The sequence below is a fragment of the Aspergillus steynii genome (genome assembly GCF_002849105.1).
Source record: "Aspergillus steynii IBT 23096 chromosome Unknown P170scaffold_8, whole genome shotgun sequence".
Lineage (NCBI taxonomy): Eukaryota > Fungi > Ascomycota > Eurotiomycetes > Eurotiales > Aspergillaceae > Aspergillus > Aspergillus steynii.
In genome coordinates, this window is record NW_020194405.1 from 2,990 (window position 1) to 1,015,688 (window position 1,012,699).

At 49.7% G+C, this 1,012,699-nt stretch overlaps 384 protein-coding genes and 6 non-coding genes across 390 annotated transcripts in view; 193 read left to right on the forward strand and 197 right to left on the reverse strand.

The window, feature by feature from the left end:
* Positions 1–45,754: 45,754 nt before the first annotated feature.
* Positions 45,755–64,748, reverse strand: P170DRAFT_512843 (uncharacterized protein; the record flags this gene model as incomplete). The annotated part of the gene is made up of 4 exons (XM_024855032.1): positions 64,267–64,748; positions 63,852–64,198; positions 55,501–55,549; positions 45,755–45,771 (listed from the first exon to the last, which is right to left on the reverse strand). The coding sequence occupies exons 1-4, from the start codon at positions 64,376–64,378 to the stop codon at positions 45,755–45,757; spliced, it is 525 nt and encodes a 174-aa protein (XP_024699978.1). The 5' UTR covers positions 64,379–64,748.
* P170DRAFT_439928 (uncharacterized protein) lies at positions 64,701–65,266 on the forward strand. The gene is made up of 3 exons (XM_024849948.1): positions 64,701–64,963; positions 65,018–65,148; positions 65,218–65,266. Exons 1-2 carry the CDS (start codon positions 64,787–64,789, stop codon positions 65,099–65,101), a joined length of 261 nt encoding a protein of 86 aa, XP_024699979.1. The 5' UTR covers positions 64,701–64,786; the 3' UTR covers positions 65,102–65,148; positions 65,218–65,266.
* P170DRAFT_264210 (alanine--tRNA ligase) lies at positions 64,928–68,014 on the forward strand. The gene is made up of 2 exons (XM_024843104.1): positions 64,928–67,626; positions 67,711–68,014. Exons 1-2 carry the CDS (start codon positions 65,230–65,232, stop codon positions 67,882–67,884), a joined length of 2,571 nt encoding a protein of 856 aa, XP_024699980.1. The 5' UTR covers positions 64,928–65,229; the 3' UTR covers positions 67,885–68,014.
* A 6-nt stretch (positions 68,015–68,020) lies between these two features.
* On the reverse strand, positions 68,021–68,732 carry cyp3 (putative peptidyl-prolyl cis-trans isomerase; the record flags this gene model as incomplete). Its single annotated transcript, XM_024851070.1, has 4 exons — positions 68,021–68,212; positions 68,266–68,403; positions 68,471–68,616; positions 68,678–68,732. 4 exons carry the CDS (start codon positions 68,730–68,732, stop codon positions 68,021–68,023), a joined length of 531 nt encoding a protein of 176 aa, XP_024699981.1.
* Positions 68,733–69,027: 295 nt separating this feature from the next.
* P170DRAFT_449793 (uncharacterized protein) lies at positions 69,028–70,383 on the reverse strand (the record flags this gene model as incomplete). Its single annotated transcript, XM_024851071.1, has 4 exons — positions 69,028–69,667; positions 69,718–69,859; positions 69,908–70,212; positions 70,265–70,383. 4 exons carry the CDS (start codon positions 70,381–70,383, stop codon positions 69,028–69,030), a joined length of 1,206 nt encoding a protein of 401 aa, XP_024699982.1.
* Positions 70,384–70,619: 236 nt separating this feature from the next.
* P170DRAFT_390929 (DUF3844 domain-containing protein) lies at positions 70,620–72,337 on the forward strand. Its single transcript, XM_024845924.1, has 4 exons — positions 70,620–71,023; positions 71,079–71,251; positions 71,336–71,476; positions 71,530–72,337. The coding sequence occupies exons 1-4, from the start codon at positions 70,699–70,701 to the stop codon at positions 72,124–72,126; spliced, it is 1,236 nt and encodes a 411-aa protein (XP_024699983.1). The 5' UTR covers positions 70,620–70,698; the 3' UTR covers positions 72,127–72,337.
* A 176-nt stretch (positions 72,338–72,513) lies between these two features.
* Positions 72,514–73,724, forward strand: P170DRAFT_439931 (DsbA family protein). Its single transcript, XM_024849949.1, has 4 exons — positions 72,514–72,716; positions 72,777–73,178; positions 73,241–73,288; positions 73,351–73,724. The coding sequence occupies exons 1-4, from the start codon at positions 72,636–72,638 to the stop codon at positions 73,426–73,428; spliced, it is 609 nt and encodes a 202-aa protein (XP_024699984.1). The 5' UTR covers positions 72,514–72,635; the 3' UTR covers positions 73,429–73,724.
* Positions 73,681–74,222, reverse strand: P170DRAFT_366995 (cyclin-dependent protein kinase regulatory subunit CKS1; the record flags this gene model as incomplete). Its single annotated transcript, XM_024844782.1, has 4 exons — positions 73,681–73,717; positions 73,795–73,853; positions 73,926–74,070; positions 74,119–74,222. 4 exons carry the CDS (start codon positions 74,220–74,222, stop codon positions 73,681–73,683), a joined length of 345 nt encoding a protein of 114 aa, XP_024699985.1.
* Positions 74,223–75,787: 1,565 nt separating this feature from the next.
* On the forward strand, positions 75,788–78,301 carry hscA (putative Hsp70 chaperone (HscA)). Its single transcript, XM_024849950.1, has 7 exons — positions 75,788–75,867; positions 75,924–75,974; positions 76,038–76,164; positions 76,228–76,393; positions 76,454–77,161; positions 77,217–77,697; positions 77,759–78,301. The coding sequence occupies exons 1-7, from the start codon at positions 75,825–75,827 to the stop codon at positions 78,025–78,027; spliced, it is 1,845 nt and encodes a 614-aa protein (XP_024699986.1). The 5' UTR covers positions 75,788–75,824; the 3' UTR covers positions 78,028–78,301.
* A 97-nt stretch (positions 78,302–78,398) lies between these two features.
* On the forward strand, positions 78,399–79,662 carry P170DRAFT_390942 (ribosome-recycling factor). The gene is made up of 2 exons (XM_024845925.1): positions 78,399–78,943; positions 79,034–79,662. The coding sequence occupies exons 1-2, from the start codon at positions 78,482–78,484 to the stop codon at positions 79,379–79,381; spliced, it is 810 nt and encodes a 269-aa protein (XP_024699987.1). The 5' UTR covers positions 78,399–78,481; the 3' UTR covers positions 79,382–79,662.
* A 39-nt stretch (positions 79,663–79,701) lies between these two features.
* P170DRAFT_429450 (uncharacterized protein) lies at positions 79,702–80,841 on the reverse strand (the record flags this gene model as incomplete). The annotated part of the gene is made up of 2 exons (XM_024847890.1): positions 79,702–80,618; positions 80,718–80,841. 2 exons carry the CDS (start codon positions 80,839–80,841, stop codon positions 79,702–79,704), a joined length of 1,041 nt encoding a protein of 346 aa, XP_024699988.1.
* A 1,144-nt stretch (positions 80,842–81,985) lies between these two features.
* Positions 81,986–85,052, reverse strand: P170DRAFT_449800 (Zn(II)2Cys6 transcription factor; the record flags this gene model as incomplete). Its single annotated transcript, XM_024851072.1, has 8 exons — positions 81,986–82,286; positions 82,346–82,806; positions 82,865–83,421; positions 83,476–83,757; positions 83,857–84,198; positions 84,267–84,788; positions 84,850–84,894; positions 84,998–85,052. 8 exons carry the CDS (start codon positions 85,050–85,052, stop codon positions 81,986–81,988), a joined length of 2,565 nt encoding a protein of 854 aa, XP_024699989.1.
* Positions 85,053–86,877: 1,825 nt separating this feature from the next.
* Positions 86,878–87,544, forward strand: P170DRAFT_429452 (iron-sulfur cluster assembly protein CIA2; the record flags this gene model as incomplete). Its single annotated transcript, XM_024847891.1, has 2 exons — positions 86,878–87,109; positions 87,171–87,544. 2 exons carry the CDS (start codon positions 86,878–86,880, stop codon positions 87,542–87,544), a joined length of 606 nt encoding a protein of 201 aa, XP_024699990.1.
* Positions 87,545–87,630: 86 nt separating this feature from the next.
* P170DRAFT_439938 (116 kDa U5 small nuclear ribonucleoprotein component) lies at positions 87,631–91,032 on the reverse strand. Its single transcript, XM_024849951.1, has 4 exons — positions 90,911–91,032; positions 90,699–90,844; positions 88,405–90,633; positions 87,631–88,304 (listed from the first exon to the last, which is right to left on the reverse strand). Exons 1-4 carry the CDS (start codon positions 90,928–90,930, stop codon positions 87,742–87,744), a joined length of 2,958 nt encoding a protein of 985 aa, XP_024699991.1. The 5' UTR covers positions 90,931–91,032; the 3' UTR covers positions 87,631–87,741.
* Positions 91,033–91,173: 141 nt separating this feature from the next.
* erg10B (acetyl-CoA C-acetyltransferase) lies at positions 91,174–92,893 on the forward strand (the record flags this gene model as incomplete). The annotated part of the gene is made up of 5 exons (XM_024845926.1): positions 91,174–91,238; positions 91,294–91,343; positions 91,408–91,483; positions 91,545–92,034; positions 92,116–92,893. The coding sequence occupies 5 exons, from the start codon at positions 91,174–91,176 to the stop codon at positions 92,632–92,634; spliced, it is 1,200 nt and encodes a 399-aa protein (XP_024699992.1). The 3' UTR covers positions 92,635–92,893.
* Positions 92,894–93,161: 268 nt separating this feature from the next.
* P170DRAFT_467410 (putative ZIP family zinc transporter) lies at positions 93,162–94,713 on the reverse strand (the record flags this gene model as incomplete). Its single annotated transcript, XM_024852479.1, has 2 exons — positions 93,162–94,567; positions 94,668–94,713. 2 exons carry the CDS (start codon positions 94,711–94,713, stop codon positions 93,162–93,164), a joined length of 1,452 nt encoding a protein of 483 aa, XP_024699993.1.
* A 387-nt stretch (positions 94,714–95,100) lies between these two features.
* Positions 95,101–96,949, reverse strand: P170DRAFT_415333 (Atg14 domain-containing protein). The gene is made up of 2 exons (XM_024847058.1): positions 96,087–96,949; positions 95,101–96,033 (listed from the first exon to the last, which is right to left on the reverse strand). The coding sequence occupies exons 1-2, from the start codon at positions 96,721–96,723 to the stop codon at positions 95,117–95,119; spliced, it is 1,554 nt and encodes a 517-aa protein (XP_024699994.1). The 5' UTR covers positions 96,724–96,949; the 3' UTR covers positions 95,101–95,116.
* A 586-nt stretch (positions 96,950–97,535) lies between these two features.
* P170DRAFT_479246 (uncharacterized protein) lies at positions 97,536–98,127 on the forward strand (the record flags this gene model as incomplete). The annotated part of the gene is made up of 4 exons (XM_024853653.1): positions 97,536–97,769; positions 97,821–97,879; positions 97,935–97,999; positions 98,063–98,127. 4 exons carry the CDS (start codon positions 97,536–97,538, stop codon positions 98,125–98,127), a joined length of 423 nt encoding a protein of 140 aa, XP_024699995.1.
* P170DRAFT_439942 (putative LMBR1 domain protein) lies at positions 98,063–100,348 on the reverse strand. Its single transcript, XM_024849952.1, has 3 exons — positions 99,703–100,348; positions 98,601–99,608; positions 98,063–98,537 (listed from the first exon to the last, which is right to left on the reverse strand). The coding sequence occupies exons 1-3, from the start codon at positions 100,247–100,249 to the stop codon at positions 98,398–98,400; spliced, it is 1,695 nt and encodes a 564-aa protein (XP_024699996.1). The 5' UTR covers positions 100,250–100,348; the 3' UTR covers positions 98,063–98,397.
* A 161-nt stretch (positions 100,349–100,509) lies between these two features.
* On the forward strand, positions 100,510–105,505 carry P170DRAFT_415338 (cleavage/polyadenylation factor CFT1). The gene is made up of 9 exons (XM_024847059.1): positions 100,510–102,665; positions 102,716–103,035; positions 103,133–103,300; positions 103,361–103,717; positions 103,775–103,973; positions 104,023–104,098; positions 104,154–104,607; positions 104,678–104,825; positions 104,899–105,505. Exons 1-9 carry the CDS (start codon positions 100,700–100,702, stop codon positions 105,378–105,380), a joined length of 4,170 nt encoding a protein of 1,389 aa, XP_024699997.1. The 5' UTR covers positions 100,510–100,699; the 3' UTR covers positions 105,381–105,505.
* A 597-nt stretch (positions 105,506–106,102) lies between these two features.
* Positions 106,103–107,936, reverse strand: P170DRAFT_429460 (NDT80/PhoG-like DNA-binding family protein; the record flags this gene model as incomplete). Its single annotated transcript, XM_024847892.1, has 2 exons — positions 106,103–107,711; positions 107,791–107,936. The coding sequence occupies 2 exons, from the start codon at positions 107,934–107,936 to the stop codon at positions 106,103–106,105; spliced, it is 1,755 nt and encodes a 584-aa protein (XP_024699998.1).
* Positions 107,937–111,696: 3,760 nt separating this feature from the next.
* P170DRAFT_458400 (putative beta-N-acetylglucosaminidase) lies at positions 111,697–115,205 on the reverse strand (the record flags this gene model as incomplete). Its single annotated transcript, XM_024851797.1, has 4 exons — positions 114,771–115,205; positions 114,498–114,616; positions 111,872–114,384; positions 111,697–111,810 (listed from the first exon to the last, which is right to left on the reverse strand). Exons 1-4 carry the CDS (start codon positions 114,818–114,820, stop codon positions 111,697–111,699), a joined length of 2,796 nt encoding a protein of 931 aa, XP_024699999.1. The 5' UTR covers positions 114,821–115,205.
* Positions 115,206–116,216: 1,011 nt separating this feature from the next.
* Positions 116,217–116,630, forward strand: P170DRAFT_439948 (uncharacterized protein). Its single transcript, XM_024849953.1, has one exon. It carries the CDS (start codon positions 116,306–116,308, stop codon positions 116,576–116,578), a length of 273 nt encoding a protein of 90 aa, XP_024700000.1. The 5' UTR covers positions 116,217–116,305; the 3' UTR covers positions 116,579–116,630.
* Positions 116,515–117,867, forward strand: P170DRAFT_439949 (putative glucosamine-6-phosphate deaminase). The gene is made up of 2 exons (XM_024849954.1): positions 116,515–116,663; positions 116,719–117,867. Exons 1-2 carry the CDS (start codon positions 116,661–116,663, stop codon positions 117,577–117,579), a joined length of 864 nt encoding a protein of 287 aa, XP_024700001.1. The 5' UTR covers positions 116,515–116,660; the 3' UTR covers positions 117,580–117,867.
* A 279-nt stretch (positions 117,868–118,146) lies between these two features.
* P170DRAFT_415350 (aldehyde dehydrogenase) lies at positions 118,147–120,045 on the reverse strand. The gene is made up of 2 exons (XM_024847060.1): positions 119,342–120,045; positions 118,147–119,267 (listed from the first exon to the last, which is right to left on the reverse strand). Exons 1-2 carry the CDS (start codon positions 119,815–119,817, stop codon positions 118,253–118,255), a joined length of 1,491 nt encoding a protein of 496 aa, XP_024700002.1. The 5' UTR covers positions 119,818–120,045; the 3' UTR covers positions 118,147–118,252.
* An 861-nt stretch (positions 120,046–120,906) lies between these two features.
* On the forward strand, positions 120,907–122,930 carry P170DRAFT_265153 (GMC family oxidoreductase). The gene is made up of 2 exons (XM_024843107.1): positions 120,907–121,285; positions 121,423–122,930. The coding sequence occupies exons 1-2, from the start codon at positions 121,039–121,041 to the stop codon at positions 122,802–122,804; spliced, it is 1,629 nt and encodes a 542-aa protein (XP_024700003.1). The 5' UTR covers positions 120,907–121,038; the 3' UTR covers positions 122,805–122,930.
* P170DRAFT_265135 (uncharacterized protein) lies at positions 122,931–123,316 on the forward strand. Its single transcript, XM_024843106.1, has one exon. The coding sequence runs from the start codon at positions 123,057–123,059 to the stop codon at positions 123,273–123,275; it is 219 nt and encodes a 72-aa protein (XP_024700004.1). The 5' UTR covers positions 122,931–123,056; the 3' UTR covers positions 123,276–123,316.
* Positions 123,317–123,678: 362 nt separating this feature from the next.
* On the reverse strand, positions 123,679–125,032 carry P170DRAFT_366349 (N-acetylglucosamine-6-phosphate deacetylase; the record flags this gene model as incomplete). Its single annotated transcript, XM_024844754.1, has 2 exons — positions 123,679–124,599; positions 124,661–125,032. 2 exons carry the CDS (start codon positions 125,030–125,032, stop codon positions 123,679–123,681), a joined length of 1,293 nt encoding a protein of 430 aa, XP_024700005.1.
* A 487-nt stretch (positions 125,033–125,519) lies between these two features.
* On the reverse strand, positions 125,520–126,313 carry P170DRAFT_265326 (uncharacterized protein). The gene has a single exon (XM_024843109.1). The coding sequence runs from the start codon at positions 126,073–126,075 to the stop codon at positions 125,638–125,640; it is 438 nt and encodes a 145-aa protein (XP_024700006.1). The 5' UTR covers positions 126,076–126,313; the 3' UTR covers positions 125,520–125,637.
* Positions 126,314–126,470: 157 nt separating this feature from the next.
* P170DRAFT_439952 (unc-93 family MFS transporter) lies at positions 126,471–128,825 on the forward strand. The gene is made up of 4 exons (XM_024849955.1): positions 126,471–127,492; positions 127,557–128,164; positions 128,238–128,333; positions 128,399–128,825. Exons 1-4 carry the CDS (start codon positions 126,905–126,907, stop codon positions 128,628–128,630), a joined length of 1,524 nt encoding a protein of 507 aa, XP_024700007.1. The 5' UTR covers positions 126,471–126,904; the 3' UTR covers positions 128,631–128,825.
* A 203-nt stretch (positions 128,826–129,028) lies between these two features.
* On the reverse strand, positions 129,029–131,509 carry P170DRAFT_265186 (S10 family peptidase). The gene is made up of 10 exons (XM_024843108.1): positions 131,037–131,509; positions 130,866–130,970; positions 130,690–130,806; positions 130,504–130,627; positions 130,421–130,436; positions 130,255–130,371; positions 130,129–130,179; positions 129,898–130,051; positions 129,779–129,837; positions 129,029–129,712 (listed from the first exon to the last, which is right to left on the reverse strand). Exons 1-10 carry the CDS (start codon positions 131,380–131,382, stop codon positions 129,143–129,145), a joined length of 1,659 nt encoding a protein of 552 aa, XP_024700008.1. The 5' UTR covers positions 131,383–131,509; the 3' UTR covers positions 129,029–129,142.
* Positions 131,510–132,278: 769 nt separating this feature from the next.
* Positions 132,279–135,118, reverse strand: farB1 (putative C6 transcription factor (Ctf1B)). The gene is made up of 2 exons (XM_024843110.1): positions 134,584–135,118; positions 132,279–134,521 (listed from the first exon to the last, which is right to left on the reverse strand). Exons 1-2 carry the CDS (start codon positions 134,753–134,755, stop codon positions 132,378–132,380), a joined length of 2,316 nt encoding a protein of 771 aa, XP_024700009.1. The 5' UTR covers positions 134,756–135,118; the 3' UTR covers positions 132,279–132,377.
* Positions 135,119–139,063: 3,945 nt separating this feature from the next.
* On the reverse strand, positions 139,064–141,766 carry P170DRAFT_439956 (uncharacterized protein). Its single transcript, XM_024849956.1, has one exon. It carries the CDS (start codon positions 141,646–141,648, stop codon positions 139,315–139,317), a length of 2,334 nt encoding a protein of 777 aa, XP_024700010.1. The 5' UTR covers positions 141,649–141,766; the 3' UTR covers positions 139,064–139,314.
* A 469-nt stretch (positions 141,767–142,235) lies between these two features.
* P170DRAFT_365894 (MFS transporter) lies at positions 142,236–144,079 on the reverse strand (the record flags this gene model as incomplete). Its single annotated transcript, XM_024844733.1, has 4 exons — positions 142,236–143,371; positions 143,450–143,506; positions 143,581–143,946; positions 144,007–144,079. 4 exons carry the CDS (start codon positions 144,077–144,079, stop codon positions 142,236–142,238), a joined length of 1,632 nt encoding a protein of 543 aa, XP_024700011.1.
* An 89-nt stretch (positions 144,080–144,168) lies between these two features.
* P170DRAFT_265482 (uncharacterized protein) lies at positions 144,169–144,708 on the reverse strand. Its single transcript, XM_024843111.1, has one exon. The coding sequence runs from the start codon at positions 144,621–144,623 to the stop codon at positions 144,339–144,341; it is 285 nt and encodes a 94-aa protein (XP_024700012.1). The 5' UTR covers positions 144,624–144,708; the 3' UTR covers positions 144,169–144,338.
* Positions 144,709–145,312: 604 nt separating this feature from the next.
* P170DRAFT_439958 (uncharacterized protein) lies at positions 145,313–146,300 on the reverse strand. Its single transcript, XM_024849957.1, has 4 exons — positions 146,138–146,300; positions 145,777–146,046; positions 145,572–145,678; positions 145,313–145,509 (listed from the first exon to the last, which is right to left on the reverse strand). Exons 1-4 carry the CDS (start codon positions 146,214–146,216, stop codon positions 145,456–145,458), a joined length of 510 nt encoding a protein of 169 aa, XP_024700013.1. The 5' UTR covers positions 146,217–146,300; the 3' UTR covers positions 145,313–145,455.
* Positions 146,301–146,452: 152 nt separating this feature from the next.
* Positions 146,453–148,255, reverse strand: P170DRAFT_439961 (uncharacterized protein). The gene has a single exon (XM_024849958.1). It carries the CDS (start codon positions 148,090–148,092, stop codon positions 146,515–146,517), a length of 1,578 nt encoding a protein of 525 aa, XP_024700014.1. The 5' UTR covers positions 148,093–148,255; the 3' UTR covers positions 146,453–146,514.
* A 1,072-nt stretch (positions 148,256–149,327) lies between these two features.
* Positions 149,328–152,326, forward strand: sip5 (Sip5p). The gene is made up of 2 exons (XM_024843112.1): positions 149,328–149,914; positions 149,972–152,326. Exons 1-2 carry the CDS (start codon positions 149,528–149,530, stop codon positions 152,021–152,023), a joined length of 2,439 nt encoding a protein of 812 aa, XP_024700015.1. The 5' UTR covers positions 149,328–149,527; the 3' UTR covers positions 152,024–152,326.
* A 946-nt stretch (positions 152,327–153,272) lies between these two features.
* P170DRAFT_467428 (uncharacterized protein) lies at positions 153,273–154,121 on the forward strand (the record flags this gene model as incomplete). The annotated part of the gene is made up of 1 exon (XM_024852480.1): positions 153,273–154,121. The coding sequence occupies one exon, from the start codon at positions 153,273–153,275 to the stop codon at positions 154,119–154,121; it is 849 nt and encodes a 282-aa protein (XP_024700016.1).
* Positions 154,122–154,538: 417 nt separating this feature from the next.
* On the reverse strand, positions 154,539–155,776 carry P170DRAFT_415382 (putative G-patch domain protein; the record flags this gene model as incomplete). The annotated part of the gene is made up of 2 exons (XM_024847061.1): positions 154,539–155,566; positions 155,639–155,776. The coding sequence occupies 2 exons, from the start codon at positions 155,774–155,776 to the stop codon at positions 154,595–154,597; spliced, it is 1,110 nt and encodes a 369-aa protein (XP_024700017.1). The 3' UTR covers positions 154,539–154,594.
* A 258-nt stretch (positions 155,777–156,034) lies between these two features.
* On the forward strand, positions 156,035–158,382 carry P170DRAFT_467430 (putative triacylglycerol lipase). The gene is made up of 3 exons (XM_024852481.1): positions 156,035–156,732; positions 156,801–157,142; positions 157,197–158,382. Exons 1-3 carry the CDS (start codon positions 156,508–156,510, stop codon positions 158,235–158,237), a joined length of 1,608 nt encoding a protein of 535 aa, XP_024700018.1. The 5' UTR covers positions 156,035–156,507; the 3' UTR covers positions 158,238–158,382.
* A 62-nt stretch (positions 158,383–158,444) lies between these two features.
* On the reverse strand, positions 158,445–161,385 carry P170DRAFT_458415 (snoRNA-binding rRNA-processing protein NOP14). The gene is made up of 2 exons (XM_024851798.1): positions 161,063–161,385; positions 158,445–161,004 (listed from the first exon to the last, which is right to left on the reverse strand). Exons 1-2 carry the CDS (start codon positions 161,351–161,353, stop codon positions 158,563–158,565), a joined length of 2,733 nt encoding a protein of 910 aa, XP_024700019.1. The 5' UTR covers positions 161,354–161,385; the 3' UTR covers positions 158,445–158,562.
* Positions 161,386–161,546: 161 nt separating this feature from the next.
* Positions 161,547–162,922, forward strand: P170DRAFT_391019 (uncharacterized protein; the record flags this gene model as incomplete). Its single annotated transcript, XM_024845927.1, has 5 exons — positions 161,547–161,589; positions 161,634–161,756; positions 161,812–161,872; positions 161,930–162,093; positions 162,137–162,922. The coding sequence occupies 5 exons, from the start codon at positions 161,547–161,549 to the stop codon at positions 162,757–162,759; spliced, it is 1,014 nt and encodes a 337-aa protein (XP_024700020.1). The 3' UTR covers positions 162,760–162,922.
* On the reverse strand, positions 162,868–165,470 carry P170DRAFT_415394 (putative origin recognition complex subunit 3). The gene is made up of 8 exons (XM_024847062.1): positions 165,383–165,470; positions 165,107–165,316; positions 164,964–165,037; positions 164,680–164,914; positions 164,484–164,623; positions 164,161–164,434; positions 163,983–164,107; positions 162,868–163,926 (listed from the first exon to the last, which is right to left on the reverse strand). Exons 1-8 carry the CDS (start codon positions 165,434–165,436, stop codon positions 162,948–162,950), a joined length of 2,091 nt encoding a protein of 696 aa, XP_024700021.1. The 5' UTR covers positions 165,437–165,470; the 3' UTR covers positions 162,868–162,947.
* Positions 165,471–165,622: 152 nt separating this feature from the next.
* On the forward strand, positions 165,623–168,511 carry P170DRAFT_439969 (pentatricopeptide repeat protein). Its single transcript, XM_024849959.1, has one exon. The coding sequence runs from the start codon at positions 165,699–165,701 to the stop codon at positions 168,279–168,281; it is 2,583 nt and encodes an 860-aa protein (XP_024700022.1). The 5' UTR covers positions 165,623–165,698; the 3' UTR covers positions 168,282–168,511.
* Positions 168,512–168,571: 60 nt separating this feature from the next.
* On the reverse strand, positions 168,572–170,002 carry P170DRAFT_265613 (Sec63 complex subunit SEC66). The gene is made up of 3 exons (XM_024843113.1): positions 169,746–170,002; positions 169,350–169,657; positions 168,572–169,249 (listed from the first exon to the last, which is right to left on the reverse strand). The coding sequence occupies exons 1-3, from the start codon at positions 169,843–169,845 to the stop codon at positions 168,863–168,865; spliced, it is 795 nt and encodes a 264-aa protein (XP_024700023.1). The 5' UTR covers positions 169,846–170,002; the 3' UTR covers positions 168,572–168,862.
* Positions 170,003–170,448: 446 nt separating this feature from the next.
* P170DRAFT_265617 (chromatin segregase YTA7) lies at positions 170,449–175,952 on the reverse strand. Its single transcript, XM_024843114.1, has 2 exons — positions 175,856–175,952; positions 170,449–175,719 (listed from the first exon to the last, which is right to left on the reverse strand). Exon 2 carries the CDS (start codon positions 175,679–175,681, stop codon positions 170,681–170,683), a length of 5,001 nt encoding a protein of 1,666 aa, XP_024700024.1. The 5' UTR covers positions 175,682–175,719; positions 175,856–175,952; the 3' UTR covers positions 170,449–170,680.
* An 878-nt stretch (positions 175,953–176,830) lies between these two features.
* P170DRAFT_439973 (uncharacterized protein) lies at positions 176,831–177,705 on the forward strand. The gene is made up of 3 exons (XM_024849960.1): positions 176,831–177,167; positions 177,320–177,446; positions 177,513–177,705. Exons 1-3 carry the CDS (start codon positions 177,045–177,047, stop codon positions 177,566–177,568), a joined length of 306 nt encoding a protein of 101 aa, XP_024700025.1. The 5' UTR covers positions 176,831–177,044; the 3' UTR covers positions 177,569–177,705.
* P170DRAFT_439974 (putative C2H2 finger domain protein) lies at positions 177,704–180,973 on the reverse strand. The gene is made up of 5 exons (XM_024849961.1): positions 180,713–180,973; positions 179,887–180,635; positions 179,563–179,826; positions 178,803–179,489; positions 177,704–178,747 (listed from the first exon to the last, which is right to left on the reverse strand). Exons 1-5 carry the CDS (start codon positions 180,716–180,718, stop codon positions 177,895–177,897), a joined length of 2,559 nt encoding a protein of 852 aa, XP_024700026.1. The 5' UTR covers positions 180,719–180,973; the 3' UTR covers positions 177,704–177,894.
* A 1,627-nt stretch (positions 180,974–182,600) lies between these two features.
* P170DRAFT_366227 (putative C2H2 finger domain protein) lies at positions 182,601–186,134 on the reverse strand (the record flags this gene model as incomplete). The annotated part of the gene is made up of 1 exon (XM_024844750.1): positions 182,601–186,134. One exon carries the CDS (start codon positions 186,132–186,134, stop codon positions 182,601–182,603), a length of 3,534 nt encoding a protein of 1,177 aa, XP_024700027.1.
* A 1,491-nt stretch (positions 186,135–187,625) lies between these two features.
* On the reverse strand, positions 187,626–192,286 carry P170DRAFT_391040 (uncharacterized protein; the record flags this gene model as incomplete). Its single annotated transcript, XM_024845928.1, has 3 exons — positions 187,626–188,996; positions 189,396–190,900; positions 191,228–192,286. The coding sequence occupies 3 exons, from the start codon at positions 192,284–192,286 to the stop codon at positions 188,060–188,062; spliced, it is 3,501 nt and encodes a 1,166-aa protein (XP_024700028.1). The 3' UTR covers positions 187,626–188,059.
* A 521-nt stretch (positions 192,287–192,807) lies between these two features.
* On the reverse strand, positions 192,808–193,658 carry P170DRAFT_265778 (uncharacterized protein). The gene has a single exon (XM_024843116.1). It carries the CDS (start codon positions 193,439–193,441, stop codon positions 192,857–192,859), a length of 585 nt encoding a protein of 194 aa, XP_024700029.1. The 5' UTR covers positions 193,442–193,658; the 3' UTR covers positions 192,808–192,856.
* Positions 193,659–193,876: 218 nt separating this feature from the next.
* Positions 193,877–194,606, forward strand: P170DRAFT_429486 (putative NADH-ubiquinone oxidoreductase 178 kDa subunit; the record flags this gene model as incomplete). Its single annotated transcript, XM_024847893.1, has 3 exons — positions 193,877–194,002; positions 194,119–194,363; positions 194,450–194,606. 3 exons carry the CDS (start codon positions 193,877–193,879, stop codon positions 194,604–194,606), a joined length of 528 nt encoding a protein of 175 aa, XP_024700030.1.
* Positions 194,594–196,502, reverse strand: P170DRAFT_265659 (protein-histidine N-methyltransferase). The gene is made up of 4 exons (XM_024843115.1): positions 196,315–196,502; positions 196,030–196,248; positions 195,526–195,843; positions 194,594–195,471 (listed from the first exon to the last, which is right to left on the reverse strand). The coding sequence occupies exons 2-4, from the start codon at positions 196,186–196,188 to the stop codon at positions 194,812–194,814; spliced, it is 1,137 nt and encodes a 378-aa protein (XP_024700031.1). The 5' UTR covers positions 196,189–196,248; positions 196,315–196,502; the 3' UTR covers positions 194,594–194,811.
* Positions 196,503–196,731: 229 nt separating this feature from the next.
* On the reverse strand, positions 196,732–198,667 carry P170DRAFT_439981 (cystathionine gamma-lyase CYS3). The gene is made up of 4 exons (XM_024849962.1): positions 198,167–198,667; positions 198,014–198,099; positions 197,495–197,942; positions 196,732–197,433 (listed from the first exon to the last, which is right to left on the reverse strand). Exons 1-4 carry the CDS (start codon positions 198,281–198,283, stop codon positions 196,855–196,857), a joined length of 1,230 nt encoding a protein of 409 aa, XP_024700032.1. The 5' UTR covers positions 198,284–198,667; the 3' UTR covers positions 196,732–196,854.
* A 133-nt stretch (positions 198,668–198,800) lies between these two features.
* P170DRAFT_391049 (DNA-directed RNA polymerase III subunit RPC25) lies at positions 198,801–200,265 on the reverse strand. The gene is made up of 7 exons (XM_024845929.1): positions 200,114–200,265; positions 199,956–200,054; positions 199,804–199,900; positions 199,639–199,725; positions 199,523–199,586; positions 199,289–199,466; positions 198,801–199,236 (listed from the first exon to the last, which is right to left on the reverse strand). Exons 1-7 carry the CDS (start codon positions 200,123–200,125, stop codon positions 199,192–199,194), a joined length of 582 nt encoding a protein of 193 aa, XP_024700033.1. The 5' UTR covers positions 200,126–200,265; the 3' UTR covers positions 198,801–199,191.
* A 558-nt stretch (positions 200,266–200,823) lies between these two features.
* Positions 200,824–202,692, forward strand: P170DRAFT_367196 (CCCH zinc finger protein; the record flags this gene model as incomplete). The annotated part of the gene is made up of 2 exons (XM_024844798.1): positions 200,824–202,410; positions 202,477–202,692. 2 exons carry the CDS (start codon positions 200,824–200,826, stop codon positions 202,690–202,692), a joined length of 1,803 nt encoding a protein of 600 aa, XP_024700034.1.
* A 2,592-nt stretch (positions 202,693–205,284) lies between these two features.
* P170DRAFT_479281 (GPI anchored serine-threonine rich family protein) lies at positions 205,285–206,119 on the forward strand (the record flags this gene model as incomplete). Its single annotated transcript, XM_024853654.1, has 2 exons — positions 205,285–205,504; positions 205,572–206,119. 2 exons carry the CDS (start codon positions 205,285–205,287, stop codon positions 206,117–206,119), a joined length of 768 nt encoding a protein of 255 aa, XP_024700035.1.
* Positions 206,120–208,304: 2,185 nt separating this feature from the next.
* Positions 208,305–209,647, reverse strand: P170DRAFT_366344 (uncharacterized protein; the record flags this gene model as incomplete). The annotated part of the gene is made up of 3 exons (XM_024844753.1): positions 208,305–209,084; positions 209,161–209,398; positions 209,487–209,647. The coding sequence occupies 3 exons, from the start codon at positions 209,645–209,647 to the stop codon at positions 208,305–208,307; spliced, it is 1,179 nt and encodes a 392-aa protein (XP_024700036.1).
* An 840-nt stretch (positions 209,648–210,487) lies between these two features.
* P170DRAFT_439986 (uncharacterized protein) lies at positions 210,488–211,882 on the reverse strand. The gene is made up of 2 exons (XM_024849963.1): positions 211,204–211,882; positions 210,488–211,115 (listed from the first exon to the last, which is right to left on the reverse strand). Exons 1-2 carry the CDS (start codon positions 211,528–211,530, stop codon positions 210,582–210,584), a joined length of 861 nt encoding a protein of 286 aa, XP_024700037.1. The 5' UTR covers positions 211,531–211,882; the 3' UTR covers positions 210,488–210,581.
* A 152-nt stretch (positions 211,883–212,034) lies between these two features.
* nop12 (rRNA-processing protein NOP12) lies at positions 212,035–213,775 on the reverse strand (the record flags this gene model as incomplete). The annotated part of the gene is made up of 2 exons (XM_024845930.1): positions 212,035–213,590; positions 213,650–213,775. The coding sequence occupies 2 exons, from the start codon at positions 213,773–213,775 to the stop codon at positions 212,142–212,144; spliced, it is 1,575 nt and encodes a 524-aa protein (XP_024700038.1). The 3' UTR covers positions 212,035–212,141.
* Positions 213,776–215,223: 1,448 nt separating this feature from the next.
* P170DRAFT_367060 (uncharacterized protein) lies at positions 215,224–217,548 on the forward strand (the record flags this gene model as incomplete). The annotated part of the gene is made up of 4 exons (XM_024844786.1): positions 215,224–216,103; positions 216,167–216,236; positions 216,296–216,782; positions 216,850–217,548. The coding sequence occupies 4 exons, from the start codon at positions 215,224–215,226 to the stop codon at positions 217,546–217,548; spliced, it is 2,136 nt and encodes a 711-aa protein (XP_024700039.1).
* A 547-nt stretch (positions 217,549–218,095) lies between these two features.
* Positions 218,096–221,564, reverse strand: P170DRAFT_439989 (RNA-processing protein PTA1). The gene is made up of 8 exons (XM_024849964.1): positions 220,875–221,564; positions 220,571–220,736; positions 220,382–220,512; positions 220,121–220,324; positions 219,717–220,065; positions 218,852–219,660; positions 218,708–218,778; positions 218,096–218,648 (listed from the first exon to the last, which is right to left on the reverse strand). Exons 1-8 carry the CDS (start codon positions 221,210–221,212, stop codon positions 218,461–218,463), a joined length of 2,256 nt encoding a protein of 751 aa, XP_024700040.1. The 5' UTR covers positions 221,213–221,564; the 3' UTR covers positions 218,096–218,460.
* Positions 221,565–221,692: 128 nt separating this feature from the next.
* Positions 221,693–222,596, forward strand: P170DRAFT_439990 (uncharacterized protein). The gene is made up of 3 exons (XM_024849965.1): positions 221,693–221,759; positions 221,880–222,004; positions 222,112–222,596. The coding sequence occupies exons 1-3, from the start codon at positions 221,746–221,748 to the stop codon at positions 222,201–222,203; spliced, it is 231 nt and encodes a 76-aa protein (XP_024700041.1). The 5' UTR covers positions 221,693–221,745; the 3' UTR covers positions 222,204–222,596.
* A 48-nt stretch (positions 222,597–222,644) lies between these two features.
* P170DRAFT_391065 (dolichyl-diphosphooligosaccharide--protein glycosyltransferase subunit STT3) lies at positions 222,645–225,577 on the reverse strand. The gene is made up of 6 exons (XM_024845931.1): positions 225,365–225,577; positions 225,242–225,265; positions 225,041–225,121; positions 224,340–224,933; positions 223,158–224,286; positions 222,645–223,092 (listed from the first exon to the last, which is right to left on the reverse strand). Exons 1-6 carry the CDS (start codon positions 225,492–225,494, stop codon positions 222,822–222,824), a joined length of 2,229 nt encoding a protein of 742 aa, XP_024700042.1. The 5' UTR covers positions 225,495–225,577; the 3' UTR covers positions 222,645–222,821.
* A 490-nt stretch (positions 225,578–226,067) lies between these two features.
* P170DRAFT_439993 (CSN8/PSMD8/EIF3K family protein) lies at positions 226,068–226,991 on the forward strand. Its single transcript, XM_024849966.1, has 2 exons — positions 226,068–226,249; positions 226,301–226,991. The coding sequence occupies exons 1-2, from the start codon at positions 226,084–226,086 to the stop codon at positions 226,570–226,572; spliced, it is 438 nt and encodes a 145-aa protein (XP_024700043.1). The 5' UTR covers positions 226,068–226,083; the 3' UTR covers positions 226,573–226,991.
* On the reverse strand, positions 226,781–227,761 carry P170DRAFT_415445 (ATP synthase subunit e). The gene is made up of 3 exons (XM_024847063.1): positions 227,560–227,761; positions 227,287–227,476; positions 226,781–227,177 (listed from the first exon to the last, which is right to left on the reverse strand). Exons 1-3 carry the CDS (start codon positions 227,581–227,583, stop codon positions 227,107–227,109), a joined length of 285 nt encoding a protein of 94 aa, XP_024700044.1. The 5' UTR covers positions 227,584–227,761; the 3' UTR covers positions 226,781–227,106.
* Positions 227,762–227,844: 83 nt separating this feature from the next.
* P170DRAFT_415448 (putative dynein intermediate chain) lies at positions 227,845–230,222 on the forward strand. The gene is made up of 3 exons (XM_024847064.1): positions 227,845–227,990; positions 228,055–228,867; positions 228,939–230,222. The coding sequence occupies exons 1-3, from the start codon at positions 227,859–227,861 to the stop codon at positions 230,055–230,057; spliced, it is 2,064 nt and encodes a 687-aa protein (XP_024700045.1). The 5' UTR covers positions 227,845–227,858; the 3' UTR covers positions 230,058–230,222.
* A 201-nt stretch (positions 230,223–230,423) lies between these two features.
* On the reverse strand, positions 230,424–232,017 carry P170DRAFT_449848 (sterigmatocystin 8-O-methyltransferase precursor; the record flags this gene model as incomplete). Its single annotated transcript, XM_024851073.1, has 5 exons — positions 230,424–230,734; positions 230,819–231,273; positions 231,330–231,453; positions 231,625–231,757; positions 231,829–232,017. 5 exons carry the CDS (start codon positions 232,015–232,017, stop codon positions 230,424–230,426), a joined length of 1,212 nt encoding a protein of 403 aa, XP_024700046.1.
* Positions 232,018–232,529: 512 nt separating this feature from the next.
* Positions 232,530–233,868, forward strand: P170DRAFT_479293 (uncharacterized protein; the record flags this gene model as incomplete). The annotated part of the gene is made up of 6 exons (XM_024853655.1): positions 232,530–232,694; positions 232,754–232,790; positions 232,841–232,917; positions 232,969–233,348; positions 233,406–233,473; positions 233,534–233,868. 6 exons carry the CDS (start codon positions 232,530–232,532, stop codon positions 233,866–233,868), a joined length of 1,062 nt encoding a protein of 353 aa, XP_024700047.1.
* Positions 233,869–234,299: 431 nt separating this feature from the next.
* P170DRAFT_439995 (putative MFS transporter) lies at positions 234,300–236,710 on the reverse strand. Its single transcript, XM_024849967.1, has 4 exons — positions 235,251–236,710; positions 234,812–235,176; positions 234,640–234,739; positions 234,300–234,574 (listed from the first exon to the last, which is right to left on the reverse strand). The coding sequence occupies exons 1-4, from the start codon at positions 236,226–236,228 to the stop codon at positions 234,551–234,553; spliced, it is 1,467 nt and encodes a 488-aa protein (XP_024700048.1). The 5' UTR covers positions 236,229–236,710; the 3' UTR covers positions 234,300–234,550.
* Positions 236,711–237,835: 1,125 nt separating this feature from the next.
* On the forward strand, positions 237,836–239,658 carry P170DRAFT_479295 (zincin; the record flags this gene model as incomplete). The annotated part of the gene is made up of 3 exons (XM_024853656.1): positions 237,836–237,899; positions 237,967–238,996; positions 239,061–239,658. 3 exons carry the CDS (start codon positions 237,836–237,838, stop codon positions 239,656–239,658), a joined length of 1,692 nt encoding a protein of 563 aa, XP_024700049.1.
* A 428-nt stretch (positions 239,659–240,086) lies between these two features.
* P170DRAFT_479296 (uncharacterized protein) lies at positions 240,087–241,205 on the forward strand (the record flags this gene model as incomplete). Its single annotated transcript, XM_024853657.1, has 1 exon — positions 240,087–241,205. The coding sequence occupies one exon, from the start codon at positions 240,087–240,089 to the stop codon at positions 241,203–241,205; it is 1,119 nt and encodes a 372-aa protein (XP_024700050.1).
* Positions 241,206–241,557: 352 nt separating this feature from the next.
* Positions 241,558–244,651, forward strand: pmt4 (dolichyl-phosphate-mannose-protein mannosyltransferase). Its single transcript, XM_024855033.1, has 4 exons — positions 241,558–241,617; positions 241,699–241,980; positions 242,049–243,693; positions 243,757–244,651. Exons 2-4 carry the CDS (start codon positions 241,747–241,749, stop codon positions 244,209–244,211), a joined length of 2,334 nt encoding a protein of 777 aa, XP_024700051.1. The 5' UTR covers positions 241,558–241,617; positions 241,699–241,746; the 3' UTR covers positions 244,212–244,651.
* A 140-nt stretch (positions 244,652–244,791) lies between these two features.
* P170DRAFT_439998 (pirin family protein) lies at positions 244,792–246,098 on the reverse strand. Its single transcript, XM_024849968.1, has one exon. It carries the CDS (start codon positions 245,997–245,999, stop codon positions 244,875–244,877), a length of 1,125 nt encoding a protein of 374 aa, XP_024700052.1. The 5' UTR covers positions 246,000–246,098; the 3' UTR covers positions 244,792–244,874.
* A 446-nt stretch (positions 246,099–246,544) lies between these two features.
* On the forward strand, positions 246,545–248,534 carry P170DRAFT_512905 (uncharacterized protein). The gene is made up of 2 exons (XM_024855034.1): positions 246,545–246,910; positions 246,971–248,534. The coding sequence occupies exons 1-2, from the start codon at positions 246,794–246,796 to the stop codon at positions 248,420–248,422; spliced, it is 1,569 nt and encodes a 522-aa protein (XP_024700053.1). The 5' UTR covers positions 246,545–246,793; the 3' UTR covers positions 248,423–248,534.
* Positions 248,535–249,134: 600 nt separating this feature from the next.
* P170DRAFT_367142 (cytoskeletal protein-binding protein SLA1) lies at positions 249,135–252,945 on the forward strand (the record flags this gene model as incomplete). The annotated part of the gene is made up of 5 exons (XM_024844791.1): positions 249,135–249,332; positions 249,535–250,851; positions 250,946–250,976; positions 251,035–252,855; positions 252,920–252,945. 5 exons carry the CDS (start codon positions 249,135–249,137, stop codon positions 252,943–252,945), a joined length of 3,393 nt encoding a protein of 1,130 aa, XP_024700054.1.
* A 197-nt stretch (positions 252,946–253,142) lies between these two features.
* On the forward strand, positions 253,143–253,882 carry P170DRAFT_266469 (uncharacterized protein). The gene has a single exon (XM_024843118.1). It carries the CDS (start codon positions 253,340–253,342, stop codon positions 253,718–253,720), a length of 381 nt encoding a protein of 126 aa, XP_024700055.1. The 5' UTR covers positions 253,143–253,339; the 3' UTR covers positions 253,721–253,882.
* Positions 253,883–254,043: 161 nt separating this feature from the next.
* On the reverse strand, positions 254,044–257,925 carry P170DRAFT_449856 (coma-domain-containing protein; the record flags this gene model as incomplete). The annotated part of the gene is made up of 7 exons (XM_024851074.1): positions 254,044–256,301; position 256,671; positions 256,724–257,198; positions 257,262–257,344; positions 257,410–257,527; positions 257,577–257,614; positions 257,683–257,925. 7 exons carry the CDS (start codon positions 257,923–257,925, stop codon positions 254,044–254,046), a joined length of 3,216 nt encoding a protein of 1,071 aa, XP_024700056.1.
* Positions 257,926–258,742: 817 nt separating this feature from the next.
* On the forward strand, positions 258,743–259,239 carry P170DRAFT_440003 (uncharacterized protein). The gene has a single exon (XM_024849969.1). The coding sequence runs from the start codon at positions 258,891–258,893 to the stop codon at positions 259,056–259,058; it is 168 nt and encodes a 55-aa protein (XP_024700057.1). The 5' UTR covers positions 258,743–258,890; the 3' UTR covers positions 259,059–259,239.
* A 987-nt stretch (positions 259,240–260,226) lies between these two features.
* On the forward strand, positions 260,227–261,761 carry P170DRAFT_366297 (phosphatase PAP2 family protein; the record flags this gene model as incomplete). The annotated part of the gene is made up of 3 exons (XM_024844752.1): positions 260,227–260,616; positions 260,752–261,286; positions 261,349–261,761. The coding sequence occupies 3 exons, from the start codon at positions 260,227–260,229 to the stop codon at positions 261,759–261,761; spliced, it is 1,338 nt and encodes a 445-aa protein (XP_024700058.1).
* A 1,824-nt stretch (positions 261,762–263,585) lies between these two features.
* Positions 263,586–265,763, forward strand: P170DRAFT_479304 (PWWP domain protein; the record flags this gene model as incomplete). The annotated part of the gene is made up of 5 exons (XM_024853658.1): positions 263,586–263,739; positions 263,862–264,348; positions 264,407–264,776; positions 264,850–265,072; positions 265,132–265,763. 5 exons carry the CDS (start codon positions 263,586–263,588, stop codon positions 265,761–265,763), a joined length of 1,866 nt encoding a protein of 621 aa, XP_024700059.1.
* Positions 265,764–266,480: 717 nt separating this feature from the next.
* On the reverse strand, positions 266,481–268,298 carry ppmA (type 2C protein phosphatase PTC7). Its single transcript, XM_024849970.1, has one exon. It carries the CDS (start codon positions 268,204–268,206, stop codon positions 266,932–266,934), a length of 1,275 nt encoding a protein of 424 aa, XP_024700060.1. The 5' UTR covers positions 268,207–268,298; the 3' UTR covers positions 266,481–266,931.
* Positions 268,299–268,407: 109 nt separating this feature from the next.
* On the forward strand, positions 268,408–270,724 carry P170DRAFT_415484 (putative pre-mRNA splicing factor). Its single transcript, XM_024847065.1, has 3 exons — positions 268,408–268,709; positions 268,778–268,811; positions 268,879–270,724. The coding sequence occupies exons 1-3, from the start codon at positions 268,668–268,670 to the stop codon at positions 270,390–270,392; spliced, it is 1,590 nt and encodes a 529-aa protein (XP_024700061.1). The 5' UTR covers positions 268,408–268,667; the 3' UTR covers positions 270,393–270,724.
* A 115-nt stretch (positions 270,725–270,839) lies between these two features.
* Positions 270,840–271,908, forward strand: P170DRAFT_440008 (J-type chaperone JAC1). Its single transcript, XM_024849971.1, has one exon. The coding sequence runs from the start codon at positions 270,928–270,930 to the stop codon at positions 271,762–271,764; it is 837 nt and encodes a 278-aa protein (XP_024700062.1). The 5' UTR covers positions 270,840–270,927; the 3' UTR covers positions 271,765–271,908.
* Positions 271,909–272,238: 330 nt separating this feature from the next.
* On the reverse strand, positions 272,239–273,285 carry P170DRAFT_479308 (flavodoxin family protein; the record flags this gene model as incomplete). Its single annotated transcript, XM_024853659.1, has 1 exon — positions 272,239–273,285. One exon carries the CDS (start codon positions 273,283–273,285, stop codon positions 272,239–272,241), a length of 1,047 nt encoding a protein of 348 aa, XP_024700063.1.
* Positions 273,286–274,826: 1,541 nt separating this feature from the next.
* On the forward strand, positions 274,827–276,840 carry P170DRAFT_501612 (uncharacterized protein; the record flags this gene model as incomplete). The annotated part of the gene is made up of 2 exons (XM_024854164.1): positions 274,827–274,852; positions 274,994–276,840. The coding sequence occupies 2 exons, from the start codon at positions 274,827–274,829 to the stop codon at positions 276,567–276,569; spliced, it is 1,602 nt and encodes a 533-aa protein (XP_024700064.1). The 3' UTR covers positions 276,570–276,840.
* A 684-nt stretch (positions 276,841–277,524) lies between these two features.
* Positions 277,525–278,299, reverse strand: P170DRAFT_266616 (uncharacterized protein). The gene has a single exon (XM_024843119.1). It carries the CDS (start codon positions 278,184–278,186, stop codon positions 277,689–277,691), a length of 498 nt encoding a protein of 165 aa, XP_024700065.1. The 5' UTR covers positions 278,187–278,299; the 3' UTR covers positions 277,525–277,688.
* A 2,343-nt stretch (positions 278,300–280,642) lies between these two features.
* P170DRAFT_512915 (tellurite-resistance/dicarboxylate transporter family protein) lies at positions 280,643–281,821 on the forward strand (the record flags this gene model as incomplete). The annotated part of the gene is made up of 1 exon (XM_024855035.1): positions 280,643–281,821. One exon carries the CDS (start codon positions 280,643–280,645, stop codon positions 281,819–281,821), a length of 1,179 nt encoding a protein of 392 aa, XP_024700066.1.
* Positions 281,822–283,779: 1,958 nt separating this feature from the next.
* P170DRAFT_266651 (uncharacterized protein) lies at positions 283,780–284,823 on the reverse strand. Its single transcript, XM_024843120.1, has 8 exons — positions 284,750–284,823; positions 284,638–284,697; positions 284,461–284,579; positions 284,350–284,407; positions 284,159–284,296; positions 284,050–284,106; positions 283,857–283,997; positions 283,780–283,804 (listed from the first exon to the last, which is right to left on the reverse strand). The coding sequence occupies exons 2-7, from the start codon at positions 284,643–284,645 to the stop codon at positions 283,865–283,867; spliced, it is 513 nt and encodes a 170-aa protein (XP_024700067.1). The 5' UTR covers positions 284,646–284,697; positions 284,750–284,823; the 3' UTR covers positions 283,780–283,804; positions 283,857–283,864.
* Positions 284,824–285,947: 1,124 nt separating this feature from the next.
* Positions 285,948–290,965, reverse strand: P170DRAFT_449866 (CAP-Gly domain containing linker protein BIK1; the record flags this gene model as incomplete). The annotated part of the gene is made up of 4 exons (XM_024851075.1): positions 285,948–286,872; positions 287,023–287,172; positions 287,833–288,127; positions 288,940–290,965. 4 exons carry the CDS (start codon positions 290,963–290,965, stop codon positions 285,948–285,950), a joined length of 3,396 nt encoding a protein of 1,131 aa, XP_024700068.1.
* Positions 290,966–291,580: 615 nt separating this feature from the next.
* Positions 291,581–293,574, forward strand: P170DRAFT_467470 (putative serine/threonine protein kinase ENV7). Its single transcript, XM_024852482.1, has 3 exons — positions 291,581–292,083; positions 292,150–292,765; positions 292,823–293,574. The coding sequence occupies exons 1-3, from the start codon at positions 291,964–291,966 to the stop codon at positions 293,362–293,364; spliced, it is 1,278 nt and encodes a 425-aa protein (XP_024700069.1). The 5' UTR covers positions 291,581–291,963; the 3' UTR covers positions 293,365–293,574.
* Positions 293,575–294,112: 538 nt separating this feature from the next.
* Positions 294,113–296,107, forward strand: P170DRAFT_367164 (putative MFS transporter; the record flags this gene model as incomplete). The annotated part of the gene is made up of 7 exons (XM_024844795.1): positions 294,113–294,306; positions 294,373–294,609; positions 294,710–294,812; positions 294,865–295,394; positions 295,442–295,495; positions 295,548–295,877; positions 295,924–296,107. 7 exons carry the CDS (start codon positions 294,113–294,115, stop codon positions 296,105–296,107), a joined length of 1,632 nt encoding a protein of 543 aa, XP_024700070.1.
* A 35-nt stretch (positions 296,108–296,142) lies between these two features.
* On the reverse strand, positions 296,143–297,165 carry P170DRAFT_512922 (glycoside hydrolase family 43 protein; the record flags this gene model as incomplete). The annotated part of the gene is made up of 1 exon (XM_024855036.1): positions 296,143–297,165. One exon carries the CDS (start codon positions 297,163–297,165, stop codon positions 296,143–296,145), a length of 1,023 nt encoding a protein of 340 aa, XP_024700071.1.
* Positions 297,166–297,576: 411 nt separating this feature from the next.
* Positions 297,577–298,269, reverse strand: P170DRAFT_429521 (uncharacterized protein; the record flags this gene model as incomplete). The annotated part of the gene is made up of 1 exon (XM_024847894.1): positions 297,577–298,269. The coding sequence occupies one exon, from the start codon at positions 298,267–298,269 to the stop codon at positions 297,577–297,579; it is 693 nt and encodes a 230-aa protein (XP_024700072.1).
* A 568-nt stretch (positions 298,270–298,837) lies between these two features.
* On the reverse strand, positions 298,838–301,151 carry P170DRAFT_429522 (oligopeptidase family protein; the record flags this gene model as incomplete). Its single annotated transcript, XM_024847895.1, has 2 exons — positions 298,838–300,992; positions 301,120–301,151. 2 exons carry the CDS (start codon positions 301,149–301,151, stop codon positions 298,838–298,840), a joined length of 2,187 nt encoding a protein of 728 aa, XP_024700073.1.
* Positions 301,152–301,587: 436 nt separating this feature from the next.
* On the forward strand, positions 301,588–303,276 carry P170DRAFT_458457 (wax synthase family protein; the record flags this gene model as incomplete). The annotated part of the gene is made up of 3 exons (XM_024851799.1): positions 301,588–301,605; positions 301,867–302,567; positions 302,619–303,276. The coding sequence occupies 3 exons, from the start codon at positions 301,588–301,590 to the stop codon at positions 303,061–303,063; spliced, it is 1,164 nt and encodes a 387-aa protein (XP_024700074.1). The 3' UTR covers positions 303,064–303,276.
* Positions 303,277–303,598: 322 nt separating this feature from the next.
* Positions 303,599–304,550, forward strand: P170DRAFT_440019 (uncharacterized protein). Its single transcript, XM_024849972.1, has one exon. The coding sequence runs from the start codon at positions 303,787–303,789 to the stop codon at positions 304,444–304,446; it is 660 nt and encodes a 219-aa protein (XP_024700075.1). The 5' UTR covers positions 303,599–303,786; the 3' UTR covers positions 304,447–304,550.
* A 102-nt stretch (positions 304,551–304,652) lies between these two features.
* On the reverse strand, positions 304,653–311,741 carry P170DRAFT_512927 (ATP-dependent RNA helicase BRR2). The gene is made up of 3 exons (XM_024855037.1): positions 311,679–311,741; positions 305,375–311,621; positions 304,653–305,308 (listed from the first exon to the last, which is right to left on the reverse strand). The coding sequence occupies exons 2-3, from the start codon at positions 311,476–311,478 to the stop codon at positions 304,780–304,782; spliced, it is 6,633 nt and encodes a 2,210-aa protein (XP_024700076.1). The 5' UTR covers positions 311,479–311,621; positions 311,679–311,741; the 3' UTR covers positions 304,653–304,779.
* A 183-nt stretch (positions 311,742–311,924) lies between these two features.
* P170DRAFT_367259 (mismatch repair ATPase MSH1) lies at positions 311,925–314,979 on the forward strand (the record flags this gene model as incomplete). Its single annotated transcript, XM_024844800.1, has 2 exons — positions 311,925–312,284; positions 312,370–314,979. The coding sequence occupies 2 exons, from the start codon at positions 311,925–311,927 to the stop codon at positions 314,977–314,979; spliced, it is 2,970 nt and encodes a 989-aa protein (XP_024700077.1).
* P170DRAFT_440021 (ureidoglycolate hydrolase) lies at positions 314,779–316,010 on the reverse strand. Its single transcript, XM_024849973.1, has one exon. It carries the CDS (start codon positions 315,966–315,968, stop codon positions 315,153–315,155), a length of 816 nt encoding a protein of 271 aa, XP_024700078.1. The 5' UTR covers positions 315,969–316,010; the 3' UTR covers positions 314,779–315,152.
* A 143-nt stretch (positions 316,011–316,153) lies between these two features.
* On the reverse strand, positions 316,154–318,308 carry P170DRAFT_391153 (MDR family MFS transporter). The gene is made up of 4 exons (XM_024845932.1): positions 318,023–318,308; positions 317,595–317,932; positions 317,074–317,533; positions 316,154–317,019 (listed from the first exon to the last, which is right to left on the reverse strand). The coding sequence occupies exons 1-4, from the start codon at positions 318,239–318,241 to the stop codon at positions 316,267–316,269; spliced, it is 1,770 nt and encodes a 589-aa protein (XP_024700079.1). The 5' UTR covers positions 318,242–318,308; the 3' UTR covers positions 316,154–316,266.
* A 412-nt stretch (positions 318,309–318,720) lies between these two features.
* On the forward strand, positions 318,721–319,539 carry P170DRAFT_512931 (uncharacterized protein; the record flags this gene model as incomplete). The annotated part of the gene is made up of 1 exon (XM_024855038.1): positions 318,721–319,539. The coding sequence occupies exon 1, from the start codon at positions 318,820–318,822 to the stop codon at positions 319,537–319,539; it is 720 nt and encodes a 239-aa protein (XP_024700080.1). The 5' UTR covers positions 318,721–318,819.
* Positions 319,540–320,110: 571 nt separating this feature from the next.
* P170DRAFT_479327 (uncharacterized protein) lies at positions 320,111–320,681 on the forward strand (the record flags this gene model as incomplete). Its single annotated transcript, XM_024853660.1, has 3 exons — positions 320,111–320,274; positions 320,347–320,543; positions 320,596–320,681. The coding sequence occupies 3 exons, from the start codon at positions 320,111–320,113 to the stop codon at positions 320,679–320,681; spliced, it is 447 nt and encodes a 148-aa protein (XP_024700081.1).
* Positions 320,682–320,988: 307 nt separating this feature from the next.
* P170DRAFT_366910 (acetoacetyl-CoA synthase) lies at positions 320,989–323,287 on the forward strand (the record flags this gene model as incomplete). Its single annotated transcript, XM_024844780.1, has 4 exons — positions 320,989–321,102; positions 321,152–322,637; positions 322,708–323,048; positions 323,129–323,287. The coding sequence occupies 4 exons, from the start codon at positions 320,989–320,991 to the stop codon at positions 323,285–323,287; spliced, it is 2,100 nt and encodes a 699-aa protein (XP_024700082.1).
* A 29-nt stretch (positions 323,288–323,316) lies between these two features.
* Positions 323,317–324,505, reverse strand: P170DRAFT_440023 (uncharacterized protein). The gene is made up of 2 exons (XM_024849974.1): positions 323,910–324,505; positions 323,317–323,824 (listed from the first exon to the last, which is right to left on the reverse strand). Exons 1-2 carry the CDS (start codon positions 324,472–324,474, stop codon positions 323,430–323,432), a joined length of 960 nt encoding a protein of 319 aa, XP_024700083.1. The 5' UTR covers positions 324,475–324,505; the 3' UTR covers positions 323,317–323,429.
* Positions 324,506–324,918: 413 nt separating this feature from the next.
* On the reverse strand, positions 324,919–326,079 carry P170DRAFT_512933 (Tim17/Tim22/Tim23/Pmp24 family protein; the record flags this gene model as incomplete). Its single annotated transcript, XM_024855039.1, has 6 exons — positions 324,919–325,164; positions 325,215–325,438; positions 325,503–325,716; positions 325,776–325,802; positions 325,897–326,012; positions 326,065–326,079. 6 exons carry the CDS (start codon positions 326,077–326,079, stop codon positions 325,107–325,109), a joined length of 654 nt encoding a protein of 217 aa, XP_024700084.1. The 3' UTR covers positions 324,919–325,106.
* Positions 326,080–326,408: 329 nt separating this feature from the next.
* Positions 326,409–331,890, reverse strand: P170DRAFT_467482 (valine--tRNA ligase). Its single transcript, XM_024852483.1, has 6 exons — positions 331,455–331,890; positions 331,233–331,343; positions 329,120–331,129; positions 328,084–329,061; positions 327,665–327,731; positions 326,409–327,574 (listed from the first exon to the last, which is right to left on the reverse strand). The coding sequence occupies exons 1-6, from the start codon at positions 331,474–331,476 to the stop codon at positions 326,590–326,592; spliced, it is 4,173 nt and encodes a 1,390-aa protein (XP_024700085.1). The 5' UTR covers positions 331,477–331,890; the 3' UTR covers positions 326,409–326,589.
* Positions 331,891–332,788: 898 nt separating this feature from the next.
* On the reverse strand, positions 332,789–334,011 carry P170DRAFT_479333 (casein kinase II subunit alpha/alpha'; the record flags this gene model as incomplete). The annotated part of the gene is made up of 4 exons (XM_024853661.1): positions 332,789–332,878; positions 332,941–333,360; positions 333,417–333,790; positions 333,897–334,011. 4 exons carry the CDS (start codon positions 334,009–334,011, stop codon positions 332,789–332,791), a joined length of 999 nt encoding a protein of 332 aa, XP_024700086.1.
* A 470-nt stretch (positions 334,012–334,481) lies between these two features.
* On the forward strand, positions 334,482–336,031 carry P170DRAFT_440029 (PHP domain-like protein). The gene has a single exon (XM_024849975.1). The coding sequence runs from the start codon at positions 334,974–334,976 to the stop codon at positions 335,550–335,552; it is 579 nt and encodes a 192-aa protein (XP_024700087.1). The 5' UTR covers positions 334,482–334,973; the 3' UTR covers positions 335,553–336,031.
* Positions 336,032–336,945: 914 nt separating this feature from the next.
* P170DRAFT_449881 (uncharacterized protein) lies at positions 336,946–339,036 on the reverse strand (the record flags this gene model as incomplete). Its single annotated transcript, XM_024851076.1, has 2 exons — positions 336,946–337,450; positions 337,520–339,036. 2 exons carry the CDS (start codon positions 339,034–339,036, stop codon positions 336,946–336,948), a joined length of 2,022 nt encoding a protein of 673 aa, XP_024700088.1.
* Positions 339,037–339,969: 933 nt separating this feature from the next.
* P170DRAFT_501651 (cytochrome P450) lies at positions 339,970–341,842 on the reverse strand (the record flags this gene model as incomplete). The annotated part of the gene is made up of 4 exons (XM_024854165.1): positions 339,970–340,074; positions 340,137–341,113; positions 341,166–341,591; positions 341,647–341,842. 4 exons carry the CDS (start codon positions 341,840–341,842, stop codon positions 339,970–339,972), a joined length of 1,704 nt encoding a protein of 567 aa, XP_024700089.1.
* A 385-nt stretch (positions 341,843–342,227) lies between these two features.
* P170DRAFT_266959 (uncharacterized protein) lies at positions 342,228–342,590 on the forward strand. The gene is made up of 2 exons (XM_024843121.1): positions 342,228–342,300; positions 342,352–342,590. The coding sequence occupies exons 1-2, from the start codon at positions 342,277–342,279 to the stop codon at positions 342,523–342,525; spliced, it is 198 nt and encodes a 65-aa protein (XP_024700090.1). The 5' UTR covers positions 342,228–342,276; the 3' UTR covers positions 342,526–342,590.
* P170DRAFT_367061 (sulfotransferase family protein) lies at positions 342,541–343,364 on the forward strand (the record flags this gene model as incomplete). The annotated part of the gene is made up of 2 exons (XM_024844787.1): positions 342,541–342,888; positions 342,960–343,364. Coding segments are annotated over 2 exons (753 nt in total), but the record flags the coding sequence as incomplete, so codon positions are not given.
* Positions 343,365–345,478: 2,114 nt separating this feature from the next.
* P170DRAFT_366652 (uncharacterized protein) lies at positions 345,479–347,335 on the forward strand (the record flags this gene model as incomplete). Its single annotated transcript, XM_024844766.1, has 4 exons — positions 345,479–345,848; positions 345,919–346,019; positions 346,226–346,758; positions 346,819–347,335. The coding sequence occupies 4 exons, from the start codon at positions 345,479–345,481 to the stop codon at positions 347,333–347,335; spliced, it is 1,521 nt and encodes a 506-aa protein (XP_024700092.1).
* Positions 347,336–347,772: 437 nt separating this feature from the next.
* Positions 347,773–348,797, forward strand: P170DRAFT_512939 (uncharacterized protein). Its single transcript, XM_024855040.1, has 2 exons — positions 347,773–347,892; positions 347,946–348,797. The coding sequence occupies exon 2, from the start codon at positions 347,973–347,975 to the stop codon at positions 348,633–348,635; it is 663 nt and encodes a 220-aa protein (XP_024700093.1). The 5' UTR covers positions 347,773–347,892; positions 347,946–347,972; the 3' UTR covers positions 348,636–348,797.
* A 115-nt stretch (positions 348,798–348,912) lies between these two features.
* On the forward strand, positions 348,913–349,740 carry P170DRAFT_479340 (ankyrin repeat domain-containing protein; the record flags this gene model as incomplete). The annotated part of the gene is made up of 1 exon (XM_024853662.1): positions 348,913–349,740. One exon carries the CDS (start codon positions 348,913–348,915, stop codon positions 349,738–349,740), a length of 828 nt encoding a protein of 275 aa, XP_024700094.1.
* A 198-nt stretch (positions 349,741–349,938) lies between these two features.
* Positions 349,939–350,700, forward strand: P170DRAFT_479341 (alpha/beta hydrolase; the record flags this gene model as incomplete). Its single annotated transcript, XM_024853663.1, has 1 exon — positions 349,939–350,700. The coding sequence occupies one exon, from the start codon at positions 349,939–349,941 to the stop codon at positions 350,698–350,700; it is 762 nt and encodes a 253-aa protein (XP_024700095.1).
* Positions 350,701–350,777: 77 nt separating this feature from the next.
* Positions 350,778–352,786, reverse strand: P170DRAFT_449884 (MFS hexose transporter; the record flags this gene model as incomplete). Its single annotated transcript, XM_024851077.1, has 8 exons — positions 350,778–350,930; positions 351,003–351,193; positions 351,284–351,634; positions 351,709–351,929; positions 351,975–352,049; positions 352,108–352,429; positions 352,477–352,533; positions 352,582–352,786. The coding sequence occupies 8 exons, from the start codon at positions 352,784–352,786 to the stop codon at positions 350,778–350,780; spliced, it is 1,575 nt and encodes a 524-aa protein (XP_024700096.1).
* A 395-nt stretch (positions 352,787–353,181) lies between these two features.
* Positions 353,182–354,574, reverse strand: P170DRAFT_366130 (BNR repeat-containing protein; the record flags this gene model as incomplete). The annotated part of the gene is made up of 2 exons (XM_024844745.1): positions 353,182–354,028; positions 354,081–354,574. The coding sequence occupies 2 exons, from the start codon at positions 354,572–354,574 to the stop codon at positions 353,182–353,184; spliced, it is 1,341 nt and encodes a 446-aa protein (XP_024700097.1).
* Positions 354,575–355,106: 532 nt separating this feature from the next.
* On the forward strand, positions 355,107–357,293 carry P170DRAFT_501658 (glycosyl hydrolase family 79 C-terminal domain-containing protein; the record flags this gene model as incomplete). The annotated part of the gene is made up of 8 exons (XM_024854166.1): positions 355,107–355,231; positions 355,276–355,395; positions 355,442–355,581; positions 355,635–355,742; positions 355,786–356,157; positions 356,207–356,298; positions 356,349–356,382; positions 356,441–357,293. 8 exons carry the CDS (start codon positions 355,107–355,109, stop codon positions 356,878–356,880), a joined length of 1,431 nt encoding a protein of 476 aa, XP_024700098.1. The 3' UTR covers positions 356,881–357,293.
* P170DRAFT_266986 (SNG1 family protein) lies at positions 357,294–359,134 on the forward strand. Its single transcript, XM_024843122.1, has 2 exons — positions 357,294–357,654; positions 357,718–359,134. Exons 1-2 carry the CDS (start codon positions 357,513–357,515, stop codon positions 359,013–359,015), a joined length of 1,440 nt encoding a protein of 479 aa, XP_024700099.1. The 5' UTR covers positions 357,294–357,512; the 3' UTR covers positions 359,016–359,134.
* A 598-nt stretch (positions 359,135–359,732) lies between these two features.
* On the reverse strand, positions 359,733–361,578 carry P170DRAFT_367172 (phosphate permease; the record flags this gene model as incomplete). Its single annotated transcript, XM_024844796.1, has 3 exons — positions 359,733–360,442; positions 360,492–360,991; positions 361,046–361,578. The coding sequence occupies 3 exons, from the start codon at positions 361,576–361,578 to the stop codon at positions 359,733–359,735; spliced, it is 1,743 nt and encodes a 580-aa protein (XP_024700100.1).
* A 1,071-nt stretch (positions 361,579–362,649) lies between these two features.
* Positions 362,650–363,393, forward strand: P170DRAFT_366188 (uncharacterized protein; the record flags this gene model as incomplete). The annotated part of the gene is made up of 1 exon (XM_024844749.1): positions 362,650–363,393. One exon carries the CDS (start codon positions 362,650–362,652, stop codon positions 363,391–363,393), a length of 744 nt encoding a protein of 247 aa, XP_024700101.1.
* A 493-nt stretch (positions 363,394–363,886) lies between these two features.
* On the forward strand, positions 363,887–364,896 carry P170DRAFT_440036 (uncharacterized protein). The gene has a single exon (XM_024849976.1). The coding sequence runs from the start codon at positions 364,193–364,195 to the stop codon at positions 364,688–364,690; it is 498 nt and encodes a 165-aa protein (XP_024700102.1). The 5' UTR covers positions 363,887–364,192; the 3' UTR covers positions 364,691–364,896.
* On the reverse strand, positions 364,815–365,416 carry P170DRAFT_267072 (uncharacterized protein). Its single transcript, XM_024843123.1, has one exon. It carries the CDS (start codon positions 365,283–365,285, stop codon positions 364,938–364,940), a length of 348 nt encoding a protein of 115 aa, XP_024700103.1. The 5' UTR covers positions 365,286–365,416; the 3' UTR covers positions 364,815–364,937.
* A 680-nt stretch (positions 365,417–366,096) lies between these two features.
* On the forward strand, positions 366,097–367,764 carry P170DRAFT_391185 (Zn(II)2Cys6 transcription factor domain-containing protein). Its single transcript, XM_024845933.1, has 3 exons — positions 366,097–366,186; positions 366,247–367,368; positions 367,414–367,764. Exons 1-3 carry the CDS (start codon positions 366,128–366,130, stop codon positions 367,715–367,717), a joined length of 1,485 nt encoding a protein of 494 aa, XP_024700104.1. The 5' UTR covers positions 366,097–366,127; the 3' UTR covers positions 367,718–367,764.
* A 3-nt stretch (positions 367,765–367,767) lies between these two features.
* On the reverse strand, positions 367,768–370,053 carry P170DRAFT_415561 (carboxypeptidase S1). Its single transcript, XM_024847066.1, has 8 exons — positions 369,917–370,053; positions 369,360–369,865; positions 369,243–369,294; positions 368,786–369,178; positions 368,564–368,705; positions 368,392–368,514; positions 368,161–368,325; positions 367,768–368,077 (listed from the first exon to the last, which is right to left on the reverse strand). Exons 1-8 carry the CDS (start codon positions 370,046–370,048, stop codon positions 367,797–367,799), a joined length of 1,794 nt encoding a protein of 597 aa, XP_024700105.1. The 5' UTR covers positions 370,049–370,053; the 3' UTR covers positions 367,768–367,796.
* Positions 370,054–371,072: 1,019 nt separating this feature from the next.
* On the forward strand, positions 371,073–372,548 carry P170DRAFT_458475 (putative MFS transporter; the record flags this gene model as incomplete). The annotated part of the gene is made up of 5 exons (XM_024851800.1): positions 371,073–371,240; positions 371,286–371,300; positions 371,346–371,747; positions 371,788–372,141; positions 372,207–372,548. 5 exons carry the CDS (start codon positions 371,073–371,075, stop codon positions 372,546–372,548), a joined length of 1,281 nt encoding a protein of 426 aa, XP_024700106.1.
* A 393-nt stretch (positions 372,549–372,941) lies between these two features.
* On the reverse strand, positions 372,942–374,858 carry P170DRAFT_479354 (putative choline transport protein; the record flags this gene model as incomplete). The annotated part of the gene is made up of 8 exons (XM_024853664.1): positions 372,942–373,059; positions 373,141–373,493; positions 373,544–373,602; positions 373,650–373,834; positions 373,887–374,175; positions 374,227–374,449; positions 374,497–374,656; positions 374,701–374,858. The coding sequence occupies 8 exons, from the start codon at positions 374,856–374,858 to the stop codon at positions 372,942–372,944; spliced, it is 1,545 nt and encodes a 514-aa protein (XP_024700107.1).
* Positions 374,859–376,701: 1,843 nt separating this feature from the next.
* P170DRAFT_391194 (putative alpha-galactosidase D) lies at positions 376,702–378,903 on the reverse strand. The gene is made up of 5 exons (XM_024845934.1): positions 378,815–378,903; positions 378,476–378,771; positions 378,368–378,424; positions 377,518–378,316; positions 376,702–377,467 (listed from the first exon to the last, which is right to left on the reverse strand). The coding sequence occupies exons 1-5, from the start codon at positions 378,883–378,885 to the stop codon at positions 376,747–376,749; spliced, it is 1,944 nt and encodes a 647-aa protein (XP_024700108.1). The 5' UTR covers positions 378,886–378,903; the 3' UTR covers positions 376,702–376,746.
* Positions 378,904–379,440: 537 nt separating this feature from the next.
* Positions 379,441–383,314, reverse strand: P170DRAFT_479356 (cyanamide hydratase; the record flags this gene model as incomplete). Its single annotated transcript, XM_024853665.1, has 3 exons — positions 379,441–379,682; positions 379,753–380,298; positions 382,786–383,314. The coding sequence occupies 3 exons, from the start codon at positions 383,312–383,314 to the stop codon at positions 379,441–379,443; spliced, it is 1,317 nt and encodes a 438-aa protein (XP_024700109.1).
* P170DRAFT_t172 lies at positions 381,621–381,692 on the forward strand. The gene has a single exon. It is a non-coding gene; the product is annotated as a tRNA-Ala (tRNA).
* A 427-nt stretch (positions 383,315–383,741) lies between the features above and the next one.
* On the reverse strand, positions 383,742–389,847 carry P170DRAFT_267121 (uncharacterized protein). Its single transcript, XM_024843124.1, has 3 exons — positions 388,717–389,847; positions 383,847–388,655; positions 383,742–383,762 (listed from the first exon to the last, which is right to left on the reverse strand). Exons 1-2 carry the CDS (start codon positions 389,687–389,689, stop codon positions 384,178–384,180), a joined length of 5,451 nt encoding a protein of 1,816 aa, XP_024700110.1. The 5' UTR covers positions 389,690–389,847; the 3' UTR covers positions 383,742–383,762; positions 383,847–384,177.
* A 466-nt stretch (positions 389,848–390,313) lies between these two features.
* Positions 390,314–391,781, reverse strand: P170DRAFT_512954 (uncharacterized protein; the record flags this gene model as incomplete). Its single annotated transcript, XM_024855041.1, has 6 exons — positions 390,314–390,727; positions 390,787–390,851; positions 390,911–391,030; positions 391,087–391,337; positions 391,415–391,513; positions 391,581–391,781. 6 exons carry the CDS (start codon positions 391,779–391,781, stop codon positions 390,354–390,356), a joined length of 1,110 nt encoding a protein of 369 aa, XP_024700111.1. The 3' UTR covers positions 390,314–390,353.
* Positions 391,782–392,995: 1,214 nt separating this feature from the next.
* Positions 392,996–393,559, reverse strand: P170DRAFT_429550 (uncharacterized protein; the record flags this gene model as incomplete). The annotated part of the gene is made up of 2 exons (XM_024847896.1): positions 392,996–393,439; positions 393,497–393,559. 2 exons carry the CDS (start codon positions 393,557–393,559, stop codon positions 392,996–392,998), a joined length of 507 nt encoding a protein of 168 aa, XP_024700112.1.
* A 2,239-nt stretch (positions 393,560–395,798) lies between these two features.
* Positions 395,799–397,467, forward strand: P170DRAFT_449902 (putative amino acid permease family protein; the record flags this gene model as incomplete). The annotated part of the gene is made up of 2 exons (XM_024851078.1): positions 395,799–395,955; positions 396,005–397,467. 2 exons carry the CDS (start codon positions 395,799–395,801, stop codon positions 397,465–397,467), a joined length of 1,620 nt encoding a protein of 539 aa, XP_024700113.1.
* Positions 397,468–397,846: 379 nt separating this feature from the next.
* Positions 397,847–398,455, forward strand: P170DRAFT_367189 (uncharacterized protein; the record flags this gene model as incomplete). The annotated part of the gene is made up of 2 exons (XM_024844797.1): positions 397,847–397,926; positions 397,996–398,455. The coding sequence occupies 2 exons, from the start codon at positions 397,847–397,849 to the stop codon at positions 398,453–398,455; spliced, it is 540 nt and encodes a 179-aa protein (XP_024700114.1).
* Positions 398,456–398,696: 241 nt separating this feature from the next.
* On the forward strand, positions 398,697–400,043 carry P170DRAFT_501700 (uncharacterized protein; the record flags this gene model as incomplete). The annotated part of the gene is made up of 3 exons (XM_024854167.1): positions 398,697–399,371; positions 399,428–399,500; positions 399,551–400,043. The coding sequence occupies exons 1-3, from the start codon at positions 399,134–399,136 to the stop codon at positions 400,041–400,043; spliced, it is 804 nt and encodes a 267-aa protein (XP_024700115.1). The 5' UTR covers positions 398,697–399,133.
* A 426-nt stretch (positions 400,044–400,469) lies between these two features.
* Positions 400,470–400,967, forward strand: P170DRAFT_479362 (uncharacterized protein; the record flags this gene model as incomplete). The annotated part of the gene is made up of 1 exon (XM_024853666.1): positions 400,470–400,967. The coding sequence occupies one exon, from the start codon at positions 400,470–400,472 to the stop codon at positions 400,965–400,967; it is 498 nt and encodes a 165-aa protein (XP_024700116.1).
* Positions 400,968–401,122: 155 nt separating this feature from the next.
* P170DRAFT_479363 (uncharacterized protein) lies at positions 401,123–402,109 on the forward strand (the record flags this gene model as incomplete). Its single annotated transcript, XM_024853667.1, has 1 exon — positions 401,123–402,109. One exon carries the CDS (start codon positions 401,123–401,125, stop codon positions 402,107–402,109), a length of 987 nt encoding a protein of 328 aa, XP_024700117.1.
* A 177-nt stretch (positions 402,110–402,286) lies between these two features.
* Positions 402,287–403,099, reverse strand: P170DRAFT_479364 (uncharacterized protein; the record flags this gene model as incomplete). Its single annotated transcript, XM_024853668.1, has 3 exons — positions 402,287–402,508; positions 402,641–402,892; positions 402,962–403,099. The coding sequence occupies 3 exons, from the start codon at positions 403,097–403,099 to the stop codon at positions 402,287–402,289; spliced, it is 612 nt and encodes a 203-aa protein (XP_024700118.1).
* A 682-nt stretch (positions 403,100–403,781) lies between these two features.
* On the reverse strand, positions 403,782–404,763 carry P170DRAFT_512959 (uncharacterized protein; the record flags this gene model as incomplete). Its single annotated transcript, XM_024855042.1, has 2 exons — positions 404,593–404,763; positions 403,782–404,525 (listed from the first exon to the last, which is right to left on the reverse strand). The coding sequence occupies exons 1-2, from the start codon at positions 404,710–404,712 to the stop codon at positions 403,782–403,784; spliced, it is 864 nt and encodes a 287-aa protein (XP_024700119.1). The 5' UTR covers positions 404,713–404,763.
* A 1,750-nt stretch (positions 404,764–406,513) lies between these two features.
* On the reverse strand, positions 406,514–407,803 carry P170DRAFT_512960 (uncharacterized protein; the record flags this gene model as incomplete). The annotated part of the gene is made up of 1 exon (XM_024855043.1): positions 406,514–407,803. The coding sequence occupies exon 1, from the start codon at positions 407,795–407,797 to the stop codon at positions 406,514–406,516; it is 1,284 nt and encodes a 427-aa protein (XP_024700120.1). The 5' UTR covers positions 407,798–407,803.
* Positions 407,804–408,050: 247 nt separating this feature from the next.
* On the reverse strand, positions 408,051–409,497 carry P170DRAFT_440046 (NAD(P)/FAD-dependent oxidoreductase). The gene has a single exon (XM_024849977.1). It carries the CDS (start codon positions 409,418–409,420, stop codon positions 408,200–408,202), a length of 1,221 nt encoding a protein of 406 aa, XP_024700121.1. The 5' UTR covers positions 409,421–409,497; the 3' UTR covers positions 408,051–408,199.
* Positions 409,498–409,627: 130 nt separating this feature from the next.
* On the forward strand, positions 409,628–411,904 carry P170DRAFT_440047 (putative C6 transcription factor). Its single transcript, XM_024849978.1, has 3 exons — positions 409,628–410,577; positions 410,673–410,959; positions 411,013–411,904. The coding sequence occupies exons 1-3, from the start codon at positions 409,639–409,641 to the stop codon at positions 411,611–411,613; spliced, it is 1,827 nt and encodes a 608-aa protein (XP_024700122.1). The 5' UTR covers positions 409,628–409,638; the 3' UTR covers positions 411,614–411,904.
* A 97-nt stretch (positions 411,905–412,001) lies between these two features.
* On the reverse strand, positions 412,002–413,761 carry P170DRAFT_512963 (tyrosine--tRNA ligase TYS1). The gene is made up of 8 exons (XM_024855044.1): positions 413,536–413,761; positions 413,421–413,460; positions 413,262–413,350; positions 412,905–413,208; positions 412,784–412,848; positions 412,665–412,731; positions 412,372–412,613; positions 412,002–412,319 (listed from the first exon to the last, which is right to left on the reverse strand). Exons 1-8 carry the CDS (start codon positions 413,653–413,655, stop codon positions 412,083–412,085), a joined length of 1,164 nt encoding a protein of 387 aa, XP_024700123.1. The 5' UTR covers positions 413,656–413,761; the 3' UTR covers positions 412,002–412,082.
* Positions 413,762–414,719: 958 nt separating this feature from the next.
* On the reverse strand, positions 414,720–417,099 carry P170DRAFT_415585 (Zn(II)2Cys6 transcription factor). The gene is made up of 2 exons (XM_024847067.1): positions 416,652–417,099; positions 414,720–416,591 (listed from the first exon to the last, which is right to left on the reverse strand). The coding sequence occupies exons 1-2, from the start codon at positions 417,048–417,050 to the stop codon at positions 414,810–414,812; spliced, it is 2,181 nt and encodes a 726-aa protein (XP_024700124.1). The 5' UTR covers positions 417,051–417,099; the 3' UTR covers positions 414,720–414,809.
* A 283-nt stretch (positions 417,100–417,382) lies between these two features.
* P170DRAFT_415586 (2,3-butanediol dehydrogenase) lies at positions 417,383–418,587 on the forward strand (the record flags this gene model as incomplete). The annotated part of the gene is made up of 2 exons (XM_024847068.1): positions 417,383–417,465; positions 417,522–418,587. The coding sequence occupies 2 exons, from the start codon at positions 417,383–417,385 to the stop codon at positions 418,585–418,587; spliced, it is 1,149 nt and encodes a 382-aa protein (XP_024700125.1).
* Positions 418,588–419,106: 519 nt separating this feature from the next.
* Positions 419,107–420,216, forward strand: P170DRAFT_449908 (NAD(P)-dependent alcohol dehydrogenase; the record flags this gene model as incomplete). The annotated part of the gene is made up of 1 exon (XM_024851079.1): positions 419,107–420,216. One exon carries the CDS (start codon positions 419,107–419,109, stop codon positions 420,214–420,216), a length of 1,110 nt encoding a protein of 369 aa, XP_024700126.1.
* Positions 420,217–420,741: 525 nt separating this feature from the next.
* Positions 420,742–421,836, reverse strand: P170DRAFT_479373 (NAD(P)-binding protein; the record flags this gene model as incomplete). The annotated part of the gene is made up of 2 exons (XM_024853669.1): positions 420,742–421,562; positions 421,611–421,836. The coding sequence occupies 2 exons, from the start codon at positions 421,834–421,836 to the stop codon at positions 420,742–420,744; spliced, it is 1,047 nt and encodes a 348-aa protein (XP_024700127.1).
* Positions 421,837–422,817: 981 nt separating this feature from the next.
* P170DRAFT_501712 (Dabb family protein) lies at positions 422,818–423,301 on the forward strand (the record flags this gene model as incomplete). Its single annotated transcript, XM_024854168.1, has 3 exons — positions 422,818–422,883; positions 422,983–423,093; positions 423,155–423,301. The coding sequence occupies 3 exons, from the start codon at positions 422,818–422,820 to the stop codon at positions 423,299–423,301; spliced, it is 324 nt and encodes a 107-aa protein (XP_024700128.1).
* Positions 423,302–423,660: 359 nt separating this feature from the next.
* On the reverse strand, positions 423,661–425,268 carry P170DRAFT_429566 (flavin-containing monooxygenase; the record flags this gene model as incomplete). Its single annotated transcript, XM_024847897.1, has 1 exon — positions 423,661–425,268. One exon carries the CDS (start codon positions 425,266–425,268, stop codon positions 423,661–423,663), a length of 1,608 nt encoding a protein of 535 aa, XP_024700129.1.
* A 323-nt stretch (positions 425,269–425,591) lies between these two features.
* On the forward strand, positions 425,592–427,655 carry P170DRAFT_366766 (uncharacterized protein; the record flags this gene model as incomplete). Its single annotated transcript, XM_024844775.1, has 1 exon — positions 425,592–427,655. The coding sequence occupies one exon, from the start codon at positions 425,592–425,594 to the stop codon at positions 427,653–427,655; it is 2,064 nt and encodes a 687-aa protein (XP_024700130.1).
* Positions 427,656–427,965: 310 nt separating this feature from the next.
* Positions 427,966–428,757, forward strand: P170DRAFT_366555 (SDR family NAD(P)-dependent oxidoreductase; the record flags this gene model as incomplete). Its single annotated transcript, XM_024844763.1, has 1 exon — positions 427,966–428,757. The coding sequence occupies one exon, from the start codon at positions 427,966–427,968 to the stop codon at positions 428,755–428,757; it is 792 nt and encodes a 263-aa protein (XP_024700131.1).
* Positions 428,758–429,525: 768 nt separating this feature from the next.
* Positions 429,526–430,434, forward strand: P170DRAFT_315925 (uncharacterized protein; the record flags this gene model as incomplete). The annotated part of the gene is made up of 1 exon (XM_024843284.1): positions 429,526–430,434. A coding segment is annotated over one exon (909 nt), but the record flags the coding sequence as incomplete, so codon positions are not given.
* Positions 430,435–430,543: 109 nt separating this feature from the next.
* Positions 430,544–432,459, reverse strand: P170DRAFT_429569 (S53 family peptidase; the record flags this gene model as incomplete). Its single annotated transcript, XM_024847898.1, has 3 exons — positions 430,544–431,269; positions 431,324–432,291; positions 432,354–432,459. The coding sequence occupies 3 exons, from the start codon at positions 432,457–432,459 to the stop codon at positions 430,544–430,546; spliced, it is 1,800 nt and encodes a 599-aa protein (XP_024700133.1).
* A 3,874-nt stretch (positions 432,460–436,333) lies between these two features.
* P170DRAFT_440051 (acetyl-CoA acetyltransferase) lies at positions 436,334–438,078 on the forward strand. Its single transcript, XM_024849979.1, has 2 exons — positions 436,334–437,043; positions 437,112–438,078. Exons 1-2 carry the CDS (start codon positions 436,550–436,552, stop codon positions 438,004–438,006), a joined length of 1,389 nt encoding a protein of 462 aa, XP_024700134.1. The 5' UTR covers positions 436,334–436,549; the 3' UTR covers positions 438,007–438,078.
* A 2,462-nt stretch (positions 438,079–440,540) lies between these two features.
* On the reverse strand, positions 440,541–441,788 carry P170DRAFT_458488 (uncharacterized protein; the record flags this gene model as incomplete). Its single annotated transcript, XM_024851801.1, has 2 exons — positions 440,541–441,412; positions 441,452–441,788. 2 exons carry the CDS (start codon positions 441,786–441,788, stop codon positions 440,796–440,798), a joined length of 954 nt encoding a protein of 317 aa, XP_024700135.1. The 3' UTR covers positions 440,541–440,795.
* Positions 441,789–444,813: 3,025 nt separating this feature from the next.
* On the forward strand, positions 444,814–445,338 carry P170DRAFT_267552 (uncharacterized protein). The gene is made up of 3 exons (XM_024843125.1): positions 444,814–445,065; positions 445,147–445,243; positions 445,316–445,338. The coding sequence occupies exons 1-2, from the start codon at positions 444,906–444,908 to the stop codon at positions 445,185–445,187; spliced, it is 201 nt and encodes a 66-aa protein (XP_024700136.1). The 5' UTR covers positions 444,814–444,905; the 3' UTR covers positions 445,188–445,243; positions 445,316–445,338.
* P170DRAFT_512970 (NAD(P)-binding protein) lies at positions 445,140–446,576 on the reverse strand. Its single transcript, XM_024855045.1, has 2 exons — positions 446,055–446,576; positions 445,140–445,965 (listed from the first exon to the last, which is right to left on the reverse strand). The coding sequence occupies exons 1-2, from the start codon at positions 446,310–446,312 to the stop codon at positions 445,282–445,284; spliced, it is 942 nt and encodes a 313-aa protein (XP_024700137.1). The 5' UTR covers positions 446,313–446,576; the 3' UTR covers positions 445,140–445,281.
* A 681-nt stretch (positions 446,577–447,257) lies between these two features.
* On the reverse strand, positions 447,258–448,653 carry P170DRAFT_267913 (uncharacterized protein). Its single transcript, XM_024843126.1, has 2 exons — positions 447,640–448,653; positions 447,258–447,587 (listed from the first exon to the last, which is right to left on the reverse strand). The coding sequence occupies exons 1-2, from the start codon at positions 448,556–448,558 to the stop codon at positions 447,364–447,366; spliced, it is 1,143 nt and encodes a 380-aa protein (XP_024700138.1). The 5' UTR covers positions 448,559–448,653; the 3' UTR covers positions 447,258–447,363.
* Positions 448,654–450,758: 2,105 nt separating this feature from the next.
* P170DRAFT_429574 (NAD/NADP octopine/nopaline dehydrogenase family protein) lies at positions 450,759–451,625 on the reverse strand (the record flags this gene model as incomplete). Its single annotated transcript, XM_024847899.1, has 4 exons — positions 450,759–451,163; positions 451,210–451,335; positions 451,379–451,483; positions 451,527–451,625. The coding sequence occupies 4 exons, from the start codon at positions 451,623–451,625 to the stop codon at positions 450,759–450,761; spliced, it is 735 nt and encodes a 244-aa protein (XP_024700139.1).
* Positions 451,626–452,657: 1,032 nt separating this feature from the next.
* P170DRAFT_449918 (MFS general substrate transporter) lies at positions 452,658–454,209 on the forward strand (the record flags this gene model as incomplete). Its single annotated transcript, XM_024851080.1, has 2 exons — positions 452,658–452,873; positions 452,935–454,209. 2 exons carry the CDS (start codon positions 452,658–452,660, stop codon positions 454,207–454,209), a joined length of 1,491 nt encoding a protein of 496 aa, XP_024700140.1.
* A 1,158-nt stretch (positions 454,210–455,367) lies between these two features.
* P170DRAFT_415603 (dimethylallyl tryptophan synthase) lies at positions 455,368–456,737 on the reverse strand (the record flags this gene model as incomplete). Its single annotated transcript, XM_024847069.1, has 2 exons — positions 455,368–455,530; positions 455,584–456,737. The coding sequence occupies 2 exons, from the start codon at positions 456,735–456,737 to the stop codon at positions 455,368–455,370; spliced, it is 1,317 nt and encodes a 438-aa protein (XP_024700141.1).
* Positions 456,738–457,932: 1,195 nt separating this feature from the next.
* On the forward strand, positions 457,933–469,664 carry P170DRAFT_512973 (polyketide synthase A; the record flags this gene model as incomplete). The annotated part of the gene is made up of 2 exons (XM_024855046.1): positions 457,933–459,649; positions 459,701–469,664. 2 exons carry the CDS (start codon positions 457,933–457,935, stop codon positions 469,636–469,638), a joined length of 11,655 nt encoding a protein of 3,884 aa, XP_024700142.1. The 3' UTR covers positions 469,639–469,664.
* A 218-nt stretch (positions 469,665–469,882) lies between these two features.
* P170DRAFT_512974 (F-box protein) lies at positions 469,883–473,549 on the forward strand. The gene is made up of 6 exons (XM_024855047.1): positions 469,883–471,373; positions 471,425–471,880; positions 471,939–472,067; positions 472,115–472,672; positions 472,768–473,133; positions 473,202–473,549. The coding sequence occupies exons 1-6, from the start codon at positions 469,937–469,939 to the stop codon at positions 473,436–473,438; spliced, it is 3,183 nt and encodes a 1,060-aa protein (XP_024700143.1). The 5' UTR covers positions 469,883–469,936; the 3' UTR covers positions 473,439–473,549.
* A 2,487-nt stretch (positions 473,550–476,036) lies between these two features.
* P170DRAFT_479389 (uncharacterized protein) lies at positions 476,037–476,726 on the forward strand (the record flags this gene model as incomplete). The annotated part of the gene is made up of 2 exons (XM_024853670.1): positions 476,037–476,276; positions 476,331–476,726. 2 exons carry the CDS (start codon positions 476,037–476,039, stop codon positions 476,724–476,726), a joined length of 636 nt encoding a protein of 211 aa, XP_024700144.1.
* Positions 476,727–477,626: 900 nt separating this feature from the next.
* On the forward strand, positions 477,627–479,007 carry P170DRAFT_440057 (uncharacterized protein). Its single transcript, XM_024849980.1, has 4 exons — positions 477,627–478,241; positions 478,296–478,351; positions 478,417–478,476; positions 478,553–479,007. Exons 1-4 carry the CDS (start codon positions 477,943–477,945, stop codon positions 478,894–478,896), a joined length of 759 nt encoding a protein of 252 aa, XP_024700145.1. The 5' UTR covers positions 477,627–477,942; the 3' UTR covers positions 478,897–479,007.
* A 498-nt stretch (positions 479,008–479,505) lies between these two features.
* Positions 479,506–481,082, reverse strand: P170DRAFT_512977 (uncharacterized protein). The gene has a single exon (XM_024855048.1). The coding sequence runs from the start codon at positions 480,988–480,990 to the stop codon at positions 479,563–479,565; it is 1,428 nt and encodes a 475-aa protein (XP_024700146.1). The 5' UTR covers positions 480,991–481,082; the 3' UTR covers positions 479,506–479,562.
* Positions 481,083–481,470: 388 nt separating this feature from the next.
* P170DRAFT_440059 (anoctamin family protein) lies at positions 481,471–484,270 on the reverse strand. The gene is made up of 4 exons (XM_024849981.1): positions 483,953–484,270; positions 483,747–483,900; positions 483,386–483,680; positions 481,471–483,323 (listed from the first exon to the last, which is right to left on the reverse strand). The coding sequence occupies exons 1-4, from the start codon at positions 484,044–484,046 to the stop codon at positions 481,677–481,679; spliced, it is 2,190 nt and encodes a 729-aa protein (XP_024700147.1). The 5' UTR covers positions 484,047–484,270; the 3' UTR covers positions 481,471–481,676.
* Positions 484,271–485,395: 1,125 nt separating this feature from the next.
* On the forward strand, positions 485,396–486,237 carry P170DRAFT_440060 (uncharacterized protein). Its single transcript, XM_024849982.1, has 2 exons — positions 485,396–486,017; positions 486,087–486,237. The coding sequence occupies exon 1, from the start codon at positions 485,820–485,822 to the stop codon at positions 485,976–485,978; it is 159 nt and encodes a 52-aa protein (XP_024700148.1). The 5' UTR covers positions 485,396–485,819; the 3' UTR covers positions 485,979–486,017; positions 486,087–486,237.
* A 1,441-nt stretch (positions 486,238–487,678) lies between these two features.
* Positions 487,679–489,094, reverse strand: P170DRAFT_415618 (uncharacterized protein; the record flags this gene model as incomplete). Its single annotated transcript, XM_024847070.1, has 4 exons — positions 488,826–489,094; positions 488,400–488,775; positions 488,228–488,345; positions 487,679–488,171 (listed from the first exon to the last, which is right to left on the reverse strand). Exons 1-4 carry the CDS (start codon positions 489,021–489,023, stop codon positions 487,679–487,681), a joined length of 1,185 nt encoding a protein of 394 aa, XP_024700149.1. The 5' UTR covers positions 489,024–489,094.
* A 2,425-nt stretch (positions 489,095–491,519) lies between these two features.
* Positions 491,520–494,300, forward strand: P170DRAFT_415622 (threonine/serine exporter family protein; the record flags this gene model as incomplete). Its single annotated transcript, XM_024847071.1, has 3 exons — positions 491,520–491,928; positions 492,064–492,332; positions 492,453–494,300. Exons 1-3 carry the CDS (start codon positions 491,628–491,630, stop codon positions 494,298–494,300), a joined length of 2,418 nt encoding a protein of 805 aa, XP_024700150.1. The 5' UTR covers positions 491,520–491,627.
* Positions 494,301–494,988: 688 nt separating this feature from the next.
* Positions 494,989–496,811, forward strand: P170DRAFT_458497 (aquaporin). Its single transcript, XM_024851802.1, has 3 exons — positions 494,989–495,496; positions 495,593–495,893; positions 495,962–496,811. The coding sequence occupies exons 1-3, from the start codon at positions 495,161–495,163 to the stop codon at positions 496,342–496,344; spliced, it is 1,020 nt and encodes a 339-aa protein (XP_024700151.1). The 5' UTR covers positions 494,989–495,160; the 3' UTR covers positions 496,345–496,811.
* Positions 496,812–497,194: 383 nt separating this feature from the next.
* P170DRAFT_440062 (putative GABA permease (Uga4)) lies at positions 497,195–499,582 on the forward strand. Its single transcript, XM_024849983.1, has 8 exons — positions 497,195–497,567; positions 497,629–497,774; positions 497,827–497,874; positions 497,925–498,072; positions 498,129–498,661; positions 498,726–498,812; positions 498,867–499,248; positions 499,331–499,582. The coding sequence occupies exons 1-8, from the start codon at positions 497,498–497,500 to the stop codon at positions 499,495–499,497; spliced, it is 1,581 nt and encodes a 526-aa protein (XP_024700152.1). The 5' UTR covers positions 497,195–497,497; the 3' UTR covers positions 499,498–499,582.
* Positions 499,583–499,899: 317 nt separating this feature from the next.
* On the forward strand, positions 499,900–500,863 carry P170DRAFT_501745 (uncharacterized protein; the record flags this gene model as incomplete). Its single annotated transcript, XM_024854169.1, has 4 exons — positions 499,900–500,080; positions 500,179–500,218; positions 500,273–500,541; positions 500,667–500,863. The coding sequence occupies 4 exons, from the start codon at positions 499,900–499,902 to the stop codon at positions 500,861–500,863; spliced, it is 687 nt and encodes a 228-aa protein (XP_024700153.1).
* A 2,496-nt stretch (positions 500,864–503,359) lies between these two features.
* P170DRAFT_479397 (putative GPI anchored protein) lies at positions 503,360–503,992 on the reverse strand (the record flags this gene model as incomplete). Its single annotated transcript, XM_024853671.1, has 1 exon — positions 503,360–503,992. One exon carries the CDS (start codon positions 503,990–503,992, stop codon positions 503,360–503,362), a length of 633 nt encoding a protein of 210 aa, XP_024700154.1.
* Positions 503,993–505,209: 1,217 nt separating this feature from the next.
* P170DRAFT_268874 (glycoside hydrolase family 55 protein) lies at positions 505,210–507,874 on the reverse strand. Its single transcript, XM_024843127.1, has 2 exons — positions 506,959–507,874; positions 505,210–506,885 (listed from the first exon to the last, which is right to left on the reverse strand). The coding sequence occupies exons 1-2, from the start codon at positions 507,643–507,645 to the stop codon at positions 505,251–505,253; spliced, it is 2,322 nt and encodes a 773-aa protein (XP_024700155.1). The 5' UTR covers positions 507,646–507,874; the 3' UTR covers positions 505,210–505,250.
* An 839-nt stretch (positions 507,875–508,713) lies between these two features.
* P170DRAFT_467528 (serine hydrolase domain-containing protein) lies at positions 508,714–510,171 on the reverse strand (the record flags this gene model as incomplete). The annotated part of the gene is made up of 2 exons (XM_024852484.1): positions 508,714–508,942; positions 509,049–510,171. 2 exons carry the CDS (start codon positions 510,169–510,171, stop codon positions 508,914–508,916), a joined length of 1,152 nt encoding a protein of 383 aa, XP_024700156.1. The 3' UTR covers positions 508,714–508,913.
* A 577-nt stretch (positions 510,172–510,748) lies between these two features.
* Positions 510,749–511,317, forward strand: P170DRAFT_479399 (carbohydrate binding domain protein; the record flags this gene model as incomplete). Its single annotated transcript, XM_024853672.1, has 2 exons — positions 510,749–510,879; positions 510,960–511,317. 2 exons carry the CDS (start codon positions 510,749–510,751, stop codon positions 511,315–511,317), a joined length of 489 nt encoding a protein of 162 aa, XP_024700157.1.
* Positions 511,318–513,019: 1,702 nt separating this feature from the next.
* Positions 513,020–514,954, forward strand: fhpA (flavohemoprotein). The gene has a single exon (XM_024849984.1). It carries the CDS (start codon positions 513,513–513,515, stop codon positions 514,755–514,757), a length of 1,245 nt encoding a protein of 414 aa, XP_024700158.1. The 5' UTR covers positions 513,020–513,512; the 3' UTR covers positions 514,758–514,954.
* P170DRAFT_501748 (protein kinase) lies at positions 514,888–516,826 on the reverse strand (the record flags this gene model as incomplete). The annotated part of the gene is made up of 7 exons (XM_024854170.1): positions 514,888–515,369; positions 515,431–515,593; positions 515,652–515,956; positions 516,015–516,343; positions 516,396–516,453; positions 516,565–516,629; positions 516,813–516,826. The coding sequence occupies 7 exons, from the start codon at positions 516,824–516,826 to the stop codon at positions 515,191–515,193; spliced, it is 1,113 nt and encodes a 370-aa protein (XP_024700159.1). The 3' UTR covers positions 514,888–515,190.
* Positions 516,827–517,454: 628 nt separating this feature from the next.
* Positions 517,455–520,868, reverse strand: P170DRAFT_458504 (uncharacterized protein; the record flags this gene model as incomplete). The annotated part of the gene is made up of 6 exons (XM_024851803.1): positions 520,756–520,868; positions 520,606–520,707; positions 520,265–520,549; positions 518,558–520,211; positions 517,608–518,503; positions 517,455–517,554 (listed from the first exon to the last, which is right to left on the reverse strand). The coding sequence occupies exons 1-6, from the start codon at positions 520,803–520,805 to the stop codon at positions 517,455–517,457; spliced, it is 3,087 nt and encodes a 1,028-aa protein (XP_024700160.1). The 5' UTR covers positions 520,806–520,868.
* Positions 520,869–525,640: 4,772 nt separating this feature from the next.
* P170DRAFT_440070 (putative membrane bound cation transporter) lies at positions 525,641–528,919 on the forward strand. Its single transcript, XM_024849985.1, has 9 exons — positions 525,641–525,981; positions 526,176–526,662; positions 526,777–526,792; positions 526,840–526,947; positions 526,998–527,069; positions 527,116–527,193; positions 527,242–528,442; positions 528,496–528,682; positions 528,738–528,919. Exons 1-9 carry the CDS (start codon positions 525,978–525,980, stop codon positions 528,805–528,807), a joined length of 2,223 nt encoding a protein of 740 aa, XP_024700161.1. The 5' UTR covers positions 525,641–525,977; the 3' UTR covers positions 528,808–528,919.
* Positions 528,920–530,321: 1,402 nt separating this feature from the next.
* P170DRAFT_269057 (WW domain protein) lies at positions 530,322–531,833 on the forward strand. Its single transcript, XM_024843128.1, has 3 exons — positions 530,322–531,098; positions 531,126–531,289; positions 531,364–531,833. The coding sequence occupies exons 1-3, from the start codon at positions 530,599–530,601 to the stop codon at positions 531,483–531,485; spliced, it is 786 nt and encodes a 261-aa protein (XP_024700162.1). The 5' UTR covers positions 530,322–530,598; the 3' UTR covers positions 531,486–531,833.
* A 341-nt stretch (positions 531,834–532,174) lies between these two features.
* Positions 532,175–533,567, reverse strand: P170DRAFT_479404 (class I SAM-dependent methyltransferase; the record flags this gene model as incomplete). Its single annotated transcript, XM_024853673.1, has 2 exons — positions 532,175–532,381; positions 532,794–533,567. The coding sequence occupies 2 exons, from the start codon at positions 533,565–533,567 to the stop codon at positions 532,175–532,177; spliced, it is 981 nt and encodes a 326-aa protein (XP_024700163.1).
* A 304-nt stretch (positions 533,568–533,871) lies between these two features.
* P170DRAFT_501765 (alpha/beta hydrolase) lies at positions 533,872–534,897 on the reverse strand (the record flags this gene model as incomplete). Its single annotated transcript, XM_024854171.1, has 1 exon — positions 533,872–534,897. Exon 1 carries the CDS (start codon positions 534,667–534,669, stop codon positions 533,872–533,874), a length of 798 nt encoding a protein of 265 aa, XP_024700164.1. The 5' UTR covers positions 534,670–534,897.
* A 1,019-nt stretch (positions 534,898–535,916) lies between these two features.
* On the reverse strand, positions 535,917–537,980 carry P170DRAFT_391273 (uncharacterized protein). The gene is made up of 2 exons (XM_024845935.1): positions 536,864–537,980; positions 535,917–536,808 (listed from the first exon to the last, which is right to left on the reverse strand). The coding sequence occupies exons 1-2, from the start codon at positions 537,564–537,566 to the stop codon at positions 536,087–536,089; spliced, it is 1,425 nt and encodes a 474-aa protein (XP_024700165.1). The 5' UTR covers positions 537,567–537,980; the 3' UTR covers positions 535,917–536,086.
* A 425-nt stretch (positions 537,981–538,405) lies between these two features.
* P170DRAFT_429599 (uncharacterized protein) lies at positions 538,406–539,492 on the reverse strand (the record flags this gene model as incomplete). The annotated part of the gene is made up of 2 exons (XM_024847900.1): positions 538,406–538,951; positions 539,022–539,492. The coding sequence occupies 2 exons, from the start codon at positions 539,490–539,492 to the stop codon at positions 538,406–538,408; spliced, it is 1,017 nt and encodes a 338-aa protein (XP_024700166.1).
* A 572-nt stretch (positions 539,493–540,064) lies between these two features.
* On the reverse strand, positions 540,065–542,737 carry P170DRAFT_512993 (SGNH/GDSL hydrolase family protein). Its single transcript, XM_024855049.1, has 11 exons — positions 542,198–542,737; positions 542,135–542,141; positions 542,039–542,075; positions 541,931–541,983; positions 541,716–541,837; positions 541,628–541,646; positions 541,487–541,576; positions 541,325–541,418; positions 541,212–541,271; positions 540,909–541,145; positions 540,065–540,841 (listed from the first exon to the last, which is right to left on the reverse strand). The coding sequence occupies exons 1-11, from the start codon at positions 542,397–542,399 to the stop codon at positions 540,482–540,484; spliced, it is 1,281 nt and encodes a 426-aa protein (XP_024700167.1). The 5' UTR covers positions 542,400–542,737; the 3' UTR covers positions 540,065–540,481.
* Positions 542,738–543,040: 303 nt separating this feature from the next.
* On the reverse strand, positions 543,041–545,378 carry P170DRAFT_512994 (amidase family protein). Its single transcript, XM_024855050.1, has 3 exons — positions 544,717–545,378; positions 544,235–544,662; positions 543,041–544,184 (listed from the first exon to the last, which is right to left on the reverse strand). Exons 1-3 carry the CDS (start codon positions 545,016–545,018, stop codon positions 543,154–543,156), a joined length of 1,761 nt encoding a protein of 586 aa, XP_024700168.1. The 5' UTR covers positions 545,019–545,378; the 3' UTR covers positions 543,041–543,153.
* Positions 545,379–546,258: 880 nt separating this feature from the next.
* Positions 546,259–547,917, forward strand: P170DRAFT_467538 (uncharacterized protein; the record flags this gene model as incomplete). Its single annotated transcript, XM_024852485.1, has 4 exons — positions 546,259–546,477; positions 546,557–547,065; positions 547,134–547,527; positions 547,822–547,917. The coding sequence occupies 4 exons, from the start codon at positions 546,259–546,261 to the stop codon at positions 547,915–547,917; spliced, it is 1,218 nt and encodes a 405-aa protein (XP_024700169.1).
* A 288-nt stretch (positions 547,918–548,205) lies between these two features.
* P170DRAFT_429602 (cell wall mannoprotein 1 family protein) lies at positions 548,206–549,111 on the reverse strand (the record flags this gene model as incomplete). The annotated part of the gene is made up of 1 exon (XM_024847901.1): positions 548,206–549,111. One exon carries the CDS (start codon positions 549,109–549,111, stop codon positions 548,206–548,208), a length of 906 nt encoding a protein of 301 aa, XP_024700170.1.
* A 2,853-nt stretch (positions 549,112–551,964) lies between these two features.
* P170DRAFT_440081 (putative nucleoside-diphosphate-sugar epimerases) lies at positions 551,965–553,123 on the reverse strand. Its single transcript, XM_024849986.1, has 3 exons — positions 552,784–553,123; positions 552,600–552,699; positions 551,965–552,534 (listed from the first exon to the last, which is right to left on the reverse strand). The coding sequence occupies exons 1-3, from the start codon at positions 553,041–553,043 to the stop codon at positions 552,145–552,147; spliced, it is 750 nt and encodes a 249-aa protein (XP_024700171.1). The 5' UTR covers positions 553,044–553,123; the 3' UTR covers positions 551,965–552,144.
* Positions 553,124–553,561: 438 nt separating this feature from the next.
* Positions 553,562–556,007, forward strand: P170DRAFT_391292 (uncharacterized protein). Its single transcript, XM_024845936.1, has 2 exons — positions 553,562–553,969; positions 554,076–556,007. Exons 1-2 carry the CDS (start codon positions 553,613–553,615, stop codon positions 555,819–555,821), a joined length of 2,103 nt encoding a protein of 700 aa, XP_024700172.1. The 5' UTR covers positions 553,562–553,612; the 3' UTR covers positions 555,822–556,007.
* A 141-nt stretch (positions 556,008–556,148) lies between these two features.
* Positions 556,149–558,127, reverse strand: P170DRAFT_467542 (MDR family MFS transporter; the record flags this gene model as incomplete). The annotated part of the gene is made up of 3 exons (XM_024852486.1): positions 557,011–558,127; positions 556,572–556,945; positions 556,149–556,507 (listed from the first exon to the last, which is right to left on the reverse strand). Exons 1-3 carry the CDS (start codon positions 557,988–557,990, stop codon positions 556,149–556,151), a joined length of 1,713 nt encoding a protein of 570 aa, XP_024700173.1. The 5' UTR covers positions 557,991–558,127.
* A 561-nt stretch (positions 558,128–558,688) lies between these two features.
* On the reverse strand, positions 558,689–559,706 carry P170DRAFT_415670 (extracellular guanyl-specific ribonuclease RntA). The gene is made up of 2 exons (XM_024847072.1): positions 559,332–559,706; positions 558,689–559,227 (listed from the first exon to the last, which is right to left on the reverse strand). Exons 1-2 carry the CDS (start codon positions 559,344–559,346, stop codon positions 558,835–558,837), a joined length of 408 nt encoding a protein of 135 aa, XP_024700174.1. The 5' UTR covers positions 559,347–559,706; the 3' UTR covers positions 558,689–558,834.
* Positions 559,450–560,525, forward strand: P170DRAFT_269292 (uncharacterized protein). Its single transcript, XM_024843130.1, has 2 exons — positions 559,450–560,359; positions 560,508–560,525. Exon 1 carries the CDS (start codon positions 559,656–559,658, stop codon positions 560,298–560,300), a length of 645 nt encoding a protein of 214 aa, XP_024700175.1. The 5' UTR covers positions 559,450–559,655; the 3' UTR covers positions 560,301–560,359; positions 560,508–560,525.
* Positions 560,526–560,786: 261 nt separating this feature from the next.
* Positions 560,787–562,569, reverse strand: P170DRAFT_429607 (uncharacterized protein; the record flags this gene model as incomplete). Its single annotated transcript, XM_024847902.1, has 3 exons — positions 560,787–561,785; positions 561,870–562,493; positions 562,546–562,569. 3 exons carry the CDS (start codon positions 562,567–562,569, stop codon positions 560,787–560,789), a joined length of 1,647 nt encoding a protein of 548 aa, XP_024700176.1.
* A 366-nt stretch (positions 562,570–562,935) lies between these two features.
* On the reverse strand, positions 562,936–564,980 carry P170DRAFT_513001 (amino acid permease). The gene is made up of 8 exons (XM_024855051.1): positions 564,742–564,980; positions 564,580–564,691; positions 564,409–564,535; positions 564,206–564,363; positions 563,979–564,158; positions 563,835–563,929; positions 563,415–563,786; positions 562,936–563,366 (listed from the first exon to the last, which is right to left on the reverse strand). Exons 1-8 carry the CDS (start codon positions 564,899–564,901, stop codon positions 562,969–562,971), a joined length of 1,602 nt encoding a protein of 533 aa, XP_024700177.1. The 5' UTR covers positions 564,902–564,980; the 3' UTR covers positions 562,936–562,968.
* Positions 564,981–565,508: 528 nt separating this feature from the next.
* Positions 565,509–566,753, reverse strand: P170DRAFT_415676 (zinc-binding alcohol dehydrogenase family protein; the record flags this gene model as incomplete). Its single annotated transcript, XM_024847073.1, has 3 exons — positions 565,509–566,046; positions 566,113–566,386; positions 566,483–566,753. 3 exons carry the CDS (start codon positions 566,751–566,753, stop codon positions 565,509–565,511), a joined length of 1,083 nt encoding a protein of 360 aa, XP_024700178.1.
* Positions 566,754–567,150: 397 nt separating this feature from the next.
* P170DRAFT_440084 (uncharacterized protein) lies at positions 567,151–567,605 on the forward strand. Its single transcript, XM_024849987.1, has one exon. It carries the CDS (start codon positions 567,336–567,338, stop codon positions 567,531–567,533), a length of 198 nt encoding a protein of 65 aa, XP_024700179.1. The 5' UTR covers positions 567,151–567,335; the 3' UTR covers positions 567,534–567,605.
* Positions 567,606–568,074: 469 nt separating this feature from the next.
* On the reverse strand, positions 568,075–568,889 carry P170DRAFT_365925 (cutinase family protein; the record flags this gene model as incomplete). Its single annotated transcript, XM_024844734.1, has 3 exons — positions 568,075–568,342; positions 568,428–568,645; positions 568,707–568,889. 3 exons carry the CDS (start codon positions 568,887–568,889, stop codon positions 568,075–568,077), a joined length of 669 nt encoding a protein of 222 aa, XP_024700180.1.
* A 135-nt stretch (positions 568,890–569,024) lies between these two features.
* On the forward strand, positions 569,025–569,784 carry P170DRAFT_269314 (uncharacterized protein). The gene has a single exon (XM_024843131.1). The coding sequence runs from the start codon at positions 569,213–569,215 to the stop codon at positions 569,708–569,710; it is 498 nt and encodes a 165-aa protein (XP_024700181.1). The 5' UTR covers positions 569,025–569,212; the 3' UTR covers positions 569,711–569,784.
* Positions 569,785–570,582: 798 nt separating this feature from the next.
* P170DRAFT_415682 (uncharacterized protein) lies at positions 570,583–572,183 on the reverse strand (the record flags this gene model as incomplete). Its single annotated transcript, XM_024847074.1, has 4 exons — positions 571,884–572,183; positions 571,578–571,795; positions 571,251–571,491; positions 570,583–571,187 (listed from the first exon to the last, which is right to left on the reverse strand). Exons 1-4 carry the CDS (start codon positions 572,161–572,163, stop codon positions 570,583–570,585), a joined length of 1,344 nt encoding a protein of 447 aa, XP_024700182.1. The 5' UTR covers positions 572,164–572,183.
* Positions 572,184–573,014: 831 nt separating this feature from the next.
* Positions 573,015–574,839, reverse strand: P170DRAFT_415685 (trehalose-6-phosphate synthase; the record flags this gene model as incomplete). The annotated part of the gene is made up of 5 exons (XM_024847075.1): positions 573,015–573,212; positions 573,272–573,614; positions 573,703–574,076; positions 574,131–574,497; positions 574,545–574,839. The coding sequence occupies 5 exons, from the start codon at positions 574,837–574,839 to the stop codon at positions 573,155–573,157; spliced, it is 1,437 nt and encodes a 478-aa protein (XP_024700183.1). The 3' UTR covers positions 573,015–573,154.
* Positions 574,840–575,181: 342 nt separating this feature from the next.
* P170DRAFT_415688 (putative nuclear envelope protein Brr6) lies at positions 575,182–576,955 on the reverse strand. Its single transcript, XM_024847076.1, has 3 exons — positions 576,781–576,955; positions 575,762–576,699; positions 575,182–575,707 (listed from the first exon to the last, which is right to left on the reverse strand). Exons 1-3 carry the CDS (start codon positions 576,893–576,895, stop codon positions 575,480–575,482), a joined length of 1,281 nt encoding a protein of 426 aa, XP_024700184.1. The 5' UTR covers positions 576,896–576,955; the 3' UTR covers positions 575,182–575,479.
* A 391-nt stretch (positions 576,956–577,346) lies between these two features.
* P170DRAFT_440087 (uncharacterized protein) lies at positions 577,347–578,030 on the reverse strand. The gene has a single exon (XM_024849988.1). It carries the CDS (start codon positions 578,015–578,017, stop codon positions 577,649–577,651), a length of 369 nt encoding a protein of 122 aa, XP_024700185.1. The 5' UTR covers positions 578,018–578,030; the 3' UTR covers positions 577,347–577,648.
* Positions 578,031–579,565: 1,535 nt separating this feature from the next.
* On the reverse strand, positions 579,566–580,825 carry cwc26 (putative cell cycle control protein (Cwf26); the record flags this gene model as incomplete). The annotated part of the gene is made up of 1 exon (XM_024849989.1): positions 579,566–580,825. A coding segment is annotated over exon 1 (1,013 nt), but the record flags the coding sequence as incomplete, so codon positions are not given.
* A 759-nt stretch (positions 580,826–581,584) lies between these two features.
* On the forward strand, positions 581,585–582,627 carry P170DRAFT_513009 (uncharacterized protein). The gene is made up of 3 exons (XM_024855052.1): positions 581,585–582,051; positions 582,121–582,349; positions 582,412–582,627. The coding sequence occupies exons 1-3, from the start codon at positions 581,693–581,695 to the stop codon at positions 582,583–582,585; spliced, it is 762 nt and encodes a 253-aa protein (XP_024700187.1). The 5' UTR covers positions 581,585–581,692; the 3' UTR covers positions 582,586–582,627.
* A 490-nt stretch (positions 582,628–583,117) lies between these two features.
* Positions 583,118–585,100, forward strand: P170DRAFT_391326 (MFS transporter; the record flags this gene model as incomplete). Its single annotated transcript, XM_024845937.1, has 3 exons — positions 583,118–584,328; positions 584,398–584,645; positions 584,781–585,100. Coding segments are annotated over exons 1-3 (1,662 nt in total), but the record flags the coding sequence as incomplete, so codon positions are not given.
* A 503-nt stretch (positions 585,101–585,603) lies between these two features.
* On the reverse strand, positions 585,604–586,385 carry P170DRAFT_365954 (BRcat and Rcat domain-containing protein; the record flags this gene model as incomplete). Its single annotated transcript, XM_024844735.1, has 2 exons — positions 585,604–585,685; positions 585,769–586,385. 2 exons carry the CDS (start codon positions 586,383–586,385, stop codon positions 585,604–585,606), a joined length of 699 nt encoding a protein of 232 aa, XP_024700189.1.
* Positions 586,386–587,401: 1,016 nt separating this feature from the next.
* P170DRAFT_467555 (MGMT family protein) lies at positions 587,402–588,171 on the forward strand. The gene is made up of 3 exons (XM_024852487.1): positions 587,402–587,625; positions 587,734–587,857; positions 587,920–588,171. The coding sequence occupies exons 1-3, from the start codon at positions 587,511–587,513 to the stop codon at positions 588,074–588,076; spliced, it is 396 nt and encodes a 131-aa protein (XP_024700190.1). The 5' UTR covers positions 587,402–587,510; the 3' UTR covers positions 588,077–588,171.
* A 548-nt stretch (positions 588,172–588,719) lies between these two features.
* Positions 588,720–590,846, reverse strand: P170DRAFT_479429 (serine/threonine-protein kinase; the record flags this gene model as incomplete). The annotated part of the gene is made up of 5 exons (XM_024853674.1): positions 588,720–589,157; positions 589,211–589,445; positions 589,507–589,594; positions 589,645–590,435; positions 590,668–590,846. 5 exons carry the CDS (start codon positions 590,844–590,846, stop codon positions 588,720–588,722), a joined length of 1,731 nt encoding a protein of 576 aa, XP_024700191.1.
* A 2,099-nt stretch (positions 590,847–592,945) lies between these two features.
* Positions 592,946–594,753, forward strand: P170DRAFT_440093 (metallophosphatase domain-containing protein). The gene has a single exon (XM_024849990.1). It carries the CDS (start codon positions 593,309–593,311, stop codon positions 594,419–594,421), a length of 1,113 nt encoding a protein of 370 aa, XP_024700192.1. The 5' UTR covers positions 592,946–593,308; the 3' UTR covers positions 594,422–594,753.
* P170DRAFT_440094 (L-lactate dehydrogenase (cytochrome)) lies at positions 594,750–596,713 on the reverse strand. Its single transcript, XM_024849991.1, has 3 exons — positions 596,577–596,713; positions 596,191–596,504; positions 594,750–596,126 (listed from the first exon to the last, which is right to left on the reverse strand). Exons 1-3 carry the CDS (start codon positions 596,683–596,685, stop codon positions 595,047–595,049), a joined length of 1,503 nt encoding a protein of 500 aa, XP_024700193.1. The 5' UTR covers positions 596,686–596,713; the 3' UTR covers positions 594,750–595,046.
* Positions 596,714–603,136: 6,423 nt separating this feature from the next.
* Positions 603,137–604,888, forward strand: P170DRAFT_479432 (putative MFS monosaccharide transporter; the record flags this gene model as incomplete). Its single annotated transcript, XM_024853675.1, has 4 exons — positions 603,137–603,230; positions 603,292–603,399; positions 603,455–603,995; positions 604,069–604,888. The coding sequence occupies 4 exons, from the start codon at positions 603,137–603,139 to the stop codon at positions 604,886–604,888; spliced, it is 1,563 nt and encodes a 520-aa protein (XP_024700194.1).
* Positions 604,889–606,917: 2,029 nt separating this feature from the next.
* P170DRAFT_429624 (Rab family GTPase) lies at positions 606,918–607,886 on the forward strand (the record flags this gene model as incomplete). The annotated part of the gene is made up of 2 exons (XM_024847903.1): positions 606,918–606,963; positions 607,054–607,886. 2 exons carry the CDS (start codon positions 606,918–606,920, stop codon positions 607,884–607,886), a joined length of 879 nt encoding a protein of 292 aa, XP_024700195.1.
* A 2,098-nt stretch (positions 607,887–609,984) lies between these two features.
* On the forward strand, positions 609,985–611,569 carry P170DRAFT_440099 (DUF3431 domain-containing protein). Its single transcript, XM_024849992.1, has 3 exons — positions 609,985–610,491; positions 610,582–611,151; positions 611,258–611,569. The coding sequence occupies exons 1-3, from the start codon at positions 610,163–610,165 to the stop codon at positions 611,313–611,315; spliced, it is 957 nt and encodes a 318-aa protein (XP_024700196.1). The 5' UTR covers positions 609,985–610,162; the 3' UTR covers positions 611,316–611,569.
* A 3,617-nt stretch (positions 611,570–615,186) lies between these two features.
* On the forward strand, positions 615,187–621,469 carry P170DRAFT_440102 (RNA helicase SLH1). The gene has a single exon (XM_024849993.1). The coding sequence runs from the start codon at positions 615,295–615,297 to the stop codon at positions 621,310–621,312; it is 6,018 nt and encodes a 2,005-aa protein (XP_024700197.1). The 5' UTR covers positions 615,187–615,294; the 3' UTR covers positions 621,313–621,469.
* Positions 621,470–621,898: 429 nt separating this feature from the next.
* Positions 621,899–623,925, reverse strand: P170DRAFT_415726 (uncharacterized protein; the record flags this gene model as incomplete). Its single annotated transcript, XM_024847077.1, has 3 exons — positions 621,899–622,856; positions 622,915–623,116; positions 623,270–623,925. 3 exons carry the CDS (start codon positions 623,923–623,925, stop codon positions 621,960–621,962), a joined length of 1,755 nt encoding a protein of 584 aa, XP_024700198.1. The 3' UTR covers positions 621,899–621,959.
* A 2,112-nt stretch (positions 623,926–626,037) lies between these two features.
* Positions 626,038–627,262, forward strand: pfy1 (profilin). The gene is made up of 5 exons (XM_024849994.1): positions 626,038–626,131; positions 626,223–626,238; positions 626,340–626,424; positions 626,490–626,624; positions 626,726–627,262. The coding sequence occupies exons 1-5, from the start codon at positions 626,104–626,106 to the stop codon at positions 626,852–626,854; spliced, it is 393 nt and encodes a 130-aa protein (XP_024700199.1). The 5' UTR covers positions 626,038–626,103; the 3' UTR covers positions 626,855–627,262.
* A 382-nt stretch (positions 627,263–627,644) lies between these two features.
* P170DRAFT_440105 (Got1 family protein) lies at positions 627,645–628,768 on the reverse strand. The gene is made up of 5 exons (XM_024849995.1): positions 628,421–628,768; positions 628,323–628,349; positions 628,176–628,224; positions 628,080–628,095; positions 627,645–628,019 (listed from the first exon to the last, which is right to left on the reverse strand). The coding sequence occupies exons 1-5, from the start codon at positions 628,449–628,451 to the stop codon at positions 627,723–627,725; spliced, it is 420 nt and encodes a 139-aa protein (XP_024700200.1). The 5' UTR covers positions 628,452–628,768; the 3' UTR covers positions 627,645–627,722.
* Positions 628,769–629,578: 810 nt separating this feature from the next.
* On the reverse strand, positions 629,579–630,145 carry P170DRAFT_449969 (uncharacterized protein; the record flags this gene model as incomplete). The annotated part of the gene is made up of 1 exon (XM_024851081.1): positions 629,579–630,145. One exon carries the CDS (start codon positions 630,143–630,145, stop codon positions 629,579–629,581), a length of 567 nt encoding a protein of 188 aa, XP_024700201.1.
* Positions 630,146–630,355: 210 nt separating this feature from the next.
* Positions 630,356–631,064, forward strand: P170DRAFT_391362 (DASH complex subunit DAD4). The gene is made up of 5 exons (XM_024845938.1): positions 630,356–630,540; positions 630,598–630,654; positions 630,708–630,752; positions 630,811–630,895; positions 630,951–631,064. Exons 1-5 carry the CDS (start codon positions 630,448–630,450, stop codon positions 630,977–630,979), a joined length of 309 nt encoding a protein of 102 aa, XP_024700202.1. The 5' UTR covers positions 630,356–630,447; the 3' UTR covers positions 630,980–631,064.
* Positions 631,065–631,226: 162 nt separating this feature from the next.
* On the forward strand, positions 631,227–634,063 carry P170DRAFT_391367 (actin-related protein ARP5). Its single transcript, XM_024845939.1, has 4 exons — positions 631,227–631,636; positions 631,711–632,031; positions 632,091–633,031; positions 633,085–634,063. The coding sequence occupies exons 1-4, from the start codon at positions 631,441–631,443 to the stop codon at positions 633,925–633,927; spliced, it is 2,301 nt and encodes a 766-aa protein (XP_024700203.1). The 5' UTR covers positions 631,227–631,440; the 3' UTR covers positions 633,928–634,063.
* Positions 634,064–636,782: 2,719 nt separating this feature from the next.
* Positions 636,783–637,567, forward strand: P170DRAFT_367107 (uncharacterized protein; the record flags this gene model as incomplete). Its single annotated transcript, XM_024844789.1, has 4 exons — positions 636,783–636,926; positions 637,028–637,131; positions 637,219–637,341; positions 637,429–637,567. 4 exons carry the CDS (start codon positions 636,783–636,785, stop codon positions 637,565–637,567), a joined length of 510 nt encoding a protein of 169 aa, XP_024700204.1.
* Positions 637,568–638,222: 655 nt separating this feature from the next.
* On the reverse strand, positions 638,223–642,703 carry nte1 (lysophospholipase; the record flags this gene model as incomplete). Its single annotated transcript, XM_024847904.1, has 2 exons — positions 638,223–642,462; positions 642,549–642,703. The coding sequence occupies 2 exons, from the start codon at positions 642,701–642,703 to the stop codon at positions 638,223–638,225; spliced, it is 4,395 nt and encodes a 1,464-aa protein (XP_024700205.1).
* A 2,213-nt stretch (positions 642,704–644,916) lies between these two features.
* On the forward strand, positions 644,917–646,242 carry P170DRAFT_415749 (uncharacterized protein). Its single transcript, XM_024847078.1, has 5 exons — positions 644,917–644,993; positions 645,042–645,495; positions 645,553–645,639; positions 645,695–645,889; positions 645,954–646,242. The coding sequence occupies exons 1-5, from the start codon at positions 644,940–644,942 to the stop codon at positions 646,145–646,147; spliced, it is 984 nt and encodes a 327-aa protein (XP_024700206.1). The 5' UTR covers positions 644,917–644,939; the 3' UTR covers positions 646,148–646,242.
* Positions 646,243–646,471: 229 nt separating this feature from the next.
* Positions 646,472–650,513, forward strand: P170DRAFT_458543 (putative vesicle-mediated transport protein (Imh1)). The gene is made up of 4 exons (XM_024851804.1): positions 646,472–646,571; positions 646,702–647,137; positions 647,204–650,318; positions 650,379–650,513. The coding sequence occupies exons 1-4, from the start codon at positions 646,563–646,565 to the stop codon at positions 650,419–650,421; spliced, it is 3,603 nt and encodes a 1,200-aa protein (XP_024700207.1). The 5' UTR covers positions 646,472–646,562; the 3' UTR covers positions 650,422–650,513.
* Positions 650,514–650,631: 118 nt separating this feature from the next.
* P170DRAFT_415755 (GNAT family N-acetyltransferase) lies at positions 650,632–651,487 on the forward strand. The gene is made up of 2 exons (XM_024847079.1): positions 650,632–650,742; positions 650,868–651,487. Exons 1-2 carry the CDS (start codon positions 650,703–650,705, stop codon positions 651,335–651,337), a joined length of 510 nt encoding a protein of 169 aa, XP_024700208.1. The 5' UTR covers positions 650,632–650,702; the 3' UTR covers positions 651,338–651,487.
* Positions 651,488–652,180: 693 nt separating this feature from the next.
* On the forward strand, positions 652,181–654,924 carry P170DRAFT_440115 (anoctamin family protein). The gene is made up of 5 exons (XM_024849996.1): positions 652,181–652,390; positions 652,441–652,597; positions 652,669–652,957; positions 653,025–653,456; positions 653,509–654,924. Exons 1-5 carry the CDS (start codon positions 652,300–652,302, stop codon positions 654,769–654,771), a joined length of 2,232 nt encoding a protein of 743 aa, XP_024700209.1. The 5' UTR covers positions 652,181–652,299; the 3' UTR covers positions 654,772–654,924.
* A 233-nt stretch (positions 654,925–655,157) lies between these two features.
* Positions 655,158–656,175, reverse strand: P170DRAFT_479449 (uncharacterized protein; the record flags this gene model as incomplete). The annotated part of the gene is made up of 2 exons (XM_024853676.1): positions 655,158–655,710; positions 655,766–656,175. 2 exons carry the CDS (start codon positions 656,173–656,175, stop codon positions 655,158–655,160), a joined length of 963 nt encoding a protein of 320 aa, XP_024700210.1.
* A 1,704-nt stretch (positions 656,176–657,879) lies between these two features.
* Positions 657,880–659,204, forward strand: P170DRAFT_429637 (uncharacterized protein; the record flags this gene model as incomplete). The annotated part of the gene is made up of 4 exons (XM_024847905.1): positions 657,880–657,936; positions 658,201–658,216; positions 658,369–658,646; positions 658,701–659,204. 4 exons carry the CDS (start codon positions 657,880–657,882, stop codon positions 659,202–659,204), a joined length of 855 nt encoding a protein of 284 aa, XP_024700211.1.
* A 513-nt stretch (positions 659,205–659,717) lies between these two features.
* On the reverse strand, positions 659,718–662,045 carry P170DRAFT_440118 (uncharacterized protein). Its single transcript, XM_024849997.1, has one exon. It carries the CDS (start codon positions 661,695–661,697, stop codon positions 660,000–660,002), a length of 1,698 nt encoding a protein of 565 aa, XP_024700212.1. The 5' UTR covers positions 661,698–662,045; the 3' UTR covers positions 659,718–659,999.
* A 648-nt stretch (positions 662,046–662,693) lies between these two features.
* P170DRAFT_415764 (putative RNA helicase/RNAse III) lies at positions 662,694–667,725 on the forward strand. Its single transcript, XM_024847080.1, has 7 exons — positions 662,694–663,177; positions 663,241–663,269; positions 663,332–663,380; positions 663,433–663,685; positions 663,745–663,892; positions 663,954–665,018; positions 665,081–667,725. The coding sequence occupies exons 1-7, from the start codon at positions 663,073–663,075 to the stop codon at positions 667,599–667,601; spliced, it is 4,170 nt and encodes a 1,389-aa protein (XP_024700213.1). The 5' UTR covers positions 662,694–663,072; the 3' UTR covers positions 667,602–667,725.
* A 672-nt stretch (positions 667,726–668,397) lies between these two features.
* Positions 668,398–670,907, forward strand: P170DRAFT_501872 (flavin-containing monooxygenase; the record flags this gene model as incomplete). Its single annotated transcript, XM_024854172.1, has 2 exons — positions 668,398–668,452; positions 668,814–670,907. 2 exons carry the CDS (start codon positions 668,398–668,400, stop codon positions 670,772–670,774), a joined length of 2,016 nt encoding a protein of 671 aa, XP_024700214.1. The 3' UTR covers positions 670,775–670,907.
* Positions 670,908–671,040: 133 nt separating this feature from the next.
* P170DRAFT_479453 (uncharacterized protein) lies at positions 671,041–672,398 on the reverse strand (the record flags this gene model as incomplete). The annotated part of the gene is made up of 3 exons (XM_024853677.1): positions 671,041–672,013; positions 672,077–672,312; positions 672,375–672,398. The coding sequence occupies 3 exons, from the start codon at positions 672,396–672,398 to the stop codon at positions 671,041–671,043; spliced, it is 1,233 nt and encodes a 410-aa protein (XP_024700215.1).
* A 1,591-nt stretch (positions 672,399–673,989) lies between these two features.
* On the forward strand, positions 673,990–675,615 carry P170DRAFT_440121 (uncharacterized protein). Its single transcript, XM_024849998.1, has one exon. It carries the CDS (start codon positions 674,121–674,123, stop codon positions 675,285–675,287), a length of 1,167 nt encoding a protein of 388 aa, XP_024700216.1. The 5' UTR covers positions 673,990–674,120; the 3' UTR covers positions 675,288–675,615.
* A 479-nt stretch (positions 675,616–676,094) lies between these two features.
* Positions 676,095–680,718, reverse strand: fphA (putative sensor histidine kinase/response regulator). Its single transcript, XM_024855053.1, has 2 exons — positions 676,780–680,718; positions 676,095–676,720 (listed from the first exon to the last, which is right to left on the reverse strand). Exons 1-2 carry the CDS (start codon positions 680,449–680,451, stop codon positions 676,403–676,405), a joined length of 3,990 nt encoding a protein of 1,329 aa, XP_024700217.1. The 5' UTR covers positions 680,452–680,718; the 3' UTR covers positions 676,095–676,402.
* Positions 680,719–683,170: 2,452 nt separating this feature from the next.
* On the reverse strand, positions 683,171–684,148 carry P170DRAFT_479456 (uncharacterized protein; the record flags this gene model as incomplete). Its single annotated transcript, XM_024853678.1, has 1 exon — positions 683,171–684,148. One exon carries the CDS (start codon positions 684,146–684,148, stop codon positions 683,171–683,173), a length of 978 nt encoding a protein of 325 aa, XP_024700218.1.
* Positions 684,149–687,430: 3,282 nt separating this feature from the next.
* On the forward strand, positions 687,431–689,277 carry P170DRAFT_415778 (GMC family oxidoreductase; the record flags this gene model as incomplete). Its single annotated transcript, XM_024847081.1, has 3 exons — positions 687,431–687,473; positions 687,550–688,263; positions 688,319–689,277. 3 exons carry the CDS (start codon positions 687,431–687,433, stop codon positions 689,275–689,277), a joined length of 1,716 nt encoding a protein of 571 aa, XP_024700219.1.
* A 288-nt stretch (positions 689,278–689,565) lies between these two features.
* Positions 689,566–691,339, forward strand: P170DRAFT_367275 (Zn(II)2Cys6 transcription factor; the record flags this gene model as incomplete). The annotated part of the gene is made up of 2 exons (XM_024844801.1): positions 689,566–689,688; positions 689,801–691,339. 2 exons carry the CDS (start codon positions 689,566–689,568, stop codon positions 691,337–691,339), a joined length of 1,662 nt encoding a protein of 553 aa, XP_024700220.1.
* Positions 691,340–691,686: 347 nt separating this feature from the next.
* Positions 691,687–693,556, reverse strand: P170DRAFT_479459 (putative 2-ketogluconate transporter; the record flags this gene model as incomplete). The annotated part of the gene is made up of 5 exons (XM_024853679.1): positions 691,687–691,928; positions 691,983–692,194; positions 692,263–692,781; positions 692,843–693,120; positions 693,185–693,556. The coding sequence occupies 5 exons, from the start codon at positions 693,554–693,556 to the stop codon at positions 691,687–691,689; spliced, it is 1,623 nt and encodes a 540-aa protein (XP_024700221.1).
* A 527-nt stretch (positions 693,557–694,083) lies between these two features.
* Positions 694,084–695,471, forward strand: P170DRAFT_270575 (glycoside hydrolase family 88/105 protein). The gene has a single exon (XM_024843132.1). It carries the CDS (start codon positions 694,215–694,217, stop codon positions 695,313–695,315), a length of 1,101 nt encoding a protein of 366 aa, XP_024700222.1. The 5' UTR covers positions 694,084–694,214; the 3' UTR covers positions 695,316–695,471.
* Positions 695,472–695,762: 291 nt separating this feature from the next.
* P170DRAFT_440126 (SMP-30/gluconolactonase/LRE family protein) lies at positions 695,763–697,091 on the forward strand. The gene is made up of 2 exons (XM_024849999.1): positions 695,763–696,597; positions 696,666–697,091. The coding sequence occupies exons 1-2, from the start codon at positions 695,846–695,848 to the stop codon at positions 696,970–696,972; spliced, it is 1,059 nt and encodes a 352-aa protein (XP_024700223.1). The 5' UTR covers positions 695,763–695,845; the 3' UTR covers positions 696,973–697,091.
* Positions 697,042–699,311, reverse strand: P170DRAFT_415790 (Zn(II)2Cys6 transcription factor; the record flags this gene model as incomplete). Its single annotated transcript, XM_024847082.1, has 5 exons — positions 699,184–699,311; positions 698,383–699,130; positions 697,539–698,208; positions 697,276–697,464; positions 697,042–697,217 (listed from the first exon to the last, which is right to left on the reverse strand). The coding sequence occupies exons 1-5, from the start codon at positions 699,258–699,260 to the stop codon at positions 697,042–697,044; spliced, it is 1,860 nt and encodes a 619-aa protein (XP_024700224.1). The 5' UTR covers positions 699,261–699,311.
* A 489-nt stretch (positions 699,312–699,800) lies between these two features.
* P170DRAFT_270598 (NAD(P)-binding protein) lies at positions 699,801–701,057 on the reverse strand. Its single transcript, XM_024843133.1, has 4 exons — positions 700,839–701,057; positions 700,358–700,779; positions 699,980–700,280; positions 699,801–699,920 (listed from the first exon to the last, which is right to left on the reverse strand). Exons 1-4 carry the CDS (start codon positions 700,909–700,911, stop codon positions 699,913–699,915), a joined length of 804 nt encoding a protein of 267 aa, XP_024700225.1. The 5' UTR covers positions 700,912–701,057; the 3' UTR covers positions 699,801–699,912.
* Positions 701,058–701,284: 227 nt separating this feature from the next.
* On the forward strand, positions 701,285–702,162 carry P170DRAFT_449991 (SDR family NAD(P)-dependent oxidoreductase; the record flags this gene model as incomplete). Its single annotated transcript, XM_024851082.1, has 2 exons — positions 701,285–701,631; positions 701,700–702,162. The coding sequence occupies 2 exons, from the start codon at positions 701,285–701,287 to the stop codon at positions 702,160–702,162; spliced, it is 810 nt and encodes a 269-aa protein (XP_024700226.1).
* Positions 702,163–702,362: 200 nt separating this feature from the next.
* On the forward strand, positions 702,363–702,450 carry P170DRAFT_t173. Its single transcript has one exon. It is a non-coding gene; the product is annotated as a tRNA-Asp (tRNA).
* A 204-nt stretch (positions 702,451–702,654) lies between these two features.
* P170DRAFT_440127 (putative NmrA-like family protein) lies at positions 702,655–703,904 on the reverse strand. The gene is made up of 2 exons (XM_024850000.1): positions 703,336–703,904; positions 702,655–703,273 (listed from the first exon to the last, which is right to left on the reverse strand). The coding sequence occupies exons 1-2, from the start codon at positions 703,737–703,739 to the stop codon at positions 702,760–702,762; spliced, it is 918 nt and encodes a 305-aa protein (XP_024700227.1). The 5' UTR covers positions 703,740–703,904; the 3' UTR covers positions 702,655–702,759.
* Positions 703,905–704,457: 553 nt separating this feature from the next.
* P170DRAFT_415798 (aldehyde dehydrogenase family protein) lies at positions 704,458–706,233 on the reverse strand. Its single transcript, XM_024847083.1, has 3 exons — positions 706,062–706,233; positions 705,233–706,012; positions 704,458–705,175 (listed from the first exon to the last, which is right to left on the reverse strand). The coding sequence occupies exons 1-3, from the start codon at positions 706,077–706,079 to the stop codon at positions 704,549–704,551; spliced, it is 1,425 nt and encodes a 474-aa protein (XP_024700228.1). The 5' UTR covers positions 706,080–706,233; the 3' UTR covers positions 704,458–704,548.
* A 484-nt stretch (positions 706,234–706,717) lies between these two features.
* On the forward strand, positions 706,718–707,778 carry P170DRAFT_415802 (uncharacterized protein). The gene is made up of 2 exons (XM_024847084.1): positions 706,718–706,935; positions 706,989–707,778. Exons 1-2 carry the CDS (start codon positions 706,777–706,779, stop codon positions 707,667–707,669), a joined length of 840 nt encoding a protein of 279 aa, XP_024700229.1. The 5' UTR covers positions 706,718–706,776; the 3' UTR covers positions 707,670–707,778.
* Positions 707,779–708,166: 388 nt separating this feature from the next.
* Positions 708,167–709,334, reverse strand: P170DRAFT_440130 (threonine aldolase family protein). The gene has a single exon (XM_024850001.1). The coding sequence runs from the start codon at positions 709,290–709,292 to the stop codon at positions 708,213–708,215; it is 1,080 nt and encodes a 359-aa protein (XP_024700230.1). The 5' UTR covers positions 709,293–709,334; the 3' UTR covers positions 708,167–708,212.
* Positions 709,335–710,035: 701 nt separating this feature from the next.
* On the reverse strand, positions 710,036–710,932 carry P170DRAFT_501894 (uncharacterized protein; the record flags this gene model as incomplete). The annotated part of the gene is made up of 2 exons (XM_024854173.1): positions 710,185–710,932; positions 710,036–710,124 (listed from the first exon to the last, which is right to left on the reverse strand). The coding sequence occupies exons 1-2, from the start codon at positions 710,627–710,629 to the stop codon at positions 710,036–710,038; spliced, it is 534 nt and encodes a 177-aa protein (XP_024700231.1). The 5' UTR covers positions 710,630–710,932.
* On the reverse strand, positions 710,605–711,940 carry P170DRAFT_501898 (class II fructose-bisphosphate aldolase; the record flags this gene model as incomplete). The annotated part of the gene is made up of 3 exons (XM_024854174.1): positions 710,605–711,175; positions 711,246–711,755; positions 711,840–711,940. The coding sequence occupies 3 exons, from the start codon at positions 711,938–711,940 to the stop codon at positions 710,905–710,907; spliced, it is 882 nt and encodes a 293-aa protein (XP_024700232.1). The 3' UTR covers positions 710,605–710,904.
* A 448-nt stretch (positions 711,941–712,388) lies between these two features.
* On the reverse strand, positions 712,389–713,496 carry P170DRAFT_513047 (Ldh family oxidoreductase; the record flags this gene model as incomplete). Its single annotated transcript, XM_024855054.1, has 4 exons — positions 712,389–712,849; positions 712,911–713,250; positions 713,304–713,432; positions 713,485–713,496. The coding sequence occupies 4 exons, from the start codon at positions 713,494–713,496 to the stop codon at positions 712,389–712,391; spliced, it is 942 nt and encodes a 313-aa protein (XP_024700233.1).
* A 550-nt stretch (positions 713,497–714,046) lies between these two features.
* On the reverse strand, positions 714,047–714,544 carry P170DRAFT_449999 (Dabb family protein; the record flags this gene model as incomplete). Its single annotated transcript, XM_024851083.1, has 3 exons — positions 714,047–714,167; positions 714,227–714,455; positions 714,526–714,544. The coding sequence occupies 3 exons, from the start codon at positions 714,542–714,544 to the stop codon at positions 714,047–714,049; spliced, it is 369 nt and encodes a 122-aa protein (XP_024700234.1).
* Positions 714,545–715,148: 604 nt separating this feature from the next.
* On the forward strand, positions 715,149–715,926 carry P170DRAFT_479471 (MFS general substrate transporter; the record flags this gene model as incomplete). Its single annotated transcript, XM_024853680.1, has 3 exons — positions 715,149–715,352; positions 715,423–715,696; positions 715,766–715,926. The coding sequence occupies 3 exons, from the start codon at positions 715,149–715,151 to the stop codon at positions 715,924–715,926; spliced, it is 639 nt and encodes a 212-aa protein (XP_024700235.1).
* A 322-nt stretch (positions 715,927–716,248) lies between these two features.
* P170DRAFT_366681 (uncharacterized protein) lies at positions 716,249–717,319 on the reverse strand (the record flags this gene model as incomplete). Its single annotated transcript, XM_024844768.1, has 1 exon — positions 716,249–717,319. The coding sequence occupies one exon, from the start codon at positions 717,317–717,319 to the stop codon at positions 716,249–716,251; it is 1,071 nt and encodes a 356-aa protein (XP_024700236.1).
* Positions 717,320–717,781: 462 nt separating this feature from the next.
* P170DRAFT_513048 (RraA family protein) lies at positions 717,782–718,717 on the forward strand (the record flags this gene model as incomplete). The annotated part of the gene is made up of 4 exons (XM_024855055.1): positions 717,782–717,841; positions 717,924–718,094; positions 718,175–718,306; positions 718,421–718,717. The coding sequence occupies 4 exons, from the start codon at positions 717,782–717,784 to the stop codon at positions 718,703–718,705; spliced, it is 648 nt and encodes a 215-aa protein (XP_024700237.1). The 3' UTR covers positions 718,706–718,717.
* Positions 718,718–718,887: 170 nt separating this feature from the next.
* P170DRAFT_440131 (putative amino acid transporter) lies at positions 718,888–721,126 on the reverse strand. Its single transcript, XM_024850002.1, has one exon. It carries the CDS (start codon positions 721,008–721,010, stop codon positions 719,220–719,222), a length of 1,791 nt encoding a protein of 596 aa, XP_024700238.1. The 5' UTR covers positions 721,011–721,126; the 3' UTR covers positions 718,888–719,219.
* A 977-nt stretch (positions 721,127–722,103) lies between these two features.
* P170DRAFT_t174 lies at positions 722,104–722,177 on the forward strand. The gene has a single exon. It is a non-coding gene; the product is annotated as a tRNA-Ile (tRNA).
* A 412-nt stretch (positions 722,178–722,589) lies between these two features.
* Positions 722,590–723,351, reverse strand: P170DRAFT_366483 (glycoside hydrolase family 11 protein; the record flags this gene model as incomplete). Its single annotated transcript, XM_024844760.1, has 2 exons — positions 722,590–722,989; positions 723,056–723,351. 2 exons carry the CDS (start codon positions 723,349–723,351, stop codon positions 722,590–722,592), a joined length of 696 nt encoding a protein of 231 aa, XP_024700239.1.
* An 891-nt stretch (positions 723,352–724,242) lies between these two features.
* On the reverse strand, positions 724,243–725,535 carry P170DRAFT_365980 (uncharacterized protein; the record flags this gene model as incomplete). The annotated part of the gene is made up of 1 exon (XM_024844739.1): positions 724,243–725,535. One exon carries the CDS (start codon positions 725,533–725,535, stop codon positions 724,243–724,245), a length of 1,293 nt encoding a protein of 430 aa, XP_024700240.1.
* Positions 725,536–725,982: 447 nt separating this feature from the next.
* On the reverse strand, positions 725,983–726,932 carry P170DRAFT_440133 (arginase family protein). Its single transcript, XM_024850003.1, has one exon. It carries the CDS (start codon positions 726,899–726,901, stop codon positions 726,017–726,019), a length of 885 nt encoding a protein of 294 aa, XP_024700241.1. The 5' UTR covers positions 726,902–726,932; the 3' UTR covers positions 725,983–726,016.
* A 351-nt stretch (positions 726,933–727,283) lies between these two features.
* On the reverse strand, positions 727,284–727,843 carry P170DRAFT_513053 (uncharacterized protein; the record flags this gene model as incomplete). The annotated part of the gene is made up of 2 exons (XM_024855056.1): positions 727,700–727,843; positions 727,284–727,641 (listed from the first exon to the last, which is right to left on the reverse strand). The coding sequence occupies exon 2, from the start codon at positions 727,590–727,592 to the stop codon at positions 727,284–727,286; it is 309 nt and encodes a 102-aa protein (XP_024700242.1). The 5' UTR covers positions 727,593–727,641; positions 727,700–727,843.
* Positions 727,844–729,142: 1,299 nt separating this feature from the next.
* On the reverse strand, positions 729,143–729,760 carry P170DRAFT_450006 (uncharacterized protein; the record flags this gene model as incomplete). Its single annotated transcript, XM_024851084.1, has 2 exons — positions 729,143–729,461; positions 729,522–729,760. 2 exons carry the CDS (start codon positions 729,758–729,760, stop codon positions 729,143–729,145), a joined length of 558 nt encoding a protein of 185 aa, XP_024700243.1.
* A 658-nt stretch (positions 729,761–730,418) lies between these two features.
* On the reverse strand, positions 730,419–731,214 carry P170DRAFT_440134 (uncharacterized protein). Its single transcript, XM_024850004.1, has one exon. The coding sequence runs from the start codon at positions 731,141–731,143 to the stop codon at positions 730,730–730,732; it is 414 nt and encodes a 137-aa protein (XP_024700244.1). The 5' UTR covers positions 731,144–731,214; the 3' UTR covers positions 730,419–730,729.
* A 3,136-nt stretch (positions 731,215–734,350) lies between these two features.
* P170DRAFT_t175 lies at positions 734,351–734,481 on the forward strand. Its single transcript has one exon. It is a non-coding gene; the product is annotated as a tRNA-Pro (tRNA).
* Positions 734,482–736,286: 1,805 nt separating this feature from the next.
* Positions 736,287–736,417, forward strand: P170DRAFT_t176. The gene has a single exon. It is a non-coding gene; the product is annotated as a tRNA-Pro (tRNA).
* A 687-nt stretch (positions 736,418–737,104) lies between these two features.
* P170DRAFT_t183 lies at positions 737,105–737,235 on the reverse strand. Its single transcript has one exon. It is a non-coding gene; the product is annotated as a tRNA-Pro (tRNA).
* Positions 737,236–737,563: 328 nt separating this feature from the next.
* Positions 737,564–737,876, reverse strand: P170DRAFT_479480 (uncharacterized protein; the record flags this gene model as incomplete). The annotated part of the gene is made up of 2 exons (XM_024853681.1): positions 737,564–737,677; positions 737,706–737,876. 2 exons carry the CDS (start codon positions 737,874–737,876, stop codon positions 737,564–737,566), a joined length of 285 nt encoding a protein of 94 aa, XP_024700245.1.
* Positions 737,877–737,887: 11 nt separating this feature from the next.
* On the forward strand, positions 737,888–738,920 carry P170DRAFT_450007 (2,4'-dihydroxyacetophenone dioxygenase family protein; the record flags this gene model as incomplete). The annotated part of the gene is made up of 2 exons (XM_024851085.1): positions 737,888–737,912; positions 738,535–738,920. The coding sequence occupies 2 exons, from the start codon at positions 737,888–737,890 to the stop codon at positions 738,918–738,920; spliced, it is 411 nt and encodes a 136-aa protein (XP_024700246.1).
* Positions 738,921–740,713: 1,793 nt separating this feature from the next.
* On the forward strand, positions 740,714–742,101 carry P170DRAFT_415827 (LEA domain protein; the record flags this gene model as incomplete). Its single annotated transcript, XM_024847085.1, has 4 exons — positions 740,714–740,987; positions 741,049–741,477; positions 741,537–741,702; positions 741,759–742,101. 4 exons carry the CDS (start codon positions 740,714–740,716, stop codon positions 742,099–742,101), a joined length of 1,212 nt encoding a protein of 403 aa, XP_024700247.1.
* A 177-nt stretch (positions 742,102–742,278) lies between these two features.
* Positions 742,279–744,046, reverse strand: P170DRAFT_429671 (MFS transporter; the record flags this gene model as incomplete). The annotated part of the gene is made up of 5 exons (XM_024847906.1): positions 742,279–742,527; positions 742,657–743,232; positions 743,285–743,351; positions 743,428–743,817; positions 743,877–744,046. The coding sequence occupies 5 exons, from the start codon at positions 744,044–744,046 to the stop codon at positions 742,279–742,281; spliced, it is 1,452 nt and encodes a 483-aa protein (XP_024700248.1).
* A 1,245-nt stretch (positions 744,047–745,291) lies between these two features.
* Positions 745,292–746,824, forward strand: P170DRAFT_479484 (flavin monoamine oxidase family protein; the record flags this gene model as incomplete). Its single annotated transcript, XM_024853682.1, has 2 exons — positions 745,292–746,199; positions 746,254–746,824. 2 exons carry the CDS (start codon positions 745,292–745,294, stop codon positions 746,822–746,824), a joined length of 1,479 nt encoding a protein of 492 aa, XP_024700249.1.
* A 63-nt stretch (positions 746,825–746,887) lies between these two features.
* Positions 746,888–748,738, reverse strand: P170DRAFT_415828 (FAD-binding domain-containing protein). The gene is made up of 6 exons (XM_024847086.1): positions 748,279–748,738; positions 748,008–748,214; positions 747,608–747,940; positions 747,386–747,555; positions 747,117–747,335; positions 746,888–747,054 (listed from the first exon to the last, which is right to left on the reverse strand). Exons 1-6 carry the CDS (start codon positions 748,664–748,666, stop codon positions 746,959–746,961), a joined length of 1,413 nt encoding a protein of 470 aa, XP_024700250.1. The 5' UTR covers positions 748,667–748,738; the 3' UTR covers positions 746,888–746,958.
* A 459-nt stretch (positions 748,739–749,197) lies between these two features.
* P170DRAFT_450012 (fungal specific transcription factor domain-containing protein) lies at positions 749,198–754,810 on the forward strand (the record flags this gene model as incomplete). The annotated part of the gene is made up of 7 exons (XM_024851086.1): positions 749,198–749,505; positions 749,942–750,078; positions 752,853–753,173; positions 753,222–753,526; positions 753,587–754,006; positions 754,066–754,298; positions 754,372–754,810. The coding sequence occupies 7 exons, from the start codon at positions 749,198–749,200 to the stop codon at positions 754,808–754,810; spliced, it is 2,163 nt and encodes a 720-aa protein (XP_024700251.1).
* A 1,073-nt stretch (positions 754,811–755,883) lies between these two features.
* Positions 755,884–756,655, reverse strand: P170DRAFT_479489 (uncharacterized protein; the record flags this gene model as incomplete). The annotated part of the gene is made up of 2 exons (XM_024853683.1): positions 755,884–756,197; positions 756,259–756,655. The coding sequence occupies 2 exons, from the start codon at positions 756,653–756,655 to the stop codon at positions 755,884–755,886; spliced, it is 711 nt and encodes a 236-aa protein (XP_024700252.1).
* A 1,052-nt stretch (positions 756,656–757,707) lies between these two features.
* P170DRAFT_440136 (alpha/beta hydrolase) lies at positions 757,708–758,567 on the forward strand. The gene has a single exon (XM_024850005.1). It carries the CDS (start codon positions 757,741–757,743, stop codon positions 758,548–758,550), a length of 810 nt encoding a protein of 269 aa, XP_024700253.1. The 5' UTR covers positions 757,708–757,740; the 3' UTR covers positions 758,551–758,567.
* P170DRAFT_391460 (non-structural maintenance of chromosomes element 1 family protein) lies at positions 758,538–760,221 on the reverse strand. Its single transcript, XM_024845940.1, has 3 exons — positions 760,049–760,221; positions 759,357–759,976; positions 758,538–759,289 (listed from the first exon to the last, which is right to left on the reverse strand). Exons 1-3 carry the CDS (start codon positions 760,161–760,163, stop codon positions 759,026–759,028), a joined length of 999 nt encoding a protein of 332 aa, XP_024700254.1. The 5' UTR covers positions 760,164–760,221; the 3' UTR covers positions 758,538–759,025.
* A 116-nt stretch (positions 760,222–760,337) lies between these two features.
* On the reverse strand, positions 760,338–761,388 carry P170DRAFT_415836 (zinc finger CCCH domain-containing RNA-binding protein). Its single transcript, XM_024847087.1, has 2 exons — positions 760,927–761,388; positions 760,338–760,854 (listed from the first exon to the last, which is right to left on the reverse strand). The coding sequence occupies exons 1-2, from the start codon at positions 761,225–761,227 to the stop codon at positions 760,526–760,528; spliced, it is 630 nt and encodes a 209-aa protein (XP_024700255.1). The 5' UTR covers positions 761,228–761,388; the 3' UTR covers positions 760,338–760,525.
* Positions 761,389–762,457: 1,069 nt separating this feature from the next.
* P170DRAFT_479493 (zinc-binding alcohol dehydrogenase family protein) lies at positions 762,458–763,565 on the forward strand (the record flags this gene model as incomplete). Its single annotated transcript, XM_024853684.1, has 3 exons — positions 762,458–762,600; positions 762,665–762,777; positions 762,835–763,565. 3 exons carry the CDS (start codon positions 762,458–762,460, stop codon positions 763,563–763,565), a joined length of 987 nt encoding a protein of 328 aa, XP_024700256.1.
* A 380-nt stretch (positions 763,566–763,945) lies between these two features.
* Positions 763,946–765,029, reverse strand: P170DRAFT_479494 (uncharacterized protein; the record flags this gene model as incomplete). The annotated part of the gene is made up of 2 exons (XM_024853685.1): positions 763,946–764,745; positions 764,801–765,029. 2 exons carry the CDS (start codon positions 765,027–765,029, stop codon positions 763,946–763,948), a joined length of 1,029 nt encoding a protein of 342 aa, XP_024700257.1.
* A 1,267-nt stretch (positions 765,030–766,296) lies between these two features.
* On the reverse strand, positions 766,297–766,638 carry P170DRAFT_479495 (uncharacterized protein; the record flags this gene model as incomplete). The annotated part of the gene is made up of 1 exon (XM_024853686.1): positions 766,297–766,638. The coding sequence occupies one exon, from the start codon at positions 766,636–766,638 to the stop codon at positions 766,297–766,299; it is 342 nt and encodes a 113-aa protein (XP_024700258.1).
* Positions 766,639–767,635: 997 nt separating this feature from the next.
* Positions 767,636–768,631, forward strand: P170DRAFT_450016 (oxidase ustYa family protein; the record flags this gene model as incomplete). Its single annotated transcript, XM_024851087.1, has 5 exons — positions 767,636–767,891; positions 767,944–768,066; positions 768,123–768,347; positions 768,399–768,503; positions 768,564–768,631. The coding sequence occupies 5 exons, from the start codon at positions 767,636–767,638 to the stop codon at positions 768,629–768,631; spliced, it is 777 nt and encodes a 258-aa protein (XP_024700259.1).
* Positions 768,632–769,699: 1,068 nt separating this feature from the next.
* Positions 769,700–770,953, reverse strand: P170DRAFT_366743 (MFS general substrate transporter; the record flags this gene model as incomplete). The annotated part of the gene is made up of 2 exons (XM_024844772.1): positions 769,700–770,200; positions 770,255–770,953. The coding sequence occupies 2 exons, from the start codon at positions 770,951–770,953 to the stop codon at positions 769,700–769,702; spliced, it is 1,200 nt and encodes a 399-aa protein (XP_024700260.1).
* Positions 770,954–771,880: 927 nt separating this feature from the next.
* P170DRAFT_270785 (NAD(P)/FAD-dependent oxidoreductase) lies at positions 771,881–773,456 on the reverse strand. The gene is made up of 3 exons (XM_024843135.1): positions 773,404–773,456; positions 772,858–773,351; positions 771,881–772,804 (listed from the first exon to the last, which is right to left on the reverse strand). Exons 2-3 carry the CDS (start codon positions 773,310–773,312, stop codon positions 771,976–771,978), a joined length of 1,284 nt encoding a protein of 427 aa, XP_024700261.1. The 5' UTR covers positions 773,313–773,351; positions 773,404–773,456; the 3' UTR covers positions 771,881–771,975.
* Positions 773,457–774,288: 832 nt separating this feature from the next.
* P170DRAFT_440141 (SDR family oxidoreductase) lies at positions 774,289–775,677 on the forward strand. The gene is made up of 4 exons (XM_024850006.1): positions 774,289–774,430; positions 774,551–774,864; positions 774,987–775,357; positions 775,418–775,677. Exons 1-4 carry the CDS (start codon positions 774,391–774,393, stop codon positions 775,452–775,454), a joined length of 762 nt encoding a protein of 253 aa, XP_024700262.1. The 5' UTR covers positions 774,289–774,390; the 3' UTR covers positions 775,455–775,677.
* P170DRAFT_270796 (uncharacterized protein) lies at positions 775,486–775,892 on the forward strand. The gene has a single exon (XM_024843136.1). It carries the CDS (start codon positions 775,610–775,612, stop codon positions 775,847–775,849), a length of 240 nt encoding a protein of 79 aa, XP_024700263.1. The 5' UTR covers positions 775,486–775,609; the 3' UTR covers positions 775,850–775,892.
* A 335-nt stretch (positions 775,893–776,227) lies between these two features.
* On the forward strand, positions 776,228–777,337 carry nctB (negative cofactor 2 transcription regulator complex subunit NCB2). Its single transcript, XM_024850007.1, has 4 exons — positions 776,228–776,378; positions 776,443–776,469; positions 776,630–776,889; positions 776,978–777,337. The coding sequence occupies exons 1-4, from the start codon at positions 776,357–776,359 to the stop codon at positions 777,095–777,097; spliced, it is 429 nt and encodes a 142-aa protein (XP_024700264.1). The 5' UTR covers positions 776,228–776,356; the 3' UTR covers positions 777,098–777,337.
* A 354-nt stretch (positions 777,338–777,691) lies between these two features.
* On the forward strand, positions 777,692–780,235 carry P170DRAFT_391473 (putative chromatin remodeling complex subunit (Arp9)). The gene is made up of 3 exons (XM_024845941.1): positions 777,692–777,772; positions 777,871–779,299; positions 779,354–780,235. The coding sequence occupies exons 1-3, from the start codon at positions 777,743–777,745 to the stop codon at positions 779,944–779,946; spliced, it is 2,052 nt and encodes a 683-aa protein (XP_024700265.1). The 5' UTR covers positions 777,692–777,742; the 3' UTR covers positions 779,947–780,235.
* A 172-nt stretch (positions 780,236–780,407) lies between these two features.
* On the forward strand, positions 780,408–781,879 carry P170DRAFT_513067 (putative C2H2 finger domain protein (Kin17)). The gene is made up of 4 exons (XM_024855057.1): positions 780,408–780,538; positions 780,592–780,665; positions 780,751–780,931; positions 780,986–781,879. The coding sequence occupies exons 1-4, from the start codon at positions 780,485–780,487 to the stop codon at positions 781,664–781,666; spliced, it is 990 nt and encodes a 329-aa protein (XP_024700266.1). The 5' UTR covers positions 780,408–780,484; the 3' UTR covers positions 781,667–781,879.
* Positions 781,880–782,097: 218 nt separating this feature from the next.
* P170DRAFT_270844 (uncharacterized protein) lies at positions 782,098–783,455 on the forward strand. The gene has a single exon (XM_024843137.1). It carries the CDS (start codon positions 782,528–782,530, stop codon positions 783,401–783,403), a length of 876 nt encoding a protein of 291 aa, XP_024700267.1. The 5' UTR covers positions 782,098–782,527; the 3' UTR covers positions 783,404–783,455.
* Positions 783,424–784,405, reverse strand: P170DRAFT_440148 (uncharacterized protein). Its single transcript, XM_024850008.1, has 2 exons — positions 784,041–784,405; positions 783,424–783,988 (listed from the first exon to the last, which is right to left on the reverse strand). Exon 2 carries the CDS (start codon positions 783,952–783,954, stop codon positions 783,508–783,510), a length of 447 nt encoding a protein of 148 aa, XP_024700268.1. The 5' UTR covers positions 783,955–783,988; positions 784,041–784,405; the 3' UTR covers positions 783,424–783,507.
* Positions 784,406–785,692: 1,287 nt separating this feature from the next.
* Positions 785,693–786,604, forward strand: P170DRAFT_479505 (pyrroline-5-carboxylate reductase; the record flags this gene model as incomplete). Its single annotated transcript, XM_024853687.1, has 2 exons — positions 785,693–785,720; positions 785,775–786,604. 2 exons carry the CDS (start codon positions 785,693–785,695, stop codon positions 786,602–786,604), a joined length of 858 nt encoding a protein of 285 aa, XP_024700269.1.
* A 465-nt stretch (positions 786,605–787,069) lies between these two features.
* P170DRAFT_415856 (putative proline oxidase Put1) lies at positions 787,070–788,519 on the forward strand (the record flags this gene model as incomplete). The annotated part of the gene is made up of 2 exons (XM_024847088.1): positions 787,070–787,635; positions 787,685–788,519. 2 exons carry the CDS (start codon positions 787,070–787,072, stop codon positions 788,517–788,519), a joined length of 1,401 nt encoding a protein of 466 aa, XP_024700270.1.
* Positions 788,520–788,657: 138 nt separating this feature from the next.
* Positions 788,658–789,489, reverse strand: P170DRAFT_513071 (uncharacterized protein). Its single transcript, XM_024855058.1, has one exon. The coding sequence runs from the start codon at positions 789,403–789,405 to the stop codon at positions 789,010–789,012; it is 396 nt and encodes a 131-aa protein (XP_024700271.1). The 5' UTR covers positions 789,406–789,489; the 3' UTR covers positions 788,658–789,009.
* Positions 789,490–790,389: 900 nt separating this feature from the next.
* treA (alpha,alpha-trehalase treA) lies at positions 790,390–793,927 on the forward strand (the record flags this gene model as incomplete). Its single annotated transcript, XM_024855059.1, has 4 exons — positions 790,390–790,401; positions 790,471–792,213; positions 792,266–792,550; positions 792,612–793,927. 4 exons carry the CDS (start codon positions 790,390–790,392, stop codon positions 793,836–793,838), a joined length of 3,267 nt encoding a protein of 1,088 aa, XP_024700272.1. The 3' UTR covers positions 793,839–793,927.
* A 582-nt stretch (positions 793,928–794,509) lies between these two features.
* Positions 794,510–797,023, reverse strand: cat1 (catalase catB; the record flags this gene model as incomplete). Its single annotated transcript, XM_024853688.1, has 6 exons — positions 794,510–795,429; positions 795,482–795,656; positions 795,724–795,888; positions 795,953–796,368; positions 796,428–796,653; positions 796,733–797,023. The coding sequence occupies 6 exons, from the start codon at positions 797,021–797,023 to the stop codon at positions 794,510–794,512; spliced, it is 2,193 nt and encodes a 730-aa protein (XP_024700273.1).
* Positions 797,024–798,101: 1,078 nt separating this feature from the next.
* Positions 798,102–798,966, forward strand: P170DRAFT_270920 (uncharacterized protein). Its single transcript, XM_024843139.1, has one exon. The coding sequence runs from the start codon at positions 798,238–798,240 to the stop codon at positions 798,919–798,921; it is 684 nt and encodes a 227-aa protein (XP_024700274.1). The 5' UTR covers positions 798,102–798,237; the 3' UTR covers positions 798,922–798,966.
* P170DRAFT_270919 (cupin domain-containing protein) lies at positions 798,967–800,402 on the reverse strand. Its single transcript, XM_024843138.1, has 2 exons — positions 799,725–800,402; positions 798,967–799,655 (listed from the first exon to the last, which is right to left on the reverse strand). Exons 1-2 carry the CDS (start codon positions 800,165–800,167, stop codon positions 799,013–799,015), a joined length of 1,086 nt encoding a protein of 361 aa, XP_024700275.1. The 5' UTR covers positions 800,168–800,402; the 3' UTR covers positions 798,967–799,012.
* A 1,083-nt stretch (positions 800,403–801,485) lies between these two features.
* Positions 801,486–801,938, reverse strand: P170DRAFT_440155 (uncharacterized protein). The gene is made up of 2 exons (XM_024850009.1): positions 801,600–801,938; positions 801,486–801,542 (listed from the first exon to the last, which is right to left on the reverse strand). Exons 1-2 carry the CDS (start codon positions 801,858–801,860, stop codon positions 801,534–801,536), a joined length of 270 nt encoding a protein of 89 aa, XP_024700276.1. The 5' UTR covers positions 801,861–801,938; the 3' UTR covers positions 801,486–801,533.
* Positions 801,939–802,257: 319 nt separating this feature from the next.
* Positions 802,258–802,932, forward strand: P170DRAFT_270945 (uncharacterized protein). Its single transcript, XM_024843140.1, has one exon. The coding sequence runs from the start codon at positions 802,448–802,450 to the stop codon at positions 802,841–802,843; it is 396 nt and encodes a 131-aa protein (XP_024700277.1). The 5' UTR covers positions 802,258–802,447; the 3' UTR covers positions 802,844–802,932.
* Positions 802,933–803,735: 803 nt separating this feature from the next.
* Positions 803,736–804,858, forward strand: P170DRAFT_270949 (uncharacterized protein). The gene is made up of 3 exons (XM_024843141.1): positions 803,736–804,267; positions 804,319–804,573; positions 804,626–804,858. Exons 1-3 carry the CDS (start codon positions 804,024–804,026, stop codon positions 804,721–804,723), a joined length of 597 nt encoding a protein of 198 aa, XP_024700278.1. The 5' UTR covers positions 803,736–804,023; the 3' UTR covers positions 804,724–804,858.
* Positions 804,859–805,288: 430 nt separating this feature from the next.
* On the forward strand, positions 805,289–805,877 carry P170DRAFT_479511 (uncharacterized protein; the record flags this gene model as incomplete). Its single annotated transcript, XM_024853689.1, has 4 exons — positions 805,289–805,418; positions 805,491–805,591; positions 805,670–805,767; positions 805,829–805,877. The coding sequence occupies 4 exons, from the start codon at positions 805,289–805,291 to the stop codon at positions 805,875–805,877; spliced, it is 378 nt and encodes a 125-aa protein (XP_024700279.1).
* A 2,326-nt stretch (positions 805,878–808,203) lies between these two features.
* On the forward strand, positions 808,204–808,584 carry P170DRAFT_479512 (uncharacterized protein; the record flags this gene model as incomplete). Its single annotated transcript, XM_024853690.1, has 1 exon — positions 808,204–808,584. The coding sequence occupies one exon, from the start codon at positions 808,204–808,206 to the stop codon at positions 808,582–808,584; it is 381 nt and encodes a 126-aa protein (XP_024700280.1).
* A 551-nt stretch (positions 808,585–809,135) lies between these two features.
* P170DRAFT_458585 (uncharacterized protein) lies at positions 809,136–809,852 on the reverse strand (the record flags this gene model as incomplete). Its single annotated transcript, XM_024851805.1, has 1 exon — positions 809,136–809,852. The coding sequence occupies one exon, from the start codon at positions 809,850–809,852 to the stop codon at positions 809,136–809,138; it is 717 nt and encodes a 238-aa protein (XP_024700281.1).
* An 843-nt stretch (positions 809,853–810,695) lies between these two features.
* On the reverse strand, positions 810,696–812,054 carry P170DRAFT_501963 (male sterility domain-containing protein; the record flags this gene model as incomplete). Its single annotated transcript, XM_024854175.1, has 2 exons — positions 810,696–811,863; positions 811,918–812,054. The coding sequence occupies 2 exons, from the start codon at positions 812,052–812,054 to the stop codon at positions 810,696–810,698; spliced, it is 1,305 nt and encodes a 434-aa protein (XP_024700282.1).
* Positions 812,055–812,352: 298 nt separating this feature from the next.
* P170DRAFT_429697 (Gfo/Idh/MocA family protein) lies at positions 812,353–813,461 on the reverse strand (the record flags this gene model as incomplete). Its single annotated transcript, XM_024847907.1, has 2 exons — positions 812,353–813,356; positions 813,416–813,461. 2 exons carry the CDS (start codon positions 813,459–813,461, stop codon positions 812,353–812,355), a joined length of 1,050 nt encoding a protein of 349 aa, XP_024700283.1.
* A 528-nt stretch (positions 813,462–813,989) lies between these two features.
* On the reverse strand, positions 813,990–814,447 carry P170DRAFT_270994 (uncharacterized protein). The gene has a single exon (XM_024843142.1). It carries the CDS (start codon positions 814,372–814,374, stop codon positions 814,024–814,026), a length of 351 nt encoding a protein of 116 aa, XP_024700284.1. The 5' UTR covers positions 814,375–814,447; the 3' UTR covers positions 813,990–814,023.
* Positions 814,448–814,638: 191 nt separating this feature from the next.
* On the forward strand, positions 814,639–816,035 carry P170DRAFT_513078 (uncharacterized protein; the record flags this gene model as incomplete). Its single annotated transcript, XM_024855060.1, has 3 exons — positions 814,639–814,917; positions 814,970–815,786; positions 815,905–816,035. 3 exons carry the CDS (start codon positions 814,639–814,641, stop codon positions 816,033–816,035), a joined length of 1,227 nt encoding a protein of 408 aa, XP_024700285.1.
* A 948-nt stretch (positions 816,036–816,983) lies between these two features.
* On the forward strand, positions 816,984–818,867 carry cbhC (putative cellobiohydrolase; the record flags this gene model as incomplete). The annotated part of the gene is made up of 8 exons (XM_024845942.1): positions 816,984–817,065; positions 817,122–817,190; positions 817,239–817,515; positions 817,567–817,820; positions 817,871–818,008; positions 818,071–818,328; positions 818,436–818,677; positions 818,756–818,867. The coding sequence occupies 8 exons, from the start codon at positions 816,984–816,986 to the stop codon at positions 818,798–818,800; spliced, it is 1,365 nt and encodes a 454-aa protein (XP_024700286.1). The 3' UTR covers positions 818,801–818,867.
* Positions 818,868–819,109: 242 nt separating this feature from the next.
* On the reverse strand, positions 819,110–820,918 carry P170DRAFT_429700 (beta-glucosidase; the record flags this gene model as incomplete). Its single annotated transcript, XM_024847908.1, has 1 exon — positions 819,110–820,918. The coding sequence occupies one exon, from the start codon at positions 820,916–820,918 to the stop codon at positions 819,110–819,112; it is 1,809 nt and encodes a 602-aa protein (XP_024700287.1).
* A 1,155-nt stretch (positions 820,919–822,073) lies between these two features.
* On the forward strand, positions 822,074–823,480 carry P170DRAFT_450033 (putative lipase 2 precursor; the record flags this gene model as incomplete). Its single annotated transcript, XM_024851088.1, has 2 exons — positions 822,074–822,508; positions 822,566–823,480. The coding sequence occupies 2 exons, from the start codon at positions 822,074–822,076 to the stop codon at positions 823,478–823,480; spliced, it is 1,350 nt and encodes a 449-aa protein (XP_024700288.1).
* Positions 823,481–823,615: 135 nt separating this feature from the next.
* P170DRAFT_366747 (chitin binding domain protein) lies at positions 823,616–824,426 on the reverse strand (the record flags this gene model as incomplete). The annotated part of the gene is made up of 2 exons (XM_024844773.1): positions 823,616–824,272; positions 824,325–824,426. 2 exons carry the CDS (start codon positions 824,424–824,426, stop codon positions 823,616–823,618), a joined length of 759 nt encoding a protein of 252 aa, XP_024700289.1.
* A 761-nt stretch (positions 824,427–825,187) lies between these two features.
* On the reverse strand, positions 825,188–826,589 carry P170DRAFT_440159 (NAD(P)/FAD-dependent oxidoreductase). Its single transcript, XM_024850010.1, has one exon. It carries the CDS (start codon positions 826,513–826,515, stop codon positions 825,283–825,285), a length of 1,233 nt encoding a protein of 410 aa, XP_024700290.1. The 5' UTR covers positions 826,516–826,589; the 3' UTR covers positions 825,188–825,282.
* Positions 826,590–827,724: 1,135 nt separating this feature from the next.
* On the reverse strand, positions 827,725–835,135 carry P170DRAFT_479520 (uncharacterized protein; the record flags this gene model as incomplete). Its single annotated transcript, XM_024853691.1, has 14 exons — positions 827,725–829,335; positions 829,386–830,731; positions 830,782–830,943; positions 830,997–831,228; positions 831,279–831,529; positions 831,582–831,651; positions 831,706–831,882; positions 831,934–832,016; positions 832,072–832,107; positions 833,796–834,205; positions 834,267–834,409; positions 834,481–834,696; positions 834,759–834,863; positions 834,938–835,135. 14 exons carry the CDS (start codon positions 835,133–835,135, stop codon positions 827,725–827,727), a joined length of 5,040 nt encoding a protein of 1,679 aa, XP_024700291.1.
* A 1,531-nt stretch (positions 835,136–836,666) lies between these two features.
* Positions 836,667–838,492, forward strand: P170DRAFT_366015 (putative GABA permease; the record flags this gene model as incomplete). Its single annotated transcript, XM_024844740.1, has 5 exons — positions 836,667–836,837; positions 836,900–836,970; positions 837,031–837,144; positions 837,197–837,279; positions 837,333–838,492. The coding sequence occupies 5 exons, from the start codon at positions 836,667–836,669 to the stop codon at positions 838,490–838,492; spliced, it is 1,599 nt and encodes a 532-aa protein (XP_024700292.1).
* Positions 838,493–839,885: 1,393 nt separating this feature from the next.
* Positions 839,886–840,836, forward strand: P170DRAFT_429707 (uncharacterized protein; the record flags this gene model as incomplete). The annotated part of the gene is made up of 1 exon (XM_024847909.1): positions 839,886–840,836. The coding sequence occupies one exon, from the start codon at positions 839,886–839,888 to the stop codon at positions 840,834–840,836; it is 951 nt and encodes a 316-aa protein (XP_024700293.1).
* Positions 840,837–842,609: 1,773 nt separating this feature from the next.
* Positions 842,610–844,593, forward strand: P170DRAFT_440164 (mannitol dehydrogenase family protein). The gene has a single exon (XM_024850011.1). The coding sequence runs from the start codon at positions 842,882–842,884 to the stop codon at positions 844,388–844,390; it is 1,509 nt and encodes a 502-aa protein (XP_024700294.1). The 5' UTR covers positions 842,610–842,881; the 3' UTR covers positions 844,391–844,593.
* Positions 844,594–845,869: 1,276 nt separating this feature from the next.
* Positions 845,870–847,580, reverse strand: P170DRAFT_440165 (DUF500-domain-containing protein). The gene is made up of 3 exons (XM_024850012.1): positions 847,224–847,580; positions 847,069–847,172; positions 845,870–847,008 (listed from the first exon to the last, which is right to left on the reverse strand). Exons 1-3 carry the CDS (start codon positions 847,264–847,266, stop codon positions 846,031–846,033), a joined length of 1,125 nt encoding a protein of 374 aa, XP_024700295.1. The 5' UTR covers positions 847,267–847,580; the 3' UTR covers positions 845,870–846,030.
* Positions 847,581–847,820: 240 nt separating this feature from the next.
* On the reverse strand, positions 847,821–849,826 carry P170DRAFT_415889 (putative aromatic-L-amino-acid decarboxylase). Its single transcript, XM_024847089.1, has 3 exons — positions 849,565–849,826; positions 848,581–849,511; positions 847,821–848,527 (listed from the first exon to the last, which is right to left on the reverse strand). The coding sequence occupies exons 1-3, from the start codon at positions 849,611–849,613 to the stop codon at positions 847,972–847,974; spliced, it is 1,536 nt and encodes a 511-aa protein (XP_024700296.1). The 5' UTR covers positions 849,614–849,826; the 3' UTR covers positions 847,821–847,971.
* Positions 849,827–851,106: 1,280 nt separating this feature from the next.
* Positions 851,107–853,524, forward strand: P170DRAFT_458593 (uncharacterized protein; the record flags this gene model as incomplete). Its single annotated transcript, XM_024851806.1, has 4 exons — positions 851,107–851,511; positions 851,573–851,581; positions 851,633–852,612; positions 852,679–853,524. 4 exons carry the CDS (start codon positions 851,107–851,109, stop codon positions 853,493–853,495), a joined length of 2,211 nt encoding a protein of 736 aa, XP_024700297.1. The 3' UTR covers positions 853,496–853,524.
* Positions 853,525–854,062: 538 nt separating this feature from the next.
* On the forward strand, positions 854,063–854,944 carry P170DRAFT_440169 (DUF427 domain-containing protein). Its single transcript, XM_024850013.1, has 4 exons — positions 854,063–854,218; positions 854,284–854,389; positions 854,451–854,531; positions 854,585–854,944. The coding sequence occupies exons 1-4, from the start codon at positions 854,138–854,140 to the stop codon at positions 854,614–854,616; spliced, it is 300 nt and encodes a 99-aa protein (XP_024700298.1). The 5' UTR covers positions 854,063–854,137; the 3' UTR covers positions 854,617–854,944.
* P170DRAFT_365972 (Zn(II)2Cys6 transcription factor) lies at positions 854,831–857,046 on the reverse strand (the record flags this gene model as incomplete). The annotated part of the gene is made up of 2 exons (XM_024844737.1): positions 854,831–855,905; positions 855,962–857,046. The coding sequence occupies 2 exons, from the start codon at positions 857,044–857,046 to the stop codon at positions 854,831–854,833; spliced, it is 2,160 nt and encodes a 719-aa protein (XP_024700299.1).
* A 482-nt stretch (positions 857,047–857,528) lies between these two features.
* P170DRAFT_391521 (MCT family MFS transporter) lies at positions 857,529–859,437 on the forward strand. The gene is made up of 5 exons (XM_024845943.1): positions 857,529–857,683; positions 857,745–857,961; positions 858,017–858,778; positions 858,847–858,944; positions 859,017–859,437. Exons 1-5 carry the CDS (start codon positions 857,631–857,633, stop codon positions 859,168–859,170), a joined length of 1,284 nt encoding a protein of 427 aa, XP_024700300.1. The 5' UTR covers positions 857,529–857,630; the 3' UTR covers positions 859,171–859,437.
* Positions 859,438–860,228: 791 nt separating this feature from the next.
* On the forward strand, positions 860,229–862,708 carry P170DRAFT_467627 (flavin monoamine oxidase family protein). The gene is made up of 2 exons (XM_024852488.1): positions 860,229–862,344; positions 862,392–862,708. The coding sequence occupies exons 1-2, from the start codon at positions 860,571–860,573 to the stop codon at positions 862,673–862,675; spliced, it is 2,058 nt and encodes a 685-aa protein (XP_024700301.1). The 5' UTR covers positions 860,229–860,570; the 3' UTR covers positions 862,676–862,708.
* A 1,400-nt stretch (positions 862,709–864,108) lies between these two features.
* Positions 864,109–866,538, forward strand: P170DRAFT_415900 (extracellular metalloproteinase). Its single transcript, XM_024847090.1, has 5 exons — positions 864,109–864,621; positions 864,670–865,064; positions 865,113–865,663; positions 865,719–866,133; positions 866,207–866,538. The coding sequence occupies exons 1-5, from the start codon at positions 864,268–864,270 to the stop codon at positions 866,391–866,393; spliced, it is 1,902 nt and encodes a 633-aa protein (XP_024700302.1). The 5' UTR covers positions 864,109–864,267; the 3' UTR covers positions 866,394–866,538.
* A 444-nt stretch (positions 866,539–866,982) lies between these two features.
* Positions 866,983–868,302, reverse strand: P170DRAFT_450046 (carbon-nitrogen hydrolase family protein; the record flags this gene model as incomplete). The annotated part of the gene is made up of 5 exons (XM_024851089.1): positions 866,983–867,162; positions 867,212–867,256; positions 867,307–867,519; positions 867,612–868,102; positions 868,155–868,302. 5 exons carry the CDS (start codon positions 868,300–868,302, stop codon positions 866,983–866,985), a joined length of 1,077 nt encoding a protein of 358 aa, XP_024700303.1.
* A 2,344-nt stretch (positions 868,303–870,646) lies between these two features.
* Positions 870,647–871,521, forward strand: P170DRAFT_479533 (putative short-chain dehydrogenase/oxidoreductase; the record flags this gene model as incomplete). Its single annotated transcript, XM_024853692.1, has 2 exons — positions 870,647–870,850; positions 870,913–871,521. The coding sequence occupies 2 exons, from the start codon at positions 870,647–870,649 to the stop codon at positions 871,519–871,521; spliced, it is 813 nt and encodes a 270-aa protein (XP_024700304.1).
* Positions 871,522–871,577: 56 nt separating this feature from the next.
* Positions 871,578–872,615, reverse strand: P170DRAFT_479534 (Zn(II)2Cys6 transcription factor domain-containing protein; the record flags this gene model as incomplete). The annotated part of the gene is made up of 1 exon (XM_024853693.1): positions 871,578–872,615. One exon carries the CDS (start codon positions 872,613–872,615, stop codon positions 871,578–871,580), a length of 1,038 nt encoding a protein of 345 aa, XP_024700305.1.
* Positions 872,505–873,954, reverse strand: P170DRAFT_440173 (sugar phosphate isomerase/epimerase family protein). The gene has a single exon (XM_024850014.1). The coding sequence runs from the start codon at positions 873,739–873,741 to the stop codon at positions 872,743–872,745; it is 999 nt and encodes a 332-aa protein (XP_024700306.1). The 5' UTR covers positions 873,742–873,954; the 3' UTR covers positions 872,505–872,742.
* Positions 873,955–875,564, reverse strand: rrp3 (RNA-dependent ATPase RRP3). Its single transcript, XM_024850015.1, has one exon. It carries the CDS (start codon positions 875,461–875,463, stop codon positions 874,057–874,059), a length of 1,407 nt encoding a protein of 468 aa, XP_024700307.1. The 5' UTR covers positions 875,464–875,564; the 3' UTR covers positions 873,955–874,056.
* Positions 875,565–875,731: 167 nt separating this feature from the next.
* P170DRAFT_271368 (uncharacterized protein) lies at positions 875,732–876,432 on the forward strand. The gene has a single exon (XM_024843143.1). It carries the CDS (start codon positions 875,786–875,788, stop codon positions 876,191–876,193), a length of 408 nt encoding a protein of 135 aa, XP_024700308.1. The 5' UTR covers positions 875,732–875,785; the 3' UTR covers positions 876,194–876,432.
* A 198-nt stretch (positions 876,433–876,630) lies between these two features.
* Positions 876,631–878,894, forward strand: P170DRAFT_415917 (sodium:solute symporter family protein; the record flags this gene model as incomplete). The annotated part of the gene is made up of 3 exons (XM_024847091.1): positions 876,631–877,615; positions 877,666–878,720; positions 878,778–878,894. The coding sequence occupies exons 1-3, from the start codon at positions 876,715–876,717 to the stop codon at positions 878,892–878,894; spliced, it is 2,073 nt and encodes a 690-aa protein (XP_024700309.1). The 5' UTR covers positions 876,631–876,714.
* P170DRAFT_440175 (putative DEAD/DEAH box helicase) lies at positions 878,750–885,036 on the reverse strand. Its single transcript, XM_024850016.1, has 4 exons — positions 884,948–885,036; positions 884,227–884,875; positions 882,292–884,177; positions 878,750–882,212 (listed from the first exon to the last, which is right to left on the reverse strand). Coding segments are annotated over exons 1-4 (5,673 nt in total). The 5' UTR covers positions 884,950–885,036; the 3' UTR covers positions 878,750–879,076.
* Positions 885,037–885,544: 508 nt separating this feature from the next.
* Positions 885,545–887,444, reverse strand: P170DRAFT_513098 (uncharacterized protein; the record flags this gene model as incomplete). The annotated part of the gene is made up of 3 exons (XM_024855061.1): positions 886,965–887,444; positions 886,520–886,901; positions 885,545–886,464 (listed from the first exon to the last, which is right to left on the reverse strand). The coding sequence occupies exons 1-3, from the start codon at positions 887,355–887,357 to the stop codon at positions 885,545–885,547; spliced, it is 1,695 nt and encodes a 564-aa protein (XP_024700311.1). The 5' UTR covers positions 887,358–887,444.
* Positions 887,445–887,725: 281 nt separating this feature from the next.
* On the reverse strand, positions 887,726–889,200 carry P170DRAFT_271414 (uncharacterized protein). Its single transcript, XM_024843144.1, has 2 exons — positions 887,811–889,200; positions 887,726–887,741 (listed from the first exon to the last, which is right to left on the reverse strand). The coding sequence occupies exon 1, from the start codon at positions 889,168–889,170 to the stop codon at positions 887,986–887,988; it is 1,185 nt and encodes a 394-aa protein (XP_024700312.1). The 5' UTR covers positions 889,171–889,200; the 3' UTR covers positions 887,726–887,741; positions 887,811–887,985.
* A 1,423-nt stretch (positions 889,201–890,623) lies between these two features.
* Positions 890,624–892,196, forward strand: P170DRAFT_440178 (aminoadipic semialdehyde synthase). Its single transcript, XM_024850017.1, has one exon. The coding sequence runs from the start codon at positions 890,727–890,729 to the stop codon at positions 892,119–892,121; it is 1,395 nt and encodes a 464-aa protein (XP_024700313.1). The 5' UTR covers positions 890,624–890,726; the 3' UTR covers positions 892,122–892,196.
* A 393-nt stretch (positions 892,197–892,589) lies between these two features.
* P170DRAFT_415927 (uncharacterized protein) lies at positions 892,590–894,617 on the forward strand (the record flags this gene model as incomplete). The annotated part of the gene is made up of 2 exons (XM_024847092.1): positions 892,590–894,106; positions 894,158–894,617. 2 exons carry the CDS (start codon positions 892,590–892,592, stop codon positions 894,615–894,617), a joined length of 1,977 nt encoding a protein of 658 aa, XP_024700314.1.
* A 45-nt stretch (positions 894,618–894,662) lies between these two features.
* P170DRAFT_479542 (TauD/TfdA dioxygenase family protein) lies at positions 894,663–895,903 on the reverse strand (the record flags this gene model as incomplete). Its single annotated transcript, XM_024853694.1, has 4 exons — positions 894,663–894,838; positions 894,887–895,018; positions 895,092–895,658; positions 895,720–895,903. 4 exons carry the CDS (start codon positions 895,901–895,903, stop codon positions 894,663–894,665), a joined length of 1,059 nt encoding a protein of 352 aa, XP_024700315.1.
* A 555-nt stretch (positions 895,904–896,458) lies between these two features.
* On the forward strand, positions 896,459–898,161 carry P170DRAFT_366448 (MFS general substrate transporter; the record flags this gene model as incomplete). The annotated part of the gene is made up of 6 exons (XM_024844757.1): positions 896,459–896,704; positions 896,756–896,881; positions 896,934–897,146; positions 897,199–897,696; positions 897,746–897,838; positions 897,892–898,161. 6 exons carry the CDS (start codon positions 896,459–896,461, stop codon positions 898,159–898,161), a joined length of 1,446 nt encoding a protein of 481 aa, XP_024700316.1.
* A 381-nt stretch (positions 898,162–898,542) lies between these two features.
* On the forward strand, positions 898,543–900,366 carry P170DRAFT_429729 (alkyl/aryl-sulfatase; the record flags this gene model as incomplete). Its single annotated transcript, XM_024847910.1, has 1 exon — positions 898,543–900,366. One exon carries the CDS (start codon positions 898,543–898,545, stop codon positions 900,364–900,366), a length of 1,824 nt encoding a protein of 607 aa, XP_024700317.1.
* Positions 900,367–901,042: 676 nt separating this feature from the next.
* Positions 901,043–902,439, forward strand: P170DRAFT_467639 (uncharacterized protein; the record flags this gene model as incomplete). The annotated part of the gene is made up of 1 exon (XM_024852489.1): positions 901,043–902,439. Exon 1 carries the CDS (start codon positions 901,087–901,089, stop codon positions 902,437–902,439), a length of 1,353 nt encoding a protein of 450 aa, XP_024700318.1. The 5' UTR covers positions 901,043–901,086.
* A 677-nt stretch (positions 902,440–903,116) lies between these two features.
* Positions 903,117–903,744, forward strand: P170DRAFT_440179 (uncharacterized protein). Its single transcript, XM_024850018.1, has one exon. The coding sequence runs from the start codon at positions 903,188–903,190 to the stop codon at positions 903,518–903,520; it is 333 nt and encodes a 110-aa protein (XP_024700319.1). The 5' UTR covers positions 903,117–903,187; the 3' UTR covers positions 903,521–903,744.
* Positions 903,745–905,009: 1,265 nt separating this feature from the next.
* Positions 905,010–906,107, forward strand: P170DRAFT_440181 (uncharacterized protein). Its single transcript, XM_024850019.1, has one exon. It carries the CDS (start codon positions 905,377–905,379, stop codon positions 905,896–905,898), a length of 522 nt encoding a protein of 173 aa, XP_024700320.1. The 5' UTR covers positions 905,010–905,376; the 3' UTR covers positions 905,899–906,107.
* Positions 906,108–906,410: 303 nt separating this feature from the next.
* Positions 906,411–906,733, reverse strand: P170DRAFT_271446 (uncharacterized protein). Its single transcript, XM_024843145.1, has 2 exons — positions 906,540–906,733; positions 906,411–906,480 (listed from the first exon to the last, which is right to left on the reverse strand). The coding sequence occupies exons 1-2, from the start codon at positions 906,699–906,701 to the stop codon at positions 906,463–906,465; spliced, it is 180 nt and encodes a 59-aa protein (XP_024700321.1). The 5' UTR covers positions 906,702–906,733; the 3' UTR covers positions 906,411–906,462.
* Positions 906,734–906,782: 49 nt separating this feature from the next.
* On the reverse strand, positions 906,783–907,838 carry P170DRAFT_458610 (uncharacterized protein). Its single transcript, XM_024851807.1, has 2 exons — positions 907,384–907,838; positions 906,783–907,333 (listed from the first exon to the last, which is right to left on the reverse strand). Exons 1-2 carry the CDS (start codon positions 907,700–907,702, stop codon positions 906,828–906,830), a joined length of 825 nt encoding a protein of 274 aa, XP_024700322.1. The 5' UTR covers positions 907,703–907,838; the 3' UTR covers positions 906,783–906,827.
* Positions 907,839–908,333: 495 nt separating this feature from the next.
* Positions 908,334–909,896, reverse strand: P170DRAFT_458611 (putative aminotransferase; the record flags this gene model as incomplete). The annotated part of the gene is made up of 5 exons (XM_024851808.1): positions 908,334–908,650; positions 908,684–909,120; positions 909,172–909,527; positions 909,561–909,727; positions 909,872–909,896. The coding sequence occupies 5 exons, from the start codon at positions 909,894–909,896 to the stop codon at positions 908,412–908,414; spliced, it is 1,224 nt and encodes a 407-aa protein (XP_024700323.1). The 3' UTR covers positions 908,334–908,411.
* A 103-nt stretch (positions 909,897–909,999) lies between these two features.
* Positions 910,000–910,567, reverse strand: P170DRAFT_440186 (uncharacterized protein). The gene has a single exon (XM_024850020.1). It carries the CDS (start codon positions 910,518–910,520, stop codon positions 910,278–910,280), a length of 243 nt encoding a protein of 80 aa, XP_024700324.1. The 5' UTR covers positions 910,521–910,567; the 3' UTR covers positions 910,000–910,277.
* A 1,010-nt stretch (positions 910,568–911,577) lies between these two features.
* P170DRAFT_513108 (uncharacterized protein) lies at positions 911,578–913,516 on the forward strand (the record flags this gene model as incomplete). Its single annotated transcript, XM_024855062.1, has 2 exons — positions 911,578–911,927; positions 912,091–913,516. 2 exons carry the CDS (start codon positions 911,578–911,580, stop codon positions 913,433–913,435), a joined length of 1,695 nt encoding a protein of 564 aa, XP_024700325.1. The 3' UTR covers positions 913,436–913,516.
* A 270-nt stretch (positions 913,517–913,786) lies between these two features.
* Positions 913,787–914,891, reverse strand: P170DRAFT_415932 (SDR family oxidoreductase). The gene is made up of 2 exons (XM_024847093.1): positions 914,492–914,891; positions 913,787–914,438 (listed from the first exon to the last, which is right to left on the reverse strand). The coding sequence occupies exons 1-2, from the start codon at positions 914,782–914,784 to the stop codon at positions 913,868–913,870; spliced, it is 864 nt and encodes a 287-aa protein (XP_024700326.1). The 5' UTR covers positions 914,785–914,891; the 3' UTR covers positions 913,787–913,867.
* Positions 914,892–915,826: 935 nt separating this feature from the next.
* P170DRAFT_429736 (putative polyketide synthase) lies at positions 915,827–927,205 on the reverse strand (the record flags this gene model as incomplete). The annotated part of the gene is made up of 5 exons (XM_024847911.1): positions 915,827–918,029; positions 918,084–924,193; positions 924,250–924,905; positions 924,954–926,765; positions 926,827–927,205. The coding sequence occupies 5 exons, from the start codon at positions 927,203–927,205 to the stop codon at positions 915,827–915,829; spliced, it is 11,160 nt and encodes a 3,719-aa protein (XP_024700327.1).
* Positions 927,206–927,749: 544 nt separating this feature from the next.
* P170DRAFT_479554 (uncharacterized protein) lies at positions 927,750–928,546 on the reverse strand (the record flags this gene model as incomplete). The annotated part of the gene is made up of 2 exons (XM_024853695.1): positions 927,750–928,233; positions 928,326–928,546. The coding sequence occupies 2 exons, from the start codon at positions 928,544–928,546 to the stop codon at positions 927,750–927,752; spliced, it is 705 nt and encodes a 234-aa protein (XP_024700328.1).
* A 616-nt stretch (positions 928,547–929,162) lies between these two features.
* Positions 929,163–929,963, forward strand: P170DRAFT_429738 (NAD(P)-binding protein; the record flags this gene model as incomplete). The annotated part of the gene is made up of 1 exon (XM_024847912.1): positions 929,163–929,963. The coding sequence occupies one exon, from the start codon at positions 929,163–929,165 to the stop codon at positions 929,961–929,963; it is 801 nt and encodes a 266-aa protein (XP_024700329.1).
* Positions 929,964–930,601: 638 nt separating this feature from the next.
* On the forward strand, positions 930,602–932,720 carry P170DRAFT_450085 (cytochrome P450; the record flags this gene model as incomplete). Its single annotated transcript, XM_024851094.1, has 9 exons — positions 930,602–930,760; positions 931,005–931,009; positions 931,177–931,295; positions 931,351–931,451; positions 931,512–931,676; positions 931,749–931,907; positions 931,969–932,152; positions 932,211–932,412; positions 932,483–932,720. 9 exons carry the CDS (start codon positions 930,602–930,604, stop codon positions 932,718–932,720), a joined length of 1,332 nt encoding a protein of 443 aa, XP_024700330.1.
* Positions 932,721–933,447: 727 nt separating this feature from the next.
* On the forward strand, positions 933,448–935,180 carry P170DRAFT_415935 (F-box protein). The gene is made up of 3 exons (XM_024847094.1): positions 933,448–933,853; positions 933,909–934,304; positions 934,366–935,180. The coding sequence occupies exons 1-3, from the start codon at positions 933,605–933,607 to the stop codon at positions 935,038–935,040; spliced, it is 1,320 nt and encodes a 439-aa protein (XP_024700331.1). The 5' UTR covers positions 933,448–933,604; the 3' UTR covers positions 935,041–935,180.
* Positions 935,181–935,659: 479 nt separating this feature from the next.
* P170DRAFT_440191 (cytochrome P450) lies at positions 935,660–938,074 on the forward strand. The gene is made up of 8 exons (XM_024850021.1): positions 935,660–935,807; positions 935,869–936,197; positions 936,257–936,386; positions 936,454–936,645; positions 936,704–936,855; positions 936,911–937,155; positions 937,210–937,481; positions 937,556–938,074. Exons 2-8 carry the CDS (start codon positions 936,005–936,007, stop codon positions 937,944–937,946), a joined length of 1,575 nt encoding a protein of 524 aa, XP_024700332.1. The 5' UTR covers positions 935,660–935,807; positions 935,869–936,004; the 3' UTR covers positions 937,947–938,074.
* A 272-nt stretch (positions 938,075–938,346) lies between these two features.
* P170DRAFT_440192 (tryptophan synthase beta chain) lies at positions 938,347–940,660 on the forward strand. The gene is made up of 3 exons (XM_024850022.1): positions 938,347–938,573; positions 938,636–938,939; positions 939,005–940,660. Exons 1-3 carry the CDS (start codon positions 938,438–938,440, stop codon positions 940,641–940,643), a joined length of 2,079 nt encoding a protein of 692 aa, XP_024700333.1. The 5' UTR covers positions 938,347–938,437; the 3' UTR covers positions 940,644–940,660.
* A 210-nt stretch (positions 940,661–940,870) lies between these two features.
* P170DRAFT_365878 (aminotransferase-like domain-containing protein) lies at positions 940,871–942,291 on the forward strand (the record flags this gene model as incomplete). The annotated part of the gene is made up of 3 exons (XM_024844731.1): positions 940,871–941,347; positions 941,398–941,774; positions 941,829–942,291. The coding sequence occupies 3 exons, from the start codon at positions 940,871–940,873 to the stop codon at positions 942,289–942,291; spliced, it is 1,317 nt and encodes a 438-aa protein (XP_024700334.1).
* A 523-nt stretch (positions 942,292–942,814) lies between these two features.
* P170DRAFT_458619 (MFS transporter) lies at positions 942,815–944,573 on the reverse strand (the record flags this gene model as incomplete). Its single annotated transcript, XM_024851809.1, has 5 exons — positions 942,815–942,953; positions 943,041–943,205; positions 943,272–943,966; positions 944,032–944,421; positions 944,481–944,573. The coding sequence occupies 5 exons, from the start codon at positions 944,571–944,573 to the stop codon at positions 942,815–942,817; spliced, it is 1,482 nt and encodes a 493-aa protein (XP_024700335.1).
* An 889-nt stretch (positions 944,574–945,462) lies between these two features.
* P170DRAFT_429744 (cytochrome P450) lies at positions 945,463–947,121 on the forward strand (the record flags this gene model as incomplete). The annotated part of the gene is made up of 4 exons (XM_024847913.1): positions 945,463–946,021; positions 946,076–946,576; positions 946,633–946,750; positions 946,812–947,121. The coding sequence occupies 4 exons, from the start codon at positions 945,463–945,465 to the stop codon at positions 947,119–947,121; spliced, it is 1,488 nt and encodes a 495-aa protein (XP_024700336.1).
* Positions 947,122–947,299: 178 nt separating this feature from the next.
* On the reverse strand, positions 947,300–948,441 carry P170DRAFT_429745 (alpha/beta hydrolase; the record flags this gene model as incomplete). Its single annotated transcript, XM_024847914.1, has 3 exons — positions 947,300–947,470; positions 947,601–948,186; positions 948,245–948,441. 3 exons carry the CDS (start codon positions 948,439–948,441, stop codon positions 947,300–947,302), a joined length of 954 nt encoding a protein of 317 aa, XP_024700337.1.
* A 267-nt stretch (positions 948,442–948,708) lies between these two features.
* P170DRAFT_367053 (reducing polyketide synthase sphB) lies at positions 948,709–956,871 on the reverse strand (the record flags this gene model as incomplete). The annotated part of the gene is made up of 12 exons (XM_024844785.1): positions 948,709–950,459; positions 950,509–951,709; positions 951,810–951,835; positions 951,884–951,980; positions 952,034–954,168; positions 954,221–954,670; positions 954,720–954,832; positions 954,887–955,221; positions 955,276–955,388; positions 955,445–955,568; positions 955,620–956,127; positions 956,192–956,871. The coding sequence occupies 12 exons, from the start codon at positions 956,869–956,871 to the stop codon at positions 948,709–948,711; spliced, it is 7,533 nt and encodes a 2,510-aa protein (XP_024700338.1).
* A 2,513-nt stretch (positions 956,872–959,384) lies between these two features.
* P170DRAFT_450073 (cytochrome P450) lies at positions 959,385–961,284 on the forward strand (the record flags this gene model as incomplete). Its single annotated transcript, XM_024851090.1, has 7 exons — positions 959,385–959,606; positions 959,657–959,776; positions 959,833–959,923; positions 959,992–960,060; positions 960,121–960,239; positions 960,310–960,796; positions 960,866–961,284. The coding sequence occupies 7 exons, from the start codon at positions 959,385–959,387 to the stop codon at positions 961,282–961,284; spliced, it is 1,527 nt and encodes a 508-aa protein (XP_024700339.1).
* A 102-nt stretch (positions 961,285–961,386) lies between these two features.
* On the reverse strand, positions 961,387–962,604 carry P170DRAFT_513115 (uncharacterized protein). Its single transcript, XM_024855063.1, has 3 exons — positions 962,131–962,604; positions 961,841–962,069; positions 961,387–961,767 (listed from the first exon to the last, which is right to left on the reverse strand). The coding sequence occupies exons 1-3, from the start codon at positions 962,517–962,519 to the stop codon at positions 961,582–961,584; spliced, it is 804 nt and encodes a 267-aa protein (XP_024700340.1). The 5' UTR covers positions 962,520–962,604; the 3' UTR covers positions 961,387–961,581.
* A 348-nt stretch (positions 962,605–962,952) lies between these two features.
* Positions 962,953–964,520, forward strand: P170DRAFT_513116 (uncharacterized protein). The gene is made up of 2 exons (XM_024855064.1): positions 962,953–963,972; positions 964,026–964,520. The coding sequence occupies exons 1-2, from the start codon at positions 963,041–963,043 to the stop codon at positions 964,279–964,281; spliced, it is 1,188 nt and encodes a 395-aa protein (XP_024700341.1). The 5' UTR covers positions 962,953–963,040; the 3' UTR covers positions 964,282–964,520.
* Positions 964,521–964,986: 466 nt separating this feature from the next.
* Positions 964,987–969,458, reverse strand: P170DRAFT_450075 (ABC drug exporter AbcA; the record flags this gene model as incomplete). The annotated part of the gene is made up of 7 exons (XM_024851091.1): positions 964,987–966,249; positions 966,280–966,359; positions 966,408–967,981; positions 968,024–968,192; positions 968,247–968,867; positions 968,919–969,360; positions 969,396–969,458. The coding sequence occupies 7 exons, from the start codon at positions 969,456–969,458 to the stop codon at positions 964,987–964,989; spliced, it is 4,212 nt and encodes a 1,403-aa protein (XP_024700342.1).
* An 807-nt stretch (positions 969,459–970,265) lies between these two features.
* P170DRAFT_391577 (ERG4/ERG24 ergosterol biosynthesis protein) lies at positions 970,266–972,056 on the reverse strand. The gene is made up of 2 exons (XM_024845944.1): positions 970,498–972,056; positions 970,266–970,442 (listed from the first exon to the last, which is right to left on the reverse strand). Exons 1-2 carry the CDS (start codon positions 971,938–971,940, stop codon positions 970,431–970,433), a joined length of 1,455 nt encoding a protein of 484 aa, XP_024700343.1. The 5' UTR covers positions 971,941–972,056; the 3' UTR covers positions 970,266–970,430.
* Positions 972,057–977,830: 5,774 nt separating this feature from the next.
* Positions 977,831–979,111, forward strand: P170DRAFT_450077 (putative lipase 8 precursor; the record flags this gene model as incomplete). The annotated part of the gene is made up of 1 exon (XM_024851092.1): positions 977,831–979,111. One exon carries the CDS (start codon positions 977,831–977,833, stop codon positions 979,109–979,111), a length of 1,281 nt encoding a protein of 426 aa, XP_024700344.1.
* A 160-nt stretch (positions 979,112–979,271) lies between these two features.
* P170DRAFT_450078 (aromatic alcohol reductase) lies at positions 979,272–980,286 on the reverse strand (the record flags this gene model as incomplete). The annotated part of the gene is made up of 3 exons (XM_024851093.1): positions 979,272–979,724; positions 979,785–980,198; positions 980,251–980,286. 3 exons carry the CDS (start codon positions 980,284–980,286, stop codon positions 979,272–979,274), a joined length of 903 nt encoding a protein of 300 aa, XP_024700345.1.
* A 431-nt stretch (positions 980,287–980,717) lies between these two features.
* On the forward strand, positions 980,718–982,970 carry P170DRAFT_513118 (transcription factor domain-containing protein). Its single transcript, XM_024855065.1, has 4 exons — positions 980,718–981,119; positions 981,170–981,558; positions 981,606–981,696; positions 981,744–982,970. The coding sequence occupies exons 1-4, from the start codon at positions 980,727–980,729 to the stop codon at positions 982,878–982,880; spliced, it is 2,010 nt and encodes a 669-aa protein (XP_024700346.1). The 5' UTR covers positions 980,718–980,726; the 3' UTR covers positions 982,881–982,970.
* Positions 982,971–983,040: 70 nt separating this feature from the next.
* P170DRAFT_513119 (uncharacterized protein) lies at positions 983,041–984,101 on the reverse strand (the record flags this gene model as incomplete). Its single annotated transcript, XM_024855066.1, has 6 exons — positions 983,899–984,101; positions 983,655–983,845; positions 983,515–983,591; positions 983,335–983,458; positions 983,159–983,264; positions 983,041–983,111 (listed from the first exon to the last, which is right to left on the reverse strand). Exons 1-6 carry the CDS (start codon positions 983,972–983,974, stop codon positions 983,041–983,043), a joined length of 645 nt encoding a protein of 214 aa, XP_024700347.1. The 5' UTR covers positions 983,975–984,101.
* Positions 984,102–984,893: 792 nt separating this feature from the next.
* On the forward strand, positions 984,894–986,370 carry P170DRAFT_440198 (Zn(II)2Cys6 transcription factor domain-containing protein). The gene has a single exon (XM_024850023.1). The coding sequence runs from the start codon at positions 985,031–985,033 to the stop codon at positions 986,294–986,296; it is 1,266 nt and encodes a 421-aa protein (XP_024700348.1). The 5' UTR covers positions 984,894–985,030; the 3' UTR covers positions 986,297–986,370.
* A 526-nt stretch (positions 986,371–986,896) lies between these two features.
* Positions 986,897–988,246, forward strand: P170DRAFT_513121 (RTA1 domain-containing protein). Its single transcript, XM_024855067.1, has 2 exons — positions 986,897–987,326; positions 987,419–988,246. Exons 1-2 carry the CDS (start codon positions 987,140–987,142, stop codon positions 988,141–988,143), a joined length of 912 nt encoding a protein of 303 aa, XP_024700349.1. The 5' UTR covers positions 986,897–987,139; the 3' UTR covers positions 988,144–988,246.
* Positions 988,247–988,754: 508 nt separating this feature from the next.
* P170DRAFT_502091 (MARVEL domain-containing protein) lies at positions 988,755–989,541 on the reverse strand. The gene has a single exon (XM_024854176.1). It carries the CDS (start codon positions 989,468–989,470, stop codon positions 988,760–988,762), a length of 711 nt encoding a protein of 236 aa, XP_024700350.1. The 5' UTR covers positions 989,471–989,541; the 3' UTR covers positions 988,755–988,759.
* An 829-nt stretch (positions 989,542–990,370) lies between these two features.
* Positions 990,371–992,240, forward strand: P170DRAFT_458626 (putative isoamyl alcohol oxidase; the record flags this gene model as incomplete). The annotated part of the gene is made up of 3 exons (XM_024851810.1): positions 990,371–990,465; positions 990,500–990,831; positions 990,899–992,240. Exons 1-3 carry the CDS (start codon positions 990,400–990,402, stop codon positions 992,238–992,240), a joined length of 1,740 nt encoding a protein of 579 aa, XP_024700351.1. The 5' UTR covers positions 990,371–990,399.
* Positions 992,241–992,564: 324 nt separating this feature from the next.
* Positions 992,565–993,522, reverse strand: P170DRAFT_513122 (nitroreductase family protein). Its single transcript, XM_024855068.1, has 3 exons — positions 993,071–993,522; positions 992,906–993,020; positions 992,565–992,845 (listed from the first exon to the last, which is right to left on the reverse strand). Exons 1-3 carry the CDS (start codon positions 993,404–993,406, stop codon positions 992,643–992,645), a joined length of 654 nt encoding a protein of 217 aa, XP_024700352.1. The 5' UTR covers positions 993,407–993,522; the 3' UTR covers positions 992,565–992,642.
* A 1,329-nt stretch (positions 993,523–994,851) lies between these two features.
* P170DRAFT_271705 (uncharacterized protein) lies at positions 994,852–995,539 on the forward strand. The gene is made up of 2 exons (XM_024843146.1): positions 994,852–995,227; positions 995,282–995,539. The coding sequence occupies exons 1-2, from the start codon at positions 995,022–995,024 to the stop codon at positions 995,403–995,405; spliced, it is 330 nt and encodes a 109-aa protein (XP_024700353.1). The 5' UTR covers positions 994,852–995,021; the 3' UTR covers positions 995,406–995,539.
* Positions 995,523–996,795, reverse strand: P170DRAFT_513123 (DUF3632 domain-containing protein). Its single transcript, XM_024855069.1, has 3 exons — positions 996,331–996,795; positions 996,173–996,236; positions 995,523–996,100 (listed from the first exon to the last, which is right to left on the reverse strand). The coding sequence occupies exons 1-3, from the start codon at positions 996,628–996,630 to the stop codon at positions 995,673–995,675; spliced, it is 792 nt and encodes a 263-aa protein (XP_024700354.1). The 5' UTR covers positions 996,631–996,795; the 3' UTR covers positions 995,523–995,672.
* A 260-nt stretch (positions 996,796–997,055) lies between these two features.
* On the forward strand, positions 997,056–998,196 carry P170DRAFT_450090 (M20 family metallopeptidase; the record flags this gene model as incomplete). The annotated part of the gene is made up of 3 exons (XM_024851095.1): positions 997,056–997,591; positions 997,648–997,958; positions 998,003–998,196. 3 exons carry the CDS (start codon positions 997,056–997,058, stop codon positions 998,194–998,196), a joined length of 1,041 nt encoding a protein of 346 aa, XP_024700355.1.
* Positions 998,197–998,570: 374 nt separating this feature from the next.
* P170DRAFT_479583 (uncharacterized protein) lies at positions 998,571–1,000,304 on the forward strand (the record flags this gene model as incomplete). The annotated part of the gene is made up of 3 exons (XM_024853696.1): positions 998,571–998,877; positions 998,933–999,241; positions 999,325–1,000,304. The coding sequence occupies 3 exons, from the start codon at positions 998,571–998,573 to the stop codon at positions 1,000,302–1,000,304; spliced, it is 1,596 nt and encodes a 531-aa protein (XP_024700356.1).
* Positions 1,000,305–1,001,457: 1,153 nt separating this feature from the next.
* On the forward strand, positions 1,001,458–1,004,559 carry P170DRAFT_513126 (alfa-L-rhamnosidase; the record flags this gene model as incomplete). Its single annotated transcript, XM_024855070.1, has 2 exons — positions 1,001,458–1,001,585; positions 1,001,694–1,004,559. The coding sequence occupies 2 exons, from the start codon at positions 1,001,458–1,001,460 to the stop codon at positions 1,004,557–1,004,559; spliced, it is 2,994 nt and encodes a 997-aa protein (XP_024700357.1).
* Positions 1,004,560–1,005,691: 1,132 nt separating this feature from the next.
* Positions 1,005,692–1,007,395, forward strand: P170DRAFT_502101 (MFS general substrate transporter; the record flags this gene model as incomplete). Its single annotated transcript, XM_024854177.1, has 3 exons — positions 1,005,692–1,006,011; positions 1,006,058–1,006,262; positions 1,006,310–1,007,395. The coding sequence occupies 3 exons, from the start codon at positions 1,005,692–1,005,694 to the stop codon at positions 1,007,393–1,007,395; spliced, it is 1,611 nt and encodes a 536-aa protein (XP_024700358.1).
* Positions 1,007,396–1,007,968: 573 nt separating this feature from the next.
* On the forward strand, positions 1,007,969–1,009,741 carry P170DRAFT_467661 (DUF1593-domain-containing protein). The gene is made up of 3 exons (XM_024852490.1): positions 1,007,969–1,008,328; positions 1,008,369–1,009,669; positions 1,009,720–1,009,741. Exons 1-2 carry the CDS (start codon positions 1,008,011–1,008,013, stop codon positions 1,009,575–1,009,577), a joined length of 1,527 nt encoding a protein of 508 aa, XP_024700359.1. The 5' UTR covers positions 1,007,969–1,008,010; the 3' UTR covers positions 1,009,578–1,009,669; positions 1,009,720–1,009,741.
* Positions 1,009,742–1,010,153: 412 nt separating this feature from the next.
* P170DRAFT_440205 (amidohydrolase) lies at positions 1,010,154–1,011,972 on the forward strand. Its single transcript, XM_024850024.1, has 5 exons — positions 1,010,154–1,010,439; positions 1,010,509–1,010,557; positions 1,010,607–1,010,738; positions 1,010,792–1,011,094; positions 1,011,161–1,011,972. Exons 1-5 carry the CDS (start codon positions 1,010,212–1,010,214, stop codon positions 1,011,892–1,011,894), a joined length of 1,446 nt encoding a protein of 481 aa, XP_024700360.1. The 5' UTR covers positions 1,010,154–1,010,211; the 3' UTR covers positions 1,011,895–1,011,972.
* P170DRAFT_440206 (glutathione S-transferase family protein) overlaps positions 1,011,653–1,012,699 on the reverse strand; it is a 1,052-nt gene continuing 5 nt past the window's right edge. Inside the window, exons 1-2 of the mRNA XM_024850025.1 lie at positions 1,011,982–1,012,699; positions 1,011,653–1,011,828 (exon numbers count right to left, since the gene is read on the reverse strand). The exon at positions 1,011,982–1,012,699 is cut by the window's right edge and continues 5 nt beyond it. Of these exons, the coding sequence (XP_024700361.1) occupies positions 1,011,985–1,012,677 (693 nt within the window). The 5' untranslated portion in view covers positions 1,012,678–1,012,699 and the 3' untranslated portion in view covers positions 1,011,653–1,011,828; positions 1,011,982–1,011,984. The remainder of the gene's footprint in view (positions 1,011,829–1,011,981) is intronic.

Genomic DNA, 1,012,699 nt, shown 5'->3' on the forward strand with positions numbered 1-1,012,699 from the left:
AATTTTCTGATGATTTTCCTTCTAATTATTTTTTAAATATATTATTTAATATATATATAATTTAAGATAATACTTCCGGAGATAATATTTTTAATAATTTTAATAATTATAATTATAATAACTATAGTAATATTTATCTAGTAAATAATAATTATAATTAGGAATCTGTTATTATTTACTATAATTATAATAAACTATTCTTTTTTAATAATAAGCTTTATAAGCATTTAGTTAATTATATCCTGTTTAATAAAATATTTAATCTTAATATATTACTAAACTTATTTAATAATTCTAATAGTTATTTTTGTTATTAAGTATAATATAACTGTTTTAACAGACCCTATAGCTCCAGTCTGAACTTAGTGTATAATTATTATTAAAATTAGTTTAAATTAGACTACTGACCTGTCGGAAATTTATTTTAATACTAGTTATTTATATATAATTATAAATGTTTTATTTATTAAATTTATACTTAATATTATTTTTCACAAAAATCAGCCTGTAATTATAATTACTAGAATTAGTTCTTATTATAAGATAATTATTATAGCTAAATTTCTAGTCTACTTTTTTTATATTAAGAATAGTCCTGTATTCACTCAGATTAATATATATATTTATATAATTTTTAATATTTAAGCTAAAATCCTGCTTGAAACTAATATAATTATATTTAAAAATATTATTTTAGACTTTAGTAAGCAGGAAAATATTATATAAGCCTATAAGGATTTTATTTTTGTATTTATTTATTAAGTATATAAAGAAAGGGTTATTAACTGTTTTATATATATAATTATATATTAGATTATTTAGCTATAAATTACTGCCGTAGTATAAGTTATTATAAAGTCTTATTTAAAATAGATAAAAATTATAATTTTATAATAAGTAAAAATATTTTAGTTAGTTATAAGAATTATTTAGTTAATACATTATTCGCCTTTCTGGAAGTAAATAATATTATAGATTATTTAATTATTATTTCTTAATATTATTATCTTAGTATTATTTTAGATATCTTAGATTTAGGCTTTTAGATTAATTTTATTAATTAAATTAATAATGATTTTACGGGCCTCTAGAAAAAAAAACCTTGTTATATTTTATTATTAATATAGTACTTATTATATTAGGATAAATGTTTTATTTAACAAGTTAGTCCTTTAAGTAAGTTAAATTACTTATACTTATATTATTAGTATATTAAATATTTTTTTGCTAAAATAATTTTTAATATAAAAAATAATATTAATATAAATAATTTTATTAACTTTTTAAGTTTTTTAATAAAGATACTATCTAATAGTATTATAGTATTTATACATAATAAAACTAATATAGCTAAACTAAAATATTTAATTATAAATTATAATATCTGGGCTCTTCCTGATAATAATAATATTAAAATAATTAATATTTCTAAAAAAAAATAAATAATTATTTTTATATATTCTAGTTAGTAATCTTATATTTTAAAAACTAAGATATATTATTTAAACTTATATAATTAAGCTATAATTAATAATATCTTGATATTATTTTATTAAGCTAGTAAGTTAATATAAGTAATTAGATATATATTAATTAGATATTTTATTTTTATAGTTTATTATTTTATTTTAAATAATATAGAGAAGGTATTTAAGCTAAAGAGCTATATTATTATTAACTTATATAATATAAATATTAAGGTAAAAAAAGATTATTATTTTTTATTATTTTAGGATAAGATTATTATATTAATTAAGGGTTATTTATATATTTTAGTTATAGATAATATGAAGTTTTTTTATTAATAGCTTATTTATAAAAATTATTAAAATTATTTAATAATAGTTAGTTATTACAGTCAAAAGATCTTTTATATTATTATAATAGGTTTTATTAACAGTGTTTCTTTTATATAATACCAGATGGATTATCTACTTTATAGATTATTATTTACTAAAGCCTATATAGATAATATAATTATTATATTTATTTATAGTCTTTAACAAGTTATTAATAATAAATTTTAAACTAGAATTTTTAAAGATATTTATTAAATTTTTATTTATATAATTACTCGGCTAGTATATTAATATTTTTAATTTATTTATATTAGCTAAGAAGATTTAAGCTATTAAAAACTTATTTTTTCCTATAATACTTATTAATTTTAAATATTATATTAGCTTAATAAAATAATTTTATTATTATATTATAAATTATATTATAATTATTATATCCCTATAAGTATATAAAATAGTTTTATTAAAAAGAGCTCTGTAAAAGAACCTTATTTTATAAAAATAATAGATAAGTATGTTATTTACTACTAATAATAAAGAATATTAGATATTTATTATTTTATAGGCGTGATTTAGCGATCTGTTATTTTTTATATATTTTAATATCTTTATATAATTATATTATGATCTAGATATTTTATATATAGGGTTTAAAATTATTTTATATTATTTTAATAATTATAATTATATAAATTTAATAAAGCCCCTTCTGTATATAATTATAAAACTACTTTATTTTTATTAAGAACTCCAACTACAGCTGAATTAAAATATTAATTTACTGAGCTTAAGGTATTTTATTTTATATAAATATTATAAAAAGTATATTATTTATTTAAAGTAGTAAATAATTCTATTATTATTTATATTAATTACACCTCTATAATAAGTATTATTTTTTATATATTAATATCTAGCACTGTATTAGAAAGGTTAAATTTATATTTAATCTGTGTATCTATGTTTATTTAGTAGTTTTATCTTTAAATTTTTTATCAGCCAGGCAGTAAAAATATTTTAGTAAATATATTAAGTTATCTACTAGCTTATTACCTAGGAATACATAATATTAATCTTGATACTATTAAGGAATATAATACTTATATTTATACTTTTAAAGTTTTATTTATATATATTAGTAATAATTTTAAAAAGTATCTTAAAGATAAGTATAATTATAATACTCGGGCTATTTATATTATAAAAATGGTATAAAGCAGGAACTGTGTAATTTTATATAAGTTATATAATAATTTTTTATATATAAAATTAAGTTTATTATTTAATAATCTTTAGCTGTATATTCCTCGTCTAGTTATAAAGGATCTATTTTATTTTATATATAATAATAATAATTATTTAAGATTTAATTAATATATTTAAAAGTTTACTAGTTTTACTATTTATAAGAGCTATATATTATTATATAAATATATCTTATAATATTTTAGATATTTTTTTAATAAATCTTAATAATATTCTTTATATAATAATCTATATCTGATTATTCCTAAAATATTATTTTATTATATTGTAATTAATTTTATTTCTGATCTATCTATTAATAAGGATTATAATATAATAATAATTTTAATAAATAAATTTATAAAGTATGTAGGTCTTATTCCTGGATATAAAGATTATAATATAAAATATTAAAAATATAAAATAATTACTTATATATTAATCTATAACTAAAATATTCTGGCTATTATTATCTCTGATTATGATCCTAAGTTTATAAGTAGTCTTTAATATAATTTATTTAAAGTACTGAATATTAAATAGTTTTATTTATTAGTCTATTATCTCTAGACAGATGGCATGTCTGAATAAATTATTTAAGTTATTAAAATTATATTAAAATATTAGATAATAACTATAAATAAGAAAAAATAGCTTATTTTATTATTATTTATTATTATAATAATTAATTCTGCTCTAAATATTATAATATTATTAATTTCTTATAAATTAATATATAAAATATGATTTTATATTTAATAAGATATTTTAAAGGAATGGTTTAAAGATATTTAAGATTTTATATACTAGATAAATATTTAAAAAATATTATTATTTGTGGTTTTGTAGATAAAATAATTATTTAATAATAAATATATATTATTTTTTATTTATATAAAGAGTTAATCTTATTTTCTAAAGCTATACCACAGATATATTATATTATTAGTTAAGTAATTAAGTAAGTATAGGCTTTATTATACTAGTCTTTTTAAAATTCTTAATATATCTGATAATAATTTAATTTATTATCTAAAATTATTTTTAATATAAAAAATCTATCCCTGGGTATTAATTGCCTAATTTAAATTATTAAAAAAAAATATAAAATTTAATTATAAATACTCTTAACCTCTGTCTGTTCCTAATAATACTAATCCTGAATATAAAATAAAATATATTTTTAATAAATATATAGTTAAATATAATAGATTATAAACTAAGTATATTGAGTATTTTATTAAATAGAAGGGTTGTAATACTAAAAATAATTAATAGATTAAAAAAAATAATCTTTATTCTCTTAAGCTTATTAATAAGTTTAAAACTATTTTATAAATAAAATAATACTTATTTTTTTGTTAATATATTTTTTTATTTTTTTTTATATATTAAATCCTGTTATTCTAATTATATTATTTTATATTATTTTCTTGATTTATTTTATTTTATTAATTTATTTTATTTTATTTTATTAAGCGGTAATTTATATAGTAATTCTTTTTTATATAATAAATTTTTCTGTGTGGTAAATTCTCTGAAAACTTTAATAATTTTACTAGTATAATTTTTTACTTATTTTAATTTTTTTTTATTTTATTAATATCTTATTATTCTTATAACCCTGTTATTTTATTTCTTTTTTTAAAATAACTTTGTTATTTTCTTAATTTATTACTAAATATATAACTTTATTATATCTTTATTATTATTCTTATTATTATTATCCCTGCCGGCTGTTGCTAGAATAGCTAAATAACTAATTTTAGACTTTATACCGGTAAACCCTAATCTAAGTAATAGGGAATCCTATAATAAGCTTTTATATATAATAGAGAATAACAATATTAAAAATAAAGATTGAAATAATAATAATAATAATAATAATAATAAATAAGGATTCTAATAATACTGAGAATAATAAAAGCAGGGATACTAATAAAATAAAAATAAGAATAATAATACTGATAATAACTAGTCCTAGTCTTTAAAAAATAATAATACTAATAATAACTAGCCCCAGCCTTTGGAGAATAATAATACTAATAATAATTAAAAAGATATTAATTAGCTTTAGTCCTTAATAACTAAAGTATCTTTAAAATAAAATTTTGAATATTTTAAAAATAAGAAATAAAAAAAGATTATTTTATTTATAAAATTATAATATTACTAAACTCGTGAGTAAATCTTAAAAAATTATAAAGTTTATTAAGGAAATTAGATACTAGAAATAAAAATAATAATAATATATAATACTAAAACTATAAAATAAAAATATACTATATAATAGTAGAATAAAATAAATACTTAATTATTTATAAATAGTTTTTATATTAAGTTTATTATAAATAAGGTCCTTTAATTAATAATTCTCTTATAATTTATATACCTTATTAATTTATAAAATATTAAAATAATTATTTTAAAGAAGATCTCTGTTCAGGATTAAAGTAAATAATATATTATTAATTTTACTAGTAGTAGTAACCTTAAAAGAATTACTAAATAGTAACCCTATTATTTTATAAGATAGTAATAGTTATTTATATATTATAATCTAGTGATTTTATTATGCCTTAATTAAAGTAAATATAGTATAAACTTAGTAATAAATAATTAATAAAACTATAACTTATAACTCTGTGTGTAATAATTATATTTAAAATAATTTATTATTATATAACAGACTGTTACCCCCGAATTTTAATATTTCATATTTATATATCTAGAGTATATGCCTATAATTTAAAAAAAAGAGCTATTTTGTATTATCTTAGATTATTTGTATCTACTTATTATTATAATAATTTATTTGATTAAGAATAGTATTATAAAAAAAAGAAGAGTTAATCTTTAAATTAAAAAATAAATAACATATGACTTTAGATAATATTACTTTATAAAAAAGATTAAATTAATAAAGATTATTAAAGTCTCTGATAATAATAATTAAGTTAATAATAATTAAGCTAACTTAATTATTAATTTAAAATATAATAAAAATATAAAGTAATTACTTATTATTATTCTTAATTTATTACTTAATAAATATGTTTTAGTAAATATTATTACTTCTACTCTAGTAAATATTATTATTATTTTTATTTTGGCTATAACTAATATTGCTATAATTATTAGTATCTAAAGTATCTAGATAAAAATATTACTTTTAAAGGCTAAAAAAATATTAAATAATATCTAAGATTTATATCAGAAGTTCAAGGATATATTATTATTTAAAATATTTAATAAATTAAAAGTAATTATGCTCAAATTCTTCTCGTATATATAGATAATTACTATTATTAATATATTTTTATATTTATATTTTTAAATTTTTATTATACGGAACAGAAATCTACAGGAAAAGTTTAATATAATTTCTTATATATTTATGCTTGTTTTTATATTTTTTAATAATTATTTATGCCCGCGAGAGAATTAAGATATAATTATCTAATTTATTATAATTTATAATAAAGCGAATAAAGTTATATAGAATATTATCTATTATTTTATGAATATATATAATTATACTGTCACGAATACTGAAGTATTATAAAATATAATTTATAATTATTTAATTATAAATGCTGAAGTATTACAGAGTATTATTAATAATATTATAGATTATAAAAAAAATTATAATAATATAATAATTAAGATTAAAATCCTTTAATAAAATTTATCTATAATATCAGTAATTAATAAAGCATTTAAAAAGAATATCACTGCTCTGACTAAAGATAAAGATAATCTTACTAAAAAAAATATTAATTTTACTAAAAAGAATAATATTTTTTAAGAAAAATAATAATTTTTTTAAAGAAAGCAATAAGCTGAATAACACCTTTTTTATAATAAATAACTTTGTAAATACTAATAATATAAAATATATTAAATAGATTAATATGTTAACTAAGGCAAAGAATAATACTATTAAGAAGATTAAACATTTATATAAAGATAAAAATACTTTAATAAAATATATTATTACCCTATTTATAAAAGATTTAGCTGCTATTATTTAAATTAAAACTAAAGGAGAAAAATAACAATATATAAATAAATAAACTAATTTTTTTTATTATTATAAATATTATTAAATTTATTATATTTTTATTTAAATCTATTATAATTTTACCAGGATTATTGTCTGTAAGATTAAATATTATAATCCCGAATATTATAATCTTAATAAAGTGTTAAAAAAGACTATATAAAGTAAAAATAAATAAATAATAATAATTATTAAAATATTTTTTTAAGTTTTTTTTTATTTTTTTTATCTTAGTTTATTTCCTCTTGTTATCCTAGTTTATTTTTATTTTTATTTTGTCTTCACCCGGATTAATTTAATTTAATTATTCTTTTTTATCTTTTTCAGGTTAAAATACTTTAGGATTTATTTAATAAGGATATTTTCTTTATATTTTTTTTAGTATTATCTGGGAATCTTAATTTTTTTAAGCTGAATAAGAGCTAGGTTTTTTATTTTTTTATATTATTATTTTTTATCTAGGAAGATTTATCTTATTCAATAAAAATATTATATTATTTTTTATTATATATTTTGCGGCTTTAATCTTAACAGTATCTTATAATCCTATACTACAGATATTAGCGGTGTTCTGTAGCTCCCGCCTTTACAAGGCGGAGGACTTAGTTGTTTTCGAAGGAACAATCAATAAAATCATCATAAATCTGTGATCTAGTAGGAGGCTACTACATCGCCTGTATATAAAAGAAGAATTTAAGTATAATTATTTTTAATTTATTAAGTATCTTAAATAATAATATGTTTTTAAATTTCTGATATAAACCCTAGATATTATCTAATATTTTTTTAGCTTTTGAAAATAGTGCTTTTATTTAGATATTTTAAATGCTAGTAATCGCAGTGATATCAGCCGGAGTAGAAATAATAATATTTATTAAAATATACTTGTTAAGGAATAAATTAGGAATAATAATAGATAATTACTTAATATCCTTATTATATTTTAAATTAATAGCTGAGTCAGCTTAATTATTATTAATATAAACAGCTTAAGTATTATTAATTTAGATATTATTAATTTAAATATTATTATTAGAGTTTTTAATAATTTTTACTAATTTAATTCTTTTTATAGACTAAATATTATCTGAAGTTATATATTATTTATTTTTTAATTTAGAGATTAGTAGTTTTTTTAATGGTATTATCCTTAATTATATAGATTATTATAATAATAAATAAATACAGATGGTCTGGGATAATATAAATTAGTTTTTCTTTTTAAATTACAGGCGTGTACCCTAGATATATAAATAAAAAATATCGAAATTCGGGGGTAATAGTCTGTTATATAATAATAAATTATTTTAAATATAATTATTACACGCGGAGTTACGAGTTATAATTTTATTAATTATTTATTACTAAATTTATGTTATATTTATTTTAATTAAGATATAATAAAATTACTAGATTATAATATATAAATAACTATTATAGTCTCGTAGGATAATAAGATTATTATTTAGTAATTTTTTTAAGATTATTATTACTAGTAAAATCTACTATATATTATTTATTATAATTTTTAATAAAGATTTTTTTTAAACTAATTATCTTAGTATATTATAAATTAATAAGATATATAAATTATAAAGGAATTATTAATTAAAGGTCTTTTTCTGTAATAAACTTAATATAAGAATTATTTGTAAATAGTTAAGTATCTGGTTTATTTTATTATTATACAGTATACTTTTGTTTTATAATCTTAATATTATATATTATTATTATTTTTATTTCTGGTGTTTAATTTCCCTGATATATTTTATAATTTTTTAAGATTTACTTATAAGTTTAATAATATTATAATTTTATAGATAAGATAATTTTTTTTATTTTTTATTTCTAAAATATTTAAAACTTTATTTTAAAAATATTTTAGTTATTAAGGGCTGGGGCTAGTTAATATTTTTTTAGTTATTATTAGTATTATTGTTTTAGTTGTTATTAATATTATTATTTTTATTAATATCCCTACTCTTATTATTCTTAGTATTATTAGAGTTCTTATTCTTTCTGTTATTATTATTATTATTATTTTAATTAATATTCTGATTTTTATTATTAATATTCCGATTTTTATTGTTAATATTTTAATTTTTATTATTAACACTATTATTTTTTATTATATATAAAAGTTTTTTATAAGTTTTTATTATTTCTTTTGGTGTCGGCTTAGGGTTAGTTAAATTAAAATTTATTAGTATAAAGCCTAAAATTAGTTACTTAGCTATTCTGGTAATAACTGGCAGAAATAATAATAATAAAAATAATAAGAATAATAATAAAGATATAATAAAGTTATATCTTTAATAATAAGTTAAGGAAATAATAGGGTTATTATGAAAAAGAGAAAATAAATAGAAAATTATAAGTATAGGTAAAATAAAAGAAAAAAAATCAAAGTAAGTAAAAAATTTTATTAGTAAAATTATTAAAATTTTTAAATAAATTTATTATATAGAAAAGTTTACCGCACAAGAGAAAAGAATTACTATATAAATTATTATTTAATAAAAAAAATAAATTAATAAAATAAAATAAATTAATAATATAAAATAAATTAATAAAATATCATAAATAGGATAAAAGTAATTAATATAGTATAAAATATAAAAAAATATATTAATAAAAAAAATAAATATTACTTTATTTATAAAGTAACTTTAAACTTATTAATAAGTTTAAAAGAATAAAAATTATTTTTTTTAATTTATTAATTATTTTTAGTGCTGTAGCCCTTTTATTTAATAAAATATTTAATATATTTAGTTTATGATTTACTATGCTTAATTATCTATTTATTAAAAATCTACTTTATTTTATACTTAGTATTATTATTATTAGTGACAGGTAAAGATTAAAAATATTTATAATTAAATTTTATATCTTCTTTTAATAATTTAAGTTAGGTAATTAATACCTAGGGATAGCTATATCTTTTATATTAAAAATAGTTTTAAATAATAAGTTAAATTATTATTAGAAATATTAAAAATTTTAAAAGGACTAGTATAATAGGGTCTATATTTATCTAATTATTTAGCTAATAATATAATATATCTATGGTATAGCTTTAGGAAACAGGATTAACCCTTTATATAAGTAACAAATAAAGTATATTTATTATTAAATAATTGTTTTATTCACAAAGCAGCAAATAATAGTGCTTTTTAAATATTTATTTAGTATATAAAATCCTAGATACCTCTGAACTATCTCTTTAAAATATTTTATTATATATAAAATTATATTTTATATATTAATTTATAAGGAGTTAATAATATTATAATATTTAGAGTAAAATTAATTATTATAATAATAAGTAGTAATAAAATAAATTATTTTTTTATTCGCAGCTATTATTGAATATTTTAGTATAATTTTAATAATTTAAATAATCTGTTTAGATATATTATCTATTTAAGAATAATAAACTAATAAATAAAATTATTTAATATTTAATACTTTAAATAAACTATACTAAAGATTACTTATAAACTTAAGATTACGATTGGAGATAATAATAACTGGAATATTCTAGTTATAGGCTTATATATAAGCAGTTATTTTATATTTTTAATATTCTGTATTATAATTCTTATATTTAAGAATAAGATCTATATACTTTATAAATTTATTTATTAAAACTATTATTATATTATAATCTTTATTAGTAGGTAGATTAGAAATAAAATTAATTATAATATAATAAAATAATATTTTAGGAATAATCAGATATAAATTATTATAAAAAAGATATTATTAAGATTTATTAAAAAGATATCTAAGATATTATAAAATGTATTTATATAGTAATATATAATTTTTATAAATAATAAAACTGGTAAACTTTTAAATATATTAATTAAACCCTAAATAATTATTATTATTATATATAAAATAAAATAGGTCCTTTATAACTAGACAAGAAATATATAATTAAAAATTATTAAATAGTAGATCTAATTTTATATACAGGAGGTTATTATATAACTTATATAAAATTATATAATTTTTATTTTATACTATTTTTATAATATAAATAACCTGAGTATTGTAACTGTATTTATTTTAAAAATATTTTTTAAAGTTACTATTAATATATATAATTAAAACTTAAAAAATATATATATTATATTTTTTAATAATATTAAAATTAATATCGAGAATTTCTAGATAATAAGCTCGTAAATAATTTAATATATTTATTAAAATATTTTTATTATTTAGCTGATAGAAAATTCAAAGATTAAACTATTAAATAAATATAAATATATAGATTAGATATAAATTTAATTTTTCTGATATAATATTAGATATTAATATATAGGAGATAATACTTATTATAAAGATATAGTTAGTATAAATAATAATGGGATTATTTACTATTTTAAATAAATAATATGCTTTATATAATATTTATATAAAATAAAATATTTTAAGTTTAATAGGCTAGTATTTTAATTTAGTAGTAGTTAGGATTTTTAATAAGAATAAAATTAGTTTTATAATTATATACAGAGGGGGTTTTATTAAGTTTATATAATTATAATTATTAAAATAATATAGAATAACTCTAAACCCTGTATATAAAATATTTAGATTATAATATAGTTGCGCAAAGGTATTAAAATATATAAAAAATAATAAATTATTAAAATATATTTATAAAATAGTAAATACCTAATATTTTTTATTATTAGATATAAATAATACACTTATTTATTACTTCTGTGAGATAGGATTTTTTTATAGACTTTTTTTTAATAATACTATTTTATATATTTATAAGAATATAATAATTATAATATAATTTATAATATAATACTAAAATTATTTTATTAAACTAATATAATATTTAAGATTAATAAATATCACAGAAAAAAATAAGTCTCTAATTATTTGGATTTTCTCTATAAATATAAAAAAACTAAAAATATCAATATACTAACTAAATAGTTATATAAATAAAAATTTAAAAAATATTTTTAAAAGTTTTAATTTAAGATTTATTATTAAAAGCTTATTAAGAACTATGAATAAGTATTTAATATAATTACTTACTAAAATAAATATAATAATTATATTATTTATGTAAGTCTTAGTAAATAATAAACTATAAAGTAGACAATCTATCTGTTATTATATAAATAAAATATTATTAATAAAATTTATTATAATAATATAAAAGATCTTTTGACTATAATAACTAATTATCATTAAATAATTTTAATAATTTTTATAAATAGGTTATTAGTAAAAAAGTTTTATAGTATTTATAACTAAAATATATAAATAATCTTTAATTAATATAATGTTCTTATCCTAAAATAATAAAGAATAATAATTTTTTTTATTTTAATATTCGCGTCACGCAGGTTAATAATAATATAATTTTTTAGCTTAAATATCTTTTTTATATTATTTGAAATAAGATAATAGATTATAAAAATAGAGTACCTTATTAGAGTATTATTAATTATAACTTAATTATATAGGTTTAAATAGTATATCTTAGTTTTAAAAATATAGGATTACTAACTGGGATATATAAGAATAATTATTTATTTTTTTCAAGAATATTAATTACTCTAATATTACTATTATTAAAAAGGACCTAAATATTATAATTTATAATTAGATATTTTAGCTTAGTTATATTAGTTTTATTATTTATAAATATAATAATATTATTAGACAATACTTTTGTTAGGGAACTTGCAGAATTAATAAGTTTATTATTATTAGTTTTATAAATATTAAAATCTATATTAATATTAAAAATTATTTTAGTAAATAAATACTCAACATATTATTAATATAAGTATAATTAATTAGACTTATTTAAAAAGCTAGTTTATTAAATAAAATATTTATCCTGCTATAATATATATTATATTAATAATATAATATAATATAGTTTTTTTTTAAGAGCCTATAAAATTATTAATTTAAAAAATAATATTAACTTAGCAGCTTAAATTAAAGATATTTAAAATAATATTAAAATAATAATATTAAAAAATATTAACTGGCTGGTTTATAATATTATTTATTTCTAGAAAAGTAAATAATATATTAACTAAATAATTTTTATAACTAATTAAAATATTTTTATTTATTTTAAAGTTATAATCTTTATTTATTTTAAGCAAGGATTTTATAATAACTTATACTATAGTAATAATTTATAGCTGGATAATTTAATATATAGTTATATATATAAGATAATTAATAACCTGTTTTTTATATATTTAATAAGTAAATATAAAAATAAAGTTTTAATAAGTTTATATAATATTTTCCTGCTTATTAAAATCTAAAATAATATTTTTAAATATAATTATATTAGTTTTAAGTAGGATTTTAGCTTAAATATTAAAAATTATATAAGTATATATATTAATCTAAGTAAATATAGGACTATTTTTAATATAAGGAAAATAAACTAAAAATTTAGTTATAATAATTATTTTATAGTAAGAACTAATTTTAGTAATTATAATTATAAGCTAATCTTTGTAAAAAATAATATTTAATATAGATTTAATAAATAAAGTATTTATAATTATACGCGAATAACTAGTATTAAAATAAATTTCTGATTAATTAGTGGTTTGATTTAAGCTAACCTTAATAATAGTTATATATTAAATTTAGATTAAAGTTATAAGATCTATTAAGGCAGTATTATTATATTTAACAGAAAAAATAATTATATTAAATTATATTAAAATTATAAAATATAATAAATAAAATATTAAAATTAAATGTTTTACTAAGCAGGATATAATTAATTAAATACTTGTGAAGTTTATTAATAGAGGGGAAGATCTTATTATAATTATAATATATAATAATAGGTTCTTGATTATAATTATTATTTATTAAATAAGTATTGTTATAATTATTATAATTATAATTATTAAAATTATCAAAACTATTATCTCCGGGAATATTATTTTAAATTATATATATATTAAATAATATATCCACAAGGTAATCAGGAGGAAAATTATTAAAAAACTTATTAAATATAAATTTATTAAATTTATTATTTATATTTTTAATCTTATACACACGGCTATATAGCAGGCGAGGGTTCTAATTTTATAATTAATATTAATTATTATAATTAGTATCTTAATATTTATAATAATAGTTTTATTAATTATAATTTATATTAAATAGCTTATTATTAATTACTAACTATGGTTTCTGGGGTAGAGCTTAAACTTATTAAGAATTTTAATTTTAACTATATCTGGTTTAATAATTTTAGTTATTCTGTTAATTCTACTAAAGATAATTATTTAATTATTATTAATGATTTCTGTATATATTAGGACTATATAAAGCCATCTAATTATTTATAAATTATAGGTAGTGAAATTAGTATAATATTAGCTGATATTAATATTTAAAATAATTCTAATAATTAGTTTTATTTAATTATTAATTTAGCTATTAACTATAGTTCTAGGTCGTTAATAATATTTAAATTTTTTAATTATTTTAAGAATTACTAGTATAATAGTTTTACTTAGTAATAAAATTTTATTAAAGGAAATACTACTCCTGTAATTTTTAAAGGAAATCTGTATAGGATATATTAAAATATAATTAGCGAATATTATATTAAAAAAGTAAGTTTAATATATATCAGATTATAATTAGCTAATTAAAAAAGTTTAAAAAGTTAGTATTATAAATATCATAAAAAAGATTTTTAGTAAATATATAAAATATTTTATCTTTAGTAATATTAATAAATATATAATATAAAGTTTAAAGCTTGAGCTGAGCTTTTAAAAGATTTATTTTAAAATAATATTATAAAGATATAAGCTAGTTTTTATAAACTATTTAAGTATATAGTTAATTTTTTTAATTTTAAATAACTTAAAAGTAAACTAGGTAAAGGCTATATTTTATATATATAATTATATATTTATTTTAATAACTGCTTCACCCTTATAAGTCAAGATATTAATAATTTAATTATAGAAGATATTAATATTATTATAAATAATTATATTATAAGAAAATTAAAAAAGTTTGTTATCTCAGAGATTAGGTTAAAACAGGCTAATTTTATTTATTTTTTAATAATTATTCTATATATTACTATTATTCCTATAGTTTTTTTTATTATTTTAATTACTTTTATTTTTTTTATTACTTTTAGGTATAAGGTGGTTTTCTAGAAAGATTAATTTATTATATTATTTAATAAATAAGTAATAAGACTTTATAAGATTATTTTACATAATATTATATTTAGCTTATATAATTTTTCATTCCTAAAAAATTTATATAAGTATATTTTTTATTCTTATTAATTTAGTAATTAGACTAAAAATTTAAAATATAATAAGTAATATAACAGGCTCTGGTATAATATTATATATAAAATTAAATATTCATTAATTAAACTTATATTTAGTATTAAAAATTAATAATTTTTTTATAAAAAGAATAGCTATATTAAAATTAAAAGCTAATACAAATATAAAGCTCTGTAATATTAAATCTAAACTAGATAAATTAAATAAATAATATCTAGTAATATTAAAATATTTATTAATATTTTTTATTTTTATTTTACATACTAGTTTAATAATAATAGGCAAAATTATAATATTAAAATTCCTAGAAACTATAAAGATTTTTAGCTTATTATTTTTACTATAATTATTTTCTTTATTTTAATTATAATTTTTTTCTTAGTATAAGATATAATATGTGATAAATAATTAATCATGTTAATAAGATCCGAGAATAAAGTTATAGATATAATTTTTAAAATAAAAACTAATATAATAAGAGATTTTTTTAAAAATAATTAATTAATAAGATAATTATTCTACTAGTCTTAAAATATTTAATTAATAAATAAAAATATTAAAATTTTAATAAATTCCTTAATAACATGTCTTATAAAAGGATAATTAATATTTTAATTAAAAGGATATATAAATTAATATTCTGATAGAGATAAAAAGATTATAATAATAAACTAAGCATACTAAATAATATAAATATTAATATTATTAATAAAGTAAGATAACAAGATACAGTAATATATATTAATTTAATAAATAAGTTTAATAAGCTATTTTGATATTAGAAATAATAAGACTAAATAAAAAAAACTAAATAAAAAAGGCTAAAAAAAACTAAAAATAATAAATAATAATATAGTATATCTAAGCTAGTCGAAAGACAAGTTTTTAAATATTATAAACTCTGGGAATAAAACTGTCAAAAATAAAAAATAATAATATTAAGCAGATAATATTAAATAGATAATTATTATTAATACAGAATAAGAAAAAATTTAGATAAAATTAGATATACTATTATATAGTAATCTTTTACTACATCGCAAAATTATAATAATTAAATTAATTATTTATTTAAAATAACTAAGTTCTCTGCCTTATAAAGGCAGGAGCTACAGAACACTGTTAAGACTTACAGTGCAGGAATATAGGAGGCTATAGAGACTACAGCCGCAGAACATAAGAACAGTGTAATATTCCCTCGGTTATTTAATCTATAAAAAAAATAAAGTTATAGATTATATAACTGAAAAAAGATTTTAAAAACTATTTTTTATATTATTAATTTAGTAAAAATTATAAGACTTTACTAAAGAGTGTATAAGACATCCTATATTATATTTAACTATTTATTATCTGTTTAATTAAAATAAAAATAGTCGAGCCTTTATCCTCAGGGAATCTTAATATCTACCTGCTGATATATATAAACCAGAAATAATTACTCTTTAATAAAAAGAACTGGCTATTACTACTAGAAAAAAACACACGGATAGTTTAACCTCAGTATAAAGTTCTTATCTATGATATGCTGGTTAGTTAATACCCAATAAAAAAGATAAAGACACAGATTAGGGCAGAAAAAGACCTTACTAAAATAATACTAAATATTAATTGGGAATAGCTATAGCCAAAAGCGCGCATCTTATATATAAACTAGTACGGGAGACCCCCTCTATCTACAAACAAGAAAACCTTGTTACTACTAGTCGCCTTCGCCGATCTACAGGATATAAATATAGTACTAAAAAATTACCTATTTCTCCAAAGCCACCCCTTAATCACAGAGCTATATAACCCGGCCCACCATCTCGTGCAGTGCCTGCGATGCTACCAGTTTAAACACATCCAGCACTCCTGCCTCGCCCCTATCTGCTGCCCATACTGCGCCGGGGCGCACCCCCCTACGGACTAGGGGACCCCGGCGCAGGGGACGGCAGAGGGCCCGGGATCGCGGCGATCCCAGGTAGTGGTCAAGGGCGAGACCCAGGAACGCAGCTGATTTACCTTGTTATTCCTGACCATCCGATCTCTTGTTCTAGCGCCCGTCTATATACATATAGGCATTCTTGACTTCGCGGTAGTGCTGGCGGTGTGTGGGATCCTTAATAATATTATTAATACAGTCTGGCCCCCAGAAATACATATATATATGTATGTAGTAGACAACTGGCATAACAATATTCTAAGGATTCTACACACCATGCTGCTACCGCAACTCCAGCGTGGCCCTGTACTGGTGCCGAAATGGAGGATAATGGAATGAATCAATCAATCAATCAACCAATCAAGCAAGTCAAGATACCAAATAATTAAAATAGTATTTTTTAATATTTACTTTCTTAATATATATAGCAAAAAAAATTATTTACTTTAGTAAAATTAGTATTATTACTTACATTATCCCTGAACTTTAACTAAATATACTAATTAAATCTAATATTATAGTCCTGAATAGGCTAATTATTAATTTTTTATAGGTACTAGAAAAATCCGCGTATATTAAGATTTTGAGTTCTCTGTTATTATAAATGCTAAATAAGAAAGAGTATCTAAGGTCCTTATTTACGCAACTAAATAAATACTAATTTTTATTAATTTAGGAGGTAAGATTCCTGTTACGATAAAAAAAGTATTACTACCTAATAAAAACTACTTATTCGAGCCAGCCGGTGCGATAGTCCCTATTTATATATATATCTATCTTACTAATAAGGATTTATTATTTATTAAAATATATAGTAAATTATTCTAGCTAGTAGTTATATAATATTACATAAGAATAGGCACTATCTCTAATATTAATTTTATTACTGTATATAATACTAAAAATAATTATGACAATATTATTAATATTAATATTAAATTATAAATTACTTTATATAAAAGAGGCAGATATTTCTGACAATACTTAAAAAAGATTACTTAATAATTATCCTAACTGTTTATAAACTACTAATATTACTGAAAGATTAAGAAATTATTAATTTATACTTATTTTTTATTTATTAATAAGAATAACAATTCTACAGATTAGATTATTCTGCTAAATAATATAATAATTTATAGTATTACTAATTTTAAAGCTGTATAGTATATTATTAAGATTATTAATAATTTTAATATATAAGTAATTAAAGATTAAGCTCATATATAAGTAATTAAAGATTAAGCTCTTGGCGTTATTAATATCCCTAAAAAATAATAAATATAAATTCTAATAAAAAAGGATTAGTAAAAATACTTGCTAAAGATAAAGATTTATTATATAAGATTATATAATTAATAACTTATTAATAATATATTCAAATCCCTATATTAGTAAAATAAAATAATTTAAGTTATTAGCTATACTTACCAGGTATCCTGTATTTATTATTTAGAGACTTATTATAAATAATAAAATAAAATAATTTTAATTAAAAGATTACACAGTTATTAACCTCCGCGTAATTAATAAGAAAACTAAGCCTGATCTTTACCCTATTCTTAGTTAGAATAATATTATTTTACTAATCTATAAATATTTATGCATCTCCGTAATTAATATATATGTCTTTTTATTAATAACCTATTAAAAAAATATTGTAATTAATTAGCTATTATAACCTATAGAGGTCAAGAAATTTTTAATATTATAATTATAAGATTTATTAATTTAGTCCTGTATATTTAATAAATAATAAATAAAAAACTTAAAGACTTATTATTTTATTAAGCTTATATTAATAGACCTCTCCCTCCGATCCTCCGTATCGCTCGCCTCTTATAGAAAGATATATATCTATCTTTTTTACCTCTCTCTCTAATCTTCTGTATTACTCGCCTCTCGCAAAAAGATATATATCTGCCTTTTTTATTTTTTTTTTCTGATTTTTTATATTGCTTATCTTTTATAAAAAAATATATATATATTTTTTTTATTTTTTCCTCTAATCTTCTGTATCGCTCACCTTTTATAAAAAAATATATACTTACTTTTTTTACTTTTTTTTCTGATTTTCTATATCACTTACCTTTTATAAAAAAATATATATTTATTTTTTTTTATTTTTTCTTTTAATCCTCTGTATTACTTATCTCTCGCAAAAAAATATATATATTTATCTCTTTTATTTTTTCTTTTAATTCTCTATATTACTTATCTTCTATAAAAAATATATATCTGCCTCCTTTATCTCTTCCTCCGATCCTCTATATTACTCGCCTCTTATAAAGAGATATATATCTGCTTTTTTATTCTTAACATAAATAATTTGGCAGGAATTATATACTCTTTTATATAAATTTTCTCTTTTTTAAACTGATTTTTATATATCTAGGGTCTTTATTTAACCTTAAATATAAATCCTTCCTCTTCTGAACTAACACTTAAATATCTAGAAATTATTTAACCTTAAAAAACCTATAGATATCCCTAAAATTAATATAGGTAAGTAGTTAAATATATTACTTATAAGGCTAAAATAATACTATTAAAACTAGCCTTATTAGCTATAAAAGTAGCCTTACCTACTATATTATTTTAGAGCACTGATTACCGGACTAAATAAATAATTATTATATTATTTAGTATTTAGTGTTTATACTATCTCCTTTAAATAAAATTAAAATATTATATAACTGTACTTTTTTAACTTCTATAGCTAAAAATCTTATAATTATATAAGGTTTTATTACGGGCTTAACATTTTTAGATATTATATAAATAATATTAAATTATTAATTCTTTAGATATATTATAGCTTTTTTTTAATATTTTAATAATATAATATTTTTTATATAATTTATTATTAATAAAACTATCTATTTTTACTATTTTAATTTTTTAATTTTATATATACTATAAAAGATAGTATAGTACATAAAGAACTATTTACAAACTAAGCTATTTACTTAATATATTATAGGCTTTATAAATTATATAGATTATTTAGTAGATTAACTAATACTAAAAAGGGTTTATTATAGAAGTTTACTATCTTATATAATATTTATAATATTATTAGTTTAAGTATATCCAGTACTCTTATCTTATCTCTATCTACTATTTTATACTAAGTATATCTTACTAGGTATTAAAATAGTAAATAGGCCTAAGATCGCGGCGGTCCCGGGTAGTAGTTAAAGATAAGATCTAAGAATATAGCTAATTTACTAATATTATTTTAAATCACCTAATTTTTTATTCTAGTACCTATCTGTATATATAGCAGGCATTCTTGACTTCGCGGTAGTGCTAATAATATATAAGATCTTTAATAATATTACTCTGGCCTGATCCTGCAGGTATATATATATATATATATAGGCAGGCCAACTGGGTGCGATACTCTAAAGATCCTGCGTACTATGCTGTTACCGCAACTCTAGCATGGCCTCGTACTAGTGCCGAAATGGAGGATAATGGAATTAATCAATCAATCAATCAAGCTTATATTAATAATATTATTATAGTTTCTGAAATTCTAGATAAATATAAAGTTAAAATTAATTAAGATATTTCTTAGATTTCTTTTTATTATATTATTAGACTAACAAGTTAACTCTTCTGGTCTGTTTATATCTAATAAAAAGATTATAGCTATACAAAACTTATAATTTCCTGAGATATTTTGTTAACTTAAATATTATCTTAGCTTAACAGGCTACTTTTATTATTATATTATTAAATATATATTAATTATTAAATCTTTATAAGTATATAAGATAGCCTTACTTAAGGGCAGTCCTCAGTCCGGATAAAAACACAAAGTATAATTAAAATATATACTTAATAATTTTATAAAGCTTAAATTATAAGCTTTTAAAATTTTATAAAATGAATTTAATAACCTGCTATTTCTAATATATTTGCATTTTAATTATTAGTTTTATATTAATCTCGACACGTCTAAAAAAGGTTATAGTATAATTATTTATTTTACTAAGAATAATTTTAATTATATTAACTTATTAAAGCCCCCTGCGCGAAGGATAATTAAATTAATTATATTTTTAAGCTATACCTTAATAATAGCAGAAAGAAATTACTGGTTAACTAAGTTAGAGATTTCTTATTTATTTTAGACTTTTTATAAAGTTTATTATCTTATAAAGTTATGTAAAAGGATCCTTATTATTTATATAAATTATTTGTTGATTACTGGAATTACTACATAGATATTAATAAATACTATATTAACTAAATAATTAAATTTATATCTAGTATGTACATTATTTTATATTTAATAATTTAAGCTTTAAACTTTCTATTATTTAAGTAAGGAAAATATTACTATTAATATATTATTATAATTACTAAATAAAAATAATATTATTAAGGCTAATAATATTAATCTTAATTTAATTAATACCCTTAATATTAAGTATTAAGTAAAGATAACAGCCTTCGTGTTAAGTGTTAAGCTCTCTGATAAGTTTAAATAATAAACTATAAATACTTACTAGCATAATCCTTAAACAACTAAAATTATTTAAGCTATTAATAATCCTGATGAATAAAATACTTTACTAAATTTATTATTTATTATAGAAGATAATCTACTTTATATAATTAAATAGTATATTACAGAAAATAAAGTTATTAAAAAATATTAATTATATATTTTATAATTAATTACTAAAGATTTCTTTAAAATAATATATAATAATAATAATTATTAAGATATTAAGAAATATCTTAAAATACTTAAAAGTTTCTTTATTTATAAGAGATATTTACTTATATAAAAGTATTATAATTATTATTTAACTTACTTAAATAATAAGCCGCGAAATTATCCTTTATATAAATTACTTTAATTAATCCCTATTATCACTAAACTATTCTATATAATCACTATAGATTTTGTAATTAATATATTTAAGTCTGTTAAGGATCCTTATTATAATTAGTGTCTTATTATAATTAATAAATTTACTAAATATATTAGAATAATACCTGGTTAATCTAATTAGAATACTAAGTAATAAGATATCACAACTATTAATTATATATAATCTTATAACTGGGGATTCTTAAAATAATTTATTATTAATTAAAATTATTTATTTATCTTGTATTTTTAAAATAGAATATTTAAATATTTAGGCGCTAAATAAATATATTTAATAGCTTATTATCTGTAAATTAATAGGCAGACTAAATAAATTATTTAAATTATTAAAGTAATAATATAATATTATTATATAATTAATCCTAATATTAACTAGACTACTATTATCTTATTTATTATTAATATTATTAATAAAATACTAAGCGCCATTATTAATATATTATTATATTCATTATTATTTAGTATAAATCTTTATTAACTATAAAAATTATTAAGAAATATTACTATTTTTTATTAGGATTTTTTTAGTTATTATAATGTTAAGGAATTGCTTTACTTTACTAAAGTTAAAATAAAATATTAATATAATAATTATTATTAATAATTTCCTAAACTTACTGAAAGTAATAAGATATATATTTATTTTTATAAAGATTATATTCTTCTAATTATTAAATATCTCGATCCTAAATTTTATTAATAATATAATAGACTTTTTAAGATTATTAAGAAAATAGATTATCTAGTCTGTTATCTTAATCTGCTATAAATATAAAGAATTTATCTTATATTAAATATTATATAACTAAAGCTAGCCCGCGGAAATAATCTCTTTAATAAAGAATATAATTATCCTAAATTTATTAAAGATAATTATTATAAAATTAAAAAGATTATTAATTATTAAATTATTTATATTAGCAGGAATTAAACTCTGTATATATAATATTTTATTACTTGGCGAGGCTATCTGATTAAAAAAGGATAGTAGATTTAAGAAGATAATATTAATATATTAAAATTAATTATTGAATATAAAATATTATTTTAATTATTTATATAAAATCTCGCTTAGGGTTATGCCCTATTTATTTATTTATTTATTTTATTTATTTTATTTATTTTATTTATTTTATTTATTTTATTTATTTTATTTATTTTATTTATTTTATTTATTTTATTTATTTTATTTATTTTATTTATTTTATTTATTTTATTTATTTTATTTATTTTATTTATTTTATTTATTTTATTTATTTTATTTATTTTATTTATTTTATTTATTTTATTTATTTTATTTATTTTATTTATTTTATTTATTTTATTTATTTTATTTATTTTTTTTTTTATTTATTTTATTTATTTTATTTATTTTATTTATTTTATTTATTTTATTTATTTTATTTATTTTATTTATTTTATTTATTTTATTTATTTTATTTATTTTATTTATTTTATTTATTTTATTTATTTTATTTATTTTATTTATTTTATTTATTTTATTTATTTTATTTATTTTATTTATTTTATTTATTTTATTTATTTTTATTTATTTTATTTATTTTATTTATTTTATTTATTTTATTTATTTTATTTATTTTATTTATATAACACGCGTTATTTAGTTTCTTACTTTTCTTATAAAACTTATTCTGCTAGATTTACTATTACTTTATATTCCTGTTATAATACAGTTTTTTTATGTTATAGTAAAATCTTGCTTTTATTGTTATTTATTTTTATTATTTTTTTTAAGAAGTTAAGACTATTGTTTATTTATTTTATTAATTATTAAGTGTTTTAGCCGCTATTTACTAAATAATCTTATTATTTATTTATTTTTTTAAGCTTATTAATCCCTCTCTGTTATTCTATTTATTAATAAGTCTTTTATTTTATTATTAAATTTTTGTTGATTATTTCTCTAATTAATTATTTAATTATTATAGCTAATACTTTTATTTTTATAATTAATAATCTTACTAAGATTAAATATATCTATAATTATTTTAAGCTTTAAATTATATTACTTTAATATAATCTTATTTATCTTTATAAGGCTTGTTACTAAAGTCAGGAATATATATATTATTTACAAAATAATTTAAAATATAACTTTTATTTAGCAACTCACTATTATAAGATTGTGATAATCTTTAAATAGTATATTTATTATTTATACCAGGCTAATATCTGCTTTTGCTTAGTAATTAAGAATTTTATTAAAAAAAATATATTATATTAGAGAGCTGTAGTAGCCTCCTACTGGATCGCAGATTTATGATGATTTAATTGATTGTTCCTTTAAAAATGATTAAGTCCTCCGCCTTGTAGAAGCAGGAGCTATAGAACACTGTTAAAATCTATAGTGCAGGATTATAGGGTATTGTTAAGACTACAGCTGTAAAATATATAATAAAAAATAATATAATATCCTTATTAAATAAGATAAATTCTCCTGGATAAGAAATAATAATATAAAAGAATTAAAAAATTAGCTCTTATTTAACTTAAAGAAATCAAGATTCCCGGATAATACTAAAGAAAAATATAAAGAAAACATCCTTATTAAATAAAATCTAAAGTAATTTGACCCGAGAAAAATGAAAAAAGAAACAAACTAAGATAAAAAAATAAGAAAGGACTTAAAAAAAATAAACTAGAATAAAAAAAATAAGAAAAAAGTTAAAAAAAAATATAAAGAAAATATTTTAATAATTATTACTACTTATTTATTTTTATTTTATATAATCTTTTTTAGTACTTCGTCAGGGTTACAATATTCAGGATTATAATATTTAATCTTATAAATAATAATAGTTCTAGCAAAATCATAGCACCAGGTAAAGTTATAGCAGGTTTAATAATATTTATAATAATAAAAATAATCAGTTTATCTGTCTATATATTATTATCCTTATAATAATATATGTTGACATATCAGATATTGCAAGGACTACCCAGTAGCCCAGCTGAGGTTTTTGGTCTAGTGGTAATATCAGAGAACATGCTTATAATATATATCAGAAGTAATAATAATATCTTTATTTTTTTCCTCTAAAATCTTAATTTAAATAATAACAGCTAGGTTTTCCGCGGACAGGGTAGTAATATATTTTATTAAAATAATTTAATCTTTTTATAAGAGTTTAATCTTCTTAATAATATTATCTTTTACCTTGACTAACGCGTTAATCTATTTAATATATTTTATATTATTAGTATTTATAAAATTATTTATTATAAAAAAAGTATTATTTAGCTTATTTTTCTTTTTTAAAAGATTATTATTTGTCTTACTAAAATTAATATTTTTTTTAGTAAAGTTATCCTTGCCTTTAGTTAAAGTAATAATATTTTTTCAAGTATCTTATTAGTTACTAATATTATAAATAAATCTTCTTAAAGGGTTTTAATCTTAATTATTATATTATTATAATTTGTTTTATAATTTTTAATATTATTAGTAATATTCTGCAATACTTCAGCATTCACAACTAAATAATTATAAACTATATTTTATAATACTTTAGTATTCACGATAGTATAATTATATATTCTAATAAGATAATAGATAGAATTTTATATAATTTTATTTACTTTATTATAGATTATAATAAGTTAAGCAAGTATATTTTAATTCTTTCACGGGCTTAAATAATTACTAAGAGATATAAAAACAGGCATAAATATATAAAAGGCTATATTAAATTTTTTTTATAGATTTTTATTTTATATAATAAGGTTTTAAAAATATAAATATAAAGATATATTAATAATAATAGTTACTTGTGTATAGGAAGAGAATTTAAATATAATTATTTCTAATTTACTAAGTATCTTAAATAATAATATATTTTTAAACTCCTGATATAAACCCCAAATATTATTTAATACTTTTTTAGCCTCTGAAAGCAGTATTTTTATCTAGATATTTTAAATACTAGTAATTATAGTAATATTATTTATAGCCAGAATAGAAATAATAATAATATTTACCGGAGCAAAAATAGTAATATCTGTTAAAATATATTTATTAAATAATAAATTATTAAGTAATAAATCAGGAATAATAATAGGCAGTTACTCCACATTTTTGCTGTGTTCTAAATGTCAAGGTGCAGGCTGGCGGGTTGGTAGAGTTGGTGCAGCAGGGGCGGGCAGAGCAGGCGGTCTGGCTGGGTCAGGCGGGCTAGGTTTATAAGGTCTTTAATTATTACTATTGTCAGGCTATATATAGGATAATAAATAAAATATAGCTTAAAAAATTATAACAGAATCTTTAATATTTAGGCTTTTAAGCAGTTAGGGGATTAAGATTAAAGATAGAATTTTTTAGTTTAATAATTCTATTTAGTTCTAACAGGCTTAATAGTGCCCTTAAGTCTGTATTATAATAATATATTTTTTTTATAGCTAAATTTTATTAAGACTAAAAAAGGCCAGGCTTATTAAAATATTAGTAATAATAATTCTAGATAATTTATTTAGTATACTCTAGGTAACTAGTAGACTTAGTAATAAAATTTATATATTTAATCTATTTTATAATATATATTAGGCGAGGGCAGTTACAGCTGTAATAATCTTAAAATAAGTTAAAAATATTTTTAATTTTTTATTTTTTAAGTTTATTAATCTTAATATAAAATAAAAAAAAATTTTATTAATTAAATAAAATATCTGAGTTAGCAGAGATAAATAAGTTTATATTAAATATAAAATAAATTTTTATATTAGGCGAGAGTTTTAAGTAATAAATATATAGACTAATAATTTTTTAATATAATATAAATTTAAAATATTTTAATCTAACTTTTTATTAGGCTATAGGGTCTTAATATATTAAATATTTAATTAAATTAATTAGTTCTTTTTAAATAAATAGGCAGGATAGTATTAGTAGTTTATTTATTTAATATAATAGGCCTAAATAAATAATATTTTAGTTTAGGTAAATTTAGTAATAGTTAATATTTTTATAATAAATTATTTTATATCTTATATAATAAAATAGTTACGTGTATAATAGTTTTTTATTAAAATAAATTTAAATCTTATATATAAATAAAAGCTATAATTAGTAAAAAATAAGCTAGTCTTAATTAAATTAGAATATATAATATTTAGGGAGAATTTAACTAAAAAAAACTAGATATTTTAATTATTTTATAAATAATTTATATAAGCTTAAAGATACTACTCTAATATAATATTTATTTATTTAGTTTAATCATTAGTTTTAAAATAATATATAATTAATAATTTATTTATAATATTTAGGTACTAGATTAAGTATTTTTAAAATTTAATAATAAATTAAGATCCTTAGTTTAATATAACTGTTTAGAATAGGCTATATAGCTTTTATATATATTATATATATATTATAGTTATAGCGGGTATATTAATAATTAAGTTATAAAAAATTAAATACTTTATTTTGATTAAATAATTTATAATAATTAAAATAATGTTATAACTCTGGCTTTTAAATAAATATATAATAAAATCTATAGAGATATTTTATTAAATATATTTAAATATAAGTAAGGGTTTTAAGATATTTTACTTAACTTTATAAGATAAAATATTTTAGTAATAAATATAATAATTCTAGATTTATTAGGTTATATATTAGTATATATTAAGCTAAAGGTATTTATAAATAAAAAATTTACATATATAATTTCTTTTAAAATATCCTAATATAGGTTTATTATATATTAAATAGGTTAAGTTAGCTTAAAGTTTATTATTTTTAAAAATTTATAAATAATTTTTATAAAATAGGAGATTACTTTATTTTTTATAAATAATTAAAATAATTTTTAAATAATAATTTTTTTTATAATAAGGGCCTTCTAAATTTTATAGATTAGATTATTTTTTTTATATATATTTTTTTAAATTTATCTGGATTTTAAGTGATAGCTACAGGTCTTATTTATTTTTAAAAATAATATTTTAATAAGTTTAGATTATAAAAGTAAGTAAGATTAAAAATTTAAGAATTTTTACTAGATTAGGTTTAAGTTTACTAATATTAAGATTTTTATATTTTAGTATTATTTAACTCTAATATTATAAATATTTATTTTTTTTCAAAAAGATTCTTTAATTTTTTAATTAAATTATTTAGTTTAATTTTATACTTTCTGGGGTAAGATATAATTTTAAATTTAAATTAAAATAAAAATTTAAACTTATAGGCTTATTATTAATTTAAAAGCTTAATTAATATAAAATACTTTAAATTATAATAATCAGAAATAATTTATATTAAAAATAAGGCTTTTTTAAGTTTAGAATATTATTTTTTAAAGTATTAAATGATAATAAGTAATTTTTTATTATAAATTTTATAATTATACTCCGCGGGTAAGTATTTTTTTTAAAAAAAAATAATAAAATATAAAATTTTATTATTATTATATTAAGATAAGACTTTAATAAAAATATAATTAAAAATATTAATTTTTAAAATTATAATATATATTTAATTAAAAAGTTATAAGACTAGGATATTAATAAAAACTTTTTTAAAATAATTAAAAGCTTCCTAATAAAATAAAATCTATTTTTAAAATATTCTTTTATAAATTAGATTAATAAATAGAATAGTTAACTTTAAAAAATCTTAAATAAAATAATAGTAAAAATTACTAAATCCTAGGAATATTTAAATATTTATAATATAGGTTAAAATAGATTAATTAATAATTGTTTTAATCTTAAAAAAGTTTATTTAAATTTTTTTATAATTAATAATCAGATTTAAAAACTTAGTTTTAGGGATAATAAACTTATATTTTAAAAGTTTTATAAATAAGTAGGCTTTTTATAGTTTTTATAAAATCTAGTAAATATAATAAATATACTCGGGACAGGTTTAGCTATAAATTAAGATATTATTTAAGTAAATAATATAGAAAATATTTAAATAATTATATAAAATATTATTAATATAATACTAGAATATTTTAGAGGCTTTAGTTAAATTAAATAATATTATTAAAGATTTAAATAGGCCTAGGCAGATATAAAATATAATTATTTATTTTTAATTTTTTAAATATATAAATTATTAAAAGTACTTATAATATTAATTTTTATAAAATAATATATTTTTTTTAAATTATTTAGGGTCTCTTTTACCAGGAATAATAAATAATAATTTTTAATTATAATTATATTTAAGGCTTAGTAATTAATATAAAAATATAAGCATTTATTAGGCTTATTAATAAATAAAATAAGAGATATTATAAGAAATAAATTTAAATAAATAAAATCTTTTTATAAATTTTTAAATAATTATTTTTAAAAAACTTTTAACTCCTCCTAGAATATATTATATAAAAGGTTAAATAATAGTCTCTTACTAGGTTCTAGGGTAATTATATAATTATAATTTTTATATAAAGGTAACTTATTTATTTTTTTTAGTAAAAATATATTATTAAAATCTTAGAATTTTATAAGGATATTAAGACTTTAATTAAAGTTAAATATTTTTTATATTAGGGGTTTCTTAGGGGACTTTTTATAAATTATTTAATTAATTTATTTTATAATAATAATAAAGATTTTTTTTTCTATCTTATATATATAGTATAAACTCTTATAAATATTATATAAATATTATAGGTTTAGAGGGCCTTTAATGCCTTTAAGTTAATTAAATAGGCTTAAATAAAAATATTATATAAAGCCTGGATTTTTTAAGGATAGAATAGAATATTATAATATTTTTAATAATATTAATTATTAAACTAAAAGATATATTTAGCAAAATTTATTTTAGAATTATAGATTTTAAGCTAGAAGAGTCTAATTATAATAAAAAAATATATAAACTAGATAATTAGAAATAAAATATTTTTTTTAATATAATTATAGATTTTTAGAGTTATATAAATATAATAAATAATAGTACTAGTCTTACTCTTATAATTATTAAATCTTATAATTAATTTAAATTTTTTTAGGAGATATAAAGTTAGATTCTAGATTTTAATCTAATTTTTATTTATAATATAAGATATAAAACAGCTAATATTAAATATAATATAAATAATAATTTTATTTTTACTAAGATTTAATATAATAAAAATAATTAATAAATTAATTTTTTAAAAATTTTTTTTAATAAAAAGTTCTTTAATAATAGCTTTAAAGATTTAGTAAACTTATATAGGAGGATTTACCTAATTATAATTTAAACTAGACTAATTTTTTTTAATTACTTACTTAGGTCTAAAAAGTATAAATATTTTATTTAAAAAATTATTTAGGGCTAAAAAATTTAAAATAATAATAATATAAATAAGTCTTACAGGATAAAACAAGGTTAAAATATAAAAAAAAAAATATTTTTAAAAAGATAAATAGGACTTTAAAAAAAATAAAATATATAATATAATTAATTTAATATAAGTAATTATTTAGTTTAGGGAAATCTTTAATTATATATTAATTTAATTTATAGTAGAAGTATTTATTATAATTTTTATAAATATTATTTTTAAAACAGGAAGACAGATAGTAAATTAAAAAAAGATTTATAATATTAAAATTTAAGATAATAGTAGCAGACTAAAAAAGTTTATTAATTAAATTTTAGAGATAATAACTTTAGATATTTTTAATTAAAGTTTATAAATAAATATTAATTTTAATTAAAATTAAGATAAGCTTCCAGGATTAGTTATAAAAGTATTAAATATAATAATTTTTTGATTTTTATAAAAAAATAATAAAGTTAATATAATTCCTAGTGAGTAAATTTTAATATATTAATATAATTTTTATTTTTTAGTTAATAGCTTTCTTAAGAAAAATAAAAAAATTATTTTTAGTTATTTTCTTTTTTATAATTAGTTATTAGAATTTAGTAAAAAAAATAAAAATTTTTTAGTTTTTTTATTTTAAGTTATATAAAATATTTTAGATATTATAAATATAATTCAGGTTCTTATAAGTATAATTAAGTATTTTTAAAATTTTAATATAATCTTTTAGTTAATAAACTTTATCTTTAATATATAAGAGAATTTAAGTATAAAAAGTTTTTTTAAATAATTAAAAATATAAGTTATACAGGCCTAAGAGGTTAGAAAATAATTATAATTTATAATTATTTTTTTTTAATTTAAAAAGTAAAATAATAAAGATTTAATCTAATATTTTTAAATTTATTAAGGTTAAGTAATTATTTAAAAAGGTAAATAAAGGTAAAAGATCTAGGATTAATTAATATAAATATTTTTATTAAAATAATTAAAGATTTTTTAGTAATAGGTTCAGGGGTCTAGTCCGGGATATTAATTATAGATATAATAATTTAGATTATATAGTTTTATTTTTAAATTATTATACTCTTATTAACTAGAGCTTAAATAAGTTTAAAATTCAAGTTTTTTTTATAATTTATTTAAAAGATAGTAATTTATATAATAATATTTATATTTTATTAAAGGCGGGAGACTTCCTAATAAAGATATTTTTAATTAATATTAATATTTATTATAAATATATAAATTTAGTTATAATAAGTATATTATTCTTTAATTTATTTAATAATATATTAGATAAATAATTTAGGGTTCTTAAAAAGAAATAGGGGTTTTAAAATTTTAAATATATTAAATAAGTACTAGCTTTATAAATAAAAGCTATATGGTGTTAAAATACAGGCTAGCAGATTAATAAAATTAATATAATAAAAACAGGCAGGATAGGCGATCTAGCTAGGTTAAATAAATTAGGTTTATAAAATCTTTAATTATTATTATTATTAGATTATATATAAAATAATAAACAAGATATAACTTAAAAAACTATAATAAAATCTTTAATATTTAGGCTTTTAAGCGGTTAGGGGATTAGGATCAGGGATAGATTCTTCTGGCTTAGTGGTTCTGTCTGGTTCTGGCAGGCTTGGCAGTGCCCTCAGGTCTGCACCGTGACACTAAACTAATAACTAAGTTAGCTTAACTATTATCTTAACTATTATTATTAGAGATTTTAATAATTTTTACTAATTTAATTTTTTTTATAGATCGAGTGTTATCTAAAGTTATATACTATTTATTTTTTAATTTAAAGATTAGCTTTCTCTTCTTTTTTATAATATTATTCTTAATAAAATAGATTATCGTAATAATAGATAAATATAAATAATCTAAAATAATATAAACTAATTTTTTTTTAAATTACAGGTGTGCATCCCCGATATATAAATAAAAAGTATTAAAATTTAAGGATAATAATTTATTATATAATAATAAATTATTCTAAATATAATTATTACATACAGAACTATAAGTTATAATTTTATTAATTATTTTTATTAAGTTTGCGTTATATCTGCTCTAATTAAGATATAATAGAATTACTAGACTATAACATATAAATAATTATTACTACCTCGCAGGATAATAAGATTATTATTTAATAATTTTTTTTAAAGTTATTACTACTAGTAAAATTAATAGTATATTATTTATTTTAATCCTAAACAGAGATCTTTTTTAAAATAATTATTTTAATATATTATAAATTAGTAAAATATATAAATTACGGAAGAATTATTAATTAAAAGTCTTTATCTATAGTAAACTTAATATAAGAATTATTCACAAATAACTAAGTATTTAGCTTATTCTACTATTATATAATATACTTTTATTTTATAGCCTTAGTATTATATACTATTATTATCTTTATTTTTAATATTTAATTTCCCTAATAAACTTTATAATTTTTTAAGATTTACTTACGAGTTTAGCAGCACTATAATTTTATAAATAAAATAATTTTTTTTATTTCTTATTTCTAAAATGTTTAAAACTTTATTTTAAAAATACTTTAGTTATTAAAGGCTAGGGCTAGTTAATATCTTCCTAGTTAATATTTTCCTAGTTATTATTAGTATTATTATTCTTATTTTTATTTTTATTAGTATTTTTATTCTTATTATTCTTAGTATTATTAGAGTCCTTGTTCTCTCTATTATTATTATTATTATTATTATTATTCTCTTTATTATTATTATTATTATTATTTTAATTAATATTCTAATCGTTATCTTTAATACTGTTATTCTCTATTATATATAAAAATTTTTATAAGTATTTATTACTTCTTCTGGTGTCAGGTTAGGCTTAATTAAATTAGGGTTCACTAGTATAAAGCCTAAAATTAATTACTTAGCTATTTTGGTAATAGCTAGCAGGGATAATAATAATAAAAATAGTAAAAATAATAATAAAGATATAGCAGAGTTGTATATTTAATAATAAGTTAAGAAAATAATAAAATTATTATAAAAAAGAGAAATAAATAGCAGGATTATAAGGATAATAAGGTATTAATAAGGTAAAAAAAAATTAAAATAATAAAATAAAAGGAAGAGGTCAAAATAAATAAAAAAATAAGTAAAAAATTATACTAGTAAAATTATTAAAGTCCTTAAAAGAATTTATCATATAAAAAAGTTTACCGCACAAAAAAAAGAATTACCGCACAGATTACCGCTTGATAGGATAAAATAAAATAAATTAATAAAATAAAATAAAATAAATTAATAGAATAGAATAAATTAAGGAAATAATATAAAATAGTATAATTAGGATAACAGGAATTAATATATAATAAAAGAGATAAAAAAATATATAAATAAAAAAAATAAGTATTATTTTATTTATAAAATAACTTCAAACTTATTAATAAGTTTAAAAAAATAAATATTATTTTTTTTAATTTATTAATTATATTTAGCACTATAGTTTTTTTATCTAATAAAATACTTAACATACTTAATATATAATCTATTATATTTAATTATCTATTTATTAAAAATCTGCTCCACTTTATACTCAGGATTAATATTATTAATAATAAATAAAAATTAAAAATATTTATAATTAAACTCCGTATCTTTTTTTAATAGTTTAAACTGGGCGATTAATACTTAAAAATAGATTTTTTATATTAAAGATAATTTTAAATAATAAGTTAAGCTATTATCAGAAATATTAAAAATTTTAAAAAGACTAGTATAGTAAGGTTTATATTTATCTTACTATTTAACTAATAATATAATATATTTATAATATAGTTTCAGGAAACAGGATTAATCCTTTATATAAATAAAAAATAATATATACTTATTATTAAACAACTACTTTATCCGCAAAGTTATAAATAATAAAACTTTCTAAGTATTTATTTAATATATAAAATCCTGGATATCTCTAAACTATTTTTTTAAAATATTCTATTATATATAAAGTCGTATTCTATATATTAATTTATAAAAAATTAATAATATTATAATATTCAGAGTAAAATTAATTATTATAATAATAAATAATAATAAAATAAACTATTTTTTTATTTATAGTTATTATCTAATATCTTAGTATGATTTTAATAACTTAAATAATTTATTTAGACATACTATCTATCTAAAGATAATAAGCTCATAAATAAAATTATTTAATATTAAGTATTTTTAATAAATCACACTAAAAACTACTTATAAACTTAGGATTATAGTCAGAAATAATAACAGCCAGAATATCCTAGTTATAAACTTATATATAAATAATTATTTTATATTTTTAATATTCTATATTATAATCTTTATATTCAGAAATAAGACTTATATACTTTATAAATTTATTTATTAAAATTATTATTATATTATAATCCCTGTTAATAGGTAAATCAGAGATAAAATTAGTTATAATATAATAAAATAATACTTTAGGAATAATCAAATGTAGATTACTAGATAAAAAATATTATTAAAATTTATTAAGAAAATATTTAAGATATTATAAGATATATTTATATAATAATATATAATTTTTATAAATAATAAAACTAGTAAACTTTTGAATATATTAATTAAATCCCGAATAATTATTATTATTATATATAAAATAAAATAGGTCCTTTATAACCAGGTAAGGAATATATAGCCAAAGATTATTAAATAATAGACTTAATTTTATATATAAAAGATCATTATACACCTTATATAAAATTATATATTTCTTGCTTTATATTATTTTTATAACATAAATAACTTAAGTATTATAACTATATTTATCTCTAAGATGCTTTTTAAAGTTATTACTAATATATATAAATAAAACTTTAAAAATATAGATATAAATAATTAAAAATATATAAGTATTATATTCCTTAACAATATTAAAATTAATATTATATATTTTTAGGCGATAAGCCAATAAATAACTTAATATATTTATTAAAATATTTTTATTATTTAGTTAATAGAAAATTTAAAGATTAAACTATTAAATAAACATAAATATATAAATTAAGTATAAATTTAATTTTTCTGATATAATACTAGATATTAATATATAAGAGATAATACCTATTATAAAAGCATAATTAGTATAAATAACAGTAGGGTTACTTGCTACTTTAAATAAATAATATATCTTATATAATATTTATATAAAATAAAATATCTTAAATTCAGTAGGCCAGTATCTTAATTTAGTAATAATTAAGATTCTTAATAGAAACAAAATTAGCTTTATAACTATACGCGGAGGGGGCTTTATTAAGTCTATATAATTATAATTATTAAGATAATATAGAATAACTTTAAATCCTATATATAAAATATTTAGGTTATAATATAACTATACTGTAATATTAAAATACATAAAAAATAAAAAATTACTAAATTATATCTATAAAATAGTAAATACCTGACATTCCTTATTATTAATAGTAAATAATATACTTATCTATTATTTTTATGAGATAGGGTTCTTTTACAAGACTTTCTTTAATAAAATTAACTTATATATCTATAAAAATACAGTAATTATAGCATAATTTATAATATAATAATAAAACTATTTTATTAAACTAATATAATATTTAAAATTAATAAATATTATAAGAAAAAATAAGTTTTTAATAGCTTAAATCTTCTTAGCTAATATAAATAAATTAAAAATATTAATATACTAGCTAAATAACTGCACGGATAAAAATTTAATAAATATTTTTAAGAATTTTAATTTAAGATTTATTATTAATAGCTTATTTAAAGACTATAAACAGGTATTTAATATATTTATTAATTAAAATAAACATAATAATTATATTATCTATATAGGTTTTAGTAAATAGTAATTTATAAAGTAAATAATCTATCTAATATTATATAAAAGAAATACTATTAATAAAACTTATTATAATAATATAAAAGATCTCTTGACCGTAATAACTAACTATTATTAAATAATTCTAATAATTTTTACGAATAAGCTATTAGTAAAAACACTTTATAGTATCTATAACTAAAATATACAAATAACCCTTAATTAATATAATAATCTTATTCTAAAATAATAAAGGATAATAATCCTTCTCTATTTTAATATTTATATTATATAAGTTAATAATAACATAGCCCTTTAGCTTAAACATTTTTTCTATATTATTTTAAATAAGATAATAAACTACAAAAATCAGATATTCTATTAAAATATAATTAACTACTTATATCAACTTACTAGCTTAATACAATAATATTAAGATATTATTAATTATAGCTTAGTTACGCGGGTTTAAATAGTATATCTTAATCTTAAAAATACAGGATTACTAACCAGGATATATAAGAATAATTATTTATTTTTTCTTAGGAATATTAGTTATTTTAATATTATTACTATTAGGAAAAGCCTAAATATTATAATCTATAATTAGATACTCTAATTTAGTTATATTAGTTTTATTATCTATAAATATAGTAATATTATTAGGTAATACTTTTATTAGAGAACTCATAAAGTTAACAAACTTATTATTATTAATTTTATAAATATTAAATTCTATATTAATATTAAAAATTACTTTAATAAATAAATACTTAATATATTATTAATATAAATATAACTGACTAGACTTATTTAAAAAACTAATTTACTAAATAAAATATTTATTTTGCTATAATATATATTATATTAATAATATAATATAATATAATTTTCTTTTCCAGGGGCCTATAAAGTTATTAATTTAAAAAATAATATTAATTTAGTAACTTAAATTAAATATATCTAAAATAATACTAAAATAATAATATTAAAAAATAATAACGAGTCTATAATATTATTCACTTCTAGAAAAATAAATAATATATTAATTAAATAATTCTTATAATTAACTAGAGCATTTCTGCTTACTCTAAAGTTATAATTTTTATTTATTTTAAATAAAAACTTTATAATAACTTATATTACAGCAATAATCTATAGCTAGATAACTTAATATATAATTATATATATAAAATAATTAATAATCTGTTTCTTACATACTTAGCAAATAAATATAAAAATAAAGTTTTTATAGATTTATATAATACTTTTTTACTTACTAAAATCTAAAATAATACCTTTAGATATAATTATATTAGTTTTAAGTAAGATTTTAGCTTAAATATTAAAAACTATATAAGCATATATATTAATCTAAGTAAATATAGGGCTGTTCTTAACATAAAGAAAATAAACTAAGAATTTTATTATAATAATTATTTTATAACAGGAACTAATTCTAGTAATTATAATTATAAGTTAATTTTTATAAAAAATAATATTTAGTATAAATTTAATAAATAAAATATCTACAATTATATATGAATAATTAATATTAAAATAAATTTTTAATAGATTAATAATCTAATTCAAGCTAATCTTAATAGTAGTTATATATTAAATTTAAATTAGAGCTATAGAATCTGTTAAGATAGTATTATTATACTTAATAGAGAAGATAATTATATTATTAATTATATTAGAATTATAAAGCAAGTTTAATAATATATTAAAATTAGATACTTTACTAAGCAGGATATAATTAGCTAGATACTTATAAAATTTATTATTAAAAGAAAAGACCTTATTATAATTATAATATATAATAACAGGTTCCTTGGTATTTACTAAATAAACATTACTATAATTATTATAATTAAAATTATTAAAATTATTAAAACTATTATTTTTTAAAATATTATTTTAAACTATATAAGCATTAAATAATGTGTTTAGAGAATAATTAGAAAAAAAATTATTAAAAAATTTATTAAACATAGATTTATTAGGTTTATTAACCATGTCCTTAGCTTTATATATACAGCCATATAGCGGGCAAGGATTTTAATTTTATAATTAATATTAATTATTATAATTAGTATTTTAATATTTATAATAACAGTTTTATTAACTATAATTTATATTAAATAGCTTATTATTAATTATTAACTGCGGTTTCTGGGTTAGGATTTAAACTTGATAAATTTAGGCTTAATTATACCCGGCTTAATAACTTTATTAATTTTATTAAGTTTAATTATTTTATAGGTCTTGACCTTGCCAAGAGCAATTATTTAATTATTATTAATAATATTTATATATATTAAAACTATATAAAACTATCTGATTATTTGCGAACTGCAGGTAGCAAAATTAGTATAATATTAATTAATATTAATATCTGGGATAATTCTAATAATTAACCTTATTTAATTATTAATTTAGCTGCTAACTATAATTTTAGATTCTTAATAATACTTAGGTCCTTAGATTATTCTAGAAATTACTAATATAATAATCTTATTTAATAACAAAGTTTTATTAAAGAAAATACTACTCCTATAATTCTTAAAGGAAGTCTATATAAAATATATTAAAATATAATTAATAAATATTATATTAAAGAGATAAGTTTAATATATTTTAAATTATAGTAAATTAATTAAAAAGGTCTAAAAGATTAATATTATAAGTATATTAAAAAACTTTTTTAATAAATATATAAAATATTTTACTCTTAGTAACATCTATAAATATATAATATAAAGCTTAAAGCTTAAACTAAGCTTTTAAAAAATTTATTTTAAAATAATAATATAAAAATATAAGCTAGCTATTATAAATTACTTAAGTATATAATTAATCTTTTTTAATTTTAAATAGCTCAAAAATAAACTAAGTAAGAACTATATCTTATATATATAATTATATATTTACTTTAATAATTACTTCACCTTTATAAGTTAAGATATTAATAATTTAATTATAAAAAATATTAATCTTATTATAAATAATTATATTATAAAAGGGTTAAAAAAATCTATTATCTTGAAAATTAAGCTAAAATAGGCTAATTTTATTTACTTTTTAATAATTATTTTATATATTACTATTATTCCTGTGATCTTCTTTATTATTTTAATTATCTTTATTTCTCTTATTATCTTTAAATATTAGGTAGTGTCAGATGGGGTAGGTAGGTCACGTGGGTTGAATAGAAATTTCAAATGGCTAGATAGAATAAGAAAAGTCGATCAGTCAGATGAAGTAAACAGTTCACCTGGACCACCTAGATCTGATGATAGACCAGAGGTCCTATCATTCGCTATGCATGTAGATAGGTGAAATTGATTGAATGAATAAATGAAATTTAATTAAATGAATTAAGTGGGTAAATTAACTTGATGAAAAGAATAAATTAATACAGGTTATTAACTGTATATTTATAAATAATTAAATTAGAGCTAATTCAATCTGGCCTTAAGTAAATATTACAAACATAAAATCATCAGATCCTTCTAGGCCTTTACTTATAAATTATATTATTAATCTAGGCCTTTAAGATCAACCTCATAGATTATTATTAGATTAATATTTAATTATTTAAATAATCAAATAATCAAGATTTTATGATCAGAATAATCAGAATAATTAAGATTTAACACATAAATTATAATAAAATTATTTAAATAATATCAGAATAACCAGGGTAGCAATATTCACTTTATGGCTTATAAAATAAATAAACGAGATATTCTGGACCTTTTATATTAATTATCTGAATAAAGCTATTAACTGCAGTAGTTGAAATAAACTTTTAATTTCTTAAATAAGAAATTTATCAAATTATGTTTTCTAACTTCTATAGGATTCTAGTGATCAGTGATTTCCTAATTAGGAAGATAAGCTAGTCCAAAATAGGAAATTCTTCGGAAATTTTTCTTTTTTTATTTTCCGCTTATATTAAGCCTAGTTTCACCTTACTTCTCCTATATAATTTGGTGGTGGAAGTGAGAGTTTAATAAAGTAAGAATAAAGTTGTAGTAAATTTTAAATAATTTTAGTTATAGGACAAAATCAGGTGATTCTGATAAATCAGGTAATATCAGGTAACCCTAATTAACATACTCCTTCAGTTTTAAATTAATAAAAGTATTGATTAAAACTGCAAATATTAAATAATTAATTATTATTCAATAAAATATTAAATATTAACTATATTAGTTATTTAGTAAATTTCATATGTTTTTGTTTAGTCAGGTGTTTAATAAGGCCGTCTATAATTATTTAATTAGAAGGGACCCATTTTAATTCAATAGATTTTTTCTTAATTTCTTGCCTGAGCTAATGATTACTAATGTCTATATATTTTAATTTAGTTTTATAAATTGAATTAGGCTTAATAAACAGGTTAATTATTTAATAATTATTATAATAAATATATAGTTTTTCTTCAGGGTTAAACCCTATAGTAATAAATAAGTATTTTTACTATAGAAAATGCTTACTAGCCGTAGTTAGGGCTAATAATTCTGCTTTAGTAGTAAATAGGGTAATTGTTTTTTGCTTTCTAGCTAACTAATTAATAGGTCCGCTAAATAAATAATATATAAAACCTTCAGATGACTTTCTTTGTAATAAATCTATATAAACTATATTATTAGCTATTTTGAAAATTAATAGTAATTTTAATTAATCTATTAAATTAAAACTATATTAAATTAAATTAAATCAGGTTCTATAAATAAATAAAATCAGGTAATTTACTATATTCATATAATTTAAATAAAGTTTAGCTATATGTTCTGCAAGGATTTTACAACTTTTTATAATATCTAGCCTAAAAATAACTGCAGGATATAAAACTAAGCTAATTTTCTTTTAATAATCCACGTAATAAGGCTTAATAAGCAGTTACCCTATAGATTCGCTTAAATTACCAGATGGTAGGGGCATTTTAAATAAATTCTGATTAGCTAATTTAAAGCGGTAAGCAACTTTTTTAATATAATCTGCTTGATTAAGCCAAATTATTCAATTTTACCAGTTTTAAATAATCTTTATATTTAGGAATTAGTGAATTTCACCTAAATCCTTTAAATCATATATCGAAAATAATTAATTTTTTAATTCGTTGATTTTCGATTAATGATTTCAATTATATAGTAGAATAATATCATCCATATAAATCATTAAAATTATATAATTATTTATAAATAGGCAGGGATCTTCAGGCACTAATTTTAGGCCTAATTTTTACAGAGTATTCCCTATTTTGCATTACCATAGTAATGGGGATCGGCATAATCTATATAAAGCTTATTTTAGCTTAAAAACCTTATTTTGTTGACTGAATCCAGGAGGCAGTAAAACATAAATTAGTTTGTTTAATTCACTATTTAGAAATATATTTACTATATCCTATTAGGCTGTTTTAAAGTCAAAAGCAGTAATTAAGGCTATAATAATCCTAAATATTCATGTGGCTAAAGTAATAGCCCTAAAATCGAGATTATTAATTAGTTAAAGGTTTCCGCGAACATATATTCTTACTTTAAATTTTGATAATTCACCTTGATCAGTAAATTTATATTTCTATATCTATTTTAATAGTAGGATCTTTTGAATTAAATTATCTATTTTAGGAATAGCTTCCCAAATATTTATTTTAATTAATTAATTATATTTAATTTTATATCCATTTAGCTATTTATCATAAAAGGGCAAATTTATTATTTTATTCTAATTAATTAGCTCAATAGGCAAATCATTTCGATACAATTTATTATTACTAATTTAAGCCAATACAAAATTTCAAGATAATTTTAAAGGTCCTAGATCAGATAATTCTGACCTATTCCTTTTTAAAAATAATAGTTTATAAAAATTATTATAATTATTAAAATTAAATAGTAAATTATTAATAATAACTTCGGGTAATTAAAAATACAGGGTAAGAGGTTGATCTCCTAAAATCTTATTACTTTAAGTATTTAATTAAATTAGATTATTTTAATCATTTAATTCAATAATTCGATTTTTATATTCGGGCTTATAGTAAATAAAATTATATTTACTAGATAATTCTGATTCACCTTATTCGGGTTCAGAATAAATATTATTAATAATTTTATTCTCAGTAAACCCTAATTCAGTGATTTCAGGTAAATTAATTAAAATTAAAAAGATTAAATTATTAATTTCTTTAAGACTAAGCAGTTCGGGATTTTCTAATCTAATTAAGTCTAGTTCAAATATTTAAACATTTTATTTATTTTTATAGATCTTTGTTTCATCAAAAATATAATTACATACTAAAATAACCTTATTTTGACCAGGTATCTATATTCTCTATATATTTAAGACAACATACCCTATCAGGTAGCCAATCAGAGCTCTCGGTTTAAGCTTACTAAGCCTAGGAATATTTAAAATCCTTATATAAGCTCAGCAACCATATTATTTTAGGTTAGAAAGGTTTAGTAATAATATTATATATAATAGAGGCTGATCAAAATGTTTAAATAAGGTTTTATACAGGGTACTCCACTTTAATAAAGAAGTAAGGATGTGATTTAATATATATATCACTATATTTAATAATTCTGGCTATAAGTATAGCGGTAATCTTAAATTAATAAATAAAATTTATATTTTTTATATAATTAAAGCACCTGAACACTCTGCAAATAGGTTCTGCTTAGATTATCTAATTAGGCTAGTACTGCAGATTACCCCTTCACATCTCGCGTAATTATAAAAATAAGCTAGATTTCTATCTTGATCTGAATAAAATCATTTAATAGTCACGTGATATTAATGTTTAATAAATTAAATTATTTTGATAATTAAATTACTCATGTGATCTTTTAATAAAATTACCTTAGCTATATAAAATTTTAAATAAGAGCAATATATATGGCTAATATATTATTTTTAGTAGATTCCCTGATTTAAGTAAATAAAGTCCTAATAAATAGTTTTAAATACTTTAGTCCCTAATTAAATCGGAATTCAAGAAATTTAATATTTTAAAATTAATAATTAACAAATCAGGCAATAATCTTCAGTTTTAGTTAATTTATTATTAATTTTTACTCTGTTAATTACTAAATTAAGGTGTTTTAGGGCTTCAGAGCTCGGGTGCCCTAATCTTGAATACTATAATTTAACTATTTTATAAAAGATAATTAGTTTATTCAAATTTTTTACTAAATAGGCCTCTAATTTATTTACTTCAGTATTTAGTAATAAATTCTATAATAAATTCAGACAGTAAATATAATTATATTCAGAAGTTAATTCAGGTGACTATTAAATTTAATTAGTAGTATTCTATTTAATTAAATAAATGCCTGTAATCTCGAGGACTTTACAAATCAGGCGGTAATTAGGGCTTTTTAGGCACATAGCCCTAGAATTAAGGTAAATACCCGATTACCTTGCCTTTGAGGCAGATAGAATATTAATATAAAATTATAAAATATAGGCGTAATAATATAATTCGAATAATATTTTATCTTTATAGGGATTTAAAGATTTTAAATTAACTGTTCTAAAACTTTCAATTAATATTTAAGTATTCTCTATAGAGATCAATATAGGTAATTTATAATAATTACTAAATAATAATTAATTATTATAAATATAGGTATCTACAGCAGTATTAAACACCTAATTAGGACTAGCATATTTTTCTTGTCCTATTAAAATTGAAGCTATTACAATTAAATTAGTAAGAAATTTATTATTTTAATTTATTACTTGATTTATTAATTTCAAGTGATTTTTGTGGTTTTAAGCGCTGCGCAAAATTTAGGGTTTTTAAAGGCTCTATTAAATTATTGAATAGCCTTAAAATCATATAACTAATTTTCTAGTTTCTTTAATAAATCATTAATATAGAAACATTAGTTAAATTTATAGTAGCCTCTATTAAGGTCTGATTAACAGGGGCAGTTTTGTTCCTTTTTAGGAGTTCTAGGATTAAATCTAGGGCTTGGGGTATTTTCTAAGACATCTCTTTTAAAGGTTGCCTGAGCGATTCGGCTCAGTTAATTTAAATATTTAAATATTAGGAATATCTTTACGTGATCTCTGAATTACTTAGTTATATTAAAAAATAATAGTATTTTATCACGTGATTTAATTTTATTATTTAATTTTTTATTCTAATAATTTATAAATATTAAATAAGACCCATAAATAGCTTTAATAAAATTATATTAAACTTAGTATAGATTATTTACTTTGCTTATTTTAAGTGATTTCGCTTCGGTATAGACATTTTCCCATAATGAAATATATAAATTAATTAAATATTTATTCTACAGATTTTTAAGTATATAATATTACTTAATAATATTATGTTTTCTTAATTCATTAGTAAGAGCAAGTTTTGTTTAAAGGATCTATAGTATATAATATAGGGTTTCTTTGTTAGATACTAAAACCCTATTAACTAATAATATTAAATTCTTAATCAGAAGTAGAATTAAGGCTAAGCTCTTATTTATGTAGCAGTATTCTTGAAGTGCTAATTTATAATTATATAAAAAGTCTTAATAAAGCGCTCGATTATTTTAGATTAAATTAATAATTAATCTAACATTCCCATTAAAGTTACATGGTTCCGGGTGACTAGGCCATACAGGTTAATTAAGTATAATTATATAACTAGGATCAATAAATTCCCAAATATATTTGCTTTTAGTAATTATTTTAATAGTGTTAAACCAGTAAATCTAATTATATAACTGGTTTAAATAAAAATTAAGCTTTATATTTATATTAATAAGCTAAAATAATTAATAAAACAATTCAAATCACTTAACTTTTATTTCACCTTACTTTCACCTCACTTTCACTATATAAATCAATAATAAAAGTGAAAGTTCAATAAAGTGAAAATGAACTAGGTAAGTAAGGGTCAATTAAATCAGATAGATAAGTAATTCACTACAATAGTAAATAGACAAGTAATTAATTAATTCACATATATGTGAATTTAATCAATAAATCAATAAAATAATTTAAATTAATTAAACACTTCAGACGGGTAAAATAAAATACTTGAAGTAAATACACAGGTTAAATAAATTAAGTTAACATAAGTAATAAATAGTTCACTGCAGTAGTGAGTAATTAAATAATTAATTGATATATAGGTTAAATTTAATCAAACAGACAAATAATTAATTCAGGTGTAAATATAAATTCAATTAAATATATATAAATTTAATCAGACAAATAAATAATTAATTCACGTGTATACATAAATAATAGGAACAAAGGGCTAGACCGGGCTCATAACTATCAGATGGGGTAGGTAAATTATATAAATTAAATAAAAATTTTAAATGGCTAGATAGAATAAGAAAAGTTAATTAGTCAGATAAAGTAAACAGTTTACCTAGACCATCTAGATCTAATAATAGACTAGAGGTCCTACCATTCGCTATATATATAGATAGGTAAAATTAATTGAATAAATGAATGAAATTTAATTGAATAAATTAAGTAGGTAAATCAACTTAATAAAAAGAATAAATTAATACAGGTTATTAACTGCATATTTATAAATAATTAAATCAGGGCTAATTTAATCTGGCCCTAAGCAAATATTATAAATATAAAATCATTAGATCCTTCTAAACCTTTATCTATAAATTATATTATTAATCTAGGCCTTCAAGATTAACCTCATAAATTATTATTAGATCAATATTTAATTATTTAAATAATCAAATAATTAAGATTTTATAATTAGAATAATCAGAACAATCAAGATTCAACACATAAATCATAATAAAATCATTTAAATAATATTAGAATGACCAGGGTAGCAATATTTATTTTATAACTTATAAAATAAATAGGCAAGATATTCTGGACCTTTTATATTAATCATTTAAACAAAGCCATTAACTACAGTGGTTGAAATAAACTTTTAATTTCTTAAATAGGAAATTTATCAAATTATATTTTCTGACTTCCATAGGATTCTAGCGATCAGTGATTTCTTAATTAGGAAGGTAAGCTAGTCCAAAATAGGAAATTCTTCGGAAATTTTTTTTTTTATTTTCCGCTCATATTGAGCTCAGTTTCACCTCACTTCTCCCATATAATTTGGTGGTGGAAGTGAGAGTTCAATAAAGTAAGAGTAAAGTCGTAGTGAATTTTGAATAATTTCAGTTGTGGGGCGAAATCAGGTGATTCTGATGAATCAGGTGATGTCAGGTGACCCCAATTGACAGGTAGTTTTTTAAAAATATTAATTTATTATATTACTTAGCAAGTAAGTAACAAGACTCTATAACATTACTTTATATAATATTATACTTAGCTTATATAACTTTTTATCTCTAAAAGATTTATATAAATATATTTTTTATTTTTATTAATTTAGCAGCTAGGCCAGGAGTCTAAAATATAATAGATAGTATACTAAGCTCTAGTGTAGTATTATATATAAAATTAAATATTTATTAATTAAATTTATACTTAGTATCAGAGATTAATAATTTTTCTATAAAAAAAATAATTATATTAAAATTAATAGAATTAGGATCAGGAGCTAGATCTAAATTTAATAAATTAAATAAATAATATTTAGTAATATTAAAATACTTATTAATATTTTTTATTTTTATCTTATATATTAGCTTAATAGTAGCCGGCAAAATAACTATATTAAAATTCTTAAAAACTATAAAAGTCTTAGATTTATTATCTTTATTATAATTATTTTTCTTATCTTAATTATAACTTTCTTTCTCAGTATAAGAAGTAATATATAATAAATAATTAATTATATTAATAAGGTCTGATAACAAAGTTATAGATATAGCTTATAATATAAATATAATAAGAGATCTTTTTAAAAATAATTAATTATTAAAATAATAATTTTATTAGTCCTGAAATACTTAATTAATGAATAAAAATATTAAGATTTTAATAAATTCCTTAATAATATATTTTATAAAAGAATAATTAGTATCCTAATTAGAAGAATATATAAATTAATATTTTAGTAAAAATAAAAAAGTTATAGTAATAAACTAAATATACTAGATAATATATATATTAATATTATCAATAAAATAAAATAATAAAATATAATAATATATATTAATTTAATAAGTAAGCTTAGCAAGCTATTTTAATATCAGAAATAATAAGATTAAATAAAAAAAACTAAAAATAATAAATAATAATATAGTATACCTGAGCTAGTTAAAAAACAAATCTTTAAATATTATAAACTCTAGGAATAAAACTATTAAAAATAAAAAATAATAATATTAAGTAAATAATATTAAATAAATAATTATTATTAACACAGAATAAGAAAAAATTTAGATAAAACTAGATATACTACTATATAATAGCCTCTTACTAGATCGCAGATTTATAATAATTTAATTAATTATTCTTTTAAAAATAACTAAGTTCTCTACCTTATAAAAGCAGGAGCTATAGAACACTATTAAGACCTATAGTACAGGATTACAGGGCGTCGTTAAGACCACAGCCGCAGAACATGTAATAAAGAACAGTGCAACAAGAGCAGATTGCTAGAATTATTAATAACTATACTGCTGAATATTATAAATAAATAATATATTATTATTTTTATTACTCTGATTATTGCTCTTGCTCTGATCATCCCGAAGATAATAATAATAATAATATTATTATTATTATTAATTATGGTCGCTCCCGCTCTAATAATATTGCTGTCGACAGTTATAATAATCTTGCTGCGTATGATATTACTGAGAAAGAGCTTATTATTTTTATTAATAATCTGATTATTAAAGATAGTGATAATTTAACTTAATAAATATTTTTTTTAAATAGTTTTATTCTTATTTTAATATATTTTTATCTTAATATATTTACTTAGCTTGTTTTGTGGGCGTTTGCTATTATACTAGTTATATTGATAGTCTGTTTATCTTCCTCTATTGACTAACATGGCTGTTCTGCCTTGCTGTTGTTCGGTCTTTTTAGTGCTCGGCCTCATTGATTTCAAGAATTATTATCAACCTTAGCATACTAATGAATAATCATCTTGACAAGCCAAAATCGTGTGTCTTGATGCAGCAAGGCATATCTTTTTATTAAAAAAAGAAATTATCTTTTTTTTATAATTAAGGGTTTTATTTTATTAAAAATTATATTCATAAAAAGTCTTTTATTTTTTTTAGAAATAGTAGTTTTAGGAATAATATATTTTTCTTTTATAAATAAAGTAATAATTTTTTTATTTAAGTATTCTTTTTTTAGAGGCCTATTATTTAAAATAATTATTCTTTTTTAAAATATTAATATTTTAAAAATAGTATATTACTATTTTAAAAAGTAAAAAAGCTTTCTTAAAAAAAGGTTATTTTTTAAGAGAAATATCTTTTTTTAAAAAATAATCTATTATATAAATACAGTATTTAATAAGACTTTTTATTTTATTTTATTAGTTATTTATGTTATTTTACTAAAGCACCTATTTTAATAAAGTTTTTAAGCTTTTTATTAGTTAATAATTCAAGAGTTTATCTAATATCTTTTTATAAGTTTAGCTATAATATTTTAAAAAATAATTAATAAAAACTTAATTAAAATCTTTTTATATAAATTTTATAAAAAGAATATATCTATTTAATATAATCTAAACTAATTAATTTAATTAATTAAGATCTTATTTTAATTAAATAAAATTATAAGTATAAATTTATTTCTAATTTTTTTACTTTTTATTTATTTTATTAAAAAAATTTTAAAAAATTTAAATATTACTTCCTAAAAATCTGTCACGGTGCAGACCTGAGGGCACTGCTAAGCCTGCCAGAACCAGACGGAACCGCCAAGCCAGAAGAATCTATCCCTGATCCTGATCCCCTAACTACTTAAAAATCTAAATATTAGAGATTCTGTTATAATTTTTTAAACTATATTTTATTTATTATCTTATATATAATCTAACTATAATGATAATTAAAGACCTTATAAACCTAGCCTGTTTAATTTAGCTAGATTATTTACCTTGCCTGCTTTTATTATACTAATTTTATTAACCTGCCAGCCTATATTTTAATATTATATAGCTCTTATTTATAAAGCTAGTATTTATTTAATATATTTAAAATTTTAAAGCCCCTGTTTTTCCCTAAAAATTTTAAATTATTTATTTAATATATTACTAAATATATTAAAAAATAATATATCTATTATAACTAGATTTATATATTTATAATAAATATTAATATTAATTAAAAATATTTCTGCTAGAAAGTTTCCCGCCTTTAATAAAATATAAATATTATTATATAAATTATTATTTTTTAAATAAATTATAAAAAAAACTTAAATTTTAAACTTATTTAGGCCCTGGCTAATAAGAATATAATAATTTAAAAATAAAACTATATAATCTAAACTATTATATTTATAATTAATACCCCAGATTAGACCCTTAAATCTATTATTAAAGGATTTTTAATTATTTTAATAAAAATATTTATATTAATTAATCCTAGATCTTCTGCCTCTGTCTATTTTTTTAAATAATTATCTAATTTTAATAAGTTTAAAAATACTAGATTAAATTTCTGTTATTTTATCTTTTAGATTAAAAAAAAATAATAATAAATTATAACTATTTCCCGACCCCTTAAACCTATATAATCTATATTTTTAATTATTTAAAAAAACCTTTTTATACTTAAGTTTTCCTATATATTAAAAATAAAATTTATTAATTAAAAAATTATACTAAAATTCTAAAAATACTTAATTATACTTATAAAAACCTAAACTGTGTTTATAATACCTAAAATATTTTATATAATCTAAGATAAAAAAACTAAAAATTTTTTATTTTTTTTACTAAATTCTAATAACTAGTTATAAAGGGAAAAATAACTAAAAATAATTTTTTTATTTTTTTTAAGAAAGTTATTAACTAAAAAATAAAAATTATATTAATATATTAAAATTTATTTATTAAAAATTATATTAATTTTATTATTTTTTTATAAAAGTTAAAAAATTATTATATTTAATATTTTTATAATTAATTTTAAAAGCCTGCCCTAATTTTAACTAGAATTAATACTTGTCTATAAACTTTAATTAAAAATATTTAAAATTATTATCTTTAAAATCTAGTTAATAAATCTTTTTAGCCTATTATTATTTATTATCTTAAATCTTAATATTATAAATCTTTTTTTAACTTATTATTTATCTCTTTGTCCTAAAAATAATACTTATAAAAATTATAATAAATATTTTTACTATAAATTAAATTAATATATAATTAAAGACTATCTTAAACTAGATAATTACTTATATTACATTAATTATATTATATATTTTATCTCCTCTCTAAAGTTTTATTTACTTTTTTAAAAATAATTTTTTTTTATATTTTAGTCTTATTTTATCCTATAAGGCTTGCCTGTATTATTATTATTTTAGATTTTTTAATCCTAAATAATTCCCTAAATAAAATACTTATACTTCTTAGATCTAAATAAGTAGTTAAAAAAGGTTAGTCTAGCCTAAGTTATAACTAAAAAAATTTTTTTATATAAGTTTACTAAATCTATAAAGCTATTATTAAAAAACTTTTTATTAAAAAGAAACTTTAAAAAACTAACTTATTAGTTATTTTTATTATGCTAAACCCCGGTAAAAGTAAAATTATTACTTATATTATATTTAATACTAGCTATTTTATATCCTATATTATAAATAAAAATTAAACTAAAATTTAAAATCTAATCTTATATTTTTTAAAAAAATTTAAATTAATTATAAAATTTAATAATCACAAAAGTAAAACTAATATTATTATTTATTATATCTGTATAATCCTAAAGACCTATAACTATATTAAAAAAAATATTTTATTTTTAATTATTTAGTTTATATATTTTCTTATTATAATTAGACTTTTTTAGCTTAAAATTTATAATTTTAAAATAAATTTTACTAAGTATACTCTCTAGTTTAATAATTAATATTATTAAAAATATTATAATATTTTGTTTTATCCCTAGAAAATCTAGGCTTTATATAATATTTTTATTTAAGCCTGCTTAATTAACTTAAAAATATTAAAGATCCTCTAGACCTATAATATTTATATAATATTTATAAAAGCTTATGCCGTATATATAAAATAAGAAAAAAAAATTTTTATTATTATTATAAAATAAATTAACTAAACAATCTATAAAAAATTTCCTGAGAAACCTCTAGTATAAGAGATATTTAATTTTAATTAAAATTTTAATATTTTTATAAAATTTTAAGATTTTAATAATATATTTTTATTAAAAAAAGTAAATAAATTACCCCTACACAAAAACTATAATTATATAATTATTTTAGAATCTAGTAAAAGATTATTATTCGGTCTTCTATATAATATATCCTGGAAAAAACTAAAGGCTTTTTAAAAATAATTATTTAAGAACTTATAAAAAAATTTTATTTATTTAAATTTATTTTTTATAATATTTCCTATTTTGTTTATTAACAAATCTAATAAAGGCTTATATTTTTATATTAATTATTAAGCCCTAAATATAATTATAATTAAAAATTATTATTTATTATCTCTGGTAAAAGAAATCCTAAATAATTTAAAAAAAATATATTATTTTATAAAAATTAATATTATAAGTGCTTTTAATAATTTATATATCTAAAAAAATTAAAAATAAATAATTATATTTTATACCCGCCTACATTTATTTAAATTTTTAATAATATTATTTAGTTTAATTAAAGCCCCTGGGATATTCTAATATTATATTAATAATATTTTATATAATTATTTAAATATTTTTTATACTATTTATCTAGATAATATCCTAATTTATAACTAAATTTATTTTAAATATATTTATTATATCTGCTAGGTCCTATAAAAGCTGCGAGAAGCCTATTTATTTATAAAACTTTTAAAATATAAATTTATTATTCTTAAGACTAAGTTTCTAGATCTAATTATTAATTATAAGAAAATTTAAATAAATTTTTTTAAAATTAAGATAATTATTAATTAGCCTATTCTAATTTATATTATAGATATTTAAGTATTTTTAGGATTTAGTAATTTTTACTATTATTTTATTTAAAATTTTTTAAAGTTAATTATCTTATTTATTAGCTTAATTTATAAAAAAATATCCTAAAAGTAAACTTTATTTTATTAAAAAATTTTTAATTATTTTAAAAAAGTTTTTACCAATACTCTAGTTTTATAATCTTTTAACTAAATATATATTATAATTCTGGAAACTAATATTTTTAATTATATTTTTACTAGAATCTTATTTTAGTATAATAATAATAAAATTTTATATTTTATTTTTTTTTTAAAAAAATACTCACCCATGGAGTATAATTATAAGATTTATAATAAAGAATTATTTATTATTATTTAATATTTTAAAAAATAGTGTTTTAAACTCGAAAGAGCCCTATCTTTAATATAAATTATTTTTAATTATTATAATCTAGAATATTTTATATTAACTAAATTTTTAAACTAATAATAAGTCTATTAGTTTAAATTTTTATTTTAATTTAAATTTAAAATTATGTACTACTCTAAAAAATACAGAACTAAATTAGATAGCTTAATTAAAAAATTAAAGGATTTTTTTAAAAAGAAAGATAAGTATTTATAATATTAAAGCTAAATAATATTAAAGTATAAGAATTTTAATATTAATAAATTTAAATCTAATCTAGTAAAAACTCCTAAATTTTTAATCTTATTTACTCTTATAACCTGCACCTACTAAAATATTATTTTTAAAAATAAATAAAACTTATAGCTACTGCCTGAAATCCGGATAAACTTAAAAAAAATATATAAAAAAAATAATCTAATTTATAAAATTTAAAAGGTTTTTATTATAAAAAAAAATTATTATTTAAAAATTATTTATAGATTTTTAAGGATAATAAATTCTAAACTAAATTGATTTACTTAATATATAATAAGCCCGCATTAAAATACTCTGGGAAAAATTATATATATAAATTTTTTATTTATAAATATTTTTAATTTAATATATATTAATATATAATTTAATAAATCTAGAATTATTATATCTATTATTAAAATATTTTATTTTATAAAATTAAATAAGATATCCTAAAACCCCTGTTTATATCTAAATATATTTAATAAAATATTTTTATAGATTTTATTATATATCTGCTTAAGAGTTAAAATTATAATATTATTTTAATTATTATAGACCGCCTGACTAAAATAAAATACTTAATCTTTTATAATTTAATTATTAATATATTTATTATAACTATAATATATATATAATATATATAAAAGCTGTATAGCCTGCCCTGAATAGTTATATTAAATTAAAGATTTTAATTTATTATTAAATTTTAAAAATATTTAATCTAATACCTGGATATTATAAGTAAATTATTAATTATATATTATCCTGAGATTAATAGCCAGACTAAATAAATAAATATTATATCAAAATAATATTTTTAAGCTTATATAAATTATTTATAAAATAATTAAAGTATTTAGCTTTTTTTAGTTAAATTCTTTTTAAATACTATATACTCTGATTTAATTAAGACTAGTTTATTTTTTATTAATTATAGCTTTTATTTATATATAAAATTTGAACCTGTCTTAATAAAAAACTATTATATATATAATTGCTTTACTGTATAAAATATAAAATAATTTATTATAAAAATATAAATTATTACTAAATTTACCTAAGCTAAAATACTATCTACCTAGACCTATTATATTAAATAAATAGACTGCTAGTGCTGCCCTACCCGCCTATTTAAAAAAAATTAATTAATTTAATTAAATATTTAATATATTAAGACCTTGCGGCCTAGTAAAAAACTAGATTAAAATATTTTAAATTTATATTATATTAAAAAAATTATTAATTTATATATTTATTATCTAGAACTCTTGTTTAATATAAAAATTTATTTTATATTTAATATAAATCTATTTATTTTTATTAACTTAAATATTTTATTTAGCTAGTAAAACTCTCTCTTATCTTATATTAAAATTAATAAACTTAAGAAATAAAAAATTAAAAATATTTTTAACTTATTCTAAGACTGCCGCGGCTGTGGCTGCCCTTATTTAATATATATTATAAAGTAAATTAAATATACAGATTTTATTACTAAGCTTATTAGTTATTTAAAATATATTAAATAAATTATCTAGAATTATTATTACTAGTATCCTAATAAGTCTGGCCCTTTTTAACTTTAATAAAGTTTAGCTATAAAAAAAATATTATTATAATATAAACTTAAAGGTATTATTAAGCCTGCCAGAATTAAATAAAATTATTAAATTAAAAAAACTTATCCTTAATCCTAATCTCCTGATTATTTAAAAATTTAAATATTAAAGATTTTATTATAACTCTTTAAGTTATATTTTATTTATTATCCTATATATAACCTGACTGTAGTAATAATTAAAGACCTTGTGAACCTAGCCCGCCTGACCCAGCCAGACCGCCTGCCCTGCCCGCCCCTGCTGTACCAACTCTACCAACCCGCCAGCCTGCACCTTGACAAAATCCTTAAAATATATTAAATATTATAAATTTTAAAGAGGTTTTAATAAGTATATTTTTATATATAAGACTTGTATCTTTTTTTATAAAAAATATAGGGTTTATTCTTAAAATAATACTTTAAATTTTATAAAAAATTATATATTAATATAGATTATTATTTTAAAAAACTTTTCATTCTTTTAGCTTAAGATTTTTTTTCTTATCTCTTTTTAAAATTTTTATTATAAATATTAATATATTAAGAATTATTTATACTAATAAAAAAGTTATAAGCTATCTATTAGTTTTTTAATAATTAAAAAATTATTTAAGATAATAATCTTTAAGTATTTAAAAAAAAGATTATTTGTAAGGGGCAGCCACGAAGGTTCTATTCCGGGCACTTGGTTCCCTTAGATAGATGTACTGAGGAGTTCGGGACGCCTGCAATACGCCTGCAGACCGTCTGCCACGCGCTAAGAGATACAAGAAGTTAAAAAATAAATATAGAATAAATTAAATTAATCACTTGATCTTTTAGGGGTTAAACAGATAATCTTTTTAATTAAGGGGTTTTTTATTATAATATTCTCGTAGGAATCAGTTCCTGAATATCTTAGTAATCCTGCAGATCTCTAGTGGTCCGGTTATTCTGTATTCCGCGCTAAGATAAGCGCCGGTAATAAATATATCCCTTCTAATAAAGCAGCTGTCTTTGGATACTTAGTATAATATCTTGTGCTTCCGTCTTAATATTCTTATATAAAACAGAATTATTTTATTTTATTTTAAAAATTATTTTATACTTAAAATTATCTCTGTAGCTTATTTATAATTTTTATAATTTTAATATTTAATAAAAGATTAATTTACTATATAAAAATTAAGATAGCTGGGCACTTTACAGATGCCTAAGGCTATCTAATATCCCCTATAAATATAAATAATATAGATAAACTTAGTAAAATTAAACTTTCTTTCTTTCGAATTCTCGCGTTTATTCTTTATATTAAAAAAAATTAATTATAAGATTCCGTACTGCCCTGGCGACAGATCTTATATTAATTTATATAAAAATTAATTTTTTAACTGGTTTTCTTATTTTTTCTACTATCTAATATTATTATAGCCTTAAAAAGACAGAAGCGCATCTGTTTCGCCTTTTCTTCGGGAGGGGGTTTCTCCCCTGTTCCTATAAGTTTTTTTTTTAAAATCCTGGCGGGAGCCCTGTGATATATAAGCTAGACTAGTACAGGATTAATTTTAAATATATATAAGTTTTTAAAAAGCTAAAAAATACTATTAAGCTAGCCGGCTGTTATTTTTATAAAAAAAATAAAGTTACCACTGCCAAGCGGCTGACTTATAAAGGTACTACTAAAGTTAATAAAATAATTTTTCTCTTAGTTAAGGAGGTCTCTTACTTATATAGGGTCTTATATAACACGCCAGAGACACCCGCCGCGCTACTAAGGCTGCTACTACTAAAAGCTTTATTACTAATAAAGACCTGTTAGCCTGCGCCTGGGAGCTATTTTCAGATAGTAAATTATTTTTTAAGCCTAAGGGATTATTAGCTTCGGTATACTATTATTTTATATAAAAAAATAAATAGAATACTAATTTTTCTGTAGGCCGCAACTTCTACTAATATATCTAATCTTATAAAGAAAAAAATATTTAAGCAGGGAAGCAGATCTTATATATCTTTAAATTTATACCACAGTAAAAATAACTAAGATATAAAAATCTTAAAAAATATAAGACTTTTTTTTCCGGATCTTATATTATTTTTGTTCTGTCTTTCTAGGAATAGTTATTTTATTATTTTTTTTAATAAAGATTTAAAATATTTTAATATATCTCTTTTATTATTAAAAAATAATATTTTTAGCTCCGTGTAAAATATCCAGGGAGGTATTATTAAGATTTTAAATAAAAAGTTCTCTTAAACTAGTTATTATTTATTTTTTTAATTTCTCCCGGCCTTCTTTAAAAATTAGAGCTATTTTATATTACTATTTTATTCTATCCTAGAGCCCTCTGAAGCCATATCTATTTTAATCTAATATTTTTAAGATATAAAAGTACTAGGGTTAAAATCGCAGGTAATATATATTTAATTATATATTACTAAAGTATGCGAGCACTATATAATTATAAAGTATTTTTATAAGCTTGTTCCTGTTTCTTTACAGAAAAAAATAAATAAGATATAGGCTACCCGCGGAAGCAAAGGTTTATTAAAGATATGTAAGCAGTTTATTATAATTATAAAAATTTTTAAGTATTATTACTAGAGTATTAAAAATAAGATATTTTAGGTGTATTAGTCCTTAAATTATAATATATTTTACTTTATATAGTTATAGCAGGGGGCGCTAGATCTGCCCTATTTTAATCTAGTATAAGAGAAAATAATACCTGTGATTAGGGATAATAAGATACTAAATAAAGCCTAGTAAAGATAAAAAATTCTTTTTTTTTATATTTAATAAAAACAGGCTTTCGGGCTATTCCTTCTTATATTTTATTACTAATTTATAGCCTTTAATATACTATTAAAACTTTTAATCCTATAAAATAAAAAAAAAATATATTACCGCCCCGTAGGCAGACTACCGGAGGTCTGCTTTCTGCTAAAAAAATAAAAAAGTCTTATAAAAAAATATTATCTCTGTTTTTAAGAAAAGTGATAAAATCCTAAATTTTTATATATATCTAGGGCCTCCGAAATATTTACTAAATTATCTATAAATTTCTATGTATTTTTATAATTAGGAAACCTAGATTATTTAATAAAATATTAAGTTTTTCCTTACTAATTTTAATATATAATAATCTTTTTTACCTCTTACTTATCTTAATTATTAATTTTAATAGATTTTTAGACCGTAGGTATTTTACTGCTGGTCTGCTAGATCTATAATTTTAAAAAAAATATAAAAAATTAAATAAACCTATTTTTATAGTTTAGGCAGGCATAGTTAATAAACTTGTTTTCTAATAAGTTTTATAACTTTAAATAATCTAATATATTTACTATCTAACTTTTTGGATGGCCTTTATATTAATAAGTTTTTTTTACTAAGTAAAACCTTATTATTAATCTAGAATATTACTAGTTTATAATAATAATTATAGTATTTTTTCTGTATTTTAATTATTTACTAGAAATATTTCTTTAGTCTTTTTTAGAGACTATTCACATATTCCTACTATTATTTAATTAATTCGCGCTGTATTTCTGTTTTATAGTTAGATAATTAAGGTACTATAGGGGTATAGTTTATTAGCGCCTGGTTCGGGGACACGCCTAAAAAGGCATAGATTAAATTATTATAGATAAATTCCATAAATAACAGCTAAACTGCCTAATTATTTTACTAAAAATTTATATAATAATATAAATATATTTCTATGGTCTGGTTCTGCTATTCTGTTTAACTATTAGTCTAGGGATAGAATATTATACTTATTTAATATTTAATTTAGAGAATCTAACAGAATTTATTCTAATATCTATTTATAAATAGTAATTCTTTATTACTAATTAATTTTTTTGGTATTTTATATCTGCAGATAATCTTTTTTATAAAAATATTAACTAATTATTTAGTATTAATAATACTTTATACCAGGATATATCACGCTATTTTAGTAAACCTATTTATTAGGACTAGAATTATATCACAGATAAAACCCTTACCGTCTACCGGTAGTAAGCCTATAATAAAATTAACTATTACTAATTATTATAGTTTTTCCGGGACTAGTAAGAGATTTAACTGCCTATACCTATAATAATATAAGACCTTATTATACTAATAAATAGTATAATTAATAATATAATCTGCTATATTTTTTAGTATGGGATCCTACCAGAAACATTAATAAATAAAATTTAGTATTTTATTTTATCCGAAATATCCTATAAAAAAATTATTATAATAAATATATAATAGCTCCTGCCGCAGCACAATATCTAGAAATATATATAAAATATTTTTATATTATATAAAGCCCTTTTTATTAAAGCTCTAAGCCTCCGGAGAAATAATTTAACTAAATAAATATTATAGATTAATTATATATTATATAAAAATATCCCTAAACTATACTTACTATATTAAGGCTTTAAGGCCTCCAGTACTAGATTTATATTTAGTCTTTTTATAATTACTCTGCATACTAATTAAACTTATCTATAAGATATTACTATTTCCTGTTTACTTACTAGTCTAATCTATCCGCGAATCTATCTGTGTATTAAGTTAATATTTTTATAAATAATTATTATCTGTTTATTTACTAGTCTGATTTTTCTATAAACTAGTTTAGATATTAACTTAGCTTTTATATAACGCGATATAATCCAAAACATAAATATTATTAATTTTAACTTTAATATTATTTTTTAGGGACAAGAATTCCGGATTTTTTTTTATTTTTTAAAATAATTTCTTAAAATCTATTTTATTTTATAAAAATAATTCTTAGAGGTTTCTCAGCTATAGCTTTCTTTAAAATATTAATAATATTTTAATATTTTATTTTTCTTTAATACTTAGCCAGTAATTTTATTATTTTAATAATATATCTGCGGGATTTCTATGGCCAAGCTTATACTTAATTATAAAATTATAAACCGCAAGTAGCTCAGTCTATTAGACTTATCTTATATTTAAAATCTTTATTATAAAGAAATATCTAAAATTTATATAATTAATTTACACATAGACTACCTACAGTTTATCTGCAAGGTAATACTATTATACCTTAAAATACTTAATAATTATTAATAATTCTTAATTATATATTTTTTATTATTATTTAGTATTTTTAAGCTTCTTTAAATAAAAAATAATTAATTTTTAAATTTTTCACCTATAAGATTCTTATAATCTATCTGCGAGTTATAAAAAAATATTAGCTATTATATAATCTAAAATATTTATAATTATAAAATATTATTATTCAGGATTAAAATACCCTAGCACTAGTAGTTTTATAAATACTTTTTTTAATTTTTTAAAAATAATATACCCTTTAGATATTATCCGGAACTATTCTTTTATTTTTAATTTTTTTAATAGGTTAGTAAGGGGAACAATAATTACTATATATTAATAAATAAATCTTCTAAAAAATCCAGTAAATCCTAAGAATACCTAAATATTATAAACTAATTATAGCTCTGGCTACTAGGTAATTATATTTAATTAAAAAAAATCTAATTAAATCCCTTCTCAGCTAATAATAAAGCCTAAGAAATAGATTTTTTTTATATAAAATACACATTTTAATATCTTTATGAAAAAATTATAGTATTCTAAATATTTTAATATTTTACTAATATACTAGATATGTTTCTCCTTTATCTCTAAAAAAATAAAAATATTATTAAAATAAATAATATAATAATTATTAAGGATCCCTCACAGCGCCTTATTTATATAAGCCTAAAATATAAAGGAAGTATTATACAGTCTGAATAGTATTACTATATATTTATATTATTTATAATAAGTTTAAAAAACTATTTTTTATTTATCTTCTCGGCAGATATATATTTAATAATAAATATTATATAAGTCTAACTTTATAAAGATCTTAGTACCTTTTAACTAATTTATAATTTTATTAATTTATAAAAACAAATAGTAATTCTTAATTATAATTTTATTTAGCCCCCGGTAATTTACGTATAATTATAGACTACTATTAGATTTTTTAATATAAAAAATAAAGGCCGCAGCAGGTCTACTAAAAGACTAAATTTATTTTTTTTAATTATTTTATTTAAATAGTCTCGCAGCGCCTTTAACTTAGTATAAGATATATTATATAAAAGTTTATATAGAGGTTTTATACTAAGTTTTAATAAAATAATATATTCTATTAATCCTATTAATATAAACACTATCTTTTACTTAAAAAATATCTTTTTAAACTAGATATACTACTCAGGAAAACTAAAAGTTTCCTAGTTTAATATAATTATTTTAAATAATATCCCTGATTTTCTAGCGCGGTAATATTATTTAAATTAATAGTAAAATACTAAACTAACCACAGGTAAACTACTACAGTACTACCAGATTTCTATAATAATATTAAAATTAAGATCTATAAGACCTATCTAGTTTTTGCTAAGTATAATATTATAACTTATTATATTAATAATATAAAATTATATAATATAACTGTATATATTATTATTTAAATTAAAAATTTTTATATTTTTTTATAATATTCTATATTAAAATACTATCTGATTCCTGATAAAATAGACAGGGGCTAATATTTAATTAATATTAAATTAAAAGTCTCGCCTCTTTAACTAATAATATAATATAAAATTATTATCTGCTCCTATATTTAATAATATATTTATAATAATTTATTTTCTTTTTATACGCAGTTAAATATCCGCACGGAAAAGAGGGAATTATAATAAAATATTAGATTTAATTATATTAAAGATTAGAGGCGCGTCTTCTTATTAAAAAAAAGAATTACCCTTTTTCTTTATTATTAAGAATTCTGTTTTACCCGAGATTATATTTATAAATAATCTTTTATCCCCCTGGGGATAATAATTTTAGAAATAATATTTTTTTTTTATAAATAAAATAATATTTATTTTTACTTAGATACTCTTTTTCTTCTCCGGAGGCCTATTATTTAAAATAACTACCTCTTTTTTTAGAATACTTATATTTTATATGCGGTATACTGCCGCCCTGAGAATTAGAGAAATTATTTTAAAAAATAAAAAAATTACTTTAAAAAAAGTTTCCTTCTTAAGAGAAGTTTCTTCCTTAAAAGGAGTGTTTATCTCTAGAAGATAATCTATTATATAAATATAATATTTAATAAGATTCCTTATCTTATTTTACTAGTTATTTATATTATTCCGCCAGAGTATCTACTTTAATAAAGTTTTTTAATTTTTTATTAGTTAATAATTTAGGGGCTTATTTAATATTTTTCTGTAAGTCTAACTATAATATTTTAAAAAAATAATTAATAAAAAACTAGTTAATATCCTTTTATATAAGCTCCGTAAGAAAAATATATTTACTTAATATAACTTAAATAAATTAATTAGGGCCCTGCCTTAGTCAAGTAAAATTATAAGTATAAATTTATCTCTGGTTTTTTTTATTTTTTATTTATTTTATTAAAAAAATTTTAAAATCTTTAAATATTATTCCCTGGAGATCCCTAGAGCATATTAAATATTATAAATTTTAAAAAAATTTTAATAAATATATTTTTATATATAAAACTTTTATTTTTTTCTTAAAAAAAGAGCAAGGTTTATTTTTAAAATAATATTTTAAGTTTTAAATAAAAATTAAATATTAATATAAATTCTTATTTTTAAAAATCTCTAGTTTTTTAAATTTAAATTTTTTTTTTATTTTTCCCTAGGATCTTTATTAATATTACTAATATATTAAAGATTATCTGTACTGGCAGAAAGACTATAAGCTAACTACTAGCCTTCTAATAGCTGGAGAACTGTTCAAAATAATAATTTTTAAGTATTTAAATAAAAAAAAATTATTATTTAATATAAAAAATTAAATTACTTCCTCTGAGGCAGAAAGAAGATTATTTAAAAATATTTATTAAATATAATATCCTTATTTATCGCGAGATTACCCGCGCGTAAATATAATAACAGTAAGGCAGGGGGAAAACAATCAAAACTATAAGAGATAGCTACAAAGGTTTTATTCCAGATACTTAGTTTTCTTAAATAAATATACTAAAGAGTTCGGGACGCCTGCGATATACTTGCGGACTATCTACTACACGCTAAGAGATATAAGAAATTAAAAAACAGGTATAAAATAAATTAAATTAATTACTTGACCTCCTAGGGGTTAAGCAGGTAATCTTTTTAATTAAGGGGTTTCCTGTTATAACATTCTCGCGGGAATTGGTTCCCGAATGCCTCGGTAACCCTGCGGACCTCCGGCGGTCTGGTTGTTCCGTGTTCCGCGCTGAGATAAGCGCCGGTGACATTATTATTTAATCTAAAAAATTAAGTTACTTTTTTTAAAGTAAAAAAAAGATTATTTAAAAATATTTAATAAATATAATATTCTTATTTATTATAAAATTACTTATATATAAATATAATAATAATAAGGCAAGAGAAAAATAATTAAAATTATAAAAAATAATTATAAAAGTTTTAATTTAGGTATTTAAATATCTTACATAAATATATTAAAGAATTTAAAATATTTATAATATACCTATAGATTGCCTACTACATATTAAGAGATATAAAAAGTTAAAAGATAGATATAAAATAAATAAAATTAATTATTTAATCTCTTAAAAATCAAGCCGGTAGTCTCCTTCAAAGAAAAGTTTCCCGTATATAATATTATTACAGCAATCAATTCTGAATGCCTTAGCAACCCTACAGACCTTCAGTAGTCCGGTTGTTCTGTATTCCGCGCTGAGATAAGCGCCGGTGACATTACACACGCGAATTATTATTAGTTGAATATTATATATTATTCATGGTGATAGTGCCTTACAAGGCGGGGTTACTTTTGAGCGACGACTATCAAGCTTGATAATCAAAACTAGTTCACTACACTACCTAGTTGGTTATGAACTAAATACAAAGTCAATTTCCATCATATCCTCACCGTCTGTTTCATTAAGGCTGTCTGTATGGGCCGATACATCGTCCACAGACGATGATGACCTGCCATCAGACACGCCAGAACAAGGGGATACCCGTACCGCCTGACTCGCCCTAGCCCGCTCCCTGGTCTCAATCAAAGCCCTTCTAACGTTGCTATTTTTGTTCGGCTCTAGGAGAGACACGGGCTCCCGATAAGGAATCAGCTCCTTGCAACTCTCCTTGTTGCTCACCAGCAATAACCTGGGTACGCTTGCCAATTTCTCCTCGATGCCGGGTAGAAATACCACCGAATCGCCCGGCAAGTCGGCTTCTGCGAGTTCTCGATCGAGGTCTTGGACGTAGAGCGTGTGGCTTTGATCATCCAGCAGCATCATGTCAGGTGACCCTGGCGGTTCGTCACCGGTACCTGGCGCATATGTACGATGGTCGTAAATTGCTACAGGATCTGATAAAGGCGGCAATGTTAAAAAAGGATACGGCCCACTGCAGGTGGATGTAGATCTAGAGAGATACCTATGTGAAGGTCGTTGAACCTTTTCGCCAAAGGCCGATCGCCGTCAGGGTCGCTGTCTGCGGGGCGCTTTCTGCCGTGAGGAATTCTCGTGCCATCATGCTGCGCCGCCATCTACCACAATCCGTCGGACTAACCAATAGGCAGAAATCTCCAGCGGGCCTTGCACATGAATAATTAGACTTGAATCTTGGTTCCCAGTGCTAAAATACAATTGCATGCAATCGAAGGCATTGCGGAGGGGGGTTGCTCGATGCGAGCCCCTAGGATCCTGAGAAATGGGGACCTGGGTTTGACTCATCTGCTGTCTCCCTTTAGGTCAAACCCCAGAACATTCTACCATCTTCACACTCCCCCACTTGCCATCCTGCCCGCCAAAAAAAGCCCACCACCCGCCAGAATGAGCTCACAAGCCCAGGGAGAACCGGAATGGACGGCGCAGAGCGTACGTGATGCGTTCATCAAATATTTCAAGGAAAATGGCCACACTTTCGGTTTGCGACCCTCCATGCCAACTGATTGATGGTTGCCACTAATGCTGCTACGCGCCCAGTTGCCTCGTCGCCAGTTGCCCCGCTGTCGGATCCCACCCTGCTATTTACCAATGCAGGGATGAACCAATTTAAATCGATCTTTCTAGGCACCGTGGACCCTCATTCAGACTTTGCGACCTTGAAGAGTGCGGTCAATTCCCAAAAGGTTGGTTGCATGCCCTGCTCATCTCCAAGACCTCTCACTAACCACAGTCAACAGTGTATCCGGGCCGGTGGAAAGCACAACGTTAGTAGACAATACCTGCCTGGCAAGAAAACAACCCCACCCCGGGAAAGCAACTAATACCCGTACAGGACCTAGACGATGTCGGGAAGGATAGTTATCACCATGTAGGTTGACCACCCAAGGAAACAAGAGGGCAGGATAAAACGGAATAGAACAAAGCTTACATTGGACAGACCTTCTTTGAAATGCTCGGGAACTGGAGTTTCGGTGACTATTTTAAACAGGAAGCAATTCAGTATTCCTGGGAGCTTTTGACTAAAGTCTACCAGCTGGATCCTGAACGTCTTTATGTTACCTATTTCGAAGGGTGCAAGGATGGCGGACTTGAACCGGACCTGGAAGCCAAAGCCCTCTGGAGATCGGTCGGCGTCCCCGAAGATCATATCCTTCCTGGAAACATGAAGGACAACTTTTGGGAGATGGGCGACCAAGGTCCCTGCGGACCTTGTAGTGAAATCCATTTTGACAGAATCGGTGACCGTAACGCCTCTCACCTCGTTAACCAGGACGATCCCAATGTCATTGAAATCTGGAACAACGTTTTCATCCAGTACAATCGCGAAACGGACCGCTCTTTAAAGCCCCTCCCGAATAAACACGTTGATACTGGAATGGGATACGAACGACTGGTCTCGATCTTGCAAAACAAATCGTCAAACTATGATACCGATGTGTTTACGCCTTTGTTCCAGGTCATCAAGGAAATAACGGGAGCTCGGGAGTACCAAGGCCGATTTGGTACCGAAGATTCTGATGGAATCGATACCGCATATCGCGTTGTGGCAGACCATGTCCGTACTCTGACATTCGCGATATCGGACGGCGTAACTCCAAACAATGAGGGTCGTGGCTATGTCATTCGTCGAGTTCTCCGCAGGGGCGCCCGTTTCGCTCGAAAGTACTTCAAAGTTGAAATCGGTAACTTCTTTTCAAAAATTGTTCCAACCATAGTTCATCAGCTTGGTGATATGTTTCCGGAGTTAAGAACAAAGCAGCATGATGTCATGGAAATTCTTGACGAGGAGGAGGTCTCTTTTTCGAAAACTTTGGATCGTGGTGAACGACAGTTTGAAAATTATGCTCAACAAGCCGCGGCAAAGGGGGCCCACAAACTTCACGGCGCTGATGTCTGGAGGTTGTATGACACTTTTGGATTCCCCGTTGATTTGACTCGTATCATGGCAGAAGAGCGTGGATTGCAGATCGACGACACGGAATTTGAAGAGGCTCGCTCTAGAGCAAAAGAAGCCAGCAAAGGACAGAAAAAGACCGCGGCAGATGCTGTCAAACTTGATGTCCATGACCTCGGAACCCTGGAAAGAATGTCCGACGTTTCCAAGACGGACGATGCTGCCAAATTTGCCAAGGGCAATATCAATGCCCAAATAAAGGCAATTTACCATGCCAAATCGTTCCATTCGTCCACGGAAAGTGTTCCCCACGGGGAGCAACTCGGAATTATCCTTGATCGCACAAATTTCTATGCTGAACAAGGTGGTCAGGAAAACGACACCGGCAGAATTGTTATTGATGGACAGTCGGAATTGGAGGTTGGTGATGTTCAGCTTTATGGAGGATATGTTCTTCATACTGGTTTTCTGAAATACGGCTCTTTTGCTGTTGGCGACTCGGTCCTTTGTGAGTATGACGAGCTTCGCCGATGGCCAATCAGAAACAACCACACTGGGACGCACATCTTGAATTTCGCGCTAAAGGAAGTTCTCGGTGAGGGAGTAGAACAGAGGGGTTCTCTTGTTGCCGCCGAAAAGCTCCGTTTTGATTTCTCCCACAAGTCTGCAGTTACAGAAAAAGAACTGGAGAAGATCGAAGAACTTTCTACGGAGTACATAAGGCAAAATTGTGCCGTTTATTCACAGGAAGTTCCTCTTGCGACTGCTCGTCAAATCTCGGGGGTCAGAGCTGTTTTTGGCGAGACGTATCCTGACCCTGTTCGCGTTGTTTCGGTCGGGGTTGAACTGGACGAGATACTCAAGAATGCCAATGACCCTCGCTGGGAAAAGGTTAGTATCGAGTTTTGTGGTGGTACCCACGTCCAAAAAACGGGTGACATCAAGGACCTCATTATTTTGGAGGAAAGCGGCATCGCGAAAGGAATCCGCAGGATCATTGCAGTGACAGGTGAAGATGCTCACCATGTCCAGCGTGTTGCCAATGACTTTGAGCAGCGCCTGAATCACTTGCAGTCGATGGCTCTGGGCCCAGCGAAAGAGCAGGAGGCCAAGCAGATACAAGTTGACCTGAATCAGCTACTTATCTCTGCTGTGCAGAAGACCAAGTTTCGGGAGCGGTTCACAAGCATCAATAAACAGATTCTTGACGCACAGAAGGCACAGCAGAAGTTGGAGTCCAAGAAGGCCGTCGAAACGATAACCGCCTTTTTCCAAGCCCCGGAGAACCAGGACAAGTCATGGCTTGTTACCGGACTTCCCATTTCTGCAAATGCGAAGGCTGTCAGTGAATCGTTGAACCATGTCAAGTCGAAGTTGAAAGACAAGACGGTCTATGTTCTAGCCGCGGATGGGGACCAGGGCCGTGTCGCTCATGGTTGCTATGTCTCAAAGGTATGTACTTCTATTCCCAGTGTCATCTCTCGCCCCCGAAACCTCTCAAGGGCAATGGACTAATATTGACATTCTAACCCACAGTCAATGGATGATCAAGGCGCTTCTGCCAGTGAGTGGGCCAATATTGTTGCCGGCGTGATCGGTGGCAAGGCTGGAGGAAAGGGGTCTACTTCAATCGGTAATGGTGTTCACCCTGACAAGGTTGACGAGGCCATCAACCTGGCCTCCGACTACCTTCAGAAGTTTAAGCTGTAGGGTTATGGTAGCTGCCGGCACCAAAGCGGGAAAACAAGCTGAAATCTTTGTCTTTATGCAATTTCAAATAAGTCTTGCACCTCTCCCCTTTTCTTCTTTTGTAGCCGTCAACGAAAGACCTGGAACAAGCCGTTGTTCACATTTCCCCACATTGTGACACGACAACGTCCTGGTTTGGTTTGTCCCTTGTTGTGCGTGTATGTTCGATCATTCGCACAATATCCATTCCGTCAATCACTTGGCCAAAAACCACATGTTTGTTATTCAAGAAAGGGGTGGCTGTTGTTGTTATAAAAAACTGGCAGCCGTTGGTGTCGGGTCCTGAGTTCTACACAGGTTATATTAGTAGAAGCCTTGTTACTCTTCTGTTGACTGACTTACTGCCATGCTCAGCAACCCGGCGCGATCATGCTTCAGCACAAAGTTCTCATCTGGAAACCTGGGCGTGTTGTAGATCGAGCAGCAACCCGTGCCATCGCCATTGATGAAATCACCACCCTGTATCATGAAATCCTTGATCTTTTGAAAGCCGGGTCAGCTCCCCGAACAATACCTGGGGGGGAATCGAAGCTCTCTCTAAACGTACAACTCGGTGAAATTTGCTGTTTTTGTAGCCCTGCGGTCGTCCGTGAGAGTTCTTGCTTTCTCCAGTGCAGAATTGGCGGAAATTCTCCGCCGTCCGCGGGGTAGTATCTGCGAACAATTCTATCTTAATGCGACCGAGGGGTTCCCCTATTGCAATTGTTAGTTACTATCCCGAGAAGGCCGGCATTCATGTATTTCCAAAGCCTACCTCCTAGTGTGATGTCGAAAAAAACGACCGGTTTGGTGGAGGTTGGCTGATCCATTGTAGGCGTTCTGGCACAGATGTATGGCGATGGATTCTGGCTTCGACAGAGCCGTTGCAGCTTCACGGGGACTGGGGAGCTGCTGGCCCCACCCGAATGCGGCGCAAAGTTTAATGCAATCGCGGGGACAGTCACCGGCGGATTGCAAATGTTAGGCAGAGAACTTGCCAGATACCATGATGGATTCTCAGTCCATGTGAAATGTGTTTGTAACATACTAACAGCTGATGTATGTCTGTCTGTATATCGCATCTACGAATCACCGAGGACTATTGACCCCAACAACGGCAGTATACTATGACCTACCTCGGGCCTTCTGCTTAAAAAGGCCTAGGTCTTTGAACTGCATTGTAACGCTACTCCAGCTCGCCGCCACTGTATCATATTCGCCTTGTACTTCAACCCTGCAAAACCCCTTGGGCCCCCTGAGACCAACAGGCCCAGAAAAGTAAAATACGCCACGACGAGGAGTGTGCCTCTCTCGAGCCTTGCAATCCCGCAGTCGGGATTGAAAAGCCAGACTCGCGGCGAATAGATCGGAATCGGGCTCAAACTTCGGCAGCGGTAGCATCTGTAATGTGGCACGAAGGATGGACGAATACAGACTAGACTCGGTATTTTCCTGCGATGCGCCTTCCCGAGAAACATGAGACGGTGGACTCCGGGATTGAGGTATGCGATCCAGCCCATCTAAGGATTTGATATCACGCGAGAACTCTTTCTTCTGGGACGGTGAATCCGTTGTTTCTTGCAGTTGTTCCTGACCAGAACCTGCCATACGAAGTCGTGCGGTCTGCCTCTTCAAGATGACCATAAAAGCATCCTTGATGGCAAGTGTCACATGGAGTGGCCGGGCGCATCTCAGTAGTCGGTCCCCATCCTCTGCTGACATTGGTTTGGAGGTCCACGAGACACCATCGTCAGTTATGTTAAGCCTGTATAGCGTGAGCAAATGTTATTATTACAATTCCGAAGTATGACTTACCCGGAACGGCTGTACGTAGGAGGAGCCCGGGACGGAAATTGATGTACAAGCCAGGTTCTCGTGACGGTCAGAGGACCACCGAGAATGCGCGAGAGTAGATGGGAGCGGGATGCATCTGTCAATGCAATCGAGGCCAGTTCATCTGAGCGAGTAAGTTTATGCTGTAGAAAGGCCGTCTGATTAACCATACCTCTGAGAGCCTGAAGCTTTTCGCGATCTCGAGAAAGCTTGACAAATTCCTGCCATTCGGGGTCCGACGCCGCGTAAAGCTCACCTTCGCGGATCTGGGGCCAGCCCAGAGGAACAAACATTTCATCTGAATCCGAAGATTCTTGGGTATCAGCGTTGGCGTCCGTGTCTCTCCTTTCCTGGCCTCTGTTCGCGCCCTCAACAAGAAGCTCCTGTGTCTCATCGTCCTCGTCAAACTGCAAAAGTACGAATGAACTCCATAGATGAAACGCGACTCCGTAGATAAAACATCTCTTAAAGAGCGTCCTGCCGTTTAAGTTAGCGTGAGCGCAAGGCGAGATGATATTATAATACTGACCGGATCCACGGTCTTTGAAGTTTTACATGACGAACTTTAAAGAGACTGCCCTGAGGCAATGGTGGACTAGGCCGGGATACCACTCGGGAAAATGGGAAGACACGCCTTAGACGAAACATTGAGAAATGGCATTTGAAGGGACAAGTGGGTACAAAGCATATCCGGTCAGCTTGGGCAAGACATTTGGCAGTGGAATCATCCGTACCGTCTGGGCAAAAGACCAACTGATTTGCCAGGGACTTATCTACCTATCAGCCGCTTGGCCGGTGAGTACTCCGTGGCGCCGCCACACGTGACACGGTGCATGAGGCAACCAGACACCGCCTGAAATGCTACCTCTCAACATCTCGGGAGCCAAGGACAAGCAAGCCTACGACGGCTGCTTCTCGACAATCAATCGGAAAACCAACCACCGCACTTCTCCTTACTCCAAAATGCAACATCTCTTTAGCATACTAGCCCTGTCAGTGGCAGCCGTGTCTGGAACCCAGGCTCCCGAGGCTTTAGTTCTTGCATTCGGTGATGCCCATCTGCCACATAACTTCAAACCTTCGGCCATTTCAGACCATGTGATACAGCGGATATTGGGTCTACGGATGGAATCCGAGGTGTCCTTAACTTCGGGAGAACCAGATCAAGAAACGATCGAAATGTTGAACAGTCTTGGGGGAAGTCCGGCCCCTTTGTTCGGCCCTAGTTCCGAAGGCGACGATATAAGTCGAAACCTCCTTGTTCTGGAGGGGGTAGACCCCGAAATTGGTATGCCGGAGCCATTAGCTATAGCCACTGCAAAAGATATGCTTATCATGACAAGTTTCTTTTACTCAAAATGAATTTCAACAAAACTTGCTTGCGAGAGTCTCCTCCGATAGCTTACTGTCCCATTTATTTCCGTCTCCCCTGACGGAAGGGGACGGCGTATACAACACCCGAACGAGACATTGCGCGCTCCATATCGGCAACGGAGCTCCATCTGATATGCAACAGGTACATTTGCCCTGCTCTTAGATCCATGACTCCTTATGGTGCTAGCAATACTAGAGCCTGCAAGTTAACTTCTCCACGCAGCAGCCCGGAAAACAATGTATCCCAGATGGCTCCATTTTCCAAAAGTCGGATACATTGGAATCAGAATTGCTTAGCCGAACCGGCATGGTGGAGTCGTGGGTTAATGAGCGGACTTCGGCAGCGGCTCTCAAAATCTCATTGCAGGTAATTGGTACCCTTGGGTTTTCGGCCGAGTTGCTTTTTAACGTTGCTCGCAGTCTCCGAATCATTATGAGGATTCAACCTTCACGGTCGAATTACTACGTTCTGTTCTGCGTGGCTTGGATGCGCTCTCTTCGGGGGATAAGTTGACCACAGCGGTGCTTCTGCCTCAACCCAATACGCAGCGGGGAATGATGGCCTTGAAATCTAGGGCAGTGCAGAAAAAGGACACACTGCCGAAAACAACCATTTCAACAAGTGGCGCCATGTTTGAATCCAACCCGCTACATGTGGCCCCAGTCTGTTATGCATCAAACTCCTCGTGCAGTGAGATGACAAGGAACTGTTCGGGCCATGGTTATTGCTACAAAAAATCCGGGTCTTCAGACCAAAACGCTCCTAGTGATTGCTATGCTTGCAAATGTCAGGAAACTACCATTCGAAAAGACGATGGTACTATCCAGAAAATAAAATGGGGGGGCTCGGCATGCCAGAAGAGAGATATCAGCTCTCCATTCTTCCTTGTTGCGGGGATTACTATCTTGGTACTCTTAGCGACGGGCGCTGCTATTGGAATGTTGTATAATGTTGGGCAGGAACAATTACCAGGCGTCATCAGTGCTGGCGTCGGCACGGTCAGAACCCAGAAATGAGATCAAAAAGGCGATTAATCCCAGATGGTGTGGTTTTGTTGTGTTGCTCGGCACATCTCGCTTGTCTTTCTCCAATCCTTTTTCTACCCCATTCACTCAATGTACAATAGATACATGTTTGTCGGATCGTGTGCACTTCCGGACCTTCACTTTCTAGTTGAGCAAAACCCAGTAGACTAGGATACTAGATGTATAAAGCAGACCAGATTGGAATAGCTGCACCGACTAATGCATCTAGCAAGAGCCCACTAGTATTCTTCTTACTGGCTGCCCCTCGGATTGCCGGCGTTACGATGACGTAAACCGAGATGCAGTTGTCGCATTACATCATCAAGCCCCTGGTCATTTCGTGATAGGCCTCGCTATCTCCTTCTTCCCCCTCCCCCTTCAGCCGTATCTAGTCTGAAAAGCCATATAGCTTCGAAGTCAGCAATGGCCTTACCACCGAAGTTTGCAGGTCAGAGATTACTGGGTTCATCGTCCCAGCCAGCGCAGCACACTCTGGAATTATGTATGTTTCCGGGGATCCCAGCGGCATATCACACGAACTGACGTCGGGGCGAATGGAAGATCTCGACTATGTGTGCCCTGTCAGTGTGCAGTGAATTCCCTATGATGCATAGGAAGTGGCCCACTAAGGTGTTATTTAGTTTTCTGCCAAGTTATTCAATACGTTTTACAGCTCAGTTAAACCGATGATTATCGAACGCTATCAGTCTAAGTTGCAGGTTATATTTCGACAGCACATCCAGCCCTGGCACCCGTCGTCCACCCTCACCCACGAAGCTGCCGCTGCTGTTCTGAGAATCGCACCGGACAAGTTTTGGGATTTTAGCGCTGCTCTTTACAAACGCCAAGAGGAATTCTTCGACGTCAGTGTCCTGGGCGAAACTCGTAACGCAACATACAGAAAACTTTCCGGGATTGCAGGGAGTGTTGGTGTGGACGAGAACGAGGTACTTGGGTTATTGACAATTAGAGAAACGCCCGCGATCCAAGGGCAGTTGAATGCCGGGAACGGCGTTACCGACGATATCAAATTGATGATAAAAGTAAGTCTGCAAAAGCAATTAGGATTTCAGATGCATTTATACAATGTTAACACGTAATACAGTCAGATCGGGTAGTAGGGGTCCACGTCTCCCCGACCGTGTACTTCAATGTATGGCACCTGTCGCGCGAGGAAGAGACTTCTGAGATTGAAACACTGACACCATCGTCCAGGGCATTGAGGAGCCAGGTATCAGCAGCAGTTTCACCACCCCCCAATGGGAGCAATGGTTGGCCAAAAACATTATCTGAAAGTCCCATCTCACAGGATACAAACAGTGAACAAAAAGCGTAAGACCAAGGCAGCCATGACATAGGGAGCAGATAGGGTCTACTTTAACTGTCGAACCATATCTCATTGCAGAACCTCAGTTTTGATGGAGCAACCGATTGCCTAAACAATCTCATTTTCATGTCGCATCCTGCTGGGCGGTAGCACCTTCCTCCGTTGACCGGGAAAAGCGAGATTTCGGGGCGCGCGTGATCGGGTATCCGGCCTTTTATTTACTGAGAGACAGGCGGTTGGTAATTCAGAGGGCGCCTAAAGAATCGGTTGTAAGTAGGGGGCGGCGGATAAGGAAATGTCATTGAGAATCGAGTGGATCTCTCCCAACTCACTTGAAGAGAAGAATATGCGGTTCTGGCTCGTGGACCTCGTAGTGTTCCCAGCCCAAACTCTAGTCTCCAATTAGATGGTCTCTGCTTTTCAGATCTCCATAGATGCTGGAATGCTGTCCAATTCTACATACCTGTGTAATACCAAGAGCCCGCCATTCTTCCTCCCAGAGCAATTTTAATGTGCCCTTTGAGCTATCGAAGTAGTCGGCTGGGATTTTTTTGAGCATATTCTTGGGCAGCTGGACATGGCGGTATTCGAATTGATCATCTGAATATCTGCACACATTGAGCGAGCGTTTATGTGGACCGCATGAATTTATATACCTGGCGGAATAGTGAATGGAGTCAATGAATTCCTCAAGCCTTTCCCTTTCAGACTCTAGTAAAAGCCGGGGCTTTTTGTTCCTTCTGGTCGTGTCGATATCCATCGGGAAGTGATCTTTGTCGTTCGCAATGACAGGCACAGATTCCCTATACGATCGTTCACGGATGTTAGTGAGGAACAAAGGAATCCAGAGAACAGCAGACTGGAATAAGTAGGCGACTATGGCGCCTTACAGGAGGTTTTAGAAACCGGTGAGGGAGGTGACTGATAATTGGAGCAAAGGGAACGAAACTTGATTTATTAGTGCAAATGCACCATACCAGAATTTAATATTATGGAATAGACCAGGAGTTAATAGCCCTTCTCTTTCGTCTACCGCGAGTGGCTTTTATAATAACATAGGTGGGATGCGAGGTTCATGGGACAGTGAGAGGGAGGGACGAGTGCACACGGGTGGAAAGGTGCCTGTCAGGATGCGAAGGACTTCAATCTTTGTTGTTTGGAACGACGGTGGAGGGTCTATCCACTTTGATGCCTCAGGCTCCAAGAACGTTCCCGTAGGTCTTCCTCATTACCTAGTATTAGGTAGAAACAAGGATTTACGGAGTAGAAGCGCTCCGAAGGGAAGACTTTCGTTCTGGGGAACAAGGCACTTCGTCGTCTTGACTCTGTAGGTACATACGTCTCTCTCTCTCTCTCTCTCTCTCTCTCTCTCTCTCTTTTCGGTGGCATCTCTTCGTCCTTGCCCCTCCTCCCTCCACTAGGTGTCACGATGCTGGATGCTTCACATCCTTGGGTCTATTCTCTCCGGCTACGGAGTAGGTACTTTCTACGGGAGAGGGGATGTATCCACTGCTAGGTTTGAATCGGAATCGATCCAGTAGGCTGTACTGCGTACGAAGGACGTTCTCTCCCTTCAACTTTTTTTTTTTCGGGCGGGGTCTCTCCTGTCTGTAAGACGGTTCAAGCCCGCCTGCGATTATGTACGCCGATTCTGGCGCCGAAGAACGAGCGACCACCGAGTCTTTAGTCTTTACTCCGCTCCAGATACTAATACTACTCCGTTACCTGGTAGTACTCCGTACGCAGTAACCTCGAAAGAATTGGAAGACCCATACCCACCACACCGACCAGAAGCTAATATGATAGGATGAGATTGCAGCCCGAGACCATGGATTTGCATGTACTGTACGGTACTCCGTAGATACCTGTACGTACCCGTCGACTACGGAGAACCGGTATGCTGGGAGTGACTACCGAGTACCTACGTGGGTAAGTAGTAGGTAATGTATCTACGTACTGTACATACTCCGTACGTACCTAGGTTGACCTTTTACTTTCGTGATGATACCATTGTGTATTGTAATGTTGAATCTTTTGGGGTGCTGCCCCTCCAGCCGAGGAAATTTACAGTTAAATTACCGGCTTAGGGTGAGAACAAGGGCGTTCCAGAGTAAAAAAAAAAAAAAAAAGAAAAGAAAAAAAATCCAAAAAAAAATTAAAGTGGGTTAGAATTTTTTGCCTTGCCCTCACTCTAAAAAAAAAAAAAAAAAAGCCAAAAAAAAACTTTACAAATTTTTTTAAGCGCTTCCACCTAAATCACCCGGAGTGCATTTTATAAACCTCACATCTCCGTTCATTGTCTTCTTCCTACCCCTAACCCTCACATAATTTTCATCCCATTCCCACCTCTTCTTTCGTGACAATGTCGGACGAGGTTTACGAAGGCGCCATCGGCATTGACCTTGGTAATTAAATGGTCTATCCACGAGAAAAGCACCACTTTACTGACACAAATACCCAGGCACGACCTACTCTTGCGTCGCCAACTATGAGGGCACCAATGTCGAAATCAGTATGTTATGATGCGAGCCTGTCCATGAATGGTTGAATGCTAATATACCTCGGCTCTATTCAGTTGCCAACGAGCAGGGCAGTTACACGACGCCGTCTTTCGTGTCTTTCACCGACAAGGAGCGTTTGATCGGTGAGGCCGCCAAGAACCAGGCTGCTATGAACCCGCAGAACACGATCTTTGATATCAAGTAAGGCGCCCCTGTTTTCTCTCTACCCTCTCGGACTCTTCGTCAGATTCTGACCGGTCCCAGGCGTCTCATTGGTCGGCGGTACGACGATCCCATTGTCAAGAAGGATGTTGAGTCCTGGCCTTTCAAGGTCGTCGACCAGGGTGGAAACCCCGCTGTTGAGGTCGACTACCTTGGAGAGACTAAGACTTTCACTCCTCAGGAAATTTCCTCCATGGTTTTGATGAAGGTAGAGTTTGCTCTTGTGTCTTCCCGTGAAAAAGGGCTGCGTATTAATACATCTTGACAGATGAAAGAGGTTGCGGAGACCAAGCTCGGAAAGAAGGTCGAGAAGGCCGTCATCACCGTTCCCGCCTACTTCAACGACAACCAGCGTCAGGCCACGAAGGATGCCGGTGCCATTTCTGGCCTCAATGTTCTCCGTATCATCAACGAGCCTACCGCTGCCGCTATCGCCTATGGTCTCGGCTCTGGAAAGTCTGACAAGGAGCGTAATGTCCTGATCTACGATCTGGGTGGTGGTACTTTCGATGTGTCGCTCCTGAACATCCAGGGTGGTGTTTTCACCGTTAAGGCTACCGCCGGTGATACTCACCTTGGTGGACAGGATTTCGACACTAACCTGCTTGAATTTTTCAAGAAGGAGTTCCAGCGCAAGACTGGAAAGGATCTCTCGGGCGATGCCAGAGCTCTGCGCCGCTTGAGAACCGCTTGCGAGCGTGCCAAGCGTACTCTCTCTAACGCTACCCAGACTACTGTTGAGATCGATTCTCTGTTTGACGGAGAGGATTTCAACTCCTCCGTTACCCGTGCCCGTTTCGAAGATCTCAATGCCAAGTCTTTCTCCGGCACCCTCGAGCCCGTGCAGCAGGTCCTTAAGGACTCTGGTCTTGAGAAGAGCAAGGTCGACGAGATCGTCCTCGTTGGTGGTTCCACCCGTATTCCCCGTATCCAGAAATTGCTCAGTGACTTCTTCGACGGCAAGAAGCTGGAGAAGGTGCGTCCCTGTTAAGATCCGCGATGGTTGACTGAATACTAAATTGAGTATCTAGAGCATCAACCCTGATGAGGCTGTTGCCTACGGAGCTGCTGTCCAAGCTGGTATCCTCTCCGGAAAGGCCTCTTCCGCGGAGACCCAGGACCTCCTGCTGCTGGATGTGGTCCCGTTGTCCCTGGGTGTCGCCATGGAAGGAAACATCTTTGCTCCCGTCGTGGCTCGTGGCCAGACCGTCCCCACCATCAAGAAGCGTACTTTCACCACTGTGGTGGACAACCAAACCACCGTTCAGTTCCCTGTTTTCCAGGGTGAGCGTACTAACTGTGCCGATAACACCTCGCTTGGAGAGTTCACTCTGGCTCCTATCCCCCCCATGAAGGCGGGAGAGGCCGCTCTGGAGGTCGTTTTCGAGGTGGATGTCAACGGAATCTTGAAGGTTACCGCCACCGAGAAGTCCTCCGGCCGTACCGCCAACATCACCATCTCCAACGCTGTCGGCAAGCTTTCCACTACTGAGATCGAGCAGATGGTCGAGGGTAAGCCATCATCCACTCCCCCGCGGTCCACCCATGAATTGTAATACTTACCAATTGCCAGATGCTGCCAAATTCAAGTCCAGCGACGAAGCTTTCACCAAGCGGTTCGAGTCCCGCCAGCAGCTCGAGTCCTACATCTCCCGTGTGGAGGAGATTGTCTCGGACCCCACCATGTCTGTGAAGCTGAAGCGCGGCAACAAGGAGAAGATTGAGTCTGCTCTCAGTGATGCCATGGCTCAGCTTGAAATTGAGGATTCCACGCCCGAGGATCTCAAGAAGAAGGAGCTTGCTCTCAAGCGACTCATTACCAAGGCCATGGCCACCCGGTAAAAAAGGAAAACAAAATGGGGAAAACAATAAAAAGCCCAAGGAAGATTTCATACTGCACGGAGAATGGGGAAAATTAAGCACATGTCATGTCGCAGTTTCTTGTTTTTAACGAATAGAGGTCAAAATATTTTTACCTATGAGAATCACGTCAAACTTTCCCCCTCTCCTGTTGATGTCTTCGTTGCGAGCTTTATTCCAGTAGGGAGACCGGCGGGGTCGGTCTGATCATCTCACCAGTCGGTGCTCTTGGCCTAGGCTCGAGCTCTAGGTACTCCATTGTAGATTGTTACTGATCACGCTAGGGGTCCAAGCTCGTAGATGATTAATCATCACTTGATTCGCACTCCGCGGGTCTCATAACTTCTGTTGCATACCGCCGCGCTTGTTGCATTTGCTTTCTTGTCTCTCCCGTTCCTTTTGCTAGACAAAACGAAATTTCTCTTCGCTGGGGAGAATGCTGCACCTCCACGCATCTTTCGCCTTCCGCAGAATTCCAAAGCTATGCTCACCTTCTAGTCTGCTAGTGATACATCCGCGACATGGACCGATCCAACCTAATGTACCTGCGTCAAGCCCGTTTCAAAGCTTCTCGAGTACCCCGTTCCTGTTCAAGAAGAAAGACCGGGGCAAACCCAACCCCACTGCGGACTCCGAGGCCAAGTCAGCGAAGACAGCTGTGACGTCTGAAGATCCATCTGACCTTTCCCAGTTGCAGGAGGGAATTGTAGCCGCCGTGTCCCGATTGAAAGATGAACTCTCCAAGCTTCGCATGGGTGGCAGACTCGGCACGGATGCCATTGAGAACCTTCGTGTTCAGTTCAGCAAAGGAAGCAAGGAAACAGTGAAGCTGGGCGATCTGGCGCAAGTTATCCCTAAAAGTGGTCGGTTGGTAGCTATTCTGGTCTCAGAGGAAGAGGTAAGTCTACGAATCTTTGATCTTTCTTTTTTGGTGGGAAAACACGCACTTTTCGGGGGTTCTGATTCTAATGTGCCGTTGAATGAGCAGCATATCAAACCAATCACCTCCGCCATTGTTTCCTCCAACTTGTCCTTGACCCCTCAGTCCGATCCCCACAATACTCTACAGCTCAACGTGCCCATTCCACCCCCTACTAAGGAGTCTCGTGACAAAACTGTCATAGCTGCGAAGTCCGCAATGGAAAAATCTATTGTCGCAGTCCGTGAATCACGAGGCGTTGTTCACAAACGCCTGCAGGAAATGCAAAAGAAAAAGATCGCTAGGCCTGACGATGTCCGCAAAGCCCAGGATCAGATGGAAAAACTAACCGAGAAGGGACAGAGAGAGGTGAAGGATCTCTTCGAGGCAGCAAAGAAGAGCATGGAACGCACTTAGTTCGAACTGACAAGTAGTGCAATGCCCTTTTGTTTTGTACTTCATTCAGTCTGTACCTCCTGAAAGACCTTGAGTCGACTTTCTACTCTACATCATTGAACCAGAGTGACAGGATTCCTGTCGGCTTTCCCCAGACTTTTCGAAGGGGCCATACCTGTCTTTGATCAGATAGACGGAGGAAGCTGGCTAACATTACTGGCCAAAGAGAGGGAAGAAAACAAAATAGAATCTAGACTGCTATTGTACATTATTTCTTCAGGTACAAACCACCAAATTTACATTCAGACATCCTTGCTTGTGCAGGTACCCCCAGTATGTCTTCACGCACGCTTCATGGGACGACTGGACGCCATGAGAGATTCAAGCTTGGAAACAAACTGGGAGCTCTTGCCAGCTGCTTGATAGGTCTCGTTGTTGGCAAGATTCTGAATGACTCCGTCAACCACGGAAACCTTGCCGAGAGGTTCGGTTTTGGTGTATTTCCCCTGAACCAACGATTGCAACAGAACTCCCCGGTCATCAGTGTTGATCTGTTCAAACTCTACTTTTTCGGGTTCCACAAGGTCGCCTTTGCGTTGTGAGTACTCATCGGCACGCTGTTGTGAAAGTTTGCTGGCTTCCACTAGGGCTTGCGATTTCTCTTCCTCGTCCAAAAAATGAACATATTGACCATTGAAGAGCCGTCTACCAAGCTCCTGAGGTGGGACATAACCATTTGGCGTGCGATCACTTATGCGAAGCAACTTATCAATAATCGTGGAGTGATGGGCGCCCGAATTGGTAGGAAAAGAAGGCCACGTTCTTTCCAGATTGGAGAGCATGGGAGCCTTGGGATTATAGTGACTTGGGGAGATTTTCGTTCTCTCCGCGAGCTTGCGATAGCCTTCTTCGATTTCGACTTTTTGCACGTCTTCTCCTTCATCCAGATCCCGTGGCCTTGCGGTTCGTGTGCGAGGTCCTTTCTTATTCCTCAAAGCGGCAGACTTTGTAGGAGGCCGAGACCCACGTCCGTACGCCGGGGAACCACTACGGGGGTTCCGGAGTCGGGGGTTTCTAATAACGTTCGCAGGCTGACCACCGGCCTGAGGGGCTGCGAGTGATCTGGCGTCGAAGACTCGTCGAGGGCGGGGGCGCTCAGAGTTCGCAGGCTTCGAACGCGAAGTCGACGCCTGAACACCAGTCCTCTGCAAGCGAGAGTGGGAGCTCGGGAAGCGGGACTGATCTATGTTGTCATGTCCTATGCGGATTTTAACAACGTTGTCAGAAATGCAAGCAAGAAAGCAGAACGTTGGCTGGTTGGGGGACATGGAGAATGCAGGGAAGGCTAAGAACTTACGGGGCTGACGGGGACCGTCCGTCGCTTGTCCCTGGGAGGCAGAGAACTGGCGGACAAGCGGCGATGTCCCATCAAGCAGTCTCCCGAACCGGGATTGCCAAAGGGTGGCACGATGTTGGAGCATCGTTGTTGGCAATGGGGGTGCTGATGAAAACTTGGGGACAGGCGGGATGGCAGTGCAGTAAAACTGAACCGACGGAGCAACCCCAGGGTCACGTGGACCGCGCTCACATCACCCGCGTCGAGGCGACGGCCGCTTTCTCGCCGACGCACCTGCCTGCTTTCCGTTGCCTCCCTTCCTGCATAGAAAGGAAAACGACCCAAGATTCGACCTGCCTCGCCTTTGCTGCTCCGTTCGCCCGGAACATGATACGCCGAAAGCCCACGGCTATCGCTATAACATCCGAAGACCTTGCAGCCTTCGAAGAAGCCCGACTACACAAGCAAGCCGAGCAAAACGATCCACGCAACCATGCCAAATCCACTTCCGCCTCCCGTGTTAATTTCGACCCCAGTGATGAGTTGAAGCCTTTGCCAGGCGATAAGGCAAGGATTGTTCGCTCCCGTGAAGAGCGAATAGGCTTAAACCGGCGCAATTAGCTGGCGTCTTTGAAACCGCTGGGTAGCGGAACACGGGCCTTTTCAAGCACAACATCTGATTTGGACTGCCGGAGGAGCTGCATGGAATAGCTTTTGGCTTCCTTTCAATACGTCTCATGGATGGCGACAATGCGCCTATCCACCAAGTCACCCTAACCCTTCTCATTGCCTTGCATGTGGACGACTCAAGCCCTGGGTCGTTGCAAAATTTCGGCCTTGCATCACCCATCTTCACCGATGTAAAAATTGTAAGCTCTGAATGGAAGGGTCGAGCGCCAATTTAACTGCGTCTTCATCAAAACCCCAGTTTGGGCGCCCCCTCGTCTTCTATTCTTCCGATATGCATGCAGCCCGTCTCGAAAATTCCAAGGAGCGAATGTCAATTTTCTTTTTATCTGCTCAGAATACGCAAGTAATTGGTTTAGGAAAAAGGGTATACCTATTTAAGAAACAAATAAAAATCGAAGACACCGAGACCCGCCAACTGTCCTGGAGATGCAAGCAAAATAAGAATAGTGCACCAAATGAAACCGTCAATATTCAAGACGAGTGGCCCAAATGTGCTCGTTTGTAGCCGAGGGACTACAAGAAATTGGCCCGGATCAGACTTGCTCCTTTCCCAGTTCCCCTCATTTTATAGGGCTTCACCTCCGAGACAACCTCAAAAATCAACGTTGACGTTTTGAACTATGTTCTGCTCCGAGGTCAACCGAGTAGTTCCATCGCCGCTTTAACCCATTGGGATCGAATACGCTGGCAACACTTTGCTGCCAATCACGCGCTGTGAACACAACTGGCTGTCCACTGAACTGAGGCTGCGATAATGGTTGCGGCTGTGGAACTGAAGGTATCTTTGCTGGATGCCCATATTGAACAGGATACAACGCATTTTGTACGCGCTGGGAGGGCATGGGCGGCGAATTCGTATTTACCGAAGATGATCCCATAGAAAACGCCATGTCCCATTGGCTACGTTGCTCAATTGTCAGTAATCTCGAACGGGGCATAAGAAGCAGCGAGTTCCTTACTTTATGATGCGAGTAGGGTCCCAGCTATTTTCATCAACCAATGGAACGTCCATCGAATGGCCTGACATAGTCTGAGAGGGTATCATCCCTAATGATTGGAGCTGAGAGGAATCGGACTTTGAATCTTCAGTACAAGCTGAGACTGGAGGTGTTACTGGGTAGGTCGTATAACCCACTCTTTTTGGAACACCGCCAGAGACATTGTTCAACTGGGGGGTATAATGTGAATCAAGCGGCGGGCTTGGATGATATGGCTCCGATGGACTCCCATAAGGAAATGTGGATTTGAGATCGAAAGGGCGACTAATATCAGCGGAGAAAGCGAGACGTAGAGAATCGATCTGAGCCTGGATTTCCGGCATTGGCCAAGCCGAAGAGCACCGCTCAAGTATACGCATGTGTCTTGTGAAGTAATCTCGCGCGTCGGTGTGGAAGCTGGGGTCAGGTGACGTTATGGCAACCTATAAGTCATTAGCCCACGACGAAACGAGTATGACCGCCAGCCGAATGAGGACTCACCAAGTGCAGCATAGTGCATGTCAGAATGCAGTATATTGCGAAATTGATACCCCTCTGCATGAAAAGAAGACCAGACAGACCGAAACGATCCAAAATAGCTTCCTGGAGCCTACAGATATATTTCGCCGAGGAATAACATAGAGCCATGTGCATTTTTCCGCCCCCGCCGGTTGCAAAAGCCTTGTTGGATGCGAGCAATTGGGGGCGATGCAACAAGATAATTCCTAGATGACAATGTGAATGCATGTTGCCCACGAAGTGAGAAGGTATCCAAGGAGGGGACCCATCGGCGGGATAGTTCACTTGTAGATCGGGAGGTAGACTTTGTAGCCAATCAGTGAACAGGGGGTTCTTCTCGACAAATTTAGGGTTTGCACCCCAGTCTTTTTGTCTCTTGATTTTGTGGTATATGTCGGTAATGATGCGAATGTGACGGGCATTCTGAACGAAATAGGCATACTGCCTGGACCTGTCATTCTCAAATTGGTCAAGGTCTTTGCTACTCAGCTCCGGATTCATATTGACAGTATCAGGATCCACGCCATAATCAGACCGACCTACAAACGTTAAGACACGGCAAATGCCAAGCGGAAGAAATGGTTCATTCATACCTTGCGGTGCACCAATCATCACCTCGACAACTAAAAGGGCCTGCCATACTCTCGTCTGCACCAAACATTCTATTGGATTTAGATCGCACGGACGATTCTCCGCATGCGTATAGTAATGTTCATGAATATCCAGATCCTTGGACATTGAGACGATAGTCTTCACAGTTTGCCAAGAGCGATAGTAATAGCCTTTCTTCGGTAGCGACTCCCTTGCCTTTAGGAGGAGGAGTAGCGCCTGAATCGTGCTTAGGCGAGGGACATCCATAAAGCTTGATTCGTGCCCTAGACATGATCGTGTTAAATGGTCAATATATGGGATCAACGGGCCAGCGCCATGTATCGAAGAAGAATAAAAGAAAAGGGGGGAGGGGTCATCCTCACTGTTTGCTAATGCAAGCCACTGGGCACCCTGGGCAGGGTCATCTGATAACCGCCCTGAACAGGCGAGCATTGCCTCGAGAAGAAGAGGGGAGATCAGGTGACGTTCGTGTTGCCACTGGTAGTAAAGGTGGGAGCGATGGACCACGGGTACATAGGGGTGTATGTCATTAAAATAAATTTTTAAATAATTCATAATCTCGTCGTCAGCTGGCATGAGTTCTGGGGGAATTCGGATTGTAGAACCGGCCCCGGTATTAAGGGGAGGGAGCGTTCCCTCGGCTTCATCTTGTATTGGAACTTCCGGTTCAGCGCCCTCTCGCCGCTGTTGCCGGATATAAGGAGCTGGCGAATAGTCAGTAGTCTTCTTTAATTCGGCCATCGCCAATGTAGTCTGCAGCTGTCGACCTTACCAATGCCAGTCTCGTCTATTTTGAGCTCCCCAAGGACATCGCTGAGATCCTCAGCGGTCGACTCAGGCTCCCCAAAAATGCTACTATCTACCGGCGCCAAAGCCTGTGCCTGAGAGGAAGAGAACATCTGCGGTTGTTGATAAGAGTGGGTTGGTACAGAAACTTGCGGCGATTGTACCTCATACACCCCGGGATGCTGCGGGGTTGAATGAGAAAACTGCGGGAACATTCCCAGCGCATCGGAGTACGGCTGAATGGCTCCCACGGCAGGCTGGCTGTTGTCCCTTAAAGCTTGCGACACAGAAAAGGATGATAGTGACGGATCCGGTGCATCATGTCCGCCGAGAGAACCTGCCGGGCCGGCCTCAACAGTTGGTTCCATGGAGAAGTCGCTGTCCTGTCCAATAGTAGGAGGCACGCATACTAATTTAAGGCGGGTGCATGCCGAACACGGCCATGTGTTTGTTGTTGCAGCGTCACACTTGATCTTTCGTTTTCTGCAGCCGTTGCAGGCTCGCATCACTAGATTTTAGAGGTCTTAGTAATCAACTCCCAGCATGCATCTGCCAACGATATAGCATACCTTTGAGTCTTTTGTGCCTATTGTGCTCATCCACGAATACATAATCTAGACCGTAGATGTCAGTGGTTGGTTTGAACGAATGATCGGCCTGTTCAACTCAAACAGGAGATGCTTGGCAATATAAGCGAAAGTAGGCAGGCGCTCTTACTTTTATGGCCTTCTCTGGGAGGTTCCGCAGGGGTTGTGAACGAATAGCCCTGCATTTCGACGTCGAAACCGGGGCAGCCCAGATAAGTATATGGAACAAAGCACACACCAGTGGTAGATAAGTCCTGGATATATAGAACAAACGGAGGATATACCTGCAAGGCCAGCCTCGTCCAGATAAAACCAACCTTGGAGGGGGAAGAGAACAACAATTGTAACAGTGGTAGTGCGTAGCAAAGGCAGAGAGACGGAGGGGAAGGACTAGCAGAATGGGTTTAGACCAATTCAACTTCGAACTGAATGCGAATGGAGTCAGACTCTCGATGGAGCGTCCGGCTTTTCTTGACCCCAGTCGGAGCACGTTTACAATTCCCGTACGAATGGGCTGGACACCTGGAAGACCAAGCCCACCGGGGTCCTAGTCCTGTAGGGATGCGCACAAAGAGACTTTGAAACGAGCCTTGAGGACGCCGTTTATCTCGACGTACGGAACTCGGGTGTCTGGCCGAAGCTTTGTGCACCACCGAGAATATACCCCGGTCTCAAGACGTAGCAATATTTGGGCAGAGAGCTTCTGTGTAAAGCATTAGGTCGGATTAATAGAAGGTAGACCATGATGCTTGCGGTCAGAGGGACCAGCAGATTGTACCGTACCTTACAGTCAAAAGGGCGCTAGAAGCCTATCCAGCCTGCATTGTGGTTCAATACCATGGGTATCTCAAGCGGGTTTCGTTGATTTCGAAGACTGACACGCAAATGATTGGGACTACAATCACATCTGGCAATCAGTATTTGGAATAATGCGCACGGGCGACAGGTACACCGGCTTGCGGTGGGAGATTGCCGTGGGGCTCAGCACCAACACGAAGGCTATTGGGAAGTGGGTGTTTGGGGAGGGAAACAGGAGAGGGAGGAGCAAGAGAATCAAGTGTCTGGGGAATCGGAGGCCCACCAACGCAATGGATTTCGCATGTGGAAGTCGATCTCCGGAAAAAGGCCTTGACGGGACATGCGATAACCACCTCCTTGGCTGCTTCTAAGAGGCCGCGTGACGCCTCATTGCTCTGAAAAATGGAAAGGGTTAAGGCGAAACGGTTGAATGGGAACGGCGACCGGTCAATAATACAGAGGGAGGGGTGGATGGCGACTCAAGGATGACGGGGGGTAAGAGCAAGCATGTCGAGAGGCTGAAGCGGGTGTGCGTGAAAGGCAGAGAGAGCGAGAGAGGGATCGCCTCGGAAGTTGAGGGGCCGCAGGATTGCCGCCGCCTCGCGCTGCCCCCGTAGCGGCCGCCAGAGTTATGGCGTCAAGGTCGAGGTCCACGATCGACGATCCCAGGAATTCTTATTCTTCGTCTACTCCCAAGGTTGCTACTTGAAACCAGGTTTCGAGGGATTATTCCCCACCGTCCGGCGGCGGAGGGCCATCGTGACAAGGGACCGCGAGGCATTGATATGTCCAACCTCGACGACAAATTGACAACTACGGACCGACCGCAAGGATTCGACTCCGGAGAGACATACCATACCTACATACATATCGGAGTAGGTCTGGTCTACCCACGCCGTAGGGAGTTGCTTCCTGCGAAGTACTGAGGGCCGCTACGGGGTACCGTACCGGTACCTTACCGTGATACCTGCGTACCTACCAGGTATGCGCACTGTATGTACTGCGTATGTTCCATCGGGACGGCGGGCGAAAGGAGATGGTACGGAGTAACTTACCTCCCTACATCTACTACCTCCTCTGCCGACCTCCGCAGTACCTACTCGGAAAATAGTTATTACTCCAACGGATGGCTCTTTGCCCCTCAACCTTCAGCACCGTGGAGCCCGATTCTCTTACCACGCACAACGGTCTTCCCATCCAAATCTAGCTATCATGGCGTCCGAGGTGCAAAATTCGAACCCCACGATCCTGAATTCCGCCGACCTGCCCACACGGCTGCGTCCCGCAGTGTCCCACAAGCCCGGTGTCTTGAAGACCGGCGTCTTTGCTACGGCGCTTCCTGCAGATCCAATCGACCTCCTCTCGACCAGCCCTCCGTTGTCAGCGGAATCGGACAATGATGATGACTTGATGGAAGAGCCTATTGATGAGCAAGAGATATATGGTAAGCGGCCCGGTTGTGGTGAACTGCACAGATGAATGAATGTCTAACAGATCCAACCCAGATCTTGTGTCGACGATATCTGACCCAGAGCACCCGATATCCCTGGGAGCGCTTGCCGTTGTCTCGCTTCCGGATATCTCGATTGTGCCAACGCTTCCAGATGTCCCAAACTCGCCTCTTCGGACGGTGACCGTCCTTATTACCCCGACGATCACACACTGTAGTTTGGCTACCGTTATAGGGCTCGGTGTTCGTGTTCGACTCGAGCAGTCTCTTCCACCACGCTTTCGCGTCGACACAAGAATCAAGGAAGGGACCCACAGTACTGCCGACGAAGTCAACAAGCAACTAGCTGATAAAGAAAGAGTGGCTGCTGCCTTGGAGAATGGGACTCTGATGGGTGTCATTGCTAAGATGCTGGAAACGTGTCAGTAAAGTTGCAAAGTCTCTGCGCACTACATCATAGGAAGCTGGCTTCAACGCGCCCGTCATGGCATGGCTTGACGCCGCTTGGAAAGGATGACGATCCCATTGAACTTTGCCCTTTTCATTGAAAAATTCCTTAATACAACAGCACGAAACTCAAGACCTTCTAACATAAGGTGCTTCGATTCCTCTCGTCTTATTTTTGGTCACGAGTCTAGAACGCCACTTTCCTTCAGACCTTTCCAAAGATCCGGCTCCAAGAATTTGCTCACGGTGACATCTTCCGCGAGTCCCTTCCGCCTCCTCGTTTTGAGCACGAAATCTCGAGCGGTGGCCATTGCAGGTGCCATCTCGAGGGGCTTGGTCTTGACCTCTCGGTCCAATGGATCCCCTGGCACCACACTCCACTTATCGAACACGAGACTTATAGAAGCCTGGCCCTGTGTATGGATTCGAAGATCCGTCTCAAAACCAAACGAGTCTATGACGGGAATTAGCCCGCGCACCGAATAGAGCGGGGTGCCCGCAATTGGCCCGTCGGCAAGCACGTGTCCTCTTCTGCGCGAAAGGACTGTATACATCGATGCCACAGCATCTGCAGGCCCTGTCATCGCACAAGAGTAGATTGGTTCCATCAGGCGGGGAGATGCCATGAGAAACGAAGAGTAAACGGCGCGCCGAGCTGTGGGAATGATCTGGCCCCCGCCTCGGTAGATAGCTTGGTCGGCAAGTGAAACGTCTGTGAGCCTGAATTTGGTGTTCCGGATTGCTGTCATCTTCCGCGTTAGAATTTGTCGACGACGAGCTCAGAGCCTTCAATTAAAGCATTGGGCCCGTAAGGCTTGGGGAAATGAAGGATGAAAACTTACGTTCTTCACATAGTGGACCTTCCCTCGTTCCCCAATTAAACCCCTGTGTAATGGAGTCTCTGACACTGCCAATGAGCTTTTTATCCACTTGAGATGGTAGTGTGTCGTCTTGTAATATGTTAGGGCCCATTTCGTCCGGCCCAAAGGCCCAGATGCTTCTGGCTGCCAGCTTATCCCAGTCATAGTTCTCTTCGAAGAATTTCGCCACTTTCCGGATTGGATCCTTGATGCGGACTCTGCTGCTCTCAATGTCCTCTGCGATTCCATCGTCCAGCGGCTCCGCAATCATTGTGATCTTGTTTTTCTTATTCGGCGTGATTGAATAGCACATGATGGCCGACGTCTCTGCGACTGTCTCACAAAAGCGCGTCACAGGGTCCGAGACCTTGATTTCCATTTCCGAATATAATCTTCGAAGATCATGGAGGACGCAATCCATATAAAGTTCACCGGTGCCCAAGACGACGTGTTCGCCAGACTCCTCTACCTTGGTTGTAATTAGAGGGTAGCTTTTGTTGACTTTACGGAGACCATCAAGCATCTTGGGTAGTTCTGAAGGGTTAACCGGTTCAACAGCAACTTTGAAGATGGACTCGGTCATGCTCCGAATTGGCTTGAAGATGTATGCATCCTCTCCATCTTCAAGTGTTAAAGGAACAAGTGTGGCCGTTTTGACAATGGAATTGTCCACACCGCCCAGGAGGACGAAATTTCCTGCTGGCACGCCGCTAGTGGGGATGTTGTAACGCGTCTCAGCAATCCAGGTATCTGATATAGTCGCAGTGACCATGTCTTCTTCGTCTTCTGGGGTATAGCCCTCGCCCAAAACCCGAACCTGTTGGCCAGGCCGGGCGGTTCCACTCATGATCCTTCCGAAGGCATGGAAGCTTGAAGCATCGGAGTTGTTGAACAGTTTGGTGACATGGATGACAAGTGGCCCATCCGCATTGCACGCAGTCATCGCGGCGGCTATTTTAGTATTGAGAGGCCCGGTGTAGTGTCTCTCTAGCTTCTTCCGAGAACCCTCTAATGGAGAAGGCACGTTCTGAATGATCATGTCCACAAAGCCGGTCGCGGGACCGAAAAATTGTTCACAGACTAGATTCAGCAGAACCTTCGCATCCGACTTCAATTGGGAGGGCTTTAGGTTAATACCCACACTTGCAAGCGTCTCTTTCAGATCATCGGCGCTCTCACTGATAGTGTGAGAATAGAGCTTGTAGATTGGCTCCAAAACAAAATTTACAAACGTTCGTTTGGAGCCTTCATCCACACCCCTGCGCGTAAACTTCCGGCTCCGAGGGTTGAAGAAAACATCCCCCCAGAGGCGACGGGCGAGGTCCGCGGTCTCAATCTGAGGATAAGTCTCCGCATACATTTTCGCAAATGATTGCAATGTAAAACACCAACCCATTGACGCACAGGCAAAAGCAACATTTCCTTTCTCGGGGCTCAACCGCCTGCTTTCGCCTTGCCCGGGCAAAATGCTTTCAATCACTGTGTTGACTTCCTCAATCACATGCTTCAATTTGAAATAAGCGTCATTGGGCGGAATCTTCAGCTCTAGGATCAATCTGTCCATCTTATTCACAACCAAAGTCAAGGGCAGGTCCTCCAGCACGGCGTGTTTGATCATTTGTTCGGTGTTTGCCTGTACACCCTCCACAATGTCAACAACTAGCACTATACCGTCGGCCAGCCTCGAAGAAGCAGCTACTTCATCCACAAAATTCACATGTCCCGGAGTATCGATGATGTTGAACAGATGAGATTTCCCCTTTGTGCTTTGGAGAACAAGGCTCATAGGTGATGACTTTATTGAAAGCCCCCGAGCCCTTTCGAGAACATGAACATCAGTATACCGGAGTTGCTCCTCACTTTGCATGCCTGTTCGTGTTTGCAGGCGTTCAGATAGATCGTGTGTTTGCATGACGAACATATCCATGAGGGCCGTTTTCCCATGATGTAGATGTCCCACAAGAGCAATGTTTCTTACTTGATCGGGAAAATTGAGTAATTCTGTCATGAACTCCCGAGAGAAATGGACGGGTGGTAGCTCGGCCTCTTCGACGGCAAATTTCCGCTGCTGAACGGGGGCAATGATAGGCTCAGACAGAGGTTGCGTGTCCTCTTCTTGCACCAAGGTTTCGACATCTGCACCGTATACCTGCTGGGCACTAGGGTAGTATTGTTTGTCTTCATGTAGGATGACGGCATTCGAAGGGCCCTCTACGCGTGGTCAACTAGGATTCCTTGAGGCAGAGGAGCCTGAGAATTGGGGAGGGGGTGCTCACCATCAACCTCCATCAGCTGTTCCTGGTTGTCGGCATCGTCTTCCTCCTCCCCAAAGGCCTCGTCAAATGCGAAATTGGGGGGTCGGGCCTGGTCATGTTCGGCCTCCTCATCCGAGTCGGCGGCCTCGCCGATGTAATTGCCAAACCTGTGCAAGGAAAATTGTCAGCGGCTAGGGATAATAGGGTAGATTATCGGGTTCGCAGGAGCATACTCGTCGTAAAGATCATCCATGGTGGCGCGCGGACGATGGGTTGGGCTGCTGGAAAAGGTCGCCCGTGGTGTCGCTTTTTTTTCCTGGCCGCAGGGCGCAGAGCTGCTGAGGTCGGCTTCGAGAGGTCCGAAGCTTGGCATGCGCTGTTTGTCGGCCCCGCCGCTCTCGCATGCCGCTTAAAAAGAAGGGAGGGGCGCTTCCATCTCGTCTCTCCTCTCCTCCCCCTAGAGCCAGACCATCGCCCTTGTCGTTTCTCGCCCACCATGTCTTCTCTTCCTCCGGTTTACATTGTATCGACTGCCCGAACCCCTGTGGGTTCCTTCCTGGGGTGAGTGTCTGCAAACCTACGGCAAAACCTAGATTCGCTCTGATGTCTTATGCAGCTCTCTTTCGAGCCTGACTGCCCCGCAGCTTGGCTCCCACGCGATCAAATGTATGGGAAAAGCTGTCTCTAGCCGACTAACCGCTTCGATGTGCTAACTTCCGCTTGGGATTAGCTGCTCTCAGCAGAGTTGAAGGAGTCAAGCCGTCCGATGTCCAGGAAGTATTCTTCGGCAACGTTCTTTCCGCAAAGTAAGCCTTGGCTCCCGGCACATCTAACTGAATACTTGCTTACCCTATGTTTCCAATTTAGTGTCGGTCAGAACCCTGCTAGACAATGCGCTCTCGGTGCGGGCCTTGAAGAATCCACCGTGTGCACCACCGTCAACAAGGTGTGCGCATCTGGCCTGAAAGCCGTCATCCTTGGAGCCCAGAGTATCATGACCGGAAACGCCGACGTCGTCGTGGCTGGTGGTGCCGAATCCATGTCGAACGCTCCCCACTATCTTCCAAATCTCCGATCCGGTGCGAAATATGGCCACCAAAGCTTGGTGGATGGCATCATGAAGGACGGCTTGACGGATGCAGGCAAGCAGGAACTCATGGGTTTGCAAGCCGAGGAATGTGCCCAGGACCATAGTTTCACCAGGGAACAGCAGGACAACTATGCCATCCGGACATATGAGAAGGCCCAAGCCGCGCAGAAGGCCGGTTTGTTCAATGACGAAATCGCACCGGTCGACCTTCCTGGGTTCAGGGGCAAGCCCGGCGTGACTGTGGCGCAAGACGAGGAACCGAAGAACGTGAGCAACCCCCCGGTCCTTCCCTTTCACCGTCGTCCTGTCGACTCAATTCGGATTACCAGCATTAACATAACTTTTTAGCTCAACCCTGACAAGCTCCGCGGTATCAAACCGGCGTTCATTCCTGGATCCGGAACGGTCACCGCGCCCAACTCGTCTCCACTCAACGATGGTGCTGCAGCTGTGGTGCTAGTCTCGGAAGCCAAATTGAAGGAGCTCAACTTGAAGCCCGTCGCAAAAATCCTTGGGTGGGGAGACGCTGCTCAGCAGCCCAGCAAATTCACGACTGCTCCGGCACTTGCTATTCCTAAGGCTCTCAAACATGCTGGTGTCAACCAGGATGCTGTGGATGCCTTTGAGATCAATGAGGCGTTCAGTGTCGTCGCTCTTGCCAACATGAAGCTGCTCAACATCCCGGAAGAAAAGGTGAACATCCATGGCGGAGCCGTTGCCATCGGTCACCCTATTGGGGCTAGCGGTGCTCGCATTTTGACTACGCTGCTTGGTGTTCTGAAGGCGAAGAGCGGCAAGGTTGGCTGTGTCGGCATTTGTAATGGCGGAGGAGGTGCTAGTGCCATGGTGGTTGAGTCTCTCGCATGATTAGCAGGCTATTGTGTTTCTAGTTCGAGTAGTCGATGACTGAAGGTCAGACTTTGCAGCATGTGCCCCAAGGCATTCGCTGGTAATGCCTATATGAGTGGGTACTCTTGTACGAACTTCTATCTAGTCACTTACCCACCCGTAGATGAGATGCTAGTTCCAAATTCAACAGCTCTCACGAAATCAACGGCTGATCCCAGGTCCTGTAGAGAATATCGTCTACGCTACCAAAGCCAACCTGGGTTTTCCCACGATATGCAACAACAGCTCTATAGGCCGAAACCGGTCGATTTAGTACTTCAAAATTCCGGGGTCTCGAATGCAAGTAGCTGCCAGGTTGTGAGGGTCATTCGGGTTACGGCTGATATCGTAACAGCCCCAGGCTTGCAACAAGTGAATAAATCTACACATTGGGGGACGGCGGTAGAATCACAAAAGCGACGCCCAGTTTGTATTGTATATAGTCAACACCAGTTCCCCCAAATCTCCAAGTATGGAAAAAGGTCGCAAGTGAGGCCATCTAGAAATCAAGCAAATGCACCAACCAAAGCCATTAATACAGCCCCACTAGCTACTGCAACACAGGCCTCAATACGTCGCCGGCCTCTCAGCGTTGCATAGCTTGCGTCGCTTAGAAAGTCTTCCGCCAAAAGCTCTACAAGCCCAGCAAAAAGTAGAAGCCCGCTGCTGATAGCATTGGTGATACCCACCATGAGTAGGCCCGCTGTGCTCGCAGGATCGTAAAGATTGTGTAACATTAAACCGATGGCCTGCCCGATAGGGGTGGTCATCCCATACGCAAGAGACATGAGCCACGGTTTCATGGAAGACGGAGAAAAAAGGTCGGGTATCAGAGATGCGATACGCGATCCAAGAGCAAACCCTTCGAAAGTTTGGTGGAAACAAATAGCCACGAGGAGAACAAGGAATGACGTTCCGGTTGCGACGCTGAGAGCCATTCCAATAAATATACTGTGGAAAAGAATACCCGCCTCGAGAAGAAGGCACTGGAGCAACTGGCGCTGCGGATTCTGCAGGTGTCGATTTGCGTCCGCCTGTGGATGGAACCCAGATTCATGTGAAGGACGGCCCCGAGGGTGGCAGTCCCGCTGCCCACTAATCCAAGAGACATCATGGGAGTTGGAATCGTCCAAGTCCAAGTCGTCATCTTCCTTTGGCTCCATCGTGTTTTTCGAGGATGTTTGGCCCTCCTCGCTTGAAGGATGTCTTGACGTAGAGATTGGCGGCCGTGCTGTGCTAGGCATCGGCTCACTTCCCGGAATCCTGTCCAGCGGAATGTGATTGGCCACTGAATCCTGTCCCTCGAGCATCGAGTAATTGGGATCTGGGGTTTGACCGTCATGAGAGATCTCGAGACCAACATCGCTAATCAGCTGATCATACTCGCTTCCATGGACATGGCCTGCCCCTTTCATGGCGAAAAACATCTCGACGACCACAACCACAAAGACGGATATCATGGCGATAAAACCGGCCATGGCACGGTAGCTCTCGCTCCAAAACCTTGGGAGGCATGGATCTGTCAAAGAGACAAATGCCGTGGGAAGCAAGTGGACGAAAGCCGTGGCAATCAAAACCCCCGTTCCAAAATGCCGAGACAGGAACAGAAAACGACGTGGTATAGGTAGGCGCGGGAATCGGCGAGCCAGCACGGGGAACGAACACGCTTGAGGCAGATGGGTTAAACACGAGCCATGAACATAATGAGGGGACCGGTGGTTACCTAACGTGCTCAATGCCAGGATGAGAAAAAGCGCCATGACATGTATTGGTGTATTATAAACCCCCGGTTCCGACGAGCCGCACTCGGGCTTTTCATCGCGCACGCCTCGAGCCGTGCTCCGCCGAGAGAGCTCTGCCCGCAAAGCAGCATCGGATAGACTCGAGAGCGACGTAGCGGTCTGGTGGAAGCCTACAATAGCCCCATATCCCTGTCAACAAAGTGTCTATTCATGGGTTGGTTGTGTAGCCCCCGGGTCGTAGGAGCCGGTCGGGTTTCTTACGGTACTCACCAGATTCTGTCATCCTGCGCTGGTGCCATGTCGTGTATTCGGACATACCGATCCCAATCAACCGAGTGTAGCCTTTCTTGTGCGGGATTTATTGTACGTCCATGACCCAGAAGCCAAGAGTTGGGTGTAGTATCTCAGCTCAGGCTGACGAGACCGCGGGATCGAATGAGTGAATGGAGAAAACCAATCCCTGGAATCTACCAAAGAAGAGGGGGGGAGTGGAACAGGATTGCTAATTGCTCTGGGTTGGTGGCCGGGCCATAGACGAAGCTCCAACGTAGCAGGCAGAAAGCATGTTGCGGAGGAATGGCACAATTTGAGATGGTTCGAACACGCATCGGTTTACGATAATGATCTTATCAATCTGCCGGCTGCTTAGTAAGAACGATGCCGAGCCCTCTAGCCTACGAGTCTCTAAATACCTTTTAACGGAGTAAGAACCAATAGGTTTATCTATTTCTTAATTTGGTCCAGCCACTTGTTCCCTTCAACCCGTTCGATCTGAACGGTTCGCCAGCAGTCACGATGTTGCCTTCGGGATGCGCGGTGCTTGAAGGGCTGACCTGGTCATGGGACCTATCGCCCTCATTGATTGAAGGAGGGTAGACGATGTCCTGCGCCGCATCATCCCACTCCTTCTTTTCCAGTAGTTCCCATTCTGCGCTTGCCATTTCCCCTAGAAGGACCGACTTCAGCTTGTCTGCGATTTTAGTTGGCGATGGTAATCTCCAGGTTCGCGTGAATTCCGCGCCCTCGGAAGCGCACAGAAATGAATGCACAGTGCCATGCGAATAATGCCCAAGCATGGAAAATGACTTAGTTCTCTGGATGGTAGTTTTCGGTAGTTCCTTGGAGAGTTTCGTTTTGGGTTGTATTTCGCGGCTGGTAACTGCTGTCACCAGAGTTAAGGGTTGTGCAGGCGAGCCAAATAGTAGCTGCCACATGTTTCTTCCTAGGTCGCATGTTTCTTCCCAGGAATCCGACGCTATATTGAGCCCCTGGGTTCGGCACAGCCACGAGACATTCCAAGCCAGTAACGCCGCCCCCTCGAGGACAAGGGCATATGCTGCCGGGTCTTCGCTGGCCAGCTTCGGGAGTGTTTTGTCCGTGTGGAGAGGTCGAGGACGAGGACGGGACCCATGAGACCTGAAATCTCCCGGTCGTGATGCGGAACTAATTGGTGCCACAGCGAAACCTGCTTCATGTGCACTGTACGACCCAGCAGGTGACAGTATCGAAGGGGTGGGGTGGTTTCTATGAGGCAGAGTTATTTCGGCAGGGAGCCTTAGGGACAAATAATTCGAAACTAGTACAAGAAGATGGGCAATGTAAGAGAATGAGGTTGAAATCTGAGCTGGTGACGCGCCTGTTCAAATATTATTAATTGAAACATAAGGTGGTGAGGTCGAGATAACTTTCCATTTATATCTTTTAAGTTGATAATGGGCACCCCGCCGATACAATATGTCTCTTTGAGTTCGCCATCCCGCTTCTTGACCTTTTGGCGTAAGCCGTACAGGTTTGCGGCCTCCCGACAAAGGAAGATCCGGGCTTCCGCAGTCTTGCTATGTTGCGAGTGCCAGAGATGGTCCGTTCTTTTGGTGTTATTCTGAATCCCAGCCAGCATCGTAGCCTCCCGTTCGGTAAGTTGATAGTTGGCAGACTCGGCATCTGAGTCTTGTCGGGCTAGTTCTCGCCTGCGATGTGAAATGTCACGTCGTTTATCCTTGATCTCCAACTTCATCCTTTCGATCTGATTTGCAAGGCTCTTTGTTCTGGCAGACGACTTGGACCTTTCGTCAATAATGGTCTGAATGATCCATGATCTGTACTGCCTTTCTTGAAGATTGCTTGCTATTTTATCGGATTGAGCGGATGAGAGATTCCGAGTGCTGTCAAATGTGACTGCATCCTCAATTTGGCGCGAGATAGACTCCCTTTCGAGAAGAATCCTAACATTCTCATGGTGCAGGTGGTAGAGTTGACTGCGGGCGCATGTAGGGCAAAAGAGCCGTTGGCGTAGTGTTAGACCACGACTGCAGACGTGACAACTCATTTCAGAGGCAGTGTTATGTGGTCGTAGCTCGTGCTTGAGTGTTAGTGGTCTAGCTCAGTTCCAAGGCGCTTCAGTGAATGTAACTGATGATCTTATGGGTGACATATCAAAGCCAAAAGAATAGGAGTTAGGATCCTTCATGACTTGCGACACATTGACTATTGAAAGATCCAAGAAATGAGAGTGAGGTTTGGGAGAGTTTCAAATGCAAGGGAAGTTCGCCAACCGTACGGTAGCTACGGAGTAGGTACCTGGGTAGTTAGTTATCTTTATCACCTGACGGTCTGCAGGCTGAGTGACGCAGGTGTACTGTTGATGTACGGATACAATACCAAATACCACTTGGCACATTCAGTACTGCCAGGGCGGTGGGCAGACCACCTGACCACCCACCTACCCGCCGGCCACCCCAGAACACCTTCCGAGTTGCCTACCTTCACCTGCATGTTGTTGATCATCGATCATTCCAGTTAGTTATCAATTCTAGTGTTGTTTACGCCCATTTCTATCTCCATTGAAACGCCCTTCCGAATACTCATCCAGACCGATTGAGATCCACCGTTTGGGTGGTGTGTAGAGAGGTCCGGAGAGTCGCAGTACCTGGTATCTAGGTAGGTACCTTACTGGTACCATACATATGACAATACATACCTCCTTACATACATCATGTAATATTTGGTATCAGTTCACCGCCGTCAAAGGTACTGTACCTTGGTAAGTATCCAATTATAATATCCTTTCTCTGGTCTCCTCCCTTCGACTCAGTTCCTCTTCGCTATATCACTGTTGAATGTGAGCCATAGCCAGTGATCATGGATCATCCGGGAGGAATGCACGACCCAAATCCATCCGGCTCTGATCAAGACTATCCTCCAGCATCTCAGAGAAGATCACAACAATATGCTGTGCCGAAAGATCTAAGCATGTCGACCGGAGAGCTTGGAACCTTCGACTGGGAGCAACTTCACAAAAGTTATGTTCACGCCATGGAAGAGCATGGAGCCATTGAAACTGAGTTGCGAGCCCGGATTGCAAAGCTGCTTGAGGTATTTCAATAACTCTTTGTTGCCAGGTCGTTCGTTGCTGATGCTGCCCAGATTTTCACGGCCTGGTCCCAGACAACCGTCGTCCGGGACGAAACAAGAGCACTCAAGAGGTCAGGACCCGTAGTTCAAGTATTTAGTTGGCGTTGGTGTGCCTAATTCCTACAGATTCAAGACGCAAATGCAACACGTGCAAAATTCAGAAGAGAGCCTAGAGAAGAGAAGGCAGCATTGTATGTGACAAAATAGACTTCTGCTTTCGAGATGCAAAGATATGATTAACTATTTACTGGCAGATCTGGATGTCGTCAAGGCGTTTGAAAGCGCCCTTGCCTTATTGAATGATCGGATGAAGCCTTAAACCCAATTACGAGGAAACCGAAGTACTGCCCCGGCTGCAGTCCACATAAAAAAAAAAAAAAAGTGTTAGACCCAAGCAAAACCATCTGCTTTCCGATTCGGATTTTGCACAGCATTCCAAGGCTCAGTCATGATGATCGTGACTTGGCTAAAAGAGCGGGGTGAAGACCTGTCATGTCACCCACCTAATGGTATTTATTCATGTATTAGATTGAACCACTCACTTGTCCCACTGGAATGGGAGAGCAAGGGACTTGAGAACGATGATATTTCACCTGGTTGTACCAAAGTGTCGACCAGTGCTCGCCAGTAAGCTTTCTTCCTCGGCTTCTTCGGCATCCTCGTCAAGTTGTTGCTCATCCAATCTCGGAGACCGTAAAAGACAGGCGACTAGAACAACCAGGTAAATGCCTAATCAATGAGATAATGTTAGAACTTCTGAGCAAATCGAATCACATAAACCAGGTATATTACCAAGGAAGAGAAATTGGGCCCAGAACAGTATTGCGCCAAAGAAGGGGAAATTAAGTGTTACACGGTTGAGGATTGTGCTTGCAACACTCGGTGTGCAGACCTGCTTTGCGCCCTTGTTTTGTGAGAATTCAGAACATGGCTTGACCAGGTGTTTAGCATTTGTGCAGTCTGGCTGTTCATCCAATGCGTTTTGGTTGCGATCACAGAATGTTTGCGGTCCAAACGTGGCGTATTGAGGCGCAACAGTCATGGGTATGGAGTAGTTCAAGGCCAGGATGATCAACATCAGCATAACCGTTGTCAAAAGAAGGGCCTGTGGGGAAGTATGGCCCTTCCGGATTTGGAATATCCTGATCCAAAGAAACCGAATCCCAACGGCAGATATACCAACGACCGAGCTGTAAAATAGAAACAATACAAGGGTGGTGAAAAGAGCATAGTCGACGGGAAACACTTTTGCAGCTCGGACCAAAATCCAGTTGATGGGGTTGAAGATCTTGATGTTGGCGAGAATATAGCCACAATGGTGTTTGCAAAATGAGTTTTTGGCCTTATCAGTCGCCGTCAGAAGCATGGACACCCATATTACCAAGGACGTCAAGAACAACGTGATGCCACCTAGAAGCTGGAAGGGGCGAAGGCACGTCTTTATTTTCAGGCATGAGTTCACAAGCCAACTCCGGCTAGTTCCGGAAGTTTCATCCGCCAGTCGCTGCCGTCTAATCAGAGTTCTTTCCTCTCGAGAAAGGGAATCCAGCTCCCGTCTATCCTTTGAAGACAGCAGTTCCGGGTTTCCTCCACAACGGCCTTCCAACTGGCGTTGGCGTTCTCGATTGGATTCAAGCTGCGCGGCTGCGTCTGCTCTAAAATATGGGGCCGAGAAAGATGGCGTGGTTCTCATCAAACTAACCGGGAGAAAAGCAAGTCCAAACGAGGTGTAGAAAATGTACAAGAACATGCCGAGAGTTATCAGCAATCCAAGTGCGAAGGTAAGGGTCCGTTCGCCGCCTGCGGAATTTCTTTAGTCTCCTCAAACAAGGACAGCAAGGAGAAGCAAAACGGGAGCTCAGAATGGGGAAAGGAAGAGGAAGATCAAGCTTACGATTTTCCGACAGCAAGTGCTTGAAGAAGTCCAAGCCATCCGCACCTTCTTTTGCGACAGGCACAAAAAAGCCGACGAGGAATAGAACGACTGATATTGCAATGAACGACATTGTGTACTTTGAAGCCGCCCAGAATTGCTGTGCGGCTGTTTGCTCGCCCGCCTGGGCAGCCACTTCATCGTACTCTTCATACCAAAAATACGTGAAGGGAACCACAATAAGACAAAGAAGGGCGTCAATGGAATATAGCAGGTAGTATAAGATTTTCAAGGAGAAGAGAATCCTATCTATTTCGGTCTGAGTAGCCCATTCCTTCCTCCGACCAAGTGCCGAGGAGGTTGTGGAGGAGACAAGGGCGATATCGACTGGAAGCAAGAGAACAGTGGCGAGGAGGGTGGAGATGGCAGCAATACATGTCAAAGTCACTAGATTAGACCGGTCTCGAGGAGTCTGGTAAGTATATATTAGAAACGATGCCGCCAGGATCAAAATGGCAACCACAATTGCATATACAACCCAGATCAGGGAGGTTTGCAGGAGCACCATCTTGTCAAGGCTGAGGCGACATATGGAGCTCAAGTCATTCAACGAATAGGCGAGAATCTCCGTGGGGGGTCCATCCACAGTACGTTGCGATCATGGGAGTCGAAGGATGGGGAGAGGCTTGCCGCAGAGAAGCGCGACACTTGGGGAACTCCGGAGCTGGTGCGCCTTACGTCATCGAGCGCACCGCGGACGGTCACGTGGGAGCTATCGGGCGGCGATAAAGGAAATTGGAAACTGACAAAGGAGGAAGCGGCGTTGTCCAAACTTCCCGAGACTGACCTGCTCGAGTCGGATGGCTGACTTCCAATTGACCTCCAATCTTCAACTTCCGTTGCTCCCTCTGCCTTCTTTGCCGGCCGATCTTGCCCTGGCATCCAGCATTTAGGTTGATGGGGAAGGGTTGACCAAGGGCACCGAACATCCGTATCCTCAACTGCTTGCGATCCACAAATGCAGTGCTATACCGAACTACTGCCTCCCACCGGGGTCACTCATTCACTGGCAATCCCCTTCGTGCGCGCGACAGCCAACAACCTGGTGGTTGCGAGGACCTCCCTGCTCCAAATATTTTCTTTGGTCAAAGTCACACCAGGACCGGGAACCGCCCAAGACCAGGCAGCATCCAAGCTGGTACTGGAAGGAGAATACCCTCTTCCTGGGATAATAACCGACCTTTGCCGGGTCAAAGTTCTAAATACAAAGAGCGGGGGAGAAGCTGTCTTGATTGCTTTCCGAAACGCCAAACTTAGCTTGATTGAATGGGACCCAGAGCGTCATGGCATTTCGACCATTTCCATCCACTATTATGAGCGAGATGATTTGACCCGTAGTCCTTGGATACCCGATTTAAGCAGTTGTGCCAGCATTCTTAGTGTGGATCCGAGCAGCAGATGCGCAGTCTTCAACTTTGGCGTTAAGAATATCGCCATCCTTCCTTTCCACCAGGCAGGGGACGACCTGGTGATGGACGATTACAACTCCGACTTCGAGGAGAATCGATCAGATGGCACTGGCCCCGGAGTGGGGGTTTCCCACGGGACAGCACAGAATGAGGCGGCTCATCAGACCCCGTATGCGTCTTCCTTCGTCCTTCCTTTAACTGCACTAGATCCCTCGATACTACACCCGATAAGCCTTGCGTTTCTATATGAATATAGGGAGCCAACCTTTGGTATTTTGTATTCACAGGTTTCAACATCAAATGCACTTCTTTCCGAAAGAAAAGATGTTGTTTTCTACACCGTGTTTACGCTAGATTTGGAACAGCGAGCTTCCACTACACTGCTCTCGGTGTCCAAACTGCCCAGTGACTTGTTCAAAGTGATGCCCCTTCCACCCCCTGTCGGAGGTGCTTTGCTTATCGGCTCCAACGAACTCGTTCATGTCGACCAGGCAGGAAAAACCAATGCAGTGGGGGTGAACGAATTTTCAAAGCAGGCTTCAGCGTTTGCCATGACGGACCAATCGGACCTGGCACTTCGGCTTGAAGGCGGCGCCGTTGAACGCCTTGATGAAAGCAATGGTGATTTGGTTTTGGCTCTTTCTGACGGAGCTATGGCACTCATTAAATTCAAGCTTGATGGAAGGTCGGTGTCTGGTATCTCGGTCCACCTAGTACCTACACATGCCGGTGGCGATATCATGAAATCTGCTGCTTCATCAGCATCTTTTCTTGGTAATAGAAGAATCTTTTTGGGCAGTCAGGATACGGACTCGGTGCTACTTAGCTGGAACTATTCGTCTTCGGGTATTAAGAGGACGCGATCCGAGGCTAGGTATCTCGATGAAAACTCTGGAGACCTATCAGAGGAAGATCAACTTGAAGATGATGCCTACGAGGATGATCTCTATTCTACCGTCCAGGACGCGCCGACGGACGGTCGTCTCTCTTCTACTGATGCATCTATGTTTGGACACTGCAATTTTCAAATCCATGACAGGCTTTTCAATATCGGGCCGCTGCATGATGTTACCCTGGGTCAATCTCCTTTGAATAGTAAAGAGGAAAACGAACAATGTGCAGAGAAACCTCCGCCCACACTGCAGCTCGTATCATCGCAGGGGTCAGACAGGAGTGGCGGCGTGGTGGTGATGAAGCGTGAAATTGAACCATTGGTTCTCGCCTCTCAAACGATTGATTCTGCCGCCTGCGTCTGGACTGCATCTGTTATCGACAAAGGGAATTTATCCGACGGAGGTGGACAAGCGGATTGGCGACACTATGCTATCTTCTCCAAACGCACTGTGGCCGAAAAAGAGGAATCAGTCATATTTCGGGTGGAAGGACAGGAATTTAAGCCCTTTAAAGCGCCTGAGTTCAATCCCAATGGTGATTCCACCGTTCAAATCGAGACGCTAAGAAGCAAAAACCGCGTGGTTCAAGTCCTTCAAAACGAAGTCCGGAGTTACGACATTGGTGAGTCATTTGCCCGTCAATGAGGTCCATGGATTTTGCTGACCAAATAGACCTGGGGTTGGCTCAGATCTATCCCGTGTGGGATGAGGACACCAGTGAAGAGCGCATAGCTGTGAGCGCCAGCCTCGTGGGTTCTTATCTTGCGATCCTTCGAGACGACTCTACATTACTACTTCTCCAGGCAGATGATAGTGGAGATCTCGACGAGGTTTCGCTGGATGAAGGTCCGGCTGGCTTGGGTTCGAAATGGTTGTCTTGCTGTTTGTATTGTGATAAAGACGGGGTGTTTGAGGTAGCACGCCCAGCCCTAGATGGGCCACCCAAGGGCGAGATCTTTTTGTTTCTGCTCAGTTTGGATTGTCGATTATATGTGAGTGACAGGTCCCTTCTAAAACATACTCCATTCTCCCCTTTAGAAGTGTTATAGAAAGTTACCTGTGTGGACATGGGGCTTACAGAAGGGTTAGATCTACCGACTTTCCGATCAGGCGTTAGTGTCGCTTATGGAAGGCGTCGATTGCTTATCTCCAACGCTGTCGAACGAGCCACCAAAGCGGTCGACTACGCGGGAGGCTCTGGCTGAGATTGTCGTTGCAGATCTTGGAGATGAGTGGCACACTAGTCCTTACCTACTGGTCTGAACCCCGGAACTGCTTGCTCTATTATCGCCTTGGAAATACTGACACGGAATGCAGATCCGAACTGTCAATAACGACATTTCGGTTTATAAGCCTTTTTCAAGCCTGGCTGAAACAGGGGGATCTTCGACTTTGAAACTTTTGAGAGAAACAAATCATGTCTTACCAAAACCCTCATCTACCGTTGGCACGGTTGATTCCGGTGATCCACACCAGAAGATGCTGTTGCGAATGCTCCCCAATATCTCGGGATTTAGTGCTGTATTCGTGCCTGGATCCTCGGCCGGCCTTATGCTCAAGACATCGGCAAGCCGACCGCATTTCATACCTCTGGGGGGTGATTCAACACGGTCTTTAGGTATCCTCAGTAAAGCTGGAGGTGCCAGTATGGGTTTCATCACGCTGGACTCAAAGGTATCTTCTACAAATCTGTTTGTGGTGCCATAATCATACATACTGAACAATGAACAGAATATTGCGCGGCTGTGCCAGTTGCCCCGTGATACAAACTTCGATCATCCATGGACGCTGCGGAAGATATCCATAGGCGAGCAGGTTGACCACTTAACTTACTCTACCTCCTCTGGGACGTACGTTCTAGGGAGCTGCCACAAGACGAGCTTCAAACTACCTATGGATGACGAACTACATCCTGAATGGCGCAACGAAGGTCGGTGTCCATTCAGCTTTGGAAGATAGCAGTATTGATTACGTTACAGTGGTATCCTTGCCCCCCGAAGTGCATCAGAGCTCGCTACGGCTCCTATGCCCCAGGACGTGGTCCATCATTGACAGGTAGGATGTGAAACCATGACGTCGTGTCTTGCGCAACTGACATAAGTTCCCAAAGCTACACGTTAGGTCCGGCCGAGCATGTGACCGCGATGAAAAATTTGAGCCTGGAGATATCCGAAAATACGCATGAACGTAAGGATTTGGTTGTGGTTGGGACCGCATATGCACGAGGCGAGGATATAGCGTCCCGGGGCTGCATCTATGTCTTTGAGGTGATTAGAGTGGTCCCCGACCCTCAGAAGCCAGAGACCGATCGTAAGTTGAAACTCATTGGCAAGGAGTTAGTCAAAGGAGCAGTAACTGCGCTATCGGAGATTGGTGGCCAGGGATTTTTGGTCGTCGCCCAAGGACAGAAGTGTATGGTCCGAGGCCTCAAGGAGGATGGCAGCCTCCTACCCGTAGCATTCATGGATGTGCAATGCTACGTTAGTGTCGTGAAAGAACTCAAAGGTACCGGAATGTGTATAATCGGAGACGCCGTCAAAGGGCTTTGGTTCGCAGGATACTCGGTAAGTTGTCTGCTTCATGTCGTCGATACGACCGATGAGCCGCTAATGTCATAATTGTTCGACTCTTTAGGAGGAACCGTACAAGATGAGCCTCTTCGCGAAGGACCTGGACTATCGTGAAGTCATGGCAGCGGATTTTCTCCCCGATGGCAACCGATTATTTATTCTATTCACCGACAGTGATTGCAATCTCCACGTGTTGCAATATGATCCCGAAGGTAGGCCCGAGACCCCAAGGTTGAGCGATATATGATACATGCCTCGCGAGATATCGTGCTAATGGCCTATCAGATCCCAAATCATCGAATGGGGATAAACTTCTCAACCGGAGCAAATTCCATGTGGGCAGCTTCGTGTCGACATTGACTCTATTACCGCGCACTATGGTCTCCTCCGAGCGAGTCAGCCCCAGCTCGGATGAAATGGACCTCGACACTCAAGTGTCACGCCATCAGGTACTTGTGACCGCCGAAAACGGCTCGGTCGGCCTGGTGACCTGCGTTTCCGAAGAGTCATATCGTCGTTTATCCGCTCTTCAATCCCAGTTGACAAATGCTTTAGAACATCCCTGCGGGCTGAATCCTCGGGCTTTCCGGGCCGTTGAAAGCGATGGCAGCGTAGGGAGAGGCATGCTAGATGGTGCCCTCCTCAGTCGATGGCTGGATTTGAGCACAACGCGCCGAAGTGAATTAGCCAGTCGGGTTGGGGCGAATCAATGGGAAATCAAGGCAGATCTTGAGGCCATTGGCGGCGCGGGGCTTGGGTTTCTGTAATGACTAGAAATAAATTGTTGGCGGAGGATACCTTTGAATGGTTTATGATATAGCAAACCCTTTTTTTTTTTTCAAGCCTGTGCGCGACAGACATGTGTAGAAAAAATGAATTTGGGACTGTAAATGCCCCTTGTCCTTTCGGAGAGTGGACCACCCCATCCGCAGATAATAGGAAGGAAAATAATAACAATAATAAAAAGGGAGAAAAAAAAATTAATATCAACTCCCGGCGGAGCCAGAGACGAGGGTTTTCAAATGGCCAGTCGATTATCAAAGCCCCGCAGAAGACCGCGGATCTGAAACTTTTGGCCCAAGTTGAACATGACCTCATAACACAATCAAATATATGTAAACAAAACCGAATTGGAAAACGATTCACCCAGTATCCTGAACTCCATCGCGCCAGATCCACCCCTCAGTCCATAACAACACTGTTCCCATAACAATACATTCCTGGATGGTCCTATGCCCGGCACGTCCCTACCCATTGCCCCAAACCAGAAGGTAAAAAGACACATGCATGTGTGCCATAGGGGGAGGGGAAAAGAACCCCCACAATCCAAAACAAATCCATCCAGATGGAGAAGAAAGAAAAAAAAATAAAATTATTCCCCTGCCACACAAATGCGCGGCTTGAACCAGGCGCACGTCGAATGCCAGCGTAAGGATGCTTGGCTCGAGGGCTTCCTTGGCGAAATTGATGCCAGTTCAGAAGCCGAAATTCAAAATACATCCTCCGCTGCGAAATAACGTTTACTCCGGCCTCGAGCAGCAACAAACTTCATCTCCGGCATATTGGTGTGATGCACAACATGCGGCCGGTAAACTGCATCGACGGGCGCCTGCCAATCATCCAATCCAAGGGGGAAATATTCATATAGAAGGTCGGAATTCTCGTTAGGAAACGGCAGAGTGGATGCGAAGGGCTGCTGTAAGTTCGTGGCGTTTAACAATGGTAGTGATGACGAGGCTCGTGTTGGCGTTTGGGAAAGGCCATGGGACAGTTTGCGCAGTTTCGCCGGCGGTGCAGATCCTTGAGCACCCGGGTTCTTGTTCAGGACGTCATTGATATAAGAGGAAGTAGATCCAATCGAATCATTTACGTTGAGGGCGTCACCGTTATCATCCTCATCCAACAAAGACAAGTTTATAGGAGCGGCAACGGAGTTCGCTCGTCGCTGGTTCTCCGTCGGTCTTGAGAATTCAGGGCTAGACTGTGAGTATACAGATGAGTGGGGCAGGGCTGCAGAAGGAACCGCGCCACTCGCAGGCCGAGAAGCTTGGTTCCAATCCGGAGACGCCTGCTGGGGAATAATGCCAGCTTGTGACATTGTGGTATCCGGAGAGCTACTTTTCGCGGCGGCCTTGGCCTTGGCCGCTGTCTGACTGGAGCGCAAAGCGGCTTCACTCGTGGAAGCTCGGTTGGCCGATGCGGAGTGGGAGGCTTGGGCACTCTTTCTGGATGCAGCAGCGCTCCCACTCAAGGGCAAGTCTTTGCGGGACTGGAAATTGCGCGGGCTACGGCCTCGAACGATCACAGGCCCTGACTGCACTTCACATATGGGAATCTTGGCACCAGTAGACAGAGTGGCGACGACCTTGAGCCGAACGACGAAGTGCTGCTGAAGTTCCTTTCTGCGGCCGTTGTTGGCCGTTGCGACTCGAAATTGAAGCCGCTTCCATGCGATGGGGAACGTAGCGTAGTCGGTGTCGAGATCTTGGCCGGCCATTATATCCAATGGGATCGGAGGGGGCTCTTTTTCGATCTTGGGGTTACTGCTCGCCGAATTGTTTCCGTCTTCACCGAGGGGGTTTCCGTTGGCCGCCGGGGTTTTCCAGGGAACGGAGATGATTTTGACGGAATTGCCTTCCACCGACTCGGTGGCGGAAACGGTAAGCTCTTGCGCCAGAATAGGTATCCGATCGCCTTGTTCTGTCATAATGTAGCGCAAACTCCGCGGAAGGGTGACAGAGCCCGTAATCTGGAATAAATTGCGGCGGTAGCACGTTAATTCGGCACCCTGTTGGGGCGGAGCATTCTCGGCGGGGGATGTGGTCCAGGGTGACTCCGCAAGGAAGAACATGCCATGCAACTGGGCCGAAAGTGATAACGAGGTCCGTCGTAATGAATAGTCCAGGAGGGTGAAGCTGTAAACTGGAACGGAAAAGCTTAGTAGTTTATTATTGTGATCGATGGAGGAATCCGCAGACTGCTCGGGGGGTGCAGGTTCAAACGGAGTCACCATGTCCGTGAAAGGGTCCTCGTAACCCGACGGGAACCTCTTCAATGTCGCCGGCAACCCATTTGGAGGAAAAGGGATGTCATCCCCGCTGAACCAAGGCAAGCATTAGAAGTCTGATGATGGTCAAGTGAAGAAAGCACCAGAGCCAGATGTGTTTGGTAGCCTACCTGACGAATGTTTCCGAGTCGAAATTCGAACGCTGGTCCGGGATGTCCATTCCGGGCATCGAGTTAAGGTAATCTGCGCTCTGGATATTGCCAAGCGATAATGGGCTGGCCAGGTATGGCATCGCCATGGTGTCAAAGCCCTCCATGGCGAGGGCCGGGTTCAACTGGGACGGACAAGACTCGACGAACTATGAGGGCCTTTTTGGGACCCGTCAGAACCGGGGGAGGCGACGGTGCAAGAGACGCTACTGTGAGATGGGTTGTAGGGACGGCAGGTAAGAAGACCGGCGACGAAGGCGGGAAGAGGGGAGAGTGCAAAGAAGTCACAAGCGTGGGAAGGGCAGGTTAAAGAGGGGAGGACATGGAGGAAGCTGCGGTTAGGACGGAGGGTGGGGTGGGAGAAAGAATGATAGTGGCAAAGGAAAAGCAACGAGGCAGCGGAATGAGAGGGCAATTGAGGAGGGGTAACGGACGAAGGAAGAGAAAAGGAAAACGAAGGGGGGAGGGGGGGAAAGGGAATAATAGTCAGTGAGCTGTAGCAGTAGGCGTTGTAATAGCAGTCGTGAGTGGATCGGATTCCCCCGAGGTTCAGGATGGTATGGAGTACTGGTGGGTGGGGATCGTGGTAGGTTTTCAGAGCAGCAGCTAAAAGTCAAGAATAACGATCCGGAGTGAGCCTAGTCGAATTGGAGTGATGGAGATAACAAGACACCAGGAGACGGACCCGGCGACGGGGGGGCCGCTGGAGCCAGCGCGAGGGAAAAAGGGCAGGGCCGCTCTGGTTTGAGGGTTTGGGCCTGGGGACTCTCGGCCCTGGTTCGAGATTAGACCCGACCCAAAGGCGCCCGGCGAATAACGAGCGATGCTTGGGGTGGGGATGCGATCACGAAGACAGGCTGACAGCCCATTTGCGAGTGGAGAAGGATGTGAGATGAAAGGTTATTACCCATGGGAAACCGCTTTTTTTTTTTTTTTCTTTTTTTCCTTTTTTCATTTCTTTCTTCCAGGTCCTCTCTCTTCTTGTCCGTTTTACACCCCTAAACAGTACAGCGATGAGCGGAGAATATTCCCTCTTGACCCCTCCACCCTTGAGGTTCCCCCCCTCTTTATCTGGAAGGGAGAGGGAAGAGGCAAGAGGCGAAGGACGGAGAGTAAAAGAGCCCCCCGACCGCAGGCGGAATCTTCTTCATTGGCTTCGCCCCACTTTTCTTTTTCCTTTCCTTTTTTTTTTTTTTTTTTACCTTTTCCTTTTCTCATCTCAAGAAGAGATTATGGAGGGTCAAAAAAGAAAAAAGAAAAGAAAAGAACAGAAATTAAAAGAAACTATACAGGGCAGACAATAGATTACCATCTTACTCAACAGTTTGTCAACCAGCAATAAAACAAACCAACGCATAATCATTCATCATTTCCATGAGCCTTCGTTCATGGCTTCGTCGGCACCGATTTCCTGCGGTGTGGCTCATGATTCCCCTTGATCTTTGGAGGGAAAATAACATTCTAGAACAGGGGAACCAGCCAACAAGTTGGACGTGCTTTAGTGTCCGCAACATATCCGTTGTGGATTGGCTGGTCTGCGGATGCGGATGCCGTTGGTGGTACATCCCGTCGTGGGAGTCCGGACCTTACAACAGAACACTTACCTATGGTAGGTAAAGTAGGGACCCTCCTCAGGTATTTCGGACTCCGGAGTAAGTACCGTCCCAAATCATGACGGTCAGATGGACGGCGTCTGCATGCTAGACTACCCCGGTTTGGCAGTTACGGACCTGCCGCATTAGGATTTAGGACGCCCTGCTTTGGATATGCCCGCTAGTCCCGACTGGGAGGGGGCTCCACTTCGACCCGGGGGAATGATCGTTATTCATTATTCATTATTCCTCTGAATGCTGCGGCCGGGGTCGGTGGAGTGGGCTGCAATCTACCACCAGCAGGGATGCGAGTGGAGTTAGGGGTGGTAATAAGCTCTTTCAGCCACTCGCTTCGTGCATCTGGGTATCTAGGTACCTACTTGGGTGCGGGAGTGGTAGGTTGTAGAGGGACGTTCGGTTTTCAAGGGAAGCAGAATCTCTCCCCTGTACGCCGTAGGAACCGGGTAAAGTACTAGCTAGTAATAAGAACCGTGGTTAGTGCTGAGTACTAGGGATGCACCATCCACAGTAGGGCGATTCCTCCAGAGGAATGGAAGAGGCGACATCCGAACGAGGGCATTGATTGGCCCCGGGGTCAAAGCTTACCCAAAACGGTGGTCGGAGCTCCGTCCATCTCGAAGATGCAGGAGAGAGTGCCTCTTTCGCAGACGACGCCTGGCCACGGGCTGCCTCCGGTGTCCAACTCCAAAGATCGCCGCCATAAGGACGGTAGGTACGAATACGCCGTGCCTCCCTACCTCTACTTACTGCGTAGGTACCAGGTCCTTTCCTCCGGAAGATGACTGCATTCCAACTTCCTGCAGTAAATCCTGCGAACTGCACACCCTCCGGAGTTGGCTTAGTTGCCTGTCGCCCAATAGATGGGGGCGGGCTCCGGACGCGTGATTGGCCGAGGGCTGCGTTGTATGTCTCAGACCAGGCCAGGCGAGGCCGGATCAGCCGCGCCTTAATTCGGCCAGGACCGCTCGCGGCGGAGGCAGTCAATGCTCGAGACCGCTCCTATTGGCAGTAACTCTATTTCTTGGTGTCTGCCTGGCGTCTTTTTTTTTTTTTTTTCTTTCCTTTCTTTTTGGCGCTTTCTCTCGCTCTCGCTCTGGCCCACGTCTCGTATTATTAGTCCGGGTACCGAGGGAGATAAGACCATTGTTAAGGTACGGGATACACGATGGAGGCACGTCCAAAGTCAACCTCCCGCCCTGGGGCACAGTCGGGGGGATGACATGTGATCGAGATTACTGGCAGGTAAATCACCAGACAAATTGGTGAAACCCTCTTGTTTTCTTTGCATTTCGGGTGGCGGCAGTGGCTTCTTCTTCTTCTTCTTCTTCTTCTTCTTCTTCTTCTTCTTCTTCTCTTCCTCCATCGTCTGTTCTGCAGAAATCCCGGAGGTCCCCTCGAATCGAAAAAAAGACAGGAATTCGTCCCCGGAACGGTTGGTCGCGTCGACGGATTTTCAGGCCATCACGTGCTGCGGCGTCATCCGACCGGGTGGTTCGAAGGCCTACGCAGTACACCCTACAGACTCTGCATACTCTGCAGTATAGAGTACCTACAGGGTACCTTGTACTCCGGCGGGGCAGGGACAGGCGAACAGACAGGACAACAGTCTCGAAATCCCTGCGATTGTCTACCCAGTTATGCCATGGCTATTCAATCTTCACCTTTCAATCGGAGGGAGCGAGGAGGATTGGATGTGGACGACGGCCCACTTTGGCCCGGTCCCTCGCAAATCCGCAAACGTCCCTGTTCTCGGCAGTGATTGGCTCCGGCAGTCTGTTGGAACCTTTGGAGTTTGAACGGGCCCAACTTTGGCCCCGAGGTCCCGAATGCAGTGGCACTGGTTCCTAGGGACCTTAATTTCGATCTAGGGATGATGCTCCAGCAGACGTCCCGTGCCCACGATCCACGCCGGCCAGCTCTCGGTTGATTGTCTCAGCCTATCGGCCACGATCGATCTAGCTCCCACGAACACGGAACGATGACGAGAAGAAAAAGAGACGCGGAGTTGGTACCATAATTGCACTGCCAACTTTACTACAAAGAGAAGGGGGGAGAAAAGAAAAAGAAAGGAAGGAAGGAAGCCGAAGGTATCCGAATACCGTAGAATCAATACAGAATGGATATCATATGTACCAAGGCAGAGCTGCTAGTGTAAATCCATGTGCCACTTTTCAAGAAGATAAAAAAAAAGTGACGAAGGAGAGAAAGAAGACGGGATTAGGAAAAAAAAAAAAAAAAAAAAAAAAAAAAAAAACTACGAAGCCGTCATCATGGTCCATGTTGAGGCATCGCAATTTACCTCCTCAAAGCTGTGCAGCGTGCTAAAGCCCATCCCTGCCAGGCAATCAAAATTGCCGTCCCCATCAACCTGCACCATAACTGTTAACCAAAAGGCTCATATAAAGGAGAAGGTGATGCCTATTACTCACACAATCCATGATAACAGCCTCGGCTCCTTGCTTACGGATTTGTTTGATTCCCAGCAAAACTAGGCCCTGCATAACGGTAGCATATTCGCCAACCGATGGCGAGATCACCGGCGAGGAAATCCCGCCAGTTGAACCGTGTGTAGATTTGAGGGCCGGCATGTGCTCCGCCAAAGTCGCCCGACCGTTGTAAATGACAACACTGCCCAGGATTGCTCCATCCTGAGGTCGTGTAGCCCTGATGATCCCCGAATGAGGCGCTCCCCCAAGGGCCAGTTTATAGATATCTACCACCCCCTGCCTGGAATTCGTCTTGATGTGATCGAGGATCAGATCGGCGTAATCCCACCCGTGAACGAGATCAAAGGCCACATCTGCGTTATGCAGACCTTGGACCAGCCCGTCCGGAGGAGTCCATGTCGATAGATTCCGCAGGAATACACTGCAGACGGGTCGCGAAAGGGCAGTGTTCCAGCCCAGGTTCGCGAACCATTGTCGTAACCTTTTGCGCTCAACCTGGTTGGCGGACGGAATGCCAAGGTAGATCCCGGGAAGGCGAGAACCAAGCTGGAACCTCCTTACTCCCTTTCGTTGGAGGAGGGTCCGGATAGCTCGGTTGTGGAGAGAATTTCCGATGGAAAGTTTTCGTCTCGTCGGGTCAACAATCAACGAGCCGATCACGCCAGTGCCCGTGGACCTAAAAAAGTATGTTGAGCAAAATCCGTAGAGGGCCTGCGTGCTGCTGTTGCGTACAACGAAGTGCCCCTCATCAACATCCTCTCTTCGCAGGAGAAAGCTGCTAGATGTCACACCCAGGAGCTCCGAGCGCTGCCCTTGAGTACAGTCCGCTCTGACCGCATCCAAGAGAGAATCCAAAGCGTGGGCATCCCGCTCTTCATTCCAATTCTCTACGAGCCAGTGCTGGCGCGCTTGATGGAGTTTCTGACTCCGATTGATTGACCCCGGCAAGGAGCCCATTGGGGCCAATTCTCCATAAAGTACCTTGACAAGGGCTTCCAGCGCCGTCTCGGTGAAGTCGTATGTGCATAAATAAGTTCCAATGGAAGGATCCATGGCGAAGTCATAGGGGGAGCTGGCTGCAACGACTACCATAGGCTTCTCTCGAGCTTCCCCGGCTGGCGTAAACTGTGACCGGCAAATCATCGCCACGTGCTTGGTAAAGCCGTGTTGGTAGAGGTTTCTGTTAGCATCTGCGGTGACAACAATTACTGCGCTAGCTCGATCTATGAGACTCTCATGGATAGGGCGCACGCCGTTGGCCGTGTAGGATGTGTGTAATACACGGCCACTTCTCTGCCGGGAAAGAGACCTTCCCAGCTCTTTGAAAACACTTTCGCCACTTAGAACAGAGGCCGTCCGATCTCCCGCCACCGTGTCCAGAGGCAAATTAAGGTGCTCGATGACTGAGCGGGACACGGCCGAGGCCGGTAGCGGTTTCACTAGGGGAGTCAATAGTAACAGTTCCTCGCTTGGCATTAGGATATTGGACAGGGGAAGCAAGTTCTGCTTGTCCCGAACGACGGAGATCGAGCTGTTGTAGGCTTTCTTGGAAAGACTGGTATGCGAGGGCTGCATCTGCGTGAGGGAGGGAAGGCCCGGAGGGCTAAGGGCCTGCTCCCAGGAGGTGCATTTTGCCTTTAGGTTTAGGACCCGGCGTAGCGACTGTTCAATGCGCTGCCGACCGATAATACCATTCTCCACGCCGAGTTTCAGCCCGTTAATGGCCTCCTGTTGGACCGGAAATGACCTGCAGAGAAGAACAATATCGCAGCCCGCGTTTTTTGCCATTACGGTGCCCCCGCCTACCCCGATGTTATGAGTGAGGGCCTCCATTTCCAAACATTCCGAGACGACTACGCCGTTGAAATGCAGGTCTTTCCGGAGAAGGTCATCAACCACCTGCTCACTCAAACAAGCGTGCATGACGTTCACCCCGGCGGATGACATGGAAACGCCCCCTACCATCATCGAATCTAGCCCATGGACGATGGCATTCCGGAACGGAACCAGCGCAGTCAAGCTGAGCTGCTCCAGCGATTCGGTAATGATAGGCACGTCTGTCTGCGAGCCAAGAAACTCTAGATTACCATATGACGGGAAATGCTTCCCACAGGTCACCAGGCCGGCCTCCTTAAAGCCTTTCAGGAACTCCACGCCGTATTGGGATACCTCCTGGGGATCATCGCCCGTAGTACGAACCCCCAGAGGCTGACTTCGTACGTTGGTCAAGACGTCTAGAACGGGGCCAAGGATCCAATTCACTCCGACGGCTTTAAGCTCCTGGGCAGTAGCCACGGCAACATCATGGGCCAAGGACTTCGAGCCCGTCGCAGCAATGCCCATAGCACTGGGGAATTGTCGGATATAGATTTCATCGTATAGGCTATTCACGCCCCCGTTTTCTTGGTCCAGGGCAATAAGCAGTGGCACAGGATGACCAGCATCTCGGGCGATCGTTTGCAGCTCGAGGACCAATTGCGTGGCCTCTTCTGCAGCTATACCTGGGTTAGAACGCTGGATCTGAACGACGGGCAAGATTCGCGGCGCCAGAATTCCATTCCGCGCGGCGATGCTCAAGAGAAAGACGGGTCAAACGGGAATAATATACATTTCAAATTTTTGGCTGTTAGCAGAACGGAGCCCAGATGGTAATTTTCAATCAGGGAGCGAATCTGAGGACTGACGGAGGTACCGTCAAAGCCCATCATGAACAGCTGGCCCATCTGCCTGTCGAACAAACACAACGCTCAAGCCGTTAGCGCGTACGATCATTGTGTGCAACGAGACCAGGAGTGGGAACGCCGCAATAGGAAAGAGCACGTTGCGGAGGAATGCCGCCGGGGAGAGGAGGGAAGAGGTCATGCCAAGACCAAGGTCCTACCTGTCTAGATCCTCCCAGCCAGGGGGCAGCATGTCCTCCTTCGGGGCCATGAGGGCCCTAGGGTGAGGCGAACCTCTGCAAATTCCAGGAAGGCGGGCAGGGCGAATGGTGGCCCACGCAGGAGGGGGGTGGGTTCAGTCACAGGATGTTGATGTTGGTGGTGGGGAGGGGAGAGGAATGAATGAGAGACAAAGCCGCAAACGATGTCGGAGCTGACAGGTGCCAGAAACGGATAGACCGTAGCGGTTGATACAAGCTACCTCAAGGCGAGCTAGGATTCGACCGAAGACGGGGCAGGGATCAGCATTCTACCGTCAGCTCTGAGTCGCCAGGTCGGATTTTTGGTTAATTCCAATGCCGAAGTACGGGAGGGGAGGTAGGTGGATGATTAGGGTGCTGCTGCTTGCTTACCCGCAGATTGATGGGTCGGAACAGCAGGTGGTCACGGCGCGACATGATGAAATTTGTGGGGAGAGGGAGAGAGAGAGAGAGAGAGGTCAGCAGGGAGGAAGAAGGCACTAGTAGGTATTTGGTAGCCGAAGCTCGATGGTCCGCCGACGATCTGGACAATTGCAATCCTAGGAGAGACCGACGACGAAGGACATTGCCATCACGGATGGATCGTAGGGCAAGAACGGGAGATGACGAGGAGAAACCCGGTAAAGCACAGGAGGGACCTTCGAGGCCTCCGGTGTATCGCATCCGGAGTCTGTGCAGCCTGAGGCCGTGGCATCCCATGATCCCGCAGTCACGTGCGGGACTCGTCCTGTACGATACGGTCGGTACGGTATGCATGTATGTACCGTACGGTACGGTACCGGGAGGGTTGCACTTGCACCTGCCACCTGCCCTTCAACTCTTCCCCGGGTTCCCGAGCTCCACCGAATGCAACGATACCGCATGGGGCATGGGCGCAGTACCTTATCTCGCGCGCCGGGACCGGCTGCCCTATGCCACCTCCTTCTGCAACATTACGTTGTCATTCTTGATGATGAAATGGAACTCTGTCGGTTCGTGACAGATGAACAATGGCATCGGGCTTGCGTCATCCGTTGCCACTGCCCCTCCACAACTCCGGTAGATTCGAGAGCTTCCGCCCGATAATGGCCAACGAGGTAGTAGAAAGTAGCGGCATCATATTGTCACCCTCCACAGCAAATTCCGGAATTCACTGGCCGCCTGGATTGCAACGGAGTCCCGTGGATCTCCTTCCTTTTCTTCCCTCGTCCTGCTTTCCTTCTCGCCCTTTTCTTCTCTTCGTTTCCTCGCTCCGTCAAAAGCTTCGAGTCCCCCCAACCTTCCATCACTTGACCCAGACCCTCTCTCGTCTATCTACACCCACCCCATCTACTACGACTGCCGGTCTCTGCCTATCTAGACCAAGAGACTCTCCTGTTTCGTCTCCCTTTTGGTGACGGCTTGCACTTGCCCTCCTCTGACCCCCCCAACCCTCTTCCTGACCGATATCTTTCTCCCTGTTCCTCTTGACCTAACGCCCCACATTATTCGTGACGTAGCTTGGTCACAAACTCGCCATGTATGGCACACCACTTCTCTTCGCCAGCTGCCTGGTATTCCCTGCGAGCGTGGAACTAATGTGCCTTTTAGGAGAGTCATCATTCGAGAGAATGCCCCGGAGGCATCGGAGTATATTGCTGACTATATCATCAGTAAGTCATGTCTCGATTCCTCTTCAACTGGTTGCTCCCCGTCTAATCGCGGCCGATTCTTTCGAGACGACTAGGTCGAATCAAATCCTTCAAACCAACCGACAGCCAGCCCTTTGTCCTTGGCCTCCCAACCGGTAGCAGCCCCGAAATCATCTACAAGACCCTTGTCCGCCGTCACAGAGCGGGCGACGTCTCTTTCAAACATGTCGTAACCTTCAATATGGTATTGCCAGTCCTCTCCTCGCAATGTGATACGGACGCGACACTAACAAAGGCAGGATGAATATGTCGGGTTGCCTCGTGATCACCCTGAATCGTACCACAGTTTCATGTACAAGCATTTCTTCTCGCACGTCGATATTGCGCCACAAAACATCAACATTCTTGATGGGAACGCCCCAGACCTTGCGGCAGAGTGTGCCTCTTTTGAGGCGCGAATTGCACGTTACGGCGGTATTGAACTCTTCTTGGGTGGCGTCGGACCCGACGGCCATATCGCATTTAACGAACCGGGATCCTCATTGAGCAGTCGTACCCGTGTGAAAACCCTGGCCTATGACACTATCCTAGCCAACTCTCGGTTTTTCGGCAATGACATCGATAAAGTTCCTCGAATGGCGTTGACGGTGGGAATCCAGACGATTATGGAGGCACGAGAGGTCGTGATTGTCGCAACTGGGGCTCACAAGGCACTGGCAGTGGAAAAGGGTCTTGAGGGTGGCGTGAACCATATGTGGACGCTATCTGCCCTACAGCTACACCAGCACCCACTGATCGTTTGCGACCGCGATGCAACCCTGGAGCTCAAAGTTAAGACCGTCCGGTACTTCGAGTCCATTGAGAATTCTGGTACGGACGCACGAACGCAGGGTCCTCCTTTGGTCTATCGTCCGAGAACCTACGTGCCCGCCCCTATCGGGGTGGTCAAATCCCACCAGCAGCCTACCCCGTTGTGCACACCAACCAAAGTACCTAAGGATCTGAGGATCAACACGGAGCTCAGCCAGACGATTGAGGATGACGAGCTTACACCGGATAGCATGTCCTCTCGGATGGTCGATTCTGCTATCAGTGGTTTGGATTCGACCCTGAAAGATGAACTCATGTTTGATCGGATGGGCACTAGAGTTGTGTCTTGAAAAGCGTTTTGTGCAGGAGTTGAGCTATCATGACAAATGAAGCTGATCCAGATACCGAGTACGTAAGAAAATCTCACGGGTGTTTTACAGACCGATTGTGGGATTATTTTTAAGTACAAGTATATCTGACAAGTCAACGCACATTTTCGTTCCTTGATTGGCTTACTTTTTTTTTATCTCCCCCCTATCTAGCTTGTTGCTCTGTCCTTTTCTTTTTCCCTCCGAGCGTTTTTCCTCCCTACACATCACAAGGAGTTCCTATCGTTATGATTGCTATGTGAAAGTCTGCCTATCGCTTTGTCAATGTTTATAGAATCTTGATCCTTTGGTGTTGCTGTCTAAATTAGAATCCGTTGGCTTTGCTTAGTGTATATCAAATAAACAGGAAGGCTTTTTATTTTTTATTTTTTATTTTTGGTCCGATTGATCTACGTTTTCTCCAACCGTCAAAAACCGAACACATTAAAAGATATGTTTGTTGCGTGGAATTTTCGGCGCCTGCACTTTATTCTACCAAATGGTGAGTTTTGCAGAGGCTTGAGAATACTCCAGTATATATATGTGTGTGTGTATACACCTAGGGTTGGGTTTATCTCATTCATTTTATATCCTTGCTCACTAGAAACTAGTTTTGCATCTTAGGCAGGGATTGAATCTTTTGATAGTACAACGCTCATAGTTTGGCAAACACCGTGGCAACCTCACCGCTCATCTCGACGAGGGTGCTCTTGTTCTTCACCCACGCCTCGATGCCCTTGCGGCCATTCTCGACGCCAAGGCCACTCTTCTTCCAGCCGCCAACGGCCATCTCAGCCGGGCTCTCTCCCCAGGTGTTTACCCAGGTGATACCTGCCTGGAGCTGGTCGATTATACGGTGAGCGGTATTGAGGTCCTTGGTAAAGACACCGGCTGCCAGGCCGAGCTCGGTGGCATTGGCCCGTTTGACCGCTTCCTCGACGGTGTCGTAGTACAGGATGGACATCACGGGACCGAAGATCTCCTCCTTGACAATTTTCATGTCATCCTTGCAGTCGGTGAAGATGGTGGGTCGAACCCAGAATCCATCCTGCAGCTCCTTGGATACTTGCGGCTTGCCGAGTCCGCCGTAGAGAAGGGTGGCCTTGTCGGTCTCGATGCCGTGGCGAATGTAGGAGGTTACCTTCTCGAGGTGGGCGGCGGAGCTCAGCGGACCAAAGTTGGTGGCCTCGTCAAAGAGGGGACCGGCGCGAATGTACTGCATCTTCTCCAGGAGCAACTTTTCAAACGCGGATTTCATGCTCGCGGGCACGAAGACACGAGTGCCATTCGTACAGACCTGGCCCGTGCTGTAGAAATTGGCCATCATGGCCCCGTCGACGGCCTTTTCCAGCTCGGCATCCGGGCAGATGATCAACGGACTCTTGCCTCCCAGCTCCATGGTCACGTACTTCATGTTGCCTGCGGCCGAGCCGGCAACCTTCATACCCGTCGCCACCTGGCCGGTGAAGGAGACCTTGGCGATGGTGGGGTGGGTAGTCAAGTAGGCGCCAACATCGCCAGCCCCGTAGACGACATTGAAGACGCCAGCGGGAAGTCCAGCTTCCCGGTAAATCTCGGCGAGGGTCTGCGCATGCAGCGGGGTAAATTCACTAGGCTTGTATACCATGGTGTTACCCGCAGCCAGACAAGGAGCTGATTTCCACAGCGCACTGGTTCCCAAGCTTGTCAGCACCCTAGAATCCAATTTGAGTTTCCCCGAGGGGGGACACGGGGAAGCACTTACATTTGGATGGGGTAGTTCCAGGCGCCGATGCCCGCGCAGACACCCAACGGGGCCTTCTTGGTGAACACCCAAGCATCGTCCCTCAGCTGGGTGGTTTCCCCGTTCAAACCGCCGCCGCCCACCAGGTTGGCATAATATTCCAACACGTCGGCACCCGTGACGACATCAACGGTACTCGTCTCGGTGAAGGCCTTTCCGGAATCCAGAGTTTCCACACGAGCGATTTCATCGTTGCGCTCTCGCAGCAGGGCGGCGGCTTTTTGGAGGATGCGCGTGCGCGCGATAGGAGGGGTCTGGGACCAGGAGGGAAAGGCGCGGTCCGCGGCGGCAATGGCGGAATCTACATCGGCATGCGAGGCGATGTGAATTTCGGCTAGTGGAGATGCGTCGGACGGATTGACGGTGTGGAAAGTCTTGCCGGAGGAGGCCGACTGGACCTGACCGTTATAATAGAGCTGGCGCGGGGCGACGGACATGACGTAGAGAAAGAGGGGAACGGAAGCTCTAGAGAGAGGGGGGTTGGGGAGAGAGAGAGAGAGGAGGCGGGTATAAGGAAAGCGGGGGGTTTGGTTGACGGTGGAAGGATTTATTCCAATAGAGTTAGATCGGGACGATAAGAGAGGGAAGAAGATGAGAAGACGAGAAGATGAGAAGATGAAGAAGTACGAGTGGCGGGGAAATGAAGTTTGCAGGGCCCGAGGAAGGGAAAAAAAAAAAAAAAAAAAAAACACAGACCGAATCAACTCCAAATCGTCAGTCTTCAGGCTGCTCTCACCGCCATCCCATTTGGACCCGTTTCATCGTCCGCCGATCCTTGCATCCTCTCCATTCCATATCTACGGAGTATCGATCCTCTTCACCTGGACATCCGTGGATACTCCGTATGGTCCATGGCGATTGGGCCTTGTTCTCCTCCCATCCGCCAGTCCATCGTCCGCCTACTCAAACGGGCATACACCCTCCCGCGACACCAAGAAGGTAAAAGATTCCCTCTGCGGTGAATCTCCGATTAACCAGTGTTTTAGTGGCATCGTGGCGCCGGTTAGTGCGTGGATGTGACGTCGTGACTCGAGCGGGAGTAGAGACGAGGTTGAAAAGAACCGGCCACCTTTGGGAATTGGAAACCGCGAGGGCTGGATCAATCCGCAGCTCCGTTTTCACCTTTCGCTGGGACTTGCACAGTTCCTCCCGCGTAACGACTGGAGAGCGGCATCAGACCACACGCGAGGTGTACTCCGGAGTAGCATTATCTATTATCTAATACGCCGACGCGGGCCCACTGCATGGGGATGTCTATGCATCTCGGCCAGTCAGCGATCGCCCTCGGTTTGGTGCCTTTTCTCAAGGTGGGGAATATCGGATGGAGCCCGGCAGAAACGCAGGAAAGCAGGGAAGAATGAGGGAAAAAAAAGAGACAGACGGAGCCCGACATTTGGAATGAGAAACGGTAAGGAAAAAAAAAAAAAAATGGGCTGATGGTTGGCCGAACGGCCGAATCGGCGAAGTATCACCGCAACTTTTGACTTTGCGTTCTCGATTTAAAAGAACCTTTTTTTTCTCTTTTTCTTTTTCCCCTTCCCACCCTCTTTCTCTCTCTCACACCCTCCTCTTTTTGACTTTCTCTCCCACCCCACCCTTTCTCTCTCTCTCTCTCTCCTCCCTTCTCCTGCGCTTCGGACCTCAAATCTTCATTCATCATGGTCACCACAAACGAGTTCCCCGCCAGCGACGTCAACAGCTATGACTATGTCATCGTCGGAGGTGGCACGGCGGGCTGTGTCATCGCCAGTCGATTGGCCGAATACCTGCCTAACAAGCGCATCCTGGTCATCGAGGGTGGCCCCAGTGATTTCAACGACGATCGCGTTCTCAACCTGAGAGAATGGCTGAACTTGCTGGGAGGCGAGTTGGACTATGACTACGGTACCACCGAACAGCCCATGGGTACGTCGCACCGCATGGCCTCCATGCTTCTCCGGTCCCACAAATCTCGCCGATGTCATGCCTCGTCCGGATGATCGGAATCGCACGAATCTCTCCGTCCTTCCCCTCTGTCGGCTCTAACGATTCTTGTGTTACAGGTAACAGCCATATCCGCCATTCGCGTGCCAAGGTCCTGGGTGGTTGCTCTAGCCACAACACTCTCATCTCCTTCCGTCCCTTCGAATATGACTGCAAGAGATGGGAGCAGCAGGGCTGCAAGGGCTGGTCCTTCGGGACTTTCACCCGCCTGCTGGACAGCTTACGCAACACTGTCCAGCCCGTCCACAGCCGCCACCGCAACCAGCTGTGCAAGGACTGGATCGAATCTTGCTCGACTGCCATGAACATTCCCGTCATTCCCGATTTCAACCGGGAGATCCGCCTCAACGGCGAATTGACTGAAGGTGTCGGCTTCTTCAACGTCTCCTACAACCCCGACGACGGCCGTCGCAGCAGCGCCAGTGTCGCTTACATCCACCCTATCCTGCGCGGGGAGGAGAAGCGCCCTAACCTGACCATTCTCACCAATGCCTGGGTGTCGCGCGTGAATGTCAGCGGAGACACCGTCACCGGGGTTGACGTGACCCTGCAGTCTGGAGCCAAGCACACCCTGCGCCCCAAGAAGGAAACGATTCTGTGCGCCGGTGCCGTGGACACCCCCAGACTGATGCTGCTATCCGGATTGGGTCCTCAGGAGCAGCTCCGCTCGCTGGGTCTTCCCGTCGTGAAGGACATTCCCGGTGTGGGTGAGAACCTTCTGGACCACCCCGAAAGTATCATTCTTTGGGAGCTCAACCAGCCCGTTCCCCCCAACCAGACGACCATGGACTCGGACGCCGGCATCTTTTTGCGCCGAGAGCTTCCCAATGCCGCCGGTACTGACGGTCGCGCCGCCGATGTCATGATGCATTGCTACCAGATCCCCTTTTGCCTCAACACGAGCCGTCTGGGATATGACTCCCCCACCAATGCCTTCTGCATGACCCCCAACATTCCCCGCCCCCGTTCTCGTGGCCGCCTGTATTTGACCTCCGCCGATCCCCAGATCAAGCCTGCCTTGGACTTCCGTTACTTCACCGATCCCGAGGGCTACGATGCTGCCACCATCGTCGCGGGCTTCAAGGCTGCCCGTGAGATCGCCAACAAGGCGCCCTTCAAGGACTGGATCAAGCGTGAAGTCGCTCCGGGCCCCAGCGTCCAAACGGATGAGGAGCTATCCGAGTACGGTCGTCGGGTGGCCCACACCGTCTACCACCCCGCCGGTACCACCAAGATGGGTGATGTGACGCGCGACCCCATGGCTGTTGTGGACCCTCAGCTCAAGGTCCGTGGCTTGAAGGGTATCCGCGTTGCGGACGCTGGCGTCTTCCCCGATATGCCCAGCATCAACCCCATGTTGACTGTCCTGGCCATTGGAGAGCGTGCTGCCGAGTTGATCGCCGAAGAGGCCGGATGGAAGCGTGAGCAGCCCCGGCTGTAAATGCCCCTTGCAACATTGTTCGTTGCCTTGCCTATTTGATCTCTTGTCTTTCGAGGGCCTCGTCATACAGGGGATTCGAAAATTCGACAATTAAGCTAGGGGTTTGAACATGTGTGGCTTCCGGAATCCAGAAACAAAACAAAAGAAAAAAAAAATTATGATGGGGGCGGAAATACCTGCGCGTAATCCCATGTATGTTTGCATGGCGTGTACAACATCACCCCTACGACCGTACATGATTCATGACACCAAATGTACAACCAGCCCATGTGTTTGACAAGGAAGAAAGGAAGACAAAGCATTCTTTTGCCCCCTCACTTACCCCCCTCCTTTTTGTGTGGTGGCTGTCTCTCTTTTGGTTGGTTGTCAGTGATTGATTGTTGCCAGCGCATGATTTTGTACAATTCCATACATTCACAAAATGCTTTTGTTGGATGTGCAGTTGGCCTTGTTATTGTAAAAGACGTATAAATATAGACCAGATAGACTACAATGAAAGAAATTACATGAAGTATTGAGTCAGCAACAATTAAAATGAGGTCGGCGATCAATAAACAATACCCATAGAAAAAGTCACGCTTCTGTTTTAAAATCATTGGTGTCTGTGTCATTCAGATGGATGGGTTTAGTCTAATGGTATACGTCTGTCTATTTTGCAATGTGCTTCGAAAACGAAAGATCAGGCAAGCGAGCCAAGAAAAAAAAAAAAAAAAAAAAACACACTCAGAGAAAACGATAGAGCCAGTTCAGGGAGTTATATATCACCTGTGATATGATGGGAGAGAATCAACGCTCGACACAAGCAAAAAAGGTCTCGTCACGGTTCAAACCCCCCTCCCGAAGATAATAAAGCTCGCCCAATCCATTTGCACCTTCACGCTTGGCCCACGGCTGCCCCTTTCTCGGTATCGAAGATCTTGACTCCACGCTTCCACACCTGATCAACCGTCAAAGTGGGTCCCGAGTAGGGATCTGTCTCGTCGCTGAGCACGACCAAATCCGCGTCGGCACCGCTATCCAGAGAGCCCTTAATGCCTTGCAGCCCCAAGAGACGTGCCGGGGTGGCTGTGACGGAATTGAGAGCCTCTGCGGTCGAGGCTCCCGACCACCGGCGGAAATTGTTGACGCACTCGATGAGGGTGGCGGAGCTGCCGGCAATCTTGTCCGACCCTTCGAGAGTTAGACGGGCTCCAGTTTTAACGATGCGCTCGCCGTTAGTCCACTCGTAGATGCCATCCGGGAGGCCGCAGAGCTTCATAGCATCGGTGACCAGGATGAGTCCATCCGGGTGGGCATTGTACGCGATGCGGATGGAGGTAGGATGAAGATGAATACCGTCAGCAATCACGCCATAGAAGGGTCGACGGCGTTCGTTCTGACCCAGCAGACCAAAAATACCGGGGTTTCGATGATAGAAAGGTCGCATGGCATTGAATAGGTGGGTGATCATGGTCGCGCCTTGTATTGTGGCCGTCATCGCTTGCTCGTACGTGGCGTCAGAATGACCGATAGAAAAGATGACACCCCGGGAAGTCAGGGACGATATATTCGCGATCATGTTCCCGACCTCTGGAGCAGCGGTGATCATTTTCACCGTTTGGGCGTTGCCAGTCAAATTATCCTTGCCGTAGCACTCGATAAGATCTTCGAAGTCTTTGGCAGCCTGCAAGACTTCGGTTTTGTGGACACCGTTGCGACCCGGACTAATGAACGGGCCCTCTACATGTGCACCCAGCGATTCTGCTCCATCCTCCGCAGAATGTGTGTTTCCCGGTGGTCCTAGGGAAGGGAGTACCTGGGCAGTCTCGTTAGCCTTCTTCAAGGGGAGAGGAAAAGGGCCGGTGTAGATCACCTACCTTCCAGTACACTTCTGGGGTAGAGCTAACGACAGTTGGAAGATATGAAGTCACACCGGTGCGAGCAAGGCCCTTGTTGACCATACACAAACCTTCTTCGTACTCCTCTCTCGAGGCACAAGGAACGGAGAAATCAAAGCCTTGGGCACCGTTCAGTTGCACGTCGATGAGGCCGGGAGCCAAGATGCGGCCGCCCAAGTCGATGACCTCATCGGGAGAAAGATGCAGACCATAAAAGGCCTCCTGGGCCCGAAGAATCTTGCCGGAGAGAGAATCTATCCAGACATCTTGTTCTATAAGATCATTGCCTCGGATGATGCGGCAGTTGGTGAATTTGGTGATGCGAGGAGGGGAAGAGGTTTTGCCCGGCATGACTGCGAGGATAGTCGGGAAGAGGTTGGGTCAAGCCACGAGAAAGTGAGACGACGAGGGGCGGGTGTGGGCCTCATATGAGGAAGAGGGGAAGGATGAGAGATGGCCGGAGAGAGGAATGGATGGAATGGGGAATGTAAAGGAAGAACTCCGGCGGCAACCTTCAGGACGGAAAACCCCGACAGAGAACCTGGCAATTACATGGTGACATCGAAGATGGCGGAAAGAAGGCATGGCAGTCCCTAGGGCCAAAGGCGATCGACGACCGTCCAAGGGATCCACGGGGCAGATGTGACGTCGAAAAGCATGAGGCTTTTCAAGGTGACATGCGCCCGCTGACTCACCGCTGACTCAGCCGGTCCCGATCCGGGGGAGACGCCGCGTACCGTACCGTACAGGACCATACGACGGAGGTACCGGTATGGTCAGTAAGTAATCTGGGGAGTATCAGGTACCTCCCGACCGAGGGAGGTAGCTGGGTAACCTACAGGTACATACCTACCGACCCAGGTACCTGATACTAATATATGCATGAAGCACACCAAACTACCACGTTGACGGAGCTTGCCACCCTGCAAGACACGGCATGGATCTGCTTCCTTCGGTCATCCTTGACTCGGTGTTCTGTAGACCCTTGGCAGGAACTCGGCAAGTACGGGAGGCACGGGAGGTACGGCGTAGGACAGGGATCGAGAAAGAAGGAAAATAAGAATACCACCCCCGCATTCGGCGTGGTTGCAAGCGGCCGATGTCACCGTCTCTTCGGGTGGCAACGCGGCCGGCGTTGCAATTCTTTTTGTCACGAGGAGATAACAGGCGATAAGACTGCCCCAATCGGGTAAGAGCGAACCACCGGATTTCTTCGCTTGCGGAAAACCACTTCCTTTTCTCTCTTTCTCTGACTCTCGCCTTTTTTTTCTGTTCGCCCTTCTTTTTCTCCGATCCACTTTTCTCTTCCGTTCTTTTCTTTTGCCTTTTTTTTTTCGTCTCCTCCCGATCGGCAGCCTCGCAGTGTCGCAACCTTTTTTTTTTCTCCGCATCATCTTCTCCACGAGTGGAGCCCGTACAAATTACGGAGTAATCGGAAATGCGCGAGAATCGCTGGGAGGGGGCCAGAGTATCTCGAGGATCGACCAGGCACGTCGTGTCCCCGGTTGAATCCCTCGATTGTCTCCCCAGTTTGACTCGACTCCGTCATCTCCTGTTTGACGCTTGTAGCGTGGTATTTCGAAAGAATATTTATCCACCGTTATCTCCCGCTGGTAGCATCTCGTAAGACTAAGACACTCGCCGTCCCTATCTTGGGTGGTCCCATCAGCTAACTCCCGAGCTAAATAAGTGCTACTAAAAAAAAATAAAAAAAAAAATTCCTCGACATGGGGTCTGCGAGATAAAATAGTCAGTCAACTTTCGCATGCGTGAGAATTTATTTGTTTCCCTCTCTCCCTCCCTCCGGATTCATCACAAACAACATTCCTGGCAGTTTGTTTGTTGTCATCCATTCTTCTTCTCTTGTCCTTATCCCCCACCAGCATTTGGTTACTTCTGCTCGCTCTCTCTCTCTCTTCGTCCTTTTTTCTTTTCATCTTTCTTTTCCCTTGTTCTTTGCTCTCAGGACGAATCCTGATCACTCGAGGACTTCTTCTTTTCGTGTGATCTGTATATATATCTACACATATTTATACGCATACATATTGGCCTCAAACCCGTGCATTCAAGCTTCTGAAGTTGCGAGTTGTTGGCTAACGCATGGATTTCGGTTTCCCCGACAGCACTTGAAGAACCGTTGATCCATACAACCCACTACAACCTGGAATCTGACGACCTCTTACTCTTCTTCAGCTCCTTCGTTTTCGTCTACATACCGAAACAATGGCGTCCTCGACGTCCGGCGAAGAGCGTCAACCCGAGAAGGAGGTTCCTACGAGCACCATAGATGCCGAGGCCGGTGGCTCCTCTGTCAATGGCAAGCCGTGGATGTATAGACCGCTGAAGATTGGACCGTGGAAGTTGCCCTGGTTCGCCTCGCCGGAGACCCAGTTGGTGTTGGTCTCTTTTGTTTGCTTCCTCTGCCCGGGCATGTTCAATGCCGTCAGCGGCCTTGGTGGTGGTGGCCAAGTCAACCAGACCGACGTGAGCAATGCAAACACTGCCCTGTACAGCACATTTGCCGTGGTTGGGTTCTTCGCCGGCTCCATTGCCAACCGTATTGGTCTCCGTCTTACGCTGTCTCTGGGCGGATTCGGTTATTTCCTCTATGTCGCATCGCTCTTGTCGTACAATCACAATGAGAATGCCGGCTTCCTCATCTTTGCCGGTGCTCTTCTCGGTGTCTGTGGCGGCCTGCTGTGGTGCGCCCAGGGTGCAGTCATGATGAGCTACCCGAAGGAAGAAGAGAAGGGAAAGTTCATCTCCATCTTCTGGGTGATTTTCAACCTAGGCGGCGTCATCGGCAGTTTGGTAAGTCGGGAGTGCCCTTCTTTTTTTTCACTTCTATCCAATCGGAAGCCCTAACACTGCACAGATCCCCCTGGGACAGAACATGCACTCGGACGCAGGGCGGGTTAATGACGGTACTTATATCGCCTTCATGGTCCTCATGGCGGTCGGCTTCGCTCTCGCCTGGACTCTTTCCGACTCTAAATACGTCAAACGCAGTGATGGCTCGCATGTCATTGTGATGAAGAATCCTACCTGGAAGTCCGAATTCCTCGGGCTGTACGAAACACTGCGGACCGATTATTACATCGTCCTCTTCTTCCCCATGTTTCTGGCGAGCAACTGGTTTTACGGATACCACTTCAACAGCGTCAATGGCTCGTATTTCAACGTTCGCACCCGGTCGTTGAACAGTCTGCTTTATTGGCTGATGCAAATGGTTGGCGCCTTCGTCTTCGGCTTCACCCTTGACCTCAAGTGGTTATCCCGTCCCATGCGCGCCAGGCTCAATTTTTTCCTCCTCTTCGCCCTCACCATGGGCACCTGGGGCGGCGGCTATGCCTTCCAGAAACAGTACACCCGGGAAACCGTCTTGGAAGCCAAGGATTGGAGCAGCAGTGGCTACGTCGGTCCCATGTTTCTCTACATGTTCTACGGATTCTATGACGCCGCTTTTCAGACGTGCGCTTATTGGTCAGTGTTTTCTTCCTCAACTTCGGATCTATTGAAATTTTGGACTTAACTGACTCGATACGTCTACATCCAGGTTCATGGGATCACTCAGCAACAATGGTCGCAAGTTGGCCAATTTTGCGGGCTTCTACAAAGGAATTCAATCCGCGGGTGCCGCAGGCATGTGGCGGTAAGTGGAATGATCTGCAACCATCGCTCAAGGGAAACCCCGACTAATGTTCATCTGATTGATAGGATGGAGGGAGTCGAGACGCCCTTCATGACAGAATTCGCTTCCTGCTGGGGGTTGCTCGTCGGCAGCCTTCTGATCGCGTCCCCCGTGATCCTGTTCAAGATCAAGGAGAGCACGGACATGGAAGATGATCTCAAATTCTCCGACGAGACCGCTCAGGATGTAATGGGCGTCCCCTTGGAGGATCAACAACCAACCGAAAACAAGGATGAGAAGCATGTTCCCGTCGCTTGAGTTTTCCTGGTTATATTCTTACATATGTATTTTTTTTTAATCCACTTCCGCCGCTGCGGAAGGCTCATGCAACGACGGCATGACGAGATGGCTTTCTTCTTGTGGGCAGTTTATTGACTGCTTTTGATGTTATATAATATTTTTTTTTCTACGGACACTTGTGGTCGAGTTTTAGCTTGCTTGTTTCGTGGGCGCGAATCAAGGTCGGCCTGTTTATAGTGGCAGAGTACCCATTGGCAATGAATTTTATTTTTCTGCTTTTTCGGTTCGGCTTTTCCCCTCATGGAGGGAGAGGCGGTCAATATGCGTAATGACGGGGGGTTTTTTTTGGCCGGGGAGGTCCATCAGGTTGGATAAGTAGGAAAAGGGATTGAGCTGTCAAAGGATTTCCCATCTCATGCTGACGGTGAACATGCGCACAGCTGGATGGATTTTCGGTTGCTATCTCCTATGTTCATTTCTATCGCACGCACACCATCGCCAATTACACAGCACAAGCTCTCTGAGCCGAATCACAGAACCCTGGCGCTTGGGGAAGCGGTGGGTAGCGGCACATAGGACTCGGTATGTGTCGCCCTTGCCGTTCCGTTGGTGCTGTACCCGGGCCAGATCTGGGTCGCTCCCTCGGCGATATCCCATCCGAACAGGGTCCGATTGAACAGTTGAAGAGAGGCGATAGGTTGATAGTATGGGACCTCGTGGCCAGCCTGGTATACTCGAGTGAAGGAGAAATTACCGTACTCGCGCGTCTCGCCATACTCAACGCCATCCACAGTCAGGGGGATGTAGCCCGACGCCCGGAACTTGGATGTGTGCGTGTAGTTCACCGCAAGAGAGACGGCTTCGCCTCCGAACCAATTGCAGATGTAATCAGCATCCCCGTATATTAAAGATACCCTCACGGGGAGTCGCAGGATCTCCTCTAGATCCTCGATGAAGTTGGGCCACACAAAGTCACCTGTCTGTTGGAATGCGTAGTATACGTCGTCGTTGGATTGGGTGTAGTTGATGTTAACGCCAATAGCATTCAGAACTGAGTCCTTTTCGAGGTAGTTGTTGTACCAGCTGGGAGGAGTTGGGTCCTGTCCAGGAGGTCGTTTGGGTTAGAAGCCAACTCTTCAATGGATGGTGGGGGTGTATGTCCTTACATTATATGGGTGTCGAATGTCGTATACACCGCGTTCCCCAATGGCATAATAAGGTCCCTCTGTCTAGGGGATTAGTTGGTTGTCCTCGAAAGAGACTAGGACAGTTGTTTGAAACATACCAACATTATCTCTGCACATGTTGGTTGCTTCGGTGCAGATGGCGTAATCACCCAATGACGTTCTGTTGGTTTGCTTACACAGAGCAACCTGATCTTGACATCCGTTTGGCATGGTATTGGCAAATTTCATGTAGTTGTAAACCGTCTCATTAACCTATGTTCCCGGAGTGGTAAGCCATGTCTGTCTTCTCTCAGATCATGCTAGGGTTATTGGTGGGGAGGAAGACTTACGGCTTTGATACCGTAGCTGTTATTAACTGCAAACTCGGGGTAATAGCTTGCCTAAAAGAATATCATTAGCAGCCAAGACAAACGCTGGTGGGATGTTTATAGGCATCGGGTGCGCTTTTAACATACTTGGATGGCCTCATCGATGATACCATTTATTATGCCGAGAGAATTGAAATCAAGGTGAATCCCATCGACCGTCCCGTTGGCGATCCTTTCGTTTTGTTCATGGAAGTAATTGAAGAACTACTCTTGTGAGCCACCATTAGGGAGACGGTTCGGTTTGAAGACTTACAGCCGGTCCATAATGCCTATGACAAACGCAAATGCGGTCAGCATACGGAAGCATTTCAAAAACCTGCCCAAGGAAGGACTCACCCTCCATAGCTTTCCGTCCACAAACTGAAGTCCTTGGATTTGATCCTCGAATCCAGCTGCGGGAGGCCTCCAAGGAAGCCCTGGAGCACTTCCCATGTGGCATACGCAGCAAGCTCGGTAGTGTCTAAAGGGTTTCCGCACTGTCAGAACGACCTCGCCCCAACTGGGGAGCTAGGGAAGGCTTACCTGTTAGAGTAGCATCGATCTTGGGATAGCGACCCTTAACCCCATCAAAGGTCGCATTTTCGACCACACCGGTTACGGGATTTAAGGATCCATTTTCCGTGTCGCTATAAGAAAATCCTGCGTGAAGCCAATAAGCTACGACGGAATGGCATTTCAGCTCGAGAAATTGATCTTACCGACACCCAGTGGCTGCGATAAGAAAAGAAGGTTGGAAACTTCGTTCCATGAGTGAGGGTTGAGATAGGATTCGAAGCTAGAATTCACATGACAAGGGCCCAACTCTGGTTGTATCATACCTATCAGCTTTCTTCTTCACGAGTACTGGACGCCAAATGAACAGAACTAACCTTCAAAAAGGCCAATCAAGGAATCACTTCCGGGACCGCCATTCAACCAGAGAGTAATCGGGGCGTTTTCGGGATCGTGGCGGGCTTCAAAAAACCAAAAGAAGGTATGTGATGTAGGCGAAAGATCCACGTATCCTGAATATGATTTGACTCCAGGCGTGGTCTCGCAAACGCCCTCGCTTCCGGGTTCCTTGTACCTGATGGTAACGTTGTTAGGGGTCGTAATAGTCTTGACGCCAGTGGGATCATTCGGAAGTTGTCGTTTTCCCCAGACCGGTCTATTCAGTGACCCGGCCCAACCGGGTACGGCCAGCGGCAGCAGCAGCAGCGCTTTGTATACGCGCATGTTTCTAGGAACGGAAGATGGATCAAGCACGTATAAATATGCGCTGCAAGCACGGTGCTAGAAAGGTAGAATCTAATAAAAGACCATTCCGCATCCGAATGGACAGTCCCAAGGACGAGGAGAGGGAGAAAGGGGCGATCCCCCATTTTATACATCAGGAAACGCCCTGAAAAAAAATTGGGGGATGGGACGGAGCCCGGGATTGATCAATGGCCCACATAGCGTGAGGGGAAAGCAGACGAATGTTACTGGAAGTTAGCTAGGATGATTATAAACCGGCCGGCATGATAACAAGGTAGTATTCCGAGGGCCCAAAGGTTGGCATCGGGCTGACTGATGGGGGTTAGTGAGTAGCGCTACTGAACAAGAGAGGCTGGTGCAATGTTCACCTTGCATATGGCGCCATTTCGCATCCCCGCCTGTCGGCCTCCCAGGATTGATCTCAATAAAGCATCGGGTACTGCCTTGGTAGAGAAATCGGGAGTCGAGCCAACCATAGATGGAGCTAATTGGGCCAGGAGAGCGAGTAGTGGAGGGAGCAACTAAGAGGATGGACAAGGAGAGGAGAAGCGACGAAGAGAAGGAAGAGGGGAACGGGATCGAACGACCTGCCGGAAGGGGCAAGGCTCACGGGATCGTCAGAACAAGGCGAGTCGGTGGAGCTTGACTTTGCTTGGTGCTCACGGCGCAGTCATCGTCAAAAAAGGAGTCATTCATTTCTCATCTCGGCTAATTTGTCGCCTCTATGGATGTGTATGCATATATATATATATATGTATATATGGATGAATAGATAAGACAGGTAGCAAGTCATGACACAAAGAAAGGGATAAAATATACAATATAGATATTATAAAACAGGGAAAGGAGAAAAAAAAAAAGAAAAGGAAAAGAAAAACTCCCCTCATCCAGCCCAGTTCCATATACCCAAGTTTTAGTTGGTACACATTCAGTCGCCACTCCCTCAACCACCAGATATCGCCGATATCTGGTACTCAAAGATTCAGTCCCAGCTCAGCGTCAAGATCGGTGCTGAGACCGCCACGATCGCTATGGGCTTGCCCGGTCAGATCCACGCCTTTGTTCTCGGCATCATAACCTAGCACATCGGGCATACTATCCATCGAACCTAATCCGAACCCAAAGCTCTTTCCATTAGAGCTGCCGCTGGGATGGAGACTCTCCTCCGCCGAGAAGAGGTCCGCACCGGCATCGTCGAAGTTGATCAGCGCGTCGAAATCATTCTGCGTCACCTCGGCATCATTGGCCAAGTCCATAAGCTCGCTAAGACTGAGCTCAGGATTGAAGTTCGGGATGTTGAACGCGTCTCGAGCGTAGTTCGAATTGAGGTTGCTGGTGCTGCCGTTCTCACTGCCGTCCGAGGGTGGAGGGGTCGAGGCGAATGCGGCATCGTGTTCGCCGGCCAGCGCCGCAATTCCGGATGCGTCCGACTTCGGGTACGTCAGATCGGGGATTTTCTGGGCAAGAGAATCCGGAGGCGGAGTCAGGGTGTTGACGCGCGCAGCCGTGTCGAGCGTACTTCCCGAACGCGTTTGCACGTCCTGAGGGGAGACGGTAAGCTGGATGCCGGCCTTGCGGATCGCGGCTTCTAAGAATGACGTGGCAAAGTCGGCGGACGCATAAATTTCCCGCAAGCGTTGTAAGATGCGCATACACTGGTAGAACCGCTGAAGGCTAGTCATTCGGATAGTCGGGTCGCTGGACTTGATGTCGAGAAGATGAATGATCACCGCGGGCAGAAGCACCGTCACGCCAGTGGTGGGGAAATATCGGGTGAGATCCAAGCTGTGTAGATCTTGAGCAATGTTGGTGATCTCCACGGCAGCAAATCGGACCTTGTTTCTCGAAATCTCTTGTAGCTCGGCATCCGTAGACGGAAATGGAATAGCCGGAAGCACCTGGGGACGATGAAGGGCGCTTGACGTGGTCAAGTAGACCATCTTGAGCAACGCGCGATGAGAATGCAGAACTTCCTGGGCCTCGGTTAATTTGGAGGGGGCGGCGGGCGAGTATTGGATCTCAGCAGGAAGATGGGCCAGCCAATCTTCCAGTTCCTGATCGCACTGTCGCACCTCAAACGTTTCGGCGGCCGACTTTTTGGGGACCAGCATCATGGTCGTCTCCATCGTTCCTCCGAATTTATGACTCAGAACCGAATATTGGGCGGAAAGCACATGGCTGACACAGAGGCAAAGCTTGGCTTTCTCGATAAACATAAGGGCGAGCTGTTTTTGGTGATTGACACTTTGGAGGACCTCGGAGTTGCCAACCATGCTGATGATTTCAGGGGAGAAAGGATGGAATTCAAAGTCATCGAGGGTTAACATGGGCACATCACAGTCATCATCCTTGACGCGCATTGGGCGCCTCATTCCTAGAGCGATCAAGCGGTCGCGCGTGTATGTGCTCCACCAGATGCGCTTCCACATCCGCTGGCGCCGAAGACCCATGCGAGAATTCCCAGGGTCACGGTGCAGCCCGATGGTGTGTGCGAGGGAGAGACTGACACCCATCCAATGCCAGGTGTCCTTCTGATCGTCGGGGGTTTCGTACCAGTAGGTCATCAAGAGTAAGGATTGAACAAGCGAGATCCGATCTACCTCGTAATCGAAATCGTACAACAGTCTGGCCCGCTGGAAAAATGCCTTGCGCGCGGCCTTGCGAGTCGGGTAGCCTGCGGCATGTAGATGCTTGAGGTCAATGAACGCCGTTCCTGCAAACATCACAGCCTGGAAAAGCAACAGGCTCATGCGGCGAATTCCGTCGTTCTGCGCGATTGTCTGAAGAAAGTCCTCTAGGTCTAGGAGAGGCATGTACGTGTGTACGTAGTGGATGTAAGCCTTTAGCAATTCGTTTCGCAATCCCACGTCGGGTACCGTCAAAGCACCCTTCATGGCCAGATAGTCAATGTCCTCTTTCTGTAGCCGAGGCGGCAGTCCCCTGATATAGTCTGGGAGAACAATACCCCCAGAGCGATCGTTGCCAAAGGAAGGATCTAACAGCTGTTGAATCTGCGAGGTCACATGATGCAGCGGCATAGTGGCCGGCACGGCCGGGTTTGGTGCCATTCTTCTTCGATAGCGCTCGCCGGCGCCTATCCTACTGGCCTGGTTTTGATCTGCATGGGATTCAGGTCAATAAATGCCACCAGGGAAATCAAAGACAGGGGAGACGACGAACACAATAGATGCGGCATGTGCTGTCCATGGTCCAAATCAACGGAGCGTTGCGATGGCGAAGCGGGCGCAACGTCAGAGAGCCCATGACATTCACTGAGTCTCCTGAGAAGATTACTACCATCCTCCGATGCCTCGGCGGGCGATTGACCGGGTTGATGGCTGGTATTGTCCATCTCAACGCGTGATTTCCTGAGCGACGACAAAAGACGGTCAATATCAGCGGGCAGTTCGGATCTGCATGCAGGCTATTGAGGGCGACGAACTTTCTCCTTTTGCTCTCAGTCACCACGCATTCCACCTGATCCAGGCGACAATTCGTACACGGCGAGCCATTCTCCACGACATCACAGCGGACTTTGCGAGCCCGGCAGCAACAGCATGCCTTGGAGGCCCGTCGTTTTACCGGACGGGAATTAGCGGCGAGGCCGGCGGTAGAAGATTTCCGTTTCCCCTTGGATTCCGTTTCCACCGTACTATTAGGGGCTGACGCCGGGGTTGACGAGGCAGTGAGGTCGCTCATTTTGACGATTTGGGAATCAATTGATTTGGATCATTCGTCGAATCAAAAATTGGCGGGTATATAGGTACTACCTATAAAGATGTCGGATTGTATTGAGAAGGAAAGATGGAGTGGGAAAGGGAAAAAAAATGGATTCAAGAAGATGTAAGAGTGGAGAGTGTCTTTTTTTGGTCCTTTTTTTTTTTTTTTTTTTTTCTCCCTTTCAAAAAAAGAAAGGCAAGGTACTAGGAATGTGAGGGTAATAAAAGTGTGTATATGCAATGTACTTCGTTCCTTTTTTTTTCTTTCTTTCTTTTATTAACAAGATCACACCCACAGCCAAAGATTTTCGTCCCAAGGACGAAATCCAAGCGAGGTCTGGGGCCGGGGAGAAGCAATGTTTAAATAAAACCGCCCCGTGAATCCTCAGTCAGGAGGCGTGTGGGTGTTGGGGATGATGATGAGCCCCGGATCCACTCGTCAAGGTTGCCTCCCCCAGACCAGAGCCACAAGACCTCCGTCCATCCATCAAATCCAGAGCAGCAACTAATAGTAATCAACGCGAAAGAGGGGGCCCAGTCCGTGGACAAGTATTTCCCTCAAAAAGGTCTAGGAGCGGGCCAAGTTCGGCGGGGGGACGGACAGGCAATCGGAATAGGCCAGTCGCACGTCGATGCGCAATGAATCATCCCCACCGGCAAGGTACTGGCCGTTTCCACCGCGGTACCGATTGCATTCCGGGTTGAATTATTTCGTGATATCCATTGTCCTGAGGATTAATTGAGGTATTATTCCTGTGTTCTTTTCTTTTGTTTTCGTTTTTTTCTACTTCTTCTTCTTCTTCTTCTTTTTTTTTTTTTAAAAAAAAAAAATTCATTCTTCAATAATCGGACCCAGCCCTGGAAGTCAGTGACTAAGGCCGACTGAGTTTGGGTGGATCCTTTAGCGCCCTCCGACCGGCACTATTCCCGACTGAGCTGCTCAAGCCAATACTATTCCCCCCCCCCCACCCGGCACGACCTGCGTCCCTTCACTTGTCACCGCCAACCACCGCCAACCAAGTCTGCCCGATTGATTTGTTTCGGCCCGGTCACGTTACTGCGCCTGGCCACCACCGGAGGACCCCGGGAACCAATCAGGCATGCCGCCATTGGTCAGTTGGGCTAGTCTGGTTCTGCGCGGCAGGCGATGGACCTTTTTCTTGATTCGAAAATGCGTCATTATTAAAATTGCCTTGATCGGAAAAGATTCCGTTCCTCCATGTGTACTGCGTGGGAAATCCAATTGATAAAATTTACCATCAGAAACCCAAAATCAAAAGACGCGTTGGGAGAATTGTCACAACCACACAGTAAGGCAGGCTCTGGCCTTGAAATCTCCAATTCGGCAGACCGTGGCACATACTGTGGCTTGACAGAATACCGAGGCAGACACTGTAGAGTACACCTACTCTAGGTGCCGATAGTTGCGCTGTGGTTACAAGAATGAGCCGAGGCTCGCGCCGATTTCTCCCTTGAGAGAGGTACTAAGGAGCCCGATCCAGGGTTGGGATATCGATCCGAGCGTTGATCGTGCTTAAATGCCAGCGTTTATGTACACGGAGAATGCTAATACACAATTATACACCATGATCGCCAAAACCGGTTGTTCACTACTCTGACATTTGACGATTTGGTCCGTTGGAACATTGGTACATTGGTACATAGTACATACTAGCGAGTAAAAAGCGGACCAGGACCACGAACGATGATTAATCATGATAGAGTTAATGGCTCATGAAGAAGATCATTCATGTGTTTCTGTTTTTTGTCTGAAACAGCTGTTCTTGGGCCCGTGATTCCAGCTAATTTTTCTTCTAGCCAGACACCAGGCAGCCCCGACTACAGCGTACTCCGCAACGATTGTACTATGGGACAAGGGTCGCCGTCAGCTGCCAAAAAGAGAAACCCCTTGCACGTTGGGATGCATTGCACACCGTGAATAAAAAATAAGAAATTAAAATAAAACGAAAACTAAATAAAGCTCTCCAGACTCTCATACGGAGTACAAAAAAGGCCCGTGTTCAAAGGCAGAATTCTTACTTCGGAGCAAGTCAGAACAGAACTCCTGGAGTACCAATGAAAATAAATCATTCGTCCGGGGGTGCCGACCAGTACTCCTCCGTACACGGAACAGCTCTAAAGTAACACTAAAAGAACGCTACATTTTTAGACCCTGTTTGTGAATCCTTACGGAGTACGGAGCACAAGGGAACAGCCACAAAGAAAAAGCATGAGAAAGAAGGGGGAAAGGAATGAAAAGTCGGGTGGAGCTGTCAGAAGCGTCAATCAACATGGACTTTTCAAGTTTCTGTGTGGAGTGCACCACGCAGTATGGTCTGGTAAATCCCAAAATCCCAGGCATGAAATGACGAAAGCAAGGCAAAGACATTTTCGAGGAAGTATGGTCAAGCCCTTGCACAACGAGCAGGATACTACCCTCCCACGTGATGCTTCACTCTTTTGGGTCTACTGCGTATGTGAGTGCCGGTATATGGACGGATTCTGCATTTGTACACAGTAGTACTCCTAACCTAGCGCATGAAGAAGGATATGCCCAATTGGTTAACAGATGTTGTGGTATGGAATGACCCTGTTTGGGTCTACTCCGTATAGCGAAGAGAAAATAATATCCAAAATATCCATGTACAGCTGACGTACAGCGGACGCGATCGGTTTAAAGCGGGAAATCATTTACGGAGAACTCACTAACCCTTGACAGGGCTTGAAATAACACCCCGTCTACAAAATAACGCTCCGCAAAAAAAAAAAAAAAAAAAAAAAAAAAAAGGGTGGCCCGGTTTCAAGCGCCCCTAACTCGAATCATCTAGACTAAGGGGGTAGAATACTGGCGAACATCGGAGGTTTCAAGGAACCTAGTCGGCGACTCGGTTGGTCTGGAACGGGCAGAGGAAGAAACCTGCAGGGTGTCGTCATCACCAAGAATGCTTTCCAAGCTGTCAGGATCGTATGCAGTTAGTCATGAATCGCTATCGGCCAGTGTACTCCGGAGTAGAAGTTTCTCCCACTTCCACGGATGAATACATTCCCCAGAGTCCCTCACTACGGGGGGACGCTCAATGTTGAAGCGATTTCTCACGTGCCTGTACCAGCGACGTCATCAATGTGTTCCGTAGATCCTCCACTACTCCTAAAGCAAGACGAAATCTTGGAAGACATCGCTCGGAACTGATGGATTACGGAGGATGGATCCGAAGTGAAGAGAGTCCAAAAAAAGAGTCACGAGCCAAACTTCGAGAAACAAGACGAGAGATTGGAAGGCACGCGGGGGAGCGAAAGGCAAAGGAAGTCGACGATGGCTGCTGATTGGCTGTGAAACCGATCGCCAGCGACGACCCACGAGGGAATTTTCCGGAGCAGCCAATAGAACGGGGGGCTGCGGATACCGATGTGGGACTAGGCTTGTCCATTCACAAAATCGGGATTTCTTTTTCTGTCTGTCAAGAAACCATGGAACTCCAAGAACGTCCAAGAATGCCGAAAATCGCAGGAAACCCCCCGGTCGCAGATTTCCAAGTACCCCGGGTTCCCCCCACCTCGTGCCCCCTCTTTTCAATGGACTTACTCAATGTATTCCGTAAGCCGAAAGCCTGGAACTTGGCGCTCTATAGGAGCTCCCAAGCATCGCCAAGATATCTGCTGTTGATTAGAACCTGGGGTAATGGAGAATGCCCTTTAGGGGCGGAGTCCCGGGGCTCATCCAGATCAACGGCCTTTTTTTCCCTTTGCTTTTCAACTACGCCGTGCCAGCGAGACACTCCGACTTTTTTTTATTATTTTTTTTTTTTTATTTGGTTTGCCGCCGAGTCCTCGCAGAAATCGGACAGCGTGCCGGGTTCGGGCTGCCGTCGCGGGAACCCGACCTGCTGACAGGGGAAAGAATGCCGTCGAGACTATACAATTCAATCGCAAATTGCATCTTCTGCAGATCCCATTTCCATAGGTTATTAATTCTCTCAAATCAATGTACATGAAACGCCTCCGTCGGGATATCAACGAAACAACAATAAAAAAAAATAAAAACCGAGGAATCCCGGGAAATAACAAATCAACAAAACAAAAAAGGAACTCGTAGGCTTCGGAGACCGGGCGTCATCTTGTTCGTGAGGAGCAACTGATTAAATCGCCCATGAGATACACATCGCGATGCGAGATCATAGGCGAGGTCCCTGCGCTAATTGCCACCACGCCCCATGCGCTCAATGGAGCCCATGATGCCGCTGCGACCCGGAGTGAAGACAGCAATTCCCGACTTTCCGCCACTGTTGTCTCGCACATGACGGTTCCCTGCTGCGGCGATCTTGGGGATCTTCTTCTCGCCAGGCCCTGACGACCCGGTGCTGGGAGGCCGGATACCGCTGGAGCCGCTGCGACCAAGACTTCGCTGGAAGCCATCCGAGATGCTGGTTTCCGTTGACGGCAGCTCCGGCTGATCATCGTCTTGTGGTCCCGGGGATTGAGATGGGAGCTGATTCTGCTGGATTGCGAGCCACTCATCCACGGCCGCCACGAGCTCGCCTTTCTCGGCCCGTTCCATCCTGAGTTCGTTATGCAGCCGCTCGCCGTCATTCTTGAGTGTTGCCATCTCTTGTTGCAGGCCCTTGATCTGTGCCTGGAGGATTTGCTTTTCCGCCTCATGTTCCTCGTTTTCGTGGGCAAGAGTGCCGGGGCTGGGGCCGGGATTGGGACGTGACGCTTCCGACAGCGCCGCATCTCGTTCCCTCCTCAAGCCTTCATTCTCCTCGTTAACGATCTTCAACTTGTCCTCGGCTGCGCGCACTCGCTTGTCCCACCGCGCCTCGTAACTCTTCTTCAACGCGCCGACTTTCGTCTCGTGCTTCTTTTTGTATACGACGTGAAGCTCGGCTGCCATCTTCTCAACAGCGTCCTGGACTTCCTTTGCAGTCTCCTCCGCCGTCTTGGTGTGGGAAGCTCCTTGAGGGGTGTTGCTGGACATCGAGCTGCGGGCTGCACTCAGCTGAGCCTCCAATTCGGCCATCCGGCTTTCCAAGTGTTCTCTGTCCTTCTCTGCTTCCTCCATCCTCTTGATCAACTGTTCCCTTTCGCGGTCGCCCTCAACAATCTCGGCTCTCACGGACCGCAACACGTTGTCCATTTCTTGCCCCCTTCGCTGCCATTCGACCTGCTCGATCTCAAGTGCCTCCTTCCCGGCAGCCTCGTTGCGGACTTCTTCCAATGCCTCACCAACTCGTCGTTCGGCATCGGCAACGGCCTGCTTGAGGCTGGACACTTCTGCTTCCCTCCCACTCAGCGTTGCCTTGAGGGAGGAAATCTCGGAGAGGAACCTGGATTTCAACGATTCCAGCTCCCGAGGAGTGACGGTGGGAATAGATCGAGGGGTTGGGGCGGCGGGAATATCGAAGTCCAGCAGCGATACTTTGGGTGAGGATCTGATCGGCTCCCGCGCAGCTCTTAACGGTGAGCGCCGCGATGGAGAATATCGCTCGTTTTGCATGCTGTAGCGCTTCCGTGGAAAAAAGGTTTGCTGATCGGTCAAGTCGAGTAAGTTCGGGGTTCCACGGACATTGTCCTCCGCTCTGGGTTCTCTCCTCTTTGGAGTTGGCGATCCGATTGGGGAGCTCATGTCAAGGAGGGCGCCTTTCCTAGGGGATTTCTGAGCAATGGGTGGAGTGTTTGGGTCAAGTTCTCGAGTCTCGACCTCATCGACTTTGCTTGGGCTACTTGGGAGAGGCCGTGCAGATTTGAACGGGGAATCTCCACGCAGCCCTGCAAAAGATGTCATATCCGCGTTGGGCACTGCGGAGAACGTGCTGAGGCAAGTATCATCCATAAAGTCGTGAGAATCGTCAATCATCGAATTATCTGCCTGGGGCAAGTGCTCGTTTTCGTTTTCATTCAAAATGCTGTCATTGTGGTTCCCACGAAGAACAGTGCTCATTCCTTCGTCATGCTTTTCCTCCATCATACTATTGGCAGTTCCAGGCTCCACACCTTCGAGATTCAGATTTTGTTCGGCACCGAAGCTGGTGTCCTCGTCGGCGTAGACATTAATGTCTGGTACCTCCCGCCGACTGGCACTCTTCCTAAATCTTCCATCCGATGCTTCCTCTTCATCGTGGTCTTCAGGCCCGTGCTCAAAGGAACGTTTGCGCGTAGTACTCAAGCGCTTGTCCACGTCGAGGGACGGTTGTCGCTGGGGGAGCATTTGGAGGTCCGCCGTACAATCTCTACCCTGCTCCATAAATGGTGAGCTAGACGCCGGTTGCGAAAAGTCATCATCAAAATCATCCTCTCGCTGGTCTAGTCCCTGCGACTCGCGCGAAGGTGTGAAGCTCAGGTTGTCCTGGTTGCTGATGTTTGCATCGTCGACCATTTTCATAGGACTCGAAGGCGCATTCTCAAAAGCATGGGTCTGGATCATATCTTCATGGTCAACTCCTTTTTGCGCAATCAGATCGCCGGGACTTGGCGAAAAGGATCGCGAGTTTTGATGCGATGGAGTTAAGGGGGAGAGAGGTGGGGGCATGATAAGATGCGAAGTAGAAGATGGAGGTATCGGAAGGTTACAAGATAAATCAAGAGACTTGTATGTCGTAGGCGCTCACAGACCAGCCAGTCCAATTATTTGCAGGATGAGAGCAGGCCACAGTCGTGTGAGAGTCAAGATAGATGATCGAGGATGGAAGGCAAGTAATCGCCGAGTTTATTATTTTCATCCGTTGCCGGGATGGGGGAGTAAACAAAGCTAAACCTATCCCAGCCTAGCGTGGTCGCAGTCAAAGGCGGCGTCCGATGGCAGATCTTACAGCGCCTCACCGCCTTGATGGGTACTAGTTATAGTAAATAGTTACGTGGTTACGTAGGGAGGAAGATTAAACCAAATCAAATCAAATCGCTCTAAGAAATACCCCGCTGTATGAGGACATTTATCTACAGCGCCAGAAACTCCATGCAATTGTATTAACACGCTCCAAAAATGAAGGAAATCAACAAATAAGAAACAGCAAAGATCAACCCCAGCATATACCGTGCCATTGCGATAGCCTGGTCAGGTTGATTACAAAACAACTCTGAGATCGAAGACCGGCCTTGAATGTCCCCGGATCCTTCACTTCATGCGTCACGCGGGCTGGGATCGGCTTCTGCCACGATGATATGAACGTTCTCCTTCCGCGGCTGAGCCTCGTCGGGAACATAGTGACAGCTTCCAGCCGGTCGTACAGTCGCAGAGGTATGTTTTTTTGGTTGGATGAACCATAGCTGCACGGCGCCAATGAGGGCAACGAAAGTGCTCCCCCACCACGCCAGTGCAGTACATCCGACTCTAGAACCGGTGCTGTACAGGTACCCAGCCACAGGAGGGGCAATAGTGCGCGAGGCGGCGCCGGCAGATGCAGAAAGGCCATTTATCTTCCCCAGGACTGAATCCGAAGGACTAGCTTGCTTGATAAGGATCAGCAAGACGGGGTAGTCAATTATGGAAAGGACGTTGCGAAGGGCCAAGCACGTGTAGATCCCGACGAATAAGACCTTGTGGGGAAGGAATATCAGGAATGGGACAATGAAATAAGTCAAGGGATGCAAAACGGTCACCACCACGAAAAGTTTCCACACTCCCAGATAGCGAGCCAGGGCCGGGAAAATCACGCTCTGGATAAAGAGCGCGATGATGCCATCCGTAGACATGATTAGACCGACAGTTGAAGTGGATAGGCCAATTCCGCCCGGAAAGCTGAGAGATGAGGTGCCCAGTGTGGAGATTTCGGTGACATTTTTATCCTGAAGAAAGATGGGCAGCAGATGATCAAACGTCATTGAATGATAAGTGAAGATAGCCAACGCAATAATGAGCATGGTGACTCGCCATGTGAAGATAGGTTGCTTTGTGGGGGCTCCTTCCGACTTCGAGCCATCCGCATACACCATCAAATTCTCATCCTGATGAAGTCGGACTTGATTAAAAGTCCCGTAAGATTCAACTCGTAGGTCGGCACCGGCATTCGCCGTGGCACCGGCAGATACCAGAAGAGGCCGTTCGGCAGTCACGTCATTCATATCCCGTTCACAATCAGCCGATTGCATGTCGGGGTGTGTCTCTTGTAAAAAGAGCCAGCTAAACAGCATGCTGCAAAGTAGTAATATAGAACAAACGACATTTGGTAGCAAGTAAGGATAAATTCCAAACAGGCCGTCGGGAGAGAAGAACGAGGGAAAACCTTCAGCGGGTCTTGCTAGCAAGCCTCCAATGGCTGACAGAGAGTATGTCATTAACACCTTTCCTCACGCTGCTGCTGCTACCAGCTGCAGAGGGTTTCTCAAATACGTACCTGGTCCCATGATTGTCCCGATTGACCAGACAAATGGCATCACGGCGTAGGCCCGAGCTGTGCCCAGAAAGTCCTTTAATTAGCTAGGTCTCATCTACCAGTTGAGAAGAGGAGAAGAGAAGCGTACTTACGTTCGTGTTCGGGTCGCTTGACCAATTCACCGACCATAGTTTGAATGACCCCGATATTTCCGTTCAGGATACCTCCTAGGGCCCGGCCGAATAGAGCGATCCAAAAGTTGGGGGCGAGCCCCACGATGAGAAGGGAAAGTATAGTGCCAAAGCATCCAGAAAGCAGCACAGGCTTGCGGCCGATGCGATCGGATAGGCTTCCCCAGAACATACCGGTGAGTGCTTCGGCAAGCGAAAAGGCGGAGATGAGGATACCGGCGTAAAAGGAAGCATTGTCGCTGTCAGCCACGCGGAAGTCCTTGACCATCACCCAGGAGTATGGGAAGATCGAAGTCAAGGCGATTGGCTCCGCAACACGACATATTGCTAAGGAAGCCCAGGGTCAGCAGTTGTCACAGGAGAAGTGAACAGTGAGAATCGGCGCACCTAGAAGAAATAGCTGAGTGGTGGGGAATTGATCGTTCGAGGCGGTTGGTCTTTCCTGCTGTGTCAATACCATCTTCTTCAGAATCATCCAAGATTCTTACGGCAAGTCCTCCACAATACAACAGATCGCCAACGGATCCCTTTTTTTTTCTTTCTTTTTCTTGGGTTCTTTCTTCTTTCTAGGTGTCAGGTTTCTCTCTAGTCCTCCAAGATTTTTCCAGAGTCTTCTTTCCAAAGCTCTTATTTCCAAGGGCCTTTCTATCCTCTTTCAGATGAGACTCCCAGCACAAACACGCTTGTTTTTGCTTTTTGGTGACTTGGGGCTTTTATCCTTAGTATGCGATTGTACCTGGACAAGCTTCACCGGGACAGACAATGTAGACTCCGCGTGTGATGTATAGCGAGCAGTTCAAGGGCGAAGATTCCACAAAAGACAGATTTCGAGTAAAGTGAGATTCGGCCGGGGGAATGATGACAGTAAAGAAAGTAGCGGTGGGCGGAGTTGGGATCGAGAGAGTTGAGCGGGAATAGAGCAAAGGGAGGAAAAGAAGGAGAAAGCGAAGAGGAAATAGGAATGTGGAGCGGACGGCGATTCCAGCAGCTGACAGAGCTTGCATTAGTTCCACGGCCAAGGTGGCAAGGAATCCATGGAAATCTCTTCAAGAAAGAGAGCGCACTTGGCGGATTTCAGCTCCCGAGGGACTCTGAACACACCGACTAGTCATTCCCAGCGCGTGATTCGTTGGACGGGGAAAGGAGAAAAAGAAAAAAAAAAGGTGGCGAGGGATTAGGTTGCTCCCCTGCCCAGAGTCGGTACCAGGCACTGCTCCTTGGTGGTCCTGTTCGACCGGGGAGGAACAGGGTTGTAGCGGGAACAGGGATTCCCCACCAGGGCCCTCGTCCTCGACCCAAGGCAGCAGTGGATATAGGTCGAATCGACGTCTTCTGGACCTCCACGGATGGATGATGGAGACTGATGAGTACGGAGTATGCAAGAAGCCGCAACAGACGAAGAATAGGAATGGCGATCTGGTCTAAGGCCCATGAGGACTAGCGTGCAGGGTCGCGCAGTGGGCCCTGGATCTGACAGGAAAACCCGCCAATGATCACGGCCCTCAAAGCCTCGACAGTGGAGGCCATCGAACCCTTCTTGAGCTAATTTAAACAATTCGATCTTGCATTCACAGACATCATTGTCTTGCCAGGCAGCTTCAGGGCGCTGGCGTCTGGTCACGTCAGACTGACGGGCATGCGCCCGACCAGTGGCCCAGCTCCCAGCGCCCATTCGAACTCTACATGCGATGGAGAGTAGTTCATTGAATTCATTGCATGCTCAGCCCGTGTAATACCAGCAACGGCTGATACTAGATATGTGTACCTATCTATATACTCCCTGTGGGTGTCGTGAATAAGAAGTCCGTCATGTCCAGCATCCCATGAACCCCTGCGTTACTGGCTGCCGTTGCCGGAAACCGGTATGTAAGACCGCCGCTCTCTAGCTTTCTGTGATCAAGTTAGCTGGGCTGGATACACGGGGAGGATTCGCGCAAATCATAGACACATGCCTCAAGGTATTTCTCCACCCACGGCTTAAAAACAGCCCAGGCCAGAAGCCCGCTGGTGGCAATGATGAAGACGAAAACTATCGCTTCGTCTTTTCGTGAATCTCTCTCTGCGCATCAACCTATACGTTAGCCATTTCAGACCGGGAATCATTTCTAAAACCGACATGCAACAGTGCAAAGGGAACAGCGGAACGGTCGGCCGTACGGAAACATGTGGTGAAGACATCCTCCTCCTTGGCACCTTTGCAGGTGGGCAAGTTATATCCTAGACAGAACTTCCGATTGCAGTCATTGCAGCTTAGGGGCCGATAGTTGCTGGCCCGGTGGTCCAAAACGTTGCCGAGATCGTCGGAGGCGGTTCTGCGACTGCGGGAATTGAACACGCCATCGATCGACGTGGACTCCGGCTTGACCGGGTCAAGAGGAATGATGGTGCTGTTGGAGAAACAAGTGCATTTGCAGAAGGATGCGGGTGCTATTTTGTAATGCGACACACGTCAGCGAATCGATTGTACCTGAGGTGCGATATCCAGATGATGATGCCCGGTCGCGAAATGGTCACTTACAGGAGGCTAATGCGAGCGATGCGCAGGAGGAAAATGCGAACCAAAGAAGGATGAGACGCACGTACAGGCTTCGAAACATGGTTATTCAGCTAACCCAAGATGAAGGGGCCACCTTGTACCCCCTCCTGCTGGTTCTGGGATGGCGTGGGATGGCTATCGTTAGTGGTTCGATTGATAAAATGCCGACGGAGTCGAAAGCGGCGGGCTTATCCCCGGACTCTTGGCGTCAGGTGACATCGCGTTGCCTGTTTTCAAGAGCTTCGTTTGGACACGTCTTGCTACATACACCCCTTGAGCACTACGCAAAAATCAAGTAAGACCCCGAGCACACGGAGGCATGTCGTGCCGGAGACTTGCATTATAGTTATGGCTTAGAACTAAGACTTCCCTCTCATTCCTTTCTTCCTGTTCTCCCGCTGTCGCTGTTCCTTGGCGACATCCCGCCTTCGCTTCTTCCAGGCACGGTTGTTGTCTCCACGATTATCCCAGAACCATTTCGTGAAATCAGATTCTTCCTTCGACCCACTTGCGGTCTTCGGAACCGGGGTGGTGGTGGTGCTATACGATGCATCATCCGCGTCCGTGGCCTCGGCTGCATCCATGTTCCAGTTCACGGCCCGATTGAACAAAGCCGTGTCAGGCGTTGGGGCGGCGCTCCTTAGTCCTCGATTTTGCAGGTCGTTCTTTGTGAAAGGTGTTTGCGGTGCAGCCGGTTCTTCCGTCTCGTCCTCGGATTCTATATCATCTTGTCCAAAGAAACTGAATTGTGCATTCGGCTCGGGCTGAACCTTTGGTTCAGCCGAGGCTAGAGCAGGCCGTTTGAAAAGCGCTTCTAGTGGGTGGACTTCTGGCATGAGAGACTTCTCAGCCGTTTCGGCGGAAGTCTGATTGCCATCTGCTTTTGCTTCCGCGTCCGAGTGGCCGCCATGATGGGCCTCAGCAGCTGTTTCAGGCTTGGTCTGCCCATCCGACGCTTCATCACCCGAAGACGATTCTGAATCCGACGAACTAGACGACATACTCTCATCGTCAGATGATGTAGCGCCACTGGAGGATGTCCAATCTTCCGATTCGTCGGTTTCCTCCATTTTCGGGGAGGGCTTCTTGGAACTGGATTTCCCGCTAGGCAAAGTCGTCTCTGCTGATCGACCTTTCTGCTTGGCTCCATCTACTTGCCCTGGTTTATAATCGGCTTTCCTGATGCGATCGCTTGCTGGTTCCTTGACATTCCCTGTCTCGTCCACCCACCCCTTACCCTCTACGAAGATAGATGTGGGTGCTGCCTCCTCGCCGGTCGACCGAAGGAAGCTTGGGTGAGTCACTGTCTTGGCGAATTCATGAACCACCGACTCCTGGGAGGGCTTCTTCTTTTTCTTAGACTGTTTTTCTTGCTTCTCGTCGACGGGCGAGTGTCGGTTTGGAGGGATGTTTGTCCGGAAAAGACATTCGGGGTTTTCGGTGTATTTGGATTTGGCCTGAGATTTGGACGATTTCCGGTCCTTGCCTTTCTTTTTTTCATCCTTGCGCCTTTCGCCCTTGTGCTGTGTCGATTCGGTCCAGCCTCGTTTGACCTTGCGATCCGACGGGAGCTCATAGCCATCTAATACATTGTCCTCGGACTTGCGTTTTTTCTGTTTTTTGTCGGAGGATGATTTGCGATCGGACGCCGGGTTCTCGGCCCCAGTCTCGTCTCGAGGTCTCTTATGCGACCGAGCTTCTTCCACGTTGAATTTCCGCCCCTTGAGAATGGACCCGTTGAGCTTCTTTTTCACCTTATCCGCCTCCATTGCAGGCAAGGTCACGTAGCCGTAATTATTCTCCGGATAGGTTGGGATGCAGTGGAAAGAGACTTCAGTAGCCAAGGGCCGGACCGAGGCAGCTAACACGGACGGGAGGAGTTCTGGCGTGAAAGGGGTAATGTGAAGGCGTTTGGTAGTCGGGGTATCGGTCGTCATTTGGGACATTGAGAGATAGTCAAACCGAGAACTAATAAGCTCGAAAGACACTCACGAGGATTGAGTGAGAGAAGTGAGAACGAAAGAATAAAATCAATACATCCTAATCCCGAGAGCCTATCACTCTGACAAGTCTCGACTCAGTCAAGATGCATCAACCGGGTTGCAGGAGCAATCAACTTCGGCGACAGGATGGTTTTTTTTTTTTTTTTTTTTTTTTTTTTTGGGACCAAACCCAAATGGAGATGTGGCGTAGCAGGGCGGTCCAACCACTAGCCACACTTAGGTGCCTGAGGATTTACTCCGTAGGATGGTAACAGCGGAAGTGCAATGTATTTTACCAGCCCATACTGTATCATACTGCGCCTCGGTACTACCTGGACCTCCAGGGCTACCTACTGTATCTACCTAGGTACTCCGGAGTTTTATGTCTATTCTATTGCAAGGCATTGGAATGACATATACAACCGATTGGTCTACGTTATTCAAACCGAGGAGAGCGGTAATAATGTTGACAATAAAGGAGGTAGAATTATTGTTATTTTCTTTTTTTTGTTCAAGATGATCGGTACAAAAGACCAAAATCCCATCAGTGCCAGTCTAGACTCTGCGGTCCACATGCGGTGGCGCTGCACCCATGTATCCAGGCGGGCGCGCGACCTGTCATTTGCAGGCCTACTACCTAGCAGGTACTGGGATTACCGGTATCAATACGGATACCGATACTGTACCGTTCATCGGCCTTCTCCATGGAAAGCTTTCCAGTTCTCTTGCTTGCTGTCATACTTCGCTCCCTCTTCCTCTTCCCTCTCTCTCTTCCTCTCTCCCCCTTCCCTTCTTCTCCTTCTATTCCTCGCATCTCGCATTCCCTTTACTGGCCATCACTGGCTGTGGTTATTGCTTCTGAAAGCAATCCAGTCTTCTTAAATGCAATCTATGTACAAACAATAAATCCCTCCGGTCCCATTCGTCTCCTACTGTATCCCTATCTTCGGCCCATTTCCTGCCTATTCCCTCTACCCGCGGTTAACTAAAGCCCGCATTCTGATCTCATTGCCGCTCCCAACAGGCCAACCAGCTTCGTGTCGCTCACATGGCCACGTCGAATTTATTGTTACCTGTTCACCGTCCCATTCTCGCTCCACGCTCTAGCAACTGAGGGTCCCTTTTAGCTTACTCTCCACTCCGACCCTGGTCGCTTGGCTGATACTCCTTCTGATATTCTCCGCCGGATCAACCAACGGTCTTGGGTGTTTTCTTGTGCCTGCTTGTCACCTGCCTGCTATTCCTACACCTCATCCTCTTGTCCGCCCTGTTCACCTCCGGTATTCGCCCTTCTTCACGCCGTCTTCTTATCAATTGTTTTCGCTTATCTAGCTCCCGCCACCTTCCTCCTTGTAACCTTTAACCCTCCCCCCTCCCATTCTCGGTCGAGATGGGTAATTCGCAAACGAAAGAGAGCCGACCGTCTCTCGCCGCGAATCGCCGAAGCCATCAATGGAGCTCTGCAGGTGGCCATGGGAGATCGCCATACGGCGAGAGACACCACGCAGAGGGCTCAAGGTCCACACGAGGTAGCAGGCCTGATCTCTCCATCCTCGGAATAGGCGGAAGCTCGGAGCGCGACGTGGCGACGCTTGAACATCGACGAGAGACCAGACAGGAACGAGAGGCTCGCCGGTTGGAGAGAGAACGGGCCGCTAGAGTCAAGGAACGGGAACGTAGTATGAGAGAGGAGCATGTGGATGGGGGTTATTTGGTGACGCAAGGTGTCTACACGGGCCCGGAGGATTTCAACAAAGCCGTTGTCCGGCAACTCATGGTAACTTGATCTTGTCCCCAGAATGCTCGTTCGACCGACGTTGACTTTTCGGCGCAGATCGAACGACGACTTGCCCCTTTCTGGCGAGGACTCAACGACTTTTCAGATTCCTGGACCGAGCATCAGCTAATGGCGGCGGCGCGTGGTCTTCCGATCCCTCCGCCGGACGAGATTCCCCTCGAGTTGGACTATAAAAACCCTCCTAAATCCACCGATGACCCGAAGGAGTCGGCGGATTCGCAAGCTATCCAACACCTAACCGTGCCGATCACCTCGAGGTCACAATCTTATGGGTCTGATGCATCCCAGTCATCCAACCCAGCCCATTCTTTGCCCTCTTCGTCACCAATTACCTCCGGGACCTCGAGTTCACCGCTGTTTCGAACCAGGGCAAAGACTCTCGCGTCTCTTACCACGTCAAAATATGGCTCACAGGCCGATCCATCTCCCCGCGAACTTCAGCTTCCTCGAGATCCATTTGTCAACGGCCAACCTATTGAGGCGTATCTTTACAAGGATGCGACAGAATGTCCCATCTGCTTCTTATACTATCCGCCGTATCTCAATCGCACAAGGTGCTGCGACCAGCCTATTTGCTCTGAATGTTTCGTTCAAATAAAGCGCCCCGACCCTCATCCGCCAGAGCATGGGGATGCCGACGCGGGTGCCCCAGCGGAAACCCCCGAGGGCGACCGTGCTGAGAGCCAAGACTGTCAGCTCATCTCGGAGCCTGCTGCCTGTCCATTCTGTGTGCAGCCGGAATTTGGCGTGACCTATGTGCCTCCGCCCTTCCGCCGGGGGTTGGCCTATGCCTCTGACCCAACTTCGCGTCCTAACTTTGCCTCCCCTCTGTCATCTACATCTTCTCTCTCCTCCGGAGGCGCTGCTGCCGTCGTGGGCCGCCGGCGCGCTACCTCATTGTCTGCCAGTGACCCCACCGTGATCACGACCGACAAGGTTCGACCCGACTGGGCCCAGAAGCTGGCAAACGCTCGAGCACACGCCGCACGCAGGTCGGCCGCGGCTACTGCTCTCCACACTGCAGCGTACCTTGTGAATACCAATTCGAATGGAAATGAATCGCGAAACTTCAGCCTCGGGCGGCGGAGTGTTATGCGACGAGCACCAGATGCCCCCAGCGGCTCGGGTCGTACAGGCTCTCCAGCTCTGCAGGCCTTTGCTTTTCTAACCGACCGCCGCGGTACCGGGACCGGGAACGATACCGATTCTAACGAGGAGGCAGCGGGTCCCCTCGCACCGCCGCGAAACAGCTCGCGACGGAATCGCATCGATGATCTGGAGGAAATGATGATGATGGAAGCAATCCGGCTGAGCTTAGCTAGCGAAGACGAACGCCGCAAGAGAGAGGAGAAGGAGATCAGGAAGGAGAGCAAGAGACGGGAGAAAGAAGCTAAAAAGGCGGAGAAGGTGGCGCGCAAAACCGGACTCTACAGTAACAATGCGAGCGGCTCCGCTCTCGATGTGCCTACGGGGCTGGGAAGGGTGATCAGCAGCTCGTCCTCCATCGCTGGCGAAGAAGCCACAGCCGGCGGCAAGGGCAAGGAGGTGGAGCGCATGTCCAGTGAACCGACAAGTGTTGGCGCTGCCGCCGCCACCGAAAGTCCAAATCCTATTCATTCTCCGTCCGCCAATGCGGAAGGCCAGCCTTCGGCCATGCAGCCCTCGCCCCGAGAACCGGCGAGGCCGTCTCATCTACGACACGTTTCTAGCGCTTCCTCGTTTTCGTCGATCGTCGAGTCAATGTCGGAAGACCATGCTGGGGCCAGCGATGCCAATAGCTCGGCACCCGAGCCGATGTTCAATTTCCGAAGCCTGGCCGCGGTGATCGGGGATGAGGAGAAGAAGGATAAATCCGCCGAACATGTGGAAGATGCGCCTTCCAGCCCGACCGCAGAAGGATCAACATCGCGCGCCCCTGCACCGACCCCGTCGCAATCGGAGGAGGACTGCCAGGTGGCAGCACCCACCAAGAAGGCCGAACCGGAGGCGGCCATGGAGGAGAAGGACGAACATCTGATTTCCAAGGAGCTTGAGACCCGCTCGGTTGAGATTACGGGCACCGCAGGGAATACCGAGGCCACGTCGTGATGCGATTGTACGCGGGGAAGTATGATAACAACACCCCGGGAGTATGCCGGCGCAGAAAGGGGAATGCCTCGGTTTGGTTTTTGTCCGACTTTGGATTTACGTGCATCTGGATGGGAACAGCGATGATGGATGCGTTCACTCACTTTTGAGAAGTTCATTTTGTTACTGTATCTTCATTTTTTCTTTCCCTATTCGCATGGCGGGACCGGAATTCTCTTTCTTGCTTTCTTTCTTTCATTCATTCTTTCTTTCTTATATACATACATTACCATAGATCCTTCCTTTTCCTTTTTTCTCCCTGCTCGGCCCATGATTCCTCGCTGGCATTCCAAACCCGTGGGCTGCGGCGTCAGTGAGGACGAGCCAGAATGCTGCGTATCTTCTCAGGGCCGGGCAATCTGTCTGTTTGGAGACCCAAATTGGCGTTGGCAGCGAGATAACGGATAGATGTTTGGAAATACTACTTGCCACTGTCACATCACGATGATTCTGGATGCAAGTGTTTCAGATCCGGTTTCAGCCACGCCGACGATCCACCGTGAGGATCAAACGGATCTGATTTGATCTTGCGCCTTCGATCGGAAAATTTGGAAACAATCCGAGGACTACATAACGATCGTCATGCATGCTTGGGCGGAAGTACTACGGAGTATACGGCCTGCCAGCACTCGAGACTCAATCGTCGTCTGGGTCCGCCTGGGATCCTTTGCTAGACAGACCGAAATGAATGAATCTTGATTTTGTCTTGATCGACCCCGTTCCAAGTTTTCCGGTCGTGACTGTGGATCGCCTTAACCTTTTTCATTTTTATTTTTTTTTTCTTTTTCCCCTGTATCTCAGCATGCTAGTGTCCCCCCCCCCCCCCCCCCCCCCCCGATTGGTCTGGGAACTTTTCTTTTTAACTTCTCTTTCGTTTTCTCTCTCTCTCGACCAGTCCGCATTCTTCCTTTCCCACACTCATTTGCACGCTCTTTTTGATTCTCGGTTCAGATCGCTTCTTCTCGATTGGTGTGCATAGCAGCCAACCGGCCTATTTTTTTTTTTTTTTTTTTTTTCTATTCTCTTTATTTCCCTTCAGACTCCTAATCCTCCCGCACCCGTCTCTCTGATTAATCAAGTTAAACCGCTATTCGAGTACTGCGCTGGGCGTGTGTCATCCTTTCCTTTATAAATCAGAACCAGAAGACCGGATTGCAGCGGCAACACCAACAAACGCAATAGGAGAGAGGGAGAAAGAGAAGAAATAAAAATGCCTATCCTCGATAAGGAGAACCGCCCCCGCGGGCTGCGGATGCCGTCGCTTTCCGCCATCAAAGGAGGGCTCAAGAAGCAACAGACATCTGAACCCTCGCCGCAAAAGGATTTCCATCCCGTCCAGCTGCCAGCTGCTTCATTGTATCCTACCGACACTGTACCTGTGTTACCTTCCGCCAGACCGCAAGAGAAAGAGTTGCCGCCGAACCCGCTGTCGGGGCCGCCCTCCAGCTCGCCCCCCGCCGTCAACGCCAATGACTTCAACGACCGACCTCTTCCTCGGTTTCCTCGAGTCCCCGTGCCTAAACCCGAGGAACCGGCCGCTCCAGTTATCCTACAAGAAACGCCGCCTCCGACCGAAGAACCGAAGCTTCCCGCCGACCCCGGATCGGATCGCTCTCCGAATGCCCAGGTTCACCATACTTATTTCCCCTACCGCGATCCGAGTCCAAACCACGGGCAATCGGACGATACGGATGATCCGTTGGAAGACTTCATTCCGGAGCCCGAGCCCGAGCCGGACGTGGATGGGACTGACGCGCCCATCGAGCCGATGTCCAGCGAGGAGAACAATGGACCTTGGACACCGCCGGATATCGAGCCCGTTGCGGCGCCGTTGAACAAGCTTCACTTTGCGTGCTACCAGGGCCACCGGTCCATGCCGGCGGCTAACAATGCCTGGTACCCGCTGCCATGTATGACCTGCCAGAAATTCGACCGAGAGGTGCGATTTCGATGCGTGTTCTGCTGTCTGCGCATCTGCGCCGGCTGCATGCAGACCCTCCAAAAACTCCCCAATCGGTCGCTAGATCAATTGATGGAGACCATCACTTCTCCCGAGTAGTCTCGATCCTTGCTTGTCTGTCGGCTCCCGGTACGGCATGAACCTTGCATTTTGCATTTGCGCCTTCCGATCTCCATCTTAGTCGTTGATGGTTTTCTCTGCTTCTTCTTCTTCTTCTTCTTCTTCTTCTTCTTCTTCTTCTTCTTTTCTTTTCTTTTCTTTTTTCTTTTTTTTCCTGATTCAATTCCCTTTTTATGACTTATAGGTACCTTTCGAACAAACCCCTTTGTATCCCTTTTTCTTTCTTTCTTTCCTTTTCTTTTCTCTTCTCCTTTCGGTCACTTTCATTTCCTCTTTGACCTTCCAGAGAATGATGGTTTTTTTCTTTCTTTCTCCCCAAATACCTTGTACCACCGATTGTATATACAATTATACAACCCTAATCTACTCCCCCGCCTATGATTCAATGCATGATGTACAATATTTCAAGATTTCCTAGCCCGGTGCTGTAATGTACATGGTGATTCAAGTCATCAATCGTGATCTTCCTCGGTGATTCCGGGACATCCCTCCATCTCGTCAGTTTCGTAGCTGCATTTGCACCAGAAACAGTAGCGATGCTCCTGCCGTAGATACCGAACCAAACGGGCCAGCCGCTCGCCAGGATCAAGTGCGTTGAATTCATCCAACGCGGAATCCTCCTCTTCTAACTCTTGCTCCAGGATAGACGACGATTCTGGATTCACCGCCAGGGCCTGTTTGTCCTCTCTTTCAAGGGTGGGATCGTCGTAACTCGGCAATCGAGTATTCGGGAAGAATGAGGATGGAAGAGATGACTGGAGTAGGTGTCGCGCTTGTAGGGACCGTTCGCGTTCCTCTCGCTCCCGCACTAGGCCGCGATATAGGATATTGATTTGAGAGGTGGGCTTCACCTTCGTTTTGGGGCGGCCGGCGCCCGTTTTCTCTCCCATGTTCTCTGATGGACCCTCGTCCGTGATAGGATCTTGCGGATCGCGCGAGCTTTCATTGTTCGTAGTGGTGGAAGTTGCCCCATCGACCTCAGCCTCGGTATCCAGTCGCTCGGCAACTTTCTGGGCGGCGTGCACTTGGGCTTCGGTGCGTCGCGTCTCCCGTTCCAGACGTACGCGATCGCGATAGTCGCCTTCGTCCTGTTTGATCTTTTTGACGGCTTCCTCGGCTTCCTCGCGGAATTTGCGCTTCTTTTCGCTGTCCAAGCCAATGCCTCCCCGGCCTTCCTTCAGAACCAGATTGAGCGGCTCGGATCGAGACTGACTCGCGTGGGCGTCGTTAGCGTCGTCCCCAGCCTTGTTCTTATCCGTCGTGTCTTTGCCCAGTGCCTGTCCCGGTTTGAATCCTAGCTTCGCCATCATCTGGAATCCTTTGTTGGACGGATCTAGGGTGCTAGTGGTCAGGGCGGCATCGCGACGCTCAGCTTCCTGGGCGGCTCGTTCGGCTTTCGAGGGGACTCGCGCGCGGGCCTCGGCCTGCATCGCACAGAAAGACACTAGTTAGCCCGATTCCATCATACGGGGGGTGCTTGCGGCTACCGTACCTACCTCTCGCTGCTGTCGGCGTTTCTTCTGCGCAAAAGTTTCCTTCTGCTGGGGCTCCTCGATGACCATGGACATGTAGTCATCCTCCTCTTCCTCTAGATCCACCTTTTCCCCCGATGCGGGGTCTCTGGGGGGACCCATTTTCAGGTTTTCAGGGGGAGGAGCGCGGGGGGAGAGAAACAAAGAATTAAGAAGCAGAGACGGGATGAAAAAAGGCACTGATGCAAGCTAGAACCAAGCTCGATCGCGTGGAGGGCAGTGATTCGACTGGACGCAGACGATGGAAATGCGGAGATTTCGGCGGGCCGCTGGTTGGCCTGAGGCGGCCAGGCGGCTCCACCTGACGAGTCGCCCGCCTCCTTGCGTCTTCTACTTCTTCCTCCTTCCTTCTGTCCACGATTCACGATCCACTCGAATGGTTACCTCATAGCCAGCACTGGCCTCTGGAATGCCGCCCCGTGATTGGCGACGGCCTCGCCAGGTCCCCTGCCTTTCTCCTTTGACTGGGGACATCCGCAGGCCGAATGTAACGGCCGCTGGATGGCGCTGGTAAACATCCCGGTCAAAATGACTGGTACAGGCAATAATGAGGCTTTCAATAGTCGCATGTCGATCTATTTTCCTTCCCCCCACCCCCTCTCAGGTGCAGGAAGTGGCGTAAGGAATTCGGCATTATTTGGACTCTCCTACTGTCGGAATGCGTGCGAGAACGCCATTTCCGCGACGCGATTTCTCCATCCGTACGCAACCAATATGGCTATAAAAGGGGCGCAGAAGGACCGCTGGTGGCGCGGTGTGCGCATGAGCCCGAGGCCTTGCTTTTCTAGTCTCGCCTATTCTTGGTCGGTCGAAAATTCCAATTCACAGCAGAAATGGTCCGCGCGGGTCGGTTGGCACAGAGTGCCCTCCTTCTGTCTAGTGTCTTCGCCCAGAGGACCGTGGTTGACCTTGGATACACGCGGTACAAGGGACAAGCTCTTCCCAATGGCATCGTCCAATGGCTTGGGATGCGCTATGCTGCTCCTCCCGTAGGCCCGTTGCGATTTTCCGCACCCCAGGATCCGGAGGAGGTGGATGGGATTCAGGATGCATTCCAGGTACGTCTTTCAATCCCCACCGGGTTTGTCATTCGCCGCCCATGTATTGAACGGTCACCCGGTTATAGCATGGTCCGCTGTGTATCCCGACCGAAGAGTCTGTCGTCCCTGAAGGGACGTCGGAAGACTGCCTCTTTATCAATGTCCAAGCTCCCCGGAATGCAACCAAACCGCTGCCCGTGTACTTCTGGATCGAAGGTGGTGGCTTCAACGAGGATGCACAGGCGGACTACGACGCCTCGGGCTTGATCCATGCCTCCCATATGGGCATCGTTGTGGTCACCTTCAACTATCGTGTCGGTCCGTATGGTTTCTTGTCCGGAGAGGAGATTGAAAAACGAGGGAGTTCGAACAACGGTCTGAAAGACCAGATCAAAGCCCTGCAGTGGGTCCAGAAACACATCCGCAAGGTAAGCCGTCTCCTCTTGTAAACAAAGGGCCATGGCTAAGCTGCCTTGGATAAGTTCGGTGGTGATCCCAACCATGTGGTTCTCGGCGGTGTCAGTGCCGGCGCTGCGTCCATTACGCTTCTCCTCTCCGCGTATGGCGGGAGAGACGACGGTTTATTCCATGCAGCCGCCGCAGAATCCCAGAGCTTTTCCGGCATGTTGACCGTGAACGAAAGTCAGTTTGCGTACAATAACCTGGTGATCCGAACTGGCTGCGCGAGCGAAGAGGATACCCTCGCATGCTTGCGTAACCTGGATGTTGCGGCTCTCCAAGCTGTCAACACAAACACCCCTCTCCCCAGGGCACAAGAAGCGCCGCTCTTTATGTACAGCCCCGTAGTTGATGGAACGCTTGTTCCCGACTATACATATCGCTTGTTCCACAAGGGGAAATTCATTAAGGTCCCGGTCATCTTCGGCGACGTCACGAATGAGGGCACTGTCTTTGCCCCCAAGAATATCTCGACTGTTGGTGAAGCCGATACCTTCCTGCAGAGCCAATTCCCCGAGATCCAACTTCGCCACCTTGCGCGCATCAACGCCATGTACCTCCAGGAAAATGAGACGCGCCAATTTCCGGAGGCCGAGCCCTACTGGATCCCGACCAGCAACGCATACGGAGAAATGCGATATACTTGCCCCGGAATGGACATGTCATCCGTGTACGCCCAGGCCGGAGTGAAAAGCTGGAATTACCACTTCGCCGTGCAGGACCCAGACTCGGACGCCGCTGGTGAGGGAACGGCCCACACGCACGAAGTGAACGCCATCTGGGGTCCGCAGTATGTGACGGATGACAACCCCCCGGCCTCCTATTTCACCACGAACGCGCCAATCATTCCGGTCATGCAAGGCTACTGGACAAGCTTCATCAAAACCTTCGATCCCAACCTGCAACGTCGGCCGGGGACCCCGGAGTGGACACAATGGGGTGAAAATGAAGAACATCGCCGACTCTTTATCAGGACGGGCGAAACGGCGATGGAGACCGCCCCCCTCGTTCAACAGAGACGATGCGACTACCTGATCAGCATCGGGATAGATCTTGCGCAGTGAATGCACGTCGTTGTGGAACTGCGAGATGCTGCAGTTTGAATGTAAATAGTAAGTAAACATTTAGCGGGGCATACAGCATTCGCGCGTACTATAAATATAAATACTTTATTACAGGGGTTTGTTTGAATATAACAGCAAGTACATTGACACTACAAGTGATACTTCAGATAGCGTGAAAATAAAAGGCATTCTTTTTGTTTTTGTACCATCATAACCAAACAATAACCTATGACTAGAATGTGTATATGTACACCAATGAAGAATAAAATGGCATAATGTGACGTTGAAAAGGGTGAACGCAGACTCATCCCCAGCACCCAAAGTATTACCATTTGCCCTGACGCATTCTCTTCTCCTTCTCGTATGCGTTGGCCTCGCGACCCTCCTCGTTCTGCACGTCCGCGACAAGCCGCTTGTACTTGCGCTCGTACTCGGCGTCGCGCTCCCTCTTCTCGCGCAGCTGCTCGCGCGCAATGAAGTTGGCATCCTTGCGCAGCTCGCGGATGGCGCCTTTGCGCTCGCGCTTGTGCTCCGCCTTGAGACGACTGAGCTCTGCACGCTCGCGGTTGGGGTCGTAGTGCTTGTCCGGGTTGAAGGTCTCCTCGAACTTGGGAATCGCCGTTTTGATGGCCAGCGGTCGGTGGTAGTGGAGGAGGAGCGGACGGCGAGCGAGGCGGGACTCCGAGAGGTGCCGCTCGATCTTGTCCAAAGTGAGTTGCAGGTTGTCACGCGCGGTGGAAGACGCCTTAGCGAGACCAGTTCGGCTCAAATGACGGAGCACGTCTTGCACGGGCTCGAAGACCTCGGTGAAGGATGGTTTGTCGGCCCACAGATCGGAGGCGGTGTCGAGAAGCTGGACAAGAGTGGTGATCAGGGCCAGCTTGAGCTCTTCTTGAGCCTTCGAATTAGAGCCCGGTCCGGTGACATCCCAGAATTGTAGTTTGCGGGACGTGATAGGCTTAGAAGTGGCGAGTCGCAGAGACTGCTGGGGTGACCGCAAGGGGAAGGGCCGGAGATCACTCGACAGCTCTTTGGGAGCAAGATTCACGAGGGCGTTGAGGGCGTAGTTGATGAGTTCGGGCATGTACCGCTTCGATCGGGTCTGGTACTGAAGCACAAGACTGGCAGCATACGTCCCCGTAGCGAAATCACTGAGGGTGTTGACGGCCCCTTGTCCCAAATACCGAGCAAGACAAAGATGCGCCGGGGTTGTGACGGCGTGGAAATGATCCGAGGTAGGGAAAATGGTGCCAACGCCAGTCAGAACGACCAGGTCGCTGGGACGAAGGTTGAGCGGGCGATCAGTTGCGATCTCGCGGAGTCGCGCCCTGAATGCCAAAGAGACACTCTCGGAATGTGTCTTTGCCAACGAATGGACGTGCCGGAGAATGTTCTCGAGGATGGCGAAGGGAGGATGCTCTGGTTGTTCGGCCATGTACGCAACATGTTCCACTAGAATGGCCGCGAAATGCCCAAGCTTTGTCTTGTTACCACTCTGGAGACGGGAGTGATGCAGGGCTCGGATTCTCTGGATGACTGTGGGAATATCCTCTACCGGGACATCTTTGATGATCTGAAGAAACTCGGCATGGTCTCCTGGGCAAGGATAGGTGTACGCCAGTCCTTTCTGCATGGCTGCTTCTTCGGCTGGATCGGCGCCAGCTTCTTCGGGGAGAGTGACCCCATCCACGAGTTCATCATCTTCCTCTTCGGATTCGTCCGCAGAAAGACCCTCCTCGTCACTGTCACCAACTGATAGACTGACATCAGACCTTGTTTCCACAAGATCATCATCGATGATGAAATCGTCCTCATCCTCGACTCCGAGGTCCGGGCGAGAATCCTCTTCGTCTGCAGTCTGCTGCAACCCGAAGGCCCTCGCATCGTCCGGGAGAGATTCCTCTTCAAACATTTCATTCCCACCATCGCTACTTTCCCCCTCTTCCTCCTCTTCCTCGTCCTCGTCCTCATCGCTCAAATCTTCGCCACGCATTCGTCGAACACGCTCCTCCTCAAGGGCCTTCAGTCGCTGTGCTTCCTCCTCGGCCTTTTCTTCTGCGGTTTTGGTGCGGTCTGTTGGCATAGAGCGCTTGTCGAAGGTCAATTGCTTCAGGCGTTGATCATACTCTTTTTCGGTATCCTTGTCGCCGGATGTGTTCAACAGGGCGGCGCGGTCTGGATTCATTGATGCTAGGTCATCCTTGGGTGGCTCAGGTTTCGGCGGAGGCTTGATTCCCCTCAGCATGTCGAAAAGATCCGGAAGGCCCTTGTCGAGTTCTTCACGAAGGTCATCGTCGTCCTCCTTGGCTTGTTGTCGCTCGAGTTTATGGAATTTTGACTTGGCAATCACCTCCTTCATGACTTCATGCTTCGACTTCTTCCGTTCGGGCTGATCTTCTCCCTCCTGGCCATCCACGATCTCTTCCATCTCGCCGTCTTCATTGAGGAAGCGTTTCCTCTTCCGGGGGATTTCGGAATCCGACATGTCGTCCTCCTGCTCGCCCAGATCACCCTCCTGAAAGTCATCCAGGGGCGCGCCTTCCCCGAATGACAGAGACTCGCCTTTATGCGTGAGTTGGAATTCTTCGTCATCTTCTTCGAGATTGAACATCGACTCCTTGCGCAGCTTCCGTTGACTTTCCTTGGCGAATCGTTCGGCGGCCCTCTCTTCGGGGGTCATAGTCGGGTCGTTTTCACCGAATCGACGATCCAAAAGACCACCGACCTTCTTTCGCCGCTCCATGTCTCGGAGCAGGGTTTGGCGTCTCTGGAAAGATCCCACAGATAAGTCACAATGATCAGCCGAGGATTGCGATTCAGCTCACCTTTTCTTCGCCGAGCGACTTGGTCACACCGGGTCTCGCCTGTCCACCAGCAGCCTTGGAGCCGCTATCGCGGGTAGTGACATCGAATTTGGACCGGGTATTCGTCGTCTTGATTTCGAAAGGGTTGAACCGGTCCCGAACGGCCTGCAAAGCGGCATTGCGCTGCACGCGGTTCTGCGCGCCGACGCCGGATTTCGCATCCTGGCGCTTCTTCTTCTTCGACTGCTGCGGCCCAAGCACTCCGGTGTCCCGGAGGGAAGCCTTCAGCTGCTTCAACTGTGACGGCGGCATGGCTGCGTGGGGAAGTTGAGGCGAAAACGTTTGACTTCTCCGCCGAAATTTTTGGAGGACGCCATGATTTTCGACGGCGAGAAAAAAAAGTGGACACACCGCCTTCCAGGCCGCCGGTTCTGCCGCCGCTTTTCTTCTCTTTGCGACTCTCCGCTTTCCCGCCGACGTCCCACGATTCTCTCACGTCGTCGCCATGGCCTCTCATCTGAATGACCGGCTGCTCTGGCTGTGTCTTGGTATGTCGGGCTCTCTCCCGAATCGGCACATGTCGCTAACCTAGCAGGTGTCACTCTCTTCTTCGCCGTGCGCGGAATCGCCACGGACCTCCGCCGGGTCCGTGATTTGACCGAGATCAAGCATGTCGAGAAGGAGGATAGGATGATCAGCGAGGGCACAGAAGATGGTCAGCCGACTTTTTTACCGATCGATGCTTGCGTGCAAAACTGATCCAGTCTCAGCTCTTAAGTTGGAAACATTGTTGAAGCTCTCTGAGAGCACCAACTATGATCTCCGCGCGGCGTATGACGACATCAAAACTCCCCCGTCAAGCCGAAGCCCAACTAACAATCTCTCTAGTGCTTTGCGCATCATCGCCGAACGCTCGACCAAGGGCGAGACTCGGGATTTGCTTTTGGAGGATCTAGCCAGCAATAACAAGGATCGACGGAACAAAGCGCTCAGCGCCATGCACTTTCTAGTCTCGAATCGAGCACGCAAGTTTACCCAACCCGGCCATGCACGTCCCCGAAAGAAGTATTAAATCCTAACCACCCGGATCTTTAGTGGCTCGAACTTCCGTCTGTACACGACTACAGGACCTTACCACGTACACCGCCATCGTCGATTGTCTGTGCAATTTCCTGGACGAGCATGTCGAAGAGACATCGACTACCGTGTCCCCCATATTTCCGAAAACGAGACCACTTGGGGAAAAGAAGGCCCTCAGCACGCTCAATCATATTCTCCAGGTGAACATTCCGGCCGCTTTGGAGGCCGGTGTGATTAGTCGCTGGCTCCACAAGTATCCGTTCCCTTGCGCCCTCGCGGAACCATCCCGGCGGCAGGACGTCGTGATTCTGATGAAGACCTGGTGGTCCGACGATTCGATCATGAGTTCCATATTCGGCACCCTTACATCTCATCCGGAGGCTACCAAGCAGCTGCGGAAACACGGCTTGATGGGCAGCTTGATAGAGGAGAACGACCCCGACGACGAAGACAGTGATGTGTGGATGGTCGACGGCGAGGACACGGCTGGTTCGAGGCACATTCCGGGGCGGCGGCTGCGCGAACGCAGCGCCGAGGAGCAGGCTGTCAGGCGGCGCCGGAGGGAAGCCATGGTGCTGAGCGACGGTGGGCGGCCGCTTGGCAACGACGATATAATCCAATTACCCATGTCGGAATGATTAATGAGTTCTATTTTATGCGATCCTACAGAGGCGCTAGATCACCTTGACCTTTCGGCGTTTGCGGGGAAGACAACGATGAAAGTCGTGGCGTCCATGGGACGATTTGTTCATTATGCATATATGATACCCTTTTTCTAAGATACAAAATAGTTATTCTCCGTGTGTTATATGCTGCGTATGGCCAATCAAAGACCTATCCATGATGTCTTCGCGGCATGGTCGACCTTCTTGCGACTGGATTTGATCGTACCCAGCGCCTTTAGCTCCGAGAGAGCCCGGTAGAACAAGACCATGGTCAGGCGCTCGTCACAGCGGTCCCCTTGGTCGCTCTCGAATACCGCATGGAATGCATGCCAAAGGTCGTGCATGTTCACGAGAGATCCAGACTCAAGGTACAGCTGATATAAGATGGCCGTAGCAGGCTGCTTGGCCGAGACTTTCGTCTCCGTGGTCTCCGAAGTCGATACCAAGTAATCGAAGGGGCTAGATAATGCGCGCTCAATGGAAAAGCGCGGGCGCGGAGCAAATGTTTCCTTCAATGGGTTTTTCATGTCAACAAGGAAGACCTCATGTAGGAAGAGGTCTTGCGGCCGGAAGAGGTTTTCCTGGAAATATGCCTCCGAAAGGCTGAGGAAGCGGTTTATAATCTTTGTATATTCGATGTCCTGTTCGGACAACTTGGATTTACCCTTGCTGAGTTTTACCCGCTGTTGGACAACCGTTGTTGCCATGACGGAGTGGCGGCTGTCATACTCACTTCGGAGGGGCTCAGGGCTTTGATGATTCTCTAGCAAGTCCTCCAGGTCCTGCTGAGTTCTGGCGAATGTTGGATTTCGCATCAGATGATGTGAGAGAACCGTGAAAAGTGCCTTGAGTCGGGTGGAGTCGAGAGTCTTGAATGTCTGGAGGATGTCCCCCACGGACTGCGAATCCAACAACTCTCCAGAAAGGGCCAGAATTGAGAGGTCAGATATTCCTGTCCTCTTGACGAGGTTGAATTCCTTTAGACAAGAATGGATCACCTTGACGGCCTGAAACATATCACGCATTCTTTGCTGCCCAGCTCCAAGTTGGCGCAGGCTTTCTTGAAACAGATTCTGGTCATCTTCGAGCAGGCTGCGCACCTGCTTCAAGTGGCCCTGATCGGCAAGATCCTCACAATATCTACACAGATGTTAGTTAGGGACATGCTTGTCATCGAACTGAAGAAACTTTCTCACCTTCGGAAAGATGAGGTGTTCCTAATTGCCTCACATAGCCGGGGCTGTTGCAACTTGGTTTCGTCTCGATCGTCCGCAAGAAGCACGGCTAGAGGATTCGCGAAAAAGTGCGACATATAAGCATACTGTGCTGTGTTAGCATTGAGCTTCAGGGATACCAGGGGAGGCGAAAAAGTACTTTGACGGTTCGACTAAAAGCTTCCGGCGTCTGAAAGAAGTCGCTTGACTTTTCTAACAGGATGTTGGTGATATTACGCCCTATCCAAAGTTGACCGTCCTCCTCTGCCTGTATTCGCTCATAGATGCGATCAACGCAGTTACTGGCCTCGTGGATTTCGAAATATTTCCCTTTCAACAAGGCGACTGTCGATCGGGGCAGTCTTCCTTCGAAGAGCTCGATGGAGGTTGAGATACCGAACAGCAGCGTGAAAGGGATCCGGTCAAGCCAGGAGCTAAGAAATTAGTTTCTCGTCTTGCAATTGCCTGGCGCATTCGGCTCACCTTAGTAAAGACAAAAGGTCCGTTAGAATGTTCGGATCAAAGGCTTCGCTATCTCGGAAGGCCAGTACCAATTTCTTGACACCCTTTCTTTGTACATAGTCTCCAAGTAAATCGAGATCATATCCAAGTAATCGTGGTCCCTACTTCACGGTTAATCCCTTGTCGCATTTCCGTCGGTCGAGGGAGAAAGGCCTACATCTCGATCATTCAAGAAAGACTGGTAACCGTCGTTTCCCTCGGTGTTCGTGATTGCAGCTCGTATCGTATTCTTCAGTGTCGCCTTGAGGTTGGGCGCATCCCCGGACTCCAGCATCACCACTCCTCCTTCATTCGTCGAAATCAGTTGATCATTGAGTCGGGCCAAAAGGCGACCAAGAGACGAAACGTTCGATCCCACGGTCACCAGCGCGGAAGGGATGCAGCCGTCATATCTATCTGGAGTCAGATCTAGTCGCAGGCAAGTCGTTGTATATTGCTTACGTCTTAGGCGATGTCGACCTAACGAAAGATGCGACATTTTCCAGGACCTCCGAGTCGGCCTCGTCCAGAACTCTCTGTACTACCGTTAGCCCAGGCCCCCATCGAGCATTCATTCTGGCAAACAGGGATTTGCGCGTGCTGACCTGGATTTTCGCTTCCTGGGCCCCCCATAAGTGTTCATAGGCTTTATATCTCAAGTCGACCGACTCCGGGTTCTCGTCTCCGTTCAGCAGCGGAGCGAATAGGCGCGCATTCCGTTCCGGCTCTTGCTTTGGCGGCAATACCTTACGTCGCTTCGAGGGCCGGTCTCCGTGCACCTTGGACGAGTCTGTAGGGCGGTAGATATACACGCCCTGGACGGTGTTAGGGATGGGTTAACGGGAATTGCGGCGGCGCAATGCGGTTCTGGGGGTATCTACCTGGGAGTTGGTGCCATCTTTTGACGAGGCCTGAGTGTCCTCTAGCAGATCCATGGCCCAGAGGGAGGCGAGAGAGCAGAAGGCAACGGGGAGTGACTGTCGATGAAGGGCGAACAATGCCGACGAGGGATCGTCCGAAAGGGAAACCCGGAGCTCGTGTCGCGCTAAACCGGATCGGGTCGGAATGGGGAATTTGCGCCGCGGAGCTTCTCGCATCTTCATCTTCATCATTGCCTCCCTCCCGCCACTTGATCGCAACGCGCCTCCCCCTTTCCTAATATTCCATTCCGTCCGATGAACTAAACGCCCACTCTTCATGCTCCGCCAGGCTGTTCAAGGAGCTCGGTGGTATCAGCATGTGGCCCGCAGACGCCCGACGATTCCACCTTTGCGGCCGCATGCCTTCTCCGCCGCAGCGCCACGCTCTATCAATTATGGCGGCCCCGACGACAAGATTCGCTTTTACGAACAGGTGACCCGTGGAAGCAAAACGAGGAGAAGGGTCGATCCGGAGGCCGAGGACCGTGACGAGAGGAGGGACATGCAGGAGGAGTTGGCGAAACTGGATGACGAGCTAGAAATATTGAAGGAAGGCCCTTACGGTCCTAATAGTCCGTTCATACAGGGGCTACCTGAGAAGGATAGAGCGATCGCGCTCGAAGCTCTTCGAAAGTACGAAGAAGAGCATGGCAAGGGCGATCCTGAATACAGCCTGGATCAGGTCTTCGATGAGAAACTCGACGATGCGTTGCGGCAAGAGTTCGAGGGTCTAGCCAGGGAAGAAGAGAATTGGCAGACGCAGGGTAATGACGATGATGCACAAACGGCCATTGTCAGACAGCCGTATGAGGTTGTGCTGGAGGACTCCGATCAGGGAGCTTATATCGACAAATTCAACGACTCTTTAAGACGGTCTGCGAAAGGTAGACCCAATGAACTACTTGCACAGGAACTGTGGAAATGGTATCGCCGTTGCAAACAGCTCGTCCCCGGTTTTGTTCAATCGATACCCGAAGAAGGCTTTGATCTACTATGGAACTCCACAAATACTACGACCTCAGCACCTTCGCGAGCAGCTCATATTCAAACACTAGCAGAAGATATCCTTGCTGTCGGAAAGCCCCTCTCAACCCCACATACTCTTGCCTACATCGAGTCTATACAGGGAACGGGCAAGACAGACGCGGCACTAGACCAATGGGAGGCACACCAGAGCAGCCTTTCCCAGAAAAAAGAGGATCTTGAAGCCTATTGGAAACTTGGAGTACAGATTTTCTCGGCAGAAGGCGACCCTCAGCGGGCCCAGGACATTGCCCTGGCTTTTCTGGCCAATACCCAGTCGCGCGATGCTCGCATCCTAATACCGGTGATACTAGCTTGGGGCAGGCAACCTGGAAAGGAGCCCGCGATCAAGGCATGGTCCCTATATTTGCAACTCAAGGCTTTCTTGGAGCATCAACCTATGACAATGGAGGACTATGATCGCATCAGTATTGGCTTCCTGAAAACAAACCGACTCAGCCTCGCCATCGCCGTGTTCAAGGACATGATGGTCACCGGCCAAGATTCAGCAAATGACTCAACTTCTCTTTACCAGAAAGCCGTCGGTCTGGCGGGCAATCTTCAGGCATCCAGTATCTCGGAGAGGGATGTGAACAAGGTGTCACTGGCGACACTGACAGTCCTGCCTCGCCGCTTCCAAAATCGATTCTTCTATGCCAGCTGGATGAAGAAGCTGATTGGCATGGGCGAGGTCGATTCAGCGGCGATGGTGATTGAGCTGATGTACGAGCGAGGGGTCAACCCCGACCCGAAGCACCTCAACGGCTTGATCGCTGCCTGGCTTCGTGAAACGAATACCTCTTCTCGCGAGAAAGCCGAACGGCTCGGCTGGGCCATGATCCAACGGCGAATCGACACGGTTTGGGCGCGTGCGAAACCGTCTGTAAATTCTCCTCGAGTGGAGGTAAACCATGAAGTGAGCGCTGCGCGTATCCCTAAGTTCATGCAACGACCGATGCCGTCAGCGAACATCGAGACCTTCTCGATCCTTCTCCTGCACTACACCCGACGAGGCGACGAAGACATGACCCAACATTTGGTCAAGTGCCTCGACGACGCGCAGATCCGGCCCAACTCCTATTTCATGAACCACCTCCTGTACGCCGAGCTACGGAAGCAGGACATCCGATCTCTGTGGAACAAATTCAAATCCATGTCGGCTCTCATCCAGCCCGATCTCGAGACGTACGCCTGCCTCTGGGATTGCGGGAAGCTTCAATACGACCGAGGCCGCACCGCGTTTGTGTCGGGCTTCCCATCCGCTCGCCATCTCTACGCCGAGATGATGCACTGGTATTCCCAGCTCTCCGGCCGCGGGAAGGCCGTCGCGCACGACGAGTTCTCCAAAGAGCTCTACGACCAAATTGTGCGCTGTCTCTGCCTCTCCAAGGACCCCGCGGGCACCCTGGTCGCCCTCTGCTCGATGCGAGCCATCTTCGGCATCGCCCCCGACGACACTACGGCCCGCCTGATCGTCCTGCAGGTGGCTCGCATGGCCGGCGTGCCCGCGGAGACACCCAAGCGCCGTCTCCGCCGTCTCTCCTCCACCCCGCGGAGCAAAGAGAACATCGCCCACGTCAACCGGCTCGTGGAGATCCTGAGCGAGCGCAAACTCGCCGCTCTACAGGCCCGAGGCCTAACCCTCGACACCCTCGAGCCGCAGGAGCGGGAGCAGTACCAACTCGAAATCATGATCGAGCTGCTGCGCGTCGTCATGGGCCGGTCGGCCGCTGAACCGAGTCGCGTCGAAAACGACATCGCCGGGGCCGCGACGGAGATGGGCGTCGCGGCCGTCGATTTCAGCACGTCGCTGGCAGACGATGACCTGTTATTGTAAAAAAAGCCTTCGGGGAGGCAAATGGAATCGAATCTACTTGGGAAGGGTTCCCCGCACACGGCGTTTTTCTTGATCCATACGCGATTTCCACCAAAAATGGCCCCGGACGCCATAGAGCATATAGAGAACGGCGTTTATATCGAATCAGGGCGGCGCTGCTGCATTGGTGTGTACATAAATCAGGCAAAAGAGCGGACTTTCTGTGTACTATATAATGAATTGTTTTTTCCCTCCCTCCACTTATGATCTTTTGATTTCCATAGTCACATTTGAAATACGCTCGGCGAAAGAGCTGCAGTTCCAACCATGCCCACTAGAATACACGCTCGAGTTTTCCAGAACCCGAGTGTTCAAGCCTAAGTGCTACAATTGATTCAGACTCGAAAGAATCCAAATGATCAAGAAAAGAGAAGAAAGAAAGAAAAGAAAAGAAAAGCAAAGAAAATCTAACCTTCCGGGGTCATATTGAAAAAAAAGGGGGGAAACTAATAAGACATCAACAGAAAGCTCCCTTATCATGCATGAGGCGAATTGGATAAAAAGGAAAGAACGAAAAAAGAAACCATCCAGAACCCAGAGACTCATTTCTTGCCCTTCTTCTTCTTCTTGCCGCCGGGGGTTCCTGGGGTCCCGTTCTGCTCATCTGCTTCAACCAAAACCGCATCATCATCGCTGCCCGTAACGGACGATGGGGCCGCAGAGGACTCGGGCGTCTTCGTTGCGGGGGTCGAGCTGCTTGTAGTGGTCGGAGTCACCGGGGCAGGTTCGGAAGGTCGCGAGGAGCCCTCGGCATCCAGTTCCTTCATAAACCCTTCTTGGATGGTGCTCTTCTTACGATCCCACCATTGGCGTTCCTCGTCGAACTTGGACTGTTGGGCCTCAACTCGCTGGCGGTAAATAGCGTTGTTCATCATCTCGTTGGCGGATTGGAAGATCGTTTGACCCCAGCCAGCCTGGTAGGCATTGGCCTACAAGAAATCCCAAATCCAGTCAGTACTATGCTTTTTTTTTTCTCTCTTTCTCTTTTGGCGCCGCGGCGCGAAATCGACAGGGGTGCAGCGGGCCTACCTCAGAGACAACGTCCCGAACCTCGTCCTCCATCTCCTTCTCAGCTCGTTGGAATCGCTGCCACAGATCATCCCCGACACTGCCTCGCTGAAGCAACATGGCCAGCGCCTGTTTCTGACTTCGTAGAGCCAGGACCCGTTTGATATCTTCAGTCGCGCGTCTCAAGAGAGCGGCCTTGAGGACCGTTTCCGGCACTGCGGGGGCCTTCTTCTCCTTGGACGAGGCGGGCGGATCAAGGTGAAGCAGGGAGAAATAGATGTCTCGTTGAAGGTGGGGCGGGAACCATGGTTCTAGGGAGAAAGCCTTCTCTAGACGATCACGAGACGTTAGTATAAATAACCACGTCCTGCAATTCAAGCAAGATTCCGAGAAAGCACTTGGGCGCGCTTCACATACGGGCTTTGCGCTTGCGGTATAACGAAGAGAAGGTCGCCAGGGAGCCAATCAAGACGCCAAGGTAGGCGAATGGCACGGCGAGATTCAACCAGTTGACCATCTCGCTCTCAAAGAAGGTGTAATTGGGTTAGGAACTTAGATCGAGAAACGGCTAGAGTGGACGCGAGAGGTGGAAGTATTGTTTGGGCGGGGATCCTAGAGGGTCATAATATGTTTCGTTCGTTTTTGGAAAAGAGTCGAGGGTTCGCGGCGGAAGGGAGAAAGGCGCCAGGGAAAAGAGAACGAATGCCGACAGGGAAGAGATCGTAGAAAGGCGCGACAGCCTGGCAGGAGAGATGATTGACAGAAGTCGGGCAAGTCGACGCTGAACAAAGCTCCTTCGGGAAAGGCCAGCCTGGTGTCTTGGCCTCGTCACATGGGCGGTCACGGCGGGCGGAATCATGTCGGCCTGAGGGTTATTTGTACAGTACATACTTTACATGGCAGCATCAACCAGAATGAATATATGATAATAATGATAAATAGTCAGATGAATTCGAGAGAAAAACACCGCCCGCCAATCCTGAAATTCCGCACAATAACAGCCAATCGACAAAACAAAAGAAGACAAGGGGGAGACCTCGGCTGGTGGATGAAAGGACTATTCAAACAGGTATAGAGGAAGAAAGTGACAGCCATGAGGGGGTAATGATAAAAACTGTAGACAGAAAAAGAAATGAACAGAAAAGGGAGACAATGAAATAAAAGGCCTCCAGCATCGCCCGCCATCTTCCTCATGGGTCGCATTGGCCGCTTCAAACCATTGGCGCATCTCGAAATCCAAAGCCCACGCCACACTTCACAAATCAAAGAGCCAAGAAAAAAAAAAAAAAAAAAAAGGAAAGGAAAAGAAGGGAAAGAAGACATTGAGTGTAAATCTCCTCGGCATCGTAAGGCTAGAGCCCAAATTGATCGAATTGATCCTTGGTCTTTTGGCTGATGGGACCAATCTCCTGCATTGCCTGCATATCTTCCAGTACCTCGTTGAACGTTTCCTGGATGCCGGCAGCCACCCTGCTACGGTTCCATTCGCCACGCATGCTCCATAGGTAATCCATAAGGGCGGTGTTGATCTGCTCCAGCTGTTCCACAGAGCAGCCACTACTGCGCTGGGTGAGTTGACCATGCAGCTCTTGGACATAATCATGATCCAGGATCAACTTGGGGGAAAGATCTTCGTTGTTCAGGAGATTTTGAAGATTGGTGGACGCGTGAGTCGGTTGCTTTGCCGAGGCGTCGAACAGAGGCACCGGAGGTTGCGGCTTCGGCGGAGGCGAGCTTGCATTGGGCGCATGATGATCAAAGTCCGAGTGCCCTCCGAGCGGGAGAGGCGATGGCTGGCTGCTATTGTCACCTTGCTGCGTGTCGGGAAGATGCTCTTCCTGCGACACACGGTCCGGGTATTGAGTCAGATCGGGGAATTCATGCCTCATCCCATGGCCCGCCACAGGACTCTGCGTGTAATTCTGAGGAACGGACGACTGCTCAGATGACTTCTTGTCGGACGTTGTCTGGGTCGTGGATGCTTCGTTGGTGTAGTCGTGTGGCTGTGATCCGGGGGCCATCGGGGTCATTGGTCCCTTTTGTGAAAGACTCGACAGACCCGATTCCCGTCGCACCTGCTGCGAGGGTGCCGTGTGGGAGTATGGCGGCTTTGGCTGGGCAGATGGACCAAACGAGCTGGTCTGCGTCCCCCTCTCACCGGAATGATCTTCGGAATTGGTCATGTAAACGTCGCCGTCGCCGTCCGGTCGAGACTCGTGAGACCCGTTGCTCGTCAGGGCATGGGTGCTCAGGTCGTTGAGATCCGATCCTCCGCCTCCGTGATACCCGTTGGTCATGAAACTCGCGTTCGAGCGCTGGGTCGGCGTGACCGGCCTGGCTGCACCGCTCGGCGCCATGACTGGGAAGGATTCACCTAGCACCACGGGTCCACTGGAGGGACCGGACTCCGTATTACCATGCGGAACGTTGTGGTTCGCGGCCTGCCGGCCGGTAAATGCCTCTTCCTCTTCTTCAGCCTGCTTGGCCTTTTGCATGGCCACCTTTTCGCGCTCCAATTCTCGCAGATAGACATTTTCGCACTCCGTCACCAGTTGTGGCTCCGCTACTTCGATGGTGGCGACGTCGACTTCGACATTGGACAGGAGTTCATTGGCTCGGAGGAGCCTCTCCTGGTCGCCTAGTTGCCGTGCATCCTTGGTCATTCGCTTGATGTCTGCCAGGAAGTCCTTGGGTCGCTTGTAATAGCCATTGGAGAGGCGCTTTTCGATGGTCACAATATCCATATTGTAAAAGAATTTGCCCGAAACCGTCTCCCGAAGTCCCAGGACTCCATACTTATCGTGGGCCTTTTCAAACGGTCGGAACGTAGCCTTTCGTTGTTCAATGGGCAAGTCGCTTGTGACAATGTTCGGGTCGTCTTCCTCCCATAAGTATCGGATCTGGGATTCGTCGATCACGCCAGTCCTGAACCGCTTGTATTTCTTGATTTGGTCCATGATAGGCTGGATGCGGATCTTCAGAAGATTGAGTGTTTGGTGGTCCTTCTTTTTCTGGGATTTGAGCTGTTCTTTGGAGGGCGCAGCGTCAGACTGGGGCGGCGGCGGCGGCGCAACTTCCAGTGTCTCGAGCACCCTCGGCTTGCGATTTTCCGGGTCGGGGAAATGCGCCGGCGACGTCTTTATATACTCTATTACCTTCGTGAAAAATTCCAGTCGTGCGGTGTGGCCCGGCGCCTTCAGTTCAAAGAAGTTTCGCTTTGAGAACCCGAATAGGTTTCTGACCAAGCTAGCATCGATCTCTTCGCCGCTCGATTCTTGTACCCCTAATAACAAAACAGGGTCGGTAGGGGGGATCGATCGTAGCAACCCAAGAAACGTGGAAGTAACCGCCTGTCCAACGGTTTCGGACCAACTTTGAAGATTGGGGATGTAGATCACACTCGGTCTGTGTCGCTTCACCTCCGCAAAGAGCTGTATGACGGCTGCTTCGGGGGATCGAGTTGAGTCGCTGAGGAGGGTGGGGAGGTCGAACGATTGGACATGTAGTCCCTCGAAGTAATGCAAAAGAGCGCCTGCCAAGTACTGCTGTCCCATGCCCAAGGGCCCGCGGAGCAGCATTCTAGGACGGAAGACTCGCGAACGGTCGAAGTCTTGCTGCATCTGCTCGTGTCGAAAGCTCCCAGAGTCCTCGGGTTGCTCAAACTGAGCCTCCTCCAAGGCGGTCAATCTCTTTCTTTGGGGAAGTATTTCAGACACTTGGCTCCTAAGATCACGAAGAGGATCACGTAGCAAGGGCTCAACTTCCTTAGGTAGCGGCGATGCACCAGACGAAGTGGATCGTTCCGATGACGGGACCATCTTCTTGATGGCTAGCATGAAGTCTTTTGGAGTAACGTCAATGTTCTTCGGGTCAATGACAAGTTTCTTATCGGACTTGTAGATCTGGGGGTACCGCCTTTGGACTGCATTGAGGGCAGCCTCTGTGCACAACGCGCGAAGATCGGCACCACCATATCCTTTAGTGATCTCCGCCAGCTCGTCCTTGATGTCACCAGGAAGGGCAGGATCCCAGCCTTTCGTGTGGATGTCCAGGATGGAACGGCGGCCATCGGCATTGGGCAGGGGAAAGTAGAACTCTCGATCAAAGCGACCCGGGCGCCGAAGAGCAGGGTCGATAGAATCGGGTCGATTCGTTGCTCCGATGACGATCACTTGACCACGGCCATCCATGCCATCCATGAGGGCCAGAAGAGTCGAAACGATAGATGCATGGATCTGCTCCTGTTTGCTTGATCTCACGGGTGCCAGACCATCAATTTCATCAAAGAAGATAATGCTCGGCTGCGTTTTGCGTGCCTCGTCGAAGAGCAGTCGGAGTTGCCTCTCCGCCTCACCTACCCATTTACTCAGCGCATCTGCGCCCTTTCTCATATAGAAGGTGACTTTCCGGCCCTCGGAGCTAACACTGTTCGCCAGGGCTCTTGCCAGTAATGTTTTACCCGTTCCGGGCGGCCCGTGAAAGAGAACACCCCGCGGGGGCACGATGTGGAATCGCTGGAAGATCTCCGGGTACAACAACGGCAGGGAAACCATTTCCTTGAGTTGATCGATATGACCCTGTAGGCCTCCCACGCTATCGAAATTGACGGTCACGTCGACACCCAGCGGGTCCGCATCGGCCAGTGTCTGTTTGTCCTTGACCTTACCGAGGTTTGCAGGCGTTCCCGAAGGACCTTGCGCAGTGTCGGCAGCGTGGGTTTGCGTATTGATCAGGCCAGTACCATGCGGGCCAGGAGCCGAACCTGCGCCGCCGGCACTTTTAGGGTGCTGCATAACTTCGTCGTCGCTACTGTCGCTGTCGACGCCTCCCGTGGCGGCCGGAGCCCCAGGCGGAGCAAGAATAGCAGACGGGCCGCCGCCGCCGAAAGGTCCACAGGTAGGGAACAGGGTGCGTTGCCAACCGCCGCCGCCGCCGCCTCCCCGGCCACGGCGTGAAGGGGATTCGTTGACTTCATTCTCGGCCTCCTCGATGGGCAAGACGAGATCGGGGCGGATAATCCGATAGTCCACATCTTTGCGACTGCGCCGAGGTTTCTCGTAGACTATGTCCGTCTGTAGTCGCCTCCGCGGCCGGCCACCCTTGAGATCCTCCAGTTCTTCGGCGAGTTCCTCCGCGATATCAGCTCCTGCCTCGGATTGTCCACGGGATCGGGATGGTCGTTTGCGCAGACCCGGTCGTCGGCTGACAACGCTGTCCTCTTCCTCTTCCTCATCGCGAGCCTGGCTTGCCTTCCGCGGGGAAGGTTGTGATTTGCCTGACTGGGATACCTCATCTTCGTCGTTGGACTCTTCCTCTTCGGGTTCGAAATCACTTTCCTCGTCGTCTTGTCGTTTGCGTTGAGAGCTGTTCGGTTTCTTGCGGCTCGATCGACGAGGATGCTGGTTTTCAGCGTCGTCTTGCTCCGGTTGTTCAGTCTCCGCGACATGCTGGCTTCGACTGGGTCTATTTCTTCGCCTTGTCACCGGGCCTTCGTCGTCATCATCGTCATCGTCATCATCGGGTTTGGTGTCTCCATTTTCCGATTCAGGGACAAAGCCTATATCAGCGCCAGGCGCTTCCTGGTCTTGACCTGCCGCGGCGGGAACTCCTTCTTCGAAACTACCTTGGACGTCGCTCTCCATGATCTCAAGCTGGGAGCCCCTCACTTCCATCGTCGTCTCTTCAATGTACTCCTCTTGCTTCGTCTGGCTCTCGTCCTCTTCCTCCACCACGGGGGGCTGTTTGTTGGGATGGGAGCCCCGGCGAGGTCGGCGTACTGCCTCGGCTTCCGGGCTGCGGGTAGCACGTTCGACCATCTCCATGTGTCGTCCAGAGTTCGTCAGAGCGTAGATGTCTTCCGATGCGCCACGGGTGCGGCGCGTCATCCGCCGATTCCCATTGTCCACGGGCGGCTGTCTCTTCAGAGCATCGCCGACTTTCAGCCTCACCACCGTGCTCCTGCGTTTCTTGGGCGGAGAAGCGGGTTCCATGTCATCCCCATCGTCTTCATCCCCCACGCTGCTCGTTTCCTCCTCGTTGTAGACCGGTCGATTCGTGGCGGCCCTTCGCGCGACCAATCCTCTGGCGTTCCGCTGGGCATTCAGATCCTCCTCCTCCTCGTCGTCGGATTCCTGGTAGGAGAGCTCATCTGCATCGCTCAGCAGATCCTCGTCGGACACGATGTCGTCGTCTGATCCGCGACGGGCCTTTTTCTTTGCGGGCTTCGACTTCTTTTTCGATTTCGATTTGGATGCTGAGCGTCGAGATGAACGGACGGGGTGGTCGCTGTAGTCATCGTCGTCCGAATCGGACTTGTTGGCCATCTCCTCGATTGAGCGTTTGAAACGGGCCATCGTGTCACGGGGAAATGAGTTGGGCTCAAGGACTCTTCCTGGTTCCTACGAGATTAGCAGGTTGGATCTCGCCTCAAGCCAAACAGCGGGGGGGGGGGGGGGGGGGGGGGGGTGAGGATGAATTAGACCCGACGACAGGCGTGGGCATTGAGGCAGGTTGAGCAATGAGCTTACTGAGAGAAGTGTAGATGAAAGAATAGGGGATCAGTGAATCAGGATCCTGATAGTATGCTTGGTTCACGGAGACCCAAACAAATACCTCCCGTTCAACGGACCACCGAACAATGGCAGGCCGCTACCTGAATACAGGAGGGCAACAATGGAGGTCTAACGATGCGCCCAGGAAGCGCAGAAGCGCCAATTTTGGAAAACGATGCGATCGGCCCGTGACCATAAGGTAGGAGGGAATGGGTTGGGGAGGGGCGAAGCGCAATGCGCAGGGCCCCGGGGGCAGAACGACGAGCGGAAAATCTCACGTCCAGGGTAGGGGGACGCGTCGCATGCAGCGGTTGGGGAGGGATTGCAACTCGAAGGCCCAAACCAAGCACAGGGAGAGAAGACGGGCAAGTCGGGAGGACGTCAGGAAAGCTGGTAGCGACGATGCTGGTCGACAAACAAGACGGCCGTGGGACCAGAAGATCGAAGGGCGGAAAGACTCGCGCCTTCTGCCGGGTCGCGCTCAGCCACAGCAAACCGGGCGGCCTCAGGCTCGGTCGGGGCGGCACCAGCCACCGCTAGAGCCCGGACCGGCCTAGCGCAGGACGGGCGGGCGGCCAATGGCAGGGCGCACGTGCCTCCGTCCGCGTCATTTTGGCGGCGTCTCCCTTTGGGATGCGCGGGCCAGACAACTCCTCGTTGCGCGCCGTTTAACGACGTCTTTCGGCTGCCAAAAGCTGCCCCCGCGACCCCCGTCAACCCGGCCGTAAAGACATCATTTGTAGGACTCGCCGCCGAGCCCGGCTCTCGGCGCGTCGTTTGACCCCAATCCGGCCGAAATTCGCCGGGGGTTCGGCCCACGAGCAGGAGGTGTGCGTGCCGGCGAGAAGGAGGAAAGAAAGATGGACAGGAACATGGAGCTTTGCCCCGGCTTCTCGAAGCTTATCGCCTTTTGGCTCGTCCCCGCCGGTTCGAACTCCCCGTTCAGCCTCTTGATAGTCGCTTGTCATGTGCCGGCTGACTCAGCGCGCTAGGGCGGCGAACCCCGTCAATTGTAACTACTCCGTACTACTGCTACTTCTATCGTTATTGTTATCTCCTTCCTCAGCATCCTGAGTCGGCGGTGTAGATCCGATTGGATTCCCCGGCTGCTGCATGCGTTTCCCTTCCATTCGTTTTTCAATTTGAAATTATCCCCAACGCAATCATGTGGTCGCGGGCTGTCCCCTCGCGCCTCGTTCCCGCGGCATTCTCTGCCAGTCGCAGATCCTTTGCCAGTTCTCGACCGCGATTGAACGTTTCCAACAAGCCCAGCTCGTTTGCAGAAGGTGTAAGTAGGATCCTGTCTCAGCGCTGTTCGACCCCCGATGGTGCGGGCATTCTCCTATCCCGCCTTAGTCGCCTCGGGAGAACAGCGTTGGCGGTCGACAGACCTATGCATTGGAATGTTGCCTTCGAACACTCAGACTCACACCACTCTAGTTGGCACGGTACAAGCTCTTCGTGGGCCCTTTCTCCAAGGTTTTTCTAGGCGCTATCTTCACCTACCAGGTTCTCTACTGGTCGTGGCTGAAGCTGGAAATGGATGAATCCAAGCTCGAAAAGAATCGTATGCTGATCATTTATCTCCCCTTCACAACCCAATCTACCGGCAGAACGAACTGACGGATGACAGAAGAGGTTGCCGAGCTGGAAAAGAAGGCCAGGGAGCTGACCAGCTCGAAAAATTAAAAGTGGTTTCTGACACTCGGTGGAATCCTACACAAGTCCCCCTTGATTGTATTATATATACCCAGCCCCGTTGCTTGTCCGTGTGGAATTTCAATCCCCTTTTCTCTTACAACTTCTTTAATCATTTTAATTCTCGCTATTATCTTATCATTTACGGAATAACACATACGCACCTAGCCTCACAATCTCAGATTTATGCACACTATCCAACCAGGGCTACATGGTCGGCTCAATTGATGCCTATTGGGCACTCGGGTCTACCGTCAAGGGGACACAGAAAGTGAATGCAATGGACCGGGCCATCTGATCGAATTGGTGTTTCTATGTCATTCTGTCGCACCTCTCGTAGTGTCCAGATTATATGACGAGGCCTGAGTTCTGGACCTCTTCTCTATACTCAAACTTCGATCTTTGCGACCGTGAATAAAGCCGGGGGTGGCCTGGAGATTGGGCAGCTTGCGCTTTCGCAAATTTGTCGAGCCCATCGACGGATAGGCCGCAGTGGAAGATCTATCCGGAAGACAATCCTGAAAGGGCTGAAACGATAGTCCCCGCCCATGCTCCTGGCTGATCACCATAGCTTCGTCGTGCAGGCCATCGCTGTCGGAATAGTAGATGTCGCTCCCGGAACTGTCGTCGCTATTGTCGTCTACGACGGGCTCGCTGTCATCCTCCGTTGCATCCGTCACGGCCTTCCTCTTCTCCTCCTGACGCGCCCCATCTTTGGTGACATGCCCGGAGGGGAGAAGCCAATCCCCAATCCGTTCCCCCTGCTTGAAGTGCTCGATATCGATGTGGTTGAAACGCTCGTTCCAAGCCGCTAGTCCCTGACTCTCGAGGGGAACAATATCCCGGCAGAAACCACACCAGAACTGCGACGGGCCGTTGAGGTGCGACTGACCGTTTTGACCGATGCAGTTTTTATAGATTGCCGCCCGCACGTCATCCTCGCCCGCGTGATGGTGTTTCTTCAGGTGTTGCGTGTAAACCTCCTGCCGATAGAATAAGCGAGCGCATTGCAAGCCTCCTTGCGTGACATCATGCAAGGTGCAGCGCCAGCTCTGTTGATGATAATGCTGCGAATTCTCGTGACGTTTCCAGTCCGCTTTGCTGCCGAAGGTCTTGCTGCACTTGTGAAAAGTACAGCCATACGGCCGCTCATGGCGCTTCTTGTGTTTTCTTGAGGGTGGCAGGTCAGAAATCGCCTCTGCCAGCGGGGAACGAAGTTCCTTACTTCATTTCGCATCGCAAGCGCGTGCGTTTCGAGCAGAATTCACACTGAATCCATCCCTTCTTGCTCGCGTCATCGACCTGCGTCACATGGACGCTGGCCGGGTCAGAGTGACTCGACAGGTGATCCAAAGCGGTCGATAGGATCTTCTGTAATACCTCGCGCTTTCGGTCGGACAGCCCGGCGTGCGGATCACCCATCTCACTTGCATCATCCGCCTGTTGGCTTCGCCTTCGTTGATTGCTATCCATGATCTTTGTCATGGCATTGATCATGTTCACAGCTGCCTCTGTGACCATGTCCTCCATCCTATCGTGTCGAGTATTCCCTCGACTGGTAGATATTGATGGTTTTCGATTTGTCGCCGGTGGTTCCATACTGGCCGTCTTCGGAACAGCCGAGTCGGTGGACTGCGAAGCCTCCGATATCGACTGCCGTGAGATTTGGCCACGATCGGACTTGTGCGCAGCAAAAGTGTCATGGGTAGAATCCAGCATCAAATTCCCGAATGAACGGGAGACCTGCTCGCTCTGAACGATGCCGATACTGTCTAGAGCGGTTTGCCCCATCGTGCACTTCAGCATGGGACCTTGATTCGCTTCCAGGGCATATTTCACCTCCGACAGATGCTCGGCGATGGAAGAGGTTATTTCCCGAGGCTTGACACAAGTCTCATACCAATCATGCGATCTATATAGCACATGGTTAAATATACGCTGCCCCTTCCGGATTCAAACAGCGACCGAGTTAGAACGCAACGTACCTTTTCAGCAAATCGTCAATGTCCTCATCATGATGCATTCGTGTCAGATGTTGGCGAAAGTTGTCTAATCGGGGCCATTGCTTGTCCTTGCGTGGACAGTTATGCCCGAAGCACATGAACAGCATTTTGGGGCCGCGCTCCGGATCCTGTTTGTGAACGCACTTTTTGTGGCGCGAGAGATCATTGATCGTCCCGAAGCCCTCTTTTCGAGTGCAGTGTGGTTCATCGCACTTGAACAGCTTTCGATGCCTTGCTTCGTGTTTCCTGCCGAATTCGATTAGCCTGGTCACTCGGTGAGGGGGGGGGGAAGACGACGAAGCACACCTTTTGTCGGACGGACACTTGCCAGTCCACGGACACCCTGGGTAATCGCATCCGATGACATCGGGGCAGAGCAAAGACGGCGTTTCAATCTTCTCGACAGCGTCATACCCGAGTTCCCCGGACGGTTGGAAATTGAGGTCCCAATCGGGTAATTGGTCCTCCGGGTCAGGCTCGTGAGGAGCAAGGGACGGACTGTAGGCTGGCTCAAATGCTTGGGATGATGTTGTGACCGAGCGCGTGGCACAACTCCGCGTACCGTATCCCGAGTCGGATGGATGAATGCCTGTATACTGACTCTCGTTTTCGGACGGAGTGCTTTGCTGGCCAGTGGAGTACCTGCGATCAAGCCCGCCCATCTGCGGCGTCTCGCCTAGATGCCGAATGCCATAGTGAAACGGATTGACCGGCATCCCGGTCACCTGGAGCGGGCTCCAGGCATCCTGATTATTTCCCAGTCGGGCATGACGATACTGGAGATAGTCGAACCGATGAGAAGTCGGCGATGATGGCAGGTTGTGATGGAGTGGCCACGGATTCAGGACAGACGCATGGTCGTGAGGAAGAATGTCCGGATCCGAGCTGAACTGCACCCCAAGGAAAGAAGCCGGGTCCCCCAGAGGCAGTTCGGGCGACGTTGCCAACCCGTCTGACGGGGGCTCTAGGTGAGAGGACGTGGATGTAACGCGAGTGCCCATGATCCCCTGCAGGACATCACCAGAGCTGTCCCAGTAATGGTTGGAGGCCGAATCCTGGATGAAGGAGCCGGGGTGATTAGCATTCTGGATGTGGTCGGGATGAGATATCACCGAAGCCTTAGAAGACATACACTCATTGCTATAGTGGAGAGAGACGAAGACAAGAGATGAAAGTAGTATCAAGTCGAGCTAGGAAGGACGGACAGGCAAGGCAAATGATACGAGCGAGAAAAAGAAAGGAGGGAAGAGGAGTGTAGCGTGATGGAGGATGCAAGGCTGTTGATATACTCGAGTTGCACGCGGCTGAATGTCGCAGGGATTCGATGCGATGACAAGCCATTCGGCCTGTGGTCTGTTTGCTTGTGTCCCTGGCCTGTTTTCTTTTCTTTTTCTTTTTCTTTTTCTTTTTCTATTATTATTTTTATTTTCCCCTCTCTCTCCTTTCCCCTCGCGCGTTCTTTCTCCTGTTTATTTCCCAATCCCTTCGAAGTTTACCTCGTCGGTACGTCAGCAGGCGATGACGGGAAAAGCAAGATCAGATCAAGCCACCGACCGAAGAGGGGGAGAGAAAGAATTTTCATTTAAAAAAGAATACGATAGAGAAGAAACGAAAATAAATAAATAGGAAGATTTAACTCATGATCGTCACCTGCGGGGATAAGTTTCATGATAGGGGGCATAGATCGATAGATAGGATGGCCGAACGGACACGGACAACAAAAAGACGCAACCAGATAAATGACGATCGACCGGTGCTCACCTCCTTCGCCAACCCCACGCGATAACGTGTTCCGGTATGGGCGTCGAGGAGCGCTGGATAGAAAGAAAGGATCAACCGGTCTGTCCCACGTCAGAGGGGAAGCGAGAGGACGCTGGAGCGGCGTCTGGCTGGCACCCGCAGGTTGGCGACGTGCTTGGCTGCAGACTCTCTCTCACTCTCTCGCTCACTGGCTCACTGGCTCTCTGGCTCTCTCGCTTGCTGGTTTTCTCGGCCGCTCCCTTTCGGGATTCCATGCGATAGTTTAAACAAGAGAGGCGCCAAGGGAGTCATTCGTCAGCCCCAACTGTCGGAAGAATCCGACCAGATGCCAGAGAAGGGAAAAACAACGACCTCGCGCGACGTAAGGCGTCGAGGCCCGACCGTGTGATTGGCGCCCTGCAGGCCCAGAAGGCCTCATGCCCTTCCTCGAATCAACTTACGTACGACCCGTGGCTGTGCCTGTAAGGGAACGCCGGCGGTTGCATGCCAATATGATGGGCCCTCCATCATCTGGGGACCATCCCGGGCGTCGATCGCAGGAATCAGAGTCGATCCGGATTCAGTCGCTCAAGTCGCTACGGAACGTCCCGGCCAGGATCCGGAAGACGACGCTCGCACATCCGGCCGATGTGATGTCTCATTTCTGCGGCGTTTCCCCCCCCTGATGCCAACCTGACAGGTGCGTCGCCTACGACTAGTCGCCTGCATCTTCCCCGTCGGCCAATCACGTCACCGTGGAAATCTCTCTCGGTATTGCGAAATTGGGATGGAGAAGCGTACAGCAGGAATTTGCATACAAATCAAGGGATGGGACCCACTCCCAAGCACCGAAGTCCCAAAAGGTGTGCCAAAAGATTGCAAGCATGCGACATTGCGGTCCAACTCGGGAGGTATCATTCATGGGTATATGTGTGGAGGCATGCAGATCCAATACAGCATCACTTGAAATACAGAAAAGAAAAGAAAAAGAGAAGAAAGAAAGAAATGAAAAAAAAAAGGGGGAAGGACAAGACCCCCGCAAAAAGAAGGGGGAAAATAGAAAAAGAAAAGAAATCACCCAAGATACTAATAATAAAAAGGAACAAAAAGAAAAAGCAAAAAATCTGAAACAGGCCCGCCACCAGGCGTGGCTGACACATGAGAAGACTCAAACAGGCCGTTAACAAGTTGATCATAGTCCGTGCTTCGGGTATCATGTACAGGAAAGAACTCTAGATAAACCGCGCAGAGAGGGAATCCGGGGGAAAAGAGGTCCCGGCTCAGAGCTGCTGGGCTGGATATCCCCCCGAAGGTTCAAAGCCCATGTTCTGGACCAAGGGACCCTGGTTGGGATAGCCACTGGCTGCTACAGATGACATGTACGGCGGTCCCTGCGGGGGGTTATATGTTGGATGCATCTCCGTGGGAGACATGGAGACCTGGTAGGATTCGGGCAGAACGCTCAGGTTGGGGTTGGAGGCTCTCGGTCGCGGGCCCGCGTTGAACGGAGGGGGATATGTCACCGAATTCTGATGCGCGGGCACGAATCGCGACTGGTCCAAGTGCCCCCCTGGCGCCAGTCCCACCGGTGGCGCCCCGTATGTGGTCGGCACATCCTCGTACGCGTCCATCGGCTCCGGCTCAGCAGAGAGGAACCCGTTGGTCAGGCTGGGAACGAAGGTCGGGGTGAAAGGGACCGCCAGCGCCCCGTTCTCCGTCCCGGCAGGGTACGGTGCTTGCGTGAAATTCATCGAAACGTCGGCGCTGGTCCCGCCGAGATTGGGAGCAAAGTTGGTGGTGGGCAGATCGGTCTTGCCCGGTAAGATCAGACCTGGGTTGGCCGAGAGATCGCGTTCATTGACGAGCCCCAAGACAGGCATCGCAATCTGCTCCATGTGCTTGGCCAAATGCACCGTTAACTTTTTCCAGCTGCTGCAGATGTTGCCGCAGAACCGACACGGCTCCTCCTTGGGCGCCTTCGGGGTATCGTGGCGGCACCGTTCCACCAGGTCCCAGAGCTGCTCGATCTCCCGCTCGCGGTTCTGTTCCTCCTGGGCATCGGCACCCCCTTTCCCCTTGGACTTGGTCTTCTTGATCTTGGGCTCGGGCATCTTGTGCTCCCGCACCAGATGCTGCACAAAATTGTCCTTTCGATAACACGTGTGGTGGCAATCGGGGACGGTGCAAGTCCACCACTCCAGTTTTCGATGCCGCTCGCTCTCGTGTCGGACCCAGTCAGCCTTCCTCTTGAAGGATTTGGGATCCGTACAGTGGGGGAATGTGCAGGTAAACGGCTGCACATCCTCGTGGACGTGTTTCGTCCAATCCGACGGTTTCTGGAACTTCTTCACCTGGAAGCACACCGGACACTCGAATTCGGCCGGCAGGCGCTTCACCGGGGGCAATGGCACGCCCGAGGGGAATTGGGCTGCGGTGACGGCCCCTTCCCCGAGGGCCTGGGGGTCCTCGTCGGTCTCGCCATGCCCGGGAATCTGGAACTGGGTGTGCGCCGCGTCCGGGTCCTGGGGACTGGCGCGTGGCGCCAAGAGGGTGGCCTCGCCGCCCTGGGCGAAGCAGTATTTACCCGAGGCACACTTGTGCTGCTGAATGGCACGGCTATGGCTGAGTTTGCTTTCCACCAGCTTCTTGTACCGGCGAAGTTGCTCGTTGGCAAACCGCTCGATCAATGCCGGCTGGAGCCGGGGATTCAGCTGCGAGATCTGGGTTCTAAATCCATCCAGCGTGGGCACCGGCAGACGCGCCTGAACGGGGAATTCCATCACCAACGCTTTCTCATCCGCGACGTCATCGTCGTCGTCGTCATCGTCTACGGGCTCTTGCGCCGGTCTGGTCTGCGACGCACCGCGGCTGCTGGGCTGGGCCGAGTATGCAATATTGGCGACCGGGGGCCCGCCATGGCTTGTCATCAAGTCCATCAGTCCCGGGGCCGACGCTCGAGGGATCTCACTCCTGCTCCTTCCCCGGGCCTTGAGAGAGGACCAGGGGTTGTGTGACGAGCTGGGCGACGCCACCCGCATGGAGTCCTTGCCCCCGATCGCTGCCATCTGGCCCGCTATGGCAATGACGGCACCCCCGGTGCTGAGGCTGGGCGACCGAGAACGTCCAAGGCTTAGCTTCCGATGCGGGAAACTGTCCTTTCTCTGGGGACTTTTATGCTCGTCGCCTTTGCCGGCGCCATCGGGGTTGGGGAGCGCGAGGGAAAGGTCTGACAGATGCCGTTTGAGAGTGTTGGACGGCTTCCGTTGCAGAAGTTTGCGAAGGCTACTTCGTCGCTGATGTTTCTTGCCTTTCTCACCGTCGATTGACAAGTTCTCAAACGAGCCACCAGCGCCGACGATACTGTTCACCTCGGCCTCGCTCAAGGGCCGCGTGCCCCAGGTTGCCGAGCGCGAAGCCGTGTCAATATCCCGGGCCCGCCGCTGAAACTCCACGATGGCCGCAGTGGAGCTCTGGGGTTGCAAGCGAGCGTTTCGCGGGGTGGGATCGTGCGAGGCGTCCCGCCACGGAGGGGCACCCAGGAACTGGTGGGGAGATGGCTCCTCCTCCTGCGACAGTTGTTGCTCGAGGACGGACGGGCTTTCGGGGTCATCTTCAATCCACCGCGCTTCGTCCACAGGCACCGCGGGGGAGTCCGATCCGCTCCCTTCGATCATCGATTCGTATTCGCTGTATTCGTCATCGCTGATCTCATGGACGAGAATCCCTGGCCCCGGGATACATGCCGATTTCAGATTGAAGTAGTCCTGCTGGGACGAGGGATCGCCGGCGCTTTTGGCTCGACGCCTGGTGCCCGTGGGGCCTCGGCGGCCGCGATGCGAGGGAACGTCGTCTCCCGCCTCGCTATTGGCCACGCTTACGGAGGCCGACCAGGAGCGAATGTCGGCGTTCTTTTCGTCCAGCTGGCGCCTCAGATCCATCTGGTTCGGGCTCGGAACGTACGTGTCGTCGCGCGAAACAGGGTCGACGCCGGCCTGGCCGGTCGATGCGTTGGGCACCCACGACCCGTCGTATGTCCGTGAGACGGAAGGAGCAAAGCTGAAGCCGTGGGTGTCCTCCATACCTTCGTCCTCCAATTCGCTGGCTGCACCGCCAGGGGACAGATGCGTGGACTGGCTGGGCCGTCGTCTCGTGTAGAAAGTATCCCGGACGGGCGAGTCGCCTCGAGAATAGCTTTCCACCTTGACGATGGGACTCCGCGCTCGGGCCGAGTCCGGGGCATCGTGGACACTCAGACTGTCCATGGCAGAACTGGTGTTCAACCAGAGCGACCGGGGAGGGTTGGGTCCGGCGCCGAAGTGATTTGGTTTTTTCGTGGCCGACACGTCGGGAGAGGGGGTCGGGTTGTTGGTGAGATTGGGGGTCAGCAGCTGGGATGGGTTCTTGGTCGCCTGCGAGGACGTCAACTCGCTGGTGTCCGAGATGACCGTGTGCATGTCTTGCTGCCAGGCATGGGAGTCGGGCGGCAGATCCGCGTTAAAGCCGACGGGGAGATAGGCGGCGCTTGGGGAAGTGTGGGCACTCAGATCACTGGAGAAATCATCCACGGGGCTCAGGAAATCGGAATACGAGGCGGGGTGGTGGTGGTCCTCCTGGCTGTAGTCGCCAGGGGCATGGAGGTCCATGGGGGACGAGACGTGCTCATCACCGTTCGTCGGGGTGAACCTGATGGCCTTGAAGGAGGCTTCCTCCGGGTCCAAAGTGGCGGACAGATAAGGATCGGATAGGTTCGCGTCATGGAGCATCATGTTGGCGGGCGAATCATCGCGAATGAATTGGGGAGATAGGGTCGACATGGTTGCGATAACGTTCTTTTAGAATTGGCTCCTGGCAGATTCGGGGCGAAGCGTGCGACGGCAGAGGAGGAGCGATCAAACACATTCAAGAAACGGAAGAAGAGACCGTGCGCGCATGTCTAGGAGAATTGGCATGGTATGAAGACGACGGATGTGATTTCCTACAGTAGGCATCAATTCTCCGACATGACGTATGCAGGCGCCAGCGGTCTGTGGAGGGCGGAGATTAAGGGATTATTACAGATCGAAAAAAAGGGGGGGGACGTGGGGGAGAAAGGAAGAACAAGAACGGTGGAGGAAGAGAACAGGAAAAGAGCGACGGTGTTAGGATGGTTAAAAGAAGAACTCTTCGGTGGAGCAGCGAAAGGGAAAGGAATCTCCAGGGTGCCTGGTAGGGCCGAATGCCAGAAAAGTGGAAAAGGGGAGAAAGCAGATGAGGCTCCGCCCGGAGGAACAATGGGGATTCTGGTTGAGGTTCTTTTTTTAGAAGAAGCAGAAGAGGCGAATGGAAATGGAGGGGGACGAGAGGACGAGAGAAGACGAGAGACGGGAAGGGGAAAGACGGAGGGGAAGAAGAAGAAGAAGAGGAGGAGGAAGAGGAAGAAGAGGAGGGAAAGAGTCGAGGCGGGAAGAGGGGAATTGAAGGGCGAAGACGCCTTGCGGCTGAAGAGAGAGAGAGAGAGAATAGCAGAAATGACGGTGGTCAATTTCCTCTTCTCCCCTCCGTCATCTCCCTCTCCTCTCTCTCTCTCCCATCGCCATTTCTCATCTTGCCCTCACCATCCCCGAAATCGTCCTCTCGTCCGCCCGTGAGATTCATCTCCTCCGGAATGAAAGGAATCCCTTACATGAGGATGATGGCAGATGGGGGCCAGTGAGAATCCACCGTCGCACGTTGGGCGCCTTGCATTGGGCCCGTCGCCCGTTTCGTTTCGTCGCTCCTTAGTCCGTCGTTTTTCATCCGATTGATTTGGTTTCAATTCTCATCCAGGGACTCTGTCTAGTGTCTCCTCCGTCTTATCCATGGATCTAGGACGGGGAAGCATATCGTCCACCCATGGATCTAGCTTCCGGGTTCCTCATCCAGCCTAACGCCGTCAGACTGGTCTCCATTTCTCTCTCTCTCCCTCTCTCTCCCTCTCTATCTATATTTAGATCGATCTCTTGGTCCGGTCTCTCTGATCTCTGCATCCTCTCACACCCATGTATCCAAGCATGCATCATCGAACCAGGTAGCCATCTACCGACATGGAAAATCCCATCCGCCTTGTATGCACAATGCATGCTAGGACGACCATAGCCACCCTCCATCTCCAAGTCAGCCCTGTGCGAGGCTGTGCTCCCCAAGTGGAATGGGGCGGCGTCTTGCCGAGTTGATCGCCGTCGCGAAGATGTCGGAACAAGCTTTGACGAGGCCTGACATCATGAGCCGTGGCTGTGTCGACCTCGACGATCGTCCCAAGCAATGCACCACGGCTCTCATTATCGTTGCATTTTTCTCTCGGATTGGTAGTGGTCTAGGTACAGGAAATCGTATTCGCTGGTTTAAAAAAATAAAATAAAATAAAAACAGACATTCGTAACGCAGCTTCACGCTCAGAAGCTATACATGACAAAAGAGATACACATCGTGGATTATACATGTTCGTCAATTATATCGCTGAAAACGCACCGTCAGAGCATACATGGACCCGAAAAGACAGGGTTCTAGAAAATACAGGAAGAAATCGGGGAGAACAAGAAACAACAACATAGGGAAGCACCAGGTGCGAGGGAGCCAATGAATTACACACCACGACGCGAGAAACAAAGGAAACCCAAACGAGTGGATGACGGGGCCCTGAAACAGCCCCGTACTTATGAAAACAGACACACGCAAGTCCTTGATAGATCACACTTCTGACCCGTGCATCGCATCGGCTTTACTAAACCTGAACGGAGTCCCCGTCGCCAGCGGCCCCGAGGAAGGAGTCTTCCTCGGCGGCACACTTCTGGCCCTCGCGACTTCCCCGACCGCGTGCCTTCGAGCCGCGGCGAGACACCCCTTCGTCGCCGCTGGTGGAGTCCTTCTTGGCCAGTTCTTGTAGTCGGGCCATCACGACGGGAGAGTCCGAGTACAAAATACCGCCGCGGGAGTAGGTGCATGGGCTGGCACGTTCCGGATCCTCGGCGAAATCTTCGTGCGCGGCTTCTCGCGTGAGCCGAGGGAAGGTACGCAGAATGACATGGCGGCTGGGGTCGTCCTTCGTGCTGAGGCAGCCCTCCTTCGCCGTGCCGTACTCATCCCAGTCGTCGTTGGAAACGCTGTCCGCATCGGGGGCCGGAAGCGATGCCAGGATGAGCTCTCGCTCGACTCGGGCAAGTCGCCACGTCTCGGCGGCGAGCTTCACGATCTTCCGGACGTCCATGACGAGCGTGTCCAAGTGGCGCGGGTCGGCAAAATGCTTGAGGTGGTTGGTGATTTCGTCGACAATCACGGCGGCCACGACGTTGATCGATTGCTTAGCATCCGAGGTCGTATACGCAGCCTTCAACGTCTGTTGTCGCCAGAATGCCTCGCGCCTCACGGACTTGCGGCGAATATCCATCGAGAGAAGCTGGAAGAAGGTGTCGGCCTTGTCGTATCTCCGCCCCAGAGTGAACAAGAACGGGTGGAAAATGCGGTAGGTCAGGGTCTTCGAAACGACGTGCTGCACGTACGCAGCTCGCAACTCGCGCGACGCCGGCGTGTTATCCAGGAAGGATGGCAGTTCTGGTGGAATCTTAGAGAGGATGTCCTTGGGAGGATCAATTGGAAGGTACGCAAAGTGCTCCTTGGACAAGGAGACAATCAGACGAGAAAGCTGGCCGAAGCAGTCCAAACTAGATTTCGAATACGTATCAGAGCAGGTACATTTATAACGTTACCGACATATCGTCATTGACATCATGATCATCATAATTCTATTAGAAATGACAGCGCAAGGGCATGCAAGAGAACATATAGAACGAAAACGAAACGGAAACGAAACAAAACAAATAGGAAAAATAGGAAAAAAAAAAAAAAAACCCAAAATGAATGAAATGTAGCAATGAGATTTCAAGACAAAGGAAAGGGATCAATAACGAATGAGAGTTCTTAAGAGTCATAGCTCTTGTTCACATCATGGTCAAAAGAGATGAGAAGGAAAAAGAAACATCACAAGAGAGATGTAAAAGAAAAAGAAACATGCAAAGAAATTTGGGTACTAAAGCACATTCTTAATGCATTTGATCACTTACAAGAATCCATCGCCCTTCGCGCTCTTGAGGTCGGTTGCTTCCCCAAGGCTGGTTAAGGTCTTCCTCAATCGGTCGCAGTCATTGTCCAGGTTGTCAATGGTGGTGCGCATGCCTTCCACGGCAACTTGTAGCTGCTTCTCTCTGACAACACCGGCCTCCTCCAGTTTCTTGTTTTCGTGCTCACAGTTGGCAAGCTCTTCACACTTGTCGGAGAACTGCTTCTCCATGTCGGCCTTCTCATCAGCCCATTGTTGCTCCTTGTCGCTGAACTGGGCCTCCATATCGGCGACCTTCTCGTTGTGGCTGTTCGTGAGGGATTCCAGTTCGTTGGCATGAGTCGCTTGGAGGTCCTCGACTTCTCTGGCGTGTTGCTCTCGAGTGTCTTCCAGCTCCCTCTGCTTGTTCTCCAAGTCGGTCTGGGTCGACTCCAACTCGGTCACCTTGGTGTCGTATTCCGATTGCAGAGTGTCGTAGGAATCCTGCATTTGCTGCTTCTCCTGTTCATGCTCCGCCTTCATCGCGTCCTGTTGATCGAGCAACTCTTTCTCGCGTGCCGCCAAGGCCTCGGCCGCTGCTTTCTCATCCTCGGCCTTGATCTCCTCGAACAGTTCGGTCAACTCTTGTTTCTGCGTCGCCATGGCTTCGGCATGCTCTTCTTTCCGCTTCTCCAGCTCCTTTTCGTGGGTCTCTTGCGCTTCCTGCATGTTCTCGTTCAACGTCTTGACCTCTCCTTCGAGATCGACCTTCGACTGCGATAGCTCCTCGTTGGCCTTCTCGGAGTCTTCGAATCGTTCCTCGAGATCTTTCCGTTTTTCCTCGAGGTTTCCTAATTCCATCCGGAGCTCGTTGATCGTGTTCTTCAGTCGGCTAGATTCTTCCGCGCTCTCGTTCGCCGTCTTTCTCATCTGATTCTGCAGCGCCTCGATGTAGAAGTCCTTGTGCATCAATGCCTGCTCATGCTGAGTCGCCATTTGCTTGAACTCCACCTCACGGGCTTGCAGCTTGCCTTTCGTGTTCTTGTAGCTGCCGAGAAGACGGTTGATGTCTGGGATGGCATCCTGGATTCTTTGCAGCAGTTCAATCGGTTCGTCATGCTCAGGAGGTGACATCGCTCCCTTGTGGTTCACTCCGTTTCCGTTGGCAAATCCCAAATCGCGCAAGGCCTGGAAAGACGTAGCGGAGTTGGGGTCAATAGAACCGCGCGGAGTTGGTTGTGTATGCTGAGGATAGTAGGCATACTGCGGCAAATACCCAGCAGAGCTCATGACTGGGGAGTGGTAAGCGGCAGCAAAGTTAGGGGCAACCGAAGCAGGTGCACTGGGAACCGGGGGAGGAGGAGCGGGCGGTGTGCCATGAGGAGACATCATCGGAGACATGTAGGCGGCACGCGCAAGAGGACTGCTGATCTTGGGCGAAGAGATTTTCTGCACCGGGGAGCTGGTCTTCATAGTCGGGGAGATAGTCTTTTGGAAGGGTGAAGCTTGTTGCGGCATGGCTGAGACTGGCTGATAGGGGGGAGAGTACTCCTGCGGCGGAGAAGGCTCTTGTTCCATCTGGTACACAGTATCCTGCATCATTGCAGGAGGATGGTCCATGGGTAAAGCTTCAGGGGGGAGGAACGAGGTAGTCTGTTGCAGTGGTGAGATGGACCGCGAGTGAGACCGGGATACTGGACGAGATGCTGGGCGAGATGCTGTGCGCGATGCAGGTCGAGACGCAGGTCGAGATGCAGGCAATTCTGTCTGAGTCGTTGGCTCAGCCTGAGGCTCGGGGATGGCAGAGTCGGCAGGCTTCCAGGCCGGCGATGTAGTCTCCTGCGGGGGTGAAGAAACTTGAGGCTCGGGCTCAGCGGGCTCAGCGGGCTCAGCGGGCTCAGCGGGCTTTAAAACTGGCGAACCTATTTGTTGCACAGGAGAAATAGCCCGCGGTGTAGTGGCAGCTTGTGGCTCGGGGGAGGTAGCTTGTTGTTCGGCAGAGGTAGCTTTGAAGGTCGGTGAAGCGGTCTCAAGAGGAGGCGAGGCCACTTGAGGTTCGGGCTCGGGCTCGGGCTCGGGCTCAGTAGGCTGAAATATTTGAGATGTAGGCGAAGCAAACGGGGGCTCGGGTGAGGCGGGTTTAGAAGCAGGTGAAGGGGCTCGGTGTACGGGTGAGGTGGCAGGAGGTTCAAAGAAAGGATTAGACGGAGCAAAACCGTGAGAATCAGTTTCCAAGGGTTCGCCGTTTGAGTGAGGGGATACCGCGATGTTTTGAGCTTCTGTCAACGACGGCGATTTCGGCGCCGACGGGAATACCGGACTCTGCGGTGCAGTGACTGGTGTCTCGGTGGGTTCTGCAGTGCCACTTTGTCCATCCAAGTTGTCGTTGTGCTCCTGACTCGCGTCGACCTTCTCAGATGACTCGGACGGCCCTAATTCCTCCCAGTTCGAATCCGCGGCAGCTTCAGGGGAATCTTTCTGCACATCGTTTACGCTTGGCTCTTGACTGAATGGATCGGGACTGGTTGGGGGTTGGGCGAAACCATCACCATCATCAGGGTTGATTGGAGACTCGGATGGTTTCTCAGTTTCAGGAGTGGTCGAGCTCTCCTCGACCGTAGGTTGTGGTTGCTCCAGTTCTGGGTCTTGTGTGGGCACCGACTCTGATACAGGCTCTGGCTCCGGTGCAGACTCCGGAAGAGCGTCAGAGATATGTTCTGCTTCTGCTTGTGGAGGGGCAACCTCCGTGTCAACCTCTGGCTGCTGTTGCTCTTGCTGTTGCTCTTGTTGTTCCTCTTGTTCAACAGGAAGCTCGGGTTGGGACGCAGGGGTTTCAGACGTCTCTTGGTTCTTTCCCTTCTTATTCTTCTTGTTACCACTGGCCTTGCCTTTGCCCTTCTTGCCTGACGGGGCCATGATGGGGAAAAGTGATGCGTGCCCAAGGTCAATGAATGGCAGAAGACGTGTTTCCAGTGGACTAGATATTCCGTCAGCAGCAACTCGATTGGATCAAGATAAATGATTCACAGCGGTACATTTGCAAGCGCGCTCAGCGGATTCAGAAGATATATTCCGAACTGATATGGACACAGACAGCAAAGGCCCGACTATGACGGATCTAGAAGCGGGTAAGGCCTTCGATCACACGACTGGGCAGGAATGATAAAAATAAAAAGAAAAGAAAGTAAAAAGAAAAAAGAGAAGGAGGGGGTGGCGTGCCACACAGGAGAATACAAGGTCGGAAGAAAGAGTGAAGGAAACAGGAAAGTAAAATCGCCTAGAGCAGGGGGGGTCGGCGAGTGGGCGCAAATAGCAAGGATACACGAAGACACCACGCCCGTTGTCAAATACTTGTTTTCAAGCAAGCAGACAAGTTCGGAAGGATAGGATTGATATCAACTGGTAGACATTCAAGTACTTGGATTTCGAAGAATAAGATTAAATAAGAAACAGAGGGCGAAAGCGAAAAGATGCCCAGCTAGGAGCCTATGTCACATAAACGCCCAAAAAAAGAAGCCGGCGCGTCAGGAAAGCACTGCATCCAGCCCCCTCGGGGCTGGTGAGGCGGAAAGCGGTCCGATCCGTAGGAGAGAAAGAATTGATACCCATTGCGAATACACTGGGAGCTAGGCCGGAAGCAAGAATACTCACAGTTTGGCGCGTCAAGGGAAAATGGGTGTGGACCGCCGTGTTTGGATCCCCAACCAGGCAGGGTCCAATGATCTTCCGCCGTGGTAAGCATTGGGCATCAACGACTGTGTTTCGAGGTGGCAGGATAGAGATTGTGACGGGTGAATCATGACACACGCACGTCCGGGAGGGGCAAATCAGGGGGGAAGGGAGGGAAACAATTGATGGCCCTGCTATGCGTACCGCATGTTCCCTAGACTGGGTGGTGTCCGAGGCAGGACATGTGGGGTCAGTTGACGCTAAATACAGATCGCTGACATGTCGCCCTCGATATCCAGACGTTCGACAGCCTGCATGAATGGGCAGACGAAGGAGCCCAATTGGCAGCGAGCGAATGGGGGACGGTGGAAAGCGCCATCTTAAAATGAGGCAGTTGGTCATGCATCAGCACCATTTCAAGTGCGGTGTAGCAGGGCCATTATTGACGAGACAACGCAGCGACCCGCCCAGGCGATGCCGTCGGTCCATGCACGGTGGTTCATCCCAACCTCCGATCGAAAAGGAATTTTTTCCGCAATCCTTGCCCCGGGGGGGTAGGTTTCAGATAGGGAGATCCCGCCAGCAATTGGGCTGTCATGAAGGATCCGAGGGTAAAGAGGCGGAGAGAGGCGGAGAGAGAGAGAGGGAGAGAGAGGGAGAGAGCAAAAGCAAGAAAGAACAAGGAAGACGGGCGCCAAGACCACGTCGAGCGCTAGACCCGATCTGGCCATCACGTGCCCTCCGCCTCGAAGCCGCGAGCCTCCATTCAACCTCGCCAAATCCGAACGACGGGATCTCGAATCTATTCGGTGCCGTCCAATTGTCTCCCTCCACACTATGTCTTTCTCCAGGCGATCGGTGGCTTCGGCGCGGCTGATGCTGCGGAATCAGCCCCCTCGACGTTATGGCTCCCACGCCGCTCACGCTGGTCATCATGCCGAACCTGTGAATGAAAGCTTCGGCGTACGTCTTCGATCCCCTTCCCCTCTCCAATTGGCGTTCAACCCCACCATTTCCATGCCAATCTCCTGATCTCCCAACGTATCAGGCGCTAACCTTGACGTGGATGCACCCTACAGCGCAGTTTCTATGTCACCCTGGGCGCCTTCGCCTCTAGCTACGTCCTCTACCGCCTGAGCAAGTCTACCCAGGAGTCTGGCTCGCAGTCGTGGATCTCCGGCCTCATTGAGAAGTGGTCCCCTTCGGAGAGGGTCTTTGAGCAGAGAAATGCTGTGCACACTGCTGCTATGGAGAAGGCCGCCCATGACCGTCATCTGTTCCACAGTCAGGGTCCTAGAGTCGCTGTCGAATTGAAGCAGCCCGAGTACGTCGCCCATTCTCGATCGATTTCCCCCCTTCCCACCCCTGGTCAATGAATACGAACTAATTACCAATATTCGATAACAACAGGGCCAGCTTCAACTCCTCTCCCCCTTACAACGTCTCTGCTGGCTCGGTGGTGGATCTGAGCCATGTGGTTGCTCACTACGAGCGTGAAAACCGGGACAAGGAGGAGTCCCGCGTTGCCCGGATGCAGGACGGAAAGGTTGTGTCTCTATATGACTAGATAAAATCGATTCGGTTTTCTTTCTTTTTCTTTTTGTTTGCTTGAGAAGCAGTGACTTGTACATATATCAGGGCAGTCTTAAGGTTTTTTGTTCGTCGACTGTGTCACTTGTATATCCCGCCGTGGACGCGAGGCTTGAAGCAAACGAAGAGCTTCAAGCCTCCTCACTTGCCGTCGCTCAATCATGGCTGATCCATGCTTCGCGCTATTGGGGGCTTCTGGTTGCAATTTCCAAAACCACCCGGCCAACTCCCTCGGATTTAATATTCAGCTGCTCCGTCACTTCCAATTCCCCTCCACCGACCCCCTTGAACACTTCCAAAAACTCGTCCACACCACCGCCGACCCCAAAATAGACCCTCTTGGCCGCTATTAACGCTCTACTTTGCGTGTTCGCCTCGGTAGCACGCAGCAACGCCAGCAAGGTCTCCGAGAAGGCGCCTAATGACGCGGGCGAGTAGATGGTCTCGCTGGCAAGTATCAAGGTTCTACTCTTAGCCTTCTCTGGGGAAGACAGCACAAGGTCCACAAAAGTAGGAGACCATGCGCCAGAGACAAATTCAATCGTAATGCCTCGGCTGGCCAGGTCTTTCTCGAAACTTTCGATGAGCTCCGGCGTGATGTCTAGCTCCTCCTCTTCCTCCGTTTGGCCCTCTGGAGAAGTGGCTTCGGCCAACGGGGAGTTTTGGGCCGTGACGATATGATTCCACGTCAAGAGCAGGTTCGGCAGTGTGACCAGACGAAGAACCGCAGAGTTGTAATCTGCGAAGGTAAAATGTGATTTGCGTTGAGAACCCGACGGGGTGGATTCAGAAAACAATTGCGCAAACAAAGCCAAGGATGGGACGGCGGTCCCAGCGCCCAGCTAGGATTGATCAGCTTACGGAGAACCTGCAATTGTCGGACAAGAGACGCTCACCTCTATGATGTGACGGCCTTCTAATGACTCCCCAGCGCTGCCGGATAGATGATCCTCGCTGACAACCAGCTTCGCGAGATCTAGAGCACACTCCCACGTCTTGAACCCGCCTTCATAGAACTGTGGCTTGATGTCACCTTTCTCAAGGCCGGCGATTAGTTGCTCATTCTCATGGTCCGCAGTATCCTCTGCCATGAGCTGAGTGCGAATATCGAAGACCTCACGGCGAGCGAGCGAGAGGGGCTTCCCTTGGGCGCGGTTTGGCAGTCCGTTCAATTCCAACCGGTTGTATGAAATCTGAGACGGAAGAGTCGAGACCTATACATGGTCAGTTGCATGTTGGCTCTAACGGGCCGGCAGGGCAGGGCTGTAGAGTAGCAATTTCCCCTGGATTTTGACCCAATTGCGTGACCAGCTGAGCAGCATGACTCTAAAGCTGCACGACGAGCAAAACGGCCCAGTTGTGCATTTCTACACTGGTTGAAGAAACCCGGATAAACTCACCCATTCTTTCATGTCGTGCTTTCTAGCTTCCACAAGGCTAGGGAGCTCGTTCTTGTTGTCTTGAGGAAGAGACACATTTCCGTCCTCAATGCCATTGAGCTCCGAGTCATCGATATCGATGTCGTCTCCGGAAAACCCAAAACTAAACGCGGATGCCATTGTCACACCCTTTGTAATTTTTTTTTTTTTTCCTAGGCTCTCAAAGCACCACAAGTATCTCTAAACCAACGATTAGAAATGGTCCATGTATTCTAGGGCATGACGTCGCGCCAACACAGCACTTACCAGACAGACAATATATCTATCAACGTGGGGTTCCTATAGATAGGACAGATGACGAAATGGCAGAAGATCTCCAGAGCCCGACGTCTTTCAAGTCTCAAGTTTTGTCAGGTGTTCAATGTTGGTGCAGATGACTAAATCCCTGGTGCACACCGATTCCCGCTTTCTCGATGACTGTTCCAAATTCTCAGTCTGGTGGGAAGACTGTCGCAGCTTTTTTTTTCTTTGGAGATTTTCGCATCTTCGTGTGGATGACTAAGCACCCTCGGCCGTGATGCTTCATTTCAACCATCGACTGCCTGAGAAAACCAGACCAGACAGGGTTTGTTCCCCTGATGCGTGGCCGAACGGGCATGAATTCAGTGTTATTTCTGTATCCTAGGTGTTACACTTATGATATTCCAGGTAGGGGGTCGGTGCCAAACAGTAGTAACTCCATATCGTCATTAATTTAGTCTATTAGACCTATTTGGATAATTCTATTGCTCTAAAAATTCATGCAAGGTCCTGGATACCCGTTGTTTTTCCAGTTTCATCGTTCGTTTATTTGGTACCGTTCTCCTGGGCGCTGGCCGCCACGGCCTTCTCGAGGGCCTGCAGCGCGTCCGCCGTGAGATCCTCCGCATCCTCAACACCGCAGCTCATGCGGACAAGGTCGTCGAAGACACCGGCGGCCTCCCGCTGGTCCTTGGGGATACCGGCATGGGTCATGCTCGAGGGAACCTCGCAAAGACTCTCGACACCTCCCAGACTTTCCGCCAGCGTGAAAACCTTGGTGTACTTGCAGAAGAGATGGGCAGCCTTCTGTCCGCCCTTCAGACGGAAGCTCAGCATGCCGCCGCCCATGCCCTGGCGGTGCTGCTTGATAGCGATGGCACGGTGGGGGTGAGAGTCGATGCCAGGGTAGTTGACGGACAGGACGTGAGGGGACGCCTCGAGCGCCTTAGCCACGGCCGTAGCGTTAGTGGTGGCCTCCCGCGCACGGAGGTGGAGAGTCTTCAGACCACGGTGGGCCAGCCAGCAGTCGAACGCCGAGGGGACGGCACCGATGGCGTTCTGGAGGAAAGTGAGGCGCTCCTTCAAGCTTTCCAGGTTGAAGGCGGCGACACCCATCAGGACATCCTTGACCAAAGTCAGCCTAACGATTCACGGGGAGAATGAAGAAGGAGAGGGCATCACATACAGAGTGACCGTTGATATACTTGGTAACCGAATGCACCACGATATCCGCACCGTGATCCAAGGGGTTCTGGATGTAAGGGCTCATGAAGGTGTTGTCCACCACCACCAAGATGCCATGACGATGCGCAATGTCCGCGATCTTGCGGATATCAACCAGACCCAATGTCGGGTTTGACGGGGTCTCGATCCACACCAACTTGGTCTCGTTGGGCCGAATCAGCTCCTCCACGTGCAATTCAATCGTCGGCGAGAAGGTGACTTGCACGCCATGGGCGGACGCGACCTTGGTGAAATATCGGTGAGTTCCACCGTACACATCGGACACCGAAACAACGTGCGAGCCCGCAGCGAGGGATTGGAGGATATTCGCCGTGGCGGCAGAACCGGAGGAAAAGGCCAGGGCATATTTCGCATGCTCGAGGGCCGCAACAGCCTGTTCAAAGTTGTCACTGATCGGAGGTTAGCAGCCAGAACACAGCACCAACTCTCATTCTTGCTCTTCGCGATCAGCGCCACTCACCGGTTGGGGTTGGAGCTGCGCGTGTACTCGTACTCGCCGACCGGGTTGCCGACGCTCGTCTGCGCGTAGGTGGTGGAGAGAGAAATCTGGAGGTTCTAGTCAGCAATGCGACCGTCCGGAAAAGAAGGATCAATCGCAAGGAGATCGACTGACAGGGGCGATAACAGCGCCGGTGGTAGGATCGTGAGGGGCACCGGCGTGGACGGCGAGAGTACCGAAGCGGCGATCCTGCGCGGACTCGCCGTTGGAGGAATTCGTTCCGGCCGTCATTGTTGCGGGGATTGATTGGAGAGAGGGAGAAGGTGGGATTGAGGAAATTTGACGAGGCGAAAGGAAGGGAGATAAAATCCAAAGTCTAAAGGGTGACTGTTTCCGCTCTCCGTCGGACCTCCTGCTATGAAGTCACAAGGGAAATAGGTATAATTAACCAGAATCAAATAAAATAGATCGAAGGAAATTCTGGAGCAGTCGAAGTACAACGATGTATATTTATATCAATCTCACCAAGGGAGGAACTGATTTGTAAGTGGGGTTTTTTTTCCAGAAGCGACGGACGTCCGGTGAGACAGATGTCGATAAAGAATAATAAATAATGCGGAATGATTAATCTGAATCACGAACAGGAGAGGGAAAAAAATTCTTTTTCTTCTCGGCCTGGATTTCTTTTACGTTTTGCCTCAGCGCAACGAAGAACCATAGGGCCATCGTGGAGCAGTTCCAGAATAGCGTCCAGGCGGGTCTCCACCGGGTGTCATCGCCTTTCCGGCCCTAACCGACTGTGAGGATTGATCGCAAATCGCAATCTTTACAGACCAGAGGAGAAGAGCCCCTGCATTCCGGGGAAATGGCGTTGGATGTCGTCATCCGTCGGCGTTCTGACCAATCTTTCTGATTATTCAGTGTCGCCATAGCAATCTATAGTTATCATCCGTCGGGGTCTATACGGCCTGCGGAGTATACGCCCTTTCCTCCTCCATGCCGACACTATCCATGTCTAGCTAGGTAGTTACATCTGGACGCTGTCCATCGTTACCCGGACGATCACAATAGAGAGAGAGAGAGAGAGGGAAAAAAAAAAAAAAGAAAAAAAGAAAAAGAGGAGTGCATATGCCTGCCAAGGACCCCTCTCGCACTCTCGGTCCTTGCATGAAGTCTGAAAGTCCGAAAGACTCTCTGATTTACCACCATGAAATGGGCCCCAATCCGGCCATTTGCATCGAGCCCTGTGGTCGGATTAGCTTGTGTCGCTAGCGAAAACAGAACGCATGGACTCACAATAATCGAGTACGGTGGTTTTCGCTCGTTCGCGGTGCTGTCGCCGAGATCTGGCGCATTGGGAATCTGGTCATGCCATTCTTCCGTCTCGACGCGGAATCGAACAACTTCTCCCACATCAAAGTAAAAGGTCGAACCGTCTTCGTTCTCCCAAATCCAGACTTGATCCGCGTAGTCACTGTGCCAGGTTAGCGATGCAGGCTGAGGGATCTGACTCATCGGAGTCTCGCTTACAATCTTGCCCCGTCTAAGAGAAGATTCGGGGGCACAAGGATATCGTTGAAAAACTCGACACCAACTGCGCAAAGTAAGTAAGCACACGATAATGCAGTCGGTACGTAGATGCATACTTTTGATCCCAAACTCCGTAGCACTGGCGATCTTCCCCAGCATGATCTCGCCTTTAAACGGCCGGAACACAATCAGGCGAAATTTGACTGTGGAATCATTAGTATCAGAATTCGAATTACAGCCAGCGCAGGTTCCGATCAATGGGTAATATGGGTACAACATACCATTGACATTAACCAGGCCAGTACCATGGCCGATCAGTCCATCAGACGATTCTAGCAAATCATAGAAGCCAATGCAGAGGCCAATCTTTTGAATCACCTGTGCACATGGTTGTTAGCCGGCACTCCTGACAGCTAATTGGGTAATCGCATACCTTGTTGGCGTATTTCTCGTTGATGTTATCTTCGATGGCCACCGAACTATATTTCGAGAAGTCCTCGGGGGCGATCTGAATCAGATCTGAAATGGTTGTCTGCACGGGATCGGTCAGGTCAAGCTACTCGGTAGACATGGGAGGGCGCTGCAACTGACAAGAATAAACATGGTGGACTCCAGCACCACGCCGAGGTGGACGAAGGACTTCTATCGCAATACGGACACACGGCAGAAAAGAGAACGAAGAATGACTTCCATGTTCACGCTCTCGACGACCTCAAGTCCATGATCGAATCGCGATGAATTTCATGAAATGCCTGGCCAATCGCCGACCGCCGATCCGCTCGGCGTTTTATTTTTCTGCCGGACAAAACCCAGACACGTGACTTGATGGGTCCTCCGCCTTTTCGGCCGCGGGAAAACTTTCCACTTGGAGCAGCAGAGAGCATTAGTTTCGTGCTGTGGAACAAGACCGACGACGAACTTTCGAGTCTGCCGGCATGCAGTGATGATGGCGTTTATGCCCGTTTACTTTGAAGATCGACAAAGATCTTCGCGCAATGAATCCTCAGGGATTCTCTTTCCCCCCGCCGCCGCCGCCCCCCTCTCGGCAGCAAACGCAGCAGCCATCGTATAGCCAACAACATGCGCCCTATCCTTCACAGTACGGACAGAATCAGCATGGCCAGCGAGGTGGTCGCGGCGGTGGAGGAAACTATAGAGGTCGCGGGAGAGGGTATGGGAATCGAGGAGGAGGCCGGGGGGGTCATTACATGCCTCCCTCGACGAACACACCCTCTGTTGGCTACACTCCGATGAACTATGCAGGCTTCGCTCCCCAACCGATGGCGGCTACCCAGCAGCCAATGCCAACACCGCACTTTAACCCGGCACAATCCCAAAATTTCCAGAATCATCATAATGCCGCTGCTTTCGCCTCGCATCAGCCATATTCGCAACCTCCTGCGGCTCACGGCGCGCCCTATCAACGTCGTCCGAGCTACGATGCAGCCTACGCTCCCCCGACGGCTCAATCGGCGCCTATGTATTCCCCGGTGATGCCTACCCCTCAGCATACCGCAGCCTCGGCACCAGCGCCAATGATGGGCCCCCCAATGCGCTGGGGTTTCGAGAATGCAGGCTCTGCCGCCGGGGGCCACGCAGCGACTCATGGAAACCAGCGAGGACCGCGCTCGTTCAACAACTACAGCAATAATCATAATAGTAATCAGGCTTCCCTGGGCTCCGGACCATCCCATCATCCAAACAAGCGCGATCATACCTCAGCCTTCGGAAAGCCTCGTTCAACAGGCCCCCGTGTTCCTGCGCCGCCTCCCGTGCCAAGTTTTGGCAACCCTTTGCCCTCAAAGCCACCTCCGCCGGTGGATACTAGCAAAAAGCCGAAGAAGAAAAAGAGAAAGCATAATCAATTGGGCCTGACCCCGAAGACCGACGAGCATGAGTCTAGCGAGGAGGAAGATGACGTGGACGAGGAGGCGAGGTTAGCACCCGCCGGAACCGGAGTCGCGGCACCGTTGCAGTTTACCTATAAAGGGCGCACGGCCACATTGCAGACACCTGCGGAATTTGCGGCTTGGATTGCAGAGCGAAAGAAGCGGTTCCCGACTCAATCGAGGGTTGAAGAGAAGAAGAAGGCCATGGAGGAGGCAAAGAAAGCACGGGAGGAAGCCCTACGACAGAAGGATTCGCGGAAGCAGGAGGCTAAACGACCCCAGAAGGACGCTCGCAGTCCGAAGGAGCAAGCCTCAAGCTCCGCCGACCCGGTAGATGCAGCGGCAAAGGCGAAACAGAAAGCAGACAAATTGCGACGCAAGCTCATGAAAGAACAGAAACGGGTAGAAAAGGCAGAGGCCGACGCCGAGCGGGCTCGGATGCGAGTTGAGCAGTTACAGAAAGGGACGACAGGTGCTGTCACGGAAACAATATCATCCCCTCGGCAAGACCAAACCCAACTCGAAGCTCAAGGCAGTACCGCCACGGCCCCAGACTCGGCACAGGGGTTTCAAGGCAAGCCGTCTGAGCATGATGAGATCCCCGATAGAGACACGGAAACGGCCGAGGGCCCTATTACTCTCCCAGCTGGAAGCACGAAGCAAAGCCAGGCAGAGTTATCCGAACCTGCCGAGTTGTCTTCCGACGCCTCTGATAGCAGTGACTGGACGTCGTCGAGTGGATCAGAATCTTCCGACTCTGACTCCGATGACAGTGATGATGACGATGACTCGGCCCCTGAGCAAATATCTTCGCGCCGCGAAGGACCCGAGCGAGTTCCCCCGCCCGCCCGCGAAGTGAAGAAGCGGATATGTCGACACTTTGCCCGCAATGGACGCTGCCTACGTGGGGATCAGTGCAAATTCCTACACGAGGCGCCCCAACGCGCAGCCAAGGCGAAGCCTGTAGAGAAAAAGGGACGCAAAGGACTGCTTCAAGCGGTGAGTACCGAATGCTATTTTCCCTCCGCATGTTTAGGTCTTTCCACTAACGTATATAATTCAAAGCTTCTCGGTCGTCAGAAAGAGGACGACGATCGAAGGGTCATGGAGGCAATCATGTGGCTGGGAGAAAACGGTCATCTGGAAGCTCAACCGGCTCCGGGCAACCCCGTAGAGAAGACGGACGATAGGAATGATGTCGAAGCTGCGACTCGGAGCCAGGGCGTGTCGAGCGCACCTGTGCCAGGGCAGGCGTTGGAGGGTAGTACGACTTCTGCTTAAGTAGCCACGGCATATTCAGAAAACGTCAACCGGCCGAACCGGATCGATGTCTCAATTGTACATTGCTAGGTCGGTGCTCATATAGATGACGCGACGAGTTGTATTTAAACGCTTGGCCGAATGAAGACCATGTTTCGAGAATGGGTGTATATAGTTATTGCGACAACCTTCGAAGCTAAAGGTTAATGTGGGGATACTGTGTTTCAACAAACGGCTCATTATAGATGAGATCATTTACAACAATATATATTCGGCTTCGCAAATGGATCCTGTATGACATGGTACTACGGAGGATGCAACGTTTGAATGACCGTTGGACCCACCTCGGGAACATGAATATATAAATATGAGATGAGGAAATCCATCAACCCAAAACATCATACCTTGCTGGGTACCTGCACATGAGTGCACACTGTACGTTGATGCAGCAGTTATGCGACAAGTATAGTATAACCAAGTCTCAGAGTTGATCTCGAGACTTACTCGGATTACTTCTTTACTCCTATTACTCCTATAGACGAAGAGAAAGGTGCTCTAGTTCTCTGACCAAAACCCGCGAGCTGGATCGGGGTACCAAATCACTGAGCTGCTCAGAAGTTCGGAAAAGATGTTTGCCAGAAGATACAATCCCTCGGTTAAGCCAGGGAAACTCTTTGATGTAATTCCGACGCGTCTTGACCCTACCTACTAGGGAATATGGGTTGCACACGGATATTGCGAATTCCCAATCATTCACATCTGTCTAACTCTGGGCCAGGATGATGATAGTATTGATCGAGGCACTCGTTAAACGTGTCGCCGAAGCCATTAACACGCAAATAAGAGCCCTCTGCAGCATTGGCCCTATGATCTTGTTGAGGAAATCTATAGAGTTGGGAGCAGAATTGAGAACGGTCAGCATGTCGGATGATGTGAACGAGAGCACAGCTCTCCTGTCCTCGTAATTTGGGTTTTATATTTCCTAGAAATACAAAGAAAGTAAACTCGTGGCTTCATGCTTTGTTGGTCGACCGGCGAGTTGAGGACGATTCAAGCTTAGATCGAGGACCCATAGAACGAAAGAGTCCAAACAACGTTCTATGGGTCAAAAGAACGAAATCTAAGACATGATTGCAATGAGCTGTGTAGCACGGAGGAGGTACTCCATAGTCCATACTCCTACGGAGTACCGTAGGGATTTAGCAGACGATCGGGAGATCGGGGGTCAGCAGGAACCACCCACTCCGGTGGAAATCCGATCCCACGGGCAAACAGGCAAACACGCTTAACAGGGGGCGACTGTAGTCACGAGGAGGCTTAGTCGCAGGATTACTCGATTCGTCGCGTTGACCGGACTGTTCCCAGAGCAGGCAGAGGACTCCGGAGTGGTGGCAGTACCGTCGCACGCCGTCGCCCATCCCTCCCGTACGAGATACGGTACCACCTGCGGACCCAGGCCGCATGGATGCTACCCCCCTTGTCCTGTCGTCAGCCAATTACAAAACCAATGCAATCCGCAAGGGCGACAGTGAATTCCACGTCCTGTCGAATTTTCCTTTGCATGCCGTCCGTCAAAATGTCCGAGAATTGAAAAAGCAAAAAAGGAAAAAAAAAATGAAAAGAGGGAAAAAAATAAACAAATAAACCACCACACGAAAAAATGAATCTACTGAGTTTACCTCCGCCCATGGATTAACTCCGTAGTCGCCGGTGCTATCTTGGGAGTGCTACTCCGTAATCTGGAATGTTATTCTTAGAGTCGCTAAAGCGAAAAGACCGCCAGTGGCGCTGTCAAGAAGGAACTATTGCTTTGCTACCGCCAGTATTGTCCGAATCGTGCGCTCTCGTCGCCACCGTACTAATCCAGGCCCAACTTTCTGGCAAACCCGACTAGCCGAGGCGAAGGTTTTGGTCACAACTTAACACCCTCCAGATGTGCATCCGGACCGGGCTTTTACCGGGATTCCCATGAAATTGGGGGCCCGCATGCAGGGCACTAGTCCCGACTAGGGCGATTAGTTTAATTTGCCCCCGCTGCTCGGGTTTTCATTGGTGATCGCTCCACTCCCTTGGTCGTCCGGAGGTGCCCTAGTGGGTGTATGGATGTGGTACGGATGGTATTTGGGGCCCTCGTGGATTTTCCACTCCCCTTGTGCAGGGTCGGGGGTCCGTCCCTACGGAGTATCTAATTCTTGCCTTCCTGCCTTTGCCTAGTACCTGCAGTAGGCAGTAGGTAGCTCGCTGTAGACCCTCCTACCAAACCCGGTAGTATACATAGACTCGCCTTTCCCCCCCCAAAAACCCTTCCTTCTTCTTCCTTTCGCTCCTTCCCTGTCACCTCTCCTCCCACGCCCTCGTCTATCCTTCGAGTACATTGTTCCCCACCTTTACATTCCTTTTAATCATTGCTCGATCTTGTTGAATTCAACGTCCTTCCTTCACATCGTCTCTTGGATTCATCATCCCACAGTTATCCCCATTACTGTACATCATATCATACATAATTCCCGCTTGTCAATAACTTGTCCGGGCCTGCTCGATAAACACCTCCCGACCTCATCATCTAATCGCTTACTTTGTTTGGATTAAACCATACCACATTCCTCTGCAACAATGCGTTCGTCGATCTTCTACTTGACCCTCAGTGCCATTGCGACCCTTGCGGCCGCCGCTGCCGACAAGGCCAACCCTTTCAATATCCCCGCCGATGGATATTCCTTCAAGGCCGGCGAGCCCACCACTCTGAAGTGGAACCCGACCACCAGCGGAACCGTGACCTTGCGTCTGCAATGGGGTGGCGTCCTGACCCCGAACTCGGGCACCGCGATTGCTAGTGAGTCGTCCTTCTATGCTGGCCTCTGCGCCGCATGCTTGAGTTTGTATACTGACAAATTCACCAGAGAGCATCGACAACTCGGGCAGCTTCACCTGGACTCCTTCGTCCGATCTTGCCGCCCAGCCCGATTACACCGTTGAGATTATCTCGGACGACGACACCAGCGAGGTCAACTATCTTCCTCGTTTCGTTGTCGCCGGTGCCACCGGCTCGGCGACCAAGACCACCGCGGCGTCGACTACCTCTGCCACCACGACCGAGGCTTCCACCACTACCTCGTCGAGCGAGAAGACTACCAGCACCTCCGGCACCTCCAGCACCTCCAGCGCCTCCAAGACCGAGACCCCGACCACCTTGTCGACGGCGACTAGCACCGGCTCCAGCACTTCCACCAAGACCGGTTCTGGCGGCGAGGGATCGGCTAGTTCGACCGGTTCTGCGACTGGCTCCTCGAGCGCCGCCGCCTCCAGCACCAGCGCACAGGCTTCGAGCACCAACAGCGCTACTGCCAGCGCCTCCGAAACCGTGGTGCCTAACACGAATGCCGGCACGACCACCCGGGTTTCTGGTGCCATGATGGCCCTTGTTCTGGCCGGTGTTGCCGTCTTCTAAACTCCCCACTTGATGTTATCTGCTCTCTGGGTTTGATTTTCTTCTGAATCGCATGGTTATGATCCGGTTGCCTTCTATATATCGCTTCTACGTCTTCTCTTCTTATGCCCCCTCATTCTTCTTCTTCCACAGCCTTTCGCTTCATATTCCCCCGTTGTCTGAGTGAACGAGCTCCGCAGTTCCTCGGGCCTTTCGACGTTTTTATTTTTTTTTTTCTTTCATTGTTTGCCTCGGAAAGCAACGCATTCTATTCCTTCTGGAAGTCTTCTTTTTTCGGGCCCTGCATTCGATTTGGATTGCATTCCCGCCTATTGCCATTACCATTATTATTATTTCTGGAACGCCGCGGATTGAAGGACGGACGGGTTGGATCCGCCGGCTTTTGTACGGTTATGTACTACTACTATGTAGATATGTGGACTCTCTGTAATGACCGATCAGTGTCGAGCATGCAAGAACAATACAATTAATGACAACGATCTTCTACGTTGGATCAGCACGATATCGGAGATGACGACTGGATAGGGCGTAGTCGAGAGGGAATGGATCAGCCCAGCAGTGGAGGGCCGTGAGCTCGGTAATGGGAACTGGAGCGAGTGAAGATAAGTTTTTCATTTAAGTTGTTTGTTTGCGTGGATCCTCCGAGCGCCGTTAGCAGGGATCCACCCGAGGGGAAGGAGTCCGAGGCCAATCACAGGGCGGTCGAGGGGAAATTAAACGGCGGTTCTGGAGGTCTGGCCCCCGAGCGACAAATAACGCCGGTCTTGGGTAAAGTAAGGGCCAGGCGGATTGGACCATCCTGCGTAATTTCTCTCGGAGAGGGACCCAGGGCAAATAAATAAATAAATAAATAAAATAAAAGAAAGAAATATTTCCTCCGTAACGTACCTTAGGTAAGGTACCGTACCGTCCCAATGACAGGGTGTCGGTCAGCTCGATTGTTGGTTGGTGGGTGCTCCGCGATGATCCTGAGGGGAAAGGGAGGGAAAGAAAAAAAGGGGGACCACTTTTAGTCTTTCAGCCACTTAGTGTGGGATGATAACGGTAGACTTACCCGACTTCATCCTTTCCTTCTTCCTTTGTGGAGGGAAACACGAGCCAATCACCCCCAATCGATCATCGCTGCGTCCTCTGCTCTGACTTCAGTCCGTCTCGGCAGTCCGCGAGAAAGGGGGAAGAGTCGAGAGGGAGGTGCCCCGTAAGATTGTGATAAACTCCAAGAACTGGGGCAATGGGCGATGATCGGCATGAGGGATGGATGACCGTCGAACCGGAGTGGCCTTATCAGCTTGGGGTATCTCCTCTCGAGTCTTGACTAGCGTCTCTGGCCGCTGGCGTCGAGTATCGCCTCCGTAGATGATACCGGATCCCGTAGGGAGCCGGGCAGGTGCCAGGGAGTCAGGGACTACTAGATGGCTAAGGTACCTACCTACCTACCTAGTAGTATCTACTGCGTACGGCGTAATGTCCATCCGGACTAGGCCGAACTGCTCACGTCCTTACTTGACCTAGTAATGGTCTAGTACGGACCTACGGCGTAGTGCGTAGGTAGCTGCCTTGGAAGCGAACAACGCCGGGGTTCAGGGTGAAAGAGGCATGTTGTCCCGTGAGCTCGCAATCATTTCGAAAGTGGTGGTTAGATATCGAACTAGACCCTGTCCGAGTCTTGATTGATTGATTTCTGAGTAACGTAGACCGATCGAGAAGTGATGCATGCGTGCATGCAAGATGGCATCTCGACAGGTTGCACGACGGGAGCCCCGCGTAACGTCGTGAGCTGCGGTAGGTACCCGACAGAGGGCAAACGATGCCGCTTCCCTGCTTGAAAGGGTGGTCTTGATCGACGGCAGCGTGGAAATAAGTAACTGGTCCGTACGAGCGGAGAAAGGAGTGGGAGATGCATGTGAAGACAGGAGCGTCGTCCTTGCGTCGTCCCGTTTCGGTGACAGGCTACGGGATACACTATATAGGCAGTGCGGACTCGGTATGAGGGCGACCTACGGACCTCTCTTCGTATATACACCTTGACAAAGTAACGCTAGGTTGAATATGCTGAATTGAAAAATGAAGTGCCTAGGTATAGATCTGATACAAATGAGGTTCAGTGAATCGACAAGGCTCATATATACTCCTGTATGAACATAGACAATCTGGGTCTATAGATGACGAGAGAATTAGAGCCGACTCATTGGGACGCGGCCCACTGGGGACAGACGCGCTGGAGATACTTCATGAATTTCCAGAAGCCGACGGCGTGTTCGACGTTGCCATGCGGATCGACGACCCGTTCAGGAAAGGCGATGCCTGCGCCATGGAGGCCCGGAACCGGTCGTCCTTTCCCGTCATGGAAGCCGCCCGATTCCGAGTCGAACTCCAACTGCAAAGACTCGCCGTCGACAGACAACTCGGGCAACGGATCCCGGGTGAATCCGACGGCCTGGACGAAATGCGAGCACGACGGCAAGTGCTGCTTATACTGCGCCATCTCTTGGCCTCCCCCGCAGTCCACCTTCGTGATGAACCGGCCCGCTTCGGACTGGGGTAGCTGCTCGTCCTCCAATTGCTGGCGAGCAAAGTCCGCCGCTAGACCCTTGAGACCCGTGTTGTCTCGGAGGATCCAGCCATCCATGTACTCGGCATACCGGAGTGGATGGCGAGTGAACCACTTCACTCGTAGCTGGGGGTGTGTGCTGCGAGCCAATTCTACCAGGTTGAGGAGGGCAAGAATGGCACTATGAGAAGCCCCGACGACCGCGACCGTCTGGGGTATATCGCGGGGGAGGTACGTGACAAGATCACTGGGTTTCAGAACTACATCTAGGTCCAGTCTCCGGATATCGAGTCCAGAAACGGGCATCGAGACCTGCGACGGCGACGATCCTGTGCAAAAGATAAGTCGTGGTGTGGCCACCTCGAACTCGTCGAGAGAGTCTCGACGCATGATCCGCACGGTCCACATCGACGTCTGGTGCAGAGATTAGCCACCGAAATTACAGCATGTCACCAAGTTCCGGGGATTCTTTCGGAACGGTTGAACTGACATTTTCAGCCAAATTGGCGGCAGTGACAACTCCCCGATAGGCCATCACCTGATCCATTTTTACGATGCCGTCCGACAGACCCTTGAGCATATCCGCAGCATGGTGCAGATGGCAGGTTTTCTCCTGGTCAAGTTTGGCCATCGTCGAGAATGGACTGGGAATGCGGGTGTTGTTGATGACGGAACGAAATGGTTGAACCGCGGTGGCATATGCTTGAAATAGCGACACTTTGGTGTTGCTGGGTTGATTCAACGCACGTCAGCCGAGAGCGCTCCTCATCCGACGCCCTGCAATATCACAGGCGGCCGGAACGAGGACACACTCACCTAGGAACTTCTCGGTATTTGCGGTTGACTCGACCCCCTTGGAAGATCGGGTCAATCCAGGCAACTTTCCCTCCTAGTTGCTCCAGCAAATTCCCCACGACAGCCAAGCCGGCGGGGCCGGCTCCCACAACGACTGCACTGCAATTTTGAGGAGAATTCATGGTTTTCGAGGCGATCTGGCGCGTAGAATGGGCTGTATTTGGGAGAAACGGAACAGCGAGAGACGAGAAAGATGGCCACAAGAATCTAGGGCGCCGTGCTGGAGCGGTGAAAACACCGCTGACGAGGACGGACATCGCAGGGGGGTTTTAACGGGAGCCAAGGAGGTGCTTTGGGGCGCTGCAGCAAAAGCACGGCGTTATTCTCGGCGAAACAGGCTAATGGGCGTCATTGTGCTCGCCTGGACGGGAGGGGCAGAACGAGAGGAATTCAAGCAGGCGGACGGAACGGGGCGAATGACCGTCGCGCGGGCAAGTCGTGCGCGCACTCGGGCGAGAGAGTCGGCGAAGTGCGCGATAAACCACTCTCCTCTAGGTCAGGCGATAGACATCCAGAACTCGCCCGTATTCGTCCGGCGGCCTTCAGTCCATCGTTGCCAGACCGACTGTTGCGCAACCGACGCATCCTGCCCCACTCATCGAGCCTGGGAAAATCCCTGGTGCGCTTTCCGTCGGAGATCGCTCTGGCTGCGTTTGGCCGCGTGCTCGGGGAACTGGGCGAAGGTTGAACGGCGACATGACGGGGGAGAAGGAGACGAACAAAGGCCAGAACAAACGACCGTTGTGCCCCAGAGCCGTCGAGGATCACATCTTGTGCTTTTCTTCGAGCAAAAACAGAGGCAGTTGGCGTCGAGGACGACGGGCTCCTTATATTGCAGCCCCGACGAGACGATCGGGTGGTCTTGGCGAAATTGCGTGATTTCGCAGCCTGAACGCCCAGGCCTCCTCGTGCCCTTCCCGATCCGGTAACCCTGTCGCTGCCCTAATCTACAGGCACGCATTTCGTTGGTCATCCTTGTTCATGTTGGATTCTGGCTGTTACGGAGTATTCTACCCTCTGTACATTGTATATGTACTGGCTGATAGGCCCTGGCTCTTATACCGCCCAGAACACTCGCACCGACACTTGCTCCACATAGTTCGTCCATCCTCCATATCGAGCTCGTCCCCAGACGGAAATCGCATCGCCCAGCCCCAATGTGCAGACTTGGCTACCATCCAGCGTGGCCCGTCCCCGTCCCTGAGCACGTTCGATCTCCTCGGCCTCCGCGGAGTCGGCCGGGATGCGGTCGAGATAGTGCCAGGTGATCGTGTATTCCTCGGCGTCCCTCACATACGTCCGATTCGATTGCAGCTTGCAGCTACTTGGGTTTAGAAGGGGATGGCCGGCTCTTAATCGGATCCCATCATCCCCTACTTCTGGAAGCGTCGAGGCCTCTGCTGGGGTGCCCTCATGTGCAGAGTGGACCACTTCGACATCAAACCAGGTATTGGATCCCTGAAATGGACTGCGATCTGCTCGACGACCACCACCCCAGCCTTGATCATGAGAACGGACAAAGAAGATAATCTTCCGACATGGGTGGATCGTCCGATGCGGGAGTAGTTTTGGCGACGGGCTGCCCAGCGTCTAAGAGGCTGTTAGACATAAACCGAGAGGAAGATAGACACTGTCCCAGCAAGACAGACACTGCATGAAACGAAGGGAGATATTTTACCTTCTCATCATAGCATAACGGACTTGTTCTCACGAGCACTTGATCCCCGTCTTGTCGTATGATTCGTTGTCCTCGCATCTCCGATACCACCGAAGCCCAATACTCGGCCGCATCCACAATCATATCCACAATTTCCAGAGGCAACCCTCCTGGCACTACCTTCCATCGCAGGATATGCCGGGTTTTGAGAACATCGTAGAGGTCCGGAAAATACGGCTCTTCAATCTCCTGCTCGGTGGCATGTGGTTCCTCAGCACCAGGGGAAGACTCATTGGTAGAAGGTGACCTTCTTTGGATGCGAAATCGATTCATAGCCGATGAGACCATAGGGAGCATCATCTACCGCGATAGGTGACTTTTGACAGGATACCACTTCTAGAGCTGTGGACCACGGTTAAGCCACGGAGCTTTGCGAAGGCCCCCGCAGACGCGGTGTAATTATGCTTATTCAGGTGACGAGCCCGCGAGCCTGATATCTCGCCGAGTGAGCCAATGGATAAAAACCGGAGAACGCGGGTGTCTGTAGAATCGAGGGATGGGGTAAGCTGGCGAGATGAAGGCAATCTGGAGGTTTCCGCACCCCCGCGCTCCGGGCGGAACTCAAGGTGGCTGAAGATTGCGGTACTTTGATGGCTGCCTATCGACTGAAAAGCGTGGCCAGCTTGATGGTCCTCCAAATGTGACTCAGAAGGCAGGATTCATCTCTAACATAAGCTAAAAAGGAGGTAATGTGCCAATGCCACCCTTTTGATTCATTGTTTGGCCCCTCTGCCTGTTGCACCGATGACGTCATTATATGGATCGTTATTCAACAGTACAAGGAATTTGTTTACGCGCCGAATCCTCTGGATATTGTATTGATGATGTTCTAGGCGCTCAATACTTTTGACCGAAAATACATACAGAAAAAGAAAAAAAAATACTAGACCATACTGATATCACTTGTTCTCCATTTTGCCTTTACGCCCACCGGCCGCTTTGTAGGCCGCTGCCCGCTGACTGCTCCGGTTTTTCGGCTTGCCTTTAGAACCACGGCTCTTGGTCTTGACTCGGATACGAGACGAGCCATCGTCAGTCGCGCGGTGACCCTCGAATACCATGGAGTTCTGCGAGATGGATTTCGTTGCGTCTGCCTTCACCTTGGCGGCCCCGGCCTTGCCGAACAGCCTACCGGCACGGCCCTGGAGCGTCTTATCGGAGTCCCGAAGTCTGGCGGGCGGAGCATTGTTGTCATCGCGTTTCTTCAACTGCTTCTTGGCCCGGGAAACCCGCAGCTTCCGTGGTAGCATGGGCGGGAATTGCTTTCCGTCCAGGAGGAGCGCCTCCTCCACGCAGTTTTGGTCGTAAAATTGCACATAGGCGAAGCCTTTGCCAACGCGGGTGGCACGGTCACGGATCACCCGAACGGACTCGACGTTGCCTCGGCTGGCCTCCCTCTCCTTGGAACGGGTCGTGTGGGCATTGAACGTCCGCCACAGACCTTCCTCGACATCGGCCGGGGCCTTCCTCTTCTTCTTTTTCTCCTCCTCATCCGGGTTGGTCTCGTGGTCGACGAAATCGAGGTTGCCGACGAAAACGCACCGTTTGTGGTCGGTTTGCGAGGGATGCGCGACGCTGTCGACACGCAGATGTCGGTCGAGGGTCACGGTGCCGTTCAGAGCTGCGGGGGCTTTCCGCGCAGCCTGTAGGGTGCTGTAGACAACGTAGGCATTGGTGCTGGGCGTGGTTTCGTCCATTAGTTCCTTTTGGGTGAAACTGGCTCGCTTGGGGAGATGCCCGCCGCCCGAAAAGGCCGTGGAGCGGAAACGGATCGATTCCACTTTATGGGGCCCCGTAGATTCAGGAAGCCCTGAGAGAAACGATCCGAGATGTTTCAAAAGGGTCTTCTTGGCGGTCTTAGACTTGATGGCCTCGTTCGAGACGTTGCCTAAGAAGACCGTTCGATTCGACTTCTCGATCTCTGGGGAGCCAGCATCTGCAGATTGGCTCTCGTGCTTCGGGAGGGCAATTTTGCCCTCGTTCTCGTCGGAGCTCTCTGCTTCATCTTGCGATTGCTCGGAAGACGAGTCGTCCTCGTCGCTACCTTCCTCCTCCTCTTCCTCTTCAACCTTCTGTCGCTTCGCCTTCTCCGAAAGACGTTTCTTCTCTTCCTTCTCCTCCTCCTTCGCTATGCGACGCATGTATGTCTCTTCGAGATCTTCTCCATTTGTCCTCTTGCGTTTCCGGTTGGGAGCTTCGGACGCTTCCACGGGCTCGGAAGCTTCCTGCATGACCTCGTCTTCCTCGGCCGACCCTGCCTCCTCATTTTCGGCGCTTTCATCGTCGAGAGTCTCGGCCTTTGACGTCGCAACGGGTGCCGGAACCTGGGGGGCTTTCACTGGACCCGCCTAGAGATTCGCAGATATCGTCAGCTAGAGCAATGGGCAAAGAGCGAAAACAAACTCACACTTTGCTCAAACAGCGAAGCCAAACTCGGATCCACAGAGGCCTTTCCGCTCAGGAAAGGAAGAGAGGCCTCAGTTTGGCCCGTTTGCGGAGCTTTCTCCGAGTGGGATTTGGATTTCTTGCCCATTTTGTATGAGGATGTGAAAAGAAGCCTTTGCGACTGTCAGTGCCAGCTAACCGGAAAAATAAAGAACCATTCAATCAATGAATGAGAATTGGTGGAAGTGTTACCTTTTTCTTTTCGACCTGATGGTTCTTTTTTTTTTTTCTTCCCTTCTTTTTTTGGGTCTTGGCGACGGAAGCCGATGGCGGTCACGTGGAAAATGCGACGGAGGGCAGTTGGAACATCACGAGGGCCTCACGTCCTGCCTCCGCCAAAGAAAACCCGATCCGCTGGAAATCGCAGTCGCCGACATGAGGAATGACAGACGATAATTTTTTCGAATTACCGCGACGTGCCTGCGCCTCGCGAAGGGTGAGCGACCGCAGCAGGCCGAGTCTCCAGGCGGTGAGGCGGGGGGAATAAAACCGGCAGAAGCGAGACGGGCGGAATGCCGCGTGACGCTCGGGCAGTCTCGCTCTTTGGCTCTTCGTCTCCCTCTCCTTCCCCTCTGCAACTGGCTGCGCTGAAGGCCTGCATGCTTGTTCCTGTTCGTTCCCATCGCTGAATTCCTCGCTTCTCGCTTTGTTCGACGTCGCCCGTGGAATTCCTCTTCCTCCTGACGTCAACGCCTTGCCTGTCCATGCCGCCCGTCTCCCGCAGTGCAGTCGTCGTATTACCCGCTTCGTGAAGTCCACCTCCTCCACCTCCCTCATCGCTGCTCGCTCGGTCCTCCCACTATAGGGCCGGTCGGTGTCGGTATACCAGAGGAGACCCGTTGATGCTGTTATACTGTGAGGGTTGTCTGGCCTATTTATACTCGCTCGATCAATTTTGAGCGTTGTTTCTGCGACCGCGGTGGCTACAGAAATCACGCTTGATCGCTTTCATCGCTGGGGGGTTTTTTTGCGGTTGGCGCATTGCTGACTGGTACGTTTTGCTCCGGTGTTCAAAATAGCTCATGGACCCATTCGATCTCTACGCGATAATGCCCTGCCTTCTGGCCCGGGGACCAGGACGTGAGAGCGAGAGTCGGGCCGGCGCAGTTCGCAGGGCCCAAGCCGGGAGCGATAACCCGTGAACGATTGATTGACTCTGGGGTGTGATCAAATCTCCGCACCGCCTTCTGCTGCTTCTCGCTCCTCTCCACGCTCAACGCCTGTCGTCGGGTTTTCCCCTAGATTCAATTTTGATTTTTGATTTTCCTTTCTCTGAACACTCCCCTGATGTCTTCCCCTCACTCCCTCTGCCGCACCCAAATCCCTTTCGAATGTTCGGATCATGTTTGGTGCATCGTCATTAACTCGCTCTTCGATTAACTTAGGTTTTGCTCCGACCACACCTTCACCTTAGCCGTTGATTTTTTTTCTTTCTTTACAAGCCGATTATTTTCCCGCCTATTCCTCCCTCCTCGCACGTCGCCTTTATATAAAAAAATCCCCCCTCAACTTCCTGCGCACCACTCTCCATTACTCATGGAGGTGGCCGAGAGCAGAGATGCCAATTCCGTTGGTCCGCCAACTGGGGCCGACTCTGCCGCCACCAATGGCGAACAAAATCCCTATTTAGATGATTCGCTTATTGATGATGACGGACGATCGAGTAGTCTGAGTGAAATCGATGATCTCTCCGAGAACATTCCGTCCGATTACGAGTCTCCGAAGCCAGAGCAAACAGCCCCGGACGACTCCGAGGCGGAAACCGAGCGGATTGAGGATTCTCCTAACAATCTTCGCTCGAGAACAAACATTGTCGTGAGCGCAGGCAATTGCGGACCTAGCCCCAGCAAGTTGGCCCAGTCGACCACGTACGATGACGTCGAAGACGATGACGAACAAGTGGCCGATGATTCTCCCAGCAAGCCTCGCTCGAAAAGCAACCGGGTCGCCGAGCCCGCTGACGAAATTCCCAGCGTGGAAGATTCCACTCTTTCGGAAGGGTTCAATAAGAAGCGGAAACGGCTCGAGTCCGGGGACGACGTGAGCGCTGAGATTGACGAAGAAGATGAACCTCCTCTGAAGCGTCGCGGCTCCGTGAAGAGCGAACTAAGCGATCCGCCGGCGGAAGACATTGCGCTGTCTCCCGAACCCGTGGAAGAATCCACGAAACCCAACGAGGATGACACCCCTGCTGATGACGTACCTGAATCAGACCTGCCCGCACCTCCAGCCAAAGGTAAAAAGGCGAAGAAGGGCAAACGAAAAACAAGGAAGACTCGAGATGCCGACGAAGAAGTGGACGGTGCCGCTGAAACCGGAGCCGAAGGTGGCGCCGACGATAACCTGGGAGATGACGATGCAGAGCGTGGAGAAGAAGCAGACGACGGTGAAGCAGCTGCCAAGCTCGAAGAAGAATGTAAGCTATGGCGCTCGTCCCCTATACTAGCTGCCTCGCGCGGCTGCTGACATTGTTGCACAGCGGCGAAAAAGATGTCTGCCATGGAATCGCTGGCGGTTCTGGAACGTGAATTTGCAACCCTACGTGACAAGTGAGTATTCGCTTTCTGGTTTCGTCGGATGAACCTCGGATTATTAATGGAGCTTCCAGGATCTATGACGAGCGAATTTCCAAGTTGAATCGGGAACTGGAAATGCTAAGCGGCCCCAACCCAACACATCCGGAATTCTTGCGGCAGCTTGAATGTGTTCAGCGATATCGGGATGCTAAGATCAACTACGAACACACATTGTTCCAGTACCGAATAAAAACTCTCTTGAACAAGAGCTTAGCAGAGCGGGCCCAATCCCACAGCAGTTACTTCCAACGGGCACGCGATATCCGCGAAAGACACTCGAGCTCCATCAGCAAGCAGTTTTACTCCATCCAACATGATCGATTCAAGACCGACGAGGTCAGCCCGCAGCATTACATTCCGTTTCCTACCCGACGTTCGCAGCAGATCGCCCAGCAGACTGCGTACAACCAGGAAGTATCAGTCATGGCCGGTGTCGCAAAATACGTTGGCTTTCCGGCGGCGCCTTCGCTGCCTGCCGCACGTCCCACCGAGCTCGAGGATGATTTGGAGAAGATGGGCGTAAGTTTGTTCTATTCCTTGTCCCAACCACTGGAACTGGCGAGTTGAGTCTGACACTTGTGCGCAGATTTCTATTGAGACCAGATTCCCTGTCACTCAGCCTCAGACAAATGCCCCTCCACGTGGAACGATGTCGGCCATGTCCTCGAATGCCTTCCGCGCCGCTGAGGAGGCATTCTTGGAACAGACTCCTTGGGCAAATCCGCAGCATCCGATCCATCACCATCACCATCACCACCATCCACAACAACAGCATCAGCAGCAGCAAATACCCCAACGACCCCAAAGTCGAGTGTTTGAGGACTCGCGGGCCCCTGCGTACACAACTCCAGCGGCCCAGAAGCGAGTCGTGGACATCAATGCGCCTAATGGATCGGCTTCTACAATTGCAGAGAACTTGTCGGCTGCGAATTCCTCAACAAATAATACCCCATACGGCACAGAACAGGAACCACCGCATCAAAAACTCGGGCCATTTGGAAATCCCGAGTATGATCCTGACCGACGGACTGGATTTCGATCGCTAAGCTCCTCACCACTTGATGTACGAAAACCACAGCCGTCTGCATATGGTGGCACCGTCGATCATCGATCGCCTCAAGGGGCCTCGCGCAATGCTTATTCCCCAACCCCTGCACGACTTGGTCTCTTCCACTCAACGGGTCCGAACTCCTCGCCTCCCCTAGCAACAAAACCGGTCAATTCAATGCATCAATCAGCGGGGATACTAGGCGGGTCAGGCTCGAATTCCATGGCAGCCCGATAGCAAGTCCCATATAAAAAACGTCTTGACACTGCACATTTGCTCTTTTTTTTAGGGATGGGTCCTTTCTCTTTCTTTCTCCCTGTACAGGGTCCAAACAGGTGTTGTAGAAGCCTTTTCTCTTTTTTCTCTTTCTAATGTATGTACGGCTTGGCATGTATGACTGGAAACAGAGAGATGAACAAAGCTAGCCTTTTTATTATTTCTTTTTGTCTTTTGAGATATGTGAATATGGGCGAACGGATGCATTGGAGCTTTGTTTTCTTTTTTTGATTCAATAATTACCCATCACTTATGGTGTTTTCTTTTTGCTCTACTCTCGAATCATGATACATATTTATCTACCCGACACAGTGCCCGTCCTGTCCTGTCCATTGATTATCATTTTCATGTGCCATTTTCTGTGTCTTTGGCTGTCTTCCCTATTTTGTCTCTTCGGTGAGTTGAGTTTGCATAGGAAGGCTTAGAATAGAATTGAGGTCTCGCTTGTAATATGCCACAGGGGCTTTGTTTTTGTTGTATCTTGTACAGAGTATGTCATCCTTTGATAGTTTAAATTCGGGAGGTGGAATTGATACTACTATAAGAGGACGACTGGCTGGTCCTATTCCAAATACACATACATACACGTTCACGGTCACGGACCCGGACCAAGAGAAAAAAAGGAACTCCTTTCACGCCTTTGTATCCATCAAGTAACCAGTCCCCTGGAGGTAGGTAGGCAACTAAGGAAGAGCATCGCAGAAAAGAAAGAGCTGATAGATAGGTAGGTGGTATCATCAACCGAGTCTGCTTAAAGTACATGGGGTCGATTGGTTTATCACGATAGAGGCAACCGGACAGATTAGAGAAGATCATTGTATGGAAGGATGGGACCCTTCGCGTCGGTTTTCATGGCAGGGAGAAGACAGAAATTTAGGAAGCGGCGGCGTTTGATGATTGCTGCGCGGTGCTCTCTGAGGCGGGGGGTTCTGTGGTGCTGTTGCTGCTTTCCTGTGGGACTGAACGGGTCGCAAGGGTGGATTGTTGACCGGGTTGGGAGTAGCCCTTCTGTGGACGCCATTTAGCAAGGACTTTACCGGCTGCTGGTCGAGATTCCTCGTCTGGGATCAATTGGTTAGTACGAAGGGTCCCAAATAAACACGGAAGTTAGGAAACGCACAGGTCTGATAGACTTCTTCTAGAGTAGTCAGGCACATTTCTCGGGCGGGAGGCCGGAAGAGAATTAGGTATCTGATCCAGGGGTTAGCTCGTCATAGACAGGTGGATGGAAAATTATAGAAATGGGGCCAGAGAGGAGACGAACTGTAGGGAGTGGACGCAAAGATTGACTCTCTCGGGGTCCTTGGCCAGGCTAGCCACGCGCTGTGTGATGGGGATGGTCACTTCGGGGATCTCGCTCAAAAAGCGAATGAAGATCTTGGTGTCGCGCGAATCTAGATACGGCAGGATACCGTCCAGGAGCCGTAGGACCCAGCGGTCGTAGTGTATCGGGACCGACGTCTCTTCGTCGTCGTCGGTTCGCCGAGAGGCGGCGAACTTCATCTGAACACGATCGTTGTACCATTCCTCATTCAACCACATGATACCGACGTTCACCCGAGCCCTGAAATCTTCGAGGATGTACCGGTATAATGTTTCCCGGATGGAATCTGATATCGTCGGCTTCTTTTTCGAAGCATCCTCCTTCTTGGCTTGCACTTCTAGCCCCGCGGGCGATCTTGTTGCGAGTCGCGTGAGCAATGTCACCCAGGCATCTCGGTCGAAGGTGCTACCTGCTAGTCGCGCAAATCCCAATTGTTGTTGGGTCTTTCCTTTCGCCGCATTCGGTGCTGTATCGCTAGAGGCCAGCATACCAAAGACCCTCCCAACCGCGCTCCGTCCCACATCGGCTGCTTCGTCTTCACTCAATGGGGGAGGCTGAGGAAGGACAAATGGGCCCAGGGACACGAGATCGGGCTCATAGTCTGCTTCTTCCGCTAGGGCACCGGTCTCCTCAGGCGCGGGCTCAGGCACATCCATCGGCTGATATTCGGGCTCGTAGTCATCGTCTTCTTCCGCAGCAGGTTGCGATGATTGCTGTTTCTGAAGTGTCTGGTATCGTGTCCGTACGGCCTGAAAGCAGATTAGAAAGAAAGAGATGGGCATTGTTTGTTGCGGGTTGAACCTACATCGACAGCTTGGTTCAGCAAAGATTGGTCGACACGACCAAGAAGAGGGATGACGATCTTGACAAGCAGGTCGGCGGGTAGCTGCGTGACATCGAAGGATGACAGTCCGACATCTTCGGTAAGGGTGAAGAGTTGCGCGTAACTATTCGGCCCGGGAGGCATTGGAGGTATTTTCAACAGGGGTGGTGTTTCGGCATCGAGTCTCGCGCGTTTGGCATTGTCAAGGCCATCAGTGGGCTCAGATGGCGAAGTGCGCTTACGCGAGGTATCATCGACAGACTCCAAACGCGACTGCATCAAGCGATCCATGTAGTGCTGCATCTTCCCTGCAAGCGGATGACTGGGGTTTCTGGAGTGGGGGGTTAGAATCGCATTATCATCAAGAGATCGTTATGCGCCCTCACCTTTTCAATATGTTGATCATCAATGCTCTTGCGGTCCGTTCCATAGACTTCACGCCGACGCGAACGGTAGGAGTCACCGGAGAGCGGGCTTGCTTCGAGGGGAAAAAATTTAGAATGGCGTTGATGATTTTGTTTCCCACGGACTGTCGCGTTCGAACGAGAACCGAAAGACTGTTCAAGGTGGCATTCACTAGGAGGGGGTCACTGGACAAACGGTTAGCAGCGTATTCCCATTCTATCCAATGAAAGCGCCAGTGTTACCTCGACTCCTCCTGAAACACAGCCAAAAGACGGTCCAGCAAACCAGAAGCCTCAGCCTCCAGATTGGGCAGAGACAGAGTCGCATGATTCCGAGGGACGATGGCGAGGGAGGTTTCGTTTTGGTCCGGCCGCTAGGGAACGACTGTCAATAGCTTTTTCTACACCAACTCAGGGCTTCCTGGCACGTACTCTTGGGTCCGAGATTAAACCGTGGGTCTGCACCTGAACGACGCGCTGCACGAACTTGATACAGCAGAGTTTGACTGGGTAGAGGAAGCTGTCCCATCTGCGCAGGATTTCCTGCTTGATCGCGGTCATGTTCTCCCAGGCTTCTCGATCCCCCGGATGATTAATGCTGTGATAGATCATGCGTTAGCAGCTGCAGGGCCCATTCCACGGGTTCATCACCCGGAAGCCATCGCCTGCGTCTTGCAGCAGACATCTACGAAAGCTCCCCGGAGCGAACAGAAGCACAAGCGCTGGCTGGACCTACATATGCCTAAACACCAGCGGATACAAGCTGGCAGCGGTCTGCACTATATGTGTCAACGCCAATTGATCCCCTTCCGGCAGTAGCAATGTTTCCCGCATCGTTTGTAGCACATCCGCGGCCAACTGTTCCTTCTGGTCCGAAGCCAGCGCCGGACTGGCGAACGTTTCCGCTAAGAATTCGGCCCCCCATCGTCGCAACTCCAATCGCGCACGCGCACCGATAATCGGAAGAATGCCGTTCACGATTTGGGGATAGAAGGCGGCATCTCCGAGGACCAGATTGCGGGCGGCATTGAGCTGGGCGATCTGGTCGACCAGGTGGTTTTCGGGCTGGGCCATGACAAGGCCCTGTTCGACGCGGACAAGGTGAAAAGAAATTCGGAGACCGGAGGATTGAGGACGCGCAAGAGTCAACTGAAGACGAGAGAGAGGGGCAAAAGTCGACTACGGCGGAATGGACTTAAGGATCAAAGACAGGGCAAACAAGGCCGGCGTCTAAGAAGGTGCGACAAAGCACCGGTCATATACACAGATCAAGGCGGGTTGGGAAGGCGGAAGAAAGAATCACAAGAGAAAAGAAAAGAAAAGAAGGTCAATAGGTGGGGACCGGAAAGGTCCCGGAGAATAAAGGAGCAGGCAACAAAGAGAGAAAGGTTGAAAAGGCAAGACTACGGGGAGCGCGAGATGGAAGGATGGAAGGATGAATGAATGAATGAATGAACGAACGGCCGATGATGGACGACCGACCGGAGCCGCAGTTTGGCCGAGCCGGCAGTCACGGTACGCTCCCTCAATTTCGCCCGATGCGGAACTAATCGTCTTCTCGCTCTCGCTGTCTCCCCTTCGGACTGAACTTCGACCTCGACATCACAATGGCTAGCGGAATGTACGTTCGGACTGAGGATTGACCGGTTGATCCGCTCAACCAAGTCCCTCTGCCTCTCTTTCTATCCCGCATGTATGGCTTGACCGGAACTAATCAACCACGCAATTTCGCCCTCTCCAGTTTCAACTCCACCTACTACAATAAAGACGCGCGCCCTGGTGCCGCTCTCCTGCGTGCCCGTCGTCCTTATCTGTTCAAGAACGCCGCCACCGGACTTGCCCTCGTGGCGTTCACCATTGGTGTCTGTACGTTCACGATCCGACCTTCTACTCTTCATGGTCATTGGAGAGGATCCCCCGACAAGGCAATTTTTCTCCGACTCCGAATCGCTGCTAACAATCGGGTCTGAAAGATTCCTACACGATTCATGCTGTCGGCCAGGATGAGTTCTCCGACGTGAAAGTCCCCGAAACCCCCGCCTCGTCGCAATCCAAGAAGCAATAAGCATACCGCCGCCGTCTGGCTATGGACTCGAGGAAATTGCAACGGAGAGTTTGTTAAAATACTATCTCAGCTATGGTGTCACAAGGATATGGAGTATATTGGAGGACCTTGAATCGTTATCTCTTAGTTTGGGCTTCCGCACGGCATGGAGCAGGCAGAACGAGGTTTGGCTACTGGCAGTTCCCACTTCCAGACTATGGGAGTTACGAACCCCGGGGCGCATGGGGCTTTTCCGGAGCGCGACTGCTTCCAGGAAGTACGCAGTTGGAGGTCCGGCACGCTGCTTGTTCATGAGACCCTCCTCTCCGCCGAATCTGTTGGGCCTGGCATCATTTGTATATTAACCATTTTGAATAAGCGAAGATACCACCACCCTGCTCTAATCATGCGAAGCATTGGCAAGTGTCTACGTAGCTATAGTGGATCTGTCCGGTATGTTGTGTTCACATAGCATTTCTTTTGGACCAAAGTCTACACCGGATGTCTAAATCAGCGGTCAAAAATACAAGAAAATGGAATTGTTGGTTCAAAAGAATACAGCGGGCTGAATGAACTGGAGGGACTTCTTTACTTCGGTCAAGTCCCACCAGGCTAAGAGGGAATCACAGACTCCGTCCTTCATTCGGTTCGCAAGACACGGGGTCCTCTCTTTTTGGTCGCCCGCTTGCGCTTCTGGCCCCGATCGAAAGCCATGGCGCTACCGTGATCACGGCCCAGGTTGTCCAGATCCTTGACCTTGTAGATACGGATGATCCAGTTTTCACTGGTGAACGCTTCTTCAAGCGTCGAGAGTTGAGGCCCTTCGGCGGGGAGGCGGGAGCCACGAACACGGTCCACGGCCTGGCCGTACTGGAATAGGGAGTTGAAGTTGTGGTAGGACATTTTGTACCTATGGTTCATCGTGAGCACGCGCGCCGAATCATGATGGGCCGATCAGAAGTGGGGGATACTTACATCAAGCTGTTGCGCATGGTAGGGGTAGCCTCGTCGTCCACTCGGTATTCACCGCGCGCGGTGAAGAAGTCCCGTTCCTTGACCTCGTCAGGCCAGATACCCTCGGCGATACGGACCATCCACAGGAACTTGTTGATGTCGTCGCCGGAGTAGCCGAGCAGTCCACCAAAGACCACCAGCACGTAATCAACGTCGTGCTGGCGGAGAATAGGGTAGCTGACTTCCTCACGCGAGCTCATGGCCTTGCCGACAGTGGCAATGTGGGTGTTGTTCCATGTGTTGTTGTCAACGAGGGTCGGGCGGTCCGCCATGCCACCGATCTGATATCCGTAATCCCACCAGGACATGATCTTGGCGTCCTGAGGGGTGTTCTGACGAAGCCAATAGTACGCCTCACGGTAGTCATCGATGATGAACTGGCTACCATCGGGCATCCGGCTTGCTAGAACGACGGATGGCGAGGAGTAGGCATTGGAAGTGACCCAGGTACAGTGGGCGACAAAGAGAAGCAGATAGACGACGACTGAGGACGTAACGATGCCCTTGGACAGGTACGAGCTAATGCCGACGGTTGGGGTTCTTGCGGAGCGGAGACCATCCGAAGCCGCTTCCTCACTGGCCTTCGCCCGCGGGTTAGGTCCGGCGGGAGCAAAGACGTACGTATCCAGGATAGAAGAGAGCACCAGCGCAGCGGCAACACACACGATGGGAGTCAGGGTCAGCATAAGTCGAACCATGACACCGGCGAAGTAACTGGCAAGCACTGAGTAAATGATGACGAAAACGTGCTCGTCCTTGAGGTCGCGGAAACACATGTAGACTCCGGCAGGGAACAGCCAGATCAAGAAGTTGAGATCGAAAAAGAATGCGGGCCAGGCCGTAGGCTGGTGCTCCGACACCGACGCAATGATGGGAATATGAATCTTGGCGTAGCCGGTATCCCACAAAGAGTAGAACCGACCGCTCCACGGGGCGATGACACCGGACACGGTGAGCACGACCAGTCCAACAAAAGCAAGGCCGAAGACGATAATGATCATGGCAGTAAGAAGTCGCTGGAACTGCTTGCCGGGAATAAAGCCGCGCACGAAGTCGGCAAACGCCACAAGCTGAATCAAACCGAAAACACCTGGTCCGGCAGAGTCAGCATGTTTTCCAATCCCTCCTCGAGAACCGACTTACCCAAAGCCGACATGTGGTCACTGTTTCGAATGGGCAGGAATCCGACGAACGGAATCTGCATGCTAGCCAGAGTGCCCAGGGCGTACCACGTAGTATAGCTGATGTAGATGCGGGAGCTGTACCGTCCCATGCAGAGGAGGACGAAGACATGCAACGGGATCAGGTTGGTAATGAAGACATACCCACCCCAAGCCGAAACCATGTAGCCGTAAAAGAGCGCAGTCAATGCGCCCCACATGATCGAGCCATTCTTGACGGCCTTGATCCACAGGAAAAAGGTAAAGACCAGAAGGAAGATCGCAATGGCTTCGTTGTCGTAGCTGCCTGCAACCGATCGGGAGATGTAACCGGGGACAATACCCATAAAAGCCGCGGCAAGAAGACCCGCAGAAGGAGACGTGGACATCTCACAAGTGAGCAGATACATGGCGAATGCCGTGAGACCGGAGAAGGCCGGAGCAAGCAGGACACAGATATTGCGAATGTCGACAGGGATGGTCAGGAAGCGCAGGATATGGTAAATCACTCCACTCGTCACCATGAGACCGGGGTATAGAGTGCCACCAGTGACACGTCCCAGAGGGTGCCATGTTCCTACGCAGATATCATCGATCAGCAAGAATTCCTCGATAGAGCAGGCGGAATCGCGATCGCTTGTTGTCCGAGCTCGGGATTCCATCGTCAACAAAAGGGCCACGTACGGTCATCGAACCAATCCCAGAAGCTATGGAAGCCATGCTGAACGAGGTATTTGGTGGCTCGGAAGTTGAACCAAGGGTCGACTGCACAGGTTGAGAGTTAATGCGGGACATCGAGAAGCAAGAGGAGTATTCGGTGTTGATTCATGCGAGACTCCAGCACGCGGATCAGAGACGGGGACGGTTGATGGACATGGAACATACATTCGTGGATGATACTTTCAAATCCTAGGAAGCAGGAGTTAGCATTCCGATCAATTGAGAGGACGGCAAGTGACCTGAGACAAGGAACACAAGCCACTGCCATCATCAACACTCAGCACATACGGATAACACTGAACAATCGACTGGACACGGCGGCAGCGGCGATAGTCGCCAGGATGATAATCCGCAGCAGGCCGCGGGTGTTCCTGCCGGAGTTGCCCTTTAGAAGGACATCGACGGGCGCTTCGGCCATAATGGCCAGGGGTCCAAAAGAACAAAAGATCAATTGGGAGGAAAGACGGAAGAAGATGGCTCCCGTCGAGTCTTGAACCGTCGAGGAGGGGAGGTGAAACTGAGATCGATGTCGATGGAGGAGCTGCGCAAGGTGGTCTCTTCCGGCCGGCCTTGGCGCCAGGTACCGTAATTACCGCCATGACGGTATTGTCTTGGGGAAACCTCCGCCTCCCCGCACAATCCGACTTGTAGATGCCCTCGTTCAGCCTCTTCGTCTTCTTCATCGTCAACTGATTGTCGAACGCTCGGTCCTTCTCGACTGCCCATCATGGACTCCCCGTTGTCCGCGGAACGCATCACCGCCGTCTTCTCGTCGGCTCGCTCCCCGTCCGAGCTCTACGACACCCTCTCCCAATATGAAGGCGACGCCCTATTACTCTCGTCTTCCAAACAAAGCAATGATCAGAACCTTCTGAGCTTCTTCTATTCGACCTTCTTTTTTGCGCACCTTCTCACGGATCAAATGTACGTTCGGTCGGCTCCTCTTGGTCTACACACTGGTCGAATGACTGACCGTTATCCTCTGGGATAGATACGAAGCTCGCGCGATGACGCAACGAATGCCTCCAAACCTATCCCAACAAGACTCGTCCCTACAGAACTGCTTGGTACTCCTGCGCGCCGTTTGGCAGCGGGAGTATGAACAGGTATACAAGATTCTTAGAGAGCTGCCGTGGTCCGAGCCACTGAAACAAGTGGTAAACAGCTTTGAAAGTCAGTCAGCCTTGCATTCTACAAGTCAAACATCCCTAACAACACTTCTAGCTCATTTCCAGGAAAAAACGCTCAAAGAGGTCAGCGGGGCCTACGAGGCGATTCGACCGGCAGCGGCTGCCAGTTACCTCGGCCTGGACCCAGACTTGGCGGAGAAGGGAGATCCGGCCATTATACAGAAGTTCACAGCCCGTGGATGGACATGGGACGAAAATACTATGCTCCTTCGCCCGAAACCTATCCCCACGGCCCTTGAAACAGACGGCGATCTCCAAAATGGGCTGGACCAGATCATGGCGTTAATCGGCAAGCATGCAGCTTAAAGCGGAGAATAGGTTCCGACACCATGACATCCGATCAAAACCCAGGCTACCATTCTGATGGCGAATCAAGGAGGTACCGGCGCCAACAAAGATGGCTTAATGCCACTGAAGGGATAGGCCCTATTACTCGACAATGGCCCCGATGACCTTACAGATTACAGAGCTACATGTGGGGGAAGGCTGTGATGTTCCAAGGGCGCGCACGGGACAAAGAGTTCAGCAACGACACGGCAGCATACAACAGAATCACTTGCTCTTCTGGTCCAACTGTAGTGTACAGATGCACGGCAGCCCAGGGTATGTACAAGACTCGGAGAGAATCTCTAAACGAAGTAAAAAGCAAAAAAGAAAAAGAAAAAACATCATTCCTTTCGCTCGCAAGGACACGACTCGGGGAAATTAGACCAAACAATAATACATAATCGGGATGACCCCGAACCATCTTTCTTTCTTGTACCCTAGGAGGTACGATCTTCGTACCTAAAGAAAAGCCGTACCATCTTTCTTCTCATGTTGCACCTTCGATCGTATACTCTAGTTCTCTCCGGCCTTCAGTTTCAGGTATGCTTCCAGGTCGAACCGGCTGTCCTCGGGATCCGTGATGACTATAATATGAGGGAGTACCAGTTAGTGTCGGAGCGCAGACGACGCCGCCTTGTCCGGATACGCCGGCGGCATTGAATCAGATGCGATCGAAAGATCACCGTGACCTACCTCCGCCGTTCTGTGCCTTGGACTCCTGGGGTGCCGTCTTCTTCTTCCATTCCGCCTTGGCCTGTTCGATCAGGCGCTCCTGGCGAGCGTATTCCCGATCGGCGTCGGCACGCTTAGCGCTGGAGGTGATCGAGGACTGGTGGTAGAAACCATAGACGAGGCCGGCTACGAGAGCCGAATAGCGCAGGACCTACGTGGTGGGTAGGAGGAGCATGTCAGTCACCTATCAAGGGACCACTATCGAAACGGGGGGGGGTCCATGCGGACACTCACATTGACACCTTGGGTGGAGGCCATTTTGAGAAAACCCTGGACTCCGGAGCGGCAATCGAAGAAGACGAGGGAATTGGGAAGTGAAGGGGCCGGAACAGGGAATCGAGGGTCAATGGCTGGCAATCGGGATGCTCAGAAGCTTGTCGAGACGAAGTTCCTGTCGCGAGTTTTTCCGGCCGGCCCTCCTGTGCTTATGTCATCCGCCGACCCGGAATTTGGGGCGGGACGGGGAAGGCCAGCGCCGACGGGGTAAATAAAGAAGACCTTCTCTCCCTTCCCGAGCTTCCCCCCACCGCACCATGGCTTCCATGCAGCAGCGAAAGGCCGAGATCCTGGCCAAACGGGCCAAACTCGCTGAACTCAAGCGCCAGCGGGAGCTGCGCCAGAAGGAGTTCTCCCAAACGCGCGCCAACACGGGGGATGCGTCTGAGGTACGGAACCGCTCGAATGTCCTGCCCGTGCAGGCCACCGTTGCTAACCCCCGGCTCTCTGTAGATCGTGTCGCCTGTTCCCAGCCGGTCTGATAGCAGAGCAGAGCTCGATGACCTGATTTCCCGTCTCGTGGATCGGCCCGGGTCGGCCTCCGTGAGCCACGCCGACGGCCCCTCGCGAAAAGGAAGCCGACCTAATTCCGTGCTGAGTGCCAGTCAACTCAGCGGCGATAACACCGAAGCGTTCAGCCCGCCTACGCGACCCGTTTCTCAATCAATTGCGGTCCAGACGGTCGGAGCCGAGCCCTATCCGTCCGGCCCTGAAGCGCCGCCGCCCCCTGAACCTAAACCGGAGATCGTCACCTACAGCAAAGGTGTGCAGACGGATGACTTGAAGCAGTATCCGCAAGATGCTTCGGCGGCAGAGTCGGAAGAGGAGGATCTCCAGGACCCCGCGGGTTCTGGCAAACGGCTGAGCAAAAAAGAGCGCGAGCGGGACGAGGAGATTCGCAAGAAGCTTCGTAAGGAGATCGAGGATGAAATCCAGGCCACCCAGCAACAACCCCAAGAGAACGTCGCTTCTGAAGCCTCTCATTTGCGTTATCCCTTGCGCATGCTTGAGGAGGACGAACTCAAGGCTGTCACTTCTTCCGACGATTTCCTGGACTTTGTGGAGCGGTCCGCAAAGGTCATCGAGCGAGCGCTGGACGAAGAATACGACGTACTAGCAGACTACGAGCTTGGGGGGGTCGATGGCGAGCTGGAGGATGATGATGAACATGGGAAGAAAAGGAGAGGCATCAAAGAAGTTTGCCAGTTCTGGGATGAGCGATGGAGTAAGAAACGTATGATCAGCGACATCAGCTTCTCTCCAAAGGTAAGTCGCCGCTATAGCCCAACCAACGCATATATACACTCGAGTGTGCGTGTCTAATCCTCCGCGTGTAGTTTCCAGAGCTTGTTCTAGCTGCATACACCAAAAACCCTTCTGCGCCCCATGAGCCAGACGGTCTGGTCCAGGTTTGGAACCAACATCTCCACTCTCGGCCGGAGTACGTTTTTCATTCTACCTCCGATATTCTGGCCGCCAAGTTCTCCCCCTTTCACCCCAATCTCATTGTTGGTGGCTCTTACTCCGGCCAAGTCTTGCTCTGGGATACCCGATCGTCACGCGCTGGCGGAGGTGCACCAGTACAAAAGACACCGTTGACCGGGTCTGGACACACCCATCCGGTCTACAGCATCTCAATTATCGGCACACAGAATGCCCACAATATCTTGACAGCGTCCACCGACGGTGTGGTTTGCGGCTGGACAGTTGACATGCTTTCCCAGCCTCAGGAATACCTCGAGCTGTCCACACCGCCACCCTCAAAAACCGAAGACCTCGCGCCCACCACCATGTCATTCCCGCAATCTGATCCGACGTTCTTTATTGTAGGTACAGAAGAAGGAGGCATCTATCCATGCCATCGGTATGATCGAGCAGGCGCAAAGGCGGGTACAGACCACCGTCTCGCCTACCGCGGCCACGCGGCCCCCATCATGTCAACCGCTTTCCACCCGGCCCGCGGGCCCGTCGATCTCGGCGACTTGATGCTGAGCTCGAGCTTGGACTGGAGCGTTAAACTGTGGCGTGTCCGCCCACCGGCGACGACTGCGCCCGCCACTTCGGCTACTGCGCAGGTTGTCACGCCCATCCTCGATATCAACCGGGAAGATGTGGTGTACGACGCACGGTGGTCTCCTCATCGCCCGGGGGTGTTCTCTCTCGTCGATGGTGCTGGGCACCTCGAGGTCTGGGATCTCTACACGGACAGCGAGGTCCCGGTCGTGCGAACGTCACCCTCCAAGGGCCGCGGGGGAATTCTGACGCAGAGTCTCAACAAGGTTGCATGGGAGGAACGTGAAGGCAAGCGTATCGCCACTGGCGGTCTAGACGGTGTCGTCACGGTCTTCGAAGTCGGAAAGGGTCTCAGTGGTACTCCTGAGGATGTACCGGCCGAGGAGTGGGCGGGAATGAAGCGGTTGGTTGGGAAGTTGGAGCAGAATGATCGAATGAACTGAATTAGCCCGAGGTACTACCGGGACCTTCGTACTCGATTCAATTCTGCTCCAGTATGTATCAACAATTTTTTGAGTGGCGCCTTTATTTAACTTATCATATACCCCGTGGGCACCTCGTTGATGTGTGTATGCATTTATGTAGTGCAAGCAAGACCTAGCAGACAGAAAATGTTGTTCTCCCGATATACTTAGTTTACCCATATCAGCCACTTGATGTTCTCGCAGAACGCAAGCTGCGCCTGCACATGGTCAACGACGATTCTGTCAGTGGCAGAGCGATTCGATCGATGATCTACTGCAGATTCTGCCGGTGTATTACTCTGACTATGCGATGTACTCTTGACCAAAAACACTGGCGATAATGATCTATCGAATGGCCTCAATAATACCCTCACCACCTCCCGGGGCTTGGTGGAAAGCTATATCCTTCAACCCCACTGAAGTCAGGAGCTCACGCCATTGCTTCTCCGTTCGCTCGAAGGCGGCCACCTGAACCATCATCATGATGCTTATGCAGGCCGTGGGAAGATCGCAATCTCGATCGGGGATGATCTGCTCGTTAATGATAAGACGGGAATACCCTGGCTCCATGGATTCGACAATATTGCTTAGGATGATACGGGCCTGGTCATCGGGCCAGTCATGCAAAATCCAGTGCATGTAATATGCTCGTGCCCCTGTGTCATAGAATAATAGTCAGTTGCAGGGATTCGGGGCCAGTGAAATAGTAGACGCGTGAACCGGCTAGCAAATAAACATACCTTTCACCGGCTGCGGCGTGAAAAAGTCATGAGCCATCAGTTCTGTCCGTTGAGGCGGATCCGCAATGCTCGAGATGACCTGGGGCAGGTCCTGTAGAACCAGACGTCCGGGGAGATCTGCAAATTTTTGGTTCAATGCATGCAAATAGTGGCCTTCACCACCGCCAACATCCACCAGCAACACGTCATCTGCGCGTTCGCTTCGGAAGTCTTTCACAATGGTGCCTTGCAGGTCAAACCAGTCAATCCAATTCGGAGTCGCTTGCTGCTTCAGGGTCATCCACTGTTGGAAATCCTTGGCCGGCTCTGGGTTCTGGCCTAGCCAGTCGAAATAGCTGAGCTCTGTGTTCAAGCCCAATTGGAAAGGCGTGTCCTTAGCAGAGCTGGGATATTGGTTGTTGTTCTTACGGAAGAATGCCGGGGCACTGGTGGTACAGAAATGGCCCACATCGAAACTGAGAATTGGAGAGTCAACACAAACACATCTATGAGAATATCGACAGGAACTTACCAGACTCTGGTTGTGGCTTCGATAGTGGGGTCTGCCATGACCATTGTGAGGGGGGATGGCCTGTATGTTTGGACATCGTCCTCGAGCGCATACCCAGCGGCTGTGAGCAGTCGCATGATCTGATCTTCGGCTATTGTCAGTATACAAGGCGATCTACAACAGGAAGAGGTATAGACAGCGAAGATCTTGGAGGATCGACAAGATCTGAGTGGGACCATGGTTCTTCACGGGCATTGGAGTAGTACGAGTTCACCTGCATGGGGAGGTGGGCATGTGCAAAGGGGTCTAGACATACCGACGAGAATCACGCTGCCCCCAGACTTTTCCGCGATTTGCTGCGATGTTGTCCCTTGACTGGGGTTGCTGGCAATCATCTTGAATGCCTCCAATTGGACACCCATACGGAGGGCCATGGGCAATGCGCAATTCTTGTGACAGTTCGCATCATCAGCTATATTTTCTGGGGTTTCAATCGAAAGCAGGTGTCTCTCCAACGTACCAGAGCGACATCTTGGATCACCGTTTCCGGTGGAGGCACCAAAGCACTCAATAAACCTCGGGCCGCCTTGATGGCGTTGGAACGAGTGGCATTGCCGATGCTTTCCTGGTTGGATTGCACGGATTGTGTCAAAGCCGCGATCTGCAACTCAAGGGATGAAGTGCCGGTGGCACTTTGATCTTCACTCATATTTGGAGACAACCCGGGAAAGTATAGTACTGTCAAATGCCGACCAAGAGGCGAAAAGAGAAGAGAAGAAAAGGTTGTTTGGAAAGGCCAGCTGAGATCAACAGGTTATTATCTAAAGGGGAATCCAGCACAGCCAGGACAGGCACCTGTGGAGAGCTCAACCACATAATTCGCAAGCGCCGTTAGTCCGGATTCCGGACTGCCCGGTGGTGCTTTCACTTTCACAGGAATTGGGATACTGGAAAATTGAGCGCTGAAGAACATGGACTATGGTTGGTTGAAGGCCGGTCCAGCATGTGGAGAGCAGCGGAGATTATCAGGCGCATTTCGCTGCGAACCAAAGATCGCAGCCCCATCCACTTCATCGTGAGCCGTGGTCCTGAAGCTGGACTTTTAACCGTGACATTATGTAATTATCGTGGCCAGCAGCTGCGGAGGCCCAGAAAATTCATAAGGATGGGATTTCCTGCCTCCTCGGTGTCTGTGTGTCAGATCCCTGTACTCCGGGGAAGATGAGCGATCAGAATGTCGATGTTTCTTACTGCGGTGACTCGCTCATGGGCGTGGCCATTGCCATTGCGGTTGTGCAGATCTTGATCGTAGTGGCTCGATTCTACACACGATACATGCAGAGAGTGGCATGCGCTCTGGATGACTATCTGATCGTGCCCGCCTTGGTAGGGATAATCCCAGCGCTTGATGCTTTGACTGCAGCTCATTCTTTTCGTGTGTGCAGGTGGCAAGTCTTGGGCAATCGGCCTTGTATATTGTTTGTATGTGACATGCCAATTGCCACGCGAATCGAGTACTAACTGTCATTCAGTGCTCAAGGTAGCGGGTCTGGGGTACCATATGGAATATGTCATGCAGACGCCCCAAAAATTGGTCTCCTTAGAGAAGGTTGCTTCTACATGGTCCCTCGAACCAGTCGCATCGCTGACAATCGCACAGGGACTGTATGCAAACCAAATACTTGATTTTCCGTTCACCGTGACGCCGGCAAAGATTTCAATCCTCTTGTTTTACATTCGCATCTTCAACACCTTCAAGTCCCGAATGTTCGCCTACGCCGTTGGGCTGATCGTCATGGGCCACGGAATCGGTGTTTTCTTTGCCGCCATATTCCAGTGTTCGCCCGTTGCATATACCTGGGATAAGACGATCCAAGGAGGAACCTGTTTTGACCAGCAGGCGTTTTACCGATACGTCTCGCCCCCGAACATCCTGACCGACGTCGTGATACTCGTGATGCCTATGCCGTTTGTCTGGAGACTCCATACTCGGATGGGACAGAAACTAGCCTTGACAGCGGTCTTTTTACTCGGAGGATTGTGAGTGTGTCCTCGATAGAGAATCATCGTGTTTTCTCAGACTGACCAAACCACCAGGGGCACCGTGGCGAGTATTTTGCGCATGACCATCTTTTTCCAAGAGAATGCCATGACCGATCCAACCTGTATGTCACTTCGGACAATCCCGTAGGACCATGCATTGCGATAGCTAACCGTCACCACAGGGGCATCGGTCAACCTAGGGATCTGGACTGTTCTGGAGGGAGGGATTATCATCATTGCCGCGTGTCTGCCTTCCATCTGGCCATTGATCGTACGGATCTTGCCCCGTCAGCTGATGAGCAAGCATTCGTCCAAGCCCAAAAACCAACAGCGACATCGGTACACGACCAGTCAACACAAGACCAAAGGAGTCGTTGGATTTGCACGACTGGGTGACAGCGCCGAGACCGATAAATGGCCTCTGGACACGAATCCATCGCTGGAAAGTCAAACTGTGACACCGGATGATCATCCAGAGAGCATCTCTATGCGAAGCATGGAACATCGAGAGACATGATTCAACGGGCTTTTCTGCTCTTTTCGTCTACAAGCCCCGATTCAACAAGGACTAGACTACATCAAAACACACGATTTTAGTGCCGTGGGATCCACACTTTTCTAGCAACACATGGCGGCGTATCGAGACTAGTACTACTGTACTCCGTACTCCGTAGGGGCATCTCCACTCACTAATCACCACACTCGGGATACTACTGAAAGCCTGAAACGCTCTCAATCCAGTCCAACATTCAAATTAAGCGAAGAGTGTGCGATAAGGAAGAATGTGCCAAGAAACAGTTGGACCCATCTGAGATAAGATCGAGACGATGCGAATGGCGAGATCGAAATGTCCCATAGATACTGTCGGACCTGCAAGGGGCCGATGCGGGCCCCGTCGCTGAATTGTGGAAGCGAGCCACAACCGAGGATAAAAGTTCATCTATCTTACTTTGGGCTTGCGAGTCAGGGCTCCAGTCTTTCAGCTGCCTTTGATCCGGAATTGCCATGGCAGACCCACCTCGATCGCGATCAAGTGGATCCTGCCACGCCATTCCGGAGAACGATGGGACAGATGGATACTGGAAGAGACATTGCGTTCATGAGGCCAGAAGCATTACGATTTCATTTACTTTCAAATCCTTTCCACGCGCCTCACGGATTTCTATCCCGGCAGTTGCAACTCTACGCCACCACGGCATTCAATAGGTGTATCGAAAGCCGACCTGCAGAACGGAAACCTAGTCAGTGTCGAATGCCAACGTTCCCTAGATGATGAGACTCCACATACCGTGCTCTGGGAAGCCTGTGCATTACGGTCATATCTTCTATTGCAGATATAGAAACAGATAGTGAACACCCCGACGATGGCAATCATAAGAACATGCGATCTGCACCGAACCGTTAGTCCATTTAGTCCATAGCCGTTCACTCCTAGAGCTCTTGGAAGTCGCGATACTTACCCAACCGACACCCAAACTGCCGTTGCATACTGCGGCGCCTCCTGCTGTCGCACGATGTAGCTGCCCGCCACGCCGCCCAGGCCGTTGCAAGCCGACACAGCGGCCGCCGTGGTGGCTCGTTTCCACTGCCCGACCACGTTGTTGGCCATGAACGCATTCAATGCAGCCCAGTTGGAGATGTATGCGCCGGTAGCCAGGAAGGTCCCGATGTACCGCACCGTGACCTGGCCCGAGGCCGGCAGACCAAACATCAAAAACCCGGCCACCAGGCAAAGCGCATTGAAGACGATCAAAGGACCGCGCTTGCCATACGTGTCGCCAATGAAGGAGGTGAACAGAACGGGCACAACGGACCAGTAATACGGCTGGTTGAGAACGGTCAACGATCCATTTTTAGAACGGGAGAAGGCAGGAGGAACAAGACGCCAACACGACCTACCGGCGTGGAAAGTAGAATTGATTCGTTGCTGGAGAACCCCATTCCGGATTGCAAGATAATCGGGAGAAAGTAGCTCAGCGCTGTCGACACCAGATTCAGGAGAAAGAACATGCAGGCGAACCCGTACAGTTTAGGATCGAGGAAATGGACGGCGATCTTGCGCCAGGAAAAGGGCTCCAGCACGACGTCGCCACGGTCCATCTGGATACGCCGCACAGCGATTCGCGTCTCCGTTGTGGACAGGAAGTAGAAGCTTCTGTCGGCCTTCTCGGGAAAGTCAACCATCCACCAGTAGGTCAGGGCACCAAGAACGCAGGTGGTCAGCCCCTGCACAAGATACATCCAGCGCCATCCCGTCAGCCCGGCGCGCCCATCCAGCAGGTTCAGCGCGTAATTCACGATATTGCCGGTGGCCAGCACGGTGACCTCGCCTGACTGGAGGAAGGCAAACCGAAGCTGCTGCTCGCGCCGAGTATACCAGGTGCTAATGAGGTAGGTCAGACCCGGGTAGATACCGGACATAGCTATGCCGAGGAGGACGCGCAGGACAACCAGCTGCTGCCAGGTGTGGATGAACGCCGTGCACAGGGTGATCAGGCCGAAACAGACGGTGATGGCCGAGAACCAGACCCGAGGACCGGCCCAGCGCACGGCGATCGTGGACGGGAGTTGGAAGACCACGCTGGCGATGGTGAAGATAAAGATGGAGACCGAGTAGCGCGTGCCTTGGAGATCGAGATCCTTCAGCATGCTGGTCACCGAGGCTGACGAGAGAATGCCCGAGTCGAGCAGGTTGAGGCTGCACAAAATCCCCGCGATTGTACAGAGTCGCAGATCAGCTTTCCATCGGACCCTCTTCTCCAGCTCCTTCAACTCTTCCGGAAGAAATTCCTCCTGGCCATCTGCATCTGTCTGGCCGGGCTGCACACCAGGCTCGTCAGCCATGATGGCCGTGAGATGAGGGGGTTTTTCCGTCATGGTAGAAAAGGTAGCAATGAGTTCCCCTGGTGTTTGTTTTCTTAATTTCCTCACACTTTCTCTCTCCCCGGTTTGAGTGCAATCAATCCATGGCGCGGTCGGAAGACGTGACGAAGAACCGACGTGTCGGTCTTTTTTGGCAAGAAATGGAAACTCGCCGAAGTCGCGATAACGACTAGTGACGATCTAGTCCAGCCATGCATGGTTTCCCCCGCCCGGCCGAGATTTCTTCACAGGGTCACATTCATGATTATTGGTTCGACCCGGTCCGGCAGATCGCCCCTGATCCTTGCTCATCCTCGGTCTTTCTGGCAATGAACAACCAGCTCGGTTCTCTCCGTTCGGTTCGTATTTATTCCCCGCGACATCTCACCGCAGTTGCTGCGCCTGCTGGTTCTGCTGGCTCTGTCCTGCCATCTGTGCTGCCAGCAAGGTAGTCAGTCCCTGGGAGACCAGGAACATCTTGGTTTATGTGATGATGAGATCTTGTGTGAAGGTCTGTCTCTGTCGATTGAGGTTCCATGGCCTTCGAGTCAGAGTTAACCGTGCCTAGTGAGATGGCATGGGGACAGCGACGAATGCAGTCCGGACATTGGAGCGATCTCCGAGATATATACTGTGAGCATGGGCAGTTAGTATACTGCGTACTACGAACTGCTTAGTCCGATGTCGATCGACCGCATGGCTGTGCAAGTGGACTTGATGACAAGACCCGTCAATTCTACCAACCAACGGACACACTCTGTATCCCCAGTGGATTCCATTATTCATCCTCCAACAGCCCTGTTGGTGAACGAAGGCAACAAGATTTCCCGGTCTCTACTCCAGACTAATGCGACTTGCTTACCGTCTGGCAAGCCAAGAACGGACACGGTGGAGATTTCCAGAAAAGACTCCAATCCCTAGATCTACCGCATGGTTCCATGTCGTCACAATCCCCAGATCTACTCTGCGCTGCTGGAGTCCATGCCGGCTGATGACATGGGAGACGCGTTGCTGCGGTGTGCCAAGTGTCGGGAGAATTGATGACCATGAGTTCTGTCTTTCAGATCACATCTGCCAAGCCTCGTACCAGACGTTGCTGACATCGTGGAGTCCCAGCATTTGCACTTGGCACGCTCGCGCTCGTCCTATCTCCGAGAATGACCACGGTCCGTTCGGATTCAGCGGCTCAGCCCACGCTCATTCCAGGTGGCTGTGCGATCGGTTCCCTCCGTGGAGATGATCACATCGGTGGATGTGTGTAGTTGTCATGTTCTCTCGAAACTTTAGCGTGCAGAAGACTAGGTTATGCCCAGGACCGATGACGACGACGACGAATTATTGCATGCACGTACATACCGTCTTCATTTATTTTATTTTTTTGCCTTGTTCAAGAGCTGGACCCGATCATTCAACGCCTGCTCCAACGGATCCAACGGAGGAATTTATCAGTCCTGCTCGTGCGACAGACGATGGTTATAAATACGGAGTACGCCTTGGGTGATCAGCCTGCTTCGGCCCCATGAACTACTCCGTAATTAAACCCCTGATCTAATACCAAGACGGGCCCTACGGAGTACTTAAAACGGCCCTCCCCTAGAGTTTTAAACAATCAATCATCTGGGATGAAGATACGCAATCTACTGGCTGCTTCAGCTGCACTTTTAACATGGACTTCCGGTGTGACAGGTGAGTGTACATTATTGTCTGCCCGTTGCGGATGGCCCGGCTAACCGACGGCTCTGATGTCATTCAGCGCGTCTTGCCGAGACTCCGTTTCGCCTGGTCAACTCTACATCCCATCCAACCTTTCCCGACTCTGGCTCGTCGCCGCATTTTAATATCACTGCCGATATCGAAGGGAGCAATACTTCATTGGCCTTTGTGCTAGAAACAAATCGAGAATTTACCGCGAAAGATGCCTACGTTCAGTATATAAATGTACATGGAAACATCCGGGATGTTGAACCATGGACACAGTCGACGTATCATGTTACGAAAGGGTCCGTATGGATGCGGTCTGCGGGCAGACCGTGGGCGACAGTCGGTTGGGCAAGGCTCATCGTGTTGGAAGATACGGCCAAGCCATTGTTCGAGGGGACGTTCGCTATCTCATCGAAACAATACAAGATCCAACTTGAGCAGGACCAGCAGACAGGCCACATGCTGGTCCATCAAGCTTCGGCGCCCTCCGTATCAGGCCACGACGACTCCTCACTCCAGCAATCGTGCATCTCCCCGTCGATAGCTTCCTTGGACCGTCGACAGATTGGGTGGGATGATGACTCGGAGGACATGAGCCTGGCAGACACGATCGGAAGCACGTCCGGCTGTCCTACATCTCGACAAATCGCGTATATTGGGGTGGTGACGGACTGTACTTACTCGGCAGAGTTCAATTCCACCAATGCGGTGCGGCGGAACATCATCAACGTGGTCAACACCGCGTCGGTGGTGTTTGAGAACAGCTTCAACGTTTCGCTTGGGCTCCGAAACGTCACGATCAGCGATACCGAGTGTCCCGACAGCGTCTCCGGCTCCTCGCAGTGGAACGCGCCTTGCTCCAGCGGCGACTTGAGCTGGCGCCTGGACCGTTTTTCATCCTGGCGAAGCTCGATCGATGATGACAATGCATACTGGTCGCTGCTGACGGGGTGCCCAAACACCGGCGCCGTGGGGATCTCCTGGGTTGGAGAGTTGTGCAACTCGGGCGCCTCGGGGTACCGCGCTACTACGCCCGGAGCCAATGTGATCGCCCGATCTCAGAGCGAGTGGCAGGTGTTTGCGTACGTAACCCCTCTTTCTTCTGTATTATGATGCAAAATGACTGACTTGCATGTAACCATCCAGACACGAATCGGCTCACACGTTCGGCGCCGTTCATGACTGCGACTCCAGCACCTGTCGGTCGGGCGCGGACGATGACTCGCAGTGCTGTCCTCTTTCCACATCCACCTGCGACGCAGATGGGGAATACATCATGAACCCGTCGTCGAACCGGGGCATGACCCGATTCTCCCCATGCACCATCGGGAACATTTGCTCGCGATTCGGGTCCCGCCGGACGAATACCCAGTGTCTCGTGAGTGCGCGCGACGCCGACGAGGGCGGCAACGTAACCAGTGTGCCCGATGGCCAATGTGGCAATGGCATCGTCGAGGCGGGAGAGGCGTGCGATTGCGGAGGGGATGCATGCAACGAGCGCGATGCCCAGTGCTGCGACAGCATGACGTGTCAGTGGCGAGGCGGGGAGGAATGTGCGCAGTCTCGGGCCGGCGACGGCGACGGAGATGATGACGGGACCCGATCGTGGGTGAAGGAGCATCAGCCGTTGGTGATCGGGCTGAGCGCCGGAATTGGGGGCGCACTGGTGCTGTCGGTAATCGTGGCGATCATCGCGTGTCTGTGGCGACGGCGCAAGCCGCGGAAATTAAGCGAAAGCAGCTGAATTGAGTCGATGAAGAATCATCCGTTCCCTGAGGAGGTGGTTGTAGCTGCAGTTGTAGATGCTATCCAGGGGATGGTTCGTAGATAATAGGAGATACGGCGATACGGGGCGGCGGAGGGGAAACGGCATGAAAGCAACCCCGCAACTTTGCTCGGACGAAGGGAGCAAAGCGTTGCATTTGTACAGATGGCCTGTTGCTGCAAATTATTAAGGGGTCATGGCACGCTGCAGGCGCAACGCCGTCGCTCTGGGTCTGTCGCTCTCGTCAACGTGGGATTTCTTCGGTTGACCCTGACGTTCCATTCATTTTCACCGCCGACACTGGCTTCGATAAGGTCCCGGATTTCTTCAGCATCAACATCGTTTTGTTGACTGGCCCTCAGCTGCAACGTCTCTCTGCCACCCTGCGTTAATCCCCCGCTTTCACGATGGTCGAACTCATCCCTCCCCCCGATCCCAGAGAGCTGCTCCCTCCGCTATTGGCGTGTCTCCCCACGGCCTTCGTATCGCCTCGTCCTCCCCCGGCTCTTCTATCGCTGCTTTCGCCCATCCTCCGTCAACGAGTGCAAGTCTTCAGCTCCGTCTCCGCATCGCCGACCGAATCATGGCTGCAGTTGCTGTGCTGGAATGAAGGGAAAGCCGAACGTCTTCAGGCACTGGTGGACGGCACAAACTTTGAGCCCCATCCCGTCTCCGGCGAAATTGAGTTACCCGGGGAGATCCCCGTGACGTACAAGCGGATCGACGAGGAAACCCTCCAGTCTCGAATGCTCCTGGACGACTACAGTCTAAGAGTTCTGTATCTGTGGTGTCCCACCGACGTGGAAGGTGGAGGACCCGGATGGCGAGTCGCAGAGCTGCTTCCCCAGGAAGGCGAGTCCGAGGATGATCGGGAGTGGTCGATTTCCATAGGGGAGGCCAATGCGCGGGCAAAGGAGCAGGTGCTGGAGGATGCCCTGAAGTCCGCCGAGAAGCACGAACAAGCCGCTGCTCGGCCTGCGCAAGAGGCAGAAGAAGAAGACGACGACGATGACGATTACTGGGCGCAGTACGACGCAACGCCGGGCAGAACTCCGTCGGTCAAAACGCCTGCTCCCAACTCGCAACGTGAGACCTCCGAGGCGGCATACTTCTCTCGGTATGCCGAAGTGCAACCGGCGATGGACAACCATGACCCGGAGGAGCAACAACCGCCGGGATCATCTTCTTTGAATGGGGACATACTCGCTAGCCTTCTTCAGCGCCAGATCAACGACTCGGAGACGGAGGAACCGGCGCCTCGCAACGAGGGCTTAAACGGGCACAGCGCCATGCCATTAAACCACCCTCGACCCTCGTCCATCTCGTCTGGAAGCTCCGACGCCGTCGCCAAGTTGGAAAGGGAGGCGGCAAGCCAGTCCGCGTGCGAAGTGGGAGTCAAGCAACATATCGGCTCCAATATCAAGAGCTTGTTCCGTCTGGCGAAAGCTACGGGGATCTCTCGAGCGGAGTTCCAATCTCTTGTGACAACTGAACTAGATCTTTTGGAGGTCACCGATCGGGACTGAAGTCCGGAATTGGTCTGCTTTGCTTTATTTGCTTTTTTTTTTGGTGATTTTCTTTTTCCCCAAGCTGCATCGTCAAATTGATGGCTCTATACCTGTACATACTGGCATTGGGGGCCGTTGGGAGCGTCAGGAGTTGATTTACCGCATCTATTGCCTTTGGCTGGGTTTTTCTTATTTTTGAATAGTCCTTTGTCCATAGAAATTGAAGCCAACCAAGGCATCTTTGCTTGACCATGAATGAGCTCTCCTGTTCACATGTTCGGATGCTCGGACCCACGCCTTCTTCCGTTCCGCGTGTTTGGCCGGAGACACGCAATCTGGCCCCATCACCGTTGTCTTTCTCTCCCTCTCCCCGTCTCCGAGAAAAAAAGACACGACTCTCCTTTTCTATCATGTTCTTGTCGTAATTACCGTGAGTGGTTCTGCTGCGTTTCTTTTATTTTGGTTTGGCTGGAACTGCGAATGCTGACCCCTTACCGCGACCTCCCTCCAGTACTTTTAGCTGGTATCTCCAATCGTTATCCAATCTTTACCCGCTACCATGTCTTCGTCTCCTTCGCCCTCTCTCCGTAAGAGAGGCGGAAAGAAGGAGGCTTCTCCTGCGCCGTTGGACGGCGGTGCCTCTCCTTTGTCTAGATCCGCAACCCCCAAGCCTCAGTCAGAATGGGATTATCGGCTGGCCATAACCGTTCTGACCGTGCTGGCATTCATCACCCGATTCTATAAGATCTCATACCCCGCGGAGGTGGTGTTCGATGAAGTCCACTTCGGCAAGGTAAGACCTGGGATATTCCGAGCCAGCTCGTGCTCTGGGAGACATTGCCTCTAACGCGGTCTGTTTAGTTCGCATCCTATTACCTACAACGCACCTATTTCTTCGATGTTCATCCCCCGTTCGGCAAGCTCCTCTTCGCTTTCATGGGCTGGCTGGTTGGCTATGACGGTCACTTCCTGTTCGACAACATCGGCGACTCGTACGTCGAGCACAATGTCCCCTATGTGGCTCTCCGTGCCATGCCCGCAACTCTCGGCGCCCTGACCGTCCCGGTGGTGTTCTTGATCATGTGGGAGTCTGGATATTCGCTGCCTGCCTGTGTTCTGTCTGCCGGGCTTGTCCTGTTCGACAACGCGCACATCGGTGAAGATCGACTCATCCTCCTGGATGCCTCTTTGGTCCTTACGATGGCACTCAGCATTCTCTGCTACGTGCGCTTCTACAAGCTGCGCCATGAGGCGTTCGGGCGAAAGTGGTGGAAGTGGCTCCTGATGACCGGTGTTTCCCTTAGCTGCGTCATCTCCACCAAGTACGTCGGCGTGTTCACTTTCGTCACCATCGGAGCTGCCGTGTTGGTCGACTTGTGGAATTTGTTGGACATCCGACGTGCCAACGGTGCCTTGAGCATGGTCGAGTGGACCAAGCACTTTGTGGCCCGTGGTTTCGCTCTCATCGTGGTCCCCTTCTTCTTCTACCTGTTCTGGTTCCAGGTTCATTTCGCCATTCTCACTCGCTCCGGTCCTGGCGATGACTTCATGACCCCGGCTTTCCAGGAAACCCTCAGCGACAATGTCCTGTCTGCCCAGTCGATCAACATTCAATACCACGACGCCATCACCATCAAGCACAAGGACACCAAGGTGCTCCTGCACAGTCACTGGGATACCTATCCCCTCCGCTATGACGATGGCCGTATCTCTAGCCAGGGCCAACAGGTGACCGGATACCCCTACAACGACACCAACAACCAGTGGGAGATCATCCCGACGGTTCCCTTGGAGGACAACGAGGGCGAGGGCCACAACGTCCACAACGGCGATATTGTCCAGCTCCGTCACTTGGGCACCGACACCGTTCTCCTGACGCACGACGTTGCCTCTCCGTACTACCCGACCAACCAGGAATTTACCACCGTCTCCCAGGAGGTGGCCAATGGCGACCGACGCAACGACACTTTATTCGAAATCAAGATCGAAAATGGCAAGTCCCGACAGGAGTTCCGCACCCTTTCCAGCCACTTCAAATTGATCCATGTTCCCACGCGGGTGGCGATGTGGACTCACACTACTCCCTTGCCCGAGTGGGGATTCAAACAGGCGGAGATCAACGGCAACAAGAACGTTCTTCAGAGCAGCAACCTGTGGTTTGTCGACTCCATCGAGTCGCTGGAAGAAGGCAGCCCTCGTACGCAGAAGGAAGAGCGCAAAGTGAAGCAGCTGCCCTTTTTCCGGAAATACCTGGAACTCCAGCGGGCGATGTTCTTCCATAACAACGCTCTGACCAGTAGCCACCCTTACGCCAGCGAGCCCTTCCAGTGGCCCTTCCTCTTGCGCGGTGTCAGCTTCTGGACCAAGAACGATACTCGGGAGCAGATCTACTTCTTGGGTAACCCCATCGGATGGTGGATTTCCAGCAGTCTGTTGGCGGTGTTTGCCGGCGTCATTGGTGCGGATCAGCTGTCCCTTCGTCGTGGAGTGGATGCCGTTGAAGAAAGTGAGTACCGACTTGAATCGTCTGTCCCTTGCGTTCACGAAACTAACGGAATTAATCTTTTAGTCTGGGGCGCTGGAGCACGATCCCGCCTGTACAACAGCACTGGCTTCCTGTTCCTCTGCTGGGCCGCTCACTACTTCCCCTTCTGGCTGATGGGCCGTCAGCGTTTCTTGCACCACTACCTGCCCGCCCACCTCGCCTCGGCCATGGTGACGGGAGCGCTGGTTGAGTTTATCTTCAACCTCCAGCCCGTCTCGGTCGGAGGCTCGACCGATGGCGAAGATGACCCTTCGGGCAAGGCCAAGGCCTCCACTTCTCTAGGCCGCTTCGTTACCGCCAAGGAGCGCATGGGCACCAAGTCCTTCGTTGCAGGCTGGATTGCCACCTTGGTCATCCTCGGATTCACCTTCTGGGGATTCTGTTTCTACGCCCCCTTGACCTACGGCACCCCCGGGTTGGATGTCGACGGCGTGAATGCACGCAGATGGCTGGGCTACGACCTGCATTTCGCCAAATAAACGCTTCCACCACCCGGTTGGCAGAGCGCAACCACAAAATCACCCAGGAAATCCTCTACCGGCCTTCCCTCGGGCGTAGGCGCTCACCCGCCATGTAGATTATATTCGTGTTATGAGCAGGTCTTCCTTCTTTGGCCTAAATTTATTATGTTGGCTGGTGGGTATTTGAAGGGCGTCGTCGATAATGCACCTAGGCTGCATCGGTCTACAATCCCGACAAGAACGGGATTTGGTTTTTTTTCAAAAATTCCCGATTGCCATCAAATGGAGTTTTGGTTGGAATTGGATTGTTCAAGTGGTCTGGAGCGACGATCCGTCTTTCTTCTAATATCTTCTTGTCTCTTCTGTTGCTTCTTATTTTGTTTTGGTAACCATGTTTCTATTTTAAAAGACCCAAAATAGCGTTGTTTTGCAGATTCAATCAGATTTTTGACCGATAGCTAGACTTTTTACAACTTTTCGAGTAGAACGGCTTGAGGATGTCGCACCTAATTTTCGTTTGGTAAACCGATGCGAATAAATACATTGTACACTGCTATTTAACCAGAGAAAAAAAGAAAGAAAAAACACAAATTAACGCCCGACAGGAGTATCATATATCATAACAAAACCCAAACACAAGAGAACAAAGTCTAAGACAAATCCCTTTTTGATCACTTAGGTTTAGAACGCCATCCTCTTGCCGATTTCACTCTCCCACCCGCGGGTCCTCTCGAACCCGTTCGACGCGGTCTGGTAGTCCATCATGGCCTGGTACACCTCCTCCTGGCTGGTCAGGACGAAAGGGCCGTACTGCACGACTTTCTGGTCCAGCGGCTGGCCGGCCACCAGCAAGAAGCGCGACTCGGACTCGGCGTTGTCGGGTACCGACGCCTCGACGTAGTCGCCGGGCTGGTCGAAGACGACGTTGTGGAACTCCTTGACCAGCTGGGTGGAGTCGTTGGAGCCGAACACTGTGGTGCCGGCGAGGGTGTAGGCGAAGGCATTCCAGCCCTGCGGCAGGGGCTGGGCGATGCGGCCGCCGGGGCGGATGGTGACGTCGAGCAGCCAGACCGGGGTGTAGGCGAGGTCGCGCACGGAGTCGACGCCGTGCGACTGGCCGGAGATGACCTTGACCTCGACGCGGCCGTCGTCGACGCGGGCGGCGGGGATCTCGGCGGCGCGCAGGTCGCGGTAGCGCGGCTCGCACATCTTCAGGTGCTTGGGCAGGTCGACCCACAGCTGCATGCCGACGTTGGGGGAGCCGTCGGGGTTCTCGTGCGGCATCTCGGCGTGCATGATGCCGCGGCCGGCGGTCATGAACTGCAGGTCGCCGGGCCCGATGGTGCCCTTGTTGCCGGCGAAGTCCTCGTGGTCAACGCCGCCGGAGAGCAGGTAGGTGATGGTCTCCTGGCCGCGGTGCGGGTGGTCGGGGAAGCCGGCGCCGCGGCCGATGGTGAAGTGGTCCAGCATCAGGAAGGGGCTGAAGTTGCGCAGCTTGGCGGTGCCGATGGAGCGGCGGACCCGTGCGCCGGCGCCCTCGGCCTGCTCGATGGCCAGGAAGACCTGGCGGATTGCGCGGGGGACGGCCATATCAGTGACGGGGACCACGACGGGCGGTGGGTAGAGGTCGATGGACGGAAGGTCGTTGATGGTGATGGTCGTGGGGGGTTGCAGGTGTAGACGCTGCAGCAGCTTGGAGACTAGAGGCTGGAGGTTGTCCGAGTAGTGTGGAGTAGATCTATAAGTATAGAAGAGTGGAAGGAGGATAGCTGTGATGCCGATGAAAAAAGACAGAAAGGGCCTCATGGACGCGACGGACGGCTCTTTATACCCGTGCGGAATGGCAGCGAGAACTTGGTAGAAAAGACTCGAGCCATTGGGCGAGGTTTTGTCACGTCTTATAATTTCTCGAATAAGCCGTGACTGAAGAGGGTCGACGATGGAGAAATTCAGCGATGACAAACGCTGCCGTCAGCAGCGCTAAGCCTGTTGCGGTGGTGGTTTGGCAATGGTTGGTTCCGCACTGGTCGATTGGGTCGGATTATTCAGATTATTCAGATTATTCAGGGTCAGTCATCGCATGGCTCAATGGCTCTAAAATCCCCTGATGGCTCATTAGTTCTCAATAATCAACCATAATCTCTCAATACAGTACGCAGTAAAGTAGGGAGTAACTACCTAGGTAGCAGTACTCCGGAGTAGAAATGCAAACGCCTGACTAAGACCTTACGTCATTCGACCCCCCAGCACGTGGTGATACTCGATAAGGCGTCGCGCTCCGATTGGACGGCGGGCGGCCTTCGCAGCGGCCAGCGTTGCCTTTCCTCGCGACTCTCCTCGTTACCCCGGATTGTTGATCGTCTGCTGCTGCTAGAGTAGTTCTCGTTGGTCTTTCGGTATTCTCCGCTATCTCTTCTAACCCTCCAATCCCTATTTAGCTCCACGGCCTGGGGCTGTCCCGCCGGGAAGCTCGCAACAGGCCAGATCGTCTCTCCGCCCGGCATCGCGATAGACCGGCAACAGCTGCACTAGAATCTCATAGTCCCATTCTTACTCTGCTACTTCTTGCCATTCGTCATCTTCTCTGCGTTCGACCCAATATGCCTGGAGGCTCCGGGATAATCGCGCCGCTAATAGTGCTGGCATGCGCCAGTTCCACTGCCTGGGCCAGCAAGAAGGTCTTCAACATACACGACGATCTTCTCGCATTTCCTCAAGTACGCAGATTTTCTGCTGCCTGATGTCTAGGATGTTGACTAACAAGAAACCAATTCTAGTATCAAGTCCTTTTCCCCGAAGGCTATCTCCTTGAATCACATGCTCGAGAACTGCTCTACTCGCAACAAGACGAATCTTCTACTTTCAGCGACGAACAGAGAAATTTCGGTCAAAACCAGGCCCAAATTGCCTTGAACGGTGGCTCTCATGGAAGCACGGGAGGGAGACTGCGGCGAGAGGAAGGGGAGCTGGTTTCCTACGAGGAGATGGACCTCGAAGGTCAGCGATACCTGTGTCGCATCCCCCACGTCGACAGGGAAGACCCGAGCAAATCAAACGGCACGCAGGAATCGACCGAGGCGGAAGAGAAACGAGAACTGGCGCGGGCGACGGATCGCGGGATGGAGCTGCTGCGGGAGATGGAGGGCAAATGCATGTACTATGTGTCGGGATGGTGGTCCTACTCCTTCTGCTACAAGAATCAGGTGAAGCAGTTTCACGCGTTGCCTTCGGGGAGCGGGATTCCCAACTACCCGCCCATGGAGGATCCCACTACGCATTCGTTCATCCTCGGCCGGTTTCCGCGGTCCGTAGGCGGTGATGACGAGGCGGAGGACACGGACAGCAAGAAGACCACGGCTCTCGCCGAGCTGCAAACGAAAGGGGGCTCGCGGTACCTCGTGCAGCGTCTCGACGGCGGCACCCGCTGCGACCTCACGGGAAGAAACCGGAAGATCGAGGTCCAGTTCCACTGCCACCCGCAATCGACGGACCGTATCGGCTGGATCAAGGAACTCACCACCTGCTCCTACCTGATGGTGATCTACACCCCGCGTCTGTGTAACGACGTCGCGTTCTTGCCCCCGCAGCAGGAAGAAGTGCATTCAATTGATTGTCGAGAGATCCTCACGCCGGACGAGGTGCCCGAATGGGAGGCGATGCAGAAATATCATATGTCGCAGCGACTGGTCGAATCCGCAGAGACCCCGGAGTTCCCCATCGTTGGAGACATCCAGGTGGGGGCTCAGAAGCTGGTTGGGTCCGAGGGCAAGACGATTGAGAAGGGCCGCGTGGCCTCTGCCGGGGAAGAGAAGGTCGATACCCTGGCCAAACGCGAGAACGGGGAAATCCAACGGCTGTCGCGCGAGGAGCTGAAGAAGTACGATCTTGACCCCGAGAAGGTCGAGGAGCTGAAGCGACAAATGGAGGAGTGGGCCAAGGGTAAGGACTGGACACTGGAGGTCGTCTTAGCCAACGGAGAACGGGGACTGCGCGGGATTGTGGACACCGACAGCGAGGAGTCCGAGACGGTAGAGACGACGGGGAAGACGCAGACCCAGTCTACAGAGAAAGGCGAGCAGGCCGAAGGGGCAAGGCAGAAGGATGGTGCTGGGCAGAGGCAACAGACGGCGTCGACAGGAGACCATGACCCCGAGCAGAGCCTCGAGGGTGAGGGTGATCAGGCTGAAGACACTGAGCTCCAAATGGAGCAATTCTACATGGTGATTTGAGTGTATGCGTGTGTGCATTTTTGATATCCAGGTTTTCCCCAGTGTTAATAAGTTGAAGCATGATGATGTTCCTGTAGTCCAAGGATATTTAGTATACACAGTGACCACCTGTTCACTCTCAGGCCCGCGTTCCCGTCGATCGGCGCTCATTAAACACCAGAGGATAGCGAGTAACGAGTATAGCAGGGACTACATGAATTGAGGAAGTAAATCCATGAATCCAAAAGGGGTGCAGAAAACGTGACGTGACCGCCTTCTGGCCATCGCGAACCGTCTCCAGTTGGTTCTCTTCTTCTGCCCGATCGTCTTCTCTCCCTATTAATTCCCATTACGCACGCACTCCCCCACTCTTTCGACCGGATTTCCTTCTCTTCCCTTCCTTGCCCGATCATCTCCTGGTCGTGCCTTCACCTGCCCTCCCCTCCGTCTCGTGGGCTAGATCCAGGACTAGTCTTTAATTAACTCTTGGTCTTGAGTACCTGGAATTGCCAAGCCAGTCGGTGTCCTCCACCCTCCCTCGACTATCTTCCCCCCCCCGACCGGCCCATCCACTTCCAACCTCCGGATTTACCGTTCATTCACCTCCCTGACAGATTGGAGCCCAACACCCGCTCTGTGACACCTGTTCGTTCCGGACCGCTGCCTGCTGCAGCCAACCCCTCCGCAGCTGCTTGAAATCTTATCGCCGCTTTGCTAGCGATCGCTGTCCAAGATGGGTTTCCTAGGTGTATACTCGGCCCTCTACGACTACCACCCCCAGGCGCAGGGGGAATTAGAGCTGCGCGAAGGTGATTTACTGTATATTTTGGAGAAAAGCGCGGAGGATGCCTGGTGGAAGGCCAAGAAGAAGGCGGAGCGAGACGACGAGGACGAGCCTGAAGGCCTGGTGCCGAATAACTACGTTGAGGAGGTAAGAATCCCCGTGTTGAAGATTCCCTTTGGCTGTTCAGGTCGCATGCAGAATGGCATGGTGGCCGGAAGTCCTTGAGAGAGACCGGTGGAAGCTGTTGGTGGCTGTTCTCACTCAGGGGTAGTTCGTGGGAGCGAGAGAAACATCCGGGTATGGGGATTAGCAGTTGCTGACCGGGGCCATTGTCCATTCTCATCTACAGGCTCAACCAATTCACTCGGCTAAAGCGCTTTACGACTATACTCGCCAAACCGACGAGGAGGTATCCTTTTCGGAAGATGCGGAACTGATGGTGTACGATACGGCGGATCCGGACTGGACCTTAGTTGGTGTTGGTTCGGACTACGGCTTTGCCCCTGCAAATTACATCGAGATAGACGCGCAGCCCGCCCATGCTCCAACGACGCCTGCCATCTCGTCTCCTCCGGCCGAGCCCGCCCCTCCTAGTCTTCCGCAACGGCCAGCGGCGGCGCCGGCAGAGGAAGCCCCGGAGCCCGTTGCCAGTCCTCCCGTCGACACGCCCCAAAATTCGGCGGCCAGCGCAATTGCGAACATCATTCACCAGCAGCATGCATCCCCCACGGAGCCTTCGGCTCCCCGAACTGTGCCACCTCCGCCTCAGCCTCAACCGTCTTACGAGCCCGAAGAAAGCTATCGAAGCGAGCCCTCGCCGCCGCCCCCGGCTTTGCCTCGGCGCCCTCCGTCGGAGCAGATTTCCTCTCCCGTGCGTTTCGATCTCCCGCCGGAGCCTTCCCCACCCCCGCGGCCTAGGGTTGCCTCAATCCAGGAAGGCGAGCGCAAAGGCCATGTGCAGGAGTCTCCCCCGTACAACCGAGTTGGCCAGCCGGCACCGCGCTCGCCCTCCGGATATCACATCTATAACATCAATGAGATGATCGAGGTGATGGGCAAGAGAAAGAAGAAGCCTACAACTCTGGGAATCAACGCTGCCACCGGCACCATCTTCATCTCGCCCGAAGATGACGGCGAGGATCAGGAATGGACTGCAGATAAGCTGTCGCACTACTCAATTGAGGGCAAACATGTTTTCGTTGACATGGTCCGTCCCAGCAGAAGTATCGATTTCCACGCCGGAGCCAAGGACACTGCCCGCGAGATTGTCGCCGCCCTGGGTGAAATCTCGGGCGCCTACCGCGCAGAAGGCCTGAGGGAAGTGATCGCGGCCGGGTCCGGTGGCGGCGGTCAGAAGAAGGGACAGATGGTGTACGAGTTCATGGCCCAGGGCGAGGACGAAGTGACCGTGGCGCAGGGTGACGACGTCATCGTCCTCGACGATACCAAATCTGACGAGTGGTGGATGGTCCGGCGCTTGAAGAACGGCAAAGAGGGCGTTGTCCCCAGCAGCTATGTGGAAATCACCGGCGTCACGTCCAGCCAGTCCCCCGGATTGGATGCCGGTCTGTCCGCCATCGAACGGAATCGGCTCGAAGAGTCCAGGTTGACCAAGGAGGCGTTGCGCAAGTCAACTATCGAATCTAAGGATTCGCGGAGTCCCGAGGTGGGTTTCTTCCCCCCCCCTTCATAATTCACCCTTCTATAATCGCATTTGGAAAGGCTGGATGTACTGACGATTGCCTTCTTTGCGACGACAGAAACGCGACAGCCGAAGCAGCCATAAATCCAGTAAGTCTCTCTTATTTACAGCAGTCGCCGTTGTCGGTCATGCTAATGGCATCGATAGAACCTGATCCAAACAAAACGAGACAATGGACCGACCGGACCAAGACGTTTACCGTGGAGGCTCAGTTCATCGGCCTCCAAGACGGCAAGATCCATCTCCATAAAACGAACGGCGTCAAAATCGCCGTGCCCATCCCGAAAATGTCGGTCGAGGATCTGGAATTTGTGGAAAAGGCCACTGGTGTGTCCTTGGACGAGGATAAGCCTCTATCAGACATTCGCCGTCGGTCTCAGAAACTCGAGCCCGAGCCCACTCGTTCCTCGGGCGAGGCCAAACGGTCCGGAGCTTCCATCCAGCAGTCGGACTATGACTGGTTCGATTTTTTCCTCAAGGCAGGTGTTGGTCCTCATCAGTGCGAGCGGTACTCCCAGAACTTCATCAAGGATTCGATGGACGAGACTATTCTTCCGGAAATCACTCCCGAGGTTCTTCGAACGCTTGGGTTGAAGGAGGGTGATATCTTGCGGGTGATGCGCCATCTGGACACTTTGTTCAACCGCGCTGGCGGCAAACCTAAGCCGCGCAATGTGAGCTTCGGCGGCGAAGAAGTGATCGCCAACGGCGAGGATGGCTCCTCGGGTGGCCTCTTTTCTGGACCAGGAGGCACGCTGCGCAACAATACTCGCAAGGGCAGACCGGCCCCCGCCGTTCAGACCAACGACGTGGTTGATCCTAAGGCTTTCGAGCAGAAGGACACTTCCACCTCGTCCGACCAGGACGCAACCCCCCCGGCTTCTGCTGCGGCCGAAAAGCCGGTCAAACAAGGCTTCGATGACGACGCATGGGAAGTCAAGCAGCCGAAACAGCCTGCCACCACCGCGCCAGCTGCGACGAGCTCCCCCCCTGCTACGACCTCGCCTGCCCCGACTCAGACTCCAACCCAGCCCACCCAGCAGCAGTTGACCGGAGCATTGGCAGATCTATCAATCCTTCATCCTCCGCTTCAGCCCACTCCCACTGCGCAGCCTGCTCCTTCACCCCAGTCCCCGCCGGCTGCTGCGCCCATGATTCAACCCCAACCAACCGCCGTGCCTGTGTCTCAACCTCCGCCACAGCAGCCACAACAAACCGGGGCCAGCCCCGGGTTCTTCTCCCAACTGGGCCAGCCCGGACAGCAAGGGTTCAGCCCTCAAGCGACCGGCTTCCAGCAGGCCGCGAGACAACGCCCTCAGGCCCCGCAAACCCTGGGTCAGAGCTCTCTGCTGCCACCTCCGCCTCCGCGACCCCTTTCGGCCCCCCAGAATTTCCCCCAGCAGCCGAACTCCTTTGGAGCCACTCCGCTGCAGCCCCAGCTTACAGGGATCCCTCAAGCAGGGCCGCAGATTGCGCCTCCCGGACAGAGCCTCGCCGAGCTCAACCAGCAGCGCTTCCAACCGTCGCTTCAGCCCCAACCAACCGGCTTTATGCCTCAGAACCAATTCCAAAACGGATTGATGCCGCAACCGACTGGCTTCCAGCCGCAGTCGCAGTTTGGGATCCAGCAGCAGCAACAGCAACAGCCTGGGTTCCAGGGACTTATGCCTCAGCCCACTGGCTTTGGAGGCTTCCAACCGCAGATGCAGCAGCCGATGCAAACCGGCATCAATTCCATGCTTCCTCCAGCCTTGCAGCCTCAGCCCACCGGTTTGAATGGTGTTGGTGGTATGCCCTACAACGCATCGCCGCCTCCGATCCCGCCTATTCCTCAACAGCCCACGGCAACGCCGTTGCAACCGCAAAAGACCGGGCCGCCTCCGTCGATCAGGTTTGGCGTCAAGCCCGAGGCTCCCAAGAAGCTTGCTCCCCAGCCAACCGGTCTCAAGGCCAACCTTTCTCAAGCCAGTAAGCTCCCACCTGTTTGCCTTCTGTTGATTCCCAGTGTCATGTTGACTAACATCCTCTCTAGCGCCTACGAATCCGTTTGGCTTCTGATTCCAATTCTGCTGTATATATCTCTTTTTTCCTTTGCGGCACATGACTTCTACTATACCTCGTTCTCGGATTTCGCTGGCGGAATTGCACGCGCAACATGGATATGAACTGTTGTGGCTCTTTTGTTCAGCCCCTCTCACGCTGTAATGCGTTCTAAACTCTAGTCATGGCCCACCTGCTTCATCGCCGGTTTCTGAAAGAAATGCCTCGAGAATAATTTTTTCTTATCCGCTCATACACTTTCCTTTCCCTTTTTTTTTTCCCTTTTCACTTTTCGTGCCTTTTTTTAACGCGGCCTCAGCGACCTAGACCTGTTCTTGTCTCCTTTCCCCCCATTCTCTTTTCCATTTTTGAAACACTACGTAATTTTGGAAGACAGCGGCAGCTCTCTTATATGCCCTTATCTTCAGTTTCCTTTGTCTCACCCATTCCATCAGTCTACTCGGGACCTCTTCTTTCCCGACGACTCATCTCACCATGTCGGCTCTTTCCTGTCTTATACTTTATGATGGCTGTGCTGGTACCGGTTGGAGGACCTGTTTTCTGCACCTTGCCACATCTGCTTGTCCTTTTCTTTTCTTTTTTTTTTTTTTTTACCTTTAATCATGGTTGCGTTTGTTCGTCTCATCTCTCCGTTCCCCTCTCTTTTTTCGTATTGCTCGTCGTCTCTCCTGTTTCCTTGCTATCTCTGGTATGTATGTACGGTACATATAGGTCGTTGATTCCAGACAAAATGTATGCAATAGTCACTTCTACAAGGGTCCAGGTTGTCTAGGTATGTAATGGATAGGATAGGATAGGGTAGGATAGACTATATGTACATCTCGTCCCGGATTCCGAGAGTCAGGAGTAGAATCGGCAGACCGTCAAAACGCCACCAGCGCCCTGCCGAATCGAGCATCAACTCCGGGAGGGTCTAAATGAAACTGTCCGGAGGGCATAGTCATCAAGATGTCGTGAAAGAGGTGGGGAAGGTCCGCTTCCGTGTGGGCGGATTAGCAATAATTGGTCCAGGTGCTATTCGTGTGTGCATGAGACCGGTGGATAGGGATAGGGATAGGGGTGAAAGAAATGGCAATGATGTAGATAGGAGAAAGATCAGGTATCCTCCCAGATTCCAAACACGGGGAGATCCTCGGCCATGTACAGAAGACCGTTATCTGGGAGCATGACGTCCGAGAGCGGGGTCTGGCCGCGAGCATCGGGCATGCCTGATCGATCGGCCATTTGGTGTCCGGACGGGATGGTGCCGCCTGGCGAGCAACCAATGGGGATACCGGTGGTCGTGAGGGTCGAGATGGCTGTGTCAAATGGAAGGGCAGCGGCGCCTTCGGCTCCGCCGCAGAGGGTGTCCCAGATGTCGTTGTCGGGCTGAGGGGCCGCGGAGGTCGTCGGTTCTGGTGGTTGGGAGGGGAGGGGGCCGGAGAACTTTTCGGGGGACAAGGGCGAAGGAACGGCGGGCTCACCTGGGCGAGTGATTGGGATATTGTCGTCGTTGCTCTCATTCGCCGGTCCGACTTGGCCGAAGAGTTGGTCGACCTGTCTGCTGCGGCGGTCCATCCATTGGCGGTTGCGTCGACGCACGTACTCGGCCACTGCAGCGCGGAGGTATTTGATGATTTGGTAGAAGCGACATGCATGCGGGTCATGGGGGACGAAGAGTCCGAGGAATTTCTCCGCCTTGTCCATGCCTTCTTCAAGGGGGAGTAAGTTGTCGTAGTCGGCGAAGAAGGCTGCCCCCAGAACAATCGCGGAGTTGAAAACCGAGTTTATCAGAAAAGGCAGTCGGCGCGGTAGAGAAGTGTATTGAGAGAGCCCGTCAACAATGTTTAGCCCTCTCAATGCCGAATAGACACACGCATCGGCGAAGAGGGCAACGCGGGAACTGCTCGTTCTCGACTCGGTGAAATTGCCCGGGTCACTCTTATTTCTCACATACTGCGACACCCGGAAAATTAGAAACGGCCGAGTCAGAAGAATAATGGACCAATAGTAGGAGCCGAAGACATGGGCCGCGGCTAAGGTGGTCTCGAGAGAATTGGTGTCGAGTCGCTCCGTCTGCATCTGCAGAAAAGCAGGGAGATTTCGGACCCAGGCTCGATGTTGATTGGAAATCGTGTCGGCCACATTGAGGGAGACGACTTGCTTCATGTAAACCTCGGTAAGGATTCGCTCGAAAATACGACATAGAGAAACCACCGTCAGAGACAGTTGTTCTTCGGGTTGAAGGCGCTGTTGCTCGCCTAGGGGTAGATTGTCCTCACGGGGCTCCCAATCAAAGTCCGAGGTAGCAGGAGGGCGACCTAAAGAGGCACTGAGGAAGAGGTCCATCATGCGCAGACTCTTCCAAACGCGCTCCCTAGCCCGGCGCTCCCTTGTGCAGAAGAGCGCATTCGCATCTCTCCTATGGATACCAACAGCATAAGCGGCTCTCAGTGCAATGCCAAGATTCATGAATGCGCCATTGCGCCGGCAGGCACCCAGCATATACATGGAAATTAAAACGTATGACTGAATGGTATAACTGCTGGGGGTTTCGGTGAATGCCGAAAATGCTAGTTGGCGACCGCTAACAAAATATTGCTCGGCCAGGGTCTGATTGGTGTCCGATACTTGCGCGCCGATTGCAAGAACGAGGTAGAAGATGGAGCTCACGGTGTCTTCATCTCCGGTGGGGTTTTCGACCCAATCGGCAATTCGTGGATGGAATTCATTCAGGTCGAACAGATCCAGCAATGGACTAGTAGCTAGAACATACTGACGAGCCAGGCGCTGGGCCTCATCGTTGCTGGGAGGTGGAACTAACGGTCCAGTTTGCGTGGTAGAGCTACTTTGGAAGGCTTCGAGCATTGAATGCCGTGACGTATCCTCCGTGAACTCGCAATTCCCGATCGAAGAGGAGACAATGCGACGGACGCTCTGCAGGAAGGATAAACTCGCGGAATCTCCGATGTACATAAATTTCCCTTGGCCATCGCGAAGAAGCCTAGCCACCTTCGGGACCGGTGCTGCGCCCTCTTTATCATCTGCAGCCTGTTGTTCGAGATTGGCGCTCTGGTCTTCCAATGAGTTCAACAAGCGATCCATGGCCGTCTGCCTCTGCGGTGTCGATACCATATGTTCACTGAGCAGCATTGTTTCCTTCGATTGACTGCTCGGTCTGAGTAGGCGGGCTGGTTTATCCGAGAAATGGCATTCTGATTCCTTGTGGCGCTGGACGCATATCGTACATGGTTGCTCCCCGTTGCATTTCTGTTTCCTCCGCTTGCAGCTGTCGCAAGCTCTCCTGCACCGCAACCTGGCCCCCGAAGCAGAGCTTGCCCTTGGCATGATGGTATACGAAGGATTGGGTTGCGCTTAAGAAGAAAGCTCGTCGGATTCGGAGAGGGGAATCGAAGTTATCCAATCGCGGGGCCGAGCTGTTGCAGACAGCTGGAAAATCGAAACGGGACCCCAGCCAGACCAGCTGAGACCGGTGTTCAACATCTCTTTGCAAGATATCAATTGGACTGGAGCTATGGGACGCGACGGTCGGTTGAGAAGGCGGTTGAGAGGAAGGTTGGCAGGTGGAAGATGGAAGGTTTGCGCTGCTTTCCCCGGACTCGCCGCGGAGCAGCTTCCGCAGCTGACTAAGCCTTTCTTTCCATCTCTTAGATCTACACAGCAGTCTACAGAGCACACGGAGTTTGGAATACATCAGTCGTTCAATTATATTTGCCAAATACACTATATACGTTACACCAGGATGGCTGCGAATCAATCAAGGCCGGAAGGATACAATCTTTCCCCAGGTGTCGGCCGTGCCCCAGATTCCATGGCGCAAGCATGACAATTGCACAATCTGGCTATGGTCGACAAACAGGTTGACGTCAATGCCGAACTCTCGGATGTACCAGTTGTACACCTTGGGATCTGCTGCCTCGAACATCACGCGCTCGGAGGGAAGCTCCTTCATGATCCGGGACACCACATCGGTGCGCCAGGACTCCACGTTCTCCGTGATCCCTTCGGATTCGATCATCAGGCGCTCCACGCCGGCATTCAAGAATTTGTGGCCCAGGTTGACCAGCTTGCCCGGGTCGGAGGTGCCAATTGCCTCGAGACCAGAAGCTGGGGTGTCGCCGCCCGCGCCGAACTGGATTCCCAACTCCGGCTTCGCTTTCAGCTTGTAAGAATGGACCTTGTCGACTAGACGAAGCCAATCGTCTTCCGGGAAGGACAAGAAACCCGAGGACAACTCAATCACATCGAACCTGATCACAATCAAATTAGAATCCGATGAGTGAGGGATGGGGTTGCCAAGAGAAACAACGTACCCTAGATCCTTGCACTTGGTAAGGTACTTGTCGAACACAGCATTAGGGTCTGGGTGCGTGAGAAGATGCTCGGCCCAGCCGCCCTGTGCAGTGCCATATAGCGATTAGAATCCATGGGCCGTTACTCGAGCCGACACGAATGACTTACCGTTGATACATAGACTCCATGCTCATGTGCAAGTTCGATCAACTCCCTCAGGGGTTTCTCTTGGAAGAGAGAGAATGAACCACCGGCGAACTTCAAGCCGTCCACATGCGTTCCCATGCTGCATGTGTTGTTAGACTCATTCATTTCTGTGGTCGATGCTAACTTACGTTTCCAGCACATCTGCAAGGTATCTCTTACCCATTACCTGGAATACACCTTGAATTTAGCTTCGCCTCTCCGGAGACTATACTAAGACACATTAATGAGACATACCGAGTAGTAAGGGCCTCTGATCTCCGTGACACCCTTGGTCCTTGGCTTGGGGGGTCTGGGGTTTGACCGGGCGAAACCGAACCCATTCTTGTCTTGGAGCAAAGTCACGTCGTGATCCGCATTCTTCTTAGTCGACAAACCTCGTGCGGAAGGTAATGTCGACACAGCGACCTTGGGGGCCTGCCGCGAGGCGAGACCAAGGATGTTTCTGGCGGCAGTGGTGGTTTGAGGCACCGAGAACATTGTGAATATGTATATGATTTTCCACGGGACTGGTACTAAGAAATCCTTTCAATCGAGGGCTTTATTGGTCAATGATATTTGAATTCCATTAATTGATTTGATTCATAGCCTAGCATTCATCACGAGATGTAGCTCTGCTATATAGTATCAACTGGGCTGGATTGAGAGGTTCGGATGTCCATCGCCAGCTGTGGTGTGAGCTTGACTGACGTAAGGGTTATCTCATTACCTCACTCGTGGGACAGAGCGCCAGTGATGGTGAACCAAGTGCAACGGTCATACCCTCGACTACTCCATACAGTAATGCGCATTTTTGGATCGCAGGCAATGAAGTCAACATGGCGACATCTCGGTGACGTCATCGGTTGAGCAGAGCGGGCGAACAGTTCAGAGCCCGACATCCAAACAAGCTTGATCATCGGGATCCCAGCTGCAGAGTCAATCATCCGGATAAGTCTTCCCCATCTTGTCACGGCTCAATCGTAGGGTCTGGTGGCGTACCTTCAGCTACTCCGTACGGGAGCGATGCGTGCTTTTATGCGAGCGCATATCCACTCCGTATAGTTAGTACACCCCCGTCATAAATCTTAGTACGGAATGACACTAGTAGGTTATTCATCCGCCCCCAAGACTTTGCTTGATCGGAATCTGAAACACTGGAGATGGACAGGTTCAACCCTCGGAGGTGGCGGAGATGGTCGGCACCGAGAGGTTCCGAATCCGACAGCCTCGGAGTGGAAAGGAGGTTAAGTTTATCAGATCAGATCGGATTTGTTTCGCCTCCACCCATGGATTCATGAGAGATGGCATATCACGTATCGACAAGGCATGCTTGCCGCGTGGGAGAGCATATAAATATTATATGGTATTAGACATACCTCGGAAAGGCGGTTTTTGATCCAGCCCAGCCAAGAATTTCCTGGTCAGATATCCCGCACTACTAACTACGCAGTACGGAGTAGGTAATGCGTGCATATTCCGGATGTGGTACATCTATCGTTAGTACTGTAGCATGTAAAGCGCCAAGTGCCGATCGCATTCAGAAGAAGCGGGGGAGATCAACCTGGAATTCGGATTCGTATTCGGAGCTAGGGCCCGTCTTTTATCAAGGGGATTCACAACCTACGCAGTAGTATCTCGATTTTACTATGCTGCCTGGAACATGGTTGCATGGATGGCAGACTTGGCCTCCACGTTGGGCCCTGGAAGATAGTTCCAACTTCCAACAGGCAAACAGGCAACAAGTATAAACCACAGATGTTGGCGAATAGGTCCAAGGGAGGTGGATACTCGGAAAACACACTGCGTTCTCCATACTCCGTCCGGCGTAGATGGACGACGGACGACGGAGGAACTGGATCCTGAAGCCGAGCACACCACTGGACTAGTAGGGACTAGTAAGTCGGTCGGTCCACTAGTTGGCCAGTTCCACCGCGACAGGGCTGACAGCCCAGCCAATGGATCTGCTTTCCGCCGAGGCAATATTGTTGCATTTCCTCCTCTGAGTTGGCATTGATAAGAAGTTGCCCTCCGCCCCACGAGTGTTGGGTACGGGGTGGGGGCTGATTGGTTCACACCTTCATGCAGAGCCTGAGAGGTGCCTGGGCAGTCACTCCGGAGTAGACAGACTCGGGGCGGCAAGTGCTCACGTCCACGACACCTCTGGTTTCTCCTTGTGCATCGTGCATAATTCTAGTCCGTCGGGTCCACTAGGGCTGGAGGGTCGTCGGCGCCAGAGTTGTCCGGCATCCGACGTCCTCCGGCGCTCCTTCCTTGGCAAACTGCCCGTCCGGGTCTAGCGTGCCTGACGACTTTGTCGAGTGAGATGGTCAACTCGGTTTTCTCCTCTACGCTGTAGGTACCTACTCCGGAGTAGGACGGTACCTAAGGTAGGTAGGTACCTTAGGGTAGGTAGGTAGTCTACTACGGACGGAGGACCTACCAGAGTATGCGTCTTGGCCGCCTCTAGCCTGACCCGCCAGGTCTATTGATCGTAATGTGCATAACTCCAATACTTAGTACTGCCGACCCTTCGTTACTTGTCGGCTTGGGCCTTGCTTTTTTCTTTTTCTTCTGTGCCTGGCCTGTCCCCGACTCCATCTGCTTTCTTCCAACCCGCTGGCTAGAGGCTCGTTCTCTCAGTAGGATGCCGAAGCTTTCTCTTTCACTTTCTTTGACCCTCCCATTGTCCCTACCCGTTGTATAGATAGACAATCCTCGCCAACCCGAGCTCCCTTCGGTATCGTTCGTTATTCTTCCTTGTCTCCCTTCTCGTTTCCCACCCCCCGGAGATATCCCGTCATGGGCGCCGGAGCAGTTTTGGAGCCCCTGGTGGTGGTCGTGCTTCTCTTTGGCGGTACTTGGATAAATCGCAGCGCCAGTTCCTTTTCTTCGGCGCGCCGTCCTCGTCGCCGGTCAGGCGCTTGGCCTCGTGACGGATCTCCCGATTCGGTGGAATCGGGCATTGCGTCGCCAACCGCCAAGGATGGTCTGCTGGCTCGTCGCTCGACCTCGCCGTCTCTATTGCAGCCCGAGCTGAAATCGTGGCACCAGCGACAGATCGGTCTGTTATCCTACTCCGTCGAGGTGACTTCGCCCAACACCCTCGTCTTCCAGGATCGCTTCCTGAGTCGCCTGCTTCGCAAACTCCCCTTCCTCGCCGAATGCTGGTACTGGGCCTTGGTATACTGGGTACGAATCTCCTTCTTCCTGCTTCTTATGTTCTTCTGCCGTTTTGTCGATCTGCCTACAATCAGTACCGTCGGAGAGAGTGAGAGTGAGAGACCCTGGGGCAAGATAGGATACTGACCGGAAGTTCCGATGTAGACATATCAACTCGGCCGAGCCTTCACTGCCGTCACCCTGCGGGAGGGAACCGTGGACGTGGCGAGAAAACATGCCCTGCAGTTGATTCGTATCGAGGAAAGCCTCGGGATATTCTGGGAGATCCCGATCCAGCAGTTCTTCTTGCGACACACCAAGCTTATGACATGGACCAATTGGATATACTCCTTCATCCACATTCCCGGCACCATAGCCTTTCTTGTTTGGCTTTACTATTACACCACCACCCGCAATAGATTCGATGAGTCGCAACCCGGAAAGCCGCGAGGCATGATGGGCGGTTCCCCCGCCGGCCCGCTTCTGTATCAAGCTCGGAGGCGGACGCTGGCCGTGTGCAATCTTCTCGCCTTTGTGGTGTTTACGTTGTGGCCTTGCATGCCACCTCGCCTGCTGAGTGACAAGACTGCAGAGGGTCCCGATGGAGAACTGGGACGTAGCTATGGCTTCGTGGACACGGTGCACGGGGTGAACGGCGCAGGCAGCGTGTGGACGGAGAATCGATTTTGCAATCAATATGGTAAGACTTTTTCGACGTTTCACTCAACTTTGGTTCGCTGGCTAACTGAGATCGCGATGAAGCCGCCATGCCTTCGTTGCACTTTGGCTACTCTCTGATGATCGGGTTGACCATCATGACCATCCCATTGCCCGCGCATCACCGTCGATCAATCGGGCTGACCCGGTATTTTGGACTGCGGATTCCGTCATGGCGGCGGCTGGCCTGTCTGCTCTTGGGGTTCTCATACCCGTTTATCATTTTGGCGGCGATCGTCGCCACTGCGAACCACTTCATTCTCGACGCTATAGCCGGGGCAGTCGTCTGCGCTCTCGGGTGGAGATTTAACGGAATCCTGCTGAATCTGTTACCGTTGGAGGACTATTTCTTGTGGGTAGTCCGTATACATAAGCCGGAACCGGCGGACGGCTTTGGGAGCGCCGATGGATGGTTCGATGACGAGGCGACTCCGGAATTTGTTGCCGTCTCGCGATGATTTGGAGTACCGGATTCTTCCCTGACTCGCCGATACAATGTTCTATAATGATATTCTTCCCCATCCCACGACCCGTGACGCCTCTATTCTTATCTTGAACGCATGTACATATAGGCCGCCTTCCGGGGGGACCGAATTTAATGATTTACCATTCTCACCTGATACGATCGTGACGGAGTATCCAGGAGTCTCTTATTTTATTTTTTATTCTTCTTTTTTATTCTTCTTTTTTATTCTTCTTTTTTATTCTTCTTTTTTATTCTTCTTTATTTTTATTTTGACAACTTCATGTGTGTTGACCGTTAGATTCTTGAGGTCTGTAGAGGACAATTAGGTCGATTTGGCCCAGCTCTTCTGTAAACCCTCCTGGGCCACAGGGTCTGCAAGCTTGCCATCTTCTTTTATAGAGAATCGGAAATCTCTTTTCTCGCGAATGGCATGAAGATTTAGATTTAATTCGGTTCCTTATGTGATGATTCATACATACCCTTCCCCCACCTCCAGATTGTTGATCCGGTCTTAGTATCTGGCATCTATTAACCAATGTTAAGTTTTATATGATGAAGAGTTCTAGATGTATCCCTTATTGAACAGTTTGTCAAGCCACACGGGTCCGGACTGCGTAGAAATCAAGTAAAATTCCAGCAGTGCGTCGGGAGTGAATGCGAGGCGGGAAAAGTAGGGAAATGAATGAATAATGCTGAGAGACGGGGAGATCCCCAGCAATTATTTCCCAATCCTCCCCCTCTCTTCCTCTCTCCTCTTCGTTCCCCTCCATATCCGACTTAAATTGAACGATCTTCCCTTCGCAATCGCCCCCTGTGACTCCGTGCGTCGCCCGACATTTGCGATCGTGGGGCCTTCCTTGTCGCTCGCCGTTCGGGTGTTACTGTTGACATCAACCATTGCCATTGCTTGTGCCACCGGATTAGTCTGTTCCCCTTCCCTCGAAACATTTCCAATGATTTCTCTGAACGTGATCCCCAGGAATCTTCTTCATTGCCCTGTCGTCTTGTCCAAGGACACAAAACCGTGACTGCTTTTTCCGGTGTCTACTCTACGTCGATCACTGCGGGCAACCCCTCGGACGCATCAAGAGCTGTTAGGCCTGTTGCGCTTCATTTCCATCAAGATTTTCCCCAGTCTACCCTGCAGGCGACTGAGACCGTCTGCCTCGGCGTGTTTTTCTCTCGCTGTGACTCTGTCATCGTCGTGGTTGGTTAGTAGCGACGCGTTTAATCGGTTGGACATTGCCAACTGCCGTTCATCTATCTTCCATCCTCTCTGTCCGACCGGATCATCGCGGGCATCAGTTTGATCGCGGGGCTGTGATCTGACGTCCTCTGTTCTCGCCCGAATCCATCGATCGGGACGTTGTCGACCCCTTGGTGGTTGTGATTGTCTACTAGAGTCCTTGGCGCCTGGGACTGCTGCACGTCGCGTGAGAGGCCTACGAGGTTACGATTGATCTCGGACGGCGCCTGCTTGGTCGAGAGAAAGCCGACGACGTACCGAGCCATTAGACGTCGGGGGTGAAACCACCCGAATTTTTTTCTTTTGCGTTGTGTTGCGCTGGAGGGTGCGTCATTTGCGGTGACTGTTCCCCTGCCGGAAGAAGAAGCGCACGCGTTGTTCGACTTCCCGCCTCCCGTCGCGACCTTCTCCACCACTTCTCTTTCGCTCTCTTCCCTTCCTCTCCTTCTTTCTCCTCCCCCCCAAATTCCCACTTCATCCCTCCCCACCATCCCTCCTCCACCCCATTGATAAAGCTCCGGTCTCCTTTATCTCCTATCTCGACTTTTTTATCGAGCTCCGTTGCGCATCATGGCTGAAGACACTCCTGCCGCAGCACCCGCTGCTGAGTCGTCCGTTGAGCGCGCTCCCGCTGAGTCCAAAGCCGGTGCCACGGAATCGGCACCCGAGCCTTCCAAGGAGGAAAAGGCTGAGAATGCCAATGGATCGGAAGAAAAGCCATCTGGTAAGCGTCCCAGAGGTCCCCCGTCGCGGTTTGGAACCGCCGTGTGTCTTGGAGAGGCGTGCGCGTGCGTGTTGTTATTGGACATGGGAGCTGACCTGACGTTCTTCGAATTTTCCTCCCAGATGATGCGACCGCCTCTGATGAGAAGAAGCAATCATCCGAAGCTTCGGCTGAGCAACCCAGCGCGCCTGCCGAGTCTACTGACGCGAAGAAATCGGAAGAGGGTGCCGCCGCCGCGGCTGAGCCTGAAGCTGCCGCGGCCCCAGAAGCCAACGGAACTCCGGCATCGGCCAAGAAGTCTGGCGGCTCCAAGCGTAAATCCACGGGTAACGTCCCAGAACACAAGTCCAAGCTCAGCCGGAAGAAGTCGCAGATTCGCGTCACCCACCTGGACGCGAAACCCGGCGAGTACTTTCTCGCGCGTCTTCGAAGCTTCCCCCCGTGGCCGTCTATCATCTGCGACGAAGAGATCCTTCCCCAGACCCTCTTGAGCTCGCGACCCGTGACTGCCCGCCGACCCGACGGTAGCTACAGAGAAGACTACGCCGATGGCGGAAAGCGCGCCCACGAGAGGACCTTCCCCATCATGTTCTTTGAGACCAACGAATTGTGAGTGTCTTGCTCCTGCTTCATTTACGCCGTGTAGGTGGGCTAATGACCACGCCAGTGCCTGGATTCCCAACACTGACCTGAGCCCCATTGACCCCGAAGCCTGCAAGCAAGTATCGGAGAAGGGCAAGTCGAAACTGCTCCTCGCCGCTTACGCCGTGGCGGGCGAGGGCCACGACCTCCAGTATTTCAAGAACCTTTTGGCGGATCACCAGCGTGCCATGGAGCAGGAGGAGGAAGAGCGCGAAGCTCAGGCGGCCGCAAAGGCTGCCGCTAAGGCCGAAAGAGAGGCCAAGAAGAACAAGCGCAAGAGCATGGAAATCATCGACGACGAGGACGTGGATATGGAAGACGCAGGCGAGGGCGCGAAGAAATCGAAGAGCTCCAAGAAGCGCAAGAAGGACGCCGAGACCGAGAGCGAAGAGAAGGTGAGCTTGCCCGATGAGACCTGCGAAACTTTTGGATGTAGCGACGAACTAACGTTGGGTCGTTCTCATCTAGCCTGCTAAAACACCCAAGACCGGCACCAAGTTGAAGCTTACCACTCCGAAGACCCCGGCCAGCGAGAAGAAGGCCCCCGCTTCAAGCAAGGCCAAGCAGACCGCCAGCAGCAAGAAGGCCAACAAGGCTAGCGAGGAGGCCGAAGAGGGAACTCCTGCGGCTTCCAAGGAGCCCGAGAAGAAGGTAAATCCGGAGGAGGCCAAGGATAAAAAGGAGAAAGAGAGTACGTCGTACCCCTTCGTACCGCTGAGCCTCCGTGCTTCATTTGCTAATCCAGCTTAGTTCTTTTCGTTCGCCACAAGCTCCAAAAGGGCTTCATTTCGCGCGACCAGCCCCCGAAGGAGGAAGAAATGACCACCATGTCGGGCTACTTCAATAAGTTGGAGAACTATGGCGACTTGGAGGTTGCCATCATCCGTGCTACCAAGATCAACAAGGTGTTGAAGATGATCGTGAAACTCAGCTCCATCCCCCGCGATGAGGAATTCCAATTCCGACGTCGTGCCATGGATCTTTTGTCCAAGTGGAAGACGGTCCTTGATGCAGACACCCCGGCCGGCGAGAAGGACAAGGACGACAAATCCAAGGCCAATGGTGTCACCAAAGAAGACAGTGTGGACACTCCCATCAAGGCGGACACTGAGGGAGAGAAGGAGGACGAGCCCAAGAGCAAGCAAGATACTGCCGAGCCCCAGGATGAGTCGATGGTCGATGTCGATGCTGCAGAGAAGTCGCAAGCCCCCGAGCCATCGAAGGAAGAATCCGACAAGCCGGCCTCCAAGGATGATGCGCCCACGGCAGACAAGACGAATGAGAATGAGGACAAGTCCACGGAAGAGAAACCCACCGAGGAAAAGGCCGAGGAAAAGTCTGAGGAGAAAACCGAGGAGAAGACTGCGGAAGCTGCGGCATAGATATGAGCGGCTTGCCCGCTTTCGGTTGTCTCTCTTTTATTGTTCATTGTTGTTACTTTTCAAATTATTTCCCCGTACTGGCATGCAGTCTAATTTGCGTCATTTTCTCTTTTCTTTCTTGTCTCTTATCTTGGTTTGTGTCGGCAATGTTTGTATCTCTCAACTTTTTTCTAATTTCTTTTTCTTCCTTTTTTTTGGGATTGAGCAAATGAAGCTGGAAATCTCACCAATTCAAGAAAAAGTCTTTTAAACCCGTGTTTTGCAATATCTTAGCCCCCCATTCATCAGTTTCTATCTGGTCATCTATATTTGAACCCCGACAAACCCTAGATGTGAGTCAGTATCTCGGTGCTCTTGATGAACTTGGTACTCTCTTCCCTGTGTCCACTCTCCTTTTCTGCCAAAAGTCCATGGGCTTAAGCATATTTGATGAATGGGGGGTTTCTGGATGTATTGTTTTTTTTTGCTTTGCCTTTTTTGTGTTTCTGATCAAGACTGTTATCTCCATCTGCATCGCCTGGTTGATGGTCACATTTTGAATTTGGACTTTATTCAGGGGTCTTGAACTCCCCCAGCCATTCCATGATTGCACATGTGCACAGTACACGAATGAGTAGGAAGCAGCCACAGTCTGTTCTGTTCTATTCTATTCTATTCTATTAACACGACGATGTTGATTGTTGAACACCGTAGGTGCAGATGTCGGTATAATTACTAAAGTCATTCATGTTCGCCCTCCCATGTACATAGGAAGAGGGAACGTTCTATCGTCTATAACTAATGTATCACTGATGGTTTTCCCGATGTACCCAGAATTTCTTTTTCTCCGAACCAAACCAGACCAGACCAGACCGTACCGAACAAAAGAAAACTAAGGAAAGAAGGAAAAAAAGAGACAAGAAGAAGATAGGAAAGTCAACCGCCCATTTGCAAAAGACACTCCAGACCGACCCGGGAAGATGAAAGAGAAAAGAGAAAAAGCAATTATGTATATAGATCGTGAATGCAGGGTTATTGTACGCCGTGCTGTGCGGTTCGGGTTCTCTGCCGTGTAGTGTATCATATCGGTGGTTTTTATATAGTGATCTTGAAAGTGAAAAAAGACAGGAAGAGGAAATTTTAAGAGAGCGGGCGCGAGAGAAAGGTATGATTTCAAGTTGCAGTGCGTTCAAGATGATGACGATACGCTGATTCCTTCGTCCACGGCCACGACAGCCACGACCGCGATGTCATCGACCTTGCCGCCGCGGTACCAGTCTCCGGGATAGTACCGCTGCGCTTCCTTTGCGAAGGGACCGTCGCGTCGGAAATCCAGGCTGGCGAGCTTGGCCTCTCCCGCAATGGTGGCTGCGACAAGGGACTGGAGCGTGTGGATTTGGTCTTCCTGTTTCTTGGGGGATTTCTCCGAGGAAGAAGAGGGGGGAGGGACTAACGCCGTCAGTCCTTCGGGACCGGTGAGCTGGTCCAAGTCATCCGAGGGTTTGATGCCCGTGCTCCCCGTGGCCGTCCACGCACCCGTCAGCACCATCCGGCTGGTGACGAGTTTCAAGATGTCCTGGTTGTTGAGGTTGTCGAAGACGCCGTCCGTCGCAAGCAGCAGCACGTCGCCGTGCTGCATGTGCAGGTTCGTGACGGCCGCGTCGCGCGGGAAATCCTCCAGGTAGGCGCCGCCGAAGACGGAGGCCTGCTTGCGCATGCGCGGCGGGATGATGCTGAGCTGGTAGGGGGTGTTGAAGCCGTGGGTCTGCGGGACCGAGTAATGGTGCACGGCGGCGAGTCGCAATAAAACGGACCCCGAGTCTCCTAGGTTGGCCAGCTCAACGCGTCCGTCAGGTGAACCGACGCCCACAGACGCTGTGCACCCGCCGGCGCGGATCGATTTGTCCGCGACGACCTGATCGTAGCCCGCCTGTAGGAGATTCTTTGCGCGCAGCTGCTCCGCGGGCTGCTCCCAATCCAGCGCCGACTGGGCCATGTAGCAGCAAAGGGCGTGCGAGAAGTCGGCCGGGTCAACCTTGGACTCGGCCCAGCCGCCGACGCCGTCCGCTACGGCGAACGCGACGGGCCGGGGATCCTCATGGCCGACGCGACTGACGAAAAAAGCGTCCTCGCCGCTGTCGGGTCTCCGTTTGCGCCGGATCGCGGGATCGGTCGTGTCCGTGGCTACGCCGACGGCGGACAGGTCGGGGGTGAAATCGTGGGTGTTCTTGGCCGGGTGGAATCGACGGCCTTTACCGGACGCGGACGCGGCGATGCGGTAGGAGATTCGAGGGGCATCCAAGCGGCGACGAGGAGTCGAGTGGAAAGCCCTTGAGCGAGAGGTTGAAGGGAATGGGAGGTGAGCGGAAGAGGAGGAGGAAGATAAGAAAAAGAAGGACAATCGATCAACGGCCGTGGTTGTCCTGCAGACTGAACTGCAGGCTCTTCCGGGGGAGAGCAGCATGGCGAAAGATTATATAGAGAGAGATATTCTAAAATATATCCAACCCACCGATTGGAGGGAAGAGGAAAAAGTTGGGAATATTTCAAGAAGTCGAAAATCTTTTGACGGAAGGAAAGTTGGCGGTTGACCGCCCACGGGATTAAACATCTTATCTCATTGGGTTCTTCTCTTTCCTCTCTTTTCTCTTTTTCTCTGGGACTGAAGGACTTGAAGAACAGGGATACTAGACTCGGCGAGGTGCTTGTTGGGGACCTGCATTTGCTTCATCTTTCTTTTTCTCCGACGCCAACAGTCCGTCCATCGAATTCGTTTCCTTTTCTTCGTCCCGCCGTCCGCAACCTCTCTGTCGATCCACTCTTTTTGACCTCCCACTTCTGCAGTCCATCTTAATTCCGAATTATCTCCAATCTTGATTTCGAGCCCCGGGAATTGTCGCGACTGAGTCGACCCTTCTGCCCATCATGATGCACCCTTCGAGACAGGCGTACGTGGAGGAGGCCGAGGTAAGGATGCCCTCGTGTTGCGTGGCTTTCGTGTAGTCACAAGTTTCTAATTTACTATGGAACGGCAGGATACCGACATGGGCATTGACCTGGCCAATCTGCGTAAGTGGCCGCACCCCATTTCTACAGTCCGTGGAATCACTGGCGTCTAACGTGCTGAATATTTTAGCGGTCGACCGCGATTATGAACTTCCCTCTGCAGCGGCGGGCATCCCCGCCGAAAGAGCCTCCGCCATCCTATCCCAATTCGAACGAAAGCGAAGGGCCGCCGCCATGGCTGTGCCGACCGACGATACGCGAGTGCGCGCTCGGCTGCGAGAGATTGGAGAGCCTATCACGCTATTCGGCGAAGGACCCGCGGACCGACGAGACCGACTGCGAGAGCTCCTGACGGATCTGGCGGAGAGACAGGGGGCTGAAGATGTGGACATGGCAGAGGCATTTGAGGACGAGGATGAGGAGGAGGCAGAACAGCAGGAAGAATTCTACACGGAGGGGTCGGAGGATCTCCTGAACGCTCGCAAGGCAATCGCGCATTTCTCTTTGCCCCGCGCAAAAACGCGCGTGGCCCGCTTGAGAGAGGAGTCGACGATACCACTCAGGACGCATATTAAACATCGCAAAGCAATCAAGGAGAAGCTGCAAGGGTTCGAGCTCTACGGGTCGCAGATCGCCGGTGATCGTCCCGTCAGTATCTGTCGATTTGCGCCGGACGGGCAGACCATCGCGACTGGAAACTGGGGTGGTGGAATTCGTTTGCTGTCGGTGCCGAACCTGGAAGAGAAACGGTCTTTCAAGGCGCATTCGGATCGGGTTGGAGGTCTGTCGTGGTTCCCTGGTGCTACGCTGCCGACCTCAGATGTGTCCCCATCGACCGTCAACCTGGTCTCTGGCGGCGGAGAAGGAAACGTGTGCCTGTGGTCTCTCGACAAGGATGAACCGCTGGCGACTCTCTCCGGCCACTCTGGCCGTGTGTGTCGGACGGAATTCCACCCCTCGGGTCGGTACGTCGCCTCCGCTTCCTACGATACAACATGGCGCCTGTGGGACGTGGAAACGACTGCCGAATTGCTGCTACAGGAAGGCCATTCCCGAGAGGTCTACACTTGTGCCTTCAACAACGATGGATCTCTTATGGCAAGCGGTGGACTGGATAGTATCGGACGTATCTGGGATCTGCGGACGGGCCGGACGGTGATGATTCTTGAGGGCCATATTCGCGAAATCTACGGCCTGGACTGGGGCGTAGACGGATACCGAGTGCTGTCGGGCTCCGGCGACGGATGGGTCAAATGCTGGGATCTGCGCCAGGTTCGAAACACGGGCGGTATCGGAGCGCACAAGAGTGTGGTGTCTGATGTTCGATGGTACAAGGGAACGGAGTCGGCAGCATCCTACCTGCCGTCGCTGGACGGACAGAACAGCGGCATGGAAGTCGACGGCGCCACGATGACTTCGAGTGATGCGTCGACAGCACCCGTGCAACCGCGGAAGTCGGGCACGTTCTTCGTGACCAGTGGGTTCGACAAGAACGTCAATGTCTTCAGTGCGGATGACTGGTCACTGGTGAAGTCGCTGAGTGGGCATGCGGGCAATGTTCTCAGCACGGATATCAGCGACGATGCCAAGTGGATTGCGAGCTCCGGACACGACCGTACAGTCAAGCTTTGGGGCATTGAGTGAAGCAATTGACACCACGGGACCTTTTCAGAATATCTTTCTCGATGGCTCAGTTGTGTGCTGCGAAGAGCTCCAGACCATGATTGTTGGGTATGATGAACTCAAGAGGCCATGCTGGACAAGCCTGGATGAATGAATCGTCACCAGATTCTTTTCTCCAGTGACGGTTTTGAGATAAACCGCCGAGGCCGTACAAGAATGGAGACCTGGCAGACCTAGGTGCTGAAGACGATGGAGAAGAGTCGGTGGTACTATTTGGGTGTTCATTTAGCTTGCCCGACCATTTACCATTTCCATAGAAGCCGATGAACGAAGAAATACCCCCAATCAATATGAATCCATCGCGAGAATCTCGGACTTTCCGCGGACTTATGACGTAGCCGCTCGGATCTCCGCCTGTTTCCCGAGGCCGACCGCATGACTAATCCGCCATAACTTCTACATCAGCGAAGGCGACTGACGGCGAAAAAAAAAAAAAGGACATCTCTCATCCCATATTCCAGGACATCGTTTGCAATCACCTACCACATACGCAAACATGCCGACCTCTTTTCGCCCGCAGAGACTGCTCCAGCGGCTCTCCCTCTCCGGTCCCGCGAGGAGACCGCGCACAACATCCAGCGTCGCTCGCGGAGCATGCATCGCCTGCCAATTGCGATCCCAATCGCAGAGCTCAAGCAGACCTACCTCTCGACTCCCCGACACTCGCCACCTCACCTCCCCCCTCCGCCGTCGATTCGCATCGACCTCACCAGCCAGCAACGACAGTGGCGCGCCCGCAGGCCCCGAAAGCCGCGGCATCGCGCCCGACATCACCAACCACTACACCATCTTCCGGCAGACGCTCCCCTCCGGGCCGCCGCCCGGGTCGCCCTTCGACATCTCGCTGGGCGACCTCCGTCGGGAGTTCCTGCAGCTCCAGAATGTCAGCCACCCGGACAAGTACCCGCCGGGGGAGGCGAAGCGGCGGGCGGAGGCCTTCTCGACGCTGATCAACGAGGCGTATCGCACGCTGGCGGACCCGCTGCTGCGGGCGCAGTACCTCCTGCGCGAGATGCACGGAATCGACGTCACGGCGGAGGACGGGGCGGCGAAACACGCGCTCGACGCGCAGACGCTGATGGAGGTGATGGAGGTGCAGGAGACGATCGAGGAGGTCAGCGCGGATCCGAACGCCGAGGCCAAGATCGCCGAGTTGAAGAAGGAGAATGCGGTGCGGGTGGAGAGTGGCGTGAGGGAGCTGGCGGGAGCTTTTGATCGTGAGGATATTGAGACGGCGAGGACAGAGTGCGTGCGCTTGCGCTTTTGGTATAATGTTGGAGAGGCGTTGAAGGAGTGGGAGCCGGGGATGACGGAGTTGCGGTTGGTGCATTGAGTTGAGGATATGGATTCCTTTTCTTTTGTTGGGTCCACAAGGGGAGCATGTAATTGTTGCTTGATATGGGCAATTGATATATAGAGGATTTATATAGAACTAGGACTGGATTGATAAATATATATTCGGTGATCCATCTTTCAATCGATTTGAGTATGACTTCTGACGCTGGGATAATATTAAGAAATAGGGCAAGTCAAGAGACCGAAAGAAGCAATAGGCTTAGATGATAATGGCAGATTGCATAACAAACTCTTTAAAAGTCCATCCACCCTCCTGCATCAACTGCATTGGGGTTGGTCGGGGAGACGGATGTGGGCCCCGCTAATCCAGTTCAGGCTAGATCGTCTCCAAACGCCCAATCAACGGGCTTCTTCATACTTGTTGTTTTCCTATACCCATTACTTCAACTCTAGGTAGGAACCTTAGTGAAGTTCTGGATTCTATCCCATCAATTCATATCTATCTGCTCCTTTATAACCGCTGAGAGAAATTGCGATTACTGGGAAGAGCCACAACGGGGATTCGTACTCCACGCCAATATTCTTGCTTGCGCAGGAGAGCCGAATCGGACTGTAGCCTCTGCATCTCCTGCTTCCCCGTTCTCATCACGTCCTCAATATGCCTCTCCTTGCCTGCCATGGTGATACTGGAGATGGAGCTATTTTCGTTCCACACGGGGCGAATCACTCCGTCTTCGCCGACCTCCAGCTTTCCTTCCGCCCCGCAGGTCACACATCCGACGGCATTGTCCCTTGTGCAGAACAAATCAATCTTCGCTAAATGGCAGAACGGACAAGCCCCTTCTGGCACTGGACCTAGATACTCTGCCTCGTCGAACGTCTTCCCCAGCTGACTCGCGACATGCCTCCCAAGCTGCTGGGCTCGCGCCGGCGCATCCTCTGTCCCAGTCACCAACACTGAGCCCGGCGCACCATAGCCCTGGAAAACCACCTGGTCGACGACCTTCGCATGAAGCGAATAGACCAGGTTATGCAGCGTCGGCAGCGCCATGGTAATCTGATCAGACATGGTAGATCCCCCGACGGCCATGAAACCCACCACCCTAGGTTTCAACAGTCTCGAATCAATCTCTTTACCCTGGAATCGTGGATCGCCCGATTCTCGACCTTCGATCGTCTTCTTCGCCAGCGCGGCATCCACAAAGGGGCCTAAGATGCGATCCACCAGCGCCTTGAGCATCCCTGCCGGCTGGTGGCTGTATATCGGCGTGGAGATGATCAGAGCGTCGGCGTCGAGGATGGCGTTCAAGACGGCGGCCCGATCATCGAGGTCCGTGTCGGCGTTTGGTTGTGCACTGCGCATCACGGCGTTCGTGCCTGCCGACACGTCCTGGGCGCCTTGCAGCGGGGCAGGATTCCGAGGGACTTGAACAGACGGAGAATGCAGCCAGGACGAAGTAATGGAGGGATCGTACTTCGAGGCACCAGTCAGGGCGGCCTTGAGGAGGATTTCTGAGTTCCCGTTGAGGGAGCCATTGGCAATGCCGAGGATATGCATTGTGGATTGGAGTTGGTGGGTACTGCGAGACGGCTCCTACTTGGTGGAGCATCCTCTGGGGCTCAAGAGTTTTTTAAGTATTAATGGCCCGCTCGGCATGTGGACATCCAGCGATTCTTCATGCGTTGGAGAATCCGGGGAAGCAATTCGGAATATCCGAGAGTGTGTGATTCCCTTCCCCTATTTCGAACAGGATATGACAATGGGGATACGAGAAATGGGGGAGATTATACTGGGTCATTGCATGGAAATTTCTGCTGAGTATACTCCGGCGTATGACGGGGCCATCTTGGACGTCCTGATCTGCACAACAGGCAGATAATGAATACTAGGGCGATTGAGACTTGCGGTACGAGAGCCAGAACCCTCTTTGCCGTATTGGATGCTGAAGTCGGTAGAAGATTGGCCTTGAAGCAATCCAGATGATGGATAACGCGCGAACTCACCGCATCGTGAGCTCTAACTTCCAAGTAGTAGACCGCTCCGTTCGGTCTGGAAACCGACCCGAAGACTAGAAGCGGTTCTCCGGTCGAGTGTCAAGATAGGCTTTAATACTGCAGGACAGAAACTGACTGATCTATTTTCAAGTAACGGAGTACGTGATCTGATTCCCCGCCCCCTTTTTCCCCTGCACCATCCGGGTTCCTGGAAATGCGACAGAGAATCCATCGTGAATCCACCGGCTGACCGCTAGATCGGAGGAGCACCAATCCCCTTCTTTAGCCACCTGCGGGAGAAGTCACTCGGAACAGACACCCCTAGGCCTGTAGAATTCCAAGGCGATATCATATGAACGGAAGGATTTGAGGAACCATCGTTAGCCGGGCTCCATCACGCGAGGTCGCCCCCCGTTGGGTGCATCGGGCAACAAAACCACCCAACGATCCACACGGGCTTCATCTTCGACCGACTGGGACTCCCCCGCAGTACGACGCAGTAGCGTGCATCGTCGGACTGTTGCGCTGTCGTGATATCCCGCCAAAGTGTTGGGATTAAATTAATCATGCGTCGTGAATAACCATTTCGACCACACCGAGCTGCGAGCAACAACGTGCCCACGTTTATTCCCCTCACGCCTCCCTTGGGGCTGCAGCTCGGACATCCTTCAGCCTGAATGCTGAATGAAGCGCGACTGGACGATTCTCGCTGGATCTGATGCACTCGAATTCAAAGCCCAGTGGCTAGGGAATTGGACTGTCGCGATAAGAGGGGGATCCTCCTGTTGGCATCGTAATAAAGAGAAAACCTGGTGGTCGATTCGCCCCCCTGACAACCCCCTCAGGGCTGCACACGTAGCAAATTGTACCATCTTGCCCCATTTAAGTCGGCTTTCGCGCTTGAAACGGCATTGACCGGGGGGCTTGCTTGGTTAGTCTGGCTGGCATTTGGAGGGCGCAAATCGGAATTTCGGTGGAGGGAGTAATGCTGTTCGAGTGTTATTTAATCAGTATAGATCCGAAAATCCCAGGATGACCTACACTCTTTTGGCTTTTATTTTCGCCATTCGTTTGTCAACTGTAAACCCGTAAGAAGTGTTATCGATGGAGGCTGAACGGGATTTCAGCAGGTAAGTCAAGTGACTGTTCGGGGGGGAGGCTCCCTCTTCGTCTCTGGTCTCGCTCTCTTTCTCTTTCATCTCCCTCCCTCTCCTTCATCCTCTGGGGCCACCAGATTCGTGTCAATATTTTCCTTATACCGAACACCATAGCGTTGCCACTGACGCCTCCAATCTTTTGCAATATAGCATCATCCATTCATCGCCGTTTACGTTCCTCGTCGGCGCCAATCACACCCAGCTGACCGTCCAGTCCGGTCTTGCCCGCCATGTATCCAAACCATTAGATCATTTGATGAGTAGCGGCCAGACGCGTGAATCCAAGCATCATATCGCTGTTCTTGAGGAAGAAGATGTCGAGACCTTTGTGGCATTCTGCGAATATGCATACACCGGCGACTACCGTGTACCTCCCCCAGGATCTCGCGAGGAGGAGCAGGAGCAAAAGCCGGTCAACAACCCCTTCAAGGGTGTGTTCTCTGAAGAACCCATTGCGCTCTCTCTGCCGCCAGCTAAAAAGCACCATAAAGAGTCCCGAGGCCCGGAACATGGACGACCGAGTAACGAGGGCCTACATCACGGCGAGGGTGCGCCTCACGCAGCTTATCCCCATGAAAAATTCGGGGGCAACACCACGTCCCCCGAAGATTACTCGACAGCACCCCCGGATCTAGATCCAACAATTTCTCCAGAAGAAGCAGCGGAGCAGCAACCTACCACCCCGGCTGCAGAGGAGGGGGACCCGTGGGACTCCAATGCAGGCGCATCTGCGACAAAAGGCAAAAAGGGCAAGAAAGGCAAGAAAGACAAGAAGAAGCAGAATGGTCCCTCGACGGAGGAGCCAACTACTGGCCTGACCCCGCCGTCTACCCCTCCTCCAGAGCACCCTGACATCGGACAGGACCCTCATGCAGCAGAGACCGCTGAAGAACAAGATGGATGGGGTCTGGAGTCCGCGGATCCCCGTGACACCGCGGATCCCGCCGACAATGCTCCGTCCGGGATGACTGAGAGCTGGGAGCATACTGCCCCGACTCCACCGGAGGAGGAGCAAGACAAGATGGACAGGAAACAGGAGTCGAAGCGGGATTACGAACAGGGGGCCGAGACGGGGCCCATGATCGACAACTCCTTCGCCAAACAGCACTTCTCTAGCCACCACGAGAAAGGCATTAGCCTGTGGGACGAGTTTACCGCCATGGACTATATCGACCCGCGCGCATTCGAGGGCACTAGACCTCCCAGTGCCCTCTCCACTCAGTCGAGCCGATCAGGGTTGCCGTATCTCATCTTTCACGCCAAGCTGTACGTCTTTGCGACGCGCTATTTGATTCCAGCACTGGCCCAATTATGCCTGCGCAAGCTGCATAGGGACCTTCTACTTTTGGCTTTCCCCGACGGTGCCCAGACCGACAGTCAAGATGATGAACAAACCACCCTGAAGGCCCGAATGGTCCTCGACCTGCTCCACTACACCTATACCAAGACCACTCGTCTCGAGCCCATCTCGCCCACGTCGGCCACTCAGCTTCGAGACAACGAACTACGCAAGCTAGTGATTCATTATGCGGCGTGCAAGGTGCGGGACCTCGCCAGATATTGTCCGCCAATCGAGCCGACGGGAGGTTCTCCTTCGAACCCGCCAGAGAAGCCGTCGGCGCGCGGGTTGCGAGCGTTGATGGACACGACCTCAGAGCTGGCCTCCGATTTGGTCTACCGAATGATGTGAAACGATTTCCTTTCCTCTCTTTTGTCATTTTTTATTTTCTATTTTGTTTTCATCTTCGTTCCTCTCTCTCTCTCTTGCGTTCTCCGTCTTACTCTTCCCCTGATCCTTCCCCCTCCCCTCTCGTCTATCTCCCCCTGCCTTTAATCGATCGAATTTCTCCCGTCTCTCCAACCCTCCTGTATATCTCTAAGAACATACACGGCCATCGATATCTAGCAACACGGCGCGTGTGGATACATGACTGGGACCACGGAACACATGATAGGGTCGGATTGCCGCGGAACCCGTTTTTTTGGAGCTATGGAGTCGGCCTGCAGACAAGGGGCCTTGGTTAACCGTTTTGATGCATTCAGCGGTCACGGATAATAACGAATCTCCATATGTGACTTGATACAAGAGCACGCATTTGTTTCAAAGTTCTTATTTGATAAGGATCTTCGTCAATCGATGTCTAATCATTGCGACGGGACCGCCATCGGGATGCTGCCCAATATGACTACGGCCGTATATCCATTCATTTCTGTCGGAAATGTCTGCACGGATTAACTTTCGTGGCTGCAGGATGCTGATCCCGCGTAGGAGAATTGCGTTTCAAGCCGGCCAGCAGGCAGACATCTCTCTAGCATGATTCGTCCTAGTTTCCCGATTCGGCCCGGGTTAATCTCAGGGTAATTGCTCATCCCGTCCGACAGGGGAGGGGGCCCGAGAAAGACAGCATGGATGGACCCTCGTCTCAGGGTGAACGCTCTGCCGGTCTGTTTCTTCAACGTAGATCCTTGGCATGGGTGCATTGGACCGGCAACGATGGGGGGACCTCGTCAGACGTCACATCCATCTCATTTCCAGGCTGTACGGAGCACTACGGAGGACCCATGAGGGGCTATCGCGTAGATTCCAAGACCGTAATCAAGTAGCGGACTTGGATGCTGCAGGTTAGATTAGTGGCTGCATGAAAGCACTGCACAAAGAGCCGATCGATAATGCCGTGAAGAAAAAACCAAAACCAAATAAAATAAGGAGCGTGGGGGGTAATGGAGGGGAAATTGTCATTTGCAAGGGGGTGGAGGGAGGTGTATCGAGAGAGGGGAAAGAAAGTCTCAAATTTCCTTCCCCCTTTCCTCATTTTTCAACACCACAGGGGGGTCTATACAAAACTCGGTCGACGAAGAGATCATAAGTCTGTTGCTCCTGCTGCAGGTTCACATGCGCCACGGTGTGATCGATGATGACTGAAGATGAGATAGCGATGCCGAGAGCCCCTAGACCGTCTCGACCCAAATTGAGTTGGCTGGAATTTGATAACGCCAAGAATGTCGCAAGTTGAAGGAAGGCCCGGCCCCTAGCCAAGTCAGTACCCAACCTCTGCAGAGGAGAAGAGAAAAGAGAGAGAAAGAGAGACCGAGAGCAGAAGAAAAGAGGGGCAAAAGCGGTGGAGACGTGATCATCCAAGGTTCCTCTTGGCTGGAGACGAGACTCTTGCGGGTCTTGGCAGATGCCAGGCTGCGTAACGGCCATGGAACATTCCCACTGCGCTCCAGGAATGCAAGGAGTGGGGAATTGGAGAGAGAGAGAGAGGCGAGGAGGGAACCTGGGGACGCGGAGGAGAATTGATAACATTCTGTTCTCCGAATGGAGTTTACGGGAGAGAGAAATCGGGAGGTTTCGAGGATCGTTAGCTTTCAATGGTGTGCTTTAGAGAGGTTCATCATCACGTCGGCTGGGAATAGTAGGAAAGACACAGCCTTTCTTGGCTCGGCGTAGATCAAGAGAAGCGAGCCGGGATGGCCCTGACGATAAGCTGCAGGTCGGGACAATCGAAGGTTCGATTGTACGAAGTGTACTATGTATAGCAAGGAGGCAGGCAGCATTTTAATTCCAGCAAAAGTCACCTGCCAAGCCCGTGACCCTTCGCCTTCCGCCAAGACTTTCGTGCTTTTCCCTCGCTTCGCCCGCTCCTTTCCTCGTCATCACCAGCATCATCGCCATCATCAGCATCATCTCTCCATCGTCATCGGTGTCATCCTCTCTTGGGGTTGGAATGCTTCTCTGCATTCTTCATGTCAACGGCCAGGGATGACCCACCTAATCAATGCAATCTGGAGGATTGCGAACAGCACTTCTCCGTATAGTATTCGTGCTTGGGTTTCACCGGACCAAGGATCACCTCGGACGTCTGTTCTTGTAGATCGATCAGTCTGAGATCAGTGAACCATTGACCATTCCTTCTTTTAGTCATTTCCAGCGCTAATCGCATCCCTCGGCTGCCCCCTTTCCTTATCTCGGATGACTGATTTGGCTTTCTGGCTCTAGTCTCTACCAGCAACCACAGCCACTGGCAAAGCTTGGCAGCGGACCTCCCCGTCGATGATGCGCTGTCGATCTCTGGCTTGGCCGCCTCTCCGTGGGCAAAACGGGTTGGTTACGTCCGCGCACGTTGATACTCTTGCGCCCCTTGGCTCCAGCCGACGACGTTTCTGATCTCTCTGATTCGATCCTCGGAGCTCGACTCATCGGCTTCGCGGCCGGGATCCTGTCCCTTGGCGCTTCAATTTTGACTTTTTTAACCATTTTGCACCGCTTTCGGGTTTCCGCTTGATTGCCGACTCCTTGGTTTTTCTCCCGTCTTTTTTTTTTTGGTCGTTTTTCTTGCTGACGAGCTGGCACGGCCATTTCGGCCCGACTCTTGCTCTGTCAGGAAGGATAGGAGGCAAATGAAAAATCTTTTTAACACAAAAGAAAACAAAAAGTTAAAAATAAGGGACCAGGTTCCGGATTAGTTTGGATGACCATTTGGATCCCACGGGTGATCCTCCATTCTTCGCCGCTCGATTCGGCTTCGACCCAGGGAACGCGCAGCGGTCGAAAAAATTCGGCCTCTCTGCCCGGGATTCCATAACGATATTTCTCAAACATAGCCTCTTACTTTAAAATTCCCGAATGATATTTTTAATTTTGCCGCGACACTCCGGATTGCTCATATTCATATGCGCCTACTGCCGCTGACGTCGTTGCAACCGCCTTGCGCTTGCCAAATACCGCGTAAACTACTGGGAAGACGTCTTCATTCCTGCTGTCGGGTCAAACGTATGCAGAGTACATACTTGTTGACGTTTTGCCTGCACCGTGACCCACCCGCGCCAGAACTATGTGCTCTTGGCAGATTGAAGTTCTGGATGTGCCATCCCACCGAAGATCATGAACCATTTCCGTCGTCCCAGGCATCGATAACCGCTCTTCCATGCCAGGACTAGACCCATTTGCCCCGAGGATCTTCCTCTGTTTGCCCCTTGACTGTGGCCCACGGAAGCCCTTCCACCCCCTGATATGCACAGGCGTGGACGTTTCCTACGCCTCCCGCCCCGTGGTGGATTCGGATGACCCTTTTTGGGACCCATCAAGGTTGAATCTACAGGTTTCATCGCCAGACCGAGCCAACCAATGTTGATGTGTGCGTTCTTGCTGGTCTTGTCCGCCTCTTGGCGTGCCCTCTGATACTCCACTATGGATGGCCAATTGATAGCAGCCTGAAGGCTATGATGCCCTATTGTTTGGCGCATGTGCATCATGGGGGTGGCTGTTGCAGCACTTATATGTGTAGGCCTTCGCACAGATGCATGTCGTTTGTGATAGATCTTACTCTTGACCAATTGCACTCTTTTCTCATCCTCTCTCTTACCTGGTATTCCTTCTTTTTCCACCCTCAGATCCACTTTCTTTCATATCTTCTCTCTCTTTTTGTCCACTTGGCTGCATACAGCGTTTCGGCTGCATTAGAGGGCCTTGTTGTTTCTTTTTTTGATTATTCTCTTATCTTCTCGCTCCCTCTGGCGGAACAATAGGCTACGTCGGGGATATAAGTTGACGGGTTGCTCCTCTTCTGGAGACATATGAGCAGATCTCCTCACTCAATTCTATACCAACAACAGCCTTTTTCCCTCTCCAGCCCTTGCAGCTACTTTTCTCCTTCCTCTCTTGACACCTGTCTCTCCTCGGGTATCTCCGACCTTTCCCTTCCCTCCTTCCTATCCAGGCACCGAAGTTTAAAAAAAAAGAGGGAACAACGTGAACTCATGATGTTGGACAGCTACATCCCTCCAGGATCATCCCAGTCGGACGTTGCCATTATCGAGCCCAAGGTGGAAAAGCCGGGTCCGGTGAGCATCCGGGAACGACTTCGTCATTTCACCTGGGCCTGGTATACCTTAACCATGAGCGCGGGTGGGCTGGCGCTTCTCATTGCCAGCCAACCCAATGCCTTTCCCGGCTTGAAAGAAATCGGGTTAGCGGTCTACATCATCAATCTTCTTTTCTTTGCTGGGGTTTGTTCCACAATGGCCACGAGGTTCATCCTCCACGGTGGATTCCTTGATTCTCTGCGTCACGACCGCGAAGGTCTCTTCTTCCCGACTTTCTGGCTGTCTATTGCCACCATGATCACCGGCCTATACCGATACTTCGGCGAGGGAGCTGATATCTCGTTCATAATCGCCCTGGAGGTGTTGTTTTGGATCTACTGCGTCTGTACTCTAGCGACTGCCGTCATCCAATACTCGTTCGTCTTCTCCTCCCATAAGTATGGCCTTCAAAGCATGATGCCTTCCTGGATTCTTCCAGCCTTCCCCATCATGCTTAGCGGCACCATCGCTTCCGTCATCGCCGAACAACAGCCTGCCCGCTCCGCCGTCTCCATGGTCCTCGCCGGCATTACCTTCCAGGGGTTGGGATTCTCCATCAGCTTTATGATGTATGCACACTACATTGGTCGATTGATGGAAAGCGGGCTGCCCAGTAGCGAGCACCGCCCCGGCATGTTTATTTGCGTCGGACCCCCCGCTTTCACGGCTCTGGCTCTCGTCGGCATGGCCAAGGGTCTGCCCGAGGATTTCCAAGTGTGGGATCAAGAATATGCCATCGCCGAGGCACATGTTATCGAGCTGCTTGCCATCGTCTGCGGTGTATTCCTCTGGGCCCTCAGTCTATGGTTCTTCTGCATTGCTATCGTGGCCGTCATTCGCTCCCCGCCCAAGGCCTTCCACCTCAACTGGTGGGCCATGGTCTTCCCCAACACCGGATTCACCCTGGCGACTATCACTCTTGCCAACGCACTGAACAGCCCCGGCATCAAGTGGTTCGGCACCGCCATGTCGATCTGCATCGTCTGCATGTTCCTCTTTGTTCTGGTCAGCAATGTTCGGGCTGTTCTTCGAAAAGACATCATGTTCCCCGGCAAGGATGAGGATGTCTCGGAATAAGCTTGCTATCCACCTCATACTTTTATCTCTTTTGACTTCCCGTTTTTTGCGTTTCTTTTTGTTCTGCTTTGATGATGATGTTTATTTGGCCTCTTGCCTACCTACATGCCCTGTTCCTTTCTTCTGTTCTACTTCTGTTGACTCTATACCCCGTTGATCTTTATTCAACAACCGGCATCCCTGCCTTTCCTATTTCTATTTATTTCTTCCTCTTTCATCTGCATTTCTGATCTTCGTTTTCAAGGGTTGACTCGGCATCGGCAAGGCGTTCAGGACTTCTGTTATTTGTGATTATGTTCTTTTCGCTATATATACCTGTCATTTTTCATTTGCATTCGCATCAGCACTTACCCTCGCATGCCTTTTCTTTCTGCTCAAGCTCCATACAACGCTTGACTTTGGGTTTCGGTCATCCCCTATAACCTACAGATGATAGAAGGAAATAAGAAATTAGAAATAGATCAGCAAAATATGGCATGACTTCACTATCCTCCATCTCTCTTAAAGTAAATCAGGTAGTTCCAAAAGCCCCTGTACCGCTATTGACAGGTCATAGTATACGCACGTAGTCTAGTTTAGCATATCGAGGGGCGCAACGCGACGAAGATGCCTAAGGCTGGGCAGTCGGCAGGCTCCTTGGCTGGTTTCTTGGTCGCCTTGGGGATCTGGCCGATTGGCTCGTTCCGCGAGGTGGTGGTTACGCGCATCGTGCCTGCGTCTGGGATTCTGTCTGTGCTTTGCTTGGGACGCGACGATGGTCGCTCTATTTATGGAATCTTACGATAGGGAATATTGTGACGGTTCTGGATGCGGTTTGGAGTCTCTACTGATGTCTCTTGATGGTCTTGGTTTCATGAAATATCATTGATTATATGAGATACCCACTACCTACGACCTACGGTTCATCGGGGATGGTTTGACTTTGTTACCATTTTTGATTTGAGCAACAAAGATTAGTCCTCCCATTTGGGTCGCGATAGTTATCCGCTAGGCCAAGGGAAACATCCTCGAAAGGTAAAAACCTCGGCCAGGACATGATCTAGTACATGAATTGTGAATACATGAACACCCATTCCCAACCAGTTCAACCAACCTCAAACTCCTCATAATGCTCTCCATCGAAGAATTGTTGGCTGGATGACTTGTTAGACAGATACTCCCTTGATTACAAGGTCAGCAACTCACGGTTTGAAGAAGTGCTTCTCACTTCGCTGCGGTGCGGGCGGAGTTTTTTAAGCCAGCCTGATGTGATTGTCAATAGGAATTTCCACAACAGAAGCGAAAGGAGTGATGTACTCACAAGCTTTGTCACTTACTGGGCTTGCCCGCGGGGCAACTACTGTGAGTCTCACTGAGCTTTTTTTTTTTTTTTTTTTATCTTGCAGTCATAGTTAGCAGACAATCACTCCGGACAGCGAGCAGCTACTTACGCTTTGAGGAGGTAGGGCTCGCTTCGCTGCGGTGCGGACGGAGTGTTTTTAACCAGCCTGAAGGAGTTGTCAATGAGAATCCCTTCAACAAAAGCAAAAGGAGCGATGTACTTACAAGTTCTGTCACTCACTGGGCCTGTCCACGGTGCAACTACTTGTGAGTCTCACTATTTTTTTTCTCTTTGTTTTCTCTCTCTTTTTTCCCCTTTCTTTTTTTATCTGCAGCCATGGTTAACAGACATTCACCTCGTGCAAAGAACAGTCACTCACGTTTTGAGGAGGGAGGGCTCGCTTCGCTGCGGTGTGGACGAAGTTTTTTTAGCCAGCCTAGAGGATTGTTAATGATATCGTCTACAATCGAAGGAGCGATAAACTTACAAGCTCTGTCACTTACTGGGCCTGTCCACGGTGCAGCTACTGGTGAGTCTCACTGATATTTTTTAAACTGCAGCCATAGTTAGCGGATAATCGCCTCGGAAGAAGAGTAGCTACTCACGCTTTGTGGAAGTAAGAATCGCTTCACTGCGGTGCGGGCGGAGTTTTTTTAGCCAGCCTAGAGGGATCGTTAGAGAGGGCGCCCATAGTAAAAGGAGCGGTGTACTTACAAGCTCTGTCACTTACTGGGCTTGCCCGCGGAGCAGCTACTGTGAGACTCGTTGAGCTTTTTTCTTTCTTTCTTTCTTTCTTTTTTTTTTTTGATTTGTTGTTTTTTGTCTTTTGCCTCTCGACCGGATAAAGGGTTGTACCTGCAGTCATAGTCAGCAGATGATCGTCTCGTACGAAAGGGTAGCTACTCACGGTCTGGTGGGAGAGAGAGTGCTAAGCCCGCGGTGTGAACGATTGTTTTTAGCCAGCCTGTTGATTATCAGAAACCTCTCATCCAGAAGGTGGAACCCAGAAAGCATACAAGCTCTGTCGCTTACTGGGCCTGTCCACGGTGCCAGGCTGCAGAGAGGCAAAGACTTGAGGGAGGCAAGAGAGGCACGAAGACTCGATCGAGGCGCGATGATGAGCATGGGATCGTGTGTGGCGTGGAGTCTGAGGCCTATGCTGGTTAGAACCATACAGCAAGAGTAAGGAATGAGGCTGTCTTCTCACAAGATCATGTCCTGTGTGGGAGCTAAGCCCGCGGTGTGGACGATTGTTTTTAGCCAGCCTGTTGAGCATTAGCAACTGATCGATCAGAAGATCGGACCTTACATGACTCACAAGCTCTGTCACTCACTGGGCCTGTCCACGGTGCCGGGCTATCTACTGAGGATAGTCCTGGAGGAGGCACGAAGGCGCGGAGGCGACCGGAGTGTGGCGTGTGGCTTGGAATTTGAGGACTGTGCCAGATTAAAATCAAGCACACAGCAAAGGCAATCACAGGGAGTGGCGTCTCACCAGAGCATGTCCCTTTTGGGAGCTTGCCTGCGGTGTGGCCGGAAGTTTTTTTTAGCCAGCCTGTTGAGTTTGTCAGAACGTGTCCAAGTTGGAAGGAGCGGATGGCACGTACAAGCTCTGTCACTTACTGGGCCTGCCACGATGCGAGGCTAGATGCTCTGCCAGGAGGTGGTAATGGATAAGCTGCAAGTGAACCGAAGTCCATCTCAAGCGTTAGTATCAGCTTGGGTGGTCGAGCCACCACAAAGTCATGTCCGTGATTGAGCGGATGCCTAAGGGAGTCCACATATCAGCAGCAGCCTGGAGGAAGGACTTACTGGCATGCGAGGGGCTCGAGAATGGGAGACTGGCAGTCATGAACGGAAGGCGTTACTGGTTCTATCGTGGGGGTGGAAGTGGGAAGTGGGAGGAGGGAGGTGGAAAGCAGAGAGATGTGGAGGAAGGAAGGAAAGAGGGAGGAAGGCAGCAGGCAGCAGCGGGAATGTATTGGGAGGCGAAAAACGGGCGGGGAAGAGGGTGAAGTCGTCGAAAAGGGAAGGCGCGCACAGTCGTGACATCGTACCTGCCGAGAAGGGAAGCTGCGATGGGCGAAGTAGCGGAACTTTCCTCCCGCGACGTCAGCCGGTGCTGGAGGGTTCCGGAGTGACTGTCAGAGGTAGGATTAGGTAGATAGGTACTGGGGAGGTAGTGAATTCGAGGAAAGAAGTAGAGAGACCAAATTAGAGGAAAATTCCGGCGTGGATTGCCTAGTATTATATACAAGATTGAACCAAGGGGGAAGGCACACCGATCCCCCGGTCATGAGGCCCAACTGCCAGCAACAAAACCCCCGAACCGTCCATTCCCAATCCAATGCCATGTCCCAAGCCATTTTCTCCTCCAGCGGTGACAGTGTTTCACTTCAATTGCGCTCCCTTGCAGGTGAAGCAAGTTGTTGTTGTCCGCTTGGCGCGAACGCCGCCACGTGGCTCGGGGCCAATCAACGGAGCGGTGAAAGTCTGGCTGCATACGTGGTGTCCCTCGCCTTCAAATGAAGCCCGACCGTCCAAAGTTAGGCAGGTAGAAATGATTTCACCTGGCTTACGTGGTGTCCGGGTCGCCGTCGTTCGTGCAAATCTGAAACCCCTTCTCTTCGGCCTGTCCCCCAACGGGTCCACACGGACCCTCGCTGAGGTAGTCGGATGCGTCGACGGGTCCCTTGCAACCTGGCTGCTTTCTGAAACACCGCTGTAACCAAGATATCAAATTCCCGAGAAGACGAACAGGGGGCAGCCAATGGTGGTGAAGCCCTCTCTTCTGACCGTCTGCGATCAGGCGACTTTGCGGCCGACGTTGCCAATGCCTCGTCCGACCACGCTGATTATGACGTCGCCATTCTCGTTCTCCCCGGCCGCGTCGCGAAGACCCCAACCAGGCGCTCCGAACTTGGACAGGTCGCGGGCCAACTGAATCGTGCTCTCGTCGGCGATCACGTCGCGACCGACTTGGATGCGACCAACGTCCTCCGATCCCATAGTCATCAGTCCCAGCATGGTGGGCACCGCGGCCGGCGCGACACAGCCGCCTTTGGAGATGACCTCCAGCAACTGATAGGCGCACTGCTTCCCGATATCCTCAGGCGCTTGTCCACCCGAGGGCGGAGACGCGACATCCGCGGAAAATAGACAGCCAGTCGACGATTCGGCCACCAGAGACAGCCCAAATCCAAGCCCAATCTTCTTCTTTGCCGACGCGTTGGTTTTCTCGGGAGCGGGCATAAGTGGAGCCGGGGACACATCAGAGAAGATATAGGTGTCGGGTGATAAGGGGTTCAAAATCCCACGCGCGGTTTCGATCATTCGTGCGTTGTTGGACCCCGAAACGCCGACGGAATAGGCCACGCCGCGAACCCTCTTGATCTTGCCGGCATTCATCAGGTGAAGGGTCTTCGGCAGGCGGACTTGGTGACCAAAGACAAGCTGAACTTCTCCGCCGCCACCCCTGCCATGCGGACCCGGATTAGATCGCCGGAGCACCCGAAGTTCGATGTTGTTGAAAATTCCGAATTGGTTGTAGAGAGGCAGGACGGCCGTGCGCACGCTGTCCACTGACATATCGCCAGTTGGCGTAGACGACGTAATCACTCCGGGACCCGTAAAGAGCACTCGCATAGGAGCCTTGGAGAAGGGCGCAAGAAGGCAGAGAGGCAGAAGATAGTAGCTGACGCCGCGGGTACACCCAGCGGGAAGCTCATGCCTGATGACACCACTGCTGTTGGCACCGGCACCGCTCGCGCTGCCGGTGATGAGACCCGGCTTGTAAACAAGAATCGTTCCGGTGTAGGAGATCTCCATTTGCGATCCATTGGTGACGGCCTCCAGCAGGCGGAGGAACGAAATTTCGTACGGAGTCAGACCGGGGTTATCAGACGAAGGGCGGATCTGAGAAATGTGCACGGTTCGGCCAGTCAAGGTCGCGAAGACCAAGCGATACACAAAATTTTTGTGGGAAGTAAACCGGAGGGGGGGCTGCGAGGTCGACGACATATTGACGGAACTGGAGACTCTCCGGATCCCCGTGATGAAAGAATTGGACGGTGGTGATGCTCTTGACCGCGATTGGATCTCCGCGAAAGAAAAAAATGCGGCCGGAGAAAAATGACCGGGAGCACGTTGTTCCGCTCCGATCCGGACTTTAGGCTGTTTGTTATCTCCGGGCGGAATGGATGCGCATCATCTGACAAAAAGTATCCCGGCGCTGAAGTGATCGAGTACTTCAGTATATCGACCACTTGCGAACCTCGACTCTGTCAAGATACCATCCTCTCTACCTGGAACCCGCCGCAATGCTTCCACCAGCTCTCAACATCCCTAAATGGTAGTACCAGCTCGTCTATCCACAATTCCTAACCTGCCCCTCCCCCGCAGCACTCTTCCGGGTCGATCCCACGAGAGAAAATCCCACTGATGCCAGACCAACAGGCTCGAGACCAACTCCCACCTTCTCCAACCCCCCGTTAACAACTACTGCGTCTACCACCCGTCCTCGCCCGCCACCTCCGGCTACACCGTGATGATCGTCGGGGGCCCCAACGCGCGAACCGACTACCACATCAACTCGACGCCGGAGTTCTTCTACCAGCACCGCGGGTCGATGCTGCTCAAGACCGTCGACACCTCCGTCTCGCCCGCCGTCTTCCAGGACATTCCCATCCACGAGGGGTCGCTGTTCCTGCTACCGGCGAACACACCGCACAGTCCCGTGCGGTTCCGCGACACGGTGGGGGTCGTGATGGAGGTGCCGCGGGAGAAGGACGCCGTGGACGTGATGCGGTGGTACTGTCGCAGCTGCGGGCAGGTGGTGTGGGAGAAGCAGTTCATCTGCACGGACCTGGGCACGCAGGTCAAGGCGGTGGTCGAGGAGTTTGCCGGCGACGAGGAGAAGCGCACCTGCAAGGCGTGCGGCGCCCTTGCGGAGAGCAGATACCAGGAGGGGGAGATTGTGCAGCCGACTAGATTCCCCGAGTAGGGGACGTACTAGTCGAGGCCAGGGGTTTTATCTACTATCTATTTATCTTGATCTACGGGTGATGTTGTAACGAAGCGAAGCGATACGAAACGAAACGAAACGGAAGAGCCCGGTGTGGCAGATCCGAAAATGTGATATCACGATGTTGATGATATTGTAAATCAGACTAATAACCAAGTGAGGAGTTCACAGTGGGATGGTCTTGAATTATCTGAATTAGTCTAGACCGAGTCTAGAATATGTATAAAGAGGGAAGAAAGGGGGATGAGCAGAAAATGAGAATTTAGATGACAAAACGGTCTGGAGAGGGAAAGAGATGAGGGGACCGGAGGAGAGTAGATCGACCCATCCAGACCATAGAAACACGGAAATGAAAGACACGAAGAAAAGAGCTATAGACACGGATATGCAGTACAGGTGGGCCGGCCAATGTGCTGACCCGGGCAGGCATTCTATGAAATTTCGCCCAACTGAAAAAAAAAAAGAGAGGATATCAAAAAATGAATCAGGACAACAGCCAGCAGCCGAAAAAACGATTCTGCAAGGCTCTAAAGAGGATCCGCGATCTCCAGATGCGTGGAGATACAACGTGAGATTAAAGACAATAAAGAAATCACCGAGTCGGTAGAAAAGAAGAATGAACTCGCTCAAGGACTACCATCTCGCATCACCAGGGCGAAGAGCATCGAAAAAGGTTATAGAGGGAGAAATGACTGGGGTCATCAATGACCATGTCTCATCAATCGACATTCAAACCCGATTAATCATCAAACGGGCAGTCGATGCTTTCGTGACCATCCTTCTCGCAGAGAGCGCACCACTTCGTCTCGTCCACGACTCCGCTGGACTTTCCGGCGACCGCATCCGCTGAGGAAGAAGGGGGCATATTTGTCATTGCTGTCATCCCTTCCATGGCGGCGTCTCGTCCGGTCTTCTGGGGCGTGGTACTCTCTTCGTGGCTCGAGGAGGCTGTGTCTATATCAGTGGAGGTACTCGGAGTGGGCTTCTCATCCGCCGACACTTCGTTGTGGGATTCCTCCTTGGAAAAGGCTTTGCTCTTGTTGTCGGCGCCGAACATATTCGTGCAGGTCAGGATGTCATGGCCGCCGGTCTCGCAGATTTCGCACCACAACGAGCCGCCGTCGTCAGAGCGACCGTCGGACTCGTGCATGGTCTCTAGGCGATGACGGGACGAGTCGGACGGGCGACGAAGATGTCCCGGGTAGGCCTGATATTGCTGCTCCTCATGCTGCGGCTGATCATGCCAGTCACTAGGCACCACGGTGCGATCCGACAGTCGGTGCGCATGGTTGACCGTATTGGGGGCTCCAATCTTTCCCGTCGAACCGGATGGTTTGTGCTGGGTGGGCGCGGCCGTGACGGTAGAACTGCGAGTCCGACCGCTGCCGTTGACCTGCAGCTGCTGAAGCTCGCGCTCAAGCTCTTCGATGCGGTAGGTCTTCCGCTCCGTGATCTGCTCGAATTCCTGCACCCGTTGCTCCAGGTGCGAGACGTGATCTGGATCGTGCTCGGGGCCGCCGTTCGTTGCGTAGCCATTCTGCTGAAGTGCCGGCAAGCTGGGATCGCCCCGACTTAAGGAGTGAATGATCGCTTTTAGTCCGCGGATCTCGTCGTCCTTTTGGTCCAGTTCTCGCGAGTGCTGCTGACCGTCCGCGGTCGCGTGAGCCTCATGTAGCGTTGCGGCAGAGCTGTCACGCTCCTTCTTCAGCTCCAGTTTTGTTCTCTCCACCTCCCCTCGAAGGAACTCAACTTCCGCGCGGGCTTCAGCCTCGCCACGTCGAGCATCCTCCAGGCCCTCCTCTAGTTCCGAGACCAACTCCTCCAGCTGCTTGAGTTGACGAGCGACCTCCTCGACATCCTCACCGCGGTCCTGGAGCTCCTTGTTCTGTTGCAGTAGTTCATCCAAGCGCTGTTCGTAGACACGTTCGGTCTCGGACGCCGCCACTTCCAACGTGTCCAGGGTACTCCGGAAATCGGCTCGGTGCAGGTCGAACTCCGCCGTCAACTGGGCAATTCTCTCGTTCTTCTCGCGCAACTGCGCCCGGATCGATAACGCATCGGAGCCCTCCAGCTCCTCCAAGGTGCGCTGAAAGTCGGCCAGCGTATGGGCCTGCTCGTCCAGCTGCTTATCGCGGTCCAACAGTTGCCTCTCCAGGCTCTTCGTCTGGTCCCGCAACTCCTGCATCTCGGCGACCATGGCATTGTTGCGGCCGAAGTCGGACGTCCTCGAGGACGACACATCGTCGTCGGCGGCGGCACTCACACCACTCACGCGAGAGGGAGGGCGATCGGAGGCACGGGACGGGGGCTTGACGGGGCTGCGCGGGTAGCCGTTGGGACTGGGACCGGCCCTCGAGGCGGCGGAGGGGGTGCGCAGACCGGCCAGACTCAGCTTGGAGGGCGGAGGACCACGAGGGGATTCGGGACGGGGCAGCGAGGGCCGTCTCATGCGCGGAGGCCGCACCGACGGACTGGGGCCGACCGATTTGCTGAAATTCACGGGGCGCGCCGGCGTGGGCGGATTGACGGTGACGGAAGCCGGAGCGCCGGGCCGTTTCGTGACGTACTTGTTGTTGTTCATGGGCACGAAGATTCCGGAGCCCGGCATGGACGTGTTGAAGTACTTCTTGCCTTCGACATCGCCACTGTTCTTCCCCCTCCTGGCATGCTCCGACGCCAGTTCAATTCCTGCGAATTTGCCCGGTTTCCCGGCCACGCCTCCCAGGTATTTGACGGTGCCGTACATGCCCCCGGGAACATTCACCAGATCCCCGACCTGGACGTCATCGAGGGGCGCCATTTTGTGAGGGTGTGTTGGGCGACGACACCGATAGAGGGAGGGAGAAAGAGAGAGAGAGAGAGAGAGGCCCACAACGGGGAAGAAAGAGGAGGGAGGCAAAGGATGTCGGTGGGTTTTATTTAATCAAGGAAAGAAAAAGGAGAACCCGAAAAAGGCGGACAGGTCAGACGAAAAGCCCCGAAAAGAAAGGAAAGGAAAAACAGAAGCAAAGGGAATCATGCGAGGAGGCAATAGGAAAGCCAAAGAAAGCAGAGGGGAGGAAGAATGACGGATCATCGACGCGGGCACATCGTGTCGACTAGTTCGTCCTGCTCGGAGGATTGTTTCTGGATGAACAGTTGGGCAGCGAGGGGGGGGGGGGGGGGGGAATCCACTTTTGGGAGTGGAGGGTTTGGCAGAGATGGAGCGACGTCGAGATATAGCGAGCGATCTGGCACTGCAACCACTGCAATTTAATCTTTTGTTATGATTTTGATCTTCTTGGGAACATCGACTGATGAGGAGCGACTAGTGGCTGCACGTCTGATTGGCGGGGGACCGTAACGAACACGGACCATACGGTATCGCTGCCTCAGACGATGCTCTTGCCTGAACTATCAGGACCTACAGGTACCTTACCGAGTGGTATACCCAAGTATATCTTAGTATTGACTGCCAGAGTCTCGTCAGTCTTGAATGAATACTCCCAACCTGAAGGACTGCCTGAATTCCCCGAATCAACACCCATCCCCATCAGTAGTAGACCACCGGTCTTGGCCGTTGCCTGGCCCCTTACCTGTCCTGCGGCCACTTGTCTCGCTTTCTCTCACTTCATCTCTCTCCTTCTCCCTTACCGGACCACCTTTTCCCCATCCACGCCGGTGGAGCTCCTCCGTCACCTCGATTTCCCCGTCCTGCCACGGGCTCTCTCGCTTTCGCTCTTCCCTTCCCTCTCCGGCTTTGCTCGGTCGCCTCGTCCGATTTTGAATGATCCGCCAGAACCCCCGACCGTCGTCATCATGGCTCAGTACTTTTTCGACCTGCTATACAACTTCACCGATTGCATGTGCTGTTTCCCCAGCACGCCGCAACTGAAGATCAACAACCGCAGCTTCAAATTGCTGCGCCTGCTCGGTGAAGTCCGTCATCCTGTTTTCTGTGGACTCCCCCGAAGGTAGCTAGCTGACATCCCGAAAACATCACAGGGCGGTTTTTCCTACGTCTACCTCGTGCAAGATAAATCCACCTCCGAGCTGTTTGCGCTGAAGAAAATCCGATGTCCGTTCGGCCAGGAATCCGTCTCCCAGGCGCTGAAAGAGGTGGAGGCCTACAACCTATTTACGAACCAGACGAATGTCATCCACTCGATAGACCATTGCGTCTCCACGGAGCCAGGCTCCAAGTTCCGATCGGATGGAGGGGATCCCGGCTCTAAGACCGTCTACATCCTGCTGCCGTACTACCAGCGCGGAAACCTCCAGGATTCCATCAATGCCAACTTGGTCAATCATACCCGATTCCCCGAAAAGCGACTGATGGTGTTGATGCTGGGAGTCGCCACGGCCCTGCGATCGATGCACCAGTACCGCGTGAAGAGCGGCGCCGGAACTACCCGCAAAGCGAAGGCCGTCAGACGCGAGGGCGAGGAGGCAGATGCAGAGGTTGGCATGCGAATGCCCAAACCGAAGCGACGCGCCAGCCAGAAGGTGGACGAGGACGACGAGGAGAATGAGCCGTTGATGGATGATGAGGTTACGAGAAGCCAAGAAGGAATCCAAGACGGCGATTTGCGCCCGTATGCGCATAGAGATATCAAGCCCGGTATGTCGGACTTCAATCCCCACGATCAAATAACGCCCGACTAATAGACCCTTGCAGGTAACATCATGATCGATGATGACGGACAAACCCCGATTTTGATGGATCTCGGCTCGCTGGCCCCCAGTCCCATCGCCATTACCTCGCGTTCATTGGCGTTGGCGGTCCAAGATACCGCCGCGGAGCACAGTACGATGCCCTACCGGGCGCCCGAACTCTTTGACGTCAAGACCGGGTCCGTCATCGACACCAAGGTGGACATCTGGTCCCTAGGATGCACGCTCTACGCGTGCTTGGTGGGCAAGAGCCCCTTCGAGGCTCGCAGTGAAGAGACCGGAGGCAGTCTGAGCATGTGTGTGCTCGGGGGCGACTGGAGGTTCCCCGACGAGAAACCGAGCACCGGCAAGGGCAAAGGCAAAGCCGGCGAGGAAGCGCCCAAGGACGGCGCCACGTCGATCAGCCCGACCGTGAAGGAGGTCGTGCGGAAATGCCTGCAGGTGGAACCGGCGGAGCGCCCCGACATCGATGAATTGATTCAGATCCTGAAGGATGTCATCACGGAGCTCGGGGACGATGACAACATGGCCGGTAGCTCGAGTTGAGAGGGATCTGAATGCGTCCAACTGAAATTGCTAGCCTTGTATTATCTGTTTTTCTTGCGTCTGGCGTTATCCGGGCTGACCGGATTGTATCATATGTGCCTAATGCTGAACATATCTTCTCGGTCTTGTCTCCTGGTGGCGGACTAGTTTTAGTTACATTCTCATATTTCAATTGCATTGACTGCAGCGGGTTTTCTGCAGATATGGACCAGAATTATGGACCAGAATTGAATGGAAGGTGTCCAGCGTAGGGTCCTGCTAAGCTCCTCGACAAGCTCTTCCAAGACCGCCGGCGACTCCGCACGAGAGCGACAGTCGCCATTGGCAGCCACCCCGCTTCCTCTCCAACTTATCATGGATCCATTCCTTCTCTACAACCTCGCGATAACACCCGGATTTCCCCTCAGCACTCATTGTCATTGGATCCCTCGGCATAGCGGACTCTTTTCCGCGTGTTTATCAGATAACTATGTGGGCTGAAAGGTGGAGGTGGCACAGAGTCCAACAGTGGAGCGTGACCAAAGCGTCGATATCAACAGCTGGAATGCAAGGGATGGATTGATCCCACCCACCTGTCGCTGCGTCCTGATTCGATGCCGGTCCGAGTTTATATTCCGCGTCTCTTCCGCTGGAAAGCGATGAGTTCATGGCTCAGTCTTATTCTCCCTTTGTTCCATCCCCACGTCATCCCGCCAGCTGAACCCGTCCTTCTACTCTTTTGACTGTTCACCACCCACCCACACACACCATGGCACCCAATGTGGACCGGGATGCTGTCCCGGGGACATTTACTCTGGTGGATCTGGACCATGTCATGGCGAGTCGTCACTTGGATCGCGGCGATAGTGACATCGTTCTGGTTCCGCAACCGTCCAATGATCCCGACGACCCTCTGAATTGGTCTCCGAGACGGAAGCTGCTGTCTACCGTCTGTGTTAGCGTGTAAGTCGATTCAGTTGACAGAGTCTCCGACGCGGAGAAGGACAGCATCCGCTGATATCGGCCAAGGTACACCATGTTCAATGGAATCGCATGTTCGGTCGTCTACTCGGTTCTGGTTCCTCTCTCTGAAGCGACAGGCGTCAGCGTCAGTACGTTGAACGAGGGGACGGGGTATCTGTTTCTGCTGGCAGGCTGGAGTCTTTTGTTTTGGCAGCCGTTTGCATTGCAGTACGGCAAACGGTTCACTTATATCTTTTCTCTGATTGGAGCCGCGGTACGACTCTTCGAGACCTTCCAATTGGAGTTGATTAGCTGACTACAAATGGTGTCTGCGAATAGTGTGCCCTGATATGGGGGTAAGCATGCAATTAAACCATCACAGTAACGACGCTGACAGAAATAGTCCCTTCATAACTAGCAACGGGCAATGGATTGGCCGCAGCATCCTTGCCGGGTTCTTCACGGCCCCAATTGAAGCTCTTCCGGAGGTGTCTGTCACGGATGTGGTAGGACTGCTTCTGTCGTACTTGAAGACCTTCTTTGCTGACGGAAATGCAGTATTTCACCCACGAACGGGGGACATACATGGCTCTGTATGCCTTCTTTCTCGCCGGGAGCAACTACTTTGCGCCGGTGATCTGCGGGTTTATCGCCGAATATCACGGCTGGGAATGGGTGTTCTACTGGCCTGCCATCTTCTGCGCCTGTGCTGTCGTGTTCCTGTTCTTCTTCATGGAGGAGACGAGCTATTCGCGTGGCACGGCTCATTCCACACCGGGGGGTGCCGTTGAGTCGCCTACCACGACTTCGGAGCATGGCGACCCGGAAAAGACGGTACCTGCTGACTCGCAAGGAGACACGGCATACGGCACGGTCTACACGAAGAAGACGTATCTCCAGAAATTGTCTCTGTGGGGGCCTCGACAGCCCAGGAACAACATGCTTCGGCGGCTCTACCACACGCTGTACTATCTATCATGGCCGGTGATCTTCTACGCGGGGTTCTCCTACGGGTCTTATCTGGTGTGGTTTAACGTGTTGAATGCCACTGCCTCGATAATTTTGGGCTCTGCGCCGTACAACTTCAGGTATACTTCTTCATCCGAGACCCGAAGCGTAAACTGACATAATGCAGTTCCTCGATGGTTGGACTTAGCTACGTTGCATGCTGTATCGGGGTAGTCCTCGGGTATGCACATAACCAGCGCAGACTCTAGGGCAGCACATTGACAAGTCAACAGATCCCTATTCACCGGCCGCTTCAGCGACTGGCTGACTATTCGCCTGGCGCGCCGCAACAACGGAGTCATGGAAGCCGAGCAGCGTCTCTGGCCCTTTGCAATCTGCCTGATCATACTTCCGGGGGCCCTCATTCTCTGGGGTGTGGGCGCGGCCCACCACGTCCACTGGTTCGGACTGTTAGTTGCCATGTGCGTTCTGGCCATGGCCAACACGTGTGGGATCACGCTCAGCGTCAACTACATGGTGGACAGCTACCGGGAGCTGAGTGGCGACGCAATGGCCAGCATCATCCTGGTGCGAAACACGATGTCTTTTGCCATTGGCTACGGGTGCGTTCACTTCCATCTTGCGCGATCATCTGCTAACCTCAACCAGAATCACACCGTGGATCAACAACCTCGGATACCAGAACTGCTTCATCTCGGCCGCCTTCATCGGCATGGCCTGTTCCGCCGTCTTCCTAGTGATGATCAAATGGGGGAAGACGTTCCGGACGCGCAGTCGCGAGAAGTACTGGAACCTAGTGGTAGAGAACTGGGAGAAAGGAATGAGCCATTAACTCCATCAAATCCATATATACACTGTCAATCCCATCTACTCCTTCAAATAAATCTCCCCCTTCTCATCGTACCCGATCTCCCTCATCTTGACATTCCTCAAATGACTCACACCCCCGGACAGCTCGCAATCATGATAGAACAAATACCAACGGCCCCGAAACTCCACGATCGAATGATGCGTCGTCCATCCCAGCACCGGCTCCAGGATACGACCACGATACGTGAACGGACCCCAGGGACTCTTCCCCGTCGCATACGCCAGATAATGCGTATCGCCCGTCGAGTAGCTGAAGTAGTAAGTCCCATTATACTTATGCATCCAGGCAGCCTCAAAGAAGCGTCTGTCATGATCATCCGCCGCGATGGGGGCCCCGGCCTCATCCAGGATCTGCAGCTCCTTCACATCGGTGTCGAACGACAACATATCCTCGCTGAGGCGCGCCACACGAGGAAACAGCGCCTTCTCCCCAGCCCCGGCAGGCTCCTGCGGTCCGGTCTTCGAGGCGTCGAATTCCCACTCCCCTTGCCCGTCTCCTGACGATGAGCCTCCCCTCGACCAACACTGCAACTGCCCACCCCAAATCCCCCCGAAATACAAATACCCCCTCCCATCGCCCCCGCCCTCCACCTCATCCACAAACACCGCCGGATCAATACTATAACTGCCCCTGATATACTCCCTCTCGGCACTAAACGGCCCCTCCGGCCTCTCCCCCACCGCAACCCCAATCCGAAACACGCCCTCGTGGTCCCTCGCCGGGAAATACAGGTAGTACTTCCCGTTGCGGGACGCCGCGTCGGGAGCCCACAGCTGCTTCGAGGCCCAGGGGACGTCGGGGGTGGAGAGGACGACGCCGTGGTCGGTGACGGAGGCGGGGTCGCCGGGGACGTCGAGCGAGAAGACGTGGTAGTCGGCCATGTCGTATTGGTCGCCGTTGTCGTTGAAGGGGATGGTGGATTCGCGGTCGTGCGAGGGGTAGATGTAGATTCGGTCGTTGAAGACGTGGGCGGAGGGGTCCGCGGTGTAGATGTGGTTGATCAGGGGTGGGATAGACATTTTGGTGGATTGGATTGCGTTTGTTGGGTGAATTGGATTGGTATATGGGATGAGGATGGGTATGGGGTGGTGGTGTTTATGGTGTCGATGGTCAGGTTATATACTAGTAGGCAGCGTGTTTATCCGCCGGCTAAAGAGAGACATGGAGTTGAAGACCAAGAGTTTACCCCGCAGGACGGGCGAGACGGCTAAACGGAGGAATTCATTATCTACAGTCCGTTCTGGACTAGGTGTTGCATCTTGTAGGGCTACTGGTTGATTGGTTCTTCCATTCCTAGGTAGTATACGGAGACAGACAAGGTATCATAGAGTAAAATCGCTGGCTTAAAGGCTAAAAGAATTTCTAAGAAAAAAAAAGGATATTTAAATTTACCCAATTACCCAATCTCTAATATCCAATCCACGTCCAACTCAGAACCCGTTCATCTTCAACCGCAATGCAGCATCCGAGTCCTGTCGCGCATGCAGCAGACACTCCTGCCACTCGCGATCCATGCGCGCCAGCATCTCCGCCTCAGTTTCTTCCGCCGGCGGTGCCGCCTGCTGAGGCTCGCACTGAGGCAGAGGCAGCGGATCGCACGGAATGGCAACGTCCGGGTCGGTATCCATCCTATCGTCGTCGAAGTTGTAATCACACTGGACGGGCGATTCACAACCACGAAGCCCGATGAAGCGGCCGAAGCGGCGACGCTTGGTGTCGAGGTTGACGTCGGACTCGTCGGAGGCGCCCACCCACGGGGGAATGGTGATGGGGTAATAAGAAGTTGCAGCTACCGGGGGGTAGATCTGGTGGTAATGGCGGGCCAGATCGTCCAGCTGGCGCGAGGTCAGTAGGTGGTAGGCGAGGATGGTACCAGGGAACTCAGGATGCTGGAGGCCTGTGGTGCTGGAGATGAGCGGGCAAAGGGGTGTCTGGAGATGATTCACGACGGAGTAGAAGAGCGGGTCGACTTGGGAAGTGCAGCGAGTGTCGACCTCTGACGACATGCAGCTCGATATACTGGTTGCGGGTGAGTACACAAACTGGAATTCGTTGGATTTGGGCGTCGAAGGCTCGACCGAGAGGCGGGAAGGGCGAGTGGAACGATTGCCCCGGCCCATCATTTTCGGCAGTTTTGTAGCTATATGATATGACAGTAGACAATGAAAATGAAAGAGGCCGGTGATGAGGATGGGGCCTGGATCTATTTACCTGAAAGGAGGTAGGCACGCTTTATAAGTATATCCGTCAGCGAAGAGGATTTCTGCAAAGGCAAAGATGAACTTGAAGTATATCGTTGCGACAGATTAGATTGAACGTGGTAAGCACTTCGCAACGAGATGAACCACGGTGGATGGTGGTGACTTTTATGTTGCGGGTGGAGACTCCTGAGAAAGAGATTAATTATAGATGCGACGAGAAAGAAAGATCTTATCTTTGTGTTCTGAAAGATCGTCGACAATGGACAAAAAGACTCCCAAATGAGGTTTTGTGTCAAGTCCCCATTCAGTGTCGATCCACTTGAATTACGTGCATTGTTGCGCCTTTGTCTCCGCGCATACAGCAAAGGGATGGTGTATTAAATCGCCATTGTCCGAGGATAATATACCGTCAAATTCCAGCTAGCATAAAGATCATTATGTTCCAATCTCCGGCACCATTGAAAGGGAACCTAGGCTAAGTAAAACGTGGTTATGAAAGCGCCATTTTACTCAGTCCCTTTTCCAGCGAGTTCCTTTTGTTCGACAAATTCTCCTCCGGGGGACTGGTGACCGGAGGAAGTCCGACATATTTGTTGATCCAGTTGAAGACGGTGTTGTGCCACAGCAGGGAGTTCTCGGGATTCAGCACCCAGTGGTTCTCATCCGGGAATGTCAGAAACTGGCTGTCCACGCCGCGGATCTGCAGAACGTTGAATGCTGCCAGCCCCTCGGCGATGGTCAGTCGATAATCCAACTCATTGTGGATGATCAGGTGCGGTGTCTGCCAGTTGCCAGTGTGTCGAGACGGATCCCATCGGTCCCAGTTCTCGGGGACCTTCCAGATGGGGCCCTCAAGATCGTGCACGGGGAAGTACATCTCTTCGGTACTCAGCAACGAGCGCACGGAGAAGACCCCGTCGTGGGTCACAAGAGCCTTGAAACGACGCCCTAACGGATGACCTTGGATCCAGTTCATCATGTACCCGCCGTACGACGCTCCAAGAGCCACCGCCCGGCTGGTATCCACGTAATCCAGGTTCTTTTCAATGTACTCGAAGCCTTTCTCCAGATCAATATAGGGTCTACCGCCCCAGTTTCCGCGGATCCCATCGGTGAATGGCTGTCCGTAACCCGTACTTCCAGTAGGGTTCGGGGTGATGACAACGTATCCCTGCTCGGCAAAGACAGCCGGGTTCCATCGCGTGCTCCACTGATCATTCCACGCCCCCTGCGGTCCGCCGTGGACCAAGTAGGCCAGCGGGTATTTGTTTCCTGGTTTGAAGTGAGACGGCTTCACCACCCAGGCATGGACCGGGTGGTCTTCGGCTCCCTTGAACCAGATTTCGTCGACCTGGGCGGCGGAAAGTCCAAAGCTAGCTCCGGCCCGGCCAATGGAGGATATGACACGCGTGTTATCGGGAGAATCGGGATCAACGATGCTCCAGACGCTATTGTCGACCAAGCTATTACTGGAAACAAGAAGACTAGACGACTTGGATGATGCCGGGTAAACCTCCGTCACGTAACCCGAGGAGGTAATCTTCTTGAGCACATCCGGGGTGGAGTGACGGATATTGGCGAGAGGAAACTGGTAGAGCACCCCGCGTCCATTCTCCTCAACCTGGACGAACAGCGACTTGTCGTCGTTGGCGAAAGTCAACGCCGATGGACTCAGATTCCAAAGCCCCTCGCCACCAGACGATCCAAACGCCTCGATCATCTCGCCATTCCACGGGTTGGGAACGTATAGTATACGGTTCTTGTCCGACTCGTAGCCGTCCTCGCGCATCGCCAAAAGAGCGATCGAACTGCCGTCCGACGAGAGAACCGGAGACGACATGGCTCCTTCCAGACCTTTGACGGTACAGATCTTAGACTGCGATGCTTCCATGCTGGTCCAGGAGAACATGGGGCAGTAGTAGCATGAGCAGGAGGTATGCGTGGCAGGGTTCAAGCTCGGGTCCTTCGCCACGAATACAATTGCACTGGGACTGATGTCAAAGTCCCCGGATCCCCCAAAAGGCGGGATGGGCGATTCAACACCAGCCAAGCCAGACACCGAGATCAAGTTGGTCAGTCCCGAAACAGAATACTTGCCGGCGTGCCTAGTAGCCGGGGACAGCGGAGCGCGCTGAAGCAAGCCATACCAGATGGCATTCCTCTGGGGCTCGATGTACGAGTCCCAGTGTCTGACAAACAGGGAGGTATACAGCTTTCCCGTGCTGAGAGGCTTCTTGGCATCGTGGGGATTGAACAGCGACCCGTCCGGGTTCGCCTTGCCGGTCACCGCAAAACCAATCTTGCCCGGTTCGACAACCGTGACCTTCAGATCGGATACCGGTCCTGGGACCGTGCCCGCCGTGTATGTTTTGTCCGTTTCACGCGCATCGCCGATAATGAAGCTAGTGTTGCCATTGGCCTTCGATTTCAGCCAAACGATCTGGTCGGAATTGTCCAGCCACTGCGGAGAGCTCGCCCCGGGATCATTGGTGACTAGGGCAGAGCGACCTGAGGCAATGTCCAGCACTCGGATTTCACTGGTCTTCGAATGAGATTCGAACGAGTAAGAGGTCTGAGTGTAGACTGCGAGGGTGCCGGAGGAATTGGGGACTGCGCCTGATCGGCGAGGAGCTCCAAGCAGGACCCTGGAGGAAATTAGTTAATTACACAATTTCCAGGGAAGAGAAGGTCCTTGGGAGTGGGTGACGAAAGGAAGCAGAGAGTTCCAGGAACTGCCTGTTTCCCCGCAATGACGGAGAGCTGGTAACTTACTCTGGGTTGAACTTCATTGATCTAATGGTCATGTCCAAGCTCTTGAAAAGGGGATTGACAATGCCGACGAAGAGCTGGGATGTCTTCAAAACAAGAGAAGAGGGAATGAAGGATAAGAAAGAGAGAAGAGAGGAGAGGAGAGGAGAGGAGAGGAGAAGAGGAGGTGAGCTGCAATGCGGAGAAGCAGAAGGTCCCCTTCCTTATCACACCACTTGGCCCACTTGGGTTTAGCGCGATCGACGCCTAGTGGCTGGCCCCGTGACACCGGGTGGCCCGATTGGGAAGTCTGTGGTCCGCGTTGCCCGGCGACCGCTGATTGGCTGCTCGGGCTGTACAACATGGGTCTGTTGGTCATCATAGAAGAAAAAGCTACATTACAGACATGGAATTTAATTTATCAAGACTGCGGATTAGGAGTATTCCGAGTGCTATTTATATATGTGTAAGGCGTAGGTGCTCGGAAGCCCAATGCCAGGATCAGGATCTGTTGGTATCGCAATTCCAACACACGCTAAACCAACGCTTGGTAATACTCCGTAGAGACAAAGAAATATCTTGGTTGCCATTCGGTAGATAATAGGTCGACCTGTCCGTACTTAATCGACGTAGTAGACCGCTTATTTTCTGGGTCCCCTATTTCCCTACCACCATCTGTTCTTCCTATATTTCCGGAGTAATTGCCCCGTCTACTTCATTCCAAAACCTCCCAGGAGGTATGCACATCCTGTCATTCTCGTTTTCATCCAGACCATAGTCACAGCAGGCGTCATTAGTTTTACCCCAGCCGGTTCTGCCCTTCGATGGGGTGCATTCCCATTTATCGCGCTTTGCGTCTGGCAATGCATCTCAACGTCAATCGACTACCTCGTGCGTAGTCCTTGGGCAAGTTTGGTAGGAGGTCATTCCGTGACGCTTCTCTTCCAATACATCGACCTTGTGCTTCTGAGACGATGGACTGTTGAATTGAGCCACTCGAATCCAAGAAACAGGTTCTGGATGCGGCGATTCGCATTGGGTCTGTCTAGCACATGGAACAGTCGATTTGTGGGGACACGCGAGCAAGTCAAAAATGTACCGCGCTTCTCAAGTACCGACCCAAAATATATCCCGACTCGAAGTGTGTTCCTGCGTAGCATGGCCACCCGAATTCTTGTGAGCTATGTTCTCCTGGACATACTAGGTGCTAGTGCCGATCCCGAAGTGAACGCGCGGTTTTACACCCTAGCCAAAATCCCGGTTTTTGGCCGTCTGGGTGAGATTTCGAGCGAAGAGCTTCTCATGCGCGTTGGCTGCGTGGTTGGTGCAGCAATCGGTCTGGTCTGCACTCAAGGTGGAATATACTGCATTTTTGCCGTCGTCGGCGTGTTGCTGGGTGTCTCGGATCCCAAGGATTGGCCACCCTTCTACGGATCAATCTTCGACGCTTACACTCTTCGTGGATTCTGGAGGTAAGTATTGTCTTTGCGTCGTGATCCGTGGAATCATACTAACCGGGTTAGTTGTTCGTGGCATCAATCAAACACTCACAAGCTCAACTCCATCTCGCGATATCTGACATACGAGCTCATGAAAATCCAACCGCATACTCTAGGTGCCAAATTCACTCGCATGGGTGTGGTCTTTGCCGTGTCGGGGTTCATGCATTTCTTGATCGACATCTCGGCGGGAATTCCTGTTTACGACTCGGGAGCTATGCGATTTTTCTGTACGCAAATAGTCGGAATCATAGTCGAAGAGCTATTCAGGGCTGCTCATGGTCTCATTCGACCGCAGCACAAGACTGAAACGCCGTCAAAAAGGCAAAGGGCGGTGGGATATGTGTGGGTCGGCGCATTCCTCGTGTGGTCCCTTCCATCTTATGTCTACCCGATGATGTACCGGGGTGCGTTGGGTCTGGATGATTCGGTGGTGCCCGTGAAACTGGTACAGAGAGTGCTGCAATAGTGGGTTTGTTACTCGACTTCTGGAGCACAGAAATACTGTCGGCAGTAGCACAAAGTAGTCTGAGGGTCATCGAAGGCGACTCGTGAAGTATATATATCTCGGTCATCCGAACGACAAATGAAAATCCGCATTCGATATGGAGCTGTAGAGTAGACACCACAGATAAAAGAAATTACCCCATAATTCTGATCGTTAGACATTGGCATCCGACCACTACCAGGGATGGCACTCACGGATAGAATCGACGGGGTTGAGCACGATCCCATACTGGACCAACCATACTTCGTGCAACCTGGCCCTTGGCTCTAGTGATGTAATAAGTCAGCGCAGACCGCGGAGATCGATGACTTTGATCCATTGAAGGGCATCCCCAGAGACTTGGCGGGCGGAGAGAAGCTGGAGATGATCTCAGGATCTCCGGCGATGACGTCGGAGGCCGCTCCACGTGCTCCACCTGGACTGACGGGCCAGCGTCATTGGTGTCACTTCTACTACGCAGGAGGTATACTCCCATTCACTGTCCTCCATGGCGTCACGGCACATTCCTCGAGAGGGAGCGTCTATATATTGATGGCGAATCCATCCTTCGCCACCTTCCATCCTATTATACGCTCTACTCTGCTCTACCATCCAAGCACACAACGATAGACAACCATCGCTAACATCCCATCTACTTCTCATTCTACCACTACCACTACCTACCACTACCATCCACTAACCAACATGTCTGGCATCCTCCACAAGGTCAAGGAGGCTGTGACCCATCACGGTCATCACCATGAAACTCCAAACAAGTCCCATGCCGAACCTACCAACCAGACCTACAACCAAACCCCCACTACCACGCACACTGATGGCTATGGCGCTAACACCACCACCTCCGGTCCCTACCTGCACGGCGACGAGAAGCCCACTTACAATGCCCCCATGGGCGACGATGGCATCTCCCCACGGACCAGCACCGTCAACACCTCGCAGCCACAAAACACTGGCGACAAGCCAAGCAACGTAGCCAACAAGGCGGACCCGCGCGGAGACAACGATAAGGCCAACGCCAAGGCAAAGGACGACATCAGCCGATTCTACGACGAGGTGCGACAGGGAAGTATCGGCGGCGCGGGCGTGATCCATGCCTCGGGAAGCAACGGACCAACCACCACCAAGACGTTTGATCCCCAGGCGAGTCTCGGCAAGGGTGGTGGTGCTCAGGTCCACTCGTCTTCGGCGGCGGGCAGTAGCTACAATACCAATGCGCCTGGTAGTGGGAGTGCGTCGCAGACTACCGGACCTCATGGTAGCGATGTCGCGAACAAGGTGGACCCGAGGGTGGATTCTGATCTGGATGGCTCTCGCACTGTGGGTGCCCAGCGTGATGGATACTAGGTGCTTTGGTGATGGTTGTGATATGATACCCTTTTGAAAACACCCGGGGATGATTCCTTTTGTAGTTTATCAGGTCTTAGTTTGTTGTCGTTGAAACTGTACAATAGTAATGAGATTCATGATGGTTTTGATTGACGTAGCTTTCCATCACAACTAAGTGGACGCTCAAGTCTTGATAAAAGGTTAGGATGAAATAAATAAATCAACTCATCTTTTGTCTAACGTCAGTTCATATAATTACAACAAATCAACAAACCCACTCCGGAACCAAATGCCAACAGAATGATTTTGGAGTATAAACGATCAAAAGAAATAAATAACAATACACATTATTTACTCTTCCTCTTCCTCTTCTTCACTGTCCTCCTCCATACCTTCCGCGGCAGTCACGGTGAAAGTAGGAGCTTGATCCACGCCCACATAGCTGTCACTCATCAAGTACAGCGTCAGTTCATGCTCACCAGGGGTAGGCACGATGTATTCCAGACGCAGCTCCAATTTGTGGCCAATGGTGACACGCTTGATGGCAAGCAGGTTCTTGGTCTTCTCGTCGCCCACCACCAGCCACCAGTTCTCCATCTTCTTGTTGGGGTAGAAGGGCGCGTGGACCGTCGTGTCGGGCTCCTCATCCTCCTCGATCTCCCGCTCGATCTTGACCTTGAGGTAGGCCGGTTCGCCCGAAGTGACGCTCTCTGGGTCCTCCACCTGGAAGTCCAGATCGATGTTGGGGTACTTCTCGTTGGTGAAGGCCGCGGCCTGTGCCAGCTGCTTGTTGTCGAGGCCAAGTCGCTTGATGAGGGTAGGGTAATCCTTGTTTTCGGAGGGATCCATGGACTCCATGAATTCGAAGATGTCATTAATACTGCGCGAAGGAATCGGGTTAGTATTGATACAGGGACTGGCGAGTTCAGGAGAAAGAGGGACATACTTGTATTCGTTGGCGACCTTGATAACGTCCGGACCGAAGTGGGGGATTTGCTTCAAGGGGCTATCCCGATCCCACATGGCCTGAACCACCATCTGTGACATTTCCATGGCATTCATGGCGTTTAGATGTCCCTCTGACGAGAGAACATCCACACAAGCGCTGAGTAGGTTGAGGATCTTGCTGACAATGACCTCTTGGTCCTTGGCAAGGTCGATGGGCAGCTGCATGCGCGAGAAGTGGGCCTGCAGCAACACGAATGCCTTGAAGTGAGGAGAGTCGTACGCGGTCTCGGACATCTTCACTGGCACACGGTCGTAAACACGACGCAGAATGTGTTCCTCATGGCGACGCATTTGGATGGATTCAAACTCCGTGGCAGAAGTGACAATCTCGAGGATACCCTTGAGCTTCGTACGAGCAGACAGCGAGAGAAGGAAGGTCTGCATGGTAATGAAGGAGATGTTGTAGTAGGCGCCGATCATGGCCGCGTTCAAGGGAGACACGCTGTCGTCCTCTTCATCCAGATCGATGATCTTGGCTTCGGTAAACTCCTTCAGTGTGTTCTCCACGAGTTCAGACAGGAAAGTACTGAGACCCTCGTGGCTGACATCGCTCAGTCCGTAGAAACTAGGGTTGGCAAACAGACGACGGTAGAAGTAGGTGTGCGTCATCCAATCGACAGCATCCTGCGTTGACGTGATGGTCCGGGTACTGGTCTCCGTCACGAAAGCATCGTGGAGATAGGCCTGCAGGTGACTCTCGACGGGCAGAGCCTCGTTGAGGAACTTCTTGTAATATTCACGCTTGACGGCCGGGACCATCAAGACACCGCGGCCGATCTTATCCTCTCCCGGGCGGGAAGCCTTGCCGAACATTTGCAGAATCTCGCTGATAGGATAATCAATGTACCGATGCTCTCGTCCTTCGAAGAACTGCGTTCCCATAACAATCACCAGGTGTGCGGTGAGGTTTAGCTCCCAGCAAACATCGCGCGAGGCCAAGAGCACCTGAATGGCACCAATCGTAAACAGATGAGAGACAATACGCTTGTCGGTGGGACTCAACGCCTCGTGGTAATATCCGATACCGTGGGAAAGCGACTCGGCGAGAGTTCGCTCTTGAATCCGGTTAAGGAGAGGAGCCAGCTCGTTGACATCGGCATTAAGGAATCGATCTTCATCGTCATCAATGGCACAGGCAGCCAGCATATCCATGGCCGTCGAACGCGTTTGCTTCCGATTCGGCACGAAGACCAGCGCAGGCTTATCCGGAGACAGCTGCAAGATTGAGAGGTATGCGGGTCGGGCCATCGCGAGCATGAGGGAGGGGAAATGAGGGATGGTAAAGGACTGGAGGTGAAGCTCGAGAGGCACCGGGCGAGCGTGAGGGCTGAAGTTGTAAATGGTGTGCTTGTTGGCGCCAATCCACTCGCCAATGTCGCGAGCATTGGCAAGGGGCACACTCAGTCCAACAAGACGCAGACCGTTCTCGAGCTGCAGAGCAATGGAATGCATCCGAGAGACCACCACCTCGTAGATGTAGCCACCGTAGCCTCCCAGCATGTGAAGTTCATCCGCAATGAACAGTTGCACGGACTGCACGTTCTTACGTCGTTGCCATTGCCGGGAGAGAACGTCCCACTGAGTAGGTGTAGCGAGGACCAGATCCGCCTGCTCCAAGAGCTTCAAATCAGCAGTTGTCTCACCGGTGAGTTTCACAATGTTCTTGCCACCGGCAACATTCGCCAATCGCTTCTCCCAGTCAGCAAGTCGCTGGTCAATGAGTTCTTGGAATGGACTGATATAAACAGCCCGGCCGGCATCCTCCGTAGACCAGTGGCGAAGCAAAGCAAGCTCGGCACAGACCGTCTTACCGCTGCCGGTAGGGGCACCGACGAAGACATTATCATCCGTATCGAAAAGAGACTTGAAAGTCTGCGTCTGGATCTTGTTGAAGTATTGCCAATCAGGGTACAGTTGCTGGTAATCTTCACGCTTCAGCGCCTTAACGGGAGCCCGCTGCATGTCCAGCAGAGGCGTATGCGGCGGGAAGCGCTCAGGCAGGATCAGCTTCTGGAACGACACGGCGATCTTCGTTTCCGAGTGCATCCAACGGTCAGAAACAAGGGAAATGAAGTAGTTGGGAGGCATGGGCTCCGTAATGGGGACGGTGAACTCCACAAGGTGTTCATTCATCTCCGCCTCGGCGTGGTCCTTCCGCAGGACGAACTGGTCATGGAACAGAATATCCTCGCCATCACAGTCTTCAACCAAAATCCAGAAGTCCTGAGCATTGCCGTGCACGCTCTCATCCCAGACGAAATTGGGTGTGATAGTCAACTCGACCCGGAGCATGGAGCGAGTGATGGGTTGAACCTGAGCCTGCACCTCCAAACGGGGGAACTTGGCGACCAGGTCACAAACAACTCGTCCGGCCTTGGGCATGCCCAAGAGCTCGCCCATACGTGGAGGATCAAGGTCGAAGTAGCTGGCCCAAGGCACGTCGATTCTTTCAGCCTTCTGCATGATATCCCGGGGGCAAGAGGGGAATTGGCGAAGCGGTGTCATGGTCGGCCACATCCGCTTCTCGGCCATCTTGCAAAGATCAAGAGCCGTCTTCGCCACGGAAGACCAGCCCTTCTTCAGAGTGATTTCAAACAACGCACGCAGAATTCGTCCGGCAGACTGGGTGACGTAGACCATGTCTGCCATCAAAGCAAGACCGTCGAGCTTGAGTCTTGAGATGTAAGCCTGGAGGAGAACATTGATCTTGGAGTGGGGCTCATCAATGCCTTCCTTGACAGGCACAGGCACACGGCCTAGGAGTTTCGCCAATTCGAGTTTCTCATCCTGGCGAACGGGGATGTACTTGAACTCATCACTCAGAGCGAATAGGCGGAAAAGCTCAATGGTCGTGATCGATGGCTGGATGTGTTGCGAGTACGTCAACATGGAATTGTGGCCAATGTAGTAATGGGAGGCAATCCGGCCAAGCTCGGTGGATTGCAAGCGACCGGCCTTCTTCTCATACTTGACGAGACCCGCCCGTTCCAAGATGGTAGCAGCAGAGTGGACGAGATCAACACGCTTCTGTTCCAACGCATCGTCGTTCTCGTAATCCGCTCCAACACTGTACAGACCAGGAGAGCGAAGCATGCGCACAAACAGGTAGGTGTAACCAAGCCAGTCAACGGCCTCATCCCGCGTTCGGATGTTTCCAAGAACAATCTCAGCATTCATGTTGTCGGCGAGTTTACTCATGAGCTGACTCTCAATGGGCAGTTGCTGGTTCATGAGAGAGAGGTAATATTGAATCTCGGACTGGGACGTGATGATGATACCCTCACCAAATGTGTCATATTGAGGACGTCCTGCTCGACCCAGCATCTGTAGCACATCCTGGGGACTGAGCTCGACCCAGCTACCCTTCTCTGGCGAGTAGATTTGAGTACCCTTGATGATGACGGTATGAGCGGGAAGGTTGACACCCCACGCGAGGGTGGCCGTGCAGACCAAGACCTGAATACTACCATCGGCAAAGAGGGCCTGCACCGAATCACGGTCAGCAAGACTCAGACCAGCATGGTGAATACCAAGGCCGTATGGCATCAGGTCCTTGAGCGAAGCGTCGTCAACCGATTCGGCTTCTTCGGACAGAATGGCCCTGCTGGCAGCATCACTGCGCAGAATTTGACCTATCGTCTCCATCTCAAGAGCCTTGTCTCTGATGTACTTGGCGGTCTTGGCCGTTTCCTTCCGGGAGTGAACGAAGATCAACATCTGGTTTCGGCGTTGTCCAACCTGCTCGAGGACCTTGTTGTAGCAGATATCGTTCATCGTTTTCAATTGCTTGATGGCCTTCTTGTCGGTGACACCGATGAATTCCTGCTTCAGCGGGCACGGCCTATACGACCCATCAAAGTGGAACATACCCTTGACAGGATCCACTCGCAGAAAGTTGCCCACATCTCGGTAGTTGGGAAGGGTGGCACTAAGACCAACGATACGCGCCGGATCGCCGGTCTGCTCGCCCTTGCGAATGGATCTGCTGACGATGCTTTCAATGACGGGGCCTCGCTCATCGTGAAGCAGATGGATTTCATCGATGATCACCAGGCGCACAAGCTTCGTGTAGCTGGTCTCCGACGCCTTTCTCGTGATGACGTCGAACTTCTCGGGGGTCGTGACGATGATCTGGGTCTCCGCGATTTGCTGCTTCGTAAGCTGGCGGTCACCAGTAAGTTCGGCCACCCTGATGCCATACGGCTCAAGACGCTTGCCGAGATTGCCAACTTGCTCTTGAACCAGAGCCTTTAGGGGAGAGATGTAAACAATCTTGAAGTCGTCCAGCATGATTTCACCGGTTTCAGGGTTGCGATTCTTTCCAATCTCTCGCAGAATCGTGAGCATGGCAACGTTGGTCTTTCCGGACCCGGTGGGAGCGCAAACAAGCATGTTACCATCGTCGTGGAAGGCAGTAGGGAAACATTTGGTTTGAATGCGGTTGAGCTCCTTGGAGTTCCCGAAACCGACGCGAGCCCACTCGGGCAACTCCGTCGTCGGGAGGTTCTTCTCGCCAGGGTCCCTCTTAGCCTTCGGCGGTGGTACGTGAATTTCTTCGTAACCCTTGAACGTGCGCTTGGTGGAGCCCTGGGGCAGCTTGACATTGGGGTTGGTCATCAGATGGTTGCCCTGGTGGAAAACAAGGTTTTCCAGGTTAATCAGCCTCTTGGGTTGAAGACCGCCAACAACGCCACCGTCTGCCGGCTTTTGCTCCGGTTCAGCAGGTGCGTTCGGTACATCAACGTCCATGAGATCAAGCTTGATCTTCTTCTCGGGTCGGCCTGTCTCCTCTTCGCGAGCGGTCTTGCCCCGGATTTCATCCAAGATAGCACGATGCCCAGCCTCCACCATTTCAATTTCGACGAGATTGCGCGCATCCGCATCCTCGGCCACCCGTCGCCAGCGAGTTGCCCAAACAATCTTATCACGGTTGGTCACTAGTTTAGCGACAAGGTCGGGGTGGTCGTAATCGAACAGGTCCATGAGGTCGTTTTCGACGTCTCGCAGCGGCTTCTCCGCGCCGTCCTCGCCCTTACCACCTAGAATCTCAAGGGCTCCGGTGGCCTTTTCTTGCTGGATATGGGCATCCGAGTAAGCCTGTCCGATCTGGCGCTGGAGCCAGTAGGCGTCGATTTCACGGGCCGGAACATGAAGTCCTTTGTCTCGGCGATCCTCGCCACGAGACACACCACCATCGATGACCATTTCCTCGCTGCCATCCAGGTCTTCAAGATCCGCCTTCTCGGTCGTTGTCTCATCAACACCAGGTGCGTCTTGCTGGTCCGCATCTTCTTCATCCGAGTCTTCGTCACGGACTTCATCGACGGTACCCACGCGCTCGTCGTCTTCGTCTTCTTCGTCGAACACAACGGCGACGCCTTGTCGTTCATCAAGCTCTTCACCTTCGCCCTCTAAGCCGTCGTCCATATCTTCGTCATCGTCCTGTGCGTCGTAGTCGGTGATTTTCTTGCTCAAGTTCATAAGCTCATTAAATTCCTTGGGATCCATCGAGCTTCCGAGCAGATCGTCCACCTCCTTCTTCTTATCGAACTCCTTCATTTCCTCGTCCTTGAGTAGTTCTAATACGGCGTCGGCGGCACTTCGAACGACTTCGTGCGGAACATCGCCCAGATGGCCAGCGGTCGTGGTGAGGATGAGATCGTATGTGGCGCGGGTGGCCGGTGTACGAGGGCGATATTTCAGACCTTCGACGACGGCGTCAGCGGCGGACAGAATGCCCTGGCCCCGGAGTTGTGCTGGTTGGCCGCGTTGGCGTTTCTTCTGTTCTCGGGCGAGCACATCCTCGCCCTCTCGGATGGCGCCCCGCTCGATATCTGTCGGCCCAACAGCCTTCTTTTTCGATTTCGGCGCATTGTCGCGTGCGACGTTACCGCCCATCTCCCGGATGCTGATGCGACCTGCGAGGGATTCCGGGTCTCCGGTCGGTTCATCGTTGACGCGAGAAATAAAACGACGGTCCGCCTGGAGAACCAGGTTGGACATCGCCGAGTATTTGTACTGTGAGATATTTTGGTCCGCCATTTTGATTAGGATGTAATGCGATTAACGATTCGACGGGAATAAAAGGGAAAAAGAAGAAAGAAGAAAAAATCGTGTCACGACTTGTTCAAGTCGGCCGGGGATGGCTCGGTGGAGCTCTGGGATCAACCGGCGCGTCGAGACTCCTGCGACAAGAAATGAATTCTGGAATGAGTAAAAATCTTCTAGTAGGCTTCACAAACCTGAAGCATCCTCCTGCAGCAGGCAAGCTCACTTGGTGGTGTAGAGTCGCAAGCTGCCTGGGATTGTTGCGTGGTTGAGAAGGAGTTGCGTCGAGCGTCGGGAAGTTCTGCCAGCAGATTTCGGTGGCGGAGCGGGAAGGTTTGGCGAGTGGCAGCCTGAGGTATACATCACCGCACTCCCGCGGCGTTTGTCCCAACGCGGGCAATTCATTCTCCAACCTTCCACAACACTCTGACTTCGGGACCATGCGCATTAATGGCTCCTCCATCCCTCGGCTGACCTCTTTCCGCTCCTACTCGACGACTGGGATCGATGTTTCCCGCTCGTATCGCCATGCGCACAGCACGACCAGCTCCTGTGTCGCCCGCCCATCGCTGCGCGTCGCGACGCCTATCCCGACATCCTACGTAACATTCAGGAGAGGCGCGAAGACAAAATCGACTGTGAAGCTGAAGGACCTACCGCAAGGCGTGCTTAAATTGGAGCCGTTTGTCGATACCGTGGACGATGCACCGCGCTACCCTACAGTCGTGCAAGGGCACCGAAACAACATGCAGAAATTCAAGAACTGTGTGATCTTGACAAGAGTAGGAGGCTTTTATGAGGTACGGATATCGATGCCGAGTAGGCCTGGATATTAAAACAAGGTGAAATGACGTGACATGAAGCAAATGTCTGACCAGATTCCAGCTTTACTTTGAGCAAGCCGAAGAGTTCGCCCCTTTGCTAAACTTGAAGCTTGCTTCGAAGAAGACCAGTGCTGGTCCCGTGCCCATGGCAGGGTTCCCCTTTTTCCAATTAGATCGCTTCTTAAAGACACTCGTGCAGGACCTCAACAAATACGTAGCAATTAGCGAGGAGTTTGCCAATGAGACGGACGACAGGACGCGCTCGGGAGGCCTTCTGTTTGATCGGAAAGTGGCCAGAATCATAACCCCTGGTACACTAATTGACGAGAAGTTCATGGACCCTTCGGAGAACAACTTCTTGCTGGCTATATACATCGACATCCCGGCGCTGCGAACGCAGTTAGAGCATCACCCTGATGGAGGCTCATACCAACATGTGCTGTCGTCTGCATCACAGCATGTAGGCCTGTCCTGGCTAGATCTCTCGACAGGCGACTTCTTTACACAGTACACCACAGCGCAGTCGCTCCCGTCGGCCATTGCGAGAATCGGTGCGCGTGAGATACTGGTTGACCAAGGCCTTAAGGATCTGATTGGACAGGAGTTGCAATTGCTGATCGGGCACGACCAGCGTCTGATGACGCTTTTTCAGTTCCGGGATGGAATTTTGCCAATGGCCCAGTGGGATTCTATGTTGGAAGCGCCCATTGACGCGAAGGCAATGGAATCGTTCACCCGAGAGGAAGTGGCTGCCGGTTCAAGCCTCTTGGAGTATATCAGAGTGCAGCTTCAAGGGCTAAACATGAAACTTCAGCCCCCACGCCGTCGCCACTTGAATGAATCAATGAATATTGATCGTAATAGTCTACGCAGCTTAGAAATTCTCGAATCGGCTCGCGATGGGTTTGGGAAAGGCAGTCTGCTCCATGCAGTACGCCGTACGTCAACTAAAAGCGGAGCACGTCTCTTGAGAGATCGCTTGACATCGCCGTCCACTTCTTTACAGGTAATCAATGAGCGACTGGACCTTGTTTCACGCTTAATCTCTGCCAATGAGCTGCGTGATAGCGTAATGCAGTTACTGAAACGCAGTTACGATTCTCAACGCTTAGTTCAGAAGTTTACCCTGGGACGAGGGGATCCCGATGATCTGATATGTTTGTCTCGGGCTATTGAGGCATCGAAAGAGATCAGGAGCGCCATGTCTACTTCTATTCATAACGACCGCAGTTCCCAATCCGCCCTCAGCCTCGTGACGATGGTAAATCGACTGCACCTGGATGGACCGTCGGCGCTGGCAGACAGGATTCTGGCAGCCATCGACGAAGAAAGTCTTCAGCAGAAGCAGCGAATCGACGACGACACGGCTGCGGAGGCGGCCTCGCTCGCACAAGAGGTGGCTCTAAACGAGGGCGTGCCGTCGGATCTAGAAGCGCTGCCGAAGAAAGTGAGATCCAAAACTGGCGATCGGTCAAATGCCGCGACCGACGAGTCATCTGACGTTGAATCCTGGATCATGAGGCGCGATGCAAGCCCAGCACTTAGCAAGCTCCATCAGTCACTGGCGGAATTGCAGGATGAGAAAACTACTTTGACCCAGTCACTCCGTGAGGCGGTCGGGTCGTCCGCTTTGTCCCTCAAATGGACGCCTGGTCTTGGGCATATCTGCCATGTCAAGGGCGCTAAGATTTCACAGGAGGCATTGGAGGAACTGGGAGTCACGCGAAATATCTCATCAACCAAGTCTACCCGATCCTTCTACTTCCCTGCCTGGGCAGAACTCGGCGGACGAACCGATCAGGTTAAAGTCCAAATCCGACAAGAGGAGCAAGCAATCTTCGAGAGTCTACGCCGAGAGGTGATATTGAACCTTGTGAAGATCCGACGCAACGCCGCAGTAATGGACGAGCTGGACGTTGCGTGCTCCTTCGCGACTTTGGCAGAAGAGCAGCATCTCGTCCGGCCCATTCTCACAGATAGCACCAACCACAAGATTGTGGGTGGACGACATCCGACGGTTAAGCTCGGCCTTGAGGAGCAGGGGCGTCGCTTCGTCAGCAACGACTGCTTTTTAGGCAGGATGGAACGCATCTGGCTCATAACGGGGCCGAACATGGCCGGCAAAAGCACATTCCTCCGGCAGAACGCATTGATCACCATTCTCGCACAGGTTGGGTCGTTCGTGCCCGCCGAGTATGCAGAGATCGGGATCGTCGACCAAATCTTCAGCCGGATCGGGGCCGCCGACGACCTCTTCCGGGACCAGTCGACGTTCATGGTCGAGATGCTCGAGACGGCCACTATCCTGAAGCAGGCCACGCCTCGCTCCTTCGTGATCATGGACGAGGTCGGGCGCGGGACGACGCCGGAGGACGGAACGGCGGTGAGCTTCGCGTGCCTGCATCACCTGCATTACCGCAACCAATGCCGCACACTGTTCGCGACCCATTTCCACACCCTTGCAGACCTGACGCAAGACTTCGGGGCGCTGGGCCGATACTGCACGGACGTTAAGGAAACGCCCTCGGGGTCATTCTCATTCGTCCACCGACTCCGCAAGGGGGTCAATCGCGAGTCCCACGCCTTGAAGGTGGCCCAGCTGGCAGGTCTACCCTCGGAGACCATCGATATGGCCCGGGCCGTCCGACAAAGCATACAGGGAAGCTGTTGAGAAGCCAGTCGTGTCGGTTCGTTCGTTCGTTCGTATGCATGTAAATATGTACAATATCGTCTGCTTGAAGAGTTCCAGATACCACTTAATTCAATTTGGGTTCCTTGATCCCCCCTCACCAACATTCCATACCCTTGCTTTTTCCTACCTTCCTCCTATACTTCCACACCCACCTACAGCTTCGCCACGACCTTCCCTCCCCTCGAAGAGCTCGAAGAGGTGCTCGACTCCCCCAACTCCACCACAATGCCCTCCCCAAACGCCGCCTCCTGACAATCCTCATCCCCAACCCCATTCGCAAACTGCGCGACCACAAAATCGACCCTCCGCTTCCCCACCACCGCCATCGGGGCATGCCACGTCCCAGCTCCATAAGTGACCGCCTGTCCGCCACGCGCCACAAAGGCCCTCAAGTTCTTCAAATCCGGCGTATCCTGGATAGTGGTGGGGCCGGATTCCGTCTGCGCGGTGACAGACTCACCCTTGAGCGTGGGGGCCACCACGACGAGATAGAACGGCTCGTCCTGCGCGTCGTCCGCGCCACCACCCCGGGTGCCGGCATGCGTCTGGCTCGATAAATCGATAGGAATGAAAGTCTGCGTGGTAAAGGGGTGGCGTTCGAGGATGCGCACGTCAAAGACGGGTGTCTCTGTCTTCGTGCTGGAAAGCTTCGATTGCACCGTTCGCAGCTGTCGCGGAAAGCAGCAGAACATGCTCATGCGGGCGGAGGCGGCGCGACCACTCGGGCATCGACCAGCATAGTGGTCGAGGAGCGGAGAGACGGGGCTGTATTTAAGTGCGGAGGACTGGTTGGCTAGCTCGGGAGACGGGTTGTGAGGCGGGAGAGAAGACAAGTCTGTTGGCGGTGCGGAGAGATGGCGGGGAAGAGGCGAGACGATGGCGGTACCGAACGGGGCAAAGGAGTCCGGGGTGAGAGGTTCGGGGGTGAGATGGAGGGATGGGGGAGGGGAGGAGAGAATGGGGGCCATGATGGATTGGCAGTGATGGGTAGATTTCAGGTTGAGAATGTACAATTGAGAGAAACGAGACAAGGACCAGCCTTGTACACCGGAGTGTTTAAAAGAAAGAGAGCGTCCGTCGGGAGTCGCCGTTGAGGACGTGCACGCTAAGCTGATCCGGAAGAGGCCGATAATGACTAACGTTGATCGAGTAAGCGATTTGGTCAGGAGTATATTTATGCTAAATAAATGCCTCGGCAACGAGTATATCCCCAAAGATTAGATACATAATTCCATATTGTCTAGTAGAGTCCGATTGTGTCCCCACTTAGAGTTCAGTCGGCGGAGTCTCCTGTCGGGACTCAGCCGGAGACTGTTTCTCCCTCAGCCCAGTCTTGGTCTCGACGTGCTCCTGACTGAGATGCTGCTTGGTGATAAATGCACTGGCCAGGAACCCCACAGCCGCCAAGGACGCATAGAGGATCCAGATGTTGCGCATACTCCATGCATATGCATTCTTGACCGCTTGCCGCTGCAGTGGGTCGTCCAGGGACCGAATGAGCATCACGTTGGCGGCAGCCTCGGACCCGGTCAATTCCTCCATCATCGTCGACGAGAGGCCCGAGGCAAGGAGCGCGGATTTGCGCTGGTCCATGCTATTCTGGAAGACCACGCCTCCGATCACCACCGACATCGCCATGGCCATGTTCCGGATGAAGCCGAAGGTCGCGGTCGCCGACGCGGTCTCGTCTTGTCGCACGTTGCTCTGGAGAGCCAGGAGAGGCGGGAAGAAGAGAAGTCCGCATCCCATGCCGATTACGATCTGGTAGCCGATGATCTTGCCCAGGGAGGAGCTGGCGTCGTAGTCAATGAACAATCCGGTTCCGAGAAGGACCAGGGTCGTGCCGACCCAAACCACTGCGAGATATCGGCCGGTACTGTGAATAATAAGACCAGCTGCCAGACTCAAAGCAGCTTCGGTCAGAACGAAGGGCAGGATCAAAAGACCCGAGCGGAAGGGACTAGCCTCTTGGGCAGACTGGAAGTACAGCGGGAGATAGTATTCAGCCCCAAGGAAGACCTGTGCAATTGTTAGAAACGGATGGACACGTAGAATCGGTTTTCTTGGACTTACAAAACCATGCGTAAAGGCAACGAAAAAACAGGCAATGTTCGATCGCTTCCCGAATATGCCCAGGGGCATGAGCGGATACTTTGCCAGGCGCTTTTCGCAGTAGATAAAAATCAGTGTCATCAGACATCCAAAGACAATCAGACAGATAACCTTGGGTGAATCCCAAGGGAAGATGTCTCCGCCAAAATCCAGACCAAGGAGGACCATGACGGCCAGCCCTAGGATGGAGAAGCTGCCAAACCAGTCGACGGCCTTGATCCCCTCTATAACCCCGGTCCTGGGGTTGTGAATATCCAAGAACAGGAAAAGCAGAACAAAGGCAGTGCCACAAACTGGCAGATTGATCCAGAATATCCATCTCCAGGAGATAGTCTCGGTAAATGAACCACCAACCAGAGGCCCCAGGGCGCCTGCGATTGCCCAGATAAACTCAATGAGTCCAAGAAACAGGCTGCGAAGTCTATACACATTGTTATCCTGAGTGCCCGAACGAGGTTTCCGACGGGTACAATTGAGCATACCTGACACTGAAAAGATCGGAGATGGTAATCGTGATCAGTTGGATTAATCCACCACCTGCAATGCCCTGTATACTTCGACCTGCAATCAGCATTGACATGTCAACTGCTTTGGCACAGATGATGGAGGCGCCAAAGAACAGGGCAACCGCCGACAAGAGGATCGGCTTGCGACCCCATATGTCGGAAAAGTTGGCCCAGATGTTCGAACTGGCGGCATTGGCGATGAGATAGGCGCCTCCGATCCAGACGTAGCCCGTTCCCGAGTGCAGCTCGGCAGAGATTGTAGGCGTTGCAGTGGCCACGATGGTTTGGTCAAGCGCAGAGATGAACAGGCTTAGCTAGAACCGAAGTCAATATATTTCCGGGCCGATCTCCAGGTCCATGGGCTTTAGGGCTTTTATTGGCGCGCGTGCAACAGATCTACTTACCGAAAGGGCAATCATGATGAGGAAAATTTTCAACCGACTGCGAGTTTTTTCTGATCCTATTATTGAGCGATTTTCCTGCACGTCGGCCCCTATTTCGGGCTCAGTGGACGCCATGCTTTCTTCTCTGCGCTGGTTTTCTCCGAACGGATCAGAGAATGCTGGCTGTGGCTCCCGATGAACCGGGGTGTGTATCTCGAGGCGAGTCTCTGAAGTGCCCATCTTGCCGGACAGTCCCTTTCCCAGGATAGCAAGGGAGAGGGAGAAAAGGAGATCCAAGCCAGCGAAGACAGGGAGGATGGGATCAGCCAATATTGGCAAATAATCTGCGGTCTCGCATTCGGACGCCTCGTGTTTGCTGCGTTTGCCTCGATCTGCAGCCTGAGGCATGACTTCTTGGCTCGTCTGATTGGCCCGTTTCTCTTTCCTCAGCCAACATTTGTTTTGATTTATGAGAAATCATAGAATCTATGGATGGCTAAACGGAGAAGCAAAGTCTTATGGGCCGGTAGCGGCGAAGGAATCCACGAGTTGTTCGATCTCTATTCGATCTCGTGGATAGGCAGTCATACTGACGGGATCTAGACGGGATGAAGACTGTACCCTGGAAACGCAAAGTTTGCCAGTGACTCTCTACCCCATTTCTATCCTTCATTAAATTCTTTATTTTCTTTCTTTTTCTCTTGCAAATATTCGCATTAACCCGATCCAGACAGATCCACCAATGACTCGATCCAGCTTTGACAGGAAGCGCATACAACAAGAAAGTCAGGAACGAACCGTCTCGTACGAACCCCACGATGCTGACGCACCTCAAATGGGCACTCGCATGGCCCTTGCAGCCACTGTTCAAGAAGAGAGAAGACAGGCTGGAACAAAAAGGGAGATGGGAAGACGCGCAAAAATTACGGAAGCGACAGCATGAAATCCTCGGGATGTCCGAGAAAAAATGGCAAGCCTTCCACGACTTTCTGCGCAATAGCTATCGGATACGATTCGTGGTACAACGAGAGGCAGCCCTCCAGGAAAAGCGACGACAGTTGATCCAAGACCTAGGGATCTTCGCCAATTTCTCCAACCGCAGGATGGAGGAGATCAACAAGGAACTGCGCCGCTTGGATGTAGAGTATCGCTATGTCTCTGGCAGGTTGCTGAGCTACCAGCTACGCCGATGGGACGGTCCATTTCTCCGGGCATTGCACTCTTATCGTTTCTCACGCGATACGTGGTACATGACTCCCTTCATGACGTGGGATTGTGCTTTGAGAGGGGGATGCTGCGGCAGAGACTGCCAATGCTGCAGAAAGCCACGGTCCAATGCCCGATTCATACATCTAGGCCACTGCACGCCTGCCTGTGGATGCTGCGAGAAGGCCAGGGGGTTCCCACAGCCCATTACAGATATGAAAGAGGCTTACCCTGTCCCCTTCCACATGAAAACGCGATGCGAGACCTCTTACAGTGGTAGGATGATGAACTCTACCGTTTGGGGAATAGGCCCAATGAGTAGCCACCCCTGATCAAAGTGAAGAAAACCAGGATGACGTGATTCCTTCCGGCTATCCTCTTCCACGATGATTCTTCCACCTGCCAAATAAGGAAGTGACGGTCTACATCCTCCGGTATCCGCCTTGACAGTACAAACAGATTCTTTTCGTAGATGGCTTCTGAGAGTTGGTGATCTTGCTGCTCAGTCACATCTATATGATTCCATAGGTTGATCATTCGAACCCCAAGCCTTTGAAAGTGTACTGTTATCCAGGAGTTTCTATAAGCATCCCCGGGCATAATGCGATCAGCCTTTCTCTATTTGGTACACACCATCGGCTACTATGGTATTCAATGCCACACGAGGTATGCCGACGGTATGATTTGTTTGATATAACAATAGACTAACTCATCTAGAGATGGAATGCACTTTCTTCGAAATAATATTAAAGAGGCTATCCGGAATATTTTCCAACTACACAGGGATTACCGTAGATAGCACTGTAATAATTGCAACAATTTTCGCTCGTTCCAAATAGACATTCGTTAGAGAGAATCCATTACTCCTTTTTATAGAAACTTTATAAATTCACTACTATCACCATGGCCGAGCCATCAATGCCGGCACTTCCCCTGCCCGCGCCGTCGGCGGCACCGTCACCGACTTACACCCGGCATGATGCACTCATGCTCAACTTCCTAAACCCCGTTTACTGGGTATTTTTGGCGCTTGTGCTCTATACCATAGGGCTGTCGATTTACAGACAGTATGCACCTATTTCCTCCTTATATTTCTCCTCTTTGAAAATGGCTATATCAGTGCTAATACTGCAATTAAGCCATGCCCGCCAAAGCCTGTTGCCAATCACGTATAAGGCAGCAAGTCCGGAGGAGTTGATAAGCCATGGAGGCAAGAAGAGGGCTCCCTCCCAGGGACTTTTCAAGGCTCTGGGAGCCATCATTGTAAGAGCGGCGTCCGCCATATGGTGGTGTCTACGCGCTTGCGTAGGCAGGAGTCTTCGGTACATCAAAATGGGTCAGTTCGACATTATATATAGAGTGCAATAATAGCTAAATCAGTAATATAGGGCGAGTAAGGACAAGGCCACGCGAAGTGGCAGATTTGACGGCGGAGGAGCTTTACAATAGCGGACAGGCATGGGCGGAAGAGTAGAGTTATGATTAACGCCAAAAAAAAAAAAAAAAAAAGGAATTAGATGGCAGTACCTTCTAGATATTAAATCCAGATTTGAGATTTTCTGATTACAATTGTGTCACTATGCAGGCTGACCAGAGCATTTCCCCGCATTGCGGAAATGCAGCCGAATTCCGCTGGACAGCCGAGGCTTCTCTTCTCCCCTGATGAGTAACTGCTTCTACTTCTACTGGCGTATATCTAGAATCTACCGGTTCATCTTGAGAAGACATATCTAGAACCTGAAAACTCATATTTCGAGTCGAATTCTCAGTCCCACCCAATCATGACTTCTCCATCGACACTCCCTAGGAAACTATGGGAGCACCCGAATCCCCAGTCCACCCAGATGTGGGCGTTCAAGAAGGCATTGGAAGAACAAAAAGACCTAAACTTCGCAGTATGAATCAATTCTACTACTGTGTATGGCTCTGCTCTAACTTTCCCAGACCTATGATGCTCTCTACAAGTGGTCCATCAACAACCGAGCAGCCTTCTGGGATTTTGCCTGGAACTACTTCAGCATCATCCACGAAGGCACTTACACGTCCGTCGTCGACGAGACAGCTCGAATCGACAGCGTTCCTGACTGGTTCAATGGAATCCGCGTCAACTTCGCCGAGAACATGCTTTTCACCGCGGAGAAATCAGCCAACGGCCACTCGAAGATCACCACCCTCAACAAGGAAGACGGCAAGATTGCCCTAACGCAAATCCGCGAGGGTGGATCTGAGCCATCTATCGATTTTACCTGGGGTCAATTGAGAGCGAAGACAGGGAAATTGATCCAAGCCCTGAAAGCAGCCGGGGTCACCAAAGGAGATCGGGTGGCCGTTGTCGCTAGCAATAGCATCGACACGCTCGTGGTTCTCCTCGCGACGACGGCTCTGGGTGCGCTCTTCTCCTCGACATCGACCGATACGGGGATCAAAGGAATCCTCGACCGACTGCTTCAGTTGCAGCCGAAATGGGTCTTTGTGGACGACGCCGCGATCTACAATGGAAAACGGATCGACCTGCGGTCAAAGATCAAGGACGTCGTCGATGGTCTTCGAGACGTCCGAGAGTTTGAAGGCGTAGTTTCCATCCCTCGCTTCGAGCAGCCAGCAGACGTGAGTGGACTGCTCAAGACCCAGCCTCTGTCTCAATTCCTCTCCAAAGCATCGTCAGACAAGCTGGAGTTCGTCCGTATCGGATTCCGCGACCCCTTCCTGGTCGTGTACTCGTCCGGTACCACCGGGAAACCCAAGCCCATCGTGCACGGCGTGGGCGGATATCTTCTGAACGCGAGCAAAGAAGCACGGCTGCACCGCGACCACGGGCCCAAGTCCACCGTCCTCCAATACACTACCACCGGCTGGATCATGTACCTCTCGGCCATCGCGGGCCTGACATTCGGCGGGAAATCCATCCTCTACGACGGGAGCCCGTTCCTCCCCGATGTGAAGTTCCTCATCCAGCTCCTGGGCGAGCACAAAGTAACTCATTTCGGCACCTCCCCACGGTACCTCCACGAGCTGCGCAAGCACAACATTCGACCCCGGGAGATCACCGACCTGAGCAACTTGTCAATCGTGACCAGCACCGGCATGGTCCTCTCGGAGTCCCTGTTCGAATGGTTCTATGACGACGGATTTCCCGCGCACGCTCAACTTGCCAATATCTCTGGCGGCACGGATCTGGCCGCTTGCTTCGGTCTCGAGAACCCGCTCTCGCCTCTATATGTCGGTGGATGCCAGGGACCCAGCCTGGGCATCCCCATCGCGGTCTTCGACCAGGCCGAGGAGGGTGCTTCAGGCGTTAAGGGCAGTGAAGTCCCCGACGGCACCCCGGGAGAGATCGTAGCCACGGCGGCGTTTCCCACCATGCCGGTGAAATTCCTCGGCGAAGACGGGGCGCAGAAATATTTCGATTCATATTTCGCCCGATTTGACAGTATGCACTGCACTTCTTCCCTTTCTCGCTCACTCGCTCACCTAGACCCTAAACTAACCACCAAAAACAGACGTCTGGACCCACGGCGACTTCATCAGCATCCACCCCGTCACGAAACAGATCTTCTTCCTCGGCCGCTCCGACGGCGTGCTGAACCCATCCGGAATCCGGTTCGGGTCCAGCGAGATCTACAACGTCCTCGACACGCAGTTTCCCAGTGAAATCGCAGATTCGATCTGCGTGGGACAGCGACGACCGCAGGACAGCGACGAGGCCGTGATGCTGTTCGTGCTCATGAGGCCGGGGTTCGAGTTCAGCGCGCAACTGGCGGGGCGCGTCAAAGAGGCGATTCGAAAGGCGTTGAGCGCGAGACATGTGCCCAAGTATGTTTTTGAGACGCCTGAGATTCCGGTATGTTTTCTGTCCTGGTCCTACTATCGACTACTACTAGGAGGATTGTATTGGGAGAGTGCTTGTGCTGACTGTACTAGACGACGGTTAACTTGAAAAAGGTCGAGTTACCGGTGAAGCAGATTGTATCTGGGCGGAAGATCAAGGCGTCCGGGACGTTGCTGAACCCGCAGAGTCTGGAATTCTACTACCAATTCGTGGAGGTGGAAAGACTCGTCGAGCCGAAGAGCAAACTCTGAGTCGAGTCGGGCAAACAAACAACCCATTAATTAGAACCTAGAGAAGAATCATAAACAAGAACACAGACACATAAACCTCATCTCACAGCACCCAGCGCATCCCCTCCCTCTACCCTTACCCTAACCTACACCATCTAACCAGCTAGCTTGTCCGATACTTCTTCAGCACCAACCCCCCCGGCCTCCCTGTATGGACACTCTGTAGCTCCGACAAACCACTACCCCAAGACCCAGAACACCGACCACCCAGGGAGGTCAAACGCCCACGCTCGTCCCGGCCAACGCACGTGTAGTCTTTGATCTGGCCTAAAGCGTCCAGAACCCCATCGACCGAAAGACCGTCGTACTGGTCTTCGCCGGGGGCGAAGTCCCCGGGGTAGATGCCCGCGTCGGTGAGCTGGCGTATGAACGCGCCCAGCTTGAAGGAGTGGCACATGAAGCCGCAGAGGATTGGGCCGGATTGTAGACGCTGCAGACGGGCGGAGAGGGCAGAGAGGATATCGGCGATGGCGTTGCTTCTGCCCTTGTTGATGGCGGCTGTGGAGAAGGGGAAGTGAGAATGGACTCTCGATTTAACTCGGGGCTGTGTTTGTGCAGTAAAGGACTGGCTTGGCTGACTTACCTTGTACCGTAGGAGGGATGGGGAGACGCAGAGAATCAAACTCCCCTTGAATCTGGCGCTGAATGGCCCGAGTGACTTTACTGAACAGCTTGGAGTCAGCAAGCATCCAGGCGACGAGCACCCAGCGGGCATCGGCGGTCGTCACGACGGTGGTGCGACTCTGATCCAGGCACTGGATCAAACGTTGGCTTAACGCCGCCGAGATGGTATCGCATTGGAAGTAATCCACCTGGACGGCGAGCGTGGTCAATTGATCGATGGTCGAGAGCGTGCCGATGTGCCTGAATCGAGAATGCAGAAGATTGAGGAGGATGGCGAACGTGTCTGGGCCTGTATCGTGGAGCCAGAGCTTGAGGGTGCCGGTTTCGCGCAGCTCGTTGCCCTCCGACCAGCGGGGGTTCAGCATGGTTTGGAAATATTTCGAACCGAGGGTCAAGGTCTTGGAGGAGACTTTGAAACATCGGGGGTTGGTGGTTGTGGGCTCCAAGATGTAGAGGGGTGGGATGGCGGGAGGAATGACAGTGATGACTATGTCCCCTTTGCGATCGATCACCTCTTCCCTCATAGTTTTGAAGTCGAATTCCCGCTGTTCGTCGGACCGAGAAAGGCTGTGGGTGGGGACTTTGTTCTTGAAGCCCTCGTAGAGCAGGAACAATATGTAAGCTATGTAGCAACCGATCAGTAAGACAGTCAGGTCAAGGAGGCACAAGACCGAAGGAGGCCATGTGTTTAAAAAAGCGACTAAATCGAGTATCAATATGGCGACGATAAGGGCTATTAATGATTCGGATGGTGGCAATAGTTGAAAACGGCAATGCGGCAAGTTCATGCTGAAAGACGTTTCACATCAACATGATATAAACTGAAGCTTGTGGAGAGAGTCGAGATGGAGTATAGATCCGATGGTAACTCAAACTGATTCGGAGATTGACTCCTATTCGCTCTGCGAGTGTTAGCAGTTCCTTGCGATTTCCACGGTACAGTTGGTCAAACACGCCATAATGATCATGTAGGATCGGTTTCAACCGGATGGATTAATCATAATACACTAAACCATTGACAAGAAGTGAAGGTGGAAAAGAAAAAGAATAGACGTGTATGCACCCAACTCTATACGCCCCTTTCAGAGAAGAACAAACTATGAACACCGCGCCGTCGAAACAGAAGACATAGTAGGAAACACCGAGCCCGAGAAATCTACTTGTTATGTATCATGAGGTTGCGGAACGAGTCCCAGTGATCCGAGTCGGCGTAGCTATAGATGGATTAGCAGAGATTGCAAGAGAAGTTGACACCAAAACTTACATATACACCATACTGCTCCGCAGACTCGACATCAGTGTCTCGGGGTACCAGCGGAAAAGGTACATGACGAACGCCCAGCTCAGACTGGCGAAGACCGGCCATGCGTTCTTTTGGATTTCGGAGCGCGATTCGGGGGTGATGAGGGAGGAGAAAGGGTGCATGCCGGGCTCCACGGAGAGCTTCGCCATAGCGAGTACCACACGAGCGAAGACATAAATGACAATCTGCCAGCCCGCAGTTAGCAAGTCATATCCAAATATTAACACCGTTTTTCAGCAATTTGCCTACCTGCTGGGTGACACTGGTCTTGCGCCGACCAAACACCGCATACCCTCCCAGCGCACCGGCAAAGAAACTATCATACCGACCCTCCTTCCCGACCGCGGACGGATTGACACTGCGCAGGACAATCATCGCGCTCTTATAGATGAATGCGAAGGTTGCTAGGTTCCGAGCGTGTTGGCGCGTGGCTTTCAGGACAAGCTTAGTTTTTTCACGGATGCTGCACATCTGCATCAGTATACCGAGGTCCCAGTTTATCGGGTAAGAGGACCTTCTTACGTTCCGGACCGAAAGAGAAATATCATCCTAAGCAAGAAGAAGCCATAAATTAGCCGGTTGCTTTCCAAAAGTATACCCCAATATCCTTAGGCCCAAATGAGACAAGACAAGAAAGACATACACCAGAGCGTGCGGAAACCGCACTTTTGCGCCGTAGACTGCGCCATTTCGCACACCCTTTGCTAACGAGAGGAGCGGCGCCAGATCAGGGTTTGTGACGAGAGCATCCAGACGAGACTACACAGCAATCAGAATCGTATCGTGAGTCGGGACAGCCGATGTATCCTACCATTAGTGCATCCATGGTGTCTTTGCGCGCTCGGGACCTCGGTAGGTCGGTCGGGGCAGCAGTAGTCGGAGACTAGTTCGCCGACAGAGAAACAGCCAACGGGGTGAGGATCATGAGCTGGAGGATAGAACCCAGAATGGAGAGAATGACAAACAAGCGAGAAAAAGAGTTCCGAAGACCAGCGACGGACGAGCGGGCAGAGAAGAGGGTGGGGAGAGTCGGCATTTAAGGGCATCGCAGCATCCGCCAAAAGTTCCTCGGCATGTGAGAAGCCAACGTCATGGTCACGTGGCCAGGCAGAACAGCGAATATCACGGATTACAGGGAGAATACAGAGATTGTCTAGACGATAGACTCGTATTGTTCGATATCACTTTTCATAGGGTAGTGTCTATACACAGCAACTCCACGAGCAGGTTCATATATCTCTCAACGAGGTGTCAGTCGACCAAATCCACCGAAAACGCCGGGGTGCGAAACGGAAAGAAAAGAGAAAACAAAATTATGCGTCGCAACGTCAATCCTTTATGCTACCTTGGCCCGCTTGTGGCCCTCGTCCTCCGAGATCTCGTCCACATCCATCATGTCCTCGTCCCCTTGCTCCTCGTCGGACTCCATGCCGGCCCGTCGCTTCAATCCCTTCATCTTCCTCGTCTGCAATCCGCCCAGGTCCTGCTTGGCCAGGTGCACCCGGCCCATCTTGTCACCGATGGGGTCCAGGGTGATGTTCTTCTTCAGCTTGATCTCCTCGTTGGGTCGCTTGCCCTGCTTCATGGCCTCCTTCATGGCGTCGCGCGGCGCCTCCTGGATGCGGCCCACCTTGAAGTCGAACTTGGGGCCTATCTCGTCCAGCTCCACGCGGGGCAGCTTGTGGCCGCTGCGCTTCGTCCGGATCTTGTACCACCGCAGACGAATCACAGGGGCCAGGCCGTCGGCGGGCTCATCGGCGCTCAGCATCAGCGCATACTGCAGTCCCTCGGCGTCGATCTTATCCGAGGTCTCGCCCTTGAACATATCCACGAACATGCTCTTGACGAGGGCGTGCGGCGCCGACGTAGCATCATCCCAGGCGCTGCCGGAGAACAGCATCAGAGGCCGTAGTCCCACGCCGACGTGCATCGTAAGGTTGTTCATGGCGGGGATATCCTCGCCGTCGGGGTTGGGGAGGAGCATCAGCTCGCACATGTCGAGGAGCTTAGAGTCGAACATGCGGGCCAGGGTGACGCAGTTGGGGCGCTTCTTGTTGCTGCTGCCGAACACGACGATGCCGCACTCGTTCTTGTTGGCCAGGAACTCGAGACTCTCGGCGCTCTCGAACGGGTGGATGCTCTCATTCTTCTTGTGGAACAGGACGGAGTTCGGGCGAGTCAGGGAGTGGAAAGTCTTGAGAACGGTGTGCAGGGGCAGCGGACATTTCGAGCCGTGCATCAAAAGAGTCCGCTTGGGGGGTTCGATGAGTTGAGGTTCTTTGGCTTTCAGAATGCGCGCCGTGCGCGGATTCTTGGGTTTTCTGTCGCAGAAAAGGGCCTGGGTCAGCAAATTGCATCTTGATCACACTGTACATAATAAAAGGCTGGACCGGGGGATATATGGCACTTACACTTCTCTGAGCATCATGACGAAGGCAGTCTGCTCGCTGGAGAGAAAGATGTGATGAGGTTGCTGGACTGGCAAAATCCAAAAAGAAAAAGCGGAGCGAAAAGTTTTGGCGGAAATTTTGTCTTGGCGCCGCTTATCGATAAGCTTAATGGGGATCAACACTCGACTTTCTCCAGTATGAGAATTCAGAATTAATCACTTCTCGATGGGAGTTGAAATGTGGTGCTTTTAAATAATCTTAAAATGTGCATGGACTCACTCGGTCAATAAATACGCAGAATTCTCCAACCCAAACTACTCCCGGTTGGGGAAAATTTGCCCAGCAGAAAAAAAAGAAAAAACAAATCTTTGTATTTTAACTAAAGAAAAAAATATAAGGCTCTCGTTTAATCTACTCTATCCGCAGCTTTTCAAACTCACGGATCTGCTCCTCCAGGCGAGCCAACTCGCTCTGGGCATCCCGAAGCTTCTTCTCCTCCGACTCACGCACCTCGGGTCTGGCCTTCTCCTGCCACGCGGGGGAGCCCACAAGCTGCTGCTGACGACGCACAAACTCTTGGGACCGCGAGTGGCTGGCCTTGGCCTTCTCTTCCTGCTCAAGAGCCACCTCCTTGGAAACGCGGAGGTAGACGGCGGCGGAAGAACCGACAGGAGTCACGACACAGCCAGCCGGGCGGTCGGTGATCTCGGGGCCCTGCACGCTGAGCTCGCCAAGGAACTTGCCACCCAGAGACTTGATGCTAGCGATCTCGTCCGAGATGGTCTTGTGGCTGGTGGCATCGTAGGTCTGGATGATGACGTCGCCCTTGACCTTGAGCTCGTACTGGGCGATGATGGACCGGACGGCCTTGGAGGTGTTCAGGATGAGCTCGTAGGCGGTCTCAGCGACGGTGTCGTCGAACTCAGCCTGGTATTCGGGGTAGCGAGCCGTCATGATGGAGACGGTCTTGTCGCCAGCGCGGCGAGGCAGACGCTGCCAGAGGTGTTCCGTAACGAAGGGCATGATGGGGTGGATCATGGTCAGGGCACCCTCAAGAGTGGTGTAGAGGGTCTCCTTGGCGGACTGCTGCACTTCGGCAGGGGCGTCAGGGTTCAGGAGAGACTTGGAGTTCTCGATGAACACGTCGCAAAGCTGGCTGTACCAGTACTGGTAGACGGCAATGGCGGCAACGGAGAACTCACGCTGCTCCAGAGCATCGTTCATCTCCTTAGCAGCGGTGTTGAACTTGTGCAAGATCCAGCGTTCCGAGAGAGATTCCCGGCCAGTCTTGGAAGGAGTAGCCTGAGGCTTGAAGTCGTCGCCCAGCTTGCCAAGAACGAACTTGGTGGCCTGGTAGATCTTGTTACAGAAACGGCGATAGGCGTGAATAACCTGGATGTCAAAGGCGATATCGCCACCTGGGAAGAGTTAAAAACAATTATCGAATGGCGATCAGGGAATATAGTGATCACTTACCACCGGTGGTGTAAGAGACAAGGGCAAAACGCAGGGCGTCGGCACCACACTCAGGGATACCCTTGGGGAAGGCCTTCTTCTGGTACTTGGTAGCAGTAGCGACCTCCTTATCGGCCAGGTTACCAAGGAGCAGCTTGGCATGGAGGTCATTGAGTTCAATACCCTCCATCACGTCCAAAGGATCAATGACGTTACCCAGCGACTTGGACATCTTACGGCCCTCGGAGTCACGGATCAAAGAGTGGCAGTACACCTCCTTGAAGGGGACCTTGCCGGTCATCTTAATGCCGAGCATGATCATTCTAGCAACCCAGAAGAAGAGGATATCCCAGCCGGTCTCCAGGACGGACGTGGGGTACAAGTTCTCCAGGTCGTGGGTCTTGTTAGGCCAGCCCAGGGTAGAGAAGGGCCACAGGCCAGACGAGAACCACGTGTCAAGAACATCGGGATCTCTCTCCAGAACGAACTTCTTGCCAGGGAACTTAGCCTCGGCCTTCTTCTGGGCCTCCTCCTCGGTACGGCCGGTAACCCACAGGTTACCGTCACTGTTGTCACCGTCGTCACCCTCAATCTTGACGAAGTAAGCGGGAGCCTGGTGACCCCACCAGAGCTGTCGGGACAAACACCAGTCGTTGATGTTGCGCATCCAGCGGAAGTAGCTCTTCGAGGCGGATTCAGGGCGGATGAGAATTTCACCATCCTCGACAGCCTTGATGGCCGGCTCCGCAAGGCTCTCCATCTTCATCCACCACTGAGGCTTCAAGATGGGCTCGATAACATCGTTGGACTTGGCACAGCGCGGGATCTTCATGGGGTTGTGCTCCCACTTCACATAGAGACCCTGCTCCTTCAGGAGCTCGATAACCTTGTAACGGGCATCGAAGCGCTTCATGCCGGCGAAGGGACCTCCCTTCTTGTTGAAGGTACCGTCGTCGTTCATCACGGAGATGAACTCAAGGTTGTGGGCCTTTCCGCGGTTGAAATCGTTGAAGTCGTGGGCCGGGGTGATCTTGACAGCACCAGTACCGAACTCGGGGTCGACCTCGGAATCGGCCACGATGGGAAGCAGGCGGTCCACGAAGGGGTGCTTGGCAAACTTGCCAATCAAATGCTGGTAGCGCTTGTCGTCGGGGTGGACGGCAATACCGCTATCACCGATCATGGTTTCCGGTCGAGTGGTGGCAATCTCGATTCTCTCCTTGGTGCCATCCATCTCATAGCAGAAGTGAGTCAGGACACCGAACTCGACCTTCTTCTCGTATCCGGGGACGTCGAGCAGGGTGCGACCCTCGACTTCCTTGTTCTCGACCTCCAGGTTAGACAGAGAGGTGTTCAGAGCCACACACCAGTTGACAAGACGGTTGGCACGGTAGATGATGCCCTCCTCGTGCAGACGAACGAAGGTCTCCGTGACGGCCGCGGAGAGGTTGGGGTCCATGGTGAAAGCCTCACGGGACCAGTCGAACGAACCACCGACTCTGCGCAGAGCATTCTTGATGTTGGCGTGGTACTCGTGCTTCCAGTCCCACACTCTCTCTGTGAAGGCCGCACGACCAAGGTCATGACGGGTCTTCTTTTCCTTCTTCCAGAGCATCTTCTCGACCACACTTTGAGTCGAGATACCCGCGTGGTCCATACCCGGAAGCCACAGCGTGGTCTTACCCTTCATCCGCTGCCAACGGATCATGGTGTCCTGGAGGGCATTGGTGAGGGCATGGCCCATGTGAAGAGAACCGGTGACGTTGGGAGGAGGGATGGGGATGACGAAGTAGCCCTCAGGCTTGACCTTGTTGTCGGGGCCGAACTCGGGCTTGAAGAGGCCCTTCTCCTCCCACCATTCGAGGCGACCGGGCTCGATGATCTTGGGATCGTAGGCATCGGAAGTCTTCTCCTTCTCGATCTTGCCGGCCTTCTTGTCCGCCTTGGGAGCGGCGGGCTTGGCCGCAGCAGCCTTAGCCTGCTTTTCGGCGAACTTCTTCGCTTTCTCGGCCTTCTTTCGCTCACGCTCCACTAGAGGATATCAAGCACGTGTCAGATCACATCAACCAGGCCCCAACATGGCGTGTCTAGGCCCCGCGGGGGCACGGGGCACGGGGAACGAGAGGGTCCATACACTCTTTCTCGGATTTCACCTTGGGAGGCGCGGCGGCAGAAGGGTCCTGATTTCTCGTTTGCTCATCGGCTTGAGGGGGAGTATCAATCTTGGGAGCCGCGGGCTCGCCAGCTAAAAAAGAAGCACCAGAACCACTGTTAGCCATTTGCGCCATTTTCCACACTTCGACACCATTGAGTCATAGTAAAAGAGGAGGAAATCAAGAAGCAAGAAGCAACTCACCGGGATTCTGGGGAGCAGACATCCTGGAAAATGATCGAGATAATGGAGGAGTGAATCTCCAGGGCGCCGATCGCGCCACGAACTGCCGGATAAGTATCTTGACCACCGGTGACTCCAACGGCGATAGAGAGCAAGGAGGGGGAGGGGTCGTTGTGCGCACGGCGGGCAATTAAATTTCCTGGCGCGCAGAGCAAAGAATGGAACGAATCAGAGAATTGGCGGTGCGGGGCCCTGAGAGAGGCCGGCGGTGGAGAATGATTGGAGCTTTGGGTCGCGGTGGAGGTCGCTGGAGGCTGTCGGAGTAGGAGCGATCGCGTATGACTCGAAGGGAACGGGATGACTGGTGCCAGTCTCGGTGTCAGGCCTCAATTGCAAGCATGGCTGCCCAGATTCTGTTTGTGGCTCTGGCGGGTGAACTTCCACTTGTTTCTCCAGCCAAAAATATTGAAGTCGAGTGAGTCATGTCACGTGACTGATATGCCGATAGCAGCCCCGTCCCCCGTGGTTGTACTGCACGGACGATCTACTATACAACCTATAAACACTAAACATACCAAGCTCTACGCACACGCCGGCTGGCAGAGAATACTCATCTATGTTAGTAGCAGGAAAACTTCATCTATATGATCTGCATAACGATAAGGCCAGGAGAAGGGGTGAAATTCACAATGCATTAATTGAAACGAAAGCCCAGAGAGAATCATATAAGCACCAAACTGTAGCCCCTCACGCCGGTCAATGACGCATCAATTACCGATGACGTGCAGATAGATATGTGGTTCGAGAGGAGAAAGAGGAGAGCGGAGGACATGTGGAGTGAGAGAAAAGGAAACCCCGTGAATATCAATCCAACAGCTGAGGAAGTGATGGTGTAGCAAAATGGATGGGTTGGTAGGAAAGAATGCAGAGAAAAGTGAACGAAAAGAAATCGAACAGGAATCGCGTCAACCTCATTTGGTAATTTCACTCGCTGGATACGCCAAAAGGATCGAGCTGATGGGCTCGGTGCCCAAACATATTAGGTGTATGTCATCTGGTCATCATGGTCGTCTCCCCATCCATACGCCATAACTCATCGCTCCCACGTTGTATTCTGCGGTACATGCCAAGGTGGAATAACGGAACATATGGCATGCACTTGATCCTTCTTTTTTTGATCTTTTCGTTTTTCATATAGTGATTTGGTCTCATATCAAATTTTTCTGTTTTAGTGCCAGAACGAACTCAGATTTCGGACCAGATTGGGGGATATCAAATTGCAGGAAGGTCACGCTGAGCGAAGAAGAGTGTCGTTAAATCCCGACAGCAGTGCTCGTAGAAACTCTTCCTTCTAATCAGGCGACGTTGTTTCTAGCCTGCGTCTCAGCTGACCGGATGGGAGCGAAATAAGGATGAGCCATAGCCTCCTGGGCGGTAAGTCGTTCCTACAGGCAGGGATCAGTATGTGGGATACGAAAAACGAGTAGGTAGGAGGAAAAAGACATACAGCGTGGTCATATCGCAAAAGCTTGTCCAGGAAATCGATAGCCTCTTCACTCACGAAGCGCTGGTTGTCGGCATTGACAAACGAGTGCCAGGCCTTGCGAGGGAACCGGGAGAGGATTTCGTCGTACTGGGGATCAAGCTCGATTTCGTATTTGTCGAGATATTCAAAGAGCTCTTCGGTTCCGAGAACCTTGGCAATCTTGACCAGCTGATCCGAATTGCTGTTTCCGTGGAAGAAAGGCTCCTTGCGGAAGATCATGGATGCGAACATTGCTCCCAACGACCACATGTCGAGCGAGTAATCGTATTCCTGGAAGTCGACAAGCAACTCGGGGCCCTTGAAGTATCGGGAGGCGACTCGGACATTGTATTCTGTGCCCTTGTGGTAGAACTCGGCAAGACCCCAGTCGATAAGACGAAGCTAAGTCTCACATTAGCAAAACGGTCTAACACCGCGAGAACAGAGATAACACGAACCTTCCGCTTTTCGTGGTCAATCATCACGTTGTGAGGCTTCACGTCACGGTGCATAATACCCTTGCTGTGGCAAAAGTCGAGGGCCTTCAACAGTTCATAAACATAGAAACGAACATCATAGTCGGAGAATCGCGGGTAGAGCGTCCGGAAATCGGTGTTGTTCACGTATTCAAAGACCAAGCTCGGGGTCTTGCTCTGGCTATCGCGGACCACATCCAGCAGCGCCACCACGTTGGGGCCTCCCGCTAGGTTCTGAAGAATCTTGATCTCACGCTTAATCTTCTTCTTCTTGACCGGTTTGAGGACCTTGATGACACACTTCTGGTAATTGACCACATTGATGCCCTCGAAGACTTCGGAGTACTTTCCGCGGCCTAGGATGATGACTGTCAGTCTTCGGAACAACACACTACGCCATGAACCACACGACAAGAACGCCATTGGCAACCACAGGGTAGGGATGCTGCTTTTTTGCCTTACCGATCTTGCGAACGACCTCGTAGTTTTCCAGAACGCCCCAGGAGATGTTGACGCTGTCATAGTCCCAGTACGACCGAGGCATATGCTCGTTGACATCAGCATAGACGCGCGCCATGATGATGGCGGCCGGAGAGCAGGCTCAGAGTCAGCCCACAATCGGATATCGACGATAAAATGCGGCGGGGTAGAGAGGGGGCAGGGAAGGCTGGGAAGAAGAAAAAGAGAGTCGCGACAGAAGAATTGAGCCGAGAGGACAGACAACAACAGCTGCAAGACCAGGGGCAGGTGAGGTCGTCCAAACGGTGCAGCCGTGCTATCGCCCTGGAGTAGTAACGATGGGGACGAGAGATGTCTATTAGGTGATGATCAGAATGGCTCAGAGCGTTTCGCTCCGCCTTTGCGGTCACGGGACTCGGGCGGACGAGGTGCTGTCCTGATCGGGTTAGACCGGCCTCGGAGCGGAGAAACGAGTTGATGCGCCGGGATGATTTTCTACTTGCCTTTCTCGGTCTGCAACTTGGATCGCCGGCGAGAAAAAGCAGATCGACTCAGCGTGCAGACACCGAGGAAGCGCGTCCCCGCGGCTTTTATCCCAGCCAAGATGTTTTATGACCTCAATGTCCCCTACAGCCCGGATGATCCCGAGATCTCTCCTACATTAAGCTTTCTTGCAGAACGTACGTCATTGCCTTTAATTCCGGCCACACGACCTGACTCCCGCGGGAGTGATGTACATGCGCTATGGTGGCCACATGAAGAACTAACCTGACCTGCTATCCAGTCGGTTACACAACTGTGGCTCTCTCGCAGACTGTTACCGGAAAGCTCCCTACGAATCCTACTCCCCCACCTGCTCCCAAGAACGTGCCTCAGGGCCTGACGCTGCTGAACCGCTTGAACCTGACCCTCTCCGACCCAGCGCAAAACCAACGTCTCGCTAGTCTTTCTCAAGTCTATGATCTCGTTGCACTGCGACCCACCAATGAGAAGACTCTGTTGAATGCCTGTACCAACCTGGAATGCGATGTGATCTCCGTGGATTTCTCGGTCCGACAACCCTACCACTTTAAGTTCAAAATGCTCTCTGCCGCTATCGCACGTGGAATTCGGATTGAGATTTGCTATGGTCCTGGCATCACGGGAAGCGGTACCGATGCTCGACGCAACCTTATCAGCAACTCCATGTCATTGATCCGGGCGACACGCGGGAGGGGCATTATCATCTCCAGCGAGGCCAGGAGAGCTTTGGCTGTACGGGCACCATGGGATGTGATCAATCTGGCTTGCGTCTGGGGGTTGTCACAGGAGCGTGGGAAAGAGGCAATTTGTGAGGAAGCCAGGAAAGTGACCGCTCTAGCCAAACTGAAGCGGACCAGCTGGCGCGGGATTGTCGACGTTGTTGATGGAGGGCAAAAGCCCAAACCAAAATCTGACACCCCGGCAAACGGTCAGAAGAGTGCCTCCAAACAGAAAAAAGCCTCCGGGGCACAGGGTAATGCGGACAGCCTGAAGAGGAAAGCATCTGTGGGGTCCGAGACGGTTGAAGCAGAGAAGCCTCTTTCTAAGCGTGAAATGAAACGCAGGGCCAAGAAAGTGCGACTAAATGTGGTTGATGGAGATGGTAGCGACACGGGGGCTGCACCTGCCGAGGGTTAATCGGATAACGATACAAATTCTTCGGTATATCTGTCGACAGAGCTTCAGGCAAGGTTCCGCCTTTGGCCTGGGCAAACATACAAGGGTGTCCGTAAGGCTGAATCAGGGAGGTGCTACACTGCGTTACACGACTCTCACCTGCTCTGCGATTCGGCTTGGAGGACCTCTCCCAGGAGTCCAGTTGCAGACAGGGCCTGACCCGTCATCCGAGCGGAGACTTGACCGAGCATTTTGGTCAGAAGCACCGTGGTGGTAGCGACAGCTATATTTTCAATACAAAGTGTGTCGAAAATGTCACCCGAAGGACAATCTACAGCTGAGATGTGGCGAATGATCGTTTCAACGAGCGACTATGCCATCTTTATGCCTACGCAGGGAGCAGATCCTTGGAGACTTGTCTAAGACAGACATTCGAGAAAGGTTACCCTCACGGTCGAGGGTTACACCACAACATGGATGGACAGGCCATCTGACAGCCACTGGGTAGGTAGGCTACCACCCTGGCCCGATAGGGCTGATCACTAAGACTATTATTTGAACATAATCTTAGGTACAATACTAAATCAAACTAAATCTTAAAACAATTAGTGCACGGGACAGGGAAGGTCGCTTATTCTAAGCTTCACCAATAATTTCGAGATCTTATGTAGTACCTGCCTACTACCTAGCTTCCTAGATAGTCAGCCCTATTGTGTTAAGTTTGCGCCCCTGTTCACGAATAGCACCAAAACAAACCTAAATAAATTGCCATGAAAAGTAAACAAAATAAAATAATATGTAGACTAGCCAGACACAACTTATTGAACTTGAAGAATAATCCATAGTTTGTCATAACTATCATCGCAACTAGAAGCGCGGTCATGTGCCTAAAAAGGCCCGGGTGACCCACAGTAACATTTATATATAATGTCAGGCGGGTGAATACCCGTCCCAATAACACGCTCTTGAAGAGTAAACTAAATGCCGATCATACTGAGCTGCGGGATTTAAACAAATCCAGTGATAAATCATCTCATTAAGAGACCTGATTAAACTAAGTATCCGATTAGGTTTTCCCTGAGTCCTTCAGCTGAATCAACATGCACGTGCATAGTATCTCGTGGAGGGTAGTTTCGTTTCTGAAATTGGTATAGAGGGGTATGGTTGAAGAAAAAGAGGAACTAAGAAACAAATAGAAATAGAACAGGAAAAAATGCCAATATAGTAGAGTGCGTGGGAAATGAAGAAGGGAACAACTTATGTGCAGCAGGCTTTTACCATAGAAAAGAACCCATACATAGCAAGAAAATGAAGAGCCATTTAGAAGAACGCCGAGGTGAGATTTGCAGACAACAGACACACGTACACACACCTACATGAGAAAAAAAATAAAACGAGATGAAAAGGGAGTACATTAGACACCCTCTAGTTCGACAAGGACTCGTAAATCCCCGTCCATCCAGTCGACGTTGCCAGCGGACAGGAGAGCAATGGTCCATTCACCATCGTTTTGCACGGGAGTGAGTCCGCCAGGAAGCCAGACCTTGAACTTCCACTGGACAGAGGAGTTCCAGTTGCCTGTGGTGGGATCTAAGGCCGATTCGGAGGGAAGGCCTGGTAATTGTCCAGGGAAGCGACGAGTGATGAGTTGTTTGAGGGTCTCGAGATCTCGGGTCTGGCCCGCGGGTAAGTCGAACCGGGGAAGAATACGCTTCCCTCCTTGCAGGATATTGATCCGAAGAGAAAGGGGAGGTTGAGTACCGGCCGTTCCAGAGGGCTCGTTGTTTGCCATGTGAGGGAAGCTAAGGGGCGGGAAGGGTTGAGACTGAGCTTGATCGTCACCAGACGAATGTTCCGGTTGCTTGCCAGCTAGGCTGTCGCGAATTATGCGCGAGACATCTCGCGTAATGCTGCTTGCACTGTAGGGAGAGTTCAGTCAGTATGTTTCGTCTCATGTATACAAAGACAGGGATGGGGATGAAGCGTACAATTCATTTCTGGCGGGCCGATTATGAGAGCCACCAATTCGCCACCGCAAGTCAGATGTGGTATCTGCCTCTAGTATACGACAAACGTTCTCATCCTCACAGGGCGTTGGACAGTCATAGTCACCGTTGTGGATGATTTGATAGTGACTGTCAACAGCAGCCACTAGTCCGCGCCAATCTGGCTGCTGAAGGCCTGAAAGATACCACAGATTGTCCAGTTCATAATTTTGATTGTACAAGTCATATGACTTGGCAATTTCATTCCAGTCTGTCGTGTAGCCATCCAGGAACAGATCCGTCAACCCCATGTCTAATTGTTGTGAGGTGGATGGCATCGTTTGCGTTCCCGACATTGGGGCTTGTGTGGATGTGTATCCTTCGGGGAGATTTGGTTGCGCATGCATTTGCAACTGCTCTTCCACAGGGAATCTGGGAGGACTGGCGCTGTTGAAATTCTGAAGGCTTTCCTCCGTCTTCCGTCGTCGGCGCTCCTCCGTTCCACCTTTTCGCGTTTCGACGGCATATTGCCGTTGCCGTTCATTGGTGACCATTCGCCTCAGCAGGGGGATGACCAGCGAAATAATCTTCTGTTGGTCGCGGGGCCAAATGTAGGTCCTCGGGCCCATGTCCTCGTTGGCCACATTCTCGCCAAAGAATCGCTCGCCGTGGCCTTCGGCCTCCAAGAAATGGCGCACGCAATTCCAAAGCCTCAGCTTCACCATCTCCGTGTCGCCCTTTCCACGCTGACCGACGCATTCCCGGCGCTCTGGGTGCGCATCATCGAGCATGTATCCCTTGGCTGCAGCTTGGAGATGTAGGAAGTTCTCGGGCGAGAGTTCTAAGGACGTGAAAAGTTTGGACATTGGTGGACGCGTATACTTTTTATTGCTGGATGGCTGGCGGAACAGAGCCGCGGCGGAATGCAGACCGACAGCGCGGGCATCGGACAGCGACTGCGGCGGCGCAGCTCGAATATCCAAACCATCTCCACCGTAGCTATGAGAGTGATGGTGATGCGACTGCTGGCCGTGGCCTCCCGAATGACCAATTCCACCCCCGGATGCTGCTAATGCCGGATCTAGCGGATCGTCGCCTCTTTTCCTCTTCTTTGACACACTCCTGGACAAGCCAGAGGACTGGCCCTGGTCGTTCGGGGCACCCGACCCCGGCACTCGCAAATGCCTTCCATTGCCCATACTCGTCCCGAAACCTGAATCGCCAAAGCCTTCGTCGTCGATATGTATATCGGGTCCATATCCATCTAGATGGTGTTGGTGTCCTGTTGCGCCTGCCGCTGCAGCGACTGCGGCCGCGGCCGCCCACTCGGAGACATCCTGGCCAGCTGCCGCGGTGGCTGCTTCGACGAGTCCGGCAAGTTGGTTCTCGTTTGGCGCGTATCCGCTTGTCGCGAGGTTCGAATTAGGATCGATTCCGGTAGATGGAGCCGTTTGGTTTTGAGAGAATTCGGCGGCCGAAGTTGACGGAGGATGCTGATTCTGAGCGGATGTAGACGTCATGGCCACGAATTAAGGATGCGCGATGGCGCCTGAATAACTTGCAGCGAGACCGTATGAATGATTATGCGTACGCGAAACAGGGTTAATCGTATTGAGGCGATTAAGAATAGAAAATCGCGTGGTTGCTTGAAAGTAGATCCCCTAACCGGACCGCGGATAATGATTAGTATGGCGCCAGCGGCTTGAGCAAGCTCCAATTGCAATATGTAATTCAAATGACGCAAATCCTAGCACAAATTTCGATCAGGTTCCTGAGCAAAGTGCAAAAATCGCGTGAAATTTCAAAAGCAATGGTTATAGATAGCTGTTCGCGGAGTCGCGCGTTTCTCGCAGCCCTCCCCTTGCTAGATCAAGGACAAGATAGAGCTTCTGGGTTAGCTGGGTGCTCCAAGCGATAAAAAGCGACCCTGAAGCTCGTGATCCAAAGAAGCTGGCACGTAGAGGGGAAGCCAAACGCCTCCGACAGCCTGTCGAGGTCGAGTCGCGCAAGTCGCGATAAGTTGATAAATGCGATAGTTTGGTATGACGCTGTTTGCGTCGTTTGAAGGATGGACAGACAGTGCAAACTCTAGCAGATCCAGGGCACGTGATGAGTTAGCGCAGCTTAGTCATGTGGGTGCAAACAATCCCTTCCGAATGGAGAAATGATCGGAGCATTCCATTCTCCGTATTTATTTATTTGTTATGGCTTCATCCACAGACTGCTGTCTTGTAGCAGCAGCTTTAAGTTCATATTTCCAAGATAGTACTTGTCTACATTTTACTGTGAAAAATCTTACCCCAAAGTTATTTGTTGTTGGACAGAACGGATGTTGCTCAAACAGAGCACTTCAAATAACCTAGGTGTGCATAGGTACACAGAGGGCTAGACAGATTGCAAAATGGCTTCAGACAGTATGATTTAGGTATCTAGATCTTCTGCAAGTTGCTCCCCTAGTTGCGATACACATTTTCTGAGGCAGATGCTTCGTGGACTTTTGGACTGAACTTGACTCGCATCCTCATTCCATCTACCGGCTTAAGGGTCACCTCCCTAGCCTGTTGTGCATCGTGTCAGCATTCCTCGAGCTCAAAAATAGTACCAATCATGGAAAACTTACATCATAAAGCTCCGAAAGCACTTTATACTGCCCTTTGTTGTTCAAAGTCGGCTCACCATTTGCCGAGTAATCAGTCTCCCCTAGGCCGACCTTGGAGAAATCATACCGTCGCACGATGCAGGCAAGGATGACTCGCGCTTCAATATTGGCCAGCTCCTGACCAATGCAAGACCTGGGACCACGCTCGAATGGACGCCATGCGGTAGCTGGAAACGAGCTCATTTCTGTCTTGTTCAACCAGCGCTCTGGCATGAAATCATTTCTCGTTTCACCATAGACGAGTGTATCGCGTTGAACCATAGAAAGACAGTTATAAATAATAAGCCCGTCGATGTACAGCTGTTGACCGTCCGTCAGTCGAACCGATTCTCCGGACCCGGGAGCAGCCATCCGTGCCGTTGCGCCTGGTGGATGCAGCCGGAGTGTCTCTTTGATAATTGCAGAAAGATACGACATCTGTCCAATGACCACTGCACCTTCAGATATCAGCCTCTGGCGGATGTCACCGGGACCTGAGTTGGGCCCGAAGATCCTGTCCAGCTCGGCGTGAAGAGCCTTGAGGACATGTGGAGTCCGACTGAGCTCGTATGTTGCCCATTGTAGTAGAGTGCTCGTCGTATCCTGTCCAGCGAAGAGAAATACTTTGACTTGATCACATGTGGAGTCTAAGATGTCCGGGGTCAGTTCTTCGGTTCCGCGCAGACTAAGGCCGACGATGGTCTTTGAAATGCGGACCGTGTCATCCGTTAGAGGTTTGCCGTGGGAGTCGAAGAATTTCTCCTCAACGTATGTTTTGATGAGAGGATTCAATTTTGCCGCCAGAGCCTTCCGACGTCGTTTAATGCGTGGATCAGTCCAGAAAATGGCGCTATCGCCATCGAGGTAACTTGACAGAAGCTTCCAGTAAAGACGTCCTATCTCGCTTTGCCTTGACACGTCTGACTGATTGTTCAAATCGACTCCCAAAGTCACTGCGCCTGTATCACACCGGTTTAGTTCATACTCGATGAATAGAAAAACCAAACTCACAAATAATTTCATATGTCACAGAATTGCACAGATCCCCGAATCTGAATACTTCACCAGACTGAGCGCGAACGTCGAGCTGATCCATAAATCTCCAGACCCTGTCCAGAATGACCGGCAGCAAGCCTATCAAATGAGGGAACGCAAACCCTGGGTTGAACCTTTTGCGAAGCATCTTCCACTCCATCTCTTCGCGCGTAATGATCGGCCCTTTACCAATGAGGTCTGTAAATTGCTGCATGGTCGGCGATTTACTAACGCTGTACGGAAATTGCTTCGACGGCTGAACGAACTGCTCGGCAACTTCATGACTGGCTACGATACAGAGAACGCGCTCAGCTGGCCGGAGGTCGAGTATGAATGCAGATGGCTTTCCCAAGCTTTCCCATATCTTTGTCAGGGCAGCATCTGTACGCCTTAATTCAGCATCTGTCTAGAGTAGAAAGGGGATTGTCTGACAAACCACTATGTGCGCCTGGAGGACACTCTTGTATAGCCTGGTGCATGACTTTCAAATGACCCCAGAGGAGGGATGGCTGCGGCTGTGGCCATGATGCGTGCTGTTTAAAGCGGTAATAGTAAAGTTGAGTGTAAAGATAGGCTGCTAAGAGAGGAAGCAACAGGAAGAGAACCAAGGCGATTGTTGGCGAATAGCCAAATATTTCAAAGACCAACGACATGGTAGTAATCTGTTGGCGACCTCGCGTCACCGAGGAGGAGCTGCCATCAGGTTGCAGGTAAGCATTGGAAAAATATAGACAGAGGGGTCTTTGCGCGAGAAGTAAGAGGATCTATACAGGTACCATCACATGACTCGAAGCTATATAAACAACCGGAGACCCCCGCTCTGGTAGAGGACCCGTGGATTTGATGAGGATGAACCATGAATGCGAAAGGAAGACTCTTTTGCAAATTCCCTAATAGAGATACATGGCTTGAGCCCCTTGCATCATCAGGTGGCACCAACCGGAACTTCAGGCGGTGAATGTGAAAGTCCTGCAATGTATGTCGCAGCCCCTTGATTTTGATGTCATGAGTCTATCCATCTCAGACTCTAGTGAATGGTCCCAAAGAAGGTGGTGAACATAATCCATTTGCCCTCCAAACGTATACCATGGCGGAGAAGATAGCCAGTAGTGTACGTCACCCCATCAAAATGCCAAGGGAGCTGTACTGACCGAGCTCGTAGGATCCCAGTATGACGAGCAAACAAAGAACCGTGCCGATGGAGGTTCTAAACCTTTCCATGTCTCGTACTGGCACCATGTGTGAGCATATTTTCTCCCTCAACCAAGCTACAGTAATCCCTCAACTCAGACTCCAGAGCGAAACTATGCTAAGCTCAACTATACAACATAACTAACATATCTCCAACATAGCAATGCAAAAAGCCCTTGGAATACTTGGCATTAACTGCTACCACGGGGCAGATATGTTCGTTTCCTTGCCCATTGAATTCCAGCTCTGGAGTCATCTACTCGGGGCCAAGTTCTCCTATAGAAACGACAGTTTCCATCGCGAGCGAAGAATCTGGGATCGCCTTCTTGGCAATTTCAACGGGGTATCTGACATCCCCTGTATTGCTTTCGCGGAAGAGCTGCGCGAAGTGTACCCCGACGCGAAAGTGATTCTCGTCTCGCGCGACGTGGAGTCATGGAAACAGAGCTTCATGAGCGTTGTGGGGACTGTAATGAACGATAGGAAGATCGTGTGGCTAGCATGGTACGTCAGACAGATTGTGCTTGAGCATGGGCATAACATTGGAGAGATCTGAGCCACAGACCTTAACATCGAAAGCTTAGGATTGACCGTTGGCGATTCAGTCCGTTCAGAGAGGTCCTCAAATTATCGATAGAAGGACTCTTTGGTGGGACCTCGATAGAGCACATCAATGACAACGCGGTAAGAACATACCGGGAGCATTATGACCTTGTGCGGAGGATTACGCCACCCGAGCAACTGCTCGAATATGAATTAGGGAGTGGATGGGAGCCTCTGTGCAAGTTCTTAGGAAAGCCGGTCCCAAGTGAGCCGTTCCCACGGATCAATGATCGCGAGTCACTCCAGAAATCATTTCACCAGGGGATGCGTATTGAGCTCCTGAAATGGGTGGGAGTTGCTGCTGCTGCGGTGGGAGGATCAGTTTTGCTAGTCTGCAAAGGAAGGGATTTATTTGATTTGGTTTTTGCACGCGTCCGTTAGCAATTTCAAAATGTACGACATATGACTTGACAAGACGTCAGAGTGAGTACTGATTTGTTCATTGAGCAGCCGGCAAATCTCTAATTGGTTGTAGTTGATCCGCGTGTCTCCTGAGTTTGCAAATCTAGTTGATCGATTCGGCTGTATTAAAATTGCCATGAGATATGTCATCATACAACTGACTTACTCCTAAAGATATCACACTCGATGTAATCAAGTTTTTGAGTCAACAAGCTCATAAATTTGACTGACGGAATGAATATAGAGACAGAAGAAAGCGAATACCATGTCCATGACAAGAGTTGGGCCAGAATGCTGTGGCGACAAATAATATCTAAAGGATGAGGTCCGTGGTATATCCGATGGGACGGATGATGAAACTCAAACCGGACAGAAAAAGTGTCAAAGCGTGCTCGAGGGGGCTAGGCAAGCTTAAGTCTTTGCACTGATTTGATAATGCACTGATAGAGGCCCCTGGGTCCAAATATTTGGGTTTCATTCTCGACCGGATTTGGACAAACTGGTGAGCATGCCTGGTCTATAACAGAGCATGAGCGAAATGAGTGAGCCCGAATTTGCAAAATGGACACCAGTGTTATTCGAAATGCCTCGGGGAAGGTAAGGACAAGTTTTCTTCAAGTTAGAGCGCGTATAGCCGGTTTTTCTCATGTTTCAATTCCTTAAAAGAACTGCAAAGGGCGCTATCTCGACAGCTAGGGACCGGTTGTAGACTCGCAGTCCGTTGTGACACGAAGTATTTGTCCTAGCCGGGTTTAAAATGCGGTTTTATAGGTGAGATAGACTTGGGTAGCAGTTCACTTTCTAGACCGACTGCTAGTCTGTCTTGCAATTAATCCTCCGGTAGCAGAATGCCAGAAGCCGGCAATGAAGGGCTCCGGTTGTGATCGTCCGTCAAAATTGTCCGAGGAACTCACACTCAGAGATGAAAATTGCTTGGGCAATGGAATCTGTCGCACCTCAGTGCAGATACTGTGGTTCTGTTCATAACAAACAAGCTGTAGTAAATAATTTGTTCAATGATCACGCCATTATAGCACAGGCTTACTCTCATTTGGAAAGATTGGCCTTAATTCGAAGAGGGCTGCATATAGAAGAACCCATACCTTCCAAGCCATTTTGAAGAGACTGGAGTTAAATGTATTACGCGTTTCGGCAAGATGGCACCTTTGAGGAATAGACAATGCTCGATAGAGCTAATTGGCTTTTAAACCAGCCTGGTCTGTGCAACAATATGCGAGTGACTGGCCTATTTTGCATGTAACAAACAAAGTTGAGAGATGAAGAAAGCCTGTTTGTTTAACACTTGAAGACTCAGAATAGGCTTCTACATGCAAGGGGTGATACTCAGCTGATAAGATTGTCTTTTAAGCTTTGAAGAGATTGCTTGTGCCTGGAACAAGATTTAGTATGCAGGCGAAGAAACAACCATTTCAGTCTCAACCGAAGAGGCTATACGAGAGAGTAGCGAGTCAACCGCAGTTAGCTTTGAGATTGCCTTCTGAAGACCAGTAAGCCCATCGCTGAAAGGATATCAAGTAGACTCGAGCCAATAGTAGGACGGATATCATGCTGAGGAATTCTGCACTGCAAGAAATTCGCCCCTGAGACTTCCAGCTCAGCTTCGGGAGAAGAGAGAGCTAAGCTTAGCGGAAATAAGCTTGCATGGATAGATATAAGCGCGTCATTGGGGAACTAAACTGTAAGCTTCTTTCTCAAGGGCTATGATGAGATACATCTGATTACCAGGACAACTGAGCTAAGGCTGCATGCACATATCACCTCGCATAGTCCTGCAAGTCTGCAATTCGCAAGATGTGCCACATATTACGAGCACCTGCCAGCGTCGTAATAACTGCAAGAAGGGCCGTGCTTAAATGCAGCGTAACCTTGACATAGTTGAAACAGACCTTAATCCTTGTCCTGTGACTGAACAGAAGGTAATTTCCCGGCCCCCTAGCAGATATATCTGATTATCTAGGGAGGAACAGACTCGCTAGTCAGGACTTTCGAGGTGTGCCGTACACCGCGTGAAGAACTATCTTGCAAGGACCGATTCTTTTAAGCGAGACTTCATCTTTATACCGAAATACACAATGACTCGCATTGCGGATTACCGTGTTCAGGCCAAAGCAGAGACGACAAAGCGCCTGATTGCACAGCTAATCAATGAGGAACTGGCGAGACTTACTATTAGTGCTTGCGGTCAGTCTGAGATATATGAAGCTTGTATTTCAAAAGATGGCGATACCACCCGACGAATACTGCTTTGTGTACGTGACAGGAACCGTTCTCTTGGGCGGCCAAACGACTTCATAGCACCTGTTATTCTGGACAGTGCAGACCTGGAAGTGAAACATGATGATCCGGGCACGATCTTCGACTTCATCTCCTCTTGGTTAGACTGCAATGAGAAAATGAAAGAATCGATCGTCAGCGAGTTGCGGAATTCTGCAATCATGTTAGGTACGAAACCCATCCTGATCGTTCTGGGATGTATAGTGGATCTGAGCTGAGTGGAGACGTCAACTATTAGAAAAATGGATGGAATACGGGGCTAAGAAACCAATGCTCAACCTGAATTCCCCATTTATTGAATGGGAACAGTCGGTCGTTTCAGGCCATCCCACTCATCCGGTATGTATACCAAGTCCCTAGTTGCAGCCATAGGCTAACTATGGCTGGTATAACACATGTAGTTCCACCGAACGTGCTTTGCAGACAAGTTATTAGATTTCCTGGGACCGATTGAGCTTTCGGATATCATATATCCGGGCATCTCGTTTGTCATGCTCCCACGATCCTCTGTCCGAGTCTTTGGGCCATTTGAATACCTCACAAAGTCCCTTCGGGACTTGTTCGAAATTGAGGATATCAGCACTGACAAAAGTATCATCGTGCCATGCCTTTTGCAACAACTCCCCGCTGTCCAGAGGTTCTTTCCGGAAGCAAAAGTAATAAAATCAGTCCCTCATTGCGCCAAGGCCCAGACCTCTATACGAACTGTGTCTGTCTCAGGTTTTGAGCTGGAGAAATTCTCTCTTGCTTGCCTGATAACATCAGGATTCCGGGCTTTGGCATGCTGGGCTGCAGCTCTTGCTGTAGACATGACCTATGTACTTCGGAAGCTACTTCCGTCCGACCTGTGGATATTCGGAGAGGTCGCGGCCATAACCGGCAGCCAGGAAGACGTAAGTGAAGCTCGACATTTGACCTGCGTGCTAAGGGAGAGCCTCGAGGTCAGAGCCGAACGAAATGACGAGAGCTTGATTCTTGTTTCTGCGTTGATGGAAAAACCGGGTAATGGCGAGGCGACATATGCTGAAATATTATTCGACTTGAAAACGGCGGAACGTAAGATAGAATGGTTCAAAGGGTCTGCAATTTTCGTCCCGAAGTGTGTGATAGTATTATAGACTGACACGAACGGATCTAGCTATATCTCATGTCTTCTTCCCTTGGCGCTAGACCCTCTCCGACGTCACGGAATAGGTTGCGAGTTCCATGCGCAGAATACAATCGTGCGCCTCTGCCGCAAGACCAAGTCAATTAAAGGGTTCGCAATCCGAGACCTATCCGGGGTGAGGTTGCATGGGTCTTCACTCAAGGAGCAGGGATTTGACATCAGCAAATTTGACAATGTTTCCACCGAAGAACTCCCAATGTTGTGGAACAGAATGCATCATGCGTTGATACAAAACAATATTGGTTTCATGCTTTACGCTTTTGGTTTAGAAAATAACCCCGAGGGATGGGCTGCTGTGCACTCCATCCTCTCAGACACTTTAGAGTCGGGGAATGATTTGATTGGGAAGGAAATCTTTCAACACTTCTGCAAGGAGACAATGCCGTTCAAATGCTTCATCAACATGAGAATGAATGCTCTGTTCAACTGCGTCAGTACCCTGCCTCATATCCTGAACGTCTTGCTTATACGTGAAACTAGCCAATGAGGATATTGGAAAGGGACATACCGAATGTCCTATTCAAGGAGCTAGCCTAGGCATCTCCAGCTCTTTTTCATGGGTAAATATTTGACCGTCAAAAGTACTCAGACTGAATGATGGAAAGTCCACTGATGTGGTTGGAACGACCTTCGCCGGATGAAATGGTAGGATGGCAGATCTTCGAGCAGTGAGAGAAGTATATAAGCCTCGAATCAAGCCAAGAGCCTATGAAAGATCGGACAATGTCATAATTTTGATAATCCCAGTAGTACGTAGTTCGAGGTGAAAGAGCCACGCGTTGACTTTGACATAAAAGTAGATGGGAATTGAGTGAAGTGAAGCGAAGGTGGCCTGAGCAGTGAATGCCAGGCCTTACTCACATGACCCCTCTACTCTCACCTTTACCTTCCAGTTGTTCTTCCTCCTGGCCTTCCACTTGCTATCTATCCTTGTCTTCTAGTCGCTCTTTAGCTTTTCCTCCTTTCAAGTTGCTGCTTATCTCTCCAGCAGCCAATTCCTGTCCCATTCTCCCAAACAAATGCGACCAATCCTAACTCTCTAAGGTAAGTCCTAGACTGATCCCTGCTTAAACATACTGACAAAGACGGTGATACAGCTCGATAAAAAACCGCGATCTGTCGTCATGGGCATCAGACTCCCCGACCCCCTACCCACAGCCGAGTCCAAGGCCCAAAACCAGGCCGAAGGTGCACCCGATGATGCTCAGATCAAAGCCGAAATAGAACGCCACCAGGCTTCACTTCAGGATGAAATCGACCGTGAGATGGTCTCAGAAGATTTCAGTCCACAGCGCAGACGGGTTGAGGATTTGGCCAGATCACTCTTCCGCCCGATGACCGATGTGCTCGAAGAGACTCGACGCAGCTGGAACAGACGCCATCATGACTCTGGAAATAATGGAGAAGATACTACAGGGCCTGAAAGGAACAATGCGAGGAGACGCTTGGCAATGGAACGCTTCATTTCCCCATATGCTTCGACGGAATGGAGATCTCCTAACTACACGCAGTCCAATTCCGCGCAGCCTCAACCTCCGACTAGGGATGAGTATCGTGCGTGCTTTCTCTGGCATGGGGACGTACGCCACTGTATTCATTGCCGGAATACTTCGCCTTTTCTCCGCAGTGATCCTCCTGCTACCGAGACTCACGAGAATAATCTCCGAGCCCAGAGAGCTCGACAGCGGGCAAGGCTCATGCGCGCTAGTGTGTTTAATGGATCCAGTGGGGCTGCGAGTGAACGTCCAGAAGCCAGTGAGAGGGATTTGCCTGATGAACAGATTTGAGATGCATAGTACTTGTTGAGCTCGAAGCTGGAAACCGAGAAATCATCCGTCATGATACCTTGGCATATCGATGTCTTTGGGATAGATGAAAGGCAGGAGGATTGTGCAAGTGATATGAATTCCTTGTAATACAGACTGATACTTAATCATGCAATGTAAGGCTTTGATTACTTATGCAATGAGAGAATCTTGGCGTTGAAGCGGCCAGCCAATCCTATAACTTTAGCGCTGCAGGTTCCTCTTCCATCTCACAAAGCACACATCACATCAACTCAAAATGCCCCTCCTTCAAATACCCAACGAATTACTGGTCTCTATCGCCAGGGAATTATGCTGCCGCAACGACATCACAGCATTTTTGCAGGCAAATAAACATCTGTACAATCTGCTGAAGAACATCTTCCAGATATACGACATTCCCGAGCGCCACGACTCGCTTCTTTCTTGCGCCGCAATCAGCGGGAACCCAGCGCCCGTGTCAAATATTCTGAAAGACATGCTACAAGTGAACATCAACGCTCGACCGGTTCCACAAAGGCTTAACGATAGATTCCATCGCCCAACTCCCCTGACTGAAGAGGAAAAGGAAATATACGGAGAGCACTACTACCAATCTACCCTGTATCGGATGGGGTACGAAAAGGAAGACATCCTCGTCATTCAAAATGCGTTTACCGATGCAGTAGCACATGGTCGAATGGAGGTTGTTCAACTGTTCATCGCGCGATGTGTTAACGTGAACTACCAACATGGCAAGCGCAATGCGCTCTATGCTGCGGTTGCCAACGACCACCAGGATCTCGTGGATGTTCTACTTGCGAGAGGTGCTTTTTGCAACTCCCAGCGATGTGCTCTCCAGCTGGCCTGCGAAAAGCATCAATACCGCATGGTCCGGAGTCTACTGGGACGGGCGCTCTGCTTGGAACTCTCCGATGTTTTGAGATCGGCAGTGACCAGAGGAGACAGATCTACCGTGTTCTTTTTGGAAGAAAACGGACTCGATATTCAAAAGCACGGCTACTGTGCCTTACAAGAGGCCATTGAGAAAGGAGATGTAAATATGGTAAAATGGTTGGAGAATAAAGGGGCGACTGATCAACCCTGATCGCCGCGAATTTTCCGAATACAGGACTTACCAGCTGATCCTGCAATGAGAGCCAGCCTGACGATATAGCCAATAACATCGTATTCTGTGCCAACTCCTGGTTCACAACACTACCGGCACGAGACTAGGATCCACCAGCTTAGGTTCATATAACACCACCACCAAGATCAACCGAGTACGCATCCAGCCACTGTCAGAATGCCATCTCTAAAGCCCAATGCTGTCCTCATTGTTCACGGCGCCTACTTCCTCCCGCCAGCCTGGGATGCTTTTAGCCACTCACTCTCCCAGCGCGGGTTTACAGTGCGATGTCCGCGTCTGCCGACTTGCGGTGACACTCGGCCCCCACAGGCGCTATTAGCCGATGACGTCGCGGCGGTGCGATCAGCAGCAGAAGAGCTGATGGCAGATGACCATACGATCCTCGTCCTATCTCACTCGTACGGGGGAATCGTGGCCTCAGAGGCCATCACTCCAGACCTATACATCAACACCAAGGAAAAACCGAAGGGGGTATCCCACATCGTCTACCTATCTGCGTGGCTAATTCAACCCGGATCAACACTGTCCTCTGTGATAGAAAAATACGGTTTACAGTGCCAAGTCGACCTGGGGAACAACAACGACGGCACTGTATTTGCAAAGAACGCGCCAGACTCATTCTACAATGACATCGAACGGGAGAAAGCAGAGTGCCTGGCGAGAGACAACGTGACGCACAATTTGGCGGCTGCCATGGGCGTAATGACGCATGCTCCGTGGAAAGACATTCCCTGCCTATACGTGCACTGTGCGAAGGATTTGGCGATCAGGATAGGATTGCAGGAGGGCATGGTTAAAGATGCGATGGAGAATGGAGCACGACTGGCAACGACGACAATACAAGCAGGCCATTGTCCGTTTCTCAGTCGGCCCGAGGAATTAATCCAAATTATCGAGAGCGTGGTAGAGAGTAACTAATTCCACCGCATAAGAGAACGCATACAGAAATCGCAACGAAAAATAGACCATCCATCCATTCACACAATAAACCCAGTTTACCTCGCAACCTCAATCTCCCTCGTCTCCATCTTCCCTTCGCCCGTCCTCTTCTCATCCAAGAACTCCTCCGCCACCGGATTAACATGACCAACGACGGCATCTTTCCCATCGAAGAGCAGCGCAATCTGCTCGAGACTCGGCCCTTTGGTCTAGATAAATCAGCATCGTCCCCTCAGCACCATCACGAACCGAGCCACTAGAACAGGAATAAAAACACTCACCTCAATGAAAAACAAATACACCACGACAAACTGCACGATAATCCACCCCACATAGAAGAAATAATACTTCCACGCAAACGCATCGATCCCGATCGGATTGACGTACGTGTTGAACGCACCCGTCGCGCCCGTAACGAGCCAGAACAGCGCAATACCCTTTGAACGCATCGAGTAGGGCAGGATTTCAACCACTTCACAACCAGTCAGCTATACCCACACCAGGTAAAGGAACTCAACGACCACCACAACAGGCGTCGATGACCTAAACCCAAAGAACATACCATACAACATCATCGCGCCCGTCCACCCAATATTATGCACCCCACTATACAAATAGATAAACGCGACAGTGGCATACGAAGCGGGCTGACTGTCGGTCTCGACATAGACGCCCGTGCAGGCCGTGATCAGCGCAAAGACGACCCACATGAGCGCCATGGACCAGAGCAGCAGGGGTCGACGACCGACGCGGCCCGGCAGGAAGGCGAAGGCGAGTGAGCACGCGAAGCTGAACATCTGGCTGGTGGCGGTGATCAGGGTGGTTTCGATTTCGCGCGTGATGCCGGCGGACTTGAGCATGCTGCCGAGGTAGTAGCTGACGAGGCCGTTGCCGGACCATTGTTTGCAAACTCCTGGGCGGTTGGCGGGTTAGACTACTGACTAGCGAAGGATGTAGCTATGGGAGAATACTAGGGGGGCTACGTACCGCACCAGACGAGAATGAACGATCGCCAGCGGTTACCGCGCGAGTTGAACAGCGCGCTCCACGAGGTATTGTTGGCCGCGATCTCGAGCTCGATGGTTTCTTTCATTTCCTGGAACTCGAACTGAACGACGGGGTCGTCGGGGTTGCCGTTGCCGTGGTATTTGACGAGGATCTGGAGGGCGGCGTCTTCGCGGCCTTTGCTGATGAGCCAGCGGGGGGATCTGCTTGCGTTAGATGCATTCTGTGTCATACGGCGGAAGACTTGCTCAGGAAGTATAAACGATCCGATGGCCTGGATCACAGACGGAAGAGCCTGGAAGACGGTGGGGATTCGCCATGCCCTACCATGATCCTTGGGTTAGACCTTCGGCCTGTAAGCTTCAACCAGGCTATACATACCAGGCACTGGTCATCCGAAACGATCCAAATGTCACCCAAGCGGAAAGAATAGCACCTGCACTATAAGTGGTATTGGACATGGCCGTAGCCGTCGCTCGATGATCAGGGTAGGCCAACTCGCCCATCCAGACGGGGCCGATAGCAGCGACAACCACTCCACCTAGACCCAGGAGAAGACGACCGGCGATGAAAAGACCGGCATTCGAGGCTCCCGTAGCGAGGCCTGTTCCCGCGAGACACAGAATGGCGCCGAAGAGAAGACACCACCGTCGACCGAGTCTGTCCGAGACACTAGAGATGAACACCACGCCGACGATATTTCCTACCATTGTTAGAATCCATACACAACGATGTCTGCGAATGCTTTACCGATCCAGTACATAGCGCTCATCGCACCGAGGAGACTCCCATGAGGGTGGTTGAAATCTAGGTCCCTTAGCCAGCGCATACCAGGAAGTTAACAGCACAGCATACCATTCTGCCAGACCTTCAACTGCTGAACATTATTGATCAACGACGCATCATAGCCCTGTGTGAACTCGCTAAACATCAGAAAAAAGAGCATGAAGTTCAACTTGCACAGGCCGGCATCTTTCCACCACGGCCCTTGCTTGTTAGTCGTCAGCGTGGTATTCTCCAACGCTTGCCGGTCGACCGATTTATCCGCAGTAATCGGCATTATGGGCTTCTTCAGCTGAACCTGCAATGGAATGAAGAAGAAAAAGGCGCGACGGGGTGATGTTCTTTATTATGACCAGAACACCGACGATGACGATCCCCAGGACAGACGAAAGTACCAGCACATGAAAGACGGGGAAATGTGGGGTATAGGCGAATGGGTTTGCGAGACATTCGGGCCAACAGAGTCCGAGACTAATGATCGACCATACATGGGTGTTTGGGAGAATGATCGGGGGTTTGCTGTTGGTGGAAATTCCGCTCCTAGGGCTGCGGTGGCTTCAGCGGGAAAATAAGCACGCGTGAGGGAATTGGCTTTCTTGGATAAGAACTGTATTTCTTTCATATTCGATTGCGCTATGTTCAGACACAAATGACTGGTTTTGCCTGAGTTGATTATTTTGCCAACTCGTCCACGTCGAATTGCAATACAGCAATCCTCCTCTCCGCAGGGTCTTTCTCCAACATAGTAAAGACAGACAAGATGCCAAAATGTAAGAAAGCCTCCTCATCCACCAACGGCTCTCCTACATACCCTCTCCTCCGCCAGACTACTTCAAACTCCCGGTCCAAAGACTGCAGGCCACTCATTCTCGCAATAATCAACCCATCCTGCGTATTCCCCGGAAGAACCAAATAAACCACATTCGACCGCCCACAGTAAACAACCTTCCCCCTCGGCCCCGTGGCAGTCGGAAAGACGCCAGGAACCGCATAGAACGACCACCCACCCACCCCGGGATCCCGATAATAATGAACCCACATCTCCCGTCCGGACGTATTCTCACGGTTCAACACATGCACACCACCATGGGAATCAATGTACTGAGCTTCCTGGTTCATAATGCCACTGTCGCGCGGAATAATCTTCACTCGGAGCCGCGCATCCTGAGAATCCAACCCAGTCGTTGTCTCGGGGGATAGCGATGCCACTAATCCCCCGGCTGAATTAAGCCATGTAGCTCCACCGTCAGTGCTATACGAGTGATAGAGCCCCTCGTTGTTCTCGGGCCCGTTGGGTCCAGCTTGCGCTTTATGCGCCGTGGAGTCTTGGTCGTCTGCGCCGTCGTAGTCGATGAAGTGGCGGTTTGTCCAGGTGACGTGGAGAGCGGCGGTTTCTGGATGGAAGGATATTCCGTTGGGGTAGGGATTGCATCGATGGCCTACGAGGTAGGTTCCCAGGGACGTGAATTGTGCTGTTGCTGGGGTGTAGCGATGAAGGATATCCGAGCCAGCACCGGCTCTAGGGCTTTGTTAATGCACGATATCTGTTTAGAAGAGAGACGTAAACTTACTTCCCAATCCGACATTCGAAATAAAGATCCCGCCCTGCAGGGAGGAACCGCGGATAAGTGACATCCTTCAGAGGACTGGGACCTTGCCCTGGGAGGTGATTCTGGATCGGGCTGAAATTGTCGCCTACCCAGCTAGACTCGTCTGTGTCGGCGGCGAGACCGAGTCGAGAGATTCGATATTTCAGGACGTCGCAGTGATGGTCGAACGAGAGGTGGATGGTGGCATCTCCGGGGCAGATCCCGATCGAGATGGTATTATGGCCGTCATCTGTTGTTTGCTCGTAGTCGTTGAAGGTTAGATATTGCCAGGACTGGGTTTGAAGGGCCCGGCGAGCAAGGGTGACGCGCCGGGCGGCTGTTGGGCTCGATGTATAGAATGCGACATACTGCCACCCATTAAAAGTGGTTATGGCGGACTGTTGGTAGGCACATGCGTTCAGCCGGTGTGTCGTATGAGGGTCATCTCCTAGGATGTGAATGATTGGGGATGTCATTTTGAGTGTGACAAACGACCTTGTCAAGATGGCAAGATAGAATAGCCCTAATTAGTGCGGAGTGGTATGATTGCGGGAAATTCATCATCCAGCACATTTTCCAACATGCGACCGCCGCAACTCGATACCTTCTCTATCTATCCATCCGCATCGAAGATAATGTTTGGTGGAATAACTCGCATGTTCGTCTCGGACTCTCCGCATCCCCGCCGGTCGATCCCCGCCTGATCGACGGCGCTAGACGGTCGACTCCGACTGATGGGATGTAGAGTTCACCAAGACAAACAGACTCGACGAGGTCTCAAATCGATTGGCATAGAACAAATCTCGGTCCACGATGACGTCGGTGTGCCTTTTGAATGAAGCCAAACGAGGATAACTCGGTTATTTACTAGCCGATGGGAGCATCGCTAAGCTCCTGTCCTCAGCGTTACATAAATAAACCCCTGCGGGTTGGGCAGTATACACTCTGTAGAGAATTAGTATACATCGACAAGAACAGGAAGAATCACTCGAACCAACGGTACCCAACATGCGCTCTTTAATAGCTCCCCTGCTCTTAATATCTGCCAAATGGACCAACGCCCTCACGTTCGAAATACCCTCGTCTCCTCCTGCCGGGGGGAACAAGATCGATCCGACCCCAGTGGGCGTTTCGTAGGTATCTCCCAAGGAATCGTGTTCCATCGCTAATTCTTCAGGATTGAATTTTTCGCGTTCCCGGACTACATCGAAAAGCTTCCACTGACAAACGCATGTCTCGCCACTCTCGAAGACGTGCTGGGAGCAAAACCGCCAATCCGAATTGGCGGGACGACACAGTGAGAAATCACCGTGTTCATTGCTGCTATATGCTTACCATACAAGGGATCGTGCTTTATACGACGCTTCTCTGCAGTCCGCTGTGGACTACACGGTTGATTCGCCCGACGACGCACCAGACTCTCTTACCTTCGGGGACCGGTTTATGGAGTTGGCGGGCTCGTACGAGGGCGAGGTTACGATTGGTACCACCATCCATAGAACTGATTCAATAGGAGGAACACTAAATGGGTCGTAGGACTCAACCGACGACTGGACGACGTCGAGAACACTATCGCTGCAGCCAAGGTTGTCCAGTCGAAGGTGGGCAATTTATATGCGATCGAGCTGGGCAACGAACCAAACTGTAAGCCAAACCACACTCATCCGAACGAGTCCTAACGGTTCAGTCTTCAAATCAAGCGACCCCATCGCCCACGGAGAAGCTTGGACGGCTGCAGCGGACGCCGCATCGCAGGTCTCCTGGCAGACATCCGTCAGCGAGGGTCTGGACAACAAGCAATCCTTCGTTCAGGCTGGCGTATTCTTCGACACGGAGTCATTCACCGCGGAGAACCTGGCAGCCAAAGAAGAGGAAACTGGCTCCACGGGCTATGTGCGCTCTTTCTGCCATCATTTTTACCCGCAGTCCTCGTCCAACGCCAATCTGAGCCGATTGATCGACCACGCGGATATTGTCGACGGGGTCGCTACCTTTGAGTCGCAGGTTGCAGCGGCGCAGCAGCTGAATCTAGACTTCATCATGGGAGAAACCAACTCCGGTAAGCCATGTTTCATGCCCTGCTTCGACAACGCTGACAGATGTTTCAGCCACGCAAGGAGGCGGCGGGATCAGCCCGACATATGGCGCCGGGCTCTGGATTCTAGACTATATCATGCAGTCGACGATGAAAGGGATCCAGGTGGGTTTGCCCGTCCACGTGTCGTCAAAGCAGAGACTGACGTCCAATAGCAACTCTTCTTCCACCAAGGCACGATCGGAAACTGTAAGTCATCCGCCCCATGGCCCTGGCCCACAAATCAGATCGCTGAGACGCACCACAGGCCAATACTGCTGGTGGCAGGATTCCGTCAACGCCCCGTTCTACGGCGCCTACACGGCGGCGTTGGCGCTGTCCGGCGCATCGCAGATCACGCAGCTCGACGCCGGAGATAGTCGCTATGCCGGGTACGCGATCTACGATGGCGACGGCCACCCCACCCGCGTCCTGTTGTACAACTCGGACTACTACGCGTCTGGAACCCGGAGCAGCATCAACATCACCCTCACAGGAATCCCATCCAGCTCGACCGTGTCTGCCAAGCGACTGACAGCCGACGCAGCGACGGTCGTCGGACAGGAAGGCATCAGCATTGGGGGCCAGGCCTTTGGCGACGGAAGCTGCGAGCTAGAAGGCGAGGAGGATCGCGAGACGATCGCGGTGGAGAACGGTCGGGCTGAAGTTGGGATACGAGCGTCCGAGGCGCTGCTGATTTATTTGTGAGCCATTGACGGGGTGGCTGAGACAGCGATCAGATAAAGATCGGAACGGGCACGGGGTTTCGGATGGCGACGAACGTGAGGCCGCCGTCCGTCGGAAATCTTTCGGTGGGCGGCCGCCGTCGGCCCCACAGGAAGTTGTAGGGCGCTCGCTGGGGCGTTTGAACGGAGTGGTCTTCCTCCGATTGCACTTCCATTGAAGTCACCGAGTATTCTGTGGGCCAGATTGAGTTGAGTTGGCTGTTTTCAATTCTGACAAATGCGTCAGTATTCAGGTTCACCAAGTAAAAGAATTGACTACTACTGAAAAGACAACAAAGTACAGTACCTGACGAAGTCGGCACGAAATGCCGACATTAGGTACCATTAGGTAAGCCGCGTCGTGCAAAGGCCGAAGACCGAAGCGGAGATAAACCGGAAGCCGTAAAGAGACAATTCTCCGATCAGACTCTGACGGCATTCTTTCTTTTCCCATTTGTTTGACTAATTACGCCATGCCCTCGTGAAAGTCCCCATCCGTGGATTTCTATTAAAGACTTCGGCTGCCCTGAGTTCTCGTCCCTGGCGTTACACCGTTTCACTCTCACTTCCGGTTCGCTGCCGATCCTCGAAGCTTAAAGCTTAATCGCCATCACGATGAGCGACACCAGCGAGAAAACACAAGTAGGCGCCGCCGAGGAGGGCAAGAAGATCGATGCGCCGCCCGCCTCGGTCTCGTTCTTTGATCCTGCCCTGAAAAGCGTCCGACGAACGGTGGCTCTCCAATGGGCTCGCATGGGTATGGCAACCGCCCGTGGTGGATAACGCATCCGGAAAGTTGAACACTAACAACAGCGACCAGTGCTTATACTATGTGTTTTCGTCATCTGCGTCCTGTCGCTGTTCTGGTCGTCGCAATTCAAAGTCCAGCAACACCTCCCGAATCTCCCCGTCTGGGTCGTCGACTTCGATGGCCAGCTTGACCCCTACCAGAACCAGGACCAGGATCCGATCGTGGGACCCGCCGTGACCGACATGGTGTCCTCCATGCTCAACTCCGACAGCCAGACCGTGGGCTTCGCCGTCAAATCGCCCGCCGACTTCGACTACGACCCGATGGCCGTGCGACAGGGCGTCTACGACGAACACGCCTACGCCGCCGTGATCGTGAACGCCAACGCCTCCGCCCTCCTGCGCTCCGCCGTCTCCAACGGAAACGCCTCCTACGACCCGACAGGCGCCGCCCAATTCGTCATCATCAGCGCCCGCGACGAAAACACATACATGGCCTACATTACGCCGGCCCTCGATGCCCTGGAACGAGCCGTGCTGGCAGACTTCGGCCCCCGCTGGGTGCAGACCGTCGCTGGCGAGTCGCGTAACATCTCCCGCGTCCCGCAAGCCATCAACCCAGCCATCGGCTTCACCACCATCGATCTCCGCCCGTTCGCCCCCGCCGTCGCAACCCCCGCCGTCACCATCGGCCTCATCTACCTGATCATCATCGCCTTCTTCAACTTCCCCTTCCTCATGCCCGTCCACATGCAATTCATCAAGGGGAACCACCCGCCCCTCAAAACCGGTCAGTGGCTCGCCTGGCGCATCCTCTCCAACATCGCCGCCTACTTCTTCCTCTCGCTCTTCTACTCCCTCGTCTCGCTGGCCTTCCAGATCCCCTTCTCCAACGACCCGGCCCCGGACACCGTCTCCGCCGCAAACCCCAACGCCTATGGCCACGGCTCCTTCGTCGTCTTCTGGATGCTCAACTGGGTCGGCATGACGGCCCTCGGCTTCCCCTGCGAGAACATGGCCATGGTCCTCGGATTCCCCTGGAGCTCCATGTTCCTCATCTTCTGGGTCATCACGAACGTCGCCACGGGGTTCTACCCGCTCGATCTGGAGCCGGGGTTCTTCCGCTGGGGCTACGCCTGGCCGCTGCATCGGAGTATGTCCCTGTTCCCTTCCCCTCTACCCCCTCGTGCAATAAATGCTAACAATGGAAAACAAACAGTCGTCGAAGCTCTCCGCACCATCCTCTTCGGCAAACACTCGCGCATCGGCCTCGACTTCGGCATCCTCTTCACCTGGATCGCCATCTCCATCGCCTTCTACCCGTTCGCGGCATTCATCATGCGCTGGAAGATGAAGCGCGGGTGGTAATCCCCTCGTGTCGTCTTTTCTTCCATTTCATCCGCATATACGTCTAAACGCATACATATACATATACATATACCCCTCCATTTATTGGAAATGATTTGAATATATACCCGACGCGATAGAGATTGTTGAGGGGGGGATGTTGGAAAAGTTATTTACTTACATTTACATGCATTTATATTTGCATTTATTGCGGTTTTATTTTTGATAGACGCGGTCAGATATCGACACTTTTTGGATTATGTGTCTTGGGATTTTCGGTGATTTTCAGCGGTGCATTTGTGGCGATAGAGGATATTCATTGTCTATACCTACCTATACTTATACTATACAGATACATCTATATAATGTTTTGTTTTATTTTTACTTTCAGTTGTTGCATTACGCCCCGTGGGAGTTGATAGTGTGCATTTACACTGGTGTAGACCATTGTATCGATATGGTCTTGAAAAAGGAAAAAGAAAAGATCTGTGTAGCAAGTCGATTGCACAGGACTACGACACCTGGATGTACTATGCACTTTCAACAGTAACCATGACGAGGTTGCTTTATTTCAACATGAATATTAACTACCTTTTCCGAAAAAAGCATCAAAAAGCAGAAGCTCACCTAACTCGAGCAGGCCAGACCAGCTAGCTCTACGGTATGGCCAGCCAGCACCAAACCCCATTACCTACATCTCATTACGCCACATCATCGGATAGCACACAATGTATCCTATCAGACCTGCACTCCACCGGTAGTAGTAGTAACAGTCTTCGGAGTCTCGCTCTTATCGTTGTTATCGCCGGATGGACCCTCGACCACAGACGAAGAACCGGAACTCAGATTCTCCCCAGCCATAAACTCCAACGTCTTGCGCTTCGTCTCCGGGATGAGGAGCGAGGTGAGTCCGCCACAGAGCATAAAGAGAGCGAAGATCTGCATGACATGGTTCAGCCAGGGTGTATCGCTGGAGCTCTTGCCCTCGTGCGCGCCGCGATGCGCCAGCGGTCCGAAGACGCACTGCGCAATGATCGCGCCGACCTTTCCAGCAGCGGCGCTGACCCCGTGCGAGGTCGAGCGATAACGCGTAGGAAAACATTCGCCCGGGACGATGAAGGTGGTTGCGTTGGGGCCAAAGTTGAAGAAAAACTGCGCGACAATGTAGAGGCCCAAGAGACCGTTGTTGGACTTTTTCAGAGGCTCGTAGGCGAACCCGATGACGATGAAGACGATGGTGAGAATGGCGAACCCGCCAAGCTGGATGGGCTTCCGGCCCATGGTGTCCACCGTGGCTACGGTCATCCAGTATCCGGGGATCGCGCCCGCGCAGATCAAGATCAGATTGCCGACGGCGTTGCGGTAGAAGTATTCATATACGTTGCTGCCTCCAGTCCAGCCGATCGCACTGAGGATAATCGAGTTGTTAAGTCCGAGGCCGTAGAACGCTGGGTTGTTAGATTTACTCCCTTGGATATTCCCGAGACGAAAACTCACCCACGTCAAGGAAGAACCACGAGCCGGCAGTGCCCAGAAGAACCTTTCCATTCTTCCATTGGGTGTAATGAGCCCAGAAGTCCGGCCAGCTTGCCTTCGGGGTCACCAGTTCAATGTTTTCGTCCTGCAGCACCGCAATGCGCTTCACCTCGTCTGGGTGTCCTTCATGGCGGCCTTCCATATACGCACGCACGTCCGCGTTGGCTTTGATGATGTCACGGGCGACGTCAAAGGTGTAGCGAGGGGTCTCGGGGATCGTCAACCGATAGTAGAGGGCGACGCAGGCAGGAACGGCACCGAACCCAATGACAACGCGCCACATTTTATCAACGGCCAACTGACACACCCCCGAACACTTACCGACGGAGGCTGCGGATTCCAGCGACCCTCTGAATCCAGATGTCACAATAAGGGCAACGATCGCGGCGCCGAACTGACCGAACCCCTGCATAGCAAAGACGGCAGCCATCATGGCTCCTCTGTATTTGGTGGTTGCGAATCTGGACAGCATTGGACAGTGCTCAACAATGCACTCAACCCCAACGAAAACTTACTCGGAAGTAATGATCGACGACAGCGGATAGTCTCCACCGATACCGATTCCCATCAGGACGCGCCAAAAGACCAGAATACCAGTGATCGAGAGACCGGGTGAGTCCGAAGCCAGAGACTGCGCCAGAGTGGCCAGGATGATGATGATCAGCTCAAATCCGTACATGCGCTTTCGTCCTATCATATCAGCCAGCCATCCGAAGAACAGCTGGCCGAGGACCGTGCCTCCCGAGGTGGAGACCTTGATGGCCGTGTCGGAATTATATGGGATTTTGCCAGGACGCGAGGCTGAATCCTGCCAGTAGACGACACCCAGCATGGCAGAGCAGAGGTTGATAGCGAAGATATCGTACGAGTCAGTGAAGAAGCCGACGCCGGCCACAACAACCGCACGAGCGTGGCGCCATCCGAACGACGCATTGTCGATTTCCGCGAGGGCAAGACGACGGCGCTCATTGGGGTCCTCGACGTGGCTGAAGTCGTTGTTGTAGTTGGGAAAGACGGCGTTGCCGCCCGAGGTGAGCGTAGTTGTCATCGAAAGGGTTTGCTCGACTGACTATAACCGAGACAAATGCGACGTGAAGCTGAGATAAGAAGAGAAAGGGAAAGATGCGGGGAGTCGAAGAAATATGAACGTGGAGAGGACAGATGATGGGGTTACATGTCATCGTCATGCCGAGATTCTAGTCGCAAGCTTCCCAAGCTTTACCAAGCTTTCGCCCATCTTTCTGTCGGTTGAGCAGCCACCGACAGCCCAACTGACCGGGAAAAGGCCAATCAGTGAATTTGGACCGGTCACCTGTTCGGATGCAGCAGGCTCAATGGACGAACACCCCGTCTGGGGAAAGGAAGGAGCTCCCTCCGGGGAAACGAGATACAACCGTCGTTTCCACCACGTGTACCGGTCTGCATGGTTTGTGGAGTGAGCTCAGTTCACCGGGAGCGAGATGGCCATGATAATAGTGACATCAACCTGGAGAACGGCGGATCTGGCAGCGGTAAATCTAGATTCCCACTCACATGCTGGGCTGCTCAGCAGAAATCACGTCGAAGGTCGTTACATCTAACTTGTATCCGTATGACTCGAGGACACTGGCAGTTAGCAAGTATTCAGAATTGAATTGAGTGGCGCCAGGACGTCGAGTAATTGTGCCACATCGGCATCCACATCCTTGACTCCAACTTTCATCCGGGCGATAACCCCAATGGGCGAGGTCCGTTCGGAAGAACCATGGACGAGGCATCACCAGATGTCCACTTTTGCTGGGATCCGGTTGGAGATAATTGGTGATCGATGTCGAATGAAGTACCGATCGTCAGGATTGACGCGATTGACGCGATTGACAAGCACTAAATAAGCTTACCCGGGAGCCCCTACTCAGCCCTATCGTGAATCCGGCATGTAGAACTAGAATGAGTCTGGATAATTGCAGGTATTGCAGGTACTCCGACAGAAGAAGAGGAAGAAGATGTCGAGGCCTGGTTTCTCAGGCCTACCCACACCTCATCGACCCAAACAACCAACCCATAGGTAGGTCTACCTACCTACCTTCCTACCTACGCACTTCAACATCACTACCACCAGACTCCCTATTGAACCCTCAAAATGACCCCTCCCAAAGAGCCTCGCCCTCTCACATCCACCGTCGCCGAGACGGAAACCGACAAGATCGCCTCACTGCGCCTGATCGCCGACAGCATCGCGCAGCAACACCAAACAGCCGCCAAAGCAATCATCCTGCATCCATTCTGGCTCGCGACCATCGCCGTCTGCCTCACGCTGACCTACCGAGTCCTCTTGCGCAACCAAAGCGACTGGCCCGCCGTCGTCCTCACCTGGGCCGGGTGCGTGATGGCAGGCCTCGTGGCCGTGCGATACTTGACCGCCTCCTACCTCGAGCACGCCGAGCGGACGGGGACCTGGAAATGGCTCTACGAGGGATCGGGACACCGCGCAGGGGCACGGCGCGTCGACGGCGTGTGCGATCACATCCTCATCACGAAGCTGGGCGACGAGGTCATCGGGGTGCTGATCCTGCGGCCGGTGTACACGTCGGCGGGCATCGAGCCGCATATTCGCGGGGCAAGGCACTTCGTGCGCGGCCAGGAGATGTGTTTCCCCGTGGGCGTGATCCGGGCGTGGACGGTGCAGCGACGCTATCGCGGCGAAGGAGTGGGACGGGAGCTGCTGCAGCGGGCGGTGGGATTGTGCCGGGCGCAGGGGTGGGGAGGGCCGATATTTTCGCAGAAGCATGCGAATGCCGCGCAGGGGGTGGCGAGGTGGGCGTTTGAGGGGGGAGAGAGCAGGGCGAGGACGCTGTTGGCAAAGATGATCAGGGGGAGTCGGTGATTTTCTTTGGTCGCTTTGTCTACGCATTCCGACGAAAAAAGGACCGAAACGACGGATAGGATATGGTATGAGCTACGAAATGATATGTCGGAGGGGCCGGCTAATGCAGCGTAATGCACGGTGGCGGAAGCGAATGGAGTACAGCACTAGGGCCAGCAGGTTATGGGGTAAGACAGATTATGAAACCGAAACAGGGCATTCCAATTTCATCTTGAATTTTATTCCATGTTTTAATGACTGTTCATTTCGATAATCGAACCTTATGGAGTCACGGGGTGGACCCGATCGGCCAATCGGATCGGTCCACAGAGTACCTGGTACCTCCCGCAGGCAGGTAGATACTGTGAGGCACCAGGTAGCATATACTTTCCTATTAATAGATCTGTCGACGTAGTCAGGCAGTCGGGCAGTGGGAAGTGCAGCCAGTCCAAGGCCCTTACTTGTACAGTCCGTAGTGAGCCACTGAACAACGCAGTCTTCAACGGAGTATTCCGTCCAAGTCACTCCAACATCCTGGAAGTGAGACAGCAATGCCGATCGGCGGGGAGTCCACGGCCAATGGGGCATCCCGGCCAAGGCGCATTGTGAGGGATAAATATAGAGTGGGGCAAAGGATTTCAGACTTTGAAGGTCAGCCCATGTTTTATGGGAGCTCCTTTCCTCGTCCTCCTTTTCTTTCTTTTCTTCTCTCCATCGATTCACTCCATCAGTCCTTCGTTCCTATCCTCTCCTCTACATACCCCGTACCAACTACCATAATCCTAATCTAATCGATCACTTCTACCAAACAACCATCACAATGTCTGCCACCACCTCCGTCGCCTCCACCACCTCCGCCGCGACCTCCGCGTCGGCCACCTGCACCGGCTCCATCTGGGAGCTCCCCACCAAGGACATTGCCTGCGGTCTGCCCAAGTCCGGCAACGCCACCGACATCCTCGACAAGTGCTGCAAGCCCGCCAAGGTCTCCGAGTACAACAGCGGCTGCGGCCTGTACTGTCTGGCGCAGGAGCAGTCCGCCGGGGACCTGACCGACTGCTTCCGCGACCAGGGCGCCAAGGACGGCGAGTTCTTCTGCAGCGGCGGCAACTCGTCCCTGACGGCCACGGCCTCCGTGCCCTCCAAGACCGGCGACTCCGACTCCGACTCTTCCTCCACCGGCACGTCCACCGGCAGCTCCGCCAGCTCCACCAGCAGCGACTCCGCCGCCATTGCCCTGAGCCAGCCCATCTCCAAGAGCGGCCTCGGTCTGTTGGCCATGCTGGCCTGCTCGGCCCTGATGGGTGTTGTTGCCTAAGTCACTCTGATCTGATCGGAGTGGAACAACAAAGCAAAGAAAAGGAGACTGTACAGTGGTTATATCTAATACGTTAATACCCTTATGAGAATGGCCTGCGTTGAATTGAATGTATTATATCTCGATCGGACGGTCAACGGTTAACGCTGGTCTACATAATCTTGGGAATGAATGAGTTTTCATATGTACAATTATCCTCGTACATGTCCCGTAGTAGTACATCATCCACAACCCACCAATCCATAAATCAACTAAACCCCCGTCCAAAACCCAAATAACCCAACACCACCGCCCCCAGCACAACCACGCCCCCAACCCCCCTCCACGACACCGGCACCGTAACCGTCAGCATCCTATCCATGCCCAAAACCCGCACGTTGAACGCCTTGGAGACCAAGAACCCGTTCCCGTCCGGCATCCATCGCACGACCGTCTGGTTCTCGCGCAGGTGTTTACGCTGCAGCTCTTTGCCCTTCCTGGTGATGCGGCGGTCCTTGCGCGTGGCGGGTTTGCGGGCCGGCGGAGAGAGCGAGAGGGCTGGGCCTGAGTTGTCCGTGTCGTCGGTGGGGATGGAGAGGGTGGAGCGGAGACTCATGGTTTTCGGATTTCGGGAGGGTCGGTATGAAGTAGAGGTTGATTGATTTTGTAAATTGTGTTTTGTCGGTATGTAGAGGGAAGTTGGTGAATAGGTACGGTACCTACGAAGGAATGAGATACAGACCACGTACTCTCAGCCCCTGACGAGGCTGACGGCCAAGTCAGCTTGTCTGACAGCCTTGTGGGTTACTTTCTCGGGTTTGGTTGCGGTGGATGCGTAGGATTAGGATAGGGATTTTGGTTTGTCGATCTATACTTGAATGGAACCAGCTTTTAGAAAGGTTCGAATAAAAAATAATCGAAAAAAAAAAAATAAGAAGGTAATTGAAGAGGTGAGAAATGTTGATGTTGGTATACGGGTACCAGAAGTGGTCTATCCAACGTCTGAATCAACAGTGCGGTCGCAAATACGAGATATATCAATTAAGCTCTCGGTTTGACTTCAAAGTGTTGTTTGTTTGCTCAGACAAACGAAAATGAAACAAAAAAAAGGTTAATGTTCTTTTCATATCAAGGTCGCGTCAGGATATATAATCATGCCTGACGGTCCGCAATCTGACGACGACACTGAGCAGCATATCACAACGAACATGAACTTCTACAAAACAAAAAATCCACGAGAGTAAATGCTGCAGAAATAAATCTAATCGAGTCTGTATTAAAAGATCCATAAAAATAAAACCCTGGCTGCATCTGCAGATTACCGAATGTACAATCCCCCCAGACTAGCCCAAGACAGCTAGACAACCACAATCTATGCAACTAACCATCGCCAGCGCCTGGACCCAACCCAGCTAGTCAGTCATCAACAACCTCACCCCCAATCCAATTCAATCCAAAATGGTCGCAAACCTCCGAACATGCGGCAGCCGATCCAAAACCGGCTGCAGAACCTGCAAGTAAGCCACCTCCTCCCAACCCTACCTCCCAAACCAAACCAAACCAACACAAACCCCTAGACTCCGCCGCGTCAAATGCGACGAATCCAAACCCCACTGCCAACGATGCCAATCCGCCCAACGAGTCTGCACATACACACCCAGCAAGAAACCCCCGCGACCGGGTCTCCGCATGGTAATCTACACCGCGCCGCAGGCCTCGGCCTCACTAGCCGGGGCCAGGACCGGGTGTCCACAGACGCAAGAAGCGCTGAACTTCTTCGTCCACGAGGCGCGCGGGCGCTTATTCCCAGTCGAGTTCTGCCACGCGGTACTGCGGGCGTCGCAGTCAGAGGCGGTGCTGGGACATGCGATCTGTGCGTTTGGGGCGCTGCAGCGGGTGTATGAGTTTGGGGAGGGGAGGACTTGCACATCCCCTGGGCCTGGGGATGGAGGTGGAGGTGGAGTCCGGGGTGGGATCGAGGCGACGAATTCGGCGATGCGGTTCGCGACGCGAGAGTACGGAAAAGCGCTCGGGATGCTGCGTGCTCGAAGGCAGGAGGAGAGGCAGAGCCATGATGTAGCGCTGGTCTGTAGCGTGCTGTTTGCGTGCTTCGAGTGTCTAAGGGGGTGCCGGCGGGCGGCGATCATACATATCGCGTCGGGGCTGAATTTGCTGAGACAGATGGAGATGGAGGGGAGTGCGTGGGATGTGGTGTCTAGACGGGTGATCCGGGCGCTGTTTACGAGGCTGGATAGTCAGCTTGTGGAGGTGTTGGGGGTGGGGGTTGGAGAGACGCTGGGTGAGGATGGGATCCGGACGCCGGGTGCGATGGTGATGGGGGAGGATGCTGGTCCTGGGGAGGGGGATTTGCGTGAGGATCTTGATGAGCTGATGAATGCGATCTTGAGGGAGAAGCTGGATAGTGTGATGGGTGCGCAGGTATCGGGTGGGAGGTCTGCGTCGGGGAAGTTGCTGTCAGCGCTGGAAACGTGGCATGCACGGTTTGCCAATGCGGAATCGGACCCGGAGAGGTCCTCGCAGATGAAGGAGGATGATGCTGTTCTCCGCATTTGGTACCTCGTTGGAAAGATGTATCTGACTATTCGACCGTCTGACCCCGAAACGGCCTGGGATCAGTTCTCGGACGAGTTCGAGACGATACTCGGTCTGTGTGAGATCTACATCTCCGAGTCGAAGAGGTGTGCTTGCAGTCCTGACCGAAAAGACAAGACTAACGATAGTAGGACATCCACACCCAGGAACTACACATTCTCCTTCTCGCTGGGAATCGTCCCACCTCTATTCATTACTGCGCAGCGATGTCGCAATGCCAGCATTCGCCGTCGAGCAATCCATCTCCTCTCTACCTGCAGACGGAGAGAGATCGTCTGGGACTCTGCGTATGCCGCAGAGGCCGCACAGCGTGTCATGGAGATAGAAGAGTCAGCGGCGTTTGATGCAGCGACTCGACAGCCTGCTGATCTGAGGGTGAGAACGCTCAAAGCGATTCTAGACGATGAAGACGGCGTAAAAGTTCTGTTTGAATAAACATCTGATCAAGGATAGAATAGAATTATCTAATAATACAGTCCGAGAAGGTAAAAGCTATCTAGCACACTCCCCAACGCTACTTCGGCTCAACAACCACAAAGTCCCTCACCACAGCCGTCCCATTCACCAACGCCTCCTTCTGCCCCTCCGTACAAGTAGTCATCATATCCAGCGTATAGCACACCGGCTCCGCAGGCTCCGGCATCACATTCTTAACCCCGAAACTCGAATGCGGGCCCCGCGTCCTATAAGTCTCCGAATAGTCATCGATCAGCCATTCCTCGCCGGTAGCGATATCCTTGGAGGCCATGATGCGAGAGAAGATGCGGAAGAAGGTTTCAGGCTGGTACGCGACGGCTAAATCATGTTCGAGATTAGCTGCCAAGGTCTTATTCATCACTCATCAGGACAGGGGACAGGATAGGGAAAGAAATACACACCAGCATGACCGGCATCAAACACCCTCGTGAACGAAAGATTCCCATGCTGTCGAACAACACCACCCACGTAGGAGGAATTGGTAATGAGCGCTTGGTATCCGCTGTGCTGGAACGCGCGCGACTGTTTGTGTTTAATTGAGAGGCTGATGTTTTCGCCGCCCATCCCTGATTCATGTCAGTCCCTTGCTTTTACTGTTCAGTTCCAGGGAGAGCAGAGGGGTCGAGACATACAGTTGCAGAGATAATCGCGGTCCCCGTAGACCAGATTCACCTTGACGCCGTGGGCCAGGATCGAGGCGAACTCGTCCATCGCGTTTCCGCGGAGAATGAGGGCGTTGCCGGTCGTACCGAAGGCTAGGAAATCAGCTGGGAAAGGTAATACGGTTGGTTAGACAGAACGCACCGTTGTAGACCGTGTTGGAATTCGCAGTGAAGTTGACTGGCACGCCTAGCTCCTCCTGCACCCAGGCACGGTTCAAGAACCCATCGCTGTACGGCGACGGAACAGTCACGGTCTCCACGGCAGCCATGTCGTGAATGTCGCGCTACAGAAATTGGTCAACAATCACACGCTCTGTAGACAACCAAGACGAAAGAGAAAAAAGGAAGAAGAAGAAAAACTCACCCCCGACGCCACATACCCCCCCAACACATTAACATAGCAATACTGATTCGCCAACACACACAACTCATTTACCTGGACATCATTCCCCACATTCAACGGATCCAGCCTATCCGCCAACTCCTTACACTGCAGCGCCAGATCCAAACACCCGCCTGGCTTGGTGAAGTTGTGTTTCGACGCCTCGTAGATCTCTTTCGAGATGACCTTCACGCCGTAGGTATTGCGGTATGCGAATTCAGGGTAGAACGAGCCCTCTGTGACGACGTCGCTGCAGCCGTTGTGGATGCCGAGCGAGTCGACGTGGATTTGGTGGGCGTCGAGCTGGCCGGCTTGGATGCGCTTGTTTTGGTCTAGGATGTACGAGGTGTAGGATGGGCCGTAGCGGCCGCCGAACTTCGAGGGTTAGCCTTCAGGTGTGCCGGGGGGGGGGGGGGGGGGGAGAGAATAGTACACTCACCGACTCAGTCCAGATATTGATGTGGTTATCAGTGGAGTTATACTCCGGAAACCTGCGTCAAACATCAGCATCCAAACAAACACAGCCACTCAACCCAAACCCAACGGAAAAGCATACTCAACCATCCAAACCTGCAACACATCCCAAAACACCCTCGCCCCCGTCGTCGTCGAATTAACCGTGCCATTCAAATCACCCGATCCAAACACCCCCACCCCAAACGTAGCATTCACACCAGGCACACTTCCCTCCATTTCCCCTGGAACAACCGCCGCCGTGGTATAATCCACCGTCGAATTGGTCAGCACATCGTACGAAAAACCCGTCTGAACCGGCTGATCGAGAAACAGCATATTAGAGACACGATTCCACGCCCAGGGGTTAGGCGCTGTGGTGTTCGAATCGTCGTTGACAGTGCAGGCGCCGACCTCGGTGAACATGGAGGAAATGGAGCTGGCGCCGGGGCCGCCGCCCAGGTAGACGGTTAATGGGGCGGAGGAGGGGTCATGGCGAGACTCGGTGTAGAAGAAGTAGATGTTGCTGGGGTGGGGGGAGGCGTCGGTGGGGTTTGGGGGGAGGTGGATGTAGCCGGTGTAGGAGGTGGTTGAGTTGCAGATGTTGGTCTGGTGGTTGTTAGAATGCGTGTGGTGAGGGGAGGGGTGTGGTGTTGGTACCTGTTTGTAGGAGAGCGAGGCGCCGGGGATGTGCGAGGTGATGTGTTTGAGACCTTGCGGGGTGGATGGGAAGTACTGGCCCAAGGAGAAGGAGCAGAAAAGTAAAAGAATGAGTGGGATTAGGGTCGCCATGTTGCTGGATAGAGAGTTGTTTGTTTTAGTATTCATTCAAATGTTGGGCAAGGATATCCGGCTTATATATGGTACGTCTTCTGCCTAATGTATCCATTGAGACTATAGAATTAGGCGATAGTAACCACACCAAAATGCCAATATAGTCCTACCGATGCGCAAGTAAGAAGGCCATAGCCAATCAACAAATCCTCTCATGAAATGCCCCCAAGCATCGTATGGCTCTAACCAGAACCTCTACAGTGGAGACTACAAGCCTCAGCCTAGCATCTTCTAGGATTGGGATTAAGTTGAATAAATCTTCGATCAAACGCGGAAGCCTGCTAGCAAGGGCTCTAAATAAGATTGGCAATTTCAGCAGACACTTGAAACTAAAATTAGATAACATCATCCTGCCTATTGGATGAAAACCCTGAGGATATAGCAGACTACGATCTAGAAAGGGGCCAGTTCTCGCATACGCCTAGCCGGAATCGGTTAGGGCTGGAACTGGACGTTCTCGTTTAGCCCTAACCGGATTGGGCTGCCTCTCAACAGGCATCGCCCAGCATCCATCTATGAATGATGAGTACTACCTTATGCTCAGTGAGTTACTGTTTGATCTTTTAGTCTTATCTTTCCCATGAATCAAAAAAAAAAAAAAAAAAAAAAAAAAACAAAAAAAAAAAAATTATCATTCTATTCAATTCACTGGGTTGTTTCATGATTTTTTTCTTGTTTGTTCCAGAGATAAAAGGATGGGGGCTGCAGCGGTCGCGCTTACACAGTCCGGTGGATGAGGATTGACAAGTGACATGTCCTTCAGCCCTGGATTTGGACATCTCAAAACATCATTTACATTCTGGCAGGCCTGTGAGTGCCAGAACAAAGGATCATCAATATACATGACATACATATGACCAGTTGTCCTGCTATTAGCCTAAACCCCCAGGCCGAATTAGGAAGTTCACCCAGCAACCCTAACAGCTCGCCCAGACAAAGAATATCAGTCTGCCGTCCGCCATCATGACCCGAAAACCACAAGATGTCAACTTCCAATTCCCAAGGGGATCTCGAGCAGAAGTGTCTCCCAGAGGCACCCAATTCCACCCCCGAGCCCGAGAAATGGAACCACCCACGGCCGAATATATGGAAGGTCTTCGCCACCTTCTGGAGCTTCCTCGTAATGGGAGCAAATGACGCAGCCTACGGTGTACGCTCCCACATCCCACACCTTACCGGTAGCTAACATCCGCAGCCCTTAATCCCATACGTAAGTTGACAACCCTCACTCTAACACCAACTAAGCCCGCAAAAGTTAGAAACACACTACAACCTATCCTACACCATCGTCTCTCTCGTCTTCCTCTCCCCGCTAGGAGGCTACACGCTTGCCGCAGTGCTCAATCATAAAATCCACATGCGATTCGGCCGCCGCGGCGTGGCCTGGATATCTCCGGGGTGCCATCTGATCGCGTACATCGTGAACTGCCTGCACCCGCCGTACCCGGTTCTCGTGGTGTCGTTCATTTTCGCAGGCTTCGGCAACGGCCTGGCAGACTCCGCGTGGAACGCCTGGATCGGGAACATGCAGAACGCGAACGAGTTACTGGGCTTTCTGCATGGGTTGTACGGCGTAGGAGCGGTGCTGAGTCCGCTGGTCGCGACGTCGTTGATCACCAAGGCGGAGGTGGGATGGTACTATTTCTACTACGTGATGGTACGCTCACCCCTCGGGGTCTTCTTGACCTGGCTAATAGGTCCAGATCGCCTGCGCGGCCGTCGAGCTCGCAACCTGCGTGTTCTTCTTCTGGGACTCGACGGCCGTCGAATTCCAAGCCGGACTCAACGACGAAGACCACGGGGGTCTGCGACAAGCGCTGTTCAAAGCCCCCTACGCCAGAGTCAGCTGGATCTGCGCGTTCTTTCTCCTCGGCTACGTCGGGATCGAAGTCGCGCTGGGGGGGTGGATCGTGACGTTCATGATGCGCGTGCGGGACGCCGAGCCGTTTGCCAGCGGGATGGCGGCGACGGGGTTCTGGCTGGGGATTACATTTGGACGGGTGGTGCTGGGGTTCGTGACGCCGAGGATCGGCGAGAAGATGGCGATTGTTGTCTGTGTTCCCTGGCCCTACTTCTTTGGCCATACCTTTTTCCGAATGCTGACTGACGAGTGTAGATCTACTCCCTCCTCGCCATCGCATTCGGTCTTGTGCTCTGGTTTGTCCCGAGCTTCTACGCCTCCGTGATCGCAGTCTCCTTGCAGGGATTTTTCCTGGGTCCGTTCTTCCCGGGCGTTGTGGTCGTCGCGACGAAGCTGCTCCCGAGAGCATTGCATGTCAGCGCGATCGGGTTTGCTGCTGCGTTTGGAGGCGGCGGAGCGGCCGTGCTGCCGTTTGCGGTGGGGGCGATTGCTCAGGCAAAGGGGGTGCAGGTCTTGCAGCCTTTTATTATTGGGTTGTCGGGTGGGATTCTGCTGCTGTGGTTGGGGTTGCCGAGGATGAAGAAACAGGCGAGTTAGGGCTTGGTAGGGGCGATGGAAGGAAAGCGGTGAGTTAGGGATTGAGGCTAGACATAAAGCATATAGTAGTACAGGATGCATGCTTTGTTTCTTCTTTAAACTTGATCCTGCAGTCAGCAGTACGTCGTGTACTCTTAGAAAGCAGCGAAGTGCCAAGTCCATCCAGGATCTTCAGGCCTGCTGGCCGACCTTCCTGATCCGGTAACACCTTCGCGCGACGTGTATGTTGCATTGACTCGATGGACTTATCACGACCAGCAGTCTAGACCATAACAAACACGAGGACAAGTCTTAACTCTTATTAAATGCTATTTGACCCAGTTACCTAACAAACAAGCTTTTCTAGAACAGTCCCATCCCAACAACCCCGACACTATACTCTTAAGCGAGCATCTACTCCAGCGCCCTCTTCAACATATCCCAGTCGATATTCGGCCCAGCGAACTTCTTCCTCCTCTCCACCCACATCAGCATCACCAGCACAAACACCCCAACCGCCACAGCAGCCCCACTAATCCAGTCAGCCTCATCACCACACCACGCCCTCAACCCAAACAAAACCAAATCGCAGGGGAGGGGGGAGGAAACTCACTAATTCATCGACCCCTTCGTCGTCGGCAACTGCGTCGGAAAACACACCAAAACCAACGTGTACAGGAACCAAACATTGGCGAATGCATTCACTGCATTTCCCCACTTTCCCAGATTGAACGGCCGGTTGGGCAGACTATTGCGGCGGCCGAAGAGCAAGATGGTCTGCGGGGCGACGTAGGTGAAGGTCAGGAACATGAAGGACATGTTGATGATGGAGTTGAAGGCGTCGGTGCTGGCGATGTACAGGAGGCCGTAGATGAGGCAGAAGGCGGCGGAGAGGAAGGTGGTGCGCACGGGGATGTGGTATTTGGGGGAGATATGGTTCCAGTATGACGAGAGAGGTAGACCGGCCTGGACCGTCAGTGTCTTGAATTGATTGAATAAGCCGATGGGTGACTTACGTCGCGCGAGAACGCCCAGGCAATCCGGCTACTTGTTATCCACTGGCTGGGGAGACAGGCTGTGCTTCTGTTAGCGTGGATGGTGAGGGTTGTGGGAGATACGGACTGTAGTAGAGCAGGATAAGGTAGGATTGCAGGATAGTCGCCGCCGTTCTACTCCCAGTCGACTGGTAGAACATCTCCATGGACGCGAAAAACGATTTCTGAACGGCAGGCATATCTTTGACGCCAGTGAGCATGACCATGGTCCACGGGATGGCGGTGACGACGCCTATAAGCTGGGCCATGTTTCTAACCGAGCGAGTCAGTTCATATATACTTCTAGTCGAAGCTGGCTACACACAATACCAAAGGCAGGTTGCGTCCTGGCCGCGGCATCTCCTCGGCAATATGCGTGACAGCCCCATTGCCCATGTAGGCATACTGACCGAGGTTGATACTCAGCAACCAGGCCGGAACTCTCGACCATCCGCTAGCGCCATCGTACTGCGTCATCATCTCGGGGTGAAAATCGCCTCTGCCCATTACCAAGCAAGTGATAATGGTAGCGAAGAAGCCAAGAATGGATAGGGCCATCGCCGAATTAACCAAATGGTCGACGCGCTTCTGAGGAATAACGAAGACCGGAATCACTAACATCCGTGAGAAATTGCACGGCAAGGAGGTAAATGTGCGGGGCTTACAGCTCAACAAAATCGTCAAGACATAGCACAAATAGACCTGCCATTGCTGACTCTCGAATTCCGGGTACCAGAACAGCACGAGGCCAAAGGTCGAGGTTGCCACGATGATGGTCCCCGACGCAAGGGCCATCCACCAGCCGAGGATATTACAAATACCTACCAGGAAGGCCAGGAAATTGCGAATAGAGCTGGGAGCCATGATATAGGTATAGTGATATTGGCCCTTTTATACATTAATATAGTTCAAGAGAATAGCTAAAGATAACTCACACCCGACGACGGAAATGCAGAGGATAACTCTGCCAGGCCCTGGAAAACGATCGAAGTCGCCACTGCCGCAAGAACGGGCCCAAACAAAGCCGTTTGACCTCCTCCATAGAGCAGGGCTGATCCTATAGTTGCGGCATATCCGAGCCATGCATTCGAAATGCTATCCGGGTCAGTGACGCCCAGGGAATCGGGAGAAAGAAATACCTGAAGGCGAATCCTATCGCGCCTATCCAGGAAAACGACCGATTTAGCTCAGCCCGATGACCCTGAGCTTGAAGCAAAGCATCGTCAGAGTTAAGCGGGACATCAGGAATTTTTTCCACCTCAGTGGGTCGTTCACTAGGTTTGATATCGAGCGACATTGTCAACGGGCCTGATCCCATGAGGTCGGCAGATTGGCAAAAAGACCCGGATATATATGAAAGCACCACCGATCCCAACCTGTCACATGCTATAGCAAGGCAGCCAAGTTTGTTACACTGAGACAACGCAAGGACAAGGAATGTGCATAAGAACAGGTACAGCTGCTGTAGATGGTAGAGATTGGCCGTGGGGTAATATAGAGATTGGCCGTGGGGTAATACCGTGGGTGGTAAATTCGGACTTTTGGAAGGCCCGGCCCCATCTATATGATAGTGCTTGTCAGAATAGAACAGCCATGATACGACGCAAAGAATTCAATTCCAACAGATTAGTTTCAATCAACGAGCCACAATGGTTTGACCATTCAGCGCGGATGCAAAGGACAGCATTGCCCTTGCTTGTCTATGCAAGGGCATAATATCCGAAGCAGTATGATCCAAACTATGTGGCGACCCGCAGGAAGCAAATTTTTCATCCATTTAGGAACTCTGAGATGCTGTGTCAAAATATTGAGTAATTAAATAGGTTGACATGACCATATTGATCACCTGCAATAATTGCTTGACAAAATATATCCTCCCTGCTCAGGTAAAATCCCCGAAAAATCGGATGCTATTACTCAACGGCCGCTCTATTCTACCTCAATTTCCAAACACCTCATGCATAAATGACGAATTCTCACCGCTGCTCAAGTCAGCTAATCAAATTGTACAGATCCGAACTCCTTCATTCCGACAAAACCAGAGCAAGCCACCCCACTCAACGGTGGAGTCTCCTCTGCTACCAATCTTCGGCTAGAATCTGCCTCAATGAGCTTGTATCACAAAGGTTACCAGCCGGTTAAAGCCTATTTCCCCAAACAAGTCCCCAGAATGAATGCAGTAAGCCAGGAGCAATAATACCCCGATTTTAAACGCTCCGACCATCGAGCTGCTTCATTTTCAACCCCTTGATATCGACATCGTGAAGAGTCCGGGCCTAGACTTGTCAGCGACGATGATCTGGGCTGAGAAGCCTTACGTACATTCAGAGCCATCACGTGGCTATTCTCCGGCACGGTGGACTTTGCATACATGCTTGTTCCACATTTGCTGCAGAAGTAGTGAGGGTATTTCTTAGATGCGAATGCATATTCCTGTATAGAGTCAGCGCTATTCAGGCAGCTGTAGCACGCATATCTTCGAGGATTGAACGAACCGTCACGGCACCGTCTCCATGCTCGAGCTGCACATCCGACGTGGTAGAATACACAAACAGATATCCATTAATCTGGCAGATGGAGCCTATGCAAAACAGTTAGAAATGTGTTTTCTCTCACCAGGAACGACCAACAAACAATTGCACTCAGCAACGCCCTGCTCCTCTAGAGAAGGAGAAAGCGAAACCGAGTATTTCACCTGTCCACAGTGACAACTCCCCTTGTATGATTTTCGGCTCGGGCTATCCGACACGATTTGATTCCTCTTTTTTCAAGTGAGTTGAAAAGGACAAATGTCAACTGTGGGCAACGTTGGTTTTAAATACCAGCCTCGCGCCAGGAACACTTTTGGCGGGTCCCAACATACTAGACCGAGGGGTCGGTGGGGCATAAATATCTAAGCCAAGAAAGTGAATACGGAAAACAAGAGACCGCTATAATGATTGGGGAGGAATACGAACCTTGGCTGGGAGTATTGGGGTGCGTTGTAGAAGCCTTGCGAATATACCGGTTAGAGAACAAATGTATGGATGATGAGATCTCAGCTTTGGTAGAAAAGGACCATAGTTTGGAGTCTATGATCAGAAGGCCTAACTTAGTTTCCCCTGCCTTTAGAAACAAGGCAAACAATAGAATTAAGAATCACCAAACTCATATTAAACCTGGCCCGAAGTCCCCCTATACCACGCTCAACTATAAACCTTCAACCCCACAAAATCCGCCCCGTAGGACTCGAATCCCTGCTCCCCGCCAACATTCCCAATAACGACCTCATTATCCCCATCCTTCCATCCCTGCGTGAGGACTCCCATCGTCGCAGTATCCCACCATCCTAAGCCCGGCCCAAAGAGCTCGCTGTGTCGGCCACTCAACGGCGCTTCCACACGAACCGGCTTGCCGCCGTTGATCGCCACGGTAAGATTGCGGGTGTTGGTACCCCAGCCCCAGGCGGAGTCGAAAGCGACGTCGTTATTGGTATAGTCGATTTCGATGTACTTAGACCCAGCTGTGGCAGGGACGACGGCGCGGGCTGTGCCATTCGGACTGATGTATCTGATTCTGGAGCCGACGGGCTGACAGAAGCCCGAGCCACAGGAGTCCTTGCGAGCACTTCCTCCCAGGGTGAAATTTGTGCTGGGGTAGTAAGTCCCTCTGGGTGAGTTGACTTGGATGGACTCGATTGGTGGGGAGTTTTTGATTGTGATAGAGTTGGATGATCCGGCAACGAGAGGGAGGTTGAGCGATACCTGCTCGCTAGATTCCGGGATTGCCTTGGATATCGTTCCATTGCCGGCAGTAGTTTCGAGGGTTATTTTCGATGATGATGAGGCTGGCTCGGAGAAATTGATCGTAAGGGTATGCTTGCTGCTCGTCGTGTTCGCGTAGATCGATTTGAACGTCGTCGATGCCCTTTGGATTATCATCAGCCTTAGGATCACACACCCAGGAGATCGACTTACCCATTCGAAGACGCGAAGCTCTTTGCCGGATACTGGCGGGAGACAATCGTGTCCTGCAACTCAACCAGAATCGTACCGTGAGGCTCCACCCTGGCCGTGTACGAAGACTTTACATCCCGAGCAGTGGACCCATCCCAGATATTCCTCAAGGACCCAGCAAACTGCAATCCAATATCCGGCAAGTTCAGAGTCAAATCTCTAGCTTCGTCCTTCCAGTTAATCAACGCCGCCACGGTCCGTCCACCCGACAACGGCCCACTCCACACCTCATAGCCCTCGTCTGTCCATCGTCGACGAAAGCTTGCGCTCACCCCCAGCTTATCCTGATTATACCCAATCACATCTTTATTTTTCAAGATAGCCAAGGACTCCTCGCCGATACTCGTGTTCTCGTCCTTCAACACCCCGCCGATCGTCAACGGGCTCTTCAGAATCGCCCAGAGCGAGAAATGCGTCTGTTCCTCCGGGGTAGTCAAGGCCCCGATGCCGACCTCCAGCATGTCTAGATCCGGCCACTGGCCTGGGCCGGCAAAACTCGTCTGTGGAACTGCCTGGTTCAGTGTGCGGAAGATGCTTCGCCACGCGGGGAGAATGTCGTTGCCGATTCTCCAGGTATGGCCGATGGACGGAGCCCAGAGAGCTGGGAAGTCAATCCCCCATTCACAGACCTGGAAGAGGATCGAGCGGTTTGTCTGTGCGAGAGCATCTGCCATCTTTACGAATCGAGGATGGGGTGAGGTGCTGGGTTCGTAGTTTACGTTTGGGTAATCGGTTGCGGCGTCGGAGAAGCAGTTATCATCTGAGGATGGTGAGTATTCGAGTACTTGAGTCGGGTTATGGGCATACTCACACTTCAGAGCGTCAACACCCCAAGAGGCGTAGGCTTTCGTATCTTCCTCTTCATGATCTAGAGTACAATTAGAAGTGCCAATTGATGAAAAACGGGAGTTAAACGCACACAAATTCCCAATATTATCAGGCGGGCTACCACACAGCTTGATACCCGAGTCTCCGTAAGCTCCAAACAGCAGACCTAGGTCATGCAAGTACTTGCCCAGAGCCGGGAAGCCTTCAGGGAAGAGAGTCTCGTTCCAGGTTAATCCCTTCTCGGTTCGTTCGGAGACCGTCCAGCCACAGTCTACAGTGACGTAGTGGTACCCAAGCTCCGCAAGCCCTGTGTCGACCAATGCCTTGGCATTAGAGCGCACAATGGCTTCATTTGGGCGGCAGTTATAGTGGTTATAGGTGTTCCACCTATCTTGTTAGCTTGATGTTGTTAAGCAGGCAGGAGACATACCCCATAGGCGGAGTCCGGGCAAGACCATCCTGCAATCGCGGCTGGAGAGTACCCAAAGCCGCCGGTATCATCAGCGACCAAACAAATATAGAACTCATGGTTTAGAAATCTATTAGCTGGCATGCTTCAACCTAGTGGCATGCGAGGATGCAGGCACGGAATAAATAGGGCATGCCGGAGACTCCACCGGAGGTTCCCCGCATCGTCAGTTGGATTTCTGGGGTATTGCCACACCCCGGAGGAACTTTCGGGGGTCTGTCTCGGAGGACCAGCTTCATTCTGAAAAATCGGTACAATTGAACCCCTGGGTAGACGTCATTATGTGCTGCCAAGGGGCTTTTTAACCGGTTCTTCAATGTAGCGAGGGGTAGGGTTGCTTTTTGCTGGAGAATCGGAAAATTGCCTGTTTAGGAACCGCAATGCGATCTGCACGAGCCTAAATGATTGGCATGGTGCCACTTCTTATCGATCATAGGCAAGTTACTGTAGAAGAGGGGTTTTCTAAGCTATGGAAACGCATCATGGCATTGTGTTTGCTACACTGAGCCCAACCCTAGTTCCGCGTTTTCACAGCCGACAAATTCCCAGCCCTAACTCATCGGTCTCCCATGGTCATTGAAATACCCTCAGAAAGAGCTCTTGGCTTTCTGGTCGTCACAGTTGTCATAAGCAGCTGTCAGCCTATTGTCGGCAAACTCCTCAAAGAGCGCCTTTCTATCAAGCTTCGTGAGATGACACCAAGGTTTCTCATCGTACTCGCCCGCACCGCATTTGACAACAAACTCGTTCCACCGAAGCCTAGGGTATGCCTCAATTACACGTTGCAGCGTGCCCGGATGCACCAGGAAGGAGTTTTTGCTGCCATTATCTATCCCGATCATAGACATTAGAATCTCAGACCCATAAACGAAATGAAAAGGCCACACACGAGAACTCACCAAAAGTAGTCGCAATCTGAGTCAACAGCCCCATCGTAGTAATCATGCCGTCTTCCCCAAAATCATTGTGTCGAATTATCGCCTCAGCCACGCTTTCGGCCTGCTCTCTGTCACAAGCAATCTTATGATCGATCAAGACCTGCAAGGCATTGAAGCCGCCCCAAAACTCGAAGCTCAGGCGGGTCTTGTGCAAGACCTCAGGGCTTAGACCGATGTCGTGCAGCATGCAGGTCAGGAAGTAAGTTTCTTGTGTTCGTTCGGTCCAGATCCAGTTCGGGAACTGCTGCATGCGTATCGCCGTTCCGTAGTGATAAACACGCATACTGTGGTTAAAGATCTCCGGGGCCAGGTTCTCGCGGGCATAGGTCTGGACACGTTGGGACAGGGGGGACCCAGGAATCATGTCCGAGGACGGCGTGATGGGAGAAAGTGGGTAGCATGGTGAAGAGGGAGCTGGTAGCAGCTTTTGGACGTTGCGAGTAATGGCAGTGAAGCCAAACTCAGCTACAGGGTCGAAATTCACAGACATGATGGGATCTAGAGGGTCTGGTGTATGTCAACTAGAAGATGGAAAGATTGTAAAGCGAAACTGAGACTTCGTGTCTGAGTGAGAAAACCTGAGAAGCTGAGGTGTTATAAACATATGTTTGGGTCTTCGTTCAGCAGGAAATCAAGACCAATAAATACTTGAACATGCCTGTCTCATCGAGCTCATTATTCATTGACCTAGTCGCATCCCCGCACGCTTGTCTTGAATGCATATCTTCTTAACCTTCTTTTACGCCGATCTTAACGACCAGTTATCCTCTTGAAAACAAACTACATTCATTATTACCTCTTTTTACTATCCCTTTTCAGGGATACTGGCATCTTCCCTACTTTTATATCGGAGTTAGGATCACTAAATAGGTGCCAGTGAAGAAACACATTCCTTTATATTTTACATAGTCAGAGCATTTAGATTTTAGACCCTTTAGCTGCTGAATTTACCGCTATAGTATGTTCTGCCATATTATACAGTTCTATAACATCCTAAGACGTTTGAGCGATCCGAGAAGAGCCTTAATATAGGCGCAACATTCTAATATAACCAAAATGCTTCCCTCTCTTTCGCTATCTATCTACCTCTATGCTTCAAGGATTTTCCTATACAGGTTAGAACTACGTCTAAGAAGCATTTAAGGGAGATTGCGGAGCATGGGAAGCATCCGCGACGGACCGAGAGGTGCATCCGATAGGTGTGCACCAACATGATCAGCTGCGGAGAACAGCCTAGTTGCGGGGAGGCGCTCCGAGGATCAATTGCACTCGGAGATTGCCTCTCCCAAGGATCCGAGTGCGCAACTTGGATCATCCTCACTGTTGCATTTGTGTGTGTTTTGCAGGGGGGCTAGAGGGTTGGCTCCTATATGTTGGCCAATCAGTTCGAGCTGGGTCAGAAATGAGCCCGCATATTCGTGAACAATCCTGGCAACATGTTCACATCCCGTATCATTTCACTTCCGAAATCTCGGTCCGCGCGGTCCGCTCAGACCGAGCAGTCTCACACCAACTGAGGATTGCGGGTGAGATTTATCACTGGATGCAAAGTGACTTCACACTCAAGTATATATTTCCTACCTCGGCAGCTGTTATCGCTCCAATACACAGCTCCATTCAAGTGTTTATGAGTACTTCTACCCTCTATCCAATAAAACGATATCAAATTATCATTCAGGATATGGAGAAACTTTATTTAACAAGAGCAATGACTATCTTATGTTTTCATCACGATCTCCTAGGACACCGGGTGCCACCCGCACCCACATTCTCTGTTATCCTGAGTGCATGGACACAAGTCACTAAATGGTTGAAACAAACATCCAATTGGGGATGTGGTTTAGTGGTATAACGTTCGCTTAGCATGCGAAAGGTCCGGGGTTCGATTCCCCGCCTCTCCATCCCAATTGCTTTTTTGTCTTTCTTTTTTTTTTTTGGTGAGGGAGCGGGTGGTGGGTCTACTGCTCAACTATCCGCGGTCGATATCACCAGAATCTAGACCAGAAAGAAAAAATGTAAAAGAACGCGGCGCAAACCCGACAAAGCTCTGCAGTAGTGGAGGGAAGATATGAGAAGCTCTCTCAAAATCTGAAACCTGATCTTCCCGCAAATCCTGCGCTTTTTTAGGCCTCCAAACATCCAGGATAAGCATATCAACCTGACTTGTACTGCTGGGGCAACTCCACATAATGTTGATGAAGGATGAGCTTTTCTCCCATTTATGTAGGGGTCACGGAGATATGTTTAGAAGAAAGCGGCATTGACAATGTTCCATGACATATTAGAACTTCACCATCGATAAGATGAATAGACACCAGATAAATCATAACTGTGTGTCCTGGTCTGCCTCGCCTCGTAATCAACCATTCTCCAAATGAGGAAGGAACAAGCGAAGTATATCCGCACGTTAGTGGGCTAAAGTTCAAGACAAGAACGAACAGAAACCGAGACAAGGACAAAGCGCTGACTCGGAGATCGACACTGCCAACAGCTTCCCACCTTTTTTGCCGGCCATGGTTCGGCTAACTGGTCCAGTTGCCGATCCGTATGTTCCCTGTATCGGATTATTGACGCTTCGCTGGTCTCTTCAAGGCGTCCATAGCTTTCTGCGAGTCGTTCATGAGTTGATCACCTTGACCGGATACACGTCAAGAACATTATGTGAAATTGCTGAGGCAGTGATTATATTCTAGTGTCTATCGTCACATTCTTTGCGATCAGCTCGACACGGACATCTTCCTACAGGATGATCACAAAGAAATATTTGTCAAAGAATAGTGCGCCTCAGGATGGTGCGCCTCAGGATGAATGAGACACAGTTCTATGATCTAGAAGATATTCAAAATGAAGTACATACACAGCATTCATAAGCTAGAAAAGCCCATACAGATGCCTAGAGTTCATCAAACGACTCAGGCTATTTCCTCGCCAATACTTCAAGTCACCTTGCCGAAACAGACGAACGTATCCAATGGACAACGGCTAGTTACTAACCAATCTTCATATGCAAGATCGCATCAAGAGGACATCCATAGGCCGCCCAGTCATCGTAAGGGCTGTGGTAGATGCCCTGGCAGTTCTCATCGCCCGGACGGCAGTGCACCTGCGGACAATCTTTCTTGTTCGAAGTGACCGAGAAGCCCGCCGCGACGATCGCCGAGCCCGAATTGACCTTGTGGTTGACGTACGAGACATCCCACCAGATCTTGTCGTCCTTGCGCGTGTACTCGAACTGGATGATGTTGTCGAGATTGCCCTTCTCGCTCATCTTGATTGAAATGCCACCCCCGTTCGGGTTGAATCGGTACTCCTCGAGGTAGGTTCCGCCGCCGGGGCCAACGTTGAGCTCTTTGTCGATTTTGTTGGACACGGACCACGCGTGAATCTTGACGCTTTTCAGATTGCTCGAGATGATAACGTGTCCGGGCGCAAGCTGGGACTTTCCCTCAAGCTCTTGAATTGGAAGGCCCATGACGCTGGCCAGCAGGGTAAAGAGGAGGATGAAGATGAGGATTCGAGACATGATTAGTCCTACGGAATGGAAGACAAGATCAAGTTAGGTAAGGGTTGATGGTATAACTGGGGGAACTGGGATGTTAGAGCTTACCAAGTGGAAGAGGTTTAGGAAATTGTATTCTTGAAAAAGTTGGGGTCGGTTTGGAAGGCAATTCGAACGTGGGATCGTGACGGGGGATTTTATAGACCTCTGGTGCTTGATGAACAGACCTCTAATCCTGGTTGATGCCGGTAGAGTCTTGATTCACTGCAATGCACGGAGTGGATATAGATCATCTACCGTGCAATCGGATAGCTTCATATCGCCATCCGAGATGATTGACTAACCGCTTCAGATAGGAACACCGGAATATTCCTATATCTACATTACATAGGACGCGTGGGCTGAGCAACCAGACTCAGATTGGCTATAGTCGGGTCTAGGCACTCCGTGGGAGGTCTAGGCCGTGATCGAACTGGCTTAGAGGTTAGTCTATATCATGAATATCAGGACTGACATTGGCCAGTGCATGGTGGCCTTTGGTTTCCTCGGGACATACCAAGTGCAAGGACAACTTATGCTGGAGATTTCCGCTTGCCTGGCGCTGCTTGCTCGTTAGGCATCACATAATCCACCGTTCTGTAAAAAGTCTTCGCCATTCGGCTTTCCATTGACGGCCTGGCCTCGGCCTCAGAGATGGTCATCTTCCTGGGCCCACCACGCGCGCAAAAACGCACGGAGTGGCTTAACACTCGCAAATTCCTTTCCGTCTTTCTTTTTTAGATAGCAACGCAACCGCCGGCGCGTTGGGAGCGGATCTTCAGCTCGACGGATGTGCGAAAAAAGAAGAAGGACAATGGCGTAGGTATACAGAGCGCTTGTTACCAAACCTATTTCCTATCCTCCGAAATCTTCCGCTGATACCGTTGGAATTGGTCCAGTAGATATTTCCCGTGGAGTTCATTGTTGGCTGCCGCCTGGAGGATGTTATCGGTGACCAAAGTTGGACCGCGTCGATGAAGAAGAAAGAAGACTGCCTCTTTCCCATACTGAGCAGCGGCGACGAAGACTCTTTCCGTGATAGGTGCGCTGTAGTTGAGGTCGTCAAGAAGGAATGACAACACTTCACATCTTCCCCACCTGTTGCCTGCTGCCGCACATATGATATCCTCAGTAATAGGAACATTTCTACCCCACCACGTAACGAGAAAGGCAAATGTGTCCTTCACATCGGCGGCGGCGGCGGCCGTGAGAGCCTTTTCGACCGTTTGTTGCGTGGGCTGCTGGTGCCGTAGTATCAATTCCAAAACTTCCTTTCCATGCACACAGTTCGCGGCGGCTGCTTCAATGATATCGTCTGTGAGTATAACTCCGAGTCCAAGATGAGACAGAAGTGATTTGACAAGGCTGTAGTCAAAAAGCTGGCAGATTGCTGCCATTGCCTCCCGCTGTATGCTCACCTGTGTCCGAGGATAGCTGAGAATCCGAGAGAGAGCATTGTCCCTGTTCGTTGCGGACGCTATCCTGACAATCCATGGAGTAATTCTGATCGTCCTGCTGGGCCTGAAGTCGCAGAGCAGCGTGATTATATCTTCAGCCCTCTTCTCACTTACGAACGCCGCCTCAAGTATCCACTCCGGAAGGTGCAAATGCTGTGGAAATCGATGTAGCAATAATTCGATCACATCTACCCCACTGTGGGTATTAAATGCTGCTTTCGTGACAAGTGTTTCGTGTATGTGGAAAGTATGTCCCTTCCAATCTAGGAGGACTTCCATTACCTCCTTGGCGAAATTTTCGTTACTTGCAGCAGCTTCAAGCACAGCACTGCTGGGGTAAAGCTGATTTTGGAATTTATCAACAAGTACCACCATCACGTTCTTTCCATCGACAACATTTTGGGCGCCATAGACCAGAATATCCTCGGTCACTGGAGGGCTGTCTGGCTGATCGAATAAGACGGAAATGTGATTTGCGTCGCCGAACACTAACGCACTGGCGATGTCTTCAGGGCCTTCAATTGACATGTCTCCCAGCTTTTTTGAAGAGAAGCTTTGATCGAGAAGTGTGGTTATCTCGAAGTCTCCAGAAAAGACCTCGGATACTACCACAGCTGCATCTGTGGTTAGGTGGTGAACCCCTTGGTTACACTTGGTGAGCAGCAACGCAACCGTATCTCTGCCCCACAGGAAGTTTTGTGCTGCCGCATAAACAACAACTTCGGAGACAATGATACCCGGTAGCTGGTCGATCACCGATGGACTAAATAGGCGACAAAGTGAGGCGACAGACTTGGGATCTATCAGCCATGGGTCAGCTTGCCGAGCGATTGTCATCATCACACTCTCGCCGTGCTGCTCGTTTGTCAGGCCAGCATGAATGACCTCGGGGGTCAATACTAGTTTCTGCCACTGCTGTGTGAGGAATTCAACAACTTCGGAGTCGAACAGTTGACAAATCTTGAGAATGGCATCCATTGGCATTGTTCTACCCATACCGCGATGCCGAAGCAAGGCCATGATAACTTCTTTGCCGTTCTTGTTCCTGTAGGTGTGCTTAACAGTATTTCGCGTGATGTCAATGCCGCGCTTTTGGCTCAGCATGACTTGGATCACGTCGAGATTGAAGCTCTGGCAAATCAATGCAATCTCTCCTTGACCTAGCTTCACTGCCGGTGAGTGAAGCAATACTGTCTTCATCACGGCATCTCCCACTCGATTGTCTGAAATTGCCTTGATGCTCAACTTTGAGAGTGTGACCTGGTCGTATTTCCCGAGCAAAGTGCGAACTATGTCAGTGCCGAATGTAGAGAACATCAGGCTAGCAACGACCCGCGTTGGCTTCTGGCATCGGTCCAAGAGAAGGTGAATCGCTCCTTCCCCGAGCGCGGGTCGTTTACTGAGGTGAGAAACCACATCCTGGGTTAACGAGAGCTGATGCTTTTGTCGGTCGAGGAATTCTATGATCACGTCGAGGCTAGCGACCTCGCACATCATTTCAAGAATCAGCTGGGGCGAAACACCGGAATGATTGCATTGCTCGAGCAGAACAGCCATCATCTCGCCTGCTTGAGAGCGGTTGCGCATGGCCGCACTGATCAAGCTAGGTGTCAATAGAATTCGGGTGTCGTTTCGACTCAGAAGGAGCTGCACGATCCTCGCGTCCAGGTACGCGCACATATCTTCCAACACGTAGTCATATAGCTGCATTCTGTTCCCAAGGCGATCTAGTAGCATACCCATTATGGCCGACCCATTCCCCTGATTTCTGATGACCGCGTGAATAATTTCTTCGTTGATCATGGGTTGACGAGGGCGCCGGGTTCCACCGGCATACAACTCGGCCAGTCGAGACATGGCTAGCCCCGTCACGACCGGCTTCTTGGGAACGCCTATCTGGAGATTCGGACTGATCAAGATGCTCGGATCTCGGTCGAGAAGCATCGACAGAATGGATCGCCCATGTGATTGATTCCGAGCCGCAGCTTCAAGAACAGTCTGGTCAATCTCGACTTCGCTCCCACCCTGCGCGATTAAGATCGCCATCATCTGCTCACCGTGCTCTTCATGCTGTGCTGCCTCCTCGACTACCTGCGCTCGGATTATCATTCTGCTCACCTTTTTGTGCAGCAGTAGTGTCATGACCTCGACGTGCCCTCGCCGGGCTGCCAACTGCAGCGGGCTAGGCAAGTCACTGCCGACAAAGAGATTGTCGTCAAACCGGGGCTGTGCCATTAGCCACTTGGAGAGGATCCGACCGTGCTGCATCTGATCTAAAGCGAAATCCACCAGCCCAACAATCCCAAATGCTGCAGACAAATGCAATGAAGATAGTTCATCGGAGCTGGCAAGGTCCGCATCGATATGCGCGCCCCAGGTGGCCCACGCCGTTCTGGCCTTGGATTTTGCGCGGAAGAAGCTCTCATGTCGTTTCAGCAGCCGGAATTCGGACTGGGCGTGATGGGCGTGGATTCCCCAGTACTGGGATGCATATTGGAGAAACCCATCCTCAGGATACCGAGGCTCACCCCATGGCGGCAGACAATCATGATTGTCCAGCCAGATATCGAGGCAGCGATAGGCCAGCGTCGCGTGCGCCCTCAGATGGTGAATCAGCTGCCCCCCGTCCTCCCCCCGGCGGAGCAAGAAATCTCTCACCGACTTGTGGAGCAGTCGGACAATCCCATCCTGCACAATGACCATCAGACGACACAACTCAATGTCTTCGCGCGTAAAGTTCAGGCGACTTTCCCGGTCCTCATCTGGATAGAGGTTACATGCAACCGCCAGCTCGGCGACACTGAGTGGCTGCTGGGTAATCGCCACGACACCCATGATCTGCAAGATCGTCTGATGCTCGTCGCCACCGTCATGGGTGAAGGCGGTTTCAAGGAGGTTTTGATACAAAGAGTGCAGTCCTCGAGGCAGCCGTTGGAGAGTTTGGACTGCGTCCCTCGACCGCACCGAGGCCAGCTCCGTGCACGCGATTCCCACCCAGAGGAAGGTTCCTTCGGCTTTGTCTTCCATGATCTCGGAGACCTGGGAGGCGACTTTCTCGGAATAACGGTTCTTGTCACGTAATTCAGCAACCTTGGACTGGACGAAGAGCTTCAGATCTGCAGCTAGTCGGGGATAGCAAGAGATCTCCTGGTTTCTAAATCGGCTCAAATGGCGCCCGATTTCCGGATAGGGCCGGCTCGTAAGGAGGATGTGCAAGCGGAGGTGGCCATTCGCCTGGTTGGGGCTCAGGAAGGTTTGATTCAGCTGAGTGAGAAGCATCTCTTGAGACTCGGGCTCACACTCATCGAGCGCGTCGATGATGCAGTATTTATCTCCGCTGGCTGCGTCCGCCCCGATACTCATCAACACCGACCACAATGAATCAAACGAGGAGAAAACGGCGTCCCTTTTCTCCTCGTACTTGGCGTACAGCATCTCGATCCATTCCGGGCGGCCTCTGATCAATTGGTACAGGAGTCCCCGCAGGATGGAGACCGCGCTGCGTCTTTTTGCGGAGCTAGAGTCACAGAAAAAATACGCCAGGGACTTGGTGCTGTCGAAGAAAGAGCGCTTGGGAAGATCCTCGGCCATCGTGATCACCATCGTCGACTTTCCGGTGCCCGGGTTGCCGTACAGCCACAAGAGGTTCGCCCTGAGATCAACGTCGCCTGTCGCCAGGTCGAGACTGGGCATGGTGTTTGGCATTCCTTGGACCCCGAGCCATTGGCGTAGCTCATTTGTGTCCAGGATCCAATCGCTGGTGTCTGCCGCGCGCTCCCCTTTCCGACGCTTTAATGCGTCCTTGTCCTCCTGTGGATCCGAATGGAACAACGCTGCGAAGCACACCCTTTCCTCGGCATTCATCTCACCTGTCCAATGCTGGCCATTAGCACATCGATTGCCCGAAGGGTGACGTCGCTTGCTACTCACGGCGCTTGTTCCACTGTTTCAAACTCCTGGGCTTTAGCCTCGACAGTAATAACTTTGAGTATACCGCCGCGGTGAGGGCCGCGTAGCCCTGCCATTCCTTGTTCTTGTGAGAGTCGGCATAGTCGCAGATGCCACGGACGACCAACGACGGGAGCTGGTTCATCAGACCTGCTGCTTCCATCTCAAAACACAGGATCCCAAGCTCCTGACCAAGCTGGTCCCGAGCCTCCGAGTCCTTCATCACCTGGTCTCCCGAGGCGATAATCCCGTAGTGAACATGGGGTTCCATCGACGGTCGAGGGGTCCGTAAAACGGTCTCATGTCGATCGCACCCTATACAGGAGTCTTGCAGGCCTCCCTCGGCCCCATGGGGGTACTTCGCCAGGAACAAGATATCCTCATCCGGACCAGGGGAGCCGAACTTCTCCTGCAGGTCCGGATTCCGCTCCAGCACCTGCTGCACCCCCGACCAGATCAACCCTCCAGCCTCCCCAACTCGGGCCATCATCTCTGCCTGCAGGAGCGAGAGATGGGTCAGCAGTAGCTGCGGAGGCTGGTTCAGAGTGCCCGTGAGCTCGAACCGACCCCCTTGGAGGGCCTTTCCAGCATCATACTGCACGACCCCGCTGCACGACCCCGTGGGTTTGCTCACCACCACATCGCCCAAGCGGATGTCGTGGCTCTTGCTAGGTACGCCGCCGCCGATGCCCACCATCAGGCCCACCTCGAGCCGCGGAAAGGTGGATCGCATGTGGGATAGCACCCGGGTCGCCGAGATGGTCCCGTAGCTCCCCAACGGGAGACCGGCGATCACCACGTTATGGCCGGCGATTGACCCGAGCGTGTAGGCGTTGTCGTCCGTAGCCGGAGATTGAAGTGGCGGATGCCGTTCGTCGAGCATCGCGATCGCCGCAGTCATCTCCAGGGCCAGTGCACAGACCCAACCCAGCGCGTAGTCATCGTGGGTGGGCATGTTGCGGATTCATCCGCGGTAGATTTCTTTCGCCGTACGTGTTTATTTCGATACAGCGATCGATGGTAGATGGCAATAGACGATGGACGCAGTATTCACGGAGGATGACGTGGATCGTTGAAGCCCTGTTATGGTGGAGGGGTCAATGCGGGTGAGGCTGAAGAGCTGCCAATAATAATCGGCGAGCTTGGGCGCCTTGGGTAAAAGGACATCGTTGATTTGATGCTAGCTGGGAGATCCATTTGTCAAGAACATAAAAGAATAACAGTTTGGCCGAAGCCTACGATACTGCCACCCTTCATGGAATATCTTTCAGGTTTTGTTCTTTCAAAAACGATTAATATCCATTCTGTATTCTTCTCGGTCCTGGGATTTGAGCTATTTCAGACTCTAGCCTAAGGTAATCCAGTCCAATCCGTGCATTTGCCATCTCTTGGACAATGGCATATTTAGCAAAACCTTCGGCCTGTTTGGCATTCATGGTAAATTTGGAAAATTAAACATAAATAAATCTAATCTTAAGATTTAGACTACGGTATAATACACAGCAGTCTAAGCAGGCACTAGAGATTAGTGGACCCTCGTCTGGTCCTCGAGTCCAGGATCAAGAAACAAGACTATCTGAGTAGACTCATCCATCGATCCAATCCTGATATAAGACAAACTAAACAAACTTGACGCTTTGATGCATGTCTTTCTGTACCAGAATACTCGGCGACCCAGGTGCCTGCCCCTGCTCCTTCTCCCTCCCCTCACAAAGACTATCCAGCTGTATAGTGCCAGTGTGGCAAGTTCCAACCTCCGGCCAGGAGTCACTAAGATCCGAGTTCCCTGTATTCACCAAATTACTCTGTTCCGTTTCTCGTCCCCGAGAGCTGATCAGCTTCCACAGTCGGCTTGAACTCGAACTGTGAGTTTCGATCCGCAGCGGATCTCGCTTGCGGAGGGCGAACAGGGGTCCAAAGGTAGGTAGGCAGGCTGCTAGGATTCCGACGGAAACTTCGAGATAGGACCAGATGCTGAAGAAGACTGCGTTGTCTTGGGGATAATCAGTACGTTGAGAGATTGTGGGGGAGGGGGGGTTCTGTCTTGCTTACAGCTGGTGTCCACGGGGTTCATGGTGGCGATTGCGACTACGCGAATGATGCCGAAGATACAGACGCTGGTGCTAGATATTAGTTTGGTGCCTCGCGGGGACGGGGCAAAGGGATAACGGCTTACATCCCGCCCAGAAGAAAGATGGTCAAGACTTGGATCTTGCGGTTCCTGCGCATGTGCAGCTTCAACACGGGTTTGACGGGGAGCGCCAAGATAGCAAAGTCCGTGACCACGTTTACAACGCTGCACCGTAACATCGTCAGATTGAGGGTCAGCAGTTTGGCCTGGGGTGAACTCACGCGAAAATCGTAAACGGCACGGAGATACCGATGCATTTCCCAGGCTCTCCTGTCCACATCGACGAAAAGGGCACGCACTGGAAGGCCGCGACGAATGCTAAAGCAACGTTGTACGCGATGACCGTTGCGCCGACGAAATAGGCACCCAGCACGAGTGATCTTGTTGGGAAGATACGACGATACAGAAACAAGATGGATATCTTGGTGGCCATGACGGTGATCGCGTACACGATTGCATTTGCGGCGCTTTCCTTTTCGCGAAGAGGTCAGTTCCTCTCGGCCCAGGGACAAATCCACCAACAAACAAAGAAAGACCAGAACGGCATACCTGTACAAAGCGCTTGTAGTTTTTAACAAAAATCATGTGTCGACCATCACCGTTTGCATTAGACATGAATAATAAGATGGCATACGAAAGTTGGCCCATCTACCCCATGGTTCATTAGCAGCTGCACCTGCGCGCTCCTCTGCCGGTTTTCCCGGGGGTTGCTCACCAGAGCCAGAAAAATAAGATAATCATCCCAGCTCAATCGAACCCTCGAGCAGTATCGCGCGAATAATCGTGCTCCCACCGCTCCAAGAGTGAGCACAATCCCGACAATGTTGGCGGCAGTTTTGCTCGATTGGCGGTTATCATCCGCATGTGCCTCATAGTAGGCGATTTCTTCGGGTGTCAGATTCAATACGCTCTCCATTGGTGCGAGATGCTATGAGGTTGTGAAGAGATAGAGCATGCTAGCAGAAAGATGCGACGCAGGTGTTTATCTTATAACATGAAGATGTTAGTTGATGCCATTTGAACACACCACACTCTCCAGGCAGGGGGTGTTGCGCCCTTGCTGATTGAGCCACTTCTGGAGCTCAGCTGGGCGGCTATCCAACATTCTTTGTCTATCTTGCAGATGACCCCTTGGTTCGGGCTGCATGCCAGGGCGGCAGTGCCTTGGGGCTACATAGTTGAGTCTGACGGGGGGGTCACCGCTTAGTGAGAGCTAATGAGAGGATGCTCAATTTACTGGGATGGCTGGTCTCAGAAATTGATTCCCCCTCCACGTGAATGCACGACTGTCATCTCCCAGGGCTCGTGGAATACTTGAGAGCCACGCCTCCCCCACTCCCACGCGCCAAGATACCCCTTGTCCGGGGATGGATACACTTAGCTCTCTAGCTTAAGCTAGCCTTGTCCGCTTCCTGGTGTTCTCGGGTCGTAAAAAACAAGATCCATTTCCGTTACCCCTAGGGATTTGTTCATGATGTTTCATAGCGGTCCGAATCGCGATCCTTTTACTGTCTCATCCCTTGATGGTCAGACAGCGGAAAGACGCAATTTCATTCGCTCCGTTTAGATCCTTCTAGTATTACGGTACTTCGAAGCTGTGCCGTGGTTTTGATTGGGGCTTATCTTGTATTCCTGGGGTTGCGGTGCATCGCCACTGCGACATTCCCGGGCCAGCATGCAGATTATACAGGGGATTAAGCATGTATCATCCTACCGAGATATTTAGTCCCGAAAGCTCTATCTTGATTATCGCCCCAGGCAGCAAACTCTGCTCCCGTCGCGTTGAGCCATGAAATTCTTTTAATGGCAGTTGAATTTCGTTCATAATTTACTAAAAGCGAATGAGAATAACTAAAGGAAGCGCCCTTTCTAAACTTGAATAGAACTATAATATATCGAAAGGCTAAATCCGGTGGACATTGTATTACATTGAATGCCGTCATAGGAAAGTTGAAATCGACTCAATAGATTTGTAGAATAGTAACCCATAATCAGCTAGTCATAGTGCCCTATTGGATCCCTATGCGGGATACGACCTAACCGTTGAAACAGTGCGAAAAAAATTCAAACGACAGGACACTTTAGAACGAGAGATCCAAGCCTCCGGTACATCACCGAAGTCTTCAACCCTCAAGGCCACCCTTCGTGTACCGCTCGAGAACTCTTTGGGCTCCAATATAGCCATTTTGACCTTTTGGGAGGAATTGCATCTGTAGCAATGCCATACTCCTCCTTGAGCGTCCCTAGGAACCTCCTATGACGCATACGCAGCTGGGTTTCCATCCCAGGAGGCTCATTCCTGCGCCGAGCTACCAACGAGTCTATAAACTCAATGATATGAAGCCAACGAATTTCGCACGTAAGGCGACCTTCTCCGTACCCACATTCTCCCCATTTCCTAGCCGCCCGATTCATTACCAAGTAAGCCAATGCGAGGGCCTCGTGTGCACAATCCCAGTTGTCTGCGCGAGCGGGGCGGTCCATTTCGCATAGCCGGGAAAGCATGGAGGTGCACGGCACGGCGTGGCTCTCTGTGATCGTCAACGAGACCCCGCCTTCGATTAGTGGGATTAGCTATGTCCCTTTCACGAAGAATAGATGGTTATTGTCCTCAAATACTAGGCAACGTACATAGAATTCTTCTTTTTCCCTGTCGTGCCTCGCGGCTTCCAGGAAGATGTAGTGTGCGCCCATTACATGTTCGAAGAACCAACGTACCTCCCCGCTAGACCCCTGGTGTTCTCCACGGAGACCTCGCCGTGTCTTGAGATTTGGAATCTGATTGCCATGGCGCCGCCCGCTATTGAAGTATCATTTCTTGTTCTGGGTTTGGGATAGATGCCTGAGTTCAAACTCTGGGTTGCCGATGACTACACTCAGCGGAATAGCTTGATACGAAGTGTATTCTGCTGGTATCGCCTGGCTTTTAAGTAGCTATAGATACTATATTTATTAGAGAAAGTTCTAGACTCTAAGATTTATTCAATAATAAGCCAGCCGCCTAAGCTCGAGGTTCCACTAATATAGAGAAAATATTTGGGCTTACTGCTATCTTGGGAATCTATATCTGTGAGATCTGAAATTAATACTTTGGCTGCCGTAGGACTTATTGAATTAGTAGCACAGATAATAATATCATAACTATTAGGAAAATATCAGAGATTATCTATCTCCTCTAAGTTTTTAAAGATGATGGGCGTGACTCCTTTAGAAAGATAAGTACCAGACTACCCTTTTTCCGAATCAGAACAGAAATGCTCAAGTCCTTGCTCTGGAGGATCGTCAAGTTCAGAAGTTGTGTGAGCACAGTGCCACCGCTAGAGCGTGTTAGATATTTGCCTCAGTGTCGCGTACTGGGATGTTATTCGGCTCACATGTATCCAGTCGCCCCCGGTCAGAAGAAGCCTCGTGGGTGCCATTTGGTCTTGTTTATTGAAGGGATTTGCAGGGGAATTTGGAGGAGGAGCTTCTACCAATGAAAGACGTATAGGCAAAGGTTTGGCAAGGTGAGATGAAGGCTGGGCGCTTATATACCATGGTCAGATTGTTCATCAAGCACTACACGGGATGCAGGCCGACCTGATCGAGAGCTGGATGTTCTCTCTGATTTTCTGTACCTTCTCCACAAATAGTCAAGTGGAATCAGATAGCACCACATTTGAAAGGTTTTTTTGAAAATCCTAGTGGCTGTGACAATAAAGACCTCGCTGAACATCCTGGGTGGATGAAAAAAGATCGAAATAGGCCGCTGAGGAGACTCTTAAAAAGAGAGTTTAGGTCAAATGTGCTAGTGGACAAGCCGTCCTAGTCATTGATAATTAGGGCAAGGAGCCGCCCAAGGTCTACCTACTGTTAAATAGTATAGTGATAGATTCCTCGTGAGCTCTGACAGGAAAGAGTAAAATGGTTGATAGGGATGAATGGAGCTCTGTCAATTCGCCGTATTTCTCGACGTATGATTTTTGTTTCAGAACTTTCTGACAGATTTCGCCAGATCTGGGCATTTCTATGACGGTACCTAGGAACGGAGTATCATGAGTAAAGCCATGTGCGACGAACGAGTCGCGTGGAGACTGGACGTCACGATCATTTGCCGTGTGTTCGGTTCCGGGGTCCGTCAAGGGCCGAGTGGCTGTTATCGCGTCGTATCGGCCCCTTCATCCTGCAGGAGATAGGTAGATTGTTATCTAAAGGAAGCGGTCATGCATGGGATCGACGATCATCAACACGGGGTTTATCAGGGCCGCATAGACCTGCCCGATCGGGAGTGGCGAGTTGACTGCAAGGGAGAGCCGGGGAGATGGAGCGGGTTTGGCGACACAGAGAACGCTGTCGCCTAGTCCAAGAGGGAGGGGAGTTGTGGCCCGTCCTGCACTCCTGCAGTATTCTCCGTCCATGTGTCCATCATGGCAGTGTAGGCAATGCGAAGGCGAAGTGGAAGGTGGAAGGTGACATCAACCGGGGCGGATTCCATGGAAAAGACAAGCGCTAATGCCATCCCCACTTAGGAAGTCCTACCGAGCCAACACAAACTCACAATTTCCTCCCCGCAAAACAATTTCATTTAAATTGTTCAGCGCGGAATTATCCGAGGAGCAAATCGGAGAAAAATAGAGAAAAATCTGCTAACCCTCATTGAGTATCTCACGCCTATCACGGACTATCATTCGTGACCAATGCTGTTGATTAACTTCCCCAATTGATAACCGACCAATCCATCCATGCGCTTTTCGTGAGGGGAACCAAAATACCCCGTCGTGTGCAGTCTTGATAGGACACGGCGTCCATAAGAACTCGTGCCCCTCCTGTGTGGACAGCTCTGCAACTGTCAAAATAAGTGACGGCAGAAAATGGACAGTTGGGTTCGCTCCTTGTCCATCGATTTCATTTATTTTCCTGTCGGCTGAATTGCTCAATTCTTGTTTCTCTCCGGATGGACCTTGAAACAAACCCTCATTCTATCAAACCGGTGGAATCGGTCGATCAGAGTGTGCAAGATGCTCGCGACCTCGCGGCTATGGGCCATGACCAGGCCCTGACGCGAAAGTTTGACCTCTGGAGCATGTTGGCGCTCGCGTTCTGTGTTCTAGGTATGTGCCAACTGGTCCGCGTCGAATTTCGTTAATTGACCGAGAAAAGGTACCTATTCCACTTTCGCGCAGGACCTCAACAGCGGATTGACCAATGGAGGCTCTATAACCATCCTCTGGGGTCTGTGTCTGGTCACCGTGTGTAACCTCTGCGTGGCCGTGTCGCTGGGCGAGCTCGCCAGCAGCATGCCGACCGCACTCGGCCAAGCCTACTGGGTCTTTCGACTGTGGGACACACCGACTGGCCGGTTTGCCTCGTACATGTGCGCCTGGATCAACACGTTCGGATGGTGGACCCTCACCGCTTCCCAGGTCGCCTTCATGACCGAGTTTCTCCTCGGCATGAAGGTCATGTTCAACCCTAACTGGGAAGGCGCCGGAACAGGGTGGTTGGAGTTCGTCGTGTACATTGGCTGCGTGCTCGTTCTGACAGTGATCAACGTGGTCGGATGTCGCAGCGAGAGAGTCTTACCCTGGCTGAACAACTTTGTCGGAGTGTGGTTTACGGGACTGTTTGTCGTTCTCTCGCTCGCTCTGCTCATCTCTGTTGGCGTCAAGAGCGACCTTTCATTCCAGCCCGCATCTTTTGTGTTCGGTAAATGGATGAATCAGACCGGATGGAGCGACGGCGTCGTCTGGTTTACCGGCCTGGTCCAAGCCGCGTACGGCCTGACAGCCTTTGACGCGGTCATCCACATGGTGGAAGAGATTCCCAACCCACGAAAAAACGCTCCAAAGGTCATCTGGTTGGCCGTTTTCCTGGGCGCCGTTACCGGATTTATCTTCATGATTGTCTGCCTCTTCTCCATTCAAAACGTCGACCGAGTTCTCGATTCCCCTACTGGGCTCCCATTCATCGAACTGATGCTGGAAACTGTCGGTCTGAAAGGCGGCGCCACGCTGATCGCGCTTTTCATCTTCAACGGTCTTGGTCAGGGAATCAGCATCCTAACCACCGCCTCTCGGCTGACATGGGGCTTTGCGCGCGATGGCGGTCTACCTTGGAGTCCCTACCTCATGCACGTCGATCGCACCTGGAAGGTTCCCGCGCGGGCTCTCTGGTTCCAAGGCGTTCTGATCGCCTTGGTCGGGGTCCTCTATCTTTTCGCCAACACCGTCCTCGACGCCATCCTCAGCGTCAGCACCATCGCACTGACCATCTCATACGGTCTCCCCATCGCGGCGCTACTTGTCGTCGGTCGTGAAAAGCTTCCCCCGGGCCCATTCCAGCTGGGACGATGGGGAACACCCGTGAACTGGGTCAGTCTGATCTACTGCGCCATCACGACCGTGTTTTTCTTCTTTCCCGAATCGCCAAACCCGCCCGCCAGCGATATGAATTATGCGATTGCCGTGTTCGGGGTGATGCTGGTCGTCTCGATTGGGTTTTGGTTTCTGCAGGGGAGCCGTACATATTTGAAGACGGAGGATGCGATCGCGCAAATGATCCAAGCGCAGAGGCTGGAGAACGAGGCGGAAGGTGGAGGAGGAGTGGATGATAAGAAAGCCTAGATCAATAGCAATGCGTATATAGCACGAGAAAACTGCACATAGAGATAAGCTTCTTTTCGCAACAGGTACCTTCAAGAATCCACCAGCCAATGCATCACACTTCTTGTTTTCAAAACATCCATGAGTCTTTTAGAATGTCGCTCAACCGTTGGGCAAGACATGAAAACCGTCCTGCGAAAACATTGACGATGACCAATGGCGACAAGTGATGATTGAAACGGCCAATTCAAATCAACATGTTGTAGGAAGAAGGTTTTCATCCACGGCGGGGTACAAGACAAACAGCAACATCACGTGGCAGAGGTTGCCTATTGCACATTCAACATTCACCAAACAACTTCACTTGAGCCCGCCATCAATTTACCACCCCTCCTTCACAATGCCCTCCAATAAAGATCGCCTCTACGTCGCGCTGCACGCCCGCTCAGGAGCGCCCAAAATGCCCGGGAAAGAAGATATGTAAGCATAACTGCCATGGGTCCATCAAGCCCTAACCTTCCTTCGCCATTCGCACTAACAAGTACACAGCTACCACTGGGCCCTACTGATTGCTCCCAAAACCGAAAGAAAATCCAGCGTATGTCTACACTACGAAGCGAAAGAGCGCCCGAAAACAGAAGGCACCTGGGAGTGGTTTTTCGCGGAGTCGACGCGCTCGGTTGGGCCGACGGATATGCTGCTCGTGCGGATCATGGTTGCGAAGATAATCGATAAAACTGACCTGGTGGGTGTTCTACGGGAGACGCCGGTTAGACAGGATACCCCGGGATGGAACTGCGTGGGCTGGGTGAAGGAAGCGCTGGAGAGGGTCCAGGCGAACGGGCAGATGGTGGGGAGACAAATGTTGGAGTGGGAAGCGATCAGGAATGAGGCAATGCGGTACTGTCAGATGAAGCGAGATCAGCATCGATTTGATGGGAAGGGTTCTTTTGATATCCAGACTGTTCCGACATTTGATTTGATTGAGGGGAGGGAGATTGTGGTTTAACAGCGAGTGAGTCACTATTCTATGTCTGGTGGGATGATCGCTATCTTATTTTGATTACATGGGTCGCTTATTTAGGTATCAAAGCGCGAGAACCACTAGGAGATGGCGATCCCAACTCCACCTCGAAGCGATGTCCAGCAAGTTCCGAACCCTAGTGAAGCCAGTTAGCTGGATAAAACAAACCATTAGACTACTGCATGTGATCAAGATCAGGCACGAGCAGGACAAGCCCAAAGAGCCCACCCCAAGAGGCTCTTTACGGACCAACGCACCAGCTCTGACCTCATGGCTTTGCAGGAAAATATCCAAATGGCCCCTTCGACATAACAAAGTTCCCGTCCACGCGACCACTCCCAGCCTTACAGTGAGTGGATGCTCAGGCCCCGAACACGAGGTTCGCGGTGCGCCAAGTTCGCCGGTGGCCCAGAAATAGTATAGCAGTTCGCTCGACCTTATCGAGCCGTGTGTGATAGCGCTGGTTGATGCTGGAGATTTGGGCTCGCCAAGAGGAGAATACGAGTGTTGGCCCACTTGTCGGATTGGTTCTGTGGTATAAGTATGTGTGGATGAGATGGTCCGTTTTATTTCAGTTTGTTTTCTCCTTTTCTCAAGCAGTTGTTCGAAGCTGCGGAAAGAATAGCAGACTTGCGAGGGCGAATCACTGCTAATTCGTTCAAAATGATGTTCGATCGAGCCCTGTTCCTTCTTATCACCAGCGCGACAGTTCACCAATGCGTGGCGGACGAGGAAGCTAGCGACAACGAGCTTCCCATCTTGTTAAAGCAGGAGTTCTCCACGGTCGAGTACGGCGCCCTCGAGAAGAGAGACACATGCCCTGGCGGCGGACGATGCATTATCGGGCGATGCTGTGGTGACGGATGCGCGCAGAATTGCTGCGGTCATGATGAAGGCGGTGGTATGGATTGCCCTGGCGATGGACAATGGCAGACAAAAGTGCTGACTGTTTGAAAGTTGGATGTGGAATTGCCCAGCGATGCAACTTTGATGGGAACGTATTTATCGGATGCTGTGCCAATCTCCTGGGGTTTGTTCCAATTGCCGTAGCCCTATCTTCATCAGTTACTGATTCTGTAGACGGTGCACCGGAACACCGACTATGATCACCATCAATACTCCTTACAGAACCGTCGCGATTAACACTGACGACACACTTCCAACCACCTACGCTCCGGCGATTCCCACAGCGGATGTGACGAGCGGGACTGGCCGCTCTACCGATGTGGATTCGAGTCTGAGCACGGCCTCTGCGGCTTCAACCAGGACCACGTCGACATCGACCTCATCACTTGGTGACATTTCAATAAGCACTGCAGTTGAGACGTCGACGAGCACATCGAGCGAATTCGGCCGGTCGACTTCCGAGACAACGTCGAGCGATGCCTCCATAACCTCGAGCTCGGACTTTGATTCGGACTCTAGCTCAACTGCCGATGTTGAAGCAACTGAGACCGAGACCGCGTCTGCTGCAGAGACTACCGCGTCGAGCGGAGCAGCTGGGAGAACATTCGGGGGCATGGAACTGGGATCGTTGCTCGCATTTGGGGCATGGTTTCTGGGAACTGCATAGAAGGATATGATTACGTATGTTATAAATGTTTGATTGGGACATAATAATACAGTGATACATCTGAAATAGTTGTTTTTTGGCGGTCGAACCCCATTAGACAAAATAATCCGATAAAGACTGAAAGGTGGTGGTCGGCTTTGCCATCATTTATTTAACATCAAAAACCGGGAAAGGGAATTTCGTCGGGTTGATGATAGATACAAGGCTGGTATTTAGACTACATATTGAATTTATCCACCCGACCAAAAAGATTGATCTCATTTTGGTGACAAAAAATTCGCCGAAAAGAGCTTGGCAATGTTGGAAGTGTGCCTACAAACCAACAAAGCCACAGCGCATTGACTCAGCCCTGTGAGGAGATGAAGAGTGTACGATATGTCACCTTTCAACCTCGTTGCCCCACCTCAGTTTGACACAGGGTCAACCATGGCTTCCGCTTCTAGCATCAGCACAGGCTCGGAAGGGGAGCTATACGGCCTGGGAATCCGCCTGGGCTTGTATCTGCATTCGGTGTCATTGTTTCTCTTACGGGCGTCCGGCTACGGATCATGGGCATCTCTACGTCGCGTGCGGACCAGCTGCTTCCTGATCTGCTGTGTTATTTTTGCTAAATTTCTGGTCGATTTGATTAGATCACGATGCGCTCCTGCAGACTTTCTTATCGCTTTCTACTTGATTGTTGTGCTCTTCTTGCAGGATTCATATAATTTGTATGAAAGGCGCAACGAGCCCGACACGGGTTTTCGATATGAACTCCAGCCAGATGCAATCCTCCTCTTGCAAAACTTACTCTGTCTGGCCGCAAATAGCTTCGCTGCATGGTACTGGATTGATGGGATCAATCATGCCCCAAGAACGGGAGATGACACCCAAGCCGCCCTTATTGAGACATTCGGGATATATGAAACACGGTGGCGAACATAACGGTGGTATTCTTTTCTATGCTATGCTGTTTGCATCGACGGGGCCTCTATCACAATCAAGAGCCGGTCGAGCGAGAACGACAGTATTTTCTGTCCAAGAGACATGCTTGCCCTAACTTTTTCCCATTCGACAACAAAGTTGACTTTTTCGGACCGATGCTGCGACCGCGTTTTCCAAGTGGCGGGAAAATCTCCCGTGTGTATCGCACCGACCCAAAGAAGCTCCCCAAGGCCTTACTTTTGTTTACGCTGCGACTGGTATACTGGTCCGCCATTCATCTCGGCTGTCCGGTGATCGCGATCATATCTGTCGAGTGTATAATCTCGGCGAATGGACTACCCACGGAACCCATCGCTCACTCAACGGGTCAAATGCTTGTCTTGGCGATGGGAATTGCCAACTTGGCTGCGCTGCTCTGGGAGATAGCATCGGATTATTGGATTCAGGTGCAAAGGTCGTCGTCCCATCTGCAAGACACACTCAGCATGCACACGTACTACTCCTCCAAACCTCCTGATGAAGAGCAACTGGAGTCGATTTTGGCAGAGCTTCTCTACTCATCTCGCCATTGGGGGCTTGTCCCTGGGATGTTTATCACCCACATGCGGAAACAGTCTCTCGCGTCTCTGCTCCAAACAGCGTTAGTCCGTGAGCTAGTGAAGAAGTTGAATGCGACCGTAGAGAAAGACAAGGCTCCGGCCCCGATCGAGCGATACTTTGAGATCAGAGCGGCAGAAAAGCTACGCTCAAGCCACAGTGATAACGGCGATTATAAAGAAGTCGCACTGTGCCAGGCAGCGGCACATGGCGATCTTAGCGCTTTGCAGATCCTGCTATTTGATTATGGTGGGAATGAAAAGGGTGGGAAATTTCGTGTTTGCGATGAAAAAGAGGAGATCGTGCTGCCTGTTCCTCAATCCGCAGATGGCATCATGAAGCTCTGCGATCTGGCCAGACTGTTCGAGTGTGCGGCAGACGAAGGATCTCAATGGGAAACAAGTCGCTTGTTGAACAAGTACTGTGAGTACTTAAGAGAACAAGCGACGCAAATGGATGGGACTTCGGATACGTCTTCAACCGTAACATTATCCGAGTCGGTGGTCAAGGAGTCCTCTGTCCATGCTCCACGCTCTACGGTCTAATACCTATTGATTGCGATAAACAACCTATTCAGATAGCTATTAAGTGAGTTTCTCATGAGCCAATTTGAACATTCTATAAGAGCCTATCTACCCAAACATAAGAAACTTGCCAAAATCACGCATACAAACTCAGAATTGCACATGAATGAATCAGACAACCGAGATTTCTCCTACTCATCACACTCCCAAAATCGTCTGCCACACATCAATCGGGTCAAGAGTATACCGCACGAAGTCCCCCAGAGTTTCATCCACAACCTCCCTTAGCGCAGCAGACAAATATGGCTCGCCATTCGCGAGGACCAAATGTGCCATAGCCCTGGCATCATCGACATCTTTCCGCCTTTTCTCCGGCGAAGTGCGTTGTGGACAGCAGCTAATCTTCAGAACCGCAAGTTCCTTCGGCGTTGCAAATGTCAGCCAACCCGCTGGAAGGAGTCCAACTGGAAGGGCGAAAATGGGTAGGAAAGGGACGAAAAGACTGTCAGCATCATGGCACCCAAGAAGGAAAGGAGTCTCCTTTACACTCACCAGCTGAGACGGTGTGAAGTCCAGATTGATCCACAGACCGGCCATCCTGTTGTGACGATGTAGCCCATTCTCGTCAGCAACCCACACCTGGAAAAGATCGCCGTGGTGCCGGAAAAGCTGACGGTCATAAATGACCAGTTGTCTCTTGACGAATTCAGAGACGCCGGTTGGCCCGACTGCAATCTGATTGGGGCGAATCCTATTGATGCGATCTATCAGACCAGGTTCCATATGAACCAGGGAATCAATGTCCTTCCAGAATAGGTCAGCTCGGTGCTATTTCACGTTTGCAGGATGGGGTGAGGGAGGTTGCTACTGTACTTCCGTGACTCTGAGGGGGTGGTAGAAACGAACAGCAAAGCCCCCAATCAAGGCAATACTGGCTTGCTTTAGGAAGGGTATCCTTCGCAGGGCGTCTAGCGTCAGGACTGCAGCTCTTCGCTGCTGTTGAAACGACATGGTGTTTGTTTGAGAGCAGCAGGGGAAATGTTGAGACGAGAGGACTGGAAGGGCGCGGGGAGCCTGCTTATAAGCCGTTTGAATCTTTTTCTTCTCCAGCAAAGCGGAATTGCACAGCAGTCCCAAGCCTGGCTGCCCCTTTCCCGTTCGTTCCTTGAACCTTCATTCTCCTGTTTCTCCTATCTTTGTTCCATCAGACAGCATTCTCGTCCAGAGCCTGATGGGTGATGGAGAATGCGGGTTGTTACTTTGTGTGTTTGCTTCACGAGACCACATGCAGCGCCACGGGTTTTACCAAGGAGATGGAATGGAATGGAAGGTCCGGACCAGGAGAATCTCCACGCGGAGACTGGTTGGGTTTGACGTCTTTCCTCCCGATTTGCGTTTATGGTGGCTGCGGGATTGAGAGTCTGTCTCGGACTTAGCCCCTACGGCGTTCTATCTGAGGAAACTCCGGCCGGTCTTGGGCCTGGTACCTTTTCCAGAGCACACGAGATTCCATTTATACGAAATTATTTGAAAATAAATCAATCAATTCTCAATCTACCTTCGCAGTACTAGTCTTTTTCCTCTGTCTTCTTTTTTTCCCTTCTTTTTTCCAATTTTCCTTTCCTTCCTTTCCTTCCTGCTTTCTTCCATCGGTTTCTCCCGCCTCTTCGTGTAATTGAAACAAGATGTGAGATCATGTATCACTGCGCCTCAATTCCGGATCCAAAGTCAATAAGCGGTATTTTCTGTCACGCGCTAATTCTGGATCCAAAGTCAAATAAGGGAATCTCCTGCGGATCTCCATGTTCGCAGGGTCCGGGAAGGCGATGGTATCTGGAGGCGGGGGCATATTCCCGTCCGCAAGCAGCCTCAGACGAAGGCGTCGCCGGGCGTCCTGCAAAGCAACCCCAGGCCAAGTCTCAGGCCTCAGCTCCGACATATACAGCCGCCAAAAGGGGCGGAAGTGAGGCTGAAGATCCGTTTCGTTGACCGGGGATGGCCCGCGACGGATGTGGAGGGAATAGAAATGGCTAGACCAGGAGGTTTCCATGTCATTCAGATGATCCACATCACGGCATTGGAGCAAGATCAGAGTTTCGATCAGACCCACCCAAGTGAGGATCTTGATCGGGGGGAATTCCGGAACCCAATTGGTTGGCAGACGGGGGTCGTTGGAAAGCATGAAATTGCGGTCGTTGGCGTCGGGCGCCTGCACGGGCAGATCGGGCAGCCCCCAGCAGGTGAGCGATTTCTTGTACATGAAGATGACGGTCCCTCCGAATGTTTCAGTGTGGAAATGCCCGTCGGGGATCTGCGTGGAGTGGGTTTCTTGATGATTAACCCTGCACGCTCCGTCGGTGCATCGCACGAAGCCGGCGTTGGAGGCCAGATCCATAGCGGCGGAGAGATAATCGTCTTCTATGATGAATTGCGTTTCCTATAGGTTTAGATTATAAGATCAGTTGTTAGACCGGGGGACATGTTGGAACAGAGCTTGTACTTACATCCGGCCCGTAGGGGACTCCCAATACCACAGAACTTGCGTCCCATCCGAGTACATGGGGGATTTGATTCTCATCCAGGACGCTTGCGATCCAAGAGAGGTTTTGAATTGGAAGAAACATATTGATGGTGGTGGTGAAAACAAACTGGTATTCTTGTTTGCTTAACTTCGTTTACTCAACTTTTGTTACTTCTCCCCGTCTTTTCGAGCGAATGTGGCCGGGTTTTATAGATTTTCGTACAATGCCATCACGTGTGCGATGACTCTGTCATTTCCGGTGTATTCCTCTATCTCTGCCAAGTGGCCTTATCCCCCGATGTATGCGTCCCAGTTTCGAGGATTGGACATTCGAGATGATCAACGATCTCATAGACGGAGCCAAGGATCAGCGCGCACATCCCCTTCAACTCAAGCTTTACCAAAGACTCGACAAGGCTAGATGTGCTTTCAACTGAAACTGCTGCAGTCGTTGGCAGACAAAGACGCGAGGGCGAGAAGACAAAGAGAACCGGCGCCTCAAACATCATAGACTTGGGATCCCATTCGTCCATCTGTTATCTCGCAACCTGGTAAGCTTTGTCCTTTCTAATGCCAGCGTCTCATCACGATAGCCGCCATTTTCCAGTCTCATGTCCCCAGAAGTAGCGCCTTTAACAATCAGCCATCTACTACTTCTTGTCAAATAAAAGCAAACACCATGGACTTCGATCCCAAGCACATCTTGTCGCTCATAGTCATAGGTTAGTGATCTCTTTTCCTTACTAAGAATTCCATCGCCTTGGTCAAATCGTCAGTCTTTTTCCATCGCCTCTCACCTCACTCAACGCAAGATACTACATTAGAGTTCTCCCCGCCTCACCTTAGGTGTCTAGTCATCTTCCATAGAATAGATGAACCTTCCCCACATTGTGAAACTATTCGAAAAATCGAAGGAATTTTATTTTTCTTTTTTGTTTTCTTTGTTTCTGAAAGAAACTCTGGGGATTTGATCCGAAAGGGCCTAGAAGGAGTAAGCTCCTTAAACCATACCGTATAAAGGTCATTCACTACTTTATATTTTCATTCTTATCACTGTGCGGGCCTCTAAGGAATACCAGGACATTCCCATTATTTGATTTCCCCAGGCGTTCACGTCAATAAGATTCCTGAACGTGGAAAAAGCCCAGCACATTGACTATGTCTGACATCCACAAAGCCTGTCATTGATGATGACGACACAATCATGTCAATGAACGCTGCCGTCCCTGCGTCCCTACTAAGAAAGACAATCGACTTATGATGGGAAATGTCCAACAAAGCCTTTCTCAGATAGCGACAAGAGCCTTTTCTGTTTTCAAAATGATGGACAAATATCATTTCTTTGATGATCATACATCTCTGGACCTATACCTTGTGAAGTTATCATGTAACTCGATCAGCATTCAATTCTCCCTAACCCAAGAAAAGCCTTCGAATAAAATCCCGTATTAATCAAGACGTACTAAGACAATGTCTCAAGAACGAAAGCAAAGAACAAAGAGAAAAGACAGGTGGAAAAAAAAAAAAAAAGATGCCCCCCCGCTTCCCGGTGCAGCGGCTCGACCGCGATGGCGTAGGGGCCTTGGCGTAGGGGCCGTTGAGGGCACTGGGGCGGGCGCCCGCCCGGGTGCCCCCCCGCGAGTCGGAGCCACTGCACCATCCTGAATATGTGTGCACGTAATACCACTTCTCCTTCCTGTGTAGAGCGATTTGAGTTCTTTTTCACTTGATAATACTTGGATAGCTCCTTGTTTTGAGAAATAGAATAGAGGAGAAAGAAAAGAAACGAAAGATTTACGTTGTAGGTAACCTAAAAAGCACCTAGCTACCTTTGCTCGTTCAAGTTGCCTGAGATGCAAATATCCGAATTAACGCTGATAAGATATTATACTCTATTGCCTTTCTCATAAGAAATCCTTCTCATCAAAATGCTCCTCGAAATAATCCTCCTCGTTGAAATCGTCCGGATCAATATTGTTCTCCTCCCATTGCTCATGGTCGTAATGGTCGGCATAGAAGAGCTCATCAGCCTCGTTCCACAGCGTCGAGTGTTTCAGTTCCATACCAGGTATGAGATACCCGTAAAGAATCATCTGATCGCGCAGTTCTCTCTTAAATGTTTTATGCTGAGTCGTTTCAACTCTACCCGCCCGGTGGCGAAGTCCTGCTGTCAAGGCCCTAGCCTCCTTCGACATACGATCAATACGTTGCTGCCGTGCATCAAGAATAGTTTTCACTTCAGCGGGAGTATCCCAGGCACACGAAAGAGGATATTCTCTGTGCCAGAGCCTGACAGGATCATGGAGGGATCTAAAGATATGGCGCCGCCACGACTGGCGGTCTCGAAAGGTATGATCGCAGTTGTAAGCCGGACACATTATTTGGCCGTTGGTGGGAAACCGCGCATATGTCTCTCTTCGAAGCCAACGGAGCCCTAACTGCCCCCAGAATATCAGACTTGTAATCTGCCATGCGCGTATAAAATCGCTCAGGATGCCCGGGGGTAATTTCTTCGGGGGCAGCAAAACCCGTAACGGGGTCCAAGGGTCTTCAGCGGCGTGCCAGTCCCCTTGACTATCGATCGACCACAGGACAGTAGTGTCTAACTCTTCTAATGTAATGAGAGGTGTGATACCCGGCGGGGCAAGATTAAATACTAACGCCATCGCAGCGTGTAGGGTCACAATGTCGCCAGCAAGTAGATTCGGTATATGATTTGGGCAAGTCAACACCACTTTGCTCACTGACGGGAATAGCTCCCGGATTCTGTCCCAGAACCCCTGTCTTACGTCCTTGGTTGAACTCATCTGATCAAGATTCAAGCTGATATCAATCTGCGTAACGTGGGAAGCGAACGAGGGGCAGTGATATAATAGGCAGAATTGCCCGTCCCATACCGAGTCCATAGGCTCAAGTTGAAAACAGACGTTGCGCAGGGACCTCCAGAACAGATTCGAGCATTGCCGTCGAGTATAAGAGCATGTATGCATGAGGGGAAAAAGTGTCGGAGGATCGCATAGTTCAAAAACCATCTGATGGATCTCCAATGGCAAGGTGAAGAAGCCGTCGCATGGTTCGATAGGCAGGGATGGCGATGGTAACTGGTCAGGCTGGGGAGAGACATAGTAGAAAAAGGGAACAATTGGTGTCTCAGATGGCTTCATGCATAGATTCAAATCCCAGCTCATTGTCACTATCGAGAAAAGGGAAATGCTAAATTCAGAGAGAGAAGTGAGCGAATGGATTGATGTTTACAGTACGATTAGGCTGCATCTACTAGTCGGCGGGTGCCTGCCATTTCCCGCACTAGCGTTGGTCGGCCCCACTGCCCCACCGAGTAGACAATCCCATCGATTGATCTTGCGGAGCATTTTTGCTTTTTTCCTCTCGTCAGAAAACACTCTTTCGATACGGAATATGCCCAGAATTAACAGAATCAATGCTTATTCAAAAATTAGTTGTTTATCAGTACACAGAATAGCCACTCAAACAAAATTACCAAAACCAACAACAATAAAACACAGCATCTCTGTCTGCCTCCACTAGCCTCATTACATGCTGTCACCTCCTTGATCCGATATCCTGTGCAATTACGCCACCACAGCAAGCAATTGATCAAGCAACTGGTCAGAGTCCGGCCCAATCGGATGTGCCGCAGTCATAGCCTCCTCGACGTTTTGCGGAGGGTAGATCAACTGCTGATTGATGAGGGTCTTCACCCCCTTGGCCACGTCACCCTGAAGCTTCAACTCTTTCTCCCAACCCGTCGCAATCACCGCCCCGTATCCTCCCAAATCAAGGCAGCAAAGATACGCTGGCTGAGAGTACGGGATCATTTGATCACCCAGTAGATCTGCAGCCGCGTTGTGGCCAGCAAACCGGCCTAGAACGAGAGCGTGTTGGCAGGACATCAGCGCATGATGGCCGTTCGTGTCTGCGCGGGCACACGCCGCGTCACCCGTGGCAAAGACATTGGGGCTAGTCGGAACACGCAGGTTCTCATTGACGTGCAGACGGGAAAGGTTATCTTTGGGTCCCGAGATTTGGTTCGTCAATGGGCTTGCTCTCACTCCTGCGGTCCAGATGGGTGTTTTTGTCTCGATGCGCTCGCCCGATGCAAGAGTTACACCATCGCCATCGATAGATGTTACCGATGATCCGAGTTTGACCTCCACATTGAGATCGGCGAGGGCCTTCTGAATGACAGTGCGCGAGCTGGGTGCGAATCCCGAAGCGATTTCGGATCCGTTTTCAACCAGAACCACTTGGGCGTCGGGAAAGCGCTTCGGTAGTTCCGTCGCCAGCTCGATACCTGTGAATCCGCCTCCACACACGACGAGGGTATCGCAACCTGGGCTTGAAGGAAGAGAGGCGAGGTTCTGGAGGTGAGCTTCGAGTTTAGTTGCCGAGTCGAGTGCATCGATATCGAATGTGTACTCTGTCACACCGGTGACCTGTCCGGGACGAGAAACGGTACTTCCGACGGCTAATACCAAGCGATCGTATTTGATCGTGGATGTGGAGCCAGACACAAGTCGCGCTTTGACGGTTTGATCCTCCGTCTGGATGGTCTCCACAGTACCCTGGATGAAACTGATGCCGGCATCTTTGAAAAGAGGACCGAGAGGATGGGTCATGCCGGATGCATTGGCTTCATAGAGTCGAGGGCGGAGGACGAGGGAAGGCTCAGGTGCAATCACAACGACCTCGATATCCTCGTCTTTTCCATGAAAGCTGATGAGACGCTTGGCAGAGAGGGCGCTCCATACTCCGGCGAACCCTGCCCCGGCGATGACGATTCTGTTAGGCATTTTGTAGGATGAATTGAAAGTCTTAAAATTCAAAAGTTAACTGTATCTGAGAAAGATATTGAAATGAGATGATTGACTGGAATAGAGATTTGGATGTGAATCTACGTTGTATAAATACTCTCGAAAAAGCCTAGCGCGGGTAATGACCTGCGGGCTTGGCAGTCCCCAATACCCGCTGATCCTGCTTCCTTCGCTCATTCCCGACGACAGACAACCCGATGGCCAACTTGACGGTTTCCATCGATGCCTTAGCTCCCGAGAGACAAAAGGTCTCCCGTTCGTCACTTGCCTGCTTGTCCTGTCGCTCCCGCCATGTGAAATGTGACAACAAACGACCGGAATGTGGTCGCTGCACCCGCGCTGGAAAGCAATGCTACTACACCGAGTCCCGCCGAGGGGGCCTCGACCGGGCAGCTCTTACGGAAAAACGCAGACGCCTCGCGGCTGCATCCTCGACGGATAATGGCGATTCTTCCTCGACAGACAACTCAAAAGTCTCGACTGTCCCTCAGCCTGCCGGCAACCTGGCCTCTCTGAATGGCGTCGGTGTTGCTGACGCGACGACGCCCTCGGGTTTGGCGGCTTCCGTAATCCCGAACACGGGAATTCACAACATTCATGACGACACTCTGATTGACGCATACTATGAGAACTTCCACAAATTTCACCCCGTGGCGTTGCCTCGGAGCCATCTGGCCAGGTTCTACCAAGACCACAGGAAGCCACTGAATCTCGAGCCGCTGATTGCGGTGATGCGATGTATTGGCCATCTGTATCGCTTCAAACAATGGTCCGATCCGCTAAGGAGCTTGGTCGAGACTTCTTTCTCGGAAGCGTCGCCAAAAGATCCAATTATGGTCCAGTGTCGACTTCTTTACTCCAGTGCGCTCTTCTGGTATGAGTATAAGACCGAGTCGAAGCAGGAAATGGACCACGCCGTGGCCATTGCTGTTGAAATTGGGATGTTTCGTCGCGAATTCGCTACCGAGCACGGACACGGAGATCCGGTCTTGATTGAATCGTGGAGGCGGACCTGGTGGTCACTCTACGTCGTGGACGGCTACTATGCCGGCACGCTGGGGACGATGGATTTCACGGTGATTAATATCGATGCCACTGTGGATCTACCCTGTCAGGAATCAGAGTACGAATCAGGCGTAAGTAGAGCTCTGCTATATCCAGCCGTAAAAGCTACCTTTTCGGACCAATATCAACAAAGAAGTAACTCGGGAATTGCTAAGTTCTGCGACAGAAAATCCCACAACCAAGGACACTCGAAGAATTCGACTCCCGCGAGTTCGACTTCAGCGAAACACCCTTTTCATCATTCGCGTACCTCATCGGGGCAGTCAGATGCGCAGCAGCAGCAATATCCGCGGTCCCTCGATGCGGAAAGACCGCTTCCCTAGACATCATCCAAGCCGCAGACGCCATCGTCGACGGCTGGCTGCTTCTCCTACCACAGGAACATAAACAAGTCCTGACGAAAACAGGAGAGATAGACGAGCTCATATTCCAAGCTCATCTAGTAATACACGTGTAGGACCCAACCCCTCCCTTCTTCCATCATCCAAACCCTTACAACCTCCCAGATCCATTATCGGCATGCACCGACCATTATCCGACCTCCGTTTCAGCCCCGTCGAGCACGTCTCCAGCTGCGCGAGAGACCACCTCCCCGAGACAGTAACACCCGAGCTCGTCAACGTGCACACCGCGCGCGTCCTCCGATCCGTAGAAGCCCAGATCCGGCTCCTCGCCCTCCCAATCCGACCCTTCCACCACACCCCGTTTCTCACGTGCATGATCAGCGAAGGGACCCTGGCGCTCCTATCGGCGTGCAACTTCCTCCTCAAAGGAAAGGACCTGGCGATCGCTAGAGACCAGCTCCGTATGATCATCGGATGTCTCAAGGCGCTGGCGGAGCTATGGCCCCGGACTCAGCGCAACGTGCACGAGATCCAGCTCATTGCGCGGTATGTACTGGGGCTGGAGCAGAAGAGAGCGGATCCCGTCGAGTCTGTGTCTGGAGGGGTCAGTGGGTCGGAGGAAAGTGCACAGGGAGTTGAGTTGGAGGTAGCGGTGACCAGTGACGATGCGTTGCCGTCTGTAGATGCTCTGGAGGGGATTGATCTGTGGCAGAGTCTTGGTGATCTGGACGCGGGACTTTCGTGGTGGGGAGATGCAGAGTAGGAGGATGGATTTATCGAGAATGGCCAGAAGGGTTCTCTCTGAGGGGGATTTACCTTTTGGCGGAGTAAAAAGCCGGGTATAATTGATTTCGGTCATGGTATTATGATTTTATGAATTCTTACCGATCCATATACTGGATGCGAGTGAATGGTTCTTGACCCCGGTCAGGCGTTCCTAACAGGTTTGTATATGCACTTCATGTGGAGGGACTTGAAAGACCGATATTCCTTACATGAGATGCTCGATACATAGAAAAGGCCCGCAGCGATGGCTTGGCATCTTGCATCTCGCACCTAAAACACCCATAGTACCAACTAGTCTATACTACGCCTACATCCACACAGAATTTCCAAGGGATATCCAACCACTCTATCGTAATAAACGCACAGCCATCAAAACTCTTTAGCCTTATATTCGTGATGTAGATAACCTGCATCTATCTTCCAATGAAATATAGTCTAGCAGTAAATTAGTTCGTCGGCTCCGCGTCGGCAGGCTTCGCCTGGTCAGCAGCGGGAGCCCCAGCCCCGGGGTAGCGCGAGCCCTTATCCTTCTGCTTCTTCTTCTTCTCCTTCTGGGGCGGCGGCGGGTAGGCCTTCTGTATTACGTCCTGCCATTCAGGGGAGGCCTCGAAGGCGGCACGGATGGGCGCCGTCAGTTCGACGAGGGCGTCGGCCACGGCGGGCTTCAGCAGTTGAGGGGTCAGCTTTAAGGGGTTAGCGTTTGCATATTGTGTATTTGTGGATTGAGGGACTTACGACGTCGTTCTTGTAGTCGCTCACCATCTGGTCGATGTGGCTGTAGACCAGGGGCTCGAGGCCATCGCGCTCGCGGCTGACGCGGAACTCGGGCGTGCCGGTCTTGAGGGCCAGGGCCGGGAAGAGGACGTACTGGGCGAAGGACAGGACGCCGTTGTTTTCGGTCTGCTGGGGCGCGGCCTGGGCCTTGCGGATCTTCTTGCGGATGCTGTCTACTGACTCGAGGAGGTCGATCTTGCTGTCTGGATGGGGTTAGTGGCTGGTCCCAAGATGCGGAAGATATGGCGATTTACCTTCTTCACTGGAGCTCATTTTACCACCGGTCAGACCGGGGACGAGAGGGTTGATGAGATGGCCACGCTAGAAACGATGTTAGCTGAGAGAGCAACTTCGCCATGTGTTGGGTGCCTACCTTCTTGTAGCCCATCTTGGGTTGCCATTCCGTAGAGGCGGCGAAAAGCTTTCTCTGATCCAGACCTATTTGCTGTCAGCCTCCAAACACCCCGCGCAGACCAGAGACAGGGCGTAAGTACCTCCGAATTGCACATCAACCTTGAGGTACTCCTCATCAAGCACCTGCAGAATCGGGTACAACAGTCCCGACAGAGGGCTGTTATCCGACTGCTTGACGACCTCCGCGCCGGCCTTCTTAGCATCGTGCTCCGAGACCATCGAGCACAGCTTGTACACATCCATGATATACTCGGGGGTCTTCTGGTAGGAGCTACCGAGAACGAAGCGGAGTTTCTCCGTCGAGACGCCGACGGCCTGCAGCATGGCGGTGATCGTGTATTCATAGTATTTCGACCGGTGTTCGACGAGTTCAATTGGCGCTTTCTACCAGCCGTTAGCGCCCACCCTCTGATGTGTATTCGACCGTCCAAACCAACCAAGTTGTCCAGGAATCCGTGAATGTCCGCCACCAAAACAGTAACCTCGCAGCCTGCAGCCAGAAGCTGCGCGATCTTCACCGCCGGCACTGCACAAAGATACAACCATCAGCAAACCCACCCAGTCGCATCGCATCGTAGACAATCAAGCAATCGTACCGAAATATCCGCAGTGAGGTTTTCCAGTCGGGCTTGTTCCCTGCGCGCAAAATCCCAAACCATCAGCTCAAACCCCTCCAATCCCTCATAAGCCCACCCCAGCGAATCAACATACCCAGTAAACTCTCGGATTGCGGCCCTCGGCGAGGATCGTCTTGATGACATCCGGATTGAGGACCTCTTGAAGGTTCTCCGAGATGAGCGCGAACCGCTCGTCGGCGGTCATGGTTGCCATATTGCCGAGTGAAAAGAGGGTCTGGAGTATAGAGAGAATCCCCCGCCTTTCCGGAACGTAAGTGTGGTGAGTCACAATCGGAGAAAAAAATGCAGGTCGAGGCCACCCCGCGATCAATTGAAAAACCGCCCCGCCGCCAAAAGAGACACCGGGCAGAGGTTCTTCCGGTCCGGCGGAATCAACAGATGACTCAGGCGGCGGTCAGTGGGGCGGTCTGGCGTGAGGTGGCAGTATATTCGTGTCTTGGGTTTTATGTATGACGTCATATGCGGTATACCAACTTATGGGTTTGAGGTGAAAAAGAATACATCGAGCCAAATGCGACCTACACAGTTCGTCTTGGTTATTCAATACACCTTTACGGGTCTTCTACTGTGAATATGATCCAACAGTATTTTCGCGTTCCCCTCGCCACTGTACACCTTAGCGATTAGTTATGTTTCTGTCAGGGCCCACATCTATATTATCTGATGAGTTGGGTTTACCAGACTTACTCGAGGCTAATTGTATACTGCTGAAGGTGTGAAATAGAGAGACAGTAATTTGCGATCATCCACCCACTCATTCTCCGCCGGCCCGATGTCTCAGAAACGCCAAAGGGGACCATGTGTCAAGATCTGGCGCCAGCAATCTCAGGGCATCTTGCAAAATTCCCTGTGCATGGAATCTGTTCCAGATGATACAAGCGCGTAGTGGTTCTCTGTAGTAGACAGTGTAGGTGGAGTCAAACGAGATGTCTCAGCCAAAACAGTTTTAAAACGCCACTGTACCAGTGTCTGGTAAACAATCGACTTTCTCGATCAGACAAGATTTGCTTTGTTTCAGTGTCTGACGCAGCCAGCCAAGGGTAAATGAGACTGCGCCACATTCCTCGTGCGCTGAGGTCCACGCTATTTAACCGATCTGCCTGTGACTGTATCCATGATGAATGTGCACAATGCTCAGTTGGTGCTGATACTTCAGTATTTAAACAGATGGGTGACACCGAAGATCAAGGAACTACATAGACAGTCAGTAGATGGTCTACTGCTTTGCATTAATTCTCAGACTGACATGGCCTCTGTCCTGTAACGTCTCTCATTCTTTCTGCCGTAAATCTTACTATCCTGCTGCTCTGGAGCTCAATGACGCCTAATATCGCAACGGCTCCTTAATCATTCAGGCAACAAAAGCTCTGGTGGTAGATCAAACAAGGATGACAACATGGGGTTGCTTTGCCAGGGATCGTAGCCCAACAGGCCGTTAAACACTCCCGCCTCGGGCGTTGGGCCAGATGGCCCGCTCAGCCCTAATATCTCGGCGGTTCCTTCGGGGTGGTTCCCTGGCGCTGCGTTCAAGGGCTGCCTCTCCAACCGCCTGGATGAAAGGCTATCAAATAGTTGCATGATCCATGGGCTAGGATCCCAACACTCGCATGTGGCATGAAGCACCATCTGGCAATTGGTGAGCGCAGACCGACCAAGCTGCGCTAATAATTTGTTTGGGCTCTTAAGTTTTGTGTAGAAGACAGCCTGTGCCAGAAAGATACCATGGAATAGTTCGTGAGGCATGGTAAGAATGTTTGATTTAGTGACAGCCGTGCATGCCACGGTTGATATATGCTCCGCTGCAGTAGCCATAGTTTCCTCTTTATCGTGATCATCGCTGTTTTGAAGGTTGGCGCCCGGGCAGCGGCACAGATATATCAAAATCAGATGGTGATTGTATTGAACCGACAGAGTCATGGAGAAGGGATTGGAAGGATCTGGCATATCATCATGCCACGATAATGTTGGAGGCAACTCCTTACGCCACTGTTTCAGTCGCGTCTGAAGCGTGTCGGGTGTGAAGGGCCGTCTTTTAGGGTAGAACCGACTCATAACGATGTCGCGCAGGATTGAAGAGAGCTTTGCAATTTCGATCTGGTATCGGGCATACCTTTGACGGGAGGGGCATTCCAGAAAGTCCGATGTCATTGCATCGTGGGCAAAATCCCCAATTGTCAACATTTCGGTGTCGGATTGATTCAGGTCTATGCGAAATGGTCGACCCACCAAGGAGCTACAGGCACTATCCCGGGTCACCAAGATCCACCACAGCCGCCTGAGCAGGCTTCTATCTCCTGGTTGCATATTGGTCGTTGCCGTCGACCGATGAATTCCTAGGGCTTCGGCCATAGTAACTGCAGTGCTGATCCAGGAGTAGAAATTCCAGTAGTTGTTGGGACCTCCGCCCCAGAATGACATCAAGATAGCACTCTGGAGGATGACGATCTTATTAATCTCATATCCAGAATCAAAGAGAGCCTTAACCTTTTTATAGTAGAAAAAGCGAGCCTCTCGACGCGAGGCGAAGCCGGCATGATGCAACACCGATAGAGGACAGAAGGTGACCGCAATAAAGCAGATGGAATGTAGCAGGATTAATGGAATATCCCCATTTGCGTGCTGTTGTATAAGCTCATGGCGATTGACGATTGGGTAAAGGGGATACACGCGTTCCAAGAAGACATCTAGAAACACACCTAGCTGGGATTTGTCCGGGTATTCGAAGACGCCTTTGGTTCGCAGAAACTCCAAGTCCTCCGGCAATATGTGTGTTGACTGATTCTGGCTCGACCTATCGGTCAGTTGCTCCGATTCCGGGAACGGAGGTCCTGGATGATGCAGCTTTGGACGACCACCTTCGTTCAGATCATCTAGAACGATGGCCAGGGGGAATGACTCCCCAAGGTAGGTGATGGAACACTTGTCTACAAAATCCTTGCCATCCGTTCGGCTATTTAGGAAATGATCAAACATGGTTGACCAGGAGATATCTCGATAATTGGAAGTGATGTCCTCTGAGCCGGCCGATGATCGTTGAAACGGTGAATTAGTAGCCAGTGTCGAGCCATGAGGGATTGAGGCTTGAGTGAGTGCCGGCGATTGCGTAAGAGAGGCAGGATTCGTCTGAATCTTCAAACAATTTTTGTTAGGGTGACTGTTGTCGGGATCTGACATAGGAGGGTTACTTACAGGTTCTGTTTCGCCAGCAGGTTGATGAGCGCCAGCGGCATGGTGGGCATCGGTGGTCTGATGGGACGCCACATCATCCACAGGCACGGAGGTAATTGCCGTAGTTGTTTCAGGGGCTTGAAGCGGTTCTGGTTCTGTCGTGCTAGTTCCCACTTGAGTGGAGGCAGTGGGAAGCTCGGAACTTTCTGCCGCATCCTGAACCTGCCCCTTGCGGATATATGTCCCTCGCCGGGTCTCGCGGAGTATACACTCGGCATTATCATTTTGCACGCAGTTTGTGCACGGCATGTGGTGCATGGCATCGCATTTGATGCGTTTCTGGTTACATCGTTTACATGCCTTGCCGGCTCGGACACGCGTCCGAGCAGGTTTGCTGGTACCTTTTCGTATCCCGTGCATCCACCCGGATTGATGAGACTGCTCAAAAGATCATCAAGACAACATTTCAAGTCGCGCGAGGTCCGCACAAAATCCGGGGGATATGTTGGACGGCGAGAGTGAAAAGGTGGGGAGTGGGGGATTTGTAATCACATATAGCCGGGCCTCGGAGGAGGCATAAACCCGGAGCAGAAAATGCGACTTACTCCGGAGTACACACCATGTCCTCAAAATGAAAGGGTTACTACCTTCGTGCGGGGAAATCAAACACCATGGGATTCTATAAGATGCTGGCTGCCGGAGGGAGGGGAAATAATCTGCAGAAAACACATTGAATTAGTACTTAGAATCTCATGGCCGACACGCCCCAGCATACGATCACCGCCCTTCGGTACTATGGACAGAAGGACCCGAGGCTTGAGCAAATCCCCGCTCGGTATGAGATCCACATAGGGTCATGTCCTCTTGAAATTTCATCTCTAATTTCCGCAGCGCATGTGGTCCAAATGAGGTCCGTGTTAAGGTTGCGTATTGTGGAATCTGCGGGTCCGATATCCACGAATATCTCGGAGGGCCCATCTTCCCACCCAAGCCCGGCGAGAGACATCCATGGACGGGTCAGAGCTTGCCCGTAACGTTGGGCCACGAGATGTCCGGAGTGGTTGTGGAACTTGGGTCTGCAGTTACCGGTCTTCAAGCTGGCTCCAAGGTCTCAGTGAATCCGGCCCTCGATGACCGGCATTATGGAACTGAACCATGCACGACTTGTCAACTTGGAAAGCGCAACATCTGTAAACGATACGCCTCGTATGGAATGAGCGCCGAAGGCGGCGGCTTCGCGTCGGAGATCGTGGTCAACGCGATTAATTGCATCATTCTCCCTGACTCCGTCTCTCTTCGGGTTGGTGCGCTTCTGGAGCCTCTCGCGGTGGCTTGGCACTCCATCAGGCTCTCCGGATTTCAGATCAAACAGACGGCAGTGGTTCTTGGGGCAGGCCCCATTGGCTTGGCGATCGTGATGCTTCTCCGAGTGTGGGGTGCCCGCACGATCGTTGTGAGCGAAGTGACTCCATCCCGCAAGCGAATGGCAGTGCAATTTGGGGCGGATGTCGTGGTCGACCCTTCGGAAAAGTCTAACGAGGACCCAGTGCTCTCAGCCATTTATAACATCAACGTGGATGGAGCGGATGTGGTCTTCGATGCCACTGGGCTTCAGGTCACGTTGGACACTGCCATTGCGGCTGTTCGGCCGGGGGGTACGGTGTTCAACGTAGCAGTCCATGAAAAGCCCTTGCAGCTGAATCTCAATGATCTTGTCTGCTTTGAAAAACGACTGATGGGTGGCATTTGCTACACCATGGAGGACTTTATTGGTGTACTTCAAGCACTGGAGTCTGGAAACGCCCCCGCCGAGGACATGATCACGTCGATTGTCTCGCTAAATGAGGTGGTAGAGAAGGGATTTCTGGAATTGATCAATAACAAGGCGGCTCACGTAAAGATCCTGGTTGATCCTGCTATGAATACAGAGCTGAGAAATTCCCGGCCGCGCCTTTGAGAGAAGAAGGGTTTACTAGGACTCTTTACAACTAGCCATTTGAATATCTCCGCTGTCAATTGAATCTCCATCGGCATATACACCTTGCGAGAGATTTGTAGACGGACTCAACGCATCTGGTCCATCTCGAGAGTACATCCCGTATATACCCAGCTACAAATAAACGGTCACGATTTTTGAACTTCTACCCACCAGGAGGCCGCCTGAGGGTATTTCAATCCGTCTTGTATATCATTGTGTCGCAAGAGCGGCTGTTAACCTTCTTAGTGAGGCCAGTGCGTATGTAACTGGAGGTAAGATGCTGATAACCGGCAGGTTTTATGCAGGTTGAGGAGAATATCTAATCTTCGCCGCTTATTCAGTACCGGCAATAAGTAATGCTCTCTAGACGGCATACAGCCGAAAGACATCCCAATGCCTTATATCACGGTAGATGAAGAAGATTTTGAATGCGTTCAAAATTCAATCAGATTACTTGCACTTATCGAGTGTCTTTCTCCTCACTCAACCGTTCTCAAAATGACTACCGATACCCATCTAGCGGCAGTCCTTCATGGCGCTCACGATATGCGCATACAAACACGCAAAACTACCATTCCCGGTCCAGATGAAGTCCAGGTCCGAATTCGAGCCACCGGAATATGTGGATCGGATATGCACTATTACCACAGTGGAAAGAATGGCATATTCATGGTGCGCCAACCGCTTATCCTCGGGCACGAGGCGGCCGGAGAAATCACAGCCGTGGGCAGCAACGTCGGTAAAGAGTTTCAAATCGGCGATCGTGTGGTGGTAGAGCCCCAGCGTCCGTGTCGAAAATGCGATATCTGCAGTTCAGGCTCCTACAACCTATGCCGACAGTTGAAGTTTACTGGTTCTGCGAGCGTGGAGCCTCCAATTCAAGGAACTCTCCAGGAGCTATACAACCACCCGGCTCTCTTTGTGCACAAAATGCCCGACACAATTTCCTTTGAGGAGGGTGCTCTCCTGGAACCCCTGTCCGTCGCACTGCATGCTATTCGCCGGTCAGGCCTGACAGTCGGTCAGTCGGTGCTCATATTAGGCGCAGGCGCTATTGGGTTGCTATGTGCCAGCCTGGCTCAAGCCGCTGGTGCGTCCCGGGTCGGCATCGTGGATATCGACCAGTCTCGTCTAGACTTTGCCATGGCAAAGAGCGGATCGCGTAAAGCAATAGCCACGGCGTCATACCGGATTGACCAGTCCAAGATGGGGAGTATGAAAGAGGGGTTTGCAAGTCATGTCGCGAAAGAAATACTGGAGTCTGAAGGGCTGGGAGCGGCTGACATTGTGCTTGAGTGTACTGGTGTGGAGTCCTGCTGCAACATCGGTATCAACTGCACTGCTCCGGGTGGAAAGGTGGTACTCGTGGGAATGGGTAGCCCGACTCAGAACTTGCAAATAGGGAGGGCTGCCGTCCATGAGGTCGACTTGTTGGCAGTGTGGAGATACGCGAACACCTTTCAAACGGCCATTAACCTGGTCCAGAATGGCCAAGTGCATCTTCGACCGTTGATAACGCATATCTTTGACCTTAAGAATGCGGAAAAGGCTCTGGAAACTACTTTAGCGAAGCCAGCAGATCTTATAAAGTGTGTAATCACTTGCTAAATGAGATAGGTAGAGAGATCTATGAGCTTTTCCTGAATAGAAAAACGGCTTCGCGACTCTAAGTTGTACTTTCTTCTTTAACCACGTCAACCTACGTAGCGGAGGCCTCCCTGATTCTGTGTTCAATGAGGGTTGAAGTCTCTAAAAGACGTGTTAGCCTCCTTGATTGCAAATCTCCAATATTGTTGTACATTGTCTTTCACCTGTGCGAAAACCATTTCTAGCATGTGAACGACTACATCAAAAAGCCTAGCTAAGGCAAATGGTCAGTCATTGTACGTCAGTATCACTATATATCAGACCTAAGGGAACTGCTCTGACTTATGTCCATTTAATCATCAACGGGCTTCGAGTATTTATACAATGGGAACGAGTATACTGTAGTACGTTGAGTCTATATCATTGCCTGTGCAGCCTGAAGACGCATAGCTTGACTGCTGGGCCTATGTGGACTATTAATTGAATCCCGGACACAGAACAATTCCATCGCCATCTTTCCTTCTCAATAAGGTCATCTCAAGTGACTCACAAACCCAGTCTAGCAGCTTCAGCACGGATGAGATCAGGAATCTCATCCTCAAGAGACCGCTCCTTGGGCTGCCAGCCGAGAGACTTGCGACCACGAACAGCGGTTCCTCTCGAATTCCATCCCCAGCTAGCAGCCTCAAAGCCAGCAGATGAATTGACAGCTTCTTCCAGGGACCACTCCTTGCAGGTAGGCTCTTGCGCAAGATAACCCAGCTTGAAGGCTTCCTCTCCAATGTACTTCGAGAGATCACCCCACACGTGCTCCCCATTCTCACACAAAAAATAACCCTTGGCACCCCAGATTTCAGCACTGTTCTTCTTGGATGGATCGAGGGCTGCGTCAACAAGTGCTTCGAAGAGCCTACTCAGATCGTAAACGTGCACATTATTCCACCGAGCCAGGCCCTTTCCGATCCGAGGACAGTACTTTTGCTGCAGAATTAAGGATGCCAGCTCATATGCCTGGCGCCCCCTTCCTGAAACAGGGCCTCGCCCTGTGCCGTAGATTGTAGGAGGGCAAACGATGACGGTTTTGACACTTGCGGCATGCTCAGTACCGGTGTTCAGGACGATCTGGTCCACGTTTCGATGGAATGCCGCTGGAGGGAGATGGGTCAACTCATCCACGCCGTCACCATCATTGAAAACCTTATCATCGTGTTCACCGGACACCTTTCGGACCTCGGAATCGAAGTATGTTAAAATGCCGGTTCCTCCGGTGTGGAGCCAGTATCCAGGGCGATCAGCACTGTGGCCTTCGACCATTCCTTTGGCAATGGCGTTAGCTGCTCCGACGTGATCGGATGAATCTGCCGTATCTGATTCCAGGGTTAGTCGAGGAACGCAACAGTGGTGGGGTTCCATACGAATAACGATATCTGCCCAGGAGGCCTCCGCTGTGATTTTGTCGGCATCATCCAGGTCGCCCAGAACGATGCGCAGGTTTGGATATTTCTCGCGGATCCGTTGGGCTTTGCCTTCACCCCGGACCAGCGCTGAGAATTCGAATTCGCTATGGGAGCTCTGAAGCAGGTGGAAGGCATCACCTCCAATATATCCAGTGACTCCGGTCACGAACACTTTAGTCGGCATTGTTAAGGTTGATATTGATCTTCGTGAAAGGGAATTCGATCTGAGGATGGTGATTCAGATGGGGCTCAATTGTGCATTTATCGAGCTTGGTTGAAAGGGATTTTCGATTTGAGGTTGGCAATTGAAGGGGGATTCAATTGTGCATTTATTAGTCTTCAACGGGGTAAAAGCAAAACCAACAAAGGCCCACAGGTGTAGATTTGAAATCAAATCACCATGGATAAATGCACGTTTATATACGGTTACGTCATGTTTGAATTCCACTTCATATACCCTTCTGCGTGCATGATATAGCCGACGGTGGGTACTAGGCTCCACAGAAGAGTTCAAGCCAAGGCCATCTATACTCTATCGGCTAAACAGGGTCCACCCTGGTTGCTAGGGCTCAGAGGTCCTATACTGCTGCACTGATTTTACCAGCATCCAGTCCCTTCATCTCTACTTTGAAAGTTTTCGCCATGATCCAAATCATTCGCAGGTTCTGGCTAACGTAGTATCCGCCGAGGACAAACTCGGTAGCGTGACGGCCCATAATGCCGCCCATTTTCTCAACATTGCAGGCCGCTGATACTGGCCGTCTTTTTGAGTGAGAGAAATGTAGGTGGGAGTTCGGGATGTCTTTCAATTTCTCTTCTCTTCCAACGTCATCCATGCGTAAAATTCCGTCGTAGCTGGGTTAGTGCCGGCAAATTTCTTTGTCCCTTCTGTCCATCCAGAGCCAACCAAGGCCAATGGCGTGATGATAGACTCCTTCTTGACAGTGGTTGCAAGGGTGTTGACAATCTCGCATTTTATGATGATAAATCAATTGTCTGACTCTCCGGGTATATAAGGAGGCATCAGTAACCACCCTTCCGAGTCCATGTAGCCGGCATATACAAGGCGAAAACCTCAGTAGTAGCAATGATATTTTAATCTTTCGACTTGAAACAATCTCATTATATTCAAATCAAGTGAAATATCAAATTCGCCTTCATCAACATGAGCGTGACGCACATCGTGATGCTACAATTCAAACCAGACGTCTCGTCACTCGACGTCGAAGAGGTCTGTCATTTCATAATAGTATCTCTTTCAATAAGAGAAACCAAGATCGATACAAATAATCAAACGAAGGAGATTTCCCGAGCTAATGTTGAACCACAGGTTTGCCAACGGATGCTGGGCCTGAAGGAGGGCTGTATTCATCCCGAAACGAAAAAGCCTTACATCAAGTCTCTGACAGGGGGTAAAGATATTTCCAACGAAGGTCTTCAGGTACGTAGATCTAACCAGAAGCGATTATTCCCTCGGCTATTTCCACTCACTGTGAATTTAGAATGGATATAGTCACTCGTTCGTGGCGATATTCGAGAACGTGGCCGATAGGGACTATTACTGTCAGAAGGACCCTCATCATTCAGTCTTTGCCGGGGATATTGGAAAGTGCGTCCAGAATGTACAGGTGTTAGATTTTGCTTGTTAGCCTAGAGCGCCGGTTATGCAATGTTGCGAGTATATACTCTGTTAGTCTGAGATAAGATAATTCAAGATATCTCCCAAAGAACCTGGGCGTCGAACTGCCAAATGCTGTCCGAAAGATTTAGATCATCTCGAGATAGACGATCTCTGAACTCAGTTATCCGACAAGGCGGTATGTGTGGAATCTGCTTGACGTGCGTTGCAATCGGTAATTGTCGATTATTTGGAAGGAAGAGCTCTAAAATACCTAGCCTGAAACTCAGCTATCCATGGGAATTATAGCTATCGGTCAGTTACGGAAAGGAATCAGTGAATATCCATAAGCCAAATTGAGCAATCTTCCCGCTAGCGAGATAAGTACAACTACAAAACAGAAACCCAGGGAATATGTTCAGAGGCATATATAGTTCCCAGAATGACGCCCGCCGCAGCCATTGCAGTCAACGAGAGTGTTTTTAGAGGACTCATTGGCCGCCGCCCCGTATCCCCCGAGAAGTTAAAGTCCTCCCACTTGGGCCAGTAAAGCTGATACCAGAACATCCAGGTGTTGTCGGGGTAGTTCGTCGTGTTGCGTCCGTTCGAGTCCAGGTTCCAATTCGAGCAGCCGCCCGACCAAACCATATTCTTCAGCTTTGCCTGAACGGTATTTGCGTCGCGGATCTCGGCGGCTTCCTTGACGTCAATGGTTGTGAAGTGACCGCTGAGAATCGGCCGGAAGATGGCCTTGATCATGTACTCCACTTGCACTTCATTTGAGTAGATAACCGAGTTATGGGCCGGGAATGCGTTGGGTCCGAAAACAATTCCGAAGTTAGGGAAGCCGGCGACGAGGGAAGCTTTGTATGCTTGTGCGCCGCGAGTGGTCTTCCAGTGCTCGTTGAGCGACGTGCGTCGACCGTAGATGTCCATTGGGGAAAGGAACTCCTGGACTTTGAAACCGGTGCTGAGGATAACAGCGTCAACGGGGATTTCTCGCTCAGATGTTCGGAGACCGTGTTCAAAAAATTCAGTAATAGGCTCCGTTGTAAGTTCGATATTGTCTTTGTGGAGACAGTCAAGGTAGCCTGGATCAAAAATGCGACGCTTGCAGCCGAGTGGGAATTTGGGGATTAGAATATCGTGGTACTGCTTAGGAGAATTCTCCTTGATATAGTCGACCGAGACATTCGTCGTTTTCTCTCGTTGGGCAATCAAAGCATCTGAGTCTGACAGATAGAGCGAGTGCAAGCTATCAGTATCTTTCCAAAGCTTGAAGCGGTATAGGCGGTTAAGCAGAGGGATGTTCGCAAAGCACCACTTTTCAAACGTGGTGAACTCCCGGTTGATCCTGCTGGTTATCCACTGGGGAGATTTCTGAAACTGGTAGACCTTCTTTGCGACTCGAACGACATGAGGAACCAGCTGGGCGGCTGAACACCCATTGCCGACGACAGCGACTGTCTTCCCTTGGAGGTCATATGTGTGGTTCCAGCGCGCAGAGTGCCATATCTCGCCGTCAAAGACCTCCTGCTTTGGGATATCACAATCCTTTGGGGTAGAGATGGTTCCAACACACGACACTAGAATCTCTGCCTCCTTCCAAAATGAGTACTCGCTCTGGACATCTCGAAGCTGTACCTGCCACAAAGCGCGCGACTCTTCCCAGCGAGCCTCGATCACCTCAATGCCGCATACGACATGGGGTCGGATACCGAACTTATCGACCGTGCTGTTCAGGTATTCCAAGATCTCTGGCTGTTCGGCAAAGCGCTTGGACCAGTTCGGGTTCAGATTGAAGGAGAATGAATAGAGATGGGAGTCGACATCGCAACCGACACCAGGATAGGTATTCAGGTGCCAGGTGCCGCCAAGCTCGGGCTCCCGCTCGTAAATGGTGAAATTGTTGAAGTACAGGTCTTTTTTGAGGCGTGCAGACAGTGCGATACCTGCCACTCCGCAACCGATGATGATGGCCCTGGGTTCGTTTGGCATTCTTGTTAAAGGGATTCGACTTAGGAGGTAAATAAGAGGCTGTACGTGTCCTCGAACATCACGACCAGAGTATCTTTCTTATAATATTGCAGGTAAGTAGTGCTCCTGAGCCGCCCCTTTCCTACGTTGTAGTTCCAAGCGCATGTCAGCATATAGCCGCCGGCTATATGTCATGTCGTTCTACATGACAAGTTTCAATGAACGTCTGTGTGATCAGTATCCTGTGATATAATAGTATCGCATCATCAAGTGACGAACCGCTATGCGCATCTAACACCATCCTCAATCGATTTCGATAATCCACAATGACTGTCCAGTCCATCATGAGCGGGAATGTACCCTCCTCAGCAAATACCCTTTCTAACGATGGCCAAGCCATTCGAGATCTTCGAAAGATGATTATAGACTGTTGCCGTCAGAACGGCGGTGGCCACGGAGGCTCTGCCATCGGCATGGTTCCTCTCGCCGTCGCCCTCTGGCGTCACACGATGAAATTCAACCCGTCAAACCCGGAGTGGTTCAATCGAGATCGGTTTGTCCTCTCCAATGGTCATGTCGCCATCCTACTCTATACAATGCTCTATGCCTGCGGATATCAGAGCATGACCCTCGACGAGCTGAAGCTGTACGCCAGCGCCAAATCCCCGGGAGAGGACGGTCAATGGAAGTCAACCTCATGCCATGGGCACCCTGAAAGAGAAGTGCCCGGAGTCGAGGTTACAACTGGGCCTCTGGGCCAGGGGATTGCAAATGCAGTGGGACTGGCTATTGCGTCCAAAAGCTTGGGGGCTCAGTTCAACAAGCCGGGCCACGAGATCATCACGTCGAAGGTTTATTGTACCACCGGCGACGGCTGTCTTCAGGAAGGTGTAGCACAAGAGGCTATGGCAATTGCTGGGCACTTGGGTCTTAACAATCTCGTTCTATGTTACGATAACAACCAGGTTACCTGCGATGGTCCTCTTTCGTGGATCGTCTCCGAAGATACAAACGGCAGGATGCGCGCCCTGGGCTGGAATGTCGTGGATGTGTGGAATGGGGACAGTTCAGTTGACGAAATCCTGGCCGCTTTGAAACTGGCTCAGGCGAGCGTGTCGAAACCCACCTTCATCAACATCCGGACGACCATCGGATACGGCACGGCAACGGCAGGCACGGCGAAGTCACATCATGGAACTTACTCAGATGAAGACGCTGCTCTGTATGGAAATGAAGATGCAAAAACGCATACCCTGTCCGATCAAACCAGGGCTTTTTTCTCGCAGCTAGTGGATCAAGGAAAAGCCTTGGAAGCAGAATGGGACTGTCTCCTTTTGTCTTATGCTCAAAACTACCCCAAAGACGCCAAAGAATTGCAGAAGCGCATGAAAGGCCAGTTTAACGTCCAAGACTTGCTTCAGCAGATGACAACACCTCCGGAACCGCAGGCTACAAGACAATACAACGGGTTTGTCTTTAACACCTTGATGGACAAGGTTCCCCAGATGCTCGCCGGTGGCGCCGACCTGTGGAACTCCAACCAGATGGGAGACCAGTCCAGCCGAATTCTCAGCCGGAGTCACTTTGACGGCCGGGTTATTCGCTATGGCATCCGTGAGCACGCCATGGCAGGCATTTCAAACGGTCTAGCAGCCTTTGGCCCTGGTACCTTTCTTCCCATCACGGCGACATTCCTCATTTTCTACCTCTACGCAGCCCCAGCAATTCGAATGGGTGCCCTCAGCAATCTGAAGGTGATTCACATCGCGACTCATGACTCTATTGGCGAAGGACAAAACGGTCCGACTCACCAGCCAGTTGAGGTAGATTCGTTGTTTCGAGCAATGCCTAACCTCCTGTACATCCGTCCTGCCGATGAGGAAGAAGTAATCGGAGCCTGGATGTGTGCGCTGGGGGCGTCTAACCAACCAAGCATCCTCTCCCTGGCGCGAGATCCTCCGGGCGTCAGAATCCTCACTACGGACCGGTACAAAGTCGCTCGGGGCGGCTATGTAGTACTGGAGAATGAAAATGCGCAAGTAACCCTGGTGTCCTGTGGTTCCGAGTTACAATTTGCCCACGACGCGGCGCTCAAGCTGAGCGAAGTCGGCATTTTGACTCGAGTCGTCAGCATGCCATGCATCAGCCTGTTCGAGAAGCAGTCGGGGGAGTACCAACGTTCGACTCTCTCCGCCAGTCGCCATGTCATCTCGGTTGAAGCGTACATTTCGACGATTTGGGCCCGGCTATGCACCGCCTCGGTTTCCATGGACTCTTTCGGGTACTCCGGGGCCGGAGATGCGAATTTCAAGCGGTTTGGTCTGGACGGAGATGGAATTGTTCGCAAAGTGCGGGGATACATTGAAGCTTCGAGTACTTCTGCACGGCGATGGGTTCGGCTAGAGTAGTTCTTATAGCCGGCTTGTATGCTTTTGTCCCCATTGTTACCTGTTTAGTGGCTGAAAGATAAACATTGCGATATTCAGTTCACAAACATTTTACTAACATAATTCATGGCTGTGTTATGGTCATTTACCCAGTTTATAACACGTATTGGGCCATTGGAATAGTATGAGACCGGTCAACGCGTCTGGGTATATGGAACTAACCAAATTAAAGCTGTATATAACCATGGACTACCGACACGCCTAGCTACCTCTTGCCACAAGTACTCGAATCCCTGCCTCCATCGAGCCATTACTGTCAAAGGCCCTGAAAATGCCAGATCTACTCCGCAACAAAGTCATCCTCGTAACCGGAAGCTCATCCGGAATTGGTCGAGAGATCGCAGCCCGATGCGCCCAGCAAGGAGCATCCATGGTTCTGCACCATCTGGGAACGCCCCAGACCGAACAAGAGGCGCGTTCACTTCACGACGAAATCCCAACTCCCATTCTAGATGGCAGACCAACCACCCACCTCATTGTCGGCCATGACCTGACAGCCGACGACGCGCCGGACACGTTAATCCACCAGACGGTCTCGGCATTCGGACGAATCGACGTCCTCGTCAACAACGCTGGGATCTGCGAATTTGCCCCCGCGGAGTCAGTCACCAAGTCTCTCCTCACCCACCACATGGACGTCAACTACACCGCCGCATATCTCTTGACGCGCGCCGCATCACAGCAAATGGCCCGCCAAGGCTCCGGCGGCAGCGTGATATCCATCTCGTCCATCACGGCTCTTCTTGGATCCGCGAACCTCACGCACTACGCCCCCAGCAAAGCTGCGTTGCTGGCGATGTCGAAATCCTTTGCCGTGGAGTACGGTGCGCGAGGGATCCGATATAATTGTGTGCTTCCGGGGACGATCCAGACTAAGATGAACGAAAGGGACTTGGCGGTTGGCGGGAAGAAGGCGTTCTTGGAGAGCAGAGTACCGTTGGGAAGGTTGGGTTGGCCGCGTGATTTGGCTGGCGCGGTCATGTTTTTTGCAAGTGATATGTCGGCTTATGTTTCGGGGCAGGAGATTTTGGTGGATGGGGGTGCTTCCATTAACTATCAGTAAGAACAAAGAATATACATTCTATGTTACTACGATTAGATATAGTATGAGTAGGTTTCTTTGGAGGGCATAATGTGATCGTCCAAGGGCCACGTCTAAATGTTATTCAACAGAGTTTATCCAAACAGGCATAAATATAAGCCGTAGAATGCATATATTTCAGGGCGCAGGTCAAGTTGATCTGTTTAGAATATTATCAATCATTCCGATCATCGTAATCTGGGACCCAGTAGATTATTCCTCCTGCCGCCCTCCTACTATAAATTAAAAATCCTCCACATCCAACTCAAAATAGACATAGCAAACCACTTAAATCCAAGTAAGCCGCCCCAGAATCGACCTCGTACCTGACAGACACGATCCAATCCCCACACAGCCAAGATCTTATCCAGCGAAGATCCGTTACGAACTCTACCCATCCCGGCTAGCCAACTTCCTATACGAGCCGCCCCCAACTATAGACTCCCGTACAGGAAGCATCTCGCGTGCCGTGCAGATCTGAAATTAGACATTCATCTTCTGGAGTATAGCCTTGTGCTGTGAATCAAGAATACGAACTTGGCGTGCGTGTCTACCCCTTATCGAATGTTCCTACTACATCCCATAATGAGAAATCTATATAAACCTCACCATCCTCACCCTCTACCCCCCAAACCACCACACTCCAACAACCTCCAACCCAACCCAACTCAACCAACCACCCAAATGCACCTCCTCCCCCTCACCCTCCTCACCCTCCTCGCCCCCCTCCTCCCCTCAACAACAGCAACCCACCTCGCCATCGCCGACCAAAAATCCCAAACCGTGCGCATCTTCCCCCGCACCACCCAATGGACCCAATCCACCATCCACTGGGAATTCGACCCGTCGGCCGCAAACTCCCTCCTCGGCAGCAACCCCTGGCACGACATCTCCGACGTCCGGATCCGCAAGACCGCAGCGCACGGGTGGGTCGCGCTGGTCGCCGCATCGCGCGGGATGGTCGGCGTCGTGGACATCCAGAAGGGGCGGGCGCGGACCGGCATACAGGATATCCTGTGGGGCGCGAACGTGGGCGGGAATCCGCATGCGCTGGAGAGGATCCCGTACGTGGGGGCGTTCGTGGCGGCGAGCTCGGCGAGTCACAGTCTAACACTGTATGCGCCGACGGGAAGGGTGAGTGACTATGACTCGGTGGTGAAGGTGGCGACGTATGAGGTTGACCATGCGCATGGGGTGCTGTGGGATCCGAATGGGAGTACTGACGCCCAGGAGGGATTCCTGTGGGCGATCGGGAAGCGGTATCTGTATAAGTATCGGGTGAAGGGGACGGGGAGGGAGATGAGGTTGGAGCGGGTGGATGGGAGGGAAGGGAAGATTGAGTTGCCGGGGAGTGGAGCGCGGAATGGCCATGATTTGGCGGCGAGCTATGCGCATGCGGATGTGTTGTTGCTGACGCATACGAGTGCGGCGTATAGCTTTAACAAGACGAGTGGGGAGTTTGCGATGCTGATGAACACGACGAAGTTGAAGTCGTTGGTGCAGGGTGAGGACGGGGAGTATGTGTGGGTGAGAGGGGCGAAGAACGAGATGGGGCAGTATGTGTCGTTTAGTGCGGAGGAGGAGCCCGAGGTGGAGGAGGATAAGAGGGGATGGGGAGATGCGGAGTTCTACAAGGCGAGGATTTATGATCCGGCGTATTATTGATTTAGTGATTTCCTGGTGGAAGATTGTGTGTCGTTATGTGTCATTGCTATTCATCTAGTTAAGTATGTATTCGCAAATGTGAAGTTTTAAATGCTATCGACGATCAATGGGCCAGGGCAACCTCCAGCAACTTGGTAAAGTCCGGGGTTCCCAGTCCAGTGACAGGATCCCAGCCGGCGGTGGCATTCCAGCTGGCGAAAGGCACGACGGGACTTCCGTTGGGAGTACCGCCGAAGCGGTTGCGACCGTCACAGCCGGTGCTGCCGCCGTTGACAATGTCGTTGAGGCTGTCCTTGGCCTTGCTGTACAGCCAGGGGTTGAGGAAGCCCAGCACGGGCTTGTCGTGGCGCAGACGGGCATCGTTCAGCAGACCGATGACGGCGCCGAAGGCAGGGGAGGAGCAGGAAGTACCGCTGACGGTTCCCAGAGCTCCCTTGTCGTAGATGGCGAAGTTCTGGCCCTGGAAGGCGACATCAGGGAAGGCACGGCCCTTCTTGTTGTACAGACCCTTGAACTTGTCGCCGATGGTCTCCAGGTAGCTGTCGACGGCCTCCTCCTGCCACTCGGGACGCTCCCAGTAGTCGGAGAAACCGCCCGACGAGAAGAAGACGGCACGCTCGGGGTTGGTCTTGGTGGTGGCGCCAACGGCGGTGACCCAAGGACAGGCGGCCGGGAACTGCGGCGGGAAGTGGGTCGAGTTCTTGCCGTCGTTGGTCTGGCACGAGGCGCCGACGCCCGAGTCGCCCGACGAGAACAGAACCGACACGCCACGGCTGCCGAGCTGTGCATACAGGTTGCAGACGGTGCGAGCATACTTCTCGGGGATGGTCTGGTTCGAAATTAGTCTCGTGTAACATGACAGGGGAAATAATGGACAACTCACCTGCTCGTCCTCGCCGTAAGAGGTGGAGAGAACCTGGGGCAGCTCGTCCTTGTCCAGCTTCAGAATGTTTTGCAAGAACTCGAGGTAGGGCTCGTTGCTGTTGTCGTTGGGGTCAGGGGAGCTCAGGTCGGGAACGAGCGGTCCACGGCCACCGGTGCTGTACTCCGTGACGGGCAGCGGAGCACCGAGACCGACGATGTACTGCAGGTCCAGGTTGGCCTCACCACTGTCGCTGGCGGCATTCTGGTCGTTCAAACCGCCGTTGAACAGGACGACGCTGAAGTTCTCGCCATTGGCCCAGGGAGCCAGACGCTGCTCGAACTTGTCCAGATCGGCATAGCGCGCATATTCTTCCAGGTAGCTGGCGAAAGCGACCTTGCTGCCGGACTTGGCATCGGCCTCGTAGTCGATGTTGTACAGATCCTGCAAGCACTCGGGGGTGATGATAGAATCGCAGTGCGAGGAGTTCTGCGACACCTTGGAGAGCCAGTTCTCGTCGATGTGCTTGGGCTTGGAGCGCAGCGTCGTGCGCTCGGCCTGGATCTGGCCGAAGCGGGTGGTCGGCTGGATGACGTTGACGTGGCCCGCGACCGACTCGGGAATCGAGTACTGGAGGGTGCGCAGACGACGGATGTCCTTCTCCTTGTTGTTATACCAGTGGAACTGGGTCTCCAGCAAGGCATTGGCCTTTTCCACGGTGGTTTGGAAGTTAATCCAATCGGCATCCTGCTCATAGTTGGTGATGCCAGCAGACTCCAGCCAGCCCTGGACGGAGCTGACGGACTCTCCTCGCGGCAGAAGCATGCGCTTCATCTCGTCATGGTCCACGAAATGCTTGCCGTAGTCGGGGTGGTCGGGAGTCGACATGTCCAGGACGGCTTTCTCGAAGGCTTCGGTGTCACCCTGCTGCAGCGCAATCTTCAAGCGAATGGCCTGGTCACCACTGGGGGTGCCGGAATAAACCCAGCCTTTGGGACGTCAGCATTCTTCATCTCACATGTCAATCATGCACAGCGACCGTGGCTCATACCATTGGGAACGGAAGACAGCTTCTCGAAGACTTCGGCAGCCACCGACGAAGAGAGGAGGGTGAGAGCCGCGAGCGACAGAGCTCCACGACCAATGAAGGACCGCATGATGAAGGATGGTCCGCCCGAGGTGAGGGAAAGGACGGTGAGAGAGGGGGTAGGGAGAGAAAGGAGGGAGGGTGAAGAAAAGATGCAGCGAGGAGAGGGGGGATGGATTTTAATAGCAACGAGCCCCAGCCATCGCGTGATCCGCATGGGGACGCTGCATTCACTCGAGATTAGACCCGCTTAACGGAAGCTGCCAGACAGTGATGTGCATAGTTTTACTCGATCCATTCAGAACCGGAGGACCGACGGGTTCCTGCCGATCGCAAGCGAGCATGATTGGATCTGTTCCAGGGCATCCCATTCGACGTCACATTGAATTTGAGGGGGCTTATCGTGGTGGATCGTCAGGGGAGGCTCCACCGCAGAATGGTCCAATCCGGCGATATTTAGTCGGTCCGCCGGCTTGCGCAGCGTACGGGGAGGTGGTGTCATTCATCCACCGTAGAACGTAGCACATCTGCTTCAATAATTCCACTGTCTGAGCAGGGAGCCAAATCCTCCGCTCATCGTCGAGACGAATAGTCCATGGAGTTTGTTTATTATCACCCTCTTTGGGACGCCAAGACGCCCAGCATTCCCGAGAGCTGGTCATGTGCTGATTGGCTGCCTTGATGCCAGGGGCGGATGTTTATTTACGGTCGCAGTTTCGGACGATCTGATCTCTCTCTCTTCTTGAAATCCTCTGCAATCATAACTACCCGACAGTCCCAACTCCAATCCGCCAAATCACTCAATGTAACCTTCCCCAGCACGGCTCAATAGTGCCAAATCCCCTCCAATCAGGGAATCACCCGCCTCCTCGCCATCACGACAACGCCCCAGTCGTCGCCCCGCGCTCATTCGTCCAACCCCGGATGGTCGGGCAGTCCGCCGGCCACCGATAAGCCTAAGGCCGCCCAAGACTAAGCTTGTTCTATACAAGCATGACTTAACCGAGGCTTCGCGGTGCGCCAAGGTCTTATCGTTCATTTATTTCGCATTCGATTCAATCATTTGACGATTGTGGCGTTTCTATCGTCCCGGAATCCGGTTCCTGTTAGGTAATGGCCATCATCCCCTCGGTCATTTATTTATATCGATCGAGGAGAAGCGTATTCCATCTCACCCTTGCACAACTGGAATATGATGACTCGACAACACCCCTGTACGCCGACGCAGGGGCTGCGATTGATGCGGGGTTCAGCCCTTGCTTGTATCACCGCCATCACTCGTACGAAATGATTCCATTGTCTGCATAAAACAGATGCGACGTAGTCAAGTTTTCGTCGAACGTGCCTCGAAGGAAGCGGCCGGCTGAGGGGAAGGGAGGCTTCGGTGCAACCTTGGGCCCGAATGGCGTCAAATGAGCAATTAATCAAAGTTAATTACCGCCCGACGTCCAAAGGATTCCAGGGATAACTGTCTGCACAAATGGTGAGGAAGTGTCGCCCGGCTTATCGTCGATAGCGTTTGGCAGGTTTGTTGCAAGAGCCACTGGCACACTGGGCTGTTGGATTTGCAGGTTGTGGGGCCATATGGCTGGCACTAGTGAAGAACCGAAGAACTATCCATGAATCCGTTGGCACCTGCCATTCCTGGTTTGGTTCTGTCTCACCTCCATCTTTGCTTATCCGTCCAGATTCTGATTGTAGTTTTAACATGTCACCGCAAAAGCACGCAAGTATTAACTGGATTAATAGATTCTGCAGCCCTTCTGAGCCTCACTGATCTGTGTTGTGAAAAAGTCCGAAATAAATAGCCTTCTCAAGCCACCTCTTTTGCTCCTGCTTCGGCTTACTATGAACAACCCAACGTTATCTTCAATCATATCTAGGAATATTCAAAATTGTGGGCAAAATCTTGCTGAATCTAGCTTCTACAATCGATTCAAATCAGTGAGGGCTAACAAGCTAATTATTCTTTAACCCTGCTCTGTACATTTCGTCAGGTGCCACCAATCGAACCCCTTTTTGGCAGTATGTCTTTCTTGGGTCTTATTTCTCCCTGATAGCTTCCTGTTTACATCGTGAGCGTATAAACTACCGGCTTCACTATATCTCAATATACATGGTCTCGAAATCACGCCAATGTCTTGAAATACCAAGATAATCGTGAAGCTGACCGTCCGAATATAAACGGTGACGGATTTGTCTGCTTAATGTGCCCTGAGAAATTAATCACGGGCGTTTTCAAAAAGAGCAGCTGGCTCTAGAGCAATAATCTGCTGACTATCATTTAAGCAACAACAACGAGGAAGGCGAAGAAATGAAAGCTTCAAGCCTCAGATAGTTTGGCCGACTTTTCTCCCGCGAACAGTGATATTGAAGCTTGAGTTCAAAACCACAGCAACGACGTTATCCGACCTAGTAGCAAAGTGGCCTGCTTTCCTTACGTCACTCGCTGTGTCTACTCCACTTTGTCATTTCACATATACCTGTACTGTGAAACATGATCAATAAAGCTACGAGACAACGCAAAACTGACAAAGTTGGAGTAATACTGAATAATGATCTAGAGACTGTGCACTTGTTATCCATTGACTGGTAGATGAATCAAAGGCCCTTTTACTATCACAACAAAGCTGTTGAGGTACTGGTGAAAAATAAGCTCATAACATTGACATTCTCCTGCACGATATGGAGAACAATCTATCGACTGAATACAAAAGACACAAACGCCCCAAGCGTAACCAATAACAGTCTATATATCAAGTCTTCCCAGGTCCATAATAACATAGACCTAACTCCCACCTATCCAAACCAAGTAAATCCTGCATAAGCATCGAAGGTCAGGGTAGCTATCTCCGGAAGGTCTCGTCAAGTTTGCGGAGTTCCTGAGCAATGCGTTGCTGTCGGTTTTCTTGGCTCCCACTTCCCGCCTGGAAGTGGTATGGGTCCGACCATGTCGGTGACTCGAGGTATCGATTTATGTTCTCTTCATTGCGGGGCTTCGGGGGGCTTGTGTGGTTTGAATGGATTGTTTGAGTTGATCTAGTGTATCAGCCACATTAGTCCACATCCAAAAATGTTATGATTTTCAGAACCACATACGAAGTTGAGGTATTCGTTTCCGGCATTTTGTCAGTCCAACTGAAGATTTTATTTGAACGGATCTTTCTCCCTGGGACTTAACGCTCTTAAGTACCTATCTTTCCAGCTAAACCTCTCCTTGTCCATCACTCACCGCAAAGAATCACCGAAGGGCAATGGCAAATGCCCAAAAACAACCCATGAAGGCGCATTCGGGCACAGGGCTACAAGTGATTGCCTCAGCCACAGCTTCCAGTAGAGCCCGTCGACGCCACTTCGCCCAGTTGGACGAGAGAAGCATCAACCTCGTTGGTAGAAGAGCTTTCTTCATGTCCAGGCAGCCCTACCCGCGAGCATAGCTGCCTGTTCTCGGCCTTCGGTCGGACGGCTCTAGTCTCCGCAAGGCTGGGTAGCTTCGTTGCTTGGTCTTGGAGCTGCATATGAGTGGGCATCGGTGGCTCCTGGGATGGCACTGCCATCTAGAAATTGCTGCGGTTTCTTTCTCCCCTGGTCGCTGGCTTTCGATTTAGTGTCGGGCTAGGTGAAGCATTAGTTAGCCCAAGGCAACTACATCAATCAGTCGCATTGGTGCGGAATGTCTAGGTTACCGGAATGCAGGTAGGCAACGGGGCAAAAGTACAGTCTCTTCACACAGTGTGAATCATGTGCATTGCCCTCTAACGCCCGATTGCTGCTGCGGAATTTCGGAAGAAGACTTGGTAGTGGCTGTGCTTCTCTACAAACGAGGCTGCCATTTGCGTACATCCCGCAGACCTCGAAGTTCTCGGTGACGTATTCTGGACATCGAGTGTGATGAGAAATGTCCCACGTCAGAACTAAGACCTCTCGCATAAATAAAAGCGTCAATTGAGTTGAAATAAAATAGCCGCCCACTCAGTTAGCTCCATCTGGAAAATGCGGGGGTTAAACTCCTTGCATGTCGTTCAACCTCGGATGGCTGCTCCTTACCGACCGAGCCTCGGAGGCTTCGTATGATCAAGCGCTCTTCAGCAACCTCAAAAAGGCCTCTACCACACATACCCTATCATTCACAACCCCATCAACCCAGATCCTCAGAAAACATGACTCAAACCACCCAAGGCAACGCCTACGTCCTTGGCGTCGGCATGGCAGCCTTCCTCAAGCCGCGCGCCACAAGAATGTACACAGAGCTGGCCTTCGAAGCAGGCGTCAAGGCCATGCTGGATGGGCACATCACCTACGACGACGTCGAGGCCGGAGTGGCCTGCTACACATCCGGGTCGACGTGCAGCGGCCAGCGGGTTTTCTACCAGTTCGGCATGACCGATATCCCGATCTACAATACCAACAATGCCTGTGCGACCGGGTCGACCGGTCTGCATCTTGCGCGGACGTTCGTCAAGTCCGGGGCCCATGACTGTGTGATGGTCGTGGGCTTCGAGCAGATGAATGCAGGCCCGCTGGTTAGCAATGTCACGGATCGACCGACGCCGTTGGACTTGAGCATTGATTTGATGCAATCGGCCTGGGGGAAGAATGATGCTCCCAGGAATCCGCAGATGTTTGGGAATGCGGGGAGGGAGTATATGGAGAAGTGAGTGATTGTTATTTTCTTTGGTGTTCTGATCGATAGTTGGGGCATTTCACTGACAATGGCTGCAGGTGCGGTGCTTCAGTTGAAGACTTCGCTGAGATCGCGCGCATCTCGCACGAGCACTCATCTCGCAACCCTTACGCCCAGTTCCAGAACGTCTACTCATTAGAAGAGATCCAAAAGTCACCGATGATCTACTACCCACTCACGAAGCTGCAATGCTCACCCACATCCGACGGCGCCGCGGCTGCCATCATCGTATCCCAGAAATTCCTCGACGCGCGACCAGAGCTCAAGTCCCACGCCATCCTGATAGCTGGCCAATCGCTCAAGACAGACAGCCCGGCCCTATACTCCGGCAGTGCTCTAGACCTAGTAGGGTACGAGATGACACGCCGAGCCACCGCCGCCGCACTGAGCGAAGCAGGCGCCACACCCCGGGACATCCGAGTCTGCGAACTCCACGACTGTTTCTCCGCCAACGAGCTCATCTCGCTCGACGCCATGGGGTTCTGCGAGCGCGGGAAGGTGCACCACCTCGTTCGAAACGGAGACATCACGTACGGCGGCAAAGGACCCATCGTCAACCCGTCGGGCGGACTTATTTCGAAAGGCCACCCCCTGGGCGCGACGGGGGTAGCGCAGTGCGCGGAACTGACATGGCAGCTGCGTGGATGGGCGAATAACGGCCGTTTGGTCAGGGAGACGGATGTCGCTTTGCAGCATAATCTTGGTCTTGGCGGGGCGATTGTGGTTACGGTGTATAGGCGTGCGGACGGCAAGAGGAATTCGGATATCGTGGTTGAGGAGAAGGATATTGCAGAGATCAGCGGTCTAGGGTATAATCCCGCCACTGAGGCTAGGTACGTGACTCGTGAGCAGGCGCAGTCTGTTCGGAGCAAGAAGGCTGCCAGCGAGTATGCCTTGTCGGATACGTTGGATAAGATCACCGCGAGGCTGTAGGTTATGGTTCTAGCTGTGAAATTGTGGCGGATTGCAATATACTTTAGGAGCTAATTGGGAATCCCATTTCTGCTATCGTCGCCGAAGAATATCATCATCAATCAGGCTATTCATGTGCATCTTAGGGCATCATCAAACAAAAGGAGGGGGGGGGGGGGGGGGGGGGTCTTCTCGCCGCAGCGTCCCTCCCACGCCCCAGGAATCAATCCCTTCGAAGCTATGCGCCCTCCAGGCCCAAGCCTGACCCAGACCCGACAGCCTCTGTCTAGATGAAGACCAACCAAGAGATCTGATCAAAGCAACAGAATTGATGAACGCGATGGACAAAGAAAGTAAAGATATTCGATCGATTAGTTTGGCACAGGCTTGTCATCGATCAAGAGCCAGCGGGATTCTCACAGACAAGCTGCATGCGTGTACCTGGAATCAATTTCATGGATATTCTTTGAGGATAGAATATTAGGCCACCAAGACCGTGGTATGATTACAATTAACCCTTAAATGTATATAGAAGCTGGGTGCTGATACAGCCATATAGGTGTAGCTTATGCTCCGATCTTACATTCCACCAAGGCACTGGCGATGTTCAAGTTGGATAGATGGCTAGGGTAGATAATTAGACACCGTATGAGAGCATGAAAGGTTAAGACCCATGCAAAGGAACTCTAAACACGAGCTTCCTGAAAAGAAGAAATGATAGTGACACTTTTCAAAATGCCAATTGTCACGCGACCATACGGATATCAAACTCAAGCTAACATCGTCTGAGAGCTAATAACGCTGAAAATGGAACAGCTGCGTTTAATTTCTATTTTGAGGGGTTAATCCAACCGTTACCCTCGACTTGTATGGCTTCTTCGAAGCTTTGAATTGTTGAGCAAGGCCTTGCTCAATACATGGGGTGGATGGTTCAGAAATAGACTGAACTCCCAGAAGAGGACGATCATCACTTCAGTCAGATAGCTCAACAAATCCAACCCCTCAGAACATCCCAAGCTTCTCACATCCGAGATAACAAACATCAAACAAAAACACAAAAACACAACCCCGACGAAGTTTAAAATCTGCATCCTCTACTCCGTATACACCCCTGCATACACCCCGCCGCCGAAAAAATCATCAACCCCCAAAATGTCTTCACGAAGGTCCAGACCAGGTAGATCCTCATGATAATCGCGCACCAAACCTCAAACGCGTAGCTCATGGAACCTGTCCGAGGCCATCACATCGCATCACATCAATCGAGAGTCGAGACGGCTCTGGTCTCCACTTACTCCACTACAAAAGTACTGCGGAATGCCCGCAGCCGAAAGGGTAGTGGTAGTTGTCTGCGTGGTCCGCTTGGAGGAATCGGGACATGATACATCCTCCGCCCGTGGTGTACGGTCTGATTGTTGACGGCGGAGAAGAACAAGACAATACCGTGCTAGCCTAATCCACGCCTCTAAACACTACCCCATGTATGTATCCAAGCAAGCAAGCAAGTAAGCAAGCACCTACCGCCCAGAAATCTGATCTATAGAACACCATCCCTCTATCCGACCCGACAAGACAAGACATGTCAAAGTACAGTCCCTGTCTTAGTCTCAACAAACTTCACCCTCCACAGCCCGTCTCAGCCTCGTCTTTGTCTAATTCCCCGGTTTCAAACGCACAGACAGCCAGCCAGCCCCTGGCCGTACTCCGCAATTTGTCCTCCGTATATGTATCTCGAGTATAGATGTACACGTCTTATCGGCAACGGTACGGATAACGGTCGGGATAGAAGGGCACGTGCGCCGCGGGATATGATCAAAGTGCTGAGTTCACGATAGGTCGAAATGCTCCGCAGACATGGCATACTCTTTGTTTTGGTCAGTCAGCCAAAGTATGTTTTCGATAGTCTGGTGAGTCTGTGTAGCGTCGCTTCAGGACTTTCATTGTCGATGATAGATAGTAAGTGGTATTAAGATAGGGGGGATGGATAGCTTCCAGGCAACGCTCATGCTGTAGCCAATCCCGCCTCCAGAGTTGGAGAATAGCAAAGCGTGGACATGGACATATCACATCGGACAGATACAGATATCCAGCCAGCCAGCCAGCCAGACCGACAAAGACAAACAACCTCGCCCTCGCCCTCGCCCTCGCCCCCACTCAACCCCTGACAAGACCACGTGACCTCCCGATCAGGTCTAGGCCACCGAATTCACGTGTCAAGTGTCAACCTAATAATAGGAGGCCGGCCGGCCGAGACTATGCCAAGGGAGGCAAGTGGGTCATTCCCACATCGACATCTACTTACTCCGTACGCGCTAACGAAACTAGGGATCTATGCCATTCGATTACCTATCGAAAACAGGCAAAACAGGGAAACGGGCGTCCGTGTGCCATGCGACGGGGGGAGGAGTACGTGTGTCGGGTGCATGTATGCTTTAGTCTTTACTCTGTTGGGAGGGGGGCCGAGGATAGGAGTGTTTATGCAGTGGGATATGCAGTAAGAAGAGTTTTTTTTTACTAGGCTGTGTGCTTACAGGTGGAGAGTTGTAATGATGAGAATTGAGTTTGAGATTATTCCGAGTCCAAACTTTTTATCCGGGTATATCAAATAATCCACTGTAATCTGAAAGAAAAAACCCAAGCACCTTGTTCGCCCCCACCATTCGCAACAAACACCAGATTAACTTGATAGGAGAGTTTAAACTCAACCCATTAGTAGAGAATAGTAGAATAAAATATAGTACAGAGCATAACGGTCATGACAGAAGAGGAAGAAAAGGAAGAGTAAGCCCAAGGGGCAAGAGCAAAGAAATCTACCTCTCTCTCTTAACTTGGTAGGTGCCCACGTCCCAATTGGGAATGAGACCTTGTTTATACATGGCCAGTTCCTTCTGCATGGCTTTATTCTCCTCCTGCAACTCATGCATGTAGGCGATCGCGTTGGTCAGGATCTCGGACTTCTTGAGCGAGGCGGACCCGCCCTTGGTGGACTTCTGGACGCCGCCGCACATGGCCTTCTCGAGGGCCACGAACTTGGCGTTCATGTTGGTGCGGTACCGCTTCTCGATGATGTTGTGGGCAGCGCGCTTGGCGGCGTTGCGGCCCGTCGTGGTGGCCGGGCCCGTGCTGGACTGCGAGTCCCCGGAGAGACTGCGGGTCATCTTGCGGTTGGAGGCGGGCGGGGAGGCAGGGGCGGGTTGCGGAGAGGTGGTGATGGGAGCCGAGTATTCTTGAGGGGTGATTTCGGGGCTGGACGACCAGCGAGGATTCGTTGGTGGGACGACCTCGCGGGGCTTTTGAACGTTGGTCCTGCGACGAGTGGTAGGTCTCGACGCGGTGGTGTTGATGGGCTTGGGCAGGTCGGCGGGAGCAACGTAGGTGGGGGACCAGGACTGATCGTCACTTTCAAGGTCCTGTGGTGGTGTGTTAGCTGAGGTTCAGGCTTTTGATCAGGAGATATGGGGATCACATACCGAAGACATAGAAGCGCAGTCTTCACCGGAGTGGTTGGAGATGGTGAACCCGCTGATGTCGGGAGGGGGAGCGAAGAAGTCGGCAGGGAACTCCTTGGCGTCCATGCCCATCATGTCATTGGGCATCTCCATGGGGAAGGGCTCAGGCAACATGGTGTTGAGCGAGAAGAGGTCGATGGCGCTATCGTAGTTCCAGTTGCTGGACAAAGGATCGGGGCCTTTGGGAGCGGGGAAGGACTCGTTGGTGCGCTGCATCGGACTCTGATGGCTCATATACATGCGATCGTCGTCATCGAGGGTAAATGGCGTGGGATCCGCCCTGGGGTAGGCCATGCTGCTCATGATCATAGAACGATGAGGGGGTAGCAGATTTGGAGGAATCAGCAAATAGGGTTGGGCTGTCAGGCACGGGAGGCGAAATGCGAATCGATGGAATGATGTTCTGATATATCCAGGTAAGGACAATTGCAGGTGGCAAGTGGTGGACGGGATATATTTATGAATGTGATAGGAAATGGAATGGTGAGCTCTCGAAATAGAACCATGGATCTGAAGATTCTTAATCGAGCATGCCCGAGGGGTCTTATAAAGGCCGTGCAGCTGTCAAAAGGGCCGAACGCCAGCCGAGGCGCGTGATGTAATGGAACTAGGAATAAAAAAATAAAATGAAATGGAAGAAAATAAAATAAAAAATTCAACGCCAGAAGAATAATAGGAGGCCGATCCGAAATCCGTCGGGAGTCTCCATCGCGATGATGGTCCATGATCGAAAGTAGCATCATCCGCTGGGGCTGTTTCGCCAACCTTGTTCCCAGGCATCGCATCACGGCAGTCTGGCAGGCGAGAGTCAGCATTGCAAGCCAGCCCGGTGAAGCGCAACTGAGATCACCCCAGCCGGATGGAAGACATCCAGACTCGGCCGGCTCCGACGAGAGGCGTCATGGAAGGCAGTCGGCCAGTCAGGAGGCGGAGAAAGTTCAGCAGGTTCAGCAAGTTCCAGCGTGGAGGGACGGGAGCGGTGGGTCTGGCTTTGGGATGGATCGATGCACAACCGTTGGCAGGGAAGATTACGGACCCGATGCCCCGCCAAGCCTCTCCGGCCGAGTCTCGGCTCCGATTCTTTCCTTTCCTGCCTGGGCGCCTGGACGGATGTGATTTTATCCCTGACTCTCTGGACGATTCTCGGGCGGCGTTTCGGTGGCTGCGTCTGCTGCCTCTTTGGTCTATCGTCTCTGTTCTGGCTTCCATGTATCCGAATTGTGTCCAGCCTACACCTGCGTAGGCCTCACGGAATCTTCCGTAGCTATCCATGTGGCAACTCAGTATCAAGTAGCTCGTTCTACTACCTTGTATCTTGTAGTAGGTTTGTTGGCGTACTATGACCACCACATAATACTCTTGTGCAACCGTTTAGCACATACTCCCCCCTATCCCTGTATCTCGCCTCCGCGTCAGAAAGACGACGATTGTCACAGAATGAAAATTCTGACTTCCCCTTTCGCCCGCCACGGTCCAGCCAGCGGGGAAGCAACACTCTGCCTGCGGAATCCCTTCATTTCACAAAGTACAATGCATCAGAGCGTCCTCTTCCAATCACATCGCGCTCATTAACAATCACTGGTCGCTGACATTCCTGGTTTGTAAATTCTCCTGTTGGGCAGTTTCCTCCCAGTCTGACTGTCTGACACAAATGAGCTATTATTTACACACAGACCAGCTGTGGATCGGGCATCCCCCGGTGGAGACAGAAAAGGGTCAACTCGGAGAATATCTCAAAGCATCGCCGCCAGGACAGCAGGGAGAAACGACCGGAAGGGGCAGTACAACACGGCTCCGTACATCGTTCTCGTCTCGTCCTTCTAGCATCTAGGTAGACATCGGAAAGGCACAGCATCCCATCACGACTCGTGACCGATCTGGTGATATCGGAAAGCGCCGAGCCAGCGTTTGCGGTTTAGTCAGGTCTTTTGTTCTCCGTGCCTTGATCCCCTCGACGTCCTGAATCAATCAGACCCAGCGACCTCGTAGACTTCGTAGCCACTATCTTCGTCAGGTCAGGCCCACCCGCTCGGGTCCCGATCTACTACGGAGTGCTACTACTCCGTCTGGCAATGGTGCGGCTAGGTACGGTTTAGCATACCCGATGCGTCCAGAAGAACGAGATGCTCGTTAGCGAGACGGGGCATATTCCCCCCGTCTCGCTTTTTTTCCCACTTCCAAGTCCTACGGAGCGTCGGAGTCGACATACGCATACTTTACTAGAGACCAGACTATTAATCCACCTATGCTAAGTGGCCCCGTCCTCGGGACGCGAGCACTGACCATGGAGAAATAACCTCTAGGAGTAAGGTTCCGTCGTCCCAACGGTCCTGCAAGTCGGTCCGGATGCCGGACTCCCAGGGTCTGCTACGATGCCACCCAGTGGTGTGATCCGGTAAGGCCAGGATACAGAGTATATCCCCCCCGCTCTATGGTTCTCGACGTGCGACACACCCGACATATCGCCCGAGAGAGGTCTTCACGCTCGCCATCCGACCGAGAGATGAAAAAACAAGGAGGCTGTGTCTGTGTCAGGGTGCGAGAACTGTCCAGCTGAGCGGGCGACGCAATTTCTTCGAGTCAGGTTTCGGAGATTGTCTAGAGGATGAGAACCGGATTTCTGATTAGAATATTCATGCATTATCAGAGGAGAAAAAAAAGGCCAGCATGTACTCCGTACACAACAGGGCACCAGCAGCCCTCAGCCCTAACGAGTATTTTTGGCGGCCGAGTCCTGGTCCTGGCTCCGTAGCAAACTAGCCAGGCTATGATGACTATTCCGTGTTTGCCAGGCTAACGCCAACGGTGGCTTCCGTCAATCCGATCTGGCCACACTAACCAATCCTGACCTGCATGCACCACGTAGTGCGTACATAAGCACGGTGCAGGAAAACTCGCATCGGCAGGCCCCGCCGCCCAGCCCAGTCCAGTCCACGGCATTTCAGCTTCCGGATAGTCACCACAATGACCTGCATCCTCATTCTCCCGATGATCGTCTCATGTTGACGGCAAGCCGCCTTGCCACCTCATTGTTGAGGGAATCTCTGGCTGGCTGGCTGGCTCCTCCTGCCCACACCCGCGGGGTAACCTTCTGTCTTCTGTGTCTGCAGACGGCGGGAAAAATTACCCCGATCGAGTATGCAGAACGAGACCGGGGGGGAAGGGGGAGAGAAAATTCTGCACGGAAGACGGTGGCGTGGGTGAGGATCTGCCGAAGGTCTGCCTGAGGCGAGGAAGATCTGCCAGGGACAAGAAAAAGGAGGGGAAGGGGAATATTCTCAAAAATCCCCGATTGGGTAAACCGGCCAGGACTAGGGCAGAAGCCAGATTCAGGTCCACGATAAAGCTCTGACCACCGACTTTCCCCAGATCCAAGCGTGGTCGGCACCTAGGGACGGCCACTACGGACGGATGCACTGCGCCGAAGCACGGCAGGCTGGGTTGCGTGGATACGGTGTGTCTGGGGTTCCTGCTCCGGGTATGATTATTGCCGTTGCGGCCGACGGCGGATGGTCGGTCTTGGAAGGGCGTGATCTGGATTACCTCACAGCACGACGAGACTGTGCTACTGGTTGGGACTCCCGTAGATCCTCAGGATTTGCCCGCGATGTACATGCCGTGAAGAGGCTGACGGGATGACGTCGATGTACAGCGACCAGCAACGCTGGGGGATTGAGGAAATTAATTTATTAAAAGTTAAATGACGCCGTGAATACCCTCAACTTGCCCCTCCAACCCCCCCACCATAGGTGTGTGTACCCATCCCCTCCCAAACCACCAACACCAACTACCGCGTCAAGTCGCTCACCGTCTTCTCGAAGCTCTCGGGCTCCCGGCCCAGAATCTCCTTGAGCAGCGGCGACACGACGGCCGCCTCGCCTCGACGAATGGCCTCCCACGCGGTCGCCCACTCCCGCGCGAGATCAACGCCGTGATAGGTGTGCTTATCCCCATGTTGCGGCAGCTTCACGTACTCGTCGACGGAGATCTCACGGATCCGCACGGGCCGGCCCACCGCCTTCGCCAGCACGTCGGCGGTCTCGTTGAGCGACAGCTCCAACGGACCCGAGAGCAGGAGGTTCTTGTTCAGGTGCGGGAAGGCCGCGGGGTCGGTCGCATACGAGGCGATGAGCTTCGCGGTGGCCTCGCCCAGCTCGTCGCGCTTCACCCACGCGACGCCGGGCCCGGACCCGTCATGCGGGATGGTGATCTCGCTGACGGGATCGGCGGGGTCGAACCACGAGGTGTAGATGGGGAACGACTCCGAGTAGAGCCCCTCGCGGATGGACGTGTACGTGAAGGCGCTGCTGTCCCGCGCCTGCAGCTCGCTCAGGTACTTCTCCGTGGCGAGGTGGGCGCCCATCACGTGCGCCACGCTGTGGTCTTCTAGATCGCCGCCGAAGCCCAGCGACGAGTAGAAGATGTGTCGGACGCCGCTGCGCAGCGCGAGGTCGATGGCTTGTCGTTGGACCTGGGCATTCGTTAGTTTCCATCTTGACTGACGTGGAATCGCAGTTTCGAAAGGAGGAACAGCGATCGGATAAATCGCGAGTGGCATACCTTCACGCGGAAGTCAATCTCGAACGACGCATACGAAATGAGCATCAACACGTCCACCCCATCGAACACGCCCTCCAGGGAAGAAGGGTCTTCATAATCGGCCCGTCGAACCGTGGCTCCTTGTTGCTTGAACTCGTTCAGATTTTCCGGTTTGCGAGCGATGAGAATCAATTGCGACGCGGGGACAATTTTGGCCAGGTGGTTGACGATGCTGGATCCCAGGCCACCGGCGGCGGGGAAGACGCCGATTTTCGACATTGTGGTTGGTGCGTTTTTAGCTCGGGATGGTTGGTTGGAGAAAGGGGCTTCGGTTGGAATGGAATGTTTCTGGATGTTTTTTTGACTCAATTCAATTGATGATGCTTTTTGGATTCAACAAGACGGGGTATCAGTGTTCTATATATACTTGTTGTGAAAAAGATGGCTCTTAGGGGTGAAACTGAGTGTGAATGGCTCATTACATCATCCTCGTAGCTGACAAATTGTCAGGTGACTTAAGTCCGCAGTCCGATTTGGACGACTGTTTTCTGTTGATTTCAAATAGGAAGTGCAGGCAAAACAATTCTCGAAACTTCTCCTTCTGAACTTCTTCATCTAGAAGATATGACGTTTTCGGTTTCCATTTGGGTGAGCTTTGAGGTCGAGTCCTTTTTGGGACAGTTTCTTTCTGGGATCAATTGGGTTACTCCTTCGGGGTGGTGAAACTTTCAAGTCCTTTTTTCCAAATAATACAAAGCGCGTTCCAATTTAGCCCTTAGTCAGCGAAGATATCATGGCAAAAGCCAATCACAGTATGTTATATAGCTCATGTAATCCACTAGTTGGCCTTGGCACAATCTTAGGAGATGTTTGTTTTGAAACTTTCAAATATTTCCGTCGCCCTAATCGGGTTATTCCCTTTTAGGATGCTCCGGGCCGACTCCTTGTGGTTAGACTGCAAATATATGGGTTCAACTCCTTACTTTGAGAAGTTGTACTCGGTACAATTCAAGAACATGCCATTTAGGATCTGTGACATAAGAGATTTACTTTGGGTGCTCTTAGATGTGTTTGAGAAATATTCTGTTGTCTTTTTAAACGTTTGTGTGTTCCGGTAACTTTCAAGTGTTGTAGTTTGTGCTTGATTCCGTCTTGCGAGTTGAAAATATATATCTGGGTATAGTTTATCAACTGTTTCAGAAGAATCTTCCACAATTATAACGAAAGGCGTCTGAAACATTGCGTAAACAATGCAACAGAAGACCGTAAAAGGATATATATATATATATATATATGAAAAAAGGAAGGAAGAAAAGGAAAGAAAGCCAGGCTAGACCACATAACCATCAACAACAGCAAGCTTAGTGAACCCAGCAAGCATCGCCGCAGCCGAAACCACAAGAAAGAGTCTATACAGAGCAAAACCAAGTAGAGACTTTTCAAGTAGTGTTAGCGGGTCTTTCTTGGTACCTTCCTCAGGTAAAGTATCGCTCCTTGCTACTTCTCCCTCTTGAAAAGAGTCATCCGACATCGATTTTGCGTTCGAAAAATCGCCTAGTTCAGATTAGCTGGGCATGGTTTAGCTGACCGAACAGGGAAAGCTCACGATGATAAACCTCTCCTATACCGAAGAAAGTTAACGCCAAAAGAACAATGGGTAGAATTTGCCCGAATCCCCATTCGTTCTCACTGCCTTGTAGGCCCTCGCGAGGGGCACGACCCTTGAGTTCGACGAGGTACATAGTGCCCCAAATGAGTACGATGTAAAGTCGGACTGTGGAGAACAGCGTAGAGTCCACGATTTGATAAATGGAAAAGAAAATAATGAAGAGAAAGAAGGTGGTGGCTTTGAGAGCCAACCAGAGCGGTTTCTGTGACCGTGGGCTTGCCTCATATTTGCTTTTCACAATCAAGTAAAGAATACCCGGGGACCTGAGCGCGCAACTAACGTAGCTTCCCACGACACCCACCCACATGAGGTATTCAGGATAAAGCGAGTACATGGTGTTGATGTAGCCGTGCACCATGAGAACAAGGACCACTAGGAGGAAAAGACTGACTCGCGGATATCCGGATTCCATGTCGTCCCAAATGTATTGAATACTGTTACCCCATACATAAAGGAACTTGTCATGGAATGTCACCAGTTGCGATACGAAAAGCATGGGGAAAAGAATAGATATCCACAGGGCTCGCCACCATCTCATTTCAGGATGGGCGCGAATGTGGTCGAGGGCAGCGACGATAATGGTATCATGAACGGCGTAGGCCATCCAGGCCAGGGTACATGCTATTTCGAAGTGATATTGGGTCATGGATTTGTGTTTCGCAAAGGACACCACGAGGATTGCCGTTCCTGTCACCAGCTGCTGGTCGCTCAGCATGATGAGTCCTCGAGAGCACGCTTGCTTCGAGATGCCAGGACCGGGATAGTCAGTATTCTTCCAACGCAGAAAGAATCTTCGGAGGACCGAGGCATAGCTAACGAGTATATTGTCGAAATCATTCAGCAGATCCTCCATCATACTTTTACGTACGAAAAAGATCGTGAATATAGTGGTGACGAAGCTGAACCAGGAGAATATCAAGAAGGCTAGAATGACCTATTGTATTATTAGTAAGGTCATTCAAATCTCACGTTGTCCCGGCTATGCTCGTTTTCCCCCTTGCAGTTGGATATGGATCGGAGAATATGCGAGTCTTTGTCACTTGCTCCTATACCAGCCTGTGCCAATATTAGCATAATATAATAGTTAGACGAGTTAATAAAGTACTCACAATGTCGGGATCCGCGTCAAATGGAACCACCCACATACACAAGTCTGATGCGTTATACAGGATGGATCCATTTGCATTTCGAATAGTGTAAGAGCTGCTAACATGAGGTCCGATGTAGGGTGTAGAAGCATTGTATAAAACGCTGCCATCTGTATTTCGAATGGCACTCTGATGACACGGACTAGCCTAATAACTCGGAATAAAACATTCCGGAAAACTATCGGCGGATCTTATCATTATACCCAAAATCAGTAATCGTGCTGGAAGAAAGAATAATAATGGATGCGTTTCTTGATATAGGCAAGCCTACTCAACTCCGTGATTTCGCGCCCTTTAGTATTGAACGCGCCATACTTGCTTTTTATGTGGCGAAAATGCAGTAGATCAGAAGCCTGAAAGATAATCGATGATATGGAATCAGTAAGAAGACTGCTGCGCCACAGGAATCACATCACACTCAATATCATTGGAAAGCTCGTATTTTGTGCGGTTCCTTGGCAGTGAGGCTGGTGGCTAGATTTATCATGGGAGTGGTTGAAAAGACATCTTGACCAAGGATGGCGGTGTTTTGAGCTCCAGTGTGATGTGCTGCCAAGCACGACATCAACATCTATTTCGTTGTCGCCTACGATCAAATACACATGATGGTAGGATCCTCACAGAAGCCTTGACGCCGGCACGGTAAGGCGCTAACCCAGGCAGCACCGGGGAGGAAAGAGTAAACGTGGCTAGACCATTCTCGGTCTAGTACGATGAGATTCTGCCTTGCCTTTAGGCTAAAGTAATGCACATACTACGGAGTACATCCAGTGTAGCTCACTAGATTTACTTCTTCTCATCAAGAATAATATATTTGCCGCGTGAGCAATCTATTATCTAGCTTTCTGGACTGCAATATTTTTCGAGTTTATGATTAGTCCGAAGGAGTTCAAAGCGCCACGGAGAGAAATTCACAATACTTGAGGTTTAATATGTGAATGCAAAGCGTGATACTTTGGTGAGTACCCCATCGCTGATAGATTTTCGTAAAGGGAGAAATAATCTGCGATCTGTATTATGGATTAAATGACCACGGTCCGATCAGAAGCCCTACAGGTACTCAACCAACGGCCATTGTCCCAGTGGTTGAATAGTGAGTTTGAATCCATTCAGAAAACACGCTCCGAGGATCAATGTACTGGACTCTTTCAAGATGCCGAATAAGAAAGACCATGATGCATTTGAATTTTACGGAGTACTTCGGCTTGCCGACGGTTCAGGGCCCTCCCCGACGATATTTCGAGTGTTTCCGGAATGTTCCTCGAGTGGGTCCTGTGCTGCAACTGTTGAGGTCGACTATTAAACGTAGATGCACCTCGTACATATAGAGTATGTTTTCAAATCCTGACCATGAGGGCGACAATGGGCATCCACCTTGCAGGTGTGCAGATGGTCGGAGGACAGAGTACTATACACCAAAAACCTGTGAAAGTATCAGATTGATCCAAGGAGCCAGAAGTGTGAAGTTAGGCAAATTGTAGCACCTCTAGGCAAGAAGAAGAAATAGCGCATAGAAATGCAGAACGACGATCACTGACGTTATATGCAGGTTTTTTCAAGGATGATTTCCCCTCTTGATAGTCCCATGGAATGCAGCATATGCATTGGTCAATATTCGCTGAACCGCATATGTACATGGGACCAATATAAAGTGGGCAGCGCCACTTACCCGTTTGAGCGACGAATAGGCGCGGTGAGATAATTTGAAACCGAGTTCAACGTTTTCACAGTTCATATGCAACATGGTTGAATCCCGATAAGACATGTTAGATGCAAGATCAAGCGGGCCAGTGGGGCGCCAAGCCGTTAATGAGGTTCATAATTCATGATTCGAATCAGGTATCCGGTTTTCGAAATCATCTTGATAAGTGAGGAGGGGTTGCCTTCCAATTCTTATAGAATTTGAGGCTACTCGAACTCGTGGAAGTTGCGGAATTCCCGGTCGTACTGGTAGTTTTGGCTGGGTTGGGTCGTGGCGTCGACAATCTCGAAGCCATAGGCACGACTGATGGTTAGTCGCTCCTGGTCTGCCTTTTCAATAACCTTGGACACAGCGGGCGACATACCCTGACCATAGAAGTAGAAGTCGCCCACGGTGGATTCGATGCAGCCGGCGTTCATGAGAATAGTAGGGGAGTGCACGACGGGGTTAACATTATTCAGTCCAACCTCGAGGAGGTTCTTGCACCACACCAAGTTCGGTGAGAAGATAGACTGAACCTGCTGGTGGAAAGCGAGTTCGGCTTGGGGGCTTTGGCGCTCACTTTGCATAGTGGGGGCCCCGGCCCATATGATAAGGCTCTTTTTGATACCCTTGATGAAGACGGTGTCGCCGGTGATACGAACAGGTGATACGAACGGCATAGGCCGAGGTGTTGGCTTCGAGAATGGTGTGACATCTAATCTTCAGACGGGCAGCAAGGTAGAAGAAGTTGCCAGAGTTAACAATGAGGGTGTGCTTGCTCAGGTCAAACTGGCTGAAGATCTGTAGGATGGTTTCATGGCCATATGCAGGGACTTCTACACACCAGGAAGGGAGAATGCTTAATGGCCAGCGAAGCATCGCAGGTAGTTTTGATCTCAAACTTTCCACTGATAAAATATCCCCTCGCGTTCAACCGGCAGCCGTTATCCTGGATCATGGGAAGAGTACCGCGGTGATCAGGGTGGCTATACAGAAAATCCACGGCTGGCTAGATCAGCTACAAAGGCACAACCAGAATTGCCTGCACCGATGATGGTCACGGATTGCGGGTTGGGACTTCCAGTAGACATGATGAATAGATGGCGGGTTGGCTTTAGTCTCTTGGGAAGTGCCACTTTTACCAAAGAAAGAATTGGGCGATCTTATTGAGAAAAGGTGTTTGCAGATTCTAACCTCTTGACTGCTCCTAGGAGGCGTGCTTTTAAATGTCGTAGACCCCGGAACCAATGACCTGGGAGGACTCCCGGAATAATCATGGAAACCCAGGATTGCATTCTTACGAAATGCTAACTTCGCTATAGATCCAAGTTCTCTGATCATATCATACTAGACCGTGCGTTATTCCCCTTGCGTCGTCATGTCTTGGCAAGTATGATAAGTAAGAAATACTGCATGTGGCATGTGAGGATCTCTTGATCTAGGCTGATTCATGCAACAGAAATGGAGGGCGTGGATGAAACACGATTAGGCCATTTAACTTAGCCCAGCACGAAGCATAAGCTTTGGCGTGGCATAATGATTGGCTCAAACGCATCAGGCATTTAACAATCAAATGTGGGCGAAAACCACCACAAATATGGCAGCAACCACATGATTGGACATGAGAACGCATCATGATTCCACAGACTGATCTTGGATCTCTCTGCAGCTCCAGCAAAGAGGGAGGTCGCGCAATCATGACAATACCTGCTCTGTAGGCTCGCAACAGGACTATGAGGACCTTGCTTTATATAGTGTCTTGATCCTGCCGGATCGCTACACCGAGACACAGGCACGCGGCGATCCTAATACCAAGTAGGAAATGATCTTCCTACTCGTCTCTCCCGGGATTCAAGTATTCCAGCCTTGCAGAAGCTTGGGATGCCGCCGATCCTTGGCAATAATCGAACATTCCTGCAGGCCAGCCCCCCAGGGCTAAGCCTTCCCGTCTCACCGTATGAGCACAAATCTTTTTAACGTGCGCTTTTACTCCAGAGGCTAGTCAATGAACTTCAAGGACAGCCAAGAAAGGGTCAAAAAGGCCTTGGTTGAAAGCGAGTTGTCTGGTGGTACGCTGTGACGCCTAATTTAATCTGATTCATGCCTATACCAGTGCAGGAACGATGGGCTCGAACTCGGAGTCTTCGCTTGCTGAGGCCATGTCTCGGCCTCACAGCTCTTTCAGCCAGTGGCAAAAGAGATGTATTATCTTGACAGCAGCTGGCGGTAGTTTCTTTTCCTCGTTGTCTGCGCATATTTATTTTCCGGCCCTGAATACAGTGGCCGAAGATATGGGCGTGTCATCGTCCTTGATTAACTTGACTGTCACCAGTTACATGGTGAGTAAGAAGTATTCTACAGGAAAAGTCAGAGTAGCATGCTAATGGTAATATCTTTTAGATCTTCCAAGGCGTTGCGCCCATGTTCTTTGGTGATTTTGCAGACCAAACTGGCCGTCGACCTACCTATATCATTTGCTTTATCATTTATATCGCGTCGAACATTGGACTCGCCTTGCAAAAAGACTATGCCGCTCTAATTGTGCTACGATGCCTTCAAAGTGCGGGTATTAGTAGTAGCATGGCGCTGTCGGCGGCCACCGTCGCCGATGTCAGCACCAAAGAGGAGCGAGGATCGTACATGGGGATTGTCATGGCTGGCAACTTTTTAGGACCGGCCATCGGCCCTACCATCGGCGGTCTTCTGGCCCAGTACCTCGGCTGGAGGTCAATCTTCTGGTTCTTGGCCATTGTTTCTGGTTTATACTTGTTGCCGCTCCTGTTTTTCTTTCCTGAGACCGCTCGTAATGTCGTCGGGGACGGCTCTTCTCCTGCGCAGTCATGGAACCGTCCCTTCATTCACTACTTCTACCGCAACAAAGCGACCAAGAACGCGTCGACTTCATCAAGCAGCCTTGACCGGTCTGGGAACAAAGAACCACCAAAAAGGTCTCACAAAATTGCACTACCCAATCCTTTGAAACCCTTTAAAGTCGTCTTCCATCTTAACTCGATCATCGTCCTCCTTGTCACCGGTGTCATTCTGGGCAGCACTATGACTATACTTGCGTCGATAACAGAAATATACACCGCAGAATATAATCTAGACACCCTCCAGATTGGCCTCTGCTACCTAACCACAGGAACCGGGTCCATTCTATCTTCCTTCGTGACCGGTCGCCTTCTAGACTGGAACTTCCGACGCTCTACCAAGAAGCTAACAGGACCAAATGCCACACCTGAACAAATGCAAGCCGAAAGGGAGAACGTGTCTTGCCCGAAAGCGCGCAGTGAAATCACCATCCCACTGGTCGTGATGGGCAGTCTGACCATACTAGCATTTGGCTGGCTGGTTCACTTCGGGCAGCCTCTCGCTGCCCCTGAGGTCTTTCTCTTCTTCATCGGTATGGGCCAAACGGGTGCTTTCAGTTCCACATCAACTCTGCTGGTGGATTTGCACCCTACTCAACCGGCTGCCGCAACAGCTGCAAACAACCTGGTGCGCTCGTTGTTCTCGGCCGCGGCGTCGGCCGCTATTGTCCCCATGCTGAATGCCATGGGTCGGGGCTGGGCCTTTACACTCGTCACTTTCATGCTGTTGAGTACGATTCCACTTTTCTTGTTTCTTTGTGGAATTTTCCACCGAGAAAAGACCGATGACTCTGTAGAGGTTTAGGATAGCAAGGAGGAATTGCATATACATGGTCCAGCGTATAGATGAGAGTTCATATCTCCTATTGCTTAAATGAACCATAGATTGTCATTTGGTGTCAAATAAAGCCTCGGGCTCATATGTCCTGATCTACATCAACTAACTAATTTAAAAGCTATATATTAGCTCGTTAATTGTTAGAGAGGCAACTTCTAGTGAATCCTGGTTATTTTATGTTTTCCTTTCGCTGCCTGTCAATCGCCCTCATTGTACTACAGCTACGCCCAGCCTTCAATAATGTACTCCCCGCGAGCGCGTTTGGATAACAAATCAACCAAGTGATACGGTGAAGTTAGAAAGAGGGAGACTCTTCAAACCTTGTTCAAGAGATGCTCTTTAACGTCACCTTGGTACTTGTTTGTAAATATTCAGTAGTATTGCCTTGACGCTGTGTTAACTGTAACTGAACCTTGAAACAGATTTCTGAGGATTAATTATCTAGTATACCACCAGGCGTTACTGAAACGGAAGGAACAACTTCTCATCACGAAGTTCACGGTGACTGATCGTATACAGAATTAAGATTCCTGTCGTCCCTTGGCATGATAGGCTGATAGGACGAGCAACGAAGGGTTCAAGGCTAGTCAGGGGGTAGGATCGTGTTTGAAACGCCACAAATGCCATATTTCCTGGAATGTCATATGCCTCATGGAGCTAATTACAAAGTCTTTGTGCAGCTGAATTCGTGTTTGGTCCGCTGACCCCGGAGATTTAATAGAGAAACCATGCCTCGCTCATCTTAATACGATTATTCATTTCCGACAACCAAATTCCGGTCCCACCACCTCTGATAGATATATGATTTGTCAAAAAAAGCATCAATAGTTTCAGTACTTCAGATGTCACATCCGTAGCTCGGTCACATCCAAATTAAATGCATTACCGTGACCTAGAGCCGATAGTCTAATGTAGAACACGAAAATTATGAATGTACCGCAAGGAGGTTTAGAACAATCTAATAGGATGCAGCATAGTAATACAACAAAATGGCATTTGTTGGAACTTTTGATATACCAGGATGTTGAATCCTGGACGCATACATGGCGGACAAGGAGAGGCAATGTCGCTACTCGCTTGGAAAGCTGATTTGAATAAGGGAGCAATAGATAAACCTCAACGGAGTTAAGAATCAGTGGCCCTATCCTTCGTGACAGAAATTGCCTCCTGGTAGACACCGCAAGTGTCGACACCGTGGAGATAGACACTCATGTATGGTTTCCTCTCCCTATAGGAGAACGAGACCCACGCCTGCAGATGATTTGCGGTGCCCAGGTAGACATCCGTACTGTGGGTCAAGTAAGTATTATTCATTTAGCAAGATGCAAGAGAAAGACTTACTGATACGCCGCCAAGTCTGTTGGATAGCTTTGAGCCAAGCCACCCCATCCTCTGCGGTCAAAGAACGTTGCCAGGCCCTCTGCAATAATTTTGTCGTTCTGACCAAATGCAGGGAAATAAATCTGAGGCTCGGGAAGAGGGTTGTTTGGGGAAAGTGTAAAATTGATGATGAAGGGAAGCTGCTCGTGCGGCGAGGTACCGGGCTCGTAGAAGCAGTCCGGCAGTGGGCACAAACCCTCCGTGATGGGCAAGAGCTGCCACAACTCCCGGAGCATTTGCAGTCCCTCCATTGTCTCTGTGTCCATTCGTCGCCCATTCAGAGTCCAGATGTTCTCTATGGAAGCCAGGTTAAGTTGGCGCTCTATGCAGTAGACTTTGATTCGAGAGTCAGAGGGTTGGACTAAATCACAGGAGAGAAAGTGGCCGATGAGGGTTGGGGCCCGCTCAGCCATGAACTCCTCTAAGATCGACAATGCCGGGGCAAGTCTTCTCTCCGAGTCAACCGCCTTGACTGCGTCAAACATGAGCGTCTCTTTCGGCATGCTGGTCGCAATAGACTTGATCCGAGGATAGACGTAGGCCTTCAAGACCATGTCCCCGGACGGCGCCAGGTCGGCACCTAGGATAATCTGTGATTTGAAGACGGGAATGGGAATGTTTGCCTCGTATAGAGATCGGGTCTCTTCGTCGGATACGACCAATGCCTTCGTGAAATGATCGAACCATTCAAGATCCAGCCGCGGAACCATGGTTTTGAGGACCTGAAGAACAGGACCGGCAGCCTGAGTGTTGAACAGGTCTTCCACTGTTCCTGTTCGGGGGCCGAGGGGTTCGAAGGCAAACCGTAACAGCGACTTGGAGTAATTGAAACTCAATTCGAAGGGAAGACCGAAGCGCGTCAGATGGCTCTTCCAGCGCATGGGCTGACCCCTTTCAGGATACGGGCCCAATGCTGGAATGAACACCTCACGGTGGATGCAGAGGAACTTGTACTGAGCGTGAACGTCGTAGTTGGCTCTTGCCATCATGGCAGCGAACATCGGGGCTGTGCTATACCACCATCTTGCGTGGTCCCGGTTGGAGAAGTTGAAGGAACCACTGAGCACATAAAACGGCTTTGACAGCAGTGTTGCGGGTTTCTGAGAGTCTGCCATTGCTTGGAGGTCTGGCAATTGAATTCTTGTATGGGCTCTGAGTAGAGTAAGAATTTAGGAGCTTGGGGAACTCCTGCTTTGGTCTCTGCGGTCAAGGCATGAGGTGGAAATAAACAGCATCCTTCGCAGGTCATCAGGAGCTTTGTATGTGGTTTGATATAAAGCCTTTGGGCCCGATCAAAAGACCAACCCTCCATGGATAGCGTTTCGACAGTTCATGGCGACAGTCCGTATGGCGGCCGTATAGCGCCCGCCAAGTACGCCAACGGCCAGACAATTCCCAATAGAGAGAGGGAGATGCATTATACCAGAATTCCAGCGCTTTCATGGGGCTTTTCTCGGGTCGCCAGCGGTCGTTGCGCCGCCGCGGAGCCAGAGTAGATGCAAATGAAGCCAACCGAGTCCTGTACAGAAGTCAAAAAATGTTCTCAACAGAGTGCGCCAAGCATGCGAATACGATTATACACCTTCATCAGTAGCCACTCCTCACTTAGTCGGCCTAGCGCCAGCTTTTATTGAAACTATATCACGAAGGATAGTGTAACCGAGTGGCTGGCTGTTGTCCACTTTCTATTCAATCTAGAACGTCGGAACAGTGAGCCATTTCCGGGCGATCTCGGACTAGACGACTTGAAAAAATTCAATTCAGTCCGACTAATCATTGAATGACATGACATGACAACGTCAAGCATGTGATAAGCTTCACCCAAGCTTTCTAGCTCGTACTCTCTGATTTTTCAAATTTGAAGATCTTCTGCAGGTGGGCAACGCATTGTCTTCGGCATAAAATGCAAGACGCCTGTGACCGATGAGGAAATGGCTTCAACTAGTTTGACTAGAGCTGAATTCACATGATGATTCGTACCTGATCCATGGGACATCGAGCGCCACTCACGACAGTAGTCATGATTTGTAGTCTCTCATTGGATTACAGAAAACTATTGTATTAAGCCCAATGGAAGATGCCCGATGGGGAATGGATAGCTGTTAACTGCTGTCAGGTTCGCCGATGATCAGAAAAAGCGTGAACGCTTCGCATATATATAGGATCTGTATTTCTCTAGAAATCACGGCCAAGAAGGCATGTGGCCATTGTTTGACACTTCTATTGGAAATACCTCGGTTCTCTATACCTGTCTTTCAGCCTGTCCTTTTCTTTTTATCCAAACCCTCCCCCCGCAACGCTCAGTTCACTATGATGAATTTGCCAATTGCTGTTGTCGGGACTGCCTGTCGATTTCCAGGCAGTGTAACCTCGCCCTCCCAGCTTTTTGAGCTACTAAGCAACCCAGAAGATGTATTGAGCGATCTGGACCCTGAGAGATTCAACCTCTCCAGCTTTCACGATCGCAATCTCGAGAATAATGGCCCCACCAACGTCCCGAGAAAATCCTATATGCTGGACGACAGCGGTCTCCACTTCGACGCTTCATTCTTCAAAGTCAGCGCGGCGGAAGCAGAGGCCATGGACCCACAGCAGCGTCTTTTGCTGGAGACAACATACGAGGCTCTCGAAGCAGCAGGATATACTCTGAAGCAGATACGCGGATCGTCTACTTCTGTCTTTGCTGGCGCGATGACTTCAGACTATCATGACATTCAAACTCGGGATCTCGACACAATTAGTCGGTGGCATGCCACCGGTACATCGCCGAGTATATTGTCAAATCGCCTTTCTTACTTCTTTGACCTCAAAGGGCCGTCAATGACCATCAATACAGCCTGTTCAAGCTCATTGGTGGCATTGCATCAAGCAGTCCAGAGCCTCCGCAATGGGGAATGTACAACTGCAATTGTTGCTGGCGTTAATCTCCTTCTCGACCCCGACACCTACCTCAGTCACTCTAACCTGCACATGTTGTCTCCAACTTCAAGATGTCGCATGTGGGATAGAGATGCAGACGGGTACGCTCGAGGAGAGGGGTGCGCAGCGGTTGTAATCAAGACGCTGGATCAAGCACTAGAAGATGGGGACGACGTGGGATGCATCATTCGGGGGACTGCAGTCAACTCGGACGGCCGATCTGCAGGGATTACAATGCCCAACTTGGAGGCCCAGACAATGTTAATCCGACAGGCTTACGAACGCAGTGGCTTGGACCCCGTCCGAGACCGATGCCAATATTTCGAATGTCATGGCACTGGGACTCAGGCTGGAGATCCCGTGGAAGCCCAGGCAATCCAGCAAGCTTTCTATCCAAAGGACGCCACATTTGATCCGAACGACAAACTGCATGTGGGAAGCATCAAGACCCTTATTGGCCACCTGGAAGGGTGTGCGGGTCTTGCCGGTCTGCTGAAGGCTATTCTGTGCGTCAAAAACCGGACCATTACACCTAACCTACTCTTCAACAACCTCAATCCTAGCATTGCTCCATTTTACGAGCATCTTAGCGTGCCAACAAGAACCGTACCATGGCCCTTCGTTGCCCCTGGTCATCCCCCGAGGGCGAGCGTGAATTCGTTCGGTTTTGGGGGGACCAACGCTCACGCCATTATCGAGAGTTACATCCCTCGCCAATCGCCAAGCGACACCGGTGGCTCTCAGGAGCTGAACTCTGACACAAATGCCATACCGACCCCATTCTTATTCTCGGCACACACCCAGCACTCCTTGTGTTCAACAATCGAGAGGTTCACCGAGTACGTGAAAGAGAACGAAGGGATGAAACTGGATGATGTGGCATGGACACTCGCCAAAAGATCCATTCTACCATTCAGGGTGTCAATCACGGCATCAGGCAGAGAGGAGCTTCTTCAATGCTTGGAACAGGCCATTGAGGAATATAAAGGCAGCAAAGGAAGTGAACCCAAGACTGTTGCACGGAAGCATTCGTCCGAACCAAAAGAAATCATGGGGGTTTTTACAGGACAAGGTGCGCAATGGCCTCAAATGGGACAGGAACTTCTACGTGTGTCTCCGGTGTTCCGCAATTCTATCGAACGTTGTGAACGTGCTCTAGCTAGCCTTTGCGACGGGCCCTCGTGGTCTCTTCAAGAAGAACTTAGGGCGGAAAAACAATCATCGCGTCTGTCGAACCCAGAAATCAGCCAACCAGTAACGACTGCGATTGAGATAGCTGTATACGATCTTATGTGCGCATGTGGAATCAGTCTGGATGCGGTTGTTGGCCACTCATCTGGCGAGATAGTTGCCGCCTATGCGCTCGATATCATATCGGCTGAGGACGCCATGAAGATAGCCTACTACCGTGGATTGAACACTAAACCTGCCCAGTCGGGTGGTATGCTGGCTGTTGGTCTCTCTTTCCGTGATGCCATTCAGCTGTGTTTCCAGGCATCCCTTTCCGGGAGAATCGTGGCAGCCGCGAGTAATGGGCCCGCGAGCACCACATTATCGGGCGATTACGATGCAATTCTCGAAGCCAAGGCACTCCTAGATCAGAAGAAAACATTTGCCAGAATGTTACAGGTTGATGCAGCATACCATTCACACCATATGGTGGCTTGTGCTGCAGCATATCGAAAGTCACTGAAGGCATGCGACATCCATGTGCGGACCCCTAGAAGTGATTGCACATGGGTCTCAAGTGTCACAGGGAACAGTGCAACCCTGGACATTCAACAATTTTCTTGTGATTACTGGGTTGATAATATGGTCAACCCTGTGCTCTTCTCACAGGCAGTTGAGAAGACTATTGGGCAAGCCCGGAGCCTTGGTGTATGTGTTGAGATTGGTCCTCACCCGGCTCTCCGTGGTCCTGTCTTGGATACATTGTTGTCAAAATCGATTTCTAATATCCCTTACACTTCCTTCCTTCACAGGGGGCACAATGATCTTAAAGCTGCAGCACGCGCCGCTGGTTGCCTCTGGGAAGGGGTTCCTGAACGCTTGGATATCGGGAAGGTTCTCCAAGCTTTTGGCAAGCAGTCTCCGAAGCTGATCAAGGGATTGCCGACATACTCATGGGACCACAGGAACAAGTACTGGAGAGAGTCTCGTGTGGCCCGAAACTATCGCGTCGGAAGTCCTGAATTGCACCCGCTTTTGGGTCGGCGATGTATTAACGACATAGGAAACGAAATGTCCCGGAGAAATATCATTCACCCGGAGCAACTTCCATGGGTGCAAGGGCACAAGTACAACAGTGAATGCATTATCTCAGCGGCCTTCTATTTTTCATCGCTGGTGGCCGCTGCATGCTCTGCTGCTGAGACCCAATGTCTCCCATTACTCCAGGTCAATGACTTTGTCGCCTTGAACCCATTGATCATCGATAGTGATTGCCAGGGCATAGAATATGTCACTACAATACATTTCCAAGACCAGATGTCGGACTCAAAACTTGATGCCGAGGCCGCCTGTTATGCTTGCAATATCGACGGCTCTATGATGAGAAAGTTGTGCACTGCACGCCTCACACTTCGTCTTGACGATAGCCTCCCTGACTCCGACAGATTGCCGCCAAGAGAGAAGCGATACCACACCCTCACACCCGTGGATGTTGCTGCCATGTACGAGTCATTTGAAAAGGCTGGAACCGGCTATTCTGGACCGTTTCGCAACATCACTTCGATCCAGCGCGGTTTAGGTCACGCAACTGCCTCTGCCTCATGGGGTCCTGAAACAGGCATTTCAGGATGCTCGTTTCACCCCGCTATGCTGGAGTCCTCATTCCAAACAATGCTGTGCGCCTTTGCCTCGCCCCTCAGCAAGAGAATGTGGACTTCATTTAATCCAATGGAGATTCGTCAGGCTCTTGTTACCCCTGGACTTGTATCAACGAGTTCTTCATGCGAAATCGATGCATTTGTGACCGCGTCTGGGGACAGTGAGGTAGTGGGCGATGTTTCGTTCCACAGTGAAAGTGGAAGCACCATGGTCCAGATAGAAGGCTTGGTCATGAAAAGTGATCGTGATCCTGACAAATCTACCGACCGAAATATATTCTCTCATTTGGTGTGGGAAATTGACCCTTTTGGGTATCCGGTGATTCCTTCCAACCGCGGTTCAGAAAATAAGTCGGCAGGGTTAGATGAAGCAAACATGGTTGCCCTCTATTACTTCCAAAAAGCACTGTATGAGATCGATCCATTCGAAGTACCTGGGTTTATGCCTCATCACCAACACCTGTACCGTGAAATTCGCCGGATTGTTACCACCGAGGACTCGGGCTCTCCATCCACAATTTATCAATCAGGTGGATCTGAGGACAGTATTCAGGAGAAAGTCACCGGTTCGGGGAACAGAATTCATCTGGAGTCAATCCATTCACTGGGCAAAGCACTACCTGCTATACTGCGAGGAGAGGTTAACCCTTTTGACCTGCAGAATGGTGTTGGTAGTCTTGGGCATTTATACCAGAGTTGGGGGATCCTTTCTGAAATGAAGGTAAACATATGTAACACGCTGAAGCGCATTGTACACAAACACCCTCACATGGAGATCCTGGAGCTTGGCTCCGATCCTGGCATAGCCACACAGCAAATCCTGGAAGAACTTAATGGCAACTATGCTTCCTATTGTTTAAGTGGCTCAGATCCAACATTACTTGGCGAACAGATGAAATTGCTTTCCATTCAGCATCAGAATCTGAAAGCCAGGCTAATTGATCTGACCACCGCCAGTATCCCAGAGCCTGGCAGCGACATGTATGACATGGTACTCGCTGCCAATCCGCTCCAGGCAACTGGAAACCCCACCAGTCTCTTCGAGCGCTGCCGCAAGATGTTAAAACCAGGTGGTTACCTTATATTTGCGAGAGTCACTGGTCGCATCCCGAGTTCTTTGTTATGCACCTTTGGGCTGTTTCCCGAGTGGTGGCAAGGCTACGATCAAAGCATGCAGGCGTGGCCAGAAATGGCATCTGTTCAATGCGACAGACAGCTACGGTCTGCGGGATTTGCGGGCATCGATCATATATTCCCCAGCTCGCCTCTTCCAGATGAGGGTGATCTTTCGGTAATAGTCACCCAGGCGGTGGATGACACCGTTGCGATGCTTCGAGAGCCGATGAGTTCGATCGGGCTGGCGCCACCGACTGATATTATTGTCCTCATTGGAGGTAAAACTCTCCCGGTATCGCGCTTGCTTCATAGCATTCGAAGGGTTCTCGCTGCTTCTGGTGCCACGACCGAGATTGTGGAAGACCTTGACGAGTTAGAGCTGAAGAGCCTTCCAGGGGAATATTCAATCATTTCTCTGACTGAGCTTGACCAGCCATTCTTCTCCAATTCTATGTTCCATGAAAAAGTCATAGCTTTCAAAGAGCTTGTGCAAAAGTCCAAGCATGTTCTTTGGCTGACAGCTGGGGACATGGCAGTCAGCCTGGCTGTTGGGAGAGCGATGAGATCAAAAGCCAGCGACAATGCCCACCTACAATTGCTGGAACTGTCTACGGTGACAAAGGTGCCACCTGCATTTATAGTCGAAGTCTTCTTGCGTCTCACCTGGTCCTCATTACCTACGCTGATGGATGGGAAAACGCTTTGGACAAATGAGCCCGAGTTGTACTGGGATGGATCCACGCTACGTATTCCACGTGTCGTACAGGACCACGAGCGAAATAAGCGATACAGTTCGGAGTGCCGAAAGATCAGCCCAGTTGCTTCTTCTTCACATGTTCCAGTCACAACTCTGGCAATGAACGATGTGCCAGTTTCGATTGATGTCCAGGTCATGTATTCCATTCTTCTTTCTGAGGACGTGTATCTCTGGCTGGGAACAGCCACCACTGGAAGTGAGAACATGATCGGCTTTTCTGAAAACATCTCATCAGTGATTCAAGTCAATCCTGATAGTGTTCACACCATCTCCCTTGACGGAGATGATCTGAGTCCAGAAAATTTGCGAGCGATTGCCAGCTTCAGCTTAGCACTCTTGCTGGTGAAGTCATCATCAGGGCCTATGATAATTTATCAGCCTGATGAGCTACTCGCCACTGCTATCCATCAAGTTCGCCAGACTGATCGAAAAGTGTACTTTGTCACTTCAAATCGTACTTATCCGCCGAAAGGGTGGATCGCAATCCATCCCCACGCATCGCAACGGATGATTCAACGAGTGCTGCCAAGAAAACTGTCAAACTTCGTCGATTTATCCTGCTGCGATGACAACGTTGGAACTAGGCTTCGCACTCTCTATCATAAGATCTTAGTTCATCCTGAGAGTTTATATCGGCTTGCGTTGCTTACAACTCCTAAGGAGCTTATCGCGGAAGCCTATACTCAAACATGCATCAGCTTGTCGACTCTTCCACGAGTGGACCTGGAGCTTGTTCCATCCGCAGAGACCTCATCAAGCAACCGATCACTCAATCATTCCAGGGTGGTAGACTGGACAAGTCTTGCTCCAGTAATGAGGCAGAGTGAATGCCAAGATCCTTTCCCTATGTTCTCCTCGACCGGAACATACTGGATGATCGACATGGTATCACCACTGGGATTGTCAGTTGTGACATGGATGGCGAGAAACGGCGCCCGAACATTTGTCCTCGCTGATAGAAGGCCACGCGTGAACAAAGCTTGGCTCGAGGAAATGAATCGTCTAGGAGCTACCGTCAAGGTCATGAAGATGGACGCTTCAAACAAAGAGTCCGTTCTGTCCGCCTTTGGCCAAATTAAGGAAGCTTCACCACCTATTGTTGGTGTCTGCTATGCTCCTTTGGCTCTGTCTCACGAAGGGTGTGAATATACCCTCGAAGACGAGCGAGTGGTTGTCCCAAACGCAAAGATCGACGCAGCGATGTACCTTGACGGGTTGTTTTCTAACCCAACACTGGACCTTTTCGTGCTCTTTACATCCCTTGTGTCGGTCATTGGGACACCAAAGCAGGTGTCACATCATGCTTCTGCGCCATTCATGTCAGGTGTCATTCAACGGCGGAGGAAGAGAGGCTTGGTGGGGTCCATGTTGTCGCTGGGTATAGTCGTCGACGCTGGCTACTTTGCTAGGCAGGACAAGGAGGCTATCCAGCACATGGTTCATCAAGGGTATTCACCTCTCTCTGAAACTGACTTACATCATGGCTTTCGTGAAGCGATAGCAGCAGGTAGACCCGAGAGGCAAGAGAATCCTGAGGTGTTTCTTGGACTGCAGAAAGTCGATTTACAGAGTGACCAAGACTGTCAATTGTCGTGGAGCTCAAGTCCTTTACTTTCTCACTTCACTACCAAGGTCGATCAGGTGAGACCAGAGCAATCGGCGGAAGAGCATTCGTCATCAGTTCTTCATCCAGAAAAACAGTCACAAGAATCGGAGCCGGAACAAAATACATCTGATGTGCTACTGGAACGCTTAGCAGACAAGATTGCATCAATGCTCCGACTACCAGCAGGAACATTGGATATACACACTCCGCTTCTTGATCTTGGTTGTGATTCGCTTTTTGCCGTGGATATCCAGACATGGTTTGCGAAGGAGCTTGACATTCACATTTCCGCAATGGATGCGCTACTAGCTACCGTCGCAGGGCTGTGCCAGAAAGCTATTCCCCAGCCAGATACTCATGCTTCAGTGCCACAGAAGGAAGATCAGTATGTGGAAGAGAGCGACTCTACAGATGTCACAACACTTACTTCCAACTCTCAACAAGACAACTCGAGTAAAGACCTTTTGGACAAAAGCAGTAGCTCACAATCATCGTGTGACTCCCCTTCTTCTGAATCCTGGTGCGAATTGCAGCCAAGCATCACAGAGACAAGGTTTACCCGTGTGGAGAAGATGTCTCCTGATCAGTCCCAGATCTGGTTCGCAGGCCATTGGATGGCGGACCCAAACCAGTACAATGTCGTGATATCCTACAATGTTCATGGAAACTTCCAGTTCGAAAAGTTCCAAAGGGTTCTGGAGCAAGCGGTATTCCGGCACGAGTCCCTGCGCACAGCCTTCTTTACAGATCCAAACACTGGTGACCTCCTCCAGGGTGTTTTGACAACGCAACCACCCTTTTTCAATCATGTCACAAGTTCTGAGCAAGGCTCTGTGTCAGAGGAATTTGACAAATTGGCATCCTATCAGTGGCGACTGGAACAGGGCGAAGTCATTCGAGTGACCGTAGTGTCGGTGGGACAGGACCAGCACACAGTCATATTTGGATACCACCATATTGTCATGGATGGGGCTAGTTGGTCCGCATTCTTGAATGATGTGAAGTGTTTCTACAAAGGAAGCCCACTGTGTGAGGTTGGGCAGTATGTCGATTACTCGCTACAGTTGAATTGTGCCATTGACGATGGAGCATTCGCAAAAGAGCTAGAGTACTGGAAACATGAACTTTCACCACCACCGGAGGCTATGCCTGTCCTTCCGTTTGCTAAAAGCAACACGCGGGAGGCGACAGACAATTTCAAGATGCACACAGCATCGCGACACATAAACATCGCAGTCGCCGACATGATCAAGCACACAAGTCGCAGTCTCCGGGGCACGCCGTTCCACTTCCACCTAGCAACACTGCAGGTCCTTCTTGTTAGATTGCTAAAGATCGAGAATCTATGTATCGGTATGAGCGACGCAAATCGAAAAGATCAGCAGTTCGTCAACACGGTCGGCTATTTCCTGAATATGTTGCCACTCAGGTTCCATGTCAAGCAAACGGACAGCTTTACCAACGTATTCCAGAACACGTCCTCCAAGGTGCTGACGGCAATTTCAAACTCCTCAATTCCTTCCAACTTGGTCATTGATGAGCTAAAGATCCCGCGAGCATCGAACGTAACACCTCTCTTCCAGGTTGCATTGAACTACCGTGTGGGAGAGATCACCAGGATGTCAGTGGAGGACTTTGAGCTCAATTACGATCGGAGTGTGATGGGAAATGCACCCTATGATATGTCCTTCCATGTCACTCCTTGCGCGGATGGCACCTGTATAGTTGAACTCAACTGTCGGGATTATTTGTACTCGCCCCAAGCCACGGAATTAACTATGGATACATATGTCCGTCTACTGGAGACGCTGTCCTCGGATCCGTCACATTCTGTCCAGAGCAGTCTGCCCTCGGTAAAGCCGGTCAATGAGGATGGTCTTTCTGTTCACCGTGGTCCTCGACAATGTCACGACTGGCCTTCGACGCTGTCAGAAAGGTTCCAGAACATGGCCGATCAATACGGAGATAGGGTCGCCGTCACGGACGACACAGGGGAGTTTACCTACTCGCAACTTCACGCGCAAAGCACTCATATCGCAAAAGCTCTTCTCCAGAGAGGGGTTGCGTCTGGTGATAAAGTCGCAGTCTTGTGCCACCCCTCCGTGAGCTCGGTGGCGAGTATGCTCGCCATTCTCCGCATTGGAGCTGTATACGTGCCCTTAGATCTGAGCCTCCCTCCGGCAAGACATAAGGCCATGATGGAGGCTGCTGCCGTGACCGCTATTATCTGCATGTCTTCGAGGGCTGAAATAGCGTCCGAATTAAAGACCTCAGTCGTTATCAACGTTTCCGAGGTACTCTTCACTGAAGCCTCGCCTATGGAATCAATTAGTGACGATATCAATGGCAATTCTCTGTCCATTTTGCTATACACAAGCGGGTCAACGGGACAGCCCAAGGGAGTCTGTCTGCCTCAAGTTGGTTTTATCAACTACTTAGCGGCCAAGCAGAAAGAACTCGGTCTAGATAGCTCGACGGTTGTGCTACAGCAAAGCTCGCTGGGATTCGACATGGGGCTCGCCCAGACTTTCAATGCGATTATGAACGGTGGAAAGCTCGTTATCGTGCCTCAGGAAGTACGAGGAGACTCAGTTGAAATAGCGAAAATCATGCGTGATCACGGAGTCAGCTTCACGCTGGCCACTCCGTCGGAGTACCTTGTCATGATCCAGCACGGTCGCGAATATCTCTCTCAATACACTGGATGGAAGCAGGCATGTTTGGGTGGTGAGCCTTTTACGGATCAACTGAAACGGGAGTTCGCTCGGCTGGGAAAGAACTGTCCTATCGTGCAAGACTCCTATGGTGTGACCGAGATATCCGCATGCACGACTTTCCAGACGATGTCTGCGTCAGAACTGGAAGAAACACGCAGTGTTGGACGAACAATCTCAAACACGTCTCTTTATATAGTGGGTCCGGACTTCAATCTTGTCCCCACTGGAGAGACTGGAGAAATCTGTGTCGGTGGTGCCGGAATTGCACTGGGTTATATTGACGAGAAGCAGACTAAGCTGAAATTCGTCGAAGATCCATTTGCTCTACCTGAAGATATAGCCAGAGGATGGACTCGAATGTACCACACCGGCGACAAAGGTCAATTACACAAGGATGGCTCTCTAATCCTCCTGGGTCGGATGAACGGAAACACGGAGATCAAGCTTCGCGGGCTTCGCATCGATCTAGAAGACGTGGCTTCTACTATGCTAAACTGTCACCCGGATTTGCTTTCGTCTGCGATCGTGTGCGTGAAGGACCAAGGTGACTCAGAAACACTTGTCGCTTTCGTTGCTCTGAACCCTGGGCAAATGGCCAGTCATGCTGAGCTGCAACATCTCGCCAGCAGTCTTCCTTTGCCGCAGTACATGCATCCCGCCGCTGTTATCTGTCTAGAGGAGCTACCTCGGAATCCAAACGGCAAAGTTGATCGAAAACGAATAGAGGCCATGCCATGGACTGCTCCAACCGCCACGACTCAACCATCGAAACGCTTAACTTTGGGTGAAGGTGAGCTCAAGCTTCTTTGGCAGAATCTCCTTTCTGGTCAGCAAATCCAGCCGGAGTCCGACTTCTTCCTTCTCGGAGGAAATTCGCTACTGTTGGTCAAACTGCAAGGTGCTATCCGGAATTCCGTCGGGGTTTCGCTCACACTCCGAGAGCTTTACAGTGCCAGCACACTCGCGTTGATGGCAGTCAAGGTCCAGGCGCGAAAGGCCGAAGTACCGTCGACGTCGGTAAACTGGCTGGCAGAAACAGCGATACCACCTAATGTCCTGAACTACGTGAGCTCTATCCCGAGAAGAGAGATGACCCGGCGTTCTCAAGGATCTGGCTGTGAAATCCTCCTTGCCGGGTCGACAAGCTTTCTTGGAAGGGTATTGGCGCAGACCCTCCTCCAGGTGCCCGAGGTGCAGAGATTACATTGCATCGCCGTGGACAAGGAGCAAGGACATGTCCTCCCCACCAGTGACAAGATATCGGTATATCACGGAACCCTTCTTGATCCCATGCTCGGCTTGTCCAGCACAAAATGGGCGTCACTGCAGCGATGTATTGACGTAGTGATTCATGGCGGCTCCAACGGGCACTGTCTCAACACGTACAACTCTTTGAAGGGTCCGAATCTTGGCTCTACCCATCGTCTTGCCGAATTTGCTCTCCAAGCCCAGATTCCGCTCCATTACATTTCTTCCGGGCGAGTCATCCTCCAGTCCGGGCAGACGTCCCTAGGGCCCGTCTCATTGTCTCTGCACCCCCCTCCTCTAGACGGATCCGATGGTCTGACCGCCACAAAATGGGTAAGTGAAGTCTTCCTCGAGCGTTTGGCGGAGGAGAGTGGCGCGAGCATCAGTATCCACCGTCCCTGTACGCCTATCGGCGATCAAGCTCCTGCCCAGGACGCACTGAACTCCCTTCTCCGCTATTCCGCCACTCTCGGAGCGACCCCTCGCCTGACAAGAATGGAAGGATACTTGGACTTTCAGAAAGTAGAGACCCTCGCCAAGGATATCGCCACGCTAGTGATCTCAAGGTTCACCGAGGCTTCCCCCCGACCGTCGTTAACACCATCCGGGGTGTCCTTTTTCCACCATTCCAGCAATGTCAGGGTTCCTGTGAAAAGCTTCAAGGAATACATGGAGAAAGTGCACAATCGACCGTTCCAGGAGCTTAGCCTGCGTGATTGGAGCTCCCTCGCACTGGAAGGGGGGATCGAGCCCCTTATTCCGAGCTTTTTGGAGGCCGTTGATGACAACCAGGACACTTTGCGATATCCGTATTTAGGACGGTGAAACACTCGATATTAGGCCCTTCGTTGGCATGTAGTCTATTATGAACGAAATGCCATTTTCATCACACATTAATCGCATAACTAGCACTAGCCTAAGACTAGCCTAAGGAGTTAGGACGTCAAAGTCTAGCAAGGCAGCAAGGCAGCAAGAGTAACGACTAAGCCGCTTCGGGACTAGCGCTCCGACGTAAGCGCGGATGTCAGTCGCTCGTTTCCTGACGTCCTTCGCTTTCACCTCGCACTCACTCGCTCTCAGAATCAACTAATTGGTCGCTTTATTCGAGATCAGGTTGCCCGGAATGTCAGGCAGCAAGCGCTGCAGTGTTTGTGGAGTCATCTTTGCGAACTCTCTTGGTGGACAGCAGAATATACCATGGTATGCTCAAGCTCGGGCCCTTTACAGAAGGGGGAGAGAAAAGAGCACTTACCTCTCTGGAATTGGTCGCCCGGGATACAGTCAAGGTCTTGAAGCCCCTCTCGATAGTGACTATTCCTACCGGGATGTACAAAGACCGCAGCGGATCGAACTCATCCATAAAACTACTACCATTCTTAGCGACGCTTGGGGATTTGGCATACATGATGCATGTTGGAAGATGCTTTATTCAAGGAATATCCACTATGCGCATGCAATTGACCTTGCAGAGTCAGTTTTTAATCAGATTCTATCTGCACCCCATTTGGAAGATGTTTCTACCGAAGGCTACTTCAATTTAGAAAGATTCGCCAAGGATTCACATGTCAGGAAGGATCCCTTCGATGTTCCGTCCCTAGACGAGCTGGAGGCGGCGGCGCCACCAAGGCTCGCTGCGGCGGGCTTGATTCCGATCGGAGCGAGTGGCAACTCTCGCCATTTCAGCAAACTGTCCGTTGAGCTCACTTTCGAGATCTTGTCCTATTTGCCTTTTAGCGACCTGCTTCGGCTAAGGCTGGTTTGCCGTGAATTGGCAGCTATCATGTCCTTTGATGCTCTTCCCAGATCCTACTGGAGAGACAGATTCTCAGCGGGTCAAGAGGGGGCGTTTCTCGGTGTTGATCTTTCGGCCCAGAGAGATTGGTATCGACTTTTCCGTGGCACATTGTCGTTGCTGAAAACTAACAAGTCTCTGCGCAATCGAAAGCGAATATGGCAACGGCTTGACTCGTTTGAGGAAGTTGCAAGATGCGAGGCGTCACCTGGGAGAACTTCACACGGTTATGCCCTTGAAAGGGTTGTCACAAACCCCCAAACCTATACGTATCAGGTTATGGACCACAGGTACGACGATGGCATACCCGACTGTTTACAGCTCAAGTGTTTCTCATCTGGGCATATTCCGGGACACGGCTATGAAGACACGGTTGGTGCTTCGGACCCCTGCCACTATAAGGCAGTTCAACTCGAATTTCCTACTGGGGGTGGCGATGGGGAAGTTGAAGTTTCTTTCATTCAAGTTGGGGACCAAGAGTTTATATCCGGTATGCGGTTTTGGCATTCGGGATATCCTGAAGGGCGTGTCTTGAAGCTTGGATATTATGGCCACGATAAGACCAGGCGTCTCAGAATTCCGTATGCCTCGCATTTTAATGCAGTTGAATTTGCATTTTCCGTGGGTGGTCTAGTTGGTTTAAGCTTCAAATTACGCAATATTGGATCGACGCGCTGGATTGACCAGGGACGGGGTTCGAATATCGCCCGTAAGGTCATGCGCCTTCCCAAGGTCCCGAAGAGATGCTTTCTCGTAGCAGGTCTTGATGTAACATTGTCACTCTACTCCCAATCACCCATCTACTAACAACTACTTTAGCGATATAAAATCGTCAGCTTAGGGCTTGCTCTACCCGCTGATGAAGGCGGGCAACAAACCCCGTCTAATAACATGACTGTCGAACCTAAAATATGGTTTCCGTACGAACCGAGTTGGGGAGTCTTACAAGCAAGTGCTCTCAAACCACCTAATTCGTTCAACACATTTACCCCGAGGCTTCACGTCGACTTTGGCGGGCCTGGTGGCGTGTTGCTCAACTGTCTAACAAGACTTTCGTTGCACATACATTTATCACATCGTGCTTTTGATCCTTGGCAGCTGGCAGGAATCAGTTTTCACTTTCTTGACGGGGGTGTGAAAACGCTCGGCTTGAGCGGTGGAGTCGAAATTTCTATGCTCATTGATGGTCCCGGGGAAGAGCGCATTACAGCTTTCGAGGTCTCGGCTTACATACAATCCCGCTTCTACCGGTACAGGCGCATATGTGGACTAAAGGTATCCGGTTCCAAATTGTTTTGAAAACCCGACTTGACCGAGCTGACAAAAAATCTAGTTCTCTACAAACTCCGGTCGCGCTCAAGCTTTCGGAGCAACTACCACCACTGCCAGTGAATGTATTCGAAGATATGAACATCAACCCCGGAAGGGGACGTTCATTACTGGACTCATTGCTGTGAGACCGGTAGGTCCAAGATTGACTTTATTGAAACTCTGTCTGATTCCGTTTAGCCTGTGGGGATTCAGTTTGCTAGCTTGGGTGTCCTTACACAATCATTGAGTGGACAAGTCCTTCCCACTTCTTCACCGGATTCCAGGATGAACCACGACCTGTCACCGGAAAGTGCCGAAGGTGACAATGAATCTTCATTCATGATAAAGCCGGTTAATGCCTTCGCCCCCAGGAAGTGGGTTCAAAGTTACGCCTCACTCAAGGGGGTCCGGAGAATTCAGGCGTCAATCGGTCTGCCGGGAAGATCTCGCTCCCTGTATGGCATATCCGGGTTGAGGGTCGACTATAATGATCACCGATCCTCTGAAATTGTAGGCCAGTGGATGCATGAACACGAAGTCTTCGATCTTGGTGAAAATGAGAAAGTCGTGTGCTTAACCGTCTGGCGGGCCATTGAACCATGGCCCAGTCCGATGAGAGGGGAGAAAGGGCATGTTATGGCCGTTCTTATCGGCACAGACCACGACCGGAGTAAACTGTTTTGCTCACCTTGGGTTTGCCCTCCTTTTGAACAGTGCCTGAGATTTGAGATTCAGGTAGCACCAGATGAGAAATTCGTCAGTCTCCTTCCCTTCATTGTCCTCCTCCTTTGATTCATGGTCCACCACTTTTGGCCAGAATCCTCATCCCAAAGTTGCTAATTCTGTATCAGAGCTCTCTTGCATGGATGATGGATCTGACCACCGACTGGCTTCAACCGGTTAAGTCAACAGAAAATCCGACACAGTCCTCGAAACCTGAAATGTCCGATGAAGAATCGCATCAAGATGTTCCAGACGCGTGTGTCCAATTTAGACCAAACGTCAACGGCTACGGCATTGATAGAGTGAAAGAGGTCTCGGGCTTCTTTGAGGGTGATAGTATAATCGCGTTAGAATTCATATACAACGCATATCCTACCCATTCGGTAGGTAACCAGAACCCGTCATTACAACGCAACACCATGAGTATTCCTCCGAACAGCCGCATTATTGGGGTGTCGGCAAAGATACATGGCGTGTCTCTCAAAGATCTGGAGGTAGGACATTCTAATGCCTCTTTTCTCTTTTCGACCATTGTCAAGGTCTTGGCTAACTCAATGGATAGTTCCATGTTGAAAGTATAGGAGAAGGCCCGGACAAACCTCAACGGGAATGGATACGATTTCCTAGCTCTAGAGCATGTCGTTCCTACACTCGCTACATGTGGAGTATTCGCGAAGAGACTACCGGCCAGCTGGAAGATTTGGATACTTCTAGTCACGTACAGTCTGTTGAAGCGGAATCCGAGTTCACGTGGGCGAAATTCTGTAAAGGTAATGTCGCCAATCTTACGTTGTCGTGAGCTGCTGTTTTTTTTCTTGACCCGGAGCAAATTATTCTATCTTTTCCCTCTTTAGTTTATCAGCAGTCAGTTTGTTTCGAATAACGGGCCAATATCTGAGTTCAAAAATTCCTCTTTGAAGAGTAACTAGTCTATAAAATCGGGATCACGTTAATACTCTGGACCAGGCTTATTCTTTGAGGACTTGCAAGAAGCTCGCGTTGATTTATAAAAGCAAATCTCGATCGTGGCGCTGTCCAGCAGCAGGCCAAATTCCGATAGACAGAAACAGAAGCAGAAACAACTCAGAAAGAAAAGCACACAGAAACCCGAAAATTCACAGATTGATGACACTTATCGTGTAAAGAAGAAAGAAGGAAATGAGAACTCTAAACTCTCCCCTTAAGTAAAAGAACTGGCATCTCAGAGAAGATGAAGCAAGCGGTACCTCATGTAGGCGAAATCTCGAGACCGGCTGATGCCAGAGTTCGTTTTCCGGTGAGTGTTGGGCTAAGTGCAGCTGCGTAATCAGTAATAGATGCAGCATGCCAATAATTTCGCCGTCTTTGCGATTTCTAAGATCATAGGAGGCATTGCGGACCTTTACCACGTCGGTATCCTGTGCTCTGAAGGAGGGTCTTGTCCACACAGTGGTTGTCCTGCAATTGCCCGGGACACGATCCGTTGTCTCGAGAATGATCCCATCGCTTGGGTTTCAAGATTGGAGGCTTTGAAACGTCCTTCTCCGTCCCTATCTGTCTCACGCTTTTGTACGTCGCCTTTGGCGTTTAAGTAATCGGGGTTGATATGCTGCCTATATTTTTCTTGATAGCGACCGCCGACCACTGAACTCAGAGCCTTGTCACTATAATGAAAGGTACCGTCTAATACAAGCTTGAAGACAAAGTCGCACCACTTCGGCGGAATGTGACCTTCGTGATCGAAATAATTTGATAGTCGTTCTTACCGTGGAGTCCGCGTTTAGATGGATAAACTTCCATTCCCAACTATTCATTGCTATTCCCCACCCAATCGTGTTTTCTCTGCCTGCCTTTTTCCGTGCTTGGTGGATCATCGCTTGGAATGTCAATAATGAAATTAATCGAAACAACTGTTGAGTTACTTACCCATGTAGGACATGGCCTGTTTCAGCCCATCACCAGTCTCCGCTTGGAACTCGATGGGTCGGTACTGAGTGAGAGGCTCCAGACAGGAGCGACGACTCACTTCTTTGTGCTCGCTTCTTTTTTGGGAGCCCACTCAAGGGCCAGGGCATAATCATCCAGAGCCTCCTCTATGTCAATTAGCGAGGTATCTCCATATCGGCCAAGTTTTGTTGAACTTACATAGGGGAGATGGTATAGGCTTGAACTCATAAGTGCGCAAGTTGATGGCTCCCGGGACCCATCTTATATCAAAAGTGGCCTTGACACTATGTGGGTGAATTGATGTCACCGTCAGACCAGGATATGTGGGCTCGGTATGTGCCAGACGGTGGCTTTTGGCCTTTGCATGGTCGATAATATCTTTCACCCTATTACCGATTTCTAGAGTCCATCTAACCACCAGCGCCTTCAAATCACTTTCCAGTTCATCGAACCACGGGAAACGAGGGGCCATGGTTATTATACTAGAGCCCGCTAGGACATTTGCTACTGCGAGAAGAACTTGAAATATGGAGAAGCGGGCTAGAATGATAGAATAAGATGGGATATATGGAAAAGCATATACTAGGATTCTTACAGGAGTTATCTACTATATGATGTATGATCAATTTGACTCTGTAGCTAATAATCTAGTGAAGCAAAGACAGTAGGCGGCAAAAGTATTCACCAGCGTGAATTCACTATCAGCATTGCTAGGATCTTAGTAGCTGGGATTGCATAAGCGCAAGGTATCATATTTACATCAATATATGTAGGCTTCTTCAAGCCCTACACACTATCAGGGATTAAAAAGACTAAACCAAAGTCGGTGCTAGCCATAGTGTGTGGTCAGCATGGGAATATTCCCTAACAAATAGTAGCAATAGCCAAGGCTCTCAACACTTCACATAGCTAGTGATGCGCTCCTCATCACCGGGAATTGTGTTATTCACTTCATACAAGCGCCATATCTCAGCCTTCTTGATAGTCTATATAAGATGAATATATAGAGTTTTCTCCAAGGTATTTGCTTGTGGCAGGGGCATAAGCAGAGATAATACGTTCAACCCTCATGAAATGCAAATTTATAGCTCTGGAGTACCGTTCCTTAACTCTCTTCGTCCGCTTCGGCCTATTCCCGACTATAACACTAATCAGTTTTATCAAGATGTCTCGGCAGAGTAAAATGTAGATTATCAAGTGACTACCAGAGGATCTCACTAGATGACGGCGATCGAGGCTATTTTACATCTCTTTTACTTAACCTTTCCTTTTAAACCGTCTGATACTTTTAACTTGATTAATAAAACCGCCGATCTTGATAAATAATCATAGGGAGGCTGTGCACGGCAGGATATCCCCCGACAAAATCTTGATTGGGGATAGCGTTGGCTTGACCGTCTGACTTCTTGACTTCCCCGCTGCTCTGCTCGGCATCAACTCCAACTTCCTCCATCTGTGGATAATAGAGAAAATGGCTATTCTCACTATCGCCTCAAGGGCAGATCTGGCTCTTGTTCTCCCAGTCATTCTCGGCACAATGTATGTCTCGCACAGGAACCCCGCACATGACATTCCTATCGAGTACGAGGACGTCGAATCGCTGCGCGATCACGAGAGCGCGTGTCTTACGACAGGCAAAGGACAGCGGATCACCGATGCAGCAATTCTGTGCTATTTAATGAATAATCTCGACACGTCGGCGTCAAAACGGGTACATGTAGGAGCAATATGCCATTTTCGATGGACCACCCGCTCATGACTACAGATAACTGAGTGGCTGCATCGATCCACGCAGCTGGCTGTACCAGACTTGAAAGAGCTAGAGCATCCCATGATGAATCTTGAATCCCATCTCACACTTCGCTCGCACATCGTCGGTTACTCACTAACCTTAGCCGACCTTGCCGTCTGGGGTGTCCTTCGCGGAAACACAGTGACGACCAGTCTTCGCATGACCTACGTAAACATTAATCGATGGTTCACATTTATCGAAGCCAGCAACCCTTGGATTTGCACAGCATTAGAGAGCCTGAATAGTGCTGCCTGTCGAAAGAAAGTCGCTGCTAGTCCCGTCAGCGCAAGCTTTAAGACCGGGTTGAAGAACACCGCCAGCGGCATCGTTACGCGGTTAGTCAAGCCGATGATGCATCATTCAGATTGAACTAGGGGGTCATCAGCGGAAGCTCCGGCGTTATTGCTTTTTTCAAATAGCCAAGCTAGTGAGAACCTCCTAGCTATAAGCTCACGTCTCCGTCTATGCAAGAGGTTCAAAAAGACGGAAAACATTACTTGCTTAGCCAAGGAATCGAGTGAAATGGTATGGTTCCTCTCGACTGGCTTTGTCTTAAAACACTTTCCACCAAGGGCAAGTTCGAGAAATATGAACATATACCTCCTTTTCCGACAAAATGGGGCAGAATCCGTCGGGCGCCTTCAAGCCACAGCCTCTCGGAAAACCCGACATTATCCAGACGTGCGGATAGTTTTGGCCGATAGGGCTTATCAACCGGGTGGGCATGTCTTGCTCTTCAATATGCCAAGTGGATAAGGACTGAGGTGTGCAGACAGTGCGCATGCTCTTGAGATCGGGGGAATTGTTCCAATTCTGGAATCTGAACGGGAAGATACGCAAGGGTCTTCTTGAGAACAAGAGTTTCAATAGCATCTGCGTGATACTACATCGTACTGCGCTCAAGTCACATGCTTACGGCCATTCATATCATTATTGGCCCGCTTGCGGACTACCTTCGAAAACTCAGAACTGATGTTAATTTTAACCCCTATCCACGAGACTCGGAGGTCCAAATATCCACATCCGCAGTTCCACTCCGTTCAACCACAACATGATCGATCGAATTAGATTAATTTCGGACAATTATATCCCGCTAAGTAGAGACACTGCTTGAGTTTAATTCCATTACCCAATTGACCCCTGCAGATGTCAGACACCTCTCGTATTCTTTAACTAATGAGGCAAAGATTCCTGAAACGCCCTCGACCAGTAAGCCCACTAACCCGCCGTCCCCATCAACCTCAAACAGATCAGCACCCCTAACCCAATCCCACACATTAATCCCATCAACCGTCGCGGGCTCTGTCCCCAACGTCCCCCTAATAGGCCAATACACTCAATTAAAGCACCTTCTAAATGCCGACTGTCAGAGCTTGTCTCGCATACTCCACCCCGGAAACCCTTCGACCCGTCCTAACCTCGGGGAAATGGCCGTTGACCGATTAAAACATTTAAATACCCGGCGCGCTCACGAGGGCCAAAAAAGAAACCACACAAGTCACTCTTTCTCTTCACCAACCCCCATTCTTTCATTCTTTCGAATTTCCATTCCTTCGCAGCAGGCCTGCATATTCAACTAATCAGTATGCGTTCGACCGCCCTCATCCCCACGGCTCTGGCCCTCGCCGCCCCCGCCGCCGCCGGCATGTACGACGACTGGCACTTCGGTAACATGTTCACCCTGGGCCCGACCAGCGACGACGTCGCCATCACCAAGGCCACCTACTCGCTTGTCCCGCCCCCTGTGCCCTGCGGCGTCAAGCAGACCCGCTCCACCGAGGCCCCGTGGCTGTCCATCTGGGTCGGTGTCTCCGGCTCCATGTCCAGCCAGGCTGAGGACCTGTTCCAGCCCCTGCTGAACTGGTCGCCTGACCAGGAGGCCCAGTATATTTTCTCGCGCAGTGTTGAGTGTTAGGGTACATGCTAATTGTTGTATAGGGGCTGCCCTGCTACCGATAAGGAGTGGTGCGTTGCTACCAGCACCTACCACCTGTGTAAGCACCGCATCTTTCTCAAGAAACGCCATATCAGACAAGAAACTAATAGAAAAAAAAAACAGCCGGCCAGGTGCAGGAACCCTACGTGACCGTTCCCAACGACTCGGAGATCGAATTCACCAGTACGTTCTCCCACCCCATCCACCCCATCCCCCATCCCCCATCCCCTCTCCAACGAACTAACCCAAAAAACCCCAGTCTCCGTCGAAAACAACAAAATCAAACAAGAAGTCGTCATCGACGGCAAGACCGTGTCCGAGCAATCCGACGACAAGTCCATCAGCCCGAAGTGGATCTACTCCAGCAACGAATGCTACCTGAACACCTGCGGCCTGGTCGACGGCTACACCTGGAGCGACATGACGATCCACCTGAGCGGCGCCGACCCCAACTTCGGCGAGACTCTGACCCTGACGGGCGCTTCCTCCGACGGTCTGACTACCTCCGACGGCGGCAAGACCTGGACCGCGAAGGCGATCAAGATCAAGCAGGATAAGTTCGATGAGTCGGGTGCTGGGGAGGGGTGCTCTGCTTCTTCTTAGATTTCGACTTTAGGGGGTGGATTGGCGGGAGAGAGGAGGAGAGATGTGATGGGGTAAGAGCGCATGCAGTATATCTATATATTATTTGGCACTTTTATAGGGGTTGTTTGGATGTGTATACATCATATCTTCGTGTGCCTCACGTAGTTGTACCCTCTGTAGTGGGGAACTAGTCAATAATATGGGCTGTACGAAGCCGGAAATATGTAATGTCTTATTCCGAAAATCGCTCTACATCTCGTACCTCAAGACTAGCATTTCCCCATATCGGAATTGCCATATCATAGACTAACGCCTATATTTTTGGGGCTGGTTTGGTGCCTAGCAGTAGACGTTGAGTACAGCGAGGAAGGACTACGGTGCAATAACACACACTGCGTATTAGGTGGTGAAATATGATGTAATTGCGCCCTAAGACCTTTATAATGACACTACTACGTCTGTTTAAGAGAGAAAATGCCAGCTGTCACCTTACGCCCGCCAAGGAACGGTTGATCGGTCTACGGCTGTTTATTTATCCTCCCAATCCGGAGCACAATTTCGGACAGGTAATTCCGCCATGCGAGACCAACATGCATTATTCACATTATCATTAATATCGATCTATCGCTCAAGACAGAATCTATCTATCTGTGCCTGCACAGTCAGTCCTGCTGCGCTAACTTTTTACACCGATTCTAGCGGTGTAGACGAAGAAGAAGCACCAATCGCATCTCTATACGCCGTGTATCCCACCATCTCGAGAAGATAGCGCTCCCGAGACAGCAGCACCTTGCGGCCCTCGCCTTCCAGAAATGCACGACACAGGTCCCGCAAGGTCGACTGCTCGGACTCCGACACGCGCAGCAGATTGTACGGGGCAAGCGAGATCTCGTCGTGTTCCGGCGACGAGCGGAAGATGGTCTCGTGCAGGGGGGCCGGGACGGATTTATCGTGTGCGAGCCAGGCACACAGGGAATCGAAGAGGTCGTTGTTGACGATGAATTGGACGAGGGTTTCAAGCGAGGTGCAGTCGAGGTCGCGGGAGGTCTGGGGTTCCAGCGCGTTGTAGAGCGCGATGGTACTGGCTAGTTCGTCGAGGAGGAGGCTGTGTTTCTCGTCGTCGCTGGCGTCTGTACACTCTTTGCTCAGTCCCGGTTGCAGCAAGGTGTGGTTTGTGGGCGAGGCTAGTGGTCGATCGTGGCCGAGCTGGACCCGCCAGAACCGATTACAGGCAACCTGGAATACCATGCACGGCGCCAGCACCACGTATCCCCACCACATGCGAGCGGTGACCATGGACGCCGCACCGGCGACGAGGCCCGCCGTGCCGGAGATAATAGCGTGCCATTGGAAGCGGCGGAGGCGGAGTTTTAACCGATCCCGAAACGACGCCACGGCCGGGGAATTCACCACGGCGGTGACGTGGCGTTGGAACCGCCAGAACAGATACACAGACCAGAACGCGTTGACGACACCAAAGGCCGCGGCGAAGGCGTTTCCCACAAAGCCAGACAGTAAGTTACTGACGTGGAAGACGCGCGGGTGGGCGCCCCAGATGGCCATGAGGGTTCCCGTACCGACCAGCAGAGCTCCAATGCCCAGAAAGATATCCATGGCGATCCGATCGATCAATTCGGTGCCGAGTTCGCGGAACCCGACGCCAAGGCGGATGTCGATGAGATTGACAAGGTCCATGTCGACCATCGAGGCCGGTGATGCGGTCAGGCAGTGGTGGCGCAGAGATTTGAGGTATTGGCGTTCGGAACGTAGCACCCGCACGTTCTGCCAACTGAGGAAGCCATCGCGGATGGCTACTACGCTCATCATCAGGGCCAGGGGACCTCCAATAGCCATCAGGATCATCGCATGTCGAGGGACCGGGATTTCGTTCCAGACATTGGCGGCGAAGTCTCCCGCATTGGCAAACTCCAGGTAGCCGGTGCTGGCCATCAGGCTGTTGCGGTACCACGGGGGATGCACGAGGTGCAGCTCATGTCGTCGGGAACGTTTGTGGCGAACAAAGCTGACGACGGGGGAATGGTCGGTCTCGTCGGTTTCCTCATGGCGGATAGCTTTGGAAGAGGCAGAGGAAGGGAGCTGCGAGGAGGCCATGAGGGAGTGGGGAAGAGACGCGGCTCATCCCGAGGGAGGTGAGGAGGGAGGGAGAGGAGACGGAGGGAGACGAGAAAGAAGAGGAAAGGTGTGTGTTAGGGGTGGGTTGAAAGGAAAGAAGTCCAAGGAAGGGAGGAAGAAAGAGAAAGAGAGGGAGGTTTTTATGCGAGGGCGAAGAATGTCGGTCTGCCGGGGTCTCGGGCGGTGATTGGCCCACGGGGAGAGAAGCTTGGCCTGCCCTGTAGGGCTGAAGTGGATTTCTGCAAGCAATCGCTGCTTTGTGATGTATGACTCCTCCGACAATGGACTGGGGGTTTCTAGGGTTTAATATGAACCGGACGGGGAGCGAAGCCAGGGAATCTGCATTTCTGCCTAACCAAGCATCCAGTGGGCCCCTCCTGAGAGCGGGGATTCCCTGGGTTGCGCCAATGGACTATCGTCAACCGTGGCCGCAAATCCGGGTTAAGGTGGATCACGGAGTCTCGGAAGGTCCTGCTTCAGACGAGCGCTCATTGTGATCGATCGCTTGCCTCCCCGATTTGCTGATGTGTCCCTGGTTGACGAATCCCACTAGTCTGCTCTCGTCGTCCAACTTCCGATTTTCCGGTCAAATTCTTGTTCATTGTCCACTTAACATACATGTGTTAAAAATGATAGAAAACAGAGAATGCAGAAAAAAAAGTGTTCTACGCTCCCTTCGCATCCTTTACTGGCTTGCTCTCGGAGCCCAATGCCTTGATCAGCCGAACGCCTGCGTCCGCTGTCTCTTGTTGAGGCCATGACCAGAATCTCTCCATTTGCCCATTGCCATTTTGTCCCTCGTGCAAGGCTTCCTCGGACCCGGTCTTCACGTCCGTGGCGGTGCTGTAAACACTGACCTTATCCTGGAATCGCACTTTGTTCTTGTTGCGCGGGGAGGCACATTCCGAGAAAGTATCCAGATATGCCTTGCGCACGGCATACCGTTTTGCCGACTCTCGTCGTTGGATTCCCACCGTCAGCTTCTGCAGCCCGGTGTGTACTGCGAACCGCACCACCAGATAGGCCCATTCGGCCACTAGAATGGCCAAGAGTAGGGAGGTGGTGTTCACCTGCTCCATTCCATCACGGTACAAGTATACAATTGCGGCAGTGGACAAGCATCCTAGCCACGTGAGGAGCTCCAGCCCCTGCAAAGACGGTCCGATCGAGTCGGCACGGATAGGAGCCGGTCGCTGACACTCCAGACTCAGCTTGAAGAAGTCACCACGCAATTCGAGCCAATTATTGGCTAGAAATCCGAGAGGCACCAGGGGCCACGAAATTCCGAACAGGGCCAAATACCCGTACTGAACGGCCATCTCGAGGATATCCTCGTGCACGTTGTACTCGTCTGCCTCGGCTTCATTGCGAACTCGCGTGAGAAAGCTTGCCTCCTCGGGTAAATCGGCCAGCAGTCGGTCAGTCTGTCGCGAATGGTTCCTAGTGTGGCTCGATGTTTCTCGCTTTTCTCGGTAGTCGCGCCATTTCTGCAACAGCACACGTTTGACATACGGAAATACCACCTCCTCACCGAAATTGAGAGCCTGCGCGGTGACGGACAGCGAAATAACTTCCTGTTGCAGTCGCGAGGTATCAATGTGCACTTGCGATGGGTTGAGGGAGTGGGACATTCCTCGAACCTGGAACACGTCGAGATACGGCAGGATGCGAGCGCCAAACGGGACGTACACGAAAGCGGTCAGAATGGTGGGCAGGAATGCCGTGATGAAATGCATAACAAAAGTCTTCGACGTCTGAGCCAAGTCGTACTGATCCTGGGTGCGGTAATTCTCGTACTTGGTCAACCGGAGGGCCACGCGGGTGAGAACGTTGGTGATCGACGGCAGGGAGAGGGAGAAAAGCACGGTCGGCAGAAACTCCAGGTAGGTCTTGAAGGGACCATTGTACACCTCGGAGATGAAAACCTCCAGGGCAAATGAGGCGACGATCAGCGTGCCGAGTGCTAAACTTGCGACCGTAGCAAATGGGATCAACAGGAGCTGACGAAGAAGCTGCTTGTGGGCCGAGAACACGCGCATCGTCTCTCCGGTGATAGGATCCTTGATCTCCTTGTCCCAGACGTACTGCACACGATTGACCTTCAACGCGCCGACGCCTTTTACGTTCCATCGCAGACTGAGCTCGGTTTCGCGAATCTTCCAGAATTCAACAAAAACGATACACCAGAGACAATTGACCACGGCGCAGGTGACGGAATAAGGGCCCAGATAGAGCCAGGAAAAGACGCCCCATGCGGCAGGGAAGAACAAGAAAGTCGAGTAGCAATGGATGAAGGCAAAGTAAAAGGCGACCTACAATCCGCAATCAACGTTAGCAGGTAAAACAAAGAGACGTCCGACGGTCTGCTGCCTACCTTCTCGCCATACAAAGCTCTTATGGCATCCAAGTCATCCGGCGTCAAAAGTACAGACCGACTCCATTTCCGTAACAGCTCCGCATTGGCGGCCGGGTCGTGGAGCGGAATAGCAGCAGTGACATGCTTCCATGGACCATGCTGCGCCGTGATTCCAGCTCCTCCCAGCGACTTCTGCCACGTCACGGCGTGGTATACCGATCGGAGTTCTTCGGCGGGGCTCTCAGCGTCGGCGACGGTCTGATCGTCGCCCACCGGGAGCTCGTGAGCAATCCCATACAACCAATCTTTCACGCTGATTTAATATTGTCAGAACGTTGAAGGTGTGGAATTGGGTTTGAAACGACGGTGAATGGCGTACCGAGACTGATGGACCATTTTCCCTAGGTGATCGCGGGGTACCCGAATGAACACTAGCAGCGAGGATCCATGACCATGTCGGACCTGGGTTTGGAGGTTGGCTTCTTCGAGGTCATGGATGAGGGTTCGGAATTCTTCGATGGCCTGGGTAAACTCTACAGAGGTTAGTATGGAATATATACGAACGGCGCACGCAGGGCAACCTACCGAGACCCTCAAAATCATAGTGAACCACCCAATCCACCCCCAGGTTATCAGTCTCCGACTGATCGGGCGGGCCGTAGGCCGAAAAGAGCGCCATCTAGGCTAGAGAAAGGTATATAATTGAGGAAAGTCGAAAGGGATCAGGAAGGAGAAGAGAAAGAATAAACGGGCATCATCTCAACGGATGATTTTTGTAGTGGTACAAGAAGTGAAGCTGAGGGAGGAGAGAAAGAGAAAGACCGACGGAGAAGATTGGCGAGTAAAGGGATAAATTCCCCCACAAATGGGGGTCTGACAAAGCGTCGGCGATCGATTGCGCCCAGGGCTGTTTTTAGAAATCCAATGAACAGGACGAGGGAATGGAAATTGGGAATACCAGCCAAACAGTTCAGTCAACCGTGGAATGCGCCGAGGAGCCGTGCCAAGCTTCAGCCCTACAGGGCAGCCGTCGCGTAATTGGTCCTTCGGTGTAATACGGGGGATTCGCGGTATTGATGGCCATTTTTGCAATTGTTCCCAGGTTGGTGTTTGCATTTCTCTCTAGCAGAAACGATGGCGCAGGTTGGTGTGACACTCTGATTTCCTCGCGTTGGTATTAAAATGACCAAGACCCCTTTGTTTGACCACACTCCCTAGGACCAGGTATGCCATCGATTCCTGCCTACCTAAAGTGGTAATATCCAACACCGGTAAGCGCCAGCTCTTCCTCATATATGATATTTGGTTGCCTAGAGCCACCGTCGAATATTCCGGGACCACAGTCCAAGCGAAGTGTTATCTTACAGAAAAGAAAGAAAAGAAAAGAAAAGAAAACAAGCACAACCCCACATCATACCGCCCAGCTGTCCTGCCGAGGGTAGGGGGATTCTCGGCGACGCAATGCATCTCTCGTGTGCAGTTTGCGACTGCTCTTCTCCGTAATTTTTTAACTCTGCCTGTGGTTTTCAAATCCTAAGAACAGGAATTCAGACTTCGTATCTTTGCAATGAGAATATACCAGCGCCACCCGTCCCGAGCAACGAAACGAAAACAAGCAAAATGCTGCTGCCTGCGACACCATCCTTGCTCCTGGCGTCATGAATGTTTTTCTATTTCCAACTGGGTATAGTGCCGGTGGGGCGGATGGGGCCCGGCCAACGCCATCCAATCGCCGACGCCAATAATCGGGCACATCCTTGCGGCCATCCTTCCACTCCGTCCATTGAATGGACGCCCTCCGTGTTGTTGACCCGCCGTGTGCGGAGTTACGCGGTTACCCTTCGGTCGGTCTGCCTCCGTACCGTCCGTTACCTTACCGTAGGGATGCAGAACTTCGATGCCTGTTTTCCCTGTCGTCCATCGCAGGGCTTCCGACAAAGAATTTCCATGGAACGATGGCAGATGACTAGATTATGGAGCTGTTCCATCTCCATCCGTCGTTCTCGGTACGCTCGGAATTGGCTTCTGCACCCATTATTAATTTAATTTCCACCCCTGTGACCGATCGAAATGTAGGCCTCGCTGGCACAGATGCAATGCGCTATCCCCAGTTAATTAACCAGTCTACTTAATGTCGGACCGGCTGGATGCTTCACCAGGCTTGTAAGAAACCTTTCATCAACGGCCATACAAAGCTTTCATTGTCCCCGAGACTCCATTCAATTCCACCTTTGTTTCATTCTTCAGTCTCCATCCACTACTGCGTACGGATATATATGTGTCTATCACCTCTTCAATACGTCATAAGTGGCTACTTCCTCACACCACGCATCGAAACCACTACGACCTACTAGTTCGACGGATACCTCTGCTCATCACGTCAATCCTCCTATTCTTTATCCCTGGTATCTGAGAACACCGGTAATCAATGCTGTCGACAGCTCTCGAAACCATGGCTCGTCGATTCTTCCCCGGACAGAACGCCGCCTTCGGGCTGAGCTTGTTCCTATTTACCTTCATGTTTCTGCCCACGCTGGTCATGCTATTGGCGGTCGTGGTGCTGGTCATTATGTACTATCCACGTCTGAGGAAAACGACACATACGCAGTAAAGATCGATGGAAAATATCTGAATATTACCAAAAAGTTCGGTACGTATCTCGGAATATGTCGATGTGGATCGACCATGTTGACACCTGTGCAAAACTAACGATAGATAGTTTGTACACCTCATGACACATTCTACGATGGACACGATCAGTGTGGAATCAGGGGATAGGATGAAGGTCATTTTTTCTTTACTGCCGCGTTGCGCCGTATATCCTGTATTATATGTTCTTTTTTTTTTTTTTTTTTTTTTTTTTTTTTTTTCGATTTAAATCTCGCCGTTCACCCCTTTTCTATCCCCTATTTATTCACCTCTGCTTTCAATAAAGAGACTCCCACGAACCGTATAACGATCCGCAACATCTAAATATAATCTCTGTCAAACAACCCAGCCCTCTGTACCACCTAGAAAATAACAAACGTGTAACCAAACCATCCCTCTGCCCGCCACTTAATTTGCACCCTAGTCGCCCAGACCCCGGACACTTTCTACGTAGTAGCTTCAACCTCCCTCCCCTTCTTCCCCCAGTAGCCATTCACCCCACGAACCCATCCCTGCGCGGGAACCCGGTTCGTCAGCCCTTGCCCAGGATCCGAGATCGAGGCTTGGTTCAAGGTTCAACCGCGATCGGCCGACCCGGACCCTAGCAACAACCTACTTATCCGTACTCCTCCCAGCCATCATCAGCAAGAAAGTAAGTATGCACATAATGACCGATCGGGACAGATGCAGGTGCTAGCTGTATCGATGCCTTATCATGGCGGGGAACTTGGTTCTGTCTGATCACTCGGAAGCTGGCGGCCAGTGGGCTTTTGCCATTGCCACGCCTCACTTCGGTAGATGCTGCGAGCCGAGATATGCGGATGCATGTGCTGGTGGGTCGGGGATGGGGTGGGTGGTTGTTTGGCTTGGCTGGCTACTTGGCTGGGCTCGATGAGGTGGGATTTGGTGAGTGAGGGGATATTCGGGTTTGTTTTTCATTTATTTGCTCATGTGTCTATGTCTGAGTATGGCTATGGTCTTAAGGCAGTCTATATTTGAATGTAGAACCCTGTTTAAATTAACCCCTCAATATATTGGGATTGAGCGGCCAAGAGTTGCAGCCATGATATATTGATCATTATTCGTTTCTTTCCGGAATATTCACACCATGCCTTCGGCTTCTATATGAGAAAGCTGAGGTACAAAGTACCAAGTATTTTGCCGTTTGTATACCCCTTCATGTCCTCTTATGTGGTCGGGACCAAGACTTCTATGCGAAAGCCGACTAGGCATTTCAATCACTGCAACAATGTCGCAGTATATGAGCTACAAATAATGCACTTACTGCTAAGTCTGGATACTTGCTGGCCGAGTGGTTAATCTGAAATAACCCATTTGGATTGTTTATTTAGTCATGCTCACTATAGTGGCCCTTCCTTGATCTCTACGCCCGTCCATAACAATACGGAACTCACTCTACCAGAAGGATCTGTCAGGAACAAGGCTTACGATTCGTAACACTTTCCATTCGACCCTTTCGGAACCAATCTGAACCATCTGTCTACAGATTGACTCTAGTACATAGAAATGATATTTGACCAGGCATACCATAAAATATTATTCATAAATATACCCCCACACACCCGAAATCATAAACCCATATCGCATGAACCAGCACTATTAAACACATAACCCAAACCCCCCAAACCCATTGCCAAACAATCATAACCCATTCCCCTCCGTCAGCGGGATCTCATCCGCCACGACCGTGACCTCCACCTTCTTCACGATACCACCACCCGTATGCCTATCCAAAAACTCCCTATCCCCCGCAAAGATATGCGTCGTGATATTCGCCAAAATGTGTCTTTCCAGACCATCCTCACCCACTAGACCGTGCTGCATATACGGCGTGATCCACCTCGCCTTCCAGTCGTGGTTGAGCTGGCTGGTGCTCGTGTCCGCATTGAGACCCATGCTGTGCGTGCTGGCTGTATTGTCGATGCGGCTATGCTGTCGGAAGGGAGCGCGCTTGATGAATCGCTTGAAGAGGTACACGACGAGAGGTCGCAGACAGGGGATCGAGGCGGTGATCAGCACGGCGCCGGCCTCGATGAACATCCACCGGAGGAGGGTGACGCGGTTGGTGCGTGGGTTTCGCGAGAGCATGATGGTTGGGTATTCGATTGTTTTGACGAGGGAGGCGGCCATGGCGCTGTGGGTTGGGTTAGGGTTGGGAATGGGATTGGGGGGGGGGGGAGGGGAGCGTACACGATTCCTAAACTCAGGAGGGAGACGAGTACGAGTTTCACCCGGACGGTCCAGTTGAAGCGCCAGAACATGTACACGGGGAAGACGGCGAGGAGGAAATCGCAGGCAGAGTTGAATGCTTTGGATTGGTTAGATCGGGAAAAGAGCATGGCTTGGGGAGGGGGATGCATACCTCCTTGGAAATAACCGTACTTGATCTGGATATCGAGGGACTCACAGTGCGATTGCTGTCCCGGGTGGAATAGCTCTCCCACGTGGACTGAGCACTGGAAGAAGAGCAGGAACACACTGAACACGTTGACGAGGACTTGAAACGGGATCAGAAGCCATAGCACCATCCTATGCAGCGTGCGAGCTGCGAGCAACTCGATCAAGTATAGAATGAAGCCGATGCGTCCGGCCGTCGCAGCCAGCACGACGATGGCCTGACCGATGGCCGAATATTTGAGCGCGTTGGATTCATGACTCGGTGCCTGTGATCCAGCCGCCAGTCCGTATCCGAAGTCAACGGCTACATTGGATATCGCAGCGGCGATAAGCAGCAATACCTAGGTAAATCAGCAAGACAAGCACCTAGAGATCCGCAAGAGACGCCAACCAAGCCAAACAACGTCACCAGATCGCTGAGCTGGAAATTGCCGAATTTATAATTGCTCACAGACCGCAGGACGACAGCCACGATGGATAATCCAGTCACGACCCACACCGTCACCAATAGTTCGGGCCCATAATTGACTGTCGAGACGGGCTTGGGAAAGGGGTGCGTCGCGTTCGTGCCATTTCCCCTAGAATCCATATCATAGCATCGGCGGAGGGACGGCTAAGGAGTAAATTAAGAACAACGACACCCAGAATCCTGGATCTCTCGACTCAGGGCTGAGGAGAAACCCGCCCATCAAAATAATCACGACACCACGGCAGTCCGTCGGACACCCACCGTCCCCGATTGAGTGTCCCGCGATTAATCTAAAGTTATCAAGACCGGACGGCACAAGGGGTGGGGGACAACGCTGGCTGGGGGCCTGTGATAGGATGAAAATCATCGGCGCTACGCGTGGCTAGTTAAGCATCACCGAGCTATTCGGCCGTTGAACGTGTGTTCTCGGGGGTTTCTTTCTCTGGCTCCTAGTAGTTGTCGATCCCTATCCTTATTGAGGCGAGGAGGGATCATGGATGATGGGATAGCTTTATTTGAAACCGCAACGTTGCTGCTGTTGTGTGCTAGATGGACTGTCACTAGCACAGATTAAGCATATAAAGCGCTGGACTCAGCGCTAAGGATCCACCGATCCACCGATCCACTCTGCTTTTGGCAGAACATTTTGCTTCGCCCACTCTGATATGGGGCGGGAACTGTGACTGCAGAGGAAATAAGCTACGGATAAAGGTCTCTAGTGAAAAGGGGCTGGATTTCGCTATGTCTGATTCTTGTTTGAAATGCGATATTCAAGGCTGAAGTGCCGTGCACAAAGAAGGCGCAAAGGACAAAGCTTGCGGCATGCACCTGCATCAGTCGAAAAGATGTATGGGAAATACGTCTGACGCGGACCTGCAAGTTGAGCAACTGTCCTCAAACAATAGAGTTTTATCGCTCAACAGTATCATGCAAGAAACACAAGACCGGCTGCTTCATAGGATGTTGTAGAATATCCGTGGATTAGCAGACCGTAAATCTAACCAGCCAACAGGTCAGAGTTTCATTTTTCCCAACTCCTTAAACAATTTTCTTGGACTAGGCAGATCCTAAGTGCGCTAGATGATAATAGTTATATGCTAATGTTAGTTAGGGTCACAGAAGATTCAATAGGTGATTTAGATCCTGGGGCCAAACAGATTTAGAATCTGGGTAGCGTTTTGCTTTCTCTCGTGCTATGTCTATGATCGGTAATTCAATGATAACCTATGTTTAGACCTATCAATTCTTCATAGGCCAGGTCAACCGTGTACAGGGCAATATACAAGCAAAAAGATGTGGTCTTGGACTGACAGACTTCGTGGGCTCCCAAAATCAGCCCGTCTCTCCCAATTTAGCCCGCATTCGTCACAAACGGCGCGATCGATGGTCTGGCTGAACCGGATCTTCGAGCGGAGGCTCCTTGGTCGTCCAAAGGATGTCTGTTGGTACCGAATTCTCATTGACATATTTAAGAAAAGCATCGAAGTCTCGGCAAACGTGCTCATTTATCAAGTCTGGAAAGTGCTGATCCCAGCCCCCGACCCAATTGAATGTGATGACATTGGGCACTGGCATTTGATAAAATTCAAGCTATTCAAGCAATGGATTCAATTAATTCAATCTATTCGAGCAATGAGTTCAAACGATTCGAGTATTTCAAGCAATCAAGTTATTCAATTAAGTAATGAGGTCAATTGATTATATCCAATTGATTCAAGCGATTAATTCAATTTTTTAATCAATTGATTCTAGCCATCATTCAAGCAATTCATAAATTTGTTAGTAGGGCGAGTATTCTGCCAGCAGAACCCTACCTGAATAGGTTATTGCAGACTTAACTATAACATAGCAATCATGGGGATTTATGATATCACCCAAATAGCAGGCAAAATATTCAATTCAGTATATTTTGGATGATCAGTATTCAATCTCAGGTACCCACCTGCATGATCCTCGGCCACAGAGTATCCGGCCAGAACTTATGTCGACCCACATGTCATATACGCAGCCCTATGAGTTTCTTGCGAAATTCTATTCATCTATAAGTGATGCAATGCAGAGTCTAGACCCTACAAGGGATTCTAGACTTCATATAAATCTCTCATTCTCGAGTCTATCCGATCGGATCGTTCCCACATCGTCATCAACTGTTGGTTAGAAGAAACCTCGGCTGACACAACATTACTTGTACTACCAAAGATAACCAATCGAGAAGAGAAGGATTAAAAAATAAAAGATGACTAGCTGGCAGATCCCGAAAAGCGGACCAGGACACGCACTCTGGACTAAGCGATTGTAGGGAGAATGTAACGTCCGAAGGCAGTAAAATCCAACATTCCAATCCCCACCACGACGTCATAGACTTCCGGGCTCTGGCTTTTCGTGAGTTACGTCTAAGCCAGGGCAACTTAATGAGACTGCAGTAATGGCGTTCAATCGTCTCGTTTATTTTCGAAATTATTGCAAGTTCCTGAAGTGAATCAAGTTCATTGCCTTCAAATTGTTTTTTCCGGACAATTATCAGTAAACCGAATGTCCTATTGTTATATGTTCGGTGTCTGAACCGTCACCTATTTATAGCTTCCAGGCTTTCCGAACGAACCCACACCTTCAAAAGACCTTCTTCCCGCAAAATGCAATAGGAATTCACCTCCATCATCTGACCTACAACCAACAAAATCAATCATTTATGCCTGACCCATCCCCTTCCAACCGGACACACCCATGTCCGAACCGCGTCGCGCCAGCCAAATCAGCCAAAGCTCCCTCATCAGCTACCGCAGCGTAGCATCCAGCCCCAGCCCTGAAGATGTCGACTCGCCGCCGCGACAGAACTCGCCACAGACGCCGCCGCAGGGCTCACCGCACCCGCGATCCCCGCCCGTTCATCGCGTGCATTTCGGCTCGGATATGAGGTTTGAGTATGGCGATACGGAGGATACGGAAGACACGGAGCAAGAAACACAAGAAGGGGGAGAGGATAGATTCGATGAGAAATACGAAGATGATGATGAGGGAGAGCCTGGTCCTACTGTTGAGGAGGACGCCGAAGATGAACCTAGTCTGGGCTCTCGCCTCCAAGGTCATGGCCAGAGTCAGATTCGGTCTCGCCATAGACCATCGTTCCAGCAGGGCTCTGGGTCTGTGGATATCACGGAAGCGAGTGGTGGTTCGCACCCGAGACAGGGTTCGCTCGTCTGGCAGACTGAGTTACCTCAACGGGAGATGCCGAGTGAGACGGGTCGTGGGCGGAGAGCGTCGTTCCTGGCGAAGGTCAGCGGGATCAGACATTCGGTAGTGGACCGGACCAGGCAGATTGCAGCGAAATTGGGACGACCGCCGGGAGACGATGAGGATGCGATGATGAAGTCGACGACGTCGTTGGTGGGATCTGAAACGCCACGGTCTGAGACAACATCGCAGGGTCAGGTGAATGAAAAGGAAGAAGACGAGAAGAGGCATCGTCGTGAGCAGAATCAAAACCATAACCGTGAACAAAACGGTCACAGTGATAGCAGTGGTCGTTCTCGTGGTCATCGTCGGAATCAGAGCTCAACCAGCTCGGAGGCACACCGGTTGGTGCGCGAGATGACCCACGAACAGATTCATCGAAATAGTGCCCATCATCTTGGCCACCCCAATCACCAGAATGAAGATCCAGAACTGTCGGCGTTTGCTGGTGGAGGAGGCATTCTGTCGCATTTACTTCGTCTGAGTACAACCGCGAATGCGGTAGATAATCAGCGCAGTCTCTCGTCGACAAGTCCAGGTACACCGGCACTACTCTCTGGCAGCACACCAGGAACGGGCACAATGACGCCTCGAAAAGAAAAGCCGAAATGGTATCGCAAACAACAGCAACAGAATACATCCACCCCGACCCTCATCCCCATGGCAAACAGCACTATTCCGTCGATGAATGTCAGCGGTGCCAGCACACCAGTGTCTAGCGAGGTCCTGACGGCCGCATCCAAACGCCGGAGCAAGCACTCTAGTGGAGCTATGCGTCTAGAAGATGAGATCCAGGTGACATTGCAGATCGCGCAGATTATCGCGCGTCAAAGATACATCATGCAGCTCTGCAAAGCCCTGATGCGTTTCGGGGCGCCAACCCACCGGCTCGAAGAGTACATGCATATGACGGCCAAGGCGCTCGGCGTCGAGAGCCAGTATTTGTATGTTCCAGGCTGCATGATCATGTCGTTCGACGACGCCGCGACCAGAACCGCCGAAGTGAAACTCGTTCGGGTCGTACAAGGTGTCGACCTCGGGCGACTCGCTGACACGCACAACGTATACAAGAACGTAGTGCATGACGTATATGGCATCGAGGAGGCCATCCACGAGCTCGAGGAGATCATGAACAAGAGTCCCCGGTTCAACAAATGGATTATTGTCTTCGTCTACGGACTCGCGACCGCCATGGTCGGTCCGTTCGCCTTCAATGCCCGCCCAATCGACATGCCCGTCATCTTCTTCAACGGATGCCTCCTTGGTGTCATGCAGCACGTTATCGCACCGCGCTCCGTTCTCTACTCCAACGTTTTCGAGGTCTCTGCTTCGGTCCTCACCTCTTTCATCGCCCGAGCCCTCGGCAGCATCATCACCTCCTGGCCCAAGGGCTCGCCCGACCGCCTCTTCTGCTTCTCCGCTATTGCCCAGTCTTCCATCGCCCTCATCCTCCCCGGCTACACCGTCCTCTGCAGCAGTCTGGAACTGCAAAGCCACCAGATCGTAGCCGGATCCATCCGCATGGTATACGCCATCATCTACTCTCTCTTCCTCGGCTTCGGCATCACGGTCGGCACCACCATCTACGGGCTCATCGACCGCGCCGCAACCTCGGACACGACATGCCCTACCGCTGGCGCCTTCCCAGACCCCTACCTCCAACGATTCCCCTTCGTCGTGGCCTTTTCCCTGTGCCTGATGATCGTGAACCAAGGGAAATGGAAACAAAGCCCAGTCATGGTCATAATCGCCCTAGCGGGCTACGTAACCAATTACTTCGTCACGAAACGACTCGGCACAACATCCCAAGTAGCCAACACCGTCGGCGCATTTACCATCGGCGTCATTGGCAACCTGTACAGCCGGCTCTGGCATGGCCATGCCGCCGCAGCCATCCTGCCGGGGATTTTTGTACTCGTGCCGAGCGGGCTAGCGGCGACGGGGTCGCTGGTCACGGGCGTAGAGACAGCGGATGAAACGAGGTCGAATGCCACTGGGCATGGGCAGAACCAGGCGCAGGGCACCGGGTCGACGCATGATATGTCGGTGCAGGTGTTAGGGTATGGTATGGTGCAGGTAGCTATTGGGATCACAGTAGGACTGTTTGTCGCGGCGTTGGTGGTTTATCCTTTCGGGAAGAGAAGATCGGGACTGTTTAGCTTTTAGATATTTCTTGTGCATTGACCACATAGAGATTATTGGCATATAAATACTTGTCTGGGTTGGGATTTGGCTTGATTGTGTTTATTGAAAACGGCTATCGCATTTTATGCCACTTTAACAACCGCAGCGATCAGCTCATGACCTGGATAATTTAAAGGTCAAAGAATGACTTACATATCAAGGAGACTCATTTATTCAGCTTCAATCCACAGCATGAAATCAAAATATATAGGACCGACAGAAGCAAGCACCCATAAAACGGTAGGATACACTTGCCCAGGGGAGGCCTCACGAAACAGCGACAACACATCTCGACGGCAGAAATGGGCTTGTAAGGATTTAAAATAAAGCTTACTCGCGATAGAATATCTCAGAATATCCAGTCGTTGCTTTCTGTCCTCGTATCCACTTTATTCCATAGAAGAAGCAGTGTGCACGCCCCGTATATATCCCTCGATTCCCCACCGGGAAACAAAGAAAACCATCACGCCATGAAGTCACAACTTCTTTGTCTTAACTCACTCTGATCTCAACGGCGCCACTATTACTGCTCGTCCATAGCTCTTTCACCATAACCAAACTCTACATTGCCACACCATCATCATTCCCCACGGATTCCAATATCCAGCCTATCATCATGGACCTCGGGCTCCCGGGCCGTTCTGAAATCACCACTGGTGCCTGGCAACGGTCTAGACTTTGCCAGTCGTGACGTCGGTTGGCGTTCTGAAAACAGGCGTATATAGGCATAGGTGATCGACCCATCGAGTCAGACTAGCTGAAGCCGCTCTGCACCGGAGCCGACTCCATCCACTGCCCACCCCGCGCCGAAAACCCATTCTTCGACCTGCGAATCCACCAGCATGTTCTCCTTCCCGCGACGATTCCTCCGCCGTCATCGGCACGAAGGTCGCCAGACCACTCCGGTGGTCGATACCACGCGCCGCCAGCTCCCTATGCTCCATCTGCAGGACACGGCGCGGAACAACTGCATCGCCATGCTGGGAGAGTTCGTCGGCACGTTCCTCTTCCTGTTCTTTGCGTTCGCGGGCGCCCAGGTCGCCAATACCCCGAAGCCCGTGGATGGCGCCCCCCCGAATACGTCGAATCTCCTGTATGCGTCGCTGGCGTTCGGGTTCTCGTTGATGGTAAACGTGTGGGCGTTTTATCGCGTCACCGGGGGGTTGTTTAATCCGGCTGTATGCCTCGCTTTCTTCCTGTGTTTGGACGATCGAAAGAGCACGACCTGGTGAGAGGGTGATACGATGCTGATCCTGACTGCCTGTCCCACATAGGTTACTCTAGCACTCTGTCTGGTTGGAGGCATGTCGCCCCTCCGAGGAGGGCTCGTATTCGCGGTGCAGCTCGTGGCAGGGATTGCGTCGGCAGGTGTAGTCAGCGCCTTGTTCCCTGGCGACTTGAACGTCGCGACACGGCTGGGCGGCGGGACCTCGATCTCGCAGGGCCTGTTCATCGAGATGTTCCTGACCGCGCAGCTAGTGCTGGTCGTGATCATGCTGGCCGTGGTGAAGCACAAGTCGACGTTCCTGGCGCCCGTAGGCATCGGTCTCGTCTTCTTCGTCACGCAAATGATCGGTACGCCTAGCTTCCTTCCCCTTCCCCTTGCCTATTTTCGCCTATACTAAACCTCCCAACCCGCATAGGCGACTACTACACCGGCGGCTCCCTCAACCCGGCACGCTCCCTCGGCCCAGACGTCATCAACCGCAGCTTCCCAGGTTACCACTGGATCTACTGGGTCGGGCCTCTGCTGGGTTCGTTGCTGGCGTGCGGGTTCTACGGCATGCTGTCGCTTTTCTCATACCATACCGTCAACCCGGGACAGGACTTCAACGAGTGGGAGGCCAAGATGGGTCCCGGATCATGGGACTCCGCTATGCATCGTCCGTCGTTCTCGGACACCACGACGCTGGACCGGCCGCATTCGCCGCATACAGGGGGCCAGCGACCCAGTCGGCTGAGCCATATCGATAATGCGGTTCACGGGGAGGGGCAGAGTGCGGTGCAGGGGTCTGAGCAGGTGTAATCTTAATCTGAGTGGTCGTGGGGACTCCTGAGAAGGGAAGGGTTGGTTGGTGGGAGAGGTTGTCTTTATGCGTTCCGTACTTAGTTATGTGGCTATCTGATTTCCCGGAAATCCTGAGGAGGAGCTGAATTAACACTGGACAACCAACAAAGGACGGAGTTGAGGCCTCCGCATCAGTCCGGAGTCCGGAGGATATCTGGAACGAGTGGAGAGGCCGAAATTTGGGACTCGAGCGAAGTGGAGGGATCGGCGCGACGGTGGATACGGGCGTGGCCAATCAGTGGAGCAGGAGAGATTGCTTTGGATCGATATCTGGCATTATTTCGAGAGGATTGGATCGTGGGCTGGACCTCGTGGCGGAGAAGAGTCCGGAGGTTCCCAGGGTAGGAGGATCGTTAAGCGTTGTTCTGTCGGGGCCGGGCGACTTGCTGATTTCCGGATAAGCTACTTGGCTGGATAAGTTGGATAATGACTATTCTATATTGTTAGTGCTGAGAATAATTTGATCCGTTAGTCTGATGCAAGTGCTGCATCATGCAAGCCAAGTCGAGGCCCGAACACCCCCTCCCGTGTCCACCTATCTGGAGAAGGCACGATATGGCCAGACTAGCATCGGGTGAGCAGATTACTGCGTACGCCGTCTGCCAAGGGTTGCAGGGGGCAAATGATGAAGGTTCAAGGGTGACACCCTGGCGGAGTGGAGATGGCCTCCGCCACGGAAGTGTATTTCCAGAATGTCGCACAGAGTGACACCGACAGAGATGGTGACACTGACACTGACAGACGCAAAAAAAAGAGCTGATAGACAGGGGCACAGGAAAGGAGAACACGAAGAAGGCCTGGGAATGGAACAACCGGAAGAACGAGATAACATCATCGACAGGGGCTCCTGCTCGAGCATTCTCCGTTAAACTTTGCGCCGGCGAGATCCACCTCGTTAGTTTCCCCCTTGGCATTTCTCTTAAGAGGCGAACCCCACGCTTTTCTCCTGGTTCGCTTCTGGTTGCATTGCTTATTGCTGGCTGGCTGGCGGCCTTGCTCTGGTTCACTCGTTTCTGCTTCTTTTTTTCTGCGTCTCTTCTTCTCCCACCGTCGTTGTTACGGCCTTTTCCCGTGTCATTCTTTCTATCCCTTTTTTCCTGCCCGCAGCAACATGGCGAAAACGCAGGAACCGGTCGCGGAGGAGTCTGGTCTGGCTGATCCGGGAGATTCTCAGCTTCTAGGTGAGTGCGCACGCAGGACAGTCTGACGATGTATACCGGCCACTGACACTGACTCGCTCAGCCAAACTGGGCTACAAGCAGGAACTCCGCCGACAGTATTCCACCGTGCAAATATTCGCCGTCGCCTTCAGTATTATGGGGCTGGTGCCTTCGATCGCATCGACCATTGCTTTCTCGTTACCTGCCGGTCCGGCCGGTATGGTCTGGGTATGTTACGTTCGGTTTTTGATTTTTGATGTCGCTAATTCTCCTGCTTCAGGGTTGGTTCACCGCGAGTATCCTCATTTTCTTCGTTGGATTGGCATTGGTATTTCTTCTCCCGAGTGTTGTTGCGATCGCGGACTCATGATGCCACAGGCGGATATGGCCTCTGCGATGCCCACAGCCGGCGGTCTCTACTGGTGGACGCACTATTTCGCCGGCGGAAAATACAAGAACGCGCTGAGCTTCCTGGTCGGGTATAGCAATACCCTGGGATTAATCGGGGGAATGTGTTCGGTGGACTGTAGGCTCCCCACACCTGCTCGCCTGGCATAAGACATGCTGAATAACTCCTCGAAGATACCCTCGCCCTCATGCTTCTCGCCTGCATCTCCATCGCGCGCGACGGCACCTGGTCCGCCTCCAACGGCGCTGTCTACGGTGTATACGTCGGAATTATCATCGTGCACGCCGTCTGTGCCATCTTCTCCGGCTCCATCATGCCGCGCATCCAGACCTTCTGCATCTACGTCAACATCGGTATGATCATTGCCACTGTGATCGCCCTGCCCGTCGGCAAAGTCACGCGCGGCGAATCTCTGAACCCGGGAACGTACGTCTACGGCCATGTGGATAACCTGACGACGTGGCCGACGGGGTGGAGTTTCGTACTGGCCTTCCTAGCGCCTATCTGGTCGATCGGGTTCTTCGACTCGTGCATCCACATGAGCGAGGAGGCGCTGCATGCCGCGAAGGCCGTGCCTTTGGGGATTATCTGGTCGGCTGGGTGTGCCTGCGTGTTGGGCTTTCTGGTGCTCTCGATCATCGCCGCGGTTATGAATCAGGATGTGAATGCGACGTTGAACTCGGTTTATGGACAGCCGATGGCTCAGGTATTACCTTCAGTATTCCCCATGATCTGCAAATAAACACCCAGCTGACATGGTACACCAACAGGTCTACTACGACGCGCTCGGCAAGAGAGGTGCCCTCGGCTTCATGGGCGTTCTCATCGTCATCCAATTCCTCATCGGTCTCAGTCTTGTCCGTTGCCATTCCCATCATATCCCCTATCCCACCCGCTAATCAATTAATCAGATCGTCGCTGCATCCCGACAAGTCTGGGCTTTCTCTCGTGACGGCGCCCTCCCCTTCTCCGGCTACTTCCGCCACGTCAGCAAACGCGTCCGCTTCCAGCCCGTGCGCGCCATCTGCGGCCTCGTCGTCGTCTGCATCATTTTCGGCCTGCTGTGTCTGATCAACTCGGTCGCCGCCAACGCGCTGTTCTCGCTCTTCATCGCCAGCAACTACGTCGCCTGGGGCACGCCCATCCTGTGCCGGCTCGTTTGGAAGGAGCGCTTCGTGCCGGGCGAGTTCTACACCGGGTGGGCGAGCCGTGGCATCGCGGCGGTCGCGGTCGCCTGGTTGGCGTTTGGGCTGGTGCTGTCGATGTTCCCGAGCACGGGGCCGAATCCGAGTCGTATGTCTTCCTCTCTTTGCTTTCCTTTGGTTCCTCGTTACTCTACGCGGTGGAATATCTGCTAATGGATTTCTGGATATAGCATCGGATATGAACTACACGATTGTCATCAACGGTTTCGTCTGGGTTGCCTGCATGACGTATTACTTCCTGTTCGCGAGGAAGTGGTACACGGGTCCTAAGATGACGGTCGATGAGTCTTCGTCGACGTATTCGGGCCATTCGGGGCCGGAGAAGGAGCGGGATTAAGTGCTATATTATTTTGCTTATATTATGTACTCTGTATAGACCGTTGATTTCGTACATAGCGTAATATAAAATTTGATCTGTTTCAAAGCACTATAGGTGAATGAGTCTGTAAGTGAATAGGTCTCGCCCCAGGATGTTTGTATAACTAGTGAATGGGGAAACATAGCTAAGGACTAGAATGTCAGTCAACTTTTTCTTCTCTTTCTTCTCTCCAATGATCGATCCCACTACGAAAAGAAAGATCTCTTATCTCAAGTGTACATCAATGGATACCAAGGCCGAGAAAATAAAAAGCACAGTCAATGCAGAAGAGACCACATAACTATTTAAGGATACTGAGGTGGCATTTCGTTGCCCTTCCTACTTCTTCTTCTCGGCCTACTAAAGGCAAATTCATCAAAGATGGTGTCCAATAGCCATACGCAACGTACCTCAAAAGATACGACAAACCAGGCGGAAGACGGCTGCCTATCACATTCTAGCGGTCGTCAAATCCTTGTCTCAGGTTCAACGGGATTCTCATATCTGACGCCAAAGAGCAGGACGCAAACCTTCGCCGAGCCCCCTATACTGGTGCTCACTAGTATTCTTTGTCGACGGTTCATCGGTCCAAGTGATAAGAGCGAGAGGGCTCTTCGTCGATTAGAAGACGCTTAAAACCTATGGTTTTCGTCCAATCAGACCTCTTCGTTAAGCGAAACGTCCAAAAAACCTCAATAATGTAAGTGTTAATCTGTTCGTTTGAAAAAATATTCTAGCTAACAAGTTTGAATAGGCATTGGTTTCGCATCGGGTTCTCCTCTGGCGTCCCCAGGTCCTCTGGCGCGCACTACGAAGACGAGGACAAATATCTACGTCTAGCAGTTCTTCTGTCGGCGGGAAGCCTTCTATGGATTATTATGATTAACCAGAAAACCCAAAAGTCACCAATTCGTCACAGAATAAAACATCAAAATGGCTACAGACCTTTTTGCAGCGCCACCGTCGTCGTGACATACCCGAAACCTTCATCATTGCACCCTGAGTGTATTACATGGTATCATGGTACAGTTCGTCTAGAACACGGTCGTCCAGGCCGGCCAGCAGCTTCCTGTATTCTGCTTTGTCTTTCAATTTGGTCCTTTTCAGCGAGTTTTACCAGCGTTGGGTTTTATCTGCCGTTTAACCAGGGACGCGTTCCATGAGAACGCTGCCACCAGTCGAGCAAGACATTATTATTCGCTGCTATCGTCTTTCGTCCTTTTCGTCTATTTCGGGCTTCCGCCGCTGGATTCCCGATCATCGCATCCTGAGTGTATTACATCTCCCTACCACGACCAATGACGCCATCCCTGCCATTGAGAAATTGACTGGGCGTGTCAACTAGAAAGTCTGGCTAGGAAATGTCAAGTTTCTCCTCCAAGCCCACCACCAACAGGACCTCATCAATCCAGAGATTCCCAGACTTCCCTTGACAGATTCCTAGTACAGTGTCTGGGTTAAAGCAGCTCTAGGGGTCCGTTTCCGACCCCCAGACTACACTTCGAATAAAATCTTCGCCAAAATTACCGACTTTCCTATACCCCATGGCTAACTGGGTGACTTACTAAAAGTCATCTAAGGAACCTGACTTGACCTGTCCAAGTTGAACCTCCGCTTTTGGGAGTCCCTCTGAAGGAGCCGTTCGAACTTTCCATACCAACTTAGACCCTTCCGCGAGGTTTCCATCGTCGTAGAAACTAAGTGTTGCGTGGGTGAAATGGAGGCTGATACTACGGCGCTGCTCAAACCCACAAGGATATTTATGGAGAAGGTATACAGACTTTACCGTCAGTGAGTGGATCAGGCGTCGGGGAGGCCGGCTCGTTCGTCGGCCCTTCTTGGTCGTAGAGACTAAAAAGACTTTGACGATCAAAATCTCACACACGAGAGACCATTCCTGTGATTGAAATGACTTGGAGACTCAATGGTTTTTTCTTCGACTGAACGAAGCAATGATCCGAATGAAAACCAATATAATTATTCGCGATGATCTGGGACTCGCCGAAATCAACACGGCGATAAAAATGGTCTTCCAGTTATCGGTCTTAGATCTTTGGACGGAATCTCGAAGCCGGATCTATACCATGTCCAGCGACAGCAAATTGCTGATCGACCCTACGATCATTGATGATGGCGCATAGAAATGGATCACAGTCGCACAGTTGAATTATGCATTTTGCGGCGAAAGCCTCGCTGCGAGCTACCCATGGCTCCTCAATGACTATATCACTCGCAATAATGGATTCAACAGACGTATCCAGTCTAACAATCTACAATACAATAGCCCCCTTCCGCAAACTTTCACGGGCCCATTCAAGAAGTACCTAAACAGCCCTGATCTCATCTATGACGTTGACAGCGATGGTGATCTGATACTGGTCAATTCCTCAATTATGGCCGTAGATGCTATGAGTTGGTTTTATCTGTTGTCTCTATTTGGCCCTCATCAAGATTGATTGGCAATTGTCACTCACAGAGGTTAAGACGAGTTCAAAGTCGGACTGACGGGCTTTAAAAATCGTTTCATTCCAGCCAATATACCGGCAATGATGGCCACGAAACCTAAAATGCCTCCTCTATAACTCTCAGGGGACGACAATCAGTTGATGACCAGGTTGACTACCTACCAATCGGAGACGTTGATGCGGGAGACCGAGGGGTTCCCACCCACAGAGCTCAGGGATTTTACGTCCATGCATTAGTCGCAAGCAAGAGCCTATGCAAATACATACTCCACTCAGCCCCAATTTGCGACAAGGACAAGAGCAGCCGACGACCGGCCTCTCCCCGAAGGAGTAGAATTTGAGCATCCCATCAACAATCAATCCGATCGATAGTTCTGGTGATGCGACCACCCACGGACCGGTTTTTGTTTACCTTAACGACGAGGGAAAAAAATCCTAGCAGGAACATATTCAGCCCAGGATTCCCAATTGGACCAAGTCGAGCTGAAATAGATACACGTGGTGTATCCTATCTTTGTCTTTGTTCTTTTTAAGGCATTCGAGCCCGATCAGCAGCCCAACCAATTAAAGGATGAATTCGACAGACCCCGGGTAGTGGAAACACGTCCTCTCAATGCAATTGTTGAACTCTGTTTGGATTTTACTCCGCGCCATGAAGAAATCGCTGGCCTGGCACGGAGTACACGATAGGTCTTTCATTGCAGTGGTAGACGCAATGACGTGGTTCTATCAATGAACAGTGCATAAGCCACATTGAAATTGTCTTGCCATCGTAACTCTCGAGCCAAAAGACCTTCAAACTAATCGGGGAGGGGGACCTCGTTTCTACTTGAGCTTGACGCAGTCAGAATGAGAATAACGATTATTCTAGGCGAAGTGGTAGCTCTTATTCCACCAGCCTGCTCATGAGTGTTTTTGATGGCAATGCAATTTCACTATTGGACAAAGCTTTTAAAACGCACTCCCATCATTGGAAAATTCCTCGGTGTGCAAAGAGGTTGTCGATAAGTAGTAAAAATAATACAATGTTACAACAGCTTTCGATCATCAATAATACCTACTTTAAATGATTACGAAATACGAGATCCGGTGGACACTATGTAGATTTACAATAGAATGTCTTCATAAGAATGTTTTGTTGTAAAGTAGCTCGGACAGTCCGTTCCAAGCCATGAATTGAAGAAATAAAACAAAGGTATCAACCAGGTATCGATATACGAAAGTAAACGAACAGAAAGGAAACAAAAAATCAGACGGAAAGTAATAAGTACAATTAAGGAAAAGATAATAATCCTCTATTACCGGGATTCACTTAAACCGTGCTTGAAAGACCATCCCATCCGACCAAACCCAAAACCAGCAGAGCAGACAACCCCTTACAGAGCAGCCATCACACCCAGCACACCGGCCATACCGGCGATGCCAACGCCCAAGCCGACGGGCGTGGCCTGGGCAGCAGCGCCCTCGCTGTTCGTCGACGTGGCCGAGGCCTCGGAGCCCGAGCCGCTGGACGAGCCACTGGCGGAGGAGCTCTCGGTGGTGGAAGCGGTGGCGGACGCACCCGAGCTGGTGGCGGAAGAGCCGGTCTCCGCGGCGGTGGTCTCCGAGTCGGAGCCGGTGGCGGAGGCCGTGGCCGTGGCGTCGCTGGTGTGGGTGCCGGTCAGGGTGCGGAGGTCGTCGAGGTCGGAGGAGGCGCGGTCCCGGGCTTCAGAGGCGCGGCTGCGAGCGTCGGACGCGCGGTCGGTGGCCCAGGTGCGGGCGTCCGAGGCGATTTCGCCAGCGTCGGAGGTGATGCGAGACGCGGCGGCGCCGCCGGCAGTCTTGGCGGATTCGTAGATGGAGGTGGCGTCGTCGACGACATTGGAGGCAATGCTCTCACCGCCGTTGACGGCCGTCGTGGCGATGCCTTCGGCGGCGGAGACGATGTTGTCGATGCCGTCGGGGTTGGGGTTGGGGGCGGCGAGGACCGAGGAGGAGAGGAGAGCGGTCAGGACGAGAGAGTACTTCATTTTGAGGGTGGTGGTTGGTTGGTAGGTAGATATAAAGTAGTGGATATAAAATAGTAGGATGAGGAATAGATGTATGTACCCCGGACCGCTAGACAGACAGATAGATGAATATAAATTAACAGCACATGAAAAAAGGAGGTCCCCTGACCCCTTTTATACGTCCCTGACCATCACTCCATTTGCCTGAGCGTCGATCGGCAAACAATTACTCAATCGCAGGGCGTTTCACAAGTCCCGTCCCACGATTCACAACGAGTCCACAGGCAAGGCTAATGTGGCAATGCCGAACCATGGGCCGATCGGAGAAGGGTCCACATGTGCAGAGAAAGTGCCTATCACTTTCCACGACGGGGCAATCCCCTCCACTTGTCCATCTTTTCGGTTCTGCATAAAATGGCCACCGAGCCACAGGAACCGCGACCTCCCGAACTCTACTCTGCATTACGGAGTCGAATTCCAAAGGACTGTGGGTTTCTATGTATAGATCGGCTCCCTTAGTCATTTCGTGCATGGTACGATTCAGAACACCCCAGGCAGCAACTGAATAGGCCCGTAGCCAGGTATCCCGTGCTCCGTCGAGTCTCGTTGGCAAGGGTCCCTGTCAGCGCCACGTACGACATTCGTCCCACGTAGGCCCTGGCAGGAGACCCTGACGCAACGTCACCAGGCTGGGGGCCCCTGCTTGATCCTTGCTATGATTTCAATGAAATCCCTACGCAGTAGAGAAATTGCGATGTCATCCAGTGAGCGAATGGCATCATAAGTGCTCAAAGGATGCGCGATGCAGTAAAACCGCGACAATCGGAAGACGGCACGGCGACCCACCTGTCGCGGAAGCCGAAATTAATGCCGTCGAAGGGACGAGAAGCTGCGTAGTGCGGCCTGATGACGTTGCCGCTGCTTGTTGGGGCTTGGCTGTGGCAATGCGGGTTTCTTTTTTCTCTTTTTCTCTTGGCTTCATAGCTGGTTTTGGTTGGTTGTTGGTATGGCGGTGCATCGTGCATAGCCATCAGCTAAGCTCTCAGCAATGTAAGGTTGTGGCCTGTTCGGGTAATTGAATCAGATTGATTTAATTCGATGGACCGGATCTTGATCTTCAATCTGACCTGTTGCCTAGACATTACTCCATCCAGCATCTCGTGCCGTGCTAATTACTCATGTCCACGACATATCTGAACTTGATTGATAAAATGCAAACAAGCAGATAAAAATAGCCACCAACCACCACTGCTTCCTGCACATCGCAAACAACAAAAATCTAGTTGCCTCCCTTTTCAAACTGCCGGTATGCCTGAATAATGGCTTCCCATCCGCCCGGGTGGTTCTCTTCCTTCGGATTGTCCTCCCCGTCCAGGACCATCACGTCCGTCTTCCGGGTGTTGATCGAGTACCAGACCAGATTCTCCGGGTCTCCTGTCACCCGCATCATGTTGGTCTGGCAGGCGCCGTCGCACTGGTCGCCGTAGCTGCCATCCCACTCGCCGTTGAAGAACGCCCACGCCGCCGAATTGTAGAGCAGAATGTCGGACCCGCCGTCAACGTTGGTCGCCAGCGCGCTGCGGCAGGCGCCATCTCCTTCGTCGCACCACGAGAAGTTCGGGTCGCCGTATTGTGAATCAGCGGTCCACGGCGCCGGAGCCAACTTGACGGCCCCGTTGCCCTGCATGTAGGGACTTTCGGTCTGCAGCAGGCCCGCGTAGACGTTCTTCGCGTGGTGGAAGTTGTAGTTGTAGAGCCAATGGTGCTCGGACCCGGTGCCTGTGAGCCAGGTGCCCTTGGTCGCTTCGACGAGGATGCCGCGACCAGTGGAGATGATGGTGGTGGGCCCGTCGTCGAGGTTGTGGTCCGCGGTCCAGCCCCAGAAGTTCTCGAGGTAGGCCGACGAGCTCTCGGTCAGGTGCAGGACCATGAAAGCCGCCATGCAGTTCGAGGTGTCCTGGTCGGTGCAGTCGTTCGAGACCGAGGTCTCCGCCGTGCCGCCGACAGTCACGATCGTGTTCCAGAGCCCAACGTCGCCAGGTTGACTGCCGGCGGCGTTGATCTCGAGGATCTTGGCTCCGGGGAGGATCTCGGCGACCGAAAAGCGCATGTTCTGGATCTCGATCACCCCGACGTCATCGGGCTGGCCGATCTGCACCACCGTCTTGGGCTTCTGGGCGTCTTTGAAAGCCTCGCCGGCGCCCGCAATGACTGCCCACGCTTCGCCCACGATGCGCGACCCCGTGGGAATCTTCAGTGTGTCTTTGACGATGTACACGCCGTACGGGAAATAGGTGATCTTGCAGTTGGCCGCGTTGTCAGCCAGAATGGCGTTCAGGGATTCGGTGTCATCCGTGGATCCGTCACCCTTGACGGTGTGGCCGTCGACGGACTTGACATTGACGATCTGGTCGGCCGCGTACTCGGCATAAGTAGGCTGCTTCTTGGTGAAGAACCTGCCGTTGTCCAGCAGCACGTCAGGGCGCGAGGTGCTAAAGCTGGTGCCGGTTTCGTACTGGCCGGGCGTGACGTTGCCCCAAACCCAGGTATCGACCTGCTTAGTGGCCTTCAGCTGCACCTTGCCGTTGTTGTCGACGGCGATGTCGTTGTCGTTGTCGTGCGAAAGGTTCTGGATTAAAAGCTGGCTGTTGCGTTTGCCTCCATCGTTGGATGAGTCGTAGAACTTCACCACCGTGCCGGAATTGATCGATGCCGAGTCCAGCAGCACCAAACTCCCCAGTCCATTACCGGTCATGTCGATGCCCACGCCGCAAGTGTCGAAGGTGGCGCCTTGCAGCAGTGCCGTGTGACCACCCGCCGCCTCAAACGCGGTAGTGCAGCCTTTGAAAGAGATGTTCTTGAAGTTGACTTGCTGGTTGGAGTTCCTGATACCGGTGGCTCCGCCGGTGATTTCCTATTCCAGTCAGCATCAATCTCTCCTCCAGTTTACTCGCCCACATCGCGACAGGACATCAAGACCAACATACCACATCCGTCACCGCAATCGTCGACCCAGACTTAATGTCAATGCCGGTATGTCCGCTCGAATTCTCCGGCATCTCAATCTTGACATTTGTCAACCCAGCGCCCTGCGCAACACCCCACTGCAGCGCCGTAACCTCGACATCCCCAGCCAACGCCGTCATATCCAACTTAACATTCCGCATCAGCGTCATGAAACTCGTCTCGGGGTTCCCATTCCCCTCATCATACCCCTTCACCAGCACCTGCCCCTCAAACCCCTCCTTCGCCTTCAACACCGGCACATCCAACGGATCACCCGTAATGACCGTCCCGACGCGCAGCTCCAGCGTACTCCCCAGAGTATACGTCCCCCCGGGGAGATACACCTCGGCCGGGTACCGCGTGACGCCGCTACTCTGGCGGCTGCCGTCGCTGCCGTTATCGTTGATCGCGCGCTGCAGGCTGGCCGTCTGGTCGCCGGACCCGTCGCCGCTGGCGTTGTAGTCTGTCTGCACGTTGCGCCAGACGGGGTAGTTCGCGTTGTCGACGTTGGGGGCGTACCCGCGTGCGTTGCCCTTGTGGTCTTGCTCGGCGAGCCAGTAGCTCGATGGGCTGCTATTCGTGGGGCCGGAGCAGGTGCCGCTGGCTGCGTTGGAGATTCTGCGTTTGCTGTTAGGAACTGGTGTCTGGATGTGGGGAAATCTGCACATACAGAGTCTTCGAAGCCCCTGCTGCGGAAGATGAAGGAATGGCAGCAGCAGAGGCCGAGGCCAGGACGGCGGCGAGGGCCGTTAAGGAGAGGAACTCGCGCATCTGAGTAGCGATAAATAAATGAAAGACTGTTGGGTTGTAATGAACGAATGAAGGTAAGAACGAAGGAATAAATCTACTCTCACATCATCCAGTACCCGAGGGCCCAACAACTATATAAGAATGCATCCGCAGCCCTGTGAACGGATCAAGACCGTCAAGCCTTCCCCTTCGCCCCCGAACACGAGCAGAAACAGAAACAAGACCATGTGGGCCGCAGGTCCCGGTTGAAGACCGTCATGAGGGTGAAGAACCCTGAGGGCGTTCGATAGGAGTTACCAGAAGGGGTAAAGTGACTGCCTGATTGGGGAAGTGGTGGTGCAGAAGGACAGGCAGGCAAAAAGACAATCTGGAAGGATCATCGTGTGCCAGTTTGATTGCGATGACTTTGGGGGTTTGGGGGCGATCTATGCAGGTGTATCTCTAATACATCAAGACAGTCTCGTTGACAGCCAATTCCTTCCAGAATACGGTAATACACATACCGGAAAGCACTCACTCCGATGCCCGGCCATTCTGATTGGTGGACATGTGCTGTCTCAGGCTCCAAGGCATCACTACCCCTGAACGTGCCTGTCGATCTCTCGGACTCTCTCCACTCCAGAGACGTCTTTCTTGAGAAGCCCTGGCTCATTCGCAGTCCCTTGCCGCTTTGGGGACGATGTCTGTTCGAGGAGGTGCCTTTACACGAAGCTTTCTTGTTCTATAAGCTCTTCTGTCTGTAGAAGATCGTCGTTCAATCCGAAGTCTATGCTCAGCTCAATGCTATTATTAGTGGGTTACATGGGTGATGAGGAGTTTCAGATTCTGCGAGAATGAAACCCGGAGTTCCGTGTAGTCAGATCCTGTTCTGTGGGATAATTGTTTACTGATCCAAATCTTATTTAGGTTTTGTCTCATCTGGTTTATGGTTGAGTTTATAACCTTATCTTTCTGAAAGTTTGACAAGTTGACCATTGTCTCTATTTGGACATATCCTTTTTCTTGCAAGTGGTAACAAGAAAGATCATTCAGACCATTGGATGTCAGAGGCTATTTCCTTTTCAGACAGCTCGGGATATAGACCTAGTATCAATGACGAACGCATAATTCCAGTCGTGGAAGAACAAAGCTGTCCATGTCTCATCAATCTCCGACCAAGAGACCCTTGATTCCCAGGCTCATCATGCTATTCCAGAATGGCATTTCCATTGATACCTGCATCATTCCCACAGAATGGTCATCTGATCGCAAAACAAACTTTTATAGGCCAACATTGTAGAGTATCCCTCCTACTTCATCTCATCCACAATTTTATACATACACTCGACATACTCCCCCGCCGGCCCCTGCATCTGCATCTTATTCGGCGTATAAGCAACAGTCATCCGTCGATCCAGATCCATCACACCAATCGACCCGCCCGCGCCCGCCCACCAACACACTCGCCCAGTCGCAGGAAGGTAAGGCGGCCACAGATTGGGCGCCGTAAGCGCAAACCCCATACCGAAGCGGAACGGAAATCCCAACGCCAGATCAGGACCCATTGACTGCTCCTGGAAGATCAGATCTATCGTTTCGGGCTTCAAGAAGGGTTTGCCGTCCACATCGCCGCCATTGGAGATCGTCGAGAGAATCCGCGCCACGGAGCGCGCGTTCCCATGCCCATTGCAAGACCCCAGCTCGGAGTTCCGCCACTCGGGCGTGTTGGCTATCTCGAATGGGAACATGGGGTTGTAGAGGCATTTGTATGCGATGGAGGTGGTGTCCAAGTCGGTGGGCGCGGGTTGTGTGTATCCGATCATGTCTGCGATTCGGGGCCAGTCAGACTGTTTGGCTCCGATTTGGAAGTCAGCGCCGAGTGGCGATGCGATTTCCTTCGCGATGAACTCCGTCAGGGTCATTGAGGTTACTTGACGGACTACATTGCCCAGCAGGAAGCCCTGCGTTAGGGAATGGTAACCCGAGGCTGTACCGGGTGTCCATGCGGGAGCCTGCGCTGCTAGCTTTGCCGCGGCGCTCTCGAAATCATACAGATCCGATAGCTCCATATGCTCGTCCCAGCCGGAGAGCCCTGAGGTATGCGACATGAGATGGCGCACTTCGATATCTCGTTTGCCGTTGTGTGCGAACTCGGGCCAGTATTTGGAGACTTTCTCGTGTGGATCAAGCAGGGCTCGATCGATCAGTACTAGCATGGCTAGATTGACGATGTTTTTGGTAGTCGAGAAGACGTTGACGATCGTGTCTGCTTCCCATGGCTGTGATCGAGCTGCGTCGCGATATCCTCCCCAGATATCAACCACGTTTTTACCGTTAATGTTGACTGTGATTGAGGCTCCGACTTCCGATTCATTGGCGATGTTCTTCTGCAGCAAATCATGTAGATCGTTGAATTCCGGGTCCCATTCCCCTTTTACGTCTGTGGGATTATTATTATGGTCCATACTGTTTCGCTGTATTCGTAGTTGGGACAGAATAATGACGTCAGAGGGTAGTGATGTGTAAGTTGTGAAGACGTAAATCAAATGGAGTTTGTTTGAAGCATATAACCACTCTGGTCCACTTCCCCGTCTTTATGTTCCCGAAGCATGTCATGCCCCGCGCGCCGAGATTTCTGGGCCGCAGGATGAGTCGACAGACTTTGGGGATCCGCGGACCAGCTTGACTCAATCGGATCAAATACGAGGGAACCAATGCGGCTGGGCGATGTAAGCCCTAAAATCCTTCACGACCCCTTGTGTCACCCTTGTTCAGCCATCCGCAGCTTCCAGTCCTGACAATCGCTATAATTAATCTTAGACATAAGCTAGCAGTGACAAGCTTATTGGCGTAGTGTCAGGTATGATTAGTTTTTCACCACGTAGGAAATTTAGATGGCATGCCTGAGTGGCTGGTTGTCTATAAAAGGGATGCTGTTGACCGGTGTTGGACTTCCTGTTATCTCCTTTTCTTCAACCCAAAGCCAGGAACGATTAGTCGATAATCTCCCTTGAATAAAATCGCAGCAACCATCACTCCACAATGGCTCTGTCTTGCAACGTGCTGGCAAACCCGTCCTTCGAGACCGGCACCCTCTCACCCTGGGTCGCGAGCGCAGTCGACGTCGCCCAAATCAGCACCGGAACTCCGGTCCTCGATGGCGACTACTACCTGTAAGCCTTGACTCTTCCCATTCCCAGCCCCGCCCCTTCAAACACAAGCAGCATTCTGACCCGTCTCCTCTTTAAAACAGGAACCTCGAAACCGCCGTCGGCAACCGCGGCAACTCCATCTCCCAGTCCATCAAAGACCTCACAATCGGCGCCAACTACACCTTCAGCGTCAAGGCGCGATCTCCCAACTACGGCGCCAACTACTGCGGCGTTTTCGCCTACCACGGCTCGAACTCCACGGCGGGGTCGATTGCGTCCGAGCAATTGTTCGACCAGGAAGAATGGGTCGAGGTGAGGGGGAGCTATCGGCCCACTACCTCGAGGGATATTCTTCATGTGGGTGCGTACTGCACCTTCTCGGGCTCTTCGTACACGGGGCATATTCTTTTTGATGATCTCTTCTTGGGGAAGCAGGAGTGTGAGGTTCAGTTGGATTAGATGAACGGAGGATCCTTTCTTTGCGCTTTTTAGCGTGCTTGTGGACGCTTGTTCTGTTTGGATAGATTGTGTTAGTTTATGCGCTTTGGTCTGCGTTATAGATATCATCAATTCGAAGACATTCTCATCAGACCACAACACCTCTCCATTCTATCAGCAGTCAGCGATCTGGTCCTGTCCGTATTGATCCCTCAGGCCAGCGGAATGGGAAGCTGTATCAGCTGACGGTGTCATGTGCAGCCGGCGGAGTATAAACCCCCCCCTCTTTTCGATTCTTTCCCTCGTTCCATCTCTCTCATCAACACCACCGTCTCGCGCGGTGTCATCGACACCATCGAACGAAATTATTAACCAGCGATAGTCCTTTAGCCAATAGACTGTTGACCGTTCGATGTAACATCTTTTGTCTTCTCGCGATGTGATGGATTCTTGATGAAAAACGCCATAGCGGTGACCGGCGTGATGCGTGATGTGACGATCCACTTGCGGGAAAGGGACATGGCTCGCCATCTCTTCATTGCGGTCTGCGGAGTTAATGTAGCCCAATTGCCTCAATCGATGTGCTAGGTGCATGATCCGTTAATTCCGATCTCCGCGCGTAAGCCAGATTGACATATTTGATATCACCAATAGCAAATCGCACTCTGGAGGTCCAGGGCGGCATGTCTCGCGATTTTCCTCGTTCCCAGTAGTACTTTTGCCCCCTTTCGACCTCTCCGCTGATGCTGACATTTTTTCTTCGCTCATATTGTGTTTATCGTCGCTTTCTTGCAAAGACGACAAACCCACTCAGATGATCTTCCCGGATTGCAGTTGGAATATGGAGGAGGCATTTTGCGTTTGAAAACCGATTCTTTGCTTCCCACTCATTGTGCGAGTATCGAGGCCCTTTCGAGTACAGTGTACCGGTAGTGTCACGTTTGGCCAGACTGCTGTTGCTCACGGACCGCTTGAAAGCCGCTACCCTGTCACCGTGCTAGCTGATAGTTGCCGTCACATCATGGCCAGAACAGCGCTCGACACAATTAATCCGGGGCGACATGAACACGTCACAGATTTTGATGTTTTTCGCCGCCTGCAGATTTCTCGCATTAGCAGATGACTGGCGTCTCACCAGTCTGGTAGCTTCATGATTTCAAATTGTAGACTTTAGCATTCCAGGGCGCTATCAAGTTGAACGGACCATTTTCTCTTTTCAGTTTTCTTAACCGAAACGTTGCGCTTCGTCCCGACAATGTTAAGTTTAAGTTATATACTTTCATGTTCTGGCGGTTTCGTGGCTTTCGCATTCATGGAACCCGGAGGACGCAATCCAATCAGCCAAGAGTTGATAGTTCAGATGTAAAGCATCGAGCCAATAAAGACACACAGCGTATCTGAGACGTGGCAGCCAATATAGCGTTTGAGGTTGTTGATCCCTCATTCCGGATGAAGTGTTCGTGCTTGGAATGCAGATGGCACTGATTATGTACGGGCCTTATGCACGGATGAGGTCATCGTTTGCTGACTGGTTGGGCCAATCCGATGTGAGGAAAATGGAATGATCCAGGCCGTAATCATCTGCGAATAATTTATTAGCGGTTCGTCACGATAATAATTCTTTCTGACTCACTCTCCAAACTGGCAGGCGGTGATTGCAAATGCTGCTCCATGATTGGATAAAGGCAGATGGGCCCATCAACGTCTTCTGATTTTTCCAGAACGCTTTTTGAGGTATTTCTTAGTCAAGCCCTCCTATTCCTTCCGATCGGCGTTTGGTGGGCTGATTGCTTGGCTGGTCTCGTTCGACTCCGGAGTAGACGATCGTAGTGGCTGCTGTACTGTACGTACTCTGCATCTGCACAGTGACATGTCCATTCTTGTTGACGACACCCTCCAAACTGAGGGGTCGGTTTCCAGTCGGTCTCCTGTCCCTGTCCGTCCCCGACTGGTCTTTATACCTTTTTAGCGGGAGGGCAGAGTTTTAACGTAACTCAGAAATGGCCACATGAAATCATCCCGCAATACCCGCTTATCGTGCCAGCGGTTACACGCAAAGCATGAGCTCCGCGGAGATGAAGTCGCATCGGGATTTCCACGGTGATTGAGGCACCGTATAAATATGCGCTCCGTCTCTCTTCTCCGCTCGTCTTCTGCTGTTCCTCATCCTGTCACATCATCCTAATCACTCTGAAGATCCAACCCTGCCTGTCTCCATGTCTTTGACTCCCGAACAGGTCCAGACCATCAAGGCCACTGTGCCGGTCCTCCAGGTCCATGGCAAGGCCATCACCACTCTGTTCTACAAGAACATGCTCGATGCCCATCCCGAGCTGAACACCGTCTTCAACACCGCCAACCAAGTCAACGGCCACCAGCCGCGCGCTCTCGCCGGCGCCCTGTTCGCCTATGCCTCTCACATCGACGACCTGGGCGCTCTCACGCCCGCCGTCGAGCTGATGTGCCACAAGCACGCCTCCCTCTACATCAAGCCCGAGCAGTACGAGATCGTCGGCAAGTACCTCCTCGAAGCCATGGGCGAGGTGCTCGGCGACGCCCTCACCCCGGCCATCCACGCCGCCTGGGCCGCCGCCTACTGGCAACTCGCCAACCTCATGATCGGCCGCGAAGCCCAGCTCTACCAGGAAGCCAACGGCTGGACGGATTTCCGCGAGTTCCGCATCGCCCAGAAGATCCCCGAGTCTTCGGAAATCACCTCCTTCCACCTCGTCCCGGTCGACGGCAAGCCCCTGCCCTCCTTCCGCCCCGGCCAGTACATCTCCATCCAGGTCTTCGTGCCGGAGCTCAAGTACCCGCAAGCCCGCCAGTACTCGCTCTCCGACAAGCCCGAACCCGACCACTACCGGATCAGCGTCAAGCGGGAATCCGGGCTCAATCCCCGCCAGCCCAACGCTGCGGCGCACCCGGGGTACGTGTCGAACATCCTGCACGACCAGATCAAGGAAGGCGACGTCGTGAAGGTCTCGCACCCCTTCGGCGACTTCTTCCTGCAGGACGAGGAGACCTCAAACCCCATCGTCCTCATCGCCGCCGGTGTCGGTCTCACCCCTCTCACCTCCATCCTCAACACCCTGACTGCGAAGTCCGCCCAGCGCAAGATCCACTTCGTGCACGGCGCGCGCTCCTCCGCCGCACGACCCTTCCGTCCGCACATCCAATCTCTAGCCGAGAAGTTCCCCAACCTGCACGCGACGTTCTTCACGGGCCACCCAACAGAGGCCGACAAGCAGGGGTCGGACTTCGACCACGCCGGCCGCGTGGACCTGAGCAAGCTAGACGACGAGAAGGATCTGTTCCTGGACGACCAGAGCACCGAGTACTACGTTTGCGGACCCGAGGGGTTCATGGGCGCCATGAAGGCCGGGCTGGTGGGCAAGGGCGTGAGTGGCGATCGCATTAAGATGGAGCTGTTTGGAACGGGAGGCGTTCCTTCTGCTTAGATTTGCATAGCGTTGCATTGGCTTAAGCGATATGTGGGTTGGTGTAATTTTTCATAGATCTCCCCTCTTATACATTACGAGTTATGCTTTTGTTTAGATCATTGTGTTAATATATGGTCTTAATTAAGAATTCTGATTATCATGCATTTATAAGACCGTTGAATTAATAATGGATTTAGCGTGGATTTAACCTGAACTGCAGAATAGTCCCCAAATCGGCCTAGTCGAATCTGTTTTATCCAAGGCGAGACTCATCCCCTCTGAGATCGTCTCTATACTCTTCTTCGAGCCCATCGTTCCCTGATGTGACTCGTCCTGTGGCGATAAAACACATTAGATAAAATCCACCGAAAATTCCCCTCTCAATCTCTCCGCCCATTGGCCAAACAAAAAAGAATTAGAAAAAATAAAAAAAAAAAAACAGAAACCCACCCTAACCTGATCTCAACCAAGGATCTGCCAGTAATTCTTTCGCGGACGTCCGATTACCCGGTTGCCACTGAAGCATCTTCCGCATGAAGCAGAGAAATAAACTCTGCTGTGTACCTCGCAAACTAGCCTCCAGCGTCTCCAGAGATACAGAAAGGACTTCTGCGATCCCTATCCAATTGCCTGATCTACCATCAGCTGTGCCTTGAGTATAAAAAGAAGATAGGGAAGTATATAAGCATACCGTCACTATCGAAGAACTTCATCGCATACTCGCTATCTCGAAGCATTTCTTTGGGCGGCGCGCCCATTATCGCCACCATCCCGGCGAGATGGTGGCTGTCTGAGACATTCCTGTTTGAATCGCGGACACGGAAGAGATGTTTCTTCTCGAAAAGACCCCAGGCCTATGGACATCGTTAGCTTTGGCAGAACGAGACCTCGTATGAGAGATAGGATACATACAAGAACCGCTACGTTCCAAATATCAATCTTCTCATTCCACGGCATCCGCAACATAACCTCCGGAGCCCGGTAAACCAAAGGTTGAACATCCTCCCACTTCCCCAGGCTCGAACTCAAGCGAGCCTCGCCGAAGTCAGATAGAATAGGACGGTCATGCACCTTTGGAATGCCTAGGTCTCGGGACGAATAGATCACCCGGTCGCCAATTATTTTGCGTCGGCTGGGACTAGATCTCTCTGCCTGCTCGAAGTCGACGAGAACAGACTCATCCTCGACACTCAGCATGATATTGTTTTCTTGGATATCTGATTCCGTCAATGGAAAATCCAGGCTGTGCATGGTTTCACATTTAGAATATCATACCAGCATGCACAACCCCAGCTTCTGTATGCAGAAAGTCGAGAGCAAGAAGTATATGGATCAACACCGGCTTGAGCAACTCCTCCGGAAGCACCTTCCCCACGGCCCGATTGCGTAGCTCGCAGAGACTCATCACTAGCGGAGGATGCTCCAGACACTGGTAGGAGTAGGCATTCGCAGAACTAATGTGAAAGTCATCGACGGCGCGTCGCACAAGCAAAGAGCCTGTATGGCTTGATTTGATAGCCCGAAGATACTCGTATATTTCTTTCTCCCGTCTTCCGTGGCTAGACCCTTGTTCGTATGTTTTTAATGTAACGTAGACATGGCGTCTACTGCTTTTCAGTCCTCAGTTTCAATATCACCCGTCTGGAACTAACTGACTGCAAATCTCTACACAGCCACGCTGTAGAATGGCCTCCGTAGCCAAGTTTTCCAAGCACTTAGTATCTGGAGCGAAATACTTCACCAATCTTCACGGGGTAAAATTGCTCGGGCGAGTATCCTCGCAGCGTTTCCTCCTCTAGTTTATCGTTTAGGTCGAGACGAACACCTGTGTGCCAGAATTTCCTAGCTGGGGAAAGCGCTCGTCTGAAGATAGACTGTTTCAGTCGATGTCTGAGGCATTGCATCGTTGTTGAACTACTGGGTACTGCGTACTGCACAGGATTGGGGGTAAACAAAGGGAGGATAGTGGGTCACTTGGACGACGGGCGCTGGGCAGCAAATGGTTTCCGGCGAAATGTGGGGACTCGACCTACGGGTATTATTGACCACGGCAAAATTGACAGAATATGATACACCAGACAGGCCATATACCAAACGTGTTTTAATTTTATCCTTCTAGATGATTCTAGAACTGCTCTAGGCTAAAAATATCAGGAAGCTTTTTTTGGTCCCTGTAGCGGGATAAAACTTACTCCGGAGTCAATCTAAGCTCAACATAAGGAATACATTCGGCGGAATCTCGGAGCAAATCGACGTGAATTTTCTGGTGGCCAATTTTCGAAAATTGAGCACTAATCCAAAAAGGGTCAACCTTCCTGGTAGGACAATTTTTGACATTGATTCTCATTTCTCATCGGCCCTGGGAATGTTAGGACTTGTTTTGGGACTATGGTGGAACTTGATGGTGAAACAGCAAGCTGTATGTCAGATTGCATATGTAGCGTGGATCTCTGGCGGGGATCTATATATCCGATGAAATGCTTGCTGCAGTGGATGGGTATATTTGCAACAAAATTATTTGAGAACAGGCGTGTCAAGAGAGGGGCTTATATATATGTTTTCAAATTATGATGCTCACAGAACCCCCAAGACAACTCTATTTCGATGAAATAAAACACAATACTGAATCGATGTCAGTCCTTCGGTCTAAGATAGGCACTAATAGGATTGGCATTATTATTTCTATATTAATGATATCTAAATCATCTATACATCTCAACTAGTAGCCGACATCAACCGTGTCGACTCAGCATACTCCAAGCTACGTCGAACATGGAAGTCAAAACTGAGCTCCCCCACAAGACCCTTGACATCACTACCACACATTAGCACGATTCTCTCACCACAGACACCACCCGATAAACTTACCTCAACAGATCCCTCAAGCTAAAACTCACCACCGACCTCAGCACCTCCAGCGCCACAAACGCCGAGAACGCCGGATCATCCACATGGCGAATACTCAGCAGCTCGCCATCAATCTTCTGCAACTCCCTCGCCAACGGAAACGACTCCCCAGTCGACAAATACGGCGGCAACGGCTGCGCATTCGTCAACGCCGCCGACAAATGACACAGCAACGACGTCGTGGCATGCGATTTGAAATCCGCCGACTGCAGCGCGATCCCCGCCAGTCTGGAGACCCACGTATTCTGGGCCTCAGCGCCCCCACGCGTCTGCAGCGACAGGGCGTCCAGATCCTGCGTCGTCTGCGCCATCAGCGCCATGCTCGTCAACATGCGCTGGATCTCGCAGATAATGCTATCGTATACGCGCTTCGGGAACTTGCCTCCGATCGCCGGCTCAAAGGTGCTGAAGTGGCTGTGCATGCGGAGCTGGTTCAGCAGCATCATTTCCTCCTTGAAGACCTTGTGGCGGGCCGTTTCAAGCTTGGAAGATGAGGAGCGGGCATCGTCTACGTGGCCGAGTTCGCCGCTCAGCCAGAGCTCGACGGTGGTGTGCATGCAGCTGTAGAACTGGGCGAGGACGAAGAGCCCGCGGCCCAGGGCGTGGCGGAGCGTCGATTTGGCGGTGATCGGGTAGGGAAAGATCACCCAGAAGAAGGAGATGGCGCAGCCGGCGGCTACTGCGGCGAGTTTGTAGGGCCCGAACAGGTAGATGGGGTAGTAGGGTTGGCCGTTGGAGGTGGCTGTTTCGAGGCCGAGTTTGCGGACTTGTAGCTCGTAGCCGACGATGACGTTGAGTGTCACGATGGAGATCACAGCGGCGCCGAAATATTGCGGGACTTTGATGTAGAAGTAGTACTTGTTTGGATGGTCAGTATTGGAGTGTGAGTGGTAGTGTGGGGGTTGCCATACCTCGAAGACGTTGGCAAGGTACAGGAACACAATGACCCCTGCTGTCTTTTGGTCCACGATGTACCAGACGATTAAACTGAGGACTAGCGAGATAACGGTAGCTGCGATCCTGGCCATGAAGCCGAACATGGTCTGTCCGCTTGTCGGGTTCATCCCGATGACGATCACGATCATCGCCCATATGCATCTCTGGTGAATAAAGAAGTCCTGTGTCTGGTGCAGAAAGGCCAGGATTCCAACGCTGAACGACGCAGCGGCTACACGGAACCCGAACAAGCTTTGCTCGGACCTAATGACATGCGAGATGACACGGAGAAAGTTGCTGCCTTTTTCGAAAATATTCGCCGGAGGCAGATGCTCGGGGTCGGGGAATTGGCCTGGCTGGGTGTCGTGGACCGACGAGGGATCAACATGTGATGACGTTCTGCGATCTGGAAGGCTTTCGGATTCCCTTTTCTCGGAGTTCAAGGATAGCCATCCTCGTATCGAGTTTTGTTTGGGAAAGATGGCCCTGTTCCGCTTCATGGTTCCGTCGGCGATTTTTGTATCTGCGAACTTGATCAGGTCCAGCGTTGCCTTGAGAAGAGCGTCCTGTAAATGACCCATGTAGAGAATCAGGAAGAATTCCTGCCGCACATCGGAGTCTGCAGCAAGCGTGCGTGGGTCGTCCGAGGTATAATCTGTTACCTTTTCAGAGACCGAGAATGCCTCGAGAGAGGCAAGAGCTCGCGGAAGATGTTTGCGAGATGCGTAGTATTGCCGGAGCTCATGTTCAAACCGAGATGTGAAACCAGGTTCCAGCGGACTCAGCACGTTGCCTCTAGACTCCTCGTCCCCCCGAGCCTTGAAATTTCTTTCGAGCTGCTTTCGTTTCGTCAACTCGAACGATAGAAGAACATACTGCAGACCAGGCGTCGTCAAATTCGAAGACTCAACGAGACGGTCATGCAGTGTCTGCACGACTCTTTGTATCTCCGAATGCTTCAAAGCTTCCTCGTCAGCATCATCATCATCGGGGGTATCTCTTGAGTTCTCCCTCGTGCCTTCATTCTTGACGACCATTTCCAAAATCTCCGGCAACATCGCCATCCCAGAAAGAGGCAGCAGTATGCTCCGCATCAACCCTCCAATCTTATTTAAATCCTCCGCCGACAACTTCCCCCAAGCAAACTCATCCTTCGAGTAAAACAGATCCGACTGCAGTTTTCCATGCAGGCCGTTCAACTTCGTGATCGCCGCCGACAGGCGTTTCTGCTTCCCCTCCAATCCTGAGTCTCTAGGGCTCTCAGTCTCGCGCATACTCCGCGCCGTTCTTGTCCGACTCAACAACCCCCTTCCACCAGTCCACACATCCGAGCTCCCAGCTACAAAGTCGATCTGGGACTTCAGCACGGCATCAATTTGCGCCACATAAGTCCTGACATCATGGAAGACATCGCCACGACTAGTAATCGGCATAATTAAGAGCGATACTCCAGTAGCGATAGCGAACCCAATCATGAAGCCTTTGAGCAGGCGTGATATAAAGGTCAACCCTTCGGACAGAGTAACGAAGGTACCGGCGCGAGTTATAGTCACGGAACAGAAGATCGAAAACGCAACCATTGGATCTTGAAGTTCCATGGGCCGCAAGGCGCGGAGGGTATTAGCTGCCCTGCATTCTCCGTCAGCATGGGATTTATACATCCGGACGCGGTGCGACGGTACCAAATCATGAAGATGAGCCAGATGGCGGACACGGCGCAGGCATCGCTGCTGAAGCCGTTACGGACGGCCTCGCTGGCGTCTGCGGGCGTGTTGTGTTTCCTCGCTTCGACGGCGCAATACACGGCCAGGCAGCAGAGAGATGCTGATACGCAGGTAGATAGGAGGTCGAAGAGCATGATCTTCATGAACTTCGCGCGCGGCATTAATGCCTGAGACAAGACGGATATTAAGGCTGATAAGTAGCCTATTGTCAGAGTTATATCTGCGATTGCATCGCTCTGATGGCTATTTGATGTTAGATTGGCGTTCTGAATTCGATTCTGGGGAGCAGAGAAACTCACATGGCGATCACAACCGTCGGTGGCAATGCGCCTTTCAGCATTAGCAGAAAGGCCCGCGAGTCCAGCTCGAGGCGCGCTCTCCACGTTAATGGATTAAGTAAACTGCACACCTCAGTTAACAGATTCTATGCCAATGTTGTGATGACATACCTCCGCAAATTAGACGGGGCCAATCGCCCAAAGCTCCCCGGAGGAGCCATCACTTATATGAGACTATGAAGCCACAGACAAGATCGTGTCGCTGAAAATCAATCAGTTACATTGAGATAGAAGCAAATTGCAGATTTTAGAGGTCAAAGATTTGCGATTTAGTGCCATGCAGGTTAGTCGATTCCGAGAGTTCGGCATCGACGACGGCTGCATGCGGATCGGGTTCCCGTGCCTGAGATCATGACGCGTGCCGAGCCAAATGCCGGCTGAGGATTTTCGAGGCAACATTGAACTAACTGGGTGTCTTTACCAAAAGGGCATTTTGATAAAATAAATTTAAGAAAAGTCTCTAGTATAATTGGTCTTTCACGGTCTTCAAATCGCACCTGTTTTCTAAAAATCAACGATCTATTCTCTCGGATGTCACTTTCGCTGGTGGATCTAAGAACCCGTTGATCGAGCGCTATAGTGCACCACAAAATAACGTTTGAAATTCTCTTTGTATATAGTTATATTTTATTTCTGACTATAATTTCTTTCTCCTCTCTCCACCTTTTTTTCTCTCTCATAGCCTACAGCAAGACCTCCAAGCGAAGTTGACTTTACAACTTGTAATATATATAATCCAGAGAGTCAATTTTGGCAATATCCAAAGCTCAGAAACTTGGATTGAGACATATTATTGTTCTCGACAATGTTCAAATCGTTTTATCGGAGAGCTACTTTTGAGGGGCTTGTGCTCTGAAAAAAGGCTTCTATTTTCCAGTGAGATGTGCCCGTTCAGCTTGTCTATCTTATAAGGCAGCCAGCAGATGTAATACTATCATGCGAACAGGCAACGATTTAATAGCCTTACTTTGTACTAAGTACGGACAAGGTATAGAACATTCTAGAGCCTATCCCACAGCTTCTCGCTGCAGCTTATGGCGGTGTTTCTTCCACCCGACTAAGAGCCAACTGATTAGTCCACGAACAGCTTCACCTTGCATACCGCAGCATGTCTGAGAAGGATTCAACTCCTTTTCTCTATGACTACGTGTCACTCTATAGGGAAAACGTAGAACAAGGGTTTGCAGCATATGCTCAGACACGTAATGCAGTTCTAAGCGATCGACGCCATTGACAGATGCACTATCATCCGGTTTGGACTGGCCACTTGATATTCATGGTAGGGAGAATGCGGTACCAAAATAAATTGGGATGAGCTAACATGCCAGAATATTTCATGTTTTTGGCGTTGCCAATAAAACTTAGTATACCTGGAGGTGTAGAGCAGCTGAGTTTGCCGAGACTTGATTTGAAATATATTCATCAGGGGACATTGAATATTCAAATCACTTATGAGACTACCCCAGTTGCTTTTTCTGTGAGCGCACTCAGTCGATCAATATGTTCTCTGGTCTTTTGGCAGCCCGATCACATGGATCCATTAAACTTTTATATACCAAGAGAATCCTCCGTATGGTTCCTTACGAGTGCGATCCGCGAAGCGGTAAGGCTGGATTAATGCAAGGGGCGATTACAAATTTCTCGTGCCGCGGGATAAATTATTAAAAACTATTACTCCTCTGCATCTGCTGGTCTTGTCGATTTCTCTGAACCTAATCGTCCCGATTTACGAAGAGCAAAGTTATGTCTTCCAGGATCTGCCGGGTGAAGTCTTTCCCGCCTCTTCCGCAAGGGTTGACAATTACAAGACAGACACAAGCTAGATATCAACGTAACATCTAAGAACTCATAAATTTCCTAGATCGATTCTATCTTTCACATTCATAAGATATCTTACCGCTCATATCGTTCCTAGAGAAAACAGTATCTCATCCCAGTCCAACCACCGATGCTCCGATTCCCTCCGGATTGCCTGACGACATTCAGCCTGCATGATAAATTAAAGACGTCAATAATTCACAGCTGACAACACAGTGTCCGAGTACACGGTCTAGACATGGCAAGATGTGTCGTGTAACCGGATCCAGTCTAGGGAGACGATCACGGGACGGTCAAGATGTGTGACCTCATTATGAGTAAGGGTCTGTTCCCCTATGAGGAGCAGACCGCAGCCATGACTCTTGCGGAGTCAAATCAGGAAACCACCACCGAATGCAGTTAGACCCAAGAAACCCGACAAAGGCGGTTTAGTGGCCTAAAATAATTCTGACACGAATGGCCACTAGTGCGATGGAGACACGGGCAATCCGATCCTAGACTACAAAATTCGGCGACTGCAAAATTGCGATCCGATACAAAGAACCCACCTGGCTGGCTGCATTTGCCGGTGTAACCCGCCTTTCGGCTGGTGCCTAGTGACCTGTACTCTGTGCTTCCTGCGTACTGTCTGCCTGCGAGATGACCGCCCGGAATGCGTGGTTGACTGCCTGCTGGTAGGGCAGAGCCGGAACGCCATGGAGGGTGACTACTGACTACTGACTCAGCAACGCCGGGCATAACGTATTCCACAAGCGAGTCGGCACCACAAGCGAGCCGGCACCCCCGCTCCAATTTCTGCCCGCGGACCAAATACTAGAGGCTTTATCAACGAAATAATTGCATTTCTATATAAAAACTAATTAGGAACTCGATTGGGACATTGTAACCGTCTATGTCCTAGAATATGACAATTACTGCAGCGTGGTGGCGCTCGTACGCGTGGCTCAACTGCAGAAAGTGCAGGGTCTAGAGGAAGCGTATTTTGAGCTTCATCAACCTCATTCTCGCGCTGAAATCGCTCTAGGCCTTCTTGAATAGCTGATCCCTCTGTAATAGCTAGCTGCCTAGTAGAGCGTTTCTTTTTTTGAAGCTTCTTTTCATGAGAAGCGCGTAATTCACGGATTTCTTCGCGTGCAAGAATAAGCTCATTAAGGTGTAATTCATGACCTTTAATAAGCTTATTAAATCGCATCTCTAGCGAAGATGAAGGGCCCTGCGTACGCGCTTTAAGCAGCTTCTTTGCTGTAGATGCCTGCTTTTCAAGCTGCCTAGTTGTATAAGGCGTTTTTGGCGCTGTATTGGTAGATCGACTGCCTGGTGGTGTAGGGGTCTTTAGCTGAATATTCAGCTTACTGAGTACCCTATCTGGATTAAGTGGAACTAGACCAGCACCTGCGAAGCTATTCCGAATAGTATCTGCTTGAAAAGCGCTTTCACGAGCTTGTGGAAAGGCCTCTAAGAAATCAAACTTATCGATATGATTGATTCCCAAGCGTGCCTGTTTCTCAACTAAGCTGCCGTACGCCCGCTTTAGAGGCGAGAAGCAGCCAACATCTAGAGGCTGTAGTAGATGCGATGAATGTGCAGGCATGCAGATAGGAATAATATTATTCTCACTGCATATCTGGTCGAATTGAGGTGTAAGATGGCTGCCATGACCGTCAAGAACTAGAAGACGATATCTTCCAGTTATACGACTAGTAGTAGTCGGAATAAAGAGGTTTTTAAGCCAGCGAAGGCTTATCTCATCAGTAGTCCATCCATTAGGACTAACTTCAATCCTGCTATCGCGTGGGAGTTTGATATCTTGATACCAACCCTCTATATGGATCTTTCCTTTAAAGATCACACATGGAGGAAGTGCCCAACCGGTTGAGTTAATACACTCGATTGAAGTAACCCATTCTCGATTGCCAGGCTGTATAAGAGAGGCCTTTCCGTAGTAATTAGCTCTAGTAACTACTTGAGCAGTAGCTACTAAGCCCATAGCGAAGCCAGTCTCATCAAAATTGTAGATATCTTCCTGTACAATTCCATGTTGCATTATAATGATTTGTACGCGATCAAACCACTCTCTGATAATCTTGGGGTCTTCGCATTTAGCGCGCCGATAATCATAGCGTCGAGTATAGCGAGTTTTCAAGCGATCTTGTCGTTTAATGAAGTTGGAGACCCAGTTCACTCCGACTGATTGAACTGGGGTAGTATCGCGCGCAGCAAGAAGAATATTGGCCATTTCTCGTATATGGGACGGTCGGGGAGGCGCTCCACGTCGATCTAGCGATAGAATCCATTGTACAAGCGATTCCTCTTCATTTTGAGTCATTTTATGACCATTGGCACGTGTTTCTGAGCGATTTGTTTTTCCGCGTAGCCGATCTTGTAGAGTAGAACGAGGCACATTATAATGACGCGCAGCTTTAGCAATTTGGGTAATTTGTTTATTTTCTATAGCAGAGATTGCTAATAGAATCCTCCCCTCCTGCTCGGCTGAATTTCCTGACTTTTGACGCGCTTTTGGAGGCATGGTTAGTGGTTGAATTGAGTAAGGTTTTTGATCGCGGTCAAAACGCGTTGGGGTGCCGGCTCGCTTGTGGTGCCGACTCGCTTGTGGAATACGTTAACAAGAATTTGGCCTCGGATTATCGGACTGTCGCTCCCGAGATGGAGACACCACAGCCCCTGGCATGGAGTCGGCCAATGGGCGGCAGGATCGGCGTCCCAGAGGTGAGGCGTCATTGGCCCACCTTGGGGCCTTATTTTTAGAGGTCAAGGCGAAAATAATGGGCGAGCTGGTGCTTTTCCATGCAGTAATAATGGACGCCTCCTTACATTAGCGATGATGGGGGCGTCGGTCTTGCGTGCTCGGGGGTGATTGGATATGCAGCTTCCCTCAGAGGGTGGCCAGGATCTACAATACACAAATTTAACAGAGGTTACAGATGGTTACGGAGTACTCCGTCAGAGGGCAAGGAGTGAGGCATGTTGTGATGGCGGGTGCAAAAATGGGGAATGTACCCAAGGTGGAGGATTGGCTGGCTAGTGTACTCCGTAAAGTGGTAGAAATAGCAACAGACGATAAGAGATGACCTCAGAAGCCATCTAGAAGGATGGCAAGGCGATTGATAACGGTAGACGTGGCGCAGACTGAGGGCCCATCGCAACATGGCCCAGAATCGAAGAAGCCGACCATGGGTCCAGAGCCGTTTGGGGACGAGAAATGATCGACCGGCCTTGGCAAACATCATCCTCAACCAAGGATCCTGCCAAGCGCATTTATAAATCGGTCATTTCGCTCTTCCCCCCATCTCCGCGCCCAGATTCTATCTCCGAAGCTTGACTTGCTGCTTTTATAACAAATCCTCTTGTGACCTATCCAGCCTATCTATCTTGCTATCTATCTCTCGTTCCTTACACCACCTCCCCCCCCCTATTCCCGGCAGATTTGAACATATCGAGAGTTCCATTACCTCTCCGTGCCCAATAAATATCCCCAGGCTTTTGTTCTGAAATACATGCGTAAGTTTTCCTTTTCGGCTGTCTTCCGACTCCTTTCCTATCCTGGACTGCGTGTATCCCCCCACGCCACGCCTCTCCTCCCCCCATGCCCGTCTCCTACCCACTCTCCCAACCAGGTGAAACATGCAATCTATGTGGTTTAATTGAGGATCATTTTTGGCTGACCGGGCTCCTCCGCTTTTTCTCCTATCTAGACCGGATTCGTTCGTGGGCGAAAGCTCACGCGTCTAATGGCAGTACAACAGCTACCACCTCTCCCGGCGAGTCTGACGCCAAACCCCCCGACGAAGAGGCCAGTCCGTCTTCGCAGCAAAATGGGCAAGTGAATGCAGGTGCCCAGGGCCCGGCCAGTCCGGAGTCAAGTAGTGAAAAAGATGGAGAGATCTCCAACCCGGGACTTTGGATCCGGATGAAAAACGGCAGTGTCCGGTTCTGCAAGCATACTAAGACAGCCCTGTGCCACAGCTGGGTCAATGTCCTGCTGCTGTTTGTGCCCGCGGGTATTGCCGTCCAGGCTGCTGGCCTGAACCCGGCCGTCATCTTCGCCATGAATGCGATCGCCATCATCCCTTTGGCAGGGTTGTTGAGTCATGCTACCGAATGTGTGGCGAGCCGTCTGGGAGATACCGTGGGCGCACTGATCAACGTGACGTTCGGAAATGCGGTGGAGTTGATTATCTTGTAAGTTCTTCTAGGGCTGTTGGTGTGGAGATTGTCGGCTAACCTGTTTGGTAGTATGTGAGTTTACTATGTGTGGCTTTCGACTACTAGGCTAATAGATCTGATCGAATCTAGCATCGCTCTCGTCAAGGTAAGCAGCCTGTCTACTCTTCGTTTGTCAGTATCTAACAGCCACAGAATGAGATTCGAATCGTCCAGGCGTCCCTGCTGGGTTCTATCCTGGCCAATCTGCTGCTCATTCTGGGAATGGCGTTCCTTTTGGGAGGTTTGCGCTTTCAGGAACAGGTAAGATAGCAGATAAATGAATTATATTCATTTTTACTAATCTATAACAGATTTACAACAGCACCGTCACCCAAATGAGTGCCTGTCTCCTCAGTTTGAGCGTTATGAGTTTACTCCTGCCAGTCAGTCTCACACCCCGCCTTCCCCGCTATTTCTAACGATCTGCAGACCGCGTTCCATGCTTCTTGGTCCGACAGTCGGCACGCCGATAAATACACCCTTAAAGTTAGCCGTGGAACAAGCGTTGTAAGTACTCATGACATTCACACAGGGAATGCATTCTCATGCTCTCAGGTCTTGCTCCTCGTGTACATTCTGTACATTATCTTCCAGCTCAAGTCCCATGCATACCTCTATGCTAGCATTCCACAGCAGATTATCGACGAGGAATCCCATCCGGGTGTGCTGGCTGAGTTCATGAACTCGTCCGACTCGTCGAGCAGCTCGTCCGATGAGTCTGCCGACACGACCACGTCATGGTCGACCGCCAAACGAATCAAGAGGGCTATGAAATACCGACGACGTCGCAAGTCGAGCTCCAGCTCCAAGGATACCAGTCTGCCCCAGTCGCTGCGCAACAACTCGCTAGTTGAAATGCGAAGCGCAGGCGCCAGCGACAGAATCGGTTCAATTGTCGACTCGGTGTCCAGTCATACGGACGAGAAAGGATCCCAGCCATCGAACAACGCGGTAGACGGTTACGAAGGAGACAATGACAACCACCGATTCAATGCACCTCAGTCGAGAGACTTCGGTCAGGACACCGGTCGGCCCAAGTCGTCCAAGCGAAAATCCAAGAGCAAGAAGCGTCACAACAAGGAAATGAAGAAGAAAACGATTCAGGAACCGGAGAAACAAGCCGCATTTATTGACAGTACCCCCTTGCCCAAGCGACCGGAGCTCAAGTCTTACGTATCGTCCCCGATCGCTCGCTTTGAATCCAGCCCTGTCGATGCTCATCTGGACGATGCGAACGACCTTCCGAAAAGACGATCCCCATTTCGTCCGCCCTTTCCTTCGCTGCTTTCCAACACGGTCTTTTCAAGTTCGACGGGTCCCAACGGCGTCCCGCAGGCAGGTCCTTCCGGCAACGCAACCGGTCTGCGCCGCACCAACTCTCTTCCCAGCCACATGAACCGTCAGCCTCCCGTCGGTAATGCAGTGCAGTTTGCCCGAGGCGCGGCGCGCATGCCTACGGCCGTCAATCCGGTGACCACCGAAGCGGCGCCTCCCCAGCATCAGCCGCAAATGTCACGCACCGCAGCCGTTGTCATGCTTCTGCTGTCCACGGCGCTGGTGGCGGTGTGTGCCGAATTCCTCGTGGACGCCATCCCAGTGATGGTTGAAAGCTCCAACGTCAGCGAGGCGTTCATCGGCCTGATCATCCTGCCCATCGTCGGTAATGCGGCAGAACACGTGACTGCGGTGAGCGTGGCCACGAAGAACAAGATGGATTTGTCCATTGGTGTGTCTGTGGGAAGCAGTATTCAAATCGGTAAGTTTAACCAAATCCGCAGGATGTGAATACGAGTGGCTAATGATCTATAGCCATCTTTGTCACGCCATTGGTCGTCATTCTAGGGTGGTGCATGGACAAGGACATGTCCTTGTACTTCACTCTCTTCGAGACCATCTGTCTGTTCGTCACGGCCTTCGTGGTCAATTTCCTGGTTCTGGACGGTCGCAGCAACTACCTCGAGGGAGCTTTACTAATAGCCGCCTATGTGATTATCGCGTAAGTTTGATTGCATCGAACTCGACCCCCTAAGCAAGTACTGATCATTCTGCAGAGTGGGTGCCTTCTTCTACCCGGGCAATGACCAGTCCAGCGACCTCGGCAGCGCTGGAAGTAATTACTGATTTCGGCTGAAGGCCAAGTGTCCTGATCTTCACGGAGCCCCTTTTTCCCTCTTCATCTCCTTGTAAGATTGTCCGTTGATGTAGATGAAAGACATGACGGAACCATGTGGGGCGATGATATGGAGGGTTTTCTTGTCACTCGCCCAAGTCTTTTGTGTCAATGCCTTGGCAGGCCTTAGTTGGGATGGAAATCAAGACTGTATCTGAGATTGATTGACTTTTGTTTTTTTAAACTCTGCTGCCTAGACGCTACGTTACAGATTTAGATAGTCTCTTATACCATCCTGCCTGATCGAGGCATGTTCGTCGTCGTCGTCTTCCCTCTTTTCTCCACGCGGGGACCTGTTCTGGAATAGCGGAGGTCGTTTGGCAAGCGTATCCAGTCTCCACACCCCGATGACTCTTCCCTCCCCATCGCACCTAATAATAACAATAACAATACCATTCCTTACCGTTAGGAAGGTTCCGGAATCGTCGTGTGGCTGGCCCGGAGGTTCGATGGACTTCGGGACCACCGCCACAGCCACTCGCCGCGACACACGTGGCTAGTCCGGCTCCGGGACGTCCTGGAAAAGGAAAGAAATTATCCTGACATCGTGTGATGCGGACCGACGGGGTAGGTGGTATTGCATATCGCTGCAAAGACAGACGACGGGTTTACGATCGCAATCCTTGTGGCCGTCAAGTTGTTAATGTTAATAGTTAATACCGCATCGCCAGCCAGGAGAGCACCACAGAAATCCATGGATTTCCACACTGCACTCTCTGTCAGGAGAGCTGACGCTGTGGCTTGTAGGCAGCAAAGTGAGGCTGATGGATCATCGCCAGCCAATCAGACACGGTGGTCACACACCGGTGTGGCTCAGTCCGGCGCCGGCGACTCGCGCGCCGCGTTTCGATTGGCCCGACAATCTCCGGTCGCTGCCGCCAAGCAGACGAATGGATACCTTACGGAACATGCTGCCTTATTATAGCACCGGCTCTTACTGCACTCGGTCTAGAAGGGAGGGGACGACTCATCTTGCCCCTAATCCCTATGCATTCGATGCGTTTCGACTGGGCTAGCATCCCTACCGAGGTGGGGTGGAGGGACAAGTCATATTGACAGCACTCTGGTGTTATGTTGGTCGGCTGAGGGCTGAGAGGGGAGTCTGCAGTCCCGGCACCCAAGATCAGGTGAATCGATAGGGCTATGGCTGCTTTCCTCAGTTTCAAACGGACTGTTATTGTTTTAATTAAGCGCTGGCGACGGTCTACCCCCTGTGTCATCCCTCTCCCGGTGGTTGGACCGGCAAATGATCATTCAGGGGAGGGGGCGTGGGTTAATATATAATGTATCTGCCTAATTTCTTGCATCTCCAGATGCTGGATCTGCAGTTTCCGCCAAACAACCAGACTATTGACAGTTCTCCATCCCAACTAATAACACGGTGGGGAACAGTCCCATAGCGCCTGGCCTTCTAAGGCCGACGAATCGTTTTCTCGGCGCAACGGGGTTCGTATGGAGGGGTTTCTCGCTGTAGGAAATTGATTATTGGGATGTGATTTTCTAGCATGTATTATTATTGTATCTGTCTCCGTACGGAGTAAACATGTCCAGGGGAGTCTACATGACCCTCTTTTTTTTTTCTCCCCCTTCCCCTCTTCTGCCCCCCCTCCGTTTGAGAATAGATAAATAATACTTAAGGGTCCATTTCCCTGGACCGTTTCCAATTTCCCTCACTTATCCTCTTTCCCTCCTCCGTCCTCCTGTCTACCTTACCCGCATCTACCCCTTACCCCTCCACAACCATGTCCTACTACGGCGAACAACAGCCCCCCTACGGCGGTGGCGGCTACGCCCCCTCCCCCTACGGCCAACCGCCATCCGGCTACGGCCAGTCGCCTTACGGGGAGCGCCCGCCCTACGAGCGTCCTCCCTACGAGCGCCCCCCGTACGAGGGTGACCGTCCGTCCTACGAGCGCCCGCCCTACGACCGACCTCCCAGCGAGCGTCCTCCCTACGACCGCCCCCCCTACGAGGGCGGCGACCGTCCTCCGTACGAAGCGCAGCGCTCGTTCGACTCCCGCCCTCCCTACAGCTCCGCCCCGCCATCCGCCCGCCCTCCCCCCGTGGCCCCTCCGCCTCTCCCCTACGGCTGGGTCCAGGAATGGGAGCCCAGCGTGCGCCGCGGCTTCTTCGTCGAGACCGCCACCGGCCGCTCGCAGTGGGAGACGCCCCTCGAGGACTCGGCCGGCGGGTCGCGCGACCTCCCGCCCCCCGGTCCTCCCGCCGGTTACTACGGCAGCCCGCCCCCGCAGGAGGGCTACTATGGCAGCCCCCCGCCGCCGCAGGGCGGTTACTACGGCGGCATGGACCCCAATGCCGCGGCTGAGGCGGAGGCCCAGCGCAAGAAGGACGAGAAGAAGAAGATGATGATGGGTGCGGGTCTCGGCGCGGCGGTCGGTCTGGCCGGTGGTGCGCTGCTGGGTCACGAACTGAGTGTGTTTTTCTTCCCCTCCGTGCTGTCCTTAGGGTTGGTTGTATGGGTTGGTGCTAACGGTTCGCAGCGAAAGACTCGAGCTCCGACGAGGAGGAGGAGAAGGAGAGGGAGGAGGAGGCTGAGCGCGAGGCGTACCGCGAAGGATACCAGGATGCCTACGAGGATGCTCACTCTCCCCCCGCCGATGACTGGTAGATGGAGAGACGCCGCTTTCTTAGCCTGACCGGGATTCTCCTCGGGGGAATATTTGTTCCGAGTTGGGTTTGATTTTGTTTTAGCATGTTGGATTGGTTTTTTTTTTTTTTTAATTTCCTCATCTTTTTTTTTCGGGATACATATTTTCATACAATACATACATCGCCGGTAGTCAAGTTACTCGGCGCAATTTGCATCATCCATGGTGGATATCCTCCGTCCGGTAGTTATATTTCTCTCGGGTAAAATGGCATCCTTAATCCATATCCTTGAATGGACGGATCGAACTACACACGGAGGTCCGTACGGAGTACGGACTCGGACTGTCCCTTAGCCCGATTATGTAAGTTCCAGATTTTCGGTCCCTTCGTTGAAGGTCGACCCCACTTGGTTTTCTGTTTACTTCACTTTCAGATATCTCGGGCCTCGAGTCACTGTAGGCGATCGTTGCGGATTTTGCACTCGGATCCTGATTCTTGCGACCTCCCGTTGACCCCGGACACCCGATTCCACCCCCGTCGCTCCCCAAAAATGGTTATATATGTTCGTCTTGACCTGCCCTAGATCCCTCTCTCCTCCCCCCTTAGTGCTTCCAAATAGAGTTCAAGATAGAGATTAGCGACAACGTCGATCCCCGCTGACGCTGCTTCTCCAGTCGGTCATTATTCGATATGAGAGTCTCGATGCCTTCAAGCAACATGGGAGATGGATTGAGCAGATGTATGTTGAGTCCCGTGCCCCTCCTGCTCTTGTGGTTCGAGACCGCTCGAGGCCGAGTTCATGCTGACGCCGGGGTGCAGAGCGACGGACGGGCTGGCAGAGAAGGGAGCCACAAACCAGACGGTGTTCATCTCGACGAGGAGTTTTCCGCCGATCCATACAACTTCGTGAGTTCCCTAGCGCGTTGATTAATGTGATTGATTAGGGGTTGGGGTTGCGGTTGGGGTTGGGGCGGAATCCGGGTCTCCAAGTCAACACTCAGCTAACGTGTGCCCGTTCCATCCCCAAGATTCGTGGTCCCCGATACCGTGACGACAGACGATCTCAAGAAAGTGGCGTTTCCCGACGGGGTGGTTGTTTACTTTTACCAGGAGCCGTGAGCCGTGAGCCACGCGGTTCGGTGTCCGTGTCCAGTTTTCATGCAGTGATTTCATACATACCTATTTGTTTTACTTTACATACTTGTTTGTCCGTCTTCGATATCGATATAGCAACGTGATCTTCTTTCTCCATTCCATCTCCTCTCTCTCCCTCTCCCTCTCCCTCTCCCTCTATCTATCTAAAACACAAAACCTCCCCATGCATCACCCCAAACCACCCGTGTGGACAATCCACAAACCCCCTCCACCCCCTCTCCATCCCCCTTAGGTCCTCCTCCCCCGCAAACCCCTCTGCCACCACCATCTCCGCGAACCCCGACCCGCGCATCCTCTCCGCCATGGACCCGCCCCAATACGCCCTCTCCTCAGGAGTACTAAAGCACCACGCCCCGGCGCTCCTCCGGACCCTATCCCTCGCAAACCCCGCCTCCTCCGCCCAAACATGGACCCAAGACCCCGGATGCGGATTCCCGCCCTTCGCACGCGCCACTCTCCTCGTCAGACCATCCCACGCCTCGATGCCCTCGTTGGGTGGAAACCACGACAGCGAGGCCGACTCGCGGGCCGCGACAATGCCGCCGGTGGGCTTCGCGAGGCGCCGCATCTCCCGCAGCGCGAGCACCGGGTCCGCGATGTGCTGCAGGACCTGGTGCACGTGGACGATGTCGAACGAGCCGTCCGCGAAGTCGGAGAGGTTGTGGATGTCGCCGACGCGGAAGGTGATGTTGTCCACGCCCTGCGAGGCGGCGAGGCCCCGCGCGGTTGCGAGCGGGTCGGGGCTGTATTCTACCCCTGTGACGTGGCCGGTGGGGGTGACGAGCCGCGCGAAGTCGAGGCTGATGCTCCCTGGGCCGCAGCCGATGTCGAGGATTTTCATCCCCGGTTGGATGTAGGGGAGGAGGTAGGCGGCGGAGTTGGTGGCGGTGCGCCAGCTGTGGGTTTGGAGGACGGAGGGGGCGTGGTTGGTTGTGTAGGTTGGCATTTTGGAGATTGGAGGGGTTGAGTTTGTTGGACTTCTGGGGGATTTGGTAGGAGAGGAGTAGTGCAATGGGATGGGGATGAAAAGTGATGTTGATTTATTATCCAGACATGTATCTTGACCTTTGCTGTAGAATCTCTTTTCTAATTGGTTACTTGTCACCAGCGCTGACGTCAGCTGGGCCACTTCCACTGCGTGATCACTGCCTCGGAGCCTCAACATCTACAGACTACAGATTCAACTCAACCGCAGCCCAAAAAGACCACCTGTAGACACCTCCACAGCCTACCTCCCCATCACAAACCATCTAAACCCACCTCCCCTCCTCCCTCCTCACAATCCCACAAACCACCTCCCCCAACTCCCTCGGCATCGTAACCTGCGGACAATGCCCCGTCTCCAGCTCAAACACCTCGACCTCCTTCCCCACCTCCCTCATCCTCTCAATCATAGTCCGCTGATACCTCTCCGGAACCGTCATATCACCCCTCGTACAGACATACGAAACACCCACATCCTCCCTCCACGCACACCCACTAATCCCCTGCTCCATGGCCCTCCCATTCCACACGACCAAACTCCCCACAAACCTCTCCATCTCCTCATCCCCCAACCCCGGCCCAACAAGCAGATTCTTCGGATCCCGATCCCACACCACCCCATCCTCGTCAAACGCAAACGCCACCGGAATCAGCGCCTCGTCGCCCATCTCCCGCACCATCCCGAGCATCGAGTTCCCCGGGGAAAGCGCGAACGCAGTAACGTAGACCAGTCGCGCGACGCCACCGGGGAGGTTTTGTTGCGCCCGGGTTTTCAGGCTCAGACCGGAGAGGGCGTTTGTGCCGACTTGCCCGCCGTAGGAGTGCATGATCACGACGAGTCTGTGGCCTGCGGAGATGAGATCGGTGGCGTAGGTGCGGATCTGCGCGGTGTCTGTGGAGAGGTCTGCGGTGGGAGGGCGCGCGCCGTTGGTGGTTGAGAGGCGGGGAATGTGGACTTCGTGGCCGTGCGATTCGAGATACGTTGTGAAGGCGGAGTAGTGGGATGGGGTGTGCCAGCCGCCGTGGATGAGGAGGATTGTTGCTTTGGATTCAGGGGAGGCCATGGTGGTGTTTGAATGAGATAGTGGGTAGGGGGCTATGGAGATTATGCTGAGAAGTAGAAAGAGAGAGAGAAAGGGAGGCGGCGCAGGAACTATAGTCTAAATGAGGGTTATGAAAGATGGACTTAGCTGGACGAGAACAAAGAAACCCACCCCTCTAACACGGAATAGTAAATAACCCCTGCGGATATTCGAAGCATATATAACTCGAGTCAGTAAAATCAAACCTTAAAATAGACCATATACATGGACAAGGCTGGGCAAGCTAAGAACTCACCCTATGGGATACCTCCACGTCCTTCGCCCGAACACCCTCCATTCAGCACTATTCTCCTATCCCACGCATGAGGGTATCCGCGCACAGGCCTTGTCAGACGAAGTAGAAGATGAAAGGATATTGTATAAGCCCGGAGCAGAATCGTTGTTGCCTTTTACTCGCCGCTGCCGGGAGCATTTTAGCATGCTCGGCACGATTGGCATGCGCAGATGATGGTCATGTCCATTTGGACCATTTTCCAGATGCCGGGATGCTCACAGTGTCTATGATGGGTTCAAGAAGAAAAGGTTAGCCTCAGTGAGCGAGCGGAGGGGTGTGATGATACTTGCATGCCAACATTATTGACACCAACAGTCGCCGTATAGTAGAGCCGTATAATACTCGCAATGTACACACTAAACCTCAAATAAGCACTGAACACTCCATAAAGTATCGTCCATTAGAGAAGAAGTTGGTAAGAAAAGTCAAAATAAAGGAATAAAGAAAGAAATATCCGGAAACATAAAAGCCCCCCAACGCAAAAACCAACGAAGCCAACACCTTCCCGCTGGCGTCTGAGGCAGCCCCGAAACAATAAGCTGGGGCATCCCAAAGATCGCAAAGTCCAGAGCTGCATTGATCGCGCCCATTGCAATTCAGAAGGTCTCGTGTGGATGTTCGTGTGCGATATCCAGTGTGAAGACGAGCCCGGATACGGAGGAGAAGTAAACTTACGCAGCTATCCCGACAACAATCCAACTTGCAGTGCGCAGAGCTGTGGATACCGCAAAAACTTGTCGATATCAAAGGATCACAAGAAGTTCGAAGGGAGTCACGCGGCAGTTGTAGAGAATGGTGATCATTAGACGAGGGCGCCGAGAATGGCTGAGTCATCCCATTTCGTGGAGATGGCGAGGATACAGATGACGAGTCGAGTACTACTAGCCTCGGTATGCCGGGCCCTTTACTAGAAACTCGCTCTGATAAGATAAACCTTTCTATTGGTTACTATTAAGAACAGTCCGCACATGCCAACATCGGCTTGACACCACCTTCCGAAGAAAAGGCTGTCCTCTGGACTTTTCCGTGGGAATACGTTAGCATCGTTAGAGGCCTAATAAAGAATCTAGGTAAGACAATCCTAAGATATAAGCCTAGTACCAGTTAAATGGAACTGCATCTGGCATTAGTACCCTCGTGGCTAGGGCCGAGTGAGGTCTGCTTGAGCTTTGCGACCTTTTCCTTCGTAGACAGCTCAACCGCGTTCCCCTGATCCTCGATATCATTCATGTATTGTTGCGCTTGCTCTTCGATTTCACGCATGTGCTTTTGCGCCTGTTCTTTCATTTCACTCATACATTCATTGGCCGTAATGCGTACCTCGGAGTTACAATCGTCGACTTGTTCACGAAATTCGCATTCGTGCGTTTTGCATTCGTCGAAAATCTGATCGCGATACTCGCTCACAGCGCCATCGACAATCTCGTCGACAACATGTGATTTGAGGCGGCGCTCGATCGTCTCATCGACATATCGTTTGAGGCGGCGCTCAATCATCCCGACCTCAGCAAAACTGACTTTCTCAGACTCGGATGGCAGCTCATTGTCTACAATCTTCGGAATGACTAGCAGATGTTGGCGTCCTGATCGAATCAATAGTTCGCAAATCAGATCGTCGGAAAGACCACGGAGTTCATGTTCAAGACGCATAAGTTTGTGACGTTCTGTGCGGCCAGGCGAGGAAGCACGCGTAAAACAAGTTGGGCGGATGGACGGTGACGGGGAGAGAGTAGTCGGCGTATTCACTTCGGTGGGAGAGTCTATCGGTTGAGGGGATGGAAGGAGCAGTCTTTTTCGATTTTCATCGTCAGGGGACGACCATGGGTCTAGAAACTATTAATGAGCTATTGAATGACAGGGACATAAACGATAAGAAAATACCTCTGCGCCGTTTTCCAACCACTTGCCCGGACACGGACTCATTATATAAGGGTGGATCCACCTGCTTCACCTGCCGGACGGGCTCCTCACAATATGGTGGTGGATCGAGCGACAGACTGAAGGCACGCCAATCTCTCTGGACCACGCCATGGCGAGCATGGTCAAAAGACTCTGTCTGAAGACTTCTTTCTCGCAGGGAACGGGAGAAAATTTCCAGCTGATCAAGTTCGTTATTCACAAATTGTCGTCTGGAGAAGTGAAGGCGTAGAAATTCGGACTGGCAGATCTTTGCAAATGCGTGGAAATTCGAGTCCCCTGGATTGGCTGGGCATAGAGACTTCAGCTCAGATGGACAAAGAACGATGCCGGTCGTATTGAGTCTCAGACTAAGTGTTGACACGGCCGAAACATTGGCGACAGGCGCCCGGAGGATGGAAACTAAATTAGGCGAACAGAGGCTGTCGTTGCTTATCCGGGCTAATGCACATTTTTCGATTCTTTCTGGAGGGATATTCAACGTCAGCACCTGTGATCTGCCGGTCAAGTTAGCGAGATCTGCCGTAATCCAAAGAGATATGGATCCTTGGTTGGCAGTTTTATCATGGGCAATACGAAGACGAGCAAAACAGGAAACATCGAAATCGGGTGTATAAACGAGAACTGCCTTCTTCAAGACCCAGGACGGGTTTTGTGAGGTGGCCATTGTATTCAATATTCACTAGATTAGAAAGAACCCCCGATGAATCGAGTAGCCCTCCCACCCGGGCTTTGGCAAAGAGTTGAGCAGCCCTGACTCATGTAAAATGTCAGATGAATGATGATAATAAGATGCGAGTAAAGTGGTAAGAGCTTTGCGGCCTGGCCACGAGTACGTGCCCAAACCGAAATCAACAAGTGAGGTCGGAGAGTCCTATGAAGCCACAGGAATGGCAGGACTGGCGACGAGAGCGGCAAAGCAAATACTCCTTGACAGATGATGTTGGAAGGCCAAGAAGATAAGGGCTTTTGCGGCCTGGTCACGAGCACATGCCCAATCCGATAAAGACCGGAAAGTCCTATGAAAACACAGGAATGGCAGGACTGGCGGCGAGGACGGCAAAGAGCAAATATTTCCTTTGCGGATGATGATGTTGGAAGAAGGTGGAGAAGGGATGGATGGGAAGAGGGAATGGAAATGGGGAGGCGGGGGCTTGGCGCGTTAGAAGTCTGACCACGTGATCAGACCGCTGGATCTGGGAAGGACCTGCCCGGTGGGCTCGTATGTAGGCAGGGTCACATGACAGCATTGCCCATGAAAGTACCGGAATCTACCAGCGTACGCAGTAGTGGGAGATTCCAACATACGTTATGGGATTTCTCTCTTCCAAGCATCTCCAAGATGACGAAAACCTTGGCACTCATTTTTGGTATTCCTTACTACTACGGGAATCACCGATGGGATTGATTCTCGATAAGCTCGAGGATGCTTGCTTGCCAGAACGCGCAAAATGATGCCTGACGTTCCAGGCACTCAACGGAAAGAATGAGGTTCTAGGAGAATGTTCAACGCCCACGAATATGCGCGCAAACCGCAAACAACATCATCCCAAACTCATCCACTGACTGCACCCACCTCTCGACACGCTCTTTCTGTGCTGTCGCCTCGGGTCGGTACAGCTCCGATGTATTTAGCATCCCGTCCTCCCAGTCCAGCAAGTATCGATCATGCTCTCTGCCCCAAGAATCGCGGTCGCTCGCCTCCCAGAGCGCTCTATTCCCCGACGCAAAGATATCCCCTAGCTCACTGGTAACAGAGCTGGGGAGTAGCCGACCAGCATTGAACGCGATCCTGAACAATTCCATTGTGACGAAGGTACGACGCTTCGAGGCGGCCACGATCCATGTTTCCCAGGGAGGACGGGTATGCGAGTGCTCGGCGGCGCAGGAGAAGCCGTTGCGAACGGTCCGACAGGCGAGTTCGCTTAGCGTGATCATAGTTTTGTATTTGAGGGCAGACGTGTTCGGGAGGGGGGAGAAATAAATCATGATTGAGTAGAGGAGGTAAGCTTGGAAGGTGCATAGAAGGATATAGTCGCCTTGGCCCGGGGGCTGTCATTGATTAGCGATCAAGTATCTACAGCACCACCTTAAGACGCGATCACCATAACCAGATACACACCTTGCCCGCTAACCTCTCCATCTCTTGCTCCACCATGCCCGCAACCATCGCCTCGCTCCCCGGCACCGCCTGATACCACATTCGCACCAAACTAAAGCAATTTGCCAGCGCCCGAGGCATTTCCTGGCCCTGGACCTGCGCACGATGGACAAGCGGCGGAAGGCCGCCATCACTCAGCATACATCGCGGATACGTGGCTAAGACGCACGAGATATACTGCACCGTGAACGGAGATATTGCCTCGGGGATCTCGCTCGCCGGGGGCGACAGGAGATAGCATCGGAGAAGTTCATTTCTCATACGCTCTACATTCGCATAAGGACGAAGAGCCACGTTTGTGAAATCTAACCCCGGTTGGAGATCTGCCATCCTGCGCTGAGATCCTCCGATTTGCCGTTCCCGTCTGCGAACGGGTGGCCTAGTCGGCGCCTTCGCGCCGGGACTTGTCCTAGTTGCCGGTGGAACGGGCATGTTAGCATCTACGCCAGCATCTGCATCCTCGTGCGTGCCTGCACTTACACTCGGGGCCGCGAGGTTTGGTTTGGTTTCATACCCTGCATCTATCTGCTCTGACAAGGCATAGCTCTCTTTGTCCACTGTAGGAGAAGATCTTATCCTTGTATTCTGGCTACTCTCGCGAGTATGTGATTCCGCCGGTGGACCCGGGACTCGATACGGACTTGGAAGAGAAGCATATCTGTGTGCTTTGGTCCGAGCTGCTCTAGACTGACATGGCATCTTCGATGTCTCGATAGGATTTTGATAAAATTAAGGTACAGACTCTTGACGTTAAAGGAACGTGAGAACGCGTACAGAAGTTGCACACACCAACTAACTAAAAGGAGTAACATGTCATGACGGAGTACCCTTTCCCGCTGCCTCAGGTGTCGAAACCCAGCCTCTCGACTAAAACGCCAAGACATTAGCCTCTCTCGGTTGAGCCGTGTTAGCCAGAAGCAGTTAGCCCACACACGAGTCCCGTGCCTTTAAAAACCTTCTGCGCGACTCCTTTCTGCATTTCTTTTCTTCTTCATCTACTCATCCCGAGTATCTCGAGCAGCATCAGTTTGATTGGATCTGCTATAATGCAGGCGGATTCCTTTCCGGTGATGATGTGATGCAGAGTACTTGATGTCTGTCTGATATGCGACATTGGGATGAATTTTAGCTAGCGATTTGCCTTCTCTTGGTGATTTCACCAGGGTATTTAACCCCAGTCACGACAAGGACCTCCCAAGCGGGAGCGAGTGTCGATTGCTGTTTGCCTCTAAATACCCAAATCAACGGATCATCGATCAGCATGTTGACACTATCATGGGCCTATGCCTAGTCAATGTGATAATCGGTATCCTACATTTCCGTATCATATATAGGCTGCATCTATACAATGTCATTTGATACAAATAATCTGTTCCCTCTTCCTTCCCTAGTACTTTATACTGGATGTGTTAGAAAACGGATCATTTCTTATACTTATCCTCATTATTCCAATACTCCGTATCATGCTGCACCTCGGGCCCCGTGGCTCCGAGCTCCCACCCCAGCTTGATCTTGGTCCACTGCATCAGATGGCTCGCGATCTTGAGATGACCGACGTCGGTCGGGTGATCCGGCGGCGCGAGGTCGTTGTGTTGCAGGATGCCCGTCGTGTCGAAGTAATGCACCCAGTCGGCGCCCTGGTCGCGGAAGTGCTCGTACACGCTTTTGATGTCGGACACGTAGGTTGGGTGCTGGACGTAGGTGTATTCGTAGTCGTAAAGGTCGCTGGACGTGGCGTTTTCGTGGGACGGTCTCGTGGTGGTGAAGTTTCCCCAGAGGGACTGTTGGTCATTATGGTTAGCGTGGTCCAGCGATTGATAATTCTTTAAGGTGAACGGGAAAGCATACCATCAAAACCACCTGCGCGTCTGACCACGTCTCATGCACTGTGTTGACCAGATCGACATAGCTCTCCGCAAAGATCTCGCCGGGCAGATTGTTCGGGTCGCGGTGATCGTTCGTCCCCAGGTTGATGACTACCAGGTCGGCGGGCTTATGGGCGTCGAAGTCCCACTTCTCAGGGTGTGAGCCGTAGGTTGCTTTTGCGCGGTTGCCAACATCGGAAGCGTAGGTCCATTGGTGAGTCTGTTTTGAAGATATCAATTCCCACGCTGGTGATACAAATGGCAGAGGAAGGGATAAGGACCATACCATTCCGCGAGCAGATCCACCGTAGCATTTTTGATCAACGAGGCAGATACCAGGGTATGCCTGCCATTCCATCAGTATTGAGTCCTTAGACACGATAAGGACAGAAGATATACAGTAATAGTATACTCAGCATCGCCCAGTCCAGCGGCGAAATTATATCCCCAAGACGAAAGACCTTCGTACGTTCCATATTGGCCCGATGCAAGACTATCCGCAGCCACGTTAGTGCTTTGCTTCACCGTAGCGGTCTTCCGAGCGGAAGAGGGCAAACTCACGAGTCGCCGATGATCTCGATCTTTCTCGAAAACTCCTTTGCTTTCCGGATCTTCGCATCGGAAGACACAGATACGTTTGCTATCTGGATTGTGGGAGGATGTCAGTAGGTAGATGGATAGATAGACTGAGGGAAGACTTATCCATAACCCCAGTTCGTTACTATTTAGATAGCTTGTTAGCTAACTAGCTGCTGAAGCCGCTTCGAAGCAAATGGAACGGAATACGTACCTCTCAACTCGAATGTCTTGGTACGCGCCGCATTGATATTATTGAATTCTGTCCCCGGCCCGACAAACTGGTAAGTTGCATTTGCGGTGACGTTGGAGAAGGACCAGTCGCGACCGCCGATTCTAGTATTGTGCGGATCAGTTAGCATCGATCTGCAAGTTGCTAGGTAGTGTAGTGAAATAACGACGAAACAAGTGGTCGAGGATAAAGCATACCGATAAGCAACAAGAACCCCCGGGGATGTCTGTTCTCCAAAGCTCAAGGCCAACTATTCTCCGCGTTAGCATTTCCCCTCTTTCTTACAACCGTGCAGTCATACATACCTTGTCCCCTGTAAACCCAAACTTAACCCCCGGTATACTAGATATCGATTGCAATCAGACCAATCCGAGCCAGTCACTTGAAAATGGATAACATACGACCACCCTATCAAACCAGATTAGAACCGACTGTCTTTCAACCAGAGGAACGAAAATACATACAAGAGACATAATTACTATCCCAGCGGCCCTTATACGCGATCTCCGACGCGTCCGGGCCGTAGCGTTTCCAGCTATCGTCTAGGGAAATATTCGGCGCTTGCCCTGGATACGGATCTTCTCTTGGGTGGCCATTTTCTAGAATCGTAGAAAAAGCCTGCCCAGCGTAGACCAGAAGAAATGATAGCGTGGGGAGGAGACGCATAGCGATATCTGATTATGTACCTATGGTCGCGAGCAATCGCAGTGTATAGCAGAGAAAGAGGGGAGAAAGAAACAAAAGGAGAAAAAGAAAGTTAGCGAACGACGTCTGCTTCGCGGAACGCAAACCGATCAACAGTTGAGATTCAAAGATCGATATGGTAGGTCAGTCGGTTTGCTTTTTTAAGGGATGTTCGGCACCATTGGCTCCGTCGTATTTCAAGGCATTATTGTATTGTTGGGTGGGGGCTGGATTTGGTGGCTTAGTATTGGAAAAGTTATCCACTCCGTATGCAGGGGAATGATCGGCGAGGGGTGAGGAATCAGATCATTCGGTCAGAAGTTAGAAATGAGTGCGACGAACGAACTCCCAGCAAGGCTGTCTGCTGGGAAGGCTGCCAGCTGATTTGATGACGTCAGAGACGCGAGCATGAGAGATTTTCATCGCCATTGGATAATTGGAATGCACTTACAGAGTATGCGATCGAGATTGTTTACTTGATCGACTATAATGAGCTCGCTGGATGATCTTTCTCTTAATTTGAACGACCTAGAAAATAAGCACTGCAGTGTTTTAGTTGCGGAATATTTTCCCACTTGGAGGCATACGAAAAGGGGGCCTTATTAAATATTTTGATATTATTTTGATATTCTGCAAAATATTAGTTGATTGTCGATAATATCTATAGAGCTCACTGACTCATGTCTAGCAACGAATGAATATACAAGATAATAGCCTCCAGAATAACACTCCTATCTCACATGATAACCGGCAAATTCCGAGTCAAGTATCCCCTCCACTCCGGCAACGAGCGCTGCCACTTCGTCTTCGTGCTCTTCTGCAAATCCTCGATAGCACTGGCATACCGAACCAGAGTCGGCTCCGAGAACGCAGTATTCAAGATCGCCAGACCATACGGCATGCCGGACTCCTTGCCCACGCCGGCCGGGACAGTGATAGCAGGATACCCAGCCTGCGCCGCAATCTGGATACTCTGCGCCACGTCGGGCGGAACCAGCAGACCATCGAGCGTCTGATTCTTATGCTTCAGTGCCACATCAATTCCCTCCTCGCGGGTCGTCCGCTGGCAGAATTCCAGAGCCTGGAAGTACGTCTCGTTCATGATCCCCTTGCTCTCCAGCGAGGCGATCAGGCCGTCTTGGCCCGAGCCAAAGGCCGGATGGATGCTGGGGAATCCGCCCTCCGAGCCGTAGTTGTCGGCGTTATACTGGACGAGGTCCTCGACGGACTTGATGTTGGTGTTGTTGACCTCGGACAGATAGTCCCGGAGGTTGTTGTAGAAGTCGACCTTGATGTAGGTGTATTCCGACTCGTTGACGAATCCGCGAGTGGTGCCGTAATCCCAGTTCCAGCCGTCGGGGGACACGATGGTCTTGTAGTGAGGGAGCTCGGTGCCGTTGATCACAGTCGCGCCGGCCTGTTTGATCAAGTCGACCAGTTCCAGAAGCTGGCTGATCTGGTCGCGGTCGCCGAGAGCCCAGAACGACTCCCAGGGAATACCGAAGACTGCGCCCTTGAGGGCGGTCTTGTTGGTCAGGAACTGCGCGTACCCACCATGAGGCGTCAGTCCCTTCTGCGCGAGGGTGTAGTTATCGCGAGGATCGATGCCGTAGATAGCGTCGAGAGCGTAGACGGCGTCGCGAACCGTCTTGCCGAAGGCGCCGACCGTGTCCTGATGCGTGGATTCGGGAATGACACCCGCGCGCGAGGTCAGTCCGACGGTAGGCTTGATGCCGACGATCGAGTTTCTCTGCGCAGGGTTGATCACTGTGCTTGTTAGCCTTTGCATCTGAAGCATCTTGCCAGCTTCTACGTACCACTGCCGTCTGTCTCCGTGCCCAGCGCGAAAGGGACCAGGTTGGCGCCGACTGCAACTCCGGACCCAGAGCTGCTTCCACCAGGGTTCACGGTCAGATTGTAAGCGCTGCGGCACTGGCCTCCGCGGCCGGTGAACCCCTCCGAGTAGTTGTTAGAGCGCATGTCGGCCCACTCGCTGAGGGCCGCCTTGCCCAACAGGAGAGCACCAGCGGAGCGCAGGTTATGAACAACATGGGAATCACGAGGAACGATGGATCCGAGGAGCGCCCAGCTACCGGCCGTGGTCTCCAGACGATCCTTACTGGCAATGTTGTCCTTCACGATAAATGGGATACCGTGAAGTGGACCGCGAACTTTACCGCGGGCGCGCTCGGCATCGAGAGCTTTGGCGATGTGGAAAGCATCGGGGTTGATTTGCAGGATGGCCCTGTAGCCAATTCGTTAACAAGATTCTTGACACTAATGTAAAGGATATGCATACTTCAGGTACGAATCCGTCTGATAGATACGTTCCAAATAACACTGCAGCAGGTCCACACTGGTCAGGTTTCCGCCCGCCAGCTGCTCCTGGATATCATCGATGCTGGCCTCTTCAAGCTTGAACCCGTTGTACAAGCGCATCGGAAACAGGGAGGCGCCAGAGGCACCGAGCCGAGGGAAATCATAGGAATAGGGGTCACTCAGAACCTGAGCAGCCACCAAACTATCTGACTGGTTCTGCTGGGCAGGGCCGGCCAAAGCCAGACCACCTGCCAAGGCCAGGAACAGCATTTTCGAGGCCATTGTGACCGTAGTGGAAGGAAAGAAGGGATGTGAGGTAAATCCCTGGAAACAGAAAAGATCGACCGCAATCAAGGGATGGGATTGGAAGAAAGACAGCGTGCGGGAAAGACCGTGGGATTCATATATCCGCCCTCGTGTTTTCGCTTTTCTGCATCGAGGAACCGATAGGGGATCCACTGCATACGAAGACTAGCGGATTAGAGTGAGACCAGGCGGATCGATCATACAACGTCAGGCCAGTTCGCTTAGGTGGTCCCCACGTGATGCATGCAGGCGTCGATTAAATATTTGGAAATTGCTGATCTGCGCTATTCGCTGCGCTGTTCATCATGCAGAGTCAATGGGAGAAGGATATCATCCCGCATATCAAATGCGGTGGGAATGACTTCATCCAACAGCAGACTACTGACACATTTTGATCTGTCTTGAACGAGGTCCGAAATCCGAAAGTCTCCGAGATTGCACACCACTGTATTAAGCTTTGGGCTTTCCATGGTTATGGCCTTGTCTCCGGATCCCGAGGCATTTGTGTCTCACTTTGACGGACCAAAGCAACTACGTAAAAAATATTCCGAGCTTTCTAACTAGGGCCATTTCGGTGCAAATAGTTTCGTATACAGGCGAGTCGGGCCTCACTCTAGGCATCGCTTTAATTTATATGATTAATTAATCCCATTGCCCCTATAGAATTCACTTCACGGCGTTTACTCGGAGTAGACAGATGTAGCCGACTGGGATCTCTCAGCCTGTATCAAATTCCAGAACTTTCAGTGGAATGCTCTCAGGAAATAGGATGCTTACGGGGGATCTAGACGACAGATAAAATTCTTCTGGCGCCATTCCCTGCATGCAGATATAACTATTGTGTGTCAGACCAAGGATCTGAGCCTCGGCTACGCAGCTCTGGGTTCTGGTAGGCCCGGGGAGTGTTAAACTTTGACGTCGACTCCACAAGGGCCACCAACGACGGCGATTATGATTAGTGGCCCATGGAAAGGTGCCTGGGCTATCTCGTGTCCGCGGTTATGAGGGGTTAGGGGTCTTACTTGAGAAGTTTATAGCTGGAGGTTCGGGGGGTTGCGGCGGATGTGTGAAGTTAATTTACTAATAGCAATGGGAAATAGAGAATATATTTGTTGAAGTCCCTCGCTTTGCTCGTGCAGTGGCATTCCAGCTACTCCTGTAAGACGAAATGACAAGCGCACGCCATTGAGCGTCCTCATGCGCTGGATCACTGTCTATGGCAATCCCAGAAGACATCCTCCTTGCCGATGCTGCGGGGACAATCCCTTCGGATGTCTCGCTCGAGTATCTGGCCGAGTCGCGCGATGACCCGGCCAAGGTGGCTATCATCTTCATGGTCTGCCTGGCGGGGGTGCTGATGCTCGTCCGTCTCTATGCACGGACATGGCTGGTGAAAAGGATCGGCATGGACGACATTCTAGCCATGCTCACAATGGTATGAACCCACTGCTCAAACCAGATCAGATCAGATCATCCCGCGATCCTTCATCAAGCACTAACGACCACCTCCACAGCTAATCTACATCACCTTCGTCGTCCTCTCCATCGTGCTCATCGACCTCGGCAGCGGCCGCCACATGCAATACATCCAATACGTGCTGTCGATGTCCACCGTGCGAGAGACCGAAGTGCTCGACTTCGTCGCCCACGTCCTCTACACCACCGCGCTCTTCTTCTGCCGTCTCTCCGGTCTCGCATTCTACCATCGCCTGGCCGGCCGCACCGGCAAACTGCACCTCGCCATCCAAGTCGCCGCCGTGTTCCTCTTCGCCGCCTACCTCCCCCAGCTCTTCCTCCTCATCTTCCACTGTCGCCCCGTCACGGGCCTCTGGCCTTACCCCTGGCAAGACGAGCCCATCCAATATACCTGTCTCTCCTGGGGGCTGGTGTACTCAGTGAACTCGGCGTTGTCGTTGACCTGCGACGTACTCATGTTCATCATCCCCGCCATCCTGATCAAGAACTTGCACGTGTCGATGAAACGCAAAGCGCAGCTCTCGCTGGTCATGTTCCCTGGTATTCTGTACGCAGTCAACCCTCTCCCATACCTCCCATCCCCCCATCCCAGCCCACCTCTAACCACTCCCACAGTGTAATCATAATCTCCACCATCCGCGTCTACCTCGTCGCAAAAGGGCAATGGGCCTCGGACGGCAGCTGGGCGTACAACCCCATGATGGCGATCGAAAACGCCGAGATAGCCGGAACCCTGATCGCATTGTCCGTGCCAGCGCTGAAGCCGGTCTTCGGGAACCTGTTCAACCATCTGACCGAGTACACGACGTCGAGCCGGAACCAGTCGCGGTCGAAATCGGGGCATTTGCGGTCCCAGTCGAAGCCGGCGACGGGTGGGTTGAGGTCGACCGTGAGAGATAGTAAGCGGTTGTTGTCGTGGTCGAAGCATGGGAATGATGATTATGAGATGATGGCGTCGGATAATGTGTCGAGGGGGAGTCGGGGGGTGGGTGGTGGTGAGGAGGGGGGTGTAGGTAAGGGGAAGAGGATTCGGGTTACGGAGGAGGTGTCGATTATTAGGGGGGTGGATGAGGTTTAGACATTTAGATCTATAGAGGTTCATTAATTGAGTAACCACGTGTGTAAATATATCTTGTTCATTGTGGGCTGAGTTACTCGATAAGATGTAGAAGCTTTGCAGAGCTTAAATTTCCTTTTGCGTTACTCCCCATTTAATATATATTTTGTTGGCAATTATAAGACAACGAATGATATTCCCTTTTAAATGAACTATAGGAGAACTCCTATTTTGTTTGATCAACAGAACTCTAAGGAGCCTTCTCGGTGGGATTACAGCGACAACGTACACACATCGTCCAAGATGCAGTGGATGCTCATTTCGGCGCCAACTGATGCATAGTTGTCATTGACAATGTCTCTATATCCAAGCTACGATAACATCTTACAGACCAATCAAGTAGGCATTGCATCACTTTATTAAGACTATGAATATATAAACAAACAAACATATATACAGACCGCAGTCTGATACAACTTCAAAAGCCGGAAGAGAATAGAATATACAGCGAGAGCAAGCCCATGGTATCAGTGACCCCTGATTCGTTTCAAGCGTGGTTTCATGGCGCTCATCGTCATCCGTAGCACGACATGCTAGCATTCATTCCATCCCTAGATCGCGACCATCCGCTTAGATGGCAACAGCGATAGCAGCGGCGGCAATAGCGCCACCAAGGGAGTAGCTGAAGCGGTTGTTGCTAGCAGCGCCGGTGGCCAGAGGGGGCTGGCCGGACTCGGAGCCGGAGCCGGAGCCGGAGCCATCAGAGCCGGAGCCAGAGCCGTCAGAGCCGGAGCCACCGGTGGGAGTAGGGGTGGCAGAGGGGCTGGCGGAGCCGGACTCAGTGGGGTGGGGGATGACGGGGGCGGAGGTGGTGCCGGTGCTGTCGGCGGCGGAGGTGGTGGCAGCATCAGTCTCAGTGGCGGAGCCGGACTCGGTGGCAGTGGCAGAGGCAGTGGCAGTAGCGGAGTCGGTCTTGCTGGAGGAGTCCTTGGCGTCCTTGTAGGCGTCAATGCCCTTCTGGATGGCCTTGGTGATGCCGGCGGAGAGCTCCTTGGCGACGTCGGCCAGGGCCTCGGGGACCTTGTCGGAGATGGCGTCGGCCAGGCTGCTGGCGGCGTCGTACTGGGCGCTGAGCGACTCCTTGACCTTGGTGGCGGCGCCGGCGGCCTCGAACTTGGACTTCTTGTCGATGATCTTGTCGACGGTGGAGTCGACCTTGTCAGTCAGGTCCTGCACGGGGGAGGTCAGGGCCAGGGCATCGCTGGAGGAGAGGTCGTCGCCGCCCTCCACGGAGGAGACACCCTTCTTGATGGTGGAGATCAGGTCCGCGGAGGCGGACTCGACCTTGGAGGGGTCACCACCGCTGTAGCCCTCGATGGCGGAGGACAGAGAGTCGACCTTGTCGCTGATGCCGGCGATGACGCTCTTGACGGCGGCGGCATCACGCTGGACGAGGGAAGCCTCGCGGGAGACCTTGGTGGGGGTGGCCAGGGCGGTGGTGGCCAGACCCAGGGTGAACAAGGCAGTGAACTTCATGATGACAAACGATGGTGTCAAAAGGAAATATTATTAAATAAAGGGTGTTGGGGGGAAGAGTGGTTTTGTATGTATACAGCGGGAGGACGGAGGGGTAAACGAGTGCCCGGTAGATCCGACGAGAAAACAATCAAAAGAATGGATCGGTTCTGCTCTTCTCAACGACTAAGAAAAGAAAGATTCTTGGATGGGTAAAAGCTCCTTTATATACACGCCCGGTGCAGAGAGCAGCTCACATGTCCGCGGCATCGTGGGACCGAGGCCAGGCCCTCCACCAGGGGAGTCTAATCCTGGGACTATTATTAGCATGAAAGGGATTAGTGGTTTTTGGGAAGGGGGAGGCAAAAGATGGGATAAGATGCGATATTCCGAGCATTAGATTGGACCTGAGGGTGCATTGGTGTTGACCCGGATGCAATTAATTAACGTCCGGGTCGAGGGGGCAGGATCGTCGCGGTGATGCTTGTTCTGGACTCGCTGTGTCTGGCCATGAGGTAGTATTCCCAGATTTTGCGGTAATTTGTCGCCGTCATGGCGAATCCAATGGCTCATCAAGACGGAGAAAGGTGTAGTGTCTCTGGCTGGAATGCGCGAGGGACGGTGGAGGAGCGCCAAGCACCTGACCAGGGAAAGCCCCGGAAAACCCTCGTCCCCAAAAATCGATCAGGTAAGAAAAACACGCTCCATCAATCAAATTGAATTCAATGGTCGGCGAGCCAGCCTGTTAGTGCTGTAACATTGTCGCCCTACCCCGGCCCGCCCCCGCATCCTCATTTGTCCTTTCTCTGGGGGATTTGCTCAGGCCCGAAGCGAAGTCGGCCCCAAAGGCTCCTAGTTTAGCGTCAGTCCAGCGTCCGCCTGAGACACCAGCCGCAAAAGCCAGAAATTGCACTGCATACCCCGCAGTAGCTGCGTCTGGGCTCATTTTACGGGCTGCAGCTGGCGGCGAATCGGCACCAATCGTGGGTCCTGCGACTCCGACTTGTGCAGCTGGCGACATTTGATGAACTGATGAGAGAAACCAGGGATGACGTCCGGATCGGGCAATGGTCCCGAAGAATCTCCCGGCTGGGTTTAGGCAGGACTCGACTGGATAGCACGGTTCCAATGACTACGAGCTATTATTCACAAGATTCCCCGGATTGACCGGGGTTCGTCTTGGTTTTGCTTGCTTCGAGGCCAACCAGAATTCTCCGGATAATCCTGCGGGACAGCAGTTACTCCCGGTTCGAGGTTTACTACCTCCCAGGCAGCTCATCCCAATCAAAGATACGAGCACGCTTACTACCTCGGTTTGTACCCTTTGGTACCACCCTCGCTCGTGGCAAAAGCGCCTTCCACTCTCCGTGCGTCCTGCACGAGTATTTTCCGCCAACCCGAGGGCTCGAGCTTAGTGGCGGATTGGACTTGCTGGATCGCGTTAGAAGGTGACGTGGGCCGATCTGTACCTGGCAGGTTAGCGCGGTGAGGTGATCTTTGCTATTTTGTTCGCGGAGACAAAAGTCCGGGAAATTCTTTCAGAGCTGTGCATTGTTTTCCTCGGAGACATTGTCTTCCGGGGCGCTGGCAGTCAGTAGGATGTAAGTTGCGGGGCTTGTGTTTGCAGTGTAGGGCAGACTGACCCACGGAAGGCCCGGGTGGATAGTATGCAAGTCAGTCGGCCCTTTGTTCTCCAGCGCCTCCAGTCCAGTCCGTAATATCCAACAGAAGTACTGCCTCCCAAGCTGGAAGGTGAACGAGTGGCCATGATTCCCCTGAATGGGCGACTAAATCATGTACGAGCTACGCCTGCATCTCGCATTAGTCTCGAGGTGTACAGCAGCTGTCCAGACCAGACTAGAGGATAGCTCTTGTCTTTTCGCGCAGCTCCATTACCCAACCTCTCGCAATAAGTCTTCACCGGTGGCAACCAGTCACATCCTTTCTAGATTGGGATCATAGACGCTATGGGCATGAATAAGCAATTATACTTTCTTGGTTCTTAGTTCACGCGAGCAGCGCCACGGGCGTTGTTTCCCTGGCCATCTCATGGCCACGGTTACAGTTACACAAGCACTAACTCGACTGCATGTGGTCACATAGGCCATTATCGCTAGTTGTGGTCAATCCTACGATCCTGGGTCTCTATGTAAGACCTGCATGAGGTGCTCCGGAAGGGAAATGAGCACATGTAAATCCACGCAATGGCGACTGAGTCCTCATCCGACTTGAATACGTCGCCATCCCGTCTCTCTTGGACTTTGTCTTGGGTTCAAGGATTGTTCTCCCATGTGCGTGCCTTGCTACGTCTGCGATATGAAATTTCCGAGGCTTTCCGGTGCTCGCTTCTGCTATTTTTGCCATGGTCTCAATTTTGGTGCGCAGAAACAAACTTTAGATGTTGTTTCACCAGTCCCGGCAGGGAACAACTTCATCGATCGCCTTCGTTCGCTTAATATTCTCCTCGTCAGTCCAAGGATATTTCTCTCTTCCTCTTGGCGATGGACAGATTTCGGCCTCTGAGACATCAGGGGAAAGCGATGGCGAAACACCATCATGAGGCTGGACTGTTCGAATAACATCGCTTGTTTTCGAGACCTACAGCTCTTGCCGCCTACCGATAATTCATTTGAGTCTTGGTTGGTGTACTGATTATTGCTTATAGAATTAATCTACACAGGTTTCAGTTCTAGGCATAGATTGCGGATCTTATTGTTATCGCTTTTTGGGGAAAGACAACTGAGCGAGATATCATGAGCTGGGCCAGGTAGGGTGACTAAACCTACCTTGAATTCTGAGATAATGTGCATTGCTCGTTGAATCATATTAATAACCAAATAGCACATTGCAAGATATAGATGTCCGCCCAAGAAAATCGCTATGTTGAGATTGTCCTTCAATTAGTTACCTTCCTTCACCTCTATGCTAAGACCGAAAATCCATACATGACACCAATCCTAACAAAACCATATATCCTAAGCGCCATTCCTCCCTATATTAGCACAATCAATCCCAGGGCATCATCATGCCACCCCCTCTATCCCTCCCACGCATTCAAAGCCCAGCCTCCCTCCGAAAAGCAACATTCGAAACAATCCATCCATCCCCACTGACCCCCTCCCCAGACATCGGCTTCCCGTCTCCCCTCGCCAACTTCGTCAGAAACCCTCCCAGATCCTTTGTCGGCGAGACATGATCCGCAAGGAAGGCCCGAAACGGCGGTCCACCGAATCTCCGCAGCAGCGTCTTCCCCAGCGTCTGCTGGTCCGGTCGCTGCAACACATGCTTCAGAACCTGCGGGTCAAACGCGGGGTCGACATACGCCGGTCGCACGCTGTATGGTCTCAGGCTGGGATACTTCTTGGAGAGGTCGATTAGTGCGGCTTCGCATTGGCCTTTTGTGCGGCCGAAGAGGGGCGTGAGGAACCCTGGTGTTTGGGTGGCCTGGCAACTATAGTTAGCCAACTGCGCAGGTGAAATGGATATAAACCAAGTCGGTGCAAACATACCCCTTCCCCGGAAACATAGACGAAATTGAACTTGTCCGATAATCCCGCAAAGGCCTTTGCTGCCGCGAGCGGATAGTCGAGAGTGATTTTGACATATTCCCTTCAGGACCGTATTAGCACAGGTCCCGAAGACAACGCACCACACTTGAGTACCCATATCATGAGATGGAGCAGAGACACTCACTCCTTCGATACCTGCGTTTGCGAAATGCCCTGCGCCCAAATACATCCGTCCGCGCCCTTCAATTGCTCCATCAATTCGGGGCTGTATTCACTGAAGTCCTTATGTTCGATCACGGTCACATTGGGCTTCCCCTCGGCCATCGGCACCGGACTTCTGCTGAGGATATACAAGCGCGAGATCTCTCCTGGTGGCAGGGAGAGAATGTGGTTGAGGATCGCGGAGCCGACGAGCCCGGTCGCGCCGGTTAGGATGAGGCGCATGTTATTGGGTTGGGGATGTGAATCGAGCCCAATTTAAAGAATGAAAGATTCCGGCTATATATAAAATATACAGGCTGGTGGAATTTAAATTAGCAGATTGAGATGGTCATGATGAGCTTTTATTTCATAGTTGGTTCGAGGTCACGGACCGGACGTAAGTTTATGTCCGGTCCGCCTGCTGATGCTGACATGGAGTTAAAGGATGGACTCCGCGGGCGCCCAGCAAGATGACAGTCGTGGCATTGTTATTTCAGGGGATTTTGAATGGACCCTGTGTCTTTCTGGGATTACGAGATGAAGTTTGTTGGATATATTGTGGTATGGTGGTGATCAAGTCCAGTGGAGACCTCGAATGACAGGATTCGTCTTAGTGCAAGTAGATTTAATCGTCCAACAAATGGCAACGCAGCGCATTTGCTGGACTAACTAATCTTGGCCCGATTCAGGTGACCGCCGTCTCCCCTCTTCGACCGCAACGTCAATACACAGTAGTTGGTCGGACTCTTTCCAACCGCTTCCACGAAACCACGACACTACGGAGCACCTTTCCATTCCATGTCTCATCTACAATGTCCGCTCCGCATGATGCACCGTCCCACGATGCCTACTTGCACGCCAAACGGAGAAAGATACGCAAAGGCACCCACAGCTGCTGGGAATGCAAGCGGCGGAAGATGAAATGTAGATTCGATCCGCGCATTGTTAGTGCCTCCTGCAACGGCTGTCGACGACGCGGCTCCCCGTGCATCAGTCAAGAGTTTCCCGAGGACCACGATTATGTCCTTATGGATATTGGGTCTAGCCGCAGTGATGGCACTCCCTTTGATGGCAGAACTCGTGCTGTCACGCCCAATGAGACGGCAGACCCTGGTATTCTCACGCCTCGGCCAACGAACATGGAGGCTTCGCGATACCGTAAATCCGAGGTCTGTTTCTTCCAGTTCCTTTCCCTAGTACTGTGTGGTTGTTACTGACCGTTTCCAGCAATATCTTACAAGCACCAAGAGTGATATCGCAAAACGTAAATATGAGAGGCTATCTCAGTTCTTGCATAGATTACTTCCATCGCATAAAGATACTGAGAGCATCTGCAACGCTACTCGCCAATCCTCCGTCCTCTCCCACGAATTATTGACTACGCCATACTCTATCCTCTACCAGAACGGCCTCCAACCCCCCGAGAGTTTACTAACAACCCCCGAGCCAAACATGCATCCTGTTTTAATCGCGAGATACATGCTCCAGCTTGCCATTTTCCTACAGCATCTTCCCCCGGATCTCCACAAGGAGATTAAAGGCCTGTCGGAACCACCCCGGGTCATCATGGAACGCTTAGCAGATGTTGCCATCCATCACGTCACGACAAACGAGGACCTTATCGGCAGCATCGAGAGCCTCGAGTGCATCATGCTCGAGAGTTTGTACCAAGTGAACATCGGGAACCTTCGCCGAAGCTGGGTCGCAGGCCGGAGAGCCATGAGCGTCGCTCAGTTAATGGGCCTTCATCGATCGGACAACCACATACCATACAAAACACTCGACCCCCAGGCGAAAAGCAAATACAACACCCAGCTCATGTGGCTCCGCATCATCATTCTCGACCGCCACCTTTGCCTCCTCCTCGGTCTCCCCCAAAGCTGCCCCGACCACAACATACCCCCCGAGACCCTCCTCGCCAACGACTGCCCCATGGGCCGCCTCGAACACCTCCACTGCATCGCCATGTCCCGCATCCTCGATCGCAACGCATCCAAGCCCACCCGGCGCGACCTCGCCGCCACCCGCGCCATCGACCTCGACCTCCAAGCCGCCGCAACCAGCCTCCCCAGCAAATGGTGGCTCGTGCCCAAACTCGACGCCTCGACCGACCTGCAAGCCGTGTTCTGGGACACCCGCCGCCTCGTCGTGCAGATCTGCCACTTCAACCTCCTCAACCAGCTGCATCTGCCTTATATGCTGCGCCCTTCCTCCTCGCCCACGGACAGCAAACACGAGTATTCGCGACTCACGTGCGTCAACGCATCGAGGGAGGTTCTCTCGCGCTACAGCTCGCTGCGCAGCTTCAACCGCATCGCGTACAGCTGTCGCACTGTCGACTTCCTCGCCCTGATGGCGGCCATGGCACTGCTTCTTGCGCATATGGATGGTCATCGCGACGGGGCGGACAATCTGCTCGCGAACCAGTACCTCGGCGATCGTGGCATGATCGAGCAGGTGCAGGAGCATATGAGCGAGATCAACAGGCTGAATTCGGATGAGCTGAGCGCGCAGAGTGCAGATTTATTGAAGGCGCTGTTGGCGGTCGATATGGAGAAAGGGACTGGGAGGGTGAGCGTGAAGGAGGCGGGGGTGGGCCAGGATGGGATGGGTCAAGAGGATGAGGAGGGGGAGGAGGGCGTGGTGCGCGTGCATATTCCTTATTTTGGAATCATTCGCATTGTACGCGAGACTCCGACCACCAGCGGCAGCGACTCCCAAGCCCAACTCCGTCTCTCCTCCTTGACTCACTCCAGCGCCTTAACCCCCTCCGCTGACAACACCCCCAATGCACTCTCCTTCGACGTCGCCGACACGGCCGCTAATGAATTTCCCGCACCGTCCGCGCACCAGCAACAGTGTCAAAACACCCTCTCCGACCCGGGCCTGTTTCTGACACCGTCCCCGCTGACGCAGGGCGGGTGTCCGGAGCTGGCAGCGGGCGGCGAGGACTGGGCGTTTCAGGGGGTGGATATGGCGTTTTTCGAGAGCATCATGAGGAATGTTGGGGGCGGGGTTTGAGCTCTGCGTTGGCCTGGAGAGGGGTTGAGGATTGTCGTGGTCTATGTATAATATGCTCAACACCTGGGATGTTTACAGGGATAACGGCGCAATGGTACACGATTCAACTGGTTTAGCGCCTTTCGGGTTTGAGAATTGACTTGCTCATGCTGGGTTGGGTGCACTAGATTAAGACAGCAATCCAGCAAGTTAAGAAAACTAATTAGATTTCTAAATCTAATGTTCCATATTGACAATGATAGTGTTGCATTGGCTTTCTTTCCCTTCCAGAACCTCGCCTACATCTCCCCCATCCAGCACCACCAACCAACCAACCAAGCCAACCACTCACTTCTCCCCCTCAACCCCCTCCACCTTCTCCTCCCCCTTCCCCTCCGCCTCTACCTCCGCCACCGACCCCCCATGATCCGGCAGCCTCTTAAACGGAATAATCAACGACAAGAGGACCGAAAAAGCCGCGCACGCCAACGAAAACGCAAACACGTCCTTAATCCCCACCATATACGCGGCAATCACCTCCGTCAGATCATCTCCACTAAACATTTCCTGCAGCTCAGAGGCGCCGGCGCCCAAGACCAGAGCCGGGTCGAGGTGCGATGCACCCCCGAGAACAGTCTGCAGCATCCGGTTGGCGAAGAGGGACTGCGCGATGGCGACGAAGTAGGCGCCGCTGAGGGTTTGGCACACTATTTGAACTTTAGTACAAATATACAGACATGGGTACTCGGATACGGCACAGGAAATACTTACTAACCATGACCCCCGTCGCGCTAGCAACATCCTCCAGCTTCGAGAAGCCCTGCACAGCGGTCATGGGGATCTGGTTGCAGATGCCGACGCCGAAGCCGAAGAGCACCTCGGCGCCGATGTACATGGCCTGGGAGGAGTCGACGTCCAGGGTATAGATGAGGGCCATGCCGGCGGTCATGATGAGGGCGCCGAGGAGCTCGTAGGGCTGTGTGTAGCGGGTTTTGCCGATGACGGCGCCGCTGACGACGGCGCCGAGGGCGAACAGGGCCAGGAACGGGAGGGTGTTGACGCCGCTTTTCACGGCGGATTGCCCGTGGATGGACTGGAAGTAGATGGGGAGGTAGAACATGACTTGGTAGAGGGCGGCGTAGGAGCTATGAGGGATTGTTGGTTAGTGTGGCTGGGGGTGGTGAGAGGGAGGGGAGGGGAGCGAGCTTACATGAGGCAGAAAAGGGCGTTGCTCCATGTCGTGCGCTGTTTGAGAATGCTGAAGGGGGCCATGGCGCGTGGGCCTTGTAGCCATTCGGTAATGAAGAAGCCAATGGTGAGGACGATCCAAAGGACCAGGGTGGCGATTACAGAGCCGTGATTCCATGCTTTGGTCTGCCCGCCCCATTGCAATGCTAAAGTCAAGCAGACGAGAGAGACGAGCAGCAAGCAGAACCCGGGTATATCAAGGGCGAGGATGATCTCCGTCCATGTGGCCGGGGCACTCTTGATGTGCTTGGGGATGCGAAGGAATAACAGTAACAGAACGATGATGACACCACCAACGGGCAAGTTGATCCAGAAACACCATCTCCAAGAGACCTCGCTCGTGAATGCACCGCCAATGACCGGTCCCAGAATAGTCGACACCATGAAGACAGCCATCCACGTGCCGATGAGAAGCGGGTGATTCCTCGGCGCAGCCACGTAGTTGATGACGATGAGGGTGCCCCCGAGGACACCAGAGGCACCCCAACCTTGAAAGGCACGGCCGATGATAACGGACACGCTATTCGGAGCTGCAGCGGCCACAACACTACCCACTAAGAAGATCCCGACCGCGCTGAGATACGTCCACTTGACGTTGACGTACTTGAACAGCTTGCCCCATAGCGGCGAGGCAGCGGCTGCGAGGATGAAAGTCGCGCTTCCATACCAGCCCACGTCGTCGAGTCGGTGGAAGTCGGAGGTGATGCCGGGGATTGCGGTCGCGATGATACCGATCTCCAGGGAGACGAGGATAGTGCTCACGAAGATAGTGACTATTATGAGGAATAGTCGGATCCCAGTCGCATACTCGGGCGGGGTCTCGGGGCCATTGTGCTCTTGGGAGTTGTCGGCTGGAGAGTGCTCGCTATCAATGGCCGAGCCTGGCTGGTGTTTTTCCAGCTCGGATTTGTTGCTGCTCTCGAGATCTGAACCGTGTGTCATGATTCTTGGTTCTGGGTCACGATAGCACGTCGGGATGAGAGGATGGGGTTTGCTGGGAGTTGCAACTTATAGTCTTGAGTTCATAGAAAGACATGTTGGTTCTAGCTGGATGACAAACGAATAAACAAGCAACTAAGGGGGTGAGAGAGGTAGATGTACAGGAAGTCCGTGATTGACACGGTCGACCGAGGGAACTAAACATTCGACCGCCGTATCGTGCATGTCTTGGCCATGCAGGATTCGACCGCCGTGTGCTGCGCTGCTGACAAAAGCGAGATAACCACAGCTAAATAGCTAACGACTTGATTGTTAAGTAAATTAACAATATTAATAAGACTCCTTTTGGAATTTAGAGGGTCTCACGGGTGAATTCGACCGTCAGCCTCGACATTTGCTGGAATTTCATCCGCGTGTCTCATTCCTCGAAGCCTCACAGAGCTTTCTTCGTCTGACAAAGCTTTTCTTCTGATGACATCTTCTAAAGTGGCTGGCCGGCGAGATTGCAGCAGCATACAGCATTAGAGCGCTGAGCCACTGCAACATAATTGTAGCAGTCTACTTCAGGGGTGGCCACTAGCAAGTTTCGGACTGATGCGCTCACCCAACAAACTATTGGCGCAGGATCAATATTCCATGGAAGAAATATTAATCCAATCTGGCTCGAGAGCTGGAGATTAAGAAGTCCGACGAGTAGGGCGCTCTGATGTCATGTTTATGAGACTACTCGATATATACTTCATCATATCTACAATCACCCTAGTACAGGGCCACACCAATGCAAACAACCCAATAAATCTTCATTTTCATTCATATTCCCAACCCCCCCTTCATATCAACCCACCATCTAAGAATCACACTCCACAAAGTTGTTCCCACTAGCACCAGTATGCGTAATGACACCTGCCAGCTGGTTCTGGGTGTTGAACACGACGCGGTCGGCACCGGGCGAGCCACCGCTGTAGATGCTGCCGGAGCTCAGGATCGGCCATTCCTGGTAGGTGCCGGAGACGGGGAAATCGAAGCCCTCGTAGTTGTTGTAGCGGTGGGGGTAGTTGTTGCTGCCGACCGTCTCGCCGTCAGAGTACAGATCGTAGCCGGCGTTCTTGGCCGAGTTGACGGCGCTGGAGGAGTAGCAGTTGCTGCCGCAGGTGTAGTCGCAGGCGCGGGGGAGAGGCTGAGGCACGGGTTGAGGGGCGGCGAGGGCGCCGGTGAGCAGGAGGGTGGTGAGGGTGAGGATCTGGAGGGTTTTTAGTTTTTAATATCCCGCTGGGCTGGGTTGTGGTAGATGCGATGTGTAGAAGAGGTTGATTGGATATTGTAGGTCAGAAAGAGGGCAAATACCTTGGTGTACATCATCTTGACTGACTCAGATGGACTGGGCTATCCTGGACTGCAATGACTCTGAATAGGCTTTTTTTTTCCTGTCTGAATTCCTTCCCAAGTCCCCGGCACCAACCCTCCCTTTATATACCACGTCTCACGGCATCCCCCTATCTCCAACCCGCCCGGGTCACACAACCCCCAGCATCCACGATGCTGAGGTTACATCGGAAGTCCCCGTGAAGAGCAGCGATAAGCAGATTGGGCAGAATCAGCAATCCAAACACATGCAGGTCCCAGCAGAAATGCCGATCACCGGTGGAGAGGGGGCGGCCAAGCTGGCAGATGCAGAAAGCGTGCAGATCCAGGCCGCTTATTCGACCGAGACAAGTGACGGGTTGGCGGGCTATCAGGGAGTCCGGAATCTCTCCTCCAATGAGCGCCGACACTGCCGAGCACGGTGTCTATCTGGCTGATCTCGATGGGCTGCGAATGCGGGGAGGACCAGGTACTAGGGCCGTTTCTCGACTGCTTTTCGCCCACCTTACATGGCTAGTAGGCTCAGGCGATGTGAATATTGTGGGTAGATTCGAAATGCATCCGCACGCAGAACCAACCAAGTCGGTATGTCTGGACATGTTTTCCTGTCGGGTTTTCAACTGGCAATCTGTTTCCATGAGCGTAGGGGATCTCCGACCGCCAATAACGAGAGGCTCCACCGTCGGCCTTTCCCCGTCGGAATCCGCACACGGCCCGGTCCTCCCCCTCCTTCATACTTCACGACAATCAGATGGTGGTTTCATTTATCTATATTCGATAGGGTGCAGCTCACCTCCGTCTCTGGTCTTGATAATGCATCGGAGAGCTCCTTTGCAGCCAGCCAGCCAGCCAGTCCAACGCCATCGCGCTGCTATGTTTGTCGTCTCTGCCGTCCCAATCTATCTCTTCTCGTCTTTCCTCCAGTCGGGGAGGCGCGGTGTATCATGGTAATATAAGCAGCCAGGTTGACTGGCTACGAAATCACCGAGGAGGGTGGTGGATGGCGAAAGGTGGGTTATATTTCCGCCTATCATTTTCAGGAGTTTCTTCAGTTTGGAGTCGGGAAAAAGGAGATAAGGTTTGCTTTCGAGAGGGAGCGCTATAACAATACTACCGCCTTTTCCAATATTTCCTCGTGCTGAAGATACAGGTAGACAGATCGTTAAGGACATACCGTTGAGATCGACGACCCTTGTCGATCGCGATCGTACAAATTTCAGGATCACCCCGCGAACGCCGATAAAGAGAGCTCTGATAAAGGATATTAGTACTTCATTTGCTCTGTAGTCCCGGCATAAAGGAAGTATGTACATTGATATCAAGGAATGAAAGAACGGAGCCCAAGATTCATCATCAAAGTCTACCTAAACGCCGTCCTAAATACAGACATGGAATGCCCAACTCTCCCGAGAATCCGTCCCGTAAGATATAAGACCTTTAAGGCGGATTCTCTACAATTTTCTTCATGTCTTCAACCATCCGGTTAACATGACCCCAGATGCGTTTGCGGTTTTGAAGTCCTTTGAGGGAGCGCCAATCACGCTTGATACCAGTGTATACAGCATACCAATTAGTTTTCTCCAACTCCTTGGGCAGGTTGTAATCTTTAATAGTCATCGAAAGCCAGAACCCAAACCGCTTGGACTCAATAAACTGATCATCGATTTTTTTTTCGCGCCGTAAGCCGATCAGGATGTCAGGGTATTCAAGGGGCTTATATATCCGGAGGTAATCCATTACACCTCGCATCTCGGTTGGTGCGGTAAATGCCCACCGTGAGGGTATGTGTCCGGGAAAACCCCATGCATTCCATGCCTCGAATAACCATGGCATATCTTCCCGCAACATGCGACACCAAATCGTGTCTGGGAGGTGTTGCAAGCCTCTCGAGACTAGTCTGAGGCTTTTAATATCTTTCATGTCAAGTAGATCAAGAGTGCCAAGCATCATGACCTGCGACAGCGTTGCACAAGTGTTTCCTTTTGCTGATGTAGGCAATGAATTGGGAGTATCTTTGATCATGGCTGCTTTATCTTTGTCAACGCTTTCTTTAGGGGGGTTGGGGTCTTTCGATTCCTCGGAAACTGAATTTTCACTTCTTTCCGCGAGTGTCCACGATAGAAGACTCTCCAACCCGGGAATATCAAGTGGGTTTGCGGCCATGTACTCCTGGCCACGGATATGTTTCCAGCGAGGTGGATGGCTCCAGGGATTGTCTTTGTTCTCAAGATTGCAGTAAACGGTGAAGCCCCCCTTTACCTTACAGTATTCTTTGAGCCCATCTACGGCGACGCGGCCAAGATGCAATTTTGAGCAGCGGGAGAAGATTTCAAAGCACCATGGATGGAATGGCAGTGACATGTTTTGACGCTTCGGTGAACGCCCGAAGAGGGAGAAACGAGTGGATCCGTGAGGGTCATGTGCATTCATGGGTCCCTAGGTCGGCAGATTCTGTTAACATTGAACCTTTCATATGATAGAGGGATCGAAGAAACCGAAAGTCCAAAGACAATGCCTCACCTCAGGAATAACCTCTGAGGCATTTATGTACTTGACACCTCCCCTCGGTGGATACACTTGAACTTGGGACATAGTATCCATGCACAATCCGTTACAGAGTCCGGAACGAAAATAGCCACTTGTATACTCCCAGTCCTCTTCAAGTCCATCTTTTTTAGGCGGCATAGTGGGATCCGAGGGTATGAGAAACTGGGCAGTTCGGCAGCCATTCATTTCCCGCAGTTGGATTTGGCCGCCATTGTATGCGTTCTCTGCGAAACAAAAGGGACCGGGGAGGTGTTCAATGTTTTCGACGAGCCCTGGCCAGGTCCCATTCATCTGAACCACAGTGTCTTCATTTACCACTAAGACTTCCCTGTGTTCGGGCGGACCGGATCTACCAGCAGTGTAGTCACCGGGAAGTACGTCCAAAGTCAATAATGGATCCCCGTCAGCCTTTCTTTTCCCTGGGGTTTCGTATACGCCTATGGAACAGAGATTTCCAACACAGTTGCTCAGGTTGACGGGGAATTTCTCCAGGTTCCTTGTCCATGTCATGTCGGAACCCCATGACGCGTACACTGGCTCTTCGACTTTTCGCACCCGAGCGATGTTGAAGGCAACACCACAAAAGAAGCATATAAGCTATGTTCTTATCAGCTTGCAGGGAAATAGGTAAACAGGGGGTCAATCGTACATCGTGAGCACTGCCCGATGCCATTTAGAAGAGATGGGTTGTGTAAATGTAGTGGTAGTAATAGTAAGAGTAGCAGTAGCAGTTATAGATGGAAACGAGGGTAGTGTTAGCTTTGAATGTGCTCAGTCATCAGATATCGTGAAGACATCTGCTGTATCTGAGCAGCATTCGGGTGCTCCTGCCGTATGCACGTCTTTCCAGGTCAAGCCTTGACGCCTTGTAAGGCTGCCATTCATGCCTTGGGCTTGTCCGTTTGATCCTGAAGCATCGGCCACAGATCACGAGATTCTCTTCCTTTTTGGCTACTCTGAACGCAGACAGTCCATCCTCTACAACCGTTCATCGTCAATTGGCCAAACACAGGGCGACTCTTATCCCAAATATATTGTGGTCCATTCTAAATCTATCAGTTCAATGGCTTCCTCATCCCACAATAACATCCTTCACTCTCGATCTCCACGTCTTCGCCTTTCCAAACTCCTCCTCATCCACCAGCTCCCTCCTCCCCGTCCAAATGTCCATCTCCTCCAATTTGACGATCTTCGTCTTATTCCAAATCTTATAGACCACCACAAAGAGAGCAAAGACCGGGAGCAAGATGTAATTGACAACAAAATCATCAACACTGAACGGGTTCAGAAACGCCGTATACCCTTGGAAGAAAATGAGGAAGATGTTGGCCGCCAGCGCAAAATATGTCCCCCAAGGATAAAACGCCGCTCGGAAGGGCAGTCGGGCGGGATCGTCTCCTTGCACTGCCATCGCTTGTCGGAATCGGATGTGTGCCAAACTTATCACAGCCCAGACAATGAATGTTGATACTTGGTACGATTAGCCATGAGAAGAGGAAGCTTGAAAGGGAATCTTACCGCCCGATAGGGTGATCAGCGCCGAATAAACCTTGCCGGCACTTGATGAAAGGGTAAGGAACACAATGCAGGTGAAGATGTTTGTGAATATCAAGGCTGCCCACGGTACGCCTGCGGCGTTGGTTCGACTGATAAATCGCGGAGCTTTGCGATTGCGGGCCATGAAGAGCATAGTTCGCGATGCGGCGTACAAAGAGCCAATCCCGGCAGAAATGACACTGACTACGATCAGAGCGTTGATCAAATGAGCGGCCGGAAGGATGCCGGCGTCCTTCAGCGAAATGGTCAATGGCGAGCTGGCTGCGTCTGAGCTGGAGCCTAGCAATCGCTCATCACTGTATGGGAGCAGAATACCAATGAAAAATATGGTGCCTGAATTCTGTTAGTCTCTTACCATATGGGGGTCTCCTGACAACCTACCGATATAGAAAATTAGAATTCGCCAGAAAACCTGTCGGATAGCCGTGGGGACGGCCTTTTGTGGGTTCGACGATTCTCCAGCAGTAACACCGACCCTGTTCACGTCAGGAACTCCCTGTTACTCAAGGAGCAGCGAGAGCTTACATTTCCGTGCCCGCATACAAGGTTCCCGCAACAACAAAAGTCTTCGCGACGCCGTTGATAGAATCTGCAAATGCTCCAGGATCACGCCAGTACCTGAACCCAATGGGCCCGGGACCTATTCCACCCGTGCTGATACAAATCGCAAGAATGAAAAAGGCAACCAGCGCCAGGACTTTGATCCTGTTTGGGTTAGTATCGCGTGTAACATCAGGTAAGAGGACGCTCACAGTGACAACCAAAACTCCATCTCACCGTATGCCAAAACGCCCAAGTTGGACAGGCCGAGAAACAAGAACCAAAAGATAAGAATCCAACCCCATTGCGGGACAGCGTCGGTCCAAAACCCAAGCACTAGCGAGATGGCATTATACTCATTTGCAAGAATCTACACGATCAGTACAGCTCCAGAAAGAACATCGATATAACATACCGTCACCCACAAATACCAATACGCCCATCCTAGAGCGAAAGCAAGCGAGTCATCCACAAAGCGTTGCGCATACTCGGTAAAGGAACCCGACACGGGAATCGCCGTGGCCATTTCTCCCAAGGATTGCCTATCTGGTCAGCCGCGAGTCTTATCGCGAGATCGGGTGCCTACATGACGAAAAACACAATAATGCCGACCAATGCAAAACTAATCAAGCATCCTGCCGGGCCACCTTTGTTAAGCGCATTGCCGGAACCGACCAACAATCCCGGTCCAATAATCCCTGTGTGGGTTAGCGACCGATCGGATGGAAAAAGTGCTGAGATAACTCACCTCCGATTGCGATCATTTGGAGATGCCGCGACTTCAGCCTTCTCTTCAATGGCTCGGCTAAAACATCGTTCGGCATCTGCGATCCTCGGGTTGTATTCTCCTCATCCGCTGTAGAGCGGCTGTGGAATGTGAGTCCATTTTTGCCGAATCGGGCCGACATTGCATAGGGTGCAAATATGGAAGCGATCAGAATGAAGGAAATGAATAAAGCTAGAATTGGGAGAATGCATGGTTGAAGGAGACGCCAATTTTCACACTGCAAACTCCACGATTACGCAAGAACGCGCGGGATGAGGTTCTCCAGATTGGCCTGCACGGCCCACGTTCATTTGTTGGGGATGTCGTGATAAGGAATGGAGGTGGCGGCATATTGGCCGGATCGCCATTTTCTTCCCCATTCTAGATCTGACACTTGTTTTTAGGGGCGTTGATTGGTTGGGAAAATGCAGATTCTGATGGTTGCAGTTTATTTCGCCTTCTTATCTTGGTTTTTCATGCTGTTATGTAAGTGTTTGGCAATTTCCTAGTGTGGAATTATTTTGACGATATTTTGATCGTGTTCACAGTTACGTCCATATTTAATTTTCCAATATATTCGAAATCTTCGCTAAAAGAATGGCGTTTCTCTTGGACCTAAAATCCACCCACTATCCCCACTCTCCAGGCTGCCAGGCACCCACAAGCCCTATCCCAAGTGCCAACTCAACTTTACACAACCGAGCATTTCAGGTCCAATCCTTATTCCTAAATCCCTCCAACCTCAATCCCTACAGAGAATACACCAACTTCTTCCCCCTAACCTCCCCCTTCCTCAACTCCTCCAACCCCTGCAACACACCCTCCAGCCCGCCCACCCTTGCATCGACCTCATGCGTCCTCACAACCCCCCTCTCCACCAACTCCCCCACAATTCTCCCCCAGCTCTTCCCAAACTCCTCTTCCTCCTTATCCGCCTCGAAGACCAGTCCGCCGGGGAACTCGAACCGCTCACCCAGCAACGTGTATCCCAACGCGGTGGTGGCTTTTGCGCTCTCCTCGGGCCGCAGTTCCTTGAAGGCGGGTGGCACAGGTGCCCGGATGGAGTGGTAGTGGCCGCCTGTCACGGGGAGGATTTTGCTGCAGTACGTGCTGGAGGACTCGCTGCCGATGCAGTCGAAGATGTAGGTTATCGGGTTAGTGGCTGATTGCGCGAGGATGGCATCGATGCTGTCGGGGCTGTTGTAGTCGTAGATGTAGTCTGCTCCGCGCGAGGCGATGAGGGCGTTGTTGGATGGTGAGCAGGTAGCGTGCACGGTGAGGTTGGATCTGGCTGTATCAGTTTCGCACCTATACTGGACTCGGGCATCATCATGCACAAGAGAGAGAACATACATCTTGGCAATCTGAACCGCAATCGTCCCCGTCGCTGAACTAGCCCCGTATATCAAGATCGAAGGGCCCGGGGTCGTCGCCCCGGTCCCTGTAGAATCCAAGCTCGGAAACGACAAGCCCATCATCTTATACAACGCCTGACCGACCGTCATGATCCCGACGCCCAGCGACGCCGCCTCCGCAAAGCTCAAATTAGCCGGCTTGTGCCAGGTGCCTTGTTCCTTGCCGACGACTATATCGGCAAAGGCGCCGTCCTCGGGTTCAACGGTGTTACCTGCATTTTATTCCGCCTCATCAGCCAAGAATGACTCAAGCCAGAGCCATTCAGCTTAACATTGTGTAGAGAATGATGAAGAAGAGATTAACACACCACCATGAACAGCCCCGTACACCTCATCCCCGGGCTTAAACCGCGTCACGGACTTCCCAACCTCCACGACCACTCCCGCCCAGTCGCATCCGACGATCGTCCCGGGGGCTCCGAGGCCGTCGATATGTTTGTTATCGGTAGGGTTCAGGGCGACGGCTCGTGTCTCGGCGATGATGTAGTCGTCGCGGAGGCGGGGGTAGGGGACGTCGGAGCGCAGTTCGGCGTGGCCGGGACTGGCGATTTGGATGGCGGTTCGAGAGCGAGAGGACATTCTAAGGGGCAGGGAATATGCTCAGGTGAGGTTGAGGAAGTTAGTAGTCCTAAGACTAAATATGGGAGGGTAGTAAATATAAGATGTAGGGAAGGTGGCTACAATCGGATCTCGATCGTTGACATCTGACACTACACCTCACAGCAACCGCCTACTTATACTCCAAGACGCAATCAGAGCCATCCGCGATCTAGAATCCTTCTCCTCCTTCCTTCCTCCGCAATCTCATGTTCTGTTGGTTATTTGTAATGCAGTGGGTCGCTTTATAATATCGGTGCAGGGATTACATGAGCAGTTGGGACTACGGTTGAAGTATCGTAAGTTGATGAATGTAACATAAATGGAACCATATGCCGCGTATACCTTCCATCCCCATCTCGTTTATTAAACTATATTCCTTCACTCCTTCGATCCCTCCATTCTCTTCTACACCCCATTCAACCCGTCGATCAATTCCAGATCTAGTACCCCTCGGAGATAGGTACGATTGATTTCGGTGATACCCGGACTCAAGCGGACTCCACGAGATCCAGTCACCAACGCCTCTCCAAATCGACTTTGCTGCGCAATTTCAATCTCCATATGAAATTCAATATACCCCTCTTTCCTATCCCTATTGTATCTCAAAGCGCATGCACTTTGCAGGGTCCTAGCCCTGTCGAGCTCGGCCCACGCGCCTGTCTCTCCCTAGCGCATCCGAACTTAGTGCTGACGTCTATGAAAAACGGTTTGGGGATTGGGTGGGATGGTTCCGATGGGTTGGTCGTTTGTTGGTTGTAGGTCGAGTCGGGATTTTGGATTGGGTCTGTTGGTGTGATATGGCCTGCAGGTGTGGGAACTAATTCATTCGGGGTTTCTCGTTTTGGGGGGATATCGCGAGGGAGGAGGGGCTGTTCTTGGGGTTTATATTTCGTATTAGAGATGGGAGCCCTGTTGTTTCTCCTTTGGAGGTTAGTAAGGGGTTGGGGGTGTCAGGAATTAGGTTTAACAATCTAGGAGAACTTGGTGGTCGATTCCAGACTGAGAGTGTACTCGTCAGTCACATACCATGGCAGGCCAAGAACCTACAATTCTACTAACAATTCAAACCCTAGTTTATCCATCCTTAAAAATCATTGATCCCATTTACATCATCTATTGTTTCTATACCCGCATAAAAACAGAGACTATAGTCTATAACAGAGACTAAACAACCAAACCATGACCCGCACAGCAGGCAACGGAAAAGCTCTGCATCTGCCCATACCCAAGCTCATGCCTCACAAAATCCTGTAAGTACACGCCTAGACCAGCATCAAAACCAGCCAAAAGCTCAACTAATCTAAGAGCTCAACTTCGACTGCAAGAAGCTAGCCGCCTCGCCGGCGTTCAAGCCATAGGTCAGATGCGCGGGCGTGATGATCAAAGTACCCGTGCAGACCATGTCGCCAGCCGCACAGAACACCTTGACCTGGTCCTTGGGGTAGTTGGGGATCTGGCCGTGGTCCTGCAGGTTGCGGGTGAAGCCGAACAGGACGACGCCCTTGACCTTGTCCTTGACGTCGGAGGAGAGCCCCTGCACGGCGTTGTCGATGACGGCGGATCCTTGACTGTTGGGGGTTTGTTAGCATCCATCCCTTCATCTCATGCTTGGATATGGGCAGGAGGGAAAGGGGAGGGGAGGGGAGGGGGTACCTGTAACCACCGGCCACGATCTGCGTGTCCGGACACTTCTGCGCCGCCTGGTTGAACCACTTCTTGGCCTCGTTGATCGCGCCGGGGTCGGTGTTCTGCGGGAGAGCGTTCTGCGCAAGTCCGGCCGTGTACATGCCGCCGACACCCTGGCAGGCGACTTTACCGGCGCCGAGCTTCGCCTTGAGTCCTGAGCAGGTGGGGGGTCCGATGACGGTGCCCTGTTTGGCTGTATTAGCGATATCTATACTCTAGGCTCGCTGGTCCCATTGGCTAGCGTACCATGTTTCCCATCTCAGTGGATCCTCTGGCGAAGATGAAAGTGACGTCCTTGCACTGGCCGCTCTGCAGGTCGTTCGAGTCCATGAGCTGACGGGCCTCGAGGGAGTGGTCGGGCTCGGCGATGGGGCTGGCGACGGCCAGCGTGGCCAGCGCACCGATGAGAATAGAGCGAAGAGTAACCATCTTGACTTTCTTTTGTCTGATGGGGATTTCTTAAGATAAACGAGTGTAGTATACGTCAAGTATACTAAGCAGAGAAACGAAAGGCAGATGAATGAGCCGGGCTGGGATGGGATGGGATGATTCAACCAGGGAAGCAGGATCCTCCGTCGTCTTTATATCTTTCCACCAGCGATCAGAAAGGATCCGCTCGATCCGGGGGATCAAGTCAGTCGACCAGTCTCTAGGGGATCTACAAGCCCGGCGCACGGAGTACAGTCACTAGCCTACCGGACATCACATTGCGATCCTGATCCCGGTCCTCATGTCCAAGCCATAACCACGAGATGAAACTTTCGTGCCTGAAAACACTGGGTCCAGGACCGCGATGGCAATCGCATACCAATCAGATTGGAAACGCCAGTAACCCTAAGCCGCTACCCACGGTCGAGCAAAAACAACAAAGTACCGAATCTACCGATCCCAGGACCAGCAGGGCCCTCGGCATCATCCAGCCGACACTCTGCCTAGGGAAAGGAAAGAAAGACTCAAACCCAAAATTGAGACAGGCCGCAGCAGGGCCCTTACAACAAAGACGGCCACTGGCTTGTTTCAAACTAGAACATAGCGTTCCTGGCCGTGGCTGTTCCTGGCAGGGTGCAGGCTGCTGGGCCCTAAACAGAAACCCCGAATCCGTGTCCGAGTGGAATCCAGTCGATCCATCCAAAAGCCCAAAACCACATGAAACCGTCGGGGAGCGGTCCACTCCGTCGAAACTTTATTCTGGTCCGGTCCCGAGGATGTTTGATGTGTTGCGACATGACTCAAGCACGCCCTGGACATGATAGATCTGAAGGGGAGTCCTCAACTGCCGAAATGAAGCATCGTGAACTGGAGGACTGTGCCGAGGCTCTGTTCTCTAACGTCCCAAAGTGAGGTGTTTGAATGGAATCGGCGTCTGCTCTGGTTCGGGTTAAATTAACTTAGCGTCGGACTAGACTGCACGCGGCTAGTGCTGGTCCACTCCGGTTTGCAGTTCTCATATTTGAGCCCTCGTTACCTCATAGGGGTTTGTTTGCGCTGAGATTTCGAGGGATCTTCCGGTCTAGGCGATCCTTGGTTCCGTTGGTTTCTATCTTTGGGTGGGAGTTAGGGCTAGCAGAGTGTTACTCCGGAGTATTCCCTTAGTGTCGCCGTTTCTGGAGTTTGGATTTGGTTTCCCAGTAGGTTTTCAACAACCTTTGGCATTCATGAGTCTCTGGAAAATTCTACAGAAGAGAGAGTTTTCATTCTAATAACAGACATTCCCTCACACGTGGTCATACGGTTCGATTGAGCTTAATTAATTCCATCCATGGCAGAAGTGAAATCCCACCGGATTCCCCCCGTAAAAACGGAACACACGGATTATCCCCCCTAAAACTAAGGAATGGTCTGAATATCAGGCTCACAGGGCGTTCAGGGTCGGTCCCCACGGAGATTAATACTACTTTTGACTTGATCTTTCTTGTTTTCCAGAATCTACGGTGTGCATTCTTCGAGGTCCGATGATTAACCCAATCTTTGTGTATTCCCCTCCGTTTCTTTTTTTTTATTCCGTCCCGAGGATCCCGTCTGAGTTGATTTCCACGTGCATGCCATGTCCGACACTCTTGTATCCTGAATTCCACCCAGGAAAACCACGCATAAAACAAAAAGTAGGGAAAAGACTAACTCCCTACTTACCCGTATACTTCAACGAGTAAATCCCCCGCTCAATACTATTCAACAGAATATACCCGCTCTTGAAATACGGGTACACACTCCAGCTGCCCACAAACTCAACCTCCCCGCCGACCTCATCATCCTCGGGATGCACGTCAAAGAAACCCACCTGTTTCAGGCCCTTGCCAGACGGGTCGTCGGAGATGGACGACACGTCGACGATGCGCAGCCCGCTGCCGTAGTTCGACTGGTAGGACAGCCCGTCCAGCACGTACTGGTTGTGGTCGATCGAGCGCACCGGCGACTGGTAGGTCCCCGTGTGCTTGGGATCCGAGAGGTCCGAGACGTCGAAGATGTAGGTCGTCGTGTGCCCGTTGGCCGCCTCCCCGGTGCCGTCGACTTCGTCGAGCTCGTCGTCCAGGAGCAGGTAGGCTTGGTCGGGCGTCGCGATCCACCCTTGGTGCGTGTAGCTGGCGCCGACGTACGGCGTCTTCGAGATCTGGATCGGGTTCTTCTTGTCGGTTACGTCGACGATCGTGAGCGTGTCTTCGTTGTAGTTGAAGCAGATTTCTTGCCCTGTGTATTTGGTGTCGGGGCCGCTGTAGACGACGCATTGTGCTGGGAGGTGGTTTAGTTTGTCTTCATCTTTGGGAGGAGAGGGGGTTGGTATGGTTGGCTTACCGTCATGCACGTAGCCATCTTCATTCGCGCACCCCGGAGACACAGGGTTCGCGGGATCAGAGACATCCACGATCCAGAGTCCGCCGGCGCATTCGAGTCGGCGCGCAGTGCCAACCGCATAGATGACGTCCTTCTCCTCGTGCGCGACGATGTTGTGCGAGCTGCCGAACCCGTCGTACCAGGCCGTCAGGTCGTCCTCGATCGAGAAGCTGGTCGGGTTGCTGCTGTTCGTGTCGAGGAGCTAATACATCGAACGTAAGTCAGTGCTTTTGCTATTTTCCTGTTGGTATGACTGCACGCAAGGCAATCAACATCACGCAGACATACCTTGGTCAGATCAAAGATCTGCAGCCCGTGTCCCTCCGCCTCCGAACCAATATACACATGGTCCTTGATGACTTTCATGTCTCTCCACACGCTGGATACAGTCTGGGTAGGCAGTCGACCAACATACTCGACGCTACCGTCGTCCAGGATCTCGACGAAGGCGACACCGTCGGTTTGTCCAACAACGCCGAATTCGCGGCCATCGGCGGACTCCCAACCTATACATAGCCAGGAGAATTAGCCAACCAACCTTCATCACCATGACCCAGATCACTTCAATAGAAAGGAACAGTGAAAAAGACATACCCCACACATCGTTCCCCTCACGAGTCTTACTTCCCAGCGCCTGGTGACTCAGGAAACCCTGCAGATCGACGTTCTCGCACGAATACTCGCCCGCCTTGCCATCCACGCACTTGGCGCTCCCAAGGTCAATATACTTGTTCACCTTGAAGAGACCCTGGGAGCGCGCACGCTCCCGATGCTCCATTTTCAACTCCATGAGGTGCGCCATGCGGGACTCGCCCTCTCGGGACGCCGTCACGGCGCAGGCCAGCGCCAGGGAGGATATGATAGACAGCTTCATTGCCGGTGTATGAAACAAACCCGCAAACGAGAAAGCTGGAGGGAAAAGGGACAAAAGACAACGAAGGAAAGAGAGAGGAGGAAGGGCACGCCGGTCAATTCCAGTCCAGCATGATCTCAACTCCTCCCCTTTCATCGGCCGCCTTTTATACCACGCCGTGACGGCCTCGCCTCCTCATTCCACAACATCGCGCCAAGATCACAACATTATCTGCCAAGTGACAGGCCAAGCTGAATAGGAAGCTCATTTGGGGAAGGAAAGAATTCTCCTCGGGTTGCCCCCCACTCAGACAAATTACACAAGAGGGTTTGGATGCGAGAAACAACCCGCCGGGCAGGGCAGGGGAGGGTGAATAGGTAGACAGGGTTGTGGCGTATACCGACGACAGGAACTGACCAACTAAAGATGCAGGAGAGTCCGTCCGTCAGGCACCTGATTGACTTCAGACTTATCTCCCCGCAACAGATAAGGTTCTCCAAGCAGGACAGAGGACAGCAGAAAACGGCTCATTCGCTGTCGGCTCTTGCTGCATAATAGGAAGCACGAGATAGGGCTTCTTGGGTTACAGCGCTAGCTCGTGTGTGTCGCCCAAGGTAGGGGAAGCCTCGTCTTGGTTTGACGGACCGGGTCTTTAGCAATCATCAACCCAAGAGATCGGCACTCTTGGCTGCCGGAGATGTAACCTGAGGGGTTCACTATCGGGTACTTTTCTGGACTGCTATCCCGGAAGATATCAGGATTGTCAGGGACCTGACTGATAGTTATGTGTAACCGAGCCTTTTTAACAGCTTTGCAGCTTCTACGTGGGATCTCTCGCCCTACTAATGCGATGGGGTTATGATTGGCCCATTAGCTTAATCAACTGTTTTCATGGTCTAATTTCAGGGTCTTGAGGGGTAGGTGGCAAATGATAACGGACTAGTATTATTAACAGCAGAAAGGACACAGGCACCGGCGCTAAATTATGACTCGTGCAAGCGGGGAAATATCGTCAGGAGGGTTGCAGACGTTCGGATAGCCTTTCGATGAAGGCCTCGCCCCATTTGGCACTGCCCTTGTTAGTCTGGACGGGAAAGTGATCTATCTGGCAGCCAAACGCCGCACTCACCTGGTGTTGGTTTCGATAAATTCTCTTAACCCTTCATACCGCCGTTTCCTATCCTCGGCGCTCATGGTCACGGCTTCTTCGATGGAATCAGACATCTCAGGGATATTGGCGGGGTGGAACGTGATACTGCCCTCCTTCAGAAACGACGCGGCGCCTGCAAACTCGGAAAGAACCAGAACGCCATGGCGCTGGGCTTGGCATGCGATATACTCAAAGGAGACGAGATTCATGCCATCGCGCGTGGAAGTCAGTAGGCAGGCATCGGCCAACGAGTACAACGCCGTCAGTTCCGTGAAGGAAACCGAGCGGTGGATGTAGATGAGCGGAGTTCCGTCGGCAGTGGCTAAGACCGCCGTTAGCTCGACATTGGCACGGCGCATGACGAATGGGGAGCCAAGAATATGTCAGCCAGAGAGAGGAGAGAGACATACCGTGTTTCCCGGTTATCTTTCCGACTATCGTGCTGATTTCCGTCTCTAATTCTTGGTACTCCTTGACATCCTCCCGGCTGGGCACTGCCACCTGGATCAAGACTACTTTGTTGCTCAGCTCGGGGTGGTTGTCCAGGAAGTAGTCGTAGCCTTTCAGTTTCGGCGTCAAGCCCTTGATATAATCCAATCGGTCGACGCCTAAAATGACCTTGACGCCTTTGTATCTTTCTTGTAGCTCCTGAATCCGGTTTCTGACATCTGAGTCCTGCAAAGCGTCGCTGAACTTCTGCGGATCAATTCCTACTATGAACTTGTCGGCCATTATTGTCCGGTCTTTGTATTGAATTTCGCCTTCTGTTTCAGTGGATGCTCCGCTGTACAGTTCCTATGTCAGCTCATAGGCACCTCGAGATCACTAGAAGACTTACACTGTCTGGGCACAAGCGACAAAGTTACGTTTATACTCGTCGGTGTGAAAGCCGATAAGATCGCTCGCAAGAACTCCCTCAACGAGCTCATTCCGCACAGGAAGCGTCTTCCAGACGTCCTCCGCGGGGAAAGGTGTATGCAAAGAGTAGCCAATTGCAAAGGTCTTGCCTTTCTTCTCCAATCGTTCGCGAAGAAGCGAAGGCAGCAGCATTAAGTGGTAATCATGAACCCAAATCATATTGTCCTCAGTTGCTTCCTCGGCGATGATATCGGCAAAGATTTCATTGACGCGCTTGTAGGCTTGCCAGGTGCCGTCGTCAAAGTCCACGCCCGACTGGTAGTGGAGAATAGGCCAAAGGGAAGAATCTATTTTCATAAGTCGCAAGGCTAAAGACGCTCATGATGTCACTTACTCGAGAAGCCATTATAATGATCGTGCGCCAATTGTTCGTCAATGAATATAGGCACGGCATTATGCTCACTCAGGCTTTTCAACACCTTCTCTTGCTCATTCTCGTCTTTTACCTCAATTCCCGGCCAGCCAAACCAGCGAAAAGACGTTGACTTGGTCAGTCCGGACAAGGAGGTTACCAGTCCTCCGCCCGAGAGGTTGGATTCAAACCCGTCATCCACTCGTTTGATCGAGAGCGGAAGTCGGTTGGACACGACGATCATGTTCTTCTTTGTCACCGAAACGCTAGGAGGCATCTTGAATCTGGTCCAAGCACTAATGCCTCGATTCTGTTCTGTCTGGAGATCTGGAGATCTGGACTTGTCAAGATTAATTAAGGTTTGTTATATAGTTGTTGCTACTGCAGGTCAGCCCATCCTAGTAACCGTACATCAGAATGATCAAGGCAGATCCAGCAGGGCGTGTCAGCGATACTTAACGTTGACCAATGCGATAATACGACAATTGAATCTCGCGATGAGTGGTGAATCTGTGGTCATTCCTTGGTCGTGGCGGTACGTCTCCACGTCATACCAGTGTCATTCTCCACGCCAAGACTCCAGAACTGCGACTCCACGAGAAGATGAACAACAAGGATAGTCCTGCAATACAATGCGTGTTTATGTAGGAAATATATACAGATTAAGAATCCAAAAGTTGGGCAAGCAAACTCCTTCACGTCCTTTTGTTATGCGAATCACAAACACCTTGGCTGTATCTGAGATTAACCGTCTCAGTATCCCAAAAAAAATAAGAATATTAGAAATAAAACGAAACTCCATAGCAGGGGCGCCGATGATGCAATAATTGACTGCAGAGAAAGTAGAAGCATGCCCATCTGACGAGTCAAAGTTCCTGGTCTGCTTGACAGGCCTCCGATGTAGCGGATTTGTCAAGTCACGACCACGTCTGGGAATGTTCCACCAAAAACGGGTTATCCTGCTTGCGATCGAAGCTCGAGGTATGTCCCTGGTAGGCGATGCTCGGATTGTGCTGGGTAGGTGGGGGTTGCGGGTAGGCATGGGTTGAAGCGTATTCTTGCTGATGCAGGCGGTTTTTTCTGAACGAGCGGAAGGACCAGTTGCTGACGACGGTCACAGTGGAGATGGTAGCGAGGAAGAACAGCTGTAAGTAATAATTAGCCTCGATCATTGCGAAAGAGAGAATCCATAAACATACGATCGCCTTCCAACTGATAGGGTCGATGAAGCTGTTGATGATGACCGCCATCGTGTGCGCCGACACCTTAGCTCGTCCAACTTTCGCCGGATCCCGATTCATGCAGCGTTCCCAGTTTTCGCAGACCGTCTCCAGAGCGGGCAACCGATCGTGTCCAGCACACCTATTATCCACGTAGTTCCTGGCACAAGTAGCCATCTCAGCCAGGATGCCATCGGACACCTCCTCGGCAGCCTGCTCAAACTCGGAGCGAATCGTCGACACAAATCCAAACACCACGTAGACAGTAAGCGAGAACAGCGACAGGTTCACCACCAGCTGCGCCCACCAGGACAGGATGCTCGGAATATTGGGATGCGCCTCCAACAGGGCGAAGAAATCCGAAAACGACGAGCTCCGACTCGCCGGCTGCTGGCCCTCGACTCCCATCTGCCCCTGTCCCCGCTTCGGCTGCTTCTTCTGCAACGACTGCTCCTCCCTGCTGCTCGGCCGATCATGGTCGCTCTCGTCTTCGTCGTCACTGCCCTCCCTTCGCAGCTGCAGATCCAGCGCTTTATCCCTGCGTCGCCGCTTATGCACCCGTCGCGCCAACGCATTCGAATAGTGGTTCATGCGAGGGATCTCGCCTCGTCCAGGGCTCGGCGCAAACCGTCCGTACATGTTGAATAGGGAATTGCGATGACCCGACTTGGTCGGCGGCTCGGGGGTGTCCTCGTTGTCTGCACATTCCGGCGACGACATATTCTCAGGGCCGGAGGAAAAGTCGACATCGAATTTGCGAGGGGTCATGAAGGCAGCCGACTTGCCGAAGACCGATTTGGGGGTACTGGGAGGCTGTTGGGATTGAGGTTGTCGAGAGAATAGGAAAGGTTGCGAGTTCGGTTCACGCAGCGCGGGCATCTGTTTCTTGGGCGGGGAATCGAAGATACTATGGGGTCCTGTGGCTTGAGAAGTTAGAGTCGATGTCCATGAGTGACGGGGGGCATATGGAGATGCAACGCGCGGGGATGTCGACGCACGTTTCTTCTGGTTGTCATGTTGCATGCTGAGCTGGTAGAAAGGCGAGGTGACGTCCCCCGGAGCCCGGGTCTGCCACTCGAAGTCCATAGGACTCTCCGCGGACCTTTTGTCCATCTTTGCGGAAAGAGAACAGAAAATAGCAGAGATGAAAATTGGTGGGGTGGGAAAAGAGCGATAGAGATCGATCAAGGAGAGGGTCGAAGGGAATCTTCAATCGGAGGTCGGAGATGGATTTTTTGACCTTTCCCGATTCGTTGTTTGGTAAACAATCCGCTTATCGCCACTGCTGCAGCAACGGCCGGTCGCTCGCACGTCGCGCGACTTCTTGACGAGAGATGATTTATTTCTAGGGATAGGATATCGTTACAAATTATTTCAAATGTCAGAACAGTATTTGCATGCACTTGTGGGGGTCTGGGGTGTCTGGGGTTGCATGTTGCAGAAGATGGGCGTTGCAGATCGCTTTTGTAGCGTCGATAACGGGAGGTTCCGGCCAAGTCGCAAACAACCACTTGTTCTTCTCTTTTCAATATGACCCCTTCTACTGGTCTATTCTATTTGGGAGAATACTCAGAATGAATCAAAATATGTTCTTAGCAATATGGGTAATAATAGCCTGCACTGTACTAATAATATGCCACTGACTGGGGTATGAAAACAACTGGTCTAATGAATAAAGACAAAACATCGAATGCAAACAGACACTCAGGTCATCATCGACAAGCCAAACAGGAAAGTCGCAGCATCATAAGAACAATCATCAGTAGCATTAAAATCTACCCAACTCCATCGTGATCGCAATAGAAACCAGAGCCCGACTCCAGATGGACAAAAGACACGTCATCAATAATACAAGACTGCGCGCTGTTACAAACGAACACGGTCAACCAGCTCGAAATCGTCGTCGGCCAGATAACCACCGGAGGTCTCATGTTCGTGGGACACTATCTCATACTCCTTGACGAGCTTCTCGGTCTCTTTCGTCTCGAAGCGTTCCACGGCCTGGTTCACCGCGTCCGAGAGGATCGTTTGGCCAGCGACTTCGTAGTGCTCGACCGTATCGGCGGCCTCGGTTTGCTCCTCGGCAACAGTGGGGGCGGATGCAGGGTCATCGACGTCTTCGCCACTGGAGGAGTCCGAATGGCCACTATCAAGCGCCTCTCGGATATCATTTCGGAGGTCGATCTTGGCGGAGGTGGCGAGCTGGTTGGTCTTTGCCTTCCGATCGTGCTGCATGGCGCGATGAAGGCTACGATAGGTCAGCATAGAACCTTTTTTTCCCCATCGTTCATCAACCAGAGGAAGAGCGTACTTCATATAATGAGTGGAAGGCACTGCGGGACGAGTCACCGGGTATACTTCAGAGACCTCCCGACGAGGGAGAGCAGCTCGACCACCATATGCCCATTTTGCCTTGTGGTTATGAACCCTTTTGGCGTCGGTTCCGGCTCCGCGCAAGTCGTTGACAGCGATGGTTCCAGACATGGTGAGAAGGTGTTGAAGGAATACTTCCGAGGTGATAGTTGGAAAAGGAGTAAGGGCAAATAGTGGCAGTCGAACTATACTGCGGTGATAGTTCTTGCCTGCTTCGGCCGCGATACGAGGAGGGAATATGAAGACCGCGAGGAACAGGGAATATAATGGAAGGTGCTGAATAAAGAAAAGGCAAACAGGCGGATCCAGGAGATTCGCGACGGATCAGGATGCAACCCGTCAAAACAAGACACTAACGGTCTGGTCTTTGTCTGAGTCACCGGATGATCGACTTTGTTCCAGTCATCGATCCCTAATCCGTAATAGATCCAAGGTTATTGCTGCTCCGTGCGAGCAACAAACAAGGCGATTAGTCTAATGCTAGGTAGGAATGTGAAGGACGAAACCTTAACGCGACCCTCAATAAGATAAAGACGGGCAGAGGGGAAGAGAAGAAAAGAAAAGGAAAGAGAAGGAGAGGGGAGAAGAAGGGTATTCCGACTCTAGTATATCCGATAGAAGAACCTCCGCATGCGCAACCAGGCAAGCACGGGGTCCGGGCGAGGCGATGCTGATTGCGGCAGGTCACGCTGGGAATGTTCCGGTGATGATATGATAGGAGGTCTCATTAATTGGACAGATGGCGCTATCTCACGTCTCTTCCTTTGCCCCTGGATACGCCATTCCCCCCTCTCTGCCATCCAGAACATCTCCGAGGGTCCTCCTGTTGCCGCCACTACGGACCCATGGTTGCGCGCTGTCCCTCAATCGGACCCCGAGGTTCAAGGAGGAGATGGCTCGACTGGCCCGATAGAGGCGATCAATCGGATCCACAGGGACAGGCACGGGGTTGTTGATTGGCGTCGGTGGCAGTAGGGGTCATGGTTCTGGCTTGGTCGTGGCCTGCAGGAATCTGAGGAATCGGGGAAGGAGATTGTCTCCCTGCCAGTCATTGCGTGGCAATAGTCGCAACCCACGCGGTGGCAGTACCTTGAGTCATCGCCGTGTGATGACTGTGATGACGCCAAACCAGCCGCTTATCACCTGCCTTGTTGATCCCCGCTCAAGCGCCCGATGACTCGATCCTCCTGCATCATCCGCAGCAGAACGAAGGCTAGAAGGGCATGGCGCACGCCATGACATCAAGGCTGACGGGTCTTGGCTTCTATTGTTGGAAATCCCTGGCTGACTTGGTATTGCACGCCCGGGAATGGATCAGCCGCATTCGTCGCCGAGCCCGAGGTTGAAAACAGCAGAGAAGAATGGAATGTCAAAACCAAGATAAGGGGAGATAAGGGGAACTAAAGCGCTGGCCCTACTCCGGAGACATGCTGCAATCACCTTGCAGACCACATTAATTAGCTAACTAGTAAATACGTGCATCAACATTCACTGTATGCCCTCCGGTGTCCAGCACCAGAGCCATCATGCGTAGCATCTCTTGCCATAGAAAAATGAATAATCCCGTGGTTGTAACATGCTGACTTCCAATGTCCATCGGATGATGCAATCATTCATCCATCTGCCACTGGTAATCCAAGGCTTCAAGTCTGCCCTTCCGATTCCTTGCGCCAAACCAATCCTTCTCGAACCCAGTACTCCGATCCACTCCATCCCACCGATGACCCGGTCGAATCCCATATCGATTCGGCTGGAACGCCCCCCGGTATAATGGACGACCCGTCACGCTCTTCCCAGGACCCTTCGTATTCGTCAAGAACTGCGCCGCGGGGTCATTCCACCGCTGCTGCGACTTGAGCTCGTCGTTGAGAGAATCATCCTCGATGCCGCGCGCCACCGGCATCGCCCGCACGTCTTCCAACTGCTGCTTGCGATCCACCCGCTGCTGTCTCTGCACGTCTCCCATAAGCGCCTCCTTCGCCTGCTCCTCCTTCTCCTTCTTCTCTTCCTCCGCCCGTCGCGCCTCCGCCCGCTTCATGGCTACGTTGATGATCCGACCCGACGCGTCTCGATAGATCGTTTCCTGCGCCTGATCGGCCTGCGAACTATCCTTGTACTTTGCCGCTTCGGCCTTTTTCCTTCGCTCTTGAGCAGCCACCATGGCAGCCGTTTGCTCCGCCGTTTGAAGACCCGCCCGGGCGCCAGACTCCATGCGCATGCCGTCCTCGTCGTCGTCCTCTCCCTCCGCCACGGCCGGCGCATCCTCATCCTCGCCCGCATCCCGACGAGCGGCATTCTCAGCCGCCGCAGAAGCTAGGATGGCGTCGGCGGCGTCCTTCTCGGCATCGTTCGCGGCGGACGCGCCGACCACTTTCCAGTTGGACTTCTTCGTACGGCGGAACTCCGCGCTGCGGCCGGAGGTCTCGATCGAGGGGCCATCTTCGTCGTCGTTGCCGAAGTTTGAAGCTTGGGTGCGGAGATCCGGCGGGTCGTCGTCGGCGATGATGAGCCCTTCGTTGGCAGAGTCGGCGGTCTTGGTCTTCTTGCGTTTCTTCTTCGGGCGCTCGGTGTTGGGGTCAGCGGTGAGGTAGTTTTTAGCGAGATAGTCTGCTAGGGAGGAGGGCATTTTCGTTCGTAAGGTGTAGAATTGGGGGTGTATTGTTTTTTTAATTGCGGAGGTAGTAAAAGCTGCGGAAGTGATTCTCTTCTGGTTATCTTGATAGTCGGACTATTGGTTTCTCCGATAGCTCTGGTCGCTAGAAATGGAATAGCGCGGTTGGTCTTATTTACTCTGGTGCTTTGAGCCTTCGACACTACACCACCACGACATCCAGCAAAACAGGAAGCAGGCGCACGCCAGAGTCGGGGAGAATGAATCCCTCGAGAACAGGTTGAATACCCCTTCTACATTGCAGCCGCAACTTGACCCGAAATGACTCTACATTTCCCGTCCGACCAGTCTTGCCGGGTGAATTCTATGTAGTAGACGCGAGACCCTGTTGACAGGTTCGAATTATTGACGGCATATCTAATAGTATAAGGCTGTGACAGAGTTTTCGAAAGCACAAAAACAAGGAAAGACTTGCTTCTGATCGGTTGAGGCGTGAGAAAGTTATATTTTAGACGTCCAGGGTCGCGACATCGTCGATTACGGCAGGGAGATCTTCGAGGTTGAGGCACCCTTGAGCGTTAGGAAAGTGTGTTGCAGAGTGATTGTTGTCACAGTATAGTACTACATCCTAAAAAAGGTCGATGTAAGCCAACACAGGAGACATTATCATGTGGAATACCCTACATACTTGACTGTAGGGCAGTTCTATTATAGTCTCGGCGCGTCTCCCGGCAACGGTCTGACCCGAACACTCTCCCATTTGACCTCTGACATTACTCCAATCATTCTACATAGATATGACCAAGGACTAAATATTAGGGATATAAAAGAAAAGATACTCATTCTCCAATTAAACCCATCCAGACATCTAACTCCTTTCATACCAAGCTATCCCTTATTCAGATTCAAATACCCTAGCACAAAACATGTCTGTCGAAACACCGGAGCACCTTGAGCGACGCAGAGTCTTGCTGCGACTAGAGCAGCAAGTTGAGGCTCTCGAAGCGCATGAACTCAATGCATCACAGGCTGAAAATTTGGAAATAGAAATCCATCAAGTCACTCTTGATCGAACTTCGAACTGCAAACCTTTCTTCTTCAGGCCACATTCCAGCCTCCCAGAGCCTGAGGATAATCGAGTTAATCACATCCACTCAGTATTGGATGACGAGGACCCCTGTTTTACCGACCCAGTCGACCGTGCATATCAGATTGAAAACAACTGGTCGTCCTATACCTTCCAATCACCATTTGAAACGGTCAGCATGCCATGGTCCAGAAAATCGTGAGTGCGCCTTTCCGCTGAGCTCTGTCCTGTTGGTCGCACATTCTTCTAATCCCGGTGAATTTCTAGTGTCGGCGATTATACCCCGTACAAAAGTGTGTATGGATATGAGCAGCCCGAGTTTGGGACATTTAGGATGACAGATATCCCTGGGGGAAGCTTCCCTCACACCAAAGCGGTTATTTACAACAACCTAGAGGGGAAGAACCAGCACATTCTTCGTGGAGAGCTGTTGATTATTCTTCGCTTGATGTTGGGCCAATTGAGGAAGCGACGCTTCCATCATATGATTGCACCGGTAATACTCTATGCCTCCTCCACGCAGGCCACTTTTGTCTATTGCTGACTGTGCCTTTGTAGGTTTTGGTTATCTCGTTCATGGGCAAGTGTGGGCGTGCAATCGAGGCATATTTTGATGGTCGAAAGCTTATACTGGGCTGTTCTGGCCTTTACCATTTCCGCGACCAGACTTCCAAGGCGCTTAGGGATTTCGCAGAATGGTACCTTAGCGACCCTATAGGAAATACTGCCTAGGTTGGGTTCTTCCTTCTTTGTTTAGTGGTTAGGGTGTCAAATGACTTGGCTTTTGGGTGGCGAATGAAATCTTGTTTTTGTTTTAGCTAGGGTTCGGCGGTGCTAGAATTTATGTACTACATGAATTACGAATATCCCTAATAGATGCTCTAAAATAGGACGTCTATAGAATTTCCATCAGAATACTTTCTTGGAAAAAGGTACAACTAACCAGGAGAACCGGCACATAGGGACCTTTCCAGTTCTAGACCAGAAAGCTAGATGAAACAAAGACTAATCTTATCTCGTTTGTATGCAATCGTGGCCCATCCTTCGGATTATAAAGCTCGGAATTGCATCCGCGCCCCCACATCATCCTGGTCGTTATGCTTACTGTTAAGATCTAGTGTGATTAGTGATATTTGTTCGGTGGTAAATGGAAAAGAGCTTACATGGTAGAGGTCAATTTGGTTGGTCATTTGTGTCAAGCCGAAATTTGGTTCGCTATGTGAAAAGAGTACTTCTGTCGGCTCTTCTATCCTAATTCCGCACCATGACAACTACCTATATAACCTACTAACTCCTCTCCCTCCTTAGCTATTCACAGGTTCGGTTCTTGCACTCTTTCTAGTGTTTCATTTCGACAATCCTCATCTGTACTGGCTCAGACATGACGTCCACAATGAGTGTCACTCTACAAAACACGGACTCGATGTCCATCGAATTGGCATCGAGTCCACCAAATCTGAAAAACGAATATAACATAGCAAATGGTAACCGTACCATTGAAAGCAATAACTCCGAAACATCAGTTACGCAAGTATCAAATTCAGAAAACGAGACCCCAGAGATTCACCACAAAGTATCCAAAGTCAAAGGCATTGCAGTCATCATCACCCTCAGCGGAGTCAGCTTCCTAAACACCATGGGCTCCGGCATCCTCATCGCCGCACTCCCCCAAATCGCCCGCGACGTCGGCATCTCCGAAGCCCTGATTCTCTGGCCAGCAGCGGTCTACGCCCTCGCCGCAGGCTGCCTCCTTCTCATATTCGGCGCCATTGCCGATGTCGTCGGCGCGAAGCTGATGTGGGTAACGGGCAGTTTTCTCTATGTCGCTTTCACGATCGGGGTCGGATTCGCCCAAACCAGCCTTCAAATCATTCTCTTTCGCACATTCCTGGGCATCGCCATCTCCATGTGCCTACCCACCGCCGTCAGCCTCATCACCAACACGTTTCCCCGGGGCACATGGCGCAACACGGCCTTCGCCATGAACGGCATGGGCCAGCCCCTAGGCTACGCCCTGGGCCTGGTCCTCGGCGGAATCTTCACCGACACCATCGGCTGGCGATGGGCTTACTACATGATGGCCATCATCAACTTCTGCCTCTCCATGGCGTCCATCTGGTCCTTGCCGTCGGTGCATCACCCCTCCCAGAAGACATGGCATCGTCGCTTACTCGAGGACATCGACTGGGTCGGCGCCGTCCTCATGAGCGCAGCGCTCGGTCTCCTCATGTATGTACTCGCGATGACGAGCTCGTCCTACCAGCGCGTTCGCGACGTCCAGAGCATCGTCTGTCTCGTCGTCTCCGGCGTCTTGCTTGCTGCTTTCCCGCTGTGGATGAACTACCAGTCACGGAGGGACCGGCCGGCGTTGATCCCAAACCGCCTCTGGCGTAATGCGCCCTTTACTTCGATCTGTATCTCGGTGTTTTTCTGCTGGGCTTCGCTGAATGGGATTGAGTATTTTACGACGCTTTAGTATGTTCTCCCATTTCACCCATTCCGCCTAGGTATCTGTTCACTAACCCCCCTTGACATCATGTTCAGCTTCCAACAAGTCCAAGGCCTCTCGGCCCTGCAAAGCTCCATCCGCTTCCTTCCCCACGTCATCATGGGCGTGGCCGTCAACATCGCAACCGCATTTCTCATCTCCCGCGTGAAAGTCCAGACCCTCGCCGTGGGATCGGCCCTCGTCACCGTCATCGCCCCGGTCCTGATGGCCACGGTGAAGGTCGACGAGAAGTTCTGGCTTGCGCCGTTCTGGGCGCTTTTCCTATCCCCTGTCAATCCGGACGGTTAGTCTAGCTCCCTTTTCTATTTTCCCCATTTTCCACTATGATCTTCCCAGTTGAATGAATCACCATACACCCTACGATGAACGAGAACCCTCACTCTCACTGAATACATACAAACTAACAACCCCCATCCAGTCCTCTTCACCGTCTCCAACATCATAATCTCCGACTCCTTCCCGCCCGAAATCCAATCCCTCGCCGGCGGCGTCTTCAACGAAGTCTCGCAGTTCGGAAACTCAGTCGGTCTTGCCGTCACGGCGGCCATCGCGGCTTCGATCACGGAGCATACGCATCTGCAGCCGGGGTTGGGGTCAGCGTCAGCAGACGCGGAGGCGCACAAGTTGGCGCTGATGGAGGGATACAGGGGTGCGTTTTGGACGGTGTTTGCTAGCGCCAGCGTCGTCGTGGGGGTCTTGTTCTGGGGACTCAGAGGGGGTGGGTTGGTTGGGAAGAAGAATCTGTAGATTTCTTTTGGTTTTTTATTTGGTGGAGGGGTAGGGGGGTTTGGTGAGGAGAGCTGCGTATCTACATGGATGGTCAAGATAGGCAGTTTAAGAGGGGTTTATCAGGTAGAGAACAAGACGTAGAATTCCTCGAGTAAATTCAACAAACGTGTTTCTTTGCGATGCTACACCATGCTAGTTCTACGATTCAACCCAAGCGTAAACCCCAATCAGAGTCTTAGAAAACACCACTACAATTGCCCTTCAACTCTAAATTCCATGAGAGTCTATCGACAATGCTCACATATCGCGATGGAACATTGATGCTAGCACAGCAGCATATCTCCCACAAGTATCGCATAATCCAATCACGCCTACCAATTGCGACAGCAGTGCTAGAGATCCGGAATGGTGATTGATTCCTCGAGAGTCTCGCACAACTGTGAGATAAAAAGCCGGCGATTCGAGTGAGACGATCGAATAGGACACCCCTGACTGCACGTCGTCTCGGTGAATTAATAAGCCCAGTACTTTGAGCAGTGACAGGTCGCCCATTTACTACCACAGGCGTAGCAGAAGTGGGCGCCGCATACGCATCTGCTCGTGAGAAACACCATAATTAGAGTCAACAAGTCACTAGACAAACGATAGACACGCCAGGGTAGCTGATCGGTACGCACGTTATATGGCTACAGCCCGCGCTTCGTTCCACGATCCTCGCGCATGAATAGCAGCGTTTCCAGCCCCTTCTATCAGCCAACTTCAACGTGTCCGAGAGACTCGGGTCCTTCGGACAGTGGCCCTTGTGGGCAGGATTCTGACACACCGCGCACGTCCTGGATCGACATGCTTGGCAGTCAGCCTGGTCCCCCAGGACGATGTTCCCGGGAGGGATGAATTTGGCGCAGGACTTGTTACTGCAGTAGATCTTTTTCGGGGTGGTGTATTCGATCTTCGCGTCCTCGTACGTCTTCAGCTCCTTGGCAGTCAGGGTGCTCTTGATCGTATGGATGGGGATTTCCTTGCGGCAGCATTTCGGCGGGAACAGGGACTGGTCGGTTGCGGCCTTGAGGAAGAGGGCCTTGATGCACCCGGTGCACCAGGTGTCGTAGCAGTTAAGGCGGACGATTTTCTTCTGCGAGACTTTTTCGTAGCAGACGCAGCATTGGACTTCGGGCTTGGGATTCTGCGTGGGCTCTTCGGGTTTCTTCGGTTGGGTATGTAGCCCGGAATCACTGGGGGGCTTGATTTCTAGAGCACGTCCCCGGGCAGATCTTGCCTGGTCAACTAGGCTCATAAGCCGGGCTGGGCTCTCTTGAAGGACGATGTCGCTCAAATGCGCTGTCACTTCGTCTCGGAAAAATGAGATGGCCGTCTCATACGAGGTAGGGCTGTGTGTAGTTTTCTGGTCATCTTTTCCATGGTAAAGGTTGATTTCCTCCAATTGCTCCGTGAGGGCTAAGATATCGTCGGTCTGAGAGGGCTGAGGGGATTTAGGTTGCGGAGTTCGAGAACGTCTAGGGGGTCGAGCAGGTCGAGGAGCTTGAGGTGGTTGAGGTTGAGCTGCAGACTCCCTGTTACAGGCTTCATCTTTGGTCTGACTGTACCAGGGCAAGAGAAAAGGAGAAGCTTGAGATAAGGCGTTGTAAACTGAGAAAAGTCCTAACATCTTTAATTTTATTGCAGCATATTTGGTTTCATTGTGCAATGAAGGAAAGGGATGAGAAATTAGCGATGAGACCGTATATCAAGAACAAGAACTGCCGTAGCAGCCCGTTATCTGTCACCGTTAGTGAGGTCATGTTGACCAGTTTCATCCTTAATTAAGGAATCTAAGACCGTATTATCATTGTCCACCTGTCGTTGTTTTACTCGAGCGCGCGTTAGAGACCCGTCCAGCCACTGAAAGCACTGACTGGTCCTGGACTGAACTCCGAGACTCTACCAAACCTAGTAATGTGCAAACTCTGGATATAAAGCTTGTCGGACATTTTAATCCATTTAAATTCTCGTTACTGGCGGTTGACGTTACTTACCTTTCTAATAACGGGGCATGTTGGGAAAGAGACCCGTAGATGGACTGTGGAAAGGCACAGCACAGGTGCAGTAGCCATGTCCATCTTGACACACTAGTCAAGCCATAAATAAACATAACACTGTCAAGGATCAAGATAGTAGGTGAAACAGCCCACTGATTAGTCAATCTTTCCTATACCTAAAAACGGCGCCTTACCAGATCCAGTTACCCACGTATCCAACATCCATGCAGTCACCGGTGACCTTCCCCACTAACCTAACCAACCTACCGTACCTTATCTACTAAGTCTAACTTCCCCAAATACTTCTCAATCCATAAACCAATCCCCCCACAAACCCAAACCCCTCCCAAAAACCCCATATCGGGAAAACAACCAACCCAAGAATGCCCCGCTCCGAGGAAGCCGAGTTCTGGATCAACGCGGTGTACGCCGCCGTGCAGGAGGTGCCGGTTGGAAAGGTGACTACATACGGCCAGATCGCGCTCCTGTTAGGTCAACGTAAGCAGTCATGATCTTATTTCCTGCCCACCTACCTACCTACCTACCTACCTACCTCGTAAGATCAATAAGCAGTAGCCAAAAATGTGACTGATGGATGGTATATAGCCCAACGGCCCCGCCAAGTCGGAGTCAGCCTGAAGCATCTCCCCTCAGACCCGACGCAATACTATAACTCGAGCAATGTGCCGTGGCAACGGGTTATTAATTCTAAAGGGATGATATCGCATCGGTTGGTCATCTTGCTTTTCATGACACTTTTTTTAATATTAAAACTGACGAGTTAATATCCAGAGAACCAGGGAGCGCAGAACGTCAAGCGGAGGTATTACGAGGGGAAGGCGTGGAGGTGCTGATGGACAGTATGGGGGAGTTTTATATCAATCTGGATCGGTACGGGTGGTTTCCTGCGCAGCTGCCGAGCGAGGAGTTGGATGACGAGAGCGAATGAACACAACAGCACATAGTAAGCATTCCGACAGATTCAGTTACAGATACAGATACATGGACCAGGAAGCATGTGCATTCAAATCATATTTACAGATTCCCTAAAGAGAACTCTGTCATTGTATCATCTTATCGCCATGACACCCCACACCGGATCCCATACTGCGTTGGCTCGTAAACATGGTCGCGAAGGCTTAGCAATTCGTAAGCAAGGACAAATCAAATCAGATAGCAAACAGAGACGGTTCAACCAAGGAAAAGAGAGGAGGGTCTTTTGAATGTGTCTAAGCGCCAGTCTCGAGGTAGACAAAGTGTCGATATATGAGCACCAATCAGGTTTAGAAAAGTCAGGGTAAATCAGAACTCTATGGAGGTTCACGAAGAGTAGGAAAAAAGAATGAGGCGGGAGCATGGATCGTCAAAAAAGAGAAAAAGAGATAACAGCAAGGTTGGGTGTAAAACAGGTAGGCATGCAGGTCATGTCGAAGAATTCATAAACATCCAGTAAAGTGCCAAATGAAGACCAAAAATTTCCATAAGATATTGTAAAGAAAATAGAGAGAAAATGGTTCCCTCCCCCCGTTCATAAAAGACTCAATGATAGGTCATATGACTCACTTTTAGAAGCCTTGGTGTATTGTGGTGCTTCATCTTCTCTTGACCTCCGTCGCCCATCCCTCGATACCTTCGCCTTTGCTGCCGGGGGTTATCCCCAGGTCGATTCCATCCATCCCGAGGGTTTCTTTCGTCCACACGTGGGATGACATGCCACCGGCATTGGCTCGTCGCTCCGGAGACACTTCCAGCATGGGCAGCAGGAACTCGCTGATCTGCATACTCTGTTCCACCGAGAAGTGGTACTTCTCGCGAAGTACGTCGGGCAGCGCCCAATGGCGTAGTCGGTGGATGTTCCGCAATTCGCCTTTGCGGTTAAAGATTTCTTGCGACCATTTCCCTGACAGGCACAGCGACTTGGGGAAGGGACCCAGGAGCTCAATGATCTGCGCGATATGATCGTCGTCTTTGCCGTATTTCGTGCCGGATTGGGGATCAAATAGGTAGTCGCCGGTGATGAGTTCAAAAACCTACAGCCCAGTTAGAAGGGGAACCCGTTGCAAAGACCGAATTCCAAACATACCATGCAAGCCATACTCCATACGTCGGTACTCGCCCCCCATTTGGAACCCAAAATGACTTCCGGCGATCGGTATTGTCGTGTTTGGATATCATTGGTGAAGTGATGTCCCACCCAGCAGGCATTGCCCAGATCGGCAATCTTCACGGAGATGATGTCGCATTCGGGATCATCGTTCGACGTTTTCGAGGATGTCTTGTCTAGCGAGATTCCTGATACCTCGCGCTCCAAGAGATCCCTATGTTATGTTAGCATTCAAGCCACGTAGGGGGGGTATGTCGCGTTCTCGGTGAACATACGTTGTCTTCTCTCTTTGTTTCTGCTTCTCATCCTCATCCTTAATACCCAGCAAATCTTTCATCGACGTGCCTTCGTTGGCAGAAGGACCTGGGATGTAAATGAGCGACCGCACTTGATGAATGCAGATCAATACATACCTGGCGATCCGCTAATCATCTGACTGAGACTGCTGTGGGAATTTTGCGAGGTGTGCTTGAAGTCGAAGCTGGTGTTGAGCGGACTCGGTAGCGGTTGACTCCCCGTGATCAAGGTCCTGCGTCGTCGTCGCCCGTTGCGATTGTCTTCCTTGTGGTCTTTCTTGGATTCCTCCTTCACGTAAGCCTTCACGATCTGCTCCACGTCACCGATCTCGATCAGGACGTTCTCCGGCTTCAAGTCCGTATGGATGATGCCACATTCCCGATGCATATAGTCCAATCCCAGAAGCACCTGTTTCGTAATCTGCTTCACCAATTCCATGGGGATGCCGCGATGGTTCCATCGCTTGATCAAGCCCAGCAGATTCTCGCCCAGGACCTCAAAGACCATGCAGACGTGAACGCCATTCGGACCCTTGTGTTCGAACGAGTCGAGCAGGCTGACGACGTGCTTGCGACCGGGGTGGGCGGGCTTGGCCTGAACGATGCGGTTCAACAGTTTGATTTCGTCGATGGCGGTTTCGGTGTAGTGGGCGGCGGAGCGAACGACTTTGAGGGCGACGTGTTTGCCATTGGTGGTATCGCGGGATAACCAGACGGTCGAGAAGTGACCCCACCCCAGTTTGCGCACGACGACATAGCGACCGTTATTGTACGTTTCGCCGACGCTGACAGGGTGGTAGCCACCCTTGCAGTAGTCTTCCGAATCTTCCTCCTCGGCGGTCGTTTCGACTTCCTCGACGGAGGACGTGGAGGGAGAACGCGACGGCGGAACGCCGTATGTGGGAACCCTGCCACCCATGATGGTTAGAAGAGGGGAGAGAAAAAAAAAAATATGCCCAACGTAGTGGAGACCAAGACCGACGCAGAGGAATGATAAGAAAAGATAAAAAGAGGGAAAAGAAAAAAGAAATGCAAAACCAAAAAGGAAAGCAAACAATCAGGGACCAGAACAATACGGCGGAAAAGACAGATGAGGAAGAAACAGCGACGATGAATTAGACAAGAAAGATTGGGTCGTACCCCTCAGTAGTGGCCGATTGTTCGACGGCGGGAGAAGCGGCGTCGTTGGTGACGATCGGCTTCAAGTCGGTCCCTTTTCTTCTCTTCTTACCGCCGTTGCCATTGGCAGCAGAAGCAGCGACGCTAGCCATTTGCTTCCCTTTATTCAGGACGGCCTTGGTGATGTCGACCCCGTCCATGGCGAGCGATAAGGAATCAGAGACGGCGCAGGGGAAAGACAAGTAGCGACCGGAGGAAGAGGGAGGGGCGAATGAAGAAGACGGCGAGAGAAGGGAAGGAAGGGGGCAAAAAAGTCGGGTTGGCGCAAAAAAAGTCGAGAAGGAGGAGGAACAAGAAGAAAGTGTGGGCGGCGGAGAGAAGCGGCGGGAGGTGGTTGTGCGAGGGGTTGTGTTTGGTGGCTCTCTCTCTGCTTGTTCGGCGTCTCTCCAGTGCTTGAGCTGGAGGCTTAGACCGGAACTTAGACTGGGACGAGGATAGTACGGTCGGAGAAGTGCAGACGAAACGGCGCCGCAAGCATGAGGTGGAACAGACAGAAGGAAAGATGGCAGGTGCCAGCTGGGCATGTAATGGAAACAGAAGAATGTGTCGGGAGATGGATGCAGGCGCGTATGACGCAAACGATATGGAGAAACGAGGTCGAAAACAATGTCAACACCCGGAGATCTGATCGGACAGGAATGGGTTTCCACCCCAGAATGACATCTACGGCGTCTGAGCTCCCTTCCGGATCCCCTCTAGTCAAGGGATACGACGCGTTCAGAGACGATACAAGCCGGCAAGTGACAGGCCCTCCAAACCCTGGGGAACATCCAGAAGGTGAAGGTGGTGGATGGCACTACCCCGTACCGATGTGGCAAATCATGAATGGTTTGGCCTTTGGTTGGTCCTTCCGATGGTCGGGCTTTCCTCGACTTGGCGCTAGAGATCACATTGACTTGTTTTGCTGTGATGGATTTTTAACCGAAAGATAAATCAATAGAAAATAAAATCTAAAATCTAAAAATCTAATCGTCTCAACGTCTACACGATATCAAAAGACATCTCCCGGGATAGACCTGGCAGATATGGGCGCAAAGGGAGGCAGAAGTGATGACGATACCAGCCATTTCCTGTCTGCTTCCGGCCTCGACTGAGGATACCTTGCGATCGGCGCCAAGTCGGCTGTTTCTACGCGGCTGGGAGGTTTCGCACGGCATTCTATCTGGTCGGGAAGGATCGCGAGACTTGATCGCAGTGTCCAGCGTGGTGAGATGGGGATAACTGGACACGAGCAAGATTGGAAGCATCCGCGATCGCAGGTGGTGGTGTCAATCCTGCCAATCTCCGTCCGAGTCTAGACTCGAGGTCGGATTGATCCAGCCCAATGGGAGGGTGGATGCCCGCCCTCATCCCGGTCTCCCACCCAATCCCCCCATCGTGATGGCTGGGTTCTCCCTGCTTCCCCTCCATATCTCAGTATCTCAGTGCCTTCCTCATCATCACTGAGGTAATAATGAAGATCCCCCAATGCTGCGCCCTCTGAGGGTCTCGGCGACGTTGACCTCCAGTGGCCATTGCCGGTCTGGGCGTTGCTGAGTCATCTGTCGGTGTCGTCATCGAATGAACTCATCTGCTGCCTTGGGAATCAGGCTGGAAGTCACATGTTGAATTCAAGTTTGGGGGATGTCATATTTTACAGGAAGAGGGCAATAATAATGGCAAAGAAAGAGACAACAAAATCATTCAGTCTAGAACTTAAACTCTCAGTATATTATAATCTAAATGGTCCGGTCTGTAGGCATCGGTGATAGCCAATATATATCCATCAACCTTCAATACCTGCCTTATAAAACGTAGCACATGCAGTGGTTTGCATTGGCCGTTTAGTCCGCTGGACAATGTAGTTGAACAATAGAATTCATCTTTGAAACATATACTCATTTTTAATTTTCCTTTGATATGTAAATTAGTTTTGGAATCACACTCCCAAAACCAGAGAGCATCACTGGTCGCTATAATACAAAAATTGGTAGTAATATTTATGGCTTACTTGACACGGTTATTCAATTGGTTTATTTAAGCTGTAATAGTGTACCCTGTAGCCAAATTCATAATTGAATCTTCTAACCGAAAAACAACAAAAAATGAAAGAAAGAAATTGAGTTGACTGCCTCAGAATGGCCAACCCATGTCTACGCATGGGCCTCGATGGCCTCGGTCAGATCAATATGTGTAAATATTCCATTAGACCAGATTCTCCCAAGATGCTACTCCGTATATGTTGTGCTATTTATGCCTACTTGAAGTGGCCTCATTGCCATGAATATTTTACACCAATTGGAGACGGCGGTCGAGCGACCGACAGAACCTCGTGCGACCGTGCTTGGCTGCCATCCCATGTCCCAAGTCCAGAGAAGAGCGAAGAGAGACAAGAATCCAAGAGAGGGGAAGCAGCGAGATCATTGGCGGTGGCAGCGGCTATGTCACCGCATCCCCACCTCCGCATCACCTCGTCAAGTGGGTAAGGCCGATAATTTACTTGCAGGCATCCAACTTCGACCTCTCCTCCCCTCCCCTTCCCCTCTCCTCTCTTTTTCTCTCCACCTCCTTCGCTCTTTTTTTCCTTTTTCCTTTCCTCTCCTCACCCCTCTCTCCTCACACCATGTCTAACCCCTATAATCGCCGCTCGCTTCCCGACTACTTCATCTCCTCCCCTCTCACAGCTCTCCTCTACCCTTTCCACCAATGTCTCCTTCGACTCCGCGGACCCCCTCGACTCCCTCCTCCAGACGCCCGTCCCATCCGCGTCGTCTGCATCTCAGACACCCACAGCCTAGAATGGGCCGACATCCCGGACGGCGATCTCCTCATCCACGCCGGCGATCTCACCAATGACGGCAGCGTCCGCGACATCCAAGCCGCCGTCGACTGGCTTCGCGCCCTGCCTCACCCTCACAAAGTCGTCGTCTGCGGCAACCACGACAGCTACTTCGACGTGCGCTCTCGCCTCGCCGAAGACCGCGACGCCTCCTCCTTCACGGCCGTCTCCTCATCCACCGCCTCCCTCCGCTCCCTCGACGAACTCGACTCCCCAACCCGCATCGAATGGGGCGACGTCCACTACCTCCAACACTCCTCCGTCACGCTCTCCTTCCCTCCTCCCTCTGCGCCCTCAGCATCCTCCACATCGCCCCTCACCACCACCCCCTCCCGAACCCGCTCCCTCACCCTCTACGGCGCCCCCCAAGTCCCCGCCCTGATGTCCTTCGGCCCCGAACACGCCTTCACCTACCCCCCCTACTACGACGCCTGGTCCGGCACCGTCCCCGCCGCCACCGACATCCTCATCACACACACCCCGCCGCAATCCCACCTCGACATGTCCCCCGTCTACTCGACCGGGTGTCCCTACCTCCTCGCCGAGGCCTGGCGCGTGCGCCCCGCGCTCCACGTCTTCGGCCACATCCACCACTCGTACGGCATCGAGCCGGTGTTCTGGGACGGCGCCCAGCGCGCCTGGGAGCGGCTGTGTCTGTCGCGGCGGCGACGCGCGCGCTACTCGCGCTCCAGCGCCCTGTTCGGGTTCCTGCGCGACCTGTTCGACCTGAGTGGGTGGGTGGATGCCACGCGGGTCCTGGGATACGGCCTGATGGGCGTCGTCTGGGCCAAGGTCTGGGGCGGCGAGGAGATGGGGTGTGGCTGGATGGTTAATGCGGCGTGCATGTATGGTGATTCTGGGCGGTTGGCGAATAAGCCGCAGGTGGTGGAGCTGTAGAGCTTCTATCTATCTATCTATCTATCTATCGGGCTCAGGTTGGACGATCTGACTGGCTGACTGGCTCTCGCTGTATATAAGTAGAGAATCGGTCGGGAATGGAGGAACACGCGAAAGGATGGATGTGAGTGGGTGCCGGTGATGATGTGACGAGAGGATGTGATGCGATGTATATACCATACGTGTTTATCGTTTACTCGAGCCTGTTACTTAATTTTTGCAAGCATTTTCATGCTAGGTCTGCGTGCGTGGGTGTTTGGTGGTGTTTGAAAACTCGGTCATGCATTTGAATCCGAATTTGAGTACGGAAAAGAGAGGAATGTGATACTGAATTTATAGTTTAATGTTTATAATATATAAAAAGTCGATTCGTTTTTTTTTTCTTCTTTCTTTCCTTTCATTGCTTCTAGACTTTAGGTCTTTTCTTGGTAATAATACAGCAGCGTTTCCAACGTATAAGACGTGTTGAGTAGATAGGATGGGTATATACAATCGAAAGAAGGGGTATGGGTTACCTATTAGTCGTGAGATAGGTAGGAAGGGAGTAGATGGGTCGTAGTATGTACTAGACAAAGCAGTGGTATCAAAGCAGTCATAGCAATTGAACAACAAGGGCCGAGGTAAGCTACAGCTTGGCCTTCTCGCTGAACCTCGGCGCTTGGAGAGGATCATACGCCCGCAGGGTCAGCGTGTCCAACGGGACGGGGGCACTGTGGCCGCCGACGAGGCCGCGCACGTCCAGCATGCTGGGGTTAAGATCGGCGATGGTGCGGGCGCCGATCAGCCGCATGTTCATTTCCATCTCGTCCTTGAGGAGCTGGATGGCGCGGTCGACGCCGTCCTGGCCGTACGCCGACATGGCGTACAGGAAGGGCCGACCGATGCCGACGCCCTTGGCGCCCAGGCAGAGGGCCTTCAGGATGTCCGTGGCGCGACGGACACCGCCGTCGACGAAGATCTCGATCTTATCCTCCCAGCCGCGTTCGCGCAGGATGGGCATGACCTCGGCGAGGACCTCGATGGCGGAGCGGGCGAAGTCGAGCTGGCGACCGCCGTGGTTGGAGAGGACGACGCCGTTCACGCCCATCTCGACGGCGCGGAGGACGTCCTCGACGCACTGCACGCCCTTCAGCACGATGGGCATCTTGGTGATGGACTGGAACCACGGGATGTCTTTCCAGGAGAGGGAGGGGTCGATGAACGAGGAGATCGCACGCGCGGCGCCCTGAGACCGGTCGACCGAGTCGCCGCCCGACGACTGAACGCTGGACCCGACGTCCGAGAACTTCGAACGCATGTCCTTCTCGCGACGGCCGAGCTGCGGCGCGTCCACGGTGATGAAAAGACCCTTGCAGCCGCGCGCCTCGGCGTGCTCGACGATGCCCTTGGTGATGTTGCGGTCCTTGTTGACGTACAGCTGCAGCCATTGCACCTGGTCGCCTTGCTTGGCATCGACGATCTCGTCGAACGAGCACGAGGCGAGGGTGGGGATCATCTGGACAACGTCGTGGTTGCGGGCAGCTCGTGTCAGCACGACCTCGCCCTCAGGGTTGCCGAGCTTGCCCAGGGCAGTGGCGGTCACGTAGAAGGGAATGGATGATTTGGCGCCGAGCATTGTGGTCGAGAAGTCGACGTTCTCGACATCGACGAGGATTCGTGGCCGGAACCAGATCTTGTGGAAGGCGGAGTGGTTTTCGCGCATCGTCTGGGGAGGAGTTGAACGTTAGCATATCAAGTCTAGAAGACATTCTATGGCAATTCCCACGTACAATCTCATCGTCTGCGCCACTGGAGTAGTAGGCCCACGCCGTCTTCTTCATCACGTTGCGTGCGACCGACTCGAAGTCCATCAGGTTGTAGCATGCTGCCAACGGAGGCATGAGCTTGATACGTTCCTGACGTTCAATCTCCTCCGGATCAGCCGCCTTCTCCTCCCGTTCGACAGTGTTCATATCGACTTGACCCAGGTGTTTCGAGTGGTCCAGGTACTTGTCCAGGGTGTCGGGGGGGTGAATCGGGTCGAACTCCTCGGTCGCATCTTTGCCGGCGTACTTCAGGATGATTTTTTGGCCACCGGGGTGCTCTGATACAGCGATTAGAAACAATTGCTCTCGTGAGAATGGGAGTTTCTCCCCGTTCAAAAGTCAAAACACACCTGGTAGGAACTCTGTCACATCATAGGCCTTCCCATGAACAATCACCCAACACGACTCGCGAGAGTTATGCTGGGCGACATCAGCGCCGGTAAGCTTGCCGTTACTCATGGCTGCGACTCAGAGGCAAACTAAGAATTGATCTGAGAGGTAAGGAGGGAATTGATGAAGGGGGAGTTATAAACGTTGGGCGATTTAAGAAAAAGCTCTCGGGAGAAAGGAAAACGCACTGTGGCGCTTTTGACTTAGCCAAAAGGTAAATTAACCGCTCCTTCCTCTCAATTTCAGTGGAAGATCCGAACAAGAGAGAGCTCGGGTTAATAGACAGCGAGCGAATTGGAGGCGGCTGAGCAGAAATCGGGCGACACTCGTTGGCTGAGGATGACCGACGGAAGGTGAGCGCCTGGGGAATTGCGGGGGAGTCGGGTCATCTTCGCCCTCTCGGCCGACTCTGCCTCGAAGATCATCTTCACCCTGCGACTCTGGCTTATCGCCCTATCGGCTCAGAGCAGGCAAGTCCTGTTCTGCGAACGGGTGTCGGCCGAGACCAGCCTTCAAGATGGACTGGCTATCAGGATACTTCGACAGTCTTAATGAACCGAGGTTCTATTTCAACATGATCGTGGAACAGTCTGGAATACGACAGCTCCGATTGACGACGGGAAGGCCGTACGTGCACAGACATGTACATGTCTCCGTACTGCGTACATGTCTCAAGAATGCAGGGGTACGCCACTCTAGAGGGAGAGCAGATTGCATTTCGATCTGTACTACGGAGATATGCGAAATCGCCATCAAGGGAGTCTAGGACAGATCAATCAAATAATTGACAAGGCATGGATCGTGGTCTAGGCCTGACAGCCAGACAGACTACAGAAAATATATTGCAATAATCTCCCATTAATTGGCTCTGCAATGTAACTAGTAAGGGATATCTGTCCATATTTGCCCTGCATTTATTTATTTTCCCATCGAACACGCTAGAATTGTCTCACTTCAGTTATCAACAATAATGCAGGATAAACAACCTACTTGACGAAAACATTGTCCGCATGCAACACTCTAAAATTGGACGCCTGGTATGCACGTGAACAGAAAGAAGCAACAAAGCCGAGGTGTGTGCAAATTATGCAAACAAACAGCTTATGTCAGACAGCATGGATGGCTGCCAGATTATACAGGCCCCAAGGCATGAACAATTACATCATCTGATCTCGATGGGGTACGGGGCATAGCTCCTTCAGATGACAGATGGGCTCGTGCTTCAAACACGGTGGCGAGTTGTCCTGAGTCTATTAGACCTTATTTTTAGACTCACGATATGCATTTATTGCCCCATAGTGAGCCCACTGTATAAGGCTGAGCGAGTCCACATTCTGGATCATGCTGTGACAGGAGGCAATGCACACTCGTGCAACGCGACTGCCATCATTGATCTCTCCTGCTTCTATGCATCTTCTGGAAGCATCACATGCACGCGCCTAAGGCCTCTCTACCCACCGCCCAGCAGTATCGGTGACAATTCACCATGACTGATTGGGCGATTGGTATCAAGCCTTCTTAGCTTAAGGGGTTCTCGCTGCTAGAAGATTCGAATCTACTTGCCAGGCTAGGCTCCTGCAAGGATCATTAAACTTGTGAAGAATGGAATTACGGAGTATGCCATTGAAGGATGCGAACTGATAATCATGTGCCTGTTTCATGGTTGACTTTAACTCATTCAAGATATCTTGGCTATTCTTAGCTATCAGTTCTCCGCCTGACATAAGATTGACGTTCCTACAGTCGTAGGTGCTATCTATGACCGGATGCTACGGATGATGTCGACGATTGATTCCTGTTTCCGGACCAACAAAAACAGGTTTGGAATATTCGTTTAGAGGTTCGATGTTGCCATCGAAGCTAGAAATGCAAGATGCACGCGCATGGACACTCTTCCTCCATTGAACGCACGTTCTTCATTTATGTTTACGCGCCTTGCCCCTGGCTCGTGGTCTCCTGATCGCTCTACGTGTTCAGACATCCGCGCTATTTGGTCTGTTCTCGTGGCTATGAGGCATCTAGAACACGGTCTCAGACAGATGATTGGACCCCCTGAGTAGGCTACCCCTGATACAAATTGCCAGTTCGTGTTCTTTTCAGGTGCTCGTGACCATGATGGTCCGAGACCTCCGGCATGCCAGCCCCGACTCCCTTACTATCGGCACCGGCGTGCCGAGTCCAGTGTGTATTTAACCCATCGGCTTCCCGACCTGCTCGACCCCCTGATCCGAACAGTTCCTCAGTGCGTTGTACAAAAGTCCTCGCATTGTCGCCTACTCGCCCTTCTTTTTTGCGTCTCACCTATCTACCTTTTTACCCCTGTCACTAATATCCAGCTAACACTTTTCCTTTTTCGCTACTACCGCAATTGTCGACCGACGATAACCTTGGCATCCGACACTTTCAGCAAGTGATGACTAACGCCCACTCTCATTCGACGAAAATTTTTCCCACCGGTTGCGAAAGAATCTTTTCGGTGTGGTCGAACAGAATCCAGACATTTTTCTTGGGTTTAATTTTCTTTTTTTCCTTTTATTCTTTTTCATTTATTAATTTTTTTTATTTTCATATTTCGTGTCCTCCCTTCCTCCGAAACAAACCGTTTCTCGATGGTCCATGACGGTCTGACGTTATGGACCAATCCATCCTCTGGTCGGATCCTGGGCCAAGACCTTTACCGACTCGGCAGGCTAAAACATCAAGCGGCATCTGTCCGACACTTTTTCGAAGCCAAGGCCGACAATTTGCAGCCAAGACCGACCGTGTACGACCGGCATCTTACCACTTCACGACCATCGGGCCGGTTTTCTACACGCTCTGCGGCCGACTTGGCGACTCGGGATGGAACCTCAAGCCGAAGTTTCTCCTGACCGAATGCACGGTTTGGTGTACTAGGATGCCGTAGAGGATGGGAAAGCCTGCAAAATCTGAGGGGCTGCATACACTAATGTACAGGTAGTGGACACGAAAAAAAATCTTAGATTGTCTGGTCCACTTCGAAAGAAGATGAGGGCAGACATCTAGATTAACACCCGGGTGCTTACGATAATGTCTATGGACGGCTGTTATGAACGGTTTTTCTGATGGTCCCTACGCTCAATACTCGACGGAATATGACCGGGCCAAAGCGGAATGACGACACAAGGCTTACTCACACCATCACGAGACAATAGCTTACGGCATCTTCGTCGACCCTGCGCACGGTGGCACATCGGATATCTTGCCCTTGGATCCGAGTGTACAGCGTAGATGATTCAAACGCACATTGACAGAACTGACAGATATAACATCATCGTGCAGGTGTCATGCTCCGTTGGGTGGCTTCGCTGGATGGAATGACGACTTCTTTTCTATCATTCGCCCGTTGGTGATCTTTTCTTTTGATGGCTGCCTCCTCCTTCGGTCCTTCCCCTCTCAGACATCAGGCAATAGCCATTACCTCAGCACGGAGTCTCCCCGTCGCTTTACTGAAACAGGAGCCGCTTAACGAATCCGAATCGTACGGATCCGACCGTCTCTCCGGATTCCGGACGACCTGATGGCTCCGACTCCATTATTCCCTATCCGCAACTTCCGGGCGGTTCACCCAAGAGGGCAACCCAGACCACTGACGCAGGATCGATCCAAAAAAAAGGCCTGGTCATTGGACGGGCAACGATGGGGCAACCCTGGGAGGGGCAGAAACTTTCGACCGGCGCATGGATTTACTGCCACACAATCGTCAGCGGCTCAGGAGAGGCCGAGAGCGTGTGGGCAGGCACATGCAACTTGGCCAATGAGGTGGAGGCCGATCCCACGATGATTGGGCCGTCCAGAATGATGATGGTCGGGTTGGTGTGCGTCGTTTAGGGCCAAGTGGCGATCCACCGGGATCTCCCTCGAGGGATTCAGCGGAAAGTTGGTTGTGGTCACGGTGTGTCCCACTCCCTCTCCTCTTTTGCCCCACTTTCGCGTTTGCCGAGAGGTCTTGTCGCACGCTTGTTCCCCCCAAGACGCTGCTGCCCTGAGCTTCGCCGTTTCTTGTTTTTTCTGAAGTACTTGGCGCTTGGCGGGTTTTGATATTGACGCAATTTGATGATCTGGACTGCTGTCGGCGGCCTTTTTCTGACGTCGCGTTGGTCTGTCAGTGTCATGGTGATTGGAGCGTCGGGTAAAAACCGATGTCAGACAGGTTTTTTGTTTTATGATTGTTCTGTATTGGTGCGGCTAAGAGATATTATCTAGATTCAAATGACCTTTGTCCGAGTGGACCGCCAGAAACGAGAAAAAAAGAACAAAAAAAAAAAACCCACACACACATGGAAGAAAAGAAACTGGTCACAACCACTGACTAAGACATGCTTCTCTCCGCTCTCCTGCCAACTACGGTGCGCGGCTGACCACAGCATATGCACGAAACCTGACGTACGCAGAGGGTCGCTAATCTAAGTGCGTTGCGAATGGGGGAGAAAGACCGGGTGTTTTAGACGGACCAATGGACCTGGGAGAAACTCCCCCCTCGGTTTGGGGTGGAGTTTCGAACGATCTAAGTGTCGTAGTGATAGCAACAATAGGGAAATGATTGTTGCCTTGCCTTGCCTCGACGCTCATCTCGGACACGGAGAAAAAAAGAACGCAGACAGAAACTCTATGGAAAAAAAATCTGACAGCGCAAGGGGAATGCGAGAGTGCGAGACAGGCGCAAATCCAGAGCCGACGGAGTATGCTCAGAACTCACGAGTATTATGATGATAATCGAACCAAATATGCTAAGAGAGGGAAAAAATTGGAGCCTCCGAGTCAAACGTCGTGAAGCTGATTTGGAGAGTGGAGAGAACTGGGAAATCCATGCATCCATCGTTTCTGGTGTCGAATTACCGTCTGAACTCGGTCACCCTTCCGACTGTAACGCCGTGAATGGCAGTAGTTAGGGCTATCACCTTACGTGCTCCTTTTTTTTTTGGTTTATTTCTGTTCCTGTCATCCGAATATTGAGATAGTATTCCGTATAGCAATATCGATTCATTTCTGTTTAATCACTCTGGCTCTGAAAGTACACATCTTATTGGATACGTTGGGTACAGGGATTGTTTCGCCTTGCAGAGAAAAGACGCTAGGTGTGGTCGGGACACCAGCACCCACGGGAACGGCTTCCCGAACGATGACCGAGAAAGACGCTTTAACCCGTTAGGAAAGATCGGGACGGCAGAAAATAATAATAAATATTAAATATTAAATAAATATTTACGGAGGAAATAATAATAATAATAATAATTATAATGCACCCGCAGCGGCCGCACGGAGGACAGAGTGGATAACCTGTACGGCAGAGGTAGAAGGGCGGACGCACGGTGGAGGAAATGAAGCATTCCAAAGTTTTGGTTGGTAAAAGATTAGGTAGTCGAAACCTACTTCAATGGAACGGACAATGGAACTTGTACAGAACGAGAAAATGTGTGCACAAAACCAAGATTATCTCATCAGGGGGGATGCGCGAGGCCGTACCTTGCTTGGTGACCCTGTCCTCCGTACACGGATGTTGGGAACAGCAGGGGAAAAGCAGCCCTTCGCTGCCCCCGAGGACCCCGAGAACAAGGGACGTTCCCCGTGGGATCAGAGAGGTTCCTCGCTTGACCTTCCCCAGGAGGCCTGGAGATGGCCGAGACAAGTAGGTCGGTCCGGCACGTCGTCCAGCCCATCGGCCATTCACGGCTCACACAGTCTGGTATGTGCTCCGTAAGAACACCCGCAATGCACGCACGTATTTCCCTATGCGACGATGGAATGGGAGATGTGTCGACTGTTGACGAGAGCAGGTGGTGGAGTTTTACCGACTACTGCCTCGGTGGAGGAGTCAATCGGCCAGCTGTGTCTTCTGAGAGGAGGGCCGGAATGGATGCTTTCGGATGGTTCGCCAATGATGGTGGCGTCGATGGACCCATACCGAACGATCTTATTTCATTTATTCGATTGATTTTTCTTTTTCCCTCGGGTCCCCTTTTCCTTGGTCCTTTTTTTCGAAATTTAATTTTTTCTGATTTTCGCTTTTTTATTTCGCTCCCCCATTTCTTCCTTCGGCTCCATAAAGAGGCACTGTGATGTCATTGCTTATTGCATCTCAAGCGTACCCACCTGTGGGCCTTCAACCGCCCCAAAGAAATGCTTAACCCAGCGTTATTGATGCATTCAGTCCCCTGCTCCACAAAACAAACAATGGTACGGTTGACTATGAGTGCTCAGAATATGGTGGAGGGTGAGTTTGGGGGATAAGAGATTGCCGGCCAGCATGCATGCTCGCCACGACCGCCTGGCCATGGAGAAGTAGAAAATCCCCCCTTCCCCCCCGTCTCTTCTCCGCGTTTGTTCTCGTCGTCTTTCTGTCAACACTCCCTTCCATTCAACCGCGTCAGGCCAAACACCGAGGGAACCGCCCAGGAATACACCTAGTCCTGATCTCGCCTGGTGTATCGACCGACCCTGGAGACTTGTTCCGTGCTTGTTACCTCTCTCTATCGATCAATCCTATCCTAGTTCGCCCAGCATGGCGCCTTCATTTGCTGGCATGTCGGGGAAGCCCCTGTCCCTGACTGTGTCCACCGTTGCTACCATGGGTTTCTTGCTGTTCGGTTATGACCGTGAGTGCTATCCACCCCTGTGCTAGACTGCCTCGAGCCGTCGCTAATTCAGGTTCTATAGAGGGTGTCATGTCCGGTATTATCAGTGACGAGGCTTTCAACAACGTGTTCACTGCTACCAAGGATGATTCGGTTATGCAGGCCCTTGTCACGGCCGTCTACGAGCTCGGTTAGTCCCCTCGAACCGTTTCCTGGTAGATCCTCCTACTGACTATGTTCATTAGGATGTTTGGTTGGTGCACTGTTCGCCTTGGTGTACGGTGACTCGACCGGTCGTCGCCTGATGATCTTGTCTGGTGCCGTTGTTATGATCATTGGTGTCATCATCCAGGTCACTTCCTTCCAGGACCACATCCCCCTTCTTCAGTTCTTCATCGGTCGTGTTATCACTGGTATCGGTAACGGAATGAACACTTCCACCATCCCGACCTACCAGGCCGAGTGCTCCCGTACCAGCAACCGTGGTCTGCTCATCTGTATCGAAGGTGGTGTGATTGCCATCGGTACTGCGATTGCCTACTGGATCGATTTCGGTGCTCACTACGGCCCCGATGACCTCGTCTGGCGATTCCCCATCGCTTTCCAGATCATCTTCGGTATCATCATTATCGTCGGAATGTACTACCTTCCCGACTCGCCCCGTTACCTGATCTCCAAGGACCGTATCCAGGAGGGTGAATATGTTCTTGCCGCCCTTGGTGGCTGGGAGGTGGACAGCCACGAGACCCAGATGCAGAAGACTCTTGTCATCGACTCGATCAGAGCGTATGTCATCCATCAATCAACCTGCATTGCTATTGTGAATCAGAACATTGCTAACATGGTTGATTCTTTTCAGTTCCGGTGCCGCCGAGAAGACTAAGTTCAGTGATTTGCTTACTGGTGGACGCTCCCAGCACCTTCGCAGAATGCTTGTCGGTTCTTCTTCCCAGATCTTCCAGCAGCTTTCTGGTTGCAACGCTGTCATCTACTACCTCCCCGTGCTGCTCAAGGATATCGGTCAGGACGATGACATGTCTCTGCTGATCGGTGGTATCAACATGATTGTGTACGCCATCTTCGCCACTTTCTCCTGGTTCTTCATTGAGAAGATCGGTCGCCGCAAGCTCTTCCTGGGTGGCTCTTTCGTCCAGGCTATTGCCATGGTTATTACCTTCGCCTGCTTGATCCCCGGTGACAACGAGACTGCTAAGGGTGCCGTGTTCGGTCTCTTCCTGTACATGGCTGCCTTCGGTGCCGCTTGGCTGCCTCTGCCTTGGTTGTACCCTGCCGAGCTGTCCCCCATCAAGACCCGTGCCAAGGCCAACGCCGTCTCGACCTGCAGCAACTGGCTGTTCAACTTCGCTGTCGTCATGTGGACTCCTCCTATGATCGCTTCTATTAGCTGGGGTACTTACCTCTTCTTCGCTGCCCTGAACGCTCTGTTCATTCCTGTCGTCTACTTCTTTTACCCCGAGACCGCCAACCGATCCCTGGAAGAGATCGATATCATCTTCGCCAAGGGATACACCGAGAACATCAGCTATGTCACCGCCGCTCACCAGCTGCCCAAGCTCTCCGACGAGGAGATCGAGGCCAAGGCCAACGAGTACGGCTTCGGTGCCGGTCACGCCGAGGACCCCGAGAAGGCTGCTGCCGATTACTCTCCTTCCGAGTAAATCTTTCAGCATGTCTTGGGGACGGATGATGGGTTTTGAGAAAAATTCTCACAAAATCACTAAAAAATACTTATGTCAGGCTGCCAACCCTGATAACGTTCTACATCGATACCCGTGATCCGCCTTGATTCGGATCGCAAATTTCCTTTCCTTTATTATACCATATATTATTATTGGATGTTATGTTTTGGACATTGTATGCCGCCCGATAGACCTGTCGCTGCGTGCATTGGCACCGCCGTCATCGGCCTGTTGTGCCGACCTATATCACGATATTCCCCTGATGTTTTGTGTGTTATTTTATATGGTCTGATCAGATTTGGATTTTTGTTTTACTCCGCGACTACCCCCTGAGTCTGATCCGTGGAACGGATCAATGAGTGGTTTCGTCCACACGGACTCATGTACATTTATGACGGTCGACATATCAATAGACCACAAGACTTACAAGAAGTGACACTTTCTGTCTCATCATCTATGACACTTTGTAGTACATAATTTCCCTAAGTTCTCCGTAATTGTAACAGCGTCAGTGTCAGTGTCAGTGTCGGTGGTTACTTGCCTTCGCATCATCAGCCCCGGGAATGATGTCATGAGCGCTAGGATACCGGCGGGGGCGGTTGAAATTCAGGCCGCGGTTACCCATGGATTGGATCGTGGAATACGGAGTACGGAGTCGACGGCTTCCAGACCGTTTTCCAATTTCCACTTTCTCCCCGGTGCATGATAGGGAGCGGATGGATCCCTATCACGGAATGAATCCATCAGTCGCAGAGATACCTGTCATGTCGCTGAATGACCCGTTCCACTCCCAACCCCCATTCAAGAGCATTAGCAGCCCAATAAGCCTGCTAATCGCCGGGAATAATTGATTAATTAATTCAATGCCCTCCCTGTCGCCTGGATCTGTATGCAGCACCCTGCCTAGTTGCCGTGTCGGTACTGCCGCTGCATGTCCACTGCATGTCCATCCAACCACTCGGCCAGTCCTTGGTCCAGGTAGCCACCAAGCAGGCCAAGGAATGCAAGGGTCATTTGCACAACCCCCTGCCTGTTGGAAATATTCACCATGGGGTAGGTAATGTAGTTAGGTACATTAGGGTAGGGGCAAGAAAAAAAAAATTCTTCGCATTTCTTTTCTCTTTTTTTTTTGGACATATCTGTTTCTGATTTTCTTTTTTTTCTTTTTTCTTTTCTTTTCACACAAAACTTTCTCTCCCCCCTTCTTGTCCTTTTTTCCTCTCCCCTTGATGAAAACGAAATAGAATTAATGAAAATACATACTCCGACAACATCGACGCCAGGATCAGCCCGAAACAAAGAAAATCAAGAATCAAATCGGACACCTGATCGCTTGCGGCAGTGATCGGCTGATCTGACTCCGCCTCCTCGTCCTCATCCTGTCCAGTCCATGGGTGTTATTCACGGCGACGGGCCTTGACCTGTTGATTGTTGACTGATCTGACTTGATTGTTTGACTCTTGAATCTTGAGGCTCTTTCTCTCTTTCTTTTTCAGAATTTCCCCGCGAACTTCTGTTCTCCCCATTTCCCTTCCCCCTCCCTTTCTTTTCTCTCTTCGCTTTGCGTTGGATGCATTGATATCGGAGATTTTTTTTTTTTTTATCGAATCCGATTTTCTCGACCAAAGAAACCCTGACTGAGGAAAAGGGAAGAGTTCCTTTGATTTTGTTTTCTTCTATTCTATTTTGTTATTTCTGTTCTTTGTTCGTTTGTGTTGTGTTTAGATCGCTTTGCTTTGCTTTGCGTTACTTTCCATTCTACTGAAGCTTTTCATTTGAGAATTAATAAACCCAAAAAAAAAGGAGACCCGGGAATTCTCCAACACTTGTTAGGTGCTTACTTCACTTTACTTTTCTGTCTGTCTCGCCGATTGCCCCCACACGTTGCAATCAGCCAATACCAGGGTCCCTGAACGCATTCCCGTTTTTCTCGATCGCCCCGTCGCTGCTGTTGCTGGATCATGCGAATCCAGCTTTCCGTCGGCCCCGCCTTCGCGTCTACCCCGCCATGAGTTCTTCTCTCGAGGCTAAGATTGTTGTGTTGGGCGCGCAGGGTATGTTTCTCTTTTGGATTTGTCTTCTCTTCTTGCTTGGGTTATAGGATAGATAGTGGGTGGTTTACTGACTCGGAGGACTCTGTTCAGGAGTCGGCAAAACCTCCCTCGTGCAGCGCTACGTCAAGAATGCCTTCAGCCCCGCCGGCACCGCGTCGACCGTCGGCGCATCCTTCATCACCAAGCGAGTCCTGGACAGCGCGTCCGACACCATCGTGCGCCTGCAGATCTGGGACACCGCCGGCCAGGAGCGGTTCCGCAGCATCTCGCGCCTGTACTACCGCGGCGCGAACGCCTGTCTACTATGCTACGATATCACCGACGAGCAGAGCTTCCAGGAGATGACGGGCTGGCTGCTCGAGCTGAAGAATAACCTGAACGAGGAAGACCCCATCGTCATCCACGTCGTCGGGACGAAGTCCGATATCGTCGCTCTGGATCCCTCCCGACGGCGGGTCCCCTTTGAGCGCACGATCGCGTATGTCGCCGAGCAGTTGTATCCGTCGCAGGCGTCGACGCCGCCGCCCACGGCCGGCTTTCTGGGCCATTCGTCGAGTACCACGTTGCAGGGGCCCGATAGTAAGCGGAGTAGTGGGTTCTGGGGGCAGGATATTGGATGGGACTGCTGTCATGAGATCAGCGCCAAGGATGGGGAGGGGATCGAGGAGGTGTTTCGGGTGATCACGCGCAAGCTAGTGGAGGAGAGGAACAAGAAAGAGGCGAGCGTGGTTGCGACTCCGGGGTCGGGGTCTGGCATTGAGGGTCTTTCGTCGCCTGTGGCGAGAAATATCGAGAACAATGGCAGTTTCCGTCTGGGGATTGGTGACAAGCGTCGCAGCTGGTTGGGATTCCCGCCGAGCAGCGCTGGCGATGAGCATGATGAGGCAGTAGAGATTCGGAAGAAGAAAGGTCGCTGCTGTTGATTTCTGGTCAATATTTGGGGGCTTGACTTACATATGTGCTTTCTGTTCCCCCCTTTCCTTTTTGGTCATCTTTTATTTGCATGGAGGTTATGGTCTGGCGCTTTATTATGTTTTGATTGTTTCTTTGGCGATTCGGCATGAAGTTGCATGATTTTTCCTTGTCTTTGCGATGTTTTCTTTCTGTTTTTACTTTCCCCTGCACATGATTCGCATGGTTGTGTATGTGTGCCCTCGGGGATATGCGTTGAGTTTCCGGAAAGACGGACAAGGTGCAGGCACCTTCGACAGCGGGACAGAATGTACCAGACACGATCTTGAATGTCCCGATATCACTAGGGTAGATAGATAGTTTTCATAGGAATGTGAGCTATGTCACTGAGCTGTTTGTTGCAAGAGGGATAGACACTCCAATACTCCAAAGGGCAGGTAAAAAACCCGCCGATCAGCCATGGCGAACCCCGCATTTCATATCAAACCGCCAGAGGATCAATTGGCCCTTTCGCAGTTTATCGGTGGAAAATTCGACAATTCCATCGGCGTTCCAAGGCCCATTGCGCAATCCATCCTGGTCTGGTACGACCCTGTGCGACTACCAGGCCGATCACTGCTCGGATTCGCATCGGCCGACACACTTGACATTTGACAAGATGGCATCGTCCATTCGAGGACATTCTTTGGCCCGCTTTCAAGCGATGATCCCTCGACTCCGCAGCAAGGTTGATGGCGACTATTTGGATGGAATGGAAACTCTGAACGGACGAGTGTCGATCTCCGGATAATAGGTGTGCGCAGTTACTCCCGATCCAGGAGACAGTAGTGGCCACAGCGTGATGCGGCCCTCCCGACCGGGTAGTAACCAACTCTGGAGATCTGCATTGAACCGTCGGTCGAAGCGTCGACGGGTGTGATTGTTCAAGCGTCTGGTGGTAACTAGATAGTCAATCCTGCGAAAATGGTGCCGAAAGGTTGATGCGGAGTTGGTTTAACGTTTCGGGATCGGGATTTATGAGGCGATGTTTGTTTGTCTGTCTGTCTGTTTGCTGGGTTGCTTGCGAGACTGACACCACCGGTCTTTCTCTATTCGTCTGGCCGTCTGGCCTCGTATGCCGTCGGGGAATTGAGCCATAGCAAGATGATTTATACCGAAGGATCCCTGTCGGAGACCCTGAATCTTCAGGTTCGGCTGTCACGAAGTAACCGCATTTTCTGATTCCTGACACGCCGAGTGCGACCAGAGCGGACGGAAGTGTAGTCCGACAAAGACGGCGGCCCAGTCAGGACGGGAGTGGATGGGTGGAGTGTTTGAGATAGACTCAGCCAATGTGGATCGTAACCATATTGGAGACGGGATCTTCATGGATACTTATCCTCTGGCAGATTTGAACCGTTTCACTGGCAGGGCGAAGGATGTGACACCGGAGCCCGTCGGGTTGGGCAGATCGGATGACTAAGGCGGGTGTTCAGGGTCTTTTCTGGACGAGATTGCGAGGGTCGATGGGTTTGATAGACGAGTATGGAGTGGTCGTTAATAATCATAATGTTAATCTGCGAAAGAATGGAAATTACTCCTCCGTATATGAACCCGGTCGAGTCCTCCACCCGGCAGGTTTCAGGTCTGATAGTGACAGCCAGTCAGCCAGAAAGCCAAGGACCAGGGTCTTCCTCCCCAAGTAAATTAAGTCGACTGGACTCGACTCAACCAAAGGACCGCCTGGCAATTCTCTCGCCCCTGCAGATCTTCTCCGCGATCCCACCAATCCGCGTGCACCAGACCCTCTGACGATAAGACTCTTTCCCTCTGCATGCCGCATCGTGTCCATTTCTGTGGTTGGTGATTTTTTCTGAATTTTTTTCCCCTTCGTCGTGTCTCGTTTGGTCCCTTCGCTCGTCATTTATCGTGTCTTAGATTTTTCTGGTCCCCCTCTCCTTTTAACGGTCTAGCTTTATATTAGGGATCTAATAATAAGCTCTTAATTACCGCTAGAAATCCCTGCGTATTATTATCCGGAGCACGGCCATCTTTCCCTTTCGGAGTTGTTTCTTCCCTCCATGTAGGAAGGTTTTTTCTTTTTTTTTTTTCTTAATTTAAAAAAAAAAAAGAAAAGAAAAATAACATCCTATCCGCTCGCTTCCACACTTTTCATCTTATCCTTACACCTTCCACCTCTTATCTTCCTGTCCTTCGTTTTCTCACCTTCCCCTCTCCTCCCTCTCCTCCTTTCCTCTTCCCTTCCTTTTCTTCTTCTTAAACGGGTCATCGCGACAAATGTTATGAGATGAGACTATCTTACCGTGTTGGTCTGGCCGCACTCTTTATCTTCGCCGTCGTCCTGATAAAGCGCCATCTCGACTTCCTCCAGGATGATACGCGGCCCCAGTCTGTTTGGCAGCTCAACCTAGGCGGCAACTCTGGTTCTCAGCAGCAGGAGCAGCAGCAGCAGCAAGCTCCCAATCAGGGATCAAATGGCCCGGCAGTGAACCCGCCCGTCAAGATCGCCCAGCCGACCTACGAAACGACACCGATTATTGTGCCTAATGACCGAGTAATTGTGATGGCCAAGTTGGCCGCGGAGGATACATCATGGGTCAGCAATGAGCTCGCCGAGTGAGTTTTATCCTATCTTCCAGAAAAGCCAGCTGGCGAGATGTGCAGCGGACTAACCGTGGGTTTTTTTTTTTTCACCCCCTACTGCAGATGGCGAAATTTCATCTACACCGTCGACGATCCCAACGCCGCTCGTCACACCCCCAAGAACAAGGGTCGCGAAAGTCTCGCTTATCTCGAATACATCGTGGACCACTACAACGACCTCCCGGCGACCATCGTCTTCCTTCACAGCCACAAGGACGGCTGGCCGGGCGCCTGGCACACGGATACGATGGACTACAGCAACGTGCAGGCGATCCGTGCCCTGCAGACCGATTTTATTCAACGGAACGGATACGCCAATCTTCGCTGCCAGGAAACCCCGGGTTGTCCGGACGAAATCAGGCCGCGCGGGGACTCTCACCGCCCCGGGAAATCCACCGAGAAGGTTTACGCGCAGGCCTGGCAGGAGCTGTTCAACAACACCGACGTGCCCGAGGTCGTCGGTGTGCCCTGCTGCTCGCAATTCGCCGTCTCGCGCGACCAGGTCCTCAAGCGTCCGCTCACGGATTACGAATGGTTCTACGCCTGGGTGCTGAACAATGAATTGGAAGACGACGTGACCTCACGCGTGATGGAGTATACGTGGCATATTATTTTCGGACAGGATCCGGTCTAGTAAGTTTTTCTGATGTCTCCAGTTCAGCCTTGCAGATCCGCATCATGATGATCGTGATCTTCGACTCCGTGATCGTCCGTCGCTAACTGTTTGTCTCACTTGCAGTTGTCCCGACGCTTTCCAGTGTTACCAGGATGTTTACGGAAACCCTTACTTCTGGTAATTCTTTGTACATAATACCCTCTTGTTTTCTTTTTTCCTTCTTGTCTTCATATATTGCACCTTGGACGAACCGTCCGGTCGTCGTATTTTCTACCATGTTCAAAAGGTGTTTGCTGTATATGGCTCGGGACTCGATTTCTTTTTTTCTTTTCCATGTTTAGAAATTATCCATCACCACTGGTCACCAATATTGTTCATATATTGCATTGGAGTTCATGAAGCTAGGAGCGCGGAATTTCATACAATTCATCTGCATCTCAACTCGTATTCCACCTCGTGAAGGGAAGGGAACGGCCGGCTGGCATGGTCGTTGTACGACATGTCTCGTTCATTGTCTCGGCTTTGTCCTGGCACTTCGGTATGCATAACTGCCAGCTACCTACAGCTACCTTTTAGCTCTTCGCCTGGGGAGCTAGTTGATTGGTTGTACGACCATGGGGGTGTTGGCCAAGCTTTCACTCAACAAGCTGATTGGGTATACGTCTCTCTTTGTTCTCGCGAAACGAGTGTAGGCAGGATCCTATGTCAATAGTTGAATAGGCGAACACAGATGGATTTGAATGAAAATCCAAGATATCACTAACATAGTCGACTACTACCTATTCACCACACCCCATGCCATATACATCGATAAGTGGCTCGCTCGTACCTACGCAGTACACAATAGTATATTGCAATCCAGCCTAGTCCGTATCTGCACCTCCAGGGATAAGACGGGTCGTCCAGGATGCGGCTTCCCAGCAGTGAACAAGCCACGGTAGGTTATCGCAGACTGTCCTCGTGACTGGTCACCTGAGCTTGACTTCGGTTGTCTTTACTGCTCTAGAAACCAACCACCGCTTGACTATTTATCTTTATTGAGAATGTTCGGGACATGGCTGCCACAACGGCGTTAAATACGAATCAATATCATTTACCTAGTTATCGAGAAAGTATAATGGCCGACACAATATACCTAGTAGGGCTGTTTATCGAACCATCCAAGCCCGGTGTCTTGGATAGCCCTACGGAGTATACTGCGTACGAGTCCCGGAAATGGTGCAAGGCAGGTGACAGATGTGGAATGAAAGCTTCACTCAGGCATACTCCGTCCCGGTATCAATCAGGATAAAACGGAACGCTTTATCTAACCACACAAAGAACCGAGCGCAAAGAAACAAGAAGAAAAGAAAAGAAAAATACCAAGCTTTCCCGGCCTCATCCAGCGAGCAGCAAGTGGAGAAATCGCGGGTCTAGGGGGTGAGATTTAATTTGATCTAATGCTGATAAACAACAACTAGTAGGCATTCGTGAGGCTCGTGGGTTACTTGACTGGCTGGCCGATGCAGAGAGTGAGGGTGGAATGCTGTTGCCTGTATGCGTCGAGGGGGCCAGATTTCCAGATTACCAGCTGCAGTATCCGATTCCGATGCCTCAGGAACGTAGTCCGCAGTCCGTAAGCTGCTAGACTGATAATCTAATTCCGCTCCTCGGGTCATGAGTGGATGGCACTATGTTTCTGGTGGGTCAGGGTATGCTGTATTGCGGTCCGCGCATCGCACTTGAGGCTTGGTATTTTATTTTATTCGAGTTTGGTGAAGGAGGATTCGGCTGCCGGGCGTTGGTGCTTACTGTGTTCTACTCCTCCGGGCAATGGGCTGGGTTTAGACCGTTAGATTCAAGACATGACTCGCGCCGTAGATGCCGTCTTAGTAGATGCACCATATGACTGTCTGGAAAACTCGGACTGGATAACCTATCTTAGTCGCTCTGGTCAGAAAACACACCATACTCCGTACATCGTGTCATTTGCCATCGAGTGGCGTGTAAGAAATAACGGGACCCGAGATTGATGTCTTGCTGCTAGCGACGCCACCGACGCCTGAAAGCAGTCCGGGCTATAATTAAAATCTGAGTCATGGCGATTTCGGGATAAATGAGTGATGAGCTGGCTTCAATTTATACAGTGGGTTGGTAATTTAGTTAGATTGATATGATGTGATTAAAGAGGAGAGATATGGGGTTTTCTAGATATCAATCAGTTTCTATTGATACGCGTCAGTTCCAGAGGGGTAATAATAATATGTGTCTTTACTTCCTGGTAAATTTTGAATACATCTATCAGCCATTATCTTGACGATGCAAGTATACTAATATGCTAATGAAGTACAGTTATTCGCTAAAATCATCTTATCGAGACTGGCTGGTTATAATAAGAATCATGTCTTAGACAAAACATCTAGTTCTGCGGCTAGTAATGTAACCGTGCAAACAACCCTACTCCATAAATCCATCCCCACTCATGGATAGCGGTAAACAAAAGATAAATAAAGACGATATGGACCATAGGATAAGACATTCGCTTCAACATCAAATTTAGCATATGATGTTATGCTTATTCAACGAATAGATTGCTAAATTCCGGGAGAAAGCAAGTCGGTCATTTGCCGTACATATTGATAGAACCCAAAGAGCAAATACCTATCGTGAAACAATATCGAAGTGCCGCATCCAACTCGGCACACGTTCTGACGTTCCACTACGGAGATGTCCACAAGGCTGAGATTTACAACATCATGTATCTCTCGTATTAGATCAATAGATCACAGAATCCTCCGGACACAACGTCTCTGTAGGAGATGAGCATCCCCCAACAAGCCAACAAGGTCTGGACCCATCGCGTGGCCCCTCTTTCATCTATTCCTTCAGTGCGACTTCGAGATCGCCGCCATCTGTGCCCTACCCGTAGAAGCCAGTGTCGTCGCCGTACGGTTTGATCAGCGACAGGATCATCAGCCCTATTCCAAACTTGGGATAATAGAGTTTGTATTTCATCGGGATGATTAATGACAAGAGTGTTATCCTCATGAGAATGCCAGGGATGGGGGATTGATGTAAGAGAAGTGCATGGTCGAACAAAAGTTTTTCTGGTAGTCGCTGCACTCATAGAAAAGCATGCGGTGATTGAGATCTAGGACAATGGTTAGGTTATGACGCTATCGAAGGCATCACTACTCCGTAGGTAAACATAAATTGGTGGTTAGCTGCTGAAATGGCACAAGATTCGAATGGTACTCAGTCCGTGTTTATAATGCGGCAGCCCCTTCAAGTTCAGCAAATGAAATAAAGTTGCAAATTCGGCAAGTAAATCAGTTTGAAGACGCCCAGAAAGGAACGATAACCCTGTAAACGCGGTTTATTAGGTCCGAATAGCGAAAGAAGCATTGATGATGCTGGGAGCCTGGGGCATGGTTACCTTCCTAAAATGGATTAGTGACCCTGTGACCAAAACTCTAAAGTACCACAAATTTCACATGACCATTTGGGTCTGGTTGGAATGGAAAATAACAAAAATTGTATAGGCGAAAATATTTGTATGCTTTTACTACTACCAAAGGAGAGCGGAAATGTATAAAAATGAAGAATCAATGACACATCCGAGTAGGGTATATAAAATCGTTTTCAAATTCAAATTATCGCCTTTTTTGCGACTGTGAGAGATGTTTGAAATGTCTCATGTTGTCGTTGCTATCTTTCTTTGAGATCGAGGTTTCAAGCAGTCGGTCGGGCGTGAGCGGTCAGCTTAGCGTTGGCGGTAAGGATGATCCCCAGTCGATTCTGCCGGTCAACTCGAAGGTGCGGAACAACCACCCACCGGACTACAGTACGCCTTTGTAGTACAGAAGTTCGGTAAAATGATATCCCTTCTGCGCAGAAAAGAGTATTACGCTAATTACAATGTAGACAGGGTAAGCCTACCAGAATTCTTTCAAGCAAAGTCAAAGTGAGTCAAAATGAGTCACGGCGACCTCAAGCTTACCGCCTTCGGTAAGATATCACTGAGGCGGTAGTTTATTCTGCCACTCAAATAAACCAGCTCCGCTCTTCGCTGTATCGACTTCCGTCTTACACTTATCGACAATTTCAAGCCTCTTTCTTCGGCCTGACGCAACTGCAACATTCATTTATCTTGACGGAAAACGACCGAATATCCAGGGAAGATGGAAACTCCTGGATCCGTCGAGTCGAAATGGCTGACTCAACTGGCGGCCATGCGCCAGGCCATTGCCGATCTGAACCTCCCGAAGGACCCCGCGAATGACCAGCTCGGCTACGGCAGCGACTTAGAATTGGACCTGGATGACGAGTATTCCTCGCCCGGGACAGTCGATGATATCTGGGATGTCATCAGTTCCGACGATGAATCGAGTGCCGGCTCCGATGAGATCGACGGGTTTGCCTTGTCCTCAGATGGCCTATCCTACGACCAAATCTGGCTGGAACAGAAATGCCAGGGTCTCGCTATTCAAAAGCCCGGGTTGGATGTGATGGAGCTGGTGCAGCAAATCACCGCAGCGCTGGCTGCTGACAGCGGCGACGACGAGCTCCAAATGTCCCTCGCCGAGATCGTGGGATTCGACGACTTGGAATTTGTGATCGAGCTGATTGCGCACCGGGCGGATATTCTGTCGAGCATGCGGAATGGCGTCGAGGCCCAAACCGATGGTCTGATGTCCGGGAAATTGCAGACAAAAGCGGAGCGGGAGCAGGCGTTGTGGCAACAGGACTTTGACCATAAACATGCCCCATTGTTGCCGGCGCAGTCGAGAAGTGAACCGCAGTACCCCCATGTTTTCAAGACCCATGACACGAGAAATACTCTTGCGCTGGGAGGGAAGAAATATGGTTTGCCGCTGGGCAGTAAGCAGGTGGAGGAACAACGGTACACTGAATGCGAGATCCCAGCGTCAAAGGTTGGTTCGCTGGCAGCTAATCAGAAACTGGTCGAGATTGCTTCTCTGGACGGACTGTGCCAGGGAACATTCAAGGGCTACAAGACTCTGAATCGCATGCAAAGTCTGCTGTACGAAGTCGCTTACAAGACGAACGAGAACATGTTGATCTGTGCTCCGACTGGTGCTGGTAAAACCGATGCTGCCATGCTGACGATTCTGAACGCCGTCGGGAAAAATACGATTCCAAACCCGCTGGAGCAACCGGAAGCGACCGAGTTTGCGGTTCAAGTGGACGATTTTAAAATTGTTTACGTTGCACCCATGAAGGCCCTGGCTGCTGAAGTCACTGAGAAACTTGGAAAACGACTCGCGTGGCTCGGAATTCAGGTTCGCGAGTTGACTGGCGATATGCAACTGACCAAACGGGAGATTGTGGAAACCCAGATCATTGTCACTACCCCTGAAAAATGGGACGTGGTGACGCGGAAGAGCACTGGAGACACTGAACTTGTCCAGAAGGTGCGCTTGTTGATTATCGATGAAGTTCACATGCTTCATGATGAGCGTGGTGCCGTTATCGAATCTCTCGTGGCCCGGACTCAGCGTCAGGTTGAGAGCACCCAGTCTCTTATTCGCATAGTGGGGCTGTCTGCTACACTGCCGAACTATGTCGATGTTGCCGACTTCCTTAGGGTCAACAAGATGGCTGGGTTGTTCTACTTTGACGGTTCTTTTCGACCGGTTCCTCTTGAACAACACTTTATTGGTGTCAAGGGCAAGCCGAACTCCAAGCAGTCTCGCGAGAACCTTGACATTGTATCTTATGAGAAGGTGCGTGATATGCTTGAGGAGGGGCATCAGGTCATGGTCTTTGTACATTCGCGGAAAGATACTGTCATGACAGCACGGATGCTCAAGCAAATGGCTGCGGAGGATGGGTGTGAGAACCTCTTCAGCTGTCAAGACCACGAAGACTACTCGAACGCTCTAAAAGACATGAAACATGCTCGTGCTCGAGAGTTGAGAGATTTATTCGCCAGTGGCTTTGGCACACATCATGCAGGAATGAGCCGAAGTGACCGTAATCTGATGGAGCGCATGTTCTCTGAAGGTTTAATCAAGGTACTATGCTGTACGGCCACGCTTGCCTGGGGTGTTAACCTCCCTGCCGCGGCCGTTGTCATCAAGGGAACCCAGCTGTATAACCCCCAGGAGGGTAAATTTGTCGACCTCGGTATCCTGGACGTGCTGCAAATCTTCGGTCGTGCCGGTCGTCCACAGTTCCAGGACACGGGTATCGGCTTTATTTGCACAACACACGATAAGCTTTCTCACTATCTTTCGGCAGTGACTTCTCAGCAACCGATCGAATCTCGGTTTTCTAGTCGACTTGTCGATAATCTCAACGCGGAAATTTCTCTAGGAACTGTCACTTCGGTGCCAGAGGCAGTGCAATGGCTGGGATATTCTTATCTTTTCGTGCGCATGAAACGCGAACCGCGCAATTATGGAATTGAATTCGCCGAGATTAGAGATGATCCCATGCTCGTCCAGCGACGCCGCCAGCTTATCATCCAGGCTGCTCTGGTTCTGCAAAAAAGTCAAATGATTATCTACAACGAGAAGACGGAAGAACTTCGCGCGAAAGATGTTGGCCGTATTGCAAGTCAGTACTATGTACTGCAAACTAGCGTTGAAATTTTCAATGAGATGATGCGTCCTCGAGCCGGTGACGCGGACGTGTTGAAGATGATCAGTATGAGCGGCGAGTTCGACAACATCCAAGCACGAGAGAGCGAATCGAAGGAGCTTAACAGGCTTCGCGATGAAGAAATCCAGACAGAAGTAGAGGGAGGAAACGACTCACCCCACGCAAAGACCAACATTCTACTTCAGTCGTACATCTCGCGTGCCAAGATTGAGGACTTTGCTCTTGTTTCAGATTCAGGATATGTGGCCCAAAACGCGGCTCGTATCTGCCGTGCACTATTTATGATTGCTTTGAATCGGCGCTGGGGATACCAGTGCGAGGTACTCTTGTCAATGTGCAAGTCTATTGAGAAGCAGATCTGGCCTTTCGACCACCCTTTCCACCAGTTTGATTTGCCTCAACCTGTCTTGAAGAATCTGGATGAGAAGCTGCCTTCTTCTTCTATCGAGGCCATGAGAGATATGGAGACCGCTGAAATCGGACAGCTAGTCCACAATCACCGCATGGGAAAGACGTTGACGAAATTGATCGACAACTTTCCCACCCTCAGTGTGGAAGCTGAGATCTCACCATTGAATCGTGATGTTTTGCGCATCCGGCTTTGCATTTACCCCGATTTCGTCTGGAATGATAGGCACCATGGCGCTTCGGAATCTTACTGGATCTGGGTTGAGAATTCGGAGACATCTGAAATCTACCACCATGAGTACTTCATTCTGAGCCGGAAGAAACTCCATGACGATCATGAGCTGAACTTCACTATCCCTCTCTCGGATCCATTGCCAAGCCAGATATACGTTCGTGCGATTTCTGATCGATGGCTAGGAGCGGAGAGTGTGACTCCTGTGTCGTTCCAGCACCTGATCCGTCCTGACACAGAGAGCGTATACACAGATCTCCTCAACCTGCAGCCGCTTCCAGTGTCGGCTCTTAAGAACCCAATTCTGGAAGAGTTGTATGGACAACGGTTCCAGTTCTTCAACCCGATGCAGACTCAGATCTTCCACATGCTCTATCACACCCCAGCGAATGTCTTGTTGGGTTCTCCGACAGGAAGTGGAAAGACAGTGGCTGCAGAGTTGGCCATGTGGTGGGCTTTCAGAGAAAAGCCAGGATCCAAGGTTGTGTACATCGCACCCATGAAAGCTCTCGTTCGCGAGCGTGTCCAGGATTGGAAGAAACGCTTGACCGCAGCGATGGGTCTCAAATTGGTTGAGTTGACTGGTGATAACACCCCTGACACCAGGACCATCCGGGACGCTGATATTATCATCACAACGCCCGAAAAATGGGATGGTATTTCTCGTAGCTGGCAAACCAGAGACTACGTGCGGAAGGTTAGCCTGGTCATTATTGATGAGATCCATTTGTTGGGAGGTGATCGAGGTCCCATTCTCGAAATCATTGTTTCCCGAATGAATTACATAGCCTCGCAGTCAAAGGGTTCTGTACGACTGATGGGCATGTCTACGGCTTGCGCGAATGCCTCCGATCTCGCCAATTGGCTTGGAGTCAAGGAAGGGTTGTACAATTTCCGGCACTCTGTTCGTCCTGTGCCTCTGGAAATCTACATCGATGGATTCCCTGAGCAACGGGGCTTTTGCCCTCTCATGCAGTCGATGAACCGACCAACATTCCTTGCTATCAAGAATCACTCCCCCGAGAAGCCAGTGATTGTTTTTGTCGCTTCTCGTAGACAGACCCGTTTGACCGCCAAGGATTTGATCAATTATTGCGGTATGGAGGATAACCCTCGTCGGTTTGTTCGCATGTCTGAGGACGACCTGCAATTGAACCTTGCACGAGTCAAGGATGAAGCCTTGAGAGAAGCGCTCAGTTTCGGTATTGGGTTGCATCACGCTGGTTTGGTTGAATCTGACCGACAGCTGTCCGAAGAACTGTTTGCAAACAACAAGATCCAGATCCTTGTCGCGACAAGTACCCTTGCCTGGGGTGTTAACCTTCCGGCACATCTTGTTGTGGTCAAAGGAACGCAATTCTTTGATGCTAAAATAGAAGGCTATCGGGACATGGACCTGACCGATGTCCTGCAGATGTTGGGTCGTGCAGGACGTCCACAGTTCGACTCGTCTGGTATTGCACGTATCTTTACTCAAGACTCGAAGAAGGCGTTCTACAAGCACTTCTTGCATACTGGATTTCCGGTTGAGTCTACCCTGCACAAGGTTCTGGATAACCATTTGGGCGCCGAAGTTTCGGCTGGTACCATCGCAACTAAGCAGGACGCCTTGGACTATTTGACATGGACATTCTTCTTCCGAAGACTGCACAAGAATCCGTCTTACTACGGTCTCGAGATTTCAGCTGAAGAGCACAACACCATTGCCGCCCAAACCATTGCTCAAGACTTCATGATCGAGCTGGTCGACAAGTCGCTCGGTGAACTGGCTGAATCGTCGTGTGTCATCTTTGATTCTGCAACGGGCGATGTCGACCCTACTCCGTTCGGCAAGATCATGAGTTACTACTACCTCTCGCACAAGACAATCCGTTTCCTGATGACGCATGCGAAGTCCAACCCTTCGTTCCAAGACGTGCTGAGCTGGATGTGCTCTGCGACTGAATTCGACGAGCTGCCCGTCCGACACAACGAAGACCTCATTAACGCCGAACTCGCCCGCAACCTGCCCCTATCCGTCGAATCCATGGGCGACCTTCCCCTCTGGGATCCCCACGTGAAGGCCTTCCTCCTTCTCCAAGCCTACATGTCGCGAATCGACCTCCCCATCTCCGATTACGTCGGTGATCAAACCTCCGTCCTGGACCAGGGAATCCGTATCCTGCAAGCCTCCATCGACGTCATGGCCGAGATGGGCTACTTCCGAGCCTGCCACCTCCTCATGTCCCTCCTCCAATGCATCAAATCCGCCCGATGGCCCGAAGACCTCTCCTTCTCCATCCTCCCTGGCATCGAGCTCGGCGAGAAGCCGCGTGCCCTCCCTGACTCCCTCGCCGCGCTCTCTTCCCAACCCCCGGCATCCATCTCCTCCCTCGCCCGCAAACTCCACCTCCCCTCCTCCACCGCCGCCCAATTCACCAAGGCCGCCTCTTTCCTCCCTCACCTCTCCATCTCCGTCCCTACCGTCTCCCCCACCGGCATCACCGTCTCCATCACCCGCCGCAACCCGCCCACAAAACCCGACCACCAAATCTACGCCCCTCGCTTCCCCAAACCCCAAACAGAGGGCTTCTTCCTGATCGTCTGCACCGCCACCCCAGACGGCCAGGACGGCGATCTCCTCGCGCTGAAGCGCATCTCGTGGCCGTCGTTCAATAAACAGCGCAGCATCGCGGGGAGCGCCGGCTCGAGCAGGAACCCCAGCGAGAACAAGAAACCTCACGCAAAGGGCCCCTTGACGGTCCGCTCGTCGGTCAAGTTCCCAGGCCTGGTGCTTGCCGAGACGTCGGAGCTTCGTGTCAATATCAAGGTCATTAGTGATTCGTACCCGGGCATGGAGTGGGACTTGCTCAATGTGAATGTCGACTTGGGGGCTGGGAAGCAGAAGCAGCAGGTTGTGGAGGAGTCGGCGAATTATCCGGCGAAAGAGTGATTTGGTTGAGCTGAGCTTCTGGGGCTTGGTTGTCCCCTCTCTCGCGTTCTAGAGGATCATGCATTCACCATAGAGCCTTTTGTTGATACTGGTAAATAATATTTGGTTGGAATGTCAATATTAAAAGAGCTACGAAAGACAGCGAGATAATTGATACATAGATAGTTATACGATATATCTTTCATAGATTTATACACTGATAACTAGTAAATCATCACCTACCCAACAATCTATCTACAGCTCCATCCACCTGACCTCTATCCAACAACCCAACCAAGTGCAATAAAAAACAAGACAAAGCAAAATCGAATAAGAGCATGGTTTCACACCAGACACCGCCAGAATGAATAAAGTATGGGGAAATCATCAAGCAAGAAAGAAGAAAATAAGGCGCACGCAAAAAACCTGAAAATGCGCGAGAAAAAGAAGAATCAGAAGCGTCGTCAACGACGAACGAATTGGCAGTTAATCCGTCAAAATAAAAGGGAATAAAAAGAATCGGCCACTTCCAGCGCCTTGCAGAACAATTTGGGAATGGAGGGAAAGAGAAAAAAAAAAAAAAAAAAAGAAAAAAAAAAAAAACTGTCAAAAAGGAAAGATGAGAGAAAATATATCAAGAGCAGAAAGCTGGAGCCGCTTCACGGGGCTCATACACTCTCAATTCTCACGTCTTGTGAATTGCCGTGACGATGTCCGTAATGAGCGTCGGTGACTTGGGGAGTTCTAGCTCTCCTAACCATCAACCGCTCATCAGGAGTCAGCCGATCTGCCCGAGGTTTGATCGGCACGATCGTCTGTTTCTTGCCCCGGGACACGGACACAGATCTTGCGATGGAGACCTCGACAGTAGGAATAGTGTCCATTGGTTCCGCATCAAACGTTTCGGTAGCGTGGAGGTCCTTGTTGTCATCGCCAAGCGGCATGCGAGCGGATTCGGCCGGTGAGAATGCTGGCTTGCTTCCGGATGGTGAGATAATCCGGCAGCCTGGGTCGCGGGCGGCATTGAGAGGCGTCAGGATCGGTGATGATGATGCCGAATCATTGTCGGCTGGCTCAGGTGGCGGCAACTCTTGGGTGTTGATGGTAAGCGCCTGGGCTAGTTTCGGCTTCGACTCGTTGGTTGGCGATTTCTTGTTGAGGATCTCCCATTCCGGCTCCCCCTTTGGATCCACGTAGCTTCTGATTGACTTGAGCCTTTGCAGCATGAATGTTTCATCATCCGAACCGATAGACGTAGAAGATAAGAAAGACGACACTGAGTCTTGTGGGCCATGTGACGAGGACTTGGCTGGAGGGCTGTGTACCATGAGCAGGACGTGATCCTTCTCCGTTGCCGCGCTACCGCGACGAGTTTCGGCCATGGAAGTCTGGCTCCTGTGTAGAGGGCTGGGGCCTCGGGGTAGATTCTGAGAGCCCAGAATCTTGGAGGCTTTGCTGACCTTGCTAGACGGAAACAATGTGAAACTTGGGGATGGAGATTTCGAGCGGGTTGGTGACGTTGCTCGTCGCGGAGGCGGGGGAAATTCTGGGGAAGCCGGTGGGTCCTATTCAATAAATTAATGATCTTGAATCCCACTGGAAATGAAAGAATGAGTGGACTACCTGGGCCTTTGGAGCCTCTATATCCTCCATTGTCTTGCTCCGCCGATCCGAAGGTGCGGGCTGGTCCTTTCCTAGAAGGCCCCCAAACATAACGCTGTATCGTTCCATCTGGACATCAGGGATATCGACTTGCAACAACGGTCCAAGGTTGGGTTTCTTCTGGTCGGCATTTTGATCGCTGCTCGGAGTGCTGTTTTTGGGGCTGCCCATGGAGCTTTCCTTGGGGCTATCCTTGGGGCTATCCTTGGAGCTGGTTTTGAAGCTGTTCTTGGCATTGCCCTTGGGGCTGCCCCGAGGCCCATCCCGGTTGCTTTTGGTCTTCTGCGGACTCTTTTCTTTTGTTTTGGGCTCAGACTGAGGCTTAGACTGAGTATCAGACTCCAAACATGGCCAAACCTCGGTGTTTGAGATGGGTTTAGTCTGAGGTTCGGACTTCGGCTGAGCCTGGTAGTCAATCGAATGGGACGAGCCCTGCAGCGGCCATTCGTTGTCGGAGCGGACCTGATAGAAGGGCTGGTTTGTGCTGGACGTAATTGCGCTTTTCGCTTTGAATAGACCGCCAATCTTCTTCCATTTACTTGGCTTCCGTTGAATTGGTGGCGATTTCTTGGTGTCCGATACAGTGTTGATAGCCTTTTCTTGCATTTGTGACATCACATTTTGCGTCTCCACCATCCGAGGACTACCCAAAGCGATACCGATCATGTTTTCTCCATGTCCTTTTTCAGACTCCACCGGGGAGGGAACTGCCTCGGCAGGAGGCACGGCAATGCGAAAATCGAACCCAGAGCCGTTGGGTTGCGGCTTTTTGTTTTGCTGGCGGCCTTCTGAAGTCCTTGGGCGCTGGAAATCCCAGTGGGCCTGATTTGGTGGACGGTTTTTAGTCGCTCCATTGTTCAGATCTTGGAAGTCATTTCGCGGTTGCGCATCTGGACGCTCAGAGACAGGGCTGCAAATAGCCGTTGTGGACTGCGGTATGCGTGATTTGGTGGACAAGATCCCTTTAGCCATTTCTCAAGATCCTCTAAGCTAGCATATATGCTAGGGCAGGCTGTATCGATCCGAATAGATTAAAAATGGGAGAATTCGAACAAAGAAAGAAAAAGAAAAAGAATAAAACAATAAAACAATAAAACAAAGGAAGCTAAGGAGCGGAAAAGACAGGGACAGTTAACATGAGACTCAGTCTCTGTAGAAAAGAATGGACAGGCCTTCCAGAAGGCCCCAAAGAAACGGCGAATGTAGATGGACCAAGAAGAGAAAAAGAATCAACCGTGCAGAAGGAAAAGGAGATGATTACAATAAAAGAGGACCAGGCATACGACAGTCATTGTGGAGCCTCAGTCGCAGAATACTGTATCTAATTGAGACGGGTGGTAGGGGCCGGCTAGTGTTGAATTTTAGATTAATTGTAGATTGGGCGAAGCGACAACGGCAAGACAGCCAACGAGAATCCCAGACACCAGCAATGCCGCCTCCGAGGCCCAGGGGCCTACACAAATCCTTTGCGTAACGAACCCCGGAGGCAATTTTTTATCGGCCAGTCATGGGTGTTGGAGGGGTCGTTGGGTATGACAGTAATCAGTGCTATTGGGAATCGCGCACGATGCTTATTTTGGTGGCTGCAAATGAGCATCAGAAGCGGGAGAAATTTAATTTGCGAGCACGGGTAAGGAGCCCATCTTTGGGTAACTTGGTTTCATACTAATCGAAACCCGTCCGAATGGGCCAATGAACTCGGACAATTCGAGTCGCCCAGGGATCGTCAAGAAAGCTGATACTTCTCAGCACGGATATTTTGTCACAGCCCTTTTCGCCCGACGTTGGAAGCAAGAGGGACATTTTCAAAACTCGACCCTGCAGCAGTGCCAGAAGCCCATCGTATGACGCACTGTTGCAAAACGTCTCCGGTTCAAAATGGATGATCTGCGAAGGGTGTGCGGCTAGAACCACTGCTGGTGCTCGCTTGGATCTAGCCTCTGGCCGTCATTAGTCCATAAGGGAAATTAAACACAGTCAAATACTGGCCACGTCCGAGCCAACATGATGGACATTGACTTATTGTCCGAGATGAGAAAGGCTCTGTCTTAGAACACTTTACGGTATCATCTCCATGGCCATGGTCATAACCTGAGACTTGAAACTTTTCAAGTCGGGGCCCACCTGTCTTTGCAGCCCGTGCATGTACTCAGCTCAATGCCGCGAGGGCAGGCAGATGACAGGAGCAAAGGCCAATGACTTCATCAGGCGCATGCTCTGACGTGATATGTTTGGTCCATGATACATATGGACGAGGGTGAGAGAGTTGCTGATGGCGAGGAGAGGAAAAGGAATCCAACCTCCGGTGTGGCAGATGATCGAAGCGACTGCCTGAACAGGACAAGCGTCGCCCGTGACAGACACATGACTTGGGACACCTATCGGAATCAGATATCTCCTACGGACTACTCCGTATACACCCCAACCCGGCAGACGGCGCTGGAAAAAAGAGGCGGTAAGAGATCACCGGACTTGATTGAGTCTCTAGTGCGGTTAGTTTCGCGCATGGAACTATGCTATACTTGACTGGGCTGTCTTTTGGACTTTGGAGGTCACTAGGGCCCATCCGGTGCCCACCGTTACCTGCTATCCCCCACCGCCTTTATCGGCGCAGAGCTTGGACTTGGACAGGAGACTGCCCTGGAGAGCCGGGTGAGAAGAGGTGAGGCTTCTGCATCATATGCAGGCAGGACAATGCAGAACACGGGGAATAACCGCCCTATGGGGAGGTCGAGTCCAGAGGCGATGAGCACCGGCAGTGGCTGCAGGGCGACCAGTCGATCAATAGTGTATGGAATACTCCGTATGGCGTTACATAATCGGCGGGGCAGGCGCTCTCAAGGCTCAAGAAGTCAAGTCGCTCTGCCAGCACAGCCCACCCCACCTTCTGCTGCCCTCTAAATCATAATAATAATACGAAAATAATAAAATAGTTAATAATATTCACGCTGACTACTTCCTCTTCTTCTCCTCCCACAACTGTGACCTTCCACCCTTGAACACGCCTTCTTCAGTAAGCCCTCTTCGCATTCCCTACCACTACGCTCTCCATCTAACCGGCTTTCGAGCAGCATCCTCCCCCGCCGTCACTCTCTATATCTCCTCTCCCTTTTCCGACCTTTCCCGTCACCAGTTCATTCCACCGTCATCATGGGTGCTCACTCCGCTATCTGGCAAGGTACGATCCCAAATTGACATTTCTCTCTGGCTGGACTCGAGTCAGTTATCCGTGTGATTCATCGCTCACGTCTGCTCTTCCCTTTCTCTAGGCTATGTCGATTCCAGGTACCGTCCACATCCCCTATCTACAACCTACCCCGCACTGGACCATTCCCACCGCTCCCGCGAAATTTCGCATCGCTGTTCTGACCACAATAATGCTGCAGCTTGATGGGATCCGGTCAATTTGACAAGGCCGCTATCTTGAGCTACGACATCTCCGGTGTCGAGGCCCAGTCCCCCGGCTTCTCGGTATGACACATCCGGCCCTCCCCGACTTCCGACTCCGTACAGATGTCCATTAACGCCCATCATAGATCTCGCCCCAGGAACTCCAGGCTATCGTGTCTGCCTACTCGAGCGCCGACGTCGCCCGAGGAAACGGTATCACCGTTGGAGGAGAGAAGTTCATCACCATCCGTGCTGATGAGCGCAGTCTGTACGGCAAGAAGGTACGGACACCGTCACCTTGAATTTTTCTTTTGCGAAACGGGGCGATAGATTCCACTCGGACGATGTGGATTTGCCGACTAACCATCTGTCGAAAATGTAGGGCAAGGAGGGTATCGTTATCGTCAAGGCCAAGTCCTGCGTCATGATCGCCCACCACCCCGACACCGTGCAGCTGCCCAACGCCGCGACTGTCGTCGAGAACCTCGTCGACTACATCAACAGCGCTTAAACGAAGGTTGAAGGGGAAATGAAATTTTTTTGATGTCGTTTTTAGTCGCCATAATCGACAGTGTACCAGCTTCGAATATTGTATCACGATGACGGTCCTGTTTTCCATCTCTTTCTTTCTTCCGCCTTCCCTCCGCCGTCTTTCTTATTCCCGTCCATTTTCTTATCATCTTCACATCTAAGGCATAGCTCGTAGACATGTGCAATAGGTACTACTACTTCTTCTAGTACGCACTTAAATTACTTCTTCAAAATGGCATTCGCTCGAGGGTTGAGACTCAGGACTGCAGCGTTCGTTGATTGCAAATCTTTTGTTTATTCCCTGGCGGATCAATTACTCTACTGGCTGCCTGCAGGTCTGTGTATGCCTAACTGACTCTAGTTCTTGCGATTGACTCCTTATTTGACATCATTGGAATTGACTATCCAGATTGACCATCTGCTACTTATATGCACGTCATATATCACAGACATTATCTTTTACAGAAAATCGACGAATAGCAATGCATCAAACACTGGTTGTCAGCAACATAGATTAATAATTACATATCCTTAACATTATATATCACGTCCCTTGCCATATCCATGACCATTTTACCGATCCCACCCGTCCTAGATCCATCATTCTCAACCGAGAAAAACAGACCTAGGAAACGAGCTGATCCCGACGTAATGGCCACAAGAGTCCATATCGTATCCATCTAATCATGCAACATCCGCTTGAGCTTTTTTTTTTCGAAAATCGGTCGCATAGTCATACAACATAATTCGTTCAGGGCCTTCTCTGCTCGCCGATCCAAAGAACGACCCCCCCACCACCTCCTCCTCATCCCCTCCCTCCCCTGATCCATTCCGCGTATACCATACCGCTATACCGGCAACTCCGCATTACTCCGGCCCCCAGCCAGCGTCTCCAACGCCTTCTGGATATACGGCCCCACGACGGGCACGTTCCCTGCGAACTGGCCGATCGTGATGAGGAAGTCGCCGAAGAGGATGAACAGGCCGTACAGCTCGATCAGAAAACCGGTGAGGGGCCAGCGCAGGAGGATCAGGAGGATGCCGGACGCGAAGGCCGCGGTTCCTTTTAGCTTCTGGCGTCGCGAGAAGAAGGCGATGGTTTTTTGGAGGCCGATGATCAGGGTGAGGCCGATTAGGAAGAGGATCTGTTGTGGGGTTGGTTAGTTTGGGATTCGGGTTCGGGGGTTTGGTTGGAGGAGGCGTACGTTTCCCATTGCGAGTCTAAAGTAGAGGGAAGGGGTTGGTTAGTCTTTCTTGTTCTTGTTTTTTGTATTCGTGTGTAGAGGATGAGGTATACGCACAGCGAACGATCAAAGAACATCAACACTCCTCCGAAGAGGAATAGCCCCCCTGTGTGAACATGTCTGTCAGTGGTCTGTGACGCGATCGCGAGTCGCGAAAGCCCAGAGCAAGATGCGCCGGATTGCAAGGGTCTTTGCGTCACCTACCACCGGAGCAAAAGATAACACCGATCTCTGCGACACTTGTTAGCCGTCCGTCGTCCTGACTGAATAGTCCAGCGTCCGCGTCGAGACCGAATGCTTACTCTGGTTATCGGAGAGCCACATATTGGGCATAGTCAACAATTCTTGAGTCTGTATTCAAAAATGAAAAAAGGAGCTAGGTGATGCGACGGAATCCAGGCAAAGGAAGCAGTAAAAAAAGTTGAAATTGTCGAATTACGTGGCGATAGAAAATAAGGTCGGAAACGGATGTACTCCCGCGCGCGGTATATTTGTGCAGAAATCCGTCGAGAAGAATCCCTTGCTGGTTTTTCCGTGAACCTAATATAGTAACGATAAATTAAGGTAGAGAAGGGAGGCAAAAAGTGTCTCAGCGGGCGAGAAGTCTAATTTGGGTCCAAAAGAAAATGATATCGTGGCTTGGACTGAGGCCTGGGACTTGTCAGTAAACAATTCTGGCTCGGTTCTGCCACGTTCCCTTTTCGTGTTAGGCTGGCGCTACGCCGGATGGAGAGGGCGGTCGGGTGGACAAGTCGCACTGCAAATCTAGCGTGTCCTGCTGATATTTCAGCACCGTCTTCCGTTAAAACATCTGGATTGCAATCCAAAGTGCTACACCAGTGCTGCTTGGCACCATGCTTTGCAAGTGACTTCGGCCTACTTTGCAGGTTTTATGAAGACCAGACAGCTGAATATCTGCCTTGTACAATTGAAAGCTAAGCATTCTAGGTGCCAACGGTATCCATGATACATGATTTATGGCAATGTACATTACGATGTGCAGAAAGAGCATTGGAAAAACCGGACAACCTTGGGCTCGCACCCCATCCCTTGTACTTTCCCTTCCTATCCCCCTTATTTATATTCCCAGCCTTCTTCGGCTGCCTTCACTTTTAATACGCCGCGGCGACAGCATCTCCGGATGCTGTAACTGACGTTCCCGACGGTGGAGCGTCGGTATTAGTCGAGTGCTTTTAGCACACAAGGCGAAGATCGACTCAATTATAAAGGTCACGAATAAGCCGGAGCGTTTTCTTTGAACCTGTCTCGAGAGGGGCACGGTGGGTGGAAAGGGCTTGACTGTGTTGGCCGTACATATATCGCGTACTAGACAAATGACATCTGTAATCGAATGTGTTAGCTTTGGGTATTATCAATTGAATATCGCTATATTGTAGCTAACCTTTGGGTTCAAAGACCATCGCGTAAGATCCGAAATAGATGGCATACGCCGTCCTTCTCTACTTGAGCACAACATGTGCAGCTCTCAGCTCCAGATAACTCTCCGGTACACCCTGTGTCAACGTCCTCACGACGCCGAAGACCTCCCGATCGTGGTATCGCAGTCTAGTCTTGGGGTCTGTGTAAGGGGCAGGCAACCCCGTGATATCGCAATACCGAGTCTGCTGCGACGGGTGCAGCGACGGCGCCGATTCGATATTCGTGTAGGTAACGGCAGGACCGGGCTGGAACGTTGCGCGAGCGTTCTTCTCCAGGACCAGCGTCGAGAGGTTCTGCGCCGCCTGGGCGATGTTGGGATTCCGGGGGGTGCCGTCGGCAGGCGTTTGCGTTCCATCGGTGCTGACGGACGTGGCCGGAAGGGGAGTCGTCGCTCCAGAATTGGCCTGCGTCGCCATCTGCGAGGCCTCCTTTCGAGTGCTCTCGGAGATAAGCTGCTTGACGTTCTTGTTGCGGCGCTGCGAGGGCTTCCAGTGTGGATTGCGGAAGGGGCGCGCGACGTGCGCAATGTCAAGGCTGTCGAGGAGCCGCTGATGGGCTTCGTTTTCGGCGGGGGTGGGAGGCGGCATTGTGATCGGATGGGTGAGAGGTCAATCTTAGGATGTGCAGAGGATGAGTTGGCTCTGTGGGATGGTCTGCGTGGCGGAGGTGATGTCGGGGTAGGAGTAGGAGTCTGGTAGAGCCGACGGGCTGGTTGCTTGGATAGGACCAAGGGAGAAAAGTGGTACACCGCCCGCGATGCAGCGTATAGGCTATTGCTGAGGTCAGACAATGACTGTATTTATATATGGGATCTTCACTGGTCTTCTTCCTGCCTTGATCATCTTCATTTGTCGACAGAATCAAAGAGGAGAAGCTCTGGTACGGTCACATGATCTGCCATATCGGGCGACCCTCCGACAAGCAACAAAACAAACATCCTCCGGCACGCAAGACACTCTACATATACACTGAAGCAAAAATGGTAGGTTTTCGGCTATAGAAATGCTTTCGCTGTATGTGGGACTGACGTGTTGTATAGGAAAGTCCACATGAACATCAGCAGGCTCTGCTGCTCCAGCGAATCATCAACAACATTGTATGTTATCAACGGTGGCTTGCTCCATATCGCCATGATTAACCAAGGTCTAGGAGAAACTTAACGAGTCCGTCATGGCCATGAACAAGAGTCTCCAGGTTTGTCACCCTGTCGAGAAGCATTTTATTCCTATCCAGATACTAACGTACGCCGCAGGAGGTCAATATTCAGAACATGAACGTCGAGCTCGTTGCCCAGATGTTCAAGAACTACCAATCCAACGTCCTCTTCCACTTGGAAGGTATGATATCAGTCTATTTCGTCTTAATTTCTGAGTAGCGCTCACCATGTTCTAGCCACGGAGAATTATAAGGAGCCATCTTAAATGGCGTTTTCTTCCAGTATGACGAAATGCGATGATTACGAGCCAATTACGCAAGGAAAACAATACAATTCATGTCTATTGTCTTAACCGTATTCACTTTTTAGAAGACACTGTGTAGTCAACTATTATTCTTTGAAGCAACATAAATTTGTATCAGCGAGTCTCGGCCCAGCAGGGACGCCCAGAGACGGTCTTGGCAGTACAAACGCTGGCGGTGACCGGAGCCCTTCCCACTTGCGCCGGGCAATTGCAAAGCTGGGGTTAAGCTTCACGTTCCTCCATCCCCGGTAATCCGGACGATTTCCTACTTTCCTACCCGGCCCCCGCAGACACCGCCTGAGACCATCCAGCGAAATTCCCCCGGCCTTCCCCATCCCAGCTTGCGACCGGCTTGCAATGCGGTAAACCGCCGTCGCCGCCCCGGAAGCTCCTGAATCGCCGCTGGCCTGACCACCGTCGTCATGACTATCACATCGGTGCAGACCCTTCTGCCCGGCCGCTTTGGGATCAACTCGACGGAGAAAACCGCCGCGAAGAAACCTCCCACGCTCTACAATGCCCAGGACCATCCTTTCAAGGGCTACCACCCGCCCCAGACGGAAGGCTATGAGCGGAGCAAAGCCAACCCGGACACAAGCGCTATCGTGATCGATAATGGTGCGTTGGAGTATACCATGGCGACGTGGAATCGAGTTTGTTGGCGGATTTGCTAATCTGTGGTCATGCTGTAGGCTCGAACCTGCTCAAGGCGGGCTGGTCGTTCGACAAAAACCCCCAGTTAATCGTGCCCCCTGTGATGAGCCGGTACCGGGACCGGAAGTTGAACAAGGCCTGCCAGTTTCTCGGATACGATGCCTACGTGGATGCTACGACGCGCGGTCAACTGCGCTACGCTTTCGACCCCGGCACGAGTGTCGTCGGCAACTGGGATGTCATGGAGGGATTGCTAGATTATACCTTCATCAAATTGGGAGTAGACGGAGCCAACGGAGGCGTCGACCGACCCATCGTGATGACGGAACCGATCGCGAACCTCAACTATCCCAAGCGAAGTGAGTGAAACCGAGGTTTGGTATAGGATTCCTGAACCTTTGAGCTGACATAACCGCAGTGATGAATGAGATCTTGTTCGAATGTTATAATGCGCCCTCCGTCGCGTACGGAATCGACTCGCTGTTCTCGTACCGGTATAATCGCGGAACCGACGGATTGATCGTCTCCTCGTCCCATACCTCCACGCACGTTATCCCCGTTCTGAATAACAAGGCACTGCTGTCGAACTGTTCCCGGCTGAACTGGGGCGGCATGCAGGCCTCGGAGTACCTGCTGAAGCTGATGAAGTTGAAATACCCGACATTCCCTGCGCGCATGACTGAAGCCCAAATGGAGGATCTGGTTCACAAGCACTGTTACGTCTCGAAGGACTACGACCGTGAGCTAGGCGGCTACCTGGACTGGACAGGTCTCGAGGATAGGGATCGTGTTGTTCAATACCCTTTCACGGAGCATGTGGTGCCAGAAAAGTCCGAGGAAGAACTGGCACGGATTGCGGAGAGAAAGAAAGAGAGTGGACGCCGGCTGCAAGAACAAGCCGCCAAGATGCGCCTGGAAAAGCTTATGAAGAAGGAGCAGGAGCTAGAGTACTATAAAGATCTACAGCGCGGTCTTGCATCGGAGACTAAGAAGGAGATGAAGCGGGTTCTGGAAGCAGAGGATCTGAAGGACGAAGCTCACCTTGAACGATTGATCCGGGACCTCGAACGTTCCATCAAGCGGTCTAGAAACCGAGATCTGGGTGTGGAGGAGAACGAGGAGCCGAGCGAAGAGATGTCTTTCCCGCTGTTGGACGTCCCGGATGAGGAGCTGGACGAGGCTGGCGTGAAAGAGAAACGCCACCAGCGACTCATGAAGTCCAATGTTGAGGCCCGTCAGCGCGCAAAGGCCGAGAAGGAACGAGAGAAAGCCCGCCAGGAGGAAGAAGAGCGCCTCGATCGAGAGAGGCGGGAGAATGATTTCGACAACTGGCTCGCAGAGAGGCGAGCAAATCGCCAGGTGCGCTCCCTATCCCTGCTCTCTAAACATTCAAAATACTAATGCCGTTGCAGAACGTACTGCAAAAAATTAAGGAACGCGACAGGTTCAAGGCAGACCTTGGTAACCGCAAGTCCCTTGCCAGTCAAATGCGCATGAAGACCCTGGCCAACCTCGCCGCCGACGGTCCCAAAAAACGAAGAAGAGGTGGCGACGACGACAACTTCGGTGCCAACGACGATGATTGGGGTGTCTACCGAACGGTTGCAACTGGTGAACAGAGTGACGAGGAGGAAGAGGAAGATCTCGGCGGGATGCTGAATACGGTTGAGAAAGAGCTTCTCGAATACGATCCGGATTTCACGGAAAACCACACCCTGGCTGCTCAGTCCGACTGGACTAAGAGCTTAGTGCACGTCTTCCTGCGCGGTCCCTGGCCATTTGACCCCGAAAGCCAACGCGAGGCCCATCAGCTGCATCTCAACGTCGAGCGCATTCGAGTGCCCGAGATTGTATTCAAGCCGTCAATCGCCGGCATTGACCAAGCAGGATTGATCGAGGTTGCCGCAGATGTGGTCAACCAGCGGTTTTCCAACCCCGAGGACCAGGCCAAATTACTGCGCGACGTGTTTTTCACCGGCGGCAACACCATGTTCCAGAACTTCGACGAACGGTTCCGCAATGATTTCCGCGCTTTCCTGCCCGTCGACGCCGAGCTGAACGTGCGTCGGGCCAAGGACCCCGTGCTCGATGCCTGGAAGGGAGCCGCCCAGTGGGCTTCTAGCGCCGAACTGGGCAAGTCGTCCGTCACTCGACAAGAGTATCTCGAGAAAGGCAGCGAATATATCAAGGTACGTAATGGATCCCACCGAGACCAGCTTGATCTCCATTACACGATCGCATTGGCCAATTGCTAATTTGCCTCTTCCGCAGGAACACGACCTGGGGAATATCACCTCGTGGTAGACTAGACACGTGTCACGAATCGAAACCTCTCGTTTGGATCTTCGCTGCGTAGTCTGTTTTACACGGCGTCCACATGTCCCATGATCCACGTTCCATGCTTGATCGGGACTACCACCTACTTACACAGCCCGGGTCCTGGCAGACCAAGCGGAGATCAAACACGGGACTCAGGGAGTTTGGCGTACGGGAAAATTCACCAGGATCGAGATCGGATATCATGTACGAGAGACGACTTGGTGGTGTAGTTGGGAGGTTGCATTGTGGAGTTGCACTTACGATTCTAGATTGATTGATTGTGAGCTTTAAGGCTGTAAGATACGCCGTTTATTCCGTCCATGCAATATTTATTACTATAACCCTGTCCTATATTCATGGGATTTATGACTTCCGCTCTAGACTTTGGATGATAGAGTCATCGATCCAGCCGGTATCACCACCCATTTCCCCCCTTCTTTCTTCTCGACATTCGATGTCGAAACCAGCAGCTTGTCCATCCATCACGGGATAATCATCTCAGCCCTGTACCCCCTCCCTCTCTAACAGATCGTAGCCACTGCAGTACCCTCCCACCCCCAACTTAACTGAAACCAAACCAAACCAGAGCATCCTCTACATTCCACACCAAGACATGTCTATCCCCTTGGTCTAGAGCTGCAACCATAAGCGCCAACGGCGCTGTTAAGACATATTCCTACGATGGACGCAAGGGGCCGAAACACTTTATTTTGAAAGTACCCCCCTCCCTCCCTCCCCTCCTTGAAGGGGGCCGTGCCGACCTGCAGAATTGGCTTTGCTTACAGGAATTTATGCATGGTGAGTTGACTGTTTGTTGACAGGGTTTGATTCTGGGGTTTAATTTTCTTTAGGTTTGTTGGGTAGCAAGGTCGGTAGGTAGGTTTATTGGACTGATTGTTTTGATTTTAGTAATTGACTGTTTTGGGATTTGTTTTGGATTGAAGGGGGTTAGTCTATCTTGCATGGGTGGACAAAGTACTACTACCTAGGTATATACTTCGACGTACTATAGCAGAAATGATGATGAAACCATAACTTCACACGTCCAGGATGAATGATCCGGATCCGGATCTGGTAGAATTCGAATCAGAACCAAAATCGAGCCAGTTGAGATCCCAATCGAAATCATCCGAATGTTCATATGATAGGACAGGACAGGACATGGATGGGCAGGTGAATAGCGCTATCGACGTCATCGAAAGCAAATCGGATGCTTAAGTTACCTGATTCATTTATATTGATAATACGGCGAAAGGGAATTCAGCCTTGTGGGGCCAGCAATAGTATGGTCTAGCTGTTCACCTGGTATGATTTGCGACGATGTTTGGTCGGTGAGGTGGATGGTGGATATACTTTGGACTATTGATTTTGGTCGAGTTATGGTTCCGATGGGAGAGTCAGATGGAGGGAAGGACCACGGGGATTCTATGGATGATTGGGAGTGCCGACATCCCGATCATTTGAATCTAGACCGGGAGAAGAAGAAAACACAAAAAAGAAAAGTCTGTGATGATCGTCGCGACCGTTGGCTGGAACTTGGAAGATCGCCTGATCCCGTGGCGTGGTGTGTCTCCTCCCATTTGACGGCCGACCGAGTCCAGATCCTGACTTTGGCTGGAGTCCACGGATCTATTGATTCTTGTCGGACATGCTGAAAGACTGAAAGTGCATAGTTCCATATCTCTTCTTGTTACATGGTTATGGTCCTCCCACCGCTTGTTCAGATGGACAGGATGCGGGGTGCATTGGATATCCGACGAAAGAATTAAGTCATCGAACAGCGCTGCAGTCCAAGCTTCTGCATCAGCGATCGGCTCCTAGTCTAGGCAGTTGTCAACACCCAACATCCTAGCGCCTTGTCAAGTCTGAATAATGGGTGATTCATGGATGCTGGCGCCCGGTTCCGTGGGACGCCGACTGGCTTGATCCAGGGCGAATGGGACCATCCAGTACACCAGTATACCTACTAAACTAGCTGGCAAGTCACGCAACAACCCTTTCTCGGCATCCCGGATCGTCAATGGTGAGCCGTTGATCCTCCTCCCTTGTTATCCCTCAGGAAACCTGAAGGCTGCCGATCCTTCCACCTCACCCTCTGGCTGTCCTGCTAGGGGTCGATCCTCCGTCCTTGTTCGCCCTAGGAACGCACCGGATGCCATTTCCCGTGCAAGTCGAACTACCTGCTTCCTGGTGATAGGCCAATCCCGGTGGGTGACTATGTACTCTGGGCCTTGGGTGTCACACAACCTTTCTTGGCGTCGGGGATTGGTTGAAGCTCGGTCTGAATGCGTTGGAAAAGTTGGTCGGGAGCTATACTCAGAGGTGGTGTAGCCAGGGTTGAGGACGAAGGAGGGCGGCCTACTTCATGCAGATAAAATTATGACGCATCTGGGGAACCCATCCTCCCTGGTGGGCTTTTCCTTTTCTTTTTTCTTTTTCTTTTTCTTTTTTGAGTCCTTAGACGGAATTATCATGCCAGGAAAAAAAAAATCCAAGAAACTCTGACGCAAGAAGCCATGCACCCCATCGGTTGATTCGGATTGGTGATATGGTTTCAATGCTAGACAGGTAGCCTGCACGAGCTGGACTTATAAAACCTGGTCTCGCTCCTGGTTCCTCTCCCCCTACATAGATTGTAACTCATCCTCGATTCTACTTCTGAATACCCACTCGGGCTGAGTGCAGCAACATACACAGCTCCCCGTGTTCATCCATCCATACATCCTACCAAATAGCCCTATCTTCCCCTCCTAATACCCCTACCGGATAAAACACAGGAAAATCCAACAAAATGGTGTCCAGTGCCGTGGCCCGTCCCATACAGCTGGTCTCGCGCGTTATGCAATGGACCAGCGCCGTCATCGTCATGGGCATCACGTCCTACTTCATCAACAAGGGTCCGCGCGGTCAGCATCTGATCTTCACGGAGGTTATTGTACGTCCCCCCCTTCTCCCCCCATTGTTTCTGTTCTACATCGTGGAGCCATGCAAGTCCATACTGCAGACAAGGTACAGGATACTGACCATAAGCCAAAGTCCACATTATCAGTCGTCTTCTTCCTTCCCGCCTTCGTCTCGCCGTTCATGCCCACCGCGCTGGGTAAATTCGTCCTGCTGATCGACGTGGTGTTTTCGTATCTGTATGTCTCACCCTCCCCCTTCCCCTGAGTTCATCCTCAACCTACAGTATAACATTGCATGTCTGCTAACCACGATGAAAATTCCAGATGGCTCACATCCTTCATCTTCGCCGCCCAAGACTACAATGAATCAAACTGCTACTGGAACTCTCCTGCGCGCGAATCCTGCTCCAAGAAGAAGGCCAACGAGGCGTTTATCTTTTTGGCTTTGTACGTTCCCCTCCCGTCACCTTCTTTTCCCTTCCTCCCCTCCCCTAGCGACATGGATGAACGGATGAACTAACGTCCAAAATCCAGCATCTTCACCTTCTTCGGCATGTTCCTGGAAGTCCTGGGCCTGTGGGCCTACCGTCGCGAGAACCCTACTCCTCCGGTGCGCGAGAAGACGGGCGGTGCTCACGGCGGTCCCGCGGATGCTCCTGTTGCGGAGGCTTAGATGGACTGACCTGCTTGTCTGGCTGGCTGGCTGGCTGTCTGGCTATCTGTCGGGCGAGGCTAGTAGACTTCGTCACGATCTACTTCCGCACGCTGACTAGGTCTTTGTCTGTATGCAAAGACTTGGCCAGTTGAGTAGGTGGTGAGCAGGTTTACGTTGTGTATGCTGGTGTGGATGTGAGGGGGGTTTGGGATTTTCATCCGATCCTGTCCTCTCAGGTTATGTCTTAATGCTGTGATTGATTATGAGGAGACATATGCTCGATGCTTATGTTTGGGTCGATTTCGTTTCTGATACCATGTCATGTCTAACGACCATTGCGGTCTTGGTAATTTTAATTATATTAATTGAATATATTGCTCGATGAATCGGTTCTTTTGAGATTGAATCTGGTACAGGAGGTTAAAAGACAAGATGTCAGATAGATTGACAAGAATGTTGAATTTCTATGTACATTCGAGGTAGTCGAGTTTGAGATTTTGGTATGATTTGGCAGACAATCATAAATGTCTCTAGATGCGTCGTTTACCTGCGTTGGGTATACTGCGGAAGAAACGCTGAAAGAAGGATCAAATGCTTGGGAACTCCACATCTCTGTCATTGTGTCTGAGATGACCACGACAGTGCTGGTTCGGTACTTGGCAATGATCTGCGATCATATGCTTGCTCGTCTAGGTGCCATGGTGCGCTGAAGCTTCTTCTTCTCTTCGGTCTCCTCCGGGAGAGGCAGTGACCCCTCGCTCTTAAGCTTATCAAGGAACTCTTTGCCATAAGCATATCCAACCTGGTAGATCTCGTCAAACTTGCCGAAATCCAGTGTCCCGTATGGATCGATCGGAGGCCGCATGTATAAACAGCCCACAGTGTTCTTGGCTCTTTCAAGATTGTCAATTGACGACACGTACGCAAGTCGTGCTTGGATCTCGGACAGAGTTGGGGGGTTAGGGCATGATGAGAACGGGTTCCAACGGTTGATCACAGCCCAGATCCCGGACAGAGAATCTCCGTACCCTTGTGGAGTATTGTCGTCTAGAGATCCGACGTCCACCGCGAAGATTACATCAGCTCCCAGGCTCTTCATGCGCGCCACCGTGAGGTTGTCAATGTACCCGCCATCAAGAAGCATGCTGCCTTCGTCACAGATCGGAGGGATGAGGCCGGCCAGCGACATGGACGCGCGCACGTAGCGCCAAGTATAACCCGACGAGTGGAATTCGGCCCGTGACTTGCTGATATTGGTGGTGTTGCAGTAGAATTCCAACCAAAAGTCTTCGATCTGACTGTCTCCGAAGGTTTTGAAGATTCCGCGGTTGAACTCGTGGCCAGTGGTGTACGAGATGGAAGGATACGTCAAGTCCAGGGCAAACCGCCACATGCTACCCATACGCCCTGAAAACTTCTTGGCGCGGCCGTACATGGGAACCACGTCGGCGTCCCGGGCATAGAGCGCTCCAATGAATGAACCAATAGAGGTGCCACCGATGATGTCGATAGGAATCCCGGCTTCTTCAATCGCCTTGATAACACCCACATGAGCGATACCCCGAGCACCACCTCCTCCAAGAACCAGCCCCACCGACCTGCCACAAAGCCGACGGGCCAGGCGGTGGAAGTCGCCCTTGAAAGGTGCATCCACGGCGTAGAGGGGAGTCTGACGGATTCGTCGCGAGGTGTATTTCTGGATCTCGGCCTGCAGGACCTGAACTCTCTGCTTCAACACCGTGCCAAAGCGCTTGGTCTGAGTATTCGAGGGTTCGGCGGTCAGTCGAAAGCTCATCTGGATGTGGTGATGACCACCATTGATCCATACGCGGTTTTTCAGCCATCTTCGAGTCAATCCCGGGGAGCAATAGCGCTCGGAATGAAGTAGCACCAATTCCTTTCTGGCGGTTGTCTTCATTCCAAGTAAGAACCTCTCGTATTCTCCAATGCTCGGCGAAGAATCAGCAAGACCAACAAGCAAGATACAGTCCGCTTGCGTGATACATGTCTGAGTCCAGGGAGCATTCACGTTGGTGTCGGCGATATAAAGCACCATCCCGTACTTCTCCTCGAGATCGGCAAGGTACTGAGATAATTTGAGCTTGCCCATTTTGCTAAAAGCATGTCGTCCCAAGTGATTCAAGATAGCCGCCTGATTGAGGGACGTGACACCGTTCATGACGCCAATTTGATGAAGCGCATTTAGCAGGCGATGGCCAAACTCCACTACAGGTACTCCACCTGTGACTGGAAGAATACAGACTGTGCGGAGATTTACGGTCGAGGTAGCTGTTTGGACGCTGCCAGTGTGACTTCGCTCGTTGCCCTTGTCGGAGAGTGGATGCTCCACCAAATCTCGCATTCGTTGGGCAATGAGCTTAGAAACTTGGATGGTGATCCCGGGGTGTTCTTGTGCAAGACTGTTGAATAGAGTCCTAGGGAACTTGGCCAATTCGGTGTCTCGAATAGCGTGGAGAGTGCCTGGCCGAGTAGACTCGGTCATGACTTCCAACTCACCCACGCTTTCTCCCTGGCCGTATTCCCCGACGACAGTCATCTTGCCATTGCCGCCCTCGAGTACGGATCGAAGACGACCGTTCAGAACGAGATAGATCGCGTCGCTCTCGTCACCTTGGTGGTATATGACCTGGCCTGCACTTACTTGCACCCACTCAAGAGCGAAATCGATGTGGAGCAGTAGTCGAGGGAGAAGGCTGGTCAGTCTCTTGGCCAGGGTCAGCAGCGCAATAGGATACCGTTCCGCGATTCTTTCCAGAGACGCTCGTGGGAGGAAACCCACATACACGTCTGTCTTCGCAACGACATCTGTGTATGACCGATAAGACGCGACCGCTCCAACGTAACCCTGGATGCCACCGGGCTTGATCATGTAAAGCGAGTTCCGGGACTGTTTCTTTCTCTTGGGATCATTGGTCGAGCTCGCCACACCCGGGACGCGCGACGCGCTTGTGTTGGTCCGCCTCAGTGCAGGGAAGAATTCTTCGCGGGATTGGGCATGAACTGGTCTGGACGCTCCCACGAGATCTTCCGCTTTGTCGGACACAGGAACTCCCACGTCCAAAAAGCCGTCAATCACATAGTATAACCCTGGGTGGCGTTCCCCTTGCTCCACAAGGACTGAGCCTTGAGGGAAGTAGACGATCTCTATATCATTGCGAAGTTCTTCCCGCAGATTGACAATAGGCGAAGTTCCCCCGGCACTGGTTACAGACATGGACATCATGGACTCCGTCTCGCCATCGCCCGACCCATCATAAGGATCAATGAAGCCGAACGCATTGTTTGAGAACACTGCTTTCTGGCGCCGGGAATCATAGGAGAGCAGTTTAGGGGACGCATCCCCAGAATGGCTGCTCTTACGCAGGACATCGCGAGTGCTTCCACTCAGGCCGATACCCTTCATGATACAGTCCAGAATCGATTCTCGGAAAAGGGCATCCTCGTCAACAGATTCCTTCCGGTGAAAAGTCGAAGGTCGCGTCGGCATGATCGGGGACCGAAAAGGGGAGGGCTCTTTTTCGGTAAGAGGGCTGTACAGTTTAGGGGCTAGGTGTTCATATCTAGGGCCGAATCTAGAGAGTTGGATGGTTGTCAAGAGATCACCGGGGCTTACTCCGGCAGTCTCGCGCTCACTGGCAGTGTCTTGCACACTCGATGTGGCTGCACGCTTCGGTGCTGTCATCTTTGCGTGGAGAGCAGCCTCTTTTCTTAAGAAACTATTCGATCGGTTTCTTCGTCCGCTAGAAGGATTGTGCAACGCGATACCCTTGGTCACTTCCTCTGGGCCCAGACGATCTCGTTCTTTGATGAACTTATCCTTGAGCCGGTCCAGAGCCGCTCCGCGCATGTCATTCGGCAGATCGTGGGTGGTATACTTGGTCATTTGCTTTTCAATCCCCAGAACCTCGTTGGTAAGTCCGAGATAGGAATGCGCTGTGGCAAACGACACTCTCTGAAGGCGCGTCAGGATAACCTGAACAATGTGTGCAGTCGCTTTGGGATAAACTCGCGTCAGACGACGAAACGCGCTCGCCGGAATGATCGCGATGGTTGTGTCTACCATGGCCCGCGCGACGATGTCCGGGTGAACAGACTTTCGACGCTTCTTTCCCCGTTGCTTCCCCGTGTCGGGCAACGGGTCTTGATTCGACGCGGTTTGCCCATCCTCCAGATTCAATGGGGGCACCGCTGGCAGAAAGTCACCACTACCATGAATTTGGGAAACTGACCCTTGACGACCTCTGGTAGGGCCAGGGAAAGGACTGTCTCCTAAGCCTCGAGGACTGGTCGGAACTGAATCGGTTAACCGGACAGGAGCCGGGCCTACGCTAGAAGTACTGGAGGATAAGCTTCCGGAATCCCGCAGCTGAATGTCCTCGGTGAAAAGCGACAGGATTGAGAACAAGGACGACATCGAGGCCCCGTTCTTGACCTCGGTGAGGAGCTGGTATCCTTGCTTCCCATCAATTTCATGTTCTTCTTCCTCCGCGGACGATTCGCGACCGGGGCGGATTTGGTCATCATCGGGACCAAGCTTGCCCTCCCGAATGGATTTCACGAAGATCTGAACCAGGCCATCTACGACGAGACAGAAGCCTTTTTCCTCTTCTAGTAACAGTGTTTCGCCAGCGATTAACTTCCTAGTCTGCATGGTGCGGGTCAATTCGTGGAACACGGGTCGCTCCAGGTAGCCAAAGACCTTGATGGCGCTCAGGAATTCATCCAAGTAGTTGGCCAGGCCCGGTTTGGAATCACCTTCTTGGATATCGGGGAAAAGATCGAGCTGGGGTTCCTTGCGTTGCGGCTCGGGGGGCAGGCGGCTGTACATGTTCAAGAACCGGTATCGAATAAACCAGCTGATGGTCGACACGACAGCCAGCACAATCAGTAACCTGCCAGTTCATTCCATTCCGTAGTTAGCATACTGCAATATACAAGACCGAGGGAAGGCGGGTCCTGTTTTTATCTTCAGACTTACAGCGTCGTGAAATTCATGGTGAAGGTCAGGCTCATGGAAAAGAGTGTAAAAAGCCATGTTGGCAGTGTGATGGTAGAAAAAGTGATGACCCAGTACAGCACGCTTGGAATGACATGGAAAACGAAGGTAAACACCCACGATATCCACCCCACCATGGTTGATGGTGTCGGAGGTGTCACTGGCGGGGGCGGAAGGTGAGAAACAGGAAGGGGCGAGGACAAAAATAGGCTGGCGGCTATGGCAGGAGACGAGGTGGTGAAGGACAAAACGGAGGTCGAGGAAGACGAATCCGCGAGGGCAGCGGCGTCTGCCATGACGCTTGACAGACAGCCCAAGGGCTAAAGCCTGGAAAGCCTGGAACCCGGAATGGGGACTCAGGCCGCTAGAGCCAAACGGAGCTGGACCGGTGAAACTGAGGGGAAACTGAGGCACGAGAATGCCACCCAACAACCTCACTGTACGGGAAAGCGGCGGATACTAGGAGGTTCCGAAGAGGGGTAATGCTGCAGTCGACATGTTGACTGAGGAGAAAGTCGAAACGTGCATGGGAAGACCGTGATGGCTGGTCGTTAATCCCTCGGCCAGAAAGCGGAGGTTGCAGCTGCGGCCTGCACGCCTTGCCCGTTTGGGAAGACCCGCAGTGCCGCCCTGCGGACGCCGTTGGGCCTGTCTGACGTCATATCTGCTCTTAACCAGGCACAGGTTGTGCAGGCAGAATGAGACTCACTCAGACAGGAGGGAGATCATCTGGACTTCCAGCCCCAAAGACCACGCCACGAACAGGTCGCTTGGCTGTTCCCCTATGGCTTCCAACACTGTAATGATCCTTATGCTTGCCAAGGCACCTGGCCACAAGTCACTATAGAAGTGGTCCCTTCTCTAAGTCAGGCTGAAACCATCCAAGCGACCTTAGACCAGCCGTTCTCACATCAGCCATGAGTCAGATGTCAAGAGAGATCTGAATCGCTACTAAGAGGACGAAGCCCAAAGACATTATGCTGCTAAATTCATTTTTTAAACCTTACAAGCTGTTGAGAATAATATATTTTCCCGCGTATAGTCTGTGCTCATTATCCTCATCTAGATATAAAACCCTCAGACAGAGAACTCGGTATTTAGAACCGGACTACCGGGCCTTAAACCCCAGATGTGAAACAAGTTCCTCTGCTTTACCGGGCGAAGAACTTTGTAAGCTGTCGGTGCACCCCAAGGATCAAGTCTAATGAGCCTGCTTGTTGGCATTTATGGCTGTGTTTCAAATCAGCCTAGCATGAGGCCCCTTCTAAGCGCCTTGGGCCGCGGGTTCCTGCTCTATAGAAATAGACCACGCAATTCTAAAAAGTAAAGAATAAAATGAAAACACCTACCTATCTCTAATGCCATATTTCTTTTTATTTTGGGTGTAAATCAGGTGTAAGATGCGCATGACAGGCTAGATACTAGCTTTTAAACAGGATGGTTGTGCATTCGGCCATCCTAGTAACCTAAAATTGGTGGCGTGTCGCTGGCGTTCGGTGCCTGTTGGGGGAGCCTGATTCATATTTCTAGAACCTTTGTTTGAGGAACAGAGTATCATGGGATTCGAAGTCGATTGAATCCAAATATTATGTGTTGATTGGATTTATTTTGTCGCTGGAACTGTATATTTTCAACACGAATTCTCAGTTTGTTTCTTACTTTATCATATCTCATTGCCCCAGTTCCTATCTGAACCCACTCATGTCTGCGCATTGACCTAGAAACCGGGTAGAGTTGTCAGTGTTGTGGCCCTCATCCTCCTTGGACACGCACTGGATATGATTATGGACAAGGTTGTTATTCTCTTGCAACACAAAGATGCTTCCCCTCAGTGTAACCTAGAAAAGCCCCACCAAGAATCTCAGGGATCACCTGAATAAACTTACGGGACAATAATGTAGATACTGTAAGATAGTCAGTTTGTGACAAAGAAAGGACTAGCAGTGCCATGGTCCATGGCTGGTGCATATTTTTGGCCCTCTTTCTTTCTTTTTCTGCCGCAGGTACTCCGCAGCCTATCCTGGCTATCCTCGAGTGATGTGGTTACACATATTCCCCCAAAAGGCAACTTGGCCCCTCCACGTTTCTTCTGATATTCTTTATGCAATCAAGTTTCTGTTACACAGTACGTCTCAACTGCAAGCTGCAGGAGGCGGGAGTAAGCCCTACCAGGGAATTGGGTTTCTTCGTCTTGCCAAAAGCCCAGATAGTACGTTGTGGCGTGATGCTAGTATCCTTGCAATGCCATCACTCCAATAACCATCAGTTGGCTTTGTTCATCTTATTAAATGTAGATATGTGGTCGACTGGAAGATATGATATTCATAATCCCTCTCTATGTAGTGAAAATGCACAGCGTAGGTACATCTCGCCATGCAGGATTTCATGATCAACACAACAGCCAAGGTCAACGGCCCTACGTTCATGGTAAATACCCTCTCCGCTGGGAATCCCTGCTTCTCTGACCAGATATAGGTTGTTGTTTGGGGAGCAACACTCCTCTCATGCATCTTCCTCACTGCGCGTATCTATGCCCGCATCTCCACTTTCCGCCGCCTCTGGGCCGATGATGTACTGGCTGTGTTGGCATGGCTATCCCTCCTTGCCCAAGCGATTATCTGGCAAACACAGATAGAATCGTTATATATCCAGCATCAATTGATCACAAAAGAATACTTGCCGACACCCGAGATCATGGAAGATCTTCGCCCCGTGCTCCGCGCTCAACTAGCCGGGCTTTTCTTCTTTATGCTCTCTCTTTGGTTACTGAAAGCGTCGTTCCTGATATTTTTCCGTCGACTCGGTTGCTACCTCTATCCATGGAACACCTGGTACTGGTGTGTCGTGATACTGGTAGCTGGAAGCTGTGCAGGATGCTTAGGTGATATTGACTATAAGTGCCTGATGAAGGATCCAGCATGGGCTTATGGTTAGATTCCCTGGCCTATCATCACTCTCTTTGAAATATTAACACAGGACTATCCAGAAAATTGCACCGCATCTTCAGCCGTCAGGGTCCAATTCCGGAGTTTCTTTATCAACGGGATATTGGATATCTTCAGTGATGTACTGAGTATGTGTCTTCCCTGAGACCCGAGTCGAGATACGGCATACTGATCAAATTCCAGTAACCACACTTCCAATAGCCCTTCTTTGGAACGTGCGTATGCCTTTATCTCGAAAGCTCAAGTTAATGGGCCTCTTCTCCCTGATAGTAGTGGTGGCGATCTTTGCAGTCATCCGCATAGCTGCTGTGGCTGAACCGCGCCATTATTTTGATGCTATCTGGCTGTGGATGTGGAGTTTAATCGAGTGTGCCACTTGTAAGTATTTCTTCTACACCACTATCTAATCGAAGGCGCAGCTAACCATCAGCGTTGATGGAAGCAATTGTAATCGCTGCCCTGGCCTCGTTGCGTCAATTGTACGTGAAACAGGACATTGTGCAAAGCTCGGCGCCATCAAGTGACGGCGACAGTTCTGCCAAAGACAGTAATATATGGTTCTTCATCCCCCGCAGGAAATCCTCTCAACAGAAAATGGCCGTCAGCCGTTTGTATCCGGTGGATGTGCAGCCCTGAGCGAGTGGAATCACTGGAATGATAGGCCTGTATGGATACTGGTGTTAGGATGATCCCTCCTTTGGACCCTATGATTAGCGTGGACAGCGTTAGCGTGTGAAATTAAAATAGCGATGAACAAAGACAAGGAGGCGTGTTCCTGATATAGATCAAGATCCCGCCCGCTGTCAGGGGGAGCAACTGATCACCGCCCATTTTTTTTATCTCCGGCCATTTTTCTGCCCGCCCGCCGGGTCTTGGCCGCCCAACAGGCTGGCGTTCTGGCTTGTCTTGTCGCTGATGTTCTCTGGATGCTTCCTCCTTCTCCCTCTACCACCTATTCCTCCTGGTTCTGTTCGTCCCATTTCTCCTCGCCCCCTTCTGTCTTTCGTTTGTCCATCTAGCTGTGGCCTTGGCTCACAGGCCCGCCACGGTCATGTTTCAGGTACGTTTGTTTGGTCCGTGATTCTTCCCACCGCCGGAATCACTTATTTACGGCCTGCCTTAACCGCTCGGTCGGTGTCGGTGTCGGTTGTTTGTTCGCTTGGCTAACCCTGTATTTTTCTATTCTACAGCGCCTTCGCGAGGCGATCGACTCTCGAATCGCAGAAGAACAGGCTCGTCAAAAATCCGCCCAGGATTCTTTGTCCCGATCCAACTCCGCTCGCCAGCCCTCCAGCCGCAACCTGTCCCCTAGCCGACGACCGAACCGTCCGCGACGAAACACCGGCACCCCCGTTCGTGGCCCCGATCCGACGGAGTTCGAACCCGAGTTCGCCATCGGAGATGACGAAGGGTCCAGCAGATCGGCCACTCCTCAGCAGGATCCCCCGAGCAGTTCCAAGGGAACGCCGGAGCAAAATGCCGGGGAGGAAAAGTCCACTGCGGAGGAGTCGCTAAATGAAAAGGATGCGGCACCCGCTTCGGAGACAAAGCAGTCGCCTTCCGAGCTACCTGCGGAGGTTAAGGTGAAATTGCGGAAGTTGAGCAAGATGGAAACTCGGTATCAAGGTATGAGATGTGGCCGTTGCGGATCGTATCCGACTTATAACGCTGACTGATGCGGCCGGATCTTAGAGCTCCTGAAGGCATACCGGATGGCCCATACGCGCGTTCTCTCCATCGAACCATTCGAGGCCGCTCTCCGTGAAAATACCCCTCTTACGTCGATCGGCGATCCCAAGGCCTTGACGGAATATTTGAATCAGATCTCGTTGAAGGGGGACATGGTGGTGGAAGAGCTGAAGCGCATCTCAGCCGAGCGGGATGACTACAAGAAGAAATTCGAGGAAGCTCAGAAGGCCACGAAAGCTGCCTGGGATGAGGTTGCGAATCTGAAGAAAGATGGAAACAAGAGCGAGGAAGGCTCTTCGTCCAAGGAGGGCGATGGCTTGAGTGTTGATACCGCCGCCGCAAATTCGCCCTCTCCCGATATAACCGTGCAGTCTCCGACTCCGACATCCGCGTCTCGTTTCGCTCAGATATTCTCGCCGAAGCAGAACCCCGCGAAGCAGGCTGAGAAGTCGGAGCCTCAGCAAGAAAGCGAGGAGTTCTTTTCGTTTGACGGCGAGATCCCGCGATTGGAATCGGAGTTGAAAGAAAAACAAGAAGAGATCGAAACCCTCAAGACTCAGACCGAGAACCTGAAGCGCGACCTCTCGGTGGCACGTGAGTCGACCGAGGGTATGGTTCAGAACCTGGAGACTGCAACTCGGGAGCTCAATGAATTGCGCGATACCAAGGACACGCAGGAATCGGAGATCGAAAAGCTGAAGACTTCCAAGCAAGAAGGGATCGACGAGCTCAAATCTAGGCTTGTGGCCTCTGAAGAATCCTTGACGAAGGCTACTGCCGAAGTCGAGAAACTGAAAGATGATTTGAAGCAGAAGACGAGCGAAATCGAACAGCTTCAGGCTCAAGTTTCAGCGTCTGAGAAAGACAAGGAGCAACCGGAGCTTCAGTCGAAACTCGATGAAGTGAAGCAGGAGAAGGAAGCTAATGAGAAGAAGCTAGGAGTCTTGCAGAATTTGGTGGATAGTCTTCGCTCCCAGCTCAAGACCACGGAAGAAACGGTGTCTACCGTCAAGGCCGAGATGGAAAAGGAAACTAAGGACGCCAGGCTAAAGGGCATCACCGATTTCTTTGACGGCAGTATGCAAGACAACCCACAATGGCAGCAGGCCAAGAAACAGATCTTGAGTGGAGAAAAGACCAAATTCAATGAGCTCCGCGAGAGCCTGATCCCTCCTCCGAAGGAAGAGCCAGGTAAAACCCAGGCCTCGGAGCCGAGTCCTCCAGCTGCCAATGCCACTGCCAATTCTACGGCAGGCACTGGTGGAGGCAAAAAGAAGAACAAGAAGAAGAAGAAGGGTGGCAAAGGTGGCGAAGATGCGAGCAAAGCAGAGCCCGCTGCTGCGGTCGAAGATAAGCAGCCACCAGCTGAAGAACCTGATCAGAATGCTGCGAAACTGGATGAACTACAGGGCAAGATTGAATCGCTGACAAGCCAGCTTGAGGAGAAGGAGGCCGCCATTGACCGACTCAGCGTAAAACTCAAGGGTGAAGAAGATTTGAAGGAGGAAATTGAATCTCTCCGTGACGATGTGGTCAATCTCGGCCAGGAACATGTCGAAGCAAAGGACAGGATCAAGGTTCTTTCCGCGGAGAAGAATGCCCTGGAAGAGACCATCACCAAACTTGAAAAGGAGCTTACTGATCTGCGCACAAGCAATGCATCCCAGAGCGCAGACTCCGAAAAGGCGCACAGTAGCCTGAAGGAGGAATACGAAAGCCTCAAGGTTAAATTTACGACGATCGAAACCGAGCTCTCAGCTGCGCAGCAGCTGGCCACCACTCGGTTCAAGGACCTTACCGATTTGCGGGAAACCGTGCAAAAGTTGCAACCCGAATTGAAGAACTTGCGGGCTGAATCCGCAGAACTCAAGACTACAAAAGAAAGCTTGACGAGCAAGACAACAGAACTGCGAACCATAGAGCAGAAGCAGGAGGATCTGAGGGCGGAATTGAAGACCCTCAAGTCCACCGTGTCAGAGCGTGACACAGAAGTCAAGACGCTCAATCAAAAGATCCGGCAAGAGACGGACAGCCGCTTGAAGGCCGAGGAGCGGATGACTCTTGCGCAATCTGACCTGCGTTACTCGGAGAGCAAAAAGCAAGAGGCCGTGGAAACAAAGGAACGAGTTGCTTCTGACCTGTCAAGAGCTCAGGACGAGCTGAAATCAGCCAAGAACCAAATCAAGGAAGTGGAAAACCAGGCCAACAAACTGAACCAGGAATTGGAAAGTCTGCGGGAAGAAATTCACCTCAAGACTGCTCAACATGCCAGTGCACAAAGCTTGATGAACAGCATGCGCGATCAAAGTGCCGAAATCGGAATGCAGATGAAGGAAGCGAAGGAACGTTGCGAGAGCTTGGAGGAGGAATTGGCGGATGCTCACCGTCTACTGAACGAACGGACTCGGGAGGGAGAGACAATGCGCCGCCTCCTGAATGACATTGAAGGTCGTACCGAATCCAAGGTCCGCGATTTCAAGGAGCGAATGGAAGCCGCCATCGAGGAGCGAGACCGGGCCGAAGATGAGGCGAGTGCTCAGAGCCGTCGCCGAGCTCGCGAGCTGGAGGAACTGAAAGGCAAGGTTCGCGAAGCGGAGAAGGCTCTCCGGAGTGCTGAAGAAGACAAGGAAGAGCTAGAGAGATCCCAGAAGGATTGGAAGCGCAGACGTGACCAACTCGAGTCGCAGTCCGAGACATCTGGCAAGGAACTCAATGACGTCCGACAGGCAATGGCGCAGCTCCGCGACACTCTGGATGAAAGCGAAAAGCAAGTCCGTGAGTTGGAGAAAGAGAGGGCGGAGTATCGCAGATCTGTCGAGGAGGCCAACACCCGCTTGGAAAAGATGCGCAAATCCAACCGGATTCTCTCGGACGAAGCCCGCATGGGACAAAACCCCCAGTCTTCGCGATCTTCCATTGATTCCGGTTCTCGAAAAGCGCTCGCCTCTCCCGTCTCCAAGGATCGAAGCCCATCGACCCGGAGAAGCGAAACGCCTGGTGGCGCAAACGTCGACTACATCTATCTCAAAAACGTGCTCCTTCAGTTCTTGGAGCAGAAGGATAAGAATTACCAGAAGCAGCTCATCCCTGTATTGGGGATGCTGCTACATTTTGATCGGTGAGTTTCCTTCCCAGCCCTACCCAATATTCTTGTCCACTCGTGCTAACAGGAATCTAGAACGGATGAGCAAAAATGGATGTCCGCCATCATGTCGAAATAGGATTAATGTGGTTCACGTCGCCACGCCATCAACTTAGGGTATATTTGTAATATTAGTTGGGTACATAATATCTGCCTATTGGTGTTGTCTTGTAGGGCTCCATAACGACTTGCTTAGTCTCCGAATGTCAACGGCAGGGCGTCGCAACGAGACCTGGACCACAAGTCCAGACTATAAAGTGGGGCGACCGCCATCGTAGACCTCATCATCTTTAATCTTCTCTCTAACCACCAAACATTCATTCTGTCACCTCTTGTCCAAAGACCTCAAACCCAGCCATCATGTCTGACCAACCTACCCTCCGCCTAGCAACCCCCGAGGGCAAGTTCTCCCCCAGCATCAACCATCCCGCTCCCCAAACCATCTCCCCACATCCGCTCACCACCCCCCCATCTACCTCCCCTACCCCCCATCTACCTCCCCTACCCCCAACTAACGACCCCCAGACGTCCCTCTCATCCTCCAATTCATCCGCGAACTCGCCGACTACGAAAAAGCCCTCCACGAAGTCGAAGCCACCGAAGAGTCGCTTCTCGCGACGCTCTCCTTCCCCGACACCCCACCGCGGCGCGGCGCCGTGTACACCGCGCTGATCACCCCGCCCAGCGCCCCCAAGCCCGTCGGCATGGCGCTGTTCTTCTACAACTACTCGACGTGGCGCTCCGCGCCGGGCATCTACCTGGAGGATCTCTACGTGCAGCCCAGCGCGCGGGGGAACGGCTACGGGCTCAAGCTCCTCAAGTACCTGGCGGCCAAGGTGCTGGAGGTCAACGGGCGAAGGCTGGAGTGGAGCGTGCTGAAGTGGAATGAGCCCAGTATTAAGTTCTATGAGCAGGTTGGGGCGGTCGGGATGCATGAGTGGATGAAGATGATGGTGGAGGGGCCCGCGTTGGATAATTTGGCCCAGGGGGTGTGAGTTGTCTGTATTGCGTTTGGTTTGCTATTCCGGGATAGATTAAAAGGTTGGGTGTTGTTTTTGTTTATCATATTAGGGTTTGAGGAATGTTAGAGATGTTCTAGCTTTATTTGTAAGACATACTGCGGGGTTGTAAGGGAGTTCGAAGACCAAAACTGAGGTAGAATACGGTCTATAGAATATTAGGGTAGGTGATGTTACTTTCTTCTGTTTTTATTGTATACACGGGCATTCGAACAGGATGCGCTTGAAAAAAAAGACAAAGGATCCAAGACACCATGCGGGGATGTGGGGATGATTTTTATCAGGAAGTGGGGGAAACATGAGCATAGGAAAGAATTCAGTCAGTCATGTAGCTAGCTATGAAACCCCGAGTATTCGAAGAGACATGGATATAGATGCAGAGCATAGTTCATTATGATTGCAGAACAGTTGTAGGACGGTTTACAGACCAGTTACCCAAGAACAAGCATACATAAAATTTAGTAGGAGCAAGGGCAGTCAAGATCCGACATAATATGATATCAGCGGGACCAAAGGAGCGTGGGTAAATAGGAGCGCATATCTCTTCCTGACAGTAGTGGCTGAGTCCTCCACTCTAAAATAGATCCGAAAGCAAGAACAACAGCTGATAAGATCTGCCAACGCAAGGAGCGTCCATGCCGAATGATGATATCGACGGATCCACCGGTAGATCGACCAATTGTCCATCGCCAACGCGGATAACGTCACCTCAACTTTACCGGTTTGGGCCTTAGTCGGTTCCAGGGCTAACCCTACAAACAAGCTTCGTGACGTCGTCATCGGATACTTGGTCATAGCTGGCCGCTCACCCCGACCGCATCTCACGGTCGCCCCTTTTATTTTCAACCGTTCGCACGAATGCGATAGCTTCAGAACGGTATCAAAAACACGGAGCTTATGGATAAATAAAGCAACAAATCCTACCTACAGTGTGACTAATGTCTTCCACGGCGCCCAAAGATGATGCGCCCGCGCATCAAAAGAACAACCATGTGGACTACGTCATTCAATTCAACTTCAGTGGCACAGGTAAGCTCTCGCTACACGTTTGGAAAGCCAGCAGGATCTAATTGCACCAGATCCCAATCAAGCAACATCGCAATTGGAATCGCTACTTCGGAGACTATCGGAGGTAGGCCTGCAGACCGAAGTCAGGGAGGGAGATGAATCGACCGTGCTCGTCTTCGTCCGCGCATCGAGGAAGAAGCACCTTCGACATGCCGTCTACCAGTCGCGGTGAGTCGCTCAAGTGCCATTAGCAACTGCTTCTGCCCCAATGCCCTCCGTGCTGATTTATTTCCCACCAGCATCCGCGACTGGCTCTACGGAGTCCGCCACGACGAGCCCGAATCCGAGACCTCCGCCGAACCTCAAACCGAATCCGAACGTCTGCGTGTGATATATCATATGATCACAGTGCCCAAGGAAGCCGGCGGCGCCGGGATCAGTCCGAAACACGGGGAATGGGAAAATGTGCTCGCAATCTTTCCGCTCCACGATGTCGATACAAATAACAATTGCATGAGAGATTGGAGCAAGAAGACATTCTTGTCGCCGGAGGACTTGGATCAGATACGGAACACCTTCGGAGAAAGCGTGAGTTGGAGCCACTTTTTCTTCCGGCATGCAGCCTGGGCACTGTGACGCTAATGGCTTTATGCAGGTCGGGTTTTATTTCGCCTTCTTGCAGTCGTACTTTAAATTTCTGCTGTTTCCGGCAGTCTTCGGATTTTCTTGCTGGCTTCTGCTGGGGTCATACTCGATTATCTATACCATAGTTAACTCTCTCTGGGGCGTTATATTTGTTGAATATTGGAAGCGCCAGGAGGAGGATCTCAGCTGTCGGTGGCAGACAAAGGGGGCTTCGGCCGTTCGCGCGAAGAGACAACAATTCATTCCAGATAAAGAGATCCAGGATGAAAGTACGGGCGAAGTTCGAGGTGTATTTTCGGCATCGAGGCGGATGTATCGTCAGCTTCTCCAGGTCCCGTTTGCTCTGCTTTCAACGGTAGCCTTGGGCCTGATCATTGGGACGTGTTTCGCCATTGAGATCTTTATTTCCGAGATTTACAATGGGCCGTTCAAGACATATCTAGTAAGCCCTATAGTGATTCGCCTTGGCTTTTGAGTGATGACTGACAAAGCAGATCTTCATTCCTACTATTTTACTATCTGCTCTCATCCCGACCATGAGCACCGTCCTGGTAAATGCTGCGACTAGACTCAACGACTACGAGAACTACGAAACCCAACCGGCGTATGATGTGGCATTGACACAGAAAATCTTTGTGATCAATTTTATCACATCGTACCTCCCGATCTTCCTTACAGCTTTTGTCTACGTCCCCTTTGCCAGCCTCATTGTGCCGTATCTCGACATTTTCCAGATGACTGTTCGGCCATTCGTTTCCAAGGAGCATGCGGCGACAATGCATACTGAGTTCAACATTGATCCCGACCGTCTACGAAAACAGGTCATTTATTTCACTGTGACGGCTCAGGTCGTCAATTTTGCCCAGGAAGCCATCCTCCCTATGGTCAAACAGCATCTTCTCCGCAAATATAAAGAGTATAAGCGAAAGCAATCGGCAAAGACCGATTCGGACAGTGATTCGGACACCAAGCGCACCCCTGTCGCGCAGTTCGACGACGCCCCAGAAGAGTCTGCTTTCCTCAAGCGAGTTCGCAACGAGGCCGAGCTCGATGACTACGATGTCACAGATGATCTACGTGAGATGTGCATTCAATTCGGATATCTCGCCCTCTTCTCACCCATCTGGCCCTTGGTTCCCGTCTCCTTCCTGATCAACAACTGGGTGGAGCTTCGATCCGACTTCTTCAAAATCTGCGTCGAATGCAAACGGCCCTGGCCTCAACGCGCCGACACCATCGGGCCATGGCTAGAAAGCCTCGGCTTCCTCTCCTGGGTTGGCAGCATCACCAGCGCCGCCTTGCTATATATGTTCAGTACCGGCCACGAAGGGCCCAATGGCGAGCCAACAACCATCCAAGGCTGGGCCCTTCTCCTCACGATCTTCTTCTCCGAGCATCTCTACCTCGCGGTCCGCTATGCCGTGCGTGCCGCCATGGCCAAACTCGAACCCCCGAACGTGCGTAAGGAGCGCTCGGACCGCTACAACATGCGAAAGCGGTACCTAGATTCGACTCTCAGCACCAAGGTCAGTGACGACGAGGGCGACGAGGTCCCCTATACCGACCAGTCCCAGGAGGTCTCGCAGATCAGCCGGGCTACGTTGGAAGAGGACGCTCGGACCTGGTCTCGCCATGGCACGGACTCTACGGAGCGCTTCTGGATGCGCCAGAAGGGGTGGAAGGAGTCGGCACATGTCGGCTCGTCTATTATTCATGCCCTGTCGACTGTACAGGGTGACACGAAGAAGGAGCAGTAGGTGGCTGTAAAAGAATAGGTGGACGTATATGAGGATTGGTACAACTCAGACGGCCAATGAGTTGTGTTTTGTATCATAAAGTTCTTCGCAAGAGATATACTCGGTAGCCTTTCCAAACATTGGAGAGCTTGAATTTACAGCATACCACAAGTGGTGAAAAACATTCGACCACCATAAGTTGTGATGCTTCTAGCCTTGTAGTGGTAATCCCACTAATAACACATTTACTCCCAACCAGTTCAATAGTAAATATCTCTGATAGAATATAGGAAAGAAAGACAGATAAAAACAAGATTTGAGCAAGGGGTATCATCCATCAAGGTCCATTAATCAGAAGTCCAGCACGTATTCATATATCTCAACACATCTTTAGCCGTCGTCTGGACTTAGGAGGGAGTAAATGCTTTCAACAGCTGCTGAAAATACTGGCTTTCAGTATATTTCATTACCTGCCGCAATCGTTTAGCCAGCAACGTCGTTGCCTTGCGGCTTCCAGTACGAGCATCCAGGTCAGACAACGGTCCCCAGACACGTACTTCAGGTCGAGCAGACCCCACGATCTCCACACCGTAGATGATGTAAAAATCCCAGCGTTCACCAATGCTAATGCATCCTACCACTGGGGGCGGAAGAGCACCTTTGCATCGACGCTCCCACATCCAGGTTATCAGCCCCGCCATCCAGACACCAAGTTGCACTTGCGCTTCAACCAAGTTTCCATCAGAAGCCTTGATTTCGAAGCCGGGTCCGAGAAACCGTGCTCCGGTATGTGGATGAGTGATATGGCTGAAACATCGATCTGAAGACAGCGCAGCCATTCTTTCGTACTCGTCCGGCCATTCATCAGTTGGGAAACCGACCACGAGGTCGATTTTCCGGCTGTAAGTGTCCCGCGCGGTGTATCGAGGTTGGTATTTGGGATCGACAGTTTCCGTTTGACTGACAATCATATCGGGTTAGCGATAGAAAAGCGAGCTGGCAGATGATGCCTTACACGCTCCAGCACTCCAGCGGTAGTGTTCCTATCGCACATTGTAGTAGCGGGCGAACGACTTCAATAACCCATGAGCTCTCGCTTCGTAATTGAGCATCGCATTTATGTGACGCGGCAGAGACTTTGTCGATTTCGTGTGTTTCTGGTTCCCAGCCATCGTTATCCTCCGCTGTCAACAATGCCAGTAATTCTCTCGCAAGCTCACTTCCCGGGTCTGCCGACTCGTGAAGATATCTTATTTTTGGGGTCGCTGATGCTAGATTGGATTTAGTACGGGTCGGACTAGATGACGGTTGTCGGGACCTGTCGTTGGCCGTGATATCTGATCGTGTGGAACCCGAGGGGGATAGATCATCGGTGGCCACGCCCTCGATCCACTCTGTGATGGCGTCCCTCTCCGTGTCATCCATGTTGAAGAGACAAAAGGACATCATGCATACTTATCTCGGATGGTTAGTCCACGAAGAGGTAGGCCACTGTTGTTCTGGTGACGCGAACCCTCCACGTGGGCGGTATGCCATCTTTCCCCAGATCTTCTAGCGCCTCTAGTTGTAATATCACTGTACCATCGATAGTAGGAGCGGTGGTTCACGTTGCGAACGCGTGCAATGGGGATAGATGTCTTGAGGTTTTAGTATTTTCTTCTGTTTCTTTCCCTCTCTAGTATTCACTATTCGCAGCCGTTTATGTTGTTTATTCCACCCGTATAAGCCTCTGGACATCATTCTTTTGAATTGCGATGGATATATGTATCTACACTACAATAAAACCCATCGCCTACGGTGTATCTGCAAGCCCTGCCAGTATGGCTTTGGTCCACGACGTCTCGAGATGGACTCATCTACAGACTTACTATCAAGCTCATCCTAGCTCGCTTATTGTAGCTCTAGGAAAGACAGCAATAGTATGATTTATCGCCCACTGATTGGCTTCTATGCCTGACGGTGGTGTTTAAGGTACATCATGACGAGCCTGCTTGTAGGACTTAATGGAGTCGTGAAATAGGAAATCCGCCTGCTTTCTCTTATTATTCCCAAGCTTCGCTGCATAAGCCCAGATTAGTAATAAACATAATTTTAGTCACTCGGGGATAAGAACAGTCAGCATCCGGCACTGTTTGGTACCCCGAAATACGGTATGGTAATATAGTAGAGCCGAGCCATTGGGGACGCGAACACGAGGATTCATCACTTAGAATCTGAGGATATAGCCTCTCTTTCTCTCTGTTGATGAACTCATGCTCCCTCAAAAGCTGGCGACTTTGCCCCTAGCATACTCCCTACCAAGGTCCTGTCCCGCCGGTCGGTCAACTCGGCCCAAAGCGGCCAGCAGAACATGCCGGATGAGTCATCAAGCGGTTGGGGGCGGAGACCGCGGAGTTGGTCTCGGCGGGTTTCATTGGCCGGTATTCATACCATGACGGAAAACATCCAGACGCGTCTGCGGGATTATTCCTTCTAAGGTTCCAATTCTATTGTTTTGTGCACTGAGTTTTGATGTTACTTTTAAAAATGTCTGAAGTTCGTATCTCTGGATGCGTCTTCACAATTTTATAGGAAAATAAAATCCATATCAACTCTCCAGATCAACTCCTGCAGAGCGCTGGAATTCCGCGGGCTTCTCTCCGTGTCTGGACGAGGTGGCGTCATTCATTACCAGAACCGTATGGATACGGTCACCGCCCAGATCCGGACGCCGAATCAGTTTCCCACGACTTCCAGCCGCCCCCCAACCCACTTTTTCCCTTTTTCCCATTCTCACGTCACGCCCCCGAGTCTGACTGATCTTTTAACTAATCTTCCCCCCTCGCTCTTCCCTTTCCTGCTTACGAGATCACCCCCCCAGCGAACTTACATTATCACCAAGGACAAAGCGACTAGTCAGCATCATAAAACCCCCTCGAAATCACGACTAAGCTGCCCCGAGTGTTCTTTGCTTACCTCATCGCCTCTCTCTCGTCGCCCTCCATCTATCGACACATTCTCCGCCGCTTTCTGAGAAATTGTGTAGTCTAGCCGGCCTAAGTTTGACTTCCTCCTGTCCTCTTTGGATTGAACCGTGTCGCGTCTTTCTCCGGGCGCGTCTTCGTTGTCTCTTGGGATTTGGTACTCTCGATGCAGCAGCCTGCACTAGCCCCAGCGCCGCATCCAAGCATGCAAACTTCTGCTCAGGTAAGCAGCCTATGCTTGTCGCGGTTTGTCATCAGATCGCCTGTCACCATTACCCTCGCAATTGTGTACTTCCTCGGCGACGCGATTTCGAGAGCGGGTTTCTTCTGAGCACGCCGTCGCGCCTCGGCCGGCTGCGTGATTCGAGATCGCCTGCCTGGTTCTTGACCATGAAGGACCAGAGCTCCCGCGCCGGTCGCGCGTCGATGAGACGCATGTGCTTTGATTTCGTGGATAGGTGACTAATGTTGTGGATTTACCCTCTAGGATCATACTGATCAGAGTAAGTGTCCCTGATCGCGCGACCTTGGCGAGTGTGTGAGAGAAATCGCGCGTTTTCGCATGACTATCGCGCATGCGGAAGCCCCGGGCATCACAATAAAAGCCATCGAGATGGGGCATGGGAAGTAGCATTGACGCTAACTGTAATCTTAGTGCTACATGATCAGCTTCTAGCTGCTCAGCAGCATCTGACACATCCCCAGCAAGCGCGTCCTCAACCGCCTCCGCCACAAGCCCCTCATATGCAACCCAATAACACGAGTCCGCGCGACCAGAACAACATTGACCCGGCGATTTCGGGGGCGTCTATGCTCAGTGGGCCTCCGCAAACTCCCCCGCAACCAGAACCGACGGGGCCGGAGTCCCCGAAGAGTTATGGCAAGCGACCGTTGTCTACCTCCAAGCGTGCCGCCCAGAACCGAGCCGCCCAGGTACGTGTCGCGCCGGAAAGATATGGGGTCTTGGAAGCCAACTAACTTGAGCAGAGGGCATTCCGTCAACGGAAGGAAAGCTATATCCGCAAGTTGGAGGAGCAAGTCAAGGAGTACGATAACATGTCGGATGGCTTCAAGGCCCTGCAGGCCGAGAATTATCAGCTCCGCGAGTACATCATCAACCTGCAATCTCGGCTACTCGACTCCCAAGGCGAGGTTCCAGAATTGCCAGGAAACATTGACCTGAGCCAGCCGCGGACGGATTTGAACGTCGCCAGTGGCGCCGGGTCGGCACAGAATGCCGCCAACGCCGCCTCTTCTGGCCCTCAGCAACCCCAGCCCAACCAGAACCAGGCCGCCGGGTCTAACGATGATATGAACTCCCTGAATCGGATAGCGAGTGCCGGTCTCGGGATGCGCAAGCACCCTAACGAGGACGCAAACTACCTGGGAAATAACTTTGGAGTCCGTCGCCCTCGTGCGGACGAGAACCAACCGGACGGCTCAGAAGCGACCAAGACGGAGCCTGCGCATGGGCTACCTGTCGTGTCATGAACGGAAATACTGTCGTCGAAACCTTTCAACCCACGGTGATCTGCTACTCACTATGATTAGGACCTGTTATCTTGTTGACCCATCCCGGGCTCTTTCTCCTATACTTCATTCCATTCCTTTGCTATAATCGTGTGCTTTCGTTTCTCCGGTGTATCGGCGTGATACTGCTAGGGTTTAGTTTCTGGCCTTGGAGAGGGGGCGGTGTTCTGCGTTCTTGTCCTCGGGTTTGAAATGCCACTCACGTTGTGACCTAGACATTTTGATGGGCCGAAGATCAGGTGATCTATCTACCTTTTGCTCATCTCCCCTACATACCCCGACAGTGGTCGCAGAGTGCCTGCTTCTTAGCTGCTGTTTCATTCCCCGTTTTCTTTTTTTCTTTTTCTTTTTCTTTTTCTTTTTGTTATATGCCGGTCTCTGATGCGTCATGAGCCGTTTGTTTCCGATTTACATTCCACTTGACATCTGCACCCGCTACGAGTATCACTATCCGTTTGACTTTACAATATCAATATCAATCTGAATGCAATTTTTTGTGCAGTCGAAGTAATAGTAGACTAGTCAATAACTTGAACCAAAAAGAACGAATAAGCCAAAAACAAAAAACAAAAAAACAAAACAAAACAGAAACGAAAACAAAAGAAATGGAAGCTTCAGGTATCATCCCATAAACGCCATCAAGTAATAGTCCACAAAATAATCACAGTCACAATCTAGAAACCACGTCGATCCTAACCCCTATTTCTTCAATGCCCATCATCAGCAGGCAAGCAATCACAAAATAAAAATATCGGCTCACAAAAGCCCCACAGAAGACAACCCCCACAAATACACAAACACCCAGAACAGAGCCACAGAGCCTCGTCCTTCGAGACGCATCCAGCGACCCAGAGTCCCAAGACCCTCGGACACGGCCATGCTGGTGACGAGGCCAAGGGTCAGGACTGGGTACGGACGTGAAGGGGGCTCAGTTCTTTTGTAGAATGGGCTATCGTGCGATCCCTTGAGCGGGCCGAGGGTTTCGGGAGGAGGTTGGGGGTTGGGGCCATTGTTGTTCTTGTCGATTTGGTGGGTTGCCGCCGAGGGAGATCTCGTTGGTAGGGTGGTGATGGATGAGGAAGATGGGCTGGGGGAGAGGAGGGACTGAGAGGGAGATTGGGATGAGGGCGAGGGTGACTCGACGTCCTCTGTTTCATTGGTCTGGACGATGTCTGTTGACTTGGAGGGTTCCGGAGCTGGTGCTGCTTGGTCGATCTCCAGGCCTGAGGGTTTCTCGTCGGATGCTATGTTCGCTGTATCCTCGACAGGCTCGACAGCGTGCGGGGGCTCTGGAGTTTGAGTGTATTTATCGAGATGGATGCCGATGTCCCTCAGCGCCTGGGTCGATGTATGTGTTGTCGTCTCCAGATCGTCTTCGCCAGGTTTCATGAGTTTCACTTCAGCAATGTACTCATCAAGCGTACGACGTCTTTCGAGAATCTCCCTAGAGGGACTTGTCTGAGTAGCACGACTGGCGCTTGCCAAAGGAGCTGCCGCCGAGCCCGAGGCCGACAAGATAGATCTCAACTCGGTTGCGAGCTCAGACTTGTGGCTCTCTTCCTGGGCGGCTGTGTCCTCCTCAAGATCCGTCGTATCCTCTGGGGGCTCCATACGTCGCAGTTTGTCCATGTATTCGTCAAGAATACGGTTCTGGTCCTTGAGATATTGAAGGGGAGGACCACGGTTGGCTTTTTGAAGAGGGGCCAAACTCGAGGAAGCCTTGGCCTCGACTTTGGTGCCAGTTCTGGGCTCCTTTTTAGGGACAGGATTAGGCTGGATTTGCGTGCGGTTCAATCGGGAGGTGGGCATCAGGACTCGCCTGGCGCGCTGAGTTCGGGCGAACATATCGGAGGAAGGGTCTTCGGGTACTTGAGGGGTGGAGGTGGTAGAAGAGGAAGAAGAAGTTAAGGATGAAGGGTAAATAGTATTGTTATGGATAGGAGGACGAGTTTCTCTCTGAGGTTGAGACTGTGGTAGAGACCTTGGTGGCTCGCGAATGGGTTGGTAGGAATCAGGAGTAGATAGAGGACGAGTAACTTTCAAAGACCACGCAGCGTTGACGTCTCTGTGAGAAACCTCGTAGGTGACAAATGTAGAGGAGCGATGGTCAGAAACATCGCGGTTTATATGCTGCGAGGGCGAGGCTTGAACCGCAAGATACCGATACACCTGGGACCGCCACTCAGCGGAGATTCCCGCAACATCGCTGTTTCGATGCCATCGCTTGCAGAGGACCCAATAGGCGATATCTTCCAGTAAACTGTCGATGGAGTGCCCGGCGCAGAGTCGTTTGGTGGCTTTTTCCAGTAGGAAGCTGGCTTGTGCGCGGTCTTCGGCCTTGACACTATTTCGGCATCTACGGCCCTGAGTGCGAGCGTAGCCGATACACGTGCTTTCCTCTTTTGGATAGAGGTTGATGATTTCGGAGAGATGGCAAGGTGGAGCGTAAGCCATCGTTTGGGGAGGGGAATAAAATAGAAGTATGAATTTGCTTTAATCGAAGCTGAACGACGAGGTAAGAAAAATCTGATTGTTGACTATTTGGCGGCTGACGATGCTCTTGATCCTTCTCGTCTGTGATAGTAGAGGATGGAAGAGACATTTTATACCCGAATTTCCGACTGAATGCCCATGACGTTGTTCCTAATTATGGCTGATTCGATCTGCACTGCACTGCGTTCTGCAAAAGTACGAAGGCGCAATTGTGCGATCCCTCTCACAGAATGGGGTTGCAGTTCCAGGCTGAGCGCTGTGCTGGCCTGGGACATACACCACCGTACCAGGGGTTCATGAGTGCCACAGGGTACACTCGGAACCAAAGAAGGGGCATGGTTCAGCACCTAATTCCGAATGGCGCGGGGCGCAGTCTATGGATCTCCTCGCTAGACCGTGACCGAATGCGACTTGATCGCTTAGGGGGGTGCCATTGACCAGGGTCTCCCGAGTGTGCCGGCTCCCATTGGCTTTGGCATGGCTGGTGGATGGTGTGGTCGGCCAGCGAGTCTCGATGCACTTGCGGTATCAGACATGAGTCGGCGGGGAGTTGAAATTAGCAGCCAATGGAGCTTGCGGAATCGTTTTCATGGCAGCCTACAATGGTTTCGGGCTTTTCTGAACCGTCTTGATCTTGATAAGATGCTACCCCGTTGTCGATGTGCTCATTGGATCAATTGTGCCGTTAAGCGCCCAGCTCCAGGCTCCGCCATTAAACCATATCAGATTGGTGAGGCTGAGTGCCTCTGTCAAAGTTGGTGGCTGCAGCGAACTGTGGCTGGAGATGGATCTGTTGGTGAAGTTGAATATGCCTTGTAGGAAACGGTGGTGCCTGAGGAACCCCTGAGGCCGCAGTCACGGGACGGTCTAGAATGCCGAAGATTTCGTTGGGAAACAGACGGTCATCTTTCATACAATCAAGGTACCTTCTGTGAGGTTTTGTTAAGTCTCTTACCTATTTACTACTCGTCGTAATATCATTTCTTTTCCTCAGTTCTAATCTGGAATACACCCCTGGATTCAATCTCATCCCGAATAAATAATAGAAGCAGTCATCTCATGGAAGATGGAGCAGAGACCTGGCAATGATGCATGGCAAAGCTGCTCGAGCATTATTTGGCGGTGATAAGATCAACGGTCGGCCCTTAGCGGGTTTGTCCATTTGACTGCTGTCGATCGCTTCATTATTTAATGTTTACCCCGCTACCTACTTCAATCGGTTGGGTTTTCGCCTTTCAAAGAGCATCCACCACTCCGTCTCCACGCCCTCAACCTAGAATGCTTCGCTAGAATATCCGTCAACTGCATTGTCATTCCTCTTGTTCATTTTTTCAAGATGACTTCCGCCAGCTCAGTGGCCAAGGATGCCCCCATCTACCAGCCGCGGAACTATCAGCTGGAGATGTTTGAAGCGAGCATGAAAGAGAATATTATTGTTGCAGTATGGGACCTGTTCCTTTTGTGAGACAGCAAATTCATGTGTAATTTTGGCTAATAAACCCAGATGGATACAGGGAGTGGGAAAACAAACATGTACTTGTTTCCTGTCGTGTCTCGTCCATATGGATCATCGTTAACTGATATTTGAATTGCAGAGCCCTTTTGCGAATTGCTGGAGAGCTGGAGAGCGATAATGCAGGAAAGGCATGCGGTGATCGGTCCAATATATCGAGTATTGGCTGACAGATGTCTCTAGCTGATCTGGTTCCTGGCGCCCACGGTCGCATTGTGTGGTCAACAGCACAAAGTCATCACTGAAAATATTCCCGCTGTGCGAGCAAGGACACTGACTGGCCTAGATAAGGTGGAGCTCTGGACTAATCAAATCATTTGGGATGCTGTATTGAAGGACGTTCAAGTTGTGGTCTCGACCCATGCCGTCCTGGCAGATGCGATGTCCCATGGATTTGTGAAGATCTCTCAGCTAGGCCTCATTATATTCGATGAAGGTATGAACTGCATGAAACATGAAACAACCGAAGCAATGCTGATTGATTTCTGACTATAGCTCACCATTGCATGCGTCGTCACCCGGCAAATAAAATAATGCAGGAGTTCTATCATCCCACTCTGGCCAAGTTGGGCCGCGATGCTGTTCCTCGGATTATGGGCCTCACGGCTAGTCCTGTGGTTAGATCAAGCAAAATAGATTTGCTGTAAGTATTGCAAAATTTCCCGATGGATCGTCGTCCACTCATAATAAATCCTCGGCTTTAGCACTATCGAGTCGAATCTCGACTCAAAATGCAAGACCCCTCGCATCCATCGACAAGAGCTCCTAGAATATAGCAATAGACCGAAACTGCAGCAGATTTGGTACACCCCGCTTGATACGGACGAAGTACATGGGACCAAATCTCTGAATGCCCTTCGATACGCGTGGGAGACGTTGGACCTCAACTATGACCCATACGTCCAAGAGCTTCAAAAAGATCCCAGCAACCTGGCCACCCTGCAGAAAACGCTTTTATCCCGAAAAACGTACTGCAACGGGCAGATCAAAAAGCTGCTCGATCGCAGCGATCACCTCTTCCACGAACTTGGAGGATGGGCTGCTGACTATTACATACATGCGTCTAAGGATCAGGTGAAGTCAAAGATATATGAATCATCTATGATGATGGACTGGGCAGATGCAGAGAAAACTTACCTGATTGATTTTATGGATCGCTTGCCGGAACCAGATATTTCTCTTGGAAATTTCCGTCTCTCTCCCAAAATGGAGGCGTTGATCAAGTTTTTGGATAGCATGGATGATCCCCAGTTCTCAGGTATTATCTTTACAAAGCAAAGGGTCACGGTAAGTGTGATGGAGAGACTGTTGTCTGTCCACCCGGCTACCAAGTCTCGCTTCCGGTGTGCTGCCTACGTTGGCTGGTCCAATGGTAACTCACGCAAGGAACTCATCGGCGAGCTTCTCACTCTGAAGTCGCAGCAGAATACTCTGGATGAGTTCCGTGATGGGCGTAAAAATCTCATCATCGCTACTGATGTGTTAGAAGAAGGAATAGACATCAGTGCTTGCAAGGCGGTCGTCTGTTATGACAAGCCGCCTACCCTGAAGTCGTTCGTGCAGCGTCGAGGCCGTGCTCGACAGAAACAGTCGGTATACGCAATCTTGCTTTCGACAATGGATGAATCAGGAAATCTGTCCAAGTGGCAGATCCTCGAGAAAGCAATGATCGAAGCTTATCAAGATGATGAGAGACAACTTCAAGAGGCACGATGCCTAGAAGAGCTCGATGAGGATGTAGGAGGAAGACTTGTGGTCGACTCTACAGGGTAAGTGAATATACTGTGCTGCCTGCCAATCTTGCGTTTTCTGCCTGTTGACATGTGTCTAGTGCTGTTCTGATCCCCAATGATGCGTGCGCTCATCTCAATCACTTCTGTGCCATCCTTCCCCGCGAGGCTTATTCCGACAACGCGCCAAAATTCTCCTTTGAGACTAACGATTATGGGAAGTTGAAAGCAACAGTCACTCTACCGAGTTGTGTGCATCCAGCGGTCCGTCGAGCTTCCGGCGAGCAGTGGTGGAATTCGGAGCGAGCAGCGGTCAAGGAAACGTCTTTTCTTGCCTATAAAGCTCTTTACAAATTTGGACTGGTGACTGACAATCTCCTTCCATTGACGAAAAAGCCAGAGTTCACAATGTGCGAAATGAATGAGATGCCTGCCATAGTGGAAGTGTCGGAACAATACGACCCATGGGCGCACTGGGCATCTTCGTGGTCGTCCCCCGACATCCACCAGACACGCATTGCCGTGCGATTACAGGGCAACGAGAGCTATGAGATGCATATGAAACTGACTGTGCCGGTTGTCTTACCACCTTTGCTACCATTGACGTTATACTGGGACAATGAGACCACATTCTTGTTGTCGTTTGAACCCCCAGAGCGAATGGCCGTGTTCCCACCCGATATCGTGGAACATATGAGAGAAGTAACCGCAGTGTATCTTCAGGCCACAGCGAGGGGGGATTTAAGACCTGGTCGTGATTTTGTAGCGTTGTTTGGACCGGAGCTGTCTCATGACGAATTGGGAGAGTGGCTTCACAAATACCAGGGGAATGAGCCAGCCCGAGATTCCTTCAACCGCAATGATAGCTCAGAGTCCATGGGCATTGTTCGGGATGAAGCGCGCTACGGCGAGCCATTCTTGTTCAAGAGGTGGGTTTTGTCGGAGCATGATTCTAACATGGTTGGACTCGAGTGTGAAGCACTTCCCCGCCGCCGAAACTTTTTACATCGACAGACCCTTGCCGTCAATAAGCAGTTTCACCCGGATGGTCTGGACGGCTCTGACACGTCCACAAAACTATGCATTATCTCAGCGGAAACATGCACTGTGGATAAACTCTCCTTCTCGAATGCTGTTTTCGGACTGTTTATATCTCCCATCATGGACCGGTTGGAGGCAACGATGATTGCAACCAGCCTATGCGAGACAATTCTCCAGAACCTGGGCTTCAGTGCCATAGAACATGTCATCACAGCGATCACCACGCCCTCCGCCCTAGCCTTGACAAATTACCAGAGATACGAGTTTCTTGGGGATTCCCTCTTGAAGTACACCGTCAGCAGTCGGCTGTACTATGAGCAACCCAATTGGCACGAAGGCTATCTATCCGAAAAGCGGAACTCCATCGTCCAAAACTTCCGCCTTGCGCGCGCAGCTCTTGAGTTGGGTCTCGACTCCTTCATCATCAGCAAGAGCTTCACACCACGCCGATGGACGGCCCCGCTGATCTCCGAGAAAATGATCCACGTCGCTGCCCGGCGAAGCATGTCCAGCAAGGTTCTTGCGGACGTCGTCGAAGCGTTGATCGGTGCTGCCTTCCTAGAAGGCGGATACTTCCAAGCCGAAGCCTGTATCCATCGCTTCTTGCCAGAAGTCACACCCCCGAGCCCCGAGCCCCAGGGCAAGACCTCCCACCTCCCAGCAATCCGCCACAAGGAGACCTTCCGCTACCTCATGGACGATCCCCTTCAGGAGCAAATTGGGTACACGTTTAACGAGGACTCTCTCCTCTTCGAAGCCCTAACCCACCCCTCCTGCCAACACGACGCCTTCACGCAATCCTATCAACGCCTCGAATTCCTCGGCGACGCCGTCCTCGACATGCTCATCGTGCCCACGATCTTCCAGCACGCCCCCGAACGCTTCTCCCCCGGCGACATGACGCGCATCAAGCACGCCGTCGTGAACGGGAACCTCCTCGCCTTCCTATGCATGGAGTTCGCACTTGAAAGAGAATCTACGGACGTCCAACGAACCCCCTCGGGAGACTTCACGCTCCGGACCAAGAGAACCCCCGTCGAGCTCTGGCGCTTCATGCGATGCGAAGGCGTCGAGATGAAACTCGCCCGCGACAGAGCCCTCACCCGGTACCACGCCCTTCGCGACGAAATCGCAATCCAACTAACCTCCGGCACGCATTATCCATGGGAGCCCCTGGCGAAACTCAACGCGGATAAATTCTTCTCGGACGTCATCGAGAGCATCATCGGGGCTATCTATGTGGACTCGAACGGCAACCTGGAGGCCTGCGAGCGCTTCATAGAGCGGATTGGTCTGTTGGCGTATCTGCGTCGGCTCCTGCAGGATGAGGTGGTTGTGATGCACCCGAAAAACCTGGCGTTGCAGTTGGTGACGGAGGCACGATTCAATGTGCAGAGGGTTCCGGGGGAGTTTAGTGGGCAGGAGGCGACATATCGTTGTGAGGTGAGATTGGATGACGTGGATACTGTTGATGTAGAGGGGTGTTTGTCAACGGAGGAGGCGGAGGTGAGAGCTGCTAATATGTTTATTGAATGGTTTATGGCAAAGGAGAGAGGCGAGACTGTTGATGCTGTGAAGTGAGAGGAGATTGTGCTCTCGCTTCCTTGACTTGAGTGGTTGATATTTGCCTTGATATCTGAGAACATTTCATGGATTTATAATTGTGTTAGCCTAGGATATGAGATTGTGAGCTTGTTTTTTTTCTTCCGCTATCCACCTGTGCGAACCGGAATTTCCATTGCATATTAGGAGCCGATCGAAAGATGGTGCGATCTATAACTTCAAATGATCTACGGAGACGAGGGCAAGGACAGTTTCTTTGTCCTACTTATTGTAAGTCTATGCCAATATACTACCCCTCATATGTGTGCAAGAAGAAATACACTACAGACAGGGCGCATCCTATAGCGTCGACACCTCCTGTAGCTAAGCAGAATCAACGAGGTGTCATATGTTATTGCCCGGCGTGCTCGTAGGTGGGTGACTGGAATTTTAATAGGACGTACTATTATGTGTAACCTGCACAGGCGTCTTAAGAATACACAAGCCACTCACCGCTATTATAATCACACAATGTACGAAGTAGCTGGTGGATGGCATTTCTGTGTAACAGCTACCTCGGCTCCAAATTCAAAAACGTTTTAAACATGGTCAAATATAGCTGGCAAGGCGGTATTCTCACCAACCCTACTCGATATGTTCTTGGGGGAGTATACTAGACTAGTACTATTGTTCTCTTACTACATGTCTTGCTGTGTCCAACGCTCATACCTCTTCCTATGCTTGAGCCATACTTGAAGGTCTCCAAGAGAAGGGGAGGGGAAAGTGAAAGAATCAATATCCTTGTGCTATAGTTGCATACCCCGAAGCTTACTACATGGAATTCAGACTTGACACGTCAGCTTACAGGGGTTCAGAAGTATGCCCGTGTAGTATGTACGTAAAGTCATCCCCTGCTTATGGTGGCACTGAATGCAGTCCGCCACGGCAAGCGCGGTTTTCAAATATCCAACACCCCTAGTACAGTACAAAGAAGTCTGTGAACATCCTATGCAGTTGGCCTATTTATCCTTTTAATACCGTCACACAGATGATATTTGCTCGGTGGCTTTTTTCAGCGCGTAGATAGATACTACCTTCTCGAAGGCTGTCATTAGTCTTATTCCTTTGATCCGGAATACTATACATAGGGCACCGTAGCCATAGTTCTTTCTCTCTAGAGACGACCAGCATCAATAAAAACAACACCTTCAAAAAAAAAAAAAAAAAAAAAAAAAAAAAAGCAAAAGAAAGAGCCCTCGACACTGGGCTCAATTGCCACCCCAGAAGCTGATTTCGCTGCTACTTTGGAGAAATATGCCGCCGAATGCAAGAAACGTCTTCGCCCCGACGGGGCCACACAATACGCCGACATCGCCCTCTCCGACAAACTCAAGCATTTCGCAGAAGACCCCTGGATCCGCGGTGACGAGAACCAAAGGCAGAATCCTTACCTGTCGCAGCCCGCCCCAGTAGCGAACGGCGGCAAGACGAAGGTGGTTATCACCGGCGCCGGGTTCAGCGCTCTCACCTTCGCTGTTCGACTGATCCAAACGGTCGGGTTCAAAGCAGACGACTTCGTCTTTGTGGACTCGGCCTGGGGTTTCGGTGGAACGTGGTACTGGAATCGGTACCCCGGCCTGATGTGTGATGTCGAAAGCGCCTGCTACCTGCCTCTGCTTGATGAGATCGAGTACATACCCAAGCATCGCTACTCGTACGGCCCAGAGCTGAGACACTATGTCGATCTGCTGGTGGAGAAGTATGGGTTCCAGAGTCGTCCTCTCTTCGGTAGTACGATCAAAGAAAGCGTCTGGAGCGAGGATAGTTGCGAGTGGTCCACTACCGTGATCCGGAAGCACCCCATCGGTAACAGCATCGAGGAAACTTATGTGGTCCGCTCGGACTTCGTCATCCTGGCATCGGGATTCCTGAATCGTCCGAAACTACCACGTCTGCCAGGCCTCGACGTCTATGGCGGACACATGTTCCATACTTCCCGCTGGGACTACGAATACACTGGTGGATCTCCGGAAGACCCGACTCTGAGCCTTCTTCGCGGAAAGCGAGTCGCTTTCCTAGGCACCGGGGCCACGGGCATCCAGGTCGTTCCTCAGCTAGCCCGATGGGCCGGCGAGGTGTTTGTTTTCCAGCGGACCCCGTCAGCCGTGGACGTGCGTGGGCAGAAGGAAATCGACCCGGAGGAATGGCGACGGGATGTCACCCTAGGCAGAAGTCGCTGGCAGCAAGAGCGCAGGGATAACATGGCAGCGTTCATCTCTCGGATCCCCGATCTCCCGGCGAAGAACATGGTGGACGACGGGTGGACGAATTTCCCGTCGTATTCAGCCGTGCTTGGAGGACCGGCAGTGCAGTCGTTGACAGCCACAAATGTGGCCGAGTATGCCGAGACCCTTAACCGACTGGATTTGCAGCGTCAGGAGCGCATTCGCCAGAGAGTCGACGCCGTCGTGAAGGATCCGGTTACGGCGGAGAGCCTGAAGCCATGGTATCAAGGCTGGTGCAAGCGACCTTGCTTCCATGACGACTATCTAGACGCGTTCAATGAGCCGAACGTGCACCTGGTAGACACCGGCGGGAAGGGCATTGATGGATTTTCGCCACGCGGGGTGCGATTCAACGGACAGGAGTACGATGTCGATGTAGTCATCCTAGGAACAGGCTTCGAGGCTTTCTCGGCCAGCGGCCCGGCATTCAGAGCCCGAATTGAGGTGAAGGGCCGGGACGGAGTATCCCTGGACGACAAATGGAAGAAGGGAGCCGGCACGCTCCACGGGGTGCTCAGCCACGGGTTTCCCAATCTCGTGTTGACAGGATTCGCACAAGCCGGGACTGCGGTGAATGCCATGCATATTATGGATGTGCTGGCGTCTCATACGGCACGAATTATTGCAGCAGCACAAGAGCATGCGGGTTCGTCGAAACGGCCGGTTCTTGAACCAACTTTCGAAGCCGAGGAGGCCTGGGCTGTGGCTGTAGCGGGCAACGCCTACGCCTACGCCGCGGTCTCTGGTTGTACTCCTGGCTATATCAATGGTGAAGGGGCCTGGAACCGTGTTCAGACCCCGGAAGAACAGATAAAGGCAGCGCGATCGATCCCTTGGGGCAGAGGAATGTTGGATTACCTGGATATTTTGGCAGCCTGGCATAAGGGTGATAGGATGTCTGACCTCCACGTTAGGGGAGCTGCTTAAGAATGTCTGCCTGGCGAGAAGATGTAGGGTAAAGATAATGAATTTCAAGGCCAATGGAACAGTTCTGATCACGAAAATCAACCTGCAAGTATAGAGTAGTTTGACATCACATGATTTCATGATAACCTAGGAAAAACAGGGAAACAAGAAAGGTACTGACTGGGTAAGGAAAACCTGACGTATAGTCTAAAGAACATATAAAGAAACGCTAGCAGTGAAGGACGGAATGCACCAATTGAATGCTACACAAAATGCCGGAATCGCTCTCATTTCTTGTTCTTGCTGCCCTTGGGACGCCCTCGAGTCGCTTTCGGCTTAGGTTGAGGCTCAGGCTCGGGTTCAGGCACAATTTCTTCTTCTTCTTCCTCCTCCTCGACTGGAACCTCACCATCAGAGCTTCGCGATTCCGCCAGGTCATCCTCGCTAGCTGCGACCATCACGCCCTCGTCAGTGGCGTCGCCTATCGAAGAATTCGTCTCGGGGTCGGCTTTAGCCCATGATCGCTCGGCGGCTGGCTTTCGGATGCCAGCAAGAACTTTTTTGGTCTCGCTTTCTTCGCCATTCCAGGATCCGCAGCTGCCACAGCGCCAGCGGCCAAGTTCCTCCAGCGTCTTGATACCCGGGGGCGCTTGTCCGTTCACAAGTCGGCAGGTGGTGCAAATCAACGCGAGGCGATTCTTGGGCTGTGTCTCATCTTCGCCCAAGAGGACGTCCAGCAAGCGATCGTACCAATGGGACTGCTCGACATATTGCGGGGCACTGGGGAAAGCATTGGGAGCGAATCCGGGTTCGTCGAATCCGGAAGGCGGCGGTTGCGGCGACTGCGGCTGCGGGGTATTTGCAGCAGGCTGCTGCAGGGGCGAGCCAGCATACGGGGACGGAGGAAGCTGCAGGTCGGGAGAGGGGGCGGGTTGAGGCGATTGAGGGGGGGTCGGTCTGGGGATGTTGGCCGTCGGAGGAGGCGCGAGGCCGGTTCGCTGGATGGGAGGTGAAGGATTCGCGGGCTTGCGTTTCGCGTCCGGCTTGCGTTTCTCGTCGCCGGATTTGTTGGCGCGTTGTGGTGTCGGCGACTCCCCTGCGTATTTTTCCAACAGCTGCTGGGTCGAGTTGTACTTCGTGGCGACCTTGAGTTTTTCAATGGTTTCATCGCGCTGTTTCTGGAGGTCATCCAGATACCGTTGGGATTTACCGATGCGATAGTCGAAATACTTGCTGGCTGCTGCGCGAACAGCGTAGATCCTAAGCACCGGAGTTGTTAGTCTGGGTCGGTGGAAAAGCGACGAAAGGGCGAAAAGTCATTACAGGACAGGACCGCCAGCAACCGCGGAGTATTCCTTCACGCCCCAATTCTCCCATCCTAAAACGAGGGCCAAGATGATCGAGTAGAGCAGGTAAGCGAAGGTGGTGTACAGAGTCCAAAGGGCTTTGAAACGACGGGCATTTTGGCGGTGAGTATCCAATCGGGAGGTGGTCTGGGTAATTTTGGTCGAAAGAGTGGAAAGGGCCTTCTCGAACGAAGCCGGAGAGTTGTCTTCTCCCTGGATATCGCACAAATGGGTTAGCCGGGGTCGTTTGCGAAGCCACGAGAGTGGCGGCCTACCTTGAAGGGCCACAGGGACACCATGACCAACGGTGTTTGTGGGCGCGTTGGGCAGGATTTGATAAGAATGAGCTTAGCAGGCCTAGCTCCAAAGCATCCTCAAGTGAGCGATAAAGAGGGATTTGGCAATCCCCTGGAACAGTCGACCGGAAAGGGGATGGCGGAGGAGGGGAGAGGCGAGACAGCAGAAGGAAGAAGGCAGAAAGGCGATGCTCAACGTCAGCTGCCCGCACAGACCACCCGTCCGTCTGTCACTTCCTCTTCCTCTGTCCTCCCTTCCCTTCCCCCAATTCATCCTCGCCATCTCTCCCATTCCTCTTGTACAACCAAGGACAAGTAGGTTATTGTCAATTTGCTCCGTGCAGTCATCAACCTCTTTCTCGGCATCAAATCAAGCCATTATGCCGACCCATTGACACTGGCACGTACGGGGCACAAAATAGCATGAAAGACACTGGTCTCTCTACTTAGTAGGGAAGACATTCGTCAAAGTAGACAAGCTCTCTTCACCTCGGCATCTTATTTTGCCCCCTTAACTGGGACTTCCTTCAGTGGCTGCTGTGGGTGCACTTGACTCACCAAAGTGGTGACGACACATTGCAATGGCCTCAAGCGCAGATCCTCATGCTACATGGACGGAACCGGCCGAGTTGGTTCCAGCCCCTTAAGTGTGAATTTGGAATTTACAACGTTGATTAACTAATTCCACTCGTGTCCTTTCAGCTGCCCTCCGCGCAAGGCTAGTCGATGGTCTTCTCCAGTGGGCCGGCTTGGGGAACAAAGAAGATAGAAAGCTAAAATCCGCACCTCGGATGATCTCGATCGAGTCTGACGGGTTCCCACCTGCGGGATTCCAGGCTCCAGAACGCCACCGCTATGAGAGTAGGAGGGAAAAATGATCTATCTGCTAACCCATCGTGTTTTCTTTGTTCTCGTTCCCCCGAATCCAATTGGTCAAGCCCTTTTGACTATCGCAAACCATGGTTCACCAGGTCGTTTTCAAGGGAAGGGGAAACTGATTCCTCCCACGCATCGTTGCACTCGTGGACACATCCTTGCAATGGTAACACATTCGCTGATGGCCCGCTAGAGCCTCATAAGGAGTAACGATATAGCATGTGCGCAATAGACATCAATTGCTGAAGCTATTAAACATGGTGAACTGACCATATCGTTTTCTATGTCCTCGTTGCTTCTCCAAATTTTGAAATTGAATACCGCACAAACGCCCAATCAATGCTACAACTCACCCACTGTACCATCTAGTGTTGGGCTGCTAGATGAATGAACAGCCATGAATTAGAACCACGTCCAAGTTTACATCGAGGCGCAGGCGCAAGTCAATTTCGATTGCTGTAGTTTGGTTCCTACTCGGTGTTGGGGCCCGAAGAGGATCGGCCGAACAAACGTTCTGGGCCTCCCCATAAGCAAATCTAAGGGGCTCGTGCTGTAAATGATATGGATCGATATCCATCACGTCTGCCTGGTCAAGCATAACCCTTGGCTTTGACTACCGATTAAGTTTTGCCGTTCTTACGGTACTTTTTTATCGCGCATTCATACACATTGTACAGGACCGCCACAAGGACACCCCCTTGGTTTTCAAAAGTATTTACCTTGTACATCATCCCCCTGCCCAAGTGCTCAAATCCCTGTCACAAAAATGTCTTCTATACTTCTCTAATCTCAAATCACCTGTGTCTTACTCAATCTTCTGGTTTTGAGTAAGCAGATGCCCCAGCCAGTATGGCTCAGGATGCTCAGGATCCCACGACGCCGGCATCAGAGATGCCCTCTGTCCTCGTCTTGCTACTCGTGTCATTCATTGCCATAGGTCTGTACAATGGCCTCGAACTCTTCTTCTGGATCTTCGACTTTTTCAAGCACCGCCGCGGCTGCTACTTCTGGAGTATGATCATCAGCGTCATAGGCCTCCTGATGTTTGCCGTCGCCCAAATCATCCTTTTCTTCAACCTCGCGTCCACATATGTTTGGGGCGTCCTCATTGCCTTTGGATATGTCATCATGTCCACTGCCCTCGTTATGGTCCTCTACTCTCGCCTCCACCTCGTCACCAGCCAACGCATCTCCCGCTACGTCCTCTGGCTCGTCATCATCACTACTCTGCTATTTCCCATCCCCATGCAGATCATTTTCTTCGTTGGAATCTTCAAGCCAAGCATGCGTGCTATCCAAATCAGTCTCATCTACGAACGCCTCGTCGTCACCGTCTCCTGCGCTCGCGAGTACATCATCCTCGGCATCTACAACTTCGAGGCCTTCCGGAGTCTCAAACCCGTCATCTCTATCAAAGGCCGCCAAGGCCGGAGAGTCCGCCAGATCCTCGTCGCAACGACGCTCATCATCGTCTTTCTGGACGCAGGACTCTTGATCACGGAGTTCCAAGACCGTCGAGTGATCAAAATGACGTACAGCTCCTTCGCCATCAGCGTCAAGCTAAAGATGGAATTCGCCATTCTCAACAAACTCATCAATCTCGTCCAAGCCCCCTCCATCTCCTCAAGTCTCCCGTCTGACCCGCTTTCATCTGATCAACAGCCTATCAATCCACAATCTCGTCCGCGTTCCCGTGCTCATTCCATCGCCCATGCATGCAACCCCTTCCGACGCAGTAACACCCCCAACTCCCGAGCCGAGAACTGTCTGGCATCGGCGGAGTTGGGGACCAATGGCACCTGCACGAGGACCCGACGGTGCACACTAGACGAATACCACGAGTCCGTGAACGAGCAGGCAAGCGGTACCCACCACACCCCGGCGTCCGAGATGCACACGTTCGTCAGCTCTTCGTCGCAGGCCCTCTCGTTAGATGAGTTGGTTCGGCATCCGAGCGCGGCCTTGTCATCCGGGTCGGGTAAGGGGGTGGTGGTTACTCACGAGAGCAAGTGTTGAGGCCGGGCGGGTGAATGAATGAGCGGTATCATCATCACCCGCACCACCATCGGCCTCGTCGTCATCCCCGTCGTCAATCTCATCGCGACGGAATACCTTGAGCTAAACAAAGGCTCATGAGGTTCGCGCTTTACATATCAGGCGTTTGGTTAATAATAGGTCGCGTGTTAGCATGTACTATAGATGAAGAGGAAAAAGGTCTAAAAACATAGCACAATCAGAGACCTAGGTCTCCTAATTGTCAATTCTATAAGGATCTACGCTGGGGAGGGGGTAGGGGGGCATGTAAGCCCGGGATTTATGTAGTCCGTCACTAAGGGTTCTAACCACTCACTATATATACTAATTTCATTTCATTTGTTTATCTTACCTTGCATCCAAGTATCCGAAACAAGAATAGTCTCTAATGTACTTTATCGCTTTATCATACACAGCAGAAGCGGTTCGACTATCTAATACCTCGTCCTTTGCTTCATCAGAGAGAGGCCAAAGGATTACTCTACATGATCATTGGGACAGAGCGGGATGGATCACGGGATAGTCAGGAAGGGATGCAAGGCAAGCCAGCACACCCCTATAAGATACAATTTTAGACATGAAGGAAACGAGAAGGGAGGGGGGAAGAACAAGAGAGAGAGAGGGAGAGAGAGAGGGAGAGAGAGAGGGAGAGAGAGAGGGAGAGAGAGAGGGAGAGAGAGAGGGAGAGAGAGAGGGAGAGAGAGAGAGAGATAAGGATAGATAGCATTGATATTCATTCATCAATGACAAAGTTAAACAAGCAACATTGCAAATAAATAAAAAGGACCCCTAGATATCACGTCACGATGGGCTTCCAACTCCCGCAGAAACACCATCTATGGTTAAAAGTTAAAATAGAAAAACACAGAAGATAACTCATGGGGTATATTTTGAAACAGAAATATGTGAGAGAAGAAAAAGCTCAGGCCTCATGATGAGAAAAGAAATGATCCCGATAAAAAAAAACAAAGGAAGAAAATGCCACCAACAAAATCAGATCCCATATCGTATACAAGGGTTCGTTAGATTCGACGCCAAAAACAATAGAAAAAAGTGGAAAGATGCTTTTATCACGTCGCTCAGAACGTGACATAACTTCATGTCGTTTGTCGTTTCGTGAACCAGCCGCCGTTTTCCCAGTAGCCGGGTTGGTAAGTGGCACTGTTTCGGGCGTCGTCAAAGTGAAGGCCGTCAAAAAGGAAGTTGAGTCGTGTGAAATTGATTGGTTTCATGATCCAGCCGTCAAAGCCGGTGTCGGTGTAGGATTGAGAATCTTTCTCCAAGAGAGAAGCTGAAACGGCGAAGATGGGGATGCGGCCGTTTCGCTGGGAGATTTGAGAGAGGTCGTTTGCTGAAGACTCGTTTTCGAACTCGCGAATCATTTGTGTCGATTTCATGCCGTCGACGATGGGCATCTTTGTATCATATTAGTATAGGGTTTCAAGAATCAGGGTCAAGTGGGTGATACACGTACCTGAATGTCCATCAAGATGACATCATATGCTGCAGGATCTGCACGATACGCAGCAGCACATTCCTCGCCATTGAGGGTCAGTTGCATGGAGTGGCCAGTTTTCGTGAGACGCTTTTGTAGGATCTTGCCGTTGATAGGATCGTCTTCCGCGATTAGTACACGGAGGGTTTGGGTGGTAGTCGGGGAAGTTGGCGTGGGAGGCTTGACAGGTTTCTCGCTGGTTTGAGTTTCAGGAGCTTGTTCAACCTGGGGATTCTCTGGTTCCGCAGGAGCAGATTCTGAGGTCTCCTGTGGCACACCCGATTCCTCAACACTGGGCGGTGGGTCCAGAGTAGCTAGATCTTGGGCGATTGGCATTTCATCAGTGGGCGGGATGTCGACATGTTCTTCTTGCGGGACGTCAGGCTCTGCTTGTGTCTCGGGGTCTTTGCTTGGTGTTTCCTCGGTTGTCACTGGGTCTTCTGGCATCTTGGTAACCGATTCAGAGTCGCTCTTTGAGTCCCTCGCACTTTCTCCGCTGCGCTGACTGGCGCCACTACGCCTTTTTTCACTGGGAGGAGATCGGCCGTCCACAAGAATGAACTCCTCTTTCGACTGAAGCGGCGTCTTCGGCTCGATAGTGCAGATGGGGATGTGTGATTCGCGTCGACTGGACGGAGTTTGACCTTCTGGAACTGTGAACTGGAGCGAAATCTGGAAACGGCTGCCTCTGCCCTCTTCTGATCGAACGCTGAGTTGGCCGTGCATGTTACGGACAATTCGAGACACCAGCGCAAGTCCCAATCCCAAGACCCGCTTTTCCTGCTCTTCCATAACTGCATCGAGTGACTTTTCTTCTTGATCAAGAATATCATTGTCGTTTACTTCAGAAATTTGCTCCAATTCCTGGAAAAGAGTCTCAAGTGTATCATGAGACATCCCAGAACCTGTGTCATGGACCACTACCTGTACCACAGCAGTGCCTGGGTCGGCGTTGGCGGGAGAACGAGATATTTCCACAGTGACACCCCCTGCAGACGTATGCTGAACGGCATTAGAGATCAGATTCGTGATGGCCTGTCTGACACGCCTCTGATCCCCAAGTACAACCTTAGGAAGCCCGGGGTGCTGCAGAACGGTGAAGTTGATGTCTTTTCGCCTAGTTTCCGACTGGAACATGTCTGTTGCCTCTCTGAAAGTCAATGGCAGATCGAACGATTCGTCCTTGATTAGATTCTGGCCCTTTTCGGCATTGGTGAGGTCAAGGAGATCATTGATAACATAGATGAGGGATTTAGAAGCCGAGTAAGACTTGGTGAGATTGTCACGAGTCTCATTGTCAAGTGTACCCTCTAAGGCGATTTCCAGGTAATTGATCACGGCATTCAATGGGGTTCGGACTTCGTGAGCGGAGTTGGCCAAAAGAAGCTTCGTCAACTGCGAGTCTTGTAGAGCGGCCTCGTTCTGTCGCCACACTTTAATGAACTTGCCGTACACTAGACACATGATGGCTGCTGTCTCCACCTCCGACTCGGTCCATTCACGAGACTGATCCAAAACCGTTTCTTTCCAAACCTGAAAACTGCCGCGTGGCTCCAAATGGTTCCCGACGAACTTCTTCGCGTACGGATTCCCACCCCATTTGATTTCGGTTAGCTGTCCTCGGCGGAAGAAGACAATGAAGTCCATACCATCAGCTGATAATGGCACATACAGCATACCGGAAATCGTTTTAAAACCGGGTTGGAAGTGCAGATCGGGAAAATCCCTTTTCACGTTGTGAGAAGCAAGAACGGAATTGAATTTGCGGACTTTGAGGTATTCCAGCAATGCCAAAACTTCTTGCGAGCGCGTTGATCCTCCTAAAGTTTTGATCTCTTCTCGGATAGACAATGCGGCATAGTCTGCATTGAACAATTTCAACAAATCATCTGACGATGCGATTATATACCCTGAAGGATTTGCGTCTGCAGGAACGGTGTTGATGAGTTTGCGCGCCTGCAAGCGAGAGGCATATGAAAGACGCTCGATGTTTCGCGATAGAGTGTCTCCAATCAAACGACACATTTTTCTGAGCGGGAAGGAGACTCTCATGCCGTGTTCACCATGAGTATGCAATGAGATCAGACCCCATAGTGCGTGCGGTCCATCAATGCTGATAGACATAGAAGCGCGAACCCCCATGTTGGCGAGGTACTTAACGTGAATAGGCGACATGGCACGTAGATAGGAGTGTGTCAAATCCAACGGATGTTCCAGGTCTTCCTTGGCCCGGCAGACCAACCGAGAAGTGACCTGATGACGGTCGTAAAGTATACGGACTTTGTTTATCCGATAGAGATCACGAGCCTGTTTAGGAATGTCCGTGGCTGGAAAATGAAGCCCTTTGTATAGATCCTTGCTGGTACTAGGGTCTACCAATTCGGCTACCACTATACCGTTCCAGTCGATGTCAAACTGATAGATCATGACACGGTGAAAGCCCGTCAGTTCTTTGGCGATTCCAACTGTCGTATTGAGTAATGCATCCAGAGTTTCGGTACGACCAAGCTGGTCCTGAATCTGGCTTATAATACCAAAGACTTCCATGGCAGCCGCTTCACCGCGTCTTCCGCGCGCTTTTCGAAGCACCCGCAAAGGCTGGCTGACAGTCAATGTGCTAGCAGCCAGTTGCTCCGGTGTGAAGTCGACCCCCAGAGTATCCGTTGGCGTCGTATTTACCGACTGATCTGAAGGGTGCGGTGGGTTATTCCTGTCATCCTCCAACTCGAACTCGCAGATAATTAGATCTTTATTGGCGGGATTGATATGAACGGCGCACCACAGCCGGATCGGTCGGCCAACGGGTCCAAAAAGAGATAACACAAACACCTCCGGGCCGTCTGCGCAGGGGTCGTACGTGTCCTCCCGGATGAAGTCAATGTGGTCCTGCAAGATGTCGGCCTGGTCTTCAAGCATGATATCGGTGAAACTTTCGAGTCCGAAGAGCTTCCGTGGTGAGTACCCGAGTATAAGCTTGGTGTTTTCACTGGCGAGGCGAACCGCGAGAATACCCTCGGATTCCTCGCGCAGCGCAACCAACGCACCGAAGCTTTGTATTGCACCTGGAGTATGGATGGGTTCATCTTCGCAGGCCATGAAGCCATCACTGGATCGCCCTGTTATGATCGCATGGCCTTGTTCGGTGATAACATGTTCAAATCGCTGGGTAATCAAGGGCCGATTTTCATTTCTTCCCAACCGGATCTCATCGGAAGACGTCCTATTTGAATCATCGATCCTCGGCCTCTCCGACGGTTGTTCTGTATTTTCCGAGGACGAAACAGGGATTCCTGGAGCTCCTTGGGAGGCTACTGGAGTCTCGTTGCCGGTAGGAGGGTTCCCAATTGTCGAATTCCGCTGTGCTTGCAACTGGTCCCAGGTTTGAGAATCAATGATAGAAAGCTGTCTGGCTCCTGTCCCAATTCCCCTTGTGGGAGAAGTCACGTCTCGCGAAGATTGTCTGTTCGACGAGGTATCGACAGAAATAATCGATCGGATTGGATATACTCTCTCGGCAGCGCCAGCGGCAGACTCTTCTGGCGGTCCGGGGGATGTGGTCGGCGGGGGAGAGGTTGCCGTATTGGAGTTGGATGGCTGCGAGTGCTCATCTATGCTTTGCCTCGAGGAGGCCTCGTCGTGGTTCGAAGCCATCCCAAGCCTCCAGTGACGGTATCAAGTGGCGGGTTTGCCCAGGCCCGAGTCAGGAAAAATGCGAGCGATTATTATTGGGGCATCGGATTCTTTGCGTCGAGCGGGGAGGGAGGCGATCGATTCGGGGTGGATATTGCGGGATACGGGAGCACGAGGGTCGCTCGAGAGGAGTTGGCGTTGTTGGCGGGCACAATAGGCTTTTCAGAGATATATGAAGTCGTAGGAGGACATGCGAATCAGATAGCTGACTGTCATCGCAAGAGGAATTTTGTCCAGGAATGAAAACGGAATAAAAGAGGGGAGGAGCACGGGGAAGCAGGCCAACTTCAAGTTGACGGCTTGTTATGTAATAACGCGATGATGGTATGCGCAAATGCAGGGACTTGTTACTACCAGGTGGACGGCAACCCTGGTAGGCTTCGATCGTAGAACGGAATCCCTGCGAAAAGCAGCCGAGGCGGGGATTGTCGAAACAGTACTGCCTGTTAAAAAAATCAAACAATAGAAAAGGTCAAGCCCTAAAGCACAGGTACAAGCCATCCACCAGAGCTGGGCTTGCCATACATCCGGATACACCGATCTTTACCGGGGAGAAATCGACCTTCAGGGTGCTGATTTTGCGGGAGGCGCAGAGCCTGCACCACATTGGCCGCCACCGGTAGCGGCTCCCGCCAATTGCAGCAAAATTAAGGCCGGCCAGCGTCGAGCCAACTAAGGAACCGAAGGGAGTCCGCGACGCAATAATGACTTTCGGGATGCGAAAAAAGGTTACGGTGTCTGGCTGGAACATGGTTGGTCGCTGGCCGGTAGTCCGTTGGCTGCCATGCATTTGCGCCTTGATTGGAAACCCAGAAGTTGGCGGTGCCCAATCAACGCCTGCACCACCTGGCCCACTTACCCTCATCGTGGAGGACTCGACTCCACAAGTCGTTTTTCCCTTGTGGATGTTTCCTTATCCATCGCCATCAATCGATCAAGCGCGGGATGGTGGCTGCTCTCATCATCATCAGCACCTCCACGCGGTGCTGAAACCAGCATGTGATGGTCAGCTAAACAATCCTCTTCGGAGCATATCTTAGAATCAGTACGTAGGAGCTAGTCTTTTCGCTAGTAAATAACATATGATCCAATCATGCATATGGCCGATCACCGCATTGACCTTGATATCATAACGCCTCATCTTCATCAAACCTGGTCATATTGTCATCCCATGATTCTACCTACTTCCACCCCTTCTACGAAGTACTACTGAGAGGGGTTATTGCGATGGTCGGAAGGTTCACCAGAGTACATGAAACCGTCGCACAGGAAAAGCGCCCGTTCCACAAATATAGTGACTGGGTATAGTCCAGACTGGTTCTAAACGGACCTCGTATCGTGCTCGCGCAGTCGAATCAGGAGGCGGTCTGATAATGATGAAGGACCCATGTACCTAAGAAACTCTCCTCATACCCCGATTTAGAAAGATTGATGAAGAACGCATTATATTCACATCACGAGACTTCGCATGGCCGTAACCCTTCGCCCAAGGTGCGACCAGAATACCTCGAGCGCCACAGTCCTGGGACTCCTGGGAGGACAACGTCCCTAAATTAAGATCGTAACAAGCGACATTATGGGTCCCACCCGGTACTCAGTGCTACGTAACCACTAGTGCTTTCTACCCGCCCTGGCCCTGATCTCGATATTAATATTAGTATTCGGAATCGGACTTCTCCATTCGAGTCTGACTTGAAATGGTCCTTGCGATGACCCACAAAAGCCCGAGTACGAGTAATTACCGTTTAGTAATAGTTACGCTTCTTCCCTAAAGACGGTAAGTATCGGATATCGGATATCAACGAACGGTTTGACGTGTACTCCGTAGAAGAGTCTAGAATATTATTTCCAGGGGGAAACAAAAACAAAAATAAAAGGAAGAGGAAATAAGGGAAAGAAAGCTGTCACTTACCTGGACCGCCAAGGTCCGGCCTTGGAAGAGGCCTTAAATCTAGCCTAACGACTATCGACCCGGATATCGATTCCACTGTGCTCGACCAGGCTATTCACACTGCTTTTGGACTCTTCTTCTAATAAAAAAAAAAAAAAAAAAAAAAAAAAAAAAAAAAAAAAAAAAAAAAAAAAAAAAAACGAGAAAGCAAAACAATAGTAGGGCTCTCTCCCAGACTAAGTTCGGCAATTTTGTACTCGGATCTTAGCATGGCTTTGGCAAATTGGCTAGATTTGATTTAGAAGGTTTTTATTGGTATTGACATCAACGCTATGATACAAAACAAAATCTAATATGTAACATCAATGATATGTATAAGTTTATTTCATGTGCATTTCGTGGTAGAACCGGTATTGGAGCAGACTCAATATCAGGAGTATAGTCGAATCCCAATGTGGTATACACAGTCGCACAATCACGTCTCCAGGATTGTGCAATTTGGAAGCGGGAGACGATCTGTCGCATGATATGCGGACCATGGCAAAGTTTGAAGGTCAGCCGCCCGACGGGCATTTCGAGGGTTGTGGCTTTCTGCGGTCAGCCTAGTCTTTTCGAACATCCGGCGCCGGGTGAGGTCATTTTCAAGCCTTTTGGCTCGACAACTGTGCGTGACCTGGTCTGGGGTGTTTGAATCCATGGCTCGCCGATGTCCCTCAGGAAATCACGAAGTGGAATGAATCTCAAAAGTATAGCGTTTCCTGCTTAGCATCACAGACAACGATTCGAGAATTAGGGGGGTCGAGTTTCCTGAGACTGGCGCAACCTTCGGTCGGATGAAGCAAGGCTGTCCATCGAAATCGCAGCCCATGGGTAGACAGGGCGATTTCTTTCGGTAACCGGAGTGGCATGGGTGATGTCCCCTGTAATTTGCTCCGGATCCACGAAATTAGGAAATTCCTCATGCTCTGTAGAGCTGGATTCTGTGGGGTGGGTGTGAACAAGTGAAACAAGCTTCCTAAGGACACCGAATTCCAGCTTCAACTTGATGCTGTAAACCGCAGCCTTAAGCGTCGTCTGCAGAGTGTAGAAGCCACTATATTCTAGAGACAAGAGAGCCACATCCAAGAGTATGATGATTATATTGATGGTAATCAACTCGTACATGGTTTTGTGGCGTTGGGGGTCTTTTTCTGGTCTGAGACGTAGGAGTTTCACGGTCTCACAAATATAGATTCCGGATATCAAAATCTCCTGCGCACAAAACCAGGCCAGCTGCATGCGCTCCATGACATTGTATCCTCGGATAATTGGGTCTGTGCCCACATAGACGGTAGAGTATGTGAGGACAGTGGTGGGAATAAGCAAAATGACGGCGTCGACGATGATGAGGTACAGGATGCGGCGTAAGAGCTTTTGGTTTTGGACTACCAGATGAAGTCGCGAGTAGAGAACGACCGACTGACCAGGAACCATTGCGTAGAAACCAATTGTGGAAAGGGTGACTGCTAACCATATTGGCCCTATGGCGAAAAATTCGAGCAGATAGCCAATAGCGTGCGGGATAACTCCAAGTACATCAGAGATGAGCATGGTCCAAAAATAGAGACCACTATAGCGGTTAAAAGTGAGAAAAATAAGAATCACCAGCTCGATGGCATTGTACAAGGCGATGGAGCTGAAGACAACGATCAAAATCTTGACAACGGAGCTACCGCCTTGGTAGCCTCCGATGAGACCCTCCGGAGGGGTCGAAAGAGCATCTGTCATGACCAAACAATGTACTAGCCCCACCCCAGATTGTTTTCAGGTTCAATGTAGTGTGATGAGGTAAATTTGGCGTTTGGTTGATATAGACACCACGATGAAGGTGGACTGACGATTCCTCGAACAAGAATTGAGAGATCAGCGAACGCCATGGTCATTCAAACTCGGAAGCTGCGGAAGCCAGCCATATAATAGAACATGATTCTGTCGAACGAATAGTATTAGATTTAAAGCGTATCGACTCGACTGTCACTTGGTTTCAACAATGCGACAGCTTGCCCTCTTGATTTCAGGGCACCTCGGTTCGTCTTGTAGATGTTCGCAGGGAACAACAAGGGCGTGGTATGGCAATGTAACAGGGATTATCGAAATCTGAGTATCTTCGTATGGAAAGTCACACCATACTCTCGTTTCGTGGAAGTACTAGGCGGGGTTGCGATGGAAGGCTTTTTTTGGCAGGGATCCCTTGAGGGTAGAATTTTAAATGAGAGGAGGGGGCAGTTAGTCGAGGTGGGATAAGATATATAGGTAGAGATATGAGAGGCTATGAGAAGCATTGAAGCCTTCGACGCATTGTTCGTGAGACCATTCGTCACTGGGATTGCGAGAGACGAGGGAAAGCCGCGACGGACCGAAGCATAAGAACACTCACGATCGGACAAGGAACGAAGGGAAAGGATTAAGAAGAAGTCCGGGGGGCAATTCTGGGGTCGAGGCACTAAGCCTATTCAGGCACTAGCTTGGCAAAAACTGCTGCCAAGGCCTCTCTCACATGACCGCCCTCCTCTCGTCCGAAACGAACGGAATCGAGGATTTACTCCTACTCCTGCCTCCTCGGAGCCGATGTTGAGCCGGTTCATAGCATGAAGATGGGAAGTTTCACGATGTTACAGATGGGTTTGAGCATCTCACACAGGGCCGAAGCATTGAGCGTCAAGACATAATCATCCACTAGCTTCTCCAGACGATTAGCAGAATGCGCGTCCTCTCGTCTCCACTAAGGACAATCGTGCTGTGTACGGAGTAGTGCTACTAAATCTGCCGAATCAATGATCTCCTCTAATTGATATTTTGCGATACAAGAATGGCAAAGTATCCCTCGGTAACGCAGATTTCCACTACCCTACTTTTTCTTAATTTTCCCCAAAATGAACCTTCGTTGAGAGTTCGTGGCCCCTAGGTTCTGCCCAGACCACAACCCGATGTTCTTCCCCTCTTAACTTGACTTAAAAATTAGAAACCAGTTATCGACCAGATCCTTGAGAAAGCCTTTTCCAAGACTCCCTGGTTGGACGACGATATCTTGTCTGGTTGACTCTCGGCTTTTGGTCAACCAGCAAATGGCCAAACAACGCAGGCAAAATATATTTTTTTTACCTTGACCAGGCCCACATTCATCATGCCATGCAGGGGTCCAGACCCCGGACCCTAAGACTCTCCCAAGGACCTCCAACGTACCTGGATGAAAGTATAGAATGCCTAAGTTAATTGGAGTCGAAACCAACAGAAAACAGATGAATCCAAAAAGTCAAAAGAGTGCTGACGAAGACCTCAGAAACCTTCCTCTCGTCCTCCACCGCGCCATGGAGTCTAGCTTTGCTCCACATTCCTTTCTGAGCGAACTTTCTTCTGCCCGCTCTAGGGGAGCTTTAGGCGGTGAATCTTCCCCTGGTTTGAGTGCCTAAGGAACAGTTTGGCACCATATGCTCTGAGTTACTAATCTAAGGGAGAGCATTGTGCATGATTGTTTGAACCCTGCAATACGGTCAGTGAGCATTGAACACTGAACGGAGCGAGATTTGGAGACTCGAGGGGCCTTTTCTCTCTCCTTTTTGTGGGGCAAACAGTCTAGTCTCTTCCTGGACTCCGAGACGAGAAAGGATGTGCCGAACTTGTGGGTCCGACGCTGCGTGGTGCATGGTCCGGACTACTACTGCGTACGTCTACGCAAACATGAGAGGATGGCCAAATTCGATTTGCCCTCTTGCGATCATGCAATGCTGGCTCGCGGGGTTCGGCTAATTTTAGAGAACTGTCATCTGTCGCCTGAAAATCTTCGTGGACTGTTCTTTGGTCCCGTTGCAGGGCCGAGTCTTATCCGGAGTCCAGCCGAGGATTTGGAGCGACTCCGTGGTACGCTGCCTCTCCCAGACCAGTGGTCCTAGCAGGGCCAAAGCCATGTCTGATTCGAGAAGTGGCCAAGAACCATTTCACCATTCGCTCCGCAGGGATTGCTGAACGCTGAGCACTGAGCACTCTAGCAATGCAAAAATGGACATTATTGGATGCTACGGAGTACGTGGTGGATCGGCGAATTATGTCTCAGATCCTCGACCCAGTGGGTGGTTCAGATGGGCTGTTTCATACTGCCCGGGTTTTCATGCGCCATTTTGGAGGCTCAAAAACAGCTGCATGGCTCGTGGCATCGCTTTTATCTCCAAGGCTCAACAATGTACTTCGTATGCATTCTGGATGTTTCCCCCTCGTCAACCGTGTGAAGTCCAGCATCTGGACTATGGAGATTCAGGCAGCTCATCGGGCCCACTGAGTATACTCCTAGAACAGGCCCGCAAAGCGAGGATACTTGTTGGCCTAGAGGCACAAGGTGAAAGAATGACTGCTATATGAGAGAGTTTGTGTATGCGTAGTTTCAAACACTGAACCAACTTGAACAGATGCAAGAGATGATTGCCAATAATAGATCAATTGGTACGGAGAGCAAAAGCGATGCTTTGGGGTAAGCCGGAGTGGAGCCGCTAACTAATTGACGGAAAACCTCCATGCCTCGGGGGTGCAAAATGCAGCCGGACAGATAAGGTTTGCTTTACTGCCGGTCCCTCTTGGCTGTACTCCGTAAACAACAAGCACTTCAGATTTCTGCGGATGCGACTGCTAATATCATTGCAGTGAGTAGGATATGTCAAGGGTTACCTAGTTAAATAGTGATACATCCAAACCACAGGTCATAAAAACCCCATGGACCTTATCACTGCTCACCGACTCTCGGCTCACCGAGGGCGGCTCCTTAGTACATCCCATGGGCCATTAGTACCATAGTAGTTCAAGTATAGGTGGAATCACCGCCGATCAGACAGTAGCAGAACCCCACTAATGTGAGCCGCGCTTTGGTTTTCGATTTCTCCGTGTTCCACCACTCATCCCCTACCTGCGTTGTTGTCGAGTTTTTCAACTTATCACCATCCTTGCTGCAAATCCAACAGGTGTGTTTCTCCGATATCGTTGGGTATAACTATCATATAAAATATTCACACCAGGACGCACATCATGGGCTCGGCTAGCCAGTCTTGGGACTTTGTTGTTGTTGGTGGTCAGTAAACTCGTACTTTTCATGAATCCTCATCTTAAGTCATTGTTTTCAAAACCATCCATTAACATAAATGCAGGTGGTCCGGCGGGATGTGCTCTTGCTGCAAGGCTTGCTCGGTCGTCTATGCGACCAAAGGTGCTCCTTTTGGAGGCTGGAAAACGCAACGATGACAAAGACCTGAAGGTCGATGGTCAAAGATGGAACACATTTATGAATGGTGACCTGAACTGGGGGTACAAAACGACCCCTCAAGAGCAATGCTATGGACGCCAGATTGACTACTCGCGCGGAAAAGTGCTGGGTGGCAGCAGTGCCATCAACTTCGGTGTGTATACCGTAGGTGCCCGGGATGACTATAACCAATGGGCATCTGCGGTCGGGGACGATTTCTTCAAATGGGAGCGCATGCAGCCGCGATTCAAGAGCTTGGAATCATTCAGCGGTGCTATCGCTGAGACAAAGAATGCTAAATATGCCGCTCCCAACACTTTTGACCATGGATCCCGCGGTGGTCTTAAAGTTGGCTACGCTGCTGAATGGGAACAAGACTTGCCTCTTGTGATGGATGCTTTCGAGCAGGCGGGACTTCCTCGAAACCCGGATCAGAACTCTGGGAACCCTCTTGGAATGGCCCTTGTTATCAACTCTTCTCATCAGGGCCAGAGAGTCACTGCCAGTGACCTTTTGCTTGGCGCTCCTGATAATTTGACGGTCATGACTGAGGCGCCAATTCAGCGAGTTATTCTCGATGGCAAAAAGGCCGTCGGTGTGGAGTCCAGGGGCAAGAAGTGTAAGCCATGTTTCCTGCAGGTCAGACAGTAATCAAGGCTGACTGATATTTCTAGTTTTCGCATCCAAGGAGGTTGTCTTGACTACAGGCTCCCTTGATACCCCCAAGATCTTGATGCATTCGGGTATTGGACCTGCGCAGGAGCTTCAACAGTTCCAGATTCCGGTGGTCCTTGACGTGCCTGCTCTCGGTAAAGGTCTCCGTGATCATTTCTTTGCCCCGTTGTGCTTCCAGCGCAAACCGGAGACAAATGACCGCAATGCCTTCTTCGGCAACCCAGCCGCTATGGATGCCGCCATGGAACAGTGGAGAAAAGACGGCACCGGACCCTGGGCAAAGCATTCGTGCCAGATCGCAGGTGGGTGGTTCAAGTCGGACCGCGTCACATCTTCGGCGGAGTTCAAGGCCCTTCCCCCAGCAGTCCAGGACTTCATGAAGCGTGAAACCGTGCCTCAGTATGAATTCTTGTCGCATTTCCCCCTTCACCTCCTCGACCCCAACTTCACGAAAGACTACAGCTACGTCTGCTTGCTCGTGTTCTTGATGAACGAGCAATCCAGCGGTGAAGTTCGACTGCAGTCCTCGAACCCAGACGAGCCTCTTCTCTTCGACCCGAAGGTTCTTTCCCACCCATTTGATCGACGCGCATGCATCGAAATCTACCGACAGGCGATGGAGGTGTGCAACCACGAGTCGTTCAAGAAGGACAATGTTTCCACGATGATTGCGCCCGCTTCGGATTCCGACGAGGACATTTTGGAGCATTGGAGGAACACCATCGGCTCTAGCTGGCACATGACCGGTACAGCGAAGATGGGCAAGTCTGGCGACGCTGACGCGGTGGTGGACACCAAGTTCCGAGTCTTGGGCATTGAGAACCTGCGCATCGGTGACATGAGTGTCGTACCTGTCTTAACAAACAACCACACCCAAGCAACCGCTTACGTGACTGGTGTGACTTGTGCGGATGCTTTGATTGCGGATTATGACCTCGATATCCAGGCCCGGCTGTGAGCAATCTTTTGGATATTTGAGCTGGTTTTTCGCATGGTAACCATTAACTTTGTCAATATCATAATATTTAAATATATCTTAGGAATACAATACCCATATATTTTCAGGTTGGACTACTTTATGCGAAGGAAAACAAAACAAAAAGCACATGCTAGCTGTTGGCTTAAAGAAGACATGTTTATGCCTTGAGATCCAGGCAGCAAATCCCTGACTAAGCGAACACGAGAAAACGAACACGACGCGAGTCGCCACTTCTGCCTCAATCTTCAACGACCTGTAAAGGCCACAATGTTCGCAGGAAATTCTGCCCCGAATTCTCGCACAACTAGTATTCGCGTGCGACCAAAGCAAAGAGCCAGTCATACCAAGTCCCGAAATGGCTGCTATACGTGTAAGCAGCGTCGAGTCAAGGTGAGACATTCAAATATCCTGGCTTCTGATACGTATACGACGATGATACGCAATTCACGCTCTGAAGAACATCCATCTATCGTTATAAAGATACTGACTACCTATGATTTAGTGTGACGAAAACAGACCGGTTTGTGGCGCCTGCTCGCTGAGGAGCAGTCATTGTTCCTATCCCAGCCGACCGCGGAACTCTCCCAATAGACAAATTGGAACGCAATCAGAACCCCGATCGGAAGGTCCATCTGAGCCAGCTACAGTTTCTGGTCTTGATAGTACATGGCCACGAGCATTTAGATGCTCAATATCTGGCCCGCCGCGACCGGTGGAGCCCAAGGATGCCCCTACAACGCTCGGTACAGGAGCCAGCCATGACAGCGGTGCTATTAACATGACCGATCTGAAACTCTTGCAGCATTTCATGTCAAATATCTCAGAGCAGTTATCTTTCAGCCCTGGCAAGACGCGTGCTTGGAAGACAATCATTCCGGAGATCGCGGCGGAGAATGAGTATATCATGCACCTTATTTTGGCATTGACAGGCCTCGATATGCTTTGTGAAGACAGCCCGAAGTTCCAGCCCGATTCAAATTTATTAGAGTCTCATGGCTCTCCGGGTACTCAGCAAAATGCGGACAATAGTTCCGGAAGCAATGATCGCTACTTACACACTGTGATCGAGCATCATCAAAAGGGTATCCAAGGGTTCATGGGGGATTTGGAAAACTTGTCTGAATCAAACGCAGAGACTGTTTTTGCTGGGTCTTTGCTTCTGGTGGCCTTCGCATTTGCGTCTCTTCGCGTGAAAAATTTGGACCTCACAGTCAATGAGCCAGAATCCGATACGGGAGTCACAAACCATGAGACTCCCTCTTCTGACTCCACGATGACATTGAATAAACCTCGCCTTGACTGGCTATACCTTGTCCGGGGGCTGACCTCTGTTGTTGAGCAACAGTGGACTAAGCTTCGAACCGGTCCACTAAGGCAGATGCTGATATTTAGCAATGCCAAAGATGGAGAAGTCTTGGGCAATATCGTGGAAATTGTCCCAGAAAATCTACCCAACCGAATGGCTTGTTTCGCTAAAGAAGCCCATCAATCGGTCACCAGACTGAAAGCATTTTCCAGAACGTTGAAGTCGATGGTACCCCCAGCTGAGAATGACTCGGATACCCAGTCAGAAGAACTTCGAGAACAGACTGCAATGCCACTCAACGAACCCGAATTCATAGAGGAACAAGAGTCCACCATCGGCTTACTTGATTCAATGTATAGTCGAATCAAAGCCGTGCTTGTCTTCTCAGATGGCGGTACTAATGGCTCTGCACATGCAGGTTTGCAAAGGGAGCTTGAGGACGCCGCAATCATGGGATGGCCACACATGTTCTCACCAGGGTTCATTAGCTCGTTAGAATCAAGGGAAGGGGCCGAAATTCTTCGATGCCATTCTTTTGTTATTCTGGCTCACTTCTATATTATTGGGACCTTGTTTGAAACGTTATGGTATGCTACAGGCAGCTTTGAACGCGAGATTATGAAGATTCATGATCTAGCTCAAAGTACCGGAGACAGTCGATTGGTATCTTTGATGCATATGCCCATGGAAGTTATCGCTGCTCGGAGCGGAGATAAATTCTTGAGAAGGGGATGATTGTCCCTGGGCTTGGGATTATGAAACAGCCCCGGTTCGGTGTTTTTTAAAGCAGATCGCAAGGCACATGGGGCCTGATATTTGCACTCTAAGAAACGCTTCAAGGCTTCTTTCACAGGATAATCGCCTAAATCTATCGCAAGTCCGAGACCTGTCTATCGAATACGTCACTTGCCACGCCTACTTAGGTTTCTCAAATTTTCTCGCGGCACACCTAGGCCTCTTAGATCGGGGCCCAGGTTTCATTATTTCTTTATGCATAACATTGGATATCTCATGACAAAAAACAAACGGAAAATGACACCAGATACGACTCATTCATCGTCATTGTCGTCATATTATTGTTCCTAATAGATGTAGCGGAAGTGGAGGTTCTCCTGGTCCGTTCGGTCCTCAAATGCGCGCGAGAGGTTATCGTCGTTGGGGTCCAGACCGGCCTCCTGCAACAAGCGCTCCTTCTTCTTGTTCTGGAACTTCAAATAGAAGCGCAGGAAGATAACAGCCAAAGTCATCGCCGAGTAACAACCAAGATGGACACCGAAGGCGATGAAATAGCGTGGAGCATCGCGTTCGAGGAACACTTGGGGGCCTGAATTCATTAGATTCCGTCAATTATTCTCATGGACTGAGACACTCGACTTACCGATAGCATTACCCACGGCCCAGGAGACAAAAGTCGCGGCAACAACCACAGACTTCTTGGTGGCGCCAGCAATGTTACGAGAGACCATGGACAGACACAGATTCTGAGCCGACCAGAAAGAAAGCGTGATGTAGTAGCTGATGAGCAGACCGACCTTGGTGCCCATGTTGTGATTCTCCACAGTCATCAGGACGATTGTTCCGACGAAAGACCTACAGACAAATTGTCAGCCTAAATGGGCCCAAGCATTCAAGATAACAAGGGGGTTATGGGAACTTACGGGATGATAAAGCCCAGCATGACGACCAAGTTCTGCGAGGTCTTCTTGACCAACCAGGCCGAAGTCAAAAGCACAATGATGATATAGAAACCCAACACCATAGCCAGCAGTTGGGTCTGGAGGGTGGTGAAGTCAAACCCGGTAATGATGATGTTCGCAAATGCTCCGAGACCGCTAGTGGGCAGCGTTGTGAACACCTGGATGGCACAGTAACAGTACATTTGAGGGTCACGGAATGCCTCCCACATCTGGTAGGAGCGGAATTCCTTGTTCTGAAGACCGGTCTGGTTGCCACGGACACGCTCAACCATCAAATGCTTGTCTTCCTCGGAGAAGCATTTAGCTCGCATGGGCGAGTCGGGCATCCAGAAGATGACGAACGCTCCCCAGAACACGGAAATGATTCCGTAAGTCATGAAAAGGGCTTGCCACGACTGGACAGACTTCTCGTTTCCGATCAGACTGAAGCAGTATGCTAAGAGACCTCCGACAATCTGCTGGCCTCCGTTCATCATGTACCTGCGTGATGTTATATTCAGATCATGCCATGTCCCTGGATCAGGTAGGGGGAGCCGCCTACCAGTATGTGACCGTGCTGGCCTGTTCCTCTCGCTTATACCACATACTGGAAAGAAGCACGAATGATGGCTGGCAAACGGCTTCGAAGATACCGAGCAAGGTACGGACCGTGACCAAGCCTGCGAAGTTATGGCAGGCGGCGTGCAAGGCCAAGCAAGCACCCCAGAGGATGATGTTAATGCCCAGGTATTTGGCAATGGGGACTCGTTGGATAATCCAGTTGGTCGGGTATTCGACTATCAAGACGGCGATGTAAATACAGGTGGTTAACCAAGAATACTGGATGACAGCGTTCAGTCAGCATCGATGCCTTTCATATTTTGGGCTCAAACGGTTGAAATACCTGCTGTCCTTCCAGACCCGTCTGCTCTCGGATTCCCATGATGGAAGCAAACGACATAGTTCCCTTATCAAGGGCTTGGAGGAAATAAGTCAAGATCATGATCACCAGCACACGCCGGTCGATCATCCGCCGCAGTCGTTTACTGGTGGCATCGTCGACTTCCACTTGACCACGAGTGGCATATTCCTGGACTTCCCTGTCGACCCTTGAGTAGTCCATGTCGTCTTTCTTGGGGTTGTCACTGGGAGAGAGCACTCGCTCGACATGCGAGATGTCCTTCTTATCCTTGAAGTCACCCATTTCGGTCGTCGGCGCAGCCACGGAGTCAATGTTGGCCTCGCTGGACACCGAGGGGGGCTTATCTTGAGCCATGACGGAAAAAAGATCTGAAAAAGAGGACGGGCAACAAAAGTGGCCGCTAGAGATCCTCTGTGGTACGTGCCAGCGGCAGGAAAATACTGAGACGAGTCAGACGGTCCTCCCAGGGGGCAGACGCAGGTTTTTAATATCGGTCAACAGGAAAGAAATCTACGCTTTCCCTAGCAGGGAACATCAAGCACGGTCCCGGTGTGGCTTACTACTACTTTCGACTATCCCCGGACAGCATTCCCCAGTTTTCTGCCCTCTTCACTGGTCCATCCCGGAGCAGACCCTGTCTGGGGACAAAAGCGCGGGGATGATGGGCCGAAAAGTCGGGGGACGCCAAGGGCCTATTGGACAGGATGGAGCTACTCCTTGCACTCGCTAAGGAAACGACCAATGGCGCCATATTGCCTCCATTTTGGCAGCTACTTGGCGCATGAAACTCGGGCGATGATAGCCCGAGCCACCGGATCCCGCGCGGAGAAACGCCCGCAAATCTTCCGCTAATCAGCCGTGACTCCGCACCGGAGATGGTTATTAGTGCACGCCCCTCCAGCCTCTCGCCCGCCAGATAAGCGTTGAATTCGTGTCACACGCCTCGCCACTGGCTTTGCTTATTCTTTTGCTTGACTGATTCTTGTTTCGCACCTCGTGTTTCCCTCCCACCATGGCCTCCAAACCGTCGCCTCCGCAAGTGCGTGAGAAAGTAGATCTGCTCATCAATAATCTGGTCAACATCAAAGATGCCACCGGTCAGTTCCTGCTGCGTCTGCAGGACGGTCGAGTCATCGACACTAAATCCTGGCACGGCTGGGAATGGACGCACGGGATTGGTCTATACGGCATCTGGAAGTATTACGAGATGACCGGCAACCCCGACCTTCTGCGCATCATCGAGGACTGGTTCGCCGCTCGCTTCGCCGAAGGCGGCACGACTAAAAACATCAACACGATGGCCGTGTTCCTGACTCTGGCCTACGTCTACGAAAAGACAGGCAACGTCACCTACCTCCCCTGGCTCGACGCCTGGGCCGAATGGGCCATGCACGACCTCCCGCGCACTCGCTACGGAGGCATGCAACACGCAACCTACCTAACCGAGAACTACCAACAGCTTTGGGACGACACGCTCATGATGACCGTGCTCCCGCTCGCCAAGATCGGCAAGCTGCTCAATCGCCCTGCCTACATCGAGGAAGCCAAGCGCCAGTTCCTCGTCCACATCAAGTACCTCTTCGACACGCGCTCGGGGCTCTTCTACCACGGCTGGACATTCGAAGACGGCGGTCACAACTTCGCCGATGCCCGCTGGGCCCGCGGAAACAGCTGGATCACCATCGTCATCCCCGAGATCATCGAGCTGCTGGACCTCCAGCCCAGCGACCCCCTTCGCATCCACCTCCTCGACACCCTCGAGGCCCAATGCGAGAGCCTCCAGCGTCTTCAGGACCCCTCAGGCGCCTGGCACACTCTTCTCGACCACGCAGACTCCTACGCTGAGGCCTCCGCCACGGCGGGCTTCGCGTACGGTATCCTGAAGGCCGTCCGGAAGAGGTATCTGGGGCCTCAGTATCGCGAGGTCGCGGAGAAAGCCATCACCTCTGTTCTAGGCTATGTTGATGCTGCCGGCGAGTTGCAGAACACAAGCTTCGGAACGGGTATGGGTGATAGCTTGGAGTTCTACAAGTTGATTCCGTTGACGGCGATGCCGTATGGGCAGGCAATGGCTATCATGGCCTTGGGTGAGTATCTTCGGGGGACGTTATAGACTGGTTGATATGATGTGACGTGATGTATGTGATGTGATGATACATTTGTTTTCTTGTGAATAGTATATATATCAATGCATATAGATGGCTCATGGTTCATGATTCATGGTTCTTCGTTGTTGCAGTTTCGACTTTTGTCCTGAATAGACCGTTTCATTCATCCTTGACAAGGTCAAGTCCTCTCCCATTACTGCAGACGGTGCAAATAGTAAAGACCCCCACAATTGGAACCGTGTCGAGTGACCGCAAAATAAACCGGAATGAGAAAACCATCATCGTCGATTTTCAGCCCCACGGTGGTTCAAGTTGCCTTGCGCGTATAGCTTCCTCATGCCCTCGAGACGAGCCCCGCCTTTGCGGGACCACCGTGACTCAAAAGCCAATCCATCTCCTCTCCCAATCACCCGATCGAACTTACGAGCCACGCAAAAGTCCCGGGCATAGATCTCATACCTCTCTATTTATAAAGTCTATACTCTGCCACCCATTGCCTCCGACACACATAATTTTAACACCAACACCACTCATCATGTCCCACCATCCCGATCCCACCGCATTCCGCGTCCACGACACGCGCTTCCTCTCCCTCCTCGGCCCAACACCTACATCGACCCTCCTCTTCGAAAACAAAACCTATCCCTTCGCCCACGAAGCAGGGATCTACCTCCCCAGCGCCAACCAACTAATCGTCACCAGCAACCGGCTCCACTCAGACGAAGCCGATCCCTCCCCGCGCCAAAAAGTCCTCATCACGCGCGTAAACCTATCCACACCTGTGTCATGCGAAGAACTCCCCACCTCCATCCCCATGGCCAATGGCGGCGTGAACGCGGCTAGCGGCGACGACTCCGTCCTGATCTGCGGCCAGGGGTCGCTTAACGCCGACGCCGATGCCGCGAGCGGGATCTACAAGCTGTCGTTGACGCCGCCGTACAGGGCCCAGCTGCTAGTGGGTTCGTTCCACGACCGGCCGTTTAACTCGGTCAATGATGTTGTCGTGCATAGTGATGGGTCGGTGTGGTTCACAGATCCGACGTATGGCTTCGAGCAGGGGTATCGGGGGCCGCCGAGATTGCCGAGTCAGGTGTATAGATGGTGTCCTCCGTCTTCGTCTGGGTCTGAGTCGGGTGTGGAAGGAAAAGGTAGTATTCGAGCGATGGCGGATGGATTCGGCAAGCCGAATGGGATCTGTTTCTCGCCGGATGAGAAGACGGTGTATGTGACGGATACGGAGTGGTTGGGGGGCGATGGGTCGGTGGATGATGCGAGGGTTTCGTCGATGTAGGTTTTTCTTTCCGGTACTTTCGTTTGGGCATCGAGGGGTGAGATAAACTGACTGGTGATTCAAGTTACGCATTCGATGTCTCGATCTACCATGGGGAACCGTTCCTCACGAACCGTCGACTCTTCGCGATGGCGGACAAGGGCATTCCCGATGGCATCAAATGCGATCAGGATGGAAACGTGTATAGTGGGTGCGGCGACGGGATCAATGTCTGGTCGCCGGGCGGAGTGTTGCTGGGACGGATTCTGCTGGAAGGAGGAGTGGCGAACTTTTGCTTTGGGAGAAACGGCGAGATATTCGCGTTGAATGAGCATCGCTTGTGGAAGGTGCAATTGGGAGGACATGTTCGGGGTGCGTTGTTGGGGATCTAAGAATGCGTTCATTTGAAAGGATTATCGAACTTCGCTGAGCTGGGGTAGGATTGTTTCCCGAGGTCGTGGTTATGTATGTAAGAAAGTTGAACTGATATCCGAACTATCCTCATTCTCGTGCATGTTCCATAGATTCTGCAGTTCCTCGCCTAGAGGTTTCACGGGCCAGCCGGTCCTCTGTCGACATGAGCCAAGTAGATCTAGGATAGCCTCGCGTGCGCGACTCTCGTGGGTAAACATGCCCGCTGAAACAAAGTCAGTGTCTTTACGTCAATTTCAATCAAAGCTAGGGGTGGACTATACCGATAAACACAGCCTGTGAGGACATCAGGCTCGATGCGTCATCCTTCAGCGTCATGGCAATGCCACAGATCGTCTCTATGCATCGCTGAATCACGACTTGCCGCTTCCAGTAGCTGCTAAGCCCACCAGGACTAGGCTCATGTGAAAGCAAAAGGATCTTCGAAGCACTATGTAGCTGGATGGCGACAGCTTGGAGTCATCAATTATCGTCAGCGCATCCTGTACAAATCAATATGCGATGGAAATCTGGATCTAGCACACACCGAACGCAGGTGGACGAATGTGTTTAGGCTTAAAGACAGAAGAGACGCCATCCAGGTCCAACGGCAGCGGCGAGAACTCAATCGTCAACTGTTCCTGCCAATCGTCCAGCATGACATGGAGATGGTTCGCTTTCCCCATCATGTCGTGACTACCCCTTTCAGATGTCCGTCCTATCTGGGCGCAGAAATTGATCACTTTTGCCGTGATGTATACCGAGCGTGCGGCCAATTCATGTGGAGAAAGAGACTGTATGGGTTTATGCGGGATCCAGAATGTCCACGTCTTGCGCTTTTTGCGAAATGCGGCCCAGATATCCTGGCAGAGCCATGCCCACCAGACTGCGGCCTGGAGACCTCCAGATTCGCCATGGATAACCTGGGACCGTTGAATGAGGAAAACTCCTTCGAGGTGTCGCTCCCAGGCGTTGGAGGAACTATCGAACATCTCGTAGGTAGATATTATTAACGTTGTTGCGAGGAGCTCTAGGCTAGTCTTGTAACTTTGGTACTGCATAGCCTTTTGCACGTAGTGCAGGGTCTGGTAGTAGTATTCGATAGCTGGTTCTAGTTCATCGTTAGGTAGCTGTTCCGAGTTATCTAGGTGGGGATTGAGCGAGAGATGTCGACAGGATAGTGCGAGGATGGAATTCATGAGGCCCGCATTGCGGATCTAAGAGATCAAATATCAGTCAGGAGATATTATTCCACTGGTTTTATAGAATTCAGAAAACCGACAGCTAAATGCGGAACTAGCGTTGAGAAATGGTCAAGTGAGTCGAAAAGATCAATCTAGGGAGTATAGTCAGATCCCACGGCTTTCAGCAAAGTAATTCAATTAGTATACCCATTGGCTTATGCGCTGGATAAAATTGTCAAATAGAAAAGTCTCTCGAGGAGGAAGTTCGATTGGCACCTGGGCCCGCCACAGGCGTTCTTCCAACGGACTAGTAGCGCTGTTCCCAGAGCCAGCATCTGCACTACCATCAAATTGTCCATTGGAAGTGTGGAGATCTAAAACCTGCGTAGCACACTGAAGTGAGGTGTGCTGGTTCAAGTCCCCGCTTTCACAACGGTCAAGCGAACCACATTCGTTCTCGAACCCAACCAGGGCTACGGACAATTGCGAACTTTCGCGTGCCGCATCGCTAGCGAGAAGGCCAAACCAACGAAAAGCAGCAGCATTGACGGTCGGGTCTGGCGAAGGGAAAGACGCAGATGTCACAGATACGTCTGGGGGTGAGAAATGGGTAGTATCTCCGTGGATCGCAATCGGGCTTTTATGGGTGGGCGTCACAATAGTCGGCGATTGGTCCAACGGTGGTTGCGAGGAGACGATATCATTGGCATCTCCATTTGTCCAGGGTATTGCACTCGCCTCGGGCTGCTCATGGCTAAACGGCTGGGCGTGAGTCTCTTTTGCTGCAGGCTCATGGCGGTCGGGCGATCGTTGTGTATCAGCGACGGCAATCTCAGGGTCGCTTGCGCCACGAGGATTCGACGCTGCATAATGGCAGTGCTTATCGTTTCTCTCGCATGGTCCACAGATTGGTTTCGTCTCATCGCATTTAATGTGTCGTTTGCGACACGTAAGGCTAGAGAATGATGCTATTTAGACCCACTCAGTCCAGAGTCGGAACTGCCTTACCATCCATCTGTCGTGCGTAGGCCACGACCGCGAGACTTTCGATTTCTCAAGCTTCTTGTACGAGAGGAGGCAACCATATTTCTGGTGATGTATTCTCCTGTGAGTTGGATGCTGAGGTGGAAACATGCTGTGGGATGGGTGTTGGATGATCTACGGTGGCCTCGCCTCGAGGTTCCCCTCCCCGTGGGGTAAAGATCCTGCGGCACGTGCGTTTGCATATCCACAGGCATTTTCTCATGGATTATCATCTTGCCTGCATAATAAAGATAAACGCAGTGTTCATCTCACTACTGGCCCCGTTTGCAACGCCTGGATGCCATCAGCACCGTCACCAGTTCGTCCTTCCCTGAGCCGCTCCATAATTGCCGTCCAAGTCACTATATAGTCGCCATTGATAGTCAAAGCTGGGATCATTGAACCGAGCCTTCGCGTCGAGGGTGTCAATTGTGCACAATATCATGTGTCAAACCATTCATTGCAACTAGAATCCGAAATGCGCTTTTTATTATACTATATGATTTAAGAGGGGGGAGGGGGGGTCGAGTCAGGTTTCGCATTGAATGGCTACTTTTTCCTAGCGAGTATCTGCCTCAGAAGCAAAAACCATAATAATAAGAATTGCATTCTATGGTACTATGGAAAGTATCATTTCACCAGTACTGCCTCAGAGTCCCAACCAACCAAACAAGCGCATCTCCACAGCCAGACGATTTTTCCCAGACCCGTATATCAACAAACTGCAATCGTTAGCACAAATACACAACCCAAGCTACTCAAGGACAGAAAATCCACTTACTTCCAATAACCCCATTAACCGGAATATCAATCGAAGTCGTATAGCTCGCCGCATCACTCAGCAAGTAGACGTAAGCCCCTCCCAGCTCCTGCACCTCCGCCAACCTCGGAAACCCCCCGTAGTATTTCATCTGCTGCTCCCAGTCCGGCTGCTGCGGCACCCAATACGTCATGGCGGTTTTGACAAGCCCGGGAGAAACGCTGTTCACCCGGATGCCGTACTGCGCCCATTCCATGGCCAGCGTATGCGTCATGTTGCGGATCCCGGCCTTGGAGGCGCCGTAGGGAGCGGAAGGGACGCGCTGGGCTGTCGTTAGCATGTTTTTTCCACATCCACAAGGGAGAGGGGGTGAAGGGCGTGGGTGGTCTCTCGACATGCCTTGTTAGGACGATACGAAGCCATGGACGCCGTGAACACGACAGAGCCCTTGATGCCTTGTTTAATGAACGCGCGAGCGGCTGCGCGCGCGGTGTAAAATGCTCCGAAGAGGTTGACGTTGAAGAGCGATTCGATTTCTTCCGTCGTGAAGTCCAGCGCGGCCTTGTGGTGCGTTCGTCCTGCGTTGGCGACCATCCCGTGGAGGGCTCCTGCTTCGGCGATGATCTGGTCGATTGCGGCTGTGATGGTAGATTCGTCGGATACGTTGGCAGTTATGGAGAAGAGTTTGTCTGGGTAGCGCTTTGAGAGCTGCGCAAACTCGTCGCCGGTCTCGCCGATGTCGATTGAGTAGACTCGCGCTGCTCCGTTGGAGAGGCAGCATTCGGCGATTCCAAGACCGATTCCGCGATTTGCGCCCGTGACTTTGGTTATTTTGTGAGTTATGAACCAGACTTATGAAAGGTTTGTCGGATGGACTTACTCGCAATGACCTTTGAGGTCAAGCCAACCTGGGTCTGGGGACCGGGGTTTGGGGCTTCGGTTGTCGTGGCCATGGTAACTAGTAGTTAGTTAAACCTGGATGGGCAATGGCAGTTCTTTGATCGTGATTGATCGGCTTAGCGGCGAGATTCAGCCCTCTTATAACTTTTGCAAAACTTCGCAAGTCACATTTTCCCTGCGTATGACTTGATTGAACCAGACGGTTATACAGCGCGGGACAAATTCACTCGTAGAAGCCCTCGAGTCGGTGATGCGGGGAAGATCGGCGTGCGCCCTCGAGACGAGGGATTCTAAAATATCCCCCTCTCGAAGACACAGCTGATACGTATTAGTATAGAATTCAATCCAGATGGGTTGAAAGCTATCACTCTGCATTATTTCAATTCCTTCCATCTCATCGGATTTACGCAAGCTGTTTCTCCTACAATGGCTCTACCTGCCTGGGGCCTCCTCAAAGGGAAAACCGCCGCCATAACCGGCGGAACAACGGGCATCGGGCGAGCCATTGTTCTAGAATTCCTCCGTCAAGGGTGTAATGTCGCCGTCAATCACCTTGGTCTGTCCAAAGATGAAGCCCACCGACACAGCCTCCTCCAGGAGGCCCGCGCCATGGGAAAAGAGGGAGCGCAAGTGGGCAGGATACTGGAGCTTGCGGGCGACGTGACACGTCCCGAAACCAGCCAAAATTTGATCGAAGAGGCAGTCGCTCAATGGGGTCAGCTGGATGTCTTTGTTGCAAACGCGGGCGTGTTCAAGCAGGCAGAATTGCTCAAGTACGTGTGGTCATCGAGGTGCAATATAGCACATACCCATATCTACAAGCAAGCTCACATCAAATTAGAATCGAGCCCGCTCTTCTGGACCACAGCATCGACGTGAACGTCAAGGGAACGTTCTATTCATGTCAAGCGGCAGCTCGCCAAATGGTCCGACAAGGGCGCGGTGGTTCCATCATCGCTATCTCATCGGTCAGTGCCCTTGTCGGAGGCGGCTTGCAGACACATTACACGCCCACCAAAGCTGCGGTGCTGTCTATGATGCAGTCTATGGCTATTTCTCTTGGGAAGGATCAGATAAGATGCAATGCGTTGCTTCCCGGTACGATCAACACGCAGCTGGCCGATCATGACATGAAGAATCCGACGAAGAAGGCGGCTCTTGAGGCTAGGATCCCGCTGGGTCGGATTGGCAGCCCGGAAGATATGGCAGGGCCGGCGGTCTTCTTGGCTTGCGAGCCGATGAGTCGGTATGTGAATGCCTCTGGGTTGCTGGCGGATGGAGGGATGTTCAGTAATCTGCAGTGATGGATTGCGTTTGACGATGTTTTTGTTAAGGGGAGGACCGCAACCGGTGGGAAAACTTCAGAGATGAGTTGGACAGAGTCTCAAGAATAGAGATTACTAGAAATATATCAACAGGATGAAGACTAGAAGACAATTTAATTTTGAATTCAGTTTGACTTCTGATGTATGTAGTCAAAGTCTCAGGCATCTAATATATCAATTCCTCGATGGTCTAACGGTCATGATTTCCGCTTGTCACTCAACAGAGAACAAGCGCGGGAGACCTGGGTTCGACTCCCAGTCGGGGAGATTTCTTTTTCTTTTTGATTTTTCCGTGTGCTCTCCGGGCCCATTCAAACAACCTTCTTGTTTTTTTTTTTTCGTCCCCATACTCTTGTAAATAAATAGCTTAGTACTCACTTACAAGATATCTAAGCATATCCTGATGACAACTGCTTTATCAATATCTATCGCAAATTTGACATTGATGCAAGTTTTGATGGATTTACCACTATATATACTGTTATGTTCAGGTCAGTCTTATATTAACATTAAAACATCCCCAACATACTCGCTCCTAACAAGCTAAACCATGGAATATACCCCCACTCCCAAAACCTATACATAATTCTGATGCCACGTGAAATCTGGATTCTGCGTCAACAGGTCGCGAATGGCCTCACTTGCCTTGACCGGCTCTCTCCCCAACACCTCACTCATCAAGGGACTCGTCGTCTCCAACTCCCCCTTCTCAATCGCGTCCCACCACGATCGCACCATCTCGAAGAACGCAGCCGGCTTCCCGCCCAGATCATTCGCCCCGTTTCTCCGCACATACTCGTCGCCCGAGACGATCTCAAACTTGACCTGCCGACCGGTCGTCTTGTTAATCACGTCGACGATCTCGGACGGCCGAATGGCCTCTTGCGCGGTGAGCAGCACGATCTCGTTCTCGTGGCCGCCGGCGATCATCAGCCGGGCGGTGGCTTCGCCGAGCTCGTGGCGGAGTGTGAGCGCCATGGGGCCGTCGGAGGGGAGAGAGATGGTGCTGGTCGTGGGGAACCAGTTGATGAAGACGGGGAAGGCGTCGGTGTAGACGCCCTCGCGGATGGAGGTGTATGTGATACCGGATCTGTGGTGGGTGGTTAGTTAGTCCCGTCTCTATCCATCTGGGGTAACAGGCGTGCGACTCACTTCTTGAGCAGATTCTCCGTAATGAGATGGACCTGCTGAACGGCGGCTTTCGAAGTGGATTCATACCCGCCGAAAGCGAGAGACGTATACCACACGTGCTTCACGCCGACTTTCTTCGCCGCGTTGATGAAGTTCTCGTGCTGTTTTTGTCTTTTCTCGTTGTCGAACACGTTGGTGCTCACGAAAAGTAGATTCTCGACTCCGTGGAATGCAGCCTCTAGCGACGCCGGATCATCGTAGTTCGCGTGACGGAACGCAATACCGCGGTCTTCGAACTGTTTGCGATTCGACTCCCGCGAGGACGCAGCTGCGAATTCAGATGCGGGACGGTTGGCGGCGAAGTATGCGAGGACTTGCTCGCCGAGGCCGCCGGTAGCACCGGTGATGAGGTACTTGAGGGTCATTGTTTGGTGTTGTAGATTTCGTTGTTTATTTGGAGGGTAGATGGAGCCTTAGGTGGGTATGATCTCAATTGGAGTTGATTGCTTTGAATATGTCCAAGAACTAAAGGATACAGAGATGCTTTATACTCTGTATGAGCATTGCGTCATGGTTGAGTCGAATCTTACGGTCCCCCATGGAACTCAAAATAACACGCATGTTGGTTGGTAATCCATTGCATTGCGCATCGCGCCATGGTGGAGAGAATAACTAGACAGCCAACATCTCATCATTGCACAGAGCGACGGCAGGATGGTTAGGACAGGGGCTAGCGCAAAGCATTTGTCACCAAGCATTAATAATGCCAGTCGACAAATACGAACTGGCCAAGCCAATGATTGGCTAATGTTCAATCTATTTCATAGCTCCAGACCCGTGGAAACGATCATCTTGCATAGATCTAATTTGGGATGTCATTAGAGTCCTCCACCAGCCAGTGGCAGAGCGTTTTCAGACCAACGACGAGAACACGTTTTGTGTAGTTACGTAGAACAGCTGGCCTTTTACGATTTAATAAGCGGTTCCATAAGACGTTAGTCTGAGGGGAACGGAGTGCGGATTACACTCTATGGGGGCCAAATCTACAGTTCCCTAACTACCGGGCTGATTGAAGGAGCAATTCAATTTGGGAATTGAATACTTGAACAATAAAAGGTTCTATTCAGAAAACATAATTGACCTATATCGACCGCAGTTTAAGATAACGTATGTTCCCGAGAAAGTAACATGAAGGACATTCAAAGCAAGGGAATGATTTACATCAGGGCAGTCTTCATGGGCTCTTCTTCAACCACAATGTCTGTGGGTTGCAGTATGCTTTCAACCCGTCAACACCCCATTCCACACCCATGCCACTGGCTTTGTGGCCCCCGTAAGGAATAGTCGGTATCACATCAAAATGCGAGTTCACCCAAACATTGCCGGCCTCCAATTGGTTGGCCATACGCTGTGCGCGCTCCAAGTCCTTGCTCCAGACTGATGCGCCTAATCCCATATCGGTGTCGTTTGCGCGATCAATCACGTCGCTCTCCGAACTCCACTTCAACAGGGGCAGGATGGGCGCGAACGGTTCCTCCTTGACCACTCGCGACGTCTCGGGAGGATTATCGATGATGGCTGGTGGGACGAAATATCCATTTGAGTCTGGAATTTTGCCTCCCAGCACAGGTTTTAGGCCATCTCTTTCGATAGTCTCGAAGAGATTCTTGGCTTTCCCAAATTGCATTTCGTTCTGGAGAGGACCAATGAACACATCCGGTTCGTTTCCTTCGCCCATCTTGAACGACTGAACAAATTGGACGAGCTTGTCTCGGAACTCATCGTAAATGTTCTCGTGGATGTAGAGTCGTTTGATCATCATGCAGATCTGACTGCTACAAAGGAACGAAAGAATTCCAACCTATTTATGGAACTAGATTAGCCAAAGAAATGTTTTGAAGGCAGTCATATAGTTTACCTTCGGAACCACGGCATCTATGTCAATATCATCGCATAAAATGGCAGGGTCATTGCCACCCAGTTCCAAGGTAACTCTCTTCAAGGTCTTCGCGCAGCTAGCCATAACGCGACGACCCGTTAAGCTCGAACCAGTGAAGCTGATTTTGTCAATGTTCGGATGTTCTGTTATCATGGGACCCAGATCATCGCCGCCGCTGAGAGCCTGTAAGAGACCGGGCGGGAAGCAGCGAGTGCCCAGCTCGGCAAGTTTGAGATCACAGTAAGGCGTGAAGGGGGACGGCTTCACGATCACAGCATTGCCGGTGTAGATGGAAGGCACAATCTTCCCCACGGCCAACAGGATGGGATAATTCCAGGGCACGATGGCGCCGACGACCCCGACCGGCACGTAGCGCTGAATGACTCTGCGCTCCTCCGTCTCCTCCACCACTGTGTCGGACACGTCCAGGGTAATCAGAGAGCGTGTCCACTGCAAAGCCATGCTGACCTCCATTTGGGACTGTTCCAGGGGTTTCCCTTGTTCACGGGTAAGCAACGTGGCTAGGGCATCCCTGTTTTCCTCAACCAGTCCGGCAAAAGCCGTCAATGCCGTCCGACGCTCCTCAATTGAGGTGCCCGACCATTTTTTGAAAGCCGCGCGAGCCGAATTAACAGCCGTGTCGAGGTCGGCGGCGGTCGACACCGGCACCGGCGGGTTCGGCTGGCGGTTGGCCGGGTTGATGCCATGACGGGTGTTCTCGGTGCTGGTCAACTCATTGTTGATGACATTATGAAAGGTCTGGGATTGTTAGTACTAGATTAAACGATGAGTAGCAGAGAGAACTCACGGTGATATCCAAAGTCATGATGAAATATGCGATGTAGGTGGCGGCAAAGCCAAGCTCCGTGACGAGGACGAGGATGAGCAGAGCAGCGAAAGAGGGGATGGCTTGAATTCATCTTATATACGCCCGAGTTGCTTATCATCTGCACCCCTGGAATGGTCATCGGCCCCTCAATTGCTGGTGCTTCAACATTTCCAGGTCGCAGAATCTGCGCGCAGAGTGTTTGTCTACGAAGTATGGCCAGAGGTGCGGGGTTTTGATATAGGAGCCAATCAGCAGCCTCAAACAATGCCCCAAGACATGATCGGGCGCTTATCATTGCCGTAATTGAAAGCGAGCGCACGTCCGAGTAAGTGTTTTCCACGTCATAGTGAATACCGGGGATGCTTTGCTTTGAGGCATATTCGTAAAATGTAGTCGTCATAGATAGGTGCTAGTGTACGGAGGTGTGTTCCAACAGTCATTGAACAGCCTTGGACCCACTCCAACAAAGATCATGTCGTCTAGGATGCTGATTGGCCAGAGATCACGTGACAACTCAATGAAACTCGGCCTTTTTTGTGGCCGATCGGGGGCAACACGTGATGCCGCAACGGTGCCGATCGGAGTGCATTTCTGAAGCCGAGGTCTGTTGTCGTCATTTATCATCGCCGGTTTTCGCCCATCAATTCATTCTTCATACTTTGGTTCTCTACCGGGCCACAAGCATCTCTACGACATGTCGAAACTCTCCAGTGGCCTCAAGGCCCTTATCAACTCCCCTGCTGCGCGACCCAAAACAACACCCGCCCCTCCGCAAATCGGCTCTCTCTACCAGAAGATCCAGCAATATGCGCAGTCAAAAGGCCTATCTCAGTCTTCATGGCTAGCCCTTTCGGTATGATATCTGCATTTAGCGCAAAGTCCCATCTAACCATTCATATTCTACAGACAGCCGCCACAATGACCATGAACTCCCCGGAGGCCCTCCATTCCCTCTTCAAAGTCGCGACCGCCGGGGCCTCAGAACAAACAAGTACCGTGGAATTCATGCGCGAAGTCGGTCTAAAGTGTATCAGCTTCAACGGCATCCCCCGTACTATAAACTGTCTTGTCGACTTCAAATCTAATCTCCCCGGCTCTATCACGGACCAGCTCTCCAGCACGCCAACCCGCGGTCCTGATTCGCAGAATATTACCGGAATCAGTGCTCGCGGGAAAGACCTCTGGGACTCGATCTACCGGCCCTTCGAGACGAAGCTATATCGTAAGCTAGGCGACGCGCATCCGGATCTTCCCGTACACATCCTGCATTTCAACTACGGTGCTCTTCTGTCCGATCCGCAACGCTCGGGGGCGAATGTAGGCCGATTAGCAACGTCTATCGTGGCGATTGCTTGTCTGCGCGCCCAAACAGGTGTTGGACCGCAGGTGCTATCGCATGTGTTTGGTTTGCGGAAGGCCATCGAGGACTCAACATGGGTACATGATGTTGAGAGCGAAGAGGCGGCCAAATGGTTGGCTAGCGACGAGGGGAATACGTGGATCTTGAATAGCGTGGATGATATCGTGAAGGCAATTGGAAAGGGTGAGGGATCTAATTTCGCCCCGGCGAGGGAGTCGAAGCTATAAATTGAAGGTGCTATACCTAGATCTCGATATAGTGGATTAGAAGTTGTAAATATGGGTCTGTATTAGTGTCTCTATAGCATTTTGGTAACTGAATGACCATCAATTGAGCCGATTGAGAAGAATAAGACAGAGGGGTTTCAGAAAACCCAAAAACATGGCCATGCTCAACCAAATTAATTAAGCCATGAAGCAGTTACGAGAGAAAAACTGCTCAGCCCCTGTGTGACAAATGGCAACTCCAACTTTGAGCTTCGGTCGGTGGCCGAGAACACGGGAATCGTCGGGAATGGCGGGTCTGTGGCGCCGGGAATGGATTTTCTGCCGCAGATTCTTGAATCCCCTCATGAGGAGGCTGCGGGGTATCTTGCGAAATTTGCCGTGAAATTTCTGTGCGCGATATTTGCGTAGAGGGAATATTGGAAGGGTTGCCAGCCATAGTGTCTACAAGACCATCGAATTGCCTCCTAGGATGTAATCTGCATTATGTTAAGGTGTTCATTAATTAGTAGTTCATGTATCTATCCGCTATCGATGCAATGCAAATCATGCCGTCGTTTCCGATCTCACCCACGCATTAAACTTATCCACCTGTAGCTTGTCCGTCGCCCACGAAGTCACGATCCTCACCACGGCCGTCTCATCCTCTCTCTGATCCCAGACGTAGAACCGGAACCTCTCCTCCAGCCGAGCAACCAACCGATCCGGCAAGATAACAAACACCTGATTCGTCTCCGTCGGCGCCGCCAGCTCATACCCCAGGGCCTCGAAATTCACCGAGATGGTCTGCGCCATCTCCGTCGCATGCCTGGCCATCTCGAAGAACAAGTCCTCGCGGAACAGCTCCGCAAACTGCACGCCCATGACACGGGACTTGGCCAGCAAGGCCCCGTGCTGCTTCAGATGGAACGCGAACCCGTCGGCCAAATGACTGCGCACCACCATCGCCTCGCCCAGCAAAGCGCCCATCTTGGTACCCCCGATCCAGAAAATATCCGTCATGTCGACCAGGTCGCGCAGCGTCAGGTCATTTCCGGGCGCGCTCAGCGCCACCCCGATCCGGGCCCCGTCCATGAACAGCAGCAGGTCCAGCCTCCGACACGTCTCCGAGAGGGCGGCCATCTCGGCCCTCGTGTAGATGGTGCCCAGCTCCGTGGCGTTCGAGATGTACACGAGTCTCGGCTTCGCGGAGTGCGGGAAGAACTGGTTCTGGCGCACGACGCGCTCCAGGTTCTTGGGCGTCATTTTCCCCCGGACCCCGGGGACTAGGATCGTCTTGTGGCCGGTGGCTTCGATGGCGCCGGCTTCTTTGCTGACGATGTGGCCGGACTCGACGGTGAGGACGGCCTCGTAGGGCCGGAGGCAGCTGGCGATGCCGATCAGGTTGGCGGCCGTGCCGCTGGGGATGAAGTGGATGGCGACTTCGTCGTCGGTGGCGTGGAGGTGTTGGCGGATTAGTTGACGTGCTTCGGCGCTGTGGGAGTCGTTGCCGTAGGAGATTTGTTGGGTGGCGTTGGTGCGTAGAAGAGCTTCGAGGAGCTGTGGGTGGGCGCCTTCGCTGTAGTCATCTAGGAAGCTGTAGGGAGGTAGGAGGGTGTCCTCCGTGTCGGTGAATGTTGAGGGCATGATTCAATTGGTCTTGGAATTTGAATACACATAGAATTGAAAGTTTAAAAGTAGATAGAAAAGAAAAAGAAAGAGAAAGAAAGGGCGGACCGATATATATAGCCACCCGGCATCGTCGGGAATAATCTTGTTCGGGAATGACTCAGATCGGGGTTTGTGACTGGCGACTATTCCCGCCCGGGAATACGCCATCAAGTTCTAGAATGCATCCGACGGCCCCTAGTTTAGTCGTGATTTTCCCCTCCCCCAGCATGCATGGACTGTGCTGGTCCAGTCAATCGCGCTTGTCATTCCCGGAAGCCCGCCGGATGCAAGGATTGTGGACACTGCCAGCTTGGTTGAGGTCCAAGCGGTCTATCTGAGCGTTGGATTCAGGTTCCACAAGAAGTTAGGGGATTCGGTGAGGTCATATCCTGCTTGGTAGCGTGGACAGCAGTGTAGTACTCTTATTGGTTATCTTATAGCTTTCAGGGCTGCCGTTCCTTCGGAGTATAGTTGATTGCAGTCATGTACGTAAGATCGGCGTTTCACTGCTTTTTTCTATCCATCAGCATCTCAAGAAACCAGAATAATTGTTGTGCGTAACGCGGATACTACAAATGCATGCCAATATGCTTCAGAAGACGACGAAAGTGAGATTAGGCTGATGAGTAAGTCTTCATTCTAAAACAGATCGTAGTTCGAAATCTCTGTCCCTAGCGACAGTAAAAAACGCAGCAACAGAAACAGCAACCCAGACCCCTCTAGCAATAATCCTCCCTATCGAATGTCACGGAAACATGATCCAAATTGCACGACGCATCCCGCCCATCTGCCTCATAAAGCGGGTACTCTGTAAAATCGTCAGGACCGACTCAGGCAACACTAGGTAAAGGAAAAAGAATCGACTCACGATCAACCGGCAACCCATCCCCTGGATTCCTAATAATCGACAACGGTGGTGGAGTCAGAGAGTTCTCACAATGGATCTGGCCCTCCATGCCGTTAAGGTCCGCCGAGCCAGTCCACACATCGATGTGCCAGATGCCGTTGTCCCAGTTCTTGTCGCAGGTCTCGCAGTAGTCCTCGTTGCGCAGGTACTTATGCAAATAGGGCACGTAGATGATCTCGCACTGCTCGAACTCGCCGGTTCCCGTGGCGAAGGTGAGCGGGTCGTCGTAGGTGCCGACTCCGCCGGCTATGTTGCCTCGACCACAGTCATAGAGGATGTCGGGACCGGGAGGGTCGTTGTCGGGGTAGCCGTAGAAGGTGTGCGAGACCTCTGTGAGGACCTCGCATGCCCTCGTAGACTGGACGAGAGCGAGGGACAGGAGAGAGATGGATATCAACGAAGACATGTTGAATGTTGATGCTAGATAGAATTTTCTCGATGGTGTTGAGAGGATGATGGGAAAGAGGAGAAAGAAGAATTTTCAGGGAGAATGCGTGCCATATGTCATTTTGATTCATTCAATTCGGCCTGTGACGTGGTTGTGTGGCCATCGTGCCGTGATGTTGTCGTCATTTGGAAGTATAAGACCTATCTTGGCCCGTAGCGAAGAAAACGAGGATGGAAAAATAGATACCATACAGAAGACCCGATGGTGTGCTCTTTGATGTATTTTGTTGTCTGTTAATAACGCCCTGACGACCCAAGGACATCCATCATCCTTGCAATTGATTTCGCATAAATCTCCACGGCTTGGACCTTGAGCACGGTCAACTCCAAGAGGCCCGCATTTTCAGCAACAAATTTCGTGTATTCATCTCGCACGGTCCTGTTCAGGTTGATCTTGCGAACACTGAACTGAATGGTCTTCAGGAATAGCTCATCCGAGACAGGATGCGTCCCATGAAGAACCAACGGCGTGGTCGAGGATAGTGACTTCCCGATAGCCGCAAGTCTAGATAATTCATCATCAGCACCTTCCCTCCATTCATTCACTCTAGACAGCCATGCAGAAAATAACATACTTCGTTAAATCCCACGCCTTCTCCGCCCCACCGTCCGGATACCCTCCATGGATATTTCCAAACGAAGGCGCCAAAAAATGAACCCCCGTGCGCCTGACGAACTCCTTCGCCTGGTCCTCCCTCGTCATGACGGCCTCCATATCCACCGTCGGCAACCCGTCCTCGCCGCCCTCGATGCGCCCCATCTCAGCTTCGATAGTGATATTCAAGGCGCGCGCACGCTCCACGATCCGCTTGCAGTAATCGATATTAGCTTCCTCATCAAGCGTCGACGCATCCACCATAATCGAATCAAACGGCAGAGTCAGCGCCAATTCAACATCCTCGGTCTTAATACAGTGATCTAGATGCACGGCTACTGGAACAAGCGCAGCGTGGGCGCTTCGTACCACGTAGCGGATGAATTCAGGGCCTTGAAAATGCATAGTCCACGGGAAAAGCTGGATGATTGCTGCTGAGTGGGTGCGTTCGGCGGCGCGGATTATGGCCACTACGCCGTCGGTGTTGTAGCTGTACAAAGCGGATGTTATTTTCGATGGTCTTTACGAACTCTAGCATTATTAAGGGCTAGGGAACTTGAGTATTTCTACATACCAGTTGTATGCTTCGACAGCGTAATTGTTCTTGTTGGCATGGTTGAGGATTCTCCAGGTGAGATTGGTTTCGGGATACGTGAATTCATTTTTTGAGGCCATGGCGTAGTTGATGGATTTCTGCTTATACCGAAGATATTGTATTGTGCATGCGCTTCTCTAGCTTATAAGGGCAACGGTATGTGTCTGAAGTTGCAGGGAATTCGGATTTGCCCTCGGCTTCTGTTATAGACTGTGATTTATCGGACTCGGTCCGGCTCCGGCTGAAGCGCGGAGCATGTCTAATTTGATCTGGCTAAGTCAAGACTATTCTATGTCTGTGGCCTAGTTTCACGGATCCTTGACATACGTTGTTGGTGTATGTAACGCATTCATTGATTTCGATCAGGTTATCATGTGTGGTTTATGATGGTTGGAATCCTCAGGAGATATTTGATATCTATGCAGCAGCTTTTATTTAATTTTGGAACACGAAAATCGAGATATATATGATGCATTTGTACATGTAACATAAAAGAACCAGCTTCAGCCTAAAAATATTCAACACCAACTAACTCAGCGAAAGTGGCGTATCTGACAAAAGCAGCTCATCAATCCCATACTTCTTCGCCGAATTAGCAAACATAGCCTTTTCAGCATCTGCATACGGAATGCCCTCCTTCTGACGCTGAAGACTCAACCGATACTCCGGCTCTCCAGGGAACAACACCTCCGAGAATCCAGGCGCCGGACTAACCCCATGAACCCTCTGCACTAAGACATCCATGCGTGCCTTGAAATCCTCCGTACTCATAAACACATCCGGCCTCAACACCACAAAACAATGGCCCACATTCTGCGGCTTCGTATCCTTATACTGATCCCCCACCTCCCCGCCAAACGCCGCCCCTGTCAACACCCCCGACATAACATCCATCAGGATCGCAATCCCCGATCCCTTTGGTCCCCCAATCGGCGCCATACTACCATTCAAAGCGACTTCCACATCGGTAGTCGGATTCCCATCCGCATCTAGCGCCCAGCCAAGGGGAATCGACTCGCCACGGCGCGCCGGCCGCAAACGGCGAGATACCCAACAATGCCTCCTTCCCACCGAATGGCGGCATCTGCTTCGCGGAGTTAGTGAACACCAGCGAGATCATGTTCGCCTCCAGCGCCTGCAGCACGTAGGTGGCGGCCATGCCGAAGTGGTTCGAATGGTTAACGGTCACCATGCCGATACCGTAGATCTCGGCGCGCTTGATCGCCTCGGTCATGGCTTTAGTGGCCACGACGAACCCGAACCCGTTGTCGCCGTCGAGGTGCGCCACCACCGGCGTCTTCTCGGTGATTTGGATCCGGGGTGTCGCGTTGACCCGGCCCTTGCTGACTCGCTCTAGGTATTGGGGTAGACGCGCGAGACCGTGAGTGTCCTATGTAGCTTCGTTAGGGTAATTGCGTGTAGGCGAGGTGTGGTGATACTTACGACGCCGCGCACGTCAGCGAGAACTAAGCATTCCGCCATGGACTTGGCGTCTTCTTCGCTTAGTCCGGATTTGGCGAGCAGATGGGTGGCGAATTTAGTTGCCTCGGCGGGACTGGCATAGTACCGAGCCTATTGGAGTTATTAGAACGTTTGAATGAAATGAGATTGATCCGTTACCTACGTTGGAAGCCATGATGTTTATTTTGGGATCCGGATTAGAAATTAAATGGCAAGCTGTTGCATGAAGATGCGGTGACGTATGAAAAAGGTGGCGACCAAATGGAGAAACTAATCAGAAAGTACCGAAATTCAAACAGGATCAGGTGAGTTAAAAGATGCAATCCAAGATAGATGAAGGTCTTGATATGCGGTTGGCCTCCGTCGGATTCGGTCCGAAATGGCCCTGATTGGCTCGGGATAGAATGCAGGCCAAAGGACTCGGACCGTAACCGATACGGCCACCAATTGAGAATTTGGGAAATTCGTTGTGATCTATGAAATGATTGGAATTCTCAAAATTATCGCTTCGTAGACATTCTGGTGGTTGATTTTGGTAAGTCCCCTCTGTGCCTGTTACCTCCGCCCTGTTTTCGCCGCTGTCGCACCGTATATGCCTCATAGTAGCCTGATAATACTTGCTTCTACTCTGGGTTCTAGATATTTTCGGTCGTACTGTTGTTATATGCCTGTTCATTAACGCAATGTCTAGGCTCTTGAAAAATGCTCAGACTCTATACAAATATCTAATGGGTAGTCGTGCCGTTAAGGACAGGAAAATTCCACATGTGCTCATCCTCCGACGCAACCTCAAAATCAAATCGAACAAGATCCTCCTTATATGGGAACATGTATGTACTAGTCACCCTAATCTGGAGATCAGAATATCTGATATATTTCTTCGCTATTATATCAGAACCACTTACCAATGATGCTCCTTGCTGGTTTGGTATTCCTTCAATGCCTCGATATTCTCGTGGAAGCTGAGGAGAGCAAACTCGGATCCCTTGCTCCCCTCAATAGGATCTGTGACGGACGGGCCACCGACAACTAGTCGATGTGACTTGATGCAGTCCAGGTCTTTCAGTTTCTTGAGTTCGCGTACGAAGTTGTCTTTGTGTTTTGCCGTCACTTCGGGACGGAATTTGAACATTACTGGTTATAGTTACTGTGTTAGTCTGGGTAGGAACTATAATGAAGGATGATTCCTGGTCTCTTTGCTTACCCATGTGTACGATAGTCATTTGTAGATATTTCGAGTTTCCGTTAGGAGAGATTGACGGTTTTTTGACTAAAAGGGATCGATTGAAAAAGAAGAAACTGCGTCAGGAGGCACAGAATATTTAGAGTCAAAGTAGCAATATTATCAATAAGAAAGCATTTGGTGAGGGAATGAACATGGGACAGTCAGTTCTGTCTATTCTAAAGCCGGCGGATCAAGGCCGCTGCGGCCTTCTTAGAGTGACAGTCCTCGGCCGGACTCCTACCGTCGTCTTTTCGGAGTCCGAGCCGACTCCTGCCCTCCGCTCACTCAGCTGAACAACACCGCTCATCCTGCGTTGCATGACAAGATGGTGCCAATGCTGATCCCCCAGATACAGACTTATTCAGCGCTCCACTAAGTGTGGGCTTCCCTTTCCTTCCCGTCTTGACATATGAGTCTACCCCATGGGGAAAGAAGGAGGGGGTAATAGGAGAAAGGTGTATATAAGGAGTCCTCTTTCATAATGAGGTATGTGTGCTTCTTCTCTCTCTTATGAGTTTCATCACTTCTAAACGTTTCATCCTTAAGGCATATTATAACTATATTTTTCAAAATTCTTTCTGCAACCCGGGCATATTTGTATTATGGCTGATCTTGAGAAAGCTTCAGTGCAGCCCCTTGAACTTTCAGTCTCCCAAAAGGAGAAAAATGGTACGAATAGGCTGGCCACTGCTCAACAGATGTCACCGGAGGAATTTGCAATTGCAGAGAAACGTCTAAAAAGAAAGCTCGATGTACGGCTTCTGCTATGTGTTTGGGTTATCTTTGTCATGAACTACCTTGACAGGGTGAGTTGAAACCCGGATTATACTATCACTTTCCTATGTCTTCTTCTAACGTCTCATCTCCGCGTTACAGAACAACATCGCTGCTGCAAAGGTTGCCGGTATTGCAACGTCTCTGAATCTCACCAGTACACAATACGCCACGGCCGTGGCTATTCTTTTCGCCGGCTATGTGCTGATGCAACTTCCTTCGAACATATTTTTGGCTCATTTGCGTCCATCTATCTATCTTCCGACCTGCATGGCAATCTGGGGCATGCTGTCAGCTCTCGTTGGAGCATGTCACAACGCTGGAGGTCTCTATGCTTTGAGGTTTTTACTAGGCTTTGTTGAAGCGGCTTTCTACCGTGAGAAATCTCTTTCTTCCAGCACATTCTTTGACCCTTATAATAATGATAAACTAATCCTTACAATAGCGGGAGCTTTGTTCCTGATTTCTTCGTGGTACAAACGCAAGGAGATGGGTGTGCGCAGTGCCTTTCTCTTTTCCGGTTCTCAGCTAGGAAGTGCCTTTTCCGGCCTGATTGGCGCAGGCATCGAAAGTGGCCTCAACGGAGCTCGGGGCCTCGTATCGTGACACATGACCGAAAATGAAGGGGCTTATCTCGGCCAGCCCAGGACGACAATAAATATGGAGCCCCAGGAAAGAACGGGCGCTCTCATCGACGAGTTGGGGATCCTTCGGGATCTGTTTGATCTTGGATGGCTCAATGACGTTGACTTCGGGGCACCCCAGCCAGACATTTAGTTTATTCAACCTGAATCCCACAACCGAGATGAATAGGATTCAAGTTATGCCTCATTATAACACGTGTACTTCAAACCATCCTCCCAATATCAAGAACCCTTACTTCAACGACCATTATAGCAACCTACCTCCGCAATATTGACCAAACACTCTAATCGTCATTACAATATAAGACTCTCGGATTCTCCACCCACATAAGCTGCCACTCCCTCTGCGACATCCACCGACTCAACCCCTCAACCCAGCGTTTATCATTAACCTGCAAAAACGCCTCCTCCTGACTCGTACTCTTCCCAGCCCTATCCTCATGTCTCTGCGTATGAGGCCAATCACTTCCCCACAACACCCTTTCTGGGTTTGCATCCACCAAAAGCCGAACCAGCCATTTCAGATCCTCGTATCCCGGCGCTAGATTCGAGCACCGATAAGGAGCAGACAGCTTGATCCATAGATTCCCCTCCCTCAACAAGTCCCGTAGCGCAAAAAGTCCCTCTCTTTCTTCGTCCCGCAGGTATCCTGAGTCCTGGATGCAGGTGGTCCTGTCACCAGCTCGATGGCTACTCCCAGCCACCAGGGCAAAGTGGTCCACCACGACAGGGACCGGACATGCGGCGATAGTGGCCCGCAGAACCACCCAGTGCTCTAGGTGAGGTTGCTGGATTTGAATGCTCCATTTCCCTCGGTCTTGGTCTTGGTCTTGATCTTGACCACGACGTTTCCTGACCCTTGACTGCCACCACGTATTCAGTCTCGTCGCGGTGTTCTCAATCAACCGCTTCTGAGCATCGACGTCATGCATCGCGTTTTCTCGAAAGAAGTCGATTCGTACGGAACGTACCCCTGCGGCATGATACGCGTCCAGAACTTCATCGGTGACGGTGCTGATGTCCAGAACGCAGATTCCTCGTGCTTGGCATTCGCCTTGGCTTGTTTCTTGGTCTGGGGCGTTGGCGTTGGCAGGGGCATTGAACTGCCCCAGATAATACAGCAAGGATGAACAATCAGGCCCGTAGGACAGCCCGTGCGCGATGCAGACGTTTTGAACGCCGAGGCCCCTCTCGAAGGATTGTAGGTCCGATAGGGATGCGCGAGCAGGCGTGAAGTGTCGACCTGCTGCGAAGGGGAAGATGTCGGGCTCGAAGATGTGGTGGTGCGTGTCCCAGGCTCCTTGAGGGATTGGTTTGGGGGGGTATAGAGTGTCGTTGGGGGCAGTTATGGTCATTTTGGCTTTTTTTTGCAATTTTATATGACTAGATCAGGAGAACTTTTGGCTATATAGTCAAGATTTTGGTGTCGCACTACTAGCAAGGTCCGTGAAAAGAGAAGAAAAGAAAAATGCAAAAACCAATCGGAGTAAGAAATGCTCCATCCTATATAGACCAGGCATGCTGTCAGTAGTATACCTCCATCGGATATATCCTAATTTACCTAACCCAACCGCATATCACCCGAGAGCGCTCAGGATCGGATCCGCTCCGAAGACATTTCGGCTAACCCCAACAGCATCTCCATCGGCCTCGAACTCCGTCGGCTATCCCGACATATCGCGTTTGACATTCCCTCCAGTGAAGCAAGCCAATGACGTATCCTGATCAATTAATCAGTCAAATAAGGTAGCCTATCATCAAACTCAAAACAACCCCAACTTCAACAACAAACCCCCTCTCACCCTTTCCTTTCCAAGATGTCTACTCCCTCCCCACAAACCATCATCGAACAGCTTCAGAAATGGGGTGCCTGCGATGTAAGTCCCCTTCCTCCATTCCCTATACTCTAACCCCAACCACCCACGTCCAGCATAGAACACATTCTAAATATAAATCCAGGTAGCAGACGGCCTCTCCAAACTCAACCACCCCAACGGCGGCTTCCTCGAAGGCTTAACCATGTACTCGCCGGACTTCCAAGCCGGGGAGACGAAGCTCATCGGACAGGCTTTCACGGTTAAGTTCGTGCCGAAGTCGGATGTTGGGGCGCCGAAGGTGTCGGGGAATTATGTGTGACTTCTCGTATATGCTATTTCATCGCATACCATCGCACGGATAGTATACGATGTATTAACCTAAATACTCTCTAGATCGATAAAACCCCCCCATCCAGCGTGGTCTTCATCTCCCAGCCCCCACCCCAAGTAAACGCCGTCTACGGGGGCCTGATGACGCTCCGGGCCCAGAAGCTCGGCGCCGCGGGGGTGATCATCGATGGCCGGGTGAGTTTAGCGCTCCTTATCCACATAGCTATAGCTGTAGCTATATTCCATCTCCATTCCCCGCGTGTGTTGGGTCAAGTCAAGTCTCAGAGCTAACAAGAAACAACCCTATAGCTATTCGCCAAATCCGTCGGCACAACAGCCGGCGGCGAAGTGTGTCGACCGTCAGAGGTCAATGTGCCCGTGCGTCTGCACTCGAGTGATCAGCCTAATGCGTGGGTCAGGCCCGGCGATTATTTGATTGCGGACCTGAATGGCGTGGTATGTTTGCCGCAGGAGATGGCGGAGCAGGTGCTGGATCTGATTCCGGGGATTGCGGCGGCGGATGAGAAGTGTGCGGAGGGGATTCGGGCAGGGAGGAGTGTAGAGGAGGTTTTTAGGGAGTTTAGAGGGCGTTGAGTTAGTGTTTGGTTGGAAGAGAGGGAGTGGTATGGGTTGATGTTGTGCAACGTATGCAGGCGGTTTGGTGACGGTGACTGGTGATAACTAGCCCTCCTTGGTTAAGGAGGGATTTACTATGAATTATGGTAGATGGAAGTAGAGCTCAAAATGTGAGGGTAAGGTAATATAACAGCGTTGAAGCCTGATCAAGCTTGTTTTATTCTTTTATATACTGCGATACAATTACAACGGCCCGCATCTGGGATTCAATGAAGTGATTCGTAACTAAGCTCGGAAGAATTAGCTTTGTCTAGTAAAATGCTTTTCAAATCGAGATCGTTAAGCGCGTGAACGGGGAAGATGCTTTTGCAAGCGGCTGTAATTTCGAAAACAGGTGGTCAAATCATATCCGGGTACTTCGTAGGGTCGTTGATTCGTTCAAGGGTCGGGCGGAGACAAATATCCAAAGGGCTGACAAGGACGCAAGGGCATGCAATTTCTACGGCGAGGCACTGGCAACACGACCAGCGAATCAACCCTGAATCCACACGGACACCGTGGCGGAGGTGGTGTAGATCATGAAGACAACCCCAAGGGCAACCATGACCATATCACCTCGCTTGGCCCATGGGGATTCAGCCACTCCCTTCCAATGCAAATATGCGGGGTAGATATACACCAGCGGAACGCAGGCAAAGGACCCTATCAACGAGACAAATTTGTCCAGATCCCCTGCGCCGGCGGCCGAGATGACTCCGCAGCAGATAACAAGCACGGTGCGGAACACGTTCTTCTTCCATTTGATGGATTTGTCGTGTTTACCGGATTTCGGTCCGAATAGTTTACCCTCGATGATGCGGGCGGCGGGGAACATCTGAATGGGTGTGCCGACCAGGATCGCGAGGGCATAGAGGAACTGAATCGTATTCACAAAAGGGTCAGTCTGCGGGAAGTTACTGAAGATTTCTGTCTGCGTGCTCTCGCCAAATGTAGCATAGGAGAGAGCGCCGACAGCGGTGAAAAGAATCGTGATGATGGTCATGATAAGGTAGAGAAGCCGATTGAAGTGCTCCGGCTGCTTCATAGACGACTGGATGGGAAGTATCAACCCAATCCCTTCAAATGTGAAGATGGAGGATCCAATCGTCAAAGTAAAAGAGCTTGGGTTGAACAGCTTGACGGTAGGCTCCATGCCGCGGGACATCAGTGCGGCAAGGTCATAGCAGTAGATGTAGGCCAGGCCCAAGAGAATGAATGCATCCGCAATGAGGGCGATCGGGCCCAATTTGGAGATGTTGCGGATCCACCCCAGCGGGATAAGAATGACCAACTGCAGAACGATCAAGTAGCCAGCCGAGATGAGGAAATCCGGGTTGGCGGTTACAGCCTGGAGGAAAGCGTGCAGGTTCTCCGCGGTGAAGATGATACAAGCACAGACAAATCCCACCTGGGAGATAGCGATCGAACTAAGAATGAGGGAGCGCAGTTGAGGACCGGAGATCCGTTCACCGATGTCACCATATCCGCCTCCGTATTGACGACGGCATTGCAATAGCAGGTTAAAGCACGCTGTGCTGATAATCGCGACCGTCACCAGGGTGATGGACGAGAAGAGAATACCTCCGTTGCGAAAGGCCCTAGGCAGGAATATAATTCCAGTGCCGACAAATGCCTTGAGCAAGGTCAGAAAGGCTTTCATGTCGGAGGCATCTCCCGGTTGGCCAACACGCGACCGTTTTCGAGATCCCAGCAACGCCGTGCGTTCCGAGACATGTCTTGGGCCCTCCTCCGGGTGTCGAGGGCGTCGGTCCTCACTGGCAACCGACTCATCATCCTCCTCGGTATCAACCAAGTCCTCGCCAGCGAAATTTCCGTACAAGTCCAAGAAGTCCACGAAAGAGGTAGTCACGCGGGGATGATCAAAGTCGGCATGTCGATGATGCTGGATGAAATGGCGTCGAAAGCTCCCTGGCTCTAGAGCAGCCACGCCCTCCTCGATGGCATCCTCGGGCTCGCGGTGAGGGTAGGAAAAGCTGTAGGCTCGCTTGTCTAGTTTGGCCTGCTTGGACTTGGCTTCGATGCGGTAGAGGTCACGGTGGACGTCACCGCCTTGTAGCGTGAGGGAGGACTGAGGCTCGGGCGCAGCAGCGGTGCTACTCGACTCTCCATTGTCGTTACCATTCTCCGACGGAGATTGGTACTGGTCGTGTAACGATGCGGTGAACTGCGGGTCCAGGTGGTGAGCGAGAATGTCAGCCTCCCGGGGGTCGGGTTCGTGGCCGCCCGGCAACAAGGAGCCGACCGGGGGGGTGTGGTTTTCCATGGTATACTAAAAAGGGTTCAAGAGCACAACAATGGATAAGGAGGTAGTCTCATCCTGTTTGGGATATTCAGGGCGATGGAAGGCTTGGTTAGAAAGGCCTCAGAGGCAGAGAATGCAGCAGAAAAGGAGCGAAGAGAAAAGGGCGAGAAGAGAAAAAGACAAAGAATGACGTTGAACACATCTGGCCCGATCGGGCATGGCGCCTCTGCTGAGTCAACCAGTACAAACCCTCCAAACATTTGGACGTGCGCCGACGGGGGATCGTGATAGGCTCAGCCGAAGAAACGGTAGACTTTGATCCTGCAACTCTATTGAAGCCAATCATGCTCGGTCTCGTTTTCGGGGTATCAGATGCCTGCCCGCATGGTACCTGCTACTAAATACGAGGCTGCTTACGCTGCAGGCATCACATTTACCAGGATCTAGATTGTTTAGAAAGAGTTGACAGGTCCAACTCCAGCCTCCTGTAGAGTACATCAGGTACCTTGTTATAATAATATCGATAGGGCCAAAATATATTAGCCCCATCTTCGATTAATCATACAGTAGTATATATTGGCGGCTACACAATTTATTCCTCGTCCCCTCACGATCTCTGTCAAGGAGGATGACTAGTTCTGTCTTCTTACTATGGGTTCCTATTTACAACCGCTCTTGCAACCGGAGAGCATTCGGGTTTCTTATCCAGTGAACGGGTCTTCTTCTGCTAATAGAATCCTTCTAGGTGCGTCCTGAACTGGAAAAAAAAAATTATCAAATTGGGTTCTGGTCTCGTCATTGTGATCGTATCGATTTGTGTACTGCGGGGGGGTTTGAAAACTATACATGCATGTAGTGCAACATATATAGAAGCCGAAGCTCCTGCATAAAATCCACAATACGAGTTCGAACAACCTAATTACACTCCTCAACCATTTTCATACCCCCTCACGTAGTATGAGTAATCACACATTTTTTTCCCATTTTGTTGGGAAAAACCACTGGGCTCAACCCCTTGTATGTCATAGTTTGCATGATGCGGTGAATGAGATTGATGTTGCTAGAAAGTAGTCAAGGGTCATGTAACCAAATTATTTTGCGTCTTTCAACAATTGGTCCCATAACTCAGTCGGTTAGAGTGCTGAGCTAATAACTCAGAAGTCGAGAGTTCGAGCCTCTCTGGGACCATCTGTTCTTTTTTGCTTTTTTTCTGTCAGTTTCACCTCACCAGTTTGGTTTTTTATTTGATTTTTCCAACACATTCTGTATTCCAACGCATTTCCGATGTTTGCTCAAACCACCGATCTTTTTCGAGACACGGCTGAAAGATATGGTGTCCTACGAGGAACAGTTTTAGTAGCCCTACAAATACCGTAGTAGCAGGTCCAGCAATCAATAAGCTTCCCGTCAATTCAAAACGATGAGAAGAGATAGTAACAGCGTCCCAAATGCCCCTCAAAAACTCAGCCAAAACCTCTTCACCCCTGAATCCATCCAGACATCCAGCCTCCCACGCGAGAGCCAGCCAATGCTAGCCCTTTCGACATCGTATCACCCACCAGGACTTCTGCAGGCTGACTACCCTGGGTAGCTCCCGACCTCAGTAAACAGTAATCGAAGCCGACCCACTACTCTGGTATCCCTCGGTCGCCACAATCTGATAATTATGGTTCCCCAAGCTCATCCCCAGCCGTCCCCAGGCATTGAAATGATTCGCCGTCGTGACCGAGCCCCCGGTGCGCTTCGACTGCCTCACCGACCAAAACTGCGTAAAGGTCTTGGTCCCTTCGATCGACGGCGCATTGTACCGCACCGACGTGTAGATGTCATACGTGCCGCCGTCGGAGGTCACAGTGCCCTTGTAAGTGCCGCCACTGCCGGGGTTATACGTGCCGTAGGACTCGACGATGTAGTACTCGATGAGCGGATTCTGGGTCCAGCCGTAGATGGCGAGGTAGCCGTTTCCGCTGGGGTTGAAGCTGCCGCCGTAGTTGATTGTTCTGGGAATGGCATCAGGGGGAGGGAGGGGAGAAGAGAGGGTCGAGGGAGAAGGGAAGGGGACTTACCTGGTACTTCCTGGGTTCCAGCCCTTTCCGCCAACGAAGTTGCCGACGTTGGACCATTGCACTGTGTAGGAGCCGCCTGCACCGTTGGTGTAGGTGACGTCGCCGCCGCCGTCTGTCCAGAAGGAATAGTAGTAGCCGTTGCTCCAGCCGGTGCTGCTGGGCGTGGAGCGTTCGGCGAGCTCGTGAAGAGTTCCGTTGAAGGATAGGTCGGGGAACTCTGGAGCTTGCTCGACGGGGGCAGAGAGAACTCCGACGGCAGCGGAGAGCGCCACAAGCAAGGAGGAGAAAGAGACCATGGTCAAGGACTGCTATTTCAGGTTCAATTGAATTGAGAGTGCTTCTGATTGCGCTGGTTGATGGTCTCTTTCTGCGTGAATGAAGCGATCGCAACACCCTTTTGTATGCCCTCACCGGCAAATTGAGAGCTTAGCTGCCGTTCTATGTGCGGGGCCCCGGACGTGAAAGGCCTGAAGAAAGGTCTGGAGCTTCGGCTCTTGATTAGTTTAGGCTGATCTGTCGATCGTCCAATTCTGCCGATGTACTGAGACAATCCTATTGGCAGATATGTCAAGGGGTTCATGAAGGATGAATGATTGTCACAGCCTAAGACTGGTGCGGAGAAGGTTGTTTCTGACGAAAGCCACTTTCAAATTACACCATTCTTGGTATAAGCCAAGACCTCGCGATTGTCCAAGCACCTCGCTTGCGTGACGACAGGATCTTTGCCTAATTCTGGTTCTTCAGCTTCACCACTAGAAATCATGAGATCGCGATCATAGCCTGAAGTGTCCTGAATAGCCTCGGGGGGAGTAACCCTTGAGCCGGCTATTCTTCACTATTACCCAATCTGCTCGCGTGGAGAACGGGTGTTGATTTAGCCTCGTGCATCCGAGAGCGCCACGGAGGGGAATCCGGCTAACGCCTGCATGCAGGAAAGCGACAAGTTTACCCCGAGCTCTTGGGTTACATTGCGGGTGTTTCAAAGTCATGCCAAGCTATATCACGCTAGAGGCCATATCGGTAGTTATTTCGGCATGACTTGGTAGTAAGGCTTTCGATGGAAATTGCACGCTTCTAGGAGACGAGAATGAAGACACCAGAGGATCAGAATTCGGCATTTTTAGACACAGGTAATGAAAGAATATATCGTTACAGCCAAAAAGGACCAAGATCAAGATAACTTAACCTCACCCGGGGCCTTTCTCGAACGTTCTTGTCGACAAAGGAGACAAAGATGCGTAGGATGGAGGGCTTTCGTTATCATTCTGCCGCGAGGTGGAATGGGGCGTATTCGTAATTCCCAGATCTTGACTGGCGAGCTCGGATTTGGACATCTTATCCTGTCCACCGAAATCCTGGACATCTGCCATTATGTTGATACCTAGATCGGCAAGGGTAAATTCCAGAGTTTTACCGGCACATTCAAACACAAACGACGCGCAAAGTGTGTACTGCCTGGATACGTTGAACGTGCTGAACGATACGTCCGACTTCTTGAACACGAGTGGCCCAAACATCTGATTCAAATCGACTCGACCCGATACTGGCGTTCTGACTGATGTTTTGGACAGAATCTCGATGCGCTCGTCAACTTCACCAGATATTGCGCCCATTATGGACGGCGACGCTCGAGCTGACGTGCGATTCACAACGAACATCGACACAGACTGTAGCAAGATATCCGGGGCATTGGAAACCGAAGCATTTTCCATGAAAGGCACAATTTCCAGAACACAAGGCAGTGGCGTGGATTGAACCACCTGGGCGGAGTAAGTCAACGAGACCTGGAAATCAAAGCGAGGGAGTCGACTGGGCGACAGCCACGACTGGAATTTCTCCTGGAAGCCTAAATTGCGGCCTCGATTCTCCGGAAGCAACAGCAGACTCCGCACGGTAAATATTTGCTCTCTTTTCTGTTGATACAAGGATGGCGAATCGCGAGCTCGATCTACTTGCGCAGCCAGCGGGATATAATTCAACCGAACAGTCTCGTCGAACAATGCCGACCGTTTCCCCAAGAACCCCTTCTGAGGCTTCAGCACTTGCGCCCGAATCCGATAGTCGATCGCACATTCCAACTTGCGCAGAGAGTCGCCTATCTCCGCTGCAAAAGATGGCGGCAAGGGATGACCGACATCGCTCCGGAAGGGGAGTTTCTCAGGCCATTTCCCACCCGACTCAGCGTGCGAGGGAACGGTGAATTGAAACGGCCATTCGTAAGTCTCTGGTGGGAGCGGGCTGCCGTTCAACGACTTCAGGATCCTTTCCTTCTCGAATAGGACGCATTTGCTGCGATAACTGGCCGAGGGAGCCGCGGAGCCCTTAACCTTCTTCACGGTGGCCTTGGAGCGGCCAGAAAACGTCACCCGGATGTCTTGGATGTCGATCAGGTTGGGGCACTCGAAGACCACCCGCCCTTGGATGACTTCATTGCCGGAGTACACCGGCAGTGGATTATCTAGGTGGATGGCGAGTGGCATGAGGACGGTCTTGGGTGGATGTTAGTCGCCAGGGAAAGATTGGGAGAAGCAAGAGCTGACAATCACTTGAGATTAAAAGGCGGTCCATCATGGAAAAGGATCTTAGGTCAGGTCCAATAATAGAAAGAGATAAGATTTTCGTGTAACCTTCGTCGTCAATCACCGCAGGCTTGCCTCATGTCGGTGGGGCTTCTTGATGCATATAGACCAATTATGAATCTTATTGCTACGAATACGAAAAATTTGCCTTTTCCGGAGCTCAGCGAGTGGATCGTCCCCAATTTTTTCATGACATGATATTCTTGACTTGAATGCATCAAAAGCTTCTCGAAATTGAATTTCTAACGACCACCTGAGATTTTTATCGGGTCAGTGGATCAAAGTGGTTCAATTGACCGCGGTGATTCCAACGACCACTATGCCGAACATAATCTTTATAGATTAGGCCACAATTGCATTTGGTCCTATTCTAAAGATACTTCTAATTCCCGGACAAAACCCCAGTATCCTGCAACGACAGTACAAACGCCTTAATAGCCTTTATCCCAATTGCGGCAATCCTATCCCCATATCCCGCATTCGGATCAAACGAGCACACTGTAAGTGACTTCGGAGTCGATTTCCTCGGCACCAAATCCATACAATCGATCAAGTCCGACTCAAACAGCCCCCCAGGTGACGGATAATCATTGACCTTGCCATACGACTCGTCCAAAACATCTAGATCCAGATGCACCAAGGCGGGGCTATAAGAGCGCCTCTCAAGCTGCGCCTTCAACTCCCGCGGGAAATCCACCTTCTTCTCCACATCACCCCAGATCGAGACCATTCCGGCGTCGATGACCCGCTGCCTCTGCACCTCCGATTGATCGCGTAACCCGCAGTACAGGAAGCGGGAGTAGTCGAACGGCTCAAACCCCGGGACCGTTTTCATGAGCGTTTTCCAGCTCTCCCCGCGCAACATGGAGAGGCCCATGGCGTCAAAGTACCCGTTCTCATTAACGTCGGGGGAATCGAGATCATCATGGGCGTCGAAGTAGATGAAGGCCAGGTCTTTGGTTTGGAGGCCGCAGGCGACGGCCGCGCTGGCCATGCAGTTCCCCGACAGGATGAGCGGGAAGGTATGGTTGTTTACGGCGTCCGAGACAGCTTTGGAAATGCGGCGCAGGATCTCGAAGCTGCGGCCGATTTCGCCTTCGAAGGTATCCACTCGGTCGATCTCTGTCACTGTGATGTTTACGCCTAGCTTTTCGAGCTCCGGGATGAGGCCTAATGAGCGGAGGCGGTGCGGGCCGTTGCCCACGCGGTGGTCGCGGAGACCGACATGGTAAGGGGAGAAAATGATGGTGATTCCGTGGGCGGGCATGTTGACATTTGAATGGAGTGGTTCATTGGTAAGTGCTACGCTACAGGGTGTCTTTAAATGTGGGATACAGTGGGCAGACGTCATGTTTCCTCTTTCGGGCAGTTCCCCAACCCAGCGGGTCTGGCCAATTGGATTCGTCCTGTTTGCATTTCTCCAATTTACCCCGAGATTAGTCATGAGCTGTATAAAGTCAAGCATAAGCATAAGGAACAATCACTCGAATCTGGCTACTTATATTCAGAACAATGGGCCTATCCCAAAAGATCTCAACAATTTCGAATTAAACAATATGAAGTATCGAATATCCTAATCCCCAAACGTTTCCATACCCCAAGTTTCCTAGACCATCATCTCGAACAAGAAGCATACAAACACAAACCACCTAATCCAACCCCGAAATAGTCACATTCATATTAATATTCGCATTCTTATGCTTCGACAACGAAACAAGTCCCGTCTTCGCCAACTCCTCCATATCCAAGTTAAAGTTCACACCGACCAGCCCGGAGTCCTCATCGACTTTCCAGATCTGCGCATCCATGGGAAGCTGGCCCATGAGCGAATTGACAGTCTTGATGGCCGACTCTTTGGTCCAGTTCAGAAGAATAGATGAGCTGCGCGGAGTAATCGGGGCTGCGGGCACGCACGCGAACAGCGCCATTGCGGTGGTGGAGAAGAGAGTGAAGCGCATGTTGGCACGAGATCTTTTTGCTATTTGGTTTTAAAGAGTGACGAGGGAGCTGGAGTTGGTTAGTTTGGTGGGAGATTTGGACGCAAAGAGTCAGGTTCTCGGCATACAGAAAGGAGGCGACGGTGTTACTCGAGCGAGAAAGCAAAGCGTAGAGAGCGACAGTTTGGTTATGTAAGTAAAAGAATGACTGGATGTGGGCTTTCAAAAGAATGGCAGCTAGAACATAGTCGTAGCTAGAGGTTGGGATGGATAGGATAGCGACTGGCAGGTGTCAAACGCGTTCAGGAGACGATTGACAAGGCTGTGATATTTTGAACCTCGTGAGGAGATCGATCGTTCCCGTCTGGGTTAGGGGCTGCTATGTTTACTCTAAAAACTAGATGAAGTATAAACAGTGGTTCGGAAGATGATTGGGGAGTGCGGAGCACTACTGTCTAAGAGATCCACAGCGGAGGTGTTGAAAAAACTGTTCACTCTAAACCATGCTTACTTACTGTATGGAAAGCTGAATTTTAGGGGATTGTCTTTCCAACTAGTCAATGGAAATTTTTAGGATATTTTGAGATGTGATAGGCTGTGCATTTTGTCCATGAAGTATTTTGTTCCTTTCTAAAAATGGTTGAGCATTCGCTTACACAAGTGGATCAGGAACGGATCCAAACTTCGGCATCGGGAGTTTTTAGTGGCCTGGTTCTTCCTGACGAAGATCGATTCTGTTTACGGGTTAGACAGGAAACGGGTATTAGATTCAACAATGACAGTCAAGCCAAGCGACAAGAGCCCGAAAGAACAAAGAGAGATACTAGATTGAATGACGCAGTCGAACAAAAAAAAAGACTTCTGATCGTCGCGTCCATGCCGGGTAGTTCTGTGGCCAGAAAAGATCAGATCATATTGTTTGAGTGCCCGCAGCCTTCTTTGAATGGTCAATTTTGCCGATGCTGCGTATCTGGCGACGAGTCCATCTGCAGCAGAGCTTCCAAAGGGGAGAATGTAATTTGGCCAGTATAATGATCAAGAGCACAAGAGATCGCGATGAACGCACTTATTAATCGTGTCTCATCGCGCCAGTGAAGAAATATTTGTTTGTATTGAGGTTTATGCCTGACAAATGTGTAGGATAACTGCCCAAGGACAGCGAGAATGGTAGTCACCGTTCACTGAAAATATCATTCATAATATCAGGCAAGTATATTCGTTGTATCACAACTCCCAATCATCCATATCCGATTCTCTTTCGGACTCCCCAAGTCGTGCTAGATTCCAAAAGATGTATACCCGGTCATGCCAGATGTCTTTCTTTCCCGGAGGATGGCAATATTCCCAATCTATCAAGTAGCTACCGAAACAGAACAAAGTCAATAAAGATGGATAGGTGAAACAGGAAAGTAGGGAGAACCAACCATTTGTTACCTTGCTTGTCCCAAAGGAGGTTACGTAATGCATCATCATCATGGACCCGTCCGCAATTGATAGTATCGCTAGAAAAGAATAAGTAAAGTTAGCTAATCAATCAAGAGATGAGATAGATTAGAAGATTGGACGAAAACTCACATCCAAGCTGTCTTAAAGGCCGCTCGTAGAGCATCCCGTTCAGGACGATCCATTGTCCGATTTATAAATCCATCGGATGGATCTATCCCCGGGAGTCGCTCCATAAGGATGCACAGCTTAAATCCTCCTGGTATCCATTCATCATTAGTCTGCTGCTCTTCCTTCCAGTCGAGGAGGGAAGGGGTGCTAGAGCAGTTCGCCTTTTTTAAAACGGATAAATCTTCAATTTCAGTATGAAAACCTGGAGGAAAATCTGAAGTGGCCTGCTGCGCACGAATCGATGATTTTTTTGTGGTTGTTCCAATCCACGGAATCCTGAAAATTAATGCTAATGTGATTTCTTATGAGACTGTCTTATGACCGAAAGATACTTACTGGAGACGAACTTTCAGAAAGGTACTCGGTGGACCATCTCCTGATAATTTAGAGCAAATGAACGACCCGCGTGCCTCGGATTGGACCCCCAGCTCTTCTACATCAAGCTGGGGTTGGTAATATTCGTGCTCTCCAATTTTGGTGTCCACTCTCCATTTTGAACCGGAAGGGAAAGAAATGACAGCGCTGATCCAGTCATCCTCATCGAACCAGGTAACATATGACTTTGGAGTTGGCATGTCGCAATATCTTCTCGTGGGAGAAAAGCCCGAGGTTGATAAATGGTGGTTGAAATGGAAATAAATAGGACTTGGAAGCAAGGAATAATGATTTTTCAAATAGGCTGGTAGAGGAGGACAAAAAGAAAAGACCAAAAGGACAGAAGGGCTTGAGAAGAACGGATTTACAAAATCATGTCTAACTATTATATAATGGACATATGAAAGTCTCTTCCTATCGATTACTTTGCGTGGAGGAATGTCGTTGGCCATGAATCTAGGCTCCCAGCGCTTCCTAGACCAATTGGATACCGCTGTTGCCTTGGCACTCGCATATTGTACATGTACTGTAGGTATACCTAGTATCATATCCCTAGTAGTTTAGCTAAAGGACCACTTTTCACTACCTAGGTAGCGTCACGAGAACGACTCAGTCTATCTACTAGCGTAACAAAAACTGGAATACAACAATTAAACCAACATTACACCTTGTTCAGAAGTGCGCTAGTTTTAACGAGAGCTGCGCTGGATGGGTCTATGACCTTTGGGTTTCGGGTTCCTCTCTGACTTCAGTAATAGGAAATCTTAAGATATGACTCCAATCAGATCATTCTTTCGAAGTTTCTATTATTTTGTTTCTTTTTGCCTCCTAAAAAGGGTTCCCGCCAGGATGATGATCAATTCAGGTATACACCGTAATACAGGTCAAGTATCGCCCACCAAGCACAAATAATGTCCAACCCTTTCGAATATTGAACTAGAGTTGATACAGGTATCTTAAACAGATTCAGCCTCTTAGAAATGAGTCACGTAAATATAACCCTTCTTGGAACGCTCTACTTCGTAGATTCAGGCCAAAAAGATGGGTTTTTAGAGTGTAATGATCGCCAAGAACCCAAGTAAGGTATTCGACAAAGGTGCAATTATGACTTGTCACCGCATCCACAGGAGACCAATCTGGAGACTCCACACTTCTCGGGGGAAGCGCGCTTAGAAGTCCCCAGCGCCGCAGGAGGTCGGGTCGTCGGGAATACAACGCTTGCTCAGAACCTCTCGCTTGTAGTCTTCAGCACTGCAAGAAGTTGGGTCGTCAGGAACACAACGCTTCTCAGGGAAAGCGCGTTTGAAATCTCCAGGGCTGCAAGAAGTCGGATCATCGGGAATGCAGCGCTTTTCGGGGAATGCGCGCTTGAAGTCGCCCGGCTCGCAGGAAGTCGGGTCGTCAGGAATACAGCGCTTCGCAGGAACATCACGCTTCACGGAGCCGGATCCACACGAGGTTGGATCGTCGGGAACGCAGCGCTCGGTGAGAGTGGCGATGTCCCGGATGGGACCGGTAGGAATGGCAGTCGCACAGGCACCGAGAAGGGCTGTAGCAACGTAAATGGAACGGAGGAGGACCATTTTGGAGAAGTGGAAGGTATTTAAGAGAGTGCTGGTGGCGGGTAAGGAGGACGGCGTGAGAAGAATTGAGATGGATTGGTAGTTATCCTCTGTCTAAGACTAGGCCATGTGCCGTTTATATACGATTGATCCAACATCGTAAGACACGGCCAAAGAGACAACTCGGGATTGCCGGATCAGCATGCAAAAGAGCATGAATGACGACGATGACAAAGGGAATTACAGGGTTCTGAAAGATTGATAAACGGATAGCTTTTTCAGCGACGACGATCAGCTTGGCGGCCGGTGAAAGTCCGGCCCATGAAAGGCGTAGATTAGATGGTTAGTGTCCGTGTAATTGGCGGGGAGGGAAAAGATCAACGTTATCGATATTAACCTGCGGGAAAACTGGAGGAATTACGTTGAGAGGTGAAGATCGGTGGGTGAGCGATTCCTAGCAGAGAGGCTTGGCCGTTAGAGATAATAAGATCGGCAAAAGCCCGCAGAAAATACCTCAATGTGCCAGTCATACCACCGCCAGGTACGGCGTACATTGCCGTGGGATGTATGAAGCGAACGCCATACAAATCTGATCGGTTAATGGAGCATTGAATATGGAGAACCTCTTTCGAAAATGAACTTCTCCCGGGTAAGTACTAAGCAATAAGCCCATTTGAAACATCAGGATGCCCGGTTTTCTTCGACTACAGAGTAGAGCTGCTTCCAGTGCAGATCAGCAGGGCCCTGTGGGGTCCCCAGCTCCCGTGTCACAATCAACGTTCAAGACTTGAGAAACAGAAAAGAAGCGAACCATCCGGAGTAAATTCCTAAGAAGAAAAAGTGGTCCAGACAAGAAGGGCTTCAGCTGTTTGTCATCATCTAGATCAAGTTGATGCGGTGCCAGCGGTTATACTACTCAAGTCACGGCATGGATGGTCGCGGTGGATACCGGAGTACGGAGTACCTGGCGTTTTTCAGGGTTTGTTGGCCACTTAATATCACGGTTCCCCACACCAGCTGCAGACCTAACATGTAGCAAAAGCGGTATCGGAGCCTTGATCAATCTTTAACCCACAGGTAATCTCTTGTAGGCCGATGGGTTATAGCGAGAACTTCTTGAAACAACAGACAATTTGCGTGACAGAAGCTTTGCAGTATCTGCCCCAGAAAGCCTACCCATATCATTATACTCCGACCTTGTAATGCTCCCAATATCCTTATACCTTTTCTCAAAAGCATTCATCAGAGCCTAACATGATGAAAAGTGAAGGCTATATCATTTCGCCGTCTTCGCAGCTTTCTTATTTTCAAGACATCTCCCAGGGGTTCAACATAAGCTTCCTCCAGAGAACCGCAAAGTAAGTAACAAGACTGATCGGGTGATGCAATCTGCACATTCCCTTGTAGTACATCTCTTCCATTCATCCTCGTCATTATAACAAAGTCGGAGGTCCGGGCACCAAAAAGAGACAACCCGCCAAGTGGAATCGAATAGGTAGCCTTATTAGGGTCAACATTGAGAAGATTTAGTTCAAGTTTTCTGGTTGTCGGATTTGAGGTCAATTTCAAAGACTTCATCGATCATACTGTATTTGGTTTGGTGCTTTCGGTAAGCTCAGGAAGGTGAAGCATCATGTGCTATCGTTCAACGTCAACTCAGATTCCAGAGTGTATATAGATGACCTAAGCTGTTTCACAGACATGGCTAGTGAGTTTGGTACAGGAGGAAGACGATCAAAAGTCTTCAAAGGCCGATGGGATTTAATAGAAGGTGGTTGATATCAACGGGGTCCTAGATTTCAGCCCTCAAGTCTATGAATACCAGTGGAATGAGAATATGTGCAAAATTTCAAGTTAATGGTAGGCATATAGCACCAAGGCAACCAAAAAGAATTATATTCGCAAGCAGCGAGGGCTTACGGCAAGAAGATTTGGATCTGACGAGGTGGCCCGAAACGTTCTTCGCTCAATCGACTTTGCACAAGATGAAATTGCCAATAGTCCTTGCCTACAAAGATCGATTGTTTCAGCATAATTTAAGATCAAAGTCAAACAGCCTGACACGACGATTCTGTACGATAGATCCGGTATTGATTCTATTATCTACGCTGTCAAGTATGGGCCTCCAGGCTGTCGATAACTGTGGGAAGACACAACGCAATGACGACATTTGTGCAATCGGATGAGGAGCTTGTTGGTAATCTTGTATCCACCACATAAAGACTGGCAATTATAATTGAATTCAATAATTTTAGGGTAGATCCCTGGATATGATAATCTAGTAATCTAGACACTAGATTCGAAGGATCGAAGTCGGGAAGATACTTGGCATACTATCTTGCTGGGGGTTAGTGGGTGCTCGGTGTCAATGCTTTGGCTATCAAGGAGTTATTTGTTGTTCTTGTCGGCATGTAGGTGGGGGGGGCTTGATGGTGGTATCAACGACGCCTTGCATGACATGACCCTGACGGACGGGGTACATTCCAGTCTCGATCTTCAAGCCCCAGTCAGATGGTCTCCAATCGTGCATAGTCCGACAAATGTTTATTCCCATCTAACCATCATTCCTAGTACCAAGCCAATTTAATACTGTGGAAGATCCCGGTATCTTTAGTAAGCATACCGGAACGTTCCTGGCAACATGAGGCCACCCATGGTTGAACTACCAGCGATTTCCGGCTGAATTGTATGCATAAATATGGAATTCTTGAGTGTATCTAGATTTCTTCCTTGCATCATCTTGATCACCAGAAATTGAACGTTTTATTCAGACGAATACGGACATCTTACCTCGTAATTCCTACAAATACTACTACTTGAATAGACCTCTTGCTCGCTCTGTTTCATCCCACCTATCATACCTGTTTTTATCTGGTACCAAGCATTAGTTGATATCTACACATCCATCCTACCAGAATCTATCTTCCTAGTCACTTTTAAACAAGTCACAACTAGGACGACAAAAGCGGCGATGGTTCGATGGTGGAGCACGTGCCATGCAAATCGTACGGTGCACAACCGTTACTTGCCCTTATACATGTTAAAGACAGCGTCTGGGCTAGGGTGGAGAGTGTTTATGATGTAGGTATAGGTGGTCAAGGTGTTGCTTTTTCGATGGCCCTTGTGGCTGGTATATCATGGTGGCTTTGGATACAAGGCAACGCTACGGAGTACGAATTTTTTGGTTTTCAATCATGTAGTCAAGATTTGAGGCTTTAAACACCAATTGCCCGGATGGTCTAGTGGTATGATTCGCGCTTAGGGAGCTATATATCTATATATAAATTTATATATGGTGTTATACATCAAACCCAAGCATCAATTGCGCGAGGTCCCCGGTTCGATCCCGGGTTCGGGCCCACATTTTTTTTTATTTAGAAAGAAGGATGTATGTATAGTAGTATTTTTTTTTTTTAAAATAAAAAAAAAGAAATCCATGAAATTGAAAAATCTTGCTTGCGTATATAAAAGACCACTTTTCGACCATGCGTTCTACTAGTCTACTAATAGTAGGTTGCCTAACCAACATAGAATATTTCCTATTAGTCTTTTGTGAAAGGCGTCGGGATGCTCAACATTTCCTCACACGGTCAAAAGACCAACATGGAACTCCTATAGGAATTCAGCAAGATCCCGGTATGCCTACCGCAGCGTTCCGCTGACCTATCTCAAGATAATGTCATTCGATCATGTTTTATAGAAGGTTTCATTAGTTGGCCACTGCCTTAATCAGCATAGATATAGCCTTTCTGTGTTTATGTAGAACCTCATCCTCTTCAACCTCTTTAGTTGTTCTGTTTAGTCAGGTCAATTGAATCATTCGATTGTTCTGTCCCCGGGTCCGTCCACATGTCATGAGCCCGGAGCCTCTAAGGCTACCGTGCCATTTGGTCCTTTCCTATTTAAACGCTTTTGGGGCTATTCGCGTTTAAGAATATCTACTGTTTCGCCCGCACAGCATGAATTCGACCAGAAAGATTACCATCACTGTGTTTTTCCATCAAAATTATCATTTCGTTATACTGCAACGTTCATCTGTTCTCCCGACAGCAGAGAATCCCATACAAATTAAAACAACTGCGTGTTACCCTCAAACAATCGTCCGTTTAATCGTCTATTCAATCGTCTATTCAATCGTCTATTCAATCGTCTATTCAATCGTCTATTCAATCGTCTATTCAATCGTCTATTCAATCGTCTATTCAATCGTCTATTCAATCGTCTATTCAATCGTCTATTTAATCGTCTATTTAATCGTCCAAATGAATGACGAAATCGTTCTTTCGAAATACATGGCGAGTTGCTAAGTAAGGCATTTTTTTTGATCGAGTTGATTATTGTTTTGTATGAGACCTATATGTTCTTTCTAGGGGCGAGTTGCCTACTTTTTCTATGATTCTGTACGAAAGCGAGTTGCCGATCTATTTTGTTGTTTGTATGAATTCGTATTTACTAAAACTGGTATGTATTCCAATAATCATCATCTTGGGGTGGCGTGTAGGAATTCAACAAAATCCCGGTATACCTACCGGAGTGTTCCGCTGACCTACCACAAGACAATATCATTCGATCATGTTTTATGGAATATTCCATTAGTTAATCACCGCCTTGGTCAGCATAAATATGGCCTTTCTACGTGTATCTAGACCGCCATCTTCTTCAACCTCTTCAGTCGGTCTGTCCCCCGTTTCGTCTATAACTCCTACGGAGTTCTGGCATCCAACCCGCTATATATAGTGCCATATAAACTTGGGAGCAGCTCACCCGCCTGATCGCCAACGCAGTCCCGTAGGCGCCGGTGACACTTTGTCCTAGAACATTTTTTATTATTACTTACCACGATGCCAAAAGGGACGTGCGTTATCGCGGTATACAGAAAGAAAAAAAAAAAAGTGGTGTTTTTTCTATGAATTAAATGGAAAAAATAAAGTGGAAAATTTGCCTCCCTCATGAACCCTTTCCTTCTTATACTAATAATCCAAGGCCAGAGACATTATAAAATGTGCCGGGGCACTAGACGTTCTCGCACACGGCCAAAAAAGACCCGCTTGGATATTCTACGGATTTCCAGTACCCAACCCGCCATATATAGTGCCATACAAACTTGGGAACAGCTCACCCACCCGACCGCCATCGCAGTCTTTGTCGATGACAGACATCAATAGCCCGGATGGTCTAGTGGTATGATTCGCGCTTAGGGAGCTATATATCTATATATAAATTTATATATGGTGTTATACATTAAACCCAAGCATCAATTGCGCGAGGTCCCCGGTTCGATCCCGGGTTCGGGCCCAAATTTTTTGATCATCCTGTAGAAGGATCAGAGGGGGAAGTGGCCCACGATTGGAAAGAAAGATTGTGAAGATGATGAGATTCTTCTAAATACAGTAGTCAGAAAAAGGTCATATTTTATGCTGACCAAGACGGTAACCAACCAACTAATGAGACCATATCTCAGCTTCCCTTTATGCATTGGTAATCTGTGCATCACGACAGGATCTATAGTACCGCTATAGATTCCCCGCCACTCCCCATAGTGGCTGCAACGCGTGGATCGCAAAAAAAAAAAAAAAAGGTTTCTTCTAGAAAGATGGTTGGTTTATCACGTCCGGCAGAAGAGCGGGCGCATGTAGAGAGAGAAAGTAAGAGGGGCAGGCAGGCAAGCAGGCAAGCGAATAGCAGCCTCAGTGAGTACTGATGGATGATTAGGTACTTATTCTGTTATTTTCCTTCCGCTCTTTTCTAGTAGCGCTTTAGTTGAACAACCAGATAGGCATGGAACTTAGCTGTTTTCTCGGTGCATGCATGTTGTCCCTATTTTTTAGCAAACGCGGCTGGCAACTTCGGAAAACTCCTGGGAGACATTGCCAAGAGACAGTAGGGGCTGTCTGTGTGTAGTAAGGGAGAGAGCGGAGCCAGCCCCCCAAGCCAGTCATTCTGTGATTGATAGTAGATAGAAAAAGTAAAAGCAAAAATGTGGGCCCGAACCCGGGATCGAACCGGGGACCTCGCGCAATTGATGCTTGGGTTTAATGTATAACACCATATATAAATTTATATATAGATATATAGCTCCCTAAGCGCGAATCATACCACTAGACCATCCGGGCAGTTGATAGATTTCACCGCCGAATTATGTTTATATAAAGGAGGCCTTCAAGTACCATTTCTGTGCGCTGCCTGCTATTCTATACTTTGCCGCAAGCCCGATGGATCACCTTTTAATGGTATTGAAAAACTGGTTTCTACACACAGGTCTAGATGATTCATGAGTTTATTCAGCATCTGCAATATTTTATTTTGTAAAACTTCCATTAACTTCACCTGCTTCAAGACCCATAGTTAGATCCTAGAAAATTATGATATCTAGTGAGATCCCATGGGTTTGTGCCGTGCTACACACATCATCCCCAGCCTGCCAAGGAGCATGATTGCTGTTCACGCTATATCCAATTTGCGCTTTTTGTGCGGGTCAAAGTCTTTGGCAGGGATCAAGGTGACTAGGTTGTTCGTGTAGAAAGAATTGGGTCGTGGAATACCCCGGGGAAGGATCTTGGTCAGTGAGCTCACAACAACAAACTGCCTCGTCCTTGTCCTGGATCTTGCCATCACCCAATTGGTCAAGATCAACTGGGGGCTTTTCACTTAGTTGAGAATAAAGATACCGAATAGTTTCAAGTTGTGCTTTATCAACCTTGAACTCTGGGGCATGGCGTTTCTTTGATCTGCAGAACGAGCTCATAGACAACATTGTGGGGTCACATGCAGCAAGACAAAGATTGCATGAGTTAAAATCCCACCTGATCTTTCCTGCAAAAGAGAGATATCATCGTCTTTCACAAACTCCCTACGTGTAAGCCAAAGGCGAGTCATCGAGCGGAGAGTTTCGAGCGTCAGAGGCTCCTGAATCCTTACAGTTCATCCATGTAACCTCGGATCGCCCTTGTCATGACGCATCTATTATCACCGGCGTAGGAGCGAATACCGACGGTCCGGGTAACAGCCGATGTAAATTGAAGTGCCTCGGATATTTTATGAATTTCCCGCCATTCTCGGATGAGGGATGCATCGATTGGATTGGGTATAAGAAGATACACGGTCGGCCCCCGAGAGTCTGTCCGGAAGTCCGAACAGAACGGGTAAAAAGAAGTCTTTAGATTCGGAATACCGACGACAAAGTCAATGCTGACTAGGTATATTTCCGTAAAACAATGAATGGCACCAAGATATTGTAGTTAATAAACACGAGACATAGATTAATAAAAGGCACTTAAGCTCGCCAGCTTGATTTCTTCTTTGACTTTACTCAGAATAATCCTGTTGCAATTGCTGTTCTGTCCTGCCCGTTAAACCCACTCACGAACCTCTCACAATGCAACACCCTACAAACAACAACCACGATGTCGGAGACACCATCAACTCCAATAGCCTCCCGTGGCTCCCTCTCGCCCCAAAAGTCTGGATCAAAATCCTCCGACTTTCCCCAGAGACCGAATCCTACACAGTTATCGTACGCGCCGAGCCCGGCGGCGTTCTCCCTCGTCACAGACACTTAGACAATGCTGAAATCTTCATCCTCAAGGGCAACGGCGCCCATCCCCAGACCGGTATTTTCGCCCAGGGAGACTACGTAACCGAGCGCAAGGGGGCCACACACGAGCCGTTGGTCTTCCAGGAAGAGACCGAATTGCTGATGATAAGCAACGGACCCTCTGCTTTTCTCGACGATAACGACCAGACCTTATACTTGATGGATGTGCCGATGCTCCAGGGACTCATGGAGGCTGCTCATTAAAGCGATAGGTTGCAAATGGAACATAAAGCATCAGAGCTAAGCATGAGACACGTTTTTGAACTTCATGGGAACTTCGATGCCGGGCCTGTGTCTGGTATAGTCTCGGCAGACGAGACAACTTGGCACATGCGCTCTTCGTGTCTCTTCTTGGAGAGGGGCTTTGGAGGCATGACAAGCGAGTCATAAGAAAATTTTGAACAGATTTTCTGACCGATTCTTTAGATTCGATGGCATTGGAAAAACCGGCTATATTTTGACCCTGTTTGATTAAGAACTATAAGCTTTTCCACCCCCCCACCGGTTATATCTCTTCGCAAAGCATAATACTCCTATTTATATTCGAAAGTTGATCAAGATCTGAGACCAGAAAGCATGTCGTGGCAGTATGCTTACATGGGAGGTCCCATAAATCTAACAAAACGGTCACCAGAAAAGAGAAATCAATCTGATGATTCACAATATCCTTATACTGCACCTTTGTAAAATGTTTGATTACCTAGTCGTTCAATATAATGAGAAATACGGGCCAAGGTTCGGGGTAATGGAATAACAAGAATACCACAATACCAACCCCTAGTACCAGGAATGATTTGGCTTTATGAATGTAACGATGCTGTTATGGATCCTAAAGTTTGAGGCAAACAATTTCAAAAGTTTGTGTCTACGGAGGCTATAAATGCTAGATAGTCATTATCTCCTACGAATAGCATTTGAATATTTCCGGTACTCGAAGGATTCGGACTTCTGAGATGCAGGGGTATGCGCAAATGTGAACTGGCCCCTCATCAAGTGACAGGGATACAGACTCTCAATGGGGGAGGCAGAAAGTAGGCAAACCCACGCGGCGGTTGTTGCCTGCCCCCAGTAAGAAGAGTCTGAGGTAATACGAGCACCTCAGCAAGCCGCACACGTCGATTATCATACAAATACACACCATAAGGATAGGATTACGATACTTCCTCTATAAGATTAAGCAGGTCGACTCAGATAAGTACCAGTATAATCTAGGGTCTTAGACCCCGGAATATGTTCTCCTGAAGTACCCGCTGTATACCACTTATTATAGGAAGTTTATAGGAAGCCTTGAATTAGTTAAGAGACTGCGTGGGCGTATACAAGACTATAACATAATTATAAATCACCCGCAGGCAATCCGCTATATCACTAATTATATACAACAAACTAGCCTCCTCCAGCAGTTCCGATTTGCCTAGTTCGGGAATAAGGAGAAAAAGGCCCCGGAACCTAGCAGCCTTCTAGAAGATCTTAAACTAGATGACGAAGACAATGGTTACATAAAACTTTAAAGGGAGGTGCGGAGGTCTCGCACTACCCCCGGGGACGCACCTAGGGATGGAATAAGCAAATAAGGGAACGCAGAAGGAGCAGAGGCGCCCTGGATGGCGCGGTAGACACGCGGTAGGCGTGTGGCAGCTGCTTTTTAGTTGTGTTTTATTTTACTTTTTGATTATCTACTGCGATTGTGGGATTTATGTGGTGTACAGATGTAAGCTTCTGCTTCACTAGAAAAGCGCCCGCATAGCCTATTGCTTCAATAGATAGGCTTCATCAGGTTAATAGAATTTTGATTGATTAAATAGGATACAGACTCTCACCAGAGCGGGGAAATTGAGTTAAATAGTTACATGATCTATATAAATATGTTGAGGAGGAAGGATAAGAGAAAACGCTCACGAACGCAATATACCATACATTCTACAGCTATTACTATATCTACCATAGTCCATATGGATCAAGTTAATACTCCCTCAAGGACGCTCCCTGTGCCAAATATGAGCGTTTTAGAGTCAGGGGTCTTTCTATTCCCCCCTCTGTCCCATAAAGGCAAGGGGCCTGGTATGATTATTATAGTGCCCGATAACCCCTTAAACCAACTTGTTCAAATCAATGGTATTCCTTCACCGTCGCTGAAGTGGGCCAAAGAGGGATATACTGTCCTCGAGATCCAAGAGTCGGCAATTGATCGAGGATATGTTCTTGACCAAGCAATTGCGACATTTGCGCAGCATGACCGGTGCACACCCCATGACCTCATTGGTCTCGTTGGTAAGAGGGAACCCTTGTCTCCACTCGTTTGCATTGACTCCCGCTAATAAAAATTAATCAGTATACGGCTCTCAACTCTGGGAAAAAGCGAAATGTCTTGCGGGGTTTAATAAAGTCACCGCGGCAGCTGTCTATCTAGCAGCTGGTGATGACGTACAGTTTGCATCGAATGATATTCCCACGGTGCAGCATGTGGCAGGGAAGGCAAGTTGGAAGCTGCGGAGAACAGAAAGCATAATCCAATACGAGTATCCAGAGATACAAGACTGGTCTTTTGCTCTCCCTAGCCCCTCGGAATTCAATTGTGCGGAGGAGGGCGTCTCTCATACCCGAAACTTGACCTTCCTCAAAAGACACATGAATGGTCCCTATTTTGATCTGGAGGCTATCTGGAAAGAGCATACATACTTTGAGTTTGGCAATCGATCAGCTGAGCAAACAATGAGCACTATGGTGCAAGAGCCTTATGTGAATCATATCCCAACCGTGAGTGCTACACTTAAGTCCTTCCGCATCGAAAGTCAGGGTAACTGAGCCTATTCAAGATAGCAGGGGGAATAGGACGAGACAAATTGACTCGATTCTATCGAGACAACTTTATTTTTACCAACCCGCGAGACGTTAAGAATCAGCTTATTAGTCGAACAGTTGGCATCGACCGTGTTGTAGACGAGTTCATCATGACATTTACTCATGATTCAGAAGTCGACTGGCTGTAAGATTCCACCACTCTGTCTTTGAGCGTTCAATTCAATGTGCTGACATTTACAGAATCCTCGGAATTTCACCGACTGGCTGCAAGCTTGAAATCCCCTTCATGGCAGTCGTCAACATCCGAGGTGACCGTCTCTACCACGAGCACATAACATGGGACCAAGGAACCGTGCTAAAGCAACTGGATTTAATATCCGAATATCTCCCATACCCGTATCCAATCTCCGGTGGGAAAGGGGCATTGCCGGGGATGACCTTTGAAGTCCAAGTTCCTGTGGCAGGATCTGAGTGTGCGGCTAAAATGCGTGACAAAAACGCCATACCTTCGAATCTGTTTTTTGGAATGCGATTGCGGGAAGGGGGACTTGACACAAATCAGGACATATTAAGGGAATCCTGATAGCTGTGTTTTTTTTATGTGATCGATCGATTTCAGAAAGCCTATTTGTAAATGGAACGGGGAGGCATTCGAAGGCAGATGGCCACGTCAATTACTAATATTGTTGACTTTTATGAATTGATCTAGAAGATTCCGACGGTTTAAAACAGCAAATGACCTGACAGATTGACGGCACAATTAAGACGCACACGGATACTTCATCCGCAGCTTTTCACCATATTTGAAGAAAATAAGGGGAAGTGGAAGCATGACCAAGCCAACGAATGCTAATAAAGTGTTTCCCCATCCTACCCCCAACGTGTTGTACATGGATGGCCCGGCCAGCGGCAAAACCGCGCCCATAAGTGAGCGAAGAACTGTATTAGCAGCAGCTGCCGACGCGGCTTGAGTCGTAAATGCGTCTACAAGATACGCTTGAACCCCAGTCTGAGAGGTTGAGAAAGGTCAGCTCTCTGCGGTAAAGATACCGGAGCAATGAAGAGAGAGAGAGAGAGAGAGAGAGAGAGAGAGAGAGAGAGAGAGAGAGAGAAAGAACAAACAAGAGTGGGCACATACAAATGAAACTACCACACCCACACCAACCCAGCAGGTTCCGATGATAGGGAGTATCCAATGTGCCTTCTTGTCAGCCGTCCAGCCGTACCAAACCAAACCGATGGGCATGCAGAGAGCAAGCGGAATCATGAGCGATAATCGAAACTCTGGTTTCAGTTGGCTTTTCGATGCTGTGGCCAAACGGTTCGAGAGTTTATCTGAGAACATTCCCATTGCTAGTAGGCCGATGGCGGATCCAAGTCCGAGTCCAATATAAGTGAGCCCTACAATGCTCGCCGAAAAATGATACTGCTCTCTGTATATTTTCGACATAGTTGTAAACAGCAAATAAAGAAACCCGTAAACCACTGCCACGTACCAAGAGAGCAGCGAGACAATCGGAGAAAAGAGGAGCATCTTGAGTGGGCGAATGATAGTAGTCGCGAAAAGCTGGATTGGGCTTAAGTCTCTGTGAAGAGCAGATTGGAGGTCGGTATTCCCTGTGTCCCGCGCCAGGCGCCTTGTTTTGCGCGCAAGAATGATTGGAGCATAAGTTTCACGAAGGAGTATAAAGGACACGCCAGTGGAGACGCCTCCCTGCGAGGATTAGTTATTATGATACTTTGACTCCTGTGGAAGAAATACTTACCGCAATTGCGATCACCCAGAATACCCAACGCCAGGAGACATTTTGGGTCAAAAACCCGCCACAGACTCTAGATGACAATGAATCAAGTCAGGGTTCACATCGTATATATTGGAAGTAATTCTCTTGCCGCTGATTCAACGTACGGACCAACCACGGGACCAATCACAGGACCAACTGCCCAAATAGATATCGCCAGCCCGCGGCGCTCGGGAGTAATAACATCTGCTAGGGTCCCAGCCCCTAGAGCTAAGGGCGCGCATCCAGCAGATCCAGCCAGGAACCGAAATCCCACCAGCGAAGGCAAGCTAGGGGCCAGAGCACAGGCTACATTCGAAAGAATAAATAACGTGTTGCATCCGTGATATAGCGGCAAACGACCATAAATCTCCGAGAGCGGCGCGACTATCAGAGGTCCGAAGGCGAATCCGAGAAGATACACGGAGACCACGAAGGACGACATCGGCTGGCTCGTCGATTGGAATTCATCCATGACCTCTTGAACGCCCGGCGCGAACATGGCTGATCCTAGAGGACTGTAGTGTGTTATCAGTGTTTCATCTCTCTGAAAAATAAGCGAGGATCCAAAACATACGTGAGAAAATTGAAGACTGAAACGATCGCAACAGTTGTTATCTTCAGACTTCTTTTCCAGTTCAATGGATTGGCCTCATCGTCGGGCCCATCCCAGTCGACAACATTGGCACACTGAGCAGAAGAAACTTCGTTCTGTATATCATGCTCGAAACTCCTGCTTAACGACATATTGTCTGCTTTGAAGTAACAGGGCAACCCGGCGAAACGGCTCAGACTTGAAGCCGGGTGTCACGAGCTTAGAGCAGGCTCGACGTATAAGTGTATAATGAGCCAGATCCAGAGATGATCACCAATCCTCAACAAACTGATTATAGTAGAAAATCGGTTATCCCGCTCAAATGTTAATGTAAACCCCCCTGTTTGCCGACCAAGAAGCGAGACATGTATATCACGCTTTTTCAGGATTGCGGGCCTGATTGCGAGCGAGTGGTACCTTAGCCAAGTTCCGTCACGCATCGAGACCATCTCGGATGAGGAAAATCGCTAATGAGGGTCGTTGTTGAGACTAAACTGCTCCAATCTCCTCGGAACTATGCTGGCTCGGTGCGCTATTCGGTGTCGGCCGGGCAAATCTAATGCGTTCGGCTTTCCGAAGCACCGAGTAATCGATGTGGGTCAAGAGCCAGATGCTCACAGCTTTCCTAGCACAACAGTCACCGTTTGATAATTTAGTGTGGGATCGAGACTGTAGGATTCTCAAGGGATAGTCTGCAGAATTTGACCGACCAGAACCCGCGGTAGACCCTTGATTATTCGTGTGTGGCCAAGGGACTAGAACACCGCTATTCAAGATGGCTTTCATTTCCTATCCTTCCGAGCTCAATTCAACCACAAGTGGATATTTTGGACCGAGGCGATCAAAATTACACGCTTATCTTCACCATGCGCGAATTACTGAGGGACACGGCTTTCGGAAAGCTCATTCGAGTGCTGAGCGGCCGTCGAGTTTTACTCTATCCCGAGGAATACGATCATTCCTCGGCTTTAGAATTGCTCAATGCTAAAGCTAAGGTTGGGGTAGCCCTAGAAGGAGCCACCATCAGTGAAAACGTCATAGAGCGCAAAGATGAACCATCCCAAATAGGGAAAGAAGTGCGATAAACCTCGGGACGGCACCGGCTCGGACTGCTCAACCAATCGCATATGCAAGCTACGATGCCGTTAAGGCTATCATCCGTATCCATTATACTGGCATGGATACTCGGAATGCGCATGTTGTTCCGAGATGCATAATCAGAGGTAACCCATCTTTCAATATGAGCCGGACAATACTGCAACTCCCCCGCTTGGTACAACCAATTTTCAGCTTTGCTTATCCGGAATCAGCTGGAATAATAATAACGTTTCATCCCTCATCGTCATTCGTTCCCTCATTCTTATTCGAACACAAAGAAAGAAACGAAAACAAAAACAATGTCCCGCTCAAAAGAAGGCTACCTCTGGACCCCGACCACCACAACCGAAGGCCTCGTCACCTCCTCCGTACAACCAAGTTCACAGAGCACAAAACGCCAATACGATGCGATCGTTATCGGTGCCGGATTTGCAGGCCTGATTGCCGCACGGGACCTATGCCAAACACAAGATTTGACTGTTCTTCTCCTCGAAGCACGCGACCGGATAGGCGGGCGCACATGGACCGCTAATGTCCTGGGCGAGGAGATCGAAATGGGAGGCACATGGGTGCACTGGGGCCAGCCACATGTCTACGCCGAGCTGCATCGGTACGGACTCCATCGGAATCTGAAGACGTCGGCGGGGTTTGCGGAGACGGAGAGGCAGACTTTCACGACTGCGGAGGGGGTGGTTGAGGATGTTTCAATTGCCGAGAGTGCAGAGGCTGTGGAGAGGATTGCGGAGAAGGTGTTCTCGATTGATGGACTGAGTAGTCGTGCGTTGATGCCGTATCCGCATGATTCGTTGCGAGAGCCGGCGTTGTGGAAGAGGTATGATCATCTGAGTGTGAAGGATCGGCTGGATGCATTGGGGGATAGAGTTCCGCGGGGTGAGAGGGAGTTGTTCGAGTCGAATATTGGTACGTTCGGGAGTGCGCTGTGTGGCGAAACAGGATTTGTGGATGCCCTGCGGTGGTATGCGCTGGGTGGACATACTATGGCTGGCACGTTTGAGAGGGCAGGAATGTACAAGCTGGGGAATGGGGGGATGACTTCCTTTGCTGAAGCCATTTTGGGTGAGTATACTGGGGATAGATTGTTCGACACCGCGGTATCTGAGATTCGGCACACCGCGAAAGGCGTGGAGGTTTTGACTGCGCGTGGTGAAAGGTTCAAGGCGAAGACTATTGTCTCGACGATCCCGCTGTGAGTTTCCAAACTTCCTTGGAATTCATATCTACTCAACTGACCGTTCATTAGGAACTGTCTCGGCGATATCACATTCAATCCACCCCTGTCCCCCATCCGGCAAGCAGCAGTCGCCCAAGGGCACATCAACAAAGGCGCAAAGATCCACTTCAAGCTGCGCGAAACACTTCCCGGCTGGATCTGGACAGGTTCGGGATACGGAGACTCAGAATACGTATTCGCCTTCTCCGACCATAATGGGACTCAGTCCTCAGGTCCGTCGGGGACATGGTCCATCGGTTTCGGATACAACGGCAAGCTTACGGATAAGAGTGACTCGCAGCATATCATAAACCAGTTCAAGAAAAGCGTCAACTCCAACGTGAGTGTTGAAGCATATGCAACATACGACTGGATGAATGATCCCTACGCCAAGGGTGTTTGGGCGTGTTGGGGACCGAAAAGTGCTTCCAGGTTTTTGGAAGAACTGCAGCGTCCACATGACCGGATTGTATTTGCAAGTGCGGATTGGGCGGATGGGTGGAGAGGATTTATTGATGGAGCCATAGAGCAGGGCCAAATTGCTGTGCGGGAGGTGGTGAACTTGTTGAAGGAGCAAGGAGTAGGGAAGGCGAAATTATAGTTGATATCTTCTCATAAACTACTACATCTACAGCTACTCAGTCTTCCAGAAGAAGTAATAAAGAGCATTTGACATTCATTTTCGTACAAAAGAGCAGAAGATTAGCTCGGGTCTTCTGGTCATTCTGTGTCGATCTAAGCATCGTCCACGTTGATAGCGCCTTTGAATTTGTTTTTCGGGTCATAATGGTTCCTTGCGGTCTGCAGTTGAGCGAAATGAGGGCCCCAGGTCTATAGTATGCGTGAGAAAAGTTTCCAGGAAGCCGCAAAGTCGGATGGTAATAAGAAAATACCTTTCTTGCGTCATGGAAGTCTTCAAAGCCATTTGGCAGGTAGTGAAAGTCTGCGCCTTCACCCAGAACTCGATATGCTGCCTGGCAAGCAAGGTCTCGTGCAAGCTTCTCTTTAACCGGGCCAGAATCTCCAGGGCATCCGGTGCCCAACAGCAGAATATGCTTGAAGCCTGCGGGCCTTGGCCAGGCACAGTTCGATATCGGTCCACCTGGTTCACGCTATGTTGTCGATTAATCCAGGCTCGTGCGACCCTTCTTCATTCACTTACCGAGCTAAGCAATTCAAAAATGATATAGGTGCAATCACCAAGGGACTCGTCGAGCTCTCGGATCTCTTCAGACCATTTGACGGTTTTGACTATGGTCTCCGCAGACATCTCCTTGACCAGCAAAGGGGCCCAGAACTGCTTCATCGAGCCTTTGACAATATGCGCCTTATCTGGTCAAATGGTCAGTGTCCCATTCTAGAAACACAGGATCATCAATCTTACCTTGCAAGTTTGCAACCCCTGCCAGGGTGTTAATCTTAGTCTTATCAATAGCCCCTGGAATATCCAACGCCCATTGGAAATGTTTTCTACCGTGTGCTTCACCAAGGGCATCGAAAGCATGGATGACTAGCATATCTGAGTCAGTCCCTATGGACTCGAGCAGCCTCCTCCTGACGATGTACAGAAACATCGTAATCTTAGGATCCAGCGGCTGGGAGAGAAATGTCGCAATTCCTTCTGCCACCTGCTCGAGACGCTCCCGGGGAACCAGAATCGGACCGGACCAGATCTCCTGAGGATAAGGGAACACTCGGAGTACAACCTGAACAAGCACTAACCATCTGAGTGTCAGCCACAGCTTATTCGGAGTTTTTATGAGAGCTATCATGAAGTCACTTACCTCCAAAACCACCTCCACCGCCACGGAGAGCCCACAGTAGTTCCGGCTCCGCTGAGGCCCAGACGACTGACCCGTCATACTTGACGACCTTCGCATCTAACATGTTTGCCGGGTCCGAGATGCAGCCATACTCGCCGGAAAGCCATGAGAATCCTCCACTGACAATGGTACCAGCAACTCCAACACAAGGGGTGCGGGCTCCCACGACTTGAGGAATTCGTTAGTCTTGAATGACCAACAATAAAATTGAGCAGAAGCGAGACATCCTTACTTCCATATTCCGGCGCCACCTCTCCTAGATTCTCATACACCTTAGACCATGCCTGTCCGGCACCAATAGTCACCAACTCCGAATGCTTGTCGAAGTGAAAATCGTCAAATGCAGACGTATTAATCAGGACATCCTTTGCAGATGCGGACATGAACCCCTGTCCATAAATCCCAATGTCTAGACCGCTTGGGTATAGATATGCTAGAACCTTGCTCAAGGACTCGACAGACGTGGGGCGAACCACAAGGCTCGGGTTCATTTGCTTTTGGGAAGCCCATGTTTGAGCACTTGACTTGAAATCCGGTGATTCCGGGGTCATGATCTCATCAGGGCGAAGCAGCGATCGCAGCACAGCATGCTGCTCTTCACTTATTCTCGATTCGGCCATATTAATGGTATTGCTGCTGAGCAGGAAGAGAATGGATTCAAATAGGAATGGGCTCAATAATGTGTACGAAAATAGTAGGATATACCGTAATATATGTAGATTTTTGCAAGGTGCTGCTTGTGTTACGATACCTTAGTATATTGTCCGGATGTGCAAAGTAAAAGCAAAAATTCTAACTATATGGCACGATCCACACGAACTGTGGACCGACCTCACCCTGTTTTGAAAACAAGACTTTGTCCCATCAGGCTGACACCAACAAACTCGCCGTTCCATTTGTCATCCAAGCCACTCGACCCATGCATTTCTGCAGCATCGGTTCGCGCTCGGACGCGCAGTTCCGAGACGAAGGCCGACCTAATCCACTGCCGAAAGTGGAACCTCCGAGCGCGGCATTTCCCGTTTGTCTCGGACATCCGAGCGGGCTGTCTCGGCACTCTAGTATGTGCCACATTCAACTAGTCCTAGGGAAAAGAGAACCTTTATTGACCGTCTAACTATCACAACATCCAAACCAAGCATTATTCAATCATGTCAAACATTCTCGTTACAGGAAGCTCCCGGGGTCTCGGGTTGGAGTTGGTGAAGCAGCTCGCTGCCCGTGCCAGTACCGAAGGAGGGCTAGTTATTGCTACGGCGCGGAAATGCAGCTCGGATCTTAACGAACTTGTTGCGCAGTCCAATGAAACTGTTGTGTTTGTCTCGTTAGATGTGGCAGATGAGGCGTCCATTACACAGTCGGTCGAGGAGACCAAAGCGGCATTGAACCAGCGAAGTCTAGATGTCCTGATCAACTGCGCCGGCGTACACAGCGAGACTCACGGAAAGCTAGCTCACATGTAAGTATGACTTTTCATCTTTTCAGTGGCATGATCTGACATAGGAAAACGCCAACAGGTCGGACCTCGCATTCCAATTATCCGTCAATGTGACCGGCACGCATAACGTCCTCCGCCAATACCTTCCCCTCATACAGGGCAGCAAAATCAAGAAAATTGCGAACATGTACGCTCGTGGAAACCCACTTCGACTGCTTCCGGATGCTGACTTCCTCGCAGATCTAGCACATACGGGTCTCTGACTCACGCCGTGGACGTGCTCTACGCCCCTTGCCCGGCCTACAAGATCAGCAAGACCGCCCTCAACGCGTTGACGGTGCAGTATGCACTTTCGTACCAAGAAGAGGGCTTTGTTTTCTTTTCGATCAATCCTGGAGTCAGTCATATTTTCTTTTCGGGAGACTATTGTGCTAACGGTTTTATAGTGGCTTCAAAGTGACATGGGTGGGAAAGACGCTGATCTTACCGTGCCGCAGGGCGCCGAGGCGGTCTGTAATACCGTTGAATCGGCCACTGCCAAGGATAATGGTAGCTTTAAGAACATCTATGTGCCTGGTTGGGAGAGATATGATGGTAAGGACCTGCCCTGGTAGTCTGTCAGTCATCAGGTTATGCGGAACCATCTTAGAATAGAAATTTGGTGGGATAATGGTTCAAGAGGAAGAAAAAGAAATATCGGCCAGAATGAGCAAAAAGAGAAAGAAAAGAAAGAAAAATCGCTCTGGGAGTCTGACGTCCCGGGCATGTACATTGAACGTGCTGTCAATTGTCATATACTCATTCTGTTAATATAAATATAGATACGTCAAGATAGATGATAGAACTCCCAATTGAACATATTTTTCAGTGTTCATTGATAATCATGCTGATTTTCAGAAGACAGTCCTCGATTCAGTGAGGTCAATTCCCTGAAATTATTCTCCGATGCTCGCATGATGCAAAGCTCATATCGAACAATGACCCGACAAACAATCGCTGACGCCATGAATCGCAGCACTATGGTTAATGCATCTTTTGTTGAGATGAACATTAAACTGGAGAACACCAGAGTCCCGAAGATCAAATTGAACACAGCAAGCACTCCGATAACCCAAAGAGCAACCACCTCGGCCACGGAGCACTGTTGAAACTCGATTTCAATCGTATCTATCTTCTCGCTTGTCGAAAACTGCCCCTTCAACCACTCAAACATCTTAATGCGAAAATAATGCTGCCTCAGGTTGCGTCTACTCGGCTTTTTCCGAGAAAATTGAAGAATACTGGCCCCCATGAGCTGTATAATAACTCCCACAGCGATCCAAACTGCAGGTAGGAATTGTGCATCCTGCCCAATTGATAGAACCGATCGTATAGCTATCTCGAAGCATAGCTCGCCTATATTGGCAATGGCCATCGATGCCATAAGATACTCAGCCCCAACGATGAAGACATTCGGTCCCCAGAGAAGATTCATAGAAATTGTGTCTTTGCTTGCCATTGCATCTGCAACTAGTTGACGAAAACTAGTCGTATTATCGAAGAGTACAGCTGGACTACCCACTATGAGCAAAAGTGCTAAGAGCTGGCGCTTGCCATACACCAAAAGCATGGCTGTCTCATGGATGCTCGGACCGACACTTGCGAGAATAGTTGGCATAAGACCCAGCATTACTTGAGCACTCGCCATTGTCGATTTATAGAGTTCGGGCGTTTTCTCTAGGAGGCAGTTGATGAGAGGAGTTGCGTGGTGATCAACCTTCCAAATTCTGAGTTCAGGGTAACTTGTTGCATTTTTGAGAGCTTTTGTTTGATATATTTTGGATTCTGCAGCGCAGTCCTCGTGGGTGAGTGTATTAAGGGCGGAGCTATATCGTGGGAACCACGAGGTAAACCTGTGCAGCTCAGCTGCTGCGAATGTCGGGAAGGCGAGCACTGCCAGCAAGCTCGCCATGGTTGTTACATGTGGCATCGTTCCGTTGTACCAAAATCGCATAAACAGAAAGCAAGTAAATTAGTATAAATGATTGAAACGATTCATAGAAGCGATTTGGCGATTCTCTTCATGGAAAAATCTCGCGCAATCTGAGAACAGAGTGGTTGCTAGAGCGAGGGGATATATTATGACATGTAAAGAAGCATCTTGTCCGCGCTAGCTTTGGCCAAAGCGACACACTATATAGCTAAGACATAAGGGGCATGTATTAGCAATGTTCCTAGTTAATCGGAGGCTCGAAATCCTGATTTTTGGGGGCACTTCGTTCACTCCGCGTGTCTCCTACCAAGCTAACAGGATCATCGCCGGTCTATGTCTGACGGCAGATAGAACGAGCGAGTCAGATCCAGGTAAGCTACATTAGTTCGGTGTCATAGAGCGCCACCATTCGTATCTGCTCTTGGCGGAGAATTTCACTTGTTCTTGCCTTGATGTTATTTCCTCGATGATCCTGCTATGTGTGGGGCCAAGTTTCAGGGACTCTCGATGAAGCTTTGAATAAATAGAAACCAAACCAAAGAAACATAGCCCGGATTGTGCCAAGCGTCCAACTTTATTGGCCGACAAGCAATAGAGTGCAGACATGCAAGTGGCAACTAACCATAAATAAAGTCGAGAAGGCGGTCACGATATTGTCATTCTGCCAGATCTCCGGATAATACTTTCGCCGAGAAATGCCAAGATCGCCAAATTATACTCCGGACTACTCCGTGCTTCCCCCGTGCCTTCCCGCTACTTCGCAATGCCTATAGAGTCCACCCCGCCACTGGCACTCTAGATACATCGAGGCGAGGAGTATCATGAGAAAATGTCTGAAATAATTGCGGGTCCCGATGACATCCTCCCTGCTGTAGGTCTAGCCCCGGCGTCAGTCATTAGAGGTGGGTAGAGTAGGCAAAGGCTGATCAGGGTAATAGTGTGACCAATGCCATGCTCGAAAGGTTGTAGAGCTTCCTACTTCATCTAAGGAAACTGGACTCTTTCTGTAGTTTGACTCTAACTTGAGTGCTCCAAAGGTCAAATGCAACCGGCGAGCGCCCTGCGCAAATTGCTCGGACGCCAATGTGGAGTGCCGACGCCTTCGTCGCGGACGGTCATCACGGAAAAAGACTCCTCAGAGGTTTGCCAGCCCTCTGAAGGTGTAAACATAAGTTAATAATTTTGATATGACTGACAAGAGCTGGTAGCGCCTCTAATCCCCGGGAAACCATTATGGATTTAGATCTTGGGCAAACATCTCATACTCAAGTGAACAGCCCGAGAGACTGCCGGTGGGAATATCGGGCTGAAACTTTGACACAAGATACGGCCAATGGAGTGCGACCGATAAATAATAGTATGAGGAAGGGTGACTCGGAGCGAAGAATTAATCTAGAGCAACCACAGCGAGAGGCATTTGCGCATAACTCGGGGCAAAGACCCCGAACTGCGGCTGTCCGGTCGACACCGGGCGCCAATGGCTCTAATTATCATGCACTCCAGGCAAAGAACATTATCGAGTTGGAGCTCGACGATTGTCAATTAATAAGTAGAGAGCGACAATCGATTCTCAGGTCTGCACTTCAAGTGGTGAGTAGCGTCGCTGAAAGTGAGCCCTATCAGTCAGGAAACGCCATAGAGCACCCCCGGCCCACAGACCCAACGGTCACGATTCCAGAAGAGCCCCCTCGAGAGCTGCTCTTCATGCTTCTACAAGGTACAAATGTCTTGGTGCTTTTTCCAACCTGTGGCTAACGAGATGCAGGTCCTCCAGACGCCGTGCGAATACAATGGCCCGATCACATACCGCGGAAGACTTACGAGCGGATGGCCACGGCACTTTTGCAATCCGATTCTAGAAACCAATTGTTTCATCAATATTGCGTTTGTGTTTACGTGAAAGCTATATTTCATTTGTATCAAGTTTCACGAGCTACCGACAACCCTCTTATAAAAAGCCAGCTTCTACAGTCCAAGTCTGCCTACACAGCAGCTGCTACTCGAAGCATTGAGCAGTTTAATATACTTCAGCGACCAGATATCGTGACTGTCCAGGCTTTGATATCAAGCGTGAGTACACTAATTCTGGCTACCGGGGCGTCGTCCAATCAACTGACATTCGCCTCGTAGGCTTTGCTCATGCAGCACATAGGGAGACTCAACCAATGCTGGATCCTCACCTCATATGCTGCTCGCCAGATCTCCTCACTCAATTATCATAAGACCTGCAGAGTACCGGCGACATCTGAACTCGAGCAAGAGATCCACTCCGCCGTTTACTGGTGTTACTACCTCGATCGGACTTTGAGTTCCCTTCTCGATCGAGGTCCTTCCCTACCCGACCTCGAAGTTTCCCCAACAGATCTTATTCAGTTAGATCCCTCTTCTCCATATGATACTCTGCTAAGCGTTATACTTGACGTCGCACAAATTCAAGGGAGACTACATGCAATATCCTCCTGTCAGGAAAGTTTATCCAATAGCCACGCGTTAGAAACATGCCAGCTTCTTGAATCCAAGATGCAGGCCATTCTTCCAAGTTTACAGTCGGTATGTGTCATGTTTCGAGCCACGCGATAGTTAATTTGACTAATATGGCTTGTCTCCAGAACCGTGATGCCCTTCCAAAGATGGTTCAGTATGACTGGATCGGCGTCGATTTCTGCTACTATGCGATTTTTGTAGAGATCCATCGAATACACCTGAAAAGCTCCTTTTCACCGCACATATATCGAAAATGTCTCGTTCACGCCCGAAAGTCGCTCGAGGCATTTCACTTCCTCCAGCAGCACGCCTCTGAAATGCCGGGCTTTGATGATCCCTACCCGTCATTTTTAACATGGTTTGCGGCATCTTTTCTTTCGTTGATTCAATACTAACACGCCGCAAAGGACTTTATTTCTCTATCCCCTGAGCGGGTTTTTCGTTGTCTTCTGTCATATAGTCGGCACCTCCGATGCCAGCGACTACCACCTCCTGCGACAGATCACTGAAAGCTTGGCGCATTTCAAGCAAGATCCACACCTCGGACGACTCCTGACCCTCCTCCAATCACTACAGCGACTTTGTGAGCCTTTGTTTCAAAGCCAAAGCAACAGCGACTCTGTCACGGAAGATATTCCGTCGAATGCCAACCCACCAGTGCCTTTCTCCGCACCAGAAGGTCCCTCCACTGACTCTTTCACGATCCAAGACTCCCCCACGGCTTTATTCCAGGATGAAATGGCACTGGTCGATGGACCCTTGCAGAACACAGAGCTAGATCCCTCGACCGAGTGGCAGATGTGGCAGCTCTTCAACAGTCAGGTCCCAGCTGGTTGGTTAAACAGGGGCGTTGACCTATTCAATCTTTGAGTCAAGATGTGGAGCAGTCGCTGTCGGTGCACTTTGACAGACGTTGCCCCATTGTCTGCAGGAAACTGTCTACATTATATTAATTTATTATCAGGCATAACTTTTGTATATTCGGCGGGCCCGGAAGAGCAATGTATATGTTAGAGCCTTCATATACACTGTGGAAGATGCAGGGTGTGGCCCTCAAAGCCGCAAGTGGTTGATTCTTTCAGGGATCTTTCAAGGATATGGCCTGTGGAGCTTGGTTCAGTCACTTCATCGGTGACATTTATTTTTGGATTTCTTCCTTTTTTTCAATTTTACTTTTCTCCTTTTTTAATAGCTAGGCTTTTTCGAATACCAGAACGCAGCAAAACAAACAATAAAACTTGGACCATCAAGAACGCACACTTCAAAGAACATTTTCGGTGTCAACATCGGACTCTTGGAAGAGACCGCTCTAGCCAGTAATGTTGGACTAGGCCACTCAGTGATGTTGGATAGATGATGGAATAGCAATTTCAGTTATGTCTCAGGAACATAATAGATGGCCCTGAGTTAAGAGAGAGGATCCACTCTGAGCCTTATTTGATTTTCTTCACGATCTTTGTGCCCATCCCTCTTTGTCCGATAAGTATCCATATCAGATATTGGGTAAGTGGCTCGCTGAATACCCAGAACGGCATGCACCAGTGGAGATAGGTAGAGTCATCGAAACAACAGTCAATCAACTGAAAGAGGTACAGAAACACAGGGGAATACAGAATGTGGAGGCAGAGAAGCAGATGCAAAAAAACCACATACCACATAAAATAAACCATGTGAAGGCCTCAGATCGTTAGCTCAGCCCAGAAAGATCTTTCCTCACTCTCTTGCTCAGTCAGACATTGGGGAACTCACTAACTATCCTCGTCGGTGTCAACCGCCCATTCTGCTGGGCACGAAGAATTGTTTGTGTTGAACAATCATCCGCGAACATATTCCATCAAATCCTCCTGTGCAAAGTCGAATGAACAGAAATGTCCCATGACCCTGTCTCCTTTGTTATACCCTATATTTCCTTTGTAAGTTGCTTTTCTATTGTAGACGCGCCCCTACACCTCCATGAGGACAAGATGAAGTCGTTCGTGTAAAGAATTTCGTTCTTCCGGGTCGCGTTCTAGTATAGACTCGTCACCAATCTTGACATTTGGTCTGATCCAGGACCATGGCTCCGTTAAATCCACCATAACCGCAAGGTCTTTCAGAGAAATTGAATCCATTCGGTCATTTTGTTTCTCCAGTTCCAGAATCAGGACTCCCCACATCTGATAATACGCACGGATGAAACGACGACGCTCCGTGTCTGTCAGATGCTGTGGACGAGTCCTGCGCCCCCACGTTACGGGATCAGGGGATATACTGTGTTCTATCTCTTTATTAGAAAATGCTCAATAATATAGGGTTGTAAGTAGAGTGGGTATACATACTGGATACATGACAAGCTACCTCATCGTCAAAGACCTTCATTGTTCGATTCACGTTGCACACATTGCGCGTTAACCGCTGGACATCCCAGACTGACACCGGAGCATCAGGGGCTGACCCGCCCTGGTCTGCGAGTAGATTCCGCGCATGGCGATGGCACCTTATCTCCAAGGGTGCAATGCTCTTGTAAATGATATTGGTATTCTCTGCCCATACAGACTGAAGACGACGACATGTTGCGCCCAGCCGGTATACAGTCGAGAAAGACCCAAGTTGGCAGTATATTTTGATCAAGAGCTCGGTGGGAAACGTTTGAAGATAGTAGATATCACCGGGTGGGAAGTCTTCATTTGTAAGAGCCCGCCCATCCTTTGTCTGCGACGATATGTGACTAGCCATGTTGGGTTCTGTGAGGGTTTTATTGTGAATGTAAGGAGAGAGATAGAAAGAACTAATATGATTGACCTCACGATCCCTATCAGCAACGAAGGTAACTTGCTATATAGGTGAAGACATGTGACATGCATCGCGGAAAGAGCCATGAAACGCCTGAAACAACCGGAGACCTCCAGCAAGGTCTGTGACTCGACTCCTCTGTGCAATATGACAGCCAGCGTGAGAAAGACTCCCAGAAATTGGTCTAGGGTTTGGGAGTAACATGACTTAATTCCAGAGCACCAATAACACGTGCCCGTCTAACTTTCAAGGCAGGGGAAAGGAGAGTGCAGAATCTATTTTACTGGCTGCTCTTCTATTGCCTTCTTTCTTTGTGATTGGTAGGTAATTGGAAACTGGAGATTATCGGGATTGCAAAGTTGCGAGCTGTATTATTCAAAGACATAACTAAACTAGGAGTGTTTAACATGATTCTTCTCCCGCTCATGTATAATTTCAGAATTTGATATAGCCAGAGCAATAATCTTATATTTAGTAGCCCTATAAGTAGGGCCTGTAGCTTCTCGGAGACGAATCTCGGCAGGATACATATATAGCAGCTCTTTCATAGTCAGGTACCAGCTGGTTGGCTAAACAGGGGCGTTGACTTTTTAATCTTTACGTTAATATCTGGAATAATTACTATTATTCCGGCTCATTGGCATTTCTCCTATCATTTAAAGGAAGCTATGCACATTACATCAATCTATGAACAGGCCTAACCCGACCCTCCGTCCGCGCTGACAATGGATACGCTCGCGGTCTCGAAGGCGGGTCCACGGCTATACGATTCACTTTGTATAAGACTGATCAAGTTTTTGTAACTTGCGAAGGCTGACACCCTGTCTTTCTACATACCCCTGTCGATGCTAAAGGGGGCTATGGAGTGCTCTACCCATAGAAGGAATAGTGTAGGGTTTCTTTGCCAGGATAGTTGGCCCCTCCCGCGCTATATAATGTGCTGTGCCAGAGCCTCCCCCTCCGTTGAATAATTCTTCATTCTAAATTCTCTTTCGCCCTTCCCCTTTCGGATCCTGTTAACAGTCACTATGGATATCACTTCCACGGTCACGGCCACTCCCACGATCGTCCTCGTTCACGGGGCCTGGCACCAACCATCTTCCTACTCCTCATTCACCACCGCCCTCCGCCGCCTCGGCCATGAAGTCCACGTCCCCCGTCTTCTTTCGATGAACGGTACCCGGCCCCCAAACGCCGGTCTCGAAGAAGATAGTGACCTGATCCGCACCTACGTGGAGAGTCTCGTCTCCGCCGGCCGTGAGGTTCTAGTCCTCCTCCACTCCTACGGTGGTCAGGTTGGCACCAATGCCCTATCCGACGGCCTCGGGGTTACCACCCGTCGTGCGCAGGGCCTCCCCGGAGGCATCGTGCAGCTTGTCTATATCGCCGGTTTCGCCGTCACCGAAGGGACCTCCATGGTCGATGTTGTTGTCTCGCATGGCCACGGGGACCTAATGGACCTGGCCTTTGACTTCGCCGCCGACCGGACCGTTATTTCTCGAGACCCCAAGAACCTCGTAGTCGGCCCGTCCGAGAGATCCGACGAGGAGACCGACGCCTACATCGCTACCTTGCAGCGGTGGAATGGGAATGGGTTTGACGCTAAGCTGCAGCACGTCGCCTGGCGGCCGGAGGACGGCGGTATCCCGCAGATCGGGTATATCTGCTCCACTCAGGATATGACGGTGCCTTTGGATTACCAGAAAGGATTCATCAAGACGATGCAAGATGCTGGATGTCAGGTGCGCACCTGGGAGTTGGAGACGGGCCATTGTCCTATGTTTACCAAGTGTGAGGAGGTGGTGAAAATTGTTCACGAACTCGCAGAGGGAAAGTAGATCTTGGTATTACATTGTGGGCTATCAACATATAGTCTTGTCATATAGTCGACTAAGTTTCAATTCATGACACTGATTCTGCGGGCTTTCACACCCCGCCCTCATGTAGGTGATGATCCCCAGGGGGTAAGAGTCATCAAGAAACTAGACCTCATGTCAGTGATGACAGCCTGGATTGAAAAGAGCTGTGGCTGAGCGAAGATCACGAAATCACGCCAGATTCTTTCCCGCTCATGCATGATTTCAGAGTCCGGCGCGCCTGAAGTGACGATTTTGTAGCAGTCAGCCCTAGAAGTAGGGGCTGCAGCTTCTCGGTGTCGAGTCTCGACGGGATACAGATGATGGCGAGGCTTCCGCCAGTATGTGAATCATCTGTACTTATCTGCGCTTTCCAGATGCCATTGCGGAGTTAGGAAAGATGAAGGATCTGCGGTCCGGCAAGTGCTAGATTTACAGCACATCAACCGTCAAGATTTCAATCGCTGGCTTCGTTTTCCTCCTCGTTGACATTTGTGCTTGGTAGCTGCGAGCTTGCTCCGACGCCGCTTAGTCGCTGCGTATTGGTGCTTCGTCTCCTCGCCTGATCTGCCGTATTTATCGCCCTCTCTCCTACGAACTTGTCCTCGGGCCACGGCTCCTTACAGACAGGACACTGTTCAGCCTGCTGCACACGGAAATAATTCCGAACACAGTGGTCATGCAGTCGGCCTTTGCAGTCGCGATCCGCGCAGCGTTGTCCCTATATCAGCCAGCCATCAGTCATCAAACACAAGAACGTTCAGATAGTAAAGAGCCAGCAGACGCACCACCGTGATAATATCCCGACAAGCCGCACAGAACTTAATCTTCTGAATCCTCTCGTTCTCGTCATTATACGTCGCCACCAACCAGCCCCGCAACTCCATCAGTCCGCGCGGACTCAGACTAAAGTATCCTTTGCGGCTCTTCTCAAACCATCCGTCGGAGACGAGTTGTCGGAGCACCGTTTCAGCCTGCGACATGCTCAGCGACTGCGCTGCTCCGCCTTGCGTCTGCGTCTGAGCCTGCGAGTCCATGTTCGATTCCCGACGATCCGAGTCCCCGGCCGACGCCTTCGCCAGCTGAATGGCCTGGATCCCACTGACCACCATGGCCTCGGACCGTCGCGTGTTGTGCGTGTCGAACATGGCATCCAGGACGCGCTTCACGAAGGCAATTTCATCGGCGGAGTAGATCGTCGCGAGCTGGGTGAGAGGGTCGCTGGTTGTGTTGACGAGGGCGTAGATGCGCTCTGGTCTTCGTGCCTGAGTCCCGTCGGGGTCTATCGTTGATTGGGTTAACGTGCTGCGGATTTCGAGGTCGAATGGGGAGATCGCGCTGTTGGCTGCCGAGATGTACGATGAGAAATCATCTTCTGTTACGTCGTCTGGGGAGATTGTACTCCCTTCTGTTTCCAGGATAAAGGTCCAATTAGTGAGATGTTCGAAGCGAAGTGCCCAGCACTCGGGGAAAAAGTTACCTTGGACCGAAAAAATGGCTGCCAGGACTGTCTGCGCTTCCTCGAAGGTCATGGTCGATCGAGCCATGAAGGCTTGGAGGAAGGCGCGATTGCCATCATTATAGCTCTCTGTCATCTTGGATTTCGAGCGTCCTGGCGTTGCTGAAATGCAAAGCTTTCTGAGGGTTGAAGGCTATGACGAAGGCTTTTTGGAGACAAAGAAAACGCGGTCGACGCGCCCCGCGTTGTTCTCCAAGTGCCAAGACTTTCCGCCGGTACGGGCTTAATTGGTTTCTGGAGTAGTCACTTTACAATAAAAGAAATTCATGAATATCACAATCACAGCTTGATATCATACTAATGAGCACAGGAAAGAAGATAGAAAAATATAAAGGAAATAGTACAGGTGACAAAAGAAAGGCGAGTATCCCCAAACGCCCACCAGATGGAAACAACGGCAGATTCCCTCTCAAACAACCGCTAGCCAGCCTGGCTCTTCTAATACCTCCGCCTCGTCGGTTCGGGGCTCGGACTGCGACTGACGCTGCGAGCGTCGCGGCCCCGTTCCTTCAGCCACTTCTTCGTGCTGTGACGAATGTCCCGGTCGAGCTCATTGCTGGGATCTTTCCGGTGGATGAAATTACAGAACCCCCCTCGTACACAGCCCTCGCCGCTATTTAATCGACAACACGCTTCTCGGAAATCCGTCACCGGCGATAACTCGCAATATATCGGCCGCGCTGCATACCAGCGCGAATTCAGCGCATCGCAGGCTGCTTGCGCATCTTCTTCGTATTTAAATCGAGCGTAGACGTTCCCGATGAGGTCTGCGGATCGCAAATGGCAACGTTAGCAAGGATGAAGTCAAGGGGAAGAAAGCCAGGGGCGAGAAAACTCACGGTCATTGTTGTTGTCGCAAACCACCAGCTCTTCTAGCTCGCCGTACTTGCACATCTCACACCATACATCCTCGTAAAACGCATCGAAGTGGTTCTGCAGTTGGCTGGGGTTCATCTTGTTCTTCGGGTCGTAGGCGGGATTTTGGTACATGTTGGGCATGAGGATCGTCTGCGAGTAGGACGGCTTGACGTGCTTCCGGGAGCATCGGTCGCCGTGTCGGCAGGCGCCGATCTTGTAGTAGAACGAGCAGTTGACCTTGTCCTGCTCCGTTCCGAAAATCGACGCGAGATAGTTGGCCATGGTGGTTGATGTGAATGCGCCCGGGTCAGATCCGCTGGGGGTGTCGCCGAGGGGAGAGGATACGGAAGTAGGAGGATGAGGCGAGCGGAACTAAAGGACAGGATAGTGAGGGAGATGGGCGACGATGGAGTAGCAAAGGTAGTTGTGCGGAGAAGTCTCGCTGGAGCTCTCGTTCATTGAAGATTCTGGAGAGCTCCCGTGGCGGGAATGCTGACTAACTTAGTGCCTGAGGTGTCGATTTATCAGCCATGTCGAACATTCTATTTATTCTTGATACTGTATCACTAATTGTTAAATCTGAGTGTTAAGCTCATTTGCGCTGGGGCTTTTGGTACAGTTTGAATCAAATGTGATTCTTGAATTTAGCAACAATTTGAACACAGCACTTGCGCTCACTACCAATTCCGAAATCCCTCTAACATCACCACCTCAGCATCGTTGCATTCAGTAAAATAGTTTATTCAGTCCAGTTTATTTGCTCTGTACTTACTTCCATGTGATAATATTTTGATAATTCAAAATGTTGCAAGTCAAAATCAAAGTGATCATCAGATCTATGTAGAAGTCATGGTGTACGAACAAGATGCACACATCACCTCTCACTAGCCATCATTCCTCTCACCTAACTAGAAACTCACAAGAAAGGACCAGCATCTCCAACCAATATCAAATAATGACAAGGTCCCAAAATCAAAAAAAAAAAAAAAAAAGCGGACAAGCATGTCATGATGATATCTATATCAGAGGAATACTCAATCTACCATTATGTCATCAGAATGATCGGTCAATGCACCACAGCATCTTAGTTTCGAAGGGCTGTCTCCACGGTGGAAGATATGTCCACTAACGCAGTCCTCTCGAATAGCGAGCTCGGTCTGTCGGCTTTCCGGTCAGGACGAGGCTGATTAATTTCAATAAGCAGCTCTTGGCCAAATACAGCCCTTAGCGTCGCGGCGCCACCGAACGTCATCGACAATGCCAGATCTGTAAGAGAAATGAAGCCCCATTGAGTGACTCAGTAAATACGAATTGATTAATCTATTGACTCATAAACATCATCACGAATATTCTCGGCCTCGGTGTTAAAATTATTAATGGTGATGACGGTTGACGCCGAAATGGAATCTCCCAGCTGCCAGGTTGTAGTATATAGACTGGTAGACTAGCACAGTATGCTTCTCTTCGACATTAATGAGCACAGAACCAAGCAAAGCAAAGACAGCAATCAAAATGACCAACCAAGCAGCCTGGATCAAAGAGAAGCACGGTCAACTCGTCGTTGACGAAGCCGAGACCCCAGTTCCCGGCGATGGCGAGATCCTTGTCAAAGTCGACCTGATCGGATTCAGTCCTGTCGAGGCCAAGATCCAGAAGTAAGAGCACTTCATTCTTCATTTTCAATACCTTCTTCCAAACAAATATTGACAAAATCCTCAGATTCGGCACCCACCCCATCCCCTACCCCAACATCCTCGGCCAATCCTTCGCCGGCACCATCGAATCCGTCGGTCCTAATGTGACCAGCCTGAAGCCCGGCGACCGAGTTGCAAGTATCCGAGCGTCCAAAAAAGTCGGCGATCATCGCTTCGGGGCGTATCAGAAATAAGCCCTCGCGTCTGCGGCCTCCAGCTCGAAAATTCCCCCCGGTGTCGAGCTCGAAGGGGCTGCGACTTCGATCGTGAATCTCGGCACCGTGGTCTCTGCGCTGTCGATTCATCTGGGACTTGATCGGCCGTCTCTTTCAGAGAACCCGGAACCCAAGAACAAGAAGGTCCTGGTCTATGGGGGTTCGAGCTCCTGCGGCGGGCTGGCCGTCAGGTATGCTGCCACGGCGGGGTATAAAGTGATTACCACGTCGTCGGCGCAGAACCGCGAGTTCGTGGAGTCGCTGGGCCCGGCTCATATTATCGACCATACGGCGGGGGCGGAGACGATCTTGGAAGAACTTCGCAGCCAGGGTCCCTTTGATGCGGTCTTTGATACGATCGGGGTGCCTCCTGTGACGAATATCCTGGTGAAGTATTTGTCTTCGATTGGCGGGGGGAAGTATAATACTCTGATTCCTCTGCTCGGGGGTGAGGATCCTGTCCCGGATACTGTTCAGCGGCTGTTTGCGCCGTATACCTGGGCGCTTGAGGACGAGGCGAATAGGGAGATCGCTCGGTGGTTCTTTGAGGAGTATTTGCCTAAAGGATTGCAGAGTGGGTTGGTCGTGCCGACAAGAGCGCAGGTAATTGAGGGAGGGTTGAGCAATGCGCAGTATGCGCTGGATCTGATGGGCCAGAATGCTGTGAGCGGACACAAGCTTGTTTTGAACCCTTGGGCCGAAGATGAGTGAGTTGTTCCGATGGGGAGGTTTTTGGAGAAATTTGGGCCTGGTTTTAGTCTGTTGTTGTGATTAATTTAATTATACTATGTCAGAATCAACATGCAAGAAATTACAAAAATCACTCGTAACCTACGCCAATCAGACAGGTCTTGGAAATACTAGGGCCAATATAAGAATAGGTTACATAGACGAGTATTCTGAGCCGACAGGACAATCTAACCATTAGCAATCTTTCGAATCTTCATATCTAAAGTAAATTATTCAATAATTATGCAATAGTAACACCATCATCAATATTATAGTCTATAGTCGCTCCGAACAAACTCTCATTAGGCATACATATATTAAAAATCAAGAATCAACAGAATGCAATATCCCGTGTATCCTACTCATGGCAGTTCCGGCCTCGTCGGCGTCGCAGGCAGCTCTGCATAAACAGGCTTCGATTGAAGCTCATACGTAGCAGGCGCCACACCAGCGGGATCCAGCTCAGGAATCTCATTTTTGCCTGGTGAATTCCATCCTGTGCCGGCCGGTCCCTGTTCGACAGCAGGCTCATACGCAGGCGGAGACTTATCGGCCCTCTTCCTTTTCTGAAGTAGCCAGAAGAAAATGCCGGCAGCGATGAGGCCCACAGCGCCAACAACTCCGCCGACAACGCCACCCACAATTGCCCCCGTGGGCGTAGACGACCCGGAATCGGAGTCGGAGGCGTCCGAGCTCGAGACGGGTGTGCTAGTAGATTTCGAGGCTGGTGTTGTGGTGGCCGAGACTGAGGTGGGCTGGTTGACACTCGCGATAGACTTCAGCGTGTCGTCGTCGATATACATGACAGAGACGGCGTGAATCAGGGTATAGTCGTCGTCATCGTCGGTCTCCGTTGATGCGGTGTAAACGGTAGTCGTCCCATCGTCCAAGTTGCCACAGTCAAAGCTAACGGCTCCAATTTCGGGCCAGGTATAAGGGCCACAATAGGGGTAGGATTTGAACGTGCAGAATGTCACATAGGGATCGGTGGTTTTCGAGAGCAGGGACGGCGTTGCGGATACTTCGTGCTTGCCGTAGCAGGTACTGGCAAATCCAATGCAGCTTTCGGACGACGTACGAGGGCAGCAGCCTCGCATGCCGCCGTATTCTTTATTTGGGACATGGAAGAGACAGTCCCAATTGTCCTGGCAAAAGTTGATTGCTAGATGTCGTAAGAACAAAGGCTCAAAGAAAGCTTGACTATAAGGTCAACTAACAGGAAGAATTGGAAAAGAAACCGCATTCACTAGCGGGCAGGTATGAAGGCTCAGCATCTCGAGCGAAGAGTCCGTGGACAAGGGCGATCCCCTGGGTAGGCTCAGGAGTTGTTTTTGGTATCGTTGCATCGATTGTAGATGTCGCAGCCGGCGTGGGAAAAGCAAGAGCGTTCACAAGAGGAAGGAGAGACAGGCCATACCACCCTATGGCTGTGAGTTGGCCCCTCATACTTGGTATTTGGGATTTATGCTGCAGAGTACTGGAACTCGAGGTGCCACGGAACTGGCAGAGAGGTAAAACCAAGAACAGAAGGGCAAATGTCAAACAAACAAAGACTTGGGGCTCTGCTTGGTTTTTACCGAGGACGAATTGAAAACAACCGTAGTGGGCCTCATGGCTAGATCCCAATTCCTGTGGACTCGCCAATGGCGAGTCGCCATTGACCAAAACGTGGAATAGATCTTCGGGTATAAGCTGTAAATTAGTCTCGCTGACTACTACTGGTCGCTAAGCTTAACAAAGAGCCGCTAACATGCCGGTTGCTCCACCAGGAAGACAAAGGGGTCGACGGATGGGATGGATTGATCCTGCTCTGTGAATGCCGTTTCAATGTATTATGCGAGCGAGGGAATAATCAAGATCAGTGGTCACTTGTGCCCTTATAATGCAGGTTCTCTATGCTAAAATACAAAGAATAACAGTCATATTTCAACGATTCCTTGAAGGTGTAGCGGTGAGTATCATGAATCATGAATCACCCCACCAGCGTTGTGATAGCGCTTGTCTTCGGTGGATCGTCGTCGTGGGGGCCAAAGCCCCCAAACATCCTGGCGCCAGAAGGGCTTGAGTGGTCCCCGAGCCCGGGGAGTAAGAACTATACAGCCAGTGATCTATGCAATATAGCATAGAAGGAGAATCGAAGCTGCGAGGGTACTCCATACTTACTACTACAAAGTGCTCAAGGTCAGCCTGGAGAATGACGGTACACAAGTGATCGCCCACACTGCCATCTGTTAGGTGGAATGTCCCCCAACTCCGGCGGCTCAGCCGGGCTTCAATTTCTGTTAGCCTGGGACATCGCAATCTCTAACCGATCCTGGAGTCCTTGGCACAGGATCGTCTTGTCCATTGGGCTCTGCCTCAACTCGACTCTGCCCACAGACCGTAGTTGTTTAACGACCTATCATACTAACCTCGTCCTAGATCTGCGAGCTCCACCACGCCCGGACAAAAACCATCGTGGTTGATTATAGAATACCCTCAAGTGATGCACCGTTCAAAACAACAAATATATCACTTAATTTCAAACATGAAGCCACTATTATCAATTTCCCGACTTATCCGCCCAAACCAATATCCACGTCCGTCTGACTGAGTATTCGGGAAATTTCTCTCGCCTCCTCCATCATATTCCCTCCTTATTCACTCGAGGATGGAACTTCTGACAAAGCAGCTTGCATGACAGGATATGCATCCATATCATATCGACCTCCGATCAGGCATCGTACGCCAACATAGCTGGGATGGCGTTCTCTGGGACATTCTTGGGATCGTAGGCGAGCATTACAGGCGTCGAACGCTTTTTGCTCTTGGCGTCGTAGGCCAACATGACCGGTGTTGCACCTTCGGGGGCATCCTTCGCATCGTAGGCGAGCATCACCGGAGTCGAACGCTTTTCTGAGCCGGTATCGTACGCCAGCATAACCGGGGTGGCACCCTCGGGGGCATCTTTTGCGTCGTATGCCAGCATGACGGGAGTGCTGGCTTCTTCGGGTTCCGGGAGAGGAACTGCCATGGTGCTGGCAATAAGAGCCACGGAGAGGAGTGCAAAGAGCATATTGATGGATATGAAATGAAAGGAAGACAGAATTTTTCTTGAGGATTGAAAGAGAATACTTGGCTAGGTTTTGCTGTTTGCTTTGGCAAGCAAGACAGTTCTAAACGGCCCTGTTCATGCCTTTTATATTTCACCCAATGCTCACAGGCCAGTCCAATTCACTCTTGAGCCCAGACTCATAACAGGACTTATCTGGCGCCGAGTTTCGCTCAATGCTGTTCTTACCCAAGCGCATCGAGCTTTCACTGTAACTCTGCAATACAACGTTTTTGCTCCAGTTCGCTATACATGGTCTTCAACCATCTCTTACCCGATTCGTCTGGGTCTATTGCGCCCCCCCCCCCCCCCCCCCCTTGCCCACATGAATACCTCGCTCTCAATCCCGATAGTTGTCGCATTTGCATTATCGCAAACCGCGGCACAGATGTATTCCGAGATGCCTTGCTAGAAAAGGGACTGGAGATGTAAATGACTCAATTACAGGGATAACAGAAGCCACGTCGCGCGGGGTTTCCATGGAACTTTCAAGGACTAGTGTATAATATTATCAGATATCATAGGGGTTGGTCTGTCAGCATCCGGCAAGATCAACTGGATTTTCCTAATTCAGTAGGGAAAGTAGCAGCTGTATAGAACAGCCTGGACAGGAACAGGGGCTCCTGGAGAGTCACGAGCATTATTATCATGTGCATTATAATCGCTAGGGGTTAATTCCTATCACTAGATTGTGAGGCTACATTACATTGTTGTCCGCATTTCTTGTGGACTACCATGCCCATGAATGCCGTCGTTTATTGCTAACTCGTGCTTTGGCTCCAAAATGAGGAAAATTAATCAGGAGCTATAGCCGTCTATGTCATCCACCGACTAGGCCAATACTTTATCCTTTTCTATTTACAGTTACTTAGTTGGTTTCCTCCTTCTCTGTACCAATTCAAGAGCTTCTGCCACTCTCATTCTTAATATTCAAGCGTGAATTGCAAATTTGAAATCAATGATGCCTCATTTCAAGGAAGACTATCTCCCGGTTCGGCATGACTCTGACTCAATAGGAGAGGTTCCTTCTTGCGACACGGAAGCCTTGCTTTTGCAATCGAAAGAGCGATACAGAAGATGGAAGTATACTCTTCAAATCCTCACTGGCATTTGCGTGGCCTTGTACATAATATTGCTATTCGGAATATTCTTTCTTTTCAAAAACCCACAGGTGGTCATTACCGATCAACGATGTGCTCGCCAACTCTCGATCACAGGTATACTATGCTTGTCAGATTCCACAAAGTATAACTGACATACTTCGTACAGGACCGGGTCTCGATTCAGTTGAGTATGAAACGATCATGTTCAAAGGTGCTCAGGAGGGCGACAATCCATACAAGGGCCACCCAGGTCCTGATCTGGATGCTGCCTGGAGCCAACTGACAGAAGGTGAGAGTCAGAATCAACCTTTCAACATCGGATTGTAATAAGTCTGACTGAGATAGTTCGACATGTTTCCGTCAGCCCGGAGATCATGGTATCGATTAACAAATCCAACAACAACGCGGTGCAGCTGGCGGACGGAACATATTTCGGTGCAACGGAGGTATTCCATCAACTACATTGTTTGAATCTGATCCGCCAGCATTCGTATAAAGAATATTACGACGTCGATGGAAGAAGACCACCAGGTCTTACAGACAGCTCAGCTACTCTCCGCAAGCACCTAGGCAGGTCACTCGTTTATTTGCGCGACAAGGGTACTAATTATGTCCGGCTAGATCACTGTATCGATATCCTGAGACAAAACATCATGTGCAACGGGGATACCAGCGTGATAACGCACAACTGGGTCCAGGGATACGAATTCCCATATCCGAATTTCAGTATGTGCAGCCCGATTCTGCCTTTCGCTAATGCTCTCAACTAATCATGCACACTACTAGACACGAAGCACAAATGTCGAAGATTCGAGAAGATTGTTGAATGGGAAAAGGACCATCAGGTATGCTAGTTCTCTGCTTTCCCTGCTCAGCACCCACCTTCTAGTGCTAAGACTGCTTTCGGTAGGTCAAGGATCCCATTCGCCCAGCGGATGCGGTGGTCTTGCAGACACCTCCAACTGATTGACCATGCCAATTACAGTGCCACACAGATTGTACTTTGACTAATAGTCTTTAACCCAATCCGTACACTAGTTTATGTAGCCAGAAAATGAATGTCACTTGTCGAGAACGTACTTTACGTAGTGCGCGGGGCCGTCATAGCTAGTGCTTAACTATTGGAGGACCTCTTACTAGTATCTCTTAGATCCCGTCCGACATAATTCGGAAGTCGGCATCTTGCATGCCCAGTAAACTTTTATACGAGGATCGGTGAGCCCGGATGATCATCCAATGCCTGGGCTGTTTCGGGTTAGCTACAGCGTTAGCACCTAATTGTTTAGGGATATACCCCGCACCCTTTGTTACATTTCTTGTCTTGACGCTTTGAATAATTTCTTTTCCTGTCCGTGTGACACGGATTTACCCCTTATCGACCTTCTTTTTCGCTCGGCCAAAATGGCCACTCGTTGGTGAGGCATAGTTGCTATGCTTCTTTTCGGCAACATCCTAGAATTCGGGTCATGTGCAGCGAGCAAGCCACAATCTATCGGTGTTGGGCTCTCGTCGATAGAGAGGAACCAATACGAACTAGAAGAGACAACGCTGTAACAAAATGCCCATAGGAGCAAACAACACCAACCCCTTTGGAAGCGGGGGAGCACTTACGTTTGCCGCAGCTGCTGGGCATCACTTGCCAACATGATATGATATACCTGGTCTACCTGGATGGCATTGGAATGGTAATCGAGGCCAATATCTAGTACTCGGTGGAATATTTCCCAAAGTAGGTCTACTTGAGTGCTTAATTGAATACAGAGTGCTAGATAACCATGTTGGGCCCTAAAGAACAGAATAATCATGGCTAAGGGATCAACTATTGCGGTTGAATCAAAATCAATGAACACACCGTGGAATTCCAAATAATTCGAAGGATCAGTCGAGGGTTCAATGGCTAAAAGCACTACTACGATACATGTTTAAGATTGTTGGCGTAGCATCAAGAATCGGGCAGCCACCACAAATCCCGATCCTAAAATCAACGAAGTTCCTCCCCAAGCACAAGCATACGTGTACGATCCGTTCTTGTGCTCAATCAACGCACCTGCTAGCGGGGGCCCTGTCAGACAGGCAAATGCAACAATGGATAGCACCATGCCGCTGCGAACGCCCATCTGTGAGAGGTCGGTGGTCAAGGTCGGCAGCGAAGATAACGCCGTACCCTGAACACCACCCCCAATCAGACCGTAGCAGACCACAAAGGCAACCATCCCCCCGTAGGTTTCTACGGCAATCCAGCAGTAGAGCAGAACCCCCGCCACAATCCCAAGGGCCACGTAAGTGTTCAGGATTCCGAAGAAGCGATCGGCGAACAGAGCGGGAATGATGCGTCCGGGAATTCCCATACCGTTGATGATGTACAGCATGCTCAATGCGTCGGACTTTGATGCCCCGATCACATTGACGGCGTATGTGTCTATCTGTTTAGGGGTCAGCTGTCGATCGAGCGAAGGCAATCAAGAACATCAGCTCACATAGAAGTAACTGAAGTAAACAGCCCACAGAGAGAGAAAGATGCCAACGACAAAGAGAGAATACGGCTTCTCTCGGAAGGCACTCGACTGAATGAGCGGCCCTGAAGGCCGCTTAGGCAGCCTTGTTCGTGCCAGACTCAAGCACACGGCGAAACAGAAGAGCACGACGAATCCCAAGCAGCGAACTGTCCAGGGGAATCCGACTCGGGGCAGCAATTGCTGCACCATAATCGGAAAGATCAACCCGCCAGTGCTCGACCCGGACAAGACCAAGCCTAGCGCTAGAGAGCGCCGCTTCGCAAAGTAGGTCGCAATCAAGGCCGTGGTCGGGCAGAACAAAAGTCCGTCGCCAATGCCGCAGCAGATTCCCTGCGCCAAAAAAACCTGCCAATAGCGCCAACATAGGGAGACCATAAAGATACCCACTATTTGGAAGATAAAGCCGCCAATCAAACACCATCGGTAGTACCCTGCATCCATCAGACGGCCGGAGAAGCTCCCGATGAAGCTTAGCAGAAACACCTGGATCGACGCGATCCATGAGACCTGTGACGCGCTAACCCGCATGTTTTCCTCGTAGTATGTCTGGAAGAAACCAAAGGAATTGATAAAGCCCCAGGTGCAGAAAAGAACCAAGTGGGCCATGAAAACCTGCGTCCAGGCCCGCATGCCTCCGTCTGGAGGTGGCGATGGAGGCATGCTATGAACCACCATGGCCGTCGCGGGCTCCTTGTCCTTTGCCTCGCGTTGCATTGCGGTTTTTCAACTGGGTGGAACGATGTGGAATTTGTTATACGGCTAAGAAGCTCGATAGCAGTGAACAGACTACCAAAGGGAAAACTGCGACGATCGGGAGTGGAAGACTAGATCTTTGTTTATCTATTAGCGTATCTTCGCCTATAGTACGGAGTACTAATCGAGCATTCCCGGGATAGATGCCAACCATTCCCATTCCATATCGTTAGCCGCATGGCGAATATAACAGTGGCGCCTGCATGGTAACTGCGCATTTCCCGTGGTTCCTCCGAAAATCCGGCTCTTTGTACGATTGCACAGTGGCATGGGAGAGACTCTCGGTGAAGTCGGTGCATTCCATCCTTCTATTATCTGATGATCTTCCGAGGCATGCTTGATATTTATTTTCCAGACCAGCATATTGTTCGGAAGCATCTCGTTGCCTTTAAAAAAGGAAAGGAAAAGAAAAAAGAGCGAATAACTTGATTATCCGCGAGGCTACTCGCATTGCTAGATATTTTTAGGCTTCCATCTGAGTCATTTGCAATCTCCTATTGAATACCCCTCGTTCCCTCCCGAGGTCCCAGGGACTCCCTCGAGGCCGCAGGTGGTCCAGGTTAGATAGAGAGTCTGTACATGAGCCAAATAATATCGCGGATCATCTAAAAACCCTCAAAGTCTCGTGAATTTCCCGCGCAAAGACGGTTGGAAGTAGCAATTTCTTGCTAAAACTCATTTAGATTTTCATTCTGTCTTCCTATATATTCCATTTCTTTTATTTCAATGGTACATACGACCACAGGGTGAGGAGAACAGGGCTTCCCGTCCGCTCAGCCGTACTTAAGCCTCACGCCGGCCGGTTAGTAGTTGGGTGGGTGACCACCAGCGAATCCCGGCTGTTGTATGTTTTCGTTTTTTTGTACATTTATTAGCCAGGACTACTATACCAATCCCTGGTTCCCTCCCTCTTTCCTTTTCCATTTTTGCTATATGCTCAGATCATTCACATTCGCCCCAGGTTCAACGCCTCTTACCATATCCGCAATAACCTTCCCAGTTCCCAAAGATAATGAGATTCCCCAGGGCCCATGTCCCGAAGCAACAAACACGCCTCCTTCGTGAGAACTCTTGAAGCCCCTTCCCAGTGAACTATCCCCTACTCTTGAAACTATCGGTACTCCCAATCTTGAAATAGGACGGAAACACAATCCTTCACGAACAACTTCCAAATCATCGATATTAGGGCTCCCTTCGCCTGACTCCGCGGCTTCATCTGTAAGCCTCCCCAAAAGCTGGATAGATACTGATTTAAGTCTTTCGAGGTCCTTTTGTTGCTTGAGATTTACAGTGTCCTCTGCGCGCGGGGGAAGTTTTGTTTGAGGACTGTTTAGACCGGCAATATAGATCTCAGCACCCTGACGCGAGAAAACTTCCGGACTGAACCCGGACGATCCGGGATTCTCAGAGAATATGGCATGGCTGCGGCCCTCATGCAGTTTCTGTTCGTCATCCAGTGTATATCTCGGGGAGCGGAGAACAAGAGAATACCCCGCCAGTGAGGAAACGGGTATATCGAGCTGAGAGGATGGAAAAAGATCATGGAACACGCGTGGGGTCCAAGGCCCGGCACACACGATCAGGTTTGTGCATGGTATAGTGGTTTCCGTACCCGACTCGACATTCTGGATTGTGATCTCTGTGATGGGGTCGCTTTCTTGGTCAGTGACAAGCGAGATGGCCCTGGCAGGTTGGTGAAGTTGAACACCGCGAGAGATTGCCGAGTCTATGAGAAATGCGGACAATTTGAATGGGTCCCTTTGGAATTGGTTAGTGAAATTGTTCTCCTCCTTTCCGGGGAATTTACTAACACCTGAGCAGTGTCCTCGTCACTAATTTTCTCCAATGCCAATCCCTTTTGTCTAGTCAACCACTCTGGGACTTCAACTGTAGCCGACTCGTTCGATCCACCCGCCATCTCGGCTCGACTGGCACCTGCACTGAGCCAGTCATCACCATGAACACCGAATTTGCTGCTCACAGGAGGAGCCAAACTAAGCGCCGTCCCTTTCATATAGCCCCATTTTTCTGCACCGCCATGCTCTGTTGCTAGAGACTCGTGTAGATTGAAGGAAAGCTCGCCCAGGGAAGCAAGAGAAGGCGCAAACCAATCTTTGGCAAGAAAGCCAGCAGCATAGCCAGATGCACCGCTAAATAATTGTGAAGATGACTCAATTATGTGCACGTCCCCTGCTTGTTTGGATTCGGATAGGTAATAGGCGATGGAAGATCCGATGATTCCCCCTCCTAGGATTACGGTTGACATGGTGAGTTTCTGCGGCTACCAAATATGTGTTTTAATGATCTGTGGTTTACGAGTCAGATTAGAATAAAGCATTTGACTCGATTTTACTCGCCTTTCCTTTCTGAACCGCCTGACACTCATGAGCAGGATGGAAACGTCAAGTTCTGGGTGACCTTGCAAGTCAGGGCGGTCTTATCATCTCCACAGGGCTTTCAGCGAGTAAATCCCATTGACGCTCTTGCCGATCTCCTTAGCCCTTACCCAATGATGACTTCAGTAGGAACCCAAAGCTTCCTTATCCTCAATCTATGATTGGGTTCCCCGCTTTTGGAGCTATTTCCATACTCCGTAAAACTAGAAACACAGAATACGATCAGACCAATGATCGACGGTTATGAAAAAGGACAGGCGCCGGCCAACATGAATCATGATACGGACACGGAGTAGTGCGATTCTCGCCCTACGGACGATGCCAACCAGTGCGCCACGTTCCCACCTTATGGCGAAATAACTCCGTATATAACCGCCAAAGGAAAATATCTTGCTTCTATCCGCTGCGGTCCGCCTATCCGCTAGCTTTCCGCGGATCGTGTGCCGTTTGGGGGCCTTGCCTGTTTTACGGAGTAACGTCCCTACTCCGTAGATTAGCTATCCGCATGATTTAGCTTGCATGGCTCTAAAACACTAAATCTTAAACCGTAAACCGATTTCTAATACTCTAACTGAATAAGGTGCTGCGATACCTGGTTGGGTAATTGCATCTACTCATTCCCGGAGTAGTAGGATCCTGGACTTCTTTTTCGTTCTATAATTAAGTATTTGGGAATCTCACGTGGTATGAAGGGATTTCGCGCAGTATCAGAATAGATCCAACAATGTGCTTGAGCGGCAGAATGGTGGACGTTTCTTCTCGGCACTTGACACCGCATGAGGTCATTAGTGGCCGGCCGCGGCCATTACCTAAATTTTGACACCGGGTCAACTGTGCGCCATCTACCATAAATACTCCGAAATAGACTTCTTCTCTCCTTTGTATCATTCTCAAATTCTCCAGCGCGAATCGATATCTCGCATTCTCTTCCACCACCGCTCAGCCAATATGTCGCCCAAGACTTTCATCGTCACCGGTGCCTCCAGAGGTAGGCAATTCCCATCCCAATTCCAACCTCATTCAATTCAATCCTCTAGAATCTACCATCGCCCATAAACAATTCTCAACCCAAAGCCCAAAAAGCTAATCCACCTCACCCACGGTACAGGTATCGGTCTCGCCGTCTCCAAATACCTCCTTAACGCGCCGCAATCCCACAACGTGGTCGTCATCGCCCGCAGCGTCGAACCCCTCCAGAAACTGAAGGACCAGTACACAAAGCAAGTCGAGGTGCTGAGCGGCGACCTGGCGGATTTCTCCCTCGGTCAGAAGGCCGTCGACCTGGCCCTGAAGACATTCGGGCGCCTGGACGGCATGGTTCTCAACCACGGCACACTGGGACAAGTGGGCAAGATCGCTGAGGCCGATCCTCAGCAATGGAAGGAGGGGTTTGATATTAATTTCATCAGCTTGGTGGCTTTTGTAAGTTGGACCTGTTGGGTTGGGTTTTGGTCGCGGGCACAGCGAAGCGGGGGGATGGAGGGGTTGTCGGAAATAATGGATATGGATTCAATGGCGCAATGCTAACTGACTGGTTGCTACAGGTCACAGCCGGACTCCCAGCGCTTCGCGAATCCAAGGGCAGGATTATCTTCACTTCGTCGGGTGCCTCGACCACGCCTTACAGGGGATGGGGTCTGTATGGCGCGACCAAGGCGGCCATGAACCATCTGGCTCTGACTCTTGGGGCGGAAGAGCTCGACGTGACGTCCGTGTCGATTCAGCCGGGCGTTGTCGATACCGAAATGCAGCGAGAGATCCGCGAAGACCACGCTACCAATCTGGACGCGGAGTTCCATTCGAAATTCACTACGCTCCACAAGGAGGGAAATTTGCTGAAGCCCGAACAGCCCGGTCATGTTATTGCCAAGCTGGTGATTGATGCTCCGAACTCATTGACTGGAAGATATCTACGGTAAGCGCTATTCTATCCTCTACGACTGTCTTCTGTGCAGCGAACTGACGAGAAAAACAGATGGAGCCACGAAGACCTGGCAGCTTTCCAAGAATAGACGTCTACTTCGAGAAATCTGTACATGACAGTTAGTATATACCGCCATAGAATGTGATCATGATATAGAAGCAGCATGATGGGGTAATAATCAGCCGAAAGATGAAAAGCAATACATTTTAGAAGCATTAGGCGCAGAGCACCTTCATACTTAGCATGGAATGTGTAGGGTGTTCATCATATTACGAAAAGAAAAAAAAAAACAGTGTAAAGTCATTCCGTACCTTCAGAATCTTCATTATTATAACAAAATTTGCTATTTGCCTGACCACCAATTCGTATGTATTGGACCATTCACCGCACAGAGAAATGGGAAGCTTCAGCTGGTTTCAAATATCTAAATTCTTGGAGCAAGTCAGTAAAGCGCATAAGAATGACTTGGCAGCAAACAAGTGAATGTAAGGATTTTATCAGTGAGTCCGTTTGGCTAGGACAGTGTAGGTCACCACAGAAGGTCTGATAGGGGCGACAAGCAATGTTCATCATGGTAAAAAAGCAAAAACTGGAAAGACAAAGAGGAACGTACCATTGCTACAGTTAGTGACCACACAGAGTGTGTGAGCAAGGAAGAAATCCCCAACATGAGAGGATTTCAGCCAGATTCGAGCTTTTTTTGTTGTGGGAAAGTATTTCCTGAGAATGGAATGAGAAGAGAAAAAATAATTTGCTCCGCGAAGAAATACCTTCTGCAGAAGCGGTGAGATTCTGCCCGACCCATAGTGGTTCGCCCGTCGTTGTTCCGTCCCGATCGAGTCCCTCCGCGCCGGAATTCAAGGCAAGTTCATTCTTATAAGGGATCAAAAGCGCCCGGCTTACTCCCAGATCTTCCAAGAAACTTCCTCTGACAGAAACCCCGCGTCTTTCTATGCGCTTTCTTTAAAATTCCCACTCCCCTTTCTCACCATGTCGGATCGCGAGTTCAGTTGTATGTCTGATCAGTCCAAGTCTTGGCATCTTTGGAGGTTCTGTGCTGACTCGCGATACTACAGCGAACGATGACCTGTCGCTTCCTAAAGGTGTGTATTGAGCGCATTTCCCAGATGAACCGGCGACACTCTCCACGTGCCTCGATCTCATCGGCGACGCGATGAACCCCTGCTCGTCTTGCGGCGATATACCCCATCGAAGCCCTGATCGCGTTCGTGGTTCGCCTTTGCTGATCGCGACAATTTACAGCTACGGTCCAGAAAATCATCACCGAGATCCTCCCCCCATCGTCCGGCCAGACATTCTCCAAGGATGCACGCGACTTGCTTATGGAATGCTGCGTTGAATTCATCACCCTGATCTCCTCCGAGGCCAACGACATCAGCGAGAAGGAGGCCAAGAAAACAATCGCCTGCGAGCATGTGGAGCGGGCTCTACGCGATCTCGGCTTTAGCGATTACATTCAGGATGTGCTCGCTGTGGCAGAGGAGCACAAGGAGCAGCTGAAGGTATGTTTGGGGATTCTTGAATTCTTGCGACTGTCAACTCGTCGCGGGGGAGCTATTGGGGCTACGTGCTAATGTGTTGCAACCGCAGTCTCGAGAAAAGAAGCAGAGCAAGATGGAGCAGAGCGGATTGTCCGAAGAGGAGCTTTTGCGACAGCAACAGGAACTGTTCCGCTCCGCGACCGAGAAATACCACGCCGCCCCTGAATAAATGCCCTGGGATTTACACATACGTGGAGTTCATGCCGTTTTGCTCGTGCTGGTCATAGAGGGAATTGGTTCTGGAGTTAATGTTGCCTGATTTTTTTGTCTTTGAAAGAAAGAAAAGTCCTCGGAGTTCAGGTGGCTGGGGATTCAATCCATAGCTTGTTGACAGGTGGGCGGGTTCTTTTATTCTTGCGCTTTGTGTTCTGTGTTGTTTAGTACAGCAGTTGAATTGATACCTTTTTTCACGTCTTGCAACATGGTTCATGTTACAGGACTTCTGCCATACATTTTGAAATGCACCGTATAACTACTGGTAGACGATCGTCATAGGAGCGCGTTCCGTGGGCTGCCAGAACGCAGAACCCGATCAAAACACGTTCAGTAATCTCCATTGACCGCTATTGCTTTATCCTATGCCTCATACAGGACTTTCCAGAGAACAATTAATATACGAATAGGTAGGCATAATGGGGGTGTTCCTACAGCCAGCAACACTCAAACCTGCACGGGTGGCGCTTAACCCAAAAAGGCGACCGCCCAACCTCTCCCGGCGCGCAAAGTCGCCTGCAAACACCGCGGAGCCATCCGTAGCTGCGAAAGTACTGCGAATAGATTCCCCCCCAAGTCTCATCACGCTGGATCGCCCAGGATGCCCCCATTCAAAGATGAGCATATCTTGGTACGTCCGACCGCCTTTGTCCCACCACCCACCTCGTCCCACTCTCGTCATGGGCACCCAGCAATTAAAGAACCACTAACTAATCCCCATCTCTCCAGATAATTGCGCCAGGTTCGCAGGTGACCCTGGCGCAATTGGGCCTCCCTGAGTCGTTCACGCCCGCCCGATTCCGCTTCCCGACACGCATGTTCCCTGCCGAGAAGAAGGGGGAATATGAGCCGTACAAGATCCGCGAGCGACGACACGAGGTCAAAGTCAGCAATGGCGTCGACGCGCCCAAGGCCGATGTGGAGATGAAGGATGCGGAATCCGCCGCACCTGATGCCCCGACGAAGACGGAGGCGCCTGAGAACCCCGACGGCGCAGCACAAGAGCAACAAGAGAGCAAGACTGAGCCTGCGGCCGCGCAGGAAGCAGCCGACGGGGAGGGGAAGCAGGAAACCGCGGAGCAGATCTACTACGAGGAGGATATCATGTCAGATGAAGGAGCCGTCTATCCGCTCCGGAATGGAAACATTGTCGATTGGCCGTGTTTCTTCGCTCTTCTTACGCATATTCACAACACGCTCAGTCCGCCGTTTCACACGCCGATCATGCTCATTGGCGAGCCCGTCTGGACGGCGCGCGATCGAGAGGTGATCACCCAGTTCGTGTTTGAGAAGTTCAAGACGCCTGCGTTCTGTCTGATGGACTCTGCCCTGGCCATTTGCTATGGCTACGGCACCTCGACGGCCACGGTGGTCGATGTCGGGAAGGACAAGGTTGATGTCACCGCCGTCACCGATTTTCTCGTGAACGAACATGGAAGAGGAAACGCCCTCGAGGGATGTGGTGGAGACTACATGACCGATAGACTCCTGGAGTTGCTGGGTTCGAAGGGGTTCACGCGAGAGATGTGTGAGCAGCTCAAGAGAAGCAACATCACCGAGATTCTACCTGCCGGAGTTCCTCTTCCTGGCGCGGCTGCCACCGCCCGACAGAACACCAACCCCGCAGCGACTGCATCGGGAGGAAACCAGAATGATGCCGCTCCGAAGGGACCAGGCGAGGGCACGCAGGCTGGCCAAGATGGAAACAATGAAGACGAAGATGAGGGAGTGCTAGACGTCGCCGCCATCGTTAGCGGCAACACGAGCGAATTCTTGGCCAACCGCGAAAAGGAGAAGGGTGATAAAACGGCAACGAAGAAGGGGGCGGTGGATCAAGCCGGGAAACCCCTTCGTCTTCCGAACTCCAAGAAAGAGAAGGCTACATTCCAATATGAGGAGTTCGTGCGGATCGAGCCGGAACACAACGTCGCCAGCGGTCCCGGGAAGTTCATCCGTCAAACACGAGATATCGAGGTTGGAGTGGAACGATTTTTGTCTGCGACCCCGAAACAGCAGAACGGCGACCGCTTTTCAAGCGGTGTTCTGAACGACATCGCGACCCAGATTCATCACACTATCCTTGCTGTGCCCGATGCCAGCAAGCGGAGTGAGCTCTGGGACTCGCTGATTGTCGTTGGTAACGGCAGCAAGATTAAGGGTTAGTGTTGTTTGCTCTCGAAATTCCCGGGTCCTAACTAATGATCATGACCAGGATTTACACAATCTTTGCTCGGTGCCATTACACAGAAGTTTATTCTATCCCCCTCTGGAACCATCTTCACTTCCGAACTTCCCTCCAACTTCTCCACGCCACTTCCCACCGGGGGGACGAACACACCGGCACCCGGTGGCCAGCCCGGCCCGATGCATCATCCTGCAGGCCATGGGGTCAACCCTCTGCTTGTCGCTGCAACTCACTCCAACAACGCTGCGGCTGCCAATATGCCTCCTGGCACTCCTTCGATGGATGCTGCCATGGCCTCCCATTACCGTTCAACCGGTCATTCTCAGACCCCTACATCAGTCAAGACGCTCAAGCCGCCAGAGTATTTCTCCGAGTGGAAAGAGCAGAGCAACACCAACGCGCCCGGGGCCAGCGGCGCTGGTGGTATGAACAATGCTGGCGGACCCGGCAACCAACCCTCGCTAAGCGGCGGACATGGAATGGAGGAAGCCGTCTTCCTGGGCGCTCAGGTTGCTTCCAAGGTGATCTTCGTTCTTGACCAAGGGCTGAGCAAGGGCTTCATGAGCCGGGTGGAATATAACGAGAACGGGCCATCCGCGATCCACGAGTACATCATGTGATGGCGCCAATTTAATCACCTACAAACGTTGTATGAGGACATGTTGTTTGAGAGAGTATCAAAAGAGAGATATGAAATTCATAAGATCTTCGCGGGATTTAGGGCCTTTTTATTGTCACTTATGGAGCTTTCCTTTTGTTTTCACCGTTGGTTTTCTTTTTTTCTTTTTTTCCCCTTCAGTTTCTTCTATCGAAGACATCTGTATTCTACGTGGTGGCGTTTTCTATAAAAAACAATTTCCCCCAGGATGCGATAGGTGGGGAGTCAGGTCTAATACATTGTTTGGGTACAAACTTTCATTGATAATTCAATCTGACTGTAAAATGATACTCAACTGTCCGTAGAAACGAAAGGCACTCCATTGTATGCTGCCGGTTTGGGAAAGGCCGTCTTATCTGATCACGTGGATTTGTTATCTAAGCGGTCGCTCCCATCCTTGCCACCCTCAGTGTGTCGCATCAACACTCCCCGGTCTCCCATCTCTTTGCTCTTGTTATTCCCTTTTTACATTGTCCTGATCTTCATTGTCAGTCGCAAACATGCCTCGCGCAGCAGCCGGAAGTACGAAGGCGCTCAGCAACAAGATGAAAGCCGTGAGTAGCCAAGCCCATGAACTCCGCTCGACGATGGTGCTAACGTCTTGAAGAAAGGCTTGGGCAGGTTGCGATGGTACTGCCAGCTCTGCGAGCGACAAATGCGCGACGAGAACGGCTTCAAGTGGTAAGTCTCCGCGCAGCCCTGAATCCTCGAATTCTCCAATCCCAGGACCAGCGCGCTAACAATTTGCTCGTTTTCCCCGTTCCAGTCACGTCCAGAGCGAAAGCCATGTGCGCCAGGCGCTTATCGTCGGCGAAGACCCCAAGAAGTATATCGAAGATTACAGCAAGGAGTTTATGAAGAATTTCCTGGATTTGCTGAGGACGACGCACGGCGAGAAGAAGGTCCATGTCAATCAGTTCTATCAGCAGGTTATTGCGGATAAGGAGGTGAGTTTGGTGGGCTTTCTCTACGAGTGGTCGGTGTGCTGACTTTGGGTCTAGCACATTCATATGAACTCTACGAAGTGGACGTCGCTTTCCCAGTTTACGGCGTTCCTGGGTCGAGAGGGGTTGGTCCGCGTCGAGGAAACGGAGAAGGGGCTTTTCGTGTCGTATATCGATCGCAGTCCGGAGACCATGAAGCGTCGGGAGGCGATCATGAAGAAGGAGCGCCAGGATCGCGGAGACGAGGAGCGAGAACAACGGCAGATTCAGGAGCAGGTTGAGAGGGCCCAGCAGAACGCGGAGAAGGACAACGAGATCGATCCAGAGGCGAGAAATTTGCAACGGACGGAGGGAGAAAAGGTCAAGCTGAACCTCGGATTTGGTCCTAAGCCCGCCGAACAACCGAAGTCCGAGTCCGAGTCGAAGTCGAAGTCGCCCGCGGAAGAAAACGATGCACCCTCGGAATCCCCAGCCCCGGCCCCCGCCCCAGTCGAAGCGGCTCCGCAGCCGGCCCCGAAAATATCGATGTCGTTCGGTGGTGGTCAGAAGCCAAAGAATGTGTTTGCTTCGGCGGCGAAGAAGAACCCTCTTGCTGGCAAGAAGGGTCCAGTCATGGAGGCGCCCAAGAAGATGTCGGAGCAGGAGAGAATCATGAAGCAGGAAATGGAGGCGATGGAGCGAAAACGCATGCGTGGGCCATCCGGGTTTCCGAACGCCAAACGCCCGCGAGTGACATGAATAACGAAGCTGAATACTCGATCCAACGTCCTACGATTACATCGATACCCCAACAACTCCTCGCACTCCGTGAAACGGCTCCCTCGCAATCTTGTTGCCGCCAGTGGGCAATATTTCCCAGCAAAATGGCTGGTATCGGTTATTTGAGGAAGCGCGTCGCTCTTACGCCGATAAACAACCGTGTCCTGATAGACGATATGGGTGGCATGGGGTGTATATGTCCTACGATTATACTTGGCGACTGGAAACCTTAAAGCATGTAGCGCATTGACGTCGGGCTGCCATTTTTGGTCTTTCCACTTTCACATCAGAATAGTATACCCAGCTACATTGTGTACGAAGATGGCAACATGGAATCCCAAACGACGTCATTCAGAGCTAGACATCCCTGGATTAGCGTAGCATTCTGGTCAATATTTACTGTCATGTTTGAGTGAAACTTCACAATCCAATTTTATCCGAGTCATATTGCTCATAAAAGCCGTTGTTTCTTAACATTCCGTCAACTGATATGACCAGCCTCTTGCCGACTATTTAGTCGAGGTTTGGTTCACTGGTCTAGCCAGGCGGGTTTTGTTTCTCCAGTTCCGAACTTTCGACCCTCGGCATCTTCACCGGACAACGACATCGCCAACCGCCGTCCCCTGGCCACACCCTCGTCGGAGATTCACTCCACGATGCAAGCTCCACAAGGGAGCCAAGCCATCCAACATGACGATGCCGATACCGATCAGTGGAAGGAGCCTAGGAACGAGGCAGTCAGTGTGACCCTCGCCTCATCGCCATGCGTCTTACCGTTTTTATTTCGCTTCTAACGCTCTCTCTTTTGCTCACGCACCTTAGACGATTGAGGCGGACTTGATGGATCGGATCTGCGCGGTCACCACGACCTCACCCGACGGCGTGACATTCACGCCCTCGCTGCGCGATCATCCGCCGCCGCTGGTCCCCGCGGATCGGATCCGGCAGGGTCTGAATATCTGCCCACATCGGCTGAATGGGTGCTTCTTGCTCGAGCTGGACGCGGCGACGATTTTGAAAGTCGGCGAGACGGTCCGCATGGGGGAAGCGGAGGCGATGATTCTAGTCAGGAACCAGACGTCGGTCCCCGTGCCCCGGGTCTTTAATGCTTATGTGATCGCGGAGATCGGGTTCATCGTGATGGAAAAGATACACGGCGACGAGCTGGCCGAGACGCTGCCCCGCGCCGTCAAGAAGGCTCTCGCGCGGGAACTACGAGGGTATATACAGCAATGGCGCCAGCTCCGGGGCTCCTTCTTCGGCTCCGTCGACGGCGGTCCGTGCCAGGACGTAATCTTCAAGCATCCCTGGGAGAACAGGGAGTATGACTATGGGCCGTTCGCCTCGCGCGAGGACTTCAATATAGGCATGGTAGAGGCCCTGAGGAGGTCGAGGCCCAATTTAACGCTGGAGACGGACGAGGATGCGCGCTTTGCCGAGGAGCTCCTCCTCTCGGGGGCTGGGCAGACGGAAACCTGCATATTCACCCACGGCGACTTGGACCAGTCGAATATCATCGTCCGGGACGGGAAGATCTCCGGCATCATCGACTGGGGGGTGGCGGGGTATAGCGTGCCGGAGAGAGAATACTTTGGCCTGCGGTGGCCAACGCTAGATGAAGAGTGGCGCGACCTCTCCACGTCCATCCTGCCCCCGGATGGATACGAATACTGGAAAACCGTCAACCGTGAAATGATGCGATACACGTGTATCTAGATAGCATATAGAGCCATCCTGTCATATCCTCAGTCTCCCTCCCCGCGCCCCTTGCAAGACCGAACGCCAAAAACGCCTTATCCAAACCCACCTCCCCATCCCTGTCAGAACTTCCTCAGCGCTATCCAATTCGTCCCTACAGCCCCCCTCACATGTCGCGCTGGCTTCCCAATCATCTCCTTCCAGAATTCAGACGTCCCAGGGGGCACGAGCTCCTCGATCTCCAGCGCGATCAACGTACTCAGCACCCAGTCCTGGCAATTTCTCTTCCCATCCTTCGGCGCCTCTTCGTTGGCGACGATCTGCGTGGCCCGCTGGCGTTGCTGATCGGTCAGTGTGGAGATCACGCATAATCCGAGGGCTTGTTGCGTGTTGAGTCTCGTTCTCAGCCGTGGTTCGAATTGGAAGAACATCCCTTTTGCGTCGAGCGTGCGCACATGCAGGAGGTCGCCGTACGGATTCGGCGGCTTGTTGATCGTGAAGCCCCAGTGCGATGGGTCGTCTGGGTTTTCTCCGTCGCCGAACACCTCGACGGATAGTTTATATGCCATTTTTTCCCCTCTTCTTATTTTTGTTTGTATCGCGCTATTCGGTGTTGTTAGATCGGTGAGAAGACCGATGGTGTAGTTATTCATACCTCCCTTATTGTATAGTCAGGGTATTATCGTTCCTGCCTCTCACAGGTCGCGACGCTTCATCGTTTCACCTCCCGCGGACCTCTCATCGGTGATATCGGTATGGGTATACGATCGGTATAGCGATGACGAGATCTAGCGACACGCTACTATGACGCACGCACGGAATCCTTCAATGCCCCGAGTCGAGTATTATTGGAAGCAGATCGGCCGAACAGACGGAGACAAACAAACGCATGCACGACAAAGCCAGCAATCCACGGGAGCAAAGGAAGCTACCTATCTCCACCGCGCTGCTACAAGCATGGCTGGTCTGGGTCTGAGATCCTTTTCCAATGGGGTGGCACATAGTGCGTTTCGGTGGTCGAGATTCTTTGTTTGGGGGAAAGGGCCAACCAACCCGACCTACCCTAGGTAGCCTAGCCGGGCGCTTACAGGGCCTATGGGCTAGACTCTGGGCATTGGGGCTCTAGCCGGGTACAGGTTGGTTTGGGTTTTTGACAGTTGTTTGCGAGCGGAAAGGAGTATATTACTCTGCTTTAAGGACTGGGAGGCGAGTCGATCCTTTTGACTTGGTGGCTGGATTCTGGCAGATTACTGGAGATAAGCGACAGGTGTGTGATCGACTGCTAAGCTTCTGGGGTGGATTTGACTCTTTCTTTGGTTGTCTATTGTTTGTGCTACTTCCTGTAATGTGCTTTTATTTGTATTGTTTGTTCTGCTCGTAGAACAGTGGAATAATAGCATGAAATAAGTGGCACTACCATCTCAAGATCAAGATAGCCCTGGGACTTGGGCGGAGATATATACATTGCTACCCCATGATGCAAACTCAAAGAGAACTCTTCCCATCCCGTCTATTCACCGATCAAAACTGCCCCAAACCCCTCTACGGTACATAAATATATATCCATAGCATGCTAATATCTGAAATAAGGGAATCCCATCATAGTAAAGAGTCCTAGAAAGCCACAAAAATTGCCAAAACTACGATGCGTGCAAAAGACAAGAGACAGCAGACCGAAGGTCGGCTCGCCTTCCGCCCGGGTGGTCGAGTGGTTTTGTTTTTGCTGGGAATTTGCGACGGTTCCCGCTCGATCCGCGGCCGGGGCAATGATCTTTTCTTTTCTTTTTTGTATTTTCTCTCTCTACTCTCTACGTTACTGGGCTACTGTTGGAGGGAGGTATTTTTCTTTTCTGCTATTGCATTTGTTTGTTTCGATTCCTGCTTGCGGATTTCTTATGCCCCACCCAGCCTTCGAAGCGAGGAAATGTTGCCCAGATGATGGGGGTTTAGAACAACACATTAATTAATTCACTGCAAACCGAGCTGAATCAGTGCTATCCGATTAAATGTAGTGTATTGGCATTCACCATCACAAAATGAATGATTTCCACCCCACTGAGCCTCGATGAAGGACTGAAGGAGGGGTACTCCGTACTACGGAACAAGTCAATGGCTCCAAGGGGTGGATCCTCAGATCTTGACGTTTGCTCTTTATCTGCTTCTCGGCCCCAACTCCCGAAGTCTATCCACCACACCCACTCACTTGTCATCGACCATCATTTTCATTTCTTCCTCCTGCACGGAGTACCCAAAGCAAAATTACCTCCTCACCATCAAACCCGCGTCCACCACACAGAAACAAACACAATGTCCACCATCGCATTCATCGGATGCGGTACGTCTACTCAATTCCACTACATCACTTCCCCGCGACTGACTCATCATCTAGGAAACATGGGGTCCGCCATCCTCGGCGGTATCCTGGACGCAACGCGCGAAGACTTCCAATCCGGCACCACGCCTAAGATCTCTCGCTTCATTGTATCTACGAAGAGCGCGGGATCGGCGGACCGCCTGCGGAAGACATTCCAGGCCGACGAGGCTCGGGTGACTGTCGGACACGGGCAGAATCTACGCGCGTGCCAAGAAGCAGACATCATTATGCTCGCATGCAAGCCATTCCTGGCAAAGGAGATCCTGCAGGAACAAGGTATCGCACAGGCGCTGCAGGGGAAATTCGTCATCAGTATCATGGCGGGAATGAAACCGAACGACATCAAGGAGATATTCCGCTACGGAAGTTGGGTTCCAACCATGACTGTCGCTCGAGCCATGCCTAACGTCGCGTCGCGGATCCGTCAGTCTCTGACTATCATCGAGGAGAATTCCGAACTATCAGAGGACATGTCCGAGACTCTGACGTGGATGTTCTCGCAGATAGGCACCGTCAAGTGGCTGCCCTCGAACCAGTTTGATATCGGAGGTCACTTGGCGGGTGCGTCGATGGCCATCTTCTCTACCCCACTGGATGGGATCTTGGATGGATGTGTGGTGGAGGGGATGCGTCGGGCGGAGGCGCTGGAGATGGCGGCGCAGGTTCTCACGGGAATGGCAGGGCTGCTGAAAGAGGGGGATCACCCGGCTTTAATGAGGGAGAGTATTTCATCGCCCAGGGGGTGCACCATCCAGAGCTTGTTGACGCTGGAGAGACAGGGAGTGAGAGGGGCGTTTGCCGATTCGATGATTAACGGGGTGAAGCATTTGCGGGGTGAGAAATAGATGCGGGACTGGGCCTAGAATGTAGTAGGTAAACAGCTAGATATGGCAATTAGACGGTCAATCAGAATGCGATAGATAAAAATAGCCCCCGAGACAATTAGTGCCGTGTTGAAAGCATACTCCGTATGGGTGTACATACGGGCCGCAGACTGATTGATATGTGGCGGAATCCCCGGCCGAGCATGACGGAAGGTGCCTCCGAGCTTATCTGCTACAACGACTGCTGAATCAATCAAATGACCCAGTCCGACCGACTCCAGTGGAACTAAATATTCCATCAAAACGACAAAAAACCAATCGGTCGTCGAGCCGGACTACAGTAACCCCCTCCGTATTCGCTGGCAATCGCTTCTCAACCGACCCCTCACATAGTGCGTATCGCGAGCACGAGGAAAGGTATATAGTGCGTAAGGGACAGCAAGGAGATGTCCTGATAACTCCAGATTTACACAACTCTTTGCTAGCATGGGGCCCAAGATCTCCTGGCCCAAGCGGTCCGGGCTCATACATCCACGGACCAAAGCAGTTGGATTGGCGAAGTCATCGTCAGCTACACCCCACCATGCGATCCCGCTCCATGCCTCCCCATCGCCTCCTAAAAAGGCCCCTCTCTCGGTGATGCCGACGAAGACGTTTCTTCGCTGTTTGCTGTTTACGTCGGTGATGTCATCGCCGCTCCTGAGGCCTTGCGTGTCGATCCTGAAATACGTGGTCGAGTCTAAATCGTTCCTGCTCAGTCCTTCAAAAAACCCGGTGATGAATTACCTTCTCCGCACGACTATCTACAATCAGTTCTGTGCGGGGTCGAACGAGAAGGGGGTGCGCCGGACGGTTCAGGATATGAAGAGTCTAGGTTTCAAGGGTGTTATTCTAGGATATGCTCGGGAGTCTGTTGCGAGGATGGAGGGTGCGGATTCCCAATGGCATACGGTGAGCCAGAAAGTGCTGGAAGACAGCGCCGTTGAAGAATGGAAGCAAGGGAACCTGCGGACCCTGAAGATGATTGGCGAGGGGGACTATCTTGCCGTCAAGTGAGGCCACCCTCGACACGACTTGATTTCCCAATTCTGACAGACGCAGATTCACCGGTGCCGGTCCCGCGGCTGTCGAGGCTCTCGCGCGTGGCGACCCTGTTCCTCCTCCGCAGATCAAGCAGGCCATCACGGAGCTTTGCGCGGCGACTGCGGCACAGAACTCTCGTGTGTGGATCGACGCCGAGCAGCAGGTCTTTCAGCCGGCAATCGATGCCTGGACCATCGATCTCATGCGGCAGTTCAACCGGCAGGGAGCCATCGTGGTGTTCAACACCATCCAGGCGTACCTGAAATCCTCCACCGAAAACGTCTACCATCACCTGTGTCTTGCCGGAAAGGAAGGCTGGGGGTTGGGAATCAAACTGGTCCGCGGCGCATACATTGCCCATGACATTCGATCGCGCATCCACGACACCAAAGCCGACACCGACCGCAACTACAACCACATTGTGGAAAGTCTGCTTACTCGGAAATTCCCACTGCGCGAGTCGGAGAGTACACCTGTGTTCCCTGACGTGCGATTGTTCGTGGCCACGCACAATGGGGAAAGCGTGCGGAAGGCATCTTCCCTGCTCCAGCACCGCGTCGTGAACGGGTTGCCCACGATCCCGGTGGAGGTGGGCCAATTGCAGGGCATGGCAGATGAGGTGAGCTGCGGGTTGGTGGCACAACACCAGGCCGGAGATTATCTACCAGCAGAAGGCAAGTCAGTGGGTGCCAGCGCAGTCCCGGGCGTGTTTAAATGTCTGGCTTGGGGGACCACCGAGGAATGTCTCCATTTCCTGTTGCGCAGGGCCGTTGAGAACCAGTCGGCCATGGAGCGCACGAGGGATACAGCAGCGGCGTTGAGGGAGGAAGCGAAGAGACGGATTGGGTTGTGATTTTTTCTTTTTCCTTTGTGATTTTATTAGCATGCCTTTTTCTTTTTCTTATGACCGAGACGCAATGGACCCGATTTTCTTGTTAACCCTGCCTGCCCTTGATCAGATGGAATGTAACCAGTATGCCGATCTTGCAGACCTGATACGCAGACGAACGGGACTAGTCTACTCCGACCTTGCCAACTCACGACGTACCACTTTCCATGTTGACGAGATAAAGCTAAAATTGCGGAGAAAACGTGGGGAGTTCGCCTTAGGCCAAGCGGAGATCCTGATCTTCGTCTCAAAGCAGGGTTGATATCGGCTCTCGAAGCCGAGCTCGGGGAGGGGCTCCGCATATTAGCCTGTGCTAGTTCATCTAGGATAAATGCAACTGATCAACAGAGGTAGGATATCTAGCAGCCATCGACAGATCAGATCTTGATACGTTGCCATACCAAACCGGCCTTTTCGATGGTCCGACAGCTCAGATGGCCAAAATCAAACCAAATCAAATCATCGGCCCCCGTTTCTGTTTCAGCGTCTCCTTCGCTTCCATGTACTCCAGATCATGATCATCGAGCACGGCTTCCTGCTCACACGCCTCTATTATCTCCAAGACGTACTCCTGACAGTCCCATTCCAGCGTCTCGTTGTCCACGCGGGCGCCATCGACGATCGCTCTGATGGTGGGGATGTCGGGATCCCCGACTTCGCTCACGAATATGGCGTGGATGAATGTCTCCGAGTCGCGCGGGTTGCCGGATGATGTGACTTTTTGGAAACTCGGATGCTCGCCGTCGACTTCGTAGATGGTGTCTTCGGTGGAGGTGTGCAGGTGGAGGGCCCAGTGCTGGAAGTTGCCGTATCGAGGGTGGTAGATTGCGACGGCGAGGTAGGGATGCATTTCTTTTTTCCTCTTTTCTCTTTGAAGGCGTATTGTTTGTTCTACATGAAGGTTTGATGATAGAGATGATATGGTACTTGTTTGTGACGAGAAAAGAATAATAGAGAGTTGGTCCTTAACTACACGATGGGCTGGTGGTGGCCTGGAACAAGGCAGCACTGTGCCTGAGGCCTTCCGTGGAAATATTCTCCCGTAATCGGAGGCTGTCGACTCTCCATCTCTCCATCTCTTCGTCTCTTCATCTCTTCATCCCACTCCTTACTCCTGGCCATCCCATTCCAGTTATTGGTATCTGAGTTTATCTCAAACCCAGGAGCACAAAATTCCCATACTAACCCAAACGATCTCACCGTGACCCAACCCCTCCGGCGCTGTCTAGAGCCTACTCATCCCGCGTGCGGAACCCCAGATGCGCTCCGGCAACCCCGAACCCCACACTATGATGCAAGAGGCTTCCTCCACGCCCTGTCATTGAGATCGTCCAACCCCGACGGACTATTATCGGCCAAGCAAAACCTTGGATCCGAGTCCGGCTTCCCACTCTGCCTTTTTGCGCAAGATCGAAACCGAGCATTCCTTTCCCCGAAGTGACGTTGGGATTGTGGCTTGCTGTTACCCCGCATATTCAGTGACCCGCGACTATACGGTTGGTGGTGCGATCGAGGGAAATTCCCAAGGGTAGGTAGAGTTGGGTAACCTTAAGTTTTAACTAGGCCGACCGGCTCCCGGATTTCTTTTTTCTTTTTCTCTTTTGGCTTTCTGACTAGAGGGCATTTCTGGCTGGGCGTTTTTGGATCGGCGTCTGCTTTCCCGGTCTTGGATACGAGTGTGGGGACTGGATAGTTCGCGAGCGAAGCGGGCTTTTTACGTTATTGTAACTGCTGTTGCTGCCTGCCTCGAGGGTTGAAATATCTTGGTGTTTGGTTCTCTTATGTTCATTCATCGTTTTTTGATCAATAGTTTTGTTGGTAGAGAGATCTCGCGATGAGGTTGAAGGTATGTGATTATTATTCCTTCACCAATCCCTCGGTAAAACACTTACACTTAAAACTAACGAAGCTGCAGATACTTGCAGCAGCGCTGCTGCAATCGTGTTTTTCTCTGGCAGCTTCTGGCGCGCCTGGAAAGAGTGATCGCATCTCCGGTGCCTTGAACAGGCACCACGGCGGTCATGATTCTCGAAAGTCCGCGGGAAACTCAACAAATGTGTATCAGACTAGGTTCGATGGACTGACGTGGGATGACAACAACTGGATACTTGAAACCACTGCTTTCGATCAAGGACGTTACCAGGCTCGTGGCTCGGTTGCGAATGGATATCTTGGCATCAGTGTTGCCAGTCTTGGCCCCTTCTTTGAAATCGATCGCGAAGACAACGGCAATGAGATTAGCGGCTGGCCTCTGTTCTCGAGACGGCAAAGCTTTGCAACGATAGCCGGTTTCTACGACTCTCAACCGACCACGAACTCGACCAACTTCCCGTGGTTGTACCAATATGGCTGGGACAGCGTCATTAGTGGAGTACCGCACTGGGCTGGGCTAATCCTTGACTTGGGCAATGGTGACTACTTGGATGCTACTGTGGACAACAAAACCATCAAGAACTTCCAGTCTGCGTACGATTTCAAGGCCGGGGTGCTGTCATGGTCTTATCAGTGGGTTCCGAAAGGCGACAGGGGATCATTTGACATCGCGTATCGGATCTTCGCGAACAAGCTGAATGTTACCCAGGCGGTGGTCGATATGGAAATCACCCCCTCTCGGAACACGAATGCTACGGTGGTCAACCTCATTGATGGTAGATCGGCTGTGCGCACAGATTTCGTGGAATCGGGACAGGACGACCATGCAATCTTCACGGCGGTTCGGCCCTGGGGTGTTTCTAATGTCACGGCCTACGTGTACGCCAACTTGACAGCCTCCGATGGGGTCGACTTGACTACGCGTACTGCGATCAAAAACAAGCCTTACGTGAGCACGAACCAATCGTCCGTTGCCCAAGGTGTGAACGTCCAATTTGCAACGAATAAAACTGTACGCATTACCAAGTTCGTCGGTGCTGCTTCCTCCGACGCCTTTGGCAACCCGCGAAAAACTGCGAAGCAAGCAGCATTCGCAGGGTTGATCGCGGGTTATCAGCAATCGCTGAAAGCTCATGTTTCCGAGTGGGCAACGATCATGCCTGATGCCTCGGTTGATCATTTTGTGGACCCCAAAACCGGCAGGGTGCCGGAAGACGATCATCTCATCGACTCGGCCATCGTTGCCGTCGCTAATGTATACTATCTTTTGCAGGCCACCGTTGGCAAAAATGGTATTGCCGCGGTCGCAGGAGCCCCGGTGAATGACCACAGCATCTCAGTCGGTGGACTTACTTCCGATTCCTACGCAGGGCAAGTCTTCTGGGATGCCGATGTTTGGATGCAGCCTGGTCTTGTCGCCTCTCATCCCGAGGCTGCTCAGCGAGTGACCAACTACCGTGTGGCAAAGTTTGGACAGGCGCAGGAAAATATCAAAACATCGTTTGCCGGTGCAAAGAACCGTACCAAGTTCGAGCCGTCCGCGGCGATCTATCCCTGGACGAGCGGCCGATCTGGTAACTGCACGGCTACGGGCCCTTGCTGGGATTACCAGTATCATTTGAATGGGGACATAGGACTCTCCATGATATACGAGTGGGTTGCGAGTGGGAATACGCAGCATTTCCGTGACGAGCATTTCCCTATCTACGATTCTGTGGCAACCTTGTACTCGAACCTGGTGGAGCGCAATGGATCGTCTTGGACTTTGACGAATATGACTGACCCTGTAAGTCTGCAAGTGCGCCTTTTCTGCGTTTTCATTCTGACTGCTCTACTAGGACGAATACGCAAACCATATCGATGCTGGTGGATTCACAATGGCCCTTATTTCGGAGACCCTCGACAACGCCAATGCTTTCCGCGAGCAATTCGACATAGAGACTAATAAGACCTGGTCTGAGATCGCAGAGAATGTGCTCATGCTTCGAGAGGACGGAGTGACACTGGAATATACCACGATGAATGGCACCGCCGTGGTCAAACAAGCCGACATCGTGCTTATTACCTACCCGCTGGTCTACGATAACTACAGCGCTGAAACCGCACTGAATGATCTTGACTACGTGAGTGCTTCTGTCTCCGTCATACTTACCCTACTAACCTCGTCAACCTCGTCTCGCAAAGTATGCCAACAAGCAATCCGCCGACGGTCCCGCTATGACTTGGGCAATCTTCTCCATCGTGGCCAACGACATCTCGCCATCCGGCTGCTCAGCATACACCTACCACCAATATTCCTTCGACCCCTATGTGCGGCCGCCTTTCTACCAAATGTCCGAGCAGATGATCGACGATGCGAGCATCAACGGCGGCACCCGGCCGGCCTTCCCCTTCCTGACCGGCCACGGCGGAGGCAACCAAGTCGTCCTTTTCGGTTACCTCGGTCTGCGCCTGCTCCCAGACGAAGCCATCCACATCGACCCGGACCTTCCCCCACAGATCCCATATATCACCTACCGCACCTTCTACTGGCGTGGATGGCCCATCTCCGCGAGCTCCAACTCCACGCACACCACCATCCGTCGTGCCGTTGACACTCCTGCTCTGCCGTCCGCCGACCCTCGATTCGCCAACTCGTCCATCCCCGTCCACGTCGGCCTAGACTCCAACGCAACCACCCACACCCTCCCCCGCTCCAGTCCCTTGACCATCCGCAACCGCCAAATCGGAACCATCCCCACAATCGCCGACAACATCGTACAATGCCGTCCCGTCAACTCCCCCTCCGACTTCGAAGCGGGCCAATTCCCCATCTCCGCCGTCGACGGCGCCACGTCCACAAAATGGCAGCCCTCCTCGTCCTCCCTCACCTCCCTCACCGTCACCCTCTCCGACCAGGAACTTGCCTCAAACGCCCAAGTCCAGGGCTTCCACTTCGACTGGGCCCAGACCCCGCCGGTCAACGCCACCATCCTCTTCCACGACCACGCCATCGAGAACCCGGCGTCTTTATTCCTCAGCTCCCACGACAGCCATACCCAAAGCCAGAACGAGTCCTACACCGTAGTCACCCACCTCGCAAACATCGCCCCTTCGAAACCATGGCTCGCCACGGAAGACTACAACCAAGTGTCCATACCCGTCGGGAACACCACGCGCGTGGACCTTGACCAGCCTGTGCGTGTATCGCGGTACGCGACGCTGCTGATCTCTGGGAACCAGGGACTGGCAGGAGGAGAGGGCAAGGAAGAGGATGTGGGCGCGACGGTGGCTGAGTGGGCTATTTTAGGACCGAGGTCGCGAGAGAAGGGGAGGGATGGAAAAGAGAGTACCGCAGGGAAGAGGACATTGAAGGTGAAGGATGCAGTTGCGTTGGAGAGGGGAGTGGTTGGTGGGAGGAGATGGGGTTAATATTTTGATCTCTGTCTTTTTTTTTTAATGAATTTAGTTTGCTTTGTTGATGATCTGCTAGCGGGGGCTTAGATGAGAAAAGAATTGTTTGATGATGGATGTACACTAGTGGTATTGTTTATGCTTGCTATTGAGAAAGCTTGACACAGAAAGAGAGTGAAAGAAATAAATATACAAGCAGTTTGCTTTTACAGGCTAGACCTGCGAATCTTCTTCGAAGAGTCGATGTATTAAACAGTTGTTAGATGATCAAGATGACGAGGATGGAAGGTCTTAAAAGTGGTGAAATGCTGGGTAGATTGCATCATGCACTTAAGCACCAAGATTCTCTCTCCAGCTCTAGCCCAATCTACAAAACAAAACAAGAGAAATAAAACCAGATGAAATCCACATCAAGTTTGAATGTAATAGCTAAGATCAATAGCGTTTCAAAAATAAATACAAGAAAAAGACCAAGAGATCGGACAGGTAGGGCAGTACACCACCACACCCCGACTCTAGAATAGATAGATACATATGAACAGGAAGACAGATAGACCCATGGCCCATGTATCATCAGCCATGCATCAATTGTCTATCTCCTGTCGCATCAGATCACATCACATCACATCACATCACTTCAACACGACAAATATCGGATCAGAAACAGAAGCAGACCTGATAGCAGGCATCTAGTTATCCTGCGCAAAGCGATCCAAGAACTTAAACGTGCGCAACCCCTTCTTGATCTGATCCACGAACGCATCCGTCACCTCCTGCGCCACATACACGCCCTCGCGGGACGCCGAGATGCCGGAGCCCCTGAGCGCCGACGCACCAGAGCCCAGGGCGGCGACGGGCTTTCCAAACCGGAACCCATCAACGAGGATCTGCAGGGGCCGACCGGCGGGGAAGTAGGTGGCCACGGAGCCGGTCGAGTTCGACGGCGGGGCGGTGAACGAGGCGGGCGCAAACAGGCCCTCAGCGCCGGGGGCGATAACCACGGCATCGAACTGGATAGCGTCGGACCCGGAGTACGTCTGATCGACGCCGTCGACCTGGCGCTCGGCGACGACGACAGTGTCGACGCCGGACTTGGCGAGCGCGTCGCTCAGCTCCGCCGCCACCTTGATGGACGAGGCGTTCTGCGCGCTGGCCAGGAACCCGACCTTCAGGCCCTCGAGCTTGGAGAGCGGGTGGCCGAACGCGCCGATGTTGAGGGTCTTGTTGTGGTGGTAGAACTTGGTGTCCGGGGAGGGTTCCTTCTCGCCGATGGCGCGGGCGACGCGGCGCGCGAGATCGTTCGACACGCGGTTGAGTTGGAGGATCACGTTCTGGCGGACGACGGAGCTCTTGACGTTCGAGGTTTCGAAGCGGATGGCGTCGATGAGGAATTGCTGTTCCGCGGGGAGGAGCGAGTTGTAGAAGAGACGCGGCTGCGACCACACGTCGCGGAAGCTGGGGCTGACGGACCGGGTCAGGTGGCCGCTGGGGGAGCGGTTCGGGGCCGTGAAGAAGCCCTTGCCGACGCTTTGGTTGGCTTGTTTGGGAGAGCCCTTGTTGGAGGTGTTGGGGGTGTAGGCGTTGGGGTTGAGCGGGATGAACATTTGGCCTGGTTGGGTTGGGTTAGATGGGTTGGATTGGGGAGGAAGGGGGTGACTTACCGGCGCCATCACGGTTGTTGTTGTGGATGGGGACGCGGGGCTGGTTGATGGGCAGCTGCTCGAAGTTGGGACCGCCGTGACGGTTCAGCTGGGTGTCGAGGTACGAGAAGAGACGGCCCTGGAGGAGAGGGTCTTCGGTGAAGTCGACACCGCGGACGATGTGGCCGGGTTGGAACTGCGGTGTATTAGCATCGAAGTCTTTCTTTCTTTCTTTCTTTTTGGAAGGAGAGGGAAAGACTGACCATGACCTGCTCGGTCTCGGCAAAGTAGTTGCGCGGGTTGCGGTTCAGCGTCATCTTGCCCAGCTTGGTGATGGGCACCAGCTCCTCGGGCACGATCTTGGTGGGATCGAACAGGTCGAAGCCGAAGCGGAGCTGGTCCTCCTCGTCCATGACTTGCACGCCGAGCTATTCGGTATAGTTAGTATTGCACGATAGGAATCAATTGAAACGAAGGCAAGACTGGACATACCTCCCACTCGGGGTACCGTTCCTCCTGGATGGACTCGAACAGATCCTGGCGCAGGAAGTCGGGGTTCTTGCCGGACACCTGCTGCGCCTCTTCCCAGACCAAGCTGGCCTTGCCCTGCAGCGACTTCCAGTGGAACTTGACGAGCTTGGTGGATCCGTCATCGGTCACGAAGCGGTAGGTGTGCACACCGAAGCCATCGACGTGGCGGAACGAACGGGGGATACCGTGACCGGCCATGGCCCAGAAGAGCGTGTGCAGGGAGCTGGGCTGCTGGCTGAAGAAGTCCCAGGCCGCGTCGTGCGCGGTGGCAGCCTGAGGGATCTCATTGTCGCCGCGGGGCTTGACGGCGTGGATGAGATCGGGGAAGAGGATGGCATCCTGGATGAAGAAGACGGGGATGTTGTTGCCGACGATGTCTAGGTGAGTCAGTTATTGCTGCTCGTATGTTTCTAGAAAGAGAGAGACAATGTCTTACCGAAGTTACCCTCGTCCGTGAAGAAGCGAGTCGCGAAGCCGTGAACGTCACGAGCAAGGTCGGAGCTACCACGGCTGCCAGCGACGGTCGAGAATCGCACGAAAACGGGCGTCTCTTTGCCCTTCTTGCCGAGGAAAGAAGCAGCAGTGATGTTGGAGTAGTCTCCGTACGAGGTGAAGACACCGTGGGCACCAGCACCCCGAGCATGCACTGCACGTTCGGGAACCTACGATGCATGTTAGACATTCTGTATACTAGACTTTTTTTTTTTTTTTTTTTTTTTAGGGAGAGGGACAGAAACATACACGTTCATGGTCGAAACGCTGGATCTTCTGACGGAAGATGAAATCCTCCAGCAGAGTCGGACCTCGGTCACCGACCTGCAGACTGTCCTGATCGGCAATCGGACCTCCCACATCGGACGTGAGGTATGCATCATCGTCCTTCAGATAGTATTGAGACAAGAATTCCTCGGTGTTGGCGGCAGCACCTTCGGACGAAGCATCACGACGTTCATGCTGGCCGCCGTTGGAGTCCGCAAAGGGGCAGACCGCGTTGGCAACGCCAACGAGGCCGAGAAGGGGAGAGAAACGCATGATCACTGATAGGAAACGGACATCTATTAGCGGGTGGGAGAAAGATGAGGAAGGGGAATAAATGGGAATGGGAATGGGAAAATGAGGGGACAAAAGGGGAATTGATCAGTGAGACCGGAGAGGTGAATAGAATTCAAATACGAACCAATTGGGATTCCGATGCGAAACAGGAGCAATTGTAAGTTCGGAATGCGACGAGCGTTTGTCGATCGAGGTACCTGTCAGGAGTACTTATATGCAGCGACCTGCAACCACTCGGGGATACCCTGGCAGGGCCAAGGGGGCAGGAGAACCGGCCCATTGGATCGCGTGGCCAATGGCGAAGACGGATTGATTAACTGAGCATCACGGGTCTAGAAACAGCAAACGGAAAATGACATTCACGGAGTCGCCAGAAAAAAAAAAAAAAAAGGGACGAGCAAATGTGATACGGTGGACTCGCAGTGATCAGACCGACCAGCAAACGAGCAGCATTGGAACAATGACGCAGGAACGCACGCCCATTCGTTCATGGACGTCGATCCATTCTTGGCAGAGGAATTAAAGGACGCCAGCCAAAGTCAGCCAAAGTGGATATGGCAATACTCCGGAGTTTTCTCACTAATGCTGGGCCTCCCACTGGCGGGTGGTGCTTGGTAATCTCCACGGTCTGGAGCTGCCAGCTTACTGACTCGGCCTTCTCGACTACTCCGTCCAGGAGTCAACTATAATCTACTGGCCCTAGTCGCGGCTCCACCGGCCAGGATTATTAAGTCCTGGCGTCGATTCATCAATCCCTCTCTCCCTTGGCGGAGCATCGTCGCAGGCAACGGTCCATGACGATCCATTCCGTCCAGGAGATATTGCTTCTTTCGGCCCAACGCGATCTGATGCGGAGGTTGTTTCGGCGTGACGGGCGATTCATCATCGATCTCCATGGCTTTTCATCTGTTTGAGACGCCATCGACTCGGCTGTCTGAATCCATCAATGACAAATTCGCCCTGGAGATGAAGAACGCCTTTCCAGGATGTGGGACTGGGGACTTTGCTGCCTCGACCTTGGAAGCGTTCGGGTCGCATACGCCGTCGGTCCCGTGCGCCTGCAGGCCCTAAGATCATTCGCTTTTGCTCCGTACTTTTAGACCAGAGACCATGTCCACCTTTCCTCCTGGACGGCCGAAACTACGGATTTCGTAGTCTTTCTCGGCGTCGCTACTAACCACCGATCCTATGCAATGACGCCTGCATTGTCACACCATTCGCGATCGTCATTGGCCTGCTACGAACCTGCGACCGGCTCCGGGATCCTGGGATATGCAAGGGGATGCCAAATGGCTTCGAGCCGTTTTCTAAGAATAAATCCTCTCGAACGGCCAGTCCCGTCTTTCAGATTACCTAGCGAGCCCGGTTTCATTTCCTTCTTATCCGGTCTTATCAGTCGGGTTGTCCTTGCCGTCGGTTTCATATTGCAAATATATGTTCGATCGTCGCGCCCCCTGCTGCTCTGCCTTGCGAGTCCTTTTCGACCGTTTTTCTTTCGTGTCCCTCCCTGCGTAACTCCTCCGTACGACGCAGAATTCCTGCTCTTCCTGACTTCTTTGTTCTCCGCTCCCTTGCTCCCCTACGCACTGTCGATCGGCCCATACTTCGTCGCCAAGAACAACCCCCGCACCGCCGAAGCTCTTGGTCCTGCAGTGTACGGGACTAGGCGGCGGAGTCACCAACTAAACAGCTCCTTTCACACCCCGCGCCTCGCGTCATGGTTTAGACCGGTGATGAGCTTCCTCGGCCTGCATGCTTGGGCAATATGGGTTATCCGGGTCAACAGACGCCGATTGCGACCGACCGCTACTTGGTCGGAAGTCGAATCACGTCGCGGAATCAATCATCGAGGGTTTATTTTTATCAACGAGATCTAAAAATACAATCCGAAGAGAGGCACATCACACCACGGTTGCCAATCACGATGGCGCCATTTGAAGTTACTGGGCTCTAGCACAGACGGCCAATTTAGTATCGGGGAAAGGTGGGATAGGCCCAGCTTTTGCCTCCGCGGATCAGACGCTGGTCGGCGCCCTCGCGGCCGCTGCTGACATACAGAGCCTTTGCATAGGCTCCCTGGTTCCAGTACCGGTAGGGGACGTGCTTGGGGATAAACGCCACGTCGCCCATCTCCAGTCGGGCTTCCGGGTAGTCTCCGATCTGGATCATCAGTGATCCCTCCAGCACCTCGAACGCCGCCGCTCCGGCCGCATTCCACGTCGGGGCCTTCGCCGCCGCCCGCTGTCGACTCACGATCAGAGTGGACATGGTGAAGTTGGTGTCCTGCGACTGGGAGTTGGTGACGAGCGGCTGCACAATCTGGTATGCGCCGTGCTCCGAGTTGAGGTACTTCGGTCCGTAGTTGTTGGCGACGAAGTAGGGCTTTCCTGACTGGCCCAAGGAGTCCGACTCGCTATGCCAGCCCTCATCGGAGGGAGCGGAGCCGTTGGCGAAATCCCGACGCGGCTGGAAGTCGAGCTGAGCGTAGACGTCGAAGGATTCCAGGCCGGAAACGGCGTTGGAGTCCTGGCCCGAGGTGTTGCTGGCCTGAGGAATGTAGGGCGTGTTGGTTGCGGAGGAGAAGTTCTGGCCGAGAGCGTAGAACAAGTCCCTGTGAGTTGCGACCGTTCAAGTCAGCGTGCTAATTCTGTTTGAGAGTGACAAGATGCCATTGACTTACTCGAATCCGCCCGGAACGACGACTCCCACCATTTCGGTATCGGGATCCAAGATCTGGAACGTATGCGTGGTGTTCCTGGGGACTGATCCGTAGTCTCCCTGCGTCAACAGCCGTCCCTGTTGTTCTCCATCGCCGTGCTGCGCCCACAACTGAAAGCGACCCTTGAAGTTGAAGAAATTCTCATAGTGCTTCTGGTGAATATGGGGGAGTACGCCCAGGCTGCCACTGGATGGGGCATTGGTGCTCATCAGCGTGAAGGCATAGTCGGACGAAGGCCCCGTCACCGTGAAGCGATAAAGCTGGCTGCCTACGGTGACAGCGTGCGAGTCGGCATAGTGAGGGATGATGTACGGTCGCGGCGAAGAAGGTGCATCGTTGACATAGAGATCGCTGAGGGACTGCGACGCCACCAGAGGCAGCAGGGAGAGGAAGAGGAGGTTCATGGTGAGTCTACGCCGCAAAGGTCCTGTTGTCTTGTCTTGCTTCTCGTCCTGAGTGTCTTGCGACCTCCTTCCTTATATTTGGACAGCTGGATTCTGAAACGTCATTCGGAATTTCCAGACTGTCTGTTCCATCAGACCCATCAGACTCGGCAGTCTCATGGCATTCCCCATCCCCCCATCTGCACCCCAAAGACTTTTATCAGATCAAACTGGTTCTGCATGATTCTGCCAATGAGCACGCCAGGGGACACTCGGGAATTCCGAGACAGAATAAAGATCAGCGTCTCCACCGTGCAATTCGTCACGGAACCAGGCAGCGGCCTCCGAAGGATATTCCGTGTGTCTTCGGTGTAGAATTCAAGCGAAATTGCCGAGCGAAAAGAGAATGCTAGTCGATAATGCCCCCGTCGTGAATCCATCCAGAATGATTGAGAATCGATTCTCGCGCGGGCGCAGTGACGAGTCGCAGGATGCAGGATTCCCCGAAGAGGTCCCGACTAGGTATGAACGTTGTAGATCACACCGTTAAAACCGCGGTCGTTTCGCATTGCATCGGTGGTCAATGGTCAAGTCGTCGTTCGGGGACAGCCAGCGGCCATGGAAGACAACCGCTTGTGGCGTTTTACTCAGCGGAACGGCGCAACTTCCGTTCGGCCTTATCAGGAACAGCTGGAGCTCCATCGTGCCTTCTCGAGACTCTAGACGGAGGACTCTCTCGGGCGAGAAAACCCGGTGGATTCTTTGGACTGACACAAACAGTGGGGACGGACACTTATGCAGGGCAGATACTTTTTGATTTGTTTTGAAATGCGCGACTAATTTAAGCTTATCTGTATGCACAATGATCCCCAGAATAGCCCGCTATATACTACGAGTAGCTATCCAACTGAAAGCCTTTGTTGGCGATGCCGAGGCAGTTCGTCTCTGTCGTAACATTTCAATCATTTGCCTCCATCATCTTCCATCCGACGCGGACTCTCGTCATGTTTAATTGTAGCATCGCTTGGTATCATGTGAAATGTAACCTTACGTAGACATGTAGTCGGAATTGCTTCATTCTTTTACCAAATAGTTACGGTTTTGGTATAAAATACAGAGCAAGCCGCCAATCCGCCCAGTTACATGACTGCGTACGAGAAAATGATACCAAACTCGTCATATCCCGTCACAAGAGCAGAAATTTTCTGAAATAAGTTCAAAAATGATGCTATTCTCACGTAGACACTGTGAGTCACACCAGATTCTTCCAAAAGCCCATCTTCCCCCAGCTCTGAGCTGACTCTCTCTTCCCTCCCACAACTCCCCTCCCTGTCTTGTAGGTGTAGCCAACATAGTCGACGCAACACCACTCCACCTTGCCAGATTTCTATACCAGATGAGTAGATTCACTCCTTCCTTTCTGTCTGTTCATGACTACTGACTTTTGAAACAGGTTCTTTCTTCTGCCATGCAGTTGAGACAGCTGGTTCAGTCCTTGCTGCTGCTGCCTAGTCGGCTTGGTCTGACAAAGGCTTTCTCTCTTCTTTCTTTCTTTCCTTTGTCTTTCGTGGCATCCTTCAGGGCTTCGGTCTGGTTGTTGCGGACTGCTCTGGAGGTGCGTCTGTTGATCTGTGCCTTCGACGCATGCTTCAGGGCTTCGGTCTGGCTGCTGCAGACTGCTCTGGAGATGCGTCGATTGACTGCAGTGGAACATGTTTGGGGGCCCACGGGGCGTATCCTTCAGGGCTGCGGTCGGGCTGTTGCGGACTGCTCTGGAGGTGCGTCTCTTGATGTGCCTTGGCGTTTTTCTCAGGGCTACGGTCTGCTCTGGGGATGCGTCTGGGTCGGGTGGGTGGGCAAAGGCACATCCCTTTGGGCTCCCTTTTGCGTACTTCTTCAGGGCTTCGGTCTGGTGCTGCAGACTGCTCTGGAGATACGTTGTTCCACTGCAGTGGCACATGTGTTGGGACCCAGGAGATGCATCCTTCAGGGCCGCGGTCCGGGCTGTTGCGGACTGCTCTGGAGGTGCGTCTCTTGATGTGCCTTGGCGTTTCCTCAGGGCTACGGTCTGGTCTGGGGATGCGTCCGGGTCGGGTGGGTGGGCAAAGGCACATCCTTCTGGGTCCCTTGGCGTACTTCTTCAGGGGTTCGGTTGCTGCGAATTGCCCTGGGGATACGCCTGGTGATGTGCTTTGGTGACGTGCTCTTCAGAGCTTCGGTCTGGTCGTTGCGGACTGCTCTGGGGGGTGCGTCCGGACGTGGGTTGGGTTGGGCCAAAGCACATCACCTGTTGCAGCTAGGATGCACTTCCTCAGGGCTTCGGTTCGGCTGCTGCGAACTGCTCTGGGGATGCGTCTGGTGACATGCTTTTGGCGACGTGCTTTTCAGGGCTTCGGTCCCGGCTGTTGGGGACTGCTCTGGGGAGTACGTCTGGGTGTGGTTGGGTGGGCCAAAAGCATGTCACCTTCGGCTGCTACGACGCATTTCCTCAGAGATTGCTTGGCTGCTGTGGACTTCTTTGAATATGCGTCTGGTGGTGTGCCTTCGGCGGCGTGCTCTTCAGGGCTTCGGTCTGCGCTGTGCGGACTGCTCTGGGGGGTGCGTCTGGATGTGGGTTGGGTGGGCCAAGGCACACCACCTTGTTGCTGCAAGGACGCATTTCTTCAGAGACTGTCTGGCTGTTGCAAACTTCTCTGAAGATGCGTCTGTTGATGTGCCTTTGGCGTGCTCTTCAGGGCTTCGGTCCCGGTTGTTGCGGACTGCTCTGGGGAGTGCGTCTGGATGAGGGTGGGTGGGCAAAGGCACATCAACATTGATTGTCAGAGCGCATCATTCAGGGCTTCGGTCTGGTTGCTGCGGACTGCTCTGGAGATGCGCCTGGGGAAGGGTGGATGGGCAGTTCAGGTATGTATTTTCTTTTGTTGCCCTGGACAGTCCCAGTCCGGCCCCTCCTTGAGAGGGTGTTGTCTTGCCTCGTACAGAGGAAATGTCCCCTTTTCCTTTGTCCAGCGGCGGGTGGGTGGGAATAGGTAGGTATTTTCTTTTGTAACTGCCCTGGGTCTCATATGAGGCCGATCTTACCATGGTCATGAACATTCCCCTGCCCAGGCTCGTTCCCCTTCCTTTCCCTTCTGCTGCTGCAGTTTCTTATCCCCCTTCTATTTCATTCCCTTTTTTTTTTTTTTTTTTTTTTTTTTTTTTTTTTTTTTTTTTTTTCTATACTTCTTTCCCCCCCTTCTTTTCTTTTCCCTTATTTTCTTTCCTCTTCCAGTCGGGGATGGGTGTGACGTATGCCGGCCGTACGTGGTCCTTCCTTCCTCCAGGCTTCCTTCCTTCCTGCCTTTCCTTTTCCATTTCCCTTCCTTTTCCTTTCCCCCCATTTCCCATTTCCCATTTCCCATTTCCCATTTCCCATTTCCCATTTCCCATTTCCTTTCTTTCTTTCTTCTTCTTCTTCTTCCTCCACGGGTCTTCCACGACAGACTTCGTCTTGAGGTGGGAGGGTGGGAATCATTTATGCAGCTTATATAGTCTTCGCAGCTTACCTTAGGAGTTTTCTTTTCCTTCTTGTGGTGGGTGGGTGGGTGGGAATGTACTTATCATCGTTTTTTCTTTGGCTGGTTTGGGTTTATGGGAGTCTTCTGGGTTTCTTTTCTTTTCTGTCGATGGTCTTTTGGATGGTCTCTGGGTTTGGTTCCTTTCTTGGCCAGTTTTCTGGCGTTTCTTGGGGGTTTTTGGAATTGGGGCTCTTGACTTGATGGTTTTCCTGCTTTTTGGGTTGTGATTGGATATGGGTTTTCTCTCCTGGTGATTCTGGATATACGGGCTGGATGTGGGCTTTCTTTTCTTTGGAGATTCTGGTTGGATTTGGGTGTTGATGTTTTCTACGTGTTGGACTTGGGAGGAGTTGGGTATTGGGTCTGGGGGCTTTCTTTCTTTTCTTTTCTTTCCTTTTCTTCCTTGCTCGCCGAGGACGATTTTTTCGATTTTCGCTCTGCCGACTATCGACGACACGGTCCTTCGACATCAAAGGCAACATCACCAAGCCCTGGCAGGGAGGCAGGGACGGGCTTGGGTCGCCCCGACGCGACATTCTGGTTCGACTTTGTTATTGAGAAACAGTGAGTCTGACATCCAGTCCCAAGTTGGAAAGCAGCTGCTGATATCGAGAGATTCCCGTGCAACTTTCCAATATGCCCGCGTTGGTCGCTTTACGGTCTTCACTATCTTGACTCTTTCTGCGCTTGAGATTGCGTTGACTGGTTTACGAGCTATTTTTTTGTTTTTGGATTTCGCGTTTGTGGATACTTACCGACTAGATGCTGCTTCGACATTCAAGGCAACTTCACCAAGCCCTGGCAGGGTGGTAGGGACGGGCTTGGGTCGCCCCGACGCGACAGTGTGTTTGGATCTGGTGGTTGGAAACTGTAAGTCTTGCACTCATCCAAAGAACTTGAGAGCATACGCTGATATTGGGAGTCTCGTGTGCAACTTGTTTTGAGGACCTCGTTCTGGAATTTTGTACTTATCGGGCCTTTTTCTTACTAGCTTCCGTTGATAGCTATATAGCTAGATAGCCAGATAGCTAGATAGACTTAGGTAGCTGCTGTTGGGTTTTTGGGTTTGCCGTTGGCGACTTTGGTTCTCGTTAGGAGACTTTCGTTTGAGCGGTTTTCTCTTGGACGGTTTTCTCTTGGACGGCCTTTTTTGGTGCTTTATTTTTGGTAAGTCTTTGCGATGAAGTGTTGGTTATCTGGCATTGTTTGCTTGGTGGTCTGACATCCTTCTTAGGCAGTCGTTTTGATAGCTAGCTAGGTCCTAGGTAGCTTAGCTAGGTGCTAGATAGGTTAGCTAGCGCTAGGTAGCTTCCTTTGGGCATTTGGGCTTTCTCGAGCTTCTTCTGTGGGTTCGGCGATGGACTGTTTGTTACTTGGTTTGCGTCGTCGGCTTGTCGGCTTTTCTTTTTATCGACTTGGGTTTTGGTGGTTATCTGCGACGAGGTGTTGGTTATCCGGCCTTACATTTACTGATTCTTGGTTGTTTATTTTTATTGGCCTGGAATCTGGTTGCTTTCCGCGAGATTGGTGGCCATCGGTGGTTTTCGATTTTCGACATACCTTTCGGCGATCGAGAACATACGACATGGCTATTCGATATCCAATCGGCACTTCGACATCAAAGGCACTTTCACCAGGCCCTGGCAGGGTGGCAGGGACGGGCTTGGGTCGATTCGACGAATCGACGTGTTTACTTGACTTGGATTTGCGAAACAGTGAGTTGCGTGCTGATGTTAACACTTGATAATGCTGGCTGACTTACAACTTTACGACTTCATTTGTCTCAGTGTTCGGCTTTGACTCGTTTCTGACCAGGCCTAGGAGGGTGGACGGGATGGGCTTGGGTCTCTTCGCAGAGATATCTTTTCCTGACGATTATTTGGAAATTGTGAGTCTGAGCCCCATTAGTTCATTTGGACACGGGTACTGATGTTCTCTGGCACATCGTTTACTGGCAGGTTTCAAGCTTGATTCGAACTCTGAACAAGCCCTGGTTGGGTGGCTGGGACGGGCTTGGAATGCGCTGAAGCAGCATCGTGCTGGACTATTAGTGGTTGGGAAATCGTAAGTCTGGAATTGATGGCTTACTCTGGGTAATTTGCTGATTTCGTGGATACGCGCATAGGCTCCTCTTTCATGGGCAAAGGAGACGACAAACAACACAAGTTGCGTAGCTCGACTGGATCTTCGAGCAGGATGGGTGGAAGGTGTACACCGATCAGTCTTCTCGAGAAGATGATCAAATCGACACTTCGATACTCTACTACTTCGACAAAAACACTTCGATATCTTTTCGAAATCAAAAACATACGGTAGCCACCCGATCAAGGGTGGAGGGCAATGGGGCGGGCACTGATCAGGCTTCTCGAGAAGATGATCAAATTGACACTTCAATACCGACACTTCGATACTCTGATACTTTGACACTTCGAAACTACGAAACTCCGACACTTCGATATCTTGTCGAAATCAAAAACATATGGTAGCCACCCGATCAAGGGTGGAGGGCAATGGGGAGGGCACCGATCAGTCTTCTCGAGAAGACGATCAGATCAACATTTTGATATTCCGATACTTCGACACTTCGACACTTCGATACCATTTCGAAATCAAAAACATATGGTAGCCACCCGATCAAGGGTGGAGGGCAATGGGGAGGGCACCGATCGTCCATTCAACATGACGATCAACTCGATTTATCGACATATCGACATACTGATACGACGATATTTCAATCTTTCGAGCTTTCATGCTTTCGACCTTTCGACATATTGACACTTTTCGATAACAAAAATATATGGTAGCCACCCGACCAAGGGTGGAGGGCAAGGGGTGGGAACCGATCGTTCATTTAACATGACGATCAACTCGACTTATCGACGTATCGACACACTGATTCGACGATATTTCAACTTTCCGATCTTTTGAGCTTTCGAAATTTCGACATCAAAAACATACGGTAGCCACCCGACCAAGGGTGGAGGGATTAGGGTGGGAACCGATCGTTCATTCAACATGACGATCAACTCGATTTATCAACGTATCGACACACAGATATATTGATATTTCAACCTTCTGAGCTTCCGAGCTTTCGAAATCAAAAACATACGGTAGCCACCCGATCAAGGGTGGAGGGCAAGGGGTGGGAACCGATCGTTCATTTAACATGACGATCAACTCGATTTATCGACGTATCGACATACTGATACGACGATATTTCAATCTTCCGAGCTTTCGACATTTGAGCATTCGAGCTTTCGACATCAAAAACATTAGGTAGCCACCCGCCGCAAGGGTGGAGGGATGTGGGTGGGACACCGATCGTTTCAGCATCACGGTCAACTCGAATCATCAACGTATCGACATACAGATATATTGATATTTCAACCATTCTTTATCGACAATATAAGGCAACCACCTGAACTATGGGTGGTGGGTTAGCGGGCGGGCATAAATCCTTTTCTTCTTGACGTGACGATCAGCATCAACATCGACATCGACACTTATCAGGCAACCACCTGAACTATGGGTGGTGGGAATGAGGGCGGGCCAAGGATCGTTCACTTCTCGACATCACGATCGGATCGACATCAGCATCAACATCGACATGGATATAAGGTGACTGCTCGGGTTATAGGGTGGTGGGAAAGGGGAGGAACACTGATCGTTCATTGTCAACATGGCGATCGTGGATTGTTGCAGTCGGAGGGACCGGAAGGGAAACATCTGTGAGTTTGCTCCTGGAACAGCTGTGATGGAAGTGAACCTGCTTCTAACATTAGCGTCTAGATCTTGGTGCATCTGTTCATGCGAACTCAATTGCCTCGTGAATTACATCTGCCAAGGGATTGCTGAAGTGTCCATGCGAATGGGTGGGTGGTGGTGGGTAGCAATCCTGAATTACATACATGTTGTGATTCCTCCAATTGAATTGTTCTTTGGACAATAGAGAGCTCTCCCATCAAGTAATTCGTACGTTTTCTCATCGTCTCTAGGCTGATGTAGGCTTTGTAGGAATTGGCTGGCTATGATGAACTGCGCAATCCCACGGCCACCAGTAAGGTATACCAACCGTGCTACGTCGAGTATGGAAGAACCAAAGTCAGAAGACAGATGAATTCGGGAATGAGAAACTCCGCAGAACAAAGCCATGCTCCTCTTTCCAATCTGGTTGCCTAAAGATTGTAGGAGAATCCTTCAACATGGGCATGGGGTGAGTGAGCTCAGCAATCGTGACGTCGGACGCCGTGCAGCTGTCCTGATCGATGGTCGGGACAATCCAGTCAACGATGAAGAATCTGGGAGGGAACTTGACAGAGCGAATCCGGGCGATTCACTCACCTGGCTGCCTGCAGATAGTGGAAGAGTCCAGGAAAAACTGGGCAAGTGGCGTTGGGATTCGCAATCCCGAGGTCTGTGCAGTGACCGACGCAGGGCGAAATTTGGTGGCCAGGCCCGTTTAGCGGAAGTTGTCGGTTGAGTGAATGTTCCTGCCAGGCGATGACTGGTCAGGCAGTGAATCTGCAGCTGAAGAGGTTGGTGATGAGGGCCCAGATCTGGTCCTGGTCAGCTGATGGGAGGGCTGCTCGCTGGTGCATAAATAGCCCCTCGATCACTCCCCCTCTTCCTCTTTCTTTCTTTCCTCTTCAACCCTCTTTCGACCTTCGACCTTCGACCTTCGACCTTCGGTATACCTTTGGACCTTCGACATACTTTCAACATACGACTTGGACATATGGCTTGGGTATAGATATGGGTTTCGACATGGACTTCGACATGGACTTCGACATGGATTTCGACATGGATTTCGACATGGACTTCGATATGGACGGTACTTGGCTATGGGCTTCGACATGGTGCATTGTTCGACATGGAACTTAGAAACGAGACTTCGACACAAGTGGGATGATATTGGGCTTCGACAGGGACTTCGACAGGGACTTCAACATAGACTTGGACAGAGATTTTGACAGGGCCCTCGACAAGTTGAAGCATGGCTAACGGGGATAACGCACGGAGAGACCGAACGAGCGAACCGAACGAACGAACCGACCGAGCGAACGGAGCGAACAGAGCGAACCGAATGGATGATCTTTACTACATGAACTATCTACTCATAGCCCAGAGGCTATGGAATTTTTTGTTTACCTCACGCTGCTCTGTGATTTTCACAAGTGGCAACCCCCTTTTTTTCATCAAATTGGTCGGTATATCCGGCTGTTTGGAGAAGAAAACGAGGATCATCATCGTAGAAAGAAGGGCAAGGAGAGCTAGCAATGGAAGATTTTGGAAGACCTTCACCATGTATCGAGAAATTACCGCCCTGGAACGATTTGCTTATATCCGCACCGTAATAACTAGCAAAGACAAGTATATAGCCACTTGTATAGAACCTCAAGCCACAGCCCCTGCTTCCCAAACTCCTCTTTAATCTAGAACCCAACAGAAACCTCATACCCATCATCCGTCTCCTCGACCTCAAAACCAGCCTTGCCCACACAATCCCCATACTCATACGGCTTGCCCACCGACCCCTTAACCCCCTCAGCCGACGAGCTCGGATCCCCAAAGCTCGCATTCGTCGCCGGCAACGAGTCACACGTATGACTCGGCTGCCCATTCCACGGATAATACTCGACGAAACCCACCTGGGAGTCCTTAATCCCACCCGCCCCCTCGGGCAACGTATACTCCCCGATGCGCGTCGAGTTACCACCTTGGACATCAACCAACGTGCCCGTCCACGTCGTGGTCCCGTCCTTATTCTCCACCACCAAATGATACACCCTCTCGTAGGACGCCGCGATCTCAACGCTGCAACTCACCCCCTCGCCGCCGTCTGCGCCATCGCTGCAGTTCTCGTCCGAGCTGGTGCTTCCCGGCACGAAGCTGCTGAACACGGCGTGGATGATGCTAGCGCCGCTGTTGTCAGGGCGCGGTTGCAGCCCCGTGTACCCGATGTCCGAGAGCCCGTGGAAGCCGTACTGTTGCGCGAAGTAGAAGCCTGTTTCGTGGGGTGCGTGGGCGATCGAGATCGGGAACGTGATGTCTCTGAGCCCGGTGGAGGGGGCGCCGGTCACGGTCCAGTCTAGGCCGACGAGGGCGTGGGCGAGGCTAGGGAGGAGGGTGAGGATGGTAGGGGTTTTCATGGTGCGGTTGGAGGGCTGGGGGGTGAGGTAGGTTAGTGGGTGAGTTGGTTTGGTTTGGATTGTTGATGGGATGGCTTATGTGGAAGGAAGGGCGCGTATACTTAAGTAGCCCGGGTGCCTGAAGAGTGGTGGATGAAGTAAGGGGTTGTTGGAGCGGGAATGCAAGCTCGGGTTGATCGCTCAACAATCGAGAGAATAGAAGACAGAGCAAGACGGATTGAATAGAATGTCACTGATGAGCAGTCCGTCTTCAAGGCGCGCGTTGTTTAATATTTATAGTCATCCTTGAAGTACGCGACCGAATTAATGCAACATGAACAACAAGGCACTGAAACATGAACTGACTCCATATCGACAGCTATTAGAAATGGAAATACAAAACTGCAATGAAACGGTGATCTCATGGCTAAGCGATGATATAGCTGAAACAGGAGTTCGTAAGGGTTCGAGATCGGCCGCGCGATGATTTGACAGGCAGGCTGCCGATCGATCGCTTATTTTCCCTCGACTCCACCGCCGAACTTGTGACTAGCGAGCGATGTAACTTCAATTAGACCCTGAGCGGTTGGGGTTCGTATTTCAGGGTCATGTTGCGTGGAATAGGAATCAGTGGGCTGGAAGCCCAGGAAGCTCAGACAAGCTAATAAGAACGCTTGTTTGGAGAAGGGTGAACATGTTTCGGGTGCACGAAGGAAGCTATTGTGGAGCAAGGATGTCTATAGTACAGGGACAAAAACAAAAAAGGTGAATTGTTATCACCGCGAAACTCTAGCGAAGAGAAAAAGAAAATCAACCGAAAAAAAGGGAAAAAAAGGGGAGGGAGTAATAACGGAATTCAAATATTCAAAAAGGGAACCACGAAGAATAGAACAACCACCACAAGATCCACCCGAAGACGGTACGTCTTGCAATACACTGTGCACATGCCAGTATCTCGGCTTCTCTTGACGCAAGCCCAACCTCCTGTCCATTGCCAGCACGAAAGAGCTGCAGTCCTATCTTTTCCTTCTCTCCCATATTCTCAGAAAGACGGATTGTTCTCTCATCGGAAAAGTCGTATGATGCAGCATAGATCACATATATTCGAGCAAGGGTATTCAACTCGGGTGATCGCCAGTCGACATCAAGCCACGCCTTGCGAGGGACCCATGGTATTCTCCGCAACGGAATGGCCTCCTCCCAGAACGTTCGAAATGTGAAACTCTTTCGTTTCCCAGTAACCGCATGAATTGGCCCAACAGTACCCATGGCGAGATGGCACAACAGCCGATCGACAACGACGTCCACGGGCACCTCGTCAATGCTTGATTGCGTTTCCGGTTTATTTGACCTAGAAGACATCTGCATTGTGAAGGAAGGGGAGAGAACAAGACCGGCGGCCAAAAGAGTGGTGGGTGTAGATCTGGGCACACTGAAACCGGGGTAAGGGAAGCTTTGAGCAGGACCGATGACTGACGGACGTACGATGAGCAGTTGGAGGGATTTGTTGGATTTTGCAAAGAGTGCCGTCACTAGTCTTTCTGCAAGGTGCTTAGCATACCCGTAAGGCCAGGGAAAATTATACGTGCCAAATTCCATTGAGTGCCCGTATTTCTGTACCTGCATCCACTCATGTCGTAGATTTGTTTCCCTCCCCCTGCCGAGTGGATAGATTGCCTCCTCCACCCGAGGATCACAGTTCTTGGATTCTGGATAGAGGAAGGAGTTCGCATAAGCCGTAGAGACGTAGACAAAACTTTCCAATTCTGGACATTCGAGAGCAAACTTGGCGACATTCTGACTGGCATGGATGATTGGATTGGCCAGTGACTTCAATGAATGACCAAGATTTATAGACGAAGCGGCGTGGATGACGATGTTGGCATGGTCGCGTACCAACTGCAATTCGGTCTCGGAAGCTCCCAGATCGGGGCTGATGATATCGCCTTGGATGACCGTTACTAACTCAGGATCATGGAGGCAATCGATGTATTTGGGAGGTAGATATCTACTCCATCTTTCCTCGAGATGCCTGAGATTGAGCTCGGTCAGCGTAAATTGGAGTCGCAAGGAAAATGTTGCTCACGCAAGCCCGCCTCGACATAAGAGAAAGAGATGAGAGATTGAGGTCTGCGAGAGAAGGCGAAAGGCAACCGCAGTGCCAACGAAGCCTGAGGCACCCGTGATGAAGACTGATTTTCCCGCGTAGAATTGCCACATCATCACCACCTCCGGTCGTTTGGCAATCGCAAGGGCTTCGGCCGACCAGTGTCTTTTAATACCTATCCCGTTAAACTTTCAAGGATCATTGCTTATTTCACGGTCTCAGCACGTTGCTCAGAACCGCAGAGGATGAAATCTGGCAGCTCTCTCCTTTCGCCTCAAATGCTTGGTTGGCTGGTCGGAACCCTGTGAAGAGAAAGGCAATTCTGTCCCCACTTGGTTGCTTCCTTCCAAAAGCAGAACGATGTAGTCAGTCGAATGGAAACATTGACATTGAATGTACGGTGACAAAATTACATCATAACGAAACAGCGACGTCTCCTCCACCAGAACAAATGCTTTCAATCACCGCAAGATCAGCCAGAGCTTCCCTCGGTCCGGCCCTGGAATCCGCTTTTCCAATGGCCGCAGCTTGAAGAAACGCCTTGATCTCTTCCGAGACACCTTGTCCGTCAATTACCTCGGCACTCAAAACCTTGCCATCTCCATCCTCGAGTTTGATTCGCGAGCCGCCATCCGCTCCAGAAACCGTGACGACTTTATCGTCGCCAACAAAGATAAACTCGAAGATCTTTTTCGCAGAAGCGAAGGAGATGCTCAGAGAACCTAAAGTCCCATTCTCAAACCGCAAGGCCGCATTTACCGTATCCAGAGGTGGGAGATGCTTATATGTTTGTGAGACAAGACTTGTCGTATTGACGACTTCTTGACCCGAGATGTACCGGATTAGAGCGACAAAATGCACTCCGCCGTCGAGAACAAATCCTCCTTGATACTCGGGGTTCTTGCGCCACTCGGTCTCGTACCATTTGTTGCTGCCGGGCTCAATATTCCCCCACACCCGCGCGTGGACATGGTTCAGGCTTCCAATCTTTCCGTCCGCAATAAGATCTCGGACATGGGTGAAGGCACGGTCATAACGGAACTGCTCCGCAATGGAGAACACTAAACTCTTGGGCAGAAATTCCTTCTCATATTCAACAATCAGTTGCGAAGCGGCTGCGACGTCTTTCGCGATCGGCTTCTCGCAAAGGACATGTTTCCCTGCGGCTAGACAGCGTCGTACGACGTCAGGCTGGACTAAAATGGGCAGTACGACGATAACAGCAGCGATATCGCTACGATCGAGCAGCTGCGATAAGCCTCGGCCAAGAGGTTCTTGCTCATCGGAATAAACGTCGACCTGGGAGGTTGGAATGCTGAGATCGTCGGCCGCAGATTTTAAGGATTCGGCTGAACGAGTCGAGCGCGAATACACCGCGAGGAGGTTGGCCTTGTGCTCAGCTATCGCGGGAAGATGAGCTAAATAATCGTTGTTACTATTCTTGTCGCTCTTGGTCTGTCAAGGTGAGCATGTTTACCCTCTTTGGCGAATATTCCGGCCCCGAGAAACGCAATTCCAACCATGATGACGTGAAATTGTAAAGTTTGGTTATTCGTTTACACACGCTACGATTCGCAGGAGATGCTGCTCCTCGCTATTATAAAGCCCCGAAGAATTAATAATTCAGATCTCCCCGCATCGCCAGAAAGAATCCGGCTCTTGCTCCGATCCTGGACAGGCTAGCGCGGAACGATGATCGATCGATAAGCAGTTATTTGCAGCCGATGGAAGGGGCGAATGCTTTTATCAACGGGAATTCCCCGCTTTCATTGCATTGCGCCTGGCGATGACAATCTTTTGATGAAAACACATGATCGAGACCATGATTCCGCATTCAACGGAAGTGAATCACATCCTATGATTTCCGGCACAAGCGAGACCTATTTACGGTATGAAACATGGCCATTGGATTTCTGAAGCTGCTCAGGTACACGGCTAATCGATCATTTCTTCTCCAGATTGAGATCTTATGTCATGTATCTTTGGTCCAAATTCACCGTCTCGATTCAAGGTTAATCCATCACTCGCATGGAGATCATTTCGCAGTGAGATGACCAGGGATATTCCTCTTCAACGGAGAGACGTTCAAGAAAAAAAAGCTCGACTCGACAGGGTGAGGGTGCTGAAGTGCGTCAATTGATCTCGAATATCCCTTGATAGGGATAGAGATCCCCAAAAAAGTTTGAATTTTATGACATAATGGGGAACAGGTCTTAATTTAAGCATGTTTTCCCGCCGGTTCTGTGTGGACGAACCATCCGAAAACAGTGGATTCCAAGGAAGCCTTGGGGCGCCGAAAAGCGGTCCCTGAGACATACTCCAAAGACTTGGAACTGTCCAATAAAGTCCACATTCCTCACGTCGGGTGGGTATGGGGCGAAGAATAAATGGTATATTAGTGGCCGATATCCAAGTGGAGGCAAATATCGACTCCATTTAGAGTAACTCCCACCTACTCTTTTGGGGAAATGGTGTCCGAATTGTTGCTCGGAACAGGGCCGTGCGAGATCAGCAACCACAGGACACATGGGGCTGAGTTGTAGTCGCAAGTCTGACTCTGTTGGCGGACCAGGCTATGCGGCTGGAAAGGGAGAACACATCAATATGGAGTATTTTTGAAGGGTCCGAGATGCACTCCTTTTCCTCCTCGTCCATGTACCTTTTGGCTTCCTGCTCGTTCGCTGCCAGGCCTTATTCCTCATGCGACCTATCATTTGGAAACTCATTATCTCTTTAAGTTTTGTTCTTTGCTTCGTCTGGTACGGCAAAGAGCACTTTTATCGCGACCCGGGTAGCGTTTTCTACGACAGGGAAAATGCCTTTGAGGAGCGTTATTCGCAACATCGGAAGGGAGAAGTCAATGAATTTGTACAATCAAGACTAACCGCCAACCCGGATCAATACTCAAAATCTGGCCCTCGCCCAGCCCTCTGCGCAGCGTTTAGCTCAGTGCAAAGAAGGAGTACCCAATACCTCGAAGTACGCTCGCTGCCTGTCAATAATTTTTCCTGTGATATGCTGACTGAATCAGACCGCCTTAGGCAGCCTAGTCCACGGTCTGACACCGCACGAAAGAGAAGATTTATACCTTGCCGTTCTTATCGCCGAGACCAACGCATCAACACATTCAAGCTGGGACAAGCAGTGGGTTCACGATTTGGCCGACGATGTTTTTACCTACAATGTGTCGACTAAAGAGCATGCTTACTTGAATCGTCTTCAACAAACGAGCGAATATTCGGAGAAAGGCGTTTACGATTATATCTACGCATTAAGACGATGCTTCGAGGCAGGGACACCGTACGTGGCGATGTTGGAGGATGACATTATCCTCGCCGACGGGTGGCTCGTCCGAACTTTGTCCAGCTTAAAGCAGATCGCATCTTCGGCAGAAGGCCCCTGGCTTTACATGCGACTTTTCAACCAAGAGCGATCTATTGGATGGGCAAATCAATACGTCGGAGGAAACAACGAGCACTGGATTATATTTGGAATTGGATTAGCTCTGTCCAGCTCTGCGCTGTTCGCAAGGAAGAGATGGAGAACGGCGCGAACTTGGATCGATATTGAAACACTGTGCATTGTGGTTTTGGTTCTGAATCCCGCCTTGGTAATATTGTTCTTTCAGTCCGGGAAAGCTTCACTTCTGCCTCCGTCGCCGGGAGTTTTCGAGGAGCCATTTGGTTGTTGCTCGCAGGCAATGGTATTTCCGAGAGAGAAGGTACCGATGCTTGTGAGCTTCCTGGAATCAAAGCAAAAAGGTCAAGTTGATTTATTGCTCAACGATTTGGCTGAGGAGGAAGAGCTGGGTAGATATGCGATGTATCCAGTGCAGGCACAGCATATTGGTGAGTTTTCATTTCCCCCCAGTCTTTCTTGTTTTTGTTTATCAGTTCTGTTCCCTTTCTTTTTCTTGCATTCCATTTTAAATTTCATTTACTTGGTAAACAGACTAACAAGGGCAAGGTCTCGAGTCCGCTAGAAAGACGTTGAAGACGGAAGCACAGGCCATTTGGAGTATGGCTTTCGAAGATCTCGATGCGTCGGCACTGAGAAAAGAGCATCTTCAGATGGCTCAAAACTATTACTCTCACTAAGAGTCAATATTGGTGTGCCCTGACTTTGTAAATAGAGAACATGTAATGACATTATGACAAATATAATCAGCGCAAATCGCTGAGATGTACTGGTCAAAGAATCACCATTGTCCACCAGTCTGACACTGCGCACATGATCAGTCAAATATCACCAGAAAGCCCTGGCATTTCTATGACGCTATCCTAGTTTCTAGACTAATGGCCAGTCGATATCGCCAGGGAGAGCGGGCCGCCGAACCGGTGGAACAGACGTCTTAGCCCACCAATAAAAGCACTCGGCAAAAGTAACCTGGAGTAAATCCTGAAGACGCGAACCCTGCAGAGAAGCGCAAAGCACACCATAATTAAGCTTAACCGACAGCCTCAGCTGCAGCAATTGCCGGCTGTCGTTCCTTGCCGAAAGGGGCACGGCCATGGAGAACCTGTGATTTGGCTTATGCGGGGAAAGTCAGGCCAGACGTTCATCGAATGCGGATGTCAATATCCGACCTTGCTAGACCCTGAGGATACGAATTTTAGATTAGCTAGAATGGTCTGGACGTCTTGGCTATCCTCGTTGCTAACGGAATGCACTTGACACGAGTCCGGGTAAAGTGCTATTGCCTGGGCCTATATTGTCTTCGGATTATGACAGCAACTACCTCATTGAGCGCCACTTTAGTCGAGTTAGCTTCTTTACGGAGCAATACGGCTTTGCAACGATGGCCTCCGGCGAAGCTGAATTACCGACATGCAGCTGATGACCGGTCTTGTGATCCTTGAGAACCCGCCAGCCCCTCCGTCATCCTAACGGCTAATATATGAAGATTCCTTACGTTGATGGTTATGCTGAATGAAACACGGAAGTGTCGGGAACTCGGCATTCGATTCCGCTTCGTTCATGGCAGGAATCTCTATATAATGCCGGATGAAGCCAGAGTTCTGTAGTTGCAAACCATCACAGACAACATGCGGTACACTTCGAGCCTTACCCTGCACTTTCTACTTTCAGCTGCTGCTGTTCAGGCTCAGCAGACCCTTTGGGGACAATGTGAGAATATGAGTTGCGTGTTATTTCACTTCGTTAGATTTGACTGATTTTTCCAGGTGGCGGTGCTGATTGGTCGGGACCCACGAGCTGCGTGGCAGGAGCAGCGTGTAGTACTCAGAACCCGTGTATGTCTGTCTTTATATATGGTTGCAATGGATACTTACCCCAACTAGACTACGCACAATGTGTCCCTGCCACTGCGACCACCTCGACTACTTTGAGTACTACGACTCGCGCCACCACCACAACCACCGGAGGATCAAGCACGACCAGAACTTCAACTTCAGCAACCATCACCTCTGCGCCATCTGGTAACCCATTCAGTGGATACCAGCTATACGCAAACTTATACTATGCATCGGAGGTGCAAAGCCTGGCCATACCATCCCTGACGGGCTCTCTGGTCGCGAAGGCTAGTGCCGTGGCAAAGGTGCCATCGTTTGTATGGCTGTAAGTGAATACACTAATCTTATCCATAAAAAAGCTACTCACGAGACACAGAGACACAGCTGCCAAGGTCCCGTCCATGGGTACCCATCTAGCTGACATCAAGGCGAAGAACGCCGCCGGCGCCAGTCCCCCAGTTGCAGGTATTTTTGTGGTTTACGATCTGCCTGACCGGGACTGCGCCGCTCTGGCTAGCAACGGCGAGTATGCAATTGACAAGAATGGTGTCGCAAATTACAAGACATACATTGATTCTATCCGGGCCCAGCTCCTCAAGTATTCCGATGTGCATACCATCCTCGTGATCGGTGAGTTGTTCGACATATTACCTTGCGAAAATGCCCCTAACAGAATCCAGAACCCGACAGTCTCGCCAACCTCGTAACTAACCTGAATGTTCCGAAATGCGCCAACGCCAAAAGCGCCTATCTCGAATGCGTTGACTACGCACTGGAGCAGCTGAATCTGCCCAACGTGGCAATGTATCTAGATGCTGGTATGCCCTCTCAACAGATCACTCCCTAAAGCACCGCCCCATCTAACCAAGCCAATAACCAGGACACGCTGGATGGCTCGGCTGGCCCGCGAACCTCGGCCCTGCCGCCGAGCTCTATGCATCAGTATACAAGAACGCGGGGTCCCCCGCCGCCGTGCGCGGTCTGGCCACCAACGTCGCCAACTACAACGCCTGGTCGATCGGCACCTGCCCCTCATACGCAGAGAGCAACACCGTCTGCGACGAGAAGAAGTTCATCAACGCGATCGCGCCTCTCTTGCAGAATGCTGGTTTCCCAGCCCACTTCATCATTGATACCTGTGAGCTATCCTCCCCTGCGCGGTCGGAGCCGTCCTCCATCCCTTCCTTACCTTCCGTTTAAAAGTCCAGTGAAGCTAACTAACCAACTACCTTACACATCCACAAGCCCGCAACGGCGTCCAACCCACGAAGCAAAACGCCTGGGGCGACTGGTGCAATGTCATCGGCACCGGGTTCGGTGAGCGATTTACCACCAACACGGGCGACTCGTTGGCCGATGCGTTTGTGTGGATCAAACCCGGTGGCGAGAGCGATGGGACGTCTGATAGCTCGGCGACGCGATACGATGCGCATTGCGGATACAGCGATGCGTTGAAGCCGGCGCCTGAGGCGGGGACTTGGTTCCAGGTATGTTTGTATCTCTGCTTGAGGGTGGGGATGGTAGTGAGTTTGGTTGGACTGTGTAACTGATGTGTTTGGTTGTAGGCGTATTTCGAGCAGCTTTTGGTTAATGCTAATCCTTCGTTCTAAGTCGGTGATGGATGGGAGGGGAAAGTACTTATGGGTACCTAAGTGAGGATGAAGGGGTTGTTCGTGGAGTTGGATTCGTCGTTTGAATGATGGAATTATGCTGTATATGGGAATCTTATTCAATGTTGACAGTCCCAAGCCAAATTTGAACACAAGTAATTTAGGATATGACAGTAGCTTCGAACATCTTGAATATTTTCTATTTAAGCGTGACGAGGTGATATATCTCTTCAACCTCATAAACTCAGTTCTCCATGACGCTTTATGGCATATATGATGCCGCTGTCGAGCTCTCCCTTCAAGCCACAATCATCGCTTCTCAACATGCTTGTGAAAGAAACTCACATAATCAAAAATACTCCTCTTGTACGTCCTCGTAAAAGCACTGTCTGTCCGATTCACAGTCTGCAATCCATACTGCTCTCCGTAGCGCCCGAACTCATTATTATCCTGGAACGACCACGCCAGGGCCCCGATAACATTGACCCCGTCCTCATACATAGCCTTCAGTGTTTCACGCAGGAAGTCCTCATAGTACAGCGCGCGCTCTAGGTCATATCGCTGCGCATCAAGCGATCGCTTACTCTCCTCAAACGGATTGAATCCGTATTCGGCGATCAATATCCCTGACGGCTTGAACGTGTTCCAAACGTACCCGAGCTGCTGTCGGACCCAGTGCGGCGCGATGTACGCGTAGTCGTTGGAGGGCTGGCCCATTGCCCAGCCGTTCGCTTGGATGTTGGTCAGCGACACGCACGTTGGCCAGGCGGGGTGGGAGGAATTCGCGTGGCAGGCGTCTTCGTCCTGGGGAGTTGGGAGCGGGGAGACGAATTGCGCAGTGTAGGGATCAAACGACCAGAAGTCGACGGTGCCGTGGACATGCGCGATCTGGGCGTCTGTCAGAGGCGTCAGGTCGGTGCCGTTGGTGTTGCGATTGAGCGTCTCCTCGGGGTATTGTTTTCCGAGGAAGAGCGGGTTGGATAGGATGCCGAGCAGGAAGTTCTGGTAGCGCGAGGCAGCGGCCACGTGGGAGGTGTTGTGTACTGAAAGAGGCACGCCCAGGTTGTTGGCGAATTTGATGGTGATTTGGCCCGTTCCGCGCAGTGTGTCTTTGTACCATCTGTAGGCGTCGGCGTGGGCGAGGAGGATCTGCGTCAGGCCGCTGTAGGAGTCGAAGAGGGTGCCGACGGCGATGTTGGGCTCGTTGAAGGTCACCCAGTAGGGGACGCGGTCGCTGTAGTGGGTCATTGCGACCTTGGCGTAATAGAGGAAGTGCGAGGGGAGCGAGTCGATGTCCTGAGTGACGGAAGTTGGCATGTCGGCGTGATTGAGCGTGACGATGGGTGTGATGCCATATTCAAGACAGGTGTTGATGAGATCGTTGTAGTGATCTAGGCCTTGCTTGTTGATCGGGGAGCCGGCCACGCCGAAGGGAACGATTCGCGACCAAGAGATGGAGAATGAGTAGTATGGGATGCCGATGGCGGCAAGACGAGCGATATCTTGCTTGTACAGAAAGTAGTGCATGTTTGCTACATTGGAGTCGTTCAGGCTGGCCGTTTCAGAGGACAAGGCATTGCCGATATCATCCAGGCTACCTGGCCCGCGACCCTCGAGCTGAATACCACCTTCGATTTGCCACGCGCTACTTGAGACGCCCCAGATGAAATCCTTGGGGAGCCGGTATCCCGTATCCGGAGGAGCATTGTACAGCTGGGGAGGGAGGACGAGCTCTGCTTTTGCGACTGGCGTTGCGGACGCGGTGGTCGTGAATGGAGGGGTTGTGGTATAGGAGTAGTCCTTCCAGAGGGCGGCGTATGCGCTCTGGCCATGCTGACCGTCCGGTGAGGGGGTGATGGCGGGATTGTATGAGTATGTTGTCGTGGTTAGGTTGTCTGGTAGCAAAGTAGAGGCTTCACTGAACGGAGGAGCGTAGGGAGTTGAAAAGGAGAGCGAGGAGGGCAACGGCGTCGCGTAGATATCTGACGTCACCGGAGTGTACTGGAAAGAGGAATAGGATGCCTGAGGGGAGAATGAGCCCTGTGGGATTGCCAGCGCTGGAAGGGTGTATTCCAGTGCAAGGCTTCCTATTGCCAGCCAATGTTTACTGAAAGTCATTTCGCTTTCTTATCACGCGGTACTCTGCCCTCAACTGCGGAGAATTACATTACGCCTTAAATATTCCTGCCCGGCATATCCTCGGGGCCACGTTCATTCTGGTCGCCTTCACGATCCCCGCAATATCGCGGGGAATGACGATCCTCGCCAGCTCGGATTTTCCGAAAGGTTAACGGCGTCTAATGATGTTTAATATCCATACAGATTCCGCTGGTAGACGGAAGGATCTAGTTCGGAGAAAGGAACCGATCGTCGGAGGTGGTACGGCCTGCTGGTCTTCTGTGGCTCGATGCCTCTTTCTAAGTAAACATGAAAGAGGAACCACCATGACGAAACAAATTTCATCTCTTGCCTGTTCATGAAGCAGGTGACATTGGCAAGTACCCCGCACCCCACAGCGATGACCCTGGCCATTTAATTTATTATTTCCATGATCCGGGGAGTGTCCACCCCACACTAGCACCTTGCAAAGTACCGCCCAGTGGAGGAGCATCTCCACTTCGGAAAGTGGTCCCGCGGTGAATTAATCGATCGATTCTTCAGGATGCTGTGAGCTGTAAGGGATTAGGAGTTTTCCTTTTCTTTACCATGACATGACGAGTCATATGTTCCAATAGTACTCATCACATCTTCGCAAAGGGAGGAAGCAAGGGGCTGCGATAGCGAGGGTGAATTACCCGAAAGGGAACCGAGACAAGGGGTGGGATGACATGACAAATTTAATCGATGGCGGCGGCCTATATTTCAAGACGGCGATTTGGAATACCGATACTCTCTGGGGAAGCAAATCCGCGCTTCGGAGCAAAACCACTGCCTGTAAGCTAGACTATCGATGACTATGAGATTCGGAAGCCAAATTTCCCCTGCGTTAGTACGCAGTCTTCTTGTCGCGTTGAGCCACCGAGCTCCCAATGATCTCAAGATGTGCTGTGACAGAAAGTGGGACAGTACTCCAATACCCCTATTTTCAGGAGATCTAGCAAGCAATAGTGAGATTTAAATGAAATCAACCCGAACAATCCCTGTCTGGACATTCTGCATTCCAGGGGTATCTCGAGGGACTAGGAATGCAGTCCTGCGATAAATACAAACACCCCGCCCGTGATACGCGATAACCCATATCGCACCTAAGCACTGATACTCTTATACAGCACCATGCGGACGCTCTATATCCTCGGGTTCATCGCGAGCCATATATCGCTAGCAGTCTCTCAGTCCGCCGTTCCCCCATCCCAGGATTCCTGGTATACTCAGCCCTACGACATCGACCAGTATTACCCGGGGCAGATGATTCGCACTCGCCAAGTCTCCAACCGATTGCAGTCATTGCTAGCTCTTCCGGTGGATGTGTCGGTTGAGACCGTTCATCAGTACATGTACCGGACTACGGATAGTCTAGATAACCCCGTTGCGGCCGTGACTACGTTAATGGTTCCATTCGATTCGGACCCGACAAAGCTACTCGCTTATCAGACGGCCTACGACACATCAAATGCCGATTGTAGCCCCTCCTATGCGCTGCGCTATCGATCTTTCCTAGACGGCACAACATCGCTTCTCAACAGCACCGCACCGAGTGACATGCCTCTAGTAAGCCCTCTCCCACGAGAACCCCTTCCAATCCATCCAACTAACCAACCCCCCCAGCTAGCCACAGCCTTAAACCAAGGATGGTGGGTCCTCACCACCGACTACGAAGGCCTCGACGGCCACTACGTCGCGGGGATAGAATCCGGCCGAAGCACGCTGGATTCCGTGCGGGTCGTGCTCACCGAGGGACAAAAGATCGGTCTTTCCCCGGATGTCCGATACGCCATGACCGGGTACTCGGGGGGCTCACTCGCCTGCGGATGGGCCGCGGAGCTGCAGCCCTCGTACGCTCCGGAGCTGGACTTCGCGGGCGCCGCGCTAGGCGGAACCATTGCCAACGTGAGCTCCGCGCTGCGTCTCATCCACGACGTTCCCTTCGTGGGACTCGCGTTCCAAGGCATCAATGGCCTGTCGAAGGCGTATCCGAACCTGACCGAGTGGCTGGACGCGAACCTGATCCCTGAGAAAAAGGACGAGTTCTATCACATCGCCAGCGCGTGTAGCGTGCCCGAGACGGCCGCAAGGGCGGGCGGTCAGGATATTTTCTCGTATTTTGTGAACGGCGAGGACTCCATCTCGGAGGATGTTCCGGCGTCGGTGCTTGAGTCGGCGGCGCTGATGGGCGTGCATGGGACGCCGACGATGCCGTTGTTTGTGTACAAGGCTGTGAAAGATGAGATCAGTGCCGGGGAGGATACGGATGAGTTGATTGACAAGTATTGTGACGATGGGGCGACGATTGAGTATCAGAGGGATTTGGTGGGAGGGCATCTCACGGAGGCTATTACTGGGTCGGCGAGTGCGTTCAATTGGATAGCGGAGCGGTTGGATGGCAAGACGGTGGATCATGAAGGATTGTGCATTAAGCGCGATGTTCTACTCACGGAGCTGGATAAAGGCACGATTGCGTTTTTCGGGAAGGAGGTGTTTACGTTGTTGAAAGTTACGTTGGGAGGGATGTTAGGAAAATAGGATATTTGATTCGTGTACTATAAGCAGATAGATATATAAATAGGTAATACTCGCATGGTGCTTCAAGAGAACGGATTGCTCGAGAAACACCAATTTCACGGCTTGAGAACTCATAACCGAGCTTCAGTCAACCACTCAAGCCTCAATAGCCACATCGGCACAAGACAGATAGATCTGTCCCGTCTGCCAGGAGTTCCACTTGAACGAAAGCAAGGTATGGTTCGAGACAACATCCGGAATCTTGACCTTCTTCGTCACCGTATATCCACCCGCAATACTAGTGTAGCAAGAGTCCAACTCCGCATTATCCACGCCCTGACACTTGGGTCTGTCGGAGGCCTCAAACCCATTGCACGTGAACCAGTCATTGCGCCAGCAAGGCTCATCCTCAGAGCAGTCCGCACTGTACCCACATTCCTGGCCGTCGACGTCGGTGCACTTCAGCAGCCCCTCGTCGAAGCAGTCTTCCGCCGCCTGCTTCTCGTCCTCGGTCGGCAGGTAGTCCGGGTCCAGCAGCTTGTCCACGATGCTCTGGTCCTGGCAGATGCGGTAGCTGAACATTCCACCGTGGTCGCCATTGTGGTCGACGCACCACTGCACCTCGATCTCCTCACCGACTTTGTAGGTCGCTACGGGCGAGTTGCCCCAGTCGTCGGTGGGCTGGTTGTAGTCGATCCCGTCGCGCGCGTTGTATCCGCATGGTCCGCTGCGGCCGACAGCCGCGGATTCGAGATCAGGCCAGGACTCGACGGGTTCGAGGATGGTACATTCGGGACAGGAGTCGACTCCGGCCTGGGAGTTGTCAGCATGCTGCTGGACGAAAGTCTTAGGAAGAGTGGTTTACCTCGTTGCCGAGCTTCGTCCGGCTGTCGGGGATGTACATGTAGCCGTGGCCTGCCACGGTGGTGGCCAGGGCAAGGGAAAGAACAGTGTTGACTGGCTTCATTTTGAATGTGATGGGGAGCAAGTTGGTCTTGATACAGTTGTATACTCGAGAATTGCTGTGATCTCTGCTGCTGCTGAAAAACACAATCCAGGCACAACTTCAACGTCTTTTATACATAATTAGATTAAGATCAACATCCAACGCCGACCCGGCATAGATCCATGTCCGACGAGACAGGGAGCGGAGAATCCATGCCCGTGCGAGTGGAAAACCGATTCGTGAAGCCACAAGGGGTGGGTTAATCCAGGCACCGAAGAGTCATATCCAACCTGCAGGGCCGCCGATCATCTGGACTGCAGACAAAGACACCGTGCTTGCATTGGTCAGTACTGCCGGGATAATGCTAGAAATTAATATATCCTGCCTAGCGGACGTAGTATATCGGGCCGACTAGGGGCTAGTCTCGACTTGGCATGGAGGAAGATTGGATGGGAAGGTCCGGTAAATAACCGGTGCTTGTCTGCAGGTTTCAACGTCCGTGACGATTGTAGAAATGTTGTTGACGTAGTTGGCAATGATCACCGCAGTATCAGTTGGTTGGGGAGAGGAGGATTTCTGTTACCTACGAGGCTGTGAGATGTCTCTATTTGGCACTCATGCAGAATGGTAAGATTATCAGTGAACAAATTTGATTGTGGCGCTTTATCCCGGTCATTTTGTCCCGGGCCGCAGGTAGCGGCAGGTGGCGCTTCTGCCCTTGCTCTCTCCAATATTTGGCCCAAACCAGAAGAGCGATGAAAGATTACAAAATCGCACATAGACTGAAACATTGTGAGTGTCTTTATAATAAATGCAAATCATATATGATGCTAGTTACCCAGACTCTTCCGTCGAGTCGAGCAAGTGACGTCTTGATCTAATCCCATTGCTTTCCATTCCATAATTTCATAAGCATCCCAGTCCAGTAGTCTCGGCCTTTAATCGCCCACACCACCGAACTCGGCAACTGATACCCCATGCCCAAGCCAACACCTTTGTTTTGTCCGATCGGCACGAGCTGTGACGTCCTGGTGTCTTCTTTAAAGATTTTGTCTTCGCCGACTTCGGCTTCGGTCTTTCCGGCTGCCAGGAGAAGATCGCGTTTAATGTTGGCACCCAAGGCCGGAAGTGCCTCGGTGATATTATGAATCGACGGCTTGCCAAAGGACGTGGCGTCGCCGATGCCATACACGCGTGGCCCGGCCTTGTCCACCCGCAATGTTGACGTGTTGGTTTCGACCCGGCCGTCCGAGGTGAGAAGAGATTCCGGTAAGAAGCTCGTGTTGGGCGTTGCTCCCATCGCAGGGATATAAATGTCAGCTTCGAGTGTCTTTCCATCTTCAAGAGTCACAGTCGTTTTGGTCGCAACCGTGGCTTCGGTGCCTGCGTCGGCGGGCGTTACGGTCTCGACCCGGGTGTTCTTAATGACAGTCACACCAACAAGAGCAAGGAAACCCTCGGCTTTCGCGGCAACTCCGGGCGTCATATCAGGCAGAATTTGAGAAGCGGATGTCACAACGGTGACGGGGACTTTGGGATTTTCGAGCTTGCAGCTGAACCAGCCTGCGCGACCGTTCAAATATTCGCCTAACTCCCCGGCAATCTCGACGCCACTGGGACCTCCACCAGCGATGACGATACTCTTGGCGGACGGAAGAGCTTCTCGAAGGCTGGCCCAGTTTTGCCGCAGGTATTTCTCGTCCCGAAGAAGAGTAATGAGGGGAGAGCGAGTGGACGCGCCGGTTGCGATGACAAGAGCGTGGTAGTCGATCGTTTCCGCGTTGCCATCTACCAGATCGACCGAGACATTTCGATTGACTTGGTCGACCCCTGTCGCCGTGCCATGCACAAAACGGAAATTGCGGGCGGGATACTGTTCAAAACACTCGGGAATATTGATGAAGAGCTTATCTTGCGCAATGAGGTCGTCGGAGATCATAGCGCGAGGGCACGCGGGTCGACAGATGGCAGTTGCGGATGGGCTGACAAGGATGACTTGATGCGATTCCTGGTCGGCCAATTGAGGGATGGCATGTTTGAGGACATGATGGGCGGCGGAGATGCCCCCAAACGAACCGCCCAAGACGACGATGTTTTTCTGCGTGGACATCGTGTCAACGTGAAATCGGATGCGATGAGTCTATCGGATTAAGGAAAGTTGCTCGTCTATAGTGGAGCCTTTTTATGGGAGCCAGACTGGCTTTATATTCATCCCTTCAAGAATCCTTAATTGGCTGCGTGTCGGAGCGGCGGGTATTCGCCTCCCGACCGCCGGGCGCCGAACGTCCGCTCCTTACGCTACTCCGTACTCCGTTCGAGCTGTAGACAGTGGAATATTGCTCCGTTTTATCGTTATCTGTCTGGATAGGCAATATTTCTACTCCGTGTGGTTGTACATTTATGAGCAGCTCCCTTATCATTTCAATACCTCTTCATCGAGCCATCTAGCATCAAGTGGCCACTTAGTAATCAATGCATCGGAATTCATTGCAGAAATATATGAAGAGCAGATCGCACCAGGTTTGTGGCATGAAATCGCCAGTCCTCAATATATTGTGCTTGATCGATCCCTCAGCCCCGACCCAGTCCGGGTTCGTGTCTGACCTGCGCCATATTCTCGACAAGGCGTTTGCTCGTTCGATTTCTGTGGTGAATAATGCAAGGTGCCTCCAGCGCTCGTCCGACGCGACATATTTGGAGAGATCGCGCTACTTCGAATTTGTGGAGATGCCGAGATCCACCTGCAGTGGACCGATCGGTTCTGCTTGTGCTCGGTACTAACTGGTGTATATGATCTACTGACTCTGACTTCTGACCAAAGATGTATAGCCTCCAAGCCCCAGCATACATGAACCTGAAATGAGGAGATTCCCGAACCACTGCTGACTCCTGGTGCGACCGGGAAGGGCCTGGTCGGCAGCCTCAGGCGATTTTGTCATGTGCGGACTATAAACCCCCCCTCTTTTCGTCGCCTCGCCATCCTTCCCTTCCTTTCTGCATCTTCATCTTCCACAACACATTGTTGTCATCCCAATTCTTCTTGTGTCATCCATTATTCATTTTATTTACTGTCGTCGAGTCTTCCCGAACACGAAAATGCGGCCAGTCTTGCCTTCTCCCCGCCAAATCGTGCTTCAATCACTCTACTTCTTTTCGCGTTGATGCCATCGCAGTCATCGAAAGACCGGCATTATTTCCATGTGTCGAACCTCCACTCCGTACCTACTGATAACACAACACGACTGGGGTCTGGAAAAGAAAAATTATTTTATTGGCTAATATGCAAAACGTGATAACTAGCAGGCCTATGACCGATGCCCTATCCCTCTACCACTTCCGTCCATGGGCTGTGCTCCTCGCCATTCACAATGTCCGAAATCCATTTCCTAAACAGTGAAGTGTGTGGAGTAGCGTCAGGTTCGATATCGATCTCGCGTCCTTCAAAATAGACAGATGTCACTGGTGTGATGAAACACGCAGTACCAGTTACAAAAGCACCGCGCAATCTGCCTTGGTCAGCCGCAGCAATAACATCGTGAATTGTGAATTTTCTCTCCACCACTTCAAGCGGCTCAACCGAACTGTGGACATTCTCTGTTGAGTATTCGTCGCTGTACATTCTGTCCCGAGCCAATTCGAGAACACTTCGTCTGGTCACACCCGGCAGGATGAGATTATCGGACAGTGGCGCTGTAACAAGTTGCAGCCGCCCTTGTAATGTTCCTTGAAGAGACCTCCAGATGAAGAACAGATTCGAAGCTCCCGCTTCGGTGACTTGACGATCAGGTCCAAACAGCCACATGACTTGGTCATATCCTGCTGCATGAGCCTTTTGTTGCGCAAGAAGGGATGGCCCGTAGTTGGCCGCCAGTTTCGCCGATCCATATCCGCCGGGCCACGATCTTGTCATATCCTTGGGACTTGTCCACAGCCGCAGTCCTTTCTTTGGCCTGGAAGACAGGTTTGCCGAGACCGTTGGATTGGGCCAAAATGAGATGATGACATACAAAAGAGCCTCCTTTGGTACGCCCAGGCCCAATCCCGGAGACGTACCGATGAGCGCAGGTCGAATGTATAGGGACGATCCTTTCTGGCTTGCAGGGAGCCATTTTGGGGCATCAATCTCACAGAGCCTCTTGATTAAAATGTAGATGTCCCGTGGATTGAAGGGCGGTAGACACACTCGCGTGGCGGAATCCAGTAGTCGACAGCAATTCAGTCCCGCGCGGAAAAGACGCAATCTCCCGTCTTTGCCACGGAAGGCTTTCATGCCTTCGAAACAATTGGTCGAATAATGAAGAGCGCTTGCACTAGGCTCGAAGCTCAGCGGGGTATACGGCAAGATCTCGGGATCATCCCAGCCTCCATCGATTGACCACCGTGCTTGCACCATGTGGTCCGTACACACTTTATGGGAAAGCACATCGGGAGAATCAAGCGGGGGCACCTCTCTAGGCGTCTTTGTCAATTTTACATTGAGGCGCGATGCATCTAGATCCCGGTAATGTTTAAGACGCTCGGGCTGAAGAACAGGCGAAGACAAAGAGGAGGGAGTCACACTCCTGTTGTCAGTAGAAGGTGTCGGGGAAGGAGTGGATGAGGAGGTTGCCGAATTTGAGTCCGAGGCCGTCACCTCACTACCAAGCTTTTCCCCCAATCTTCGAAGCTCTGCAGTCATGTCCCCAGGTTGGATGCAACATTCCAAAAATGCTAATTTCCCGCTCTCAGCTTCTGCTTTTTGCAATGCCAATGCTAGATCAGCCTGAGTCTCGATCTTGGCTGCGAACATGCGAAGATCTTTCTTCCTTGGTGCCTGCTCGGTCGCATATGGATTATTCGACTCAGAATGAGGTTCACTAGAAAGACATTGTGCCAGTTGAGTATAGTCCCAATTCGCGATATAATTATACGGTCCTTCATGGACGGCAGTCTATTGCATTGATCAGCCGGGCACCATTTGAGCATTGTGAGGAACCTTACCTCGGTCTTGTACCCAAGATTGTTGAACAGAAAGATGATCGGGTTCAGTCTCATGCGAATAATTGTGCTGAGCTCCTGTGCTGTCATCTGGAAACCCCCATCCCCAGCCATTATAATCACCCGTCGATCGGGAAGTCCAACCTGTGCCCCAAGGCCCGCCCCCAAAGACCATCCGATCGAAGCATAGGCCAATTGCATTTGGCAATCAGCGCCGCGCGGAAGCCTTAGACGATTTGCTGCAAACCATGTTTCTCCTGTGTCGGCAATAATTGTGTGATGTCCGCGTAAAATGCCTTGAATTCCCGCAAGAAGACTTTTCATAGTTAACGGCTTTTCGGATAACTCGAGCTCGCCTGGAACAGGGCTTGAAAGCTGTACGTGTGAGCTGGGAATGCAACTGCCATTTGCCGTGATATCGGATTTGATCAGCCCCGAAACCAGCGAGCAAAAGTCAACAGGTTCAAAAATTGTACCGTCCGGAAGACGGACACCCTCTGCTTGGATATCGAGCATACGATGACGTTCTTCCTTGGGATTAAATCCCAGGACGTGAAGGTCCGACCAAGACCCCCCCAGAACAACCCACAAGTCAGCATTCATTGCTATCTCCTCGCCTTCTGGGTTGAAAACCCCCGACCAAAAGACCCCGCAGGATTGAGGATGGGTCTCGGGTATCCAACGACTGTCAGGCTGACAGAGCACAGCACATCCAAGCTTCTCAGCTAGGAGCTGGACATCATCTTTGGAAGACGCAAGACGTGCAAGAGGACCAATAAACAAAACAGGCCTTTTGGCAGAGTTCCATGTCTTTTTTATGGCTTCTATTGCTTGTGTTGTTCCGCGTTCTTTCCGACCGAGAACGACCTGGTTTTGAAGTGGAGAGGGAGCCGGACAGGGCGCTGTGGATATGTCGTTCGCAACTTCAATGTATACCGGAAGGGATTTGTCAAGGCATTTAAGCAAAGCGTCATCAATGACATTTGTTGCCGTTTCGGACGAGTCAATTCGAACAGACGCGGCGGTCACACCCTTGAATGCATGAAGCGCCTGGTGTTTGTTCTTTCGGGAAGGTGTGTGGTGCAGAAACTTGTCGTCTCCCAGCATGCTTGTGTTCGGGCAGCCTGATATCCCGATTACCTTCAGATGCTCCGAGTGAGCCCCGGAAATGGCATTGAGAATCGAGAGTCCGCCAACAACATACGGAATCACCACGACTGCAATTTTTGACCGAGATGTGCGGGCGTATCCGTCCGCTGCGTACCCGGTGTTCAGTTCGTTGCAGCAGGACACCATGCGCAGACGTGGGTTCCTCAGAAGATTATCCAGGAGCGCCAGGTTACTATCTCCTAGGGCATGTTAGATGGGCAGATCGCAAGGCTGATGGACAGAGGCCTACCAGGAACCGCAAAGAAGTCTTTCACACCAAGCTCCTCTATCCGATGGGCCAAGAATGTTCCGACGTTATAGTCAATCTGCGTTTCTTCCGAAGACACCGAGTATGCCTGCTTCGCTTCGCGTCTATCAGGAATCTTGAACGCCGTATTCCCTACAAGATCGCCTGAAGGTAACGGGTCAGCCAGGAATACTTCAAGGACGGTACCTTCGACATACCTCGCTTGACTTCAGGGAAGACAGCGGTTAATTGATCTAAATTCATGAACTGAGTGGTTGTTTGGAACCGTTTCTCAACGGAAATCCTCATCGCGTCTTCCGTGTCTTGCTTGGACCCCCCGAATGAACTTTTGATGTTCACCATACGCGAGAGGGCTTTGCTAAAGTCTGCTTGCATTGAGCCACCTGGTCGCAATCCGATGAGAACAACAGTGCCGCTTGGTTTGATGTACTTTTGCAAGCATCAGTCCGGGTTTCTCTCAAATCATTGTTAAGGCCTACCTCTATAGCAGATTGCAACGGTCTCCCACCTGCCGCCAGGACTATTGCTGCGTCAGGGCCACCTCCAGTGACGTCTTGAATTGATCCCACGATATTCTCGGTGGACTTGTAGTCAATAATGTGATCGGCATGAGTCCTTCTCAACTGACTGGACTCAGCATTTCCTTCGATGAGAGCCACGACACGAAGCCCGCATGCCTTTGCGTATTGACATGCGAAAATTCCAAGGCCGGCATGGGCGTCGGAGATCGCTAGAATTTGTTATTTGATGCTGATTTACATATCGATCAGAACTTAACCTACCCACGGCTTGGCCTGACTTTACGCCCGACTCTTTCACGGCTTTATATGCTATTAACCCAGCACAGAGAATCTAGATCGAATGTCAGTTTGATTTACCGCGGTCTGGCACAGCGTTCGTCCTTACATGAGCCACACTTTCTAATGGGTAATGCTTTGGAATCCGGATCGCATGCGCCTCTTGGCAGGTGCAATATTCGCTAAACGTCCCACCGACCGAGAGCCCGGTGAACTGCGCATCTTGACAGCCTTGATAGGTGCCTGCTTTGCATGAGTCGCATTCGCCACATGTTCTGTTTAACCACTTTGGCTCCATCAGCTAAGCTCCAGTCTGAGCGCTCTATTCTCGGCATACCTGGATTCCAACATGATCTCCAAGCTTTATACTTTTGACCTCGTTGCCAATCGCGGTGACGATGCCGACGCCTTCGTGGCCATCTGGATTGTTCGATTAGCTCACAAGAATATCGGTACACTTAGGAATTAGACCCACCAACAACGTCTTTCGTTGAACCGAGGGAGCGTTGTCCTGAATTGAGTCAGAGGCGAAACAGCATATTCAGGGTTCCAGCTGACCATACCAGTCCATAGATGCAGGTATGAATGACACGACCCGGAATATTTGATATTGACTAGCACCTCGTCTGGCTTTGGGGAAGGGACCGCGATTTCTTTCATTTGAGGACCTTGACAAGAAAAATGAGTCAGGTAGGTACTGGAGGATAAGAGCGACATGAAACCTACTGGATCTGGAGCTTTGTGATACCTGCGCCCATTGTTGAGAGGCGACTCCGGGAATTGTAATAGCCATTATTTTTCGGGTATTAAAAATCAGAAAAATTGATGTTCAAGTCAAGTCAACATGAAGGACTAGAGTGCAAATTTCCAGAGATTGAAAGTCTCATGAAATATTCATCCGTTCGGATTGCGGATTTGAACCCCATTTTATAGCCCAACGCTGTCGGCTATCTAAGGCAAAAGCATTAAGACTAAGCATCCACTCTCCCCAACCTGAAATAGAGCCACGCATCCAGTCGTACGGATGCACATTTCCTGCTCGACTCCTGTTTCCCCCCTTGCGCCGAGTGTACTTCCCAAGCAGGTAACCGGAGCTAACTATGATGTCGGTAGCACAGACAAAAACGTCAGACCCACGGATCCGCCGTCGCTAAACATCTCCTTCCGCTCACTGATTAGCCCTTCCAACATCCAGACTCGGGATCCCGCCCAGCCATCCCGCTGTTCACGTGGCGGCTCAATCAGGTAAATTAAGTTATGTGACATCGGCCCCGATCCGTGGTTGGTGGCTGGCCGTTTTTACAGGTCGGATATTGTTTTCTGGGTTTTGGTCACTAACAGTTGGTTATATTCGTGGGTAAAATGCTTGTTCTGGACTGTATGATCTCATGCGTTCACGGGGCCGGGATTTGCATTGCATGGCATGCCGGTGATTAGAGTCGAGAATATCGGTAGCTTGCTCTCTGACGTGCGTGGATATTTTGGGCAAGAGGGTACGATCGTATTCATGGAAGAAGGCAAGATTGGAATGTCGACACTTGTGGACCGTTAGTATGCGTTATGAATGCATAGGTTCATTATTTGGGGATAGAGTTTGTGGTTCAGGTATGGCGTCATATCAAGGCATGCTTGGAATGACAGAAGGTTAGCCAAAGGAACGGGGTCAATCGATTCGAGATTATGATCGATCTCGCTAATCCAACGGGGCCGCTGCATCAGAACCTATCTTACTATGTCAAGGTTTGTATCACATATAGCTACTCGAGATATCAGTTCCTGGCGAGCGATCGGCCAGGCAGTATCGATTGTGACGACTGGAGATCGAATAAGGCTTCGAGTCTTCTCGAAATCTATCGTCATAAAATGCCTCCTTTCGGCCCCAAGGTTACTTCAATGTTCTTCGCGATGTCAAAAGTTCAAAGTGGGAATTGTGGCTCCACATTCCTATACGCGAGTCGATATAAAGGGGGTTTGAAACGGGTTGGGAATGCCACAATGCAGGTGGCAATGCGCTCAGTACGTACGTCGATGAAAGAGGTATATCAGATAGAAGACTATATTCGTAGTAGGTAATATGACCCTAATGGAAATCAACATGATGCAAAAGCTTTTCTATTATGTATATAAACATCTCAATTCATAATTGCCCCGACGCCGATACCCCAATCCCGCCTCTCTCCCCTAACTCAATACACTCACTCGTCACCGAAATCTGCACACTCTTCACAATCGCTCCATTAGAACCATCCGACTCCTGACCCCTCGAAGGCGGCGCCAAAGCCTCCGACGACTGCAAGATCGGCTCTTCATCCCAGCCACGCGTAATCAGCATGGGATCTTTTGTTGGGCGCGAGGACCGCCAAGTCCGAGACCTCGTGGCCCGCCCACTCTGGCTATGTGAGTTTGACGCATCTTCAGTGTACGCGAGCCCTTGGTCGTCTTCGTAGACGGCGACAAATATTTTCAACGATGAGATCGCGAGGAGGATCACGCTGAGACCGAGATGGATTTCCGCGACGGTGGTGGCGTAGGCGCCGTCGAGGGGTGGGTTCGCGGAGGTGGTTTGCGTTTTGAGGTAGGAGAGGTGGATGGCGGAGAGGGGGATGAGGCTAATTTATGAGGGTATAGTTAGTTGGATGAATTGGTTTGGAGGGGAAGAGGAATGCGTACATGACCCGGGAGCTTAGGATGCACAGGACTTTCAGTTTCTTGAGGAACGGGATTTGGACGTTGTAGATGATTTTGACGGGGTAGGCGAGAATGACGAGTTCAAGGATGATGTCGAGAGCGGAGATTGCTTGCCAGCGGGGATACTTGAATTGTTGATTATGTTAGCTGTTGGTTATAATGGCACAGTTGATAGAGTTTTGGAGGAGATGCTTACAAGCCCGGTGCAACTGCTTTTGTCTTCCCGTGCATCGCCGTTGCATCGAACCCCGAGTAATACTGCACCTAGAACAATCCAGACACCACAAGAGGCGAGAATCGTGTTGCTTAGAAGCATATTACTGCGTAGAGACAGATTGCGGTAGAACATCATCGTGCAGACTTTGGAGAGACCGATGACGAGGATGTAGAGGATATCTACAGCGAAGCCGGTCTATCATTACATACAGTGAGCAGGATAAGAGCAGACATCGAAACAATGTGAGATAATCGCACCTTGGTCATTTGTTCGTTGTCGTCGCTAGAAATCAAATCCTTTGACTTTCCCCACCCATAATGCACTTGGTCCAAGGCCACCGAGACCTGAGCGCATGCGAATACCTAAACATAATAAGCCATAAGCCGTCCGTATCAAGTGAAGCTTTTGATGAAAGCAGAATATGGGCTATACATACCACAGCCACAACCAAAATATAATCATCTTTCAAAGTCACTCCCCTAATTCGGGTGGCGTATATTCGGATCGTTAGGGATGCTAGGGCGAGGAAGAGGGCAAGAGAAGCAGTGATGACCACCAAAGCATTATGATTATGGCTGTTATCCTCGGTCAAGGGGGGTGCGATGCCTGGAGGAAGGATGGTCGCCCTCGCCATGGCAGTCCGTTGCAAAAACCATCGGCCACGCGACGATCCCAACGACACAGAGTTTTGAACTGTGACTCAACTGGGAGAAATAATACACCGAGGCTGATGCAAGAAGGTATGCGTTGCGTGGCGGCTTACTTTTCTTTCCCTTTTTTTGCTTTTTGTATTCATCCCTGCCATCCTTCGAATATGGTTTCCCTCCCATCCCGTCTAACCATAACAAGGATTCAAATAAAGTAGGCCAAATAATTATGAGCCGACTCCTTGAATCCAGGAGTTGGACGCGATCACTTATCAAGCAACATGCATCGACAGCCCAGTATGGACAATTCACGTCTGCGATATCAGGGATCGATCGGATTCCTCCTAGCAGTGCACTGATACGGCGTAGACGACGGACCGAGTGAAGCGGACGGGCGGACTAGACGCTAAAAAGCGCTAAACCGCCCGAAGGATCAAACCCCGGGAGATCGACAGTCGGCCGATGCTTTCTCAAGTCGCCCGGTCTGGTTTTCGACGAACCCTGCAAGATGCGCGAATTAATAATGGTGGTAATATGGAACAAGGCATGCGCCGCTGGGGGATCAGGAAATATCCCCGCAGCCACACCCACCCGTGGCGAGCGGCGCAGGAGCTCCTGCATCTCAAAATATATTACCCGATGGATGTGATTTGATGGCTGGTGCCAAGTTTCTCTTGGCCGCGGGTTGTCGGTCGATGAGGCACGACTAGGTAGGTCTTGGTTTGTGCCTCTCAAGTAACCAAAGTACCACACGGGTGCCTGAAACCGCCGTTTGATTAAGCGACAAAGCTTTGTTTCTTTGTTCCTGGCAAGCCGAGCGGAAATTAAGTATATTCGGGCTTGACCCGGATCTTCCTTGAGGTGGACAGTGGTCTACTCTGTATATGTCTTAGCCTCGGAGACTCCGCGGCGGCGCATTCCTGCCAACAATCTCATATGGCAAGTGTGTCCCTGGAATACTACGCTGTATGTTTTCAGAATATCTCGATGGTTTGTTAACATCGGTTAGTCGATAATGCGGTATTCGCCGTTGCTCTAGAGCTAGGGCCTAGGATTTGGCTACTCCGCCGAGGATTCTCTGGTGACCCCTTACATCGCTTCCCAAGACAAGCGCATATGAAGATATATTAATTTCAATGAGGCCACAACAGACAACACCCTGTTGTCACCCTGGTCAAAATCTCTACTCGCCTACCGGGATAACTCGTGCTCTCCACACCAGCCAACTAACAGACAGCATGCAGTAGCATCAAAATAGCTGCAGCCTTTCAGTCCGGTTAAATAGCGTATATTCACCCCGGTCGTACAACAGGGAACAGAATTTTCTGTCTGGTTGATCTTGCGACCGTGGACGGAATCCTTCCCCCTTTCCACTCTTATCATATCAACACCACTCCCCGCCTTTCGTTTTGCTTTTTCTTCTTTTCTTTTCTTTTCTTTTTTTAAATCTCACGGGGCTGCGGAATTCTCAATTTTCCGGCCGCTGCCATATTTCTGAGCCTTCCTAAGCTCCTAATCATGGCAGACACACCGGTGAAGGGCGCCCACGTGCGCAACGAGGAGCAGCTTGTCGCGACGACGGGATTCCATCAGCTGGAGTTAGAAGCCAGTGGGAAAGAAGGTATCGAAAGTGGCACCGGGTTCGATCAGGATGACATGACGCGTATGGGAAAGCCGCAAGAATTCAAGGTACGTCGCATGTGAATGAGCTGTTGAGACTCATGGGCAGCGATCTAATTCGATTTTACCAGAGAAATCTCCGACCGTTAGCAGCGCTGAGTTTTGCGTCGGTTCTTCAAGCGACCTGGGAGTTTATCTTGATGTTCGTATGCCTGGACTAGATTGAACTGCGGGGTTTACGCTAATGTGTTGGTTGTGATAGTTCGAACTATGAAGGTCTTTTGGATGGTGGGCTTGCAGGGTTGTTTTGGACGTATGTTTGGACGTTCGTTGGGTTTGGGTTTATCATTGTTTCGCTGTCGGAGATGGCATCAATGTGAGTGACAATATGAGCAGTACGTGAATGTTTATGGTTGCTAATTGATTAGGGCACCTACGTCTGGCGGACAGTACCATTGGGTGTCCGAGTTTGCTTCACCACGGTATCAGAAGTTTCTCAGTTATATCACTGGTCCGTCCCTTATATACGACCTCCTTGGTGATTGCAATCTAACACATTCATAGGCTGGATGTCCGTCCTTGCATGGCAAGCAGGCGCCGCCTCCGGCTCGTTCTTGACGGGAACCATCATCCAGGGACTCATCAGTGTGCGCAACCCCGACTACGAGCCCCAGAAATGGCAGGGGACATTATTCGTCTTCGCGATGATTCTGATCATCTATTTCTTCAACGTCTACGCTGCCAGCTGGATGCCTCGTATCCAGAACCTACTCCTCGCCCTTCACATCCTCTGCTGGGTCGTGGTGATCGTCGTTCTCTGGGCCATGGCGCCTCGCCAGCCCGCAAAGGCCGTATTCACCGAATTCAGCACCCTCGGGGGATGGAATAACGTCGGCCTGGCCTTAATGATCGGTCAGATCTCCGCTATTTACGGTTCACTCAGCTCCGACGCGACCGCCCACATGTCCGAGGAAGTCCGCGACGCCGGCCGTTACGTCCCCATCGCCATCGCCTGGGGGTACTTCAGCAACGGCCTCATGGCGCTGATCCTCATCATCACCCTTCTCTTCGCTATGCCATCCGTCCAGGCCGCCCTGGACGACCCCACCGGCTTCCCATTCATCTACGTCTTCGCGCAAGCCGTCCCCGAAGCTGGCGTCAACGGCCTCACAGCCATCATCCTCATCCCTGTCATCTTCAGCAACATCCTCTTCAACGCCTCGACGGCTCGTCAGACCTACGCGTTCGCGCGCGACAAGGGCCTCCCATTCTCCAGCTGGATCAGCACCGTCAACGCCAAGCGCAAGCTCCCCGTCAACGCGATCGGCCTGTCCTGCGTCATCTCCGGCCTTCTGTCGCTCATCAATATCGGCTCCGAAACGGCCTTTAACGCCATCATTTCCCTCAACGTGGCGGCGCTAATGTGGACCTACGCCGTCTCCATCACCTGCGTGATGTGGCGCAAGATCTACCACCCGGAGACGCTCCCTGTGCGGCGCTGGAGTCTGGGTAAATACGGCGTGTGGGTGAATGCCGTGGCGCTGCTGTATACGCTGTTTGCGCTCTTTTGGTCCTTCTGGCCGACGGAGATCCCGGTGACGTTGGATAGCTTTAACTGGAGTGTTGTGTTGTTTGTGGGCATTTTTATCATCAGTTTGGTGATGTATGTTGTTATGGGGAGGAGGGTGTATAAGGGGCCGGTTGTGGATGTGAAGAGGGACTGAATCCGACGCATGTTATGACAAAAGTATATAGAGCATCACAGATAGTGACAGATCGAAGATGACATTAATCTTATGTTCAGGCCATTTATTTCATAGTTGCGGGTCTCTAAGATCCAAGCCCGAGCGTCAGGGGGGGGGAAGGAAGAAAAATAAGAAAAGGTCTTAATCCCATATAGCACTGCCATTATATGGAGGCCTGAGCGTGTGCCACTAAACATGAAAGCGAATAATTGTAATGTGTGGGGGCGCAGCAATCGAACGTTAATATGATTGATTCCGCACGGCCCACTTCCAACAGGGGAGGATGAAGGATTCCATTCGCTTGAATCCTATAGGGCCATTCGTATCTTCCGTTCGGAACTGACATTGAGAGATCTGCATGTTAAATCTTGCCAAGCGTTTCTTTCTCCATGCCTCGTGAAACGGGCTGTTTTGACTGTTTCTATTATGTGGTTGCTGAATGACCGTGCATTTACCTTGCACCGCATCGAGATGATAACAGTACCAAGCTTTGGTGGCGCTGGCCTATTATCGAAGGGCCTGGATCCTGGCTATTAATATCACAAGTGACCAATTGGAACAAGCGTGTAGGAATTCATGTTGACCAACGTAATACGATCGTCCCAGGATCATTGGCCTTTGAATGATTGACAGGGGCACTTTCTTGGAGGCCTGATGCCGAGAATTCTAGTTTGATTAAGGATGTGGGGGCGCTGTATCAACGTGAGCGGAGAAGTCTGGTTTGGAGATTTCTTAGACGCACATGAATTCCGGTCGTTCTTTCAAACTGGATAGTACCTACCTTATTGTTCGCGCCTTCCTGTGGGCTGGGTGTACAATGACTCCAACTGACCATTTCGTGTTTCATTTAAAATAGTTCAAGAGATCAGACAGTCGTGGCCGTCGCCAACAACAGAGAGTCGTTCTCTAACTTGCTCAATTTGGAGACGCAGAAAGCAGTGCCGACGCTCTTATTAAATCCTTCATTGATCTTCAAGATCAATGAAGGAGGTGCCTGACAGAGGATTCGTAGGGCTGCTTGGCACGGATCATTCTGTTACAATGTGCCTGATGATCAACAAATCCGTGCGAGGCTCATATACTTTATTCCAACAGATGGGCCATCTCCCTAATCTAATTGGTTAGACTAACACTGTCTCGCTCATCGCCTTGCAGTGCTTGTCATTCGAGAATCCCGCGGAGTACGCGGCCTCCAATCATGGGGCTGAATCTACCCCAGGATTCGCAGCCTCGTCGGAAATGTGATAGCCCCCTATCTTTGGATCCCTATGGGGATTGAGTCAAATATAAAGACTCCATGGTGTGCATGGTCCAGGAACGCCGTCATTGAAGTGCCCCGGATTCGCTATACGTTATCGCTCGACCATCCAATATGCCTTTCCTTTCGGCATTCCGCTCATTACCTCTCATTTTATGTATCGTCCTTTTCGCCCTCCATGTTCTCGCGGACCATACGCATCACGGCCACTTCGGCCTCGACCGAGCCACCCACCGCGACCTCCTCTCAAAACGCTGGCTCACCATCCAACCCTCCGACAACAACAAGCTCTGGCCCGAGGCCACGGTCAAATACACGTTCGACAATAGCCAAGCTAAAAAGGAGCTCGAGCCCATTCTCAAACAAGCCATGGAGCTTTGGTACTGCAGCGGGCTGCCTAAAACGTTCAAGCTGGAAAAAGCCAACGTGCTGAAGGCGTTGGACAAGAAAAAAACCCTCCGCATCTACTACAACACCGAAGGCATCATGTCGACGTCCAACGGCATTCCCAACACTTCAAACGGACCGGTCTCGCATCTCAGCACACGCGATGACATCGGGATGATGGATCCCGTGGCGAACGTGGCACATGAGATCGGACACATGTTTGGCCTGCTCCATGAGCATCAGGATGCGGTGTACTGGGGGTCGGGGCTCGAGGGCGATGAGCCTGTGTTTGAGTTCAATTGCAAGAATCTGAAGGATTACGAGGACAAGACTCGCGGGAAGTCCAAGGACGAGATCGAGGGTGTGGATGGCATCTGCAAGTCCCGCGAGGCGGCCGCAAGTGCGGGCTTCTCTGCTGCTGAGTACCTCCCGATCCGTGGGAATACCGTTTCGCCGCACAAATTGTCGGCTGGGAGTGAGGACGTGGATTGGGATTCCATCATGTTGTATCCAAGTGGAGCTGGTGGGAAGCAGTCCACTGAGACGAGTGATAATCGGGCGCCAGTGCTGTTGAGGAGGACGAAGCTGAATAAGGACGACGATCGTTTGATCCAGCCGGTAGTCAGGCCGAGTAAGAAAGATGTGGATGCCTTGAAGAAACTTTATAACATAGCATAGATTGAGATTCTTGAGGATGGGTGATGAAGATATTGTGGGTTATGTGGTTATTATGAGAGTACCGGGGAATGGCGGCGTTGAAGGGGCTGAGGTGTATGTAAGTAGAACAGACTTTTGCTTGCTAGGGTCGTCTATCCTGGGAATTTGAACTATGGTTTATTTTTTAGGCGTACTTTCAGGGAACTGTCAATGGAGGAGTCAGAAAGAAAAAAACTAAATAATTGATTGTTCCACATTTCCTCCCTGCTAGTTCACATAGGGGGAAGAATTGCAAGGCCCTGGTCTGCGGATAGGGATAGCAAGACAAATTTGACCGGGATTCAAAAATGTCTCATCATCGTATGATGTTTGGCTGAGATTTTCTCTTTGCCATAAGGGCAAGAATCTCCTATACTGCATGCCCTAAGGACCTTTCTTTTCGCGAACTGTACACATTTTCGATTACCGGCACCAACGACCACCTCGCCATGGTTGGTCCCCCTTCAGGGTTTGTAATTTTGGCGATGCAGTACATCCTCTATTACTGGATATCAGAAGCTACCTAGCCCATCAGGTATGATACTTGTAAATTGCCACACGCTGAATAACTAGAAACTAGATACTAATTGCCCCTCCCCCCTTATATACACAAAGGCACTATTCCCGGAATAGTTCATATTTTCTGTGTAACAATTTGTCCTGTGTCTAACAGTCTATCTATTCGAGACCAGTCATGCCATTCTTAATACATCACTCCTCATGTACATATCCGATCCAGAGATTTCTGTGTTGGATGCACCTGACTTGCTGGCGACCTTGTTACAGGATGACGAGCAGGTGTGGAAATAAAGTTCTTACCATTAGACAGCCCAAAACCAAAGGATATTAATCTGCTCCGTATAGCCCACGCCAGAGAGGTGCGTGCGCCGTGCGGCTTCGGCACCCCCACGATATTCGGGCCGCAATGTAGGAACGCGATCATCGTCGGCCTCGGCCATGTGGGGTATGTTGAGCTGGCCCGTGGTCTGCATGTAACGTGGAAAATTTTTCTGATAAAGTTATAAGGTTTTCTTCGTGTTACCTAACTGTCTGGTGTTCTGCAGGGAAGTCGTCCGTGGTCCGTGTCCGCGGCGAATGCGCGTAACTTGCCGTTTTGATACCACCACCGTCTTCAGCAGAAATTTATCCCGCAGATCGGTGATGTCTAGCTCGATTCCCTGGTGCCCCGTGATGGGGTCAGCAAGTCCAGGAAATGATATATCACATATCGCAATGGCTGGAGTTGGGGTACAGACTGTTGCTCCAGACTACGGAGTATAATGCCGCATTTTTCGTTCTCGGCGGATGTCCACGTCAAAACGCTCGACTTGGCCGCATTATCTTTCCAGAAAAATTTGCTCACAAGGTCAGCGGAATCTTATAGGTCTTTCGGCATTCCTGCGCTGTCAGGTCCTCATTGCCCGTGGGATGGGCGGACCCACAGGGATGCCTTACGGACAAGGCCCAGACTGCGCCGGTCGGCAGGAAGGATTTGTCGGGCCGCGTGGGTGCCCGGTTCTCCAGGCAGCCAGTGCTTATCTAACAGGACCAGGAGGGCAGAAGAGTTTTCATTACCGGAATTACCAGGACAGGATGGCGGATTTCCGACTGATCGGAGGTGGTATTTGAGCTAGTAAGCTGCAGGATCCAGCGAACAGCAACGAACCGGGGCGGTGGCTGCGATATAAAATTAGAACAGCGAACAGCGAGAACATTCAGCAGTGCATAACTGAAGGGATGCCCGATTCGGAATGTGCGAGAACAAGCGAAATCTTGGCCAGCGGGCGGCCGGTGGATCCATCGACCGGTCAGTTCTCAATTAATGTTGATATCATCACTCCGTCGCGTCCCCCGATTTGCCCCCCACCATATGATGTAATGCGATTACCTGGACTTTTCGCTGGTAAGCAGCGGTCAAAACCGGCGGTGACCCTGAGAGGGTGCCCCTGATCAATCCTACACCTTTCATCTCTCGCAATTCTCGCCCTTGTCATTCATTCATTCAATTTCCCTTGTCTGAACACACAATGGCTCCCCTCAAGCTCAACAGCAAGAACCTGTCGCAGATCTCGACGGCCGGCGAGTCCCAGGTCAAGGTCCCGACCTACCAGCGCGGCGGCGCCGTCAAGGAGGGAATTGTCCACGTCGGCGTGGGCGGCTTCCACCGGGCTCACCTGGCCGTCTATGTCGACCAGCTGATGCAGAAGCACGGCGTCACGGACTGGGCCATTTGCGGCGTGGGCTTGCAACCGTTCGATGCCGGCATGCGCGATGTCCTGAACTCCCAGGATCACCTCTACACGGTCATTGAGCGTTCGGCCAAGGGCAGTTTCGCCAATGTCGTCGGCAGCATCAACTCCTACCTCTTTGCTCCCGACGACCGGGAGGCCGTCATCGCGAAGATGGCCCATCCCGACACGCACATCGTCTCGCTGACCATCACCGAGAGCGGCTACTACTACAACGAGAACTCCCACGAGCTGCAGAGCGAGCACCCCGACATCCAATTCGATCTCGACCCGGCCAACGAGAACGCCCCCCGCACGACCTTCGGCTTCCTCTACGCCGCCATGGCCCGCCGCCACCAGCAGGGCCTCAAGCCGTTCACCACCATGTCCTGTGACAACATGCAGAAGAATGGCGCCATCACGCGCCACATGCTCACGTCGTTCGCGCGCCTCAAGAACCCCGAGCTCGCCAAGTGGATCGGCGAGCAGGGCCACTTCCCCAACGCCATGGTCGACCGCATCACGCCGCAGACCTCCGCCACCGACAAGACCGCCCTCGCCGAGAACTTCGGCATCGAGGACGCCTGGCCCGTCGTCACGGAGCCCTTCATGCAGTGGGTGATCGAGGACCACTTCTCCGACGGCCGCCCGCCCTTCGACAAGGTCGGCGTGCAGCTCGTCAAGAACGTCCACAACGTCGAGGAGTTCGAGATGCACAAGCTGCGGCTGCTGAACGGCAGCCACTCGGCCATCGGCTACCCCGGCCAGCTGGCTGGCTTCAAATACGTCCACGAGGTCATGGAGCACCCCGTGTTCAACAAGTTCGTGTGGCAGATGATGCAGGATGAGGTGAAGCCCCTGCTCCCGGAGATCCCGGGCGTCAACATCGACGAGTACTGCAAGACGCTGGTGGCGCGGTTCTCCAACCCCACCATCATGGACCAGCTGCCGCGGATCTGCCTCAACGCGTCCGGCAAGATCCCCCAGTTCATCATGCCCTCGATCGCCGAGGCCATCTGGGTGACGGGTCCCTTCCGCCGACTGTGCTTCGTCGCCGCCGCCTGGTTCCACTACATCAACGGCGTCGACGACAACGGCAACAAATTCGAGGTCGAGGATCCCATGCGCGACGAACTCCAGGCCAAGGCTCGCGCCGGGGGCTCCGATCCTTCCTCCCTCCTTAGCATCTCGAACCTGTTCGGTGACGACCTCCGCAACGACGAGCGGTTCATGAAGGAGATCTCCAAGGCCCTGGAGGACATCTCCCGGGACGGTATCCTCAAGACCCTTCCCAAGTACGTTGATTAATCGCAACGTCTATATCCGAGCTTTCTGGCTTTGTCGATTTTTGAAAAAGGGCTTTTGGTGTGTCTGCAAGCGATGTTTATGTTTGATGATTATTTTGTCCATTTTCATTTTATCATGCTTATATGTTCATTCATCTTTTTGGATACGTTATGAGGGAGTGATTTACGAGAAAAAAACACCTATATAGAGATAGATGATGATAGATAAAATTCTCTAATTCTCATTTTTCCATCCCACCATGCTCTCGTATTGTATACTTGTCCGGGTTTCGGTGTCGATCCACTCAACCCCGCGACCTCGATCTCGGAATACCTACCTCGTCCTAGTGAGCTCAAAATTCGGTGTCTGGTTGTGGGTAACTACCAGCAAAGTGGTGGTATCTGCCTCCCTTGCCGTGCCCGATGTTAGGAGCGTAGGATGATCCCGAGGGGCACGAACGTACTTTTGACAGTAACACCCTCTGTCTCAAAGCTCGGTGCTTCGTGGAATACAGCCTTTCGGGAGACGGTAAGCACACAGCTCCTTCCCTTACGCTCCTAGCTTCTTAAATTTCCTCTGGTCTAGTGTAGCTCCAACTCTAACTCCGGCCGCTAATTAATTCCAATCCCTGTCCTTTATGCAGGAGGCTTGTTAGTTGTTAGGGCTACACCATCACATGGACTGGTCAGTCAGATGAGGTGAAAAACTCAATTCGTCACGAGGCATGGGCTGCCTGGCTTCTAGAACACTTCTGTTCGCGCTGTTATGGTTGATTACGGCGTATGCGTAGTGAGGGACTTCAGACATCTCGTCGAATCCATCCGCAGATCTCAATCAAAACACGAATCCCTGAGCTCCGCACGGAGCACTATCGGCCGAGTGTGACTGGACCTTCCCTCCCCCGTGGGGGGTTCGAGTCCGAGTCATGGAACCGTCAAAGAAACAGTAAACAAAACACGGAGTACTCCGGGGTGCGAGAACTCAGATAAGTGGACATTGGGGGTATAGAATTTTGATTTTTAATAGTCGGGGGGTCGAAAGTGGAGGGTTGGTGCCGTTTGGGTTAGAGCTTTCTTGACCGCCACTGTGCAGGACTGTCAGGACTCAGGACTGCAGGTTCTGTGTTGGGTTTTGGACTTTTGTTAACTCCGACGGCTGGTTAGCTTACTCTTAGGTAGCAGCTACTAGCTAGCTGGTTGGTGTGGCTGGCGCTAGGCTGGATGGAGTTAGGGGGTGGTTACCTAGGTTTGCTGTTTGGGTGTCTTTGGTGATGTTTGGTTGTGGTGCTAGGAAGTCGGTATAATGTTTTTGGGGGACTTGTGGTGGATTAGTCTGTAAAAGAGAAATTTGGGGAGTATAATTCTTGGAGGAGTTGCTGGGGAAATAGCGTTTTATGTGGTATTTTTCGTTTGATTTCAACCGGAGTTAATGTATCAACCATCTGGGTGCTATTTCATGTACCCATGGTCAGTTGGTAAAGAGTCGGGGTATGCAGGTGTTGCTGGATTGAAAATGGGATATAATTCAAGTATGTACAATCTGAAGGTAGTCTATATACAATGTTTTTTTGTCCTGGGTGGCGAATGGAAATACCAGTCGAGACCTTGTGATGGACATGCGATGCACCTATTCCGCCGGAAAAGTGGGAATACCACACTCGCTCAGGCGTTGATTGTGAATGCTGCAGGACGTTCTTCGTGTGGTCCATTATTGCTTGCAGCTGCCTTCTCCGTGGGTTCAGCTGGAGACGTGGATTCTGGCGATGGTTGGACAGTGGGCTCCGCATCTTGTGCTCCTGGTGACTGTCCAGAATCCTGCCGTAATGGCTTCCTTGAAGGCTTCTCGGACACGCTTGCCGGGAGCCCTGCCACCGAAGACAGTACAACGGGCTCTGAAGATAGCTCGGCCGGCTGCGGTGTACAAGGCGTCCCATCGAGCTCCGTTACAATGCCTAAATCTCTCACGTTCCCGTGGCGGGGAGACGGAGTCGGTGACAGATCACCTCGACCCGAATCAACAGGCAGCTCAGACGGCGGCTGAGCCTCCGCACGCGCCGACAGTTCAACCACGCCATCAGGCTGAGAAATTTCACGAGTGACCGGGACCTCACGGGACTCCATCTCCGCCGGGGGATCGAACACCTTATGGCCTAGGACGCGCATCAAGGACTGCGTCGCGTCCGGGAGAGGGACCTCCCCGCGAAGCAACTGGTCCGCGGTGACCTTTGTCTTGTAGAACTTCCGATTCGCGGATTTGCGCTCGATCAGCATCCCGCCCTCCACCGTTACCCCGCCATACATGCCCACCGTCTTGGAGTAGCTAAACATAGAAGCCAGACCGTTCGTGCTGGCGCCGCCGGAGACTTCGGCGCTGCGCCCGAACGGCCCGAACGCGATGGAGATGTTCCCGCTCAGCGTGAGACTCCCTGTGCGGGAGAACGTGCGCAGGGCGCGCTCGTTCAGAATGAAGACGAAATCCGTCAACTCGATGCCGAACTGGCCGCCGAAACCGACTCCGGCCGTTGCGACGGCTGACGGCGCCGACCAGCTGCCGTCCTCGAGTCGGGCGGTCAGAATGCCCGAGCCGACTCGGGCTGATCCTAGAAAGCCGGCTCGGATGACGGTGATAATAGCGAGACCCTGGTTTGTGGTTAGTTGGTTGGCTTGTTGGTTGGGGATAGGAGTTTTAGGTGGTAGTACCTTGGCTTCGCCGAGGAAGCGCGTCGGCATTTCCTTGCCCGGGCTGCCTGTAAAGGAGCCATCGATGAACGATTCTAGAATCTGTCGGGCCTTAAGGCATTCGCCTGTCGCAGCGTTAACTTTATTTGAAAACCAAACACACGATCGGAACTTACTGTGAAGCGATGCGGGCAACGGATTGTGCATATTTCGTGGCATGTTGGCGCGGGGTTTTACCAACCTTAGTCAAGAACCATTGGCAGGAAGAAAAAGGGTCTTGATAACAGTGGAGAATAAAAATTTGGACTGTCGACGGGGATAATATGTTGGGAAGGGGAGAGAGTCCAACGGGTTAACACGAGCTTTTGCCCCCATGTGGCGCCGAGTCAGCCTTGCTAGTGGCCGCGTCGTAAATCACCGTTGAGCCTTGCGCAACGCTTGAGGAGGCTTATACGGGCCAGTGTCACGTTTTGTGTGCGATCATAGGTTGAAACCAAGTGCTGCCTGAATTGTCACATTCTTGTCGACGTTTCAGAGTTCCTCAAGGGGTTGCACGGAAATACTCCGTGGGAAGCATCTCGAGAAACGGTCACGAAGGATGGACTAGCTTCGCGACTTCGCCACTTTGGTTCGCGCTAGCTTGATCCTGAGATGATCTGCCTCCTTTCTTGGTCTTCCGTTCACACACCTTAAGGCTATTCATATCTTGATTGGACTGCTAGCGAAATCAGAAGGTAGGCATGAATTATATCAAGGAAATAGGTGCGAGGAAAATTCGCGAAAGTCTGTTAGGGAAATCTTTCAAATGACATTTTTTCATAGCAAATCAATCATAAGGCATGCACCAACAATCTAAACGTGTAATATATATCTAGACTCACGGCATCAAACAAAATTTATGCAAAGTTTATGCATGCATCATCTCTATTGTTGCAAAACCTCCTCCGTTGTCCGGACGAGAATCTCAAAAGCCCGACGGATATACTTCTCGTCAGCTTGTTCGTTTGAGCTGACCACGCGGATGGAGTAAACACCCGCAATCACAGTCGAAGTAATAAAGATCTCTCCACGCGAGTTGATCAGCTCATAAACCTCCTTGGTCAACGCGTTTGCCTTCTCGTCAGGCTGGGTGATAGACGACTCTCCGTTCGTGACAGCGGCACTCGGGTTCTTGACTCGCAGTACGGTCAGACAGAAGGCGGGTTTGGTGACGATCTCGAAAAGGTCGGATCGGCTGCAGACCAGATCGGTGAACACTTCGCCGATTTTAATGGTCCGGCGGATAAAGGCCTTCATCCCGTTCAGACCGTAGCTGCGCACGACAAACCAAATCTTGAGCGCACGGAATCGTCGTCCGAGCGAGATGGACCAGTTCCGGTAATCGATGACTGTTCCGGCGTCAGAGTATGGGTTGCGCAAGTAAGCGGGTGTAATGTCGAGGGCATCAGTGAGATCATTCCGGTTCCGAACGAACAGGAGACTGTTTAAACATTAGCAAGTCATAAATCCAGCAAATTGTATTGGACAGCATACCTAGCGTCGAAGTTCACAAGTAGCCACTTGTGCATGTTCATGTTGAAGCTGTCCACACCCTCTGCAAAGTCTTTGGCAATATACTGCCATTCATCGGCCACCAGAGCCGCACCGGCATAGGCAGCATCAATGTGGACCCAGATCTTCTGCCACGACGGCTTCTCTCGCAAAACAGCCTTGATCTCGGCAAAGCGATCAAGAGCACACGAGTTCGTTGTGCCCATCCCAAGCGTGATATAGTAAGGCGTGAGATTGTCCTTGTCGCACTGCTCCAACACGGCTCGCAAGCCCTCGCCAGTCATCTCCATGTTATCTTCCAATCTCGCAGTGACGCTGCGAAACCGGGTTCCGGCGATCAGAGCGCCCTTAGCAGTACTGCTGTGCGCTTGGTTGCTTGCCAGCGCAACCAGCCTCGGTCGCAGATCCATCAATCGGTCCTCAAATTCGACCGTACCTTCCTTCAAGCCTTCGGCGCGTACTTGCTCATACACACGTCGCTCCCGGGCGGCAATCATCACAGTGGCAATGGTGTCGCTAGCAGTCACCTGAATGACACCACCTCCGCGATTCTCGGACGTGCTCAGGAAGCACTCGGGAAGCCCCAGAGCCTGCGCCATCCAGTCCATGACAATCGTCTCCAGCTCCGTGCAGGCCGGCGAGCAGAGCCAGTTGAACGCCGGAGCCGTGAAAGCCGCAGAGTACATTTCACCCAGGATGCTGGGATAGGTGACGGTGGCCGGGAAGAACGCCATGAAGTTAGGCGACTGCCAGTGCGTCAACCCCGGCTTGATCTTGTTCTCGATGTCGGCCTGAATCTGCGACCATTCTTCCGGCTCCTCGGGTGGATTCTCAGGAATCAAGGGACGCAGGTACCCAGGTTCGACCGTGGGCACGACGCGCTGCGATGGCAGGCCGTCAAAGTAATTGATGACTGTCGTCTCATTAGTATTGTCATTTTAGATGAAAAATTCTCGATTGACTGACTGTCATCTATGGCTGAGTGAGCCGCCGTTCTGAATTGGTCTCGATCCATTTGTCGATTTTTGCCGGTAGTCGGAAACTTCCGAGAATGTGGGATGCACTCAATTTGCCTTCAGGGGTAGGTTTAGGAGCGCCAAAACTCTGGAGGTAACTGAGAATGCTGATGTCTGAGGGTAGATGGCAACAGGACGATCAGAGCGCCAATTTATATTTGGCTCGAGAAGCGACAGATACCGGTCAAGGGATGACAAGGGGAGGAAGGAAGCTGATGAATGGATGGCGCATCAAAACTTGTCATGTCAAAGGGCGTGTCAATTCCGAGATTCCGCGATTCCGCACTGCCTACGTGCCTCAGGCACCAAATGTCAGGATTTGATAACGTTCATTTGGCTTGATTGGTTCGGCCCTCGGAAAATGAACTCGGGTTTTCTGCTGCATCGTTTTTTTCATTGGCGGCGGATAATTCTGAGCTTCTCCTCTGTTGGCTTTACTTCGACGAATGCCATTTTACATTGTTTGTTGGCCGATTGTTCTTGAACATCCAAAGTAGTAGAGTCTTCCGTAAAGATATTTCAATTACTAAGGAAAGCTATAGGGTGCGAAAATAATACCCTTATAGGAGCTTTATCAAGATACCAGGTAGAACTCTTCACTCTTTCTACGACACATTAGTCTATTTGATCTTAGCATTTCTATCGCTCCTATGTTGTCGGACGTGTTCTAGTATCAGTAATAGACAACACTATAAACATAAGCAAACTAATCACAATACTAGACATAGGTGTTGAACCTCAAAAGAGAAGAGAGGAACGAAGGATATTTATATAATTTCTGTATATCATCTACTTCAACATATAATCTATCCATAAGTTATCCTAGTCGATAATCTAGGGCTTCACATCAAGCATAATAGAATAGAATAAAAGACACCTTGTACACTGCTTAAATCCCTCGCGCGAAAAGGTATTTTTCTTTTCCTTTTTTATTAGCACCCCATTGACTAGTTTATAGAAAAAGATTGAATTAGACCAACACCAGAGGGCAATCCATTGTCGCAATGTTCAGGATAAGGCTGAAACTCACTGGAGATCGTCAACATTTCCAAGGCTGGTGGGAGTGCTACAGCCTTGCGGACAAACCGGCGAGCGTGCTTTGTCCCCCGCCAACTTCTCTCGACTACACCAGGAGATAGGATCAAGCTTGCTTTTAAATCATATTTGGATGCTAAATGCCTTGACAGACCCGGTCTGCAAAAGATCTCAAACACTCGGCCTTTCAGGGAATGAAATTGCATGACCCCAGAATCCCAGAATCCCGAGCAGGCTGAGGCTGTTACATTCGCCCCCACCTAGTTAATCAAGTTTTGACTACTCCGTAGATCTATACTCCTTTAGCCTCCAGCCGTGAAGCCTTACTGTGTAGATCTCCGCCTTGCGCAACTCTTGGGTTCTCTTTTTTACCCGTTCATGTCTACATTTTTTAGCCTCTGGTCCGGTCGCGTTGGAAGGAAAGCTTTTCCAGCTATAAATAGGAACTATCGAGAGAATGACCAATGATGACTCACTGGGCGAGAACATTGAGCTATTGCATGTGCCTAAGCACTATCGAAGCTCCGACGGTCTGATTCATCCCGCATCCGAAGACAACTCCGAGGCAGGAACACAAAATGATGACCTAGAAGAGAATAATGAACAGAATCAGAATCCAGGCAAGAACAAAGGGCTCTTCGAAGGATGGAAATTCACTATCTTTCTGGCTTTCACATCGAGTGTTGTGGTATTGTTGTTTAATGTCGCGTTTCTGTTGTTCACAACCATCCGGACCCAAATGGGCCAAGACGCCGCGCTGGCAAGAGGAAATTGCGACAGAGTACACCGACTCAGTACTGGACTACACTGGATGATTAACGCACTGAGTACGATTCTCCTCGCCTCTAGTAATTTTGGAATGGTATGACAGACGATGTTCCTTGTCGCGCGTTAGAGATGGACAAGCTAACTCTCTCGACTAGCAAGTCCTAGTCGCCCCGACGAGAAAAGACATCGATCGAGCTCATGGACAACGCCGGTAGCTTGACATCGGGGTGCCGAGCATAGGCAATCTATTCCGTGTATCATTTCATCGCACACTATTATGGTTTTGCTTATCATTGTCGTCGCTTCCACTGCATGTGTTCTATAACTCCGCAGTCTACTACCAAACTGCTGTCCCCGCCTATGACATATTTGTTGGACCGGGCTCCCTAGGTCAGATGGATCTGTCAGATGTTCATCTGATTAATCAAACCATGGACTCCGGAATAGGCGATTCCCTCCAAGAGCTCTTTTATGCGGCAAAGAACGGGACCTTGAAACACCTGGACAGCGCGGCCTGCGTCACAGCCTTTGGTCAGACCTACCAGACGTCATACGGTCGACTTCTCTTGGTATCCGAAAACGAATCAAATAGTGGGTACTCTCTCATATATACAAATCCGGTATATCGACCAGACTCCTCGGCTTCCGTTGGAGCTGGAAACGGAGCGGTTTCTGCCTATCCATGGATATGTCCCAGGGCCATTGACTGTCGGACCAAGGGGGCTTCCCCGGTTCATAAACTGGCAGAACATAACGCTTGGAACGTGAGTGTTCAAACAGGCTTTGAGACCTCTTACGATGAATCGAACGTTGTAGTTAGGCACTATCAGGTTGAATACTGTCTCGCGGAGCCCATACCGGAGAATTGCAAGTTGCAGTATTCTGTGCCTTTGATAGGCATCACAGTTGCATGCAACTTTGTGAAAGCATGTATACTTCTCTATATTTGGATTGGGATGAAGGAAGCTCCCATATTAACTGTGGGCGATGCAATCGCGTCTTTCCTCCGTCGGCCGGATCCCTATTCGAAGGGTATGTGTTTGCCGTCTGACGAAACCGGAGTATATATACCTCCCATTCGAGCGACGCCTCATGCACTCCAACACAGCAAATTGCGCCACCCCGTGTCGTATTCTGGCAAGCGGAATCATTGGGGCTCTGCTATCTCTAGTCGCTGGGGTTTCTTTATCTTCTTGTAAGTTCTGCTCTTCTGCGGAGCCAAACGCCTTGCCATGAAGACTGAGCTAAGGATGTTATTCAGTTGGATGGTCTCCTTCGTGGTCTGTATTATGTTGCTTTTTATATCAATTGCCGGGCTGAGCAGAAGCGCCGGGGAAGTTCTGAAAGGGAAGCTCGGGGCTATTTCTTCGGAAACGATTTTCGGTGTCGAGAGTTCCGGCCACAGCCTCGTGGCCAGCTCTTTCATCGCCAACTTACCGCAGCTCATATTCTCATTCCTCTACGTTGCCTATAACAGTCTTTTGACCTCCATGTGCCTCGCCGCTGAATGGAGCGGCTTCGGAAACCGTCGCAAAGGACTGCGCGTTTCGCATAGCCCAAAGCTATCTCAGCGGAGTAACTATTTTCTTTCGATCCCGTATCGATATGCGATACCGCTGATTACTACCTCTGCAATCTTGCATTGGCTCGGCTCGGAAAGCCTTTTCGTGATCGCCGTCGAGGCCTACGATACGAAAATGCAAAAGGACCCTTCGCACGATCTATTCGCGTGTGGATACTCGCCGGTTGCGATTATCAGCGGAGTCTCGGTTGCAATTGTCATGTTTACGTGCTTGATAGTGCTTAGTCTTCGGAGGTTTGAGTCGGCAATGCCCGTGGCCGCGAGCTGCAGTTTAGCCATTGCTGCGGCGTGCCATCCACGATGTAATCCTAACGAGGGGTCAGCGGGACCAGATGCTGTGGATGCTGTAAAGGAGATGGATTCTGAATGTGAAGATGAAGAGATGGAGGTATTGCCTGTTAAATGGGGTGCTGTCGAAGTTTCTGGGCCCGTGGGGCATTGCTGCTTTACTTCTGGTGAGGTTTATCCGCTTGAGGAAGGGAAGAAATATCAATGAGTATGTGGCCAGGTACGATATTTGCGAGCAAAACATAATAGAAATGCAATAGAACCCTTTTAGTTCGTCTCGTATATGGAAAGAGAGCCTGAAGCTTTTGAGAACATAAGCACCAGTAGTGCAACTAAAGCTGGGCCCCAGTTATAATCAAGGGCCTTATATCCGTACTTGAAAGACTATCTGGGCTATCACTTCATTATATGCGTGAATTAGGCAGAGAACATCATTTTGTAATCTGGCACCATGGACTGCTTTGTATTACCACGTTGCTACTATAATTCCCACGCCCTCACTTGCCTAAGTAGGTGAAGCGCTAACCAGATCTAGTATTTAGTGCCTTATGGCCTTATCAGCGTGCACTTAGGAGCGTAGCAATAGCGAGCGAGGCGTGGCTGTAGAAATTTCCGAATCTCTAATGCAACAATTGAACGGCTACAATGCATGTTTATCTAAAACAGACTGGATAATGACCGAATTCATCCAGAAAGTAGATGAAAACAAAGTAGCCTACAAATACTAGACCGACTCATGCAACGTTCTGTTCGCCGGGATCCCCGCACCTGACCTCTACCGTTGACCTCATCTTCCCCTCTTTCTGCTCCCACCTCTCCTGCGCAGCCCTTGAGAACTATTTCCATCAACATGCCTCTCGCCAAAGCTATCGCCCAAGGAACAGTCCTCGCTGAATCGCCCACCTGGGAGACTGTTGAGGGAAACGTTTATGTATCTCCGCCTGTTCCTGGCCTGCGTGAAGCAGTAGATAGGTTCTAATCTTGCTTACGAGATAGTTCCCCCCGTCAGCACTGAAGGATAGATCCCAGTTCGTGGAAACGGACTTGACCACGTACTGTCCGTGGAAAGGGACTGCGTCGTACTATTCGATTGCCATCGGAGGTAAGGACGATGCGGCAGTGGGGTTTGGTTGGAGCTGACATGGTCTCTATTGCCTGTCTAGATGAAACACTTTCCAATGCAGCGTGGTACTATCCGACGCCGTATGACGCTGCCTTGAATATCAAGGATCACATTGCGTTTTGTAGGTGGAGTTTCCCTTTGGTGGTGATAGAAATCGCTGACAGATGATGGCAGACAAGACAAAGGTTGAAGTAGTAGTTGAATAACCATCTCGCCAATACGTCGGTATTCGAGACCGAAGCACAGTGTAATGAACGGGTTGGGCGATATGGGTGACAAGGTTGTTGCATAGTCATCGTTGAAGTTTCGGGGAGCAGGAGTGGGGCTTTCGTTAAGTGTAGCTTTATGAGATATTGGACGAAGGAACAGGGTATTTTCCCAATATCAAAGGACGGAGGCTTTCAGACTCTGATGATATAATCATCCACAAGGCACTGTCGCGCTGGTCAGCTCGGTCAACAGTCCCGTCCAGTCTGTGTCTTCAAAAGTGTAGTTGTAGCCGTTCTCGAGAAACTCCGACCATATATCTTCGAGTTGCCGCTCATCGCCATCAACATATTGATTTGTGTTTGACTTTGGAGCATCCTCCCACGTAGTAGCTATTGGCTGATCTCTCGGCTCCGAGGGAGCGACCGGCTGTGCCGGATCTTCAGCCGTAGGCCCTAGGACTGGCGATGAAGGCTGGTCTGGCTGCGACCCACCAGGGACCGCCAATTTACCATTTTTCCAATGCTTCTGGAGGATGTTCATCATAGCTTGGATCCCTTCCTTAACTAAGCAAGACGATTGCTGCGCTTTGCTCAAAATGCGACAGGCATCGAGGACCTCCTCTTTGCGTTTCTCAGCGAGGATATCATCCCAATTGAAACAAACATCGAGTAGCAAAATGACAGCAGCCATGAACATGTGGTGCATCACCGACCAGACGACAGAGCTTGGCGGAGTGAACTTGGGCTGCTCTTCGTCCATCATCCTCTTAATCTCGAGGACTTTGCGAGCAGACTGAAGACAGACAACGTGGGAATAGGAATAGGTTGGATCACGCGCACCACGAATGAAGAACTGACGGTGCAGGCGGCAGATGCGTGAGAAGTAGGCCTGCTGCAAAACACACCTCTGCCATGCCAAGGTAGGCCGCTCTTTATAAAGCTTGGCAAACCGACGTCTTGAGCCCGGATCCAGTCGGAAGAATTCAGGAACTTCCGATAACGCTTGATGCATTTTTCGATCAAGCTCGAGGATCTTGGAATAATCAATCTCAAGGCCATTGAGCTGTTCGTAAGCCATGGTGTCTACTATGTCGCGACATGCGAAAGCGAGTTTCAGGCGCTCCAGGGCGAAAGACATGTCCGTAGGCACGGAGCTTGGTAAAGGCGCAAGACCGGGGTCCTTCTCAAGAGCTGCATCGTCGACATTGATTGGTTGAATCACGCTCATATGTTGGGGGTAGACTTGATACGTCCACTCCTGAGGCCCGCTCAGAAACCCCAGAAACCTAGAATAACGGAGAATGAGCGGATATGATCGAATGTCACTGCAGCGAACACTCACCATTCATTGCTTGTGATATCCCACCAGAGTCTCCTTTTTATCTCAACCTCAACAGGATCGACTCTATTTTGCTCCCTCTCGTCGCGGAATCTAGGGGAGTCGATGCAATGCAACATAAGGCTTTTTGCCTGGCTGATGATGCTACCATGAACAAAGAAAGCACTGACCGACGCATGTGAGCTCATGTTGCAAGCATAATGTGCTACAATCATGGTCGCTTGGAGGCCCTCGATTGTTGGAGACGCGGCGTGATTGTTTTGGATCAAAGCGGCACCCGTCAAAAATGTGAATTCCTGACAGCAGATGTCCGAGTAAGGCGATGATTCAGAAGACAATTGCATATATAAAGAGCTGGCGGTGATGCTGAATAATAGTGCCAGATGACCGAGGTTTACCGGTGAGCCTCGTTCGATGCACTCGTAGACACCGTTGATCAGTGCCTCTGCCCGCGTTAGAATAATAATGTGATACAAGTAGTCAACATATTTTGCATAGTATCGGAATAGCGCCGCTGCTTCCTGTTTTGTAGGCACAAACTGAATCAGATTGATCGTCGCCGGATTCTCATTTGAAGCATTCCAGTCGCGGGTAGGCAACGAGAAGTGAGCCCCCGAAGGAGAATTTGGACTGCCTATTGACAAGAGGCCCCTCTTCATGGTTTCTTCAAAGTCATCCTTCAGCCATCTCGGTGCAGCTGTGGGCACTCGAGCTCCCATATGTATGTTCTCCAGCAGATCAGCGGTCACCGCCGATTCCCTGCTGTGCCGTGGCTGCTGTTGCAGCTGGCGAACCGGAGCGGACGAAGGAGAAAATTCAACAAAGGACTGAGGTTGAGCTGTGACAACCGAGTGATTTGAGCGATCGCTTTTCTGAATCTCGTAGTGTGCTGTATGGTCACTCGACTGAGAAATGGGGAAGCCGAGGCCGTAGCTGCATGTTAGCCCGCGACTGGCACAGCTCGCACATGGCTGTAGTCGATTACACTTGAGCTTCTTCCGTCTACATGATTCACAAGAAACCGGATCCTGTCTGGCCCGACGTTTTGGGGCCGAGTCAGGATGCTCACACGAGTCATTCCGTTTCATGCTGGCTGTTGACGCGATGAGAGCGGAAGGCCGAGAGTCGCTGGGCCGCCTGGCCGGAGTCTCCGCGGACTGGGTCACGTGCCACCGTGCGGTCATGGCCGCCGGTGGTTTGCTGTGCTTGTCCATCGGGGCTTGTGGAGGAGGTGAAAATGCAAGAGAGTAATGTCAGAGTAGGTTCGAAAGCATAGACTGCAGCAGATGTTTTCTCCGGGGTCTGCCATCCCTTTTGAGGATGGAATATGGTCCCGAGACCTTCTCGGAGTATCCGCGGGCACTCCGGTCGGAGCCACCATCGGGAACAAGTATGCGTACGGCGGATGCTGGCATTCCTCACGACCCCTTCCTTTCCTGCACGTTGACTTCGACCGGAATCTCCGTGGCCCAAACCCAGCACGACATGCCAAAATTTGATTCTTCCGGCTATAAAGGGGCCTTTTGGTCGTCGCAATCCCCACCATGAAATAAATACTTGAAATCGTACAAGACGAGGCAGGTTCAACAGAGGACAAAACGCGTCTTTCTCTGAGCATTCCGACAGAGACAACAAAGCTCTTTTTTCTCTCGAGGTCTTGCTGTTTCGAAAGATGGGCAAACAAGATGACCCAGCGGTGGTTCAAAAACCACCCAGCGAATACACGTTTGTCTCGCCCTTGCTTCTGGGTTAGAGATGTCAACTCATCAACTAACTCTTCTTCTAGGCGGCGCGCATGGCTAGTCATTGTAGGAGCATCCCTTGGAGCATTCTGCTCGGTCGGCTTTATGAACTCGTTTGGTCTCTTTGAAGCACACTATGCAACAGATCAGCTAGCCAACGAATCACAATCGACCATCGCATGGCTGGGTGCCATCGCCATATTTTTCATTTTTTCAGTATCGGTTATATCTGGTGCGATACAGGATGTATTGGGTCCCAGGGTGGGTGACTTCGCAACTAACCTATGTTTATGGCTGAAGCTAACTCTACCCGCAGCTGCCCATGATCATCGGGGCTGTGGGAATGGTTTTCGCCTTAATGATGACCTCATTGTGTAAGGAATTTTACCAGTTCCTCCTAGCCCAAGGTGTTCTACTCGGGATCTCAATGGCATTGCTGGTCTGTCCCATGCTTGGTCTTGTCGGCCAATACATCAAGGTCAAACGCGGTCTGGCATTGGGGATTGTGATTTCCGGCTCCTCCTTGGGGGGTGTAATCTGGCCCATTGTCATCAACCAGCTGCTCAAAAAGCCCAATGTCGGGTTCGGTTGGACCATGCGAATCGTCGGGTTCATCATGATGCCTCTTCTGGCTCTGTGCTGTCTCTGGTGTCGTCCACCACTTGAGACTCCCTCGCCGACAGCACACCAGCCCAACGCCGATGACAGCGAGTCTCAAGAACAGAAAGCCGACCCCCAGAAAACAGACTATTCCTTCCTCCGAACACCCACCGTGATTCTCACCTGCGTGGCTTTCTTCATCATCTACTTCGGAATGTTCTCGCCCTTCTTCTACACAACCTCGTACTCGCTCGAAAAAGGCTTCTCCGATGATTTATCGTTCTACACCACTTGCATCATCAACGGCGCCTCTTTCTTCGGCCGCCTCATCCCCGGAATCCTCGCAGACCGCTACGGCAGGTTCAACTGCTGCTTCGTTGCTACTTTCTTCTCCGGGATCATTGCGCTGTGCTGGACCAAGGCGACATCCGTTGCCGGACTGGTTGTTTTCTCCGCTGCGTATGGATTTAGCTCCGGCGTAAGTAGCATCGTCTCGGACACATTCCAATCCAAATCCTCTGCGAACAAGAATCTCACAGTTTCTAGGGCATTCTCTCCCTCCAACAAGCCTGCGCCATACAGATCTCCACGCCACGCACGATCGGCCTCACGATCGGTGTCGTCATGGCGTCTACGTCTCTCTCGTATGTATCTCCCCTCCCACTTCCAAAAGCACCGCTACAAGCTCAAACTAATTCTCTTTTCTTCCATAACAGAGCAATGGCCGGCGTCCCCATTAGCGGCGAACTCGTCGCGAAATACGGCTACCTGTCCCTCTCGATCTACTCGGGTGTCAGTCTGCTTCTGGGCAGTCTTCTTCTCATCACGGCGCGAATGGCACAAAGCACGAAGCTGTACGCTGCTGTTTGAGATCGTAGTCTGGAGTATAGATGGAACAATAGACTGATGTTCGATTATGCACTGACGGGCCCAAGCAAGGAGGTGCGGAAGGTGACTGCGGCTGCGGGATATGTCAGCTTACTGTAACGTTCCACCACCTTTGAGACGAACGGTTCATGCTTCCTCGAGGTACTTTTACTTTGCCGAGACAAAGCAATATGTTATATGCTCGCATGTGTATATTCATGTGAGACTGGATGGGAAGACGAGGTGGGAGTTTGCTTCCCCACATACTAGATTAATGCAACTATAGACTCTCTGCTCCGTGGAATTTCGGACCTCTTGCATCTTGCATGAAAGTAATATCTTAGCGTCATCAGACCTCGTGGAATATACCCCGAAAGAGCAATCCCAGAAAACCCACCAACAGAGGAACGGTCATCGCAGCCGTAGCCGTAGTCGTCTAAACCACCGAATGCGATCCAAGTCTCGGAAAAACAAGGATAAAAACCAAAGAAAAGAAATCCCCTCCCTTGTCTTATCACTATCAGTCCCCGACCTGGCAGATAACACGAGTCCACGCCCTGTGTTTGACCACTGATAAGGAATCGCATTACCCTCCACCGCCCGAATGTGGGGATGATAAAGCAAACAACGCTACGGAGCAGCCTAAATCTTATGCCAAGAACATTGCGGCCCGCGTCCGTCCACGTTCAAGATTCGATGGATTTCCAACGCGCAATGCTCCATTTCATGTGTCCCGTCTTTGATCCGTTGGAAAGCCTTGTGAGTTGCCTATTTGGGCCATTGATAAGGGCTCTCGGGATATCCGGCGAATCGTCAATCGATACCCCCCGTGGGTCGATCCATGCGAAGTAGCGATGCCGACGTTGGCTTTGGTTCGAAGCGGGGGATTTATTCTCGGAGTGTCGATTTGTCCCCCGGACGTGTGGAGCGCTGATACCTATCAAGTGCGTGTGGCGTTGGAGAAACTATGCAGTAGCCTGATTGAAGCTGGGGACTGGAGCCGGAGTCGGGGGATGAGTGGCTCTGCCGAGCTTTCGGTTGAAGTCGCTGCCACTCGCAAGCTCAGATAAGAGCAGGGAGAGATAAGTATAGGTGAGTCACGATACGAGACGTGGTGTCTGCCTGCTAGAATATTGTTTGTCGGAGTCGGAGAGCCGGAGTGTTCGGAGAGTTGGTTCAAGGGTTCCTTTCGAGCATTTACGTAAAGATGCCATTGTGGTGTTGATAGATACGAGGTCGGGGGTTCGTATCATACCTGGAGGTTGTTTGTTGATTGGAAATTAGGACGATGGCACCGGTGAGGTTGCCAGACCGACTTTGGCATGTGTTAAAGCGGTCTATAAAAGACCCGAAGAAGCAGGGAAGATGAATCTCGGGAGACATCATCAGTTTTCTTTTGAGCCATGGCGCCGACAATGAAGCATATACTGCGACTTCTTCCGACCCTAGGGCTCTCCAGCATCAGCTCGGCGGCCGCTGTCTATAAGCAAAACGACTTGCTTCGCTTCCACGTTCCCTCCGACATCACTGCCGACTCGGTCCATAACATCCACTTGGAATTCCTGGACGACAGTCTTCATGGTGATGTTCAACTTGTTTATGGCGACTGCGAGATTTCCGGTACCTCTGAAGGTCACCATGAGATCGGTACCATGACCATCAAGCGCGACACATATCCCGAGCGGTTCGTATGGGCCACGCCATCCGACGCGCCACACTTGCATTGTTTGCACGCATTTTCCGGTTCCTCATTGATCGGACGCTCCGAACCAATCTCTGTGGCCACCCCAATTGCTCGTCGGGAGAGTATCGCAGATGTCGCGGATGCCATGGGTCCGTGGTTTGACGGTGTCGCGTATATGAATGGAAAGGAACCGGGTAAGGCGGTCGTGAGCAAAGCCAAAAATGCATCCGTTGCCATCGTCGGTGGAGGAATGGCCGGGTTGCTGACAAGTTTATTGCTGGAATCCGTGGGGATGCACAATTGGCATATCATCGAATCCTCGAACCGTGTCGGGGGTCGAATCCGCACCAAGTACCTCAACAACACCAGCCCCGACCAGTATCAGTACCAGGAGATGGGTCCCATGCGCTTCCCTGTCAGCATCACATATGCCGAGACCAACGAGACTTTCGATATTCAGGACCATAAGATGGTCTTCCAGCTAGCCGACGTGTTGAACAAGATGAATGCTGAGGAGCATCCTGAGCTCAGTGTCGACTTCATTCCGTTTGTTCAAAAGAACCCAAACACTCCCATCTCCAGTGGAGGCAACCGTCTCCCCAATGGCCGGATCCCGACTGCAGGACAGGTGGACGCAGACCCTGCGCTGTCATACACCGCGGCATCATCCAATGCGACGGCTGCTGCCGATGCCGAGGCCGGCTTTTACAAATACACCGAAGAAAAGGACGTTAAAATGATGAAGAAGGTAGCTTCGAACTTGTTCCGCGCCCACAAAGCTGCTGTGGAAAATGGACTGCTTGACTGGTCCGAAGAGGCTTATCTCCGGTACGCCCTGAAATACGACGCAAACATCAGCGATTATGTTGGCGGCATCAGCGCGACTCCGATCTGGGGTGACTTTTATGAGAACGTCTATTTCGAAGCAACCAAGTGGCGCACCATCGACAAGGGTTTGGAATCTCTTCCCCGCGCATTCTGGCCCCACGTCGCAGACAAGACCACCCTAGGACGCAAGGTTGAGGGTCTCTCGTACAACGCCACGACCGAGAAGATCTCCGTCAATTGGCGAGAGGATCCTCTACAAATGGTCCCCGAAAGCGAAGAGTATGACTATGCCGTGGTCGCAGCGCCCTTCAGCAAGGTCCGACTATGGGATCTACCGCGGTACTCGTCCCTTCTCAGTCGCGCAATCTCCGGTCTGAACTATTCCCCGTCCTGCAAGATGGCTCTGCACTATGAGACGAGATTCTGGGAACACCAGGAGAACCCCATCTATGGAGGATGCGGTACTGTGGACGTTCCCGGCGTCGGCAATGTCTGCTATCCTTCGTTCAACATCAACGGCACTGGACCGGGTGTTATCCTCGCATCGTATATCAGCGGCACTCCGGCTCGCTCGACCGCGTCATTGAGCACTGAGGATCATATCGCTCTTGTGCAGCGCGCCATGGTCGAGGTCCATGGGCCAATTGCCGCTGAGCAGTTCACCGGTATGTGGGCACCCGTTCTTCCCCTGTTAACAAGCCACTAACGAACCCACTAGGAGTCTATGACCGACAATGCTGGGAAGTCGACGAGCACCAGGCTGGCGCTTGGGCCTCTCCTTTGGCCGGGCAGCAACAGCTGTACCTCCCGGCGTATTACCAGACCGAGATGAAAACGATTTTCATCGGTGAGCACACCAGCTACACCCACGCCTGGATCTTCTCCGCACTGGACTCGGCTGTCCGCGGAACCACTCAGCTTCTCTTGGATCTCGGATTGGTGGATGAAGCCAAGAGCGTTGTGAAAACCTGGATGGGACGATGGATCAAGGTCTAGGTTATATGCAAGGTGCTGTCATGAATCATGCTTAGGAGATGACTGTAAATAATGTTGGTGTTAGAATATGTGTGATGATGAATTATGGACTTTACATACTTTTTAGGGGCTGACGATGCTCCTCAGGAACCATTAAATGAAGCGATAATTCTCTAATCCATTCATGAATCCTGTCCTGGAGTTGAAAGAAGAGAGAAAATGTGCAGAACGCCTGTGGAAATGCCATAAGGAAGATGGCGTCATCGCCTACCACGATTGGGTGACTGGCCTCCTTATCGATCTTCTGCGTGGACTGAGATGCATTCCGCTTGATAACCCATTGGTTTACTTTCCAAGTACACCTCTGTGGAATTATTGTGAACTCTCTAATACACTTCGACCACGTACAACAACAATAATAACTCTCATCAAAATGACTTCGCTCACTGTCTCCAGGTAAGACACTCCCAATGTCCAGATACCCCACATGACTAAAGGAGAGATGCATCACGTTCCTGAAAAAGACGCAGGAGTCAGACCGTCCCACATCCAATCAGACAGCACGGATCTATCGCAATGCCCTGCAGTCAGGGGCCTCCGGCGTTGGGCGGAGTCCAGTGCGGTGCTCCAATCAACCAGGAGAACCCCTGTCGACGGTGCCACTCGGCGCATCTGCACATCGTCAGGACCGCAGAGGATTCGCCGCGTTGATAACAGCAAAACCACGCGGTCTCTCTGTACGTCGCACAGCATTTGACAGCAAGTCATCTTGCCACCTCGCCTGTGATTTCTGGATTCTGGCAAACACGGATGCCTACCACATGTTTCGGGTCGTCGCAGGTCTTCTCCCCGCTTTCAGCTGAAAAAGACAGAATCCGCGGGGGTCGATATGGGAGCTAGACTAGCGTGTCCTGAACCCCTCCATGTAACCCAAGAATTCGCCAAGATGCTTCTTTAATCAGGCCGACGGACGGCCTTGTGTCTCGTTCACGGCGATTGGCTGGCCCCATGCAGTCTCCGGCAGTTATTTCTCGCGTTCTATAAGGGTCCGCAGCTTTTGGGTTAAGTTCAATATAAATGTCTTGGTCTGTACCCCTGCCAGGATTCCTCTGCGGGTTCTGCATGAAGTCTACCCGGAGACCCGACGGCCAATATCATTCACATTGGTCTTGCTTCCCGGACAGTCCCCCTACTCCGTATACTGGGTGCAGAAAACACCGCGGGCGGATGCCTTCCTCAGCTGATCCCCCTATCCGGAGGCGCATGGAGATGGGGACGGCGTGATCAATGTAATGTAACTGTCTCGGAGATGAGAAGAGGGGAACCTGCAGCTTATCGTTTGGAACGCATCTGAACGGAAGTCGATGGGGGATAGTGGCGGATGGTCTCGGACTGGAGTGAATTGATGTTCCTCACCGTCGAAGGATGCGGTATAAATAGAGCCTGAGGAGACCACAACACCGTGACTTTCTCTTCTACACTCTGTCCTTCTTTTCCTCTCCTCCTATCTCCCACCCTCTTCTCTCGTTCCCTTCAGCACCTCTTCTTTCCCTGAGGTTGCGCTTCTGGTCACATTCGTTCCTATCTCAAGTTCATCACCTGCATCCACCACCATGCGCAACTTGCTTCTTGGGGCGATCGCCCTTCCTCTCGCTGCTCTCGCACACCCTGCCCATCAGACAAATGCCCTCACCCGTCGTACCGTCGACTTGAGTGCTTTCCGCTTGGTGTCCCAGGCCAAGTACGTCGATTCGGATGACGCTGTTACCGATGCCCCATCTTCGCTCGGCGGTTTCCAAGAGCAGAGCTACGTTGAGACTGCGACTCAGCTCGTCAAGTCCATCGCGTCCGACGCCGAGTTCCGTGTCGTCGACGATCACTACGTCGGTGACAATGGAGTTGCTCACGTCCACTTCCGTCAGACTGCTCACGGCATTGACATTGACAATGCGGACTTTAACGTCAACGTAAGTTCTGCTATCTCTCTTTCCGATTCCAAGCTAATTCGTTTGCAGATCGGAAAAGACGGAAAGGTCTTCTCCTACGGAAACTCTTTCTACACTGGCGAGATCCCCAAGGCCAATCCGTTGACCAAGCGTGATTTCTCGGACCCGACTGCCGCGCTGAAGGGTGCTTCCAACACTCTGAAGCTTTCCATTGCCGTGGACACCGTTTCGACCGAGTCGACCGAGGAGAAGGAGTCCTACGTCTTCAAGGGCACCTCCGGTGCTGTCTCTGACCCCAAGGCCAAGCTCGTTTACTTCGTGAAGCCCGATGGCAAGCTCGCTCTCAGCTGGAGAGTGGAAACCGACATCGAGGACAACTGGCTCCTGTCGTATGTCGATGCCAACAGCGAGGAGACTGTTCACGGTGTCGTTGACTACGTTGCTGAGGCGGACTACCAAGTCTAGTATGTTCTCGAACCTATACAAATAAATTCAAACGCTGACAATCACAGCGCATGGGGTCTCAATGATCCGACCGAAGGATCCCGAACCACTATCAGTAACCCCTGGGATCTCAGTGCATCTCAGTACACCTGGATCAGTGACGGAAACACCAACTACACCACCACTCGTGGCAACAACGGCATTGCCCAGTCCAACCCCAGCGGAGGATCCAGCTACCTGAACAACTACCGCCCCAGCAGCTCATCGCTCAAGTTCACTTACCCCTACACCACCAGCTCCACTCCCCCATCCTCTTACATCGATGCCTCCATCACCCAGCTGTTCTACACCGCCAACACCTACCACGACCTGCTGTACGTTCTGGGCTTCACCGAGAGGGCCGGTAACTTCGAGTACAACAACGGCGGCAAGGGCGGTCTCGGAAACGACTACGTGATCCTCAACGCCCAGGACGGCTCTGGCACCAACAACGCCAACTTCGCTACTCCTCCCGACGGACAGCCCGGACGTATGCGCATGTACGTCTGGACCCAGTCCACCCCTTACCGTGACGGCTCTTTCGAGTCGGGCATCGTCATCCACGAATACACTCACGGTCGTAAGTCTCTCAGCCCATCTCCACCATCCCCAACCCAGCTAATCCTCCCATCCAGTCTCCAACCGTCTCACCGGTGGTCCCTCCAACTCCGCCTGCCTCAGCTCCTTCGAATCCGGCGGCATGGGCGAAGGATGGGGTGACTTCATGGCGACCGCCATCCGCCTGAAGTCCGCCGACACCCGCTCCAAGAACTACCCCATGGGCGCGTGGGCCGCCAACCAGGCCGCCGGCATCCGCGCATACCCCTACTCGACCTCAACCAGCACCAACCCTCTCACCTACACCAGCGTCAACGGCATGACCTCCGTGCACGCCGCCGGTACCGTCTGGGCCACCATGCTCTACGAAGTGCTGTGGAACCTGATCGACAAGCACGGCAAGAACGACGCCCCTCGTCCCACCTTCGAGGACGGCATTCCCACCGACGGCAAGTACCTGACCATGAAGTTGGTCATTGACGGAATGGCTCTGTAAGTCCCCTTCCCCATCCCGCAAACCCCAATGCCCCAAATCCATAACCCAGCACATTAACAACCCACCCAGCCAACCCTGCAACCCCAACTTCGTTCAGGCCCGTGACGCCATCCTGGACGCCGACGCCGCTCTGACCGGCGGCGTCAACAAGTGCGAGATCTGGAAGGGTTTCGCGAAGCGCGGTCTCGGCTCCGGCGCTCGATACAGCTCTACCAGCCGGACTGCCAGCACGACCATCCCTTCGGGTGTGTGCTAGACTAGACTTTCTCTTACGGAGTCCAGGTTCATAGCCATAGTTACGCTACTTAGTACGTAGCCAGAGCTGCATCCTTCATGTCCATGATTCATTCCTACTGTGATTTATGATATTTAATCCTCCAATCCAAGGGAGAGAACAAAACTGAATGTTAATCGAATGAAATATTTTCTATGTATCTTTGTAGTTTTCTGTCTGTTCTTGATTTAGTAAGTTTATTGCGCGTAGTCTGATCGATCAGCGAACCGTCAGTCCGAATCCACGGTTCAGTCAGGACAAGGACGGGTCTAAAGGTAAAGTTTAATTTGTTTTCAAGATCAAGACGAAGATGAGATGCTAGACTTTTTCGCCTCGAGCGCATTCTCATTTGTAAATCCGAATTGTCAATCCACCCAAGAAAATAGGAGAGAGAGAGAGAGAGAAAGAAAAAAAAAATATAACAAAGAGCAGCGATTCATTCCAAGCTACCTAAAGTATTTCCAAGTCTAATATACATTTCATCTAAAGATTCTCCATCTAGACACGTGCCCCATCCATGCCACCGCACGAATAGACTACCTAGCCAAGGCACCGTGATTTCAGAAAGGGTTTACTCCTCCTGCTCCGGGACAGCCGACTTCTTCGCATCCAGCGACTCGGACAGGCCGACGCGGTCCACGGTCCGAGTGTACTTGACGCCGCCGTTGATGCGGTCCTCCTCGACGACCAGGTTCTTGCGGTTGCCGTCGACCAGGAGACGGATGAGGTCGGGGCGCATGTAGTGGCCGCCCTGGTTGGTATTAGCTTGGGTTCTGCATGCCAGGGGATGGGGGACGTACAAAGTCGGCAAGGGACTTGGTGAGGTGGATTTCGTCGAGGTCGATCTATGTTTAGTTGTTAGTCTTCTGTTGAGAGAAAGGGACGGGGTACATACGTCAACATAGAGCAGACCCTGGAAGTCGACGTCCGGGTGAGGAACCAGGTTCTGGCCGTCGGGCGCGAAGATGCGACCGTGGCCGTTGTAGATGTTGGGGTCCTCGAGCTCCTTGCCCGGGGGCGTGTTCAGCTTGATGCCCTCGGCGGTGATGGTCTGCCAGGGGGCGAGGGTGTAGGTGCCGGTTTCGATGGCGTAGGCGGGCGTGACGAGCTGGAAGCGCGAAAAGGCCTTATTAGCTGAGTGTATTCAAACATTTCCCCTTACTCAGAGGGATAATGTGATGGCAAAAGGGGAGGACATACATCGGCGTTGGCCTCGGCCACGTTAGTGTATGGGTCCGGGTACTTGAGGGTCTGCTTTCCAGGGTACAAGGGCCAGGCGGCGACGTGGACCTGCTCGCCCAGGGAAGCGGCGTAGGCCTTCATGAAGGGGTTCATGTTCTCCCAGCAGTTGAGGTGGCCGATGCGACCGATGTCAGTCTGCATGACGGATTCGGTGGTGTCGCCGGTGCCGTCGCCGAAGACGAGGCGCTCGACGTGGGTGGCGCGGATCTTGCGACGGTGGTTGATGATGTCGCCGGACGGGGAGATCATCACCTGCGTGGTGTACAGACTGGCCAGGTCGACTTCGGAGTAGCCCAGCGAGACGTAGATCTTGTTGTTGCGGGCGGCCTCGCGGATGCGGCGCATCTCGTCGGAGTCCGAGGGCAGACTGTTCTCGCGGTACTTCTTCAGCAGAGGGAGGCTCTCCTGGTAGTTGACCTTCCACATCCAGTAGGGGTATCCGGGGATCCCTGTTCTTGTTAGTTTGTGTGGCTTTTGAGTGGTAGGTGACGAAGGACTTACAGAGCTCAGGGAAGGCAATGAACTTGCAGCCATTGGCACCGGCCTCGTTGATCCAGTGGATGGTTCGACGGACGGATTCTTCGAGGTTGAACCATCCAGGCTCGGCGTTGACGGCGGCAGCCTTGTACTTCTTGAGGACGGGGGCCATGATGAAGATTGGTGGTGAGGTGGAAGGTGGAAGATAGAGAAAGTGAGAATTGAAGATTCTTGAATTGACTCTGAGAGTTGAGCTGATTGCAGTGAATGAAGCCTCCAGAGACTGCAACTTCCCCCCTCTTTATACCTGTCCATTCCCTCCCTGGTCAACGTGCATCACGTCTCGGATCTCAATTCCATGCGTCCCAATCTCAGTCCACCCGGGCGCTCTCGGAAACGGTCTCTGCATGAACGGCCTGCCTCACTCGACTCGCCGCAGTCAACAAGCAGAGCCCAGGGACCGGGATGCGAGCACGCAGTGGAGCAGGACTACTAATCACGGTCTCTGCTTCGCAATGCCTTATCGCTGGCGCAGTCACCACGCAGGACCTGGCAGAAACGGGTCGGGGAAGGGCATGGCGTGATGCACGCCGGGATTTGAGGGAGAGGGGAAGATGCATTTAATCTCCATCTACGGCGTCGGGGGATTTTCTGTTTAGTCTGCAGATCGCATGAGTGGGTCTGGTGAGGGAAACGTTGGAAACGGCGATGCAAATCCCGGTGCCTCACGGGCTCTTCTTATGTCAGCTGTCGGCCGGGTTGCTGGTTTCATCATCTGCTCGGCATTGGTGCCAAAGCCCGTGGATTTGCTCGTTTATGTGGTCTTGAGCTATGGGAGCTCAGGTTCTTCATGGCTCTTTCTTTGGGGTTGGCTTTGTCTGGTCTTTGATGTTCCTCTCAGTACACTGGTGAGATCTCTACTACGTGGGATCTTCCAAAAAATTTCAAGTATTTCTTGTTTTGGCATTTGGCTTCGCTTTGTTTCGATATAAGACCTAACCTAGATGATAAATTCCTTATTATAGAGTGCAAGGTCCAGGATTATGACTCCTTTCGCCGATCGGCGATTCTACATGGATAATTATACCTTGGCTGTACATACTCCGTAGACCACGATCGCCACGATCGATCGATTCGTTTATCCAATCATTTCGCACAGATAGACCAACACAAAGTACTGAATCAACCGGTGGTCTTAGCCCTTTTACTGAGCACCTAGAATAATTGAGAAGGGTGCATAAAAATAATCAAAAGTAATAAATCAGATCCTCTAGACAACTAATTCAGCCGCCAACACTTCTCCTGCGCACGCAGGAAAGCTGTGATAGAGAACTGATTAATTAATTGAACCGAAATTCTTCCGCAGTATACTCGACAAGGAGAGGCAATTGGCAAGTTCTCCGAATAATCTACGGTGATCAATCGCAAGAGGCGATTCAATGCCGTTGTTTACGGTGGCCATTTTAGATATATATAACGCCTCCGATACTAGCCTGTTCGCCAGGAAATCTGAAGATCACACCAAATGCTAGGAGGAAATCGTTTCAAGAGATAACGAAACTGATCACGAAAGTTTCTTCCTCCAAGCAAGCATTATATATATTGTCTCGATCATCTCAGATCAGTAAAAACATCCACGTCTAGTCGCTGGACACATAGCTCAAAGTTTCGGATAGAGATGGAGGTAGGCAGACAGCTTAGTCTAAATAGCGTAAATAAATCAACTGCTGTCATATTTACCTCGCGACTTAGTACAAATGTAACCATGTAACCCACCGTCTCCAAGTTTTAATGACCTCTTTTATATCGCTAAGCAATAGCCACGTCGTCTTGATCTACTGCGTATAAAAAGACTGGAATTCTCGTAATGATTGAATTCGAAATAAATGAATACGAGCGAGGCTTCAAAGGCTAACTAAATCGGTCGAAATAGCTTCAAACTCCCAGACATCGAAATGCCCATGTGACAGGCAATCAGTGAAATAAGTTTTGATTTAAGGAGGAATAGGAAGTAAGCAATCGAGATAATGCTTATCCAATACCAAGCCATCTGTTCTAGACAGAGTACCGTACTCTTATTCCATCCGCATTGTTCGCATTCGCAGACCGTCCTCCGACATGCCAAACCCCACCCAGACCAACATCGTTTCTTCTAGAACCCCTTTTTCAAAGCGCCGACATGCTTGATAATCAGCCTCGAGGTAGCAGCACCGAAAAAAGGTCTTCCAAAGCAATGCGCAAACTTTTCGCCGCTGAAGCCAGAAAGTAGGGCAGTGTTCAGGCCCACAGGCATCAACATCCGTACTCCACATTTTGCCTGTTCCGGTTTAGTCTCCGCAGGGCACATGACGTCGACACGAGCGAGAAGTCGAAGAAAAGAGCAGAGATTGGAGATGGCGAGGATTCTGAAGGGCTATAAATATGAGGGTTTCACCGGGTCTTGAGAGAAGAGTTCTGCTGTGTTGTTCATCGGATTGAGATTTGTCTGGAAATTCTTTTGAACGAATATACGCATCATGTCTTTCGAATACAAGAAAGTGTTGGTCATCGGTGCCACCTCCGGGATTGGCCAGGCATTGGCGGCGAAGCTCGTGGAGAATGGCGTCTCAGTGATCGTGTCTGGTCGGAGACAGGAGAACCTGAATGAATTCGTGCAGAAGTACGGAGGCGACGAGAAGAAGGTGCAGGCGAAGGTGTTCGACGCTTTGAAGCTGGACCAGGTGAGTTCTCCCATGCATATCTGACGAAAATGACAAGCAAGCTAACATAAGGATCTATGTAGATCCCGCAATTCGCCTCCGAAGTCATCGCCAGTAACCCCGACCTTGACTGCATCTTCATCAACTCCGGCATCCAGCGTGCCTTTGACTTCGCAGCCCCCGAGTCCGTCGATATGGATATCTTCGAGCAGGAATTGACGACCAACTATACCTCCGCTGTGCACCTGACCAAGGCGTTCCTGCCTCATTTGCAGAGCCAAGCCTCGAAGACGGCGATCGCTTTCACGAGTTCTCAGATGGCGCTGGTGCCGATGATGCGGTGCCCGAATTACGGGGCCTCCAAGGCAGCGTTGCATCATTTCATCCTGGCACTGCGCACGCAGGTGCAGAGCGGACCGGGTGATGTGAAGATCGTGGAGATTTTCCCGCCGGCCGTGCAGACGGAATTGCATGATACCAAGCACCAGCCGGATTTGAAGGACGGTCATCTGATCGGGATGCCGCTGGAGGATTTCACAGATGAGACGTGGGGGAAGCTGTGCCAGGGCGATGATCAAATCCCAGTCGGACCGGCGAGAGGCATTTTCGAGGCATTTGAGATTAAAAGGCAGGAGATGTATCATCAGATGACGGAGCTGCTGTCGGGTTTGCTAAAGCAGTTCCTCCGATAGGTGCCTATGTACGGGGATAATTCATGAGTCGCAATAAGAGTTCGCGTTGAACGATTTCACGAAACATAGTAAGAGCTCAAGGCAGGATATTGCACATCAGACGCGGTCTTCCCCTTGCACGCTGCCAAAATGAGCGCCCCAAAGGGTGGGATACCATGAACCTGTCCGTTCTCCATCATAGCAGAGTACTGGTGCAAAGACATTATAGAATTCCAAGACTCGGACATAACTCCACTCCATACCTCGGCCGAGTCTTCATCCCACAGGGATACTCGAACATCGAAAGGGAGCGAATCGATGAACGGATTCCGGACGGAATAATTCCTCTTCTTGAGCGAGTACACGCTGCGAAGCAAGTACCCCACGATGATTGTGCGCCGGACACTTTCGGCAAAAAGCCAGGCGCGCTTCGGACTAAGCGTGTTTGGCAGTTGGATAGGGGCTTGCTGCCACAGTCGTTCGGCCAGGTCCACGAGCATCGTGCTGACTGTTTCCGAGTACGGAATTGCCTCGGTGTCGTCTTCGTCGAGGATCAGGATACATTGGATCAGAAGCAATGCTTGGATGCAGCCAAGAAGCTCGTCAAAGTTGGCTGTATGGTTAACCTGTCTTTGCAGCTGGGCTGACTTGCGGCGCAAGAGGGGAGCTAGACTGACAGCGTCCGCCCGAGTTGCTGTGACATGAAGCTTGCAGAGCGCATGAACCTCCCGGATAGCAGCTGGGGGACTTGACTCCTCGAACAAATCCGGATGAATAAACATCGTCTTCATGTTTTCAGCAAACATAACAGGGAAGTTGCGGATCCCTTCGTCAAGAAAACGAATGACGTCTGGATCGTACCCTTTGACTATTTCCAGACTCAAGGAAGGGTAGATGCGAGGATCGGGCAAATTTCTGGCCCGAGTTATACCCGAGGTTCTGAACTTATCGACGCTGCTCTCCCTTGTAAGTGGCTCATTGGCATATTCGCAAGCGGCTTGTCTCTTCTGGCATCGGCTACATTTCGGCCACCGCTGATCACAACGGCGCTTGCCTTTCGCACAGGCCAAGCAAGATCGACGCAGCGTCGGCGGCCCTGGCGGCTCAGGAATCATCATCAGAGCGGGCTCTATACAGGAATGTCGGGATGGGATGAGGACGGAATGCGGAAAAACTCGGCATTTGCATTTCAGTCGGCCGACAGACGATCTGATCACGTGCCTATAAGTAGATGACTAATTTCTAGAGGCGCCCCATCGGCGGACCCACGGCGGCCTGGACTTTCCTCCACGATTCCCGAGCCCGAATGGCCGCCGTCTCGGGCTCAAACTCCCTGCTACGCATCTGCCGATCGAACACCTCCATCGAAATCCAACCCTGAAACCCCGTCTTTAGCACCCACGTCTTCACGACCTCCGGGACTGGCATATACCCGCCCAGCGATGTCTCTAGCGGAAACGGCCTCCCGTGCTTCGACCACGTGAACTCCGGTGCCTCGCCTTCTACATACCACGGATGAGACGCTGAGAAGGGCGGATCGAACCGCTCACCGTCGGAGAGCTGGACGTAGAAGATTTTCTCGAGCGGGACGGTGGCCTTGAAGCGCTGGAGCGAGTCACGGAGGTCCTGGTCGGCGGAGGGATATTTTCCGGAGGTCTCGAACGGACTGCCCCAGAGCTTGGTGAGTTCGTGGAAAGTGTCCAGGCACAGACCGAAGTTCGGCCGATTGACAAGCTGCACGAGTCGGAGGGCCGTGTCCCATGTTGAGCAGTATGTTCCCCAGGAGAGGTACTCGTAAGCGATGGCAACGACGGGCGTTTCGGCGCTGCCGAGGTCCGCGAGCTGTTGGAGTTCATGGACGATCACGTTCTCGTCTGTGATGGCGTCGGGGTTGAATTGCGATGGGACCTGGACATAAGGGGCCTTGAGGATCCGAGCGATGGCAAGCCAGTGTTTTGCTGTGGCCAGTCTGGTGCTGAGTGGGGAGCGGGCGCCTTCGAAGTTCTCGAAGGGCGCGAGAGCGAGAACTTCCACGTTGTTTGCGTCGCATAATTGTTTGATTCGGGCGGCTCCGTCCAGGATGGAGATGTTGTGCTTGTCAGAGTAGGTCTGTAGGTCTGAGAAGACGACTTCGATGCCCGTGAATCCGTACTTGGATGTGAGTTGGATTTTGTGGTCAAGGCTGTGTGAGGGATGTTGGCCCAGTGAGAGGGAGCCGAGGGCTTGTTTGTTAGACTGCATGGCTTCCTTTGGGAGTCAGAACGAGCTGTTGCATATCAAATAATTGTCTTGCGGGAGTTCATGAGTATGTTAAGTATGCCCCCCGCAATATCGGAATCAGATTTCCGTTTTGGGTGAGTTCGGAAATCATCATTTCCTTTGGTATAGCTTACCATGAGTTCAGGTATAATGCCAATCAACTCCATATTGAATTCCGCGGGGCATTCTAGTAATCTACTTCATTGAGCCCTGCATCGCGGGATTATATTCACAGATACACTCAAATTGGTATTAAGCTCTAGACAAATCAAACGCTTTTGTGGGAGTTCTAGTAAATCAACCCTGATCTTCATCCATACCGTCTCTCGATCTCTTACCACCCTTCTGTCGGAATTTCGATCCCCTGCCCTTCTCATCCATATCCCGCATCTCGATCGCAGCCGACCGTTGAGCTTCGCCGACTCGTTCCGCGAAGACCATAGCCTCGTCCTTGGCAATCTTATGCTCATCCAGCTTCTTGCCCAGCGCTTTCTCGGTTCTCATCCACGTCTCGATGTCATACTGCGTAACGAACGAAATGGCAATTCCGCTGCGGCCCGCACGAGCCGTTCGCCCGACTCGGTGAATGTAGGATTGGCTGTCCTGGGGGAGATCGTAGTTCAGGACGAAGTCGACGGAGGGGATATCGAGACCACGGGCAGCCACGTCGGTAGCGATGAGCAGGTTGCGCGCCTTGGCGCGGAACTTGGTGATGGATGCCATTCGGGCACTCTGTGAGAGCTGTCCGTGGATGGGGATGCTTCCGTATCCGAGGTTTCGGAGCATGAGGGTCACTCGCTGGGTTTCGTGGATTGTGCGCGTGAAGATCACGCCTGTTTGTCCGGCCCATTCGTTGAGGAGATACACGAGGTAAATGTCCTTGTACTTGTGCGGCAGGAAAACGTAGCGCTGGATAAGGGTGGAGACAGTTTGGTATTTGGATGAAATTGAGAGGCGAACAGGGTTGACGAGAGAGGCACGCTGAAGGGACTCCACCTTGCTCGACATCGTCGCGGAGAAGAGGTATGTGTGGCGGCCCTGCTTCGGGAGAATCTTCAAGATCTTGTCCAGCAGGGGTCCGAAATCCATGTCCAGCAGACGATCCGCTTCATCCAGAACCAGGAACTTCAGCTGTCGCAGCGAGAATCCCTTTGTGTTTTCCATATGATCCAGCAAGCGACCCGGCGTCGCGACGATAACGTGCGGCTTCTTCCCCAGGGATATGGACTGCGAAACCATATCCACACCTCCGATCAACAGCGTGCAGCGGACCGAGATCAACGACCCCAACGCCTCGACGACCTGGGAGGTTTGCTGCGCAAGTTCACGAGTCGGAGCGAGGATCAGGGAGTGTAGGGATTGAGGGCTTTCCATCAAGTTCTGGAGGATTGGAAGGACAAAGGCGGCCGTTTTTCCACTACCGGTTTCCGCCAAACCGATCAGATCGCGCCCTTGTAGAGCAATCGGGATAGACTGCGCCTGGATCCTCGTGGGAGCCTTATATCCGAGTTCCGTGCAGGCGTCACATAGCTGCTCGATGACTCCGAGTTCTTTGAAGGTCTTGGGGGCTTCTTCCTCGGCGACTTCTGGCTCTTCATTCTCTTTGGATTCTTCGGGCTCGGGGGACGGCGAGGGAGAGGTGGGAGGAGCTTTCTTGGTCGCGGGTTCGCGATTCAATTTCCGCTGCTTGGAAACTGGCGCCATTGTGGAATATTGAGGCGATCGAACCTCAAATCACAAAGACGATGGAGTGAGAGAAGGAGGTTGACGGGGTTTGCTTGAATGGACCTGGACAAAATCGCAACACCGCGGAGATTAAAAAAAAAAAAAAATCTCCTGATAAGGAAAAGCTGTGCTGATAGGAACAGTCACGTGGAAATTAGTCATCCGCTCCTCGGGAGTTTGCATTCAAGCATCTTGAGATTTGAAATTCTCTTTCTCGTTCTTTATCTAGGTATAATGCCGCCTATAGCGATAGAATTGTATTCTAGGCAACTCATATTCCAGATTTTTGGCGGTTTCACTCATGGTTGGTACCTCATTGTGTGTAACTTCTATTTCCGGGGTTCAATGTATATTTTCACAGCTACACGAGCGACAATGGCTCCTGAATTGTTATGTAACTCGAGAAAAGGGGGGAAATCACCTCTCGCTACTTTTTAATCTCAACAGTGTCAGCAAACCGATTGTCTGGTATAGTACTTTGGAATTTTTATTCTTTCGAGATGGCAGAGGCGAAAGAGGAGCGATCATCACGTGCCATCTCCCAGTTCAAGGCGACAAGGCGACAAGGCAGCATGGCAACAAGATCATGCCGTATGGGGTTAGCGTCGATTGTGTTATTTCCGAGAGCTTCGGCCTCAGACTCTGCCAAGTCCCTCTTGCCAACCTTTTATGTCTGATGAATCCAATCCCTGGCGAGATGGGTGACTGATAAGTCTTCCTTTTCGTCCAGATAAAAAGTGACTTAATATGGTTGTTTATTTGTATGCTTATCAATAGGATGATGATGCATGGTCTATTCTCCAACCCAAAACTCCGGTTGATGATAACCGCAACGCGCATAAATGCAGTCCAGTCCTCGAGTCGCTTGATAAAGCACACGAGGCTTGTCTCCAACTGAACTTTGATTGTGCTTATCAACAAAACATTGATGGAGCTGCGACTGTCACGCTGATCCCGTGTGTCAACCGGGGCAATGATAAGCTTTGCCGGGTCTTCCCCGTCCCGTAAACCCTTTGAAGCCCAAAAGCCATTGGAGTACTCAAGTTCATCCCGTGTCTGCTTATCGCAATTCTCTAGTGGTCAGATCTAGTTGGGGAAGGAATTGGAGTCGCTATGATACGACATGAACTAGCGATAAGAGTATCTCGCATGCGGGGTACCTAGTATAAGACAACTGACCTTGAAGCATGAGCACTACCCCAGACACACAGGCCATCACCACATCGCGAAATGGCAAACGAACTGAGAGTTCTACCCCCAGGAGCCGGATACGGCATCGTGATCGGCATCGGCGGCGTCTTTGCCCTCTTCATGCTCTGCCTAACCTGGATGCAGAACCGGTATACAAATTTCTCTACCCACCGCGCCGAAGAATTCAACACCGCTTCACGATCAATCAAGCCGGGTTTAATATCCGCGGGGATCGTCTCCTCCTGGACATGGTCTGCGACGCTTTTGACCAGCTCGACCTTCGCTTACAACTATGGCGTTTGCGGGCCAATGTGGTACGGCGCCATGGGGACGCTGCAGATTCTTCTCTTCTCGCTTATCGCGATCAAAATCAAGGCGAATGCGCCGGGCGCGCATACGATGCCGGAGATTGTCCTCGCGAGACACGGGAAATTGGCTCATCTGACGTATCTTTATAATGCGCTGGCGACAAATATGCTCGTTGGAGCGTGTTTGGTGCTAGGAGGCGCGCAAGTGGTCGAGGCGCTGACGGGCATGAACGTGTACGCGGCGAACTTCCTCATTCCGGCTGTTGTTGCGGCATACGTGATTGCTGGTGGATTGCGGTCGACGTTCATCGCAGATTATACGCATACTGTCATCCTGCTCGTCGCTATTCTGGTATTTGGATTCCTGATATCCGCGACAAGTGATCTCGTCGGTAGCCCTGGGAAGCTGTACGAGCTGCTACAAGAGGCATCAGAGAACATGCCGATCAATCGAAACACAGAAGGATCGTATCTTGCATTACACTCGGTGGGAGGACTAATATTCGCGATTGATTTGCTCATCGCGGGATTCACCACCGTGTGGCTTGATCAGGCATACTGGCAACGAGCGATTGCTTCTAGACCGGAAACATCAGTCAAAGCATACATGCTCGGAGGCATCGCTTGGTATGGTATGTCTCCCCTCTCAGACCCCCACTCCTTCAGCCCTAACGATACCCAGGAATTCCATTCGGTTTCGCCACGGCAATGGGCCTCGGCTGCGCCGCTTTAACCAACAACCCGGCCTTCCCAACCTATCCCAACCCCCTAAGTGCACAGCAGGTAGAAGCCGGTCTATCAGCACCCGCAACTGCAATCACGCTCCTCGGCAAAGGCGGCGCCATCCTCGTCCTGATTCTCCTTTTCATGGCAGTCACGAGCTCCACATCTGCTGAGCTCATCGCCGTCTCATCCCTTCTCACCTTCGACGTCTACAAGACGTATTTCCGCCCGGACACCGACTCCGCGACACTAGTCCGTGTCAGCCACTGGGCCATCGCCGCCTATGCCCTGGTCCTCGCCGCCTTCTGCTGCATCCTCAACGCCGTCGGCCTCAGCCTTACCTGGCTACTAACCGTGCTGGGTGTGATCGTCGGAGGCGCCGCTGTCCCGGTCGGGTTGATCCTACTCTGGAGCCGCATGTCCACAGTCGCTGCCGTCGCGGCGCCCTGGATTGGATTCTGCTGTGGTGTGCTAGTCTGGTTCGTGACGTCGTGGAAACGCTCGGGGACAATCAGTGTCGCGACGACAGGGGACGAGACGAATGCCGTGGCTGGGAATCTGGCCTCGTTTGGAGTGGGGATTGTTTCCGCAGTGGTGTTGAGTTTCGTCTTTCCGCGGAAGCACACGTCTACTGATCCGCGACATATTGATCGGTCGAATAAAATCCTGGGGATCGCAGTTCAGTCTACTGGAGATCCTGAAGTTCTCGAGTCAAAGGAGAAGCAGCCTGTTTCTGATTCCTCAGTCAATGAGATGACACCGCCGTCGAAGAGCGAAATACCAGAGTATCTTGAGTCCAAGCAGATCGAGCCTATGGATCCTGTGCTTGTTCGCAAAGCAGAGAAAATAGCGTGGACTGCAAGTGCGGGATTCATTCTGATCGCTGTCATCCTGGTGCCGTTTACGTTGTTTGGTACACGGTATGTTTACAATCGGGAGTTCTTCACAGGATGGGTGGTTGTCTCGTTTATCTGGATATGGGTGAGTGTGATAATTTGTGTTGTTTATCCTGTGGTAAGTAAAGTCAAAGACCATTCCGGAGAGGATTTTTTAATTGAAATAACTACACAGGTTGAAAGCGCCGGAGCCCTTCGAGAAATCTCGCGAGGACTGTGGATGGATATTTGTTCTTTAGTTGGAATCAAAAAGAGCAGACTCCAAACGGACAAAAATGAGCAATCAGTTTGATAACGATACTCAGCCAGAACAGAACAGAATAGATCTTTCAAATGAAATTTGTGTTGAACAGAGATCATTCCAGAACATAATAAGAAAGAAACATAACCTCTCGAGGTATGAACCAAAAAGTGGCTCGGGTCCAAACAATGTCAAATCCAAACGAATTCGACCTTGAACAAATGACTCTGATACTAGGCCCACATGGCTTTGAATTTCCCATTGAACTCAGATTGGAGCAATCTGAATCCCGTTAAAACCTTTAACAATCGCTGCTCTTCAAGCACCTCGTGTTGAGTGCCGGACATTTCGGAATTAGAAGCAGTGGTGCGACCGTTAGATTGACCAGTGATGCCTGGGGAGGAGCTGATGTCTAGCTCTGGGTTCTCAGAAGTCTCTTCATCACTCAGTTCATCGTCCCAGTTCTCAGACACTTTCGATTTCTTAGCTTTGACCGGAGCAGTAACGGCAGAGCCGCCGCCCGATTGGTTTTTGCGATGACTCGCCTTCTGGTGACTTTCGGAAAGGACATCAGACGAGGAATCCCCAGCCTCCATAGCTCTCTTATCAAGCTCCTCATCATACGCATCCCCACTCCCCTGGACATCCAACATATCTGTATCGGTATTCGGCGCGAATTTTAGAAAATTCTCAAGACTCGTCACAACAGTCGCCAATACAAGCGAGAAGTCGTTCAGCACAAACCAGATATCACCTTTGCGGATCATGTTCCCAGTCTCTAGGGCCTGAACATTTCCGTGTCTGAAGAAGTCGTACAAGTACGCATTTAATGGCGCGTGGTCTTCCTCAGGGCCGATGGCCACATATGGCACGACAGACTGCTCGAGCCAGACGCCGCTGCGGACCATCTTGCACAGCTGGGAGATACTGGTCCAGGTGTCGCGGTGGCCAGACAGGGCGACGAAGGGGGAGTTCACGAGGGTTGGAGGGAGGACAGGCAGAGCTGGACAGAGCTCTGCTGGGGATTTGTCGCCGCCTTGTTTGAGGCGTGTGAGCGGAAGGGTGCAGTCTGCTTTTTTGATGTGTTGTTTGATAAACGTGGTTACGTATGCTGCGTAGATATCCAAGGTAGATTTGTTGTGAGCTCGGATGGCCTTGGCTGCTCCTTTTGGCAAGGGAGGAAGAAAGACGACTGAGGGCGAATGTTTGTCAGCGGATTTGTGAAACTCGATCGTTTTCCGAGGAAGGTAGCGTCGGCCAAAAATATGGGCCATGACAAGCATCAATGTGCGTGTGACGACCTCAGGGTTGCGATAGACGTCTTCACAGAGTTGGTGGAAGTAGCCCTTGCTGAGCAATGCATGAAATGCGAAGCTCGAGTTCTCGGTATAGTAGAGATGGGATATGGTTCCTGCAAAATTCAATGGAGAGCCTGACTGATCGAGAAGATAGTTCCGTCGCAGGTATTCGATCGAGAATCGAAGATGGTGCAGAACCGTGTGCTTTGCCTCCGGCCCGCCAAGGTAGATTCGGGGACACGATAGAACAGAGTTGATGGCCTTCACGGCGAACGGAGCCTGGCCAGACTCGATGAGTAGGATGAACAAGCGCAAAACCAAGCTGGTTGTGATCGGGAAGTGACCATTGAGATCTGGGAGCTTGGAACTGAGCAGCCGGCAGACTTTGGGATAGGCGATACCTTGAAAAACGACATTTCCTAGGAAGTCGAAACCTCGACGACCGGCTCGACCGGCTGCTTGACGAAATCCAAGTGCTGTCAAGAAGACAGAGTCGCCAGAGAACACAACCGTCTTACAGGGCATGTTGATTCCCAAAGCCAATGTGCCGGTGGCTATGACGACCCGGAGATAACCCTTTCTGAATAAGATCTCGCACACTTGGCGGTACTTGCGATTCAATCCGGAATGGTGAACCCCGATCCCACGTTTCAAACCATCTATGAGCCACTCAGGGATGGATCGTCTCCGCAACTCTTTGGCATACGAATCGAATTCTGAACGTGGAAGACACTTCATATCTGCCAAATGAAATCCGGAAAGTGGCTCATCAGGGTCGAACGAATCATATGGGCTTGATTCCACTGACGCAGATTCCTGCATCCTCTCAGTTCGCGACAAGCGTCCCTCTTCATCATTACTAGACTGCTTTCCTTTTGGCGGTTTCACTTTGGCGCGTTTCTCCTCAGTCTTCTTCCATGCCTCCCAGCCCGCGATCCACTTTTCCCACACAGGGCTGGAAGCTTTCCAGCATTCTTCTGCTTCCTGGAGCTCGGTAAGAATGTGCTTGCACAATTTCTCGCACCAGCTCCGGTCGTAGTTGAAAAAGATCGCCGGAAGGGCGCCTTGATCATGTAAAGAGCAGATGAGTGGAAGAGTGCTATCGAGGAGGCTACTGGCCCTCACTGTACGAGCGGTGCCTGAGTCTTGGGTTTTGGTAGAGGATTTCTGGAGCGGCGACCGAATGCTGTTGTGTAGATTTATTGAAAGCTCATTAAGAACTCTGTCGAAAGGCGATTCAGAATCTTTCATCCAGCTAGTCAGTGTTGCTTTGAGACTTGCTTCCCACCGAATGACATCAGCTTTTGCTGCAAAGTTCGGCAAAGCAACTGAGGGACGAAGAGCGTCATCAAGTGGAAAGTCTTCTGTCTTGTGCTTCTCCATACTATTCCACAACGCCAAGCAGTCCCGTGGCTCCAGCGTCAAGTCATCGGGCATTCCTCTCGACCGATCGATCAAACTTGCGACTGGGTGCATGAAAATCATATGCGGGCTATCATCAAGGCCGAGCGAGGCCAGGTGGGTGGGCGCAGATAGGCCATTGAAAAGAAATTCAGAGGGCGGGTTGTAGACGTATTTTCTCAAATCCGAATAGCGAGTTTTGTGTTCAATCATCTTGAGTTCGTTTTCGTTTGCCTTTTGAGTGAGACTTAACCAATTACTGAAAGCCTGCGGGTTGCCAACGGTTGCAGATAATGCAATGATCGGGCAAGGAGCGAGAAGGAGTAATTGTTCCCAGACGACACCATCGTCTGCTTGGCCAATAGAGTGGATTTCATCGAAGATGATACGTTTTACCCGCGATGACCATGTCTTTGCATTCGATGGCGAAAGCAGCATAATCTGAAGAATATGCGGCACAGTAATCAGGATCTGGCAACCTGTACAGTTGTTGATCCGGTAATCACGAGTATGAATTGCCCAGACAGATTTTCCTGCCCCGTGAGAAAACGTTTTTGAGAATCTCGCCTGAACCTCGGCAGCAATTTGGTTGACAAGAGCTTTGGTGGGAGCGACGTAAACTAGGACTCCCTCGTCACTCTCCTCGAGAACCTGCTTCATTGCATAAAACCTGCGAAAAGAGTTGAATTAGCACTCGTCACTTAGAAGTATCACTGTTCAACCATAGCTTCGGTGATATAATAACTTACGATATGAAAGTCTTTCCTGCACTAGTCGGGGCCACCACAAACAGGCTCTTTCTCGCGTCGATCTGATCAAGGATCTCTCGTTGCCACTGATCCGGCTCAAACTCGTGAACACGAGGGTCAGGCGCAGAACCCATACTGCGGTCCAGGTATGGGCCGGCATGAGTTAGCTGGAACTCAGTCGGGGATATTCCAATGCTCAAATTCCGTTTTTGAGAAGAGAGGGACACAAATGAGAAAGAAAGGGACCGTTGAAAATCGGATTGAACATCGATGGCTGGAAGACGCAACGCCTTGATGGTATCGTTGACACATTTTGCGATGATTTCAGTGACATCTTGCCTGTTTCGGATTTGAAGAACGGTATGCCAGATGAGCGCCACAATATGCAGCGAATTGGCTTTCCGGTTTGCGTTACATTCACCTATCCACAGATTGACTAGGATGTGAATGATGTAAGTCAGAACCTCGGGTTCGACGACCTTTCGCTTTTCCATGGACAGGCTTTTCAGGTACAGGGTTACTTTCAGGTAGCGCTTGGTGTAATTGGATTCCTTCTCAAATGTAGCGAGGCTGGATTTCCAAGCATTGAAGTATTTCTCATGGGTCTTAGCCTGTTTTGTTTGGTGGTAGGCTTCAGCCTGGGCTCTAGAAGCTGGCCCTCCTGATTTGGATTTGCCCAGTCGCTGTGTAGAGACCTTCTTGATTGATGCCTGCTTCTGAGACAAGTGTGCGGATGTGTTTTTGGAAGGGTTCTCATTCCTCGCCTGCATGGTTTTGAGAAAGACGGACTCCGGCTGCAGTATCCCGCCTGTGGGGTTTGTGAGGCTTTCCGCATAGTTTCTGATCTCGGCCATAAACCATTGGTCGCGACGATACATAAAAGCAAGTTGTCTTGCCGACATTGGAGCCTTAGTCTTATTGTCCAGGGGCCTTTTGTGGTTGTGCCAGTGACTCAACTCCTGGAAAGTTCTTGGCGTGCCTGAATCCAGTTCGCTTTCGGAAGATTTGTCAACTGCAAGAGATATTGGGTCCAAATGGGGGTTCATGATGGGGTTGCTGAAAGGGAGAACAGTGGATAGGTCATCCAAGTTGCCTGTGATATTTTTGAGAGATAGGCTCTGGCTCGCAACTCCGTTATCGCTCCAAAGCGAGCTCTCTTGGCTTCTGTTGTCAGGACTGAGAGCGTCGACGGGGAGCTCGTACTTAAGGTTGACATCACAAATGCGCTTTACAAGAGAAGCTAGTTCATCACATCGGCCGACGACAGACGCACTGATGTTGGAAGGTTCATTGCAATGTGCCAGGAAGTCAAATGTCTGCAGAAAAAGCCTTCCATCCAGCATGTCAGCTACATCGCAGACAGTTGACTTGCTGCGAATAAGGCGTTGCCACGACGGTGATCTCATGGTTTGGAATAGTATTTTCACAAAGCGTCGAAGAAACAAAAGTCCACGCGACGAGCTCGTAGTGCTGGTAGATCTCTTATCAATTCGGCACTCAGATATCATGGCGATATGCAGTATCATCGCTCGAGTTGGAATAATGTCATCGCCACTAGAACGCGTAGACTTTAACATGGCGCTTATTGTAAGCGCCACAGCTAGCTCTCGCTGACTCAAATGAAGGTCGGTTTCCTTCAGGATACCCACAAGAGCATCCGAGACCTCATCCAGAACGGCGTAAAGCTTGGGACTTTTGGACGACGGATTGTCAGATGGAATTTTTAAAATTGATGATGCAGGGCTGATATTTCCGGCAGTGACGAGGTTTTCGGATTGACGGGTGTATGCCGCCGAAGGATGCCTAACATCCAGAGGTTCATCCTCAACAGTGCTGTAAACTTGTCTTGCGGCGCGCGCCGATCCCTCCAAAATCGTTGCCATGACCTGAAATTGTTAGCCCTGACTTGATACAAAGAGTGGGCATCCGTCCTACCTTTGTATCACGACACTCAAGCATGCTGATAAGCGCTATGTTGTACCCGTTCGAGACAAACCAAAGAATCATCTTCCGGAGTAAAATGCTGGTATGCCGGATTGGCGAAGCAACATCGACGATCGGCTCACCCGGTGAGACATAGTATTCTTCACCCTCATCCTCGTCCTCGTCCTCACTGCTTTCGTCCTTGAGGGGCTGAAGTCCCGAAAAAGCTCCGTCGTGGCACATCAAAAAGTAAGCCCCGACCGAAGAAAGATAACCGCGGAAGTCCGAACACTCATACGCATCAAACGACCGCACCTGGATAGATGAAGCCACTCGAGGCAAATGCTCGGTCAGATGCTGTAAGATAGCTTCACGGGCCAGCAAGTACTTCGATTTGTCATCTGCAGCTGCATGAGGAGGCACGCAGGCTTCAGCATGCTGGGCGAAGAAAACAATGTGGAAGTTGCATTTTCGTTGATAGAGCTGTGCGAGAAATCTCTCAACCAGGTATGTCGCATGGAGAAGTTGGAAGCCGGGAGAGAAGTCAAGTTGATCCTCTGAGAGGCAGTGTAGTAGAAGGGAATCGCCTTCGATGATGAACAGCTCATCGCCTGCGTAGTCTCCGACGAGGTCGAGAGTTCTGGAGTAGAGGGCGTTGAACCTAGCAGAAGAAAATGGTTAATGCCAGAGTAAACAGCCATCCATCAAGGAAGAGATAGATGGATCACGTAACATTTGAGAAGCTCCTGGTAATGGGACATGTTGATTTGATTTCTCACGAAGGTGTCGCGTCAGGGAAGTTGAACGAGTTTGGAGACAGAGGTCTGATAGGGAAGAGATGGGAAAGGAAGGAAAGGAAGGAAAGATGGGAAAGGAAGGTGGTGGGCGGTTGTTGTTGTGGTCGTTTGCAAGCGGGGCACCTCGCGTTGGTGGGATGTACAGGGCGGCGCAGTGAATGAACTGCAGGGATTTATTACATGGCAAGGCTTTAAGTACCTACCTGCTCACATGGTCGCATTCACTCATCTATTGGAAGGATCCGCCTACAGAGATGCCTGAATTATGAGGATCATAGATGCCATGAGAATCCCGAAACAATTAATTAAATTGGGAACCCTTCTTGGCCGACAGGGCCCAGGACTCTTAACAAACTATTGAAGCATGTATTTATTTACTACCTCTTCTGTAAGCCTTGGGCCGATATATTTTCCGAGCATAAGCAGGTTATATAGGCGAGGGTGACACCATAGGTACACATTTCTTGTAGAAGACAGTTTTTGCAGGCGAGCTTGGGTATAAAAGTCTTATAGCGAAGAGTATTTCCACACAGTTAGCCATCAAATGGCCATGATTTATTCCACGCGGTTTGGTCCGCATGCGAAAGTGCGAGCCGATCAAAAATTTCCATCTTAGCTTTGTTTAAATGGTTTTTGACTTCATCATGTTGATCCGGCTGCACAACTCCTTTCTCAGGCCACAGCTGGCCCAACGACCTTTTCAACCGCTGCATTAACTCCATGGCTTTTATTGCACCCGCAGCATCTTGCTCGATTAAATTGGCCTCGTCAGTACAAAAGTGAAACGGAATCGACGGTATTCCAGCAGCCTGAACGCCCGGGAGGCTAGGCCACTCTTTCTCTAGATCCAGCAATCTGGATCGGTATAAAGCCCCCCCGTCAACAAGAAGATTCTGGGCAAGTAGCATCAGTTCAAAACTCGTGGACCATCGAAACTCCATGGCATCGAATAATGGTTTGTTATTGGTGAACAGGAACCTTCGATATAAAGCGGAGAGTGACATTTGCAAGTACAGGCTCTGGGCCGCAGCTTGCTCCGCAGCATCAAGTTGATCAAAATTCTCCGGGAATGTCGGGGGATCAAGACCTGTCAACGGGCCATCGTAATCAAGAAAGTATGGCTGACGAGCATGGTCAAAGAGCGGCAATACTTCGCATGATTGCCAATCTATAATGCCCAGCACTTCCGAGGGCTTCTTAGGATTCACGAAAATATTCTCAGCGTGGAGATCGGGGTGCCACAAACAGACAGATGAAAATGACCTTTCCAAAGGCAGAAGATATTTAACAAGACGAAGATAATTTTGAAGAGCGGCTATTTTCTTGGGACGAGAAGGGCTGTATGTGCCAGGGCCATATAGCGATAGCGGCGACCGGGGGAGTTGGTCCATTTCTCGCACACAGAATATCTCTCGAAGACCGACTGCCAACTTATATTGCTCCGCGCTATTCCCTAGATTTCAGAGGTGAGCAGACGATTGTGCCAATGATGGTCTGGGAAGCTTTACAAGGGCCTCGATCAAAATCTAATGCGATCCGACCGTCATCGAGGAACTCACGGCCTGTTGACGGGCCGACAGCAAAGCGATGCTCTTTGACTTCAGATCCATTCGGTTTCACAAGAATGCAGCTATCGTTGCTACCCAAGTCGGATGCGTAGTAAAGGCTCCCATACGGAGTAAAAGAAGTCGACATCCAGGCTTTTTGGAAGCCGGTAATTGCTTTAACGACTGCAAACTTGTCCCTGATATCAAGTTTTGGCCAAAGTTCATTAAGCTGAACTCCTGCTACTTTCTCCATTATGATATATTCGGCGCCAACAGGGGTTTTGTTTGCTCTAGAACTCCAGGCTAAGACTTTGGGCACTGGAGTACACAGCTCATTTCGAACCTAAATGCGCAGGATTAAATTAGAAGCCAGAACCTATACCGGAAAGATAATATTGCATCTTACAAAATCCATCGTGGCCACTTCGCTGGCAGTAGTATAGTGAGCTCGCCCAGCATTTGGGTTCGGTACTTTGCCCACGACTTCTCGGCCGTCTTGCATTATGAAAAGAAAACATTTATTGAACATTCCATCTGGAAACTTCTCGATGCGAGCGCATTGTGCAAGAGAACAGCCAACCGATTCGGCAGCAAGCCTTGCCAGCTCGGTCATATTGAATCTAACATGACGTATCGCCATTTCGTGCTCTTCATTGGACACAAAGCGGCCTCTTGTGTAGCGGAAAAAGTCGACATTTGCATTCCAATCTGTATGGAACGACCGCAGCTGGAATTTCAACCGACCATGAGGATCCAGTCTTCGCTGCTGCTTCACCGAGGGAATTATCTTGCCAATCATTTGAAATGAAAGATTGATACAAACTCAATGACGTAATATCTGAAAGAGAATTAATGTAGGAAGATACTATATTCACCGTCAACTTCGTGGTAGGGATAGGAAAGATGTTGACGGGGGCGGCGGGAGAATATGGGGTGGCTGGTGACTGGTAAAAGCAAGGGGCAAATGCAATGCACGGTTGACAAATATTTGTTTTTAAAGAATATCCTAGGCCCCCGCGAAATGATACGCACATGTACCCCTGTCAAATCAAATCCAGCGTATCTGATCGCTCGACCACGATTGTTCGTCATTTTTCTCTTATGGGTCGCTTTTCAGTTGCCTAAAATATTTGTGACTGCGGACTGATGGGTAACCACAAGGCCGTGCGAGGAATGTAGCAGTCTTGATACCACTTGGGACATATCAGATGGGACTCGAAATCAATGGAATCGCTTCTTATGAAGGCAGCACCTTTTTGTATCAAGCTGAATATATTGAGGTTGACACTTAAGGTCTAGTTCTTTCTCTGCTTGCTTTCTTAGTTCTCAACATGCGAGCCTTTCCGCCTAAATATATTATTAGCATTACACTTTCTTTTTAACAAGTTTAATGTCACCAGCTTCGAATTTATATTGATTCCGGGCTTCTAGTTCTTAGTGGGACCGTATTCAATAGCAAAAATATCATTAACAGCGTGGGCATCCGAGAAGGGATTCTTAAGGCTGAACTTGTCGGAAAAAGGATTGCTGCGACTTGAGCCACGCGAGGATCCACGCGAAGACCCCCGGTTGGATTCACAAGCGGAACCACGCGAAGATCCTCGGTTAGATCCATCAGAGGAATACTCATCAGAAGAGTAATAATCATCGCTCTCAGAGCTATCACGATCAGAGTCATCTGTCCTTGGAATAACAGGGTTCTGGGAACAACAACCCGGGACGTCACACAACGACCGGGGACCATGCTCATTTCCCGGCTCGACTCCTTCTGCCAGGTCATCATCCGAAGTATCATACCAGACGGTGTCCGGAGGAGGAAGAGGAGGCCAACTCCGCTTAGGCTTTTCCACTAGGCCCCCAAACAGAGTCATGCACCTGAACTGCTCCTGGTATGCGTCCCACATTGTGATATATCCCTGGTATCCGTATTCTTTCAGAAGATGCCACGTACCCGCATGTTCATGATCGTGGAGGTCCTTGATAAGCTGCTCGAATCGGGGATAAATTTCAACAAATATGAACTCGAACGGATCGTGTTGAGCTTGGAGCATGTCAGCGATAGTGGGATCTGACTCTAAATAATCACTGTGCGGCAGCCAGCCCAGCTCAATTAGGACAGCCAAATCTTTCAGTTTATAGGCATTGATTCGCTGTTTCCTGGCAGTCGGGTCCACTAGAGCCACACCCCAAGTTTGATAAAGCGCCCGAATCATTCGGGGACGCTCGGTGTTGGTGAGATAAGGTGGGTGTCGTAGTCCGACGTCGTTACGGATAAAAGAAGCGCAATGGTTGTTGAAATGAGCAATACCGCCCTCCACGACCTTGTCATTGCGGATGAGCTGAAGGACATGCTGGAAGGATAGATGACCTGAGCTAGGGGATGGGCCGCCTTGGTCGGCGAGCAACACTCGTGCATGCTTGCGGCATGGAATGGTTCGCGGTGCGACATGTTGATAGATGATGTAGCTGTGCTCAGTCCATAGCTGGCGGTAATGATGGCAGGTGGTGGCAAAGTACGCAACGTCAGAAAATGAAGACAGAGAGCAGAAAATAGCTAAACTCAGTTCATTCGGCAAAGAATTCATGCTCGATGAGAGGGTACGGACTGTCATCGTGAGTTCGCCGAAAGTAGGTGTTGAGTTGAACAAAACGAAGATCGTTCTTAGCTTTAATATATAACATGAAAAGATTGAGGACTGGTCGTAGCCTAATTTGCTCTGGGCGTCAGCAGAGGTACGTACCGCGCGCTACGTACTAATACGTGTTTCTTTGTTTCTATAGTTGGATAATGGTACTGGACTCAGCCTTGCGCTCAAGTAAACTGCCTATGTAACATACCCATCATCGTAAGGTGACCTAACCCAATGTAGCCCAGCGCACGGCGAACTTATCGTCCCTTGAAAGCCATGCAGCGTAAGGAATGCGGGGATGAAAATACTTAGCTTGAGTTGTGGGTTTTAACATGCCTTTTGATATTGAGTCGATGCACAACTCGTATGAAACGGGACTCGTGGTAGTTATGCGACATTTAATGGATTTTATGCAGAGGCCGATTTGCCGACGTAGTGCTGATAGCCCAGCGCACCAAGCAATGATGCCTGCCGGGACAACATGAATGGAGCCTTCCAAAATAGAACAATTCACACTTCTTTAGGCTGATCAATAAAACCTGGCAGCTTGTAAGATTAAACGACGCATTGGCGAGCGTCAGGGCCTCACTTTCCACTTGGCGTTTCGGGAACTATAGTGCATGGTGATTATGTTCTGCCAAAGGCAGAAGAAATTGAACGGTGACCCAAATTTTATGTCTAGCTGTTGTAGCCGAGAGAATCCAGATCAGCCGGTCAATCGTCTTTCACTCTAACCTAGCCTTATTGATCCTTGGCAGATTCGAGACTATCGATCTCCCTAGGCACCGGGAATACCCCTGACCTCGTGCTTGTAGATCTGAATCCCGCTTAATAAGATCAGATTTTGAGCCCCTAGCTGGCAAGGATTATCATTTTACAGAGGGTTCTGTTAAGGAATTCCTTCTTTTGTGTTGCTATTTAGTTCACGAGGTTCCAAAGGTGATGGCTTATGAGATCGAAGCCAGCCTGGTGGTGCTCCACAAAAAGCACAAGAAAATTTTCAACAAGTAGAAATTACCCATATATGCAAATCGGTTTACCTCAGGTTTGTTTATTGCAACGCAATGGCTATTGGCGTTTATCTTAGCCTACTATGAGTTACACAACCTTTGTGCCCTATATTGTCACTGTATCTAGTGGCTTTTGGCCCCCATCGCTCCAATCGCCCCACGTTTACCAAATAGTAATCCTGTCATCCTCTGAATGAGCTTGGACATAATTTTATAGGGTTGAGTCCATGTAGAGAGAGAGCGAAACGATTTTCATAAAACCTTCCAGTTCGAGACCCCGATGCCAATGACTCACAGCCAATAATGGCGTGATTTGGCCATCACTGGGCCTTGATTTCTCACCAACGCGCACTAAACCATTCCTGTAAACCATCAACAATTATAATAAGCTTTGCTCTCCATTTGGCCCCAAGAAGTCAATTCGATAAAGGTGTCCTTAAATCAAAACTCTATATATCTTACACGCCTGTGTCCATAAGCAAACAACATTCTTCATCACCTACACGCAACTCCCAAAGGTCCATCAAAATGGCATCAGGAAAAAAGGCCCTCCTTCTCGGTGCCGGATTCGTCTGCCCACCTGCAGTGCAGGCGCTATCTGACGCCGGCGTCCACGTCACAGTTGCCTCCCGGACTCTTTCCGCCGCCGAGGCAATCACTTCCGGCCGCAGCAACACATCAGCCATATCACTTGACATCGCGAACAGCGAAGCTCTAGACCCCGCCGTCGCCGACGCTGACATCGTGATCTCTCTCCTCCCATACACCCTCCACGCGGCAGTTGTCAAGTCCGCAATCACGCACACCAAACCTGTCGTGACGACGAGCTACATCTCCCCGGCTCTGTGGGATCTCAACGAAGAAGCCAAGGCGGTTGGTATCACAGTTCTGAACGAGATCGGCCTCGATCCCGGAATCGACCACCTGTATGCCGTGAAAACCATCGACGAGGTCCATCGCGCGGGCGGAAAAATCACTTCCTTCACGAGCTACTGCGGTGCGTTGCCGGCGCCTGATAATGCGGATAATCCGCTCGGGTATAAGTTCTCGTGGAGTCCGCGGGGCGGGTTGCTTGCTCTTTTGAACCCGGGGCAGTGGTACGAGAACGGGAAGATTGCGGAAGTCAAAGGCGAGGATTTAATGGCTAGCGCTAAGCCTAATGATGACTTTCCTCAGTTTGAGCTGGTCGGCTATCCGAATCGCGACGCGGTTGGGTTTAGGGAGTTTTATAACATTCCCGAAGCGGATACCGTGTTTCGGGGTACATTGAGATATAAGGGATTTCCGGAGATTATTCGCACGTTGGTGACGATTGGGTATTTTTCGCAGGAGCAGCTGGCGCCGTTGGGTGCGGATGAAAAGGAGCCCTTGACTTGGTCGCAGCTTACGGCTCGACTGCTTGGTTTATCTCCGGAGACGAGTGAAGCTGAGTTGGAGACCGCTGTTCTGGAGAAGGCACACTTCCTATCCAAAGAGGAAAGTGAACGCGTGGTGTCCGGGTTGCGATGGATCGGATTATTCAGTGACGAGGAGGTTGAGCTTCATGGCTCCCCTCTCGACACTCTATGTGCCGTACTGGAGAAGAAAATGGCGTATGGTCCTGGGGAGCGGGATATGATTGCGCTGCAGCATAAATTCGATGTGCTACGCCCAGACGGCGTTAGAGAGACACGAACAAGCACTCTGATTGAGTACGGCGAGCCCATCGCCCCGGGGTCTAGAAGTGCGATGGCAAAGTTGGTTGGGCTGCCTTGTGCGGTCGGTGTGTTGGCTGTTTTACGTGGGGATATAAAGGAGAAAGGCATGGTTGCTCCCTGGACAAGTGCAGAAATTGCGACGCTCTTGAGAGACGAGCTGAAGCAGAAGCATAAGATTCAGCTGAAGGAGCGATTTACAATTGAGTTGGAGGAACAGGTCTTCTAAACTACACAATACAAGCATCAAATGGCTTTTCTAAACAAAAGTTAACCATATATCCTCATATAGCGTAAATACATTGCGTGACGAAGTGGACTATTATTCGAACCGGGACAATAGACTTGATCTCTTTCTCCAAGTGGCGTTTCCAAATAGAACAATGTTCGTGTAGATCCAGCTCGTCAGAGCATAGCTATTAGTCCTCGTGGAAGCGTAATCTCACCGTTTGCAACAATTCCTTTTTTCTTTTTTTCTTTTTTTTTTTTTTTTTTCAAGATTACGAGCCGAAAATCAATATAATGCTGTGCACTACTTGTTCGTGCATGTGTTAATAATGCATCCATAGCGTGATGACGTGCTGCCCCATCACTATGGCCTCACAATCACCGATTGGCGCCTCGGCATATAGCCACCGAGTGCGGGGAAGAAGATCCGTTTGCTGACAGCACCAATACGTGCAAAAGTTGAAACCCCATGGCAACAGATACGAGAATCCGCAAACGTATCCCAAAGTCTTGTCGTCGGTGCCATCGTCGCAAGCAGAGGTGTGTTGGGTTCCCAGTTTGTATGGGGTGTGAAGCCGCAGATCAGCCATGTCTGCGGTCGGAGGCTACCTTGTCATGGCACCACGCGATGTCTAAAGATGCACTTGTTCGGCGAATCGAGCTTCTTGAGTCTCAGCTGGCTGAAGTATCCAGCCCGCTATCGGGTTTTGATAGTGCCATTGAGATTGATGGGAGGGAATACCCGGATCTACTATTGAAACGAAATAAACCCGGGACTGTGCCTCTGGTTAGTCTTAGGGACTCTGAATCAACTTATCTGGGACCATCGTCTGGTAGAACGATCGCGAAGAGCCTAGGACGCCTGCTTCAGGACACAGCATGGATGGATGATATACCGGTTGACGCGAGCCATAAACCCGAGGATGCATCCAATAATTTTGTCGCAAACAAAGCAGCTCCTCCTGACGATGAAGTCGGCTCGCGCATACTGGATGCCTACTTAAAAAACATGCATATGAGGTTACCTTTCCTTGACCGTTCCAAGATTCTCAAGCTTCATCGTGATCGGAACTTACCGATTGACACAAACCCCGAGGCTCAATTCGACCGATTCAAGCTATTTATGGTTTATGCCATTGGATCCGCGAATCTACAAATGACAGAGGCATATGCTGGGAGCTCACCAAGCTCCTTCTATGAAACAGCACTGCAGTTCAACTCATCCGTTCGCGAGTCTCTGACTCTAGCCGGAGCAGAGGCAATGACCCTCCTCTGCCTTTACAATCTACGCTCGTCAACATCGTCGAAAGTCTGGTACATGATGGGCCTAGCACTGCGTATATGCATAGACTACGGCCTTCATCGAGAAGCTCACTATCGAAAACAAACACCGTATCATGCACAGCTGCATCGTCGGATCTTTTGGACTGTTTACATTCTGGAGAGATATTCCTCATGGTCTCTGGGTAGACCATTCAGTATTGCAGAAGAGGAGATCGATGCAGAATTACCAGCCGACTTGGACGACACCATTACCGACGACGGATTTATTCAATATCTTCTGTTAAACCCAACCGATTCTTCACGCGAACCCCCGGGTCCAAATTTGAGAAGATTCATTTCGTCAATCCGGCTTCAGCGTATTATGTCTCGCATCCATCTTAGGGTTTACCGAGTGGATCTTCCCCCCAGCGAGTTGGTACCGGAGATCTCTCCGCTTCTCGCATCGTTGGAAGAGTTCAAGAGCACATTGCCTTGCATGGCAGAACACGAAGAAGACTTCATTAGCATGCATTGGAACAATTCAGTTCGAATGCTATTGCAGCCATTTCTAAACATACTACAACCCGACCATGAGCTTATCGGGAGAACTCTACAGGCATCAGGTCAGATGTGCCAGCTCTTTAAACGACTCAGACAGCGAGATTCATCGGGATATTCATTCCTTCTGGTCAATGGAATATTTATGGCTGGACTCACGATGTGGTAAGTACAAGTTCCAGTTTCATATTCAGATGCTGACAGACTGCGACTCAGCTTCTGTCTTTTCCGATCTCCAGGACTGTTGACGGCTACGGTTTCAAATGACTTACGAGCTGCATCGTCGGCATTATTTGTGATGGCAGAGCGCGACTCGAGCTTGAAGAAATATCGAGATTCTTTGGAGTCATTGATCACTCGTGTGTTGGAATTCGCGAATGACTCGAGTGGTTCAAATGACATAGATCGCCAAGACTATTCTCTCACGGACAAACCTCGGGCGATGTTCGGAGATACATCTAAAGGGTCTCACAGCTCGCAAAGTGACCCTGCTGCTTTACAGGACGAGTTCCTGTCTAACATGGGCTTCTTCGACGGAACAGGAGCCGACGCTTGTGAGAGACAAAACGGGTTCTTCAACATTAGTTATCCGTTCAATGGCATCCTCATGGATGAGATATCAACAGGCAATCTGTTCTTCATGAACATGGCCGATGACCTGCACTTCGAAATCTAACTATCCTAACTAACAACGAATGGACCCAATCAAAATGCGAATCTCTTAAAAATGACATGCCGCCAAGGTATCCGTAATTCCCAAGTCCTCCCTTCTAGACTTACTTTCTGGATCAAAGAATGGAACTTCTCCCACCCCAACAGCACGGTTTCCACTCCGTGCCCCGAACCCTTCATGATCCCCAGTAGCCGTATGGAACACGCTCCGATTATCCCAGATAGCTAGATAGAATCAGCACCCACCCAGTTTCGATCGTACCGAGAACATACCAATATCATTAGGCTCATTCCACTTAAACCTCACTTGCAGATCATGCCCATATGTAATCAGATCCTGAAACCACTGCAACATATTCGCGCTCTCCCTTCGATTCACCTCATTGATCCTCACCGGAAACGAACCTACCCCAAACCTCCCGCATCAGTACCTACACACCCTCACTAACCAACAAAGAGAAGAAAGCCTAGCACTCACCAACCGAGAAAATCGATCTCCACCACGTAATCGGATTCGTCCTCACAACCGGATGCATCGCCACCAACTCCTCACCAACATTAACCGGCGACCCCCTCGGCCCGCCAAACATCTCAAACTTGCCCGACAGTGCCATAGACCTAAACCCCTCGCCTCTATGCTCCGCCGTCAACCCCTCCAAAAATCGCTGATACGGCTTGCTTATCCGATCGTACATCTCGTACCCACTAGCCCAAAGCGTATCGCCGCCTGTAACGGGGAGGCTGGTTAATCGCAGGGATGAAAAGTCAGCGGGGGCATGCTCGAATGAGATATCGCTGTGCCAAACGGCAGCCTGGGTGCTGTAGACCGAGCCTTTGTAGAGCTTCTTACGGCCCTCGGAGCTGATGGTGCTGATTTGGGGGTCGGGGTCGCCGAATTCGCGCGCGTCGTTGGTTACGGGGTGGATGTGGAGGCCGTGGGAGGATGGGCGGCCGGTTAGGGCGCCCATGCGCAGGATGAGGTCTTTTTGGATGGCGTTGGTGAGGTTATCTTGGGCGCGGAAGAAGACGACGCCGCGTTCGGCGACTGGGTTTGTTGGTTAGTGGTGTTGGGTTTGTTGGGATCGGGGGAGAGCTTGGGCGCGCACCTAGGATGGCGAGGTCTTTGATTTTTCGGTCCGCGTCTTCGGCGTGGAGGATGTCATCGACGATATTGCAGGTGTTCTTTGGGAACTCGGTTCCTATGACTGGTGTAACGAGGACGGGTTCGTAGGAGTCCAACGAGCCGGAGGAGCGCTGGCGTTGGACTTTGGGTGTGCTGGAGGAGGTCATGGTTGATTATTTCTCTTCAAAGGAATTCAGCTCTCACAAGGAATGAACTGTTTCGCTTTCTCCTTGGCAAATACTCTTTTATAAGATCCGAAATTGACAGACCCGAGATGTGTTATGCTCCCTAAATTGGGACCGTCGGGTTTCGGCGTTTAGGGCCGATGGGCTCCCATTCGTTTGACAGCTTGTATATCAACCACCAGAAGGGGACAAATAAAAACAAGTCCCAACACTGTAAAACTGACGCAATCAAGTCAAATGCTGGCATGCTTTCTCTAATATTGGCGGTTGTCGGCGATAGGCAGAACACCTGGCGACGCTGCACACTAACGCCGAAATCCGATGGCCATCGGCACCTTCTCCGCATTTCAATGCAGCAGGATCAGGTATATTCGCTGGCTGATCTCTAACCACCTAATGAATGTCTGCAGAAATGGAGCAATTATGCCATTTGACTGAGGTATCGCGATGTGAAAACCGCACCAACATATATTTAACATTTTCATCAGCAACCTAACATGTTCACTCTTTTACCCGCTGATTAGCATACGACTCACGATGTCCGGTCAGTCTGAGAACCCGGCTTTACCTGTCAAATCGGTGGCGAAATTACCAAATGTCGACATAGATGAGGATGAGGAATACACTTTGAAAGAGCAGAGGAGGATTATCCACCGCGTGGATCGCCGATTGATTGTTATGTTGGGGTTCTTGCATACAGTGTCTTTGATTGACCGGGGAAATCTCGGGACAGCAGCTGTCGCTGGTATGAAAGAAGAACTCAAGCTGGTTGGAACGCAATATGTATGAGTGCTTCAACCTGTCTCCATTTCTTCCAACCAGTAACGGTAGCAGAGTACTATCGCAGTGGCCTTTTTCCCGCCTTACATTTGCCTCCAGGTCTTGGGACCCTTGCTTGTCCGGAAGTTAGGACCCATTCCTTATCTATCTGGAATATGTTTTGTTTGGGGTGCCGTGATGGTATTTGCACACTCTCCACATTCAAATCGAACCTAGTATTGATTGTGCCCAGCTATCGGCAGGGTTCGTGAAGAACTGGTCCCAAATGGTCGGAATTCGGATTATCATCGGTGCATTGGAGGCAGGGTTCTTCCCGGCGTCGGTGTACCTTATCGCGACTTGGTATACCAGATATGACATCCAGAAGCGATATGCTGTGTTTTATCTTCTCGGATGCGTCGCCTCAGCTTTCACTGGAATTCTGTCTTTCGGAATTACACACATGGTAAATAGATCCGGCATATACGTCCACATTTGTGTCCGTACTGACGAAACAGCGCGGCCTCGGTGGCCTCTCCGCCTGGCGCTGGATCTTCGTAATCCAAGGACTTCTAACTTGTGTTCTCGCTGCCATCAGCTATTTCATTCTAGTTGACTTCCCAGACCGAATGGCCAAGAGCAAGCGCAAATTCATGACCCAGAATGAGTACGCCTTCATTTTGCGTCGGATTGAAAATGACCGCGCAGACGTGAAGGTTGAACCGTTCAATTTGAGAAAGTACCTAGCTGCGGGTTTGGACCTCAACATATGGGGGTTTGGGTTGATTTATTTCTCGACCACCACGACAGCATACGCAATAACTTACTTCATGCCGTTGATCTATCGTGAAGGAATGGGCTTCTCCCAAGGGGCGTCGTTATGCCTTTTCGCGCCACCATATGCGGCGGCTGGCATTGTGATGTATACTACTTCGTGTATCGGAGATAAGTATCGCATTCGTGGGCCGATTATTATCTTCAATGCAATTCTGACGCTGATAGGCCTTCCATTAATGGTAATATACTTTCATTCCCTCATTGTACCCGCTAATCGGTCGCTTTTAGGGTTTTGCGAAAGGCAACGCTCCCCGGCTAGTAGGATGTTTCTTCATCACTATGGGCGCGAACTCCAACGTCCCGGCTGCTATGGCATATCAGGTGTGTAGCTTCTTCTCCCATAACCTCCACCCTTCTGGTATTAATGCAAACAGGCAAATAATGTCCGCGGACAGTGGCACCGCGCTATCTGCAGCGCTATATTCGTCGGTCTAGGCGCATCCGGCGGCATGACGGGGTCGCTTGTGTATCGGTCACAGGATGCACCTGATTACCATCCGGGGATTCTGACATGTGTTGGCTTGACTGGTATGAGTATTGTGCTAGTGATTCTATTGTCGATTCGGCTTCATAGATGTAATCGGATGGTTGACGGGGGTGAGTTGGTGATTGGTGGATTGCCGGGGTCTAAGTACACGTTGTAAACACAATGTAGCAACGGAAGGAAAAGATCGTAAGAACACGTCAAAGGTGTTGAATTTTATTTCTGCTTGTACTAGTGAAATTATAGCAAGAATGTATTCTTATTTCGACATACTGAGGGCTCAGGGAAGAAATCTGTAATGTATGCCCCCGCATCATCGGGGCATGTCAGAATCCACATCCAAGCGAGATAGTCTTGAAAGACGAGGTACAACCATGGCATACTGAGAAAAGAATAACGAATCGTGAGCGGGGTAAATTGCGTCAGCCCCTTATCGTGTAGCCTGGTACGACAGCCCTTCTGCAGCCGAGTGGTATAAAAGCAGCGACTTTCCCCTGGCAGTTGCACTACCACTCGCCACCTCAGACTTCTACCTCTCACCATGGCCCACCAAGAGCATCAACCTTCCTTAGAAGACAAGACCGACTTCGAGAATGCCTCTCGTGGCTTCATTGGCTCTCTCGATCCATGCATTATCCACGCCACCAATGGACGTGTTGTATGGAACAATGACGAATACGGCTTCGTCCACAACGCGGAATGCCCTGAAACAGCCAATCCCAAGCTCTGGCGACAAGCCCAGCTAGTCGCTAAACAGGGTTTGTTCGAAGTGACGCCTGGAATCTACCAGGTCCGTGGTTTCGATCTAGCCAATATGACGATCGTCGAAGGAGACAGCGGTATCATCATCATCGATCCTCTGACTTCCTCCGAATGCTCCGCTGCAGCGTTGGCTTTGTACCAAAAGCATCGAGGGGGGTGCCCAGTGACGGGTCTTATATACTCGCATTCCCATATTGATCATTTCGGTGGCGCAAAAGGCGTTCTGCCCGAGTCCGCCGATATTCCTATTCTCGCACCAGAAGGATTCATGGAAGAAGCGACGAGCGAGAACATGCTAGTTGGACCGGCCATGCGTCGTCGTGCGATGTACATGTACGGAAGCAGATTACCCAAGTCTCCCGAGGGACAGTTGGGTTGTGGTATCGGCATGGCGGTGTCTAATGGGACCAACGCGTTGGTTCCGCCCAACGAGACCATATCTCGGACCGGTCAGGAGAAGAGCATGGATGGAGTGAGGATTCGATTTCAGATGGTCCCTGGGACAGAAGCGTCAGCTGAAATGAACTTTCACTTCCCCGATCGCCGAGCACTGTACATCGCTGAATGCGCGACGCATTTTTTACACAATATCATCACCTTGCGTGGAGCATTAGTACGAGACGCGAAAGCATGGGCGCACTATTTGGACGAGTCACTGGTGTTGTACGGTGACATATCAGACGTTTTATTCGCCGGACATAACTGGCCGACCTGGGGGCAGAAGAATCTCGCGAAGATGATTACAGAGCAACGAGATCTCTACGGCTACCTGCATGATCAAACAGTGCGCATGATGAATACCGGAATGACGGGTATCGAAATCGCAGAGACATTGAAATTACCCCCAGCACTACAGAAAGCGTGGCACACGCAGGGTTTCTACGGGTCAGTGAGTCACAATGTTAAGGGAATTTACCAGCGCTATGTCGGCTGGTTTGATGGGAACCCTGCTCATTTGTGGGAATATCCGCCTGTTGAGAATGCTAGGCGCTATGTGGAATGTATGGGAGGAATTGAGGAGGTTGTGCGAAAAGCAGAGGGATATTCCCAAGCCGGGGACTTGAGATTTGCGGCCACATTGCTCGGGCATGCTGTTGCACTTGATCCCCAACATGAGGGGTCCAGGAGGCTGTTAGAATCGGTGTTTCAGAGACTGGGGTACGGGGCTGAGAACACGACATGGAGAAATTTCTATCTATCTGGCGCCCAAGACCTTCACTCCAGAGAGAAGGCTGAGACAGCACCTCGGTCTATGCAGGGGTTTGCACCAAATCAGTCAGTCGAACAGTGGCTTTCTATCCTATCAGTACGTCTGGATGGTGTGAAGGCAACCAACAAGTCGTTTACGATCGATATCACCCTGACCGATGTGGAACAAAATTGGAGGGTAATCATCAGCAATGGCATTTTGACATACAGAGCTCAGTCTTGTCTCTCTTCTCCCGGCGAATCAGGTCTCATCATCACATTAGACAAAAGTCAGCTTAAGAATGTTCTTAACGGCGGTTTGGATAAGGGAACGATTGAGCAGGAAGGAGATCGTTCGCTTCTAGAAAGGCTGCTCTTTCTGACAGGCGTGACGAAAGATGCCATTCCTAGTTAAAGCCTGGACTGTTTCTTTCTACCTTTTATTTCTTTCTGGTTTTACATCATGTCTACCTGTATGTCTCTTTACAGGAAGACAGTGCAAAATCTGCAAACATTTTCTCGTGGGCAACAGCAAGGAGTAAGCGGCAACCAAAGCAATGCAACACAATTCCCACCATAATCTTACAGTGTGATTATTGGTTTGAACAAGCCTTTTCTTGGTAGTCGACTTGGAAAATGATCGCCCAAGTGGCTCCATATTTCGGTTGTCGGGGACTCCTTTAGGGTAAGCCGTGTCCTGCTTGGCGCTCACTGCCTGATCGCTGAGGCAGTCGGGGTTCCGATTAGGAAATATCGCAGCAGACCTAAGTCATCTATCACTTGGAACAGAGGTCATCGACTTCGGAATGTATCAAACATAACCCCAAATAGGAATAAAATGTGCAGCATATTAAAAAGCAGGAAAGAAAATGGCAAAGACCAACAAAACTAGGGTCGGGATATGGTGGGGCTGTCTAAGCCACATCCTGCATTTTATCTATGAGGGAACGATGGAAGACTCTATGGCAGTCCTGTCCCTCATGCTAAGGTAATATAATTGAGAGTGCCTGTCAGATAAGACAGCCTCTTTCTTCGACTATTTAAGCGTCCATGCCACCCTCTTCCACGTCCTCATCAACATCCCACCTAAACCTCAACCAATCCCTTTCAATCTGCTCACATCGTTCAAACCACAATGGACCCTGCCATAGTGTCCCCGCGCAAGGATGAGCTGTCGGATATAGATAGGATAGCAATGCCTATCATGACCAAAGCTTTCATCTATTATGAGCTTCCGCCCACCGTCGATCTCGACAAACTCATCGCTTCATTCAGAGAGGGTCTGAAGAATGCAACCCGCCATGTTCCGTTCATAGCTGGAAACCTCGAATACGACGACACCGGCAAGCCGTACATCTTGACAAGTGCAGGAGAGAGAAAGGATTTATTTGTTGTCCGCTACTTTTCACCCGCTGATCATAAATCGTTCTCTGCATTGGCCCGTGACGCGTTCAGCCCTGCGGACTTGGACCCTGAGAAGCTCTTGCCGGCATTGGCAACAGAGGTAAAGCCAGTGTGCGCACTTCAACTGAGTGTCATCGAGGGTGGTTTGATTCTTGGCTTCGCCGTCAATCATGTGGTGGGCGACTGGGGATCCATGGACGCGTTCCTGTCTTTAGTATGCCAAGGCAGTAAGGCACACCAAGAGGACCTCGAGATGCCCACGTACACTCCAGTTCTCGACCGGACACCCTACAACGCTCAATTCACTGTTCCCAAGGACAGCCTCCCTGAAGGACTGAATCTGTGCTATGTGATCGAGAAGGGCACATTCATCCCCAAATCGCCACCACCTTTCCAGACCAGCATCTACGGAATCACCGACGCTTCCCTGCAGGAGCTCAAACAGAAATGCGAACCTCTCGACGGGGTAGACTACGTCACCTCCTACGACTGTCTTTCAGCTCTTCTTTGGACCTCAATCACCCGAGTCCGGCTGCAGCTCCAGCCTGAGAAGAACACAAGCCCAACGACCTGCATCAACCCCGTGGACCTCCGTTCTCGAGACCCGGAGAATAAAACATCGGAGCAGTACTTCGGAAACTCCGTCTTCCCTGCTCGCGCAGGTCCGACAGGCAGCGAGTCCTTAGCTTCGGATAAGGGCCTCGCAATTGCAGCGTCGTCCATCCGCAAATCCATCCAGGGGGTAACCATAGACTCGGCCGCCGGCTTAGCGTCCTTGGTGGCATCTCTAGCCCCGAACGAGGCGTTGGGCTATCATGTCAATTTCCACGATATGGACATCCTTGTTAACAGTTGGTATTCTGGAACTGCTGAGAAGTACGACATTGGGACTGGGTCCTTGCCGGCTGCGTTTCGCACTCATCGGCCGGTCACGGGAGGTGTGGCGTTGGTTTTGCCGAATTTCAGCAAGGGGGATGCGAGGGAATATGAGGTTTTTCTTCAGCTGGAGTCGCAGCAGCATGAGTTGCTGCGGAATGATGCGGAATTTGCCAGGTATTTCGAGCATCTGGCAGGATTCAATTAAAACCAGTGGAGGGCTCTTTTTTAGTCTTTTGTTTTATCTTAGGGAAAGAATCAGCATATTATAAGATCTCCGGGGGTTAAGATAGCAGCGCAATCAAATGAATACCTCCCTCAAGCATCTATTAAATGCACCATACTAATTCTTTACACTAAATGACTCTGAGAAATGGTCCTGCTGTGTTCCGAGACATGGTGCTTTCAAACGTTTGGGGCCAACATCCATCTGCAAAATCAGGCACCAACAGGCCACGAGCTCGCTCTATGGCTGCTATTCACATACAGTAATCAGAACGGGAGTCATAGAGTAGTATCCCAATGTTGTAAGTCACTAGTTGAATGATCTTAACGTCCTCTAGACTTTTCATTTTAATGCCACCCAGGGCTGCCGATATGCCAAGAATGCTTGTTTGGATGAAGAGTAGCGGTAACCCCTTGGATACTGAGTAAATCTCCCGATTCTACAAAAGCTAGGAAAGAAATAAAATAATCCGTAGATATAGGCATCTTATTTCTCACGCTCAATTTCAAAATCCCAAACCAGACGGAGTAGAACCGCGACCACAAGGCTTTCAACGGACAACGCCCGAGCCCACACCATGACGTCATTCCCCTGACTCAACTAGCTTACCCGACCCAAATCATTTAACTAACTCCCCGTAATCCATCTAAAGTCAACAATGATTGCTGAACAAACCCAAAATTGAATCCTCCCCCCTCTTTACGGAAACTGAAAACCCTGCGCCTCCAAAATGACGGAAGTCAACTATACCGCCCCTCTCTCCTCCATAACACGAACCATCATCCTCACAACCGCGATGGTCGCAGCGCTCCTATCATGGCTGGTGTGGGGATTCCACACGGCCCCCACGCGCACTTTTTTCTTCATTTTTTACACCCTCCAAATCACCTGGTTCGTGATTGATCCTGGGCTGTGCTATATTTGGTTCTCGCGGACGCAGCCGGACGGGACGAAAGTTAAGGTGAAGCGTCCTGTGATCGGGTTTAAGAGATGCGAGACTGTGAGGGGGCTGGTGGATGATGATGACGGGTATAGACATGAGAGGGCTTTGGTGAGGATTTGAGTTTGTTTTGTGCTTTGTTTATTTGGGCGCCTTTTGGGGGTGGTTATAGGGAAGCATGTTTGTAACTGGTGCTATTTTGTTGAGGTCCTTTGTTGCTCGGGTTGAGACAATATATTTGTCGGGTCTAGGGGCAAGGATCTACTGATTATAAAGTTCTGATAGCCGACGAGATACTGCTTGTAGAATCAGTCATCAAAGCGAATAAAGCAATTTTTTTGACTGAATGAGGATCGAATTGTTCATTTATGATATAGAAAAAAAGTCTTTAGAGGTTTAGTTGCAAGCAAGCGGCGAAATGCTGTTTAGCCTGGATCTCAGGCATCTAAGATATTGTAAATTTTAGTCTATGACTTTTCTGTGGCACAAGGAAATAGATGGAGGAGATTTGAAGTCGATTGGATTACTACTAACAATATCAACCTGAGAAACAATTGTCCCTGTGAAATACCAGTAGACTGAGACCAAAGTATTGTGGACATGGAAGGAATTTTCGCTTTTCCATTCCTAAGACGGATTACACGAGATATTTCTGTTTAGAAGCTCGAATCACAAAGCAGTAAAATCCAGCATGAATTCAACCTACACGGTGTAGTGATTCAGCGCGCTTTAGCCAGCCGATGATCTCAAATAACGTGGGGGGTGCTGCCGTGCCGCCGACGCTGTCTAGGGAAGCCTATCATGGCGCAGCCACCCCTGGAGGTCGGTGGAACCGCTCATGCAGGTCCTTGCACATTGTTGCATTTGGCCAATTGCGAATGATGCTGTAGGCGATCATCCACAATGATCAAGTTTCTGCTCCACGGAGCCACAACTAATGTTCTCTCTTTTTACCTTGTGGGACCGATGCCCGTTTTTACCGCTCAAGGGGAGTGGAATGATGGAGTGCATTCAAGCTAGGTTTTGAAGCTAGCAAGTTAAGTGTGTTTCTTTCTTTTACTCATACTCTTTAGCTGAAACACATTAGGATCTATGGACAGGAATAAGGCGCAAAGCAAGGTACTCTTATTACACCCGTAGTCCCTGATGTCAATCCCCTATAGTAAAGGCATATTCAACTCTTACCGCCAACTGAAGTCCACATTAATCTCGTTACCGCCGGCCATGGACCCTGGCAACCATCCATGTCTTCATCCCAGCAAGGGCCTATATTTGTGGGCCTGGAGTTGAGTTGGGCGCTTCAGATGAACCAGGGTGTCTCTGTCAGCCTTGATCGTACTTTTCCTCCAGCCGTAATAGGGTGTGAGTAGATAGTTGAGATTTATATCCCAGCACGACGCTCCTCCAGAAGTCGATATGTTGAATACCACTCAAGATGTTTCCCGAAAAGCTGGAAATTTCGACGCTCACGATGCCCAAGCTTCCGATACTCAGGACCCGAAATAATAAACCCAGCGGCATCGTTTATGTTGTACAAGCCCTGCTGGGGATGTTCTGCTTGTACAGTCTACTTCTCAGTCACGGTGTGTTAGCATACGATTCCTTCTTTTTTTTCCAAATATACTTATCGAATCGATTTAGCCAGCCTTCCTCTTCCCACTACAAACTACCCTCCATCAACCGTTGCGAAGGTGACCATGCTATATGACAACAGCCCGTTCCTCGAGCGAGCCCTAGACACACACCGAGACCACAGTCATCGACATGGCTATCCGCTGTCTGTGCAGCGCACTTCCGTCCTCGGTGGTGGATGGAACAAATACGCCATCCTTCTATCGACCATGATCCAGGAACTAGAGAAACCCCTCCATCAGCGTGTAAAATGGCTATTGTAAGCTTCGAACATCCCCCAAACACCATTCCTTACCGCACCACTAACTCCTGCCGCCGACAGCTGGTTCGACAGCAACACCATCCTCATGAACCCCAACCTGCCACTTGAAACATTCATCCCCCCACCGGACTTCTCCCACATCAACCTCCTCCTCACGAAAGACTGGAACGGGATGAAAAACAGCGTCTTCTTCATCCGTGTCCATCCGTGGTCCATCAAATTGCTTTCCGCGGCGATCGCATACCCGACCACACATGACCCCCTATCATCTGACCTCTCAGCCCTAAACAACCTCGTGCAAGACCACGACTTTTTCGCTCGATCGACGGTATACTGTCCCCCGCGCTGGTTCAACGCGTACACGCGCACACCAGACGACGAAGGCTGGAGAGCAGGCTCATCTCCACATTTCCAAATTCACCCCGGCGATCTGCTGGTTAATTTCCCGCGCACCCCCTATTATAGGCTGAACGAGACCATGCTGCCGTATCTTAGCCTGGCCGAGGCGCATGAGAGGAAGTGGGAGCCCACTGTGGAGGAAACGGGCCATGGGGAGGAGGTAGCGCGGTTTTGGAAGAGTGTTCATCGGGTGGAGTCTACTCCATAGCTAGGGTTTGGGTTGTGGTCGGAGCGTTGGCTTGTGCCTTGTTTTGACACTTTCATTTTGTTTTTTATGTGTTTAATTTGTCTGATGCTGGCCGTCGGTTGTGTCTCTTTGTTTGATTTCCCTCCTTTCTGGGCATGAATCAGGGCGGGTTTGCTGGACAGGGGTTATCACTAGACTAGGTGCCCGCGAGTATTTGCTATTCTTAGAACTTGATTTACTTGACGGGTCGGGGAAATGCGGACCTTGTATTATCGCTACTGGCCTGCAACGAGAGGTGATGCTTTCTCTCGCCTGCCTTAGCTGGTAAAGTGTCTCCAAACTGAGGGGAAAAGGTCAGCTGCCAAGAAAGCGATGCATTCTTGACAGGGGTTCGGTGGAGGCATCTCCTGCGCCGCATTTTGGTGGGCGAGTCTCGAGCCAATTACCGCGAGGGTTGAAACTAGACGCTGCCAAAATGTGACTGCGGCAATTTGAGTCCGTCCAGGCTTTGCTTTTGTCTAATTTTAATTTGTGACGGGGCTGTTTTGAGCGGCGGCGTAGGATATCTGATAGATCGGGAGACGATCATCGTGGGACGATGTTCTCCAACAGGATTAATAAAGTCAGGATTCGGTTCTAGCCGCTCGATGGGATTCTCGCACCTGAGTAATAATCTGCGCATGTAGACTATTGGGCGTTAAGTTTACATGCCAAATGGTTTGAATGGGATGGAACTTCGCTGAATACTGCGTTTTTAAGTTCTCATCGACCATTTGAATGGATATTTTGGTCGTAAGCGTCGCTTTCTGGATAAACCCGATCATTGATGAACTGTACCAGACTCAAAAGAACTAGACAAGAAAAAAGCAAAATACCTAGATAAACGGGTGAACAAGTCCTAATGGCCTAAACGTTGTCATTCAATCATCAATATTTACAACAGCTAAATCCTATATAAACAACCCTCTCCCCCCGGGACTTCCAGCCGGCATCTCATAGACAGTCTGCTGATAATTCGGGGGCAATTCAGCCGGCGGCATCACGCGCACAGGGGCATAGTTCTGGTCAAACGTCTGTGCCTGAATCGCCTTCGACTCTCGCAATCGCTTCTCGTACATCCGTCTCTGGAACCAAAGCGCGCCCGCCATTGCCAAGATACAAGCGCCCAGCCCCGCGCCCACACCAGCTCCAACCAGAGTAGTCTTTTGTTTGTCCTCGTCACTCCCCCCGCCAGGCGTCTTGATTTTGCTCGTCACTGTCGAAAACACGGTCGCGGTTGATGTAGACACTTTTCCCGAGACCGTTGTCGGCGCGTTATCCGACGGAAGCATCAACGTGCCCATGTCCATTTCGAAGGCGTTGTCGCAGCAGTCGGAGCCGTTGGAGCTGCAACACCAATGTCTATTGCTGTATCTCGGGCAGGGAAGGACGTGGATGCCGAACGTGGTGCGCATATCTATCATGTGTTAGACGAGGTTTGTCTGATCTGCGAAGAGGTCTACTTACCCTCGGGACAGATCTTCGGACAATCCGAGCTCTTCCATGATTGATCCGTACATGTGTTCTGTAGAATGAGGCCCGTGTAGGGACGAACCTGAGCGTAGCACAGCCCATTCGACAAGCAGATGTCATTGATTTGGTCGCCTTTCTTGTTGGTCCCGCAACAGCCGCTGTTTGCTCGAGTGGGAAAACACGGTTCGTACTCGTCCAGAGCTAAGCTGTTGTCTCGCCAGAAGCATCTCGTCGCTTGGATTATTGGGAAGATGATAACCTGCGCCGTGAACCAGACGAGGGCAATTTCTCTGACTTTCTCGGAGACGAGCATCTTGAGAAGTTTGTCGAGATCAACTAGGATACACAAGAAACGATGGTCCAGGGCGACAAAAACAGATGGAGGGGCTGTGTAGCACAAACAAACGCCGGGATTGCAGCTGACGGGAATAGATACTTATGATAAATCGATACCCAGGACATGCAGGGGACTGAAAAAGCCTCGCCCACAATTAACCGCCGACCCTGTTAATATGAGGGTGGGAGTAGGCCCATGCGTGTTGGCGCCTATAGGCTGTGTTTAATTTGCGAAGATACGGGGATTGGCTCGTGTTGGCGTTCCCCTGCATCTTCCCTGCGTTTTACGCGCCCGCCCCGACTTTAGCAGCTGCACGTCGGAATAGACCTGCTGAGAGGAATTTTCTGAAATGATTACGCAGGGAGATGGATGAGAGACGAGGAGAAAGTCAGGTAATAGAAGAATTCCGATCGGTACTTGGGAAATAACTGCTTCTCTCCCGGCTAGACGGCTTAGAAGAGGGTCGAGGCCTTAATAGGACTATTATCGACCAGGAAGCTAGGTTTCGATGTGAGGGCTGCTACAAGTCATTTGCCCAATGTTTGGGCATCATCGACTGCCTTATTTTCTATCTATTATTGTGTATATTATGCCACGAGCCCTTAACATCATGACCTCGGACACGATAGGCATCGCTCGAGCGAGGTTATTGATAAACCTCGCTTTCCAGCGACTCGACAGCCTCTCACAACAACCGACAAACAGTCTCCAGCTCGTCCTCGGTGATAGTGAAGGGTGGCGCCAACAAAACATGGTCACCTCGGATGCCATCCGCCGAGCCTGCACCGGGATAGACAGCTACTCCCTTCTCGAACGCAGCTTGTTGAACGCGAAGACCGAATCTCACAGCCGGATCAAATGTCTCCTTTGATGCCTTGTCACGTACAAACTCCACAGCCCAGAATAAACCCAGACCACGGATATCTCCCACAGATCAACAATTCGCCAACTCGGTACGGAGCAACTCTTCCAGAACGCGACCCATCGCCGCACATCGCGACACCAGACCTTCCCTGCGAACGATCTTCTGGACTGCCAACGCTGCAGCACAGGAGATCGGATGTGCCTGATACGTGTGCCCATGGTTATACGCGTTACTGCCCTGTCGAAGAACGTCGATGACCTTTTCGTGGACCATGACGCCGGATATAGCGGCGTACCCGCCACCCAGACCTTTGGCGAGAGTCACAATATCAGGGACGGCGTCTTCTTGTTCGAAGGCAAAATAAGATCCTGTGCGACCGACCCCGCACATGATCTCGTCGAAGATCAACAGGATTCCGTACTTATCGCAAAGCTCACGGACTCGCGCAAAGTATCCCCGTGGCGCCGTTACGCATCCCGAGGTAGCACCAACAACAGGCTCAGCGACGAAAGCAATGACCTTTTCCGGACTGATGCGTATAAACTAGTCTTCCAGCTCTCGCAGCAGTCGCGTTGTGAACTCATCCTCCGATTCAGTACCCTTCTTATACCGATACGCATACGCAGGAGAAACATGCGAGACATGTGGATACGCGAACCCCTCATACGGCACCTTCCTCGCCATATTACCCGAGAGCGACATCGCAGCTAGGGTATTTCCATGATAACTTTGCCCGTCTGGCAACAAAATGCATTCCTTGCGGCTCGCCCTTTTCAATAAATACTGGCGAGCGAGCTTCAACGCCGACTCGACGGCTTCGCTGCCGCTTCCGAAAAAGAACGCCTTTTCAAGGCCGTATGGGCTCCCCTCGAGGATGGAATTTGCCAGCTGCTCTGCCGCAGCGGTCGTGTAGGACTGCATGTGTACGTAGCTGACCTTTTGGAGTTAAGCGATGATCGCCTGGTGCACTTCCTCGTTCCCGTGGCCGATTATGGCAACGGCTGCTCCGGCGCAGGCGTCTAGGACAGTTTGGTCATTGGAGAGGTGGAGGTTGACCCCGTGGGCTCTTTCTACCATGTATAGCTTCTCGGTGAGGGAGCGATGCAGGAGGTGATGTTCTTCTTGTGTGGTAGTGGCTGGTATTTGGCTGTCAGGGCTGAGAGGAAAGCCATCTTGCGAAGGCGACATGATGGTTTTGTTTGTGTAATGGATGTTGAGCGAAGGCCGCATTGAATCGATTTGTCTAGCTGCAATCATAATCTATGGTTCGGCAAACATACATTTCTCGGTGTGGGGGCTAGTCATTTTGATGTGGATATTAGACTGGGGAAATGAGAGGTTATCGTCGGCTCTCACTGGCCGGCAGGCGCTGGTGGGCCAGAGCCGGAAACCAAAGATCAAATTTCAGGGCACCTTCCTCGCCATATTACCCGAGAGCGACATCGCAGCTAGGGTATTTCCATGATAACTTTGCCCGTCTGGCAACAAAATGCATTCCTTGCGGCTCGCCCTTTTCAATAAATACTGGCGAGCGAGCTTCAACGCCGACTCGACGGCTTCGCTGCCGCTTCCGAAAAAGAACGCCTTTTCAAGGCCGTATGGGCTCCCCTCGAGGATGGAATTTGCCAGCTGCTCTGCCGCAGCGGTCGTGTAGGACTGCATGTGTACGTAGCTGACCTTTTGGAGTTAAGCGATGATCGCCTGGTGCACTTCCTCGTTCCCGTGGCCGATTATGGCAACGGCTGCTCCGGCGCAGGCGTCTAGGACAGTTTGGTCATTGGAGAGGTGGAGGTTGACCCCGTGGGCTCTTTCTACCATGTATAGCTTCTCGGTGAGGGAGCGATGCAGGAGGTGATGTTCTTCTTGTGTGGTAGTGGCTGGTATTTGGCTGTCAGGGCTGAGAGGAAAGCCATCTTGCGAAGGCGACATGATGGTTTTGTTTGTGTAATGGATGTTGAGCGAAGGCCGCATTGAATCGATTTGTCTAGCTGCAATCATAATCTATGGTTCGGCAAACATACATTTCTCGGTGTGGGGGGCTAGTCATTTTGATGTGGATATTAGACTGGGGAAATGAGAGGTTATCGTCGGCTCTCACTGGCCGGCAGGCGCTGGTGGGCCAGAGCCGGAAACCAAAGATCAAATTTCAGGGGAATCGAGAAAGCCTCAACGATTTGGACCTAGACACGGAGTCTTCAATCTGATATAGTTACGTGATTTCCAGATAGATATCAAAACTTGACACAGTGTGCAATTTTCGTAGATGAAATTCGGTGACTGCAATGGCGGCCAGCCCGAGTTGCTGTATGGTACTGGCGGCACGCGCATTCGCAAGTGCGACTCTCATCTCAAGAAGTTTGGGTACAGCGGGGCGCCGCCCGACGTTGACCGCTGAATTGTTTGTTAGGGGGGCGGCGCTGGCAATCCAGCATCATGGATCAGCTAGATGTATTTAGAAGAGGGTTAAAGGTCTATTTGAGATTAGGCGTTTTTCTGTTGGTTTGCTTTGTTCTCGGTGTTGATACAAATAGTTTACACTTGTTCCAGTGCGTATACAAACTCGTCCAGCAAATTCGTACTGGAAGATTAGTGTAGTACTAGGTGGTTTGCATTCCGATATCATCTTAAAAGGACGCAGAAGAAAGAAACAACTTTCCCAATGGGGATTAGGTTCGGGTACGCCCCGCAACGCCGCTACCCCGATTGGGACATGAGTGCCTTAGTGCCTTACCATCGCCGTATCTCATAGCATCAGGTTGGGGGCAAATTCTTCCGTGCATGAGAAAGATCGGAGAAGGTTGACGAGTCGTTGATTTCCTGAGATCAATCATGTCTAATATGCCCCGACGATGTATCACAAACACAGTCAACCACGGACCAGACACCTCCCTGGCGCCAAGGCACTAAGGCAGAACTTAAAAGGCGGACTAGACACCGCTTATTCTCGTCCCTAAAAACTTCCAACCTGCGACAGCTGCTCGAGAAAATGGATCAATCCCCCCATTTCACACGGCTTCCTCCGGAGGTCCATGCGAACGTCCTTTCGTTCCTGCCGTCCAATCGTGATGTCGCTGCCTTGTCTGCCTCATGTCGCCTTTTCCACGGCCTTTGTGACATGGGCAAGCGCCGGGAGTACAGGCGACTTCGCGTCGTGCCGAAGCCGGACAGCCTGAATCGCACTTTTAACCGGCTCTTGGAGATCTTGAAGCGGCCCAGTATAGGTCGCTATGTGCGCGAAATTCATTTTCACACGGACCTGAGATTCACCCTGATCCGTATGCACTTGGCTCCTTCCGACAACGGCCACCACCTAGACCCCGAGGAGATCAAGCTGTTGTGAGCGGCGCTTGAACGCGCGGCTTTCCCAGCTCCGGAAATTGACATTCTGATGGGAATGCTACGACCACCGCCGGCCGTGGCTGAAGATTGGGAAGAGCAACGCATGTTAGTACGCTCCCGGCAACTGAACATCTCCTCCTCTAATACTCTATAATAACAGGCAGAATTCGTCATATGGGGTCTATATGGCCCAGGTATTGGCGCTGCTTCTTATCATCGTCTCCCCGAATGTGGAGTATATCCGCATCCCGGCACCTTTCCAATCTCTCGCCACATACTTGCAGGACGGGGAACCGACCATTCTTCCAGAGAACGTGGAATTCCCAATTCTAGGCTTCCTGCGCCGTATAAACGCCAATCCCGAGAAGCGTTTTCTACAGAACCTGCGGTCCGTCTATATTGCCACTGATCAGGATGTTCGTGAAGATCCTTGGCCGGGGTACTACTGCCCCCTAGACTTCACTAGGTGCATGGCACTATTCAGAGTGTTCCCGGCCGTCGAAGAAATTATGGCGAATTCGATGGAGCCCATACTGTCCACAACCCCCTTCCTCAGGATGATGAGAGCCTATGAAGAGTACATGGACGACGCAGAAAGTCATCACCCCCTGTCAACGTCTGAACAACCAGGTGCAGCGGATACCATGGATGACGAAGAAAGCCAGAGCCCTCTGCCAGCTCCGGCGCGTATTGTAATGGACACCCCACAGGAAGACATCATGTACGATGTCTCCTGGCTGAAGCCTGCATCCACAAATTTCAGCACAATCACCATGATGACTTCTTCGGTCGATTGCAGGTACATGGCAGCTGTGACCTTATCGTCCAAGGAACTTAGGTCATTCACGTACGGCGTTGGAGGAAGAGGGCGTATCGGAAACGGCTTCCCTATCTTCAACCCCAAGACATTTATCCAGGCGATGTTGATGCACAAGACAACTCTCGATAGATTGCATATGGATATCGACGGCGAATGGCTTCTCGATGATCACATGACACCGGAAGAGGAGCAGGAGGTGGAGGCGGTTTTTGATCGGTTCGGTGGCCGACACGACATGAGCGCCAGCCCGTTGGACTTCGCATTACCAGGTGCGCTGTGGGAGCAGAGTGGATCATTACGAGATTTCCACGCTTTAAAGACGTTAGAAATGGGGTTGAGGTTTCTGAACTACTTCGCTCGGGGGATTCTCGTGCCAAACATCGAAAACTTCAATCTGGTCGATCACCTGCCGCCGAATCTGGAGACTCTTACGATAAGGGGATATGAAAGCGGGGCGAATGCGGAGCACGACGCCCAGGTGAATGCATTACGCGCCTTACAAGCGAGCCCCTCGTCCAAGTTAACGGAGCTTGATGGTGTTGATCGCTTCATTCCCGATAACGAGCATATCCAACCCGTCGTCACCATCCTGCATCGTTTGGGGGGCAGGCTGGACGACAGGTGGTCTGAGGACGGGGAATCGGTTCCAGACCCAGACTCGAATCTCTCGGATTTGGAAGAATAGCCTAGGCAGGATGGTCATCATTGGTAGTTTCTTCATTTTCCTGCGCTATATTTCGGGAGTTCGATGTTTGTATAATGCAACTCTTAAAAACAGACCAATGCATATAGATTCCAGCTCACAGTGGTCCCAATTCCATCATTACAAGCTATAGTAGCTCTCGCGATCCACTTTCCATGGACCCGGTCAGTCGAGTTCATTGTCACTGTGGCCAACATACATAATAGGATGCCCGAATTGTCACTTCAATATCCTATACTATTTTCAATATCCATATCGTCCAAACCCCCGTGGAGTGAATAACGTTCCTTGAAAAGGCAATTAGGCCTTTGATCTCGTAAGTATACTGTATCTCTCGGTGGGCTTCAAGTTGCTCATAAACATCGCTCGTTCAAGCTCTATTATTTCATAACCTGGTCTAATTCACGCAACCCTTCACTCGTCAATGTTCGTACTGATAGCCACCTCCCGCGAAGCCTCCAAGTCATCTGTAAGACTCTTCAGCTTCACCTCAAATCTCTCCACACAGTCCGGACCCAGAGGGAATCTCAGAACCTTGCCCTTCAATTTCCCTGCAGCCCCTTCCCCAGTCACAGCCTCAAAGATCCTCGCCACTCCCTTCTCCGCGTCGCCCTTCTGCTTCCCCTGAGCGCTGTCAAACTTCCCAAGCATGTCGTCCACAGGACCCCCACGATACGGCACCGACAACGCCGTCTCCGTCTTCTGCACCGACGAGAGGAAGTTCGTCCGGAACGCCCCCGGCTCAACAATCAACACGGAGATATTGAACGGCGCGACCTCCCTCGCCAACGACTCGGAGAGACCCTCGAGCGCGAACTTGCTCGACGCATAAAGCCCACACGACGGAAGCGCATCCTGGCCCGCAATACTGCTCACGTTGACGATCGTCCCGCTCCCCTGCGCCCGCATCGACGGCAAGATCGCACGAATGAGCCGTAGCGGACCGAAGAAGTTCGTGTTGAATTGTGCCTGGGCTTCCTCGTCTCTGCAACTTTGTCAGCCTCGTGCGTCCCTGTCAGGTCATAGATAGGTACATACGTCATGTCTTCAATCGCGCCGAGGAGCGAGTACCCCGCGTTGTTCACTAGAACGTCGACTCGGCCGTAGAAGCTCTCTGCCTTTTTCACGGCGTCCGGCACCGTCTCCGCCTTGGTGACGTCCAGCTCGATGACCTTTCCTCCTTGCGCTTCGATCCCCGTCACTGCGTCGGCTGATTTCGTCCTGTTTCGCACGGTCGCAATCACATTGTGTCCGGCGGCTAGCGCGTGGAGCGAGAGTTGGTATCCGAAGCCGGAGGAGCCGCCGGTGATGAACCAGACTAGGGGAGCCATTGTTGAGTAGGATAGGATGATTGATATGAAATTTAACGGCAGATGGAAACTCAACTACTAGCATCGATTAACACATCCAACTCTTTCCCGTCCCTCCCCCCCTTTAAATACCTCACCAGCCGTGAGGTGGAGTTAACGGCATCGGGCTTTGCGATGGAGTTAAAGACTGCTCCGCCACTACGCCGCTAGTGTGAATCCTGCGGACTTCGGGTCCTGTAGCCGTAGCCTCTTGCGGACAGCGTTGCGACGGCATATTTGGGGTTTCCAGGTTCAATGCTGCCTGCCATGTGGACTGGCTGCTGCTTAGGCGTGTTTTATAGGCTCCCTCGCGTGCGTGACTCCACTACGGTCCATTCCTAACGAGGGACGTCATCACTTGGCACCACTTACCTGCTACCATTGTACTTCTAGGCCTGGTCGATGGGAAATAATCCAGAAAGCCATGGAAGTGCCAATCCCTGTAGAAAGCATGTGCAGTGCAGTTGGATATCGATTGTTGGGAATTTGGTTTCGGGGGTTCCCAAGGCGAGGCGTCTTGGCATTAATTATGCCGACTCATTAGGGAAATGTCTTTTCTTTTAATCTGCGTCATTTGTTGGTGTAGCTTCTGAATTGATCAAGCGTGGCAAGTGGTGGTTCGATGTTCCGATTCGTGGTGATGTTATTGGGAGTGTTGGAAAAAAAAGATCTGTGGATATATTGATCTGACCGATGAATCAACCAAACGCGGGTGAACGATCAAGCCGCTCTATTAAAACCGGAGCCTATAGAGACCTTTCTCTATGAAATAGCAATTTATAGGGCTCAGCATCCCGTTCAGATTAAACACCAAGTTAAGATATAGCTACATGTACAACTCACCAGATAATATATTGTACTCTACGCGAAGTATAGCCAGCACAATCACTGTGTTAATTCGGGTCTGTGGGTAAGTAGGTAAGATGGCGCACTATCATCATGCCTTTCTGATATACTGGCGGCACACGTGGCCTTAATCTCAGACGTAGCCATTGTGAGATAAACGACAGAGGTCCACGCAAGACTAGAACTTCCCATCTCCGATCACGAGGTCCTGCAGCATCTCACTGTCAACAGGGCGAGACACGATCCCTGCCTCACACAACCGCCGATGTGTTTCCGACGACTCCAGAGGAAACGACACCCACCCGGCCGAGTACCATTCCTCCAGGACCGCCGCCTGCATGGCCATCTCGGGGTCCTGGGACGCGCGTAAGGCCGCAAACCAGTCGCGCGGGGGCACCGACTTCAGCGACGACTGTGTCGGGAACAGGGCGCTCGGGACGCCCGAGTAGGGCGTGTGCTGCGGCGCCACGACGTGGTGAATCTGCAGCGGGGTGTCGCCCGCCGTCGGCGCACGCTGCGACAGGTACAGAATGCTCTGCACCAGAAAGTCGGCCGTGATCCAGCTCATCCCGCCGCCTCGGTCGCTGTTGAAGTCCGGCACCATCCCCACCTGCAGACTGCCCACGAGGATGCGTCGGTTGATGTCGGTGCGCGCCAGGGTGGTTCGTCGCCCTGGCGCCGGCGTGCACATCGACGGCCGGAAGATCGACACGGGTAACCCGCGCTCGGCCGCCCGGTATAGCAGCCGCTCGCACGCCCAGCGGCACTTGAGGTAGCCCAGCCGGTCGTCTGTCCCGGGGCGCATGTGCGTGAGGGCTACGGGCCCGGCTTCCCATGTGCGGGACGGCAGCTCCGTGTCGGACCACGATTGCAGATGGGGTACGCCCCAGGTCGAGAGATAGTGCAGCGGTTTGGCGCGACGGGGGTTTCTGGTGGCAAGGTTGAGGAGGAATCGGATGGAGCCGAGGTTGGAGGTTGTTAGATGGGCGTAGGATTTGAAGAGCGAGACCTCTGAGTCGATTTGGTAAAGCGCTGTTGTGGCCTCGTCGACGCACTGGATCTGGTCCTCGGATAGTCCCAGCGTTGGGTGGCTGAGGAATCCTGGGTAGCCGAGAAGACGGCCGGTGTGCTCGTCGTCCAGGTCCTGGAGCAGATTCCACTGCTGTAGGGCATTCAAAAGTCGAGTTTTCGCTTCTTCGCGAGACTCTGCCTCTATGGCTAGGCAGTGCGCCGTCGCTGGGGTGGTCGTCAAGAGGTGGTGGACGAAGTGCGCTCCTATCATTGTGCAACCACCGGTCAGGGCAACATCGCCGGAGACTTGACCAAGGCCAGGGAGAGGCTGAACGTGGGCAGGGAAACCCTTGGGAAGGGCCGTCTCCGAGTCCCAGTCGATGGTGGACCCGGAGCTGGGTTGCTGCTGGCTTTGTAGGGTGGATTGAATTAGTGTCGCCTGGGCCGCGACGGTGCTCGCAGTGAAGAGTTCCCGGAGCGGAATGGAGATTTGAAAGTCCTCCGTGATACCTGACTGCAGGCGGAAAAGCAGTAGTGAATGGCCTCCAACCGAAAAGAAGTCAGCCTCGGGATCCACCTGATCTGCCGCTATCTTGCCCCCAAGGACAGATGCCCAGATGAGGGCAACGCGAGATTGCAAAGGTGTTAAGTTTGCCTCGGCACCATTCGCGCCAACCATTTTACTCGTTATCCCACAGTCGTGGCAGTTAGCCGACGGAGGGGGACAGGATTGCAATGTCTTGTAGTCAATCTTTCCGGACACAAGTAGAGGCAGAGATGTGCGGAACTCAAGTGCAGACGGTATCATATGGAATGGAAGTTTAGATCGGAGGTCCGAGAGGATTATGGAGCGGATCTGTTGCTGGGTGGAAAGGTCGTCCTCAGCCAGCTTCGGTGCCACGATGAAGGCGACCAATGTACCTCCATCTGTCGAGGTCTTGTAGTGCGCAACTGCCACGAAGCTGACTTGGTGGGACGATACATGGTTCTGACATGTCTTTGACAGTGCTTGCTCGATCTCGGTAAGCTCAGTGCGCATGCCCCGGATCTTGACTTGACGGTCCCCAGCCACTCGCCCTTGAATGTACAGTTTGCCATCGTGGGAGAGAAGGAAACGGTCTCCTGTGCGGTAGAGGCGGTCATACCCGTGGGTACGTTCGTCCTCGGTGGCCCAGGGATTGTTCATGAAGACAGCAGCTGTCTTCTCTGGACGGTTGATATAACCCGCATTCACAGTGGGACCGCCAATATACAGCTCTCCCGGTGTTCCCGGAGGCACCTCGTTCAAGTGTTCGTCTAGAATGTAAAATGACGAGGGATATATGGGGCCTCCCACGCTGACTTCTTGATGGATGGTGGTACTGTCGAACCTAGATCTTGGTCAGCCACGAGGCCTGAGATATTTACCCAAAATAGAAGCTTACCGGTGGATGGAAACCCCTACAGTGGTCTCGGAGGGTCCGTACGCATTGTAGACGGAGGCGGATGGCAGTCCTAGCTCGTACAGGCGACCAACAACAGAAGGGTCAACCGGTTCTCCTCCGAGACTAAAGCTGCGTAGACATGTCCAGGTACGCAGCCGGTCGGCATTCGGGGCCGTTACCAAGAGCTGGGCCTGCGTAGGTGTCATCATCAGGGAGGAGATTTGAGAGTCAACCACCCAGTTCACCATCGACGACGGCGATAACATGGTCTCGCGGTCAGCTATGCATAGGGTAGCGCCGTACAAAACGAACCCATAGACAGATATCAGGTGCATGTCAAAAGTGAGCGAGGATGATAGGAGCAACCTGTCCTCGCTGGTCGTCTGGAAAACACGATGACATCCCTCCATCTCACAACGCAGCTGTGTTTGCCCAATGTAGATCCCCTTGGGTTTGCCCGTGGTGCCGCTGGTGAAGACGGCGCAGAAGCTGTCCGATGCATCCGCCCGGTGGAAGGGGAGGGCATAATCAGACGATGTCGAGCTCAACACCTGTTGCACATTGATCAACTGTGTGCCAGGTATACCTCTGAGTTTCTGATGCTCGGATTCACTGAGCTGGCTAATTAGCAATGCTCGGAACCCTGCATCCGCAGCCATATTCTGAATTCGTTCGAGCGGGTACTCTCGGTCAATGGGAACATAAACGCCCCCGGCCTTAAGCACTCCACAGATGGCTGCAATAATAGAACAACAAGCATCACCGACAAGACCCACGCTGTCTCCGGGTAGGACGCCGTGCCTACGGAGCGCAGACGCTACCATGTCACTCCTTTCGTCCAGGTCTTGATATGTGAGAGTTTCGTCTTTGTCAAAAACTGCCAGTTTCGAAGGATTGTGGTGGACAGCATCCTGCAGTCGATCCAGAAAGAGGTCGTGGCTGAGCTCAACAGGAGTCGGGTAGTTCCGATACTCTGGACGCAGAAACCGGTGGACCAGCTCTTGGTCGGCCGTCGAAAGCAGATGGAGACTGCCCAGCTTGTCCTCCCCATCGGCAACTAGAACGCTCTCCAAGAGCGCCTGGTAGCGATATGATAGATCTGTCATGCTCTGATGCGTGTACAGAGCAGTATCGAAGCGGAAGAAGCAGTCCAGCGCCCCTTGTGCTGTCTCCTCGATTTCGAGGTAGAAGTCGGCCTGTGGGCGTGCATTATAGTGGTCGTATCCCGTGAACCGGAATGTGCCGTAGTCGTACTCAGGAAATGCGGCCTGCATCTGGTAATTGACCATGACCTGGAAGATGGGACTGTGACTTGCGGCACGGGGGACATTGAGGTGCTGCAGGAGGTAATCAAAGGGGAGAATACGGTGCTTGTAGGCCTGTACACAGGTCTGCTTGGCCTTGCCTAAGAAGTCATGCACATTATCCTTGGGATTCATGCGGAAGCGCAGGGCGAGCATGTTCACCGTGAATCCCACCAGTCGGTCGAATGCCGTGTGACTACGGTCGCCATCGGCGATTCCTATCAGGATGTCCTGGTCGCCTGTGAGACGATGCAGAAGAATGCTGAGGCATGCCGTCATGAACATGAAGGGGGTGACGGCATGTTCACGGCAGAAGCTCTTGAGCCGGCTCGCCAAGGCGGCGTCCAAGGAAATCAAGGAAGTATCGGTCTGGTACTGCTGCACGAGGGGCCTGGATGCGACGGATGCCGAGGGCAGAAGGGTGATGGCGTCGGGAATACCATCTAGCTCTGACATCCAGTACTCCAAGGATCCTTTGACCAGGCTTTCCTGCTCCAACACCTCGTTTTGCCAAAGCGTATAGTCCACAAACTGGTATGGGACTGGAGAGAGTTCTGCTTCCGGGGACCTTCCGGCCAGAATGTTCTGATACACATGGCTTGTCTCCTCAAAGATGACAGGCACCGACGATCGGTCCCATGCCAGATGGTGCGAAGCCAAATAGAACTTCCACCCCGCAGGATTTTGGACCAGCCAGCCGTGGATCACATCGCCGCCTTCCAGATCGAAGACGTAACCGCGGGCCAAGCGAGTAACCTCCGCCTCCACGTCTCGCCATTCCTTGGATCCATTTGCCTTGATTACTGTCAACGGGAATGTTGCACTGTCTTTCGGGATCTGCTGCAGCCCATCGGCCGTGTCTGAAATACAAGACCGCAGTATCTCGTGCCGCTTCATCAGCGTCGACCACGCAGCGAGGAAGGCCGGCACGTCCATTTCCCCGGCGATGTGGCAGACGAGGAGGAGGTTGTACACCGTCTTGTCGGTGAGCAGCTGCTGAAGAAACCAGATTCTGTGCTGAGAGTGGGAGACAGGTCTCACCATGAGAGGTCCCGAGGCGGATTGTGCCACTGGCATCGGCAAAGCAGTCGAGGGAGATGTCGTGTCGCTCGCCGAACCGTGACTGGCGAGGAATTCCTGACGGATGTCTTGGAGAAGGCTTGTCACCGAGTCTGCGCCGAGAACCTGGAAGAGGGGAACGTCTACTGCAAGCTCTTGGAAGAACCAGAAACGACATGTTACGGCATTCAGGGAGTCCAGGCCAAAACTCGCCATCGGGCGGCTGGGGTCCAGACTGTCTGCCTCGTAGCCCAGAATGCTGCCCAGAAAGGCGAGGAAAGCCTTCAAAAGGGCCTCGAGACCCTGACCGGGGTTGCCTCCCAGGAGCTGGTCCCTTAGGGAACAGACGACGGCGTTATCCTCTTCCTGCACTTTGTGATCAAACAAGAAGCCGAATTCCGCGGTTTCCGCCCAGAATAGCTGCCGTTGGTCTTCCCGGCGCTGGATAGCACCATCAAGCGACTGGAACATATCGAAACCGACGGGGAGCAACGACCGGTCAGAGTATTGGGACGCCTGCACCGCCGTCTCGACGATCTTGCACAGATTATCGGGAGACAGGAGAGTCATGCCTTTCTGAGAAAAGCCCTGAAGCAAATTCTGCTCGTCTGTCAGTACACCAATGCCCGTCATCACCCCAAGGGCGATCGCCATGCCTGGCAATCCGGACGCACGGCGATCAGCAGCGATGGAGTTCTGATACGCGTTTGCTGTGGCATAGTTCGCCTGGGCCATGTTCCCTGCAATGGAGGCGATGGATGAAAAGAGAATGAAAAAGTCTAAAGGATCCTGAAGAGTCGCCAAATGGAGGTTGTTCGTGGATTGTACCTTGGCTTCCAGGGCCATGTCCCACTGCGCCCCAGTCATGCTGTCGAAAGGGCTGTCTTGGAGTACCATCACCAGGTTCATGCACCCGAGGATCTTGCCTCGCGCGCGGACATCACATAGAGCAGCCTCGAGATCTGGCCGTTTAGTCGCATCGGCCCGACGGACTTCGAGTATGGCATTAAAAACGTCGATATCGCGACGCAAGGATCGCTCATCCTCGGCTTTCATCCCGCTGCGGCTTACGATGACAAGATGCCGAGCGCCTTGACGCACCATCCACCGTATCAGGTGCTGTCCCAGTCCACCGGAGCCGCCCAGCAGAACGTAGGCTCCATTGGGCTTGAATATACTATGCGGCTGGCGATAAGTAATAATGCCACGAATCTGAGTGCGCGTATGGTCATGCAACAACACTGTGGGCGTTCGGTTGCTTGCGGCATGATCGAACGCTTCTTGGTAGTCTGCGATGGGGAAAGCTGGAACTTGGCAGTTTAATTGAAAGCGATCAGTCGCAAGTTCGGCGAGAATGCGGTCACCACCCTTGAGGTATGTCTCTATGTCAACAGGAGTGTTGTCCACGGACAAGCTGCCCGAGTCAGCATGAACACGGAACAGCTTATCTCCCATCGACCTATGCCCTTGAACCTCGTCCTCTTCAAACGCAAGATCCATGACGCGGCAGACATTGCGCAAAGCATCGCCCAAGGCACCTGGTATTCCAATCGCGATACGCTCAGTCGGGAGGCATCGAGCCGTGCCTCGGATAGCAGCAAGAGCAATTGCGTGTACTGCAAGCTGCACAGCAGCCTGATGGGGATTTAGGTCTGATGTTATGGGCCACACCTGAGCAGCCGGCACAGTAATATGGCGGCTATGCGCCCCCGAGTTCCAGCCAACGACCCTTTTTGCGGCAATGTCGTGGCTACCTTTGGAAGAAATGATTGTTCCCGAGAAGAAGTGACCAAATCCCGGCCAGACAGTAGCGGCACGATGGTTCCGGACTACCTGGCAATCCCAAGGATCGATCACGGATGCATCAATCTGCACTCTCACAGTACCTGTGGTGGCACATTGCACGAGCTGGGGAAGATGAAGAACAGCCATAAGGCTTCCTGGCTCGGCTGGCACAATATCGTACGTCAGCTCCAGTCCAGAAGCCTCAATAACCGATTCTCGGGGCTCGCGGCGGCCCACTGCAGCTGCGAGCTCGTCATCCGGACGATACCGAAGTAAATGAAGCTGGGAATCTTTGACAATCATGTCAGTCTCAGTTTCTCCCATAAGCAGATCCTGCTGTGCATCTAGGATCGTTGCTCCAATTGTCTCAATGGAATGTTCGCCGCAAATCAGCAGGCTTAAGGCTCGTAGCGACGGATACTCAGACATCAGGGTTCTCAGAAAGCTCGGCACGACGCGGCGGAATGGATTTCCTTCCGTCTCACTGGACACCCATACGAGACTTCGGGTCCGTGGAATCAGATACTGCAATGTCGGAAGCAGTTTGTCCCCTGGGACGTCTAGAAGAATCGATCGCTGCGCCATGTCCAGGATAACCACATCCAGCCGCTCAGTATCAGGTCGCTCCTCAACCTGCTCCCGCACAGCGGGTAAGTGAAAGTTCACGGGCTGAAAGTCCAGGTCTCTTGCGGAAGGTACAAGTTTGGTCCCTTCGCATTGTAGAACAAGCGTTTTATCTGCCATCGGCGTTTCCTTGCGCAGTGCGGTCCGACGCTGACCGACAGCCCATTCAGTCGATCCCACGCCATCAAATGCGGCCACCTTGTCGAATTCTGACGCGAACCATTCGCCGTCGGATTCGTCGTGCACAGTGACAGCAAGAAGTCCCTTGCGGTGCAGGGAGGGTGTACATCTGCGTATCCCGCTTACGGTTCCGAGAACAAGATGATACTGCGTCTTTGGTCTGGCGTGGTCTAGCGAATACCAGCGGGATGTATTCCATGCGAGTTCGGTTCCAATGACATCCACCAGGCGGAAGCTTGGGCGATGATAAGGATCTGCCTCAGGCAATTGGGAGTGAACCTCCCGGAGCAAAGCCTCGTTCAGTCCCACCAGAGCTATGTCGCACATCGGCCATTTGTGACAGACCAGGGTCAAGAGATGTCCAAGAGACAGCTGCTGTGGCACGGATGTCAAACAGCTTATATCCGGGAGGATTGTAGGACAGAGGAAGAGGGAGTCCAGGGGGAGTTCCTCCTGGATACGTTTCTGGAATTGGTACTGCAACCCAGTTATCGTGAGAGGGGACTTGGCCGTATCCCCGATCTGTATCTCACCAACACCCTGGGCTTCATGGATTCTTGCGGCCTTGGTGTGGAATTTGACTAGCGAAGGTCGATACGCGATAGGCATCGCTAGTCGCTCGATGGCCCGCAAGTCATACTCAGAGGGAACGGGACCCCGACCCAATATCTTCCCATTGAGCCTGAGGAGAGTTTCCAGAATCAGTGGGTCCCAGCTCCCAGTCTCCTCGTCTGCCAAGGGAATGGTAGTGGCGCCGCTGACCTGGGACTCTGTGGTATGGTATATCTGAATTCCCGCAATGCCATCACTGCTCATTGCGTCGCCGTTCTTGATAGATTCCTGCGTTGGTGCAGCCGGAATGGATGCTTTGAGACTGACGTGACCGGAACAGATCTGCTGCCAGGGAATAGTCGCACTACCACCGACAATGGAAAACTCATACGTGGTCGAAGTGATGCGCTGCATCCGAAGGTTGGTTTCGAATGGATTGTCTGATTCTGACTCCAGATGGCTGAGCGAAACATGCCCGTGGAAATCAATACTCTCCAGGGCTAAGATCCCTGTGGTTGAGTATCGCTCCTCAACGATAATCTGCTGCGTGGCTTCTAGCGCCATGATGATGAACGCTGCTTGGGGCACCTTTGTTCCATGGTTTTCCTGGGCAAGATATTAAGCATACCAGTCGCCGGTGGCCACGAAATAACAAAGCTTACCTCTATTCTCTCGATCCATGGCATTTCCTTTCGCCTCCAGATATTGTTCCACAAGCGCAATATTGGATTATCCCCGGGCATACGCGCCCCCAGCAGAGGACATCGAGCAAAGCAGCGGTTTTTCACCTGGAGACTCAATCGTGATTCTGCCCAGTGTCCGACTGAATGATCCCAGGCGTATCCAGGAAGGCCCGTCACGACCCGTCCATTATATTCACTCCCCAGCTGGGGGCTATTCACCTGGTCCAGCCGAATTGGGAACCCGTGATGGATCATTTGCGCAGTTGAATTTAAGATGGCTTCCAGGTCCGGTTTTCCACGGGAGCACGATCCCCAATATCTGGCTTCTCTGATGCCCAAGGTGGACAAGAGCTCCACGGTTGGGCCCTTGAGGGCTGGATGGGGTCCAATCTCTAAGAAGGACCCGAATGGCGAATGATTCTCGACCGCTGCCTTGATGGCGTCAGTAAATCGCACTGTAGAGACCATGTTGTCCCTCCAGTACTGAGATGTATTATCCGCCGGGTCAAGTAGCCTCCCTGACACTGACGAATACATCTTGCATCGTGCTGGGGACGAGGATGCGCGAATCCCCGCAGCGTCAAGAGCACGAATGTAACGGGATGCGGCGGGCAGCATATGGTGGGAATGATAGGCTGCGCCAGCTTTAGCATTTCGATCATGTTGGAGTCAGGGGCACCTACCGGTATCTACATGAAGCATTCGACAGAATCTTCCCTGCGCTTTTAACAGGTCATGTATCTCGGTCACCGCATCCGCGTCGCCAGAAATAGTGCAGCTTGTGGGCGCATTGACGGCAGCCAGGCTAACTCTGCCATCATAAGGGACCAATATTTGGCGCGCCAGCTCCTCCTCCAGCCCCACAGCGCACATGGCACCCTTTGGTCCCTCGTCTTTGCCATGGACGAAGAGCCCGCGGTAGTAAGAGATGGCCATGGCGTCTGTCAAGCTGAGGATTCCTGCCGCGTACGCCGCCCCAATTTCCCCCGAGGAATGCCCAACCACTGCGGTCGGTGCGATGCCAAAGCTTCGCCACTTCTCGGCCAGGGCAATCTGAATGGCGGTGCACAGCGGTTGCGAGTATGCTGCCTCCTGGATGCGGGAGGAGCTCTTTGGTTGGAGCAGTTCGGCTACAAGGCTCCAGGCAGGAGGATCGGGCAGGCATGCCAGTGCCCTGTCACATTCGTGGATGACAGCCGAAAAGAGCGGGCAGCAATCCAGCAGCTGCCTTCCCATCTGCGGCCACTGCGCCCCCTGGCCCGTGAAGATCCACAGCATGGTTGTCGTGGTAGCTGGGGAAGAGGATACGGGCTGAATCTCGCCCGTCGCGATTTGACCAAGATGGCTCTTTGTCTCTTCCGCCGAGGAGGCAACGAAGTAGACGGTCTTGCTGAGTGTAGACCGTCGAGACAGCAACGTGAATGCAAGATCCACCAGATGTGGAGACAGTTCATCAACAGCGGTAGCATAACGGGCTGCAAGCCCTCGCAGCGAGATCTCACTGCCCGCCGACACCTTGAACAGATACGGTCTCCGATAGGGAGCAGTGAGCTGCATGTCCTCCTGGCGTACATATTGCTCCAGAATGACATGTCCATTCGTGCCACCGAATCCAAAGGAGTTTATCCCAGCCCGGCGCACCGCGTCTGGCGTCGCTGGCCATGGCATAGTGTCCTTGGGGACCAGCAGTCTATCATGGGGGATCTTGGGATTGGGAGTATCGTAGTTCATTTGGGCCGGGATGAGGCCGCGCTCAAGAGACTCGACGGTTTTGATAATTCCCGCCAGCCCGGCACAAGACTCTAAATGGCCGATGTTGCTTTTGATGGATCCAATGACCAGTCTCTGGGTGTTGTCCTCGGGAGTGTCGGAGGGACGAAAAACGCGAGCAAGTGCCGCACATTCGATCGGATCGCCCGCGGCGGTGCCGGTCCCGTGAGCCTCGACATATTGCACCTGCCGCGGAGGGATTCCACAGCGCTGGTAAAGTGTGTCCAGGTTCTGCTGCTGGGCACTGGCAGATGGCAGGGTAATACCCTGGGTCTTGCCGTCGTGATTCAGTTGGGTGCCTTTGATGACAGCGCGGATCGGATCATGGTCCCGAATCGCCTGCGCGAGTGGCTTCAGGAGCAATGCAAGACAGCCTTCGCCGCGCGCGTAGCCGTCGCCTTGGGCGTCAAAGCTGCGACACCGTCCGCCTGGGGTGAGGAAGCCAAGCTCGGACATGTGGACGAACATGTCCGGGTTCAGGATGAGATGAGAGCCGCACACGAGAGCCATTCCGGACTCTCCTCCCTGCAGTCCTCGGACAGCCTGGTTCAGGGCTACCATGGTGGACGAGCAGGCCGTGTCGATTGTCATGCTCGGACCATGCAGATCAAAAAAGTAACTGACGCGGTTGGCGGCCATTGAGTTGTGCATCCCCGTCGCCGCGTATCTGGGTAGATGCTCCAGATCTCTCAGTAGGGATGCCTGGTAATCATTGCACGATATTCCTGATGCAATGAGCCTCTCTATTCACTATCCTCCTGCTTGCAGAGTTAGGTCCACACTTACCGGCATACACGGCGGTGTTAGTGCCCTGGATGTCCTCCAGGCGAATGCCTGCGCTTTCAACTCCTTCGTAGGCCACCTCGAGCAGCATCCGGTGCTGAGGATCCATTGCGGAGGCCTCGATGGGCGATATACCAAAGAATGCGTGATCGAATTTGTCAACATCCTGGTCGAGGAGGTAGGCGTGCTGAACATCTGTGAGGCCCTTAGCCCTTTCCTCTCGGGAGCTATAGTAGCCATCGATGTTGAATCGATCAATCCTCCTCCGGACGTCCTTCTTCGCCGCTAACATCTCCCACAGCTGTGACGAGGAGTCAGCGCCGGGGACACGGCAGGCCATGCCGATAATCGCAATGTCATCTTCTGTTCCGCTTCTCGTCATGTTCAAGATTCACTAGAATATCAAGAGCTGCAAAAGAAAAGTGACCCTTGTTCCCTGTGGTATGTACATGGTCAGCAAGGCCCTTATAGGCTCAATACTTACTCCTCAGGCGAGACTGCCTCGCAGGACATCGAAGCTCCGGCAAGATCTGCTCTACCTCAAATATGGACTGCAAGGAGACGTCTGCGGTTTCCCACAGCCACAATAAACCCTTGCCTCGTGTGATGGACAAATTTACACCGTATATGACGTATCCCATAAGGGAACATTCCACACTAGCGCGCGCTCTAGTTGCATACCCATAGTAAACGCGATATATTTCAATATCCTTTATCAACAACCGGCTGAGACACTGACATTAAATTGTAGCTGGTGTGCATAAGTGTAGAATTTCAGATACCTATATCAGTCTTCGCCAAGCCCATCTCGATTCAGCTTCTCCTGCTGCATCGCAGAGAAAAACGGTAAAAGTTGCACATGAGACGGCTATTTGATGGGTTGTTAAGCGGGATTATGAGCATTAAGGTAAGCCAAATGGCTTGGTTCAACGAAGCTCGTGGCCAAACTCTCCATCGAGATCACACCCGCCACCTAGTGGAATTTGACCCTGATGCCACGAGTCCACCGTTTTCTGCTGTGGACAGATATCCACGAGCTCGAAGTCCAGCTTGATCTTGTACTTGTTTTGTACCCCGCGCAAGGTCTTCAGTGCCTTGCAGCAGTCAGATGCGGTTGTGGCTGCCGTGGAGAGCACATGCCGGGTCGCCACCGCCGAGGCTCCCTGCTTCTCGTCAAAGTAACTTTTACTCAGAGAGCCCAGTTCCGGAGCTGCGAGATTGGCAACACCAAAGACGTAGTCTGTCTCAAATGACGGCTCGCTGTTATTGGCAACCAGGTAGTTGACAACATGCGCCTTACAGCCCTCGTCGTCACATCCGTACATCTTGTCCGACCATTCATACCACATGAAGTCGGATGAATCCGGCTTACAATGGGAATAGTCGGTATCAGACGATGGTTTCAGCCACCTGCTTGCCGATCAGTTATCATTTCCTTACCGTTTCTGCCCTGGAGGAGAACGAGCGACTTATCCTGCAAGGGGGCGGAGAAGTGTCCATACCAGCCGAAGCTCAAATAGCCTTTATCAGTCACATAGGAAAAGAAGTTGGCACCCTCCAGGGTGCTATCTCGGGGGTGCTGGCTAGTCCAATTAGGATGGTTGATCAGCGCGGCGCCATTGAAGAGGAAAGGCAATCCTCCAGGGAAGTTCAACGCGCCGAGGCCTGCGTGGGCGATGTTGGCAAGACTGCCAAGGCCAAGAAGGGAGAGGAATAGCTGCATGGTTGTCAATCACATCTGTTCTTGGCTAGTACTCATAGCCAGCTGCACAATCCCCTTGGATGCGGTCGCTGCTGGGGGGTTTTATCGCCAGAGTCGATATGTCGAAACATCATCGTACCAGGTTGAAGATATCATCATGATCAGTCCTTTTCCTTCTTATTCGCTCTTTTGAGAGAGAAGAGATCCCCCGCATCCACCATTCGCGTTGTGCAGCTTTCAGCCGGGTGGCTGGTTGCAGCACTCGTGGAATCATCGATGCGTCAACTCCCGGGATATCCGGGTGGGCATTCCTTCTGTGTGGAAGTGAGGGACCTATGTTGACTGTCACTAGGCTGAGGCTAAAGCCACCGGTGCCTTTTCTGCCGCCAAGATCTTAAATGCAGGACCAAAGGTGCGGAATGCTACATGATATCTCGACATTCCAGCGTTATCGGTGGATTGCAAGACGCCCTTACGTCACCACAGGTATGCCAGCGGTCACCAGGTTGTCCCCATAGGCATGAGCAAGGGGATTAAGACTGACCCGTTCGGTTTAATGAAATGACTCGACACACTTGTCGTATTCACCTTTCCATCCCACTGTCTTCCTGGCGTTCCACGAGCCCAACACAACATCATGTCCACACCCAACCTCAAGTATGTTGGTAAACTGAGTGGCAAGCGCGTCCTTGTCGTAGGAGCAACATCGGGAATAGGCCTTTGCATCGCAGAGGCCGCTGTTGAACACGGAGCCCGAGTGATCCTATCCAGTTCGAACCCGACCAAGCTTGACAAAGCCGCCGCCCGACTGCAGCCCACATATCCGGGTCTTCTCCAGACAAACCCCCTTACAACTCACGCATGTGATCTGTCGGACAGTGAGAATCTGGAACGAAACCTGACAGACTTACTGAAAGCAGCCAGCCAGTCCGGCAAGCTGAACCACATTGCGTGGACCGCAGGCGACGCGCTCAGACTCCCACCCCTCGAGGACTTCACAATCGACTCCTTCAATCGTGCTGGGCTTGTTCGTTGCGCCGCACCGTTGCTCATGGCGAAGATCCTTCCCACTTATATGGATCTCTCCCCGGAAAATTCCTTTACATTCACCGGCGGATCCAACACGCAGAAACCCATGCGCGGATGGGCGGTCATGGTCAGTTGGGGAGCGGCAATCGAAGGGGCCATGCGAGGCATGGCTGTGGATTTGCAGCCGCTCCGAGTAAACATTGTCTCCCCAGGCGCGGTGCACACGGAGTTATTCTCCGGGCTCCCGAAGGAGAATTTGGACGGGATGCTGGATTCTTTTCGCAAGGCTTCAACCACGGGGACCGTGGGAAAGCCAGAGGACGTGGCCGAAGCGTACATTTACGTTATGAAGGACCAGTTTACGACGGGGTCGATCATTGAATCTAACGGAGGTAGACTTTTGGTGTAATCAGGCCCACGTGTGTTACGTATTCCCGCCCGTCTTTGAGGCTCTATGATGTTTCGATGGCATATCTCTGCAGTAGCCAAGCACTTCTCTGGCGCGATCCAAAGTCACCCAGTCATAAACGATGACGGAATGACTGCCAGACGAATGGAGCTCTGGTCGGGAACCAGACAAGCATGGGGCACATTCCGCGACAATCCCAGTCCTGGTATACGTACGCAGCACATACACTTAATGTACATGTCTATCATGATTGGCTCGTCGGGCATTTGGACGACATCTACAATCCCTAATCCATACTTTCGCAATTCTCAACACGCCACGATCACATCCATATATTATTTTCGTGTAAAGTTCCCGGTACGAGTAATTTGTAGGCGCAGGCAAAGTCTTCTACTTGATGTGTAATTGTCAGTACAAATACTGACTTTAATGGCGCGTGCAAGTCACTAGTATACAATTACGAAGATGCAAGCCAGGGACTGTCGACACTTGACCGAGGAGTCGGTGTGCAGCCCCTGCCTGCCCCCTTGCTGGAGATTGGACCCGAGGCCAGGAAGCATATATACCCGGAATATGTCCCTTTCTCTCAAGCAGAGTGCTTTCCAGCACACAACACACAATACACTCGGCAAGAGGAAATGAACTTCTTATGGCAGGTGCTGGCCCTGGCTTTTCTTCTGGCTTGGGCCGTGGTTAGAAAGTACCGGACTCGTGTCCGCTACCCATCTACAATTCCTGTCGTGAAAACACCAAAGGATCTCAACTATAAGGCAGTTGTTGACGCCCAATACACAGAGGTAATAACCGCTCTTCTTGATCCCATGAGGGGCCCTCTGAACTAACAGCATATGAGGATCCGGACCGGCTCTACGTGCTCCAAACCCCCTTTCGCGATGTCCTTGTTTTGCCTCCCAAATTTGTCAATGAGTACGCATGGCAGCCGGAGCATAAAGTTTGTATGATATTTGCCCCTACCAGATTCCCACGGATGTATGCTGACCACTCAAAGCTTCGGCTGTGGATCTCTGTGAACGCTTTCAGGGGAGGTACGGATACGTCTTACTATGTAGGCCCGGACACGCGCAGTCTAACAGCTGACGTTGATCCTAGGTACACGAAGCTGGGCTCTCTATATCCTAACGATCCAGGTATCAAGGGCCTATCTCGTACTCCCTAGGTCGTCTGTCCGATTAACCTTTCACTTAGGCGACAGGACGCATACTACGGTTACCTATGCCAAAGGGTTCCTGACAAAGAATATCAATCGCACGATCGACAGCGTCTATCAGGAAATTGATTTGGCTCTTGATCGAGCAGTGGGGCAGGGACCAGGTGAGGTCCCAGACTAGATTCGTGAAAAAGCACGGTAAAACTGATTCATGAGCAGAGCCCCGTTCAATCAATGTGAACGACCTCGTTCTCGGCGTGTTTTTACGTGTCTACCACAGGATCTATCTTGGGGTTGACGCGGCTCGTAACGAGGAATGGGTGAGTCCCAATACTCGTTGCCACACGAACTCTGTGATTGATGAAACCCTCTCAATATAGCTGGGTCTCTGTGTCGAGTTCCCGAAAGTGGCCGTCTTCGCGGCCCTCGCTATTGCCAAATGGCCGGGGCCTTTGCAGCCGCTTGCGAATCTTATCCTCCCGGAGACGCGCCGTTTCCGCCAATTCTGCAATCGAGTCTACGCTTTTCTGCGTTCAATGCATCAGGTTTGTTTTTTCTGTGGCATTACTGCGGTCGTTCTTTGATGACTCACGCAGGGTTTCTGTATTCGCGTCCAGGATCGTCTCAGAGCCGTGAAGAACCCGGATTTTAAGCCTCCTGCCGACTATATCCAATCGTTTATTGAGAATGCAGCTGGTGAGCGTGCCAACACAGACCTCCTTGTAGAGGGGATGGGCATGGCCAACTTGGCGGGAGTCCAGAGCACAGGGCGAGTTGTACGTGGTGCTTTCCAATGGGGTCTATGTCGAGGATTGCGAGTGCTGACCTCATTGACAGCTACTCCAGGCCCTTCTGGACATTGCCGCCCACCCACAATACGTTGAACCCCTGAGACAAGAAGTTGCTGGCTTAATGCAGGAGAGCAATGGAGATGCCAACCTGACCCCCCTCCAGCTTTCTCGCCTGGACTTGATGGATTCCTTCTTCAAGGAATCGCAGAAATTCCATCATGCCAATTGCTGTAGGCCTCTGTTTGCATGCCAATTACTTTGAAGTCGAATACTAATAATGCACATCAGTATCCGTCTACCGCAAGATCGTCCAACCGATGACCCTTTCCAACGGGGTCTTCCTCCCGGCCAACTCATACGTTGCCCTTCCCGGAACTGCATACTCCGTGATCGAAGAGGGGGGAAAGAAGCGGGCGTTTGATCCCTTCCAGTGGGCAGAAAAGAAGAGAGCGTCGGATGGTTCCAATCGCTTTACCTATGTCTTTTCAGGGTAAGAAATAGTGGTCTCCGCTCGATCGGCCGGGGACGGAACTGAACAGCTAACCTATGGAATATATTAGGCCTGATTCCCTCGAATTCGGCGCCGGTACACACGCCTGTCCAGGCCGCTTTCTTGCCGTGAACGTGCTGAAGGCAACGCTCAGCAGGATTCTGATGCGGTATGACTTCCAGCTGCCCGATGGGACGTCAAGGCCTGACGATCAATACAATCACCTATTGGACGTGAGGCAAAATACCAAATCGGTCCTGGAGTTCCGTCCCCGTCGCCCTGCTGCGACTGCCACTGCGCTTCGATAAACTCGGGAATTGGCCAACATACAGCCTGCAACTGTCGGGTCTCGCTAGAAAAAACTCATGTTTTTTGTCATGTCCGCGTAGACGATAGTCCTACAAGCCCTACCCAAAATAAGTGCAAGGATCACTTTGTAGCCATCGTGCCCATTTGCCTATCAACAAGATCCGCACTGAAAGCGATATGCTGTTCGATTCTCGACTTTCTGAGTGACAGTCTGGTAACGGTATATATTCTGAGACAATCCGCTCCATTAGTCAATATCACAATTGCTTGACAGACAATTCCAAGTTCGGTGGCATCTCGTTGTTGCTCATCGGTGACGATATGTAGGCTAGACTGTTGGGGTGGTGATTAGCATATGTTTCAGAATATACATACGGTGAATTGCGTCGAAGGATTTCATTCGCTCACTGGCAATACAACGCTTGCTGCAATGTAGATCAAAATGCTTTTCGCTGTTCAATATGAAACGTCATAGTTTCTATAAACTCTAGTAAAGACCTGTAGACAGTCAACTGTTGAGGATCGAAAGACGGAGGAAACCTGAGGCAACAGTCGGCGACCTGCGGACCGGAACATTATGACTCCGAGTCTGTGATGCCTGAGCCTTCCGGACACCAACAGATTGCAGCCTTGCGCTAAACCCGACCGGGCCAGGAACGGGTCCTCATTGGGGGCCAATAATTTCTCGACAACCCGCTAGAACTTGGCTCCGATCCCAAGTCGAGCCACCGCCAGCATCGTTGAGTTAGTCGGCAACAGGCTATCGGCACTAGGCCCTGTTGCCTGTCCATGGTTCTGGCGACGATGGCTGCGATGGGAAATATAAATCCCCGGGGCGAGATGCTCTGGTTTTGCGAGTCAGATCACACCCACACACTTCAGGATGACGGATATTCTATCGCTCCCAAACGAAATCATCCATCGGATCGCGTATTATGCCGATCGTGATTCATTGCTGAGTCTGCGGCTGGTTTGTCGAGTGCTAAGCGTTGCCAGCAAGCAATGGCTTTTTCGATCTACCTGCGTCGTGCCGACAGATGAGAGCTGTGAGAGGCTGGAGAATATCCTGGATGATTCAACGCTCGCCTCCTGCATCACGAAGGTGTATCTGGATACCACTAAGTGGGATCATGTGAGCTCTGTCCTGGTGCAAGGGACTGCTAGACATTGGAGCTGACATGCGACAGAAAATTGAAATCGACGAGTACGACAATGACGAGGAAGAAGAGATTTTCCTTCCTCGACGATTTAGTAAATTCTTCGACCGACTGAAGGAGCTTCCCAGACTGCAGGGCGTTGTGCTGCGGTTTGCACATGAGTGCTATGGACAGGAATCGCTTGATTCCTTGGACTATTGTGACCAAGAGCCCCCCTTCCGTCACAGCGTTATGAAGTCATTTATGAAAGCATTGGCCTCGCTGCCCCAACCTATCAGGGAACTAGGCATCCGTGACCTGCAGAATATCAACGAGACAGATGAAGAGGTTTTTAGGGATATCAAGAAGGTCCTGGCAGGTCTTCACACGCTGCGGCTGAACGTCACCAACGAACATAGTGAAGGAAACGGCGAGAACGATCTAGAGGTATGCCAGGCCATGCTGCCTGAATATTTCCCCTGGTGCATGTAACTGACGATAGGAATAGCAAGACGAGCCGCACAAGTTCTTCCCAGAACTTTCGTCCTTTTGGCTGCAGCCAACTTTAGCAAACCTGCAACATCTGACCATCTACTCGAGCAACTATTTTGGCTTCTATCCGAAATTTGACCCGAGAAAACTCCATTTCCCACACCTGAAGACTCTTGCTTTGGGTAACCATGCCTTTGTCCACGACTCTCAGCTTAGCTGGATTCTCTCGCACGCTGACACACTCACCGAGTTGTATCTGGACGACTGCCCTATCCTCTATGAAGTCTCAATTTACGATAAAGAACGGACATTCTTGGACCCTGCCTGTTTCATCTCGGTAGAAGGCCTAGGAGACAAGGGGCACTCAAAGTATGAAAAGCGCTGGTATGACTACTTCAACGCCTTCAAAGACGGACTATCCCATCTGCGACACTTTCGGTTCGGGCATTGCCCGCATTGGTGGGAAGATGACAGCACTCCTTTCGAGCAGGAGCAATTCATTCAGGTCAATCTGCCGGAAGATAGGTATATGGTGTTTTCCGATGGGCTTGGGCCTACTCCGTACACGAAGGCGACGCATTATTATGACGGTCCTGACGGGGAGCGTCCCGACTGCTTTAATGAGGATAAGAAGGCGCTGGAAAAGCTGTGTGCGAAACTGGGACAAGAGATTGAGGAGGACGAGTGGTAATCAGGGTATGCCGCAGGGACAATGACGGGACGTTTATGTGATTGAACTGCCCTATGGCTGGGCGAATAGTGCCCCTACGACAGTGCTTATCGGGGCAACGACTCAATATAGTACATCATAATTTTCGGATTTTTACATGTGACCTGTCATCGCTCACTCCACAGATTGGACTCGGTTCCCACATCGACAGTATCGAAGATCATATAGGCTGCAGCTTGATGCACCGTCATATCATCAACAGGCTTACTTCAAGGCATTGGAATGGATCTTAGAGGCACAACACAATACTCTCCAATCGCATATTGGCCCAACGACTGCCAAGAAGAGCAAGCTTCATTGCGCCCGCATCCCTCCTGGCAAGAGCATTTCCGAGGAATGCAGTGATCGGAGACAAAGGATGCACTAATGCAACCGTGACAAGATGCATAAGCCACATGGGTGAAAATGACATTGTTCAAGCCATGGCACTCAGCCCTGGCCAATCACATCTTCTCCTTGTGACAGATCTCGTATAGACCTTGTCTAGGGCATCCTTCTACGGTTCCTTGATCCCCACCTGTGCCATGAATTATAATCTTTCGATACTACATCACGAGGGAAAGAGCTTCTTTTGTCAGCTCTCGGCCCTACTGGTTTACCTTCCAGTTCAAATACGCAGCAAATCTGCGACTTCGTATTACTAACAAGCCCATAGCTGCATTGTTAAACTTCTGCCTATCCATGCTCTAGACCAACCATGTGGTCTGTGTTACTAGACACTGTGATAGGTATGATCATCCTCGTGCACTGACTTCATTTTTCAGCTGACGCAAGGGCCGTTTCTCGCAGTTCCCGCCATGAAGTCATCGCCGCACCCGTAGAAATCCTTCCCCATGTCATGATTATTTATTCGCGAGCCCCGCTCGTCGTGCGAAACAAATCTCAGGTTCCTCCAGTTAAGGCTGTCAACAATCGACCGCCAACTATGTCTTTGGTTTTATACGTGGTTGTGGGCGCCATCGCGCTCTATATCTCCAAGTCCCTGTTCGGTCGAAAACGCGCGACTGCACCGCTCCCGCCCGGGCCTCCCGGGAAGCTAATTATTGGCAACTTGCGTGATCTACCTCCCTCTGGATCGCATGAATGGTTGCATTGGTGGAAATATAAGGATCTATATGGTATGGTGCTTTGTCTTTCGAGGCTAGAGAGTATGTAGAGCTAACAATTAACCGGACAGGCCCAATTAGTGCGCTGAATATTTTCGGCCAGACGCTGATCATCATCAATGATGCCGACGCGGCAATCACGCTGTTCGAAAAGCGATCTGCCGTTCATTCTGCAAGGCCGGAATTCCCGATGGCCGAGCTGTACGTTAAGTCACCTCTTGCTGTGGGGGGTGTTTAGATTTTCAATTCCTGACTCTGGTTGAATTAGATCCGGCTGGGATCAAGCGCTGAGTCTACTTCAATGCACGCCTCTATTCCGAACACATCGCAAGGCTCTGCACCGAGAACTCGGGACCACCGCGGCGGTTGCTAGGTTTAATGATATTGTGGACGTCGAGGTCCGGAAGTTCTTATTGCGGGTGATACAAGCGCCGAATCAGTTGATGGAGCATATTCGGAAGTTAGTCCCGTCTTCGCTTCTTATTATCTACTGCTTCCAGCTAACAGGCGACGTAAAGAGAAACAGGCGCGGCAATCCTCAAGATCGGCTACGGATACAACGTCGAGCCGAAGGGCCGTGATCCTCTCGTCGACCTGGTGGAGAAAGGCATGGGTGAATTCTGCGATGTCGTTGTTCCTCACGGATGGCTTGTGAATCTTGTCCCGGCTTGTTAGTATCCTTGTCCTTGATGATGGCGTGGATAGATGTATTAACGATCTTCAAGTCAAACACTTCCCCAGCTGGCTTCCAGGCGGCGGGTTCAAGAAGACAGCAGAAGAGTACAAGCAGAGCGTCGCGCGCATGCGAGACCTGCCATACTACTTCGTCAAGCGACAGATGGCAGAGAAGAAAAACGCCCCGTCCTTTGTCTCCAGTAGCCTCGGCAAAGAGCACATCGAGCCCGGATCAGAAGAAGAGATGGTCCTGAAGTGGTCCGCTGTGTCGCTTTATGCCGGTGGAGCTGACGCTGTGAGTTTCCAGTTCCCCTAACCTACAGTCCACGTCTGACAACCACCGCTCCAGACCGTCTCATCTATCGCCTGCTTCTTCCTCGCCATGGCGCTCTATCCGGCCGTCCAAAAGCGCGCCCAGGAAGAAATCGACCGCGTGGTCGGAACCTCTCGCCTGCCTGGTTTCCAAGACCGCGACAACCTGCCCTACATCAACGCCATGGTGCAGGAGATTCTGCGCTGGCACCCGATCGCGCCGGTCGGATTCGTGCATAAATCCAGTGAAGAGGATATCTACGAGGGGTATCGCATCCCGAAAGGAGCGATCATGATTCCGAATATCTGGTAGGACCCCCTCTCCCCCCACCCTCTTTTATCGTCCTGTGCTATGCGAGATTATTGATGATTGATTTTTGCAGGGGCTTCATGCACGACCCAGCCATCTACGCCGACCCAATGACCTTCAAGCCGGAGCGCTTCCTGTCCGAGAACGGGCACACGCCGGAACGAGACCCGAACCTCTTCGCGTTCGGGTTCGGTCGACGCATTTGTCCGGGCAAGGTGCTTGCGAACGCGGATATCTATCTCACAATTGCCCAGGCGGTCGCGAGTTTGCGGATCACGAATCCCGTGAAAGACGGGAAGGAGGTTCCGGTGACGGCGGAGTTTTTGCCGGGGGTTATTAGCCATCCGGCGCCGTTTGAGGTCGCGATTAGGCCGAGGAGTGCAGGGCATGAGGCGTTGATTAGGGAGGTGGAGAGGTTGCCGGAGGAGAGAAGTCATGCGGAGGAGATGCTGAGGGGCGTGTAGTTGGATGAGGGGAATGGAGGGAGGAACGAGGAATGAGGAGGAAGATACAGGGGACTTAGTTTAATGTATCGAGATTTGTCCTTGATCTAGATTAGCAGAGGTAACTCTCCAAATATCAAACAAACAACATCCATTTCGTCCCACACATAAATATAACCACTCTCCGCAGGAGGCTTGTCAGGTTAATAGGGGCGAAATGGGAATCGATCGAGCTAGACTCCCCCACGCGAAGTCGAATTCTCCACACTAGGTAGAATCCAGTTAATAAAAAGCCAAATACCGACCAAGGTATGCAGAGCCAGTTCCTAGCTCAATTGGCGTTGTTTGTGCAACGTTCTGGTCCAGACATCTGCCGGCCGGTATGTTGTGACTCATCCGACTCGGTCTTCGGCGTTCGGAGGTCAATATCTCTGCCGGCGGTTTTCTCTCGTATAAAAGCCCTGGATTGCCGATTTTCTCTCTTTCTGAATTCCCCCAATGAACAATCCATCATGGAGCATATTAAAAATACCTTTGCGCAGTGCAAGGCAGCAGGGCGCCCGGCCCTGGTGACGTATGTCACGGCTGGGTATCCCACGGCCCATGAGACGGTGGACATTATGTTGGGCATGGAGGCTGGGGGAGCTGGTTCGTGATTTACTTTCTCGGGATTTATTTCAACTGAAGAAATGACACTAACTGGGAAATAGATATTATTGAACTCGGCCTCCCATTCACAGACCCCATTGCTGACGGTCCGACGATTCAGAAATCCAACCTGAAGGCGCTGGATAATGGGGTCACAGTCTCGTCAATGCTGCAGATGGTCAAAGATGCACGGGCAAATGGTCTGCAAACCCCTGTTCTGTTCATGGGCTACTATAACCCCATCCTGAGGTATGGGGAGGCCAAGCTCCTCCGCGATTGCCGCGACGCTGGCGTGAGTGGTTTCATTATTGTTGATTTACCACCTGAAGAGGCGGTTCGGTTTCGGAATAGTTGCGCGGGAGCTGGGTGAGTGCTATGCTGTTCCCTCTGCCATTCATTCTGGTTATGGGGCTGATTCGATCGTTCTATAGTCTGTCATACGTCCCCCTGATCGCGCCTTCTACACCCGAGGCCCGAATGAAGACGCTCTGCTCCATTGCCGACTCTTTTATCTACCTAGTCTCGAGAATGGGTGTCACGGGTGCCACAGGGTCCTTGAATACGAACCTCCCCGAGCTGATGCAAAAGGTCAAGGACTTGTCCGGGAACGTCCCCATCGCGGTCGGCTTTGGGATTAGTACGCGCGAGCACTTCCTCAGCGTCACATCCATTGCGGACGGCGCTGTCATCGGAAGCGAGATTATCACGCAGTTGTCGAATACTGCGCCCGGACAAGGAGCGCAGGTCATCCAGGAGTATTGCTCTGGAATCACAGGGCGCAGTGTCTCAAGATCAGCAGCGACTGGACAAATTCCTGAACCCAAGAGCCAAAGCGCGACGAATGAAGCGAACGAGGAACCTCCATCCATCAGCGACACAACCGGGCGCTTCGGTGACTTCGGCGGTCAATATATTCCCGAGGCGTTGACGAAATGCATCAGCGAGCTGGAAGTTGGGTTCAAAGAGGCCGTGAACGATCCTGCCTTCTGGGAGGAATATCGCTCGTTCTACCCGTACATGGGGCGTCCGTCTAGTCTGCATCTCGCGAACCGATTGAGCGAGTATGCCGGCGGGGCAAATATCTGGCTGAAGCGAGAAGACCTGAATCATACTGGCTCACATAAAATTAATAACGCGATCGGGCAGATCCTCGTCGCTCGTCGGTTGGGTAAGACGGAAATCATCGCGGAGACAGGCGCAGGGCAACACGGCGTTGCGACCGCCACGGTCTGCGCAAAACTAGGCATGAAGTGTACGATTTACATGGGCGCCGAGGACGTCCGGAGACAGGCACTCAATGTCTTCAGGATCCGATTGCTCGGTGCCGAGGTGATCCCTGTCGAGGCAGGAGCGCGAACCCTTCGTGACGCGGTCAACGAGGCGTTCCGCGCTTGGATCGTTCGACTGGATACCACGCACTACATCATTGGGTCGACGATCGGGCCGCATCCGTTCCCGACGATGGTGAGGACGTTCCAGTCGGTTATTGGCAAGGAGACGAAAGAGCAGTTAGGCCGGGAGATTGGAAAACTGCCCGACGCGGTGGTTGCCTGCGTGGGAGGCGGTTCCAACGCTGCGGGCATGTTCTATCCTTTCTCCGATGATCCGTCGGTTCAGTTATTTGGCGTTGAGGCCGGTGGAGATGGCAAGGAGAAGCACTCTGCGACGTTGAGCGGCGGCTCGGTTGGTGTTTTGCACGGCGTGAAAACCTATGTGCTTCAAAACCAGCATGGCCAGATCTCCGAGACACACTCGGTGTCCGCAGGATTGGATTATCCTGGCGTTGGGCCTGAGTTGGCGAGTTGGAAGTACGCGAACCGAGCGACGTTTCTGGCAGCGACCGATGCCAATGCGTTCGAGGGATTCCGCTTATTGTCCCAGCTGGAGGGTATCATTCCTGCGTTGGAATCCTCGCATGCAGTTTGGGGAGTGATTCGGGTTGCACGTAAACTGGGCAAGGGCAAAGATGTCGTCTTGTGTGTGAGTGGACGCGGCGATAAAGACGTGCAAACCGTGGCGGAAGAGTTGCCTAGATTGGGACCCCAGATTGAATGGGATTTACGGTTTTAAATAGACACATCGAAGGGTGAAAAGATGTCATATCAAATCGAAGATAGCGAGGCTAGTCAATCCATCCTAGATAATCAAAAATCAGCAAAATCCACGCCGATTGGTCCGATCGCATACCTTACCATTTCGGGGGATCGACCCAAGGTCCCATCCATCGTCCAACAGGAAACAATATAAAGTCCTCGATTCCCCCACCTTATAAAAAGATGACACAATTCCGAACGAAAATGCACAGGAAACACCAAATCAACTTCTTCCGAGGCTCCCCAGCCCACAATCTGGTTCCAACGGAGCTGCTCAAACACGCTGCTTCCGCCGCGTTATCGGATCCGACGATCTCGGGCCCGGGTTGCGACTATGGCCCGGACGAGGGATATTTGCCACTCCGGGAAAACATCGCCAAATGGTTGAGCAGTGCATATCAGCCGGCACATTCGATTGATGCCGGGCGCATTTGTATTACTGGCGGTGCGAGTCAAAACCTGGCGTGCTTGCTGCAGGTGTTTACCGACCCAGTGCAAACCAGGGCCATATGGTTGCCTCAACCGACTTATCACTTGGTTTTCCAGGTCTTTGAAGATGCGGGATTTCATGGCCTTCTGAAAGCTATCCCAGAGGATGCAGAGGGGATGGATGCGAAGGCCCTCGACAAGGCGATTTCGCGGGCAGAGAAAGATCCGGCAATTTTGGACCGACTCTGTGAAGTATGTATGCATCATGCGATGTTCTGTTCAAGGGCACTAATTTCGAGTAGACACCGATGAAGCCATCATTACCGTATCGGAAGATCTACAAGCATATCATATATTGCGTTCCGACGTTCGCCAATCCCACGGGCATCACGATGCCGATTTCCCGGCGAGAGGAACTCATTCGAGTATCTCGCAAACACGACGCGCTGATTGTCAGCGACGATGTTTATGACTTCTTGCATGCATCCGCTGCAGCCTCACAGAAAACCACAGTCCCACCACCGCGGATCGTCGATATTGACAGAAACCTCGATGGTGGGCTGCGAGATCAGTTCGGAAATGCTCTCAGCAACGGCTCGTTCAGTAAGCTTATCGGACCCGGATGTCGGGTGGGATGGGCTGAGGGGCCAGCTGCTCTGGTTTATGGGTTGTCTCAATGGTATGTGATCACCGAATATGTCCCTTGAATATGAGTCGCTACTGACGAGATCAGTGGATCCAACATTTCTGGAGGGGCGCCATCGCAATTAATGTCCACATTCATCAACCAACTTCTCCGAGATGGGTCATTGACGACTCATATCGAGAAGGACCTGATTCCAGCCTGTACGCGTCGATTCAACGCCATTTCGTCGGCGATCAGAGAGCATCTCGTACCACTTGGCGTGTCATTTCAACCAGATGGAGAGATAATGCCGGCGGGAGGATATTTCGTTTGGCTTACTCTTCCTGCTCACCTGGACAATTCTAAGGTATGCAGGGACGCAGAGAGTCGGGGAAATCTAATTCTCGGAAACGGACCTGTGTTTGCTGTACCAGGGAATGAAGTCCCGGGTGTTCTTCGTCGGCAGCTGAGGCTGTGTTATATGTGGGTGGATGAACGGGATATTGTCGAGGGTGTTCTTCGTCTGAAGGAGGTCATTGTGAGGAATATTGGGAATCAAAAAGAGAAATGATGATTTCGAGTAATGTCATTTTAGCTTGTTCCAAATTGAGCCTTTCGTCTGCCTTTGTCAGTTAGGTTGTACCGTCGAAGATTGGAATGGACAGCGAAAATATGGGAGGATCCAAATTCCTGACAGTGTGAAATTATTCGGCCATGAACATGAGACCTGGCACCAGAATGAAACAGTGTGCAAATTATAATCCGGACAGAGATAAAAGAAAAATGGAATCCCACGGTGACCGTCATCCCAAGGTCGTAGAGACATCGCACAAGCGGATTTTGAATACTGAAAGCCGGTTATATTGATCAGTGTCTGCAGAGGCTCATCGAGTGACTGCCGGTGTCAAATAGAGTTCGAGCCATCTAACATACCACCCTCAAATATTATTCCAAAAAGTGCGGCGCTATCATTTAACTTCATTAGTCTAAATGTGAACGGAACGGACTTCAGAAGGCTCTCATGAACTACAGTTGACTCGCATACGGGAACTTAAGATCTCACATACGGTCTATATTCAATAACTTCATTGGAATTAGTCGTCTCTAGCGTATGGACTCCGCTTTCTGAGAGCGGGTCCGTAGTACTTAAGTGCAACGGTACAGGGGATACCGATAAACGTTGCCATCAATGCTAGGAGCGTGTTGCCCCATCCGTTTCCTAGGTTGCCATAACTTTCAAACGATTAGTTTCAGACGAATCGCATAGAATTGGCATGGGCCAAAGTGCTTTATGGGAATTTTTTAGGATGGAAAGCTTACAGGCTAGGTGCTGCTAGGGGTAGGGCAAAGGCAAGAATGCTCCGTAGCACAATGATAGCTGCCATGGCACTTGCGGCATATTTCTGATAGGTGTCAATGATATAACCCATGACACAAAGAATTTCTAAAATGGTCCCGGCACTGTAGATTGCCGCGCCGATATTGCTGAAATCGAACATCAGCGTTGATTTTGCCATCGAATATTCCGCCATGAGGGAAGACTCTACTCACGGCATGATCCAGTGGATATTTGATCTGGCACTCCACCCGTACCAGAAGAGACCCACCGGCACAATAAAGGCCCCGAGGATGAGGACCGGAAGACGAAACTCAGGAAGACCCTGGCCTCCGTTGTTGTCACAGAGCTTCCTATAATATCGGTCGGCTAGTCGTGTTCCGATCTGAGAAGCCACGCCCATTCCGATGAACATGGAGATGTAGTTGAGCGATCCAATGGACACGGACTCACCGTAGACGTCTGTCCACACGTCCGGAAAACTTGCAATCAGTAGATAGAGAATGCCGTACAGGTATGCGCAATATAAGCTCCACACCTGCACGACAGGCTGAGTCGCGAGTAGTTTGAGAGGCCTTACAATGCTGGTACTTAGAAGCTTTGGAAGCGACACGGTGTCGTGTTCGGTATAGAGGTTGAGGTTTCCAGTGCTCTTCTGGAGACGTCTGCAGCGTTTCTGGAGGAGGATGGGCGCAAATGTTTCTCGGAAAAAAGGCAGACAGAAAACCTGAATGGCACCACCGGCAATAGACACAACGTAGAAGCACCAGCGCCAGGATGTGTATTGGACCAGGAAGCCGCCTGCAATCGGGCCGATCGCCACTCCTGCCAGAGGAGCTAGGGTATAAACTGCAAGAGCTTGTCCACGTTCTCGGGGAGTAAAGAGGTCGGCATTTATACCACTGCCAATCTAACAGATGAATCTCAATTAGCAACTGAGAAAGATTGGTTGCACGCGGAGTTAGAATGGCATACTGCAAAAGGACCCGCTCCACCTAAGCCCGCAAAGAAGCGGAAGACAATAAGCTGAGTCGGAGTCCGCGCTACTCCACAGAGTGTGTTGAAGACGATATAAAAGATGTTCGCGGACTGAAGAATTAAGGATCTGCCAAATACTTCTGACAGCGGGGCTGTGAACAATGGAATGAATGCTGTCCCTAGTAAGAATGCCGACAGAGATAAGACAGCTAGGAGACTAGAGGAAAAGTTGAGATCTTCTTGGATGGCGGTTAATGCCGGTGCCATGGTAGCGGAGCTGATTGATGAGAGGAAGTTAAACAGGGACATAGGAAGAATTGTCGTCCATTTTCGACTCTGCGGCCAATTCTTGGGGTTCTCTGGGTCATCCGGACCATTCCATGTTACCTGTCAACAAATTGGGTTGGCTAACGATTAAATTTCGCCAGGTAGGAACAAGGACTCACTAGGTTAGGGTCCGATGCCCCTTGTGGTTGGGACACTGGGATATTATTTAGGGAACCATGGATTGCCGAGCTGCTGGCTGCCTTTTCGGCCATGGCCGAGACAATTTATAGAGATGGATGAACCGGAGTTGGTTATCCTAGCCAGGCGATGGCTATGGAGAGAGAATTGAGTGGATGGAATGACATGCGACGGAAGAAAGGATGGAGGTCGGCGCAGGAGGATTCTTACCGATCTCCTTGTGAGAACAAGTCGATGAAATGAGGAAATGGGAGGAATAGGGAGGAGTCGAGAGCAAGAGAGGAGCCAAGCCGATCACTGGACCAGAAACAGTAACACGTTTCGGTACATCGCAAATACTGCGATTTCTGTACTGCCGGCAGAAACAGAGGTCGTGTATTGACAATGTTGGAATACAGTACGATTTCAAATAATTGATTACACCACAGCGGATCGGACCGACAGTCGATCAGAATCTGATTACGCCACCGGAATCCTTGCGAATCCTTCCATCCAGCAGAAGTAATGGCTCCACGTCCACATGGGCGAAGGATTCCTTTCGATTGAATGAGTGTCACTACCTATCTGTGGGGCAACAAGGAGGGGGGGTAACCCAGCGCCCGGTGAATGGATAGTAATGGCATCTTGTACGACATCTCATACTAGGCATACTAAGCCACTGGCCGGCTAACACGGAACAAGATATGTTTCAAGCATTCAATCGGGAGTCAAGTCTCACCTCAGCAGAGCCAAGCTAGTCAGTGAGTGATGCAATTGTTATCATATATGATAAGCGTGTAATACAATTACAGTGGTCCCAATGACTGAACTATTTTGATACTATCTTTCCACAACGACCTCACCCTTCTTTGAGCCCTAAGGATACTGTGGTGGGCGTGACAAATCCGACAATATACTTCTTGAACACTTTCTGGACACAAGCCATCCCTGCTAGTCGCAAACGAAAGAGGGAAATAAGACATCATGTGGCCATATCTGGTGCTGGTCGCTATTCTGCTTGTGGCAATCAGGCGAATCGTGCAGCGGACGAGGAGATGGAAGGCTAATCGCTACTATGCCACGAAGCATGGCACCAAAGATCCCATCGTACTCGCCGATGTCCTTCGTCCAGAGGGCGGAAACTATGACAAGGAGACCATGCGTGCCTTCCAAGAGCACCGAGGTCTAGAGCTCATACAGAAGAGACATATCGCCGGGGGCTACACCTTTCAGACGCACACCATTGGTGGTAGAATCATCAATACGTCTGAGCCCGAGAACATCAAGACCCTTCAAGCTAGTCGATTTGAGGACTACTCCCTTGGCTTCAGACAGGTCGCCCTGGGACCGTTGATGGGAAAAGGCGTCTTCACGACTGATGGCAAGGACTGGGAGCATTCTCGGGCGTTGGTTCGACCGAACATGGGCAAGGCACTGTATACCGATTTTTCAACTCTAGAAGGACATATCCAAGAAATGTTGCGACATTTTCCGAAGGACGGAAGTACGATCGACATCCAGGACATGTTCTTCAAGCTAGCCTGTAAGTGTGATCATAGATCTTGATTGTATGAGGATACGAGCTCATGATATCCAGTCGATGCCTCATCTGAGTTTCTCTTCGGAGAATCAGTCCGCGCCTTTGAAGCCGCCGAAGACTCCGACGAGGCCAGATTCGGTGCTGCATTCGACTACGCCAGTGCGGAAACCGTTCGTCGTCTTCACTATGGTCCATACCTGTTCTTGTACTTCAACAGAGACTTCACGAAGGCATGCAAAACAGTCCACAAGTTTGTTGATAAGGTGATTGCAAAGGCAGTTGCTCGTCGTGCGCAAGGAAAGCCCAATCAATACATCTTCCTGGACAGCTTGATGGAATCTGTATCTGATCCTCAGCGGCTGCGTTCGGAGACCCTGAATGTCATGCAAGCCGGTCGCGATACAACTGCTAGTCTGCTTGGGCATGTATTCTATCTGCTTGCTCGACACCCAGATGTTTGGACAAAGTTGGAGGCTGAGATCGGGGAGCTTAATGGAAAGCCGCCAAGCTATGAAGAGTTGAAGAAGCTGACCTATTTGCGCTATGTCATGAACGAGAGTAAGTTATCACAGCCTTTATATAAGATGGCCTTTGCTGAATCTATCATCAACCAGCTCTCCGAGTTCATCCCGTCGCTCCCATCAACAGTCGTGTTGCAGTGCGCGACACGATGCTTCCTACAGGAGGTGGTCCCGATCATAAATCTCCGATATTCATTCCCAAGGGCCAGAAGTATTTTTCCTCAGCAGCCTCCGATTCAAATATAGGGACTAACGTATAATCGATTATACAGAATCTCATTCCCCACTTACGTCCTCCATCGCCGATCCGACATCTACGGACCCGACGCCCACGAATTTCGACCCGAACGATGGGGCGAACCTACCTTCCGTCCTGGCTGGGCATACATCCCATTCAATGGCGGACCGCGTATCTGCCTGGGACAGCAGTATGCATTGACGGAAGCGGGATACACAATTGTACGTCTGGTACAAACGTTCAAGGCGGTTGAGCAGCGCGATTTCACCAGATACAAGGAGTCGGTTCGCGTTTCTGCCAGCATATTTGGGGGAGTGCAGGTCGGACTGATTCCACGCGAGTAATGTAAGGGCTACAATGTAAAAGAGACGGGTGGTTCTTGGGATCGCATGTTTTCAGAGAGCAGCAGTGGAGACATTGATTTCTTAACTTTACCAAATGACACATTTGCAAGATAATTCTTTCCAAAACAGTAGCACTATCACTCAAACCGCGAAAAGAATTGAGAATTTACATCGCGTATCAAGGCCAGAATCTGGTCATGAACTCGATTCCTTCTTTCACCCATTCATCTTCTACAGTATGCATCACCTCGAATCCATGATCGCCCTTTTCAAGGCTCAACATCACCGGCACGTCAGGTAAAATCACCTTTAACCGATCCACAAACCCGGTAGCACACATCTGAGGAACCTGATACAATATGTCAGCATGTCCAGACCCCAATATTCATCCCAACAACTCCACATCCACCCATAAACCGGGGCCGAGAACAACCGAAAAAGGCGAGGTTTCTACAAAGCAAAAGAAAAACAAAACATACCACAGAATCCTCCTTCCCCTGCACCAACCAAATCGGCGGCATGAAATCCACCTTCTCAATCATCCTCATCACCTCGAACCTCTCATCCGCCTTCAGCCCCAACCACCTCGGCAAATAAGCCTGCTGCAAAACACACGTCAAGAACTCCCACATCTCAACCGCATCCCCGCTGGTCCGAATCACCCCCTCCTTCATATTCCGCGTATATTCACGTATAATCATCTCGGCCTTCCGTGGAGGAGGCGGCCTCTTTCCCAGTATCATCTTCGGCCCGGGGACTTTGTAATGCGGGATGTCGGTGTAGAGGGAGCCCGCGATGGTGAGTAGGACTTTGATTGGCGAGAGGTGCGGAAAGAGGAGGGATGATTGAACGGCGAGGTAGCCTCCTGCTGAGGTCCCTGCGCATGCGACTCGGGATAGGTCTGGACGGGCGGTCCACGAGGAGGTTTGTGAAGGGAGATCATTGCGGAGCCAGAGCCAGAAGGACTCGACGTCGGAGAGGATATCGGCGGCGTTGGACTCCGGGATGAGTCTGTAGTCGGGGGATATGATGATTGCGGAGTTGGAGAGGCAGAGATCGAGCATCCTGGTAAGGGCTTATTTAGTGAGGTCTGTATTAAATGGGTGTGGGTGGTCGTGATTACCATGGCGCAAACCAGCCTTCGTACATGCGGTCGCCGATTATGAAGCCGCCGCCGTGCCAGTAGACCAGAACGGGGTATTCGCCTCTCGGTTGAGATTGTAGTGCTTTGGGGATGAGGACTGATGTATCGAGATTTTGACCATTGACAACTTTGTAGGTGAGGTCTACTCTGTCAAAGGAAGCAAATTTGGTGGTCATGGTGGCAGGTGGAATATGACGTGTAGCTATTTGGTGAGTGAAAGGTAAAGAAGAAAGCTGATCGTCTCCGGGGGGACATCTGGGTTTATAAGAAAGAGCTGAGCTGATGTTTCTTAGGCTGATTAAGATTGGTAGCTCCTGAGCCCTAAATAATTACCCTATTGTTCCATTTCGGGTGGAGTCAAAGACTCTGGCTACGGCAGAGCGACTAAGTGAATTCCTTGCATTTATGTATGGACCTATTATCGTAAGAGTGGTCTACAGCCGCTATTTGCTCGAGTACTTCTGCTGAAGCCTCTTCGCTGCCAACCCACCCAAGTTCTCAATACTACCACCATTCATCAATTCCAAAACCGAGACATCAATGCTCAGATTTTGCCTCCACCAATTGCGCACTTCAATCGCCACCAATGAGTCCACGCCAACATCCGAGAGGGTGGCAGACACAGGGATTTCGTCTTCCTCGCGCATCAGGAAGCTAGCCACACAATGTGCCAGCTCTGTGGCAATGACATCCGCGGACGCCTCTTGCTCCAGCTTAGCCGGATCACTCATCATGCTGGCGAGGAAGTGCTTCAGCTGGTCCGCAGCATCACTTCTCTCGGCTTCGGACGTTTTCTGAATATTGCGATAGATCGCCATCCGAGGTTCTCGCTTCCACATGCTTCCGTTCTGGGGATCCATGATTGGGATGCGCGATTCCAACGCCTGCACGATATGGCTGGGGTTTTGGAATCCAGCTAGGGCGGAGCGTGTATCAGCTGGTGCGTAGCGGGTTGAAGATCGCGCGATGGCCAGTTGCAAACTATCCAGGAAGTTCTGCTCCGTCAATAATGTTTCCAGAGTGGCGATAAGCGTCTCCCTTGTGGCGGGAGTCCTGCTGACGTATCCTACGTCGTCGACCGGGCCTATATCCATGACCGAGGCCGCGAGGCCCATGGCTTGGCGGTACTGGACGAAGGAATCAAGGAATGTGTTGGCCGATGCATAGTTGGACTGGCCATAATAACCGAAGGTTCCTCCGATAGAGGAAAACAGAACGAAAAAGTCCATGTCCTTCGGGAGGTGGTCGTGCAGATTCCAGGTTCCTTGCACCTTAGGGGCAACCGCCGTGCGCCATGAATCAATGTCCATGCCGAGGATGCCCACATCACGTAGCACCATTGCCATTTGCATGGCTCCAGCGATTGGCAGGGAGGCTTGGCCAATGGCGTTTTTAACGGCGCTCGGATCGGCAATGTCGCATGCAAAGCACTGAGTGGAACAGCCCATCATGTTCAGCTCCTTCAAGAACAGGCGATCCTCCTCGGACTTGCCGGCGGACCTAGACAGGAACATCAGGTTTCCGGCTCCGTGTAATGCCATCCAGCTGGCAATCGCTTTCCCAAGCCCTCCTAGACCACCAACAAGGAGGTAAGAAGCATCGCTGCGGAACCGTGGCGCGGGAACGGTGGCAGTCAAGGGCAGAGTATCCTCCTGGGGGAACTTGATAACGACCTTGCCGATATGGGTGCCTTTCTGCATGAATCGGAAGGCATCTTCTGCATTCTCGGCATTGAAGGTAGTGATCGGCTTAATGGGCTTGAAAAGACCCTTTTGGTATTGCTCCACCATCAGCTGCAAAAGTCGTGCCACAGTAGACTTGTGCGTAACAAGCAGACGAGCGATGTCGCCACCGATAAAGGCCCGGTTATCTTCGAATGGATCCAAGGCAAGCTTTCCCCTACCAACCATATCGCGTTTGCCAATTTCAGCCATCGCACCGTAGGGAGCAACACATTTCCATGAGGTGTGAAGCAACTCGCCCGAGAGCGAATTCAACACCAAATCCACACCCACGCCATGCGTAGCGTTCATAACACCGTCAAGGAAGCTACTGTCTCGGGAATTGAAGATGCGCTCTTCTGGAATTCCAAACTCTTCGGTCAGGAACGCCGCTTTTTCTTCTGAGCCAACCGTGGCGTATATCTCTGCCCCGATCCATTGGGCCACGTTGATCGCGCAGATCCCGACACCTACTGCGATTAGCAACGGAATTGAATATCTCCTATGTCGGAATGAACTTACCTCCAGCTGCACTGTGAATCAAGATCGACTGGCCCTTCTCGAGCTTCCACTTCTCAACCAGGAACATCAAGACAGTGATGTAGACGACAGGCATTGTGGCCGCCTCGTCGTCACTCAGCTGGTCGGGGATCTTCACGCACAGACAAGCTGGTCTGTTAATGACCGTGGCCATTCCGACGGATTCACACCCGATCAGCATCACCCGGTCGCCGACAGCAATATTCGAAACTTCGGAGCCAATATTGGTGACATAACCAGTTCCCTCCAGTCCCAGCGGGCTACTGCCATCTTTGATGGTATCTCCACCGGGAATAACACCCATAGCAATCATAACGTCCTTGAAGTTGAGTCCCACGGCTGACATTCGGATACTGGCCTCGTCCGGACTCAGCTCGCCCAAGGGCTGGCTAGCCCAGTGAAGCGTTTGCAATAGTCCAGGTGTACCAATCGAAAGGCCCTTCGTCTTGGGGGCTTCTGCGGTCTCGCAAAGGGCTTTTTCAACCGGAACCCAGTGGAAACGGCCGGTATGCAATTGGCCGTTCGACCAGGCCCATTCCATGTCCGTGTCGAGTTCGCCGATGTCATCTCTCGAATCTTGCAATGTTTCGATGACATTCACGACAGCCTGCGCAGATCCGGGCTTTAGGTCCTCGAGCTCGAGCGTGGAAAATGACATCGCAAGCTCGGATCTTATGGTTCTCGCCATACCGAGAATCTGTGCCGCGTGCGGATCTTTGGGCCCGATCTGAGCAGAATGCGAGAGCCAAAGAACCGTCGATATTTGGAGAGAGTCAACAAGACGCAAGAAATGAGAGAGATCATCCTCCGAGATATCCTGCAGTAGTGGCCGATCTCCGAGATCCACGAAAGAGATGAGATCCTGATCTGCTGGAAGTGCGTCTCCCCATTTGCAGTGGTCCACTTCAACGCCTTGCTTTTGGAGGAGCGCCTCCACCTCCGAAGAAAATGCAGTAGGCTCTGATGGATGAAGTAAAGTGACCCTCTGGGAATATTCATGCTTGACAGCTGGCTTCGCGATTATATTGGAGTTGTAGGTGTAGGGTTGCTCGTTGTCGAGAGTCACAGAATCGCAGCCATCGAAGCCCGCAAGACGCAATCTCTTATCCCATTCATCGGGAGAGATAAATGGACTACCGATGCGACCGTCTTCTTCGCTCAACCACCATCCTGGAAACTGGCCCTGCTGCAAGTTAGCCATGACCGAAGAACGAGGTTGATTAGGGAAAGCCATCTTTTCAGTTTCCAACAAAGAATTAAACCTCGGAATTAGCCTCACTCACCATAATGAAGCTCATAGCACGAGTTACTGTGTATGTCAGCGTCAGTCAATATTTAAGGGAAGAGAGCGACATACTGGGACACAGTTCCTGAAGAAACAATTGACCCTTGGGCTGGAGCAAGGTTCGCACATTGGTCAACGTGTCCTGCAAAAATGGCGTCGCATGCAGAACCTAGGATCAGTTAGTCAAGGCGATCCACCTCGTCAATCCATCCTAATACTTACATTAGAAGCGATTATCAGATCGTACTCCCCAGCGTTGAACCCCTGCTCCAAGGGATCCCTGGAAATGTCAAGCGCTTTGTATTCGATGCCATCATAATCCTTAAATCGCTCCTTGGCTTGAACAAAGAAACCCGACGAGATATCAGTATACGTGTATTTAAGGTACAGTCTCTCATCGAAATCGGATCTCAGTTGCTCAAGGAACTTGGCTGTCAATCCACCGGTTCCTGCACCGATCTCGAGGATCCTCAACTGTGGCTTAGCATGGCCGAGTAGTTGCATGAAATCCGCGAAATCCCAGATATCATTATACCAGCTGTAAATGCCGGTAAGAACACCATCCTGGAGTAGAAGGTCTAGGTAATCGGTTCGTCCCTCGTACACGTTGACGACTTCCTCGAACGCCCTTTTGATCGCGGTCGCAGGCGCCCAACCACCCGACGCGAGACATCGATCAAAGACCTCCGGAATGAGACCCCGGCGCTCGGCCTTATTCATTTGCGTCAGGTCAAAGGAGTCCGTTACCAATGGGTATTCCGGCTGCTGGAATTTCTCATGCTGCTCGTCTAGCCACGCGCGGTATTTCTCCATGTGAGGGTGAGAAGTTTGTCGATCGGCGAGTGCGTTTCTTGCTTCAATGGCACAGAGAACATAGAGACGCTCGAGATCCTGGATCTGGTCACGAATATTGAACTTGAGCTTCATCAGATCTCCGGCTTTCAGGAAATCAAAGTGTGGCTTCCATTGAAGCTGGAGCGATTTCAGTTCCGCGGGCTGTTCGGCACCGGAGTCCTCCATGGCTTTCCCTCTGAAGCCTTTCAGGTAAAACACCATATCGTTGTCTACCATGCCGTACGAGGTGCCTTCCACCGTACCAGGCTTGCCTCCAGCAGCAGTGCTGACAACTATATTCTTTCCGGTCGCATCGCCGATATACAGTTCCTCGATGAATGTGGGCAGGAACAGGGACTTGAAGGTCCGGTAGATTCCTTGACACGTTGCTACAGTCAAAGATTGAAAAACAAGATCCAGCGTTGCAGGATGAAGCATGTATGGTGATTCCGCAGGCTCTTGCTTATCCGAAATATGGGCTTCTGCAACTTTGTCGACGACGCTGGCTGCCAGGTTCTCCAGCCCAGTGAATCTCGGGCCATAGTTGAGACCAACCCTGGACATGGTTGTATACCAACGTGTGGACGAGACTTGTCTGTCGAGACTCTGCGTGTTCTTTCGCGGGCATGGTGAAGCGCGACCGCTACGAACCAGTCCAGAGCAGTGCTTATTCCAAGCAGATCCGTCGAAAGAGACGATCTGGAATTCATACCAGTCACTGTCCAACGTAGAGGTGAGTCGCTGCGGTCGCAAAGTCGTCATAATCTCAACCGGTTTGTCGTTGTAGAGCACCAATGCCTTGCTCAGCTCCACATCCTTTACGGTATAATCTCGAATGTCATTGACCTGGAAGATAGCTTCGCCGGCCATAGCAATGTATCCCGCTCCGGGGAAGACGATGTCATTGCCAACGCAGTGATCTCGCAACCATGGGGCATCCATCAGTCGTAGCTCGTTTCTCCACGTGGGAGAGATCTCGCTGGCTTCGAGAACACGAAGACCCAGTAGGTCGTGAGGAAGATGCTTGCGGAATCTCCAGTTCTTCATAATTCTCGTCTCTCCCCAGTAGCTCTTGTCATAATGCCATGGGTAGGTGGGCAAGTCGGTGAGGACATGAGCTGTCTCTGAGAAGGGATAGGAAATTTGAACACCATGGCAATGGAGCTGACCAACTGCTTCTAGGAAAGACACCGAGTCGTTCTTGCCGCGGGACAATGCAGAAACATAGTTGATGGAGGATGAACTTTCGGAATATATTTGCCTCAGCGGTCCGGCAAGAGCAGAGTGTGGCCCAACTTCTAAATGAACACTGCATTCTTTCGAACCGGAAAGCAATGTCCTTACGGCAGAATGGAAGAGGACTGGGCTTTCCAAGTTCTCTTGCCAATATTCTGGCCCGAAGTCCAAGGCTTGGTAAAGAGGCTTCGCTCTCACGCTGGAGTAGAATGGAATGTTGGGTGAGCGTGGCGAGAGGTGTTTAGCAATAAGCTCGCGATAAACGTCGCCTACCAACGTCATATGGTCTGTTCTCCTGTCAGCTAAAGCACTTTCGGTAGTATATGCAAGGCTACTCACGCGAGTGATAGGCCATTTCGACTTGCAGCTTCCGCGCAAAAGTTTCGGGGCTATTGTCCTTGATTTTCGAAAGGACCGTTTCCAAGTCCTGCAAATCACCAGAAAGGGTGACACTCGATCCACTGTTCTCGCAAGCCACCTTGACACCTGGTTCAAGATACTTGGTGGCGTCATTCTTTGACAACCCAACTGCAGCCATGCCTCCCAGCCTCTGGGGAGATCTGCAGACATATCCACGATAATATGCAGCGATGATAGCCTCTTTCAATAATAAAACTCCAGCTGCGTATGCCGCGGCAATCTCACCGCTAGAGTGTCCGACAACTGCGGAGGGAACTATGCCCCAGGTTTTAAGATGGTTGACAAGGGCCAGTTGAACAGCTGTGCAAAGAGGTTGTGCGTATTCCGCCCGGCCAATCACAGTTCTATCATCACAGTTCAACAGGACATCTATCGAGATGTAAGCAAAGCACATTGTTTTAAGTCATGGTCATATTACCTTCAATCGACCACGAGGGCGAATGCTCAAGCTCCTTCAATGTCCGATCCATGAGCCGAATGTCTTCGAGGAAGGATGGGTAATCAAGCATTAGCTCTTTTCCCATGTTAACCCTACATGCAACCCACAGTCAGCAATGTTCAAATATGAATGGGACTCTCTCTTACCATTGAGCTCCCTGGCCTGTAAACACAAACGCAACCTCGCGAGGGCCTTGGAACTTGAAGGGGGCGGAGAAATCGAAAGGGTTGGAACTCCCGTCCACAACACCGAAACTTCTCAGCTTCAGGTGCTCTCGCCGCTCTGCCAGAGTGTAGGCCATATGGCTAACATTCTCCGGGTGTTCTTCTAAATATCCCTGCATGTTCCCGGCGATCTCGTTCAAAGCTTCGGTATGGTTTGCAGAGAAGAGCAGAAGATTCTTCTGCGGCTTTCCGGCGCCAGCGGGAGCCTGGGAGCCTGAGGTTTCAACGCCATATGACGCTGCCGAATCAATGATGAACTTGTCAAGTCAACATGAGCCTCCATTATTAATCGTGCTTGGTCTCTAACTTACATGAGCATTTGAGCCACCGATTCCGTAAGAGTTAACACTGATACGCTCGGCACGATCCGTTGGCCATGAGGTCGGCTCCACGGGAACAGTCAATTTGGCGGTTTCCCAAGGAACTATGAAAGTTAGTATCCGCTTCGCAATTGCAATATTTCTCGTAGAATGAGCATACTAGCTGGATTAGGATTATGGAATTTGATGTTGGGGATGATCGTGCGATGCTCCAGAGACAGCACCGCTTTCATAATGCTAGTCAACGCCGCCGCTCCTTCACTGTGCCCAAGGTTCGGTTTGATCTACCCGCAGTTAGCGAATTCTAGAGTACCTTAGTGAAGACGTGGGCTTACGGCTCCGATGTATACCCCCTGCTCAAAACACTTGCCGATTGCCGTTGCCTCAATAGGATCACCGATCTTGGTACCGGTTCCATGGGCCTCCACTATTGCCGTATCGGACAGACCAAGCCCTGCCGCCTTATAGGCTTGACGAATGACAGCATCGTGAGCTTCAGGGTTGGGAAGAGCCAGTCCGTTGGTCTTTCCATCTGCGTTGCTCGCTGACCCACGGATAACTGCTCGAATGGGATTCCCATCCTTTATGGCTTCATCGAGGCGCTTGATGTAAAGAGCTGTCACTCCCTCGCCTCTCGCGTACCCGTCCGCAGAGGCATCAAATGTTTTGGATGATCCCTCAGGAGAGAGTGCCATTTGTAGACTCATGCTGATGGTCATTCCCGGAGCAAGAATCAAGTTGCTCCCGCAGACAATTGCGGACGTTATCTCGCCTTGGCGGATTGCTTGTAGAGCCTGGTGCAAGCTAAGACCTGCCGAGGAGCAAGCACTCTTGAGAATCATACTATGGGGCGTTAGAACCGCCATCTTCCCCCCTGTTGAATTTGAAACTGAAGCGATTCACATACCTCGGACCCTTCAAGTCATATTCATACGACACCCGATTCGGCAAAGCAAAGTCCAACCCCCCAAGTACTCTGTAGGGATTATACTCATGTGTATCTTTGTGCTGCAGATCCTGCCAATCCTCCGAGAACATGCCCACGTAAGTGCCAATATTCTTCCCCCGCCAGTTCTTCTCGCCCGCACTCTCGAACGCCTCGCGAACAACTTCAAGCACAAGCCGATGGTTCGGATCCACCTGCTCGATTTCCGCAGGCGTAAAGGAGAACATCGACAGGTCGAACTTTGAGAAGTCCACGTCGTTAATGAGGTAGCCATGCTTAGTGCTTATTGTGCCGTGCTTCCCGTGTGGACTGTAGTATGCGTCGACGTTGAATCTGTCTTGGCCAATGACCGACCGCGCGTCGCCTTTGTTTATGAGGAAGTTGTAGAGGTCTTTGTCATTTCGGATGCCGCCGGGGAGTCTCATGCCCATGCCACAGACGGCGATTGGGACGGGTTTCAATTGTTCTGAAGGACTGTCGGCGTGGCTTGGGGGGTTCTTTGTGGTGTTTGATTCGTAGTGACCGTTGATGTCACTAGTAGTACCATGAATGCCATTCGCACCATTGATGTCGGCGGTACCGTTGACACCGTTAACGCCATTGGCAGGTGTTAGGCCGTTAACACCACCGCCGATGCCCATAGTTATAGAATGTTTATGTCTAAGAGGTTATTGTCAGGTGGGTGAGGCTCTATTAATATAAAGATAAAACTCGTCAGTATTCAAGAGAAATTCTTGAAGGAGATCTCTTCAGCTGGAGATAGATACCTGAGGATATGAGGAGTAAATATAGCTCTTGAAAATAGTATGCGGTGACAACCTCGAAGAAACAATAATTTAAATAATAGAGAACCTCAACTCGTACCCTAGGACGGTTAGAAACAGGGAAGATATGGATATATTAATATATTATTAGTTGTGTCTTTGAGAAGACTTTGCCGTTATCAAGGCGAAGACTTCTTGTACTCAACTAATGCTCTCTATTCCAGCACGGAAAGATTCATCATAACAACTAAACATCACTAGCCTATCTCTAACACCTCATTTTCCATTCTCACCTGGTATTCACTAGCTGTCACACCTTTCCAGATTCCTATTGTTGAGAGCCTCCAGCCGAAGAATCGGGGCCAAAATTCATCCTTCTCACCCAAGACATGTCTGTGGATATGGATATTCTCGACTCATCTTGCGTTTAACTTGCGATGGCTAGTATACGGATTGAGCATTTGCCACGGACAGCATACGCAGTAGTACATTATCGCCATATGGCCCGTCCATGTGGGAACAATCCGACCCACCCATCGGCCCCAAATGGAACCTGCCCGGGGCTAGGCTAGAACACACTATTCGGTTCTCCGTACTCCGTAGTAGCTAAGTATGCTTGAGCTAGTATTTGGAAACAGATAATGGAATGAGTCTAGCCTAACCAGTACAGTACAGTATCACGAAAGGCCCGCGGACGAATGACTCGCCAACCGCTCAATCTGACACCCCTTGATTGCCATCCCTTGCAGCTAACTCGCAGATCCACTTTCATGCAGCAGTCCACAGCCGCATGGCCATTCAGAATTCCATCTGATGTGGGCTGATTTGAGACAGACAAAGTGCACTCGGTACTCGGTAGAATAGGACCATTTTGGTAGATGCGATTGATATGGTTTCTCCAAGGAGGCTCTCCCGAATTTGAAACACTGCCTTGCTCCGATAAGGATATCCCGCAGTTACAAACAAGTGCCAACTTGGGTTTGCGCAGAGCATTTGTTGGTCTTACAATATTTGGAACTCTTTTTATTTTGTTCATCTGCAATCCATCATAGAGCGGCGTCTTCAGGTCGTCCAAAGATATTCAATCCGCGGCCTCAAAGAACTCAACGTAGCAAGCTGGCAAGTGCCTCCGAGACTAAGTGTAATATCAACGCCGGTCCAGAAATGGTGGTTGAGACAAGCACTGCAAGCATTTCTTAGCTAGACATCTTTTGGCCCCAATTAATATATATCCCTGAGCGACGCAATCGCTCACCGTTGATTCATCACAGCAAAGCACACGTGGCGCATGTACTAGTGCTCCGGAGACCGCCCAATATGTCAAGATTTTTCCCAGATAGGAAAAGACGACTCATCTCATCGGACACGGAAACTTTACTGCGCGTTCCATTCGCCGGGACGTCTGGAGACGACAAGCGAGAAGGAATGCACCCACCGCAAAGCTCGGCCGATATAAGCGTCCAGTGAGAACCGACAAGCTTCCGGGGCTTCGGGAGAGTGGCGATGCTAAGCTTCGGGCCCCACGCTCGGCCCGTACGTGAAACCATAGGAGGTGTTATTCAACAAATACAGTCCAGAAACGGTCGTTCGGTAAGCCTCGCTTAATTCCCCTTTTGGCAATTTCCTCGCAAGCTGCATAGGCTATGGAGACGGGGCCATTCCGGCCGGGAGGTCTCATTCTCGCTGGCTAGTGCTTACGGGCGATTTTGGAACAAGCATTCCTCGCGTTGAGCTTGTTACACTACGTGCTTTAGTGCCGGGAAAGTGGGCGGCGGTATTTACCTGAACACAGGAGCGGACGCCTCCTGACCGCCCTGGGAAGAGGATGTTGACTGGTCAAATGGCTTACCGCTCAGGGCGGTGGTGGGCTTGCTCGGCTCAATTTCGGTGTATGATACTGTAAACTTGTGTACTTTTCAAAAGACCACCGAATGGCTCCACCAGAACTTTGGCCCAGGATTATGCTGCAGGCATCATTCTCCTTCCAGTCTTCCATACCACTGAATGATCATTCAATTGTCATGAATTACACTGCTTACTGGATAGACATGATGTACCTGGTACCGACCCGATGTCTAGGTAGTGTGATACTGACTGACAATGAGACCTAGATGGATTCGGATAGTGGTGTGGACTGGAATACAGATGGGGTTTTTCCTAGGCGTTGATAGTAAGCCTATGCTATCTACGGCCTTCGATAATCGGACAAACTTGAAGCCCACGTTAGTTTGATCATGCTCCATTCTATTGCCTGGAAACATACCTTGCTCTTTGCTAATACTTCACTTGGTTTTCCAGGTTACTGCCAACAGCATAACCTTTCTAACACCCTTGTTTCCTTTCATTATCTCCTCGATGTAAAAGGCAGATGCTATACATCGACCACCAGCATGTCTTCTTTATTTCCACTCGATATTTTGCCTAGCTCACAGATTCCTCTTATCCTACTTTCCTTCTTGCTTATTTCACTGATTTACCTATTCCTCATTCCCACTTCCTCACCTAAAGTCTCATCTGCCCCCCTCTTCAACCCCGACAAAACCACCACAGGAAACAAAAAGAAGAGATGGCTATACGACTCTGTCAATCTTCTCCAGGAGGGATATCGGAAGGTACCTGACATTCTTTCAAGCCCATAGACCAATATTTAACTCTACAACAGTTCTCCGGGAAACCCTTCAGGATCTGGACCACAGAAGGCGAACAGGTCGTTATTCCACCAGACTACGTGGATGAGCTCAAGATGCTACCGGATCATACATTCCCGTCTGCACTTCGTCACGTAAGGATGTTGCTCCCTGGTCAGATTGTTCATCGGTGATGTTGATAAAACCGTAGTTCTTCTTGCACAAGTACCTATGGCCAATCGAGGTATCCAAGTTGGACTATGGACATATTGTGATGAAGAATGATTTGAACAAGAGCATGAGTTAGTATCTTTCCAGAACGCATGACATCACTGAGATGTAAAGTAACGGGATCAACTGAATTCTCCAGGCCGGATATTCCCTGAAATGCGTGATGAAATCGAGACTGTCTTCCCTCTCGAGTTTCCCGACAGTGAAGGTACGCAAACCACACTCAACCTCAGGAATTCAAAGCTCAATCTAAAATGATACACAACAGATTGGCGTCCCATCCCAGTCTACCCCAAAATCCTACGTCTTGTCAGCCGCGTCAACGGAAGGATATTCGTCGGAGACCCGCTCCATCGGAACGAGGAATGGATCACCATAAGCTGCAACGCAAGTCCCTTCTGCCATCATGAATATCACCTAGCTGAGAAATAGAATCTAACGATTCATGTTGGTACAGTACACGAAAAATATCTTTCTCTCATCCGCGAAGCTACGATTCTTCCATCCCTGGCTCCGCCCCCTCGTGCAGTTCTTTATTCCCGAGCTACGAACCGTCTGGACCTGCAACGCTAAAGCACAAGAGCTTCTTTCTCCAATTCTGCAAGACCGACAGCAAAATGAGAACAGGTCCGACTACAAGAAACCGAACGACTCGATCGAGTGGCTGAGAGATCTGGTCCCCGAGCCGGATCGCAATGATCCGCTCTTCCATGCCATCTCGCAGTTAGGCATCGGGGCGGTGTCGGTGAACACGACGACACAGCTTCTGACTAATTCCATGTTCAATCTGGCGACGTATCCTGAATATGTGAGCGTTCTGCAAGAAGAGCTCGATACCGTGTTGAGAGAAAGCGGCGGGCAGTTCACGCTGGAAAGCATGGGGAAGTTGAAGAAGCTGGATAGTTTCGTGAAGGAGACGTTGCGGTTTAATGGGCATTTAACCGGTACCTTTCCCATCTCTCTTTCTCTTCCTAGCTTGGTGAAATCGGAAATACTGATTCTATCCCATCCAGCAACCTTCCAACGCAAAGCCCTCCGTCCGATCACCCTCTCCGACGGCACCTCTATCTCGCCCGGCACGTTCACACTGGCGCCGGCCAACGCCGTCAACTTCGATGAAAGTATCTACGCCGATGCAGACACCTTCGATGGTCTGCGCTTCTATAAGCTGCGGCAGGCTTCGGCGAGCGATGAAAATAAGCACCAGTTGACGTCGATTACCAAGACGCAGTTGCAGTTCGGAGGTGGGCGACATGCTTGTCCCGGACGGTGGTTTGCAAGCCATCAGATCAAGTTGGTTCTGGCGAAAGTGATCGATCGGTTTGAGTTGAAGCTGGACGGGGGTGAGAGGCCGAAGGGGTTATTGTTTCAAACGAATCAGTTGCCGGATCCGAAGGCGAGGATTCTTTATCGTGCGAAGCGGCGAGTGTAGGTTGAGAGGGCCTATCGGTTACCTGGTTGTTTTGCTTGATTTGTCATTCTTTGTCATTTTATTTTACGAAGAATGAATCCAAAAAGTTGTAGCTTCAAATGCCACGAAAATAAAGTCACGCTATTCATTCAAGGTATCATTCTTAGCCTAACCCGTACCCATAACCCAAAAGCTCCTGATCGTGTACATTCCCATACAATGGAATAGACAGTGTAACCGAAACGCCGACCCTAACCGTCCAAAAACCACATACAGCTCCAGCTCGCCTTGGAGCAAAACAAAAACATCATTGCGAGCTTATTGAGATTGACCTGTCGGTGCACCTGGTTTTCCAAAGAACCACCGAGCAAAAAGTTTGAATGCTGCGGCGTCTTTGCTACGAAGGTCGTATAATTTGGTCCGTCGTACCACCACGGTATGGTCTTCCACGTAGGCTTCGATGACGCGAGCGTGCTGGGGGCCCAGGAAAGAAAAGACCATCAACTATCATCGCAAGCGGTTAAACTTCAGATCTACTTGGGTTCAAAGTAAAGGCAAAAACAGAAGGGAGACTTACCGGTGCGACCATGTGATCGATAAAACGGGCCCTTCTCAGGTGGCCTATCATCAGACGTAAGATAGGGAGCATTTCTCCTTGAAGCAAGTGGTCATCGTCGCCGTTGAGGTTGTTGTAAATGGTGGCCTTCATGTGCGCATATGGCCCAGTTTTGACCTGTTCAGCATCGGTGAAGCCAAACTCCGGAAAGCCATAACGGTAGAGGTCCTTATACACAGTGTAGCCAATTCTATAATTCCATTAGAATCATGAGAAAAGCTATCCAAAGGATACGAAATATCCTGTCTTACCTAACCGGGGACCACACGATTTCGCCGCCCACGGGTTGTTTGCCGAGGGAGTAGCGAGAGAGATAGGTAGACCAGTAAATATTGATTGCTTGGGCGCAGGTTTTCGGATCTCTGCAATCTTCTGGAATTGAATCATAGGTATCATATTCCATGCCATATTTTTGATCGTATTCATCATCAGGGGTCTCGAGGAAGGACTCGTCCAAAGGAGTAAAAAAGACCGGTCTATCCTTTGAGCCTTCATCCAGAGACAGAGGCATGAGCTGAATTCGATCGATCTCGGATGGAGCGATTTGATGGTCTGGCTTCAGCCCAGTGACATGCCTCTCAAGACTACGCAGCGATTTGCGCATCTCCTTTCTCTCGGGGTCTTCATCAGGGACGGACATGGTGGATGGGGCAGATTTGGCAGATGGGACAGATGTGGCAGAGGAGGATGGGGCAGATGAGGTCAGGGCAGATGGGGGCAGATGGGACAATGAGGGAGTTCTTTAAAGACGCGGGACGACGAGGGCCTCCACTTGTTTTGATTTTTTGCCGCCGGGGTCCAGGGCGGTGAGGATGCTTGATTGCCGGGCGACATCGCACCTTTCCTCGGAGATCCCCTGTAAATGCGCAGCCACGGCGGCCAACGTCAATTGCTTCGTCCAATTACAATGCAGGGAGCTGTTTGTACAGGGGATCCAGGATGTCCGTGCGCAGGAAACAAAGATGGAAGGTCCCCGTGCCCCAAGTGAAGCGCTGACTAGGCGGATGACCTGGTTTCCTTCCACAAAAAGACATCAGCTACCCAGCATCCCGCGCTGAAATCCTTCACCATCCTTTGCACCTCACTTTCATCTTCGATAGGCTATCTGTCTCGGCTCTAAACGCATTCAGTTTGAATTCAGTGGATTCTCATCTTTCCAAAATGTCTGATGCACTTCCCACGTTGCCCTTTGATTTCCTTACATGGCAGGATGCGGTCAAGAAGCACGATCTTGTTGGCCAGACGGTACATACTGCCGAACTTGCGTCGGCTTCCAAAATGACCTACGAGCAATTCTTACTCTTGCGCATTCTCTGGATAACCCATCTTGGAATACATCGTTTTCGCCTGCCGCCAGTCTTAGAGCCACACCTTATCCAGGCCAATAAGCTTCTCGCTGAGTCTCAATCGTGGACACAGTATTGCAAGAGCATCAAAGCGGCGCGGACTACAGAGGGCAGCTTTGCTATTGCCCGGCATTATCAGATCAAAGCTGATAATACTAAGGGCCATCTGCGGCCGGACAGCTTTGATACGCCGATTGCCATGCGCACACGCAGCCATACGAGGAAATTAGAACAAGAATTCAAAACACTCCAACTCAACCAAACGCCGACCAAAGCTCCTACTCCGGCGCCTCAAATCACAGAACCAGAGAAGAATGATGACGACGACTCTATCTTTTTGGAAGGATCAGACGCGTCAGAAGAATCAGAAGCGTCATCTATACCTGTCACTCCAGCTGCCCTGATTTCTGGTGAACTTCACCGGCTCATGTTTCCACCTACTAAAGACGAGCAAATTGTGAACACTGCTCTTGTGGTCTTCCTGAATGCCCTTACGATTCATTTTGACGTCATCGCGCATTGCGACTGGACTTTACACAGAAAGGCCTTCACTGTCCAATTTGAAGCTGCTAAATACGAGGCTCGGACTGACGGGTATCTCGATGACGGCAGAGAGAACCCTTGGGCTCTTATTGAGGTGAAACCTGTTACTAGAGCACAATTTAATCAAGGTCGAATCCAGATACAAGAGGGTTCTCAGATGTCTGGCTGGATCAAGGAGGAAATTGACGCTCCTCTAGATAAACTGTGAGCTTCCTCATGCAGAATCTTTCTTTCTGCAATATACTAATAGACTTTAGGCGGGTTCATGTATCCCAAAATCGACACGAAATATTCATCACCGTTGCAGAGTACGATAGCGGTTATATATCCTATCTCCGAAAGAAGCCCGCAGACGACGAACCCCTGTCATTCTTAACCATGCATCAGTACGGACCGTGGAATACCAATAATGCAGGGCACATGAAAAAGCTGGGTCCAATCCTGCTGGCCCTCACACTCTACGCCGATGCTGAGGTCAAGAAGGCAGAATTGCTCAATAGTCTGGATAGATGAACGGTCAAATGGGCACTTCGCTTTAACAAATTGGTTCATTCAAGTCTCATCGGTATTGACATTTTAAGATCGAACCACTATTGTCACCATATGCTTTCAATTGTTAATCTGGCTTTTCAAACTCTCAGCGGTTCTTATTTTCTGTTTTGTGATACTGTATTGTGCGTCGCGTGTTTCCTTTCCTGAGAATTAAGAAGTCGTTCCCTTGATAAATCGAGAGCAATCACAGAATAGTGCGCCATGGGTATCCGAGCTAATGCAACTATGTAATTCAAACTGCGGTCAATGAGTTTCCTTGCGTTGATGGGCTTACTCTCCTATCTGTGAGCGCTCTGATCGCGGTCCTCGGGATCGTGAGGTCGTACAAACCCCTGAGCGCGTTGAGCGGCCAGGCCGCAGATTTTTCCTACACCTCTTGGCCCTCTGAATCCTCTCTTTCTCATTGACAATCATCTATTCTTTCCATTCAATCGTTTCAGTAGATTATTGGAACTCCTCTACCTGATTTCCACTCTATCAATCCATCACATAATGAACAAAGTCGCAATCTTTCTATCGGCGTTTGAGGAAGCGCCCATCCCCAACGCACATACTGATTTGACAACGCATGTAAAGTTTCTAACCCATTAAAACGATAGTGATACAAGTAATGGGCCGAAGAAAAACACAATAACAGCTCGACCATCACGACTGGGACGAGTAAACTCAAGCCTTCGAAGCCACAGCCGGCTTCTTAACCCTCGGCACCCTCGCCCACCAGTACAACAGACACGCAGCCACAACATTCGTCAAGATGAACACCCACATGAGCGCGAAGTTCCTCCAGACATCCGCATAGCTCGCGCCCACCCCGCGCAGAAACGTATTCGTGTCCGCCACCGGACAGAAGCGGCAGTCCGTCGTCGCGGTCTCTTCCTGCAAATATCCGCCCACCTGCGCGATGTACGGCGCCATGTACCGGCCGCAGGTGGTATTGACGGGGTCGAAACGCAGATACTCGTTGTCGGCGCAGGTGACGATCGTGTCGGCGATCCCCACCGACAGCATCCCGCTGACTAGATACGTGAACGGGGAGACGCGGTACATGAAGATCCAAAACCCGGGCAGCTGGGCTGGGGTCGCGAGCACCCCGCAAAAGAGCAGGCAGAGTAACAGGAGAAAGCTGCCCAGGTTGCCGGCATTCTCCGCGGCGTCGAGCGCGGCGATCATGAAATGGGCAAAGGTGGAGGAGAAGAGCAGGAACGTCCAGATCAGCAGCCACATCTGCGCGCCCCGCAGGTGTACGGTGTCGGTGGGTTCGGCGTTGCGATACATCCCGATAGGATAGTACCAGCATAAAAACATGAGGATGGACATGAGTGAGTTCCAGAAAAGTTCGACGCCGATGTTGCTGAGCATGAAGACTTGCCAGGAGTAGGTCTTCGACGGCCGCTCGCGGACTTCGTACAATGCCCGCTGGGTGACGAAATGCGGCATGATCTGTTGGATGAATTGCCCGAACTGGATGAGTAACAGGAAGATACTGAACATTTGGTTCTGCAGGCCCTGGATGGTATTAGGGGTGTTGAAGAGAGAGAAGCCGACGAAGAGAGCGGGCAAAACGCAGAGAATCGCCTTGGAGTAGATGTAGATGGGGGAGCGCCAGAATTGCTGGAAGACTCGGATTTGCACTTCGCGGAGCTGGGCCCAGAAAGGGGCAGCAAATTCGCGATAACTGGCTCGGTCCTCACGCTCTGTGCCGGAGCTGATACGAGCCAGTGGGATTTGCTGGGAACGTTCGAGCTTAGGTGAGGTGAGATGCGCTTGAACCTGTGCGTATTCTGGCGAATTTCGCCATGTCTCGAACCAATCGATGTCCGTGTGCGAACCAGGAGCGGCGCCGATCACATCAAGCATCCATTCAGCAGGATTTGCTTCTGGTGGACAAGGAGGGCCACCGTTGCGCACGAAGTAATCAATCAGAATACGCTAGTTCTGGCCAATGTCTCCAAAGTATACGGTTTGGCCACCGGCTTGAAGAAATAGGAGACGATCGAAACGCTGAAACAGCATGGCAGACGGTTGATGGATGGTACACACTGACATCATGTTAGCGATGGTTGACGAATGCATGAATCCAGACTTACGAATTGCTTGGCCGTTCTTTCTCAGTTTATTAAGCAGATCAAGGATAGCCAAGGATGTATGGGAATCGAGCCCCGACGTGGGCTCATCCAAGAAAAGAAGCAGGGCCGGTCTCGCCGCAAGCTCGACCCCGATTGTGAGACGTTTCCGTTGTTCAACGTTAAGACCTTCTCCAGGGACGCCGATAACAGCGTCAGCATAGTCTACCATATCAAGAAGTTTGATGACGTCCGTCACATAATCGATCTTTTCTCGGCGAGGAACATGAGCAGGTTGACGAAGAAGAGCCGAGAACTCAAGTGCCTCGCGCACTGTGGCAGTGCTCAAATGCAGATTTTGTTGCTGGGCATAGCCAGTCTTACGTTGAAAGGATTCATCCCGCGGTTTGCTATCGACGAGCATTTCTCCATAGATCACGCCCAAGGTGGTACGTGTAGCTAGAACATCCAAGAGTGTGGTCTTCCCAGCACCAGAGACCCCCATCAGCGCGGTTAAGATCCCTGGCTTGACCCATCCGTCAACGTGGTCAAGGATCCTACGATTCTCCTTCCCAATCTTGATGTCGAAACAAACATTCTTCCACTGGAAGATTGCAGTTTGGCGCTCGATTATTATAAGGTCATCAGGGTCGGACTCAGACTTCTTGTTGAAAGCACTGCGGTCACTGCCCCCTTTAAAACCATTAGGCTTACTCTTCTTGAGTGCCATATGCCCGCGGGGAAACACTAGGATCTCGCGTTTGGATTTCTTTTCGGCGATAAATTCAGTGGCGACTAGATAGATGGCACCCAGAACAAACACGAAGGCGAGTATAATCCCGACATTTCTCCATTTATGCGAGACGTTGTAGTCATATGCTGATTGGATGTAGGCGTCGCCATTGACAAATGCTTGACCGGGTACTGATCCGACGGTAGAGCACACATGGTTCCTGGATTGAAGATCCGTATAGCTAGGACCCGATGGGACATATGATATGCACTGAAAGTCACGGTTGTGGAATTTATTGATCAGGAGGGTCTCAAAGCTATAGTTGATGGGATTGAGATAGGCAATCCAACGCGCCCACCCGAGTATATACCCTGTCGGGATCGCAAAGCCAGTATAGGAGTAAAGGCCGAGTAGAACAACAGCGCAAAAGGGCAAAGCTTGAACAAGTGATCTTGTCAACGATGCCATAGACCGGAAAAACATGGATATTGTTAGCGTTAGGATGAATGAAGTGAATATAAAGAAAAAGTATGCCCTAGCTTCTCGCCTTAAGTTGATTATGAGGTAGAGAACTGTATTCGACAGGATAGTGTTGAGTACTTTGTATGGCAAATCCATAATCATTGATGAAATTGCTTCGGTGGATGGGTGGTAGAGAGTATATCGCGAGTGCTTTTCTATAATTCCTTGTTGCGTATATAAAGTCAGCATTTCCAGGCCGCAGCCAAGGGTATTGATGAGACAGGCAAAGAATAGAAGGGCACTGTGCTGAAAGAAGGTGCTAGTGTTGGGCTTGAGGTTGAAGAAGATACTGGCAATTATAAGAGCAGTAATGATATTTCCAATCAATGATGATATTGTAATACTGGGATCGGCTTTTAAGCGTTGATATCCGCGCTATAGGCACAGATTCACCTGTTGTGCATACGATAGAGTGTAAGGCGAGGATATGTGCTGGACCCGGGCTTGCTGAGCTTGGTGAGATTGTCTGAACCTGCCCAGGAACTCCCTATTCAGCGTGAACTTGGTATTGTAGCTTTCGATGTCTTGCAGAAGCCGTGCTCGCTGTGGTGAGGCTTGTTATTGGGCAGCGAATTCATCAGGTGTTTGAGGCACGCGGCCTTTGTAACCTGGCTGCACGACACGCTCGAGGTGACTAGTCATAGATGTTAGGAAGTTTGCATCGGTCTGTTGTTCGGGGCAGGCAAAGCCTATGTTAATAAAGTACTGTTTCGCGGTGTCTGTCCGACCGAAGTAGATCTGGTGACCTTTGTATAATACTAGCACCTTGTCGAAATGGTCGTAGGCAGCTTGGGGGGCTTGATATAGCGAGACACAGGCGGTGGTGCCGTTAATATCTGCCTGCATACGCAGCGCCTTGCAAAAATCGATGGCATTCGCGCTGTCAAGGCCACGGGTGGAGTTATCCCAGCATTGCAGGGGAGCACTGCTGAGGCAAGCTTCGGCAATACTGACTCGCTTGCGCTCACCACCAGATACACCGCGGATGAAGTCGTTTCCGACGATCGTGTTCTTCGTGTGGCTAATACCAAGCATGGCCATTATCACGTCTCGCTTGTGGCGAGCATACTGGGCCACATCCACCCCACCAGGAATGTGCCGTGGTGCTCGAGCGCGCGCTACAAAGTAAAGGGTATCTCCGACGGTGAGCTTTGGGAAGTGGATATCGACCTCGGCGGCATATATCGCTTCCCCTCGGAATTCGTGGGCCATCTGTCTTGCGCTTACACCTAGCAGCAATCAGTAACGAACCATCTACTTCCTGGGTTAGTTGGACTTACCTTGATAATTGATACTGGATTCCTTATCAACATGGAAGCCATACGTCTCCCCAGGGATGGTCTTCAAGAAGGTCGAGCATCCCGAGCCAGGAGGACCAAGCACCACCAGCATCTCGCCAGCCTCCACGACACCCTCTAGGTTCTGTAAGATCTGTATTCTGCGCTGGCTATGAGTACCGAGCGCTTTTCTTGCCAGACCCAGCGCTTCGAACCAGACATTGCCGACGCTTTTCTGGTAATCTGTGTCGGAACCAAAACCGTGCACATTCAGGTGGCTAAAGGCGATTCCAAGAGTACGCAGTGGATGGGTCTGTTCATCCTCGGTGTGGATATGTAGCATGGCCTTACACCATGCTAAAGTATTGAAGTTCTTCCCGTTAGGATCCAGGGCTGATCCTGCCTCGGCAGCAAAAGGGTTCTGTCTGGCAGTAAAAGTGGTGCTCTGCTCTCGGTGAGCTGCCTGGCCAGTTGATGAACCTCTTCTTCCCTTTTTCCCACGTGAGAAGTGCGGCCATTTTCGACCTCATGGTCGTTGGTCATAACTGCGAGAGCTTGGACCCGAGGGCACCAGTCCGAACGTGATCACTGAGAATAAACGATAGTGATAGGGTAGTTGTAGAAACGTCTTAATTCAAAGGGCAGAGGAGCAGAGGACTTGAAGTCCAGCCTTATAATCCCTTTGGAAAAGAGCCCCTTTCTTTGCCGATTCACTGCGTAGCTAAACAATTAAGTTTCATAGTCATTTTGGGCAACGTGATCCACCGTGATATTCTTTGTCTGCCAAATAATGGGTCCAGTGTGGCTCTCATCAGCCAACATCAGCCAAGGTCAGCCAAAATGATCTTCGGGCTACGGGTATCCATCGACATAGAAGAGGAGCAATCTACCTGATGCACGCGCTTTAACACCGCGGCTCCCGGACAAAAGCTCATCACCCGTCCCCGCGGAATTAGTTGTGTGAGGTTGGCTATCGTGTTAATGGAAACAAATGGAAAAAAGAAGCCAAAATTGACCGGGTTGCTCATGAGATTAAATGAGGAAATTGCATGAAAACGTGCACCTGGTGATCAATGTCATGCAAATTATTTCTAGCGGTGCTTTACTGAGCCAGGCTGCCTCTCTGTAGTGTACGGAGATTGTCCGCTGTTATGTAATCTATTATACTCAGGTAGTTTCTTTTAGGGTGAGTCGTCACTGGTCGAATAACCGGGTTGGATTCCAAGTGTGAATTTTGGCCATTTTGGCTTGTCTAGAAGTATTTCTTTGAAATAAGAAAAGTTTCAAAAGTTCACTGTTTGTTAAGGAGATAAACTTTGATAATTCTTATATGAGAGACATATCTCCTTTCTTGGTTAGCCTAATAAATTCAATTCATGATAAACTACTTGAAGAGATCTTATGTTATACACATAATGTACACGAATACTTATCAACCCAAAACGGGCACAATCCTTTCACGAAATGCTCAGCATTCCCTCTCTGCGCCCATGTCCAGAATTCCAATCCTCTGGGTTAAATAACATACTACGAACCAGTTAGCCATCATTCTCTGCTCTATCTCGGGGGCTGTCAAACTTACCGGAATGAAGAGATACGGCACCTGCTTCTCATATTGCACCCAGGCATCCCCATACTTCCTCTTGCATTTATTGATATCCCTCCTGGCCCGGTGCGCGATCATCACAACAAAGAACACCGGGTAGAACCACGGAAACGGGCTCTCGAATCCCGTGATGAGCGCCCACGACAGCGAAAAGAACATGTCACATGTATAGTGCACCTTGCGCGCCAAACCATACCACCCATCTGCCAGAATCGCATCGCCGGTCTTGGTAGGGATGGTTCGCGGGTTGTGCACTTCCTGCCAAGGAAGCTGCGGGAAGGTCTTGCGTTTGACGAACGTGCCACGCTCCATCATTCTGAACGAGTTCTTCTGACTGTTTGCTGTGTCCCAGACATAGTAGACACCAAGGTATGAGATGAAGAGAGCCGCCAAGGCAGGCTTGCTCCACGCGTAGGTGGCAGGATCCCGATTCGCGAGGTACAAGACACAATGGCAATACGACATAGGCACGCCGGCCATGTTCCAGAAGGTGAGCATGAAGCCGAGCTTTTCCTGATACATGTCCCAGGTTGTTGTGATCAGGTGCTCGGCCTTTGCGCAGGCGTTCGCGTACAAGAAGTGTGCCATGACAAGGAAGAGAACCTCGCCGGAGACGTAGCCGTATTGTTCGTATTGGCGCGCTGCAGCGGCGCTGCTGAGCCCAAACATGATGAACCATGGAATACGCACTTCGTAGAACATTTTGAAGTCGAGAATGCCGAACAGTCGCGGGTTAAGCTCGGCACCCATAAAGAAATCGTAGATCGGGTAACCGGTTATGCGGTGTTCCGCGCCACGGGCGAAGGCGGAAAAGTACGCGACGAAGCTGAGGATAAATCCGGAAAGGATTGCGACGGACATGATGGGGCCGAATTCATCGAGGAAGGTGTAGATGGGGAAGAGACCGGTACCGTGCAGCACCGCCATCACGACAATGGTGAGGTAGAAGCTGGTATAGGCTGAACAGTGGTACTTCAGCTGTTTGCCGCCCTCATTGGCAAGAGGCTTTCCGTAACAGGTGAACCCGGGCATGAGGATGTAGCAGGCCGCTTCAAAGATATAGTAGACCCAGTAGATCTTCCATGCACGCATATGGGGGAGCGCATGGTTGTAGGCCACATTGACTAAATCTCCGGTGAAGTCAATCCAAGACTGACCGGCTTCTGGTAGTGGCAGCTTTCCATCGTAGAATGTAGCTCCAATCCACATATAGTACATCAGCAGGGGGAATCCGATCATCAATCCCAGGTTTCCCAAGGAACCGCCGAACTCGAAATGACCCGAGTAGTCGACCTTCGGGTCCATTCCTGGTCTCCAACCCCCGATGATGTGCTCATTTGCGAAGTCTTCGAGAGTTCCAGTGGGTTTGCTTTTTGCACTGGAATCCGAGCGCGCCGTCGTTGTCTGACTTCGAGCCATGCTGTTCTCCGCTTGTTGGGCACAACGACGCTGACGCTGCTTGGCCTTGTCCGCGGTTTTAATCTGCAATGGTCTTCAACGAGAGGAAAATACCTTTTAAAATAACACGTCGAAAGAAAAATGATGCTGGAGCTGAGATGTCTAGGACATAGGGGTAAGCAACGCTCTTGCCTTCTTATACAACGGAGGCTTGGCGCGGCCACCACGGTCTCCGCGGTCTCCGCGGGCGGCATCAGCACACCACCCGGATCCTGGCTTTTCCCACCTATTGTCTCGACGCCTTGTCATAAGCACTAGAAAATATTACATTATACTTGACAAGGGGTTCGGACTTTTTAATCTGCCAAGTACTCCCTTATGACGGTGCTGTCTGACATCCATATTGTCAGTTTGATAATGCGGGAGAAATAGACCTCAGCTGAAGACGGATCACGGCTATCAGCAACGCTTTCAAAATGGAATAACGAACATTTTCGATCAACGAGGCTCTTTGCCATTTTTAAGAAATTTTATGTTCAATGCTGGTACTACTAGTGCCTGTGGATTACCGCGTTACTGAAGTGCAGGATATATATTTTGTCACCCCCGGTACCTCCTAGTAGCTACTTGCAATATTCAACACTGAAATGCACAAGTTTAGACGATCTGCCGACAAAACATCAATCCTTCTGACTCAATTAACGGTTTAACTGATCGCTGATCAGAATTGGAGTAGATCAGGGGTAGTAGGTCTTTAGAACAGCAAATGGCCGCCTGCATAGACTGTTTGATGCCTGACGGCTAAGGCCAATGATTAGCGCCAATCATTGCGGCAACTAGACCGAGGTTTTCTCGATCTACAAAATATGCTGCAACGTCGGATCTGTGAAAATGATCTTCAGTTTCTTCAGGTCTATGAAGTAGTTCTTTTATATTTATATACATGAGCATCGACACCCCTGCTACCATTGGTACCTCCAGAATCCATCAAACAGTCACCATTTCCTTTCTTAAAAAAAGTTATCGATGATATTCACCTTGTTCGGCTTTTCTCGCAATAGTTTCCTCTAAGAGCAAGTGCCGTTGGGGTTCTCAGAGCCGGGCTCGTTCTTCGTCATGCAGACCTTCGAGCAGCATGGCGTCTGAGTGTCGCAGGGCTGGCCGGAGGGAGTGCAAGCCGTAGCGGTGGCAGCGATGAAAGAAAGAACAAGGACGGCGAGACGCATTTTGAGTTTGTTTGTTGGGGTGGGCGTTTTGGCAAATCTGGTACAAGGTTAGGTCCGACGGATCAAGGGATGGATGCCAAGCTGGAAAACAAACATGCAAGTGGAGGATTATCTCAAGGTAGCGGGTACGATGATCTCTTGTGCTGTTGTCGGAGAATATCTCAGTGCTGGAAAGGGGGATCTCAAGCTCCTTATATAATGATATGTGGACCTGGTGAGAGAGAGCAGTTTGCAGCCCAGGAGCACAATGTTGCATTTACATTGTAGCAGTTGGGGGCCGGGGAAGAGTTATATGCATGATTGTCGAATGAGACACCCTTATGCTATTTCGTGGTTGTAGTTCCCCATAACGGAGCAGATTATCCGAAACGAAGTGGATCTGCAGGTTAGGTACTATCGTCCACTAAGTGGGGATTCTGTGGTTCCTGGAGAAGTTTGTTTCAATACTACAGAATAAAGCCAACATCTCGCAGCGCCTGAGAGCAGCTCGTGCATTTAAGTGGTTGCTTCGTACTCCGGATGTGGCCGGATACAGCTGGATAAATGCTGGGAGATCCTACCGAGTGGATTCATGGGAGGTTCAAAGTTCAGGATAATTAGCTATTGGTTCCTCGAGTGCTTTATCATTCGGTCTTACCGTAGTCCGGTCCTGGTCCTAAAAGGTAGGACCCTGTAGGCGGGGGAGTGGATGGTCTCTTCCTACTACACCGCCAGAAAGACCAACATCCGACCCGCCATATAAAGTGCCATGCGGAGTATAGACTGGAGAGCAGATAACCGCTACCTTCTCGGTCGGCTCCGTGCTCGAAAATACGTATACAATCTTTTCTTTCATTACCGATGGCCTCTAATTTTGCTATTTTACCTTACCTGCTTTGCGATTGCCATGCCGTTGCTGGCATTGACGGTTTGACCCCTTGGTCGTTCACTTACTCTAGGGGACCGTCCCAGCTGCGTCAGGATGCGAGATGTATCACTTGCATTAGAAATGCAATAGGTACTCGGTTATGGTTCCTGTAGAGTGTTGAATTGACACTTATCGAGCCTGATAAAAAGGCAACCACCAGGTGCCGACAAAGGCTAAAAGAATCTTACAGGTCCAAGTCGCGAGATTCATAGCTAGGTCAGGTTTATGCGGCGTGAATACTGATTAGATAGCATTAACATAGTAATTATCTTATTTGTGATAGCCATTTCCCATTTAACTTTCTTTTTTTCCCTTCCTTCTTTTTCGTCTTCCTTGTCTGCGTTTCTTTTCTTTTCTTTTCTTTCTCTTTTTTTTTAAAAAAGGCAGAGACTTTCTAATATACTCACCTCTAGCCATATGGGACAATAAGAACAGCTGTGGCATACACATAATGCAAGCAAGGGGCGGGCAAGCCAACATTGCAAGCTGCAAGGTGATATGAGGTGCCATTTTACTCGGATGATCACATCGCCCCTAGTTACCACTCTTATGGTGACTTTAAGTTATGTTGTGTTTCACAAGCTAGATGACCCCTCCTTTGCTTTATGGTTTGGCTAGCGTTGTAGTTTTCCTTGTGAAATAATATTAAAAGTGAGAATAGATCAGTTGTTAAAGAAGGTTTATAAGTGAGGTACACCGCACTTTCACCCCGTTCCCTGCGTAGGGCGGAATTAAGGACTATATTTGCATATGAAAGGTAAATCATGAATAATGACAGCCAGAATTCCTAATGGAGGATGGAAATGGAGCGTGGCTTTAGAACAGATCACATTACATGCAATAGATCATCCCTTGCGTAATGTCTACCCCATTGCAGAAGTAGCACATTGTAGACTTGAACGAACATAGACGTCATTTCCGGAAAGCGTTGGACTTTTCTCACACTTCATCCTTACTTGTTTGCTGCTGCGTTTATTATAATGGTAGACTCTCCTATGGGACGATTTCCAGCTCTCTTGTCTCCAGCCTAATTCTAGCAGCCCCAAACGGCATGGGATTCAATTTTCCTACAAATACTCTCCCTCGGGGTTCTCATACCAATTGCATTTGTTCTTGATGTTAGTATATCTGACGCTGTAAATTTTCCTCTGTTCTTGATCTATTCGACTGACCATCAAAGACTACACGTTCGAGATGGGCAACTTCAGTCCAAGCAATTGGAATTACTACTTGATTAAGCAGCCTATGGATCCATCAAAACGCTTTCACGGGTTATCTAGCCCTCAAAATAATCTTGTCGATTCTACTTGGCTTACATTTCATTGCCTACATAAGTGAACAGACTGTGGACCATTACCTCAGAAAGTCCCATCGGCGATACATAACCCGTATATGTAAGGCGTCTAGTGTCGCTATCCTTGTCCCTGCCTGGGTTCAGATAACGGCAGGATCCCTAGAGAGTCTTGGACTTTCCAATGACTACCCCAGCACACTTGCACATTCTTGCCTATCTGCTTTCCTCATGGGAAAAGGGTGCTTTTGGGTATCCTCAGCCACGGGCCTTTGGCCACGGCATTCTCTCCGAGCGCCCGAATTTGATGACTATATCTAGCTATTAAGTATTGCTACTGCTATAATATTAGTTTTTTAACTAGGAACATATCTGTGGGAAGGATAATAAGCTATCTTCATTTTTCAAAATTTATTTTTTATATTTTAATGCTTATAATAGCTTTCTCGATCAGTATTTAGTTTAGTTAATAAAAATTATATAATTTACAGAGACATCTTATATTAGTGTTTATTTAGCTTTTGTTGGGTTAACTTATGATTGTATATTATTAGTAGAACTTGATAGTAAAAAGGATTCATGAAGAATTTAGATATAGCTTAATGGGATTAGGTGTTGATAAGGTGTTAAATGTTCTTGCAAACTCCAATATGGTTGAAAAGCTTGGCCTCTCGCCACTGGCGTATCTTGCAGGAATATGCAGCTGCTCATTTTTCATATTTTTATGTGAGTTGATGATCCTTCTAATAGTATCTAAATGATTTTTGATATGTTATAGTTGCTGCGGCCCTCCTTCAATACGTCGCTTCCAATCTTTATCCGCGGGAGCATGAAAGGCACGAGTATGAAATGCTGACCACCGGTTCAGACCACTCACAGCGCCTTGGATCAGATGCGAATGGGGTCTAGGGACAATTCCTTTGAGCAATCTGCAGTACAGTCCAATTATGGTTGGCAGTTTGGATGAACCAACGGTTTCTTGTGCGACCTATCCAGCCGGCGCAATTTAAATCCAACTAGCGGCGGGGTGAACTGCCTCATGAGAATTGTATCAGTTGCACTGTAACATAGGAATGAAACCTTAAACCCAGTAAAGGATTCCAGCAAGCTATTTATTATCCAGCAGTATCCTTGCAGTGGCTGCATTATCAACGCTCGCTGTTCCTCGAACTCGATCAGATGATGGAATCCGAGCAGTTTCTCCAAACACCCTGTGTCGCCATGACTTCGTCCCAATAATTCGAGTGTACCGGACCATGTGGTCTAAACTTAGTTCAATAGAGATACCGGTTTTCGATGATGTCTATAGAAATAACGATGGAGTTTCGATTAAACCCCAACTCGCGTTGCCCATGGCTTGGAACACGCAGAATGCTAGTCCGTCTCTTAATCTCATTGCGCCATAGATCTAATGCGATAGAATTTGAGCAACTATGAAAATCTACTAATTGGCCATACCGTTAAATACAAACATCGCAAAACACGTCAAGAACAACGCCAAAAGTGGTATTTCTTTCTCGATACGATCTGGCTCAACATTTGGTCGAGGGCAGTCTTGTTTATTCGTTTACTCATATCAAGCAGCATCTGGAGCAAAGACGTAACTTCGATTAAGATATGGCTTGAGAGCCGTTTTGGCATCTATTCACATTGTTCAATGTCTATCTTACCGCAGAAAACCCCCGAGGTGTGTTACAATTGGCCCTGTGATTGCGAGACATATTCTCCCCAATATTCCAATTGTCGCTCCAATCATGCCTAGATGTGCTCCCGAGCCTCGAGTACATTTGTGGGGCAGAAGCCAGACGAAATGGCGGTGTCTCAGATAGACCTATGTCAAGCTCCGTACATGATTGCTGTGTCTACATCTGCGAACATCACTTCTCATCAAACCTTAACAATTAGCCAGAAGCACAAATCAGATCAGTACTGTCATCTCCAATGAGCCACGGCTATTAGCATTTTTAATTCAATAATCTTGAAAAGAAATAGTGTGGTTTTTAATGAATTTTTGTGACCAGGGGCCAGGGGCCTGATACTAAAATCTCACCTCAAGGTCATGCACAGGTGATATAGTAGACTGGATGATCAGAAGCAATCGGGTCATTTGGCAAGTTAGGGTTACACGTATCACATGTATCGCCCATCGTCACCTGCATCGGCCACGGACTGTCAGTTGATATAACAGCATGGGATAGCCGTGTGTTTCATGCAAACTATGATTTATCAGTGTTTACGGATAAGCCACTCAGGTCGCTATTGCCTATTTAGTATAAGGGTTTGCACCTCGTTTCTACCTGCCTAGGCACAATACATCAAGAGGGAATGCATTCGAAGGCTTTCTATAACTAAATGCGTCGGTCCTAACTTGGTCTGCAATTCAAAGGTATCTGGTCGAAGAGCTGGCCCAGAATTGCTCGAACCCCAACCGCGCAATATATCGTCAGACTATAGGCCAGCTTTGGCTGTCACAAGCGCCTCGAAACAATGCTGCATATTGCCTCGGTACTCTTGATCGTGGCAGGTCAGCTGCTCGCCATCAACCCTTCCTCAACGAACACGCCAAACCAGCACAGTCCACCTCTTCTTCCAACCCAAGACCCATTCTACAAGCCCGACAACTCATCCTGGGAGTCGTCACCACCAGGCAAAATAATCAAGTCCCGGGCTGTGAACCTAACTTCCACAATCATAGACCTATCAATAGTTCAATCCGCGCATCAACACTTATACCGTACAAGCGATGCACACGGATGTCCGAGCTACGCCGTGACCACCGTCCTAATCCCCAAAAACGCAACCGACCGTCATTTTCTTTCCTTCCAGGTCGCCTATGACTCTCCTGACAGCAACTGCTCGCCGTCCTATTGGGCCCAGGACGGTGTCCCCGCAAATCCATACGGGATCTTCGGCGACTTCAGTACATTAATCCAAACGTTTCTATCGCAGGGAATACCGATCAGCATACCGGACTATGAGGGCGTGAACGCCTCGTTTACCGTCGGCACTCAGTCAGGATACGCGGTTTTGGACTCTCTGCGTGCGGTACAGAGATCAGGCTCAATTGTCGGGGCGTCTTCGGCCACAAAGGCTGCAATGCTTGGATACTCGGGTGGAGCATTGGCGACTGAATGGGCTACCGAGCTACACGCCGTCTACGCTCCGGACGTCCAAATCTCTGGCGCGGCGATCGGCGGCTTACCGACTAACATCACCAAGACGTTCTTTGCGATTAACGGAACACCAAGCGCGGGGCTTATCTCGGCCGCGTTCAATGGCATTGCGAATACGTTCCCGTGCTTCGGGAGCTATTTGGACCGTCATTTGCTGCCTGAGCGCGCTGGGCAGTTTTACTCGACGAAGTATCAGTGTAGTCGAGGGTCAAGAGGGGGGCTGGGGCAGATGTCTCCGTGTTGGGAGCCCAGAATGTCCGCATATTTTGATAATGGCGATCGAATTGTGTATGATCATGCGACACTGCTGAATACATTTGGGACGATGGGGTCTCACGGCACTCCGATCTGTCCACTTTATATTTGGAAGGGGACTAATGATGAGATTGCACCTCCTATTGAGGATACCGATGCGTTGGTCAAAAGCTATTGTGCTGGAGGAACAAACATTACGTATGTGAGGGTAGAGAATGGAACACACCGGGATGCTATGGTGGCAGGGATCCCGGGGGCTATGGCGTTTCTGAAGTCTCTTCTTGGAGGGCGTGGACTAGATAGATGCACCAGCACAACCATTCCAATAGTTAGGGCATAGGGGGATCCCTGCTTGAGAATATTGTCGCATTGTTGGGGGATAGTTCGCCTGTTATAATCGGTTGGGAGAATATGAAAATATATCAAAGACCATTGAAAGCAGTGAAATAAGCCAGAACTATGACTTGCCAATCCAATTAATCCTCTAACGGATTGGAGATTTAGTATTTCATAACGCGCTTCACAGTCTCCTCGACACTCTCCAAATCTAGTCCTAACACATAATTTCCAAGCTTCTCATCCTTGACATAGTTCGCATTCAAGCCAGGAATGCTACCAAAGCAAATAGCCCGGACCAAGGCAAATGCGCCACTGAAATCACCGGCTCCAACCTTTTGCAGACCATCATTTACCTGCTCTTCTGTGGTTGTCATTGTAACCTCCCACTTGGCAGCAGTCGCCTCCTCCAAAGCGGCGAGTATCTCCTTGTGGCTAGTCTCCACCGAAGCAATAACCAGGTACTGGTTCTTGGTCGCCTCGGGACGTTGGAGTGTGGACACTACAGCTTGTGCGAGCTGCTTTTCGTTGGTAAGGGTGAATTTCTTGTTTCCGCCATCCCAGATCGTAGCCTTGCGGTTGGGAATGTCGAAGCCGAGGAAGCCGTTCTCCAGACCCTGTATGCGATGTTATTAGCTTTAATTTTGAGGCCCAGGAAAGCAGTGCCGAATGCATACCCAATCAAACAGTAGCGACGGCACAATACCGGTCCAGGTAAGTCCTTCAGACTCCTTGGTCTTCAGGTACTTGAGTAGCTCCGTCTTCTGGCCGAAAAGAGGCAATAGCTTCAGAACGTTCTCATTCTGGTTATTAGCCGAGAACTCAGAGGGGATGAAGCGCTTGACTCCGGCGCGAAGAGCGGCATCGACGAGCTTCTGCTGCTCAGCGAACCCTGCAGCTCCGACGGTGGAAATAACGGCGTCCTTGCCCTTGAACGCATCTTCGAGGTCGGACTCTGAAAGGTCGGTCTTGTGGATGGTGACTCCGGCAGGGAAGGTAGCCTCGCTCTCCTTGCGGGTGATGGCGGTGATAGAGAACTGCGAGGATTCAATCAGGCCGTTGAGGATGATCTTCCCGATGCTGCCGCTGGCCTAGGGAATGTTAGGATGTTAAATGGTGGATGGATAAGCTGTTTTCACGTACACCAACGATGGCAATGTTCTTGTACGCGGGGGACATTTTGGTGCTGTTGGAAAGGTTGGACTTTGAAATGATCAATCTAGATTGGAAAGGTAGATGCGATGCTTTTCTGTTTGCTCTTGAGAATCCAACTCAGGGGAAATGGTCCTCATTTATGCCTTCCAGCTCATCCCGATCATCTCATAGAAGCCATATACTTCGTATCATTATGCTGGGCTACGGCCCCCAACTAACAAATACACTAAATCACCAACTTAGGTTTCTTATTAGAAATACGGACTTTCCCTCCGCTCTCCGCTCCAGCCAATCAATGTAAACGCCGACAGACTTACGCACTATATTTGTGGGGCTTTGTTGGATCGACTCATCCACCATCGTCTCACCCATCCCGATCCTAATACTATTTCACCACATCACAGCACCACGCCGAACCACAGCGCCCCTTGGATTTCCAACTCCACAGACTGTATTAATAATAAATGCCTCGGAGAGCAATCGCATCGGGCCGATCGTGCCTCGAATGCCGTCGGAGAAAGATCAAGTGCGATCGATCGTTCCCGTGTGCTTATTGCGTCAAGGTTCGTGTGCAATGCTCCTATCCACCGCGGAGAGCGGAGCGGACGCAATCACGCAGTCCGAGCTCAAGAAGGTCCGAAAGTAGTCTCGAAGCACGCGTCGACAGGATCGAAGGGGCTTTGGAGGCTTTAGGACGAGATTTCTCGCAGATCAGGGAGCTGCTGTTGGCGAATGTGCATCGTTCTGACAACTTGTCCAGCGAAAATGGCGAGGAGAACGATCAGCCCAATATCCCGCCTGATGAAGATACCACGCATCATATAAGTCTGGGTCTTTCAGAAGACTTGAATCAAGAGGTTGTTGTGAGAGTACACCCCGTGAATGAACTCTGCTCATAGCATCATAGAACTGCGAGCATAATGCAACACAGCCCAATGACTTTGTAAATGAAAAATCGTCTAAGGACATTGTGCTCCCGAATTCCGCCGAAGGAGATACTCAACTGCGCTCCTTATTCAAATCAGATCCAGTACCACGTCTAGAAACTTTGCGTCCCTCCCCAGTGACTGTGTCGTTTCTCTGGCAGAAGTATTTGGAAAATGTAGATCCACTGATCAAAATATTCCATGCCCCTACTCTCCAGAGGCAGGTGATGAATCTGGTTCGAGGGCGCAGGAATAATGGCTACCCGGACGAATGCTTGATGTTTGCAATCTACTACTCTGCCATTTTGACAATGGATGCGGTGGGGTGCCAAGAGGAACTTGAGGAAGACAAAGAAGAACTGCTGAATAGGTATTCACCTATGGTTTACCATATTAGTATTAAGCTAACGATAAAAGATACCGAACAGGTGTCGAAAAAGCTCTTTTAAAGGCCGATTTTGTCAACACGCAGGGCCTGTCTGTTTTGCAGGCGCTTGTCATATACCTAGTAGGTTATAATCAATTCCGCATGTCAAGACCAATCTGACAATTCAGATCTGTGGCGAAGGAGATAAATCAAGTACAAACATGCGAAAGCTAATGGATCTTGCCATCGGAATGGCTGTAAAAACGGGTCTTCATCATGACGGGGAGAGTCAAGGAATCGCACCGTTCGAAGTCGAAATGCGACGTCGCCTGTGGTGGCACATATGTATTCTCGACACTCGAGCTGCCGAAAGCAACGGGTCGACTCCGCGCATTTTGGAGTCACACTTCGATACCAAGATGCCTACGAACGTGAGCGACGCGAGTCTCGACCCAGTCATGAAAAAGGTTCCCCAGCCTCAGACCGGTAAGACGGAACTGCTGTTTAGTCTGATCAGATTCGAAGTGAGCTATTTTGGCCGTCGGATAGTCTTTTCCGATCAGTTTTGTCGTGACAATGGATACAAAATATTGTCGCCGCTCGAAAAGTGCAAACTGATTGATGAGTTCCGCGCGGGCATTGAAAACAAATATCTGTCGTGCTGCGACAGTACAGTTCCCCTTGACTTTGTAACGATCGCCTCCACTCGACTTATCCTTGTTCGTTTCAAACTAGCCGTCACGAAACCTCGCGCAGGGATCAGACAAAAAGACATCGCAATGCCGGGTAACTTCCGAGGAATATGCGTGGACGTTTTGCAGCATGCGCAGGCACTCCGAGGATATGAAAGTGGAAAGCAGTGGTTATGGTTATTCAAGACATACGTCGAATGGGAAGCGCTTGCTTGTCTCTTGTTGGATTTGTGCCTGACTCTATCCGATACTCCGGACTACTCCGCGTGGGAAATCGTCGAAGAAGCATACAGCTATTGGAAGCAGCATAACCAGATGAATGGGTCTGGGCGATGGGGAAAAATCGAGCAGCTTTACAACCAGGGGTTGGCCATGCGAGACAGCCCAGAAGCCATAATGCCAACACCGGTCTCGAATGATCAAGATGCGGGGGTTCTTGATTTTGAAAGCTCTGAGCACCTCACTCGTATGTGGGAGATGGCGACTTCTGCGGCCGTAACTGTGGGAATCCATACTCCTGAACCTGTGACGAGTGATGAGGTGGCGGAAATGCCGACCTCTGGTACGGCTTGCGAATGGAGTGTCGGGGTGTTTGGGCAGTATTTTGAGATGATGGATTCTTCACCCACATAACTGAGCCCCAATTTCGATATTCCCCCCGGTTTTCCGAAGAAACTAAATTTAGGACGGATTCGCTTGTATAGCACCAACCTTCGCTTTCCCACTCAAGAGATATCGAAATAACCTCGAGAGAGCACGCATAGCCTCAATCCAATCTTCTCTCAAACACAAATCATAGCCCCTTGTAAATCTCACCTTGCAAGTCTCGTCCTCTGAAAAGCCCTTGGAATGTACCCTGGAAATCTGGCTAGTGGTGAATAGACTATGGGCAATATAGACACGAGGCCCACAAAGACCAATGACAAATACCTCTTGGTCCTGAGGGTCCAAGGCAATATTTCTGGCAAGCTGACCCAACATAATACTAAGGTTCTCAGCCAAAAGGCCACCTGAGCTCTGTCCTTCCGGTCACTTAGAAACGTCAGCGAATTTTTCATCGATAAAATGGGGTGCATAAAAATCATACAGCAACATAGGAGACTACGGGGACAATATGGCCTTGAGATCTGATAGTGATTGTACCCTCGGCCTTCGCAGAATATCGCTCACCACCGATAAAATACTTCTGCTTAGACCCCAATACCGGGAAACTTCGTGAATAATTAGAATGGAGACTTTGGGGGAAAATATGAGGATAGAAACTTACTCAAGTTCAGGGCATGAGTCAAAAGTATCCTCAAGGTTATAACATATAGTCTCCATCAAGTTCTTTAGCATCATACCCTAAAATTGGAATGAGCATTGATTTCTACCCGGACCTTCCCAATTTTTCCTCGGTAATGTGACTGTCTCGTGCGGCCTCAAAAAGTCTAGAGTCGCCGATATACTCTGTTCGTCTAAGTCGTAATAGAAACCGATGATCCTATGAAAGAACTCCCGAAATTCATACTCTTCTCTCGGCCAGCCCCGGATGCACGTATGCTTTGCGATTGGTTGATCCTTGAATATCCAAGGGATTAGTCGTTCCACGTCCTTGTCTTTAGTGAGATGTTAGTCCAACAGCAGGATATCAGGTAGTAAAGCAACATACTTTCGCGTTCAATAGGTTCGACTTTGGGAATCAGTGTATCAAAATCAACAATTTCAGAGTAGACAGTCACCGACATGATGGATCAATCTACTCAGCCAGTAGGGCAAGCTCACGCAAAGAATACGGGCAGAGATGAGACCATTCAAGCGACTAGTTAGCCGGTTGGTTCAAATGCATATCATGCTTGGTTAGGATGAACAGTGGAATGGGGAAAAAGAGGACCCGCAACAAGGGATCAGTCGGTCAATGAAGGCTAACCGGATATGGGCTAGTGCTCAATACCCTTGACTAAGCCGGATTTGGGTTTCGCCCTGATAAATTAGGCATCAAATATCGCCAGCTTAGCCAGAAGTTCATTAGAGATGGCCACCATAACTTCAGGACCCTTTTCATCCCACTTATCCATTACTTCATGGCAAGATCGGCTTGGGATAGCTTTCCACGGTGAGGTGATCATGGGATACCTCAACATTGCGTGAACGAGGACATTTTACACTGGTACTATCGTGTCGGCGCTTCCGTCTTGGACTTTGCCGGGCCAATGCAAAAGACTCCATACTGCCATGATATGACCCTCTTAAAACATACCCACGGCACGGCTAATTAATCTCAAACCCCTCAGTAGAAATCTTGGGGCCTAGACACTAATTTTAGGACATGCAGCAATTTCATACAAGGCCGAATGGCCGATCGTCGAGGCACTATCACACATTGTTGACTACACAAGGTACACACAGTGGCACACCCCTATTTTCCTGCCAGTTATTTAGTTTCACATCTTCTTCACTCCGGAGAATTCGGTCAACGTCGTCATGAGCTCGCCACCTGCAACCGGACTGCTGCCTCAGGCCGCCCCCACGTGGGGGGCGCTGACAAAGCCGGCGGAGAAATCTGGGCCCAAGGCAGGCAAAAGAAAACGAATACGACTGCATCTTCCGCATCGCCCCGACATGGACGCTGACCTGCAGAACAAGATTCGCTCCAGGCGATCACATCAGAAATCTCGCTTAGGATGTAGGAACTGTAAGAAGCGGCGTGTGAAGGTGAGTCTCCTTACGCTGCCATCTATTTCCCCTTATTACCTGTACTTTTGGCCCTCCTGCAACCTCCTTCCGAGATATATCTCCCCGCAATGGAACGGATTCTCAGTCTTTTCTGCTCTGCTCTTTGCCTATCTTCGGATCAATACGATCTATTGGAACAGGATATCTCCGGATACGATACTGACACGTTCCAGTGCGACGAGAAGAAACCTATCTGCACCAACTGCTCGCAGCATTCAATTGAATGTGACTTCTCGAGCCCTCCTGTACTTCCATCTCAGGGTTCAGCAGCATCCTCACCTCCCACCCGACGATATCGTTTCAAACAGTCTAAGTATCAGCCCCTGGCAGTGCCATCACCATCCGATAGCAATCAGTCACCAGACTCCACATCCACTGGGGTCCAATGTGATCTGTCCGCAAGCCATCACGCAAGCGGCGGAATCTCGTTCGCCGATTTAGAACTCTTCCATCAGTTCATCACCGCAACTTATATCACCTTCGGAGATGTAACAGAAAAGCACAGAGCGATATGGCAGGTCCATGTACCACGCTGGGGGATTTCCTTCCCCTCCATTCACCATCTTAATCTCGCCATTGCGGCGTTGCACCTGGCCCATGAGAATCCCGACCGCCGGGACGAGTACGTGGCGAAGGCGGATAGCCACTTCACGTTCGGTGTTCGATCCGTCACCAATATCCTGTCGAAGCTCGACTCCGACAACTGCCAGATGGTCTATCTATCCGCTGTGCTTATTTGCTTTATCTATTTTGCCCGCGGGCCCCGCCGCGGCGAATACCTCGTGTTCAGCGAGACCGGGCAATCGGAATGGCTCGTCCTGATGCGAGGCGTTCGGTTCATCCTGTTTTCCAAACCCCAGGAGGTTTTCTCTGGAATTTTGGATCCCGGGGAACAAGAAAAGCCGAAGATGACTCCGGCGCTGGAAACGGAATTGCTCGAGCAGAAAGTTCATCTCGCTGCTGCGCGCCAGTTCCTCGAGGAATCTGTTCCCGAGTCTGAAAGGGAGCTCTACGTTTCGGGGATGGAGAAGCTTATGGTTTCCTTTGAAGAAATGCACAATGTCCGCAGCATCAAGGGTGATGGAGCATGTCTGATGCCTGCGGTCATCGGATGGATCTACCGACTCCCGGATACCTTTGTGCAGCGATTGGAGGATAAAGACTCTTTTGCGTTGGTTATACTAGCTTATTGGAGTGTGATGTTGAAGTATATGACGCCGACGTGGTTTATGGAGGGATGGGATGTGCATGTTATTTCGGGGATTCGAAATTCTTTGAGGGTAGATTATCATCAGTGGATTGAGTGGCCTGTGAGGACGATTTGTGGGGCGTGATTTTGGGGATTATCTGGGTTGCTCGTCCTTCTTGTATTTTCTCTTGACCTGTCATATACCGATTCTGAATACCCAATGTCCACCAGACCGTATGTACAGGAAAAACATGGAGGATTATGAATTGTGTAGCCGGCTAGTGTCATCGAGCATTGTCGGACGAATTTCGGCATGAGAGTCGGGACATAAATGACCGAGGGGGCAACAGCAGGAGATACCATGTGGGATCTATAATTAGGAATAAGCTTATATAGACTAGTCAAATGGGAACCACAGATGGACAACATGGTGGACAATCGGGTCTGAACATAGAAACCATGAATTTAAAATTTAAATCGTATAGCATCTGACCATAAGGAACTGGCCGGTGGCAAGCATACACAACACTCCCCGCTAGAGATTGGCCCACTGAGGCAACAATGAAAACTCTGAGCATCGCAGAAAGGAAAAAGCCGCGCATGTCGGAAGGCATCCACATCAGGACGGTTTCATGTCACTCCAGGGATCTAAAATGCGACATCCATGCGGCACAGACCTAATCACTAGAGGGCCTCGGCCAAATGCATTGGTCAACACATATCGCAGATCCACCGATATTCATGAAACTCGAGGCTAAAATTAGGGCCAGTCCACCGTTGATCGCTGCCCGGGTTAAGCTTTATCTGGCCGACCCACTCGTACTCGTTCACGAATTACCCGATTCGGTAATATCGTCGTATGCAGAAACCACCATGGACGTCTTGATGGTCTACGTTGGCATATAAGTCGGGATGGATTCCTGGTGGATAGTTCAATTTTAACTCTCTGTTTGATCTCCCTCTCTGCTACGCTCTGATTCCCAAAATCATGGATTTCGAATTCCACCCCGGCCAGAACGGCTCAGATCCCTGGGTCGAATTCTACCCCTACAACCCATCCAAGCCAGCCGGATACGCCTTTGTCGTGATCTTTGGCATCGCAACCATTGCCCACCTCGTGCTCATGTTCCCCTACCGCGCCGCATACTTCATTCCCATGCTACTAGGCGGAGTTTGTAAGTCTCTCCTCCACATTTCCCACTCTGTAGCATTGCACCCGCTTCCTCACCCCACATAGCCCTCGCTGACTCCTCTCTCTTTTCCATAGGCGAAACATTCAGCTACTACGGCCGCGCCTGGTCGCATAACAACCGAACCCTAATCAGCTCATGGGCACTGCAGCAAATGCTCATCATGTGCGCTCCGCCCCTCGTCGCCGCAACCATCTACATGATCCTGGGCCGGATCATCCGCGCCTGCAACGCCGAGCACCACTCCAGCATCCGCACTAAATGGCTCACCTTCATCTTCGTGACGAACGACGTGCTGTGCTTCCTGACGCAGATCTTCGGTGCCGGCGTCCAGGTCACAGGCGACGCGCACATCATGTCCATCGGTGTCAAGGTGGTCCTGGTGGGTTTGGTGTTTGCGCTCGTCGTCTTCGCGGTCTTCGTGTGGGTGGCGTTTCAGTTTCATCGTCGCCTGAAGCGCGACCCCACGCCTGTCGCGTATCAGAATGGTGGCTTGCACTGGGAGCGGTATATGTGGGCGATCTACATCTCGTGTCTGGCGCTGATGATTAGGAACTTGGTCAGGACCATTGAGTTCGGCGCGTCGGGGTCGGATCTTGGGAAGAAGGAGATCTATATCTATATCTTTGATGCCGTGATGATGTTTATCTCGATGGCGGTGTTGATTGTTTGGCATCCGGGGTTGTTGATTAAGAGGTTGAGGAATATGAATAAGGCGAATGAAATGTATGGGCCGTTGGAAGGGGAGACGCAGTCCGCGGATGTGCCGCTGACGGGTTATATGGCGCAGGAAAGGCATTGAAGGATAGACTGGAAAGGGGACACGTTCTTTGTTTTGATTTCTTTTGTATATGCTTTCTTTGGGCTTTGGCTATAGATCATTCTCCAGGCTGCTGGGTAGGGCGTGTGGAGTTAATTCCCTTTCATTCTTTTTCTTCTGCATTTTGACCTTTTGTACATAAAAGCTCATGTAACGAACAAACGACGATTCCATCATGGTCAATGATCGTCTAGAAAATAGTTTGCATCTTAGCCAGTGGATTCCGCGTGTCACTAAACACATACGCAATTCTCCCAAAAGCCAATGCAGGCCAGAACCACCCCGGCGTCCACTTTCCCGCTGCCATCTGGGGCAGTTGGCCCATCACCATTTCAGTCAACGAAGAATAGCCCCAGCCGCACGCCGAAAGACAGGCTCTCGCCGAGAAAGTACTTAAGCAATTATGTAAGGAGTGAATCTGGTTGCCAAGCAGCATCCAAAAAGGGGTAGCAGTATCAGGTCCCTTCGAATAGCCAGAAACAGTTCCTCTGTTGTACAGGTTCGGGACGGGTGGAGCGCTCAAGGTGGATGGAGGTATTGTGATATATTAGAATGGTTCTTGGTTTTTGGATTCTAAGATTTAATTATCCTTCCTGAGCTATTGCCGGTCTTTAGATTCTTGATTCTCTGGAGCAATGGCTGGTCCTTGCGAGAATCCCAACGAACGCTTCGCCTCCCCCCCGATATCAGATTTCTCCCCTTTCTCGTCGCCCGGACTGCTCTTCTCATCCATCCAATCCGACCAGTCGTTGTCCTCCGCATCTACCAATCCCTTCTCCATATCACCACCATCCTTCAGCACAGGTTCTTCGTCCTCCCTCCCTTCACGGCCCTTGTGAGCCCGACCTGCACGCCGACGCCCTCGCACACCCCACACAATACCCAGGATAGTCGTCGCAAGCCACAGAAACAAATTCATCAGATCGATCCAGACAGCCGCTTTCATCCGAGCCACCGAGAGCGTAGCCTCTTCATATCCACTGTTTACATCAGCTGTGAAAATGGTCCCGAACACCCCGGCCTGCGCCACCCAGAGGACGACGATTACAGCATCCCAGACCGCCCAGGCGCCGTGGATCCTGGGTGCGAGGAGATATGCAATCGCGGTAAGCGCGGACACGATCACCACGAATTCCGCGTATATCCACTCGGCGTGGGCGTGGGCGTTGTTTTTGGTTGCATGTGCGAGGTCGGCGCCGTAGATCCCGGCCACGACGATGGCGAATGTGAATTGTAGGATGCGAAGGGTGAGGCGGGTAATGGCTCCGTAGGTGTTGTATTTGCTCGCATTCTGGGCTGGTATGGCCATTGTGAAGTGGTTTGTTAGGTGGTCAACGAGAGGTCAGATGAGGTGTATCAGAGGGATCGAGGTGGATGTTGTCTAGTTTGTACTACTAGGCACAGAGCTAGCTAGGGGGTTTGAGGATCGAGCTTTTATATGGGGCTTCAGGGACGAAGAGGAGATTTCTGCAGATGGAGCGTTGGGTTTGCTCAGCAGTGGTCATGAATGATTCTAATTATAGCGTTGGGGCAAAATTCCCGAATATACGGCAGATGATGTATGAAAAGTGATGAAGGGTCAACGGTAATTACCCGATACAGTAAATCCTCGCATTCGTATCACGCTTTGCCATATGCGACATGAGGAGTGCAGATCTCCCGAGCCCTGCGAAGTGCAACTTTGGGTCAAAAAGGCTAAGACCAGGCACGAACCACTGGGACATAGAAAAATCTATCAAATTACCAAATCAAGGCAATTCATCGTATTCGTTCTCTCCAGGGAGTCGGGGAGATTGCGGTTCAGGCCGTGCCCAGTGGTTCAACCACGCGGTAAAAAACGTTATTTGAATAGGGGTACTGGGATTTTCACTATTCTTTTCCTCTTGTGATTTCGAAGCCATCACAAGAACAGAAAATCTCCAGCAAAGTCTATCATTAAGGGATCATTTGATAGGGAGTAGTAAGCAGTAATTGGGTTGCCTTGACTGGTGCCGATGACCTCGAATCCACTGAGTGGGTCATCTCTAGTACCGTGAAGACTCCGAAGTATATCCCGGACCGTATGTGCCTTCGTAAGGTCAATGGGTGTAAATCCAACCCTTTCCAGTGATATTCACGAGAATGTCGTCACTGAGGCAGTACTGTCTCCTGTCCTCTCGGTCCAGGCAAGGTATATAAACGGGAGTTGCTCCCTAAAGCTATGAATCATCCAGCTACTCGGTAAACCTGCCACCTCAGATGTTTTCAATCCTCGCCTCGGCATTCCTTTTCGCAATCACCGCCTCGGCTTCGGCCAGATGCAAAGTGACCCCCCACGACGCAGTCGATTGACAACCAGCTCCTCAGCACCGTGCCTGTCGCTTCCTCATGCTGGGCCAGTAATCCATTCGGGTCGTCCGTCTCCTGCAGAACCGTGCAGTCGTCCTGGGCCAACGCCTCATGGCACTCTCAGCGCCCCGAATCCATTGACTACTTGATCTACGCCAACAATTCCTGCTTGCCCCCAACTGCGCCAGGCTATGTGGCAGACAACGGGTGCACTCTTGGCGGCCTACCACAGTACATCGTCAACGCCACCACTGAAGAGCAGATTGCAACGGCGATGAAGTGGGCTGCGGAGCGCAATATCCGTATCGTGGTCAAGGGCACGGGTCATGATCTGAACGGTCGGTACGTATTTTAACTTATGTAAGAAGTGCGACGATGAAGCTCTAACGTACCTGTCATCCCCATGCAGATCATCCGGTGCGTTTGCCTTGTCTATCTGGACTCACAACTTGAACAAGCTGGAGCGCCATCCCGTCTGGACGCTTCCCTCCCAGAACACCTCCGAGGACGTGTACATCGTCGGCAGCGGCCAGCAGTGGGGCAACGTGCTCACCAAAGCCCTCAACGAAGGCCGAGTGGTCCCCACGGGCCAGGACCCCAGCGTCGGACTCGGTGGCTACATACAAGTGGGCGGACACGGGCCGATCTCGCGAACCTACGGACTCGCGTCCAGCCACGTCCTGCAGATGAGAGTGGTGACAACCCAAGGCGATATTCTCGTCGCCAACGAGGTCGAGAATCCGGACCTTTTCTGGGCCCTCCGAGGCGGCGGCGGCGGCCAGTACGGCGTGGTCACCGAATACGTCATTCGGCATCACCCGGTGCCCAGAAATGTGGTTATGGGGAATGTCCTGATCGCGCCCAAGGACGGCAGCAATCGCAGCGCCGAGGCGTCGTGGGATGCAGCCGTTCGCCATATCGCGGCGCTGCCTGACCTGATGGACGCCGGGATCGCAGGCGCATGCATGGTGGCGACCGGCGAGACAGCCGTGTCGTTTGGATCTCTCAACGAGTCGACTACCGGCGTGGTGATCAAGCAGGTCTTCTGGGCCTTTAACTCCACTGTCCCGGCCATGAAAAGCCTTGTGGACCCTGTCCTCGCCAATATCAGCCACTCTGCCGGTGGAAACAGCAGCCTCAGCGTGTCCTTCACAACCTCCAACCTCGGGAACTACTCCTCCTTCTACAGCGCCATCTCCGGCAGCGAGGTAGCCGGCGGCCAGAGTCTGGTCTCTAGTCGTCTCCTAGGCCGCGCCGAGCTGATCGACACACCCCTCGAGCGCCAAAAACAGTACCTTAAGATCGCGATGCGCTCGCAGAACAGCACCGCCGGGACCTACGCCACGATCGGACTGCAGGGTGGTCCGGGGGTGCGCAACACGCAGACGCAGTATTGGGGCGCGGTGCTGCCCGCCTGGCGGTCGGCGTATCTCCATTTCATCTCGAACGGAGCGACGGTGGACCCGGTGGCGGCTGGGTCGCCGAAGCTGGCGTTGCAGGGTGCGGCGCGCTGGAACGAGGCCAAGGAGGAAATGTGGAGGGAGTGGGCTCCGGATTCAGGGGCCTATATGAACGAAGCTAATCCGTATACGAGTAACTTCGAGCAGGATTTCTATGGCGAGAATTATGACCGGCTGGTGCAGGTGAAGGCGAAGTATGATCCTAGTGAGAGTCTGTTTGTGTTGTCGGGCGTGGGGAGCAAGAACTGGGATTATGACTTGGATACGGGCAGGCTGTGCAGAGTGGAGTGAATGGGTATGTAGTGTCGGCTTGTGGACAATTGCTCTTTGTTTAGGCTTTCCAGACTCATGGTAAGTTCGGCGGTCGAATGGCATTTGCGTGAAGGGTTGGTAAGCATGTCGGACGTTTCTGACCCTTTCGCTTGGTACGAGAGGTAGCAAGTTCATTGGGACCTTTTCGCCTTACTCCTGGTGTATATTAGTATTTATTCTCTGAGATTAGTTAGAACAAGTCGACTTGGTCTGTGTCAATTTTTGAACTGCACATTACCTCGAACAACCCTCACGTGCACAGCGATCCCAGAGACATATTACAGACTACATCAAGCCTCGAATAAAAACGGTCAATCGTCACATTGATCTATCGACATGTCTAAAGTGAACCACGCTAAAAGACTTCATATCGTATCATGCTTATTTACCAAACACCTTGAAGCGGTCCTCCAGAGGCGCGAAGGCCTTCTCGCCGGGCGCGGCGGCAGGAGTGCCGAAGACGAGCTGGGCATCGAGCTTCCACGAACCGGGCAAGTTCCACTGCTTCTGGATACCCTCGTCGATCAAGGGGCTGTAGTGCTGCAGGTTGGCGCCGAGGCCTTCGGACTCTAGGGCAGTCCAGACTGGTGTCCGTTAGTTTAACACTTGAAACATTGGCGAACATAAAAGGGATGGGTGCATACCAAGGTACTGCGACATAGCGTTGGACTCCAAAGCAAACGGATCGAATTTGTCGGCGTAGATGGCGAACTTCTCCTTGATCGGGGCCAGGGACTCATAGTCGACGAAGAAGAGGACCTGAACCGGTTAGTATTTTGGGATAACGAGCGCAAACACGCGAGTCTTACAGTTCCGTAGGCAGCGCGGAAGCTCTCGATCTTGGGCTTGGTCGACGACTCAAAGGCCTCCCGGGGAACGGCGCCGGCGGCAACGAGGCCCTCCAGCGCGGCGAGGGTGATGTCCCAGACCTTCTTGTGCTCTTCCTTCAGCAGGAGGACGACACGCGAGGTCTGGGTGTTGAACGAGCTGGGGACGTGCAGGACGGAGGTCTCGACGATGTTCTGGATGGCCTCGTCGGAGATGGGGCTCTCGCCCTTGAGCGCATAGACGGTGCGACGGGCCTTGACAGCCTCCAGGAGGGTGGCCGTGGCGGGGTTCTTGAATTCAACCTGAGTGGAGCCCATTGCGATGGATGTGAGGGTGTTGGTGCGGGAGAGGATTGGTAGTCTGGATGATACTGGAGGAATAATGGCCAGGTCAATTGGGCGTGTCGGTGGCTTTATATCGTGATGGATGCCCCTCCTGCTTGGCCAACAAACAATCTTCCACCCCGCTATTATCAGTCGGTGCGGATGTCGGCATTGGACGACCGATAATTCCGACTGGATCCATCATGGATGGCCCGATGGCCCCATCGCCATCGCGGACACCGCCATCACCGGCCAATCATGTTACATAGCGCCGCCGGGTGTTGCCTTTGTCAGCGCAGTGGGCGAATTATTAATAATTGTAAAGCGGAATTCTGCGCGGTGGAAGGAGTTGGATCGGCAAATGAGGGCGCAGTAGGGCCTTAGAAATGGAGAATTGCGACAGATTACGAGAGATTGAAAATGCACCGTGGCATTGTGTCAGATTAAGCCCCCTGCAGGAATATGGACGGTGGAAGAGTAATCAGTATTACTGCAGAAGATCGCTGCAGATGCCAATGGAGGGATGGATAATTATGCGTGGGCTTGGCGTCTCGTGCATCGGAACCCGGAGGAAATGATTCTGCGCCTTGGCAGGGGTCCATTCGCCTGACTCAGCAGCTAGATTTTTTCAAGGCCTCTCATTGGCCGGCGGACTCTGCAATCATCAGCATTTTCAGGTTGTAAGTCTCCACCGACGCCGCCTGAGTAATTCGTGAGGATACAACCCTCACCTGCGAAGATCTCCACATCTGATTGCGCATTCACCGAGTCAGTCCGATGGCACCCAAGGAAAGACGAATTCCGGTGAAATGCCGCATACTCGACAACATGGGTGCGTCGTGACATCATCCGTTTAGGGCGACAGCTTTCTGGAAACATTTTTCCATCTCCTCGGAGCCACGCCTGCGATCCGTGGAACGGCTGGCGCCCGTTGCAGTCTTTCGTGCTTGGCTATGCTTATTGCTACCTACTGTAGGGCTGCCTTAAGCATTTCTGCGCCTAGCGCGATTGAATTAAGCTGCGTTTTGGCGTCGGATGGGGCTTGGAGTGAAGATGTACATCTGCAGAGTCTGAAGAATCCCACTCCAGTTGCTTTCAGGCTGTCCTTTCCGTCCAGGAACATCGATATGCGCTGGATGTTCACGCAACCAAGCCCCTCGATTGTGTGTCTGCTGGTTTTCCCTTCTTGGCGACAAGATGGCACCATCGTGCAGTTCCCACACCATTTGGGATTCTCTTCCATGATGCTTCCAGTGCCCTTATCGTGATGATGGGGCCCCACTGGAGAGCCGTAGCAGGATTGAGACCTTCCCCTCTTACGAAGACATCCAAACTCCCATGTTGCAATTCCGCAGCGGGACCAATGGGAACCTCGAATTGTCACCTCATCATTTCCCTGATTGACTTCCTGGAACAGCCAGGAACACCAGAAACAGGGAGGAACAGGGTCTCCAGAAAAGCTATAAAGAGGCCCTCAAACCCTGCCCTGGAGAAGAATCATCCAACAGCAGCAATCCAAAAAAGCAAAGCAAGCTCAGTCTTTCAATCCCAAAACCACTTTCGATCAAAACCTTCCAAGCTTTTCTAAACCTCCACCACCTCAATCAAAATGCGTTTCTCTCTCGCTGCCCTCTCCACCGTCCTCCTTATGGGCGCCGTCTACGCTTCCCCCGCCCCCGGTGGCGGTGAGGACGAGATGCCCGACAAGCACGAGAAGGGCGGCAAGCACGGCTACGATGGCGGCAAGCACGGCTACGATGGCGGCAAGCACGGCGACGATGGCGGCAAGATCATCAACATCGAGCACCTCGAATAGTGAGACTTCATTCTCTCCCTGTTGCAGTCGAGAACAATTCTAACAGCCCTCAGCGTCACCAACAAGTACACCTGTGTTGAGGAGAACCACACCATCGATCTGGCCCTCCTGACCGAGGCTGGTGACGGCTGCGCCAAGAGCGCTCTGCTCGAACTCGGCCTCCTCAACATCCTGTAAGCCGGTGCGTTAAGCACTGCCAGGATTGAGTTGAGCTTCTACGCCGACCACCTAAAATTGGGACTTGAAAGAATTTCAAGACGGAGTTATTTGCTTTTCACTCATATGCGAACTGTTCGGCCGATGTATCTAAGCTGCGGTGTTAGCTAGGTTGCCAATTCACGGTGTAATTCGCAGTTGTTGCTTTCTTAGGACGTAGTTTGTTATTTGGTTTGCAACAGGAAGGTATTCCTTCTACCTGGTTGCTGGATAACTCCAATCAACCTTCTATCCTCTCTCAATCTCCTCCATGATCCTCTTCGTCTCCTGAGCCCTACCCGCTGTCTCCCCTCCCAGAGCACCCAGTTGATCCAAACGATCCTTCCAAAACGCCCATCGCTCCACGCAGTACTTCGACGGACCCGAATACAACGACCCCGGCTTGAACATCCGTTCCTCCGGCTTATCGCTCGTTTGGGATGTCTCGTATATCTGTTTGCCCGCGTACTTGATCCACACCGCCACTGCGTCGATCCCGGCCTCATACTCCGGCCCCGATGTCTCTTCCTCCAGGACGTCGCGGATCGTCCACAGCCCGAAATTTCCCCACGTTACGGACTCGAGGCGTAACAGTCGCGCGGCGAACGCGTTCAGGCTCACCCATTTCAGGGCGGCGGAGGGCCACGATTCGGCCTTTTTGGTGTTGTACTCCGGCGCTGGGGGGTGTTAGTTCGTTTGGTTTCGGTTGGCTCGGCAGCTAGGTAAGTAGGGGAGTGGGGAGGACGTACGGTTCCAATCCTCTCGCATCTGAGGTCCTAGGAGAGGGAGATCCGTCCACATACGTTTCTTTTCCTGTCGACTTCATCAGCAACTGGCACTGGCTTGCACTCATGATATCTCGCCCAGGTCGGACGGAATCGGATTCAAAACCGAACGGAATACATACACCCCAGACCTCGATCTCCGTGGCCGGCAACTTCGTCAACGCATCGACAACCTCAACCAATCGGTCCTGATAGACATGGTCATGCGGAATCTGGAACACCAGCGCCCGGATGATCAGCCACGTGTCTTGACAGAATGCGCCCGGGTCGGTTATTCCGAGGGATGATTTCTCCGCGTCGATGCGCTGCGCGGTGCTGCTGGCGGAGATGGACCCCTCGGACTGTAGGTAGTCGTTTAGGGACTTGAATAGACGCTCTTGGGTGCCGGTGGATTCGTCGCTGATGTGTAGAGAGAGGGTCATTTCGAGGAATTTGTTTGGGAGAGGTGGTTATGGTGGTGTGGACAGGTGGCGGGAAGGACAGGGTGGGATATGTTTATAGGGAGGATCGAGGCGGCGGGGTGATGGCACTACTGAAGATTACGGACTGGGATTAGCCAGTCATAGCCAGGGACTACCTGGGTTGATTGGGACTGTTGACTGTGCAGCAGGCAAAAGAGAGGCTTATCCCGGGGTGCTGATCAGTCTGCGCCTTCTGATTGGGCGAGACGCGGCGTATCGCGGTGGTGCCTTGGTGCCTTGGACAACGTCATACCCCGCATCTTCTGAGAGCTGTTGGCTTCTCCTCGTCGGCCAATTCGTGTTTTGTTCTTATTCTGGCTTTCAGACTGCCGCGAGTGAAACAGCTTACTACGTATTGACCTCGAGATCCATAAGCCTACACCATCATGAATAAACCGCCCGTCCTCTCGCTGCTCTGCGACCTGATCGAAGTCCCCAGTAACAGCGACTACGAGCAAGACGTCGCTCGCTTTCTCGACAGCCATCTCACTCAGCTAGGCTACACTGTTGAACGACTTCCCATCGCGGACGGCTCTACCCGCGAGAATGTCTACGCGTATCTGGGATCAAAGCGGCAAACCCGCGCCTGTCTATCAGCGCACATGGACACCGTTCCCCCGCACATCCCCCTGCGCATTGAAGGGTCAACCATCTACGGTCGTGGAGCTTGCGATGACAAGGGACCCATGGCTGCGCAGATCTGCGCGTTAGAAGAGCTTCGCGCGGACGGATTGGTGCACGAAGGCGATGTGGGACTGTTGTTTGTGGTTGGCGAGGAGAAAGGCGGTCCCGGGATGATCGCGGCCAACGACCAAGGATTGAGTTTCGAGGGGGTCATCTTCGGCGAGCCGACCGAGGGAAAGTTGGTCGTGGGGCATAAGGGACATTTGGTGTTTGAGCTGATCGCAGAAGGGAAGGCTTGGTAGGTGTTGTGCGATGATTGCAATTGTTTGAGGGGCTGTCACTGACTCTGGACAGTCATTCGGGGTACCCTCATCATGGGGTGAATGCGAACACGGCGTTGGTTGCAGCTCTCAATGATTTCCTGTCCGCTGAATTTCCCGAGTCGTCGCTTCTTGGTCCGTCGACTTTGAATATCGGTAAGATTGAAGGGGGCGTGAGCTATAACATTGTGCCTGCGACGAGTACCGCTCTCTGCGCTGTTCGCGTGGCGACCGATATGGATGGGATCAAGAAGATCGTGGCAGATGTCGCCGCCCGGCATCCGAATGTTCGATTTGAATTCAAATTCGAGTACCCCGAGACGCTGTTGGATCACGATGTTGAAGGTAAGTTTATCTACCGGATGTTGATCAGGAACTCACTGTCCCAGGCTTCGAGACGGCTCCTGTGTCGTATGGAACGGACGTGCCCCGTTTCAAAGGCAATCACAAGAAGTACCTCTATGGACCCGGATCGATCTTGGTCGCGCATGGGGAGAAAGAGCAGATCGAACTTAGCGAGCTGCTGGAGGGAGTTCAAGCGTACAAGAAATTGACACTGCACTTGTTGAACGGCACTGCATAAAGACGAGGTCTTGTAAGGAGATAACACAAGTAAGCGCTTTACGATCAGCATATTGTGAGATCAGTCAAAATCAAATGAATATCAGCGATAACGATACAACGAGTGGCCCGTGTTACCGAACTGTCAGCTCTACTGTTGGCAAGTAGCAGGACCTTCCTACGCCTCGCGCCTTCTCTAGAGGAAGGAGGCTGCTCCTGCCCTCGAGCAAGTCACCACCAGGTCAAATTCTACAAGGCCATTCTTTGGACACAACAACTACCTCTACCTCTTCATATTCCATCGCATATTTACTTTTCAAACAACGTCTTATCTCATTTATTACTACGACCTACCCCCATTATCTACCACATTCGTTTCATTCACACTCTCACATTATGACTTATCGCGGACCTTATCACCCAAATTCTGGCCGAGGCCGAGATTTCCACCGCTTTGGAAGAGTGGAATACCGAGCCCGCAGGGATGAAGCCGAGAGCTCAGCACGACCGCAAAATCAGCCAGAGTCAGGGTCTCCCAGTTCTTCAAGATCAGGTCAAAGCCAGAACGAATCTGCCGGAAACGACCACGATGAACTTCATTTTCCCTTCGAGGATGACGGCCCTCCTCAGATACCGGAATTACCGCCCTTTTACTCTTCGCTTAACTCGTTGTTAGCAGGGGTGCAACGTCGGAGGGAGCGCGGTACGTAGTGTCATGATGAAAGCTCATGATCGAGTCTGAAGCTGATACCTACTAGACTTCCCTGAACCAGCATCAGAGCCCGAGAGGTCAGGCGAGGATAATACTCCAGTCCAGCAGCTCCGTGCATCGACCGCCTCATCAGGTGCTGGTTCGCCTGCTGGTCCGCCTGCTGGTCCACTGTCCGCTGTGACACCAAGAAACTCCAATGAAGTGCCAATAGTGGCTGTCACTAGAAGCACAAGTAGCGAAGGCAGCACGCTCCTACTTGATGATAATTACCAAGATTCGCCTATCACAACTGATAGCCCCGATACTGCGGATGCGTCACACTCACCGCATGCATCTTGCCGGGAGTTCGCGGATTGTGAGTCTCCTTATCCACAGCTCAAATGGCAACTTCTTTGTAACAAAAGCTAACGGGTACGTGCGAATGTCTGAACGCCATAGCCGCTCAAAATGTGCGTACAGTTGGAAACGAGACACGGAGGGTTGAAAGGTGCAGGCATGGTCTCCAGAACCGCCCTTGCGGAACAAATAGGTCACCGCAGGAGGCTACTAGGGGCCCGAGGATCGCAGAACCGCGCTTAGATGTAGGACACGACAGAGAGCTGATCAGTCCCATTGATGCAGTGAAGATACTCTGGAAAACTATAGAAGTCGGCGGTTTGCCCGTTGATCCTGTGGACGCAAGTATCCAGGAACCTACTCCAAGCCGGCAAACCTTTTCAAACCCAGAGCACCCCACACCGCAGGGGTCTATTCCCATCCAAAAAGTGCCATCTGTTCGGGTTGCATCCTCAGGGCAGCGAGATATATCGGACGGCCACGGAGGCGGCCGGGAAACCGACCAGCGAGGCACATCAAACCAGGAAGATGCATCGGGCAGTCGAGGTGGGCACGCAGACACAACGGCAGACCGGGATGGTCCACCGGCCCATTTACCTATACCGGGACAACCGCGAGTATCTGGTACATCGCCTGCAGGAAACGCGCCGTCAACGTTGACGATGACTCCAGTATCACCAACCTTAGCCGACGGGACCGAGAACACAACCCAGCAGACAACCCAGCCGACACCCCAGCAGCCAGACCAGCAGCCAGACCAGCAGCCAGACCAGCAGCCAGACCAGCAGCCAGACCAGCAGACAAACCAGCAGACAAGCCAGCAGCCAATCCAGCTGACACCCCAGCAGCAGCAACTCCAGCAGCAAATTCAGCAGCAACTCCAGGGGCAAGTACAGCAGGACATCTCGCCGCAAACCCTGACGATAATCCTGCAGGAAGTCGAGCGGCACTACGCGCAGCAGAACCAGCGGCAGAACCAGCGGCAGAACCAGTGGCGGATCCGCGGAAGAGTGGGAGCGGCGTTGCGAAGAGTATTCCATCGTCGTAGAAGGTCGGAAGATAAAGAGAGAGATAATCAGTAGTGTCCCCTGGATCATGGTTCCAATTTTCTTTGTCCTGTTGCCTGAATTTGTCAATCCTATCACTCCTCAGTTTCGCGTCGGCCTTCACAGCAGTTAAGTTATGACTGAGTTTACTGTACTAGTTTAGTTCAAATCCACTTGGATGATGTCAAATCACAGCCCCCTTATTGTTTCGGTAACTGAATTCGTTATAGAAGGGCCTTGTCACTTGGAGACTCGTAGAGCAGGTTCTTCTCCGCGGGGTATCTTGATGTCTATAGATGAAGCTAGAGTAGTCATCTCTTTCAGCTATAGACCGTCCTTCCAGGGTATGGCTAGGTACAGATTCTCAGCGCAGGTTCTTGGTTGAGGTAACAACACTACGGTACGCACAGCCGTGAAGTAACTGACTGTTCTCGAATTATCCATTTGTGCTCTGTGGATGTCAGGAGATATCTGTTGAGTGATCTTCGTGATATTTGGTGCAGAGAATTGTGTTTCGAATCCGGGCCAATGACTAGTCTTTAATGAAGAGGGTGAGTGTACGGCTTTGGGAAGGAATCTAAGTTCTTGCGCTTCTTGTTTTTGTTTGTCGAAGAAAGCAAATCCATGTCCTGGTAGGTTGTCGATGGGATGTTAGGGGTGTTTTCTTCTTTCTTGCGGCTACTCTATGCATGCCTGTTATATGCGGATGGTTTCTTCGCTTTGAGGCTTGTCTGGCTTGATATGGAGTGATCGGTATTGTAAATATAGATATCTGTTACCTATGATAGCGATGTTCGTGAAGGGAATGGACGACTGCGACCAGTCTCGGCGAAAGGTTCTACTGAAGTTTGATTCCAAGTCCAAGGGTGTTTATCGATTGAAGTGTTGATGGAAGTATGTTTCGTACGACCCACTAGAGGATCTGATACCATTTACTTGTTTGGCTGGATGCCGGGAACTGTTAAATTGGTTGGGTATGGGTATGGATGTTTATTTGCGGAAGTCAACAGATGTAGAGTTGTCATCATAGTCGAGATGACCAACCAGGCTTTATTCCCTCACATCGCAGTCGTGGGTTTGGGATGGAATACCATGCGGAGAGAGTGAGGCAGCGCTGTACCGTATAGGGTACTCTTCGCGCGACTATGCAGGGCTGACGTGAAGAATAGAATTTCGTGAATGGATTCATATGGAAAGATGCCAAGACATCCGTATCCGGAAGCCGGTGCCTACGACTGCCGAATACAACCGGCGAGGTCGTGTGCTTTCGCCCGAAGAAACCGACTCTGAACTGCTCGGGGCTTTTACTCCCCGAAGGTAAAGATCGCATTACCCTCTCTCTAGATGCATAACAGCTTGCCTGTCAACGCTGCAATATCGGTGCTGTGTTTTGGAAATTCTCTGCCCTCGCTAACAGCGCGCTAGAAGGCAGCAGGCTGTATACAAGAACAATCTTTCGATTTCGCACGTCACGCACCACTATCATCCCCTCATCATGATCGAGATCTACGACCTACGGATCGCGCGTCAACACTCCGCGTTAGGGGTATCTGCCGAGCCCCAAATTGCGTGGCGCTACCGCGCAACCGTCAAAGGACCGGCGGGCTGGACCCAAACCGCATACGACATCGAGATCCAGAGGCCAAGCGGCTCTGGAGAGACTAAGGTCTTTAGAGTCGCGAGCTCAACTTCCCTCTCAGAGTCATGGCCCGATCAACCGCTTGTCTCGCGCGAAACGGCCGCATTGCGAGTCAGAGCCCATGGCCGGACTGAACGCGCAGGGGGTCCGGAATCCGCGGCCTCAACTCCGTGGTCGCACTGGATATCTATCGAGGCTGGTCTGCTGGCGCGAGAGGACTGGACGGCAAGCTTCATCACATCCGCTCTTTCGCCGGCCCCGGATCCGTGTGATAAAGGCCTAAGACCGATCCGGTTGAGGAAGACGTTCCGGCTGAGCTCTCGTGTCCCGCTCGCGCGCGCAAGGCTATATATAACAGCGCTGGGTCTCTACGTGGCATATCTGAACGGCAGACGCGTTGGGGGCGATCATATGACGCCTGGATATACCAGCTATCATCACCGAATCCAGTACCAGGTGTACGACGTTGCGGATTTGTTGGTCTCCGGAGAGAATACGCTGGGGATCGAGGTTGCGGAAGGCTGGTACGCGGGGGAAATCGCCTGGGACAATCGCACTCGGTGTCTGTACGGCAGCGAGATAGGTGCTTTGGCTCAGTTGGAGGTCCTCGAGGAGGATGGGATAGCGCCGTCCTTGCTCCTTCAATCGGACGAGACATGGGAAAGTCAGCTGTCGCCCATCCTGGCGAGTGGCATCTGGAATGGGGAATTGTATGATCGTCGACTGGAGGAATCGGACTGGAATCGACCCAGGTCGGAAGTCTCGCGCTGGCAGCAAGTGAAGCGCATGCCCTTCCCTTCTGCGGAGTTGGTGGTGACCTCGGCGCCCGCGGTGAAAGTCACCCAGACTGTCCGGCCGGTCAAGGTCTTTCGTACCCGCTCGGGGAAGTCAGTGGTTGATTTCGGGCAGAATCTCGTGGGAAGGGTCCAGATTCACGGATTGAAAAGACCGCTTGGCCACCGCGTGCAGATCCGACATGCGGAAGCGCTGGAGGATGGGGAGCTTGCGGTTCGGCCGCTGAGAGGCGCCCGGGCAACGGATACGCTTATCTTCGGCCAGGATGATACGGTCCGGGACTGGTCGGTCTCTTTCACCTATCATGGGTTTCGGTACGCCGAGTTCCAGGGATGGCATACTCAAGACGCAGCAGACCCCCTGACTATCGATTCTGTCTCGGCCTTAGTGATGCATACTGACATGGACCGCACGGGTTACTTCGGATGCTCCGATGATCTGCTCAATCGGTTTCACGAGAATGTCGTATGGAGCATGCGAGGGAACTTCTTCTCAATACCGACCGATTGCCCGCAGCGAGATGAGCGAATGGGCTGGACCGGGGATATTCAGATTTTCTCTCCCACGGCTGCGTTCCTCTACGACTGTGACGGCATGCTGGGGAACTGGATGATAGATTTGATCCAAGACCAGCGGGACAGCAATGGGGTTGTTCCGTTTGTGGTCCCTAATTGCTTGTCCGAATGGAAGTGGCCGGCTCTTGCACAGGCTATCTGGGACGACGTTGTCATTTTGCTGCCCTGGGTGCTGTATCAATATTTCGGTGACGTCGAGACTTTGCGCGAAAGCTATTCTGGGATGAAGATATATCTCGACAGTGCGATCCCCAGAGGAGAAGATGGATTATGGGATCCCGATATCTGGCAGTTGGGAAACTGGCTGGACCCTAATGCTCCACCGCAAGAGCCTGGTTTGTCGCGGACCGACGGCACCCTAGTGGCAGATGAGTATCTTGTCTATGTGACAGGCATCATGGCCAGGGTCGCTGGCATTCTGGGGAATCCAGACGATTGCGCGAGGTATGGCGCGGACTTTCAGAGTCTCATGCGGGCATTTCAGGAGAAGTACATGTCTCCATCAGGCCTGCTTGTTGGCGATTCTCAAACAAGTATCGCTCTTGCGTTGAACTTCAACCTTCACGATACTCCACAGCTTCAAGACAAGCGTTCCCAGGCCCAAGACGCGCTTCGAAGACGGGGAAATGCAGCAGACCGTCTCGTGCGTTTGGTCCAATATGCCAAGTTCCGCGTCAGTACCGGGTTCGCAGGTACCCCTGCCATTCTGCATGCTCTATCATCGTCTGGGAATCTGCAGATTGCCTACCGCATGCTTCTCGAAGAGGGGTGTCCATCCTGGCTTTACGCGGTAAAGATGGGCGCAACGACAGTATGGGAACGCTGGGACAGCATGCTTCCAGATGGCTCAGTCAACCCAGGCGCGATGACCAGCTTTAATCACTATGCGTTAGGTGCTGTAGCGGACTGGCTGCACACAGTGGTAGGAGGGCTACGGCCCGTGGCTGATGAGCCTGGGTGGCGTAGATTCATCGTGCAACCCCGTCCGGGTGGAACTCTTACGAACGCTTTTGTTGAGCTCAAGTCTCCATGTGGGTTGATCCGGTGTGAGTGGCGGATTGAAGACGGCCCAGATCAGATATTCCAAATGGACCTGACTGTGCCGCCGAATAGCACTGCCCTGGTTGTGCTTCCGCAGGGGAATCGGGTGCAGAATGTTGGATCTGAGGCGTCTGACGCGAAATTGGTAGGCTCGGGCTCCTACCATTTCGAATGCATCTATACATCAGAAGGGCCATGGCCGCCAACGGCACGTCTCACAGAATTCCGAGAGGATTGTTGAGAGCAACTTGAGTATACCCGGCCGTGTTTCTGTTGTAAATTGCAGGTGGCCCTTTTCATTCTGAAAATTGCTCACATGCTTTATCCTAAGAATAAGTAGAAGATAATTTTATCTTTTATGCTCATGTTACTGCCTGACGACCTGGAAAGTATTTACCCTACTATGTAAATCTCCAGGTTTGGCTGAATGGATATTGGTCCCCAACTCCAGTTTGCGACCAAATTGGCGTTCTGACATCAGTAGAACTCCCAATCCCTCTTAGGCATGATGCCAATTCATAGTTGTCGTTCAGATGCTTCATTTGTGTGGATTCCTAGTTCTGCACATTCTGCAGGTATCGCTATGCTCGTATCTCAGCTACATATGTCTTATTCGACCTCTGAACACTATAAGTAGCTCTATCGGCCATCCAGGGGGTCATGTGGCCTCGGATACTTGATTTTAATAGTCTACGCGGCAAAGCGTATTCAATATTCAAGTAGGCTACATCGAAGGAGGAATCTGAATCATGGGCGCTCGACAAGAATGTAAACATGGCAACCTCTCTCGGAGGGTTCTTTGCCCGAACCTGACTGCGTCCGAGGCACCGCTAGTCGCCCCGAGCACACACTAGGGGGGATAATCCCTCAACAGAATGAGTATATGGGTCTGGACTGGGGGCATACTACAGCCACATCAAGCCCAGAACTGGGGTTTGTGGAGAAGAGACCTCCCCCGCAGAAATACCGCGCAGACAACAGACCCTGCATTTGATCATGCTCCGAGTGATTGGCCTAACTACGCCATGGATGCTCGGAGGATCGGTACATTGGACCTCCGCCTTCGGGGTAACCCCACGACCATTAAGCCACCTTGGACTCGGCAGGATTCAATGCGAGGGTTATACTTTCTTTTTTGGGTCGTTGTGCTATGGCAAAAAAAAAGCTGGGAATAGATCCCGAGTTACGTGGTCGTATTACCAGTGGACTTTGACTCGTACTAGTATATATATTGGAGAAATGGATGAAACAAGTAAAGGAAAGGTTCTGTCGCAATCATACATACTAGTGCAGTGTTCTATTTTCCCACCGCACATTGAAACAACATATTGATCCAGAAAAGACGTCCTCTCTCTATATACAGCTGTATTACCATGTCTTCCAGTCCAAACAATGACAAAGAGGATAAGCATTCGCCAGAAATCGAGCAGATCGAAAACTCCGATCGAGGCGTCGCCCAACTATCAAAAGAAACACAAATTGGTAAGGTGAAAGCCCTCAGGAAGTACACCAAAAGTATCTTGTGGTGCATCTACGGAGCATGGTGCCTCATCCTCGCGAGCTTCGAAAATCTCGCAGGGGGACAGGTCATTGGAATTCCCCAGTTCCGCAAGGATTTTGGCCATGTGTATGCAGGCAACTATGTTCTTGACGGCAGCTGGCAGAGCGCAATAAACGGAGCTCCCGTAGCAGCGTAAGTGTCAGCCCTTGCCACCTACGGGCGATGTTAACTCTCGAAGTGTGGCCATTGGAACCCTGGGTGCAGCGTATCTAGCGGACAAAATCGGACGCAAATATACGCTGCTAATCGGTTTGGTGATCGGCTATGTGGGTATCACCCTCGAAGTGACCGCAAAGACAATCGAGCTTTTCTTTGTGGGCAAGTTCATCAACGGAGTTGCAATCGGGACCCACACGTCCGTCGCAGTGTCTTACGTTGGAGAGGTTTGGGTACCGCTCCAAACCGGCTGATTTCTGACTGACCTTATTAGATTGCACCCCTGGCCTTGCGTGGTGTGATGACGGCCATCTGCGCCTTCGCCTTCACCTTCGGGCCCTTTATCGGCGCCATTATCATGAACTACACCTCCGACACGGATGGGCGGTGGGCGTACCGCGCTTTATTCAGTTCGCAGTACGGCTTCGCTGTCATCGCCACCGTCGTATGGCCATTCATGCCCGAATCGCCCTGGTGGCTACTCAGCGTGGACAAAGACGCTGCTGCAGCAAAGTCACTCAACTCGCTTGGTATACCGGGGGATGAAATCCCCACACACATCGCGCGCATCAAAGCGACACTGAGTATGATTCGCGATGAGACCGAAGGCGTGACTTACATGGAGTGTTTTCGGCTCAGCAACTTACGCCGGACCATCATCTCTATTGCTCCCATGTCTTTCGTGGCTCTGAGCGGCGTCTACTTCATCGGGAGCTACTTCACATACTACGCGCAGCTCGCGGGCTACACCGCGCGGGAATCATTCCAGCTCCAGATCGCGCAGCAGACCCTGAGCATGTTTGGGAACATCCTCTCATGGTTCGTTATCGACCGCGTCGGTCGTCGTGACCTTACATTCTGGGGCCTTGTCGTGCTCACAATCGTCCTTATGATCGCAGGCGGCCTGGGCACCCTGTCCGAAGTGCCCGCGATCAAGGGCGTTATTGCCCTCGAGCTGTTCTACGTGTGGTGCTTCAATCTCACCGTCGGTTCCACCGCATTCACCCTGCTTGCTGAAACAGCAACGTCTCGTCTGCGCGTCAAGTCCATCGCCATTAGCGTCGCCCTCCAGAATGGCCTCTTTACGATGTGGGCGTTTGTGATCCCGTTTATCTTCAACCCGGACAAGGCCAATCTGGGCGCCAAAACGGCGTTCATCTTCGGGGGCATTTCGGTACTGTGCATTGTTTATGTGTGGTTCTATCAGCCTGAGACTGCCGGGCGCAGTTACGCCGAGTTGGACGAGATGTTTATGAAGCGGGTGCCTGCGAGGAAGTTCAAGACGTACAAGACGGAGGTGGAGGTCCGAGACGAGGCAGTACTGGAAAAGAATAACGGCGTTGACGAGAAGGATGTATGAGGGGGCTTGGGGCATTTGCAAAGGTGGAATAGTGGTGACGAGCGTGGGTAGAGCTCTGGTCTGCTTTGCAGAGAAGGTCCGCGTAATCTTGATCATTGAAAGCAGGGATCATGATCAGTTGTTCAAAGAGTATATGCAATATTTCGCTTTTGTTATAGCTCATTTCCTTATATATTACGACTCCAATACAACACTCTTGAACAGCAAGACTATTTTACTTCTAACATTGAACCTCCCTTCGTCAACACTATTGGGGTATAAAAGCCCCCAACTGAAAGGGAGAGCGCTGCATTCTCAACTCTAGCCAGCTGTGCATTGTATAATGATGTCCACTAGACTAATATATGGAGCATCCGGACCGTCGGACCCTGCATACACCGACAATTGATTTTGGTGGGGAAACTAAACCAGGCACGGAGTAGACTTTTCCTACAGGTCCAAATGCTCTGGTCAAAGCCCCAGTTTCTCCGCCTTTCGTAAAGGTAACCCGTGGCACGAGTTTCTCTTTTCATTCTGACCGGATATGAAATATAAACTAAGCCTTGCCTAAGACCGGTTCTAGTCGCTCTCGCTGAGAACGCGACAATATTGCGAGCAGACTCCATTTCACCGATCATGACGACCCCTTCCACCCACCGCGAGCTCCAGACCTTTCCCACGAAGCCTCGCGTGTTCATCCTGAGCGATATCTCAAACGAGCCAGACGATGCGGAATCGCTCGTGCGATACCTGCTCTACGCCAACCAGTTCCGGACCGAAGGCCTGGTGGCCTGCACATCGAACTGGATGAAAACGAAGGTCTGTCCGCAAGACATGCACAAGATCGTCGACGCCTATGAAAAGGTCGAGCAGAATCTCAACGCGCACGCACATCCAGATCATCCGTATCCCACAGCTCAGTTTCTGCGGTCGCTGATCAAAAAGGGCCCTGAGGTACGTCTGCACTACCACGCTCCCTTAGCCCCAGCAACAGTTAACAACCCCGGAAAAGACATACGGCATGTCCGCGGTCGGCGACGACATCGCTCTCAGCGAAGGCGCGGAGTTACTTCTCGAGCGCATAGAGGACCCCTCCGACCAGCCATTGTGGATCCTCTGCTGGGGCGGGACGAACGTGCTGGCGTCAGTTCTGCTGAGAATCCAGAACACCCGCTCCGCTGGCGACGCCGCACGGTTGCGATCGAAGCTCCGCATCTACACGATCTCGGACCAGGACGACACAGGCGTGTGGATCCGCCACCGATACCCTGAGCTCTTCTATATTTGCTCTGTCCACGCATGGTGCCAGTACGGTCTGGCCGCGTGGTCTGGCATCTCCGGCGAGCGCTGGTACGGCTTTGACCACGGCGGCCCGGACCCGTGTAAAGTCAGCAAGGAGTGGATCCGTGAGAATATTCAGATCGGGCCCCTCGCATCGGCATATCCAGACTTCATGTTCATCCCGGAAGGCGACACCCCGACTTTTCTGTATATCATTCAGAACGGACTCGGGGTCCCCGAGCATCCCGAGTACGGGTCCTGGGGCGGACGGTACGGTCTGACGGATGTGAGCGGCAAGGGAGTCGTCAGTGGACATTTTAGCGATTGCGCGGACGAAGTGATCGGGCATGATGGACGGAGACATAAGTCGAACCAGGCGACGGTCTGGCGGTGGCGGGATGCGTTTCAGAATGACTTCGCGGCGCGCATGCAGTGGACGCTTTCTCGTAACCTGGACGCTGCGAACCACCATCCTGTTGTGGATGTTAATGGTAGCACAGGGACAGAGCCGCTTCTATTCGAGCTGGAAGCTGGCTCCACGCTTCGACTCGATGCGTCTGCGACGTATGACCCGGATCCAGGCGATGTGTTGACCTTCAGGTGGTACCAATACGTCGATCCCAGTGCGACGCAGTGGTCGCCTGAACATGAGGTTGGGAGTCTCGATATCCGGACGCTTGATTCTACTGGTAGTATCGTCGAGGTGAAGCTGCCTCCGCCAGAGAAATGCTGTGTGGAACTCATCAGTCGGAAACCGTTGCGTCGGGGACAGTTGCTGCATCTCGTTCTGGAGGTTAAGGATAATGGGTCGCCGCCTCTGATCAGCTATCGGCGGATACTCATTCAGACAACGAACGAGAAACTATTAGGTGGGGGAAATGGTGCGGATGCTATTGGCGATGCCATGTTGGCTGTGGTCTAGGGGGTATGGATGAAAGCTTTTAGTTGGCATAACGATCCTCAGCGGGCCCCAATGCCTCTGAGTCCTTTAGCCGCCGTGTTCGACAAAAGGAGGTAGGAGTTATCCGGCAAAGGGTTTGATTTCGCGTGCTAACTATATTTAGTAGTAGTGATATCTTCTCCCAGACGGTTCAGATCTGCCTATTTTTGAGTTATTTTTAAAATGTTGTCTTGATTTCCAGGGGACCAGGTCTTGTGGTTTTATACCTGGCCGACATAGTAGCAATTTAAATTTAAGAGGTACCAGGTTTAGTTGGATTGTATGATTTTGAGCTGGCATTTGGGAGATCCTTCGATGAATATGCCCACCTAATGTGACAACACTTGATTTGTTGAACTACACGTTTGATTCAACTGTCAATTTACCAAGAATTGCCGACGAATAAAACCCACCGACAGTCAAGACGTGGCCAGCTTCTGCCTGGTACCAAGACGGCGATAATCGCCTCGGCCTCCGAGACGCCGAGACCGACGTTGCCGTCTCCACTCAATTGCGCCGAGAAGGCAAGACGCGAACTCTGAGCATAAAAACGGATATAAACTCCAGCTTGGTCAGCTTAGAAGCCATGATCCCAGGAACGGGACGATTAAACACCATGTCTCCAACAGCTGACTCGATTCTCCTTCGGAATGGAACCATTCTTCAGCATGAGGGCCAGGAAGTCCGATCGCTGAAAGAGTGCGATTTGCTTATTGAGGGCGATAAGATCACCGGAATTGGGCAGAACCTGGCGCCGCCGACAGGATGCAAGGAAGTCGACTGCACGTCCAAAATCATCTCGCCGGGGTTCATCAATGGGCATCATCATCTGTGGCAAAGTCAGGTTCGTGTCCGGGCAGATGTCCTACATGGATGGCTTATCAAAGAAGGCTGTTAATCGTTGATCCTATAGCTCAAGGGTCGCCATGGTGACCAGGGTTTCATGGAGTATATGGCTTCAGGTTGGAATCCGCATGTCGTCACCCGTCGAATCACAGTTAACTAGAACAGGCAATCTCCAATCCTACAACTATCGACCAGACGATATCTTCTGGGGTCAACTCGGTGGCTGTCTGCAGAGCATTGATGGTGGTGTCACTACTGTCGTTGACCATGCACACATGACCTATTCGCCGCAGCATGGTAGGTGCAGATATCATGCCCAGTTACCTCGCATGCTGATGTTCCGTGGGTAGCCACGGAGGCAATCAGGGCGTCGGCTTCCTCCGGAATTCGCTCGGTTTTCTGCTACACGCTGATCCGTCGCATTCGAGAGTGGTCGTCGACGGTCGAGTTTGAAGAGGAATTCCTCCCCGAGTGGTGGCTGCAAACACTTGAATCCCTGGCAGGAGCTGCACCGGTCGGAAATGGGAGGGTTACTCTAGGCCTAGCCGTCGATCCTGGCGTCCCTGTCGATATTTTGGCCCGTTTATGGGAAAAGGCTCAGGCCTTGGGCTTGAAGCTGGTCACAATGCATTATGTCGCGGGACTTATGAAGAGTATGTCCCCCCTGGTGGTGTCCTGTTACTCTCGGAGAAACATACCAGACTAATCGGCTCTAATAGACGCCGTTCAGCTTCTATCTGAAAACAACCAGCTCACATCCAACGTGCTGATATCCCACGGCAACGGCATCTCCACAGAGGACGCGCAAACCTTGATCAACCACGACATCTTCATATGCAGCACCCCAGAAACAGAGATGCAAATGGGTCTAGGAAACCCGGTTGCGTTTCGGCACGATCTTAAATCACACACCTGCATCGGGACCGACTGCCATGCCAACAATTCCGCTGATATTCTGACGCAGATGCGCCTCGGCCTGCAACATACTCGGGCAGTGAGCAATGACGAGGCGTTTCGAAAGGGCGAGTACCCGAGCGTTGACATCACGCTGGAGCAGGCGTTCAATCTCGGCACAATCCAAGGTGCTAAGGCCATCCGTATGGAGGATCAGATTGGAAGTCTAGTCGTGGGCAAGAAAGCGGATATTCTCATTTTTGATGCCTCCTCGCCGTCTATGGTCTGTGCTGCTGAGGAAAATCCCCTCGCTGCGGTTATGCTGCATGCCAGTGTGCGGGATATTGAGACCGTCATTGTTGATGGGAAGGTGGTGAAGGAAAGGGGCGTTTTGAAACCGGTGGAGATTCAGAGGACTTTGGACACAGCCGATACAACTCTATTGGACTGGAGTGAGGTTTCGCAGCAGCTTTTGCAGAGTCGTGAAAGAGTGCTAGAGAGGGCAGAAGGACAGGATGTCAGCGCTGGAATGGCAGCTCTTATGGGGGGTTCTCATTAGTTATGTCTTCAGTTGAATTTGAAAATATGCGAGCATGGGGTGTACAATTGGCCGATCATATATTCGCTAGAAGAGAAGATTCCCTACCTACTACTTCGAATTCCCTGTCCCACTCCCCATCTTCTGCGCCATCATCCTATCCTGCGCTTCAATGAGCCCCTTAATCGTCGGCCTCTCATTCATCCTCCCCAACCACGCCTTAACATTCGGAAACTCATCCTCATCGAAGCCCTCATCCTTCAGCATCCTCCCAGCTCCATTCTGCCACGACACGAACGCGAAATCCGCATACGACAACTTCCCACCGACCAGCCACTCCCTGCTCTCCAACCACCCATCCAACACCTTCGACACCCGCCGCGCCTCATTCACATACCGGTCCACGGCACTCTGCACCCGCTCGGGATGGTACCGCGTAAACCAGATTGCTTGGCCGTAGTACGGTCCTTGGCCGGACATTTGGAAATGCAGCCATTGGCGCGCGAGGTGGGATTCGGTGCTGCCAGGGGCAAAGCTAATGATATGGTCCTTGTCGTACGTCTCGATCAGGTATTCGATGATGGTGCCGGATTCCCAGAGGGTGAGGCCGGTGTTGGGGTCGTGGATAGCAGGGAGGCGACCGTTCGGGTTGATGGCTTCGTAGGCGGGGGTCTTGACCTCGCTAAAGTCTATGGGGATGGGCTCGGTGGGGAGGTTGAGCTCTGCGAGGATGATGGAGATTTTGAAGGGGTTGGGGCCGAAAGAGCCGCCGTAGACTTTGATGGGTTGGAGTTGGGTTGTCATTGTGGGTGGTGAGCTCGGGTGG

Bases quoted from the DNA above. Each gene is read 5' to 3' on its own strand.
- P170DRAFT_440165 (XM_024850012.1), bottom strand. From the start codon at position 847,266: ATGCCACGAAATATGCACAATCCGTTGCCCGCATCGCTTCACA. The intron at 847,173-847,223 runs GTAAGTTCCGAT...ACGCTGCGACAG, and splicing joins GTTGCCCGCATCGCTTCACA to GCGAATGCCTTAAGGCCCGA. The intron at 847,009-847,068 runs GTACTACCACCT...ACCACAAACCAG, and splicing joins GCTTCCTCGGCGAAGCCAAG to GGTCTCGCTATTATCACCGT.
- farB1 (XM_024843110.1), bottom strand. From the start codon at position 134,755: ATGGACAATACCAGCCATCAACCCGGTCAATCGCCCGCCGAGGCATCG. The intron at 134,522-134,583 runs GTTCGTCGTCTC...AATCCCATGCAG, and splicing joins GCACATGCCGCATCTATTGT to ATCAAAACCAGGCCAGTAGG.
- P170DRAFT_391460 (XM_024845940.1), bottom strand. From the start codon at position 760,163: ATGACAGAGAGCTATAATGATGGCAATCGCGCCTTCCTCCAAGCCTTC. The intron at 759,977-760,048 runs GTAACTTTTTCC...TCCTGGAAACAG, and splicing joins AGCCATTTTTTCGGTCCAAG to AAGGGAGTACAATCTCCCCA. The intron at 759,290-759,356 runs GTGCGTCTGCTG...TGGCTGATATAG, and splicing joins GTCGGGATATTATCACGGTG to GGACAACGCTGCGCGGATCG.
- P170DRAFT_440148 (XM_024850008.1), bottom strand. From the start codon at position 783,954: ATGGCATATAAACTATCCGTCGAGGTGTTCGGCGACGGAGAAAACCCA.
- P170DRAFT_415764 (XM_024847080.1), top strand. From the start codon at position 663,073: ATGACTTCCGCCAGCTCAGTGGCCAAGGATGCCCCCATCTACCAGCCG. The intron at 663,270-663,331 runs GTACTTGTTTCC...TTTGAATTGCAG, and splicing joins GGGAGTGGGAAAACAAACAT to AGCCCTTTTGCGAATTGCTG. The intron at 663,381-663,432 runs GCATGCGGTGAT...AGATGTCTCTAG, and splicing joins AGAGCGATAATGCAGGAAAG to CTGATCTGGTTCCTGGCGCC.
- P170DRAFT_270575 (XM_024843132.1), top strand. From the start codon at position 694,215: ATGGCCTCCAAACCGTCGCCTCCGCAAGTGCGTGAGAAAGTAGATCTG.
- P170DRAFT_270920 (XM_024843139.1), top strand. From the start codon at position 798,238: ATGACGCCTGCATTGTCACACCATTCGCGATCGTCATTGGCCTGCTAC.
- P170DRAFT_467430 (XM_024852481.1), top strand. From the start codon at position 156,508: ATGGTCCGCGCGGGTCGGTTGGCACAGAGTGCCCTCCTTCTGTCTAGT. The intron at 156,733-156,800 runs GTACGTCTTTCA...ACCCGGTTATAG, and splicing joins GGATTCAGGATGCATTCCAG to CATGGTCCGCTGTGTATCCC. The intron at 157,143-157,196 runs GTAAGCCGTCTC...GCCTTGGATAAG, and splicing joins TCCAGAAACACATCCGCAAG to TTCGGTGGTGATCCCAACCA.
- P170DRAFT_266959 (XM_024843121.1), top strand. From the start codon at position 342,277: ATGGCGGAGAAGATAGCCAGTAGT. The intron at 342,301-342,351 runs GTACGTCACCCC...CCGAGCTCGTAG, and splicing joins CGGAGAAGATAGCCAGTAGT to GATCCCAGTATGACGAGCAA.
- P170DRAFT_512927 (XM_024855037.1), bottom strand. From the start codon at position 311,478: ATGGCGGACCAAAATATCTCACAGTACAAATACTCGGCGATGTCCAAC. The intron at 305,309-305,374 runs GTATGTCCCTCT...TCCTTCGCGCAG, and splicing joins AAGGTCGCCAACGAATACAA to TATTAATGACATCTTCGAAT.
- P170DRAFT_440164 (XM_024850011.1), top strand. From the start codon at position 842,882: ATGGCTCCCCTCAAGCTCAACAGCAAGAACCTGTCGCAGATCTCGACG.
- nctB (XM_024850007.1), top strand. From the start codon at position 776,357: ATGTCGGATCGCGAGTTCAGTT. The intron at 776,470-776,629 runs GTGTGTATTGAG...GACAATTTACAG, and splicing joins TGACCTGTCGCTTCCTAAAG to CTACGGTCCAGAAAATCATC. The intron at 776,890-776,977 runs GTATGTTTGGGG...TTGCAACCGCAG, and splicing joins AGCACAAGGAGCAGCTGAAG to TCTCGAGAAAAGAAGCAGAG.
- P170DRAFT_440115 (XM_024849996.1), top strand. From the start codon at position 652,300: ATGTCTTCCACGGCGCCCAAAGATGATGCGCCCGCGCATCAAAAGAAC. The intron at 652,391-652,440 runs GTAAGCTCTCGC...TAATTGCACCAG, and splicing joins ATTCAACTTCAGTGGCACAG to ATCCCAATCAAGCAACATCG. The intron at 653,457-653,508 runs GTAAGCCCTATA...CTGACAAAGCAG, and splicing joins GGCCGTTCAAGACATATCTA to ATCTTCATTCCTACTATTTT.
- P170DRAFT_270945 (XM_024843140.1), top strand. From the start codon at position 802,448: ATGCACTTCCTCAGGGCTTCGGTTCGGCTGCTGCGAACTGCTCTGGGG.
- ppmA (XM_024849970.1), bottom strand. From the start codon at position 268,206: ATGCTGCTCTCCCCCGGAAGAGCCTGCAGTTCAGTCTGCAGGACAACC.
- fphA (XM_024855053.1), bottom strand. From the start codon at position 680,451: ATGGCTTCGAACCACGACGAGGCCTCCTCGAGGCAAAGCATAGATGAG. The intron at 676,721-676,779 runs GTACGTGTATCA...TATGATACAAAG, and splicing joins TCATCTTGATGGACATTCAG to ATGCCCATCGTCGACGGCAT.
- P170DRAFT_269057 (XM_024843128.1), top strand. From the start codon at position 530,599: ATGTCCTACTACGGCGAACAACAGCCCCCCTACGGCGGTGGCGGCTAC. The intron at 531,099-531,125 runs GCCCCCGCAGGA...CTACTATGGCAG, and splicing joins GCCGGTTACTACGGCAGCCC to CCCCCCGCCGCCGCAGGGCG. The intron at 531,290-531,363 runs GTGTGTTTTTCT...TCGCAGCGAAAG, and splicing joins GCTGCTGGGTCACGAACTGA to ACTCGAGCTCCGACGAGGAG.
- P170DRAFT_440023 (XM_024849974.1), bottom strand. From the start codon at position 324,474: ATGAGGGAAGAGGTGATCGATCGCAAAGGGGACATAGTCATCACTGTC. The intron at 323,825-323,909 runs GTAAGTCAGCCA...CCTTCTCCACAG, and splicing joins CATCCCTCCTACGGTACAAG to CCGCCATCAACAAGGGCAGA.
- P170DRAFT_440134 (XM_024850004.1), bottom strand. From the start codon at position 731,143: ATGGTCCTCCTCCGTTCCATTTACGTTGCTACAGCCCTTCTCGGTGCC.
- P170DRAFT_391185 (XM_024845933.1), top strand. From the start codon at position 366,128: ATGGTCGCAAACCTCCGAACATGCGGCAGCCGATCCAAAACCGGCTGC. The intron at 366,187-366,246 runs GTAAGCCACCTC...ACAAACCCCTAG, and splicing joins ACCGGCTGCAGAACCTGCAA to ACTCCGCCGCGTCAAATGCG. The intron at 367,369-367,413 runs GTGTGCTTGCAG...TAACGATAGTAG, and splicing joins TACATCTCCGAGTCGAAGAG to GACATCCACACCCAGGAACT.
- P170DRAFT_391521 (XM_024845943.1), top strand. From the start codon at position 857,631: ATGGGCAAACAAGATGACCCAGCGGTGGTTCAAAAACCACCCAGCGAA. The intron at 857,684-857,744 runs GTTTGTCTCGCC...CTCTTCTTCTAG, and splicing joins AAACCACCCAGCGAATACAC to GCGGCGCGCATGGCTAGTCA. The intron at 858,945-859,016 runs GTATGTATCTCC...CTTCCATAACAG, and splicing joins ATGGCGTCTACGTCTCTCTC to AGCAATGGCCGGCGTCCCCA.
- P170DRAFT_440003 (XM_024849969.1), top strand. From the start codon at position 258,891: ATGCGTGCATATTCCGGATGTGGTACATCTATCGTTAGTACTGTAGCA.
- P170DRAFT_513009 (XM_024855052.1), top strand. From the start codon at position 581,693: ATGTCTGTCGAAACACCGGAGCACCTTGAGCGACGCAGAGTCTTGCTG. The intron at 582,052-582,120 runs GTGAGTGCGCCT...GTGAATTTCTAG, and splicing joins ATGCCATGGTCCAGAAAATC to TGTCGGCGATTATACCCCGT. The intron at 582,350-582,411 runs GTAATACTCTAT...GTGCCTTTGTAG, and splicing joins TCCATCATATGATTGCACCG to GTTTTGGTTATCTCGTTCAT.
- P170DRAFT_458543 (XM_024851804.1), top strand. The intron at 647,138-647,203 runs GTATGAGATGTG...GCCGGATCTTAG, and splicing joins GATGGAAACTCGGTATCAAG to AGCTCCTGAAGGCATACCGG. The intron at 650,319-650,378 runs GTGAGTTTCCTT...ACAGGAATCTAG, and splicing joins ATGCTGCTACATTTTGATCG to AACGGATGAGCAAAAATGGA.
- P170DRAFT_271446 (XM_024843145.1), bottom strand. From the start codon at position 906,701: ATGATCGGGTTTATCCAGAAAGCGACGCTTACGACCAAAATATCCATT.
- P170DRAFT_440087 (XM_024849988.1), bottom strand. From the start codon at position 578,017: ATGCAGCACGATCGGAAGGCAAAGACCAACCAGCTCGCCACCTCCGCC.
- P170DRAFT_391367 (XM_024845939.1), top strand. From the start codon at position 631,441: ATGACTATCACATCGGTGCAGACCCTTCTGCCCGGCCGCTTTGGGATC. The intron at 631,637-631,710 runs GTGCGTTGGAGT...GTCATGCTGTAG, and splicing joins CGCTATCGTGATCGATAATG to GCTCGAACCTGCTCAAGGCG. The intron at 633,032-633,084 runs GTGCGCTCCCTA...ATGCCGTTGCAG, and splicing joins AGAGGCGAGCAAATCGCCAG to AACGTACTGCAAAAAATTAA.
- P170DRAFT_415688 (XM_024847076.1), bottom strand. From the start codon at position 576,895: ATGGACAAAAGGTCCGCGGAGAGTCCTATGGACTTCGAGTGGCAGACC. The intron at 576,700-576,780 runs GTGCGTCGACAT...CTCAAGCCACAG, and splicing joins ACATGACAACCAGAAGAAAC to GACCCCATAGTATCTTCGAT. The intron at 575,708-575,761 runs GTATGTTTATGG...TATTACTTACAG, and splicing joins CTATCAGTTGGAAGGCGATC to CTGTTCTTCCTCGCTACCAT.
- P170DRAFT_265659 (XM_024843115.1), bottom strand. From the start codon at position 196,188: ATGGCATCCGCGTTTAGTTTTGGGTTTTCCGGAGACGACATCGATATC. The intron at 195,844-196,029 runs GTGAGTTTATCC...GACCATGTATAG, and splicing joins AGCACGACATGAAAGAATGG to GTCTCGACTCTTCCGTCTCA. The intron at 195,472-195,525 runs GTGAGCGTCTCT...GATCAATCCTAG, and splicing joins AAGGCCGTCACATCATAGAG to CTGGGCGCTGGGACCGCCGT.
- P170DRAFT_267121 (XM_024843124.1), bottom strand. From the start codon at position 389,689: ATGCCCACCCACGATGACTACGCGCTGGGTTGGGTCTGTGCACTGGCC. The intron at 388,656-388,716 runs GTGAGTAGCAAG...AGCATTGGACAG, and splicing joins GAAACAGTGGAACAAGCGCC to GTGAGATGAATGCCGAGGAA.
- P170DRAFT_415828 (XM_024847086.1), bottom strand. From the start codon at position 748,666: ATGGCCGAATCGAGAATAAGTGAAGAGCAGCATGCTGTGCTGCGATCG. The intron at 748,215-748,278 runs GTAAGGATGTCT...GAATTCCTCAAG, and splicing joins GGTGGCGCCGGAATATGGAA to TCGTGGGAGCCCGCACCCCT. The intron at 747,336-747,385 runs GTAAGTGAATGA...TCGACAACATAG, and splicing joins TTTTTGAATTGCTTAGCTCG to CGTGAACCAGGTGGACCGAT.
- P170DRAFT_467555 (XM_024852487.1), top strand. From the start codon at position 587,511: ATGCCCCGCTCCGAGGAAGCCGAGTTCTGGATCAACGCGGTGTACGCC. The intron at 587,626-587,733 runs GTAAGCAGTCAT...GATGGTATATAG, and splicing joins CGCGCTCCTGTTAGGTCAAC to CCCAACGGCCCCGCCAAGTC. The intron at 587,858-587,919 runs GTTGGTCATCTT...GTTAATATCCAG, and splicing joins AAAGGGATGATATCGCATCG to AGAACCAGGGAGCGCAGAAC.
- P170DRAFT_440036 (XM_024849976.1), top strand. From the start codon at position 364,193: ATGTCTGCCACCACCTCCGTCGCCTCCACCACCTCCGCCGCGACCTCC.
- P170DRAFT_440081 (XM_024849986.1), bottom strand. From the start codon at position 553,043: ATGCGCCTCATCCTAACCGGCGCGACCGGGCTCGTCGGCTCCGCGATC. The intron at 552,700-552,783 runs GTGAGTGTCTCT...ACGGTCCTGAAG, and splicing joins CAAACGCAGGTATCGAAGGA to GGAATATGTCAAAATCACTC. The intron at 552,535-552,599 runs GTATGTTTGCAC...TATAGTTGCCAG, and splicing joins TCTATGTTTCCGGGGAAGGG to GCCACCCAAACACCAGGGTT.
- P170DRAFT_391153 (XM_024845932.1), bottom strand. From the start codon at position 318,241: ATGGGCACTTCAGAGACTCGCCTCGAGATACACACCCCGGTTCATCGG. The intron at 317,534-317,594 runs GTATGCTCAATT...CAATGTGTATAG, and splicing joins TCCGATCTTTTCAGTGTCAG to ACTTCGCAGCCTGTTTCTTG. The intron at 317,020-317,073 runs GTAAGTCCAAGA...ACAATTGCACAG, and splicing joins TTGCCTTTACGCATGGTTTT to GTCTTCCTTGGGGCTGAATA.
- P170DRAFT_440046 (XM_024849977.1), bottom strand. From the start codon at position 409,420: ATGCCTAACAGAATCGTCATCGCCGGGGCAGGGTTCGCCGGAGTATGG.
- P170DRAFT_439989 (XM_024849964.1), bottom strand. From the start codon at position 221,212: ATGGCCCAGCCCGAAAACCACCTGGTCGACCAGATCGCCCAGCTCAAT. The intron at 220,513-220,570 runs GTACGTGCCAGG...GTCGTTCCCTAG, and splicing joins GTTTAATCTCGGACCCAAGA to CGGCCGGACCAAAACGAAAC. The intron at 220,066-220,120 runs GTGAGGGCGCAT...CCCCCACTCCAG, and splicing joins ATGATCAACATATTGAAAAG to AAACCCCAGTCATCCGCTTG.
- P170DRAFT_265613 (XM_024843113.1), bottom strand. From the start codon at position 169,845: ATGGTCAACTGGTTGAATCTCGCCGTGCCATTCGCCTACCTTGGCGTC. The intron at 169,658-169,745 runs GTATGTGAAGCG...GTGATCGTCTAG, and splicing joins ATACCGCAAGCGCAAAGCCC to AGAAGGCTTTCTCCCTAGAA. The intron at 169,250-169,349 runs GTAGGCCCGCTG...GATTTCTTGTAG, and splicing joins TTCGGGACGTTGTCTCTGAG to GCCAATGCCTACCAGGCTGG.
- P170DRAFT_439973 (XM_024849960.1), top strand. From the start codon at position 177,045: ATGTGGTCGCGGGCTGTCCCCTCGCGCCTCGTTCCCGCGGCATTCTCT. The intron at 177,168-177,319 runs GTAAGTAGGATC...ACACCACTCTAG, and splicing joins CCAGCTCGTTTGCAGAAGGT to TTGGCACGGTACAAGCTCTT. The intron at 177,447-177,512 runs GTATGCTGATCA...GACGGATGACAG, and splicing joins ATCCAAGCTCGAAAAGAATC to AAGAGGTTGCCGAGCTGGAA.
- P170DRAFT_415900 (XM_024847090.1), top strand. From the start codon at position 864,268: ATGCGCAACTTGCTTCTTGGGGCGATCGCCCTTCCTCTCGCTGCTCTC. The intron at 864,622-864,669 runs GTAAGTTCTGCT...ATTCGTTTGCAG, and splicing joins ATGCGGACTTTAACGTCAAC to ATCGGAAAAGACGGAAAGGT. The intron at 865,664-865,718 runs GTAAGTCTCTCA...CCTCCCATCCAG, and splicing joins CCACGAATACACTCACGGTC to TCTCCAACCGTCTCACCGGT.
- P170DRAFT_391577 (XM_024845944.1), bottom strand. From the start codon at position 971,940: ATGGCTCGAAGTCAGACAACGACGGCGCGCTCGGATTCCAGTGCAAAA.
- P170DRAFT_512905 (XM_024855034.1), top strand. From the start codon at position 246,794: ATGCCTGGAGGCTCCGGGATAATCGCGCCGCTAATAGTGCTGGCATGC. The intron at 246,911-246,970 runs GTACGCAGATTT...AACCAATTCTAG, and splicing joins ATCTTCTCGCATTTCCTCAA to TATCAAGTCCTTTTCCCCGA.
- P170DRAFT_440126 (XM_024849999.1), top strand. From the start codon at position 695,846: ATGTCCCACCATCCCGATCCCACCGCATTCCGCGTCCACGACACGCGC. The intron at 696,598-696,665 runs GTAGGTTTTTCT...TGGTGATTCAAG, and splicing joins GATGCGAGGGTTTCGTCGAT to TTACGCATTCGATGTCTCGA.
- P170DRAFT_512993 (XM_024855049.1), bottom strand. From the start codon at position 542,399: ATGCGTCTCCTCCCCACGCTATCATTTCTTCTGGTCTACGCTGGGCAG. The intron at 541,984-542,038 runs GTATGTATGACT...CGCGGAGAATAG, and splicing joins TTGGGTTTACAGGGGACAAG to TTGGCCTTGAGCTTTGGAGA. The intron at 541,272-541,324 runs GTATATCTTCTG...ATGGAATGGCAG, and splicing joins ATGCTGAGTATACTATTACT to GCATACCCTGGTATCTGCCT.
- P170DRAFT_513067 (XM_024855057.1), top strand. From the start codon at position 780,485: ATGCCTCGCGCAGCAGCCGGAAGTACGAAGGCGCTCAGCAACAAGATG. The intron at 780,666-780,750 runs GTAAGTCTCCGC...TCCCCGTTCCAG, and splicing joins GACGAGAACGGCTTCAAGTG to TCACGTCCAGAGCGAAAGCC. The intron at 780,932-780,985 runs GTGAGTTTGGTG...CTTTGGGTCTAG, and splicing joins AGGTTATTGCGGATAAGGAG to CACATTCATATGAACTCTAC.
- P170DRAFT_512970 (XM_024855045.1), bottom strand. From the start codon at position 446,312: ATGTCGAAAATCGGCGTCTTCCCCGCCGCCGGTGGCCTGGGATCCAGC. The intron at 445,966-446,054 runs GTATGCCACTCG...ACGAATGCCCAG, and splicing joins AGATTGACTTCCGCGTGAAG to GTCCAACGACAAGCCATCGA.
- P170DRAFT_270598 (XM_024843133.1), bottom strand. From the start codon at position 700,911: ATGGCCACGACAACCGAAGCCCCAAACCCCGGTCCCCAGACCCAGGTT. The intron at 700,780-700,838 runs GTAAGTCCATCC...AAATAACCAAAG, and splicing joins GACCTCAAAGGTCATTGCGA to TCACGGGCGCAAATCGCGGA. The intron at 700,281-700,357 runs GCATGTCGAGAG...ACGACAGCCCAG, and splicing joins CTTCGTATCGTCCTAACAAG to CGCGTCCCTTCCGCTCCCTA.
- P170DRAFT_439938 (XM_024849951.1), bottom strand. From the start codon at position 90,930: ATGGATGATCTTTACGACGA. The intron at 90,634-90,698 runs GTGAGCACCCCC...GACCACGCGTAG, and splicing joins ACAGCTGATGGAGGTTGATG to AGGGCCCTTCGAATGCCGTC. The intron at 88,305-88,404 runs GTAAGTTTTCAT...GGAAGATGACAG, and splicing joins AGGTCCACTATGTGAAGAAC to CAATCCGGAACACCAAATTC.
- P170DRAFT_440155 (XM_024850009.1), bottom strand. From the start codon at position 801,860: ATGTTCCACTGCAGTCAATCGACGCATCTCCAGAGCAGTCTGCAGCAG.
- P170DRAFT_440198 (XM_024850023.1), top strand. From the start codon at position 985,031: ATGGAACGGATTCTCAGTCTTTTCTGCTCTGCTCTTTGCCTATCTTCG.
- P170DRAFT_440070 (XM_024849985.1), top strand. The intron at 527,070-527,115 runs GTCAGTCTCACA...AACGATCTGCAG, and splicing joins TTATGAGTTTACTCCTGCCA to ACCGCGTTCCATGCTTCTTG. The intron at 528,683-528,737 runs GTAAGTTTGATT...ATCATTCTGCAG, and splicing joins GCCGCCTATGTGATTATCGC to AGTGGGTGCCTTCTTCTACC.
- P170DRAFT_440062 (XM_024849983.1), top strand. From the start codon at position 497,498: ATGGCGAAAACGCAGGAACCGGTCGCGGAGGAGTCTGGTCTGGCTGAT. The intron at 497,775-497,826 runs GTATGTTACGTT...CTCCTGCTTCAG, and splicing joins GTCCGGCCGGTATGGTCTGG to GGTTGGTTCACCGCGAGTAT. The intron at 498,073-498,128 runs GTAGGCTCCCCA...AACTCCTCGAAG, and splicing joins GGGAATGTGTTCGGTGGACT to ATACCCTCGCCCTCATGCTT.
- P170DRAFT_390929 (XM_024845924.1), top strand. From the start codon at position 70,699: ATGCAACATCTCTTTAGCATACTAGCCCTGTCAGTGGCAGCCGTGTCT. The intron at 71,024-71,078 runs GTATGCCGGAGC...TATCATGACAAG, and splicing joins GGGGGTAGACCCCGAAATTG to TTTCTTTTACTCAAAATGAA. The intron at 71,477-71,529 runs GTAATTGGTACC...CGTTGCTCGCAG, and splicing joins CTCTCAAAATCTCATTGCAG to TCTCCGAATCATTATGAGGA.
- P170DRAFT_415338 (XM_024847059.1), top strand. From the start codon at position 100,700: ATGCAGTGCTATACCGAACTACTGCCTCCCACCGGGGTCACTCATTCA. The intron at 104,099-104,153 runs GTAGGATGTGAA...AAGTTCCCAAAG, and splicing joins ACGTGGTCCATCATTGACAG to CTACACGTTAGGTCCGGCCG. The intron at 104,608-104,677 runs GTAAGTTGTCTG...TCGACTCTTTAG, and splicing joins TTTGGTTCGCAGGATACTCG to GAGGAACCGTACAAGATGAG.
- P170DRAFT_440191 (XM_024850021.1), top strand. From the start codon at position 936,005: ATGTCTTTGGTTTTATACGTGGTTGTGGGCGCCATCGCGCTCTATATC. The intron at 936,387-936,453 runs GTACGTTAAGTC...TGGTTGAATTAG, and splicing joins GAATTCCCGATGGCCGAGCT to ATCCGGCTGGGATCAAGCGC. The intron at 936,856-936,910 runs GTTAGTATCCTT...ACGATCTTCAAG, and splicing joins TGTGAATCTTGTCCCGGCTT to TCAAACACTTCCCCAGCTGG.
- P170DRAFT_440179 (XM_024850018.1), top strand. From the start codon at position 903,188: ATGACGGAAGTCAACTATACCGCCCCTCTCTCCTCCATAACACGAACC.
- P170DRAFT_391065 (XM_024845931.1), bottom strand. From the start codon at position 225,494: ATGGCCGAAGCGCCCGTCGATGTCCTTCTAAAGGGCAACTCCGGCAGG. The intron at 225,266-225,364 runs GTATGTGCTGAG...CCTGCTTCCTAG, and splicing joins TCGATTGTTCAGTGTTATCC to GATTTGAAAGTATCATCCAC. The intron at 223,093-223,157 runs GTAAGTATCCCC...GATGAACCATAG, and splicing joins ACCATGCGCAACAGCTTGAT to GTACAAAATGTCCTACCACA.
- P170DRAFT_439952 (XM_024849955.1), top strand. From the start codon at position 126,905: ATGGCGTCCTCGACGTCCGGCGAAGAGCGTCAACCCGAGAAGGAGGTT. The intron at 127,493-127,556 runs GTAAGTCGGGAG...AACACTGCACAG, and splicing joins GCGGCGTCATCGGCAGTTTG to ATCCCCCTGGGACAGAACAT. The intron at 128,165-128,237 runs GTCAGTGTTTTC...GTCTACATCCAG, and splicing joins TTTCAGACGTGCGCTTATTG to GTTCATGGGATCACTCAGCA.
- rrp3 (XM_024850015.1), bottom strand. From the start codon at position 875,463: ATGGCGCCAGTTTCCAAGCAGCGGAAATTGAATCGCGAACCCGCGACC.
- P170DRAFT_269314 (XM_024843131.1), top strand. From the start codon at position 569,213: ATGAAACTTTCGTGCCTGAAAACACTGGGTCCAGGACCGCGATGGCAA.
- P170DRAFT_415798 (XM_024847083.1), bottom strand. The intron at 705,176-705,232 runs GTAAACTATATG...TTCCATAAATAG, and splicing joins TAGATGCCGTGGTTCCGAAG to GTTGGAATTCTTTCGTTCCT.
- P170DRAFT_270949 (XM_024843141.1), top strand. From the start codon at position 804,024: ATGTTTTCTACGTGTTGGACTTGGGAGGAGTTGGGTATTGGGTCTGGG. The intron at 804,268-804,318 runs GTGAGTCTGACA...TGATATCGAGAG, and splicing joins GACTTTGTTATTGAGAAACA to ATTCCCGTGCAACTTTCCAA. The intron at 804,574-804,625 runs GTAAGTCTTGCA...TGATATTGGGAG, and splicing joins GGATCTGGTGGTTGGAAACT to TCTCGTGTGCAACTTGTTTT.
- P170DRAFT_440084 (XM_024849987.1), top strand. From the start codon at position 567,336: ATGAAATTCAATATACCCCTCTTTCCTATCCCTATTGTATCTCAAAGC.
- P170DRAFT_266616 (XM_024843119.1), bottom strand. From the start codon at position 278,186: ATGTTATCAATTCTCCTCCGCGTCCCCAGGTTCCCTCCTCGCCTCTCT.
- P170DRAFT_439981 (XM_024849962.1), bottom strand. From the start codon at position 198,283: ATGACGGCCGGAACGAATTCCTCCAACGGCGAGTCCGCGCAGGATCGC. The intron at 197,943-198,013 runs GTGAGTGGCGCT...ACCTCCGATCAG, and splicing joins CGCAGCTCCAACCCCAACCG to TGACAACTTTGAACAGGCTG. The intron at 197,434-197,494 runs GTATGTGATGCC...ACTTTGGTCAAG, and splicing joins AGTATATCAACGGTCACTCT to GATGTCCTGATGGGTGTCGC.
- P170DRAFT_440141 (XM_024850006.1), top strand. From the start codon at position 774,391: ATGTCGCCCAAGACTTTCATCGTCACCGGTGCCTCCAGAG. The intron at 774,431-774,550 runs GTAGGCAATTCC...CCCACGGTACAG, and splicing joins CGTCACCGGTGCCTCCAGAG to GTATCGGTCTCGCCGTCTCC. The intron at 775,358-775,417 runs GTAAGCGCTATT...CGAGAAAAACAG, and splicing joins TTGACTGGAAGATATCTACG to ATGGAGCCACGAAGACCTGG.
- P170DRAFT_415836 (XM_024847087.1), bottom strand. From the start codon at position 761,227: ATGGCCAACTATCTCGCGTCGATTTTCGGAACGGAGCAGGACAAGGTC. The intron at 760,855-760,926 runs GTGAGTTTTCTC...TGCGATCCGCAG, and splicing joins TTGCGACAACAACAATGACC to ACCTCATCGGGAACGTCTAC.
- P170DRAFT_513115 (XM_024855063.1), bottom strand. From the start codon at position 962,519: ATGTCCGTCCCTGATGAAGACCCCGAGAGAAAGGAGATGCGCAAATCG. The intron at 962,070-962,130 runs GTAAGACAGGAT...ATGGAATTATAG, and splicing joins ATCGTGTGGTCCCCGGTTAG to AATTGGCTACACTGTGTATA. The intron at 961,768-961,840 runs GTAAGTCTCCCT...TTGCGATGATAG, and splicing joins TCGATCACATGGTCGCACCG to TTGATGGTCTTTTCTTTCCT.
- P170DRAFT_467627 (XM_024852488.1), top strand. From the start codon at position 860,571: ATGGCGCCGACAATGAAGCATATACTGCGACTTCTTCCGACCCTAGGG. The intron at 862,345-862,391 runs GTATGTGGGCAC...CACTAACGAACC, and splicing joins TGCCGCTGAGCAGTTCACCG to CACTAGGAGTCTATGACCGA.
- P170DRAFT_266469 (XM_024843118.1), top strand. From the start codon at position 253,340: ATGCCCTTATCTTCAGTTTCCTTTGTCTCACCCATTCCATCAGTCTAC.
- P170DRAFT_415585 (XM_024847067.1), bottom strand. From the start codon at position 417,050: ATGCACGGGATACGAAAAGGTACCAGCAAACCTGCTCGGACGCGTGTC. The intron at 416,592-416,651 runs GTAAGTAACCCT...AATTGTTTGAAG, and splicing joins CTGCTGGCGAAACAGAACCT to ATTCAGACGAATCCTGCCTC.
- P170DRAFT_439961 (XM_024849958.1), bottom strand. From the start codon at position 148,092: ATGACGACCGATACCCCGACTACCAAACGCCTTCACATTACCCCTTTC.
- P170DRAFT_440136 (XM_024850005.1), top strand. From the start codon at position 757,741: ATGGATATCACTTCCACGGTCACGGCCACTCCCACGATCGTCCTCGTT.
- P170DRAFT_439928 (XM_024849948.1), top strand. From the start codon at position 64,787: ATGGTTGCCACTAATGCTGCTACGCGCCCAGTTGCCTCGTCGCCAGTT. The intron at 64,964-65,017 runs GTTGGTTGCATG...CACAGTCAACAG, and splicing joins GTGCGGTCAATTCCCAAAAG to TGTATCCGGGCCGGTGGAAA.
- P170DRAFT_458610 (XM_024851807.1), bottom strand. From the start codon at position 907,702: ATGCTCGTCTCCGAGAAAGTCAGAGAAATTGCCCTCGTCTGGTTCACG. The intron at 907,334-907,383 runs GTAAGTAGACCT...AACACATGATAG, and splicing joins TCCGAAGATCTGTCCCGAGG to ATATGCGCACCACGTTCGGC.
- P170DRAFT_265135 (XM_024843106.1), top strand. From the start codon at position 123,057: ATGTACAACCAGCCCATGTGTTTGACAAGGAAGAAAGGAAGACAAAGC.
- P170DRAFT_271368 (XM_024843143.1), top strand. From the start codon at position 875,786: ATGGTTGGTACCTCATTGTGTGTAACTTCTATTTCCGGGGTTCAATGT.
- P170DRAFT_270796 (XM_024843136.1), top strand. From the start codon at position 775,610: ATGGAATGTGTAGGGTGTTCATCATATTACGAAAAGAAAAAAAAAAAC.
- P170DRAFT_439956 (XM_024849956.1), bottom strand. From the start codon at position 141,648: ATGCCCCCACCTCTCTCCCCCTTAACTCCATCGCATCAAAACTCGCGA.
- P170DRAFT_391273 (XM_024845935.1), bottom strand. From the start codon at position 537,566: ATGGCCACCTCACAAAACCCGTCCTGGGTCTTGAAGAAGGCAGTTCTC. The intron at 536,809-536,863 runs GTATTTTCTTAT...AATAGTTTCTAG, and splicing joins GGTTGGAAAACGGCGCAGAG to ACCCATGGTCGTCCCCTGAC.
- P170DRAFT_440173 (XM_024850014.1), bottom strand. From the start codon at position 873,741: ATGCAGTCTAACAAACAAGCCCTCGGCTCCCTCTCACTGGGCCAACAT.
- P170DRAFT_512963 (XM_024855044.1), bottom strand. From the start codon at position 413,655: ATGGCAACCATGACCGCCGACGAGCGGTTCGCGCTCATCTCGGAGAAC. The intron at 413,209-413,261 runs GTTGGTTTGGAC...AACGGCTGGTAG, and splicing joins ACGGATTCCTGGACAACTTG to AAAGCGCCAATTGAACTCGT. The intron at 412,320-412,371 runs GTAAGTCCCTCA...AACCCCTTAAAG, and splicing joins GCGACTACAAGAACGACGTC to CTGACCCCTCAACTGCTGAA.
- P170DRAFT_440059 (XM_024849981.1), bottom strand. From the start codon at position 484,046: ATGGCGCTCTTTTCGGCCTACGGCCCGCCCGATCAGTCGGAGACTGAT. The intron at 483,901-483,952 runs GTAGGTTGCCCT...TAACCTCTGTAG, and splicing joins CTATGATTTTGAGGGTCTCG to AGTTTACCCAGGCCATCGAA. The intron at 483,681-483,746 runs GTACGCCATTCA...ATATTAAATCAG, and splicing joins AAAATGGTCCATCAGTCTCG to CGTGAAAGATTGGTTGTATG.
- P170DRAFT_440019 (XM_024849972.1), top strand. From the start codon at position 303,787: ATGTCTGGCATCCTCCACAAGGTCAAGGAGGCTGTGACCCATCACGGT.
- P170DRAFT_415932 (XM_024847093.1), bottom strand. From the start codon at position 914,784: ATGGCTCCCCTAGTCTGGTTCATCACCGGCGGCTCCTCCGGCTTCGGA. The intron at 914,439-914,491 runs GTATGTACCTAT...ACAAAGTTGCAG, and splicing joins GGCGCGATTGAAGACATGAC to AGACGAGGAAGCCCAGGCAC.
- P170DRAFT_439942 (XM_024849952.1), bottom strand. From the start codon at position 100,249: ATGGTGCTCCTGCAAACCTCCCTGATCTGGGTTGTATATGCAATTGTG. The intron at 99,609-99,702 runs GTAAGCTTGATC...GAAATTCCGCAG, and splicing joins GCACTTGCTGTCGGAAAATC to GCGGCGAACGGACCCTTACC. The intron at 98,538-98,600 runs GTAATATACCTG...CTCATTGATTAG, and splicing joins GGCCCAATTTCTCTTCCTTG to GCATTTACCTGGTTGTTCTA.
- P170DRAFT_415755 (XM_024847079.1), top strand. From the start codon at position 650,703: ATGTCTGACCAACCTACCCTCCGCCTAGCAACCCCCGAGG. The intron at 650,743-650,867 runs GCAAGTTCTCCC...AACGACCCCCAG, and splicing joins CCGCCTAGCAACCCCCGAGG to ACGTCCCTCTCATCCTCCAA.
- P170DRAFT_391292 (XM_024845936.1), top strand. From the start codon at position 553,613: ATGTCCGCTCCGCATGATGCACCGTCCCACGATGCCTACTTGCACGCC. The intron at 553,970-554,075 runs GTCTGTTTCTTC...CGTAAATATGAG, and splicing joins CGCGATACCGTAAATCCGAG to AGGCTATCTCAGTTCTTGCA.
- P170DRAFT_266651 (XM_024843120.1), bottom strand. The intron at 284,107-284,158 runs GTATGCTTTCTG...GATAATCAACAG, and splicing joins CCCAGTAAGCGACAGAGCTT to GCTGGCTAAAAACAATCGTT. The intron at 283,998-284,049 runs GTGAGTAGCTAC...CTATGACTGCAG, and splicing joins ACTCTCTCTCCCACCAGACC to GTACAACCCTTTATCCGGTC.
- P170DRAFT_467661 (XM_024852490.1), top strand. From the start codon at position 1,008,011: ATGACGACCCCTTCCACCCACCGCGAGCTCCAGACCTTTCCCACGAAG. The intron at 1,008,329-1,008,368 runs GTACGTCTGCAC...CCCCAGCAACAG, and splicing joins TGATCAAAAAGGGCCCTGAG to TTAACAACCCCGGAAAAGAC.
- P170DRAFT_440105 (XM_024849995.1), bottom strand. From the start codon at position 628,451: ATGCCCAATATGTGGCTCTCCGATAACCAGA. The intron at 628,350-628,420 runs GTAAGCATTCGG...CAAGTGTCGCAG, and splicing joins GTGGCTCTCCGATAACCAGA to AGATCGGTGTTATCTTTTGC. The intron at 628,225-628,322 runs GTAGGTGACGCA...ATGTTCACACAG, and splicing joins TGTTATCTTTTGCTCCGGTG to GGGGGCTATTCCTCTTCGGA.
- P170DRAFT_266986 (XM_024843122.1), top strand. From the start codon at position 357,513: ATGAGCGACACCAGCGAGAAAACACAAGTAGGCGCCGCCGAGGAGGGC. The intron at 357,655-357,717 runs GTATGGCAACCG...AACAGCGACCAG, and splicing joins TCTCCAATGGGCTCGCATGG to TGCTTATACTATGTGTTTTC.
- P170DRAFT_440093 (XM_024849990.1), top strand. From the start codon at position 593,309: ATGTCTAACCCCTATAATCGCCGCTCGCTTCCCGACTACTTCATCTCC.
- P170DRAFT_270785 (XM_024843135.1), bottom strand. From the start codon at position 773,312: ATGTCAACCGTAATCCTAGGAGGGGGAATCATCGGATCTTCCATCGCC. The intron at 772,805-772,857 runs GTTAGTAAATTC...CCAATTCCAAAG, and splicing joins GACGAGGACACTGCTCAGGT to GGACCCATTCAAATTGTCCG.
- P170DRAFT_440057 (XM_024849980.1), top strand. From the start codon at position 477,943: ATGCGTTCGACCGCCCTCATCCCCACGGCTCTGGCCCTCGCCGCCCCC. The intron at 478,352-478,416 runs GTAAGCACCGCA...AAAAAAAAACAG, and splicing joins TACCAGCACCTACCACCTGT to CCGGCCAGGTGCAGGAACCC. The intron at 478,477-478,552 runs GTACGTTCTCCC...AAAAAACCCCAG, and splicing joins CTCGGAGATCGAATTCACCA to TCTCCGTCGAAAACAACAAA.
- P170DRAFT_440118 (XM_024849997.1), bottom strand. From the start codon at position 661,697: ATGGCTTACGCTCCACCTTGCCATCTCTCCGAAATCATCAACCTCTAT.
- P170DRAFT_467482 (XM_024852483.1), bottom strand. From the start codon at position 331,476: ATGTCTGCTCCCCAGAATCCCG. The intron at 331,130-331,232 runs GTATGGACCCTC...GATATCCTCTAG, and splicing joins GGTGAAATCCGAGAAAGAGT to TGGAGCGTGAGCGAAAGAAG. The intron at 329,062-329,119 runs GTAAGTGATCAC...AACTCTTCCCAG, and splicing joins TGTCTCTTACACCACCGGTG to GTGGCGATATCGCCTTTGAC.
- P170DRAFT_513121 (XM_024855067.1), top strand. From the start codon at position 987,140: ATGGATTTCGAATTCCACCCCGGCCAGAACGGCTCAGATCCCTGGGTC. The intron at 987,327-987,418 runs GTAAGTCTCTCC...TCTTTTCCATAG, and splicing joins CATGCTACTAGGCGGAGTTT to GCGAAACATTCAGCTACTAC.
- P170DRAFT_270844 (XM_024843137.1), top strand. From the start codon at position 782,528: ATGGATCGGATCTGCGCGGTCACCACGACCTCACCCGACGGCGTGACA.
- P170DRAFT_439948 (XM_024849953.1), top strand. From the start codon at position 116,306: ATGTATGGCACACCACTTCTCTTCGCCAGCTGCCTGGTATTCCCTGCG.
- P170DRAFT_391049 (XM_024845929.1), bottom strand. The intron at 199,467-199,522 runs GTAAGCGAGACT...AACCTGGCACAG, and splicing joins CTCTTAGACGGGGCAAGATT to TGACTACGCGGATCAAGTCT. The intron at 199,237-199,288 runs GTGAGTCCATGC...ATCCGACCACAG, and splicing joins AACCACCGTACTCGATTATT to GGCTCGATGCAAATGGCCGG.
- P170DRAFT_440159 (XM_024850010.1), bottom strand. From the start codon at position 826,515: ATGTCCACGCAGAAAAACATCGTCGTCTTGGGCGGTTCGTTTGGGGGC.
- P170DRAFT_458415 (XM_024851798.1), bottom strand. From the start codon at position 161,353: ATGCCGCCGTCACAGTTGAAGCAGCTGAAGGCTTCCCTCCGGGACACC. The intron at 161,005-161,062 runs GTGAGCTGAATC...GGATCTTTCCAG, and splicing joins AGTCGCTCGGCGAAGAAAAG to AGACGCCAAACCCTGCTCCG.
- P170DRAFT_415394 (XM_024847062.1), bottom strand. From the start codon at position 165,436: ATGGATCTGCTAGAGGACACTCAGGCCTCGTCAAAAGATGGCACCAAC. The intron at 164,624-164,679 runs GTAGGCCTTTCT...ACCGTGAAGTAG, and splicing joins CTTTCTTGAATGATCGAGAT to GGACCACGATTACTTGGATA. The intron at 163,927-163,982 runs GTGAGAAAGTTT...ACATCTGTGTAG, and splicing joins AACACCTCATCTTTCCGAAG to ATATTGTGAGGATCTTGCCG.
- P170DRAFT_440205 (XM_024850024.1), top strand. From the start codon at position 1,010,212: ATGTCTCCAACAGCTGACTCGATTCTCCTTCGGAATGGAACCATTCTT. The intron at 1,010,739-1,010,791 runs GTAGGTGCAGAT...TTCCGTGGGTAG, and splicing joins GACCTATTCGCCGCAGCATG to CCACGGAGGCAATCAGGGCG. The intron at 1,011,095-1,011,160 runs GTATGTCCCCCC...CGGCTCTAATAG, and splicing joins TGTCGCGGGACTTATGAAGA to ACGCCGTTCAGCTTCTATCT.
- P170DRAFT_513123 (XM_024855069.1), bottom strand. From the start codon at position 996,630: ATGACCCTCTCTCTACACATCAGCGACGAATCCACCGGCACCCAAGAG. The intron at 996,237-996,330 runs GTATGTATTCCG...TGAAGTCGACAG, and splicing joins CGGAGATCGAGGTCTGGGGT to GAAAAGAAACGTATGTGGAC. The intron at 996,101-996,172 runs GTACGTCCTCCC...AACACCCCCCAG, and splicing joins GATGCGAGAGGATTGGAACC to CGCCGGAGTACAACACCAAA.
- P170DRAFT_415802 (XM_024847084.1), top strand. From the start codon at position 706,777: ATGTCGAAACTCTCCAGTGGCCTCAAGGCCCTTATCAACTCCCCTGCT. The intron at 706,936-706,988 runs GTATGATATCTG...CATATTCTACAG, and splicing joins CTTCATGGCTAGCCCTTTCG to ACAGCCGCCACAATGACCAT.
- hscA (XM_024849950.1), top strand. From the start codon at position 75,825: ATGTCGGACGAGGTTTACGAAGGCGCCATCGGCATTGACCTTG. The intron at 75,975-76,037 runs GTATGTTATGAT...GGCTCTATTCAG, and splicing joins GGGCACCAATGTCGAAATCA to TTGCCAACGAGCAGGGCAGT. The intron at 76,394-76,453 runs GTAGAGTTTGCT...ACATCTTGACAG, and splicing joins CCTCCATGGTTTTGATGAAG to ATGAAAGAGGTTGCGGAGAC.
- P170DRAFT_415889 (XM_024847089.1), bottom strand. From the start codon at position 849,613: ATGGATCGAGACCAATTCAGAACGGCGGCTCACTCAGCCATAGATGAC. The intron at 849,512-849,564 runs GTCAGTCAATCG...ATGAGACGACAG, and splicing joins TCACTCAGCCATAGATGACA to TCATCAATTACTTTGACGGC. The intron at 848,528-848,580 runs GTATGCTGTCCA...ATGTTTAAACAG, and splicing joins CTTGTGAACTTCGACGCTAG to TCTCCTGTTCGTTCGGAACC.
- P170DRAFT_439974 (XM_024849961.1), bottom strand. The intron at 179,490-179,562 runs GTACGTTGCGTT...TGTGCTATATAG, and splicing joins ATTGACGATTTGCTGAAAAG to ATCGCATGATTGGTATGAGA. The intron at 178,748-178,802 runs GTAAGGAACTTC...GCCACCCTCAAG, and splicing joins CGCTTGCGATGCGAAATGAA to AAAACACAAGAAGCGCCATG.
- P170DRAFT_390942 (XM_024845925.1), top strand. From the start codon at position 78,482: ATGCTGCACCTCCACGCATCTTTCGCCTTCCGCAGAATTCCAAAGCTA. The intron at 78,944-79,033 runs GTAAGTCTACGA...TTGAATGAGCAG, and splicing joins TTCTGGTCTCAGAGGAAGAG to CATATCAAACCAATCACCTC.
- P170DRAFT_513122 (XM_024855068.1), bottom strand. From the start codon at position 993,406: ATGGGCTCCACTCAGGTTGAATTCAAGAACCCCGCCACGGCCACCCTC. The intron at 993,021-993,070 runs GTAAGACTCGCG...TAACCGGTTCAG, and splicing joins TCCGCGCTGCCTACGGAACT to GTCCTCTTCTTCGTCGACTA. The intron at 992,846-992,905 runs GTATGCACCCAT...AACGGACACCAG, and splicing joins CGCTATGTCGCAGTACCTTG to TCTGGACTGCCCTAGAGTCC.
- P170DRAFT_271705 (XM_024843146.1), top strand. From the start codon at position 995,022: ATGCGTTTCTCTCTCGCTGCCCTCTCCACCGTCCTCCTTATGGGCGCC. The intron at 995,228-995,281 runs GTGAGACTTCAT...AACAGCCCTCAG, and splicing joins AACATCGAGCACCTCGAATA to CGTCACCAACAAGTACACCT.
- P170DRAFT_440008 (XM_024849971.1), top strand. From the start codon at position 270,928: ATGCCGACCTCTTTTCGCCCGCAGAGACTGCTCCAGCGGCTCTCCCTC.
- P170DRAFT_267072 (XM_024843123.1), bottom strand. From the start codon at position 365,285: ATGAGTCTCCGCTCCACCCTCTCCATCCCCACCGACGACACGGACAAC.
- P170DRAFT_415561 (XM_024847066.1), bottom strand. From the start codon at position 370,048: ATGGCGACCCTAATCCCACTCATTCTTTTACTTTTCTGCTCCTTCTCC. The intron at 368,515-368,563 runs GTGCGTTCTGTC...CTGATTTCCTAG, and splicing joins TTCCAACACGGTCTACAACG to CCTTCGGTACGACCGGCAAC. The intron at 368,326-368,391 runs GTATGTCTCGAC...GACATGAATCAG, and splicing joins CCGCGATTATCTCTGCAACT to GGATGGGCGGCGAAAACATC.
- P170DRAFT_513071 (XM_024855058.1), bottom strand. From the start codon at position 789,405: ATGCATCCCTACCTCGCCGTCGCAATCTACCACCCTCGATACGGCAAC.
- P170DRAFT_265617 (XM_024843114.1), bottom strand. From the start codon at position 175,681: ATGGCCCGTTTCAAACGCTCAATCGAGGAGATGGCCAACAAGTCCGAT.
- P170DRAFT_440060 (XM_024849982.1), top strand. From the start codon at position 485,820: ATGGCTCGTCGATTCTTCCCCGGACAGAACGCCGCCTTCGGGCTGAGC.
- P170DRAFT_267913 (XM_024843126.1), bottom strand. From the start codon at position 448,558: ATGATGGAGGATCTGCTGAATGATTTCGACAATATACTCGTTAGCTAT. The intron at 447,588-447,639 runs GTGAGCTTTCCC...AATCTGAACTAG, and splicing joins TATAGGAGAGGTTTATCATC to GCGATTTTTCGAACGCAAAA.
- P170DRAFT_467470 (XM_024852482.1), top strand. From the start codon at position 291,964: ATGGCTCAGTACTTTTTCGACCTGCTATACAACTTCACCGATTGCATG. The intron at 292,084-292,149 runs GTCCGTCATCCT...AAAACATCACAG, and splicing joins TGCTGCGCCTGCTCGGTGAA to GGCGGTTTTTCCTACGTCTA. The intron at 292,766-292,822 runs GTATGTCGGACT...AGACCCTTGCAG, and splicing joins GCATAGAGATATCAAGCCCG to GTAACATCATGATCGATGAT.
- P170DRAFT_415935 (XM_024847094.1), top strand. From the start codon at position 933,605: ATGACGGATATTCTATCGCTCCCAAACGAAATCATCCATCGGATCGCG. The intron at 933,854-933,908 runs GTGAGCTCTGTC...GACATGCGACAG, and splicing joins ATACCACTAAGTGGGATCAT to AAAATTGAAATCGACGAGTA. The intron at 934,305-934,365 runs GTATGCCAGGCC...CGATAGGAATAG, and splicing joins ACGGCGAGAACGATCTAGAG to CAAGACGAGCCGCACAAGTT.
- P170DRAFT_440186 (XM_024850020.1), bottom strand. From the start codon at position 910,520: ATGTCGCCTTCGCAAGATGGCTTTCCTCTCAGCCCTGACAGCCAAATA.
- P170DRAFT_513001 (XM_024855051.1), bottom strand. From the start codon at position 564,901: ATGTCGGCCCGATTCGGCAAAAATGGACTCACATTCCACAGCCGCTCT. The intron at 564,536-564,579 runs GTAGGCACCCGA...CTGACCAGATAG, and splicing joins ATTATTGTGTTTTTCGTCAT to GCAATCCTTGGGAGAAATGG. The intron at 563,367-563,414 runs GTAAGATTCCCT...AATCGTACCAAG, and splicing joins GCTGATCACCCTATCGGGCG to TATCAACATTCATTGTCTGG.
- P170DRAFT_440051 (XM_024849979.1), top strand. From the start codon at position 436,550: ATGACTCAAACCACCCAAGGCAACGCCTACGTCCTTGGCGTCGGCATG. The intron at 437,044-437,111 runs GTGAGTGATTGT...CAATGGCTGCAG, and splicing joins GGGAGGGAGTATATGGAGAA to GTGCGGTGCTTCAGTTGAAG.
- P170DRAFT_512977 (XM_024855048.1), bottom strand. From the start codon at position 480,990: ATGGCCTCCTCGCAGCTCCCTTCCTCTGCCTCTTCCAAAGCTATCCGC.
- P170DRAFT_415333 (XM_024847058.1), bottom strand. From the start codon at position 96,723: ATGAGTTGTCACGTCTGCAGTCGTGGTCTAACACTACGCCAACGGCTC. The intron at 96,034-96,086 runs GAAAGTTATCTC...ATATTTGAACAG, and splicing joins CAACTTAAAAGATATAAATG to GCGCGTCACCAGCTCAGATT.
- P170DRAFT_513118 (XM_024855065.1), top strand. From the start codon at position 980,727: ATGCCTCGGAGAGCAATCGCATCGGGCCGATCGTGCCTCGAATGCCGT. The intron at 981,120-981,169 runs GTTGTTGTGAGA...ATAGCATCATAG, and splicing joins CAGAAGACTTGAATCAAGAG to AACTGCGAGCATAATGCAAC. The intron at 981,559-981,605 runs GTATTCACCTAT...TAACGATAAAAG, and splicing joins AAAGAAGAACTGCTGAATAG to ATACCGAACAGGTGTCGAAA.
- P170DRAFT_440121 (XM_024849998.1), top strand. From the start codon at position 674,121: ATGGCTCAGGATGCTCAGGATCCCACGACGCCGGCATCAGAGATGCCC.
- P170DRAFT_415448 (XM_024847064.1), top strand. From the start codon at position 227,859: ATGGCTTCCATGCAGCAGCGAAAGGCCGAGATCCTGGCCAAACGGGCC. The intron at 227,991-228,054 runs GTACGGAACCGC...GGCTCTCTGTAG, and splicing joins ACACGGGGGATGCGTCTGAG to ATCGTGTCGCCTGTTCCCAG. The intron at 228,868-228,938 runs GTAAGTCGCCGC...CTCCGCGTGTAG, and splicing joins ACATCAGCTTCTCTCCAAAG to TTTCCAGAGCTTGTTCTAGC.
- P170DRAFT_415350 (XM_024847060.1), bottom strand. From the start codon at position 119,817: ATGTCCGTCGCCCCGCGCCAGCTCTATTATAACGGTCAGGTCCAGTCG. The intron at 119,268-119,341 runs GTAAGTGCTTCC...CTTGGGAACCAG, and splicing joins TGGAACTACCCCATCCAAAT to TGCGCTGTGGAAATCAGCTC.
- P170DRAFT_391473 (XM_024845941.1), top strand. From the start codon at position 777,743: ATGCCCCCATTCAAAGATGAGCATATCTTG. The intron at 777,773-777,870 runs GTACGTCCGACC...CCATCTCTCCAG, and splicing joins TCAAAGATGAGCATATCTTG to ATAATTGCGCCAGGTTCGCA. The intron at 779,300-779,353 runs GTTAGTGTTGTT...GATCATGACCAG, and splicing joins TAACGGCAGCAAGATTAAGG to GATTTACACAATCTTTGCTC.
- P170DRAFT_265482 (XM_024843111.1), bottom strand. From the start codon at position 144,623: ATGCAAGCTCTGTCAGCTGCTGGAATCGCCGTCCGCTCCACATTCCTA.
- P170DRAFT_440047 (XM_024849978.1), top strand. From the start codon at position 409,639: ATGGCCAACTTGACGGTTTCCATCGATGCCTTAGCTCCCGAGAGACAA. The intron at 410,578-410,672 runs GTAAGTAGAGCT...GTTCTGCGACAG, and splicing joins AATCAGAGTACGAATCAGGC to AAAATCCCACAACCAAGGAC. The intron at 410,960-411,012 runs GTAGGACCCAAC...ACAACCTCCCAG, and splicing joins GCTCATCTAGTAATACACGT to ATCCATTATCGGCATGCACC.
- P170DRAFT_440175 (XM_024850016.1), bottom strand. The intron at 884,178-884,226 runs GTAGGACGGATG...TAACAATTTCAG, and splicing joins TTGAGTGTCGTGATACAAAG to GTCATGGCAACGATTTTGGA. The intron at 882,213-882,291 runs GTAAGTTATTAT...CTCTTTTCGCAG, and splicing joins GCAGGAAAGACTTTCATATC to GTTTTATGCAATGAAGCAGG.
- P170DRAFT_270994 (XM_024843142.1), bottom strand. From the start codon at position 814,374: ATGGAGTCGATATTTGCCTCCACTTGGATATCGGCCACTAATATACCA.
- P170DRAFT_265778 (XM_024843116.1), bottom strand. From the start codon at position 193,441: ATGACCAACTGCCTCATTTTAAGATGGCGCTTTCCACCGTCCCCCATT.
- P170DRAFT_415749 (XM_024847078.1), top strand. From the start codon at position 644,940: ATGCAGGATTTCATGATCAACACAACAGCCAAGGTCAACGGCCCTACG. The intron at 644,994-645,041 runs GTAAATACCCTC...GACCAGATATAG, and splicing joins TCAACGGCCCTACGTTCATG to GTTGTTGTTTGGGGAGCAAC. The intron at 645,890-645,953 runs GTAAGTATTTCT...CGTTGATGGAAG, and splicing joins TTTAATCGAGTGTGCCACTT to CAATTGTAATCGCTGCCCTG.
- P170DRAFT_268874 (XM_024843127.1), bottom strand. From the start codon at position 507,645: ATGTGCAGATTTCCCCACATCCAGACACCAGTTCCTAACAGCAAACGC. The intron at 506,886-506,958 runs GTATGTTGGTCT...TGACTGGAATAG, and splicing joins CGATTGCGGTGACGGATGTG to GAAATCACCGGCGGAGCCAC.
- P170DRAFT_440178 (XM_024850017.1), top strand. From the start codon at position 890,727: ATGGCATCAGGAAAAAAGGCCCTCCTTCTCGGTGCCGGATTCGTCTGC.
- P170DRAFT_439931 (XM_024849949.1), top strand. From the start codon at position 72,636: ATGTATGTTTCCGGGGATCCCAGCGGCATATCACACGAACTGACGTCG. The intron at 72,717-72,776 runs GTCAGTGTGCAG...GGTGTTATTTAG, and splicing joins ATCTCGACTATGTGTGCCCT to TTTTCTGCCAAGTTATTCAA. The intron at 73,179-73,240 runs GTAAGTCTGCAA...CACGTAATACAG, and splicing joins ATATCAAATTGATGATAAAA to TCAGATCGGGTAGTAGGGGT.
- P170DRAFT_512939 (XM_024855040.1), top strand. From the start codon at position 347,973: ATGGGCATCAGACTCCCCGACCCCCTACCCACAGCCGAGTCCAAGGCC.
- P170DRAFT_440133 (XM_024850003.1), bottom strand. From the start codon at position 726,901: ATGCCCGCCCACGGAATCACCATCATTTTCTCCCCTTACCATGTCGGT.
- P170DRAFT_439969 (XM_024849959.1), top strand. From the start codon at position 165,699: ATGCTCCGCCAGGCTGTTCAAGGAGCTCGGTGGTATCAGCATGTGGCC.
- P170DRAFT_271414 (XM_024843144.1), bottom strand. From the start codon at position 889,170: ATGACAGTCCGTACCCTCTCATCGAGCATGAATTCTTTGCCGAATGAA.
- P170DRAFT_440192 (XM_024850022.1), top strand. From the start codon at position 938,438: ATGGAGCATATTAAAAATACCTTTGCGCAGTGCAAGGCAGCAGGGCGC. The intron at 938,574-938,635 runs GTTCGTGATTTA...ACTGGGAAATAG, and splicing joins CATGGAGGCTGGGGGAGCTG to ATATTATTGAACTCGGCCTC. The intron at 938,940-939,004 runs GTGAGTGCTATG...ATCGTTCTATAG, and splicing joins AATAGTTGCGCGGGAGCTGG to TCTGTCATACGTCCCCCTGA.
- P170DRAFT_264210 (XM_024843104.1), top strand. From the start codon at position 65,230: ATGCTCGGGAACTGGAGTTTCGGTGACTATTTTAAACAGGAAGCAATT. The intron at 67,627-67,710 runs GTATGTACTTCT...TCTAACCCACAG, and splicing joins ATGGTTGCTATGTCTCAAAG to TCAATGGATGATCAAGGCGC.
- P170DRAFT_415484 (XM_024847065.1), top strand. From the start codon at position 268,668: ATGATGCACCCTTCGAGACAGGCGTACGTGGAGGAGGCCGAG. The intron at 268,710-268,777 runs GTAAGGATGCCC...ATGGAACGGCAG, and splicing joins CGTACGTGGAGGAGGCCGAG to GATACCGACATGGGCATTGA. The intron at 268,812-268,878 runs GTAAGTGGCCGC...TGAATATTTTAG, and splicing joins CATTGACCTGGCCAATCTGC to CGGTCGACCGCGATTATGAA.
- P170DRAFT_391362 (XM_024845938.1), top strand. From the start codon at position 630,448: ATGATCTGCCATATCGGGCGACCCTCCGACAAGCAACAAAACAAACAT. The intron at 630,541-630,597 runs GTAGGTTTTCGG...CGTGTTGTATAG, and splicing joins TATACACTGAAGCAAAAATG to GAAAGTCCACATGAACATCA. The intron at 630,753-630,810 runs GTTTGTCACCCT...CGTACGCCGCAG, and splicing joins CCATGAACAAGAGTCTCCAG to GAGGTCAATATTCAGAACAT.
- P170DRAFT_440181 (XM_024850019.1), top strand. From the start codon at position 905,377: ATGAACCCCAACCTGCCACTTGAAACATTCATCCCCCCACCGGACTTC.
- P170DRAFT_270919 (XM_024843138.1), bottom strand. From the start codon at position 800,167: ATGAACCTCCTCTTCCTCTCCCTGCTGCCTCTGGTGGCGTCGCAGTCC. The intron at 799,656-799,724 runs GTAAGTCAATGG...CGCAACTCACAG, and splicing joins GTCGTTCCGGGCGGATTCGA to GGACTTGTTCTACGCTCTCG.
- P170DRAFT_267552 (XM_024843125.1), top strand. From the start codon at position 444,906: ATGCACTGCGCCGAAGCACGGCAGGCTGGGTTGCGTGGATACGGTGTG. The intron at 445,066-445,146 runs GTTGGGACTCCC...GTCGATGTACAG, and splicing joins ACGACGAGACTGTGCTACTG to CGACCAGCAACGCTGGGGGA.
- P170DRAFT_512974 (XM_024855047.1), top strand. From the start codon at position 469,937: ATGTCAGGCAGCAAGCGCTGCAGTGTTTGTGGAGTCATCTTTGCGAAC. The intron at 472,068-472,114 runs GTAGGTCCAAGA...GATTCCGTTTAG, and splicing joins GACTCATTGCTGTGAGACCG to CCTGTGGGGATTCAGTTTGC. The intron at 473,134-473,201 runs GTAGGACATTCT...CTCAATGGATAG, and splicing joins TGTCTCTCAAAGATCTGGAG to TTCCATGTTGAAAGTATAGG.
- P170DRAFT_458497 (XM_024851802.1), top strand. From the start codon at position 495,161: ATGTTCTCCTTCCCGCGACGATTCCTCCGCCGTCATCGGCACGAAGGT. The intron at 495,497-495,592 runs GTATGCCTCGCT...TGTCCCACATAG, and splicing joins GGGGGTTGTTTAATCCGGCT to GTTACTCTAGCACTCTGTCT. The intron at 495,894-495,961 runs GTACGCCTAGCT...CAACCCGCATAG, and splicing joins CTTCGTCACGCAAATGATCG to GCGACTACTACACCGGCGGC.
- P170DRAFT_439986 (XM_024849963.1), bottom strand. From the start codon at position 211,530: ATGGTCTCATCGGCTATGAATCGATTTCGCATCCAAAGAAGGTCACCT. The intron at 211,116-211,203 runs GTAAAATATCTC...ACAGCCTCTTAG, and splicing joins CGTTATGCTATGATGAGAAG to ACGCTGGGCAGCCCGTCGCC.
- P170DRAFT_415445 (XM_024847063.1), bottom strand. From the start codon at position 227,583: ATGGCCTCCACCCAAGGTGTCAAT. The intron at 227,477-227,559 runs GTGAGTGTCCGC...CCCACCACGTAG, and splicing joins CCTCCACCCAAGGTGTCAAT to GTCCTGCGCTATTCGGCTCT. The intron at 227,178-227,286 runs GTAGGTCACGGT...CTCATATTATAG, and splicing joins CAAGGCACAGAACGGCGGAG to TCATCACGGATCCCGAGGAC.
- P170DRAFT_512994 (XM_024855050.1), bottom strand. From the start codon at position 545,018: ATGGCCTCGAAAATGCTGTTCCTGGCCTTGGCAGGTGGTCTGGCTTTG. The intron at 544,663-544,716 runs GTATGCATATCC...AATTGGCTACAG, and splicing joins CAGACGGATTCGTACCTGAA to GGCCATCCTGCAAATCAACC. The intron at 544,185-544,234 runs GTACGTAGAAGC...TAACAAGCACAG, and splicing joins CACGGAGACAGACGGCAGTG to TGATCAACCCTGCGCAGAGA.
- pmt4 (XM_024855033.1), top strand. From the start codon at position 241,747: ATGTCTTCGTCTCCTTCGCCCTCTCTCCGTAAGAGAGGCGGAAAGAAG. The intron at 241,981-242,048 runs GTAAGACCTGGG...CGGTCTGTTTAG, and splicing joins ATGAAGTCCACTTCGGCAAG to TTCGCATCCTATTACCTACA. The intron at 243,694-243,756 runs GTGAGTACCGAC...TTAATCTTTTAG, and splicing joins AGTGGATGCCGTTGAAGAAA to TCTGGGGCGCTGGAGCACGA.
- P170DRAFT_439990 (XM_024849965.1), top strand. The intron at 222,005-222,111 runs GTACGTTCACGA...CGGGTCTGAAAG, and splicing joins GGCGTTCACCATTGGTGTCT to ATTCCTACACGATTCATGCT.
- P170DRAFT_440130 (XM_024850001.1), bottom strand. From the start codon at position 709,292: ATGCCCTCAACATTCACCGACACGGAGGACACCCTCCTACCTCCCTAC.
- P170DRAFT_265186 (XM_024843108.1), bottom strand. From the start codon at position 131,382: ATGCGCGTATACAAAGCGCTGCTGCTGCTGCCGCTGGCCGTACCCGGT. The intron at 130,628-130,689 runs GTAAGCCTTCCC...GAAACCCTTTAG, and splicing joins GATCGATGCTACTCTAACAG to ACACTACCGAGCTTGCTGCG. The intron at 129,838-129,897 runs GTATGTTTCAAA...TCCCCTAGACAG, and splicing joins CATGTGCAGAGATAATGTTG to AGGGACCTTATTATGCCATT.
- P170DRAFT_391194 (XM_024845934.1), bottom strand. From the start codon at position 378,885: ATGATACCGGCGGCTTTGGGTACTCTCCAGCCGCGATTGCAGGATGGT. The intron at 378,317-378,367 runs GTGAGTATGCCC...CACCATCCTCAG, and splicing joins GGGTGTTGACGCTCTGAAGT to ATGATAACTGCTTCTCCGAC. The intron at 377,468-377,517 runs GTAAGTCGATCT...GATAATCCAAAG, and splicing joins AGCTTCGCGTCTTCGAATGG to GGCATCGACGACGTTCAAAT.
- P170DRAFT_439998 (XM_024849968.1), bottom strand. From the start codon at position 245,999: ATGAGGCCCTTTCTGTCTTTTTTCATCGGCATCACAGCTATCCTCCTT.
- P170DRAFT_440029 (XM_024849975.1), top strand. From the start codon at position 334,974: ATGCTCTCTGCCGCTATCGCACGTGGAATTCGGATTGAGATTTGCTAT.
- P170DRAFT_440102 (XM_024849993.1), top strand. From the start codon at position 615,295: ATGGAAACTCCTGGATCCGTCGAGTCGAAATGGCTGACTCAACTGGCG.
- P170DRAFT_269292 (XM_024843130.1), top strand. From the start codon at position 559,656: ATGCAGAAAGCGTGCAGATCCAGGCCGCTTATTCGACCGAGACAAGTG.
- P170DRAFT_440131 (XM_024850002.1), bottom strand. From the start codon at position 721,010: ATGGAAAACCACACCCCCCCGGTCGGCTCCTTGTTGCCGGGCGGCCAC.
- P170DRAFT_439958 (XM_024849957.1), bottom strand. From the start codon at position 146,216: ATGTTTCGAAGCCTGTACGTGCGTCTCATCCTTCTTTGGTTCGCATTT. The intron at 145,679-145,776 runs GTACGGCCGACC...GTTGATGCGCAG, and splicing joins TGTCTTCACCACATGTTTCC to AGAGAGATTCACGAAAAGAC. The intron at 145,510-145,571 runs GCATGTGTCTAT...ACTTGATCACAG, and splicing joins GGGTGGAGAAATACCTTGAG to AAAGCTAGAGAGCGGCGGTC.
- P170DRAFT_265326 (XM_024843109.1), bottom strand. From the start codon at position 126,075: ATGATGCGGAGAAAAAAAAAAGGTTGCGACACTGCGAGGCTGCCGATC.
- fhpA (XM_024849984.1), top strand. From the start codon at position 513,513: ATGTCTTTGACTCCCGAACAGGTCCAGACCATCAAGGCCACTGTGCCG.
- P170DRAFT_440099 (XM_024849992.1), top strand. From the start codon at position 610,163: ATGAGACTATCTTACCGTGTTGGTCTGGCCGCACTCTTTATCTTCGCC. The intron at 610,492-610,581 runs GTGAGTTTTATC...CCCCTACTGCAG, and splicing joins GTCAGCAATGAGCTCGCCGA to ATGGCGAAATTTCATCTACA. The intron at 611,152-611,257 runs GTAAGTTTTTCT...TCTCACTTGCAG, and splicing joins TTCGGACAGGATCCGGTCTA to TTGTCCCGACGCTTTCCAGT.
- P170DRAFT_439995 (XM_024849967.1), bottom strand. From the start codon at position 236,228: ATGACGGAAAAACCCCCTCATCTCACGGCCATCATGGCTGACGAGCCT. The intron at 235,177-235,250 runs GTAGGTCGTGTT...GTTCTCAACCAG, and splicing joins CAATTCTACTTTCCACGCCG to CCGTATTACTGGTCCGTTGT. The intron at 234,575-234,639 runs GTATGTGGAGTC...TCCGTTCTGCAG, and splicing joins CACAGGCTTCCCAGAGCACG to GTCGGCTTTCGATACACCTA.
- sip5 (XM_024843112.1), top strand. From the start codon at position 149,528: ATGGGTAATTCGCAAACGAAAGAGAGCCGACCGTCTCTCGCCGCGAAT. The intron at 149,915-149,971 runs GTAACTTGATCT...TTTTCGGCGCAG, and splicing joins CCGTTGTCCGGCAACTCATG to ATCGAACGACGACTTGCCCC.
- P170DRAFT_513116 (XM_024855064.1), top strand. From the start codon at position 963,041: ATGTCTGATGCACTTCCCACGTTGCCCTTTGATTTCCTTACATGGCAG. The intron at 963,973-964,025 runs GTGAGCTTCCTC...AATAGACTTTAG, and splicing joins GACGCTCCTCTAGATAAACT to GCGGGTTCATGTATCCCAAA.
- P170DRAFT_440169 (XM_024850013.1), top strand. From the start codon at position 854,138: ATGCCTCTCGCCAAAGCTATCGCCCAAGGAACAGTCCTCGCTGAATCG. The intron at 854,219-854,283 runs GTATCTCCGCCT...CTTACGAGATAG, and splicing joins CTGTTGAGGGAAACGTTTAT to TTCCCCCCGTCAGCACTGAA. The intron at 854,390-854,450 runs GTAAGGACGATG...TTGCCTGTCTAG, and splicing joins CTATTCGATTGCCATCGGAG to ATGAAACACTTTCCAATGCA.
- P170DRAFT_265153 (XM_024843107.1), top strand. From the start codon at position 121,039: ATGGTCACCACAAACGAGTTCCCCGCCAGCGACGTCAACAGCTATGAC. The intron at 121,286-121,422 runs GTACGTCGCACC...CTTGTGTTACAG, and splicing joins TACCACCGAACAGCCCATGG to GTAACAGCCATATCCGCCAT.
- P170DRAFT_439993 (XM_024849966.1), top strand. From the start codon at position 226,084: ATGACGCAACGAATGCCTCCAAACCTATCCCAACAAGACTCGTCCCTA. The intron at 226,250-226,300 runs GTCAGTCAGCCT...CAACACTTCTAG, and splicing joins AGTGGTAAACAGCTTTGAAA to CTCATTTCCAGGAAAAAACG.
- P170DRAFT_440127 (XM_024850000.1), bottom strand. From the start codon at position 703,739: ATGACCCTCAAGTACCTCATCACCGGTGCTACCGGCGGCCTCGGCGAG. The intron at 703,274-703,335 runs GTGAGTCGCACG...CACCCACCACAG, and splicing joins ACGGAGAATCTGCTCAAGAA to ATCCGGTATCACATACACCT.
- pfy1 (XM_024849994.1), top strand. From the start codon at position 626,104: ATGGGTGCTCACTCCGCTATCTGGCAAG. The intron at 626,425-626,489 runs GTATGACACATC...CGCCCATCATAG, and splicing joins CCCAGTCCCCCGGCTTCTCG to ATCTCGCCCCAGGAACTCCA. The intron at 626,625-626,725 runs GTACGGACACCG...TCGAAAATGTAG, and splicing joins GCAGTCTGTACGGCAAGAAG to GGCAAGGAGGGTATCGTTAT.
- P170DRAFT_502091 (XM_024854176.1), bottom strand. From the start codon at position 989,470: ATGGCCATACCAGCCCAGAATGCGAGCAAATACAACACCTACGGAGCC.
- P170DRAFT_440094 (XM_024849991.1), bottom strand. From the start codon at position 596,685: ATGAGTAACGGCAAGCTTACCGGCGCTGATGTCGCCCAGCATAACTCT. The intron at 596,505-596,576 runs GTGTGTTTTGAC...TCGCTGTATCAG, and splicing joins TGTGACAGAGTTCCTACCAG to AGCACCCCGGTGGCCAAAAA. The intron at 596,127-596,190 runs GTACGTGGGAAT...ACTCCTCCCCAG, and splicing joins GTGGCGCAGACGATGAGATT to ACGATGCGCGAAAACCACTC.
- P170DRAFT_440021 (XM_024849973.1), bottom strand. From the start codon at position 315,968: ATGGCCCCCATTCTCTCCTCCCCTCCCCCATCCCTCCATCTCACCCCC.